This window comes from Heptranchias perlo, chromosome 4 (assembly GCF_035084215.1).
Source record: "Heptranchias perlo isolate sHepPer1 chromosome 4, sHepPer1.hap1, whole genome shotgun sequence".
Lineage (NCBI taxonomy): Eukaryota > Metazoa > Chordata > Chondrichthyes > Hexanchiformes > Hexanchidae > Heptranchias > Heptranchias perlo.
In genome coordinates this window covers 88,834,693-89,988,125 of record NC_090328.1, presented here as the reverse complement: position 1 = coordinate 89,988,125, position 1,153,433 = coordinate 88,834,693, and the positions used below count along the sequence as shown (strand labels likewise).

General features: G+C 42.6%; 5 protein-coding genes and 2 long non-coding RNA genes across 18 annotated transcripts; 2 read left to right on the top strand and 5 right to left on the bottom strand.

Moving 5' to 3' along the window:
• Positions 1 to 207,904: 207,904 nt before the first annotated feature.
• On the bottom strand, positions 207,905 to 246,792 carry LOC137321099 (caspase activity and apoptosis inhibitor 1). Of its 4 annotated transcripts, none has more exons than XM_067983296.1 (7): positions 246,606 to 246,792; positions 242,560 to 242,748; positions 239,852 to 239,939; positions 238,171 to 238,252; positions 232,071 to 232,217; positions 227,167 to 227,240; positions 207,905 to 209,960 (listed from the first exon to the last, which is right to left on the bottom strand). In XM_067983296.1, the coding sequence occupies exons 1-7, from the start codon at positions 246,708 to 246,710 to the stop codon at positions 209,605 to 209,607; spliced, it is 1,041 nt and encodes a 346-aa protein (XP_067839397.1). In that variant the 5' UTR covers positions 246,711 to 246,792; the 3' UTR covers positions 207,905 to 209,604. The 4 variants fall into 4 exon arrangements, with proteins under 4 accessions (XP_067839397.1, XP_067839399.1, XP_067839400.1 ...); XM_067983298.1 differs by having other exon boundaries at positions 239,852 to 239,936; positions 246,606 to 246,791; XM_067983299.1 differs by lacking the exon at positions 232,071 to 232,217.
• Positions 246,793 to 258,800: 12,008 nt separating this feature from the next.
• On the bottom strand, positions 258,801 to 293,417 carry plaa (phospholipase A2-activating protein). Its single transcript, XM_067983295.1, has 14 exons — positions 293,236 to 293,417; positions 289,646 to 289,839; positions 286,871 to 286,971; positions 286,651 to 286,771; positions 285,113 to 285,280; positions 282,139 to 282,274; positions 278,940 to 279,109; positions 273,896 to 274,053; positions 271,093 to 271,312; positions 266,933 to 267,001; positions 264,373 to 264,444; positions 263,597 to 263,713; positions 263,194 to 263,361; positions 258,801 to 259,560 (listed from the first exon to the last, which is right to left on the bottom strand). Exons 1-14 carry the CDS (start codon positions 293,376 to 293,378, stop codon positions 258,992 to 258,994), a joined length of 2,406 nt encoding a protein of 801 aa, XP_067839396.1. The 5' UTR covers positions 293,379 to 293,417; the 3' UTR covers positions 258,801 to 258,991.
• A 174-nt stretch (positions 293,418 to 293,591) lies between these two features.
• spata6l (spermatogenesis associated 6-like) lies at positions 293,592 to 383,802 on the top strand. 8 transcript variants are annotated; one of them, XM_067983287.1, is made up of 16 exons: positions 293,592 to 294,270; positions 294,876 to 294,940; positions 302,307 to 302,444; positions 307,080 to 307,171; positions 313,626 to 313,728; positions 314,377 to 314,428; positions 320,774 to 320,815; positions 325,798 to 325,922; positions 330,130 to 330,222; positions 330,671 to 330,919; positions 336,972 to 337,083; positions 343,898 to 343,929; positions 362,749 to 362,906; positions 368,543 to 368,642; positions 372,234 to 372,347; positions 382,980 to 383,802. In XM_067983287.1, the coding sequence occupies exons 2-15, from the start codon at positions 294,893 to 294,895 to the stop codon at positions 372,336 to 372,338; spliced, it is 1,449 nt and encodes a 482-aa protein (XP_067839388.1). In that variant the 5' UTR covers positions 293,592 to 294,270; positions 294,876 to 294,892; the 3' UTR covers positions 372,339 to 372,347; positions 382,980 to 383,802. The 8 variants fall into 8 exon arrangements, 7 of the variants coding, with proteins under 7 accessions (XP_067839388.1, XP_067839390.1, XP_067839392.1 ...); XM_067983289.1 differs by having other exon boundaries at positions 372,269 to 372,347; positions 382,980 to 383,800; XR_010962711.1 differs by lacking the exons at positions 368,543 to 368,642; positions 372,234 to 372,347; positions 382,980 to 383,802 and adding an exon at positions 341,495 to 341,601 and having other exon boundaries at positions 362,749 to 362,802.
• A 35,618-nt stretch (positions 383,803 to 419,420) lies between these two features.
• slc1a1 (solute carrier family 1 member 1) lies at positions 419,421 to 470,021 on the bottom strand. The gene is made up of 13 exons (XM_067982331.1): positions 469,931 to 470,021; positions 467,767 to 467,895; positions 444,717 to 444,857; positions 440,685 to 440,777; positions 440,131 to 440,245; positions 436,431 to 436,473; positions 435,102 to 435,197; positions 428,884 to 429,068; positions 428,000 to 428,107; positions 425,915 to 426,037; positions 424,780 to 424,974; positions 423,649 to 423,783; positions 419,421 to 419,679 (listed from the first exon to the last, which is right to left on the bottom strand). Exons 1-13 carry the CDS (start codon positions 470,019 to 470,021, stop codon positions 419,433 to 419,435), a joined length of 1,701 nt encoding a protein of 566 aa, XP_067838432.1. The 3' UTR covers positions 419,421 to 419,432.
• Positions 470,022 to 488,709: 18,688 nt separating this feature from the next.
• Positions 488,710 to 539,581, bottom strand: LOC137321096 (uncharacterized). Its single transcript, XR_010962710.1, has 3 exons — positions 539,328 to 539,581; positions 528,273 to 528,428; positions 488,710 to 489,238 (listed from the first exon to the last, which is right to left on the bottom strand). It is a non-coding gene; the product is annotated as an uncharacterized lncRNA (long non-coding RNA).
• Positions 535,184 to 1,089,483, top strand: glis3 (GLIS family zinc finger 3). The gene is made up of 11 exons (XM_067983286.1): positions 535,184 to 535,509; positions 538,957 to 539,465; positions 711,133 to 711,328; positions 738,855 to 739,890; positions 920,821 to 920,982; positions 924,120 to 924,230; positions 961,207 to 961,348; positions 1,005,982 to 1,006,147; positions 1,025,754 to 1,025,935; positions 1,067,828 to 1,068,010; positions 1,088,688 to 1,089,483. The coding sequence occupies exons 2-11, from the start codon at positions 539,072 to 539,074 to the stop codon at positions 1,088,822 to 1,088,824; spliced, it is 2,709 nt and encodes a 902-aa protein (XP_067839387.1). The 5' UTR covers positions 535,184 to 535,509; positions 538,957 to 539,071; the 3' UTR covers positions 1,088,825 to 1,089,483.
• Positions 813,962 to 877,261, bottom strand: LOC137321095 (uncharacterized). Of its 2 annotated transcripts, none has more exons than XR_010962708.1 (6): positions 877,001 to 877,261; positions 859,964 to 860,099; positions 837,923 to 837,993; positions 836,906 to 837,004; positions 831,155 to 831,237; positions 813,962 to 815,573 (listed from the first exon to the last, which is right to left on the bottom strand). It is a non-coding gene; the product is annotated as an uncharacterized lncRNA (long non-coding RNA). The 2 variants fall into 2 exon arrangements; XR_010962709.1 differs by having other exon boundaries at positions 831,155 to 831,234.
• Positions 1,089,484 to 1,153,433: the final 63,950 nt, after the last annotated feature.

The window sequence follows — 1,153,433 nt, the reverse complement described above, 5'->3', positions numbered from 1 at the left end:
AGTGCCAGATTACCGGCAACAATAAATGTAATTCCTATCTTCAAAAAAGGAGTTAGAACTAACCCAGGGAACTATAGACCAATTAGCTTAACATCAGTGGTAGGAATGATACTAGAATCTTTGCTAAAAGATCAGATAGCAAAACATCTGGAGAGGGAACCTAGAATAAAAATTGTCAGCATGAATTTCTAAAAGGAAGATCATATTCAACCAATCTTATTGAATTCTTTGAGAAGTAGCAGAAAAAGTAGACTCGGGCAACGCAATGGATATGACGTGACATACATGGACTTTCAGAAGGCCTTCAATAAAAAGCCACACATGAGACTCATGGCAAAGGTCAGGGTGTGTGGAGTCAGGGACCAGGAACCAGGAAGCAGAATGAATTGAAAGATTGCTACAAAACAGAAAACAGAAAGTAGGAGTTAAGGGAAGTTTATCGGACTAGCAGGAAGTGGAAAATGGTATCCCACATGATTCCATCAATAATTTGGATTCAGGAACTGACGGTATGATGTCAAAATTTATAGATGATACCAAATTGGGGGCAATAGCAAATAATGTGGAGGATTGCACCAAAATACAGGAAGTCATAAACAGGCTTGCAGAGTGGGTAGATAAATGGCAAATGAAATTCAATATAACAAAATGTGAGGTGGTTTATTTTGGTAAGAGGAATAAGGAGGCCACTTATTCCTTAGAAGGTGAGAAACTAAATGGGGTAGAGGAGCAGAGAGATTTGGGAATATAAATATATAAATCATTAAAACTAGCAATACAATGATAAGGTCATAAAGAATGCAAACAATGTACTAAGGGTTCATTTCTACAGGAATAGAATACAAAAGCAGGGAGATAATGTTAAATTTATATAGAACCTTGGTTAAACCACACTTGGAAAACTGTTTGCAGTTCTGTTCTCCATACTACAAAAAGGATATTGAAGCAATGAGGAAAGTGCAAAGACGATTTACAAGGTTGTTACCAGTATCGAGCAGACTGGGGCTCTTTTCTCTAGAAAAGAGAAGACTAAGAGGAGACCTGATTGAAGTCTTTAAAATGATGAAGGGGTTTGATATGCTGGATACAGAGAAATTGTTTCCACTTGCAATTGAGCCCAGAACAAGAGGGCATAAATATAAGATAGTCACTAACAGATCAAATAAAGAATTTAGGAGGCATTTCTTTACACAGAAAGTGGTGCAAATGTGGAACTCACTGCCGCATGGAATGGTTGAAGCAGATAGCATTGATGCATTTAAGGAGAGGCTTGATGCATACATGAAGGAGAAGGAAATAAAGGGATAAGGGGCCAGAGAGGGAAGAGGTAATTAGAGTAGGAAGAGGCTTGTGTGGAGTATAAACACCAGCATAAACCAGTTGGGCCAAATGGTCTGTTTCTATGTTGTAGATTCCATGTAATTCTACATCTTTTGTCTTAGTTTTATCATATGCCTCCCTTTTAAGTTTAATTTGTCTATTTGTCCACAGAACTCTATTCTTTATTGTACCACCTTTTTGTGTCATAGGAATATTTTGAACTCTATCCATTTCATAATGTGTCAAAAACGATCTTGAGTTTGTTCACACTGTCTGACTCCCCTGTCTCCCTGTCCATTGCACCCACTGTGTGGAGGAGTTAACACCTGTTCACCGTCCATCTTTTGAGCTTGAGTCAGTGAGCTCTGTTGAGAGACTTTTGGATAAAAACTATGAGCCCCCACCCAGGTAATATTGTACCAGTCCATACATTTTGGCAATCGATAAAGAAGTGTACTTGACTGTCTGTTGTGTGGTCTCAGCATTCGGGCATAAACATTTTCATAGCCTGGGACTTCATATAAAAATGAGCAATTAATATTATTTGTATCTCAACTCATTTAATCATTGATTCCACAACTTAACTAAAATTAAATCATAAAACATTTGCAAATCATATCAAAGTTATCAGTGTTTATGAGGCAATAACAGTTATATGAAGATTTAATTTGCCAATATGTGTTATTATCCTTAGGTGCAATTGGATACTGGAATGACAATATTTCCACATGCTGTTTGTTAATGACACAAACAATTAGAAAACACTTTAGACTTGGTATGTGGTTATATATTTAAGTGATATTCCTGAATCACAAATTCTACATAATCGAATTGAATGGGACACGAGGTGATACTTGGCAGAAGTCTCATTAAGATTTTAAAACTAGCAATTAGATTAACATGGATTACTTGACTTATAAGCTACACAGAAGAAAAAAAAACTTACAGTAAAAATGAGAACGTTGTTCGTCGTTCCCCCATATTAAAAAAAAGGGCAACAATGGATGAGAATTATGCTTGCATAAGATATGCATCTGGCTGGACCCGACTGCCTTTGAGGGAAATCGTCTGTACCTTTTATAATCCTAAATACGGTATCAAACTGGAGTGTGCAGTGGAGAAAGCAGCAGTGTGGTGAAGAGAAGCCAATAACACTGTGTTTGGAGTTCTCCTCATGGGCTTTTCTCTGACATTGATAGATGGCTCCTCTTTTATTGAAAATAATTTCAATTCACTAAAGTATAAAGAACTAGAAGGCATTTGTGCATACATGTATTTACACAAAAATAGGTATTAATCATTTATTGACTTAAATGATATGCCCATCATAGATCTTTAATGAGATTACAATACTGTGCAATAAAAACAAAGCTGAAAGATTTGTTCTGATGCCAACCAGCACAAAGTCATTTGCAGTGATCTAATACCATTGGCATATAACTTGCACAATAACTGATAAACAGCATTAGCCACTGCAAGATTAAATACTGATGGTGTTGCATTTTGATGCTAACCCATTTTAAATCATATTTTGTCCCTAAACTCTCCTATAACACAGTAATAAAAGTCTGTAGCATTGGTGCCCAAAAGGCATCTCATTGAGTCTGAACTTTAGTCATTTGTGATATAAATAGACCCCTTGGACTATACTGGTCAAGCACAGTGTTACTGTTATGACTGCAGTATCAAGACTGACATTGAGATTATTGTACAAGTGTCAGTTGTTTTAATACCACAGTATGCTTGAAACAGACAGCAAAAATAAGTTAAGACTTTGGAAGCTAGTTATAAAATAATTATTCTTTTATCATTTTAGTTTCATAATAAATCAGAATTCAAAGGACTCCATGGTAAAGACCAGAAGATCCATTTTTTTGATGAGTTAGTGGTGAGATGATTTCAGCCTGGGGCTTCCACAGACCACGTTCACTTCTTGGAACTGATATGAATGTAGTTGTTCTGTTTCCAAATTGATAGAGAGATGTTTCTTTTTAAAGCTCATTCCTTAATGAGTCAATACCGCTACAATAGTACAATTTGAATAAAATTAGCTGCCATTGGTATCGCTGGATTGTGTAACAGCTTTAATGCAAAAGATGTTGGGTCATGTTTGTGATTCTCCATGTGGTGGTTTCCTGATCTCAATGCACTGGGAGTTTCCTATGGGTTCTCCTGATCAGCCACCATAACTTCAGCAGAAGATCAGCGGAAACTCTGGATGCAACGCGTAATCGGTTTTTACGTCAATCTTCCACCAAAGTTACGGAGGTCTTGAGGAAATTCCTGGTACAATTGTACAAACCTGGGAAGATGCAAGGTAGACACCAGGATATCCTGCACAGGAAAATCAGAAGCCAGTTAGGCTCTTCTCACATAGCCGACCTCCAGAGGAGCACAAGTGGGCCCCACGGGTACCAGGTCAGGGAAGCTGCCTGGACCCCCAAAGCAGGGTGAGATTTTGTATCAACATGTAAATGATAATTTCTAGGCCAGCATGTGTTCTCACCTTTGTGCTACTTTCCAAACTATTATTACCTTCAGTTCACAGAAATTAGCCATCACGATTTTTACCAGCATTTCAGATTTGTACAGTAGATGCAAAAGAATGCAATTTTTACAAATTTATACAATTCCCAGATTAAAATACCCCTCCTTTGAAGTGAAGATCATCCACACAATGCTGTAATTTGCCCTATTGCTGCCAATTTACATTCTCCAAACCTCTTAGAATTGCCATCTGTTACAATATCACGGCAACAATAGGGAAGAAAATAAAGCACCTGCACCAGGTAACTTGGTAGCCATTGATAAAACATGAGAATTTTTTTACCACCGACAGTGGCACATCATGTGAATAGTAGCTAGAACTGGAAGATGGCAGTGTATCAGATGAGACTCATGATCCTTATCATTTGGATCAAATTGCAACTGACAGCCAATCTGATGCCTCTAAAATGGGGCTAGAGGATCAATTGGAAACGGTGAATGGCTGGGTGACTGGTGACGTGTAATGTTATTTCTCTTGATGATGACCCTTTTGCTCTTATACACTTATGCATAGCGTCTCCTCGGCAAGGTTAAGTTGCATCAGTTCCTTCAGCCTTTTTTAAACCTAATTTGAACTGAAACCTATGCTAATTCCTTTGGAAGATATTTAACACTGCTCTGTGTTTCGCTCATCCTATTTCTTGTATATCATAATATCACAGTATGATGCAGCAGAGAAGGAGGACATTCGGCCCATCGTGCCTGGGCCGGCTCTTTGGTAGAGCTATCCAATTAGTTCCACTCCCCTGATCTTTCCCCATAGCCATATCATTTTTAAATTTTTGCATCATTATTGAAAATGCAGATATTATGAAATGATACAGCAAAGCGCAAAAACAGTTTGAAAGTGAACCTTAAAAGTTTATTTTTGCTTGAAATATGAGGGTAGAAATAATTTGTTCATGCTTCTGTTACAGCTGTGGTAATGGGCAACATTTGCAACAAAATTTAAATTATGACCTAATAGACGTCTCTAAAATTATGAAGGGGTTTGATAAGGTAGACGTAGAGAAGATGTTTCTGCTTGTGGGGCTGACCAAAATTAGGGGCCATAAATGTAAGATAGTCACCAATAAATCCAATAGGGGATTCAGGAGAAACTTCTTTACCCAAAGAGTTGTAAGAATGTAGAATTCGCTCCCACAAGGAGTGGTTGAGGCAAATATCACAGATGCATTTAAGGGGAAGCAAGATAAGCACATGAGGGAGAAAGGAATAGAAGGACATGTTGATAGGGTTAGATGAAGCAGGGTGGGAGGCGGCTCATGTGGAGCATAATCGCCAGCATAGACCAGTTGGACCGAATGGCCTTTTTGTGCTGTAGACTGTATGTAATTCTATGCAATTAAAAAAGCCCCAAGGACCCTCTATGTTCTTTGAGAATTCTTCCTTTTTCATTGCACATTGTTTGCCTTCCAGCCTGTTACATGACTGACCAACATTCACTAAAACAGATTATCTGGTCATGTATCTCATTGCTGTTTGTGCGATCTTTCTGTGCAAATTGGCTGCCGGGTTTCCTGCACTGCATCAGTGACTACACTTCAAAAAAGTACTTAGGTTTAACATCTCATCCAAAAGGAGGCACCTCTGACAGTGCAGCATTCCCTCAGCACTGCACTGGAAGTGTCAGCCTAGATTTTGTGCTCCATTCCCTGAAGTGGTACTTAAACTCTCAATCTTCTGACTGAGAGGCGCAAAGCAACTCATCGGTCAGGGCATGGACAAGAGCAACCTGCCACTACCTCTGCTGAAGCCACAGGGGTGGCACCACTTAGGGGTTCCCGGAAATGCAAGGCGAAGGTTTTGTGAGCACAAAGGGAACGCACAAGGGTGTCTGACGATTTGTCATGTTTTTTATTTATATTTGTTTTCTTTCACATGCACAATAAATATTATTATTATCACCACTACTGCCACGTCTTGCCCATTCTTGACTGGCTTGCGGAATAGGTCCCTTTCATGGGGTTCACCATGAACACGCACACTTGATGCCACCCATTGTGTCGAGTGGGTGTAGTTGTATTTGCATTTGCAGGGCGCTTTTGCGCAGACGACTGAGATGTCAGCGACGTCCCCGGTGGCACCCTGGAAGGATGCGGAGAAGTTGTTGAGGGCAGTGGTGACTTTGACAGCAACAGGTAAGAAGATGGTGCTCGGGCCAGCCAGGACTAGCTCAGCATGAAGGAGGCTGCAGATGTCCACAACTACATGTCGAGTGACTCTGAGCCTCCATGTGCACTGCTGCTCAGAGAGGTCCAGGAAGCTGAGCCTCGGTCTGTAGACCCTGCGACGCATCTCTCTCTGCAGTTGCCCTCCCTCCTGCTGTGCAGGTGGATGTGTCACAGCACTGTGTTGTGGAGCTCCACGTGTCAGAGGTGAACGGCATGGCTGGTGATGCTGTTCGCCCTCCGAGGAGGTCATGACTGCAGCTACGGCAGCCCCCATCCGGAAGATGTACATCTGAGGGGGTCCACAAGGTAGGTAAATGTGTCTGGACACCGGGGTAAGTGTGCAAGTTGGTGAATTTTATTGTTAGGAGGAGGGTGGTGGAGGAGGCCAAACTTTGTCCGAAGTGACAGAGTGGCCTCCTGCAATGAGTGAGGGTCTCCACCCCCCACCTGTCAAATGGACCTTTGCAGCTGCCACAGGCTGATGGCTGCAACACGTCCATTTCAACTGGGAGTGTGTCCCCCAGTACGGGAAACAGTCTCAGTTAATTTCAAAATCCCACCCCTCCTAAAATATCAGGCCAATCAGGTCTGTAAACGACCTGAAGTACCTGTTTAAGTACTTTAAGTGGCACATGCAGGGGGCTGCACGCGCATGTCAGTGCGTCACTGGGGAACCTGGAAGTAGGCGGGTTGGAGCCGGGGCTCCAGACCCGCCCCGGGAATCCCGGATTTTCGCAACCCCCCCCCACCACCGAACACACCTGATCGCGGGTGCGAAAATCGAGCCCCTAATCTGGGTTTTGTGCTACTTTCTCTCCCATTCTTACCCAGCAGCACTGCTGGTTTGCAGGTTTTTATTGTTGTGTCTGGGCTTCATTAACAAAGTGATGGCCGGATCAATACTGCGAATGTGCTGGGTGGGACAGTGAAGGATGAGATGGTTTCACAACTCCGGGGCTCTGCTCTCCCCAACATCAAGGATTGTAAGTTTACACAAGTGCAGTTCTATAAAACTGAAATTTTTATAAACTAAAATAATTGCTGTTACACTTTTCTTGGACAAGAATATCTGCAGATCACCTGGTAGTGTGCCATGGAATCTACATTCTCTTGCAACATGGTATGGTTGGGCTTGCTACAGAAATTGTCTTTGTGTTGCCGCAGAACTCCAGGAACCCTGACTATATTGGACAGCAATATTTGTTTGCCTGGATATTTCACAAACATGTTAGGCCTAGGCAGATATGGGGCTGTTTGGTGGCTAATTCTCTGTCCCAGGTGTAAATCACTGTCAGGGCCACCAGTGAATCTCTTGCCTCTGCTGTCCTGGGGTGAGGGCAATGGGGGGGGGGGGGGGGGAAAGAGAGGGCAGGGGGTTAAAAACCATGCTCATGCATAAAGCCTTTGCCTTTCTATAAAAGAAACAGCAAACACACCTTTTAATCAGTATACACTGCACTGTCCTCTGAGAAATCAAGATAGTCTGAGAGAACTGCTCTGTTTCTGGGCTAAAAGAAAAGCATCATCCAGGAAATGCAGACTCTGATCATTAAAGACAGCAAAGGAGCAATTGGTATCAACCACCAGCTCAAGGTGAATAGGTAGAAGGAGACCTGTTTCAACTAATGAGAGGCAGCAAGGGTTTAGAATGTGATAATTAAGGGAAGTTTCAACAGACAAAGTGAACAGAACAGTGACAACCACAACATGGGGCTGAAAGTACGATAGCCACAGATTTTAAATATACCATAGAATGAAGGGAAATCAAATGAAAGTGGTTTAGTGAGACCTGGAAGATCAAAATGAATACATCATTAATTGACTAATCACTAATGAGTGTTAGACATGTCCAGACTAGTATTGGAATATGTTAACAAGTGAAACACAAATTTGTGGAGGTAAAAATTAATGAAATAAAATGGGAATGAAGGGATCAGTAAATAATTCTACAAATCAAACAAAATGGAAAGTGATAAATGGGGTGGGGGAACAGAAGATACAGGAACACAAGTGTAATTACACACACTCCCATGGTATATTGATAGTGCAGGTACTACCTCTGTGCAACTATGGTCACTATTCTTTGCTTTTTCCTGGTTCGAGGGATTTCTTTTTCATGATGCTGTCTTTCCCGGTGGGTGTAGGTTCATCCCCTGTACTTCCAGGTACAATCTTATTTTCTTATGGGAAGAGGCAATGGTTAGGTTTATGACCACGGCACCCTTCAAACAAATTTTGTCTCATCACTGACAGATGTAACAGAGAGGGTTGATGAGGGTGACATAGAAACATAGAAAATAGGAGCAAGAATAGGCCATTCGGCCCTTCGGGCCTGCTCCGCCATTCAAAATGATCATCAACTCAGTAAGTGTAGTGCGGTTGATGTTGTGTATATGACTTTCGAAAGGCATTTGTTAAAGTACCCATTGTTGATTTGTCTGCAAAATTGAAGCCCATGGGATTAAAGGGGCAGTGGCTGCATGGATACGAAATTGGCTAAGGAATAGAAAGCAGAGAATAGTGGTGAACAGTTTTTCAGATTGGCGGGAAGTATGCAGTGGTGTTCCCTAGGGGTTGGTGTTGGGACCACTCTTCCTTTTGATATATATTAATGGCCTGGATTTGGGTATACAGGGCATAATTTCAAGGTTTGCAGATGACACGAAACTCAGAAATGTAGTAAACAATGAGGTGGATAGTTACAGACTTCAGGAGGACATAGACAGACTGGTGAAATGGGCAGACACATGGCAGATAAAATTTAACCTGGAGAAGTGTGAAGTGATTCATTTTGGTAGGAAGAATGAGGAGAGGCAATATAAACTAAACGGTACAATTTTAAAGGGGGTACAGGAACAGAGAGACCTGAGGGTGCATGCACACAAGTATTTGAAGGTGGCCGGACAAGATGAGGAGGCTGTTAAAAAAGTATACAGAATCCTTGGCTTTATAAATAGAGGCATTGTAGCGCGGGTCGATTGGACGCGTGGGTAACACGCCCGGTGAAATCAGTCTGCCCCGTGCGCAATCGCAGGCTAATTGGATCCACTTACCTCTTGTTCCAGGTTCCCCGCTGCTGAGCTGCGCGGCAGGCGGACTGCGCATGCGCAAGGTCTGTCAGCTGGAGGAGCTCTATTTAAAGGGGCAGTCCTCCACTGACTGATGCTGCAGGAAATAGGAAAAGTTACAGCATGGAGCAGCCGAGGGGGAAAGCTGCTCCCAGGTTTAATGATGCCTCACTCCAGCTCTTATTGGATGGGGTGAGGAGGAGGGGGGAGGACAGAGACCTTCCACCCAGCGGGCGGGAGGAAGCGGCCTGTCTCTGCCACGAAGGCCTGGCTCGAGGTGGCAGAGGAGGTCACCTGCACCACCAACATATCGCCCACCTGCATACAATGCAGGAGGCACTGCAATGACCTTAGTAGGTCAGCCAAAGTGAGTACACTTACTCTTTCCCCTACACTCCGTCTACCACATCACCGCCCCCACCCTACATCTCCTTCTGCACAACCAACACTACTCTGTCACATCACTTCTCACACCCACTCAAACCTCATCCTCATCTTACCTGCACTTACTCACCTCGCCAGTCCTCATCCCGCCACTACCACTCAACCCAATCCTCATACAATCTCATGGATCTATCTCATACTCACCCTCTCATGCATCTCTTTCACGGTCAGCCTCACTCAACCTGCCACTACCTGTGCTGCAGCCACAGGGCATGCATCACATATGTGCAGTAGGAAGCGTAAGGCAAACATGTCGTGAGCATGAAGGGGATGCACAAGGGTGTTTGAGCGTTTGTCATGGTTTTTACTTATATTTAATTTCTGAGCAACTCACATTACATATTATATTGGCACCACTACTGCCACGTCTTTGCGAATCTTGTCTGGTTTGTGCAATAATGCCCTTTCCTGAGGATCACAATGAAGACCCACAACTGATGCCACCCATTATGTCACTGCAGAGTGGGTGTAGGTGTATTTGCAGGGCTCTTTTGTGCAGACGACAGAGACGTCAGCGATGTCCCCGGTGGCACCCTGGAAGGATGTGGAGGAGAAGTTGTTGAGGGCAGTGGTGACTTTGACAGCAACAGGTAAGAAGATGGTGCTCAGGCCAGCCGGGAGCAGCTCGGCATGAAGGAGGCTGCAGATGTCCACGACTACATGTCGAGTGACTCTGAGCCTCCGTGTGCACTGCTGCTCAGAGAGGTCCAGGAAGCTGAGCCTCGGTCTGTGGACCCTGTGGTGAGGGTAGTGCCCTCTGCGACGCATCTCTCTCTGCAGTTGCCCTCCCACCTGCTGTGCAGGTGGATGTGTCACAGCACTGTGTTGTGGAGCTCCACATGTCAGAGGTGGAAAGCGTGGCTGGCGAGGCTGGTGATGCTGTTCGCCCTCCGAGGAAGTCATGACTGCAGCTACGGCAGCCCCCATCCGGAAGATGTACATCTGAGGGGGTCCGCAAGGTAGGTAAATGTGTCTGGACACCGGGGCAAGTGTGCAAGTTGGTGAATTTTGTTGTTAGGAGCAGGGTTGTGGAGGCCAAACTTTGTCCAAAGTGACAGAGTGGCCTCCTGCAATGAGTGAGGGTCTCCCCCCACCCACCTGTCAAATGGACCTTTGCAGCTGCCACAGGCCATTTGAACTGGGAGTGTTTCCCCCAGTATGGGAAACAGTCTCAGTCAGTTGCGAAATCCGATCCCTGTTAAAATAACAGGTCAATCAGGTCTGTAAACAACCTGAAGTACCTGTTCAAGTACTTTAAGTGGCACCCCGCTGGCTTTAATTGCCGGCGGGAGTCCCACATGCGGGGGCTGCGCGCGCATGTCAGCGGGGAAACCCGGATGTGGGCAGGTTGGAGCCGGGCTCCGGACCCGCCCCAGGAATCCCCGATTTTCGCAGCCCCCCCCCGCCACGAATGCACCCGATCGCGGGTGCGAAAATCGAGCCCATAGAGTACAAAAGCAAGGAAGTTATGCTCAACCTTTATAAAACACTGGTTAGGCCTCAGCTGGTATATTGTGGCCAATCCAGGCACCACACTTTAGGAAGGGGGAAATTTGATAGAGGTGTTCAAAATCATGACGGGTTTTAATAGAGTAAATAAAGAGAAACTGTTTCCAGTGGCAGCAGGGTCCGTAACCAGAAGACACAAATTTAAGATAATTGGCAGAAGAACCAGAGGCGACATGCGGAAAAAAAAATTACACAGCGAGTTGTTATGGTCTGGATTGCACTGCCTGAAAGGGTGGTGGAAGCAGATTCAATAATAACTTTCAAAAGGGAATTGGATAAATACTTGATGGGGAAAATTTTGCAAGGCTATGGGAAACAGCAGGGGAGTGGGACTAATTGAATAGCTCTTTAAAAGAGCCGGCACAGGCACAATAGGGCCGAATGGCCTCCTGTGTGCTGTATCATTCTATCATTCTATGATATGTTCTCTAACAAGGGATTTTGCCTATCTGCCTTGCTTTCTGTACTAATGTGTAATTGGAAATAAGAATAGAAAATGATGGAAATACACCACAGCTCCATCGGTATCTGCAAAGAGAAAAGACAGGTTAATGTTTTGTACATCCGTCTTCAGAACTGTTGGGATCTGGCCTCCAGACTTCTCTCCAATACAGTGGACTTAGAAATCTATAACAACATAAAAGTATATTGTCCCCCTGTTTACATTTTATGAAATTATTTAATCCCAGTCATTTCTCTTTGAAATGTCATGTGCAGTTTTATTGCAGCAATCTGGCTACTGGAGGTCTCACTCCTAACTCCCCTGAGTATGCAAAAATCACTGGCTCAGTGCTTTTGGATGTATGAAATTCACCTGAAATTGACAAGGAGGTCAATGCAACTGGAATATTTCAGCATTTCAAAACGGCTCCTGCAAGCCGACCAATCAAGTGAGTTATGCAGCAAAACTCTATTATATGTAATAGGTCGTAAAAAAAAAAGCGGTTATAAATTATAACCAGACTTATATATAACTAGCCTGGTAGTCTACCAGTGCAGCCGCTCCACTTAAATGTCTACTTGTTATTTGTTTGTCTCTTCTTTAAAGTCAAATGTTCTCCCATTCACTTCTATGAGGTCTATTCTATTAATTGTGCAATAATAAATGTAATTTTCTCCTACATTCTCATGCTTGAAAATATGAAGCTGCCCATTGCTTCCTAGATCCTAGCCAGTGTTAATATATTCTGGGTTCTTTTAATTGCAAGCTGTGTTATATCATAAACAATACGATATACTTCCGACCGTCTGATGTTGTATTACAACATACATTATTTGTGTTTCTGCTTACAGCCGCAGTACCTCACAATTAATGTAAAATATCTTATTTAAAAGTTTTGCATCCAGAACACATTTGTCTGTCACATTTCCTATGTCACACTTTAGTATTGCACTGTGTAACTCATGTAAATTTGTGTGTGCTATTTGCACTTGGTTATATGAAATGCCATCATCTCAAAACAGCAACAAGTCACAACTGAGCAATTATGAAATATATCATTCAAGTGGGAATGAAGTATACTAGTTAACAACTTCAAAATCTTCCCATCAAAAATTAGTACTCAACAAACAGCTATTAATAAGCAGGAGCAATGGTTGAACCAGTAAAAATGCTCCAATTACTATTTCAAAGTCCTTTACATATCCACTAAGTTGAGAATTTATTATTAGAAATACCATTTGTAATGTAATAGAGACATAAAAAATAAAAAAATTTACAAAAAGAATCACTAAACTTACCTTATTGCATTTTCAATATTTGAAATGTGTCTAACAATGTTTACCATTGGAGATCTGTGCTTCCCTGATAAGCTTAGAGCTTGAACTCAATGGGATTTCCCAGAGCCATCATGGAAAAAGGGACATTTACAGCATAGAAGGCAGCCATTCAGTCCATTGTGCTGGCTCTTTGCTAGAGCAATCCAAAACTAATCCCATTGCCCTGCTCTCGCCCCATAGCCCTGTGTTTTCCTCTGCTTCAAATATTTATCCAATTATCCCTTAGAAGATGCAATGGCCTTTGCCTAAACCATTCCTTCTGGCAAAGCATTCCATGTTCCAATAACATGCATGCAAAAATTTCTCCAAACATCTCTCCTCTCGGTGACAATTTTTAAATAATGACCCAAATCAAAAAAAGTCTTTCCCTATTTACTCTTTCAATACTTTTCATAATTTTAAGAGCCTCTATTAAATCTCCCCTGAGCCTTCTCTGCTCCAGTAGAAATAGTCCCAGTATCTCAAGTCTCTCTTTATAACTATTGTTTCCCATCCCTTGCATTATCCTGGCAAATGTACACCAAATACTCTCTATGGCTTTAATGCCTTTTCTATAATGAAGCACGCAAGACTTCATACTCAATAGTCCAGGGCCTATCCAATATTTTGTAAAAAAATTATCATGACTTCATTACTCTTATACTCTATGGAGTTGTCATAACTCACCAAAACTAGCACTAATGAGGTGGTAAGGACCTAAATATAGGGTTGGTACACTTACCATTCTATTAACACCGAGACTCCAGCCATCACCATTTTGAAAGGGCCTGAACACTGGGCAGCTGCAGTGTTTGCCTGAAACAGATGGTAGGCTTCTTACCTATGCAAATCAGGGTTCTAATGAGTCAGGACCCCAATTGCAATATTAAGGGACACATGGGAGGAGCACATTCCAGCCTTGAGTGGCCTAAGCAGCCATCCTTAAAGGGACCACTACTGGCCACTCCGGAAATGGCCACAAACATTTTTTTTTTTTTTTTTGTGGAGCTGGAAGGAGTAGGAGTCCTCCTGCTGGCTCTGCAAAATTTATGGTGGGCAGCTGCCAGCCAGTCTTGCCCCCTCAGCCTCATCTCTCCCCCTAGGAACTAACTGTAGTTGCCACTGGCATCCCAGCCAACCAACATTCCTGTAACCCAAAACCAGCAAGCTGCCTCAGGAGGCTCGTTTGGCCTCCACAGATTCAAAGGAGGCCCGAGCCTCAAATTCACAGTGGCCTCTTCCCTGTCTGAAAAGGCACCCAAAAGTTAAAATCTACCTGCATATTTTTATTCATCAAACCCAATTTCTACTGGACTTATTTATGGCTTTATTTACTTTTGCTCAAACTTTTAGGGTGTTACGTAGTTGAACCACTAAACCTCTCCATTCACCATCATGCTTCAGCATCTTTCCATTGATTTTTCTTACTCCCATTCATTGTTTTCCTCTGAAAATGTCTTACTTCACACTTATCCACATTAAATTGCATTTGTCACCTGTCTGCCCATTCCATTAATCAGTCAATGGCTTCCTGAAGTCTTTCACAGACATCCTCATTGTTTTCTAAACCTCTTACTTCTGTGCTGAGATAGTACTCCCTATGCACAAGTCCAAATTATCTATATATACCAAGAACAAATGTGGACTAAGAACTGATCCCTGAAGTATACCACTTCAAACTTTCTTTAATCTGGGCAACACCAATTTACACAAACTCTTCAGTTACTGTCCATCAACTAAGTTTCTATCCATGTTGCTACATTTTCTCATGTGCCACAAGCCTTAATTTTTCTAACAAGCCTCTTGTGAAACACCTTATTGAATGTCTTATAGAAAAAAAATCCATATGCATTAAGTAGTCTGCATTTCCTTTATGTATCTGATCAGTCATTTCTTCAAAAATCTCAATTAAATTTGTCAAACTTGACTTGCCTTTATCAAATCTGTGTTGACTGTCCTTGATTAAACCCGGCATTTCTAAATGCTCAAAATTTTACCTTGAATTATTCTTTCCAAGAATTCCCCACAATGGTGTTCGACATTACATTGACAACACTTCAAGCCCACAGCATAATTTGCTGAAGAGACTCAGTGGTGTTGCAGGCTACAATTCCCAGCATGCATCTGTACCTATTACTCCTAGACATTTTTTTCTGATGGGCAGCAATTCTGGTCATTCATTGATCATGCCAAGATTTGCTTCTTGTAAGCCCCACCCCCACCTCTACCCCTGTGTATTATTGTAAAATTACTGAGGATGAAAACCCCTAGGGAAATTATTTTTTAGTGGAGCGAAAATAACTGATTTTTTTGTATAAGCATCAAAACAACGCAAAGCATGAACTCTTCAAGAAACTTTTTATTTAGCAAGTACAGCATATTACATGTGTGACAAATGAAACTTTGAAGTTTGGCATTGTATAATCTTCATACGTAGGAATATATTCTGCATCTCTTTATGTTTATCTGAGAGAGAACTCAAAAACAATTCAACAGGCAAAATAATTAATATGAATAACAGAAATTCTGGAAGGATTGAAACTATTATTCAAGTTTGTAGGGAGAAACTAAATAAAAATTCTTGAATTTAAACACAGAACATTTTGGTAACATTGGGACTGATTCCCTGCTCTCAGCAAGGATTGGCACTCACTGGGAGAGCATCACAGAAAGTTGCTGGCGCACAGCCTGTGATTTTCTATCCATTAATCTTAATGGGCATAAAATCATGTGCTGTGTGCACATCATTTCTTGCAATGTACACCTACAAGTGGTGCTCGTCACTTGGCGAGCTGGGGTGCAAAATGAACCTTACTAAGTACCAATAGAAAGATATTTGGTAAAGATGCAACTTTGTTGACTCTTTTCTTGACCATTGCTATGAAAACCTATACTCTGAACAGATGGATAGTAAAGGCAAAGAACTGATTCTCTATGTTGTAGGCAGAGATTTATTTATTTATGTGACTCGTGAGAAAACAAATTTATTTATTTAGCTACCCGCAATTAATAAAGAAACACTATTTTTCAGAAGCCAATTTTAAAAAACTTATTGCACCATCTCTGCGATCTCTTGCAAACTTTCAGTGGAGATGTGTAGTCCTCACTCATTTTCACATGCAAAATGGAAACTCGGCCAGGGTAGCAGGAGTAATGCTGAGATTGAGGTGTTTTTTGCTTAAATATTTTTGATTTTAAAATATTAGTTACTCTACCACCAACAATGCTAAATAAACCTGAGGTCAGAAATTGGTGAGAAGGAAGCTCTGGATTAGATTGGGACTTCTGCCCATCTATTGTCTATGTTCCCGGTCCTGTCCAGAATCACAAGATCAGGCTAATCTACATATTTTGAGAAGGCACCTCCAACGATTCAATGCATCTAGGCCACCTGTCCCCGGGGGGGGAGGAATTTTGTTCTGGCAACTTACTATAGCATGCCAGAGCCAGCTGAGCTGGACAATGTGGAAATAAGAAGAATGGAAGTGACAGAATTTAAATTTCCCACTTTCCCTTTCCCTGTGATTAATTGTCATTGGGAAACCAGCATCTGAAAGTTGCTGGACCCCACTTCCGCCAGGATTTAGTCCTGGTACGCACTGTGTGGCGGAGCAGATGGGATTTAGGATCGTTGATGTCATCCCGCCAATCCCACCGCTTCCAATAACATCACCACAGGAAGAAGCTGGCACAAGAACAGCCCGACCATACTTCCTTCAAAATTCGCACTGGGACAAAAAAAGGAGTGGGATCCCACCCCAAATTCCATTCCCACCTACTCAAAGGTGTTGTTACTGTAAGGAGGCAGGATTTTCCTTCTGCTTATCACTGCTTTAGCAGCTAAGTGGGGCGGGTGAGAAAGGAAAATCAGGCAGTGACCCATATTGCCAAATCCCCACCCATTTTATAGTCCATATTATTTTCCAGTAGAAGTGACATTAGTACAACTTGCCCATATATGGGCAGCTGTATTTAAGTGAAGTGATAATGACATGGTAGTAATGTCCATCACATTTTACATCATTACCATTTCATTTACATTTGTTGTAATGTACACCTGTAAAAAACCAGGCATTCAGCTTTGCTAGGCACTGTAAAAGATGGCAGTCCACCATGCCTGCATTCTTTCAATCAGAACGGCAAGTGTCTTGATGGATTCTGAGAGATCCAGGCTACTCTCTGAAGGAATGGCTGATGATACTTGTCTGCTTTTCCAGAATACTCGCTGGGCACTGATCTAAGAAGTTCCAATCTGCAACCAGGATCATTATTGAACACACTAGTGAAATTATGAAGGTCGCTTCAGGGGTCTCGGCAATACAGTTCAACTAAGGTGTCAAGGATCATGCTGATGTCCTCATGCTGCACGGAGAAGCCTCTGCACAGAAGCAGGAAGGCACTCAAGGACAGCAGGGGGATCAGTTAGATGGGCAGAAGCAGCAGCATGAAGAGGATCCAGAGGATAATTCATTAGCAGCTGTAGAAGACATTCATGCCACTCTGAAAACAGGAGACCTTCCCTTAACTACCATATCTGCCCACTGCATGAGCAACCCTGACTACACCTTCCTCCTTCCCACCACAATAATGCCATCATCTATAGACAATTCTCTGTGCACATCAATTTATTTAGCTCCTAGTCATGCCACCTCATCTAAGCCATTTCCATACCCTACCAAAAATAATTTCTGCACAGTCAGGTACTTCACTACAACCTTTACTTTATTTACACTCAATAAATGCTTTTGCCACTATGCTTCCCCTTGGTGCTGTTGTAACAAGTCTTAACACTGATCCAGTGCTCCTGCATCGTATTACCTGATGGGCAGGAGTGTGTGAGGTGAATGGCTGTGGTCTTTCCATATGAGCATTTTGGGACTGACATGTTTTTTTTTTGATGGCAGACACATTCTGAGGCGAACCAACTGCAGGCTGCATCTCCTGTGTTGCTGCATGGGTAACCTGACCTTCCCTTCTTTCAACAACATATGCAGGCATCTGAGGGACCAAGGAGCGCGCACACCTGCTACCACCTTGAGAGACATCAGCATTGTATAAGCACATTCTGCCATGCGACTAGGTATGAATGGCCACCAAACAATGGCAAAGCTTACTGAATGGTATCAATCAGATCACTGAATCCCTGTGAGATGCTTGTCTGTATCCCAGCCCCAGTCGCTTGGGGGACAGAAGAGACCGCGTTTTCCAATCTGGTGCCCAAAGCCTCTGTGGCTGCAGTCTGAGCATCCACGGAGGAAGTATTTGATAGGATTTCTGTAATGGGAGCATCCTCTGCAGATCTGTCTAGAGTTGCCGCACGCTCCAGGGTGGCCTGTACTGCTGTGAGTTAATCCATCATGGTGTAACAGAGTCTGGCAGTGGACTCCTCTACTACCACTGCCATCCCTTCACAATCTGGAAGGCCATTTCCAGTGCCCACTCATAGGTCTGATTCTCAGCAAGCATCCTTCTTTTAAAAACACAACAAAGTGAGATCTGAGTGTCCAGGCTGTTCAGTCGAGGGCGGGCACCTCTTAATCCTCCACAAGAGCATGCACCTCCTCAACTTCCACCCTAATTCCTCCTGTTCAATCATGCTCCATAAATCACCTCATATGCTTCCCCATGGTCCACTCTCTCATGATTCTGGGTGCATGTTTCTGGCCTGGTGCTTAGCAGCGAGAGAATGACAGCATGCTGTGTTGGCAGGGCCTGAAGCCAGGGAGATCTTGTAAGATTTTGCAAGAGAAAAATAGCTATATTACAAAATTGCTGTGCAGTGGTGATTTTAGTTTTTTTTTAGTTGTATTTTTATGCAGCTTTGTGTGTACACATAATAAATGGATACAAAATTGAGAGCAGTAAATGGAACAAAGTAACATCATCTGGAAGCTGCTTTTATCAGGTTTGCATATAGCATCTCACCATTAAATTTCTTAAATGCTGCAAAATAGTAATATAGTATGTATTGCTGTGTCTCCGTCATTAAAATACTCCATAATGCTCCCCTCACTATAATGTGCTGTTTGCATCGATCCGAAAGACAGCATCATTGAGACTGTCTTGTGCGTAGTGTCAGCTGCATATTGCACAGTGCAGCTTTTTATGAGATGCAGTGTTAGATAATATGCTGAGTCTAAGGTTGGCTCCACTGACTTATTAACAAGATGGTCGCTTGTATACTGGGGACATAACTGTAGTGGGTCAGTACACACAGTTATAGACTGTAACACACACCTGCAAATCAGTTAACAAATGCTTCATTTCACATGTCATTATTACACTGAAGGGAGATGACAGAGGCCACAGTGTCCCAGAACCAACAAGGGGGCAGGCCATATCAGATTTAATAATGAGTAATGAGCCGGATTTAGTTAACAGCCTAATGGTGCATGAACATTTATCTAATAGCAATCATAATATGATCAAGTTCAACGTTGTGTTTGAAAGGGAGAAACCCATATCAGCTACTAAGATTCTAAATTTAGGTAAGGCCGACTTCAATGGGATGAGACAGAGACTGTCCACAGTAAACTGGGCAAATCTGTTAATGGGTCAAATGATAGAAGATCAATGGGAGGTGTTCAAAAAATAATTTAACGTGATGAAGAATCAGTTTATACCCCTAAGGTGCAAGAGCTCTACTTGCCAAAAAAAACAGCCATGGACGACAAAAGAGGTAAGGGACAACATAAAACTAAAAGAAAAAGCATACAAAAATGTAGAAAATAGCACAGATCCTGGTGACTGGGAGAGATACAAAGAACAGGGTGACAAAACAAATAGTAAGAGCTACAAAAAGAGAGTATGAAAAGAAACTCGCAAGGATATCAACATCAACACTAAAAAATGATTACAATTATATTAAGAAAAAGAGGGTGGTCAAGAGCAACGTGGCCCCTTAAAAACTGATATTGGTGATATTGTAAAGAAAAATAAGGAAATGGTGGACATGTTAAATAATTACTTTGCATCAATATTTACAGTAGAGGAAGAGGATAGCAATCCGGACGCCCCAAGGAAACTAATTTTAAATCTGGGACAGAGACTCACCATAAATAACGTAAGCAAATTAACTGTAATGAAGAAAATAATAGCACTAAAGAGTGACAAATCCCCAGGACCAGATGGTTTCCATCCCAGGGTTTAAAGGAAGTAAATGAGAATATTGCAGATGCCCTAACTATAATCTTCTAAAGTTCTCTCGATTCAGGAACCGTTCCCTTAGATTGGAAAATTGCACATGTCACACTGCTATTTAAGAAAGTAAGAGAGGGAAACCAGGGAATTATAGATCAGTTAGCCTAACATCTGTTGTCAGGAAATTACTAAAGTCTATAATTAAGGATAGAGTGACTGAACACCTTGAAATTTTTCAGCTGATCAGAGAGACCCAGCATGTGCCTGACAAACCTAATTGAATTTTTGGAAGAGGTGACTAAAGTAGTTGACAGGGAAATATCTATGGATGTTGTTTATACGGACTTCCAGAAAGTCAATGAAGTCTCTCATAAGAGACTCTTAGCTAAAGTTGAAGCTCATGGAATTGAGGGCAAATTATTGACCTGGTTAGGAAATTGGCTGAGTGGCAGGAGAGTGTGAGTAGGGATAATGGGCAGGTACTGAAATTGGCAGGATGTGACTAGTGGTGCCCCACAGGGATCTGTGACGGGGTCTCAACTATTCACTGTATTTATTAACGACTTAGATGATAGGATAGAGAGCCACATATCCAGGTTTACCTATGATACAAAGATAGGCAACATTGTAAGCAATGTAGATGGAAACATAATAATACATAGAGATATTAATAGAGTAAGTGAATGGGCAAAACTGTGGCAAATGGATTTCAATGTAGGCGAGTGTGAGGTCATCCACTTTGGACCTAAAAAGGATAGATCACAGTACTTTCTAAATGGTGAAAAGCCTGAAACAGTGGAGGTCTAAAGAGACTTAGGGGTCCATGTACATAGATCTTTAAAGTGTCATGGACAGGTACAGAAAATAATCAAAAAGGCTAATGGAATCCTGGCCTTTATATCTAGAGGACTAGAATACAAGAGGGTAGAAGTTATGCTACAGCTATACAAAGCCCTGGTTAGACCACACCTGGAGTACTGTGTTCAATTCTGAGCACCGCAACTTAGGAAGGATATACAGGCCTTGGAGGGAGTGCAGCGTAGATTCTCTAGAATGATACCTGGACTCCAAGGGGTTAATTTATGAGGAGAGATTACACAAACTAGGGTTGTATTCCCTGGAATTTAGAAGATGAAGGGGTGATTTGATCAAAATTTTCAAGATATTAAGGGGAACTGATACTGCTGGTTGGGGAATCTAGGATTGGAGGCCGGGCCTAAAAATTAGAGCCAGGACTTTCAGAAGTGAAGTTAGGAAACACTTCTAAACGCATAGGTTGGTAGAAGTTTGAACTCTCTTCGCAAAAGGCAGTTGATGCTAGCTTAATTCTTATAGAATCGTAGAATGGTTACAGCACAGAAGGAGGCCATTTGGCCTATCGAGCCTGTGCCAGTTCTTTGTAAGAACAATCCAGTTAGTCCCTTTCCCCCGCTCTTTCCCCGTAGCCCTGCAAACTATTTCCCTTCAAGTATTTATCCAATTCCTTTTTGAAAGCCACGATTGAATCTGCTTTCACCACCCTTTCAGGCAGCACATTCCAGATCATAACTACTCGCTGAGTAAAACAGTTTTTCCTCATGTCGCCTTTGGTTCTTTTGCCAATCACCTTAAATCTGTGTCCTCTGGTTCTCGACCCTTCCACCATTGGGAACAATTTCTCTTTATTTACTTTATCTAAACCCTTCATGATTTTGAACACTTTTATCAAATTTCCCCTTAACCTTCTCTGCTCTAAGGAGAACAACCCCAACTTCTCCAGTCTATCCACGTAACTGAAGTCCCTCATCTCTGGAACCATTCTAGTAAATCTTTTCTGCACCCTCTCTAAGGCCTTCACACCCTTCCTAAAACGCAGTGCCCAGAATTGAGCACAATAGTCCAGTTGTGGCCGAACCAGTGTTTTATAAAGGTTCAATATAACTTGCTTTTGTATTCTATGCCTCTATTTATAAAGCCCAGGACCCTGTATGCTTTTTTAACAGCTTTCTCAACCTGTCCTGCCATCTTCAAAGATTTGTGCACATATACTCCCAGGTGTCTCTGTTCCTGCACCTCCTTTAGAATTGTATCAATTAGTTTATATTGCCTCTCTTCATTCTTCCTGCCAAAATGTACCACTTCGCACTTCTCTGCATTAAATTTAATCTGTTATGTTTCTGACCATTCCACCAGTCAGTCTATGTCCACTTGAAGTCTATTACTATCCTCCTCACTGTTCACTACACTTCCAAGTTTTGTGTCATCTGCAAATTTGGAAATTGTGCCCTGTACACCCAAACCCAAGTCATTAATATATATCACAAAAAGGAGTGGTCCTAGTACTGACCCCTGGGGAACACCACTGTATACCTTCCTCCAGTCCGAAAAACAACCGTTCACCACTACTCTCTGTTTCCTGTCACTTAGCCAATTTTGTATCTATGCTGCCACTGCCCCTTTTATCCCATGGGCTTCAATTTTGCTGACAAGCCTATTATGTGGCACTTTATCAAACACCTTTTGAAAGTCCATATACACAACATCAATCACACTACCCTTATCAACCCTCTCTGTTACCTCATCAATAAACTCAATCAAGTTAGTTAAACACGATTTGCCTTTAACAAATCCATGCTGGCTTTTCTTTATTAATCCACACTTGTCCAAGTGACTATTAATTTTGTCCCGGGTTATAGATTCTAAAAGCATCCCCACCACCGAGGTTAAACTGACTGGCCTGTAGTTGCTGGGTTTATCCTTACACTTTTTTTTGAACAAGGATGTAACATTTGCAATTCTCCAGTCCTCTGGCACCACCCCCATATCTAAGGAGGATTGGAAGATTATGGCCAGCACCTCTGCAATTTCCACCCTTATTTCCCTCAGCAACCTAGGATGCATCCCATCTGGACCGGGTGACTTATCTACTTTAAGTACAGCCAACCTTTCTAGTACCTGCTCTTTATCAATTTTTAGCCCATCCAGTATCTCAACTACCTCTTCACTTACTGTGACTTTGGCAGCATCTTCTTCCTTGGTAAAGACAGATGCAAAGTACTCATTTAGTACCTCAGCCATGCCCTCTGCCTCCATGCGTAGATCTCCTTTTTGGTCCCTTTTCGGTCCCACCCCTCCTCTTACTACCCATTTACTATTTATATGTCTGTTAAAATGTTAATTTTAAAGCTGAGATTGATAGATTTTTGTTAACCAAAGGTATTAAGAGATAAGGGACTAAAGCGGGTATATGGAGTTAGGTCACAGATCAGCCATGATCTCATTGAATGGCAGAACAGGCTCAAAGGGCTAAATGGCTTACTCCTGTTCATATGTTCCTATGTTCCTAAATGAAAATCCTGCATGTTCTGTTAATGATTAGGTCAAGTTTCCATTCAGCCACATCAATGTATAACAATTATTACATGATTTAGGAGAATTGTATAAATTAAATAGGCCCAGAAGTGTGCATGAACTAATGGTTAATCCGTCTCAGCATCTGACCTTTTTCTTTTGTCAAATGGATTTATGGCTTGGTTCGTGAGTTTTACTAATTTAATATGAATGAAAGTCATTGTTTTAAAAAAATACATGGTGACAGCTACTTCCAGAACTATTAATAAATCTGCATTTCATTTAATATGAAAGGTGCATACAAGGAAACAAGAAAAGACCATTCAGCCCATCAAACCCAGACTTCACAACAGATCAAGTACAATTTGCACTGTCATGGACTGTAAACAACTAATCTAATATCCTGAGAGAGATGAATAACTGTCGGTAAAACCCTGTGAGATGTTTCTCAAACTCTCAAATTAATGGAGTGAAAATCCAGGATGTCAATTTAATATTACAATCTGCATTATTCAACTGAATGGCTCTGTTCCACATTTGTTTATACACAAATGTTTTACACATTTAAATGTGCACAAGTGCAAAGGTCAGTTCTTTGAAGCAGCTCAAGGATTCCTATTCACTGTGTCACAAAAGTTGACTGATTCAACACAGTATAATATTCAGGTAGTCAGTGTTAACTCTGCTTCACGGTCTAAAGAAATGAAGCTCACGAGCCACATTTGGCCCGCAGGCCTCCTCTTGGACATCAGTGGTATAAGAGACAGAGAGAATGGTTTTAGGGACATTGCTATAAATCACAAATTGGGAGATAACTGATTTAGTTGAGGAGGATAACTTGCGGAAATCACCGAATTGGATTTTCAGATGGTGGTTGATAAAGTTTCATGAGACTTACAAAGAAGATTAAGGCTCATGGAATGAATAGCAAAATAATTAATTGGATCGAAGATTGGTTTAACAGTAGAAAGCAGAAAATGATGATAATGTTTGGCCAGCTGATAAGAATGACACTGATTGATAGAATTCACAATGACTAAGATCATTTAAGTTACATAGAATTACATAGAAATTACAGCATAGAAACAGGCCATTCGGCCCAACTGGTCTATGTTGGTGTTTATGCTCCACACGAGCTTCCTCTCACCCCACTTCATCTAACCCTATCATGGATTATGGAATAACAGACAAATTTTGAAGCAGATAAATACATTTGCAGTGAGTTTTCACTGGGAGCTTCCCAATCGTCCTCTGTAAATTCAGCAAAAGAGCTGCAGATCCCCATTTTCCCATTTTTCCAGGGCTTCGGCAGTTGTTTTGCCGAGGTTATAGTGGTTGATCAGGAGAAGCCCTTGCAGATATTTACAGTCGTTATTTTGCAAAGACCAATACGTAAAGGAGTTAAGAAAATTTAAATCCAACTGGAACAAAAAACAAATACAGGTGGGATACCACTGATATTTTAGGAAAGGGAAAGTGTGTCTATCCAAACTAGGATTTGGAAAAAGACCAGTGAACATCCAATCACACAATTCTGAGATCACGGCTAACCATACTGTTTTATCAATTAGTGCCACTGATGAGGAAAGCTAATTCAAACTGTGTTAATTAACAACTTTTACTAAGAGCTACATGAGTAACTGGTTAAAAATAGCATTGAACGGAGGTTCTCAAACTTTCTTTGTTGTACTCCCCCCCACCCCCCCCAACTTCAGAGTTTCATGTCCCATGTGCCCCCACTTTCTCAGACGCAACATATTACAGTCAAACGCCAGTAAATGTGATTCTCGAGTCCAAGTATGAAAGATAGTGTTTCCTATTTTTCTTTTGCCCAGCTCTACTTGTTCCTTCCCCTGGATCAACATCCTCAACTCTATGATTCACAATTATTGAAAACCAAACATCAAACTCACATTGGTTATATAGCTAGGGAAGCTGACGTGCATGATCACATTGGTCAAAGATGCTTTAATACTCCCCATATTACATATCTCAGGATTTGAGGAAATAAACCATGTGTCCTTTTGACCCCCCCCCCTCCCGCCTACCCCCCTGTAATAACAACAGTGACTGCACTTCAAAAGTAATCCATTTGCTGTAAAACATTTTAAAACATTCTGAGGAAATGAGAGTCCATGGAACATGAAATCTGGCTGCACAGAGCCTGTTTTTTGGGCACTAAATGCCCACATCAGCCTCTAATATGGCGAGCAGTAAGAGCACGCTCATTACAAGCCAGAAATGCACTGCCAAACAAAAGATCATCTTGCAGTGCCCAGAGGCGCTAGGCCCTATGCATATGCAAATAAGGGGCCTAATGCTTGTTTGAGACTCTCTCTGCAAGAATGGTTTGCCCTGAGGCAGCCGGTGCCAGCTGCACTCAGGAAAACCAGGTTTACATGCGGCCTAACAAGTGGTCCTTAAAGAAACCGCCTGTTAGGCCACAACCAACAAGGTAAGTTTTTTAAATATATTTACCTGAATGTGGAGCCAGGAAGAACAGGAATGCTCCAACCGACCCCATGTTAAAAGCACGTGGGCAGTCACTGCCCCCACCCCCCCAATCGCTGCTGCTCCCCCGATCACCACTACTCCCCCCCGAATCGCTGCCACTCCCCCCAGCCACCATTACCTCCCCTCGGTCACTGCTGCCTCCCTCCCCCCAGTCACCACCAACTCCTGATCTGATCACCCCCCCTTCTCAGCCCCTTCCCAGTTGTCCCTCTTCCTAACTTACCTGAGGGCCAGTGCAATGCCAGCAGCTGTCTGATCTGCAATCGCGCTTCACCAGCGAGCTGCCTGTTGATCTCAATGAAAATTAGGCCTGAGGCCAATTACCCGGGGGAATCTCAGGCCTCACCATTCAGGCGCAGGAATTAATCTCTGCGCCACCCGCGCGCCAAAATCTGAGCGCGGACCAATTCATAGAATCATAGAATGGTTACAGCACAGAAGGAGGCCATTTGGCCCATCGAGCCCGTGCCGGTTCTTTGTAAGAACAATCCAGTTAGTCTCATTCCCCCGCTCTTTCCCTGTGATTGAATTTGCTTCCCCCATCGTTTAAGGCAGCACATTTCAAGATCATAACTACTTGCTGCATAAAAAAGTTTCTCCTTGTGTCGCCTTTGGTTCTTTTGTCAATCTCATTATCTTAAAGACCTTTAGCTGGTCACCCCTCCGCCTTCTCTTTTCTAGAGAAAAGAGTCCCAGCCTGTTCAGCCTTTCGTGATATCCTCTCAGTTCTGGTAACATTATTGTGAATCTTTTTTGCACTTTCTCCAATGTCTCTCTATCCTTTTTGTAATATGGAGACCAGAATTGTGCACAGTACTTCAAGTCATAGAATCATAGAAAGGTTACAGCACGGAAGGAGGCCATTCGGCCCATTAAGTCCATGCCGGCTCTATGCAAGAGCAATCCAGATAGTTTCTTAGGCAATAGTGATTCTAAAATGCTGGGGCCATCGAACTGTCAAGCCAAAGGTGGCAACTAGTCAAGGATGAAGATGTGAGGTAGATTTACCTTTGTGGGCAGTACGGACAAACTTGAAAAATAACCTTCTTTAAAATTAAGTAATTTGAGTACAGTCCATGAAAAAGTGAATTATACGAAGTCTGTGAAAGTAATAAGCTTAATGGGCCAAATGATTTTTCTTCTGTTCAATACTTTCTAATGTTTTTTAAATGCTGTAGAATTCAGTGGATTCCAGAATAGAAAGGAACTAGATATTTTACTGCAAGTGACTGCAACTGTCTTTTTTTCGGTAAGTTTTAAATCTGCTGTTTTGCCTAGTGCACCTGGTAGTATGTGCCTGGTGTTCCTGCCGATTTAATGATAGTATGTACCTGGTTTTCCTGCTGGGTTAGCGATGAATATGTACCTGGTTTTCCTGTTGGTTGACTGATGAGTGTGTACCTGATGTTCCTGCTGATTTAGTAATAATATGTAGCTGGTATTTCCTGCTGGTTTCAGGATGAGTATGCACCTGGTGTTTGTGTTGGGATAGGAATTCCTCTGTTCATTATGTCTAGCAAAATAACAAATGCATTTGTGAAGATGTAATCCATTCACTCACCCTAGCAAAATCGTAAACACATTTTAAACAAATACCTATGCAATCGTGCTCAAAATATTGAACAGAGAAAAGCTTCTTGAACATATTAACAATTTCACTACACATAACAAGAGAAGTTCATACCACAGTATGGCTGCAATTTTAGACTTTGTAAGTGCTTGAATTTTCAGTCAGTCAAAGCCAAATGCCGAAGAAAGCTAAGTGTTCATTCTTAGTGCTTACTAGAATGAGCTTTCGGGCCTTCAGGAATTTCAGCTTTGCTGAATAGTATTTAACTATTCCTTCAGCTACAGCTTGTTAATGCAAGCCATTCATCAGTAAACCACTAAGAACCACTAAACTGCCAAGTAGCATTAATTCACTCACCCCATGCCATGGATTGCCAAATGTGTACGCCTCCGTGGACCATCTAAACTATTAGAGTTCCCCCACTAGATCACTACTGATTGGACACTGCATCACCAGATCATACAACAGCAGCATAAAATCACCAAATAATTTTAAAAACTTATTACATCCTGCTATCTCCTCAAATGCTATGTATCTCCAATATCAAGACATCATGGAGGGGAAACACCAATTCCACAAGCATAGAGATATTTTGTGCCGGACAGTATGCACAGCACATGAAAAAATATGTGCATAGGACAAATGTTACACTTATTAAAAAGTATTGCTGCATTTGAATTTGAATGAGTGTTGCAATTCAGGCTTTTTTTTGGAAATGGAATTGTTTTTTTTGATGAAATAGATGAGCCTTCTCTTATCCCATGGTAAGCAGAATGGACTCAGCTTGAGAGGAGATGACCCAATTCATTTTTTCCCATTTTTTTCTACAGTGATTCTGACTGCCTCTCACAGGGTCAGCCTACTGAAAGATTTTCAGACCCACCTCCCCACCCACAGTCAGGGCACCTCAGAAGCAGGTATGGCTTTTCATATGGGCATTCACCCTATGCCATTATCATGGAGGGGGAGAAGGAACAGCACAAGATGGAGTTAAGGAGAGTCAGGCACCATTTAAGGAGGATGCAGCCCAGCAGGTATTACCCTCTCCACCTCAAAAAATATACAAGCGGCACACATCATTTTGGGATCTCTCTGAGGAGCTCTGCATAAGAACAGTGCACTTTACCAAGGAGACTATAGGGCATCCCTGTGACCTACTGCGTGAAGACCTGAAGCCACGCTCATATGCCCGCAATGCTCTCTCAGTGGCTATGTAGATAACAATTGCCCTCACCTTCCATGGCACAGGATCATTTCAGGCAATCATGGGGAGATCTCGGCAACATCAGCCAAAGGAACAGCACGGTCATGCACTCATCAGGTCACCGATGCCTTTTACAGCAGAATGGCTCAATTCATAGGCTTTAGCATCACAGCCACCTCCATCTGCTCCTGCTCACTTGCACTCCGTAGATCACACAGTGTGCTGCCCTCAAACTGACTATCTAAATCCCCCAGGGGGGATGGATCTGTGCTGCTGCTTTGCAGAGTGAGATTGAGTGCCAGGATGCTAGGTGAGTGCTTGGTAATTCATTTCTAAGGATCCCAAGACAGCCTCCTCTGTCAAACCTGCAGAAAAGAAAAAGGAAAAGTGTTAGCAAGATGTCCTCATAATAACTGGTTGACAAGCATCCTTCAGCGCAGACCTGGTAAGACCTGGATTGCTGGTTAATGCAATCCTTCATATTAGTGATTATGTAACTGAATATGATGGCGTATGAAAGAAAGACAAATGTTGCACACATCCTGAGCCAAAGCAATATCTCCACATTGTTAACCTGCTTCCTCATCTAAGTCCCTTCTTTGTATTTGGAATGTCTGCTCCTTAAAAAGGATGAAGATAGCCAACCTCCACGGGTAATTATCCTCTCTGTTTTGTTATGTGTTACCTTTTCCTACAAAAGCAGAAATATGCATTGATTTGTTGACGCCAGCAGCATGGAATTTCTTAAAACTCATGTTGTCAGGGTGCTCTCCATGGGTACCGTGAAGCCAGAAACAGGCAGCATGCAGGTGCTGGGCATGGAAGAAGCTGGCAGCGGGTTGTCTCCTACAAAAGGAGATGGTGCTCGGCATAGGAGGTGTTGGAAAGCAGGCAGTGCAAAAGAATGGGCACCCATGGAAAGTGGAGACAAAGGGCATGACTTTAGTCTGGAAAATGGGTGGGTTGGGGGCGGCATTAAAAATTGCAACAATTTCAAACCCGCCGCCAACCCGCCTCCAACCCACCCATTTGCAGTTTTCATGGGGTGGGATGAGGGGCGGGTAAACAATTCACTCTCAGGAGGCAGGTTGGTCACTAAAACCTTTCAATGAGGCTGCGAGCCTCCATTTTTTCAGGTTTTGTGATTTTTGCCTCTGGAGGCCAAGATTCCCGGTCCTTCTCCTTCACGTCACCTGAGAGGAGGCAAGAAGGCCCAAAACTGCAGATGAGTCCCTTTATAATACCGCTTGTGGGCCCGGAGGAGCAGGAGTGCTTCCCTCAGGCCCAACAAGCCTCCCTGCAGCGACCCCCCCAATGATCACAACACCTCCCCAACGATCATTTCTCACCCCACAATGATCGCATCCCCCCCAACGATTGTGACCCCCCCCAACGATCACAACCCTCCAAACGATTGTGACCCTCACGATGACCCCCGATCCTGACCCCCCTCAGTAACTGACCCCTGATTACCCCTGATCCCCCCCGATGACTGACCCCACCCCGATGACTGACCCCCATCCCCTGCCGATGACTGACACCCGATGACTAACTCCCTCCCCCGATGACTGACCCCACCCCGATGACTGACCCCCATCCCCTGCCGATGACTGACACCCGATGACTAACTCCCTCCCCCAATGGCTGACCCCACCCCGATGACTGACCCCCAACCCCTGCCGATGACTGACATCTGATGATTAATTCCTCCCCCTGATGACTGACCCCACCCCGATGACTGACCCCCACCCCGATGACTGACCCCCACCCCCTGCCGATAACTGACACGCGATGACTAACTACCCCCCCAATGACTGACACCGCCCCCCCATAAATAAATCCCCCCACCCCCGGTGACCCCCGTGCCCGCCAATGCCCCATGCCCCCGATACCCCATGGCCCTCAATGCCGCCATGCCCCCATACATCCCCGATAACCACCCCCCCTCCCATGCCATCCACCCAATCTAAGACTTACCTGAACATTTACCTCTTCCTTACCTTTCTCCCATCTGACTGAGACCAGCCTGTCAATCAGGCTGGCCTGCCGGGCGGGAAACCATCATAAAAAAAAATAAAAGATGTCCTTACATCAAAATTGTAATTTGACCCCCTGCTCCCTTCCCAGTTCCAGGCTAAAATTACCTCCAAAGTGAAGGAATGCAAGGTTCCTGATAGTAGTAGTAGGTGCGGTGCATAAATAAAAGATCATGTTGTGGGCCCTACCTTGAATTTTTTGCAACATTGTAGCCATGTACTCTGCACAGTGCTACTGGCATTTATAGAGACTGCTATCTCACCACTCCATCATTTTTCTGACCCAATGCCCATCTCGTGCAAAGAGCATTTCCCTCCTGAGCTTCACGTGCTGCAGTAAGATTGCTGTGACCTCCATATCAAGGCAAAGGAATTGCTTGTTTTCAGAATGCTGCCAGACCTGTCTTCAGCTGGACACTGCAGCCAATATCCCAAACAGGGGATACTACTGCAGACCTTTAAGGTTTGCAGAAGCACGTAAATTCCCTCCTCTTATTGGACGTGTGCCCAATCCCAGGTGCTAGGCATGCCAGGCACACACCCACAAGATTTAAATCACCTGTCCTTGGAAATATGGGCAGGCTTGGACCTGATCCATTCAGGTGCATTTTGTCAACACACTACTCGATTTGCACTTGGGTGCAGAGGAGAGAGGGGAAAATTTTTGCCCAAAGATTATAAGATTTTACAAGAAGTTTAACTTTAGGGGTTTGATAAGTTATCGTGATTATGTTCCGCTACTACAGAAAAAGATTGGAGGCAGCTCTATTTATTTTCTATCAATTTAAGATGGAGCACGAAAGCTTGATCTATGCTGATGATTTCATAGGGACATGGTAAAATACTTGGTACCAAAAAAGTAAAGATGCAATTAAACAGCAATAACATAAATGCCCGAGTGGTGCAATACTTAGATTGTCATACTTTCACCTTTGGGACCTGGGTTTGAATCGAGCCTTGACTTATGCGATGAAACTCGTCTCGCTGTCATGGCTGTAAGAATCCTAAGTGAAAAGGGTTGATTCTGCAGTCCAAAGCTCCCAGTGAGAAGCGCCACTGATGGGAAGTGCACCACAGGAAATCATGGCTTCCAGATTGCAAAATCATCCTTAAAGTCTCAGCTCAGTTCCCTGTCAATGGGGATCCTCTAACTGCTAATCTTAGGCAAAAAGGCCATAAGGATGGCTGGCGTTGGAAGATTTTGTTTTAAAACACAAAGGGGATGAATCTCTGCAGAGATCCACGCACTGCTTCGCTCTAACTTCGACATTTGCACCGATTCCCTGGGGTTTCCGTGACTCTTTCACCAAAGTTACAGCAGATGAGCGGGAGAATCGCCACGGAAATTCACCCCCAAAGAAATTTTCATCTGAAGTTTGTGTGAAGGTACATTCTTGAGGCCACGTAAAGGGACCCTCACTCTGTGTTAACCATAAGGTACCTGACCGTTGGGGAATGCTGGGTGCAAAAGATTGAAAAATGTTCCATTACTCAAATTACCGAAAATTATTGCAAGAATTTTAAAAATAATAATATTGGATTTCACTTGTATGGTATCGTCTTTCATGTTACCCTTCAATTTCCCAGCCTCTCCTCAGCTTAGTGAGAAACAAAACATGCTTGTTCCATTATTTTCTAAAACACTCGATGCATCAATAGCCCCTGTTTCACTAACGGTTGGTGCACTGAGCGGCACAGAACATATTGCAGCAGTTTCCATCCTTGCACAAAAAAAATCCACCTGATGTATTACCATGTACAATAGCTTTCTTGAAAACCCCATCTAGTACCATTATTGGTGCACTATGAGGCATAACACAGACTATGCACATGGTTTGAGATGAATGACCAGGTCACACTTATATCGCATCTTAAAAATGGAATACAAAAGTTTTGAATGAACTCCAGTGTCAGGAATTTGCACTTACATCAGCTCGCTCAGTCATATTGTGTTGCAACCTCCAAATGTATTGAGACCCATTTCTCTTCTGGAATACAGACAATACCCTCTATTCCATGTCCTCCATGGCACAGATATTTCACAAGTGTGATTGCACTGACAGCAATTTAACCTGAACCATCTGGCAAGGTGTACCAGCATGACCTTATATGAGCAGTACTGTAAATCCCAATACTGCATTTCTTTAGGGACGAGTACAGCACCATCACCAAAGTGAAGCAAATGATGTTGAATGGTACCTGCAGCACATTTTCAGGAAGTTAGATATAATTTATTTTCTGCCTCAATTTATCAGTGCAAGGTACCGCGTGATAAATGCAGCTGTCTGTTTTCCATTATGGAAACAAACAAAAACAAAAGATTAATGGTGGCATTTACAGCAAAGCAGGTTGTTTGTCCAGGAATCTTATTGCTCCTCGGAACAGTAGCACAAAGTGCAAAACAATATTTTATATCTCGGTTGTCAGGATTGTGCTTCAGTGGCCTATGACAGAAAGGTAAGCAGCAATTCCACACATACACACACACACAAATACAAAACAGGTAAAAGGTATCGAGATATTGTGGAAATGTTGCTGTTTTTCATCTCTTGCTGACATAAATTTCTTTTTAGTAGAAAACTTTACAGCGGTATTTACAAAGTGACAAACACAGAATGAAAGGGACAGTGCAAGCTTAAATTCTAAAGCAGGTTTAGCTGTCCTTGAAAGTGCCTGCCATAAATCTTAGATGAAGCAGAAGAAGATTCTGATCTCTGATTCATTCCTTTCCATCCTTCAAAGGTAAATGATCCTGATGGAATTAGAGCTGAACAAAATTACTTTCGTCTGTGATCTGCATATACAATAGTCCACAAATCCATCATAAGAGCAGTTAAATCCTTTAGAGCATTCATGCTTGGATGGTGAGGACTTTTCAATAAAAGGCACTTTGAATTGAAGTTACAGAAGGGTTCTTCACTATTTAATTTTTCCTGTATCTATTCTGTACAAAGGCAGTGCTCCAAATTACTGCTCAAAGAATACATTAAGGAAACACCATAAATGCTGTGTAAGTACTTGCCCACAATATTCATGATAATAATTTTGCATAGTATAATTTTCATAGTTATTACCTGCAGGTAAATGGACGATGTGAACTACAATTTGCTCACTAAAATAAAGGCACCAAACCCAACCCCTTTTTAAAATTCTACTTTCTTTAATTTAATAGAAAAAAGTAATTTGATTGTTAAAAACAAATTCCAGCAGTTTGTATTTTGCTGAATAATCTGTACTAGAAGTAATCATACATGCATATTTTGAAAATATTTTCATAACTCATTCCCAGTGCCAACCAAGTGAGTGACCTTGAAACCCGTTTGCAACCTGGATTAGAATGGACCGCCTTGGGCAGTTGCCCATTGCAGCTGAATCAAGATGATATTGAACTCCACATGAGACAACCCCATTCAAATCCCAGTTTTCATGACATAGGAACATAGGAATTGTTCATCTAGTTCGCCTTCTACCATCCTGATAGTCACTTGATACAATGATAATGGATGTCGACTAATCATAGCAATCAGTCTCTATCAATTAGTCTACAACAGACCCAGACATTTGAGCTTGGTTGCTGAGAATTGGTGTGAAACTTGGCAGTTCTGCTGGTGGGCTGGTGTACTGAGCATTTGAGCAGAAACCGGCAGTGTGTCCTCATAGAAATATGCCCCCGTCAAGACCTGTGTCCCTGAGAAGCCTGCAACCCAGGCCGTCCCTCGATTTTAGCTGAGATTTGAAGTGTGACAAGAAGAGAGAGATAAAAAATAGACAAATTATAAAAAAAACGCCTTTTTTTTAAGTTCGACGGGATATTGCATTCAATTAGGATCAGGATAGTCCCTACGGAATATTCTTTCCCAAAGCTTAAATTCACATTGCCTTGGGTCAGTTCAAGTACTCCGCAGAAAATAATATTAAATTACCAGCTTGAAGCATGAGCCATGTTTTTTTTTGCTGCAGTAAACAAGAGCAGATTTGAGCCATTTACACCATCTTCTAATGCGCAGTGTCCTTCAAATTGGAAAGGTTTTTCTTTTCTTTTACTGCAGTTATTCTTTGGTTACAACACACTGTCACATTATATTACATTCATAGAATGCAAGGTACAGTGCACAGAGTGAGGACGGGTGAGTTTTACAATGTGACTTGTGAATGGCCCCGAGAGGCTGATTGTGAAGAGCAGTAGCAGTATTGGGGTACGATGTTGTCTTTCACTCCCGCCCCAAACAAGAGATCAGATGAACAACTGCTTCGCTCTTACTACAAGTTAACAATAGGTAATCATCAGATGTGTACTTGCAGCTGGGAGTGTTGATGGGTCTTTCTGAAAGTTGCCTTACTATTTACAACCTCAAAGAGCAAATCAAGTGAAGCTGAGAAGAGTTTTTTTTAAGTACTGAGCTTCACTATACAGCTGTTCTCAAGTGGGCACTCTAACCCAAATGGGCTTGACTGCTCTGCCTGAATGAATAAGAAGCAAACCACTGAAAAGCCCGGAGCACAACAAGAAACAGTGCTGTGTATTTTTGTAATTGTTTCACAAAACTGGAGAAGTAAATATGAGATACACATAGGGACGTAAACGAAAAAGGAATCCATGGGTGTAAGAATGCCCTTGGTCGCTACATGTAGCAATGTCATGAATGCATTTGTGAACGTTTAATCTCTTCATTGTTTCTATCTAAATTGTAAATTTTAAAAGAATTTTTGCCCTATAATGTTTTTTTAAGAATAGGTATTTATTATGTGAGCTACTACAAATGAACAAGAAAAATCAGATTTATACTAAGTAATGCTGAAATTAAAAGGAACAAATAACATTAACACAGAAAAGTGAGAATAGGAAAAGAGTATTGATATAAATACAAAAATATAAAATACAAATAATAATGAAAATCGGGCAGTTTCTATAATGGGAGATTTCTATGATGGGCGGTTTCTATAACGGGAGGCCGATCCATAACTCCAGTTCAATGCCTGGACAGCAAGTTAAAAATCTACCCTTTAATATTTAAAGGAAGAAATATATAAAGAAAAGACATGGACAGCAGGGGGAGGAAACAACAGGAAGTGCATTGATTGATGCCATGTATTCTATTCTCTAACATCATCCATCCATCAGCCTTAATTACTCATCAGCTATTCTTTCTGACAACAGGATGTTACCTTCTAAAGAAGATCCTTTAAAAATTAGAAAGGAATATAGGAACTTTCAGGACTGGAAGAAATGGGGCCTGTCTGGCAAAAATTCAAAAAATACTGTATCTCCAAAGACTTCTTTTGCCCAAAAGTTATCCAGTTCCCTCTTGAATTTGCTAACAGTATCTGCCTCCACAGTCTCGCTGTGTAGATATACTATTAATTCAAGATTGGTGGGTGATGGAAATTGTAGAAAACCTCAGCAATGACATCATCTGAACCCAAAATGACATTAATTTTAATTGTAATCTCTTCCAACTATCCTTTTTTTATAATATCAATAGAGTTGCTATTTTGAACAATAAAAATCAAGACCGGCATTTTGATGCTTTGTGGCTGAGGTATGTTTTGACAATAGGTGTCATGGCTGACATGAGCAGTTGGGATGTAGCATTGGCTCAATGTGCTATAATGTCCTCAATGAATGATTACATTTGTAATGAAATCATTGTTAAGATGAGCAGGATTTAATCTTCAGTCAACTAATAAGAAGCAATTCTTCACTACAGATTATAAATAGAATAAAACAAAACAAAAACCCTCCCATGGTGAGTGACATCTTGGGATCATAGAGTCTAACCATTTAAAATGTTTTGTATAGCGCAGTCAATTTTTTAACAAGACTGAACAAGCGCTGGGGTGCTTGTGCACTCACCTCTGTACGATTTAATTTTCAGTGCTCCAGCCCTGCATTTATTCTTCGAGATCAAGGGAGAAATTTCCAAGTATATGCTCATGGCAAGAAACCTCGCCCAGCACCAGAGCATAATGGAACAACATTCATGGTTTTTCGATATCCACTTGCAATGCGCATTTACTCAGAAAATGTAGACTTGCGTATGTAAACTGATACGTGTGGGGATTCTTCTGGTACAATTATATGGCATTCACATCATTCCCACTAGCACTGAAAATTTGAAAATATTGTGCAAATATGAAATGCCACAACTTTCTGACACTTCTGATCCCCAAAAAAATGTTACGACCTAGAATTGTTTACCAAATTACTGGTGAAAAAATATCATTACTGTGACAAGGTGAAACTGGCAGAAAGTGGTGCACCGTGATTGGCTTTGGCTCCAAATAAGTTTTAATGTGGCAAATATGACAGGCTGTTACGATGCTGAAGGGACCCATCCAAAATGTTAAATCACTATTATCTTCTAACTGACGTGCTGTGTACTTCCAGCATTTTCCGTTTTTTTAACCAGCATTTCGGCACTCCTGTTTTTTTAGGAGAAATGCTAAGTTAAATGTAGGCACCTTATACATGCATACTCTTCTCAGACAAAGCATGGACTCAGTGTAACTGTTCAACTGCTGTACCCTTAAGGGGATAAGGTGTAAAGCATATACAGAGTATTATCTTTTTTTGCAACCTTCATACAAGTGAGGGACAATAATTACTATGCACACGGCACTTCACAGGTCACCTGCAAAAGAGTCATGTTGAGAAAAGGACCATGCACCTAATGTAGGAAGGCCTGGCACAGGGATGGAGGTCATCTGGACAAAGGGATGCTTTCATGGGTACTCAGACACTTGCTAAATTTTTTACTAATGTACTCTGCTGAAAATGCCAAATGCTGCTCATAACTATCAGGAGAAAATGACGACAAGTGGTATGCCAGCCACACTGAAGCAACTGCGGAAATGGCCCTTGCCTTTCAGGATATGAATCTGTAGAGTGCATTGGTGAGAGCAAGTTTGGAGGTGTGGTGCTACCACTCAGCAAGTATCCTCCATTTACATTCCTGCCAACCTACCAAACTTGAAAAAAAGCTGATGAACAGCTTGGAAAAAAATTGACATCTCAAAAATAATGTAGAACTGAAAAATACCCCAGATAAAGGCCAATGATCAAGGTCACAGCTTTAAGGTGACTGAACTAGTAAAATTCCTTTTGTTTACACAGTATTTAGATAGGGAGTCAGCACTCTGGGATCATAACAAATTCACAAGCTACTCTGGCCTGGATGGTGTTGAGCTTCTTGCGTATTGTTGTTGTTGCACCATTCAGACAAGTTTTGGGTATTCCATTGCAGTCCTAATTTGAGCTTTGTAGGCGGTAGAGAGGCATTAAGGCATCAGAAGTGAACCACTCATCACAGAGTACCCACCTTCTGCCCTGCTCTTGTAGCCATGGTGAAGAAATGGTTGGTCCGGTTAAGCTTCTGGCCAGTGTTGACATTCAGGATGTTGATGGTGGGACTCAGTGATGGTGGTACTGTTATAGGTTGGGTGAGGTGATAGGGCCTTTTCTTGTTGGAGATGACATTGCCTGGCACATATGTAGCATGAATGTTACCTGCGACTTGTCAGCCCAAGCCTGGATGTCATCTAAGTCCTATTATAGGCTGGCACGGGCTGTTTGATTCAAACAACCAGAGAAAATTAGCTTTAAGAAACACTCCAAAGCAGGCCAGGCCCATTTCCTGTCTTTCCCATTTTATATGGGCTAGTAGTGCACTGGTATGGAGCCTTATCCCAACTTGTGACATTTGACATAAAACCTCATTTGTAAAATTAACAGATTTTCACACTGGAGATGGATAGGGATATAACCAAAGGGGATGGTAACCATGAACAGACCAATGGCACAGGGCAGCAAATAGTTGCTCAAGGGGCACAGGGAACATATAAGGTTAAATGTAACACTGTAGTTGTAGTAAGAATAATTGACAGAAGCTTCTGCAAACATGACACAGGGTCGTGAATGCTGTGTTGCTTCCCAGATGCCAGGGCTCGGGACCTGACTGAGCATGTGGATAAGATCCTCTAGTGGGAAGGGGAGAAATGAGAAGTTGTGGTTTATGTGAGAACCAACGATGTAAAATGGATGTTCTCAAAAGAGAATTTGAGGAGCTAGGGAAAATAGAAAAGAAAGACTTGCATTTATCTAGCCCTTTTCATGACCTCAGGCCACCACAAAGCACTTTACAACCAATGAAGTACTTTTGAAGTGTAGTCACTGTGGTAATGTAGGAAACACAGCAGCCAATTTGCACACAGCAAGGTTACACAAACAGCAATGTGATAATGACCAGATAATCTGTTTTTGTGATGTTAGTTGAGGGATAAACATTGACTAGAACACCAGGGATACTAACCTGCTCTACGAAATAGTGCCATGGAAACTTTTATATCCATTGAGAGGGCAGATGGGGTTATCGTCTCATTCAAAAGACAGCACTCCCTCAGTACTGCACTGGGGTATCAGCTGAGATTTTGTGTTTAAGTCTCTGGAGTGGGACTTGAACCCACCAGAGTGCTACCAACTGAGCCATGGCTGACACAGACTTCCAGAGTAGTAATTTCAGAATTACTCCGTAAACTACACTCTGGATCTCTGAGAGAGAGACAGATTAGCAGGTCAAAGCATGGCTTTACGAGGTGCAAGAGGGTACGTTTCAATTTTTTAGCCCTGGAACCACTTCTGGGAGAAAGAAAGAATTTAGTCAGGACAGCCTTCACCTAAATTGACCTAAGAGGCACATTGATCTTTTCTGATAGGATAAATAAAACAGTTACAAAGTATTTAAACTAAGGAAGCAGGAAAGGGGATAACAGTCTGGACCAATTATTAGGAAGGAGTCATGTTAGTACAGCAAGCAGAACAAGGAATGAATTAAGATGGTTGTGATTGTCAAGAACACAAAAAATAAAATGCATGAGTTAGAAATGATGGTAAATAGGGAGGTGGTAGATGTTGTAAGATTTACTGATGCCTGACTAAAGGAAAATGATGAATGGAGGAACAAATCTGAAGGGCAATGTAGAAATTTAGTAGTTTACATCACAGTAAGAGGTCGTTTGGCCCATTATATCTGCTCCAGTTCTTTGCAAAAACAATCCAAACTGCCCTGCTTTCTGCCCACGCTCCTGTATCTTCCTCTGCTTCAAATATGTATCTATTCTTCCCTTAAAAGATGTAGTGGCCTCTGCCTCATCCATTCCCTGTGGTAAAGCATTCAATGCTCTAACAATTTTCTGAAAAGAGAAATTTCTCCTTACTTCTCACTCTCTCGATGACAATTTTAAATTAATGATCCCTTATCACCGACTCCCCAACCAGAGAAAATAGTCTTTCCATTTTCAACCCATCAAAACCCTTCAAAATTTTAAAAAAACCTCTATTAAACTTCCTTCAGCCTTTTTTGCTCCATTGGAAATAGTCTCAGTATCTCACATCTCTTTTCATAACTATGATTTCTCTTCCCTCGTCTACTCCTGATGTGTGCTTTAGGAATGATGGAGAAAGAAAAGAAGGGAGTGAGGCATTTATCAAGGAAAGTTTATATGTTGCTGAGAGGAAGAAACTGAGGTTGTGTTCCGTCCAAATAAACACTCATACTGGTATGATAATAACTAGCTGCTTTTATTTCCAGACCCTCCAGAACATTCCGTCAAAGAATAACAAAGCAATAGAACAGAGGACCTTGGAGTATAATTGCTGCAATATGCTTACTCCCATCAGGGGGCCATCTAGTGTTCAGTCACAATATGCAAATACCATACATATCAAGTACATACAAAGACTCTTTGAGTGGATCTGGTCAATAGAAAGGGGCCACGCAAAATAAAATGGAGGTGGATATATTGCTGTGGGAGGTCACAAGGAAGATTAGCATTAAAGCCTCAGTTGTAATGCAGGAGTTTCATCTTTCTATCATGGACTGGGACTTACTCTGCGGAAATGTATGTGCAAGAGACTTTCAGGCAGTCCATTCCCGAGTGTAACAACTTGCTACGTAAAAAAAAATTCTCCTCAACTCCCCTCTAGTACCCATGATGTGGAGATGCCGGTGATGGACTGGGGTGGACAAATGTAAGGACTTGCACAACACCAGGTTATAGTCCAACATTTTTATTTTAAATCACAAGCTTTCAGAGCTTTCCTCCTTCGTCAGGTGATGAAGGAGGAAAGCTCCGAAAGCTTGTGATTTAAAATAAAATTGTTGGACTATAACCTGGTGTTGTGCAAGTCCTTACATTTGTCCCCTCTAGTACTTTTGTCAATAATCTTAAATCTGTGTTCTCTGGTTACCGACCCAGTGGAAACAGTCTTTCCTTATTTATTTTTTCAAAACCCCTCATTTTCATAGTAGAAAATGCCTGTGATTTCCATTCTCTGATTTTGTTCATCGATAGTTTTTAATTACTACAAACGTCACCACCTGTGTAGTCTGCTTATTGCAACAGCTCAGACAACAGACATCAGTAAAGCCAGCAAACATTGTTAGAATAAGTACACTGTTAATATAAAATAAATAAAAGATGAAGTGAAGGAAGAGGATGGATTACAAAGATGGAGGCAGTAGCTCTTGGTTAATTTTCGACTGGTGCGATATATAAGCAATGAAGCCAAATACCAGCCTGAAACAAATCCGGGACCATATCTATCAATGTTAATTTACCTTCCATTGTAAGCAATTCAAATACTGCAGGATGGGGAAATTACAACAATGATTCTGCAGACATCATACGGTGTGTTTACTGTAGCTGAGGGAATATTAATGGAGTTTGTGGTAAAAACTATTATTTACTTTAATTACAAAGTATTCCAGTTAATTATAGATTTGAATTTGTTAATTCTGTTAAAAGATTTTATTCCTATTAGGTGACTCATGAGTGTCGCTGATGGTATGATGGAGGGTTTTCCCAAGTAAGCTATTAAGTGAGCCATGCAAGTATAATTGTTTATGGAATGCATATGATACAAGTGTGATTATAATATAATTAAATACTAACAAAGAAGCTCCAGGCTGTACTCAAACCAAACTCTTTTTTCTACCAACCCAGCACTAATATTGCTTCCATGATTAAAATTTCCAAAGTATACAAAGGCCAATTTTCCCAATTTTAATGGATGGAAAATCGTGGGAAGTACACCTGTAATTTTCCGATATGCGCCTCGGGACAAGAATCTGCACCCAGAGTGTGCATTTGGAAAAATCTACCCTGTGGTATTTGAAAATATTCCAATGCACATTCTGACGCTGTATTTCATTTGGTAGCCAGCTTAATCGGAGAAAGGATTAGAATAGAGTGCATTAGAATTTTCAGAAATGTTTTTTAAAATTTTCTGGTTGGTATTTATTCAATAAAATGAAAAGAATTAATAGTCTTAATGGTTCAAGATTCTTAAGCACTAGCACATGTGCAGGTGCTAGTTAGAAAAATTAGTGAACAGATGGGTAGAAAAGGATTTTACTAATATATATGGACCCTTTCTAATTTAACTGTTGGATAGCCAATATATCCAAGGTACTTCTTGGCTCCTAGGATCAATCGGTCTTGTTTGTTTTTGGTTCATGCCCTGTAACCATGGTTGTTCATACCAACAGCAGTAGAGGGAAATGTAGAAGCAGCTATGGCATAGGGTTTACCAGAATTAGCACTGAACTTGATTGGTGTTTCAGATGGAGATATGCTAAGGGGAGCAGAGATGGAGGGGATTTCAAAAACACTCAGGTGGGACGTTGAGCAAGCAGACAGCTTCTCAGAGACCTGGAAATGTCAGAGATGTGGACAGGGCAGACAGTGGATCTAGTAGATATAGAACAGGTTAGCAAGAGGAATGGCCATCTATATCCCATTGACTACATATTAATTTTTCTTAAAAATCAGCTATTTTTTGGAAGTAACAGTTGACTTCTCTACTCCACTGTTTTTTACTAGGTGTGTGAGAAAGACAGAAGTGACGATTTTATTGCTGCCCGCCTGGTGGAAAGTGGGCGAGCAGGCAGTTAAAATCGACTGGGAGACTTACCTGCCAACGTCGCACTCTCTTCCCGCAGTCTACAATTTGAGCAGGCGGCAGGGACACCTGGCTGAAACCTGTGCGGTCCTTAATTAAATATTCAGATCGGGCTCGGGCCCAACTCTATTTTTAACCTGAGCGGGGAAGCCATTGTGGCTTTTCTGCCATGTGAAGATAGCAGGAAGAAGAGCAGGGGCCAGAAGAGGTAATATTATTTTTTAACTTTCCTTGTGAGGTCAGGAGAAGCTGAGGTGCTCAGTCGGCTGATCTGTGTCGGGTTATTGGCAGAGGTGCTATTATTTGCCTCACTGTCCATGGGCGAGGGAGGGTTCCATCTCCCAATTGGTGTTGTGTGACCCATGCTGTGAAGAGTGCATGTACGGATATTGGGTGAGAACAGGAGCGGGCTCGGCTGTGATACCCCATGGATAAACAGCCTGAACCACATGCAGTGTCTTGGGTCACACATAAAGAATAGCTGTTTTGGAAAGGCATCAGAGGGCAACCACTGCCCATGGAAAAATGCCCTGTGAAGTCAGGTCCCAATGAGGGGCAATCCATTTGATCACCAATGTAATGGATACCACATTTGGCTCAGATATGATGGCAAGATATAAAAATCTAAACAAAATAAAACTACCTGCTGCTGGAATTACAATCTCAGAAGTGGACGCACTTCTTTTTGGCATGGTACCTATAAAATGGTGTTACGTGACTACAGAACAGATAGAGGCAAATATATTGTCCCACCAGACTTGCATGGTTCTATTTTCATGAAAGAAATTCCGAATCCAAAATTATTTAATATGCATCAAAATTTGGGTATGCACAAATTAAGCTAAATCAGGCCAATTGAAATACATTCAGATTCTGAAAATATTTTTGCCACTTGTCTTATTGTCTCAGATTATTCCTCACTATGAATGAAGAAAGCAAAACACGGGAACAATGAGAGCTTTCCTTTCTACTGACTGTCTTTGGCAGTAATTATAGATTTTCCACTAGCAGACTCTCATTAAAGGCTATCAGTAGCTGATTGCCTAATTCTTTCTGTTATATAGCAATGCTGAAGAGAAATATAGACTCTGCACCTTTTACAATAAGCGTTTGACTCAGAGTTCTCAAATCGCCAAACTCATCAATTTATTTCAGAAATAGTTATAATTGGAATTTTAAAAGTAATCTAAAACAATATAAATCTTCCAAAATGTATTATCAATATGAACTCTTTTCTTTGGTATTCTAAAGCTAAGGAAACGCTAATATAGATATCCGATGGCAGAAGAACATTACATTTTTAAGGGGTACTGTACAATTAAAAAAACATCTGTTAAATTTGAAGTTTTCATAAGCTTCAATGGCAGATGATTGATTTTTCTCTTTTTATTTAATCTCAACGCTATGTCCAGTGTTATTGTGTTTCTCATTCTATCTGGCATGGAAGGAAGCATTGCAATCCCTCACCAATCTTTAAATGAAATGTGCAAAGATCTCAGGCAAACAATTAGTCATAAAGAGGTAGGTGCAGTAATTTAAACAGTTATCTATGAGCATATATATTACTTTGTAATGCTACATTAATCTTTGTGCTTAAGGACAAAGAATGCAGAAGTTTTTCAATTCTGTCTCTTATGACCTCAAGTTACATCCTCCTCTGTTTCAATCCCTGCATTTAAATGAAATAGTGATAAAGGCACATTTAGCTGAAAGGCCCCTTGCTGTCAGAACTGGTTGCTCTATATTAAAACCATGGAATAAAATATGGATGGCTTCAGGAGTTATTGATAAAAGCCAAATAGTGTATTATTAAAGTTTATTACTGCTGAGGTAAAATTTTCAATTTGATTATTATTCAGTCCTGCTTTTGTTACAGAGCACACTGTCTTTCAAAGGTGTAATGCCCCTTAACAGTTATATTTAAATGTTATGCATTTCAGGAATGGCCTGGTCGTTATAATGCTAGGGCAGTGCACTTTCAACCAGGAGCCCTGACTTCAAATTCCACTCTCAACTATAGTTGTACTTGGGCTTAAACCTAAGGAGTAGGTTTGATAGCTTAAACCTTCTGCTAGATTCACCAATCTTTGAACAATAGAGGTGATGTGATCCAGAATTATTTGCCTGGATTTTCCTCCACTATCCTGCAGGATAGTGACAGAAACAGTGGGTAAATAGGGCACAGAGGCCTACCATTCCTTTCTCACTCCAACCTGGATTTTCCACCCCTGCCCCTAATCAGTATGGCCACGGGATGCCCCCACCCTGCCTGCTGCATGTAAATGACGATTGGGAGGTGGGACCTGGCAAGCGATCTCATTTCCCTGCCTTCCCTGTTTCCACCACCCCCTGGGTTCACCAGGAGGTGGATGGCTATAATCTCTTGCACAGCGGCAGAAGGCCCCTCAGATGCTACTTTTGGGGGGGAGAGGGCCTTTAGTGGACACCTCTCCCTCGCATTAGATCAAATTACCCTTAACTTTGTTATGCCTCAGCTAAGTCTAAGATCTAATGTTAAAATGTCCCTCCTTCATCTTTGGCGCCCTATGCTCCCTTTAAGCAGGCCTCCACTTCTTCATGTGCTGAAGTGACAGTCCCACTGCAGCACCATCCGAATTTCCCTTGCTGGCAGTAGTGGGCTCCCACTTGCTGCTGGAGATCCTGTCGGGACCCTGCCCTGCGTATATAATGACCACCAACCCAGGAAAATGGTTGATGGCACTGTCGACGACACCTTCCATCACTTTGCTAATGATTGAGAGTAGACTGATGGGGCGGTAGTTGGCCAGATTGGATTTGTCCTGCTTTTTGTGGACAGGACATACCTGGGCAATTTTCCACTTTGTTGGGTTTTGTCCATTCTTGGAGTACAGCCTGGTTCTTCGCAATGGGTTGAATATAGTGGAGTAGACTCCAGATGCTGGATCTATGCTTAAATTACAGTGTACCAAACCACTCCTGGCTTACTGCTGTTGTACAGAATTTCTGATCACCTCAGGCTGGAGCCCACTGGAACAGCCAGAAATTAGTCCGGGATCCAGATACGCTGGGTCCCAGCCTTGTGACTAAGTGTCCTTACAATGACATTAGGGGGCAGAGTCGGGGTTGGGGGAGCCCTCTAAATGTCGGCGTTTCCGTGCTCTGGACCTTTTCAGGACATAACATGTGGTCGGCATAAGTATGCTTGGTGAGACCAGCCAGCCAAAAGGCAGATGTGGGGCCCACTTGGGGGTTCAGGCTGGGATTGTGGCCCGGACCCCAAAAGATCTGATGAGGAAAAAAAGTTTCAAAACTTTTAAAGTGTCCACCTTTGTAAGACAGACACAGGGGACACCTGTATAGTACTTCTGGGGAGGAACATGGCCATTTCCCTAGCCCCCCCCTCCCGGCCCTGGATTCTTGGGACAGACTTTCTGGCTTTTACGGTGGTGTGGGACATCCCAGATGTGTCCCTATCCCACCAAAGACATGTAAATTGCAGGAGCACCCCTGGCCTCGTAAACTTTGGGAGGGTCAGCAGTGGTCGCATCTTGGCACTCATACCACAGAGGCACAGTTTTTCAAGGACCTGAACTCTTTGTGTAGAATGTGTTTTGTTTAGATTAAATTGCTGACTGAATAGTTAAATGAGCTATGATTTCAAGGTTTTAGAAAATTGTTTTCATCTGCACTTTATATTAAATTTCTTGACAAAGTAATTAGGTTCTCACAGTTCAACTGTTTTATGTATTCCATCGATATATTTTTAATTCACATTTTTTTAAATCTTCAGTTAAGTCAAACACTCACAAACCAACAGAGAACTACAGTATGCTAATTATAATACATCCTCCTTGTGCGGATGGTAAAGATTTTTCTAACAATGCAGAATGATGCCTAAATTAAAGTTTATCATTCATACAGATAGACAGTATTTTAAAAAGTTCACAGAGGGAAAAGTCACCACACACATGGGTGGGAGAGAACAAAGTAGTCAGTGATAAAGTGTCAGCATCGGTCAGGTCGTTTGGAAGCCTTAATTCTGACATTGTCTCATCTGGATTGATGATTTTAACAGCCAGAGACAAGTTCACAGGTTTGAAAATAGACTAAAAATAAGCCTACACTCAGCAGTGCTCCCTCAGAATATCAACACTATGAAACTCATTACCTTTCTTTCCTCTTAAAGTCTACAGGCTTTTAAAACCCAAGCTTGGCGCCACCTTCTTCACTTACCTTAAGCTTCGCTCTTACTCTTTTCAACCTTGATGATTAATGGTCCTTAGCTGTTCATCTAAAATTCTCAATAGAGGTGCAAGCAGTTTCAATTAAAAGTATTGCAAAAAGCATGACAGCTGTAATGTTGCTATCAAATGATTTATTTTTCAGTAAAACTCGGGACCTAATAATATAGCGTAAGGCTTTTATTCATTTCCTTCAAAATGTAGATTGTTTTAAACATCAGTCTTTCTTCTATAGCTGATGCATCCAATTGGGGCCCAGACTGTGTATCCTACAGCACCTTGAGCAAACACACGACAGTCACTGACAGCAATGTAACATTAAAAAGATGATTCTCTGAGGACACCTCCCAGATACATAGTTAACATTTAGCTTTCAAGAGATTCCTATAATTATGCATATAAGTTGTTGTCTTTATTCAAGATATATATATATATCCCAGAAATGTATAGAGTATTAGTCTTGTATCTCTATTGTTTACGAATCATGGCAAGCCATTGAAAGGGGCTAATTGCTCAGTAACAAGGTGCAAATAATAGGGTAATAATCATGGGGGATTTCAACTTCCCCAATATTAACTGGGATACTCAGAGTGTAAAAGGCTTAGAGGGTACAAAATTCTTAACGTGCATCCAGGAGAGCTTTTTGAGCCAGCATGTAGAAAGTCCTACAAGAGAGGGGGCGGTACTGGACCTAATTCTAGGGAAAGTGGCCGGCCAAGTGGAAGAAGTGCTAGTAGGTGAGCACTTTGGTGACAGTGACCATAATTCGGTGAGATTTAAGGTGGTCATGGAAAAGGACAGGGAGGGGCCGGAAATAAAGGTTCTAAATTGGGGGAAGGCCGATTTTAATAGGATAAGGCAGGATCTGGCCAAAATGGACTGGGATCAGCTGCTTGTAGGAAAATCCGCATCGGAGCAATGGGAGTCTTTCAGAAGGGAGATTGAGACCATACAATGGCAACATGTTCCCGTAAAGGTCAAGGGTGGTTCCAAGAACTCCAGGGAACCTTGGATGTCAGGGGATATACGAGAATGGATTAGGAAAAAAAGGAGGGCTTTTGGCAGATACAAAAGGCTAAAGACGGAGGAAGCCCTAGAGGAGTACAAAAAGTGCAGGGGGATACTTAAAAAAGAAATTAGGAGATCAAGGAGGGGCCATGAAATAACACTGGCGAGCAAAATAAAGGAAAATCCTAAGATGTTTTATAAGTATATTAAGGGTAAGAGGATGACTAGGGAAAAAATACGGCCCATTAGGGACAAAAATGGCAATCTGTGTGTGGAGCCGGCAGATGTAGGAGGGGTTCTAAATGAATTTTTTGCATCTGTTTTCACTATGGAGAAGGACGATGTAGACATAGAAATACGGCAGGGGGACTGTGATATACTCGAACATATTAACATCGAGCGGAAGGAGGTATTGGCGGTTTTAGCAGGCCTAAAAATGGATAAATCCCCAGGCCCGGACGAAATGTATCCCAGGCTACTGTGTGAGGCAAAGGAGGAGATTGCGGGGGCACTGACACATATATTCAGAACCTCTCTGGCCACAGGGGATGTGCCAGAGGACTGGAGAACCGCTAATGTAATACCATTATTCAAGAAGGGGAGTAGGGAAAAACCGGGGAACTACAGGCCAGTGAGCCTAACATCAGTGGTAGGAAAATTATTGGAAAAAATTCTGAAGGACAAAATTAGTCTCCACTTGGAGAAGCAAGGATTAATCAGGGATAGTCAACATGGCTTTGTCAAGGGAAGATCATGTCTGACTAATTTGATTGAATTTTTTGAGGGGGTGACTAGGCGTGTGGATGAGGGTAACGCAGTGGATGTGGTATACATGGATTTCAGTAAGGCCTTCGATAAAGTCCCCCACAGGAGACTGGTCAAGAAGGTACGAGCCCATGGAATCCAGGGTGCCTTGGCACTTTGGATACAAAACTGGCTTAGTGGCAGAAGGCAGAGGGTGATGGTCGAAGGTTGTTTTTGTGACTGGAAGCCTGTGGCCAGTGGGGTACCACAGGGATCGGTGCTGGGTCCCTTGCTGTTTGTGGTCTACATTAATGACTTGGATATGAATGTAAAAGGTATGATCAGTAAGTTCGCTGATGATACAAAAATTGGTAGGGTGGTAAATAGCGAGGAGGATAGCCTCAGTCTGCAGGACGATATAGATGGGTTGGTCAGATGGGCGGAACAGTGGCAAATGGAATTTAACCCGGAAAAGTGCGAGGTGATGCACTTTGGAGGGACTAACAAGGCAAGGGAATACACAATGAATGGGAGGACCCTAGGCAAGACAAAGGGTCAGAGGGATCTTGGTGTGCAAGTTCACAGATCCCTGAAGACAGGTAGATAAGGTGGTAAAGAAGGCATATGGGATACTTGCCTTTATTAGCCGAGGCATAGAATATAAGAGCAAGGAGGTTATGATGGAGCTGTATAAAACACTGGTTAGGCCACAGCTGGAGTACTGTGTGCAGTTCTGGTCGCCACACTACAGGAAGGATGTGATCGCTTTGGAGAGGGTGCAGAGGAGATTCACCAGGATGTTACCAGGGCTGGAGCGCTTCAGCTATGAAGAGAGACTGGGAAGATTGGGTTTGTTTTCCTTGGAGCAGAGGAGGCTGAGGGGGGACATGATTGAGGTGTACAAAATTATGAGGGGCACAGATAGGATGGATACTAAGGAGCTTTTTCCCTTCGTTGAGGGTTCTATAACAAGGGGACATAGATTCAAGGTAAAAGGCGGGAGGTTTAGAGGGGATTTGAGAAAGAACTTTTTCACCCAGAGGGTGGTTGGAGTCTGGAACTCACTGCCTGAAAGGGTTGTGGAGGCAGGAACCCTCACAACATTCAAGAAGCATTTGGATGAGCACTTGAAATGCCATAGCATACAAGGCTACGGACCAAATGCTGGAATATGGGATTAGAGTAGACAGGGCTGATGGCCGGCGCGGACACGATGGGCCGAAGGGCCTCTATCCGTGCTGTATGACTCTATGACTCTATGACTCTAAGGTGGTTAAGGACAGAGATGGGTTTGAAACATGAGAAGCCCATCCTGATTAGACAACCTTGGGGTGAATTTCCACAGACATTTCCTCATTTATCCACCGTGAATTTGGCAGAAGAACCACGGAAAAAAGGCGGAAATGAGGTTTGCTTCACTCTTCCAGGGTTTTCCCCGGCTCTTACGCCAAAGTTACGGCGGGCGAACAGGAGAACCCCAGCGGAAATGCAACCCTCTGTACTTCAATGCAACCTGTGTTTACTGACTGAATATGAAGCTGGCATAATGAATTGCAAATCAGTAGTTTTTTTAAAAAATTGGATCAGTTTTGTGGCAATCATTGTGAGGGAGGAAATGTTGTGACTAACTGCAAAAAGGAAGGAATGTTCTATTCCACAGGACTAAGTACCCACAATCAAGCATGGCATGGTTGGTTGTAGCTTTCCCTCTGCTCACTCTGTAAACAAAATGTTTGCCTTGGCTTAATGAATTTTAATCTCCATCACTAATGCAGACAGGCATTTTAAACAACAACGGTGTCAAGGTGTTTTTATCTTCCTGTCAGCTGAGGAGTGTACAGAGGTGGTGATGCTCACTGAGAATGGAGAGACCTGATCAGCTATGATACTCTCCTTCGCCAAAACCCAGTGGCTGGGCTTACAAGTGTTGGGGGTATTGGATGTAGTATGTATTAGATGCTTCAGGAGAGAAGAGTAAAAATGAAAAAAATTGACACTTTAAAAAAAATATATCAGTGTGTTGTTCTCAGTGAGGCAGCAATCAATCAGTATGACAAAAGCATATTTGGCCCCAAACATTAAAAACTGGAGCAAGCCACATCTACCTTTGCATCTGATCGGTCTTTATGCACAACCCTCAAGGTGTAGCTGAAGTTAAGCCAAAGCTTTGCTTCTACACTATCACCTGATTTAATTGTCCTTAAAAATATTGTATGGCACAATGGGAAAAAGGTCCTTTTTTGGTCCCCAACACAACCGCAAATCCTTTTTCAAGATCACACCGTAAATACAAATGCCGAAGGCCAACCAACCCATTTTAGCTCATCCATGCAAAAGGAAGAATCAACAGCATCCCAATCTTAGCAACCAACTGATCTTGAATGACTGCAAGGCCTTCGTCTCCACTAACTTACCCAGGAGTCTATTCCATGTGCTGATTATTCTTTTTGTGAAGAAATTCTTTCTGGTATCAGTCACCAGTTTGAACTTGTACTTGTCTTACTCTCATGGATTATCTTGAAGAAATGTTCTGTATTTATATTTTTTATACTGTTTAATATCTATAAAGTTCCCCGTCAATTGCCTTTTTTCAAGATTAAAGAGCTCCAGTATCTCTGACCTCTCATATCTCTTTTTCCTAATCCTGGGGATCAGTCTTTGGCTCTTCTCTGCGCCACCCAAGGGATTTGAATGTTTCCCTTGTGTTTTGGTGAGCAAAATATTGGATACTGATCTGATCAGAGTATATCCAGTTTGAGTGTGACATTCTCTGACTTATAAGGACTCCACAATATATATATATATATATATGTGTATAAAAATAGTCAATCCTCCATGCTGTTGCATATGCAGAGTCGAGACAAGTATAGTTTTCTAGTGAAGCCGGGCTAGAGGGCTGGGGATAATTGGACCAGGATAGTTAGATGTAATTCAGTCCCATTTTAAAGCAGAAAAGTAGTTTGTTGCAAGATAGAACTTCCTCTGCAGTACAGGCTGATGAGCTGGGAGATGCAAAATTGAAGCACTACAGCGCCACCACTAATGGGTGGTTGTAATTACAGCCTGACATGTTTAAGTGGGCACTTTCCGTTATAAATATGATCACATGATTGAAAAACGTTGACAACACAAAGTAAGGTTCTGTAGACAGGAAGTGCACACAAATATCAAATTTTTAATATATCACAGCTATTAGCAGCGATCCTGTGGCGATATTCATGGTGAATCAGAAGTATCACAGTTGCAGAAAGAGGGCATATCTTTTCTTCTTTACTGAATATCTTTCCTTCTTTATCAACAGTACTTCCAGAAGTTACTCCCTATTCAGTTTACGTGAATAATCATTGTTTCAGAGCTCCCAGTATAAACAAATAAAAGAAAGACAGCTACTGTAACCATTTGAATATATTACACTTTGAAATTTGTCATATTTAGGTTTAGCTTAATTTATAACATGCTGTAAGCAACTGCTTGAATATGATAATCTAAATTGGTTTTTTTCACAAAAATTACCTCAGGAAAATTTAAAGAGTTTATCCTTGACTTTTATGTTTTATAGAAAAAATCAAATTCCAGTTACTTTCACTGGCGGGTTTTTGTTCTCAGTAATTTTCCATGGAGGGGCAGGACATGTAGCCAGCAAATATTGACATGCTGCATTGGATGGCTAGTTTTGCTAGCTATCATTTAACTCTCTAGAAGTTGTAAGCAGAGCTATATACTGGGAGCTGTAGTCTGCTGGGGTGAGTCACCTCAGCTCACAATGATGGAACTGGAAATCTATATGAACTCAAGGCTCATGCTTCATACATAGGCACATGCCTCTGGCGCAAATTGTTACAAGCATCTCAAACAGAGAAAATTGCTATTGGATAAGTAAATTTAATCATTTCCTTGTAAATTTTGATTTTTTTTTAAGTGTTTATTATGTTCCAAAATTCACTTCCAGTTGTAAGCACTTAGCTTAATAGGGGAAAAAAGCACAATGGTGGCAAAAAAAGAATTTTCAAAAAACATTCGGAGTAATTTGATTGGTTCAGCTGATTCTGTTAATGATGGATTTTGCTGACTGCTTGTGCTCAATGTGTTGCTTTCAGACATCCTAAGTAGTTTCTCATTGGAAGATTATCTACCCATTTGTTTGTATTTGATTCGTTCATTTCATACGTTCAGTTGTGATTTGTTGCTGTTCCACGAGTACAAAATTTGAGCCAGTCAGCTTCAAGAGTGACATAAAAATTTGCATGTAAAAAAAGCATGATGCCCTAGGTGTGACATTGAAATGTGATGGACACAGGGACCATGCGATATGAAACTGTATTTTATATATATTTCTATATATATAATATATACATATATATTATTATATGCATATATTATTTCTATATATATAATATATCCATATATATTATATATATATAGTGGTTCAGGAGCAATTTTATTCCAAGTTTGTTCAAATTATTTTTGCTCATTTTTGAGGGTTTTCATAATGGATATTAATGGACACCAAGTCCCATGACTGAATCATATGATTTGATTTAAAGTGTTATTTTACGTCTTGATTTGAACTGCAGTGATTTAGCTTTACTTCACAATCTGTTGCAGGGGAGCTGCATACCTCAAATATATATTAATGTCTAATAGGTACTGAATTATTTTTGTAACTGCTGTATCAGGGCTACTTCTATCTTAGTTGAAAAGAATGTCATTTTTATGTACAGACACCTCAAGAGAATATTTCATAAGGTATAAGTAATGCATGATATTTTGTCAGCCAAAGGAAATAATATACAAACTAGACTGGTAAGACTCTTACATTTTCAGTACAGTATCATCATCACAGAAGATCTGATTCTGTCTTCTGGATTAGAAAACAATTTGACCAGTCCTTTAGCACTTCTTAAAATAGATCTGCAGAGCTGTGTATTAGTCATTTTCACCAGGTTTAAATTTAGTGGTAACACAATCTGTCTTACAGCCTTAATGCATTCTTTGGATAGATGTTATTAATTGCTTCAATGTACAGCGAAGCCCATTTGTTATGATAATGTCCTTTCTTATCGTAAAAATTAAAGCACCAAACAATTTCTCATTCATATCTGTGCATTCTAACCATAAGTTTTTTGAATGTACCAGAGAGCTAGCTATATGTAACAATTTACCTCTTAAATATCCTGAACTGGATCCTAAGTGATATTGCCGCTAGGTTGAGTTTGAATTCATGAGCCTATCTGACAAAGCTGCCCTGCTCCGCAATCACGTGCGCTTATAAGCCTGGAAATTACTGTTGGCAATATTATTGAATGAATGCTTAAAGCACCCCTATGATCTTCCTTTATTCACTATTTTAACAGAGCTGTTAACCTGTTTATTTTAAGCGGTCATCCATTTTTATTGCCAACACTATTTTCTAGCCTATGGTTTTAAAGGTTGTGGTAAATATAGGAGCCTGTTCATTCTTACTCTAACTTTTCTTCTGTCACATGATCCTGCTTGAAACTCTACCATCAAGGGATTGAAAACACTCTTTTTGTCATCCAACAAGGAGCTACATGGAATAAATGTAGCATAAATGGCCATAAATGTAGCAATTAGTAATTGTTAGAAAAGATGCAGGTTCTGAATCTCCTATGGGAAAGCTCTGAAAGGGGGAAATGACATTTTGCTTAGAACTGCCCCAGTTCTGCAGCAAGGGGCCTGATTTTTGAGTGGAGCTCTGTAAATCTCAAAAATGTAAAGCAGCCACCAAAAGCTTAATTTTTCAAACAGAATTTCTATTTTCTTTTTCACTTTTGTGCCTCATGGTATAGAGGTGTTAATTGTTATGGTTATAGAGGATTTCAAATACTTTTCATGATCAGCAGAGCTGATCTCATCCCATGTCCCACCCCTCTCCTGCCCATTGTTCAGTTTGGACTTAGCTAATGGCAGCAACTCCAACTACACCGTGTATTTTACAAGAAGGAATTCTGTTTGGGGCTGTGTTTAATAATCTGAATCACTTTAGGGATTCAGATTATTTTGTTTCTGTCATGGTCATGGCGATCAGCTATTGACATGTGTTAGTATTCCAGTCATGTAACACATTCCCAGCCCTCATTATTAATCACTTTAGTGAATTTCCTCTAACGATAATGTATTTTGAAGATCTTCGTGTGGAGGCAGAGGACATGGCTGAGGTACTAAATGAATACTTCACATCGGTCTTCACTAGAGAAGAGGATGCTGACAATGTAGCAGTAAAGGAGGAGGTAGTAGCAATATTGGAAAGGATAAAAATAGATAAAGAGGAGGTACTTAAAAGATTCGCAGTACTCAAAGTAGAAAAGTCACCCAGTCCAGGTGGGATGCATCCTAGGTTACTGAGGGAAGTAAAGGTGGAAATTGCAGAGGCTCTGACCACAATCTTCCAATCCTCCTTAGATATGGGGACGATGCTGGAGGACTGGAGGATTGCAAATATTACACTCCTGTTCAAAAAAGGGGAGAGGGATAAACCCGGCAACTACAGGCCAGTCGGCCTAACGTCAGTGGTGGGGAAACTTTTAGAGACAATAATCTGGGATAAAATTAATTAGTACTTGAAAAAGTATGGGCTAATAAATGGAAGTCAGTACGGATTTGTTAAAGACAAATCATGTTTGACTAACTTGATTGAGTTCTTTGATGAAGTAAAGGAGAGAGTTGATGGGGTAGTGTGGTTGATGTGTATATGGACTTTCAAAAGGCATTTGATAAAGTACCACATAACAGACTTGTTAGCAAAATTGAAGCTAATGGGATTAAAGGGACAGTGGCAGCATGGCTACAGAATTGGCTAAGGGACATAAAGCAAAGAATAATGGTGAACAGTTGTTTTTCAGACTGGAGAGAAGTATACCGTGGTGTTCATGAGGGGTCGGTATTAGGACCACTGTTCTTTTTGATGTACATTTATGACCTGGGCTTGGGTATACAGGGTAGAGCTTCAAAGTTTGCAGATGACACGATACTTGGAAATGTAGTAATCAATGTGGAGCAGAGTAACATAAGAACATAAGAAATGGGAGCAGAAGTAGGCCATACAGCCCCTCGAACCTGCTCGACCATTCAATCAGATCATGGCTGATCTTCGACCTCAACTCCACTTTCCCATTCAATCCCCATATCCCTTGATTCCCCTAGAGTCCAAAAATCTATCCATCTCAGCCTTGAATATATTCAATGACTCAGCATCCACAGCCCTCTGGGGTAGAGAATTCCAAAGATTCACAACCCTCTGAGTGAAGAAATTCCTCCTCATCTCAGTCCTGAATGGCCAACCCCATATCCTGTGATTATGCCCCCTACTTCCAGACTCTCTAGCCTTGGGAAACAACCTCTCAGCATCTATCCGTCAAGCCCCTTCATAATCTTATATGTTTCAATTAGATCACCTTTCATTCTTCTAAACTCCAGAGAGTATAGGCTCATTCTACTCAACCTCGCCTCATTGGACAACCCTCTCATCCCAGGAATTAATCGAGTGAACCTTCATTGCACCGCCTCTAAGGCAAGAACATCCTTCCTTAGATAAGGAGACCAAAACCGTACGCAGTACTCCAAGTGAGGTCTCACCAATGCCCTGTACAATTGTAGTAAGACTTCCTTACTCTTGTATTCCAACCCCCTTGCAATAAAGGCCAACATGTCATTTGCCTTCCTAATTGCTGGTTGTACCTGCATACTAACTTTTTGTGTTTCTTGTACAAGGACACTCAAGCTTCTCTGAACACCAACATTTAATAGTTTCTCACCATTTAAAAAATATTCTGTTTTTCTATTCTTCCTACCAAAGTGAATAACCTCACATTTCCCCACATTATACTCCATCTGCCACCTTCTTGCCCACTCACTTAACTGTCTATATCCCTTTGCAGACTCTTTGGGCTCAATTTTAGGGGGCAATTGCGGGTGTGTTGGGTGCGGGGGGAGCTCCGAAAATTGCATAAATCCCATTCGGGTTCGGAAGCCGGATCCAACCTGTCAACTTCCGAGTTTCCCAGGGACCCACCTGTGTGTGCACGGGCGACCCGAAAACGGAAGTCCCGCCGGCAATTAAAGCCGGCGGGATGACAGTTAAAGAGCCAAATGTAACTCATTGAGGTACTTAAGGCACTTTACCTGTGACAGAGTAAATGATTAGAAAGATTTTTAACTTACCTGGGCAACTTACCAACGCTTCTGATTCACACCTGGTGAAACCAGGTGAGAAGGGCCGGATCAGGGAAAAAGAATCTAAATAAATAAAATAAAACACCATAGAAGGAAGTTAAAACACAAAATGAACCTACCTTTGCACACTGCTCCGATGTCCAATGTCTCCCTCTCCGATTTCATCCTCTTCACCCACCCCCCCCCGATGTCCTCCCAATCTTCCCCTCACCCCTCCAATCTTCCCCTCTCACCCCCAATCTTCCATTCTCCCCCTCGATGGCCCCCTTTTCACCCTCGAACTTCCCCTCACACCCGCAATCTTCCCTTTCTCCCCCGGATCTTCCACTCACCCCCACCCCGATCTTCCCCTCTCCCCCCACCCCCGACCTTTTGTTCTGCCCCCAGATCTTCGACTCTCCCCCCGGATCTTCGACTCTTCCCCCCGGATATTCCACTCCAGTGCTAGATGACATCTCGCTCTCGCTCTCTCTCTCCGCGCCCCCCCCCCCCGCCCCAGCCTTGCGTTGCAGCTCCTGACAGCAGCCAGCTTGTCAATCAGATTGGCTGCTGGGCACGAAACCCGGAGAGGAAGTTAATCAACAGCAATCAACATGCGATCACTTCGGAAACGGTAGTTTTATTCATGCGGGTTTGCCACGCGCAACTTCACCACCCCACCCCCCCCCCCCAACCCGCTGACAACCCACCACCATTACAAAATTGACCACTTTGTGTCCTCCTCACAGCTTACTTTCCCACCTAGCTTTGTATCATCAGCAAACTTGGATACATTACACTCGGTCCCTTCATCCAAGTCATTAATATAGATTGTAAATAGCTGAGGCCCAAGCACTGATCCTTGCGGCACCCCACTAGTTACTGCCTGCCAACCTGAAAATTACAAGTTTATCCCTACTCTCTGTTTTCTGTCCTATAACCTATCCTCTATCCATGCTAATATATTACCCCCAACCCCATGAGCCCTTATCATGTGTAACAACCTTTTATGTGGCACCTTATCGAATGCCTTTTGAATATCCAAATATACTACATCTACTGGTCCCCCTTTATCTACCCTGCTAGTTACATCTCCATGTTGACTTTGCCTAATCATATTATGATTTTCTAAGTGCCCTGTTACCACTTCCTTAATAATGGATTCCGGCATTTTCCCGACGATCGATGTCAGGTTAACTGGCCTGTAGTTCCCTGTTTTCTCTCTGCCTTCCTTCTTGAATAGTGGGGTCACATTTTCTACCTTCCAGTCTGCTGGGACTGTTACAGAATCTAGAGAATTTTGGAAGATCATAACCAATACATCCACTAGCTCTGCAGCCACGTCTTTTAGAACCCTCGGATGTAGGCCATCAGGTCCAGGGGATTTGTTGGTTTTTAATCCCATTAATTTGTCTAGTACTTTTGTTTTAAGTTCCACACTCTCATTTACCCTATTGTTCCCCATTATTTTTGGTGTACTTTTTGTGTCTTCTACTATGAAGACAGATACAAAACATTAGCTTAATGCGTTAAACTAATATTTCTTGATTCCTTATTATAATTTCTCCTGTCTCAGCCTCTAAGGGACCAACATTTACTTTTGTTATTCACTTCCTTTTTACATACTTGTAGAAGCTCTTACAATCAGTTTTTATATTTCTTGCTAGTTTACTTTTATATTCTATTTTCTCCCCTTTGATCAATTTTTTTGGTCGTCCTTTGTTGGTTTCTAAAACCCTCCCAATCCCCAGGCTTATTACTCTTCTTGGCAACATTATAGGCCTCTTCTTTCAATCTAATACACTCCTTAACTTCTTTCGTTAGCCACGAGTGGATCACTCTTCCCGTGGAGTTTTTATTTCTCAATGGAATGTATATTTGTTGAGAATATTGAAATATTCCTTTAAATGTTTGTCATTGCTTTTCAACTGTCAAACCCTTTAATTTAATTTCCCAATCTACCTTTGACAACTTGCCCTTCATACCTACGTAATTGGCTTTATTTAAGTTTAAGATTCTAGTTTCTGACTTAAGTACGTTACATTCAAACTCAATGTGTTATTCTATCATATTATGATAGCTCTTCCCCATAGGATCTTTTACTGTGGGATTACTAATTAACCCTATCTCATTACACAATACAAGATCTAAAATAGCCTGTTCCCTGGTTGGTTCCATGATGTATTGCTCTAGGAAACCATCTTGAATACGTTCATAGAAATCATAGAATCATAGAAAGGTTACAGTATGGAAGGAAGCCATTCAGCCCATCGAGTCCATGACAGCTCTATGCAAGAGCAATCCAGCTAGTCCTATTCCCCTGCCCTATTCCCATAGCCTTGCAATTTTTTCCATTCAAGTACTTATCCAGTTCCCTTTCGAAGGCCATGATTGAATCTACCTCCACCACCCCCTCGGGCAGTACATTCCAGATCCTAACCACTCACTGTGTAAAAAAGTTTTTCCTCATGTCACCTTTGGGTCTTTTGCCAATCACCTTAAATCTCTGTCCTCTGGTTCTTGACACATCCACTAATGAGAACAGTTTCTCTCTATCTACTCTGTCTAGACCCTTCATGATTTTGAATACCTCTATCAAATCTCCTCTCAACCTTTTCTGTTCAAAGGCGAACAACCTCAGCTTCTCCAGTCTATCCACGTAACTAAAGTTCCTCATCCCTAGAATCATTCTAGTAAATCTCTTCTGCACCCTCTCTAAGGCCTTCACATTTTTCCTAAAGAGCAGTGCCCAGAACTGGACACAATACTCCAGTTGTAGCCAAACCAGTGTATTATAAAGGTTCATCATGACTTCCATACTTTTTTACTCTATGCCTCTATTTATAAAGCCCAGGATCCCGTATGCTTTTTTAACTGCTTTCTCAACCTGCCCTGCCACCTTCAACGATTAGTGCACATAAACACCTCAGATCTCTCTGTTCCTGTACCCCTTTTAGAGTTGTGCCCTCTAGTTTATATTGCCTCTCCTCTTTCTTCCTACCGAAATGTATCACTTTGCATTTTCTGTGTTAAATTTCATCTCCAACATGTCCGCCCATGCCACCAGCCTGTCTATATCCTCTTGAAGTCTATCAAGTTTTGTGTCTTCTGCAGATTTTGAAATTGTGCCCTGTACACCCAAGTCCAATTCATTAATAAATACTAAGAAAAGCAATGGTCCCAGCACTGACCCCTGGGGAACACCACTGTGCATTTCCCTTCAGTCCGAAAAACAACTGTTCACCACTACTCTCTGTTTCTTAGCCAATCCAGTATCCATGTTCCTACTGCCCCCTTTACTCCATGGGCCGCAATCTTGATGATACGCCTACCATGCGGCACTTTAACAAATGCCTTTTGAAAGTCCATATACACTACATCAACTCCATTGCCCTCATCTACCCTCTCTGTTACCTCATCAAAAAACTCTATCTGGTTAGTTAAACACAATTTGCCTTTAACAAATCCATGCTGGCTTTCCCTGATCAATCCACACACATCCAAGTGACTGCTAATTCTGATTCGGATTATCGTATCTAAAAGATTCCCCACCACTGAGGTTAAACTGATTGGCCTAGTTGCTGGGTTTATCTTACACCATTTTTGGAACAAGGGTGTAATATTTGCAATCTCCAGTCCTCTGGCACCACCCCTGTTTCTACAGATGTTTGGAAGATTTTGGCCAAATTCGCAATTTCCACCCTTACTTACCTCAGCAACCTAGGATGCATCCCATCTGGACCAAGTGACTTATCTACTTTAAGTACAGCTAGCCTTTCTTGTACCTTCTCGTTATCAATTTTTAGCTCATCCAGAATCTGAACTATATCTTCCTTTTCTGAGATTCTGGCTAAAGACAAATGTAACATACTTATTTAGTACCTCAGCCATCCCCTCTGCCTCCAAGAGTAGATCTCCTTTATGGTCCCTAATCGGCCCCACCCCTCCTCTTACTACCCGTTTACCATTTACATGCCTGTAGAAGACTTTTGGATTCCCTTTATGTTGGCCGCCAGTCTATTCTCATACTCTCTCTTTGCCCCTTTTATTTCCTTTTTCACTTCCTCTCTGAACTTTTTATATTCTGCCTTGTTCTCACTTGTGTTATCAACCTGACATCTGTCACACGCCCCTTTTTTCCATTTCATCTTACTCACTATCTCTTTTGTCATCCAAGGAGCTCTGGCTTTAGTTGCCCTACCTTTCTGCCTCATGGGAATGTGCCTAGACTGTATCCAAACCATCTCCTCTTTATCGGCCGCCCACTGTTCAATTACAGTTTTGCCTGCCAATCTTTGACTCCAATTTACCCAGGTCAGATCTGCTCTCATCCCATTGAAATTGGCCCTCCTTCAATTGAGTATTTTTACTTTAGAGGGGTCCGTGTCCTTTTCCATAGCTATTCTTAACCTTATGATATTATGATCACTGCTCCCTAAATGCTCCCCCACTGGCACTTGCTCCACTTGGCCCGCCCCATTCCCTAGAACCAAGTCCAGCAATGCCTCCTTCCTCGTTGGGCTGGAAACGTAATGGTCAAGAAAGTTATCCTGAACACATTTCAAAAATTCCTCCCCTTCTTTGCCCCTTATATTATTATTGTTATCCCAGTCTATATTGGGATAGTTGAAGTCCCCCGTTATCACCACTCTATAGCTTTTGCACCTCTCTGTAATTTCCCTACAAATTTGCTCCTCTATATCCTTCCCACTAGTTAGTGGCCGATAGTATGCACCTATAGTGTAATGGCACCTCTTTTATTTCTTAACTCTAAACAAATAGATTCTGTCCTTGACCCTTCCAGGACATCCTCTCTCTCCGGTACTGCAATATTCTCCTTAATCAATACTGCCAACCCTTTCTTTCCTTCCCTATATTTCCTGAAAACCTTGTATCCAGGAATATTTAATATCCAATCCTGCCCTTTTTTGAGCCAGGTCTCCGTTATCGCCACATCGTATTGCCATGTGGCTATTTGTGCCTTCAGCTCATCAACCTTGTTTACCATACTTTCTGCGTTTACACACATGCACTGCAAACCAGTCCTAGACTTTCTTGTATTCTCCCTTAGTCTGATTCTACCTAATACTGTACTATTACTTGCTCTAGTGCTATCTTTCTCTCCCAATCTTTTGTGCCCTTTGTTTCTCCTTTTCAATGCTACATCCTGGTGCCCATCCCCCTGCCAAATTAGTTTAAACCCCCCCCTACTCCAACAGCACTAGTGAACCTCCCCATGAGGACATTGGTCCCAGCACTGTTGAGATGCAACCTGTCCGGCTTGTACTGTTCCATGAACTCATCTTCCAAACTACCTTTGCCAATTTGATTTGCCCAGTCTATATGAAGTCCCCCATGATTATTGCATTACCTTTGTTACAAGTTCCTATTATTTCATGATTAATACTCTGTCCAATGGTATAGCTACTATTAGGGGGCCTATAAACTGCTCCCACCAGTGTTTTCTGCCCTTTGTTATTTCTTATTTCCACCCATACTGATTCTACTTCCTGATCCTCCGAGCCAAGATCCTTTCTCACTACTGTCCTTGTGTCATCCTTTATTATTAGGGCTACACCCCCTCCTTTTCCATTCTGCTTATCTTTTCTAAATATCATGTACCCTGGAATATTTAATTCTCAACATTGCTCATTTTGCAACCACGTCTCTGTAATGGCTATTAGGTCAAACCCATTTATCTCTATTTGTCCAATTAATTTATCTATCTTGCTACAGACTTCAGAAGAACATAGGCAGACTGATGAGATGGGCAGAGACATGGCAGATGAAATTTAACGCAGAGAAATGTGAAGTGATACATTTTGGTAGGAAGAATGAGGAGAGGCAATATAAAATGGTACAATTTTAAAGGGGGTTCAGGAACACAAATCTTTGAAGGTGGCAGAACAAGTTGTGAAGGCTGTTAAAAAAGCATATAGGATCCTTGGCATTATTAATAGAGGCATAGAGTACAAAAGCAAGGAAGTTATACTAAACCTTTATAAAACACTGGTTAGGCCACAGCTAGAGTATTGTGTTCAATTCTGGGCTGCACACTTTAGAAAGGATGCCAAGGCCTTAGAGGGGGTGCAGAAGAGATTTACTAGAATGGTGCCAGGGATGAGGGACTTCAGTTATGTGTAGAGACTGGAGAAACTGGGGTTGTTCTCTTTGGAGCAGAGAAGGTTAAGAGAAGATTTGATAGAAGTGTTCAAAATCATGAACGGTTTTGATAGAGTAAGTGAGGAGAAACTGTTTCCAATGGCAGAAGGGTCGGTAACCAGAGGACACAGATTTAAGGTGATTGGCAAAAGACCAGAGGCGACATAGGAAACTTTTTTACGCAGCGAGTTGTTATGATCTGGAATACACTGCCTGAAAAGGGGGGTGGAAGCAGATTCAATAGTTTCAAAAGGGAATTGGATAAATACTTGAAGGGAAAAAATTTACAGGACTATGGGGAAAGAGCAGGGGAATGGGACTAATTGGATAGCTCTTTCAAAGAGTCGGCACAGGCACGATGGGCCAAATGGCCTCCTCCTGTGCTGTACCATACTATGATACTATATAGAAACTAAATTCCAGAAGATCAATACTTCTCTTCCGTGTTTGTTTACAGATTTTGATGGCAGCTTCATTTCTCTCAAGCACAGTCAGGAATTAACATCACAAAACTGAGCGCATAGAAATTTGTGTGAAAGAAAGGGGCATTAAAGAAGTATGAATCCGATGCATGAAAATAAAAGAATAATTTGAACCATGCTACAAATATAATTTTGTTCACTTTGATCACACACTTTAAAAGCATGTAGCTCTGTTTATGATGCAACGCATCCAGAGAGCCACATTTTATTGGTGTTTTGTCATCAAAAGTGCTCGACATCATTCCAGCTACCATGGTATAGAAAAGAAAATACTTTATCTTGCTAATCAATCTGCAGTGAGTATGTACTAGCATATTTCAATATGTCTCTGGGACACTGTTGCATGAAGATATCACAGTAACAACTTTGTGCTTGTCCCATTTCTGACATTATGGATCTTTAAACTTGTGATATCCAAGAAAATGTTTTGTTATAAAACACAATTTGTTTCATCTGAAACTTTAAAATTGTTCCAAATGAATCCTTTTTTTGTCAGATGAATGCCTAGCAAAATTGAACAATGGCACTCGTAAAATAATATTAAACACAAATAAAATTCTTGTGTGAACCAATAGTCGAATATCTGCAGTATTTCTTACTTAGATAAGGACAGTTATACTGAGGAGCATAATACAGATGGTACCAGCAGCACTTTTCATGATCTGCTAATCATTACAACATCCGACTCCATTTTTTAACTTTCTTTCTATTGCAGCATATGGAATTCACTGGCCGATTTATTTTTGTCAAGGAAATTTAATCCTCTTACTCTTAAGAATTGTAAGAATTTCTATTACTTTCCATGTGCTCGGATTTTGGCTTGATTCATACAGGATGAGGTTGAATCATAGATGTTTGGGAGAAAGTCATATGAATAAATTGATGAATATTCTGTTACCTCCCTTGTTTCCTGATGCAGCTCCCTTTGTGTTTGGAAAGCTGTCCATTACAAATTAAATATTTCAGATTTGTCTTCCTTTCGCTTAACATAATAGAAGTGCTTTTATCTTTGGTGATACCTAGTTTATGTTTTTCACTAAAGATGTAATAACATTTTATTCTGTCGTTTATTGGAAAGAAATGTTAAAACATTTGCCAAATTTCAAGGACTCAGAAAGGGGTTATATAGAGAATAGTGGATAAATAAGAAATATGACAAGGCAGCAATCTAATTAAGGAGTTCATGTAATATCATAAATAATGAGAGTGTAACTGGCTTGTAACTATTTTCTAAATCCCAAGAACAAATCACAGTCCTAAATTCACGATGGTTTCTTAATAATATGTATACTATAAAGTTTAAGGAAGATCTTACTCAGTTTTAAATTAGTTATTGTTGCCGCAAAAGCTCTTAGTACAGAATCCAGCAGCAGTATATGTGTGGCAATCATGCATAATGAATGACAAATATATTGACTGCTAACAATCGTGACATTAATGCTGCAAGCTTAGTAATAAATAAGCATCGCTGATTACCAGTACATTTTATGACCATTATATGTAAGACTATTAATGCTTGGGAATGAGATGTAATCTAATTGAGGAGTCTAGATGATGCCATAATCTGTGAGAGTAAAATGTGACTGGTTGAAAACCAACACCAGATTCCGAGATTAGATTATAAATGTATAACACACAGTAAACAGTCCTAATTTTTATAATACACAATATTTAATATGCTTGTGGTTTTATTGCATTTGATAGTTTTTGCAAAAGGGAATGAATGCTCTGTAATATAGTCAAAAGGAAAATAATGATTTTTAATGCACTGCTGATTACTATTATTTACCAGGGTCAATATAGATTACAAACTGTCATTTAATCTGCTGAGTCTGATGATATCACAGAAAATGAGAGTATAGATCAAATCCTTTTGGTGTCAGCAGAACTCAGAACCTGATTGTAATTGTAATTCCTTTGCAGAATACTGAAGGAGATTGGGAAGGTTGGGCAAGAGATGTTGGAGGCACGAACTATAATTTTCCAAAATCTTTGGAAACAGGAACTGTGCCAAAGGACCTGAGGGTGGCAGAAATCAAGAAAGAGGAAAAGGATAAGCCAGGAAATTGTAGGTAACTTAGTCTTACCTCAGTTATGGGTAAACTTCTAGTGGCCAAAAATCCTTGGCCAACTTAACTGGCAGAAATGTGGTGGAGCAGACGGTGGTGTTCACTGTTCCTGACCCTGCCAGAGTATTTCGGGTCAAGTTATGGACTATAGACAGAGCTAAGCGATTCCACAACCAATGGATCAGATCAAAGCTCTGCAGTCCTGCCACATCCAGTCGTGAATGGTCAAGGACAGTTAAATAACTAATGGGAGGAGGAGGCTCTGTAAACATCCCCATCCTCAATGATGGTGGAGTCCAGCACGTGAGTGCAAAAGACAAGGCTGAAGCGTTTGCAGCCATCTTCAGCTAGAAGTGCCGAGTAGATGATCCATCTCGGCCTCCTCCCAATATCCCCACTATCACAGAAGCCAGTCTTCAGCCAATTCGATTCACTCCACATGATATCAAGAAACAGCTGAGTGCACTGGATACAGCAAAGGCTATGGGCCCCGACAACATCCCGGCTGTAGTGCTGAAGACTTGTGCTTCAGAACTAGCTGCGCCTCTAGCCAAGCTGTTCCAGTACAGCCACAACACTGGCATCTACCCAACAATGTGGAAAATTGCCCAGGTATGTCCTGTCCACAAAAAGCAGGACAAGTCCAATCCGGCCAATTATCGCCCCATCAGTCTACTCTCAATCATCAGCAAAGTGATGGAAGGTGTCGTCGACAGTGCAATCAAGCGGCACTTACTCACCAATAACCTGCTCACCAATGCTCAGTTTGGGTTCCGCCAGGACCACTCGGCTCCAGACCTCATTACAGCCTTGGTCCAAACAAGGAAAAAAGAGCTGAATTTCAGAGGTGAGGTGAGGGTGACTGCCCTTGACATCAAGGCAGCATTTGAATAAGTGTGGCATCAAGGAGCCCTCGTAAAATTGAAGTCAACGGTTATCAGGGGGAAAACTCTCCAGTGGCCGGAGTCGTACCTAGCACAAAGGAAGATGGTAGTGTCTGTTGAGACCAATCATCTCAGCATCAGGACATTGCTGCAGGAGTTCCTCAGGGCAGTGTCCTAGGCCATCTTCAGCTGCTTCATCAATGACCTTCCCTCCATCATAAGGTCAGAAATGGGGATGTTCGATGATTGCACAGTGTTCAGTTCCATTTGCAGCCTGTCAGATAATGAAGCAGTCCATGCCTGCATGCAGCAAGACCTGGACAACATCCAGGCTTGGGCTGATAAGTGGCAAGTAATATTCGCACCAGACAAGTGCCAGGTAATGACCATCTCCAACAAGAGAGAGTCTAACCACCTCCTCTTGACATTCAACGGCATTACCATTGCTGAATCCCCCACCATCATCATCCTGGGGGTCACCATTGATCAGAAACTTAACTGGACCAGCCATATAAATAGTGTGGCTACAAGAGCAAGTCAGAGGCTGGGTATTCTGTGCTGAGTGACTCACCTCCTGACTCCCCAAAGCCTTTCCACCATCAACAAGGCACAAGCCAGGAGTGTGATGGAATACTCTCCACTTGCCTGGGTGAGTGCAGCTCCAACAACACTCAAGAAGCTTGACAACATCCAGGACAAAGCAGCCTGCTTGATTGGCACCCCATCCACCACCCTGGACATTCACTCCCTTCACCACCGGCGCACCGTGGCTGTCAGTGTGTACCTTCCACAGGATGCACTGCAGCAACTCGCCAAGGCTTCTTCGACATCACCTCCCAAACCTGCGACCTCTACCACCTAGAAGGGCAAGGGTAGCTGGCACATGGGAACAACACCGCCTGCACGTTCCCCTCCAAGTCACATACCATCCCGACTTGGAAATATATCGCCGTTCCTTCATCATCGCTGGGTCAAAATCCTCGAACTCCCAACCTAACAGCACTGTGGGAGAACCTTCACCACAAGGACTTCAGCGGTTCAAGAAGGCGGCTCACCACCACCTTCTCAAGGGCAATTAGGGATGGGCAATAAATGCTGGCCTTGCCAGCGATGCCCACATCCCATGAACGAATAAAAAAAAGTAAGTTACAGGTGGTCAGTGTGTGCCTGTGCCGATATGGAAGCACCATGAGCAACTGCAACAGGAAGATGGCAGGAAGTGTGGTGTCAGATGAAAGGCCAAGAAAACAGCATTTATGGGGCTTCCCAGGCCATGATCCCACCCACCAGACCAGAGTGGCCCCACTTCCATCCTTTAATTGGCAATCTGACATGTAGATTGCTGGATTGAGGGAAGCCTGGGGCAAGGAAGTTTCTAGCATTAAAAATCCCTCCAATCAGCTTTGCTCCTGCAACATCATGGAGCATATTTGAGGCAGTCCGAGGTTTTGCCTGCCCTAGGCCACGTTGGAAATTGACAGCCTGGATTGGGACCAGTGCATCCAGGTTCTGCCCAATTTTCTTCTGATTGCACTGCACACCTGGCTGACTTATGCTGAGTATGCCCTGGTCCCAAGGAAATTTGGAGCCCTAGGTTATATAATCCAGGAAAAAATAGTGAACATTAGAAAGCCAAGAGTTAATTAGGAACAGTCAGCATGGTTGTGCAAAGCACAAGTTGTACTTGACTAATTTCATTGAATTTTTTGAATGAATCACAGAGTGTAAAGAGGAAATGCAATGAATATTGTATAATATGTTATTTTCAGATAGTGTTTGATAAGGTGCCATAAAGTTATGAAAATTAAGGCACATGATGTTAAAGGGAATGCAGCTTTTTGGACAGAAAACAAACAGTTGGGATAAATGGAGGATCTTTCAGATTGGCGGGATGTGGGTAGTGATATGCCCCAGGGACCTCTTTGCTTTCTATTGTTACAATTGAGTTAGACATAGGGACAAGAGGACTGATATAGAAGATTGCTGATATAAAATGAAGGGGCATTGAAAACTGTGAGAAAGATCACAAGGGACTGCAAGCAGACATATTCCTACATTCCTATGAGATAGATAGGTTGGGTAAGTGGGCAGCAGTTGCAATAAATGCAGATAATTACAAAGTAGTACACTTTAGGAGAAAGGGCAATGTATACGCTAAACAGTAACAATCGGAATTTCCTCCAGGGTTCTCCTGATCAGTCACCATAACTTCAGTGGAAGATCAGTGGAAACTCTGTTAATACGGTGCATCCAGGGTTTATGTCCATTTTCTGCCTCAGTTACTGCAACCAATTAGGAGAGCCCTTAGCAAATTCCCCACGTAAGATTCTTAACAGAGTGGAGAAACAGAGAGATGCAGCGGTGTGGATCTATAAATCTTTCAAAGTGGGAACGCAGAAAGAACTCCCATCTTTCATAAAAGAAACAAATGGGATTCTCGGGTTTATACAAAGAAGAACTGGTAAAATCAAAATAGCAATGTTGAGTATGTACAAGACATTGGTTAGGCAACAGATGTATGTAATTCTGGGCATCCCATTATAGGAAATATTAAAGCCATGGAAGGGATACAGTAAAGATTCATTAGAATGATACTTTGAACAAAAAGTTATAGTTATGAAGATAGGTTTGAAAAATTGGCATATTTTTTACCGGAACCAAGACGGTTAAGAGGAAATCTAATAGAGGGTAAATAGTGAAAATGGTTGGAAAATCATGGCTATTGTGTGCCTAAAATTTCAATATGCACTGGGATGGTGGACTCATAAAATTATCTCCCATGTATCCAGAAAATGTGTGCTCCATTTTGGACCTTTAAGGCATTTAAACATCTGGCTATAATTTCTGAGTTCATTAACAATTAAAAGAAAGACTAAGTAACATAGGGACATAAGAATTTACAGGACCGGAAAAAAACATTTTGATCTATCTGGCCGGTCTCAGAGTTCAAAAACAGCGGTTTGTTACTAAACCCCTCAACTGATCTTTTTGCCAAATGTCGGTTCAACTCCCTCTTAAAATTACTAATGTTATCGGCTGTGATCACCTCCCTGGGCAGTCCATTCCAAACATTCACTACCTTCTGTGTCAAGGAGTTGTATCTATCTGTCAATTCAGCGTTCCTCTTCTGAGCTTCATTCCATGTTCCCTCATTCTCATTCTCTGTGGTAAGCAGTTACTCAGATTTTAACTCTTTCATATCCTTAATAATCTTGAATATCTCAATAAGATCCTATTCTCTCGTGCGAACAAACTCAGCTTCTGTAGTCATCCTTGTAGCTGAATTGTTTGATGCCAAGTATCAGATTGGTAGCCATTAGCTGCACCTTTTCGAATGCCGTTGTTAGGGAATGGATGTTTTTATGTATAAATGTATAAGTTATTTCACAAGATAATAGGGTTCAAAAGCATTTATTGCCTTTTATAGGAATTAGGTATACAATGATAACTATTATTACCAACAATTACATATATACAAAGTTAACCATCACTAACAATAATTACACATATACTTGAGACCCTTATGGTAAAAAGAATTATTGGAGAATTCACCGCATCACAGGTTTCGAGCTTGAGGTGGTTGGCAGGCCAAGCCTTTTCGAATTCTGATGTATCTACTCTAACACCCCTCTTTTTATACCTTTCTTTCACTCTAGTTCATGAGAATCCGCATGTTTCAAAGTATTATCTCATCCAAATAGCTGGACTTCAATTTTAACAAGAATAACTCCCTAAGCCAATCTATGGCAGAAGCTTTTTCAAGGCTGGAGCGAACAGAAACAGTTTTGTGGCCTCTCCTTATAAGCTAAGACACTGTCAGACTGAATCCCCTTTACTAACTGAACATTGCTAACAGAAACTGACTTAAAAGCTAAGCTTAATATAAAGAATTTAACCATTTCCTTACACCATGGTGTGCAGAATATGGTAGCCAGAGTTACACTCCGGATGGGTTTGAAAAGGGAATAGTATCAGAGGACTGGCAGACAGCTAATGTGATTCCTATATTTAGTAAGGGAGATAGAGCAAGTCCAGGGAACTATAGACCAATTAGCTTAACGTCGGTGGTTGGAAAGATTATGGAATCCTTACTTAAAGATGTAATGGAAAAACATCTAGAAACTGAAAATATAATAAAGAATAGTCAGCATGGATTTCAAAAGGGAAGATCTTGCTTGACCAACCTTACTGAATTCTTTAAAGAAGTAACAGAAAGGGTAGACAAGGGTAATGCAGTAGATTTTCAAAAGGTCTTCAATAAGGTACCACATAGTAAACTCATGGCTAAGGTCAGAGCATGTGGAGTCAGGGGACAAATAGCAGAATGGATAGCAAGCTGGCTACAAAACAGAAAGCAGAGAGTAGGGGTTAAAGGTAGTTACTCAGACTGGCAAAAGGTGGGAAATGGTGTTCCACAAGGATCAGTGCTGGGACCACTGTTGGTCACTATTTACATAAATGATTTGGACTCAGGAATCGGAAATACAATGTCAAAATTTGCCGACGACACCAAAATGAGGAGGACTGCAACAAAATATAGGAAGCCATTAATAAATTTGCAGAATGGGCGTGTAATTGGCAAATGAATTTCAATCTAGATAAGTGTGAGGAATTACATTTTGGTAGGAAGAAGAGGGTCACATACTGCTTGGAAAATAAGAGTCTAAATGGGGTAGAGGAGCAGAGGGATCTGGGGGTACAGATACACAAATCACTAAAGACAGTGACACAGGTTAATAAGGCCATAACGAAAGCAAACCAAGCACTGGGGTTCATTTCTAGAGGGAGAGAATTGAAAAGCAGAGAAGTTATGTTAAACTTGTATCAAACTTTGGCTGGACCACACTTGTAGTACAGTGAACAGTTCTGGTCTCCGTTTAATAAATAGGATATAGGGGCACTGGAGAAGGTGCAAGAAAGATTTACTAGGACTATACCAGAACTGAGAGGTTATCCCGGTCAGGAAAGATTGAGCAGGCTGGGGCTCTTTTCTCTAGAAAAGAGAAGACTGAGGGGTGACATGGTAGAGGTCTTTAAGATTATGAAAGCGTTTGATAGGATAGATGTAGAGAAGATGTTTCCACTTGCAAGGGTGACCAGAACTAGGGGCCATAAATAAAAGATAGTCACTAATAAATCCAATAGGGAATTTAGGAGAAAATTCTTTACCCAGAGAGTGGTTGGAATGTGGAGCTCGCTACCACAGGGAGTAGTTGAGGCGACTAGCATAGATTGCATTTAAGGGGAAGCTAGATAAACACATGAGGGAGAAAGGAATAGAAGGATATGCTGATAGGGTTAGATGAAATGGGGAGGGAGGAGGCTCATTGTGAGCATAAATAGCGGCATGGACCTGTTGGGCCAAATGGCCTGTTTCTGTGTTGTACATTCTATGTTATTCTGTGCAATTCTATAAAACAATGCCCTGGAGATGTTCAGTATCACATCCTGTGATTTAATGTTCTATTCCATGAACAATTATACTTGCTTTTTAACACTGCCACCCACTATGCAGATGGTTTCAATGGTCTGTCCACCAATACCCAAATCATTTTCATGTGCTGTATCCTGAAGACAAATGCCATTTAGTTTATAGTTCAATCTTTGTTCTCTTTCTCTAGAATCATCACTTTGTATTGGTCGATGTTGATTTTATTTTGCCATTTCTCAGCCCAATTTCCCAATCTGCCTGGATCCCTTTCATCTAATCAGTCAGCTCTCGATTGTTTGTAAACCCCTTCCCCTCATCTTGGTGTCATTGGCAAATGTTGACAGTTTTGTCTCTATTCCCACTTTCAATCATTGATATAAAACATGAATAGCAAAGATTTCGATTTTGATGCTTTGTATAAAAATTACAAAATCTAATAATGGTTTCCCTCAGGGCATTTGTCTACATTAATTTTACATTCATATAGTACTGCAGGAGCAGGTGGGCGTTACAACCAGCAAGTCCTGGAACACTCAGAAAATGGTCAGTCCTGCGATCAATCAGTAAAAAATGTTCTGCGAGTTCTAGGGAGAAATATGTGTTGGGAACTTAAGGCTGCAACCTGCTGATTCTTCCAGCTGAGAGTGATGGATCTGGGAAGCCCCATGAACTCAAGGTTAAGGCATCTCACATGAGCACAAGCATCGAACAGAAAACATCATTACAGGCATTTCGAACACAGAAAATACCATTATATGGGTAACTTTAATTAGTTTCTTGTAATTTCTTTTCTTACTATGTCCTAAATGTTATTTCCAGTGGTAAGTCCTCAGTTTAGTGGAGAACCAAATATGATGGTGATTCAGGTGGCTACCCTATTTTTATTGGTATCTGTTGTTGACTGCTGAATTTTGATTTCAACTTTATGAGTGGTTTTCATTCCTGCTTGTTAAATGCCTACTGGTTTGTCATCTATTTGCTCAGTTGTGATTTGTTGATGTTTTACGAACATGGCAATTGAGCCAATAAAATGCAGGTGTGACAAATACTTTCTATCTCAAGTGTGACACCTGAGATGCAATGCCTTCAGTGCGATACAGGAATTACGATACCTGAGGTATGAATGCAAAAATGTGTGCGAGACACATGGACTGCATATTTGCACGGACCTGTTCCACTGATGGAAGTGCAACTGAGTAGGTGCCAGTGATCTCCACTCCTGACTCCCCCAGCGTATCTGGGATCCACGGGAGGTCACCTGATCCACATGGAAGTGGCAGGCACCCACTCCATATGAGTGCATCTTGGGATCCCCATGGAGGAGAGGGTGGGGTAGGAAAGTGATAATAGATGACAGCTTTGGGGAGCCTCTGGTGCTCCCCCCACCACCACCAGAAGGTACGGCAGCGAAAATGGTTGTCCCCTTTTATGAGGACCAATCAGGAAAAGTGCAGGGAACAACTTCTGGAGTATTCCAGGCAAGGACCCAAGTCTAGAGACCCCAGTGGTCCCCACCTCCGCCCTTGGATGACCTGTATCAATTTACTCGGTGGAAGGGAAGGTGGGGTTTTGGGAATCCTTGCCCCCTTCATACGTTATGGGCCATGTTTAGGGTAGTTGGATGTTCCACCACAAACAGGCTTCAATGGAAACCTGGGTCAGAATCCAATTGCCCTGATTTTAACTGCCCCTACCTGATGGAAACTGGGCGAGGAGGCAGTTAAAATAACAGGAGTCACTTAACCCCACTGATCCTGCTTCCTTCTGCCGTGTCCCAATATTAACCTGCAGGAAAGAAGCGGGGGTCCTACTTTTAAATATGCAGATTGGGTCCGATGATGTCATCAGAAACTGATGTGCAATTTCGGGCTGAGGCCTGGGGAGGGTGGGGGGGGGCAGTATCAGCTCCCCCTTCAGGCAAAACCTGCTGGGAGTTGTATCCTGGGCCAGAAGAGGCCCAGAAGGTAAGTTTTAAATTTATATTTCAGGTTTCCTTCTGAGCCAGGAGGGGCAAGAGTGCTCCTCCAAGCCTCCCTTGTGTCGAGCTCCACCCATCCTGATCCTGGCCAGATCCATACCCACCCCCCAACCTTCCCTCCCCCCTGATCACTCCAACAGGCTTCTTCCCCCTTCTGATCCCTGCCATAGACTTCTCCCCCCTCATTCTGGCCAGGTATCGGGTGGGACTCTGCATTGTATTATTTAAATGAGACCCTGCCATTAAGATTGGCAGGGTCTCCACGTCCCCAGCCTTGCTGGGTTCATCACCACTGCAGGGCTCCCCCGCACCCTTCCTGCCTCCCCGTTAACATCAAGGCTGTTATATCTGGATCCCATGTGATTTTGCCCCCTTACACTGGGAGTGCATTGTCTGGCCCATGGATTTTGGTAATCATCATTTTAATTTATATACTAGCCAATCACTTGGGGCATTGCTTATGGTAATTTGGATGATATGCTGTTTATAAGGGCAGGCATGTTATACCTTGTAATGAACAATGGAGGTCTTTTTAACTTAACCTGCCTGGCACTAAACTGACAGGATCGGATCTGCCGTGTGTTTATTACACCCCGCCTGATTTTGATGGAAAGTAAAATCAGGCAGAGTGTAAAATGGGTGGCCCATCTGATCCCGTCAGTTTCCCAGCAGGTGGGTTTGGTGAAAATTGCTCCCAATGTATTATTTGGCGGAGGTGGAAGTGTAGCTAGTATCCTTTAAAACCACAAAGTTTAATTGCTGTTAAGTAAATACAGCCTCAGATCAGAGTTTTTCAGTCAGTGAATTTTGGAGATTGAAAAGTGCTTGTAAGTGTTAGGCTGCAAGACAGAAACACCCAGCATTACGTGACTGGCTTTTTCTTTTTTTAAATATGATTCCAAAGATGAATCAGGAGAATAAACATTCTGACTCCTGTGTCAAGTAGGTACATTGTGTTTCTCTGTACACTGACAATGATTGGCTTTCTTTCTCTTTATGCCATACTTTTTTCTGAACTGTGATACAGAAAATAAATTTGTATATAGGTAAGTGTGACAGACAAATCACACGCTAGGAATTTGTAGATAGATGGATCGGCCATGAAAAGGTGTAATTACACTGAGGAGATTCATCCTCTAGGTGTCGGAAGTTTTGTCAATAGTAGAACGACACCTGTAAATAGCCTCGTTATGTAGTTTGACAAATTCATCCATTGCAGTTGGAGGTTACGGGTTATATTTTTTCTTTTGCACTGGATGTGTAAATAACCACTTGAGCAGAGCATATCGAGGAAAATCAGGTGGGGATGATCACAATCTGGTAACACAGCCTGTCTGATTTTAAATTGGGCTCTGTTAATCCTTCCCACCTTTCTTCTATGATGATTATTTACACCAAGAGCAAAAAGAGGAAGATCTGCCCAACAGGTTTCCATAGGGTAGATTTTCCCCTGGAATGGACTTCGGGTGACCAGCCAATGGAGTATGCCCGCTGGCTGCCGGTAGTCCCAGCCAGAGGCCTGATCCATGTTGAGGTCTGGACCTCATTAGCATTCGGCCAGGCTGAGCGCGGAAAACGAGCGCCCCGGGCTCCAGGTCACCGCAATATCGGGCGGCCCAGTTGGCCTCTGGCCAGAAGAAGTTGGATCCATGGTGATGTGAGGATCCTGATCTTGGGAGAAGAAGGGCCCAGAGCGTCAATTGCCTGGGATGGTTTTGTGGAGCCTGGAAGAACACTCCTGCTACTCTTGGCCCGGTAAAAGGTACCTCCTTTGGCTGAACCGCCAGTTGATACTGGGCAGAGCGGCGTGGCATATGCTCCACCTAGTACTGCCCCAAAATGGCAATCGGGGTCTTCCGTGCATCATTTGCAAAATAAAAGGGCCTTCTGCCTGACGCAGGCGGGCACTTCAGCTTCCCAGTGGTAGACCCGGGGGAAGATTGCTGCGGCCACAGTGATAGCAGGAACAGGTGGTAAGTCGTTCCCCACCATTTTCGGGCTACTACCGCCATGTTTCTGCCTGGCAAGAGGCCTCAAAATCTCCTCCACCCATGTCTGTTTCCAACATCAAAAGCAAGCATGCCGAACCACTTGCAAAACACCAGTTAACTTCATTAACTACCGGGCAGAAGAATCCAGTTAGCGCAGGCTCATTTGGAGTTTCCTCAGGCATAGGTGGCCAGCCCAGGGCTGGCACTAACATGGTGCACCTGTTGTAAAACAAGCAGCACAGCAACGTAGATTTTTCTCCTGTTGTGATAGCCATAATACTGTCAGTCAAGGATCAGGACAAACATGTGATAAGAACACACAGGTGCAAGACTCAGGAAAAGACAATATTCAAATAAGTGGTCCGTGACGCCTGACCAGGGGTAATGTTAACCTAACACGCCCGGCTGGAAACTGACAGGATTGAATCAGCCACCCGTTTTACACTCCGCCCTTTTTTTACTTCCCATTGAAGGTATTCAGGGTCCAGTCCTTCTTCAGAACTCAAGAAGCAGAACTGGATCCCGAAATGTTAAATTATCTGTTCTCTCCACAGATGCTGATTGACCAACTGTGTGCTTCCAGCAATTTCTGGTTTTGTTTCAGATTATCATTGCTTGCAGTTTTTTTTGTTTTTGTTGTTGTTGTAAAGACATGAACAATTCTGTGCCATTGCTGCCTTCCCCAAGGTCTTAGGCGTCCCTGAGTACGCACACTTGAACATTAGTGTGGCCACAGTCAATCCAATGGCTTATATTAACTGCAAAGGCTTCTATTTCATCAATGTACAGGATAAAGTTCCTGCACGTAAGTGCACAATTCCTCAGCTCCTTTATCCTCAGCCATTCATCTTTCGGTGCAGTATCTGAATACCATGTGAGGCTATCGGGCTGGTTATTAGAATTGAAACTGCAATACAAAAATGCGCATAAAAGTGCAATTTATTTACTGGATTTTATGGTATACACCATAATGGAGGATAATGGATTAAAAGTTGATAATTCCATCAAGGGGCTCAGCTAATATAATTGACTTCCAGAGCAAAGCATGAGTAGTTTATTATAATTTGAACACAGAGACTGCTTTACCTGCTTGACAGATACTTAGGAGTGAATGCAATCATTCTGATATATGCTAGATAGTTTTTCATATATTTCAGTGGGCTATTCTTTGATGTTGGGGTTTTCTTGTGAAGGGGAAAGTAGCAGTGTATGATGTCAGGCAAAAAAAGTGTTATTAATTCATGATGTGGGACCTGAAGGTATGTTGGATCAAGTAGTTGAATCTACAATACCACCAGTTCCACCCCACTACAGATTATTGAATAACGCATAATCTGATGTACATCATACGCCAATAGAACCACTTAGCATTGTAGTCATTACTGGTCAGAGTGCAGAGTGTGGGACAGGGTTAAGTTAGACAGTCTCATCCATACTTTGGATAAAGCATAGGTCTCTGGCTGGTTGAATTAAGTTTTGCAATTAGCTATATGGCCATGGCTGTTCGTGGAACTGCTTATTCATTCCTAGCCCGAGTCAGTATTTGGCCACGTAGATTGATATAATAAACAATAGAAGATGGCCAGTCAACAGTTCTTGAAAATGACCTTTAACTGCATCGGTGATATTAATGATACAGGCTAGATGATAATAGAGTTGAAGAAAATAGAAACGTAGTTCAGAGATAAGCTTTGAGCCAGTGAAGTTGATGGATGTAACTTGGTTCCATGCATTAAATAGCAATCGGATAAATTGCATGCATCATCCAAACCCTCATCCACAGTTTGACATGGTCTATAGAGCTGTATATATCTTGGCAAAAAGTAAAACTATTTCTGCAGGAATAAAAGTGTAGTTGCTCTGGAACTTAAGTATAATGCAAAAAAATTGTAAACCGTTTTAAATGGCATTTATCTTCCCACTAAGCAATTTGGGTTGATGCATGAAGGGTAATTTGAACCTAATCTGCCCCGGGGGAGTAAATGAGGAGATCAGATCCGGTCGCCCGTTTCACACCCCAACTGATTTTAAAATGAAAAACGGGTAGCCGACCCGTTCCCGTCAGTTTTCGGCCTGGCAGGTTAGGTTCAAATTACCCTCATGATGTCTGGTAATAGACTAATGTGATCGAATACTCTCCACTTGCCTGGATGGGTGTAGCTCTAACAACACTCAAGAAATTCAACACTATCCAGGACAAAGCAGTCCATTTGACCGACACCCTATCCACTAACTTAAACATTCAATCCCTCCACCACCGGCGTACCATGGCTGCAGTGTGTACTATCGACAGGATACACTGCAACAACTCACCAAGGCTTCATCGGCAGCACCTCCCAAACCTGCGATCTCCACCACCTAGAAGGACAAGGGCAGCAGATGCATGGGAACACCATCACCTCCAGGTCACACAACATCCTGACATGGACATATATCGCCATTCCTTCATTGTCACTGGGTCAAAATCCTGGAAATCCCTACCTAACAGCATTGTGGGAGCATCTTTACCACACGGACTGCAGCGATTCAAGAAGAAGGCTCCCTACTACCTTCTGAAGGGCAACTAGAGATGGGCAATAAATGCCTGCCTTGCCAGCGACGCCCAAATCCTGTGAATGAATACAAAAAAGGAGGCAATCAGTAAAACTAGAATGTAACCTGTTAATGGGAGTAAAGAAATACATAATCAATAAGGACAAAGGGGCACATGTGCATCCTGTTAATGGGGATGAATGTACAACCTATCAGTTAGATGAACGGACATTATCACCTCTATAGGGACTGATGCAGCATACACATTGTGTAAAACAGCCCACTCTGTAAATTCTGTTATCATACCACAATGCTGCCTGTTGATATTGCAGCAAAATTTGTATCTTTGAAGGTTATTCAAAACCACATCTGTCTGGAACAGTTCAGGTCATGTCCAGTAATAACATCATCCAAACAACATCCACCAACATCACTGGACACAGACTCCTCACTAGTATGTTACGGTACCCTGTTTACTGTCACCTGTTTTATTAAAAGACACATCTCTCAAAACGCTTCCAGTATCAGGGGAGCTTTTTACGAATTAGTGCTTCTGGCAGCGACCTTTGCCTGACAGGAGTGCGTATAGGTAAATTAAAGGCAGAGGTCACCGTGCCCCACACAATTTTCCAGCCATTAATTTTAATGACTGGAAAGTGGTGCATGGTGGGCTGACCTCTATGCTCAAATTCTCAATGTGCACTCTTGTGTAAAGCTCTAAAGCTGGGAGTATCCATTCGTAAAATATACCCTACAATCGATTACTTTGAAGTGCCGTGATTGTTGTTACCTAGGCAAACTTGGCAGCCATTTTGCACACAGCAAGATCTCACAAACAGTAATGAGTTGAATGATCTATTTTTTTTGTGCTGTTGATTGAGGGAGAAATTTTGCTGGGATACTAGAAGAACGTCCTGTTCTTTGTCTGATTGTGCTCTAAAATCTTTAACATCTACCTAAAACCACCAGCCCAGGCAGGCAGGTGATGTCAGGCTTTAATTTAACCACAAATTTCTTAAGTGCAGCTTAAGGTCTCTGGCTTTATTTAGAGATGCTTTTTACTTGTTCAGCAATGTTCTTCCTCTGTTGTGACAAGACTAGAGTGGATCCTCCATTGTTCCCCATAATGTAGGGGAGTCCTTGGTCCAACTCTCGGAAAATATGGCTTAGCTGCCAGGCCTGGGAAGGAAGTGATGAGCTCCTCTAAAAACAGTGAAAATCAGTTCCAAATGGTCTTCTTTATAAGGGGGCCTCAGGTACATATATTTTTTTTAATTACCTCATCAATCTTTGAGTGTTCAAGCTGCAATTATAGCCTGGGCCTGCCCCACGCCCCCAAGGCCTTCAGGAGGCCTCTTCTCACTTGGCATACCAGCCTCCAACCTTATGTTAGGTCTCTGTGAGGCCAAGGATGTGGGAACTCCCAGTGTAGGGAGTCCCTGACCTCAGTCCTGCCCTCCTTCTGACATGGGTGCCCTTGTAAGGGGCAGACAAAATGTTAAGACCCAGTGGTAACACCGATGTAAGGACAGGACCTGGTGTATCCTGATCCTGGCAGAGTTTGCAACCATTCCAGAAGATTCTCGCTGAAGTTATGGAATGACCAAAGCATTTCAGCCCCATTTTGCAGTATTATTCACTGAGATGAAATACAAATAACAGACATGGAATGAAGCGATATTCAACACAAGGCTATATCCTGAAAATACTTTGGCAGATAATTGGGGATGTTGAATAAAGTGTGGGTAAAGGAGGTTCCACTATATTACAATCATAAGATTTTAAAAGAAGCAGCTCAAAAAGTAAACAGATTAACACAGTTTTTTTTTCATAAATAAGACAAAATACTGTATAAAAGCAGAAATTGCAATTAATTTTCCTTGTAGAATAATAATGCAATAATAATTGCAAAGAGCTTGATGAGGTAGTTAGAATGGTGGACATATTGCTAAAAATATTACATTTAATCATTTTTAGTTTAACGTTTTATTGAATGATAATACCATTACAAAGATCGGCAGGTTATCTCTATATTAACTTTAATTAACTACGGTCTATTTATCCCATTAGTGCATCTTCTTGTGGTCTAGTTAATTAATAATGTTACCACAGAAATCATTACTTTTGAAAACATTTTCTATAAGAGAAACTTCTTTTTTTACATGGATTTGATTCTCTTTACCTAGTTGCTACTCAAGGCTTTTTCGACATCTCAGGTTGACCAGCCTCAATTTTCTATCTTCTAATTCATATTTAATACTTCCTATGTGCTCTGTATAAATAAATAAAAATATTTCATTATTCTTATTTATTGAAATGTATTTTTATTTTTCCCCACTTTCCCCACTTTCCCCTTGCTAGGTCTCTTTACACCATGCAATATCCCTAGCCAGGACTAGAACCCACTTGAAAGCCTCTACCAATATTGCCTTGAAACCTTCATTGCTTTGGGATAATACCTGGTCGTACTCTGATCTTTCTTTCATTTGGCCTGCTGAAAATCACAAAGCTATGAGTTAAAATATTTTTTCCTTAAAGGGGAAAAAAAAACCTTTCTCAACCACTTGTGTGAGCACTGCCAGTATTATCATGTGCCGGGGTCACTGGTTATCTTGCTCTAAGCTCTTCACTTTCTTTAGGTGTCCAAGAATCATGTCAGAAGGTTTGGCCTATTGCTCTTCTGGATGTGATCAAGTTAAACTTTTGTACCCCCTCTTCTGATTGGCAGAAAAAAAACAGATTTCAAAACTAATTTTAGCTAAACAAAAGTCCAATTTCAAATAAAATATCCCTGGCTCTCCCAAGTACCCATTGAGATAATTGGCAGTCAGCTCTGAGTATCAGGACTCTGAGAGTATGATAGGGTTAGATGAATAAGGGTGAGGGGTGGCTCACGTGGAGCATAAACACCGTCATAGACCAATTGGATCGATTGGCTGGCTTCTGTGCTGTAAATTCTATGTAGTATGGATTAGAACAGCAAGACCTAGAGTCCATCTCAAGAGAGGGGACAACTGAGGATAAAGTTTCAGGAATGAAAACCTTTATTATTATAAACCTAGGGGTAATTTTAACCTCCAAGAACGGGTGGGTTGGGGGCGGGTGGGAGGTCAAAATAGCAGCTTTTTGGAGCGGAACCACATCCCAACTCCAACGTGCCCATTTCCGGGTTTGACCCAAACACGTTAGGATGCATGCGCTCAACAGACACTCGGAAGTCCCACCGGCACTTAAAGCCAATGAGCTGATATTTAAAGGGCCAATTTATGTACTTAAAGGATTAAATTTTTGTGTATTCTGCAAGGGCACCACCCGTGACATCTCCATGGTGTGTCAGTCATCTGCACATAAGTGTATACGACAGGTGACAGATGGCTTGTTTGCCAGGGTATCTATCTACGTGAACTTCCCCCATGACGACATCAGCCAGACTGAGAGGGCAGTGGGTTTCAAATCTCTGGCTGGCTTCCCAGGGTTAAAGGGCACAATTGGTTGCACTCATCTAGCAAACCGAGGACCTCCACAAGAGCCAGGACTGTTCATAAACTGAAATGGATATCACTCCATCAATGCACAGCTGGTTTGCGACCACCGGAGGAGGTTTCTGTAGGTGTGTGCCAGATTCCTTGGCAGCTGCCATGATTCCTTCATTTTGCACGAGTCCAACATCCCAGACCTCTTCCACACACAAGACAGACTTAAGGGCTGGCTCATTGGAGACAAGGGACACCCCCTGCTCATGACACCTGTGAGAAATCCTACCAACGAGGCACAGCAGCGTTACAATGACAGTCACATCACTACTAGACCTGTCATTGAACAAACCATAGGAATGCTTAAGATGCGCTTCAGGCACCCTTCAGGAGCCCTTCAGTACTCACCGGCGAGGGTGTGCAGAATAATAGTGGTGTGTTGCGTCCTGCACAACATCGCTCAACAGAGAGAGTTACAAGTGGAGGAGCTCGAATGCGCTCATGAAGCATCCTCATCTAAAGGCAACATTGAAGAAGAGGATGAGGATGAGGAGGAGGAGGAGGATGAAGATGAGGAACCCATCACCAGAGCAGCAGCGCACATGGCTGCCAGTGATGCCAGGGATTCACTCATATCTAACAGGTTCTCATAATGAGATCTGCAAAATGAAGAATGTGAACTACTCAAACCGCCTGGAACAACCACCACAACCATAAGCAGCGCCATCCAATTGTTCGCATAAAACAGTCCTTCAACCACGCATACACCCATTGTACATGCACCCAATGGGAGGCATCATGTCTTACCGTTCATGATGAAGCACATGAAAGGACGATTTCACAAAAGGGACTCAAGAATGGGCAAGTGGTAGTGAGAATTATAACATTTAATGTGGAGTTAACAAAAAGCAAGTATAAATAAAAAACATGACATTCCATCAGACACCCTTGTGCGTACCCTTTGTGATTACAAAACCTCAGCCTTCCTCTTCCTCGTGCTTCTATGTGGTGCATCCCCTGTGGCTTCAGCAGGGGTAATGGCAGGTTGCTCAGATTCTTGCTCTGAGTGATGAGATGCTTTCAGCCTACGACCTCTGGCTTTTGGAGCCCATGAGGGCCCCTCCAAAGACTGCTCCACCTACACCTGTGCAGGGGCAGACTCGGACATCGGGAGAGGAGGCCGCATTGTAGGTACTGGTTGAGAGGGGGGCAGCAGGTGAGATATGGGAGCGCTTTGAGTGGAGTCCCCACGTCCATGTCCCCTTTCGCCATCATCCCTCTCCCAGACCAGCGCAACATCACTCCCACCACTCTGCTGGACAGCAGATTAGTGAGCAGATGTGCCGCTTTCTAAGGCCACGGATGAAGTATCTGTCTGCCTGTTTAAGGTGGCAGACATGATGGCGTCCAGAGTCTGCATGGTCATTGTCACGGCCTGCATGGACTCATTTGAGAGCCGTGCTTCAAGCTCAATGGAGAGCGTACGTGACACCTTTTCCAATACCTCCCAAAGATGCGGCTGTACCTCAATCATTCTCTCCATTGAAGACTCTCCACACTCACCTGTGCCACCAAACCACTAGCGATGGAGTTGGACTCCTCCATCCTCTCCACTATTGTGGAGAATGTGCGTGACATCTTTTCCATTACCTCACAAAGGTGGAGCTGTACCTCGATCATTCTCACTCTCAACGATGCCCCCCGGGATTCAACATCTGTGTCCAGCTGAGCAGAACTTGGAGAGGAATGCACTCCCTGACTCGGACTCTCCACAGTTACCCCCGCCACCAGCGTCTGCTCGTGCACACTTGTGATTGTTGAATCACCAGATGACAACCCAACTATCTGTCTGACAGGACCCACCGAAGTGCCAGTATCTGCACTGTTGCATGGATGGATATCATGTGACGGTGGGCCCTCAGAAGAATTGAGCTCCTCTGAGGAATCGCCTTCTTCCATGGTGCCTGCCTCCTAATCAATCCGTGAAGGCCCTGGAAGACAACATAAACATGAAATAATCATTGGAAAAGTTACAATCGTTCCATACTGAGAATACTGAGGTATGGAACAGGTCAATCATTGATAAAATCAATTCATCATGTGTGTGAAGGATGTTAAAGTTCTGTCACCAGCCATCTGCGGGTTGCCAGTTTCCCCATCTCCTATGGCCAGGCAAGCAGCCGTGCGACTTATGTCCATTGCCTGCTTCTCCACATCTGTCAAGGGTACTATTTGTGGTGCCGCCCCACAGGTGCTACTCCTCTCCCTTGTGATTTGTGCTCTGTTCTCCTACAAGGGAGAAAGAACAGACGTGTGAATGACTGACGGTGACGTGTTCACCTGATGGATGCATTGCTTTGTGTGAGGCTGACAATGAAACAGATCCATCAGAGGGTGACTATCAGACAGATTCATCTCACTGCACCAGGATTGGGGTGAGTGGGAGTGGTGGGTTCACAAATGGGGAGGTGAGGAAGTGCACAGAAAGTAAAGGTAAGTTGATGATGAGACTTAAATGGGTGTGAGGAGTGATGTGATGGAGCAGGCTTGGCAAGACAGAGTCAGAGAGCAGGGTGGGGGGGGAGGGGGTTCTTTTCACAGGATGTGGGTGAATCACCAAAAGTACTCACTTTTTCTGACCTTATTAGGTCATTAAATCACTTCCTGCGTTGTACCCATGACCTGGGCACCGTGCTCCTGCTGCTGAACTCCTCTGCCACCTCCGGCCACGACTTCTTATGGCAGAAGCAAGACTCTTCCTCCAATCAGCCGGGTAGAGGACTTCCCTCCTGCTTCTGACACCAGCCAGTAGCAACTCAAGGGACCTTTGCTCTATGAAGTTGCATTTTGGGATGTTCCTCCTTTCTCCTTCAAAATCCATTTTTGCACTCCAGTTCACAGCACGTCAGTAGCAGTACGCCTGCTGCACAGCTTGGAGACGCGAAACCTGGAAGTAAAATTAAGGGCCTTCAATTCAATCGCGATCGCTCAAACGGATGTGCAAAAATTTTTCCGGGTTTCCCACGCAACTATTCACCCACCCACTGACTTCCAGCAGCCATGTTAAAATCATACCCCAGTGTCTATGGGATGATGATATCATCATCATATCATGTCTGTAATACTGTAGAGAGGCTGTAATGTTGTTAATTGGCCCACCCTAAGCGCATGATCAATCAGATTCCATGCTAACCATGTGGTAGTATGAACCAATCAAATCCCCACAGAACACATAAAGCAGCAGATTTTTTTTATTTTCTACTTTTATTTTTTAGGGCTTTTTAAATGGGTGTGGCAGAAAAGTGGACTGATTGTGAACAAAGGCACAGCAGAGACACTGTGATGCTGAAGAGGTGGAGATCCTGCTGCAGGAAGTGAACCAAGGGAGGGTGGTCCTTTTTGGGGTTGAATGCCACCCTCCTGTAAAAGCAAAGGTACAAGTTGCATTGGGAGAAGTGTCAATGGAGTCAATATAGCCGAGGGGCAACAAACAGATGAAGGCCACAGGGTTGAAATGAAGAGCCCTGGTACCCAATGAATAATAAGAATGTATTGGTGGGAAAAAACATAAAACTGTGAGAATGGAAGTGCACCCAACAAAACCATAGGATGTATGGAACAGAATGCAGCAAAGGGTGCGAGAAAACACAACTGAAACATTCTAAAGCCTTTCACCTTTTAAGAAACCTGCTTCAGCAGCCTGTTTGCCCAGTTTCTACCGGCAAGTCTCAGACCATGGGCAGAGCCTCACCTTAAAATGTAAAATTCATTGTGGGATAAAACCCAAAAGAATGTAATATTTAAATGATACCGTGAAATGCTGGTAACATGATTTAAGCTTCTCCCTCAAGGTTATCCTTTGGAAAATCGGTCGTTCCGCAAATTCCGCAAAGTTGTGATTTCTGAATTGCAGCCACTGTAGGCAAGGCCCTGTCAATGGGACAGGGGCTTAAAAATTTATCCTCATATTTATGACTCGTGATTCTATAAAGTAGTTGATATCAATGGAAATGAAAATCGGGAGAGATGTATAATGTGCGGCTGATCTGATATTGCCCGTTTTACACCATCGTCCAAAGTCAAAATTACTGCCATCATCTTCTTCAAAGACTGACTGTTTTTTGTGCTAGTATTTATAAATTTAAACCTCTGAGATTAAGTACTCAATGAGCCCAAAATTTCAGGGTACCTTCTCCACTACTGGAAAGATGGTGGAATGGGATTCTCAGTCACCTGGAGATAAAGACATGGAACCCATTCTGAATCATGGGAACCAGGGTTAATTTCCATTGTTGGGGCACCCACCCCAATTACTGGCCAAAATTGTTGGAATGACACCGCGCTGAAGGGAAATGTGGCCATTGATGATAAATCAATGTTTCCCTCTGGGATCACATACTTTTGCTGCCAAACCTTTTCGGGGCCTTAGTAAGGCTGAGTACAGGACCTACGTCAGCCCTCAGCTGGCATAGGTCCTGCTGGGCCTATTGGGGGCATATTGGGTGGAATTGCCAGGGTAGCCTGTGACACCCCTAGACATGCCCCAAAGCAGTGCTTTAGGTGGAGAGGGGAGATGGGCAAAACATTCATCTGGAGCCCCCCCCGTCCCAGACCGGATTTTGGGACAAGTTTTAAATGGGGCAAAACCCAGCAGATTCAGGATCCCAATGGGTGATCCATCCAACCGGAACCCCACCGGAATTTCAGGACTAATACGTGTTAAAGACATAGGGGCCGATTTTCATCTCGCTACCATCCCCTTTACACTATAAACAGGGTTGTAATGAGATGAAAATCACGTAGAGAATAGACCGTTGACTTATTGCTGATTGTCCACTTGTTCCAATTTTAGGAAGGGCCTTAATTTAGGTGGCCAGAGCTCCTGCCAGAAACCGAGCCTAATGAATTATGCAAATCAGGGTCAAATTACATTTTCGAGACCCCCAATGCCATTTTTCTCTCTCTCTACATTGCTACCACCAATTCCTCATCCCGCCCACAAACCATGGACAGTACAAGTCGGGAGATGACCATTTCCTGCAATAATTAAAGGGACCCTCAGCTGCTTTCAGGTAAATGCTTGAATGCTTTGGGAGATATTTTCCTTCTATTACATTCTGTTTATTTGCTACTTAGATAATTTCAAAGTGATTGTAATGGATGTAGAACATTCTGAACTCTTAAGGGGCTTCTGGCAGCACACTTTTTTCTTCCTCGGAGTCCTGCTGCAAGAGGATGAGGATGAGGAATAGAAGGAACAAACAAAGCAGCTGCAGGGAGAGCAAATACAAGGATTCATTACCCTTCCAACAGAATCTATAGATCCAGAACAACATGCCTGCAGTTCTCTGAGCAGCAATGCATTGGGAAGCTGTACTTCTCCAGGGAGGACAGCCCAGCATTGTGACACCTACTGCAACAATACTGCAAACAACTGTCACAGTTAGCACAGCACTGCCTGTTGCAGTCAAGGTCATTGCAGCTCTGAACAACTTTGCCTCTGGCCTGCTTTCCTGGCACCTGCCATGATACATTTGTACTGCAGCAATCCTCCATCCCCGCACTCTTTGCCACTGCACAGCAAGTGAGAAGGGCACTACAATCAGATCCATGAGTTAATTAGAACCCCTAGTTGAGAAGCACCTCAAGTCCAGCTACTACAGGAACACTCTCTGCACATAAAGATTTCAAAAAGGATTATAATTTTCAACCCTGAAGCAACAATTCCACTGCCTGAACAGGTCTGGTGGCTTCTGGCAATACAGCCCACCAAAAGCGCCCCTTATGATAGTGATTTGCTAAATGCTGTATGGATTTGTTCTGCAATGAGGACAACGCATGGAGCCACCAATGGGCAAGGACATTCAACATGATGAGGGTGAGGACGCTGAGACATAGGTGAGGAAATGGGAGGCCTCCAACAGTTGAATAGCAGCTCAATGACGAGTATTTCAGCTGAACAATCCATGCTCTCCTGCATTAACAGCCGTGTCCACCAACATTCCACCTTCATTGATATTCATGTCAATTAACATTGGAGGGTCACCAGCTACTACAGGAACACTCTCTGCATATAAAGATTTCAAAAAGAATTATAATTTTCAAGCCTTATGTAAATACACAATGCTAGTTATCACCCTGGTGTGAGCTCCTTGTCTTAAGTGCACCACCCTTTAGAAAGGATGTCAAGGCGTTGGAGAGGTTGCAGGGGGGATTTATTAGATTGGTACCAGGGATGAGGGAAGTCATCCCTGTGGAGAGACTAGAGAAGCTGGGATTGTTCTCTTTAGAGCAGAGAAGGTTAAGGGGAGATTTAATGGAGGTATTCAAAAATTATGAGGGGTTTTGATAGAGGAGATCGGGAGAAACTGTTTCCACTTGCAGTAACCAGAGGACACAGATATAAAATAATTGCCAAAAGAACCAGAGGGGAAATTAGGAGAATTTTTTTTCGCAGTGAGTTGTTATGATCTGGAATGCACTGCCTGAAAGGGTGGTGGAAGCAGATTCAATAGTAACTTTCAAAAGGGAATTGGATAAATACTTGAAAAAGAAAACTTTGCAGGGGAGTGGGACTAATTGGATAGCTCTTTGAAAGAGCTGGTACAGGCATGATGGGCTGAATGGCCTCCTTCTGTGCTGTAAGATTCTATGATTCTTACATAGAATTCTTGCACCTTTCTATAAAAGTTAAAGGACTGAAGCCACACAATGGGACGTGGGGCTGAAGAAGGTTGTAGAAGTCGGGTGGGGCAAGACAATGGAGGAATTTATAAATGAGGACAAGGATTATGAATTTGATGCTATGGGGAACAGGGAGCCAATGGAGATTGACAAGAGTGGGGTGTTCAGCGAGATTTGTATGGCTTTTAAGGGTTAGTACTATGACTTACTGTAAAGATCATTCAATATAATTGTTGTAATCTTTTTATAAAATCCATTCAGCCTGGAAGGAGAGCATGAAATCTTCTACAGCTGTTGGCAGTCAAAGGGTTAAACTTGTTTTGAATTTTAATAATAGATAGCTATGTGTCTGAAATAGACCAAACCTTCTGCAAAACAGATTAAAAACTGTATCATTGAGTACAGTACTCATGAATTAATTAAGATAATAATGGATGCACATGTGCAACGCTGTGGCACATTGAGGATAGAGTGAACACTGAAGGACACACCTATATCTGATGCTTACTGGTTTTCAATGAAGGCAGTCTGTCACTCCTATCTGTTAGCTATTATTAGAATAAGATTTGCTGGTTTATAAACAGAGCACAGAGCTAAAAAAGGCTAAACTCTGGCGCGGAGAACAGTAAATATTTTCAATGCAATTTGAACCCAAGCTTTCAACCCAAATCCTCATCATTAATATTAAAACAAGTCTGTTCAGTCGTCGTTTTATCTGAGCGAAGTTGGCCAACTTGTTGCTGAAGAAGCAACTTCACAGGCCTGGATTTTTCACCTCAGCATTCCTGATACAGACCATGGGTGCATATCTGAAAATTTTGCACCCACATCCCATGATTTTCTGACCGTTAAAATTAATGGTACAAAAATCGCATACTGGGGTTGCAAAATGTCCCAATGTGCACTCCCAACAAGCACCAGCAACGCTGAAGTGGAGAATCCCAGCCACCATGTTTCCTGACCAGAAAATACATATGTTGAGTCCATCTTTGCCAGTTCGGTTGCACTGAATAAGGATAAACATCCTTCACGGCCCTGGATGCTGATCTCACTGCTTTGGTACAGGTAGAAATTTCAATGACAGCCAGAGTATCGTGTTCCTTTAAGCCCCTTCTACTATGGAACCATTCTATAAAATTTACTAGGGGAGAGAGGAGAAAAGAATGAACACTGCCTTTAATCCTCGTGCTCCTTCCCTTCCTTGCTGTGCAGTGATATTGACAATGGTCATGGTTGTCTGCCTCATTGACAGTCCCAAACCAATGATGTTTGCAACTGAAAGTAATTAGAAAAAGATTAATGAGGCAGGCAGTTCAAATGTTTTAAATTGTGAAAAGAATCAGTAGTGTGGATGTGAATGGAGAGGCTCTTTCTTCATGCACTGAAATGAGCTGGTTTTGGCAGCTTAAATGAATTTGACACATGGGGCTCGATTTTACAATGGTGGCGGGTTGGCAGCAGGGGTCGCGGATGGTGAAGATGCGGGCGGGCAAACCCGAATAAACAAAACTTACAGTTTCCAACGCGACCGCACGTTGATTAATGATGATTAACGTCCTCTCCAGGTTTCGCACCCGGCAGCTAGCCTGATTGACAGGATGGCTGCCATCAGGAGCTGCAACGCAAGGGGGGAGGGGGGGCGAGAAAGAGAGAGAGCGAGACGTCATCCGGCGCTGGACTGGAAGACTGGGGGGGGGGGGCGAGGGGGGGGGGAGAATGGAAGATCCGCGCTGGATTGGAAGACTGGGGGGGGGGAGAGGGGAAGATCGGGGGGGGGGGGGGGAGAGGGGAAAGTCTGGGGGGAGAGGGGAAGATTGGGGGGGGGGAAGAGGGGAAGATCAGGGGACATTGGGGGAAGATTGGGGGGCTGAAGAGGGGGACATCGAAGCGGGGTGCAAAGGTAGGTTCATTTTGTGTTTTCACTTGCATCAAGCGTGAATCAGGAGCGGTGGGCAAGCTGCCCAGGTAAGTTAAAAATCGTTCTAATGACTTACTCTGTCACATGTAAAGTGCCTTAAGTACCTCAATGAGGCGCACACAGGTGGGTCCCTGAGAAACTCGGAAGTCAGCAGGTTGAAGCCGGTTTCCAAACCCGAACGGGGATTTCCGCAATTTTCAGAGCCCACCCCTAACACACCCGCAATTGCCAACTAAAATCACCCACATGTGAGGAAACTTCCATAGGGATTATCCTGCTCATTCATCATAACTTCGGCAAAAGAGCTATGGAAACTCTGGAAAAACAGTGTCAATGGCCATTTTTCTGAAGTTTCCGCAAAAGTTATGGCGGATGATTGGGAGAAACACCATGGAAGTTCACTCCTATAGTACTTTGGGCCTCCAACATGCTGTGTACAGAGTGGTAGGACATGGTTCCTGATCTCATTCATTCTATGATGAGGAGGTGCTGCACCAAAACATAGAAACACCTAAGTTGTTAGGAGAGGAGGAGGCCTTTTGTGTCTGTGTTAAATTTAGGCCCCTCTTGGGAGCTGATTTTTTCAGTTCCATTTTCCTTCTTTCTCCTTTTGTATTGCTCTCCTTTATTTAATGTCTTTTTAAATGTAGTAATTAATTTAGCATTGATCACCACTTTTGGCAAAGTATTCCACATTCCTATAATTCTATGTGGAAAATGTTCTCTCTGATCTCCCCCTTTGTGTATCCAGTGCTTATTTTGAGATCATGGCCTCCTGTCTTTGATTTACCTACCAATGCAAATAATCGGGCCCCAGAATTGCTCAGCCATTCCAGCGTACTCCCTTTGTAGGTTTGGTGAGAGACCGCCAGAACGGCTGTAAACTTGGCCAGCATCTTAATGTGCTGGCTCCCAGCCGCAAGACCTAATTTCCAGGATGGTCTTGGGAGGGGAGGACGGAGCCTCCACCCAACTCTAAAAGGCCATCAACGTAAGGGGAGAGAGGTCTAGCCCTCAGACAGCTCCCGATGTAGCATTGCCGCAGGTATGCCTGGTCTCACCAAGCATACTTCACAAAAACTGGTAAAAGTGGGGCCCACCTGGGAGACCAGGCTGAGGGTGGGACCTAAATCCCGAAAATCAGGGAGGCAGTATTTTCTTTTACATATTAAAAGTAAGCCCCTGACAAAGGAGAGGGTCGGGGGCAGTGGGATCAGCTTTCAGGAAGAGGGACCTGGCACCCCCAGGATATCAAACTTCCGTCAACATTTCTGGCGCCTTTGGCCGGGGACAGGGGGGCTGGAATGCCAGAGAAGCATTCCCATACCACGAGAGGCTTGATCCTTGACCTCGCAAACTGTGGCGTGTCATAGAATCATAAAAAATGTATGGCACAGAAGGAGGTCCATCGTGTCCGTGCCAGCCGAAAGTGAGCCACCCAGATTAATCCCACTTTCCAGCACTTGGTCCGTAGCCTTGTAGGTTACGGCACGTCAAGTGCATAGCAAAGTACTTTTTAAATGAGTTGAGGGTTTCTGCCCCTACCACCCTTTCAGGTAATGAGTTGCAAACCCCCACCACCCTCTGGGTGAAAAAAATTCTCCTCAACTCCCCACTAATCCTTCTACCAATCACTTTAAATCTATGCCCCTGGTTATTGACCTCTCTGCTAAGGGAAATAGGTCCTTCCTATCCACTCTGCCTAGGCCCCTCATAATTTTGTAGGCCGCAATTAAATCACCCCTCAGCCTCCTCTGTTCCAAAGAAAACAACCCCAGCCTGTCCAATCTTTGCTCATAGTTAAAATTCTCCAATCCTGGCAACATCCTCGTAAATCTCCTCTGCACCCTCTCTAGTGCAATTACATCCTTCCTGTAATGTGGTGACCAGAACTGGTACACAGTACTCAAGCTGTAGCCTAACTAGTGTTTTATACAGTTCCAGCATAACCTCCCTTCATGGTAGATATCGGCAATGGGCCAAGGTCACACCACAGTGGATATTCTGGGCCTCTATCTAAATTTATCTTGTCAATTCCTTATATCACGTTGAGCACTCCTATCAAATCCCTTCTCAAGAAACCAGTTATTCAGAAAAGGAGATAAGTCAGAGAGAAAGTTACTTGAAGCCTCTTACACATCAGCTGTTGGCTGGTTAAAGAATGCCATTGACAGCAGTCTGAGGACAGGTCAGCTACCCATCCTCAGGCCATGTGTGCACACAGAGATCAGAAAGAGAGTTGAAGGGGAAAAAAAACTTTTTGAACAATATATTATGAATAAAGTGAATTGCTGCAACACATTCAATTCTACAAGATAATTAGGCAAAGACGAATACTATTAACCTTTTGTCTATTTTCAGAGAGTAACAAAGTAGTGAGGTTTCTATTCCTAACTGTGGTTTCCCTTGGTGATTAGGCTTTTGGCCGTAACAGTACATACCAATCTGTCCAGTGAACATGAATATACAGGATCTTGGTATATTTCCAGTGAAGCATTACTGCTGAAGTGCAGATTGTCTGGACAGGCTGGTTGGATCAGTAGGTCTTTTCCTGACCATCATTTTCCTATGTCCATCTGCTTTGCTATATGGCTATCACAACCACGACTAAAATCTAAGGTGTTGAGGCTGTCCAAGACTGCTAGCTTCACAAAACAAATGAAACAACATGTTATAGAATAGTTGGTTTCCATATATTGTAAACTATGCTTAGCTTCAACTCCTAGTGCAATGTAGCCAATCAGTGTTATTTTACTAGCCAATAATCATGCCAGTCAGTCCACTGCCACTATTTATGGTACATTTTCAGCGGGTTTTTGGAAAATCTTACTTAATACATTGAAATCAAGTTATTTTAATATGACATATAAAGCATCTGCTGATCTGCGTGCATGGGGTAAATTTTAATCCCAAAGAGAAGGTGGGTTGGGGGCGGGCGGGGAGTAAAAATAATCCATTTTCAGAGCGGGACCGCATCCCGGCTCTAACACGTCTACTTCTGGGTTTAACCCAGGCAGGTTTGTCTGCGTGTGGAGAGCAGACACCAGAAAGTCCCGCCCACACTTAAAGCCGGCGAGCCAATACTTAAAAGGGCGATATACCTCATTGAGATACTTCATATTTTGTGTATTGGAATAAAATAAATTTAACCTTGCCTGTTCGGGTTTCCCATCACGACCCATTCACATCAGGTGAAAGCAGGTGGGAGGGGCCGGATCTATGAGGTGAGTGTCTTTATTGCACAGCTTGTGGGCCCCAAGGAGCAGGACTGCTTCATCCAAGCCTAACAAGCTCACCTGGCCGACAGGACCCCTGCAATTAGCGCCCCCCCCCCCACCCACTGATGGTGGACCCCTCCTCCCCCCAACAATGGTGGACCCCCCCTACCTCCAATTCATCACCCAACCTCCAGCAACCTCCAATCTTCTTCCCGGTCCCCCTCCTCCCCGAACTGTTCCTCACCCCCTTGATCTCTTCCTCAGCTCCCCGATCTCTTCCTCAGCCATCTCCTTATGTGGCTTGGTGTCAGATTTTGTCTGATAATGCTCCTGTGAAGTGCCTTGGGCCGTTTTATCATGTTAAAGAAGCTTTATAAATGCAAGTTGTTGATGTAGTTCTTGTCCATGAAAGCTGCCAGACTATCATGAAAACCCAACTGAGTCTGAGCCCGCATGCAGCAAGACCTGGACAACATCCAGGCTTGGGCTCATAAGTGGCAAGTAACATTCGCGCCAGATAAGTGCCAGGCAATGACCATCTCCAACAAGAGAGAGTCTAACCACCTCCCCTTGACATTCAATGGCATTACTATCGCCGAATCCCCCACCATCAACATCCTGGGCGTCACCATTGACCAGAAACTTAACTGGACCAGCCATATAAATACTGTGGCTACGAGAGCAGGTCAGAGGCTGGGTATTCTGCGGCGAGTGACTCACCTCCTGATTCCCCAAAGCCTTTCCACCATCTACAAGGCACAAGTCAGGAGTGTGATGGAATACTCTCCACTTGCCTGGATGAGTGCAGCTCCAACAACACTCAAGAAGCTCGACACCATCCAAGATAAAGCAGCCCGCTTGATTGGCACCCCATCCACCACCCTAAACATTCACTCCCTTCACCACCGGCGCACTGTGGCTGCAGTGTGTACCATCCACAGGATGCACTGCAGCAACTCGCCAAGGCTTCTTCGACAGCACCTCCCAAACCCGCGACCTCTACCACCTAGAAGGACAAGAGCAGCAGGCGCATAGGAACAACACCACCTGCACGTTCCCCTCCAAGTCACACACCATCCCGACTTGGAAATATATTGCCGTTCCTTCATCGTCGCTGGGTCAAAATCCTGGAACTCCCTTCCTAACAGCACTGTGGGAGAACCGTCACCACACGGACTGCAGCGGTTCAAGAAGGCGGCTCACCACCAACTTCTCGAGGGCAATTAGGGATGGGCAATAAATGCTGGCCTTGCCAGCGATGCCCACATCCCGTGAACGAATAAAAAAAAAAAATTCACTGATGCCCTTCAGGGAAGTAAACCTGCCACTGTTATCTGGTCTGGCCTACATCTGACTCCAGTCCACACTACGTGGATGACTCGTGAATGCACACAGGGCAACAAGGGATGTGCAATAAATGTTGCCCTGGCAGTGTTTCCCACATCCAAATATTTTTTTAAAGAACTTGTCTCCTTTCTGCTGGGAAAGTGATGAAGGTGTTTCCCCTGACAAACATGGCATCAGTCACATGTTTTATACAAGTATGAAATGTAGTCTGGCACATCTGGCAGATGTTCCCTACGGTGGCCTGGAAGGATTACAGAAACTTAAAGGCATAGTGCCCTTCACAGCTACAGGAAGAGCCACCTCAGTCCTTAAAGCAGTATGTAAGTCAGCCGGCTGCAGGTGGCATAGCTCAATCATTGCCCCTACGGTGAAGTGTAGACACCAAATAGTCAATGACAAAACCAGGTAGGAGCAGAGTGGCCTGTAAAGACAGGTCCTTGGGTAATGATTGGAGGGAATGTACTGCCTGAGCTGTTGTTGGACCTAAAGATGTTGAACCTGAAAATTAAAGTGTGAGGCACCTCTAGCAATCAGACTCTTGACCATAGGGTATTGAAGGATTTATCACTGTTATATTTTGTCCAGTGGGGGGAAAAAAATTGAAATAACTCCTGCATATCACATGAAATTAAAAATGACAATGTAATCACTTTCAGCTATAACCTTTTACCAGAAAAAGATATCTCTAAATGATTTGTGTAAAGGGCAATGCTTTTACAATTATTTTCTTAATATATATTCAATCAGGCTTGTGATTGTCAAAAGAAATCTGCAGGAATCTGCTCAAATCATATGAAATTATTGATTTAAAAGGTTCAACAATAAATCAGTCAACCAGCATCGCTATACAAAATGTTCCAATGATGCGCTGTATGGCTGATTTGCCTTTTTCCTTGTTTTAGTGAGGCCTGTAAGAGATTACTATCATGCTTGAACATAAGAACATAAGAAATAGGAGCAGGAGTAGGCCAATCGGCCCCTCGAGCCTGCTCCGCCATTCAATAAGATCATGGCTGATCTGATCCCAACCACAAATCTAAAGAACACAAGAAGTAGGAGCAGGACCCGGCCACTCAGCCCCTGGGCCCTCTCCACCACCCACAGGGCCTTGACCGATCCGAACTCAGCTTCATGTCCAATTTCCTGCCCGCTCCCCATAACCCCAAATTCCCTTTACTTCTAGGAAACTGTCTATTTCTGTTTTAAATTTATCTAATGATGTATAAGTGTGTGCATCTCTCTATGTACATTTGAAACAGATAATAGGCTGTTTTAGGGTATTTGTGATGGATTAATGGACAAAGAACTGTTTAAAGCACAGGGACAATGCTTTAATAAACTTGAGTTCCTGTATTCCAATATTAGAGGGTGGATCTTGCAAGGCTAAGCTCCAAGTGGCGAGCCTTGTTTGGGGAAGGAGGCAGTTATAAAATTAGGCTGGCAGGCCCATACATGTGAGGCGCAGCAGGCAACTTTTTGCAGCAAAAACATTTTGGGCAGTGGCAGAGACTGCTGTGGGTGAGTGTAAGCCTCATTAGACCCCACATGTTCTCTGTCAGATTTCATATTTTTTGGCCTACTCCACGCCAGCGCTGAGCGCCCTCAAATAAAATTGGTATATGACTAATCCTTTGACTTGGCTTGCTGAAATTAGACTGTTAAAATGAGATTACTGCTACACAACTTGATTCCAATTTTGTTTTCATTTATTATTGATGTTTAGTTGTGTTTTGCTCCCTGCTGTTTGATGTTGGACAATGCAACATTTTTGCACATTTGGTTACTTTTTTTGGCAATACTTTCTTACAGTATTCCTGATTGCTGCTGCAATGTAATGAGGATGGGAATTTCTTTGGGGGTTCCAACTGCACTGCATGATGTGAGGAAACTGAGCTCATGAGGCAACTACAAATGTAGGTGCAAAGATATGTGAGGCGTTATTTCTTTACCCGTTGGCACCTCCATTTCACAAATGGTTTGCCACATAACTATACCATCTCTTGGACCACTTGTAACACTGGAAAGACCGTTTTCATGGGCATGCATCAAACCAGTGATGTCCAAGACTTGGCCCGTGTGCCAAATGCAGCCTGCGAGCTACTTTGGTCTGGCCGCAAGACTCCTGCCAGTTCCTTTTATTTTGCAGTTGTTATCGCAAAATCAACTTCATCACCTTCAAGCTGTTTAAAGTTCCCTGGGCTTGGAAGCCTGCTCACTGATTGGTGGATTCTGACCAATAAGGAAGCAGCCTTTTCCAGTCCTTTAATCACTGCAATATTAAAGGGCTGAAAGATTCTATCCCACTCCCAGTGCTGCTTTAGTGTCCCCAGAGAGACTTCTTCTGCTGAGAGAAAACATACATTCAGGTGGGAATTATATTCTTGAAGATGCACTGTGACCTGAAAAGGGGAGGGAGAAACAATGGAGAGATAGTGGGAGTGAGATCCAGAAAAGGAGAGAGAGAGAGAAGCAAAGAATAGAGAGAGAGTACTAGAGGGCAAAGAAAGGGGGGGACTGTAATAGAGAAGAGAGAGGATCAGAGGAAAAGATAAAAGAAATAGAGAGAGAAAGATAGATAGAGAGAGAATGGGAGTCAGAGGAGTGGGAGAGAGAAAGGACAGAAAAGAAAACCAGAAGAGGAGAAAGAGCACCAGAAAAGGGATTAGAAGATAAACAAAAAAAGAATGAAAGAACCAGACTTTAGGGAGAGTGGAATTAAGCAAAAGAGGGGAGGATGAGTGGGGGAAAGAAATGAGAGGATGAGTGGAAAGGAGTAACTTGAACTGGCAGAACCGCACACACACATCAGTAGCGAGTCTGTTAAGTGAGGTCACGGAACTTGGGGCCCAACATTTTATTAAATCAAGTCTTATTCTAAGTTTTAAAGAGGGGATGATATCGATAGCTTTAACTAAGTATTTGAATTGTTAGCTGGTCACCACAAGTGGCTCAAAAATGACTAGGCCAGCAGAGTCACGACATCACTAAGCAGCAAAACATTTACAGTGTTTTCTCATGTCAATCCTGCTGACAGTATGGAGTATGGTCCTGTGAAGCATGCTATTCTTAGGGATTATGATTTGATGCCTAGTGTACAAACAGAAGATTAAGAAACTAAGAAGGAATCAAGACAGCACTTTTAGAGAAATTGGTTATCCAGCTCAAAGACATATTGCATATGTGGCTAGAAAGCAAAGGTGTAACAGACTACAAAGGTCTTTGTCGTTCTATATTCTCCTCCAGTGCACTTGAGTTCTCAATTCCAACATTATTTGTAAAAGCTGATGCAAAATATTTATTTAATATCTCAAACCATACCTTCATTCTCTACTATTAGACTCCCTTCTTCATCCCTGAGCAGTTCTACTCTCTCTTCAACTATCCATTTACTTTTTAGATGCTTATAAAAAGCTTCAATATTTCTTTTTATTATCTGCCAGCATTTTCTCATATTACCTTTTAGTTTTCCTTTTCACCACCTTATTACACTTCCTACCCTCCTCATGGTTATCTTTAGTATTGTTAGCCCTAACTTCATCATATGTTTCCCATTTAAGTTTCAGTTTAGTTTTAATCTCTCTGTTTATCCATGGAACTCTATACTTTGATGCACTCCCTATTCACCAAATGGAAATATATTTATTTTGTACTCTGTGCATCCCATCTTTGAAGATTTCCCACTGCCGACCTGTCAACCTGCTTGATAACTTTTCTGCCCAGTTAATTTACCTTTAGCCTGAAAAATTAGCCTTTTTCCAGTCCAGCACCTTTATCTTTCACAGGTTCAGATATCCATTGTGATGTTGTGCTTTTTATGTTACGTCCCTTGAACCAGCAAGGTGTCTGTTGACCTGTTCCCAGGTCATGGACTGAGCAATGGACTGGTGCATATATGTATATATGCACTATGATTTAGTTGAATGATCAGTAGTATTACGCAAATGTGTCAACATTTAATTATCCCTCTGCTTATTTCTCATTTTTACTTCTTCCCTTGTTCAAAGACAGAAAAAAAACAGTTTAGCTAGAACCTTTTTTTTTCTTTTTGAAGCAGTTAAAAGATCAGTCAGAAAGCCATTTACTTCTCAAAGGCAAAGCAAGGACGTGAAACCCATGTGTGGGAGAAAATTAGTTTCTTAAGTGCACATATTCTGCATAGAGCCAAGTTAATTAGAAAAAGCAGAAGCCCATGAATGCCACACAATTTAGTCATTCTATTCTGACGCTGTTCAAGCCCAGTGAGCTGTTTCTTATCAGTAAGACTTTAATAATTGGCTTAGACATATCAAATAAACTTTCTAGAGAATTCTGTAGTAGCAGGTATGACATTCTAATAGGAGTTTTATTAGCCATTTCTCCGTGAAGTAATGTATTAGGAATCACTGTGACATTTTCTACTCTAAGGGGTTTTGGCCTTGCTCATTTTTACACTTGCTGTGAAATAAATTTATTCACGGCAGAGATCTAATCAAATATGCAGCACTGTTTGCCCTAGTTTGCGGAGCACTGTGCCTCTCAGATTTAATAGAAAGTGACACATACATCATAGGAGAAAATGCATCGTTTTCACTCAAGCATAACTGAATAGCAATAATCCTTATGACTCCACAATGCACTGGGAATTCAGTCTTCCACCAGCATCAAGCCTGACATTATTGCAAATGTCGAAACCAAATTCTACTTGTTGACTTTTTTGGGATCTGTTGCATATGACTTTGCCAGAAGAACAAAATCAGTAAAACCTTTTTTGTTTACATTTCACTCAGCACTGGCAATGCAAATCTAATGACTCTGTATCTTTAATAACCTCAATTGTAATCAATGCACGTTTCATTACCTTTATGAGAAAGTCAATTTAATCTTTTCTTTCTTTTGGAACAATGGATTAAATACAAAAACGTGCCTGCAAGGCTTCCAGTGTACAGTCATACCTAATTGAAATAGTTAAAGGTAAATATTACTTTGTAGGATGTGGGTTTTAGATAAACAGAAATAATTTTCAGTGGGGTCTTTTCTACCTTTCTGTGCTCTAGATTTTTTGGCTGTTGTATCTTAGATCATTCTCATAGTTTTGTCCCAAGTCCCTAGGCCTCTGAGAGTGTCCTCATCAGCTTACTAACAGGTAAAACTTTCAGTAATGCACCCAGGACGAGAACAGAAAATCACAGTAGACATTTGCAATGGAAGGATTTTAGGGTGCTTCTAGATGAATGAACTAATATGGGCTGAATTGTTCTTCCTCCTCCATAATTATCTTGTGATCATTCTAGTTTTAAACTATTAAGCAAATTTATTAAACAATGAAGAAGCAAATATGTAACAATATATCTTATTAAAGATCTTGCTTAGGACATCTACATCCTACTGTCATCAACATTTACCATTGTAAATTGATATGTCAACATTGTTTATTCAATTTTTCTATGCAAACTGTCGTGATGTAGTTGTAGGCTCCCAACTCCATTACTATCACTATCTGTCACTATATAAATAAAACATATATTCATCAACTAACGGTATGCAATGCCAGGGGCAATTTACCACCAAATTATATATACAGTAGAAATATATAGTCAAAATACAGTACAGTACGGCATACAATAGAAATTTATCATCTATCTCCTCAACCTCACCGTTCCGCCTGTCGCAGATGCATCTGTCCATGACAGTGTTGGTAGGAGTGACCACCACACAGTGCTCGTGGAGACAAAGTCCTGCCTTCACACTGAGGACACCATCCAACGTGTGGTGTAGCACTACAACCGTGCTAAATGGGATAGATTCAGAACAGATCTCGCTAAAAACTGGGCATCTATGAGGTACTGTGGGCCATCAGCAGCAGCAGAATTGTATTCCAGCACAATCTGTAACCTTATGGCCCGACATATTCCTCACTCTACCATTACCAACAAGCCAGGGGATCAATCTGGTTCAATGAGGAGTGTAGAAGAGCATGCCAGGAGCAGCACCAGGTGTACCGAAAAATGAGGTGCCAACCTGGTGAAGCTACAACACAAGACTACATGCATGCTAAACAATGGAAGCAACATGCTAGAGACAGAGCTAAGTGATTCCACAACCAAAGGACCAGATCAAAGCTCTGCAGTCCTGTCACATCCAGTCGTGAATGGTTGTGGACAATTAAACAACTAATGGGAGGAGGAGGCTCTGCAAACATCCCCATCCTCAATGATAGCAGAGTCCAGCACGTGACAAGGCTGAAGCATTTGCAACTATCTTCAGCCAGAAGTGCCGAGTGGATGATCCATCTCGGCCGCCTCCCGATATCCCCACCATCACAGAAGCCAGTCTTCAGCCAATTCGATTCCCTCCACATGATATCAAAAAATGGCTGAGTTCCCTGGATACAACAAAGGCTATGGGCCCTGACAACATCCCAGCTGTAGTGCTGAAGACTTGTGCTCCAGAACTAGCCTCGCCTCCAGCCAAACTGTTCCAGTACAGCTACAAGACTGGCATCTACCCGACAATGTGGAAAATTGCCCAGGTATGTCCTGTCAACAAAAAGCAAGACAAATCCAATCCGGCCAATTACCGCTCCATCAGTCTATTCTCAATCATCAGTAAAGTGATGGAAGGTGTCGTCGACAGTATTATCAAGCGGCACTTACTCACCAATAACCTGCTCACCGATGCTCAGTTTGGGTTCCGCCAGGACCGCTCGGCTCCAGACCTCATTACAGCCTTGGTCCAAACATGGACAAAAGAGCTGAATTCCAGAGGTGAGGTGAGAGTGACTGCCCTTGATATCAAGGCAGCATTTGACCGAGTGTGGCACTAAGGAGCCCTAGCAAAATTGAAGTCAATGGGAATCAGGGGGAAAACTCTCCAGTAGCTGGAGTCATACCTAGCACAAAGGAAGATGGTAGTGGTTTTTGGAGGCCAATCATCTCAGCCCCAGGACATTCCTCGGGACAGTGTCCTTGGCCCAAACATCTTCAGCTGCTTCATCAATGACCTTCCCTCCATCATCAGGTCAGAAATGGGAATGTTTGCTGATGACTGCACAGTGTTCAGTTCCATTCGCAATCCCTCAGACAATGAAGCAGTCCGAGCCCACATGCAACAAGACCTGGACAACATCCAGGTTTGGGTTCATAAGTAGCCTTCGCGCCAGACAAGTGCCAGGCAATGACCATCTCCAACAAGAGACAATCTAACCACCTCCCCTTGACATTCAATGGCATTATCATCGCTGAATACCCCACCATCAACATCCTGGAGGTCACCATTGACCAGAAACTTAACTGGACCAGCCACATGAATACTGGTCAGAGGCTGGGTATCCTGCAGCGAGTGACTTACCTCCTGACTCCCCAAAGCCTTTCCACCATCTACAAGGCAGAAGTCAGGAGTGTGATGGAATACTCTCCACTTGCCTGGATGAGTGCAGCTCCAACAACACTCAAGAAGCTCGACACCCAACACCATCCAGGACAAAGCAGCCTGCCTGATTCGTACCCCATCCACCACCCTAAACATTCACTCCCTTCACCACCAGTGCACCGTGGCTGCACTGTGTACCATCTACAGGATGCACTGCAGCAACTCGCCAAGGCTTCTTCGACTGCACCTCCCAAACCCGCAACCTCTACCACCTAGAAGGACAAGGGCAGCAAGCACATGCATGTTCCCCTCCAAGTCACACACCATCCCGACTTGGAAATATATCATCGTTCCTTCATCGTCGCTGGGTCAAAGTCCTGGAACTCCCTAACTAACAGCACTGTGGGAGAACCTTTACCACACGGACTGCAACGGTTCAAGATGGCGGCTCACCACCACATTCTCAAGGACAATTAGGGATGGGCAATAAATGCTGGCTTTGCCAGCGATGCCCACATCCCATGAACGAATAAAAAATAAATAGAAAACCAATAAAAGATCATGAATGCATATGCTAAGCTGCTTCTCTATAAGTAACTTTTACATACATGGCTTCCCTCCTTCCTATCTCTTTATGTGCTGCGGGAGTTAGTTAAATTCTACCTGCCTTTCTATGAAGATTTCAGTTTGATGAATTCACTCCACTCAAAGGAAGGTTCTCAAATTAGGCTTCTTTTGTACTTCTGGACAAGTTGTCAAGGTTTATTAGAAACTCATAACTGTAAGCCTCACTTCAAAAGTAACAGGCTGTCACATTTATGACTGTACCAATCATGAGGTCTGTATATATTTGATAAGTGTGTGTTAGACCTCCCCTCAAGCCTGTTACCAAAGAAACAATAACAATAGACTTCTTAGTACACTATACTTGTAACAATACAGGCTGAGGTTGTGCAAGAGCCTTTCTAAAATCATGTCCTGTGCCTTATTTAAAACAATTGTAAACAATTTTACAACACCAAGTTACAGTCCACTGATTTAATTTGAAATCTACAAGCTTTCGGAGGCTTCCTCCTTCCTCAGGTAAATGTTCAGGAGCTCCTGGAAGCCTACGCATTTATAAATCAGAGAACAATACATGGTGATTACAGACTGCCCCTGCAACTGCCCGTTGCCAAGGCAATCACCGTGTTCAGACAGAGAGGCGTCACCTACAGAACCCCCGAATATACATTCAACAAAAAAAAACAAACAGGAAAAAAAGAGAGAGAGAAAGACGCAGAAACATCCGGAAGGCAGAGAAAGCCAGCAAATGACCGGTTATATTAAAAACAGATAACATTTGTTCGCTGGTGGGGTTACGTGTAGCGTGACATGAACCCAAGATCCCGGTTGAGGCCGTCCTCATGGGTGCGGAACTTGGCTATCAATTTCTGCTCGACAATTTTGCGTTGTCGTGTGTCTCGAAGGCCGCCTTGGAGTACGCTTACCCGAAGGTCGGTGGATGAATGTCCCTGACTGCTGAAGTGTTCCCCGACTGGGAGGGAACCCTCCTGTTTGGCGATTGTTGCGCGGTGTCCATTCATCTGTTGTCGCAGCGTCTGCATGGTCTCGCCAATGTACCATGCTCTGGGGCATCCTTTCCTGCAACGTATGAGGTAGACAACATTGGCCGAGTCACAGGAGTATGAACCATGCACCTGGTGGGTGGTGTCCTCTCGTGTGATGGTGGTATCTGTGTCGATGATCTGGCATGTCTTGCAGAGGTTACCGTGGCAGGGTTGTGTGGTGTCGTGGATGCTGTTCTCCTGAAAGCGGGGTAAATTGCTGCGAACGGTAGTCTGTTTGAGGTTGGGTGGCTGTTTAAAGGCGAGTAGTGGAGGTGTGGGGATGGCCATAGCGAGGTGTTCGTCGTCATTGATGACATGTTGAAGGCTGCAGAGAACATGTCGTAGTTTCTCCGCTCCGGGGAAGTACTGGACGACGAAGGGTACTCGTGTTAGTCTTCTGAGGAGGTCTATGCGATTTTTCGCTGTGGCCCGTCGGAACTGTCGATCGATGAGTCGAGCGTCATATCCCGTTCTTACCAAGGCGTCTTTCAGCGTCTGTTGGTGTCCATCCCGTTCCTCCTCGTCTGAGCAGACCCTGTGTATTCGCAGGGCCTGTCCATAGGGGATGGCCTCTTTGACGTGGTTAGGGTGGAAGCTGGAAAAGTGGAGCATCGTGAGGTTGTCCGTGGGCTTGCGGGAGAGTGAGATGCTGAGGTGCCCGTCTTTGATGGAGAATCGTGTGTCCAAGAAAGAAACTGATTCTGAGGAGTAGTCCATGGTGAGCTTGATGGTGGGATGGAACTTGTTGATGTTATCGTGTAGTCTCTTTAGTGATTCTTCGCCGTGGGTCCATAGAAAGAAAATGTCGTCGATGTATCTGGTGTATAGCGTTGGTTGGAGGTCCTGTGCAGTGAAGAAGTCCTGCCCAGCTTCTGTCGCGACACTACAGACTTCCTACAAAAACTCAGTACCCACGGACCAGTTGAATCAGGAACACTTCTCACCACGATGGACGTCTCGGCACTCTACACCAGTATCCCCCACGATGACGGCATCGCTGCGACAGCATCAATAATCAACACCAACAACAGCCAATCTCCAGACGCCATCCTACAACTCATCCGCTTCATCCTGGATCACAATGTCTTCACCTTCGATAACTAGTTCTTTACCCAAACACACGGAACAGCCATGGGGACCAAATTTTCACCCCAATACGCCAACATTTTCATGCACAAGTTTGAGCAGGACCTCTTCACTGCACAGGACCTCCAACCAACACTATACACCAGATACATCGACGACATTTTCTTTCTATGGACCCACGGCGAAGAATCACTGAAGAGACTACACGATAACATCAAGTTCCATCCCACCATCAAGCTCACCATGGACGACTACTCAGAATCAGTTTCTTTCTTGGACACACGAATCTCCATCAAAGACGGACACCTCAGCACCTCACTCTACCGCAAGCCCACGGACAACCTTACGATGCTCCACTTTTCCAGCTTCCACCCTAACCACGTCAAAGAGGCCATCCCCTATGGACAGGCCCTGCGAATACACAGGGTCTGCTCAGAAGAGGAGGAACGCGATGGACACCTACAGACTCTGAAAGACGCCTTGGTAAGAACGGGATATGACGCTCGACTCATCGATCGACAGTTCCGACGGGCCACAGCGAAAAATCGCATAGACCTCCTCAGAAGACTAACACGGGACGCAACCAACAGAGTACCCTTCGTCGTCCAGTACTTCCCCGGAGCAGAGAAACTACGCCATGTTCTCCGCAGCCTTCAACATGTCATCAATGACGACGAACACCTCGCTATGGCCATCCCCACATCTCCACTACTCGCCTTTAAACAGCCACCCAACCTCAAACAGACTATCGTTCGCAGCAAGTTACCCAGCTTTCAGGAGAACAGCGTCCACGACACCACACAACCCTGCCACGGTAACCTCTGCAAGACATGCCAGATCATCGACACAGATACCACCATCACACGAGAGGACACCACCCACCAGGTGCATGGTTCATATTGCGTTAAATCGAGTCTATAGCACAGAAACAGGCCTTTCAGCCCAACAGGTCTATGCCGGCATTTATGCTCTACACGAGCTTCCTCCCACTGCTCGTCATCGAATCCTATCAACATACCCTTTCATATTCCTTTCTCCCTCATGTGCTTATCTAGCTTCCCCTTAAATGCATCTGTGCTATTTGCCTCAACTATTCCTTGTGGTGGCACGTTCCACATTCTTACCACTCTTTGGGTAAAGAAGTTTCTCCTGAATTCCCTATTGGATTTATTAGTGACTATCTTATATTTATGACCTCTAGTTTTGGACTCACCCATAATTGGAAACATTTTCTCTATGTCTACCTTATCAAACCCTTTCATTATCTTAAAGACCTCTATCAGGTCACCCTGCAGCCTTCTCTTTTCTAGAGAAAAGAGCCCCAGCCTGTACATCCTTTCCTGATAAGTATATCCTCCCAGTTCTAGTATCATCCCTGTGAATTTTTATTCAATCTTCTCCAATATCTCTATATCCTTTTAATAATATGAAGACAAGAGCTATGCACAATACTCCAAATGTGGTCTACCCAAGGTTCTATACAAGTTTAACATAACTTTTCTGCTTTTCAATTCTATCCCTCTAGAAATGAACCCCAGAGTTTGGTTTGCTTTCTTTATGGCCTTATTGACCTACGTCGCTACTTTTAGTGATTGGTGAATGTATACCCCCAGATCCCATTGCACCTCTACCCCATTTAGACTCTTATTATTCAAGCAGTATGTGGCCTCTTTATACTTCATACCAAAATGCACCACCTCACATTTATCTGTATTGAAATTCATTTGCCAATTACATGTCCATTCTGCAAGTTTGTTAATGTCTTCTTGTAATTTGTCGCATTCTTCCTTTGTGTTAACAATACCCACTAATTTGGTGTTGTCCGCAAATTTTGAAATTGTACTTCCCATTTCCAAGTCCAAATCATTAATGTAAATTGTGAGCAACAGTGGTCCTAACACCAATCCCCGTGGAACACCACTTCCCACCTTTTGCCAGTCTGAGTAACTACCCTTAACCCCTAGTCTCTATTTTCTATTTTGTAGCCAGCTTGCTATCCTTTCTGTTACTTGTCCCTGATTCCACATGCACTGACCAAAGTCATGAGTCCACTATGCAATACCTTCTCGAAGGCCTTTTGAAAATCCAAATATATTACATCTACTACATTACCCTTATCTACTATTTCTGTTACTTCTTCAAAGAATTCAAAAAGGTTGGTCAAGCATGGCCTTCCCTTTTGAAAACCATGCTAACTATTCTTTATTATATTTTCAGTTTCTAGATGTTTTTCAAATACATCTTTGAATAAAGATTCCATTATTTTTCCTACCACCAATGTTAAGCTAATTGGACTGGTTCTATCACCCTTTTTAAGTATAGGAATCATATTAGCTGTCCACCAGTCCTCTGGCACTATTGCCTTTTCTAATGAATTTTTATATATATGTAATAGTGCTTCTGCTATAAGTACATAGAATTAGGAGCAGGAGTAGGCCTTACAGCCCCTCGAGCCGGCAACGCCATTCAATAAGATCATGGCTGATCTTCTACCTCAACTCCACTTTCCCGCCCTATCCCCTTATCCCTTGATTCCCTTAGTGTCCAAATATCTATCGATCTCAGTTTTGAATATACTCAATGACTGAGCATGCAAAACCCTCTGGGGTGGAGAATTCCAAAGCTTCACAACCCTCTGAGTGAAGAAATTTTTCCTCATCTCGGTCCTAAATGGCCGACCTCTTATCTTGAGACTAAGGGGGAAAAAAAAATTGGATAGGGCCTATTTTCGGGCGCGGGTAGTGTGATCCACTATTAACCCATGCCTGATGGCCCCTGCACAGGCAGGATGAGACTTTCAGCAGGCCTGAGGACTTACCATCAAGCAGTGTTGGAAATCAGCTTTGACACAAGGATTCAATGCAATTTGCATTTTCCACCAGCAGGGGGAGCCCCAATCTCTTAAAGGGAGGCTAGCTCTTAAAATCTCTTAAAGGTAGCCGGTACCTGTTATTTGCTGAAAATAACAGTCTGCTGTCTACACAGAGTCTGAACGGAGATCAGACATCGCACACGTAAAACACAGATGCAGGTTCCACCCCAATGTTTACAAACTGATGAGTTATATTGGAACATTAAATAAAGGTTGTGCACTACTAAATCCCACATCCTCCAATCTGCATGCCAGACCTCACCAATCTGAGTTTGTACCAGGCCTGCAAGAGAGCATGCACCAAGGTTCACTAATGATACACTAGAGGCCTTGGTGCAAGAGGTGGACAGAAGGAGGGAAATCCTATATCCACAGGGGGGGCAAGAGGCCCTCCAGACATATGCTCCCGAGACAGTGGGAGGCAGCGGGGGATGAAGTCAATGCCAGGCGCATAGCAACCCGAACATGGATGTATGGAAATGTTCAATGCTTTGACACGAGTGGTCAAGGTGAGTGAGTTCAACTGTCAAGTGGCATCTCCTACCAACTGCACCACTAGCCTCATCCACTGCTCCACGCACTACACCCCCATCACCCACATACCAACAAACTCTTTCCATCGGTACTCAACTCTGCCAATCAGATGCTTCCTCTCACCCTTACACATTATCACTGTTGCAAGCCGCATACCCACAACTCACAGGCCACACATGCTGGCAGCTATTCAACCATGACAAGCACATCACTCAGATACAAGTCCCGCTTTCTTGCAGGAGAAGGTGGCGCATAACAGGAGGCAGCAAGTGGCAGTGGCATTTAGCCCCTCGAGCCTGTTCTGCCATTCAATGAGATCATGGCTGATCTGTGACCTAACTCCAGAAGCAATAATCCAGCCACCAACCCAGGTGGGACTTCCAGGTGTCTGCTGTCCACATGCATACAAATATCCTGTATGGTCCCTTTAAATAGAGCTGGTGGGGGTCCTCCAGGCACGCTAAGAAATGTTCAGATGATCGCGGTTAAGACTGTGCATTGAGTTGAGTGTTAAGTTCTAAAATGGTGTCGAACACTTTAAATAAGCATTGCACACTGATTGTATGTATTTTCTCTTTACATGCAGCCAGTAATTCGGTATTTCCACATGTGCTAATACCTATACCAAGATGGCGTCCGGCGCACGTCACGCGGGAAACGTGCGTGTGCAGCCAAGATGCCATCTTGGCACTTCGGGAGGCCGCGTAGCGTCGAAACAATGGGCGCTACATGGCCCAATTTCTCACCCTATGACCCCTAGTCTAGACTCTCCAGCCAGGGGAAACCGTGTCTCAGCGTCTAATCTGCCAAGCCCTCTTAGAATTTTATACGTTTTAGCGAGATCACCTCTCATTCTTCTAAACTCCAGAGAATACAGGCCCATTTTACTCAATCTCACCTCATAAGACAACCCTCCCATCCCAGAAATCAATCCAGTGAACCTTCGCTGCACCACTTTAAGGCAAGTACATCCTTCCTTAGGTAAGGAGACCAAAACTGTACACAGTACTCCAGATGTGGTCTCACCAGAGCCCTATATGATTACAGCAAGACCTCCTTATTCTTATACTCCAACCCCCTTGCAATAAAGGCTAACATACTATTTGCCTTCCTAATTGCTTATTGTACCTGCATGTTAACTTTCTGTGATCTGTGTACAAAGACTCCCAAATCCCTTTGAATACCAACATTTCTTAGTCTCTTACCTTTCAAAAAATATCATGCTTTTCTATTCTTCCTACCAAAGTGGATAATTTCACATTTCCCCATGTTATACTCCATCTGTCACCTACTCGCCCACTCACTTAACCTGTCTATATCCCTTTGCAGCCTCTTTGCATCTATCTCTTCCCTAACTTATTTTAGTATGCACGGATGCAATTCATCCAGACGAGGGGTTTTATACTCTCTCAATTTGATTAGTTTATCAATTATCTCCTCCTTTCTATCTTAATTGTCTTTATATCATTTTTGTTCTCTTCTTCTAATGTCATGCCCATCTTGTTAGTCTCCCTGCTAAATACTGAGACAAAGGGGGAAATTTTAACCCCCAAGAACGGGTGGGTTGGAGGCGGGTGGGAGGTTAAAATAATAACTTTTTGGAGCTGGACTGCATCCCGGCTCCAACTCGCCCACTTCAGGGTTTAACCCAGGCAGGTTTGTATGCATGTGGACAGCAGACACCTGGAAGTCCCGCCCCCACTTAAAGCTGGTGGGCTGATTCTTAAAGGGACAATGTACCTCATTGAAATACTTGAGGTACTTAATATTTTGTGTAAGGAAAACTTAAATGAATTTAACCATACCTGTTCAGGTTTCCCATCGCTTCCGATTCACATCAGGTGAATGCAGGCAGGAAGGGCCGGATCCATGAGACAAGCGCCTTTATTGTACTGCTTGTGGGCCCGGAGGAGCAGGAGTGCTTCATCCAGGCCCAACAAGCTCACCTGGCTGACATGACCACCACGATTGGCCAACCACCCTCCCCCCCTGATGCTGGCTGACCCGCCCCTCCCACCTTTGTCGTCGCTGGCTGGAACCCCCCCAATCCTCAACGCTGGCTGGAACACTCCCGATCCCCGATGCTGGCTGGAAACCCCCGATCCGATGATGGCTGACCCCCCCGATCCCCGATGATGGCTGACCCCCCTGATCCCCGATGATGGCTGACCCCCCCGATCCATGATGATGGCTGACCCCCCGATCCATGATGATGGCTGACCCCCCCCCGATTCCCTATGCTGGCTGACCCCCCCCCCATTCCCTATGCTGGCTGACCCCCCCACAATGTTGTCGCTGGCTAACCACCCCTCCCCCAATTCCTGATGCTGGCTGACCCCCCCTCCCGCCAATCCCCGATGCTGGTTGACCCCCTCCCCTGATCCCTGATGCTGGCTGGCACCCCCCAATCCCCTATGCTGGCTGACCCCCACCCCGATCCCCAATGTTGGCTGACCCCCCTCTCGTGCCATTGTCATTGCTGGCTGACCTCCCCGATCCCTGACGTTGGCTGGAACCCCTGATCCCTGATGCTGACTGAACCCCCCCCCCCCACAATTTTTTTGCAGTGCCAATAATCTCTTTCACCCTCCCGCCCCCCTCTCTGATTTGCAGCTCCTTTCACTGCCAGCATGCAGCCAGCCAGTCAACCTGGCTGCCTGGCGCGTGAGAAACCCCGAAGTTCAAATATTTACCTTCAATTGAGTTGCAATCCCAACTCTGAGTGAAAATAATAACTATTCAGTATTTCTGCCATTCCACTGTCATTACCGATGAGTTTATCTTGTGCATCCCTTAGTGAGCCTATCCCTATCCTGTTTTTTCTTTTGATGTGGAGATGCCAGTGATGGACTGGGGTGGACAAATGTAAGGAATCTTACAACACCAGGTTATAGTCCAACAATTTTATTTTAAAATCACAAGCTTTCGGAGATTATCTCCTTACTCACCTGACGAAGGAGATAACCTCCGAAAGCTTGTGATTTTAAAATAAAATTGTTGGACTATAACCTGGTGTTGTAAGATTCCTTACATTTGTTTTTTCTTTTATTACTTATGTATCTGTAGAATACTTTATTATTTCTTTTTATATTGCTTGATAATTTAATTTCATCATTCCTCTTTGCTTTCCTAATTATTTTTAAAACTTTTTTCATAACCTCTTTGTATTCTCTCTTGTCATCCTTTCCTTTATTGTCTCTGTCCTTAAAGTATGTTCCTTTCTTTATTTTCAATTTTACCTTTATCTCTTTATTCATCCATGGTGTTTCATTATTGGTAAGTTTGTTCTTGCTTTTTAGAGGAATATATTTCACCTGAACTCTATTGATCACCATTTTAAATATTTCCCACTGCTGTTCTATCTCTTTGTCTGTCAAAATTTTTTTCCAAGCTTTTTTCCAATCTACTATTTTGGTCTTTGTCTTACGTATTTCTCAATCATTATTTTAACCTGATTATGTTATGATCGCTATTCCCTAGATGTTTCCCTATGCTTACTTCTCTTATCTGTCCTGATTCATTCACCATTACTAGAACCAGCAGTGATTCCTTTCTTGTTCGGCTTCTTATATACTGGGTAAGAAAGGAGTCCTGAACACATTGTAAAAACTCCATTCCCTTTTCCCCTTTCCCTACCTCTTCTTGCCAGTTTGTTTGAAGGTAGTTGAAATCTCCCATAATTATTATTCGATGTCTTTTGCTCATTTCATAGATTTGTCTACATATTTCATCCCCCATTTCCTTTCCACTATTATTTGGTCTGTAGAACATACCTGTTAACATGATCGATCTCTTCTTATCCTTTGTCTCAATCCAGATGCATTCTGTTTCTATCTTAATGTTAGTATGTCCTCTTTTTCTACTGTCATTATATTGTCTCTAATTAGTACAGTTACCCCACCCCTCCTTCTTCCTTCCCTATCCTTTCTAAATAAATTATATCTTGCAATATTTAACTGTCAGTCCTGTTCTTTATGTAGGCATGTTTTAGTTATCCCTACTATAACTGGCTCCTCACTACAAATCATTGCCTCCAGTGCTCCCATTTTGTTTCGAATCCTGTACACATTGCTGTATAAGCAACTAAATTTGTTTTTATTAATTGTTCCCCTCACTTTATTATTAACAATCCTTTTATACTCATGTTCCAAAGCAGCATCCTCCAAAGTCCTGCTCCTGTCATGTCTCCTTTGTTTGTCTCTTACTTAGAAAGCTTTTTTCCAAACAATTTGTAATTTGTCTCCTTTCATCAGAATGTCACTCTGAAGGAAAAATATTTCAAGGACCATATACATAACAGTAAATTAGAAAATTGAATGGACAGTAAATGTCATGGCCAACCTTTACAGAAAGGTAAGAAGAACCACATACTGCTGGCTCTAGAAACCCAAACTGGATAAAACCACATTCCCACAAGGTAAAAAAAAACAAGAAAACAAACAAAAAATCACCCACGCTCAAACAATACCACCTTGCCTATTCTATATGTTACACCATGGAGAACATGTTAAGGTGTCAACAGTGCCATCCCATCTTTTTATATTACGTGACTGAGAATAAGGTAAATACGACTGCTGGGGACGGTTTATGATGAATGCCCAGAGCAGCCACATTGACCTCTGATGACTGCTGTTCCTCCTCTAAATCGCTGCTGTTCCTCCTCTGCATAATCCTCCTCTGAATCACGCACTGTTGCTATTGCTCTCAGAAAGCTCTATAAACAATTCTCACAGATGGTTGCAGTGTTAGGCACAACACAATATACAGCAACAATCTGACACATTTTCTAAGGCTGTCCTATAAAATCTCCCCATAATGAAGTCTAAACAACAAATACATTTTCAGACACATCAGTGTTCTCCATTATTAATTATATGTCTTTGGGAGTTTGATAGCATTGTCTTGGTAACGAGACTGAGGATTTGGCACTGCAGTCATAAGCCATGGCTTCAGAACGAAACTTTTATTACTCTGTGAAAATTGTCACTGAAAATAAGCACCAGGTAAAACAAACTTTTTAAAGAAAAAAGATACAAACAGTGTTTGTAGTGTCACTGAACACGAATGTGCTTCTGTTCAGTTCTATTCAATAGGGATGGATACAGGGGGAAGAAAAATCGGAGGACAGAGACCTTGGACAGTCCCTGACCCCTCGTAGCAACCAGCTACACGCAGCATTGATGGCAGCCTGAGAAAATGCTGTGCATCCATCGTTTCGGCTCTGGAAATATCAGAACAGGTGGGCAAAGAAAAAGGGAATAAAATTAATCAATTTAACAATCTTACCCAAATGAGTTCCATAAAAATGTATTGGAAAAAATAACAGAAATAGACCTGAAAACAACAATACTTCCCAAACACACGCACACCAGACAAAACTCCACTTTCAAATATGTGGATGAGAGTGATCAGAAGTATATATGATACATAACAGGAACTGGAGAAATCTACAAACTAATTTTGAATGATGTTAGACTATCACATACCCACTGAACATTCACACTACAAAATTCTTACCTTTATTGAAAACAGCTTCATTGAATTAAGAAACATGAGGATCATATATGAGTACTTTTGCAAAGAAAGGGAGTACTGCAGTCAGTCTTCCTGGCAGCAACAAGGTAAAATTCCTGATGGGAATGGGCTGACACTCCAAACCCACCTCTAATTCCTTGCAAAGATCATACAATATGAAAAACAAAGTCTAAGTTATGCCACAGGCAATTCCTATCAGTGCCTGGTTACTGATTCAATGGGGAGAATTTTACCCCCCCCACCCACCCAAGACGGGCGGGAGAGGGTCAGGAGAGGATATGTTGCTCACTCATATGTGCCACTTCATTGCCATACCTGTACACATCTCTGTCAAGATGTTCACGACTAGCAATGGTATAAACTGGTTGTGTTAAAATGTTGCTCAACATGAATAATGGCTCAAAATAAATAATGGCAACGCAGAACGCTAATTGGGGATAGTAACAATGTGGAAAAATATATCTAATTGGATCCATTGGAACCATTACCTCGTAAAGTGTAGTCATGTAGTAGTTCCAAAGTGACATCTCATATATTTAATTTTATGTAAAGTAAATTAAGTAGCCTTAATCCTCCATGAACTCTTGACCTTTCTAAAATAAGGCTTAGATTTCTAGCACTAAGTTAGGGGATCAGGCTGTTAAATTGATTGCTGTGGAATAGCATGTTTAAAGGAGTGATATCACCCTCATAAAGAGTCTTCAGAGATGCTCTACTATGTATTAATTGACGAGGACACAACAATGTGATAAGGAATGGAATTATATTATTGCATAATATCTCATGTTGCAAATTCAGTATTTTAACTATTTATATAAAAATTATTCTTAAATATGAACAAATATGAAAAGCCTATTGAGAAAAGGTTCCTACAACGCAGATATCATTTTTGCAGTATTACAAACTTGATGCAACATTAATGTGGCAGCTCTGTGGAATTATGGGATAGAAATTTGTATGTGTTGCACTGGTTTTAGGGCATAAAATGGGTGCAAAGCATACCAATTTAGCAGTGGAACGACCTGCACCCAATCTGCGCAGGCATTGGTCTCACTGATGAATGCATGAGACCTATTTTTAAGCGTGCTGGGCGGATATCTAAAACAGGCGCTAAGCCTCTTGAATATGTAAATTACGGGCCTAAAACCTGTTAAAGTACCCCTTTGACAAATTAGTCACCTCATGAGTGGGGCAGACTTCGGGCTTTCCCCGCAAAGGATTCTTCAGCGCCCTCCCAGCTGCCAACCAAAAGTATGTTTTTGACAATTTTTTGTTTAAAAAATACCTCCCAATGGAGCCAGCAGGAGCAGGAATACTCCCCCGACTCCATACAAGTCAGAATCGCCCCCCTCCTTCTTAACGTAACCTGCTCGACCCACCTCCTGAGACATACCTGAGGGCTGCTGCTGACGAAGCAGGCGGTCCGAATCGTCATCTCCCGTTGGGCGAGCTTCCTGTGGAGGTGCGACCAGCACCCGCAGCTCACCCCAATTATTTAGGTGAGGCCCAAGGACCAACTTCTATCGTTCCTCGGGCCTCTTGTTTCAGGTGCACACTGCCTCAACAGCGCCAAGTCAAAACTGGCCCAGACTAATTCCTGTTCCCAATTGCTACTGTTCCTGGCTGCTCTGGAACTGTGCTTATCAGAATAGCCCTTATAAGATGACTCTTTAAAGTTAAAATGTACCGTTTTAAATTGACCTTTTCGCATTCTTTTTTACATTTTCTTTTCTGTAGCCTATTGTCTCTTGTGTGACTGGTGAATAATGTAATACCATTCTAAATCTTTGTGGTCTCCTCCCAGTCTCTTGCTATTTTAAAAGATGTATTATCATCATGTAAGATGTCTGCAAGACAATTTATCAGGTTAGTAAAAAGAAGAGAGCACAATGAAGTGCTTGGGATGCAGTGAGATCATCATACCTCTAATCGAATCTGATCCAAAAAATGAAATTAATAACAATAATGAAAATAACCTAGAAACCAGATCGTAAAATTTCATGCTGTGGTGCCTGTAGCATTTACTTTTTCAGACAGCCAATAAAGCATAATTCAGCTGCATTTTTTTTTGAAGAAAGGTGCTCCTGATTTTTGACTGGAACTGAACATGGCCAGGAAGTCTATTAAGGCAATGAAGCCTCTTTAACTTTTTCAGCCTCGAACACAAGAGATCAGTCAGTAAAGGAATGAAAGAAAGTCTGGAATTAGCAATATTCATCAAAGTCAACCAAGATGCAGCAGGTCTCGGAATACAGATGAGAAGAGAGTACGTGCTAGAATTGGGCTCAGGTCAGAAACACAGAGCTTGGGTAGAGTGTAACAAAGTTGAAGTAAGAACAGTAGAGTCAGGAGAGCGGACCGAAGCTGGAATAAAAATTTTGCGATTAGATTATAAAGAGAGATTACATAAACTCTGCTGGAATACAAAAGATTAAGGGGTGATTTGATTGAGGTTTTAATTTGAAAGGAATTGATAGGGTAGCTAGAGAGAAACTTTTCCCGCTGGTGGGGGAGTGTAGGACAAGGGGACATAACCTTAAAATCAGAGTCAGGTCGTTCAGCAGAGAAGTTAGAAAACACTTCTTCATGCAAAGGGTGGTAGAAGTGTGGAACTCTCTCCCACAAAAGCAGTAGATGCTAGCTCAACTAATCATTTTAAATCTGAGATCGATAGATTTTTGCAAGCCAAGGATATTAAGAGACTTGGAGCCAAGACGGGTGGATGGAGTTAGGATACATTCATGATCTCATTGAATGGAGGAACAGGTTCAAGGGGCCGGAAGGCCAATCCTGTTCCCATGTTCCTATGTAAAGAATGGCAGAGCTAGAGTAGGGTTAGATAAGGTGAGAAGAGATGTAATTTGGGTAGAGTTGAGAAACGTTATCAACAGAACCAAATTAGAATTGAGGGAGGAAATATGGAGCTGGACAGAACTAGGAAATGAGGGGAAATGAAACAAGAAGGGTATAATCTGTCCATACACAACATGGTCCCGAATTTCTGTGGGGTTCTCCCAACAATTTCATCTGTTTTCAGCTGTTTGTCTCGTTTCTCCAGAGGTTCTGCCTATCTCCAGCTGCAGAATTTCAGACACAGACGTTTTACATAAGCCATCTTGACTATTTGCTGTTTGAACCTCAACTGGAATTGAAAAGGGCCACCATGAGATTGAAGCTATCCATTTCATGATACCGCACTATATAAATAAATCCCCTTTCAATTTTAAAACAGAGTAAATGCATCATTTACTCTGATAACTACTATAAAACCATTCATAATCTGAGACTTTATATTAAGAACAACTCCTCATATTTATATAGCACTTTTAATGTGAAAAATGTCGCAAGGAATTTCATTGATGAAAATAGACAAGGAAACAAATGCCAAGCCATGGAGGGAAAAATTATGAGGCAGACTTAATGTCTGGTTGAAAAGTAGGTTCTGAGAAGGCTTTTAAAGGAGGAGAGAAAAGTGGAGAGAGGGGCAGAGGGGTTTAGGAAGGAAGTTCCAGAGCGTGGGGCTGAGGCTGCTTAATTCTGTACCACCAATGGTGGGATGAAGGGAAGGTCAGAATCAGAGAACTGAAGGGTGCTGGGAGGGATAAGGCTGGAGGAGGCTGCACAGATAGGGTGCAACAAGGCCATGGAGGCATTTGAAAGAGAGTTTATTTTAATATGTTGGGGGACAGAGAGCGAGTGTAGGTTACCATGGTTACCAATGGAAAACTGTTTCAATTTGTTTTAACACATGTTGTATAAAAAAAACTATGGGAATAAGTAAAAATTGTGGCTAAAAACAAATAGAAAACATGAAATCAAACTGCTCCATGAGAGTACACAAAAATTCTAAAACCTTCATAACAACACACAACATATTTTTACTGCAAAGATTTGACAACCTTGAAAATCTACATGAGTTCCATTAGCTTCCTGCCATAACTCCAGTGGGAGACTGGTGAAAACTGTTGGAAAATAGTAGGTTTACGCTGGGTCTGCACTGTTTCCTAGATTTTCTATCATTCCTTCTAAGGATGGAACCTCCTGCCCATCCCTTACAAGGCAAATGCCAGCAGCGAGGCGAAGCCAGGACTCTCTACACTGGGAGCTCCCACTTCCCTAACTCACCCTCGTACTGGAAGCCAGTACACGAAGTGAGATGGAGCATACTGGCCTCCAGAAGGGGGCAAGTGGGCCCCACCGGCAGGTCCAGGCCAGGCAAGCAGCCAATGGTGTTCATGATCGCAATGTAACCACCGGGATTGCATCCTGAGGATTTTTGGGGCTGACATATTTAGTTTTATTTATTATTATGAGGTATGTGCAAAAGCTTGAAATAGATTATGAAGTGGATTAGAGATCTAGTGACTCAACTATAGCTAAATATAATAAGGCTAGCTTATCTCACGTAGGGGGATAAGTTTTCACATTTATCTTATGCCTCTTATGGTGTACCAAAGTGGCTTATCTATTCCTTGTCAGGAAGAGGGTCCAAGTACACGAGAAAAGTTAATGAGTCCTGAGTGCGTCTTGACGTAGGTAAAAGCTTAGAACTCACCGTAACCATGGTGATCCAAAGCAACTATGTTCAATGCAACACCATTCCCAGCCATTAAGTCCCATTTTTTAATTGAGAAACATAAGTGGAGTGGCAAGACCCATAGTGCAGGACACCATAAAGGTTGAAAGGACAAGGTAAATCAAAGAGTAGTGGTTAAATTATGCCAACTGTGTGTTATAAAAGCCTATAGATGGTAGGAGGCGGTAAGGAGCTCCACAGTTTTGAAGTCCTGGAAAGAATGAATTAGTATATGAGATGGTGCAAGAAGTCATGATTTCGAGGTTGTGAGAATACAGGGAGGAGGAAGACCATGTGGATGGCATAGTAGCTTGGTCTAATGAATATTAATAAACTCTCAAGAAAAAGAGGACAAGGTCTTGTGTATCTAGATGTAAAAAGTCATGCGTGCTATTTTAAGGAGACACTAGGGTAGAAGTGACATTTTTGTCTTATAAGAATTGCTGACACCAGGGGGGTAATTTTAACCCCCAAGAATGGATGGGCTGGGGCCGAGTGGGTAGTGAAAATAGTTGAATTCCTCAGCAGGATCGCATCCCGGCTCCAACGCACTCACTTCTGGGTTTAACCCGGGCGCGTTAGGATGCGCGTGTGCAACAGAAATCCGGAAGTCCCGTTCCCACTTAAAGCCGGTAGGCCGATACTTAAAGAGGCAATGTACCTCATTGTGATAGTTGAAGCACTTCATTTTTTGAGTATCAGAAATTAAAATGAATTTAACCTTACCTGTTCGGGTAAAGTGACATTTTTGTGACAGATGAAAGCAGGAAGGAAGGGCCGAATCCATGAGGTTAGTGCCTTTATTGCATTGCCAATGGGTCAGGTTGAGCAGGAGTGCTTCATCCAGGCCCAACAAGCTCATCTAAAATGACAGGATACCCGCGGATGGCCGACGTCCCCCCCCCCACCAATGGTAGACCCACCCCCCTGATAGTGGACCCCTTTGATGGTGGACCACCCTTAATCGTGGATCCCCACCTGATGGTGGACCCACCCCATGGCAGATCCCCCCCCACAATGGAGGACCCCCCTTGATGGTGGATCCCCCCATATTAAAATCAGTTTCAAATGAAGTGGAAGAAGAATCCAAAATATTATTAGCACATTTACTAATGCACAGCACCTACCTTAAAGGGGAATGACACTATAGGTAAGTGGCTACAATGCAGACTGCTTTACACAGGAAGGAACATAGGAAAATAGAAACAGGAGTAGGCCATTCAGCTCCTCGAGCCTGTTCTGCCGTTCAATTAGATCTAGGCTGATCTGTATATTAACTCCATTTACCCACCTTGGTTCCGTAACCCTTAATACAAAACGGTTAATAAAAATCTATCTATTTCAGTTTTGAAATTTTCAATTGACCTAGACTCAACAGCTTTTTGGGGGAGGGAGTTTCAGATTTCCACGACCATTTGTGTGAAGAAGTGTTTCGTGATATCACCCCTGAATGGTCTAGCTCTAATTGAGTTGCGATCGCAGATTGCCACGCACTCACTTGACTTCTGGGTTCCCCACGCGAATATTTACCCACACGCTGGGTTCCCGGCTCCAAGCTAAAATCATGCCCCAGATAACCTGTCCATTGACCCCAGGGCAGATCATGTGTTGGCCACCGGGCACACCACAATTTAATGCAGGTGTGTGCAACACCTGCGTTATTGGCCCCTTATAGTACAAATCATCATGATATTTATATTGTGTTATACCACATGCACTTACTTGGTAGCTTTTCAGGCTTGAACTCATGCCCATTCTTTTACTGATTTTTAAATTATTTATGCTTTGGAAAAAGCTTGCGTGACTGCAGAGTGCTATACATAGAAGTGTTTTATTATTTAAATTAATTCAGGGGTTCCCCAGAGTTCTGTTCTTTCTCCAGCTCTGTTCTTCCTTCATTTCAAAGGCCTCCTCTACTCATCATCTAATTCTGACCACTCTCTTACTGTTGATTCTAATCTACATTCATTGACTTTTTTCAGATCACAGCCCCTCACAGGATACAACCTTCAGTCATCTCACAGTAGAAAGGCAAAATCATTGCATTTTGATCTCCTCCGTGCCCTTTGATGGGTCATTGAAAATCCTAGGGCTGATAATGCTAGGGCACTAGCTACACTTAAAGCTGTGCTTCTATTAAAATCAGTTGGGTGCAGAATGGTTGCATTCAATGAAGAGGAATTAGAGGTCCTGCTGAGAAGGATGGTCCTATTTGGAGGAGAGGACTAGTCTGAAATAAAGAGGACAACAGGGTAAGTGTGCAAACATCTTAACAGGTTGTCTTGCAAAGATCTTTATTGCTCGTCACTATAAACATGATGCACTATCACAGAGGAAGAATGCAATGCATTTTATCAACTGTACATCTTTTGAACTGCACAGTCAAGCCCATGTTCTTCATGATACTGTGTAATATTGCAATATCAAGGTGCTGACTGTGTTATCCATGAAATGTGATAAATAACACAATACAATGTCAGCACAAGGTTCCTCCGTGCTGCATGTACACACTCTCCTATAAGGTGGCTAGTGACCGTGGCACTTGGGTGGCACACAGCTTCTATGAAATTCCTCTTTCTAATTTATGCCCTTTTACATCTTCTTGCAGGAGAAGGCTGCATATAACAGGAGGCAGCACATACAGACAGCAGGTGGGTCACCAAAGCTGTGACCCTTGACACCTTATAAGGAGAGGGCAAAGGAAATTCTAGACGTTGAGGCAATAGAGGGAGTTGGGGAGGGGATGGAGGATGTTGGAAACCTGCTTCAAGCTCATGGCTCGTATCCTTTGCATTTTATTCTTTATCTCCTTACTAATTCACTCATTCATTCCTTCATACACAGAAAGACATTTCAGCATAACACACTGCTATGTCTTGCCATGTGAAGCAATGATTCAAGGGTTCTTACTGCAACCATTGTAAAATGTGTTTGTCTTCTGCTCCCCCAGGTACCCGAGCAGAAGGTGGGCGAGCCCATTGTACAGTCTCAACTGAATATCTCACAGCATCCTGCATCACTCACTCCTGCAGTGGCAAATATCATAGATACATCCCCTCTGGGGAGTCACTTAGTGCGTTGCAGGAAGATCTTGGTGAAGCACAAAGCACAGGGAGGCTGAACAAGTGCAGGTGGAATTTGAGTAGGCATATTCTGCTGGCAGGTCATCTCGAAGTCTACAGTAGCTGCTGAGCTCAAAGATTCTGACCTCACAGGGCCTGACTACAAACTTAACTTGGTAGCTCAATACCAGCACTTCATGGAGTCATTTAAGAGTGTTCCAAGAATGTGGCCACTCCAGGGCCCTCTGCAGCAGAGCCCTTCTTTGCCAAGAGCATAAGTAGCAGCACAGCTACCATCATAAATGCTATGACTGGGCTCTATAGACTTTGTGCTCCAATCGATAGTAGCCCGTTTTTTTTGGATTCATCAGGTGGCATCCCAAGCAGAAATAGGGTGAAGCACAATTTGTACCTGTCCAATGTAAAGAGGTCTGACCCTGCCATAATTTCTGGGGTCAGCCTAACTAGCATATTTGCTTCAGAAAGACTACTGATTCAGAGCTAGCCCATAAGGGGGCAGGAATTAGCTTCCAAAGGCCTGCAGTAGCTTAAAGGGGCAGGGTACACATAAAAAGGAACTTGAAACAGAGCAGAAAGTTTTGTTTATATGTAAGGGTAGATTTTCTGAACGCTCATTCGTAGGAAGGTTCCTGGCCCAGTGTGACTGCAGATTCGAAAATCAAGGGTCTACTGCCCACGATTTGTCATCCATTTAAATGGCAGGAAATAGCATGCAGGATGGCTCTGCCCAAGTTAAATATTTAAATGTCATCTCTATCTGTTTGAGGTTGGTGATTCCCCAGCCGCTGGAAATGATGGTGAAAAATTCCACAGGTGCCCATATGGGCAGCGATCTTGCATAACAAATCTCCACCTTATTTCCCACTGTTGCTCGCTAGATTGCTGCCCCAAAATTGGGCAGTTGCCAGTAGAAAATCTAGGCTACCAGGTTGGGCAATTAGCTTCAACAATCTCATTGGGATCTCCAGCCATCAGTTCACATCCTCCTCCAATGGTGGGAACATTTAGAAGGCATTCACAGTCAGGAGGAAGATGTACACAATACACTTTCACAAAGGGAAAGCACTAACAAAATACATTGAACACGACTGAACCATACACAATAAAATTTAATAAAAGTTGGGTTGACTGAACCTCTAATAGTGTCCGACCAGTTAATTTCATATGAGGTTGAATAAAGGCTGCTGTGGTGGAATGATATAGCATTCATGGGTCTGGATGTAGAGCTGGGCCAAGAGAAAGGAATGTTTTAGAAACAGGATACTGGGGACATTTGGAGATGACTGTTGCGTTTTGGAAGTAAAAGGAAATTAAGTAAAGGTTTGCGAGGTGATTCAGTGATCCTGCACTCCCAGTGGGGACTGGTACTCACAGGGAGCACATTTTGGGAAATTGCAGGCATGCAACCCATGATTTTCCATCCATTCATTTTAAGGAATGTTGTCTAATACCTCTGTCACTCCTGGACAGGAAAGAAAAAAAAGCTTTTTGGCCGATATGTGATCCCTCTTCACTTCTAATTTCATCTCTCTCTACATTGCAATCTCTTTTGTCTCTATTTTATCATTACTACTATGGTCAGTGCCCCTCTGAACTTTGCTCTCTTGTTCATCCTAAGCAACAAATATACCATCCTAAATGTCCTTCCTTCTCCATACATCTTCACTTTATTGAAATCAAGTCCCTTTACACAATCTCCTGTTGAACTCATTCTTTCCTAGGACCTCAAAACTGAATTTCCTTACCTCCCTTAGCCTTTCTTTCCACAATCTTCAGGCTTTTAAAACCCAAGCTTGACACTTCTTATTACTACTTCCTGACTTATCTTGATAGTATTCTGTACAAAAAAAATTGGTTGTTCAATATATTAAAAAATGCACATGAAACCTCAGTGTTATTGTTTCACATTTGTGCTTATATCATCACAACCAGCACACAAGAGTCATGAGCAATGAACAAACAATGCAGCAGTTCAAGGAGAAGGCTTACCACCACCTTCTCAGGGCAACTCTGGACGGGCAATAAATGCGGCTTTGCCAGTCTCAAAAACAATTTTTTTTTAAAGGTTCATCCGAGTGATTTACACCAGAATTTAATCTCGAGTCACTTCAGTTGAACACAATTTTCAATGGTACAATCCCCTATGCAGTTATTAATTTTACTAATTTCTCACCTGAAATGTCATAAATGTATTTATTATCTTCCTAGGACTGTGTTTGCCATTAGAGTAAAGTCGCTAATGTAATAAATCATTAACATAATTAACCCACCTGAAATGACATTTACTAATACAAGACAGCATCATTTAACACATGTTAAAAGCACTTCCATATTGGTATTTAAAAGTAGCTCTTTGAAAACTAAGATTAAAAAATGAACAACTTTTACTCTTCCACCAGGCCTGTTTCTACAGAGAGAGCTGCAACACAGTGTCCTTGCCTCCTACAGCCTGACACCATTTCTCTAACAGTGCAATATGCAGCATCAGATGCAGTGAGCTTGCTGCCATACCTGGAACTGTGCCTGACTGTGATTTTAAAAGGCTTCATCAGGACTACGTATGTAGAGCTTAAAAACTTCAATTTTATCAAAGTAAATTAAATCTGAAAAAGGGGCTGTACTACCCTTCACAGGGGTACGGGTAGGTAAATGTTTTATATAATGTATGAAATTGAATCCATTTAGATTCTTGGAATAAAGCATGATTTAAAAATATTAAATGTTTCTGTACCATTTCACACATATTTTGTTTTAATTGAAGGATTAATCAAGTGGTAATGGTTATATAAAATCACCTGCACCAGTAATGGGCATATAAATAATCCACATTATTCCTTTATAAAAGTGAGGTTGGTAAGATAAGTAACATTATTCTGCTAGTCTGAAGGCATTATTATCTCTACTGGGCATTATCATTCCAACTGCATATGCCTGAAAGGTTCAAATGTATCAAGGGTTTCAGCCTCCCCTATGTCATTGGTTTATTGCTGTGGAGACGATATACCATGGCAATACAGCATGCTCAGTGGATGACTGAGATTGTCCAGTTGTTTCTCCTAATAAAAATGACATTTAAGACCTGGTTTTGTTTATGACATGGCAGCTGATTTGTTCTTCCTTTCAATAACAAGGCAACAATTTGTTTCTCTAGATCCAATGTAGGCTTATCTCCAACTCACAACAAAAGAATAGTTCTCTGTTTGACTTTCATTTTTTTTTATTCTGATAAATTTGGAAGTGAATATATAGTAAGCAATAGACTCCCTGGAGGGGTTTATAGAGCAGTAATGTAATCATGGGGTTCAGATGACCTCATAAACTGCAAGACTAGTTTACAGCTACCCAGAATGAGATTAGAGATATGTAGTCACTCCAGGGTAGCTATTATTTTTTAAGGAGCATCTTTATTCAGTTTTGAATCAGGTCTCATGAAGGACGCAGATGCTCAAAGTCAAAGGATGTAAAGACATCAACAAAAAAAGGGAGGAAGAAAGCAAAAACATTTACATATCACCTTATTACATCTCTCAGAAAAATTCCAAAGTATTTCACATAGAATGAATTACTTTGAAATGAAGTGTGTTTTATGTGGACAAATACAGCAGCCATTTTACGGACAATGTTCCACCATCAACAATGAGAAGAAAGATTAACGAGTGTGCCAAACTCTCTGTAAGTTTATCAAGCAATAATCAATGCTAGACTGCCAGAAATTAAGTCAGTGGGAGTTAATTTCAATTTGGGCACGAGAGGAAAACTGACAGTTGCAAACCGGCCATCCACTGTACAAAACACCCGGTGTTCCATTCCACTGACTTCAATGGAAAGAAAAATCAGGCAGGGTGTATGATGGGCAGCTCATCCACAACCACCAGGTTTCTGCCTGCGCCCTAAGTGAAAATAACCCCCAGTATTTATTGTACTATAATGATATACACAAAATACTCCAGCTTCCAATTTAAATTACATGTTCTTATATCAGAAAGGAGAGACTATTTTAGTGTAATTTTACACTTTCAGTATCACTAGCTCCTGATTCACCATTGCCAGTGACCTCAATGCCTGAGTATTCATTTAATCCAGATTTATCGTGTAACGCTGTTGTTGTCAACAGGGAAGGTGAAGAGATGGAACAGCCGGGTACCATTTCCACTGCATCACACGCTGGCAACTGGAATTTTTGAGAATCATTGCCAACTCAATGCCATTTTAAGTATCATTGTGTTTTGATTCCAAACACCTTTGAATACAGATGGTAGCTTTTTAACACCAGGCATTTCTCAAGAACAGTTTGAGGATAAAAGTACCTCGCATATTCAAGAAGAACAGATCATGAATTGTAGAAGTGTGCCTGGCTTGCAGGCTCCAAAATCAGTTTCAGTCTGCATTCATAGTAGTAATAGCCCTGAACAGCTGTTATTCTATAGCTTTGGCAGTGTTTGCTCAAAATTTAACTAAATCAAGCAAAGCATTCAGAAAAATGTGGCTAATTTTGAGCATCCCATACTTACTTGGCTTCATGGCATATAGATTGCTGGAAAAAAGAAAGAAACAGAAACTTTAAATACTTGCTGCTGATGTATGGGAAATAAGTAAATACACTCAATATATTTACAACATTTGAAAGTCTTCTGTCATATGACAGCTGAGCAATATTTGAATGCTTGCAAGTAGAACTTCAGCGGTCGGTACATATATTAGGAAGGAATCGCAAACATATTTTCATTGTAGCATTACTTGGTTGAAAATACATTCTGAGATGAGGGATGTAGCAGTCTCTTCCAATTTCATTTATACTTGTTCCTTTATTCGCTTATTCCTTGTGAGATGCTAACAAAAGATAGTGGCATTTTAACTTTACACATTGCTGAGCAGGTTTGATTCTGACTCCAGTTACTTTATTGAAGTCCTTCACCAGGAAGCATGGTGGCACACTGCTTTCTGCACCGGAGGACTGACCGTCACTTTAGCAGCTTTGGGTTTGATTCCTACTGAATATTTGCGACGTGCATATCATCTCTCTGCAGTGAAATATATGATGTAGTAATCAAGCAGAAGCTGTTAGAGCTGCGGGGCACATCCCCAGGGAATAATAACACCACATAATGTTTACAGAGACTAATGTGATGAATTTCGGTGATGAATGATACTTTAAGCATCCTCACACCTAGATCATAAATGTATTGTTTTCCCAGACATCTATATATTTCTCCAGTTTATGTTTTCAACCTGGCAGATGTATAGTGCCAATTGTTTTGTGTGCATTACATGGTACTGTGCCCCACACTTTTAAGTGTTTTAATAATAATTAAGTCAGGTGGCAGTACGTTTAAAAAAGTCTCACAGCTATGCCTTTAATTTGAATACAATTTTGGAATGTTTTTTGTCCAATAATGACACATCTTTAACTGGAATTTAATGTTCCCATGCTACTGGAGACTGATTAATGTTCACAATAATTCAAAGCAATTCATTTCATCCTTTTAACACCTCAAGTCCAGGGAAATAAGATCAGCAGCTGATAAAAGTTTCCCTGGAACTGCTAAGAATGATTTGTTTCACAGAGAAATAGAAGCTGATGCTTATTGCTGAAAGTTAACTCTCCATTCACTGTTTTTATAGCTAATTTGGCATTGACACATTTAATAATTAACAGTCCGTAAAGTTCCCAATCATCCATTTAGTCCTGGGGTGTGATTCTCTCAAAAGCCTCCTAAAAATAATCATTAACATTTTCTGCACTTACTTTCCAATTATTTTCATTACATTTTAAATTACCCAGATCTATTGGCGTTAAACACAAAGTTATATTTGTCTCTAGTGCTCCCCTGATACGCTGCAGTGCTGCTTCCTGTCAATACAATTTCTCTTTCATCCAAGATTTTTAAAATTCATTCTTGGGATGTGGGCATCATTGGCAAGGCCGGCATTTATTGCCCCTCCCTAGATGCCCTGAGAAAGTGGTGGTGGGCCATCTTCTTGTAGCAGTTTGATACACCATTTCAGAAGGCAGTTAAAAGTCTACCAATAATAAAAACAGAAAATGCTAGAAAAGCTCAGCAAGTCAGTCAGCAGAGAACGATTGTAAACAATTTTACAACACCAAGTTATAGTCCAACAATTTTATTTTTAATCCAACAAGCTTTCGGGGGCTTTCCCCTTTCTCAGGCGGTGTGGAAAGGCAGAGAACGAAACAGAGCTAACATTTCAGGTCAAAGACCTTTCGTAAGAACTGGATGATGGTAAAGAGTTAATAGTTTTTAAGCAAGAGCAGAGACAGGGAAAGGTGGGGGAGGGAAGGGGGGGAGGAAAGAACAAAAGGGAAGGTCTGTGATAGGGTAGAGGGCAAGAGTGATTAAATGACAAAAGGGATGATGGTGCAAGGCAAGGAGGGTGGTAATGAGACAGGTTAAGAAACAAAAGATCAGTCTAGAAGAGCCATCAATGGCAACTGCAGAACCATTACCAGCAGCTGCAGTCCCACAAAAATAAATATGGGAGCAGTGGTTATGGTCTGAAGTTATTGAAATCAATGTTGGGCCCAAAAGGTTGTAAAGTGCCTAAACGAAAGATGAGGTGCTGTTCCTCGAGCTTCTGTTGAGCTTCATTAGAACAGTGTAAGAGGCCGAGGTCAGAGTGGGAGTGGGATGGAGAATTAAAATGGCAAACGACCGGCAGGTCAGGATCACGCTTGTGGACAGAACGGAGGTGTTCAGCAAAACGATCACCCAGTCTGTGTTTGGTCTCCCCAATATAGAGGAGACCGCATTGTGAGCAGCAAATACAGTATACTAAATTGAAAGGAGTACAAGTAAATCGCTGTTTCACCTGGAAGGAGTGTATGGGGCCCTGGACGGTGGGAAGGGAGGAGGTGAAATGCAGGTGTTGCATCTCCTGTGCTCGCCGTGGGGAGGAGAGCCGGTGGTGGGGGTGATGGAAGAGTGGACCAGGGTGTCGCGGAGGGAGCGGTCCCTTTGGAATGCTGAAAGGGGAGGGGAAGATGTGTTTAGTGGTGGTGGGATCGCGCTGGAGGTGGTGGAAATGGGGGAGGATGATACGTTGAATGTGGAGGCTGGTGGGGTGGAAGGTGAGGACAAGGGAGACCCTATCATGGTTATGGGAGGGAGGGGAAGGAGTGAGGGCAGAAGTGCGGGAAATAGGACGAACATGGTCGAGGGCCCTGTCAACTACAGTGGAGGGGAATCGTCAGTTGAGAAAAAAGGACGACATATCAGAAGCACTGATGTGGAAGGTGGTATCGTCAAAACAGATGTGACGGAGACAGAGAAACTGGGAGAGGGGAATAGAGTCATTACAGGAAACGGGGTGGGAGGAAGTATAATCAAGGTAGCTGTGGGAGTCGGTGGGCTTATAATAGATATTTGTGACAGCCTATCCCCAGAAATTGAGATAGAGAAGTCGAGGAAAGGAAGGGAAGAGTCGGAGATGGACCATGTGAAAGCGAGGGAAGGGTGGAAATTGGAAGCAAAGTTGATGAAATTTTCCAGTTTGGGACGAGAGCAGAAAGCAGCACCAATACAGACATGTGGGTGAGGGGAGTAGAGAAATTGAGACAGCCGATGTCACGCCGGCAGTTCGTAATGAACCTCCCCATGGCACCTTCCCATGTGAGCACAGGATATGCAACACCTGCCCCTTCACCTCCTCCCTTCCCACCGTCCAGGGCCCCAAACATTCCTTCCAGGTAAAACAGCGATTTACTTGTAATTCTTTCAATTTAGTATACCGTATTCGCTGCTCACAATGCGGTCTCCTCCATCTCCAACAAGAGAGAGTCTAACCACCACTCCTTGACATTCAATGGCATTACCATCGCCGAATCCCCCACCATCAACATCCTAGGGGTCACCATTGACCAGAAACTTAACTGGACCAGCCATATAAATACTGTGGCTACGAGAGCAGGTCAGAGGCTGGGTATTCTGTGGCAAGTGACTCACCTCCTGACTCCCCAAAGCCTTTCCACCATCTACAAGGCACAAGTCAGGAGTGTGATGGAATACTCTCCACTTGCCTGGATGAGTGCAGCTCCAACAACACTCAAGAAGCTCGACACCATCCAGGACAAAGCAGCCCACTTGATTGGCACCCCATCCACCACCCTAAATATTCACTCCCTTCACCACCGGCACACAGTGGCTGCAGTGTGTACCATCCACAGAATGCACTGCAGCAACTCGCCAAGGCTTCTTCGACAGCACCTCCCAAACCCGCGACCTCTACCACCTAGAAGGACAAGAGCAGCAGGCACATGGGAACAACACCACCTGCATGTTCCCCTCCAAGTCACACACCATCCCGACTTGGAAATATATCGCCGTTCCTTCATCGTCGCTGGGTCAAAATCCTGGAACTCCCTTCCTAACAGCACTGTGGAAGAACCTTCACCACACGGACTACAACGGTTCAAGAAGGCAGCTCACCACCACCTTCTCAAGGGCAATTAGGGATAGGCAATAAATGCTGGCCTTGCCAGCGACGCCCACATCCCATGAACGAATAAAAAAAAAACATTGTGGAGACCAAACGCAGATTGGGTGATCGCTTTGCTGAACACCCCCGTTCAGTCCGCAAGTGTGCCCCTGACCTGCTGGTCGTTTGCCATTTTAATTCCCCGTCCCACTCCCACTCTGTCCTCAGCCTCTTACACTGTTCCAATGAAGCTCAACTCAGGCTCGAGGAACAGCATCTCATCTTTCGTTTAGGCACTTTACAACCTTCCGGATTCAACAATGATTTCAATAACTTCAGATCATAATCACTGCTCCCATTTTATTCGACAGCAAGTGCTGGTAATGGTTCTGCTGTTGGGATTTACAGCTCCTCTAGTCCTATCTTTTGTTTCTTAACCTGTCCCATTACCACCCTCCTTGCCTTGCACCATCATCCCTTTTGTCATTTAATCTTTCTTGCCCTCCACCCTATCACAGACCTTCCCTTTTGTTCTTTCCTCCCCTCCCCCTCCCCTTTCCCTGTCTCTGTACTTGCTTAAAAACTTTAACATTTTAACATCTTCCAGTGCTGACGAAAGGTCTTCGACCTGAAACGTTAACTCTTTCTTTCTCCACAGATGCTGCCTGACCTCCTGAGCTTCTCCAGCATTTTCTGTTTTTATTTCAGATTTCCAGCATCTGCAGTACTTTCCTTATGATTAAGAGTCTACCAACGTAAGTGAAGGGAGTGGAATCACATATAGGCCAAACCAGGTAAGGACAACAGGTTTCCTATAGGAAATTAGTGAACCACTTGGGTTTTTACAACAATCCAGCAGCTTCATGGTCACTTTTACTGAAACCAGTATTTTATTTCCAGATTTTTTGAACTGAATTCAAATTCTCAAACTGTCATGGTGGGATTTTTATCCTCAGTCCTTTGGTTGGTAATCCCACTCCCCTCAGTAGGGTTGCCAACCCTCCTGGATTGTCCTGGAGTTTCCAGGAATTAAAGATTGATCTCCTGGGCACTGCTTCCAGCAACTCTGGAGAAAAATCATAGAGGCATTAAATAAATGTGGGTTTTTTTCGATTTACTTTGAACAAATTTGTTTATTAGTTATACGAATATCAGAGATGGTCAAGTAGCATCCAATCAGGTAATGAAGAGTCTATTTGCTTTCCAATTGGCATGGGAAGGCAGCGCGCTGAGGTAATGGATGTGTCAGGCAACCAATGGCGAGAGCGCGGGGCGGGGTGGTTGGAGATGGGAAAGTCATGTGATGATACCTCCAGGAATGTGTCCAACCAGAGTTGGCAACCCTACTCCTCACACATGAACACCAGCCACTTAAGTGAGTTACCAGAGACCTGATAGGACTCGTAGAGCCATACTCCAGCATTAGGGATGGGCAATAAATGCTGGCCTTGCCAGCGACGCGCACATCCCTTGAACAAATAAATAAAAAAGTCAGCGACTTGATGAGATGAGTAATGAAGATTAAGGGGAAAAAATTAAATACCATTTTTTTGAGAAAAGATTCTGAATAGAAATTATTATTGACCAAAGCAAGAACTATCATTATTGACTTGAAGTGGAAAACATAACCTAAAGCCATTGCATTTCAAAATCACATCTCTCAACTGTTAAATTCCTGAAAAATACTCTGAGCTTGCTTATTTGCTAAGTGACAAGAGTCAGCTTAGCTCAGACTCTGTGCTACTTGAGTAAATACCTGATCTGCCCCCAGAGCTCCACACAGCTGTCAGAAGTGCTGCTGTGTGATGAGCTGACAGGAGGTGCATTTTCTCTGTTTTTGTTGAACAAACAAAAATTCACAGATCTCAGCCATTTCAGTCTACTTTTTACTGCACGATTAGTGCACACTACAATCTTTATCCAATGCTGTTAGAGATTCCCCAGTTTCACAAAGTTGGATAGTTCCACAGAGTGACAATATCTGGTTTTACACCCTTTGCAGCTGGTAAGGTCTAGTGCCACTGTCCTGAATAAAAACAGTGTTACTTCTCCAGGATGCACCGATTATCGTCTGCTGTAAATTTCTGTTGTGTGAAGCTTATTTACTTGGTACCTTTTACCGTGTTTATAATATAAATCACACATTATTCTTCACCATCCATACAGTTACTGTTGATTTTATGTAGAATTGATTATGTCTGGGCATTTTTGGGCAAGTCTGACATTGGGTTGTTAATTCCATTGCTAGTTCCCTTGGCAGTGATGTTTAACAGATTGATGGCAAACGGATGTATCCCTTGCTAGAGACAGACAAATGGACAAAGTGTCAGAGTTTAGTAATGTCGCTCAGATCTGACAGAGAAATTGGTGCAGTTTATTTTTACAGTCAGGTTTGAGTGTTGGTCACTACCAGTGGAGCTTTGTCTGTGTGGCAAGCATCTGCACAGCTATGTTACAGGACCTCGACGAATGAGGTATCGTTTGGCTTGCAACCAAGATACAAGTTAAGAATGAGATGGTATATAATAGCTCATAAATCAATTTATTGCAGGTAATGTAACGCATACATTTTGCCAGAAAAGCAACCTTTGCTAACACCTCAATAAAAATCCCTTTTGTTTGCACTTAAGACCATCTCCAATAAGATCACTCTCCTCTTCTGATTATCTATAGAAGTAACAATCCCTTGTCTTACAATTTAAGTCTTGAAAATGACTCTTCTTTCTAAAAACTTTTCTTTATATTTTAAAAAATAATAATTTGTCAGTCTGCACATATTTAGAATATGAAACATAGGTGTGCCTTTAGGAGCTTTGCATTGATGTGTCATATATTTCTCTTTCAACGACTGATCCTTTATTGAACTGTGAAGTTTCATTGTGAAGGAACCTTTGAGCAATGAACTGTGTTGAAAATGTTCAAGAACTTTACCTGTTGAGGAGGGAGGGGGAAATGACAGATTTGTTAGAGGCAGTGCTGTGTTGCATTAATAGAACTTTGAAATAAGTAATGGTGGAAAACTTTGAACTTTAGAATTTCTCCGTGGAATAAATCCAGACATACTCGAAGGAATAATGCTAATGAATTTTAATACTGAGTTATTGTGCATAATTTTTTCTTCAACTATTTTTTTCCACATTTTGTCCCTCTTTCTGAAAACAATTACTTTTGTTATACTACAGTTTCATGGGTACCGGCAGCCCTCCAGTACCTTGCCCAATTCATTACTTGTGGTGTGTGAGCACAAGCAGTGAGTGCTGGCAAGCTACACAACCATAGAAAGCATCACTCAATGTCCACAGTCAAAGACTCTCTAGCAAGAGACACTGGATAGTGATTGGGAATGGAAACCCTGGCTGATTTTCCACCTAATTAGCTCAAGGTGCCAAGGTAAATTGTAACACTTGCTATCATCATGGCTAATTACAGTTAACTTAGCACAGACCCAGGATCCACCTTGGACCTTTCTGATGTGTGTGATTCAATATTAATATTGTGCAATTTAAAACAATTTGGCTAAACATGAAGTTCAGTGTTACTATTCACCCTAGAGTTGATTTTCTTCTGCTCTGCTCCCAAATAGCTCCCATTCTGCTCCTAAATAACACTGCAGCAGAACTTCCTCAAATATTCCAGCCATAGTGCAGAAGCACAAATTCATCCACAGGAGATAGAACCTTTAAGTAAACAGGAAAACACTTGACAATCAATTCATAGCTTCTGCACATACATTAATTTAAAAACTTACCATTCTTCATCAGGAGGTGTCCAGATGGTAATCCTGCCTCATTATCTGAAAAAACAAAATCCTTCTGCACTTCCATGAGCTTTAACTGTGTCTGTACTTTTAATGGTGCTGGTGCCTTTACAGCCAGGAAGTGCCCATACTACCTCCTCCTTTCATGGCTGCAGCCCTATGTGTGCCCACATGGCACCTCCATTATTTTAATTAGACCCAAGAGCAAGTTCAGACACTGAGCTCTGGGTCCTAGGAGAGCATGCTTTGGATGTGCTCTACACTAATTGCTCCTGGACAGCACTGGGGAAGGATGATTGGTCCTCATAAGTTCATCCTTAAAAATTATTCTGTTTCATAGATATAAATTTCTAAAATTTATTTTAAAAATTGAGACAGTACTTTTTATCTTTATAAATTGTTCCGGTCAACAATTTTAAAAAGTTTTTCTCCCATCCTAAAGCAGGCACTGTTCAGGCTAGGGTACAGTTCCACGGGCCTCAACATCCTGCCAGTATCTCACCTAAGCAAATCAGTCCTAATGTCGGAGCTCAGACAGGATATTCCACTGTTGGGAGCATCACAATTGAGCCCGGTACTGTCCTCAGCAGACACGCACATATGTACCCTTTCCAGCAGAGATCACTAGGTAGTAATCAGAGAGCAGAAGCTCGGATTTTTCCTCCTTCCTATACCAGGGGCACAAAGACCAATTCCAATGCCCCTATCACTTCCCCAACTGAGATCAGCTATCTCAGCGCAGACTGGGGTTCGAAACCAAGGACCTTCTGGTCTATGGCCTAATAGTACATCATTAACCCACTAAACCAATTGGGGAACTTCCAGGTGATGCTTTCTGATCATGGTGACACAATCAGTTTAGCAGACCACAATGATTACTGCCTTTACAAATAAAGGGAAGGTAGTGATAACACATGTGGTGAGTACTATTGATATATAGTTCCAGCATTATCTCTTTTTACATGTATTAATAATTTGATGCTTTGATTCAAACAATGTAGAAAAAATAGAGCAAAAACAATTTACTCGCTTCAGTACTCTGGATGTCTGTCAGCTCCTCATATATACTGTACACCAAATAAGTTGCACCCTCATCATATGAGAGCTGTCCTAGTGACAGACGATCCAGTGTTGGTCCAGCGAAGTTCTGAGAACAAAACTGAATTGGAAACCTGAACAATCCTGGGCTTTTTCATGTTTTTTTCCCACCAAACCTGAAATGGCCCCAACTTGAACTGTCTCATGTTGGGTGTAAAAAGGGAAAAAAATCTGCATATGCTGTGAATCTGAAGTAAAAACAAAAAATGCTGGAAACACCTCAAATTCATCAGCATCTGAAAAATAAAATAAAAGATAAGTTAATGTTGTGTGTGTGTGCCTTTTTAGAAAATGGCAGTGCACAGGCACAGAAGAAGAAAAAGTCCCTTTGTGTCTACATGCTACCAATTTGAGCGTCCCCACCATCAGAGTCCCTGCTGTGATGGCAGATGGTGAACAAATAACTATTGCCTATGGCTGAAGCAACAGCAAAGTTGGGTTTTATTTTTAATCCTTTATTGAAGTCTTTTTTAAAATGACCTGCCAGTTGTCAGTCAATGGTGGGTGTCAGTCTCCTGGCAGAGAATGCACACTTACAGTAATTACCATCCATCTTATCTGTACAATATGACACAAAGTGCACACTGACATCAGATTTCAGTTTGACTAACACAAATTTCTCATTTTTTGTTCTTTAAAAGCTTAAAAATTGAAGAAAATCTGATTCTGAATTCTATAATATACAGCAGAAGCAAAATACTGTGGATGCTGGAAATTGGAAATAACAACAGAAAATGCTGAAAATACTCAATGAGTCAGGCAGCATCTGTGGAGAAAGAAACAGATTTAACAGGCTTGATTTTTGGACGTCCGAGCCGGCGGGTTCGTGGTGGGGGAGCTCCGAAAATCGGGGATTCCCGGGGCGGGTCCGGAGCCCAGCTCCAACCCGCCCTCTTCCGGGTCCCCCAGTGACGCGCTTAGATACGTGCACAGCCCCTGCATGTGGGACTCCCGCCAGCAATTAAAGCCAGCGGGATCCCACTTAAGGCAATTAATGTGATAGTTCAGGTCATTAGCAGACCTGATTTGCAGGATATTTTAGGAGGGGTGGGATTTTCATCTCAACTGAGCGTTTTTCCTGTACTGGGGGGTAACAGTCCCAGTTGAAATGGACGTGTTGCAGCCACCAGCCTGTGGCAGCTGCAAAGGTCCATTTGACAGGTGGGGGGGGGAGACCCTCACTCATTGCAGGAGGCTACTCGGTCGCTTTGGACAAAGTTTGGCCTCCACCACCCTCCTTCTAACAATAAAATTCACAAACTTGGAACTTCAACCCCAGTGTGCAGACACATTTACCTACCTTGCGGACCCCCTCAAATGTACATCTTCCAGATGGGGGCCGCCGTAGCTGCAGTCATGACCTCCTCGGAGGACGAACAGCATTACCACCCTCGCTGGCCACGCCGTCCACCTCTGACACGTGGAGCTCCACAACACAGTGCTGTGACACATTCATCTGCACAGCAGGAGGGAGGACAACCACAGAGAGAGATGCGTCGCAGAAGGCACTACCCTCGCCACAGGGTCGACAGACCGAGGCTCAGCTTCCTGGACCTTTCTGAGCAGCAGTGCACACAGAGGCTCAGAGTCAGTTGACATGTAGTCGTGGATATCTGCAGCCTCCTTCATGCTGAGCTGCTCTCGGCTGGCCCGAGCACCATCTTCTTACCTGTCGCTGTCAAAGTCACCCCTGCCCTCAACAACTTCTCCTCCGCATCCTTCCAGGGTGCCACCGGGGACATCGCCGACGTCTCTCAGTCGTCTGCACAAAAGACCCCTACAAATACACCTACACCCATTCAGCAGTGACACAATGGATGGCATCAGTTCTGGGTCTTCATAGTGATCCTCAGGAAAGGGCATTATTGCACAAACCAGACAAGATTCGCAAAGACGTGGCAGTAATGGTGACAATATAATATGAAATGTGAGTTGATCAGAAATCAAATGTAAGTAAAAACCATGACAAACCCTCAAACACCCTTGTGCATCCCCTTCATGATCACGACACATTTGCCTTACGCTTCCTACTGCACATATGTGATGCATGCCCTGTGGCTGCAGCACAGGAAGTGGCAGGTTGAGTGAGGCTAACTGTGAAAGAGATGCATGAGAGGGTGAGTATGAGATAGATCCATGAGATTGTATGAGAATTGGGTTGAGTGGTAGTGGCGGGATGAGTACTGGCGAGGTGAGTAAGTGCAGGTAAGATGAGGATGAACTTTGAGTGGGTGTGAGGAGTGACGTGATAGAGTAGTGTTGGCAGTGCAGAAGGACATGTGGGGTGGGGGCGGTGATGTGGCAGACGGAGTGTAGGGGTATGAGTAAGTGTACTCATTTCGGCTGATCTACTTAGGTCATTGAAGCGCCTCCTGCACTGTATGCAGGTGGGTGATATGTTGGTGGTGCTGGTGACCTCCTCTGCCACCTCGAGCCAGGCCTTCATGGTGGCAGAGACAGGCCACTTCCTCCCGTCTGCCGGGGAGAAGAACTCTGTCCTCCCCTCCTCCTCACTCCATCCAGTAGGACCTGGAGTGAGGCATCATTAAGCCTGGGAGCAGCCTTCCCCCTGGGGTGCTCCATGCTGTAATTTTGTCTCCTTTCTGCAGCATCAGTCAGTGGAGGACTGCCCCTTTAAATAGGGCTCCTCCAGCTGACAGCCTATGATGCGGGTGCGCAGTCCGCCCACTGCGCAGCTTTCCAGTGTGAAACCTGGAAGCAAAGGTAAGTGCCTTCAATTAGGCTGCGATCGCATGTGGAGCACCCTGAATTCACTGGGGATGTTACCCACGCACCCAGTCGACCCCCCCCCCCCCCCGCTGCCAACCCGTCTCCCTCCTAATATCGAGCCCAACGTTTCAGGTCAATGACTGTTCTGACAAAGGGTCATCGACCTGAAACATTAACTCTGTTTCTTTCTCCACAGATGCTGCCTGACTTGCTGAGTATTTCCAACATTTTCTGTTTTTATTTCTATGATATAGAACTCTCTTACAAATGGTGTAATGTTATTGGCATAGAGCTGCTGTATAATCGTCATGCATGATACATGTAGCAGATGTACTGTACATATAAAAATTGTATAGAATTCCACTGTCTCACATAAGCGTGTGCTACCTTATTCCATCTCTGGTATCTAAGTCAATTCTCTATTTACAGAAAAGAGCACAAAGATACACATTTGAAATAAAGTCAGTGGCCTGGGCTTGAAAGAAACCTGGAAGTTCATATTGTATAATTAAGCTGTTAGGAAAAATAAAATTACATTTTACTTTATTGTGGTATGAAGTGTGTGATATGAAATGTCACTGTCTGCTAACTAACAGTAGATTGGAGAGACCTTTTCTATCTGGCACATTACATATGCAGAAAACAGAAAAAAGACGCAACAACCCGGAGCAGACAAATATATTTTAGAGCCAGTAAACATGGGTGAATTGAGTATTGTTACTGGATGATGCAGGAAAATTGCCATCAGCCTTACAATAAAAGGTAATCTCTCCCCCAACCCTCATCTCCCTAAGTAATCGAAAAGGCCGATTTACAAACTTTTGAAATGTAGGTTATGTGGTATGAGAGATCAATTATTATACAAATATTTAATGCAATGCTTAGCAATGGGGTTGCTGTTTCTCATGCAGGAAGAAAGTTACTTTGACTGGAGCTTGAGACGTGTGCTTTAACCCCTTCCAAGAGCTCTGTTAGTGTGGGGAAATTAATTGTGTGGCTGAGGTGCAAGTAGCTAAGATTAAGTCACTCCTCTTTATCTCCAGAGTAATAAGCAACAGATCAGTCTGGGGAAATGATGCCACGCTGACCTTACAACTGGGAGCCATTTAAAAAGGGCTTGAACAAAACAAAAAGACAACTTTTAATGGTTTACTTGCGCACATAGTATTCTGGCCTGCTGCTCCCCATCATATGCTGCTGCACTGTAGAAAAACTGCACTTCTAATAGCGCTGCAGTTTTTCACCATGAGGGTGACAAGCATTCATTCTTCTTCAGAAGTGCCTGCTGGGGAATTATGACACTGCAATAGACTGGTGTGATGATATAAAAGAAAAGGGCCCCAGGTAATAGGCAGTATCAAAAGAACTTCATTGCAAGATAATGTTCCGTATATCAGATTGTTTTGTACATCAGTCCACAGGCAATGAGTGCACATCTGTTCATGTAGAAAAAAATTGTCATCAAAACCTCCACTCTGGCAGTAATAACACACTGTGTTAGGAACCTTCCCTCAGTGCAAGCATTTCAAGTGAGTACTTACATTTTCATAACCTTGAACCATGTGGGGGTGATTTTATTTGTGTCTTTACATTTCTTACGATGTGAAATATTCAGTTCAAAACTATGAAAATGCAGAGATAGCAACTTAAAGGCATGATGCTATCTGATCATTTTCCAGGTTGTGCAAAATGTGCAGAGTTCAATGAACCGTGACCAATCATTTTTGCAACAAAAAAGAAAAACACGCTTTTAATTTAGAAAAATGTATCCCGAAAGCTAATGTAGCAAATGGATTGGAAAACTTTGTTCCATACAGGTTTGAAGCCTGCTGCAGTGTGAGCTTTTACTGGCAACCAACATGGGTGGTGGTGTTATCATGGAAATTTTGCAGAAAATTGCTCCTGCCTTTGCTAAGAGGAGCTGAGCCTGTCCAAAAACTGGCTAGTGAGGTCACAACAGCTCTTTAATACCATTCAGAACAACAACAAAAAATGATTAGTTTACCATGAAAGTGTTTCCAGCTTTCTATTTGATTTAGAACAAGGCACAAATGCAGCAGCTCTGTATTTCCAAGGAGTTGTTTATTTTTTTTAAAGGTCATTTGTCATCATGTATACTCTATTCATTGTGTGAAAAAATAGTCAGTCTCCGTTGTCATTATACACCCAACACATTCCACATTTCTTACCCACTGCTTTGAAAGAAATAACTTCTATTTATATGGGGTCTTTCATTACTTTCCTCAAGATATCCCAAAGCATTTCAATGCCAATGAGGTACATTTTGAATTGTCGTCACTGTTGTAATGTAGGGAAATGCAGCAGCCAATTTGCACCACAAACAGCAATGAGATAAATGGCCAGATAATCTGTTTTCGGTGGTGGTAGTTAAGGGATAGATGTTGGCCTGGACACCAGTAGAATTCCCCTGCTCTTCTTCAAATAGTGCTATTTTTTACATCCACCTGAAAAGGCAGACAGAGCCTTGGTTTAACATCGCATCTGAAAAATGATACCTTTGACACTACAGTATTCTCTCAGCACTGCACTGCAGTGTCAGCCTAGATTATGTGTTTAGTTCTCTGGAGTGGGGGTTAAACCCATGACTTTCTAACTTAGAGGTGAGGGTCCTATCACTGAGCCAAGGCTGATATCTGGGAGTCAGGTTTATCTGGATTCTTGTCATCATATTGCATAATGTTTGTGTTACAAATTTGGGTGTGTTGTAGGTACCTTCTCAGATTCATTAGGGACAGTTGCTCCTGTAAGTGGTTTCAGCGTCATGGGTTTGAGTTTACGCTTGTTTATGCCAGTAATATCAGCGCAATCTGGGCGGAACCGGCCGAACCAGCGCAAAAGATCAGGGAATTTTAAACATCAGTGAATTTCACCCAAAACCACTTACGTTCATGTTTTCCACGATCTTTTGCGCTGGTTTAAGATTCAATTCGCCTGGATCAGGCCCCGCCCACAAAACTGGCCACGCCCCCAGGTCAAAATTGTGAGATCCCGCCGATTGTGCTGGTTAGTGAAAGCTCTTCAAATTGCATTCATTTTCTTAGGCGCACTTGCACTAGTAGGCACGTTTAAAAAAATTTTCATATGAAGAAATATTTAATTTACTAAGAAACTGACCAGTGTACACCAATGAAACCATTAAATGGTTTAGTATAGATTTTTAAAGTCATTTTCTGTGATTTTAAATCAGGTTATTCACAGGTGATAAACCCATTTTCAGATATACTAATAAAACTGCACCAGGTTACCACTCTTAAATACATCAAGGAATACTTTTTAATGGAAAGGAAGAGAAAGATTACATTCTATTTACGCTGCCCGATTGCGCTGGTTCATTGAAGATTTTACATTTGTGATTATGAAAATGAATTTTAGTGAAAACTTGAACTGTAACATAACCAGCACAATTTCGAGTGCATTTTGAGCGCAATTTCCCGCTTGCGCCCATGGTGGAAACTCTGCCCCCATATTTTTGTGGAAGTTGACGCGTTTTCCTATTTCTATGGTAACATAACCCGGGGAGGAGGGGGGATTCACCAATAATATCTCCTTGTGACCTAAACTGGATATTCTGTCTTTTGTACGTGTTCTTCTTTAATTCCTCCGAAGGTGGATTGAACAAATATTTGGGTGATGCAAGACTTGACACAAGACAATATGCTGCTTTATTTCACAGTGACTGAACATACAGAACAACAATTATGGTCAGATTCACTTAATTCAATCAGTACAACTTACCTTTGTGTAATACAAAATAAAATGCCATGCTTCCCCACATTCTTGCTTGATTAAAACAAGATGCTATCTATCTTCGAGCATTTCAATACTCTTCACCCCAGCAAACGTGCCCACAGCTTTCCCTTTAACAAAACCTGCCTGCCTTTTGTAGACTTCCTGTATTTTCTTCTGTCAGCCTGACTCGAGTGTCAACTTTTAGTCAAACTGACTACCCCTACCCAAGAGTGAAATCTACCTCCCCTTGACATTCAACGGCATTACCATCGCCGAATCCCCCACCATCAACATCCTGGGGGTCACCATTGACCAGAAACTTAACTGGACCAGCTATATAAATAGTGTGGCTACAGGAGCAGGTCAGAGGCTGGGTGTTCTGTAGCGAGTGACTCACCTCCTGACTCCCCAAAGCATTTCCACCATCCACAAGGCACAAGTCAGGAGTGTGATGGAATACTCTCCACTTGCCTGGATGAGTGCAGCTCCAACAACACTCAAGAAGCTCGACACCATCCAGGACAAAGCAGCCCGCTTGATTGGCACCCCATCCACCACCCTAAATATTCACTCCCTTCATTTCCGGCGCACAGTGGCTGCACTGTGTACCATCCACAGGATGCACTGCAGCAACTCAACAAGGCTTCTTCGACAGCACCTCCCAAACCCGCGACCTCTACCACCTAGAAGGACAAGAGCAGCAGGCACATGGGAACAACACGACCTGCACGTTCCCCTCCAAGTCACACACCATCCCGACTTGGAAATATATCGCCGTTCCTTCATCATTGCTGGGTCAAAATCCTGGAACTCCCTTCCTAACAGCACTGTGGGAGAACCTTCACCACACAGTCTGCAGCGGTTCAAGAAGGCGGCTCACCACCACCTTCTCAAGGGCAATTAGGGATGGGCAATAAATGCCGGCCTCGTCAGTGACGCCCACATCCCATGAACGAATAAAAAAAAATTGACAATGACCCCTGCTGAGTTCAAATGAATAGAACTGTTGCAGCAGCAATGAGTGTGAATGATTACTAGAATGCCCAACTATCGCACATTGTCTCCAGCACACTGGTTCAGATGGAGTGTCTGCATTTAATCTATATCTCCCAGCCCTGCTGTAACATGACTTTAACCCCATGAGAGCTAGGTTTAGCTCAGTGGTAGCATCTTTAACATATATTACACCAAGAATTCCCCCCCATCCCCCCATGGTGAATAGTCAGAAATCCCAAAACATAACAGTCTGAGGGTGGTAACTGGACATAGTAGAATTATTCAAAAAATCATAATTCAGACAATTATAGAAATGGAGACAATGATGTCTTCAGATCCATGGTGTCTGTCACAGAAAAATTAATTGATGCTCAAAGTTGAAAAGTCACCCAGTCCGGATGGGATGTATCCTAGGTTGCTGAGGGAAGTAAGGGTAGAAATAGCGGAGGCTTTGGCCACAATCTTTCAATCTTCCTTGGACATGGGAGTGGCGCCAGAGGACTGGAGGATTGCAAATGTTACATCCCTGTTCAAAAAAGGGGAGTGGTATAAAGCCCAGTAACTACAGGCCAGCCAGCTTAATGTCAGTGGTGGGGAAACATTTAGAGACAGTAGTCCGGGACAAAATTAATTGTCACTTGGAAATATATGGGTTGATAAATGACAGGCAGCATGGATTTGTTAAAGGCAAATTGTGTCTGACCAACTTGATTGAGTTCTTTGATGAAATAACGGAGAGGGTTGATGAGGGTAGTGCGGTTGATGTTGTGTATCTGGACTTTCAAAAGGTGTTTGATAAAGTACCACATAATAGGCTTGTTAATAAAATTTGAAGCCCATGGAATTAAAGGGGCAGTGGCATCATGGATACAAAATTGGCTTGGGGGCAGAAAGCTGAGAGTAGTGGTGAACCGTTGTTTTTCAGACTGGAGGGAAGTATACAGGGGTGTTCCCCAGGGGTCAGTATTAGGGCCACTGCTCTTTTTGATATATATTATTGACCTGGACTTGGGTATACAGGGCATAATTTCAAAGTTTGCTGATGACACAAAACTCCGAAATGTAGTAAACAGTGAGGAGGATGGTAGCAGACTTCAGGAGGACATAGACAGACTGGTGAAATGGGGAGACACACGGCAGATGAAACATAATCAGAAGTGATGCATTTTGGAAGGAAGAGTGAGGCGAGACAATGTAAACTAAGTGGTCTAAGTGGGTGCAGGAACAGAGGGACCTGGGGGTTTACATACACAAATCTTTGAAGGTGGCAGGACAAGTTGAAAAGGCTGTTAAAAAAGCATATGGGATCCTTAGCTTTATAAATAGGAAGTTATGCTAAACCTTTATAAATTAGCGGTAAGGCCCCAGCTGGAGTATTGTGTCCAATTCTGGGCACCACACGTTAGGAAGGATGTCAAGGTCTTGGAGAGGGTGTAGAGGAGATTTACTAGAATGATACCAGGGATGAGGGACTTCAGTTATGTGGAGGGATTAGGGAAGCTAGGATTGTTCTCTTCAAAGCAGATAATGTTAAGGGGAGATTTAACAGAGGTATTCAACATTTTGAGTGGTTTCGATAGAGTGCATAGGGAGAAATTGTTTCCACTGGCAGAAGGGTCAGTAATCAGAGAACATAGATTTGAGGTAATTGGCAAAAGAACCAGGGGGAGATGAGGAGATTTTTTTTTAATGCGGTGAGTCGTTATGATCTGGAATGCACTTCCTGAAAGGGTGGTGGAAGCAGATTCAATAATAACTTTCAAAAGGGAATTCAATAAATATTTGAAAAGGAAAAATTTGCAGGGCTATGGGGAAAGAGCAAGTGGAGTAGGACTAATTGAATAGCTCTTTCAAAGAGCCGGCATAGGCTCGATGGTCCAAATGGTCTCTTCCTGTGCTGTACAATTCTATGATTCTATTTGAATTGGAAATTGCTTTATTTGATTAATATTGTGTGGTCATCATACCATACACTGTACACTTAAGAGAGAGTGTATTTTTCATTGCAATCCTTCTTTCTGTTAAGGACAGCCAGGAGACAGAAAAGGGATGAAATAATCCATTGAAAAGTCATGTCTGTGGTCAGAGTCTTTAAATGGGTCACTAAAGGTATAACTATGCTCTAACAATACCTATTTAACCCAAGGCTTAGCTGTACACTAGCTTTCTAAAGGTTAGATTCTACCTCTGCCTGATGTGCTTATGTTCCTGACTGGAGCTGAACCAAAATAAATAGAGGGTACTAGGCAGATTGGACTGGATTACTGCTGCAATCCTATCCCAAACAGGCAGGAATTTTTGCTTTATAGATGGAGTTTAAATTTTATTTTTTAGTTTCATCACTTTCTTGTTGCTGCTGCCATTTCTATAGCATCACTGGTGTCGAATGTGGTGCAAAGTGACACAGAGCGTCACAGAATATTTGACAATGTGAGCCCTTACAGAATACTAGATTCTTTCAGATGGTGAACTATAAAAGAATTCCCTGCCTTCCATGTAACAGTATTTCTAGGTTTACCTGCAAGGATCCTCTAGAGGTGAAATAAAAAGACAGCTCATCATGAAGACTGAGCTGAAAGTGAGTTCTATTTACAAGGCCTGCATGTGGGAATTTTTGATGTGTTAGATTGGGTGGAAAAAGGTAAGCTCAGTCATTTAACATAATGGTTTTTGGTATTAAGCAACCACTTTCCCTGATTAATCCCGAGGGCTATGAACAGACTTCAAAGTCTCAAATTATAACTATTTTCATGGCACTTTAATTATAAGAGTGCTTTTTGCATATCTTTGAATGTTAATCACGGCAAACTAGTGTAGCTTGCATTTTTTTGTGAGCTACAGGGAATATTTAGCAGTAAATCAACATCTTATATCAGCAATCCGAAGCTTTTCAAAGGGTATGTATAACTTTCAGTTCATGTTACAAAATAAAAAATGTTTAATTTTTCAGGACATATGCAAATTGATTTATTGTGTTCTTCTTATTAAACAGTATTCTGAATACAGTGAATCCTCCCCCGTAACATTCTGACAATACACATATTTTTGTGACTCCCACATCACTAGGGAACCTATATAAAATACGACCTTATAACATAATTTTCCTTATGACTCACAAAAAGAAAATTTACAGAGCTCTCATTTAACTTGTCAGTAAACAGCAGCAAACAAGGCTCATCCAACCGAGTTCCAAAATGTAATTTTAATTTAAAGGGGAAGTATGTGGCACCGAATTGTACAATTGCCCTAAATGTTTTAAGGGTATTTCTCAGTCACACTTTGTTCTCTTTTCTGCTTTAAATATGCTAGCTAGAGGCAATCAAAGGGTCGACATTTTATGTAAAATGTCCCCCCATTACATCTTGAAAATGTAGCACTGACTTCAGTCCATTGCTCCTGTTCATGATGTCACTTGAATGTCATGATGTCATATAAAGGGCAGTTCCACACAAATGTTTTGCACCCTCACAGCTTCTAAACAGCAGTTCTTCAGTGTAAAACACTGTGACCAGCAAATGTGTGACATGACCCAACAACAATACAGGTAACATTTAAGAAATTACATGCAATTCAGTAGAATATATGTCCTCTTTAAACCAGGAGCATCAATCAGTCAAGTTGCAGTAGTGGGAGGCGTGAGCTTATGAAGATAATGAAGAAGTCCGTGCCCGCATTCAGTAAGATCTGGACAACATCCAGGCTTGGGTTCATAAGTGGCAAGTAACATTCACGCCGGACAAGTGCCTGGCAATGACCATCTTCAACAAGAGAGAGACTAACCACCTCCCCTCGACATTCAACGGCATTACCATCACCGAATCCCCCACCATCAATATCCTGGGGGTCACCATTGACCAGAAACTTAACTGGACCAGCCATATAAATACTGTGGCTACAAGAGAAGATCAGAGGCTGGGTATTCTGTGGCGAGTGACTCACCTCCTGACTCCCCAAAGCCTTTCCACCATCTACAAGGCACAAGTCAGGAGTGTGATGGAATACTCTCCACTTGCCTGGATGAGTGCAGCTCCAACAACACTCAAGAAGCTTGACACCATCCAGGGCAAAGCAGCCCGCTTGATTGGCATCCCATCCACCACCCTAAACATTCACTCCCTTCACCACCGGCGCGCAGTGCCTGCAGTGTGTACCAACCATGGGATGCACTGCAGCAACTCGCCAATGCTTCTTCGGCAGCACCTCCCAAACCCACAACCTCTACCACCTAGAAGGTGAGGTGAGAGTGACTGCCCTTGACATCAAGGCAGCATTTGACCGAGTGTGGCACCAAGGAGCCCTGGTAAAATTGAAGTCAATGGGAATCAGGTGGAAAACTCTCCAGTGGCTGGAGTCATACCTGGCACAAAGGAAGATGGTAGTGGTTGTTGGAGGCCAGTCATCTCAGCCCCAGGGCATTGCTGCAGGAGTTACTCAGGGCAGTGTCCTTGGCCCAACCATCTTCAGCTGCTTCATCAATGACCTTCCCTCCATCATAAGGTCAGAAATGGGGATGTTCGCTGATGACTGCACAGTGTTCAGTTCCACTCGCAACCCCTCAGATAATGAAGCAGTCCGAGCCTGCATGCAGCAAGACCTGGACAACATCCAGGCTTGGGCTCATAAGTGGCAAGTAACATTCGCGCCAGATAAGTGCCAGGCAATGACCATCTCCAACAAGAGAGAGTCTAACCACCTCCCCTTGACATTCAACGGCATTACCATCGCCGAATCCCCCACCATCAACATCCTGGGGGTCACCATTGACCAGCAACTTAACTGGACCAGCCATATAAATACTGTGGCGACGAGAGCAGGTCAGAGGCTGGGTATTCTGCGGTGAGTGACTCATCTCCTGACTCCCCAAAGCCTTTCCACTATCTACAAGGCACAAGTCAGGAGTGTGATGGAATACTCTCCACTTGCCTGGATGAGTGCAGCTCCAACAACACTCAAGAAGCTCGACACCATCCAAGATAAAGCAGCCCGCTTGATTGGCACCCCATCCACCACCCTAAACATTCACTCCCTTCACCACCGGCGCACTGTGGCTGCAGTGTGCACCATCCACAGGATGCACTGCAGCAACTCTCCAAGGCTTCTTCGACAGCACCTCCCAAACCCGCGACCTCTACCACCTAGAAGGACAAGGGCAGCAGGCGCATGGGAACAACACCACCTGCACGTTCCCCTCCAAGTCACACACCATCCCGACTTGGAAATATATTATCGTTCCTTCATCGTCGCTGGGTCAAAATCCTGGAACTCCCTTCCTAACAGCACTGTGGGAGAACCTTCACCACATGGACTGCAGCGGTTCAAGAAGGCGGCTCACCACCACATTCTCAAGAGCAATTAGGGATGGGCAATAAATGCTGGCCTTGCCAGCGACGCCCACATCCCATGAATGAATAAAAAAAAATGAGTCAGAATCCAGACCGTTCTTAAAATAGCTGATTATTCAACTCTTGATCCTGTCCTCACAAAAATTGCTCAATTAATCTGATTAATACATGATTTATAAAATGTTAATACTGCCAAAACAGTGGGGGGGGGGGGAATTTGTCCCTGTCACATTTCTTTTTTGGGTGCAAAATGGACGATGGGGGACGAATTTCTGGACGCAATCTCCTGCGTCCATCTCTCCCCTCCCAGAAGTGCCAAGGGCACCTGCCTATAACAGGCATTAGGCCCCTTGAATATGCTAATCAGGTGCCTAACATTTGGTTCAGGACCCCAATGCCAAATTTGGCAAAACTGGGCGGAGCATGTGCTGACCTTGCTCTGTGCAGTTTTTCTGGATCAACAGGGCCGTAAAGGGACCGCTGGGGGCTGCCGAAGAACAGGGCATTGCAGCAGGAGTTCCTCAGGGCAGTGTCCTAGGCCCAACCGTCTTCAGCTGCTTCATCAATGACCTTCCCTCCATCATAAGGTCAGAAATGGGGATGTTCACTGATGATTGCACAGTGTTCAGTTACATTTGTAACCCCTCAGATAATGAAGCAGTCCGAGCCCGCATGCAGCAAGACCTGGTCAACATCCAGGCTTGGGCTCATAAGTGGCAAGTAACATTCGCACCAGACAAGTGCCAGGCAATGACCATCTCCAACAAGAGTCTAACCACCTCCCCTTGACATTCAATGGCATTACCATCACCGAATCCCCACCATCAACATCCTGGGGGTCACCATTGACCAGAAACTTAAATGGACCAGCCATATAAATACTGTGGCTACAAGAGCAGGTCAGAGGCTGGGTATTCTGTGGCGAGTGACTCACCTCCTGACTCCCCAAAGCCTTTCCACCATCTACAAGGCACAAGTCAGGAGTGAGATGGAATACTCTCCACTTGCCTGGATGAGTGCAGCTCCAACAACACTCAAGAAGCTCAACACCATCCAGGAAAAAGCAGCCCGCTTGATTGGCACCCCATCCACCACCCTAAACATTCACTCCCTTCATTGGCAACCAAAGGTATTAAGGGATATGGGCCAAAGGCAGGTATATGGAGTTAGATCACAGATCAGCCATGATCTTTTCAAATGGCGGAGCAGGCACGAGGGGCTGAATGGCCTACTCCTGTTCCTATGTTCCTATGTTCATCACCGGCGCACAGTGGCTGTAGTGTGTATCATCCACAGGATGCACTGCAGCAACTCGCCAAGGCTTCTTCAACTGCACCTCCCAAACCCGCGACCTTTACCACCTAGAAGGACAAGAGCAGCAGGGACATGGGAACAACACCACCTGCACGTTCCCCTCCAAGTCACACACCATCCCTACTTGGAAATATATCACCGTTCCTTCATCGTTGCTGGGTCAAAATCCTGGAACTCTCTTCCTAACAGCACTGTGGAAGGACCTTCACCACACGGACTACAACGGTTCAAGAAGGCAGCTCACCACCACCTTCTCAAGGGCAATTAGAGATGGGCAATAAATGTCGGCCTCGCCAGCGACGCCCACATCCCATGAACAAATAAAAATAAAAGGTATGTTTTTCTGTTTTTACTCACCTTAATATGGAGCCAAGAGGAGCCGGAGTGCAGTACTGCAGGCTCCAACTGTACATGTTGTACACTTAAGAAATGCATTTTTGTGAATATTAATGAATGCATTAAGGATATATAAGAGTTTATTGAATTACGGTCATGTATTAAGATATAACTTGCAATGAGCTTCCTGGTGCCTTCTGACAGTTTAATTGTTTCTGAGGTCGGGGATAAAAGTCTTCCTAAAATGTAATATATTTTACTTTGAATTTAACATTCAGCTTTAGCACAGTATCAAGTTGTAAATAATCAAATTATTTATATAAATTATACCCAAGGCCACTGATTTGCAGTTTTCATCGATAAATGGATGGAACCATGGAAAACTATCCGCAAAACACCAATGAAAATCTCATGTAATAAAAATGAATTTGATTTATTCAGGCACCACAAGCCAGCTAAATTAATAACAAACTAATGGAACCATAGAAATGAAACCCCAAAATACCAGTAAAAATGTCAGAAACCCATTCAATAAAAATGGAATTTGACTTATTAGGGTAGATTTTCTGATTGATTATATCTGACTAGTCATGCCCATTTTATGCCTGTTAGTCATAAAAATGGGTGGAGACCTTTATACCAGAATTCTACCCATTTAGTGCTCCATTTAATTTTCCAGTCAGGTTTTTTTTACTGGTGCCAAAAGGCTTGGCCAGATTGCAGTTAGTTATGTTAAAATTAGGGCCTGATGGCATGATTTAGATGTTATTGAGCCTAATTTTAACATAATTAACTGCATTACTTTCCCTGCATTTACACCGGTACAGCACTCAATCATCTAGTTACCCATTGAACTGGAGTCTGGGGCAGCTTGACTGCTGCATAGGGAAGTGCATTTAAAGGGCCTTACAGTAAGATTTGTAGCAGCACTTTGGGGCTATTTCTGAATTTTCATTTCTTTCCTGTTTCCACTTAGTTGATATGACTGCCATATTTATCGAATGGATTTCCCAATGAAAATGACCCTTTAATCATGTTTTTGGAGGAAGTAGAGGAGAATGGAAGATTATCAGGCAAGACAGGCTGCATTGGAGACAGACTGCACCTAACTTCTGATTCCCTCCCGCCCACATTTACAGGCATAAGTGCACCTATCTGGCAATGATCATGCACAGGTTCTGGGTCAACAGACAGCCATCTGCTGCAACGACATTTGCAGCTAATATGCACCAAAAGGCTGGCACTGCCACTGGCGGTATCAATCAGCTGCAGTCTCAAATCCTATTCCATTGCTTCCTTCCACGCAATCTGCAATTCAGCTTATGGGGAAGTTACCTTCCTCACTACGATCTCACTCTGCACTACCCCCACTTAACCAGTCATCAGATAGGAGGGCTGAATGTTGTGCCACTCCATCAGTGGGCCACAGACTCAATTTTCTGCCTCCATATTTATTATGCCAGGCACTGGTTTTTTTCAGACATTTTAATTCCCCAAACAGTCTTTGGAAAAGCTACCAACAATTCTATCTTCGTATTTGGCCACTTACTTTTCAGTGGCTACATTCTTTTCATTTACTTTAATTTTTTAATTTACCCATCATGCTCCCGTAAGCAGCACTTTAACAGTTGCTTACATAAGATTTCCCAAACCTCTTTGGCAAGCTTCCAAAAGTAGGCCCAATATGGGGCAGGAACATGCCCACACTATTCAAATGAAGTGGAGATGCCGGTGATGGACTGGGGTGGACAAATGTACAGAGTCGTACAACACCAGGTTATAGTCCAACAGCTGTTGGACTATAACCTGGTGTCGTACGACTCTGTACATTTATTCAAATGAAGGTAACCCTGCAAAATCAGCTGGGGTCAGCGCACTAATGGTTGGGCAGGTGCTAATAACACACCACCCTTTGCAGTCATTGTAAAACAGTGGCACTGATTATATCAGTATAAAATGCTGCATATTTTTGAAATCTATTAACCTATGTGCATTATTCCATCACAAACCATATCAAAAATATGATTAAGCAATTTATTTAAGTAAAAATCAATGAAATAGGAAATGATAGCTTCCAATTATTCCCTACTTACAAAACCTTCTTTAGCTGGAAGACCAGAATAGACAGCAGCATAACTTTTGTCAAAACCAATCTCTGATTATCTAACAGGAGATAATCTTGTAGCAGATCCATCTCCCCCTCTCCTGCCCTGATTGATGAGCCCAATATAATAAGAAAAGAACAGGCAATTCTCACTCCCAAACAAAGTAAGAAAGCTTGAGAGACAGACAGTTTTGACAGAGATCTGAAATGTGAGAATGTATAGTGAGAAAGCAGAAACTCTTTCCATGTGCACAACAAGGCTGCTTTCTAATAACTTTATCATTCCTGTTTTGGAAGTATCAGAAATACTTCAGCAAAATATCTCTTAATCATTAGATGCTTTACTGTATTTTGTGCTCCTTTCAGTCAATTATGTTGAGAGCACAACACTGTCATAAGGCAAACTTTGTGTAAACAGATATGATTTTGAAAGCGACAGAGAATATCTCACTAGTGACAATGAGTTACGGTGATTCTTTCTTCAGTGTGAAAGAGCCATAACTCATGAGTGCTTGTGGCGTTTGAGTTATGACGAGTGAAAAAGTAGCAACAGCTCACTGTCACTGGTGAGATACTCTGTTTATTCTATGAATATTAGGCTTGAAGGAGAAGCGTGAATGTATTTTTTTAAATGAGTCCTTCAACAGCAAGGGTTTCTTTGACATGAGATGACTGATTTTATGGGTGCTGTAACCTAAGTAAATATGTACCTTTATTCATTATTACCATTAAAACATGGCCAATTATTGTTTATTTTTAATTACATTTTTATATTCATGCGCCTTTGGTGGCAGTGATTTTCTTGACTTGAAGTGAACTAGATAGGTTCAAAGCAAAATGAAACTTATAGGTTTAAAAATACCTCTCAGAAACTTAGGCCAATAATATCTGATCCTATATTCCTGACAAATACTTGTATGGTTAGGGAGTACCTTGTGATATAACCAAGGGGAATTTTGTTAATCTATGATCTTGAATCAATGATATCACTGCTGTGGCAGTGTATTCCACCAGTTACTCTAGACCTATGGTTTTCAAGCTTCGTTATGTGGATCCCTACAAATATACGACCCTGAGCAATCTTCAAACCCTACATTCATCCATCAGAGCAGATCCATCCAAACCAAAGCAGTTTAATTCCACGCCCACAACATTACCTATCTTTGCCCCATCTCACCCCCTCCATCAATGGAACCCACATCCATCCTTTCAGTACCTAAAGACTCAACTTCACAAACACCTTCCTTGCTGGCCTCCAAAACTACACCCTACACACACACCAACTTTTCCAAAGACTGGTCCCTCTCTAAAGTAAAAAAAAAATAATAGTACATCAGAGATATTTCTTTCTGAAGTTCTTCTTTGCATAGGTCTGGTATTGCTCTCCTTAGACTAGAGAAGGTTAAGGGGAGATTTAACCGAGGTGTTCAAAGTTATTTTGATAGAGTAAATAAGGAGAAACTGTTTCCAGAGGCAGGAGGGTCGGTAACCAGAGGACACAGGTTTAAGATAATTGGCAAAAGAACGAGAGGGGATTGAGGAGAGACTTGTTTACCCAGTGAGTTGTTATGATCTGGAATGCACTGCCTGAAAGGGTGATGGAAGCAGATTCAATAATAACTATTAAAAGGGAATAAGAACATAAGAAATAGGAGCAGGAGAAGGCCATATGGCCCCTCGAGCCTGTTCCACCATTCAACAAGATCTTGCTGATCTTCTACCTCAACACCACTTTCTTGCCCTATCCTCATATTGCTTGATTCCAAAAATCTATCTATCTCAGCCATGAACATATTCAATGACTCAGCATCCACAGCCCTCTGGGGTAGAGAATTCTAAAGAGTCATAACCCTCTGAGTGAAGAAATTTCTCCTCATCTCAGTCCTAAATGGCCGACCTCTTATCCTGTGACTATGCCCCCTAGTTCTAGACTCTCCAGCCAGGGGAAATGACCTCTCAGCATCCACCCTGTCAAGCCCTCTCAGAATCTTACATGTTTCAACGAGATCACCTCTCATTCTTCTAAACGCCAGAGTATAGGCCCATTCTACTCAATAGCTCCTCATAGGACAACCCTCTCATCCCATTAATCTAGTGAACCTTCGTTGCACCGCCTCTAAGGCAAGTATATCCTTCCTTAGATAAGGAGATCAAAATTGTACACAGTACTCCAGGTGAGGTCTCACCAATGCCCTGTACAATTGTAGTAAGACTTCCTTACTCTTGTACTTCAACCCCCTTGCAATAAAGGCCAACATGCCATTTGCCTTCCTAATTGCTTGCTGTACCTGCATGCTAACTTTTTGTCTTTCTTGTACGAGGACACCCAAGTCTCTCTGAACACCAACATTTAATAGTTTCTCATCATTTAAAAAATATTCTGTTTTTCTATTCTTCCTACCAAAGTGAATAACCTCACATTTCCCCACATATACTCCATCTGCCACCTTCTTGCCCACTCATTTAACATGTCTATATCCCTTTGCAGACTCTTTGTGTCCTCCTTACTTTCCCATCTAGCTTTGTATCGTCTGCGAACTTGGATATATTACACTCGGTCCCTTCATCTAAGTCATTAAAATAGATTGTAAATAGCTTTTATGTGGTACTTTATCAAATGCCTTTTGAAAATCCAAATATACATCAGCCACTGGTTTCCCTTTATCTACCTGCTAGTTACATCCTCAAAAAACTATAATATATTTGTCAAACATGACTTCCCTTTCATAAAACCATGTTGACTCTGCCTAATCATATTATGATGTTTTAAGTGTCCTGTTACCACCTCCTTAATAATGGATTCCAGCATTTTCCTGACAACTGATGTCAGGCTAATTGGCCTGTAGTTCCCTGTTTTCTCTCTCCCTCCTTTCTTGAATAGCGAATTTGCTACCTTCCAATCTGCTGGAACCGTTCTAGAATCTAGGGAATTTTGGAAGATCACAACCAATGCATCCACTATCTCTGCAGCCACCTCTTTTAGAACCCTAGGATGTAGGCCATCAGGTCCAGGGGATTTGTCGGCTTTTAGTCCCATTAGTTTCTCAAGTATTTTTTCTCTACTGACGTTAATTACTTTAAGTTTCTCAGTCTCATTAGCCCCTTGGTTCCCCACTATTTCTGGTATGCTTTTTGTGTCTTCTACTGTGAAGATAGATACAAAATATTTGTTTAACGTCTCTGCCATTTCCTGATTTCCCCATTATAATTTCTCCTGTCTCAGCCTCTAAGGGACCAACGTTTACTTTTGCTACTCTCTTCCTTTTTACAAAGAAGCTCTTACAGTCCGTTATTATATTTCTTGCTACTTTACTTTCGTTTTCTGTATGCTCCCTTTTTATCAATTTTTTGGTCATCCTTTGCTGGTTTCTAAAACTCTCCCAATCCCAATCCTTAGGCTTACTACTCTTCTTCGCAACATCATAGACCTCTTTAGATCTAATACTATCCTTAATTTCTTTAGTTAGCCATGATGGATCATTTTTCCCATGGAGTTTTTATTTCTCAATGGAATGTATGTTCGTTGAGAATATTGAAATATTTCTTTAAATGTTTGCCATTGCTTATCTACCGTCATATCCTTTATCTAATTTCTCAATCTACCTGAGCCAACTTATCCTTCATATCTATGTAATTGGCTTTATTTAAGTTTAAGACACTAGGTTCAGTCTTAAGTATGTTACACTCAAAATCAATGTAAAATTCTATCATATTATGATCACTCTTACCCAGAGGATCCTTTACTGTGAGATTACTAATTAACCCTGTCTCATTACACAATACAAGATCTAAAATAGCCTGTTCCCTGGTTGGTTCCATGATGTATTGTTCTAGGAAACTGTCTCAAATGCATTCCATGAACTTGTCCTCCAGACTACCTTTGCCAATTTGAATTGTCCAGTCTATATGAAGATTAAAGTCCCCCACGATTATTGCATTACCTTTGTTACAAGTTTCTATTTCATGATTAATACGCTGTCCAATGGTATTGAGAATCCCTACGTGGTCAGTTTTCAGTAAAATATTAAGATGCCTACGTGGCAAAGAAGCAGAATGCAAAATGATTAGAAAGGGTTAATTAGTTAGTAACTGAGATTGGTACAGGTGGCCTGGCCTCCTGCTGGGCCATATGTTTGCGTAGTCAGCAGGTTTGCATGGTCTTAGCAATGTAGAGTCTTTGATGTGATTCAAGGACTGGTCTGAATGTCTCCATGTTTATGGCAGATCAATATAGGTAACGAGCTTAGCCAAAGTTGAAAGACATTCCAGGTTGGGAGATAAGGAACAGAAGGAACAGGGAAGAACATTCCAAGTTGGAAGGTGAGGAAGTATCCCCTTTGATGTCTAACAGCAACATGGTCAGCACATGATTATCTATGATTGGCCGGAAATAATGTAACCTCGCATGGCAACCTGTGCCCGGCTTATGATTGGTGTTGACCCTCGTTAAGTATGTTCCAACCCTATTGATTTGTATAAAAACGTGTGGATTTCTGTATGTTTTTGTTCTTGCTCTGCCAGCATAGAGGGACTCTATCAGGAGTCCAAATCAATGCTGCAGACTAAGAACCCTGCTATTAAAGTTGTGATGAACTTTAAAATGTATTCGACTTCAGATTTTACTGAACCAGACTGAGGGGAACGAATCCGGATCGTCAGTATAGCTACTAGTAGGGTGCCTATAAACTACTCCCACCAGTGATTTCTGCCCCTTGTTATTTCTTATTTCCACCCACACTGATTCTACTTCCTGATCTTCCGAGTCAAGATCCTTTCTCATGACTGCCCTTATGTCATCCTTTATTATTAGGGCTACACCTCCTCCTTTTCTATTCTGCCTGTCTTTTCTAAACATCATGTACCCTAGAATATTTAGTTCTCAACCTTGCAATCATGTCTCTATAATGGTTATTAGATGAAACCCATTTATCTTTATTTGTGCAATTAATTTGTCTATCTTGTTATGAATGCTCCATGCATTCAGATAAAGAGCCTATAATTTTGACTTTTTACCATTTTTCCCTGCTTTGACCTTATTTGCTGATGCACGATTACCGGTAAACTCTCTGTCCCTTCCTGCCATACTCTACTTATCAATACACTGGTCTGCCTTGACTTTTCTCATTAGATTTCTGAATTTCCCCTCACCTGACCCCTCCCCCCTCCATTTTAGTTTAACGCCCCACCTACAGCCCTAATTGTTCAATTCGCAGGGACACTTGTCCCAGCCCGGTTTAAATGAAGCCCATCCCAACAGAACAGCTCCTTCTTTCCTAATACTGGTGCCAGTGCCCCATGAATTGATATATATTTGAAAAGGGAAAATTTGTAGGATTATAGGGAAAGAGCAGGGGAGTAGGACTAATTTGATAGCTCTTTCAAAAAGCTAGCACAGGTACAATGGGCCGAATGACCTCCTGCTGTATGAGTCTATGATTCTAGGTCTCCGCTGGCTGCTATCTGATCGTGTGCTGTTCTGCTGGTCTAGTTGATTTCCAAAGAATCTCCACAGGTCACATATTTCCCATGCATCAGTGACTTCAGTTAACTTCCAAATTGTTATACATGATTGACTCCCACTTAACAGTGCAATAGTATCCCACAGTAGTACATTACATCATGAATATTTCTGCTTATTTAGATGGGGAATGGAATATTTTTCTATGTTAGCATCAAGCACTCTCCAATTCAGATATAGCATACAAGATGCATTGTAAAAGTCCCCTTCCTCTGCCCTAACAAGGTGCCTTAATTGTAGCATTTTCAGCTGCATCATTTCCAATCTGAGTCACCCTTGGGCCATTCTAACTGAGGCTGCCAATTAGTGTTAAATTAGAAGCAGTTTTATGCTATGGTTTTGCATTCACTTGGAGCTGGATTGAAACTGAACAGTTTCATTTCGCTTAGGACCTTTTAGTCAGCAGGATGAGAAGATCTTCATCCCATCACTCAGGTGTGGATTCAAACCCTTGTCAGAGAGAGAGGATGAAACTGAAAAGGTTATGCATTAATCCACTGAAACCTTTTACAGATTTTCTACGAGTGTTACATGACATATGTTTGAGTACTGTACAATGCGCAGGAAAAAGCAATCAACGGGTTAATGGTCATTAGACATTTTATTTGATAAATATAACAAATTTTAAAACCAAAACCTACAATTTAATACAATCAAGTTTTCCTGATTGCTTTAGGACAGTCTGTTTGTAAATCTTTACAATTTCCACTTATTATAGATGCTGATCTGCTATTACTGTGATATTTTATCTGATTTCATTTATCTGATTGAAGAGTGTGTGCCACATGCTAACCAATTTGTATATTAAAGACATGTGGCTTTATTACTAAAGAAGCCAGATAGAGGATGTCTGTCCTGAATATAAATAAGCGTATTATATCATTTAATAAACAGAGAGAAAGATCAGTCAGATTGTAAATCACACAACTTCACAGTCTAAGCATTAAAGCAGGGTGCCTGAAGAGAGTGCACCAAAAATAACTGCAAACAGCTAGATAAACACTGGAGCAAATTAACTTAGCATAATCAGGATTGGTTATTATTGTGTGATGGAGAGTTGCAATATATATCTATATTATTAAAAGTCATGTCTGTGCACCTATAAATATAGTATAAATCATAAATGTTTTTAAAACATGTTATGAATGTGTGCTGTAGGGTATAGTGTTGCAGAATCCCTTTGACCAAGCAGATCACAAAGCCAAAGACCACGTTCCCTTTAACCGATCACCAGATCATGATGCTCTGAGCACCTTCCGCCAGTTATTTATGCTGGTTGCCCCAAGATGTTTCTAACCAGTATTTCCATAAACCCACCATGAGCAATACTATCACTTGTGCATATAGTTATGATTCAAGCTCTCCCCGGATACTTTTTACTCATACTCAATGCAAAAAGTTAACTTCCATAGGCAAACACACACTTCCTATGGACGAAAGCATGACCTTGTGTGTAAAATATTTATGACCACAGATCTCAGGGTAAATAATGTGTCCGTTTACCAATGGGGCATGCTCTGGAAGTGGTTGGCGATAGCAACATGCACTCTTAATCTCTTTGACTGATGAAAAACACCACGTTGATGGCCATATAGTTCAGACTAAAATGTACTAATCTGTGTTTATTAAGAAGTTAGATTATATAGAGGCAAAACAGATCTGCATATAAAAATAATAAAAACAGTACTTAACTTCCACTAGTACAATAATCTTTATCTTTTTCAGTGACTATTAACTGAGTTTTGATAAAGCAAAACATGGCATTAAACACTATGGAATGCCTTTTTGCCAGCGTGACTCAGACACGATTTTAACTTGGAGCCGGGAACTCAGCAGGTGGGTGGATTTGTGCGCGGGGAACCCGGAAGTCAAGTGTGCGCATTTAAATCTGCGATCGTAACTCAATTGCAGGCAATTATCTTTGCTTCCTGGTTTTGCGTCTCCAAGCTGCGCAGTGGGCCTACTGCGCGCCTAAATAACGCGATTTAAAGCCCATTATTTAAAGGGCCAGTCCAAGAATAGATTTTGAAGGAGAAAGGAGAAATGGAGTCACAGACTGCCCCTAGATTTAATTATGCCTCCCTGGATGTACTAGTTGCTGCAGTGAGAGCCAGGAGGAAGGTAATCTTTCCAATGGGTGACAGGAAGAAACCTGGCTCTGTAACTAAAAATGCTTGGCTAGAGGTGGCAGAAGAAGTGAGCAGCAGGAGCATGGAGCCCAGGTCTTGGGTTCAGTCAGGAAGCGGTTTAATGACCTAGCCAGGTCAAGAAAAGTGAGTACAGTTGCTGATTTACCCTCATCCTGTGTTGTTCAAATCTCCCACTCCGTCACTATGTGTTGGCATGCCTACCCCATCACTTAACTCCTCACACCCATGTAAGTGTCAGCAGCAGCATCCATCCTTCACTTTCTATGCACTTCCTTAATTGCCCATTTATTCACCCACCACTGCCATTCACCCCAATCTGATAACCCCCCACTGATGCATCTCTTTCATGGTCAGCCACATCCAAAGCAATTCATTCATAGGATGAATATGGTCACCTTCAGTCACTCAGAGGTCTGTTCTTTCTCCCCTTGTAGGAGAAGAGAGCACTAAGCGCAAGGGAGAGGAGCAAAACTGGAAATGGCCCACCACATAGTGGAGGTGACAGATGTGGAGGAGGAGGCCATGGAAATAAGTCGCATGCCTAACCATCGGAGATGAAGAGACTGGCAACCCGCAGATGGCTGGTGAGAGAACTTTAACATCCTGCACATACGTGATGAGTTGATTTTATCAATGATGTAACTGTGCCAGACCTCAGTGTGGTCACTGGAAAGGTTGTCACTTTTGCAATGAATCATTACTATCACTTTCTGTTGTCTTCCAGGGCCTTCATGGCTTCACATGGAATCAGCAGAGATGGAAAAAAACGATTCCTCAGATAAGCTCATTCCTTCTGAGGGTGCACCATCACAGGACATACAGCCATGCACCAGCGCAGATACTCACACTTCGGTGGGTCGTGCTAGATAGTTAGTTGGGTTGTCACCTAGTGATTCACCACTCACAAGTGAGCTTGAGCAGATACTAGTGGCAGGGGGAGCTGTGGAGAGTCCGCATCGGAGGGCGTGCTCTGCTCAACTGAACAGCGATGCTGAATCCTGGGGGCCATCATTGAGAAGGAGAAGGAGAAGGAGAGTGATAGAGGTTCAACAGCACCTTTGCGAGGTAAAGGAAAAAGTATCATGCACACTCTCCACAATAGTGGAGAGGATGGAGGAGTCCAACTCCATCGCTAGTGGATTGGTGGTGCAGGTAAGTGTGAGAATGTCTGTAATGGAGAGAATAGAAGCTCCATTGACCTTCAAGCAAGGCTCTCAAATGAGTCCATGCAGGCCGTGATAATGGCTGTGCAGATTCTGGATGCCAACATGTCTGCCACCTTAAACAGGCAGACAGATACGTTAGCCATGGCCTCACAACGCGGCACATCTGCTCAACAACCTGCTGTCCAACAAAGAGGTGGGAGTGATGTTGCGCTGGCCCGGGAGAGGGCTGATGGTGAAAGGGGACATGGAAGTAGGAACTCCACTCAAAGAGCTCCCACATCACTCTAGTTACCCCCACCTCAACCAGTACCTGCAATACTACCACCTCTCCCGATGGCAGAGTCTGCCTCTGCATAGGTGCAGGTGGAGCAGTCTTTGACAGGGCCCTCACGGGTGCCAAAACCCAGAGGTCGTAGGCCGAAAGAATCTCAGCAGTCAGGGCAGGGATCTGAGCAACCTGCCAATACCTCTGCTGAAGCCACAGGAGATGCACCAGGTAGAAGTAGTAGAAAGTGAAAGGCTAAGCAATTGTAATTCACCAAGAGTATGCACAAGGGTGTTTGACGAGCTGTTATGTTAATTGATATATTTTTTTGTTATAGCACATTAACTTTAATCATTATCACCACCACTGCCACGTCTTGGCCATTATTGAGTCCCTTTTGTGAATTCACCCTTTCATGTGCTTCATCATGAATGCCAAGACATTATACCACCCATTGGGCGTGTGTGCAATGGGTGTATGCGTGGTTGAAGGACTGTTTTGTGCAAAGGGAAGGGTGGGGGGGTGTTGATGGTTGCGGGTGGTGGTTGTTCTAGGTGGCCTGAGTATTTCAAAGTCTTCAATTTGCACATCTCATTATGAGAACCTGTTAGAGAGGGGGGCACCACGGGCAGCAATGTGCGCAGCTGTGGCCATGGGTTCCCCATCTTCATTTTCCTCCTCCTCAGATGTGGAATAGCTCCATTGTGCCCCCCATCCTGATCTTCTCAGTTTGAGGGGCTCCAAAATGTAGGTACATTTGTCTGAACACAAGAATTCTCAGTCTCAACAAAGAAATCTCAGTCCAAACACAAAGAACTGCCGAGCTGCAACACCTCACCTTTTATTGAGATGTGTCACTCACTGATTTGAAGGGGAAATGAGCTTTGGCTGCAACTCGCCTCCGTTTCAAAGGCATGTTTCAGAAACCATTGGAGACACATTCAGGAGAAGGTAAATTGGTTTCTGTTGCAGAATCCACAAAAAGTAAGGTACCTAAAGTGTTTCAACTACTTGAATTGGCCCTTCAAATAGCACCCTGCCAGCTTTAAGTGGGGACGGGGCTTCCAGGTTTCTGTTGTGCGTACGTAGCCTAATGCGCTTGGTTTGAACCTGGAAGTGGGCGCATTGGAGCTGGAATGCAGTCCCGCTCCAAAAAGATAGTACTTTAACCGCCCACCCTCCCCCAACCCACCTGTTCTTGGGGGCTAAAATTACCCCCATGATCTCCAAGTGAACTCAAAGCATTCAGACTATCTCGTTGATGTACCTAGTCCAGGCAATTTGCTGACACCTCTGAACAAAAGAGCCATTCCTTCATTAAGCAAGCTTCTTTGAAGAAGTTCCAGCTGGTATAAAGCAAGATAAAGAATGCTCAACAATCAATCACAACTGACAATCAGGAAAGATTCAGAGACTGTGGGGTAATTTTAACCCCCAAGAACAGGTGGGCTGGGGGCAGGTGGATAGTAAAAATTGTTGATTTCTTCAGTGGGACCGCAATCGAACTCCACAAAACCTACTTCCTGGTTTAACCCAGGTGCATCCAAAACTGGGAAGTCCTGTCCCCTATTAACACTGGCGGCCGACTTGTTAAAGAGGCAATGTAGATCATTTAAACAGTTAATTTTTTGTGGATTCTGAACCTGAAACTAATTTAACCTCACCTCCAGGGGTTTCCCATGGCTTCTCAAACTCTGATGTGGAGATGCCGGTGATCAAACTCACCAGTGAAACAAAGGCGAGATTCATGCAAATGTTGATTTGGCCCTTTACACTTGTGATTGACACACATCAATAAAAGCTCAGGGATTGTAGCTGGTCTCTCAGGCAAACGTTTGGCTGAGAGTTGTTTGTGTTGGATCTCTATTCATTCTTCCAGCCATCATTCAATTTAACTAAATAAACTGAAAATACTCAATTGTTAACATCTTGAATCAATGTTGAGTATTTTTAAGAATGATGACAACATCTGAAATATTGGAATACTCTGCATTCAAGTTACTTGAAAGAATCATAACATTTTATAAGAACTTGGCTGTTTTGCTAATAAAAATTATAGAACTCCAAATGTGTTTCCAATTCTTATCCATTATTTACCTTTGTGTGGTCCATCTCTTTACTTTTTCCGGCTTTCTCTCCATCTTTGGCAATAGGCCAAAGATATATATAGATCATAGATATATAGGCCATAGATATTTATGACAAGCTCAGACTCTCACAACTATTTGACTTGTGTTTCTTCCCACCCCACTTCCAATTAATACTTCATCCCATTCTCTAATTTTCTCCTTCTCTGTCATATCTATTTTCCACACCAGAGTTCTTAAACATCCTCCTTTTCCCTCAGCTGAGTCTTCCCTCAGCAGTGGTTGACAGGCCCTTTGATTGAATCCACCACGTTTCCCATATACAGCAGAATATAACTGCCAGGGACATCCATTATGATTTTCATCTTTTAATCCTAATGCTAGTGCTGTTATGTTCAAAAAAATGAATGTTACTTATATTGCACTGATCATGAAATCGCTTCTTTCATTCTCCACCTCACTTTCTTCTCTCCCTTTCCCCTCCTCCTGGTCTCTTTTCTATACCTCCCCTCCTCTTTCATTTTCCCTCTCTCCTCTCCCTTACCATCCTACTCGCCCTTCATCTCTCCCTCAACCCACCCCTCCCCTGTCCTCACTCTCTATCCGCCCTCTCTCCCCTCCATCCCTTCCCTAGCCTTCCTCTCCCTCTCACTCAGTCTGCCTTCACTGTTATCACCCTCTCCCTTTCTCTTAACCCCTCCCCTCCTTCTCTTGGTTCAAATGTCTCCCTTGGTTGACGTGAAAAGTTGCATTGGTTTTGACTTCCCATGTGCAATGAGATGGGAGATCAACAAGCAAGAACTGCAACCAGTGAAAAGAAATATCATCCCCACAGGATCACCATTGCATCACTTTCTACATTCCCCAGTAAAATAATAAACATTGCCCCCGCTCAACTGAGCAAAGATGGGGAGGGAAAGCAGTCGGCAATCGGAGAGGAGGGAGAGCGGGAGAGAACGTGGGCCATGGAGGACATTGGTGGGAGGTGGGAGGGCAGTCATCTAGTGAGGGGGGGGAGGGCTTCGCCCCAATCAAAACTCACCCACTGAGCAAAGATTGGGAACCAAGCCAATGTATGTTTCCAGAAACAATCCCCCAAAAAATGACCATAAGGCCAAATGCATCCCCCAGCATATGACCACAAACACATAGCAGAAATTTCAGGACAACAAACCTTCACCTCCCCACTACTAAGCAGAAATTCTGGCATAGGATCACAAACTTTCATCCACCCCCAACCCAGAAATTGCTGGTTAGGATATTAAACCAACATTCATGCCAAGAACCCCCCCTCCACCCCAATGGCCACCTTCAGCATCAGACCACCGCCCCCCACCCGCCCCCCCCCCCCCAAGTCCTCCATGGCTCAGGATCTCTACCTCCCTGCTCTCCGATTCCCGGCTGCTTTTCCTCCCAACAGCCAGCCAGCCAGCCTGTCAATTTGGCTGGCTGTCGCGCACGAAACCCGGAAGTGAAATCAATTGCCTTCAATTGAGTTGTGATCGCAGAATCCAGCGTGATAATCTACCCACCCACTCAGTTCCAGGCTCCATGCTAAAATCATGCTCTGTCTCTCAGGTTTCTTGATATAATTCTGATAACTTTGGAATAAAGCAAAACTAACAAAATGGTTGAGAGTCGTCCCCTGGTGGGACCACCATTACAGATAACCACTGTCGGAAAATCGTGCTGGCGGGGCAGTCTGTAGCCTTGGTTTCAACTCGTTTTTTTCTTCTCCCAGGCTCCTGCTCCATTTTACAAGTTTTTGCTGCTTTCATATCTCTTGCTTTATCCCTCACCGCCTCAGCTACTCACACATTCTCTGTGTCTCATAAATGTCTTTAATTTTGCTCATTCTGCCTCCTGATAATATCAATTCTTGTTTTCCATTTAAGAAGTTTACCATCATTCTATTTTGTGTGTGTGTGTGTGTGTGCGTGCTTGTGTTTTCCCTCTTCTTTCTCTTTGTTATATTCCTTTTTAAATGCTGTTCATCTGCAACATCTTCCAGCTTTGACAAAGTATTGATTTGCCTGTTCTCTCCACAGATGCTAAGTGACCTGTTGAGTGTTTCCAGCATTTCTGTTTTTGTTAACGATAAACACTAGGTCATTTCCAAAGAAACAGCAGGCACTGATATCTGTTTTTAGCCTTTCAAAGGCTTGGAACCAGTGCAATCAACTGTAAATATAGGCACATCGACAGCTAATAATAATTATTTCTACTTCTATACCTGGGTAGGCTTTGTGACTTCTAGTCATGGTTAAACAGTTACCGTAAACAGGGGTAAGTGAGCCACCTGTGAAGTGGTCACCTGCATAATAGACAGAGCTGTGTATTCATCACCTTTGCCCAGAAAGCAGTCATAGAAGCCATTTTAAAGTTATTAGGATACGGGCATCAATACAAATTCCTAGAAAAAAAAGTGAGATTCTTCTGATCGAAAGCTGGATGGATGCTCTGGTCTGTTCATTTGTATACCCGTTTCAAACCAGCATTTCTCCCGACTTATTGGGAACAATGCTATCACTAATGTGTGTGTGTGTGTATGTGTATATATATTTTTATATATATATCAAAGTGCATCAATATTATTTGCTCCTGCGAGCACCTGGAATTTTTGCAGGAATTCTCCAGTGGCAGATCAACGGAATCCAGCAGATAAATGGCTAAAAATGGCTGTATATGCATTTTTTCTGGGGTTTCTGACAATAAGCAGCTGAAACGACAATAGAGGATCAGGAGCACCCAGAAGAAGTTCAGGATCAAATTTTCCACACCTCTTAACATGGCACTTATATTTATTTTTTTATTAAAAAAGTAAATACATCATGGAATATTGTTTAAAGGAGGTTTACCATTTACACTACATCTATAGATTACCCTAAACCTTAGACATGCAGTGTGTACAGAACCCCCACACACCACTGTGCAATATATAAAGAGATTGGTAGATAGGCTCACTGTAAATAGAAAAGAATCCCAAAAATAATGTTGACCCCAAAAATGCGCAGGATGTGATCTTGGTCATTACGCCAGTTTTGCACCTGCCAGTGGTGTTGCCACTCTTGAAAACTCCCATCATGCTCATCAGTTCAATGTTATTTACAATTATCCTTTAATGTTTTTATTTCTGACAAAATGGGCTGGAACTTGTGTAACTAGGTCACCATGCCAAGATACTGTTGCAGGTTTTTTTTGCTGCTTGTGTTTTTCTTTCCATTTGTGTAATTGTTTCCACTTTTTTTTCCATCGGCTTTAAGTCCTGATGTGTGTGCATTCTGCATTACCAATTTCTAGTGCTTTCAATTTGCACATGAACCAGATGCAAAACTTCTATATAAAACTAGCTGTTCTTCTGTGGTGCTGCTCACAGCAAGGAGGAAGATATGCTATTTTATAATAGCAAGAAAGCTATACTATGAAGTGCACAATACATTATTATATATTAGTTTATCATTATTTTGTGAAGTTCAGCTAGGGAGAGTCCAGGCCCTCAAAAGGCAAGGGCCTCTGTAAGATAAATAATAAAGTTTAATTAATCTATTAGAGAGAAATAATATTACTTCTATTTAATACTACTTGTAATATATATTTGTTTTATTGATAATTGCTTCAAGTGTTGAAATGATCCAAAGGTCCAGTTACCATCATCTCCAATTTGTTTTTAATTCATCTTTGACTCATCCCCTCTCAATATATGATCACGATTGACACATCTGAATACAATTTGGACAACCTGACACTGTCACACATTGAGTAACTTTTAATTATCTATTTTTGTGGGCTTTATTACATTTTAAAACATACTTAATGATATCACCGAGCATTTAGGGCATGTGATCACTTACTACAGTGCAGATTAAAGGATCCACTAGTCCAAGGGAAGACCAATAAGAATGCTTGAAACTGGAAATTTGAGAATTTATGGGCATGTTGTTTCCCCAATTGACCCTTATTCATTGCTATGTTCTTATTTCTTCTTTAGATCTATTCAAAATTTTCTCTTTACTGCTCTGCAATTCCAGTAAGATGTGCTGATATATTCAATTGAATATCTGTAAGAGTTTCAAAATAATAAGGAATCTATGAAAGGTACTTTTTCCTCCTTTTGCTAATTTTAGTGAAAAGGTAGATGAGATAAAAGGCTAGTTCCTCATTTTATACTCATCAACTTTTTCACTGAAATCAGTGAAGGAAGGACAATATATCCTGCTACATATAATAAATAAACAATTATCAATAATTTGGAGTCATTAATCTAATGGAGGGAATCAGATACTACCGACACTGAAAGTGAGCCTTGAGTAGAGACATTGGGCCTGATTTTACCAGGCCTGCGGGTTTCCGGCGGGTTGGGTTTCGGGTGCGTGGCCTCCGCGCCCGGTGAAATTAGTGGGTTTCCCGCGCGATCGTAGCAGGCAATCCACTAATTGGAGCCACTTACCTGCTCCTCCGGGGTCCGCGCTGCTGGTCTGCGCGTCGGGCGGCTGCGCATGCGCAGTACGATCTGTCAGCTGGGGGCTCTCTAGTTAAAGGGGCAGTCCTCCACTGACAGATGCTGCAACCAATGGAACAAACTACAGCATGGAGCAGCCCAGGGGGAAGGCTGCTCCCAGTTTAATGATGCGTCACCCCAGGTATCATCAGATGGGGTGAGGAGGAGGGGGAGGACAGAGATCTTCCACCCGGCGGGCGGGAGGAAGCGGCCTGCCTCTGCCACCAAGAAGGCCTGGCTCGAGGTGGCAGAGGGGGTCACCTGCGCCACCAACATATCGCCCACCTGCATACAGTGCAGGAGGCGCTGCAATGACCGCAGTAGGTCAGCCACAGTGAGAACACGAAGTCTTTCCCCTACACTCCGTCTGCCACAACACTGCCCCCACCCCAAATCTCCTTCGGCACCGCCAACACTACTCTGTCACATCACCCCTCATACCCACTCAAACCCCATCCTCATCTTACCTGCACCTACTCACCTCGCAAGTACTCACCCCGCCACTACCACGCAACCCAACCCTCATATAATCTCATGGCTCTATCCCATACTCACCCTCTCGTGCATCTCCCTCATGGCCAGCCTCACTCAACCTGCCACCACCTGTGCTGCAGCCGCAGGGCATGCATCACATATGTGCAGTAGGCAGCGTAAGGCAAACGTGTCGTGAGCATGAAGGGGATGCACAAGGGTGTCTGAGGGTTTGCCATGGGTGTTACCTATATTGAATTTCAGAGCAACAAACAGCACACATTATATTGGCACCACCACTGCCATGTCTCCGCAAATCCTGTCTGTTGTGTCCAATAATGCCCGCTCCTGGGTATCACTATGAGGACCCACCACTGATGCCACCCATTGTGTTACTGCAGAGTAGGTGCAGGTGTATTTGCAGGGCTCTTCCGCGCAGACGACTGAGAGACATCGGCGGTGTACCCGGCTGCACCCTGGAAGGATGCGGAGGAGAAGTTGTGGAGGGCAGTGGTGACTTTGGCAGCGACAGGTAAGCAGATGGTGCTGGGGCCAGCCAGGAGCAGCTCGGCATGAAAGAGCCTGCAGATCTCCACGACTACATGTCGAGTGAATCTGCGCCTCCGTGTGCACTGCTGCTCAGAGAGGTCCGGCGAGCTGCGCCTCGGTCTGTGGACCCTGTGGCGAGGGTAGTGCCCTCTGCGACGCATCTCTCTCTGCGGTTGCCCTCCCTCCTGCTGTGCAGGTGGGCGTGCAACAGCACCGTGTTGGGGGGCTCCACGTCTCAGCGGCGGACGGCGTGGACTGCGCGGCTGCTGGGGCTGGTCATGCTGTTCGTCCTCCGAGGGTGTCCACGCACCACCCATCTGGCAGGTGTTGGTCTGAGGGGTTGTGCAGGGTAGGTGGGTGGTTCCTCGGACTGGGGCTGCGGTTTCGCGTCGGTCTGTCCTCTGGCTTGGCGGGGGGTGGTGGGGGGCAGGGGTTGCCCTATGTGACGCGGTGGCCTCCTGCGTGGGTGAGGGCTCTCCCCCCCCCACCCCCGTGGAGTGCACCTTGGCAGCTGCCACAGGCTGCTGGCTGCAACACGCCTGGTTGGAGGGAGACTGTTTCCCCCAGTGTGTGAAACACTCTGCGTTGAAGGTTAAATCCCACACTTCCTGTTTTGACAGCTGATTCAGCTCATTTAATGACCTCAACAAGCCAGGTAAGTAAACTCAAGTGGAACCCCGCTGGCTTTAATTGCCTGCGGGATTCCCACCAGCGGGGGCCACGCACGCAGCCCCGCACGTCATCGGGGAACCCGGAAGTGGTCGGGATCGTGGCGCGATCCGGTCACGTGACTGGATATCGGGATTTTCAGGGCCCCCTGCTGGAAACCCACAGGAAACCCGACGGTAAAATCGAGCCCATTATCACAGAGACATTGGGCCTGATTTTAGCAGGCCTGCGGGTTTCCGGCGGGTTGGGTTTCGGGTGCGCGGCCTCCGCGCCCGGTGAAATTAGTGGGTTTCCCGCGCGATCGTAGCAGGCAATCCACTAATTGGAGCCACTTACCTGCTCCTCCGGGGTCCCCGCTGCTGGTCTGCGCGTCGGGCGGCTGCGCATGCGCAGTACGATCTGTCAGCTGGAGGCTCTCTAGTTAAAGGGGCAGTCCTCCACTGACAGATGCTGCAACCAATGGAACAAATTGCAGCATGGAGCAGCCCAGGGGGAAGGCTTCTCCCAGTTTAATGATGCCTCACCCCAGGTATCATCAGATGGGGTGAGGAGGAGGGGGAGGGCAGAGATCTTCCACCCGGCGGGCGGGAGGAAGCGGCATGCCTCTGCCACCAAGAAGGCCTGGCTCGAGGTGGCAGAGGAGGTCACCTGCACCACCAACATATCGCTCACCTGCATACAGTGCAGGAGGCGCTCCAATGACCGCAGTAGGTCAGCCACAGTGAGAACACGTAGTCTTTCCCCTACACTCCGTCTGCCACAACACTGCCCCCACCCCACATCTCCTTCGGCACCGCCAACACTACTCTGTCACATCACCCCTCATACCCACTCAAACCCCATCCTCATCTTACCTGCACCTACTCACCTCGCCAGTACTCACCCCGCCACTAACACGCAACCCAATCCTCATACAATCTCATGGCTCTATCCCATACTCACCCTCTCGTGCATCTCCCTCACGGCCAGCCTCACTCAACCTGCCACCACCTGTGCTGCAGCCACAGGGCATGCATCTCATATGTGCAGTAGGCAGCGTAAGGCAAACATGTCGTGAGCATGAAGGGGATGCACAAGGGTGTCTGAGGGTTTGCCATGGGTATTACCTATATTGAATCTCAGAGCAACAAACAGCACACATTATATTGGCACCACCACTGCCATATCTCCGCGAATCCTGTCTGTTGTGTCCAATAATGCCCGCTCCTGGGTATCACTATGAGGACCCACCACTGATGCCACCCATTGTGTTACTGCAGAGTAGGTGCAGGTGTATTTGCAGGGTTCTTCCGCGCAGACGACTGAGAGACATCGGCGGTGTACCCGGCTGCACCCTGGAAGGATGCGGAGGAGAAGTTGTGGAGGGTAGTGGTGACTTTGGCAGCGACAGGTAAGCAGATGGTGCTGGGGCCAGCCAGGAGCAGCTCGGCATGAAAGAGCCTGCAGATCTCCACGACTACATGTCGAGTGAATCTGCGCCTCCGTGTGCACTGCTGCTCGGAGAGGTCCGGGGAGCTGCGCCTCGGTCTGTGGACCCTGTGGCGAGGGTAGTGCCCTCTGCGACGCATCTCTCTCTGCGGTAGCCCTCCCTCCTGCTGTGCAGGTGGGCGTGCAACAGCACCGTGTTGGGGGGCTCCACGTCTCAGCGGCGGACGGCGTGGACTGCGCGGCTGCTGGGGCTGGTCATTTTGTTCGTCCTCCGAGGGTGTCCACGCACCACCCATCTGGCAGGTGTTGGTCTGAGGGGTTGTGCAGGGTAGGTGGGTGGTTCCTCGGACTGGGGCTGCGGTTTCGCGTCGGTCTGTCCTCTGGCTTGGCGGGGGGTGGGGGGGGGGCAGGGGTTGCCCTATGTGACGCGGTGGCCTCCTGCGTGGGTGAGGGCTCTCCCCCCCCCACCCCCGTGGAGTGCACCTTGGCAGCTGCCACAGGCTGCTGGCTGCAACACGCCTCGTTGGAGGGAGACTGTTTCCCCCAGTGTGTGAAACACTCTGCGTTGAAGGTTACATCCCACACTCCCTGTTTTGACAGCTGATTCAGCTCATTTAATGACCTCAACAAGCAAGGTAAGTAAACTCAAGTGGAACCCCGCTGGCTTTAATTGCCTGCGGGATTCCCACCAGCGGGGGCAGCGCACGCAGCCCCGCACGTCATCGGGGAACCCGGAAGTGGACGGGATCGTGGCGCGATCCGGTCACGTGACTGGATATCGGGATTTTCGGGGCCCCCCCGCTGGAAACCCACAGGAAACCCGACGGTAAAATCGAGCCCATTATCTGAACCCCAAAGTTAGATTATTAAGGGTCAGTTTTTCTCTCCAATCATAGTCAATGGGCAAAAACTTCAGTATATGTTCGTAATATTTATTATTTTGTTAATTATTTCTAGTGTATGGGGGTTTCATTCTGATTTTGGATATTGTTTTTGCCAATAGCTATCTGATTGAAGGATTCACTGTCTTGAAAGCAATCACGATTTTATCTATTATTTTTACAATAGAAATACCATGAAGGATTCTATTCAGTTTTCAGTTACTGCAAATTTATCAAGAAATAATACAGTCGTATATATGTGGGTGAGGTAATCCCCAAACTTAGAAGAGGAAGGGCAAAAAGACAGTTTTGAATTAACAACCTAATGTAAAGAGTAGTAAATATATGGACTCGACTGCCAAGGGAGGCAGTGGGGGCTGATTGTATCAGCAAATCCAGGAGGGCGTTGGGCAGGTATCTGGTAAAAATAAATAATGGAAGGGAATGAGAGGTATCTTGAGACATCATACTTCCTCGACATTGGGGCTGGTCACAAGGACCATAATGGTCTTTTCCCTGTGCTTTCCCATGCTCCCAGTTCCTATGTGGCAGAAAGAAAAAATACAATGGCTGGATCATATGATAAAACCCAGTAGTGAAATAAAGTGAAGAGAATTCACTGTACAATCTTCGTGTATGCTACAAATATCCCTATACATCTGGGCAAGTGAAAGCATTCTCTGGGACATAGGGAGTTAGGGCTACGAGAGCAATCTGAGACACAGAAGTCAAATAAATTTAGAGTAAAGAAAACCCAAAACATAACCTTTACTTCTCTGTATATTGTACAGAATAACATAACCTGGAGTGTACTTAGGCAACACCACATACTGAGACTAAGGTGACAGGAATCAACACTCCTCTTTACTTTTGCCTGTTCTTCCCCTGCTTTCCTTTTGTTTGGTCCTATTAAGGGGCTTACTTATCTTCCCATGCTGTTGAAGGGTCTACACCAAACTTTAACTTGCTTTTTTTTTCTTTTCAGATGCTGTTGGCCTTTTTCATTTTTGCTCTAAGCAGGTACTGATGTCAAACTAATACCTGCGGTACAACAATATCCTGAGAGGTGTCATGTCAGAAGTGCCTGAAGGATTATAATGAATCAATTGTTCATGCTCTTGTTTTTATTTAATTAAATGCATGAAAGTTCTCAGCTTGCATACTTGAAAGGAAATGTACACTTTTTGATAGAATTAAATATTGTTCGTGTAGACCGGCTGACAAAAAGCGTTCAGTCTCTTTAACTGATTATAATGAAAGGTTGGAGATAAACGATTGCTTGAGGTAACAAATTTGTCCAGTCATTCTGCAGCGGTTTGTTATTTATTACGTGTCACCATGTGTGCAAATTGGTTTGATTTATTTTGTAAAATGAAACTTCTAATCACTTCACCAAACAAAAAAAAATAAAAACACTCCACAATCAGATGAATATAATCAGATAAAATATTACAATAGCAAATCAGTATCTGTAATAACTGCAAGCTGAAATTTACAAATAGGGTGTCCTGAAGCAATCAAACAGACCTGATTGTAAGATACTAAATCATAGGGTACTTGAAGATTTTTTGTTCAAATATTCAACATGAAAAAGAACAAGGTTTTAAATGTGCTTCAGAGCTATCAGAGCACTGCCAGTTTTCTAATATTACTTTATCACTAAGACACCCAACTATAATGTTTGGGTGCATTTTTATTTTGAATAAGTTCTATAATTTTTCTCCTGTTTTGTCTACCCTGGCTACTTACCCCATTGCATCTGTCTATCCTGCTCAAGAGGACAACAGACCACCACACAGAAAGATCTGCAAGCCTCATGAAGTGATGTAGGAATAAACTCTCATGTCCTTCCTTGGCCATTTTCTCTTGCTTGATGACCCAGCAGAGATAGTCTTACTCCTTCCCCAGAGGGAAAGAATCTCCTGACTGAAAGTCCAGTTAATCGGCCTGTATGCCCTACATGATTCAGCCTTGTAACTGCTAATCGGTCCACATACTCCACATGAGCTGCTGTTTACCAATCTTTCACTGAAGTGATTATAGATTGTTGTTTGGCAGCACTAAAAAGTTAATTGTAGCATCTTGGCTTTAATGATTAAACTAATTATCATTAGGTCACATACAACACAAACAGTTCAATAATGTTGAATACCCTGGTAAAACGTTGCATATAATTTCTTGGTAACTCAGACTCTTCCTGGCTCATTGTATCACTGAGAGTGCTCTCGTTACAGTGTTTGGGGGGAAAATTCGTTAAGGACAGTTTTCGGGAGGGGGTAGCGCCCGATGGACCCCACGCAGGCAGCACGTGAACTTTGTGCTGCCTGCTGCTTACCATGTTATCTCTATGCAGCCAGCGCTACTCGCACTGCTGAGAGGCTGCACGGAGAATGAGGAATTTGGAAATGGGGCGTGCACAGCGCATGTCACCAGCAGCCCGCACCTCTTAAAGCTGCAGGTACACAGCTAACTAGGAGAAGGGAAAAATGGCCATGAGGATAGCAGGACTGGCACGAGAGAGGGCGCCACACTTCTCCGGTGATGCACTGGAGGCCCTGGTGGAAGGGGTGGATGAAAGGAGGGCCAGCATGTACCCGCAGGGTGTCAGGAGATGCTCCAGACTGCTGCTCTGCAGGCATTGGCAGGCTGTGGCACAGGAAGTCAATGCCAGGAGCATTGCACCATGGACGTGGGTGCAGTGCTGAAAGAAATTCAATGATTTGAAACGAGTGGTCAAGGTGAGTGAATGCAAGTGTCAAGTGGTACATCCTACCAACTGCATCACTGCTCCAAGCATCACACCCCCCATCACCCACCTACCAACAAATGCTGCCCATCCATATGCAATGCTGCCCTCGGCATGCTGCATCTCACCCACACATAGTACCACACTTGCAGGCCACACAACAACCACTCACAGGTCACACAAACTAGCAGCTATTGGACCACGACAGGCACATCACCCACACACCTTGCAGGATACTCACTGACACACTGTCCTCTGTCTTGCAGGAGAAGGTGGCACATAACGGCCGGCAGCAGGAGGGACCTGAGGGTGGTCGGGCACGTTTACACGTCCTCACCCGCCTAGAGGAGACAATGCTTAGGATCATTGGGCAGGCTGTTGCTGCAGCCGTCACATGCCATGCTGGAGGTCCTGGTGAAGGGGGCCTCTGCATGTCTAATGCTCCTTCTTGTTTCCCACATCGCCCTCCTCCCATAATCTTTTCTGACTCACATGCTGCAGATGCTGTCAGCACACACGTCTTATTTGCTCCTCTCCCCACTCCACAACTCAACCTGTTTCCCTTTGTCATTGCAGATACCCAAGAACACGTGACGACACCGTCCGAGGAGGAGGAGGAGGAGGACACTGAAGCCACACCGTCACTCGGTCTGACACTTGCTTCCAACAGCTCAGAGCCTGACATTGCGTGTCCTTTAGAGGCTAGATTAGGGGAGGGATCTGCACGTGGTGAGACACCAGGCACAAGTGCGCAGAAGCCGGGGCGGGAGGAACAGATACCACAGGTGCCAGCTGGCCGGATGGCGAGGTCGCTCACAAGTTCTGCTGCAGAGGAGTCAGATGAGGACTTCGATGGGCCAGGCTACAGAAGACAGCTGATGGGCGTACACCACCAAAGGCTTGGGGCACTGGAAAGCCTGCCAGAAAGCCTGCGCACTATGAGAAGGGGCATGGAGGAGTCCAGCTCCAACTTGGCACAGGGCTTTGCGCAGAGCTTGGAGCCAATCCTTTCCAACATGGAACGGGTGGTCACTCCCATCAGCGCACCTGTGGAACCCACCATGATGCAGCGTCTGGTGAATGATGTCACAGCTTCCATTGCAGCACAAACATCTGCCATTCAAAGTCTGACTGCTGCATTTGGAGCTCAGACTGCTGCCTTGGAAGCTCAAACTGCTGCTATCATGGGTCTGGGGACCACTGTGGAACAGGGCTTCCAGGGCATCACAGCACTCCAGCAATCCATTCTCCAGCTGATCACTAGGATTGCTGAGGCGCCACCCCAGGAGAGTGGCAGTGGCGCCACGGCAGTAGGACCTGCTGCCTTGTCTCTGAACGACAGCCTTCCTGCTCCCACTCCTGCCACTCTGCCAGTGCCCCTGTTGTTGCCCGTCGGCCAGCCAGGCCAGACTGCTGCAGCCTATGCTGAGATGGTGCAGTCTGAAGCCGGGCTCTCCTGGCCCACGGCCATCTGCACACTCCTCCATTGAAGGCCAGCAGCCTCCCACCACCCATTCTCCAGCCACTGGGGAAGCACCTCGTAGGAGCATTAGGATCGGTAAAGGCACACGAGCAACAAGCACTAAGGGAATGCACAAGGGTTCTGTTATGTTTGCATAATTTCATTTATTCATTGATAAGTGAGACTTTGATTTTGCATTTGGTGGTGGTTTTTATTTAATCAGATGGAGGGTGATTTGATTGCCTTGTGGGAGTGGAAAGTTGCGGAATTTAGGAATGTTGGTGAGTTGGGGGATGTAGTTCACATTATTGATGGTGGGAACGGATCAGGCGAGCACGCACAGCCCTTGCAGACAAGGCGTGTGGTTCCTGATGCACCCTTGCGGCTTCCTCCACTTCGTCTTACGGCTCCACCTCCTCCTCCTCCTCCTCCTCCTCCGGCTCAGGGTCTTCTCCAATCATTGGTGGCAAAGGCTGGTCCCTCATGATGGTGAGGTTGTGCAGCATGTGCTCACTTACTTCATTTAAAACCCTGGGATGGAAACCATCTGGTCCTGGGGATTTGTCACTCTTTAGTGCTATTATTTTCTTCATTACTGTTGTTTTACTTATGTTAATTTTATTGAGTCCCTGTCCCCGATTCAATATTAGTTTTCTTGGGATTTCTGGCATGCTATCCTCTTTTTCTACTGTAAATACTGACGCAAAATAATTGTTCAACATGTCTGCCATTTCCCCATTGTCAACGACAATATCCCCACTTTCAGTTTTTAAGGGGCCAACTCTGCTCCTGACCACCCTCTTTTTCCTAATATAACTATAAAAGTTCTTCGTATTGGTTTTGATATCCATTGCAAGTTTCTTTTCATACTCTCTTTTTGTATCACTTACTATCTGTTTTGTGACCCTTTGTTGATCTTTGTATCTTTCCCATTCACCAGGATCTGTGCCAATTTTTGCCTTTTTGTATGCCCTTTCCTTATGTCTTATACTGTCCCTTACCTCTTTAGTTGTCCATGGCTGTTTTTTTCAGCAAGTAGAGTTCTTGCCCCTCAGGGGTATAAACAGATTCTGTATCACGTTAAATGTTTCTTTAAACATTTCCCATTGATCACCAGTTGTTTTACCCATTAACAGATTTGCCCAGTTTACTGTGGACAGTCTCTGTCTCATCCCATTGAAGTCGGCCTTACCCAAGTCTAGAATCTTAGCAGCTGATTCACTTTTTTCCTTTTCAAACACTACCTTGAACTTGATCATGTTAACTAAATCTGGTTCATTACTCATTACTAAATCTAGTATGGCTTGCCTCCTTGTTGCCTCTAGGACATACTGCTGTAGAAAACTATCCCGGACACATTCAAGAAATTCACTAACTTTCTGACAGTTGCTAGTCTGCTTTTCCCAATCTATGTGAAGGTTAAAGTCCCCCATTAAGACCACTATGCCTTTGTTACACGCTTGTCTAATCTCTGCATTTATACAATCTAGCACTTCAGAGCTGCTGCCAGGGCTCCTATATACAACTCCCACTATAGCCTTAGATCCTTTCCTATTTCTCAATTCAACCCATAAGGTCTCTGTTGGTTGCTTACCCCTCATTATATCCTCCTTTATCATTGAAGTGATTTCATCTCTAATCACTAAGGCTACTCCTCCCCCTCTTCCATTTTCCCCATCTCTCCTGTAGACCTAATAACCCAATCCTGACCATCCTGCAGCCATGTCTCAGTAATAGCTATCATGTCATACCCTCCAATTTGAATTTGAACCTGTAGATCATTTAATTTATTCCTTATACTCCGTGCATTTGTATATAGAACTCTTAGTTGGGCCACACACTCTAGCCTGACCTTCAGCTTTGATGCTGGATTAATCGCTTTACACCTTCTAGTTTTCACTTTATCTGTAGTGCCTAAAGTACATTTTCTTTCTGTTGCTCTACGCTTTTCCCTTTCACTTGTTCTTGAACAAATATTTGTACTATTTGTATTGTAAATTTCCCCTGGGTCCTCCCCTCTCTTGCTTCTCTCAACTTTACTCTCTTCTGACTCCCCGCTCAGGTACCCATCCCCCTGCCACTCTCGTTTAAACCCTCCCCAACAGCAGTAGCAAACCCCCACAAGGATATTACTCCTAGATCTGTTGAGGTGCAACCCGTCCAGCTTGTACAGGTCCCACCTTACCCAGAATCGGTCCCAATTCCTCAGGAATCTAAATCCCTCCCTCCTGCACCAACCCTCCAGCCACACATTCATCTGATCTAATCTCCTATTCCTATACTCACTAGCACGTGACACTGGGAGTAATCCTGAGATTACTACCCTTGAGGTCTTGCTTTTTAACTTATTTGCTAACTCCTTATATTCTGCTTACAGGACCTCATTCCTCTTTTTACCTATGTCGTTGGTACCGATCTGGACCACGACCTCTGGCTGTTCACCCTCCCCCTTCAGAATGTCCTGCAGTCGCTCAGTGACATCCATGACCCTGGCACCAGGGAGGCAACATACCATCCTGGAATCACGATTGCGGCTGCAGAAATGCCTGTCTACTCCCCTAACTATAGAATCCCCTATCACTATTGCTCTCTCGACCTTTCTCCTCCCCCCCTGTACAGCTGAGCCACCCATGGTGCTTTGGTTGCACTCCCCAGAGGAACCCTCTCCACCACCAGTATCCAGAACTGAATACTGGTTGGAGAGTGAGATGCCCTCAAGGGACTCCTGCACTACCTGCCTGGTCGTCCTTGTTTGTCTGGCGGTCACCCAGTCCCTCTCTACCTGCACTCTCTTAATCTGCGGGGTGACCACATCCTGAAATGTGCTATCCACGAAACTCTCAGCCTCGCAGATGCACTGGTACATAGATCATTGAAGTGTCATGAACAGGTGCAGAAAATAATCAATAAGGCTAACGGAATGGAGTACAAGGGAGCAGAAGTTATGCTGCAGCTATACAAAACCCTGGTTAGACCGTACCTGGAGTACTGTGAGCAGTTCTGGGCACCGCACCTTCGGAAGGACATATTGGCCTTGGAGGGAGTGCAACGTAGGTTTACTAGAATGATACCTGGACTTCAAGGGTTAAGTTACGCGGAGAGATTACACAAATTGGGGTTGTATTCTCCAGAGTTTCAAAAGTTAAGGGGTGATCTGATCGAAGTTTATAAGATATTAAGGGGAACAGATAGGGTGGATGGAGAGAAACTATTTCCGCTGGTTGGGGATTCTAGGAGTAGGGGGCACAGTCTAAAAATTAGAGCCAGATCTTTCAGGAGCGAGATTAGAAAACATTTCTACACACAAAGGGTGGTAGAAGTTTGGAACTCTCTTCAGCAAATGGCAATTGATGCGAGCTCAATTGCTAAATTTAAATCTGAGCTAGATAGCTTTTTGGCAACCAAAGGTATTAATGGATATGGGCTAAAGGCAGGTATATGGAGTTAGATCACATATCAACCATGATCTTATCAAATGGCGGAGCAGGCTCGAGGGGCTGAATGGCCTACTCCTGTTCCTATATTCCTATGTTCCTATGCAGCATACCACCACAAATCTGCCCACCCACTCAGGGGAGTAATGCAGGGCTCCTCCAGACCGGTCTAGGCAGCGGAAGCGTTGTTTGAGGAGGCCTATGGTGTGCTCCACAATGTTGCATGTGGCAACATGGCTCTCATTATAGGCCTGCTGTGCACATGTGCGTGGGTTCCTGACCGGTGTCATGAGCCACGGCGTGACGGGATATCCCTTGTCGTCCAGTAGCCAGCTTTTGACTTGCCGAGTCGGGTGAAAGATAGCTGGCACGTTGGACTGCCGCGTAATGAAGGCATCGTGACTGCTCCTAGGATAGAGGGCATCGACCTCCGTGATTCGATACGTGTGGTCACGCACCAGCTGCATGTTGAGGGAGTGGAAGCCCTTTCGGTTGATGAAGACGGCTGAGTTGATGTGCGGGGCACGCAGAGCAATGTGCGTACAGTCAATGGCACCCTGCACTATGGGGAAGCCAGCAATGCGAGCGAACCCCCGTGCTCGCTCGTTCTGCTTGTCTTGTGGAGAGAGATGGTCATGAACCTGTTCCTCATCTGGTACTGTGCGCCTGTGACCTCCCTTATACAGCAGTGCACTGCATACTGTGAGATGTTGCACATGTCGCCAGCAGAGGCCTGAAATGATCCTGAGCCGTAGAAATTCAGCGTCACGGTGACCTTCACAGCCACAGGCAATGCTGTCCTCGCCCTGCTGAGGCTGCAGTTGTGGCCGCACCAGTCGACAGATCTCAGTCACGACTTCCTCGGTGAACCTCAGGCGTCGGATGCAATCCTCCTCGGTCATGTTGAGGTAAGAGAATTGGTCCCGGAGGGCCCTCATTGGGTAGGGCCTCCTGCTCAGTTCCCTGCGCCTCCTCGTCCTCCATCTCCTCGCAGCTTCACCTGCTATGCATTGCCTCTCTACATGCTCCCAGTCATGCTCAATGCTCTGTAGGAGTCCTAGCAGACCTGGAATTTTGTTCAACCACGTTTGTAACTTTCCGAACTGTAAGGCAAATGTAGTCCAGGAACTCTCAATAAGAATAGGGAGCTTCAAAAAAAAAACACTTCCTACTCCACCAGCAGCCAAAATCAATAATCCAGCAACTAACCTGCAACACCTGCATGGCCCCTTTAAATAGCGCTGGTAGGGGGGTCCTCCAGGCACTCTAAGATATGTTCAGATGTTCGGGGTTAAGACTGTGCATTGAGTTAAGCGTTAAGGTCCAAAATTGTGTCTGCCACATTAAATCAGCGTTGCACACTGATTACACGCATTTTTCCCCTACTTTACATGCTTCCGGCGTTCGGTATTCGCACATGCGCTAACTCCTATACCAAGATGGCGTCCGGCGCACATCACGCTGGAAAGGTGCGTGTGCATCCAAGATGCCATCTTGGATGTCAGAGAGGCCAAGTAGCGCCGAAACAACGCAAAATTTAGCGCCCTTTCTATCAGCAGCCTTCTTGTCACATGATATAATCCCAAGAATATCACACAGAAGCCAAGAAGTCTGCAGGTCAGTGAGCTTTTATTTCATTTTAAAAAATGCTGTTTATACACCTACCTTCATTACAATGAGGGCCAGTGGTTTACGGTGACTGAATAAGTCAAATTTATTTATTTTTTATATGTGATTGAAAGATTTTTACTGATGATTTGGGGATCGCATTTTATGATATCACTTATCTTACCTTAAAAACTAAAATACTCTCGGTTATAATCATAAATTTGAATATAGATCTTCCAAGACAAAGAAAATGTACATTGAACATGATTTCAAACTCTTGTGGCATCTATTCGTCATGTAATTTGTTTTCTATAAAGCACTGGGGGACGAGGGGAGGAAGTATGGCTGGTGTACCTTCCATTACATGTGCATTTTCCCCAGCAGGTATAATCAGTTTGTATGCGAGCAGCAACACAGCAAGTTTGTCACGAATATTTTCTTATCAGATAGAGTAACCATCTAGATCCTAGGGTCTGCGTGAGTACAGGATTTGTAAAATCCTAGAGTGTCCACATATGCCTGCAAGTATCAATGTAGTAATCTCTGGCAGAAGCATGCGACTTTCTCTAATCCCATGAATCTCAAAAAAGGCTAATTAGAATTCTTCCAAATCACAAATGGAGTCTAGGAGATTTACCTAGACCATGCTGTTGAAAGATTAACTGACATATTTTTCAAAGCTTTCAGGATTGCACAAGAAGAAAGTTGTTTTTTTTAATTTACTGGGCCTGAAGGATTAACCCTAGCACTCGCAGTGAAATAATAAGAGCTGCTGTAGCAACAGCTTGAAAATATACTTTCATAAAAAAGTTCAGAAAATAGAATTTTTAAAATTCTGTGTTCTTAAAGGACCAGCATTCTTTCATTTCAGCATAAGTTAGACTTTTTCAAATAAAGATACAGCTGATTTCCTTTGCTTATTATCGTTACAGCCCTTTTTGAAACTGTGGGGTTGAAATTACTCTCAAATGTATTTATAACAAAGACACACATGTGTTTTCAAATTAAATTCCTCTGAGCACTATTTTACAGTAACCAGATAAAGTAAATGGGTTAACAAATACATTAAAATAGTCCAAATGAATTCGCTAATGTATTACGTACAAATACTTTTGATATTAATTTGAACCCTTTTATTCTTCTGGTAGTTTGTTTATTCCAACATTTACAGGGATTAAAGGCTTCCTGAGCCAGCCATTTTCCAATTCAGACCCTATCCTCCTAAAGCAACCACTGACATTACAGTAATAAAGCTACTTAAATGTTAATACTATAACATTAATATTAGGATACCAAACTAAATGCTCTAAGACATTTAAACAAAAATTTAAAAGCTTGCTTGCCCTATCTTCCCCTTTATCCTCGTCTCCTCTCCATTCTTGCTCTCTTGTATTTTTATTATTTTGGTTTAGTTCTAAATAATATACCATATTTAACTTTTTATTGCAATTCACACCACCCCAAAATAGGAAGGATACTAGAGCCATGGAAAGGGCACACCGAAGATTCACGAGAATGATATCGGGAATGAGAGATTATAGATAGGAAGAAAGGCTCAAAAATTTTGAAGTCAATGGAAAGTGAAATCAGGCAGGGTTTTAAACTGGTGGCCGACGTGGTCCCATCAGTTTCCCACAGGGCAGGTTGGGTTAAAATTACCCCCATAGGTTCAGTTGAAGAGCTAGCACTGGCACAGGCGTGTTGGGCCAACTGGCCTCCTTCTGTGCTATAACCTTTCTGATTCTATAACTTATATGTCAAAATTTAACTTTTGAATACAATTCTTTCTATTTTTAAAAGGTAACGTATCAAACTTTCTATTCTCCTAATCCTCCAGGTTCCAAGTCTGCATTCTGGAAATGATGCAATACACATTAGTCCCCTAATTAGCTTTAAGGATTGACCTGGTCAAACCTTTGGATCATTCAGCCCAATTTTTGACAGATTTTTGTGCACATCGGGAACTCCTGCCACTCAATAAATGATCGAGGGAGGCAGACATCACTGAAACAATCATCGATGGCATCCTACAGATTAATTAGTTTGCTCTAGGTCTGTAGCTGGAAGCTACAGCTTCTCCCCTGTAGAGATTGAAGAGGGAGACTGAGTCATCATGCACCAGAACTTCAAGAGACTGGCAGGAGCCATTTTACTTTATGTGGGCTGGAAACATTGCTAGAATGAGGGGCAAATATTGTCTCAAAAAGATCAACATTTGCAGTACATTTCAAGGAGAAGGTGACTGCTCACTGAACCTCAGAGAGATTTGATAATTTAAAGATACTGGTGAAACGTGACTGATTTTCAGAGTTTACTATTTAGGGTTCCCAGTACCATCTTGCAAGTAGAGTTACCAACTCTGGTTGGATGTATTCCTGGAGTTTTGACCACATGACATTCAATCACCTGATGTTTGATGACTGCAAATGTTATCACATTTACTTTAGTGGAGTGTCTCTAAGGGCTGAATAAAATATTTCACTTTGTTGTTTTGTAGGATACAAAGATTTCAGTGAGCTGAATAACATAATTTATAAATCAAAATCAAATCTGGGTAACCCATTGCCTGAGCTGTTTTTGGGTTGATGCTCAAGTTTTTATTTCCTCTACCAATAGACAACGATCCACTGCTCCAAATCCTTTTACCTTCGCTATTTTTACTCTCACATTACCTGTATTTTACATCAATTTCTCACTGCTGCCACACTTTGCCTTTGTCCGTTATCCTGGCCTTGCCCCTTTTCCTTCTTGTCAATCAACTGTCCCCACTCGACCGATCTGGCTTAATCCTCCTTTCAGGACCCCACGTGGGTGATTTAAATTGAGAGGAGAATTGGAATGCTGCAAAAGTTAATTTTACAGCTTTAAATTAATCCCACCCCCAAAAGCAGGATCTTTCCCGCCCTCCCGGTTACCGACTGGATTTTACTGCCTTTGTGGCGATATTTCCAGGGTTTTCCCCTCTCTTAAGTCTCTCTGAGGCACACAGATGCAAAGTTCCACTTTTCTCTCAGGTTACCAGCAGTAGTGCCAGGAGAGTTAACATCCCTACTTGCAAGGGCAATGGGAATTAACATGGGGAAGAGACTTTCTTCCATTTTTCCTCCTAATCTTCTCTGCTTTAGGAATAAAGAGATTCCAAGCACTGCTTGTCCAACTAATCTCATTTGCATAACAGATTGATGTGTTCAATCATTTTTAACAGGTTCCATTATATTTGTATTACTCTGAAATTATAATTGATAAACAGAATAAAGGAATTCTTTGAATATGTTTGTGACCATTCAGATGTTTTTCAAGATCTCATTGTGGGAGTTTTTTTTTTAATGCTTTGTGTAATTTTCCAAGCCTTTTCTCCTGAGAAGCTTGCTGTTAATCAAATGTTACATTTTACCACCATTCTTCCCTGTATAAAATCTGATTTTTTTCAATATGCAAAAAGTAAAAAGGTCATTTCCAGCCTCTGATGTTCATCCACAGGGAACAAAAAATATTAATTCTGGATGTTTGAAGTGCAGCAGTAAGAATAATATCCTAAGAAAGCCTGGGTCCAGTCAAGGTCAAAAATAAATATGGACACCGTGGAAAATGTAGTACCATGTCAAAATAACTGAAGTATATAGATTTGTTGGGGAGTAATTGCCCATTAAACAAAAATGGGGTCTATTTTCAGGTCAGTGGTACTTTTGCGCACAATTTTCAAATGGTGATATTCAGCTTCCATCTGGCAGGCCATTTGCCATTGATTTACTGCTTTTTCATGTTAATCAGGCCAGGGTAAGTCTATTTACTGCCTGCTTCTGATTTTCCAACATTGGGACCGGAAGGATGATGGCAACTCAGCCCCGCCTTTAATGCTGATGTAGCCAGCTTAAATGTTAACCCCTGAATGGTTTGAGTCAAGTCCTGAGCAGAGTAAGGACAACCACAGCAACTGGGTTTGATTTGTGCTCTAACACTGGTGATTAACTGGGTTTAATCGGTTGAATCTTATTAATTCTGCTCTTCCAAGTACTCGCTGTTTTGACAAAAGTGAGCCATTAGAGTTCATCTGTCTATGCTGCTCCCCCCGAACCTTCCCCTTTCACACAAATCTAAACCTCCCAACAGGCCCCCCACCCCATTCCAGCCTTGAGCCCCCATCTCTCTCCCATTTCCTCCATGACACCTACCTCCTTCTCCCACAACCCCATTCCCGCCAAATTCCTGATCACACAACTTCCTTTCATGGCCCCATGTTGGCTGACATAGTGAATGGTCTCCACTTGTCAGGTATTATCCCCTTCCTTGTCAAAACCGCCGGCATCACCACCCTCCTCAAAAAACTGACCCATGACCCCCCGTCCATATAAACTGCTGCCTCATCTCCACCCTCCTGTTCCCTCTAAAGTCATTGAACATGTTGTCGCCACCTAAATCCATGTCTATTTCTGCTGCAACAACCTTTCCCAAAGCACTGAAACAGTGCTAACAAAAGTCACAAATTACATTCTCTTTGAATTTGATCGTGGTACATTATCCCACCTCATTCTCCTTGGCCTCTCTGCAGCCTTTGACATGAATGACCACACCACCCTACTCCAATAGAGGAAGAAAATCAGAACGTAAATAGGGTTGTTCTGGCAGACCTCCCAGAGGTCTTTAACATAGAAGGATTGGCAAAGTATAAGAGCATATCATCTGGCAAACGTCACGCTCAGAGATTAATGGAAGGTGCAAGGACCCTAAAGGATAGAACAACTATTTTTTAAAAAAGTCTTATTGAGGCTTTCAAGTTTCCTTAATGGTCAACAATATCAAATATACTGGAACTAATGACGAGAGCAACAGTGCCATTATTTTAGTGGCTAATTTCCCTGATCAGATCTTTGCCACAGATACAGGCTATGGTTAGAGGGAAAGAAACAGTTTGAAAAATTAACTAACACCAAAAAAAGTCAAAATCAGAACTGGAAATACTACAGGAGGGTGGGATTGAGGTCTGTGGAAGATGGACTACATTCAAAGAATGAGGTATACCATGTTGAAGGTAGGCAATCTTACTTTCTTGCTCATTTATTATTCTCCATGAACCTGCAAGAGTATTCCAAACTAATGCGAGAAAATAGGAGTAGGTTAATTATAACTTGATGATAAGGTCTGTGTTAAGACTTCCCTCTCAACCAGCCAATCAGGGACATAGCCCATATAAATCAGGGGCAAATGACTAAATTAAGGAATATTTCTTTTTCACTGCTTACGGCCAATTTGCACACCGTAAATAGCATAAGTACCCACATCTTAAATTGTTTCTCCTACAAAGGATCCAAGTCTTATACTATATCAGTTATGCTGGTTTTTAACAGCACATTTGGCATTGGTGTTTTGCTGGCCTACTGACTCCCTCACATTCAGCAGGAATCTCATGTGAGACCATAAAGTCCTGCCCCACCAGGTGAGATTCATGATCTCATGAATCTGTGCCAGTAAATCCCAGCTTTTCTTTCTTTGACTCCCCAGTGGGAGAAAGGAAAAGAAAATCGCAAAAGAAAATGAAGGCAGGTCTATCTCTACTTCTACGGTGACAGTAAAAGCAAAGGCCCTGTATTTTTAAAAGAAGGCTTATAGCAGTATTAAGGTTTTTGGGGTAGCCCCATCACCATAGGATTCCTTTGTTTGCTTCCACTAGAGAGCAAGAGAAAACAGAAAAACAATATCACCACTTGAACCAGCAGTCAAGTGGGTTATATGAAGATAGAAATAGAGAACAAAAAAGAGGGTGAAAATAAAGATGAGGGGGAGAGGCAGATATATTATTTCTATGCTTACAGTGGAATGGAGGATGCAGTACTTGCTATTTTCACAGCTTTTCAAGTGTTTGCTATGCTTTTAAAAATACAGGGCCTTTGCTTTTACTGTCACCATAGAAGTAGAGATAGACCTGCTTTCATTTTCTTTTGTGATTTTCTTTTCCATTCTCCCACTGGGGAGTCAAAGAAAGAAAAGCTGGGATTTACTGGCACAGATTCATGAGATCATGAATTTTGTGAAATTTGAGGGAAGCAGGGCTTCATGCATGGTACTCAAATACATTCAAAGACTGCTGCTCACTAGCCTCTCATGCCAAGTGTGATTTTTAATGATAGGATCTTTTTAGCTAGATCCTCGGTTCTTTTCAAAGATTAAAATATGAACATTGGTACAGCAGATTACCAGAGTTTGTTTTAACTTTATAAGTTTGCTTTTTCAAACAAGCTTCATCTCAGTTGTTTTTATACTAAAGCCAATCCTAATCTTTCTAATATGTTTGAGAGTGCCTCCCCTTACCGATTTCTGTGATGGATGCAATTTGCTACTTTATATTTTTCGCCTGAGGTAAAGCCTCAGGTATGCGAGTGATTCACAACTGAAAATGTCACACCTCGGCTATGCCCAATGTTGGCAGTTCTGGACGGACCATCTAATTGGTATGTGACTTTTTCTTTTGGATGTGCAAAGGCTCAAACCAGGATAGGTGAGCAATTTCCCATCATTTTCATACACCCACAAAAACAGGAATCGCCTGGTAGAAAGACCCTTTGATTGGTCTAAAGAATTGAATTGCATATGTTTTTGGAGTTTATTTCTTCCCACAATATGAATCCTCTGAACGTCTTGGTGAAAACAATGGTTTTATTCAAAAACAGGGGAATTGGATGACTAAATATTGATTATCTACCACCAATGGATTTGGCTGCCTCTTGGGGTGGGGGGCCATTTCTGAGACGTGTTTCATGCTTTGCTGGGTTTCTTAAGGAATTCCAGCATTTCTGGAACCTGTTTCTCAAGAGGAGTTTTTCCTTGTAAAAGAACAGCAAGTTTCAACTGAAGATTCTCAAGAGGGCTAGAGATATATAACTAGGCATTACATCAGGAACAGAAAGCAGCTTTGTACTTCCAGCTCACAGGCTTTAACAACGCATATTTGAACTAGCTTGCTGTCTGTGTAATATTATCCGTCAGCAGAAATGTTTTATCTTTCACAGAAACTTGCACTGTTCTGGCAATAGATTGAATCTGGGAGATTGGCTAGTGGATACATTTTACCCAGTTTACTTGATATTTTGCCGTTCTTATTTGTACCATTCCCTGGAAGTATACCACCTGCCTCACATACTTGGATTCCTTCTCGAGGCACTGGGAAGTAAAAAAGGATTCTGTTGTGGCTAATAGAAGTCTGTAAATTCTGCCTATCCTGACCATAAGAGAGGAAAGCTGATTCAAACACTTTTAAATAATATTTAATAATTGTAAACAATTTTACAACACCAAGTTATAGTCCAACAATTTTATTTGAAATTCACAAGCTTTCAGAGGCTTCCTCCTTCCTCAGGTGAATGTGGAAATGAAATCCCCGAACCCTTCGCATTTATAAATCACAGAACAATACCTGGTGATTACAGATAGTCCTTCCAACTGCCCGTTGCCAAGGCAATCACAGCGTGCAGACAGACAGGTGTTACCTACAGGGCCACTGAATATAAAAACAACCAAAAAAAAACAGAGAGAGAGAGGCAGAAACATAGAAACATCCGGAAGGAAGAGAAAGACAGCAAATGACCCGTTATATTAAAAACAGATAACTTTTGTTCGCTGGTGGGGTTACGTGTAGCGTGACATGAACCCAAGATCCCGGTTGAGGCCGTCCTCATGGGTGCAGAACTCTACACCAGTATCCCCCACGATGAAGGCATCGCTGCGACAGCATCAATACTCAACACCAATCTCCAGACGCCATCCTACAACTCATCCGCTTCATCCTGGATCACAATGTCTTCACCTTCGATAACCAGTTCTTTACCCAAACACATGGAACAGCCATGGGGACCAAATCCGCACCCCAATACACCAACATTTTCATGCACAAGTTCGAGCAGGACTTCTTCACTGCACAGGACCTCCAACCAACGCTATACACCAGATACATCAATGACATTTTCTTTCTATGGACTCACGGCGAAGAATCACTAAAGAGACTACACGATAACATCAACAAGTTCCATCCCACCATCAAGCTCACCATGGACTACTCCTCAGAATCAGTTTCTTTCTTGGACACACGAATCTCCATCAAAGACGGGCACCTCAGCACCTCACTCTACCGCAAGCCCACGGACAACCTCACGATGCTCCACTTTTCCAACTTCCACCCTAACCACATCAAAGAGGCCATCCCCTATGGACAGGACCTGCGAATACACAGGGTCTGCTCAGACGAGGAGGAACGCAATGGACACCTACAGACGCTGAAAGACGCCCTAGTAAGAACGGGATTTGACACTCGACTCATCGATCGACAGTTCCGACGGGCCACAGCGAAAAATCGCATAGACCTCCTCAGAAGACTAACACGGGACGAAACCAACAGAGTACCCTTCGTCGTCCAGTACTTCCCCGGAGCGGAGAAACTACGCCATGTTCTCCGCAGCCTTCAACATGTCATCAATGACGACGAACACCTCGCTATGGCCATCCCCACACCTCCACTACTCGCCTTTAAACAGCCACCCAACCTCAAACAGACCATTGTTCACAGCAAATTACCCAGCTTTCAGGAGAACAGCGTCCACGACACCACACAACCCTGCCACGGTAACCTCTGCAAGACATGCCAGATCATTGACACAGATACCACCATCACACGAGAGGACACCACCCACCAGGTGCATGGTTCATACTCCTGTGACTCGGCCAACGTTGTCTACCTCATACGTTGCAGGTAAGGATGCCCCAGAGCATGGTACATTGGCGAGACCATGCAGACGCTGCGACAACGGATGAACGGACACCGCGCAACAATCGCCAGACAGGAGGGTTCCCTCCCAGTCGGGGAACACTTCAGCAGTCAAGGCCATTCAGCCACCGACCTTCGGGTAAGCGTACTCCAAGGCGGCCTTCGAGACACACGACAACACAAAATCGTCGAGCAGAAATTGATAGCCAAGTTCCGCACCCATGAGGACGGCCTCAACCGGGATCTTGGGTTCATGTCACGCAACACGTAACCCCACCAGCGAACAAAAGTTATCTGTTTTTAATATAACGGGTCATTTGCTGTCTTTCTCTTCCTTCCGGATGTTTCTGCCTCTCTCTCTCTGCTTTTTTTTGGTTGTTTGTATATTCGGTGGCCCTGTAGGTAACACCTGTCTGTCTGCACACTGTGATTGCCTTGGCAACGGGCAGTTGGAAAGACTATCTGTAATCACCAGGTATTGTTCTGTGATTTATAAATGCGAAGGGTTCGAGGATTTCATTTCCACATTCACCTGAGGAAGGAGGAAGCCTCCAAAAGCTTGTGAATTTAAAATAAAATTGTTGGACTATAACTTGGTGTTGTAAAATTGTTTACAATTGTCAACTCCAGTCCATCACCGGCATCTCCACATCACAAATATTTAATAGATCATAGGGAAGGTGGAAAGCGAAATCTACCCACGAGGTGGTAAATATGAGTGCAAGAGGAAAATATATCCTTAACTGCCTTTGCTTCCTTCTGAATTAGAAAACCTCAATGATTTACTTAAGTCACTAAAACCTTCAAGACTTCCAAACATTTTAACTAAACCAGGCTGAACAATTTCACGTGCAATTGAGATGGAGGCACTGGCAATAAAGACTGCACCAGGGCTTTAGTTAATGCCAATACCAATGGCACTTCCAAAATCAAGGAGAGAACCAACACCAGATAAGTTTGATCAAAACAGCAAGATATCAAAAGCCCTCAGCACGGAGGCAAATCCTCATATAAGAGATTTCCAAAGTTTTTAACCCAGAACTCCTCAGGGCTTATTCTAACTCTACATAGTCTGACCGCTTCAGCTTGAGTAAGTGTTTCAGTTGAGATACTTGCTGGAAATCAAAGGCTCAAGGCCACAGGTAATTTACCAATAATATCTGCAGCCTGTGTATGTCAGCTGGTGCAGAGGTTTTAATCAATTCATGGACCTATGTTGGTACCAACAGTAGCCCCGATAGCAGGAATTGCTGTGAATGGGCATCTTCTTAACTGTGCTGCCAATTGGAGGTCTGTGATAACACTCATACACATAACCCAGAGAATTCTGAATCAAAGGTTTCCTCCATCATAAGGTCAGAAGTGAGGCTGTTTTCTGATGATTGCAGTGTTCAGTTCCATTCGCAATTCCTCAGATAATGATGCAGTCCATGCCCGCATTTGCAAAACCTGGACAACATCCAGGCTTTGGCTGATAAGTGGCAAGTAAAATTCACTCCACACAAGTGTCAGGCAATGACCATCTCCAACAAGGGATAGCCGAACCATCTCCCCTTGACATTCAATGGCATTACCATCGCCATACACCCCATCATCAACATCCTGTAGGGTCACCATTGACCAGAAACTCAATTGAATCAGCCTCATAAATGCTGTAGCTACTAGAGTAGGTCAGAGGCTGGGTATTCTGTAGTGAGTGGCTCACCTCCTGGCTCCCCGAAGCCTCTCCACCAAGGCATGAGTCAGGAGTATGATGGAATACTCTCCACTTGCCTGAATGGGTGCAGCTCCAACAACAATTAAGAAGCTAGACACCATCCAGGACAAAGCAGTCCGCTTGATCAGCAGCCCATCCACCATCTTAAACATCCAATCTCTCCACTACCGGTGCACCATGGCTGCAGTGTGTACTATCTACAGGATGCACTGCAGCGACTCGCCAAGGCTTCTTTGACAGCACCTCCCAAACTTCTACCACCTAGGACAAGGGCAAGAGTCACATGGGAACACCACCACCTGCACGTCCCCCTCCAAATCCTGACTTGGACATATATAGGCATTCCTTCATCATCAGTGGGTCAAAATCCTGGAACAGCACTATGGGAGTTACCTTCACCACACGGACTGCAGCAGTTCATCACCACCTTCTCAAGGGCAACTAGGAAGGCACAATAAATGCTGGCCTTTCTAGTGACACCTGTATCCCGTGAATTAATAAAAATGTGTGCCAGCACCACAGAGCACCAGATCCTCAATGTGTGCTGACATCAATTGCTCAGAAGATGATCTGGAGAAAAACTACAGTGTCATGAGGGGGTGAGTGCTTACTAGCATCATGAGATAATACAGAGCCTTAATCAGTACTTTTGAAATGGATCAATCCTGCAAACAAGAGCAGTGCTGTCCTACACTAGAAAAGTATCTGACTTACCCCCATACAATGCATCAATTCCCCAAGCAATAGGGGTGTTACAAAATTTGTTTTCATCCCTCTGTCCAAGCTACTCTTGAAGAAGCCAACAGGAAATCTTTAAGACTGCCATGGATTGCTTCACGCTTTGATCATCTCTACCTCCCTCTGGAACAGCATTATAACTTCAGTTCGCTCCTCCTTCAGGAAGCTTAGCCGAAATGAGGAACCCAATGTACAAGGAATTAATAACAGTTATTTCCCCAATGGGAACACACTTAGTAAAATTTTAATTATAATTTAGTATTCCATTGAGCTGAAAAAGGGCTCTATGGTGTCCAGCATTATAACAGTAACTACTCACATTTATATAACACCTTTATCGAAGAAACACATCCCAAAGCTCTTCATATAGTGATATCAGACAGAAATGGATGCCGAATCAAACAGGGTGGGGGGTATTAGAAAGGGTGGTCAAAGAGGTGGCTTTTAGGAGGGTCTTAAAGCAGGTGATGGCGGAGAGGTTTAGGTGGGGAATTCGAGTGTAGGGCCATGGCAGCTGAAAGGACAGCCATAATAAGTGGGGCGAAGGGAGGGGGGGATAAATAAGAGGCCAGAGTCAAAGGAACACAGAGTTCTGAGGATGTTGTAGGCTGAACAGGTTACAGAGATTCAGGAGGGAAGGGTAGAAAGGCCATGAAAGGAGTTAAATGTGAGAATTTTAAATTGGAGATATTGGGGGACTGGGAGCCAATGAAGGTCAACAAGGACAGGGGTAATGGGTGAGCAAGAGTTGTTACAGGATATGAGCAGAAGAGTTTTAGATGAGCTGAAGTTTATGAAGGTTGGAGGGTGAGAGGCTGGCCAGGAAAACACTGCACTCGCTGAGTCTAGAGGTGACAAAGGCATAGATTAAGGTTTCAGCAACAGATAGGCTTAGGTGGCCCGAGGCAGGTGATGTTATGGAGATGGATGTAAGCTGTCTTTATGATGGAGAGGATAGAGGTTGAAAGCTCAGCTCGGGGTTGAATAGGATGCTGACATTGCAAACAGTCTAGTTCATTGAGAAAGTGGCCAGGGAGGGGAGTGGAATCGGTGGCAAGGCTATGGAGTTTGTGGTAGAGGCTGAAGACGATGGCTCTGGTTTTCCCAATGTTTAATTGTAGACAATTGTGGAGTGGTGAGTGGTTTTGGGAGAGGAGAGTGAGCCCAATAGCACTTGATGTGGTCCAGACAGATTTGGTAATGGAGGACTAAGCCAGTCGTGTGCCAGATATGCTAAAATCTTCGCTTCTTAGACTTGAGGAAGGGAAGATGAGGGCCATACCGGGCCAACTACCAGGATAGGCGAGAGTAAAAGATTTTAATGAGGACGAAGGTATCAAAATTGGAGGAGAGGGAGTAGTTGAGCAGATCAACAGCTGCATAATTATTGTGGCAAATGGAAGGCTAAAGGCTAGGGAGTTGGTAGCTTGAAAGTGCATTTGTAAGTGCTTTGGGGGAGAAATTTTTCCAGGGGTGATGCAAAAGGGGTAATGGGATGCAAGGTCAGAGATGGCTTTATCTATGATCGAGACCATAAGAGTAGAAAGACCACAAGAATAGAGAGGCCTCAGGAGATAGTATTGTCAAGGGAGTAGCCGTGAATATATTCGCAGAGTTTTTAGGGAGGAAAAGAGTGCAGGACAATTAGATGAGAGAGGGCACGGTGAGTTGAGATGGAGATTGAAATCACTGAGGATGTAGAATCACCCAGTGCAGAAACTGAGGGAGGAAAGATAACTCAGTGAGAAACTCAGGATGGGGTTTGGCGGCGGGGGAGGGGGGAGGGGTGGGCAGCGGTGGTAGGAATAGCAAGAGGGGTGGAATAAGGCGAGGTGTTCAGAGAAGGTGCCAGAGGAGTATGGGGAACAGACCAAGATGCGATTTGGGCCGTGGTAGCAGTTTGAACAGGGCAAGTGACGTAAATATTGCTGGGCGGCGAGCCTTCAGTAAGGGGAAAAGTGTCACCACCCATTAAGCAACTTTCCATCAAAGCCAGGATGTCAATGGAAACATCCACAATAAGTTCGTGAATGGCAAGGGCCTTGTTGCCGAGTGAATGAAGATTATTTTGGAATAAATATATCAAAACCCTCAGAGAGATGGTGAACTGAAGGACCTCAACAGTTAATACATCGCTGAATAAATTTTTACTTCAGGAAAAATACAAAACAGAAAAATACTCTATTTTCCAAAACTATCTTAAAAACAGAATGCAATTTTGGAGTTATAAATGAAAAAGAACTTCTGAACTTTAAATATTACATAATTAATTCAAGGTGTAGGGAGTGTAGACACCAATAACTATCGACCCATTATGACAGAGACGTCTCTGGCTTTCGGCAGTGACCTATCGTGCTTTTATCAAAGTACTTCCCTTTGGTCTATTCAAACCTGATTGCATACCGCACAATTACAGTATTAAGAGCTTTGTTCCCAAACAGGTTGTCTTAAATTGTCTGGAAGACATTTAACTTCATAGCATACAGAAAATTAAAATAGGGCCGAGCATGCAAAAAAACCCTCTAAAATTTAGAGTTTAGAAGAATGAGAGGTGATCTTATTGAAACATATAAGATCCTGAGGGGACTTGAAGTGGTCGATGCTGAGAGGATGTTTCCCCTTGTGGGAGAGACTAGAACTAGAGCGCCACAGTTTAGAAATAAGAGGTCTCCCATTCAAGACGGAGATGAGGAGAAATTTTTTCTCTCAGAGGGTCGGAAGTCTGTGGAACTCCCTTGCCCAGAGAGCGGTGGAGGCAGGGTCATTGAATATTTTTAAGGCTGAGTTAGATAGATTCCTGATTAACAAGGGAGTCAAAGGTTATAGTAGGTAGGCGGGAAAGTAGGGTTGAGGTCACAATCAGATCAGTCATGATCTTATCAAATGGCAGAGCAAGCTCGAGGGGCCGAATGGCCTACTCCTGCTCTTAATTTGTATGTGTGTACATAAGTATGCTGTATTTTGTGGTGACACATAAATGACATTTTGAAAACTATCCAAAATCAAATTAACAAAGTTTCTCATTATGAAGATAGCTGTGTCCATTTTGTTTGAGTCAAAAGCTAAACAATTTCCATATTTCTTGAGATTATGTCTGAAATACCATGTAGTATTAGTAGCTCTATGATGGGTCCTCTGATTTTCACACAGTTGAAGTATGAAAATAACAATGCTGTTTTGTAAAACAGAGCTTAATTGCATATGTAAATTAACATTGGTTTGTTTAATTTACAGCATCACCTAATCTGCATGTATAAGGAAAATGGATCTAATTTGCATCAGAAATTTCTCTTTCACTAAGGCAAAACCTTGTACAAAACACAGGGCATTTTATTGCAAAAATTAAAACACAAGCAATAACAGCCAATTAAAAAAAAATTTCAAGCATCTAGGTTTTGCATTTATAATCCAAGATCAATCATCTATGTGTTGCCAGGAAACAATGATTGCATCCCAGCAATGCGTGCTCGAGTGTCAGCCTTGACTCAGTGGTAGCACTCTTGCTGGAGTCAGAAGGTTGAAGGTTCAAGCCCTACTCCAGAGACTTGAGCACATAATCCCAGCTGAAACTTCAGTGCAGTACTGAGGGAGTGCTGCATTGTTGGAGGTGCTGTCTTTTGGATGAAATGTTAAACTGAGGCCTCGCGTGTCCTCTCAGATGGATGTAAAAAATCCCACAGCACTATTCGAAGAGCAGTGGAGTTTTCCTTGTGTCCTGGCCAATATTTATCCCTCAACCAACATCACAGATTATCTGGTCATTTATCTCATTGCAGTTTGTGGGACCTTGCTATGCGCAAATTAGTTACTGCATTTCCCGACTTCACAACATTCACTGCACTCCAAAAGTACTTCATTGGCTGTAAAATACTTTGGGCATCCCGAGGTTGTGTAAAATGCAAGTCCATTCCTTTCATGGAAGGAACAAATAATGAGGGAAAGTATTAAAGCCTGCTCTCACACCCATTTTCATCCTGCTTCGGGCAAAGGGGACACTGGGAAATAGTTGTTAAATTTGGCATCATAAAACTTATTTTTTTTTATGTCTACGTGATATTGCTCACATGGGACCTTTTTTGCTATTGGGTGTTTTTACTGAGTTCTTGCAGAAAACATTTGATACAAACTGGAGTTTAAGCCAAAGTCAGAAAATCTTGAGGTAGTAGGGAGCCCCAAAGCATTCTGTTTCTCTCATCTGATTTTTGTTATTAACTTGAGGATCAATGGGAACAATGGAAAGGCATCCAAAAATTTATAGAATCATAGAATGGTTACAGCACAGAAGGCAGCCATTCAGCCCATTGAGTCCGTGCCGGTGGTCTCAAGACCAATCCAGCTAGTTCCACGCCCCTGCCCTATCCCCATTGCCTTGCAAATGTTTCCCCTTCAAGTACTTATCCAATTCTCTTTTGAAAGCCACAACTGAATTTGCCTCCACCACCCCCTCAGGCAATGCATTCCAGATCACAACCACTCGCTGTGTAAAAAAGTTTTTTTCTCATGTCGCCTTTTGTTCTTTTGCCAATCACCTTAAATCTATGTCCTCTGGGTTCTTGACCCCTCCACCAACGGGAACAATTTCTCTCTATCAACTCTGTCCAGACCCTTCATGATTTGGAATACCTCTATCAAATCTCCTCTCAACCTTCTCAGCTCTAAGGAGGACAACCACAGTGTCTCCAGTGAATGCACGTAACTGAAGTCCCTCATCCCTGAAATCATTCTAGTGAATCTCTTCTGCACACTCTCTTAGGCCTTCACATCCTTCCTAAAGTGCAGTGCCCAGAACCGGACACAATACTCCAGTTGCGGCCGAACCAGTGTTTTATAAAGGCTCATCATAACTTCCTTACTTTTGTACTCTATGCCTCTATTTATAAAGCCCAGGATCCCATTTGCTTTCTTGACCGCTTTCTCAACCTGCCCTGCCACCTTCAATGATTGTGCATATACCCCCAGATCTCTCGGTTCCTGCACCCCTTTTAAAATTGTACCCTTTAGTTTATATTCCTCCTACCGAAATGTATCACTTCACACTTTTCTGCGTTGAATTTCATCTGCCACGTGTCCGCCCATTCCACCAGCCTATGAGCTTATGTATCAGAAATAAAGGAACCTAGCTAGTACTAGGCGATTCGGATCTCATATTCTGGAATAAAACTAGGTCATCAGTGACCAAGTGTTAGCTCACTTCAGGTGGTTGCATTCTTACCTCTGAGTCAGAAGGTTATGAGTTCAAGCCCCATTCCAGGACTTGAGTATATAATCTAAGCTAACACTTCAGTGCTGTACTGAGAGAATGCGGTACGATCAGAGGTGCAGTGTTCATGAGATATTAAATTGAATCCAATCAGCCTGTTCAGATAGATGTAAAGGACCCAAATGGCACTATTTGAAGAGCAGACACTCTTCCATCACACAAAGAAATTCAGATGATCATTCATTTGTTGTTTGTGCAGTCTTGCTATACAAATTGACCATCATATTTTCCTGCACAACATTGACTGCATGTCAAAAATGTAAAATGCTTTGGGCCATCCTGAGGGCGTAAGTGAAGTTCTTTCTTTACGATTTGTTCTTTCTCAAGGCAAATCGATTACAGTTCAGAAAACTGCAAATGTATCCCAACTAAGATGCACTCTCATTAGTTAATGTAAGAAAAAGTATTTTGGATACCTCAAAACCAGTGTATTCAGATATTAGGATCATGTACAGTCTTGAATCTGGAACTACAAAGATGGCAGCCACCATCTTATGCCCCTCAGATCCTGAACAGTTCCCCACTTCCACTGCTGCCTCTGATAAAAACAGTGGGTCTAGAAGGGCAGCAGATAAGCAGGATCTTAAAAGGAGATGAGAACATAGCAGATAATGAGGTGCTTGAACATATAGCAACAGCCTGAGGAAAAGGATGACAGGCCTATGCGGTTGGGGGCAGGGTAAATCATAGAATGTGAAGCCTCTGTGATGGGGGAAGTTATTAGCAGTTTTCAAGCAGGCCTTGGCTGTCTATTTGTTCCTGCAGGATAAGGCCATGGATGGAGTGGGCCTTGTTTAGGAACAAGCAAACATTTTGAAAGTCAATATGGAGAGGGAGGATAACTGGAGATCAACTGGTTGGGGAGAGGGCAGCAGAGATGGTACATGTAAAGGCAAGTGGGATGGGGAAGAGGTTTAGATTAGCTCCAGAGAAGCAAAGGGGGTGGGGGAGGCACAGGGAAAGAAGAATGACTTCGTTGGGGTGACTACTGGAGTAGATCCAACAGCATGTACTGCAGTGGGGAGAACAAAGGATCTCCAGCTTGAAGCAGTAAAGAGACTAAGCCAGTCCAGTTGGGACAAGAGCCTTGGGTGGCTGAGGGAGAAGAGGTCAGCAGGGAATTAACATAGGATGAGGCTGGAAAACTGGGTGAGGAACAGTTTGTCAGGGAGATTTTGAGGAGGAAGTGTCAGAGAAGGGAACAAGGGGGATGGTAGGTGGAGGGGAAACTGGGAGGAGATGGGTAGGGAGGCAGAACTACTCGTGTCCGTGTCAGCAGTCTTCACTAACATGCAATGGAGCAGGAATGAGCAATGTTAAGTCATAGAGTTAGAGTCATAGAGTTATACAGCACGGATAGAGGCCCTTCGGCCCATCGTGTCCGCGCCGGCCATCAGCCCTGTCTACTCTAATCCCATATTCCAGCATTTGGTCCGTAGCCTTGTATGCTATGGCATTTCAGGTGCTCATCCAAATGCTTCTTGAATGTTGTGAGGGTTCCTGCCTCCACAACCCTTTCAGGCAGTGAGTTCCAGACTCCAACCACCCTCTGGGTGAAAAAGTTCTTTCTCAAATCCCCTCTAAACCTCCCGCCTTTTACCTTGAATCTATGTCCCCTTGTTATAGTACCCTCAACGAAGGGAAAAAGCTCCTTAGTATCCATCCTATCTGTGCCCCTCATAATTTTGTACACCTCAATCATGTCCCCCCTCAGCCTCCTCTGCTCCAAGGAAAACAAACCCAATCTTCCCAGTCTCTCTTCATAGCTGAAGCGCTCCAGCCCTGGTAACATCCTGGTGAATCTCCTCTGCACCCTCTCCAAAGCGATCACATCCTTCCTGTAGTGTGGCGACCAGAACTGCACACAGTACTCCAGCTGTGGCCTAACCAGTGTTTTATACAGCTCCATCATAACCTCCTTGCTCTTATATTCTATGCCTCGGCTAATAAAGGCAAGTATCCCATATGCCTTCTTTACCACCTTATCTACCTGTTCCGCCGCCTTCAGGGATCTGTGAACTTGCACACCAAGATCCCTCTGACCCTCTGTCTTGCCTAGGGTCCTCCCATTCATTGTGTATTCAACATCAAAAGTTCTGGTGCCATATGATAGGAAAGTTCATCAGGATTATTCTATATTGTATTCCAGTATAAGGGGCAACTCAACCTGACCATGTCAATTTTGCTGAAGAGTCCCACCTGATGCATTAACATTGACCTCTTTCTTTCAGATGCCGATTGATTTACTGTGCATATGGTGTTTTAAAAAATATTTTTGAATCTTGCTCATTTGGTTTTATGAATACGTGAGCTCTGGCAATGCATAGCCAAATCCTAAAGAGAATCAAATTCTTAACGCTATTATTTTGGGAACTGTTTTGAGGAATTTCATCTGGTTGATAAAGTTAGCTAATTTGCATTTTTACATGTCTTTTACATTTTTGGTGTCATATTGTCCTTGAACATATTCTTTCAGGCTTTTCTGATGAGACATGTTGAATAGGAGGTGCAATTAGTAATTTTTATGTGTGAAATAACAGCAGTAATCACAACTAGCAAAAATTCCAAGAGAGATATGAACTATATGATTTAAAAGATGTTCTTTTAAAAAACAACTGGATTTAGGGACAATGTCTCAAATATTAATCAGCAATGTCAGTATCTCTTTTTATTAGGATATTAAGTCATCAGTTTCTAAAGATGTTTGCTGTAGCACCAACAATTATCTCCTGCAATTTTACTGAATTATTGGGCAATTACATTAAGACTTTTTCCATTTAAGTGATTGAAGTTTGTTTTTTCACTTTTAGAGTTTGTGGTCAAGGCAAAGGATGTCAGTGTCAGGGACTGAATAATTTTTCCACTTCTGTCAGCCAAGTGACAGCATCAAGTACTGCCAATCTGAGACAACTCCCTTCACTCTGCCTCAATAATGAGCTTGAGCCACAACCTCAGAAGAGGACCCACATACTACATTACTATTGTGAATTTTTCCACTTTCGACACAATCTTTATGGCATTTGTCAATGAAATTGCCCATAGTTTTGTGCTATGAGCCTATACTCAAAAGGAACTGGGTTGAAGCTACCTAAACATTTCATATATAGGCCTTACAGCCAACAAATAGAGGAAATTTTCATCCCATTAGCCTGTGTTGTATTCAAACTCAGGTCTCAGACGTAAAAGACCAGGGTCTAAACCATGACTGTACCATCCAACTCACCAAACGATTCAAATGTTATGATACTACAGCTTTATCTTTAATTTGTAGGTAAAATTAGTGACATAGGCATGTTTCCTTTTTTTATAACAGATCCTTAGCCTTCAGTAATATTCTTCCACCTCAATGAATGTTGTGAACTCAGTTACTGTTAAATATAACTAAAACAACTTAATTACATTTTCCCTTTACTGGGTGCAGGCACCATTTCTTTAACTTGCCACACTCATTTATATCGAAAACTAGTTTTTTTTTTATAAAAGAAGTGTTACCCCATGATAATTTAACATTGGTTCCTTTCAAATATAGAGTTAATATCCCAAAACTCCTTCTTAAAAAGTGTACATTCTGAACCCATTTACTAATCGACATTATCATCGTCCAAAACATATTCAGCATGACCCAGGCTGCACAGTACTTTTATAATCGTTTAATGACAAATATACAATCTTTCCCAATATTCCTCAAAATTGTCTTATCAAACCAGGATAGCTAGGATGAATACGTGGCTTGAGAGATGGTGCAAGAGGGAGGGATTCAAATTCCTGGGACATTGGAACCGGTTCTGGGGGAGGTGGGACCAGTACAAATTGGACGGTCTGCATCTGGGCAGGACTGGAACCAATGTCCGAGGGGGGGTGTTTGCTAGTGCTGTTGGGGAGCGTTTAAACTAATATGGCAGGGGGATGGGAACTGATGCAGGAAGTCAGTGGGAAATAAAGTGGTGACAGAAACAAAAGGTAGTAAGGGAGAGTGTACAGAACATGACCGGACAGATGGTCTGAGAAAGCAGGGCAAAGACCAAGGGAAGTCTAGATTAAACTGCATTTATTTCAATGCAAGAAGTCTGATGGGCAAGGCAGATGAACTCAGGGCATGGATGGGTACATGGGACTGGGATGTTATAGCTATTACTGAAACATGGCTAAGGGAGGGGCAGGACTGGCAGCTCAATGTTCCAGGGTACAGATGCTATAGGAAAGATAGAGCAGGAGGTAAGAGAGGAGGGGGAGTTGCGTTCTTGATTAGGGAGAACATCACGGCAGTAGTGAGAGGGGATATATCCGAGGGTTCGCCCACTGAGTCTATATGGGTAGAACTGAAAAATAAGAAGGGAGAGATCACTTTGATAGGATTGTACTACAGACCCCCAAATAGTCAACGGGAAATTGAGGAGCAAATATGTAAGGAGATTACAGACAGCTGCAAGAAAAATAGGGTGGTAATAGTAGGGGACTTTAACTTTCCCAACATTGACTGGGACAGCCATAGCATTAGGGGCTTGGATGGAGAGAAATTTGTTGAGTGTATTCAGGAGGAATTTCTCATTCAGTATGTGGATGGCCCGACTAGAGAGGGGGCAAAACTTGACCTCCTCTTGGGAAATAAGAAAGGGCAGGTGACAGAAGTGTTAGTGAGGGATCACTTTGGGACCAGTGATCATAATTCCATTAGTTTTAAGATAGCTATGGAGAAGGATAGGTCTGGCCCAAAAGTTAAAATTCTAAATTGGGGAAAGGCCAATTTTGATGGTATTAGACAGGAACTTTCAGAAGTTGATTGGGAGAGTCTGTTGGCAGGCAAAGGGACGTCTGGTAAATGGGAGGCTTTCAAAAGTCTGTTAACCAGGGTTCAGGGTAAGCACATTCCTTATAAAGTGAAGGGCAAGGCTGGTAGAAGTAGGGAACCTTGGATGACTCGGGAGATTGAGGCCCTAGTCAAAAAGAAGAAGGAGGCATATGACATGCATAGGCAGCTGGGATCAAGTGGATCCCTTGAAGAGTATAGAGATTGCCGGAGTAGTTAAGAGAGAAATCAGGAGGGCAAAAAGGGGACATGAGATTGCTTTGGCAGATAAGGCAAAGGAGAATCCAAAGAGCTTCTACAAATACATAAAGGGCAAAAGAGTAACTAGGGAGAGAGTAGGGCCTCTTAAGGATCAACAAGGTCATCTATGTGCGGAACCACAAGAGATGGGTGAGATCCTGAATGAATATTTCACATCGGTATTTACGGTTGAGAAAGGCATGGATGTTAGGGAACTTGGGGAAATAAATAGTGATGTCTTGAGGAGTGCACATATTACAGAGAGGGAGGTGCTGGAAGTCTTAACGCGCAACAAGGTAGATAAATCTCCGGGACCTGATGAAATGTATCCCAGGACGTTATGGGAGGTTAGGGAGGAAATTGCGGGTCCCCTAGCACAGATATTTGAATCATCCACCGCAACAGGTGAGGTGCCTGAAGATTGGAGGGTAGCAAATGTTGTGCCTTTGTTTAAGAAGGGCGGCAGGGAAAAGCCTGGGAACTACAGACCGGTGAGCCTGACATCTGTAGTGGGTAAGTTGTTAGAGGGTATTCTGAGAGACAGGATCTACAGGCATTTGGAGAGGCAGGGACTGATTAGGAACAGTCAGCATGGTTTTGTGAGAGGAAAATCATGTCTCACGAATTTGATTGAGTTTTTTGAAGGGGTAACCAAGAAGATGAGGGCTGTGCAGTAGACGTGGTCTACATGGACTTCAGCAAAGCCTTTGACAAGGTACCGCATGGTAGGTTGTTACATAAGGTTAAATCTCATGGGATCCAAGGTGAGGTAGCCAATTGGATACAAAATTGGCTTGACGACAGAAGACAGAGGGTGGTTGTAGAGGGTTGTTTTTCAAACTGGATGCCTGTGTCCAGCGGTGTGCCTCAGGAATCGGTGCTGGGTCCGCTGTTATTTGTTATTTATATTAATGATTTGGATGAGAATTTAGGAGGCATGGTTAGTAAGTTTGCAGATGACACCAAGATTGGTGGCATTGTGGACAGTGAAGAAGGTTATCTAGGATTGCAACGGGATCTTGATAAATTGGGCCAGTGGGCCGATGAATGGCAGATGGAGTTTAATTTAGATAAATGTGAGGTGATGCATTTTGGTAGATCGAATCGGGCCAGGACCTACTCCGTTAATGGTAGGGCGTTGGGGAGAGTTATAGAACAAAGAGATCTAGGAGTACAGGTTCATAGCTCCTTGAAAGTGGAGTCACAGGTGGATAGGGTGGTGAAGAAGGCATTCGGCATGCTTGGTTTCATTGGTCAGAACATTGAATGCAGGAGTTGGGATGTCTTGTTGAAGTTGTACAGGGCATTGGTGAGGCCACACTTGGAATACTGTGTACAGTTCTGGTCACCCTATTATAGAAAGGATATTATTAAACTAGAAAGAGTGCAGAAAAGATTTACTAGGATGCTACCGGGACTTGATGGTTTGACTTACAGGGAGAGGTTAGACAGACTGGGACTTTTTTCCCTGGAGAGTAGGAGGTTAAGGGGTGATCTTATAGAAGTCTATAAAATAATGAGGGGCATAGATAAGGTAAATAGTCAAAATCTTTTTCCAAAGGTAGGGGAGTCTATAACGAGGGGGCATAGATTTAAGGTGAGAGGGGAGAGATACAAAAGGGTCCAGAGGGGCAATTTTTTCACTCAAAGGGTGGTGAGTGTCTGGAACGAGCTGCCAGAGGCAGTAGTAGGGGCGGGTACAATTTTGTCTTTTAAAAAGCATTTGGACAGTTACATGGGTAAGATGGGTATAGAGGGATATGGGCCAAGTGCAGGAAATTGGGACTAGCTTAGTGGTATAAACTGGGCGACATGGACATGTTGGGCCGAAGGGCCTGTTTCCATGTTGTAACTTCTATGATTCATATACAGTACTGTTATTTGAAAAAATACTTTAATAGTCATTTTGGCTTTAATTATCTACTAGCATATCTCTTATGTTATTGCACACAGGCAATTTGCAGTGTCATTTCTGATGTTTACTGCAATTCTGCAGCAAAATGTGAGTGTGCCACATGCCATTGCTCAAGCCAATTGTCTTTCTTGATAAATTTTAAACTAAAATATCTGATTCAGTGATTGTCAAAATTTCTCTGGACTGGGCAGCATTGAAGACTCTCAACCTCCCATGCCCCACTGATAGTGACAAGTCTGCAAAAAAAAAACATCTTCTCCACTTCTGTTTCTCTTTCCTCCTCCACTTTGGTTTCATGCTCTCCTTCACTTCTGTTTTGATTTTAACCACTTATTTCTCCCTTCCTTTACTTTTGTTTCACTGCTCTTCTTACTTTTCACTTTCCTTTTTCTTAACTTCTCTCCTTTTTGCTTCTGCGACAGTTTTCTGGGACTAATAGGTGATTTTAAAAATTCATTCATGGGATGTGGGTGTCGCTGGCGAGGCCTGCATTTATTGCCCATCCCCAATTGCCCTCGAGAAGGTGGTAGTGAGCCGCCTTCTTGAACCGCTGCAGTCTGTGTGGTGAAGGTTCTCCCACAGTGCTGTTCGGAAGGGAGTTCCAGGATTTTGACCCAGCAACGATGAAGGAACGGCGATATATTTCCAAGTCGGGATGGTGTGTGACTTGGAGGGGAACGTGCAGGTGGTGTTGTTCCCATGTGCCTGCTGCTCTTGTCCTTCTAGGTGGTCGAGGTCGTGGGTTTGGGAGGTGCTGTCGAAGAAGCCTTGGCGAGTTGCTGCAGTGCATCCTGTGGATGGTACACACTGCAGCCACTGTGCGCCACGGTGGTGAAGGGAGTGAAGGTTTAGGGTGGTGGATGGGGTGCCAATCAAGCGGGCTGCTTTGTCCTGGATGGCGTCGAGCTTCTTGAGTGTTGTTGGAGCTGCACTCATCCAGGCAAGTGGAGAGTATTCCATCACACTCCTGACTTGTACCTTGTAGATGGTGGAAAGGCTCTGGGGAGTCAGGAGGTGAGTCACTCGCCGCAGAATACCCAGCCTCTGACCTGCTCTCGTAGCCACAGTATTTATATGGCTGGTCCAGTTAAGTTTCTGGTCAATGGTGACCCCCAGGATGTTGATGGTGGGGGATTTGGCGATGGTAATGCCGTTGAATGTCAAGGGGAGATGGTTAGACTCTCTCTTGTTGGAGATGGTCATTGCCTGGCAATTGTCTGGCGCGAATGTTACTTGCCACTCATGAGCCCAAGCCTGGATGTTGTCCAGGTTGTGCTGCATGCAGGCTCGGACTGCTTCATTATCTGAGGGGTTGTGAATGTAACTGAACACTGTGCAATCATCAGCTAACATCCACATTTCTGACCTTATGATTGAGGGAAGGAATTGATGAAGCAGCTGAAGATGGTTGGGCCTAGGACACTGCCCTGAGGAACTCCTGCAGCAATGTCCTGGGGCTGAGATGATTGGGCTCCAACAACCACTACCATCTTCCTTTTGCGAGGTATAACCCCAGCCACTGGAGAGTTCTCCCCCTGATTCCCATTGACTTCAATTTTACTAGAGCTCCTTGGTGCCACACTCGGTCAAATGCTGCCTTGATGTCAAGGGCAGTCACTCTCACCTCTCCTCTGGAATTCAGCTCTTTTGTCCATGTTTGGACCATGGCTGTTATGAGGTCTGGAGCTGAGTGGTCCTGGCAGAACCCAAACTGAACATCGGTGAGCAGGTTATTGGTGAGTAAGTGCTGCTTGATAGCACTGTCGATGACACCTTCCATCACTTTGCTGATGATTGAGAGTAGACTGATGGGGCGGTAATTGGCTGGATTGGATTTGTCCTGCTTTTTGTGGACAGGACATACCTGGGCAATTTTCCACATTGTTGGGTAGATGCCAGTGTTGTAGCTGTACTGGAACAGCTTGGCTAGAGGTACAGCTCGTTCTGGAGCATAAGTCTTCAGCACTACAGCCGGGATGTTGTCGGGGCCCATAGCCTTTGCTGTATCCAGTGCACTCAGCTGTTTCTTCATATTACGTGGAGTGAATCGAATTGGTTGAAGACTGGCTTCTGTGATGGTGGGGATATCGGGAAGAGGCAGAGATGGATCATCCACTACACTTCTGGCTGAAGATGGTTGCAAACGCTTCAGCCTTGTCTTTTGCACTCACGTGCTGGACTCTGCCATCATTGAGGATGGGGATGTTTACAGAGCCTCCTCCTCCCGTTAGTTGTTTAATTGTCCACCACCATTCACGACTGGATGTGGCAGGACTGCAGAGCTTTGATCTGATTCAGGCTGGTTGACTGAGTCTCCTGCAGGCTGTTTCTCTCTGATGCCAGGTTCTCTGCAGGTACTTTCTTTCCATGGTGGGATTTTCTGTGCCTTCATTGCACTCAAAGTCTCTGGTACCAAGTGACTTCTACCATGCTCTCTTCATTGCTCTTGGCTCAATTCTGCCTCTCTCTCTCTCTCCTCTCTTTCTTCCCCTCCTCCCCCCCCCACCCCCCAACTACCACCACCCAAAGTTCCACTCTCTTGCATTCAGCTTGGTGTTTCTCTCCACATATTCTATTGGAATCTATCAGTACATTTTCCTTATTTTCGTTCAGCCCTTGCTGTTGCTCCTTTCATCATTTCCACTCCCATCCAATGAGCTGACTTTATCCCCCTCAATTTCCCACACTTAAACACACACATACTAGCCCAGGCCATTCCCATACTCCTCTCCCATAGTCATTACAGGTGCCAGCTTCTTCTTTTGCTAGTTTTTCCTGGAAAAAGGCACATACAGCTGCTGTTTCTTGGAACCAGTGTTAAATGCACAAATCAGAAAGGTTTACTGGCTTGATATCACTTCATAAAACCTGCTTAAGGTGCAAGTATCTCTGATCTTCTCTCCCCAAAATACATGTTTTATTTATTTACATTATTCAATTTCTTTTACCCTACTTGGGTTTACAGTATTTACTTCAGATGCAAGTAATATGTTTATTCTTCCCTTTCCCTCCCAAAACTGTCACCCTCCCCACCTCAGTTATTTACAGGATTACAAATTTTCTCTCATTACTTCCCATGTTGGATTTGTAGTTCTTTGTGAAGTGGTCATTGGTATAGCACTGCACCAAATAGGTTTTTCCCCACCGACGAGTCTAAATGACTAGGTTCTTAACCTGGCTGACTGCATCCGTAATGTCCGAACTAAGCATCGAAGTACTTCAAACATTTCCTTCTTGTCCCACTGTACTTTTGTTTCCCTCCCCTGCTGCTAGCACCTCACCATTGTAAATTTTCTGCCTGGTATGTTCTGGCGTACTGTGGCTGTTATAATTCCACAGGAATAGGGTGAAAACTACAACTAAAATGATGCAAACAAATCACACACAGAATTTGTCCATAAAAATGAGAAATCCCCAGCATCCCAGGCTCAGAGAGAATTTTCAATTCTGGGGCGGAGTGGAACTCAAGCTAGTAAAATCAGAACGTTTCCTTATATGATAATGGTGACTACATTTCAAAAAAGTAATTTGTTGGCTGTGAAGTGCTTTGGAATGTCCAAGGCAATATTTCTAATTGATAATATTCACAAACTAAGAATTGCTTTGTGCCTGTGTTTTTTTCATACTTCTTTAGGTTTTGATCTACATTCATGATGAAATAATGATCAGCAGGGAATCTCCTACCAGACACCATATAGAGAAATACCAGAAACAGAATAGATACACAATGGTTTGGCGGGTAGGCTTAAAAGTAGGTTGTAGCAAAAATATAGAAAGAAAAGAAAGTTCAAATATGGGTTGAGATATAAAAATATTCAACTCAACTTCAACTTCAAATTTGATTTGAAGTCTCTAGCATCTAATTTATAATTCAGTAGCTCTTGTGATGCCAAAGTCTTCCATCCCTCACAAGTGGCTCTCGATGCCCTTGTTTCAACATGATCTATGTAGGCTAATAAAACTTATGCTAATTGTTGATCTTATTAAAAAAAAATCATGAGGCCAAATACACTTTCAAGATAGTACTTCAGTCAACATCCACTCATAGTATAAATGTCAACTCATTAACAATTACTAGGTGGTTAGGTAAAGCAAGTCTGTATAATTCAAACCAACTTAATATTAAAAAGACACATACAAGCTATTGAAAATTTTTTCATACCACATTGTGGTTTAATTGCATTTGAATCTAGACAACTGAGATGATGTCAAAGACCCACAATTAATAATAACAGTAAACACTAGAAAATGCCATTCTGCTTTCCAGGGGAATGTTCTCAAAACAGCATATGGAATGATTGCTCTGTTAAATTTAGACAGCTGCATGTGGCTACTTTCACCTGAGAAAATTCTATTCCAGTCTCCTTAAAGGAGCACATTTCAGCAGAAACAGTCTGTAAAATAGGAAACTGCTTGTCGGTGTTCCAAAAATTAAGCGCTATGGGGAGTCTGCTTTAAAAAAAAACTATTTTATCAATCCAGGAAACAATAAGCTTCCTAATATATACAATACAAACAACTGGTTGTTTGCAAGATAGGATTTTAAAATAATGCAATCTTGTTTTATTACATACAAATAGCATGCTTTCACATCTAAACTGAATTGGAGCATTTTCATTTTCAAGAGCTCATCTTAAAAATGGAACTTTCAACAAAAGCAACCCTAACATTTTTTTCTCAAATCAAATTAAAATATACCTTTTTTTAAGATATAAATGGAAGTTTTCAGATTATCATTCACTAAATGATTTTCTCATGCTCCAATATACTCAAGAACATTCATCTTTAGCTCTATTGAATAATAACAAGTCAGCTTGCAATTACTTCACATTTTGAAGTTAACTTAAAAAACAGGTAAATAAAACAACTGTGGTCTTAACATTTACAACTTTTAATAAGTTTTTTTTGTCTAAACGTAACAGTAAAAAACAAAATTTTTGCTGGACAAATATATTTCCTTGCAACACATATATACAATAACTAAAGATTCTGCATTTAGGAGAGCTCCTTGTTCCATGGACATGCCTGATTTCTTCACCAATAACCTCTAAACATTTTAGATATGTGCAATTTAGAACTACGTTATCGACTTCAAATAGGGCAGACGTTAGAAGACCTATTTAAAAAAAAAATCAAGTTTTTGGCAGCCTCTTACTATAACCACGGTTCGGAGATGTATAAATAATGACATTTAAAATCATTGCAATTTTATAAAATAGTGCTCAACCTTACAAGGCATTAAAACACTACTTCAAAAAAAATGTGCTTTACTCTTTAAATCATAGCACTTCTCTCCACTTCTGTTACTTTACCTCAGTCATTGTCATGACCAAAGTGCTGACTCCAGTTAACTGGTAAGACTCTGCTCAGAAGGCAAAATGGGCATTTGTTTCCCACTAGTTAAAAGTTGACAAAAATTTCACATCTACACCAGCATTAGGATGTTAACATTTGACTGAATGAGTCGTCGTCTCTTACCGTTTCACTGTGGGGCCATCCAGAGTAAAATTAATTATTAGGTACTATGTTCATGAGCATACATTGCAAATTCAAAATATCTGTACCAATTATTACAGCATGGCATTTTTGCAAAGTATTTCCAACAGCAAATTTGAGTTCCATAATTTACTACTGAATAGCAGATTGCTAATGGAGCTCAGATATGTGAAGTAACGTCATAGATTTCCTAGCAGAGAGGAAGTTCAAAGCAAGTATATTTGTAATTTGGGGGAGGGAGTGGGAAGATGAGAGTGGAAACAGGAGAGTTCTCTAGTATTCTATTTGGCCTGTAGTGTTAGTGTACAATAGTTCACACCTTCTCTTAACTGCTGTACAAACATAGTTACAACTTTTAAGACTGTGTTTTGGTGTCACCAGCTCTCATCAGAGCCTTGATTGCCCTGGCCCGCATTTCTAGCTCTAGCAGTTCCAGTTGCTGTGCTGAAGGCTGAAGACCCTCCCCATCAGGGTTGGATGAACCAGCTGATTGATGTCTCCCTGTGGTAGAGCCCGACAAACCTAGAATCTCATTTACGCTCTTTTCGATGTCCTTTTGAATCTCATCTTCAACACCAACACGAGTTGTCGTACTTTTCTGAATTACCAAGACTGCACTGTCTTCTTGTTCATTGCAGTTTTGTTCTATGTCACTATCATATGCTTCAGCATTTATGCTAAGGGCATCACTTTCATCTCCAGAGGCCCCACCTGATTTAGAAAGGACAAATCCATATTATTTACAACTAAATTAACTAAAAATATACCTTAAACTAAGCTTAGTAAATTAAATAAAATAATATACCAAGAATGCAACAAGTCCAGCTGTTGTATCTCCATTTCAAATTTGATACATTGCTAAACTAGTAACATTCCACACACGACAAGCACTTGATATCATTAAGAACCAATTAAAATGAACTAGTTTTACGCATTAAGATGTTTATGCAGTCGCATTTAATCTACAAGAAAAAAAATCTAATGGAGTCAGGTGTGAACAGTGCATTGCTTAATAACATAGAAACCTTGCTGAGCTAAAATCATAAATGACCACTGCAATTTTGTACCATATAACATTCAAAATTTCAATAACATTAAAATGAAAGTTAAATGAAATGTGTAAATATTTAATTCCGAGTGAACAATTCACTGGCTTGGATGTATATGAATATATTTAGTGCATCAGGTTTTGAAATTAATACTAAAATTAATGTGGTTAAATGGACTAGAGGATAGATGCTGGACTTCAAGGATGCACCCCCCCACACCCCCAAAAACTACACTATCATTTTCAACAATTCACCTCCACAAATCACATCAGTAGCACCTTCTCAATTGGCATCGAAAAGTTCCTATCATGCAGAATTCTCTCCTAGATCATCAAAGTGATGTTTGACCTTGTGGCTCCCTGAATACAGAGCATGAATTTCATACCAGAGTTAAAACCATTCCTCCATGCCCCACTCCCATCCCAATAACCCATCTGTGGTCATAACAATATTTAGAATGTAGCACAAGTGTCTCCTCCAACCGTAGAACCATCCCATTTGCACTGTGAGACAGTGTCACCAACAAGAAAATAGGGCCAGAGTTGTCCCTCCCAGCGGTTTTCATGGAACCAACCTTGAATCTGTCTCCTCTTCACAATCATAGTAGGTACAGCAACAGAAGGAAGCCATTCGGCCCATCGTGCCTGTGTTGGCTCTTTGAAAGAGCTATCCAATTAGTCCTACTCCCCTGCTCTTTCTCCGTAGCCCTGTAAATGTTTTCCTTCAAGTATTTATCCAATACCCTTTTGAAAGTTAGTATGGAATCTGCTTCCACCACATTTTCAGGCAATGCACTCCAGATCATAACAACTCTCCGCGTAAAAAAATGTTTCTTCATGTCATCGCTGGTTCTTTTGCCAAACACCTTAAATCTGTGTCCTCTGGTTACCAACCCTTCTGCAATTGGAAACAGTTCCGCCTTATTTACTCTATCAAAACCGTTTAGGATTTTGAACACCTCTATCAAATCTTCTCTTAACCTTCTCTGCTCGTAGGAGAACAACCCCAGCTTCTCCAGTCTCTCCACATAATTGAAGTCTCTCATTCCTGGTACCATTTTAGTAAATCTCTTCTGCACACTCTCTAATGCCATGACATCCTTCCTAAAGTGTGGTGCCCAGAATTGAACACACTACTCCAGCTGAGGCCTAACCAGTGTTTTATAAATGTTCAGCATTACTTCCTTGCTTTTGTACTCTATGCCTCTATTAATAAAGTCCAGGATCCTATATGCTTTTTTAAACAGCCTTCTCAACTTGGTCCTGCCACCTTCAAAGTTTTGTATACATACACCCCAAGTCTCCCTGTACCTCCTTTAAAATTGTACCATTTCATTCTTCCTACCATAATGTATCACTTCACACTTCCCTGCGTTAAATTTCACCTGTCTGCCCATTTCACCAGCTGCGAAATTATCTTCCACATTGCTTACTACATTCCCAAGTTTCATGTCATCTGCAAACTTTGAAATTATACCCTGTATACCCAAGACCATGTCATTAACATATATCAAAGAGCAATGGTCCTAATAATGACCCCTAATACGGCCGAGAGCGCAGGAGGATAAGAGGCGCGGTCGGAGGTAAGTTAACACACGGCCTGAGAGTTGGGGGCGAGTCAGCACACGGCCCGAGAGAGCGGGAGGATAAGAGACGCGGTCGGAGGCAAGTCAGCCTGCGGCCCGAGAGAGCGGGAGGATGAGAGGCGCGGTCAGAGGTGAGTCAGCCTGCGGCCCGAGAGAGCGGGAGGATGAGAGGCGCGGTCAGAGGCGAGTCAGCACACAGCCCGAGAGAGCGGGAGGATGAGAGGCGCGGTCAGAGGCGAGTCAGCACACAGCCCGAGAGAGCGGGAGGATGAGAGGCGCGGTCAGAGGCGAGTCAGCACACAGCCCGAGAGAGCGGGAGGATGAGAGGCGCGGTCAGAGGCGAGTCAGCACACAGCCCGAGAGAGCGGGAGGATGAGAGGCGCGGTCAGAGGCGAGTCAGCACACAGCCCGAGAGAGCGGGAGGATGAGAGGCGCGGTCAGAGGCGAGTCAGCACACAGCCCGAGAGAGCGGGAGGATGAGAGGCGCGGTCAGAGGCGAGTCAGCACACAGCCCGAGAGAGCGGGAGGATGAGAGGCGCGGTCAGAGGCGAGTCAGCACACAGCCCGAGAGAGCGGGAGGATGAGAGGCGCGGTCAGAGGCGAGTCAGCACACAGCCCGAGAGAGCGGGAGGATGAGAGGCGCGGTCAGAGGCGAGTCAGCACACAGCCCGAGAGAGCGGGAGGATGAGAGGCGCGGTCAGAGGCGAGTCAGCACACAGCCCGAGAGCGGGAGGATGAGAGGCGCGGTCAGAGGCGAGTCAGCACACAGCCCGAGAGAGCGGGAGGATGAGAGGCGCGGTCAGAGGCGAGTCAGCACACAGCCCGAGAGAGCGGGAGGATGAGAGGCGCGGTCAGAGGCGAGTCAGCACACAGCCCGAGAGAGCGGGAGGATGAGAGGCGCGGTCAGAGGCGAGTCAGCACACAGCCCGAGAGAGCGGGAGGATGAGAGGCGCGGTCAGAGGCGAGTCAGCACACAGCCCGAGAGAGCGGGAGGATGAGAGGCGCGGTCAGAGGCGAGTCAGCACACAGCCCGAGAGAGCGGGAGGATGAGAGGCGCGGTCAGAGGCGAGTCAGCACACAGCCCGAGAGAGCGGGAGGATGAGAGGCGCGGTCAGAGGCGAGTCGGCACACAGCCCGAGAGAGCGGGAGGATGAGAGGCGCGGTCAGAGGCGAGTCAGCACACAGCCCGAGAGAGCGGGAGGATGAGAGGCGCGGTCAGAGGCGAGTCGGCACACAGCCCGAGAGAGCGGGAGGATGAGAGGCGCGGTCAGAGGCGAGTCGGCACACAGCCCGAGAGAGCGGGAGGATGAGAGGCGCGGTCAGAGGCGAGTCGGCACACAGCCCAAGAGAGCGGGAGGATGAGAGGCGCGGTCAGAGGCGAGTCAGCACACAGCCCGAGAGAGCGGGAGGATGAGAGGCGCGGTCAGAGGCGAGTCGGCACACAGCCCGAGAGAGCGGGAGGATGAGAGGCGCGGTCAGAGGCGAGTCAGCACACAGCCCGAGAGAGCGGGAGGATGAGAGGCGCGGTCAGAGGCGAGTCAGCACACAGCCAGAGAGAGCGGGAGGATGAGAGGCGCGGTCAGAGGCGAGTCAGCACACAGCCCGAGAGAGCGGGAGGATGAGAGGCGCGGTCAGAGGCGAGTCGGCACACAGCCCGAGAGAGCGGGAGGATGAGAGGCGCGGTCAGAGGCGAGTCAGCACACAGCCCGAGAGAGCGGGAGGATGAGAGGCGCGGTCAGAGGCGAGTCAGCACACAGCCAGAGAGAGCGGGAGGATGAGAGGCGCGGTCAGAGGCGAGTCAGCACACAGCCCGAGAGAGCGGGAGGATGAGAGGCGCGGTCAGAGGCGAGTCAGCACACAGCCCGAGAGAGCGGGAGGATGAGAGGCGCGGTCAGAGGCGAGTCAGCACACAGCCCGAGAGAGCGGGAGGATGAGAGGCGCGGTCAGAGGCGAGTCAGCACACAGCCCGAGAGAGCGGGAGGATGAGAGGCGCGGTCAGAGGCGAGTCAGCACACAGCCCGAGAGAGCGGGAGGATGAGAGGCGCGGTCAGAGGCGAGTCAGCACACAGCCCGAGAGAGCGGGAGGATGAGAGGCGCGGTCAGAGGCGAGTCAGCACACAGCCCGAGAGAGCGGGAGGATGAGAGGCGCGGTCAGAGACGAGTCAGCACACAGCCCGAGAGAGCGGGAGGATGAGAGGCGCGGTCAGAGGCGAGTCGGCACACAGCCCGAGAGAGCGGGAGGATGAGAGGCGCGGTCAGAGGCGAGTCAGCACACAGCCCGAGAGAGCGGGAGGATGAGAGGCGCGGTCAGAGGCGAGTCAGCACACAGCAGGTCAACCCATCACAGGCAGAAATTGAAAAAGTGACGTCACTTGTCAGCAGGTAGGTGATTGGTTGGTGAGTATCACTTTTTTTTCTCCCCAGTTTTCAACAGGGGTTCAACTAAAAGATTAAAATAATAATTTAAACTCGATAAATTAGTCAATAAAACCAGGAATAGCAACTGATTTAAAAACTCAAATAAAGTAAATAAATAAATTCTTGGTAGACAAGGGCTGGCAGGGCAAGTGGTGTGTCGTAACTTCAGCATGTGGGAGTGTGTGGAGAGCAGCGTGATCCCAGGCAACCACATCTGCAGTGTCTGCAGCTCGAGGAACTTCAGCTCAGAGTTGTTGAGCTGGAGTCCGAACTGCAGACATTGTGATGCATTCGGGAGGAGGCGAGTTACCTGGACACTTTGATCCAGGAGGCAGTTACACCATTTAGATTAGGTAGTAGTTTAGATTCGTTCAGTGGTCAGGGACAGGTGGGTGTGACTGCAAGTCAGGCAGGTATCTGGACCCAGGATGGAGTGAAGAAGGAGCCTTGGCTCTTGACCTTGTCCAACAGGTACGAGGTACTTGCTACCTGCATGGATGAGAGCAAGGACTGCAGGGAGGATGGGCAAATTGACAATGGCACTGTGGTACAGGAGGCCATTCAAGTGGGGGAGTGAAAAGGAATGCAGTAGTGGTAGGAGACAGTATAGTCAGGGGGACAGATACTGTTCTCTGCAGTCGCGACCGACAGTCCTGAAGGTTGTGTTGCCTCCTCGTGGCTGGGGGTATGAGGGGGAGGATCCAGTTGTCGTGGTCCACATCGGGACCACGACATAGGTAGAACTAGGAATGAGGTTCTGCTAAGACAGTTTGAGGAGCTAGGGTCTAAATTAATAAGCAGAACCTCAAAAGGTAATAATCTCTGGATTACTACCTGAGCCACGTGCAAATTGGCAAAGGGACAAACAGATCAGAGAGTTAAATGCATGGCTCAAAGAGTGGTGTGGGAGGAAGGGGTTTCGATTCATGGGGCACTGGCACCGGTATTGGGGAAAGAGGGAGCTGTTCCGATGGGTCGGGCTCCACTTAAACTGGGCTGGGACCAACATCCTGGCGAATTGATTAACTAAGTCTGTAGATAGGGCTTTAAACTAAAAAGTTGGGGGGGTGGGGGGGAGGAGGTGTCAGCTGAGGGGAAGTTTAGAAATCTAATGAAAAAAGTTAAGACAGAGTAGTGACTTGGGTAAAGATAAGCAGAGTGTGGCAGGAAGGGACAGAGAGTTTACCAATAATAGTGCAACTTTTTCTCTATGATATTAATTGTTTTAAGTTCCTCACTCTCATTTACCCCTTGGTTCCCAATTATTTTTGGTATGCTTTTTGTACCTTCTACTGTGAAGACAGAACAAGGAAGGTCAAAGCAGGAAAAATGGTAAGAAGTCAAAATTAAAGGCTCTTTATCTGAATGCACAGAGCATTTGTAACAAGATAGATGAATTAATTGCACAAATAGAGATGAATGGGTTTGACCTACTAGCCATTACAGAGACGTGGCTGTAAAATGACCAAGGTTGGGAACTAAATATTCCAGGGTACATGACATTTAGCAAAGTCAGGCACAATGGAAAAGCAGAGGGTGTAGCCCTAATAATAAAGGATGATATAAGGACAGTAGTGAGAAAGGATCTTGGCTTGGAGGATCAGGAAGTAGAATCAGTATGGGTGGAAATAAGAAATAACAAGGGGCAGAAAACATTGGTGGGAGTAGTTTATAGGCCCTCTAATAGTAACTGTACTGTTGGACAGAGTATTAATCATGAAATAATAGGAACTTGTAACAAAGGTAATGCTGTAATCATGGGGGACTTCAATCTGCGTATGGATTCGGCAAATCAAATTGGCAAAGGTAGTTTGGAAGACAAGTTCATGGAATGTATTGGAGATGTTTCCTAGAGCAATATGTCATGGAACCAACCAGGGAATGGGCTATTTTAGATCTTGTAGTGTGTAATGAGATAGGGTTAATTAGTAATCTCACAGTAAAAGATCCTATGGGGAAGAGCGATCATAATATGATAGAATAACACATTGAGTTTGAAAGTAACGTACTTAAGTCAGAAACTAGAGTCTTAAACTTAAATAAAGCCAATCACATAGATATGAGAAGCGAGTTGTCAAAGGTAGATTGGGAAATTAAATTAAAGGGTTCGATAGTTGAAAAGCAATGGCAAACATTTAAAGAAATATTTCAATATTCTTAACAAATATACATTCCATTGAGAAATAAAAACTCCATTGGAAGAGTGATCCACCTGTGGCTAACTAAAGAAGTTAAGGAGAGAGTATTAGATTGAAAGAGACCTATAATGTTGCCAAGAGTAATAAGCCTGGGGATTGGGAGAATTTTAGAAACCAACAAAGGACGACCAAAAAATTGATATAAAGGGAGAAAATAGAATATGAAGGTAAACCAGCAAGAAATATAAAAACAGATTGTATGAGCTTCTACAAGTATGTAAAAAGGAAGAGAGTACCAAAAGTAAACGTTGGTCCCTTAGAGGCTGAAACAGGAGAAATTATAATGGGGAAATCAAGAAATGGCGGATGCGTTAAACAAATATTTTGTATCTATCTTCACAGTAGAAGACACAAAAAGCATGTCAAAAATAATTGGGAATCAAGGGGTAAATGAGAGTGAGGAGCTTAAAACAATTAATATCACTAGAGAAAAAGTACTGGACAAACTAATGGGACTAAAAGCCGACAAATCCCCTGGACCTGATGGCCCACATTCAAGGGTTCTAAAAGAAGTGGCTGCAGAGATAGTGGATGCATTGGTTGTGATCTTCCAAAATTTTCTAGATTCTGAAACAGTCCCAGTGGATTGGAAGGTAGCAAATGTTATCCCGCTATTCAAGAAGGGAGGGAGAGAGAAAACAGGGAACTACAAGCCAGTCAGCCTGACATCATTTGTCGGGAAAAAGCTGGAATGCATTATTAGGGAAATGGTAACAGGGCACTTAGAACATCATAATTGGTTTTATGAAAGGGAAATAGTGTTCGACAAATTTATTAGAGTTTTTTGAGGATGTAACCAGCAGAGTAGATAAAGGGGAACCAGTGGATGTAGTATATTTGGATTTTCAAAAGGCGTTCGATAAGGTGCCATATAAAAGGTTGTTACACAAGGTAAAGGCTCATGGGGTTGGGGGTAATATGTTCGCATGGATGGAGGATAGGTTAAAGGACAGAAAACAGAGAGTAGGGATAAACGTGTCATTCTCAGGTTGGCAGGCTGTAACTAGTGGGGTGCTGCAAGGATCGGTGTTTGGGCCTCAGCTATTTACAATCTATATTAATGACTTAGATGAAGGGACAGAGTGTATTGTATCCATGTTTGCTGACAATACAAAGCTAGGTGGGAAACTAAGCTCTGAGGAGGACACAGAGTCTGCAAAGGGAGATAGACAGTTAAGTGAGTGGGCAAGAAGGTGGCAGATGGAGTATAATGTGGGGAAATGTGAGGTTATTCACTTTGGGAGGAAGAATAGAAAAACAGAATATTTTTTAAATGGTGAGAAACTATTAAATGTTGGTGTTCAGAGAGACTTGGGTGTCCTCGTACAAGAAACATAAAAAGTTAGCATGCAGGTACAGCAAGCAATTAGGAAGGTAAATGGCATGTTGGCCTTTATTGCAAGGGGTTGGAGTACAACAGTAAGGAAGTCTTACTACAGTTGACAATTGTAAACAATTTTACAACACCAAGTTATAGTCCAGCAATTTTATTTTAAATTCACAAGCTTTCGGAGATTTTCTCCTTCCTCAGGCAAATGTTTCAAGAGCTCCTTGAAGCCTACGCATTTATACATATAGAACAATACATGGTGTTTACAGACTGCCCCTGCAACTGCCCGTTGCCAAGGCAATCACCGTGTTCAGACAGAGAGGTGTCACCTGCAGAACCCCCGAATACACATTCAACAAAAAAACAAACAGGGAAAAAAAACAGAGAAAAAAAAACACAGAGAGAGGCAGAAACATCCGGAAGGCAGAGAGAGCCAGCAAATGACCCATTATATTAAAAACAGATAACATTTGTTCGCTGGTGGGGTAACGTGTAGCGTGACATGAACCCAAGATCCCGGTTGAGGCCGTCCTCATGGGTGCGGAACTTGGCTATCAATTTCTGCTCGACGATTTTGCGTTGTCGTGTGTCTCGAAGGCCGCCTTGGAGTACGCTTACCCGAAGGTCGGTGGATGAATGTCCATGACTGCTGAAGTGTTCCCCGACTGGGAGGGAACCCTCCTGTTTGGCGATTGTTGCGCGGTGTCCGTTCATCCGTTGTCGCAGCGTCTGCATGGTCTCGCCAATGTACCATGCTCTGGGGCATCCTTTCCTGCAACGTATGAGGTAGACAACGTTGGCCGAGTCACAGGAGTATGAACCATGCACCTGGTGGGTGGTGTCCTCTCGTGTGATGGTGGTATCTGTGTCGATGATCTGGCATGTCTTGCAGAGGTTACCGTGGCAGGGTTGTGTGGCGTCGTGGACGCTGTTCTCTTGAAAGCTAGGTAGTTTGCTGCGAACGATGGTCTGTTTGAGGTTGGGTGGCTGTTTAAAGGCGAGTAGGGGAGGTGTGGGGATGGCCATAGCGAGGTGTTTGTCCTCATTGATGACATGTTGAAGGCTGCGGAGAACATGGCGTAGTTTCTCCGCTCCGGGGAAGTACTGGACGACAAAGGGTACTCTGTTGGTTGCGTCCCGTGTTAGTCTCCTGAGGAGGTCTATGCGATTTTTTGCTGTGGCCCGTCGGAACTGTCGATCGATGAGTCGAGCGTCATATCCCGTTCTTACTAGGGCGTCTTTCAGCGTCTGTAGGTGTCCATCGCGTTCCTCCTCGTCTGAGCAGACCCTGTGTATTCGCAGGGCCTGTCCATAGGGGATGGCCTCTTTGACGTGGTTAGGGTGGAAGCTGGAAAAGTGGAGCATCGTGAGGTTGTCCGTGGGCTTGCGGTAGAGTGAGGTGCTGAGGTGCCCGTCTTTGATGGAGATTCGTGTGTCCAAGAAAGAAACTGATTCTGAGGAGTAGTCCATGGTGAGCTTGATGGTGGGATGGAACTTGTTGATGTTATCGTGTAGTCTCTTTAGTGATTCCTTGCCGTGGGTCCATAGAAAGAAAATGTCGTCTATGTATCTGGTGTATAGTGTTGGTTGGAGGTCTTGTGCAGTGATTTCTGCAATTTCTGCCCCACTACCAAAATGGACCCCACTAGTCTCGCGGCGGACACAGAGGAATTCATCAGGAGAATGAGGCTCCGGGAATTCTACCACAAACCCCAAGATTTCAGCAGCGAACCCAATGAGACAATCGACGATCCGGAACAGCAGACAGAGGGATCCGCGGTACAGCAACCGAAGAGGAAAGAGTCAAACTGGACTCCTCCGGAGGGTCGCTGCCCTCAGCTGGACATGTATGCTCAAGCTGTCAGGAAATGCGTCAATGCCAGATTCATCAGCCGCACTCAGAAGACAGTCCAGAATGTCACCCGAGCACAACGCAACGCCATCAACGCTCTCAAGACCAACCGCAACATCGTCATCAAACCAGCGGACAAAGGAGGAGCCATAGTCATACAGAACAGAACAGACTATTGCAAAGAAGCATACCGACAACTGGACAACCAGGAACACTACAGACGGTTACCCGCAGATCCGACCAAAGAACACACCCACCAGCTCAACAAACTGATCAAGACCTTCGATCCAGACCTTCAAAGCATCCTACGCATTCTCATCCCACGTAATCCCCGCGTGGGAGACTTCTACTGCCTCCCAAAGATACACAAAGCCAACACACCCGGACGTCCCATCGTATCAGGCAACGGAACCCTGTGTGAGAACCTCTCTGGATACATCGAGGGCATCCTGAAACCCATCGTACAGGGAACCCCCAGCTTCTGTCGTGACACTACAGACTTCCTACAAAAACTCAGTACCCACGGACCAGTTGAACCAGGAACACTTCTCACCACGATGGACGTCTCGGCACTATACACCAGTATCCCCCACGATGACGGCATCGCTGCGACAGCATCAATACTCAACACCAACAACAGCCAATCTCCGGAAGCCATCCTACAACTCATCCGCTTCATCCTGGATCACAATGTCTTCACCTTCGATAACCAGTTCTTTACCCAAACACACGGAACAGCCATGGGGACCAAATTCGCACCCCAATACGCCAACATTTTCATGCACAAGTTCGAGCAGGACTTCTTCACTGCACAAGACCTCCAACCAACACTATACACCAGATACATCGACGACATTTTCTTTCTATGGACCCACGGCAAGGAATCACTAAAGAGACTACACGATAACATCAACAAGTTCCATCCCACCATCAAGCTCACCATGGACTACTCCTCAGAATCAGTTTCTTTTTTGGACACACGAATCTCCATCAAAGACGGGCACCTCAGCACCTCACTCTACCGCAAGCCCACGGACAACCTCACGATGCTCCACTTTTCCAGCTTCCACCCTAACCACGTCAAAGAGGCCATCCCCTATGGACAGGCCCTGCGAATACACAGGGTCTGCTCAGACGAGGAGGAACGCGATGGACACCTACAGACGCTGAAAGACGCCCTAGTAAGAACGGGATATGACGCTCGACTCATCGATCGACAGTTCCGACGGGCCACAGCAAAAAATCGCATAGACCTCCTCAGGAGACTAACACGGGACGCAACCAACAGAGTACCCTTTGTCGTCCAGTACTTCCCCGGAGCGGAGAAACTACGCCATGTTCTCCGCAGCCTTCAACATGTCATCAATGAGGACAAACACCTCGCTATGGCCATCCCCACACCTCCACTACTCGCCTTTAAACAGCCACCCAACCTCAAACAGACCATCGTTCGCAGCAAACTACCTAGCTTTCAAGAGAACAGCGTCCACGACGCCACACAACCCTGCCACGGTAACCTCTGCAAGACATGCCAGATCATCGACACAGATACCACCATCACACGAGAGGACACCACCCACCAGGTGCATGGTTCATACTCCTGTGACTCGGCCAACGTTGTCTACCTCATACGTTGCAGGAAAGGATGCCCCAGAGCATGGTACATTGGCGAGACCATGCAGACGCTGCGACAACGGATGAACGGACACCGCGCAACAATCGCCAAACAGGAGGGTTCCCTCCCAGTCGGGGAACACTTCAGCAGTCATGGACATTCATCCACCGACCTTCGGGTAAGCGTACTCCAAGGCGGCCTTCGAGACACACGACAACGCAAAATCGTCGAGCAGAAATTGATAGCCAAGTTCCGCACCCATGAGGACGGCCTCAACCGGGATCTTGGGTTCATGTCACGCTACACGTTACCCCACCAGCGAACAAATGTTATCTGTTTTTAATATAATGGGTCATTTGCTGGCTCTCTCTGCCTTCCGGATGTTTCTGCCTCTCTCTGTGTTTTTTTTTCTCTGTTTTTTTTCCCTGTTTGTTTTTTTGTTGAATGTGTATTCGGGGGTTCTGCAGGTGACACCTCTCTGTCTGAACACGGTGATTGCCTTGGCAACGGGCAGTTGCAGGGGCAGTCTGTAAACACCATGTATTGTTCTATATGTATAAATGCGTAGGCTTCAAGGAGCTCTTGAAACATTTGCCTGAGGAAGGAGAAAATCTCCGAAAGCTTGTGAATTTAAAATAAAATTGCTGGACTATAACTTGGTGTTGTAAAATTGTTTACAATTGTCAACCCCAGTCCATCACCGGCATCTCCACATCATTACTACAGTTGTACAGGGCATTGGTGAGACCTCACCTGGAGTACTGTGTACAGTTTTGGTCTCCTTATCTAAGGAAGGATATACTTGCCATGGAGGCGGTGCAACGAAGGTTCAATGGATTAATTCCTGGGATGAGAGAGTTGTCCTATGAAGAGAGGTGGAGTAGAATGGGCCTATATTCTTTGGATTTCAGAAGAATGAGAGGTGATCTCATTGAAACATATAAGATTATGAGGGAGCTTGACAGGGTGAATGCTGAGAGATTGTTTCCCCTGGCTACAGAGTCTAGAATTAGGGGGCATAATCTCAGGATACTGGGTTGGCCATTCAAGAGTGAGATAAGGAGGAATTTCTTCACGCAGAGGATTGTGAATCTTTGGAATTCTCCACCCCAAAGGGCTGGTAGATGCTGAGAATATATTTGAGGCTGAGATGGAAAAATTTTGGACTCTAGGGGAATCAAGGGATATGGGGATTGAGCGGAAAAGTGGAGTTGAGGTTGAAGATCAGCCATGATCTGACTGAATGGCAGAGCAGACTCGAGAGGCTGTATGGCCTACGCCTGCTCCTATTTCTTATGTTCTTGAAGAACACCATTGTATACTTCCCTTCAGTCTGAAAAACAACCGTTCACCACTACTCTCTGCTTTCTGTCCCTTAGCCAATTTTGTATCCACGCTGCCACTGTCTCCTCAATTTTGATGTGGAGATGCCGGTGATGGACTGGGGTTTCCAACAACGTTCACCTGAGGAAGGAGGAAGCCTCTGAAAGCTTGTGAATTTAAAATAAAATTGCTGGACTATAACTTGGTGTTGTAAAATTGTTTACAATCTTCAATTTTGCTAACAAGTCTATTCTGTGGTACTTTATCAAATGCCCTTTGAAAGTCCATATACACATCATACGCACTACCCTAGTCAACCCTCTCCGATACTTCATTAAAGAACTCAATCAAATTAGTCAAACACGATTTTCCTATAACAAATCCGTGCTGACTTTCATTTATTAGCGCACACTTTTCCAAGTGCCAATTAATTTTGTCCCGGATTACTGTCTCAAAGTTTCTCCATCTCCGACGTTAGGCTGACTGGCCTGTAATTGCTGGGTTTATCCCCCTCTCCTTTTTTGAACAGGGGTGTAACATTTGCAATTCTCCAGTCCTCTGGCACTGCCACCATATCTAAGGAGGATTGGAAGATTGTGGCCCTGCAAGTCTCTGCAATTTCTACCTTTACTTCTTTCAGTAACCTTGGATGCATCCCATCTGGACCGGGTGACTTTTCTACTTTGAGTACTGCCAACCTTTTAAGTACTACCTCTTTATATATTTTTATTCTATCCAATATCACTACTACCTCCTCCTTTACTGCTATATTGACTGCATCCTCTTCTCTAGTGAAGACTGATGCTAAGTGTTCATTTAGTACCTCGGCCATATCCTCTGTCTCCAGTGCAATAAAACAACTTAAAAATAAAATTTCACATGTACACCAAAAATTACATTTCCTACTTGACCCTAAGAATGTCAAGCAAAAAAGACAAAGCCCACTCATTTTCTTTGCCCTGCTCAGCAGCTTGACTCTAATTTATCACTATAAACAAGGCTATTCTCAAGGGTGGGTTTTGTTGATCCAATTCACAAGTAGGTTAAAAAAAAAGGCAACACATATAATACTTGAGCACCAAAAGTATCCGGTTTGTACTGAGTGTTTGGCTTTTTCTTTTCACTTCGAAATAATTTATTTTAAAATTGAGATTTTACCATCCAGAGGATCAACATTAAGAGGTACACACACAGGCACCTCATGCCAAGACCATTAAGAAAACCCTAGGCTGAGATGTTGTTCAACTGGTTTTCCACAATGCAAAATGCAATATTCTACAAATATGACAAAATATGATAACTTGCTTCACCAGTGAATTAGAGGACTCTCTTCCAAATGAACAAATTTCGTATTCTTTAAAGTGTATCCTTTATGCATATCACAGGCAGATATTTTAATTTTAATTTAAATCTAGCTACAATGAAGGCTTGAGTGTTTTAATACTAAGCCACCTTTTGCAATAATGGCTGCGATACTGAAAATCTCATAACATGAAGGCTGAATTATCAATATCACAATACATCGAGTCCTTTTGGGAGTATCATCTGTGGAATGCAGCCTGTTAGGGTAGAAGAGCTATAATGTTAGCTTATTACACTGGAGTTTTGCTTGGTTATCTTCAAAAAAAGAAATTAAATTTTTTGGGGAGAATTTGATCCTATGGTTATTCATCTCAGGAGATCAACTTGTGGAAACTATAGCTGTGCAAACTATATGGTGGATAGAAAGGAATCAAATTAATGGGCTAAATAGATTTTTCTGATTTCAAGTTTTGTTTTACATCGTAAATACGCTGGGCTGTCTTGACTTAAGTTAGATTGCATTTGGAACATTAAATCACTGAGCAAGGATGAGGTTTATATTCCAGTATTTAATGTACCCAGTAAGGCAATGGTTATCTCCATTTTGATATTCAAGGTTGCTGCTCTTCTGGATGTCAATTTAAAAAGCAAGCCTTTGCCTCTGCCCATGGAATGCAAGATGCCCAATATAGAATAGGATTCACCTTCCCATACTAATTAAATCCCCATTGCATAGAAAGCTTGGTAAAGTGTCATTAAAGCAGCAAAGCCTTTCCTCCATCTTTATCTTTGTGCATTTAAGATTTTTAAAACTGGTGAAATGCAATAATAAAAAGTTTGTAACAACACTGCTCCAAATACATTTAACACCTTGGATTCTTTCAAAATAAATAATCTACATATTATTAATATGAACGAACAGTGCAGTGTCACTGAATTAAGGATAGCAACAGTTTCACATCTTTACTATAGAGAATAGTCAAAGTCAGAGGGCAATTCTTACAGCATTAGTTTTGACCTATAGCATTTACATTTCAAATGCCACAGCATGGCAAAGGTGTAAACAAGTTAAAGATGAACTATAGCTAACAAAATGTTTAACTTGCTGCAATAATATGACAGCATGTCAACTGTAAGAGTATCAACCATTACATACATATGTTCCAGTGTTGGATTTTCTACTACCTGTAGCCAGAAACGATACAGTTCACAGGCTTTTCTGTTGATTGTGCAAGGGAACAAAAATGCATAATTAAACAGCTAAAGTCAGTATATATGTCAGTTGAATAGTACACAAGTAAAAGGTCAGGCACAAAGGTTTCCATTTCCTGAAAGATGTTTGTGACATATGGTCCATCAGCACTTTACTAATATGTAATGGCAGGATTCTCCACATGGACAGTTTTCTGAAGTGATTACATCACGGATGAAGGCTATGCTTTAGCTATTTATCATAGCATTTGAGAAAAAAATATTAAAATTTAACTCTACTCTATTTGTACCGAAAGCAAAATATTCTGGACATACATACTAACCTGGAAAACTAGCCACACCTAACAGCCCCCAAAAAAGCCCTGATTATAAGTAGTTACACAGGGCTTTGTAATTTAAGCTGTAGGCACACTCAACATTCCTTCACTTGTACTTACACTTTTTTTCCCCAGTACATGAAAGTCTGAAGGGAGAAATCTAAATGTCGAAAACACAAAATTGGTGGTGTACTTATGGTCAGGGGTGGCCCCAAAACATTTGGAATTTTTACATTGAAAATGGCACATTCTGGCAAACTTTAAGCTCATTTATACTTCACAATTGATCATTTTTTTAATCCTTCTGTTAAAAAAAGAAAAACAGATCATCACTTCCTCAAAAGTTGCCTCAAGAGTTATTCTCCTATATTAAACCTTTTGCTCTCCAGTTCACATTCCAAATCTCTCAGTTCGCACTAGAATTCTTCTCCTACTCCCCTTCAATACAACTTGGCATCTTTCTCTTTCCCCAATTCAACCTGGCAATCTTCAACCCCCTCTTCAGGCTGACCCGCTCTTCTCCCTCTTCCTCCACCCCCAAATAAACCCGGCACTCTTCTCCACCTCCAACCTAGTTCAAGCAGGTACTCCCCTTCACCCCCCTCTCTTCAAGTGGACACTTCTTTTGGCCCGCCCATTCAAGCTGGCTCTCTTTTCTTCTCCTTCCTTCCCAACTTCAAGCCAATTTTCATCATCCATTTTCCCCTCCCTCTTCTCTTCATTGCTATCATTACTCCACTATCTTGCCATCCATTCCTTTTCCTTTCCCTTTCTCCTTCATTGCCATCCATTTCCTCCTCATGGTTCCCTCAGCACCATTTCTAAGAGAGTCTTGCTGGCAATAGAAGGGGTCCTGGCTGCAGAAAAGCAAAGTGGAAACTCCTATCCTTGAAAGCATTCCTCTACAGTCAGGATCCCTTCCTGTAGTGGCAGGACTCTTATAGAAGTAGCAATAAGGGGAGAGGGGCCAATCCATGCTGATTTTTGTATGCAAATGCTGATACCTTATCCAGGCCTCTAAAATACTGTCAGCATAAAACATATAACGTACTTATCCTGCTTTTTCCAACAGAGGTTCACTCAGATTTCTGGATACGAGGAGTATTATTTTGCCCTACTCCTATTTAGATATGCATAGGAGAATACCTTTCATTATTTTTGTATGGGATTAGCAAATGCAAAATTACTTAACTCTTCATGTTACTGTTCCACAAACTACACAGTTTATCATGAAACAAAATCAGGAATCGAAAGGAATCATTGGAATGGAATGTACCACATAACTTATGCAAAGGATACAATTCTAAAGAAATGCCTGTAAAATGGCACCCTCTTGTGTTCATTAACCCATTTGACTTTCATACAATTGCTGAAACCAGAAGTATTTCTCAGTTGGATATAAACAAAATGGCAATTCCAAAAGCAGTTGACCTTTCAGCCCAATTTTGATTAGTGTTATAATTTATTAAAGATTTATTATACAGTTATCGGATAACATCCATTTTGATAGAAACAGAAGTAAAGGAAATCAAGAAGTCATACTTTAGGCAAGGAAAGAAAGAGTTTCCTTGATTTTATTTGTAATTATGCCAAAATGTTGACAAGTCACCTTGACTTTTAAAAAGGATACAAACTTATTGAACAAATATAAAACACAAGTGCCATAAAAAGATTCTTAAAAATGAAATGTAGCATTCCAATATCAATTTAACTTACCCTGTTTCAGTTCTGGTGCCTCTTGTTCAGTGTGCTCTTTATAGGAAGATGTGGAATCAATATTATTATCCTGTCTGGAGAAAAAGGTCAAAACTTCAATGGTTGTTTTTTCTCTTTGTTAGAATATATTTAACAATGCAGGTTAGTAAACAAATTTAGAAATCATAGCATCCAATAAGAGCAAAAGCAAAATTCTAAGTAGACGACTTCTGCCATCTTGTGGCAATTTTGAGGTAGTACTTACAGTACAGAATTTATAAAGTTAATGAAGCCATGTTACTGTAGCAAAAAGCAAGAAATATCTTGTAGAAAAAAAAACTTTAAATGTAAATAAAACCAATTGAGTTAATATTTATTTCTTCCACAAAATAGTCAGATCAGGGTGGAAAAAACTAACAACTAGCCCTGCAACCAGGAACCATACCTACTACCTTGTTCCTTAGAATGGTATACATGCAGAAACGTACACACAGCTTTCGCCAATTAATCTCCATCAATATTACATTATTTTTTAATTGTTTATAGGAACTACACAAAACCTAAATTGCCAAAATACACAAATGTGCAATATTGTTGTTTTTGTTAATGATCAATTACTCAATTACAAAGGAGTCAGCTGTTCACATATCTTCAAATAATAGCTCCCAAATTTTCTTGAATAATTCCCATTTCAAAAAAACGTACAACATTTTCAGGAAGAACATTAGAGCTGTGGAAAGGGTATGGCCAAGATTCATTAGATAGATACTGGGAACAAATGGTTGGAGTTATGCAGGCTCAGAAAATTGGGGTTTTCCCTCACTGGAACAGAGAAGGTTAAAGGAGGGGAGGGAACCAATTGAGGTTTTAAAAATTGTGAAAGATTTTCATAGTGAAGAATTGTTTCCACTGGTTGGTGAATCGGTAACAGGGCATAGACTGGATTATCAGTAGAAGAACGAAGGGGAAAGTCAGAATTTATTTTCAGAGGGTTATTCAGACATGAATCTTTTTACATGTGGCTATTGTGATAGGCTATAAACTTCACTTAAAATGAAATTGGCTAGGTGTTTCAAAAGAGCAATATAAAATGAACTACGGAAAGGGCAGTAAAATGGCATTAGAATAGATAAATCCAGTTGGTACATGAGTGTTCGCTCAAATGGCCTCCTTCTATGCTATAATTCCTATGATTTTCAATGGTTAGGAAAACAATGCATTTTTGGTGAGAGCTTTATTTTTATGTTGATTTTTGTTATGGTGTTATCTCAGCTAAGTTCGCAGCATTCTTGTCTCTAAGTTAGAAGGTTGTGGATTCAGCCCCATTCCAGGAGTTCCATAATCCAGATTGCCACTCCAGTACATTACTGAGTGAGTGTTATAGATGAAACGTGAAACCAAGACCCCATCTATCTGGTCAGTTGGATGTTAAAGATCGCAAAGCACTTTCCAAACAACAGTAGGGAGTTTTCTTACTGTCCTGGCCTGCAAGAACAGTAAGAAATGAAATTGTGGAAGCATGACCCGCAATATTCCTTCACCAACACCAATAAAAAACAGCTTAATTTATCATGCATTTCATTGATTTCAGAATCTTGCTGCTGTATTTGCCATTATAACAGTGACAAATTCAAAAAGTAGTTGGTGTGAATCACTTTTGAAAATGTAAGACGCTATAACATAAGATTATACTTCAAAAGCAATTCATTGGATGTGAAATGCTTTGGAATCTCCAGAGGATGTGATAGTCACTGTGTAAATGCAAGTTCTTCCTTTTTTCATGCAGTAGAGTCTCCCTGCAACATCTACAGCAAAGAATGTTGACTGATATGCCCCCAGGCCTATGCTCTACCGTCCCCAAAGTGATACCACTGAGATTGGGAATTCTGCAATGGTTGCAAGTGTGAGCCTGTATTACAGCACGATGTGGAACCATGAATTGTTGCTCCAATGTGTCAAGTAACATTATTTTAAAACTCCCTGCATCTTGAATTTGCATTTTCCTCTCACAATCTTGTCACTTAATTCTTGTAGTTTCAATGGTTTCCTGTAATTAGTTTATCTGTCTATAAGGGTTCATCCCCATTTATCTTTAAATGAAAAATCAAACTTACTTTTTAGTACAGGCGTCAGCTGGAATTTTTTTAATTCAGCGCCCATCGTTAAAGCACAATAACATTCCATCCATGTACCTAAAACGACTAATTCTACGGGAGAACATTTGAACCAGAGTTTTAAAATGTTAGGTTTTGGTTTATGGGTCCCACATCAGTAAATTTTGAAGTATTAAGTACTACAATGATGTTTTTAACATGTTCCTCCAGACTATAAATATTATTTTTTATAATTCAGAGGTGCAATGAAACCAAAATTTTTCAATATAAGTAATTTGCAATTTTTCTTAGCCTAAAATACACATCAGCAACTTCTTTAAAATGGCTGACTTGCTAGTCCTTTAAAAATAGTTTAGGCATGGTAGCCAACCAGTTATTTTTAAGTGGATGTACCATGTTGTTTTTAGTGGCAAAAATGTGCAAAAAAAGCACCAGCTGCAGCACTATTTTTCCACTGGATTTGGAAAGAAACCGACAGTGCATTTGTGGTTGCCTACTAATTAATCAAATAGAAAGAAAGTAGACAACATACGAGTGTTGACAGGCAGGTTTGTCACTGATCCAGTAACAAGTATTTTGATCCTTGACCCAGACAACCCTTGATCAAAAATAATTATATGTGGGGAATCGTATAGGACAATGATTAAAATTATGACCATAACTACTACCTTATTAATGGGTTCATTATTCTACAAGATCAAAATTGATGGCTGCACAAAATTAGATAATTCGAAGGATATCTGACATGGTGCCCACAATGCAGACAAACAATCTGAATAAATACAACCAAATCTTACAAGACAGAAATTAATGATAGAATCAAAGATAAAACCATTTTCTCCCCATGAAATAGGTGTCAAAATCTACATTCAAAAAAGGTTCATTCAGCATACATAAAGTGTTAGCAAACCTGTTGGGTCACTATCCCTTTCGAAAACGTATTTAAGAAACCACATTATCTCCCAATATTATACATGACTGCATTATACAGCAACCTTCAATTCTCACACTGAAAGACATCTAATATAAGGTTCAACAGAATTACTAAAATCCAATCTGCCATCTGATACAGAGTTTCAAACTACACACACACACAAAAAAATCTTTATTTTTCTAAGAAAATATACAGAATATGCTCCACCAAGACGGAATCAATAGGAGAATCCAGAAGGAGACAGGCTGAGAAATCAAGAACTGTTTCTCATGTTCTCTCGCATGCAAAATTTCACAAACTCCTATTCTTACCATGTTTTTATCTCTCAACTTCAAGGTCCTCCCTCTCATTTTCAAATTCCTCTGAGGCCTTGTTCCACCACATCAGAAACTTCCTGTTGTATCTTCTGGCCTGCAATCTCTACTCCTCTCACAGAAGATAAATTTCTTTGGTCACCCTCCCATTCCAGTCAGTATTCCTCTGTACAATGAGTGGTTATTTTGCTTTGTTTTTTCCTACTGTTGGTTTCTTCAAAGTAGAAATGCGAGGGTAGTATAAATATTTCCGTTAATACACCCACACTTCATAAATGGACCTCAATCTAGGAAGATGCTAGCTCCTAAGGACTTTCCCCAGAAGGGTAGGTGCACCAAAAGAGCTACAAAGTGCAAGTCCGAGGGCCCTCAGATTTAGTAGGAGTTTACGTGCTATACCAGGAAGATGCCAACAACCTGAGCACCTTCCTGGAAGGCATGGGGCAGCAAAAGAGTTACTTGGGTTTTTGGCTAATATCAGTATAGATCTCATGAATAAACTTAAACTCACTCAGTTTACCCATCAGCTTACGATTTTTGATCGCCCCAGTAATTCAACGTATCTCCTAGACATCTTCCCTCACCTCCAAACCTAACTTTTACAATCTATCTGCCTACTCAACCTATGCTCTTTCCGACCATTGTCTCAAACAGAATACCCTGCAACTTGTAGAATACCCTGCCACAATTAACAGTCTTTAAACTAGTCCCCTCTTGTTTTGTACAATAAATCAGATAATCTTCCAAGAATTCTTTGCTACCTTTCCGAGTCCAGCTCCTAAATTTTACCTCTGGAATCTCAGGTGACAAGTGGATTTATGGCTAGTAATCATACACAGTCATGGTTACTAACTGATCAGGTATTCAATTTTGTTAAACGTATGAAGTATGGGTTTACAAACTGGAGACCCCCTAAGTCTAAGCACCCCAAAGGAATTCCAGAGATTCCCAAGATCATTAAATTTCTGTATTTTTTTGTATTTGTTGACTGATGAGCACATAATTTTTGTATAACAAAAAAAAATTCTGTAATGATAGCGTTATTTCTTTTGGGTAGTAGATTTTGTCTTTCAGAAGCTTGGACAAAGAATCCCTGGAGTGTATTAATATTTCTGAGAGGTCCCCACACTGAAAAGCTTGAAAACCACTGGTGTGCAGAGATATAGATTAAGACCACTATGTTACAAAAACATCAGACTTCAAGGTAAGCTGGCCAGATTTAGTAAAATTTTCTAGTCCTTCTTTGGGGGGAAATATCACTGTAGGAGGATCACTTTCATTTAATTACACAAAAGCTACTTTTAAACATTCCCATCTGATATCTTTAATTTTTACTGCATGTCCAGAGATGCAAGATTTTGGGTAAGAAAATCATCAATCAGCAGGAAAAAAGGAAGCACTAACAATCTTACATAAACGTGCAAAAAATTTTAAAAATCATCCAAAGGATAACTTTAAAAATGTTTGCAGGCAGAGACGATATTAAACAGTACTATATTGTGGCATAGGTTAACTCCAATGCAAATCTCAAACATTGCCACCGCAATGCATCTAAACCAGTACCTCAAAAGAGGATCTTGACTGCACCAGCTTTCCTTCTTTACACCGTCATGTAGCCTGTTGGGGTGAGTCTGCAAAGTATTGCCAATTTTGAGGCAGTTTTGTGCTGAGCACTTTTGTCCATCTTGATCTGTCAGTCTAGCAGTTATTCTTTAAAAACACAGCATAATTAAAATGTAACTGCATTAAAGTGGTTTTTGCAAAACAGATGAGAACTTCAAGTAAAAAAAAAGTAAAAATTATGATAGTGTGCTGGCACTCCAACGCAGTATGCCATGAAGTGAAACACTGCAAGTTTACATATGATTTCTTACACACCAAGTTTCTCACTTTGGTTGTGTAAAGCAATGTCTTTCTCCATAGCAAAAGCAGGAAAAACTGACAGCTGAAATCACTCTAGTTACTAAAGTCCACCAGTGGCAAGAGCCTGCAAAAAGGCCACTTGCTTATTCCTCAAAAAAATGCATGATAGTGCAAAATCAAAAAAGAGAGGAAACATCAATATAAATGTGTTTGTGGCGGGAAAGAGTTGTCCTGTAATCATATGTTTCCCATTATAAATGTTGACACAGGAATTTGTAATGGAAAAAAATATAAAAATTATGGACTGATGTATGTCTTTTGAAAATGGGAACCGAATTATGTCTGAGCTCTGGTCCAATTATCCCCAGCCCTGTAACCCTGCTTCACCTCAAGACCACACATGATCTTGATTCCCCAAGAGCAATGCCATGAGAGATCAACTCATTTTATGACAGCCAAAACACAAGGAAATAGCAATTATTAACTGAACCGAGTGAATTTTGTAGCTCAGTCTGAGGCTGCTGGAAAATGTCACCTTTATATACGGTAAACAGCTTTTGATGGACATTCCTATAACATGTTTTGCAATATCCCCCTATATTTTTAGATGACAAATCACTTGCCCAAATTTAAATATTTCTTGGTGTGGTTGTTCCTTTAGCAGCATTGGCTTGAAGTTTTATACTGAAATAATGCAAACTGTTTTATTTACATTTGGGAATGGTAATGATAACACATTCCGTTCTTGCTTTGAACAGCAAGGGGGACAGACTTGATTTGTTTCCCTCCCCACAGTAAAAGTTTTGTCCACCAGGTGCTGCTATTTACTATAACATGCCTAAATATTATTGACAAGAATAGGCACATAGTTTGCAGGCTATTTGATGTTCCCTGCAACACATTTGTGCCATTTTGAGAAAAAAAATGTTTTGACCAATCTGGTTACCACACATATTCAATGCATAATTACAATACTATGACCTTCTCAAAACTAATTTGAACTAAAGATATAAATTGTACATGGATTAAGTGTGGACACAAAATATAAATAGTACCTGACAATTGCGATTTGTCCAAGAGCATGTGTTACAGAGAATGACTGCAAGACTTTGGACAAAAAAGTAAATTATATTTAAAACAAACTTTAAAAATACTTGTGGCACCTACAGTATATTGCTCTATGTTGTTACACCACATTAAATAATTAACTCAGAATCAGTTATTTTAGGCTGACATAATTGCTGCAAAGTAATGTTTAATAATCTTGGAACATTGATATGTAATACTGTATAATCTAGTGTTTAACCCCTCATTCTATGGTTACTGTTTTAGGAAACACTATTTGCATTTTCACCTTGCTTTATCTTAACAGAACAGAACATACACACACACACACACTTTATTGTGTGTGTATATTCACATACACACACATACTAACACACATTTCTTTCCTAATGATGTTTTCTATTGTTGTCTGTCTATGCCAGTGCAAAATATTTAATTACCACAAAACATTTAGTATTGGAGACCGTATTCTCTGATCAATATTATGTAATTGTGATATCAATAGGTTCAGAGATAACAACAAGGGAACAAAATGGATTAGATTTCCATCTTTGATTTTCTGGGACAAATTGAGTAACAATGCTATGGGGAAAAATTATTTTGTTCCTTTTCACTTTTGATCCTGATGAACACAGCCAGCTAGAATATCTTTAAATTTATTGTCTCTCTTCTGGTTATGAGTCACTGAGGTTATCATATACCTGTTAAAAATACAATGAGTCAGAATTTGCTGTAGCAGGGCATGTAACGGCATCTGCCATTAGTTAAACTTGCACCTGCACCCTTCAGCTCAAAAAAATGTTGCCCACAAAGTTGCTGAAAGAGCGAGCTGATAACGCAGCGAGGAAACAGGGCATCTGGGACCTGAATGAACAGGGCAACCAACAGCCTATCTCCTTAACCAATGAGATTTAAGGATTTTGAAATAAACACAGGAAGGACTGAGAAGGAGGGTGAGTTAAAGGGAGTGAATTCAATGTCAAATAAGAGAGAGAAAAAAAAAGGAAAAGTAAGAAAAAAAACCTAAAAATTTAACGTTTTTAAAATCTCCTTCATGTTTTGAATTTTTTGGGGAATGAGACTCCACACTTGCAATAGTTAATTTTCAGAGCCAGAGGGGTTGATTGGCAGTCATTAACACTTACCACGTCGTTAAACGGGTACTTACGCTTATAATGACAAGACTTAACTTTCCGTGGCAAGTTTAATGGGCAAATAAGGTAAGTTCCTAAAAAAAACGGGGAGGCTAAGGGCGGGATACCGTTTTTGCGAAGCTAACGGCAGAGAGCAACTTGGACAGCAACTTTTGAATATTCACAGTTAAACGCACATCTGCTCCTCGCCTGAAGTAGCTGTACCATTTACCCATAAAGGCGAGTTAGCCTTGATGTTATCTTGACAGCAAATTCTGGCACAATGTGTTCAGCACTGTGTTTATAACCTGAAGAAATGCAATATTACAAAAGTTTAAGATTTATACAATCGACTGCATTTACTAGTGTTATGCATTCAACTTTGTACTTAAAAAAAACCACAATTCTTGGGTACAACCAGCTAAAATTCCAACATTTACAATCCTCACTGACTATTTATGGATAACAATGTAACAAAAGTAAAAGGCTGACAAAAGGCCATTTCACCCCATTAAAGCTTGTTCCTCCAGCAACACCCCCTCTCTCTCTCATTATAGCATCCAACTACATTTTGAACATAATAAGCGGGTTTTGTCTCTGGCAGATTATTCCACACACTTATCACCTTTAAATGAAGTCTTCCCAATACTCATTTTAAATTCATTTAAATGTATGTCCTCCGGTACTACTTTTCTATTTATGTTTAAGTAATATTTTTGGTTGACCTCATCCACATTGTTTTATCTACCTAGAGGAGGGTCCATCCTTAACTGGCTTCTTTATGAAACAGATGTTGAGCATATCTAATATTTTCTAATAGCTTATCTCTTTTACACTTGGGATCCAACACATTGCTCTTCTTTGCACCCTCTCCCATGTATACATATTTTTGATGCATAGTGACCAGAACAGAGTGCTTCAAATGTGGTCACATTAATACATTTTAAAGCCTTACCCTCTGAAGATTTCACTGTTCTGACTATAAATGCCAGCATTCTATTCCTTTTAAAAAAATTACTTCACCATTTTGTATAATTAATTGTTTTCTCAGGTCCCTTCCTAATCATTTTCTGATAATTCAATTCCATTCACTGTATTACGTACGATACACATTTTTGACCAACATATATTTTACATTATTATATTTCATTTGTTAGTTTTCCCCTTTGCAAAACCAATACAAGTCCTAAAAATCTTCTGCTGCATCCTCTTGACTCCATTGCTCTTCCTGTTTTACTGCTGTCAGCAAACGTGACAAAGTTGTATTATGGTTTCAATACCAAGGTCATTAATTTAGATTAGAACAGGGGTCCCAGCACTAACTTCCATGGGACCCTACTCATCAATGAAACAGGCAGGAAAAACAACCATGGAACCCAGAAATCATGGGAAGTTTGAGTTTGCCCACTCATCACCTGCAATAGGCCAAGAAGGGATAGTGAGTTCCAAACTGGATGCTGTTTGAACACTTAACTGTTCAAATCTTAATTGATAGGTAACTGTCAGGTGATTGTTTCTTCATTGCACACTCCCCCCCACCCCCCCTTTCTTCAATTCAGAAGACCATAAGGTATTTGATTTCTAGACCTCAAGTCTTATGCATAGATCAGTTAAAACTGACTTAAACAGACACTGCTGGTGGTCAAAAGTTGCATCAAAGCACTAGTCAAAGTGATTAACAACTTGCATTTATTTACCATCTCTAACATAGTAAAATTTCCTAAGGTGCTTCACAGGAGCGATATCAAACAAAATTTGACACCAAACCACATAAGGAGATATTAGGACAGGTGACCAAAAGCTTGGGCAGAGAGGTAGAGAGGTTTAGCGGCCTAGGCAGCTGAAGGCACGGTCGCCATTGGTGGAGCGATTAAAATCGGGGATGCGCAAGAGGCCAAAATTGGAGGGTCACAGCGATTTTGGAGGGTTGTAGGGCTGGAGGAGGTTACATCGATATGGAAAGGCGAGGCCATGGAGGGATTTGAAAACAAGGATGAGAATTTTAAAATCGAAGTGTTGCTGGACCAGGAGTCAATGTAGGTCAACGAGAACAGGGGCGATGGGTGAACGGGACTTGGATGAGTTCAAGTTTATGGAGGGTGGAAGATGGGAGGCCAGCCAGGACAGCATTGCAATAGTCAAGTGCATTGGTCAAGTCTAGTGGTAACAAAGGCATGGATAAGGGTTTCAGCAGCGGATGGGCTGAGGCAGAGCTGGAGATGGGCGATGTTACGGAGGTGGAAGTAGGCAGTCTTGGTGATGGAGTGACTATCTGGTCGGAAGCTCATCTCAGGGTCAAATAGGACACCAAGGATGTGAACGGTCTGGCTCAGCCTCAAACAGCAGCCAGGGAGAGGTATGAAGTCAGTGGCTAGGGAACGGAGTTTGTGGTGGGGGCCAATGACAGTGGCTTCGGTCTTCCCAATATTTAGTTGGAGGATATTTTTGCTCATCTAGTACTGCCATGTCGGAAGGCCAAAATTTGTACCCACTGGGCCAACAAAGTTATATGGGATGCAAAGTTATTTGTAGTTGTCAAAAGAAATAATAATTTCTGTAATCAAGGATTCAACTAGGGGACTGTCCTCATCTAAGGATTTTACAATTGGGGTTCTACGACGTCTTGTTTTCCTACGGCACATTTATCAGTTGAAGAACACTGGACCAGTTCTGAATAACGGGTGTAATTCTGGGGAACCAAAGCCCGGAGATTAGAAATGTACACTAGCAGAAACATTGCCATGCTGCTTTTCAGAGCAACCTTCGAAAAAACAAAATGACAATGATGCATCTACTCTAATGAATTTTAAGGCTTTTTCTAAAGAGTAGGTCTAGTATAGTTGTATATCTGTTGTCTCAGGGCCTGCAGATATTAAGGTCTTGAAGCTAAAGTTGTAGGAAGACCATCAGGTCACAGAACAATTTGATGTTTTCTAGTGGCAGGGATTAGTCGTGACTTGTATCATTTCAATCCCTTGACCTATGAAGGCATCCTGTAGTAAACAAATCCTATGTATCTCAACTGCAGATTTGATTCCCAAGGCCCATTCCCAAAATGTTGAAGTGATGTTTGAGACAATGCTATCCTCTCATCAAGCAGTGGTGTGGCCTTTTCTTAGCATGGTCTCCTGAACAAATAGAGGTAAGCATTACACCCTTCAAAGTGGTGTCTCCATCACTTCGATCATAAAAGAAAAGAACATTCTACAAAATTACCAATTATTCATGAGACACTTACATCAAACTCTTCATTCAATCATCACTAGCTTCTTATAGAGCTCCATTATAAAAATATAGAATATAGGTTAAGAGGAGCAGTGTAATAAGTCTGCAGCTCCCACTAAACCAGATTGCAACATACATAATGAAGATAATACAGACGATACTGACGATGTAACCCTTGCTGAGACTCAGTTCAAAAGAACATGAAATATTTTTGATCATAATTTGATTAAAATACATTTGTATGAATTCATTTGGTGAATATACAGGCATGACATTAACTGTGCTTCACAGAAAACAGTCAAGATAACGTCTTCATATGCTACAAGCACTTTCAGACGCCCAACTTACTTTAATGAAAAATTAAAAACTGTACTTACTGACTTTCTGTTTCCAGTTTCTTCTTGTGTCTGTCATTCTCTCCTAACTCTTCTTCAGTGTCAGATGAACCAAGATCATCACCTAGAATTAAAAAGATTGTTTGAAATATTTCAGTATAATTTTGGAGCTTGGAGTTGTATTGGAATATTTAAAATTTGAATTTGCAAATAAAGATGATTTTACTGGATTTATCGGTTATCAGATTTAGTAATAGTTGTCCAAAAACAGAGGATACAATAGATCAGAGTTAATATCAGTTTGGCTCAAATTATGCATTAACTTTTTAAATTTCTGGATCGAGTATTACATTTTTGTCATAACAACAGCTTGCAGTGCATCGCCGAGTAGTTTTGATCGCCACGATAGTTCCCTTAAATGCTCGATTATCAACATCACCAATCATTACAATGCATGAAGAATTATACTACTATCTTCAGCTGAAATATTCTCAGAATCGGAACCCTTTCCTCATAATAAGATTCTCATGCCTGGTATCATCCAGGTGAATCAATACTGTATATTCTCTATGGCTTTCATGTGATTTCTGTAACGAAAGGGGGGATTAGCAAACCATATTGTCATTGAAAAGAAAAACAGATTACACTGTCCACGTACAGGATATAAAGTATTGCATTTTCCAGTTAAAATGTAACAAGCGAAATCAGTGTTACAATGCAACAGTTGCCTTTACAGCAACATGCAGAAAAGTGAGAACAAAATAGAAACAGTTGATCTTATGCAGAAGCGGATGGCACAGTCTGTTCTGACTCACTTTATTCCAATATTGAAACTTCCCATCTTACATGGTGTTTCCCTGACCTTAAAAGTTGCCAAAGCAGCAAAAACAGCAACCTGATTGCTTCTTATGCCCAAGTTCACCTTGAAAACTGGGCACATAATCTTGTGCATTTATTCAATCTCAGGAAATACATTTCTCTCACTCCTTTCTTGTATCGCTCTTCGATTTCTTTCTTCCACCACGCCTTTCCTGTATTTTATCCCTTATCATTTTGTTTCATCTCGTACAGACTAAGTTAGGCTTCTGAAGTTATTAATTATACACCCTGACATAGATAAAAATATTCTACTGCATTTTCAGAGTTGCAACTATACTTATAATACGTAACATCTAGTGTGATTGGACTTGTGCACCAATGTCTTCAGTAACTGAATCAGAACTGGGCTGGCTGCAATGTTTTGATCTATATTTAAACCAAATTATATTAATCCTGGAAATTACTGGGAGTGATGTTTCGTAAAAATACTTAACGAGCTCAGAGAGAGTTCCTTTCTCCAACTATTTTAGTGAAGGTATTAACTAATTTATTTTAAGTGTTTATATTATAACATGGCTCATTTATTTCCAGGCTATACACAAAATAATAAATCAAAATACAAACTTTATATATGGTCAACATTTTAGTTCCCCCCATTCCTAACTCAATTTTTTATATGTTGTTAAAAGACAATAAAAACACATTATTAATACTGGTGAAAGGAAAAGGAGGAGAAAAAATACTTCGAACAATGTTCACAGACTTTCCTTCCTTTGCTCAAAAAGGTTTACATACAAAACTGTACATATACAAATTATTTTATCCTCACTGGAAATTATTTTCTGCCAAATAACTGTTTCCTTTTCCATGGGTAAAAACTGAAAAGTTACCAACTAATTCTTACCCTCAATAATTTGGAGAAGTTTCTTATCAGAAAAAAGTGTCAGCTGCTCCAGACATAGTGCCTTAATTTCTTCTACAGAGCAGTTCTGCTGGAGACAAAATATAATTATTGGATTGCGAGAAATAATTCCACTGCATTATCTAGGTAAATACTAATACAATTGCAGTTATTAATAAAATGTAATTTGGATTATAATCTGCACAAATCAGATGCTATGTTTTAATAATTTTGGACATTTCCAGAGAAAACACTGACATGTAATAAAATACATTTAACATGAAAGGAAAGAATTGGTTTGAAATAAACTCTCTTTAAATTCTGAGTTCAAATCACCAGACTGCAGTGTAAAACTACCACTCAGTACGGAACACAAGGATTCTTTACGCCAGTAAGATACGACTCCATTTAGACGAACCTCTAAACGTGATGCCGTTTTGCTAGTTTCCAGCATCTAACTGTAATTTAAGGTAGATGTGAACCTAGATCAGTATCACCATCAGAAAATGCACCGAGAGGGATTGTGTCATGATGCAGATACCAGTAAGAAACACCTGTAGTTACTGACACATTGATGCACACAACTGATTCCTATAAGTTTGGCATAGTCTAAATTCAGTAATTTTTAGGATTAGCAATCTGAATATTTGAATGAAAAATATACCTTATTTTTGTTGAAATGCTTGTTAACTATGCAATGTGTAAAATACCCATGGTTCATGTACAAGATTAACAGTGTATTACATTATATTCCTAAACAATTAAGATGAAAACAGCCATGCTTACACCTTACAAGTTTTGTAAAGATAAGTCATGGTTTTCAATTGAAGGCTGAACAACCAAATTTCAATTAGGAAAATTTACTGACTGGTTATTCCTTAACACAGTAAATTATTTCCTCTAATACAGGACTAAGCTATTAATACAGCTGAAAGACCACAATGCAACTGTTTTTCTCTCCTTTTCCCCCCTGTATACTGGCCCTTAAGACATTAATTTGCCCAAGCAATATTTTGATTTTGAAGGAGCACCTTTTATCTTGTAAAATGAGTGCAGTTTCACTATATTTTGACAGACTTTGAAATTCAACCTTCTGTCAATTTATGGATACAATGTATATTAATGTATTGAGAATATCTACCGTCTGCCTCTAATTGCTTAATGAATTGCTTAATGAATTGCTTAATGCACATCAATGCTTTTATTAAGTAATCTCAGTGAATTTGCGGGTTATAACTCCATAATGAATTGTCTGAACTATGACTATAACATTTCAACAATTGTGACATGAGAAACAGAACAGAAAATACACAGTTGTAAAAACTACTGAATTAAGTGGACTGGATCTGACACACATCTAGATTTATCTGTACTAAAACTGATATAATAGGTTGAAGTAAAATTGTATCACTAGTACCTAGTTCTGCTATTACTATACTACATGGTATTGGGAGTAAAATTAGCAAAGATAGTATACCAATAGATATTTCTTCCTTACTATAATTGTACACAAATATATATGTTCACAAGAAGCCCAAGTGGGGTAGTGTATTATATGCTAATGTTTCATCTCTGGCAGCTGGACTGAAATCCATTCCTAATTGATGGCAAGAGAATTCTTACCCATCAGAACAAATAAAATTAATTTGTTAATCCAAACAGGCCTTAATTTGGTGCTAATTAGGCACATTCATTCAGAAAGTCATATAGGTAGCTGGTATTAGAAATGGATAGGATCCATGGAGTACCCATCTAAATTTGGGGGGGGGGGGGATAGGGGTCACAGTGTGCCATAAATTGCTGGATTAGTAATAGTGACTTTAAATCATTACTATACTGATTATCTATGACATGGCCACCAAGTGTAACACCTAGAAAAATTTCCATCCCAATTATCATCATGAAGACAAAATGTCACTAATTTTATAATATATATATATAAAAAGAAATATTTTTAATGCCACTAAGATTCTATGATTTTAACATTCTAAGTTGCTTTCTGATTGGTCCCTATGGTTACCAGGGACCTATCAGGTTCAACAATCACATTCCACAACAAAATACAGAAACAAGTCATCTTACTTCCACACTAAAAACTACAATAATAATTTAAACTGAAATAACTTAACCATTTAAAAGTTGTAACTAAAGGTTTAACATTTAAAAATTCTAACTGAAACTCAAAATGTTGACCAATTTGAAGGAATGGGCCACTGGACAAGCCTCAAGCTCATTTTATGAGCAGCCCTGTCAGAGGTATTAGCTTCTCAGGCTTACTCAATTCCAATTTTCCCCAAATTTTAAGCAACTCCATGAGAGACCAACTAGCATTACAGAAAATTGATTCTGGATTAGCTTAGTCACCTAATTGCCTGTCTTCTCTTAATCCACTTCCATTCAATCTCTTTCAGATCTATCTGAACATTAATATTTATTTGAGCTGCATGTACTGTGGTCATATTTCAAGGATTAAGTTTCATTAAAATTTTAGAATTTTATTTTTGAATTCAAGAAAAAGGATCACAATACGTGTCAACTAAACTAAAAAATAAACAAGAGCTTGGACGAGAAAACTCACTCTCCATTTATATCCTTGGGGCAAGCAGTGAATTTTATTTAACCAGAATACAAAATATTGAATATCCAGGTTGCATGCAGTACACTGGCATATTTTTCTCTTTGATGATTTTGTTGTAATGTTACTACAGTACCTTTAAAATATCTGGTAGCATTTTCTGGAGCTTTCTCTCCCCTATGACTCTGAAGCACTGTTCTAACATTTCTTTTCTGTCCAAGATGTATGAACTGATTGGCTTCAAGCCAACACTGAGGTCAAGACCCCCTTCTTCCAAGTCACTGGGCTCATTTGTTGTCTCTTTTTCTGAAGCGACTCTTCCTGCCTTCAAGGATACAAAACAGTTACAGAACTGCATTGGCAAAACATAATGCATACAAAAAACAAAATTACTACAAGATTAAAAGAATCCAAATGTTACATATATGAAAATGTGAATAGGAAGATAGTGCATAATCTTAAAAGATAAATGTCAAATCATTTTAATTTACCCATTCTTCTCCTCAAACAAATTGTATAGCTATATAACTTCCTGAACTGTAAGGCAGAATCCCACTGCCAGCTGCAACTCCTGATGCTGTAGGGAAATTTCCCAATTACACTGCCCTGTCTGGAACACTGCAGTAAGGAGGTTTGCATGCAACCCTGGGAGCCAGTCCTGGTGATCCATCTTAACAAGGTGGTCATTCTCAATTCCATGTTGTAAATTCTTGACTGGGAAACATACTGAACCAGATTTGAACAAATGTAAAAGAAGGAAAAGCTGCAAGGTGTACCATGTTAGAAAAAGTCAAACTACATTCATTGAACAAGGAGGACATACACAAGACTGCACAAATGATGACAAATTATGGATTACCAATCTCCACACACAAACAATAATACCCAGGTAGTACGGAAAAAGCACATGGGCTGTGAACATATAGAGACCAGCTTGACAGACAGATGCATCAACGTGCTCGTCAATTTGAACTGTCAGAGCAAGATAATAATTGGCAAAAGTATGTAAAATATTCAATTTAGTTAGTATGGAAATAGTATTGAGGTAAACCCTGTACACATTAGCCAAATGAGGTCTAACATTCACTGACTAGCAAGGGAACTTTTTCAGATCCTAAAACCACCAGGTGATATGGACTGAAACAGAGGATTAACTGACCAACAGATTTGCCCGCGATAGCAAAGCTCAACTGTCAATGAACGTGAAACTAAGAAACCATCTTCTGATCAGACCTAAAAATTAAAATTTGGCAAGAAAAGAAATAAAACTTAGCAAATGTGACAATGCAAATACACGGTTTCAAAGTGAAAAGAAACAAATATTAAATCAAGAATTTTTTGTGTGCAATATTGAAAATTTCTGTTGACTGTGGGAGAAAGGGTAAAACTCAAGTCCACAACAAGATTCTTCTGCACAATGCACAGATTCTTGTGCACTAACTGGACAAGATCGCTACCATAAAAGACACCAAGCTTTTAAAAATTGTTCTTAGTGCATTCCAATGGATGGTGACAGAGCATTAACTACTTATTTTTCACCCATGGTGCCCATTGCTGTAAATTTACCTCAAGATGCGAGGTGTTTCCAAGCTTTCTGCCTTTGTTAGTTAGATGCATGCCATGAAGTTTCAAGACCACTTAAATTGAAATCCAAGCTCCCACCTTCACATGTTTCAGGTTGCTGATACTCAGATTCTGGTGCTCATATTTAGGATTAATTCACCAATGACACACCATTTAAAACAATTCTTTCCAAACTTCCAGGCCCAAAAACAAACTAATAAATAAGATGGACTTACTTCCCAGTCTTTGAGGGCTGCATTTCTAGGGTCTAGGACCACATGTCTTTGGGTTGTAGTTTGGACATCCTTGGTCTGGACGAGATTAGATGTCAATAAGCAAATTGGTGTACATTGAATGTGGAATAACTTAAGGATGTAAAAGACCCTCCCTCTTACCTCCCCCCCCCCCAACCCACCCCATTAGTGTGGAGTGTATAGTAAATATTTTGAACTGCGTGATCTTCAAAACAATGTGAATTCAGATAATGTTAAATTATCTCAATTCCCATAAACATTAAGGAATACAGCAAAACTGCATCAAATACATTTTGCCATGGTAGCTTATATAGTTTCATAAGTCAACAAATCCCCTGGACCTGATGGCCTACATCCTAGGGTTTTAAAAGAGTTGGCTGCAGCGAGTGGATGCATTGGTTTTGACCTTTCAGAATTCCCTAGATTCTGGAACAGTCCCCATGGATTGGAAGGTACAAATGTAACCCCGCTATTCAAGAAAGGGGGAAAAGAGAGAAAACAGAGAACTATAGGCCAGTTAGCCTGAAATCAGTAGTAGGGAAAATGCTAGAATCTATTAAGGACGTAGTAACAGGGTACTTAGAAAATCATAATATGAATAGGCAGAGTCAACACGGTTTTATGAAAGGGAAATCGCATTTGACAAATCTATTTTTGAGGATGTAACTAGCAGGGTTGATAAGGGGGAACCAGTATAATTGGATTTTCAAAAGGCATTTGATAAGGTGCCACACAAGAGGTTGTTACACAAGATTAGAGCTCATGGGATTGGGAGAAATATATTAGCATGGATTGAGGATAGGTTAACAGACAGAAAACAGAGAGTAAGAATAAACTGGTCATTTTCAGGTTGGCAGGTTGTAATTATTGGGGTGCCGCAAGGATCAATGCTTGGCCCTCAGCTGTTTACAATATATATCAATGACTTAAATGAGGGGACCAAGCGTAATGTATCCAAGTTTGCTGATGATACAGAGCTAGGTGGGAAAGTAAGCTGTGAGGAGGATGCAAAGAGGCTGCAAAGGGATATAGACAGGTTAAGTGAGTGGGCAAGAAGGTGGCAGATGGAGTATAACATGGGGAAATGTGAAATTATCCACTTTGGTAGGTATAGAAAAGCAGAATATTTTTTAAAATGTGAGAGATTAAGAAATGTCGGTATTCAGAGGGATTTGTGTATCCTGTACATGAATCACAGAAAGTTAACATGCAGGTACAGCAAGCATTTAGGAAGGCAAATAGTATGTTAGCCTTTATTGCAAGGGGGTTGGAGTATAAGAATAAGAGGTCTTGCTGCAATTATATCAGGCTCTGGTGACACCACACTGGAGTACGGTGTACAGTTTTGGTCTCCTTACCTAAGGAAGGGTATACTTTCCTTAGAGACGGTGCAACAAAGGTCCACTAGGTTGATTCCTGGGATGGGAGGTTGTCCTATGTGAAGAGATTGAGTAGAATGGGGCTACATTCTCTGGAGTTTAGAAGAATGAGAGGCGATTTCATTGAAATGTATAAAATTCTTAGAAGGCTTGACAGGGTAGATGCTAAGAGGCTGTTTACCCTGGCTGGAAAGTCTAGAACTAAGGGTTATAGTCTCAAGATAGGGGCCATTTAGGACTGAGATGAAGAGGAATTTCTTCAGAGGGTTGTGAATCTTTGGAATTCTCTACCCCAGAGGGCTGTGGGACTCTCAGTCCTTGAGTATATTCAAGGCTGAGATCGATAGATCTTTGAACTCTAGGGGAATCAAGGGATATGGGGATCGGGCAGGAAAGTGGAGTTGAGGTTGAAGATCAGCCATGATCTTACTGTGGAGATGCCGGTGATGGACTGGGGTTGACAATTGTAAACAATTTTACAACACCAAGTTATAGTCCAGCAATTTTATTTTAACTTCACAAGCTTTCGGAGGCTTTCGAAGTTAAAATAAAATTGCTGGACTATAACTTGGTGTTGTAAAATTGTTTACAATGATCTTACTGAATGGTGGAGCAGGCTCGAGGGGCCGGATGGCCTACTCCTGCTCCTATTTCTTATGTTCTAACAGCGCACACCTCGTTATGGTGCTGATCCGGTAAATTTACCTGGAAATAGTCTTTCCAAGTTTCTTCCCTCCCAGTTGTGTGTTTATTATTTTTTTTGCTCTTCCCCTAGGGTCAATACATCAATCAGAATCGGCTGGACAATACTGTGACCACTTATCACAGGGCTGGAAGATCCAGTGAACCGATGGGAGACCGTCGCTGAGTCCTAGAGATGACCGGGGTGGGGGTGAGGTGGGGGGGGGGGGGCAGAGGCCGCCGTCCCGCCGCCTCCTCTGGGCCCGCTGTATTTTTACCGGGGCGCCCGGCGGGTTCGCTCTCACCTCGTTGGTGCTCGAGTCCGAGTTGAGCCGTTTCCTCTCGCCGTGACTCTCCTCGCCGTGGCAGCGCTTGCGCTTCTTCTCCTTGGCCGATTTCTTGCCCGCCATCGCCCGCTTCGCTTCAACTGAATCGGCTCGCGCTCGGGCCGGAAGAAGCCCCGGCCGCCTGGCCCATCATTTCCGGCCAGGGAGGCGGCCTCTGACCTGTCACCTTTCCATTAAAGAGGCCGCCGCTTCAGTGGGGAATGGGGGGGGGCCCGACCCGGCCGGCCCATTCGCCGATTGCAACAGGTCGGTGGGGCCCAGAGCTGCCGAGCCTGGAGCTCGCCGCTCGGACCATGCCTGAAATGTTTGACCGATTAGAGTGGGTTGCCCCAGTGTCATCAACAGAAAAAAAAAACAATCCACAAGTGACCCCCTTATGGTCCAGAGGCAATAAGTATAGAATGATTTAGAGACAGGTCTGGTTTGAACAAAACAAAGAGGAACTCATGATCTAAAATCATCATATTGCTGTCTGTGTCTATCAGACACTCTTCTCTGCAATGGCAACGGGTCACAGAAGGAGACAGACCTGACACTGGGGGGGGGGGGGGGGGGACTGTGGTTGGACATAGTCCTGGAGATTTCATCACATGAACTCCCGCCGACAACCGCAGCACCCCCACACTCCCGCCATTGATTGTCCAATACATCTGTACTCGCGATTCGCCACCTTCCCCCACAAAAACTGGAAAGCAAATAAGACTGACTGACTGACAGTCAAGAATCAACCAAGCAGCCTTTTTCCCATGTGGAATATTTTTATAACTAGTAAACAAAAGTGTCAAAAGAAAGTTTTTAAAAATTTCCTTTGAACACCCCTACGATTTTTCTCCTGGGTTGCTCGCAGCAGTGCCCTGGAGATTAATCTTCAATTCCTGGAGACTCCAGGACAATCCTGTAGGGTTAGCAACCCTGTTTGGGGCTCATCACTCAGAGCATGTGGTTGGAACCAAAACACAACCACACTATTTAGCTCACAAGCAGGGCTTTCAGAAGCTGGAACAGCCAGTCAGGGCCTATGCTTACAACAATACAGCTGTTTCAACCTCTCTAAATACAAAGTTTATTTATATACATTACATACATTTATTTACTGGCAAGTGTACGTGTTGTTCCGTCACTCTAGCTCTATTAGAAAATCTGGCATCGGCACACGCTGACAGGAATTTATAGTAGTGAAAGTTGTCTATGTCCATATTTATAATAGAAACTAAACTCATCACATTGTAATTAAAACTCTGTCCCCCCTCCCAGTGGAGGTTCTGCAGTACCACCACTGCCGGGCAGCTGTAAAGACGGTGTGACATAATCGGTTTCCATTAATAAAGGTGGGAATATGAATTTATGATAGAAATATAAAAATAAGGATAAAAAGTACAACTTCACAATGAGGACTGAACTATATTCACATACCCTGGTTCAATTATCCCCCTCTTCACCTGAAGACTACACTTGGTGTTGACTTCCCATATACAACACCACCAATCATAACTGGTAATATTAAAAATTTTATGTCTGCATACACTTTATACTTCCTGTGTCAACTGTTTGCCTTATGCATGCCTGGATCCACATCTATAATGGAAACTACCTCTAAACTTGTCACTCCAATTACACCTTTATGTTTTAGTTTTGCATCTCCCAGCTCCCCAGCCTGTAATGTAGAGAAGCTCCTATGAAGTAATCAATGCTACTTCTCTGCTTCCCAAACTGCCATAGGTTTGTCAAATATATAAAATTAACGACAGAACACATTACTAAAGTGGGAACTGAAGTATGTCTGCAAATCCTGGTCTAAATTATCCCCCGCTTTCTAACCCCGTATCAGCTGAAGGCTACACTTAGTTGTCACTCCACGTTATTGGTTAATCCTCTTAAACTGCCCAGATCTCCTTCAATACCAGCATAAAAAATAATTTAGCAGTCCTAAAGGTTTGTTGAAATTTCTATATCAAATACTGAAGCACATTTTACTGTCTGTTGTAATTACACTTGTGACTAAATGCTGCACACTGAAACAAGGTAGAAAAATCCTTTTAAGTTTTACACTAATTTGGTCTCCCCATTACTTCCCTTACAAATTAATCGTATTCATATTTGTGGTGCACTGGAGTTTGCTGGAAACAGAAACTATGGAGCTTTACAAATTACCCACTGACTCAGAGCACTGTGTTTCCCATTTGTTACGTTTGTTCAGGGAGCATACTGTTTTAATTTTAAGATAGTTAACCAGGTAGTTTAATAAAATTTTGCTGCTCCTCTTGATATTTTAAACAATTTTACAACACCAAGTTATAGTCCAGCAATTTTATTTTAAATTCACAAGCTTTCGGAGATTTTCTCCTTCCTCAGGCAAATGTTTCAAGATCTCCTTGAAGCCTACGCATTTATACAATAATTTAAAATAAAATTGCTGGACTATAACTTGGTGTTGTAAAATTGTTTACAATTGTCAACCCCAGTCCATCACCGGCATCTCCACATCTTGATATTTTAAGTGCAGTTTGTCCACATTGTTGTTTCTGTATGCAGCTAATCTACATACTTCAGGATGCAAGAAGTTATGTTTAATCAGACGAGCTCCAAATTATTTGTGCAAAGTACTACTAGTGCTACATAAAAAGGTGCTCAATTATGCCATAATGTATAAAGATTTGAGCAAATACTTGAGGAATATAATTTTAAAATGGTCCTGACCTTTATCAAAACAATTGCATATTTTACTACACAACACAAAGATGTATTGTACTAGATTGTATGGATTATCTATTTCACTGGATTAGTTCAGTTACACTCATAAGTTTGCATATAGCCAACCATAAATTATGCATGGTTTTACATTTTAATATTTGTTAATTAGAATGTAAATACATTTTCAATAAATTACATTTCCAGTCAACAGCCAATAAAATGGTTAATAATGAGCAACATTGTGTAATTTATCAGACTATAAAGTCGAAATAAAGTTAAGTTGAAAAACAAAAAAGGAAAATACATTTTCAATAAAAGTAAGTATTCATTCTAACAATGTCTGATAAATATAGAAGTGAAAGATGTAATGCATCCCATGAAGGCAGGAGATTTAGAAGTTTTAAAATGATATAAGCCTGCTACTTTGTTCTTTGTATTTAAGAGATGTTTCAAATTAGGGACAGATTAAAATAGAAATTTCTAAACTGTTATAATTTGCATTTACAATATACAATATATTGAACACATATACGCCCTACACGGCATTATATTTACCACTAAAAAAAGAGAAATAAGTTGGTTCAGTAAACCTCTTTCATACAAAGAACTTCAACTTTTAATGAATGTCAAAACTTGACTGAAAAAATCATTATGCCTGTATTATAATTAAAGTTGACCATCATGTAAAAAATAGTAAGGTATTAGGTGGGGTCAGACCAAGAGAGAGTACAAGAAAGTCCTAGACGGGTTTGCAGTGCATGTGTGTGAACGCACGAAGCGTGGTAAACAAGGTTGGTGAGCTGCAGGCACAAATAGCCACATGGGAATACGACGTTGTGATGATAACGGAGACCTGGCTCAAAAAAGGGCAGGATAAATATTCCTGGATACAAGGTGTTCAGAAAAGATAGGGAAGGAAAGATAGGAGCGGGGTGGCAGTATTGATTAAGCAGAACATCGCAGTGCTGGAGAGGTCAAGGACAGAATCTATTTGGTTAGAGTTAAGGAACAAGAGAGGTGCCATTACACTACTGGGTGTATTCTATAGGCCACCAACTAGTGGGAAGAATATAGAGGAGCAAATTTGCAGTGAAATTACAGCGAGGTGCAAAAGCTCTATAGTGATAACGGGGGATTTCAACTATCCTAATATAGACTGGGATAACAATAATATAAGGGGGCAAAGAAGGGGAGGAATTTATGAAATGTGTTCAGGATACCTTTCTCGACCAGAATGTTTCTGGCCCAACGAGGAAGGACGCATTGCTGGACTTGGTTCTAGGGAATGAGACAGGCCAAGTGGAGCAAGTGTCAGTGGGGGAGCATTTAGGGAGCAGCGATCATAATATCATAAGGATTAGAATAGCTATGGAAAAGGACTCTGACGACTCTAAAGTAAAAATACTCAACTGGAGGAGGGCCAATGTCAGTGGGATGAAAACAGATCTGGCCCAGGAAAACCGGAATCATAGATTGGCAGGCAAAATTGTAATTGAACAGTGGACAGCCTTTAAAGAGATGATTCAGGTACAGACAAGGTACATTCCAATGAGGGAGAAAGGTAGGGCAACTAAAGCCAGAGCTCCCCGGATGACAAAGGAGATAGAGAATAAGGTGAAGTGGAAAAAAGCGGCGTATGACAGGTGTCAGGTTGATAACACAAGTGAGAATCAGGCAGAATATAGAAAGTTCAGAGGGGAAGTGAAAAAGGAAATAAGAGGGGCAAAAAGAGAGTATGAGAATAGACTAGCGACCAACATAAAAGGGAATCCAAAAGTCTTCTACAGACATGTTAACAGTAAACGGGTATTAAGAGGAGGGGTGGGGCCGATTAGGGACCAAAAAGGAAATCTACTCATGGACGTAGTGGGCATGGCTGAGGTACTAAATGAGTACTTTGCATCGGTCTTTACCAAGGAAGAAGATGCTGCCAGAATCTCGGTAAAGGAATATATAGTTAATATATTGGATGGGCTAAAAATTGATAAAGAGGTACTAGAAAGGCTAGCTGTACTTAAAATAGATAAGTCACCTAGTCCGGATGGGATGCACCATAGGATGCTGAAGGAAGGGGGGAAATTGCAGAGGTACTGGCCATAATCTTCCAGACATCCTTAGATACGGGGGGTGGTGCCAGAAGACTGGAAAATTGCAAATGTTACACACTTGTTCAAAAAAGGGTGTAAAGATAAACCCAGCAACTATAGGCCAGTCAGTTTAACCTTGGTGGTGGGGAAACTTTTGGAAATGATAATCCAGGACAGAATCAACAGTCACTTGGACAAGTGTGGATTGATTAGGGAAAGCCAGCAAATCGTATTTAATCAACTTGATAGAGTTTTTTGATGAGGTAACAGAGAGGGTAGATGAGGGCAATGCAGTTGATGTGATGTACATGGATTTTCAAAAAGCGTTTGATGAAGTGCCACATGGTAGGCTTGCTATTAAGATTGCAGCCCATGGAATAAAGGGGGCAATAGCAACATGGATACAGAACTGGCTAAATGACAGGAAACAGAGAGTAGTGGTGAACTGTTGTTTTTTGGACTGGAGGGAGGCGTGCAGTGGTGTTCCCCAGAGGTCAGTACTTTTCTTGATATATATTAATGACTTGGATTTGGGAGTACAGGGCACAATTTCAAAATCTGCTGATGACACAAAACTTGGAAGGGTAGTGAACAGTGAGGAGGATAGTGATAGACTTCAACAGGATATAGACACTCTGGTGGCATGGGCGGACATATGGCAGATGAAATTTAATGCAGAAAAATGCGAGGTGATACATTTCGGTAGAAAAAATGAGGAGAGGCAATATAAACTACGGGGCACAATTCTAAAAACAGAGGGATCTGGGGGTATATGTGCATAAATCGTTGGAAGGTGGCAGGGCAGGTTGAGAAAGCAGTTAGAACAGCATATGGGGCCTGGATTTTATAAACAGAGGCATAGAGTACAAAAGCAAGGAAATCATGATGAACCTTCATAAAACACTGGTTTGGCCACAACTGGAGTAGTGTGTCCAGTTCTGGGCACCGCACTTTAGGATGTGAAGGCCTTAGACAGGATGCAGAGGAGATTTACTAGAATGATTCCAGGGATGAGCGACTTAAATTACGTGGATAGACTGGAGAAGCTGGGAGTGTTCTCCTTGGAGCAGAGAAGGTTGAGAGGAGATTTGATAGAGGTATTCAAAATCATTAAGGGTCGAGACAGAGTAGATAGAGAGAAACTGTTCCCATTGGCAGAAGGGCCAGGAACCAGAAGGCATAGATTAAAGGTGATTGGCAAAAGAACCAAAAGGTGATATGAGGAAAAACTTTTTTACACAGCGAGTGGTTTGGATCTGGAATGCACTGCCCGAGGGAGTGGTGGAGGCAGATTCAATCATGGCCTTCAAAATTGAACTGGATAAGTACTTGAAACGACAAAATGCACAGGGCTACGGGGATAGGGCAGGGCAGGGCAGTGGGACTAGCTGGACTGCTCATGCATAGAGCTGGTGCAGACTCGATGGACCGAATGGCCTCCTTCCGTGCTATTACCTTCTATGATTCTATGTGTAATTATATTTAATTGTTCTAAACTTTTCACTAAATTAAGCAGATAAGAAATTAAAGCATTTTATAGAGAGTGGTGTACTTTTCTCTTCAACAATGAGCTGCTGACAATGGGGGGGGGGGGGAGGGGGGGAGGGGGAAAATCAAACTTTGGTGGGGGTGCAAAATTGATGTCAATGGAAAGGAAAAATGGTGAGGGGGAGGGAGAGAAACAGGCGGCCGATCCTCTACCACTTGTAGACATAGAAATACGGCAGGGGGACTGTGATATACTCGAACATATTAACATCGAGCGGGAGGAGGTATTGGCGGTTTTAGCAGGCCTAAAAATGGATAAATCCCCAGGCCCGGACGAAATGTATCCCAGGCTACTGTGTGAGGCAAAGGAGGAGATTGCGGGGGCTCTGACACATATATTCAGAACCTCTCTGGCCACAGGGGATGTGCCAGAGGACTGGAGAACCGCTAATGTAAAACCATTATTCAAGAAGGGGAGTAGGGAAAAACCGGGGAACTACAGGCCAGTGAGCCTAACATCAGTGGTAGGAAAATTATTGGAAAAAATTCTGAAGGACAAAATTAGTCTCCACTTGGAGAAGCAAGGATTAATCAGGGATAGTCAACATGGCTTTGTCAAGGGAAGATCATGTCTGACTAATTTGATTGAATTTTTTGAGGGGGTGACTAGGCGTGTGGATGAGGGTAACGCAGTGGATGTGGTATACATGGATTTCAGTCAGGCCTTCCATAAAGTCCCCCACAGGAGACTGGTCAAGAAGGTACGAGCCCATGGAATCCAGGGTGCCTTGGCACTTTGGATACAAAACTGGCTTAGTGGCAGAAGGCAGAGGGTGATGGTCGAAGGTTGTTTTTGTGACTGGAAGCCTGTGGCCAGTGGGGTACCACAGGGATCGGTGCTGGGTCCCTTGCTGTTTGTGGTCTACATTAATGACTTGGATATGAATGTAAAAGGTATGATCAGTAAGTTCGCTGATGATACAAAAATTGGTAGGGTGGTAAATAGCGAGGAGGATAGCCTCAGTCTGCAGGACGATATAGATGGGTTGGTCAGATGGGCGGAACAGTGGCAAATGGAATTTAACCCGGAAAAGTGCGAGGTGATGCACTTTGGAGGGACTAACAAGGCAAGGGAATACACAATGAATGGGAGGACCCTAGGCAAGACAGAGGGTCAGAGGGATCTTGGTGTGCAAGTTCACAGATCCCTGAAGGCGGTGGAACAGGTAGATAAGGTGGTAAAGAAGGCATATGGGATACTTGCCTTTATTAGCCGAGGCATAGAATATAAGAGCAAGGAGGTTATGATGGAGCTGTATAAAACACTGGCTAGGCCACAGCTGGAGTACTGTGTGCAGTTCTGGTCGCCACACTACAGGAAGGATGTGATCGCTTTGGAGAGGGTGCAGAGGAGATTCACCAGGATGTTACCAGGGCTGGAGTGCTTCAGCTATGAAGAGAGACTGGGAAGATTGGGTTTGTTTTCCTTGGAGCAGAGGAGGCTGAGGGGGGACATGATTGAGGTGTACAAAATTATGAGGGGCACAGATAGGATGGATACTAAGGAGCTTTTTCCCTTCGTTGAGGGTACGATAACAAGGGGACATAGATTCAAGGTAAAAGGCGGGAGGTTTAGAGGGGATTTGAGAAAGAACTTTTTCACCCAGAGGGTGGTTGGAGTCTGGAACTCACTGCCTGAAAGGGTTGTGGAGGCAGGAACCCTCACAACATTCAAGAAGCATTTGGATGAGCACTTGAAATGCCATAGCATACAAGGCTACGGACCAAATGCTGGAATATGGGATTAGAGTAGACAGGGCTGATGGCCGGCGCGGACACGATGGGCCGAAGGGCCTCTATCCGTGCTGTATAACTCTATGACACTTGTTTTGGCACCTCTGCCGAAGTTGAATATTACCCCATTGAGATTCCATTCATATAAAACGTAGATGTGCAAAAATGCATCCTGAAATCAAATCCAATTTGGAAATTAAAGTAAGATATAAAAATGAATTGAGAAATAGCAGTATTAAATATACACCAGTTGGATCCTGAATGTATCAAAAAAAAATTATTAACAGACATCAGTACCACCATCACTTTCAGATGACAACAGAATGAAAACACGGCATGATGAGTGTAAGAAAAATAAACCATAACTGATACTTCTCACCCTCAGGGAATCCAAAGCAGCTTATCAAAAGCAGACTGCATAAGACATGGTCTAAATCATTTCATTACTGCCTTGTAATTTGGAGAGCAACATCTATTACCTTCAGTGTGGTATCTATTTATTGCACATAGTATTTCCCGGCAGCAATGCCAACATCCAAGGTACACATACCCTTTTGTAAACTTTTTGTACCAAGGACAGGCAGTAGAACAACCAGTTCTGAAAGATTTTTGAAAAAGTCCTCTTCCCTTGCCCATACACAATAAAAATCATAAATTAAACATAGTGTATAATCTGCACGCTGAAATGAAGAATTCTCATGACTACATCTAGCTGTTTTATAGCTCTCGAAGGATGTCTGTATCTCTTCCCATCCTTACCACACACAAATCTTTTCTTACTTTTATTCAATAGTGAAGATGTGGCAAACTGCACTGTCGGAGTTTGGAGCTGTGCACACTAAATTAGAACGATCATTTATGAATACGAACATACATACCACAATGGACAGGTAAAGACCCACTGGTCCATCCAGCCTATCCCACACAACTGCAATGCCCTGTACTTCACAATACATACACTCCTCGCCCTACCCGAAAGCCAGGCAATCTCCTGGGAGAGGTAAAAAACCAGATAAAAACCCAGGCCAATTAGGGGGAAAAAAATCTGGAAAATTCCTCTCCGACCCCTTTAGGCAATCAAAATTAGTCCAGGAGACAACTCTGGCCCTGATTAATGATATACAGTACTTACCTTTTATACAAGGTGATCTCTGCCCCAGCCAGGATCAGGTCCAGCTCTCGCTTGAAGTAATTTAGTGAATCAGCCTTCAGCCTGTTCCACAGGTCCACTATTCTCTGGGAAAAGAACTATCTTCTAACATCTAATCTAATTCTGGCCTTACATAACTTGAGATTGTGACCCCCTGGTTGAAATAAACTGTCTACACAAACACAATCTATTCCCTTCATCATCTTATAAACCTCGATCAAATCACCCCTAAATCTACGCTTCTCTAAAGTGTACAGTCCTAGCACTTTGAGCCTATCTTGGTAAACAAGAGGCTTTAAACTGCGGCCCTCCTCTGCACCCTTTCCAAAGCATCAATGTCACCCACCATGTCAGACCAAAACTGGACACACTATTCCAGCTGAGGCCTAACCAAGGTCTTGTACAAGGATAAAATAGTATGCTTTGTCTTAGTCATTTGTCCTATAAATACACCCTAGAATCCTATTCACTCAAGCTATCGCTTCACGAGATTCATCATGAACTTTGAGAGATCTATGCACTAGAATGCCCAGATCTCTTTCTTTCTCCACCGGCTTTAGCACTTTTCCCTGAAGGGTGTACATGTGTTCAGCATTCGCCCTGACCACATGCATAACGCTACACTTTCCTAAGTTAAACATCATTTGCCAGTCACGAGCCCAATCCCAGCACATCGAGATGTCCCTGTAGTAGTCTCGCACATAACTTGGTATCTTTTGCAGCCCTTTCTTAATTGTTCTGTAATAAATGACTAAACTAGTTGCAGTCAAAAAACAGATTTTAAATAGCTCAAAGTTAGGTCTGGTGTTAACTCAAAGACATTTTGCATCACAAGAACGATATGCTGATAGGGTTAGATGAAATAGAGTGGGAGGAGGCTCGTATGGAGCATAAATACCTATATAGACCCGATGGGCTGAATGGCCAGTTTCTGTGCTGTAAATTCTATGTAACTCCTGTAATTGCTAGAAGAGGAACTTTTACTACAGGCATAGAAATTCCCTAGAGTATGTAAATATACCACAGAATACTCTTGACTTCAAATGGCCAGTTTGAAGTCCTATTAAACTCATACTATGTTAGAACAATTAGAATGTAGAACTAGATGTAGAATACTCAATAAATCTGCATTCAGGATTACACTACCAGCTGTGTTGATCTGGTGATAAATCTACTTGAATTTCTTCAGTGTCTAATCAAGTTTTCTTTTCAATTTTAGTTTGAGAAAGCTCATGTAAAGCAAAATAAATCTGGCAAAGCAATATAATACTGACTTAAAGCAAGCTTCCAGTTTGATTAAGCTTAATTCTAGTATTAGGCTCACATTACAATTAGACAAAAAAAAGAGACTTTAAGCAAGCCATTGGATGCTTTTTCTTCCCCCAAGCTATTGCTGTAGAGAAGGAATATTTTGACAATTCAAGAAATGAATTAAAAAATAAATTATTCTAGATCAGTGAAGAGCAGAAAGCAGTGTTTGAGTCCTACAACACAGCTGTGTAAACAGACACAAACGACTTATGGTTTTGCAATTGTTTTCCATAGATTTATTGAAGTTTTCATGAAAGTCTGATGCTGCAATATTGGAAATTTGTTTTTGGACAGGTAACCTGCAAGCCTGAGTCTTGCAATGCTCGTTGAGTTTGTTTTAACATGAAATTAACTGTACCTCACAGGGCTGAACACTAGACAAAATGGCCAATTGCTAATGAATCTATCTGTATAGCAAAATAAAAATCTGCTTACTGCACCTCACAAGTACTGTCAAATGATAGCTGTAGAATTTGGCAAAAGCTTTCGTCTATGAGAACGAAATGCAGAAAGTATCAGTTGCCTTTGAAATATGTTCATTGGACCATTCACATTTCCATTTTTCCTAATTAACTGCTTAATCCCCTGACCTGGGTTAATTTTTTTTACCCTGCTGGTTTCAGTCACAAGTGAAAGAGGGAAAGGTGTTTAAGGATGAGTATTTTTGTTCAAAGTACTGCCCCATTGTAATTTGAAAAAAAAAAGTGAATATACATAGACTAAATTTAAAAAATATATTTTGATCTACACAGAGACCTGTTTGTTGGGACCTCCTCTCTACAAAGCTGCTCCACTAGCATCACTAATGGGGAGGTCCTAGAACAGCGCGATTAAAAGTAATGAAGACCACAATGCAGGACGAGCCTGAGAGCCAATCTGGAGTAACCTGATTTTGGGAAATTACACATGTCAGGCATGTATAAAAAGTACTCTTCCCCTTCCTTCCCCAAGACTTCACTTACCCTTTAAATAAACTTTGTATGTATAACATGGAAGTGCATTTTAATAAGAACTGATTCATACTGGTTTAAAATAGGCCTGAATATTTTGATATATTTGTACTTCTGTAGAATCTCTGACATCTAACTTCCTGATTTCAGGAATAAAACCACAGTCCCACTACAAAGACCATTAATGTCAGGGTCCCCTTGTCTGATCTCACACCCAAGTTTAAATTCATTTTGTTATCTGCCTTCACACCAAGACTAGTATAATGTATTCTATGTGCAAGACAACTCTTGATTATCTGCCAAGTTCCATTATCTACCAAAAAGAGAGGGAGGTGGGGAAGGTGGAGGGTGAATGTTCCCTCTATTATGGCAAATGGTGAAAGTTCCACAGTGTAAAAAACATGCAAAGACGTTATACACAGAAGAAATTAAACTGGGCAACAAGAATTGTTGCAACATACTAGAGAAGCTCTGAAACCTGTCAATAATCCTCCCCAAATTTCTGTGGAATAAAAGAGCAATTTAGTTTGGGAATTATTCAATAACCAAAAAAAGGAATTGTGTTGAAGGAAATTTGAATGTTTGTAAAGTAGTTTCACAAATAAAATGAAAGGTCAACAGTCTTAAGTTACTGGAAACATCTTACAGAAGTACAAGTAAAACATTCAAACACAATCACAGATTTCTGCAAATCATTTATTCTTAATTTTTTATTTATATGTTGCACTTCTTTTCTGCAACAATTTCATCACGAGAATCAAACACTCAAGAATTTTTTTACCTACCATATGTCTCATTTGTCAGAGTTAACGGAACAATGTAATCAAAATTGATACCACTTAGCCGTAACCCATGAAAATCTACAATTGCCAATTACAGCACCTTCAAAACAAATCTACAGCAATCACCAACTTTAGCTGGATCTGAAACAGAAGAATACTTTCGGATCTGTGAATCAACTCCCAACGATTGAGCCAATTGCAAGGCATTAGCATCATTACTTATAATTGTTCCGAGAGCCACCAAAAGTCTGAAAATAGCTTCATAATCTTGGAGGACTTCTATGGCTGTGCTAATCATGGATAAACAATTTGCTTTACCTTCAATATCATTTCCTGCATGCAGATTTACTGCATAGTTTAATATCAAAGTGGACAGTGCTATGTGAACGTTCTTGTTGCTAGTTGATCTCATTTCAATTGCTTGGGAAAGTACTGCCTCCCTCAAGGACATCATGAGCTTTGAACCATACGATTGGCTTGCAAAACAGTTGCAGACTGTTCGGAGGACAAGCATTTGATTTGCTGGTTTTCCCTGCAGGTTGATTTTGTTTAAGAGGTAGTTGCTGAATCGTGTGCTATAGTTTTCACTGCAGAAATGCTCATTTACTGCTGGGTGTCTCATAGCTAGACGAAGAATATCCAGCACAGGAAACACAATATCTAGATCGGGGAAAAGATTTAACACAAGTTAAATTTATATATCACTGGTTATTCCACAATGATAAAATACTGAAAGCACAAAGTTAACAGAATCTGAAAAGTTTAAAAAAGTTGGTAATATTTAATAAAAATTCTAAGAATTTTAAGTGTGACAGTCTAAACTATGTAACAGATGTTCCAACGATATGACAGACTACAAGTTTAAAGGTATCCATTCTAGAACACTGCTACAGCTAGGATAATCACTAATGGAATGAAATCTTTAAAAACTAATAAATACAGTTTGAATAGTGATTACTGGACTGTTGCAAAACTTGGCATTTTAAAAAAGTAGTTCTGTTCATCAAAAGCAAATAAAATCTATACCCTAGCAAGTTATTGTGTCTCCTAATTTGAGTCCCCCACAAAAATACATTAAAAGCCTTGATTCGAAGATTGATAACAGCAAATCTTGCCACAAGAAATCACTTTTGAGAATCTCAATACACTACCAAGTCTAGAAATAATAAGTGCTATGTGGTCACTTAGAATGATATTTTCACCAGACATAGATGTAGACAACAGGTTCTTATATACTAAGTAGAATATAACCTTGACTTTATCAATGAGACAAAATGGAATTGTGCTGGCCCAGACAGTTCAGGTGGCTGGCCATGTCAAAGTTTGTGAAGAAATTCTCCTGCTATCCCAGATTCAAACAGGCTACTGACAAGAAGAACTTGCCTAGGGAGCTCAGCCTGTACCACACTTGGCTGGGGAACACAAAATCCAGCAAGGTAGCAGGTTCTTAAAGTGCTGTAGTTTGCAATAAAATTAAAACTTGTGGTGATGGCAGAAGAATGGGTTACTTGCTCACAATGGCACAGAGGTGATATGTGGGTAACACTGCTCCCTTTAATACTGAAAATATGATGGTACTGCTGCAAATGTACCAAAGGAGCATGGCTCTTTTTGGGGCTAAAGGCCATCCTCCAGTAAAAGCACAGGTACTAACTACACAGAGGGAGGTCAGTGATGCAATCATACAGGTTCCTCTTATTGGCCTGTAAATGAGTAAAATGTTTGCTTGTATCAGGAGCAATGCAAAAGCAAGCATGTTCCTCACTTTTGTACACATTTCTTATCCATCCCCATCAACCACGATGCAAACCTAAGTTAGGAACACTTGCATCCTCTCGGAGATATCGTTTGAAGCACGGTGCACAACCATTGCCCTTTTGCTTACATTCATTAATTCGCTTAAGTTGCATGACACACTTGTCTTGAAGGTAGCAGCCAAGTGATGGCGTCCAGGCTGAGATGCTCCTCGAGTGTTTCTCAGTGGGATCAGCAGCCATAGACGTAGAGGATAGCCTTGTACTCCAATGCGCCATCCATCCTATGGTTTCTTCTTCAAAAATGTGGCCACTGTGGAATGGTGCACAACGAAGGCATCTTGGTCACTTCCTGGATAATGGCCACTGTCATGCATAAAGACGTCGCTGTGGTCAGATACTACCTGAACAGTGATTTAAGAAACCAAACTTTTTGTTCAGTAAAGCCATCGGGTTGGTAGGAAGAGCCCTGTTGCCCACGTGGGTTCCATCTCATACAAGGAACCCTGCCATTCAGTGAAAGCTGTAGTCAAGAAACCCTGCCATTCAGTGAAAGCTGTGCAATCTGTCCATCTAATGACTCTTTTGCATAAGAAAAGCCATTAAAGTGTTGCTTCTTGCAAACATTGTGTTTGTCTCTTATTTGATACAGTTGTGCATTGTAGACAACATGATTTGGCAGATGTTTCCTGGAATGGTCTAGCAGTATGAAAGCTTCAAGTGTGGTAACCTTCACTTCTACAGGAAGAGCTGACCTGATCTGATTTAAGTGTTGTCTTTAGGTCACTGTGCAGCAGATGGCACAACTCTGTGGCAGCCTGTCTTGTGAAGAGAAGATGGCAAAGACAGGTCTCCTCTGACATGCTTAGCTAACTGTAGAATGGTTTATCAATGCAGGTCCTATGGTAGTGATGTGTGTGGCTAAAACTTAAATTTGTTTGCCCCTCACAAACTTCTCTTCCTCACCTCAATTGTGCAACACATTCAGAACAACATGAATACCCAAACTCACCTCTTTGTATGGCATGATTTCAAACCCAGCAGCAACCAAGGTATTGACAAAAAAAAGAAAAATATGGAAAACAATCCAGCAAAACCAACTAATATGTGGCGCAAAATGCAGTACAAGGTAATTAAAATCTCAAAAAAAAATTATCTCCAGCAGAAACCACTGCCAGGTCTACTTGAGCATGTCAGGTCCTAGGACTCCTTGTGCCCACCTTTTATGGGTGAAGAGAACACTTTTGGTAGAGGCTTGCGCATAGTCATGAGATCCAGTCTGGGACCCTAGTCTAGGTATATTTATATATTAAAGTAAGGCTGCACATACTGGTAGCGCAACTTCATTTTTTGGCTCCATATCGTCCTTTGGAAACTCAGATTCCCCGCGAATTGGTTGCAAAAGGTCAGGTGTCAAATTTGCTGATCCACATCCACTGTGTTGCAGGGCTACGGGGAAAGGGTGGGGGAGTGGGACTAGCTGGGTTGCTCTTGCAGAGCCGGCGTGGACCCGATGGGCTGAATGGCCTCCTTCCATACTGCAACCTTTCTATGATCCACTGCTCAGTGATAGGGGCTCATAAAATCAGGGCTTACATATCAAAAATAATTTACAAAAACTGTTAATAATAGAACAGAGGCAGAATTCAAGACATTAAAAAGTCCAAAAGTTGTCAGAAAAAAAAGGAAGACCTGCAAATGTGATTGTAGACTGAGAAATCTCTTGCTCACCAAATGCTTGGTCTCTCTTTGTAATGCACTTTACTCCTCCTCACTAATTTTTTCCCCTCCCTTCCTGAGGTTAACTCCTCCCTGGTACCTCACCCAAGCAACTATTCACATGTGAACTCGACTGCAAATGTCAGACCATACATCCACAGAGGCATCACAACTGAGTCTGATCCTCTCTTCACCCAGTGTACACATAGCAAGCAACCCAGGAGCAGAAACACTGGCTAATTTCACTGAATATAACTTCAATGGATAAACAAGCTGAGCTATTAGAGCAGCAAAATCTGCACTTTTAAAAAATCTCACAGAAATCGTTTACTACCTTTAAAATTAAAAGAGAGAAATTTTACTGTAGCACTTGTATTTAAATACCATTTTAAATCTAGTCCTCAGTAAGAGAACTCTCTTCTCTGCTTTCTACTGATTACATCCTGTAACGGCCAGTTAATAAAAACTGATTCACAAAACTAATAAACCCACTATCATGTCGTTTACTACCTTACATTAAAGAAAACAAAATTTGCTTCTTTTAGCCACAAAACATGTTGCTACACTGGCACGGAAAAAAAATCAAATCCCTGTATACTAAAATCAATTATTACAGGTTTCTGCTGTACATAAGATCTTTTACTCTCTGCATCCTCAATTGTAGCAATGCCAAAATTTAAAATGACAATTGAACATCTGTTCTAGAGGTTTAGATTTTACTTTTTACTTTTAGTTGCACAGAATGATCATTTTAGTTTTAAAATCACCTTTAGTCAATTTTAAAAATGAATAAAGTCAATTTGTGTAGTCATTTGCCCACCTTCAGGCCACTGAGCAGCTTTCCATAAAATCTCCAATTGCTGTGCTGTTGGAGTTTCTAGTCCAGAAGGACTAGAAACAATAGAAAGAAACTTCTCAAGCTTTTGCAGGTCATCTTCAGATAATTTTTCTTCAGCAGATGTTCTCCCATTCAGTTCCTTTAGCTTCCCTGTAATACAAATTGTTTCTTTCAAAAACAATCATGTTTGCAAAAGTACCTTAGAGAATTTATCCTATTGCACAGCAACGTGCGGCAACATGAAAAACACTAACATCACTGGTGTAATTTGTACCTATACTTCTGTAATTAATACAAAAGTAATGAAAACAAAACCATCTCTGCTGAAAAAGCAAAAAAGGAAGCAATAGTTTTGTTTCCATCTGAACAGATTAACGACACTTACCTATTATCTGGGTTATATTTGCCTGATCAAATGTCACTGGATCTTTTTTGGGAAAGTAAGGGTTACTGATGGGTGTAGTGGGTGCACGCCCATCAGCAGAAACATAGGCATTTCCTCCTGTGAAAATGAACAAGAACAAGACACTGCATAATGTAAAAGTAGTTTTCATATTTTAAGAAAATTGCTGTTTTACTTAATCATGGAATACTATGGACGCTTCGGTCTCAGAATAACCCACACACCAGTTGAGTCTAAGCCTTTTAGTCTTCCTGGTATGCTAAGGTGCATACCATGGGACCACATATTAATAATCCCATTAATTTCCATGTATCTCAAGCTCCTAATACTAACAGATCTTAGATTTCTAATTTAGGGTTTATCCACCAATGAAGCCAAGAAAAATCCTTTCCAAACTTCCAGGTCTCCAAAATTCAAAGATACACCAACGAGTATGAAATATACGTGCAAATAAAATTTATTTGCCTTGGCTGGAGTGCCAGGCGTCACAAATCACATGTGGCCCATGGACTGCAGTTTGAACACACCTGTCGTAAATTAGTCCTTTTTCTCTGTGATTAAAACAGTTCTTGGGATATGTAAACTATTATATCAGATGCAGCAACCATTTCTTTATGAAAAAAATTAAATATGTTTTAAGGTAAGTAATTTACAATAGTATTCACTGAATTATGAAGGAAATGCAGCATTAAAGAATAGGAAAAATATTCATCTAAAGAACTGTCTTTATTTCTCCCTACGTATTTCTCAAACTTTACCTGTAAAGGGATCACCTCCTGCAGAAGGAGCCAGGTTAGATGGTACAGAGCCAGGTACATAGCGACCAGATCCTGCAGTAACAATGAACAGACAATAATATCTGCTCAACATCAGAATGCATACAAAAAGTTTACACAACCTTAAAAGCATATTACATACTCTCAGTTGTAGATCAAGAAATGCTCCCCCCATCCAAATTTAAGGTTTATTTTTCACATAGAAAAATCTTCCACACATTTACTAAGGAATACTGCGTATCTATATTTCAATAAGCCTTACCAGTAGTGAATGAGTGTTCCAAATTTATCCAGTCTGCTGCTCTACAGATCAGAAATCAAGCACCATAAGATTGTGTGCAAACCGCAGCTAAAATTGGTACATCAATTCCAACTCTGCCTCACTCAGTTATACCTCAAAATGGTCCACAAAGAGGATACATGTGCAAATTCCCCAAAATAGCTAAGATTATGAGCATCACCAGGACCGCCTACTTCCACCTCCATAACATTGCCCGTCTCTGCCCCTGCCTCACCTCATCTGCTGCTGAAACCCGCATCCATGCCTTTGTTACCTCTAGACTTGACTATTTCAATGCTCTCCTGGCTGGCCTCCCATCTTCCACCCTCCATAAACTTGAGCTTACTCTGCTGCCCATATCCTAACTCGCACCAAGTCCCATTCACCCATCATTCCTATGCTCGCTGACCTACATTGGCTCCTGGTCTGGGAACGACTCAATTTGAAAATTCTCATCCTTGTTTTCAAATCCCTCCATGGCCTCACCCCTTCCTAGCTCTGTAATCTCCTCCAGCCCTGCAACCGTCTGAGATTTCTGCGCTCCTCCAATTCTTGCTCCTTCCACATCCCCGATTTTAATTGTTCCACCATTGGTAGCCGTGCCTTCAGCTGCCTAGGCCCTAAGCTCTGGAATTCCCTCTCTAAACCTCTCCGCCTCTCTCTCCTCCTTTAAGAAGTTCTTAAAACCTACCTCTTTGAACAAGCTTTTGGTCACCTGTCCTAATATCTCCTTATGTGGCTCGGTGTCAAATTTTGGTTGAAAACCCTCGTGTGAAGTGCCTTGGGACATTTTACTACTTTAAAGGAGCTATATAAATGCAAGTTGTTGTTATTATTAGGAAGCCATAAGAGAATTAGAGAGCCACTCCAGGATCAAGCCATTAATGTTGGGAATGGCCTGAAGTCTTATAAGTATTGAAAATGACTGGTTCACTAAAAGCTCAGGTAATGGGGGGAGGGGGAGGGGTGGAAGGTCCTCATTAAAATTTGAGTTGAAAAAGACCTCTCTCCCTCTCATTATCTTTGGAAACATATCAACAGGAGTAGGCCATTCAGCTCCTTAAGCCTGTTCCACTATTCAATTAGATCATGGCTAATCTGTTCCTCAACTTCGTTTACCCGCCTTTGCTCCATATCCCTTGATCTACATCCTTTTGGTGTTAGCAAGTTCCAGGTTTCCACTACCCTTTGCGTGAAAAAGTGCTTCCTGATTTCACTCCTAAATGGTCTAGCTCCAATTTTAAGATTATGCCCTCTTGTTCTGGATTTCCCCACCAGAGGAAATAGTTTCTCTGTATCTATCCTATTGAACTCTTTCATCATTTTAAATACTTCGATTAGATCAAACCTCAACCATCTAAACTCAAGGGAACAGAAGCCAAGTTTATGCAGCCTGTCCTCATAAAACCCTTCCAAGGCCGATGTATCTTTCCTGAGGTTCAGTGCCCAAAATTCAATGCAGTACTCCAGATGGGGTCTGACCAAGCCTTTGCACAACTGAAGCATAACTTCCTCCCCTTTGTATTCCAATTTCCTTAAAGATAAAAGGCACCATTCCATTAGCCTTTTTGATTACTGTTTGTACCTGTGCAATAGCTTTTAGCAGTTTGTGTACATGGACACCCAAATCCCCATTGTTCCTAGTCTCTCACCATTAAGAAAACATTCTGATTTGTCTTTCTCAGATCCAAAGTCGATGACCTCACACTCCCTCACAATGAATTCCATCTGCCATGGTGCAATAGCAAAGCAAATTCCTCCAACTCAACCATCAACTGTAGCCTAGCAATTCCTTAATAGCTAGAATCAGCCTAGTAACATTCTCCACCAGTTCCAAAATTAGAACTCGCCTGTAGTTAACAAAAACACAGAAGGAACACTTTCCTAAAATGAAAGCAAGTTTTGAGTGCATAAGAGCAGCACCAGGGTGTGCCCAACTAAAAACAAAACAGGGAAAGAACTGCTGTGCTTTCTGGAGAAGAACATTTATACAGTTTAAGAATGAAAAATTGTGTAGGTAACATAGTTCAAAACAGACCGTCCTTTCTTAATTGAGTTTATTCATGAAGATGGAGGGTGAAATGAAGCAAAAGTCAATTTGAAGCTTCATAAACACACTGATTTTGGGAATATGTTAGGTCATCTGCTAATTGTTATAGTTTAAGCACTTTTTAAAAATGTTTATCGAAACACTTTAATTGTACCATAAATTTTGCTATTTAATTAGTTTAAAAAAGACTCTTCCCCAAAGAGAAACATTACCTGTAAACGGATCCACGCCACTTGTGCCCCCACTGCCTAATCCAGTCCCTGGTATATAACGACCTGAACCTGCAAAGTGTCAAATACGTTATAAAATGTTAGATTTGACTTTTTTTTTTAAGGACTCTATTCACCTGTTTTGACCAGGATTGGTTGGCGAAAGATAGGGTTTGGGCAGAAATTTGAATTTGATTTAAGTTTCATTTCATCAAAATGAGTAGTTTTTTTCCAGTCATAAAATCTGCCAATAATTATGAGATAGATCCAGTCTACTTTAGACTTCAGCTATCCATTTGTACAAATCCCAAACCAGTTGAAACCTAGTCTAAAACCTTGCCACCAATAAAGTGTAAAAAAGACATTTTATCTTTATAACAATCAGAATACAAAGGGTTGAACAAAGTATTTTTCCACTAGATAATATTATAGGACAGAGGTGTCCAACATATGCCCTTATATGAACCACAAGCCCTGACTATCCAGGCTGCAAAGCCTATTGTTATTTTTGGTGTGTTACCCACCTACAGCATTGCTGCCTGTTCTGCTTCTCCCTTTTCTATAACCAGATCCATGCCAATGTTGTAGTAACGTGCTACCTAAAACCAATCCATGACCTCGCTCCAAAACTGCTGCACTCACTACAATTTACCCAACCATCAATATTCAATTACAATTTTTAATTTAACTTCTCACTTCTCTGACTTCTAAGCTTAAGGTTGATCCCCCAACAATAACACTTCTAATAAAAAAAAATTCATGATTACATATTTTCTTATCGATGTGAATAAGTACTTTAAGTAATATTTTGCAACTTTATCTAGTAATTAAAAATCTAAGAAACCAAAAGTGTCAGGGCACATTTTTAAAGGCCATTTCAGGTGTTGAGCCACAGCCTCAGGCAACCACTAAGAGTAAACGATTCAGTATCCCTCTACAGCAGAGATGACCAGTTGGTAGCAACTTCCAACAGAGTTACATTGAAACTACAGCATATAAACAGGTCATTCGGCCTAACGGGTCTATGCTAGCGTTCATGCTCCACACGAGCCACCTCCCTCCCTACTTCATCTAGCCCTATCAGCATATCCTTCTATTCCTTTCTCCCTCATATACTTATCCAGCTTCCCCTTAAATGCATCTATGCTATTTGCTTCAACTACTCCTTGTGGTAGCACGTTCCACATTCTTACCACTCTTTGGTTAAAGAAGTTTCTCCTGAATTCCCTATTGGATTTATCAGTGACTATCATTCTTCTAAACTCCAGAGAGTATAGGCCCATTCTACTCAACCTCTCCTCATAGGACAACCCTCTCATCCCAGGAATTGATCTAGTGAACCTTCATTGCACCACCTCTAAGGAAAGAACATCCTTCCTTAGGCAAGGAGACTAAAATTGTATGCAGTGCTCCAGGTGAGGTCTCACCAAAACCCTGTAAATTGTAGTAAGACTTCCTTACTCTTATACTCCAACCCCCTTGCAATAAAGGCTAACATGCTATTTGCTTGCTGTACCTGCATTCTAACTTTTCGTGTTTCTTTTACGAGGACACCCCAGTCTCTCTGAACACCAACATTTACTAGTTTCTCACCATTTAAAAAATATTCTGTTTTTCTATTCTTCCTCCCAAAGTGAATAACCTCACATTTCCCCACATTATACTCCATCTGCCACATTCTTGCCCACTCACTTAACCTGCCTCCTTTCAGCTTATTTTCTCACCTAGCTTTGTATTGTCAGCAAACTTGGATACATTACACTCGGTCCCTTCAGCTAAGTCATTAATATAAATTGTAAATAGCTGAGGCCCAAACACTGATCTTTGCAGCACCCCACTAATTACAGCCTGCCAATATGAAAATGAACCATTTATCCCTACTCTCTTTTCTGTCTGTTAGCCAATCCTCTATCCATGCTAATATGTTACCCACAACCCCATGAGCCCTTATCTTGCGTAACAACCTTTTATGTGGCATCTCATCAAATGCCTTTTGAAAATCCAAATATACTACATCCACTGGTTCCCCTTTATCTACCCTGCTAGTAACATCCTCAAAAAAACTCTAATAAATTTGTCAAACATGATTTCCCTCTCATAAAACCATGCTGACTCTGCCTAATCATATTATGATTTTTTAAGTGCCCTGTTACCACTTCCTTAATAATGGATTCCAGCATTTTCCTGACGACTGATGTCAGGCTAACTGGCCTGTAGTTCCCTGTTTTCTCTCTTCCCCCTTTCTTGAATAGCGGGGTTACATTCGCTACCTTCCAATCCGCTGGGACTGTTCTAGAATCTAGGGAATTTTGGGGGATCATAACCGATGCATCCACTATCTCTGCAGCCACCTCTTTTAGAACCCTCGGATGTAGGCCATCAGGTCCAAGTGATTTATCTGCTTTTATTATTTTATCCATTAGTTTCTCAAGTACTTTTTCTCTACTGATATTAATTACTTTAAGTTCCTCACTCTCATTAGCTCCTTGATTCCCCACTATTTCTGGTATGCTTTTTGTGTCTTCTACTTGAAGACAGATACAAAATATTTGTTTAACGCATTTGCCATTTCCTGATTCCCAATTATAATTTCTCCTGTCTCAGCCTCTGAGGGACCAACGTTTACTTGTGCTTCTCTCTTCCTTTTTACATACTTGTAGACGATCTTACAATCCGTTTTTATATTTCTTGCTAGTTTACTTTCATATTTTATTTTCTCCCTTATCATCAACTTTTTTTTTAGTCGTCTTTGCTGGTTTCTAAAACTCTCCCAATCCTCAGGCTTACTACTCTTCTTGGCAACATTATAGGCCTCTTCTTTTAATCTAATACCATCCTTAACTTCTTTAGTTAGCCACGGATGGATCACTTTTCCCGTGGCGTTATTTCTCAATGGAGTGTTTATTTCTTGAGAATATTGAAATATTTCTTTGAATGTTTGCCATTGCTTATCAACCGTCATACGCTTTAATCTAATTTCCCAATCTACCTTAGCCAACTCGTCCCTCATACCTAGGTAATTGGCTTTATTTAAGTTTAAGACTCTAGTTTCTGACTTAAATGCTTGTTGGGCAATGACGCCGTGCTAGGGCAGGTGGCAGCTATTCCATAAGGATAGGCTTCATCTGAACAAGGGGGCTGCTAACAAACTGGCAAATCTCCTAAATTCATTTTGCAGGAGTTCAGGCCTTTCTTTATCTACATCAGTAGCTCCCACATGGACCAGGATAACTGATTGCTCTCCCTCCCTTTACACAATCTTTTCCAGTCTACACAATATGCTCTCACCGTAGCACATGGGAGGCATCAAAGCATCTGGGACTGTCAGTCTGGACCGCAAAATAGGATAAATATGGAAGTGATGGGTTATTTAAACTAGGAAGGAGGGTTGAATAGGAAAATAAAACCAACCAGGATTAGCTCATATTGAAAGGAGATATAAATGTGGATAATATTCATGCAGAAAACAATTTAGCACGAGGGATATGCAGTAGTGAAATCAAATCAAATCGACAGGATGTGCTTGGTATGAGAAAATAGAAATATGAAGAATTGAAAAATTAGGGCTTTTCTCCTATTAGAACAATAGATAATGGGGTAATACGATGAAAATGAATTATGAGAGGATGGGGCAGGGTAGATAGAAGCAGACTGTTTATAGTAGTTGAGGGTTTATAGATGCAAGATCAAGATGTGAGAGAGCAAGAGAAATTTCACTACATAGAGTTGTGAGGCAGTGTCATTCGCTTCCTGGGTTAGTGGTTGAAACAAACTATATCAACATTCAAAATTAGATTGGATAGGTAGATGCAGCAAAAAGGGATGAAGGGATATAAGAGGGTAGGGGGTAGGTAAATGTGATCAGGACTATTTGCTCGCATGGAGATTAAATGTGATCACGAACTGGTCGGGCTGAATAGCCTGTTTATGTTTTGTAACTTCTATGCATTATTTGAAGCATATATCTGGTTTCAACCAGATAATATCTTTGCAGAAGACTTGATACAAGAATATTGATTCAACACTTTGCTACAAGCTGTTTGAATATTATTATTCTCACTTGGTAAGCAGAGTACAATACTTCAGAACAATGTATGTATTCATTGCATAGTTAAAAAAAACTAAGATGCATACAACATTTTCAGTACATTAATCTCACTAACCTGTGAAAGGGTCTGAAAACCCTGTGCCTGTTGATCCTAGTGTGTGTCCTTTTGTATTCTCAATAATAAAATTTGCAACCTGATCTAGGAACATTGCATTCAGGTCATTCTTTTGCAAGAAGTTATGGGCAACAAGCCATGGATCATCAGTGATATTGTAAGGCAGTTTCATGGAAGGTCCGCTCTCATTAATATCAATAGTGAATACATAATCAAACTCCTAAAAAATGAGAGAAGAAAGCAAGCAGATTCTTAAACTCAGTAATTAACTTTTTTGTAGGTTTGAACTTTAGTTAACTTCAAACTGTAATACAATTGCAGATTCACTGCTGGTGTGACAAAAAGAGATAAAGTTGAAAAACACTACCTAGTTTGGTAGAGAAAACACACAAGATGACACATTGCACAATATATTACAGTAGCTTCTAGCTTGGTAAATAATGTTGGGTGGGCCTGTTAAATAACAATTGTAATGCAATATATAGGATTTCCTGCCGTGTTACTCGTGGGTGTATTCACAGAATCATAGAAAGTTATGGCACAGAAGGAGGCCATTCGGCCCATTGCGTTTGCGTCGGCTGAAAAAGAGCTATCCAGCCTAATCCCACTTTCCAGCACTTGGTCCGTAGCCCTATAGGTTACGGCACGTCAAGTGCACATCCAAGTTCTTTTTAAATGAGTTGAGGGTTTCTGCCTCTACCACCCTTTCAGGCAGTGAGTTCCAGACCCCCACCACCCTCTGGGTGAAAACATTTCGCCTCAGCTCCCCTCTAATCCTTCCACCAATTATTTTAAATCTATGTCCCCTAGTCACTGACCCCTCTGCTAAGGGAAATAGGTCCTTCCTATCCACTCAATCTAGTCCCGTCATAATTTTATATACCTCAATTAAATCTCCCCTCAGCTTCCTTTGTTCCAAAGAAAACAACCCCAGCCTATCCAGTCTTTTCTCATAGCTAAAATTCTCCAGCCCTGGCAACATCCTCGTAAATCTCCACTGTACCCTCCCCAGTGTAATCACATCTTTCTTGTAATGTGGTGACCAGAACTGTAAGCAGAACTCAAGCTGTGGCCTAACCAATCTTTTATACAGTTCCAGCATAATCTCCCTGCTCTTATAGTCTATGCCTCGGCTAATAAAGGAAAGTATCCCGTATGCCTTTTTACCCACCTTATCTACCTGTCCTGCTACCTTCAGGGATCTGTGGACATGCACTCAAGGTCCCTTTGTTCCTCTACACCTCTCAGTATCCTCCCATTTATTGTGTACTCCCTTGCCTTGTTTGCCCTCCCCAAATGCATTACCTCATACTTCTCTGGATTGAATTCCATATGCCACTTTTCTGCCCACCTGACTAGTCCATTGTTAACTTCCTGCAGTCTACAGCTTTCCTCCTCACTATCAACCACATGGCCATTTTTTGTAATATCTGCAAAACTTCTTGATCAAGCCCCCCACATTCAAGTCTAAATCATTAATATATATCGCAAAAAGAAAGGGACCTAGTACTGAGCCCTGCGGAACCCCAATGGAAACAGCCTTCCAGTCGCAAAAACACCTGTCAACCATTACCCTTTGCTTCCTGCCACTGAGCCAATTTTGGATCCAACTAGCCACTTTCCCTTGGATCCCATGGGCTTTTACTTTTTTGACCAGTCTGCCATGTGGGACCTTGAAAAAAGCCTTGCTAAAATCCATGTACACTACATCAAATGAGTTACCCTCATTGACCCTCCTTATTACCTCCTCAAAAAATTCAATCAAGTTATTCAGACACGACCTTCCCGTAACAAATCCATGCTGACTGTCCTTGATTAATCCGTGCCTTTCTAAATGACGATTTATACTGTCCCTCAGAATCGATTCCAATAATTTGCCCACCACTGAGGTTAGACAAACTGGCCTATAATTGCTCGGTCTATTTCTTTCCCCCCTTTTAAACAATGGTGCAGCATTAGCAGTCCTCCAATCCTCCAGCACCACGCCTGTAGCCAGGGAGGATCGGAAAATGATGGTCAGAGCCTCCGCTATTTCCTCCCTTGCTTCTCTTAACAGCCTGGGATACATTTTATCCGTGCCTGGCGATTTATCTACTTTCAATGATGCTAAACCCCTTAATACTTCCTCTCTCACTATGTTTATCCCATTCAATATTTCACACTCCTCTTCCTCACGAGGATGTGCATGGATGCGCATATGGAAAGTGCAGTTGGAAGCATGCTAGGCTGAGGAACAGAGTGACTGGGTGGGATGGATGCCGTCATAAGGCAGCAGGGTTTTATGGGGGTGCACAAGGAGCTGGTAGGCTTTCCAGTAATAAGCTCTTTTTAAATATGTTTCTTATTTGGCTATTATATTACACACACAATGAAGGTGAAGTTGGCTTGGAACTCATGGCTGCTTTCTATTTTTGCAATCTGATTGGTTGCTGCTGACATGTCACCATAATATGGTATGGTTAGCAGAGCATCATGAATGCTCCAGGAACGAGATAAATAGAGATGGCAGAAACCCATAAAGGATGACATTTTATTCTTCAATTTACTTGGGGAAAAATATTTTGATATCCTTTACAACACAAGTGAAACTTACATAATTTTTCATTTATGAAATAGTCATAGAAGGGAATTTATATTAGAGCTAATATACACACTAAAGATCAATATTATTTTTGGATACGAGAACTAAATTAAATGTTCAAAACTGTAATAGATACCACCCAATTTTCTATTTCGTGAAAACAAAGTAAAGATACAAAAAGTGCCTCTGTAGATTATATTTCTTTCTCATTCTGAAACATACTTTGCCTTCGTAAAGAACTTTGCCTGATGTCTTCTGGGTTCCTCCTGATGAACCCACTACATCACCAATCTTCATCCATCGCCCATCAACAACACTCCACTGATAAGCATGAACACCATCTCCAACTCTGATCAGCCGTGTTTGACCTTCTCTTGTGCCTGAAAAATCAGAAAAAAAACTAGAAGTCCAAGTTCAAATATTGAACACTGCAAGTGAAACATGACCTAATACTTGAATATAACTTTGGCTTAATATTATGGTATAAGATTTATCAGAAAACATAAGACAATTATTCAATAATCTTGTGCTAAGCATATGTGTTCAGTCTCTGGCTTCGGGAACTAGAAAAGCAAGTCAGCCAGTCCTATGTAACAAAGAGATTTTTTTCCCCACTTTGAACTCCTCAAAGATTTCTTTCTTTAGGAGTACAGGGACATAGTAAGCACAGGTTTGTTGTGCTGCAATGAAGTTGGTGGATTTGAAAAAAAAATCTCTCATGAATGCTTCATTTTCCTTGAAGTCAAGAAGGTCTGCTCAGAAATGTAAAAAGAATGCAAATGTAAAAACCAAACCAATGCAGAATTTTTTTGGCACATTCTTGCTCCGCTGCAATAAGATCAGGGTCCATTTTTATTTCGCATAACGACTAGGTAGCAGTGTTTACTTTTTTTCATTAAACGCTCACCTCAGATACAGCTGTGGTTGATGCGATGAATGTTTGTATCTCGCCAATGGCTGAAGGGTTTGTGTAACCTCAACCCAATTCTTGAGGGCATGAGTCCATATGACAAAACTGCCAATAATTTGATACTGTACTTTCAGTCAGAGACCACAACCAACTTACAGATGCAGGGCCCCATCTTGCTTCAAACTGTAAAATGTCTCTTATTGCATCTCAAATTTTAGATAGACCAAAATATTGTAAATTTAAAATAGAAGCATTAGTTGCCACCTGGAACTTCAACTGCATGAAATTTCCATTGTCGACACAATCTCACCACCAGCCCCTGCTTTGATTGTTTTTTAAACCTAATTTCAAAAATCCTTGTGCTCTGACATGCAATTTGCCACTGATGTTTTTTCTGCCCATGGTAGTCATGGCAAAATTATTAGCCTGATGCAATTCTTCAAACTCCCAAATGTACACCTTCAAGTTCTCTACACACTGCACAGCTTGGGTCACAAGTTAAAGAGCAGCAGAAGCTGCTTGGGCGATGACGATTAACACAATAAAAATTCAAATTCCAATTTTCTTTTTTTTCCCCCTTCACCTCCTCTTGTTACAAATCAGCTTCAGGAGGTGCAGAAATTTGTGCCAAGAACGAAATTTGGATTTTTTATTAAATTCCAGACACAATCAGTACCAATCCACCAACTCAAAAAAAAATGTGAATTTATGGTTAAAACAAAAAATCAGCAAAAGTAACTTAGTGATCCTTAAGTGCTTGTTCAGGTATAGAAATTTTAGAGGAGGCTATTCAGCTGATTGTACCTGTGTCAGCAGTACTTTGTTTATTTTCCTTCCACAAAACATTACTTCTTTTCTCAGTTACTTACAGGAATATATACAAGATCCTTTTTACTGCTCCTTACTTCCCAAGGTGGATTTGTATTTCGTGCTGTTGTTGTAATTTCCTACCGAGGTCGCAATTTGGACCTGGCTGGCTGGCGAACTGACTGACATCCAGAACAATGTCAGAGGTTAAGATAAATATTCCTTCTTTCTTATTCCTTCTTATTCTGAATTAAATATTAGTCCTAATCAGTGACACAAAAAAATTCTTATCCTGAACAACATTAGCTCAAAATTTTTATTTGGTTTAAACTGTATAAAATGCTGAAAAAGGATATTTTAATTTTTGTTCTGCCCACTGTTCATGCCTCTAAGTTGTTACTCCTAAGTTTTTAGGTTGCTCGTCAGAGTACTTTCTGGGTATTGTAGTTCCACAGGAACAGGGTGAAAGTCTTAATTCTCGTGTTTACACACACACTCTCCACTGAAGTTAAAACTCCCTGGCACTTTTCTACATAGCTACATCATATGAATACTACACTCTGGATATTGTGTTCCACATGAGCAAGATAAAAATGGCAACTGTAATGATGCATTTCTCTCACTCAGAATCTGTCCATACCAGCTGGAAATTTCCAGCTCAATATCCAGGCTCCAGGCAAAAGGGTACGGCAATGTGAGGAAAACTTCTTGCAGGCATTTCTGACATTGAGTAACTAATTTTATAGGCGAGTTTTCAAAATTATATATGGATTTTTATGTCATCATTGTTATCCCCAACAGTGTGCACTAACTTGAGTGAAGGAGAACGCAGTTTGAAAAAACTATTTGAGGGACTTGAATGATCAGTTTTATGGTACTTGTTGGTTTGTGAACAGTACCTTTGGGAGAAAAGAATTGAAAGATTTCATTGTTCTGCTGATTATTTATACCTCAGTGACTAAATGTGAAATGAATCAAAAAGGTATTTTTACACAAGACAAATTTTGAACAAATTACAATTTTTTTGCCTTACTGATATGCAATATCTCTAAAATCATATCTTCAGGTCTGACACTGTAGATGCATGCTACACGCAAGATTTACAATAGGTAGTTATCGTCAGTACAAAGTGACAAAAAACTCCAAGTAAATCAATGATACATAGATACATAGAAAATAGGAGCAAGAATAGGCCATTCGGCTCTTCGGGCCTGCTCCGCCATTCATAATGATCATGGCTGATCGTCTAACTCAGTACCCTGTTCCCGCTTTTTCCCCATATCCCTTGACCACTTTTGCATTAAGAAATATATCTATCTCCTTCTTGAATACATCTAATGACTTGGCCTCCACTGCCTTCTGTGGTAGAGAATTCCACAGGTTCACCACCCTCCGAGTGAAGAAATTTCTCCTCATCTCGGTTCCAAATGGCATGCGCCGTATCCTGAGACTGTGACCCCTGGTTCTGGACTCCCCAGCCATCAGGAACATCCTCCCTGCATCTAGTCTGTCTAGTCCTGTTAGAATTTTATATGTTTCGATGAGATCACCTCTCATTCTTCTAAACTCGTGAATACAGGCCTAGTCGACCCAATCTCTCCTCATACGTCAGTCCTACCATCCCAGGAATCAGTCTGGTAAACCTTCGTTGCACTCCCTCCATGGCAAGGACATCCTTCCTCAGATAAGGAGACCAAAACGGCACACAGTACTCCAGATGTGGTCTTACCAAGGCCCTGTATAACTGCAGTAAGACATCCCTGCTCCTGTACTCAAATCCTCTTGCAATGAAGGCCAACATACCATTCGCCTTCCTAACTCCTTGCTGCACCTGAAAGCTCACTTTCAGCGACTGGTGTACAAGGACACCCAGGTCTCGTTGCAGCTCCCCTTTTCCCAATCTATCACCATTCAGTTAATAATCTGCCTTTCTGTTTTTACAACCAAAGTGGATAACCACCTGATCATGCGATTATCCAACATACCCACAGACATTAGGCAAATATTTCTTATATGATTTCTTACATTTCTTGTCCTATGAGGAGAGATTGAGTAGAATGGGCCTATATTCTCTGGAGTTCAGAAGAATGAGAGGTGATCTTATTGAAATGTATAAAATTCTTATAGGGCTTGACAGGGTAGATGCTGAGAGGCTGCTTCCCCTGGCGGGAGAGTATAGAACTAGGGGTCACAGTCTCAAGATAAGGCGTCGGCCATTTAGGACCAAGATGAGGAAAAATTTCTTCACTCAGAGGGTTGTGAATCTTTGGAATCCTCTATCCCGGAACGTTGTGGATGCTCAGTTGTTGAGTATATTCAAGACTGAGATCGATAGATATATGGACACTAAGGGACATGGGGATAGGGTGGGAAAGTGGAGTTGAGGTAGAAGATCAGCCCTAGCCTTATTGAATGGCGGAGCAGGCTCAAGGGGCTATATGGCCGACTCCTGGCTCCTATTTCTTATATTCTGCAGCACTCAAACTGCTATCAATACTGCACATCTCCATACAATTAATTACGTTGAAGCTAACACTATGTATGTGTGTCCTGCCCCTTTATGAGGATAGTTGGAAATTCAAGGTATCATGTTACATTTTGTTGCTGTTAAATCATTCTCTGGTAATTAAGAAGGATACATTCTCAGACAAAAAGTAAAAATTGCAAATGCTGCAAATCAAACAAAATGCTGGAAATACAGAGATCAGTCAACATATGTAAAAAGACAGGTTATAACATTGTCAGGTCTGCAACCCTTCAGAATGGGATAAATTCTCTATTCACCTCAAAATATCCTAAAGAGAAACAAACGACAGTGAAACCTGTATAAACGGACACTCACAAAAGGCAGACGCCTACGAAAAATGGATACTTATTAAGAGACCAAAATAACTTACACGGTAAAATATACAAGAGGCACTCTGAAACCACGGAAAGTCGCAAATTACGAACTACCAACAGCCTTTAACGGACCAAGCCCTTTTACAACTTAAAACACAGCACAGCCTGTTGCAAAGCTGCTGTATCTGGAACTTTCACTGAGTCGGGTTCACTGGCGCTTCCCATTGCAGCTTGCTTCCTTTCTGCCCCAAAATTCTCGTAAGGTCAGTGTATACTGGTCAGTGTGAGGCGGCAGTGGGATTTGTGAAAGAAGCGGATTTTGTGGAATGGGGATCTCTTTACCCAGCGGCAGAGATACCACTCCATCTCTGGGATTGAATGCTTGCACATCTCTATCCCAGGGTCAGAGCGGTTTCTCTGCCTCGATGGATGCTGGGTAAAGAACTCTCCATTCTACTGAAAATTTTTACAGTACATACAATGACCATTTTGAAAATAAGGACACCTGCAAAAAAGAGACAGCTGATGCCAGTCCCTAAGGTGTCTGTAATTTACAGGTTTCACTGAACTTGCATTTGACATAAGCCAAGTGATAAATCTTCACATTTTGTGAACAGCAATTTGGAGTGCTGCTAAATTTATACGTCAGCTCAGCATAAAACAGTTCTTAACTGATTAACTGTGTTAAAGAGGAATGAAATCACATACCAGGTTCATCAAGATGCTCTCTTCCTGGAAGTTCGTTGATATTTATATCCCCTAAATCTCCAGTCTTGGGGTCAATGGTTGCACTAGACAACTCGTTCTCAAAAGTTTGAATCTCCTCTGCACTGGCTGTCCGCTCTTCAGCCTCTGTAAACACTCTTATTACACCATCACTGCAGCATACCAAAACAACACATAAGTAATCTGAAAGCAACAACTTGCATTCATATAGTGTCTTTAACATAGTAAAACGTCCCAAGGCGCTTCACAGGAATGTTTACAGATAAAATTTGATACCAAGGACAGATGACCAAAAGCTTGGTCAAAGACATCGGCTTTAAGGAGCAACTTAAAAGGAGAGAGAGAGAGGCAGAGTGGTTTAGGGAGAGAATTCTATAGCCTAGGGCCTAGGCAGCTGAAAGCACAGCCGCCAATGACGGAGCAAAGAAAATCGTGGGTGCGCAAGAGGCCAGAATTGGAGAAGTGCAAAGATCTCGGAGGGCTGTAGGGCTGAAGGAGGTTACAGAGATAGGGTAGGGCGAGGTCATGGGGTGATTTGAACAAAAGGATGAGAATTTTAAAATCGAGGCATTGCCAGACCAGGAGTCAATGTAGCTCAGCAAGCACAAGGATGATGGGTGAACGGGACTTAGTGCAAGTTAGGATACGGGCAGCAGAGTTCATCCAAAGGTACTCATCCAAACTCTGCTTGAAAGCAAGTTAGTTATATTTGGACGGCTGATAAATTTTCTCAGATTTTGCAATCATCACACATATAAATTAGTTATTTGCACATAAATCTAATTGCTGAGTACAAGCAGTCCACCTGCAAATGTAAAATGACATCTTAAAATTTCAGTTTAAATCATTCTTTTTGCGCTGTTGGTCAATTATAATTTTTCACAAAGCCAAGATTTAAAAAAACTAGAATTTGTTTTGAGCATGCAAGAGAAAACTGCCTAATCAAACAATCATGTGATGCCAGTGATAACTAATATTTTGGTGATGGAACATATTCGTATAGTGCAATAGGTCAAAGAATTTCTGCCTTCCAAATGTTTCAGTGATTATCTATTTACTGTAACAAGCAGCTCTGGTACTGCAATTTCTATCCAAGGTTGGTTTAAAATGTTAAGTTTATAATGTAATCTGCTGTTTCCTGATTTTAAAAGAAGTTGATTACTTTTTCTATTCCAAGGTGAAAGTCTACGATCATACACATTCAGATGTGTCAAATTTATAAGTCATTACAGCAGGTACAAGCCAATTACACTTAGCTTTGAGGATCTGATCCTTTTACACAGGTTTCAGGACCTTCCTCAACAATCTTTTTTTTTTAAAAAGAGTCCCTGACAAAAGCAGAATTCTCATCCTTCTTCAGATTAGGAAAATTTCTGTATGATATATTTCTAAAGGGACTTGAAATTGACACAGTATATATGTGAAATAAAAATTGTCTTCAGATACCTGTAACTGTGAACAGGGGTGGGGAGGAGAGAGGAGACTTGGGGGTATTCAATGTATTAAACTGTCTTAATTTGTCCACGTTTTCAATGAGACATTAACTGTTTACATGTAAATCAGTCAGGATGCAGATTAGTGGTTCCTGAAAGGGCAATGGGTATTCAATCTATAAGTTCCAACTACTGTCCATCAGACACTGGGATACTTTTGATTATGGCTGTCCAGCAGAGGACACTTTTGAGTGAAAGATAGTTAACGTCTCAAAATAAACACCTGTAACATGAAAGACTCTTGGCATAAAAACATTGCCATTCCCACTCAACATTAGTTCAGTATCCAAGCTCAGACTCTGGTCCAGTTTCTGAAACAGGTGCTCGGACTCCATGGGCTAATTTAGGAATTGTGTTGCCTTCATGCAAAATTTCCAGCAAAATAATGTTCTCCCCAAAAGTCTCACCGATAATTGGAATATGTCGGAAATACATTCTGGAGATATTTTAACTACATATCAAATGATTTTATTTATTGTTTTCTGAGCATTTGTAGACATCAGTAATTTGTTGGGCCTTACTGCTTCTGTAGTACCTTACTTGTAAATAAATCTATTAGTTTTAGTCTGAATGTAATGGACTGATAGGGCAGCATTTACCACCTTCCAAAGTAGACAGGAGGGTATGATAGACATCAAACATGGTTTCTGGTGTAATAATGATTCCTGTGTCATGCTATTCCATTCACTGCATGCATAAGATTCAGATTTTGGTTATTAGAGACTTGGTCTACCTATGGGAACGGCCTTCTTGTGAACACAAGCTAGACGTGTTGGGAGAAAGCCCAAGTCATCATAAGTCACATCGTAAGATAGTGATGTTCTTGACAGTATGGAAAGGTGAAAGATGCAAGCAGATCAGAAAATACCATACATTGGAAAAAACTACGGGAATACAAAGAGGGTGAGGTCAAGAAACAGATGTGCAGGAGCAGAAAAAGTTTTAACTTCCATGCTCTTGTTTCAATCTAATCAACTATCTGGGAAAAATAGATTTTAGCTATTTTGGACAGGTTTTTTTAATGCGAGGAAATATATCAGTCTAGACAAATAGGGCTAAGTGTTTTATTTGGTATTAATTGAGATGTACCTGGTCTCAGCTAGGGTGTAAAGGGCTCCTGTAAGCACAAATCCATCAATTACCAGTGAAGAAGTGGCAAAAGATAAGTACAGAATATAAAAAACATGTCTACATTGTTGTTTGGGAAGGAAGGGTGGGGTGAAATCACAAATTCCCATGTTTGATGTTCAATGTAGTACAAACCCAACTGCAATATTTAAAGGCTTAAAAGAGTTTTGGTTCAATTATCTGCACAAGAACTTCCAATGGCAAATAGTGTTCAGTTTAGCTTGGCTCATCTGCCACCTTCTGAATATTCCAATGTACTCAACAGGAGATGTGAAGCTAGCATTTTCAGCTCTTCACCTTTGTTTTCTGAGGCCAGTGAAGTCTTAAAGTTATGTTCACAATGGAAACCAGCAGCAATAAAGACTGACTATGGAAGGGGAGGGGGGCTGAAAGAAAAGCAAGAAAGGAAAGAGAAGATAGATTCTAGGGCCCCAAAAGCAAAAGCAGGACAATTTGGAAGTTTTAATTTCAACATTCCATTGAACAGAGCTTTGAAGAACTGAGTTTTGTTGCACACTTATTATAAAAAAAGAGATTTTATAGCTGTACAGCAAATTTACCTTGAACCCACGACAATATCACCATTATCCAGTACACAACAGGACCAGATAGACTGAGTTGGAAGCCTGATGGTTTGAGTACATTCTCCATTCTTCCAAATTCTTAAGGATCGATCCTCCCCTGCAGTAACAAAATCTGAAGGGAAGAAATGCACAATCATGATCAGAGAAAAGTAAACCTAATAAACAAATATCATAGTTTTTAATCGCCCGACAATCTAGAGAACATACGTTAAGCAGAACGTTTTCTACTTCGTAACAAAATGAAAATAACAGACCAATATAATGTTGGTCTGGAAAATTTCACATTTTAGCTACTCTGGTGTGGAGTTAATTTCCAGTTTTGGCAAAGTAAAAACAAGGCAATCCCAGTGAAGTTCATATTTATGTAACCCTTTATGCTTTGTTTGAACATTTCTCTGCCACATTGACTAGCTTTGCTATAGAAAAAAATATATTTCACTGCCTCTATTTTCTGTTAAGTATTAAAAAAAACATTACTCCAAACTAAGTCTTACTTGGGAAACAATGGGTGGTCTTGTGTATACCAACACACACTTCCTGTGACATTTCTTGCACTCTTAAACATAGGGAACTTTATCCTAACCTGATTCGGTCATTCTTCCCCTGTTGGACATTCTATCTATTTTTTTTGGAGAGCTGCAGCAGAACATGGGCAAATAAGTTAAAGATAACTAAGAACACAGGAAACATAGAAAATAGGAGCAGGAGTAGGCCATTCGGCCCTTCAAGCCTGCTCCTCCATTCAATATGATCATGGCTGATCCTCCATCTCAATACCATATTCCTGCTCTCTTAGTTTACCCCTTGATGCCTTCTGGGTCTAGAAATCTATCTATCTCCTTCTTAAATATATTCAGTGACTTGGCCTCCACAGCCTTCTGTGGTTCAGAATTCCACAGGTTCACCACCCTCTGAGTGAAGAAATATCTCATCTCAGTCCTAAATGTCTTACCCCATATCCTGAGACTGTGACCCCTCGTTCTAGACCCCCCAGCCAGGGGAAACATCCTCCCTGCATCCAGTCTATCTAGCCCTGTCAGAATTTTATATGTTTCAATGAGATCCCCTCTCATTCTTCTAAACTCGAGTGAATTCTCTCCTAGTCGACCCAATCTCTCCTCATACGACAGTCCTGCCATCCCAGGAATAAGTCTGGTGAACCTAGTTCAAACTTTTCAAACAATGAGTCTTACAATTAGGATAATTTACAATTTCTACCTCCTCAACTAGGCCCTTTCTTACTGATGCAAAGCAATCTTAAAATGCTGTTTGATTCAGCTCCCTTACTCCAAGAATACCATTTCCAAATAGTCCCCAACTTGTTAAGTGATCTGCAAATGAAGAAAAAACAGGGTTCTAATCTGCAAGCAGATCTGCGAGTGAAGTCACCCTTCACGTCAAGAATGCAGAAAAATTACCCCTTGTAGCCTTTAAGTAGGACACACCATCATTCTATTTTACATGGTATAATGTTCTTGCCCTTATAAAACCATGCATACCCTAACTTATCGTAACACACAATGGGAGCAATTTTAACTTTTATCGCTGAGCAAAAGACGGGTGATAGCAAATCGGCAGCCTGTTCTCTAACTCGGCCAATTTTCTCTTTGGAGATCCCAGGACTACACCCAATAAGTCAGTGTTCCTAGTAATACAACTGCGCATAGCACCCTTCTCCTTCAACATCTATGGAACGTGAGCAATACTATACAAGATTGACTCGTAATATATTAATAATTGTTTTACATATAGCATGCATTTCCTGTTTTTACAGAAAGGTCATGTCACGCTATTTCCATCACACCTGGGTAGTAGCTCAAAGTTGAGGAGGTTTAAATTTCTCTTACATTTACATTGTACTTATCTTTCCACCCTTCCAGCTCCCAAGATTTGCATCAAGAGAGTGCTATGCATACATAGACTTTACCCATTATAAACAGTGACATAAAAGGCTCAACACAAAAAATGTGACACAGAAAGTAAGGTCAGAATCTGGACAGGAAGAACATGCCATACACAAGACTTATTCGTAGATACATTCAGCAAAAGACAATTCTTATCAAACTAATTTATAGACAGATTACATCTGAAGAGGACATATTTCATACACTGTAATTAATGATCAATTTTCTTTAACTAAAATTAAGTATGTCCTTCTTGGATCTCTTTCTCAACCCTCACACACTGTTCCCAAGCTAATCTGCTCCGAAGAATTCAGTCAACCTGTACCTGAACCCTAGCTCATCTCTCACAAAGTATCTAGCATCTGCCCATAATGGTACTGCCAAAATCAGAAAGTCACATCCCATCCTATCTCTCGAATGTTACCATTTTATGCAGAAATTGACTGGGTCATGAGAATAGAAACATTTTTAATTTTGGCATCACCAAAAGAATAGTCTACTGCTAGTTTAAAGTTGATTTTTGGGCCAAAAAATGTAATGATTGTGTATTGTGAGGAACTCAAGCATCAAATATGCATTATTGCATTATATGCACTGTTGTAACAGAATATTACTCACACAGCCAATATCCAAATAGTTTATTTACATTTAAAATAACCTTTAAATAAAAAAGCATTTCTGGCTCCATGGCAGCAGGATCTGCTATCAAACTCTTTGCTTGGACACTTTCTCTGATGACATAAGCACTGCTTTACATTTAAGAATCTGTCTCTCTAAAAGTATGGTCGCTTACATCATTAAATGGATCCAAGACAGATGTAAAAATACACATTTGAATCAGAAAAATAGAAACATTTTGCTAGTCTGAATGTTACTTTTGAACTTTTAGACTCTGAGAATAGGTAGTCCGAAGGACAAGAATCTTGACACAAATTCAACTGGTCAGGCTTACCATTTAGTTGTTAGCCTGACCAGTTGCATTTAAATGCATCAAATGTATCATAAATTGGGGCAGCTGTAGATTTACTTTTTAAAAAAAAACTTACCTTCACCATTTGGGAAGACTGATAAGCAGTAGATATAATTTGTATGTCCATAATAAATCTGCAAACACTGGCCAGTGATTTGCCATCGGCGAATAGTGGCATCGTTACTGCAAGACAGGAACTCTAATTCATTCAAAATGGCCAGTCCTCTAACACAGTCGTTATGACCTAAAAAAGGTCAAAGTTAATATAAAAAAACATAACTGAGAAATGCTTTACATCAATTCTCACTGGAAAGCCATTTTTTTTTTAAGAAACACACTTCGCTCTTTATCTGAACAGCAAGACAAAAGTCAAAATGAAGAACATTTATCACCCTGAAAGAGTTTAGGAAGAGTGGGTTTAGCATGTAAGTAGGTCATGTTACTCACATTTAGTAAATTCTCTGATCTATGAATATTGTGTTAACCTTTAATTCATCATACAGACAGACTGTCTAATTTGGACAGCTTGGATTCATTTTGTTCTGTCCAGTTGGAACATCAACTGTACATTGATTTAACACTGATAATCTCACAAATGGAAAGATTCCATTATTAATTTTTTTTTAAGAAACAAATCTAGTGTCAACTGAGAGAGTCGCTTCAAAGTTTGGTTAAATTAGAGTTGCAAGTCTACTTTTGTGGCACATGGTTGGACAGAAATATTTTTTGTGCACACTTAATTTCAACTATGTCCCTTGGCTGAAACTCTTAAGTCAGGTTGTGTTGGGGATTTGGGCTCGGTCTTTAAGCAGTACTGGGCTGCAATTGGAGATGTGTTGGAGACCAGCTAGAATTGGAGCTGCGAAGACTACTGATTATTTGCCAATTTTGATTATCCACCAGGAGGGAAAGGGGGGAATCCACGCCAAATAATTGAGGTATAATAGCGTGTCCTTTTCCCCGTTGTCTTCTGAACGCAGTGACTCAGGCTGGGTTACGATTCCAGAGTAGCCAGCAGCTTTCTGGTACCACAACCATGTGGAAACTGAGACTCATGAGTTTTGGAATTTGTCTAGGGATGGCAAATACAGCCAAACACAAGTCTGGCCTCATCGGATATTCAAACATCCAATTTTATAGCAAGTGTCACTAAACAGTGATCAGGAGCAGCAACCCTGTTTGATATTCTCCTTCCCTAGCCTGGAGGCACTAAGGCAAATTGCAGTACCCCACTACTATCCTGTTTGATCAGCTAACTTAGTGGAGAACCTAGAAATTCCTTGTTTGTATGGCCCAAAACAGCAGTGCATTTATCCTATGTTCCTCCATTTTTTTTTTAAGAAAAAGGATCCAAGTCTCTGATTTAGAGAAAAACAAAAACAATTATGGAACTTAGTTAAGATCTTGGAGATTTTTGTTGCTAAAGTGATACGTTACTATTCCCAGACTTAAAAAGACCTAATTTTTAGCAGAGACAAATTATTGTAAAGACAAATGGTCTTTTTTTCATGACTTTAGAAGAATTCAGAAACAATTAGCGAAATTCACTTTATCTGAACGGCAAACATGCATAGAACTATTAATTGCATCTGTCCAAAGACAATACAAACATACCCGTAAAAGTATGCTCACATCGGCCCGCTTTCCACATCTTAATTGTTTTGTCAGCGGATCCTGTCAGCATGAAACCTTGTTCAGGTAGTATCTTTACTGCCCATACTGCTGCTGTATGACCCTAAAAGCAAAATACACTTCTTCAAATAATATTACAGCAAAACAGAATACAGAATATAGTTTACTTTTTTTTTTAAAAAGGATGGAAAATAAGGTATACCTGTAAAGTCATCAAACATTTCTCATTTAACCAGACTTTAGAGGTTGTATCCCAAGATCCACTGAGTAATGTGCCAAATTTTCCAGCTGACAGACTGCAGACTAGAAGAGAAACAAATGCATGAAACACTGTATAGCATGAAACCTGGATTATCTGTTAAAAAAAAAATGAAAGTTGAGACAAATGGGACTTTGGGCTTAGTTTTGAATAAACCATCTATACACAATTGATGATTTTAAATTGATTTTGAACAGAATCTAGATCCAGCTCCAAGTCGCTGTCCAGTATCTGGTAGAATTCACTCTCCATGCAGTTCTAATATTTAGCCACAAGTCAGTTAGTTTCAGGTCAGAAAGAAAGCTGTGGATATCAGAATCCCGGCATTTCTTTTCCAGAAAATATCTCATTTTTAAAATAGAAAAACCCTTACCTGCATATGCTGTGAAATTGATTAGGTAATCTACATAAAACAATCAGGATCTAAAAACTGACTGTCAGATGAAGTTTATGGGAACTTTTGATACCTACTAAGTGTCAGCTTAGTAGGTAAGTGGAGTCAGAAGATTGTGGGTTCAAGTACTACTCCAGGATTTGAACACATAACCTAGGTGTCACTTCAGTGAAGTACTAAGACAGTGCTACATTATCAGAGGTGATATCTTTTGGATGCAACATTACACCGTGGTTCCATCTGTCTGTTCAGGTGGATGTAAAAGATCCCATGACAATCTTTTGATGAAAAGCAGGGAGCTCTCCTGGTGTCAGTCAACACGACCAAAAAAAGATTAACTGGTCATTCATCTGAGTGTTGTTTGTGGGACCTTGCTGTGCACATATTGGCTGTCATGTAAGCATACATAACAACAGTGACTACTTTTCAAAAATTAATTAGTTGTGAAGCGCTTTGGGATGTCCTGCAGATGTGAAAGTCAAAGTCTTCCTTTCTTCTCTCAATTTCCATTATCCACTGACATCCCTCCATTATGGTGTTATAATCAAGGTTCAACTGAATTCATTGCTAAGTGTATATAATATTAAACACAATACAGTAACAGGCCATTTGGTTCATCAAGTCTGTGCCACTTAACCGAATAATACGCTTCTGCGCACTCGCCATACCCTTTACAATTCCTCTTTTTTTTTCAAGCAACTATTCAATTCTCTTTTTAAAAAAAAAAGTGAATTCTGCTTTGATAACAGTTTATGGTAGAGAATCCCACATTCTATCACTCTCTGTATAAAGAATTTTTTCTAACCTCCCCCATCTAATTCTTTGTGATTATCTTAAATCTGGCCTCTCATTAACATCTTGCTAACCAGTGGAAACAATCCATCACTATCAATCTCATTGTAACTCTTTATAACCTTGACCTCTATAAGGTCACCCCATTAACTTTCTCAACTCGAGAAAAAAATCTCTAACTTCTCAAGTCTATCTTCATTCCTGATATGAACCTTAACTGCATCTTTTCCAGTTTCCTATATTGGGGTTCCCAAAACTGTACACAATACTCCAACTGTGGCCTAAATAAAGACTTGTACAAGTTCAACATTACCTCTTTGCTTTTGTATTTCAATTCTCTGAATTTAAAACCAACTTGCAATTTTTTAGAACCCCCCCCCCCTGAAGTTTATTGCTAATCTTATACCATTAAACCTATTTCCTGGATTATGTCCATTTTACTTTACAAATTTCTTCCCCCTCCCAAGCAATCCCTTATATTTGTAGAGCATTTATTTCTCAACAATTTCTATGAACACAATTTCAGGATACCTTTCCAATTCAATTATGGTTATGTTCCTGAAATCCAAACTGTCCATCTTTTTCATCGTCTTCTGTTCACACTTTTGGAATCAATTTTACATGGCTCTACTAAACACGTGGTTTCTTACAGGCTCAAATTTAATGCAACTGTTAAATGTTTCCTGTACAGGAGAAATTTTAAAAGCAGATTTCACTGAATCAGAGTGGCACGATAGATCAGAAATATATGTAGCAACCCCATAGCTCAGAGGAGCATTGCTCAAAGTAGTACTGAGTCGTACAGACCAGGAAGGTCTCAGACAACTGGGACATGGTAGAAGCAATATAAATGACTTCAATACCCAAGACTAGAGAACCTGGAGGAGAAGAAGAAAAGAAAAATCACCCAGAGTTCCTGCTCCTGTTATCCAGTAACCCCTGACAGAAATTACAGGCATGAACGTGAGGCAAGAACAGGATCAGGTTACACTGTGGTAATCACCATAATTGAACAGCCTGCCAAAATTCATTGTTTATGCTGACAATGAGCTTACAACAAATGGCCACTTGGACAAGGTACTGGAACGCCACCAATACAGAGGGAAACATTGCAAGAACCTTCCGGAAAAGAGTGAATAAAACAGATGAAAACTGAAGAAAATCTGTATAAATTCAGTAATCTGTTGACATTTCCAGAATTTCTCTTTATTGGTTAAGAAGCAAGTAACCTTCCAATGCAAGTAGGCTTTCAATCTGTGGTGTTGTAATGTCGAAAAATTTTCTAGTTTCTGCTGTTGAATGTTATCACAAGCCCACAATGCAATTTCAAAAAATTGAATATATTAAAGTTATATTCCATTTATCTACAAACTTTTCTATCATTTGCACACCTCCAATCTGTACCATGAAACTATGACAGGTCAATTCCTTTCCAGTAATTACCCAAAGTTTCTGCTGTGCATTTTAAAGGATCGCTGCAAAAAGCATTTTTCAAAATATGAAACCAAACATATACTCCAGTGATCTCTTACCTGTATTTTTATGTCCCTTTAGAATGTACAGTGGCGCTGGGCTATCCAATGTGAAAACACAAATGTTATGGTCGTTGCCTCCTGTTACAATCAGTCCACGAGGATATGTGTCATTGGGTACTATGATGCACACACAGGACACAAAATTTGAATGTCCATTCATACAGTGCATCTCTGTAAAACCCCTGTTTGGACTGAAATAGAAGCAATCCAGTTACTTTTCTCACCAGAATGAGATAATGCCTCAAACTGTAAAACATTATAAGTAGTTTTTCACCAAACAGAGCCCTCCAAACAAATTCTAATATATTCACTGTGTATATTGAGGTACTGACCTGCACTCTACTAGTCTAGCCAGTCATTCGCAAAGCAAGGTCACAGTATTAGTTGAATAAAAAAAAACACTTCAAGATCCATAATATGATTAACACTGTAAGTACCAAGAGACAGCTACAGTCCTGATGATGTGCAACTGGTTCCTTTAATGGTCATTGAAATGTGAAGTATATTATTGTCAGGCTATATGGAGGATAGGCAAAAGCAGTCAACGTAGAAGTCCATGTTAGAACATATACTGGGTACCATTCCTCCAGAAAAAGGGAACTAGATTCTGTTGGTAAGAAAAATCCAATGACCAACAAGAATTACACAAAAGTAGCAGTGCCAGAAGTTATTTTATACACTGAAGGCAGCTTGGCTGATTTTCCCCTCCCTAGCCTGAAGGTGATGAGGTTAACTGTAGCTCCTCACCTATCACCTAACTAAGACCAGCAAATTCAGAACAGATCAGACAGTGAATCTGGGATCTTTCTGATCTATATGGCTACTTTGCTGCTACTAAAGTTCTATGCATTAATGTTTCTGCTTGAAACTCTATGTACAACCCCGTATCTATCTAATTGCCCACATTAATATCCTAAAATCAATGACATTTGTTAGATGCTGAATTTTGTCCAGTATAATTTTTAATCACAATGCGGTAGCAAATTGGCCTATAAATTTCTAAGATCGTGCCTTTATTTCATATTAATCATTACAGCATGAACTTAACAAATCCTCTGATATCTCCTCAGTGAGGGTTTATACATATTATTTATCTCTATCCTACTTTTTAAAACTAATCTCATCTAATGTGTTCCGTTCTAATTGTCAATACCTTACTTTGCCCAAGCATATAATTTCCCCACTGGTTATTTCTCTTAAGTTTATTGTACTCTTCAACAAAATGCAGTAGATGTACAATCTAATTTATACAAAAGATTTTTTTTTGCAAACTAAATCCCCATTTTAACAAATATAACTGCATTCTACAAAATGGTCTTTTAATTGACGACTGTCAAATACAACTGAAGATCACCATTTTAACTGCTCAAAGTTTTAAATTAATAAATCTGAAGAGTTATTCTTCAGAACCCACCCTCTAAAACAATACATGACAGTAAACTAACTACGGCATGTTAGAGGCCTTTAAGACAGTGTTCTGTTTTGAACAGACCAATGTCACGTGGGATTAAAGCACATTATCAGCATGTATCTCCCTTTTTACAGAGAAGGAATCACAAACACTTTAGAGAAGGCAAGGAAAGTCCATCCAAATTCATACACAGGCACAACAAAAAAATTAAGAGTTGTGAGGTCAGACAAGATAATACAATCAACCTTCCATAGTCAAGAGAAGTTCCAGTGATCCAGTAGACACTGTGCACTGGTATCTTGGTCCCCAGGGCATGTACCTAAAATCAAGGTGTAGACCAGCATCCAGCAACCCTAGCCACCAACCCCAAGCATTTTGGACTTGTGTGGATGGCAAGTTTAGTGAAGCCCAGGAACAGACCCAACTTGAGGGAGGGGTTAGTAAGAGCAGTGTGTAATGAAATTTTGAAAACCATTCTCCTTAAACAATACAACTACAACCTCTCACAACATGTGAAAATAGACTCCTCCTCACTGCAAATCAGGTACATGGCAGAGTTCTCTGAAATGATGCAAATACTCATTATTATCCACATCATGCAACATCCTTTCACTTCAAATGACCAACAGATCTGAGAGAAACATTTCAACACAAGGCCTCCCATCAGGCATTTGTCCCTAGCAAGTAATAGAACTTCCCACCTATATTGGCAAATCAGAAAATGGAGGGATGGAATTAGAATAATTGCAGCTCATGAAGAGGCATCGCATGTAGTTCAAAGGATGAACCTGAAGAAAGGATAAGGCAGTTAGGAATACCTTTGGACAATCAGCCATATTCCCCTCAATGTACCTCACAAAGAGCAGATGTAATAACATCAAGTGAATCAGCATAAGGATGGATGGACCCAAGAGATACTTAGGGGTCTAATGCCTTCAGCTACATTCAATCTGACATACACCTGACATATCTCATTTCAATCTTGTCTTCTCAGTGAAAAAAAAGCATTGTAAATACTGGAAATCTGAATAAATACTAAAAATGCTGTTTGGGTGAAGATGAATGTCACCGTCTGAGAATGCCAATCTTTTCTCCTACATTTTGACAGATCTGCTGCATTTTACTGGCACCGACTGTTTTCATTTTCTGCATCCAGATATGTAGCTAGGAGTCAACAGCTACAATAATGAAAGAAACAGGCTATGTACAGCACTTATGAGGAGCAACTTTCTTTAGAAACTCATCAATGCTAAAGGTTTCACAAAGTTCAGAGGACTGCAGTTTGTAAATGTGCAACGATGTCAAACAATACAAAGCTGTACAGAGAAGATTTTGAAAAAAAAATGTATTGTTTGACATAGTCGCATATTTACAAACTACAAACGATGTCAAACAATACATTTTTTTTCAAAATCTTCTCTGTACAGCTTTGTATTGCTTGACATCGTTGCATATTTACAAACTATAATCCGAGGATCTACCCCTTGGTGTCCTTTTTTAAAAAAAAACAAAAACACCAAACCTAAATAATACCTGGTCAGAAAAGCAAAGCTGTCAATGTGTTATATCCCTACTGTAACTTTTTTGAGCAGAGGGCATAGGTAGTGATTAGTAACAGGAATTCTAGCTGATTTTTCTTCCACAGGGGATGCTCAAGCCAATTGCACCTCAGCAGGTATCTGTCACTTCACAAACTTGGGATCAAACCTGGCACTTTCTGATCTGTATGGCTCAGTCTCATACCTCTGGTATAAATATTCAATTACCCAAATGAATCATCGTAGAGGGTGGGGAATGTTCTGTTCTGTTTCTGTTTCGGTATTCATTTTCTAAGAACTTTTTGTACTAAGTTTCTGCCCAGGCTTCACATTTAAGATCAAAACTAAAATTAAGGCGCCTAAAATGTATCCGATCAATTTAAACCATAGTAATTAAGTGAAAGGGCCCCAGTTTAAAGTGTGTTTGTAAACGTAATAAATCTACATACAATACACATGAAAACAGGAGGCTGCCTACTTCTATAGAAAGGTGCGAAACAGCACCCGAATATTAAATACACAGGATCATAAATCAAGACATTAAAACCCCCTCGGCTGACTCTGGTGAAGTTGTCAAGTCATCAGAGGCGCAGCTCCCGATGGCGGGGCCTAAACGTGAGCTCTTCACTAGTTTTCACCTGTTGGGCACCCACACTCGCGCAGTGCGGTCTCTGGACACGGACACGAATGCTCCTACGGGGAATAAAGTGGTCGCCAGCCCCCTAACGTCCATTTCGTGGCCGGGTAACGAGCAGCTCAGCCTGAAGCCGGATGACGCCATGTCGGCCTCCCTGACACTGCGGCCTGGGAGCAACACCACTGCATTCTGGGAAAAGGAAACCACAACATTTGGTTTTCTATTTCTTATAAAATATACAACTCGAGTGAAAACCGTAAATTATTTGTACACGTACAAATATTAAAAATTAAAAAAATATATACGTTAACCATTATTAACGTGCCATGGACAGGTCAGAGGTGCGTAGCCATGGTAACCGGCATCAAAGGCTGATGATTGTAGTTACCCGGGCCGGACAAAGATCGTCATTTATAATTCCGGTTACAAAAAGATATTAACGGGAGGGGGGTTTTTTATATTAAAAAAAATCAGTTAAGAGAGAAATAAAACAAGAAGTTCATTATTTTGTGTCGGCAATTAGAGGAAACATTTCGACAACAAACTGAGTCTATCCGCTGGCCGAGGGAGAGAGAGAGAGAGAGAGACGGGAACTGGGCGTCTTCAGCCTGGACAACGACATTTAGAGGGGCGGATGACCGAGAATAGCGACTGGTCCCCGCGCCCAGCAACTGAGAGTGAGAGAGAGAGAGAGAGAGAGTGGTAACAAGAGGAGCTCGGAGAGAGAGAGTGGTAACAAGAGGAGCTCGGAGAGAGAGAGAGAGTGGTAACAAGAGGAGCTCGGAGAGAGAGAGAGAGAGTGGTAACAAGAGGAGCTCGGAGAGAGAGAGTGGTAACAAGAGGAGCTCGGAGAGAGAGAGTGGTAACAAGAGGAGCTCGGAGAGAGAGAGTGGTAACAAGAGGAGCTCGGAGAGAGAGAGTGGTAACAAGAGGAGCTCGGAGAGAGAGAGTGGTAACAAGAGGAGCTCGGAGAGAGAGAGTGGTAACAAGAGGAGCTCGGAGAGAGAGAGAGAGAGAGCAGAGACAGGGAAGGGAGGTCAGTGCCAGGCTGCAGTTTACACAGCAAAATACACACAAGAATCCGACATATCGTTAAATGCATAAATGGAGCTTTATTCCTAGAGGATTAAATGATCAAATAAGTTGGTTTATGGATAGTCAGTTATATATATATATATATATTTTCATTCCCGATGGCTGAGCTACACATTCCCCTTTCTGCTAGAGCTCCCTAGAACTTGCAAGATTACATTACCTGTTTTAATTTAAATAGTCGCACTCGCATGGGAGAGATTATTTTTCTGCATCCGTATAAATCCCCACATTTAACTATGTTTCTGATGATTTTATTACACTAGTTTTTTTTTCTTGTGAGATGGTAGCAAGGTGGTAATAATATGAAAACACCAGTACATGCAGAGTCGTTTTTTTAAAAAAAAACATTCTTTTCACGGTGTGTTTAAGTTTTTTGTTTCATTTTCTTCATGCTTGGACTGTATCAGGTGTGACTCACTCACTAAATCACCAAGGAAACGTGACGCTCCTCAGAGATGTAGCGACTGCTACAAGTCAGCAAGTAACAACTTTACTTTCGTATCAATATAGTTCAGTTGACGTTTTTTTTCTTTTTTTTCCATCCAGGCCGGTGAATCTGTAAAATGCCTCAGAAAGTTCTCAAGTGTGTCATTCAACTTGAAATCCACGCGGTAAGACACTTCTGCATTTTATCAACTCTTGTACCCTTAACTCATTACCTTTTAAAACATTATAGCTGCACCGTAAATATACATTCCAGTGGACGATCACTACCCATTGCATGCAACGTTTAATCATTAGCTTAAACCGAAACAAGCCAGTATTAATGAACTGTATACAACTGTGGACTCGATCTATCGAAATTACACGTTGTGGCAGTATTGCTAAATAAACATGATGTGGAGATGCCGGTGATGGACTGGGGTGGACAAATGTAAAAAAAAAATATTTTTTTTAAAAATAAATTTGTTGGACTATAACCTGGTGTTGTAAGATTCCTTACATTTGCTAAATAAAGACATCGGAAACAGTGATTAATCCCGAAATTCCCTTTTAAACAAAAAAAGGATACCTGCTTTTCTCCGTAATCTTGTTAATCTTTTCTCTGTTAGTGCAACAGTTTTTTTTACATATACCTTTTATAATTATAACTTTCCCTTCTGTGCATGTTTGTCTTGTGCTCCTACTTTACAATAATATTCATGCCTTACTTGTGTGCTTTTCTTTAAGTCATGCACCTTCGTCCAGCAGTCCTCTAAGTGGAGTAGACAATATCGGTGCTATCATAGAAACATAGAAAGCAGGAGTAGGCCATTCAACCCTTCGAGCCTGCTCCATCATTCAATGTGATCATGGCTGATCCTCTATCTCAATACCATATTCCCACTCTCTCCCCTTGATGCCATTTGTGTGTGGAAATCTATCTAGCTCCTTCAGTGACTTTATTCAGTGACTTGGCCTCCACAGCCTTCTATGGTAGAGAATTCCACAGGTTCACCACCCTCTGAGTGAAGAAATTTCTCCTCATCTCAGTCCGAAATGTCCTACCCCCCTATCCTAAGACTGTGACCCCCTTGTTCTAGACCCCCCAGCCAGGAGAAACATCCTCCCTGCATCCAGTCTGTCTAGCCCTGTCAGAATTTTATACGTTTCAATGAGATCCCCTATCAGTGATGTAGTGCCACACGTGGCATCCTCTTTTATTGCAAGCTTGTGAAATTTGCATCTTTTCATCAAAAATGCTAAGTTTGCAAGAAAAAAATCAACATTACATGTAACACAATTTTTTTTAAATTGACCAGGTCCAGCGTATTCTAAGATTCACAAGAGTAAATTCACTGTTCATGCTGGTTGATTATGCCCATGTGACACGCAAAATGCACAGAGGCAGTTTTATTTATAACTTAAACAAAGATCCAGAGTCCCTAGTTACATGTACACTATGCAAACAATACAATCATTCTGAGCCAAGCATGATCCAAATCACTAAATAAATAAGGTGGACCTGCACAGTCAAGTTTATAATAGTTACCTCTAGACTTAATTACTGCATTGCTCTCCTGGCCGGCTGCCCATCTTCCACCCTCCGTATACATGAGCTCACGCCAAACTCTGCTGCCTATATCCTAACTCGCACTAAGTCCCAATCACCCATCGCCCCTGTGCTCGCTGACCTACATTGGCTCCCGGTCTGATATGCCTTGTTTTTAAAATTCTCACCCTTGTTTTCAAATTCCTCCATGGCCTCAGCCCTCCCTATCTCTGAAACCTCCTCCAGCCCTACAACCCTCTGAAATCTCTGCGCTCCTCCAATTCTTGCCTCATGCTCATCCCCGATTTTAATCGCTCCACCATTGGCTGCTGTGCCTTCAGCTGCGTAGGCCCTAAACTCTGGAATTCCCTCCCTAAACCTTTCCACTTCTCTCCCTCTCTGTCCTTTAAGATGCTCCTTATCTAATATTTTGTATCCTTTATCTTAACTACAATAGCACTACAAATGTAGAAAGATGCCTCAATGATTGTTTACCTGTGTGTCAAGTGCATTCGCAGTGCCACAGTTAGTATCCATCTTACACACAAGCAACAGTCTTTTCATATCCTTTGCACACAGTTTCTTGGTTCCTTTTGTAAGCAGCCATTCTCAAGGGCAATTAGGGATGGACAATAAATGCTGGCCTTGCCAGCGACGTTCCATGAACGAATTTTTAAAAAATTTGATATAGATAATAATCTAATCATTTACTTCATAACTCCACAACTTTCCAGTTTTGCAAAGGATATAATGGCAGTTCCTTAACTTCCCCTTAAACCTTTAGAAAGAGAGGTAGAACTAGAATGAGGTTCTGCTGAGGGAGCTTGAAGAGCTAGGATCCAAATTAAAAAGCAGAACCTCATGGGTAATAATCTCTGGATTACTACCTGAGCCATGCGCAAATTGGCATAGGGACAAACAGATTAGATGGTTAAATGCGTGGCTCAAAGAGTGGTGTGGGAAGCAGGGGTTTCAATTTATGGGGCGCTGGCACCAGTACTGAGGAAAGAGGGAGCTGTTCCATTGGGACGTGCTGCACTTAAACCAGACTGGGACCAGTGTCCTGGCAAATCGAATAACTAGGGCGGTAGATAGAGCTTTAAACTAAAAAGGGGGGGAGGGTTCAGGTAAGATTAAATTTATAAGTCAAAAGAGAAAAGTCGAGGCTGTAAAGCAGAGTAGTGATTTGGGTAAAAACAAGCAGAGTGTGTCAGGAAGGGACAGAGATTAACAATGGTAATAGGGCATTAGTGACTAAGGTCACATCAAGGAAAAATACTAAAAAGTTAAAATTAAAGGTATTATATCTGAATGCACAAAACAGTCGTAACAAAATAGATGAATTAATGGCACAAATAGAGATAAATTGGTTTGATCTAGTAGCCATTACTGAGATGTGGTTGCAGGGTGACCAAGGTTGGGAACTAAATATTTCAGGGTACTTGACTTTTAGAAAAGATAGGCAAAATGGAAAAGTTGGGGCGGGGGGAGGGGGGACGGTAGGGTTGTCCTGATAATAAAGGATGAGGCAGTAGTGAGAAGGGATCTTAGCTCAGGGAATCAGGGTGTAGAATCAGTATGGGTGGAGATAAGAAATAACAAGGGGCAGAAAACACTGGTGGGAGTGGATAATAGGCTCCCCAACAGTAGTTATATTGTTGGACAGAGTATAAATCAGGAAATTAGAAGAGCATGTAACAAGGGTAATGCAATAATCATGGGGGACTTTAATCTTCATATAGACTGGGCAAACCAAATTGGCAAAAGTAGTTTGGACGACGAGTTCATGGAATTTATTTGAGACAGTTTTCTAGAACAGTATGTCGAGGAACCAACTAGGGAACAGGCTATTTTAGATCTAGTATTGTTTAATGAGACAGAGTTAATTATTAATCTTATAGTTAAGGATCCTCTGTGGATGAGTGATCTTAATATGATAGAATTTCATATTGAGTTTGAGAGTGGTGTAGTTAAGTCCGAAACTAGGGTCTTAAATTTAAACACAGTCAATTAGGTAGGTATGAGGGGCAAGTTGGCGAAGGTGGATTGGGAAATTAGATTAAAAGATATGATGATAGATAAGCAATGGGGAACATTTAAAGAAATAATTCATAATTCTCAAAGAATATACACTCCCTTGAGGAATAAAAACTCCACGGGAAAATGACCCAACCGTGGCTAACTAGAGAAGTTAAGGATAATATTAGCTTAAAAGAAGATGCTTACAATATTGCCAAAAAGAGTAGTAAGCCTGAGGATTAGGACGGTTTTAGGAATCAGTAAAGGATGACCAAAAAATTGATAAAGAGGGAGAAAATTGAGTATGAGAGTAAACTAGCAAGAAATATAAAAACAGATTGTAAGAGCCTCTAGAAGTATATAAAAAGGAATAAATTAGAGAAAGTAAACATCGGTCCCTTAGAGGCAGAGACAGGAGGAATAATAATGGGGAATAAGAGATGTTAAACAAATATTTTGTATTTGTCTTCACAGTAGAAGATACAAAAAACATACTGGAAATAGTAGTGAACTAAGGGTCTAGTGAGAGTGAGGAACTTAAAGCAATTAAGATTAGTGAACAAAAAGTATTGGAGAAATTAATGGGACTAAAAGCTGACATTCCCTATACCTAATAGCCTACATCCTAGGGTTTTAAAAGAGGTGGCTGCAGAGATAGTGGATGCAGTGGTTTTGATCTTCCAGAATTCCCTAGATCCTAGAATGATCCCCGTGGATTGGAAAGTAGCAAATGGAGGGAGAGAGAAAATAGGGAATTATATAGGCCAGTTAGCCTGACATCAGTAGGAGGGAAAATGCTCGAATCTATTATTAAGGACGTAGTAACAGGGCACTTAAAAAAAATCATATGATTAGGCAGGGAACATGAAAGGGAAATTATGTTTGACAAATCTATTAGTTTTTTGAGGATGTAACTAGCAGGGTAGAAAAGGGAGAACCAGTGGATGTAGTATAATTGGATTTTCAAAAGGCATTCGATAAGGTGTTACGCAAGAAGTTGTTACACAAGATTAGAACTGGAGAGTCTAGAACTAGGGATCTCAAGATAAGAGGTCGGCCATTTAGGACCGAGATGAGGAGAAATTTCTTCACTCAGATGGTTGTGAATCTTTGGAATTCTTTACCACAAAGGGCTGTGGATGCTCAGTCGTTGAGTATATTCAAGACTGAGATTGATCGATGGATATTTGGACATTAAGGGAATCGGGGGACAAGGGGCGGAAAGTGGAGTTGAGGTCGAAGATCAGCCATGATCTTATTGAATGGCGGAGCAGGTTTGAGGGGCCGTATGGCCGACTCCTGCTCCTATTTCTTATGCTCTTATGTAAGATAGAATTAAAGTTCACAATCATCCAACCAAATTAGATTAGGTTCTATTACAAAGTAGCACTTGCTCCCCTTAAACCATCCAGTTATCATTCGGGAATAGTGAGGTTAAGTTCAACAAGAATTAGATCAACTGATCAGTTATCCAAATAGATATATCAAACAGTGACAATGTCTTATTAACAGGTTGATGCTATTTAACATTATGGTTGTATTCTGTGGGTGTAGCCCTTAACTCTATCAGGAATACAGAAAGGGGCAGCTTTGTTGGAAATAAGGGAGGACACTGATTTTTATGAGGATGGGCTAGTCTAGCCTGTTCACTTGCTTGCTTTACTTCTTGTCAGTCAAATCCGAATTTTTTACAGTCCTGTAATCCTGAATGGATTTTGCCAGGGCGGATTAACGCACAGAGCTACACAGACCATACAAATATGTTTCATCTAAGTGTAGTTTTTTGTGATATGATTTTCTTTATTATTAATGCAGTGTGTAAAAAATCTACATGCCTATTTCTTCATGCATTTTACTACACGTTTGTGGGGGGGTAGTTGTGCAGGGTTTGCGAAGGGGCCCTGACTGTTCATGATGCCCAGGGCACCAAGGATTCTTAATCCGGCTCTGGGTTTTGCACACCATGATCATTTATTTGCTTTAAGAAAAAAATATTTAATTGCTTCCTTTTATAGGTTTACATGTACCCACATTGCACTGCAGCATTTCTAGTAAACTTTCCAGATATAGGTTGTAATTAGAAGTGTAATAAGTTGCTAATCAATTCCTCATGGCATTGTTCACCAGCGAACAAAAATATGCATCACTATCTGTTGCTTTAACTGTCTCTCTGCTTGTTTCCACTCCCATTTCTTTCCTTTTCTCTTTTTCTCTTTCCTTTTCTTTCACTTTGTCTCTGTTTGCCTCCCGGAGATTTTTTTGTTGTCATCTGTGATGTTTTTAATCTTCAAGGTACTCTGGAAATCACATGGATGCAGGTTTCCACATTTTTAGGTTATCACTGTTGATATCATTTTACTGTTTCTTTTCTTTTTTGGTTAATGTTATAGAACTTTAATTTGTTGAAAGTGGCCAAGTTATCATTCCTCTTGGAATATATGTGACATTAAACTTAACATTATTTTTTTCTAGGCCATTTGCTTCACCAGTATTGAAGTCTATAAATGTTTAAAGTACTGTACTGTGTTGCCACTTGAGTGTCTATAATTATATTACTCTAATCATACAGAGCTCATGAGATTTAATTCAATGACACAATTTACAGCTGTTTAAAACTAGGTAAAGACTTAATGTTAATTTTCTGAGAATCACTGCATCCTGTACTGATGGACATTAGCACTGCAGAGACTAGTAATGTGCAGCTTCAAATAGTCTGAGTCTGGAGGCAGAACTTGAAGCAGGACTGAAGACTTGCTGACCTTGGAAAATATGAGCAGTAGGCAGAAGAGGGACCCTAAGAGTAAGGGTTGGAGCAGTTTTGGCCGTGCGTAATGGTGGAGCTGTTGGCTCACTAGAACTAGGGCTGCAACTGCATGGATAGCAGGGAGAAAGTGCTAAGTGGAAAATCATAGGCGGGAGCAGGCAGGAGAGCATAGAACCAAGACTGGAGGATTGAGAGTGATGGAGTCATAGGCACTCACTTATATTTAGTTTTCTGTTCATGCATATGTGTTCTTCATGTTAGGTCTTAGAATGTCAGGTCTTGGTGGGGGTGGGCTCTGGAGTTCAGGGTGTGTGCGAGTGTGCTCCTGCTGCCCCTACAAAAATATATATTTTTTTACTTGCATTGGTGGACCTTCACGTGGATGCTCTGCTTGGACATATTTCTGGAGGGTTGATCACCTGACAGTTAATCACGTAGCACTTGCCTGGAGTTTGAAAATGTTTTTGCATTGATCTTGGGTTGGGTCCCCTGCAATCGAGTGTCTTGGCTCACGCTTTTGTGCCAGCAGCTGTTGCGCGAGAAGTTCTGAAAACCGCAAGCGCAGAAAGTACACAGGTGCGAACCACAAATCCAAAGTGCAAGCTCCACTTTTCTCCCGGGTTGCTAGCAGCAGTGCCCAGGAGATTCACCCTCCATTCCAGGAACCAATCCAGAATTAAGCAACTATATAATTTCCAATGCTTTATCTGCTCAACCTACCTGCAAAACATTTGTGGACTTTAAACAATGGAAGAAAGGATTCCAAGACCAGCAGAAGCAGCTGCACAAGGCAAGGACAGCTGGCAGGAAGAAGGAGAGGACTCATGCTGGTACATTTGCAACACTACAATGTCTGTGGGCCCTCATTTGGTAGCAGACCTTAGCACATTCAATCACAGAGAGGGTGATGAGGCAAGGGTCAAGTGAGCGGCATTGAGATCTACACACCAGTCAGAATTGACCACTACAATTTCCAGAATATCCAATATAAAAAGGGTAATAAACCCTGAGCCATCCTTAATGAGCTCCCAAAATTACGAACATTATGACATATGACTATACATTTACACAGTCACAAGATTTTTAATATCTTATGTAGATAGATTACAGATAGATTTTCAGCATTCTTTGCGAATGGACTTGAAAAAGACAGTTTTAAAAATAATATAACAGTAGATTTTGTACACTAATTGAGCTGTTACTGTGCTTTTTTTTCATTAAGGTAACATGTCCGGGTGTGATTTTACCAAGGAAAGATGAGGTCTACATCAATATTTGTACGCTTGGTCAGTACTGGAAGACAAAGTGTGTTGTTCCAGTATTCCCGCTTCTTTTTCATGAAAGACTGCAATTTGAAAAGGTGGGTACAAGTAACATTTGTTTCAGTTGATGTTCTTTAAGTACTGCTTGAATTGAAAATTTGTGGTGTACATTGTATTTAAAGGTATTTTAAAAGCACACAAGAAGTCAAGACCAAATGCAGTATTCAGGTTAAGCATGGTTAGAGGACAGGGGGACAGTTGGACCAAGGCAGGGGAGGAAGTAGATGGTAATAGGGAGAAGGGGAGGGAACATGGAGGGGGAAAGGATGGGGGAGAAGGCGAGGGGAGATGGAATGAGGAGGTGAAGGGGGGGGCAGAGAGGAGGAAAGATGGGGAGATGGATGTGTACAGGCATGGATGATAAAATGAGAGAGTGAGAGAGGAGAGAAGGGTGGAGAGGAAAGGGATTGAGTCAGGAATGCGGCAAGAGGAGGGGAGAGAGCGCAGAGAGGAAAAAGTAGGAGGGGAAAGGAACAAGAGGGCCGAGGGCAGAAGGAGGAGGATGGGGAGGGCACAGGGGATATAGAAATGGTGGCAGACTGTCTCAGCAAGTGGTCATGCCAGATGGGAGACGACCTTGGGGGGAGTAATTCTTTACAGCAGAGGCATATTTAGGAAATTTTCAGTGGTTGCGATGTTCAATGGGGAGGGGAGCTAGGGGGAGCGTTACTGGCTCAGTGGGGGAGGGGATTTGATTCGTGTTGGGGCGAGCCGTGTGTTAAACGGGACCTTAAACAGGCAGGCAGATACTTTACAACTGGGCTTCCAAGGCCTCATACATATCCTCCAAACTGTTGTCCAGCAGGGTGGTAGGAGTGATGTGGGCCTGGTCCAGGAGAGGGATGATGGCAAAAGGGGACATGGAAGTGGGGATGTCACTCAAAGCGCTTCCACATCTCACCTGTTGCCCCCTCTCAACCAGTACCCGCAATGCTGCCCCCTCTCCAGATGGCCGAGTCTCGCCCCTGCACAGGTGCAGGTGGAGCAGTCTTTAGAGAGGCCCTCAAGGGCTTCAAAACCCAGAGAGCATAGGCCGAAAGCATCGAAACAGTCAGGGCATGAACATGAGCAACTTGCCACTATCTCTGCTGCATCCACAGGGGATGCACCACATAGAATTAGTAGGAAGAGAAAGGCTAAGGTTTTGTGAGCACGAAGGGTATGCACAAGGGTGTCTGACAGATGGTCATGTTTTTCATTTATATTTGTTTTTTGTTAAAGTCACGTTAAATGTTACCATTCTCACCACTACTGCCACGTCTTGCCCATTTTTGACTGGCTTTTGTGATAGGGCTCTTTCACGAGGTTCACCATGAACGGCGACACTTGATGCCACCCATTGGGTAACTTTACAGTAGGAGTATGTGTAGTTGCAGGACTGTTTTGTGCAGGGAGGGGTGGCGAGGCTGGTGATGTTACTTGTCCTCTGATGTAGTGGTGAATGCAGTCATGGCGCCCCCCCCCCCCCCCATCCTGATGGTGTCAGTTTGAGGGGGTCCGAAAAGTTGGTAAATATGTGTGAACAGAAGAATTGTGAGTGGAAAGTAAGAATTTTCAGTGAAAACACAAAGATCTTGCTGCCAAAAGTTTGTGTTAAAGAATTGAGTGCCCTACTACAATAACTCACCTTTTATCCCATCTGTCAAACAAGCCATTACAATGTCCAACAGGCTGCTGGCTGAAACATGTCTGGTAGAACATGGAGAGTTTCCCACAGCCCGGGAAAGTACTTCAAGTACTTCACATATCTAGATAACTCTCTTAACTGTCATCCCGCCGGCTTTAATTGCTGGTGGGACTTCCACATTCGGGAGGCAGCGCGCACCCAGATGCGTCAGTGGGGAACCCGGAAGTCTGCGGGTTGGAGCCGGGTTCCGAATCCGCTGGGGATTTCCCCGATTTTCGGAGCCCCCCCAACGCACCCGCTACTTCATTCCAAAATCGAGCCCAGTATGTTTGGAATCACCATTTTTTATATTAATAGACACATGGATTGTTATATGGCTATAGTTTCAAGCTATTGCGCTGAAGGTCTTGGTTGTAGCCCTGATGTCATTGTACACTAAAGGTCATCTCTAAAGAACCATATTTTACCGTGCCATTCTTGTCTCATGTTACTAATGCCATGCTTATTGTTTAAGCTCTTTAATGTACAATACAAGATAAATGTAGCAGGGAGGTCATTTGGCCTATCATAGTTCAACCATCTGGAGAAAAAACATACAGTCCCCTATTATGTCATCTAACTGTATGCCAAATGAAATGCCTGCACTTCCCTAACTGGATTCCATTCCAAGTGTTGATCACTCATTGTGTGAAGAAATTATATTTGACACCAGTCCCTATATGTCCTTTTATCAATATTAGCCTGTGCTTTTTCTCATGAGATTTTCCAATCTTGGTGTGTTTGACCTTATGGTATAAAAATACTGAAATACAGAAACGGATGATATAACTGTCATGCAGGAAATATTTCCAACCTGATGCTGCAAATGACAAGTTAAAGAGCAATTGGGTGAACTGAGTTATGTATGTCTCGTACTGCTTATTGAAGAAGTAAGGTCCGATTCATTACTTATTTTAACTATTAGTAAAAGATTCAATAATCGACCAGAAAGATGGTTTTGTTATGATAAAAGCATATTTAGCAAAAGAGACTGATTCTCCCAGTATTTAGCCCTTTAATGGTGACCCTACTCTGTAACAAGCACCCTTCTGATCATATTCTGCATCCTTCCCTATTTACACACACACAGATGACTAACATATTATTGCATGGGATCAAAACCGTAGCCTCAATTCTACAATGAGAACAGATGAATTTTTGTACCTCAGTGACCTGATATCTCAAATCATCCTTGCTGCCCCTTTTTGAATCATTTCCATTACTTATTTGCCTTTTCATAAATACAGTGACCAAGACTGTACATAATTCCCACATGAGTCTAGAAATTCTGGTAGAGTTGTAGTGGGGGGGCTCAGATTTTTTGCCATCACCTGGATTTGCTGAGTTCCTGCCCCAGTAACACTGAGCTGCAAATTCTGATACGGGTATGCTTCTTCTGCCCAAACATCCCAGCAGCAGTATGGGGGCATGTTGCAGCATTCCCTGGCTACCCTGGGAATCCTGCCAGATGCACCCCTAATAGACCTACTGGGATATATGTCTGCTGACAGCAGGTGTAGGTCTCATTCTGGATATAGTGGCCTAGCAATTCAACCATGCAGCGCCCGTTTTTTGGGTGCTAATCGGCCTCCTAAGCCTCCAATATGGGGGGCAGGAAGTGCACACTCATTACAAGCTGGAAGTGCGCCACCTGCCATATTGGTAAAGACCAAAAAATTAGCGTGCAGTGCCCGTGCTAGAAACAGGGGTTCGGCCCTTTATATACGCAAAAAAGGGGCCTAATGTCTGCTTGAGACCCTGACTGCAAGATTGGTTTGCCCTGAAGCAGCTGGCACCGGCTGCACACAGGAAAACCAGGTTTACTTGCGGCCTAACAAACGGTCCTTAATGGGCTCCTCCCGACCCCACATTCAAAGAACACGGGCCGCTGGTTGCCACCGCTTTCCCAATCGCTGCCGCTACCCTCCCTCCCCCTCCCCCTGATCACCACTGTTACCTCCCCTCCTGATCGCCACCACTACCTTTCCCAACCTCCCCCCACATCCCCAATCATGCTACCTCCTTCCCAGCCAAACACCGATCGCGCCCCCTTTCAACAGCAGACTAGGGAACAAACGAGTAAGACAGCAACAATGCCTGGCTCTTTCACCTCATCTTCTAAGCACTTCGCTGCATATCCCAGCGATATTTTTATTATACTTATACAGAATTATGACCACTCAAGCACCATAGGTTCCCAGGAGAAGAACTCAAAACGCTACTGGTGCAGATCTCTAAACCCTCCTCGAAGAGATTGAAGGCAGGACAGCCTCTTGGGTGTGGATGTCATCAAGCCTGCCAGGAATGTAACTCATGCTGCCTAGAGGATGGTGGCATTGGCACTGAGTGCCAACTCACTCACTCCCAGGACTGTAAAACAGTGCTGCAAAAAGTTCAGTGACCTCACCAGGGCAGGCAAGGCAACAAATTGGGCACTTTTCTTCCAAACCCACTCTGGACACTAGCACAATCTTCTCCTTCTTAAAGCAATACTTGCATAACTAACCCTTCACACTTCACAGCTCTATCTCTCTATCCTGCACTATGGCTACATAGCTACCCTAACATGAATATCTGGCACGTACAACCCAAAAACCCCTTCCTCCACTTTAACAGCCTCATGCCCCCACATCTTTAACTTAACTTCTCCCATGCCACTTGGCAAACACTCCTTAACTGCTAGCCTTACACTCATTTACTCTATTTTCTTACAGCACAAATTGTCACACAATACTTGACAAAGGCATTGGAGGGGACATCCTCATCTTTGAATCCCTCATCCCTTTCAAGGAGAAGGCTTTGGAGATAATGAGCACTCATTCGGCTCTTGCCATTGGATATGGCGAAGTTCACGGAATCTTGCCAGCGCCAGGTTACTGATTGCACACCTACACTATCACTGTAGCATCTGTGAAATCACCACACAGATATAACCTTCCACCTCCTTTCTCTGCCTCCTTAATTCCAATGCTCACCCATTCTTAGCTACTACCCTCCCTTCCCGCAGAACCATCATAGCAACAAGGGGCACAGGAGGAGGAAGATGATGTCAATGATCAGGAAGAGGACGATGAGATCCAGTACACCTTCCTGTTGCAGGTACTTCATCCTACCCTGTCTTCCTCTGCCAGCTCACCACCTGTGGCACTTGCTTTCTCACTCCTAGGCACCAGCTCAGATTCTTTTACCTGGGGGGAATTAGGCAGTGGTAGTGAAGTGTCTCCTGTGGCTGGAGTCATACCTAGCACAAAGGAAGATGGTAGTGGTTGTTGGAGGCCAATCATCTCAGCCCCAGGACATTGCTGCAGGAGTTCCTCAGGGCAGTGTCCTAGGCCCAACCACCTTCAGCTGCTTCATCAATGACCTTCCCTCCACCATAAGGTCAGAAATGGGGATGTTCGCTGATGATTGCACAGTGTTCAGTTCCATTCGCAACCCCTCAAATAATGAAGCAGTCCGAGCCCGCATGCAGCAAGACCTGGACAACATCCAGGCTTGGGCTCATAAGTGGCAAGTAACATTCGCGCCAGACAAGTGCCAGGCAATGACCATCTCCAACACGAGAGAGTCTAACCACCTCCCCTTGACATTCAACGGCATTACCATCGCCAAATCCCCCACCATCAACATCCTGGGGGTCACCATTGACCAGAAACTTAACTGGACCAGCCATATAAATACCGTAGCTACGAGAGCAGGTCAGAGGCTGGGTATTCTGCGGCGAGTGACTCACCTCCTGACTCCCCAAAGCCTTTCCACCATCTACAAGGCACAAGTCAGGAGTGTGATGGAATACTCTCCACTTGCCTGGATGAGTGCAGCTCCAACAACACTCAAGAAGCTCGACACCATCCAAGATAAAGCAGCCCGCTTGATTGGCACCTCATCCACCACCCTAAACCTTCACTCCCTTCACCACCGGCGCACAGTGGCTGCAGTGTGTACCATCCACAGGATGCACTGCAGCAACTCACCAAGGCTTCTTCGACAGCACCTCCCAAACCCGCGACCTCTACCATCTAGAAGGACAAGAGCAGCAGGCACATGGGAACAACACCACCTGCACGTTCCCCTCCAAGTCACACACCATCCCGACTTGGAAATATATCGCCGTTCCTTCATCGTCGCTGGGTCAAAATCCTGGAACTCCCTTCCTAACAGCACTGTGGGAGAACCGTCACCACACGGACTGCAGCAGTTCAAGAAGGCGGCTCACCACCACCTTCTCAAGAGCAATTAGGGATGGGCAATAAATGCCGGCCTCGCCAGCGACGCCCACATCCCATGAACGAATAAATTAAAAAAAACAGGTAATTCATAGAGCACGAGGGAACCAGAGGAATCGGGAGTGAATGAGGATGTGCCACCTTCCCAGTGGAGACTGAAGAGAAGGCAACCAATGGCTTCGGAGTTATGGGACCTAGAACTCATTGGTACTCGTCTGAAAAAAATGGATGTTTGTGGAACATACCTTTGTGCTGGTTCTGAGGTCAATCTCTGAGGATGTGCAGCAATTGACAGGTGTCACTCTAGGGTCTACAACTGTCCTTTTAAGCAACATTATGGAAGTTTTATCATCCTTATAGGCACCAATAGAGCGAGTGACATTTTCATTGGAATCTGCAGCTGAACCTCCACTTATGAAGCAGCCTGGTATCCCCACGGAAACACAGACTGCAGTTCTGGATGCAACAGGGGACAGATTGGAACACAGCAAGGTTTGCGGCTTCCAGACCGTAGCCACCACTGCATCTCAAGGCTTTCAGGATATGACAGCTGCCATTAGTTGGACCAGCCATGCCACTAATCTTTGGGGCCACAGATCCAGGGCCCAGTGGAATGGCGATGGTTGGAGTTCACCTGTCTGATATACCATCTCTCAGGATAGCAACCCCCCTTTAGACACCATACCAGTAGAAACTGGGAAGTGAGACCAGGCTGCCCAGGAACACCCTCCAGAGATGCAGCCAACTGCTATGAAATGATGACCACCTCTGTACAGCATGAGGAGCCAACCATCTCCCACGATCCAGGCCCTCGAAAGTGCACTAGAATAGGTGATAGAAAGGCACACGTAGGCACTCGGGAAAAGCAGGGTTTTTGGAAAGCTTGGGGTGATTGTTCACACTTTGCAGTTATTGTATTAAAATAGACTGTGCATTGACATGGCCCTTTTTGTTATTCATGGCCCTTTGTCATACAAGAAAGGGTGCACTCATTGGTGCCGACTTATTCACTCAGGTGATGATTCTTGGCACGATCATGTCAGGGCAAAGAGGGATGATGTAACATCATGTGGTAGGATGGGTAGTGGATGGAGGGACTACCTCTTAATTTCAATGTGGGGAAGTAGGAGCTCAGGCTGTGGTGTCAAAGATAGACTGACTTAGAAAGAAGAGAAGACGTCCGAGATGATCTGTCCTCTGAAGACCTTTGTGGTCATCAACGGGGTTTTCTGTGAATGCATGTCATTCTGATGGTCTCCTCCATGTAGTTCTGGATTTATCAGGGCTTCCTCCTCAGCTATGTCAAAATGCAGCTCTTCCTGTACGGCAAAGTTGTGAAGGGCACTGCAATCTATTTTGGACACTCGATCTGGACCACAATGCAGATCCCTTCCCGACCTGTCCTGGCAGCGAAAGCATGCTCTCAACAAGCTGAATGTCCTCTTGAACAACAGCCTGACAGCAACATGTGCCTTATTGTAATGCTGCTGTGCTGCTGTTAGAGGCCCTCTGATTGGGGTCCTTAGCCATGAAGCAGGGGATATGCTTTGTCACCCAGAAGCCATTTGGGGATCTGATTCTCTTCCCTGAAGAGTTCAGGGAGAACCAAAAGATGAAAAATGAAGGCATGATGGCAACTTCCTGCATTTTGAGCCTTGATATGGAGGATGCTTTCATTGTTGTCATACACTATCTCGACATAGAGGGAGCAGAACTCCTTCCTGTTGAGGTAGCTAAGTAGGTGTTCTTTGGGCACCCTCAATGTTGGTGCCATCAATTTCACACTGGATCTTGGGGAAGCCGGCAACCCCATAAACTGTATGCCCCTATCCCTTTGCTAGCTTGCTGTGATACTAAAGTTTATGAAATGGGCTGCTCTGCTGTAAAGGGCATCAGGTTCCTGACTAATTCATGCCTGTGCCGTTCCCAAGCTGATGTTGCAAATCACACCTGAGGCTGTTTGAAATGGCCCTGTGTCGTAGAAGTTGAGGGCAGTGATTACCTTCATAGCCATTGAGAGAGCACTGGAGGAAATGAGCATAGCTGCAGGTCTTCATGCAGCAGGCCAGAGAGATTACCTATTTATTCTTTGGTAAAGCACACTCTCCTTATGCAGAGCTCCTCAGAGAGGTCCTGATTTGACGTGCTGTCTGTGTTTGGGGGTGGTAATACCTGCTGAGCTACATCCTTCTTGATTGGTGCTTGAATCTCCTTAGCTCGATCATGCTCTGCTCCTCCTTCTCCTACGTCTCCTCCATGATAACAGTATAGAGTGATATGTCCATAGGAAAAGTCATACCTGCTCCTAAGATGCCCTGACTGTGGGTGGGGAGGCGGTCTGAAAACCTCTCAGTAGGCTTTCCCTGTGAGAGGCAGTCAGAATCATGTGTTGGCCTTTGTGGAAAACAATGGGGAAAAAAAGGATTCAAAAAACTTTTCCAAGCTGAAGAAATCATTGTGTAAAGTTTCCAGACTCTTCAAGATCGCAAGCTCCTTACTTCCAACTTGATCAAGTGTCCCTGACAGCTGCTGCTCCTCAGTCTAAGTTACCCAGAATGCAATATCAGTACAAAGCCAGAGAGCCCTAAGCTACTATGCCATTGGCTCTCACTCTGACATATGCAAATGAGGCCAGTGGAGACGTAGAATCATAAAATCATAGAAAGGTGACTGCACGGAAGGAGGCCGTTCGGCCCATGGAGTCCGCGCGGCTCTATGTAAGGGCATTCCAGCTAGTCCCACTCCCCCGCCCTTTCCTCGTAGCCCTGCAATTTTTTTCCTTTCAAGTACTTATCCAGTTCTCTTTTGAAGGCCATGATTGAATCTGCCTCCACCACTCCCTCGGACAGTGCATTCCAGATCCTAACCACTCGCTGTGTAAAAAAGTTTTTCCTCGTGTCACCTTTGTTTCTTTTGCGAGTCACCTTAAATCTATGTCCTCTGGTTCTTGACCCTTCCGCCAATGGTATCAGTTTCTCTTTATCTACTCTGTCTAGATGTGGGCAGAATCGCAGGAAAGCTTAAAAAGCATGAGGATACCCGGGGGTGTGAGAGCTTTTTAAAGGTGCACAAGTGACGGAAATTACTTTTTTCCGAATTTCCTCATTAAAAGAATTCCCTCTGCCATTTATACACTGCTAATTTGGCAAGGGAATTCATTCCCCCCCTTCCATGGGATTTGGGATGGGGTCATTGGCTGCTCGAAGCAGAGGGATGAAATTCCACAACTGCTGCACTTCTGCCGGTACAACGTGGCTGCAGAATTTGTTCCCTTTGCTCTCATTAGTACTTTGTAGAATGTAGCATAACTTCTTTGGATTTGCACGCTGGAACTCAATATTTGCTTTGGCAGCCACTGTGGTAACACTAAAATTACTACTATATGATCAAAACATTGTCATATATAAATCAAAAGAAATTGTGGATAATCCAGAAATGTTAGATTTAAAAATGTCATCAACAGTGATATCTATCAATATTAAATAAGAAGCCTGAATGACTGCACATCGAGGCCCTGAAATTCTGGAAGTCCTCCTTTGCCACCAGAGGTACGGTGGAGCACAACTGCCAGCCACCCAGACCCAAAGAAGCAGACCCCATCCCAAGTCTTGGAGATGGGGTCATCTGCATGAACAGGGCAGGCCACTGGTGCCTGCAAGGATGCATTAGCTGCACCCGTCCCAGCATAAGCTCGGAAAATCAGAGGAGCGCCATGCCATTGCAAGGTCAGAAGTGAGAACTGGGAAGGTCTCACTTCTGACCTTGCAATGGAGCTATCGGGATTTTCTTAAGGTATTTGATCCCATCCAGGAAATTTGTGAACTCCCGGGACACACCTTAACAGAGCAAGCGAAAGATTCGCCCCCTTCCACCAGAATTTAAAAGGACACTGTAAACAGGGTAGAATCCTGACAGAACTGGGTTCTGCCCTAAATTCCTGCCTTTCAAAGAAATAATCTTTTTTCATGCCCTCCCCCAAACCAGGAATTTCAAGCCCCAACTTTTGAATATCTTTCTGGCTTAAACATTACTCACACAGACAGAAATTCTTTGTAGCTTTTTCCTCCAAGTTGATTTGAATTAAAGTCCATGCAGTTCTGTTCTACTACCACCAGGTACCACCAGCATGCTTTATAAACTCAGCTGTATACAACAATAACAGTAAAGTACGATACTGTGCTTTTGTGTAAAAAAAAGTGCGTTAAAATTGTATTTTATTTTGTTACCTGTTAGGATGAAATTGGGTGAAACAATCCAGAGAAATTAAAATGCTAATATAATTATCTTTTATTAAGTTTTCTCTTCAAATGTAACTGAACTACCTCATTTATAATACAGTGAAAGAAAATCAGCACAAATATATACTAAATTTATGTGCTAATTTATATACTAAAGGAAGATTCAATGCTAGTATGTTGCACTAATTTACAACATGTACAAACTATATGGAACAATAACAGCAGTAACTTACATTTATATAGTCACTTTAATGGAGCAAAACATCCAAAAGTGTTTCACAGTTTAATGTCAGACCCAAGCAGGAGCAGAAGAGAAAATTATGGGAAGTGCTCAAAATTGCAATCAAAGAATTAGATTTTAAGAAGGCTTTTGATGGTGGGGAAAGATGTAGTAAGGCAGAAGAATTTAGGGAGAAAGTTCCAGAGTTTTAGTCCATGTTCCTAAACTGGGCCTTCATACTCCATATTTTTCCATCTGAAGTTATATACTAGGATTTGGTTATGTGCCAATTCAACTTGAAGGTTGTGGTCACTATTGCCTAGCAGTTCAGCTTTGTTTAATCCTTGAACAGTCCCTGAATCACTTACAAGAATCAAGACTAGGAAAGAGCTTCCTCTCATGCGCTCCTTGATACACTGAGTCAGGAAGCAATCATATACTGCATTTGGGCATTCTGGCCCCAAAATTCCACACTGTTTTCAGCAATCATTTTCCAGTGTAAAATCAGGGGCAAGTGTTTTTCCTGGGCAGCAAATTGAGGCAGAAACTGTTTCCACTCGTTTTCTGTCCCAAAATCAATCCTCTGAATTTTCAAATTGACCCTTCTCATGATCCACCCTCTGAGTCCCCAAACACCTTATTTTAATATATGTAAATAGTGCCAGTGGCACTGCAGCCCTGAATTTCCTGGTTTTCTGCTCACAGTGCACAAAGGGCAAGTTGGAAGGAGAAATATAAGGCACAGCTGTTGCCAGAATCAGCTGAGGCTGGTAGAAGTGAGGCATTTTTGAGCCTGAAGATTGCTTAATGTTTGAGTAGCAATTACTGCAGCTGGAAACAAATTTTGGGCGCTTTTTTTTTGCATTCAGCCTACAGAACCTCAGACATGCTTCTGACTTGACTGCCTCTAGGAGCGTGACACCACCAGGAAATTTTGATCCCCCACCCACAGTAGCAGCTTCTCAGGAGCAGGTATGGTGTTCCCTATGGATGTACCAGCACATTATCATGAAGGGAAAGGAGAAGCAGGAGATGATGGAGGAAAGGAGAATGAGGTGGAATTTAAGGAGGATGTACCTCACCAGATTTTACCCCCCTCCCTGTAAAGAATATATAGGCAACGCAAGTTCTTTGAGGACCTTAGTGAGGAGATGTATATTAGAAGAGTGCACTTCACCATAGAGGCAATGGGGGAGCTCTGCCACCAACATGTATTTTATTGTAACTTTGCCAAAATAACGCAGGCAAGAACTTCAGATAAGTGTCCATATGCTGGTGTCTCATGGTGTAATTTCAGAGCCTTTGGGAGTAATTTTAACCTAACCTGCCCAGAGGAAAACTGACAGAATCGGATCGGATGCTCGTTTTCGACCCCACCCGACTTTAAAATCGGGCTGGGTGTAAAACAGGAAGCTGGGTTAGGTTAAAGTTACCCCCTTCATGTTTATTTAGATAGACACAAGTTCCTGTTATCATGTGCTTTGGCATAGAATTATATTTTTTCTCTATGGTGTTACTATCTCTACCGATTTACACAATTAATTCCTGTTTTCCGTTTTATTAGGTCTTCGTTTACAGTCTCTTTGTCACTATTTCATATATCTGCATTCCCTTTAATAGGTGTTTGGGAGAGATGTTGTTGACCCTGCTGATGTTGCTGCGTTCTTGGAATGTATGTACAAAAATCATTAATTCTTTAGTAATGGCAGACTAATGATAACAAAATATTAATAAATAGATGGAAATCCTATAATTACTGTTGGTAGTAATTTGTACCTGCAAAAATAAAACATTGTTATATTTAATTTGCTGTATGAGTTCAAGAATAAACAAGATGAACTTGTAATATATTGAAATGTAATAAGCTTTATGGAAATTATTGGCTTGATTAAGTTTTCTTTTAGAAGAAAAAAACAATTATTTAAGCTATCTGTGACTATAAGACTAGATAAGACTAAACTGGTCATGTCTCAATTTGATTTAATTTTTAGCACTCTTGATTTTAAGGCATTAGGTTTAAAACCCATTCCAAGAACATAGCCCCTTACTGAAGCCTCTCTGCCTGGCTATATTTTCCACCGTCTGCCCCACCCAAACTACCGAGTTGACAATGTGGCCCGATAACCGAATAACACCTTGGTTTCTCCTCCTACTCCTCTGGTACTTTCTCCTCCTTTTGAGCATCTCATCTTGTCCCACCCCCTCAACGCTCCTTTAGAATCCTCATTGCCTACCATCCTCCAGGCCACTTCTTTGTCACTAAGATTGAAACCATCTGTTCAACTACCTCTGCCGCTTCCACCCCATCCCCCGGCTCCCTCTGCCCTAGCCCTGAACCCGATTTTCCCCCCCACTCCACCCCGCAGTTTCTCTGATGCGTTCTTCAAGTTCATCTTGACCATGAAACCCACCTCCTGCTTTCTTGATCCCATTCCATGTAAATTGCGAACCACTCAATTTTCCTACCTGGCGCCCTTACTAGCTGACATTGTAAATGGTGCCCTCTCAGGTGTTGTCCCTCCCTTTCATCACAAAACATAAGTTACTTTGCCTCGGTATTTACCAGCGAGACTAACAAGGTGGGTATGACATTAGAAGAGGAAATCAAAAAAGGTATAAAGACATTTAAGATAGAAAGGGGGGGTGATAATTGATAAACTAATCAGACTTAGAGAGGATAAAACCCCTGGTCCGGATAGATTGCATCTGCGCATATTAAAAGAAGTTAGGGAAGAGATAGCGGAGGCACTATTACATAGATATAAAAATTAATTAGGAAAGGGAATAGTGCCAGAGGACTGGCAGGCAGCTAATGTTATTCCTGTATTTAAAAAGGGAGATAGAACAAGTCCAGGCAACTATAGACAAATAGACTTAATGTCAATGGTAGGAAAGATAATAGTATCTTTACTCAAAGATGTAATAGAAAAAAATCTTGAAAACAAAAATAGAATCATAGAATGGTTACAGCACATAAGGAGGCCATTCGGCCCATCAAGCCCATGCCGGGTCTTTATAAGGGCAATCTAGTTAGTCCCATTCCCCTGCTCTTTCCCTGCAGCCCTGCAAATTTTTTTCCTTCAAGTATTTATCCAGTTCCTTTTTGAAAGTCACGATTGAATCTACATCCACCAGCCTTTCAAGCAGCGCATTCCAGATCATAACTACTCACTGCGTAAAAAAGTTTTTCCTCATGTCGCCTTTGCTTCTTTTGCCAATCACCTTAAGTCTGTGTCCTCTGGTTCTTGACCCTTCTGTCAATGGGAACAATTTCTCTTTATTTACTTTATCTAAACTCTTCATGATTTTGAATGCTTCTATCAAATCTCCTCTTAACCTTCTCTGCTCTAAGGAGAACATCCCCAGCTTCTCCAGTCTGTCCACGTAACTGAAGTCCCTCATCCCTGGAACCATTCTAGTAAATCTTTTCTGCACCCATTCGAAGGCCTTCACATCCTTCCTAAAATGCGGTGCCCAGAATTGGACACAATACTCCAGTTGTGGCCGAACCAGTGTTTTATATTTCTAAAGTTCAGGATCCAATATGATTTTTTAACCGCTTTCTCAATCTGTCCTGCCACCTTCAAAGATTTGTGCACATTTACCCCCAGGTCTCTCTGTTCCTGCACCCCCTTTAGAATTACACCATTTAGTTTATATTGCCTCTCCTCATTCTTCCTGCCAGAATGTATCACTTCGCACTTCTCTGCATTAAATTTTATCTGCCATGTGTCCGCCCCTTTCACCAGCCTGTCTATGTCCTCTTGAAGTCTATTACTATCCTCTCTCTGTTTACTATACTTGCAAATTTTGTGTCATCTGCAAATTTTGAAATTGTGCCCTGTACACCCAAGTCCAAGTCATTAATATATATCAAAAAAAGCAGTGGTCCTGGTACCAACCCCTGGGGAACACCACTGGATACCTTCCTCCAGTCCGAAAAATAACGGTTCACCACTACTCTCTGTTTCCTGTTACTTGGCCAATTTCGTATCCATGCTGCCACTGCCCCTTTTATTCCATGGGCTTCAATTTTGCTGACAAGCCTATTATGTGGCACTTTATCAAATACCTTTTGAAAGTCCATATACACATCAACCGCATTGCCCTCATCAACCCTCTCTGTTACCTCATCAAAAAACTCAATTGAGTTAGTTAAACATGGTTTGTCTTTAACAAATCCGTGCTGGCTTCCCTTTACTAATCCGCACTTGTCTAAGTGACTATTAACTTTGTCCCGGATTATCGTTTCTAAAAGCTTCTCCACCACCGAGTTTAATCTGACTGACCTGTAGTTGCCGGGTTTATCCTTACACCCTTTTTTGAACAAGGGTGTATCATTTGCAATTCTCCAGTCCTCTGGCACCACCCCCATTGGAATAAGGAGGATTGGAATAATAAAGAGTAGTCAGCATGGATTTGAGGAGGAAAAGTCATGCTTGACCAACCTTACTGAATTCTTGAAGAAGTAGCAGGAAGAGTAGACAAGGGTAATGCAGTAGATCATAGAAAGTTACGGCACAGAAGGAGGCTATTCGGCCCATCGTGTCCGTGTCCAGTAGATGTAATATATTTGGATTTTCAAAAGGCCTTCAACAAGGTACCACATTCTAGACTCATGACTAATGTCAAAGCATGTGGAGTCAGGTAGTAGAATGAATAGCAAGCTAGCTACAAAACAGAAAACAGAGAGTAGGAGTTAAGGGTAGCTACTCAGACTGGCAAAAGTTAGGAAGTGGTATTCCACAGGGATCAGTGCTGGGACCACAGTTGTTCACAATTTACATCAATGATTTAGACTTGGGAATCGGAAGTACAAATTCAAAATTTGCGGATAACATGAAATTGGGCATGTAGTTAACACAAAGGAAGAATGTGTTAAAATGCAAGAGGACATTAATAAACTTGCAGAATGGGCATCTAATTGGCAAATGCATTTCAATATAGATAAGTGTGAGGTAGTGCATTTTGGTAGGAAGAATAAGGAGGCCACATGCTGCTTGGATAATAAAAGTCTAAATGGGGTAGAGGAGCAAAGGGATATCGGGATACAGATACACAAATCACTAAAAGTAGCGACGCAGGTTAATAAGGCCGTAAAAAATGCAAACCAAGCACTGGGGGTCATTTCTAGAAGGATAGAATTGAAAAGCAGAGAAGTCATGTTAAACTTGTATAGAACCTTGGTTAGATCGCACTTGGAGTACTGTGCACAGTTCTGGTTTCCAGATTATAGAAATTATATAGAGGCATTGGAGAAGGTGCAAAAAAGATTCACAAGGATAATACCAGAACCGAGAGAATATACTCATCAGGACCTAATAGAGGTCTTTAAGATAATGAAAGGGTTTGATAGGGTAGACAGAGAGAAAATGTTTCCACTTGAAGGGGAGTCCAAAACTAGAGGTCATCAATATAATATAGTCATTAATAAATACAATAGGGAATTGAGGAAAAACCTTTTTACCCAAAGAGTGGTAAGAATGTGGAACGCTACCACAAGGAGTAGTTGAGGCAAACAGCATAGATGCATTTAAGGGGAAGCTAGATAAGCACATGAGGGAGAAAGGAATAGAAGGTTATGCTGATAAGGGTAGATGAAGTAGGGAGGGAAGAGGCTTGTGTGGAGCATAAATGCCGGCATAGACCAGTTGGCCGAATGACCTGTTTCTGTCCTGTAACTCAATGTAACTCAGTGTACAGAAAATGGTCCTTTACTTGAAGTTACCCTGAGATAATAATGAATAAAAAGTTCTGATGTACTGAAATAGTGGCCCCGGTATTTTACAGGGAGGGAAGGGGGTGGATGTCAGTGGCCAGGAAACCTGGAAATACCGGGAAGGCGGAGATCCTGCTGAGTTTAACGGCAGGACCTGATTAGACTCCTGGGGACGGTCCTCGGCAAGCAAGAAGATTGGGGGTGTGTGGGTCTTGGAGCGCGGCAGCAAGGAGGGAGGGAAAGATTGCGTGGGGCGGGGGGGATGAGGTAGAAATTTCACTGGGGCAAGAGATAGCGTTCGCGGGGCAGGGGAGAGATAGAGATCATGGGGGAATCGCAGTGGGGAGAGATAGAGATCACGGTGGGGGGGAAAGCGATAGAGCCGGTAGGGGTAGATATCAAGGTCGCTGGAGGGAGAAAGATAGAGATCACTGTGGGGAGAGAGATAGAGATCACAGGGTGGGGGGGAGAGATCATTGGCGGAAGAGATTGTTGTGGGGGGAGAGATCGCGGTGGGGAGGTCGGCAGATCGCGGGGCGGGGGTGTCGGCTGATAGCGGGGAGGGAGAGATTGCAACAGAAGGTTTCCTTGAGGGGCCGGGGGAAGCACTCCTGCTCCTCCTAGCCCACAAGCAATGCTAGAAAAGCACTTAACTGCTGTATGCGGCAGTTCTCGCCTTCCTTCAGCTGCCTTGACTCCCGAGCCCACAGCCGTTAAATTCAAATGGCTGCCAAAATCTGAGAAACACAATCTCATTAACATATGATAATGACTGACCCGCCTCTCCAGAGCAGGGTATTCGACCGCCCCCCAACCCGCTGTGGTAAAACCGGAAGTAGACATATTCACGGCGGATTGGGGGACCGGTTTCACATTTTTAACTCCCGTCGTGCCTTGAGCCCATAATCAAGGCTGACACTACGGTGCATTATTGAGGGAGTGCTGCATCACTGGAGGTGTCGTACTTCAGATGAAACATTAAACCAAGGCCTTAACTGCCTGTTTCAATGGTTCAGATGGATATTAAAGATTCCATGGCACTATTCCAAGAAGAGTTCTCCTGGCATCCTGGTCAACATGCCCCCTCAACCAACATTTGAATGTTTTTGAGAGAGATGATAAGACAATATGACAAATTACAAATATGACAATTTTACAAATTAGAATGCAGAAGTATACGTGATAAGAGTGCTCAAATTCCTGATACGCACTCCTACCACACAAATCTCTGAACCAGGAACATTAATTTGTAAAATTTCCACTTGTGTAAAATAAAATTCTTTGCGAGGCATGGACTTTGCCTTTGAGATGAATAGGAAGTGGCAATTCTACTCAATAGTGTGTGTAGAAATAAATGTTGGTGAAAACTGGGCAGGTAAGCAGTCTATCTTACTGGGTGACTTATCTACCGATGTTTCGCTAAGCTGCCGGCCCAAAGCCGGTGGGGTCCTTCTTTAAATATGCAGATGATGTCATTAGACCCCGCCTGCGATTTTAACTGCGGCCTCAGTAGGAAAGCCACTACGGTTTTCCCGCAGGTGATGGCCTGTCAGAAGAGGATCGGAAGCAGAAGAGGCCATTCAAGGTAAGTTTTTAATGTTCTTTTTGTGGAGCCATAAGGAACAAGAGTGCTTCTCTGGATCTTACAAGGAAAGTTTAGGCCTCCCCTGCCCCAGACTCTCCCCTTTTCCAACTGCACGATGACCCTAGAATCCCCAGAACCCCTGCCCCCACACTTATCTGAGTGCCAGCGGTCGGACAAGGCATGCCCGATTTTCCACGGGCCTCTTCCCACCCATTTCCTGCCTATTCCAGGCAGGAAGTCAGCTGGTGACATGTTAATGAGGCCTTGGGGTTAAAATTGCCGGCCCTCATTCTGTGCAAGTGGGCGGGAAGTTAACTCACCAGCACAGTTTCCTGCCTACTTTTTAAATATTTTAAAATATAGAGGACACTTCAGTAGATGGTTTACAGAAAAGAATGGGGGGGAGGGCGATGTCATCAATGGAAACATTTTTGTTTGGTTTAGAAAGAAAATCTGTGCTTCATTTTCATCATGATAATTTCATGCATATGTGATGAAATTATGAGTTTTGGTATAGCAATAATCCACTGAACATAGTAGCCTATGCCAACCATGTGTTGTATAAACACAAGATACAGCACAAATAGGGTAATTGACTATGTTAGCACTGCATTTTTGAAGACAAAGACAATGATCCTGCAATTTTGAACTAAGAATGTTTATTTATGTAAATACTAAATCTTCGCTGATGAGGTTTTATTCTTTTCTTTCAGGTGACACTACTCAGTTTGAACTGATACAATTCACTCCTTCAGGTATTGCCATCATTCTTTAAAAGTACTTCAGCATTTCTAAGTTTTCTACACAATTAATTGTAGTTTGTTCAGATTTCAATTCTTTTTAGTCCCTGTATATACGCTGACAGAAGCAGGACAATCACTTTACCATGCTGTCCATTCATGGCAGTACTTGTTCTAGCATAAATTGTATATTACGTTAGTGTGTCATTATGCCCCTGTCATTTTTTAAATTATTCTTTTTTGCACAAGTGGTATTGTCTATCTGTACAAAACACGCACATAAAAAGATCACAAACATAAGCACTGCAGTGTGACCATTCCAGGTACTGATCACTCTTTGCTTGAAGTGGTTCCTGACATCAGTCCTGAACTTGCCTTTTACTAGATTGTACCTAAGTCCCCTTGTGTTATAGTTGTAGTTTACATTGAAATAATGATCCAGATTGATGTTTCCATTCTACTTAGTATCTTATATATTCTAATAGGTTTGCTGTTATTTGCCTCTTTTCTGGGCTGAAGAGTGTGACAGTGTGTTTGTTACAAATTTGGGTCCTGCCTTCTTGCTCTCTTGGGTACAGTGGTGTTGGTCATTCTCATGAGCATTATGAGTGTCTTACATTTAGGGGTGCGCCTGCACTGCCCAATATCTAACTATACGATAGCATAATCCATGGGTTATAAAAATAGTACCCCCTTGTGATCTGAATTAGTTATTAGTTTCTGTGCGCCTCTCCAAGCTTTTTGAGGACGGACCACGAAAACATTGGTAAGATGAGGCGAGATACACATCATTAAGTGTATGCTTAATGATATGACTTGCTATGTCACAGCAAATCAACATAGGGCACCAGTTATGATCGGATTCACTTAGTTAAACCAGGACAATTCATCTTTGTGCAATAATACAAAACAATAAATACACTATGTTTCCCTAAGTAAGTGAGTCATCTTGCTTTCTAATCTTTTGAGTCAGGCAAAAGTATGTCCTTGCAGTTTTTTCTTTAAAAACCTGACTATTAGTGTGTGTTTCTGTCTTTGTTTTCATCTCCATGTTCAATTCATTCATTTTCATTCTCCATGACCCCCAACCCCGCCCCCCCCCCCCCCCCACAACTCCAATCTAAGACTCACCTGCTCGCATCCGCTTCCTTGCTCTTCTCCAGTCCGACTAACAGCCAGACTGTCAATTGGCTGGCATGTTGGGTGGGAAACCGACAAAAAAAAATAAAAGACATCCTTATGTCAAAACCATAAGGATGTCCACAAAACCTTACGTCCAGGTTTCCCGTCAGGAATACCGCCTCCCACCCCCCCGCCCTCTTCCCGGTTCCGGTTTAAAATTTACCCCAATGAGTGTGAGGCATTTAATGATTACTGACACAGGCTAATGAATTGGTTATTGTTTACAGTCTTTTTTTTAATATTTGGCCTCAGGATGTGGGCAACACTGGAAAAGTTGCATTTATTGCCTATTCTTAATTGCCCTGAGAAGTTGGCAGTGGGCCTTCTTGAATTGTTGCAGTCCATCTGGTGATGGTGCTTCCCTAATGATGTTTTGTAGGGAATTCCAGAACATTAACCCAGCATCAATGAAGGAATGGTGATATACGTCCAATTTAGGATGGGGTGTGAGTTGGAGGGGAAGCTGGAGATGCTACTGTTCTCATGATCTTGTTGCTCCTGTCCTTCTCAATGGTAGAGGTCACAGGGGAAGAAGGTGCTGTTGAAGTAACCCTGGTGAGTTATTGCAGTGCATCATGTAGATCATACATACCGTAGCCACAATACGCTGGTGATGGAGGGGGTGGATATTGTGGCTAGTTACAGGGGCACCAATCATGTGAACTGCTCTGTCCTGGATGGTGTCCAATTTTCTCAATGTTTTTGTAGCTGTATCTATCCAGGCGAATGGTGAGCGTTCCTGACTTGAGCCTTGTAAATAGTAGAGAGACTTTGAGAAATCAGGAAGTGAGCCTCTCATCACAGGATACCCAGATTCTGCCCTGCTTTTGTAGTCACAGGGTTAATATGGCTGGCCCTGTTACACTTCTGGTCAATGGCAATTCCCAAGATGTTGATGGTGGGAGACTCTGTCGGTGGTCCCACTGAAGGTGAGGGAGAGATGGCTGGCTGGGCCTTCTCTTGTTTGAGATGGTCATTACCTGGCAATTACGTGGCGCGAATGTTACCTGTTACTTGTCAGCCATCATCTGAATATTAACCAGGTCCTACTGAATACTGGCATGGACTGCTTTATTATCAGAAGAGCTGTTAGTGGAGTTGAGCACGTGGAATTGTCAGCGAGCATCCTCACTCCTGACCTCATGATGGAGGAAAGGTTTTTGATGAAGCAGTTGAAGATGGCTGGGCTGAAGATGCATTTCGAAGCAACTCCTGCAGTTATGTTTTGGGGCTGCAATGATTTGTCTCTGACAATCTCAACCATCTTCCTCTGTGTCAGTATATCCCAGCCGCTGGAGAATTTCCCCTTTCACCCTCATTGACCTCAGTCTGGCTACGGCTCATTGGTGCCATGCTCATTCCAGTGCTGCTTTGATGTCAAGGGGAGCTACTCCCATCTCTCTCTGGCATTCAGTTCTTGCATCCATGTCTGGTTGCCAAGTGGTTCTGGCGGAGCTCAAATTGAATGTTAGTGAGCAGGTAATAGGGGAGTAGGTATCACCTGATGACTTTTTCTATCACTTTACTGAACTTGAACAGGTAACTTCTTGATTGCTAGCTCAGTACCATAACCACTAGAGTACCATATCTTTCAACGTGTAGCCCATTAACATTTTAAACTCCTTTCTTCTCACCAATTTTTTTTGTTAAACTTTTGTGACTACATTTTGCTTTAATAACACAATGATCTTTTCCTGCATGACCAAAGAATTCTTGTTATTGTCAGTCACCAACTGGTTCATTTGACAACTAATTGAGAATTCTCATCAATTCCCTTATGGAATTCGAACAGTGATGACATGGCTTCAACGATCACGCATGCATTGTAGGATGATGAGGGAGAAATTGGTCCTTGTTGCACCCATTTTTTGGGTGAAAAAGTTGCATTGGGGGACCAATTTCAATCTGCAATTTCTCACCTCATGCTTGATCGCCCCCAGAAGTATGCCAGCTGCCAAATTGGAAGCTTAGATTTGTGAAAACATTTTTTGGCAAATATAGGTTTGCTGTCTGAAATGTATACAATATACATTAACAACAGCTTGCAGCCATAACACTTATCTTTGCTGCGATTATTGGGTCATTAAACCTTATTTTACATTGGACAGGGATCTTGGCAGTTAGCGAGTTGTAACTCAGTACCTGCACCACTTCCTTTCACATGGTCCTGGCTGTTGTATCGAGTATGCTTAGAATGGAGAATTAAGTGCTATTTGTATTTGACATTCAGGCAGGTGTTGAAGCAGTGCAAACCCAAATCAGAAATGATTTACACCTGAAGACAAATATCAGTCCCCATAAATTAATAAAATATTTATTTTCTGTAATCGCTCTTTTACCATTGCACATTGTGTTCCCATAGTGAGCAGAATTAATGTGGTGCACAGAAACATTTGCTTTGTGTTGCAGTATTTTTTTGCTTATTTATAAGGGTAAATTTTGCAAAGCTCCACATTGCTGGTGGGAACTCATATTAGAACATATTAGAAAATATCAGGTGCAATGTCCATGATTTTCCATCCATTGATATCAGTGAATGGAAAAATCGCTGGTAGTATGCCCATGATTCTGATTTGCACTGGCTGTGTGCAAGGTTCCACCTGTACTTCAAACCTTGTGCTACAGCAGAGGTGGCAGCAATCGTGTTAGTATATTTACTTTATCAGTAATATGTTTTTGGTTCTGGTTATCTTTCCAGTGCTTATCTTTTCCCTTCATGCCCTTTTTCAATTCCTGTTGAGATATGGATTGGGCTCTTTAGCTTTTTATTTATTTATCCTTGTGAATGTAATTGTATGCTTTCCTGGAGTGTCCAATCCAGGTGCTCATTTATTTGCTGTTAATATATTCAAGTGGAGGGTTAATTGCATCTGACCCCTTATAATTGGTTAAACTGATGGTTTCAGTTGGCTGGCTTAAAAAGTTTACAGCCATGTTAAGTCTACAATGGAATTTGTGAACCAGTATTAAAAGCACTAAATGCACCTTAATGCCTAGTCACATAGTGTAAGTTGGCATAAAATTGCCAACTGTTAGGGTATCAACCCTGAGCTTTAATTTGTAAATCTAGACTTTTCAAATTAACAGTTGACAAATATGTGATAGCAAACAGCTGCGAGAGAGGCTGTGTAAGACAGAACTTTTGGAAGAGAGCACAGTTCCAAATCACAGTACCCAACCACAATCTATATCTTCTGAACGTGAAGTTACATTGCATCAGTTAAGCTTTGATATCAGTATGGCAGATATTTACACCTTTAAAAGTAAGTGCCTATGATTCAATACTTTTCTTTTTTTATTATTCGTTCATGGGATGTGGGCGTCGCTGGCAAGGCCAGCATTTATTGCCCATCCCTAATTGCCCTTGAGAAGGTGGTAGTGAGCCGCCTTCTTGAATCGCTGCAGTCCGTGTGGTGAAGGTTCTCCCACAGTGCTGTTAGGTAGGGAGTTCCAGGATTTTGACCAGCGACGATGAAGGAACGGCGATATATTTCCAAGTCGGGATGGTGCGTGACTTGGAGGGGAACGTGCAGGTGGTGTTGTTCCCATGAGCCTGCTGCCCTTGTCCTTCTAGGTGGTAGGAGTTGCAGCTTTGGGAGGTGCTGTCAAAGAAGCCTTGGTGAGTTGCTGCAGTGCATCCTGTGGATGGTACACACTGCAGCCACAGTGCGCCGTGCATCTTTTAATAATGGCACGCATTATTGGTGAATTTTCTGCTTGTAAAGCACTTAGACACTTGATGGCAGAAGACCCTAAAAGTAAATTCTGTGACTTGCTGCCAAAAGACTGATGGTATTTTCACTTTCTGGTTATAGTGGATGAAAAATTAGCAAGCTATGAAGACAATACCAGAAATTTCTTATTCCCTGAGCCAAAGTTGACTCCTTCATACCCTGGAGTGGATAGAGAAGTGCTGATGAAAAGATGTTCAACAGTTTTTGTAAGACACCATTTTCATTTGATAGTAATCGGCATTTAGTGCTTATTTTATGATTTTTTTTTATTGTACCTTGTGCTTTGTAACGTTAAGTCATTTCAATACATAACAATTTGGACTTTTACGACTACGATCTAGGCTTAAAATTTGACTTTCAACGATGACTATTAATCCATTTAACAATACTCAAATTACAAAAAAATAAACAGCATTACAGGACTAAAGCCAAGAAACTGAAATAGTACCGGAAACTGGCACAAAATGGGCGTCACAATTGGAACGCGCGTCTGAAGACGTTGGCCCGAGGCTAACTGGGAATTGGCCCTCGGTATAAAATATAATCAAAAAGGCGAATGAAATGTTAGCCTTTATATCTGGAGGGCTAGAATACAAAGGGGAGGAAGCTTTGCTACAGCCATAGAAAGCCCTGGTTAGACCACATCTGGATTACAGTGTACACCGCACCTTGGAAAGGATATAGTGGCCTTGGAAGGAGTGCTGTGCAGATTCACCAGAATGTTACCAGGACTCCAAGGGTTAAATTATGAAGAGCGATTACATGAACTAGGCTTGTATTCCCTGGGATATGGTGATTTGATTAAGGTTTTTAGGATTTTGAAAGGAATTGATAGGGTAGATAGAAAGAAACTTTTTCCGCTGGGCAAGTCTAGGACAAGGGGACATAACCTTAAAATCAGAGCTAGGCCATTCAGGAGAGAAGGTAAGAAACACTTCTTCACGTAAAGGGTGGTAGAAGTGTGGAACTCTCGCCCACAAAAAGCAGTAGATGCTAGCCCAATTAATAATTTTAAAGCTGAGATCGATAGATTTTTGCTAGGGATATAGAGCCAAGGCGGTTGGAAGGAGATAGAACACAGATCAGCCATGATCTCATTGAATGGCGGAACAGGTTCGAGAGGCTGAATGGCCTACTCCTGTTCCTATGTTCCTATCTACGTAAAACTGGCAAGCTGTGGATGACAATCAAGCGTCTTGATGCAGCTCACCTGTTGGGGTTTTGGGAAATTCGTCCAGCTGCAATGCTAAACCAGCCTGCAGGTAAGTCCAGATGAAGGGCGAGCCTGAGCTGGCAGCGGGCTGCAGTGTTTTGTTTCTGTGGAGTCATGAGGAGCAGGATTGCTCCTTCTGGCTTGAATAAAAAGTATTAAAAAATTACTTGCCTTGTTGTGGGTGGCCTTCAAGGGTCCCTTTTAAGGACCGTTGGTTAGGCTGTTATAGACTCAGAAAAACTGAGTGGGGCATATGCTGTGCAGCTCCACCCAGTTTATGACGAAGTTAGAGTGGGGGGCTAAAACAGGCGTTATGACCGTGATTTTCATATTCAAGGCACCTGTTTCAGGTGGGCACCCTGGATACTTAGAAGTCGACAACTTCCAATTTGAAAACTGCTGCACTTTTGAGAGAGATTAGAAATTGCAGCCAAAAATTGGTGTGTGTCCCCCCCCCCCCCCCCCACCCCCCGCCAATGCAAATTTATCACCCAGAATCGGGTGCTATGAGAACAAATTTCTCTCCTTACGTTCAGTAAACCTTTCTGGAATGCGAGGTTTACTTTGATTATCAAAAGGGATAATTTACTTGTGGGCAAATTTTGAACTTTGTTTCTTTTTAACTAATATTTCTGATGAACATTGTCTGTACTGGATATTTAGGGATCAATAACAAAATGTTAGGCATCCAGAATACCTGATGCCTGCAATGTACCGAAGACACCCAGCACCTCCACATGCAGGCAGCAAACATTAAGAGGGGCACAGGAGCCTTTGGAAAAGCTCTACGCCGACTCATTAGGCTCATGAATCCTAAGTTAATTAAGCATATGCCCTAACGTGGCTGGAAAGTGTGAGCAGCATTCCAGCTGCGTAGCATCCATTTGGAGTGGGTGCTGAATGGGAGGCTGCATTAAAATTAAAACAATTTTGGGTACCTCTGCCCTTTGGCATCAATGCCCCTGTGCTCAGTGCCCTTCTCCCCTCCCCTTTCCCGCATGCTGGGAAAATGCCCAGTGCATAATGGGCCGTAAGCAGCGCTTTACTGATCACTGACACTGATAATGTGGCCTTGGCGATTCCAGCACATCATGTGTTAAAGTTCCTCCAGTATATTTCACTGCTTGTAGAATCATAGCGATTATAGCAGAGAAGGAGGCCATTCATTCCATTGTGCCTGTACTAATGTTTAAGCTATAGGGGGCAGTAGTGGGAGCAAAATAGTGCGACTGGTTGAAGCGCCGACGTCCAGCTTGGTTTGCATCTGTTCTGATTTTCAGGACCTCGAGCCGCAGCTCCCCCCAGAAATAGGTGGGAGCCTTATGAATATATGATAATTGCAGTCAAGTGATATAGTTATGACCATTGATGCCATATGCATCTCTGCCTGCTGGATTACCATCAGTTCCTGCTCCCACTCACCATGCATGGGTGATAGAAGTTGCAAGGCGACTATTTTGAGCAGCATTTAAAGAGATCCTCAGCTGCAGTCAGGGAAAGATGGATGCGCGTTTGGCGTACTTTTTTATGCCAGTCGCTGTAGGTTTTGAGGCTTAAAGGCTTCCATATTTATTGTCATGATGTGGAGATGCCGGTGATGGACTGGGGTTAACAATTGTAAACAATTTTACAACACCAAGTTATAGTCCAACGATTTTATTTTTAATCCCACAAGCTTTCGGGGGCTTTCCCCTTCCTCAGGCGGTGTGGAAGTGACAATTTCGAATCCTTCGCATTTTAAGATCACATAACAAAGCCTGGTGATTACTGCCCGTTGCCAAGGCAATCACAGTGAGCAGACAGAAAGGTGTCATCTAAAAGGCCACTGAATATACAACCCCTCAAAAAAAAAAGAAAAAAAAAGAGAGAGAGACAGAACGAAGACAGTCAATGACCCGTTATATTAAAAACAGATAACATTTGTTCGCTGGTGGGGTTACGTGTAGTGTGACATGAACCCAAGATCCCGGTTGAGGCCGTCCTCAAGGGTTCTCTCCCTGTCGGGGAACACTTCAGCAGTCATGGACATTCAGCCACCGACCTTCGGGTAAACATACTCCAAGGCGGCCTTCGAGACACACGACAACGCAAAATCGTCGAGCAGAAATTAATAGCCAAGTTCCGCACCCATGAGGACGGCCTCAACCGGGATCTTGGGTTCATGTCACACTACACGTAACCCCACCAGCGAACAAATGTTATCTGTTTTTAATATAACGGGTCATTGACTGTCTTCGTTCTGTCTCTCTCTTTTTTTTTTCTTTTTTTTTCCTTTTTTTTTGAGGGGTTGTGTATTCAGTGGCCTTTTAGATGACACCTTTCTGTCTGCTCACTGTGATTGCCTTGGCAACGGGCAGTAATCGCCAGGCTTTGTTATGTGATCTTAAAATGCGAAGGATTCGAAATTGTCACTTCCACACCGCCTGAGGAAGGGGAAAGCCCCCGAAAGCTTGTGGGATTAAAAATAAAATCGTTGGACTATAACTTGGTGTTGTAAAATTATTTACAATATTTATTGTCCTTGCTGCTCTAGCTGCTGCAAAAATTTTGCCTGCTCCTGAAAACTGCCGCTTCCTTTCACTCTCAATACTTCCACCCCTTCCCTTCAAGGTTCTGCTTCAGACCCTTCAGAATCATCTGTCCTGTTGGATTTCCCACCCGAGATTGCCTTTAGGGAGCACAATTCATGCTGGCAACTCGCTGAATTAATGTAAATGAGGCTCAGCCATGAAAATGGCACAGGCCCCATACATAGTCCTTCAGTTGGGGACAGTACCCTCCCAATATGCGCTCAACTATCCCCATAATGTGCTAAATGCTGCATATTCTGTAAAACTGTTGATATCAGCCTGGGCATTTACTGCAATATATGTTTTACATATAGCAATGATAGTAAAATGTATTATAAATATGTAAGGAATAATTTTATGAGTCCGCACTGCCAGCAAGTTGCCTCGCCCATCAGCAACATGTTATCAGAAATTCAAGCATGTTCTGCCCATAATCTTCTAACTATTATGATCAGAAAATTGTGAGCACTATGCATAAATTTCTGGTGTGCACTCCCTGCGGCTGAGGTTCCTCACCTGCAGCACAGGTACTTTTACAATATTAGATATTAAAACAGATTTCAATTTTGAGATAACAAAAGTAATTCAGTACGTTAAACTGATAATTCAACATTTAATTTGCCATTTCAGTTAATTTCACCTAAATTGGAGTTTTCCACAACGACAACAATTACAGAGTGTTCTCCTAGATGTGCAAAGAGAATTTCTTCCAGTTTGTGCCTGGTAAGTCTTTAATATAAAGGCTCCAATTTTTAGAGATCCTATATTGTACAAACAGTGTTCATCTTCAAAGCTTTAAAACCATTCACAAATAAAAAAAAAATTTTGAAACTGAAAAGAATTGCTACATTTAATAAAGCATGTTCTTCATGATTTGTAGTAACTATAGTGCCTTGGTTTTATAATACAGCAAATCTATAACCAAATTATCCATGTAATGCAACATAATTTCATTGGACTTTCTGCCATTGCGTCACTATAACTTTGTCGGACATGTGGTGGAAACCCCGTTTATGCATGTGTCAAGGTTTCCGCCACACCTCCAATGAAGTTATGGCACTGCAGTGGCAGAAAGTCCAAGGATATTCAGTGTCCAAGAAGAAAAAAAATATAAAATGTCTGTTTTATAAAGCCACAGCTTTGGTTTTGACAAACTTTATTTGTTTAACAGTCAGAAAGTGGAAGAAAAGAGAATCAATTTAGAAGACCAAGGTGTGCAAAATCATTTAACCTGATAGGAAAATCGTGCACTGAAAGGAGATCTGAAAAGGAACGTAAGAAGCCAGTAATACCGTGCAGGTCAAGATCCCTTTCTCCCTACTGTAGGAGGTGTTTACTCGAACTTTGTTTAGATGAGAAGCAACATCCATCCCCACGCAAGTTAGATCCTATTTGCAGGACTTCTTTTGTGACACAAACTGTAAGTATTTTTGAATTGATTTAAATACTCTATAGGAATATATTTACAGAATTTAATAAAAGATGAGTTGCTTCTCACTGTCACAATCTCTCATTTATCCCATACTTTTGTAGCTTTGTCTTTGACAGAGAAACCATGTTCCCTGAAATTACGCTGTGGAATATTCTCTCTAGAGGCATTAAACATTTTTTTAAAAACTGATTAATGCCTTCCTTAAAATAGCAGGAAGATAAATTTCAAAAAGCCTGTTAAGTGTCCATTTGTTAGTATCCACTGCCTAATTTTATCCATATAAAATATTCCCCTCAACATAACATGTTTTTTATATTGCTTAAAAGGCAGGTTATAGAATGCATTACTAGAATTGAAAGCTAAAGAAAAACAGACACAACATACAAAAAATTGCAGGCAATTTCAACAAGTATTTTCCACATAGCAAGAACTTACAAAGAACAATTCTGTTATTCTTTTTTTGGTGGCATTGGTTGATGGAGGAAGTTGGCCAGGACACCAGGAAACTGCCCTTCTCTTTTTTGAATATTGCCAAAGTATCTTTAACGTCCTTCTGAACGAGTGGAACAGGAAGCCAAAGCTTCTGCTTAACATTTCCTTCAAGGATGGATCTCCAGCAATGCTGCACTCCCTTAGTACTGCACTGGACTGTTAGCATAGATTATGTGCTTAACTGCACAGCAACAGCAACTTACACCTTTTAAAGTAATGAAATGTCCCAAAATGAATCACAAGAGGAGTGCAGTCAGAGTTAGGGAAGGTGCCTGAAAGCACTGGCTAAGAGACATGTTTGAAGGAGGCTTTTGAAGGTTGGGAGCGATGTTGACACCTTAACAGTCATTGATAATGGAACGGAGGGAGGGGAGTTGGGCATAGGACGGAAAAAAGTTTCAGAGGTAGGGTGGCAAGACCGTGTAGGGCAATGCACACAAGGACAAAGGATTGTGAAATCAATGAGCTGGAGCTCAGGAGCAGTGAGGATTGCAAGGCCTGGGGATAGATGTGTGCATGTTGGTACAGAATGGAGTGTGAATGGCAGAGTAAATTGGAGTTTGTGCAGGGTGGAGCTAAGGAGATTGAGAGGAAAGCATTGGAAACGTCAAGCGGGGAGGGGACAAAGGCTTTGAGAGTTCCAGCTGCTGTGAGTGAGGCAGGCAATGTAACAAAAGTGGAAATAGACAGTCTTGGGAGAGGACATTGAATAGGATTTGAAGCTTAGCTCATGGTCAGACAGGGCACAAATGAGGATGGAATCAGGGAACAGGTTGTAAAGTTTTAAACAGGACCTGAACAGAATGGCGTTGATCTCGCCAATATTAACAACTTGCATTTATATATTGATTTTAACATAGTAAAAGGTCCCAAGGCAAAAATGGATGCTAAGCATTAGGAAGGTGACTGAAGGCATGGTCAAGAACAGGACTTACTGTGGAATAGAATGGGTGGCCTGGTTACAGACTATGTAGGATAGAACTCAGAAGACCAACAAAGTGAGCATGGAGAAGTAAAGCCTTGAGGTGACAAAGGCATAGGTGAACGTTTCAGTAGTAGTAGAGGTGAGGTAAGGGTGGAGATGGGCAATGTTGTGGAGGTGGAAATAGGCAGACTTGGCAATTGGTAGAATATGGGGTTTGAAGCTAAGCTCAGGGTCAAACTGTACACCAGGATTGGACACAGTGGGCTCCATTTTAGCACCCGCGGTCGGGTGCGTTCCTGGCGGGGGGGCTCCGAAAATCGGGGATTCCCGGAGCAGGCCGGGAGCCCAGCTCCAACCTGCCCACTTCCGGGTTCCCCACAGACGCGCCGACATGCGCGTGCAGCCCCCGCATGTGGGACTCCCACAGGCAATTAAAGCCGGCGGGATGCCACTTAAGAGTATTTGCCTTGCTATTTCGGGTCATTATCAGACCTGATTAAGGGACTATTTCAGGAGGGGTGGGATTTTAGAAACAACTGGGACTGTTTCCCATACTGGAGGAAACTCTCCTAGTTGAAATGGACGTGTTGCAGCCATCAGCCTGTGGCAGCTGCAAAGGTCCATTTGACAGGTGGTGGGGGGAGACCCTCACTCATTGCAGGAGGCCACTCTGTCACGTTGGACAATGTTTGGCCTCCATCACCCTCCTCCTGACAATCAAATTCACCAACTTGCACACTTACCCCGGGGTCCAGAGACATGTACCTACCTTGCGGACCCCCTCAGATGTACATCTTCCGGATGGGGGCCGCCGTAGCTGCAGTCATGACCTCCTCGGAGGGCGAATAGCATCACCAGCCTCGCCGGCCAAGCCGTCCACGTCTGACACGTGGAGCTCCACAACACAGTGCTGTGACACATCCACCTGCACAGCAGGAGGGAAGGCAACCGCAGAGAGAGATGCGTCGCAGGGGGCACTACCCTCGCCACAGGGTCCACAGACCGAGGCTCAGCTTCCTGGACCTCTCTGAGCAGCAGTGCACACGGAGGCTCAGAGTCACTCGACATGTAGTCGTGGACATCTGCAGCCTCCTTCATGCCGAGCTGCTCCCGGCTGGCCCGAGCACCATCTTCTTACCTGTCGCTGTCAAAGTCACCACTGCCCTCAACAACTTCTCCTCCGCATCCTTCCAGGGTGCCACCGGGGACATCGATGACGTCTCTCAGTCGTCTGCACAAAAGAGCCCTGCAAATACACCTACGCCCACTCTGCAGTGACACAATGGGTGGCATCAGGTGTGGGTCTTCATAGTGATCCTCAGGAAAGGGCATTATTGCACAAACCAGACAAGATTCGCAAAGATGTGGCAGTAGTGATGTGAGTTGATCAGAAATTAAATGTAAGTAAAAACCATGACAAACCCGCAAACACCCTTGTGCATCCCCTTCATGCTCACAACACTTTTGCCTTACGCTTCCTACTGCACATATGTGATGCATGCCCTGTGGCTGCAGCACAGGTAGTGGCAGGTTGAGTGAGGCTGACCGTGAAAGAGATGCATGAGAGGGTGAGTATGAGATAGAGCCATGAGATTGTATGAGGATTGGGTTGAGTGGTAGTGGCGGGATGAGTACTGGCGAGGTGAGTAAGTGCAGGTAAGATGAGGATGAGGTTTGAGTGGGTGTGAGGGGTGATGTGACAGAGTAGTGTTGGCAGTGCAGAAGGAGATGTGGGGTGGGGGCAGTGATGTGGCAGACAGAGTGTAGGGGAATGAGTAAGTGTACTCACTTTGGCTGACCTACTTAGGTCATTGCAGCGCCTCCTGCACTGTGTGCAGATGGGCGATATGTTGGTGGTGCTGGTGACCTCCTCTGCCACCTCGAGCCAGGCCTTCCTGGTGGCAGAGGCAGGCCGCTTCCTCCCGCCCGCCGGGGGGGAAGATCTCTGTCCTCCCCCTCCTCCTCACCCATCTAATGATACATGGAGTGAGGCATCATTAAACCTGGGAGCAGCCTTCCCCCTGGGCTGTTCCTTGCTGTATTTTTTCCTATTTGTTGCAGCATCAGTCAGTGGAGGACTGCCCCTTTAAATAGAGCTCCTCCAGCTGACAGACCTTACTGCGCATGCGCAGTCCGCCTGACACACAGATCAGCAGCGGGGAACCCGGAAGACCAGGTAAGTGGATCCAATCAGGCTGCAATCGCGCACGGGGCAGACTGATTTCACCGGGTGTGTTACCCACGCGCCCAATAGCTCCCCCGCCGCGAACCCGCAGCCCTGTCAATATCGAGCCCAGTGTGGTTCAGCCTGAGCAAGCTGCCAGGGAGGGGGTGAGTGCAGTTTTAGGTAGGTGATAAACAGAATGGCTGCAGCCTTGCCAGTATTAAGCTGGAGAAAGGTTTCATTCATCCATGTTTGAATGTCAGACAGCACAAAGACAGGAGCATTAGAGCTCGATATAGTCCCCATGTGTACATCGATGTCATTGAAGAGCAGTATGTAGAAGAGGAAAAACGTGCCAAAGATATTTTTTTTACTATTAACCCCTTTGGTGTCTTAGCAGTGTTATATTGCTGTTAAAAGATTGTCACAAATGTAATAAACCACAAAAACATGAACGAGGCTCTCCAATTATTTAGCTGGTTCATACAATGGGATTAGGAAGGTCCCAGGTTCAATCGTAGTTTGTGTTTTGTTAGCTGATCCCAACTGTGCCTACAATTGGCCTCGTGCCTCTGTTTTAGGGAGGAGAAAGTCAGCCAACATTCCCCCTGCTGATCTAGCAACCCACTGTTGAAGGGATGCATTTGTGAATGTTGGGTAAGGACAGGGTCGGACTTGGCTGTGATGCCTCCCATGATTAAACCTTCCTCCTGGATAACAGTAAGTTCAGAACAACTACTCACCATTTTCTTCTTCCCTTGCTTCAGTTTCCCACCTTTTTATGTTTAAATGATTTATGAAATTTCCTGAGTGTTTTTCTCATTTCGAGATCGAAGAAGAGCAACTTCGATGAGGTACTGGAGGAGTGAGGACTGGGATTCATACAAAACTCGGTTGAGGGTAACTAAAAGGAGTATTAAAAGTGGTGAGAGGTCAATTGAAAGATAGATTGTAGGAAATGCCAAAGTAGATGGACTGTGAAAGACCCGATAAGTCCATTAAAAAGTTTATGTTTGGAAAAAAGACTGTGCAAGATCAGGATACAGCAAATATGTTAGATAGGTTCTTCAAATCAGACTTCACAAATTCCACACCTAGTCATCGTGGCTCAATCATTTATAACATAAGGCAAGTGGATCTCCCATGGTATTACCCACAATCAGGATAAATCAAATTTCCCTGAGTACATACAAAAGAGAAACAAGAGATGCGCCCCTCCCCCCAAAAGTGGTGCATGTTGGAAACTGCATTATACTAAGCTAACAAATGCCAACAGTGTACTAAAAGACTGACAAAGGGGAAGCAGCTACAGTAGTAGAACTCACAGGCACCAAAAACCCCGCAGTTAGGCGGCACACAAAACTGAGAAACAGAAGCCAGAGCTTCTGCTGAAGAAAATATTCAAATAAGAACTATTTAGGCACTCACACAGAAGCTGGATGAAGACACTCCAGTTCTGTGGAGCAGGGGGAGGTAGCAAAAAGAGCTTGCAAAATCTATCTCAAAAGGAGAAAAACACTCTGAAAAGTTTCATGAATCATTTACTTAACCGTAAAAAGGTGAGAAACTTAAGCAAGGGAAGAAGAAAATGATGAGTAGTTGTTCCAAAATTAATGTTATCCAGGAGGAAGGTGTTGTAAGGCTGTCTAAATAGTACTGCTGTAGGTATAAGTATGACAATCTGCAGCTTCTGAAGTTTACAGCCATCTGGTGGTAGAAATGCACAGCTCTAGGCATAACTGTGTGATAGGTAGCTTTATAACAGAAAAATCCAATTGAGATACTACTTAGAGGTATGAGTTCCAGCCTTCACTCAGTGGTAATGCTTTCGGCTCTGAGTCAGGCAAGTACTTCAGTGCTTTCTCGAGACCTGGCATTTCCAGGTCTAAGCAGAGATTCTAGCCGTTCAGTAGAACTACAGCAGGAGTATATCAGAATGGTGGCAAGGCTACATAGTTTTTACACTAAATATAAAGTGTGTTATGAAAATAACAGAAAAATGGGTACCAAAAGAATTATTATTTTTCATGTCTCATTGGAAAAGAAATAGAAGCATTATTGGACATGGGGAAAATGTACTAGCCAGAGCAACATATTTTTGACGACCCTTTTGATGCTACGATTGTTTTGAAATACAATACTATCATACACAATATTGTGGTGGTGGAAGATTTACTTTTATGATACAAGTGAGATTGGACCTATATGATAGGATATTGCCCTCTTTTAAAGGTTTAGCCTTTGTGGCATTACTAGTAAGTTATCTTATCAAGCCACATCTTGTTGCTCAGGTTACCAACAAGATAATTCATTAAGCAGTAAGGTTGGTGAGGTTGATGCATGAAAATTGAATCAGAGATTGGCCTGATTGCATCACAGATGTATTGTTTGTCAAAATTTAGAAATATAACATAAAAATGTCATCATTATGATTACAAAACACTTTTTGTTTTTATTAGTGTGACAGAAGTCAGTCAGAGAAAAAGAACACATCATCGCTATCATGCTCATCTTTTGACAGAAGCGCAAGGGCCAGGCCAAGTACTGCTTCTCCATCATGCTACAGTCGTGGTAAGATATTACCTGTGCACATTATGATTATAATTAATTAGAAAATGAATTGCGCAGGTGTCTCAAAAACAGATGGTTAAAAAAAGCTCTATTGAATGCATAATTTTATTGTATTTTATTTTACCTGTGTTTGTCTTTACATTTGTTCTCGGGATATGGGCATTGCTAACAAGGCCAGCATTAATTGCCTATTCCTAGTTGCCCTTGAGAAGGTGGTGGTGAGCCGCCTTCTTGAACCGCTGCAGTCCATGTGGCGAAGATGCTCCCATAGTGCTATTAGGTAGGGAGTTCCAGGATTTTGACCCAGCAAGAATGAAGGAACAAGACTTGGCAGATCCAGGTCTGAGCCCAATTTCTAGCCGTTCCGATGAACTACAGCAGGTGTATGCCAAAACAGTTGTGTGGGAGGACATGACTGATGCTCGGTATCAGAGCTGGGTGATGGATTAAGTGATGCATTTTGAGCATTTCCAGGAAAAGACTCTCTGGTCTAAATTAGATAATATTCAATATTTATAGAGGAAGTCTTTGTGCAAAGCACAAATGAATAGAGTATTTGTTTTTTGTGCTGTTGAGAGTTTTGTTCCCATTTTCAAAAAGATATCTGAAGCATTAACAAAATTCTCTTTAAAAATTCTGATGCTGCTGATGGCCCACAGTAACGGTAATTTAGGTCTTGTTAATGCCAGTTAACTGACAATGCCAGATTCATTGTGAAACTAAATGTTTAGAGACCGGAGTTATTTACTCCAGCTGGTGGCTATCAAATGTTTTTTTGTCCTTTTGGTATGCTTGCCCTCTGAAATGGCCTAGCAAGCCACTCAGTTGTAAAATCTCACTAAAAAAAGTCACAATAAGAATAAAACCAGACGGACCACCCGGCATCGAACCACGAGGCACCGGACACGACAAAGGCAAACCAAGCCCAGTCGACCCTGCAAAGTCATCCTCACGAACATCTGGGGACTTGTGCCAAAATTGGGAGAGCTGTCCCACAGACTAGTCAAGCAACAGCCTGACATAACCATACTCACAGAATCATACCTTTCAGCCAACGTCCCTGACTCTTGCATCACCATCCCTGGGTGTGTCCTGTCCCACCGGCAGGACAGACCCACCAGAGGTGGCAGGACAGTGATATACAGTCAAGAGGGAGTGGCCCTGGGAGTCCTCAACATTGACTCAGGACCCCATGAAATCTAAAGGCATCAGGTCAAACATGGGCAAGGAAACCTCCTGCTGATTACCACCTGCCGCCCTCCCTCAGCTGACGAATCAGTCCTCCTCCATGTTGAACACCACTTGGAGGAAGCACTGAGGGTAGCACGGGCATAGAATGTACTCTGGGTGGGGGACTTCAATGTCCATCACCAAGAGTGGCTCGGTAGCACCACTACTGACCGAACTGGCCGAGTCCTGAAGGACATAGCTGCCAGACTGGGCCTGCGGCAGGTGCTGAACGAACCAACACGAGGGAAAAACCTACTAGACCTCGTCCTTTCCAATCTACCTTTCTCAGATGCATCTGTCCATGACAGTATTGGTAGGAGAGACCATCGCACAGTCCTCTTGGAGATGAAGTCCCGTCTTCGCACTGAGGACACCATCCAATGTGTTGTGTGGCACTACCACCGTGGTAAATGGGATAGATTCAGAACAGATCTAGCAGCTCAAAACTGGGCATCCATGAGGCGCTGTGGGCCATCAGCAGCAGCAGAATTGTATTCCGGCACAATCTGTAACCTCATGGTCCGGCATATTCCTCACTCTACCATTACCAACAAACCAGGGGATCAATCCTGGTTCAATGAGGAGTGTAGAAGAGCATGCCAGGAGCAGCACCAGGCGTACCTAAAAATGAGGTGCCGACCTGGTGAAGCTGCAACTCAGGACTACATGCATGCTAAACAGCAGAAGCAACATGCCACAGCCAGAGCGAAGCGATTCCACAACCAACGGATCAGATCAAAGCACTGCAGTCCTGCCACATCCAGTCGTGAATGGTGGTGGACAATTAAACAACTAACGGGAGGAGGAGGCTTTGTAAACATTCCCATCCTCAATGAAGGCAGAGTCCAGCACATGAGTGCAAAAGACAAAGCTGAATGGTTTGCAACCATCTTCAGCCAGAATGCCGAGTGGATGATCCATCTCGGCCTCCTCCCGATGTCCACACCATCACAGAAGCCAGTCTTCAGCCAATTTTTTAAAAAATTCGTTCACGGGATGTGGGCGTCGCTGGCGAGGCCAGCATTTATTGCCCATCCCTAATTGCAATTGGAATTCCAGAGGTGAGGTGAGATGCCCTTGACATCAAGGCAGCATTTGACCGAGTGTGGCACCAAGGAGCCCTAGTAAAATTGAAGTCAATGGGAATCAGGGGGAGAACTCTCCAGTGGCTGGAGTGATACCAAGCCCAAAGGAAGATGGTAGTGGTTGTTGGAGGCCAATCATCTCAGCCCCAGGACATTGCTGCAGGAGCTCCTCAGGGCAGTGTCCCAGGCCCAACCATCTTCAGCTGCTTCATCAATGACCTTCCCTCCATCATACGGTCAGAAATGGGGATGTTCGCTGATGATTGCACAATGTTCAGTTACATTCGCAACCCCTCAGATAATGAAGCAGTCCGTGCCCGCATGCAGCAAGACCTGGACAACATCCAGGCTTGGGCTGATATGTGGGAAGTAACATTCGCGCCAGACAAGTGCCAGGCAATGACCATCTCCAACAATGTGGAGATGCCGGTGATGGACTGGGGTTGACAATTGTAAACAATTTTACAACACCAAGTTATAGTCCAGCAATTTTATTTTAAAATTCACAAGCTTTCGGAGGCTTCCTCCTTCCTCAGGTGAACGTTTGTTGGAAATGAAATCCTCGAAATGAAATCGCATTTATAATTCACAGAACAATGCTTGGTGATTACAGACAGTTTTTTCAACTGCCCGTTGCCAAGGCAATCAGTGTGCAGACAGACAGGTGTTACCTGCAAGGTCTCCGAATATACAAATCACCAAAAAAAAACAACAAACAAAAAAAAGATAGAAAAGACAGCAACTGACCCGTTATATTAAAAACAGATAACATTTGTTCGCTGGTGGGGTAACGTGTAGCGTGACACTTCCCAGTCGGGGAACACTTCAGCAGTCAAGGACATTCAGCCACCGACCTTCGGGTAAGCGTACTCCAAGGCGGCCTTCGAGACACACGACAACGCAAAATCGTCGAGCAGAAATTGATAGCCAAGTTCCGCACCCATGAGGACGGCCTCAACCGGGATCTTGGGTTCATGTCACGCTACACGTTACCCCACCAGCGAACAAATGTTATCTGTTTTTAATATAACGGGTCAGTTGCTGTCTTTTCTATCTTGTTTTTTGTTTGTTGTGTTTTTTTGGTGATTTGTATATTCGGAGACCTTGCAGGTAACACCTGTCTGTCTGCACACTGATTGCCTTGGCAACGGGCAGTTGAAAAAACTGTCTGTAATCACCAAGCATTGTTCTGTGAATTATAAATGCGATTTCATTTCGAGGATTTCATTTCCAACAAACGTTCACCTGAGGAAGGAGGAAGCCTCCGAAAGCTTGTGAATTTAAAATAAAATTGCTGGACTATAACTTGGTGTTGTAAAATTGTTTACAATTGTCATCTCCAACAAGAGAGAGTCTAACCACGTCCCCTTGACATTCAACGGCATTAACATCGCCGAATCCCCCACCATCAACATCCTGGGGGTCACCATTGACCAGAAACTTAACTGGACCAGCCACATAATTACTGTGGCTACAAGAGCAGGTCAGAGGCTGGGTATTCTGCGGCAAGTGACTCACCTCCTGACTCCCCAAAGGCTTTCCACCATCTACAAGGCACAAGTCAGGAGTGTGATTGAATACTCTCCACTTGCCTGGATGAGTGCAACTCCAACAACACTCAAGAAGCTCGACACCATCCAGGACAAAGCAGCCTGCTTGATTGGCACCCCATCCACCACCCTAAACATTCACTCCCTTCACCACCGGCACACTGTGGCTGCAGTGTGTACTATCCACAGGATGCACTGCAGCAACTCGCCAAGGCTTCTTCGACAGCACCTCCCGTGACCTCTACCACCTAGAAGGACAAGGGCAGCAGGCACATGGGAACAACACCACCTGTATGTTCCCCTCCAAGTCACACACCATCCCGACTTGGAAATATATTGCCGTTCCTTCATCATCGCTGGGTCAAAATCCTGGAACTCCCTTCCTAACAGCAGTGTGGGAGAACCTTCACCACACGGACTGCAGCGGTTCAAGAAGGCGGCTCACCACCACCTTCTCAAGGGCAATTAGGGATGGGCAAAAAATGCCGACCTCGCCAGCGACGCCCACATCCCATGAACGAATTTTTAAAAAAACTTGTTATGTAGCACCTTTGATGTAGAAAAACATCCCAAGGAACTTCAAAGAGTACAATATGAGCTGGTGCCAAGTCTTTCGGGAAGGATGGAGAGCATATCTTCGTGCAAGACATGAGGTGGGCAGTTGTGGATAATTTGGAATTTATGAAGGTTAGAAAGTCACCATAGAGGGCATTGGAGAAGTAAAGGCTTGAGGTTATGATGGTGTGGATAAGGGATTTGGTGAGAGTGAGGGCAAAGCAGAGGCAGAAGTAGTTTGTGTTGCAGTGATGGAAGTAAGCGCTTTTTGTAATAGACAAAAATAAAAGCATCAGTCTTCCTGATTTTCAATTTCCGTGTGCTTTCCTGCGGTTCTTCTTTTAAAGACAAGTAACTGACACACCACTATACCTACCACTATTTACATTTCTTGAAACTGCAGTTTAGATACATTTGTGCTAATCCTCAATGTTTGTGAAATTTCACAATGCTCATCAGTTTCCTCATGCTGACATCTAATAACTGTATTTCTAAGCCTTTCTACATTTCAGTTTTTTCATGCATTAGTATAATGGCTGTGCTTACTTTCATGCTCATTTTCAGGTCATGCAACTTCTTTCTAATCCATGGGGAGGGCCGAATTCCAAAGAATAAATGCAACTAGGCAACTTTTACAAATCTCATGTTGATGTGCAGTATCTTTTGCATGTTGTCACACACAATCTGCACAATCAGCGAGTGGAAGTCCTTTCTGTTGAGGAATTTGAAGGGGTTAACAGTAGGAGCTCACAAAGCAACATAGGTGCTATCTATTGCACCCGAGGCCCCGGGAAAGCCAGCAACGCCCTAAAACTGAATGGCTCTATCTTCCTGCTGATTTGCTTTGCTGGTAACCTGAATGAATTCCCCAGCTCTCCTGAAAAGTGCATCAGTCACCGGACAAATACATGTCTGTGCAGCCAAATATGCGGGTCCAGGATCGGGTTTTTCTCCCATTAGCGCCCTCATAACAACTGAGACTCATTCAACAGGAGACTCCATCACGTGACTGGAGAGCACCCTGGATGGTCATTCAGAGATCCCCTTGGCTGCCTGGAATGACTCAGTGCCATAAAGGTGGAGTGCAATTGTCACCTTCACAGCCATAGACAGAGCTATGTGGGCAGTTCCACATGCAGAGGCTGGCAAACCAGCCCTATTGTTCTTGATGAAGCTCATTCTCCTAACATACATCTGCTCATTAATGTCTTCATAGGACTTGCGTTACCTGTATATTTTTTGGGAGAGTAATATCTTATGGGGCACATCCTTAGATGCTACTCCACTCTCCTTTCTTTCATCCTCTTCTGCTCCTCTTGCTCCATGATAATGGCGTAAGTCCTTAGGGAACGCTATACCTGTTCCTGAGAAGCTTTAATTGTGGGTGGAGGGGGAGGGGGCGGTCAAAATCTTTCAGTGGTCTCACACTCCCACAGGCAGTCAGAAGCAAGTCCAAGGATGCTCAGGCTGAATGCCAAAATATTTGCTCCAGAAGTTGTTCCCAGCTGCAGCGAATCCTACTCAAACTTTCAACAGTCTTCAGGTTTTAAAACCTCTCACTTCCACCAGTTGTAGCTGAAACTGGTAACAGCTGTGCCTTATATTTTCATTCTGACTTACCAGTAATGCATATTATGAGTATAAATCCAGGAAATCCAAACCTGCAGCACCGCTGGCCATCATTTCAATATTTGGTAGTTAGATGCATGACAACACAGTGGCCGAATTGCAGAAAGAGCCAAATCACATTTGGGATGAAAAACTGGTATAAGTGATTTCTACGCCAATTTGCTCTAGAGTCAAATTTGAGGTCCCTGAAAGTGGGCTGGAATTTTGAGGCCAAAGTATAATGAGTTAAAATTGGTGTGAGATAGAAATACAGGTAAGCCTCACTTCTTTAACTCCCCAGCAGAAATTAAAAGTCACCTAATAAATAATATCATAACTTCTCATGTGCAGAAGAAAAATAATTAATCATAGGCAGAAAAAGGAGATGGACAGTTGCTAAAATATCTATTTGTAATTGTATGATCGGAATTATATTACTAGCTTATTAATTTGTTCATCTTTCTAGTTGCTGTATAATATGAAAGAAACAATTTTGTGTATTTCACACTAATGAAAGTAAGAAACATTATAAGTAAAGCAATTGTATAGGAATCAAACTGTTTGAAGGAACTGTGTTAGACTTTTAACTGAATATTATGATGACTTAGGAGTGATCTTTTTGATATTTCTGTTATCAATTAAAAGGCAAACAAGTGAAAGAGAGCTTTGGTGGATTTACAGGTACAATTGGGATTGAGGACCAAAACACAGAATTTTCTCAAAATCACAGGGCAGTGACTGATATAGCTTTTTTTATGCTTCTCATTTTTTTGTTTCTTTGTTTAGATGTTTGCAGATCACGACATGTCACAGACAAGGTGAGAAGAACTTAAACTTATGTTATAATTTCCAGTGTACATGCACAACAGTATCAAGACAAGCTTATTGCCATATATCACTTAATAATGAACCAGAGCAGATGAGAAGTAAGCGTAGAGGAACATCTAGGAAATAGTGATCACAATATAATAAGGTTTAAGATAACGATTGAGAAAGACTAAGTGTAAAGACATAATTGTAAGACAAAGACCAAAGTAATAGATTGGAAACAAGCTTATTTTGAGTGGATGAGAATGGAACAAGGGTAGATAAACTAGAAAAAATATTGACAAACAAAGATATAGAATAGCAGTGGGAAATATTTAAAAACTTGAGCAATAGAGCTCAGGAGAAATATATTCTGCTATGAAAACAAGAGCAAACTGTCCAATAATGAAACAGCATCTATGAATAAAGAGATAAAAGCAAAATTGAAACTGAAAAAAAAGGCATACGGTAAGTACAGAGACAATAAAGGAGAGGGGGCAAATGGGAATACAAAGAGGTTAGCAAAGAAGTCAAAAAAACAATTAGGAAGGCAAAGAAGAACTATGAAATTAAATTATCAAGGAATTTAAAAACAAATAGTAAAGTATTCTATAGACAAATGAATAACAAAAGGAAAATCAGGATAGGAATACAGCCACTAAGGGATGCACAAGATAAACTCACAGGTAATTAAAGCGCAATGGCAGAAATATTGAATAATTACTTTGCCTCAGTATTTACTTGGGAGACTAACAAGGTGGACATGACATTAGAAGTAGAGATCAAAAAAGATATTTAAGATAGAAAAGAGGAATATAATTGAAAAACTAGTCAAACTTAGAGGATAAAACCCCTGCCCCAGATGGATTGCATCTGCGCATACTAAAAGAAGCAAGGAAAGAGATAGCAGAGGCTCTATTAAAAAATATATAAAAACTCATTAGAAAATGGAATAGTGCCAGAGGATCAGCAAACAGCTAATGTAATTCCTATATTTAAAACGTGAGATAGAACAAGTCCAGGGAACTATAGACCAGTTAGCTTACCGTTGGTGGCAGGAAAGATAATGGAATTTTTCACAGAATCATGGACTGAATCAGCACAGAAGGAGGCCATTCGACCCATTGTGCCTGCACTGGCTCTTTGGTAAGCTATCCAATTAGTCCCACTCCCCTGCTCTTTCCCCATAGCCCCAAATTTTGTCCCTTCAAGTATTTATCCAATTATCTTTTGAAAGTTACGATTGAATCTACTTCCACCACCCTTTCAGGCAGTGCATTACAGATCACAACTCGCTATGTAATTTTTTTTTCCTCTGGTTCTTTTACCAATCACCTTAAATTTGTGCCCTCTGGTTACCGACTCTTCTGCCACTGGAAACAGTTTTTCCTTATTTACTCTATCAAAACCGTTCATGATTTTGAACACCAATATCAAATTTCCTCTTAACTTCTGCTCTAAGGAGAACAAGTCCAGCTTCTCCAGTCTCTCCACATAACTGAAATCCCTCATCCCTAGTACCATTGGAGTAAATCTCTTCTGCACTCTCTAATGCCTTGACATCCTTCCTAAAGTGTGGTGCCCAGAATTGAACACAATACTCCAGCTGAGGCCTAGCCAGTGTTCTATAAAGGTTCAATATAACTTCCTTGCTGATGTACTCTATGTCTCTATTAATAAAGCCAAGGATCCCATATGCTTTTTTAACAGTCTTCTCAACTTGTCCGGCCACCTTCAAAGATTTATGTAGAAACACCTCCCAGGTCTCTCTGTTCCTACACTCCCTTTAAAATTGTACCATTTAGTTTATATTGCCTCTTCTCATTCTTCCTGTCCAGGGGGATGGGCACCAGGATGTAGCATTAGAAAGGAGAAACAAGGTGCACAAAGGATTGGGGGAGACAGCTTGCACTAGAGTAAGAAATAGTACAGTATTCGGTAGGATCAGATTAAGAGAGAATATGGAAAGGTCTAAGATAGGTTTAGAGTGCTTGTATGTGAACGCACGGTGCATGGTAAATAAGGTTGGTGAGCTGCAGGCACAAATAGCCACATGGGAATATGATGCAATGGCGATAACGGAGACCTGGCTCAAAAAAGGGCAGGATTGGGTACTAAATATTCCTGGATTCAAGGCGTTCAGGAAAGACAGGGAAGGAAAAAAAGGAGGGGGTGGGGTGGCAGTATTGATTAAGGAGAATATTGCAGTGTTGGAGAGGATGACCTTGAGGGGTCAAGGACAGAATCTATTTGCTTAGAGTTAAGAAATAATAGAAGCGCCATTACACTGCTAGGTGTATTCGATAGGCCACCAACTAGTGGGAAGGATATAGAGGAGCAAATTTGCAGGGAATTTACAGACAGGTACAAGAACTATAGAGTAGTGATAATGGGGGACTTCAACTATCCTAATATAGACTGGGATAGTTATAGTGTAAAGGACAAAGAGGGGGAGGAATTTCTGAAATGTGGTCAGGAGAACTTTCTTGATCAGTATGTTTCCGGCTAAACAAGGAAGGAGGCATTGCTGGATCTAGTTCTGGGGAATGAAGTGGGTCAAGTGGAACAAGTGTCAGTGAGGGAATATTTAGGGAACAGTGATCATAGTATCATAAGGTTTAGATTAGTTATGGAAAAGTACAAAGAGCAATCTCAAGTAAAAATACTTAATTGGATGAGGGTCAATTTCAGTGGATTGAGAATGGATCTGACCTAGGTAAATTGGAATAAAAGACTGTCAGGCAAAACTGTAATCGAACAATGGGCGGCCTTTAAAGAGGAGATGGTTCGGGTACAGTCTAGATACATTCCCATGAGGGGGAAAGGTAGGGCAATCAAAACCAGAGCTCCCTGGATGACAAAAGAAATAGTGAGTAAGATGAAGCAGAAAAAGGGGGTATATGATAGATGTCAGGTTGATAATACAGTTGAGAACAATGCTGAATATAGAAAGAACAGAGGGGAAGTGAAAAATGAAATAAGAGGGGCAAAGAGAGAGTATGAGAATAGACTGGTTGTTAGCATAAAAGGGAATTCAAAAGTCTTCTATAAGCATATAAAAAGTAAACGGGTAGTAAAAGGAGGGGTGGGGCCGATTAGGGTCCAAAAAGGAGATCCACGCATCGTCGCAGAGGATATGGCTGAGGTACAAAATGAGTACTTTGCATCTGTCTTTACCAAGGAAGAAGATGCTGCCTAGGTCACAGTTAAAGGGGAGGTCGTTGAGATACTGGATGGGCTAAAAATTGATAAAGAGGAGGTACTAGAAAGGCTGGCTGTACTTAAAGTAGATTAGTCACCCGGTCCGGATGGGATGCATTCTAGGTTGCTGATGAAAGTAAGGGTGGAAATTGCAGAGGTGCTGGCTATAATCTTCCAATCCATATGGGGGTGGAGCCAGAGAACTGGAGAATTGCAAATGTTACACCCTTGTTCAAAAAAGGGTGTAAGGATAAACCCGGCAACTACAGGCCAGTCAGTTTAACCTTGGTGTTGGGGAAGCTTTTAGAAACGATAATCCGGGACAAAATTAATAGTCACTTGCACGTGTAGATTAATAAAGGAAAGCCAGCAGGCAAATCGTGTTCAACTAACTTGATTGAGTTTTTTGATGAGGTAACAGAGAGGGCTGATGAGGGCAATGCTGTTGTTGTTGTGTATATGGACTTTCAAAAGGTGTTTGATAAAGCGCCATATAATTGGCCTGTCAGCAAAATTGAAGCCCAGGGAATAAAAGGGGCAGTGGCAGCATGGATATGAAATTGGCTAATTAACAGGAAACAGACAGTAGTGGTGAACATTTTTTTTTGGACTGTAGTGGTGTTCCCCAGGGGTCAGTACGAGGACCACTGCTTTTTTTTTATATGTATATTAATGACTTGGACTTGGGTGTACAGGGCACAATTTCAAAAATTGCAGATGATACAAAACTTGGAAGTGTAGTGAACAGTGAGGAGGATAGTATTAGACTTCAAGAGGACATTGATAGATTGGTGGAATAGGCGGACACGTGGCAGATGAAATTCAACGCAGAGATGTGCGAAGTGATATATTCCGACAGGAAGAATGAGGAGTGGCAATATAAACTAAAGGATACAATTTTAAAGTGGGTGCAGGAATAGAGAGACCTGGGGATATATGTGCACAAATCGTTGAACGTGGCAGGACAAGTTGAGAAAGCGGTTAAAAAGCTTATGTGATCCTGGGCTTTATAAATAGATGTAAGGAATCTTACAACACCAGGTTATAGTCCAACTGTTTTATTTGAAAATCACAAGCTTTCGGAGGCTTTCTCCTTCGTCAGGTGAGTGCACCTGACGAAGGAGAAACCCTCGGAAAGTTTGTGATTTTAAAATAAACCAGTTGGACTATAACCTGGTGTTGTAAGATTCTTTACATTTGTCAACCCCAGTCCATCACCGGCATCTCCACATCACATTTATAAATAGAGGCATAGGGCTAGATTTTAGCACCCGCGATCGGGTGTGTTCCTGGCGGGGGGGCTATGAAAATCGGGGATTCCCGGGTCGGGTCGGGTCGGGAGCCCAATTAAAGCCGACGGGTGCCACTTAAGGTATTTATCTAGGTATTTCAGGTCGTTTAGAGACCTGATTAACGTGATATTTTAGGAGGGTTGGGATTTTGCAAACAACTGGGACTGTTTCCTGTACTGGGGGAAACACTCCCAGTTCAAATGGACGTGTTGCAGTCATCAGCCTGTGGCAGCTGCAAAGGTCCATTTGACAGGTGGGGCGGGGGGGGGAGACACTCACTCATTGCAGGAGGCCACTTTGTCACTTTGGACAAAGTTTGGCCTCCACCACCTTACCCCAGTGTCCAGACACATGTACCTACCTTGCGGACCCCGTCAGATGTACATCTTCCGGATGGGGGCCGCCATAGCTGCAGTCGTGACCACCTCGGAGGACGAACAGCATCACTAGCCTCGCCGGCCATGCCGTCTACCCCTGACACGTGGAGCTCCACAACACAGTGCTGTGACACATCCACCTGCACAGCAGGAGGGAGGGCAACCGCAGAGAGAGATGCGTCGCAGAGGGCACTACCCTCGCCACAGGGTCCACAGACCGAGGCTCAGCTTCCTGGACCTCTCTGAGCAGCAGTGCACACAGAGGCTCAGAGTTACTCGACATGTAGTCGTGGACATCTGCAGCCTCCTTCATGCCAAGCTGCTCCCGGCTGGCCCGAGCACCATCTTCTTACCTGTAGCTGTCAAAGTCACCACTGCCCTCAACAACTTCTCCTCTGCATCTTTCCAGGGTGCCACCGGGGACATCACCGACGTCTCTCAGTCGTCTGCACAAAAGAGCCCTGCAAATACACCTACACCCACTCTGCAGTGACACAATGGGTGGTATCAGTTGTGGGTCTTCATTGTGATCCTCAGGAAAGGGCATTATTGCACAAATCAGACAAGATTCAGAAAGACGTGACAGTAATGGTGCCAATATAATATGTGATGTGAGTTGCTCAGAAATTAAATATAAGTAAAAACCATGACAAACCCTCAAACACCCTTGTGCATCCCCTAATGCTCACGACACATTTGCCTTAGGCTGCCTGCTGCACATGTGTGATGCATGCCCTGTGGCTGCAGCACAGGTAGTGGCAGGTTGAGTGAGGCTGACCGTGAAAGAGATGCATGAGAGGGTGAGTATGAGATAGAGCCATGAGATTGTATGAGGATTGGGTTGAGTGGTAGTGGCGGGATGAGTACTGGCAAGGTGAGTAAGTGCAGGTAAGATGAGGATGAGGTTTGAGTGGGTGTGAGGGGTGATGTGACAGAGTAGTGTTGACAGTGCAGAAGGAGATGTGGGGTGGGGGCAGTGATGTGGCAGACGGAGTGTAGGGGAAAGAGTAAGTGTACTCACTTTGGCTGACCTACTTAGGTCATTGCAGCGCCTCCTGCACTGTGTGCAGGTGGGCGATATGTTGGTGGTGCTGGTGACCTCCTCTGCCACCTCGAGCCAGGCCTCCTTGGTGGCAGAGGCAGGCCGCTTCCTCCCGCCTGCCGGGGGGAAGATCTCTGTCCTCCCCCTCCTCCTCACTCCATCCAATAAGAGCTGGAGTGAGGCATCATTAAACCTGGGAGCAGCCTTCCCCCTGGGCTGCTTCATGCTGTAATTTTTCCTATTTGTTGCAGCATCAGTCAGTGGAGGACTGCCCCTTTAAATAGAGCTCCTCCAGCTGACAGACCTTACTGCGCATGCGCAGTCCACCCGCTGCGCAGCTTAGCAGCGTGGAACCCGGAACAACAGGTACGTGGATCCAATCAGCCTGCGATTGCGCGCGGGGCAGACTGATTTCACCGGGCTCGTTACCCACGCGCCCAATCAACCCCCCGCCGCGAACCCGCCGCCATTGTAATATCGGGCCCATAAAGTACAAAAGAAAGGAAGTTATGTTGAACCTTTATAAAACACTGGCTCAGCCACAACTGGAGTATTGTGTCAATTCTGGGAACTGCACTTTAGGAAGAATGTGAAAGCCTAAAAGAGGGTGCAGAAAAGATTTACTAGAATAGTTCCAGGGATGAGGGACTTCAGTTACGTGGATAGACTTGTGAAGCTGGCATTGTTCTCCTTAGAGCAGAGAAGGTTAGGAGGAGATTTGATAGAAGTGTTCAAAATCATGAAGGTTCAGATAAAGTAAATGAGGAGAAACTGGTGGAATGGTCGAGAACCAGAGGACACAGATTTAAGGTGATTGGCAAAAGAAGCAAAGGCGACTTGAGGAAAAATTTTTTTACACAGCGAGTAGTTATGATCTGGAATGTGCTGCCTGAAAGTGTGGTGGAAGCAGATTCAATTGTGGCTTTCAAAATGGAATTGAATAAATACTTGAAAGGAAAAATTTTGCAGTGCTATGGGGGAATGGGACTAACTGTATTGCTCACAAAGAGCCGGCATGGGCTCGACGTACCAAATGGCCTCCTTCTGTGCTGTAACCATTCTATGTTTCTATGATTTCGTTTATATTGCCTCTCCTCATTCTTCCTGCTGAAACAAATCATTTCACACTTCTCTGCGTTAAATTTCATCTGCCATGTGTCTGCCCTTTGCACCAGTCTATCTATGTCTCCCTCTGAAGTATGTCACTATCCTCCTCATTGTTTACTACATTTCCAATTTTCATGTCATCTGCAAACTTTGAAATTATACCCAAGTCCAGGTCATTAATATACGTAAAAAAAAACAAACCTTGGGGAGCACCACTGTAAACATCCCCCCAGTCTGAAAAATAACCCTTTACCACTACTCTCTGCTTTCTGTCCCTTGGCCAATTTTGTATCCACGCTGCCACTGTCCCATTAATCCCATAGGCTTTAATTTTGCTAACAAGTCTATTATGTGGTACTTTATCAAACGCCTTTTGAAAGTCCATATATAGATCAACCGCACGACCCATATCAATCCTCTCTGTTACTAAAAAAATCAATCAAGTTAGTCAAACACAATTTGCCTTTAACAAATCCGTGCTGATTTTCATTTATTAGCCCATACATTTCCAAGTGCCAATTAATTTTCTCCCAGATTATTGTCTCTAAAAGTTTCCCCACCACGTTAGGTTAACTGGCCTGTAATTGCCGGGTTTATCCCTCTCCCCTTTTTTGAACAGTGTGTAACATTTGCAATCTTCCAGTTCTCTGGCACCGTCCCCATACCTGAGAAGGATTGGATGATTGTGGCCAGAGCTTCCGCAATTTCCACCCTTACTTCCCTCAGTAACCTAAGATGCATCCCATCTGGACCGGGTGACTTTTCCACTTTGAGTACTGCCAGCCATTTAAGTACCTCCTCTTTATCTATTTTCATCCCATCCAAAATCGCTACTATATCTTCCTTTACTACTACATTGGCAGCATTCTTTTCTCTAGTGAAGACAGATGCGAAGTATTCATTTCGTACCTCAGCCATACTTTCTGCCTCCACAAGAAGATCTCCTTTTTTGTCCCTAATCTGCTCCACTCTTTTTTTCTATCCTTTTACTATTTATATGTTTATAAAAGACTTTTGGGTTCCCTTTTATGTTACCGCTGATCTATTCTTATACTCTCTCTTTGCCCCTCTTATTCCCTTTTTTAGATTTCTGTACTTTCTGTATTCAGCTTGATTCTCTACTCTATTAGGACCTCACATTGTCATAAACCTCCTTTTTCTGTTCCATTTTAATCTCTAAATCTTTAGTCAGCCAGGGAGCTCCAGCTTTGGACGCCCTTTCTTTTCCCCCCCCGGGAATGTGTTTACTCTGTTCCCAAACCATTTCCTCCTTGAAGGCCTCCCATTGTTCAATTACTGTTTTGCCTACAAATTTTTGATTCCAATCCATCTGGGCCAGATCCCTTTTAACTCACTGAAATTTTACCTCCTCCAGTTAAGTATTTTTACGCTTGTCCTTTTCCTTAACTATTCTAAACCTGATGATATTATGATCACTGTTCCCCAAATGCTCCCCTGCTGAAACATGCTCCACTTGCTCCATTTGCCCCACTTCATTCCCCAGAACTAGATCCAGCACTGATTCCTTCCTCTTTGGGCTGGAGAACACTGATCAAGAAAGTTCTCTTGTATACATTTCAGGAATTCCTCCCCCTCTTTGCCCTTCACACTATTCCTACCCCAGTCTATATTGGGATCATTGAAGTCCCCCATTATCACTACTCTATAGTTCTTGCATCTTTCTGTAATTTGCCTGCAAATTTGCTCTTCTATCTCTTTCCCACTATGTGGTGGCCTATAGTATACACCCAGTAGCGTAATAGCTCTTCTATTCCTTAATTCTAACCAAAGAGATTCTGCCTTTGACCCCTCAACTACATCATCCCTTTCCAGTGCTGACATAGTTTCTTTGATCAATACTGCCACCCCCTCTTTTTTTTTCCTTCCCTCTCTTTCCTGAATACCTTGTAGCCAGGAATATTAAGTTCCCAATCCTCCCTTTCTTTGAGCCAGGTCTCTGTTATTGCTACTATATCATAGTCCCATGCGGCAACTTATGCCTGCTGCTCACCAACCTTATTTACCACGCTTCATGCATTTACGCACATGCACTCCAAATTCATCTTAGACTGCCTCGCATTTGCCCCCTGTCCGATCCCTCCTATTTCTGAATTATTTTTTCCTCTATTGCTATTTGTCTCTCAGTCTTCTGTGCACCTTGTTTCTCCTCTCTAATGTTTCATCCTGGTGCCCACCCCCCTGCCAAATTAGTTTAAACCCTCGCCTTTACTCAAAGATGTAATAGAAAAACATCTAAAAACCGAAAATGTAATAAGGAATAAACAGCACAGATTCCAAAAGGGAATTGACCAACTTTATTGAATTCTTTGAAGAAACAACTGAAAGAATAGTTAGGGGTAATGCTGTAGATGTAATATACCTGGATTTTCAAAAGGTCTTCGATAAGGTACCACATAGTAGACTCATGACTAAAGTCAGTGCCTGTGGAGTCAGGGGGAAAGTAGCAGAATGGATAGCAAGCTGGCTACAAAACAGAAAACAGAGAGTAGGGGTTAAAGATGTTTACTCAGACTGGCGAAAGGTGGGAAGTGGTGTTTCGAATCGGAAGTACAATTTCAAAATTTGCGGGTGACAAAAAATTGGTGGGTATAGTTAATACTGGCCTTCCCCGACAGTCTCCTCCCCGCCCGCCCCCCCCCCCCATGATCTCTATCTTCCTCCCCCACCCCCCCACGATGCCCGGCCCCACGATGTCTCGTCCCCGCCCCCCCCCCCCCCCCCTCCCAGCGATCTCTCCCATAAGAGCATAAGAAATAGGAGCAGGAGTAGGCCATATGGCCCCTCGAGCCTGCTCCACCATTCAGTAAGATCATGGCTGATCTTTGACCTCAACTCCACTTTCCCATCCAATCCCCATATCCCTTAATTTCCTTAGAGTCCATTGATCTCAGTCTTGAATATACTCAATGACTGAGCATCCACAGCCCTCCGGGGTAGAGAATTCCAAAGATTCACAACCCTCTGAATGAAGAAATTCCTCCTCATCTCAGTCCTAAATGTCCGACCCCTTATGAGACTATGAGCCCTAATCCTAGAATCTCCAGCCAGGGAAAACAGCCTCTCAGCTTCTACCCTGTCAAGCCATCTTAGAATCTTATATGTTTCAATGAGATCACCTCTGATTCTTCCAAACTCCAGGGAGTATAGGCCCATTCTACACAATCTCTCCTCATAGTACAACCCTCTCATCCCAGGAATCAATCCAGTGAACCTTTGTTGCACCACCTCTAAGGCAAGTGTATCCTTCTTTAAGTAAGGAGACCAAAACTGTACACAGTATTCCAGGTGTGGTCTCACCAAAGCCCTGTACAATTGTGGCAAGACTTCCTTATTCTTGTATTCCAACCCCCTTGCAATAAAGACCAACATACCATTTGCCTTTCTAATTGCTTGCTGTACCTGCATGTTAACGTTCTGTGTTTTGTGTACAAGGACACCTAAATCCCTCTGAACATAAACATTTACAGTTTCTCACCATATAAATAATTATTCCGTTTTTCTATTCTTCCGACAAAAGTGAATAACCTCACAGTTCCCCACATTATACCCCGCGATCTCTCTTCCCCCCCCCCCCGTGATCTCTCTCTTTTCCCCCCCCATGATCACTCTCTTTTCCCCCCCCCGTGATCTCTCTCTTTTCCCCCCCCCGTGATCTCTCTCTTTTCCCCCCCCCGTGATCTCTCTCTTTTCCCCCCCCTGTGATCTCTCTCTTTTCCCCCCCCCGTGATATCTCTCTTTTCCCCCCCCCGTGATCTCTCTCTTTTCCCCCCCCCGTGATATCTCTCTTTTCCCCCCCCCGTGATCTCTCTCTTTTCCCCCCCCCGTGATCTCTCTCTTATTCCCCCCCCCGTGATCTCTCTCTTTTCCCCCCCCCCGTGATCTCTCTCTTTTCCCCCCCCCCGTGATCTCTCTCTCTTCCCCCCCCGTGATCTCTCTCTTTTCCCCCCCCCCGTGATCTCTCTCTTTTCCCCCCCCCCGTGATCTCTCTCTTTTCCCCCCCCCGTGATCTCTCTCTTTTCCCCCCCCCGTGATCTCTCTCTTTTCCCCCCCCCGTGATCTCTCTCTTTTTCCCCCCCCCGTGATCTCTCTCTTTTCCCCCCCCCGTGATCTCTCTCTTTTCCCCCCCCCCGTGATCTCTCTCTTTTCCCCCCCCCGTGATCTCTCTCTTTTCCCCCCCCCGTGATCTCTCTCTTTTCCCCCCCCCGTGATCTCTCTCTTTTCCCCCCCCCGTGATCTCTCTCTTTCCCCCCCCCCGTGATCTCCCTTTCCCTCCCCCGTGATCTCTCTTTCCCTCCCCCGTGATCTCTCTTTCTCTCCCCCGTGAACTCTCTCTTCCCCCCCCCCCCCGTGAACTCTCTCTTCCCCCCCCCCCCCGTGATCTCTCTCTTCCCCCCCCCCCCCGTGATCTCTCTCTTTCCCCCCCCCCGTGATCTCTCTCTTTCCCCCCCCCCCGTGATCTCTCTCTTCCCCCCCCCGTGATCTCTCTCTTCCCCCCCCCCGTGATCTCTCTCTTTTCCCCCCCCCGTGATCTCTCTCTTTCCCCCCCCCCCGTGATCTCTCTTTCCCTCCCCCGTGATCTCTCTTTCCCTCCCCCGTGATCTCTCTTTCTCTCCCCCGTGATCTCTCTTTCCCTCCCCCGTGATCTCTCTTTCCCCCCCCCGTGATCTCTCTTTCCCCCCCCCGTGATCTCTCTTTTCCCCCCCCCCGTGATCTCTCTTTCCCCCCCCCCGTGATCTCTCTTTCCCCCCCCCCGTGATCTCTCTTTCCCCCCCCCCGTGATCTCTCTTTCCCCCCCCCGTGATCTCTCTTTCCCCCCCCCGTGATCTCTCTTTCCCCCCCCCCGTGATCTCTCTTTCCCCCCCCCCGTGATCTCTCTTTCCCCCCCCCCGTGATCTCTCTTTCCCCCCCCCGTGATCTCTCTTTCCCCCCCCCGTGATCTCTCTTTCCCCCCCCCGTGATCTCTCTTTCCCCCCCCCGTGATCTCTCTTTCCCCCCCCCGTGATCTCTCTTTCCCCCCCCCGTGATCTCTCTTTCCCCCCCCCGTGATCTCTCTTCCCCCCCCCGTGATCTCTCTTTCCCCCCCCCCCGTGATCTCTCTTTCCCCCCCCCCCGTGATCTCTCTTTCCCCCCCCCCCGTGATCTCTCTTTCCCCCCCCCCCGTGATCTCTCTTTCCCCCCCCCCCGTGATCTCTCTTTCCCCCCCCCCCGTGATCTCTCTTTCCCCCCCCCCCGTGATCTCTCTTTCCCCCCCCCCCCCGTGATCTCTCTTTCCCCCCCCCCCCCCGTGATCTCTCTTTCCCCCCCCCCCCCGTGATCTCTCTTCCCCCCCCCCCCCCCGTGATCTCTCTTTATCCCCCCCCCCCGTGATCTCTCTTTTCCCCCCCCCCGTGATCTCTCCTTCCCCCCCCCCCCCCCGTGATCTCTCTTTTCCCCCCCCCCACCGTGATCTCTCTTTCCCCCCCCCCCCGTGATCTCTCTTCCCCCCCCCCCCGTGATCTCTCTTCCCCCCCCCCCGTGATCTCTCTTCCCCCCCCCCCGTGATCTCTCTTCCCCCCCCCCCGTGATCTCTCTTTCCCCCCCCCCCGTGATCTCTCTTTTCCCCCCCCCCCCGTGATCTCTCTTCCCCCCCCCCCCCCATGATCTCTCTTTCCCCCCCCCCCCCATGATCTCTCTTTCCCCCCCCCCGTGATCTCTCTTTCCCCCCCCCCGTGATCTCTCTTTCCCCCCCCCCGTGATCTCTCTTTCCCCCCCCCCGTGATCTCTCTTTCCCCCCCCCCGTGATCTCTCTTTCCCCCCCCCCGTGATCTCTCTTTCCCCCCCCCCGTGATCTCTCTTTCCCCCCCCCCGTGATCTCTCTTTCCCCCCCCCCGTGATCTCTCTTTCCCCCCCCCCGTGATCTCTCTTTCCCCCCCCCCGTGATCTCTCTTTCCCCCCCCCCGTGATCTCTCTTTCCCCCCCCCCGTGATCTCTCTTTCCCCCCCCCCCGTGATCTCTCTTTCCCCCCCCCCGTGATCTCTCTTTCCCCCCCCCCGTGATCTCTCTTTCCCCCCCCCGTGATCTCTCTTTCCCCCCCCCGTGATCTCTCTTTCCCCCCCCCGTGATCTCTCTTTCCCCCCCCCGTGATCTCTCTTTCCCCCCCCCGTGATCTCTCTTTCCCCCCCCCGTGATCTCTCTTTCCCCCCCCCGTGATCTCTCTTTCCCCCCCCCGTGATCTCTCTTTCCCCCCCCCGTGATCTCTCTTTCCCCCCCCCGTGATCTCTCTTTCCCCCCCCCGTGATCTCTCTTTTCCCCCCCCGTGTTCTCTCTTTCCCCCCCCCCCGTGATCTCTCTTTCCCCCCCCCCGTGATCTCTCTTTTCCCCCCCCCCCCCGTGATCTCTCTTTCCCTCCCCCCCCCGTGATCTCTCTTCCCTCCCCCCCCGTGATCTCTCTTTCCCCCCCCCCGTGATCTCTCTTTCCCCCCCCCCCGTGATCTCTCTTTCCCCCCCCCCGTGATCTCTCTTTCCCCCCCCCCGTGATCTCTCTTTCCCCCCCCCCCGTGATCTCTCTTTCCCCCCCCCCCGTGATCTCTCTTTTCCCCCCCCCCCGTGATCTCTCTTTTCCCCCCCCCCGTGATCTCTCTTTTCCCCCCCCCCCGTGATCTCTCTTTCCCCCCCCCCCCCCGTGATCTCTCTTTCCCCCCCCCCCCGTGATCTCTCTTTCCCCCCCCCCCCGTGATCTCTCTTTCCCCCCCCCCCCGTGATCTCTCTTTCCCCCCCCCCCCGTGATCTCTCTTTCCCCCCCCCCCCGTGATCTCTCTTTTTCCCCCCCCCCCCCGTGATCTCTTTCCCCCCCCCGTGATCTCTGCTTCTAATGAGGACCTATTGTTAAATTCGGCACCACATCCGCCTCCCCGGTATTTCCGGTTTCCCGCTGCTGACACGTGCCCCTGCTCCCTCCCCGTAAATATCGGGGCCAATATTGTAGTGAATTAATTCTTTTGTCACCCATTTGATCAACCCCGAGTGCTTTTCTTTAAAAAGGTTTACTAATTCTACTAATCCTTCGATGGTTGGGAATGGAACATGTTGCCCTCAGGATGACAGCTTGTCTGCACCCCTTGCCATCCCTCAGTCAAGCCCTGCAGCTGCACAGTCTGAGGTGGAGAACCATCTTGAAGATGCACAGTCACTCTCTCCTACCCTTCCAAGGACCAGCACAGAAATTGGCATCTGCATGGTATAGATAATGAATTATATGGGTCTGCATTTGTGGGTTCACTGAGTACAAGTGAGCAGGTGCAGATGGAAAGGACACCGCAGGAAACAGGACACTGGAGGGCAAGGTCATGTCCTCATTCTGCTAAAGAGGACAGAGATGCAGACTTTAGGAGTCCAGCCTTTAAAGAAAAATGATTTCTGTGCACCAACAATTGCTCAGTGTATTGGACTGCCTGCCAGAGAACTTCCACAACTTGTCAGAGAGTGTGCAGCAGTCCACTACCAACTTGTGTGGGGTTTGGTGCATGACATCTACAATCTACAATCTGCAGTCAATCATGGAGTATGTGGTCACCTCAGTGGGTGCTGCAGCTAGGCTGTTCTTGCAAGAGCCTGTGGCACCAGTAGCAGCATCTCTTAGGGATGCTCATGCTGAGGACATTTGACGGTGGGCTCCACCATAAGATTAGTATCTTCAGTCTGATCACGGATATCCTACAGTCTGCTCTCCCATATTGGGAGTGTTGAGCCACAGCCTGATAGCAGGGGCAATCGTGGATTGGGAATGGAATATGTTGTCTTCTCTCAGGATGACAGTATGTCTGCACCCTTGCCATCTCTGAACCAATGCCCGCTCCGGTGCCAGAAAGCCCTGACATCCGTTGAGTTCCTGCAGCCTACAGCCAAGCCCTCAGGCCCGAGCTCCTATAACTCGCCAATCATGAACATCTTGAACTGTCATGCTGAAGTGGGGAACTCAAAGGATAACTACATTAGGCAAAAGAGCACTTCAGAGCGTGGAAATTCTTGTGGAAACCAGTAAAATGATAAACCTTTTTGAAATCATTGTATGCAGAGAATTTCCTTTATAGTTAGTGACCCCGCAATGTTAGTTAACATGAATATCAATGCTGGTCTTTGGGCACATGCAATTTATTCGACGGTAGAAGAAGTGAGACCGATACTGGACGTAACTGTAAAGGCAGCAGAGCAGAGAATGTTCAGCTGAAGTGCTTTGCAATGAATTGCTGCCAACGATCTCTAGCTCCAGCCCTCCTTTTTCCTTGCCATCCTCTATGTCGCCTCATGGGTTTAGAATATTATACAGCCACATCAATAGTTTGACACAGTATAAGTAGCAAAAAAACACAATGTAATAAAAGCAGAATGTCTCACAAAATGTTCAGTTGTTTTATCTGAGAGCAGATGAGCAGTCCTTTAAATATCGATGTAATAGGTCACCTTGCGGTTTGTACTGCCCCTGATTTATCGGCGGGTTGTAGAACTGATAGCAGCACTATTGGTCGAGACAAAAATGGCATTGGGGTTTTAATTGCATCATTGGACCCCAATTTGCACATATTAATGAGGCCCCTGCCTGTTTCCAGCAGGAACTCTGGCCACCTAAATCGAGGTCTGCCCGAAAATTGGAATGGGCAGACGTCCAGTGGTAAGTCAGCGGGTCAATCCTCTACGCAGATTTTGTCTTGCTACCACCCCATTTTTACATGTACACAGGGAAGTAGTGAGACGAAGTCCCCTCCACAGGTATCTGCATGCAGCCCATAATTGACATGATGGCAGGTGCATGCACCAAGCAATTGTAATAAGAACATAAGAACATAAGAAATAGGAGCAGGAGTAGGCCAATCGGCCCCTCGAGCCTGCTGATCTGATCCTAACCTCAAATCTAAATTCATGTCCAATTTCCTGCCCGCTCCCCGTAACCCCTAATTCCCTTTACTTCTAGGAAACTGTCTATTTCTGTTTTAAATTTATTTATTTATTTAATAATGCTTTTAGTAAAGTGATTGCATGTAAAATTGTGAGTGAAGCAACATTTCAAGGTGAAACTTGGGAATATAAATGGCACTGTGATCCTCTTGCGCGTCGATGGTAAGCAGCCTGAGCACTTCAACACAGTGTGACAAAAATGAAACATTGTTTAGTTGTAGCTTGATATTGGGCCAGATGTTTCTGGAACGGGGCATCTCGCAGCGTGCCCCGTTAGTTAGACTTACAATTGCACGTTTAGGATTTAACATTTTTTGCCCACAAAGTTGCTGGAAGTGCAAGCTGACAACGACGCAGCGATGGCAACAGGGACCTTGGTGAACAAACCGTGTATCTCTTCAACCAATGAGATTAAAGGGTTGAGAAATAAACAGAGGACTGAGAAGGAGGGTGAATTAGAATGGGTGAATTCAATGTCAAATCAGGGACAGAAAAAGAAATAATGAGGGGGAAAGAAAGATTGGATTAAGAGAGAGAGAAAAAAAGAAACAGCAAGAAAAAGAAAAAATAAATAAAATTTGACATTTTTAAAATCTCCTAAAACAATTCACAACCTGAGGGAATGAGACTCCACACTTATAATTGTTTACTTTCTGAGCGAGAGGTTGATTGGCAGTCATTAACAATTATCACATCGTTAAAGGGTATTTACACTGATAATTACTAGACTTAACTTTCTGTGGCGAGTTTAATGGGCAATTAATGTACAAATGCAGCAACTTCATGAAAATCACAGGGAGGTTAAGCTCGAGATGCCATTTTCGCGAAGCCAACGGTGGAACAGCGCAAATCGGCCAGCAACTTGTGGCGATTCGCAATTCATGGGGTATCTCTTCCTCGCTCCAAGTTGCCAGCTGATTTGTGCATTAATAAAGGCGTGCGTCATTCAGACATGGTTACTTTTTCAGCAAAACCTGGCCCAGTGGCTCTTAAACCTATTACCATATATAAGAGTCTAAAAATCAGCTGCATTCACAGGAATCCTTTTCCAGCCTAAATTGATACAATGGGATTGAATTTCCATGGCAGTTCTCCCAATCATCCTCTAGCTTCAGCAGAAGATCCACCTAAAACCTGGAGAAATGACATTTACGCAGCTCTCCAGGGTTTCCGTGGATCTTCCACCAACGTCACAGCAGTTGATCAGAAGAAGTCCCATGGACAATTTGGTTGTCACTGAGCAGTATGCTTGAAGGAGCCACCCAACTAAATATAAAGATGCTATGTGATAGGTTCAGAAGTGTGTCTGGGTGGCAACTCCTTTTAAAACTTATTCCAATTACATGGATCCCTTGTAATTGTTTCAGGTGCATTTATTAGCCTAGAGCTTTTCAACAATTTTTGAGTTTGACCTGGAACTGTGAAGAGAAGTGGTCTGAATTGGACCTCTGATAAGAATCAGCTTACCAAACATTTCTCTACTTGGTGAGAACATAAGAGAACAGCTACATGAATAGAAGTTAATTATAACATATAGTTCACTGTAGAGTTTGCAACTCATTTATTATTTTTCTTATCTGAGGAGTTAAAATAGTGTAATAACTGCTGTATGTGTAGATATATATATAAAATTACATATTATTCAGTTATCGATCAAGAAATTCAGTTGGCAATTAAAGCAAACAAAAATGAAAATAAGGTCCATTTTTGTGTCATTCTGATGCTTCTCAAAGATGCAAGGAGGTTTCTGTGAAGGCATGGGACAGAATCAGTAATGAAAATAAATCTGAGCAAGGAGCTTCTGTTTACCTTGGGCACGATATCAATGTACCTAGACATAGGAGCAAGTTTGAACAATCTTAAGGATGTAAAGAGCAGAGGCTTACTTGCAAGAGTAGACTGCGACACAGAAGCTATAAGTATATCCAGAGTAAAAAAGGGTAAGAAAACTTAAAAAGACATAACAGGAAGATCATTGTAAGTAACAGACATGCTTAGGATAGTGCATTCCTGGAAAGTGTTGCTGGTTCCTCTTGTCTTGTCTGACTTGGGATGGTTGTTACACTTTTCCCAGCAATGAGTTGCTGTGTGTGGGATATTGACATTGACTGCCCGAACCAATCCTTCCACTGCCCCTATGCAGTTCTTCTTGGGATCTCTGTAGCTCGGTTTCTAACCGGCCCTTTCTCCTCGCCCTAATTTTGTTCAGCACTTCGACAACTTAATTTGTGAATCTCACGGCTCTCCACCCTCCCGCATACCTCATAGACATTATTGTTAACCAACTTTTCTGTTCTTTTCCCAATCAGTTCTCCTCAATGTCTCTCTTTAAGCTGCTGGAGGCCATTAAATCCTGTAGCAAGACACTAGTTCCCATCCCCCAATGGTTGAACTCCCAGTCAGTGGTGGTCTTGAATGCCTGGAGCTTGATCCAAATATTTAAATTAGGCTGACCCAGGAAATTATGACAAGGAAAGCTCACGTTGGGTTGGCTGGCCAAAATCGGACTCTGCCCTACATCCGCTTTGGATTTCACTACAATGGAATTTCTCAGTTCTAATTTTCGTTGGGTTTCTCACTTAGAGCTGAGGCAGTCGGAGACAAAAAACACCAGAGGCATGCACAGTGCACAGCTGCATTTGCAGATTTCACCTCATCACTAAAAATGGAAAGAATATTAACCCTCCTTTCCACTTTTGGTAGATTAAAAGTAATTTTTCCCCCTTCATATAGGAAAGGAATTTTGCAACAATCTAATTTACATAAGCTAAATAGTAGGGGAAAACCATTATCTGACAGCATTGATTTCATTTTTAATTTTCAAATGAAATAATACTTATATCTTTTTGAATCCTAAAGGCTCCGATTCCCAAAGAACCAATCAGCTGGGATGAACTGTCCAGTGACGCAGAGGAGCTTATTAGTTATCCACTGAATTCCACTGTTCGAGATAATCCAAGTGATCAGTGCTCATCTTCTGTCTGTTCACAGAGAAAATCATCCAGTCAAATCAACAGGTAATGACTACTGTGATAACTGAATAATTCTTTTTGTAGCTAAGAGTGGGTTAAAATGATAAAATGCAAATTGTTTCACGCCTTTGTTATATGTACAACAATATCAACTTGCATTTATAGATGCCTTTAACGTAGAAAACATTGCACTTTTACGAAGGGGAGAAAGAATATAAAATAGATCATAAAAATAAAGAAATGGGCAATGATGCAAGATTTAGGAGTGGTGACCAAAAGCTTAGTCAAAAAGCTGAGTTTTCATGGTGGAAAGGGAAGTAGAGATACGGACGGGTTTAGGGTGGGATTTCCAGAGAGTTGGGCTGAGGGAGCTGAAGGATCTGCTCTCAAAGTTAGGGCAAAGGGAGGGAGGATGCGCAAAAGGCCAGATTTGGAGACCGAAGTATGCAGGAACGAACATATGGCTGGACAAGATTGCGGAGATGGGGTGAGGTGAGGCCATGGATGGATTTGAAAATGAGGACCACACTTTTAAATTCAACAAAAACAATTGTAGACCAGAACAGGGAGCTAATGTAGGTCAGTGAGAAGAGAATTGATGGGTGAGATTTTTTTTATTCATTCATGGGATGTGCACGTGGCTGGCAAGGCCAGCAATTATTGCCCATCCCTAATTGCCCTTGAGAAGGTGGTGGTGAGCCGCCTTCTTAAACCGCTGCAGTCCGTGTGGTGAAGGTTATCCCACAGTGCTGTTAGGAAGGGAGTTCGAGGATTTTGACCCAGTGACGATGAAGGAACGGAAATATATTTTCAAGTCAGAATGGTGTGTGACTTGGAGGAGAACGTGCAAGTGGTTATGTTCCCATGCCTGCTGCCCTTGTCCTTCTAGGTGGTAGAGGCTGTAGGTTTGGGAGGTGCTGTCGAAGAAGCCTTGGCGAGTTGCTGCAGTGCATCTTGTAGATGGTACACACTGCAGCCACGGTGCACCGGTGATGCAGGGTCATGGATGGGGTGCCAATCAAGCGGGCTGCTTTGTCCTGGATGGTGTCGAGTTTCTTGAGTGTTGTAGGAGCTGCACTCATCCAGGCAAGTGGAGAGTATTCCATCACACTCCTGACTCGCGCCTTTTGGATGATGGAAAGGCTTTGGAGAGTCAGGAGGTGAGTCAATCACCGCAGAATACTCAGCCTCTGACCTGATCTTGTAGCCACAGTATTTATGTGGCTGGTCCAGTTTATTTTCTGGTCAATGGTGACCCCCCCAGGATGTTGATGGTGGGGGATTCGGCAATGATAATGCTGTTGAACGTCAAGGGGATGTGGTTCGGCTCTCTCTTATTGGAGATGGTCATTGCCTGGCACTTGTCTGGCGCGAATGTAACTTGCCACTTATCAGCCCAAGCCTGGATGTTGTCCAGGTCTTGCTGCATGCGGGCACGGACTGCTTCATTATCTGAGGAGTTGCGAATGGAACGCAACACTGTGCAATCATAAGCGAACATCCCCACTCCTGACCTTATGATGGAGGGAAGGTCATTGACGAAGCAGCTGAAGATGGTTGGGCCTAGGACACTGTCCTGAGGAACTACTGCAGTGATATCCTGGGGCTGAGATAATTGGCCTCCAACAACCACTACCATATTTATTTGTGCTAGGTATTACTCCAGCCACTGGAGAGATTTCCCCCTGATTCCCACTGACTTCAATTTTACTAGGGCTCCTTGATGCTGCACTCGGTCAAATGCTGCCTTGATATCAAGGGCAGTCACTCTCACCTCACCTCTGGAATTCAGCTCTTTTGTCCATGTTTGGACCAAGGCTGTAATGAGGTCTAGACCCGAGTGGTCCTGGCGGAACCCAAACTGAGCATTGGAGTGGGACTTAATGAGGGACAAGATGGGCGCAGCTGAATTTTGAACAAATTAGAGTTTATGGAGGGTGGAGGATGGAAAGTTGGCAAAGAAAACAAATAAGGTAACATAAGATGCGCTGGATTCTCCTCTGCTCCCGCCTGATATTGGGCAGGATAGTGGTAGAGAATTACGGAAAATTAAGGAGGTGATGCTAACTGCCATTTCACTGCCCAACCTGGAATTTCCCTCCCTCCGGCCCCTCCTCCGCTCTGCAGGGACCTTGAAATTATAATGGGCTGGGTATGCAGCCACTGCTACCTGTGCTGCTTATTAGCTGTGCATCTGTTTAGGAGGGGCCAGGAAATTGGGCATCCCTGGTATCACTTAAAGGCAGCCAGCACCTCTTAAAGGGGAGTTGCACTCTGGCTGCAGAGACGTGGGAAGTTTCTAGCAAAAAATGGCTGCAAGAACTGTCGATCGGGCCCCCCCAGATTCTCCGATGTTGTTTTGGAGCTCATGGCCCAGGCGGTGGACAGGAGGAGAGAGATCCTGTTCCCCCAAGGGCAGAAAGCCTCAGGGCCGCTACTGCCGCATCTCGAGGACTATTGCCGCCTTCCACATGGCGGCCCAGGAAGTGAAAGTAACATGGACAGATGAAAGGGAAATGCGCTGGGTCCCAAGCTCTGCCCTTTCCATCATTTACATGTGGTGGGTGGGAAAGGAACAGCCAGCAGGGGGACGTGACTACGTGTCGCAGAATGGTGATGCCAAAATAAGGAGTGCGTGACATACATTGCAAATTTAATATATTATAGATAAGGCCACACCAGATTGAATTAGAAAATATATGAGTTCCATCATTGCACTTGGAGAGATAGGCAGGCTAGACTGTTGTCTCCTGGTAAATGCTGTATTCATAGACTATCTTTGCTTCTCATGACACCTTCACTGAGCTATTTTGGTCAACATCTTGAGCCCTCGCTCCCTATGACCCAGAGTAGGCCTTTACCTGCCCAATATTTAGGTAATTTGTGGCTTGTCCAAGGGTTTTGAACAGAGCACTCTCTTTCACTGTATTTTTGCTTACTGGTTAAAACACATGCCCATTAACTCGGCCCATTATAATTTCATGGTCCCTGCGCCCATGTGTACAGGCGCATGCAGCACACATGCCATCTCCTGCTTGCCCGTTTTTGGTCACGATTGAATTTCTAGGTCAGGATCTTTTGCATATACTTGAGAGGGCATATAGGGCCTGAATTTAATGCCTCGTCAGAAAGACAGTACCTCTGCTAATTTTTTTTTATTCATTCATGGGATGTGGGCGTCGCTGGCGAGGCCAGCATTTATTGCCCATCCCTAATTGTCCTTGAGAAGATGGTGGTGAGCCGCCTTCTTGAACCGCTGCAGTCCGTGTGGTGACGGTTCTCCCACAGTGCTGTTAGGAAGGGAGTTCCAGGATTTTGACCCAGTGACGATGAAGGAACGGCGATATATTTCCAAGTCGGGATGGTGTGTGACTTGGAGGGGAACGTGCAGGTGGTGTTGTTCCCATGTGCCTGCTGCTCTTGTCCTTCTAGGTGGTAGAGGTCGCGGGTTTGGGAGGTGCTGTCGAAGAAGCCTTGGTGAGTTGCTGCAGTGCATCCTGTGGATGGTACACACTGCAGCCACAGTCCGCCGCTATTGAATAATACTGTTATTGAAGTCAATGGAGCGTAAAATCAGTGTAAATTGGGCATCTGATGCAAACCCGCCTGTTCTCACCGGAGGTTAGATTAATATCGGGACTCTTGAGTGGGTCTTGAACCCACAACCTTCTGACATAAAGGCAAATGTGCTACTATTGGGCCAATGGCCTTCTACTCTTCCTAAAACTTCTTGGGGTCAATCTCCCTTCCCCTCTCTTCCACCACGTCCCCCTCCCCCTGCTCCACCATTAGTTGGGCAATGTGCTGCTTTGCTGTACATGACTGGAGTGCAGCTGAATCTGGATGAATTTCTGGGTTTAGCTAATTTGCCTGCCTTGGCCTTCACTTGGGCAGGGAAATGCCCATGGGAATGAGCAAGCATGCCAGATCAAGGAAATGAATTTGGTCGCTGCTGTAGGGCTGAAAGGTCTGCAGCAGCACTAATTCTTGCCAGCTTTGGTGCTTTCTGGCTGTTGTCTAAATAGCTGCCAGATGGCTGCCTGCCACTGATCCTCTTCATTGGCTCAGGACAATGAAAAACTTATCTTTCTTGAGGTTGTTGGCAGCCCCCTTTCAGATTCTCCAATCTATAACTACTGGCCACAACCTTTAAGGCCAGTTTCATTGGGTGTCATCTGGGTGGAAACTCAGAAAATTAAGGTGGGAGGCATTTTTATGCCACTCCTGCATCATTACCATTCAGTTTAAGTGCTCTTACCTGCTTCAGGTGGTAGTTTCCCACTCATAGCTGAGGATGCCCCAGGATATGCACAGCAACACATCTAATCTTCGCTACAGCTTCCTCTACATTGTGACCCAAAAATAGGCACTCACAGGGTGCGATGCAGGGGAAAATCAGTCCCCTTATGTTTCCTCTGTTACAATGAACAGCACTTAGGTATTCAAGTAGCTGAGTGTCGACCTGAATTCCAAACCTTGAATAATTCAAATTGGATCAGTTAATGTGATATGGTATAATTCAGACACATTGGATTCCATTTGATGGTTTTTCTTCCAGCCTTAATTAAGCCCAAAATTTCCTGGGTATTTGGAGTCTTATTGGGGCATAATGATGGCAAGAGAATGAAAACAAGAGTGGGACCTGTTTTCTTGGGTTTCCATTCTGGCTCATGACTGATGCAGTTTCTGCTCGATGTAGTGAGAGGATGATGTCATACATCAACAATCCCATTATTACCACTCCTATTAAACTCTGTGTAACATATAATGGGATAAAAGAGGTGTTGTGGCTTGCCAGGATCAGCTGAACCTGGGAAAATGCTTAATTTAAAGGAACTCTGACTCTGGAGAGGGTGTGCTTATACCTCAGGTTTGCTTACATATTTTTCAAAATCAATTCCTTAGGGAGCTGCTGAGATGGCTTTCAAATTGCCAGAGCAAGGACTCTCTGGTCACCTGCAATTTTTTGATTCTCACAATAATAAAGAATGCAACTTAATACAGTGGCTTCTCCTATGGGAATTCCTCTGTATGCCGTGTTGATGGGGAAAAAAAGGAATCCCGAATAAAAGCAAAGGAAAGTGTGACTGCATAGGAGAAGGAAGGAAACAACTTGGGACTAACGCCCTCCTCCCACTCCCCCCCCGCCCCCCCCCCCCCCACCCACCCCTGTACAAGTCTATAGGCACTAGAACTCCTACAAAGGCGGGAATGAAGAGATGTGCCTTCACAGACTTAGATTTAACATTCTTTCCTCAAAAACCAGATTAATTGGTCATTCATCGCATTGTTTTCTGTAAGAAATTGTTGTAGATAAAATGCCTGCCACGTTTGCCGACATAATAACAGTTTCTGCACTTTAAAGTAATTCATTATATGTGAACCACTTTCAGATATTTCTGAGAGACATGATAAACCACTATTTAAATGCAAGTCTGTCGCCTTATTTATGACCTATGCTGTCTTTGTGCGTAGCTCCCCACTGAGAGCATGAGGGGGGTGAGATGAATTTATCCTACTATGTAATACTTAAGCAAATGAAGTATATTAAACATTGCAAAGGAAAATCTATTATACATCCTACAAGATATTTCCACTCGTTAGTGATCATGAAGTAGACCAATCATGACGAGGGTAACTAGAAATGTCACTGTTCTAAAAGTCTTTTGTTTGTTAAATAGATTTTATTTCGATCCGGTGAGACACCCTGCCTGGGACAGAATTCACGAGAGAGTCCAAAAACTTCTGGCAAGTATTGATGCGCAGGAAAAGGCCTCAGCTGTAAGTACTTGTAGTTGGCTATGAAAGTCAAAAAACCTGAATTTAACAGTATATCCACATCTTAAAACAGAAATAGGGTCTTATTCATCTTAGAGCAATATATATATCAAAGTTTATAAATATAGATATACGGTAAATAAAATGTTAGTAAATGGATTAAAGGTGGATAATTTCAGTTAATTTCTTAATAGACATGAGTTCACAGCACAATATCACCTTTACTTCTGATTTAATTGTCAAACTCATCAAGAATCTGTATAGGATACATGGTGTGTAAAATGGAAATCTTACAATAATGCTGTAAGAGGTTCTGCAGCCATGTTACAGGTATTTTCTACCTTGATATTCCTGACGTCGGAGCATTTGATACATTGAGTATAAAGTGGACAATTGTCCAGACTCCTATCCTTTGCCCTAATGAACACATGAGCACCAAAGATGAAAGTAGGAGGTGCAATGAATGGGCTAATATATTGATCTGAAGCACTAGATATACTACCTAAAGAATTATAGAAACAATAGTTACCATTTAGTAGCAGCTGCAGGGAATAAATGATCCCTAATTTTTTTTTTATTCGTTCATGGGATGTGGGTGTTGCTGGCGATGCCAGCATTTATTGCCCATCCCCAATTGCCCTTGAGAAGGTGGCGGTGAGCCACCATCTTGAACCGCTGCAGTCCGTGTAGTGAAGGTTCTCCCACAGTGCTGTTAGTTCCAGGATTTTGACCCAGTGACGATGAAGGAACGGCGATATATTTCCAAGTCGGAATGGTGTGTGACTTGGAGGGAAACGTGCATGTGGTGCTGTTCCCATGTGCCTCCTGCGTTGTCCTTCTTGGTGGTAGAGGTTGCAGGTTTGGGAGGTGCTGTCGAAGAAGCCTTGGCGAGTTGCTGTAGTGCATCCTGTAGATGGTACACACTGCAGCCACGGTGTGCCGGTGGTGAAGGGAGTGAATGTTTAAGGTGGTTGGATGGGGTGCCAATCAAGCGGGCTGCTTTGTCGTGGATGGTGTCGAGCTTCTTGAGTGTTGTTGGAGCTGCACTCATCCAGGCAAGTGGAGAGTATTCCATCACACTCCTGACTTGTGCCTTGTAGATGGCGGAAAGGCTTTGGGGAGACAGGAGATGAGTCACTCGCTGCAGAATACCTAGCCTCTGACCTGCCCTTGTTGACACAGTATTTATGTGGCTGGTCCAGTTAAGTTTCTGGTCAACAGTGACCCCAGGATGTTGATGGGGGATTTGGCGATAGTAATGCCGTTGGATGTCAAGGGGAGGTGGTTAGACTGTCTCTTGTTGGAGATGGTCATTGCCTGGCACTTGTCTGGCGCGAATGTTACTTGACACTTATCAGTTCAAGCCTGGATGTTGTCCAGGTCTTGCTGCATGCGGGCATGGACTGCATCATTATCTGAGGCGTTGCGATTGGAACTGAACATTGTGCAATCATCAGCGAACTTCCCCACTTCTGACCTTATGATGGAAGGAAGGTCATTGCTGAAGCAGCTGAAAATGGTTGAGCCTAGGACACTGTCCTGAGAAACTCCTGTCCTGGGGCTGAGATGATTGGCCTTCACCAACCACTACCATCTTCCTTTGTGCTAGGTATGACTCCAGCCACTGGAGAGTTTTCCCCCTGATTCCCATTGACTTCAATTTTACTAGGGCTTCTTGGTGCCACACTCAGTCAAATGCTGCCTTGATGTCAAGGGCAGTCACTCTCACCTCTCCTCTGGAATTCAGCTCTTTTGTCCGTGTTTGGATCAAGGCTGTAATGACGACTGGAGCGAAGTGGTCCTGGCGGAACCTAAACTGAGCATCGATGAGCAGGTTATTGGTGAGTGAGTGCCACTTGATGGCACTGTCGTCGACACCTTCATCACTTTGCTGATGATCGAGAGTAGACTGGTAATTGGCCGGATTGGATTTGTCCTGCTTTTTGTGGACAGGACATATCTGGGCAATTTTCTACATTGTTGGGTAGACACCAGTGTTGTAACTGTACTGGAAGTTTGGCTAGAGGCATGACTAGTTCCAGAGCACAAGTCTTCAGCACTACAGCCAGGATGTTATCGGGGCCCATAGCCTTTGCTGTATCCAGTGCACTCAGCCTTTTCTTGATATCACGTGGAGTGAATCAAATTGGCTGAAGACTGGCTTCTGTGACGGTGGGGATATTGCGAGGAGGCTGAGATGGATCATCCACTCGGCACTTCTGGCTGAAGATGGTTGCAAACGCTTCAGCCTTGTCTTTTGCACTCGTGCTGGACTCTGCCTTCATTGAGGATGGGGATGTTTACAGAGCCTCCTCCTCCTATTAGTTGTTTAATTGTCCACCACCATTCACGACTGGATGTGGCAGGACTGCAGAGCTTTGATCTGAGCCGTTGGTTGTGGAATCGCTTAGCTCTGTCTATAGCATATTGCTTCCACTGTTTAGCATGCATGTAGTCCTGTGTTGTAGCTTCACCAGGTTGGCACCTCATTTTAGGTACGCCTGGTGCTGCTCCTGACATGCTCTTCTACACTCCTCACTGAACAAGGGTTGAACTCCTGGCTTGTTGGCAATGGTAGAGTGAGTAATATGCTGGGCCATGAGGTTACAAATTGTGCTGGAATACAATTCTGCTGCTGCTGATGGCCCACAGCGCCTCATGGATGCCCAGTTTTAATATTACAGTAATAAACAATCCCTCACATTACAGTCATAAACAATCCCTAATATAACAGTAACAAAACGATGCCGATATGAGGAGTAGGTTGATTATGTAATATGAACCCTATACTACAAAAAAAAGCATAGGGACGATGGAGACGGAGGGTGAATCAGAGTGGGTGAATTAGAGACAAATTGGGTACAGAAAGAGAAATAAACAGAGGGAAAGAATGATTGGATTAAGCAAGAGACAAAAAAGAGACAGAAAGGAAAGGTAAGAAAAAAAAATTCAAAATTAAATCTGCCATTTTTAAAATCTCTAACAACAATTTACTACCTGCAAGAATGAGATTGAACAGTTTAAATTGTTCCCTTTCTAGACCAGAGAGGGTGATTGGCATTGCATTAACAATTACCATGTCATTAAAAAGATACTTATGCTGTTAAGCTCTAGCCCTAATTTTCTGTGGCTAGTTTATTGGAAGATTAACGTGCAAATCCAGCAAGTTCTTAAAAATAACGGAGAAGCTAAGGGCGAGATGCCATTTGTGAGAAGCAGACGGTGGAACGGCGTAAATCGACCAGCAAGTTCTGGAGATTCACACTTCACGGCGTATCCCTTTATCCCCTGAATTTGCTGGCCAATTTGTGCATTAATGGTGCGTGTCGTTAACACACTATTATTTTTCCAGCAAAGTTTGGCCCATTATTTAATCAAACCATGTCCAACATCACTCTTTTTAACCAAGGCACACAAAATCTTCTCACCAATACATGTAAGATCTTGCCTGACAAAAAGAAAAATGTTTATACTTATTATGAACATTGATCAGGACACAATAATGAAATCTGTAACATTAAGGAAGTAATTGGTTGATTGTCACATAAAGTAATTGTAAGGAATCTGAAGCAAGCAAGATCTTTTTTGCTGCAGGATGCTAATGATTATGAAATTGATCTGGCCCTTAGAGGAATGTCAATTTTGCCTGCTCACCGTGCATATACCAGGCCACGTGAGAGAAAAAGCAACATTTGGTAATAAGGACAGGTATGTTTCTTCTAATGTTTCTAATCCAGCATGTGATTTAATTACGTAAGCAGAAGTAATGCAATGATTAAAATTGACAGTTGCAATATCTCAGCTCATAGCATTAAGGCATTTTATTTAATTATGTGGCTGTAACTGCCTTCACACATCGCCCAGCTACAAATTTTAAATTGAAGTGTCTTAATGATGACAATAAGTTAAGACACCGAATCAACACAGAACTGAAATATTTACAATTTAGTACCTAAACAAGTAGATAATAAGGTAGTGCACTGGCAGGAATAAGGAATTCACAGCTGATTAGGAAAATGCAGATAATGGTCACAGAAAACCATTGAGAAGTCCTGCTTCAGGGAACAGTTGAGAACCCTTATTGTAGAGAAGACCATTGCCCAGAAGGTGGCAATATTTGGCACAGGACAAAAAGATATGGCAAGAGATTCAAAAAAAGATTAATTGATATGAAGAAGACAACATAGATTTTTGTGTTCAAATGCAAGACCAGAAACTCTTCCAGAGGAGAAAAACACAGATCAAAAATTTACAGTACCAGAAAAGAATGGGGATAATCTGGCGAAATCAATGGAATGAAAATCAAGCGGGTGATCCATTCTGCCAGTTTACTGCCCAGGTAGTGAAGATAAAAATCTTCACAACTTCACAACTGTTCACCTTTGAATGGCAGAGTTGACAGTTGCCACTGTAGGGATTTCTACCCCACTATAAAGATCTTGCTTAACATTATTGAATCAAAAATGTTGCTATCTATTAATACTACAGGATAACCGTACCAATGCTGATCCATGTCTTTGTCACTTCCCAGTGCGACTATTCCAATAGTCTCCGGGCTGGACTCCGAGCCTCCACTCTCCATAAACTTCAGCTCATCCAAAACTCTAATGTTCATATCCTATCCCAAACCAAATCCTGCTTGCCAATCACATCTGTCCTTGCTGACCTACATTGGCTCCTGGTCCCCCAAAGCCTCAAATTTAAGATTCTCATTCTTGTGTTTAATTCCCTCCAATGCAATGCTTTCCCTATTTCTGTAACCTCCTGCAATATTGCAATCCCCGTCCAAAATCTCACTTTTTCTGACTCCAGCCTCTTGTGCATCCCCCTTCCTTCGCCCCACCATTGGTGGCCGTGCCTTCAGCTGCCTTTATGCCGTGTTCTGGAAATCCCTCCTTACACCCCTCTCTCGCCTCCTTTAAGATTCTCCTTAAAGCTCATTTCTTTGACAAAGCTTTTGGTCATCCTTCTTAACATCTCCTTTGGCTCGTTGTCCATTTTTTTTTTATTATGCCTCTGAAGCACCTTGGGATGTTTTTCTGTGTTAAATATAAGTTGTTGATGTAATGCATTAGATCATATGGTATATAGCTGTCAAATACAGACATATGGGGCCCAATATTACCAGGGCGGCGGGTTCGCGGCGGGGGGAGCGATTGTCAGTCTGCCCCGAACGCAATCGCAGGCTAATTGGATCCACTTATCTGTTGTTCCGGGTTTCCCGCTGCTTAGCTGCGCGGCGGGCGGACTGCGCATGCGCCATAAGGTCTGTCAGCTGATGGAGCTCTATTTAAAGGGGCAGTCCTCCACTGACTGATGCTGCAAGAAATAGGAAAAATTACAGCATGGAGCAGCCCAGGGGGAAGGCTGCTCCCAGGTTTAATGATGCCTCACTCCAGGTATCATTGGATGGGGTGAGGAGGAGGGGGAGGACAGAGATCTTCCCCCGGCTGGCGGGAGCAAGTGGCCTGCCGCTGCCACCAAGAAGGCCTGGCTCGAGGTGGCAGAGGAGGTCACCTGCACCACCAACATATCACCCACCTGCATACAGTGCAGGAGGTGCTGCAATGACCTAAGTAGGTCAGTCAAAGTGAGTACACTTATTCATTCCCATACACTCCATCTGCCACATCACCGCCCCCACCCCACATCTCCTTCTGCACAGCCAACACTACTGTCACATCACCCCTCACACCCACTCAAACCTCATCCTCATCTTACCTGCACTTACTCACCTCGCCAGTACTCATCCCGCCACTACCACTCAACCCAATCCTCATACAATCTCATGGCTCTATCTCATACTCAACCTCTCATGCATCTCTTTCACAGTCAGCCTCACTCAACCTGCCACCACCTGTGCTGCAGCCAGAGGGCATGCATCACATATGTGCAGTAGGCAGCGTAAGGCAAACGTGTCGTGAGCATGAAGGGGATGCACAAGGGTGTTTGAGGGTTTGTCATGGTTTTTACTTATATTTAATTTCTGACCAACTCACATTACATATTATATTGGCACCACTACTGCCACGTCTTTGCAAATCTTGTCTGGTTTGTGCAATAATGCCCTTTCCTGAGGATCACAATGACGACCCACAACTGATGCCACCCATTGTGTCACTGCAGAGTGGGTGTAGGTGTATGTATTATCAATGCTTTGTGGTAACAGTGGCAATTATCATGGGGTCGATTTTAGTACCCGCGATCGGGTGTGTTCCTGGCGGGGGGGGGGGGCTCCAAAAATCGGCGATTCCCGGAGCGGGGTGGAGCCCGGCTCCAACCCGCCCACTTCTGGGTTTCCCACAGACGCGCTGTGCAGACGACTGAGAGACGTCGGCGATGTCCCCGGTGACACCCTGGAAGGACGTGGAGGAGAAGTTGTTGAGGGCAGTGGTGGCTTTGACAGTGACAGGCAAAAAGATGGTGCTCGGGCCAGCCGGGAGCAGCTTGGCATGAAGGAGGCTGCAGATGTCCACGACTACATGTCGAGTGACTCTGAGCCTCCGTGTGCACTGCTGCTCAGAGAGGTCCAGGAAGCTGAGCCTCGGTCTGTGGACCCTGTGGCGGGGGTAGTGCCCCCTGCGACGCATCTCTCTCTGTGGTTGCCCTCCTTCCTGCTGTGCAGGTGGATGTGTCACAGCACTGTGTTGTGGAGCTCCACATGTCAGAGGTAGACGGCGTGGCCAGCGAGGCTGGTGATGCTGTTCGCCCTCCGAGGAAGTCATGACTGCAGCTACGGCGGCCCCCATCTCCCGGAAGATGTGCATGTGAGGGGGTCGGCAAGGTAGGTACACGTGTCTGGACACCGGGGTAAGTGTGCAAGTTTGTGAATTTTATTGTTAGGAGGAGGGTGGTGGAGGCTAAACTTTGTCCAAAGTGACAGAGTGGCCTCCTGCAATGAGTGAGGGTCTCTTTCCCCCCCCACCCCCCCCACACCTGTCAAATGGACCTTTGCAGCTGCCACAGGCTGATGGCTGCAACACGTCCATTTGAACTGGGAGTATTTCCCCCAGTATGGGAAACAGTCCCAGTTGTTTGTAAATTCCCAACCCTCCTAAAATATCTCGTTAATCAGGTCTGTAAACGACCTGAAATACCAAGATAAATACTTTAAGTGGCACCCCGCCGGCTTTAATTGCCGGCGGGAGTCCCACATGCGGGGGCTGTGCGCGAATGTCAGCGCATCTGTGGGAAACCCGGAAGTGGGCGGGTTGGAGCCGGGCTCCCGACCCGCCCGGGAATCCCCGATTTTCAGAGCCCCCCCGCCAGGAACACACCTGATCGCGGGTGCTAAAATCGACCCCATGATAATTGCCACTGTTACCACAAAGCATTGATAATACATAAGAAAAAAGAACTCGCATTTATATAGCAACTTTCAGGACCTCGGGATGTCCCAAAGTGCTTCACAGCCAATGAAGTATAGTTACTGTTCTAATGTCGGGAAACACCGACTAATTTGCACACAGCAAGGTTCCACAAACAGCAATGAGATAAATGACCAGATAATCTGCTTTAGTCATGTCAGTTGATGGATAAATATTGGCCACCAGACTGCAAGAAGTCACTTGCTCTTCTTCGAATAGTGTTTCCGGATCTTTTATGTCCATCTGAGAGGGCACGGTGGTTTAACGTCTCATCCGAAAGATGGTGGAGGACTGGGCACTGGTCATCTACCCACCCTCTCAACTGCAGCTGGTGGAGGACTGGACACGGGTCATCTACCCACCCTCTCGACTGTAGCTGGTGGAGGACTGGACACAGGTCATCTATCCACCGACTCAACTGTAGCTGGTGGAGGACTGGACACGGGTCATCTATCCACCGACTCGACTGTAGCTGGTGGAGGACTGGACACGGGTCATCTATCCACCCTCTCGACTAGCTGGTGGAGGACTGGACACGGGTTATCTATCCACCCTCTCGACTGTAGCTGGTAGAGGACTGGACATGGGTCATCTATCCACCCTCTTGACTGTAGCTGGTGGAGGACTGGACACGGGTCATCTATCCACCCTCTCGACTGTAGCTGGTGGAGGACTGGACACGGGTCATCTATCCACCCTTTCGACTGTAGCTGGTGGAGGACTGGACACGGGTCATCTATCCACCCTCTCTTCTGTAGCTGGTGGCAGTATGGTTCTTTACTCAACTGACCAATGGTCTTCTTCTCTATCTTGACTATTATAACAAGTTATTTACATACATCAATTAGCCAATGCAGAGGGCTCCCACTAAATTATCTGAAGTGTTCTATGTAAATCGTTTTTTAAAAATGAACAGAAGCACTGTTTCTCAACTCCTGAAAATCATCTAAAGGGAACAATGGCCTTGAAATGTGAAGCACGTGGCGGTAATGACTGTCACAGCTAAATTAATGGGCTAGGGACCATATGATATTGGCCCTCTTGCATCATCAGAAGAGGACCGACCTACTGCGAGTCACACCCCTAGAGGCAGTTCCCCCAACACAGGGATGAGCAAAATTGGCCAGCCAGGATACTGGCTGAAGACCTATGGTACGTTTGTGGAGGAGGAGATTGTAAGGGTGGTGAGCGGTCGCCAGCAGCGGCCCGCAGTTTTAATGTGGAGCCAGGAAGAGTACTCCTGCTCCTCTTGGCTCCATATTCAGGTAGGTTTTAAAACCTTACCTTTGTGTTTCTTCTGTGGCCTCTAGCAGTCCCTTTAACGACCGTTGATTAGGAACAGGAGTAGGCCATGCAGCCCCTCAAGCCTGTTTCGCCATTCAATGAGATCACTAGTTTATGTTGCCTCTCCTCATTCTTCTAACCAAAATGAATCACTTCACAGTTCTCTGTGTTAAATTTCATCTGTCTTATATCTGCCCATTTCACCATTCTGACTATGTCCACCTGACATCTGTTACTATCCTCCTCATTATTTACTACATTTCCGAGTTTCGTGTCATCTGCAAACTTTGAAATTATGCCCTGTATACCCAAGTCCAGGTCATTAATATATATCAAAAAGAGCAGTGGTCCCAACACCGACCCCAGGGGGACACCACTGCACATTTCACTCCAGTCTGAAAAACAACCGTTCACCACTACTCTCTGCTTTCTTTTCATAGCCAACTTCGTATCCACACAGCCACTAACTCTTTAATCCCATGGGCTTCAATTTTGCTACTTTATCCAACGCCTTTTGAAAGTCCACATACACAACATTAACCGCACTACTCTCATCAACCTTCTCCATTACTTCATCAAAGAAGTCAATCAAGTGAATCAAACATGATTTGCCTTTACCAAATCCATGCTGGCTTTCATTTATTAACCCATATTTTTCCAAGTGCCAATTAATTTTGTCCCGGATTATTGTCTCTAAAATTTTCCCCAACACTATTAAGCTGACTGGCCTGTAATTGCTGGGTTTACCCCTCTCCCCTTTTTTGAACAGTGGTATAATATTTGCAATCCTCCAATCCTCTGGCAATGTTCCCATATCTAAGGAAGATTGGACGATTGTGGCCATAGCCCCCAATAGTTCCACCCTTACTTGCCTCAGTAACCTAGGATGCGTACCATCCGGACCAGGTGACTTTTCTACTTTGAGTACTGCCAACTTTTTAAGTACCACCTCTTTATGTATTTTTATCCTATCCAATATCATTACCACCTCCTCCTTCACTGCTACATTGGCAGCATCCTCTTCTCTAGTGAAGACGGATGCTAAGTACTCATTTAGTACCTGAGCCACACACTTCGTCTCCACAAGAAAATCTCCTTTTTGGTCCCTAATCGGCCCCACCGTTCCTTTGACGATCCTTTTATTATTTATATGTTTATAAAAAACTTTTGTGTTGCCTTTTCTGTTAGTCACTAATCTATTCTCATACTCTCTCTTTGCCCTTCTTATTCCCTTTTTTTATATCTCCACTGTACTTTCTGTATTCAGCTTGTATTCTACTGTATTATGAAACTTACATTTGCCATAAGTCTCCTTTTTCTATTTAATTTTAATCTCTATATCGTCATTCATCCATGGAGCTCTAGCTTTGGATCCCCTTCCTTGCTCCCTCGTGGGAATTTGTCTTCCCTGTACTTGAACCATCTCCACCTAGAAGGACTCCCATTGTTCAATCCCTGGGCCAGATCCCTTTTTAACTCACTGAAATTTGCCCTCCTCCAGTTAAGTATTTTTACGCTTGATTGTACCTTGTCCTTTTCCATAACTATTGTAAACCTGATGATATTATAATCACTGTTCCCCAAATGCTCTCCCACTGAAACATGCTCCACTTGCCCCACTTCATTCCCCAGAATTAGATCCAGCACTGCTTCCTTCTTCATTGGGCTGGAAACACACTGATCAAGAATGTTCTCTTGTACACATTTCAGGAATTCCTCCCCCTTTTTCCCCTTACACTATTACTATCTCAGTCTATTTTGGGATACTTGAAGTCTCCCATTATCATTACTCTATGATTCTTGCATCTTCCTATAATTTGCCTGAATATTTGCTCCTCTATCTCCTTCCCACTATTTAGTGGCCTATAGTGTACACCCAGTAGCATAATAGCTCATCTATTGTTCTTTAATTCTAACCAAATAGATTCTGTCTTTGACCTCTCAACTACATCATCCCTTTCCAGTGCTATAATAGTTTCTTTGATCAATACTGCCACCCCCGTCCCTCCTTTTTGTCCTTCTCTATCTTTCTTGAATACTTTGTAACCAGGAATATTAAGTTCCCAATCCTCCCCTTCTTTGAGCCAGGTGTTTGTTATTGCCACTATATTATAGTTCCATGTGGTGACTTGTGTCTGCAGATCACCAATCTTATTTACCATGCTAAGTGCATTTACATACATGCACTTCAAACTCACTTTTGCCCCCTGTCTGATCCCTTCTATTTCTAAATTATTCTTTACTCTAGTGCTATTTGCCTGTCCTAGTCCTCTGTCCACCTTGTTTCTTCTCTCTAACGTTTCATCCTGGTACCCATCCCCCTGCCAAATTAGTTCAAACCCGATTTCAGATTTAAAATTATTAATTGAGTTAGTATCTACTGCTTTTTGTAGGAGAGAGTTCCATACTTCTACCGCCCTTTGCATGAAGAAGGGTTTCCTAACTTCTCTCCTGAAAGGCCTGGCTCTGATTTTAGGTTGTATCCCCTGGTCCTAGACTTCCCCACCAGCGGTTAGGCCACTGTTTTAACCAAAAAACCTGTTAGAGCTTGCACAGCGCAAGTCTCCCACTAATGGCAAAAGGGTATTGCAACAGGTGCAGAACCCTTCTTTGCGTTTTTAAATTAGGCTAATGCAGCTTTTAGGTGGCCGCTGGGGACCAGCAGTATGGTCCAATATAACGGCAGCCAGCTTGCCGCCACATTTAGGGCACAGGATCTCACACCCAGAAATTGTATACGTTGTACCATTTTTACGACCGACAATTTAACCCTTCAAGTTTAATGAACAGTTAGTTTTTCTGTCCACACTATTTGCATATCATCAATTAAATAGTTGTATCTTTAGTTGAGACCCAATTTTTAAGTACACACATTGAAGTTGAGATTGAGGTTGAAGGAAGAAGGTAAGATATCCACAGAACACATTTTTGAGCTTACTTCCTTTTACATCTAAACTAAACATCATGGCCTTGAAGTTTTGTGGGGTTCTCCTGATTGCTAATACTTTGGCAGGAGACCGGCTGAATCCCTGGCAAAATACCATTTCTCTTGGGGTTCCAACAATTTCCTGCCAGATAACCCCTATGCAAATTACAGGCACACATAGAATCATAGAAAGGTGACAGCAAGGAAGGAGGCCATTTGGCCCATCGAGTCCGAGCGAGCTCTATGCAAGAGCAATCCAGCTAGTCCCACTCCCTAGCCCTTTCCCCATAGCCGTGCAAATGTTTTCCTTTCAAGTACTTATCCAGTTGCCTTTTGATGGCTATGATTGAATCTGCCTCCACCACCCCCTCGGGCAGTGAATTCCAGATCCTAACCACTTTTTTTTTATTCGTTCATGGGATGTGGGCGTCGCTGGCGAGGCCGGCATTTATTGCCCATCCCTAATTGCCCTTGAGAAGGTGGTGGTGAACCGCCTTCTTGAACCGCTGCAGTCCGTGTGGTGACTGTTCTCCCACTGTGCTGTTAGGAAGGGAGTTCCAGGATTTTGACCCAGCGACGATGAAGGAACGGCGATATATTTCCAAGCCAGGATGGTGTGTGACTTGGAGGAGAACGTGCAGGTGGTGTTTTTCCCATATGCCTGCTGCTCTTGTCCTTCTAGCTGTGTAAAAAAGTTTTTCCTCATGTCACCTTTAGTTCTTTTGGCAATCACCTTAAATCTATGTTCTCTGGTCCTTGACCCTTTCGCCAATGGGAACAGTTTCTCCCTATCTACTCTGTCTAGACCCTTCATGATTTTGAATACCTCTATCAACTCTCCTCGCAACCTTCTCTGTTCCAAGGAGAAGAACCCCAGCTTCTCCAGTCCATCCATGTAACTAAAGTCCCTCATCCCTGGAATCATTCTAGTGAACCTCTTCTACCCCCTTTCTAAGGCCTTTACATCTTTCCTGAAGTGCAGTGCCCAGAACTGGACACAATTTCTCCTTCTAAATACATCACTTAGAAGGTGATGTGTTCTGCTTTATTCTAGCATCCTCTGCATACTGCAAGAGTATGTGGAGGACGTGAGAACAAAGGTTGAGAACAGAGAGAATCATTGAGGATGAAGTCGCTTTAAGAAAACTTTTGATCTGGATGGTAATGGATACCATGCATGTAACTTTTCCTCGCCGTGTAGATGATGCGTTAGTTCTTCCACCCACTATTTATGCTCCTACTAACATTTCCCACATGGAAAGTTTTATTTTTTGGGGTTTTTATTCAAAGTTAGACATGCCCTTTTACTTTGTCAAATGTTGCCTCAAAATTATGCCAAGTACATTGCAGATTTCTCCTGGCATCAAGCTCTGTATAAAATGCCTATAGGTCTTCACAGTGGCAAACGATTACAGCCAATGTTTGAGGTGCTTATCTTCCAAGAACGACATAGCTTCCTACCAAATCTGCATTAGCTTTTCTCCTAGACTTATCTCTAGAATGACCAGCAATTCTCCTGAATAGGATTTACAAGAGTGATTCTTTCCTGGACAACATCAGGTAAGTCAGTGCTCTCGACACTGGTGATCTCTTGATTTAAGGCAAGAGCAGTATCCCTGAGTCAAAGCCATCACAAAAATCTCAACACAGATCAGTCTTAACTTCAAGATTGATAGACCATTCAGTTTTTCATCTGCAGTCTCTATTCTAATCCTAAAATAACCTATTCGCCAATCTTGCCAGCTCTGCCTGGGGGCAAACACCTCCACTTTAAGCTCATCTGCTCTTGCACTCTGCTGTTCAGTTACAGAATATTACATTCCTGTCTGGGCTGCTCACTTCACATTAAGCTGGTGGACACACATCTGCACACTACTATGCACCTTGTGTCAGGCACATTATGCCCTACTCCCATCCCATGGTCAGCACTCCTCTGCAACATAGCTCCTCCACAACTTCATCGTTCAGATGTAGTAGCAAAATTGGTGAATAGACTTTGTGACTAAATCATGTTGCCAATTCACTCTAGTTTGTTCCATCCACCAACAGCGCGGCTCTCTTTGAGGCACCCAATATGGTCAATCTTTTCTGACTCCTTTTACTTTACCTTATCAACTCGGTGGCATGAAGAGTGGACAGCAGATGGTCCTTTAAATCACCATATCATCTCCAACTCTGCAGTCCATCAACCAGGATTCAACTGTCCAAGTCATAGTTGGGCACTTTTCAACCGCTTTCGACCTGGACCGGGACAGCGTGCCTCAAATCTTTACCTATGGGGTCATCGTGATGACGGCAAATGACCTTGTGGACAAATACAAACCATGTCCCATGTCTATGAATCATGCCCACTAACTAATCTCTACACACTTTGCATGCTGGTGATGACAATGCTCTAAAATGGCTGGATTTGCATGTCGAGTCTACATACGCAAAATAATGAATAAATAATTCTAAACCAGAAAGAAACTGGTTGACATTTATCACACAAGATTAGCTATTTGTTGTGTCAGATATTTCCAGGATTATTACTTTAATTATAGCATTTTAAAGAAAGCTCTTTGTTGCTTCGATGTTCTTTATATCTTCAAGATTTTTTTAAAAAGTCTATTAAACTGTTATGAGTTTTTATGTACTAAACTTTACAGATAAGCAAACTGACTTTTTAATGCAAGTAAAACAGTTGTATGCAAGTGATTTTTTTCCTTGAGATAAAAAGCATCATAATTTAATATAAAATGCACTACTTCATTGTTTTAACAGCACATCGTGCACAAACTACAGTCAACAAGAGATCTTCCTGGATTCTACTGGTGCTACAAAACTTGGACAAATAAAACAAGCATAAATTTGTCAACGATGTGTAATGTAATTCTCTTAACTGCAGCTATATAACGTAACTATTCAGATATCGCTGGTGTTAGTAATGTAAGGACCATTGCAGTACAGTGGTGCACTAGTGCACCAGATTGTGAGTGACTGGCTTGCTTTTTTATCAAATGGAATCTTTAACCAATTTTTGGTTTGCTCAATTAATTGTACGTGACCTATGTGTTTTTATCTTTGTTGACTAATCAGTAAAATCACCAGTTTTAGTTGTCATTTCAAATACTTCGGATTAAAGCATCAACTGTACCAATGTGCAGTTTCAGTAAGTGCAATTTAATGCTACACCAACAGAGGAGAAAATTGCAGATGGTTTCATGTCCTCAAAAGGCCCAATTGCTGATTAATGTCAGTTGGTGGAAGACAACAGACTAAACTAGCAGTAGATTGTCAGCTCAGCACTGTTCAAGGGGCCACTCAATAAAAAGTCCTTTCCAACTAAATGATTTGCTGATTTAATAGGCCAACTTTAATGCATAGTTTTTTTTTTAGGCAGTTCTCCTTAACACAAGGGCATGGATTCCATGCTTATTTATGGACTGTCAGACAAGGAATGGTATGGGTAGCTCATTTAATTCACCTCAGTATCAATAGCTAAGAATATCTCTTCCCTGGTCCTTAAGTAATTTACAGCATCTGCAGTTAGCTGAAAAGCAGACTGTCCAATTTCTCTTATCTCAGTTCTAGTTTTGCTATGAATATTGTACTACAAGACAGAATGTTTAGATTAAACATAATAATATTTTAAATTTGCATTACAGGTTAGATTAATTCAATTGGACCGCAATGTAGAAGGCCGACCTCCTCCCTCTTCAACTTAACATTTATAGGGGACCACAACATTTTATTCTCCAAATATTTCATTGAAAGTAATCATTTTTAATATTGTGAAAATGAAACATCTTCTCTGTCCTACCACATTTGTCATAGTTTGAGATAATACAAGCCACATTCAGAGTCAATTGCAATAACTAGAATACTGTGTTGAGTATTGAGATGCTATGGCCTGAAATATAAGAGCAGTCTCATGGTGGGTCGCAAAGGAAAGGAGATACAGATAATTGTTGAGGACCCGGAGCCGATAATGTGCTCTTGTGCACCAGTAGTGATGCAGTGCTACAAGCCCTGGCTCTCCGCATAATCTGGGACATAAGCCTGAGTCCTGCTGTTCTCCTGCTACACACCGAGCAGAACCTGTGGTGTTGAGGTCTTCTGCACAAGTCATGAGAAAGCCTCATTAAGGCCCCAGATATCATGTAAAATTACTTAAAAGAGCACATAGCACCATAATCCACTATTTGTGCTGGTTTTGTTCTTGTTTTCTTCAACATCTATTTGGAACGTGAGCAAGAGAAGCCCATGAGTACAGGAGTGCTTAAAGTGACAAAATCTTTGTAATTTTTTTTATTTTTCAATGTTTTTAGTGCAGTATTGGAGTCGACATTTACTCCCGGGCGGGAACATGGCGTAGCGTGCGGCTGGCCCATCCAGGAGCAGCAGCAGGGAGGCTCGGCCGATTTTAATGGCTGGGCATCATTAGCATGCCACTTACCAACCAAAATGGCTGGGAAGTCGGCGGGACGTAGCTTCCTGTTAACATCAGGTGATTTGGAGGCAGCTGCTGGGTACCCGGGAGAACGTTTCCTGGCACAAGGTAAGTGGATCGGAGGGCTTGGGAAGGGGAATCGCAGTTGGGGCAGGGGATGGGGGGGTGGAAGCCCGGGGCAGGGGAAGCCAAAGGTTTCCTTGTGGGGCCAGCTCCTCCTAGCCCACGTGGAAATCTGTTTTAAAAAAAATTACACTTATTTGGATTTGTCTGACCATGGATTGGGATTCCAGCAACTTTGGCCTGACTGGGAAGCCTGGGAGGCTCAGGCCTCAGGTAAAAATAGCAGTCGAGCCCAAATGACATCATCACAGTCTGATCTGCATATTTAAAGAAGGAACCTGCCAGCTTCCAGCAGGTGTCCTTGCAACTTGTAATTTAAAGTTGTAGTTGGCTAGGGTACGGTAGCATAGTGGTTATGTTACTGGACTAATAATCCAGAGGCCCGGACTAATAATCCAATTAAATTCAATTAATTAAATAAAATCTGGAATTAAAATACTAGTGTCAGTAATGGTGGCCATGAAACTACCGGATTGTCGTAAAAACCCATCTGGTTCACTAATGTCCTTTAGGGAAGGAAACCTGCCGTCCTTACCCGGTCTGGCCTATATGTGACTCCAGACCCACAGCAATGTGGTTGATTCTTAATTGCCCTCTGAAATGGCCTAGCAAGCCACTCAGTTGTAAAATCTCGCTAAAAAAAGTTGCAATAAGAATGAAACCGGATGGACCACCCGGCATCGGACCACTAGGCACCGGACACGACAAAGGCAAACCAAGCCCAGTCGACCCTGCAAGGTCCTCCTCACTAACATCTGGGGACTTGTGCCAAAATTGGGAGAGCTGTCCCACAGACTAGTCAAGCAACAGCCTGACATAGCCATACTCACAGAATCATACCTTTCAGCCAACGTCCCAGACTCTTCCATCACCATCCCTGGGTATGTCCTGTCCCACCGGCAGGACAGACCCACCAGAGGTGGTGGTACAGTGATATACAGTCAGGAGGGAGTGGCCCTGGGAGTCCTCAACATTGACTCAGGACTCCATGAAATCTCATGGCATCAGGTCAAACATGGGCAAGGAAACCTCCTGCTGATTACCACCTACCGCCCCCCCTCAGCTGATGAATCAGTCCTCCTCCATGTTGAACACTACTTGGAGGAAGCACTGAGGGTAGCAAGGGCACAGAATGTACTCTGGGTGGGGGACTTCAATGTCCATCACCAAGAGTGGCTCGGTAGCACCACTACTGACCGAGCTGGCCGAGTCCTGAAGGACACAGCTGCTAGACTGGGCCTGTGGCAGGTGGTGAGCGAACCAACACGAGGGAAAAACTTACTTGACCTCGTCCTCACCAATCTACCTGTCGCAGATGCATCTGTCCATGACAGTATTGGTAGGAGTGACCACCGCACAGTCCTCGTGGAGATGAAGTCCCGTCTTCACACTGAGGACACCATCCAACGTGTTGTGTGGCACTACCACCGTGCTAAATGGGATAGATTCAGAACAGATCTAGCAGCTCAAAACTGGGCATCCATGAGGCGCTGTGGGCCATCAGCAGCAGCAGAATTGTATTCCAGCACAATCTGTAACCTCATGGCCCGGCATATTCCTCACTCTACCATTACCAACAAACCAGTGGATTAACCCTGGTTCAATGAGGAGTGTAGAAAAGCATCCGAGAAGCAGCACCAGGCATACCTAAAAATGAGGTGCCAACCTGGTGAAGCTACAACTGAGGACTACATGCATGCTAAACAGCGGAAGCAACATGCTATAGACAGAGCTAAGCGATTCCACAACCAATGGATCAGATCAAAGCTCTGCAGTCCTGCCACATCCAGTTGTGAATGGTGGTGGACAATTAAACATCTAACGGGAGGAGGAAGCTCTGTAAACATCCCCATCCTCAACGATGGCGGAGTCCAGCACGTGAGTGCAAAAGACAAGGCTGAAGCGTTTGCAACCATCTTCAGCCAGAAGTGCCGAGTGGATGATCCATCTCGGCCGCCTCCCGATATCCCCACCATCACAGAAGCCAGTCTTCAGCCAATTCGATTCACTCCAGGTGATATCAAGAAACGGCTGAGTGCACTGGATACAGCAAAGGCTATGGGCCCCAACAACATCCCGGCTGTAGTGCTGAAGACTTGTGCTCCAGAACTAGCCGCGCCTCTAGCCAAGCTGTTCCAGTACAGTTACAACACTGGCATCTACCCGACAATGTGGAAAATTGCCCAGGTATGTCCGATCCATAAAAAGCAGGACAAATCCAATCCAGCCAATTACTGCCCCATCAGTCCACTCTCAATCATCAGCAAAGTGATGAAAGGTGTCGTCGACAGTGCTATCAAACGGCACTTACTCACCAATAACCTGCTCACCGATGCTCAGTTTGGGTTCCGCCAGGACCACTCGGCTCCAGACCTCATTTCGGCCTTGGTCCAAACATGGACAAAAGAGCTGAATTCCAGAGGTGAGGTGAGAGTGACTGCCCTTGACATCAAGGCAGCATTTGACCGAGTGTGGCACCAAGGAGCCCTGGTAAAATTGAAGTCAATGGGAATCAGGGGGAAAACTCTCCAGTGGCTGGAGTCATACCTAGCACAAAGGAAGATGGTAGTGGTTGTTGGAGGCCAATCATCTCAGCCCCAGGACATTGCTGCAGGAGTTCCTCAGGGCAGTGTCCCAGGCCCCACCATCTTCAGCTGCTTCATCAATGACCTTCCCTCCATCATAAGGTCAGAAATGGGGATGTTCGCTGATGATTGCACAGTGTTCAGTTGCATTCGCAACCCCTCAGATAGTGAAGCAGTCCGTGCCCGCATGCAGCAAGACCTGAACAACATCCAGGCTTGGGCTGATAAGTGGCAAGTAACATTCGCGCCAGACAAGTGCCAGGCAATGACCATCTCCAACAAGAGAGAGTCTAACCACGTCCCCTTGACATTCAACAGCATTAACATCGCCGAATCCCCCACCATCAACATCCTGGGGGTCACCATTGACCAGAAACTTAACTGGACCAGCCATATTAATACTGTGGCTACACGAGCAGGCCAGAGGCTGGGTATTCTGCGGCGAGTGACTCACCTCCTGACTCCCCAAAGCCTTTCCACCATCCACAAGGCACAAGTCAGGAGTGTGATGGAATACTCTCCGCTTGCTTGGGTGAGTGCAGCTCCAACAACACTCAAGAAGCTCAACACCATCCAGGACAAAGCAGCCCGCTTGATTGGTACCCCATCCACCACCCTATACGATCACTCCCTTCACCACCGGCGCGCAGTGCCTGCAGTGTGTACCATCCACAGGATGCACTGCAGCAACTCGCCAAGGCTTCTTTGACAGCACCTCCCAAACCCGCGACCTCTACCACCTAGAAGTACAAGAGCAGCAGGTACATGGGAACAACACCACCTGCACGTTCCCCTCCAAGTCACACACCATCCCGACTTGGAAATATATTGCCGTTCCTTCATCGTCGCTGAGTCAAAATCCTGGAACTCCCTTCCTAACCGCACTGTAGGAGAACCTTCACCGCTCGGACTGCAGCGGTTCAAGAAGGCGGCTCACCACCACCTTCTCACGGGCAATTAGGGATGGGCAATAAATGCCGGGCTCGCCAGCGACGCCCACATCCCATGAACGAATAAAATAAAAGATCGGGGCGGGAGCGAATGGGTAAATCCCCTGCCCCATTTTAATTGTTCCCTACCCAATTTAAGTCAGATGGGTGGGTAAAACGTTTTTTTTACTCAAGATGAATTTGTTTTTAAATTACCTCAGTTACAGTATTTTGTTGATAAGGTGGTACAAGATGAAAGAAAGTTGCCAGAGATCAGCAGGTCATAGACCATAGGTGCAGACCTTGGCACCTGTCAACGACTGAGGACAACAGCCTCAACTTCCTGTGGGTCAGCAGGAAGCCTGTTGCAAAACTTTGCTATTTGCAGGCAAATACCAACATAGCACTTCCCTCAATTCTTACGTGTGTGGCTTCCGACAGCAATATCAGCTAATGTGCTGCTTACAGATAAAACAGGCCGCATTTTCTTTCCTTTTCCACTGAATAGCATAGCAAGATGCCCAATGTCACCATGCTGCTGCATTTCTCAAACTACCAGAGGTCAATGATATGAAGAGGTTTAATGTGTGAAGCCCTTAGAAGATAAGAATATAAGAAATAGGAGCAGGAGTTGACCATACGGCCCCTCGAGTTTGCTCTGCCATTCAATAAGATCATGGCTGATCTTCAACCTCAACTCCACTTTCCCACCCGATCCCCATATCCCTTGATTCCCTTAGAGTCCAAAAATCTATCGATCTCAGTCTTGAATATACTCAACGTCTGAGTATCCTAGCCTTCTGGTGTAGAGAATTCCAAATATTCACGACCCAAGATGTGAGTGTGGCAAGGCTGTTCATTGTAAGTTGTAGCTGAAGTGTGTACCCTGCTCAAGTATTGGTATATGTGAGATGCAACAAACAAGCTGTAAGTTTGTTTGAGGGCTTGACTTTGATGAGTGATACATGTGGCACAGGTTGAAAGACAACATTTTGTTGCATGTTGCACCATCAACCTTGTACATGATACTGTTGAGTAATCTAATATTGCCAAGCTTCTTATGATATACCATCTTTTCCCGCATTTGTTCCAGCATCTTGAAGACACTGTACACAATATACTGCATGCCTGTCCCCTATATCCAGCGTGGTGTTCTGCCATTTCATGGAGAGAGTGCTCTTGAGTACCCTTCTCGCATTCATCTTTTACAGCAACACGTTTACTTTACCAAACATCTAACAGGAGTTCAAGGACTGCACTGCTTCACCATTTGCTCACAGGCTCTCTTTCAGGCTTTAACATTAGGTTGTTTTGGACCTGTCATTTTTATTGTCCCTCCCTGTTTTTTGGCCCCCTAACACTTTATTCCTCCGTCCCACATACAAGCCCTGATTTTAATCTAGCCCACCCGGCGAGAACAGGTCGGGTTAGAGTCAGCTGCTCGATTTACACTCCACCCACCCGATTTTCTGTTCCATTAAAGTCAATGGAGCGTATAATCAGGCAGGATGTAAATCGGACACCTGAGCCGAACGTGTCCCATTCTCGCCATGTGGATTAGGTTAAAATCAGAGCTATAGGCTTGACAAAAACATTAAAAACAAAAAAATATTAAAAGTTTTTAAATATATATATATATATTAAAAGATAATTTTTTTAAAGTATCCTGTTCCCCCTGTGAGTTCACGTTATCTTTAAGTGATTACGTCTATATAATTTTTCCCAATAGCTGGGCTGCTAGATCGCGCTCCATAATCCAGCCTGCTCTACAATGCACGTCAAGGGCTAGGTGCCGTGAGCACATAAAATCTTTTAAAAGTAGCTGACCTTGCATAATACTGCAAAGTCAGCTGTTTGCCAGCACCCGATCCGCAAATATCCTGGTGCTGCCCAGCCAGAACCACATTGTCAGGCCTAGAAAGCCATGTCCTAACAAACCTGGCCAACTGTTAAAATTTTTGTTAAAAAAGTATTGTTTTGGAGACATGCACGGTCAAATGCTGTCTAAAACGAAACATTTGTTCAAAAGAAAATTGGCATATCAGCAGAAACTGAAAAAACATCATTTACTTCACAAATAAATTTTGAAATTTTCCATTATCTTTTAATCCTTACAGCCCAAGTTTCTCCATAAAATACTACATATTCTTTGGATTGGACCATTTTTAGTGCATTCCTGTCACACATTGTGAAGCTGAATAGTCACTTACTATCACCAACGTTACTGAAATGTTGGGAGTAACTTTTTGTTTCTGTAATGAAAAGATATTCCAAAATTACCAAGAAAAATGTTGAATGAAAAGTTAAAATTCAACAATACTTCTGTCTCTCTTCTGTTCTTTTCTGTCTCTTTTTGTGTTGGCTCCAGATAGCAAAAAGTGGGGCACAAGATAATTAATCAATGGCTGAGGTAGAAGGATCAAAATAAGTTAGCTTGATGGCAGGCCTCTGTCAGGACAGGCGCCACTGTAGTGCGCTTACAGGCATTGACATCTCACATCACCTATGTTAATAACCCCTCCTCACAATTTGGGAAGGGGCTGCAATATGCTCCATTGGTGGCTGGAAATTCTGCTCTGTCACATTTCTGTTGGCAGAGCCGGGCTCCCAATAACTTATATGTAAATGTAACATTGGAAGTCAAAGTTTGGATGGCACATGTTTTGCAATAATAAAGTGTGACTATTTATACTTGCAATAACCAATACAGGTTGATCTGACAATTTTAATATAGTTGAAACGACAAACAAAGAGTGCAGATTTGACCTTTCCTGTTTTGTATCTTTTTAATTGCTTGCCTAATTTTCTCAAATATTGTTTTTCGTATTTCCTGTTAATTATGTAAGAACTATAATAGTATAGCCTGCTGTCTCTCAAAATGTTAGCATGCACTTTAGAAGGGTAAAACAAAGAGATATCAAAGACAAACATTCTCATTTTATTCATGTTTAATATAGCCTGTCCAGACTAGTATCAAGTTGAAAATGTTTGCCGAGAGGATAAACTGGGTGAAGACCCAATGTAACAAGTGTTTAAAATGAGCATTACTCATTTGTTTTTGTTAATTATTTGTCATTTAAGTTTTTATTTACTCTGTTGAACTATTTGAATGTTATATTTAAAGTAGAATCAAAGGAGTCATATCAATCAGTAAAGATTTGTATAAGGATACAAGTATTTGTAAATATTTGTAAAATAAATTTTAACATGCCACTGATTTGAAGTTTTTTTATATGCTGTCATTTGGTTGATATTCTTTTTACAAAGAGGTTTCCATCATATATCTTTTTCTTTTTTTGGTTTTAAAGTTATTGCAATTGTTGTTTTAATGAATTTAGTGATCCAAACAGAATCCCTTTGAATTGAGGTGAGGAATAGCAAGGGATCGGTCACATTACTGGGAGTATATTATAGACTGCTGAACAATGGAAAGGAAATCAAGGATGAAATTTGTAGACAAATTAAAGAAGCATGTATTAGCAATACAGTTATAGTTGTAGAAGATTTGAATTATCCAAAAATAGACTGCGATAGAGAAAATTGATGTGGTGAGAGATGGAAGGGATTTTTTATTGCACTATATTCAGAACTGTTTTCTCAGTCAATATTTTGCTACTCCAACAAGCAAGGAAGCACCAATTGATCTAATTCTGGGTAATGAGACAGAACAAGTAGGTAACCCAAAGTAGAGGAACATTTTGGAAGCAGTGACCACAATATAACTTGGTGCAGCATAGGATAGAAAAGGAAAAAGAAAAGTCATGGACAAAAGTACTTGACTGAAAAAAATCTATTTATGGTAAGATAAAAACGGACCTTGTGCAGATTATGTGGAAGGAAAAACTGGCAAATAGAGCTGTAAATTAGCAATGGGAAATATGTAAACAAGAGATGGAAAGGTTGCCCATCAAGTATGTTCTAGTAAGAAAAAGAGGAAGTGTACCAAAGGGTGGGGTTCTGTGGATGAATAGGGAAATTAGAGAGAAAATTAGTAAAAAAGCATAAAGGACAATAAAAAAGCTTTTTATGGACGTATTAGTAGTAACAGAATAGTCAAGATAGGGCCACTAAGTGGTGAAGGAGACAAACTTGTAGTGGAGTGAGTGAATGGCAGATATATAGGAACAGAGAGATCTGGGGGTTTATAAGCACAAATCGTTGAAGGCGGCAGGGCAGGTTGAGAATGCGGTTAAAAAAGCATACGGGATCCTGGGTTTTATTAATAGAGGCATGGAGTACAAAAGTATGGAAGTCATGATGAACCTTTATAAAACACAGGTTCACCCACAAATGGAGTATTGTGTCCATTTCTGGGCACCGCACTTTAGGAAAGATGTGAAGGCCTTAGAGAGGGTGCAGAAGAGATTTACTAGAATGATTCCAAGGATGAGGGACTTTAGTCAAGTGGAAAGACTGGAGAAGCTGGGGTGTTTCTCCTTGGAACAGAGAAGATTGCGAGGCAATTTGATAGAGGTATTCAAAATCATGAAGAGTAGATAGAGAGAAACTGTTCCTGTTGGCGGAAGGGTCAAGAACCAGAGGACATAGATTTAAGGTTATTGGCAAAAGAACCAAAGGTGACATGAGGAAAAACTTTTTTACATAGCGAGTGGTTAGGATCTGGAGTGTACTGCACGAGAGGGTGTTGGAGGCAGATTCAATCATGGCCTTCAAAAGAGAACTGGATAAGTACTTAGAGTCATAGAGTCATACAGCACGGATAGAGGCCCTTCGGCCCATCGTGTCCGCGCCGGCCATCAGCCCTGTCTACTCTAATCCCATATTCCAGCATTTGGTCCGTAGCCTTGTATGCTATGGCATTTCAAGTGCTCATCCAAATGCTTCTTGAATGTTGTGAGGGTTCCTGCCTCCACAACCCTTTCAGGCAGTGAGTTCCAGACTCCAACCACCCTCTGGGTGAAAAAGTTCTTTCTCAAATCCCCTCTAAACCTCCCGCCTTTTACCTTGAATCTATGTCCCCTTGTTATAGAACCCTCAACGAAGGGAAAAAGCTCCTTAGTATCCATCCTATCTGTGCCCCTCATAATTTTGTACACCTCAATCATGTCCCCCCTCAGCCTCCTCTGCTCCAAGGAAAACAAACCCAATCTTCCCAGTCTCTCTTCATAGCTGAAGCGCTCCAGCCCTGGTAACATCCTGGTGAATCTCCTCTGCACCCTCTCCAAAGCGATCACATCCTTCCTGTAGTGTGGCGACCAGAACTGCACACAGTACTCCAGCTGTGGCCTAACCAGTGTTTTATACAGCTCCATCATAACCTCCTTGCTCTTATATTCTATGCCTCGGCTAATAAAGGCAAGTATCCCATATGCCTTCTTTACCACCTTATCTACCTGTTCCGCCGCCTTCAGGGATCTGTGAACTTGCACACCAAGATCCCTCTGACCCTCTGTCTTGCCTAGGGTCCTCCCATTCATTGTGTATTCCCTTGCCTTGTTAGTCCCTCCAAAGTGCATCACCTCGCACGTTTCCGGGTTAAATTCCATTTGCCACTGTTCCGCCCATCTGACCAACCCATCTATATCGTCCTGCAGACTGAGGCTATCCTCCTTACTATTTACCACCCTACCAATCTTTGTATCATCAGCGAACTTACTGATCATACCTTTTACATTCATATCCAAGTCATTAATGTAGACCACAAACAGCAAGGGACCCAGCACCGATCCCTGTGGTACCCCACTGGCCACAGGCTTCCAGTCACAAAAACAACCTTCGACCATCACCCTCTGCCTTCTGCCACTAAGCCAGTTTTGTATCCAAAGTGCCAAGGCACCCTGGATTCCATGGGCTCGTACCTTCTTGACCAGTCTCCTGTGGGGGACTTTATCGAAGGCCTTACTGAAATCCATGTATACCACATCCACTGCGTTACCCTCATCCACACGCCTAGTCACCCCCTCAAAAAATTCAATCAAATTAGTCAGACATGATCTTCCCTTGACAAAGCCATGTTGACTATCCCTGATTAATCCTTGCTTCTCCAAGTGGAGACTAATTTTGTCCTTCAGAATTTTTTCCAATAATTTTCCTACCACTGATGTTAGGCTCACTGGCCTGTAGTTCCCCGGTTTTTCCCTACTCCCCTTCTTGAATAATGGAAAAAATTTGCAGGGCTACGGGGAAAGGGCTAGGGAGCGGGACTAGCTGGATTGCTCTTGCATAGAGCCGGCACGGACTCGATGGGCCGAATGGCCTCCTTCCTTGCTGTAACCTTTCTATGATTATATGATATTAAATAAGTACTTTGCCTCAATTTTCAAAGAGGAGATTATAAATTGTACATCCTCCAAAGCTGGGTTAATAGTGGTCATTATTTAAAGAGAGAAGATATTAAAGAAGTTACTCACATTTAAGGTGGACAATTTATTGAGATCTGACTGAAGCTAGGTAAGAAAAAGAGAACTTGCATGCATGTAGCACCTTATCACATCCTCAGGACTTCCCAAAGTGCTCTATGACCAATGGATTCCTTTAAAAATGCAGTCACTGTTGTTATGTAAATAAATACAGCAGCCAATTTACACACAAGGTTCCACAAACAGCACCAGTCTCCCACCAGAGTTATGACAGAAAGTAGGTGAAATCCCTGTAGAATTTCAGCCCCAGCACCTCCAACAATGCAGCACTCCTTCATTGCTCCACTGACATGTCAGCCAAGATTTTGTGGTCCTATAATCTTCTGTCTTAGAAGCAAAAGTTATACCAACTGAGCCAAGCTGACACTGATAGCAATGCAACGTTAACAAGAACTAAGTAAGGTGAAATCACTCTGTTCCATATTAGTGTATTTTAAATGGATTAACTCCGCCATTAAAATAGCAGACAAAACAATCTTATATGAATGTATTAAGCATTATTATGCTAGTATCACATAGTATAATTTAACTACAAAATTAATTCTTTGAAAACATTAGCCGGTGGATGTTTCCTCTATGGACACAGAGTGAGTGCCTGACAGGCATAGCGCAGATGAGGTGCTCTGTGCCTGTGAGGAAGCAGCTACCCATGTTTTCCCTCCCCTGGCCATTTGTAGGGTCCAGAGAAAATCTAGGCACAGGCCAGCCAGTTGGCTGGGCTTTGTACCTAAAAATTGGACAGGAAATTTGAGCGCATCTGCATGCCTCTCTGCACTCCAGGCCTCTGAAATTGGGGACTACTGGCTGCTGGTAGACGACAACAATCAGAATTCTCAAAATATCCTAGAGCTGGGGGGCAGGGATATGGTTAAAAATCAATGCTCCTACATGCCTGCATATTCTTCAGCCTGATCCAGGACCTCCGTTGACCCCTTAATTGACAGAAGTTCATGGGTAAGCATTAGCACCAGCTTTTCATAGATGTCCCTGCACTGGGATGCCAATCTATCGAGTTCTCATAAAATGAAGCGGGATGCCGGAAATGCCGCCCTGCCTCATTGGAATAGCATACTGAGCCCGCACCTACTACAGGCATAGACCCAGTGGAATGTCCCAGGAAGTCCTGTGAGCAGAGACCTGTTGTAACGGGTTTCTTTTTCCTCTGCTCTGTGCCTAAGGAACATCAATTAATATTTTACTAAGAACTAACAAGAAAAAAGGTATTCCAACTGTTGGGCATAATGAGACCTTATATTGTGGAGCTACTCTCAATCTGTACAAAAATAGAAAATAATGGAAACACTCAGCAGGTCAGGCAGCATCTGTAGAGAGAATAGACAGGTTGACATTTCAGGTGTGCACCCTTCATCAGAACTGCTGAAACCAGTCCCAATCTGAACACGCTGACTTCCTCTCTACATGTTAATTTAGCTTCTTCATCATAAAGCTGAGAAAGGTTCCAAGCTATAGTTGCTTAATCAGCAATCACTGTTTAATTGAAAATTGTCATCAATTTGATAATGTAATACAAAAGAATGCTGGAGTTAATCACAGATTTTTGTAACCATCTGATATTTGAATCCAGTCCTGGTGCTGAATTCCTTCTTGATGCTTCAGTATTCTTAATGTGTGTGGTTAAGAAAAACAGCAGATTAGTTTTATACTAACCAAGTGTAAACATAATCCTCTTTGAATTTGAATATATCTAAAAAGAGATGGTAAGGAATATATCAGATAAGAATTTGTAATGCACTCAGTGAATTGAAATTCGAATCAGCAAGTTTAATTTTCATGATCAAAGCCCTTTAGTGGTGTGTTCACCATTTTCCACAATTCTACGCACATTCTCCAAAATACATTGGCCTAGAAATTGGTTGACACTGCGCCCGTTCGACAGGAGTAAAACGGGCGCCAGAGCATCCAATATGGTGGGTAGTGTGTGTGTACACATTCCGCGCTGGAAGTGCGCCGCCTGCCATATTCGTATAGGCAGAAAAAAAGGCATCCTGGGCCTGCACCTGAAACATGCTAATTCAGTCAAGATATGCAATAGGTTTGAATATATTGCCAACACAGTTTTTGGAACTCTACGTCTATAGAATACACCCACTGTAGGATTGTTAGAGCAACCTGCCCATGGGAGCATGTTGATTCATTGATAAATGTAGACATTTATAGATAGATGTTTGTAATGCCCTTGAGGATGATGTGACATCTAATTTAACATAAAGATAAAAAAAGACTTTCTACTCAGCAATTTCCAGGCACTGTCCTTATTTCTGAACAGCATCCAATCTATTACTTACCCTACCAAATTAAATATGATATCCAACTTTTATAATTTCACAACTTTTGTTGCCAAAAAGAGGTATAATTGATCAGATTAACATAGTTCTGCCATGTAATGTGTTTCTGGGAAAGGACTACCACAGTAACAATTAAAAGAATAATAAGGAATTGAATTTCCTTTCCGATTCCACGCACTAACAGTGCTGAAACAGCATAGGAAATTTATCCAGTGAAGAAGCTGTTTATAGCGCTTCCCGCGAGTTTCCTCATGTTTCTGGAGCAGATCCGTGACACCCACCATGTCGCCACTGACCTCATTTACATGCAGTAAGGACAAGGTCTGGTAAGAATGTGGAAAGCGCTACCATAAGGAATAGTTGAGGCAAATAGCATATATTTGCCTCAACTAGCATATATTTGCCGGCATAGACTAGTTGGGCCGAATGGCCTGTTTCTGCGCTGTAGACTCAATGTTACATTGAGTTATTTGGTTAGAGTTAAGAAATAAGAGGTACCATTACACTACTGGGTGTATTCTATAGGCCACCAACTAGTGGGAAGGATATAAAGGAACAAATTTGCAGGGAAATTACAGAGAAGTGCAAAAGCTATACAGTAGTGATAACTGGGGACTTCAACTATCCTAATATAGACAGGGATAACAATAATTATATAAGGGGCAAAGAGGGGCAGGAATTTTTGAAATGTGTTCAGGATAACTTTCTTGACCAGTACCTTTCCAGTCCAACGAGGAAGGAGGCATTGCTGGACTTGGTTCTAGGGAATGAGGTGGGCCAAGTGGAGCAAGTGCCAGTGGGGGAGCATTTAGGGAGCAGCGATCATAGTATCATAAGGTTTAGAATAACTATGGAAAAGGACACGGACCAGTCTAAAGTAGAAGTACTCAATTGGAGGAGGGCCAATTTCAATGGGATGAGAACAGATCTGGCCCGGGTAAATTGGAATTAAAGATTGGCAGGCAAAACTGTAATTGAAAGACAGCGACCTTTAAAAAGGAGATGGTTCGGGTACAGTCTAGGCACATTCCCACGAAGCAGAAAGGTAGAGCAACTAAAGCCAGAGCTCCTGGATGACAAAAGAGATAGTGAACCATGGAACCATAGAACCATTGAAAAGATACAGCACAGAAGGGGGCCATTTGGCCCATCGTGTCCGCGCCGGCTCGAAGAACAACCAGGTGCCCATTCTAATCCCACCATCCTGCACCCGGTCCATAGCCCTGCAGCTTACAGCACTTTAGGTGCAGGTCCAGGTACTTTTTAAAAGAGTAAGATGAAATGGAAAAAAGGGGCATATGATAGACATCAGGCTGATAACACAAATGAGAACCAGGCAGAATATAGAATGTTAAAAGGGGAAATGAGAAAGGAAATAGGAGGGGCAAAGAGAGAGAATAAGAATAGACTGGCAGCCAACATAAAAGGGAATCCAAAAGTCTTCTACAGGCATGTAAACGGGTAGTAAGAGGAGGGGTGGGGCCGATTAGGGATCAAAAAGGAGATGTGCTCATGGAGGCAGAGGGGATGGCCGAGGTACTAAATGAGTACTTTGCATCTGTCTTTACCAAGGAAGAAGATGCTGCCAGAGTCTCAGTGAAGGAAGATATAGTTGAGATACTGGATGGGCTAAAAATTGATAAAGAAGCTAGCTGTACTTAAAATAGATAAGTCACCCGGTCCGGATGGGATGCATCCTAGGTTGCTGAGGGAAGTAAGGGTGGAAATTGCGGAGGTACTGGCCATAATCTTGCAAAGATCCGTAGATACGGGGGTGGTGCCAGGGGACTGGAGAATTGCAAATGTTACACCCTTGTTCAAAAAAGGGTGTAAGGATAAACCCAGCAACCAAAGGCCAATCAATTTAACCTCAGTGGTGGGGAAACTTTTAGAAATGATTATCCGGTACAGAATTAGCAGTCACTTGGACGAGTGTGGATTGATTGGGGAAAGCCAGCACAGATTTGTTAAAGGCAAATTGTGTTTAACTAACTCGATAGAGTTTTTGATGAGGTAACAGAGAGAGTAGATAAGGGCAATGCAGATGATGTGGTGTATATGGGCTTTCAAAAGGCGTTTGATAAAGTGCCGCATGGTAGGCTTATCAATATTGCAGCCCATGGAATAAAGGGGGCAGTAGCAACATGGATATAGAATTGGCAAAGTAACAGGAAACAGAAAGTAATGGTGAACAGTTGTTTTTCGGACTGGAGGGAGGTGCACAGAGGTGTTCCCCAGGGGTCGATGCTGGGACCACTGCTTTTCTTGATATGTATTAATGACTTGGACTTGAGGGTACAGGGCACAATTTCAAAATTTGCAGATGACACAAAACTTGGAAGGGTAGTGAACAGTGAGGAGGATAATGATAGACTTCAAGATGATATAGACAGGCTGGTTGCATGGGTGGACACGTGGCAGATGAAATTTAACGCAGAAAAATGCGAAGTGATACATTTCGGTAGGAAGAACGAGGAGAGGCAATATAAACTAGAGGGCACAATTCTAAAAGGGGTACAGGAACAGAGAGGTCTAGGGATATGTGTGCACAAATCGTTGAAGGTGGCAGGGCAGGTTGAGAAAGCGGTTAGAAAAGCATACGGGATCCTGGACCTTATAAATAGAGGCATAGGGCCCGATATTAGGAGGGTGGCGGGTTGGCAGTGGGGGGTCGACTGGGCACGTGGGTAACGCGCCCAGTGAAATCGGGGTGCTCTGCACACAATCGCCGCTTGATTGAAAGTACTTACCTTTGCTTTCAGGTTTCGCGCTGGAAAGCTGCGCAGCGGGCAGACTGCGTATGCACAGCATAGGCTGTCAGCTGGAGGAGCCCTATTTAAAGGGGCAGTCCTCCACTGACTGATGCTGCAGAAAATAGGCAAAATTACAGCATGGAGCAGCCCAAAATTACAGCATGGGAAAGGCTGCTCCCAGGTTTAATGATGCCTCACTCCAAGTCTTATTGGATGGGGTGAGGAGGAGAGGGAGGACAGAGATCTTCTCCCCGGCGGGTGCAAGGAAGTGGCCTGCCTCTGCCACCAAGAAGGCCTGGCTCGAGGTGGCAGAGGAGATCCCCTGCACCACCAACATATTGCGCACCTGCAGGAGGCGCTTCAATGACCTAAGTAGGTCAGCCGAAGTGAGTACACTTACTCATTCCCTTACACTCGGTCTGCCACATCACCACCCCCACCCCACATCTCCTTCTGCACTGCCAACACTACTCTGTCACATCACCCCTCACACCCACTCAAACCTCATCCTCACCTTACCTGCACTTACTCACCTCACCAGTACTCATCCCACCACTACCACTCAACCCAATCCTCATGCAATCTCATGGCTCTGTCTCATACTCACCGTCTCATGCATCTCTTTCACAGTCAGCCTCACTCAACCTGCCACAATCTGTGCTGCAGCCAGAGGGCATGCATCACATATGTGCAGTAGGCAGCATAAGGCAAACGTGTCGTGAGCATGAAGGGGATGCACAAGGGTATTTGAGGGTTTGTCATGGTTTTTACCTATATTTAATTTCTGATCAACTCACATTACATATTATATTGTCACCACTACTGCCACGTCTTTGCGAATCTTGTCTGGTTTGTGCAATGATGCCCTTTCCTGAGTATCACTATGGAGACCTACAACTGATGCCACCCATTGTGTCACTGCAGAGTGGGTGTAGGTGTATTTTCAGGGCTCTTTTGTGCAGACGACTGAGAGACTTCGGTGATGTCCCCGATGGCACCCTGGAAGGATGTGAAGGAGAAGTTGTTGAGGGCAGTGGTGACTTTGACAACGACAGGTAAGAAGATGGTGCTCGGGCCAGCCGGGAGCAGCTCGGCATGAAGGAGGCTGCAGATGTCCATGACTACATGTCGAGTGACTCTGAGCCTCCATGTGCACTGCTGCTCAGAGAGGTCCATGAAGCTGAGCCTCTGTCTGTGGACCCTGTGGCAAGGGTAGTGCCCTCTGCGAAGCATCTCTCTCTGCGTTTGCCCTCCCTCCTGCTGTGCAGGTGGATGTGTCACAGCGCTCTGTTGTGGAGCTCCACGTGTCAGAGGTGGACGGCGTGGATGGCGAGGCTGGTGATGCTGTTCGTCCTCCGAGGAGGTCATGACTGCAGCTACGGCGGCCCCCATCTGGAAGATGTACGTTTGAGGGGGTCCGCAACGTAGGTACATGTGTCTGGACACCGGGGTAAGTGTGCAATTTGGTGAATTTTATTGTTAGGAGGAGGGAGGTGGAGGCCAAGCTTTGTCCAAAGTGACAGAGTGGCCTCCTGCAATGAGTGAGGGTCTCTCCCCACCACCTGTCAAATGGACCTTTGCAGCTGCCACAGGCTGATGGCTGCAATACGTCCATTTGAACTGGGAGTGTTTCCCCCAGTACGGGAAACAGTCCCAGTTGATTTGAAAATCCCACCCCTCCTAAAATATCATGTCAATCAGGTCTGTCAATGACCTAAAGTACCTAGTTAATTACTTTAAGTGGCATCCCGCTGGCTTTAATTGCCGGCTGGAGTCCCGCATGCGGGGCTGCGCGCACATGTCAGCGCGTCACTGGGGAACCCGGAAGTGGGCGGGTTGGAGCCGGGCTCCGGACCCGCCCAGGGAATCCCCAATTTTCGGAGCCCCCCCCGCCACGAACGCACCCGCTCGGGGGTGCGAAAATCGAGCCCATAGAGTACAAAAGTATGGAAGTCATGAAGATCCTTTATAAAGCACAGATTCGGCCACAACTAAAGTATTGTGTCCAGTTCGGGGCATTGCACTTTAGGAAAGATGTGAAGGCCTTAGAGAGGGTGCAGAAGAGATTTACTAGAATGATTCCAGGGATGAGGGACTTTAGTTACGTGGATAGACTGAAGAAGCTGGAATTGTTCTCCTTGGAACAGAGAAGGTTGCGAGGAGATTTGATAGAGGTATTCAAAATCATGTAGGGTCTGGGCGGAGTAGATAGAGAGAAACTGTTCCCCTAGGCGGAAGGGTCAAGAGGACATAGATTTAAGGAAAAATAACAAAGATGACATGTGGAAAAACTTTTTTACACAACGAGTGGATATGATCTGGAATGCACTGCCCGAGGGGGTGGTGGAGGCAGGTTCGATCATGGCCTTCAAAAGGGACTTGGATAAGTACTTGAAAGGAAAAGAATTGCAGGGCTACGGCGATAGGGCGGGGGAGTGGCACTAGCTGGTTGCTCTTGCATCGAGCCAGCGCAGACTCGATGGGCCGAATGGCCTCCTTCCGTGCTGTAACCTTTCTATAAGGTCAGCCTGTGGCAATGTGGATGAGAATTTCCTGGATTTGTCCTGCTACTGCACTCAGGGTAAGTTACACCTGTTTGTATTAGCAATTGTTGGTATCAGCAGCTAAAGGCAGAAGTGAGGAACTCCTGACAGAGAAGAGCCTATAGACCTTTTATTGAAGATTTCTGAAGCTAGGAAAAGTTTAAAACATTTTCTTTTTGCATTCTACCTGCAGTTACCTGCACTTGCTTCTGATTGCTTCTCACAGGGTTCAAAATTGGGGAAGCCCTCTGCAGTGGCCTGTCCTTGGCGGGCATTGTGCTCTAATTTCTCTTGAAAACCGAAAAGTATATGAGGGTAAGGCTGGCATTTGAGCAGTGCCAATCAGCATGGGAGAAGTGAAGTAAGAGAAGTGTTTGTTGAAGTGAAGGAAGGAGTTTTGGAGTTGTGCGATGCACTTGTTGTGGCCTAGAAATTGGTCCGCACAGCACAGGGCAAACAAGAGCTGTCCTTTGCCCACCCCTGAAGCAGGTGTTAGGCCCTTTGCATACACTAGGAATCCTAACCCTAGGGCTCGCCTGCAACAAAGAAGGTAAGTAACTTACCTGAATGTGGAGCCAGGAGGAGCACAAGAGTGCTTCTCCCGAGTCCACATTAAAGGTCTTATTCACTGCTCCCCACCCCATCGCCACCACTCCCGACCTCCCTTCTATTGCTGTCGTTCCCGACTCAATCTCACCTCTGCTCCCGATCCGATCCCTGACACCGACCCCCACGACTCCCGACACCGACCCCCGCAGTCAGTCAATAAAGCTTACTTCTCTCTGTCTAAATGGTTTATTGCATGGAAGTAGCTTACATCCATCAAGAAAGGTCAAAGATATCTTTCCAATATTGTTGTTTTCATGCATTTATTTTCCACTTGCGACTGGTTGTATTTAATGACCGTCAAAATGTTGTCAAATCCAGCCAAGCTGAGCATTTTGAAGGTCAGCAAAGGGATTGCTGGAGCAGCTCCAAAGAAGAAGGATCCTTTAACCATACAGGTAATTGACTTCTTTGTTCAATGTACATAACAAAAACCACTTTGCTAGGAAAACATGGTCAAAATAGGTAAAATGTTAATAAAATAAAACTCAAAAGTGCTGGTGGATGCTCTAAATCTTTGAAATAGGTTTCCATAGGAGATATATCCACTAATGTTGTGCAAGTGAAGAAAAAATGAAATTATAGCAGGTGCTCTTTCTGTGATCATTTTAACCATAAAGATGAATGGCTGGCCAAATGGAACATGTTACATTACTGGGTTTCCAAGTGAGCTGATTTCTCCAACAATATCAATTGCCCAATACTGCTGATAATTTTCCAGATCATCAAACCGGATTCAGTCTTTATTTGGCAGGTGATACAGTATTGCAATTGATAATGCCTTTCCATGGATTGACTGATAGTCTAATGAAAACCAGCCTCGTGGCCTCTTCTTGCATAAACCATTAGTGTTGTGGTTCTGCTCACAAGGACCAGGTACCATGACGAGGTAAGCACAACAACAAAAACAATAGCACCTCAGATTTAGATAGTGTTTTTTATGTCAGAAAGATGTCCGAGAGCACTTTATAGATTGAGAATGAAATGGACGTTTAGTAGGAGGGGAAAATTAATGTGGATTTAAAGGGGCAAGGCCAAAAGAACTGTTGAAGAGAAACGTCTTTAGTCGGCTTTTGAAAGCAGTGAGGGAGGACTAAAGGCAGAGATATTTAGGAAAGTACAATGGCTCTGAAAATCCGTGGGCTGCGATCCTGGCAATTAGGCTGGGATCTTGCCCAATAGAAGCCTCCACTGCTGACCCTGGCTGAATTTCCAGAGTCAAGGGAGGTTCCCTATTTTGCATTCTAATGGTTGGTGTATCTGCATCTATGGCTGCCTACTCCGAAAGCTGCAACGTGAGGCATTCCTGTGTCCAGTCTACAGTGGGTGTTGCTGCTGTGACAGAAGGAGGAAAACCGTGCTTCATTGACCCCTGTTAATGGGGCTGCTTTAAAAAAAAATCCAAATCTTAAATATTCAGAGTTTTAGGCCACGATCCTGGCCTGAACCTACAAGTAGGTACCCCCCACAACACTCAGTGGGCCAGTACCCTTCTTATTATTGGCTGTACCACCCACTGATTCATCCCTGATCTGTGCCCAGGCTGGAGACATGGGGCCCGATTTTAGCAGGGATGCGGGTTCTCGGCGGATGAAATTAGTGGGTTTCCCGCGCGATCGTAGCAGGCAACCCACTAATTGGATTCACTTACCTGCTCCTCCGGGTTCCCCGCTGCTGATCTGTGCGTCGGGCGGGCTGCGCATGCGCAGTAAGATCTGTCAGCTGGAGGCTCTCTAGTTAAAGGGGCAGTCCTCCACTGACAGATGCTGCAACCAATAGCAAAGATGACTGCATGGAGCAGCCCAGGGGGAAGGCTGCTCCCAGTTTAATGATGCCTCACCCCAGGTATCAATACATGGGGTGAGGAGGACGGGGAGGACAGAGATCTTCCACCTGGCGGGCGGGAGGAAGCGGCCCGCCTCCGCCACCAGGAAGGCCTGGCTCGAGGTGGCAGAGGAGGTCACCTGCGCCACCAACATATCGCCCACCTGCACACAGTGCAGGAGGCGGTCCAATGACCTCAGTAGGTCAGACAAAGTGAGTACACGTAGTCTTTCCCCTACACTCCGTCTGCCACATCACTGCCCCCACTCCACATCTCCTGCGGCACTGCCAACACAACTCTGTCACATCACCCCTCATACCCACTCAAACCCCATCCTCATCTTACCTGCACCTATTCACCTCGCGAGTACTCACCCCGCCACTACCACTCAACCCAATCCTCATACAATCTCATGGCTCTATCTCATACTCACCCTCTCATGCATCTCTCTCACGGTCAGCCTCACTCAACCTGCCACCACCTGTGCTGCAGCCACAGGGCATGCATCACATATGTGCAGTAGGCAGCGTAAGGTAAACGTGTCGTGAGCATGAAGAGGATGCACAAGGGTGTTTGAGGGTTTGTCATGGTTGTTACTTATATTGAATTTCAGAACAACTCACATCACACATTATATTGGCACCACTACTGCCTTGTCTTCACGAATCCTGTCCGGTTTGTGCAATAATGCTCGCTCCTGGGTATCACTATGAAGACCCACCACTGATGCCACCCATTGTGTCACTGCAGAGTGGGTGTAGGTGTATTTGCAGGGCTCTTCTGCGCAGACGACAGAGACATCGGCGATGTCCCTGGTTGCACCCTGGAAGGCTGTGGAGGAGAAGTTCGGGAGGGCAGTGGTGACTTTGACAGCGACAGGTAGGAAGATGGTGCACGGGCCAGCCGGGAGCAGCTCGGCATGAAAGAGGCTGCAGATGTCCACGGCTACATGTCGAGTGACTCTGAGCCTCCGTGTGCACTGCTGCTCAGAGAGGTCCAGGAGGCTGAGCCTCGGTCTGTGGAACCTGTGGCGAGGGTAGTGCCCTCTGCGACGCATCTCTCTCTGCGGTAGCCCTCCCTCCTGCTGTACAGGTGGATGTGTCACAGCACTGTGTTGTGGAGCTCCACGTGTCAGAGGTAGACGGCGTGGATGGCAAGGCTGGTGAGGCTGGTGATACTGTTCACCCTCCGAGGAGGACATGACTGCAGCTACGGCGGCCCCCATCCGCAAGATGTACATCTGAGGGGGTCTGCAAGGTAGGCACATGTCTCCGGACCCCGGGTTAAGTGTGCAGGTTGGTGACTTTGAGCGTCAGGAGGAGGGTGGTGGAGGCCAAACTTTGTCCCAAGTGACAGAGTGGCCTCCTGCAATGGGTGAGGGTCTCCCCCCACCCCCCACCTGTCAAATGGACCTTTGCAGCTGCCACAGGCTGACAGCTGCAACACATCCATTCGAGCTGGGAGTGTTTCCCCCAGTGTGGGAAATAGTCCCATGTTGATCAAAAATCCCACATAATCCCTTAATCAGGTCAGTTAATGACCTGAAATACCAAACTAAATATTGTCAAGTGGAATCCCGCTGGCTTTAATTGCCTGCGGGATTCCCACCAGCGGGGGCTGCGCACGCACGCCAGCGCGTCAGCGGGGAACCCGGAAGTGGGCGGGATCGAGGCGCGATCCGGTCCCGCTCCTGGATTTCGCGATTTTCGGGGCCCCCCCGCCGAGAACGCACCCGATAGCGGGTGCTAAAATCGAGCCCATGGTATCTCTCAATGTAGGGAGTCCCTGCCCTTCCTGCATCAATAGCCTTGTAAGGGGCAGGAGGAGGCTCCAACCCTTATAAGACCCCACAGGAACTCCCATGCAAGGCCAGGACCCAGCATATCCAGATCCTGGAATATTTTCAGGATATTATAGTCTTAGGCCTACCACCTGTTTTGTCCATCACACATTGGATGTCATTCTTCTGGTGTCACATCTGTATAAATGCAAATTTCTGTGTCATACGTTTATTTAATTGGTTCAAATTTCATGTTCATAAATAACAAAAAAGCACACGAATAGGTAGGAACTACACCAATCAAAAGTGGGCAAAGTGAGTCCATAAACTTCCGATGAAAAATTACAAAGGATACATAGAATAGAATCATCGAACCGTTACAGCAGGGAAGGAGGCCATTCAGCTCATCGAGTCCGTGCCAGCTTTATCCAAGAGCAATCCAGCCAGCCCCACTCCTCTGCCCTATCCCCGTAGCCCTGAATTTTTTTTCCTTTCAAGTACTTATCCAGTTCCTTTTTGAAAGCCAGGATTGAATCTGCCTCCACCACCCCCTCGGGCAGTGCATTCCAGATCCTAACCACTCGCTGTGTAAAAAAGTTTTTCCTCATGTCACCTTTGGTTCTTTTGCCAATCACCTTAAATCTATGTCCTCTCGTTCTTGACCCTTCTGCCAATGAGAACAGTTTCTCTCTATCTACTCTGTCAAGACCCTTCATGATTTTGAATACCTCTATCAAATCTCCTCTCAACCTTCTCTGTTCCAAGGAGAACAACCCCAGCTTCTCCAGTCTATCCACGTAACTAAAGTCCCTCATCCCTGGAATCATTCTAGTAAATCTCTTCTGCACTCTCTCTAAGGCCTTCACATCTTTCCTAAAGTGCAGTGCCCAGAACTGGACACACTACTCCAGTTGTGACCGAACCAGTGTTTTATAAAGGTTCATCATGACTTCCTTGCTTTTGTACTCTATGCCTCTATTTATAAAGCCCAGGATCCCATATGATTTTTTAACTGCTTTCTGAACTGCCCTGCCACCTTCAACGATTTGTGCCATATACCCCCAGATCTCTGTGTTCCTATACCCCTTTTAGAATTGTGCCCTTTCGTTTATATTGCCTCTCTTAATTCTTCCTACCGAAAAGTATCACCTCACGTTTTTCTGTGTTGAATTTCATCTGCCACGTGTCCGCCCATGCCACCAGCCTGTCTAGATCCTCTTGAAGTCTATCACTATCCTCCTCACTGTTCACTACACCCAAGTCCAAGTCATTAATATATTTCAAGAAAAGCTGTGGTCATAGTACCGACCCTTGGGGAGCACCACTGCACATCTTCCTCCAGTCTGAAAAACAACCGTTAACCACTACTCTCTGTTTCCTGTTACTTAGCCAATTCTGTATTTATGCTGCTACTGCCCCTTTTATTCCATGGGCTTCAATCTTGATGACAAGCCTATTATCCGGCACTTTATCAAACACCTGTTGAAAATCAATATACACCACATCAACTACATTGCTCTCATCTAGCCACTCTGTTACCTCATCAAAAAATTCTATCAAGTTAGTATAAAACACATAAAAGCAACCAAACAACAATGAGCAGTAAACAAATGCTACCAATAAAAACAGGAGAAAATGAAACAATGAAGTCCCTTCAACTATTTTTGAAAATTCTTTCAGCTACTATCTCATCTCTGATGATAGATTTCAGTTACTTTCCCACAAATTATGTTAAATTGACAGGTCTATTGTTATCTGATTTCTCTTTCCCTCCCTTCTTAAATAATGAGTGACATTTGTAATTTTCCAACCCAAAAGCACAATTCCTGAATCTAGAAAACCTTGGAAAATTATGATCAATTTATCTGCAATTTCCTCATCTATTTCATTTAAATACCCTGGGGTGGAAACCATCAGATCCTGGAGATCCGTCCATATTAAGTCCCATTATTTTCTCTATTACCATTTTTTTTTTACTTGTATTAATTCTACTACTTTCTTCCCTTTGACTTATTTTTAGGTTCGCTTTTACCACTGGTATTTTGTCCTCTTCCTCCACTTTGAAAATGGATACAAAGTACTTATTTAACAAGTCTGCCCCTTTCTTATTATCTATCATAATCTCACATGCATCCATGTTTAATGGGCACACATTTCCCTTTATTACTCTCTTTCTCTTAATATATTTCTAAAATCTTTTGCTGTTAGCTTTGATATCCCTTGCGAGTTTTTTTTTCATATTCCCTCTTTGCACCTCTTATTACTTTCTTTGTATCCCTTGGTTGCTTTTTATAGCTCGTCCAGTCTGCTGGATTTCTACTAACCAAGGTCTAACTACAGGAACATAGTAAGGGGTATTATTTTTCCATGTGGAGCTGTACAATATTACTGTGGGAAGGATTGTAGAGAATAGGAGCAGTCTTGTATGGGCCTGGTGGCTGTTTCTCATCCTGGATACATAATCATTGTGTTCACAGGGACGATGGTAGTACTTAAGTGGAACTGATCTGTTCCATTGTGAACAAATAAATTGTCTGCATATGTTACTGCCACTTATAATGTTGTCTATAATTGACTTCTTGATTTAACACAGCCCCACCCTTTATGTACTGCCAAAAGGGTTGCTACATTGTACTTCTAATTGTAGCTAACTGTCTGCAGAAATTTTAGGAGGTTTTCTTGAATGTATCTTGATATACTTGCTATGGAAATGCTTACATGGGGCACCCAGAGCTATCAAAACAACGTTTGCTCCAGCTAAAAATGTCACTGGCCCTCAAAAGGTAAATTGAAGCTTTCTGACTTGATACCAAGTCTGTAAAATACAATCCATAGAGCCAAGCTACTTGAAGAAGAAAAGGACGAGGATCTGCTGATTGACTAATGCTGCTGAGTGGCTTTGGTTGCCTGCTATTCATTGAAGTAGCACGCATTTTAAGCTTGACAAATATTAACACCTGTGACGTATTTGTATATTTGTTATATTTAATGTCAGATTTTTGACCTGAAGCCACACAGCACAAACACAAACTCATTTCATACGACAAGATAATAATGGCTGTCACTGTCTCATAGAATCATAGACCTTGAAAATCCTGGAGCCAGAGAGGACACAAAGACTAATTTCTGCCTGATGGAGATGCAGGAATTTGGGGTGGAACCTGATTCCGCCATGATTCCACCATGATTCCGCTTGCTCCACTGGGAGCAACTGATGTGAAGGGGAGGATTTCCTTTGGGCCCTCACTGGGCATCCTTTCTGCCACTGGAGTAGCGTGATGCTGTCCTGGCATTCCAGCCGACAGTTTGGGGCTGGCGCCGGTAATGTGCCTGCCCAGGCCATGCAACAACTATGTCCCCGCCAGTTACGACAGGGTCTGCATCTTGAGAAATGGCTGGATGAGGGTTCTGCTCCACTGCACTTATGCTAACGGAGCAGCACAATGTTACAGCACAGAAAGAGGCCATTGAACATTAAGTCTACATTGGTGAATTTATCCACATGGGCTATTTACTCTAACTCAACTTTCCTGTTCACTTCCACGGCCTCCAGCCAGTCCTCAGAGCACAAGCACCCTTTATATATTCCTCTTTTTCTAATTGCCTTTTAAAATAATTTATTTATGAACTCTGCTTCAACAATGGTTTGTTGCAGAGAATTCGGCATTCTAGCCCCTCACCCTGTGTAAATGGACTTTTCCTAACCTGAGCTTTAACTCATATCTAGTGGAATTCCAAGCCCTGAAATCTCACAGGGATACTACCAGTCCAGCGGGAAACTGGCAAAAGCCCTAAGAATACAGTGGAAGCAGCCATTCATGCTATTTCCCTGGGGCTGGTGTTACAATGGGAGGCTGATGGAACCCCCATAGAATTTCAGGGACCCAATATTTTACAGGAAAATGCATTTATTTAAAATATGAGCCAGTAAATCAGAAGCAGTAATCTATGGGGTTGTTTCTGTGTGCTTGTAAATTTAACACTGGGCTGGGGAGCACACTTCAGTGAATGGGTCTAGTTTGAAGATGCATTTTTAAGTTAATGAGGTGTGTCGCTCTCAACCAGGTAAAACTGTGTGTTTCTATACTATTTACCAAAATAGAATACCAAAATATTGTAACAATTGCCTTGTTCCTGTATCTCTTAGTTAATTTTCACTCATGAGCTTTTAGGGAAAAGAACAAAAAAAGCATAAATTGAAAAAGAAAACGTGTCTTGTACAGTAGAATTAGGGTCATAATCTTTGTGACTGAAAATAAAGAAAGAGTAATGTGTCCCTTTATACCATCAATCAAATCATTAATAGCATTCACTGCAAAAAAAGGGCAACTCATACACAGAAAAGCTCTTTGGAGTTAAATAATAAATGTAACTGTCTCCAGAACATCTGAATAACTCAGTTTGAAGCCAAGGCTGGTTCCTCCTTAGCACCTTGCCATGGTTTTGTTTGACCCCCTCAGATATGTGGGTCTGGATTCTCGTCTGAGTTACCACTTGTTTTGGGAGGGGGCTTGGGGCAGTAAACATAGGAAATTGCATTCTTAAAGGCTCCCACCTCAATACAGCACCAAGAAACTGCATCTGAATTCTTCTCCGAAAAGAACTGCCAGTTCCCTTTAAGGCCCTCGACAAGTTGGTTCCACCACATTTGAATGAAGAGAGCGTTGCAAACTCCTTCGCCCCATTCCCTTCCATTTCAGTCTCAAACGCACCCCAAATAATTGCCATCACTATATTAGTGGCAGGACGAGCTGCTGCAAGGTATCCCTGAGTTGGATACCACATTGAGGAGGCCATTTTGTGTGCTGTTACTGAAGGTGGGTGTTTCTTTGCCTGCAAAGCAATCTTTCTAGTCTGTTGGGGATTGCTACTTTTACCTAGCTGCTGCTTTTACTCAGCTCTGTTCAAAGTACCGCTTTGCACTCTAAACATGGATTTCTCAACGGGAATATCTGTATTTTGATGTTATGAAGAGGAGGCGGATGAACATACAGAAGAGGCAAGGTTGGAGGCTCTTAGAGGGAGGCATCACTGAAGGTATCTCTTCCTTACATGTAGACACTCACTCACTGGCATATGAAGGTCTTACTTAGGCATCCCAACACCACAAAGAGGGTGCTCAAGAAGGAGAGGAAATGGAACAGGAGAGCTAGCAGCCTGATGCCAGGCAAGGAGAGCATAAATGAGAGCCCAGAACCTTCAATAAATAAACGTTAACTCAACAAGAAAAGTAATTTCAACCTGCCTGTTCTCCCCCTTCCCTTTCCAAGACTTCTGCCAAATCCTACCTAAGATAGTATATATCTCCCCTGCCATCATCCAAATTTTAAAAGTTGCCCACCCCCACTACTTCAAGGAGGCATTACAGGGGATTTCCCTGTCTTTCCTAGGAATTCCAAACTTTATGCGTTCCATAGGCTTCATCAGAATTCACACCAGCTGTGAACTGGCATGAGAGCCTTAACCTTTAGTACGGACAGGTTACCTATCCTGTAGGCACTGCTCCAACATTGCAGCTGCTGGTTCCCGGCGAGTGCTGCTGATATGCTCACCCCGGCCGTGCAAATGAGTCTGTCCCCAGGATTTGGGACCGGGTCTTTGACTGGGGCCTAGGGCAGATGAGGATTCTGCCCTGCTGCACTTGAGCTGGCAGAGCAGACCGTTCACAATTTAGAATAAGGTATTTTTGATTCTGGGAGATTTGTCTAAATTAAACACCTTTCTGTACACAAGCTATTACACCCTTCCTCTCAACATATGCTGCATACACTTTTGAAAATGATAATTTTTGATAGCCCCTTGATAGGTCTCTGTTCTCAAAATGTTTATGTCACAGATGAAGTATGCTTCCTTGGTGCTGTTGTTACTGGTGATGCATTCTGCATTTTAAAAAATTCAATGGTATCAGTGAAATAATCAGAGCATCAACCAACCTAGAGTTAGGAGGTGATGACACAGTATCCCATGAAAACAGGATACATTGGTGTCAAAGATGAGTGTGTGCACTTCTGGAGATAATACTATATGGGTTTTGAGCTTTGTTGTAAGTTATTAGTTGACAAACTGGTGAACCTTAAGGTAGATTATTGCCCCAGCAGGTTATGGGGCATTGGGACTAACTTTGGAACAGTCCCAGGATTTTCACGAGGAGTCAATATTTCTCCCAAAGTGTGAGCGTACATAAAGGTGTGATCTATGTCTGTGTGAAATTATGGTCCAAACTGATCCAAATAGTCATTGTACATGCATACAGCAGGGTTTTTATTCAACAAAAAAGAAGATTTACAAATAAATTGATGATCCCCAGCCTCCCCCACCACAATAATCAATCCCTTGAAGTTTACATATGAAATATCCTTAAACCTCTTTCTTCCATCTGTATTCCACAGTATTCCTCACTATTGTGAGTCTAATATGGCTTCAATGCACTTCTTCTTATTGTTTTCACTCTATTACAGATTCCTTTTATTTCAATACTTCTTAATGCTCAGGAACATTTTATTTTACAATCATTTCAAACATTCCCTTTAATTATAAGTTGGATCTGCTGAGACTATTTACAATGGGTGAATCTCCTGTAACAGAAACCTCGTTTCTGCCACACTTCTGGCAAGGTTAGCAGGTGAAGCGACAGCAGCTCTGAATATTTTATCCATAGAAGTCCAATAACAGCTGAAGTGCTTGTCAAGTGATTGGGACTGTCATTTTCTTTATGTGGATTTTTGCAAGCAAAGGTACCTCTAAATCAACTGTACATATAGACTTACTCCTGGTGCTACATCTGCATTAATGGTTTGTTTCTACAAATTAATATAATATACCGTATTTACCTCTTTTATCAAAATTCCACACTTATGAACTACCATAAAAATATTCCAAAATTCAAAAGAAAATGTCAATTTTGTATTTGCAAAATGTATTTAAACTTTTCATTTTATCCAGAAGCCTCTGCAATGATTAAATCTGTTGATTGAACGTTGCAAGTTTTGAATGTGGTTTATTAAAATGTGTTAATTAAAAATACAAACTTTTGAAACTGTTTATGTACAATAGAAGGGGCGATTTTAACTCTCCCCGATTGGTGGGAACAGAGCGGGGAACAGTTAAAATGGAACTGCTCCATTTCCCACTCCGTTCCCGCTGATCTACAATTTTAACACCGCTGGTTTTGGTGCCAGATGAGGCTCCGCTGGACTCCAGCAGGAGCCTCATTAATAAATGCAAATTGATGTCCCATAACATACATGGGGCTCCAATGAAACTGTAACGTTCTTCTGAGCGGTCTGCCCGCCACAGCTACCCAACCCCCACAGGTGAACCTGCTCCTCCGGGCCCCACAAGAAAAGGCTAGGCCTCTGCTGCCCCAGGCTTATACCCCACTGGCCGCAAGGCCCTCGCAACACCCACTCTTACTGCACACACCTTGCTGCCAGCTGCCTTCTTTATAGAATCATAGAATCATAGGAGGGTTACAGCACGGAAGGGAGCCATTCGGCCCGTCAAATCCGCGCCAGATCAATGCAAGAGCAATCCAGCTAGTCCTACTCCCCCACCTATCCCCGTAGCCCTGCAATTTTTTTCCTTTCAAGTAATTATCCAGTTCCCTTTTGAAGGCTGTGATTAAATCTGCCTCCACCACCCACTATGGCAGTGCATTCCAGATCCTAACCACTCACTGTGTAAAAAAGTTTTTCCTCATGTCATCTTTGGTTCTTTTACCAATCACCTTAAATCTATGTCTTCTGGTTCTTGACCTTTCCACCAATGGGAACAGTTTCTCTCTATCTAATCTGTCTAGACCCTTCATGATTTTGAATACCTCTATCAAATCTTCTCTCAACCTTCCCTGTTCCAAGGAGAACAACACCAGCTTCTCTAGTCTATCCATGTAACTAAAGTCCCTCATCCCTGGAATCATTTTAGTAAATCTCTTCTGCACTCTCTCTAAGGCCTTCCCATCTTTCCTAAAGTGCGGTGGCCAGAACTGGACACAATACTCCAGCTGTGGCCAAACCAGTGTTTTATAAAGGTTCATCATGACTTCCTTACTTTTGTACTCAATGCCTCTATTTATAAAGCCCCGGATCCCGTATGCTTTTTTAACCACTTTCTCAACCTGACCTGTCACCTTCAACGATTTGTGTTCATATATCCCCAGATCTCTCTGTTTTACCCTTTTTAGAATTATGCCCTTTAGTTTAGTTGAGTTGCCTCACCTCATTCTTCCTACTGAAATGCATCACCTCGCATTTTTCTGCATTAAATTTCATCTGACACGTGTCCGCCCATGCCACCAGCCTGTCTATATCCTCTTGAAGTCTATCACTATCCTTCTCACTGTTCACTACCCTTCCAAGTTTTGTTCATCTGCAAATTTTGAAATTGTGCCCTGTACACCCAAGTCCAAGTCATTAATATATATCCAGAAAAGCAGTGGTCCCAACACCGACCCCTGGGGAACACTACTGTATACCTCCCTCCAGTCCAAAAAACAACTGTTCACCAGTACTCTCTGTTTCCTGTTACATAGCCAATTCTGTATCCATGTTGCTACTGCCCCCTTTATTCCATGGGCTGCAACTTTGGGTGAACCTGCTCCTCCGGGTCCCACAAGAAAAGTCCAGGCCTCTGCTGTCCCAGGCTCACACCCCATTGGCTACAAGACCCTCGCAACACCCACTGTTACCGTACACACCTTGCTGCCAGCTGCCTTCTTTCGATGTCGGCAGGCGGCCTCCAGACTGCCCGACCTTCATATACCTCCTGCTCACCAGCTGCTGCTTTCCACTGGAAACGACTGATCAGCTGACCAATGGCATTCACATGAGGCCTGGCATTTAAAATCTGCCAGGCCTCTGACAAAGACTCCCGTGCGGGATTGCCGTCTGCTCCCGTCAGCTTCGTGCTGGTTGTTAAAGTCGACCCTACATTTTCTCCCATTAGAAATTGTATGAATGTAATTGGACAGTTAGTCTAATTTAGGCCAAGTCAGCAATCTAGAACATTGGCATTCCCTTCTGGAAATTTGAAGAGAGGTCAAGTCTAAATGACATTGACTTTGTGTTGATGTTAACATATAAAATGCAAGAATTAAGAATTCTAAATGCACAATTTAGAAAGTTGGATGGATCAATATGTGTTAGTGAACCATACAGACTAGGAACTTTCAATGTTTGATCCTTGGTCTACGCTGAGTTAACTGACCTCACCCAGGGTAGCAGTTGGGTGCTGCAAATACGATTAATGCCTCTGGACAACAATGGGAAAATATCAGCCATGGTTGCTGCTTCTAACTCTGGAAAATGCACTTCTGTCAATATCAGATGAAGGCAGTCAGGTACAGCTGTGATGTCCCCCCATGGTCAAATAACCTATTGATGCTCACTGTCCTGACTTACACATACATAATGGCCACTGAAGCGAGGAAAGGTTATTGGCACCAACAGAACTGAACTGCAGTTTGGGTGACTGATCTTCAGGAGAGCATGGGAGAAAATTGGGTGGGGAAGAGAGGAAAGGAGTAGGAGAGTGAGGGCATAGAAGTTTTCCCCTTGTGCACACAGAAGAGCTAAATGGCAATTGAAAAATATCATCAATCAACCAGCAACAATCTGAAAAATTAAGTATGTCAGTAAAGAGTAAGGGGGAGACATTCAACTCACAGCCATCCATTTTGCACCTAAATAATGGGTGGCCAGCAATTGAAAATCCGGGGAACACCTCGCCCATCCCTTTGATGTCTGATGGGATGTTGGGCGGTCCTGTAAATGGGTGAGCAGCTTGGCCACCTGGAACAGGCGAAAGGCTGCTTAAATATGCAAATTGGAACTCTATGCCAGTTGTAGCACTCCAATTGCAAAATTCAGGTACAAATGACCAAAGCTTGCGCCATGCACTGACCGGAGGGCACAGCCATTGCTTTGTCGGCTTTACATCTGTTTTGGCATACTTTTTCAAAATGGAACAAATTACATTCTATCAAAATTTAGTTGTTTCAGAATTTTAAGGTATGATCAGCAGTTTGCTGACAGTGCCTAATTTTTGTATTGGTTCTGAGTGACATTCACAGTTGTTTTCTTTTTTTGTGCTTTAAGAAAATCTTTGGAACAGTCTTCAAGTATTTCAAGTGTGTTTAACAGTCCAGTGAACATTTGCCTATTTTCTCCATCATTTACCCATCCCTTTTTTCTTCCTTCTTGGATCTTGTCCAAGTCACCAGAGGTTCAAAATTATTCGGGGCAGAACTTGCTCCCGAAATAACGGAGGAGCTCAACAGCGCTCTCCGTTTTTAATGGCGAATTGAAGGAGCAAGTTGCTGTGTTTGCACATGCGCAGTAAAACGCGGAAATCATGAACTTACTCCTATTGATTTGCCGGCGATTTCGCCAACAGCTTCGAATTAAAGGGCCGTCGCACGCTGCAATCATTGAAATCACTGAGAAATCGCAAACTTGCTTATCTGCCCAGCTGGAAAGAAACTAATTACACCACTAAACAGTTATGCTTAAAAATAGCAGGTCTAAACTAAGTTTTAAAAGTGCTGTTAGTCTTAATGACTGCCAAACAACTAAAAATTAACTTTTAAAAATATGGAGTCTCATATTATTCCTTACTTTAATAGTTTTTGGTCATTTAAAAAAAAATGAAAAATGAAAAATTTAATATATTTTTACGTTTCCCTTCTGTCTCTTTAATTTAATTCAATTATTTCTTTGTTTTTTTATAAAGATTTTTTTTTTATTTACAACGACTTCCAGAATACTAGCTTTAAATGAATGAAGTCTGCTTGCCTGCTTGTGGGTGTGACTTCTCTTCCTGACAGATTTTGTAGGCGTGTCTTCTATTCTCACATATTGTTCTATGCGCATCAACTTACGCTGCTCAGAGGCTGGGTTGATAGGGCACAAATTTTTAAAAGTTCGAAACCAAGCAAGTCGACACCACAGAGCCCGCAGTAAGTATATTCGTTAATTTAATTCGCAGGAGCTGCAACGAGCGTTGCCATGCCGCTCTGCGCGAGTTCTGGCCCAATGTCTATATTCTCCTACGTCCTAATACTTTGCGGTATGCTTGTAAATCCAATGCATTAAAATGTTCTAATCCATTAATTAGAATTCTGCAATATATGATATACAAAATTAAAATGGTATCTGACATTGTGCTCAGGGCAATTCCATACACACCTTGCTTTCCCTAGTGAAGTACACCATGACTGACCTGACATATGTTTAAGTATTATTACAGGAAGAAAGATGAAGTAAAAGTGTTTCAATCTTCAGCATTATTGATGTTTCCTGCAAGAACATCAGCATATTTCAAATGCCAAATAAAAGAAAAACTCCCATGCAAAGAACAGAGAGAGTGAGAAAGAGAATTCAAAGGGATGCAATAGATGAAACTAAAGTAATGCACATATCACTGCTTTTCCTGCCAATTATATACAGTAACATCAAAATCAATTTCCCAAAATACAGTTGCTAGAAATCAAAGTGAAGCTGGTTTAAACGACTCGAGTTGAGACTGTCTTTGGGCAATCGAAACCTAATACAAGATCCAGAATAAATAATTCACACATTAATATTATTCCAAACATGAGCACAAATCTCAACTGCTGAGGTGCATTGACTAATGTTGGCTCAGCTACACCAGACAAGTTATATCTTTTTTACAAACTTAGAACAGCACCGAGCCAATGGCAGCAATGTATACCCTGCATCGCATGGCACATGTATACTTAGACAAGTACAATGGTGGTCTGAGTTTCAGAAGATGCCAGTGCAACCATTGTGTGAAGCCAATATAATCAAGCCACATAGATGTATTAGCTAAATAGCATCTGCCAATGTATAATTGGAACGTCTGTATAGTCTGATTCAGACTATTGCTGGTAGATAGGCATAAATAGTGCTCCATAAACGGTATTATAAAATCATGAAGTGAATTGGATAATATGGAGCTCCTTATTTTACATTGGAGCCAACACAATGGTGGTGAATTTCCTTGGGGCTTCTCCAACTCTGCTGCTATGATATCAGCGGAAGTTTGGCGGAGACTCAGTTTATGCACGGAAACAGAGTTTCCATCAAACTTCCGCCAAAGTTACGGTGACAGAGCAAGAGAATTCCTGAGGAAATTCATGCCAAATGTTATTCCACTATCACATCACTACCTTGGTGAGTTCTTGGAGGAGCCAATGCAGTCAAAACCATTTTGAATTTAGCAGCGCTGTTCTGTGATCTTCACACTGAGTCACACTAATGTCAGGAAATGCATGCTATGTTGATATTAATATAAGGTATAACTTACTATTGAACTGTCACTAATTGGTCATAATAGACAGGTATCTATACAGATGGACTTTAAGGCAGGTTTCAGATAGATTTCACTGCACATGTAATACCGTAATCATTATTTCCTCTTAACATTAAAGGCTGATGTTGTACTCTTTGAGACATCATTTAGAACGTAATGGCTACCTGGAATGATTATGAGGCAGACTAATTGAGGGTTGAGATAATATTATAAGCTTAAGCACACACTTAAGAATCATTATCTGAATCAAGAGTTAGGATTACTGCCCAGTATTAATTCTTGGCATCTAATATTTGTTTTTATAGAACATACTGTTTTAGTTTTATGGAGGGCAGATTATTCAGCATTGGCTCTGTTTTAGTTCCAACAACAGCTGTCTTGCATGATTGCCAGCCTGCTCTATCTCACTTCCTAATTCAGACTGGAGTATTAACATATCTTGATTGCAAGCTGATGGAGGAATAATTTGCAGTTGATTATCAGGGCGTTCAATGGCCAGTGTATATTATATTTTCAATAGCTTATTTTAAGGTACTCATTATTGGTGAGATTAAATTTATGAATTGATTCAGATTCACAGCTTTGCCAAGGTAATCCTGTGTATATCATAATCACAAATAGTCATTCTTGACTCATTGTTAATCAAAATTGTGACGTTTCTGTGACAGCTACAGAGTCTGATTTATCCACATCAAATGCCCCATTGACATACGCTTCCTTTTTCTTCATTTCCTCCTTTTCGGATGCAGCTGTTTCCAAGGCAAATGGATTCACTATATCGATGCCACTTGTGAGGTCCATCTGCTGCAGTTCTTTTCTGGACAGCTTCTCCACAATTCCAGCTCCAAATGAATCTCCAAGTACATTCACCATTGTCCGAAACCGATCCCTGAGGAAGCAAATATGAGAGGTAATGGATCAAGAGCAGACAGAATGAGTATCTGTGCAAAGTGAGAAAGACTATTTTCTGACCATTCTATCTGAATCCTGAAGTAGTCTGGACATCCATGATTTTTGACACACTTTTGTAATAACAGACAGTAAAGTGCTCTGAAATATAATTTTCTCTATTTAGTTTATGTTATCAATTTCAAAAGCAATTTTTGGCATCCAGTGATTGTTACAAATATTTGGCTTTTGTGTTGCCATTCGCTCAGTTTCAGCATCACCAGTCACTAATGTAAATGGACGTCATGTCTCCAATGATCCTGAGTGTACCTTTGTACTGCCCAATATCTAGTTAGACAATCGTGTGACCCGGAGGTCATAAAATAGAACACTTGTGCATTCTGCTACTGTAATTTTCCACATGCCACCATGCACATTCAGCTATCTTTACGAAAGAGACATAACGGGATGAGACATGATTGTAAACCAGCAAATTTGTTTATTTTACATAAAATTCATGAATAAACAGAATACAGTTTTCACAGTGAGATCCATTCATTTTCTCTTTGTCCCATGAAAATAACAAAAACGTAAACTTTACTGACACTCTGGTCAAAAGGCAACTTTGAAGCTAACTAATCCTAAATTAACTAGCACTGTATTTTTGGTTTCAAGCTGCACGGGTTTGTGCATCCAATCTGTCTGAGAGGCAGGGATAGAGAAAAAGATATCCCCTTAAGAATGAAGTCCATGGGGGGTGGGGGGGGGGGCAGGGATTAGCCCACCGAGCTATCAAACAAAGTTACCTCTAATTAAAAGGCCTCTTCTTTCATGTGGCTAGCCAAATGTCTTAGCTAAACCCCCTGCTGGTTGCAATGAATGAACCAATGCCTGGTTGTTTAGGTGTCATAGAAAAAACATTCCATCACAATGACATGAAATACTTAAGATTATACACAATGATCCCCATGTTAATTAATTAATATTCTCAAATACCAAGGCCACGTGCTTAGTTTCATGTCTGCTAGTTAATGTGAGCCTAAAATGCTATATTTCCCTGGAAGTTAACCCCTTATAAACTAAATCTAACATGAAGGCAATATCATATATCCCATATATATGGAAGTAAAACCCTAAAATATTGTATTGTGTTGATATGCAGTGGTCTATAATACCGTTGTCTGTTGCCTAGAATTTCCACATGGTGAGTCGCAGCACTTTTGTGCTAATGGTAAAAGTGTTGTGCCTGTTGTTGGTCTGTACAGGTATTTACATGAGAATTTGCTTGTCAGCTCATTGGCATATACATTGGAGTACTGATTGGTGTAAAACCCATATAAAATGGGAGTAGTCTTTTGGGGTGTTGGAAATTAGCATGCAGCCTTTAGAAAGCCAGTTCTGGCTGAAGATTGTAGAAGCAGGACTAGGAGAGCAGCAGGTAAGTAAGGAACATTACTTGATTCACTCAGTTGACTGCTAGCTTAACTGGGTGCCTCATTACTGGTCTTGTGTCACTTTTCAAGAATATTTAACACAGGAGCAGCTGGCACAGGCAGCCAGACAAGGGACCAGGGCACAGCACAGAGGCAAAGAAGATGTCACAATTTCAGGGACCTGCCCACCCTTCTCAATGAAACTAAGCTCAGGAGACACAGACTGCTGGGTGTTTGTGCAGAAAATCTGTCAAAAATGTCACTCGTACCACGTGGAGGGAGGTGGAACCGCATTGAGTGTCACCCTCTCTCCCCAGGACTACAAACCAGTGTTGCAAAAAATACAGTGGCCTGTCCAGGGCAGGCAAAGTAACACACTGGCCACTCTCCCTTTTTTTCCATGGCTATGCTCGGTAACAGCCCACTCTAAAAGTAACAGTTGTACATCTTACCCATCACAATTCATTCTGGTTAACAGGCATTGTGAAGAGGAGCAGCAGGGCATAAATTTTTTCATCATTTACTATGACAATGAAGATGAGGGAGAACAGGATGATGAGGACCAAGACATACAGGAGACTCTGGAGTATAAGCTGCCCCATGTTTCTCTGCCCCAAATGCCTCAATGTCACCTACATCACTTGTTTCTCACTGCCAGACACCAGCTCAGATATTTTAACCCAGGGACAATTAGATAGTGTTAGTGAGGATGTGGCACAAGGTGATTCTCAGAGCATGAGGGAGCCAAAAGAATGAGAACTGGGTGAGGATGTGCCATATTCCCAGTGGAAGCCAAGAAGAAAGCTGTATATGGCTTTGGAGTCATGGGACCCAAAGCTCCTGGGTACTTGTCTGTAAAGATGAATGTTCTGGAACATCATACCTAAGTGCAGGTGCTGAGCTCACGCTCCAAGGATGTGCAGCAAATGGCAGGTGTGACTCTTGTGTTTACAGCTCTCATTTGAGGCAAAATCAGGAAAGCTTTTTGCAGACATCAATGGAGCTTCCCTCAGGACACCGCATCAGTGCAACCTAACAGGTGACATCAAGCTATCCAGGAACAAGCTCCGGATATGCAGCCAGGAACTAACTGCCATGAGAAGAAGGCCACCTAAGTCCCATGAGTTTTTTGTAGAGCACGAGCAGCCAACCATCGCTCAGGCTGGCCCTCAGACTACACCTAGGAAAAGTACTAGAATAAATGAAAGAAAGGCACGTATAGCTATCCGGGGGAAGCACAGTGGTAGGAAAGAATAGGTAGGCTTGTGTTCACTTCGGACTTTCTTGTAATAAAATAGAATGTGCACTGACATCAGGCTTTGTTATTCATGGTAGTTAGAGTCATACAGGAAAAAGGTGCATTTATTTGGTGCTGACTTATTAAATCAGGTAGTGATTATTGGCACGCTCATATAGAGGGCTATTGTGTTGTCATGTTGTAAGAGGGGTAGTGGATTGAGGGAATGTTCCTTTATTTGGAAGTGAGGAGAAGAAGATAAGACTCTTATGTCAAAGGTAGACAATATTATGCAGAAAGGAAGAGTTCAGTAATGAGATGTGCTCTAATGCCCCGTGCAGCAGTCACTGAAGATTCTGAGTGCAGGTCATTGTGACATTCTCCTCCATTAATTCTGCTTCTAACAAATCTAGGGCCTCCTCCTCAGCAGTATCAAACTCTAGACCTTTGTGAATGGTGCAGTTGTGAAAGGCACAGCAGGCTACAAATTTGCATGATACTGCAGAGCCCCTCCTGACCTGTCTAGGGAGCAAAAGCATAATTTTAAGATCCTGATGGTCCTCTCAATGACCAATCTAGTAGAGGATACATCTTGCTGTAGCCCTCCTCTGCTGCTGTTCGAGCAATTCTTAGTCATTAACCATGGGAGCAGTGGTAGGCTTTGTCATCCAGAAGTCATCTGTTGACATGATTGTCCTTCCTGGAGTAGTCAGGGAGGGCCAAATTTTGAAGGATGAATGCATTGTGATCACTTCGGGCATATTTCACATTGACATGTAGGTCCCTTTGCACGTTGGTACACACAATATGTACACTGAGGAAGTGGAAGCCCTTCTTTTTGAAGTAGTTGAGGGGGTGTTCTGTGGGAGCTTGCAAGGCAACGTGGGCACCATCGATTGCATCCTGGACCTTGGGTGAGCCAGCAACCTTGTATAACTGGATGACCCTACCTTGCTGCCACTTTTCTGTGATGATTCTCTTCTGTAAAGTGTGCCACCTGAAAAATGCATGTCCATACTGCAGCCTAGCTGATATTAGAGATTCCCTCATAACAATCCCCCAGAATCCTCTCATTGGATATAGATGCTGGTCCCACAGACACGCTGCCATCCTATGAATGATGTGGTTCTTGACCTGCATACTCTAGAGCTTTTATTACACAAAATAAATACAGTAAAATGGTTCTATAAATAACTTGCATCTTGACCATTGAATACAATTCACTTTTCTATTCCAGAATTATAAATAAAACCATATATTTTTTCCTATGAGAAGGAATTATTCCTCCATGGATACTTACAGAAGCCAGTCTACGGCAATGATCAGAGTGACGTCATTAGCAGGTAATCCAACTGCAGTAAGAACAATCACCATGGTGACCATTCCAGCCTGAGGAACTCCAGCTGCTCCAATACTAGCTGCTGTTGCTGTAATGCTAGAAATAAATAGACACACATTTAAAAGTCCAATCAAAAAACATTGTGATCATATTCTACATCATTTGCTGGTTTTACTTCTGAAAGAACAATTCTAAAGTCCTGTCAAAGCTTGTCCAAGTCTAGCACTTCTACCCCCAAGAGCTCAGTGGATAATTATACTGTCTGGTATGACATAGAGCCATACAGAACAGGAACATCCCAGGTTCAATCAGCTAGGACAAGTTGGGAGTGCTACAGTTGGCCTGAGTGTTTTTGGAATAATGAGGAGAAATAGGTTGTCCAGGATTCCTGTTCCGAATGCCACAGGAAGTGTGAACTTGTGAACATCAGGTGAAGAGTCCATTATTTGGAATTTCAATTTTTTTGTATTTAAGGATAGATAACATTACTTGCAATATTTTATTACTTATATGAGAACCATGGAATTAGGCAAACTTTCACATAGGAACTGTGACATCATAAGGCTGATTTGAACTCACTCGGATCAGCGGGAATGAGAGGGGAGCGGCTCTGAAATCACAGTGCTGCACTTACTGGCCCATTCCCACTCGGATCCTGCCTGCTGCCATTTTGGGTGACCCAGGTGCTTACCTGGAGCCTCTTTAAAGGATGGAAATCGTGATCCTACAATGTCAATAGGACCCTGACACCATTTTTACACATGAAAGCAGAAAAGAATAGCAATTGTTACTATTCTACTATTGCAGAACGCTGTTAGTTTCGCTTATAAGGGCAGCAGAAACAGGTGAGTCCGTGATTGGAATGCGAAGAAGAGTTGGTGCAGTGTCCCCTTATGATTGGTGCATATATTCAGCACTATTCACTAGAAAAATTGTAACTCTACCACAATTTCTTCAAGTGCACTTGCATAGAAAATAATAATAAAAATGGGGGCAATGGATCAATATTGTAATTTTGATGCCACCTCCACCTTCAAAAAAATGCAACAAAAATCCTTCCAATTTGATTGAAGCCAGAGATGGAGGTCTCACCTGATAGTGACTATCTGTCCTGCATCCAATGGATAATCATTAAGCTGAGCAATAAATATGGCGGCAACTGCTTCATATAGAGCTGTTCCATCCATGTTTATTGTGGCACCCACTGGCAACACGAATCTAGTGATCCTTTTGTCCACTTTGTTTTTTTCCTCAGCACATCGGAATGTCACTGGAAGAGTTGCCGAGCTGCATATAAGAATGAGCATTATTGCCAGATCAAAATTCTGTTTAAAACAAGCATTTTCACATCTTCGCATAATCCTCTGCTCTTTTGGAAGTATCTGTTTTGTGACTTCAATGAGCTAAGTCAAACAGGAGTACCTCTCACCTCCTGTTCTGCTCCCCCTTTATCACAAATCCATCTTTCCCTTTCTCCATATACACGCAAACAACTGTAGGCCACTACAATTCTGAGGCATATTTGCCTTATTGGTTTTATCTTTCATTTAAATAATCACTATAGCACCACTATGATGGGAAATAAGGATTACTCCAGAGAAAGTTCACAACAGTCATTTTTGCAAAAGATTCAGTATATACTAGCTCCTTAGGGAAGGTACTGACTCATGCCAGTGTATAATTCTAAAGGCTCCAGCAGCCCTCTGGTACCTCACCCAAGCGGTCATTCCTCACATATTGGAAGATACAGTGAATGTATAGACAGGGAGCATCGGCAACCTGTTCAACAGCAAAGGACATCGCCACCCAGCCTGATCCTGTCCTTGCCCAACATTGATCCACTTGCACTTTCCAACAGGGATCTCTGGATAGCAAGCAGGAGCAAGAACCTTGGATGATTATCCCCCTTCCTGGTCCAAGGATGCTGAAGACAATTACAGCACCCTTACTATTGCCCCAGCTGAGAGCTGCTAAATCAGCATGCAGCCTACCTGATGGTTCAGTAACAGACTATAAATTGCATTAACTCAATAAATCTTCAGGGACTTCAGTGTTTTGAGTTTTAATGGAATTCTAATGGATAAGCCTCTTTAATTACATTCAGTTGTAGAATAAATGATTAATGAGGATAGATTATTTCTTATGTGCAGTCACTCTTAATTCCCATCCAAGAAGTGTTCATGCTGCTTATAGGATTGTATTTCATTACTAAAATCTGTCCTGTTACCTGGATGAAATCATGACAGATGTCAGTAAAGCCTCAGCCATTCCTCCAACGAATATGAAAGGGTTTTTCCGTACCACGATAAAGTAAATCATGGGTAGAATAATAATACCATGGATGGCTAATCTGCAAAAGAAAATTAAAACACCAAAATGTATATTTATTGCATATATAATTAATGTTGCCGACTTGTCGTACTGGTCAGGGGGTGGGGGGGTGCCGGGCAAGGACGGACTGAAGGGATAAAGGAAAAGAGCATTGTGTAGAATGGAGGAAATATGAAGGTTTTGAAAAATATATGTGTTGATGATTAACCCTTCTAATTTAATATTCCTGATGGTTGAATGGATCGTTCACTATGAGTTTTATTAACAATATTTCCTGTAATATTTCCAAAAGTACCTTTTCAAATAAATTGTTCACTACCGTACCATATTTACGTACACAGTAATGAAGCAATGCATTTTGTAAAAAAGAATAGAATAGACTAATGGAAAAGATACGGTAAGCAGTAAAAACTTCAATGGAATGGAGTAAAGAGATATGTAGGGGCACAAATGCCAGATCTTTAAAATCAGGATTGCAGGTGAAAATAGCCATTAAAAAGCATATATGTATTTTATATACAAGGGCATTGAATACAAAATCAATGAGGTAATTGGAAATCAATATAAGGCATTGATTAGTCCACAGATAGTATGTGTAGATTTAGATGCCCTATTATAGGAAGAATCTTGGTGCCATGGCAAATGTACAATGCAGATTTACCAGAATGATATCCGAAATGAAAGAATACAGTTATTACAGGAAAAATTTGTAGGTCTATAGGAAAAGATTGAGATTAATAGTTAGCTCTATCAAAGAGCCAGCACAGGCACGATGGGCCAAATGGCCTTCTTCTGTGCTGCAAGATTCTATGATTCTATTCTATTAAATTATCCCAAGCTATTGCTTGATGAAAATCTATCGGCATGGTCTGGATTCTGAAGGCCTGCACTATATATTTCTTTTCATTTAAAGTTGAAATGAATCAGGTGTTATATTTAGCTTGCTAACTCTCAAGTTACATTGTATCCAATAAAGACTAATAAAATCCAATATAGAATCATTCTACATGGCATCATTTATGTCAAACACCACATGGTTACTCTTTGTTGAGGGCCTCAATAGTATAATCCCAATATCTATCATTCTCTTGCTCTCTGTCTCTATTATATACACCCCTGGTCCAGCCAACATCATAGAGTCTCCAAGCTATGGATGGAGATCCAGTGATACATAGAACAGTAGTGGTCCTCAGAGCCAAGATGATCCTCAGCTCATGTTGTGAACATCATTGAACTAAAATGAGGTACACTCCTGTGAAGCACTTTGGGATATTTTACTATGTTAAAGGCGCTTTATAAATGCAAGTTGGTGTTGTTGTAGTCAACATTTAATTCTTTTTCACTAAAAGATTTTCTATGCATTTGGTCAGCATGGCAAAGAATAATAGTACCAGAGGATGGAACACCTTTTAAACCCTTATGCTCCCCACCCGCCCCCCCACCCCCACCCCCGACCCCCCGGCACATACGCAATGTACATTACAATACATCTCAATCCTTCTCCCAAAAGAGCACTCTCACTAATATGAGATTACCCACTGTCTCATACTGTCAGTCCTCAAGTCATGGTTTTATAGAGTGAGATACCCAAACTGATTTGAATTAATGATGAATTTGAAGGCTGTTTTAATCTCTGAATTCTTATCCAGTGGAATCTGTAGTAAGATTACTTCTGCCCATTTAATAGAGACCTCAACATCTATTGTTCTATCTATTTGCAGTAGATTTAACACAGGCCTTAGAGATAATAGGGCAGGTTATTAACGTGCAGAACCGCCCAATCATGCAAGATTCAATCCTGTGCCATCACTGAAAATTTTCAATCCAGTTCTAATACATAACTCCATAAAACAGGCTTAGTCCACATATTTTCTCTGAAATAACCCAATAACCTCTTACTTTAAATGATAATTGTTTTAGCTACTATTCAATATTTGGTTCAGTAATTCCTAAAAGCATATGAAAGAACTGTGACACATACCCACTCAGCACTGTAGCCATATACAGTCCAAGTCGATGGAAAATTTCCCAATCATCCACTTCCATTACTTTTGCAGCAATGAGGAATAATATACCAATTGGCATGTACCTAAAAAAAACATTGACAAGTGGTTATATTAGGGAAAGAAATTTCAATTGAATCTTGGTACATTTACATTTCTGACATGCTATTATATTATTTCAGAAATAATAGTTATTTTTATTTTATTTGCAGCTCAAATAAATAGGACTACTGAAGCAGGAAAGTTATAAATTGCAGTAACAGGTTTAATAGCAGGTGTAATAGTATTACAGTTTGTTACTGGGGATTATGTAAATTCCCCTTTATGATGGTAAAAGCTCATTCAAATATATGGACTTTATACACTATAGTAGCCAATTTTCTTCACTGGCACCAAACTTCAATGGCTGAAGTGTTGGATCCAAAGGATAAGTGGCTTTTTATTTGGCTTGTAATACTTTACTAATCCTGCTCCCAAAATATAGTTGACAGGGCCCTTTGGCTGTTGAAAGGTGGAAAGACACCCAGGAACTTGATCCCAGGGACTATAATGGGGGTAAATGTAGCTTTTAACTGGTTGTGTCTCTAGCAACAGTGGAAACAACCATCAAAAGAGAAATCTGGTCATAGGTGACAATGAGAGTTATTACCCTTGCTCATGTAGACCAGTCCATCCCTTTCTTGCTACAGCTGCTTCTGGCATGAAGGGGAAGATGGAATTAGAGACATGATAGTGGTTTACAGTTGCTGTTACTGACAAGAGGGAAAGCCAATCAACAAATGGTGTCAATGCCTCTCTCAGTTAGCAGAAGTATGGTGTTGATATAATGCAGAATATAATTTTAGTGCAACATCCTACTCACCACATGATGATCTGTACTATTTTCATGGTGGCTTCATTCAATGCATCAAAGAAGTCGAGCAGAATTTTGCCCTTTTCGCCCATCTGTCCTATGACAATCCCAAACACTAGGCAGAAGACAATGAGGCCCAGTACATTGATTCCATCAGAGTATGCACCAATCACTTTGTAGTCCTTGGTTTTATTCTATGAAGATTTTTGAACAGTTTAAAAATAAGAATTGTCGCCTAATTTATAGCTTTGTTATTTGTATATGATTTGTTTTCAATTAATCAACAAATTGTCACTGTATTTCGTAACTCACCGATGGATATGCACCAGACTGCCAGGGCTCACAAATGTTATTTTTATATGATAAAAAATAAAAAGGGATCATGCACACAGATCCATACCCAGAAAGACCCTACAGCTGCACAATTTTTTTTATACATTGCGTTCACGGGAAATCATAGCAATGTATTCAAGATTCGATAAAAAGTGTTGGTGTACTTTTCAGCGGGAGCCGTTGAATAACTATCAGCAAGATTGAACTCTGGGACTGATCTCCCCCCTCTCTAACTCAAGGACACTGAAGCCAATTGCAGTGCACACCAGGTGAGGTCAGGCATCAAACCTGGGATCTTCCTACTTTGTATGACTCAGTACCTACTACATAGGAGAGGTAGCCGTCTGAGAATTAACATCTTTGGTGTGCCAATTAACAGGCTAATGCTAATCCCATTATTTTTGCCAAAGAGATAATTGAGTGAAAGTGGTATGAGTGGTGTCCTTACATGGTGGAGAAGCCATCATTGGAGAGGCTGTTGGGATAGAATTTATTTGGCAGTTTGCAGCAAAATTGACTGATATTTATAAATTACACATTTATGTTGCCAAAATCCCTGGAGTGGAGTGGAATGTGGAGGATCAGGCAAGTGGGAGGTGCTATAGTCACTGTAGTCACTCCAGGAAGGCCCAATACTATGGGACCAAACTCTATTGTGTCTCCGCATTATATTTATGTTTTCTTTTTCCACAAGTGTTATCAAAAGAGTTGGGTTTTTCCCTAGCACCAGCTCTTAACTTTAAGAGGCTACTATAAAAAAAAGTGAGGAAGGAGGAAGCCTCCGAAAGCTTGTGAATTTAAAATAAAATTGCTGGACTATAACTTGGTGTTGTAAAATTGTTTACAATAAAAAAAAGTGACATCGGTTTAAAGGACATACACCTTCCCTTTCTTTCCTCGCTTATGTTTTGCTCAGATACCTTGAGAAAGGATTCATTTTTTCTTTATATTTTTAATTATGGAAGATGTGGAGCTATTCACTTTCTAGAATTCAGCATTTTTTTCAATCTCACTTATTAGAAAGCCGTAAGACTCCTGTTGTGTAGCCAACGGAGGAAGGTGTTTGTATCTTTGTGTGTGTGTGTGTGTGTGTGTGTGTGTGTGTGGGAGACTAGCACTGAGGTAGCCCTGAGGCTTCTGCCAATAGCACTCTTCATCCAGTCAAAGGAGGCCCAAAAGAACATAAGAATATAAGAAATAGGAGTGGAGTAGGCCATTAGGCCCCTCGAGCCTGCTCTGACATTCAATAAGATCACAGCTGATCTTCTACCTCAACTCCACTTTCCCGCCCGATCCCCATATCCCTTGATTCCCTTAGAGTCCAAAAATTTATCGATCTCAGTCTTGAATATACTCAACGACCGAGCGTCCACAGCCCTCTGGGGTATTGAATTCCAAAGATTCACCACCCTCATCTCAGTCCTAAAATGCCCACTCCCTATCCTGAGACTATGCCTCCTGGTTCTAGACTCTCCAGACAGGTGAAACAGTCTCTCAGCATTTACCCTGTCAAGCCCTCTAAGAATTTTATACCTTTCAATGAGATCACCTCTCATTCTTCTAAACTCCAGAGAATATAGGCCCATTCTACTCAATCTCTCCTCATAGGACAACCCTCTCATCGCAGGAATCAATCCAGTGAACCTTTGTTGCACCGCCTCTAAGGCAAGTATATCCTTCCTTAGGTAAGGACACCAAAACTGTACACAGTACTCCAGGTGTGCTCTCAACAAAGTCCTGTACAATTGTAGTAAGACTTCCTTACTCTTATACTCCAACCCCCTTGCAATAAAGGCCAAAATACCATTTGCCTTCCTAATTGCTTGCTGCACCTGCATGTTAATATTTTGTGTTTCGTGGACAAGCACATCCAAATCTCTCTGAACACCAACATTTAATAGTGTCTCACCATTTAAAATATATTATGTTTTTCTATTCTTCCTACCAAAGTGAATAACCTTACATTTCCCCACATTATACTCGATCTGCCACCTTCTTGCCCACTCACTTAACTGTCTATATCCATTTGCTGACTCTTTGTGTCCTCCTCACAGCTTACTTTCCCACCTAGCTTTGTTTCGTCAGCAAACTTGGATACGTTACACTCGGACCTTTCGACTATTCATTAATTATAGATTGTAAATAGCTGGGGCCCAAGCACTGATCCTTGCGACACCCCACCAGTTACAGCCTGCCAACCTGGAAATGAACCCTTTATTCCTACTCTCTGTTTTCTGTCCATTAACCGATCCTCTATCCATGCTAATATATTACCCCTGACCCCAAGACCCCTTATCTTGTGTAACAACCTTTTGTGTGGCACCTTATCGAATGCCTTTTGAAAATCCAAATATACTACATCCACTGGTTCCCCTTTATCTACCCTGCTAGTTACATCTTCAAAAAACTCTAATAGATTTGTCAAACACGATTTCACTTTCATAAAACCATGTTGACTCTGCCTAATCATATTATGATTGTCTAAGTCCCCTGTTACCACTTCCTTAATAATGGATTCCAGCATTTTCCGGACGACTGATGTCAGGCTAACTGGCCTGTAGTTCGCTATTTTCTCTCTTCCTCCTTTCTTGAATAGCGGTGTTAAGTTTGCAATCCATTGGGACCATTCTGGAATCTAGGGAATTTTGGAAAATCACAATCAATGCATCCACTATCTCTGCAGCCACCTCTTTTAGAACCCTTGGATGCAGCCCATCAGATCCAGGAGGTTTGTTAGCTTTCAGTCCCATTAATTTCTCCAGTTCCTTTTCTTTACCAATATTAATCCTCCAAACTATCTTTGCCAATTTGATTTGCCCAGTTTATATGAAGATTAAAGTCCCCCATGATTATTGCATTACCTTTGTTACAAGCTCCTATTATTTCTTGATTAATATTCTGTCCACCAATGTTTTCTGCCCCTTCTTATTTCTTATCTCCACCCAAACTGATTCTACTTCCTGATCTTCCGAGCAAAGATCCTTTCTCACTACTGTCCTTATGTCATCCTTTATTATTAGGGCTACACCCCCTCCTTTTCCATTTTGTCTGTCCTATTGAAATGTTAAGTACCCTGGGATGTTTAGTTCCCAGCCTTGCGCACCTTGTAACCACGGGCTCAATTTTAGGGGCAATTGAGGGTGCGTTGGGGGCAGCTTTGAAAATCATGGAAATCCTGTTTAGGTTCGGAAGCTGGCTCCAACCCGCCGACTTTTCAGTTTCCGAGGGACCCACCTGTGTGCGCGTGGGCGACCCGCAAACGAAAGTCCCACCGGCAATTAAAGCCGACGGGATGACAATTAAAGAGCCAAATGTACCTCATTGAGGTACTTAAGGCACTTTACCTGTGACATATGAAGTAATTGTAATGATTTTTGACTTACCTGAGCGGTTTTCCCACCGCTTCTGATTCATGTCTGGTGAAACCAGACGTGAAGGGCCGGATCAGGGAAAAAGAAACTAAATAAATTACATAAAACACCATAGAAGGAAGTTAAAACACAAAATGAACCTACCTTTGCACCCTACTCTGATGTCCGATGTCTCCCTCTCCGATCTCCCCCTCTGTGCCCCCCCCGATGTCCTCCGAATGTCCCCCTCGTCACACCCGATCTTCCCCTCTCCTCCCCAATCTTTCCCTTTCCCCCGACCTTTCCCTCTCCCCCCCGATCTTCCATTCTCCCCTCCCATCCCCGGTCTTCCATTCCAGCGCCAGATGACGTCTTGCTCTGTCCCTTTCCCTCCGCCCTGTCACTCGCGTTGCAGCTCCTGATGGCAGCCAGCCTGTCAATCAGATCGGCTGCCGGGCGTGAAACCTGGAGAGGACGTTAATCATCAGTAATCAACATGCGATTGCGTCAGAAATGGTAAGTTTTCTTCACCCCCCACCCTGCCAACCCACCACCATTGCAAAATCAATCCCCACGTCTCTGTGTTGGCTATTAGATCAAACCCATTTACCTCTAATTGTGTCATTAATTCATCTATCATGTTACGAATGCTTTGTGCATTGAGATAAAGCACCATTAATTTTAACTTTTTATCATTTTTCCCTGATTTGACCTTATTTGTTGATGCACTCTTATCGTTAAACTCTCTGTCCCTTCCTGTCACACTCTGCCTATCTTTACCTGAATCACAACACTGCTCTAATGCCTTGACTTTTCTCTTTCGAATTTAAAATTTCCCTCACGTGAACCCTCCTCCCCACTTTTTAGTTTAATGCCCTATCTTCAGCCCTAGTTATTCAATTCGCCAGGACACTGGTCCCAGCCCGGTTTAAGTGGAGCCCATCCCAACAAAACTCTTTCCCCAGTACTAGTGACAGTGCCCCATGAATTGAAGCCCTTGTCTCCCACACCACTCTTTGAGCCATGCATTTAAGTCTCCGATCTGTTTGTCCCTATGCCAATTTGCACGTGGCTCAGGTAGTAATCCAGACATTATTACCTTTAAGGTTCTGCTTATTAAGTTAGACCCTAGCTCCTCAAACTTCCTCAGCAGAACCTCATTCCTAGTTCTACCTATGTCGTTGGTTCCTACATGGACCACAGCGACTGGATCCTCCCCCTCATGCTCCATGTTCTTTTCCAGCCGCGATGAGATATCCTTAACCCTGGCACCGGGCCGACAACACAGCCTTCAGGACTCCGGGTTGCGGCTGCAGAGAACAATATCTATCCCTCATCCATTATCCCTCCCTCTCAGTAGAGAATTTCTAGGCTTCTGCTTACCACCTTCTGACAATACGGCTGATGCACCAAGTTATGTTGTGGGGATTTGCAAAAGTACGTTGGCACATCCTACCTTTATGTGGCACTGCTCATTGGTGCACCAGCAAATGTAGCATGAGTGATCCATAAATGTAGTATTTAATGAAAAGCACTGGATTCATTAAAGCGAATAACTGAGATTATCTAACAAAAATCTTATTCATTGACTCACTTACTTTGAGGGGTAATCAAAATCAGTTTTTTAGTCATTTTCACCCATAAATTTCTGGATTTTTTTTGAGGTGAATCAGTAACAAAACAATTTCCTCTCGAACTGGAGAAAAAAATGGTATTTCCCGTTGTTTCCTTACCAAAAATCAGGCCTGGAAATATACATGCATCGCACCATGATGTCATCACACAGGTTTCATGTTGTAGCCATGTTGACATCACTAATGTGCACATCTCTGGGCCCAATTTTCAGCAGAAAATGAAATCAAGGCTGTGCAATCTGGATTTTTTATTAAATAGGACCTGGATCTTCTTTAGCTACTCCTGTAAAGTTAATATTGTTTACACTGTAGCAAATAATGTTCGAAATGAAAACTAGCTTTTACTGATTTTCTCTGAATTTACCTAGATTTTTTGGGGTCCAATGTTTTCCCCCCACTGATTTTCTCCCCATATTTCTCACCAAAAACAAAATTCAGAAGAAGTCCAGTGTTTTAAATTGACAATATGAAACTGATTTTAATGATCCTTATTTATCTTTAAAAATGAGGGTATGAAAATCATATTTGTTCCTTGAAGTGCCTTGGGCCATTTTACTATGTTAAAGAAGCTAAATAAATGCAAGTTTTTGTTCTTGGTGTTGTATTTTTCCTTCTACAGCCCTACCAAACCACACACTTCCTTAACCCACAATTCTCAATTGTCCCACTTTAATTGGGATAAATGATGCTGCTGGGAAAAGCAGTGGAAGCTGCGTTCCTTCACTTGGTGGTGTTATGTATTGGTGCTCTGAGGTGCTTCTGAATTGAAGCTGCGTTCCTCCACTCTGTGGTGTTACGCCAATTCCCCGCAGACTAAGCACACTTAGAAACTTTGAACTTGAAATGGTGTTACATAAAAATTACTTGGCAAATATTGTGATACCAATGAATAGCAAGGAAGTTATGTTACCTCATTCATTTGTGTTGTCATAACAAAAGTAACTGTTGGTCCAACAGTGATACTGGTATTGTTTACAGGTTCAATTTCATGTCGTTTGCTTTTATACTGAAAAAAGAAAAAAGAAGTTACTCGCAACATGCTTTGCATTATACTAGGATCGACCGTGATATTATACACAGCTGTAAATAACTATTAAAACACCTCAATTCAGTTTTTTAAAAATCACCCAAATGCAGCTTGAGCAAATATGAAATATTTTAAGGGAAAAGGAAGGCTACTGCTGTCAAGTAGAGGAGTGAAAGTACGACCTTTCACCTCTGGGATCAGAGTTCAATCCAGCCCAGCCTGCTGGGATAAATGTCTCCTCTAACTGCTGGCTCTGAGGGTCATGTGTGAATTGAGTTGATACAGTCTCAATCCAGTTCCAAGTGAGTATGCACCAATAGCACAAAACTGATAATAGTTGACAAACTCACTCAGAGATTCATAGTAGGGATGCTATTCGGAGATTGGTGCCAAGGCAAATTGTTAAGGGAGAGTACAGGGGGCTTTACTCTGCATCTGTCTGTGCTATACCTGTTGTGGGATAGATAGGAGCCTAAAATGAGAAGACTTCCATTCCCCAGCACAGAATTCTTTCAAGAGAACAGAACAGTTGCATTCAATTTAATGGGGACTCTGCTTCCTGGCTGACCTGAGACCAGCTCCAGAGCCACCCAAGAAAAAAAGCAATCAATTGGCATGCTGCAGCAACACTACTGGAACGGCCTTGTGGGAAAGAGTCTTGAAATAACAGGTCTCCATTGAATTAGGAAATTTTGAAAACATCAAGGAATATTTTTACAATTATATTGGGACAATGTCCTTACATTGGCTTGCACCACTTTTATGTCAATGGAAAAGGTTTGTGCCTGCCGATGGTCTGGAGACACAGGCACAAAATGTTAAAGGTTTATTGTCACTTGATTTCATTTATGTACTAATGATGCATTTTCACTCAGCAAGAAGTTGGTATTGTAGATGATTTTACACTGTCTCAGCAAGTATCATTATTTAAGGGCTATTTAAGTGAATGTAGCGTTAGCTGCGTTATCTGGCTAATACAGAAGTCTTCGGCTTTCATTCTTAATATATTATTTATGGTTTTATTTACAAACTGTCACGGCAATGTTTTAGGATTCATTCTTTTGCAATATTTTCATTATAGTAATTTTTGATTTTTCAATCATTTATCTGGTAGCAATTTTAAACTGAAGCAATGTAGAATTAATCCAATGCTGTGCAACTGGCTGAATCTGATGGTTTTCAAGTACATGGAGAGAATAGCAATGCAATTACCTGCTGAAAACTGGCCTGTACCAGGTTTTCTGGGAATGCATTCCTGTATGAAAAAAAACATTGGTTATAAGAGTAGTTCACAGAGAAGTGGATATGTGAAACAAACACCCACCAAAAGTAATTGATGCTGTGTTGATTAACTTCTGCAAAAAGATCTGAATAAATGTCTGGTACCACTCGCAACTGACTGTAATCAGTTTAATGTAAATCTAGGATATTTTAATGGGTCGTTTCTTCTTGCAACTGTCTCATTATATTTCCAGTCAGCAGACCTCATGTGCCATATGAACAGAAGCTGCAGCCACTCAGTTTCTGCTCCTGGAGACGACTTGGACCTTTAGGATTCAGAAAATCCCACGTTGACAGTGCCCACCACACCGTGCTTTTTTCTAAGTAACTCTGGAAGATATTATCGTCAACACACCACATTTGAACTGGGCTCAGATTCTGAATTAACAAACTCGATTTATTTATAGAAATGAAACACATAAAGAACTCAACGAGCTTACGTACGGCAACAGCAGAGAGAGGCCCGAGTCTAGAAATCCTGGCGCTACTTTTGCACAAACGAAAATGTGGCAGGGGGGAGCTTGCGCCCGAAACTTTGACCTGGCCATGACCCCATCCCAAATTCTGGGTATTTAAATAACAGGGGCGGGTATCCGTGCTTGTAGCAGTACAAGCTTTTGATGGCACTTCTGCTCACCGGATTTATTAAAAGAGAGCACCCAAAAGAATTTTAAGTCAGAGGGGACAGTTGGTAAAAGCTGAATTGAACCAGGAGCATGCATGAGAATCCAAAGTTAAAGAAGGCCACCGAGATAAGCCAAAATGAAAAAAGAACATCTTACACTATTAACAATTTTGAAAGAGCACAATAAGGGACTATTTGTGTGAATTAACTTTAATAGGGAGACAATAGATGAAGTAAAATTAAAAAAGGGGTCAAACAGGAGAAGTAAAAGAAATAGGAGGCTCCCAAAAGAAGTTAAATCAAAAGGGGGCAATAAAAGAAGTAAGATTAAAAGGAATGCTCAGCATGAAAAATAATTAAGATGGAGGCTATGAGGTGTGTTTGCTGTGGGATGTTGACAAATAAGAAAAACAGATTAATAGATGGACAAAGAAATGAAAAAAATGTCTTTTGATCACTAAGCTGAAGGAAAAGGTTGTAGCTTTAAAAAGAATGGTACAGACAAAGGTGAGGGACTATTGAGGGCAACTAGCTATGGCCTCCCCTGTTCTCCAGGTGTGGATGCAGCCGAGCCACCAAAAAGAAAAGCTTACTTTTTAAAAAATCATTTGCAGCCAGGAGATGCTCCTCCCAGCTCCAGACCACGCCTGACAGCTGCTGAAGGCTCTGTTCGGCCCCCCCTCCTGGTACTCACCTGAGGACCGCTGCCAGAGTGGCAAATGGGCCAAAATATGTTGACTGAAATTGGTGGGCTGCCTCTGGGCATGCAGGTGCCAGCTTGCTCACATTATTTGGATGAGGCCTGAAGCCCAATTTCGAGTGGGCCTCGGGTCTCCCAGTCTGGCCAAGTCTGGTCCTGAATTTCTACCCCGACATTCCAACCAATGTACAGCAGCAATCATCAGAGCTGATAGAATGTTGATCTATATAGCCAAAACATTAGAATACAAGTCAGAAGAATTCATGACCAAGCTGTACAGTGGTTTGGTCAGACCACACCTTGAAAAAACTGGGTCCAGTTCTGGTTACTGAAACACAAGGGAGACATTCAAATGTTGGAGCCGGTGCAAAGAAGAGCCATAAGACTCTGGTGTTAGAAGCCTGAGTTATGAGGAAAGATTGAAGAGACCTGGGCTTTCTGGCCAATAAAAGAGGCATCTGAGAGGTGATCATTAAGTGGTATGTAAGATAGTTAATGAAATGGAAAAGGTAAATCCAGATAATTATTCTACATAAACCATCAGTATAGAACAAGGGGCCAAAGGTTCAAATTGGCAAATGTCAAATTTAGGACTGAAAGCAGGAAGTTCCTTCTTCACACAAAGAGTGATCCTACTTCCAGTAGGGTAATAGAGGTGAGAACCCAGGAATGACGCTGCGATCGGGGGAACTTTAGGGTCATTCTGGATGGATGAATTAAGATGAGTCGAATTACCTTGCTCATCCGTAATTATTTTGTGATGTTGTGAACAGGGGTGCTCACCCAATGAAGCAACACACTGACACTCCGAGAGGGGGAATCAGAGGCTAATGGAGCCAAAAATGCCAAGGTGCAAATTTTCTGATTACTTTCCTCCTGAACCCCATTTCCTGGCATCCCTGTCATATTTTTCTATCATTGCTTGATTTACATCACACAATTTCTACCCTCTGATCTTTAGACACTACACTCTGCTCCTCACAGCAGTGAATGTAGTCAGACCCTGTTTACTAACAGTGTATGCTCTGCTCCAGCCCACACTTTCAGTTCTGTTTCAATAGGACCGTCTTGGTTTCCACACTTTTTGGTGCAATCTTTCTTTCTCTCTGTTTCCACACCAGAGGTTTAATTGTCCCATTAGCCTTTGAACTACCAGACATGCATGTGAATTCTGGCAAACATAAGAAGAATGCCTATTAATGGTCTAATGCTTCCTTTGACAGCTCCATTTCCAGGCTGAATGATCCCGAGTACAGTGTTGCTCACATGGTCCAAGCGACACTTTCCTGGTTTAATTACCAATTAAATACCTCAAGTTGAAGACAAAAGCTACCTTCTGAAAACTAGATGCACTTTAGCTGGGTGGACATCTTAGGCTCTTACCAGCCTTTGTATTACATTTGTACAGAGCACAAAGTAGTAATTTATATTAATACATAAAACTAATTCTGCCTCTATCTACCTATATATAGTGACAGTACCATGGAATATGTCACAGATGTGATGATTCCTTTGCTGCTGGGGGAATGTTGTTTGTGGAAGGTAGTAGACCAGGGCTGAATAATGAAGATATGAGAATGGATGAATATTGTGGAATTTTGCTTGATAATTTTTGAGGATCAAGGAGTATTTATGCAGAACTTTCCCTCAGGAGATTATATGTATATGGTGGAATGCAAAATAGGGTGAATTGTACATGGTCTGTGGAAGGAGAGGTCTTGATAGGACAAATGGCCTTTTCTTATTCCATGCTTTCTTATCTTCTTAACATGAATCTTTTGCCTACAAACTGACCAATTCTCCTTTGCTAAAACTTTTGTGATTTGTTCAGTTCATAATAAAAGTAAGCTTTCTGAGATCGCATATCGATTTACACAACTGGAAACAGTTTTAGATTATTACAAACATTTGAGCCTGGAGTGATGTCTGCCAATGTTAAGAATTTAAGAATTTCTTTACTCTGTACTGATTCAAGGACCACCTACTGGTGGTACAGCACTTTTAGCATGAAACAAATGCATTACAGCCCACTCAATAAAAAAAAATGCCCGTATGCAACTTTTGTCTGTATGTTACTTAAAAATATAGTTTTAAAAATTTGGTTAAAAGCTAAACTGGTACAAAAGTGTCATTTGTGAGTTTTAACGTGACACTCTACACATGGTGTAATGGGGAATGAAGTGCGATTAAGCTGCGCCAACACAAGCCCACCCACACAAGATGTGGATATTAATCATAGATAATGTAGGTAGAGGTGAAGGATTACAAATGACTGCCTCAATGATGTATGTAAGTGAATTACTCACCTAAGGAGATCTAACATGGCATCCACAGTGGTGACCTCTGGGGTACTTCCACTCCTGTCAATTTCTTCAGCTTTCTGGGAGACGCCAGGTTTGATGGTCATCACCAACACAATTCCTTGTACAAAACAAAATATGTAAGTTGCATGTGAGGCCTGCTTTTAAAACTTCATTCAGTAGTGACAACTTTTGAAAATGAATGTTGATGGATTGAGGTTCATACATCATTTATTTTCATACATAAAACATAAATCTCATATATATAAAATATAAATCTCATGATTTAATGCTAGTAATGAACTGCAAGGTAAGCATATATCTGTGTTTTACTTTGGAAGCATTTTTGTAACATGTTGTTTTACCTTGTGCTTAATTAATCATTGGGTGGCAAAAATAAATCAATGGGGGAGAATTGATCTCTTCAAGATTCTTCTTGAGCATATTTAGTGTCACTACACAGTGACTTGAATAATTTTTTACTCTTCATGGACTTTCTAAGTAAAACATCAGGAAATTTCACCCACGGTATATGCAATATTATACATCATAGTTATTACCTAGAATTACAGCAAGAACAGTGGTTGAAAAATAATACACCACTGCCCGTACTCCGACTTTTCCAGAGACATCTGAATCCAAAGTGGCGACCCCTGTGAAGAAAATTTCAAGAACTTGTTACCACAATGTTTACATAAATCTACTGCACAAATATTTTAAATTAGTTATTTGCTAATTTACTTGAAATATGTAAAAGAAAATCTGTAGCTCTGTTAGTGCTCCACTGTTTTGCTGTCCAAATCTTTTAAAATAATAATTTACCAGTTCTGCTTTATTTAATATCGTAAAAAAAGAAATAACTTGCATTTATACAACATCTTTCATGACCTCAGGACTTCACAAAGTGCTTCACAGCCAATGTCACTATAGTCGCTGTGGTGATGCAGGGAAATATATGGCAGCCAATTTATGTAGAGCAAGGTCTCACAAACAGCAATAAGATAAATGACCAGATCATTTGTTTTACTGATGTTGGTTGAGGGATAAATGTTTCCCAGGATGCCGGAAGAACTGCCCTGCTCCTCTTCAAATAATGCCGTGGGATCTTTTAAATCCACCTGAGAAGGCAGACAGGGCCACGGTTTAACATCCTAATCTGAAAGACAGAAACCTCTCACTGTACAGTAGTCCCTCAATACTGCACTGAAGTGTCATCTTAGATTATGTGTTCAAGTCTCTGCAGTGGGACTTATGAACTTTTGACTCAGAGTAAGAGTATAATAAAGACTATGTAGCTTTAAAATAATTGTGCATCAACATTATAAACACAATTAATTAGTATACATTTATATCTATTGAACACCATGGGCTCATTTGATTTTACTCTTATCTCTGTGCCAATGGGTTGTGAATTCAAGCCCTTCTCCAGGCCTTAAACAGCAATACAGGTTGACATGCAGTACTGAGGGTGGTTCAGATGAGATATTAAATTGAGATTCTATCTTTTTATATATTCGTTCATGGGATGTGGGCGTCGCTGGCAAGGCCAGCATTTATTACCCATCCCTAATTGCCCTTAAGAAGGTGGTGGTGGGCCGCCTTCTTGAACTGCTGCAGTCCAGGTGGTGAAGGTTCTCCCACAGTGCTGTTAGGTAGGGAGTTCCAGGATTTTGACCCAGCGATGATGAAGGAACAGCGATATATTTCCAAGTCAGGATGGTGTGTGACTTGGAGGGGAACATGCAGGTCATGTTGTTCCCATGCGCCTGCTGCCCTTGTCGTTCTAGGTGGTAGAGATCGCGGGTTTGGGAGGTGCTGTCAAAGAAGCCTTGGCGAGTTGCTGCAGTGCATCTTGTAGATGGTACACACCGCAGCCATGGTGCACCAGTGGTCAAGAGAGTGAATGTTTAAGGTGGTGGATGGGGTGCGAATCAAGTGGACTGCTTTGTCCTGGATGGTGTCGAGCTTCTTGAGTGTTGTTGGAGCTGCACTCATCCAGTCAAGTGGAGAGTTTTCCATCACTCTCCTGATTTGTGCCTCGTGGATGGTGGAAAGGCTTTGGGGAGTCAGGAGTACCCAGCCTCTGACCTGCTCTTGTAGCCACAGTATTTATGTGGCTGGTCCAGTTAAGTTTCTGGTCAATGGTGACCCCCAGGATGTTGATGGTGGGGGATTTGGCAATGGCAATGCCATTGAATGTCAAGGCTAGGTGGTTAGACTATCTCTTATTGGAGATGGTCATTGTCTGGCACTTGTCTGGCACGAATGTTACTTGCCACGTATCAGCCCAAGCCTGGATGTTGTCCAGGTCTTGCTGTATGCGGGCATGGACTGCTTCATTATCTGAGGGGTTGCGAATGTAACTGAACACTGTGCAATCATCAGCGAACATCCCCACTTCTGACCTTATGATGGAGGGAAAGTCATTGATGAAGCAGCTGAAGATGGTTGGGCCTAGGACACTGCCCTGAGGAACTCCTGCAGCGATGTCCTGGGGCTGAGATGACTGGCCTCCAACAACCACTACCATCTTCCTTTGTGCTAGGTATGACTCCAATCAATGGAGAGCTTTTCCCCTAATTCCCATTGACTTCAATTTTACTCGGGCTCCTTGATGCCACACTCGGTCAAATACTGCCTTGATGTCAAGGGCAGTCACTCTCACCTCACCGCTGGAACTCAGCTCTTTTGTCCATGTTTGGACCAAGGCTGTAATGAGGTCTGGAGCCGAGTGGTCCTGGCAGAACCCAAACTGAGCATCGGCGAGGAGGTTATTGGTGAGTAAGTGCCACTTGATAGCACTGTCGACGACACCTTCCATCACTTTGCTGATGATTGAGAGTAGACTGATGGGGCCGTAATTGGCCAGATTGGTTTGTCCTGCATTTTGTGGACAGGACATACCTGGACAATTTTCCACTTTGTCGGGTAGATGCCAGTGTTGTAGCTGTACTGGAACAGCTTGGCTAGATGTGCAGCTAGTTCTGGAGCATGTCTTCAGCACTACCCTGCATGTACACTAACTGCCTGTTTCAGTGGTTCAAAGAACAACAGAGAATTGTCCTGGTGTCCTGGACAACATTAGTTTCGCAACCAGTGCCACCAAAAACAGATCAACTACTCATTGCTATTTGCGGGGTCTTATTGTATGCAAAATTTGTTTGCAGACACTGCACTTCAAGGTAATTCATTGTATGTGAAACCCTTTAGATAGAATTACATTGAAATTACAACAAAGAAAGTGGAGGGGAGGGAATTTTACCCCCCAAGAATGGGTGGGTTGGGGGTGGGTGGCTCGTTAAAATATTTGATTTTTGAAGCGCAACCGCAACCGGCTGCAACGTGCCCACTTCTGGGTTTAACGGAGTTATGTTTGGATGTGTGCGAGTAACCTACTCACCGGAGTCGGGACCTTAATTGGTTCAGGCTAGCAGGTACTTTGTATCATCAATTAATGTCTCTGTGAGATGTTAAGTAGGTCTTTTTACATTGACGTTTACTTAACTTTAAATTTAACGCCTCCAGCACGGGTTTCCCAGGGCTCGTGAAACTCGCCAGTGAAAAGGAGGCGAGAAGGGCCGGATCATGAGTTGAGTGCCTTTATTGCTCTGCTTGTGAGCCAGGAGGAGCAGGAGTGTTTCCTCCAGGCCCAACAAACTCACCTGCTGCGATCAGACCCCCGCGATCAGCCGACACCACCCCCACCCACCGACGTCCAAGACCCCGCCGATGGCTGACTTCTCACCTCCCCCGATGGCCGCCTTCTCATCTCCCCAGATCATCTCCACCCCGCCCAACCGCCAAAGACTCCGATCTCACCCCAATCTCCCCCATACAAACTCCCAAAGACTCCGATCTCACCCCAATCTCCCCCATACAAACTCCCAAAGACTCCGATCTCTCCCCAACCTCCTCCGTACAAGCCCCCATTGGGACAATTCAGACAAACATGATAAGTTGCTATATAAATGCATGTTGCTTATTTACATTGTCATTACATAGTCAGCTCCTATTAAGCGAATAAGATGTCACAAAGTGTAGTTTACTTATAAGGAGTTCTCATGTCAGGCACTTACAGTGAAATATTACAAGGATTTTATGATTATTACTAAGGGTTTATATTGCTCAAATCCTTGCATACTTACAGTTCTAATGGAAGATAATCTGAATAATAATAGTCTGATGGGGTAAAATTGTGCTCAATGGTACTTATATTGGATGCATTATACAGTTCACATGAAGTTCCTATGTGCACTGTTTTACTTTAAGTGGACTAGCAAATGTGTTAAAATAGCACATAGGCGTATGAAGACCATAGATTTTCAACTTGGTGCCCAGGCATAAAACTGGCGTTATGCATCAGTCGCCCATTATAGAAACTGCCATTAATTTCAATGGAAATGAAAATTGGACAGTTTCTGAAATGTTAGTTGAAAATCTATACCAGTGATGCATTTGTTACAAATATCAGCAATTGATCCCAATTAACAGGCATTGAAATAAAAATTGCAGGATTCAGAGAGTAAATCTTCCTGATTCCAATACTCTAATTCAATAATGTGACTCAATAATGTGTAAATAAGATTATTTACCTGTAATCATACTGGAGACAATTAAAGGTAAAATAATCAGCTTCAGCATTCTCATGAGGATCTCTCCAGGAAACCCGAAGTAGAATTTGTCTAGGTTTGACAAAATGGCAAATTCACGCACTAGAGCTCCTGTCACAATACCTGGAAAGTAGAATAGTATTAAGTTGTTATGACAGCATCTAAGATTCATTCTAGAGATATTTGAGGCCTGTCACATTTTGAGATTTTTGATCATTTTTTACTCCAAGGAAAGGATTTTGGAATTGATCTATGTTGAAGTGTTGTGGTACAAAACAAAATGAATTCACACAGGTTAAAAAAAAATGGCTACAGGCTACAGGAATTGAAGATTTGTACTAAAGCCAGACCAAGACAGTTTGTGCAATGTCAGAGCTCAAAATCTATTTCAAATTGATACAGTGAGGGTTTATTCTCTCTTCCCAGGCCAATTGCCCAGGATCAGTGGGATACTAAGCAATTCATAATCTTGCCTCAGATGACTAAATAATACTAACAACCACTGTAGTGAGGACAATTCCATTAACGTAATTTTGAACTTATTGTTGGAGCATAAAACCGGTGTTGGATTTGGGCACCCATTATAGAAACTGTCTTATTTGCCTTTCCATTGGTTTTACAATCCAGCTTCTTAACCCCACCCCTCTGTTTCCTTGGAGCAGAATTAACAAAAAGAAGTCTGGGGCTAGACAGGCTTTAGATAAAGGACTGCACAGCATGATTCTGTCCTGGAGCTGGAAGGTAAAATGCAGGAGGTCAAAATTTGCAGTTAGAAATTGTCTAGAAAGAAAGTAAGTCAGCTCAAAAAAGGGACATGACAGATGGTTTATTATGTTTTTCCTATCTTTTGAGGAGAGAAGTGAGAGTTAGCTAATTAAGTAGGATTTGCTTTGACTATTACTTTGTATGTTCACTTATTGTCTGTTAAATTAAGCAGCTTAACGATTCATATCTGATCGGATCTCACCAAGTGTTTCTCAATCTGCCTTCAAAAAGATTGGACGAGTGCACGAGGGCACATTCGAAAGATGCAATACCCGGTTGAGATCACAAAGAGGTCATATTGTTACACTCCTGGGTGACACTTCTATAATTAGATATTGGGCTGTATGGGCACACTCCTGAATATAAGACACTTGGACTGCTTACAGGAGTGACCAGCACCACTGTATCCAAGAGACTTGGAAAATGGAAGACCCAAAACTTGTACAGTGGAGACATTTTCATAGAAATTAACTGTATATATTAATAAAACAGCACATAAAACTCATAAGATTCATACATCTAAAAGGCCTCATGCATAACTGTATGTAAAATCAACACAGTTTCTGAAGTCCAACGTGATGCAGATAACGTAAGAAAATAAATCAATGATTTGGAGTATGCTGCTACCTTTAAGGTGGCATGTAAAAATAAATAGAGTATTGGTGGGCAAAGAGAGCAGAATGCTTCCAAACAAATCACTGACATCGCAAAAATTTAAATTGTCAAACTGCACCACATTCAGAGTGACTGGGCCAATATTACGGGCTGAATTTTGAGGCCTCCTGCCAGTCGGAAATGGAGTGGTAGCGCCACAAAAATCACAGGGAAAGACCTAACCCCCCTCCCCCATTTCCAACCGTTGCACTGGATGCGTTGAAGCAACTCCTGAGTCAGGCGGTAGGCCCATTTAAAATGCAAATTGAGTCCTATGACATACATTGGACCCCAACTGCCATTTGAGGAGAGTACTGGGTGGAGCGTGAGTCACACATGCTCTGTTCAATATCAGTTGGAGGTCCAGCCGAATAGGATCCTACAGATAAGTCTGTGTTTATTTTTGTGAGACCAGCAGTGGCTGGTGTGCTCCTCTGGGCCCCACAAAAATATTGTGGCCTGCTGCCGGCCCAGGTTCACCCTCCTCGGGCTCGCCTCTCTCCCCCAACCAGGACCTACCTGCAGCTGCTGCTGTCGCCCCAGCCTGCCAACGTTCCTGTGGCTCATAACTGGCGAGCTGCCTCGGGATGCCCGTTCGGCATCCGCAGCTCGCCAGTCGGATTAAAATGAGGCCCGGGCTTCAAAATGGCAGCGGCCCTTCAGCAGTCGACTGCCGTGGCCCCCAAAAGTCAAAATCCACCTCTTCCGGCAATTCAGATTTTGATAAGTGATATATAGGTTTTCAAAATTTATGAATAAGAAATACTTTCAGGGTAAGTTTTATCATTTGATTTATAACATGCTGATCAATGATATTTAATAAATCTTGCCAATCTTGTGTAATGCTCTTTGTCCTTCACTGAGAGTGAAGCAGACATGTCAATTATTAGCTCCCTGTTTTCTAGACAAGCAGCATGGTAAAAACATTTGCAGTTCAAGTATAATTAAAAATCAATTAATAAAAAATAATCTTTCATCTCCCCAGCTGACATTTGCACATCCTTGGAATTATTCCAAGACTCAGAAGAGGAAAACGATGAGAGAACAAAGACAATGTTGGGATGTCTGGCAAGGGGATACACAACACAGAGTTTGAATACAAGAGATCTGTTAGGCAGTCCAGAATCTGTACTGTAAAGCTGCTCCTTTAAATTCCCCTCCCCCACCTTGATGGGCGGATGGGGGTCTGGGGGGTTAAAATATTGATATTCGCTCAACCCGACCCCGACCCCAACCTGCCGCATTCCTGGCCGCTGTAATATTTATCGCCTGTTGTCTGTTGCCTGGCAGCAAAAAACGTGACGGGAGGAGCCGAAGGGCCAGAAGAGGCCCGGGGAAGTTTTATGACTTTGCCTGTTTTTACGTTGCTTGTGGGCCAGGAGGAGCAGAAGTGCTCCCTCCAGGCCTCACAATGAAGCCTTTAGCCTCTCCAGCCCCGGCCTTCAGCCGATTGTGCCCAGACTCCCCCCTCCCAGATTGCGCCCGGAGCCTTCTTCTTCCCCCCCTCCAGATCATGTCCGGAGCCTTCCTCCTCCCCCCTCCAGATCATGCCCGGAGTCTTCCTCCTCCCCCCCTCCAGATCATGCCCGGAGTCTTCCTCCTCCCCCCTCCAGATCATGTCCGGAGCCTTCCTCCTCCCCCCCTCCAGATCATGCCCGGAGTCTTCCTCCTCCCCCCCTCCAGATCATGTCCGGAGCCTTCCTCCTCCCCCCTCCAGATCATGCCCGGAGCCTTCCTCCTCCCCCCTCCAGATCATGTCCGGAGTCTTCCTCTTCCCCCCTCCAGATCATGCCCGGAGTCTTCCTCCTCCCCCCCTCCAGATCATGTCCGGAGCCTTCCTCCTCCCCCCCTCCAGATCATGTCCGGAGCCTTCCTCCTCCCCCCTCCAGATCATGTCCGGAGCCTTCCTCCTCCCCCCTCCAGATCATGCCCGGAGCCTTCCTCCTCCCCCCCTCCAGATCATGCCCGGAGTCTTCCTCCTCCCCCCTCCAGATCATGCCCGGAGCCTTCCTCCTCCCCCTCCTGATTGTACCCAGATCCTTCCTCCTCCCCCTCCTGATTGTACCCAGAGCCTTCCTCCTCCTCCCCCTCCTGATTGTACCCAGAGCCTTCCTCCTCCTGCTCTGATTGGCGGAAACCGTTCCCATGGGTCCTCTGCCACTAAGTTCCGACTGAATGCAATCTGGCCGCGTGCCAGGCGGGAATCTGCACGTATTTATTTAAATGAGGCCCTGCCATTAAGATCGGCACGGTCTCCATGTCCCCAGCCTTGCCAGGTTCTTTGCCCACTATCGGGCTTCCCCATACCCTTCCCACCTCCCCGTTAATATTGTGGCCCATATGTTTGATGGGATCCTCTACAGCTTTCCCTTCAGATAGTGTCATGCAAGCCTACAAGTCCAGTATCATTCTGAAAGTGACTTTCAATTCAATCTCAAGGTTCTTAAACTATAATCAACAACAACAACCTTCATTTATTTGTTGTCTGTGGGACCTTGATGTGCCCAAATTGGCTGCTGAGTTTGCCTGTACAACAACAGTGACTGCACTTCAAAAATAATCCATTGTGTATTCAGGTCTCTGGGAGGACATGATAAGCTGCTGAACAAATGCAGATTCTTCTTTTAACTCGAACTTGAAAAGAGAATCTTCACTGTATATTTTATATTTTACTATTTCCTGCACCAGTCATCTTTACGGCCTTTGGGAAGCATTGTGAATTTAGTGAGTTTCAACCAATGTCATTTTTGATGAATATTGGTTAGTTATGTGCTGTGGATTTATACCCTGCAGGAACTTTATTGAGACAGTATAACCTCATTTCATGTAGGACCAGAATTGCCAATATGCTTTCTTCTATTAGTTTAGCCTGGATTCAAGCCCAGGTCCCACATGTGAAATGACAGTGTGCTAACCCACTGCACCATTCAGCTCTCTGCTAAACTATTTCTTAAATCTCACATTATTTATTTTCTTTTTTATTTACCCGTTTGTCGGCTCAATGCAAACAAATGTTTTGCCATTAAATTCCCTGTTCCATTTTTTTTATTCAGTCACAATCTCAAACTTCAAGTCTATCCTGCAACAACCTCAATCTCCATTTGTTCTAGTATTCATTTAACTTTCTATCTTTGGATTCTGTTAAACTTCTACAAAAGCACTTGGCAGTCTCCAATTCATTATTTTGCTAAATAAATCACAGTGGTGTATGTGAATGCTACGTTCTGTACAGTCGAGTCAGTTTATGTTATTTACTGCTGTCTATTGTGTTATAATCCTTCGTGTATCTGTTGTGAAGAAATCTTTAATGGGCACCCTTTAATCAGGTGCCTATTCACTCCTGGGTTCATTTTGTACATGATGTTATTTTCTCCAGTTAATTTATTCTGTATCAAAAGTGAATTAAAATACTTCACCCTTCATCATGTCATAGATTCAACATAGAACGAATACAACTTAGAGCTGAATTTCCCATGAAAGCAGTGGTGGTGCTACCTTCAGTACTAACTCAGCACAAAAGCGTACAATTTGATATACCTCTCCAATACTAGCTTGTATTTTAAATATATTTAAACTGTATGTATGTAGAGAAGCAAAGTGACTACCTTGATAAAGCTGGATAATGAGCATAGCCTAGCACAGAGTGTATGCAGCCAGTGGTGACCTTAGAACCATACAATTGCATGGGGCCTCGAACCAACCACAGGCCCTTTGTGGATCCAGTGATATGTTTGTCTAGCAAAATGTAGCATTCCAAACCAAACGTTTGTACGGGGTCCCCACAAGGCAAACATCACCCTTGTATGCAGCTAAACATCTGTAAAACCCCAGCTTTAGATAATTAAATAACTGGGGGGGGGAAATGTTCTTTCTGAACTCCTGCCACGCCAGAAGCAGAAATACGTTTACTATTTTACATCAATGCCATGGGAGTCTTTGCCCTGCTCAGCACCAATTCTCAGTTCTCAATTTCAGCTCTAACTCTTTCTCTCAACTCTCTGAGGGCAATTTTTGTATGTGGCATAAATCGGATGGGTGGTCAGTGGGTCATGGGCTCCGCCCACCCAATGAAGTTGGCAGGGGGCCTGTCTTATTTTTGTGGCCATGCCTAACTTAAATGCAATCAGCAAGTTATCGGTATAAATCATGCTCCCAATTGGAAAGGTGGGAAAACCTCTGAGGTGGCAACTATTTAAAGGCATTACCTTAAAGGGGAGGTGCACTTTTAGATGGTGGATAATGGCCAGTGATATTCTGGAGCAGCAGGCAGCATGACTTCAACCTGATTCTCTGATGCAGTGGCAGAGGTGCTCAGAGACTGTCAGCAGAAGGAAGGAGGCCCACTTCTCTTCCGATGGGTGATGGGTGCCCAGACAAATTTCTCAGCAGCAATGGAGAGGTGTCAAAACATATAAATGCTACAGGCATTATTTCCAGGACCTAGCTTTAGTGCAGAAAAAAAATGACTTCAACAGGACTGCCAAGGTAAGACTCTCCTTCACATCTCTCTTACCCTCTGCACAATCCTGCACTATCCTACTTTAGCCCCAGCACTATTAATCATTCCCTCCCATTGCTTCCCAATGTCTTTCCTCCCAACAGAATGGGACAGTCCATTGCACCTTCTTTCTGCTTACATTCACACCCTCAAAACTTGCTACTGCTTTTACAACTTATGTCCCTTTTGGCCATACTTGCTGCTTCTTCCTGTCACCATGCACACTAAACTGCTTGATACATCTTGGAAAGCACTTCAACAGGGCACAGACTATTCCCACTCTTCTTGGAGGAAAAGTTGCCACAGAACAGAAGGGAGAATAAGAGAACCGGTGGAGATCCTGACACCAATGGAAAATGCTGCCAACGACAACATCGGTAGAGAGAGGACACGCTGCATTGGAGATGGCCAGGCTGGAGGAGATGCGCAGCAGGATGTTTTGGCATCTTCCTCAAGTTTTTTCTTTCCATTTAACTCTCTCATTCATTTATTCACACACTGTGCATGACAACCTAATGCTGGCGCATGACATCGACAGTCTGCAGTAGACCATAGAGCATGTGGTCATCTCAATGGACCCTGCAGCTGGGCCCTCCCTGCCGGAATCTATGACACCATTAATAGCATCTCTCAGGGATGCTCATATTGGGCCCATGCAGGCTTTGAGCTCAACCACCTCTTCCACTTTGGACATGCTGAGCATCTGAATAAATAGGGGCTGCAGTGGGAGCATGAATCTTCTCAAGTTTACTCTCCTGCAGATTAGTGGAAGTGCTGAGGGGCAGCCCAATAGCAGAGGCAATCATACAAAGGGAAGGGAACAAGTTACCATCTCTCAGGATGATAGCATGTGGGGGCCCTCATAACTCGCTCAACCAATTATCGTTCTGTTCTTATACTATCGCTCGAGCATTGTTACTGTCTTAATTTGTGCTTGGTTTGATCACCTCAATAGAGAATCTTATCACCATCCTTAAGGTGTCAGGGTCAGATTTATTACACCACAAGCATCTCAAGAGCCCTTGATAGAGCCACAGCAGCCTTCCACCTCACATGCTGCAGACACTGGGGCAACACTTCGTAGGAGCACGAGAGTAGGAAAGAGAGAACTTAAGATAGGTACTAGGGCTCACAACAGGGTGGCAATTAGTGTTAGGCATTTGTATAAGGCAGTAAAAGGATAATCCTTTTTGAAATCTTTGTGTACAGAGAGGGTGAATGCAGCTTATTTGGAAGAGGTATTGAACATGACTGTTAAAGCAGGGGTGGGAGGGGGCGCAGGGATTGTTCAACTGAAGTGGTCTTCAATGAGCTGCTGCCTGTTTTGTCATCAATGTCCTCTCCCTCATCATGCTGAAGGTCCATGTGTTACCCCGTCGTAGAGCAAAGTTATGCAGCAGGGGTGGATTTTCCCCCAGAGCGGAATGCGGTTGGCTGGCTACCTGGTAGTCCTGTCAGGAGGCCTGGTCCATTTTTGCAGCACTCCTGCTCTTTCCCGCCCCACAAAAATGATGAACTTACCTGCAGAATCCTCTTCAACCGAACCACCATCTGATGTTAGTCAGAGCATGCATGTGCAAACCCTACCCAGCTCAATTGAAAAATGGCATTTGGGGTCCTATGTGCGTCAAAGGACCCCGATTAGCATTTTAAATGGGCCTACCCCCCAACTCAGGGGGCCCCTCCAGCCACCCAGTGATAGGCCCGGGCAAACATTGGCAACGGGGTGAAAAGTCTTTGTCCACCATCTTTGGGGTGCTGCTGCCCCATTTCCGTTGCGTAGGAGGCCTAAATACCTCACCCCCCCTATTGCAAATCGCTATTATATGGAACACTCTTTGTTGGCTGTATTGCAGGAAGCTACCAGACCTGTTCGGACATCAGAATCATTGATGGGGACATAGGAATGCAAAATCACTCCTCAGTCATGGAAAGAAACTTATAAAACTGAATTTATTTTCAGTGGTGAAAAGATTGAAAGGGTACATGACCCGATGCTTGAAGTGCTGAGGGGCATAAAAGATGTAGCTATAAGCCAACTAATGTTCTTATACTGTGAATACAGAACAAGAGGACACAGATTTAAATTAAAAAGCCTCAAAGGAGACTAGAAAAAAATAGCAGAAATGTGAAACAGATTCCCAGAAAATGCAATTCAGTCTGAGTTTATTAGCTCCTTCAAAAAGAGACTGAATAAATGCCTGATTGGAAATAGGATTGGACGCTAAAGGGTTAACTACAGATTGAAATGATCAAACACAACATACACCATGGGGCACGATTTTAAAAGAAATCTGCGGTGCGTTGGCGGCAAGGGGGCAAAGAAAATTGGGTTTTTTGGAGCGGGCAGCTCCAACTCACCGAAGAATGCGCACGAGCCAGAGTCACCTGGGTGCACGCGCTGTTCCCCAACCCGGAAGTGGGAAGATATTTGAACCACTAAATCAAGTACTTAAAGTACTTGAAATGTCCATCAATCCAATTAACGATGAAGGCAAGTGATTTTAACGTTGCCTCAACGTGTTTCCCGTGCTGTGTGAAACACGACATTGGAAAGTAGTCAGGTTTCGGCCGGCAGCCATTTGGACATTTAAATCCCTGTTTGACAGATGGGGATAAAAGGTCAGTAAAAGAGTCAGTTGTTGGAGCAGGGCACTCAGTTCTCTCAGACAAACTTTTGGCTGGGAGTTCTGTGTGTTTAGACTGAAAATTCTTGGTTTCCACTCAGAATTATTCTGTTTACACATATTTACCAACTTTTCGGACCCCCTCAAACTGACACCATCAGGATGGGGGTACGATGGCTGCATTCACCACTACATCTGAGGACAAGGAACATCACCATCCTCGCCAGGCACGGCGTGCACTTCCGCCACTTGGAGCTCCAGAACGCAATGCTGCGCCACAGGGACCTGCACAAGAGCAGAGAGAGGAACAACAGAGGGAGTGACGTCACAGGAGGCACTACCCTCGCCGGGGGGGTCTACAGACCCAGGTTCAGCTTCCTGGACCTCTCTGAGGAGCAGTGCTTAGGGAGGCTGAGAGTGAGTTGCCAGGTGGTCGCAGACATCTGCTGCCTCCTTCATGCCAAGCTGTTCACTGCTGGGCCTCATGGCATCTCATTACCTGTCGTTGTTAAAGTGACCACTGCCCTCAACTACTTCACCTCCAGATCATTCCAGGGTGCCACCAGTGACATCACCAGGGTCTCTCAGTCTGCCCACAAGTGTATAAGGCAGGTCACCGACGGCTTGTTTCGCAGGGCCTCGTCATACGTCAACTGGGTCAAAATCCTGGAACTCCCTTCCTAACAGCACCGTGGGAGAACCGTCACCACACGGACTGCAGTGGTTCAAGAAGGCGGCTCACCACCACCTTCTCGAGGGCAATTAGGGATGGGCAATAAATGCCGGCCTTGCCAGCGACGCCCACATCCCGTGAACGAATAAAAAAAAAACTTCCCCATGGACGACCTTAGCCAGACAGAGAGGGCAATGGGTTTCCACTTTGTGGCTGGCTTCCCACATGTACAGGGTGCAATCGATTGCACCCATATAGCAATCCGAGCACCTCCATACGAGCCAGGCCTGTTCATCAACAGAAAGGGATATCACTCCATCAATGCTCAGATCGTTTGTGACCACCGCAAAAGATTTCTTCATGTGTGCACCAGATTCCCTGGCAGCTGCCACAATTCGTTCATTCTGAGGGAATCCAACATCCCACCCCTCTTCCATGCACCAAACAGCCTTAAGGGCTGGCTCCTCAGGGACAAGGGATACACCCTGCACTCGTGGCTCATGACACCTCTGAGGAACCCCATCAGTGAGCAACAGCGTTGATACAACGACAGCCACATCGTCACCAGGTCTATAATTGAACAGGTGATGGGACTGCAGAAGACGCAATTTTGGTGCCTTGATCGTTCTGGGGGAGGGCTTCAATACGCACCAGACAGAGTGGGTCACATTATAATAGTGTATTGTTTCCTGGTCAACATGGCACAAAAACGAGGGGTACCGGTTGATGAAGCCCCACGCCCTCATCCAGCATCCACATCTGCAATGAACACTGAGGAGAAGCAGCGGTGGCAGGAGGAGGAGGAGGAAGAGGAGGAGGACGAACCCATGGGCAGAACAACGTCTCACCTGGCTGCTCGTGAGGCCAGGGAGTCATTCATGTGAACGGATGTCATAAGATCACAAAGTGAGAATAGTCCAGTCCTCACACCACCTGGAAAGAGCAGCACCAACACCAGCAACCCCACCCCCCCCCCCCAACCCCCGCCACTCCCTGCACAAAATAGTCTGCAACTACACATACACCCACTGTAAAGTCACCCACTCGGTAGCATCAAGTGTTGCCTTTCATGATGAAGCACATGAAAGGGCGCTGTCACAAAAGCCAGTCAGGAATGGGCAAGACATGGCAGTAGTGGTGAGAATGATAACATTTAATGTGACTTTAACAAAAATCAAATATGAATAACATTTAATGTGACTTTCGCAAAAAGCAACTAGCAATGAAAAACATGACAGTCGATCAGACATCCTTGTGCGTACCCCTCGTGATCACAAATCCTTAGCCTTTCTCTTCCTACTACTTCTACGCACTGCATCCCCTGTGGCTGCAGCAGAGGTAGTGGCAAGTTGCTCACGTCCATGGCCGGACTGCTTAGATGCTTTTGGCCTATGCCCTCTGGGTTTCGATGCCCGTGAGGGCCCCTCCAAAGACTGCCCCACCTGCACCTGTGCAGGGGCTGACTCAGCCACCTGGAGAGGAGGCAGCATTGCGGGTACTGGTTGAGAGGGGGGCAAAGGGTGAGACATGGGAGCGCTATGAGTGGCATCCCCACTTCCATGTCCCCTTTCGCCATCATCCTTCTCCTAAACCAGGCCCACATCACTCCTACCACCCTGCTGGAGAACGGTTTGGAGGGCATGTATGATGCCTTGGATGCCTTGTAAAGTTTCTGTCTGCCTGTTTAAGTTGGCAGAATGTTTTCACTGTGAGTCGAAATGGCCGTTGTCAGGGCCTGAATGGACTCATTTGTGAGCCACGCTTGAAGCTCAATGGAGGCTAGACTTCTCTCCATCACGGATGTTCCCACAATTACCCGCGACATTATCTCAGACATTTCCGCAGTTACGTGTGCCACTATCTCAGACAGCTGCTCATGTCCCCTGCGACATTATTTCAGAGATCCCCTCACGTACCTGCGCCACCATTCGACTAATCCAGGAGTTGGACTCCTCTATCCTCTGCACTATTGTGAAGAGTGTGCATAGCACCTGTTCCAGTACTTTGCAAATGTGCTGCTGTCCCTCAATCATTCTCCTTTTAAAGGATGACCCCCGGGGTTCTGCATCTGCGTCCACCTGAGCAGAGCCTGGAGAGGAGTGCGCCCACTGACCCGGACTCTCCACAGCTGCCCCTGCCACCACTGTCTGCTCGTGCTCACTTGTGTGTGGTGACTCACCAGGTGCCAACCCAACTAACTGACTACTAGGACTCACCGAGGTGTGAGTATCTGCACTGGTGGATGGCTCACTAAAATATGACAGTGCGCCCTCAGGGGCCGGGAGCTCCTCTGAGGAATAGCCCTCTCCCAACACTGCGGTCGTTGAAGGGCTTTTAAAAAAACAGAAGGCAATATTAAGCATCATCACAGATGTGTCATGTTGCAATGAGATTATTGAGGTGTTCAACGTGCCAATCATTCTTAACATCAATTCATGTTATGTGTGATGAATGTTAAAGTTGTGTCACCAGACGTTTCTTTGGTGCCAGTCTCGCCGTCCCCGACGGACAGGCACTCGAGGGTGCGGCTGATCTCCAGGGCATCCTCCTCTGCCTCTGTGAGGGTCACTATTTGTTGTGGCCTCCCTCCAGTCCTCACCCTCTCCTGTTTATTTTACGCTCTCTTCTCCTAGAATTGGAGAAAGTGCAGCCATGTGAGTGAGCGAGGGTGAAGTGGTGAGCCATTGAATGCATTGCTTTGGGTGAGGCTGACCATGAAAGACATGCATCAGAGGGTGTGTATCAGACAGAGACATCACAATGGATCAGGATTGGGATGAGTGGTAGTGGTGGGGGTCACAAATGGGGAGGTCAGGAAGTGCAGGTAAGTTGAGGATGAGCCTTAAGTGGGTGTGAGGAGTGATGTGATGGGAGTAGACATGGCAGTGCAGAATGAGTTGGGGGTGGGGGGGTTGATGTGTACCATGGAATGCAGGAGAAACAGTCAGTGTACTCACTTTTGCTGACCTAGTTAGATCATTGAAACGCTTCCTGCACTGGACCTAAGTGCGGGATATGTTGCTCCTGCTGGTGACCTCCTCTGCCCCCTCGAGTCAGGCCTTCTTGTTGGCAGAGGCAGGGCACTTCCTCCTGTCGGCTGGGTAAAACAGTTCCCTCCTCCTCCTCACCCCAGTCAGCAGCACCTCAAGTGAGGCATCGCTGAATCTTTGAGCAGCCTTGCCCCTGTGCTGTTCCACTGTGTCTTCTTGCTCCTTGATATGGCAAAATCCATTGGAGCAATGGCCCTTTAAATCTAGACATTGCAGCTGACAGCCTGTCACACAGGTGCGCAGTCCGCCCACTGCACAGCTTTCAGACGGCAAACCTGGAAACAAAATTAACGGCCACCAAATAAGTCGCGATCACATGGGGAGCAGTAAATTTTATTATTCTCGTTTGCCGTGCGCCCATTGACCACCCACCCACCACTGCCATCCCGCCGCCCTTTTAAAATCGAGCCCATGGTTTCTGTAATGCTAGGACTGGATATAGGGGTGTTGTCAATGGAGGGCAATAGGCCAGGGTTGAATAGTAGAAATATGCAGATGGATAAATGTGGCAGCTGCCAAATTTCGCAAAGTTGTGTTTGCCTTTCAACTCTGTGTGTTATTTCACTGTTAATTTTTAATCACTTTTGTTACAATTTACATCAAATTGCCTGAGCCTTCTGTGTATCTTAGTCAATGAATGTTGCACAAAATTGAAACTCAACTAACTGCATAGAACAAAAAAATTTCAAATCTTGTTTGTACTTTATGTGTCTGAGAAACAGATCTATTGATCCTTTGTGAATAAAAAGGCGGGGCAGTTCTGACGGAGAGATCGCGGATGCACGGCTGATTATTTTCTGTCAATTATGGACAGAAAATTATGGGCTGCGGACCTGTGATTCCCCAAGAGGCATTCCATGTGTGCACCATTCCCTGCTGGGAATCAAATTGTGGAATCACTCCGACAGTTTTAAGCTAGCTAGAGAACAAGCTAGAAATGTTTGACAAGAGAATGGCAGGCAAAAACCTTTGATTCATTCAAGAGGCAGTAAGACGCTGTAATGGAGGATTGTAGGTTTTTATGGCAGGATGAGCTAGAAAGACCAAATGGCCTCTCTCATCAGTATTTATTATCTTTATGCAGAGTTTAGCTGCAGAAGTAACAATTATCAATAAATTGTGGACAAGTGTTAATATATGGATATAAACCTCACTTCTGAGAAATTTCTTAGGAGAAGGGATTTAATTTAATCAGTCTCATGTGATGGATGACTCTGCCTCTCAGCTGCGTAAGTGCTATTTTTGTGATATGAAGTAGGATACCATCATGCCTGAATTGTATCAGAACACAGATACTTTATTGGGCAGTTCTAATAAAGAGTCTCAGTGAAAATGTTCACCCGTTTTTCTCTTTCAGACTCTAACTGACTCATTTTGCATTTCTAGCCTTTTCTATTCATGTTTTACTTTTTCTGCTTGGGCTATGCAGAGAAACATTTCAGATTGCTGGTTTTGGCTATTTTATTAGATATTTGTACGAATGAGAACAGAGTGCCTTACGCCTACATCCTGTTACTTATTTATTTAAAATATATTAAAAAGTATACTGTCCTTTGTATGGAGGTAAGACCTGCTTTTTTTTAAACTGATTTTACCATAAAATCTGATGTATACATCACACCAGTTGTAAAGTTGCCATTTTGGCAAGAACCCTATAAGATGCACTGATATATAATTGGCTCACCTATGTTCAGAGGGCATAATCTCATGCAGGAAAATCTTATACATCAGATTTCATCATATCTCCTCTGGTGGTAAATCGCCAGACAAACATTCAGTTAGAATAGGGAAACCATGAGAATTGATCCACTGAAATACTCTCTGGCCTCAGTACTGAAGGACACAGGAATTGCAAGAGCAATGCAATCCTATAATTTATGAGAGTGCCTAGTAAAAATCCCATTTGCTTTGATTCATACTTTAATGGGGACAGGGATTTGGACAGGAGGAATTCAGTCCTGTATGCTTTTTAAAGGTCAAGTTTGGGGTTGTACAAAATTAGATTCATAGAGAGGGGAGGGAGAAGTCTGCACCGGTTTCTTTGTGTATACAACATTGTACATGCATTAAATGAAGATTTACCCCATCAAACGTATAAGAAACACATTCTTCTTACTGGAAATACCAGCCAGAGGAAATCTTCATGAACGTATTTTTAATTTGACCACAGCAGCTCTTCCCTTTCGTAGTAAAGGTGCTGCAATCTTTGGATAATATTGCTAAATGTTGGCCCAGAATTTGCTATTAACTTGTGTCATAATAATGCTGCATCTACAGTGTATACCATTATACTAGCACAGAACTTCCAGCAAATTATAGCACGAGTGACTTATGCCATTACGTATGCCAATCCATAATTGCCTGGGGCTTTTGCTCCGCTCCACTGTTAACCCTCGCCGGGAACAGCTCGAAGGTAATTATCATAGCTCTGCCCTTTTAAAATCAATAGCTGCATTTAAGGCAGTGTTCAGGCCACTGCCACTTATAGTGGCACTGCAGAACTGGTAGCGGTGTGATTTAAGTGTTTATTCAAGATGGTTAAAGGAGGGATGTGCTTTCTGCTTCTGATGCCTCATTATCCTCACAAGATCAATCCGAAGACAATCCCCAGACCCATTCTCATAAATGGAATCACAGATACCACTTCTGTCTGCAGGAGTATCGAATTCAACCAATAAGTCACCGATCAAAGAAATCTAATTGAGATACATCATTTGGCATCGTAATCATTCCCATTGTACTAAGTATTAGGGTAATGGAATACTTCCTGTTACTTTATTGCTGTTGAGTTCAGCGCTTCGGTATTACCACCATAACAAAGAAATCGCACTGTTAGATTGGACCAAAATTTGCTGGAGTGGGGCAACTCACAGCATGCCCAGTTAGTTAGACTTTATCCTGCACCCTTCAGCTCAAAAGTGTTTTGCCCACAGAGTTTCTCGAAGTGCGAGCTGATAACAGCGTGGCGAATGGACCAGGGCATTTGGGACCTTAGTGAACAGTGGGACAAACTGTGAGATTTAAGGATTGATAAATAAACAGAGGAAGGATTGAGAAGGAGGGTGAATTACAATGGATGAATTCAAATTAGGTGCAGAAAGAGAAATAAAGTGGGAAAGAAGGATTGGATTAAGAGAGAGAGAAAAAGAGGCACAAAGGAAAAGTGAGAAAAAAAAGTAAAAATTTGAAATTTGGCATTTTTAAAATCTCCAACAACAATTCATTACCTGAAGGAATGAGATTCTACACTTTTAATTGTTTCCTTTCTGGGCCAGAGAGGTTGACTGCCAGTCATTAACCATTATCATGTCGTTAAAAGGATACTTACGCTATTAATTACTAGACTTAACTTTCTGTGGCGAGTTTAATGAGCAATTAATGCACACATGCAGCAACTTCATGAAACTCATGGGGAGGTTAAGGGCGAGAGGCCGCTTTTGCGAAAATAATGACGGCGCAGCGCAAAACGTCCAGCAACTTGTGGAAATTCGCAATTCATGGAGTATCTCTTCCCTGTCACAAGTTGCTGCTCAATTTTCACATTAATAACAGTGTGCGTCATTCACACGTGTTATTTTTTCAGCAAATTCCGGCCCAACATCTCTTACAGATGCGTTAAATTCTGATTATTCCCATATCGCATTCTCGATGATGATTCACGGAAAGCACGGATTTGAATCGGACTACACTGTATAGTTATATTCCTCACTTTGCAATACTGTATGTAAGGCAAGTAAACAGACAATAATCTGGTTCACATTGTGTAGAATATCATGCAGTGTCTCCCTCAGGAAACTAATTGTGGCCTCAGTGAAGTATAACAGAATGAATAGTAGCAAAATAACAGCAAGTGCTTATATATCCCCTTAATGTTCTCCATTCCATTTATTAAGTGGGATAGTGAAATCTGTCTATAATGATCTGATGGCTCTTAAATACACAGTGGAAGATGAATCAATTGATGAAGAATCATGTTAGGGCAACTCTACATGTTTTATTACAGGTGGTCCTCAAAACCGGTTTTAACTTAAAGAATTAAACAAACCTCAAAAATCTTTGTGGTATTTTAAGCAACTAAACTTACAATCTGCCACTAGTAAGTGTCTTTACAATCATAATCTATTGGTATATTAATAGATCAAGGCTTATGGAAACTCGATGGCAATCAGAATCAGGATCAATACATTGGCCATTGGTTATGCCACTTCTGATTTGCCATGATGATTGCTGTGGCATATTCTAATTAGTTCTCCGACAATATCAGGCGCTCGCTACTAGAGGATCGGTTTAACTTATGGCATTCATCGCCAATATCGCCATTGCGTCAAATTTCGGGCCTTTATTTCCAAATAATGTTTTAATGGTTGTAATGGTTTTAACATTATCCAAAGAAACTGCTGCAGCTGTGCTTTGAAACAAGCTATTCCACTTAATGTTTTCCTGATAAATGGAGAACCAGTAATTCAGGACATCAGGCTTTTCTTCAAATGGTGCTATGGGATCTTTTAGGGGCACCAGAGCAGACAGACGAGACTTTGGTTTAACATTTCATTAACTACTCAAATCCATATTGGAGCATGAACCTACAATCTTCTGATACAGGGTTGACAATGCTATCACTAAACCAAGTTGACATTTCTAAATTGGAATTTAACAAGTCACTTTAGATTAATCATCAACAAACTTTTTTCTGTTTGACACACCTTTTTCATAAGAATCCTGAAGCAAAGTATCCTGTAAGTTGCCCTGAAGTTCAATAGCCTGTTCACCATTGAACTCCTTTAACCCCTTCTCTCCCTCATTCATGTGACTGACTTTATTTTCTGCAGTGCTGGGAAATTTGTTCTTTTGGATACCACCAGCAGTTGTTTGTAAAGTTGAGGGGTCTGGGGCATTGCTGAGAAATAATAGCAGACCTACTCTGTAAAGTACTCACTAAGCCAAAATCAACGTGCAAAAATGCTTTATAGTTGTTTATTTTTTTGCATTGTGTTTTTTTTAAATTGTTAGTTTTGTGATTAAGGTTTGATTTTTAAAAGTTTGGCCAGCTTTGATTAAAAATTAAATAAAACATATTTTTGGATAGGTTAGCAACATAGTATGAATGTGTACCAACTTGAAGTGGTATGACTTGGCAGGGCATTCCCACATAATAAGCTCCTGATTTAGGGGAGGGATCAAGTAGGTATAAATTAGTGGGTGAATTATTCCAGGAAGCTCCTTAATACCAGACAGTGGTAGCTGACAAAGTTGCATTGGAAGCTACTTTGTTTCACAGACAGCAAGAGAACAAACAGAGTAACAGTCAAAAGAAATTCCACTCGTGCTCACTTCTTCCCTCAAAGAAATGTGAAAAAATAATAAGTCATGTGTCCTGTCCCTTATGTGGCCTGACTTGCATTTTACATAGAATTACATAGAATTTACAGCACAGAAACAGGCCATTCGGCCCAACAGCTCTATGCCAGAGTTTATTCTCCACATGAGCCCCCTCCCACCCCACTTTATCTCACCCTATCAATATACCCTTCTATTCCTCTCTCCCTCATGTACTTATCTAACTTCCCTTTAATTGCATCTATGCTATTTGCCTCAAACACTCCATGTGGTAGCAAGTTCCACATTCTCACAACTCTTTGAGTAAAGAAGTTTCTCCTGAATTCCTTATTGGATTTATTAGTGGCTATTTTATATTTAAGAGGGGGCAGTTCTGCATTTAGTTTAGGGGAATGAAGCTGGGCAGGTAGAAGGAGCATCAGTGGGAGAGCATTATGGTGGTAGTGATCATAATTCAGTTAGATTTAGCATAGTTATGGAAAAGGACAAAGATAGAACAGGAATAAAAGTTCTAAATTGGGGAAAGGCCAATTTTACTAAGCTGAGAAGTGATTTAGCAAAAGTGGACTGGAAACAGCTACTTGAAGGTAAATCAGTGTCAGAGCAGTGGGAGGCATTCAAGGGGGAGATTCAAGGGTTTCAGAGTAAACATGTTCCCACAAAGAAAAAGGGTGGGCCTGCCAAATCTAGAGCCCTCTGGTTGACAAGGAGCTACATCATTAAATAAATAAATTTAAAACAGAAATAGACAGTTTCCTAGAAGTAAAGGGAATTAGGAGTTATGGGGAGTGGGCAGGAAATTGGACATGAAGCTGAGTTTGGATCGGTCAAGGCCCTGTGGGTGGCGGAGAGGGCCCAGGGGCTGAGTGGCCGGGTCCTGCTCCTACTTCTTGTGTTCTTTAGATTTGAGGTTAGGGTCAGATCAGCCATGATCTTATTGAATGGCGGAGCAGGCTCGAGGGGCCGATTGGCCTACTCCTGCTCCTATTTCTTATGTTCTTATGTTCTTATACAGGGTAAGATAAAGCAAAAAAGGGAAGCTTATGTCAGATACTAAGAGCTAAATACTGCAGAAAGCCTAGAGGAGTATAGAAAGTGCAGGGGTGAAATTAAAAGGGAAATTAGGAAAACAAAAAGAGGGCAAGTAAAATTAAGGAAAACACAAAAATGTTTTAGAAATACATAAAGAGCAAGAGGATAATTAAGGAAAGAGTAGGGCCTATTAGACACTAAAAGGTAACCTATGTGTGGAGGCGGAAGATATGGGTATGGTTCTTAATGAATACTTTTGTCTGTCTTCATATGCAGAGATTGTAGTTAAGGAGGAGGAGTGTGAAATATTAGATGGGATAAACATAGTGAGAGAGGAAGTATTAAGGGGATTAGCATCTTTGAAAGTAGATACATTGCCAGGCCCAGATGAAATGTATCCCAGGCTTTTAAGAGAAGCAAGGGAGGAAATAACGGAGTCTCTGACCATCATTTTCTAATCCCCCCTGGCTACAGGGGTGGTGCCGGAGGATTGGAGGACTGCTAACATTGTACCATTGTTTAAAAAGGGAGAGAGATGTAGACCGAGTAATTATAGTCAATTTAACCTCGGTGGTGGGCAAATTATTAGAATTGATTCTGATGGACAGCATAAATCATCATTTAGAAAGGCACAGGTTAATCAAGGATAGTCAGCATGGATTTGTTAAGGGAAGGACATGTCTGATTAACTTGATTGAATTTTTTGAGGAGGTAACAAGGAGGGTCAATGAGGGTAACGCGTTTGATGCAGTCTACATGGATTTTAGCAAGGCTTTTGACAAGGTTCCACGAGCAGACTGGTCAAAAAAGTAAAAGCGCATGGGATCTAAGGGAAAGTTGTTAGTTGGATCCAAAATTGGCTCAGTGGCAGGAAGCAAAGTGTAATGGTTGACAGGTGTTTTTCCGACTGGAAGGCTGTCTCCAGTGGGGCCCCGCAAGGCTTAGTACTAGGTCCTTTGCTTTTTGTGGTATATATTAATGATTTGGACTTGAATGTAGGGGGCTTGATCAAGAAGTTTGCAGATATTACAAAAATTGGGCATGTGGTTGATAGTGAGAAGGAAAGCTATAGACTGCAGGGAGATATCAATGGACTGGTCAGGTGGACAGAAAAGTGGCAAATGGAATTCAATCCAAAGAAGTGTAAGGTAATGCATTTGGGAGTGCAAACAAGGCAAGGGAGCACACAATAAATGGGAGGATACTGAGAGGTGTAGAGGAAAAAAAGGGACCTTGGAGTGCATGTCCACAGATCCCTGAAGGTAGCAGGATAGCTAGATAAGGTGGTTAAAAAGGCATATGTGATACTTTCCTTTATTAGCCGAGGCATAGACTATAAAAGCAGGGAGGTTATGCTAGAACTGTATAAAACATTGGTTAGGTCACAGCTTGAGTACTGCATACAGTTCTGGTCACCACATTATAGGAAAGATGTGTTTGCACTAGAGAAGGTACAGAGGAGATTTATGAGGATGTTGCCAGGGCTGGAGAATTTTAGCTATGAGAAAAGATTGGATAGGCTGGGGTTGTTTTCTTTGGAACAAAGGAGGCTGAGGGGAGATTTAATTGAGGTATATAAAATTATGATGGGACTAGATAGAGTGGACAGGGAGGAACTATTTCCCTTAGCAGATGGGTCAGTGACCAGAGGGCATAGATTTAAAGTAATTGGTAGAAGGATTAGACGGGAGATGAGGTTAAATTTTTTCATCCAGAGGGTGGTGGGGATCTGGAACTCACTGCCTGAAAGGGTCGTAGAGGCAGAAACCCTCAACTCATTTAAAAGGCACTCGGATGTGCACTTGAAGGGCCGTAACCTATAGGACTATGGACCAAGTGCTGGAAAGTGGAATTAGGCTGGATAGCTCTTCTTCGGCCAGCATGGACATGATGGGCCGAATGGCCACCTTCTGTGCCGTAACTTTCTATGATTCTATGATTTATAGCCCCTAGTCTATACGTTTACCCTATCAAACCCATTCATAATTTTAAGAATCTCTATCAGGTCACGTCTCCATCTTCTCTTTTCCAGAGAAAGGAACCCCACCCTGTTTATTCTTTCCTGATAGTTATAACCTCTCAGTTTTTGGCATGCCTTTCTCTCCAGGCAACTTCTAATTGACGGACCTGACCCCCGTGCACTTTTGGCGTCCGGCTCTCGGCCAACAGCAGTGCCTCACAAAAATTTCAAAACATGACTTCCTCCCGAACCCAGGTTTTTCCTTCTTTCCTGTTAATTCTAATTCCAGGAAATTGAACAGTGGGCCCTTATATTTACGGGGAGATGTGAAGGGTACGGATGAGGCCAGAAAGTGCTGAAGAACACAGCAAGGTCAGGGATGGGGCGGCCCTGTCGATCTTAACAGCAGGGCCTCATTTGCATCTTGTAGGTCCGCAGCCAATCAAATGAACAGTCTGCCTTACAGGCTGGAGGGCTGAAGGGAGAAGACCCACAATTGGAAAGATTGAGGGGGAGGAAGCCAGCGATCGGGAAGACTGTGGGGAAGAAGGCCCCGCAATTGGGAAGGCTGGGGGAGGAGAAGGCATGCAATTGGGAAGGCTGGGGGAAGGAGGCCAGCAATAGGGAAGGTTGGGGGGAAGGAGGCCCGTGATTGGGAAGGCTGGGTGGGGAGAAGGCCCACGATCGGGAAGGCTGGGGGGAGGAGGCCTAGGATCTGGAAGGATGGGGAGAGGTGGCTGAAGATCGGGGCTGGGGGTGGCTGAAAGCTTCTTTGAGGGGCCTCGGGGGGAGCACTCCTGCTCCTCCTGGCCCACAAGGAATGTTAAAAGGGCCACTTACTCTGTGGAGCCAGCAGCTCCCACCTCCGTTTCACTGCCAAGTTTCCCAACCCCCAGGAAACCCGTGCAGCACCAGTTAATTTAAATTGGGCTCCCAATTTCACTGTTGGAGCCCAATTTAAATATTTTAATAAACGTCCCGCCTCTCCACGGCAGGACACTTGGACACCCCAATATCCGCCGCCTTAAAAATGGCAGCAGGCCGTGGGCAGCCTTTTGGGGTCAGGTTACGCAGATTTTGCATTCTCCCACCCATTGTGGAGGAATTACTATTGAGGCCATGGTGTCTCGAATGCCTTCCCATGCAGCGATTTGCTAGCAGGCTTTTAATCAAACTGTCTGCCCTCTCAGAATATATTTACCAGGCACCTCATGCTATGCCCATATGAATAGAATTGCCTTCACCACAACGGGTGTGAATATTAGTTGATCAGCTGCAAATAAATGGCAAATTGCTTAATGTCCCTTGTCATCCTGGTTCATGGGCTTGGGATGAAACAATAGATCTTCGTTGTATCAGTTTGAAATAGGCTATGAGTTGTGACATTCTCCCAAACTGGCTTGTCTGGCTTCAATATCTGCAACCTAGGCTTTTTAAAAAACTTGTGTGAATTCACTTTGTTTTAAAACACAACTTTTTAAATGTAACAAAATCACATAGAAGATATTGCACAGTCCGCAATAAAATGATGTCCAGTGTATCGTATTAAGGATTTCACAAGGCTTAGAATGTGCCAAATCGAGGTATTATTAAGTTTGCATTGTTTCATATATTGAGAGGTTGAAATGACTAAAGGGGTCATGGTTTACTAATGTCAACTCATGAGTTACAGACTTAGAACACACTTTAGTGTTTATATATATACATATAGTAATTTCTTACCTCTTGGCTTACTATTTTCTGTTTTAATTTCCAGTATTAGGATATAACTTATATTATTACTTGATAGTATTAATTGATGAAGAGTCAGGGAATTATTTTTGTAACTGCTATAGCAAAGCTGGACATGTGTATCAATACGACCTAGTGTGTCCAGTTGAAATTGCTGATTAGCCACAAGTGTGGCTATAGTGGCACTGTTCAGCAACCAAGGAAGTAAAACACTCACACTCTACTTTTCGTCTTACCATTTTACCAACAAATGCACAAAAAGCTTAAAATACACATGTATACATTGTGTGAATATGAGTATTGAGATCACATGCTGAATGATGGTGTCTATTACTCATTTTTTATTTACTAATCAGGAATGCAATTAGCCAAATCTGGATTCCCAATTATCCACATATGGCTAGTAGCTACTGTATTGGATAACACTGTCCTAAATCTTAATCATGCACAATACTAGTCTATTTAAGCTACATAAGTTATATCATCAGGACAATCAGTGCTTGGGCCATCACCTTCCCACCCATTTATTCCACAGTAGCAGGCTGAGGGATTGCCAGCCCTCCTTTTCCAACCAATTTATCCTACGTTCAATGTAGTAGTGAAGAACAAAAGTGATATTAGGTGGGGCACGTGGATTGCAGAAAAAACACTGGAATTCAAAGTTTCCTCTGAGACAAGAAGAGGAGAAAGGGAGAGCCACTTTACCCATAATGTTTTTATGCAGCCCCTTTGCAGCCATTTCTAGAGTGCCTTTGGCAAAGGGATTAGAGTATCTGTAACAGAAGTAACAACACTTCAGTGAAACAAAAGCAAAATACTGTGCATTCTGGAAATCTGAAATAAAAACAGAAAAAGTACTGGAACCACTCAGGTCAGGCAGCATCTGTGAAAAGACCTGAAACATTAACTCTGTTTCTCTCTCCAAAGATGCTGCCTGACCTGCTGAGTGTTCCCAGCATTTTCTGGTTTAATTTAACACTTCTCGGTGCTTTGTCTTCCCACACAGATAGCCTTCCATCTTTGCTTTTGGAATTTGAATATATTTTTACAAACTATCAGTTGTATTGTTCCTAGTCGCATTGTTGCAACCATATCATATGTAGGGAGACTTCCTCTGCTGTTATGCTTGGAACAGCAGCGTAATATCTCTTTGCTTCTGCCTGCAAGATAATACCTCCAATTTCCTTCAAAAGTCAGAATGCCACTGCGCATGATGAATATTCCATACGTGGCACACGCTTCGCCCAGGCATGGGCACGAAAACATACTAGCCGTGCATTCGTTTTTGTGGGTCAAAGAAGGGGTTGCATCAATCTGAGCCAACACAATGTGAATCTGGCTCTGATTAGGGGTAGTCTAGGGTTCTGATTTCAAAAGGGCAGTTGACTGTGATAATATACTAACATTAGAATGCTGGGTTAATGCTGATACCAGCATAACTTTGGCACTAAATTAGTTCCATGAAAACAACACTAAGAGTAGAGGTGGACTGGGATCAGTGCAATGTAATGAATCTTGCATTCCTCCCAAACTGCAGACTTGGCTGGTTGTGTTGCTTGTGCAATGGATGGATGCAGCCACCAGCTACAGAGATACTGGTGATAAACAACACATGGAAGACAGAGGCTACAGAGCGACGGTTAACAACGGATGTAGTTGGTACAGAGGGTTTGTTGTCATAAGGAGGTGGAATGGTTAAGGAGTGAATAAGGAATGATGATTGGGCCGTTTAGAGAGAAAATGACTGGCATAACAGAGAAGGGGTTATATATGTAATGCACTAACCCTTACAAATCATATTTTTCAGAATCATATTGGAAGAAAAATCATAATTCGCACAGTTTGCAAATGTTACTTGGGAAATCTAGCAAAGCTAATTTCACTTTAGTTACAGAAATTATTATAAGTTATAATATAGATAAATAGCGAACCCAACAGTTGTTTTTCAGACCTTTTACCTATATCTAGTAGGCAATCATATACTGTATCAGCTAATGTATATCTCGTTTATTAACTGTATTCTCTCTCCCTGCCCTATTATTCTCCATGGGGCAAGTTCCTCAAGTCAATTGGGCTTTGGGTTATCTATGGGCACACTCAATAATGGCGTAGTTTCTTCCGCGACAGACTGACAGTGTAAATACTGTGAAATCACAAGAAAGATACCGATAAGGAAGGCCATCCGACCCATCTTAGCTCATTCATTTAGAACAAACCTACACTCTTCTATTACAACTCCCAATTATTTCTTAAATGATTCTAGGATCTCCACTACCCCCGTCTGAAAATCCATTCCACGTGTTAGTCAGACAGCAACTCAATCCATACCAGTCCTGCATATCTCCTAGCAGTTAAGTACAGAGTGGGAGCAGGTTGTTTGCTCACCTTTGCCTTCTGGGAATGGTAAGAGACATGAGGTAACCCAATGAATGGTGTGGAGAAAAAAAATTAAATGGGAGAATAAAATCAATGCACATCAATTAATAAGAGGTTTACTGGGCCTAGCAACTGTTACATTTACTGGCTTGTACAGGATCTTTAATTCCAGTGAGATATATTCCACAAAAAGAAATTGCTATCAGACATTTGTTATTATGCAGGTCTAAAAGCAATCGAGGCACAGAGATAATGGAATTCTGCATTAAGCAAGCAATTTAAGCATGCAAATCAAAATCAGCTGTGCTAGAAGGGTGTTAATATGATCACAGAGATATTAAAACTGACAGGATCTAGAATATGCCTCCATTTTATAAAGAATTCTACATCTTAACATTGTTAATAATTACCAGTGCAAATCTGTTCCTTTACAAAGAAATAACCATCATATAAAAACAAAAAGGATTCAGGAATCTACAGATTCAATGCTTACCTAACACTACAGCGAGTATTGTGCTCATGAGCAACCAGTTCTTCTTCAGAACAGCTTTGAAATCACATCCTTTTTTGGATTTCTTCCCCATGTTTGCTTGATGGTAAAGATTTAGAGAAACAGATTAAAAATACATGGATGCACACACAACAAACACACACACTCTCAAACACACACAGTGCTGAAGTCAGTGTGAAATGCTGCTGCCTTCACTCCACTGCACTGTATTCCGTCACTGCAGACAAATCCATAGCTCAGCCACCTCATGCACTCAGTTGTAACTAAGTACCACCCCCTCAACTGAATGCAGCTAGAGGAACCTAACAATGGCTACCACAAAACATACGACCATGCTTTTTAAAAGACCCTGTCCATCATTTAACCCTGGACTCTACATCTTCTGCTAACAGCTAGTGGAATCAAGCCACCAATCACTGGCATATAATTCTCAGGGTGCTTTTTCATTATAAATGGTGAAATTAAAATGCTATACATTGAATATAAAATGGGCCTTTTGAAAAGGCGAAATGTTTTACTCTACAAACTTACAATACATATTAAAAAAACAGGCAATTTATAAAGCCCAGGTGACACTTTTGCAGAACTGTCAACATTGTGAAAATGTTATGTGATATTTATGATCAGAAAGAGTGAAATTGATCACAAGCCCATTTAAATACATGCAGCACTATATGCTGAAGTAGGTTACATATTTAAACCAAAATGTGTGAATCTCACTCCAAAGTAATGAAAGTTCAGAGGTATGCTTTTGTTCAAAATGATCTTGTTCTGTCCCTCTCCTACTTATTAAATTATCAGTCCTGAATTACTGAACCTGTTTATGTGTGGGGATATGATATATCAAGAATGGGATCATCCAATATTAACAATACCTTTAACATAAGAAATAGGAGCAGGAGTAGGCCATACGGCCCCTCGAGCCTGCCCCGCCATTCATTACGATCATGGATGATCTTCGACCTGAACTCCATTTTCCCGCCCGATCCCCATATCCCTTGATTCCCCTAGAGTCCAAAAATCTATCGATGACAGAACTGCTGTTTATGAAAATCTTACTTTCTATTAAATGTCAGAAGGCTTGGAAACAGGAATCAATTTCACTTTTATAATATCTAGACTCAGTGAATTTGGCCATCTATCACAATGGCAGGCATCAGAAAGCAGTCCAATATTGAGAAGCACCTCACTAGTAGTAAAAATAAAACAGGCATTTCGGCGACTAACCACTTGCCTTCTCATCAGAGTCACAAGGCTGCCTATCAATTAAACCTAATCATTTCAACGGAAATCTTTTAAACAGTTCTCAGCCTGGGTACCGAGACATTATGGGGCCGATTTTATCTGTCCCTCGCCTGGTGGAAACCAGGCAAGAGGGCAGTTAAAATAACAGGAGTCACTTACCCCCTCTGATCCCACTTCCTTCCTGCCATATCCTCGTATTAACCTACTTTCTTGAGCAGACGAGCAGGACACACGCAGGTGTATGCAGATCGGGTCCGATGATGTCATCAGGATGCAATCTGCAATTTCCACCTGAGGCCTGGGATGGGGGGTTGGGATGGGGGACAGTGTCAGCTCCCCTGTCAGGCAAAACCTGCCGGGAGGCGGATCCTGGGCCAGAAGAGAACCAGAAGGTAAGTTTTAAATATATTTCTCAGGTTTCCTTGCGGGGCAGGAGGGGCAGGAGTGTTCCACCGGGACTCACAGAGAAGCCTTAGGCCTCCCTTACACAGGGCTCTCCCTCTCACCTCAATTATGGTCAGATCCAGCGAACGCAGCCAGACCCTCCCACTAACTATCGGGGACTGTTCCCACAGGTCCACGGCTGAGGCATCCTGCCGCAAATTCTTGCTCCTGCCCGCTGGATGGGCTGTCAATCTGGCCGGTTTTGTTGGGGGATTCTGCATTCTTTCCTTTAAGATTTCAATTTCATGCAATGCTCTTGGATACAAGAAAACCATGAATCAATTTCCAAACCCCTCAGCAAGTTCCTGATAACCACAGGTAACCTTTTGTAATCATGAGCAGTTTAATCAGATGGCTGACTCCACTGTTGCTAGCCCAGTTACATTTGCTTCTTGTAAGGTGCAGTGAAGCACAAAATCTGCCTGTGATGACACATTTGGTGCAGCATGGTACAGAGGCCTAGATATGGCCATGTGCAAGTAAGGAGCCCTAATACGTTGGCGATTCACATTTGTTCATTTGCGTAATGTGCATTGCTTTTTACAGTGTGTCATAATGCGTCGCTGTTCATCCCTTGTATTCTACTCCAAAGTGATGCCGTTACACTGGAAGAGGTGGATATTATTGCCTGGAAGATCTGTTGTTGAATCTCTGCAGATTGGGATGAAGTGACACTTCCAAATGCTAAGTATTCATTGGAATCTGTAGGTGTGCCCTCAATCACGGCCATCAGGTGGTCTGCATAGTGTTTGAATGCTGTGCACACACTTATGCAGAGGCAGATGATGATGTGGAGATGCCGGTGATGGACTGGGGTTGACAATTGTAAACAATTTTACAACACCAAGTTATAGTCCAACAATTTTATTTTAAAATTCACAAGCTTTCAGAGGCTTCCTCCTTCCTCAGGTGAATGTCCATTCAGGACAGCATGGATACGAAATTGGCTAAGTGACAGGAAACAGAGAGTAGTGGTGAGCGGTTGTTTTTCAGACTAGAGGAAGGTGTATAGTTGGGTTCCCCAGGGGTCGATACTAGGATCACTGCTTTTTTTGATATATATTAATGACTTGGATTTGGGTGTACAGGGCACAATTTCAAAATTTGCACATGACACAAAACTTGGAAGTGTGGTAAACAGTGAGGAGGATAGTGATAGACTTCAAAAGGACATAGACAGATTGGTGGAATGGGCAGACACGGCAGATGAAATTTAACGCAGAGATGTGCGAAGTGATACATTCTGACAGGAAGAATGAGGAGACGCAATATAAACTAAATGGTACAATTATAAAGGAGGTGCAGGAACAGGGAAACCTGGTGGTATATGTGCACAAATCTTTGAGATGACATGACAGGTTGAGAAAGCGGTTAACAAAGCATACAGGATCCTGGGCTTTATAAATAGAGGCATAGAGTACAAAAGCAAGGAAGTTACATTGAACGTTTATAAAACACTGGTTCGGCCACAACTGGAGTATTGTGTCCAATTCTGGGCGCTGCACTTTAGGAAGGATGTGAAGGCCTTAGAGGGGGTGCAGAAAAGATTTACTAGAATGGTTTCAGGGATGAGGGATTTCAGTTATGTGGAGAGACTGGAGAAGCTGGGGTTGTTCTCATTAGAACAGAGAAGGTTAAGAGGAAACTTGATAGAAGTGTTCAAAATCATGAAGGGTTTAGATAGTCGAGAGCCAGAGGACACAAATTTAAGATGATTGGCCAAAGAACCAAAGGCGACATGAGGAAAACTTTTTTACGCAGCGAGTAGTTGTGATCTGGAATGCACTGCCTGAAAGGGGGGTGGAAGCAGATTCAATTGTAGCTTTCAAAAAGGAATTGGATAAATACTTGATGGGAAAAAATTTGCAGGACTACAGAAAAAGAGCAGGGGATTGGGACTAACTTACAAAGAGCCGGCATGGGCTCGATGGCCCGAAAAGCCTCCTTCTATGCTGTAACCATTCTATGATTCTATGACTCTATAAATTGCAGCAACGATTCACACTACTGCTGACTAGTCAAATCACAAAGTATATATAGTTGGGGATGAATATCCGAGCAGGAATGGTGCAAGAATTTTCTTTATTTAGCAAGGAAGTTCAGGTGGATGCCGTTTCCGCCCGATTTCCACCTTTAAAATGCTTCCCCGAGTTTTCTCGCACTTTTACAGCCTTCCCATGATCTGCCCATATGTCAAAGTGAGAGCCAGTGATGTAGCAGCTCCACATTTCTTGGGCTTTCACTGTTATTGCACTTGGAGTAAGTTAGACTGAGACATATGAGGCACAGCTGCTGCCTGGATCACCTGATACAAACAGAAGTGAGGAGTGATACAGAAGAATCTGGAGATTTTTAAATACAGATTTCTGCAGCTGGGAATTGCTATTTAAAGCATTTCTTTTTTTTTGCCATTCTGTCTACAGACACGTGCACTTGCTTCTGACTGTTTCTCACAGGGTCAGATCACCGATAGATTTTCAGACCACCTGCCCACAGCCAGAGCTTCTCAGGAGCAGGTATGGCATTCTCCATGGGCATATTCTTGTATGTCATTATGATGGAGGGGGAGCAGCACCACAGGACGGAGCAAAGGTTACTAAGGGAGCATTTACTGCAAGAGGCATCACAGCACATCTTAACACTGAAATCTTCTTTCTCTTCTGTGAAACAAAAGCTACCTTTGACATCACAGCCCTACCTCCTTACAAGCAGCAACCCAACTGCCCAACCTCCTCTCACCAACCTTCCCACCCGCTGGGGGCTAACCCTCACCAGCTTCCACCCGCCCTGCTCACTCCACCGATCACCACCCCATTGGACTCTGCCAGCAGAACAATCATCGCCCCCTCCACCTTTTTCTCCAGAATGTCTGTTGTCGTCCCTGACATCACTGTGGATGATTTCATAGACATCTTGGCTTCAACTGAAATTTGGCTTGTGGGTGGTGACACTTTGCCTCTTACTAAAGCCTTCCCTTTCCATAACCTGCCCCACCCAAACTGCCATGGTGTTGGTATAACTTATCATCAAGTCACACCTTGGTCTCTCCCCAACACCTGTGGCACCATCTCCTTCTTCAAGCACTTCACCTGTTCTACTCCTCTCACCTCCTTTAAAATCCTTGTTTGTACCGCGCCCCCTCAAGTTTCTCCCCGAGATATCCTCTCTCCTTTCCTCCCTCATCCTCAGTGATTTCAAACACCAGCTCAGTTCCCCTTGCCATTTTTCCTTTGACTTCACTGCCCTCCTGTCATCCCTAAATTTTTCCCTTCATAAAAACTCTCCAACTCATAACCACGACCGTCACTTCAGCCTTGGCATTCCCGTGGCTTCTCTATTCCCATGGTCTTGATCACTGACAAGGCTGTCTCTGACCACTCCCTTGCATCGCCTTTGGTACATTTGTCCCCAGCCAAACATTCTGATCGTTCCCCTGGTATTGGCCCCACCTTCACATCCTCAAGTCCTAGGGACCCAGCCATGACCATCTTTGAAATCACAATTGATTTAGCCATCTTTCACCAGATCTGAGTAGACCACATCAAGTTCTATTGAACCGAAACCATCCACTACTCCAGGATCACCCTGGGGGGCAAAGTTAACCCCAGCTTCTTTTTTCCACTATCAACCATCTTCTTAAACCTCTCTCCTCTTCCACCTACAACATCACCTCGAACAGCAATTGTGATTATCTCATGGACTTCTTTGGCACAAAGATTGAAACCATCATTCAATTGTTTCTGCTGCTTCTCCCCTTCCTTTTGCCCATCAAGCCAAACCTCTGCCCAAATACCCCCACTCTAACCCTGAACCCACATCGCTCTCTGATTTCTCTTCCATCTCCCCTCATGCTGCTCCAGGCTCCAGAAGGAATCCATGGACCTCTCTTCTCAGGGCTTCCCTCCCCCTCTCATTACCATGATGCCTTCCCAGCCTGCCTCCTAAGCACTTAGCCGACTACCAGTGGCCGTTCCTCTTGCCGCCCAAATTCCCACACCCGCCCTCCTGCCAGCTGACACTTCAGGTTTGGGTGGGAGACTAATGTGGCCCATGCAGGAGGCCCAGGAGTTAAAATCATGCTGCAGAAGGCTGGATGGTTTTTGGTCTGTCTTAGCCCCTGCCCACACAACTCCCGCTGGGAGTGAAAATCCAAGCTTGTAGTTCAGGATTTTTCATCTTTACTTGGGTAGTAATCTGATGGGTTGGATCACACCCCCATTATAGAACCTGCCTGATTTTCATTTCATTGAAATCAATGGGATGAAAATCAGGCAGGGCCTATAAAGGGTGGGTAATTCACTCCACCAGATTACTGCCCAAGCAGTGAAGACAAAAATGTACCCTTTGTGTTTGATTGGCCTTAACGAGCACTACTTTGCTGCTGTTTGCCTTTTACAGATTTTAGAAGGGAAGATTTAGAGTAATGATAGAACAACAACTTAGAATCATAGAATCATAGAAACATAGAAAGGTTACAGCATGGAAGGAGGCCATTTGACCCATCGGGTCCGTGCTGGCTCTATGCAAGAGCAATCCAGTTAGTCCCACTCCCCCGCCCTTTCCCCATAGCCCTGCAAATTTTTTCTTTTCAAGTACTTATCCAGTTCCATTTTGAAGGCCATGATTGAATCTGCCTCCACCACCCCCTCAGGCAGTGCATTCCAGATCCTAACCACTCGCTGTGTAAAAAAGTTTTTCCTCCTGTCACCTTTGGTTCTTTTGCCAATCATCTTAAATCTATGTCCTCTGGTTCTTGACCCTTCCGCCAATGGGAACAGTTTCTCTCTATCTAGACCCTTCATGATTTTGAATACCTCTATCAAATCTCCTCACAACCGTCTCTGTTCCAAGGAGAACAACCCCAGCTTCTCCAGTCTATCCACGTAACTAAAGTCCCTCATCCCTGGAATCATTCTAGTAAATCTCTTCTGCACCCATTCTATGGCCTTCACATTTTTCCTGAAGCACGGTGTCCAGAACTGGACACAATACTCCAGTTATGGCCGAACCAGTGTTTTATAAAGGTTCATCATGACTTCCATACTTTTGTACTCTATGCCTCTATTTATAAAGCCCAGAATCCCATATGCTTTTTTAACCACTTTTTCAACCTTCAACGATTTCTGCAAATATATCCCCAGATCTCCCTGTTCCTGTACCCTCTAGTTTCTATTGTGTCTCCTCATTCTTCCTACTGAAATGTATCACTTCGCATTTTTCTGCATTAAATTTCATCTGCCGTGTCCGCCCATGCCACCAGCCTGTCTATATCCTCTTGAAGTCTATCACTATCCTCCTCACTGTTTACTACCCTTCCAAGTTTTGTGTCATCTGCAAATTTTGAAATTGTGCCCTGTACACCCAAGTCCAAGTCATTAATATATATTAAGAAAAGCAGTGGTCCCAGCACTGACCCTTGGGGAACACCACATACACCCCCCTCCAGTCCAAAAAACAACCGTTCACCACTACTCTCTGTTTCCTGTCCCTTAGCCAATTCTGTATCCATGTTGCTACTGCCCCATTTATTCCATGGGCCACAATCTTGATAAGCCCACCATGCGGCACTTTCTCAAACGCCTTTTGAAAATCCATATACACCACAACAACTGCGTTGCCCTCATTTACTCTCTCTGTTACCTCATCAAAAAACTCTATCAGGTTAGTTAAACATGATTTCCCTTTAACAAATCCATGCTGGCTTTCCCTAATCAACCCACCCTCATCCAAGTGACACATGTCTTACACATATAGAATCTTAGCAAAATATTCCAAGGGACTTTGCAAAGGGGGAGATCAAGCAGGAATTAGGAGAAGAATTAGAGGAGGTAACCAACGGTGAGGTCTAAATAGGTTTTGAGAAGCTTTTTAAAGGTGGGGAGAAATGAGCAAGGTTGAGGGGGTTTAAGGAGAGAATTCAATAGAGCAGAGTCATGATAGTTGAAAGCTCTGCCAATAATGGTGGATGAAAGGGAGGGGTGATGCAAAGTAGTCTAGATTCAGTCCAGAGTGGTGGACGTGAGCTGCGATGCAGAACTGGAGAAGCTTGCAGAGTTCAGGTGGATGACACCCTGAAGTGGTTTATAAACAGAAATGAGGATTTTGAAGTCAGTGCATTGAGGGATGGGAAGCCGGTGAGTGATGGTAAAGAGAAGCATGATAGGCAAGTGGGAATTAGCTCTGTATAGGATGCAGGCAACAGGGGGCTAGAAATGGTAAAAAGGCAGTTTCACTTTTGGCTGATCTTGCTCACATACCTTTTTGGAAAATAGGCTTTTTAGTCAAAATCTCAGCAAACATAATCTGCTCTTCTGGTGGACATTGTTGAATGACTCTTAGTCTTAACAGCCTAAACATTCTGCTTAATGTGAATGATTAATGAAGTGAACCAAGACTGCACTGTCTACAAATGCAAATTATAGCAAACTTTCAGTTTGCTTTTAATATGGTGAAGCTGTTTTCAGATTTTTTTTCCAGAAAAATCATCAGCATTTCAGTTAGCAGACAAGATTGAGCCACAGTGTATTGAATATGCAACAGGTAGGTGGAGATCAGGTTACAATTTGAATATTTTTGCATTCCATTAAATAAATAAGGTTGTGACGAACTTGATCGAATTTTTCGAGGCGGTGACAAGGAGGATCGATGAGGGTAGCACAATTGATGTAGTCTACATGGATTTTAGCAAGGATTTTGACAAGGTCCCACATGGCAGATTGGTCAAAAAAGTAAAGGCCCATGGGATCCAAGGGAATGTGGCAAATTGGATCCAAAATTGGCTCAGTGGCAGGAAGCAAAGGGTAATGGTCGACGGGTGTTTTTGCGACTGGAAGGCTGTTTCCAGTGGGGTGCCACAGGGCTTGGTACCAGGTCTTTTGCTTTTTGTGGTATACATTAACGATTTGGACTTAAACGTAGGGGGCGTGATTAAAAAATTTGTGGTTGACACAAAGATAGGCCGTGTGGTTGATAGTGAGGAGGAAAGCTGTAGACTGCAGGAAGATATCAGTGGACTGGTCAGATGGGCAGAAAAGTGGCAAATGGAGTTCAATCCAGAGAAGTGTGAGGTAATGCATTTGGGGAGAGCAAACAAGGCAAGGGAATGCACAATAAATGGGAGGATACTGAGAGGTGTAGAGGAAATGAGGGACCTTGGAGTGCATGTCCACAGATCCCTGAAGGTAGCAGGACAGGTGGATAAGATGGTTAAGAAGGCATATGGAATGCTTTCATTTACTAGTCGAGGCATAGAATATAAAAGCAGGAATGTTATGCTGGAACTGTATAAAACTCTAGTTAGGCCACAGCTTGAGTACTGCGCACAGTGCTGGTCACCACATTACAAGAAGGATGTAATTGCACTAGAGAGGGAGCAGAAGAGATTTACGAAGATGTTGCCAGGACTGGAGAATTTTAGCTATGATGACTGATTGGATAGGCTGGGATTGTTTACCTTGGAACAGAGGAGGCTGAGGGGTGATTTGACTGAATTATGAGGGGCCTAGATAGAGTGGATAGGAAGGACCTATTTCCCTTAGCGGAGAGTTCAATAACCAGGGGGCATAGATTTAAAGTGATTAGTAGAAGGATTAGAGCGGAAATGAGGAAGTGTTTTTTCACCCAGAGGGTGGTGAGGGTCTGGAACTCATTGCCTGAGAGGGTGGTAGAGGCAGAAACCCTCAGCTCATTTAAAAAATACCTGGATGTGCACCTGAAGACCCGTGACCTGCAGGGCTACGGACCAAATGCGGGAAAGTGGGATTAGGCTGGGTGGCTCGTTTCTCACCCGGCATGGACACGATGAGCTGAATGGCCTCCTTCTGTGTCGTAAATTTTCTGTGATTCTATTCATTCAGCAGTGGTAAGGAGTGGCAATACTGTTGGCAGTAACACAAATTTCTATCTGGTGCAAGCACCAACAGTATTGATCTTAAACTACGATTCAAGAGAAAAGGGCAAGGGTGTTAATTGACAAATGGATGGTGGGACTTAACTGTACTATTGGTCCACTTGCTGTACTTCCCTATTTTTAGTTTCCTTTAACTTGGTTTTGTCCCTGACACTATGCCAAAACACTGCTCACGTTGTTACATAGAATTACATAGAATTTTACAGCACAGTAACAAGCCATTTGGCCCAACTGGTCTATGTCGGTGTTAATGCTTCACATGAGCCTCCTGCTACCCCTCTTCATCTAACCCGATCAACATATCCTTCTATTCCTTTCTCCCTCATGTACTTATCGAGCTTCCCCTTAAATGCATCTCTGCAATGTTTACCATGGCTTTCAGATTCAAACTGTGGATGAGAGGTGTAATTTGCATTCTTTTTCTTTAAGTATTGTTTACAAATTGGCATACTTACTGCGACTGAATGAGTTGACCTATTTTTGTGCGTAAGCAGGGGAAAGAGGAGGACAAAAAGAGCAACACAAACATGATTCGTGAAACAGCACTCTAGAGTAAATTTTGCTAGGCATTGATTTTGGCTGCACTACTCCTTTGGGAAAAAAACAACCACTATCATTGAAACGTGTTCGTTTTGTGCTCGGTTGTGCTAGTCCTGCTGGCTAACTTTAACATAGTTACAAAATGGCATTGTGGTGCTTTGGTTTGGAGTGATGAGAATAGATTTGATCTCCCATTCTGCTGAGGATGTTCCTGGAGTAGTGAATGGTTTTGGCAGAGGAGACCAAGGCCTGATAGTGCTTAATGTGGTCCAGCCAAACCTCCTCCTCCTGGCCCCACAAAAATTGACCCCCCCCAAAATTTTCGAGGCCTTTTCTGGAGCAGCCTCCAGCGGTCCGCTGGTTAGGCGACACTATGTGGTGCAAATGGGCAGAATATTCGCGGCACACACCCCACCTATTTGTACCTAAAAATTGCAAACATAGGACCCCGATTTGCCTATGTAAGCAACCTCCCGCCTGCTTCAAGTGAGCATGCAGTGCACCCATTTATCGGCCCACATGAAAATTATACCTGATGGTCTTTGGGTGTCCAAGGGATGGCGAGATTCCTCCCCCCACCCACTGATTTTCCACGACTGGCTCCCTATTTTTTAGGTGGGGAACAGGTGGGAGACAGTTGAAAATTGCCCCCACCGAGTTTCACACTGAGACTTCTCTTCAGATAGGCACAAGGAGTTGTTAAAGTGTGGGTTGGGGTGAGTTTTGATACAAAACTACAAATTCCACCTGTCCGGCTTGTGTGGGATTTCTGCTTCGTATAAAACGTCATCTTACCACTTCATAATATTATGCACTGGTGTGCTCTTGCACCATTCCTGCTTTTAACATTTTATACAACAGGATAAGGTTCCTTTTCAATAATCTCTTCCCCAGTGAGAAAATGATTAGTTTTGTCACCCTGTTCAAATAACTTAAATCGGATAAATTCACCGATTCCATCCTCCCAATAGGGACTGTTGATCGAGTATAGGGCTACAACACTTTGGCCCCAATTCTCAATCGATGGGGGTAAATTTTAGTCTTCACCACCTGGGCAGTAATCTGGCCGAGTGGATCACCCAACTGCTGCAGAACCGACCCATTTTTTATCCCATTTCAAAATCAGGCGGGTTCTACAATGGGTAGGCAATACACTCGGCCAGATTACTGTTCGAGGCAGTGAAGACAAAAATTTGCCCTATATTTCCTTAAAGCAAGGTTCCCTATTGGCAGCATGAGACATGTGAATTTATCCAAATATTTCAAGTCCAGAATTATACTTGTCATTTGTACCATGAATAGAATTTTCGTCTTGCTAGGTTTAAGCACCTAAGGATCAATTTTCCTGCTGAGTCACATCAGTGAACATCATGTGACATATTTCCTGTCATTTGCACCGTAGATCTTTAGCTGGCTCTGTCTGCCATGCTACAATGAGGCAAGGTGCCACAGCAATTTCCCTCCACCTCCCCCCCATCCCCCACCCCCCAACCTGAGGCAGGCATCAGAGTGGTGCCAAAATGGCCTCGACACCTGCCTTAATTATTTAAGATGTGGAGATGCCGGTGATGGACTGGGGTTGACAATTGTAAACAATTTTACAACACCAAGTTATAGTCCAGCAATTTTATTTTAAATTCACAAGCTTTCGGAGGCTTCCTCCTTCGTCAGGTGAACGATGTGAAGGAGGACAGGAAATATGTCACATGATGTTCACTGATGTGACTCAGCAGGAAAATTGATCCTTAGGTGCTTAAACCTAGCAAGACGAAAATTCTATTCATGGTACAAATGACAAGTATAATTCTGGACTTGAAATATTTGGATAAATTCACATGTCTCATGCTGCCAACTGACAGGTGGCAGAGATGTGCTCATAGTGGCACAGGCACCCGTCAATCAGTAGGCAATTAAAATAAATTATTTGTTAATTACAAAGAGGACTGCTAGGAGCAGATTCCAATATGCATTCCTAGCAGGTGAGGTTCCCTACTTTAATTATTTAAAGCATTCAGACCCTGGGAAATTGGCTAGGATCAGCCGTGCAGATAAGGGGCTGCTGGATGATCAACCCTGCCAAAGATCTGCCATCATTGTGGCTAAGAGGAAAATCTACACTGTACTTTTTCAAAAAGTTATGGTAACCCTTGTTAAATGGACACTGTCCTTTCACTAAGTTTAAACTGCAAGGAGCAAAGACAGTCTATCTACAGGAATACAGAAAGATTCTTTGACCAATGCTTAATAAAGATGATGGAGTGTTTGATCTGGGGTGTGATTGGGAGCACCCACTTGAAATGTAAATGAAGATTGTAAGGTGTTGATAGTGAGAAAACACTCTGATAACTCTACTGTAAAGTTGCACCTCAGCACTGCACAGTAGGAATTCACAGAACGGTATTTCAAAATTATCTACTTCAGCTGTCTACAGCAGTTAGTCCTTATAAAATTGTATTTTAATTTTAGAGAGATCTTAGCGGTTATTTTCTGACATTGTGCTCCTGGTAGGGAACCTCACCTGCTAGGAATGCATATTGGAATCTGCTCCTAGCGGTCCTCTTTGTAATTAACAAATAATTTATTTTAATTGCCTACTGATTGACGGGTGCCTGTGCCACTATGAGCACATCTCTGCCACCTGTCAGTTGCAGAATGTAATGGAGGCTGGCCTCTCTGGAGGAGTACCATCCCTCCACCCCCCCAAAAAAAATGTGTCCCCTCATATACCTTTATAAGAAGCCTGTGAAATTAAAAAAATACCAGCCCACAGCCCAGGCCTGGACCCCCAGTTGGGCTCGACTTGAAGTCAGTGTACCCCCTGCTACTCTTCTTCCAGGCTGGAGTCGAGGAAACTTCCAGTCTGAGAGTCAACTTCCCGCTATGCCCTCTCTGATGTAAGGGACCATGTTTGGGGCGGTAAGAGGTTCTGCCCCAAACAAGGCTTCATGAAAATTGGGCAATGAAGTTTGGACCCTGTATATCCAAGTCCTGAATTATTTTGTGGCCTCTCCATCACACTCACACCAAACTTACAGCACACTGGAAGAGCCGCAGATATTTAGGGATAGAACTCCAAACTGCAGTGACTCATTTTGATATAATACCAAATAGGAGGTTTGATGATAAAATTAATTACAGTATTAAAGGAACTCAGCAGCATTAATAGGAAATTGGCTAAAGGACATTAAACAGGGACTAGTGGCTAATGGATGTCTTTCAGACTGTAGGAAGCAGTGGTGCCCCCCATGGCTCAGTGTTAGGACCATTGCTCTTCTCTTTTTTTCTTTTGATTTGAATTTGGGTATGGGGCACAATATCAAAATTTGCAGGTGACACGAAAATAAGTAGCATAGATATCTGTGAAGAGAACTGTAAATGACTTCAGGAAGCCATAGACAGGTTGGTAGATGGAGCAGATAGGTATCAGATGGACTGTAATGTGGAGAATTTGCTTGGGGGAAGAATAAAGGAAATAAATATACATTAAATGGTAAGACCTGAAAAGGAGTAGAACAGCAGAGACTTAAGAGTTTAGATTCACAAATTATTAAATGTGAGAGGACAAGTTGATAAATCTGTAAACAAAATGGGATTCTAGTTTTATAAATAGGGTCATAGAGTACAGAAGGAAAGAATGACCTTTGAGACACTCCTTGGGACGTTTTTATAAGTTATAGACACTATGTGAATGCAAATTGTTGTTGTTAATGCTAAATCTATACAAATCGTAGGTTAGCTTACACAGTTAGAAATTTGTGTCTTATTTTGGGTGTTATATTTTAGAGAGGATGTTAAGGCGAGGGAAAGGTTACCAAAGAGATTAGTAAGATGATACCAAAGATGAGAGACTTTATAATGAAGAAAGTAGAAAACCTGGGGCTCTTTTACTAAAACAGAGGAAGTTAAAAAGAAATCAGATAGAGGTGTTTGAAATTATGATAGGTTCGAATAAGATCAATAGAGAAAAATTAATTCCATGGTTGGTAATCAATAATCAGAGGGCATAAATTTAAAATCTTTATCAAAAGTACAAATAAAACGGTAAGGAGATTTTTTTTTAATGCGGAGGGTTGTTCGGATGTAAAATGCCCGAACAGAAACAACTTGCGTCAGAATGCTGCCAACAGAGGAAACCGAGCCCACCCGCACATCCGCCCCCCGTGGAAGCAAACGTACTGACCATCATGGGCAGGGCAAGAGTCACAGTCATGGCGAGTGGCAACGCTGGAGGAAACATTGCACAGAGTTTCTTCACACCTTATCCTCTTTGTCCCTTCTTACTTCCATCTCACCCTACAAATTCTGCATGAAAAACTGCAGCTCCTTTCACCAGACACTTCTTCCTATACTCTATTTCACACCAAATGCCAATCCTTGACCATCTCTTTCATTTCAGGTGCTGAAAATGTGGAGATATCTCTGCTACTTCAGGAAGAGGAGGCCAGCCTTCCTGAACATGCACCTTCACTCGATCTGACCATAGCAAGCACCAGCTCTGAGACTAGCACCAGGCATCCTTTATAGGCGAGAGGAGGGGTCTTCTCATGATGAATCACCAGCCACAAGTGTGCAGGAGCTAGGGCAGGGAGATAGGACATCACAAGTGCCAGCTCACCAGAGAGTGTGTTTGCATACTAGCTCTGCTGCAGAGGACTCAGATGCTCACTTCGAGGGACTAGGCTACCAAAGAAGGCGGTTGGGAATATACCAGTAAATTCTAGATGCACTGGGTAGCCTGCCAGCGAGCCTGGCAGAGCATAGAAACCAAATCTATCCAACGTGGACTGAATGGTCAGCTCCATGAACAAAACAGTGGTGCCCACCTTGATGTACCTCTGTTGACAGCTCTGGCAGCTTTTATGGAAGTTAATACTGCCAGTGTTGACAGGGGCTTCCAGAGCAGTCACATCATTCCTACACTCTGATCTCACACAGGAGTGTTGAAGTGCAGTCCCAAGAGAATGGCCTTGACTCCATGGGAGAGGCACTTGCTGTCCTCTCTCAGGATGACAGCAAAACTGCTCCCCCTTCACCCACTCCACCAATCCCCTTGTTAGTGCCACACAACCAGCAAGGCCAGACTGCCCTGGTCCACGCCGGGGTGCTGTAGTTTGCAGCCGGGTCCTCAAGGCCTAGAGCTGCTCGAGGTCACCCACCGCCTGAAGTGTCCTCAATGAAAGCTTAGCAGCCTTCCACCTCCCAAACCATAGCCATTAGGGAAATACTTTGTAGGAGTAATGGGATAGGTAAATGAGCACAGAAAACAGGCTCTAGGAAGTTGCAGAAGGGTGATTCTTATTTCTGTTAACTATTAGACACAAATGGAAATGAGTTGTTGGATAATTTTGTTTTTGTTCTGGATTTGGTTTTGGTGTTTATATTTGCAGTAAAGTGAGGGCAAGACCCTTAAGGCTGGACAAAAGGTACGCAATCAGATGGCGGTAGAGAATAAGGTGGTAATAAGGATTGCGGGACTGTTGGTGTATTGGGGATGGGAGGGTTGGTTCACATGAAGTGCTCTTGGATAAGCTGCTCTCTGAGAGCTGTGGCAGTTAGAGGCACTGGTGGTCGATGCAGCTCCTGCTCTTCCCCCTCTTCATGTTGCTCCTTATCCTCCTGCTCTTGCTCCTGCTCCTTCTTCTGCTGCACGTCTTGCTGCCCAGGTGGTGGTAAAGGATGGTCCCTCAAGAAGGCAAGTTGTGGAGCATGCAGCAGACAACCACAAATCTGGAAACATGGTCGGGGTGTACTTCAAAGCTCCTCCCGAACGGTCCAGGCAACAGAAGCATTGCTTGAGCGCGCCGAATGTCTGCTCAATGAGGTTTCTGGTGACAGCATGGCTCTCATTGTAGGCCAGCTCTGCAGCTGTGCCTGGATTCCTGACAGCAGTCATGATCCATGTTTGAAGGGTATATAGCCCTTGTCGCTTGTAGCCAACCTGTGGCCTGAAGGTCTGGCTGGAATAAAGGTGGCACAGGGAACTAGCGCAGGATGAATGAGTCATGATTGCTGCCAGGAAACCATGCCGGTGGTTGCAAATAAGCTGGACTTTGAGGGTGTGGTATCCCTTTCTATTGAGAAAGATGCCAGGCTGATGATGGGGAGCACGCAAGGCAATGTGGGTGCAGTCTATGACACATAGGACCTTTGGGAAGCCTACAAAGCAGGCAAAGCCTAGTGCTCTCTTGTCCTGCTTCATTCTGTCCATGAGGAAAGAGATGTAGCTGTTTCTCCCAGTGTAAAGAGCTTTGGTGACCTCCCTGATACAGCGGTGGTTTACAAACTGTGAGATGTCGCTAATGTCACCTGCTGCAGCTTGGAAGGAACATGTTGCATAAAACATTAAGGGCCATGTCTGTGCTGTCCATGTCCTGGTCCCAGGCTCGAGTTGTGGCTGAAGCAGGAGATATACCTCGATGATAGTCTCCTTTGTGAAGTGAAGGCACCTGACACATTGCTCCTCAGTGAAACTAAGGTATGAGAAGAGCTCTCTGAAGACCTGCTGTAGGTATGGCCTCCTGCGCAGTGCCCTCATCTACCTATCTCTTCTCCCAGCTTCTCCTGCTCTCTCCTGTCTTCTTTGCTGCTCTCCCTCATCCTCCAATCTCAAAAGCAGCCCTACCAGACCACCCATGACTGTAGTCAAACTGTTTACAAGGCAGACAAAAGCAGTGAAGCACCAGCAAAATCATCTTTGTCAGAGGAGGGCATAGCATATAAGAGCAGGGAGGTTATGCTGGAACTATATAAAACACTAGTTAAGCCACAGCTAGAGTACTGTGTACAGTTCTGGTCACTACATTACAGGAAAGATGTTATTGCACTAGAGAGGGTACAGAGGAGATTTACAAGGATGTTGCCAGGACTGAAGGATTTTAGCTAAATTACTGCCACAATATTCTACTTTGCAAGACAAGGATCTGACATCTCCTCAGACTCTACTGCTTCTAATTAACTGCTCGAATATGTTGCAACATGTTTTGCATTATCACAGGGCATGATTGTCAGCATGAGTTTCTCCCTTGTTGACATGCTACACACATTTGTACAACTTCAGATGTCCTTCTCTGTACTGTGCTAGGATGCCACCTGAGTTCAAACCTCCAGTCAACTAAAAATCTTGAGGACAGCGTCAGAGCATCATCCTATGGTTCTCTAGTTGCTACCTATTCCATTCTGAGGGTGATCCTGTAGTAGGTATCGCATGGAGGATTCTTTCAAAATTCCACACATAATTAAGTCTGTAATCTGTAAAAAGCTGCATCTGGCTCACATTTGTACATAGGAGTCATGCTTTGACATCATATTTTGGCATGGTGCCTGCATACTTCTGTATCACACTTGGAACTGATTTGTTGAAATTATGTACTCCTAAAAATGCAAACAATCCCAAATGATAGTTAAGGAATACACAAATTAAAAAGCAAGGAACATAGTTGGAAAAACTACCAATAAGAAACTATTAAGGACGTATAAAACTAATGCGGTTGCATTTCCGTGACTTCAGCAGAAGATTTGCGGAAACTGCAGAGAAACACATGAATTATAGAATTTTATCTGAGGTAACTTTCGTAGCAATTAATGAAGTTATTAAATTCAGGTTACTGTTTATTTAGCAATGACAGCGTGTTATATGTGTAACAAGCAAAACTGTGTACTTTGAACTTTTGGCGTTGTTTAATTTTTATTTATTTTGTAATGTATTCTAAATGATTAAAAACCTGTATTTCTTTTACTTATCTGTTTCTGAAAAAAAACCTCAAAAACAACAACAGAATGAATGACAACCTCTGGAAGAATGGCACATTATTCAAGTTTAAGGGAGATTCTGAATAAAAGTCCTGAATTTTAAACATGTTTAGCTTAAGCAGAAACTTTTAAGAGGACATTCTAATAATAGTTGGTAAAAAAGGAAAGATTAATTTTTCTTCAGAATTGCACCAACAATTTTGTATCTTCAGCATTTGAATTTCACCCTTCAGATTTTTGTGCACTTGTGTTTGTCGCCTTCATGGCAAATGTTGTAAATTGTGTGTTCCTACAATTTAAGCTGCAAAGACCTTGGAGGTGAAATTGGATAGTGCCAGCCTGCGAATTAGATGCAGGGAACGATCCCTGCAGTGGAATGGATAGGCGCGAGGCACACTTGATATTGTGGATGCTACAATGGGGGGAGGCATCAAGATCTCTCTGGATGGATGGATGAATTGAGATGGGCTGAATGGTCTTTGGCATCTAAAATTATCTTGTGATCTTGTGAATAAGTCAAATTCCATTTTTATTGCAAGGAATTCCTGGATTTTTATGGGTGGTTCAGAAATTGCATTCTGCAACTCTGTCCATTTAACATGGAAAGCCTAAACCAGTTGCACTGTCCAGGATTGCCACACCCAGAATAAAACCAGCCCTTTCAAAATATGTATCAGAAAAATGATAGCTATTCTAGAATAATTTGAAATTGTAATCTCATCTGGGGGTTTAGACAATGGTTATGAACCTCTCCGGCTGTAACTTCATCTGCACCTTTTAATGATATTATTATGTTTGCAATCATTTTCAGCTATCCATTACTTTCTATTTAAACAGATAGAGTTCACCTTTAATGATCAAACGTTGACTTTTTATTATCTTTAAATAGGTTTCATCACCCAAGGTTCAGCTTTTAACAGATAATACGTTCAGCCACTGATAGATGAACAATTTGTAGGACCTCTTCTGTTTGATGTTGCTCTTTGCTTATACATTAAGACTTTGATACATAAACGATTAAGTACACAATGAATATTTTATGTTCATAGAGGAATGTTTCTTCTTAACCGGTTTGCTGTTTTGATTGTAATTTGTTGTAAAATACTCAATTATTAATCTATGTACCTGTCATGATCAACACTGCTTTACCTATGAGTGTACATTATTAATTTGAAGGAAGACAGAGTTTTTTTTTCCCCTGTCTCATTTCTCCATTTTGTACTGATGCAATCATGAATATAATTTTCATCCAAACTAAGCAAATATTATTAATGTGATACAACAGTATATTACTTGTATTGGCTATATGCAATTCTTTTACAGTGAGTAGTAGTATAATTCAGTAGTGCAAGTCTGCCCCCTTCAGGACCAGTTGATTTAAGCAAATTCACAGGTGGTAATATCTGTAAGGGATAGAAAACAGAAGAGTTAAGGGCCAGTTTTATAAGAGCAATGTTCCGGCATGGAGTTTTGTCTGCTAGGAGCGCACATTCAGAAATCGCAGACGCACTCCCCACAATTTTTTGTCTGTTAAAATCAATGGACAGAAATATGTGGAGACAAAACCCATAATTTCCTGATGTGCATTCTCGATGGGCGAAGCTCCACATTGGGAGTTGTAAATTTGGGTCTTTACATTCTGCACTGACACTTAGGCCCTGAAATTATGTTGTCGGATAATAGCATATGAATAAAATTGCATTCGGCTGAACTTCTTTTGTCCACAATTTTAGCAGATATTCATCTATTTATTTTAAACGGATCAAAACTTCTACTAAAATGGTAGAGAGAGGAGTTCCAGGTAAGTGCATTAAGTGTTCATTCCATTATTATCGCAATGCATAATCTCAATGTTATAGTCTTTTCACCAAAAATTGTGTGATAAGAAATATCAGTTAAAATATTCGTAATATAATCAGCTTTTAAATAAGATTATATTTCAAGAACATAATTTGCTCTAAGTTTATTTTTTTTAAATCATTTTTCCCAGCCTATGTAGTCTCAGGGACAGGGGGACAGATGGAGAAATGTTATACATTGTCATGTAATTCATGCTTTTGATTGGCATTTAGGCTAATTTAAAAGGATTGATTTAAACTAAATCAGTTTAAGAATGCATAAGCAATCCAGTTTAAATTAGATTCATTACAATGTGACGCTAATGCTATTACGGGTCTCTTTAGCATACTTAGTTAAATCCCTGGAGAACTGAGCATATTTGGATTAATCAGAGGCCAGTTTCTTTGTTCATTTTCAAGTGCAAGTTGGAGAGCAGTGGTTTAACCCTTTCAAACGCTGAAAGTCATTCTCATTTTTTTCTTTATCTATTCTTTCTCTTTTAATGCTTCCCCCCCACCCCCCCACAATGTTTCCCATCCTCTCATGAAGGCACTGACTCATGCTGAAGTATGGTTCCATGGGTGCTGATCACCTTTCAATACTTCAAACTAATGGCAACTCTTCAAGTGCAAACCTAGGAAATGAGTGCTGGCAGGCTATTCTAACATGGAGGGCATCACAACGAGCCAAATCATCTCCTCGCACCACATCCACGCACGCCACCACACGGGTAACTGGACAACTTTTCCCTTCCTTAATCCTGGAATGCATAGGCCAATTGTAGGACCCCTGTTTCCAGCTTGGGCCTCAGGGTTGTTGGCCTGTTTGGCTGGGTTATATGTTGACTTTACCAAATGAGCAATCGATACTTTTTCATTGGTGCTAGTGAGAAAAACAGAATTGCAGAAAAAATATTTCTTGATTTCAGGATATTTTGGCATATAAATGTAAATTATTATAAAATAGTGATGCCATTTCAACGAATCAGGATGCATACATGTTGCTACAACTGCAATTCCATTGTTGTAGAATAGCTTCCCCACGCATGTCAGTCGATAAGTCATAAAATAAACTTTGCTACATTCATTTGTTAACCCGTGAGAAAGAAGTAATTCATTATTAAATGATTTATAACATATCTCTAATGATTGGGCCCAGTAATTGCCAAAAGTGGGACCTACATGTAATAGAACTACTTATTGTATGGCCTCACAGTCCGAATACATTGGGCTTGTTTGCATTGACACTTAAACTATCAAACACTGGATTCAGTTATTATAAATGCATATTTTAATCACGATACCTAAGAAATCTTTAAGGACTAGAACTTAATTCAGCAAGTAATACAACTTTTAAGTAAACCCCCAAGAGATTTACAAAATCATAATGATAAATCACACAAATCAGAATTTTTTGATATCGGCAATATCTAGGTTATAACAAAATGAACTGCTTACTCCTCAAAAAAAACAAAATGCATGGCATAATTATAAATCATGACCTGGTTATTTCTGTTGGCAGTAAGTGTACCCACTGATTTTGATTGATTTTTCCGCCTGGCAACAATTGCAACCAGCAGGTAAAATTATTTTAATGCCAGTAGTAATTGTTTAGCATTGAAGAGGTGGAATAGGGTCACTGGAGGGTGGTTTGGCAAAATTATTTCTGTTTCCTCAAAGCCAGCAGAGACTAGGCGATGGTTCACAGGTATCACAAATATTTTAGTGTTGCTGTGTCTAAGTTGGTTGGGTTGAGAGAAAAAATAAAATATGAGCAGACATGTTGTAATGTACAATTAATCAGATAGCAATCTTGTTCCACTCATCGGAGGACTTCATTTCTTTCAATAGGTTTTGGCTTCTTAAATGTCACATACATCACAAAACAAACCCAATAAAACAATGATGAGACAAACCCAATGCTGCGAATTATAACATAAATTGTTCCTGTAAGAATAACATATCTAGGAATTAAAATGTACTGAAAAAATATACTTGGAGTTGCCTAAAAAAGTTGAGCTGAGGATGAAAATAATACGATCGCAGATGATTTTACAGATGTTGGCATCTTCAGGCAGTTGAAAATGTGTTCAGAACATGACTAATGTAATACAGTAAGCAACCATTGAATTGTACAAATAGAATGGAGAACAGCTTTGTAGCACAGTCTATATTTGACTAGTTAACATAGCCTGAAATCACAGAACAATGTTTGCAGTATAGCTCTCTGCAAATGCTTAAGCAATCGAGAATTCTCAAGTAAGTTAGGGATTGTTGCCCGTAATTGATAGACCATCTGTCTGAGATCACTGTGGTGTCAGTAAAATCAGGAGTTCATTGCTCCTGTCATAAAGCGGTAGCTGAAAAAAGTATCAAAAACTCCATGTGCCTTTAAGCATTTATATAATTGTATCATTTTTAACAGTTTAAAAATCTTAATGATGTTTTCTTTTGTGTCAGTCCTGGTTATGCTCATTTAATGAAGAAGGCATTTATCACTTGTCAGTGTGTTGATGTCCCTTAAGAAGCACCACCTTGTGGTCAATAAAAAGTTAGCACTCCAAAGAGTCTGGCCTTTGTGTCCATGATCTTAAGCACACAATAAATTCTACTTACTCTTTTTTTTCTCTAGAGTCTTAATAGTTTTACTAGTCATTTTATTGAATCTAGTAAGACTATTTTTATTGTCACATCTCACTTGTTGTCAATTTTTTGCCATTTGTTTTAATATAGGTAACTGCTTTATTTGAATTTTCTTATCCCACAGTTCAGGAACAAATATTCACCATTCTGTTTACATGGGCAATATGGTCAGAATATTAACAAAATTGCAGAGCAATTTGTTTTTAATTACTGCAAAATTGCTCTTCCTGAATATTTTACTGAGGAAACTTACTCCATTCCAGGTTGAAACAATGTGGCAGTTTAATGTGACAATGATAAAAATCCATTCTGATAATGCATTTAGAATATGTCCTCCGCTGATAAACAAGGAAATTGTGAGAGGGCATTAAAAACTCTCAAGTTTGGTATTGCAGTCTGAACCACTTGATGAGTTTACCTTGTGGGTTTTGATTATTCTCTAATTAAACAAAATAAGGTTAGAAGTTGATCATTGTTGCATTCATTTTTCAGATAGGGGGCAAAAACGACCAACTTCACAGGAATATGCCCTGTGCCCCAAGCACACCTATAGCAGGCATTAAACTCCTTGCATTTGTTAATAAGGGGTCTAACACCGCTTTTAGAAACCTTCTGAGAAATTGGGCTGTCCTGAGCGGAGAAGGCGCCGGATCTCCACAGCACTCCTGAAAGCCGCAATTGGCCCCCTTTCCACTGTCCTCTCCCCACGTCACTTACCTGAAGGCCGCTGCCAGTGTGCAACCAAAGCACATGAAAATGATTGGCACCTCATGTGACCTCCAGATCACTATAAAACCATCTGTAACTTTCAAAGTAAGGAATCTTACAACACCAGGTTATAGTCCAACAGTTTTATTTGAAAATCACAAGCTTTCGGAGGCTTTCTCCTTCGTCAGGTGTCTTTCTCCTTCACACCTGACGAAGGAGAAAGCCTCCGAAAGCTTGCGATTTTCAAATAAAACTGTTGGACTATAACCTGGTGTTGTAAGATTCCTTACATTTGTACAGCCCAGTCCATCACCGGCATCTCCACATCACTTTCAAAGTATGTCACAATATCATCACAGAAATAAATGCCTCAGCCAAGAAATTTCACTTCCGCCCAAAACAGGTTCTGCAATGGGCGAGCTGCCTACGGAGGTGCGACAGGCGCTGGTAACTTGCCTAAATTATTGAAATAAGGTCTGAGGCCCGATTTTGGGCTGGCTTCCAGCCTCCAAGTTGCGCAGTGTAGACTTTGGGCCTGGAAACAGGCCCAGAAGGATTTCTACTTCGTAGAGTTCTCATTCAATTGTGAAATGTTGCCTTTGGTGACCTTTAAACAGGACTCAGATTTGCTGATAGCTTAACTAATCAAAACAGTGAAAAGCTGAGCCATAAAGAATAAGAAGATCCAAGTTTCAATGCCTGGTCTGTGCTGAGTTTGCTGATCTCATTCCAGAGGGTCCTGCTGGATTTGGACATGTGTGGACACCGGTGAGAACAGAATTGGGTGTGGATGTGATGCCTTCAATGGCTGAATAGCTTAACAGCACTCACCATTGAGGTTTACATGTAAATAATGGCCATTTGGGTGAGGTGCCAAATGATGTCCAATGCCTGTGCACTGTACCTCAGACTTCAAGAAAGGAGAGGGCAGAAAACTGGCTAAAGAAAAAGAAAGTTATATTGGTTCAGATCTCACTTTCTATAACACAATACCATCATAGTTGAATATTTGGAGTTGGAGAAATAAAAACTGATCACCTTAAATTCACTTTTGAGTTTAATTATCTCAAAAATGTATTGGATTAAAACAGGAACTGTTGTTCTGTAACTACAATGTGGGCTCGTGTAATTTAGCTGCCATTGAATCTCCACCAATAGTGACAAAATAATTTCCTGTCCATTTTGAATTTGCGATAGATTATAGGTGCCAAATTATATTCCCATTGCCATTATTTGATATTTCAAGATGGGGAACACATTATAGAGATTTATGACTACTAATGAGTTATTACTCTCTGAGGAGAAAAAAAACATAAGCAAAATTGTAAAATTATAAAGGAATGGAAAGGACTTGCATTTTATACAATGCCTTTCAGGACCTCAGGACATCCCAAAGCGCCTTACAGCAAATGAAGTACAAATTTCAAATAATATATTAATGTCTTAATGTAATCAAAATAGATTGGCTATTCACAATGTTTACAATGGAGAGCAAAATTAAAACTTTGTTCGAATCAATTTTAGATTATTTTGTAGGCACCACAATATGTCAACCTTTAAATGACATTAACTTACTTTTCTTTCATAAAAGATATTCTTGTAACATGAATTATGAAATTGTCTGATCTCAATAACATTTATTTGGAATAATATTTTATTGATTTTGAGAACGTGACAATACTATAATTTACAGAAAGGTAGCATCATAATACAGCTGGGAATTAATCCAGCTAAAACATATGATGATGACTGGCACCTTATGTGACCTGCAGATCATTATAAAACCACCTGTAACTTTCAAAGTATGTCACAATAACTTCATGGAAATCAATACATTAGCCAATAAATTCAACTTCTCCCAAAACAGGCACAAAGTCAGTAGAGCAGCTGCTCTGCCCGCTTGTTCATGCTGGTGTGAGGCCCGAATCAAATTTGGGCGTGGGCCTCATTTAAATGCCGCCACTGAGTAGTGGGCACTAAACGGATGCCTTTCTGCAGTTCGTCTTCTGTCGTGGCGTGGGAAATCTGCTGGATCTACACTGAGCCAGCCAACAACAGGGGTCGAGGAGGGGAAGGCGATCCCGGTGGGGGCCTCGAAAGAGCCAGCAGTGGGCCGGATCCATTTTTGTGGGCACAGAAAGAGCACTCCTACTTCTCCTGGGCAAGCTCAAGATTTCCTCGGCCATTTTTTGATTGGCCTCCAGTGGTCTGTTTAACGACCGCTGATTTGGCTGCTCAATGCCTAGTAAAAGTGGGTGGTGTGTGCCCGTTTGTACCGGATTTTTGCAATCGGGGTCCTACAAGTGGCGTAGAACCCCAATTTGCATATCTAAGCAACTTTATGCATGTTCCATACAGGTAGGGTGTTTTCCCATTTCCTGGCCCATCTGAAAATTGCATCAGGTGGGCCTTGGCTGTCAAAAGAGCAGCCACGTTGCCCCCCCCCCCCAACTTTTCAACTGTTAGCCGCCTGTTTTTCCGATGCAAAACAGGCAATCGTGAGTTGAATTTCTCGCCCTTTTGAGTCTATTCAAGGAGAAATAGAAGAAGATGCTATTTTTGTTGAGGGGTGGTCTTGTCTGACTAATTGATTGAATTTTTCGAGGAGGTGACAAGGAGGATCGATGAGGGTAGCACAATTGATGTAATTTACATGGATTTTAGAAAGGATTTTGACAAGGTCCCACATGGCAGATTGGTCAAAAAAGTAAAGGCCCATGGGATCCAAGGGAATGTGGCAAATTGGATCCAAAATTGGCTCAGTGGCAGGAAGCAAAGGGTAATGGTCGACGGGTGATTTTGCGACTGGAAGGCTGTTTCCAGTGGGGTGCCGCAGGGCTCGGTATGAGGTCCTTGCTTTTTGTGGTATACATTAACGATTTGGACTTAAACGTAGGGGGCATGATTAAGAAATTTGCGGATGACACAAAGATAGACTGTGTGGTTGATAGTGAGGAGGAAAGCTGTAGACTGCAGGAAGATATCAATGGACTGGTCAGATGGGCAGAAAAGTGGCAAATGGAGTTTAATCCGGAGAAGTGTGAGGTAATTTGGGGAGAGCAAACAAGGCAAGGGAATACACAATAAATGGGAGGATACTGAGAGGTGTAGAGGAAGTGAGGGACCTTGGAGTGCATGTCCACAGATCCCTGAAGGTAGCAGGACAGGTGGATAAGATGGTTAAGAAGGCATATGGCATGCTTTCCTTTATTAGCTGAGGCATAGAATATAAAAGCAGGGATGTTATGCTGGAACTGTATAAAACACTAGTTAGGCCACAGCTTGAGTACTGTGTACAGTTCTGGTCACCACATTACAGGAAGGATGTAATCACACTAGAGAGGGTGCAGAGGAGATTTACAAGGATGTTGACAGGACTGGAGAATTTTAGCTATGATGACAGATTGGATAGGCTAGGGTTGTTGTCCTTGGAGCAGTAGAGGCTGAGGGGTGATTTGATTGAGTTGTACAAAATTATGAGGGGCCCAGATCAAGTGGATAGGAAGGACCTATTTCCCTTCGCGGAGGGGTCAATAACAGGGGACATAGATTTAAAGTGATTGGTAGAAGGATTAGAGAAGAAACGAGGAAACATTTTTTCACCCAGAGGGTGGTGGGGGTCTGGAAATCACTGCCTGAGAGGGTGGTAGAGGCAGAAACCCTCAACTCATTTAAAAAATACCTGGATGTGCATCTGAAGAGCCGTGATCTGTAAGGCGGCCAAATGTGGGAAAGTGGGATTAGGCTGGGTGGCTCCTTTCTCAGCCGGCGCGGACACTGTGGGCCGAATGGCCTCCTCCAGTGTCATAAATGTTCTATGATTCTATGATTCTTTGCAAATCTACCAATCTTATTTTTCAAAATGATAGTTCTCAAGGTGCCTTTATAAGACTAAGCTTACTGAATCTCCTCTCACCACTAGCAACGGTGACAGGCAAGGTGAGAAGTAAGCATATGGCAATAAAAGTAAAAGGATTGCACCTCTACGAGTAATGTAAAACTTCAGAGGGGTTGTCCCAATATTTGGGAATTATCCTAGAATGATGCTTTGTTTCAGTTTTAAGTAATGTGACACAAAGCTCCCCGCCAAGTCATCCGCCAATCCTGACTTGGATATATATCGTCAATCCTTCGTTGTCACTGGGTCAAAATCCTGGATCTCCCTACCTAACAGCGTTGTGTGAGCACTTTCACCACACGACTGCAGTGGTTCAAGGAGAAGGCCCACCACCACCTTCTCAAGGACAAAAAGAATGAATTTTTAAAAATCACACTCACTTCTTCCTTTGCTGTCTTCACACCAGGCACAAACAGCATTCTCTACTCACATCCCAGAACCAGAAACTCCTCCCAGGACTCATTCCTCACTTCACATTCCACAGACTTGGCTTTCCATTAATCACCTCCCCGTCCTAATTCCATTTTGCTTCTTCTCCAGCTCTCAGCAGGTGCACGATATGGAGAAGCCCTACACATCTCCACTTTCCTTTTCAAGAACCACTCACTATCTGTCACCCTCTCATTCTGCAGGAGAAAACAGAACATAATGACAGGGAGAGTATTACTGGTAAGATTACTGATAAGCCCGAAGATTGGGAAAACTTTAAAAACCAGCAAAGGATGACGAAAAGAATATTAAAGAGGGAGAAAATAAATTATGAGAGTTAACTAGCAAGAAATATAAAAACTGACAAGGATATAAAAAGGAAGAGGGTAGCTAAAGTAAACATTGGTCCCTTAGAGGATGAGACTGGGAAAATAATAATGGAAAACAAGGAAATGGCAGAGGAATTGAACAGATATTTTGTATCTGTCTTCACAGTAGAAGATACTTATAACATACCAATAATAGTAGATAATCAAGGGAGGAACTAAAAACAATCACTATCACTAGAGAAAAAGTACTAGGTAAACTAATGGGTCCAAAGGCTGACAAGTCCCCTGGACCTGATGGCTTGCATCCAAGGGTCTTAAAGGAAGTGACTACAGAGATAGTGGATGCATTGGTTGTAATCTTCCAGAATTCACTAGATTCTGGAAAGGTCCCAGCGGATTGGAAAACCGTAAACATAACACCCTTATTCAAGAAGGGAGTGTGGCAGAAAGCAGGTAACTATAGACACGTTAGCCTAACATCTGTCATTGGGAAAATGCTAGAATCCATTATTAAGGAAGTAGTAGCAGGACATTTGGAGACTCATAATGCAATCAAGGAGAGTCAACATGGTTTTATAAAATCATGTCTGACAAATTTATTAGAGTTCATTGAGGAAGTAACGGGCAGGGTGGATAAAGGGGAACCATTGGATGCAGTATATTTGGATTTCCAAAAGGCATTTGATAAGGGGCCACATAAAAGATTACTGCACAAGATAAGAGCTCATGGTGTTGGGGGTAATATACAGGCATGGATAAAGGATTGGCTAACTAACAGAAAACAAAGAGTCGGGATAAAAGGTTCATTTTCAAAATGGCAATCTGTAACTAGTGGGGTGCCGCAGGGATCAGTGCTGGGGCCTCAACTATTTACAATATATATATATTAATGACTTGGATGAAGGAACAGAGTGTGTTGTGGCCAAATTTGCTGATGATACAAAGATAGGTGGAAAAGCAAGTTGCGATGAGGACACAAAGGGGTCGATTTTAGCACCCGCGATCGGGTGCGTTCCTGGCGGGGGGGGTCAAAAAATCGGGGATTCCCGGGGCGGGTCGGGAGCCCGGCTCCAACCCGCCCACTTCCGGGTTTCCCACAGACGCGCTGACATGCGCGCGCAGCCCCCGCATGTGGGACTTCCGCCGGCAATTAAAGCCGCGGGGTGCCACTTAAAGTATTTATTTTGGTATTTCAGGTCGTTTACAGACCTGATTAACGAGATATTTTAGGAGGGTTGCGATTTTACAAACAACTGGGACTGTTTCCCGTACTGGGGGAAACACTCCCAGTTCAAATGGACATGTTGCAGCCATCAGCCTGTGGCAGCTGCAAAGGTCCATTTGACAGGTTGTGGGGGGAGACCCTCACTCATTGCAGGAGGCCACTCTGTCACTTTTGACAAAGTTTGGCCTCCACCACCCTCCTCCGAACAATAAAATTCACCAACTTGCACAGTTACCCCGGTGTCCAGACACCATGTACCTACCTTGCGGACCCCCTCAGATGTACATCTTCCGGGAGATGGGGGCCGCCGTAGCTGCAGTCATGACCTCCTCGGAGGGCGAACAGAATCACCAGCCTCGCCGGCCACGCCGTCCACCTCTGACACGTGGAGCTCCACAACACAGTGCTGTGACACATCCACCTGCACAGCAGGAGGGAGGGCTACCGCAGAAAGAGACGTGTCGCAGAGGGCACTACCCTCGCCTCAGGGTCCACAGACCGAGGCTCAGCTTCCTGGACCTCTCTGAGCAGCAGTGCACACGGAGGCTCAGAGTCACTCGACATGTAGTCATGGACATCTGCAGCCTCCTTCATGCTGAGCTGCTCCCGGCTGGCCCGAGCACCATCTTCTTACCTGTCGCTGTCAAAGTCACCACTTCCCTCAACAACTTCTCCTCCGCATCCTTCCAGGGTGCCACCGGGGACATCGCCGACGTCTCTCAGTCGTCTGCGCAGAAGAGCCCTGCAAATACACCTACACCCACTCTGCAGTGACACAATGCGTGGCATCAGTTGTGGGTCTTCATAGTGATCCTCAGGAAAGGGCATTATTGCACAAACCAGACAAGATTCGCAAAGACGTGGTAGTGGTGATGCCAATATAATATGTAATGTGAGTTGGTCAGAAATTAAATATAAGTAAAAACCATGACAAACCCTCAAACATCCTTGTGCATCCCCTTCATGCATGTATGTGATGCATGGCCTGAGGCTGCAGCACAGATTGTGGCAGGTTGAGTGAGGCTGACCGTGAAAGAGATGCATCAGAGTGTGAGTATGAGATAAAGCCATGAGATTGTATGAGGATTGGGTTGAGTGGTAGTGGTGGGATGTGTACTGGCGAGGTGAGTAAGTGCAGGTAAGATGAGGATGAGGTTTGAGTGGGTGTGAGGGGTGATGTGACAGAGTAGTGTTGGCAGTGCAGAAGGAGATGTGGGGCGGGGGCGGTGATGTGGCAGACGGAGTGTAGGGGAATGAGTAAGTGTACTCACTTTGGCTGACCTACTTAGGTCATTGCAGCGCCTCCTGCACTGTACACAGGTGGGCGATATGTTGGTGGTGCTGGTGACCTCCTCTGCCACCTCGAGCCAGGCCTTCCTGGTGGCAGAGGCAGGCCGCTTCCTCCCGCCCGCCGAGGGGAAGATCTCTGTCCTCCCCCTTCATCCTCACCCCATCCACTGCTACCTGGAGTGAGGCATCATTAAATCTGGGAGCAGCCTTCCCCCTGAGCTGCTCCATGCTGTAATTTTTCCTATTTCTTGCAGCATCAGTCAGTGGAGGACTGCCCCTTTAAATAGAGCTCCTCCAGCTGACAGACCTTACTGCGCATGCGCAGTCCGCCTGACACACAGATCAGCAGCGGGGAACCCGGAAGACCAGGTAAGTGGATCCAATTAGCCTGCGATTGCATTCGGGGCAGACTGATTTCACCGGGTACGTTACCCACGCGCTCAATCTCCCCCCCCCACCGCCGCGAACCCGCCGCCCTGGTAATATCGGGCCCAAAGTGTCTGCAAAGGGATAGTGACAGGTTAAGCAAATGGGCAAAAATTTGTTAGATGGAATATAATGTGGGAAAATGTGAAGTCATCCACTTTGGGAGGAAAAATAAAAAAGTAAAATATTATTTGAATGGAGAAATACTACAAAATGCTGCAATATTGAGGGATCTGGGTGTCCTCGCACATGAAACACAAAATTTCAGCATACAGGTGCAGCAGGTAATCCGGAAGGCAAATGGAATATTGGCCTTTATTTCTAGGGGGATGGAGTATAAAAGCAGGGAAGTCATGCTACAACTGTACAGGGTGCTGGTGAGACCACACCTGGAGTACTGCTTACAATTCTGGTGCCCTTACTTAAGGAAGGACATACTTGCATTGGAGGCAGTTCAGAGAAGGTTCACTAGGTTGATTCCGGGTATGGAAGGGTTGTCTTATGAGGAAAGATTGAACAGGTTGGGTCTATACTCATTGGAGTTTAGAAGAATGAGAGGAGATCTTATTGAAACATAGAAGATTCTGAGGGGACTCGATAGGGTAGATGATGAGAGGATGTTATCCCTCATGGGGGAATCTAAAACTAGGGGGCATAGTCTCAGAATAAGGGGTTGCCCGTTTAAGATGGAAATGAGGAGGAATTTCTTCTCCCAGAGGGTCATGAGTCTTTGGAATTCTTTACCCCAAAAAGCTGTGGAGGCTGAGTCATTGAATACATTCAAGGCTGAGTTAGACAAATTTTTGATCAGCAAGGGAGTCAAAGGATATGGGGAAAGGGCGGGAAAGTGGAGTTGAGGTAAAAATCAGATCAGCCATGATCTCATTAAATGGTGGAGCAGGCTCGAGGGGCCGAAAGGCCTACTCCTGCTCCTATCTCTTATGGTCTCTTATGGAGAGTAGCACGAATCAGGGAGGAGTACCTGAAATCATAGCCCTCATCCAAATGGAGTGGGAAGCCCTAGTGGTCCAGAAAAGCCATGGTCATCAGTGAAGACAAAGCTAGTGGCTTATCTGAACAGGGTGTCTACATATTGTAATCTTTCATTCACCTCACCAAATCACACATTCAGCCAGCCTGAAAACTTCAGGCTGCATTCTGAAGACTGTCAGCTGCTAATGTGCAGCTTCTCAGTGCCAAACTAACTCTTGTCACTTTTCTCTTTCATCTAGGTCCTTCTCAGCACTGGGACCCTGCAGAAGAGGAGACCTCAGAGGAGGACAATGCTGCTGAGGATGTACTATCATCACTCACAAGGACCAGCACAGAGATTGGCACTCCACATGGTTTAGTCAGTGACTTAGAAGGGTTTGCATGTGGTCGAACACCCAGCACGGGTGTATAGCAGCAGAAACTGGTGGCAGGAACAGCCCAAGAGACAGGTCGCCGGAAGATGAGGGTCTTTCCCAACTCTGCTAAGCTGGACAAAGATGAGGACTTCAGAGGCCCAGCTATGAAAAGAAAACTGCTTGTCTCTCACAAGCAGTTATATCAGGTATTGGAAGGCTCTCCAAGGAGTTTCAGCACCATGGCTGAAAGTATGGAGGAGTCTGCTTCTAGCCTATGTGGTGTTATCTTGCATGGCATCAGCATTCAGCAATGTTGCAAAGGGAACCAATGTTACCAGTCTTTGCAGTGTTGGTGGAAGCTCAAGCAACTGCCATGCAGGCTCTGGGCTCCACTATGGAGAGACAGGTGTCCACCTTGGATAGATTGGTGGACCAAACAGAAACAGGCTTTCAAGGAGTCACTTGTCTTCTGTAGTCTGCTTTTCCACTGTTCACCCCACAAGAGTGGCAATGGCATTATGGAAACAATATGTGTTGCCCTCTCGCAGGATGTCAGCTCCTTCACCACCTCTTCAACCAATACCCATCATGATGACAGCATGTCAAGTGGGCCAAACTGGCCTGGCAGCAGCCAAGGTGCAGCAACCTACAGCCAAACCTTCACAGGCTCAAGCACCCAGAAGTTGCTAGCCACAGGCATCACAAGGGTCCCAACATGAGCAATTGCAACCTTCCACCAGTTTTGCAGAGTCTAGTAGAGAAGCACCTTATAGGAGTGGTTGAGTTAGTAATTCTTCTAATAAGAAAGGTACCACGTGTTAACACTTGAGTGAGAAATGAATTTGAGGCAATTATTGTGTTTGGCATTAAATTCATCAACTTTATCACATTTGGCACTTTGGTCTGCAGTTTGTTTTAATAGCAGCTTCTGAGTATATATTATCGAAATGTCATTGATAGAGCAAGTGGCTGAATGGTTTCAATGTTTTTTAATGTATGATTAAGGGAGTGGTAAAGGATGCATCAAGAACTGTTAATGCAGAGAGGCGTTGTGTAAGTTTTCATTGCAGAAGAATGGACTGTTCTCTTGCTGCAAGGTGTTGAAGTGGCCCTCCTTCACCTGCTTCCTCGCCTTCACCCGGTCTTCCTTGTCTGATGACGACAGCTGCTGCTCTTGTGCCTCCTCCAAATATAGGCCTCTCTGTATGGCAAGATTGAGCAGGATGCAGTACATCAGTATGTGAGAGACTCTTTGTGGGTCATATTGTAGGGTGTCCCCAGACCTGTCAAGACACCTGAACCTTTGTTTGAGGAACCCTATGGTGTGCTCAATTATGTTCCTGGTTGTCCACTGGCTTTGATTATACTTCTGTTGCTCAGGCGTGTTGGGGTAGTGGAAGGGTTTCATGAACCATATATTTAGGGGGTATCTCTTGTCCCCCAGCAGCCACCTTGTCACGTTCCTGGAAAGGTCGAATTGGGGGATAGTTGAATGTCGCAGGATAAAAGCATCATGGCAGCTGCCTTGGAACCTTGCAGAAACTTGCATTATCCTATTTCTGTGATCGGAGATGAGCTGCACTTTAATTGACTGCATTAATTGAGTCCTTCCTGTTCACAAAGGCTGCTGGCTGCTGTTTTGGTGCCCTGATGGCAACATGTGTGCCGTCTATGACTCACTGGACGTGAAGGAAACCAGCGACTGAGCGCCCTCTCATTGACTCTTAATGTCAATGGAGAAAGTGATACATTGGTGAACAGGGCATTGGTGATCTGCTTAATGCCATGGGATATGTGGGAGATGTCACCTGTAGAAGCCTGGAATGAATCTGTGGCAATGAAGTTTTACAGGCACTGGCAAAGCTTGACTCCCTGATCCTGCAGGCAGCAGGTTGCAGTAGGATGCAGAGGTCCAGCCTACCTGGAATAGTGCAGCCTCCTGATGCACTGCTCCTCAGATAAATCCAAGAAACTAACTCTTGTCTTGTACACCCTGTGTGCTGGGTATGGCCTCCCATGAGCAGCCCCATCTCACCTGCTGCCATCTAATAGGCTCATCTGCTGCTCCTGCTGGTTGCTGAGGCTGCTGCTTCTCCTCTTGCTTCACATCTTCCTCCATCCAAATCTGGCAATGATGGCACTCATGATAAGCAGCAGGGTCTTACTGAGGGCAATAAAGGCAAAAAGTCTCAGAAAGAAGCTGGAAAATCTCCTAGCAATCCAAACAGCACAATGACACACAGATCCTAAGATTCAATTGACTGCAGGTGAGTGCCCCTTTAAATAGTGCTTCCAGTGGCTCTGAGAGACCAATCCCACTAAGTTTTATTGGCAGGTTGGGCAGGACTTTGGTGATTTTTTTGTTAAAATCACATTGGGGCCTCTGTCCTCAGCTGTTGCGTCCATATTGTGAATGATGAGCAATTCAACCTCACAATACAAGTATCAGGAACTGATGGAGTAGCTTCAACATATATTCGAATTCTGTCTTGTATTGAAAAATACAAGAATTGAAAAACTGCATGGATAAAATACCAGTCAGCAGGAACAGAAAAGTAAGTACTCTCCAGCAATTTTAAATGCCCACCTCGCCACTCCCCCTCCCTTTCCTGCTGGGTGTGGGGGTTTTAAAATCATCCCTAAACCCTATTTTTTTTTTAAAAAACATTCAATATAAATTTTATCTCAGTAAAGCTTTTGAAATTTGTCCTCTTGTTTTTCAAAATTCATTGAAGAATAGCCATTGGGAAGAAAGTGCTCAGAGCTTAAGAAGCTTATGAAAAAGATTTTGAGAGTATAGCTGACTGAACAGTACTGACACATACCAGGAAATTAGGCACACTGCACATGCTTGGACTGCACAATATAAATTTAGCTCACAGAGCCATGGGTTTGGACAAAGAAGATTAAGCCCAAGCCCAGGCTTTAGGAGGAGATTGAGATCTTTTAGTAAAAACTGTAGTGAAGGCATTAAAAGACACAAAAGAAATTTAGTGGATAAATGTAATCATGTTATGTCAAAATGTGTAATTTTTTATGGTCTTTAAACACTTATTTTGAACATTAGAAATTTCAGTTACTGAAGGGAAAAATCAAAAATTAAGAATATTTTCAGAAAGCATTTTGAGCGATTTCTGAGAACTCAGTAGGCAGATTGTGCAATCACAAGGTGATAGAGTCTTTAACATTGAAAATACTTATCACCATGTGACATACAGGAGGAAAAGATACTGTTGGTAATTGAGTTTTCAGTGAAATCTGTGCTACATATATTAATTAGTATATGATAGATAGAATAATAAGCTACAAAGGGCAACTGTGAAGAGGACATATGTTTCATGAAATTTGCACTTGATGGTTGCTGGAAGCACAAAACAACCCAAGTAATTTATGTTGGGTGCTATAGAGAAATCCCAGTAGCTTTAAGCGGCCTAATAAGCATTAATGAAAACTTGTTTTAATGGTTGATGGTTAATTTTGCATTTAAACATCTGTACAAAAGTGACAGAGTTCCAGGTGATGACACTATCTGGAAGAGAGTCCATTAAGCAGCAGAAGTGATGTGTGAAGCTTTGCTGCTAACTTTCCACATAAACATTTTGTATTTCCATGATGTATTAGGGTGCAGCTGCAGCACCTCTTCCTGGCATAAAAAATAAGGTTTTGCTTAACCATCAGCTACTCTTACAATGTTTCATCTGCCGTGTTCTTGTAGAAGACTAAATGTTTAGCCACATCCCTGCAATATCAGTGTAGAGAAATAACGAATGTTATTCAAGGGACTGATATTGGAAATTCATACAAGAAACTATTTTGTTCAAGGTAATCATGGTCCTTCATATGATTAAACCAAAGAGCTAACCAAAAAAGCTGGGGGCTGAATATCAGTGATCCTGATCCACCACTGTTACTATGGCAGTGTGGTAAGTAGTTTAGGCCTGTGTTTTTAAGGGGACCTTTTTTTTTATTCGTTCATGGGATGTGGGTGTCGCTGGAGAGGCCAGCATTTATTGCCCATCCCTAATTGCCCTTGAGAAGGTGATGGTGAGCTGCCTTCTTCAGCCGCTGCAGTCCATGTGGTGAAGGTTCTCCCACAGTACTGTTAGGAAGGGAGTTCCAGGATTTTGACCCAGCGACGATGAAGGAACGGCGATATATTTCCAAGTCGGGATGGTGCGTGACTTGGAGGGGAATGTGCAGGTGATGTTGTTCCCATGTACCTGCTGCTCTTGTCCTTCTAGGTGGTAGAGGTCACGGGTTTGGGAGGTGCTATCGAAGAAGCCTTGGCGAGTTGCTGCAGTGCATCCTGTGGATGGTACACACTGCAGCCACTGTGCCGGTGGTGAAGGGAGTGAATGTTTAGGGTGGTGGATGGGGTGCCAATCAAGCGGGCTGCTTTGTCCTGGATGGTGTCGAGCTTCTTGAGTGTTGTTGGAGCTGCACTCATTCAAGTAAGTGGAGAGTATTCCATCACACACCTGACTTGTGCCTTGTAGATGGTGGAAAGGCTTTGGGGAGTCAGGAGGTGAGTCACTCATTGCACAATACCCAGCCTCTGACTTGCTCTTGTAGCCACAGTATTTATATGGCTGGTCCAGTTAAGTTTCTGGTCAATGGTGACCCCCAGGATGTTGATGGTGGGGGATTCGGCGATGGTAATGCCGTTGAATGTCAAGGGGAGGTGGTTAGACTCTCTCTTGTTGGAGATGGTCATTGCCTGGCACTTGTCTAGTGCAAATGTTACTTGCTGATTATCAGCCCAAGCTTGGATGTTGTCCAGGTATTGCTGCATGCGGGCTTGGACTGCTTCATTATTTGAGGGGTTGCGAATGGAACTGAACACTGTGCAATCATCAGCGAATATCCACATTTCTGACCTTATGATGGAGGGAAGGTCATTGATGAAGCAGCTGAAGATGGTTAGGCCTAGGACACTAACCTGAGGAACTCCTGCAGCAATGCCCCGGGGCTGAGATGATTGGCCTCCAACAACCACTACCATCTTCCTTTGTGCTAGATATGACTCCAGCCACTGGAGGGTTTTCCCCCTGATTCCCATTGACTTCAATTTTACTAGGGCTCTTTGGTGCCACATTCTGTCAAATGCTGCCTTGATGTCAAGGGCAGTCACTCTCACCTCACCTCTGGAATTAAGCTCTTTTGTCCATGTTTGGACCAAGGCTGTAATGAGGTCTGGAGCTGAGTGGTCCTGGCGGAACCCAAACTGAGCATCGGTGAGCATGTTATTGGTAAGTAAGTGCCGCTTGATAGCACTGTCGACGACACCTTCCATCACTTTGCTGATGATTGAGAGTAGACTGATGGGGCGGTAATTGGCCAGATTGGATTTGTCCTGCTTTTTGTGGACAGGACATACCTGGGAAATTTTCCACATTGTTGAGTAGATGCCAGTGTTGTCGCTGTACTGGAACAGCTTGGCTACAGGCGCAGCTAGTTCTGGAGCACAAGTCTTCAGCACTACAGCCGGGATGTTGTCGGGGCCCATAGCCTTTGCTGTATTCAGGGCACTCAGCCGTTTCTTGATATCACCTGGAGTGAATCGAATTGGCTGAAGACTAGCTTCTGTGATGGTGGGGATATCGGGAGGCGGCCGAGATGGATCATCCACTCAGCACTTCTGGCTGAAGATGGTTGCAAACGCTTCAGCCTTGTCTTTTGCACTCATGTGCTGGACTCCGCCATCATTGAGGATGGGGATGTTTACAGAGCCTCCTCTTCCCGTTAGTTGTTTAATTGTCCACCACCATTCACGACTGGATGTGGCAGGATTGCAGAGCTTTGATCTGATCCGTTGGTTGTGGAATTGCTTAGCTCTGTCGATAGCATGTTGCTTCTGCTGTTTAGCATGCATGTAGTCCTGAGTTGTAGCTTCACCAGGTTGGCACCTCATTTTTAGGTACACCTGGTGCTGCTCCTCGCATGCTCTTCTACACTCCTCATTGAACCAGGTTTGATCCCCTGGCTTGTTTGTAATGTTAGAATGAGGAATATGCCGGGCCATGAGGTTACAGATTGTGCTGGAATACAATTCTGCTGCTGCTGATGGCCGACAGCGCCTCATGGATGCCCAGTTTTGAGCTGCTAGATCTGTTCTGAATCTATCCCATTTAGCACGGTGGTAGTGCCACACAACACGTTGGATGGTGTTCTCAGTGCGAAGACAGGACTTCGTCTCCATGAGGACTGTGCGGTGGTCACTCCTACCAATACTGTCATGGACAGATGCATTTGCGACAGATAGATTGGTGAGGACGAGGTCAAGTAAGTTTTTCCCTCGTGTTGGTTCGCTCACGACCTGCCGCAGGCCCAGTCTGGCAGTTATGTCCTTCAGGACTTGGCCAGCTCGGTCAGTAGTGATGCTAACGAGCCACTCTTGGTGATGGACATTGAAGTCCCCCACCCAGGTGCCCTTGCTACCCTCAGTGCTTCCTCCAAATGGTGCAGGACTGATTCATCAGCTGAGGGAGGATGGTCGATGGTAATCAGCAGGAGGTTTCCTTGCCCATGTTTGACCTGATGCCATGTTGAGGACTCCCAGGGCCACTCCCTCCTGACTGTATATCACTGTACCGCCACCTCTGGTCGGTCTGTCCTGCCAGTGGGACAGGACATACCCAGCGATAGTGATGGAAGAGTCTGGGACGTTGGCTGAAAGGTATGATTCTGTGAGTTTGGCTGTCAAGCTGTTGCTTGACTAGTCTGTGTGATAGCTCTCCCAATTTTGGCACAAGTCCCCAGATGTTCGTGAGGATGACTTTGCAGGGTCGACTGGGCTTGGTTTGCCTTTGTCGTGTCCAGTGCCTAGTGGTCCGTCTGGTTTTATTCTTATTATGACTTTTTTTAGTGAGATTTTACAACTGAGTGGCTTGCTAGGCCCTTTCAGAGGGCAATTAAGAATCAACCACATTGCTGTGGGTCTGGAGTCACATATAGGCTGGACTGGGTAAGGACAACAGGTTTCCTTCCCTAAAGGACATTAGTGAACCAGATGGGTTTTTATGACAATCCGGTAGTTTCATGGCTACCATTACTGATACTAGTATTTTAATTCCAGATTTTATTTAATTAATTGAATTTAAATTCCCCAGCTGCCGTGGCAGGATTTGAACTCATGACTCCGGATTATTATTCCAGGCCTCTGGATTACTAGACCAGTAACATAACCACTATGCTACCGTACCTGCATGAAAGAGATTTGATGGAGGTATTTGATGATGTAACTAGTTACTTTCCAGCTGAAAATCATAGAAAGGTTACAGCACGGATAGAGGTCATTCGGCCCATCGAGTCTGTGCCGGCTCTATGCAAGAGCAATCCAGCTAGTCTCACTCCCCCGCCCCATCCTGTAGCCTTGCAAATGTTTTCCTTTCAAGTACTTACCCAGTTCCCTTTTGAAAGCCATGATTGAATCTACCTCCACCACCCCCTCGGGCAGTGCATTCCAGATCCTAACCATTTGCTATGTAAAAAGTTTTCCTCATGTCACCTTTGGTTCTTTTGCCAATCACCTTAAATCTATGTCCTCTGGTTCTTGACCCTTCAGCCAATGGGAACAGTTTCTCTCTATCTATTCTGTCTCGATCCTTCATGATTTTGAATACCTCTATCAAATCTCCTCTTAATCTTCTCTGCTCTAAGGAGAGCAACCCCAGTTTGTCCAGTCTATCCATGTAATTAAAGTCCCTCATCCCTGGAATCATTCTAGTAAATCTTTTCTGCACCCTCTCTAAGACCTTCACCTCATTCCTAAAGTGCGGTGCCCAGAACTGGACACAATACTCCAGTTGTGGTCGATCCAACGTTTTATAAAGGTTCATCATGACTTCCTTGCTTTTGTACTCTATGCCTCAATTTATAAAGCCCAGGACCCCGTATGCTTTTTTAACTGCTTTCTCAACCTGCCCTACCACCTTCAATGATTTGTGCACATAAACTCCCAGATCTCTCTGTTCCTGTACCCCTTTTAAAATTGTGCCCTCTAGTTTATATTGCCATTCCTCGATCTTCCTACCGATGTGTGTCACTTCGCGTTTTTCTGCATTAAATTTCATCTGCCACTTGTCCGCCCATTTGACCAGCCTATCGATATCCTCTTGAAGTCTATCACTATCCTCCTCACTGTTCACTACATTTCCAAGTTTTGTGTCATCTGCAAACTTGGAAATTGTGCACTGTACACCCAAGTCCAAGTCACTAATATATATCAAGACAAGCAGCAGTCCTGGTACCAACCCCTGGGGAACACCACTGTGCACCTCCCTCAAGCCTGAAAAACAACCGTTCACCACTACTCTCTGCTTCCTGTTACGTAGCCAATTTTGTATCCATGCTGCTACTGCCCCCTGTATTCCATGGGCTTCAATCTTGATGACAAGCCTATTATGCGGCACTTTATCAAACTCCTTTTGAAAGTCCATATACACCACATCAACTGCATTGCCCTCATCTACCCTCTCTGTTGCCTCATCAAAAAACTCTATCCAGTTAGTTAAACACGATTTGCCTTTAACAAATCTGTGCTGGCTTTCCCTAATCTATCCACACTTGTCCAAGTGACTGTTAATTCTGTCCCAGATTATCATTTCTAAAAGTTTCCCCACCACTGAGGTTAAACTATCTGGCCTGTAGTTGCTGGGTTTATCCTTACATCCTTTTTTGAACAAGAGTGTTACATTTGCAATTCTCCAGTCCTCTGGCACCACCCCCATATCTAAGGATGTTTGGAAGATTATGATCAGTACCTCCGCAATTTCCACCCTTACTTCCTTCAGCAACCTACGATGCATCCCATCCGGACTGGGTGACTTATCTAATTTAAGTACAGTTAGCCTTTCTAGTACCTCCTCTTTATCAACTTTTAGCCCATCCAGTATCTCAACTACATCTTCCTTTACTGCGACTCTGGCAGCATCTTCTTCCTTGGTAAAGACAGATGCAAAGTATTCATTTAGTACCTTGGTCATGCCCTCTGCCTCCTTTTTGGTCCCTGATCGGCCCCGCCCCTCGTCTTACTACCTGTTTACATGCCTATAGAAGACTTTTGGATTCCCTTTTATTTTGGCCGCTAGTCTATTCTCATACTCTCTCTTTGCCTCTCTTATTTCTTTTTTCACTTCCCCTCTGAACTTTCTATATTCAGCCTGGTTCTCACTTGTATTATCAACCTGACATCTGTCATATGTCCCTTTTTTCTGCCTCATCTTACTCTCTCTTTCTTTTGTCATCCAGGGAGCTTTGGGTTTAGTTGCCCTACCTTTCTCCTGCATGGGCATATACCTAGACTGTACCCGAACCATCTCCTCCTTAAAGGCCACCCATTGTTCAATTACAGTTTTGCCTGCCAATCTTTGATTCCAATTTACCCGGGCCAGATCAGTTCTCATCCCACTGAAATTGGCCCTCCTCCAATTGAGTACTTTTACTTTAGACTAGTCCGTGCCCTTTTCCATAGTTATTCTAAACCTTATGATATTATGATCACTGCTCCCTAAATGCTCCCCCACTGGCACTTGCTCCACTTGGCCCACCTCATTCCCTAGAACCAAGTCCAGCAATGCCTCCTTCCTCGTTGGACTGGAAATGTACTGGTTAAGAAAGTTATCCTGAACACATTTCAAAAATGCCTGCCCCTCTTTGCCCCTTATATTATTATTGTTGTCCGTGTCCTTTTCCATACCTATTCTAAACCTTATGATGCAATGATCTCTGTTCCCTAAAGCAAGTTTGCACTTTTTCAATGATTTCTCTGATTGCAGCGTGTGGTGTCCCTTTAATTCGAAGCTGTCATATTGCCGGCGAATCACTAAGAGCAATTTCCGCATTTCACTGCCCATGTGTGAACTTGCTCCTCCATTTCGCCACTAACAACGGAGAGCGCTGTTGAGCTCCCCATTATTTCGGGAGCTATTTCTTCCCCAATATGTAGGGAAAGGGTAATTAGGGGGTAGATTGTGAGATGGAGCAGATGGGTGAGAAGTTCAGAAGGTGGGTAATGGGTATTGGTAGGTATCATGTTTTGGGATGTTTGATTTTTTTTCTTCTTGACAGGAAGGATTTCGGTTTGAGTTGTGTTTTAAAACAAAGTGAATTCACACAGGTTTTAAAAAACACAAATTGCAGCACTTAAGATGTATATTAAAGCTAGATGAGCCAGTTTGCAGCTCACCCTGCACTTCAAATGGAGACAAGAGTCAATAGACTCCTCCCAGACTTATTAATCCAGGATGGCTCTTAATCATTTTGAAAATAGCAGATGTTTTCTCTAAACCCTCACCACAAGAGGGGAGCAGAGGTAGCTAGCTTTATTGAGAGGACTACTGGCAAGTCATTTAATGAGGAAGAAGTCAGCATTTGCATTGATTCAGAACACAGAAAGAAAGGGACACGTGGGCAGTAAGCCAGATAGACAACCAGATCTGGGGAGGAAGCCTAGCCTAGCAAAGGGAAAATCACTCTTCTCAAACCTGGAGGAAGTCAGAATCAGAAGGCTGACCAGGAAACGTTAAGTGAGGCACTAATAGGGATTGTATGGACTATTTCTTGTTCTCGAGGAGGAGTCTGTACGAATTTGAATCAAGGTAAGATTTAATTACACCTGTTACTCTATTCATTGCCCTGCTGTCTGTAAAATAAAGCAACTTAATGATTCATATTTAACCTCATCTCACTGAGTGTTTCAGTTCATTTTCAGAAGGATTAAAGAAGTGCACGAGGGCACGTGTGAAAGACATGGGGGTGAAATTAGATGGTCAGTGAATTGGCAGCCCGCTTTACATGTACCTGATTTTCTGTTCCTGTTTTGCACTACCGGCATTGATCAATTCCATCCTTATTGGAATGGGATATCATCATAAGGGGATCCTATTAGTGTAACTCAGGGTTTTAATATCATATAATTAGATATTAGGCAGTATAGGCACACTCCTGAAAATAAGATGCTCAGACCACTTATGAGAGTGACTAGCACCACTGAATCCAAGAGAATATCTAAGGCAGACTCAAAACTTGTAACAGTAGGCGAACGGGTATTTGAGGTGAGTGGTTGGGGGAGAAGTGAATAGATTGGAGATGGGAAGTGGGTAATGGAGAGACAGTGGGTATCTGCAGTGCTAGTGGACAATAGTGGAGAAATGAGTTTTAAGGAGTGGGGGATTTAGTCGAAGCATAGTGTAGAGTGGTACTTATGTAAGGGTTGTAGTATGAAATAAATATAGAATCATAGAAGTTACAACATGGAAACAGGCCCTTCGGCCCAACATGTCCATGTCACCCAGTTTATACCACTAAGCTAGTCCCAATTGCCTGCACTTGGCCCATATCCCTCTATACCCATCTTACCCATGTAACTGTCCAAATGCTTTTTAAAAGACAAAATTGTACCCGCCTCTACTACTGCCTCTGGCAGCTCGTTCCAGACGCTCACCACCCTTTGAGTGAAAAAATTGCCCCTCTGGACCCTTTTGTATCTCTCCCCTCTCACCTTAAATCTATGCCCCCTCGTTATAGACTCCCCTACCTTTGGGAAAAGATTTTGACTATCTACCTTATCTATGCCCCTCATTATTTTATAGACTTCTATAAGGTCACCCCTTAACCTCCTACTCTCCAGGGAAAAAAGTCCCAGTCTATCTAACCTCTCCCTATAAGTCAAACCATCAAGTCCCGGTAGCATCCTAGTAAATCTTTTCTGCACTCTTTCTAGTTTAATAATATCCATTCTATAATAGGGTGACCAGAACTGTACACAGTATTCCAAGTGTGGCCTTACTAATGTCTTGTACAACTTCAACAAGACATCCCAACTCCTGTATTCAATGTTCTGACCAATGAAACCAAGCATGCCGAATGCCTTCTTCACCACCCTATCCACCTGTGACTCCACTTTCAAGGAGCTAAATGGAAAGCAGTAGAGTTGGAAAGAGGAGACAGACAGACAGATCATAAGATAGGATCAAGAAGTGTAGAAGGTGGAAAAAGTATTAAAAATGTTTCAAAGAACTTTAATAAACCCTTTAAAAGACATTGATAAATAATAATAAATTGTTAAAGTATTTAGACAAAATAACTTCAGTAATAAAATAGTAGATATTGTGTGGTATCCGTCTCCAGGGACTATACCTTGATGTGGTGGGAAGGCTTAAGTGCTCCTATGACCCTGAGCGCTATGCTGGTGGGAGTATGTCTCCTGGTAGGGCCATCCAAGCCAGAGAGATCGAAAGGTAGGAACCATACTAAAGACATTCCACTGGCCCTCTTGGTAGGGAGTTGTGAGTCAGGCTAATGACTTGTCCACGTAAAATGCTTTTTGTTATGGAAACAACCCAGAAACAAGACAGACTTTTAAATATAAACGTCAACTGTGGAAAATCTGCTGGATGTAAGGCACGATTATCTTCCAATTGGAGTGAAATATCTTGTTCTCGACAGACTGCAGTGGAAGAAATAGGTTGCCTCATGTGCCACTAGGCACAGGGGACACTATCTAACTAACTAACTACTGTGTGGTACACCAGGACAGTTGAATCTATGACAAGCAAATTGTGACACTCTTAGCATTGAAAACTACTATTACATTGCCACCTAAAGGGGTAACTGATACTATAGGCATTATAATGGGTTTTATCAATAACTGGAAGCTCCACATATAAGGTTCCAATGAAACGTGCACCCAAGTACCAAATTTAATATCTAAGATATAGGTGATTGATAGATTTATAGGTTATAGTTAGATTTATAAAGTAGGTGCAATATTATTGGGAAATTTGTAGATCAATTTCTTTCATTCAAAAAAGTCTAAATTAACCCAACTGCAATTAGTTGTACAAAGGTTGAAAATGAAAGCTGAAGCAAATGCAATTTATTAACATTGGTCTATGAACCCAAGATTGTTTAATTGCTTCATACATCCTCCAAAGCTTCTGCTAGTGTGTATAATAATTACAGCCTTTACCTTTTTGATGCATGATAATGTAACCGTATGACCTTTTTCTCTTAATAAGTACATTGTGCTAATTAACATTAATTAAAGGACATACATAGGAACAGGAGTAGGCTATTTAGCCCTTTGAGCCTGTTCCGCCATTCAATGAGATCATGGCTGATCTGTGACCTAACTCCATTTACCTGCCTTAGCCCCATATCCCTTAATACCTTTTGGTTAACAAAAATCTATCACACTCTGATTTAAAATTAACAATTGAGCTAGCATTAACTGCCATTTGCAGAAGAGAATTCCAAACTTCTACCACCCTTTACAAGTAGAAGTGTTTCCTAACTTCACTCCTGAAGGTCCTGGCTCTAACTTTTAGGCTATGCCCCCTAGTCATAGACTCCCTAACCAGTGGGAATAGTTTCTCTCGATCTACCCTATCAGTTTCCCTTAATATCTTTAAGACTGTGATCAAATCACCCCTTAATCTTCTAAATCCAGGGAGTACAACCTTAGTTTGTGTAATCTCTCCTCATAACTTAACCCTTGGAGTCCAGGTATCATTCTAGTAAATCTACACTGCATTCCCTCCAAGGCCGAAATATTCTTCCTAAGGTGCAATGCCCGGAACTGAACACAGTACTCCAGGTGTGGTCTAACCAGGGCTTTGAATAGCTGTAGCATAATTTCTACCCCCTTTTATTCTAGTCCTCTAGATATAAAGGCCAGCATTCATCTTTCTCTTTATCCTAAAAATGTTGTAATCATTAGAAATCTTTGATTTGTGTGTGTACATGCAAAGGTAGGAGTTCCAAATCAGACTAACTTTTAAAGCAAATAGTTACGACCATGCAATAAGCAGTGTCTGGACAAGAATTAAATACTGCCAATATTGGTGGAGATCAGAGTTTAGAGGGTTTTGCCTCTGATTACGATCCTTTACTACCATATCCTTTCCCACCTGGGATAAACCCTGGAGTTAACAGTAATGTGTGGGTAGATATTCCAAGAGTTTTTTTTTGATACCTTTCTGGGATTGTATATGTAATGTGTCAAATTTAAATTAGATACAGGATTGTTGCCAGTTCTTATGGGTGAGTTATGGTGGTCTATTCCAGGGTAAAAGAACTTCTGTAACACACTTTAATTTCTTCAGTTTTTTGTAAGCATGTGCTGGAATTATTACATTTTAGTTCAGAGCATCATTCAGTAAAATTGTTATTTGAATTCATGATGTATACAGAGGGAAATGAAAAACATTATAAAGCTGTAACTCATTCAATCATTTTTGATAGTATCATAAACTGAAGTTACAGAAGCTTAACTGATCTATAAATGTTATGAGCAATGTAACTCCCTTCTGTATTTCTAATACAGTATCCCCTCAATACAATGTGAGATTGAATTACAGCTGTTAACTTACTTCCATTTTTCAAACATTTATTTTATAGTTTGCCCTCAATATAATACTTTTTACACTCCTGGATATGTTTTAATGGCTCTCAATTTCACTTTGTCAGTGAGGTACATTTAAGATTAGCAGCTCTTAAGTTTATTTTAGAGTATGACTCTGCCTGTACATCCCAATGTTAGGCTTTGCTACGTACTCCTTAATGCAAATGAAGCCATGTAACTATACCACTTTACCTAGACTAAATGCATGGATGACAACAGTTATTCATCTCTTGGCAATACGTATTTCTTTCAACTTGCCAAAGGTAATTTACTTGCCAAAACTGTTACATGAACTTTAACCAGAAAACATGAACGTTATAAAGAAAGGGGGGGAAAACATTTTTAGTGCAGGCTTAGAGACAATGCTAGTGTAGGTAAGAACTATAACAACCCAAAATGTATCGAGAGGATGCAGAACATGTTGTTGCTTGTAATCTGGTGATTTACGTTGTTTTCCAAATAGGTAAAGCTTAAAATAACTTACCTTGAGTAAGAACATCCATCACTTGGTCATGCTTTTCTTAAGATGATTGAATCCATTTTAAATTTTAGAATTGAAGTTTTACCTATCCTAAGAAACATGCAGCAATGCTCCATGCCAGCCTGAATTCTTATATCTAAGAGTTTGGTCCAGGCCATATAGTAGTGGCAGAAACCAGCACAATAAACAAGTGGTGTTAGGTTACAAAATATTCCTTGTTGTAATGTAGGCTTTGCAAGCTTTCAAATGCCACATTGTAATGAGGATTTACTGTGTACACTGAAATATTTTGCCATAAGAATTTGAAGCAGTTGAGTTACTGATGGTATGGAGAGTAGTGGAGAGCTCATCTGTGGAACATCTTGGACTTGCATGTTAGTGCTTTGGTGCAATATAGCTGTCATTTTAGGACTTTTTTCTACCTTTTTAAAGGCACTATATAAATGCAAGTTGTTGTCATGCTTGTGAAAGGGCCACATGACACATTTATTAGATTAGTATGATTTTTTTGATTAGAACCAACAATATCTTTTTACAGAAACATGTTTAAACATTTAAAATTATTTACAACTATTGTTTTAGCTTTTTAATATTAGTTTGGTTTATGCACACAGTGCCATATTGTTCTTTGGTTGATTCAGCTAAAATCGACACCACTTTCTGTGACGTTGAAACTGCAAAACAACGTGATCAAGTGATTCTTGAGGAGACATAGGCATTGGAATTACACTCTACGAATATTAGCATATGTGGTATGAAATTTCTTTACTAACAACTCCATTAAAGTAACAAAGTAATTTCTTACAAACACGTAAAGCATTCCTACACTAGTAGTCGGTCTGTCTAATTTCAAAGCCATGGTGGGGTGGGGTGGAGGGGTTGCGGTAGATTGTGAGGAAAATTAACTATTTGGTATGTATTATTTGTAAACCTGATTTTTTTTTGTTAAGAACAGAAATTCAAAGTTGAAGGCAGTTTGAGATCTGGTTTTCAGTGTAAGAAATAGGGATAAATTGATAGTTAACAGAAAAGGACAGAAAATGGATAATGCAAGTTCTACTGTGAAAATCAGAATATGTTTCAAAGCACGAGGTGAGCCTAACATTGCCTCTTTCGAAGTCACTGGCAGTGCTGTGGTTAGTTTTCGGAGTATTCCTAGGTTACCTTCGAACGTCATCCAGAGATAAACAATGACGTTGCCATGGCAGCGCTGGAGCGGGACTGGCTGTGCAAATGTAGCGAACAAACACGCTCCAACAGCCATCAAACAAGCTCACCACAAAGGCAAAACGGAAGCACTGCGAAGTGGCTGGAAACAGTAGCCCTAATTAAAACCCCTCGGCTCCTCCCCCCCCCCCATCCCGTCTCCAGTGTGTAGTTACTAATAATTGGTTCTGTGGATTAAACGATGACTGGGCGCTATAAAACTAACGCAGGTCCACCCACGGTCAATAAAACCTTATTTATATCATTGTAGTCTGCAATGCAAAGAAACGTGGGCTTACATTTTAAATAGAAATTTAGCTGCCAAAAAAGGGGATTTTTTTTCCCTCAAAGCCAGGCATTTAGAGTCTTCAGCCTTCTATTTCTTAGACTGCATTTGTACTGTAGCCACTTGTCTGATGGATTCCAACCTGATATGTGTTGCTTGGCTGCGAAATGAATTCTCAGGACCAGGACAGAATCATGTGCATGCGTATTTATATGGCAGTTTGCGCACATTCAAAACAAGGGAGCCCCTAAGAACTCTGCCAGATAGTTAATCAGGCCAACGAAAACCAGGTTTGATAGTGCAGTAGAGCTAAGGGATGTGAGACTGCCTCCACCAGGAAAGTCTGACACCCTTCTGGTGTTAGGTTGGGATCAGACTCCCCAGCTATTCTGTCGTTTTTACATTGCTGCAAAATGGAAATCACTTGCAATGACAAAAGGCGACAATGTAACTGCATCCTTAAAAACACTGGCCTAAAATTACCCTGTGGGAGACAAGTGTAGGACTGCTTAAGCCCTTTGTCTCATGTCTTTGTATGCCTTTTCTAAAACATCCATTAGGAGTCGCAAAAAAAATCTAACAATGGGCACAACTAACAAAACCTAAATCATAAAAAGACAAAGGAAACTAAACAAATTAAATAATAATGTTGTTAGTATCCACTATGCGCTCCAACCCCTGAGGTGTCTGCGGTTGCGGAAGGCCTCAAGGATACCAGCAGACACCGCGTGCTCCTTCACCAGGGCTGCCCGGGCGCGGACAAAGCTGCAGGGGATGGAGGCAGCCAGAGCGGCCACGTCCAACCTGTACCTGTGGATGGCCACCTTGGCCAGGCCCAGACCCTTCATATGCTATCTTAGCAGGGATGTGAACCCATTTATTTAAAGGGTGCATTCAGACCACGGCAATGGTTTCAGTTCACACTAATAGCGTAAATGCCGTCTCAATTCAAAGTCAAGTCCTAAACTGACACTGGTGCGAGTGGACTATCACTTCTGCCACTGGAAACAATTTCTTCTTACTTGCTCTATCAAAACCGTTCATGATTTTGAACACCTCTATCAAATTTCCTCTTAACCTTCTCTGTTCTAAGGAGAACAACCCCAGCTTCTCCACATAACTGAAGTCCCTTATCCCTGGCACCATTCTAGTGAATCTCTTCTGCACCCTCTGTAAGGCCCAGAATTGAACACAATACTCCAGCTGAGGCCAAACCAGTGTTTTATAAAGGTTTAGCATAACTTCCTTGCTTTTGTACTCTATGCCTTGATTAATAGAAAATCTAATTTAACAGCCTTCTCATCTTGTCCTGCCACCTTCAAAGATTTGTGTCCATACACCCCAGGTCTCTCTGTTCCTGTACCCCCTTTAAAATTGTACTATTTACTTTATATTGTCTCTCCTCATCCTACCAAAATGTATCACTTCACACTTCCCTGCGTTAAATTTCATCTGCCATGTGTCTGCCCATCTCACCAGTCTGTCTATGTCCTCCTCAAGTCTGTTACTATCTTTTACATTGTTTACTACATTTGAGTTTCATGTCATCTGCAAACTTTGACATTATACCCCCTATACCCAAGTCCAGGACGTTAATATGTATCAAAAAGAACAATGGTCCTAATACCATTGTATATTTCCCTCCAGTCTGAAAAACAGCTGTTCACCACCACTCTCTGCTTTCTGTCCCCTAGCCAATTTTGTATTCATGCTGCCACTGTCGCTTTAATTTTGCTTACAAGTCTATTTTCTGGTACTTTATCAAATGTCTTTTGAAAGTCCATATACACATCAACTGCATTACCATCAACCACCCTTCCCATTACTTCATCAAAGGACTCAATCAAGTTAGTCAAACACAATTTTCCTTTAACAAATCTATGCTGACTTTCATTTATTAGCCCATACTTTTCCAAGTAACAATTAATTTTGTCCCGGATTGTTGTCTCTAAAAGTTTCCCCACCACTGACGTTAGGCTGGCTGGCCTGTAATTGCTGGGTTTATCCTTCTCCCCTTTTTTTTGAACAGGGGTGTGACATTTGCAATCCTCCAGTCCTCTGGCACTGTCCCCATATCTAAGGAGAATTGGAAGATTGCGGCAAGAGCCTCCGCAATTTCTACCCTTACTTCCCTCAGTAACCTAGGATGCATCCCATCTGGACCGGGTGACTTTTCTACTTTGAGTACTGCCAACCTTTTAAGTAGCTCCTCTTTATCTATTTTTAGCCTATCCACTATCACTCCTCCCTCCTCCTTTACTACTACATTGGCAGCATGCTCTTCTCTAGTGAAGACCAATGCAAAATATTCATTTTGTTCCTCAGTCATACCTTCTGCCTCCACAAAAAGATCTCCTTTCTTGTCCCAAATCAGCCCCACCCTACATTTGACTACCCTTTTACTATTTATATGTTTATAAAAGACTTTTGGGCTCCCTTTTATGTTAGCTGTTAATCTATTCTCATATTCTCTTTGCCCTTCTTATTCCCTTTTTCAGATCTCCTCTGTACTTTCTGTATTTAGCTTGGTTCTCTACTGTATTATGAACCTTACACTTGTCATAAGCCTTTTTTTTCTGCCTTATTTTATTCTCTAAATCTTTTGTCATCCAGGGACTCTAGCTTTGAATGTCCTTCCTTTCCCCCTCGTGGAAATGTGTCTTTCCTGCACCCGAACTATTTCCTCCTCTAAGGCCTCCCATTGTTCGTTTACAATTCTGCCTACTAATTTGATTCCAATCCACCCGCGCAAAATCCCTTTTTAACTCATTGAAATTTCCCCTCCTCCAGTTAAGCATTTTTAGGCTTGATTGTTCCTTGTCCTTTTCCGTAACTGTTCTAAACCTGATGATATTATGATTACTGTTTCCCAAATGCTCCCCCTCTGAAACATACTTCACTTGCCCCATTTCATTCCCCAGAACTAGATCCAGCACTGCTTCCTTCCTTGTTGGGCTGGAAACATGCTGGTCAAGAAAGTTCTCTTGTATACATTTAAGGAATTCCTCTGCCTCTTTTCCCTTTACACTGTTACTATCCCAGTCTATATTGGGATAATTGACATCCCCCAGTATTACTACTCTATAGTTCTTGCATCTTTCTGTAATTTGCCTGCAAATTTGCTCCTCTATCTTCTTCCCACTATTTGGTGGCCTATAATATACACCCAGTAGAGTAATAGCTCCTCTATTGTTCCTTAATTATAACCAAATAGATTCTGTTTTTGACCCCTCAACTACATCATTCCTTTCCAGTGCTATGATAATTTCTTTGATCAATCCTGCCACTAACCACAACCACCCCCCCCCCCCCCCAGTTTCTTTCCTTCCCTATCATTCCTGAATGCCTTGTAGCCCAAAATATTAAGTACCCAGTCCTCCCCTTCTTTGAGCCAGGTCTCTGTTATTGCCACTATATCATAGTCCCATGTGGTATCGTGTGCCTGCAGCTCACCAACCTTACTTACCACATCATGTGCATTTACACACATGCACTCCAAACCGATCTTGGACTGCCTTGCATTTGCTCCCTGTTTGGTCCTTCCTATTTCTGAATGATTCTTTACTCTAGTGCTATTTGTCTTACCCACTCCTATGCGCACCTTGTTTCTCCTTTCTAATGTATCATTCTGGTGCCCATCCCCCTGCCAAATTAATTTAAACCCTCCCCCACGGCACTAGTTAATCTCCCCCGCAAGGGCATTGGTCCCAGCTCTGTTGAAGTGCAACCCATCCGGCTTGCACAGGTCCCTCCTGCCCCAGAACTAGTCCCAATGCCCCAAGAATCTGAAGCTCTCCCTTCTGCACCGTTTCTCCAGCTACTCATTGACCTGTCTTATCCTACTATTCCTATACTCATTAGCACCTTGGCAGTAATCCAGAGATTATGACCTTTTGATGTCCTGCTTTTTAACTTCCTCCCCAGCTCCTGAAACTCTCACTGCAGGACTTCAACCCTTTTCCTTCCTATGTCATTAGTTCCCACATGGACCCTGACTTCTGACTGTTCCCCTTCCCTGCTCAAAATGTTCTGCACTCTCTCTCTGATGTCCTTTACCCTGATACCAGGGAGGCAACACATCATGCGGGACTCACGTAGATGGTTGCAGAATCGCCTGTCTATCACCCTGACTATCGAATCCCCTATAACAACTGCATTTATGCACTTTCTTTTGCACCCCCCCCCCCCACCATGCAACTGAGTCTCCCACAGTGCCGCAGATTTGCTCCTAACTGCACTCCCCCGAGGTGTTATCACTCTCACTGGTATTCATGATGTGGAGATGCCGGTGATGGACTGGGGTTGACAATTGTAAACAATTTTACAACACCAAGTTATAGTCCAGCAATTTTATTTTAAATTCACAAGCTTTCGGAGGCTTCCCCCTTCGTCAGGTGAACGATGTGAAATGAAATCCTCGAAATGAGGATTTCATTTCACTGTGGGAGACTCAGTTGCATGGGGGGGGGGGTGCAAAAGAAAGTGCATAAATGCAGTTGTTATAGGGGATTCGATAGTCAGGGTGATAGACAGGCGATTCTGCAATGAAATCCTCATTTCGAGGATTTCATTTCACATCGTTCACATGACGAAGGGGGAAGCCTCCGAAAGCTTGTGAATTTAAAATAAAATTGCTGGACTATAACTTGGTGTTGTAAAATTGTTCACTGGTATTCAACACTGAATGCCAGCTTGTGAGTGCCACACTCCCAGGGGACTCCTGCACTGCCTGCCTGTTCTTCCTAGTCTGCCTAGTGGTCACCCACTCCCTCGCCTCCTGAACTCTGTCGCTGCAGGGTGACCGCCTCCTGAAACATGCTATCCATGAAACTCTCAGCTTCCCATGTGCAATGTTGTGACACCAGCCGCCCCTCAAGCTCAGAAACCCTGAGCTCGAGCAGTTGGCGGCACTTCCTGCTTGCTGCGAGGAGTTGGGGGGGGGGGGGGAGATTCCAGCGCTTTCTCTGGGCTGCTCCCTCTCTCCACTACCAGGTTGGTAACCAGAGGACACCGATTTTTAAGGTGATTGGCAAAAGAACCAGAGGTGACATAAGGAAGCTTTTTTTTAATGTAGAGTTGTTATGATCTGGAATGCACTGCCTGAAAGGACAGCGGAAGCAGATTCAGTAATAACTTTCAAAAGGGAATTGGATAAATACTTGAAGGGAAAAAAATTACAGGGCTATGGGGAAAGAGCAGGGGAGTGGGACTAATTGGATAGCTCTTTCAAAGGGCAGGCACAGGCACGATGGGCCGAATGGCCTCCTCCTGTGCTGTAATATATTATGATACTAGACTTGAGAGATTTTTGGGCCTTGGAACCCAATTTACATTCTCGAGTTTAAATCCACTGCAAAGCTGGAACTGCTTGGCATTGATGCTAAACTTGCAGTGTAAAGATATCCTTAAACAGATAAATACCTCTGCTAAAATAGCAGAGAGAAATTTCAGACGAATATACCAGGTATTCACAGCTAGTGTGATTTCAGGGCCATTTCTACCATTCCCTCTTTATAGTTTATGCTCTATATACAAAACTCCTGAAAACATTCGGGAAGTAAAATAGGGAATTATACACTTTCAGGTGAGATGTCTTTTTGGAATCGGGTCCTTTTTAAAAGCTTGCAACGAATGTAATCACTTGAGCAGCTCAGTTATAACATCCACATAGAGGCTTTGATTATGCTAAGTGTGGATATAATTACTTCAGTAGCACTTCAGACGATTGCTAAAACTATTGTAGTCTGTCAAGTGTATGAACCATTGCTCAACTTGGATTGTTACAGGAGAATGCTCTATGTGGAAGAATAGAGCTAATCAGCAATACTTCGAGCGGGTTCGTCCTTAGTTTCAGTAAAGAAAAAAGTACATAGAAACTGAAGCTGGAATGAACTCATTGCGTCAAAACGAACAAGGAAGCATAGTGCAATGCGGCAGAGAGGGGAAAAAAACACTATCGAACGATTTACAGGAACTCGCTTCTCGCCATAACTTCACATCAAACTGACAAGCTTTTGTTAAACAAATTATTCAAAAGTTAAAAATTACTAGAATTCCCAGACGCCAGTGCATTCCCTTCCATCTGATAACGCTTGTCTGTAACTTTTTTTCTGTCAAATGACTGGGGTACATCCTAGTACGTGATTACAGCATTTCGTATGTTGAAATCCATTTTATGTAATTATCAATTCAGTCAAATGATAAACCTAAAATCTGTTTTTGCGATAGTATTTACCACAGGCCAGTCTGTATCTGTCTACTTATCTATCTATTGGTATTAATACTGATTGCCTCATCGAATTCTAAAGATGAGATATTGCTTTAAAATCAAATAAATTATAAGTATCCATACCCTCAGAATAAGGGAAGGTTTTGTTGTTTTTGTTTCATTAAGTACATTATAACTGAGCATAATGTACGCAGATCTTAGGATCCTTGTTAAAAATTATAAATAAAGGTTATATTTTAAAAAGGGTAAACAAATTGACGTAATTGAAGCTACATATATTTGTAATGTGAGTCGGAAAGAAACAAGTTACAGAAATGATTGGGAATTTCGCTGGAATTGAGTGCGAGCAGGTGACCTATTTATCTTGTATTAAGATACAATGACAAAATAGGTGCAATCCAATTCCAGGCAGATCTTTGTGCCGAAAATAAATATATACTTATTCATCTGTATCATTATTCTCATTGATATGATCTCGTTACATATTGCATTATGTTTTCCAAATATCAATTCACAATAAATGTCAATGTTTGTAGGAAGGAGAGGAAAAAGCTTCAGTGCTTGAAATCTGTAAGTGCATAAAATGCCTTGGTGCAGGAACCAGATACATCAGAGGGTTTGTTAACTTCAGAATTAGTTCATCATAACATGTCAATGAGCTGCACTTAATATTGATATGATGAATCAATATTAGGGAATAAATGATGTAATCCATAACCTAGGTTATACTGTAAAGGAAAAGGCCAATTGTGGAATGGAAGCAAATTGCAGCATATAGTGTCATTTTGAAAAACGACTTCTTCACAAGCGATGTTGATGGCCAAGTCACTTTTGCTAAATCTCGCAGTGTAAAGAAAAATTGTTTGTGTAAATCAGGAAGATCTACTGAGACCACGCTTTATACTTTTACATAATAAGCACGAAATAATTTATAAACAAAAATCTAAAATACTGGAATTCTGGGGGAAGAAACAGAAAATGCTGAAAACACTTAGCAAATCAGGCAGCATTTATGGACAGAACAAACTTGTAAACGTTTCAGGTATGGACTCTTCGTCAAAACTGGTTTCAGATGTGGACCCTTAGTGCTGACACGCATAAAACGTTCGCTCCTCGAAATCATTAATTATCTTTGTATTTGTGCCAACATTCAATTGAACCTGGGCGTGGCAAATAAATTATAACCGGTCTCATTCCAGCCACTTATACTTTAGCTTTAATACGGTGATGTTTATTTCGTTGAGTTCTGGATGTTTTCTTAAACTAATTAACTAACTAAAGTAATGGTTCCAATTCTTGTATGTTATCATCAGTCTAACGTTTTTAGTACACTGTAGTTGGTAGAAACTGTAAAGTAACCATTAACTTCACACTCTAACCCGTTATCTTTTGTTTATGGATACCTGTTAACAATACACATATGCCTCCAAAGAAAATCTGCTTTTCCAAAGCATTGCATAGAATTGAATCAGAGATTGTACGAATAATAGAACATATATTTTGATGATCGAAGGGATATGCTTTATATCCCAGATTTGATTCTGTTAAGTCAATCAACTAAAACGTTGGGAGTGAATCAATACAAGGACAGGGATATAACTGGTACCCAAAAATCTTCATATTATTTACATTGATTATTAAATGTTTAAAAAGGTCGGTAAAGAACCAGTTAAAATTAGTCAGGTAAAGAGATTTTTTAAAAAGATTGGGTTTAATGGTGCACTGTGTTCCTTTTTGGTTTAATTACAGTGTAGCTGAAGGCAGTAAGAGTGCTGATTTAAGCTATTTTTGTAGGTTTAAATACTCTATACTTGTAACTTTTTTATGTAACACATTTTCAAAGGAAATAAGTTTTAGTGATTAAAATTTGATTGTCATCTGTGAAATATGAAAAATATTTAATGGCAATAGAATTGTCAGACATTTTTTTTACCCCACGTGTTTCATTTTTCCTTTCTTTCCGGTAAGAGTGCAAAACTTTTTAAGAACTATAGCTGAAGGAATTGAAAAACAAACAGTGTCAACAGGTAAGTCGACTCTGATATGCATATATCTATATAAATTATTAAAAATCTTGTGTACAGCGTGAACTTCCCCAGCACAAACCTTGTGTCCTGTTATCATAATTTTTGGTTACTCTTTGGGTCAATATTTACCAGTGTAAATTGCTATGTCACCATTTCCCATTCAATTTTATTATATCAACTGTTACTATGTAGTTATAGGCTGCAGCCACCAAGTGGAGTGAGTTTCTGAAGTCTCTTCCCCCCAACTCTGTTACCATCTCCTGTGTAAAAAAAAACAAACATTATCCAGATTTAATTGATGAATAAAGTCACATGCAATTTATTATATGTCAATGTCCTGTAACGTAGCACGTGGGGAGTCAAGACCAAATGTAGTCCTCAGATGAGGCAGTGTGAGAGGGTGGAAGATAATAGAACCAGGGTATGCAGATATAATTCAGTCCCATTTGAAAGTCATATATTCTGTTATTTTATGTAATACTTTAATTTAATATTATTTATAGTTAAAACTTAAAGGTAATTTGGGAAACAGAGGTAGAGTTGGTTAGAACATAGGAGCTTCTCTGTAGTAAAGGCTGAGAAGCTGGGAGACACAAAACTTAGGTACTATGGTGCCATCATTGGTAGGAGGGTGTAATTACAATGCAAGTTTATATCGACAACTTCCATTATAAATGTGGACATAGAAATTTATAATGGAAACAAGTTGACATAAAAATGTGACGAAAGGAAGTAAAGTTGTGTGTTCAGGAAGTGTATGCCTTGTAAGATTTTTGATCATATGTGAATGTCTTTCTATTTGTGTACCTTGTTTCAGGATGTAAAATAATCTTGGCTTTCTATCAGTAGTAGTTCCAGTCAGATTATTTCATATGCCACAAAGGAAATATCATCCATTTATCATAGTGTTATTAGTAATAATACATGTCTGCATACACATTTATACCAATAATCTGGGATCCAGATCATTCAACAATTTTTTATTTCCCAGATTATTTAGGTCCAGAAAATGGAATTAATTTCCTGGTCAATTCAGTCTTCTGAGCTGCCTCAGTTAGTACTGAGATGATAATATAATTTGTCATAGCCTAGTCTAAATTCCTACCCCAATGATACATTGATTGTGCAATGACAGCTCTCCAGTACTTCACCCAAGTGGCTATTGGGTAAAGAAAGAAATAGATTGCATTTATATAATGCCTTATCACATTTCTCAGAACATCCTAAAGCAATTCACATAGGGAATTACTTTTGGAGTGCAGTGTCTGTTTACCTACATGACAACAATCAATGCAAATGTGCATTGACAATTTGAAAAAGAACTGAAGTGGAGATAGTTTCACAGGAAGTTATCAATAAGACAACATGACACCATTTATTATTGCAGTATTTATAGCACCAAAGAGTCAGGGAGATAGAAATCTAAACTGGCTCCCTGGCAACTTATTAAAGCCGACTGTTATTTTGTTTGCCCATGCCTACAATTTCTGACTTTAATCTGTTAATGAGATTTCTAAATTAACAGTCTTCTGGAAAGTCACTTCACAAAGACAATAACAGTATTGAGCTCAATCCCACAACATGTTATCTCATCTTTGCACAATTGAGATGGTGACACTAAAGACAAGATAGCTCATTCAGTGTAAACAGTTAAATATTTGATACTTACAATCAAAGATTAATGTCGCCATACTTGGAATGTGACTATCAATCTTTGTGGTTCTAGGATTTAATTGGCTGGAGTGGGGGCGCCATTAGTTTTTGTTTGGCCAATCAGAGACCAACCTTTCAGATATTGCTCCTATCTCCAAATGGTCAGTGGGACCTAGTAGAGAGGAAAATGCACAAAACAAAACATTACTTTTTAATTTTATTAAATAAACAGAATAGATAGACCATCTTATGTTAGAAGTAAAGTAGCAGTATAGTTAAATTTTAAAAAAATTGGAATCTGGAATTTGTCTGAACCTGCTGGCAATCGAAGGGCTAAAGCATTCTCCATATAAAACAACCTAGGCTAAAATCAAATGATCTAGTAATCCTAGAATTGCATTGTTCATCAGATTTCATTCTAGTCTGGTGATAAATTTATTACACTTATCAATGGAATCTATACAACTATCTATATGATGTAACAATTTATATATGTTTTGTGTGATTAATGTATTCATGCACGTATACACAGTATCATAGTAGGTACAGCACAGGAGGAGGCCATTCGGCCCACAGTGCCTGTACCGGCTCTTTGACAGAGCTATTCAATTAGTCCCATTCCCCTGCTCTTTCCCCATTGCCCTGTAATTTTTTTCCCTTCAAGTATTTATACAATTCGCTTTTGAAAGTTACTATTGAATCTGCTTCCACCACCCTTTCAGGCAGTACATTCCAGATCATTGCAACGCGCTCTTTTTAAAAAAAAATGTTTCCTCATGTTGCCTGTGGCATTTTTGCCGATCACCTTAAATCTGTATGCTCTGGTCCATCTGCCACTGGAAACAGTTTCTTCTTATTTACCCCATCAAAACTGTTCATCATTTTGAATACCTCTATCAAATCTGCCTTAACCTTCTCTGTTCTAAGGAGAACACCTCCAACCTTTCCACAAAACTGAAGTCCCTCATCCCTGGCACCATTCTAGTAAATCTCTTCTGCACCCCCTCTAAGGCCTTGACGTCCTTCCTAAAGTGTGGTGCCCAGAATTGAACACAATATTTCAGCTGAGGCCTAACCAGTTTTATAAAGGTTTAGCATAAATTTCTTGCTTTTGTACTCTATACCTTTTAATAAAGCCCAGGATCCCATATGCTTTTTTAACAGCCTTCTCAACTTATCCTGCCATCTTCAAAGATTTGTGTATGTACATCCCCAGGTCTCTGTTTCTGCACACCCTTCAAAATTGTACCATTTAGTTTATATAGCCTCTCCTCATTCTTCCTACCAAAATGCATCACTTCACACTTCAATCAATTTCATTTGCCATGTGTCCGCCCATTTCACCAGTCTGTCTGTCATCCTGAAGTCTGTTACTATCTTCCACATTGTTTACTACATTTCTGAGTTTAGTGTCATCTACAAACTTTGAAATTATATCTAAGTCCAGGTTTTTTTAAATCTCTCTCTCTCTCGCAATGGGGAATACCACTGTGTACTTCCCTCCAGGCTGAGAAATAACCATTCACCACCACTCTCTGCTTTCTGTTCCCGAGGCAATATTGTATCCATGCTGCCACGGTTCCTTTAATCCCATGGGTTTTAACTTTGCTAACCAATTCTATTATGTGGTACTTTAGCAAATGCCTTTTGGAAGTCCATATACACAACATCAACCACACTAGCCTCATCAACCCTTTCCTTTACTTCATCAAAGAATCAAGTTAGTCAAACACGTTTTTCCTTTAACAAATCCATGCTGACTTTCATTTATTAGCCCATACTTTTCCAAATACCAATTTATTTTGTCCCAGATTCTTGCCTCTAAAAGTTTCCCCACCATTGACGTTAGGCTGACTGGCGTGTAATTGCCAGGTTTATCCCTCTCTCCTTTTTTTGAACAGAGGTGTAACACTTGCAAACCTTCAGCCCTCCAGCACCCTCCCCTAACAAGGATTGGAAGATTGTGGCCAGAGCCTCCTGTAATTTCCACCGTTACTTCCCTCCGTAACCTAGCATACATCCCATCTGGACCAGGTAACTTTTCTACTTTGAGTACTGCCAATTTTCAAGTACCTCTTTTTTTTTTTGTTCATGGGATGTGGGTGTCGCTGGCAAGGCCAGCATTTATTGCCCTTGAGAAGGTGGTGGTGAGCTGCCTTCTTGAACCGCTGCAGTCCGTGTGGTGACGGTTCTCCCACAGTACTGTTAGGAAGGGAGTTCCAGGATTTTGACCCAGCGATGAAGGAACGGCGATATATTTCCAAATCGGGATGGTGTGTGACTTGGAGGGGAACGTGCAGGTGGTGTTGTTCCCATGTGCCTGCTGCGATTGTCCTTCGAGGTGGTAGAAGTCACGGGTTTGGGAGGTGCTGTCGAACAATCCTTGGTGAGTTGCTGCGGTGCATCCTGTGGATGGTACACACTGTAGGTACAGTGCGCTGGTGGTGAAGGGAGTGAATGTTTAGGGTGGTGGATGGGGTGCCAATCAAGCGGGCTGCTTTGTCCTGGATGGTGTTGAGCTTCTTGAGTGTTGTTGGAGCTGCACTCATCCAGGCAAGTGGAGAGTATTCCATCACACTCCTGACTTGTGCCTTGCAGATGGTGGAAAGGCTTTGTGGAGTTAGGAGGTGAGTCACTCGCTGTACAATACCCTGCCTCTGGCCTGCTCTTGTAGCCACAGTATTTATTTATGTGGCTGGTCCAGTTAAGTTTCTGGTCAATGGTGACCCCCAGGATGTTGATGGTGGGGGATTCGGCGATGGTAATGCTGTTGAATATCAAGGAGAGATGGTTAGACTCTCTCTTGTTGGAGATTGTCATTGCCTGGCACTTGTCTAGTGCGAATGTTACTTGCCATTTATCAGCCCAAGCCTGGATGTTGTCCAGATCTTGCTGCATGCGGGCATGGACTGCTTCATTATCTGAGGAGTTGCGAATGGAACTGAACACTATGCAATCATCAGCGAACATCCCCATTTCTGACCTTATGATGGAGGGAAGGTCATTGATGAAGCAGCTGAAGATGGTTGGGTCAAGGACACTACCCTGAGGAACTCCTGCAACAATGTCCTGGGGCTGAGATGATTGGCCTCCAACAACCACTACCATCTTCCTTTTGTGCTAGATATGACTCCAGCCACTGGAGAGTTTTCCCCCTGATACCCATTGACTTCAATTTTACTAGGGCTCCTTGGTGCCACACTCGGTCAAATGCTGCCTTGATGTCAAGGGTAGTCACACTTGCCTCACCTCTGGAATTCAGCTCTTTTGTCCATGTTTGGACCAAGGCTGTAATGAGGTCTGGAGCCAAGTGGTCCTGACAGAACCCAAACTGAGCATCGGTGAGCAGGTTATTGGTGCGTAAGTGCCGCTTGATAGCACTGTTGACGACACCTTCCATCACTTTGCTGATGATTGAGAGTAGACTGATGGGGCAGTAATTGGCCGGATTGGATTTGTCCTGCTTTTTGTGGACAGGACATACCTGGGCAATTTTCCACATTGTTGGGTAGATGCCAGTGTTGTAGCTGTCCTGATCCTATCCAATATCACTACTACCTCATCCTTTACTGCTACAATGGCAGCATCCTCTTCTCCAGTAAAAACGGATGCAAAGTATTCATTTAGTGCCTCTGCTATGCCCTCTGCCTCCGCAAGAAGACCTTTTTTTGTGGCTAATCAGTCCAGTGCTTCTTTTGACTACCCTTATATTATTTATATACATTTAAAACAATATTTGTATGATTCTGAATATACTTACATACTTATATATTGGTGATAATAGGCATGATTGTACACACATTGTTGAGGCTGTATGTGTGTTATGTACGTATGTCTTGCCTATGGCATGCACCTGTTTACAAGCCTTATTGCTTGCTGTCACTATGTTTGAATAATGCTTTTATGCCAACATGTGTATCTGAATATGGCTATGCAAACACCTATAATGGAAATTTTAAATATAAACAATTATTTGTCACAGTGTATTTGCAGGCTTCCCACCACTGGTGGTGCTATATTACCTCCCAATTCTCATCATCCATCTTCCCTTCTTTTGGGCTTCTTTAGTCTACTGCAGTTCCTTGGTCTGCTACATGGTATCTGGCTCCCTTCTCCTGCTCCAACCCTGACTCATTCTAGACTCCCTCCCCAGCTCTTCAAGCTGCTCTGGCCACCACTGCCGCAAACTTGATTACTAATGTCAGTGGTATTCGCTGCACTTTCTTTTAAAATGCTGGCATGTTGCCTCCCAAGCTTTACAGTATCCAAGCTTTGCATCCTTGGCCAGCCTCCCCTGCTCTCAGCCCCAACTCTTTTTGGCTTATAATTTTTCTTCAGTGGGGCTCCAACACTTATTGGCTGTCGACACAAGCATAGCATCCACCTCTTTGCAGATTAATGTCCCAGTGCCGAGTCAATTTTTTTTTTTTTATTCGTTCACAGGATGTGGGCGTCGCTGGTGAGGCCAGCATTTATTGCCCATCCCTAATTGCCCTCGAGAAGGTGGTGGTGAGCCGCTTTCTTGAACTGCTGCAGTCCGTGTGGTGACGGTTCTCCCACAGTGCTGTTAGGAAGGGAGTTCCAGGATTTTGACCCAGCGACAATGAAGGAACGGCGATATATTTCCAAGTCGGGATGGTGTGTGACTTGGAGGGGAACGTGCAGGTGGTGTTCCCATGCGCCTGCTGCCCTTGTCCTTCTAGGTGGTAGAGGTCGCGGGTTTGGGAGGTGCTGTCGAAGAAGCCTTGGCGAGTTGCTGCAGTGCATCCTGTGGATGGTGCACACTGCAGCCACAGTGCGCCGGTGGTGAAGGGAGTGAATGTTTAGGGTGGTGGATGGGGTGCCAATCAAGCGGGCTGCTTTATCTTGGATGGTGTCGAGCTTCTTGAGTGTTGTTGGAGCTGCACTCATCCAGGCAAGTGGAAAATATTCTCCATTGCCCCTCCAGCCTAGAGTCCTTCCGGCATGGACTCAATTTTTCTTTTGCTGGTGTCCCACAGTTTTCAGGCCCTCTACCTGGCCCAAATCTCTGTTTTTCCTTGGCCTGTGATCTGGCTTGTGGTAGGCAGATGATGGGTTCAAGAGGACTGGGAATAAGGAGCAAGAGGCAGGGAATGTGAATAGAGGGGCTGATGGCCAGCTGGGCATGGAATAGAGCTCAAGGGTCAGGTAATACAGAATGAAAAGATAGGGATGTGAAGGATAAGTAAATGGGGTGGATGGGGATGGCATACAATCACAGAGGAGGGGCCTGAGGGTATAAGAGATGGGAGAGGGGACGAGAGGTGCAGTAACAAGGCAACCACAGGTTAGGGTGCATACAGAGTGCAAGGTAGCAGTACAAAACAAAATAGGTCAGTGAGACAATAGCAATGAGCAAGTGGTGCTGAGTGAAATATGTAGTGGACAATGGATAGTAGAAAGGAGAGGGTGTAATAGAGAGGGGATGGTGCATAATGGGTAGTGGGGAGGGAGTGCACCAAGTCAAATACAGTAGAGGATGCAATGGGAGGGTGAAGCAAGTGAGATATAAAATGCAGGAGTGGATGTAAAGGCGATTCTCCGGTCTTACAAGCTGCATTTTCCCCCAATCCACAACCTAAAAATGCAACCAGCAGCTCCCTTCCCCACCAGATTGTTGGCTACCTCCCATTTCCTACTTGAAAACAAAAGAAAATCAGAAGACCAGAGATAAGCAAAGAAGGGGAACACAGATGAAAAGGAAAAGGAGATGCAGAACACAAGACACACAGAATAGGAACACAACAGACATGAGAGAAACCATATCCTCTGACTTCCCGCATGTAATGCCATGGGAAATCCACTAATTAAGCCAATTTATTTGGTAAAATTATGTGACCATTTCAAATGATGCTCACTTTCGAGCACATCAACGTCTAATAATAATTATGACCTTTTCAAATGTTTGTGTCGCTTTATAGCATGCTCATTTAACCAACAGTAATCACACGAGGCTTCTGTGAGTGTAGGTTTTCATGGTAGCGTTTTCAGTGTTATGATTAGTGCATGGTTACAATGTAAGTGAGGAATCTCATCTGCCATTGGTTCATGTTCTTCGTTGCTCAGTGGGTTGTGGTAACCAAGTGAGTAACCAGGAATGACACAATAACCAAGGGGGTTGAGGGAGCAGTTCTTCAACTACAAGAATGCCTTTCAAGAATGTGTTACCAAGGTCATAAACTGGGAGGGGATGATTCAATATTTCCTTCTCATTTATTAGATTATGTATGAGTGTGTATCACACGCATGCGGGCAACGGATTAGCAAAACATGTGTGTAGGACAACACTTAAATGACATTTTATGTCGTGAGCAACGCCATGGGCGATCAAATTGTAGTGCCCCTGTAATTATAGTTCAACCCTTTTATTGCTTCGTCCTTCCAATTTTTCAAGGGCTATTGAATAACAATAGCCTTGATCATTTTCCCTTATAAAACAACTTACAAATGGCTGCAATAACCTATTTACTGCCATCGCGCATTGAAATCAGCCCGAACGCACCGACGTTACTAATTCGTCAATTTAGAGTGTTTTCAGAGTCGTTAATTGTTAAGAGGAGCAAGATAACTCGTTTCCAATCGACTCGCCGATACCACATCCGTGTGTGTAAATGCAGTCAGTGTACAGGTATCATTGTACAGTAAGCATATTGCATTTATGCTAATTATTCAAATACGCACACATATTAAAGTATCTTTACGACAACCAAACGAAAACAACTTTCCAATGCAGAATGTCTCTGTAAATATCATCATCATTGTTCGATACTCAGCTGTAAATGTAAGAGCGTAGACATGCTTAAGTTCTTCCAGCGAATGGCTGTAGCAGCTCCCAAGTCCTTGGTTGAATGAGCTTCCACAAATCGGTCACCAATTACCCGCCCCCGCAGTCGAGCTGGGCTGAGCACAGACGCGCACACACAGCTCCAGTCACTGGCATAGATACAGCTACACTCACAACATAACACCAAGCACGAGTACACTCGAGTATACAGCAGTGATCCTAAAGTTAACAAAGTTACCAGAACCCCTCCCCCCTCCGCAAAAAAAAGAGAAAGGAAAAGCTTCTGTACGGCCAGAGTGAGATCCGCTGGGAAAACTCACTGGCGACACAGCCTCTGCTCCATCTTTGAACGCTGAATAACTTCACTGTGGAATATTCGCCTGGATCCAGAGATACTCTCTGTCATGAGGGTGTTTGCAGTGTGTTGTGCAAATCTTTTAACTACCCGGTAAGTGGCTCATTATTTGAACAAGATACAAACAAAAAACTAACTACATATCCGTGTGCAAATAACTGTAGTTGCTAGCGATTGAATGTTTTAGAATATATGTGAAATGCTACTGTCATAACTGTCATGATAGATATAATGGAGTTAGGTATCGCCATTACGTTTTTATTGTCGGTCTGTTCTGGATCTGAACTTGTCGAAACACGTAGGTGACAAGTAGTAGAAATATACTTTAATGAGCAGAAAACTTATTCGAAGGTGTACAAACATAAAATGGAGCGAATGTGACACTTTTTAACAGGCAAATTTACTTGTTAAAGGAGTTCTTATAAAGTTGATAGACATGGGACTAAAGTGAACGCCTGGTGATGGCTAATCTCGCGAAGAAACAACAAAACACTATGGAAGTTTTGTTTAAAAAAACATGTATTTTTAAGCAAATATCGACTTGCAGCGGTATATTTATGACAGGTGGAGTTCTCAGCCTGTAGGTGACTAAAGGGTTTGTGTCAAACATAAATTGTTTTTACAGAGGAGTATATAAAGGCTGAGCTTTGGCAGGGTTTCCTCACTTTTAGTTGCCATTATAAATTGGTAAAGTTAATTAGAGGCACTCTAAACCTGAAGCAGGGATAGAACTGAAAATAGGAAACGCGAAGTGCGGATCAAGCTGCCAGTGATTAGCCGCTCTGCTCTTTTCCTTCTGATAGAATTGCCTGAGAGGGATGTTGCCCTCATCCAAGCAACAGAAAATGTTCACAATTAAATCCCAAATCCACAAGATGCCCATAGATTAAATACTTTAATTGCAAAACGAGCATGCCCTTTGCGACTGTCTCCTGATGTTATGAGAAATCCTTCAAAGTATTGTCTGTTCTCCTTGGAATGAAGGCGTGTAACTGCGTTAGTGTGAAAAGTAATTTTCTTTCAGTGAGCACTTGTGTATAGCACCGCTTGCAAATTTACTAGGAAAGGTCAGTCTTCCCCTCCCCTTCCTTTTATGTCGCCAGTGTATAATGGTGTATGCATAACTTTTATTTATTTAATCTCTAAAGTAATTTACCGCATCGTAGCACTACTGGCATTTATACTAGTCTAACCTAAACAATAATAGCTGCAGATGGCTCTACCACGGATATTAACGTTGGGAAGTTTATTTTTTAAGCTTTGATTATAAATATCTCGTGACTTTTTTAAAATGCGGTGAATTATCTTTTCACTACAATGTCCAGCTGTGTGGACCCTGCGGTGGCTCGAGGGCTGTGTTGCCGGAGTTGCTGCTCGGAGAGGTGTTCGCTCGACCTGGTGCCGCCAGGTGCACAAAATCGCGCCTTTTTATATATAACTTTATACATTTACATAATTAACTTAGTTCTATCTAATTATTCTAATGGATGCCAAGTTCCCGTGTTTTCCTCTGATAGTGAAAATAATATTAAAATCTATGTTTTGTTTTGACTGCTGCGAGCCATTGTCATTCGTGTTGTGTTTTTTTAAAAATTCGTAATCGCTTTTTATTTTTTTTTAAATGCTTAGCTTATTTATGATTAGAGTGAATCTGTTTCTCTTTGCTGACAGGAGCATCCCCTCTCTCCCCGAATGCACCCGTTTGTCAGCTGCTTGCTATTAGTTTTTTTGTTTATTGTATGTGGTTTTCGTGAGGGGTCGACTTTTCAATGGAAACTTCATCACACGTTAGATCTGGTTTCTCAAACATCGACTCCGACAGCATCGCCCCTGGATTTTGCCCCAACAACATGGAGTGCGTCATCCTGGCTATAGTTTTTACTCTGTTACATTTTTGCTTCTCTGCCACAATTGATCGCTGACATTTGATCACTAATATTTGATCGAGCTCTTGCTTCAATTCTCTTTGGACAGAATTCACCCTCGGCTGTGGCACAAAATTCCGTTTTTCCTTGCTGACATTCTCACCAGCTCGAATCTTGTCTAAGTGTTTTACATGGAAACAGTAGGTGAACGTAACTCGGTCGTCTTCCTTTCCTCTTCCTCCTCCCCCCCCCCTTACGTGACACGCAGATTACCAATTATTTCTAGTACTGCCCGGTTACTCTGACACGGTTGATTCACATTTCACCTGTCAGCTAGTTTCTGGGATTCCATCACTTGGATTTGGTTTGGATTGAATTTTCTTCTCTAGTGCCTTTAACACATAGGGTAGAACGCCTAACTTCAATGTATTACCAGCATTCAACATAGTACACCTGTCAGTTTGTAATTTCTTTGGCTTCCTTTAAACAAACCTGACAGAAATGTCAGTGTTGCTGCACACAAAGATACACATTGCAAATTTTGGATTTATTGATCTGTGCTCTCCTTCCCAGTGACACAATACCGAATGTGGCGGTATTATCTGTAATTGCTAAACAATGATCCGTTCAAATATCTACATTCGGAACCAGTTCAACTCAATCCCTCTTGGAGATAATCTAGTGGACCTTGCGGGGGTGAGAAGAGGTTGTAAAATAAATAGACCCAATTTCTGAAGTATAACGGTAGGAATTTATGAATTAAGAGGACGGATTTGATATTTTGCAAAATCTACTGAGGCGAAGAGACGACATGTGGAGGCTTCCTTAAATTCTATTTCCAACGAATCGAAATAATTAGTATCAATATTAGACATTTTTCAGTTTCCCATTTTTCTGACCCGTTTTCTGATCCAAACTGATTTTCTACCGTCCTCATACCGTAGATTCCAGAAACATGGTGGTGTATTTGATCCACTCAAAGAATTAATCTAGTTTAGAAATGTTGAAAATCGCAACAGAAATCACATATATCCTGCAGTCAGCAGCTCTTCGCCTTTAATACGACATGTTGAATGTCAGCTCATGTTTTAAGCATAGAGCTGACACGAATAGCCAGGTCATTGCTTTTATGAATTCGGCTCCAACGCTGTGATGCAACAATATCGACAACCTCAATATCTGTGGAATTGCTTTAATATTTGTGTTCACTGAGCTAACATTTTTATCTTTGCCAAGCGTGGGAAACGTAAAAGAGGCCAAAGCGAGGTCTGACTTTTGATTGCTTTCAGTTGCTGTCTATAAAAACCACAAAAAAAGTTTTGACCCCTAACACTGTAATCGATAAACTATTCATTTATAGACATTAGTTGCATTAGATTGATGCTCACTATGTTGTAATTTCGTTTACATAGTGCAGTCCGAGTGCATGCACCGTTACTCACTTAAACTATTCACGTTAATTCCGGACAAAAATGCAAATAAAATTATTTAACACAAGTAAGTATGTGAAATTTTCAGAACCGAAAAGTCAAGATTATAGTATAACAAACATAGCAGCAATGGTTGTTCATCAGATTAGACCAATATTTGTATATATAATCATTTATGTTTATGTCCAGATAATAATCCTATATTTAGTAAATTTTGCTTTTTATCATTTTATCTATTTTGACAGGATATTCTCTGACTTGGTATGGATAATGTAGTGAACTCTCATTAACTCTTGCCGGATTGACAAAGTCTGTGGGTAATTTAAGTATATTTTATTGCTGACCCAATCGCTCTTAAACATGAATGGAAGACCCTGTAATATTAACCACCGGGGTGCGGGCACTCCTCAGGGGCCAGCCTTGATCAACGGACAACAGATTCCCCCCATCAGAATTCAGACAGATACACCATGCCCGTCTTCTAACAGCGCTACACCAAGTCCCGCTACTGGAATGCTCGCAAACAATATCCATACAAAACTGTCACTGAATGGCTGCCAGCATCCTACTGCAACACCTCAAAACAGCAGCATGCCCGAAAATGTCATCCATTTACCTGCTTTAAGTCCGAGAAGGCAAGTAGTAACAACACATACTTTTCAAGTACCCCAGCCGCCGGGTCATTCAACAGTCCTATTCTCAAAACCAAAACACACGGAGTTTGGAAGCATTTTTTCAAACAACAGTATAAAAGGTATGGATTTTGTTGTCTTTACTTGAACATCCATGTGTATATTAATCTGTACAGATAAAATCAGCTGACAAACACACACCAGAAGTCCAAGAATTTATCAGCTGAGAATTTTCAAAGTTTTTTTTTTGTTCTGTACAGAACATATTACTTTTCGAAATAGTCTCCTATTTCGTTTGCTGAGCAAAAGGTATTTGAATAAATGGATGATTGATTAATAACCAACTGACCTGTCCTGATCCACTGCTTTAAGCATGCCTTTGCATGTTGATGGTGATGTCAGCATTCTGTCAGTAAGTTAAAATATGCTTGGTTAAATAGTAAGTGACCCTTTCTAATCTATTACTGCCAGCTTTTTTAACCTTTTGCTTGGTAATTGTTGCACAGGACTCCTACAGCACATGTAGTGAATCAATAACCAGCATTTATAAATGTAATGCTTTATAATACATACTGTCTGTTATTCTCAGTTATTGAACTGCAAATTACCATTTGATGACTCACACTGATTCTAACGCAATCGTTAATCATTAAGTATATGCCATCAAACAAGGATTACATGGAGTATCCTGCAAAAACAGTACAATAAAGTTCCCTCTATATATTATAAAATAAAGAATACATGGGAATGATTTCAAGGAAGTAATTACATTTTGGGGTTACAATGGTGGTTACAAACTGTTATCTGTTAATGGGATGTCACCTGAATCCCTTCGTTCTTTCAGTTACTCGTTACTCTGTATCTGGACCTCTTCCCACTGTGATACATATTGATTTGAGATCTCAAAGTTAACATTTTGCACAATGATCATCCAGCTGACAATTTATTTGAGATATACTAACAGGGAATCACTATGTACATTGCTTTACATATCTATAGTACTTTATTAGATGTTCTTTAGAATAGTCAGGGTGTGAATATGAAAAAAAATACATCAGAATTCACTGTTTTTGAAAGTGTGTGATGCACTAAAATTATTCAGTAACACAACTCTGTAAAGCAGTCCTTGGAGGTTTTGTTAGCTGCTCACCAACACTTCTGTGCTTTGCACTTCAGTGACCATTCATCGTATTCTTAAGTCATTGGCATGATTTAATTGCAACATGATGATCCTTCACTGGTCTTCTACCCTAGTCTCTCAAGAGTAGAACCATAGAAAAGATACAGCACAGAAGGGGGCTATTCGGCCCATCATATCCACGCTGGCTCGAAGAACTACCAGGTGCCCATTCTAATCCCACCTTCCAGCACCCGGTCCGTAGCCCTGCAACTTACAGCACTTGAGGTGCAGGTCCAGGTACTTTTTAAGAGTTAAGGGTCCTTGCCCCTACCACCAATTCGGGCAGCAAATTCCATACACCCACCACCCTCTGGGTAAAAAAGTTTTCCTCATGTCCCCTCTAATCCTTCCGCCAATCAGCTTAAATGTATGTCCTCTAGTTCTTGAACTCTCCGCTAGGGGAAACAGGTACTTCCTGTCTACTCTATCTAGGCCCCTCAAAATTTTGTGCACCTCAATCAAGTCACCCCTCAGCCTCCTCTGCTCCAAGGAAAACAACCCCAACCTATCCAATCTCTCCTCGTAGCTGCAATTTTCAAGCCCTGGCAACATTCTTGTAAATCTTCTCTGCACTCTCTCCAGTTACGTCCTTCCTGTAGTGTGGTGACCAGAACTGCACACAATACTCCAGCTATGGCCTTAACATCAGTTTCCATTCTTAATGCTCTTTAATCCAGATTTCCCAGAGCTTACATTATCTCTAACCTACACAGCTTGGTCAGGTTTTGTTTTGTTCTGAATTTACGCTCATTAGAAAATGAGCTAATATTGCGAGGAATCATTTCTCTTTTGACTCTTGTTAGGAGGAGCCCTATACTGTATCCCTAGTTTGTTGGTTGAATCTGAACAGGAGCCTAGAGATAAAAGTAATAATGTTCTAACGCATAATGCCATTGACTCCTTTTAGGTTTCGTAGGGTGGGACAAAGTTGGATGGATTTTTAGATTCCGAAAGGAGCTTGCATTTAATTGAAAAGAAATTTAAATGGTCCAGAGAAATGCTTGCTATATTAGAACAGATAATTTTGTAACTGTCAATGTGCTTCATGTCACTAATGTTTGACATTCTCCCAAAGCAATTAGGCTATAGCTATACTACAGATATAAAAATAGAAATTTCACAATCAGTGCTCCCAAGGTACTCAAAGGCTGTAGTGGGACACTGTGCTGGTCCTATTGAACAATGGATCAATAAATGGTTTGATATGGCTGTCATTCTGGATCTTCTAATTTGGCCCCTAATTAATTGTATATGGTAAGCTCCTGCCTTTCCTTTGTGCTGCCCCGGGAGCTTGCGTGCACGAAAATTAGATTTTGGAGCACTGCAGTAGTGAAGTGTGCGATAGTTTCTATTTCCCCCATATTTCACTTCCTGATTAAAGCTATGGGTTTGGTTGTTAAAATGGAATTGAATGCACAGAATGAAAGTGAATGAACAGTTTTCCCTGTTAACAAGTGGAAAATCACAAGGTTTTGAATGCAATGAATTAAGACATTTTGCATTGTAATGTTGCGATTTTAGCAACTTTTAATACTTTGTATCACTTTGCATTTTGCACTGAAATAAAACCTACTTAGCTTTGAAATTTGTAAGATAGTGAGGTGTTATTTCAAACTTCAGTAGGTAGCAAAAGCAGTGGTGAGCAAATTACAGCTGAAGTCTTAAATATGATTTTCTCTAATGGCCTTCAACAAATATATCTTTTTAAAGAATTATTTTGAAATTCAAGTGAGTAAATCCTGTGAATTAAACTTCCGTTTCACAAGAAAAGATTTAAAGATTTACGCTCTCATCAATGGAGGTTTCCTAAAACACCAGGGCATATTTAAAGATAGCGCTGTTATATGTAGCAGGGTAAAATATAGTTACCAAAGAGGGCACTCAAAGACTAACCCAAGTTGTCCAAAATGCCTATCCTGGAGATAACTAATTGCTCTCTGAAAAATTCAGTGGACCATGTTGCAAATGTAACAGAAGATGGCAGAACTGAGGAAAGCTGTCAAAGTAATGGTACCCATTGGATTCCTATAGCAAATATGTGTCTCAAGTATACATGCCACAAAATGCGTTATATGAACAGTACTCTTACTGCTCACATCTCCAAAGCTGGTAGACAATCTTGTAGCCCTTTGAATACTTAGCATACATGGCCATAAAGTAGCATGGCACACATAGAGGGTACAAGTTATTCTTTGAATTGATGCACTGAAATCTTGGCAGGATTCCCTGTGCAAAGCACCGTTAACACATTCCGACTGCATGGGGCATGTTCAGTTACTGACACACAGCAGGGCTGCAGGATGGCCAGATGGGTGCTATAAATGATCCCCTGCATTTTGTGAAATGCAGTATAGCCACGTAATGTAACTGTTCAGTGGGGAAGAAATATTTTAACCTCCTCTGCCCAGTGGAAACGGGGCAGTAGGTGGAGTTAAAAGTCAAGGTGGCTGATTTGTTGCCCGTTCCTGCACTGCCACCATTTTACCTGGGCCTTCTGGGGTGCCCATCTAATTCAGGAGGGAGCCTCAATAATCTATGCAAATCAGGGTTCAATGATGTGTATATAGGACCCCAATGCAATTTTAATGACCTACTGGGCAGAGCATGCTCCATGGGCACTCTGCTCAGTAAACCCTGGTGATGAAGCGGCCTGAAAAGGTAAGTGTTAAAATTATTTTTGTTGTGCGAGGAGGAGCAGGTGTGTGGCTGCAGCTGTCCTTGCATTAAATGGCCCAACTCTGCAACTGTTCCCATGCTTATTCTGAGGCCTGTGGGAGCATTTCACTTCAATTATTGCCAGATAGGTGTGCCAAGGTCTACAGACATGTTTGGCATAATGGGTGCAGACAGTTTGGTTTTGTTGCCAGCTGATCTCCTTTGTATGCCTTCTGAGAGCATCAAGTATGGAAACCTATGTTAGACACACTTTGAAAGCAACCCCATATTTACAAAAAACTAATTAAAAAAAAAGTTATGTCCCTTTAAGAGCTCTCCTCTCCACTTATAATAATGCTTTTGGTCTTTAAAGCCCACTTTCCACGGGCAGATGTAATATTAGGCCCAAGAGCAATACCTTCATTTCCTTCATTGGTTTGCTTAATGAAGCTTCTGGAATTCTGTAAGAACTAGGGGTGCTGGCAGCTAATGCATATCAGAAAATGGTGCATTGGACATTATGAACAGGGCACATATGAGATTGGGAAGTACTGATTATCAGTCCCCACCAGCCCTGTTAGTGCCAGTGCAACGTTTCTTGCAATCAGAAAATCTACCCTATAGTCGCAGATCTGTAGAATGCAATCCTTGGTGAAGCAGATGAGAGTTATACTGCTGCAGGTAGCACTGATGTCACTGACAAAGTTCTGTGCATGTGTGCTCAGATGCATATACACAGCTCTGCTCTGTAGATGGGCAATTTATAATAGTAGAGAGTGGGTGGGAGTGTCTGCTTTCTTCTAACATGAAAATGATTGAAAAGTAAGTTTGTAAAGTTCACAGTGGATTCCTTTGGCACTTTCAAAATATAGTTCCATACTGAGCTGGAGTTATACCACACATCATGCAAAACCAAACCACTAACGCTTGTGGGTGTCTTACACCTTGCTGATTCAGTGCACTCAAAAATCATATTAATAACTTGACCTCGAGTTATAGTGCTACTTTTGTGTCAATTCATATCCAAAACCAACTTGAATCCATACACAAGTAGCAGTGTAACTGCACCTTCAATAATTGTGGTGATATTCCTAAAAGTTTATTGAAAGATAATTCTAGTTTCAGTACATATATAATTAAACTGTAGACAAAACCATGAATATATTTTGCCATGACCACCTGTCAATTTTATTCTTCCTCAGTGGTCACATATGTTTAGTCTCTATTGTTCTTATTTCTAATTGATTGCTTTTTGGATGTAATCCCTGTCTTTTTCTGTTTTGTAATTGGTTGTTTGCTAATTTCTTTATCTCTGTCACAATGCACAAAATGTTTTTGCTCTTTATTTAAAAAAATAATAATCTGTACAGCTACAGTGTACCAAAAAAGATTCTTACCAATCATAGCAGCAAAAAATTGTCCCAAATCACATTCCAGCTAAAAAGTTCTTCTGACAAATAATAGTCCAATGACAGATATGATAGCATAGTAGTTATTGTATTGGCCTAACAGCTTAGAAATTGAGTTCAAATCCCACCATGATAAATTATGAAACTGAACAACTTAATTGGTTCATTAATATCCTTTTGGAAAGGGAAACAGTCACTCCTATCTGGTCTGGGCTACATATGATTCCTCTATCACACCGAGTGATTGACTCTTAATGCTGTAAAGAAACCTAGTGAGCCGCTCAGTTGTAAGAAGGCCAAGAACGCTCAAGAAGAAGGCCACCACCGCCTTCTCGAGACAGCTAGGGCAATAACTGTGGCCCAGCCAGTGTCATCCATATCCTGAGAACTAATTTCAAAACAAAGGCTAGTCACCCATCCTACTATATACACCAAAAAAATAAAATTTATAATGTAATAATCATCCCATCTTCCATTCACTCTAACCACCTCCCCCAACCACATTAGTTCATGTTGGGCCTCAAGAACATTTCCGACCTTAAGTATAGCATCCTCTTCAAGTTCATGGCCTAGCCAGCTCAACTTGGTTTCCTGAGACCCAGTGAGCAGGATCAACTTCCACATATTTTCTAATGACACCCAGCTCCAACTCTCCACCTCTCCACCATTTTGACCCACAACCACATATGTGCTATCAGACAGCATGTCTGTAATTAAGTCATGGATGAAACATAATTTCCTCCAATTGAACTCAGGAAGACCAAATCCATTGTTTTCATCCCCTCACCAGCCTTCCATCCTCCACCCTGAATAAACTACAAGTCATCCAAAACTCCACTGTCTGCATCCTATCCCACACTTAGCCACCACTCATCCCCATCTTTTGACTTTCCTTATTCCCCAAAATCAAATTTTACTTCCTTATTGTCATCTAAAAGACCTCCACTGTCTCACCCCTCTTAATTCTGCAATATTCTCCGGCCTTGCATCCTCCCCTGTCTCCTCTGGTCCTCTGACTCTGGCCTTCTGTGCATTGTCCGTTCTGCTCCACTTTTGTGGCAGACCCATCAGTCATCCCGGCTCTGTTTTTGGTAAATCTCTCTTCCTAAATCCCTCCTCCTTTTTTAAAAACACTCTCAAAACCCATATCTTTGACCAAGATTTTGGTTACTGCACCTAACTCTCCCACAGCTGCTCAGTGTCCATTCCTTTCTTCCTCTATGAAGTACCTGGGGACATTTTTCTACAATTTTTGGATATTGATGAGTGAGCGGAAGAACAAAGATATACACAGTGCAATTCAACTTTGCCTCTGTCTCCTAGCAATGCCCCAAGTACACTTGTGCCAGGCCTTCTACTTTTCCAATTATTCTCTTCCCTCACCCCAGGCCCAGGCAGGTCCAAGACATTGCCACCCCACCCCACCCCTTCCACTTCAGAAAGACCCACTACTTTGCCGATTAAATCTCTCCCCTTCCTTATATTTAGTAAAAAAAAATGGAAAATTTGATTGCTGTAATTAAAAAATTAAGAGTTGTAATTGCACTTTATGCAAATAATGGAGAGAGGGTAATTTATTTTCTTAACTATGAATTTGCTTCACTGTAATTTTTTAAAACATTTTATTTTGGTGCAGAAGTGTTATTGTACTTAGAGCCAATAAGAAGAACCTTAAAAGTACCATACACAAACTGACTTTAAAATTAAGTATACACCTTAAAAATAATTTACATGGATTTGTGTTAGACTGTATACCCTTCTATGTCATTTACCTGTCATTATCATATCATGGGATTGAAAGGCAAGTCTCAACACCTACAGGATATTTGCTCTTGTTAACTATTTACCTGTTTTCCCTGCAGTACATTGTGCATGTGGATAGAATCCAGTTTACATAAGCACAAATGTTCAACATTCATTCAAGGATAAGATTATTTATTCTGTGAGCATCAATCGGACTTTTACTGTCCTTCATAGTGATATTTCCAACCAATAGAATGAACAGCAATGAGGCACACAATGATTGGTCTACACTATATGTGGCATTCTGGTACAATTTGAAATATGAGCTCAGAAATTTCCTTAGGATAAACAAAATACTATAGTGGGATGTGGTGTACAATTAAAGTTCTTTCATTCTGATAAAATTCCTTCATAACTTATGCCTGTGACAAAGAAGCAAAAAGACTAGTGGCACATTGTAACTAGACCATTGTCTCATATTTGGTGATTGTAAACAATTTTACAACACCAAGTTATAGTCCAGCAATTTTATTTTAAATTCACAAGCTTTCGGAGGCTTCCTCCTTCGTCAGGTGAACGATGTCACATCGTTCACCTGACGAAGGAGGAAGCCTCCGAAAGCTTGTGAATTTAAAATAAAATTGCTGGACTATAACTTGGTGTTGTAAAATTGTTTACAATTGTCAACCCCAGTCCATCACCGGCATCTCCACATCATATTTGGTGGTCAGAGAAGTGATGATTTATTTGAAGAGGTTTATATTTCTGCCATGACTATTTTAGTTGTCTTTAAGCAAGCCTTCTGCTGTTTTACTGAAGGTACCTTTCATCAGTTCCTGAACTAATTTCATCCTTTCTCCTCCCTCCAAACTAACATTGTGTCCTCTTACCCCATTCTTCTCCCTGCTGCTCTCCAATATCTTTTGCCTATCTCTCCTTCCCACATCAGCTAACCCGTCTCAGCTGTCCTGCCACATTTTCTCCACAGCTTCACATAGACATAAGAAATAGGAGTAGGTCATATGGCCCCTTGAGCCTGCTCCGCCATTCATTAACGTCATGGCTGATCTTCGATCTCCACTCCACTTTTCCGTCTGATCCCCATATCCCTTGATTCCCTTAAGTGTCCAAAAATCTATCAATCTCAGTCTTGAATATACTCAACGACGGAGCATCCACAGCCCTCTGGGGTAGAGAATTCCAAAGATTCACAATCCTCCTGAGTGAAGAAATTCCTCCCATCTCAGTCCTAAATGTCCTACCCCTTATCCTGAGACACTGTCTTGTGGTTCAAGAAGGCGGCTCACTACCACCTTCTCAAGGGCAATTAGGGATGGGCAATAAATGCTGGCCTCGCCAGCGACGCCCACATCCCATGAACGAATAATATAAAAAAGTTCTAGACTCTCCAGCCAGTGGAAACATCTTCTCAGCATCTACCCTGTCAAGTATTCTTAGAATCATATATGTTCCAATGAGATCAACACTCATTCTTCTAAACTCCAGAGAGCATAGGCCCATTCTACTCAATCTTTCCTCATAGGACAACCCTCTCATCCCAGGAATCAATCTAGTGAACCTTAGTTGCACCACTGCTAAGGCAAGTATATCCTTCCTTTAGGTAAGGAGACCAAAACTGCGCGCACTACTCCAGGTGTGGTCTCACCAAAGCCCCTGTACAGTTGCAGCAAGACTTCCTTGCTCTTGTATTCCAGCCCCCTTGCAATAAAGGCCTATTTGCCTTCCTAATTGCTTGCTGTACCTGTGTTAACTTTCTGTGTTTCGTGTACAAGGATGCTCAAATCTCTCTGAACACCAGCATTTAATAGTTTCTCACCAATTAAAAATATTCTATTTTTTTTCTATTTTTCTTACCAAAGTCAATAACTTCACATTTCCCCACATTATTCTCCATCTGCCACCTCCTTGCCCACACACTTAACCTGTCTATATCCCTTTGCAGACTCTTTGCATCCTCCTCACAGCTTACTTTCCCACCTAGCTTTGTATCATCAGCAAACTTGGATACATTACACTCGGTCCCTTCATCTAATATAGATTGTAAATAGTTCAGGCCCAAGCACCAATCCCTGCGGCACCCCATTATTTACAACCTGCCAACCCAAAAATGACCCGTTTATTCCCACTGTCTGTTTTCTGTCCGTTAACCAATCCTCAATCCATGCTAATATATTACCCCCAATCCCATGAACCCTAATGTTGTGTAACAACCTCTTATGTGGCATCTTATCGAATGCCTTTTGAAAATATATTGCATCCACTGGTTCCCCCTTATCTATCCTGCTAGTTACACCCTCATAAAACTCTAATAGATTTTTTCAGAGTATCCCTCTTATCAGCCTTTGCATTTAGTTCTTACCTATCTCATATCAAAGGGTGTATCACATCTCAGAGCTCGACCTTATAACTGCTTCTCAGCTCAGGCCCCAGTTACATTAGAACAACTGCTCAGAGGAAGGAACAGTACTCGTGTAGATGTAGTCTGATAAGTATGTCATTGTTAGTGATAAATTAGCCAAGGATGCCATGGGAACATACTTTTTTAATAATATTGAAAATAAAAAAGTTCCTTTCATTATTTGTAATTTTACATGGGATTTGCTACTTGAAATACACCCTTCCATCAAGACAAATTAAATTAATTTTTTTTTATTCGTTCATGGGATGTGGGCATCACTGGCGAGGCCAGCATTTATTGCCCATCCCTAATTGCCCTCGAGAAGGTGATGGTGAGCCGCCTTCTTGAACCGCTGCAGTCCGTGTGGTGAAGGTTCTCCCACACTGCTGTTAGGAAGGGAGTTCCAGGATTTTGACTCAGCGACGATGAAGGAACGGCGATATATTTCCAAGTCGGGATGGTGTGTGTCTTGGAGGGGGAACATGCAGGTGGTGGTGTTCTCATGCGCCTGCTGCTCTTGTCCTTCTAGGTGGTAGAGGTTGCGGGTTTGGGAGGTGCTGTCAAAGAAGCCTTGGCGAGTTGCTGCAGTGCGTCCTGTGGATGGTACACACTGCAGCCACAGTGTGCCGATGGTGAAGGGAGTGAATGTTTAGGGTGGTGGATGGGGTGCCAATCAAGTGGGCTGCTTTGTCCTGGATGGTGTCGAGCTTCTTGAGTGTTGTTGGAGCTGTACTCATCCAGGCAAGTGGAGAGTATTCCATCACACTCCTGACTTGTGCCTTGTAGATGGTGGAAAGGCTTTGGGGAATCAGGAGGTGACTCACTCGCCACAGAATACCCAGCCTCTGACCTGCTCGTGTAGCCACAGTATTTATATTGCTGGTCCAGTTAAGTTTCTGGTCAACGGTGACCCACAGGATGTTGATGGTGGGGGATTCGGCGATAGTAATGCGTTGAATGTCAAGGGGAGGTGGTTAGACTCTCTTGTTGGAGATGGTCATTGCCTGGCACTTGTGTGGCACGAATGTTACTTGCCACTTATCAGCCCAAGCCTGGATGTTGTCCAGGTCTTGCTGCATGCGGGCACAGACTGCTTCATTATCTGAGGGGTTGCAAATGGATCTGAACACTGTGCAATCATCAGCGAACATCCCTGTTTCTGACCTTATGATGGAGGGAAGGTCATTGATGAAGCAGCTGAAGATGGTTATCCCATTAGTTACAATATTTTCTCATTTAGTTTAATGTAGAATGGATCATGTGCATGCATTTGAAAAGACCTGCATTATATATGATGGGCCTGAGGTCGAAGGAATTTTCCACCACTGTGGTTTGTCCTTTCTACTGCTATTCTGATAGCTCAGATAACAAGAGATACATAATTGGTTAAGGGATATGAGAATAAGCTTGTTTGACTGATTTTCCAATCAACTTCCATACATTTAAAGTATCTCTTCCCTGCTCTGAACCAGAAAGCCTGGCTGCCATTGTGGACTCACTTTGTGTGTATTCATGGCATACACCCATGCCGTACTAATAATATTTTATGGATGTACAGGACATGGATACTGCTGGTGGAATAGATTCCACCAGCAGTCCATCTTTTACACATTTTCCTAATCCAAATGGTAAAGTACATCATCTATCAATTAAGACTATTAAATTAACAGAGTTCCTGCAAGGGATTCTATCATTCAATTACAAAACTCTTCTTTAACTCTTTACATATGTGTTATTCTACATTAAGATATCATATTACCATAAACCTATTGGTGTTCCAAAAGCTTGGAGAGTCTCTACCTTCTAAACCAAATGGGATACAATACAGTGGAAGTCCTGGATTAATTTGTGTGTATGTTGTTTTGCACTTGAAGCAGTAGATTGGATATCCGGGTGTACTGCAGTAGTTATTTACATAAATACCATACAGCAGGAACAAAAGATATGATGTTGAACACCTTGACTTCCTCACTGTTTTCAGCAAATAGTAAGGAAAGAATGAAAGGATTCACTTTTATATAGTGCTTTTCATGTCCTCTGGGCATCCCAAATGCTTCGCAGCCAATGAATTACTTTTGAAATATGGTCACTGTTGTTTTGTAGACAAATATAGTGGCCAATTTGCACGCAACTAGGTCCCACATACAGCAATAAGATAATGACCAGGTTATCTGTTTCTGGTGTTTGAGGGGTGAATATTGGCCTGAAACAAAGTGGATTCATTAGTTTTTTTGAAATAGTGCTATGGGATTTTTTACATCTTTGTTTAACGTTTCATCCGAAAGACAGCATGCCTAACCATGCAGGACTCCTTCAGTACTGCGCTGAAGCATCAACCTGGATTATGGGGGCTTAAAATATTCTAATCTAACTCAGAAGTGAGAGTTACACCACTGAGCCAAACAGCCACTGATTTTGTTGTATTTAGTTGAGCCTCACAGGAGTGTAAATGTATAGACTTTTTGCATGAAGTATCTGCCTCACTAATCTAATCTACCAGTTTTCCTGGACAATTGATTTATTTAAATTCTGAGTCCATTGATTCATATTTTAAAAAATTGTTTGTGTGGTGCCACAGGTGAAATTTCTGGTGCATATTCTGAAAATATGATTTGGGAGTCACATCACTGTTGTAACTTTTGACGCATTTTGATTTGTTAATTGCATATATTTCCTGTAAGGTTTTAATTTCCATTCCTGAATATACTCAACTATCTGACATTTTGAGTTGTTTTTAAATGACTTGAGTGCATGGCACTTTTATTGAATTTCTATGCCTAATCTGTGAGTCAGTATCGGGAATAAGCCCCATGCAATGCAACAAATATTATTTATCTTTGCTATCAGTCAGAAGCCTGTTTGATGGGTAAAGATGAGATCATTAATAGACACTTTTGATAATGGGGAACTCTAGCATGTTGAAAACCCGCAATTATAATTAAGTTCTGAGATATGCATTTCAAATAACTATGAAGAAGCCAAGAGTGGCTGTTGGGCCAGGAATTGCTCCCGAAGTAACGGAGGAGCTCAACAGCACTCTGTTTTTAGTGATGAATTGAATGAGCAAGTTCCTGCGTTTGGACATGCCCAATAAAACGCAGAAATCATGAACTTGCTCCTAGTGGTTCGCCAGCAATATGACAACTTCAAATTAAAGGGCCATTGCACTCTGCAATCAGGGAAATCATTGAAAAAGTGCCAACTTGCTTACCTGCCCAACTGGAAAGTAACTAATTATGCCACCAAACAGGTACACTTAAAAATACAGTTCTAAGCTAAGTTTTAATAGCGTGGTTAGTCTTAATTTTTAGTTGTTTGGCAGTCATTAACTTTTAAAAATGTGGAGTCTCATAACTCCTTATTTTAATTTTTGGTCATTAAAAAAAAATTTTTTCCATTTCTCTTGTCTCTTTAATTCAATTTTTTTATATTAAAACAAAATTAAAATGTTTATTTACAATGACATACAGAATACTAACTTTAAATGAATGAAGTCTGCTTGAGCAATGCAGCCTGAATCTCTGGGCGTGACTTCTCTTCCTGACAGATTTTGTGGGCGTGTCTTCTCACAGAATTTTCCAGCCGCGCGGCAACTCACACTGCGCAGAGGCTGGGTTGATGGTGCACATTTTGTTTAAAGTTCAAATTCAAGCAATTCGACGCCATAGAGCCACAGTAAGTATTTTTGTTAATTAAATTCGCAGGAGCTACAGTGAGCATTGCTTCGTTGCTCTGTGATTTCTGGCCCGTTATATATTAAATTAAATGTGTACTCTCTTTCTTTCTTATGATTTTCCAGAATTAATTCTTCAAGTTTAAGGAGATATTATCCATTTTGTTAACCTATATAGGCATCTGTAGGATAAATGGCACTTGAAACAAAATACAATCGTTTGTTATCAAAACATAACTACACAGCATTTTTTTTTACCTAAAAAAGACACTGCAATGCATGGGGCTTATTCGTGATGCTGACTCACAGATTAGGCATGGAAATTCAAAAAAAGTGCCCTGCACTTGTCATTTAAAAAAAACTAAAAATACCAGATAGTTGAGTATCCTTAGTAATGGAAAGCAATATTGAAACCTTACAAGAAATGTATGCAATTAACAAATCAAAATATCATTTCAAATAAGTTACAGCAGTGATGTGAATCTCAAATCATATTTTCAGAATATGCACCAGAAATTTCACATGTGGCAGGCACCACATACTCATAGATTATTATTTATAACTTTTGTGCCTTATACTTCATAAAAGTAATTTTAATCAATTATTTTTTATTTAGGATATAACGTCACTTCATCAGGGCTTAATTCTGGTATTTTTATTGTGGTAGAAGTGCATGCATGTCACATTTCATAGTACAAAAATATTTTTACACAATAGAAAGCATTTTGCTTATTCTATACCAGTTCTTCCCTACTTACTGTTGCGTATTCATTTTGTGGTGCATCATAAAGAAATGTGCAGCTTGTCGAACTGTCTTGTATTTAATCCAGTTCGTATCAAAATGAATTTAGTTTACTAATCCTCAGTTAGATTACCCTCCAGCTGCTCAGTGACTGATTTAACTCTGTCTTGTGGAACCATTAAGGAAGAAGCCAGACCATAGTCAAGCACTAAACACTATTGGTCACAAATCACAACTTAAAATTCAAAGCAAAATACTACTGATGCTGGAAATCTGAAATAAAATAGAAAATGCAGGAAATACTCAGCAGTTCAAGCAGCATCTGCGGAGAGAGAAACAGAGTTAACGTTTCAGGTTGATTATCTATCGACAGAACTGGAAAATGTAAAGATTTAACAGTTTTTAAGCAAGCACTGAACTTGGGAAAGGGCGGGAGGGGGTGATGGTTGGCAGGGCATTGGAGAAGAAGGGGAGGAAAGAACAAAAGGGAAGGTCTGAGAGAGGATGGAGGGCAGGAGTGATTAAATGACAAAAGGGATGATGGTGCAAGGCAAAGGGGGTAGCAATGGACCAAGTAAAGAAACAAAAGATGGGTCTAGAGGAACTGTTAATGGCAACAGCAGAACCATTACCAGCACCAGCTGTTCGGGGGAAAAAAATGGGAGCAGTGGTTATGTGATGTTACTGAAATCAATGTTGAGTTCGGAAGTTGTAAAATGCCTAGTCGAAAGGTGAGGTGCTGTTTCTCGAGCTTCCATTGTTGGAACAGTTTAGGAGACCGAGGACCAAGAGGTCAGCATAGGAGTGTGGCTGAGAATTAAAATGGCAAATAACTGGAAGCTCAGGGTCACACTTGCGGACTGAACGGAGGTGTTCAAAGTGATCACCCGATCTGTATTTGGTCTCTCCAATGTAGAGGAAGACCTCATCGTGAGCAGTGAATACGATATACTAATTTGACAGATACAAGTAATTTGCTGTTTCACCTGGAGGGAGTGTTTGGGGCTCTGGATGGTGGGACGGGAGGAGGTGAAAGGGCAGGTGTAGCATCTCCTGCGCTAGCATGGGAAGATGCTGTGGGAAAGGAAGTGGGTGTTGGAGATGATGGAAGAGTGGAGTAGGTTGTCGTGGATTGAATGATCCCTTCAGAATGCTGGGAGGGGAATGTGTGTTTGGTGGTGGCGTTGCACTGGAGGTGGCGGAAATGGTGGAGGATGATCCGTTGAATGTGGAGGCTGGTGGGGTGGAAGGTGAGGGCAAGGGGGGAGCTCTATCGTGGCTCTGGGAGGGAGGGAAAGGGGTGAAGGCAGAAGTGTGGGAAATGGGCCAGGCACGGTCGAGGGCACTATCAACCACAGTGGAGAGGAATCCTCGGTTGAAGAAAAAGGAAGACATAGCGGAAACACTGGTATGGAAGGTGGCATCGTCAGAACAGATGCAATGGAGAAACTGGGAGAATGGAATAAAGTTCTTACAGAAATTGGGGTGGGAAGAAGTGTAATCAAGGTAGCTGTGGGAGTCGGTCGGCTTGTAGATATAGATTGACTGCCTTTCCCCAGAAACGGAGATAGAGAAGTTGGGGAAGGGAAGAGTCGAAATGGACCATGTGAAGGTGAGGGAGGGGTGGAAATTGGGAGTAACGTTGATGAAATTATCCAGTTCAGGGCAAAAGCAGGAAGCTGCTCCGATAGTCATCAGTGTACCGTAAGAGGCGAGGGAGGGGACCTGAGTAGGACTGGAACAAAGAATGTTCCACATATCCCACAAAAAGGCAGGCATAGCTGGAACCCATACGGGTTCCCATAGCAACACATTTTATTTAGAGGAAGAAACAGAGTTAAAGTTTCAGATTGAAGTTGTTTTATTTGGAGGAAGTGAGTGGAGTCAAAGGAAAAGTTCTTCAATGTAAGAAGTTCAGCCAGGTGGAGGAGGGTGGTGGTGGATGGGGACTGGTTGGGCCTCCATTCAAGGAAGAAGTGGAGGCCCCGCAGGCCTCCTGGTGGAGGATGGAGGTTTAGAGGGACTGGACGTCCATGGTGAAAAGGAAACGGTTAGGGCCTGGAAACTGGTTAAAGTAGCAGAGGGTGTCGGAAGAGTCGTGGATGTGGGTCGAAAGAGACTGGACAAGGAGAAAAAGTAGAGATGAGATGAGATAGGAAGAAATAAGTTCTGTGGGGCAAGAACAGGCTGAAATGATAGGTCCACCAGGGCAGTCCTCTTTGTGGATCTTGAAGAAGGTAGAAGCAGGGTTGGAGGTCTATAAGGTTGGAGGGTGGGGGTAGGGGGGGGCCGGAGGGGAGGGGAGGGAGAAAGGGGAGAGATCTCCAGAGGAGATGAGGTCAGTGGCAGTCTGGGAAACTATGTTCAGTGGTGGGATCATGGCCCAGGGACAGGTAGGAAGAGGTGTCGGAGAGTTGGCATTCAACCTCCCCAAGGTATAACCTGTTCGTCAAACAACAACAGCGCCATCCTTGTCAACAGGTTTAATGACAATGTCAGGGTTGGACCTGAGAGAACAGAGTGCTGCAAGCTCAGAGGGAGGTAGGTTGGAGTGAGTGAGGGGAGTAGAGAAATTGAGACAGCTGACATTACAGCAGCAATTCCCATTGAAAAGATCAAGAGAAGGTAAGAGGCCAGAGGGAGGAGTCCAGGTGGATCAAGAATTCTGACCCTGTGCTTCCAATCGCTTTACATTTTAATTCTCCGCCCCATTCTCACTCTGTCCTCGCCTCCTATACTGTTTCGATTGAGGTCAATGGAAGCTTGAGAAACAGAACCTCGTCTTTCGATTAGGCACTTTACAACCTTCTGGACTCAACATTGATTTCAATAACTTCAGATAATAAACATTGCTCCTTTTTTTTTCCAGACAGCAAGTGCTGGTAATGGTTCTGATGTTGCCATTTACAGCTCCTCTAGACCCATCTTTTTGTTTCTTTACTTGTCCCATTACCACTCCTTTACCTTGCACCATCATCCCTTTTGCCATTTAATCACTGCTGCCCTCCACCCTATCACAGGCCTTACCTTTTATTCTTTTCTCTGGTCCCCTCCCCTTCTTCTCCATTTCCCCCCTTCCCCTCCCCACTTTCTCAGGCTCTGTACTTGCTTTAAAAACTGTTAAATCTTTACATCTTCCAGTTCTGATGAGGTCATTGACCTGAACCGTTAACTCTGTTTCTCTCTTTACAGGTGCTGCTTGACCCGTTGAGAATTTCCAGCATTTTCTGTTTTTATTACTTAAAATTAAAGTTGGATACATGAACGTTTAATAGAGATACATAAGTGTAATCAGAGTTATCTTGGAGTTGAGCAGCAAATCATTAATGCACAGAGTTACTTAACAAAACAAGTTGCACGAACAATTCAGTGTAACACTGTAAGTCAGCACTAATGGATGCTGAGTAACTATAGCAGCAACCAGAGTCTGAGGTTATAAAATGGTGAGATTACTTTGAGTAATTCCTTAGATAGCTGACAAGTTAACAGCTTTGAATAGCCAGTCTATTAAATACCTCAAGTCTACATGTGTGATTAACAATGTTCAGAGTTTACACAACCTCATCCTCATGAGTGGCATGATTGGAACCACCGCCTTCCTTCCCTGGGATGCAGGCGTAGCTTCTGGAGTGTTGAGTCGATGAAACCCCCTTTCAGGAGTAGGGTTATCCATTCCACTTGAAACTTCAGTTTTGACAGAAGCGTTGTTATGCATGAGCAACTTTATCTAAGCTGGCTTTGCTCTCCCCTTTCTCTGATCTCGGGCACTTATAAAGTTAAGTGACACTTTACTCTCCCTGCAACTGGCTATTACAGCCTCACAAGCTAACTCATTGTTTTACTCCTTGTCCTAATATGCTGTACCTGTAAGGGCACCTTTCTGTGTCATCTAGGTAAAGGTTTGTACAGAATAAAGAGAACTTAAGTGAACTAACCAAGAGGCGACTGCTTCCACAGAGGGAAAGGGAGAGAAAGTGCTTGATCTCTTTTTTAAAAAAAAAAAATTACTACAGCCTGTTTACTGCTGACTACCGATTGTCTAACACTGATCGACCGGCTGGGTTTAGAATCCTCTATATCTTAATTTTAAAAGGAGGTCTCCTTGCATTCATTTAACTAATCAGGATGACTCTGGTGCTCGAAGGTGTCTCTGCGCACACACCCCCCACACCCCCCCACCTTCTGCCAACCAAACCTGATAAATATGGCTGTTGTTGAGTTGCTGGGGAATGGCTTTTCCGCAGCAGCACAGTCTTTATATCCACAATTTTTACGGCTGCCCTACTAATCTTGCATTTCTTGAAGTTTTTTTTCTCACAAATGGGGAGAAGTGATATCTTTGTTCTATTAGGGCAACTGATGCCTGAGCAATGAATGATGGGGACTCCTACTATTAGGAAATGTCTGTAGTATAAATATAGACCTTCCTGGTGCAATTAACCTAGAGGTCTTATGGCTTAATATATGACCTTCAGTTTAGAAGACTTTATTTCAAAATCATCTGGGAACTTCCATGGCAAAAACCTTGGGTGATGATTAGCTTTGCTTGTGTTAGTTAAAAGCTTTCCCCCAGCATTCAGTTCATGAAAATTTCCACTGAACAGTATTTCTAATGAAATTATGAAATTGTAAGTGTATACTTTTTGAACTTGAGTATGATTTTGCTAGAAATACCAACCAGAGGAAATTTTCAAAAGCATATTTATGATAGCACTCTCTACATGGTAACCAGAGCAATTCCTTCAGTTGGATTGCTTTGTTCACCTGGAGTCAACATTGCTTCACTGCAGTATAGCACCAGCATTAAAGAGTAGAATTCATTCCATTAATGTGGAATTTTTTTTTCAGTTCTGGGATAAATGATTAATATAACCAAAAATAATTGGGGATTGTGAAATTAATTCTTGGAGTTGTGAGATTAGTTTTGTTTGAGGTTTTTACAGGATAGATATTATCAAGGATATTATCAAACCAACACTTTACGCACTTGCACCAAATTTCTCTCCCTGCAATTTAAAACCATTTAAAATGGCAATCAACATTTCTATATCATTGCCAACAGTAATTTCTATCCTTATGTGCACTAATCCCAAACCAACTCCAATCAAAAATGCACCCTTGCTCCACAGCAGAAGGAATGAGCTTTATTGTGTCTGTCTTTGGATGGTCCACGGTTTATATCTCCACGTTACTGCTCTGGCATCATGGATCAGATACACACTGCATCTCACTAAAAGACTGTCAGAGGCCAAATAGTTTTACCAAGAATCAAAGATATCCCCATCCCTCCCAGATTGGTGGAAATCAGAAGCATCCAACCACCACTGACAGTAAGAGTCACCACAGCATTAAGTTGAGCCACCCAACTGGTGGAGGCCAGTAATAATAATTGTTAGTCCACAACAACAAGGAAACGGTAAGTAACTAATTCTGCAGAGCTATTCAGAAAATGACACACCAAACCAAAGAAAGCAAGGCAGCTGTGGTTCATTGAGCAAGAAGCACAGTTGATGATGGCCAGGATTATAGCCAGGAAGACCTATATATGAAATTGGCAGTAATCTTCCCAATCCAAGAACCAGGAGAAAGGCCTAAGAGCACTTTGCTTTTAAATAAAATCTGCAGAAGTAAGAGGACCTAAGTCAAGGTCAAAAATGATTAAAGAACATGAAAACAGTAGCAGGAAGATTTGATACAATAGCAAAGCTGTCAGAATTACTGCAGGTCACAGGCGGAGCGTGGCCATTGATCAGCTGTTTCCACTGTGAGGCCTGGGCCTTATTTTTATGCAGCTGGCGAACTGCAGATGCCAAATCGCTGCTCTGAAACAGTTCACAGTTGGAGAGGGCAGGAAATCTGCCAGCTGCTACGTGGGCAGTCAAAATCTGGGAGGGGGAGGTAATTCTGGGAGTGCCTTGCACAGGCCGTTAGTGGGCCAGAGTTTTTTTTTGGGCCGAGGAGGTGCACTCCTGTTCATCCTGGTCCCACAACAATAAAAGTTCAAAAGAAACTTTGCTTGTTTTTGAGTGGCCTCCAGCAGTCCCTTTAAGGACCGCTGGACAAGTGGCCTCCAGTCTGAAATTGGCAGGCGCTCTGGCTGTTAATCTTAGGATCATACACAATATGGCAAGGGCTAGAATGCCAGTGTAATTGGGGTGGTAAGTGATCCAACACCATTTTCATGCTGCTGCCACCACATTTACAAAACCTGGGGCTATTAAAATCAGCTCATAGGAGTGCAGATAGAAAAGGCCATTTTACAAAAAAGGCAAATGGGATTCTGGGTTTTATACAAGTGTTAAATATAAAGCCAACCAGTGTTGAATTTGTACAAGACATTGGTTAAGCCACAGTTGGAAAATTGCATTGAGTTCTCCAGCATCCCTTTATAGGTAGCATATTACAACCATGGAAATGGTACAGCAAAGATTTACTAGAATGATAGGCAGAATGAAAGGCTATAAGTATGAAGAAAGGCTTGAAAATTGTTATTTCACAGAAACAGAGAAGATTAAGGGGGATCGAACAGATGTTTTCAAATCTTTGAAAGGTTTTGGCAGAGTAAACAGTGAAAGGTTGCACTGTTGACAATCAATAACAAGTGGGTATAGACAGGATTATCACTAAGAACAATGGAGAAGTTGGAATAGGTTTTTTTTGCAGAGATTTATTAGAACATGGAATGCTTTACCACAAGTGCTTATTGAGGCAGAGGCAATGGAATTGGGTAAGTATTTGAAAAGGATGAATATGAAGGGATATAGGGAATTAACAGGTATAGCTGCAGCTAAAGAGTTAGTATCAGCACAATCACAGAGTTGAATTACGTGCTGCAATTTCTATAATTCTATTGTAGCAGCTAAGGTTTCTCCGTCCCATGCCACTAACCCCCCTCCCCAAATACTCAATCCACTGAGGCCAGATTTAATGGCCTTTACCACTGCTCTTGCTGAAATGAACAAACTCTGCACCAACTGGAGATCAAACAAGGGACATTTCTGATCCAATGGCTGTTGCTCACAGCATTAACCGTATCAGAAATGGGAGAGCCCTGTCAATAATCTTGATATAAAAGTTAAATCCTATGAATACCTATCAATGTCAAGCCATATATGGTAAATAATATTCGGTTACTAAATGTGGTTCATTCATTCTTTTCCATGTGATTTGAAGGTCTTGTCAAGCAGTCCTAGTGGATACATTCTTCATTCCACAGATGAACTTGGAGCACCTGGACAAACAACACACACTAAACACTACACAGCACAGAGCAAATGCTCTACTTTAGCAAACAGCAGAACCTGCACATTATAATGGCCACTGCTCATGGCCATCTGTCACAGGAAAAAGTACTACCTGTGCAGGAAGGATGCTTGGGTGCATGTGGAGGGGCAGCTGGGCAAACAGGAGTTGGCATGTTTTGAAGATTGGTGTTAGATGCTAAGGTTCATTCTAGAGCATTATAGGTCAGAGGCTTGACCTTTCTCAAGGCTTGACATTTCTCAAGGCTTAATGTCTCAGATATCTACTGTGCTGGACATCAGAATGGCCATTTATAGCCCACTGTGCAGGGATCCTCATGTTTTCAGTGATTCATCGATAGGGCAAAACTTTAATGTGCTCTAATTATAGCTCTATAAGACATGGAATCAACTCTCCAGACAATTTGGACAGAACGCATTGTGAGGGGAAACTTTGCCAGAAGTGAGATGTGATTCAGTCTGATCTCAGCTGCCTGTTGAATGAAATTGTGCCAAATGACACAAGACTATGGCCAGATTTTGCTGTCAATATGACGGTGAGGCTAATGGCATTTGCCGTTATTTATGTGCAAATGGTACAGCAACTTCAGGCGAGGGGCAGATGCGTGGTTAAGCTCAAATATCCAAAAGTTTCTGTCCGAGTTGCACCACTCCCCCGCTAACTTTATGAAAATGGCATCTTGCTGCCTGCCTCTCCATTGAAATGCATTAAATGCTGTGAAATTGCTGTATTTGCATGGTAGATATGAAGTAAACGTGCCAGACAGTTAAGTCTTGTCTATTGGAGTCTAAGTACCTGTTTAATGACATGATAAGTGTTAATTATAGCCAATCAATCTCTCTGGCAATGAAAATTAACTATTACAAGTGTGGAGTCTCATTCCTTCAGGTTTTATTTGTTGTTGGAGATTTTTAAATGTAAAATTTTAAATTTTCCTTTTTCCACTTTTCCTTTGTGTGTCTTTTCTCTCTCAATCCAATCTTTCTTCCCCTCTCTTATTTCTCTTTCTGTACCTAATTTGACATTGAATTGACCCATTCTAATTACACTTCCTTCTCCGTCCTTGCACTGTTCATTTCATAATGCTTCAATCTGACTTGATTAGGAGATACACAGTTGCGTGCCCTGTTCACTCAGGTCCCAGATGTCGCAGCGAGAGAAACTGGGTGTTATCAGCTTGCAAGTTAAGCAACTTGCCACAAAAAAAATTTTAAAACCTAAACATGCAAGGGCAAGTCTAACTAATGGCAGACGGCATTAGATGCCCTGCCACAGTAAATTATGGCCCATTGACTCTGAGGTATCTATTACGACAGGGGTTTCACCCTATCTCCAGTGGCTCTCCTTAAAAACCCTGTAAATATCAAGAGCTGCTGATCTCACTATCATCCCCATGCATCAAATTGGATGCTCCCATTTAGATGGGATTCCTTCCACTACTTGTACTAGTACTAAATACTGGATGGAAATTGCAGATGGGAACGTGTAGACACCGCATAAGTACTATTTTTTTTTTCAAAATCAGCAAATACACAAATATATTTGAGTCATTTATTGGGAACACATACATATTGAAATATTTCAACAAATTATTTGGTACTTGTATCTCTGCAAATGTGTCCGTTGATATTTACATTTTAACAGATGGTTGGTGAACAGTTTTGCAAATGTGTTAGGTTATCAATGTTTGGTGACAGTATATGTAATGTTAATGCAGATACAATGGTAATTTTCATGTGAGTGTGTATACTTGCCTTTCACTTGGAGGATCCTTTCTGAAGAATCACAGATCAGTTGCATAATGAGGGACTAGAAGTTCTTACAGCAGTATATTGTTGGATAGACTGGCAATCCTCACATTTTTACACCGTCGCAGTCTATCACACATTGCACTTTAGGGAAGACAGCAACAGCATAAAACTTTGGCTGTGTACCCTGGAGAAATGAATGAAGCTGCCAGCGTTCTGGCAGAGTGTGTTAGTCCCTTTTTTGTTTTAGCAGTGGCTCAATTACTTCATTGTCAAACAATTGGATGCTCCCATTTGAATGGGTTGCTGACAATTTAACAGCCATGAGCAAAGCACTTAATTAATATGTCTGCATTTGACATAGGTCTGTCATTACCCCTCTATTGAAGCTGAACCTCTGAAGGCGCTGCCTCTCTGGTCAATTCAGGTATTGGAGGCATGGCCAGTACCTCATTTAAAGTTTTTTTTTCTATTGTTACAATAGCAGTATTAAAGCCGGAACCATGTGTGACTTTATAACCGAGGTGGTTTAAATATTCAGAAATGATTAAAAAGATGTTTAATTTAATTGTATCTGCACCGTAATGTAAACTAGCAGTTTAAGTTGACAGCAATTCCATTTATTCATAAGGGAGGGTCATTAATCCCCTGGTAATATGCACTTACTGTTGACTTAACCCAGTTTGGAAAGTGCAACTTAGTGTCAACACAGCCTAAATGCACAATAGTAAAAAGTCTGCCATTTTCTATTTGAGACTCAAATATTCTATATTATAAAGTTAAATTATATTATTGGCCCCAAAAATCCGTAACTTGGGAGTCCAATGGAATAGCCAGAATGTGGATTCACTGGATCTTGTCCTTCTATGCAGTATCCAAGTTTCTGGATACCATTGTGGGTCAGAGCCTCTGTTCAACCTTGATAAGATCATTGATGTAAGGCGTGGTGCAGAACTGAAGACAGGGTTTCTGAACATCCGAGTTCCTACACCCCAGGTCTCCTTTGGGGCTAGTGTATAGTCGGTGCAGGTATACCAACCTGCTGTACTGGCTGACCAAGGAGTGGGTGTGAAGCCTATTTGTGGACCACAGCTTGGACACCTGAATATCTGGTTAGGCAATTTATTTTTACAAATTTTGTAAGGGTTTGCAAGAGCATTTACATGTTTTTTCTTTGGGGGTGCTCAGCCTGGAGAGGTAAGTGGTGGATGTCCAAGGCAGATGTATCTTGACACATCCCCATGGATTTTCTGGGCCATTGTCTTTTTGTGAGATACATTGGGTACTGCTTAATTGGTTAGCCCTAGAAACTGTAATGCATTAGCTAATTAAATAGGAGAGATTTATTCAATCTTGGCCTCGGTAAACTGTAAATGTGCACTGCTGGCACTGGTCCAAATAAATAATTATGACATGATCCAAAGCTTTAAGGCAGTTTAGTCACAAAGTATTGTTGGAGACAAATCTCCTTAGTCTTTAGTAATCTTTTCTTCCTGCACCTGTGCTAAACAAATCACATGGTTAGACTCCTTATCCAAATGGTGTGCAGACCTATCAGGACTAATGTATGCACGACCAGTGCAAAATCCTCTTGGGAATCCAGACAAGAAACATTACAGCAAGCATGTTTTAGAGAGAGATTACTGTTTTATATGGTTTCTATTAGAGAGAAAACTATGTGCAATGTGTGTGTCAGAGGTTATGGTTTATTAGAGTATAAAAGTGAGGGGCTAGGAAAAAACACACTAGAATATACATCGACAGAAGTTATGTCATTTAAAAAAAATGCACTGAGTATAAATGGATTACACAACTTTTTGTGTAAATCAACAGTATGCAGTTCGCCATTATGCATAGCAGTGAAATACATAATATCATGTAGGTTAGTTATTAGGAATGAGCAAACTGGACTTGATTCAGATTTTTGATTCGGTTTAACTTGAGCTGATCCCAATCTGCAGGTCATTAAAGTCAAAACCAGATAAGAACCATTGAAATGTGTTTCTCAAAGTCAACAACATAAGTGTAAACTGCGCTCAACTACAAGTTTTCCATCAGCTGGTGTTTTGAGTCTTTTGAAGAATAGAGAAACTTGTCAATTTACAAAAACAAAACAGCCCAGCCAGAACGAAGGTGATTTAAAAAAAAAATAGTTTGGTTCACCCTGGCATAGTTGTTTGGGTTCAACCTACTGCTCCACAACTATTCACCCCTACTAGTTTTAGCACCTACACGATGACATCACCGAAATAACATATTTATGATATTTGAGTTGTGAAAGTCAATTTTGCAATCAATGCATTCTGCATATGGAAATAGCACCTAAAGAGTATATATTGATTCATAGGTTATTTCTAAAATACACTTGTTTTGAGTTCTCCCTTTCATCTACAGTCCAGGAAGTGATGTGTACAGTTCCACAGGTGCCAAGAGCCTTGTGGTATTTCAGCTAAGTGTCCATTCTTCATGTGTGCACCTAAACAAATGAGCATTGGCAGGCTATTCAACATAGGCATCAGAGCTAAGCAATATCCTGTCCTCACCTGATATCCATGCACACGTACTTTTCAGGTAGGAGTCACTGAGCAGCAATCAGGACGAGGAATATTTCCATTCCCTAGTCTTGGAATAATGAGACAAATGTAAGTACATGTACTACAGCCCAGTTGAGATCTGTTAACTCAACACAGTCCAAAGAATGAACTTGGGAGATTTCCGGTCTACATCAGATGGTACCACACCATATGGTACTCAATGGGTTTCTTAAATCCATGATCGAATTTAGCCACTGAACTTTAGCTGGATAACTGACTCCCTTCTCATGACAATTAATCTTTTGCTGCTATCACTGTTAATACTATCTAACTTTTGTGTGATAAGACAGAAAATAGGATATATTTCCAGCACACACATTTTTGGATGCAGCAGAAAATGTGTACCTTGAATAATCTTGGTATCTACCATTTTTTAAAAAGGTTTGTACAACAGGCATTGCCAAAATATGTGCAGGAGATTCCAATATCCCATTTTGTATTTGCAACAGAAATAATGGTACGCTGTTGCGTCAGTGAGGAGAAATTTAGTATTTTGAGTTAAATGAGCCTCTAGTGTTAGAAACAGAAATGCATACTTAGTTTCATAAGTTGTTGGACCCATAGGGTGCTAAATTAGGCTGTGTAGCGCCCATTGTTTCGGCACGACACCGGTCTCTCCGACATCCAAGATCTTGGATGTGCGTGCACGTTTGCTGCGTGACGTACGCCAGATGCCACTGCCACTTGCTGCCTCATGATATGTGCCACCTTCTCCTGCAAGAAAGCAGGATGTGTGTCTGGGTGATGTGGCTGTCATGAATAGCTGCCAGTGTGTGTGGCCTGTGAGTTGTGGGTGGGCGATTTGAAACAGTGATAATGTGTAAGGGTGCGAGGAAGCATCTGATTGGAAGAGTTGAGTACTGATATAAAGAGTTTATTGATATGTGGGTGGTGCAGTTGTTAGACGGCACTTGATAGTTGACCTCACTCACCTTGACCACTCGTGTCAAAGCATTGAACTTCTTTCTGCACTGCATCCATGTTCATGATGCTGTGCGCCTGGCATTAACTTCGTCCCCCGCTGCCTCCCACTGTCTTTTAAGTATATGTCTGGAGGGCCTCTTGCACCACCCCCCACCTCCTCCCCCCACCAACCCAGGGTGGATATAGGATGTTCCTCTTTCTGTCCACCTCTTGCATCTAAGGTCTCCAGTGAATCAGCAGAGAACCTTTTTTTCGTTCATGGGATGTGGGCGTCGCTGGCAAGGCTGGCATTTATTGCCCATCCCTAATTGCCCTTGAGTAGGTGGTGGTGAGCCGCCTTCTTGAACCGCTGCAGTCCGTGTGGTGAAGGTTCTCCCACAGTGCTGTTAGGAAGGGAGTTCCAGGATTTTGACCCAGCGACGATGAAGGAATGGCGATATAGTTCCAAGTCGCGATGGTGTGTGACTTGGAGGGGAACGTGCAGGTGGTGTTGTTCCCATGTGCCTGCTGCTCTTGTCCTTCTAGGTGGTAGAGGTCACGGGTTTAGGAGGTGCAGTCAAAGAAGCCTTGGTGAGTTGCTGCAGTGCATCTTGTAGATGGTAGGCACTGTAGCCAGAATGCGCCGGTGGTGAAGGGAGTGAATGTTTAGGGTGGTGGATGGGGTGCTAATCAAGCGGGCTGCTTTGTCCTGGATGGTGTCGAGCTTCTTGAGTATTGTTGGAGCTGCACTCATCCAGACAAGTGGAGAGTATTCCATCACACTCCTGACTTGTGCCTTGTAGATGGTGGAAAGGCTTTGGGGAGTCAGGAGGTGAGTCACTCGCTGCAGATGGGTAGATGCCAGTGTTGTAGTTGTACTGGAACAGTTTGGCTAGAGGCACGGCTCGTTCTGGAGCACAAGTCTTTTGCACTACAGCCGGTATGTTGTCGGGGCCCATAACCTTTGCTGTATCCAGTGCACTCAGCCGTTTCTTGATATCACGTGGAGTGAATCAAATTGGCTGAAGACTGGCTTCTGTGATGGTGGCGATATTGGGAGGAGGCTGAGATGGATCATCCACTTGGCATTTCAGGCTGAAGATGGTTGCAAAAGCTTCAGCCTTGCCTTTTGCACTCGCGTGCTGGTCTCCGCCATCATTGAGGATGGGGATGTTTACAAAGCCTCCTCCTCCCATTAGTTGTTTAATTGTCCACCATCATTCACGACTGGATGTGGCAGGACTGCAGAGCTTTGATCTGATCCGTTGGTTGTGGAATCGCTTAGCTCTGTCTATAGCATGTTGCTTCCGCTGTTTAGCATGCACTCTCGCAGGCCTGGTACCAATTCAGATCAACAGATTGGAGGATGTGGGATTTAGTAGTGCGCAACGTTTTCAATGTTTTAATATAACTCATCAGTGTGTAAACATAGGGATGGGATCTGCATCTGTGTTTTATGTGTACGATGTCTGACCTCCATTCAGACTCCATGCCGACAGTATACTGTTATTTTCAGCAAATAACAGGTACCAGCTACCTTTAAGAGATTTCTAAGAAACATTCTCCCTTTAAGAGATTGAGCACTCTCTGGTGGTGGAAAGTGCGAATTGCATTGATTCCACGGGCAAGGCCTGGATACAAGGCTGATTGCAGGTAAGTCCTCGGGTGGGTCCAAACTTGTGGTCTGCCTGCGTCGGGTTCATCGGGCGCGGGGTACTTGCGCATCACGCCACCCCCGCCCGAAACGGACCCTTATCCAATTTTCCCCCCATATTCTGCTACACACTTAAGTCTTAAAAATATTAGGAAAGTGAATATATTGGACACAAAATGCAGTTTATGCATTTTCCTTTCTCCAAAGAAAAAACTCCAGACTATTCTGATTGAATAATGGGATATCTCTCTCATAATCCCTAATCTACACTGTTTGAAAAAAAATCTGTCAATGAAAATTCTTCAAAAGCTCTTGCTTATTCTTTCTCCCCTCCTAATGTCATTATGCCTTTTGCTTACACTCCTTAAAGTAAGCAGGAGTCCTTTCTGTCTCAAATAAAATGTTCTGCTGCAGTGATGCCTTCCTGGATTAGAACGCTAGGAATGTTTTAAACGGCTTGGCTCAAATTCACATTGATGAATTAATTACGATGGCTTTGATTTTTAAGCTTACCCGCCCGGCGGTAATAGGGCGAGTGCGCAGTTAAAATTGCAAGAATAGACTTACTACCCTGTTCCCATCAACCTGCCAATTGCCCTTTTAACTGCAGCACTGACGTGTGTCAGAAAGGCATCCACCGGAAAAAGGTGGGTGCTTAATAAATAATTGCAAATCCCACGCTGTCCTTAGGACCGCACTGCTACTTTAACTGGGAGAGGACTTCACCCTCCAGCGAGCTACCTTCTGGGCTGTTCCTGCCATCACGAGCTGTTCCTGTGCGCTAATACTAAGTGCATTACCACTTGCAGATGCAGATCTTTATTTCTCACTCTCTAACCCAATTGTGGTCCCAATCTCTGTGCTAATGATTGGGAGTGATGGAGCATAACGTTGTCTCCTCAGAAGGATTCCCCTCCTCCTGAAGTGTCCTCTTCGGGGAGGGCTTTGGCTGTTGAGAAGGACCTGGAGAAATGGGACAATAGTTAGATTGGCATTGGGATGCTGCACAGTTGCAAAATACATGCTTCACATTGTAATATCATGTAGTCAATCCGGCTGTGCATTTTTCCAGTGCTTAATGGAGGGTTACAAGTAATTGCCAAAGACTCTTGTTTAATGCGGCCCCAACCTTGAAATGCCCGATGTGCACAGCTCTGGCAGGCCCACAAATTCCCTCGCTTGTTGCTCCAGCTCACTCATGATCATTAAGTTAGCTGGTCTACCATTGGTCTTTCTCCTCTCATTATTATTGTTATGTGCCATTTTGTCCTGCAGAATAAGAGGACAAGAGCTAATGAGCGGCTACTGAAGAAGAGAATGTAGATGTGTGGGGCTTGTGCTGGTAGAACATATGCTGAGTGACAAAAAGTAAGATGCTATCAGGATGAGGAGGTGTTGAATGGGAAACAAGTGTCCGGAGTGTGAAGTGAGGAAGGAGCCCTGAGAGAAGTTGCTGATTCGGAAAAGGCTATCAATTTAGAGGAAAATGGTGCTAGTGGCTGGTATGAGAGAAGCTAGGAAGGTTGTGTGTTTGTGTGTGGAATTGTGCTGGGTGGTGAAGGAAGTGATGGAGTGCTGGAGGAGGATGAAGGACTGTTGCAATGTGTTCTCGAGAGAGGGAAATAAATGAAAAGCAGTACTTGCCCTTGCTACTCTAGTGAGGTCATTGAATTGCTTGCTGCACTGTATCCAGGTCCTGGGAGTGATGCTCCTGGAGCAGATGACCTTTGCAATCTCTCTTCACACCTGGTAGAGAATGTGTTTGGTACCCTCCTGGCACTGCTGGGAAACAGGAGTTCTGTCATTGCCCTCATCTTTTCCAAAAGAACCTCGAGAGGTTTCTGAGAACCTTGGCATCTACCCCCTGTTTATTTCTTAGAAGATTCTTCTCCCACCATCTTGCAAACGAAACAAGTCACAAGAGAATGCAACCTCTCTTTGAGGTATGTTCCAGCTTTAAAAAGGCTTCTGGCTGACCTGCCAGAAATTGCACCCTGGAAGTGGGCAGGTTTCCACTCGGGTCTGCCAATTCAGTGAGAAATACGACAGTCACATTATAATGCAGCCCTGGAGTTAAAATACCCCAGGCCTGTTCTCAGCAGCAGTGGGCGAGCGTTAAACTCGCCTCACGACTGACCCACCCAAAACCGTCCTGGAGTTAAAATTGGGGCCAATATCTTTTTTCCTAAGTGAGTGAACTAGAAAAAGATTCTGAAAAGATTCCACTTCTTCAATAGATAGCCATGTGGGCAACTTCCACTGATCAATCCACTGATTAATGTATCTCCTGCACAACAGATAGTACAGTTAACAGATCAGGTAATATGAAGAATGATTACATGTGGTATTCCCAATGGGGAGCTATGTTCACAGAGCTTCATCTCAGAAAATCATGGGCATATGGCCTGTGATTTTCCATCTATTAATTTTAATGGACAGAAAAATCATAGGCTGCGTGCCCGTACTTTCCTTCATCTCCCAGTGAGCACTGGATCACATAATCACCCCTGCAATCCTGCTCTTCTATTTTTGACAGTTCATTTTTGGATAATTTTATTTGATTATGCTGGGGTATAATTCCAGGGGCACTGGGAGCCCCCGAGTATTTCTCTCAAATTATGATTCTTTGTGTATGAATCCAAAGAAAAGAAATAATTTGTGTTTAATGAGCACCTTGTGTCTCTCAAGACATCCCAAAGCACTTCACATTGAATTAATTACTTTCAAAGTGAAATCACTGTTATTTCCACATGCAGCAGATCTTTTCGACACAGCAAGATCCCACAAACACAATGAAATGAAGAAGCAGTTGATCTGTTTTTGGTAATGCTGACCAAGGAAAAAATGTTGGTCAGGACACTGGGAGAGCTCCATGCTCGTCTTCAAATAGTGCCATGGGATTATTACGTCCACCTGAAACACCAACAGGCAGATGGGTTGTCAGTTTAATGTCTTATCTGAAGAATGTACTGCCAACAATGTTGCACTTCCTTAGTATTGCATTGAAGTGTTAGCCTGGACTATGTACTTAAAGTATTGGAGTATGGCTTGAATCCACAACCGTTTGACTCAAAATGAGTGGTGCCCACTTAGCCAAGTTGATACTTGCTCAGAAAGTTGGCAAGCTGTTTGACTGTGGGGGCATCACAGCCAAGGCTGATACTGCCCTCACCTGATACCTATGCACCTGTACTTTTCATCAGAAGTCATTGGCTGGTAATCGGAAACAGCATCATTGGCTAATTTTTCACCTCTAGCACAGATCCTGATTGAAATAAGCTAAGTTACATAAACAGAGGTCAAACTTGGTCCTGGTGATCTATTGTTCCATTACGTAAGCCCCATTTTTATAAAAAAGCAGTCAATCTTGACTCCAAATAGTCTGAATATGCTAGGATTTAGCTAGTGGTTAATTAACTCATGAGATGCATATTCACTGTCGTACTCATCCCTATTGACAGATCTCAACCAAACTACTCTACATGGGTGTCCCACCAATGTTGAGGAAACTAATGCCCCTTGCACTCCATTTTGATGAATTCATAAAACAGTAGGTGGGAATGAAAACCTAAAATCAAACTATCCAATTTATTGACCGAGAGTAGTATTCAGCGGCGATTGTAGTGTAAGGGATGATTTATGTTAGAGGGTTGGTGCTGACAAATTACTTTTACAAATTAAAAAAAAAATTTCTCCAGTTAAGGACCTAGGGAAGCTGATGATTATAGGTACTTTCTAGTAATTGTAAAAGTAATGCATGAAGTTAACTAGAAACATTTTTTGGTTCTAAAGTTGCTGCATTTTGTTTTATGTGATTAGTATGCACTTGCTTGAATGTGACCTGCTTCTGGAACATTTTAATCATTTCATTAAGGCACAGCAAATTATTGTGTTCATACTGCTAATAGCCTCTAGAGAACTTGCCAACTATAAAATGATTGTAAACCACACAGTGTTGGCTAAAGCTGCATCACATACACAAGCATGGGTGGTAAGCATGTAAAAGTTAGTTTTGAAATGTCAATTATTGAGAACTAAGACACAGGTGAACAGATCTTTATTGGTTTATCTGTACCTTACTTTAACATAATAAAATCATAAACCAGTTTCAATCTATTGCCACAAAAGCCTGATTTAGTGGAGCAAAATTGCTGTGATGAAATATCTTGCACGGCACTTTGCCATATTTAAATGGTTACATATCCTAAATTGTCGGAGTACAAGCTGCCAGCGGAGAATTTTGTTCATCACCAGTGCATTTCGGACAATCGAGGACAGCATGCCTCAAACATGCAACAAACATGACTGCAGGGACTTTAATTCCAGGAGCTGAGCCTGCCTGATACTTCTCTAATAGGGCAACAATAGCCCTTTAAATTTTGCTTCCATTTAAATAAAGCCACTCTAAGCATGCTGAGACATTCCAAATTAAAATATTTTTTGATTTACACTAAAATAGCAAAACTCAGGGGAGGAACTAAGGTTTTAGCTTTGACAGAATTATATGTAGATTTGTGAAAAAAATCAATCTATTTTGATCAGCTTTAAAACTATTTTTGAAATAATTAAATTCAAAATCTTCTGGGTAAATAGGGCTTCTAATTGTAGAGTGCCAGTACCTTCTGTTCAGCTAGACACTGTTTTAATGAACTTCCATCTTGAGAGAGAATAGCAATAACACTTCAGGTTAACAACAAGCATGCAATGAGTCAGCAGTTAGCAACCACTGAACAATTGACTGTTTAGATATTCTGAGGATGTCTGAATACTTTCACTGCATAGACAACAAAAGAAGTGAGTAGTCTCTATTCAAGGGTCTCAGAATATTGATGACTATATTTAGAGTTGATTATATAAGAAAAAGTTATCTGACACATAGTAATACATAGAGAATATTGGATGGCTGTAAGCAAATTACAGGGCAGTGATCCAAACAATGAGTTTAAATGATGTCATAAACTATGAGTTCAGCTGAAGATGTTTATTTGCTTAAACCCAAAGCTAGATCATTGTTTTGTGCTTCATTACAGCTGGCTAATATCTGTATAATATTAAAAGTAGTATTCCCTGTCATCTTTCCATTCAACAGCATCTAAGGATTTTTCCACATTAATTTTGTCCACATTTGATGATGCCGACCTTGTTTTAGTAGGATTTTCCCATTAATGTGCTAGTCTGTGGTTCCACACTTTGGCCACTGTTGTGAAACAGATTTTCAAACTTTCATCTGAAAACTTATTTCATCTGCCATTTTTCTCTAAGTATAATATTTTGATGTCCAAAATAAGGGTTTAAACAAAAGAAATCAAAAATATAAATTTGATTTTATTGTAATTATATCAATTGAATTGTCTTTTAGTATCTTCATTAAAGTTTTTACTTGTAGGCTTCAGCCTGTCTCAAAAGCCTAGGCTTCATCTGAATATTTTTACCCCATAAAAATTGAGCTTTAAATCAAAATGTGCATTCTGAGCATATGCAATTTACAGAATGTCCTAGCATATAATCTGTTCATCAATGGGTTAAAGGGTAAAAGAGTTGTATCTCTTCATGCTCTGAGGATTTGAGTTTTGTTGCTTTTTGAAAAATACTTCGAAACAAACTGGAGATTGAATTCTTAAAGCTTTTATTTCAGGCAAGTGATAAATTTATGTCAATGTATTACAATTGTGCATTTTTATTATAAACTCCCCATCGGAAAACAGAAGCAGTAGATGTTAACAGAAAGACCTTTTGTGTGAGAGACAGCAGTGGGAAACAACTATTCATGGTTTTTTGTTGCTGGTTGGAAAAGAAAACAGATTGACTCAAAAAAAAATCCATTCTTTATAAACAATCATTGCTTTTTATTGTACATTTTTAGTTAAACTCTCTGAACCATTTTTGAGGTTTAACAATTTTTGCACATTTAAAAACTTGGAAAATGCATTCATAGTGAACTTTGAGGTTTTTTTGTGGTAATTTTTGTTTCTGGAAATGTATGTTTATTAAAGGCTATACAAGTTGGCAAACTCGCTAATAGTATACGTCTGATGCATGCTAGGATGCATATCAGGAAATTGCGCAACCCTAGCCTATGATTTTTCATACATTTTCTGTTTGTTAGAAATAAATGTTTTAAATGCTTGAAGGTAAAAATAGGAACCAGATAATGATGCAGACATTGATAATGGGGAAAGTGATAATAAGAGTACCTGGCATGTGAAAACACATGGGGAATGGGGGCCTGATATTTTTAAAAGGGGCAACGTTCATTTGGGCACTATGCTCTTCGAGCCTTCCCCCACGAGGGTATAAAGACCCTGCTCCCCCAGTACTGCCATTGCCCCCATTGCTTCAAAACCCCCCTTCCAAGTCCTGGACATCAGCATCCTCTTCCTCAAACTTCTTCACATCCAAACTCTTAGATCCCATGACCTCTTCTTGGTGCAAAATCCTAGGCCACATTCCCAATGCTCCCTAATTCCACAACTGTTCCCAATGTTCGTATAAAACCTCAGCCTTTGTGGCAGTCATGTAAGATCTACTAGTTATATATATATTGATATAAGTAGAAGCTTTGGAACATTAATTTTTTTCAGCAATAAAGTATTGTTCTTTCACCAGCCAATAACTGACATTGTGTTGGTAAGAGTCAATTCATTTGATATGATGCTACATGGCACAGAACATCATGGGATATCAAAGTTGTGCTGTAAGACCCGAGTTATTTTTGATAGTAAATTATTCAAAACATTAACACCTTCCATTTTCAAAAGCATAACACTTTCCATATAATACAATGAGCAGCTTATACTGATCCACTGCATTGTGCCACCTTCTGCCTATAAACAATAGGTTACTTTTTACTTTTGCCATGCAGATTTTGAGTGTGCTTCTAAATGTGCCGATTTTTAAAAACAAAATCACTGGTGCTGGTGAAATCCATCAAAAAATTGTTTGCTCATGGGTAATTCTTGGTGCTGTAAAGCGGCCAAGACTGGACAAATTCATTGCACTTCCCTCAGAGACTTTGCTGTGCACAATAGCATTTTTTTTCATTCGTTCTTGGGATGTGGGAGCTGCAAGCAAGGCCGCAATTATGGTCCATCTCTAGTTGCCCTGAGAAAGTGGTGAAAGGCCACCTTCTTAAACCACTGCAGTCCTTATAGTGATGGTGCTCCTACAATGATGATAGGTAGGGAATTCCAGGATTTTGACCCAGCGATGATGAAGGATCAGTGATAAATGTCCAAATTAGATGTTATATGACTTGGAAGAGAACTTGTAGGTGATGGTGTTCCCATGACATTGTTCTTGCTCTTCTCGGTGGTAGAGGTTACGGGGCTGGGAGTGCTGTCAAAGTAATCTTGGGGAGCTGCTGCAATGCATACTGTAACCATAGTGAGCTGGTGATGGATCAGGTGGATGCTGAGTCCAGTAGCTGCGACAGTGATCAAATGAACAGCTGTGTATTGAATGGTGTTGAGTTTCTTGAAAGTTGCAGCTACACCCATCCAGGTAAGTGGTGAATATTCTGTCACACCCCTAACTTGAACCTTGTAGATGGTGGTGAGGCTTTGAGGGGTCAGGAAGTGAGCCACTTGTCATATAGTACCCAGAACTCACCCTGCTGTTACAACCAAGATGAAGTTACGGCTGGTCCAGTTAAGTTTCTGGTCAGTGGTGACCCCCAAGGTGTTGGTCAGGTACTCTGCAATGGTGGTATACCTTCTTGAACCTCTGCAGTTCTTTTGGTGCTAGTGATCCAATAATGGTGCTGCTGATGATCATAGGGAGATGTTTGGGCTTTTTCTTATTGGAGATGGTTGTTGCTTGGCTCTTTTATGGCATAACTGTTACTTGTCACTTGCTAGTCTAAGTTCTGCTATAGGTTGGCATGGGTTGCTTCATTATCTGAGCTGAACATTGTAGAAATGTTGGCACACAGTCCCAGAGCTGACAATATGAGGGAGGGCAGGTCATTGATGAAGCAGTTGTACATTTTTGGGCTACGCACATTTCCCTGAATAACTCTAGCGGTGATGTGCTGGAGTTGCGATGATTGGCCTCTGACAACCACAACCTTTTGTCAGGTGTGACTCTAGCCACTGGAGGATTTTCCCTTGACCCCCATTGAACTCAGTTTTGCACTGCCTTCCTGGAGCCATATTCGGTTGAATGCTGCCTTGAAGTCAAGGGCAGTGACTCTCTCCTCTCCTTAGTTACAGGAACACAATACCGCCTCGGTACTTTAATCTACACAAGTAGATTGAGTGTAACTGTCAAAGTTATGCCTCATACTCCAAATGGTACAACTTCATAGCAGGATTTTGTGCAAGCAGGAAAAAAAAAAGGAAAGCACAATCATGCACAAAATGAATGTGTACATCTGCATGGAGGAGCAATTTTGTTATTCTGGGAATGGATTATCTTGGAAATGGTCAAGTAGCATTTTTGCCTGCAGGAATGAGAAAACTGCAGAAATTGGGGGATTCAATCATCAGCCCACAAATTGGTTATTCTGGCATGTACCTTGAATTGACACCAGCATAGAAAACACCCTAAATAAGGTCTTGTTTAAACCAGTACCAATTTACTGCACATAAACTGATGTTGATTGATTGCTTTTCAAAGGTCAAATGTGAACTAATTTTGAGTCTAATCAGGAGAGAAGTTGAAGTGTATTAACCCATTGTGACACGCATTGTTTCAAATTTAGGTCATATGATTGACAGGTCAGAATGACATCTTTTGTGGGGACTGGAAATGATTTAAGTGCCAGACTACCTGTCTACATTTTAGTCCTTGATCCATTTGCAAAGTTGTTTATAAGCAAGCAAAAACAGTTTGTTGAAAATTGATATTGTATTAAAATGGTTAATTTTCTTTCACTTAGTTACGCTATCCAAATCCCTACAAATCTTTTTGAAAAGTGATTGCCGAATTTGCCTGAGATTGCTCAAGGAAAACTCCACTTCTAAAACCAGCAAATACTTTAATGTGTGTTATACTTTGCAACATCAAAATAACAAAAAATAATCTCATTTTGTACAGTACAGGGAAAATTTTCTGATTTTACACTGCGGACTGACAGCCTTCCCCACCGGCAGTGCAGATCAGAAATTATTGTGCATGATTCTCCAGCCATTAAGTAAATGGTCAGAAAGTTACATGCAGCATGTGTTTAAGTATCTCCTGAGCTCTGGGCAAGTGAACCTTCCTGCTTACAGTGGGAAGCCAGAAAATTTCTCCTTAAAATATGACTTCAAGAATACATCATAGTGGTGAAATTAACAATTTCAGTCAGGTCATGTCGGTAAACCAATATAGCTAACCAGGAAACTGGCCCCTGAGCTCCTTTAGGAAATCTGCCTGGACAATGAGAGGTGTAACAAGCTCTGCAGAGAACGCTTTTCACTCTTCTAACAAATAAGGGAGGTACCAACTGATAGTATAATTTAAGGGTGTAAGGATATACAAGCATAATCAAATACTCTATAAAATACAATGGGACTGAAAATCCTCAGCTCCATTCAACAGGCAAACATCGGTGACCACTGCTTCTGATCTCACCGGAATATCCGGGGTCATGGCTAGGTTCACCTTATTTAAATGGCATCTTGGGGGAGTGGAAAATACGGCACAGGTAAGCTGCTCTTTAACCCAACTCAACAATTTTAGCCTGCGGCCCAAGCAGCCCTCTTGCTGTTGGTGTTCTAATGAGGGGTCCAGACATAGGTCCCAAGGTAGGCACCACTTCTGCCACTCAAAGGATCGATATGCTGGGTTCATCCTGGTGTACAGTGGTGGGACCAAGGAAATTACTAGAGTAGAAATTTGCCTCCCATTGGCTCCACCCTTTCTGACATCAGGGGCCATATTTGGGGTGGACATAAGTTACACTCACCCAGGCCCCTATGGAAAATGGCTGGGGTTCTGAGCAAAGACCCAGCATTCCCTGGACTTTCCAGAAATCCTTTGAGACTTTGAGTCTCTTGGTGCCTGACTTCTACTCCCAGAGCTTCATTAGAGCCAAAGAATTTTGGTCCCAGTAGTTAGGGAAAGTGATTTGATTAGTTACAGGATGTTGTGACACATTCAAATTTCTTCATTTGCTGCATGTAGTGCAATTTGCTTTAATTTTGCATTTAAAAAAATCCTAGATGATTTGAAAGCAGGGGAGGTCAGGAGCTAATGAAGCTTGGAGAAGATAGGGTTGACAGGAGTTCAAGACTTCATTCAAGCTGTAGCATTTTGGATGAGTCGTAACTCGGGGTTTGAGATGGAGAACGTTGCTAGGAGAAGGTGAGCCTTAAGATGATGAAGGCATGGACTTTGGCTTCTGCAGAGGTGATGGACAAGTAGGGATGGAGGTGGGCAATGATGCAGAAGTGGAAGAAGCATTCTTGGTAACAGAGTGGATTGAGGGAAGGAAGCATAGCTTAGTGATGACTAATATGGCTCGGACTTATAAATCCTGACTGAGCTTGAAGTGGGAGCCGAATAGGTTGATGAAGTTGAGGTCAGAGGTGGGTAGATGCTAATGGGAGCCAATGAGAATAGCTGCTGCTCTGCTAACATTTTGGCTTATCGAGTGTCAATAGGCAGTTGAACAATGCAGTAAGTACTCTTGGATTGATGGAAGAGGCAGAAAAATGAGCTGGCTGCCATCAATGTACAAATGGAAGCTAACTCAATCCTATGGATGATATCACCAAGTGGACAGGATAGAAACATAGAAAATAGGAGCAGGAGTAGGCCATTTGGCCCTTCGAGCCTGCTCCACCATTCAACATGATCATGGCTGATCCTCTATCTCAATACCATATTCCCGCTCTATCCCCATACCCCTTGATGACTTTTGTGCCTAGAAATCTATCGAGCTCCTTCTTAAATATATTCAGTGACTTGGCCTCCACAGCCTTCTGTGGTAGAGAATTCCACAGGTTCACCACCCTCTGAGTGAAGAAATTTCTCCTTAACTCAATCCTAAATGTCCGACCTGTATCTTGAGATTGTGACCCCTCGTTCTGGACCCCCCCAGCTAGGGGAAACATCCTCCCTGCATCCAGTCTGTCTAGCCCTGTCAGAATTTTATATGTTTCAATGAGATCCCTTCTCATTCTTCTAAACTCGAGTGAATACAGGCCGAGTCGACCCAATCTCCCCTCATACGACAGTCCTGCCATCCCAGGAATCAGTGTGGTGAACCTTTCTTGGGTAAGGAGACCAAAACTGCACACAATACTCCAGGTGTGGTCTCACCAAGGCCCTGTATAACTGCAGTAAGACATCCTTGCTCCTGTACTCAAATCCTCTTGCAATGAAGGCCAACATACCATTCCCCTTCCTAACTGCTTGCTGCACCTGCATGTTTGCTTTCAGTGACTGGTGTACAAGGACACCCAGGTCCCTTTTGTACATCAACATTTCCCAATCTATCACCATTTAAATAATACTCTGCCTTTCTGTTTTTCCTTCTGAAGTGGATAATTTTGCATTTATCCAAATCATGCTGCATCTGCCATGTATTTACCCACTCACTCAGCTTGTCCAAATCACCTTGAAGCCTCTTTGCATCCTCCTCACATCTCACGAAACCACCTAGTTTTGTGTCGTCAGCAAACTTGGAAATATTACATTTGGTTCCCTCATCCAAATCATTGATATATATTGTGAATAGCTGGGGCCCAAGCTCGAATCCTTGCGGTACCCCGCTAACCACTGCCTGTGACCCCGAACAAGACCCATTTATTCCTACTCTCTGTTCACTGTCTGATAACCAATTTTCAATCCATGCCGCTATATTACCACCAATCCCACATGCTTTAATTTTGCACACTAACCTCTTATGTGGGACTTTATTAAAGCCTTCTGAAAATCCAAATAAACCACATCCACTGGTTCTCCCTTATCTATTCTACCAGTTACATCCTCAAAAAACCTCCAGTAGGTTTGTGAAACATGATTTCCCTTTCATAAATCCATGTTGACTTTGTTTAATCCCGCTGGTATTTTCTAAGTGTCCTGTTATCACATCCTTTATAATGGACTGGTATTTTCCCTACTACTGATGTTAGGCTAACTGGTCTGTAGTTCCCTGTTTTCTCTCTCCCTTTTTTTAAATAGTGGGGTTATATTTGCCACCCTCCAATCTGCAGGAACTGTTCCATAATCTATAGAATTTTGGAAGATGACAACTAATGCATCCACTATTTCCATGGCTACCTCTTTTAGTACTCTGGGATGCAGATTATCAGGCCCTGGGAATTTATCGGCATTCAGTCCCATTAATTTCTCCAGCACTTTTTAAAATAATATTAATTTCCTTTAATTCCTCCTTCTCACGAGTCCCTTGGTTCCCTAGCATTTCTTGGAAGTTATTTGTGTCCTCTTCCGTGAAGATAGAACCAAAGTATTTGTTTAATTGCACTGCCGTTTCCTTGTTCCCCATTATAAATTCTCCCGTTTCTGACTGTAAGAGACCTACATTTGTATTCACTAATCTTTTTCTTTTTATATACTTGTAGAAGATTTTACAGTCCACTTTTATGTTCCTTGCAAGTTTACTCTCATACTCTATTTTTCCCCTCTTAATCAATCTCTTGGTCCTTTTTTGCTGAATTCTAAACTGCTCCCAATCTTCAGGCTTGCTACTTTTTCTGACAACTTTATATGACTCCTCTTTGGATCTAATACTATCCTTAATTTCTTTTGTTAGCCATGGTTGGGCTGCTTTTCCTTGTGTTTTTGTGCCAGAAAGGAATGTATAGTTGTTGCAACTCATGAATTTGTTCCTTAAACGTTAGCTATTGCCTATCCACCGTCATGCCTTTTAATGAAGCTTCCCAATCTATCATGGCCAACTCACTCCTCATACCTTCGTAGTTTCCTTTGTTTAGATTTAGGACCCTAGTTTCAGATTGGACTACTTCACTTTCTATCTTAATGAAGAATTCATCATGTTATGTTCACTCTTCCCTAAAGGACCCCGCACAACAAGATTATTAATTAACCCCTTCTCATTGCACAATACCCAATCTAAGATAACCTGTTCCCTGATACAAATGATTACGAGCAGGAACCCTGAATTGCTCTTTTAAGTGACTATGCAGGCACAGGAGGAGAAGCTGTGGGAGGTGATTTAATATCTGCATTGTGACCGGTATAAACATAGTGCCAAAGAGATGCCCTGCAGCACAGAGATGGTCGATCCCATTAAAGATCTCATAGAGCAGGGGAGTTTTAACAGTGTCCTGAGTAATATTCAAAACAAGCGGCAGGATGTTTAAATATGCAAATTGGGATCCTACACCTGTTGTAGGAGCATATTGGAACTTTCAAGGAGAAATTTGCGATGCAGTCACGGTGCAGGCCAATCCCACTTTCTCCAGGTGTTCAGGCCTCTCTTAAAAGGTAAGTGTTTTGAGATTTTTTTTTTAAAAGGTTTTTGAGGGGCCTTGAAGGAGCAGGAGAGCTCTTCCGGGCCCCACAAAAATCTTCTGGCCTGCTGCCGGCCTGTTCTCTTACTGCTAGGAGGAGGTGGTAGGCTTCATAGACGAGATGAGTGTGCTGAAGAGGAGATGGGGGAGGATGAGATAATCCAGGGCTCGGTTTAGTGGCTGGCAGGAGGGCTGGAAACTGAGGGCAGAGAGAGTTGGGAAGCATTCAGGGGAACTACACCAGTAAATTTTGTATTTCATTTGGAATGTTACATGACCGTGCATTTGTTGCAATGTTTTCAGCCCCCACTTCCCATGGATTGGTTTCACTGCCAACTTCCCACTTGTATGTAACCTGCGTAATTTCCTGACTGTAGGGTTTGGGTGGGGTAATTCTATCACTAGTGAAATGAGAGTAAAGAGTATTTTGTGCTTCTCCAAATATTTGAGGGGTTCTCTTCAATCTTATGAATTTTGTGCTGTCAATTTAACGATGAAGATGGTGATATTTGATGAATGTAGTACTTTATCTGGAACCATTGTGAAGGTCTACCCGAAAGTGATAAAACTGAAGTTCATTTTGATCTTGTTTACATCTCAAACAAAATGGGTCTTTTTTATTCCATTGTTTTTATTGAAGCTAATTGTAACACATGTACTGCCACCTAACCACCTAACTCAGCATAGACCAGGGTTCAAGTTTGGAACTTTCTAGTTTACATGACTCAATTTCATACCAGGCACCAAATTTACAAACTGAGCAATCGGAAAAGCACTTTTCATTTGCTTTTATACCTCCGCTGGAATTTCTCTTTTACATGCTGGTTGTGTACCAACTTGGCAAAAGATTGACTGTTGTTCCATTGCCTTCTGTGTGATTAAGTGCTTTACTACAGCTATCTGGATCCACTCCACAAAAGACACTTGCGTGTACTTCTGACTGTCTGGATACATTTGATATAGATGAGCTACTCCAAATTCTCAGATCACTACATTTTTGTATATCACTCAATACCTTAGGAGTTTTTAACATTTTTATGAGAACATAGGTTTCTGTTCTTTTGTTATGTATATTGTGATTATAATCCCTCTTCTGTTACTTACAAAATTCAAAGAAAATAAGTTTATAAAAAATGAATTATTAATCTATAAAAGCTTCACTAACTTTTTTTTGTTTTTTCAAGGTCTTTTGAATATATAGTCATATAACAAACAAATATTTTCCAAACTAATATTTCAGTTGTATTTTTCTCAATTTTAATTGATGACTTCCTGAATTATTTCCATAATATTTCAGTGGGGATTTTGCTCATAGTTTTCCTTGATATTGTAATCTGACTTCATTATTTATGTCTTCGATAGCTGTAGAATATAATGTCACTTCTGCCATTCTTTAAAGAATCTTTCAAAATTCTGTTTAAGTTGTTAATTCTATTAAACCATACATTTCTTGTTGCTTCACTTCTGTCACTTTGGGAGAATGTAAAAGAAATAACATGGAGAGGTTTACAATAACTAGTCACAGAAAAATACATGCAAACACTCAGACGCTAGCTTCTTTAAATCAGAAAAAATAGTAAGAATATTGATTACAGGGTTGAAGTTACTGTCAGTGTTATTTTAATGACTCCATCAAAATAATGGAGAGAGGAATTTGGTTTGAGAGCAGTAAGCATTCAGATATCACAGATAGGGATTTCTACCCTCAAAGCACTTGATTTATAATTTTACTAATTAATTTTGAGTTATATGAATTTTTAAAATTAAGTCTTGTATTATTATAACATTAATCTTTCGTGCTTTAGGCAATCAAACAGGTTTTAAAGAGATAAAAGAAAAAAATGAAAATGCTGGAAAAAGAACATAAATGCTATGAATACATAATAGATCTGTCAGGGTCTGAAAGGAGAAAAAATAAGTTTTTGGTGGAGAGAACTCAATTCTTGTGCCAAACTTTCAGTTGGAGGGCAACACAGCCAGTATGCAAATGCTTCACACTGTCATCTGCAGAAACTTAATTCAATTTAAGTTTAGCCATCCTTGGCTAATTTAGCTATCCAGTGTATCAGAGCAACAAATGCTAGTTTGACACAGGTTTTTGTTACTCTGGAAAACTGAACAGTTCGACACACCTGCCTGTTAACAGTCTCACTTTGTGTATAGTGCATTGGATGAACTGCCCAAATCTGGTACAGGCACAGTTTAGGAAAATTACCTACCTTGTAGGGTCTGTCATTCTTCACACTGTAGGGAATTGTTCAATCTTGGGTTCTGGAGAATCACTTTTTTGTTATGACATCATTCGGACAATCCATACATGATTCCCTGGTCAATTGTATAAAGCAATAGCTTATTTATTTTTCACAAGATGACAAGTTAGTTACGGATGAGGAAAGCCATTCAAGAGTCCCTGGACCAAGATCCTGCTCCTGTGTTCCTCTGCCTCAACACACTCACCTGTGTCAGGTACGGCGCACATGCCTGCGTCACTTATATACAACTACATAGAAATTACAATACAGAAACAGGCCATTTGGCCCAACCAATCCATGTCGGCTATTGTCCTCCACACAAGAAGTAGTCCTAATCCCATGTGCTTACTCTGTTCCCATTTCCCTTTATCCCCCTTTCCTGCAACCACCTATCTAACCAATTCTTAATGATTGGCATGGTCTCTGCTTTGATCACCAATTCTGGTACTGCATTTCATAGCCTCACAACCTTCTGCATAAAAATGCTTCTCCTGCTTTGTCTTAAATCCAGGATGCCCCTTCATTCTAAACCCCTCACTCTCACTCATCCATTCAGATACTTTGAACAGAGGGAATTAGATTGTGTTAGTGAGGGTGTGGCACCATATGATTCCCAGTACACAAGGCAGCAAAAGGACTGGGGGCTGAGAAAGGATGTTCCAGCAGAGGCTGAGAGAAGGCTACTAGTGACTTCATACGAACATATTATAATGACAGACAGGAAAAGACCAGCTGGTCCATCGAGCCTGTCTCATAGTCATGTTATAATTGCACAGCATGGTGCCCAATGCCCCCACCCACCATCAGCCACATAATCTCCTGGATGAGGCAAAAAACCCCTGGCCCAGTTCAGGGGGGGAAATAAATCTTGGAAAATCCTCTAAGATCTCCCAATCAAAGCATATTCCAGGGGACCACAGTGACCATATATGTAGGAGACGGATCACGCAATACTCCCACCTACCTTTTATACACTGCGATATTGGCCTCAACCAGCAACTCATCCAGTTACCTTTTTGAATGCTTGCAGCAAATCTGCACTCACAGGATGCGATAGCTTTTTGTTCCAAAGGTCTATGACTGTGTGAAAAGAAATATCTCCTGATATCCAACCTAGTTCTATGCTTACTTAATTTATATGCCTGTCCCTGGTTTTCCCTAACCTATCTAAATTAAATAGTCTATCCCCATGGACATAGTCCAGTCCCTTCATTATTTTAAAGATCCCAATCATATCTCCCTGAAGTCTATATCTTCTAGAGTAAGATGACCCAGCTCTCTCTCAGCTTATCATGGTGAGAAGGACTTTTAAACTCAATATTAATCTAGAGACTCTCCGCTGAACATTTTCCGGGCCCCTCTTGCCCATCATGCGAGGGGACCAAAACTGGAAACAGTGTTCTAGATGAGGCTGAGCCAAAGTCTTGTATAAACACAATATAGTACTTTTTTTATATTGGATCATTTGTGTAATATATCCCCATACGCTATATGCTGACTCAGTGGATTCTTTGGTGACTGCTGCAAAGGGCATCAAAGCACAAATGATTGCTGAAGCCTCCTCTTCTGTTTAAAACAGTCTACCCTTGTCACCACTTCCTGAACTCCTTTTCCCCCATCTTCAAATAAAAGGACCAATCCTTCAATTTAAAATCCATCCTAGAACATAACATATTAGGCCTCTCTTCCCCGACCTGACCGCGCCAATAAAAATCACTTGATAGTGACATTGTTCAATCAGAAGCCAGCTACACCAATATTTTTTTAAAAAGCATTGTGACTCTGCCGGAAGTAGCAGATTCTGAGTTTAATAATGGGAGCTTGACTTGTTAAAATGCAGAGACATGTAAACAAATCTCGAAGTAAGGGTTAATAGAAGTCTTTTGGCACTGAAAGTAACCCAAATGTCATGTCCCTGTTGGTAGTGTTGGACCACCAAAGGGTGAGTCATTTCAGTCATCGTGCATCTCTGAGCAGCTTGGTCAAGAACAATAGTGGCAGAAACCAGGGAGCAGTCACTTGTCTAACTACAAGTGAAACAATGGCACCTAAAGAGGAGAGGAAAAATGAAATAATAAATTACAAAAGATATGGCTAAATGAGCTATCTTTCATTTTCACCAGTTTATTTTATGTTTTAATTCTATGCCCCAGATTAGCTGTTTGAGGTTAATAGCCATGGCATCATAGAATGTGTGATGTGGAGATGCCGGTGATGGACTGGGGTGGACAAATGTAAGGAATCTTACAACACCAGGTTATAGTCCAACAATTTTATTTTAAAATCACAAGCTTTCGGAGATTATCCCCTTCGTCAGGTGAGTGAATGAATAAGAGGTTCTCAAATCGAATATCATATCAAAAGCAAAGTACTGTGGAAGCTGGAAATCTGAAATAAAAACGGAAAATGCTGGAAAATCTCCAAGTGAGGCAGCATCTGTGGAGAAAGAAACAGTTAACGTTTCAGGTCGAAGACCTTTTTGTCGGAACTGGAAGATGTTAAAGTTTTTAAGCAAGTGCAGAGCCAGGGAAAGGTGGGGGGGAGGGGTTGGTGGTGAGGGGAGGAAAGAACAAAAGGGAAGGTCTGTGATTGGGTAGAGGGCAAGAGTGATTGAATGATAAAAAGGGATGATGGTGCAAGGCAAGGAGGGTGGTAATGAGATAAGTAAAGAAACAAAAGATCGGTCTAGAGTAGCTGTGAATGGTAACAGCAGAACCATTACCAGTACTTGCTGTCCAAAAAAATGGGAGCAGTGGTTATGATCTGAAATTATTAAAATCAATGTTGAGTCCAGAAGGTTGTAAAGTGCCTAAACGAGAGATAAGGTGCTGTTCCTGGAGGATATATCATATGACTCCCATCACTTCTAGCTGGAAATCCCCCACCATCAACATCCTGGGGGTCACCATTGATCTGAAATTTAACTGGACCAGCCACATAAATACTGTGGCCACAAGAGTAGGTCAGAGGCTGGGTATTCTGCGGCGAGTGACTCACCTCCTGACTCCCCAAAGCCTTTCCACCATCTACAAGGCACAAGTTAGGAGTGTGATGGAATATTCTCCACTTGCCTGGATGAGTGCAACTCCAACAACACTCAAGAAACTCGACACCATCCAGGACAAAGCAGCCTGCTTGATTGGCACCCCATCCAGCACCCTAAACATTCACTCCCTTCACCACCGGCGCACAGTGGCTGCAGTGTGTACCATCTACAGGATGCACTGCAGCAATTTGCCAAGGCTTCTTCGACAGCACCTCCCAAACCCGCAACATCTACTACCTAGAAGGACAAGGGCAGCAGGCACATGGGAACAACACCACCTGCACGTTCCCCTCCAAGTCACACACCATCCCGACTTGGAAATATATCGCCGTTCCTTCATCGTCACTGGTTCAAAATCCTGGAACTCCCTACCTAACAGCACTGTGGGAGAACCTTCACACGGATTGCAGCAATTCAAGAAGGCGGTTCACCACCACCTTAAGGGCAATTAGGGATGGGCAATAAATGCTGGCCTTGCCAGCGACGCCCACATCCCATGAACAAATTTTTAAAAAAGTGGTGGGGCAAATGGGGAACCAGCCATCATTGAATATTCTGCCTAAGTCATGCTGGTGAACTTGAAAATCTAGCCCTATTCATTTAGTTTTTTTGAAGAAAGGCATCACATTTGATACCATCCAGTTCTATTGCACAATTTCTAATGGTACAGTTTTGGAAAATAATAGAGCTACTACTATTTCTTCCCTAGCATCCCTCAGGACCTTTGGCTGTAACATCAGGTCCTGGTGATTTGTCTACCTTTTCAGTAACTTTTTTAATATCATTTCTCTTTGAATAATGACCACCATTACCTGCACCACATCCATCTCCAGTGGCTCTACAATCCCAATATCCATCACCTCTGTGAAAACTGAGGTAAAGAGCTTACTTTGTATTTCTGCCATACCTTATTCTTCACTCCAAACTCATCGCCTTCCTCTTTTAGTGGCACTATCCCTGCTACGAACATGCCTTTTATGTGTTTTGCTAATTTTCTCTCAAACTCTTCCTAAACCTTCCTAATCTCCCCTTTTGTAGCTTTCCTGTAATCTTTACATTTGTCTAAACCTTCCTTTTCTTATCTGCCCTGTAAGTGCTAAATGCTTCTTTTTGTATCAAATTTGATCTAATCTCCCTATTCAAATATGAAATCCTCTTCGATACCATCCCCTTTTTCCATACTGGAATATAATTGATGTGTATCCTTTTCATTTCCTGTTTATATATATATTCCCCATTGCTGATCTATGATTTTATTTGTTGATTTTTTTTTTCTTCTTCCATTGAATCTGGGCAAGGTTTGTTTTCCTCTCATGTTAATTTGATTTTTTTGAGTCAAGTTTCCTTGCCCTTGACCTTTTTTCTGCTTTTCTATTTTTATGCTGAACAGTCACGGTAAAAGAGGGGGTAGTTGAGATACTGGATGGACTAAAAATTGATAGAGGTGGTACTAGAAAGGCTGGCTGTACTTAAAGTAGCTAAGTCACCAGGTCCGGATGGGATGCATCCCAGGTTGCTGAGGGAAGCAAGGATGGAAATTGTGGAGGTGTTGGCCATAATCTTCCAATCATCCTTAGATACGGGGGTGGTGCCAGAGGATTGGAGAATTGCAAATGTTACACCCTTGTTCAAAAAAGGGTGTAAGGATAAACCCAGCAACTACAGGCCAGCCAGTTTAACCTCGGTTGTGGAGAAGCTTTTAGAAATGATAATCCAGGACAAAATTAGCAGTCACTTGGACAAGTGTGGATTAATTAAGGAAAACCAGCACAGATTTGTTGAAGGCAAATCGTGTTTAACTGACTTGATTGAGTTTTTTGAGGAGGTAACAGAGGATTGATGAGGGCAATGCAGTTGATGTATTTATGGACTTCCAAAAGGCTTTTGTTAAAGTGCCACATAATAGGCTAGTCAGCAAAGTTAAAGCTCATGGAATAAAAGGGACAGTGGCAGCATAGATACGAAATTGGCTAAATGACAGGAAACCGAGAGTAGTGATGAACAGTTGTTTTTCGGACTGGAGGAAAGTATACAGTGGTGTTCCCCAGGGGTTGGTACAAGGACCACTGCTTTTCTTGATATATATTAATGACTTGGACTCGGGTGTACGGGGAACAATTTCAAAATTTGAAGATGACACAAAACGTGGAAGTGTAGTGAACAGGTAGAATCAAAGAAAACCAAATGATGTCTTATAAATACCTTAAGAGCAAGAAGATCACTGAGGAAAGAGTAGGGCCTATTAGGGACCAAAAAGGTAAACTATGTGTTGAGGTGGAAGATGTGGGTATGGTTCTTAATTAATACTTTGCATCTGTCTTCACAAAGGAGAGGGATGATGCAGGGATTGAAGTTAAGGAGGAGGAGTGTGAAATATTAGATGGGATAAACATAGTGAGAGAAGTATTAAGGGGATTAGCATCTTTGAAAGTGGATAAATCACCAGGGACGGATGAAATGTATCCCAGGCTGTTAAAAGAAGCCAGGGAGGAAATAGTGGCGGCTTTAACAATCATGTTCCAAACTTCACTGGATACAGGCATCGTGCTGCTAACGTCGTATCGTTGTTTAAAAGGGAGCGAAAGATAGACCAAGTAATTACAGGCCAGTCAGCCTAACCTCAGTGGTGGGCAAATTATTGGAATCAATTCTGAGGGACAGGATAAACTGTCACTTAGAAAGGCACGGAGTAATCAAGGATAGTCAGCACGGATTTGTTAAGGGGAGGTCGTGTCTGACGAACTTAATTGAATTTTTCAAGGAGGTGATCGATGAGGGTAGCGCAATTGATGTAGTCTACATGGATTTTAGCAAGGCTTTTGACAAGGTCCCACATGGCAGATTTGTCAAAAAGTAAAGGCCCATGGGATCCAAGGGAATGTGGCAAATCTGATCCAAAATTGGCTCAGTGGCAGGAAGCAAAGGATAATGGTCAATGGGTGTTTTTGCGACCGGAAGGCTGTTTCCAGTAGGATGCCACAGGACTTGGTACTAGGTCCTTTGCTTTTTTTATTCGTTCATGGGATGTGGGCGTCGCTGGCGAGGCCGGCATTTATTGCCTATCCCTAATTGCCCTTGAGAAGGTGGTGGTGAGCCGCCTTCTTGAACCGCTGCAGTCCGTGTGGTGACGGTTCTCCCACAGTGCTGTTAGGAAGGGAGTTCCAGGATTTCGACCCAGCAACGATGAAGGAACGGCGATATATTTCCAAGTCGGGATGGTGTGTGACTTGGAGGGGAATGTGCAGTTGGTGTTGTTCCCACGTACCTGCTGCTCTTGTCCTTCTAGGTGGTAGAGGTCGCAGGTTTGGGAGGTGCTGTTGAAGAAGCCTTGGTGAGTTGCTGCAGTGCATCCTGTGGATGGTACACACTGCAGCCACTGTGCGCCGGTGGTGAAGGGAGCGAATGTTTAGGGTGGATGGGGCGCCAATCAAGTGGGCTGCTTTGTCCTGGATGGTGTCGAGCTTCTTGAGTGTTGTTGGAGCTGCACTCATCCAGGCAAGTGGAGAGTATTCCATCACACTCCTGACTTGTGCCTTGTAGATGGTGGAAAGGCTTTGGGGGAGTCAGGAGGTGAGTCACTCGCTGCAGAATACCCAGCCTCTGGCCTCCCCTTGTAGCCACAGTATTTGTATGGCTGGTCCAGTTAAGTTTCTGGTCAATGGTGACCCCCAGGATGTTGATGGTGGGGGATTCGGTGATGGTAATGCCGTTGAATGTCAAGGGAAGGTGGTTACCCTGTCTCTTGTTGGAGATGGTCATTGCCTGGCACTTGTCTGGCGCAAATGTTACTTGCCACATATCAGCCCAAGCCTGGATGTTGTCCAGGTCTTGCTGCATGCGGGCTCGGACTGCTTCATTATTTGAGGGGTTGCGAAAGGTATACATTAACGATTTGGACTTAAACTTAGGGGGCATGATTAAGAAATTTGCGGTTGACGCAAAGACAGGCCATGTGGTTGATAGTGAGGAGAAAAACTGTAGACTGCAGGAAGATATCAATGGACTGGTCAGATGGGCAGAAAAGTGGCAAATGGAGTTCAATCCGGAGAAGTGTGAGGTAATTTGGGGAGAGCAAACAAGGCAAGGGAATACACAATAAATGGGAGTATACAGAGAGGTGTAGAGGAAGTGAGGGACCTTGGAGTGCATGTCCACAGATCCCTGAAGGTAGCAGGACAGGAGACAAGGTGGTTAAGAAGGCATATGGAATGCTTTCCTTTATTAGCCGAGGCATAGAATATAAAAGCAGGGATGTTATGCTGGAACTAGTTAGGCTACAGCTAGAGTACTGTGTACAGTTCTGGTCACCACATTACAGGAAGGATGTAATTGCACTGGAGAGGGTGCAGAGGAGATTTACGAGGATGTTGCCAGGACTGGAGAATTTTAGCTAAGAGGAAAGATTGGATAGGTTGGGGTTGTTTTCCTTGGAACAGAGGAGGCTGAGGGGTGATTTGATTGAAGTGTACAAAATTATGAGGGGCCTGGATAGAGTGGATAGGAAGGACCTATTTCCCTTAGCGGAGTGGTCAATTACCAGGGGGCATTGATTGGTAGAAGGATTAGAGTGGAAATGAGGAAACATTTTTTCACCCAGAGGGTGGTAGGGGGTTCTGGAACTCATTGCCTGAGAGAGTGGTAGAGGCAGAAATCCTCAACTCATTTAACAAAAAAAATACCTGGATGTGCACCTGAAAAGCCATGACCTGCAGGGCTACGGACCAAATGCGGCAAAGTGGGATTCGGCTGGGTGGCTTGTTTCTCACCCGGCGCAGACACGATGGGCCGAATGGCTCTTTCTGTTCCGTAAATTTTCCATGATTCTATGAAGATAGTAATAGACTTCAAGAGGACATAGACAGGCTGGTGGAATGGGCGGACATGTGGCAGATGAAATTTAAGGCTGAGAAGTGATACATTTTGGTAGGAAGAACGAGGAGTGGTAATATGAACTAAAGGGTACAATTCTAAATATATAGAAACATAGAAAATAGGAGCATGGGTAGGCCATTCGGCCCTTCGGGCCTGCTCCGCCATTCAAAATGATCATGGCTGATCGTCTAACTCAGTACCCTGTTCCCGCTTTTTCCCCATATCCCTTGATCCCTTTAGCATTAAGAAATATATCTATCTCCTTCTTGAATACATCTAATGACTTAGCCTCCACTGCCTTCTTTGGAGAGAATTCCACAGGTTCACCACCCTCTGAGTGAAGAAATTTTTCCTCATCTCCGTTCTAAATGGCAAACCCCGTATCCTGAGACTGTGACCCCTGGTTCTGGGGTGCAGGAACAAAGAGACCTGGGGGTATATGTGCACAGGTCATTGTAGGTGGTAGGGCAGGTTGAGAAAGCGGTTTAAAAAAAGCATATGGGATCCTGGGCTTTATAAATAGAGGCATGGAGTATAAAAGCAAGGAAGTCTTGATGAACCTTTATAAAACACTGGTTCGGCCACAACTGGACTATTGCGTGCAATTCTGGGCAGCGCACTTTAGGAAGGATGTGAAAGTCTTAGGGTGCAGAAAAGATTTACTAGAATGGTTCCAGGGATGAGGGACTTCAGTTACATGAATAGACTCGAGAAACTGAGGTTGTTCTCCTTAAAGCAGAGAAGATTGAGAAGAGATTTGATAGAGGTTTTCAAAATCATGAGGGGTCTAGACAGAGTAGATAGGGAGAAACCGTTCCCATTGGCGGAAGGGTTGAGAATCAGAGGACATAGATGTAAGGCAAAAGAACCAAAGGCAACATGAGCAAAATCTTTTTTATGCAACGAGTGGTTATGATCTGGAATGCATTGCCTGAAAGGGTGGTGGAGGCAGATTCAATCATAGCTTTCAAAAGGGAATTGGATAAGTACTTGAAGGGGAAAAAATTTGCAGGGCTGCAGGGAAAGGGCGTGGGAGTGGGACTAACTGGATTGCTCTTGCAGAGAGCCAGCACGGGCTTGACGGGCCAAATGGCAGCCTCCTGTGCTGTAACCATTCTATGATTCTATAACCGAATAATATAGTGATCACTGCTCCTCAAATATTCCTCTATTTTCAGGTCAACTACTTGCTCTGCTTCATTGCTCAGAACTTGGTCAAGTAGTGTTTTTTTCCTTATTGGAATAGCAACATATTGACTGAGAAAACAGACCTGAATACTGCAAAAAAAAACCTCCCCTTTCTCACCACAAACATTTCTCTCACCCAGTCTATTTTTGGATAATAAAAATCTCCTACAATTATAGCTATTATTGGTAAACAAAACCTCTTTAATTTGTCTGCAAATGTCATCCTTGATTTCTTTTCTACTGTCTATAATACTCGCCTCCTAATGTGACCGATGCTTGGTATTCTCCAGGTTAATCTAAAAGGATTCTATTTGGATAATTACTAAGTACAAGATTGTGTTAAAAAGATAATTTTCTTTAAAGAAATAAGTTTCTTTTTTTAACTTTTCCTTTGTACGCTGTCCAAAAAGCCTTATCCTTTGAGAACAATATGAATAGATGTGAGAGTGCAAGAAAAGTTGGCATAGTTTAACCAAAAGGTCATGTGAGTCATGCTTACTTCTAAGACGTAGTTCTGCTTGCAGATAATGTTACTCATTTTGGGCAATGGTAAAGCAGCAACTATTTAACTGTTGTTAATCTGTGTGAGAACTGTGAAGTTGATCAGCAAGGCTCATTTTTCTTGAGTTGTCAACAAAGACTTGTTTTGCCAGTAACAATAATGCATAGGTTTGGAGGAGCCTTCGGGTGGGTGGATTCCCCATGTATGTGCAAATAGGTTAATCAGTAAGCAGTTTGAGTAGCACTTGAAAAATTTTACATAGTTATTTTAGTTCTTAGCATCATCATTTCAGTATACGAGTTATTTTATTTCTTAAAATCATTATTCAATATAGATCAGCATCCAAAACTATGGAGGAAATTTATTCTTATGCATTCACAAAAAAAAATATTCTTGTTCAATATATTTTGAACATTTATTATTTGTAAATATTTTTCAAAAGCCAATAAACAATTTTTAGTGTATAGATTTTAAAGACAATTGCTGAATTCAGAAAGTGTGATGCATATATTTGATTCAGTGACTCCAAAATGTCAAATGTAAATATAAAAATGAAAAAGTAAAATATGTTTGCATCAAGTTATTTTCAATGGAATTGATAAAAAGCCCAAATTAAAATGCAACTGCCAAAAACTCGAATTTGAATGTGTCAGTTAGTTTAGATATTGTAAACGATTCCCTATCCTCAGGTACTGTCCCCCCTCCCTTTCAAATCTGCTGTCATCACTCCCTTTTTTTCAACAAAAACACCCTTGACCCCTCTGTCCTTGCAAACTACCCATCTTCAACCTTCCTTTCCACTCCCAAGTCCTTGAATGTGTTGTCGCTGCCCAAATCCGTGCCCATCTTTCCCGCAACTCCATGTTTGAACCTCTTCAATCTGCCTCTGCCACAGCACTGAAATGGGCCTAATGAAAGTCACATGATATCCTATGTGACACTGACAGTGGTGCATTATCCCTACTCATCCTTCTCGACCTGATGGCAGCCTTTGACACTGTTGACCAAACCATCCTCCTCCAACGCCTCTCCTCCATTGTCCAGGTGAGTGGGACTGTCCTCGCCTGGTTCCACACTTACCTATCCAGTTGTAGCCAAAGAATCGCCTGCAATGGCTTCTCTTCTCCTCCCCGCACTATTACCTCTGGAGTCCCCCAAGGATCTATCCTTAGCCCCCCTCCTATTTCTCATCTACATGCTGGCCCTCGGCGACGTCATCCAAAAACACAGTCAGGTTCCACATGTCTGCTGATGACATCCAGCTCTACCTCACCACCGCCTTTCTCAACCCCCTCCACTGCCCCTGTGTTGTTAGACTTCTTGTCCGACATCCAGTCCTGGATAAACCAAAATTTCCTCCAATTAAATATTGGGGAGACGGAAGCCATTATATTCAGCCTCTGCCACAAACTCCGTTCCCTAGCGACCGACTCCATCCCTCTCCCTGGCTACTGTTTCAGGTTAAACCAGACTGTTTACCAGACTTGGAGTCCTATTTGACCCTGAGCTGAGCTTCCGACCCCATATCCATTTCATCACCAAGACCATCTACTTCTACCTCTGCAATATTGCCCCTCTCTGCCCCTGCCTCAGCTCATCTGCTGCTGAAACTCTCAACCATGCTTTTGTTACTCCCAGCCTCAACTATTCCAATGCACTCTTGGCCAACCTCCCATCTTCCAACCTCCATAAAATTAAGCTTGTCCGAAACTCTGTTGTTGTTGCAGCAATAAATTCTGTGCTAAAGCTGATAGATCAGCATTTAAGAATTACATTGCCTGATCCAATCGGACAAAATATATGTACTTACCTCAAATCAATTTTGCTGGTGCAGTGTATTGTATTTCACTGAGAAATGCAGAACGGAGAACAATTATTACTGTATTTTGATTTCAGCATCTAATGTACAAAATGTGGAATATAGGGGTAATTTTCCAGTTTTATGCTTCTGGTGCAGAGCATATATTTTTGCATCAACTGATATGCGAACATTGGATGTCGAGGATAGATAATCGGTGTGTGTGGTGTGTGTGTGAAACAAACTTGCATCGAAATGCCATCTTTGCATTTCCTCGGAATGTCCCAAAGTGCTTCACATTCAATTAATTTACTTTTGAAGTGTACTCACTTTTTATGCAGGTAAACATGACAGCCAATTTGCACAGAAATAACACTGCAAGTGACAAACAAGACCATCACGGCCCTGGACTTCTATCCCTTGAGCTCATTCCATTCTACCACAGGAGTCATTGGCAACATCAGTCAAGCCACAGGGCAAACAAAAATATAATTTTCCTCTTGGAAACCTGGCAGCCGAATGAGATGGCTCGGAAATTTTTTTTTTCACTTTGCAGAATTCCCTGAAGTCCAGGGCATTATGTGCCATTTGGGTCCTGCACAAAATCCCATGCCCTTAATGACCCACAAGAGGTTCCACAGCATCAGTTGCCAGCTGGTCAATGTCAGCAACACAAGATCTCACCAGCCTATGCCCACTTCCCAGACAGTGGTCATGATGCTTTCAGCATATTCCACAACTTTACAGTCTAGGGAGGCCTAAATGGCTGAGGCTGCTCACACACAGTGAAGGGCAGAGCAAGATATTGACAATCAGCCAGAAGATATCACTGCTGAAATACCATTGCAGACAGTAAAAATCATACGGCAGGCTCTCACAGGAGAGACCTTCAGCTAAGTGCGAATCTTATGCTCTTTAGTGCTTCTTCAGACAGGATTAAGCTAGATGACTGATTGCTGGATGCCAGTGGCAGTCTCTGTGGTTTGAGATGGTCTTGTATCTCCTCATCTCGGGTCATGCGATGGCCCTGTAAATGCTATTGCTATGCTTGCTGCTGAACTGGCTGGCTCGTCCTGCCAGCTTTCCGGCACATCTTCTGTCATTTAAGAATGGGTGGGGAGGGCTGGATGAACCAGATGAGTTATCGTCCTGAGAGTAAGCAGTCTCATCCATGTCTACTTTAACTATACCCTTATTGAGGGGTACTCCCTTAGCATGTCCACTGGCCTGCATGAGGGAAATCTCCCAGTCAACGATGAAGGCGTAATAAATCTTTCCATCCCATTTTGCAGCATGTTCAATCTGGACAGTAAATCCTGTTGCAGATTGGAGCCCAAGTCTTCCATAGCATCAATCTCAGCATTCATGAGAGATGCTCCAACTTCTGTCACTGAGGCTGTGCTGCGGATGATCCTAGAGCTGCCACACTCTACGTGCTAGGTTACAGTTCTGTTAAGTAGTCATGCACGACTGCACAACTGTGGGTAATGGACTCCTTCACTGTCGCCATTTCACTGGTGCACTCTAATAACAAGAAGACTGTAAAGCTGGGGCTCAAATAGCGACATTATTTTAAATGCAAGCAACATGATGCCTGAATCCCTGTGCTCTCCAGCTGAAGAAGGACACAAACTAGTGCTCTCTGCATTAGGTTCCTGCTCTTCTTCTGCCACTGATATGTGCTCCTGCACATTCTTGCAGTGTATCCTCCTCAAAGTGGCTGACTAAATCGCTCAGGGTGGATTTTTTTTTATTCGTTCATGGGATCTGGGCATCGCTGGCGAGGCCAGCATTTATTGCCCATCCCTAATTGCCCTTGAGAAGTTGGTAGTGAGCTGCCTTCTTGAACCGCTGCAGTCCATGTGGTGAAGGTTCTCCCACAGTGCTGTTAGGTAGGGAGTTCCAGGATTTTGACCCAGCAACGATGAAGGAACGGCGATATATTTCCAAGTCAGGATGGTGTGTGACTTGGAGGGGGATATACTTCTGCTGATGCTTGCTAGGAAAGGAACGAGTGATGTAGGGTGCTGAGAAGTGTTGTCTTGGGCACCATTTGGACTAGAGTAGACAGGGCTGATGGCCGGCGCGGACACGATGGGCCGAAGGGCTTCTATCCGTGCTGTATAACTCTATGACTCTATGACCTGTGGCTGGTTCTTGGTATTCACCTACAGAAATAGAAGAGGAACATATTTTCCAATGTTGGTAACCAGGCACCCTTCAAACAGATGTTACACAGCTACTACTTTGTGTAGAAGTGTTGTGCTGGAATACATATTTTGTATGAGCAAGTGAACAAAAGGACGAAGAATCACAAGAAAAACAATATCACTAACCTTGAGCTTTGAGCAGGCTTCCAGCTTCATCCTGGTCCTGTGCCTTCGAGCCTCGGGGTATCCAGCATGGCCTACTCAAACTGATTTAATGATCTAAAATTAAGGGTTGTTCTTTTATTTGCTCCCGTTTGTTTACAAAACAGTGATGTATAACCGAGAAGTAGCTGAGATTTTGGAAGTTTGAAGAACACATGAAGAGTGAGACCCAAGGGCCCACTATACATTTCAGGTTGTTTGGGAGCTAGCAGATTGTTTTGTTGGGTTGATTTCTGGGCTCACCTTTCCTAATAGTAATGTGACTACAATTCCAGTTTGAGGTGGCAGTAATAAATTGTACACTGCTACAGTCTGGGCATGCTTCAAAAGAGCTGTTTTGTGAGGGCTCAGCATGCAACTTCAGTCATGGCTTAACTGGGTGAGAGGAACTCTTTGTTGGATGCATAATTTGCCCATCTAATTGATATAGTGAAATTTTGGCTTGCCTTTCCTTGGCAAACTTCTTGAGGCTTTCAGCTTTTTTTTCTCATTTGCAGTCACATCCTTCAGCTATTTGATACAAGATTTATGATGTCCACCATCTCCTGCCAAGCACACTGCATACTTCTCCTGTGGGGTGGGTGCCTTGGGATCCCAAACAAACTAACCCTCCTTTGCTACACTTCTTTCATAAGCACCTCCAAAGCAACATGCTCTGTATTGTTGACCAGTGTTTCCTTCCCAACAATAATGAAGCAACACCTTTAAACAGCAGTTGCAACCAGTATGAACTACAACTGAGTGTTACTTCCTGCTTCAGCTACCAGCCCAGAATTTGGTTGTGCACACATAATGTGGCTGACCTCAGGAAATCCCACACGGTCAGCCAAGCGTGATATCGGCAAGTGTTAAACTTCAGTGCCGGTACCAGAATATCAGGTCTATCAACCTTTGGTTCCATTAACCCTTTTAATACTATTTCTTTTTTTAATATTGTTATTGATTAGTTGTTCCATATTTTATGCTGTTATTCCTGTAGTCCTTCCTTCTTCTTTGCCTTCCCCTGTAAATACAAGGACAAAATACTTTCCAGAGAGACCTTTCCCTCCATGATATCCTGGTTCTTTCTTTAATCATCCCTATCATCTGATTTTCTTACCCTGGCACCTTCCCATGCAAGTGAAGGAGATGCAACAGCTGACATTCACTTCCTCCCACACCATTGTCTAGAGCCCCAAACACTCCTCCCAATAAGACAAAAATTTATGTGTACACCCTCCAACCTACTATATTGTATTTGTTGTTCATGGTGTGGTCTCCCCTACATTGGGAAGAGCAAATGCAGATTAGGTGACTTTTTTGCCAAACACCTCTGTTCATTCTGCAAGTGATCTGGTCCGGTTCATGAGCACAGCAGTGCTCTTTATCCTCGTTGGCCTTATGCTGGCACTGTCTCTCCTCATACTGGTGCTGTCTTTCCTTGGGCTGCCATTGTTTCTCCCCTCGTTGACCTCAAATTTGCATTGTTGCCTCTCTCCCTATAATCTCCATGGTTCTAGTTCTTTCTCTACCTTAAGCACTCAATCTATCAACTGAAAATCTTGCTCCTTGTTTTTTCTCTAGCCATTAAACATGCCATTTCAATTTCTGCTTTGTGATCTGATTGACATTTTTAGGTATTGTTTGTGTTCTGTTCGCCTTTAAATTTTATAAGTTTTGAATCGCCTTAGTCACCAGTATCCTAAGTAGCTGCCACCAACTGTTACCAATTCGGGTCTATCATAGATAACTTATTGAGTTGAGTGGTGTCAGTTGCTCCTGCAAGCAGCCTAGGTGTCTTACCGTTATGAGAGTCGACTTGCACTGCCCTTTATCCACTTTTACAGTATTTTTGACCCAACCTCCTTATTCATCCATGGAACTCAAAACTATTATTGCAAACCCTTTATTCCTAATCAGAATGTTTTTAGTATGTAGCCTATCCACCTTATAGCTAAATATTTCCTACGGTTTTATCTGTTAGCTTTTCCATTCAATTAATCTGATCTAGGTTTCTTTCCATCCCTCTGAAATTTGCCCTTTTTTTAACCAGCATCTTAATATTTTATTCCATTTTTCTTTTAATCTATTCTGACTAATTGTGTTATGATCAGTGGCCCATAAATATTTCCCTTGCTCTGGTTCCTCATGCAGAACTAAATCCTGTACTTCATCTTTCCTCATTGGACTTTTACAATGCAATACATTCCATGAAGCCTTCCCTATTTTTATCACTTGTTCGAATTATCCCACCTTATCTGTGATAAAGTTCTATTACTTCTACAAGCATCTTTTAATTGTCCATAAATCTCCTCTTCCATTTCTTTCTCATTATTTGGCAATCTATCGCATACACCAAATATTGTGTCATAGCCCTTATTTTATGCCTGTTTAATCCAGAAATGTTGAGTTTTAACATCACCGTTGATAATATCCTCTCTTTCTAATGTTTGCTTATATAACAACAGTGAGTGCACTACAAAAGAATCAATTGTATGCGAAATGCTTTGGGACATTCTAAGTGATGTGATGAGGTGCTATATTACATAAATACAAGTTCTTGCTTCCTTTCTTAATGGTGTAACCATGTCCTCAGTAATCATACCACTCCTGCTCCATTTTATTTCCTTTCTCGACCTCTCTTGAATTTTTTATAGTTAGGAATGTTTAGTTTCCGGTCTTGCCCTGATTAAAGCCAAGGCTCTATTGCACTTTATAATAATTAGTACTTCTAGTTCCCTAACTTTAATCCTGATGTTTCATGCATTTGTATATAGACACCTCAACCATGCCTCATTTTTTATTCCTTGGTACTCTTCTCCTTTCTACATTTTCCTTGGGATGTAAATTCCTGGATTCATGCTTCGCTGGTGGAATGGAACTTCTGTCTGTCCATGGAGCCAACTGTAGGCCCTGTTCCAAATTGCGGGGACAGTTCCATTATTGTATTTGAAGTAGGCAGTCCACACCTATAAGGGTAAATCAGAGACCCCCACCCCAATCTGTTGACATAACCCAGAATTTAGGGCACAAACTAAACGGAGTCAAAACACGACTGAACCAACCCAAGTTCATGGTCTCCACCAATTCCTCCCCCTACACCCGCCGCCCCCCCCCCCCCCACCCCGGAAAAAAAAATCTCCTTTTTCCGCACTCTGGCCCTCTTTTTCCCAATCAGCCTATTATATTATTAACCCTCCCCCATCTCCTGTAAGGAAAGTGTCTCCATCCCATTCTCTGAGCTAAGCTCACATGCATAGCTTTTATCTATTCTTGCTACCAGGGCACAGGGTTCCGTTCAGGTGATGCCTGTTCTTTCTGGACAGTTAGCTCCTGTTCCAAAGCTTGTCTTATGTCATTTGCCTAATTCTTAGTTCCTTAACGATTTAAAAAATTATTCAAAATGAAAATACCATATGCCATAACGAATTACAAATTTCTCACATTGGGTTTTAGTCAGATATTCAATCTTGGTGTTCTGCTGATATTTAAAAACTGCTCGAACTTTACCTTTGTGGTCTGAGGTATCATCAGAACCACAAATGAATTGATTCTTTGTAACTTACTGCCAGGTATCTATAATCCTTAAACTTCTGTACAGTGTTTCAGCAGTGTAAGAGTTACTGAATCACAAGGAAAGGCTGAGTAATTTGATATATTGATTGTAATTTTACAGGGTTGTAAGGTATAGTTCACCTGTTCTTGCTAACCAACGTAGTTAACGTGGGAAGAAATATCCCTAGTAGCAAAAAAAACCTTTGAAAACATGGTCGTTAATATCTTGGATCTGATTTCAAGCAGATATACTAAACCAGATCATCAGCTGGGCCTCATTCCTCTTCAGGACTTTACTTGAACTTTACCACATGTCTTTATTGTATATTAACATAGTATGCAAAAACCTAAAGCCTACTATCATGTTAAATTTTCTGGCCAGAAGCTACACGTTAATTGTCGACCTGTGAAGAGACTGAAATAAGGGCCTTAATTTTCACAGCCTCCGCCCGGTGGGAACAGTGAATTAGCACCCTAAAAATTGTGGGTCTGAACTTACCGCCCTGCTTGCACTCCTGATATACCCGCTGGCATTTTCACTGGGTCCTTCACATGGACAGCCCAGGTGCCTGCCTACTTGTAATGTGCAAATCAGGGTCCTATGATGGTTGCAGGACCATAATGTACTTTTGAGGTACCAATAAGTGCTACCTCAAATTGATGCTAGCCGTTGAGTAGCGTGACCAGCAGTTCTTAAGGGGACCGCTCCCAAAACAGGTAGGTCTTTTAAAAGATTTTTGCATAAATGCTCCTCCTGGCCCCACAAAAAGCTTCCAGCCTGCTGCTGGTCCGTACATACCCCATTGCCCTCCATGATTGTCTGCCCTTTAAGATTGAACGTCCGGCTCGGCTCTGCAGAGGAGCCAGATGATATCTCTCCCCCGCCCTCCCCCCACTCTGACACCAACTGCTCGATGTCCACCAAGATATCACAAAACCACAATTTACATCCAACAGAAAAGGGATTTTTTAAAAATCAGGTTTGTTAGAATTGGTGGTGGTGGTGCGAGGGGTTGAATGGAGAGACTTAGCTTGCAGATAGAAAGCAAATGATGGTAATGGGCTGATCTAAAGAAGGTCACTGGAACTGTCTCCAAATTAGATTGGATGTCATCAGCTACATCAGGAAAACTTTCCTCCAAGATTTTTTGTACACAGTCTATGAACGAATCTAAATATAAAACTAAGAAGGAGGCATATGACATGCATAGGCAGCTGGGATCAAGTGGATCCCTTGAAGAGTATAGAGATTGCTGGAGTAGAGTTAAGAGAGAAATCAGGAGGGCAAAAAGGGGATATGAGATTGCTTTGGCAGATCAGGCAAAGGTGAATCCAAAGAGCCTCTACAAATATATAAAGGGCAAAAGGGTAACTAGGGAGAGAGTAGGGCCTCTTAAGGATCAACAAGGTCATCTAAGTGCGGAACCACAAGAGATGGGTGAGATCCTGAATGAATATTTCACATCGGTATTTACGGTTGAGAAAGGCATGGATGTTAGGGAACTTGGGGAAATAAATAGTGATGTCTTGAGGAGTGTACATATTACAGAGAGGGAGGTGCTGGAAGTCTTAACGCGCATCAAGGTAGATAAATCTCCGGGACCTGATGAAATGTATCCCAGGACGTTATGGGAGGTTAGGGAGGAAATTGCGGGTCCCCTAGCAGAGATATTTGAATCATCCACCGCTACAGGTGAGGTGCCTGAAGATTGGAGGGTAGCAAATGTTGTGCCTTTGTTTAAGAAGGGCGGCAGGGAAAAGCCTGGGAACTACAGACCAGTGAGCCTGACATCTGTAGTGGGTAAGTTGTTAGAGGGTATTCTGAGGGACAGGATCTACAGGCATTTGGAGAGGCAGGGACTAATTAGGAACAGTCAGCATGGTTTTGTGAGAGGAAAATCATGTCTCACGAATTTGATTGAGTTTTTTGAAGGGGTAACCAAGAAGATAGATGAGGGCTGTGCAGTAGACGTGGTCTACATGGACTTCAGCAAAGCATTTGACAAGGTACCGCATGGTAGGTTGTTACATAAGGTTAAATCTCATGGGATCCAAGGTGAGGTAGCCAATTGGATACAAAATTGGCTTGACGACAGAAGACAGAGGGTGGTTGTCGAGGGTTGTTTTTCAAACTGGATGCCTGTGTCCAGCGGTGTGCCTCAGGGATCGGTGCTGGGTCCGCTGTTATTTTTATTTATATTAATGATTTGGATGAGAATTTAGGAGGCATGGTTAGTAAGTTTGCAGATGACACCAAGATTGGTGGCATTGTGGACAGTGAAGAAGGTTATCTAGGATTGCAACGGGATCTTGATAAATTGGGCCAGTGGGCCGATGAATGGCAGATGGAGTTTAATTTAGATAAATGTGAGGTGATGCATTTTGGTAGATCGAATCGGGCCAGGACCTACTCCGTTAATGGTAGGGCGTTGGGGAGAGTTATAGAACAAAGAGATCTAGGAGTACAGATTCATAGCTCCTTGAAAGTGGAGTCACAGGTGGATAGGGTGGTGAAGAAGGCATTCAGCATGCTTGGTTTCATTGGTCAGAACATTGAATGCAGGAGTTGGGATGTCTTGTTGAAGTTGTACAGGGCATTGGTGAGGCCACACTTGGAGTACTGTGTACAGTTCTGGTCACCCTATTATAGAAAGGATATTATTAAACTAGAAAGAGTGCAGAAAAGATTTACTAGGATGCTACCGGGACTTGATGGTTTGACTTACAGGGAGAGGTTAGACAGACTGGGACTTTATTCCCTGGAGAGTAGGAGGTTAAGGGGTGATCTTATAGAAGCCTATAAAATAATGAGGGGCATAGATAAGGTCGATAGTCAAAATCTTTTCCCAAAGGTAGGGGAGTCTATAACGAGGGGGCACAGATTTAAGGTGAGAGGGGAGAGATACAAAAGGATCCAGAGGGGCAATTTTTTCACTCAAAGGGTGGTGAGTGTCTGGAACGAGCTGCCAGAGGCAGTAGTAGAGGCGGGTACAATTTTGTCTTTTAAAAAGCATTTGGACAGTTACATGGGGAAGATGGGTATCGAGGGATATGGGCCAAGTGCAGGCAATTGGGACTAGCTTAGTGGTATAAACTGGGCGACATGGACATGTTGGGCCGAAGGGCCTGTTTCCATGTTGTAACTTCTATGATTCTATGATTCTATGATTCTAGGAAACCGAGACACAGAATGCCAAGCTTTTGGCTCAGGCTGCTTGTGTGAAAAGGTTTCCTTTTGCTTTTTTTCAAAAAAATAAGTTTTTATGATAGTAGAAATGATAATCCTGTACTGCTGAAATTGCTCAGACTTTAGATTCTGTACAATCAAAATGCTAATTTTTTATGTAAAAGATACATCTCTGAATCATTTGCTAATGCAGTTTACAAAATCCTTTTTCTAAAAGATCTCCAAACTTAAACCAAATAAAATTTTTTTTGATTTAAAGCCACAGTGACACTAAAGGGGTGATTTTAGGGGGCAATTGCAGGTGCGTTGGGGATGGGGGTGCTCCGAAAATCACGCAACTCCTGTTCGGGTTTGGAAGCCGGCTGCAACCCGTCAGCTTCCGAGTTTCCCATGGACACACCTGTGTGCGTGCGGGGAACCCGAAACTGGAAGTCCCGCCGGCGATTAAAGCCGGAGGGATGACAGTTAAAGAGCCAAATGTACCTCATTGAGGTATTAAAGGCACTTCTCCTGTGACAGATGAAGGGATTAGAAAGATTTTTAACGTACCTGGGCAACTTGCCCACCACTTCTGATTCATGACTGGTGAAACCAGGCGTAAAGGGCCAGATCAGGGAACAAGAAACAAAATAAATTAAATATAAAAAAAAAACCATGCAATGGAGTGAAAGCACTAAATGCACCTACCTTTTGAAACCTGCTCTGATGTCCGATGTCTCCTGCTCCAATGTCTCCCACCCCCCCACCCCCCCCCTCCAACCCTGATCACACCCTCCCAATCGTCCCCTCTCCCCTGTCTTCCAGTCCAGCGCCGGATGATGTCTCGTTCTCTCTCTTTCCTGCCCCCCACCCCTCGGGTTGCAGCTCCTGGTGTCAATCAGGCTAGCTGCCGGGCACGAAACCCGGAGAGGACGTTAACCACTATCAATCAACGTGCAATCGCGTTGGAAACGGTAAGTTTGGTTCATGTGGGTTTGCCACGTGCCCAATCGTCGTCCCCCCCCCCCCTGCTGCCATCTCGCCTTCCCACTAATATCAGGGCCTAAGCATCTGACGTATTTTTCTAAGTACAGTATCCTGACATGTTCATTTCCCTGAAACGGAATGTGAGAATGAGATTCTTTTCCAGAGGTTTCTGGCCAGCACATTTGAAAGCTTTGAAATGTTAAGCAGTTAGAGGGAGAGACTCATGGTTTTCCAAACAACCATTTTTGTGTTCTTCCAAAATCATTAGTTATTGTTGAAACTGAAGCATGGGAAGATAGAGTATGCATATTTTAAATTCTAGAGTTGCCAAAACTACTTTGTAATTCAAATTTATAATTGCCCCAATAAAAAGATACAAATTTAATACTTTTTATGTAATTTTTTTTGCAGATTGTACCAACACAAAATATCTATTTCAATAGTTTTAACTGATAAGTATTATATAGTTATGTGGCCTGTATAGTACGTAAACATAATTTTGCATTTAAATATATTTAAATTTGCCCAAACCAATTGAATGATCTAGAGAAGATCTAATTTTATTAGCCATTTGAGTTCTAAACCATTTGTCACCTTGAAAAGAAAATGCCCATGTTGTGCAAAATGACTTCAAGATTTTCTATAAACTTCTAATTACAGCGGGGATGAAAAGTTCCAAGTGCTCTCATTTAAATATATTATAATGAGCGCCAAGTTTCTTGCTTTTACACTGGCAATACATTCAAGGTAACCTGGAGAATTATAAGGCACAGCTGCTGTCAGCATCAGCTGAGACAGGTGAAAGTGAGCAGATTCTGAGCCTGCAGAGTGAAGAAAGTTTCGCTCGGGATTTCTTCAGATGGAAAACACTTTTATAATAATTTTTTGACCCTTCTGCCGATCCTCATCAGTCGGCTATCGTCGGAGCTTCGATGACTGTCCCCCACACCTCTGATTATCATGCACGATTGTAATTCTTCTACGGGAATTTCCGTATCCTGTACAAGTTAAGTATTGTACTTAATTCCAGGCCGACCTCTCTCTGTCCATGTTTTGGTTTCCAGAATTATAATTCTGAAACCAGTTCCTCTTTTGCTCTGAAAGACTGCGCAGCAAGTTTTAGCCTTCTAAGCTTTACTACCGTTGCTATTCCGTCTAAGTCTCCATAAACTATCTCATTGGGGATGTGATCTTTCCAGCAGACATCTAAGGTTTTTCTCACCGTAGGTGCCTTCTAGTTTCTTAGTAAATGTCCAAGTATCAGCACCATATATCAACACTAACTCCACTGTGCTTCTGAATTTCTGAATATCTTGATCTTGTCTTTCCTCCCCAGCTCTTTGCACTTCCAGACTCCCTTCATTTGATTGCAAGCAGACGAAGCCTCACCAGTCCTGATGTTAATATCCTTTCCTGTTGTTCTAATCAGTGACCTTAAGTATTTAAAATCTTTGATGTCCTCTAATGCTTTATTTTGCATAATTCTCTGTTCTCTTGTTTCTTTGATATTTAGCATCATACATTTGGTTTTCTCTCCACACCAATCTTCTGTTGATAACTTCTGTCCATCTTCTACTGTGTCACTGCAGAGAGCAATGTCGTCTGCAAAATCAAAGTCTATGATCTTGCTGGACACCTTCGACTCTCTTTCATCTGGGTGGTAAAACCACATTTGTTTTCCTCAGAGTCTGCTGCTTTCCTCATTGCATAGTTTCTCATAATAAATAAAAAAGGTGCCAGTGTATCTCCTAGAGGAATTTCTGCTTGTCCAGAACTGGATTTGCTTCTCACTGCTTCTGGCAGGATGAGACCACCAACAAATTTTCACTCCCACCCGTAGCCTGCTGTGTCCTTCACAACTTCACCATACAAAAAGGGCTGGACTTTGATATTACTGGTGAGAAGTACCAAGCTTCGTTGGAGCCAGAATTACATGGAGAGAGCATTCGGATGACTGTCACTCAGGGGATCTCCTCAGCGAGTGCTGCAAGGAGTATCTGAGCACATCTCATCACTGAAGTCTTTTCTTCTGTGTAACATAGTCTACCTTTGACATCAGAGCCTTATCTCCTTCTCCCCACTTTCAAATAGACACATTTCCTTAATCCACTAATCATCCTATAACATGACAACTTATCAGTCCTCACACATGATCATGCCAATAATAATCACCTGAGTGAATAACTCAGCAGCAAATAAATGCACCATTTCTTCTATGATTCTAACCTTCATGAATAACAAAGCCCAATGTCATTGCACATTCTATTTTATTACAATAAAGTTCGAAGTGAACAGGCGCTAACCTATTATTTTCTATCACTGTGCTCCTTCTAGATGGTTACATGAGCCTGCCTTTCACATATTCTAATGTTTCTCCTAGGTGCAATCTAAGGGCCAGTATCGTGAGAGGTGGTTGGCTGTTCATACTCTACAGAAGGGTCGTGGAACTAAGGTTGATCCTCCTCTCATGGTAGCTTGCTCCTGTCAGAGAGCTGCTGCTGGCTGCATTTCTGTAGCTTGTTCCTCGGCAGTCCTGCAATGTTCTACTGGTATGGTGCTCCAAGGGGGAAGGCTGGAGGCCTGGCATGTGCTGCTGTCCGGAGAGATGGCAGTATCTGGCAGGTAAACATCTGTTGCCGTTCCACTGGTCCTTGGATCTGTGTCCCGACTGATCAGCAGGATAGCTGGTCCAATCACAACTATCAGATTCTGAAAACCCTGAGAGATAGCAGCATGTATCGTGGCAGCCATAGTCTGGAAGTCATGGGCATGCAGTGTGTTATCTACTCTCCCTCCTATTACCATCAGCGTTGTAACTTCTGTGGAGGTGCAGGCACAAATTGGCTGCTTCTTGGGGGGGAGTGGGGGTGGGTATACTGCAGATTCTAATGAAGCTGCCATATGCTTCATTAATGCCTGCAATGAAGATAAAGCTTCTGTAATGTTGTCGTAAATGACAGCTGCAGACTCAATGATCACATTTGTCATTTGCTGCATATCCTTGGAGACTGACCTCAGAACCTGCAAGCAAATGTGATGTTCCTTGAACATTCTTTTCAGTCAAGTGCATGTGTTCTGGGTCCCACAACTCCAAAGCCCAAGGTAGCCTTCTCCTCGGCCTCTTCTGAGAAGGTGGCACATCCTCACTCACATCACTCTGGCTCTCATCCTCTGTGAATCATCCGCTGCCACATCCTCACTAACACTATCAATGTCCAAGAGTTCCCTTTCTTCCTTGGCTATCCTGAGTGCCAGCCCACTGCACCCTGTAAAAGAAAGAGTGGCCAGTGTATTACCTTGTCTGCACTGGTGAGTTTTTTATTCGTTCATGGGATGTGGGCGTCACTGGCTATGTCGGCATTTATTGCCCATCCCTAATTGTCCTTGAGAAGGTGGTGGTGAGTCGCCTTCTTGAACTGCTGCAGTCTGTGTGGTGAATGTTCTCCCACAGTGCTGTTAGGAAGGGAGTTCCAGGATTTTGACCTAGCGACGACGAAGGAACGGCGATATATTTCCAAGTCGGGATGGTGTGTGACTTGGAGGGGAACGTGCAGGTGGTGTTGTTCCCATGTGCGTGCTGCTCTTGTCCTTCTAGGTGGTAGAGGTGCTGTCGAAGAAGCCTTGGTGAGTTGCTGCAATGCATCCTGTGGATGGTACACACTTCAGCCACAGTGCGCTGGTGGTGAAGGGAGTAAATGTTTAGGTTGGTGGATGGGGTGCCAATCAAGCAGGCTGCTTTGTCCTGGATGGTGTCGAGCTTCTTGAGTATTGTTGGAGCTGCACTCATCCAGACAAGTGGAGAGTATTCCATCACACTCCTGACTTGTGCCTTGTAGATGGTGGAAAGGCTTTGGGGAGTCAGGAGGTGAGTCACTCGTTGCACAATACCCAGCCTCTGACCTGCTCTTGTAGCCACAGTATTTATTTGAATAGCTGGTCCAGTTAAGTTTCTGGTCAATGGTGACCCCCAGGATGTTAATGGTGGGGGATTCGGTGATGGTAATGCCGTTGAATGTCAAGGGGAGGTGGTTAGACTCTCTCTTGTTGGAGATGGTCATTGCCTGGCACTTGAACATCATTGAACCTCTTGCAGCGCTTGTATGCAGGTGAGAGAATTGGCACTCAGTGCCAGTGCCACCTCTCTCCAGCAGTCATTGGCAGTCCATATCTCCCGATATCAATTTCCTCAAGGAGGGCTTGAAGGTCAGAAGCTGTGAAATTGTTGCATCTTCTTTTCTGCCTGGATGCTATACTCTGCTATCTTGTTTGGCTGCATGTGCCAGCTGCTCCTGTGGCAGACATTCTTGAAAAGTGGCAGGCAAAGATTGATGAGACATGCAGTGAAGTTAGTTGACAGCCAAGAACTGTTCCTTACTTATCTGCTTGTCCCTCAATCTGCTGCTGTAGTGTTCAGCCAGAACTGTCTTCTTAGACTCCACGTTAATTTCCATACACTCCAGCAGATTGTACCCGTTTTACATGGGATTTACACCAATGTTTCCTGCAATGGATATGCAAATGAGATGACCCAGGAAACTTGTGTAAGTACCTCTTCAGACCACTGGCGGCACAAATCTTTTTCCATATCTGTAAAAGTGGGTACGCTTACAGTACAGTTATGGTAACATAGTGGTTATGTTACTGGACTAGTAATCCAGAGGCCTGGACTAATAATTCGGAGTCATGAGTTCAAATCCCGCTATGGCATCTGGAATAAAAAAAAACTAGTATCAGTAATGACGGCCATGAAACTATCGTTAAAAACCCATCTGGTTCATTAATGTCCTTCAGGGAAGGAAACCTGCCGTCCTTACCCGGTCTGGCCTATATGTGACTCCAGACCCACAACAATGTGGTTGATTCTTAATCGCCCTCTGAAATGGCCTGGCAAGCCATTCAGTTGTACAATCTCACGACAAAAAGTCACAATAAGAATAAAACCAGATGGACCACCCGGCACCGGACACGACAATGGCAAACCAAGCCCAGTCGACCCTGCAAAGTCCTCCTCACTAACATCTGGGGACTTGTGCCAAAATTGGGAGAGCTGTCCCACAGACAAGTCAAGCAACAGCTTGACATAGTCATACTCACAGAATCATACCTTTCAGCCAAAGTTCCAGATTCTGTGGCGAGTGACTCACCTCCTGACTCCCCAACGCCTTTCCACCATCAATAAGGCATAAGTCAGGAGTGTGATGGAATAATCTCCACCTGCCTGGATGAGTGCAGCTCCAACAACACTCTAAGCTCGACACAGCAGCCTGCTTGATTGGCGCCCCATCCACCACCCTAAACATTCATTCCCTTCACCACCGGCGCACCGAGGCTGCAGTGTGTACCATCCACAGGATGCACTGCAGCAACTCGCCAAGGCTTCTTCGACAGCACCTCCCAAACCTGCGACCTCTACCACCTAGAAGGACAAGGGCAGCAGGCACATGGGAACAACACCACCTGCACATTCCCCTCCAAGTCACACACCATCCCGACTTGGAAATATATTCCTTCATCATCACTGGGTCAAAATCCTGGAACGCCCTTCCTAACAGCACTGTGGGAGAACCTTCACCGCACGGACTGCAGCTCATCGCCACCTTCTCAAGGGCAATTAGGGGTGGGCAATATATGCTGGCCTTGCCAGCGAGGCCCACATTCCATGAATGAATATAAAAAAAGGTGCAACTCACTGTGAAATTCTAGGCCAATGGCTTCATGAAATGTACATATGAACATATACTTGAATATGTGAATGTACCATGGCTTCAATAAATTTGTACATGTACCTTTTTGAGAATCTATGCTGGAGGAGCCTATCATTCCAAATTTAAAAAAAAACATCTAAAGAAATGCAAAAAATGTTTTGATTTACATAATATTTCTCAGTTCATTAATTTAGTCTATGGCACTGATCTTAATTTAGGTATGATTTCACCCAACTACTGATGATTCATTAATTGTATTATTTGTAGGTATGCATGAGTGCTATCTAAATCACATATAAATTAGACAATAATATAGTTTTCTGCACCACCTAATCCTTTTTGAAAGGTGAATTCGCTCAAGAACTGTTAGAGAGAAGGGCACCAACCTTTACCTCTCTTCCCCCTGCCCTCATATCAAAACCATGTCCAATTTCAAATATTAATATTTGTGTGCAGAAAGGTTTTAGATATGCTGTTGGACTATCAAGCTTTTGAGGTATGAGTCCATCTTCCCTTTATTTGTTTTATATTGTGAGCTTTGAGCTTATCCAAATGAGGAATGTTAACAGTGGAAAACAGAATACTTTCTTATTTTAGACACCTCGGGCAAGATTTTAACTGGGAAAAACAGGTGGGTTGGGGGCGGGGGGGGCATTGAAAATTGCAACTATTTCAGACCCGCCCCAACCCACCAATTTCCGTTTTTCACCGGGTCGGGCGACCAACCCGCGCTCTGGAGGCGGGTTGGTCACTAAAACCTTTCAAGGAGGCTGCAGGTCTCCATTTTGAAGGGTTTTTTGCAATTTCAACCTCTTGGGGCCGGGATTCCCGGGCCTTCTCCTTCACGCTGCGCGAGAGGAGGCGAGAAGGCCCGAAACTGCAGGTAAGTACCTTTCCGGCACAGCTTGTAGGCCCGGAGGAGCAGGAGTGCTTCCTCCAGGCCCAACAAGTCTACCTGCAATGCCCCCCGTGCCCCCCCAAACCCCTGTGCCCACCGATGCCCTCATGTCCTCCCATCCATACAATCTAAGACTTACCTGTGCACTTATCTTTTCATGTCCTCTTCCTTACATAATAACATAAGAAGTATTAGCAGGAGTAGGCCATCTGGCCCCTCGATCCTGCTCTGCCATTCAATCAGATCATAGCTGATCTTCAAACTCAACTCCACTTTCCTGCCCAATCTCCCCCCACCCTCACCCCGATTCCTTGCTCTGCTCCCATCCGACAGAGACCAGCCTGTCAGACGGGAAACCAACAACAACAAAAAAAAGATGTCCTTACGTCAAAATCGTAGGGACGTCCGGGAAACCCGTACTTCCATTTTCCGTTTCCAACACCTGTAGCCTTTGAGTAAGATTGCTTATTTAGTGCCAGATTAGTGTACAGTTTTGTACTCTGAGCACTAGGAACTGGTTCAAGACTACACAAGATCATTTCACATTGGACTTATGTTTCAAATGAGTGCTTGCAGGAAGTGAGAAAGGAAGTCAAATCCAAATTGATGGAGCTCCCAGCAACATCAACAAGTGCACACTTGGAAAGTCCCAAATTGCACCACGTTGCCATTACTGTGTGAAAGCACTATATATGGTGGGCTGAGGAATTTCATGAGGGCATTTGTGCACTGGTATCCTGTGGCACAATTTCAAGCCCCCCGGAGGCAGATGTAGCAAAAACAATTAAAGTTGTTCTTCAACAAATAATTTTACTGGGCAAGTCAAGAATATCAACCAACAGATAAGGGTTAAAAACATTTTATGTGGGTTATTTTTTGTGCCTCTGTCACTTGAATAACCTTTTTTGGGGACTTGCTTTAAGTGAGTATTTTCTTGCTGGAGCTATAGGAAAGGTTTTGCAATGGGTTTCCAGAACATAGGATCTAGGGGCTGAAGGCAATGCCACCAATGGGGACAAGTGGCTGGAGTGAGTTGTCTTTATTCCTTCTAACATTTTCTTCAGTAAAGAAAAGGGGGGGTTAACGGTTAATTCTCAGGATAAATTGCATTTTAAATTATTCATTGTTTCCTGCAATTTTACAATGAAAGGTTATGTTTTTGTTTACAGGAATGGTTTTCTGGTAGAATTTCATTTGTACCTTCTGCCAGGCAATTAACATTTCCAGAACAAAAGATGTCTTTTGACGCAAACTTCATTAGTTACACAACATAAATATGAGATCTGCTGCTTTCCATTTAAACATTTACTACTATTGGCAGCACTGAATGGTCTATTTGGATAAGTGTTTGATATGCGTGAATCAAATCTGGCCCCTTTGTTCAACAGCATGTGTAAGGTAAGTATTCAGGATTGAGCTCTGTACATGCAGCATATCTTTTGATCAAAGTCAATAAATGTTGATTTCTTTGTTACTTACATTAATTCTAATTGATAAATCTGAAAAATGAATATTCTAGAAATAACCATCTATTTGTGACGTTAGTGTTAGTTGACTAGTTTCACATCAGCAAAACTGTGTGTTGGCATTTTTTTATTTCCCAAGCTACCCATCTGGTTTTTGAGATTAGACTGCATAATTGCTAAGAAGAAAGGAAAAAGTTTACATTTGTAAATGAATGCACTTTTTTTAAGCAGTTACCTCTGTCTCTTGATGTCGAGGCATTATTTCTTAATGCTCTTAAATGTTTTCAATTAACTTTCATCAGCAGTAAATCAAACAAGGATGATACCAGAACTGAGAGATTATACCTATCCGGAAAGATTGAACAGACTGGGGCTATTTTCTCTAGAAAAGAGAAGACTGAGGGGTGACCTGATAGAAGTCTTTAAGATTATGAAAGGATTTGATAGGATAGACGTAGAGATGATGTTCCCACTTGTGGGGAAGACCAAACCTAGGGGCCATAAATATAAGATAGTCACTAATAAATCCAATGGCGAATTCGGGAGAAGCCTCTTTACCCAGAGAGTGGTTAGAATGTGGAGCTCACTACCACAAGGAGTAGTTGAGGCAAATAGCATAGATGCATTTAAGGAGAAGCTAGATGACCAGGAGGGAGCAAGGAATAGAAGGTTATGCTGATGGGGTTAGATGAAGAGAGGTGGGAGGAGGCTTGTGTGGAGCATGAACATTGGTATGGACCAGTTGGACTGAATGGCCTGCTTCTGTGCTATGCATTCTATGTAATTCTATATAAAAACTGTTGAATACAAACCAGGATATTGTCCAGTTTTGGACTTCAAAAGGTGGCAACCCTATATATTAAACTATAAAACAAATCTTTGTCTGAACAAAATTTACCGATCAGTATATGAACTAGTTTAATAAATTACTGATACCATATAAATGTGAGTAGACATGACTTGTATCAATTACTTTTTGGAATTTGCCAAAAAATTCCCAGGTTTGGTCAATAGAATAGTAATTAATCAAAGCTATAACATTGTACCAATTAATCCTATAGACCAGTCATCAAAGCACCAGGGGTAATGATTTTCTTCTGGAGCAGTATTGCTGCCAGAAGTGGGTTAGAACAGAATTTCCATCTGCTGTCCTGAACTCATCATGATCCTGACTCATTTCCCTGGTTTGGGGTTAATATGTATGCAGGGTGGTCTCCCACAGAGGGAGTCCATCACTGCACAGAAGCAAAATCTTGCAGTACTGCATCAGGACACATGCTTGCTTCCACTTTGAAAGGGGTGGAGTGAAATGAATTTTTGTAAGAAGAGTTCTAAATCTTCGATCCTAACATCAGGTTGGCAGAAGAGAGGGACATGTGGCCACAGCCTGGTCCTCTCCCTCCTTCAGTGGCTGTGGGCTGTTACTGTTGCTGCAGTCTCTTCCTGTTCTTAAATGGGGTTGGACATACCGTGGCAGAGAGGCAATGAAATCAACCCATTTCACGAACCACCCGCCCACCCCCAACCATCTTTTATATATGGCAGGACAGTCAAGGGGCGGGTGGCCAGGATCCCTACGAGGGGCAGGAAGAAAAATTCCACCAGTGGATTTAGGAGTGGGAATCTGGCAGCAGACCTCCCCGCCCCATTTTCCCTGCTCCCCCGCTGAGTTCAGATGGTATAGCAGAGGAAAATCCAACCCTAGAACTTATTGACAAGAGTTTTGTTCCTGAACAATGATTTCATGTAAATCGGGTCAGCGATCACTATTCATCCACCACCATGGTCAAAATTATAACAATAATATGTTAGAAGACACTTAGTTTAAAAAGTAACAACAACTCTACATTTATACCAATATCCTTTTGCATGTCCATTTTTGTTTGTTTTTGTGAACCGCACTCAACATCCACTTTGAATCAAATCTCTGCTAAAATCAATTGTAGGCCTATTCTAGGTATCTGACTTCACCCTTAAATGTTCATAATGATGCCAGTCTTGAATTTAAAAAAAAATCTCCAACTACATAGGAACTGAAGGAGGCTACCAGTATGATGACTTAAACCCTGATTATACCATACTCACAAAACTTCTGCGGCTCTGGTGCTCTTCCTGCTGCTACAGTCAGTATTGCTACCCTTCCATTCTTAATCGGGGTTAGCAGTACTGTGGTAGGGAGGTGGGGAAATCAATTCATTCACTACCCATCATTTAAATGCAGTGAGACAGTCTGGAGTGGGTTACAATGATGCTGGGGACAGGAGGAAAAGTGCAAACTCAATGTGTACAGTATAACTCAGCTGAGCTACAGGTGTTGAATCAACTGTAGCAGAAACAAAACTTATCTCTGGATGATTTCACTCTGGCTCTGGTTCAAATTAATGCTCAGGGCACACAGTATATCAGGAGCAACTCCACTAATTCGCACTTAGCTTTTGCATGTGCTGAGTCCAGATTACTCAGGAAAAAGATTTTTGAGTTACTAGAATGAATACAAAAATGGGCACTATTTTATTTCTGCTCAGACTCAGAGAGCGGTGCTGAAGTGGAGACCCTTGACCTCCTGAGCGCTGCTTTTCTCTCTTTACTGCACCCGTAGCCTGGATACTAACTGTCCCCATTCAAGGGCCATGAGAAAGAAGCTTTTGTTTTCCGCATCTTCAAACTCTAATTATGAAAACACTAGTGACAGTGATTTTCTTCTAGAGCAGCTTTGTTGCCAGAAGTGGGTTAGAGCAGAATTTCCACCTGCTGCCCCGAACTTGCCTGATCCATTTACCTGATTTGGGGTTATTTATGTATACACAGTGGTCTCCCAGTGGTAACTCCCTCTACAGAGGGGGCCCATTATTGCACAAATCTCAGGATTCATGACAAGTCAAGTCCTGGGCACTTTCAGACTTCATTTACTTATTATTATGGTTTTGTCATCGATGACAGGAGTTATATATTCCTACCGCAAATGACATATGATCAGTACAAACGTGCATAGTGTTTCTCCTGAGGGCACGCAGGGCAATGGGTCTTCCTCTAAAGTGAAATGAGATGCCTATGTATTTGCATCTATAAGTAAGCTCTAATACTGTTATAATTTCAGTAAAAGTATACTAACAGCTACTGCCTATTACCTTTGATGGCTCCATCTTCCTCATTTATTTATATTAGCCTCACTATCTCCTGTGACCTCGAGGGGAACTCCCACCTCATCTCCATTGTCGAAGTTGCCTCCAAGAAGTTCAGGTTCCTCTATCATACCAAACATTTATAAAACACTGGTTCGGCCACAATTGGAGTATTGTGTCCAGTTGTGGGCATTGCACTTTAGGAAAGATGTGAAGGCCTCAGAGAGGGTGCAGAAGAGATTTACTAGAATGATTCCAGGGATGAGGGGCTTTAGTTACATGGATAGACTTGAGAAGCTGAGGTGGTTCACCTTGGAACAGAGACGGTTGCGAGGAGATTTCATAGAGGTATTCAAAATTATGAAGGGTCCAGATAGAGTAGAGAGAGAGAAACTATTCCCATTGACGGAAGGGCCAAGAATCAGAGGACATAGATTTAAGGTGATTGGCAAAAGAACCAAAGGTGACATGAGGAAAAACTTTTTTACATAACAAATGGTTAGGATCTGGAATGCACTGCCCGAGGGGGTGGTGGAGGCAGATTCAATCATGGCCTTCAAAAGGGAACTGGATAAGTATTTTAAAGGAAAACATTTGCAGGGCTATGGGGAAAGGACAGGGGAATGGAACTAGCTGGATTGCACTTGCAAAGAGCCGGTGCGGACTCGATGGGCCGAATGGTCTCCTTCCGTTCTGTAACCATTCTATGATTCTATGAACATTTTTTTTTCTCTATCAAGCACTTCTAACTCTCCACAAAGCTCATATCCACCCAAGATTTGAATATTGCTCCCATATCCAGGAAGATCCTACTAACTCCTCATTCGCACTCCTAGATGGGATACAAGGAAAAATCGTTATCATTTGATGAGCAATCCCTCTTTCAACTCCAACTCATTCCTCGCAGGATTTCAAAACTTTGAAATTCCTTAGCTGGATTTTTTAATTGGGTGGATCAGGCTTTCAGGCATAAACTAGATGATTTTGATCAGAAAAGCGTGCAAAGATCCATGATATAGGATCCTGTGGGTGTGTAACCCCTGCGTAAGAAATTACTGCTTCAAACAGGCAGGAGCTTCATTTTCCATTTTCCAATGTCTCGGCATGCAGGACATCCATTTATATTCACACCACTATGAAATGGAGGTCTAGGGTTGCTAAGTAATAGCAAGTATACAGAAGGACATGGAAAATATGTAGTAATATTGATTTTTCTCTGCTAGTACTTAGATAATTGTAAACAATTTTACAACACCAAGTTATAGTCCAGCAATTTTATTTTAAATTCACAAGCTTTCGGAGGCTTCCTCCTTCGTCAGGAGGAAGGAGGAAGGAGGAAGCCTCCGAAAGCTTGTGAATTTAAAATAAAATTGCTGGACTATAATTTGGTGTTGTAAAATTGTTTACAATTGTCAACCCCAGTCTATCACCGGCATCTCCACATCAGTACATAAGAACATAAGAACATAAGAAATTGGAGCAGGAGTAGGCCAATCGGCCCCTCGAGCCTGCTCCGCCATTCAATAAGATCATGGCTGATCTGATCCCAACCACAAATCTAAAGAACACAAGAAGTCGGAGCAGGACCCGGCCACACAGCCCCTGGGCCCTCTCCGCCACCCACAGGGCATTGACCGATCCGAACTCAGCTTCATGTCCAATTTCCTGCCCGCTCCCCATAACCCCTAATTCCCTTTACTTCTAGGAAACTGTCTATTTCTGTTTTAAATTTATTTAATGATGTAGCTTCCACAGCTTCCTGGGGCAGCAAATTCCACAGACCTACCACCCTCTGAGTGAAGAAGTTTCTCCTCATCTCAGTTTTGAAAGAGCAGCCCCTTATTCTAAGATTATGCCCCCTAGTTCTAGTTTCACCCATCTTTGGGAGCATCCTTACCGCATCCACCCGATCAAGACCCTTCACAATCTTATATGTTTCAATAAGATCGCCTCTCATTCTTCTGAACTCCAATGAGTAGAGTCCCAATCTACTCAACCTCTCCTCATATGTCCGCCCCCTCATCCCCGGGATTAACCGAGTGAACCTTCTTTGTACTGCCTCGAGAGCAAGTATGTCTTTTCTTAAGTATGGAGACCAAAACTGTATGCAGTATTCCAGGTGCGGTCTCACCAATACCTTATATAACTGCAGCAATACCTCCCTGTTTTTATATTCTATCCCCCTAGCAATAAAAGCCAACATTCCGTTGGCTTTCTTGATCACCTGCTGCACCTGCATACCAACTTTTTGATTTTCTTGCACGAGGACCCCCAGATCCCTTTGTACTGCAGTACTTTCCAGTCTCTCGCCATTAAGAAAATAACTTGCTCTCTGATTTTTCCTGCCAAAGTGCATAACCTCACATTTTCCAATATTATATTGCATCTGCCAAATCTCCGCCCACTCACCCAGCCTGTCTATATCCCCTTGCAGGTTTTTTATGTCTTCCTCACTCTCTACTTTCCCTCCCATCTTTGTATCATCTGCAAATTTTGATATGTTGCACTCGGTCCCCTCCTCCAAATCGTTAATATAGATTGTAAAGAGTTGGGGACCCAGCACCGACCCCTGTGGAACACCACTGGTTACTGGTTGCCAGTCCGAAAATGAACCATTTATCCCAACTCTCTGCTTCCTGTTAGATAACCAATCCTCCACCCATGCCAGAATATTACCCCCAATCCCGTGATTTTTTATCTTAAGTAATAATCTTTTATGTGGCACCTTGTCGAATGCCTTCTGGAAGTCTAAATACACTATGTCCACTGGTTCCCCTTTATCCACCCTATACGTTATATCCTCAAAGAACTCAAGCAACTTTGTCAGACATGACTTCCCCTTCATAAAGCCATGCTGACTTAGATACTCATGAGCTTTTGTGCCAGTGATTGCCCTCTAGCACTATGCCTGTGAGAATCCCCCTACCTGGGGTGTCGGAAAAAGATTGAGAACAAACAGAGGAATGCCAAATAGGATAGGCTCCAGAAGAGGTGCTCTGTGCCCTCCCGCAGGTACCTGGACTTCAACATCTGCAGAAAGAGGGAAATGTAACTTTCTCTGGCAGACAATCTGAATCTAAACTGCAGCAATGTTATACTCTGTATTCTTTCCTTCATTCTACAATTTTCAGGCATGCTTGATCCATGCTTGGTATCCCCTAATCGCTACCTCTTGGTTTGTGTTGTCTTTTTTACTTTTCTCAATTTGCACAGCATTTTACACCATGGGTATCACTCTTCATCTTTATTTCTTGATTTTAAAAAAAGTATGCGGTGGAAGATGAGGATTTATACTGATGTGTTCACTCCTGAATTGGAATTCATGCTGGCTTTACACTGGTTTGAAGTTGCTTGCCAGTAAAGATGCCTCATGTTACATTTGCTTGACCATTGTGACTGTGTGTATCAAAAATAATGCTGACTGATTCACTGCAGGCAGTTTACACAGTTCAACACTTTGGATTCCTCAGAACACTGCTACACATACACCATGATGTGGAGATGCCGGTGATGGACTGGGGTTGACAATTGTAAACAATTTTACAACACCAAGTTATAGTCCAGCAATTTTATTTTAAATTCACAAGCTTTCGGAGGCTACCTCCTTCCACATCGTTCACCTGAGGAAGGAGGTAGCCTCCGAAAGCTTGTGAATTTAAAATAAAATTGCTGGACTATAACTTGGTGTTGTAAAATTGTTTACACATACACCAGGGCATATAGACTCTGTCATCTGTTACTCGTATGTGTTTGCATGTGGTCCAAAGCCAGTGGTCCAAAAGCCAGTGAACCCAATGTGTGCAGTGGATGTAGCCCAGCTGTACAAACATTATATCTACTTATCGGTAGATATTCAAGTTCCAGCCAGAGGGGTTGGATTCACACCAATAAGTAGATATAGGTTTAGTAATACACTACTAATGTTGCAATGTAAAAATGGGCATGGTGTCAGTTCCAGCTTTTGGATTGCAGCTAACTGAGTAATCTATTTGGGAAATGTAACTGAACTGGAATGAGATGCAACTATTCTATACTATGATTTTGTGTCAAATGTTTTCCACAACTATATAAGGGCACAAATAGTTTAAATACTTCATTTCTAGAAACCTGGGACTGAATCAGTTCAAAGCCATTACTGGTCTAACGTATAGATCACCTTTACATCTAAGTGGATGAATTTCCAGCTCCCCCGCTACCTGGATGCTGAACAGATATAGGGTGCCTAAATTGCTAAACGTCCAGGCCTCAGTGCACCCAAATTTAGTGGCTGGGTCATTTGAATGGTGTGGTTGCACCGCCAGAACCAGTCCATCCCCCGGCAGGGTCTAGTTTGCGTTGTCAACTCTCAATCAGATTACAGGAGGTTTGATCACAAGACATCTGATCATATCACGTCTGATCATAAGAACATAAGAACATAAGAAATTGGAGCAGGAGTAGGCCAATCGGCCCCTCGAGCCTGCTCCGCCATTCAATAAGATCATGGCTGATCTGATCCCAACCACAAATCTAAAGAACACAAGAAGTCGGAGCAGGACCCGGCCACATAGCCCCTGGGCCCTCTCCGCCACCCACAGGGCATTGACCGATCCGAACTCAGCTTCATGTCCAATTTCCTGCCCGCTCCCCATAACCCCTAATTCCCTTTACTTCTAGGAAACTGTCTATTTCTGTTTTAAATTTATCTAATGATGTAGCTTCCACAGCTTCCTGGGGCAGCAAATTCCACAGACCTACCACCCTCTGAGTGAAGAAGTTTCTCCTCATCTCAGTTTTGAAAGAGCAGCCCCTTATTCTAAGATTATGCCCCCTAGTTCTAGTTTCACCCATCTTTGGGAACATCCTTACTGCATCCACCCGATCAAGACCCTTCACAATCTTATATGTTTCAATAAGATCGCCTCTCATTCTTCTGAACTCCAATGAGTAGAGTCCCAATCTACTCAACCTCTCCTCATATGTCCGCCCCCTCATCCCCGGGATTAACCGAGTGAACCTTCTTTGTACTGCCTCGAGAGCAAGTATGTCTTTTCTTAAGTATGGAGACCAAAACTGTATGCAGTATTCCAGGTGCGGTCTCACCAATACCTTATATAACTGCAGCAATACCTCCTTGTTTTTATATTCTATCCCCCTAGCAATAAAAGCCAACATTCCGTTGGCTTTCTTGATCACCTGCTGCACCTGCATACCAACTTTTTGATTTTCTTGCACGAGGACCCCCAGATCCCTTTGTACTGCAGTACTTTCCAGTCTCTCGCCATTAAGAAAATAACTTGCTCTCTGATTTTTCCTGCCAAAGTGCATAACCTCACATTTTCCAATATTATATTGCATCTGCCAAATCTCCGCCCACTCACCCAGCCTGTCTATATCCCCTTGCAGGTTTTTTATGTCCTCCTCACTCTCTACTTTCCCACATGACACTTGCCCACAGTTTGCAAATGTTATCGTGAAGGTTGGGTCCCCTATAGTTTAGTGTCTTTGCTTCTGGTTTTGTGCCAGCAGTTGTCACGCGAGAAGTTTTGAGAACCAGAAGGTGTCTCATGAACAGGCAAAGAAAGTGCAAAGGTGCAAACCACTGGCGTGAAGCTCCAAAGTAATGAATTACTTAGAGTGGGAGATGTAAAGACGAGACTTGTATTCAGCACAAGAATGATGCAAACAGGAGTAAGAGCATGTAGATGTATCTGGAATTCAGAAGGAACAAGAAAGTTGACACAACTATGACAATCGGAAGACCGGAAAGGATGTAATGGAGAAGAGGTCAGAGCAGAGGCAGATCTTTTTGTTGGATCCAGTTTGGGAGTGTGTCACAGGTGTTTGCATTGGTAGTCGAGAACTGTTGAGGGGAAAAGAATTCTTCGGTATGAAGGCAGATGGCGAGCTCCGAGGGGGAGGGCAGCTTCAAAAATGTAGGTGACGCGGTGGTTCATGAGTTTTGGACCATTTGAAGTTTGTCGTTGGGAAAGGAGTGTGTTAGAGATAATGTCACTCCCTGCTTTTCAGTCAGAGAGAAATTTTAATCATGTTTTAACTGTGGGTATTGTTTCTTCCCACATCCAACTGAATTTCCTACCTGTCACTAAAGCACTTTCTAATACCTAAAATATCAAGGCCACGTTGGTGGTGCCAGATGCCCATAATGCCACACGCTGCTGAAACAGCTTTATTGTGTGAGTAGAAGAGAGGTTGGCAAAGACTAACTCTGAGCTGACTGTGGGACCAGCTGCACTGAGTCGGGAAGGAGCCGGGAAAGAACAAACTGCACTGATCTAGGTACAGGAGCAGTGGTCACCAAGCAAGCTTGAAGTTATTCTCCCAGGTTGCTCAAAGCAGCACTGAGGAGATGGATCCCCAATTCCGGGAGACTCTCAGACAATCCGGCAGATTTGGTAACTCTAGGTCTAGCACCTAGAAGTGGGGGAAGAAAGTTAACTGCTACTACAGGCCTGAGATTCCCAATATATACTTCCAGCAGGCATGGCTCTTTTACAAGAACATGTGTTCAGAAAACTGTCCTCCAGTGTCAGCACAAAGCCCTCACCAGTCAGATACAGCACAGTTGGATGCAGAACAAAACTCTCTACTCTATCACAATAATGTGCCTTAGCCCCAATCTCCGAACCACACTACTTACTGCACCAGCATGGCATTATCCATACCACTCCCACAGTTCTATGATCACTTTGAGTGGGTCAATTTAGCACCTAAGTAGGAGAAGTTTTAACTCTAGGACTACGAGCATAGGCTCAATTTTAAAATGTTGGCGGGATGGCAGCGGGGTGGGTGAAGGTGCACATGGCAAACCTGAATTTTAAAAAAACTTACATTTTCCGATGTAATTGATGGTGATTAAAGTTGTTTCCGGGTTTCGCGCCCGGCAGCCAACCTGATTGGCAGGCTGGCTGCCGACAGGAACTGCAACGTCGGTGGGGGGGAGGGAGGAGGAGGAGATGATGATTATGATCGGGGGGCGGGGTGCATGGAGACATCGGGTGCAGGTGACATTGGTGGAAAGGTAGTTTTATTTTGTTTTTTTAACTTTGTGCAATGGTTTTTTATTTAATTTATTTAGTTTTGCCTGATCCAGTCCTTCACACCTGCTTTCACCAAAGCCGCCCAGGTAAGTTTAAAATCGGTTTAACTACCTACAATGTCAGAAATAAAGTACCTTAAGTAATTCAATGAGGTACACTTGGTTCTTTTACTATCATCCCACCTGCTTTAATTGCCAGTGGGACTTCCACATTCAGGAAGCACGCAAGCACACAGGCGCGTTTGTGGGGAACCCAGAAGTCGGCGCGTTGGAGTCGGCTTCCTCAACCGCTCGGGATTTTCCAGATTTTCTCAGGCCCCCCGCCCCCCCCAAAGAACCTACAATTTCATTTGAAAATTGGGGCCCAAGTGTGAGAGGATGAGGGGATAAAAGGAAATACCAAAAAGTTTTTGAACATTTTTCTTCTGCTATACTAAAAGTTTAGAGCAACTCCTTCATCTAACCCTATCTACATATCCTTCTATTCCTTTCTCCCTCATGCATTTATCTAGCTTCCCTTTAAATATATCTATGCTGATCACCTCAACTACTCCTTGTGGTAACAAGTTCCACATTCTAACCACTCTCAGGGTAGACATAGAGAAGATGTTTCCCCAATCAAAGTGTTTCATAATCTTAAAGGCCTTTGTCAGGTCCCCCCTCAGTTTTCTCTTTTCTAGAGAAAAGAACCTGCTCAATATTTCCTGTTAGGTATAACCTCTGGTATCCTCCTACTAAATCTTTTTTGCACCTTCTCCAGTGCCTCTATATCCTTTCTTATAATATGGAGACCAGAACTGTTCACAGTACTCCAAGTGTGGTCTAACTAAGGTTCTATACAAGTTTAACATAACTTCTCTGCTTTTCAATTCTATCTCTCTCTAGAAATGAACCCCAGTGCTTGTTTTGCTTTTTTTATGGCCTTATTAACCTGCTTCTCTACTTTTAGTGATTTGTGTATCTATACCCCCAGATCCCTCTGCTCCTCTACCCCATTTATTATCCAAGCAGTAGGTGGCCCCCTTATTCTTCCTACCAAAATGTAATACCTCACATTTATCTATATTGAAATTCATTTGTGAATTACATGCCCATTCTGCAAGTTTATTTATGTCTTCCTGTATTTTGTCATAGTCCTCCTAACAACTATTAACTATACCCCCCCCTCCCCCAGTTTGGTGTCATCTGCAAATTTTGAAATTGTACTACCAATTCCTGAGTCCAAATCATTTATATAAATTGTGAACAACAGTGGTCCCAGCACCGTTCCTTGTGGAACACCACTTCCCACTTTTTGCCAGTCTGAGTAACTACCTTTAACCCCTACTCTCTTTTCTGATTTGTAGCCAGCTTGCTACCCATTCTGTTACTTGTCCCCTGACTCCACATGCTCTGACATTAGGCACAAGTCTACTATGTGGTATCTTATCAAAGGCCTTTTGAAAATCCAAATATATTACATCTACTACATTACACACAATTAAATAACTAACGGGAGGAGGAGGCTCTGTAAACATCCCCATCCTCAATGATGGCAGAGTCTATCACATGAGTGCAAAAGACAAGGCTGAAGCGTTTGCAACCATCTTCAGCCAGAAGAGCCAAGTGGATGATCCATCTCCGCCTCCTCCCGATATCCCCACCATCACAGAAGCCAGTCTTCAGCCAATTCGATTCACTCCACGTGATATCAAGAAACGGCTGAGTGCCCTGGATACAACTAAGACTATGGGCCCCGACAACATCCCGGCTGTAGTGCTGAAGACTTGTGCTCCAGAACTAGCCGTGCCTCTAGCCAAACTGTTCCAGTACAGCGACAACACAATCTACAACATCTACCCGACAATGTGGAAAATTGCCCAGGTATGTCCTGTCCACAAAAAGCAGGACAAATCCAATCCCACCAATTACCGCATCATCAGCAAAGTGATGGAAGGTGTCGTCGACAGTGCTATAAAGTGGCACTTACTCACCAATAACCTGCTCACCGATGCTCAGTTTGGGTTCTGCCAGGACCACTCGGCTCCAGACCTCGTTACAGCGTTGGTCCAAACATGGACAAAAGAGCTTAATTCCAGAGGTGAGGTGAGAGTGACTGCCCTTGACATCAAGGCAGCATTTGACCGAGTGTGGCACCAAGGAGCCCTAGTAAAATTGAAGTCAATGGGAATCAGGGAGAAAACTCTCCAGTGGCTAGAGTCATACTTAGCACAAAGGAAGATGGTAGTGGTTATTGGAGGCCAATCATCTCAGCCCCAGGACATTGCTGCAGGAGTTCCTCAGGGCAGTGTCCTAGGCCCAACCATCTTCAGCTGCTTCATCAATGACCTTCCTTCCATCATAAGGTCAGAAATGGGGATGTTCGCTGATGATTGCACAGTGTTCAGTTCCATTCGCAACCCCTCAGATAATGAAGCAGTCGTGCCCGCATGCATCAAGACCTGGACAACATCCAGGCTTGGGCTGATAAGTGGCAAGTAACATTCGTGCCAGGCAATGACCACCTCCCCTTGACATTCAATGGCATTACCATCGCCGAATCCCCCACCACCAACATCCTGGGGGTCACCATTGACCAGATACTTAACTGGACCAGCCATATAAATACTGTGGCTACAAGAGCAGGTCAGAGGCTGGGTATTCTGTGGCAAGTGACTCACCTCCTGACTCCCCAAAGCCTTTCCAATGTCTACAAGGCACAAGTCAGGAGTGTGATGGAATATTCTCCACTTGCCTGGATGAGTGCAGCTCTAACAACACTCAAGAAGCTCGACACCATCCAGGACAAAGCAGCCCGCTTGATTGGCGCTCCATCCACCACCCTAAACATTCACTCCCATTACCACCGGCGCACCGCGACTGCAGTGTGTACCATCCATAGGATGCACTGCAGCTACTCGCCAAGGCTTCTTCGACAGCACCTCCCAAACCCGCGACCTCTAGCACCTAGAAGGACAAAGGCAGCAGGCACATGGGAACAACACCACCTGCACGTTCCCCTCCAAGTCACACACTTGGAAATATATCGCCGTTCCTTTATCGTCACTGGGTCAAAATCCTGGAACTCCCTTCCTAACAGCACTGTGGGAGAACCTTCACCACACAGACTGCAGCGGTCCAAGAAGGCAGCTCACCACCACCACCTCGAGGGCAATTAGAGATGGGCAATGAATGCTGGCCTTGCCAGCGACACCCACATCCCATAAATGAATAATAAAAAAAAAGTAATTACCCCTGTCTACCCTTTCTGTTACTTCAAAGAATTCAATAAGGTTGGTCAAGTATGACCTTCCCTGTGCTGACTAGTCTTTACTATATTTTTGGTTTCCAGATGTTTTTCTATTACATCTTTGAGTAAGGATTTTATTATCTTTCCTTCCACCGATGTTAAGCTAATTGGACTGGTTCTATCTCCCTTTTTAAATGCAGGAATCACATTAGCTGTCCGCCAGTCCTCTGGCACTATTCACTTTTCTAATTTTTATAAATATATAATAGTGCCTCTGCTATCTCTTCCCTAACCTCTTTTAATATGCATGGATGCAATCCATCTGGACCAGGGGTTTTATCCTCTTTAAATATGATTAATTTATTAATTATCCCTTCCCCTTTCTATCTTAAATGTGTTTATATCTTTTTTGATCTCTTCTTCTAATGTCATGCCCATCATGTTAGTCTCCCTGGTAAATACTGAGACAAAGTAATTATTTAATATTTCTGCCATTTCGCAGTCGCAGTAATAATAATAACGGGGCCAAAAATCTATGGTGGAAAGGGGGAAGAGATAGTCGGGATGCACTTGCCAAAATCTTTGGTGCTGCCCCCACCAAAGTTCATGGAGTCGGGAAGTTTCCTTAATTATCATCTCATCAGCAGGAACCAGGTGCACATATGGTGCTCCCACCAACTATGGAGTGCCAGGGTGATGGGTGGGGATATTGGGGTGGAGCCCCCAGAAAAAGAAGTAACTGCCTCCTGAATTAAATTTAAAAATAAATAAAACAGTTTCTCTTCAGGGTTACGAGCCATTGTCCTGGCCTGGATCAAGGCGGACCCCATTTCCACCTGTTGTTGGTACGTGTGCGAGACTAGGTGTATCTCTGCTGATCCTACACTGGGTACCTCTGAGGACTGGGTACGCGGGAACTCTCTGCATAAGAAGTCCCCATTCCCAGCTTTGCTTTCGTTTACACCAATGGCTTTGTTTGAGGCAGGAGGAGACTCCAACCCAAAAGACCACCCCGGATACTTTGATGTTAGCCTGGGGCCTGGCGTAAACAGGTCCCAGCCTAACTTCCAGCTTTCTCAGCACACTCACACTGGAGTTATGCAGGAGTGTGCCAGATGGGCCGTGGACTTTCAACTCCATTTGATTTTATTCATGATGACTTAATATATTTTAACAGCACAATCATATTGCAACCTTCAGGTTGCAATAAAAAACCTTGATGAATGAAGAAAAGAAGAAACCGATCCTTGAGATCTATGAATAAACTGAAATATTTATAATTTTCTTATTTTGAGGAGCTCTCAAAGTGTTAAATTGATACTTAACTCCCATTCCCTGTAGCACAATGCACATCTTTGAACTTCTACATTTTTTACTTCTATGCCAATCACTGACTCCACAAGGTGAAGCCCTTTGAACTTTACCCCCTTGTTCTCTAACCAAAAACATTGTGAATCATTTCTTCAGAAGTGGAAGTGATTCATCATGTATACCCCTCAGAGATATTTTAGCTCATTATTTGTGGCAGTAGGACTTGCTGGCAGAATTAAGATGAACAGAACTTGTTAAGATTTAACACTTGCCCAGGGGCAAAAAATGGCTTTATGTGCTAAAGTCTTTGACACTTCATTTTTGGAGAGTCAGTTGTAAATTCAGTTTGATTGCGATATAAAATCCACAATCTATCATAGACAGCTGACATGAAAATGCTAGAAAGAGGATTGCACTTCTTCTGGGTTTTGTGCTTATTTGCAGATACCTAAGTAATCACATTTTCTATATCCAAAGCCAAGGGCTCCCCAACCTACTAATGGTCCTATTGGCCTCTGAGCAATGGGGCAATCGGTTTCATTTATTAAAAAAATGTAATTCTTTGGTGACCAGGCCACTTGCTTGGCCTGGACGCCACCAGCAGAGCCCACATGCTCCCTTGTGGAGGATGGCCTGCCTCTATTCACGGCATACTAACTGTCACTACCATTCCAGGTCTCAACTGAGGATCAGAAGTGTGAACTACTGGCTTAAACTGTTATTTGCCTTGTGAGGGGCGGATGGAGGTTATGCCCCATACAAGGCATTGAGGAAACTACAGGAAGTGGTAGAGACCAAGCACAACTCCTGCGAGACTTCAAGGACAGTGTTTGCTGGTCTCAAATAGTCAAATAAAAATTTACAGTTTGTCATGTGACCTGAGTTTGTTATGTGGTTTATGTTGTGACATTTTTATTGAAGTTCAGCTGTATTGCTTCCTATGTTTTTTAAAAAAAAATTCCTTTAACTTAAGTATAGGTGTGAATGGATATGTATATGTTGGCTTTTCATTTCTAGTTTTTAGCCAGTACCTTAGTTCTCAGGACTTCATTTCAGAAAGTCAATGCAAAACAATCAAAACAGGACTGGCTATGAAACCAAGTTACAAATCCATGGGCGAAACTTTGAGCTTCAGTGAGGGCATAAAATGGGCCCGAGTGGATCGACCTTCCATTGTGCACCCTTTCCTATTTCCTTTCCATTAACTTCAGGTGGCAAATCTGCTACTGCCCATGTTATGCCCCTGCCAAAGTTGAAAGTTCCACCCCATATCTTCTCATTGTATAGTTGATCAAACTAAACCACAACACTAAGCTTTGGTTCGGTTTCTTTTCCCTCGCTTTAAGAGGCAAAATTAAATTTTGAAGCTGATGTGACAATAACTTTCCTTTGAGAGCAACATCCAATGCTACTTAAAGCGATCAATCAATGCAAACCTATTGTTAAAAAGACATTACGACTGAAAATTGCATGGTACTCATTTGCAGTGGTGCTGTATGCATATTATGTAACCTGTGAAGCTATATCTTGATAGATAACATTTTCGTGGACAAATAAAATAATTTCCTTAAAGTGTATTTCAAACTTTTAACACCATCTCGTAAAAAAGGCTTCACAAACATTTAAACTAGAGTAGATGTTGCATCTGCTGCAGAATAAACCTGTCCCAGGACTGAGCCTGACTGAAAACTCCCTAAAAGAACAACAATGCCCCTTTAAAAGCCTGTCCTGACTGGATATAAGAGGCTAGAAATTTGAAGGATCAAGGGGTATGGAAGTGGGGTGAGATTCTGTCAGGGCTGCAATTTGGGGGAACCTGGATCCACCAGGTTACTACCTCATTGAAGATTCAGCCTGGACGCTTCTTGGACTCAACCCCGTAACATCGCTGAGGAACTCTGAGCAGTGTCGGGGGGGTATTCCCAGGCTACCTGGGAATTCCGCCCACCTTGCCCCTGAGACCAGGTGTATGTTCCATCGTGGACCTTAAAGAGGCTCCTTCAAAGCTGAAAAACAATTTATTCGATCCCATTGATTATCTTTAGTAAGTTGACTTTCCAGGGAAGTCTAAAAAATTTGGTGACCACTTGTTTTCAGCCCGATTCAGGCTTCAGGTGTGGGTGACCACTTCAAATATTTAAATGACCCCATTCCCAGGAGTTGGGGTAGGGTCAACGGCAGGTCAAAGCAATGAGCAGAACTATTGCTTTGCCACACTTCCACCCCCAAATGGGTCAATGAATGTTCTAGTCTGAAATGTACAATTTTGAATTTACTGTTAATAGTGCAAGAGATCTATGTAGTATAATCAAATGAAAAGCCACCTGATATTTCTTTTGTTGTGCAAATCATGTGTTAGTTCTATCCTGAAGTGCATTTCTTTACATTCTCAAGTTGCAAATAAATGCAAGTAATTTTCCATTCTAATTTTACTTAGTTTCATCCCAATGCACAAAAATAATCTTTTCTTGGGAAATAAATATCACACCACCAAAAACATTTCCAGATTTATTTATGTCACTGACCGAGATCATTTGCAATTTAGGAAGCAAGAACTTTTTTTAAAAATAAAATTGAATGGTGTTAATAAAATGGATATTAAAAACAAATAGGTTCTCATTATATTGAATTTTATTTAACAATGATAATTGCGGGTAGACAGACGATAGTGTTTGAGGAAAAGCATCTTGATTAAAGGATAGGATCCTTACCCAAGTCGTTCAGTCAAACTGCAGTCCTTAATTACAATAATTGGCTTTTCATTCCAGCATTTCAATTATATAGTTTAAAAATGTAATTTTCATTTACTTAATGCTACAAGATATTTCAGTTTCACTGGATGTTTTTTTGTTTTGGATGAGGTCAGAGAAGTTCAGAGAGTTGGAAGCAGTTGTAAAGTGTAAAGTTGAAGCTTTCCTAATGCTGCCCATAACAGATTTTGTTTCAAATATGCTAGATCTTTATTCTTAGCCTAACATTGGGGTTATCTACAGCATCACTAAATTTATTTCATATTGCTGCCTCCACCCCTACTGAACTGCCTCAAGCTTTGCTTCCTGCTCCTCCTGAATCAACAAAAAGAAAAATTGTACTGTATTTTCAGAAGTCCCTTTAAGGACCACTGGCTAGGCCCCTCAATGCTTTACCCATTTATACCTGCAAATTGTAATCCGGATTCTACAATGAGTGTAGGGCCCCGATTTGCATATTTAAGTAGAGCATTTTTAGGTGAGAAACAGGTAGTTGAAAATCCCGCCACGACCCCCATCTCAGTATGAGGACAAATTGGTATAATTTGTCTCACTTTGTTAATTTATATGTTATGCATGTGTGAAAAGTCCCCACCCATCGTGATTAATTTCCTTGTTATTTTTGCTTCTATGCTAGCAAAAATGTCAGTGATAGCATACTCTGATCCTGGCAGCCAGTTGTTCCTTTTCTTTTCAAAGCCACAGGTTTATTGTCATCGTAACTATTTTACAAAACAAAACCTTTATCAAATGGGGAAATGAAAAAGTCAATTCCTCAATAGCATGGTTGACTGAGTCATTGCCAGTAGCAGGAAGAGTCTGATCCTCTTTGACGACACAGGACCCCCACTGAGTCATTATTTGAGATTGTGTGTTTTAAACAAACAGGGAGCATCTTACAAGCATACACACACATCCACAGAAACATTTCTTTTCAGCGTATTTTCCAAATCTGTTTCAATAAAATGTTTTGAAACAAAAACAAAAGTAATATAATTTGTTCTCCTTTCCAAGTCAGAATAAGATAATGTTGCGCAGAAAATAATAGAATTTGACAAAGAACTTTACTTTCTCTGAATAAATGTCAAATATGCCATCTTTCTTATTTGTGATTCTACCACAAAGCTACATTTTTGTGTTTCCTTCACAAGCATTGAAGCCTATAAATTATAGTTTTATTAGATTAATGGGGGAGGCCCATGAACAGTCCTGGTGGCCATAGGCTTCTGTGCAGGTGCTGTCAACCCCAATCAATGGTCAGGCAAGAGAAGTTAAGCTTCTTTTAGGCTGGACTGCTGCAGTTAAGCTTTTTCTCTTTTGCTCTCCTTTTTCCCATTAGAGCACTCCACAGTTTTTTATTCTCCCTAAGATAGTAGCATGCAATATTATTAATGAGATCCATCTCATTATTATGAATGATCAAATTGTTGCACCTCATCGGAGCTGGGACCAATGTCCTCGTGGGGAGGTTAATAAGTGCTGTGAGGGAGGGTTTAAACTAATTTGACAGGAGGATGGGCATTCATAATGAAATATTAGAGAGCAGAATCAAGGTGCACAGAAGAGTGGAAGAGACAAATAGCACTATTGTAAAGAATTGTTCAGAAATAGGAGGGATCAGATGGGGCAAATGTGAAGCAGACTAAGATGAGTTTGGAGTGCATGTACATAAATGCTTGTAGCATTGTAAATAAGATTAGTGAGCTGCAGGCACAAGTTGCCAAATGGGATTATGATATAGTGGCAATAACAGAGACCTGGCTTAAAGAAGGGGAGGATTGGGTGCTTAATATTCCTGGCTACAAGATATTCAGGAAAGATGGGGATTGGAAAAAAAGAAGGGGCTGGGTGGTAATATTGACCAAAGAAACTGTTAGAGCACTGGAAGGGAATGATGTAGTTAAGGGGTCAAAGACAGAATCTATTTGGTTAGAATTAAGGAACAATAGAGGAGCTATTATGCAAAAAGAAAAACAAAACAGTCGTTACTGTGTTAGCATTTTTTTGTGGTCAGTAAGTAGCTTGGAGAAGTTAAAACAGTACATTAAAAAGGTGCAATATAGACACAGTAAAGACAACCTGCTGTCAGCTCTGGGCAACTCCAGCCTCTAGAGTAATACATTTTGAATGTAATCAAGAGTCCCAGACTGGGCAGTGAGAGGCCTTAAAAGAGGAGATTGTTCAGGTACAGACTAGACACATTCCCATGAGGGGGAAAGAAGAGGCTTATGATAAATGTCAGGTTTATAATTCAGTAGAGAACCAAGCTGAATACAAAAAAAGTACAGAAGAGAACTGAAAAAGGAGATTAGAGGGGCAAAGACAGAGTATCCAAAGCTAGGGCTCCCCGGATGACTAAAAATGTAGAGATTAAATGAAACAGAAAAAGGAGGCTTATGATAAATGTCAGGTTTATAATTCAGTAGAGAACCAAGCTGAATACAAAAAAAGTACAGAAGAGAACTGAAAAAGGAGATTAGAGGGGCAAAGACAGTGTATCAGAATAGATTAGCAGGTAACATAAAAGGGAACCCAGAGTCTTTTTATAAACGTATAAATAGTAAAAGGGTAGCCAAAGGAACAGTGGGGCCGATTAGGCACCAAAAAGGAGATCGTCTTGTGGAGGCAGAAGCTGAGGTACTAAATGAATACTTTGCATCCGTTTTCAAGAAGAGGATGCTGAAAATTACATGGTAAAGGAGGAGGTAGCAGAGAAATTGGATAGGATAAAAATAGATGAAGAGGAGGTACTTAAAAGGTTCACCGCGCTCAATGTAGAAAAGTCACCTGTTCTGGATGGGATGCATCCTAGTTTACTGGGGGAAGTAAGGGTGGAAATTGTGGAAGCTCTGGCCACAATCTTCCAATCCTTCTTAGATGTGGCAGTGGTGCCAGACGACTGAAGGATTTCAAATGTTACACCCCTGTTCAAAAAAAACGGAGAGGGATAAACCCGGCAACTACAGGCCAGTCAGCCTAACGTCAGTGGTGGGGATACTTTGAGACGCAATAATCTGGGACAAAATTAATTGGCACTTGGAAAAATATGGGTTAACAAATGAAAGTCAACATGGATTTGTAAAAGGCAAATTGTGTTAGACGAACTTGATTGAGTTCTTTGATGAAGTAACGGAGAGGGTTGATGAGGGTAATGCAGTTGATCCATGTACACATCAACTGATGTGTACATGGATTTTCAAAAGTACCACATAATAGACTTGTTAGCAAAATTAAAGTCCATGTAAACAAAATTGACTAAGGGGCAGAAAGCAGAGAGTAGTTGTTTTTGAGAATGGAGGGAAGTATACAGTGGTGTTCACCAGGGGTCGTTTTTTTTTTAATCCATTCATGGGATGTGGGCGTCGCTGGCAAGGCCAGCATTTATTGCCCATCCCTAATTGCCCTTGAGAAGGTGGTGGTGAGTCGTGTTCTTGAACCACTGCAGTCCGTGTGGTGAAGGTTCTCCCACAATGCTGTTAGGTAGGGAATTCCAGGATTTTGACCCAGCGATGATGAAGGAACAGTGATATATTTCCAAGTCAGGATTGTGTGTGACTTGAAGGGGAGCTTGGAGTGGTATTAGGACCACTGCTCTTTTTGATATACATTAATAACCTGGACTTGGTTATACAGGGCATAATTTCAAAGTTTGCAGATGAAATGAAACTCTGGAATGTTGTAAACAATGTGAAAGATAGTAACAGACTTCAGGAGGACAGACAAACTGGTGAAATGGGCAGATGAAATTTAACGCAGCGAAGTGTGAAGTGATGCATTTGGTAGGAAGAATGAGGAGAGGCAATATAAACTAAATGATACAATTTAAAGGGGTGCAGGAACAGAGAGACCAGGGGGGTGTGTGTACACAAATCTTTGAAGGTGGCAGAACAAGTTGAGAAGGCTGTTTTTTAAAAAAAAGCATATAGGATCCTGGGCCTCATAAACAGAGGCATAGAGTACAAAAACAAGGAAGTTATGCCAAACAGTTATAAAACACTGGTTAGGCCTCAGCTGGAATATTGTGTTCAATTCTGGGCACCAAATTTTAGGAAGGATGTCAAGGCCTTAGAGGGTGTGCAGAAAAGATTTACTAGAATGGTACTAGGGATGAGGGACTTCAGTTATGTGGAGAGATTGGAGAGAGTGGACAATTAAACAACTAACGGGAGGAGGAGGCTCTGCACACATCCCCATCCTCAATGACGGCGGAGTCCAGCACGTGAGTGCAAAAGACAAGGCTGAAGCGTTTGCAACCATCTTCAGCCAGAAGTGCCGAGTGGATGATCCATCTCGGCCTCCTCCCGATATCCCCACCATCACGGAAGCCAGTCTTCGGCCAATTCGATTCACTCCACGTGATATCAAGAAACGGCTGAGTGCACTGGATACAGCAAAGGCTATGGGCCCCGACAACATCCCAGCTGTAGTGCTGAAGACTTGTGCTCTAGAACTAGCTGCGCCTCTAGCCAAGCTGTTCCAGTACAGCTACAACACTGACATCTACCCGACAATGTGGAAAATTGCCCAGGTATGTCCTGTCCACAAAAAGCAGGACAAATCCAATCCGGTCAATTACCGTCCCATCAGTCTACTCTCAATCATCAGCAAAGTGATGGAAGGTGTCGTCGACAGTGCTATCAAGCGGCACTTACTCACCAATAACCTGCTCACCGATGCTCAGGTTGGGTTCCGCCAGGACCACTCGGCTCCAGACCTCATTACAGCCTTGGTCCAAACATGGACAAAAGAGCTGAATTCCAGAGGTGAGGTGAGAGTGACTGCCCTTGACATCAAAGCAGCATTTGACCGAGTGTGGCACCAAGGAGCCCTAGTAAAATTGAAGTCAATGGGAATCAGGGGGAAAACTCTCCAGTGGCTGGAGTCATACCTAGCACAAAGGAAGATGGTAGTGGTTGTTGGAGGCCAATCATCTCAGCCCCAGGGCATTGCTGCAGGAGTTCCTCAGGGCAGTGTCCTAGACCCAACCATCTTCAGCTGCTTCATCAATGACCTTCCCTCCATCATAAGGTCAGAAATGGGGATGTTCGCTGATGACTGCACAAATAATGAAGCAGTCCGAGCCCGCATGCAGCAAGACCTGGACAACATCCAGGCTTGGGCTGATAAGTGGCAAGTAACATTCGTGCCAGATAAGTGCCAGGCAATGACCATCTCCAACAAGAGACAGTCTAACCACCTCCCCTTGACATTCAACGGCATTACCATCACCGAATCCCCCACCATCAACATCCTGGGGGTCACCATTGACCAGAAACTTAACTGGACCAGCCATATAAATACTGTGGCTACGAGAGCAGGTCAGAGGCTGGGTATTCTGCGGCGAGTGACTCACCTCCTGACTCCCCAAAGCCTTTCCACCATCTACAAGGCACAAGTCAGGAGTGTGATGGAGTACTCTCCACTTGCTTGGATGAGTGCAGCTCCAACAACACTCAAGAAGCTCGACACAATCCAAGATAAAGCAGCCCGCTTGATTGGCACCCCATCCACCACCCTAAACATTCACTCCCTTCCCCACCGGCGCACTGTGGCTGCAGTGTGTACCATCCACAGGATGCACTGCAGCAACTCGCCAAGGCTTCTTCGACAGCACCTCCCAAAACCGCGACCTCTACCATCTAGAAGGACAAGAGCAGCAGGCACATGGGAACAACACCACCTGCACCTTCCCCTCCAAGTCACACACCATCCTGACTTGGAAATATATCGCCGTTCCTTCATTGTCGCTGGGTCAAAATCCTGGAACTCCCTTCCTAACAGCACTGTGGGAGAACCGTCACCACACGGACTGCAGCGGTTCAAGAAGGCGGCTCACCACCACCTTCTTGAGGGCAATTAGGGATGGGCAATAAATGCTGGCCTCGCCAGCGACGCCCACATCCCGTGAACGAATAAAAAAAAAGCTGGGGTTGTTCTTCTTAGAGCAGAGAAGGTTAAGAGGAGATTTGATAGAGGTGTTCAAAATCATGAACGGTTTTGATAGAGTAAATAAGGAGAAACTATTTCCAGTGGAAGAAGGGTCAGCAATCAAAGGACACAGATTTAAGGTGATTGGCAAAAGAGCCAGAGGTGACATGAGGAAACATTTTTTATGCAGCATATTGTTATGATCTGGAATGCACAGCCTGAAAGGATGGTGGAAGTAGATTTATTAATAACTTTTGAAAGGGAATTGGATAAATACTTGAAGGGAAGAAAATTACAGGGCTATGGGGAAAGAGCAGGGGAGTGGGTCTAACTAGATAGCTCTTTCAAAGAGCCAGCCCAGACATGATGAGCCGAAAGGCGACCTCCTGTGCTGTATCATACTATGAAACTACTATGAAATTATCTAACATCCCACCCATTAAGGTAAATTAAGTTTGAATGGCAACCTAAATCAGAACTGTAATATGGGTCCTCTCATTGGAAGATCAGCCTGTTTTACTGGATATATCAAGCTACCTCATGCCAAAAAGAAAACACAACTACCAGTCTCCAAAAGAGCCTGAAGGGTCTAAGCACAGACATAATACAGCATCAGCAAAGTCTCAATGGATAATGAAAACAAATTTTACAACCTTTGGAATTACGTCTTTCCACTTGAAATCTATCTTCTCTCTGACACTAAATATTGGGTTATTTTATATTTTTGGTGCAGTTTTATTATTATAATTAATGTTTCTTTTTGAGGTCGTGGATCCGCAGCTGTCCTTTACACAAAATCTGACAGCCTAATACTTCACATTAAAACTTTATTCTGTTTTTAATGTCCGCTGTCTGGAGTAAATTTAGTTCCTTGTTTTAAGTTTGAAACAAAACATTTTGAACTATTTAGTCAAAAATCCTTCTGGCGATGGTCTGAAAGGTTACAACTATCAGGAAGGACTGAATAGGCAAGGGCTCTTTTCTCTCGAAAAGAGAAGGGAGAGGGGTGACCTAATAGAGGTCTTTAAAATAAAGAAGGGGTTCATTAGGGTAAACGTAGAGAAAATATTTCCACTTGTGGGGAAGTCCAAAACTGGGGAACATAAATATGATAGTCACTACAACAACAACATGCATTTACATAGCGCCTTTAATATAGGAACATGTCCCAATCCGTTCCCAGGAGCGTTATCAAACAAAATTTGACACCGAGCCACATAAGGAGATATTAGGATCAAAGAGGTAGGTTTTAAGGAGCGTATTAAAGGAGGAGACAGACATTTATCCAGGGAATTCCAGAGCTTAGGGCCTAGGCAGCTGAAGGCAAGGCTGCCAATAGTGGAGCGATTAAAATTGGGGATGTGCAAGAGGCAAGAATTGGAGGAGAGCAGAGATCTCGGAGGGTTGTAGGGCTGAAGGAGGTCATGGAACGATTTGAAAACAAGGATGAGAATTTTAAAATCGAGCCGTTCCCGGACCGGGAGCCAATGAAGGTCGGCGAGCAGAGGGATGATGGGTGAACGAGACTTGGGCCTAAATTTTAACTCTGAAAAACAGGCGGGTTAGGGACAGGGGTGCAATAAAAATGTTAAAAATCTAAAACCCGCCTCCAACCCGCCCATTTCCAGTTTTAACAGAGGCGGGATGAGGGGCGGGAGACCAACCCGCTCTCAGGAGGCAGGACGGTCACTAAAAGCTTTCAAGGAGGTTGCCGGGTTTTTTGTTTTTAACCACTGGGGGCTGGGATTGCTAGGCCTTCTACTTCACGCCATGTGAGAGGAGGCGAGAAGGCCCGAAACAGCAGGTGAGTTCCTTTACAGCACAGCTTATGGGCCCAGAGGAGCAGGAGTGCGTCCCCCAGGCCCAACAAGTTTACTTGCAGCGACCACCCCCCGCCCCCATGAACTCTGAACCCCCCCACGCACTGTGATCCTCGACCTCCCCCTCCCCCGCGATCCCTGACCCCCCCCCCCCCCCCTACAATCTACAAACCCCCTCGATGACTCCTGACACTGAGCCCAACCCTGATCCCAACTCCGATCCCAACTCCCTCCCCCCGGACCTAAGACATACCTTCTCTCATCCATTTCCATCCTCCTCTCCCGACCGACTGAGGCTGGCCTGTCGGATGGGAAACCAACAAAAAAAAAATAAAAGACATCCTTACATCAAAATTGTAAGGATCTCCGGGAAACCAGTACTTCCGGTTTTCCCGTCAGGAATCCCCCCCCCCCCCCCACCCCTCAGCCATCTTCACGGCTCAGAGTAGAAATTTAGGCCTTGGTGCGAGTTAGGATATGGGCAGCAGAGTTTTGGATGAACTCAAGCTTATGGAGGGTGGAAAAGGGAGGCCGGCAGGAGAGCATTGGAATAGTCAAGTCTAGAGGTAACATAGGTATGGATGAGGTTTTCAGCAGCAGATGAGCTGAGGCAGGGGCGGAGATGGACGATGTTATGGAGGTGGAAACAGGCGGTCTTGATGATGGAGCAGATATGTGGTCGGAAGCTCATCTCAGGGCCATATCGGACAGCAAGGTTGCAAACGGTCTGGTTCAGTCTCAGACAGTGGCCAGGGAGAAGGATGGAGTTGGTGGCTAGGGCACAGAGTTTGTGGCGGGGACCAAAGACAATGGCTTCGATCATCCCAATATTTGGAGGAAATTTTTTTTTCGTTCATGGGATGTGGGCGTCGCTGGCAAGGCCGGCTTTTATTGCCCATCCCTAATTGCCCTAGAGAAGGTAGTGGTGAGCCGCCTTCTTGAACCGCTACAGTCCGTGTGGTGAAGGTTCTCCCACACTGCTGTTAGGAAGGGAGTTCCAAGATTTTGACCCAGTGACGATGAAGGAACGGCGATATATTTCCAAGTCGGGATTGTGTGTGACTTGGAGGGGAACGTGCAGGTGGTGTTGTTCCCACGTACCTGCTGCTCTTGTCCTTCTAGGTGGTAGAGGTTGCGGGTTTGGGAGGTGCTGTCGAAGAAGCCTTGGCGGGTTGCTGCAGTGCATCCTGTGGATGGTACATACTGCAGCCACTGTGCGCCGGTGGTGAAGGGAGTGAATGTTTAGGGTGGTGGATGGGGTGCCAATCAAGCAGGCTGCTTTGTCCTGGATGCTGTCGAGCTTCTTGAGTGTTGTTGGAGCTGCACTCATCCAGGCAAGTGGAGAGTATTCCATCACACTCCTGACTTGTGCCTTGTAGATGGTGGAAAGGCTTTGGGGAGTCAGGAGGTGAGTCACTCGCCGCAGAATACCCAGCCTCTGACCTTCTCTTGTAGCCACAGTATTTATATGGCTGGTCCAGTTAAGTTTCTGGTCAATGGTGACCCCCAGGATGTTGATGGTGGGGGATTCGGTGATGGTAATGCCGTTGAATGTCAAGGGGAGGTGGTTAGACTGTCTCTTGTTGGAGATGGTCATTGCCTTTGCTCATCCAGTACTGGATGTCGGACAGTGGGAGAAATCAGAGACAGAGGAGGGGTCGAGAGAGGTGATGGGGAGGTAGAGTGTTGTCAGCGTACACGTGGAACCTAGCGTTGTGTTTTTGCATGATGTCACCGAGGGGCAGCCCGTAGATGAGAAATAGGAGGGGGCCAAGGATGCCTCCTTGGGGGACTCCAGATGTAAAGGAACGGAAAGAAAGCCTTTGCAGGTGATTCTCTTGCTATGACTGGATAGATAGGAATATAACCAGGCAAACGCAGTCCCACCCAGCTGGACAACCAGAGGAGGGGTGTTGGAAGACGATGGTGTGGTCGACCGTGTCAAAGGCTGCAGACAGGTTGAGAAAGACGAGAAGGAATAGTTTACCACGGTCACAGTCACATAGGATGTCATTTGTGACTTTAAGAAGGGCCATTTCACTACTGTGGCAGGGATGGAAACCGGATTGGAGGGATTCAAACATGGAATTGTGGGAAAGATGGGCACGGATTTGGGAGGCGACAACATGTTCAAGGACTTTGGAGAGGTAAGGAAGGTAGGAGATGGGGTGGTAGTTTGCAAGGACAGAGGGTTCAAGGGTGGGTTTTTTGAGGGGGTGATGACGGCAGATTTGAAGGGGAGCAGGACCGTACTTGAGGAGAGGGAACCATTCATAATATCAGCTAACATGGAAGGGAAGTTGGGTGGTGGTAAGCAGTTTAGCGGGAATAGGATCAAGGGAGCAGGAGGTGGGTCTCGTGGGCAAGATGAGCGCGAAAGAGCATGAGGGGAGATAGGAGAAAAACTAGAGAAAGATGCGAGTTCAGGGCTAGGGCAGGGGGGAACTGTAGGGGAAGCTTGGCTTGGTGGGCTAGGGGAAGGGAGGGAAGCAACAAAGGCAGTTGAACGCATGGTCTCAATCTTAGTAACAAAGAAATCCATGAGCTCCTTACACTTGTTGTCGGAAGTGAGGGTGGAGGAGGCAGGGGAGAGGGGTTTAAGAAGACGGTTTGTAGTGGAGAAGAGAAGCCAATGGTTATCTTTGTATTCCAGGATTATCCTGGAATAGTGAATAGTTTTGGCAGAGGAGAGCAGCACTAATAAATCCAATAAGGAATGAAGGAGAAACTTCTTTATCCAGAGAGTGGCTGGAATGTGGAACTTGGAGTAGTTGAGGCGAATAGCATAGATGCATTTAAGGGCAGCTAGATAAGTATATCAAGGAGAAAGGAAAAGAAGGATATGCTGATCGGGTTAGATGAAGGTGGGAGGGGACTCATGTGGAGCATAAACACCGGCATAGACTATTTGGGCCAAATAGCCTGTTACCTGCTGTAAACTCTATGTAATTCTATGTGATCATGGTGGCATTTGACTAAAATAATTGTGATTACCACAACAACTTGAAATATGATGAAATGAATCAAATGACTGTTTTATATTTACATTGATTTGTCATGCCACTTAAATGTTTAAGTGAGAAGACATCATGGTTTCTAGCACTCTCTCACGGCCGAGGAGTCATTTTATGCAGCTGTAATAGCAAGTAACAGACATCCACAGGCTTTGTAAAATTTAGGTTCTATTCCTATCCAGCATCATCAAATAAATACATAAATTGATGACAATGAAGTATTGGATCAATTTAAGAATTCTAGTCCTATTGGGGATGAGTGTTTTTGCACATTAAAAAAATATATTATTGTAAATAACATGACTCTGGGCACTATACATAATAAAATTGTAAACCTGTTCTTTATGAAGTGCTTTGTGATTTAATTATACATAAGGACTGATCACATGCTCCTACATTCCCGACTGGGGGCAGTGCTCGCATAGAGCGTATCGCGGGAAATCACGGGCACACATCCTGTGATTTTCCACCTATTAAAATTAACTGGAAAAAAAGAAGCAAACAGCTGAATAAAAAGATATGTTGATAGGGTTAGATGAAGTAGAGTGGGAGGAGGCTTATGTGGAGCATTAACACTGGCATGGACCAGTTGGGCTGAATGTCCTGTTTCTGTGCTGTAAATTCTATGTTGTCCAGTGTGAAAGTTAGGATCGAGGATAACCAAGCAAAGCCCCAAGAAGATAAATAACAGGAAGTTAAAATTATGTATTATAAAAATATTAAACAAATTCAGAATAAAATATTAAACTCAAATTCACTTTTTCAATTAAAACAAAATAGCTATTTTCTCTCGTTGTTACATCGCCCAGGGGATACTTCCCACGGGCAAACTCTTAATATTGTTGTCTTCCGTGACTTCAGTTAGAAGTCCTATGTCCTCTCTCTAATACCTTTTATTTTCATTATAATTTGCCATCAGTTTGAAAAATGTTTGTGCCAGCTAAAATTATATAAAAAATATCTTCAAGGTCGGTCAAAAATTTATTACTATTCCATCCCTGTAATGTGCTGAAGCATAAAATATTTTCACAATGCAAACAAAAGAATATGGACCTCAGAATTCTTGTATGGCATTCCGCCAATGGAAGAGCACTCGTGTGCAGACAGGATTACACCCTGTCCTAGATCCTGAGGACGAGATTATGTGTGTGGAGGGCGCAAGCTGCCAGCTCTTGCAAGGGAACATTCATGCTCCTCCAGTACCTAGTCTTTCACCATCAAGAAAATGATCCCATGCTCCTCCCACTCTACTTCATCTAACCCTATCAACATATCTTTTTATTCATACCTGCTCCGACATCACTCCCGAAAATCAGAGTTGCACCATGGTGCTATGATGGCAGAAGAGGAGGCCAAGAAGGACCCAATGACCAGGTCAGATGTCTATAAATTTGGTTGCCAATAGAACCAGCAGGGCATTTTTTAAACATAATTGATCCATTCTGGGATCGATTAATTTTTCTTTATAAAGATTTGAGACTTTTAAAAGGTCTTTCAGCTTGTCAGAGTTCGGCTGAGGCTTTAGAAGGGTGTAATGGGCAGAATTCCCAGGAACTCTGCCAGACACACCCCTTGACATATGAGGCAAGCAGAAGATCTGTGCTCTTTCCACCATGTTTCGCTCCATTTTCTGGCCACAGTCCAGTAGTTATACTGGAGAAGCACCCAGTAAGTATTTGTGTCACTGAATGTGGTGCAAAAATTGTTTAGCTTTAACATGAAGATAGTAGAATAGAGTCCAGGCACATCTATTTTCACAGCTACTTTTATTTTGTTTATATAGTATGCTTTGTAAAATAGTATAACAAAAACACTCAAAGCTTTATTGAAAGCATCTTGTAGCAAATTTATTTTGCATTTGTTTAAATGCCGCAGTGTTAAATGCAACACATTAGGAATGTAGCCACAGAGGAACAGCCCCCTAAGCTTCCACCATTCTATTAGGTTATGGTTGAGCTGTACCTCAACTCCATTTACTCACCTCTGCACATCCCTGTGATGCCCCTACCTAACAAAAAGTTTTAAGCCCTAGTATTCTGGTGAATCTGCGCTGTACTCCCTCCAGAGGCCACTATATTCTTCCTGAGGTGCAGTGCCCAAAACTGAACGCAATACTCCAGATGGGGTCTGACCAAGGCTCTATATAATGAGAATATAACTTCCTTACTTTTGTATTCCAATCCCCTTGAGATAAAGGTCAACATTCCATTAGCCTTTTTGATTGCTTTTTGTACCTCTGCACCAGCTTTTAGCAATTACATGGACACCTAAACCCTAACCCTAACCCTTTCTCCTCCACAGTACCTAGTCTTTCACCATCAAGAAAATATTCCCATTTGTCTTTCTCAGATCCAAAGTTAATGGCTTTACACTTCCTCACATTGAACTCCATCTGCCAGTTTTGCCCTCTCACTTAATCTGTGTATGGTCCTTTGTAATTTTCTGCTCCCACCTACACAACTTACCGTGCCTCCTAATTTAGTTTTATCTGCAAACTTGGATATACAACTCTCCATGCCTTCAATCAAGTCGTTGATATATATGATGTAAAGCTGAAGCTCCAGTACAGATTCCTGGGGAACACCACTTGTTAAATCCACCAATCAAAGTACATTCCCTTCATCCCTTCTTTGTCTCCCTTGTATCACCATGTCGCAAGGTAGCCTCCAATCCTGTGTGCTTCTATTTTTGCTAATAATCTCTTGTGCAGAACCTTATCAAATATGTTCTGGAGGTTCATGTAGACAACATCCATACACATTCCCATATCAACTATGCTTGTGACTGCCTCAAAAAATTCAACTAGATTATTCAGACATGACCTACCCTTCACAAATCCATTCTGATCAACTCACACTTGTCCAAGTGCTCAGTCAATGACTCTAATAGATTCCAGTAACCTCCCCACAACTGATGCTAAACTGACAGATCATTAGTTAATTGGTTTCTCCCTCCCTCCCTTCTTAAATAATGCAGTAATATTTGCAATTTTCCAATCCAAAGGCACCATTCCTGAGCTGAGAGCGCTTTGGAAAATTATGACCAACGCATTTGCAATTTCCTCACTTATTTCTTTTAATACCCTGGTATAGATATGATCAGGTTCTGGAGATTTAGAATCATAGAATGGTTACAGCACAGAAGGAGGCCAATCGGCCCATCAAGCCCATGCCAGCTCTTTGTAAGAGCAATCCTGTTAGTCCCATTCCCCTGCACTTACCCAGTCGCCCTGCAAATTTTTTCCTTTCAAGTATTTATCCAATTCCTTTATGAAAGCCATGATTGAATCTGCTTCCACCACCCTCTCGGGCAGCGCATTCCAGATCATAACTACTCGCTGAGTAAAAACGTTTTTCCTCATGTCGTCTTTGGTTCTTTTGCCAATCACCTTAAATCTGTGTCCTCTGGTTCTTGATCTTTCCGCCAATGGGAACAGTTTCTCTTTATTTACTTTATCTAAACCCTTCATGATTTTGAACACTTCGATCAAATCTCCTTCCAACCTTCTCTGCTCTAAGGAGAATAACCCCAGCTTCTCCACTCTATCGACGTAACTGAAATCCCTCATCCCTGGAATCATTCTAGTAAATCTTTTCTGCACCCTCTCTAAGGCCTTCCCAAAAGTGCAGTGCCCAGAATTGGAAATGATACTCCAGTTGTGGCCGAACTAGTGTTTTATAAAGGTTCAACATAACTTCCTTGCTTTTGTTCTCTATGCTTCAATTTGTAAAGCCCAGGATCCTGTATGCTTTTTTAACCGCTTTCTCAACCTGTCCTGCTACTTCAAACATTTGTGCACATATATCCCCAGGTCTCTCTGCTCCTGCACCCCCTTTTAGAATTGTACCATTTAGCTTATATTGCCTCTCCTCATCCTTCTGACCAAAATGCATCACTCCTCACATCTCTGCATTAAATTACATCTTCCATGTGTCTGCCCATTCCACCAGCCTGTCTATGTCCTCATGAACTCTATTACTATCCTCCTCACGATTCACTACACTTCCAAGTTTTGTGTCATCTGCAAATGTTGAAATTGTGCCCTGTACACCCAAGTCCATGTCATTAATCTATATCAAAAAAAGCAGTGGTCCTAGTCCCAACCCCTGGGGAACATTATTTTCTCCATGACCATTTTAAAAATATTAAATGCACTAAGTCTTTCCCCAGGACTTATATTTAGGTTCTCTTGTACTGTTGGTATTTTGTCCCCTTCCTCCACTATGAAAACAGATACAAAGTACTTATTTAACAAGTGTGCCATTTCTTCATTGTCCATTATACTCTCACTTGCATTTGTTTTTAATGAGTCCACATTCTCCTTTATCACTTTCTCTTAATATATTTATAAAAACTTTTACTGTTAGCTTTTATGTCCCTTTTTGCACGGCTTATTATTTTCATTGTATCCCTTTGTTGCGTTTTATAGCTCTCCCAGCCTACTGGATTTCCACTTTTCCTTGCATTTGTGTAAACTTTTTCTTTTAGTTTGATACTGTCTCTTCAATTATTTGTTGACCATGGTTGCTTAACTACATAAGTGGAGCATTTGCCTGTCAGGGCAACCAAGAAAATAACATTTGTGAGTTAGTTTCTCAGATTGGAACTTCAAATTAACACAAAGTCTAAATGCTCTTGTGCCTAAATTTAAAAGAGGTTGAATTTCCATGGATGTTTTCCCAATCTCCCTCACCCTGATGCCATAACTTTGGCTGAAAACATTTGGAAACCCTGGAGAAATGTCATACCCTGTGGAAATTCAATGCCAAAGTAACTAAATAAATATTCAAATCCTTGCCATAATTCTCTTTCATGTAAAAATTGTGTTGTTAACTTATGACATGAGCATTTTTCATTTAATTTGCATGTTGCTTAGAAGTACAAGGACTTAATTGGTCCTTCTCCAATATTTTTGAACCTGCATATATCATGAATGATTAACTTCCACAAGGGATCCCCCAATTGTGCCCTGTAACTTGAGCAGAAGATTCATGGAAACCACAGAGAAACACCATAAACGCCTCTTATGCCTTCTCTCGGGGCTTTCCTTGCATCGTCTGCTGAAGTTACAGCAGACGATTGAGAGAACCACGCAGAAATTCTACTCCATGGTCTCTTATTCTATTATTATATTACCAATTTAGTGCCAGATTTACACAGGTACTGACATAAATCTGGTATTAAATTGGTAGCATAACACCTGAGTGCACTGATTCTTCTGAAATTCCTGTTAGACTCATTGGGCATCATTTTAGCACCCGCTATCGGGTGCGTTCCTGGCGGGGGGGCTCCGAAAATCGAGGAATCCCGGAGCGGGTCCGGAGCCCGGCTCCAACCCGCCCACTTACGGGTTCCCCACAGTCGCGCCGGGGGCATGTGGGAATCCCGCAGGCAATTAAAGCCAGCGGGGTTCCACTTAACAGTACTTACCTTGGTATTTCAGGTCATTAACAGACCTGATTAAGTGAATATGTGAGGAGGAGTGGGATTTTATTGACAACTGGGACTGTTTCCCACACTCTGGGAAACACTCCCAGTTGAAATGGACCTGTTGCAGCTGTTAGCCTGTGGCAGCTGCAAAGGTCCATTTGACAGGTGGCGGGGGGAGACCCTCACTCATTGCAGGAGGCCACTCTGTCACTTGGGACAAAGTTTGGCCTCCACCACCCTCCTCCTGACAATCAAATTCACCAACTTGCACACTTACCCTGGGGTCCAGAGACATGTACCTACCTTGCAGATCCCCTCAGATGTACATCTTCCGGATGGGGGCCGCCGTAGCTGCAGCCATGACCTCCTCGGAGGGTGAACAGCATCACCACCTCTGACACGTGGAGCTCCACAACAGAGTGCTGTGACACATCCACCTGCACAGCAGGAGGGAGGGCTACCGCAGAGAGAGATGCGTCGCAGAGGGCACTACCCTCGCCACAGGGTCCACAGACCGAGGCTCAGCTTCCTGGACCTCTCTGAGCATCAGTGCACACGGAGGCTCAGAGTCACTCGACATGTAGTCGTGGACATCTGCAGCCTCCTTCATGCCGAGCTGCTCCGGTTTGTCCCGAGCACCAACTTCTTACCTGTCGCTGTCAAAGCCACCACTGCCCTCAACAACTTCTCCTCCGCATCCTTCCAGGGTGCCACCAGGGACATCGCCGACGTCTCTCAGTCGTCTGCACAGAAGACCCCTGCAAATACACCTACACCCACTCTGCAGTGACACAATGGGTGGCATCAGTTGTGGGTCTTCATAGTGATCCTCAGGAAAGGGCATTATTGCACAAACCAGACAAGATTCGCAAAGACATGGCAGTAGTGGTGACAATATAATATGTAATGTGAGTTGGTCCGAAATTCAATATAGGTAAAAACCATGACAAACCCTCAAACACCCTTGTGCATCCCCTTCATGCTCACGACACGTTTGCCTTACGCTGCCTACTGCACATATGTGATGCATGCCCTGTGGCTGCAGCACAGGTCGTGGCAGGTTGAGTGAAAGAGATGCACGAGAGGGTGAGTATGAGATAGAGCCATGAGATTGTATGAGGATTGGGTTGAGTGGTAGTGGCGGGATGAGTACTGGCGAGGTGAGTAAGTGCAGGTAAGATGAGGATGAGGTTTGAGTGGGTATGAGGGGTGATGTGACAGGGTAGTGTTGGCAGTGCAGAAGGAGATGTGGAGTGGGGGCGGTGATGTGACAGATGGAGTGTAGGGGAATGAGTAAGTGTACTCACTTTGGCTGACCTACTGAGGTCATTGGAGAGCCTCCTGCATTGTATGCAGGTGGGCGATATGTTGGTGGTGCTGGTGACCTCCTCTGCCACCTCGAGCCAGGCCTTCCTGGTGGCAGAGGCAGGCCGCTTCCTCCCGCCCACCGGGGGGAGGATCTCTGTCCTGCCCCTCCTCCTCACCCCGTCTAATGATACCTGGAGTGAGGCATCATTAAACTGGGAGCAGCCTTCCCCTTGGGCTGCTCCATGCTGTAATTTTTCCTATTTGTTGCAGCATCTGTCAGTGGAGGACTGCCCCTTTAAATAGAGCTCCTCCAACTGACAGACCTTACTGCGCATGCGCAGCCCGCCCGACGCGCAGATCAGCAGCGGGGAACCCGGAGGACCAGGTAAGTGGATCCAATTAGGCTGCGATCGCGCGGGGGGCAGACTAATTTCGCTGGGCACGTTACCCACGCGCCCAATAGCCTCCTCACCGCGAACCCGCAGTCCTGCTAACATCGAGCCCATGAACACAGGTGACTGAGTGCACACTCATACTATAATGGTTGCAGAAGATCAGCTGGAGCTGACCCAATGTGAATAAACTGTAGTTAGCCGAGTTACTAGCACAAGTCTTGCCATTCTTCAGACTTGTGGACTCGAGCTGGTAATTAAGTTGCCAGGCCCTCTTTGATCCAAGCTGAACTGAAACGAGTTCCAGGTAATTATTATATGGTAAGTGCAAGTAATGTGGCACTGTTTAATGGTGCCTCACTTGCAGGATGTCAGCAGTGTAATGCTGCTGTTATAAGTATCACAGTAGCATTTTTCAGATATTAACATGACCCAATAGGTAAGTATCACAATCCAACATGGCAGTGAACTGAAGAAAGACCTCAACTGATATGAAACTTTATATGAGACCTTTCACATCAACACTTTATAAACAGATTGTTACAAGAGAACCTGTATGCATAAAAAAATGTTAAATGCATGTGTTTTTTTTAAGGAACTAGAGTCAATACTAGTAAATCTTGGGATATACTGGATTTGGCATTTGGATGATTAATTTCATGACATCCTGATTGCGTCTATTGAGGATACAACATGTACTTTTTAAGGGACTGAAACAATTAATTACTTCTGAGGTGAAGACCAACAATATCTTGAGTATTAGCCAGGTTTTGGATTAAGTGCACTCCCTATGTGGTAAGATGAATGACCTATTTTGCTGTTGAGGTTGTATGAATTTTGATAAATCCAGGAGCTCCTTTTCAAAACTTCCTTTTTAAAACATTAATTTGGTTGCTGATAAGCTTTAAATTATCTTGGTTTTGATATCTTCCACATAAAACGCTCTTTCACAGAAACACAATTGGAAAAGTACATACAGTTATTTATAAAAGGAGCCATAGTCTATTATATTTCATTTTAGAATATATTTTAAATGTTACATTTTGTTGAACCGTGTGGCATCCAAACTAAATAATGAACCTGACTTAACCAAAAAAAAGTTTTAAAAATAATTTATAGTTTATCGATGTTAAAATGACTAAGGGATAAATGTTGTTTATGCATACACTGATTTGCCATGTTGATTTGTTCAATTAAGAGATTATCAGACTTTAAATTGTCTGGTTCATTGAGAATCACCTGATGGCTTCAAAACAGGTTGCAGATCAAGACTAGAAATTCGGTGGCACCATGCAATAGAAGGGTTTAGATAAAGTAAATAAAGAGAAACTGTTCCCATTGGCGGAAGGGTCAAGAACCAAAGGACACAGATTTAAGGTGATTGGCAAAAGAACCAAAGGCAATATGAGGAATGAGGAAAAACTTTTTTACGCAGCGAGTCGTTATGATCTGGATTGCGCTGCCTGAAAGAGTGGTGGAAGCAGATTCAATTGTGGCTTTCAAAAGGGAATTGGACAAATACTTGAAAGGAAAAAATTTGCAGGGCTACAGGGTAGAAGCAGGGGAAGGGGACTAACAGGATTGCTGTTACAAAGAGCCGGCATGGGCTTGATGGGCTGAATGGCCTCCTTCTGTGCTGTAACCATTCTATGGTTCTATGCCCGTTTTTCAGATGCAAAACGTACTAAGCATTCAATATGGTGGCGGGGCATGTATGCTTATTACGCGATGGAAGTAAGCCACCTGCCATATTGGATCAGGGTGCTCCATGGGCGTCCTGGGAGAGAATTATTTAAAATGACATAAATTATTCAAATTACAGTCCTACGCTTCTGGTAGTACTCTTCTTATATTGGTCTGCTCCAGCGCTGGACTCGCCACATGATAAACTCTCCCAGCAACAAGCAGGAATCAGTACTATTTAAAGGGCTCATCCACTACTTAGAGGTTAGTTGCTGGTTTATCATTTGAGGTTGCTGGTCAACTTCTGTGTGTTTTTTGGCCTGTTTTCTGACTGAGTGCTGAGAAGATGAATTTGCTGGTGCTGGACTGCTTTTGGCTGCCCTCTATAAACAGCTGTACTGTAGACGTGGGTGGTCTGGTACGCCTGCCTTTGGTGCTGAAGAAGGAGAGAGAGCAGGAGCAGCTCGCAGAAGAGGGAGAAGGAGTGCTTTGCGCAGGAGGCCATATCCACAGCGGGTCTTCAGGGAGTACTTCTCCTATATGAACTTCTCAGGAGCAATGACTCGGGCGCCTTCGCTTCGCAAAGGAGGCTGTCACCGAACTATGTCACCCACAGCCACAACTTGAACCTCATAGCAGTATATGGCCAACAGTGCCTGTAGCTGTCAAGGTCACCGTGGCCTTTAACATTTATGCGACAGGCTCCTTTCAAGCTGCAGCAGGTGACATCAGCGACATCTCTCGGTTTGCAGTCCACAGTTGTATCAGGGAGGCCACCAGAGCGCTCTAAACCAGGAGGAACAGCTGCGTCTCTTTCCCCACGGATAGAGCAAATCAGGAGGAAAGTACTGGTCTTACCTGCCTTATTACTATAGTGGTCAAGAAAAATGGTTGTTGATAGGCATTAAGTTTATTTGTTGAATAGAGCTAGGTTTGTAGAATCTTTGTTTTTCTCATTGACTACATGTTGGAAATATGTTATTATTAATGCTACCAAGGGCTCTTACTCCATAATAATAACTTCCACAATGATTTGGGCCCGAGTGTGACCGAACATGCAAGCTCTATTATAGACACAAGAACAACGTTCTAATGCAGTTATACCAAACAAAATTATTTATATAACAACGTTCTAATACAGTTATATCAAATAAACAAGTATCCCTAGGAGATGTCAGGCTGATCAGACCCGGTTCATAGGATATGTGGATCTCTGCCATCCCGAGAAGCTTCTAGCTTTTGGTGGGACAATGTCCCAGTACTTATATCTTTTTAAGGTATTTTTGCTTTTGATAGCTTAATGACATTAGCCCCATGATGTCATCTGTCCCGAACATCATCCCCCCAGGTTGCCCATTTTCCAGACATCTTTCAGATATCAATTCTATGGTGTTAACTGTTTGTCAGACACCTTTTCTATAGGGTTAACTGTTGTCAATTCTAACTAGTTTATGGGGGAGGGACATGCCCTTATCGTTCTGTGTAGGCATGCCCCTGCGTGTCCTGTTTTTGCTCCACAATCTTAATTTGGATTGTTCAGATGCAGCCATTTATGATGTCTCATTCTGTGTATGCCAAGCATGAAGGATACCTGATTATCTGAACAAAGCTCCTGCAATTAACATAACAGGGTTCATCTGTGTTGATGTCCTGAGTCTTTGATTTTGGCTTGGGACTTCCGTTACCTGTTTGTGACAATTGGTCTTCGATGTGTCTGTTTCACACTTCTATTGTCTCTGCAATCTTCCTAATCACTTTGCCTGATGTCAGACTTAATCTTGTCAGGCCCAACTGCCTCAGTAATATCAATGTTATCATTTCCTGTGGAATGTTGGCTTCCTTTGTCGTACAGACACAGGTTCTGCGCGTCCCACAGCATTGCTTTTTAGCCAAGTGCCTGAAGCTTTGCTTGATGGGATACATGATTACGATTTGGTATAGAAATCGTATTTCTTACAGTACAGAATTAAGATTCACAGTGGAGAGTCTTCCTGAAAAAAGATTAGTCAGCATTAAAAAAATATATTTTTTTGAATATTTATTTTTTGACAATTTGCAATAATTGTTACAATAAAATTCTAGATTTTTTTGTGCCCAGTACTGGTGATCTGGAGGAGGAGTTAGAATACAGAGGGTCCAATTAAATTCTGAAAAATTGAAACTTGGCAGCTGTACCATTATCTAATTCCATGTCTTTTGGCAATTTTCCCACTTTCATTCTACTTTTCTGATTTGATTATCTTTTCTCTAATAGAATGTTGAATGAGAAACCATGCTATATTAATGAGCCAGTAACAAGTCTTCGAGACTCACATACAGTGACTTGTGATCTTAGGCAGGTTGGGAGAGATGAGATATTTCTCCAGAGAGAGAAAGAGAACAGAGATCGAGCCAGTATTCACAGATTTCACCCAACTCCTCGAGGCCCACTTAAGAATTTGCCTGAGAAAAGGATGCCTGCCTTACTCTCATCGCAAAATGACGCATTGTGCAAGGCAGAGGACTTAGAGGGAGAGAGAAGATAACTTTAAAAATGAGGGAATAGAGGTTACAAAGAAGGGTTCAAATTAGAGATATTAGGGCATCAAGTAAGTAGAGCAAGACTTGTTTTCATTTCTTTTCTCTTTTCTCTTGAGTGATTATGAACCAATCAGCAAATACTTTTCATTCCATTGTTACGAAATATTTTTAATGAAATAACAATTAAGCCTAGAACTATTTTATCCCTAAACTGTCTGGCCATTATTTAGATTTTAAAAGTTTACTTCATTGTAACTTTACAATTGATCAAGAGAGCAAGTTAAAATGTTTAGTTGTCTGAATCAATAAAAGCTGTACTATTTTTTTCCGGTTTCCAATTGGTTGTCTTAATTTATAGAATAACGCCAAATTCCCTAACTAACTTGCCAGTATTGTATTCATCTAATAAAAGAGACAGTGTCTGAAAGTGAATACTTTGGCTGAAGATTCTTACCATTGGTCTTTTTATTAATGCGCGAACAGAGCAAACAAAGAGAAAAGTTTTCATTGCCACTCTGTACCAATATAACAGAGTTTTCAAGAACAATGCGCCAATGAAAAATGTTACTTATATATCTTTATATATTAAATGTGGCTTTCACAACAGATATCTATTTTTGTATCTGTAGTAGGTACAGTGTACTTTAGCAAAAAATAAAGCCTTTTCTTAAACTGCAGTCTTCCTTATTTTCCTGTTAATGTTTTAACTGAGACTAAATACTGTAGAATTGGCACGTGGTCAGGGATAGGAAGGTGTGACTGTGAGTGAGTCAGGTTCGGGGTTCCAGGAGGTAGCATTGCAGGAGCTTCAACCTCTGCACTTGTCCAATAGAATTTTATTGTAACAATTATTGCAAATTGTCAAAAGCTATGAGGTTCTTGCAGCCCTTGTGGACGAGTGCAGGAACTGCAGGGAGGATGAGCAAACTGGCCACGGCACCATGGTTCAGGGGGCCATTCAAGTGGGGGGAGTAAAAAGTAATGTGGTTGTAGTAGGCGACAGTATAGCTAGAGGGAGAGACACTGTTCTCTGCAGCCAAGAGCGAGAGTCTCGAAGGATGTGTTGCCTACCCGGTGCAGGGTTAAGGACATCTCCTCAAGGCTGGAGAGAAACTTAGAGTGTGAGGGGGAGGATCCAGTTGTCGTGGTCGACATAGGTAGGACTAAGAAAGAGGTTCTGCTGAGGGAGTTTGAGCAGCTAGGGACTAAATTAAAAAGCAGAACCACAAAGGTGATAATCTCCAGATTATTACCTGAGCCACGAGCAAATTGGCACAGGGTAAATCAGATAAGAGAGATGAATGCATGGCTTAAAGATTGGTGTGGGAGAAGTGGGTTTCAATTCATGGGGTACTGGCACCAGTACTGGGAAAAAAGGGAGCTGTTCCGTTGGGACGGCCTTCATCTGAACCATGCTGGGACCAGTGTTCTGGCAAACCGAATAACTAGGGCAGTAGAGAAGGCTTTAAACTAAATAGAAGGGGGGAGGGTTCAGGTGGGGCGAAGTTTAGATTGATAAAGAGAAAAGACAAGGAAGTAGTACAGGAAAGTGATGGGGGTAATGATAAACAGAGTGTGTCAGGAAGGGACAGAGTGTACAAACGTAACAGTGCACTAGCAAATGGGGCCGGGGTAGGAAAGAATGGTAAGAAGACAAAATTAAAGGTTATTTATCTGAACGCGCGCAGCATTCGTAATAAGATAGATGAATTAATAGCAAAAATAGAAAAAAATGGGTATGATCTCATGGCCATTACAGAGACGTGGTTGCAAGGTGACCAAGGTTGGGAACTAAATATTCAGGGTTATTTAACATTTCGGAAGGATAGGAAAAAAGGTAAAGGTGGTGGGGTAGCTCTGTTAATAAAGGATGAAATTGGTATAATAATGAGAAATGATCTTGGCTCAGAAGATCAGATGTCGAATCAATTTGGGTGGAAGTAAGAAATAGCAAGGGAAAGAAATCACTGGTGGGAGTTGTATATAGGCCCCCTAACAGCAGCTACACTGTAGGGCAAAATATAAATCAGGAAATAAGGGGGGCTTGTAAAAAAGGTAATGCAATAAACGTGGGCGATTTTAACTTTTACATAGATTGGACAAATCAAATTGTTCATAGACTGTATTAGAGACTGTTTCTTAAATACATCAGGGAACCAACCAGTGAACAGGCCATTTTGGATCTGGTAATGGGTAATGAAACATGATTAATTAATGATCTCAAAGTAAAGGATCCCTTGGGAAGCAGTGATCATAACATGATAGAATTTCACATCCAGTTTGAGAGCGAGAATCTTGGGTCTGAAACTACTGTATTAAATTTAAATAAGGGCAATTACAAAGGAATGAGGGCGGAATTGGCTAAAGTGGACTGGGTAAACTCGCAACAAAAATGTATCCCTATGAGGAGGAAAGACTCCACAAAAAGAGTGAACCAACCATGGCTAACTGAGGAAGTAAAGGATGGTATCAGGTTCAAAGAAAAAGCATACAACATGGCAAAGATTACTGGTAAGCCCGAAGATTGGGAAAACTTAAAAAACCAGCAAAGGATGACTAAAAGAATAATAAAGAGGGAGAAAATAAATTATGAGAATAATCTAGCAAGAAATATAAAAATTGACAGTTAAAGCTTCTACAAGTATATAAAAAGGAAGAGAGTAGCTCAAGTAAATATAGGTCCCTTAGAGGATGAGACTGGGGAAATAATAATGGAAAACAAGGTAATGGCAGAGGAATTGAACAGATATTTTGTATCTGTCTTCACAGTAGAAGACACAAATAACATACCAATAATAGTAGATAATCAAGGGGCAAAGGGGAGGGAGGAACTAAAAACAATCACTATCACTAGAGAATAAGTACTAGGTAAACTAATGGGTCTAAAGGCTGACAAGTCCCCTGGACCTGATGGCTTGCATCCGAGGATCTTAAAGGAAGTGGCTACAGAGATAGTGGATGCATTGGTTGTAATCTTCCAGAATTCACTAGATTCTGGAAAGGTCCCAGCGGATTGGAAAACCGCAAACGCAACACCCCTATTCAAGAAGGGAGTGAGACAGAAAGCAGGTAACTATAGACCAGTTAGCCTAACATCTGTCATTGGGACAATGCTAGAATCCATTATTAAGGAAGTAGTAGCAGGACATTTGGAGACTCATAATACAATCAAGGAGAGTCAACATGGTTTTATGAAGGGGAAATCATGTCTGACATTTATTAGAGTTCTTTGAAGTAACGGGCAGGGTGGATAAAGGGGAACCAATGGATGCAGTATATTTGGATTTCCAAAAGGCATTCGATAAGGTGCCACATAAAAGATCACTGCACAAGATAAGAGCTCATGGTGTTGGGGGTGATATACAGGCATGGATAAAGGATTGGCTAACTAACAGAAAACAAAGAGTCGGGATAAAAGGGTCATTTTCAAAATGGCAATCCGTAACTAGTAGGGTGCCGCAGGGATCAGTGCTGGGGCCTCAGCTATTTACAATATATATCAATGACTTGGATGAAGGAACAGAGTGTGTTGTGGCCAAATTTGCTGATGATACAAAGGTAGGTGGAAAAGCAAGTTGCGATGAGGACACAGTGTCTGCAAAGGGATATTGACAGGTTAAGCAAATGGGCAAAAATTTGGCCGATGGAATATAATGTGGGAAAATGTGAAGTCATCCACTTTGGATGGAAAAATAAAAAAGCAAAATATTATTTTAATGGAGAAATATTACAAAATGCTGTGGTACAGAGGGATCTGCATGTCCTCGTACATGAAACACAAAAAGTCAACACACAGGTGCAGCAGGTAGTCCAGAAGGCAAACAGAATATTGGCCTTTATTTCTAGGGGGATGGGGTATAAAAGCAGGGAAGTCATGCTACAACTGTACAGGGTGCTGATGAAACCACACCTGGAGTGCTGCATACAATTTCTGGTGCCCTTATTTAAGGAAGGACATACTTGCATTGGAGGAAGTTCAGAGAAGGTTGATTCCAGGTATAGAAGGGTTGTCTTGTAAGGATAGATTGAACAGGTTGGGTCTATACTCATTGGAGTTCAGAAGAATGAGAGGAGATCTTATTGAAACATACAAGATTCTGAGGGGACTCGATAGGGTAGATGCTGAGAGGATGTTACCCCTCATGGGGGAATCTAAAACTAGGGGGCGTAGTCTCAGAATAAGGGGTCGCCCGTTTAAGATGGAAATGAGGAGGAATTTCTTCTCCCAGAGGGTTGTGAATCTTTGGAATTCTTTACCCCAAAAAGCTGTGGAGGCTGAGTCATTGAATACATTCAAGGCTGAGTTCGACAAATTTTTCATCAGCAAGGGAGTCAAAGGATATGGGGAAAAGGCCGGAAAGTGGAGTTGAGGTAAAAATCAGATCAGCCATGATCTCATTAAATGGCGGAGCAGGCTCAAGCAGGCTGAATGGCCTACTCCTGCTCCTATCTCTTATGGTCCTATGGTCTTATGGCTGTGCAAGGTGTTTCCAATTTGATTATTAAGGAACCTAGGTGAAAACCATCGCCTATAGTGCAGAGCACCACCAAGGTTGAAAGGAGTCGGATAGAAGACTAGGTAACTCAGGAAATAGCGATTTTGCAAAACAAAGTGAAACAAGCAAAATAGTCACCTTAAACGTGACATAACCTTAGAAATAAATGACCGAAGCTTATAAAACAAATTCCTTGCTATAGTCTATAAGAGTTTTAAAAAAAACTAAAATGTCACCACAACATATTAATTGACCAGTCACTGGTTGTTTGTTATGTGACATGTGTTTTATACTGTTGTATAGTGACTATAGGATAATAAACCACTGGGAGTGAGTTATAAGGCACTAATTCAATCAAGTGATTCTGATGACGGCATAAACCACAACAGTGATGCTCAAGAGATTTATGAATGTAAGCAGGACCCCTAAGATTTAGTTTACAGTCAGTTACTTGTGTTTCTCTTTTACAATATAGAGTGTAATAATGTGTCAGGTGCACTAAACATGGTAGAATCAGTGTAATGCAGGTGAATGGATAATAAAGAGGATAGTGACATAATGTGGAGGTATCACTGGTATTAATAATATCATTATAGCAATATTTTCCTGTCGTGGATTATCATGAAATAAGCTGCCAAACTGTACTAAAAGAATATTCATTCTGTTCTTAAAAATGAAACTCTGTCGATAAAGCTTTGTTGGATTACATTGTGTAATCTTATCTTGTCCAAATTTCCACTATCATATCCTATATTGTACTAAACCTCACTCACCGGTAACCTGTCCTTGCCAAATTCCATTGCATCCCCCTTCCATAATACATTGGCCAGGAATTTTCTCTGAGCTGCTCCCGTTCCGCTGCCTTAACCCAGCCAGAAGTTCAGTAAATGAGGTTTTTGCCGCACTTCCCATTTTTCCCTGAAAAGGCTGTGGATGCTGGGTCATTTGGAATTTTCAAGACTGAAATCGACAGATTTTTATTTGGTCAGGGATATGGATCAAAGGCAGGTAAATGGAGTTGGGGTACAGATCAGCCATGATCTGATTGAATGAATGGCAGAACAGGTTCAAGGGGCTAAATGGCCTACTCCCATGTTCTAACTGCTCTGGAATTCTCTTCCTAAACTTCTCTTCCTAAACTTCTCTGCCTGACTACATCTCTCCCCATCTTCAAAAGCCTTCTCAAACTATCTCTTCAATCATACCATTTCCTCTAACCCTTCTCTTACCTCCCACTGAATGTCTACCTCCCCAATCACTTCCCATCTACCTCAAGCCCTACCTTTCCAGCCTGTACCATGGTTGAAATGTTTTCTGTCTCTACCACACTTAATGGTGCTGTGGCTGCACAGTAATATTCCAAAGTTGATAAACAGCTTTAGAAAAGTTGACCAAGGCTCAAAAAAGCTAATAGCTCAAAACAGCCCTTAATACAAGCTTCTTGACATGTGAAGAAAATGAATTAGACTGAAACTATATTGGACTCAAGTTTGTTATAACTTAAGCTTTAGGTTTATCCAACATTCGGTCACTTTATTGTAGGATTTGAAATTACTGAAGGGATGTCAGTACTGATGGCCTGATATTTATTTTGGAGCAAGATGCCAGACATTCTATTTGATTCTGTCTTTCAAATCAAAACTAATTTATCCTGGAAGGGTTACAGACATTTTAAAATGATCACTAGCTAGGACAACTAGGGGATAGGCAGTAAATGCAACCTCGCCTGCATTACCCACATCTGGAGAACAAATTAAAAAACATTAAATATGAAAATAAAAGTAGTTGTAGAGACATCAATATTCAAGGTTCAGTTCCTTTCATTGTGAATCTAGCCCCAAATGCATAATAATTTCTGAACTAAAACTTTTTGCAATATGCACTTACAGAAATCCCAACTGTCAGTGCATTCTACAGTCACAAGACAAAACTGGCTCACTATCACATCTGTCCCTATCCTGGACCCCTTGGCAGCCCAGAAGCAGACAAGGATTTCCTTGGTTTTGGGTATGCAATTTAACTTTTATATAAACAATATCATTTTTAAGTGGCTTCAGAAGAGATAAAGATAAGCCAATATCATCAAAAAAATCTTCGAACTGAGTTCTGATGAAGGATCTCACCCAACTATTAACCTATCTTTTAATCTTTTACATGCTGTTCAACCTATTGTGCATTTCAAATATTTTCAGTCTTTAAAACCTTAAACACAGATAGCTCTTATGACCCTGTCCAAGAAAAGGTTTATTTTCTTGTACTGGAAATAAAAAAAAATTAGACACTGCAATTATTTTAAACAATACTGAAGTGCATGAAACATAATTTGCAGCATCAGGCTTGGAGACCTGAATGTTGTGTTCTCAGGTGGACCTGACTGACTGACTTACTCCAGTCCGGGGTGTGCAATCTGTTATAATCTAATTGATTCGTAATATCACTTCTCACATTTCCCCATAGATGTTGACCACTCAAACATGAAAGATACAGCTCTTGCTTAGTCACCCGGGAGCTTCCACTACAAGCATAGATATAAATTGAAAACATGCTTTGAAGCTGAAGAACATAATCGGGTGCCATGAATTACCCACAAATGGGTTAATGGTCTGAATCACAGTAGTATTTTGTAGTAAAATTCTAAATGTGGAAACTGTGTAATTTTTAAATATTAAGTAAGACTTGTCACTGCAACAACCCAACTCCATATTGAGTCCAAACCCTGAAAATTCTACAAGTGCACTAGCAAGAGTGCTCAAATAAAGTTAGCTAATGCATTCATCCCAGAGAACATCTTCCGTATCTCAAAAAGAAGCTGCAGCCAAATAAAATAAACCTTTGCGTAAGTCGAAAGCCTGGTATACCATGAAAGTTTCTTTGAGGAAAATGAGGTTTTTAAAAGCTGAATTTTAGCAGCTTACTTGTATATCGTTTCTTTGGGACCAGCATTAGATCAATCTACCTGTTACTGTACCTGTCAGAAACCATCAACTCATTTTAAAGTTTTATCTGCCTCAATTTGTGTGCAACCAACAGTGGGAGAAAGTAACATCTGATTGGCTCTGACAACCTCCAGTCACACCCTTTGAACTAACTTAATTGATTCTGAAACGATAATCTGGGACAGAATTAGCAGTCACTTGGACAAGTGTGGATTGATTAGGGAAAGCCAGCACGGATATGTTAAAGGCAAATCATGTTTAACTAACTTGATAGAATTTTTTGATGAGTTAATCGAGAGATTAGATGAGGGCAATGCAGTTGATGTGGTGTATCTGGACTTTCAAAAGGCATTTGATAAAGTGCTGCATGATAGGCTTATCATCAAGATTGAAGTCCATGGAATAAAAGGGGCAATAGCAGCATGGATACAGAATTGTCTAAGTAACAGAAAACAGAGAGTAGTGGTGAACGATTGTTTTTCGGACTGGAGGGAGGTGTACAGTGGTGTTCCCCAGGAGTCGAGAATAGGATCACTGCTTTTCTTGATATATATTAATGACTTGGACTTGGGTGTACAGGGCACAATTTCAAAATTTGCAGATGACACAAAACTTGGAAGTGTAGTGAACAGTGAGGAGGATAGTGATAGACTTCAAGAGGATATAGACAGGCTGGTGGAATGGGCGGACATGTGGCAGATGAAATTTAATGCAGAAAAATGTGAGGTGGTACATTTTGATAGGAAGAATGAGGAGAGGCAATATAAACTAAAGGGCACAATTCTAAAAGTGGTACAGGAACAGAGAGATCTGGGGATATATGTACACAAATCATTGAAGGTGGCAGGGCAGGTTGAGCAAGTAGTTAATAAAGCATACAGGATCCTGGGCTTTACAAATAGAGGCACAGAGAACAAAAGCAATGAAGTCATGATGAACCTTTATAAAACACTGGTTCGGCCACAACCGCACTTTAGGAAAGATGTGAAGGCCTTCGAGAGGGTGCAGAAGAGATTTACTAGAATGATTCCAGGGATGAGGGACTTCAGTTATGGGGAAAGACTGGAGAAGCTGGGGTTGTTCTCCTTGGAACAGAGACGGTTGAGAGGAGATTTGATAGAGGTTTTCAAAATCATGAAGGGTCTAGACAGGATAGATAGAGAGAAACTGTTCCCGTTGGCGGAAGGGTCAAGAACCAGAGGACATAGATTTAAGGTGATTGGCAAAAGAACCATAGGTGACATGAGGAAAAACTTTTTTACACAGCGAGTGGTTAGGATCTGGAATGCACTGCCCGAGAGGGTGGTGGAGGTGGATTCAATCATGGCCTTCAAAAGGGAACTGCATAAGTACTTGAAAGTAAAAAAATTGCAAGGCTACAGGGATAGGGTGGGGGAGTGGGACTCGCTGGATTGCTCTTGCATAGAGCCGGAGTGGACTCGATGGGCCCAATGGCCTTCTTCCGTGCTGTAACCTTTCTATGATTGTATTCTATGAGTGCCCTTGCTTGCCTGCTCAAAAGAGCAGGTTAAAATAGAAGGCAGCGGGAATGGAGTGGGCGTCGGCGGGTAAGTGTATTGGATGATTTTAACTACCCTCCCGTCTGGTTTCCACCAGGCAGGAAGGGTCAAAATCCCCTTGTTAGTTGCTTTCTAATGCAAGGCTAAAGCAGTATGAATTTGAATCACTGACCAGATAGCTGGTATTAAACCTCTGCCTTTCTGTGTCTTGACTTAAGGCACAATTAAAGCTTTGTTTCATATGACAAAACAAACATATGCATGCACATGTTCAATGAAGTCGGTTAAAGTTCAGTTGAGTATGTTGTGCTTTGTATGTGTCTGTTTTGGAGGCAGACCGTTGTATTGTATGGGATCCAATAGCAATAATTGGCATACTGGCTATCATGAGATTGCTCTGACATGTAGACTAGGAAGAGCCATTTCCTACTTCTTTTGCCTAAGCAGATGAAAATCTGTAACATATATAATGCTTATACAATGTCAAGTGCATTTCAAATACTAAGAACAATGAGGTAGGTAAAAAACACTATTAGGTGCAAATTACTTTCATCGGCAGCCAAATCTTTTTATAGAAAACAAAATCAGATTTTTCTTTCCCCATTTTAAGCTAGGCCAGCCTGTTCAAGGGCTAATTTCTGATCTTAAACAATGTCAACAAAATAGCCTCCTCTTCGAAGAAAGAGCAGCTGTGGTTAAGATGTCAGTCCCCATAAATCAGTTTTGGCAAGACTGAAGGCTAGGGACAGGAACTGGAGTAGTCTTTACAGGGGCTGACTCATTCAAACTGGGCTTAATCCTATCTCTTATTCCCAGTGGCTTTGTGCTGCCCTTTAGAAGGTATATAGAACCTCTTTAATTTGAAGGAATTGAGTTTTTGTCAGTGCCACAAAAGCTCTGGAAAATTCCAATTAATTAGCACGCCTTGGGCTAATGAAAGAATAAAACTGAAAAGAGAAATGCCTTCAGGTTTGAGATGAGTGTAAGCACATAGGAACAATGCAGGTTTTAAATATTTGTGGCTGTTTGTATAATTTTCCCAGGGTTTGCCTCCTGTGACTAGGACTGATAAGAAGGAATGGACAAATGGATGGTTTTGTTTAGGTCATGATGAAATAACGTTTCATTTTTTTACATAGATAAATAGAACAATTCAGAATAATTTTGTTAATGGCATTATTTGAAAAGTCAGTAGGGACCATCAAAATATAGATGTAAAGCTAATTTATAGTATTTTTCTTCTTTGTGCCTAGTCAAGATTGATAAAGATTCTTTTGAAAATGCCAATATACTTAACTGCTCATTAGAATATGTTTGCTAATATAGAGATTGAGGTCCTAAAATAATGCACTAAAATAATTAAGATGTATTTAATAACAATTTAAATATGTAAATATTCATAAATATAAGTGACAGTTAACTATATGCACTGTACAGTTTAATTTTAAAAGCACCATCAGGATCGATCTTTCCACACTGGCATTTTGTAAATTATTTTAGTCACTTTGAAGCTATGGGCAATGCCTCATTTGACATAATCACTGAAAGATAAATGAAAGTGGCCTACATTGATTCTATGATTCTATAAGTGCAGGCAATTGGGACCAGCTTAGTGGTATAAACTGGGCGACATGGACATGTTGGGCCGAAGGGCCTGTTTCCATGTTGTAAACTTCTATGATTCTACATTAACTCACTATCAACATTTCTGTTCCTCTCTCTGGGGAAGCGTCTTGCCTCTGCTTGGTACTTCTCATCTGACAACTCAACGAACAACAAGAACTCGCCATGTGAGGAATGGTGAGGGGAGTGGGTGAATCTCTATCTGACAGACTCTGTGGGGCTGTATACTAGTGTTCCAGCAAGTTAGCACAACTTTCTAAAAGGCACTCCTTTCAAGAAGTAACATAAATGCAGTGGATGTGGTTTATGTGGATTTTTAAAAAGCACTTGACTAGGTACCACATAAGAGAAGTGGCAAAGATCATGTCACATGAAATTGAGGGCATTATAGCCACATGCATAGAGAGGCGAGAGGAGGGCAGAAAGCAAAGCAAAGGGGTCAAAGGTTTTTCAGAATGGAAAGGTGTAGTGAATGGGGTTCCACATGGCTCTATATTGGGTCTGCTGTTATTTACCATCTACATAAATGATTTTAATTTAAGAATACAGGTAACGATATTGAAATTTGCAAGTAACACAATTGAAGTTTTCTGATGATACCGAATGTTTTGAAGATTGTGAGAGACTGCAGATAAGCTAGCAAGATGGGCTGGTAGATGGCAGGGGCAGTTCAATATCGAAACAATGTGAAATAATATTTTGAAACGAAGAATATGGAAAGAATATGCCGTAAATGATGAGGTTTTAAATAGGATAGAAAAACAGAGGGATCTTGTTGTGCAGATACACAGGCCATTAAAGTTGGCAGCTCAAGTAAATAAGGCCATAAAAAGGCATACAGAACCCTTGGTTTTGTGCTAAAGGCACAAAGCAAGGAAGTAATGTTAAACTTGTACAAGACCTTAGTTAGGCCACAGTTGGAGTATTTTGTACAACTTTGGGCACCCCATTATATGAAGGATCCAAAAGCAATGGAAATGGTGCAGCATAGATTCACTGGAATGAAGGATTGCAATTATGAGGAAAGATGAGAATTTAGGAATTTTTAATTAAAGGTAAGAAGGTTAAGGATAATGATAGAAATCTTCAAGTTTATGAAGGGTTATGATAAGGAAAATAGAGATCTGTTGGTAAGGTCAATTATACAATAACAAAGGACACAAATTTCAGATAACCATAAGAAGAATTAAAGGGGAGGTTAGAAAAATAATATTTGAGAGTGGTTAGAATGAGGAATTCTCTGGCAAAAAGCAATCCTGTTGGGACCTTATTCTAGTAAAGATTTTGAACGCACAGAAGGCCTTAAAGGGATTCACGACAGGTCTCAATTGGCGTGAGAAGCCTGGGAAATCCCTCCCTATATGTCCCTTGATTAGAAGGGTGGACGGAAGATCCACCCATATACCATTCCCCCAACCCAAATTTAAAGGTCCATTCTAAACTGGGCAGAATCCCGACAGAATCAGATTCTAGCCTATGTTCTGCACCCATACCCACTGCCCCCACCCCCCCCGCCCCCCCAACAAGGCGAAAATCAGCCACACTCTGTCCCAATCCAGGAATTTTGTGGCCTGTAATTTTACAAACACCCCCGGACCACGCTGGCACTATCAAAGTTTGAATCTTTACTGCTTTTTCTCTGGTCTTAGAATAAGTTTCTGATATTTGAAATGCTGTATAATACTCTGTAAAATTGATTTAAATGTCAGGTTTGGACCTGTCTTGGACCTGTGGGTTACACAACTGTGATTGATAAGAAGGACTTGAATCAAACTTTTCCTAAGTGGATAAAATTAGTCAATAAAGGATGTCCATTTTCAGTTATATTTTAATTTGTGAGAATGTATGCGAGCAGTGATGCATATATATTTAGTTAACTTTGAAGCATAATTTGTATAAATGTTATCTGACTCACTGATCAAGAATCTCTGTTAGCAAAGGAAAAAAAAATCATTCCAACTGGAAACATTTTCTCTAATACTTATTTTTACTTAACGAACCATAAAACTTTTAAACGAACCATGAAAGTAATAGTTAAACTCATTAACCGAGCGTGAAACCACTGAAAGCACATCAGCAATTTATATGGAGCCAGCACTCGTCTCCGTTCTCTCTGCCAAAAATGGAAGAGTTCTTAATTTTATACATAGGAACGGGAGTAGGCCATTCAGCACCTCGAGCCTGTTCCGTCATTCAGTTAGATCATGGCTGATCTGTATCTTAACTTCATCTTCCCGCATTGGTTCCATAACCCTTAGTACCCTTGCTTAACAAAAATCTATCAATTTCAATTTTGAAATTTTCAATTGACCTAGCCTCAACAGCTTTTGTGGGAAGAGTTTTCCAGATTTCCACTAAACTTTGTGTGAAGAAGTGCTTTCTGACATCACCCCTGAATGGCCTAGCTCTAATTTTAAGGCCATGTCCCCTTATTCCAGACTCCCCCACCAGAGGAAATAGTTTCTCTCTATCTACCCTATTAACTCCTTTGATCATCTTAAACACTTCAATCAGATGACCCCTTAATCTTTTATATTCAGCAGAATACAAGCCTAGTCTATGCAATCTGTCCTCATAATTTTAGCCCCAGTATCATTCTGGTGAATCTGCGCTGCATCCTCTCCACGGCCAATATATCCTTCCTGAGGTGTGGTGCCGAGAACTGAACACAGTACTCTAAATGGGATCTAACCAGAGTTCTCCACAGCTGTAACATAACTTCCACCCCTTTGTATTCCAGCCCTCTTAAGATAAAAGCCAACATTCCATTAGCCTTTTAAATTATTTTTTGTATCTGTGCACTAGCTTTTGGTGATTTCTGTACTTGGACCCCGAAATCTCTCTAATCATTCACAGTTCCTAGCTTCTCACCATTTAGAAAATACTCTGACCTAGCTGAGTTCCAAAGTGGATATACAAAATTTGTTTGAGAAGTAGTATTTCATTGAAAATGTTTACACTAAAATGTACATTAGTTGTGCGAAAAAAATATTTTCTTTCAATTCTCCATCAATACATATCTGCTTCTCTGAAATAGTAAATTTTATTACTGTACTTAAATGATTGTGCTTTTTATCAGTCTAGTATCATTTCTAAGCAAGTAAACCATAGAATTTATGCCCTGTACCCACTACCAATGAAATCCCACAGTTGAGCCTTAGGTGTATATAGATGGCTAAAAGAGGAAATGACAAAGAAAATTGGGAAAAAAAAGAGAAATTTGCTTCATTATTTGGTAGTAGCTGATTCTTTATTTATGGTTTTAAAAAGATGAGCAATTTGATGGTTTGGTTTTGTGTGTGTTGCTAATTTGCAATTGGTAGCTTTGCCTACCCACTTGCTGGTTCGCGATTGGTAACTTTTACTGCTGCTTTATATTTGAATGACTCACTATAGTTAACTTAGCAGGTTTTTGAGCCAATCAGTTGCAAGTGTGATGAATATCTTGCATGTATGATCCTTGAGTGTTAGCCTTGGCCCACCTGTAGCATTCTCATCTCTGACTGAGAAGGTCGTGGGTTCAAGCCCCACTCCAGAGACTTGAGCACATGCTCTAGGCCGACGTTTGTCTGGTATTGAGGGACTGCTGCACTGTCAGAGATGCTTTCTTTCAGGTGAGACATTAAACTGATGCCCCATCTGCCTGCTCAGATGGATGTATAAAATTCAATGGCACTATTCGAAGAAGCACAGAGGAGTTCTCCTGGTCTCCTTGCCAACATTTATTCTTCAAACAACATCACTAAAACTATTTTTTTTCAGGGGGGTACTGTAGCATAGTGGTCATGTTACTGGACTAGTAATCCAGAGAAAGTGAATTCAAATCCCACCATGGCAGGTTGAAAATTTTAATTCAATTTTTTTTTTAAATCTGGAAATTTTCTGTGGGTAGTCTGAAATCTGGAGCACAATTGTAAAGTTTAGCATGGCCCCTTCCTGAATGGAGATGGAGTGTTGAATGTGGATCCCAGAATTTTAAAATTAAAACCACTGTACCTGAAAAGTTGAGGCTTGTTATGGTTTTTGTCCAGTTAAATATTAACTTTACACAAAATCAGCGGACACAGAGCAAAATCTCACCACAGCAGTAAAGAATATTGTAATGTGTTCAGTGTGGGTAGATCCAATTCCAAACAATCACTTTTTCTGTTACTACTCCAGAATGCTCCAAAAGACTCCCACCAACTGGACCCATATCAATAGGTTGATTGCTGTCTTTTAAGAGGTTAGATATTGCCTGGGGCTACTCCATTTCACTACAACTGTTTAATAATGCATGGGTCATGGTAAAACTGCAATGGGAGCTGTCCAGGGTGGAAAAGCATATTTTTCCTTGATCTGATTTGAAATTAGTAGGCTTGTTTGTGGGAGAATGTGTGTTTAAAATACTGGCCATTCACATAGTGTCCCATAACATTGTGTTTCTAAAGACTCCCCCTCCCCCAGTTTGACCAGAAAATAGCAGCCTGAATTTCTATTTGAGAGCTGTAGTCCACCTGAGTAACATGCACAAAGTCATATAGAGGCTGTAGTCTGCTACCTGCATCAGCCTCGCTGTCGCTGGGGAAGAAGATGCAAGTTCCAGAAACTGGAGCCTCAGGCCTGAGGAGGGGAGGCAAGCCTGTGGAGGAAAACATTGCTGCAAAGATTTCAAATATGGGAAAGACAACTCTGTAGGTACATTTCTAGCGAGTGGAGATTTCAAAAATCCCATCTTCCCAACAGCCATGGAATGGACCAAAGTGACAAATCATCAAATAATAAAAGAATGGAGCTGTGACTGTCTGGCCCTTTCTCCCAAGCAAAGTAAAAAAACCGGAAGACGTTGAGCATACAAAGCGAGCGGAAATCCTTTCTACCTTTCCTCTCCCCACTCAGTAGAGATCATAGTTGCCTTCACCTCCACTAAGCACAGTCCCCTCCCCACATGAGCAAAGCGTGGCACATCCACCATTCTCCACCCCCCTCCCGCAACTGGGTTGGAATCAAACAACTTGTGCCTCTTCCAGCTCCTCACCCTAAAGCAACTCAGTACCAGCCAAAACCCTGAACTAAAAAACCTACTCTCTGTAATGTTCTCCCCTTCCCTTCACCCCCCCCCCCCCCCCCACTACCACCACTCCTCCACAAGAATAGAAAAATATTCCCCCCCCTCCAGAAATGGAATTGTGCCTTGGTCCAGTTTAACTTCCCCTCCCCCCCCACCCCCCACTGAGGAAATGACCTCCCAGCCGCCTCTACCGATGACTACCTAACTGCCTCTACCAACTGTTGACCCCTTTCCTTTACCCCTTGTTCCCCTCCTCTTCTCCACCCCCCTCTCCCTATCCATGTTCCCTCATTTTCCCCCACCCCATCCCATTGTGGAGAAATGCCGCAGAGCCACATACCCATACAACGTCTTCTGCTGCACCCTTTCTTCGACCACCTCCTCCTTCCCTGTCCTCTTCCTCTTTTCTCCTCCCATCTTCCTCCCCATCCATCTCCGCCCCCCCCCCATCCTCCTCTCCATTCCTCTCCCCCTACTGCTCTCTCCTACCTCATCCCACTTGGGTCCATTTATGTCTAATCTGCTTGACCTGAATACTGGACTTGGTCTTGATTCCTCATGTGCAATGCCATGGGAGATTGGCTAGTAATATGTTAAAAAATTATGACTGAGCGCACTCCCTGTGTCAAATTTTTCCATTATAAATTCCCATGTTCACATTTATAATGGAAACTTCCTATGTAAACTTGTCACATTCGGGGCGGTGTTAGAACCTTTTAATCCATGCAGTTTGCCCAGTCAGGGGCTCTGAGCTGATCCTGCGAAAGCTCACCTATGCAATGGTGATAGCTGATTCCTGATCATTTTGTCGCAAAGATGCCTTTTCGTGATCACACGTGTGTGTGATTAAGTAAATAATGTTTAATACAATTGACTAGTAAAATAGAAGGCCCCAAACTGAACCTTTGTACAGGGTCACTGCAAGGCCAATGCTTCCCCTGGTCATGTTGCAATCATATCCTCCTGGCAGTCTAGGTGCTGCAATGCCACAATTTTGCCTCTCCCAGCTCCTCGGCCTACACTCCAGTGAAACTCCTACAGTAGAACCAACTCTACTTCTCTGCTTCCCAAACTGTCATATGTTTTGTCAAAGTATATTATATGAAATATAAACAAGGAAAGCATGTATGACTTCAGAATGGGGACTGAATTAATTCTGCACTCTCTGATCCAATTATCCCCCACCCTCTTATCCCCCTTCACCTGAAGCCTACACTTCGTCTTGATTACCCCTATTCAATGTCACAGGAGATCAACTAGAAATATATTAAGTCTTGTAAGCTGTGGCACTAACGTATCACTCTTGCCTCTGAGTCAGAAGGTTGTGGGTTCAAGTCCCACTCCAGGGACTTGAGCTTGATATCTAGGCTGCACTCGAGTGCAGTACTGAGGGAGCGCTGCACTGTCAGAGGTGTTGTCTTTCAGATGAGACGTTAAACCGAGGCCCCATCTACCCTCTCGGGTGAATGTAAAAGATCCCATGGCATGGTTCAAAACCCACAATGGCAGCTGGGAATTTAAATTCAATTAATTAAATAAAAATCTGGAATAAAAAGCTAGTACCAGTAACGGTGACCATGAAACAACTGGATTGTCATAAAAAACCCATCTGGTTCACTAATGTCCTTTAGGGAAGGAAACCTGCCATCCTTACCTGGTCTGGCCTAAATGTGACTCCAGACCCACAGCAATGTGTTTGATCCTTAACTGCCCTCTGAAATGGCCTAGCAGGCCACTCAGTTGTACAATCCTGCTTCAGACTGCAGCAGTTCAAGAAGGTGGCTCACCACCTTCTCAAGGGCAATTAGGGATGGGCAATAAATGTTGGCCTCGCCAATGACGCCCACATCCCATGATTGAATAAAAAAAACTCCTCTTCACATGTGGTGAAACAATCACAGATCATCCCAGCCACTGAGCAAGAATCTGACAGCTGGCAATACTGCTGCTGGGAAGTGTCCAGAAAGTTCTTAGTTTAAATACTGATTTTTAATCAGCTTTAATCCTCTTTATGATATCACTTACCACTTGCTGATTTGCCAAGTTCCAATACTAGTATTATACAGGAAAATATACTTTGATTTGGTGAATAATTTGCCAAAAAATGTATTCTGTCACATTGTACATTGTTGTATTTAATTGAGTAGCTTACTAACTTCAAATATAGCCAATACAGTGTTTGCGACTGGTGAATTTTACGAGTAGTAATGAGGAAGTGTGCATTTCCCCAGGCTGTGTAAAAACAAAGCATACAATTCTGTCCAGCATTGTGTTCATTTGCACTCTGAATCCTGACAACATAAGAAGTATGAGTTGGCTCGTTAATAATAACCATTATTTCTACAGTTTGCATTAAATTTCTATCCGGGTTTTCAGTCTACAAGTTCCAAATAATGTACAACTACTACTGTTAATGTAGCCTTCAACACAGTCAACTATACCATCTTCCTCCACTATCCAGCTCAGTGGGATTGCCCTCGCTTGGTTCCACCCTTACCAATCGGATCATAGCTTGCATATCTAAGGCAATGGTGTCTGTTCCTGCCTGCACACTATTACCTCTGGAATCCCCCAAGGATCTATCTTTGGCCCCCTCCTCTTCCTCATCTATATGCTGCACTCTGGCGATATCATCCGCAGACTTGAGATCAGCTTTCACATGTATCTTGAGGACACACAGCTCTACATCTGTACTACCTCTCTTGATCCCTCCATTGGCTCTGTGTTGTCAGATTGCTTACCTGCTTTCTGGTCCTGGATGATCCATACTTTCCTCCAGTTAAATATTGGGTAGACTGAGGCCATCGACTTCGGTTCCCGCCACAAACTCCGTACCCTTGCAATTGATTCCTTCATCTTGCCCGGCTATTGTCTCGGGCTGAAACAGACTGTTCACAATCGCTGTATCCTATGAGCTGAGTTCTGACACTATTTGATCTCCATCACAATGACCACCTTCTTCCATCTCCATAATGCCTCCCACCTCAGCCTCTGCCTCAGCTGATCTGCTACCGAAACCCTTATCCATGCCTTTGTTACCTGTAGACTCAACTTTTGCAATGTTCTCATGACTGGCCTCCCCATTCCCTACTCTCTATAAACTCATCGAAAATTCTGCTGCCCATATCCTATCCCACACCAGGTCCCACTTACCCATCGTTCATGTCCTTGCTGACCAACTTTGGCTCCCGGTCCCCCAATGCCTCCAATTTAAAATTCTCATTGTTGTGTTTAAAACCCTTCATGTCTATAACATCCTCCAGCCCTACAACCTGCCCTCAAACTTTATATTCCTTTGGCTTTTTGTATTCCCCCTTCTCTTCACCCCACAATTGACGGCCGTGCCTTCAGCCATCTAGGTCCCATCTAGGTCTGGAATTCCCTCGCTGAACCTCTATGCCTCTCTACCTCTCTATCCTCCTTTAAGATCCTCCTTATAACCCATCTCTTTGACGAAGCTATTAGTCACCTCTGCTAATACCTCTGTTGCCTCTGTGAAGCATCTTCGGACATTTTTCTATATTAAAGGCACTGTATAAGTGCAAGTTGTTGTTTAATCCAACTAAAAGATAGACTATGTTATATACTAATTTAAGCAAACTATCGGCATTTTATATTCTTTATATGATTAAAACATTGTTTGCAGTGAGCCTAAATCAAAGTTTAATTCAGACTAACTACTTAACGTTCTTGAAATTATTTTTAAAATTTGTATCTTTCCTGTTCCATAAACCTATGTATCCAATATCTATTCTTCCTGACGTCACTGTATTAAGACTGTTGTTCAAACTATCAGTGAAATTTAATTACAAGAAACAAAGCAAAAGGCTATCTATAGCTGCATGAAAATGAAACCGTCCTGAATTTCAAATATTTACACATTTATGTTTCAATTAAAGTTAGACATAAGACAAAATGATTTTGATTAACTTTCACTGTTTGAACTACAATAAATGATGTAAATTTTAATTTTTAAAAATTTGAATATGATTAATTTATTATTTGAATCTTGTCTTATAATTTGTGGTTTATGCTCAAACCCGACTAATAATTGTATTTGTGGTTGACATCTTGAGCATTGTGTGCTTGTTTTGAAATTGTACTGCTATACATATAAATGTTGTTGCATGCATCAATGGAGAAAAATAACTCAAATCAATCGAGTTGGGGAAAGGCAAGCTTTGGCTTCATCTTAATCTCAAAAATGCAATATAATGACACAGATAAGTGTTTTTTTTTAATTTGCTGTATTCCGAAATCCTTGAGAAAAAGTTAGTTTGGCCTGTGAAAGTTGAAGATAAAGCATTGGCAAAGGGTTAGCAGTACATTCATACTTTTCATTCGGTTTGTGATATGTTTCATGTTGCTTTACCTTTGACCTTTAGTACACATTCTAACTTCCTGTTATAGTATAAATGAAACAAATTAACTGGAAATGGGAACTTATGTAAGTAACAATGGTTCTGAACATAGTGCAAATAATAGGTCAGTATAATTGAGGGGACTTGATTATAATTAACTTTCCCTAGTTCATTTGCCTGTGTTAATAATCAGCAACCAATGTCCTGCTGTTACATGTTTTCAGTCCATGAGCTGCAAGCTACTTAATATTTCATGAGACTCTTCACGTGATCTCCATTCAACTTTTCTACTTACAAATGAAAACTCAGCAAACTTTTCATCATGAAAGAGCTTAGTATGTAGATCTTTTGCTGAGTGAAAAAAAGGTCTATATCAATTCATCTGTAAATTTTAAACCATGGATCTTAGAAATTCTCTTTTTGGTTACTGATGCATCTTATTTTAAAGTTCAGCAACAAAAGTGATTTTAATCACTCAGGCTTTGTATTTAAATTTACAAGGTTATCTAGCTGCAAAGTTCCAAAGCTCACTTTTGTCTCCAGTTAAGCACTATTACAAGAGCCATTAGATGCTGAGAGTATCCTCAGGGAATAAAGTGCCTCCTCCATTTTAATGACCCAAGACTATTATTTTTCAATTTTGACACCATAGCGCAAATCAGTAGTAACATTTGTGGCTTCAAGTCACCCCTGCTGTATCTGTCATTACTTTATTGCTTGTTTATATAGTGGAAGCATAGAAGCAGTTCTGTAACAGCCTTGACTTCTGATATTGTGGTTGATTCCAGAGTGCCAGGTAACAGATACACAGCTGAGTATGCAGAATGTTGCACATACTTAGATGTTTAAAAGTCATTATTTATCTCTAAAGGTGGGCTAAGTGTTCAGCCTGACTGCAGCCAAAGCTCTCAGCCTGTGCTGTTAGTATTAGCCATTTACATTTCTCTGTTGCTATTGGTGATATTAGAGGCTCCGATATTAGCGGGGAGGTGGGTTGGCAGTGGGGAGGGGGGGGTGATTGGGCCCGTGGCAAACCCGCATGAACCAAACTTACCATTTCCGACGTGATCGCACGTTGATTGCTGATGATTAACGTCCTCTCCAGGTTTCGCGCCCGGCAGCTAGCCTGATTGACAGGCTGGCTGACATCAGGAGCTGCAACGCAAGGTCGGGGGGTGGGGTGCGGAAAGAGAGAGAGCCAGACATCATCCGGCGCTGGACTGGAAGACCGGGGTGGGGGGGTGAGGAGAGGGAAGATCCGGGGGGGAGAGGGGAAGATCAGGGGGATCAGGATGGTAAAGAGGGGGACATCGGAGCGGGAGACATCGGATATCGGAGCAGGTTTCAAAGGTAGTGTTTTAACGTCATTGCATTTTAAAAAATTTAATTTATTTAGTTTCTTTCTTCCTGATCCGGCCTTTCACGCCTGGTTTCGCCAGGTGTGAATCAGAAGCGGTGGGCAAGCCGCTCAGGTAAGTTAAAAAAAATCTTTCCAATCACTTACTCTGTCACAGGTAAAGTGCCTTAAGTACTTCAATGAGGTGCATTTGGCTCTTTAACTATCATCCTGCTGGCACGAATTGCCGGCGGGACTTCTGATTTCGGGTCGCCCACGCGCACATAGGTGGGTCTCTGGGAAACTTGGAAGCCGGCGGGTTGGAGCCAGCTTCCGAACCTGAACGGGATTTGCGCGATTTTCGGAACCACCCCGCCCCCAACCCACCCGCATTTGCCTCCTAAAATCACCCCCGGATGGTTCTCTGTGTTATCAGTGGTAGCAGAGGTAATTCACTTATCTAACCACGCTGCTAACAAAGTTGAGCTGATGCCACTAGCCATACTATAAGGTAGCTATAGGTCAGTTACTGACTTCTTCAAAAGAAAGGTAATGCTAGTCACTGGTTTTTATTCAATGGGACAAATAGAATGGTAAAATATGTTATATACATACGAACATATGAATTAAGAGCAGGAGTAGGCCATTTGGCCCCTTGAGCCTCTCTGCCATTTGATAAGATCATGGGTGATCTGATTGTGACCTCAACCCTACTTTCCCATCTGCCTACTATAACCTTTGACTCCCTTGTTAATCAGGAATCTATCTAACTCAGCCTTAAAAATATTCAATGAACCTGCCTCCCTGGTGAAGGGAGTTCCACAGACTCACAACCCTCAGAGAAAAAATTTCTCCTCATCTCCGTCTTAAATGGGAGACCCCTTATTTTTAAACTGTGGCCCCTAGTTCTAGTCTCCCACAAGGGGAAACATCCTCTCAGCATCTACCCCTTCTAGTCCTCTCAGGATCTTATGGGCGTCATTTTAGCACCCGCTATCGGATGCGTTCCTGGCGGGGGGGGCTCCGAAAATCGGAGAATCCCAGAGCTGGACCGGAGCCCGCCCCGAACCCGCGCACTTCCAGGTTCCCCGCTGACGCGCCGGCGTGCGCGCGCAGCCCCCGCTGGTGGGAATCCCGCAGGCAATTAAAGCCAGCGGGATGCCACTTGAGAGTATTGACCTTGGTATTTCAGGTCAGAGCAAACTGGGACTGTTTCCCACACTGGGGGAAACACTCCCAGGTCAAATGGACGTGTTGCAGCTGTCAGCCTGTGGCAGCTGCAAAGGTCCATTTGACAGGTGTGGGGGGGAGACCCTCACCCATTGCAGGAGGCCACTCTGTCACTTGGGACAAAGTTTGGCCTCCACCACCCTCCTCCTGACAGTCAAAGACACCAACCTGCACACTTAACCCGGAGTCCGGAGGCATGTACCTACCTTGCGGACCCCCTCAGATGTACATCTTGCGGATGGGGGCCGCCGTAGCTGCAGTCATGACCTCCTCGGAGGGCGAACAGCATCACCAGCCTCGCCATCCACGCCGTCCACCTCTGACACGTGGAGCTCCACAACAGAGTGCTGTGACACATCCACCTGTACAGCAGGAGGGAGGGCTACCGCAGAGAGAGATGTGTCGCAGAAGGCACTACCCTCGCCACAGGGTCCACAGACCGAGGCTCAGCTTCCTGGACCTCTCTGAGCAGCAGTGCACACGGAGGCTCAGAGTCACCCGACATGTAGTCGTGGACATCTGCAGCCTCTTTCATGCCGAGCTGCTCCTGGCTGGCCCGAGCACCATCTTCTTACCTGTCGCTGTCAAAGTCACCACTGCCCTCAACAACTTCTCCTCTGCATCCTTCCGGGGTGCAACCGGGGACATCACCGATGTCTCTCAGTCATCTGCACAAAAGAGCCCTGCAAATACACCTACACCCACTCTGCAGTGACACAATGGGTGGCATCAGTTGTGCGTCCTCATAGTGATCCTCAGGAGAGGGCATTATTGCACAAACCAGACAGGATTCGCGAAGACATGGCAGTAGTGGTGCCAATATAATATGTAATGTGCGTTGGTCAGAAATTCAATATAAGTAACACCCGTGACAAACCCTCAAACACCCTTGTGCATCCCCTTCATGCTCACGACACGTTTGCCTTACGCTGCCTACTGCACATATGTGATGCATGCCCTGTGGCTGCAGCACAGGTAGTGGCAGGTTGAGTGAGGCTGGCCGTGAAAGAAATGCACGAGAGGGTGAGTATGAGATAGAGCCATGAGATTGTATGAGGATTGGGTTGAGTGGTAGTGGCGGGATGAGTACTGGCGAGGTGAGTAGGTGCAGGTAAGATGAGGATGAGGTTTGAGTGGGTATGAGGGGTGATGTGACAGAGTAGTGTTGGCAGTGCTGAAGGAGATGTGGGGTGGGTGCAGTGATGTGGCAGACGGAGTGTAGGGGAAAGACTACGTGTACTCACTTTGGCTGACCTACTGAGGTCATTGGAGCGCCTCCTGCACTGTATGCAGGTGGGCGATATGTTGGTTGCGCTGGTGACCTCCTCTGCCACCTCGAGCCAGGCCTTCCTGGTGGCAGAGGCAGGCCGCTTCCTCCCGCCCACCGGGAGGAAGATCTCTGTCCTCCCCCTCCTCCTCACCCCATGTATTGATACCTGGAGTGAGGCATCATTAAACTGGGAGCAGCCTTCCCCCTGGGCTGCTCCATGCTGTAATTTTTTCTATTTGTTGCAGCATCTGTCAGTGGAGGACTGCCCCTTTAAATAGAGCTCCTCCAGCTGACAGATCTTACTGCGCATGTGCAGCCCGCCCGACGCGCAGATCAGCAGTGGGGAACCCGGAGGAGCAGGTAAGTGGATCCAATTAGTGGATTGTCTGCGACAATCGCACGGGAAGCTGACTAATTTCACCGGGCGCGTTACCCACGCGCCCGATAGCCCCCCCACCGAGAACCCACAGCCCTGCTAACATCGGGCCCTATATGTTTCAATAAGATCACCTCTCATTCTTCTAAACTCTCTGAGCAGCAGTGCACACGGAGGCTCAGAGTCACCCGACATGTATTGCAGTGGTGACGGGTGTTACTTATATTGAATTTCTGACCAACTCACATTACATATTATATTGGCACATGTGTATACAGGCCCAACTAGTTCAACCTTGCCTCATAAGATAACCCCCTCATCCCAGGAATCAGTCGAGTGAACCTTTTCTGAACCGCCTCCAAAGCAATTTTGTCCTTTCTTAAATAAGGAGACCAAAACTGCACCCAGTATTCTCGATGTGGTCTCACCAATGCCCTGTACAACTGTAGCAAAATATCTCCACCATTCCCCTTTCATACTTTGTCATTTTGATAAACTTCAATGAACATAAGAACATAAGAACATAAGAAATAGGAGCAGGAGTAGGCCCATCGGCCCCTCGAGCCTGCTCCGCCATTCAATAAGATCATGGCTGATCTGATCCCAACCACAAATCTAAAGAACACAAGAAGTAGGAGCAGGACCCGGCCACTCAGCCCCCGGGCCCTCTCCGCCACCCACAGGGCATTGACCGATCCGATCTCAGCTTCATGTCCAATTTCCTGCCCGCTCCGCATAACCCCTAATTCCCTTCACTTCTAGAAAACTGTCTATTTCTGTTTTAAATTTATCTAATGATGTAGCTTCCACAGCTTCCTGGGGCAGCAAATTCCACAGACCTACCATCCTCTGAGTGAAGAAGTTTCTCCTCATCTCAGTTTTGAAAGAGCAGCCCCTTATTCTAAGATTATGCCCCCTAGTTCTAGTTTCACCCATCCTTGGGAACATCCTTACCGCATCCACCCGATCAAGCCCCTTCACAATCTTATGTTTCAATAAGATCGCCTCTCATTCTTCTGAACTCCAATGAGTAGAGTCCCAATCTACTCAACCTCTCCTCATATGTCCGCCCCCTCATCCCCGGGATTAACCGAGTGAACCTTTTTTGTACTGCCTCGAGAGCAAGTATGTCTTTTCTTAAGTGTGGACACCAAAACTGTATGCAGTATTCCAGGTGCGGTCTCACCAATACCTTATATAACTGCAGCAATATCTCCCTGTTTTTATATTCTATCCCCCTAGCAATAAAAGCCAACATTCCGTTGACTTTCTTGATCACCTGCTGCACCTGCATACCAACTTTTTGATTTTCTTGCACTCGGACCCCCAGATCCCTTTGAAGAAAAGGATCACTTTTGTGCACATATTTCTATTTAAAATGCCAGTGCTTGATCCTAAGTGCTGGTCGCATTTATATCACCAGAGATGGAATCAAAATGCAATTGAATAACCATCAGTTACTCATTTATTTTTCTCCCAGTATCTTCACCAAAGATACTGGATCAAATCATTTGGAAGTGTTTATTTGATATGAATTTAAACTGTAGCTAAACTAGGCTTTTACTCTGCAACTATGGCATAAGGAGCAGTGTCACCATATTAAAGAGTTTGTAGGCTCATCATTTGGAATAACTTTCCATGAAAACTCCAACATAAAGGCGCCATATTGGTCTGCATAGCATGTGTATTGCAAGATATTTTTCAGTGTGATTTTATTATTAAAAATTAGAACAAAAATAATACATTTTTGTGTCTCACCTGATCAGCAACGCAATAACATTGAACTATATATAAACAGCCTTTTGAAGGCCAGTTGAACACTTGAGGGAAATTTTACAATTTCACATCCCAGTGTGGAGCTTTGCCCACAAGAACTTTTATATTGGAAATTTGGACTCAGAGATCAAGAGGCCCAGCAGGATTTTCCATCCATGTGCACATATCTGTAAAAACTACTCTTTAAAGATTGTTTCCTTCATTTCATTTTAATTGGTTTACAAAACCATCCAAGAAACAAAAGGCTAGCCATATCTTTTTTAATATATATATATATCAGTGGATTGTAACATTCTAATTCAAAATGCATTGAAAAGTACTATGTCTTACTATCTCGATGGGAAAATGCATTATAGAAGCATCAAACTGCAGTACCAGTTATAAATGTCAGTGCGTGCTGTGAGAGGGGATTTCAATATTAAATGTCTCATGATGTTAGTGGCTAAAGCAATAACTGCCAAATGGGAAGTTGGGGGTAATTTTCATCCTCACTACTGGAAATGAAAATCGTGCAAATTCTATAATGGGTGGGTGAAGATAAAACTTGCCCCCATTGAGAGTTGATGCTAAAAAATGTTTTAGTCTGCATTCTATTGCTATCTCTCACTATCACTGTGGACTGGGCTAAGATTTTGAGACTCCGATGTGGTAGTTAGCTGCCATGTTGGTATAGGTAAGTAATATTATTCAGTTGCAAATGTATTCTTTTTTGACAGCTTACTGCTCCCTCACAGCTTTCGCAGACCTCCTTCCACCCCACCCTGCTGGCTGAATGTTCTCTGCATCCGCCTTCTGTGTGGCTCAACAAAATACCTCACCCTGCCCCATCCACCCACCCTGCTCGTACCCTCACCAGCTACTATGAGCCCCTTCAGCCAATTTGCCCTTTCCCGGACAGCCTTCCCTAACACCCAGGGTACCTCCCATCCTCTAGCAAACATCAGTGACCAATCCTCAATACCAGTGCATTGAGTATCCTTTTTACCATGGCGTAGATCCACTTCGATCCACTTCACTCCACCAACCCCCCACCCCGGCCATCTGTTCATTGAAATTCCCTTGCACCATGATTACACCATATTGAGTCTTAGTAATAGCCCCAACATTGAGAAGTATACCACCTTGCCCTACTGTGATCAGAGTTTCACCCATTCCTTACTTACCCGCAGTAACAAACCTCCTCCCCTCTCCCCCATTAAGGATCTCCTGGCCCCTGGATCTTCCCTCCTCCCCCCCCCCCCCCAATAATCAGCTTTATAGCCCCTCGTAACACCCCTGGTGAATCATATTCCCCACAGTAATGATCAGCATCTTGGCTGTCATCTTCCCCTCCCCCTGGAGCCTAATATTTCAGACCGTTATTCCCCATTCCCACTCCTCCTCCCCCACAGAGTAATACCCCTGGTCCCAGCAGCCCTGTGTCCCCTGTTGAGCAAGAAAATCATCCCTGGCACATTGTTCTCCCTCTTCACCCCCCCACCCCCCCACCCCCCCACCCCCCGTCCCTTTTCCACACAGAGCATCAAAGCTACCTGTTCCTCCTATCCTCTTCTTCCTCTCCCCTCTCTCTTACTTCTCGCCCTGTGTCTCCTGTCCAATTCCCACTTCTTCATCCTCCTCTCCCAATTCTCCTTACCACCTCTCCCACACCCATCCCTGTCCACTTGCCCCATCCACTTCCTGTATTTTTTTCTCTTATCCTCCTCTTACCCTTCTGCCTCCCTTCCAAGCCCTCATTCTCCTTTGTGCTTCCCCCTCTCCACCTTTGCCCTTCCATCTCTCCTCTCCTCTTCTCCCTCTCCTCTCTTCTCCCTTCTCCCACCCCCTCCTCCAACCTCTCTCCCCACCACCCCCATCTGGATATAGTTATCCCCACCTTTTAACCTTGCTTGACCTAAATGCTGCACTTTGTCTTAACTCCCCTTATGCAACACATGAGATTGATTGATATCTTATATAATTCTCTGCGGTTTGAGAACCAAAGGAAAGAACATGTAATTAACCATCTCTTTTGAGGCACTGAAATCAATTAGCAGTTAGCATTGCTCTGCAATCAACTCAGTATATTTTTTCTTCTAATTACATACCAGCTGATATTAACTAATCACCACTGGACAAAGTATAAATGCTTTAATTCATTCAATACTCTCAAGCATACGTTTCAACATGTATGTTATAAGGATGCAATTTGGGTGAGCGTTTGGGGCGGGAACAGAGTTTTCAGTAGAACCAGAAAATCATCTAATTTTGCCAGCTTGGGAATCTTACACACCACTACTGCTTTTCTCAGCAATGTTGGGAGAATCTCCACTAAAATGTCAGAAACAAGATATAAAAGTCAAGTTTAGCTACTGGTGGAAAACAGCCACCAAGTTCCCTTCCAACAGACCCGAAATAAAACCAGCCCAAGCTGCCACGGTCACAATAATGTGTTACTCAGGTTTCACTTGCATGAGGCAATGACAAGGCAACATGTTTGATTTCTGGGAACATTAATATTTTGGTCAATATTTTTCATTACTAGTAGTTCTCCCATGCAATGGGTAGTCTGAGCATGGCTGCGATCTTTAGCTGATAAAGTGGCCTGCCAATTAAGGTCACTGCTGAAGATGTCAATGAAAGGACAATTGTAAGTGTTTTTAACTTCCAAGCTCCTGTGTCAATGACTTTTTTTTCTCTTTTTTTCATATTGTTTTGTATCCATAACAAAGTATGACAAGACACGTGTTGAGTGCAAGAATTTTATCTGGGTAGATAAATTGACAGATGGATAAATAGATGGATATAGGCAGTTGATCTGCCATGGCATTGCTTAGCAATAAAAAGTAGCTTATTGATCAGAACTGAAGTGGCTTCTGCCACATTATTCACATGGACTTGCAATCCCAAGGGCACATGGCATCCAAGCCCCAATATGACCTTGTGAGGGCTTAAGCTGTTAGCCTTCTGGCAGATTCCCAGTGCATGTCCACTGGGACCAAACATAGTCCTCTATATCCGAGAGATCATGGCTGGATGGATGGAATTTCCAAGCCAGAAGGTTCCTCATCCCTAGCCTGGGTTTGTCTGGACAGCCAGTAAGTCAGGAGAAAGCAGGTCTGCCAACATACAGGTTGGCAGATGTGGGCCACTGGTGGAGGTACAAGCCTCGGACTTGGTCTGGACTCCTGAAGACTTCTGCCTGCCATTAGGTCCGATCAGCCCTTGCAAAATGACTTTACAAAATGCCATAGGATCTTTCCAGGCATCTGCAACTAACATCTGCTACATCAGCAAGTGTGTAGTTCACAACTGCATCAAATGTGGCATAGTTGCCTGTAACAATCATTTTATCTCTTTGCTAGAGGTAAGAAGTCAGCAGCAGGAGAGGGTTTCAGAATTTCTATCAACTGGCAACCTTTTCAAAAGTTCAGGGCATCATAGATGGCACATATGTGGCTATCAACGCTCCATATCACAATCCAAACATCTACATGAATAGGACGGGCTTCTACTCCTGCATTGTGTTCGACTACAAAAATGCCATGTTAATCTCGGGAGCAACCATAATTCTATCATACTGCAACAGTCCACCCTCCCCAAATTGTTTGAAAGAAATAACTGGACGTCTGAATGGCTGTTGGGAGACCATGGATCATAACACCAATTCTGAACCCCGACACGGCAACAGGGATGATATAATGAAGCTTGTGCTACCACTCAGTTTACAGTGCATCTCACCACGGGGATTCTGAAACAATGGTTCTGTTGTTTAAACTGTTCTGGTTAGATGTTGCTCTACAGTCCTGCAAAAGTGACTAAAATTTTCACTGCATGCTGCACAATTATGCTGTATGAAAAGGGATAAGCATGCAGCTGCAGGATGATGAGACTCATTAAGCAGCAGACCCACAGGAAGAGGCTGAGATGGAGGTCTATGATGTCCATGCAGGCCAAGTTACCTGAAACACTGTTATCCACATTGACTTCAAATAAGAAACACCAACTCCCACTTATTATCTGACCTCTGCAATAACATGGCTTCCTCCCTGAAAACACATTTCTTGTTCTCAAGTCATAGGCAGGGTGCCCTCCCATCCTCCCACTTCTGAGCTTCACCCACAAACAGCACTGAAGCAGTGACAATGGTCATAAGAGAACACTGTTCTGTGCCTGATCCCTCTATGCTTTGAGACTCCCCTAAAGATGGCCATGAATAGCCACTTACTTCACAATACCTGTGTTCCAGCAATTTTTTAAAATTTGTTAAAATAAAGGGCAAGAGCTCTACTTGCCAAAAAAACAGCCATGGACAACAAAAGAGGTAAGGGACAACATAAAACTAAAAGAAAAAGCATACAAAAATGCAAAAAATAGCACAGATCCTGGTGACTGGGAGAGATACAAAGCACAGGGTGACAAAACAGATAGTAAGAGCTACAAAAAGGGAGTATGAAAAGAAACTTGCACGGGGTATCAAAATCACACTTCATTTACCATTATATTAGGAAAAAGAGGGTGGTCAAGAGTAATGTGGCCCCTTAAAAACTGATAATGGTGATATTGTAAATGAAAATAAGGAATTGGCGGACATGTTAAATAATTACTTTGGGGCCGATTTTATGATGGCTGAGTGGGTGCATTCGGGGCGGGGGGAGCTCCTAAATTGGGGGAATCCCAGAGCGGGTCCAGAGCCCGGATCCAACCCGCCCACTTCCAGGTTCCCCAATGACGCATTCAGGTGCGCGCGCAGCTCCCGCATGCGGGACTCCCACCGGCAATTAAAGCCGGCGGGATGACAATTTAAATACTTACTTACCTAGTTGAGGTACTTGTCAGACCTCATTGACTGGAGATTTTGGCAGGGGTGCAATTTTCATGGATCCGCAGCGTGTTTCCCGTGCTGTGGGAAATACTCCCTGTTGGAGCAGATGTGTTTCAGCCAGCAGCCAGTGGGAGATGCAAAGGATTATTTGACAGTTGGGGGGAATACCTCATTTATTGCAGCAGGGCACTCTGTCACTTCAGACAAAGTTTTGGCTGCAACACCTTTGTCTTTCCACTCAAAATTATTAATTTATACCCTAAACTCTGCTGTGCAAACACATTTACCTACTTTGCGGACCCCCTCAAACTCACACCATCAGGATGGGGGGGCACCATGGCTGCATTCATCACTTCATCCGAGGACGAGCAACATCACCAGCCTCGCCAGGCACGCCGTCCACCTCCACTACGTGGAGCTCCACAACGCAGTGCTGTGCCACAGGCACCTGCACAAAATAGTTGTGCAACTACACATACACCCACAGTAGGGTGGCCCAATGGGTGGCATCAAGTGTGGTTGTTCGTGGAGAACCTCATGAAAGGGACTTATTGCACAAGCCAGTCAAGAATGGCCAAGACGTGGCAGCAGTGGTGACAATATAATATTTAATGTAAGTTGAACCAAAATCAAATATAAATAAAAAAACATGGCAAACCGTCAAACACCCTTGTGCATCCCCTTTGTGCTCACGAAACCTTTGCCTTATGCTTCCCACTACTCATACGTAATGCATCCCCTGTGGCTGTGGCGGGTTGGGTGAGGGTGACCGTGAAAGAGATGCATCAGAGGGTGAGTACGAGACAGAGCCATGAGATTGTATGAGGATTGGGTTGAGTGGTAGTGGTGGGATGAGTACTGGGGAGGTGAGTAAGTGCAGGTAAGATGAGGATGAGGTTTGAGTGGGTGTGAAGAGTAATGTGATAGAGTAGTGTAGGTAGTGCAGAAGGAGTTGTGGGGTGGGGGCGGTAATGTGGAAGACGGAGTGTCGGAGAATGAGTAAGTGTACTCACTTTGGCTGACCTAGTTTGGTCATTGAAGCGCTTCCTGCACTGTATCCAGGTGCGGGATATGTTGCTGCTGCTGGTGACCTCCTCTGCCACCTCGAGCCAGGCCTTCTTTGTGGCAGAGGCAGGCCACTTCCTCCCATCTGCTGTGTTGAAGATCTCTCTCCTCCTCCTCGTCCCATCCAGTAACACCTGGAGTGAGGCATCATTAAACCTGGGAGCAGCCTTTCCCTTGGGCTGCTCCATGCTTTAATTTTGGCTGTTTGCTGCAGGAGCAGCATTGGAGGACTGCCCCTTTAAAGTAGAGGAAACGCATGCCGAAAACGCCAAGGAAACTAATTTTGAATCAGGGACTGGGACTCACCATAATCAACATAAACAAATTAACAGTAATGAAGAAAATAATGGCACTAAAGACTGACAAATCCCTAGGTCCAGATGGCTTCCATCCCAGGGTTTTTAAGGAACTAGGTGAGAACATTGCAGATGCCCTAACTATAATCTTCCAAAGTTGTCTCAATTCAGGAACCATTCCTTTAGATTGGAAAATTACACGTCACTCCGCTATTTAAGAAAGGTGAGAGAGGGAAACCAGGGACTAATAGACCACTTAGTCCAACATCCGTTGTCAGGAAATCACTAGAGTCTATAATTAAGGATAGAGTGACTGAACACCGTGAAAATTTTCAGCTGATCAGAGAGAGCCAGCATGGATTTGTAAAGGGTAGGTCATGCTTGACTAACTTGATTGATCTTTTTGAAGAGGTAACTAAAATAGTGGACAGAGGAATGTATATGGATGTTGTTTATATGGACTTCCAGAAGACATTCAATAAAGTCCCTCATAAAAGACTGTTAGATAAGGTTGAAGCTCATGGAATTGAGGGCAAATTATTGACTGGTTAGGAAATTGGCTGAGTGGCAGGAAACAGAGAGTTTAGGCAGGTACTCAAATCGGCAGGTTGTGACTAATGGTATCCCACAGGTATCTGTATTGGGGCCTTAACTATTCACTGTATTTATTAACCACTTAGATGACAGGATAGAGAGCCATATATCCAAGTTTGCTGACGACACAAAGATAGGCAGCAATGTAAGCAGTGTAGATGGAACCATAAAATTACAGAGAGATATTAATAGATTAAGTGAATGAGTAAAACTGTGGCAAATGGATTTCAATGTAGGTGAGTGTGAGGTTATCCACCTTGGAACTAAAAAGGATAGATCAGAGTACTTTCTAAATGATGAAAAGCTTGAAACAGTGGAGATCCAAAGAGACTGATGGGTCCATGTACATAGATCATTAAAATGCCATGGACAGGTACAAAAAATAATCAAAAAGGCTAATGGAATGCTGGCCTTTATATCTAGAGGACTAGAATACAAGGAGGTAGAAGTTATGCTACAGCTATACAGCCCTGCTTAGACTACACCTGGAGTACTGCGTTCAGTTCTAGGCACCGCACCTTAAGAAGGAAATATTGGCCCTGGAGGGAGTGCAGTGTAGCTTTACTAGAATAATACCTGGATTCCATGGGTTAAATTATGAGGACACATTATACAAACTAGGGTTAGAAGATTAAGGGGTGATTTGATCAAAGTTTTCAAGATATTAAGGGGAACTGATAGGGTAGATAGAAAGAAACTATTTCTGCTGGTTGGGGAGTTTAGGACTAGGGGACATAGCCTAAAAATTAGAGCCAGGACTTTCAGGAGTGATGTTAGGAAACACTTCTACACGCAAAGGGTGGTAGAAGTTTGGAACTCTCTTCCGCAAATGGCAGTTGATGCTAGCTCAATTATTAATTTTAAATCTGAGATTGATAGATTTTTGTTAACCAAAGGTATTGAAGGATATGGGGTAAGGCGGGTATATGGAGTTAGGTCACAGATCAGCCATGATCTCATTGAATGGCGGAACAGGCTCGAAGGTCTAAATGGCCTACTCCTGTTCTTACGTTATTGGGATCTGGATGATAAACTGCATTTATTGCCCATCCTTAATTGCCCTGAGAAGGTGGTGGTGGTGGTGGATCTTCTCCCCCAATGGTGGTGTTGGGGAATTCCAGCAGCAAAGAAAAAATGTTGATATATGTCCAAGTCAGTGTGATGTATGACTTGAAGGAGAACTTGCACGTGATAGTGGTGCTATGACATTGCTGCTCTTATCCTTCTCAGTTGCAGGGGAAGGAGGGGCTGTTCAAGTAACTTTGATTCATTGCTTCAGTGCATCCTGTAGATCATACATACTGCAGTGCACTGGTGGTGGATGGGATGGTTATTGAGTTCAGTAGCAGGAGCAATGATCAAGCAAACGGCTGTGTCCTGAATGTTTTTGAGCTGCTTGAGTTTTGTTGTGAATTGTCCTGAATTGAGTCTTTTACATGGGGGAAAGGCTTTGAGGGGTCAGGAGGTGACTACTCATTGCAGACTACCCAGTCTCTGTGCTTCTCTTATAGCCATGGTTTTGATATGGCTGGTCCAGTTCAACTTCTGGTTAATGATGACCCATAAGAAATTGATGGTGGGGGATTCAGCGATGTTGCTGCCATTGTAGGTCAGTCAGAGTGGCTGGCTTTCTCTTGTTTGAGATATTTAAAATGATAAAGGGATTCAATGAGTTAGATATAGATAAACTATTTCCTCTGGTGGGGAAATCCAGAACAATGGGGCATAAACTTAAAATTAGAGGGAAGCCATTCAGGAGTGCAATCAGGAAGCAGTGGAAATCTGGAACTTTTCCCCCAAAAGACTGTGGATGCTGGGTCAATTGAAATTTTCAAGACTGAGATCGTCATTGTTAGGTAAGGGTATCAAGGGATTTGCAGTGATAAATGTAAAATATTGCATATTGGTTGAAAAAATGTGCATCATAAATACAGAGGGCATGATTTTAAAAGGGAAAAAGTGGTGAGTTGGCAGTTGGGGGGCATTCAAAATCGCAACCATTTTGGACCCACCTCCAACCTGCCCGATTCCGGTTTTCACCAGGGCAGGACGAGGGGCGGGCGACCAACCCGCTCCCAGGACGGGGGTTGGTGATGAAAACCTTTCAAGGAGGCTGCAGGCCTCCATTTTTCCAGAGTTTCCGATGTCAACCCCGGGGGGCCAGGATTCCCGGGCCTTCTCTTTCATGCTACGTGAAAGAAGGTGATAAGGCCCGAAGATGCAGGTAAGTGCATTCCTGGCACAGCTCGTCGACCCAGAGTAGCAGGAGTGCTTCCCTCAGGCCCAACAAGCCTACCTGCAGTGACTTCCCCCAACGATCGCGGACATCCCCCCGGATCTCTGACCCCCTCACCAATGAGTGAGAAACCCCCCCCCCACCGATGTTCAACCTCCCTCCAATGATCGCGAACCCCCACGATGACCCCTGATTCACCCCCCCGCGATCACAGATCCCCGCAATGACCCCTGATCCCGACACCTCCACCCTGTGACTGACCCCTGATTCCTCCCACCATGACTGACTGCCCATGTGCCCACCATGCCCCCCTCCTCCATCCATACAAACAAAGACTTACCTGAAGACTTACCTGAAGACGTCCTCTCTTTGGCTGCTCTCCCGTCCGACTGAGGCCAGCCTGTCAATTAGGCCGGCCAGTTGTACGGCAAACTGGAAAAAAAAAGACGTCCTTACGTCAAAATCGTAAGGACGTCCGGGAAACCCGTACTTCCGGGTTCCCCATCCGCAATTTGGTCCCCCTCCCTGCCCCCTCCCTGGCTTGGGGTTAAAATCATGCCCAAAATGTCTTGAACTGAATTGGCACAGGGAAATTTAGAAAGAGACTGGGGAGTAATTGTAACTTTATCACTTTGAATGTTTAGACAATGTGGCAAAGTATCTTAAAAAAAACTGATAGGATATCAGAATATATCTGGAATGTACTACCTGAAAAGGTGGTGGAAGCAGAATAAATAGTAGCTTTCAAAAGGGAATTAGATATATACTTGAAAAGGAGAAATTTGCAGGGCTATGGGCAAAGTGCAGGGGAATAGTTGGATAGCTCTTGAAGAGCCAGCACAGGCACGATGGGCTGAATGGCCTCCTTCTGCGCTGTATGATTCTATGATATAGCCAGAACAATAGAGTGCAAGAGGTTAAGCCAAGGTTTTACAAACCAAATGGTGAGAGCACACTTGAATAATTTTGTTCAGTTCCGGTCACCATGCTATGCAAAAGATATACATGCATTGACAAGGGTACAGAGAAGAACAAGACAGATCTCAAGTTTATAAGGAGAGTTTGCATAAACTCAAGTTCTACAATCCAAAAATAAAGGGACTAAGAAGAGACCTCATCTAGTACATAGGCCTCAAAATTCCAATAATTTGGTAGAGTGTAAACCCGACGGTTCTATCTCAGGAGGAGGGGAGAATTTGGAGAGAAGAGAGGATCCACCAGTTTAATGCCCCATTTAAGTTCTGCCCTAAATTCTACTGAAATGAAGGAGGGTGCAAGATGTGCCCTAGCTAAAGTGCAGCCGTACAAATGATGTTAGGTCTGGATGACATTATTTGTGCTTAATTCCATTCCTAGGATCTGTCAATCTAGTTTATGCAACTATAAAACAGCAGCTGAAGGTGCCTGATGCTAGAATCTTATAGGTGAATTGTTGTGTTTCATTGTGCTTTGGAAACTCATAATTTCACTTTGGATTTCAAAATTATTTTTGTTTTTTATTTTGGAGGCTCACAGCTTCATTCGAATCAGTATTTTGTTTGGGAAATTTCTCCAAAATATACAGGTGGACTGCAATGTGGGTATCACAATTTGAATTCCCACTTTATGATATATTACATATAGATATAGAGATATATAGATCGATAGACAGATTATAAAAATAAAATATATGGAGGAGGAAGAACAGCAGAAAACCCAAATGTCCAGGCTCATAAGGCGGAACCACAGGAGATCCACTCTCTCTCGCAGATCCCCAGGGACCAGGATGTATAGACCCATAAGATCTTATTTGAATATATCCCTTGAGTTATGTGAAAGGAGGCTGCATTTCACAACAGAAGCCCTGGAAGAGCTTTGAACCATCCTACAAGGAGATCTGCAAACTTCCTCAGGAAACTGGACAGCACTAACTTTGACTCAGAAAGTCATTGTTGTGTTTAATTTGTTGGCCATTGGCCCATTCCATGAAGCAACAGGCAACTTCTGACAGGTTCATTCTTGCATAAGGCAAGTACTTAATGCCCTGTTTGCTGGTTTAACCCAGTTCACGATATTTGACACAGCTGCAAGATAATTAAGTGTGTGCATCATTAATTTTCACTGGATTTCCATGACTTCTTAAAACTATAGATTTCACTCATGGGGACATACGAGCTCCTTCTGTCAACCCACATCATTACGTCAACCGAAAAGGATTTCACTCCCTTAAAGTCCAATTAGTGTGCGAGTACAGAAACAGTTTTTGGCATATCAATGCCCAGTATGCAGAGAATTGTCATGGTTCATTCAACCATCCTTTGGCAGTCTGATGTCCCTGCACTCTTTCAGAATTAAGGGCGACTCCCTGGCACTGCTGTACAGAGAGAAGGCAGAATCCAAGGAGCCATCTCTTGCTCTCTGCTGTCTGTCTCTGCTGTTGAGGATCATGCCCATTGGGTCAGTTTCTTTCTCTGTCCCTTCTGCCTTGCTTCCAACTCTGGTGGACAGAAAAAGAGAGAACAAAGCAATGAGCTTCCAGCTAGCCGCTTTTTCCTTAATATTCTGCACGCGTAAGGGCCTCCTCAGATTATGAGTATTAGAAAAATTATTATTTTTTTGATCTTTAAACATTAGCACTTATTCTGCACAAACTAATTGTGGATACAGGACCTTCTACTTCTCATTCCCCTATTGCCTCAGCTGAGTGGAATTTGAATATCTTAATTGTCTTCTCCTCTCAGGGGAGGGGGTTAGGGACTCACTGCCTGACCACCTCCTTCCACATGGTCCTAGCTGCTGTGTTGGTGGTTCTCTATTCCATTCCTCCTATTTCTAATTTCAGTCAGAGGAATATGTATATACTCTAAGATGTTTGATGTTCTCCTCTTACTTTTTCCTGTTGGACTCATCCCATCACCTTCCTGCATTCCATATCTGCTTTCAGAGCTGTCCAGCTTTAAATGCTGCACCTGTGTCCACAGAAATCCATCCTCCCCCCTTTCCATCTCCAACATATTTTCCGGAATTACCAGGTGCATCTCACCAATTGTTAGTGATACTCGTGCCTTTGTCCTATCCAGGAATATTAAAATGCACTGACCGTGCGACTTCTGGTAAGTCAGCATCGGGGCCATTGGGCAGGCATGAGCCCTGCCCCAATGCACTTCCAGCAGCAGATCACTGAACCTGGAATTTACCAAAAATATTAGTTCACAGGAAATAGGCCCAGGTGATATAAATCATTAATCAAAAGTAAATTTAAACATGAAGATCTTCATTGCACAAAAAGTGAGATATGTTTGGAATAATTTGCCAGGCAGAATAATAGAGGCAAAATATTAGGGACATTCAACATGCAATTGGATACTGAGAAGAAAGAGTTGAGGTACTAGGCGATTGAGCTCTTATGCGTCAAACGGCTCTTTTCCTTGTCCTTGGCTTTGCTTATATTCTTATGAATCAATTGAAGGAGTTATTAGTGAGAAAGTTGGGGCCTCATGTAGCAATACTATCAATGATGTGCCATTCCATGATTAGAGTGATTCTATGGAAAGTTCTTAGGACAGTAAGTTTCATTATCTCTTCATGAATCAAGTATAATAGTTTTATTGAAGTTATCTACCTTGAAAAATTCATACTGTGCAGTCAATATTGCATTGCTTTGTACTGAATGGCTTTAGCAGGAACAATAATTTTTATTTAAATATTTGCAACAGTTAAACATTATGTGATGAATGCAACATAATTTAACTTTTAATCAGATCTTTTAACCTAGCACAATAGTACTTATGCTGTTTAGAATAAAAGTTTTATATTGATCACTTTAGCTTGTATCATTTGTGATTATGACTGTTCTTGATTCAAATTTTATCTTAAAAAAAAACTACATATGAGCCATTGCTTGCCAGTGCAAATTGAAGTAAAGTTATTGAAGAACTTTGGAATGACCTATCCCATCCTGTAGGTCCTGGCTTCATTTACACATTAATGTAAAGTGATCTGGATGCACCAATTCACTATTGTTTGAAATTATTTTGCAATCACATCAATTTCAAATTTTGGAAATATATTCATTCACCCTTCATACTGGGACAAGTCTTCAGAATGTGCATTTTACTGTGACGTTGTATGAAAAAAAATCTTTTCTGTTACAGACGGTAGTAGTTTTGTTGACTTTGTTTCATTTATCTAAATGCCATACATATGAAAATACTGTAGTCAGAGATAACTAGTGGATCAAATTAATATTATTAATAACAAATGCCTAAATTAACAGGTTAAAACTATGCAGAAAAGGTTTCACCTTAGTTTAGTACAGGACGCGGAATTCAGACTGATAGTAATGTGGTCCAAACCTATATTTCTTTGCTGAATACAATTTTTTACCTGCCAAAAATTAGATACAGAATTTACAAACGGCTCCCCTTCATTCCCCTTCCCCATCTATTTTCAAATTCTGATGATGTTGTCGTTATCTAAATTTAATTTGACAGCAGGCTGTCCCTTGGAACTGAGCTTTAACTGTTGGCTATATACGATAGTGGTCATGGGGGGGAAAATGAAATTAATCCACTTATTTATAGCATTTAAAAGGAAATTGTACCAATTGTGCTGATCTCTTTAACTGCAATCATGCTCCAAAGTTGATCAGTGGGATGTTATTTCATAACCTTTCTGGAAACAATAATCAAGTGAATATTCCAAGCTCTTATGACATCACCATGCTTGTTTTCTGGCTAAAATAAGAAGCCAGAAACATTAAAAATAAATCAACAGCTGAACTTCAAAAATCAGGCCAGAAAATTAAATGGTCTCAGCGCCAGCTTTCTTTTAACTTATGAAAGCACATTTAAAATTCATTGCTACCACACTTTAGTTGTGAAATGAAAGGTAACACTAATCATATTTTATTCTATTTTTGTCTTGTTTTCTTAACTAATACAATAAAACATCACAGGGATGAGTAGCTATAAAATGTTTTCTTTATCCAGGCTTATATTATCCCATAGTGTAGGACATGAGATATTAATCACTTTGCTTGCTCTAACAAGTGTTCCTACCAACAAGAGATATACACCACATTGTATAGTAATATGGTACATTATTTACCCACTTTTTTCCTTTTATCTCTTTTTCTTAGTGTTTTCTTTCTTGTTTGCTTTAACATTTTGGTCTTCTTTTCCCCCTTTGTGCATTGATAAAACTATTTAAAAACATCTGGTGAATGCATTCAGCAAATTCTTCCAAAGGCTGAGCAAAGAATTGCAGACACACATTTGTGTAGCCATTTCTTGAGTTGCTCAACATACGAATGATCTCTGTTCCCCTGCATCATGTTCACGCTAGTGGCAGTATAACAAATACTCATCTTAAAGGATTCATAATTCAAATATGGCAGAGCTATCTGCAAATGAAAATTTTCTCCATGTGGTGTGACAATACATCTGAGCCAATTGCAGATGAGCAGCATTTGTCTTTTCATTTCTCATTATTTTTTAACTAGCTTTGTGGCTTTTCAATTAATATTGGTTACGTTTGCACTTAATGATGACCAAACAGAGTTTATTTAGTTTGTTACAGTTCATGCTTTTCCCCCACACTTTTGTCTTGCATTTATTAAGAAGAGGCAGTTTACATAAGTAGACCCTACGATTCAAAACCAAAACCCTTGTACATCGGTTAGCATCCTCAGGTTTGACAACTAACCCCTAATTACAATATATTGTTCACTAGAGATCACTTGGGATGCCCACTTCCCGTCTTTCCCAATACAGGGAAAATATCCACACTAACAGACTATGGACTAAAACTATTTGGTCAAATTTATTTACAGGTTAAATAATGCACAATGATCAGCATAAAAACAATAAAATTAGAACAATTCCACAAAGGGTTAATACACGTTTGTTGGAATATGGTTCTAACAGAGTCTGATAAGAGATAGTCTCTTCAGATTTCCCATTGAATGCACTGTCAAAGTCTTATTGTGCAGCCAGTCTTGTGTATTGCTGCACACGACTGGGTTCCCTCCAGAGTTGCAGCTAGATTTTTAAATTAAATTTGCCCTAAATATTTGAGTACAGAAATCCCCATGTTTTGTCACTGAGGACATACTTATGTTGTAGCTTTGTGTTTTTGACGAACTAGGTTGAGATTTGACATTCAAGTAACGTTGCCAATTTTGGTTGGACGTAGTCCTGAGGATTTTATCACATGACCTCCTGCCTCCAACCACCCTACCCAGTCAAACAGCCTTTTCGCCCATCTCCAATATTTCTATAACTAATAAACAAAAGTGTTCAAAGGAAATGAAAAAACACTTTTTATACATTGATATTCCTTCATCGTCGCCAAGTCAAAACCCTGGAACTCCCTACCTAACAGCATTGTGGGAGTACCTTCATAATACAGACTACAGCGGTTCAAGAAGAAGGCCCACCACCACCTTCTCAAGGGCAACTAGGGAAGGGCAATACATACATTGTCAGCAATGCCCACATCTCGAGAATGAAATTTTAAAAAACTAAGTGAAAACAGGAAAAGAAGCAAATTATTTGTAATTTTAGGGATTATCCTTTATAATTTAATACAATGGAAGATATGCCTTCAAAATTAAAATTTTTGGTACAAAATGTACAAGCTGAGCATTAATCAACTACACCTGAGCCAATCATAGGTTTTGGCTCCCTAAGCCCCACTATGTGGAAAATATTAAAATTATTCCTTAATCATCATTAGTTGACAGTTCTTTGTGGTATGTTTGTACCATGATTTAAAAAAAAAAAATTTTTTTTAAGTTTAGTTTCTCTTAGCTAGATGACATTTTTGGAAGTTTAACAAAATAAGGTCGATGGAAGCACTTTGCAATAAAATAAAAAATAGAACAAGGTCACAGTTTTTTGATTTATTTGGCTATTGACCTTAACTAAGAAATGTTTTGTGATTCTGCATATTTCACAAGCTACTTTATAACTATTATGCATCATAAATTTATAAATGGCAAATATGTGCATTTTTAAAGCATCCTTGTGCATAGTGGTGTACTTGGCATTGAACACCTGTGGAAAGATTATAAATAAGCATAAGTATCAACTTGGTTCAGTTGGTAGCCCTCTCACCTCTAAGTCATAGGATTGTGGGTTCGAGTTTCAGTAAAGACTTGAGCACGTAATCTAGGTTGACACTTCAGTGCAATACTATGGGAGCGCAGCATTGTTGGAGATGCTTTCAGATGAGATGAGGTCCCATCTGCCTGTTCAGGGGAATGTAAAAGGTCCATGGCACTGAAGAAGAGCAGTGAGTTCTCCTGGTGTCATCACTAACATTCCTCCTTCAACCACAGCTTGAACAACAGATTACCTGGTCATTTATTCATTGGCCCTTTTGTATTAACTGGTATTTCTGTTCATTCCTTTTAATTCTATTTACATTTTAGTGGTAGAAATGTTTAGAAAAGATTCCTGATCTCCCCAATAACTCAACTAGTGAGAATAGAAAGTACCTAAGCCACTCACACCCATACGTTCCTAGGTTCCTTCACTGGTCTGTGCTGAGTTAGCTGATCTCGGTTGCAGTGCGACATTGTTATTGTACTGAGCTCCCCGTGTCGAGTGAGGAGGAGGAAATCAGAAATAGCTGCTATCCACTGATGTCAGCAGAAAAGTGTATGTGTGGACAGTGGTTGTGATGCTTCCTTGTGATGGAAAAGCCCATCAACATTTACTCTATAGGTTCACATGTAAAATACAACCACATGGCAAAGAAATTAGAGGATACTGGCACAGTGGGACTGATTCTGCAGTTGCACCATGGGCACAAGGGAGAGGAGAGCAGAATTGGAATGGCTGGCTGTGTGCCTTTTTCCTACTGGACTGCAAATCTGCAGTCTGCTACATTTTGTGTGCTAAATTGCTTCTATCCATTTCATGCCTTAGCCTCATTAAGGCTCCGAATTCTGAGCACTTGGCACAGTTCTGCAAGACTTTTCCTGGGTTAGTTCTTTTGTGCGATCATTGGAATGGGAGCAAAGGAAATTCCATAGGCAAAGGAGCTATTAGGTGGCACAGACTTTCTTGGCGTTATTTTTGCAATGTATACAGTGCCTTTTAGATCATTATTATTTTTATTATTAGATATATTTTCAATTGTTCTGAAATTTTTATTAATATTTTTGTGAGAAATTTTTGGGAGTTGATTTATTTTTTCTCCTTAAGGTAAGTTTGTTATTATAGTTCCTCCAAAACAGTATTCCGAGGTTTCTCCCTGGTCCTCCTGACTGCTCCGACTCATGCTGGAGTATAGGAGTAATTCTGCAGTCCCATCACAATGGCAAGTACAAAAAATAACATGCTGTGTATTATTATTTAGACTTGTATTTGTTGGTACATTTTTGTGCTTATTATGCCAAAGAATGTCCACATTCAAGAATATTGAGTATCCAGTGTCAGCTTTAAAGACTTTCCAGATCCGGTACAGATAAAGCTTCCTCCATCCAGTCTGAAAAATCTGTTTCAGTCCCAAGCTCAGAAGCTTATCCACCTCAAATATGGTTATTGTTGTAAGAGGGGTGGGGTGAGTGGTGGGGATTCCCTACATAGGATCGTTCCTCTGGGCCCCACAAGGAATCCTTGGGCTTCCCCGTCCCGGATTTCCCCCATCGCATTGGACCAGCCCCCATCCTCTTCACTTACCTTGCCATTGACTGTTGCCGCAGATCTGCAGCTGCAGCCTCCTGCCGTACCACCCGACTCCCGCCCACCGGCCTGATATAATTGGCGCTGGGTTCAGCGGGAGTCGGTCTTGGTCTATTTATACGAGGCCCAGGCTTTAAAATGGCCTGGATCTCCCACCAGTGATGCTCAACATGCCGGCCCCATGCTTGCCCCTGCGCTCGAGCGAGTTGCAATCAGGGCTTAAATTTTGTGCTTTGTCAAATTCAATTTTATTCCCTGACTCTTTGCATAGTAAAAACTTCATCTACATCATTGGAAGTTTGCAGTCTGGATCAGTCCCGCCATGGTTTCTACATCATTATCGTCAGGCTATGATAATTTTAATATTTTTCGGTAAACTTTGACAATCTGCGATTCAAGAGTGAAGTCAGATCAGTCCTGGGTTCAAATACTGCTGATTTAACTGTACTAAGATTCCCTTTGCACTTATGGTACAAAATGTATGATTAAAAGATTGATACATATTGCCTGACATTTATATTAAGATCAAAGGGGACTTTCTCAATTCCACCTCAGAAGACCCAACTGCAAGATGTGACCTTTTCTCCTTGTAGCTTTTTTGCCTTTTTATGACTTTTAACTGAATGCAGAAACCAACCACATCTAAAAAGTTATACCTTTCGTGCAACACATGACATATATCATTAAAGACTTGACATCGGTTGCACTCAGTGGCAATATAAAAATAGTGGTAATATAAAAAATGTACCAGGCAGTGGCCTACCTCTCTACAGCACCACACAAACACAATGTTGTCAGTGCTGTGCCAAAATTAATTTTTCCCTCGTTAATTTTATCATTTGCTGCCAAACACATGGGGGCGATTTTAACCCTAACTGGGAATATCGGCAGTTGAAATCACGCAGGTTACTTACCTGCCGGAAAACCACCAGTAGCTCACCATTCCAAATGCTCTAGTGAACAGATGGCAAGGACACCCGCCCAAAGCCCACAATGTGCTACTTTACATATGCATGTCGGATCCCAATGACATCATCGGGACCCAACTGCAATTTCACCTGGTGTCCCGAGCAGGGAAGCCAATGTCACTTTCCCGCCAGATGAAGACAGAGAGAAGAGGAGCCGGGGCTAGAAGAGGCCCAAACAGGTATGTTTCAATAACATAAGAAATAGGAGCAGGAGTAGGCCATACGGCCCCTCGAGCCTGCACCGCCATTCAATAAGATCATGACTGATCTACCTCAACTCCACTTTTTTTTTTTTTATTCGTTCACGGGATGTGGGCGTCGCTGGCAAGGCCGGCATTTATTGCCCATCCCTAATTGCCCTCGAGAAGGTGGTGGTGAGCCGCCTTCTTGAACCGCTGCAGTCCGTGTGGTGACGGTTCTCCCACAGTGCTGTTAGGAAGGGAGTTCCAGGATTTTGACCCAGCGACAATGAAGGAACGGCGATATATTTCCAAGTCGGGATGGTGTGTGACTTGGAGGGGAACGTGCAGGTGGTGTTGTTCCCATGCGCCTGCTGCCCTTGTCCTTCTAGGTGGTAGAGGTCGCGGGTTTGGGAGGTGCTGTCGAAGAAGCCTTGGCGAGTTGCTGCAGTGCATCCTGTGGATGGTGCACACTGCAGCCACAGTGCGCCGGTGGTGAAGGGAGTGAATGTTTAGGGTGGTGGATGGGGTGCCAATCAAGCGGGCTGCTTTATCTTGGATGGTGTCGAGCTTCTTGAGTGTTGTTGGAGCTGCACTCATCCAGGCAAGTGGAGAGTATTCCATCACACTCCTGACTTGTGTCTTGTAGATGGTGGAAAGGCTTTGGGGAGTCAGGAGGTGAGTCACTCGCCGCAGAATAACCAGCCTCTGACCTGCTCTCGTAGCCACAGTATTTATATGGCTGGTCCAGTTAAGTTTCTGGTCAATGGTGACCCCCAGGATGTTGATGGTGGGGGATTCGGCGATGGTAATGCCGTTGAATGTCAAGGGGAGGTGGTTAGACTCTCTCTTGTTGGAGATGGTCATTGCCTGGCACTTATCTGGTGCGAATGTTACTTGCCACTTATCAGCCCAAGCCTGGATGTTGTCCAGGTCTTGCTGCATGCAGGCTCGGACTGCTTCATTATCTGAGGGGTTGCGAATGGAACTGAATACTGTGCAGTCATCAGCGAACATCCCCATTTCTGACCTTATGATGGAGGGAAGGTCATTGATGAAGCAGCTGAAGATGGTTGGGCCTAGGACACTGCCCTGAGGAACTCCTGCAGCAATGCACTGGGGCTGAGATGATTGGCCTCCAACAACCACTACCATCTTCCTTTGTGCTAGGTATGACTCCAGCCACTGGAGAGTTTTCCCCCTGATTCCCATTGACTTCAATTTTCCTAGGGCTCCTTGGTGCCACACTCGGTCAAATGCTGCCTTGATGTCAAGGGCAGTCACTCTCACCTCACCTCTGGAATTCAGCTCTTTTGTCCATGTTTGGACCAAGGCTGTAATGAGGTCTGGAGCCGAGTGGTCCTGGCGGAACCCAAACTGAGCATCGGTGAGCAGGTTATTGGTGAGTAAGTGCCGCTTGATAGCACTGTCGACGACACCTTCCATCACTTTGCTGATGATTGAGAGTAGACTGATGGGGCGGTAATTGGCCGGATTGGATTTGTCCTGCTTTTTGTGGACAGGACATACCTGGGCAATTTTCCACATTGTCGGGTGGATGCCAGTGTTGTAGCTGTACTGGAACAGCTTGGCTAGAGGCGCAGCTAGTTCTGGAGCACAAGTCTTCAGCACTACAGCTGGGATGTTGTCAGGGCCCATAGCCTTTGCTGTATCCAGTGCACTCAGCCGTTTCTTGATATCACATGGAGTGAATCGAATTGGCCGAAGACTGGCTTCCGTGATGGTGGGGATATCGGGAGGAGGCTGAGATGGATTATCCACTCGGCACTTCTGGCTGAAGATGGTTGCAAACGCTTCAGCCTTGTCTTTTGCACTCACGTGCTGGACTCCGCCATCATTGAGAATGGGGATGTTTGCAGAGCCTCCTCCTCCCGTTAGTTGTTTAATTGTCCACCACCATTCACGACTGGATGTGGCAGGACTGCAGAGCTTTGATCTGATGCGTTGGTTGTGGAATCGCTTAGCTCTGTCTGTAGCATGTTGCTTCCGCTGTTTAGCATGCGTGTAGTCCTGAGTTTTAGCTTCACCAGGTTGGCACCTCATTTTTAGGTACGCCTGGTGCTGCTCCTGGCATGCTCTTCTACACTCCTCATTGAACCAGGATTGATCCCCTGGCTTGTTGGTAATGGTGTGGAATATGCCAGGCCATTGAGGTTACAGATTGTGCTGGAATACAATTCTGCTGCTGCTGATGGCCCACAGCGTCTCATGGGTGCCCAGTTTTGAGCTGCTAGATCTGTTCTGAATCTATCCCATTTAGCACGGTGGTAGTGCCACACAACACGTTGGATGGTGTCCTCAGTGCGAAGACGGGATTTCATCTCCACGAGGACGGTGCGGTGGTCACTCCCACCAATACTGTCATGGACAGATGCATTTGCGACAGGTAGATTGGTGAGGACGAGGTCAAGTAGGTTTTTCCCTCGTGTTGGTTCGCTCACCACCTGCCGCAGGCCCAGTCTGGCAGCTATGTCCTTCAGGACTCGGCCAGTTGTGGTGCTACCGAGCCACTCTTGGTGATGGACATTGAAGTCCCCCACCCAGAGTACATTTTGTGCCCTTGCTACCCTCAGTGCTTCCTCCAAGTGGTGTTCAACATGGAGGAGGACTGATTCATCAGCTGAGGGAGGACGGTAGGTGGTAATCAGCAGGAGGTTTCCTTGCCCATGTTTGACCTGATGCCATGAGATTTCATGGGGTCCAGAGTCAATGTTGAGGACTCCCCGGGCCACTCCCTCCTGACTGTGTATCACTGTACCGCCACCTCTGGTGGGTCTGTCCTGCCGGTGGGACAGGACATACCCAGGGATGGTGATGGAAGAGTCTGGGACGTTGGCTGAAAGATATGATTCTGTGAGTATGGCTATGTCAGGCTGTTGCTTGACTAGTCTGTGGGACAGCTCTCCCAATTTTGGCACAAGTCCCCAGATGTTAGTAAGGAGGACCTTGCAGGGTCGACTGGGCTTGGTGTTTTGCCGTTGTCGTGTCCGGTGCCTCGTGGTCCGATGCCGGGTGGTCCGTCCGGTTTTATTCTTTTTCTGACTTTTCGTAGCGAGATTTTACAACTGAGTTGCTTGCTAGGCCATTTCAGAGGGCAATTAAGAATCAACCACATTGCTGTGGGTCTGGAGTCACATATAGGCCAGACCGGGTAAGGGCGGCAGGCTTCCTTCCCTAAAGGACATTATTTAACCAGATGGGTTTTTACGACAATCCGGTCGTTTCATGGCCATCATTACTGATACTAGTATTTTAATTCCAGGTTTTTTATTTAATTAATTGAATTTAATTAATTAATTGAATTTAAATTCGCCAGCTGCCGTGGCGGGATTTGAATTCATGACTCTGGATTTTAGTCCAGGCCTCTGGATTACTAGCCCAGTAACATAACCACTCTGCTACCGTACCCGTACTGCTCAATCCCCATATCCCTTGATTCTCTTAGAGTCCAAAAATCTATTGACCCTCAATTTGAATATACTCAACGACTGAGAATCCACAGCCCTTCGGGTTGGAAAATTCAAAAGATTCACAACCCTCTGAGTGAAGAAGTTCCTCCTCATCTCAGCCCTAAATGTCCGACCCTTCACCCTGAGACTATGACCCCGAGTTCTAGACTCTCCAGCCAGGGGAAACAGCCTCTCAGCATCTACCCTGTCAAGCCCTCTTAGAATCTTATATGTTTCGATGAGATCACTTCTCATTCTTCTAAACTCCAGAGAATATTGGCCCATTCTACTCAATCTTTCCTCACAGAACAACCCTCTTATCCCAAGAATCAATCTAGTAAACCTTTGTTGCACCGCCTCTAAGGCAAGTGTATCCTTCCTTAGATAAGGAGACCAAAACTATACGCAGTACTCCAGGTGTGGTCTCACCAATGCCCTGTACAATTGCAGCAAGACTTCCTTACTCTTGTAGTCCAACCCCCTTGCTATAAAGGCCAACGTACCATTTGCCTTCCTAATTGCTTGCTGTACCTGCATGTTAACTTTCTGTACAAGCATATGCAAATCCCTCTGAACACTGACATTTATTAATTTCTTACCATTTAAAAAATATTATGTTTTTCTATTTTTCCTACTAAAGTGAATAACCTCACACTTCCCCACATTACACTCCATCTGCCACCTTCTTGCCCGCTCACTTAACCTGTTTATATCCCTTTGCAGACTCTTTGTCCTCCTCATGGCTTACTTCCCCACCTAGCTTTGTATCATCAGCAAACTGGGATACATTGCACTCGGTCCCTTCATCTAAGTCATTAATATAGATTGTAAATGGCCACTAGTTACAACCTACCAAACCAAAAATTGCCCTTTTATTCCTACACTCTGTTTTCTGTCCGTTAACCAATCCTCAATCCATACTAATATGTTACCCCCAATCCCATGAGCCCTAATCTTGTGTAACAACCTCTGGTGTGGTACATTATCGAATTCCTTTTGAAAATCCAAATAGACTACATCCACTGGTTCCCCCTTATCTACCCTGCTAGTTACATCCTCAAAAAACTCTAATAGATTTATCAAACATGATCTCCCTTTCATAAAACCGTGTTGACTCTGCCTAATCATATTATGATTTTCTAAGTGCCCTGTTACTACGTCCTTAATAATAGATTCTAGCATTTTCTCTCCTACTGATGTCAGGCTAACTGGCCTATAGTTCCCTGTTTTCTCTCTTGCTCCTCTCTTGAATAGCGGGGTTACATTTGCTACCTTCCAATCCATGGGGACCGCTCCAGGATCTAGGGAATTCTGGAAGATCAAAACCAATGCATCCACTATCACTGCATCCATGTCTTTTAAAACCCCAGGAAAAAGGCCATCAGTTCCAGGGGATTTGTTGGCTTTTAGTCGCATTCATTTTTCCAGTAATTTTTTTTCTGGGCCCCACGAGGAAAGCTTAGGACTCCCCCGCCAGGGACCCCTCACCCCCTCTTCCCGAATTCAAGACCCCTACGAGACGACCCCGCAAGCCAATTCCGCTTCCTACCTGGTGCCAGCGGTCAGCGCGATTTTCTGCTGCTTCCCGTCAACTTTCCGCCTGTTCTTGCTGGGATGTTGATCGGTGGAATTTAAATGAGAACCGACTGTTAAAATCGGCTGTGTCTCATTCTGCCATAGACCGGTGGGAAATGAACTCGCCAATGCATTTTCCCACCGGAAACCCCTGGCAGTTAAAATTCAAGCTGACCTATCTGCCCACTCACCATTAACCCTGAACCAAGAGAAAATTAAAATGTGGCCAGTTGGTCAGATGTAAAGTAATTATTCCATATGTGCTAATATATCAGGATTGATCAAAAGAAACAGAAATGTTATGTTAGTCCTGTTCTGTTTTGTGATGCAAAAATTACTAATAGAGAAATAATATATATTGCTTGACTTATGCACCCTGCGAAAGGGACTATCTAAATTCTCCCACACATGACCAGAAGACCACACTGCTTCATGTGATTTTTCCACGAGCAGCTATAGCTATGTGGAATATTTTAATCAATAATGCATTATATTATTGAGAAAACTCAGTAGATTAATGGCACAATCCAATTATCAAGGGCTCAGCCCTCAATAATTACACATAAACCGAACTGGCTTATTACTGTATTCTAGATACAAAAGTTAGCTTCGCCTTTTTATAACTTAATCTTATTATAGTTGTCAAGCAATTATAAAGGATTTAAGTTGTAACTAGAGAGATATACTATAAAAACAAGCCGAACTAACGCCAGTCCTTTGCGATGTCTGTCACCATGGAATCCATTTACATATTTTTTGCCTCTGCCAGGAGATTACATGGCTGCAGGGGTGGGTCAGAGATGGAGGGGGAGGGAAGAAGTGTTTAGTTGTGATGCTCCGGCCATCATGGTGTGAGGCAGGCTTGATGGAGCAGCAGGTCTTTTCCTGCCCGTCAATTTCGTATATCCGTATGTTCATATACTCTCTCCCAATCACATGCTCATTCCTTGACTTTTCTTTATCTCTGCAGTTTCCTGCTTACAATTGTACTGTACATGTGTTATCGATCGTGTGCTAACTCATCTCATCTTTTTTAAAAAAACTATTTGAGAGGGTGCCAATACAGACATAAGTGCGTTAACTCAATCAAGTCAGGTCAACATTTACTACTGTTGTGACTGATAAAATCTTTATGCTGCCCAGTCTGCTTGTAAATCAAAAGTGCCCTCAACAGATTTCAATAACTTGGATATGAAATGGAAAACATTAACAAAAATATTCCTCACTGTACAAAAGCAAAATGAGAGTTTGTTGTTTATTTGAGTGGTTGAATATAATCTATTCTTAATTTATTTAAAGATACAAAGTTTTACTTCTATATGTAAAGCATGCACACTTCCATGGTCCAGGGACAGAAGAAATAAAATCAAAGTAGGCACTTGATCAAAATGTTCCACTCATGGTAAGATCGTAAAGGTCTCACAACTAAAGAGAATTAAAACTTTATTTTAATTTTTTAGAAATGGTGTGAGGCATTCAGGCAGGAAAGGTGGGGGTTTCCTCATGTGTAAGGGCCACCTGATAAGTTAAGCTCCCAGAGCCACCACTGCAGGAAAAGCTGTGCTAAAAATATTTTCTGGCTGGATGTGTTCAGTTTTTTTAAAAGTGCCAGGACAATTTTTGCAGTTTACAACTGGTCACTAAGCCAAAAGAAAGAGAATAATTCATCACTTTGTGCTGATTGTGATGGGAGCAGAGCTCCCTCTTATTTCAAACTATAAAATCTCTAATATATCTTTACCATATGAAATTTTAGGTAGGCCAATATATTGTGAGAAGGTACAGAAGAGATTCGCTAAGATGATACCAAAGATGAGAGGCTTCAGTTAAGAGGAGAGACAAAAGAAAGTGTCCCCATTGATTCTGAAGAGTTGCCAGCACTACATTAATAGACTCAATCTTTCCCACTGTATTCCCAGTTTACGTTGGACTGGTTGAAGTTTCCCATCTACTATTTTCCTTTTTGCGCTTACCTTTGTAATACTGTTCTTATAATTGGCCTCCCCACAAGCTCTCTTTATTCATGTTTGCTTTAAAATGCAATTTCCATAGGCAAACCTATGCCTGCTCTGATCAGAAACCTGCACCTTTATGCATACTGGTAATGGGAGTAACATGCCACAAGATTAATAATTAACCTTTTACTGAGTTATTTCACACTAGAGGCTTCCCATTATGCATTCCTGTCCTCTTTGAAAGGCACATCGCACTAGTAGTCAAATTTATTTACAAGATTTATAATTATACAGAAGCAAAAAAGGAAATTTTTGTTTTTATTCTCTAAGTTCATATATTATTAGCCTATATTTGTCATATGCCTCTTTTGCAAGTCTCTCTTTAATTTTAATTTTTGTAATCATCCAAAGAATTCCAGCTTTTGCTGCACCATCTTTTAGTTCTTGTAGGGATGTGTTTAGTCTGTACCCTAATTATCTACTGTTTGAACATTTCCCGTTTGTGCACTCTCATGAGTGATTTTTTTCTTTCAAGTTTATCTGGGCTTGTTACCTTTTTTTCTCATTGAAATTTTCTTTTTTCCAGTCAAGTATCTTTGCTTTTGTCAGCTCCCTCTCCTTTTCAGTTTTTATATTAAACCTTAATTATGTTATGATTATTGTTTCCTACCTTGATGTTACCTACTTTCTCACTTCGTTGCCTAGAATCAGATCCAGCATTCCCCTTTTCCCTTGTTGAACCAAAAACATACCAACCTAGAAAGCAGCTCTGTGCACATTATAGAAATCACCTCAACCTCCTGCCTTCCTTGCCACTTTCATTACTTTTACCTCAGTCTATTTTTGGATAATTGAAGTCATTACTATGCCCTGTTGTTCCTGCGTTTTTCTCTAGTTTGTCTTATCCCTTCCTCTATTTCTTTTCCACTGTACAGCGGATATATTCCCTTTTTATTTCAAAGCTCTTGAACCAGCGCTTATATCATCCCTATGGTCTAGTGCTACAGTGGAATCTTTGAAGAACACTACCATCCCTATTATCTTTTCTCACACTCTATTCCTCCTGAATATTTTGTAACTAGGAATGTTCAGCTCCCAATCTTGTCCTAGCCTAAGCCACATCTCTGATAATGCTATTATATCATATCTCCTGTAGCAATTTGTACCTCTAGCTCACAATTTTTAAAAATATTTTTGCATTTACACACATGTAATTCAAACCTTCTTTTTGTTTGACAATCTTACTTATTTTAATCTCTCCTCCTTCAGATTTGTTTTTCTCTTTTATCTTTTCTACACTGTCGCTTTTGCTTTCATTTCTATTTCCTCGTCTTGTTTTTTTTTCCCTTCCTTCTGTCATGTTATTTTACCCTCCTCCTCCATAGCACTTGTAACTCTCCTAATAAGGATATTGGTCCTAGTCTTGTTCAGGTGTAGCCTATCCATCCTGTACAGGCCACTTCTGCCTCAGAACTGATCCTAAAGTTCCAGGAATCTGAACCATTTCCTCCTATAGTATCTCTCCAGCCATGCATATAACCTCCTAATTTTACTATTCCTATATTAATCTGTTCATGCAATCAGGGATAACCCTGAGATTACTATCCTTGAGCTTAATTTCCTAATTTTTCCTAATTGTCCTTGAGCTTAATTTCCTAATTTTTCCTAATTGATGAAACTCCCTTTACAAGGGCAATTAGGGATGGGCAATAAATGCCGGCCCCCTCTCCGGCAACGCCCACATCCCATGAACGAAGAAAAAACAGTTTTATTTTTTCACATGTCATTGGTTTTGGCTGTTCCTCTTCTCTTTCCAAAATCTTTTGCACCCACTCCGTGATATCCATTACCTGACACCTGAGAGACAACACACCATTTAGGACCCTTGGTTGCAACTACAAAAGCACCTGTCCATTTTCCTGACTATGGAGTCCTCTATTACTACTAAAGGTTCCTAGTCCCTTTATGGCGTTTTTCTAACTGTGTTTAAGGAATACATAATCACTAAAGGCTCCATGATTCTCCCCACAGTAACTCAGACATTAGATACAAGCAAGTGAACTGTGTTAACTAAACTAAAGAACCAGTGAAATCTTGTCATATTTATTCCTATGTTTAACTGTCGATCATAATCAGAACAAAGAACAATAGTTAATGAGCAATGACACCCAGCGTCTGTGATAACTAGGAAATGCTACTGTTGACACAATTGCAACATACTTCATTATACAAACATTGTGAGATAGATTTTTATCCTAAATGCCTGGGAGTTGAGAATTACATGGGCAGAGATGAAAACTAAGTGGGAAGGATCACCCAATCTTTCTTCCATTAATTTAAATGTTAGGTTATAGCTATGCAGACTACAGCAACCTCTGGTATCTCACCCAAGAAACATTGTTTATTTTTGTGCCTGGACACAGTGTTGGCAGGTAATTTGATTGAAGGGGAACAATAACTTAAGGAGAGGAACTTGGTGGATTTAATATTGGGAAAAATGATAATGGAGAAAATAATTGGACTTTTTATAGACATTTACCCTATCGAATCCCTTAATCATTTTAAACATTTCTATCAGATCACCCCTAAACTCAAGGGAATCCAAAACAAGTTTATACAAGCTATCCTCATTATTTAACCCTTCAAGCCCCTGTATCATTTTGGTGCACCTGCGTGGTACCCCCTCCAAGGCCAATGCTCTAGATGAGGTCTGGCCAAGACTCTGTACAACTGAAGCATAACTTCCTCCCTTTTATTTTCCAACCCTCTTGAGATAATGGCCAACATTCCTTTTTGATTACTTTTTGCACCTGTGCACCAGCTTTTCGTGATTTGTGTACATGTACACCCAAATCGCTTTGTTTCTCTATAGCTCCTAGTCTCTCACCATTAAGAAATTATTCTGATTTGTCTTTCTCAGATCCAAAATGGATGACCTCACACTTCCCCACATTGAACTCCATCTGCCACAGTTTTTCCCATTCACTTAAGTCTGTCTAGGTCCTTTTGTAACTTTCTGCTCCCATTTACACAACTTACTGCGCCTCCTAACTTAGTGTCACCTGCAAATTTGGATGTACAACTCTCTCCGTCATTAATATATATAGTGAAACAATGAGGCCCCAGTACAGATCCCTGAGGAACACTACTTGTTATAGAACGCCAATCTGAGAAAGTTCCCTTTATCCTTACTCTGTCTTCTACCTCTCATCCAATTACCGACCCATGTCACAAAGTTACCTCCAATTCCGTGCACTTTCATTTTTGCTAATAATTTCTTGTGTGGAACCTTATCAAATGGCTTCTGGAAGTCCATATAGACCAGTGTTGTCGAATGGAAATTACTGACTAGCCACAGGTGTGGTTACAGCGACACCATCTTAGGCACATGCACTCATTTTAGTAGAAAATAATACAGATAAGTGTTCATTGCATGTGTATATTTAATTAACATATCTATCACCATTCAGTAACCAAGGAAGTAAAGCACTCACAACGATGAAAAAACACTCACCGCTCTACTTTTCGTCTTACCAAACAAATGCACAAAAAATTAAAGTAAATATGCATACATTTTGCAAATCTAAGTATTGAGATCATATGCCCTATGACCGTTTTTATTACTCATTTTTTATTTACTAATTAGGAGTACATTTAGCTACAGCTGGATTCCCAATTATCCACATGTGGCTAATGGCTAACATATTGGATTACAACGATATAGATAATATCCATGAACATGCTCCTATCCACCATGCTAGTGACCTCCACAAAAAAAATCAACTAGATTAGTCAGATATTATCTTCCCTTCACAAATCTATGCTGAGTCTCTTTGATCAGCTCATATTTGTTCAGCTGCTCAATCACTCTGTAGCCGATGATAGGTTTCAGTAACTTCCCCACAATTGATTTTAAACTGACAGGTCTGTAGCTGTCAGGTTTCTCCCTTTCTCCCCTCTTAAATAATGGAGTGACATTTGCAATTTTCCAATCCAAAGGCACAATTCCCAAATCTGGAGAATTTGAAAATTATGACTAATGCATTTGCAATTTCTACCCTTATTTCTTTTAATACCCTGATGTGGAAACCATCAGGTCCTGGAGCTTTGTCCATCTTAAGTCCCATTATTTTCTCCATTACCATTTTTTTTTACCTATATTAAATTCACTATCATCATGTTCCTCCCCTTGACTTATTTTTAGGTTCCTTTGTATTGCAAATATTTTGTCCTCTTCCTCCTCTGTGAAAATGGACACAAAATACTCATTCAACAAGTTTGCCATTTCCTTGAACATTATAGTCTCACTTGCATCTGTCTTTAATGAACCCACCTTCCCCATTATCACTCCCTTTCTCTTAATATATTCATAAAAACTTTTACTGTTACCTTTGATATCCCTTGCAAGTTTTTTTCATATTTCCCTTTTTGCACCTCTTATTACTTTTTTTGTATCATTTGCTTTTTATAGCCCTCCCAGTCTACTGGATTTTTGTTTTTCCTTGCATTTGTGTAAGCCTTTTATTTTAGCTTGACACTGTCCCTTCCCCTTTTGTTGTCCATGGTTGCTTAACTACACTAGTAGAGCTTTTGCATTTTAGAGGTATGTACTGGTTTTGTACCAGATACACATTTGAATACTTCCCACTGTTTGTAAGTTTACCCATTAACACTTCAGCTCAGTTTACTGTGGTCAGTTCATTTCGCATCCCTTCGGAGTTTACCTTACTTAGATTTAAAAACCTTGGTTTGTGACTTTCCCTTTTTGTTCTCAAACCTAATATCAAATTGAATCATATTATGCTCACTATTCGCAAGGTGTTCCCTTACCATTAGATTGTTAACTAAGTCTGCTTCTTTACTCGTCACTAAATCTAGTATGGCTTGTTCCCTTGTCAGTTCTGAAACATATTGTTCCAAAAAAAAACTGTCCTGCATACACTCTAGAAATTCGTTTCCTTTATGACTTGAGCTGTTCTGCTACTCCCAATCTATGTGAAATCTCCCAGTGGTGTTGCGAAAGGAGCCTTGGTGAGTTGCTGCAGTGCACCCTGTAGATGGTACACACTGCAGTCACAATAGGACGGTAGTGGAGGGGTTCAATGTTTAGGCTAGTGGATGAAGTGCCGATCAAACAGACTGCTTTGTCCTGGATGTTGTTGAGCTTCTTGCGTGCTGCAGCTGCCCTTGTGCCTTGCAGGTGGTAGAGAGGCTTTGGGACGTTGGGAAGTGAGCCACTCGCCGAGAATGCCTAGCTTCTGACCTCTAGTAGCCATGGCATTTATGTGGCTGGTCCAGTTGAATTTCTGGTCACTGGTGAACCCAGGATATTGATGATGAGAGACTTAGCGATGGTAATGCCATTGAATGTTTTGGGGAGGCAGTTAAGCTCTCTCTTGTTGGAGATGATCAATGCCCAGCACTTGTGTGGCACGAACTTCAGTTTTACTGGGACTCCTGGGTGCAACATTCGTTCGAAGGCTGCCTTGATGTTAAAGGCACTCACTCTTGTATCATCTTTATTAGTGTCCCAATAAAACATGTGATAAGAGTTGAAATGTCTGTATTCCAAGAAAAGTGAATAATTTATTAAATCCCTAACCTTTGTACAATTAGTACAATGCAATTTTATTAATCTGCTTTCTAGGTGAGCTATCCTTTCAAAATTAAAATCATATATAAAATTAGCACGACTACATTAAACTGGTGGACAATTATTTAGGATTGTATTTACACTACAACTTTAAGCCCCAATTTTAATTTGGGGTGAGCAGGGTGAGTTGGCAAGAGGAAAATCCCCACAAATTCCTCAGCGTGAGACCCGGGCCGTTTTAACTCCTGGGCCACATTTACATTTTTCTGCACTGTCTCCTGCCCAAATCCAGCAGAAAAGGTGTAAGAGTCGGTGGGGAGGAGCAGGGAATCAAGCAGGAGGCCGACCCTGCTGGAGACCCATGGGAATGGTCACCAGCAAAGTAAGTGTGGAGGCGGTGGTCCAGGCTGGAGATGGGGGAGGGAGAGGAGAGCCAAGGTTTCCTTGTTGGGCCAAAATGAGCACTGGGCCACAAGGAACCTTAAGAAAATGTAAAGAAAACAACTTACCTGGGCCTCTTCTGACCTGATGCAGATTGCTGCCAGCTTTTGCTAGCTGGTTCGGCGCCATGTGTGCCTTCCAATCATGAGTTAAAATGGCACCATCGGTATGCAACATCGGCATTTAAATTAGACGCCCGCTCCCTTAGGCCGCATGTCCTTTCCATGCCTAATTTCAATTAAGTTAAGATGGAGGGGTGGGAAAGTGTCAGGAATGTAGTGGAGTGAGATACCTTGGAACTATAACCTAAGTGCAGGGCATCAAAACAAGGCATTCAAATAATATAGAATAATATATAAGGTGTGAAAAAGCAGAAACATTCTCACATCTAACACTTTTTTAATACAAACTAGTTGATCACCCATGACAAAAAATGGATTTCACCTGCTAACCTGTTACTGGCCTTGCCCATGAATCTTAGGCTTGTCTGAGGCCAGGTCTTGAACTGAGTTAAAACTTAAGTTAGAACTTTAATTTTAAATATTTACAGTTATTTAGTTCTAACTGGTTAAGAGTCATTCCAACTTTCTTTTTTTTAGTTTTAGTGTGTAAATATAACTGGTTGATCTAATTGATCCCTGTTAACCACCAATAACTATTGGTTAACTCAGACAAACCAGAAAGCAATTTGGAGCACTGCTCTCGTACAACTGTACAGTCATACAGATACAGAAAGAATTATTATTGTTAGATGGATAAATAGATACTCATATAAGAGAGAAGTTAGTTTCAATGGGGCTGCACTGTCCTGATAGAGATTCATTTGTATGCTGCTTTACCAGGTTTGTAAACACAGGTACACAGTGACACAATCAGTGGAGCAATGATATCATGACTTTACTAATTATGTCTGCCATAGCTAAAAAATGTAAACTTTATTAAAGGTTTAGAGATGTGTGTGCAGAAAATCACATCAGTGTAGTTTACAGGATGGCAGATATAATATATGCTTGAATTTTCCACAGACGCTTCAGAGCAACTTGTCCCATGATCAACCCATGCCTAAGCTACTGAAAACAATGGCAATTTATAACATGCTATTAATTTTGATGTACTATATGATTTTGTTTTACATGTACAGCGGTGTTGCAAGTGACATTATTATATTTTGAAATATTTTATTGTAAGTGCTGTGCAAACCTAACATTTTTTTTTGTGTATACTTCAGGGAACCCTGGGTTTGGACCACAATGCAAAGCCATTGGGAAAGGCACCAGCAACAATCTGGTGGTTACAAGCAGTCCCATGATGGTCCAGAGAACAGGGCTTCTGTCAAACCAGGCAATTGTCCACGGCAACCATTTCAATCGGACCATATATCGTCAGATGCACCCAAATCTAAGCATTCCTGCTTCAGATACAAGGTCTTGTAATGTTCTTGTTTTCCTTAATTTTAGTTGACCTTTTGAGTCCAGATTCTAATCCTGAACCACACTAAGATGGTTAGTATTTACAAAGTTTGAAATAAGAAGCATGTTTTGAGAAAGATGGATTAACCAAAACAAAGAGATGTGAAATTTATGCAATGGCATTACTGATCAAAACAAGAAGATATGAAATTGCTGCATTATATATATTCACATTCTGGGGTACATTTTGCTGTATCAGCCTAGTACGCCTGAATATCTGGTTTGTTGGGCATCAAATTTAATAAGCTGCAAATGTTTCACATTTTTGGAGATCTTGCCCAAACATGGGGAACATCATTAGCCCTTTCTAATTTTGGCAACCCTATGTAAATTGGCCCCATATCAAAATCAATGATCTTTTTCATTAATTCACTCTTGAGTGCTGCTCACCCATCTAAAATGGGTGTTGCTTGGATTTACTACACTGGCTTTTAGGATTTTGATTCTTAAAAGACATGAGTGACAGTTTAGAATTGCATTTAAACTTTTTTTTTAGCTTTCGCATAGCTGTATCTGCATAATCTTCAGCGTATTGTTTGGAGCAAGACTCTTTTTGCAGAATCCTTTTCCCACGGTACAATTGCTGACAGCAGTTCCTTCATTTGCAACAACCAGTGTTCAGTTCGGAAATGCCACTGAGTATTCCAATGTCAATGCTGGATTTGGAAAAGGAAGAGTTCATGCAAATGCAGATGCAGTTGCTCTTCAGGTGTCTTGCTCCTACTCATCCTCGACCCATGAGCTGCGTCTTTGGAAGCAGGCACACCTCCTTGGGAATGTCTAAAGAGACCTGTCCTCACTGTTTAAACTTCAGTAGGGAGGCAGTCACTAAGTCACGCCCTCTCCTCAAGCCTGACCTCCTGACAGATTCTACCACATTGACAGCCCTGTCCGTAGCTGTGAAAGTTATCACAGCATTAATTTTTTATATGACAGCATCCTTCCAAGCCAATACCAGAAACATTTGCCACATCAGTCAGTCTTCACTCCAGAAGTACATAAAACAAGTGACAGATTTGTTTGACTAAGGAAATACTTTCATCAATTTCCTCAAGGAAAGGAGGCAACAGCATGATATAATATAGCTGTCCAAAAGGTCAGAGCCTTATTAATGGTGCACATAAGAGCACTGGGGCACCTAGCAACAATCCATAGCATATTATGAATAGTGAAGGTTTTGATTCCATTCAACGTACAGTTGTTGTTTGAACAGAATGATACAAATAAATGAGTCATATCCTGGCAGCAGCCCTAAAACCTTCATTTTGCACCAGTCCATCACTATTGAGGAAGCAGGCATACTGGATGACTGGCTGTTAGAGGACCAAGAACATATCTGGCAAATGGCCCTATTGAAAAACCCTGAACAGAGGCAGAATGCAGATACAATAAAACACATTTCCCCAGCCGAATTCTGGTAGTACAAGCCAAAGTAGAGATTCTGTTGTTTGGACAGATCAGGGGGATACTGCTCTATAGCCCTGACAAGGTGTTGAAAAATATCTGCATCAGTTGTATATTGCACAATTTCACCTGCAGAGAAGTATAATCATGCAGCAGGAGAGGCAGCCTGAGGCCTTGGTAGATGTAGAGGAGAAGGAGGAAGAAGAAATAGCTGGAGGTGATATGTAACCAGGGAGACTAATGGGGTAGAATTTCCCTCCATTCATTTTTCAGGCGGCTGGCTGGTGGAGTGTGCTAGCCAGCTGCCCAGTAGAGCCTAATAGGGCAGGAGGACTGGTCCATTTTGAGGTCAGCGGCTCATTAATGTATAGCTGGCGTGCTGCGGGCAGTAAACAAGTGTCCCAGGGCACCTCACTGGCTCCTTGCCTAGAAAAAGGTAGAATCGGGAGTGGTCCACGATACACGTTGAATATTAAGTCAACGAAGTCACCTCGTGTCTCAATTCCACCCCTAATTCATGGAGTACATGGGGGGAGTTTTATCCCCTAAGAACGGGTGGGTTAGGAACGGATGCGTAGTTAAAGTAATTGATTTTTCGAGCGTGACCGCAACCTGGCTCCAAAGTGCCCACTTCCAGGTTTAACAGAGGCTGGTTTGGATGCGTGCATGTAATCTACACACTGCAGTCGGGACCCTAATTAGTGCAGGAGGGCGGGTAGTTATCGGACCAATTAATGTCCTTATGAGATGTTAATTAGGTCTTTTTAAATTGATTTTCACCGACCTATTATCGAGGGATATGGGCCAAGTGCAGGCAATTGGGACTAGCTTAGTGGTATAAACTGGGCGACATGGACATGTTGGGCCGAAGGGCCTGTTTCCATGTTGTAACTTCTATGATTCTATGATTCTATGACCTTTAAATTCAACGCCTCCAGCACGGGTTTCCCGGGGCTCGTAAATCTCGCAATTGCAAAGGAGGCGAGGAGGGCCAGATCTTGAGGTGAGTGCCTTTATTGCATTACTTGTGGGCCATGAAGAGCAGGAGCGTTTCCTCCAGGCCCAGCATCTTACCTGCTGTGATCAGGCACCCGACGTCCGAGACTCCAACCCCCCCCGCCCCGACGTCCGAGGCCCCCCCCCCAATGTCCGAGGCCCCCCACGACATCCGAGACCCCCCTGTCACCAATAACGTCCGAGACCCCCATCACCAATGATGCCCGAGACGCCCCCCATCACTAATGACGTCCGAGACTCCCCTCGTCACAAATGACATCCGAGAACCCCCCGTCACCAATGACCCCCCCCATCAACAATGACCCCCGAGACGCAACCCCGTCACCAATGACGTCCGAAACACCCCACGTCACCAACAACGTCCGAGACCCCCCACGTCACCAACGACGCCCGAAACCCCCCACGTCACCAACGACGCCCGAGACCCCCCCACGTCACCAACGACGCCCGAGGCCCCCCCACGTCACCAGCGACGCCCGAGACCCCCCCACGTCACCAACGACGCCCGAGACCCCCCCACGTCACCAACGACGCCCGAGACCCCCCCACGTCATCAACGACGCCCGAGACCCCCCCACGTCACCAACGTCGCCCGAGACCCCCCCACATCACCAACGACGCCCGAGACCCCCGCACGTCACCAACGACGCCCGAGACCCCCGCACGTCACCAACGACGCCCGAGACCCCCGCACGTCACCAACGACGCCCGAGGCCCCCCCACGTCACCAGCGACGCCCGAGACCCCCCCACGTCACCAACGACGCCCGAGACCCCCGCACGTCACCAACGACGCCCGAGACCCCCGCACGTCACCAACGACGCCGGAGGCCCCCCCACGTCACCAGCGACGCCCGAGACCCCCCCACGTCACCAACGACGCCCGAGACCCCCCCACGTCACCAACGACGCCCGAGACCCCCCCACGTCATCAACGACGCCCGAGACCCCCCCACGTCACCAACGTCGCCCGAGACCCCCCCACATCACCAACGACGCCCGAGACCCCCGCACGTCACCAACGACGCCCGAGACCCCCGCACGTCACCAACGACGCCCGAGACCCCCGCACGTCACCAACGACGCCCGAGACCCCCCCACGTCACCAACGACGCCCGAGACCCCCCCACGTCACCAACGACGCCCGAGACCCCCCCACGTCACCAACGACGCCCGAGACCCCCCCACGTCACCAACGACGCCCGAGACCCCCCCACGTCACCAACGACGCCCGAGACCCCCCCACGTCACCAACGACGCCCGAGACCCCCCCACGTCACCAACGACGCCCGAGACCCCCCCACGTCACCAACGACGCCCGAGACCCCCCCACGTCACCAACGACGCCCGAGACCCCCCCACGTCACCAACGACGCCCGAGACCCCCCCACGTCACCAACGACGACCGAGACCCCCCCACGTCACCAACGACGCCCGAGACCCCCCCACGTCACCAACGACGCCCGAGACCCCCCCACGTCACCAACGACGCCCGAGACCCCCCCACGTCACCAACGACGCCCGAGACCCCCCCACGTCACCAACGACGCCCGAGACCCCCCCACGTCACCAACGACGCCCGAGACCCCCCCACGTCACCAACGACGCCCGAGACCCCCCACGTCACCAACGACGCCCGAGACCCCCCACGTCACCAACGACGCCCGAGACCCCCCCACGTCACCAACGACGACCGAGACCCCCCCACGTCACCAACGACGCCCGAGACCCCCCCACGTCACCAACGACGCCCGAGACCCCCCCACGTCACCAACGACGCCCTAGACCCCCCCACGTCACCAACGACGCCCGAGACCCCCCCACGTCACCAACAACGCCCGAGACCCCCCCACGTCACCAACGACGCCCGAGACCCCCCCACGTCACCAACGACGCCCGAGACCCCCCCACATCACCAACGACGCCCGAGACCCCCCCACGTCACCAACGACGCCCGAGACCCCCCCACGTCACCAACGACGCCCGAGACCCCCCCACGTCACCAACGACGCCCGAGACCCCCCCACGTCACCAACGACGCCCGAGACCCCCCCACGTCACCAACGACGCCCGAGACCCCCCCACGTCACCAACGACGCCCGAGACCCCCCCACGTCACCAACGTCGTCGGCGACCCCCCCACGTCACCAACGACGTCCGAGACCCCCCCACGTCACCAACGACGTCCGAGACCCACCCCCCGTCACCATGACCCCACAGACGCCCCCTGAGATGCCCCCCGTCGCCAATGACGTCCGAGAACCCCCCCCCCCCCCGTCGCCAATGACGTCCGAGACGCCCCCCGTCGCCAATGACGTCCGAGACGGCCCCCCGTCGCCAATGATCTCTGACTTCTCACCTCTCCCCTCCTCTGCGACCGGCCCCCCCATCCACCTCCCAACGATCCTGATCTGTCCCTGACCCCCCCCCCCACCCCCCCCCAATCCAAACTCCGACTTACTTTCCATCCGCTCCCCAGCTGCTTTCCTGCTCAACAGGCAGCCAGCCTGTCTATTGGACAGGAAGGGTTTTGAAAAATTTTAAAGCTGTTCCTACCATTAAATGCAGTAGGACCTGTGGGAATCCCTTAGCTCCAGGTTTCCCCTCCGCAAAACCCCTTGCCCACCAACCCCGCTCTCTTACTGGCTCCAAGTTAATATCGGGGCCCATGTGCCACTTATTTCCATGGGCAGTACTTTACACTTATCTACATTAATTTTATTTGCTGTTTTTCTGATGACTTAATTAAAATTGAATGTTTAATCTGCATTCAAAGCTATCATATATTACTTGTGCCCAGTTATACCATAGGTATCGTTTGAAAGTGGTGCCTGATTTAAGAGCAGTTTGAGTTGACACCATTAATTTATATCCCTGGCTTCACACCATTCTCAAATCAGAAGAGTGCTCTTGCCTAGTTAGAGACAACTGCAGTGATCTCCTAACTGAAACCAAATGTTGGTGAAATTTTAAATTACTCAAGGGAGATGACTGTCACTTTGATTTTAAAAGGCTCTTTTGGTATTGGTTGCAGTTATAGTGCAGTCAGTGTGAAGCGCAAGCGGTGTGAGGTTACCTCTGTCACACCCAAATCGGAAGCATAAACTGCAAAATGTGCAGTGCAATATACATCTCAATATCAAATCCTAATAAGATTTTATTATACATTTTTTGGATCAAATTGGCCCCTTTATTAAACCATAAATTTGAGTCATTAGGTTCACGCAGCAACTTAGACAATGCAGAGTAGGCGGCTTTTAAAGTTCCTGCCAATCTACTTTAATGAGTTATTCAAAGATCCAGCAGATCCATTGCTCTGAAGACAAGTGCAGTACTGTGCAGTTATTTGAGTCCATTTATGGTTAGAATTCTCAGTTGATTCATCCTTTGAAAATCACAGAGAATAGGGGGGTTATTCGTAACTGTTATCTTTTTCAGAAAGTAAAAATGTACTCTTTTGACTTACTCACTTTCCTCTCTTAGAAGATTGCTGTGACTTGTGCATGAATCCAGGGACCATTAAATTTTGTTTCTCTCCTCCCTTGTCCAAGTATTCAATGTACTCCAGTGAAAATGATGACAATTATAGGTGGCCCTTAAGAAATTAGTATATTTTTTAGCAAGTAGCAATGAAAACACAGGAACAAATGTGAAGACACTTCGTGCATATACTGCATGTGAAGTATTCTGTTATTTCTCTGTATTCAGTATTGGCATGCAGCATCTGTAAAAGACAATTTGCTTAAAAGTATACTTCAAAGTCAAATACAAAAAATGCAGCAACAATTTTAAACCTTTGCTCTACTAAGTGACATAAATGATAGCAAAATAGACACATAACCGCTTCCCTGCTGCATTAAGAAAAATATTCCTGTTGGATGAAAGCTTTAGGTATTTGATTGATGACGAATTATAATCAACATAATGGGGTGGATTTTCCTCATTGGGGTGGTGGGACTTCTGCCTGCCCCTCTGACTCCATTGCAATCCTGACCCACTTTCTTTGGTCGAGGGCTATTGGCCATTCAGGGCTAGCTCCTAATAGGATTCCCACCGCCTAGAGAGAGACCAGCATGGTCAAAGAGGGAAATGAAGTGAGTATGCTGCTGCTACACCAGGTGACAAGAGACTTGAAGGAGGAAGAGACCTGCAAAAATAAGTGCTGAACAGTGCGGTCATCAATGCCATTATGCCGCTACCACGCAGTCTTAGGAAGCAGCAGTAAGAGGGTCATATGGGAGGGAAATGGGCCAGGTTATGGGGCCCGGAGGGAAATCAGATGGGAATTCCCCACCCCCTGCATTTATATGTGGAGGGTGGGGAAGGGGTGGCTGCCAGTGGTCGTGGCAGGGGTAAGGAAATCCAGGTCAGGCCATTTTATCACCATTTGGGGGTGGGGGGGATAGTGCAGGAAAATCCAGCTCAACATACCTCTTCGGAATCTGAAAGGTTCTTTTCATAATTTTGTTGCAAATGCATATTTTACATAAGCAGAACAATATAATCTCAACTCCTCCACTACTGAAGATGCCATTAGGTTGCTCCCTCACTGCAATCCCAGATGCTGACATTACAGCTTTGAAGAGTAGTGAGGTACATAGCAAACAGCATCACAATGCCATTACACAAAAATTAGTTGTTACAATTTTATAAAACTGAGGACCTAAAGGGAATGCCCAGTGGATCAAGCTTCTTGAGAGGTGCTTCATATTCTCCCACTGGCATTTGCACACCCACATCTGCAGAGAGATGTGAAATTACTAGACTTGACATAGAATTACATAGAATGTACAGCACAGAATCAAGCCATTCGGCCCAACAGGTCCATGCCGGTGTTTATGCTCCACACGAGCCTCCTCCCTCCCTACTTAATCTAACCCTATCAGCATAACCTTCTATTCCTTTATCCCTCATGTACTTATCCAGCTTCCCCTTAAATGCATCTCTGCTAGTCACCTCAACTACTCCTTGTGGTAGCGAGTTCCACATTCTAAACACTCTCTGAGTAAAGAAGTTTCTCCTGAATTCCCTATTGGATTTATTGCTGACTCTCTCTTATATATATGGCCCCTAGTTCTGGTCTCCCCGCAAGTGGAAACATCTTCTCTATGTCTACCCTATCAAAGCCTTTCATAAATTTAAAGACTACTATTAGGTCATCCCTCAGTCTTCCCTTTTCTAGAGAAAAGAGCCTCAGCTTGCTCAATCTTTCCTGATAGGTATAACCTCTCATTTCTGATATCATCCAGGAAATCATCTTTGCACCTTCTCCAGTGCCTTTATAACCTTTTTATAACATGGAGACTAGAACTATTCACAGTAATCTAAGTGTGATCTAACCAAGGTTCCATACAAGTTTAGCATAACTTCTCTGCTTTTCAATTCTATCCCTCTAGAAATGAACCCCAATGTTTGGTTTGCTTTTCTTATGGCATATTAACCTGCATTGCTACTTTTAGCAATTTGTGTATCTGTACCCCCAGATCCCTCTGCGCTTCTATTCCATTTAGGTTCTTATTATCCAAGCAGTATGTGGCCCCCTTATTTTTCCTACCAAAATATAATACCTTCTATTTGTCTATATTGAAATTCATTTGCCAATTACATGCCCATTCTGTAAGTTTATTAATGTCTTCCTGTATTTTGTCACAGTCCCCCTCGGTATTAACTATATCCCGCGATTTGGTGTTATCTGCAAATTTTGAAATTGTACTTCCGATTCTCAAGTCCAAATCCTTTATGTAAATTGTGAACAATCGTGGTCCCAGCACCGATCCTTGTGGAACACCACTTCCAACCTTTGGCAGTCTGAGTAACTACCTTTAACCCCTACTCTCTGTTCTGTAACCAGCTTGCTATCCATTCTGCTACTTGTCCCCTGACTCCACGTGGTCTCCCTTAGTCATGAGTCTACTATGTAGTGCCTTACCAAAGGCCTTTGGAAAATCCAAATATATTACATCTACTACTTTACCCTTGTCTACCCTTTCTGTTACTTCTTCAAAGAATTCAATAAGGTTGGTCAAACATGACTTTTCCTTTTGAAATCTGTGCTGACTTTTTTTATATTTTCAGTTTCTAGATGTTTTTCTATTACATCTTTGGGTACCGATTCCATTATCTTTCTGATCACCAACGTTAAGCTAATTGGTCTATAGTTCCCTGGACTGGTTCTTTCTCCCTTTTTAAGTATAGGAATCACATTAGCTGTCTGCGAGTCCTCTGGCACTATTCCCTTTCCTATTGAATTTTTAAATATATGTAATATTGTTTCTGCTATCTCTTCCCTAACTTCTTTTAATGTGCGCGGATGCAATCCATCCGGACCAGAGGTTTTATCTTCTCTAAGTTTGATTCGTTTATCAATTATCTTCCCCCTTTCTATCTTAAATATCTTTATATCTTTTTTGATCTCTTTTTTTCTTTCATGCCCTGTTAGACTCCCTGGTAAATACTGAAGCAAAGTAATTATTTAATATTTCTGCCATTTTGCTGTCATTACCTGTGAGTTTATTGTGTGTACTCCTTAAAGGTCCTATCCCTATCCTGATTTTTCCTTTGTTATTTATGTGTCTGTAGAATACTTTGCTACTTCTTTTTATATTCCTTGATAATTTAATTGCCTTCCTAATTGTTTTTTAAACTTCTTTCCCAACCTTTTCGTATTCCCTTTTGTCATCCTCTCCTTTGTTGTCTATGTCCTTAGTGTATGTCCTTTCTTTAGTTTCAATTTTGCCCTTATTTCTTTATTCATCCATGGCGTATCGTTACTGGCTAGTTTGTTCTTGCTTTTCAGTTGGATATATTTCATCTGGACTCTGTTGGTCACTGTTTTAAATGTTTCCCACTGCTGTTCTATTTCTTTGCTTATCAGCAAATGTTTCCAATTTATCTCCCCTAGTTCCATTCTCATCCCCTGAAAATCAGCTTTTTTCCAATTTATTACTTTGGTCTCTGTCTTACTTATGTCCTTCTCCATCTTTATCTTAAACCTTATTATGATGTGATCGCTATTGCCTAGATGTTCCCCATGCCTACTTCTCTTATCTGTTATGGTTCATTTACCATTACTATATCCAGCAGTGCTTCACCTCTTGTTGGGCTTTTTACATACTGGGTAAGAAAGGAGTCCAGCATACATTATAAAAACTCTATTCCCTGTACCCCTTTACCTACCTCTTCTTGCCAGTTTATTTGGGGATAGTTAAAATCTCCCAAGATTATTATTCCATTACCTTCACTCATTTCACATATTTGCTTACATATTTATTCCTCCACCTCCTTTCCACTATTAGGTGGTCTGTAGTATACCCCGGTTGGTGTGATGGATCTCTTATCTTTTATTTCAATTCATATGGATTCTGTTTCTATCCTTCTGTTAGACATAGTGCTTGCCAAAGGAAGCTGTAAGAGCAGAACCTTGATGGCATCACTGATGTGTGAATTTCTGACTAGTCATAATGCTGGACAGTTCTTCAGAAGGATCCCAATCACAGCATATCATATTTTACATAGTACTGCTTGAAAGTAGGCTTACCAGGGTGGTCAAGAGCCAGCATCACCTCATTAACCGCCACCAACTATTTCTGTAGGCACTGGTACACCTACCTGTTAAAAAATGACAAGGATCTGCCTTCTCACAGTCTTGAGTCAGCAGAGACGCAGATATAGAACTATGCATATGTTGCAAGGACCCCTGCAGCTACCATACAGCATAGAGCTGGCACATGCCACACTAATGAAACTTGGCTGCATCTTCTTGCACACATATTGCAGTGCTGACCTATGGGGAAGATACTGTTGAATGCCAAAGAGGCCAGTCCTCCACACAAGTATTCCACGTAACACCAACTCGATTCCGCCCTCATCAAGCAGGAGCTGAGTGCTGGGCCACCCCTTCACGTCTGCATACTGATGCCTGCACCTATATTTCCCTTTCCTGTTACTTTTGCCAGCCAGTGTGTACGGCACTTTTTCCATTACCTCGCAAAGGTGCAGCTGCACTTCTATCATTCTCCTCAACGATGGCCCCCAGGGTTCAGCATCTGCGTCCAGCTGAGCAGAGCTTGGAGAGGAGTGTGCCCCTGTCACCAGTCTCTGCTTGTGCTCACTTATGAGTGGTGAATCACTAGGTGACAACCCAACTAACTGTCTAACACAACCCACTGAAGTGTGAGTATCTGCGCTGGTGCATGGCTGTATGTCCTGTGATGGTGCACCCTCAAAAGGAATGAGCTCCTCTGAGGAATCGCTTTCTTCCATTTCTGCTGATTCCATGTGAAGCTGTGAAGGCCCTGGAAGACAACAGAAAGTAATAGTAATGATTCATCGAAAAAGTGACAATCTTTCGAATGACCATACTGAGATCTGGCACAGTTACATCATTGATAAAATCAATTCATCATGTGTGAAAGTTGTTAAAGTTCTGTCACCAGCCATCTGCTTGTTCGCAGTCTTTCCATCTCCAATGGATAGGCATGCGACGGTCTGACTTATTTCCATGGCCTCCTCCTCCACATCTGTCACCTCCACTATCTGGTGGGCCACATCCAGTTTACTCCTCTCCCTTGTGTTTTGTGATCTCTTCTACAAGGGGAGAAATAATAGACCTGTGAATGACTGAAGGTGACATATTCACCCTATGAATGCATTGCTTTGGGTGAGGTTGACCATGAAAGAGATGCATCAGAGTATGACTATCAGACAGATACATCTGAATACAGAACCTGTATTAAAGTTCATAACGCACTAGAGATCCAGGCTTAATACAGAAAGCACAGAGGAGATCTAAAAAAGGGAGTAAGAGGGGCAAAGAGAGTGGATATGAAAATAGACTAGTGTCTAACATAATAGGGAACCTAAAAGTCTTTTATAAACATATAAATATTAAAAGAGTAGTCAAAGGAAGGGTGGAACCAATTAGGGACAAAAAAGGAGGTTGTCTTATGGAGGCAGAGGGCATGGCTGAAGTACTAAATGAATACTTCGCATCCATCTTCTCTAGAGAAGAGGATACTGCCATTGTAGCAGTAAAGGAGGTGGTAGTAGTGTTATTGGAAAGGATAAAAATAGATAAAGAGGAGGTACTTAAAAGATTGGCAGTACTCAAAGTAGAAAAGTCACCTGGTCCAGATGGGATGCATCCTAGGTTACTGAGGAAAGTAAGGGTGGAAATTGCGGAGGCTCTGGCCACAATCTTCCAACCCTCCTTAGATATGGGGACGATGCTGGAGGACTGGAGGATTGCAAATGTTACACCCCTGTTCAACAAAGGGGAGAGGGATAAACCGGCAATTACAGGCCAGTCAGCCTAATGGTGGTTGGGAAACTTTGAGAGACAATAATCAGGGACAAAATTAATTGGCACTTGGAAAAGTATGGGCTAATAAATGAAAGTCAGCATGGATTTGTTAAAGGAAAATCATGTTTGACTAACTTGATTGAGTTCTTTGATGAAGTAACGGAGAGTGTTCATAAAAGTAGTACGGTTGATGTTGTGTATATGGACTTTCAAAAGGCATTTGATAAAGTACCACATAAAAGACTTGTTAGCAAAATTAAAGAGACAGGGGCAGCATGAATACAAACTTGGCAAAGGGACAGCAAGCATAAGAACATAAGAAATAGGAGCAGGACTAGGCCATATGGCCCCTCGAGCTTGCTACGCCATTCAATAAGATTATGACTGATCTTCGACCTCAACTCCACTTTCCCGCCCAATCCCCATATCTCTTGATTCCCTTAGAGTCCAAAAATCTATCGATCTCAGTCTTGAATATAAAAGCAGAGAGCAGTGGTGAACAGTTGTTTTTCAGAGTGGAGTGAAGTATATAGTGGTGTTCACCAGGGGTCAGTATTAGGACCACTGCTCTTTTTGATATATATTAATGACCTGGACTTGGGTATAAAGGGTATAATTTCAAAGTTTGCAGATGACATGAAACTCAGAAATGAAGTAAACAATGTGGAGGATAGTAACAGACTTCAGGAAGACATAGACAGACTGATGAAATGGGCAGACACATGGCAGATTAAATTTAATGCAGAGAAGTGTTAAGTGATACATTTTGGTGGAAGAATGAGGAGAGGCAACAGAAACTAAATGGTACAATTTTACAGGGGGTACAGGAACAGAGACACTTCGGGGTGCACAGACACAAATCTTCGAAGATGGGCCAGGACAAGTTGAGAAGGCTGACAGAAAAAGCATATGGGAACCTGGGCTTTATTAATAAAGGCATAGAGTACAAAAGCAAGGAAGTTATGCTAAACCTTTATAAAACACTGGTTAGGCCTCAGCTGGAGTATTGTGTTCAATTCTGGGTACCACACTTTAGGAAGGATGTCAAGGCCTTAGAGAGGGTGCAGAAGAGATTTACTAGAATGGTACCAAGGATGAGGGACTTCAGTTATGTGGAGAGATTGGAAAAGCTGAGATTGTTCTCCTTATAACAGAGAAGGTTAAGGGGAGATTTGATAGAGGTGTTCAAGATCATGAACGGTTTTGATAGAGTAAATAAGGAGAAACTGTTTCCATTGGCAGAAGGGTCGGTAACCAGAGGACACAGATTTAAGGTGATCGGCAAAACAGCCAGAGGCTACATGAGGAAACATTTTTTTACGCAGCGAGTTGTAATGATCTGGAATGCACTGCCTGGAAGAGTGGTGGAAGCAGATTCAATAGTAACTTTCAAAAATGAATTGGATAAATACTTGAAGGGAACAAATTTACAGGGTTATGGGAAGAGAGCAGAGGAATGGGACTAATTGAATAGCTCTGTCAAAGAGCTGGCATAGGCACAATGGACCAAATGGCCTCCTCCTGTTCTGTACCTGCTATGATTCTATTATCACATTGCATCAGGATTGGGGTGAATGGCAGTGGTGTGTGAATAAATGGACAGTTGAGGACGTGCATAGAAAGCGAAGGATGATTGCTGCTGCTGACACTTAAGTGGTGGGGTAGGCATGCCAACACAGAGTGTCGGAGTGGGGGAGTTTGACCAACACAGGATGAGGGTGAATCAGCAACTGTACTCACTTTTCCTGACCTGATTAGGTCATTAAACCGCTTCCTGACTGAACCCAAGACCTGGGCTCCATGCTCCTGCTGCTCACCTCTTCTGGCACCTCCAACCGAGCATTTTTAGTTACAGAGCCAGGTTTCTTCCTGCGTCCATTGGAAACATTACCTCCCTCCTGGCTCTCACTGCAGCAAGCAGTACATCCAGGGAGGCATCAGTAAATCTAGGGACAGCCTTTGGTCTCCTGGGCTCCGTTCGTCCTTTCTCCTTCAAAATCCATTGTTGGACTGGCCCTTTAAATAGTGGGCTTTAAATCGCTTCATTTGGGCACGCAGCAGGCCTGCTGCGCAGCTTGGAGATGCACAACCTGGAAGCAAAGATAATTGCCTGCAATCGAGATACGATCGCAGATTTAAACGCGCTCACTTCGCCTTCGAGTTCCCCATGCACAAATCCACCTACCCACTGACTTCCAGCCGCTATGCATAATTCATAGCCCTGTAGCCGGAAATAAGCCCTTAAATGTTTTAAGGAAACATATGCTGTGGATACAAGCATACAAATGCTGGCTTTAACATGAGTGGATATTAGGCGCGTTTTCCAGGTATCCTGTGCAAAGCAAACAGAAGGTTAAGCATTACATAACCAGATATTGTCTTAATATTTCAAAATGGAGAATGAATTTTGATTTGAGGGTTTCGGATTAATTGAATAATATATTAACATCATGTTTATGTTAAACTGTACAGGCCCAAAAAGCCGCTGCACCGGCATAAGAGTGGGAATCCTGCTCCGCTGCTGACCTTTAAATATTTTCGTCACACACCTGTGCCCATATGGGCAGATCCTGGATGCCTGCTAGAGAAGGGGATAAGGAAGATGTGGCGCCAGGTGGGCATATGCAAGTGCCGCTGGCGGGCACCCTCACAAAGTATCTTTTTGTAAGAGAGCCAATGTTAACAAATTGTAAAACTCACTTCTGTGGCCTTCCAGCCCATGACCCCAGCTTGGAGATGCCAGTGCACCCAACTTCCATCACAGCAATAACCTGAAACTAAGTTTTTTCTCAAATTCAAATCGCTGGGTAGAAAGGAACCAGGAGCCATGGGTATTCACCAGATCCACCTCCTTGCGATGTCAGGGGTCAAGTTTGAGGAGGATGGAAGTTCCACTCGCTCCAGGCGCCATCAGAAACTGGCCGTGGATTCCGTTCTGCGTGGAGCCTCAGGATTTCTGGTGCCACCCAATTTTCCTCCCCCACTGGACCTCTTGCATCCATCTTACCCCCTCACTCCACCGCCCCCATTGCGCCTCAGCCCAAAGGAGATTTAGGCCCGAAATCTACAATGTGGGTTATTTAAAAATATTGGAACATTTATCGGTGGTTTATAAGTTTGTAATTCTAATGTAATTTGATTTTTTAATGATATTAGCAATTGGCATTTTGAAGTCATAGCAATAAAATGTTATGCCTTAAAATGTGCTCATTGTTCTTTAAAACTGAGACTCTATTGTAATTTATAAAAGTTCAATGGTTGGTCATAAAGTGACCCTAAGGACAGAATCTCCAAGTTTAGCTGATTTTTTTTCCATCACTGGGTTATCCATTGACAGAATGAAAGCAAATGGTTATCTCAGGGAAAAAAAATCGAAATTTATGTACCTTGAAGTCACATGGTAGCAAAAAAAAACAAAGCCAGGATATTGTTTTTAGCTGTCTCTCTGACACTTGCATTGCGAATTATAATTTTTTACTGCCTTAACTAATCCATGCAGGAGTTTCAAAAATGTCTACAGTAAGGAGATTTGGTTATCGACAAACATGCTCAAGGGCAGCCTGTGAACATATTCCCCTGCGTCATTTGTAAACATTACTTTATTCTTTGGCTATATGAGATATGTACTTGGAATGTCTGTGGTTTAGATATGTTATCCACACTTTTTCACAATTGAAATTCAAAAGGACCTATTGTCCGTGTGTGTGTGTGCATGTGCGAATGCAGGTACACTTGCACATGCACACATGTACTGATGTAAAAACTTCCAACGAGCTGCTAGTTCTATACTGCATCCTAATTTCAAGATTAGAAGACATGGGGCCCGATTTTAGCACCCGGTCCGGGGTGCGTTCTCGGCGGGGGGGCCTCTAAAATCCCGATTTCGAGGAGCGGGACCGGATCGCGCCTCGATCCCGCCCACTTCCGGGTTCCGCGCTGACGTGCGGGGGTACGTGCGTAGCCCCCGCTGGTGGGAATCCCGCAGGCAATTAAAGCCAGCGGGGTTCCACTTGAGTGTATTTATCTAGGTATTTCAGGTCATTAAATGACCTGATTGAGCTGTTTATTTAACAAGTGTGGGATTTTACGGTGAAATGAGACTGTTTCCCATACTGGGGGAACACTCACACTCCCAACGGACGTGTTGCAGCCAGCAGCCTGTGGCAGCTGCCAAGGTGCATTCCACAGGTGGGGGGGGGGGGAGAGCCTTCACCCACACAGGAGGACACTCCGTAACATTGGGCATCGCCTGCCCTCCACCACCCTCCTCCAAGCAAGAAGATTCACCGGCGTGGAAGTGCAACCCCTGTGCGAGGACACACTTTTCTAACGTGCCGAACCCCGCAGACCTACACCTGCCAGATGGGTGCTGCGTTGACATCCTCGGAGGACGAACAGCATGACCAGCCTCAGCAGCCTCGCAGTCCACTCCGTCCGCCTCAGAGACGTGCATCCCCACAACACGGTGCTGTGGCACATCCACCTGCACAGCAGGATGGAGGGCATCCGCAGAGAGAGATGCGTCGCAGGAGGCACTACCCTCCGCACAGGGTCTACAGACCGAGGCTCAGCTTCATGGACCTCTCTGAGCAGCAGTGCATACGTCGGCTCAGAGTCACTCGCCAGGTAGTCGCCGACATCTGCAGCCTCCTTAATGACGAGCTGCTCCCGGATGGACCAAGCAGCATCTTCTTACCCGTCGCCGTCAAAGTTACCACTGCCCTCAACTTCTTTGCCTCCGGATCCTTCCAGGGTGCCACGGGGGACATCACCGGGGTCTCTCAGTCATCTGCACACAAGTGCATAAGGCAGGTCACCGATGGGTTGTTCCGCAGGGCCTCGACCTACATCAACTTCGCCATGGATGAGCGCAGCCAGACGGAGAGGGCGGTTGGATTCCATGCTGTGGCTGGCTTCCCACGGGTGCAGGGTGTAATCGATTGCACCCACATAGCAATACGGGCACCTCCACATGAGCCAGGGCTGTTCATCAACAGGAAAGGGTATCACTCCATGAACGCCCAGCTCATTTGTGACCACCGCCAGAGATTCCTACACGTGTGTGCCAGATACCCTGGCAGCTGCCACGATGCCTTCGTACTCAGGGAGTCCACCGTCCCACCCCTCTTCCACGCACCCTACGCCGGCAACGGTTGGCTCCTCGGCGACAAGGGATATCCCCTGCACACGTGGCTTATGACACCTCTGAGGAACCCCATTACCGAGCCGCAGCGTCGGTATAATGACAGCCACATTGCTACCAGGTCTACAATTGAGCAGGCTATAGGGCTGCTCAAGATGCGCTTCAGGTGCCTTGATCGTTCCGGGGGAGCGCTCCAATACACGCCACTCCGAGTGGGACGAATTATAGTTGTCTGCTGTGCCCTGCATAACATGGCACTACAGAGAGGGGTGCCGCTGGAGGAGGCCCCATGCACACCCGCCACCCACATTGAGGACGACAATGAGGAGGAGGAGGAGGAGGAGGAGGAAGAGGAGGAGGAGGAAGAGGGAGAGGAGGAGGAACGACCCATGGGCCGAACACTGGCTCACCTGCGTGCTCGTCAGGCCAGGGAGGCACTCATATGCCAACGGTTCTCCTAACATCACACTGTGTGAGGCGTTCACATGTCATAACGTGCACAGACGAGGGTCCATACAGGCTCCCTCCACAGAAGAGTGGTGCCTGTACACCTGCACCCACTGTATTATGCCCAATGGGTGGGACGGGGTGGTCGTCGTCATGATGAGGCGCACGGAAGGGACATATTGCACAAGCCGCAGAATTATGGACAAGAGGTGGCTGCATTGGTGAGAAAAAGTGAGTTTATTTTGTGTTGACATTCAAAGAGTGGAAATTTAAAAAAACAAATAGACAAACACCCTGGTGCAATCCCTGTGTGCTCACGGAACTTTAGGCTTTCGTTTCCGGGTACCCCTACGTGGTGCTACCCCTGTGGCTCCAGCAGAGGTGGTGGCAGGTTGCTCCTGTTCGTGCCCTGACCTGGTAGATGCTTTGGGCCGACACCCCCTGGGTTTCGGTGCCCGTGAGGGCACCTCCACACACTGCTCCTCCTGCACCTGTGCAGGGGCAGACTCAGCCACCTGGAGAGGATGGACTATTGCAGGCACTGGTTGAGAGGGGGGCAACGGGTGAGACGTGGAGGCACCTTGAGTAGCGTCCACACTTCCATTTCCCCGTTCACCATCTTCCCTCTCATGGCCAAGGCCCACATCACCCCTTCCACCCTGCTGGACGGCAGTTTGGATGACGTGGGTGAGACCTTGCAAGGCCACCTCCAATGTATCTGTCAACCTGTTGATGGCGGCAGAATGTTGCTCACCCTGAATCCAAACAGCCGTTGTGAGGGCCTGGATGGACTCATTGGTGAGCTGTGCGTGACGCTCGATGGAGGCTAGCCTGTCCTCCACCGCAGACGTTCCCACACCTACCCGCGACACTATCTCAGAGATGCCTTCACGTCCCTGCGACACTATCTCGGCGATACCCTCCTGCACCTGTGCCACCATTCCCCTCATGCAGGAGTTGGACTCCTCCATCCTCCGTGCGATTGTGGAGAGTGCGCGTGGCACCTCTCCCAGTACCTCAGCAATGTGCTGGTGCCCCTCGACGACTCTCCTTTTGACTGGTGGCCCCCTGGGTTCAGCATCTGGGTCCGGCTGAGCAGAGCCTGGAGAAGAGTGCTCCCACCGATGCAGACCCTCCGTGGCTGACCCTGCCACCAGGGTCTGCTCATGCTCACGTGTGCGCGGTGACTCACCGTGTGCAATCCCAACTAACTGAGGGGGGGGACCCACCGAGGTGTGTGTATCTGTGCTGGTGGATGCAAGGCTCATGTGTGATGATGCACCCTCAGAGACGGGCATGTCCTCTGAGGAATCGCCCTCAACTGAAACGTCGATCGCAGACGGTCCTGCAAGAGAACAGAGGGCAATATCAGGCATGTGACCAAATGTGGCGGTGCGGCATTTGCCATGTGATGCTAAGATCATTCGCGCTCATGAGTCGTGAGTGCCAGCTTTCCCTTACCGGCCGTTTCGTCAGAACCAGACTCGCCATCCGCCACCGACAGGCAATGCAGCGTGCGGCTGATCTCCAGTGCCTCGACCTCGGCGTCTGTCAGGGCCACCTCATGTGGCGGGCCCCCTCCGGTGCGTGCCCTATCGCGTGCGTTCCTGGCCCTCTTCTCCTGTGAGGGCAAAACACAAAAACGTTATTGAGTGATGATTACAATGTGAGACTCTTCAAGCATTGGTGTGAGTGGGTTGAGCATGTGCCAGATGGATGGGAGGATGCGTGTGCCACATGGCCATCCCATTGTATGGGCATTGGGGTGTGTGGTAGTGGTCGAGTGGGGACAGGGACGGTGGGTATGTGCAGGCACTGTGAGGCTGATAGTTGGGTGGCTGTGAGGATTGGTGCGGGAGCGCAGTGCTGACAGTGGAGATGGGGTTGTGAGGTGTTTGAGGTGATGTGTAAGACGGAGTGACGCAGAGTGCGTTAGTGTACTCACTTTCCCGGACCTGGTGAGGTCATTGAATCTCTTGCGGCACTGCATCCAAGTGCGGGTGGTGTTTCCCCTGCTTGTGACCTCAGCGGCCACCTCCTCCCATGCCCTCTTGGTGGCGCTGGCAGGGCACCTCCTTCCATCGGTGGGGAACAGCGTCTCCCTCCTCATGCGGACCCCGTCCAGCAGCACCTGGAGGGCGTGGTCCGTGAATCGGGGAGCAGCCTTACCCCTGCGCTCCTCCATCCTTCATGGAGTATAGTTTGTGGCTGGAGGGGCTTTGGTGGACTGCCCCTTTAAATAGAGCTCCACCATCGCTCAGACGTCAATGCGCATGCGCAGGCCGCCGGCACGCAGCTGAGAAGCGTGGAACCCGTAACTGCCGGCTAATTACATCAATCATCCCGCGATCGCGCGCGCGATGCACTCAATTCGCACGGCGCGTTTTCCTCGAGCCCGACTGACTACCCGCTGCCAACCCACACCCCTGGTAAAATCGGGCCCATGGTGCAGAACTTTGATTTCTTTGTCATGCTGTAAAAATGTTATCTTTATTTTTATCACACTGTGATGAAAACCATGCTGGGACTCTGTGTAAATCAACTCATTAACATTTATTTTTTGTAATGCAATGAGGCTCTGTGTCATCAAATAAAAAGCTACTTTTAGGGCATTAGCATTTGGAAACATATGAGAGTTGGTTTTATGAATTCATACATCATGAGCACACTTTGGAAATTCGGGTGTGGAGGTCAGTGACCCGAGCTGGATTTTCTGTCCATTAAAACTGCAGAGCCTGTTAACCTCCACACCCCTTAAACTTTGTGGCTCGTGAATTGAATAGAATAGTCTGCACACCCAGGGCTCCACGCCAGGAATAAAATTTACCTTATGATGTATCGGTGTCACCACCGATCCACTCAAAAAGATTTAGAATTTAGCCTGTGGCTTATAATGAAACATGCTGGAGTAGAACCAGGCGATAGTGATGAATGATGCACTCAGTCTCTTTTTCTCTGTGCTATGCTTACACTGCATTGCTACATTATGCATATTTACTGTTTTGACATCATATCATCTCAACAAGTTCTGTACTTGCTTATCATCAAATTCACATATAAACACACACATTCAGAAACAACTAATGTTTTCGGGAGTACTTTCAGAGCTCACAAAACAAATTTTTAAAAAGTAGAATTTTAAAATTTGATTCATCACATTTCAATGATTAAAAACAATCTTTCAAAGTTTTAGTTCTGAAAAGCAGCCAGTATTACAATATATAGCTTCTAAAACCAAAGTCTGCCCTAGTAACATGACACACGAGAACTATGTATCTAATTTTTAAAAATACACATAAAACTTATTTTATTTAAATAAAGTGATGGTCAGGTTGAGTTCCAAGCAAAAATTAGAATTCAATTCAATTTTAGACGACTCAGATTTAGACTTATTTCGGAAGATAGCTAATAAAACAATGGCTCAGAAATTACCTTAAAAAAAACGGTGAGCTCAATAGCGCTCACCGTTGTTAGTGGCGAAATCGAGGACCAAGTTCTGGCGTTCACACATGCACAGTCAAATGCGGAAATCCAGAACTTGCTCCTCCTGGTTCGCCACTGATATGGCAGCTTTGAATTAAAGATATATCGCCGGCTGAAATCAACTGAAACAATGGACCAGCGCCAACTTGCTCATTTTTCCAGCTGGAAAGTAACTAATATCGCAACAAAACAGGTATACTTAAAAATACATAGCAACATAGGAACAGGAGTAGGCCATTCAGCCCCTCATGCCTGCTCCGCCATTTGATAAGATCATGGCTGATCTGTGATCTAACTCCATATACCTGCCTTTGGCCCATATCCCTTAATATCTTTGGTTGCCAAAAAACTATTTATCTCAGATTTAAATTTAGCAATTGAGCCAGTATCAATTGCTGTTTGCGGAAGAGAGTTCCAAACTTCTACCACCCTTTGTGTGTAGAAATGTTTTCTAATCTTACTCCTGAAAGGTCTGGCTCTAATTTTTGGACTGTGCCCCCTATTCCTAGAATCCCCAACCAGCGGAAATAGTTTCTCTCTATCCACCCTATCTGTTCCCCTTAATATCTTATAAACTTGGATCAGATCACCCTTTAACCTTCGACACTCTAGAGAATACACCCCAATTTGTGTAATCTCTCCTTGTAACTTAACCCTTGAAGTCCGGGTATCATTCCAATAAACCTACGCTGCACTCCCTCCAAGGCCAGTATGTCCTTCCAAAGCTGCGGTGCCCAGAACTGCACACAGTACTCCAGGTGCGATCTAACCAGGGTTTTGTATAGCTGCAGCATAACTTCTACCCCCTTGTACTCTCGTCCTCTAGATATAAAGGCCAGCATTCCATTAGTCTCATGGATTATTTTCTGCACCTATTCATGACACTTCAATGATCTATGTACATGAACCCCTAAGTCCCTTTGGACATCCACTGTTTTTAACTTTTTACCATTTAGAAAGTACCCTGTTCTATCCTTTTTTGATCCAAAGTGGATGACCTCACATTTGTCCACATGAATTCCATTTGCCACAGTTTTGCCCATTCACCTAATCTATCAATATCCCTTTGTAATTTTATGTTTTCATCTACACTGCTTACAATGCCACCAATCATCGGCAAACTTAGATATGAGACTTTCTATGCCTTCATCTAAGTCGTCAATAAATATTGTGAATAATTGAGGCCCCAACACAGATCCCTGCGGGACTCCACGAGTCACATCCTGCCAATGTGAGTACCTACCCATTATCCCTACTCTCTGTCGCCTTTCGCTCAGCCAACTTCCCAACCAAGTCTGTACTTTTCCCTCGATTCCATCTTAGCTAACAGTCTCTTATGTAGGACTTTATCAAATGCCTTCTGGAAGTCCATATAAATAACATCCATTGACATTCCCCTCTCCACTACTTTAGTCACCTCTTCGAAAAATTCAATCAGGTTTGTCAGGCACGACCGACCTTTCACAAATCCATGCTGACTCTCTCTGATTGAACACCTCGAGAAATTTCAGTTAGTCACCCTATCCTTAATTATAGACTCCAGCATTTTCCCCACAACAGATGTTAGGCTAACTGGTCGATAATTCCCTGGTATCCCTCTCTCTCCTTTCTTAAAAAGCGGAGTGACGTGCAATTTTCCAATCTAGAGGGACAGTTCCTGAATCTAGAGAACTTTGGAAGATTATAGTTAGGGCATCTGCAATGTGCTCATCTACTTCCTTTAAAACCCTGAGATGGAAACCATCTGGTCCTGGGGATTTGTCACTCATTAGTGCTGATTTCACCGGGCGCGTTACCCACACGCCCAATCTACCCCTCGCCGCGAACCTGCCGCCATGGTAATATCGGGCCCATGGAGTCTCATTATTCCTTATTTTAATAGTTTTTGGTCATTTAAAAAAATATATTTTTACTTTTCCCTTCTGTCTCTTTTATTTAATTTGATTATTTCTTACCCTTTCTTTTTTTCGCTGTCTAGAACTGATTTTACAAATGATTTTAGTGTTGGACCTTTCACTTCCTGGATTTTACATTCCAGCTTGCAGAAACTGTTCGGAGCGTGTCAAAATTGCTGAGATCTGATTGGTCGAGCGGAGAGAATGATCCTCCTGCTTCTCCCATGGGTCCTAGCTTTGCTGGGCTCTTCTTCGCTCCCTATTAGAGGAAATGCCCAAAGTAAAGACTGCAGTAAGTTAGTGGGTTAGTATAAAACCATGGAGCGGTGAGCACTGTTGGTTCGCCACTCCGAGCAGTTTCTGGGCTATTGTCTTGGTGACTCAGCTGGTTGAGACAGTAATAGAGATTAGCAGGATCCCAGGTTCGGTCACCGGTCTATTCTAAGTTAACTAATCTCAGTCAGGTTGGGACATTTCAGTTGACCTCAGTGCCACTGCTTAGGGAATGGGAAATTGTCCTCAATTCCTACTCATGATTGGAAGCCAGCAATCCTTGCATACAGGTAAATGTTGGGTGAAGAACAAATCAGGTTGACTACGATGCCAGCCAGCAGCCCAATAGGCTGCCAACACTCACTTTCTCAATTGATACATAAACAATGATCTTTGGGTGAAGTACCGAGGGATGCCTGGCACCTGTAAAGTCATACCCCAGTAAGATGTCGATGCCTTCAGAAGAGGAGGGAATAGAGGGGAGAAAATTGGCAGAAAATATCAGGAGGAGAAAACAGAAATAAAATGGGGGTGTAATTGGTCTTTGGCAGTAGTGCAAAATGAGGTGATAACGAATTGCAGCCCGTTTTCTTTTCCATTGAATTGGCTGCCCCCATCATATGAAGAGGTTCTGCTGTTAGATAATGCCATGCCGAAAGTGGCAAACTTGATGTTTCTGTCTTTTTCGGCAATTTGGCAACAAGTTGCATTTTCCAACAGTGGGAAAAAAAGCAATTGAGCCAATTGTTGAAGGGCAAAGAGAAAAAAGAAGTTGCATATATGTAGATGTAGCACTTTATTGGAATGTTCCAAAGTGCTTTACAACCAATTGATTACTTTTAAAGTGTCCTCATTGTTGATTTGTAGGCTAATGCAGCAGCCAATATGCACACGGCAAGGTCCCGCAAACAGCAATTGAATGAATTGCCAGAGGTGATATTCTCTGATACTACCTAGTAGTTACCACACTTGCACTCTATAAAGTCACCTTTGAATTAAGCTTTAATGCCTCCACTGAATTGGTTATCCCCTCTGAATATCCCTTTGCAGTGAACGTCACGGGATTATTCATTTGAATTACCTTCTCCCATGATATTTCGGGGCTATCCATCTGAACATCCATGACCCGTGCACTTTATGGGGTTATCCAATTGAAATATCATTTTCCCTGATGGTTCCAGGAGTTTTTCTTTAGTTTTGGTTCAATATAATGTTACTATATCTCCAAACTGTTTTGAATGCTAATCTTCAATATATTGTACAATGCCATTAAGTTGTCAAACATTCAATTGCCTGCAGTACATGCCTGGATCAGATGGTTGTTTTCAAGAAATTCTTTTTTCTATTTGGACAGTTAGTTGGGGGAGGAGTGAGGAAAAATCTGTATTGGCACATTCTACAGATGCAGGCAGTGTCCAGAGGCAAAATAGAGTTCTTGGAGTCCAAGGGTGCTGTATAGTGCACAGAGCAATGTTGGAGTGGAGTACGCAATGGTTATGTGGACTAGAATTATACTGCCACTCTGCTGTCTTCAAATTTTATAAGATTCTGAAGCTGGTTGCAAGCTCCAGGACATGCACATACTGCAAGGAAAAATAACCAACAGCCATAGCATCATGACATCATTATGTAGTGCATTCAGAACATGTCCTTCTGCACAACCAAACTCCAGAAAACCAGAGTTATTCAGCAGCTTGCAACTTTGACCTCGGGTTTGAAAACCTCGGCTTCAAGATATTTCACTTCTCCTAGTCAAATGCACTACGGAGTTAAATTCACAATCTGACTCCGGAGCTATACTGCCACCTTTGTGTTACTATGAAGAGAATTGTCACAAAAGTGGCAGTATAACTGCAACCCCCCCAATATTCCAATTTAAATTATTATAAAATACTGGCAAATCTGAGATGAACACACATTTATGCTGTTCAGTTCTAAAATTTAGGACAGCTTAAAAATGTGATTTTTCATTCATTTTGCTTTTAAAAAATCCCTTGTAGGCAACTTTTAGCATATGTGTTTTGAAAGTATTTCTTGTTTAATTGTTAAAACTCACATGATAAATGGCCATTTGGGTGATGTGCCAGCGCGTTGCTGGTATAATCAAACTGGGTGCTGTAAAAGGACTATGAATAAAAACATCCAAAAAAATTAGTCGCAGAAAGACTCTGTGGTATTAGCAGACAAGCACTAAGCAGGTGAATTTCCGCAGGGATTCTCCTGCTCGTCCGCCGTAATTTCGATGGAAGAATTGTGGAAACCCTCGAAAAATGGCAAAACAGCAGATGCCAGTTAGACATAGTCTAAGAATCGGCAGGTAGGGTGTTTTCCCTTGCTGACAGTATATAGCATGTTTTTTCAGGCTTGGTCTTGCCTGCTATCTGGCTCTTCTTTTGTTGTTAGAGGCAGCCAGGTGGAACAGATGTGGTACTACTTCAAGAGGCAACAGACTCATCTTTGCCTACTCCTGCCATGTCCTAAGCTGCCCACAAAATTTTCAGGGATCTGTAGCTTGTCATATCGCTGGCCAGTGCTAAGATGTGTGAAGCCCTGCATTAGGGTTCTCTCACTCCAATCCCAAGCATGTTCAGTCCAACCATGAGAATCCTATAAATTGGAGCCTTAGTCAGCATTAAAGAGATAAACTGTGAAGGGGCTTAATTCCTTTGTCACCAGTGGCTATGATGCACATGGCTGTGGTGTTGCCGCGAGCTCCTTGGTGCGTGCAGTTTTGTGAAGTCATCGTACATCACTGCATACATGTGGACTCCTCCATAGTCATTGCCTGAGTTGCCAGCTCCATGTTCATTCCCAAATGGTTGCATGAAGCATTGGTGCTCAGAGAGCAGCCTCCCTCTAGATGTAGGCTCTGTGAGGTACCAATCCCTGGCCTCAACAGCTGAAGAAAGACTCCAGCTTTCCATCCTGTCAGCACATTCTGTTCCTCTGCTGTCATCTGCACTTGATCCTCATGCTCAGTATTTCATCCAGTGCTCCCGCTCAGGCTGCCTTGGACGTTGCCCTTGGCTGAATGAAACTGAGCAAGATGCTTCCACCAGGTGAAGTGAGTAGTGCGGACTTCTGTGAACTTCTAGCTTGTTCACTATCACTAGCAGCAGAGCCATCATCTTGGGAGACCCCTATAGAAACAGGAAAAGAACTTGTGTTGGAATGGCGACAGTAATGAATCGTTTCAAACAGAGGTAACACGCCAATATATTGGACCCAATCTCGCTGGAATAATAATGACGTGTTAACAATGCATGTAGTGAATTCTTTTTAGAGATTTAAAAAATTTCAAATTTTAAATTTTAAATTTTTATCTTACTTTTCCTTTCTGTCTCTTTTTTTTTCTCTCTCTTAATCTAATCTTTCTTTCCCTCTCGTTATTTATCTTTCTATACCTGATTTGACACTAATTCACCGATTCTAATTCACTCTCCTTCTCTGTCCTTCCTCTGTTTCTTTTTCAATCTTTAGATCTCATTGGTTAAGGAGACACACTGTTGGTTCTGCCTTCACAAAGGTTCCAGATGCCCCATTGCCCTCGTCGCCATTATCAGCTGACACTTCCAGCAAGTTACGGCACAAAAAGATTTTGAGCTGAAGGGTGCAGGAAAAAGTCTAACCAGCAGCACATGCTAAAAGATGCCCCACTCCAGCAAGATTTGGCTCATTAGAGTACGCCTGCATGTTTCTGAATGTTGGGATGCCAGCATGGGCAGGAGGGCACAAAACACCTCTCAAGCAACCTGACCTGCTTGGCATCTGTCCACAGGTCCCTTTTTCTTTCGAGCTAACACGCTCGAAGGATTCCTAGTGGAAACCCCTCTGGTGCCAATAAAGGGAGCTTGGGGCAAACTAAATAAATAAATAATTTCACCTGGCACCAAGGTTCACAAAAGCCTAAGAGCCAGCTGGAAACCAAAAAAAACCCCGCAATAAGCTCCTTTAAAAGGCCTAATGCACTTACCTTGAAAGTGTAGGTGTCTTTTAAATGGCCGCCTGCCTGCAAGTTTACCCGAGACTTTGTCCCCTGCCAGGCTTCACTGGTGTGCTGAAGGCTCGGTGTCTTATGTTGTAAAAAGAACCAAATCATTTGTTTTTTTGAGCGTCACTTTGTATATCTCTCCTCTAATAACGTAATTGTTTGAAAATTTAGATTGTCAAGATCTGGGCTGTCTTCAGAACGGATAAATTTGCAGTTTAATCAACTGTGTCCCAGTCCTTGTGCAAATCTAGAGGATGACACACAATAGAATGGTTAAGCTCTCTTTGATTACTTCAAAGGAATTGAGCTTTGCTTTGCTTTATGAAATTTGAACTTCCAGTCTGCAACAATTAGGCTCCTTCCCACTGAAAAGGAAATTGTATCATTAGGTTAGATTAAGGCAACTTCAAAGTATCATTTTCCACTGAAACAGATATTTCAAGTGGCAGCTGATGTTTTGTCACCTGTGAAAAGAAGTTGTGACAACTTTGAATTTTTTTACATTGTCTTTTTATTTTTACTTTTTAGATCCATTACCTCAGATGGATCACCGGGTTCAACTGCACTAAACCTTATAGAAAGCCAGTCAACCTTGAATGTGAAGCAAGAGTGGCCTCATGGTTATCCAATCCTTCCATCACTCCCATCAAACCAAGGTTCCCAGAATGGCAGTGAACTAGGGGATGTGCTGAGTATACCGCCTGGAACTGCCATGTCAAATAACAGCACCTCAAATTCTTTGCCTTCTTATCTGTTTGGGAATGAGAATAGCTCTCGCAATTCTGCCCGATCTAATTCTGCTCGTTCAAGGAAAAGAGGTCTTTCCACCTCACCTTTTTCAGATGGAGTTGGAATCGATCTCATTATCCGTACATCGCCAACATCTTTAGTCGCATACATCAATGGGTCCAGGGGGTCTCCGGCTAATGTTTCCCCTCAGCCTGAAGTGTGTGGGCATTTCCTGGGAGTGAGAGGTAGTTGCATCCCTCAGGCCTACAATGCAGCAGGTAAAGAGCGTAATCTCTTTACACTCACTGACCTTGAGGCCAGCAATGGCGTGTACCAGAGGATGCAGCAGCTGGAGCAGTCTTCCCTGCACCCCATGGTGATGAACAACATGGTTGTTCAACAGGGTATCTCAGTGATAGGTAATCAGCAGTATGATGTATTTAAAAACGAGCAACTGGATGAATTCTCCTCAGGCATGGAAATACCTACACTGCCCCAAGGTCCTCCACCACCTTACCACGCCCACCAGCATCTTATGACCCATTCCCATCCACATGGGCAGCCTTCACCACAAGGGACGCAGCTGGATGAGGATGGTGAGCCATCAAAAGTTAATGGAAAGCACTGCTGCCGATGGATAGACTGCAGTGCAATGTATGACGAACAAGAGGAGCTTGTGCGACACATTGAAAAGGCGCATATAGACCAGCGTAAAGGAGAGGACTTTACTTGCTTCTGGGCTGGTTGCCCACGCAGATACAAGCCATTTAATGCTCGCTACAAACTGTTGATCCACATGAGGGTGCATTCAGGAGAAAAGCCAAACAAGTGTACGGTAGGTGGCAAAGCAATGTACTGTAATCTCCTTTTTATTTGCTTACAAATCAACTATTTCACTGACATGAGGCTTTATATACTTATATCTCATGTTAGTCTCCTCCAATTTTGGTTACCATCTTGATTATTGTTTAAAAAGAAAACCTTCAAAAATACAATAACTGGTTATGTTTTGCTTATAACAGAGTGCCACTGTTTTAGTGAAACTCTGGCTGTCTCAACCGTAACATAACTCTGATTCAAAGCACATCATACCAATGTTTTTATTTCACCATGGTTTAACCTTCCACTCCCCAACAGATTTCTTCTGTGCCGCATTAGTTACGAGAATGATGCCAAACCTGAACATTCAATTTTATTATCTCTAATACTGTTTCATAAAATCATATGTGAGCCTAGTTACTAATCACAGTAAACACTACTTATACATTAAGGAAGTGAAAGGGCAAGGTTGCACAAAGTCATTGTTGCTTTTAATTTTAAAGAATAATCAGGACAGTGGTGCTACACAAACAATGCACAGTGCCATGGAGTGATGGGATCTGGATTTTATGTCCCTCACATTATTGAATCCCATATTTTAACCTCCCCATAGCAGAGAGACACTGAACAGAAACCATGCATTTCCCCACAAGAAGGGAAGGAGGGAGGGGAAACATCAGAGAGCGAGTTATCCCCAGAATCATTTTATGTAACTCATAGCAACAGAACCCAGAAAGGATTTAGTGGAAGGCATTGGCTGCAGTAGCCCTCTTGGCCATAGTTGGTTCATGAAGCAGGGAATGTATGAAGTATATTGTTTGCATTAAGGGGTGATCTGCGAGTCAACGCTCCCAGCAAGGAGCGCACTCTTAAGGAGCACATCTTGGCAAATAGAAAATCACGGGTTATATGCCTGCAGTTTCCTGAAGTGCACTCCCAACAGAGGGCTGGATAGTACAATGCACCTTAAATGTAAGATGTGTTTTTAAATACAAGGAATATAGTAAAATTGCAATGCCCCATTTACAGTCCTTGAATGGTAAGGACTGATTCCTTACCATTTAAGCCATTGTTTTATCATTGTCGAATCAAAAAGCTGATATTGTACAGTTTGCCAGGATATGTATCACATTGATTTGAATCCAGTCAAAATTAATTGAAAAGCACTTTGAAAAAATCAGTTAGAAGCTGTTGAAAGGAAGGATCTAACCAAGAGAATGGAGCTCTAGAAAAGAGTAATAGTACAGAAGAGGTGGAAGGCTGTTTGTGGATTTGAAAGCAGCATACTGGGTCTTGGGTAGGGGAATCCTTCAGTAGGTTGTTTAGAAAAAAATAATCACCAAATCTTCAGAATTAACAATTGAGAAATTAAAACAGTAGACTATTGCAATTGCTAGATTTTTCAGTTCTGGAAGACTACACAGAGATAGGTGATGAGAAACCAAAGACATGACTTATGTCCCACAGGTGGGCAGACCTGATAGTTCACAAGCAACAGTCAGTCACTGAGTTATGGTCGTCACTGTTGCAACAGCTCTGCATTGTGCATCCTATTTCTAACATTAGTCAAGTTAGTAACTAAAATGAAAGTGATAAAGGTTAGCTGAAAATTTTAATTTTAGGCAGGAACTAAACGAACACACAAGCGATTATGAAATGGTTTCAGTGAAGTCATTGTGCCATGTTATTTTTCATAGTGCCATCTATTCTTAGTTGTGATGCCATCTCCATAAAATGTGAACAATAGATCACGAAGATGACACTGCCACTTGTGGCATATATTACAGTCTCATATTAGACCGCAGATAGATTGACCCATCAAGGATTTGACCCATCAAGAGTTTAGTGTCTTCTATGGTTATCATACAAGCAGTCATACAGAAGGTGAGGCAGATCACTGTGTTGTGCATTGCTTGAGGAATGTTGGCAAAGCAGTCAGTTCAGCCCACAGGTTGTTTTTATCTTCCTTTGAGTAGTAAAGGATGAAAAATACAAATACCACAAATATTTTCTGAAACTATCAATCGTCGCATAATCTAAAAGTTTGTTTGAAATTATTCCAGCATAGCAATGAAGAATTTCCTTTAGAAGTTTATATTCCAAAAGGTGGGAAGTGAGCTTTGTGCATGTATTTGCTCTAAATATATTAGTCAATTGTACTAAAGAAAGGGGAAAAATAATCTTGTATCCTGTGACATCAGTCGCTTCAGATTTAGTGTAGCATAATTTCATAGGTCATCTGCCTTTATGTTACCCTGACAATATCATATTCACAGACCATATACAGAATAAGTAAAATTAAATGTACAGCTACCCTTGTGTTACCCTAATAATGCTCCTTGAAAACAGCCTGGGAAGAGCACCCTCCAACATGACAAATGATGAAAGTTGTTGTCAACAGTGCCTTCAAGAGGCATTTACTAACCTATAACCTGCTCACCAATGCTCAGATTGGGTTCTGCCAGGACCATTCCGCTCCAGACCTCATTATAACCATAGTCCAAACATGGACACGAGCTGAATTCCAGAAGTGAGGTGAGAGTAACTTCCCTTGACAACAAGGCATCATTTGACTGAGTGTGGCACCGTGGAGTTTTAGTAAAATGAAAGTCAGTGAGGAATGGGGGAAAATACTCCAGTGGATGGAATCATACCGAGCACAAAAGAAGATGGTCGTGGTTGTTGGAGGCCAATCATTTTAGCCCCAGAACATTGCTGCAGGAGTTCTTCAGGGCAGTGACCTTGGCCCAACTATCATCAGCTGCATCATCAATGACCTTCCCTCCATCATAAGATCAGAAGTGGGACCGTTCGCAGATGATTGTACTATGTTCAGCTCCTTTCTCAATTCCTCAGAAAATAAAGCAGTCCATGCACATGTGCAGCAAGACCTGGACAATATCCATACTTTGGTGCATAAATGGCAAGTAACATTTGCACTACACAAGTGCCAGGCAACGACCATCTCCAACGAGACATAGCCTGACCACCTCCCCATAACATTCAATGACATTACCATCATGAGTCCCCCACCATCAACATCCTGGGTGTCGCTTTTGACCAGAAACACAACTGCAACAGTTACATAAATGTCATGGTTGGTGGACCAAGTCAATGGTTCGGTATTCTGCAGCAAGTGGCTCACCACCTACCTCCCTAAAGTCTCTCCACCAACTCTACTTGCAGCTGCAACAGCATTCAAGAAGCTGAACACTATCCAGGACAAAGCAGTTCACTTGATCACATCTCATCTACTAGCCGGAATATCCACCCCCTCCACCATCAGCATACCCTGGCTGCAGTGTGTAATATCTACATGATGTACTGCAGCAACTCGTCTAGGCTTCTTGGTAGTACCTCCCAAATCCGCGACCTTCAGCACCCGGAAGGACATGAGAACATCATCACCTCCAAGCTCCCCTTGATGTCGCACACCATCCTGACTTGGACATACATCACTCTTCCTTCATCGTTGCTGGGTCAAAATCCTGGAACTCCCTACCTAACAGCATTGTGGGAGTACCTTCACCACAAGGACTGCAGTGGTTCAAGAAAATGGCCCACCACCACCTTTTCAGAGCAACTAGGGACGGGGGATAAATGTCAGCCTCACCATGAAGCTCACATCCTAAGAATGAACAAAAGAAATGTTCTAAACTGCCTAACCTCACAGCCCCTAAATGATTGCTGCATTAGTACCAATGTTTGAAGCATTTGAGACAGCTTAATGCTATGGGTAAAGGTACAAGAAGGTGGGGTTGAGATTCCTCAAATGTGTTTCCTTTTATGCCCTTACTGTCACATGAGAGGAGATTTTCACCTTATTGATCTTCATTGGAACTGAACCCAGATATCAGATGGGAAAGGACCCACTGTGTCACCCAATTGTCCTTTGGTATGTTGAAACTGGCATAAAAATGGAATAACACAAAATTTTTTCTTAAATGGCCTGTCATACTTCGATCATCCCTAATATATCTGGCACTGGTAACATTGCACAGCCAGAAGCAACATTTGCTCATGATTTGAATTAGAATTGAATTCCTCTTTAAGTACATTTTACCAGTCATAAGAACCATGTTTAGTAAATCTGAATGCAATCTAATTTTTATCCATATGGATAGAATTATATCCATCTCTCAGTTTTTTTTTATATTGTGTTACTCTCTTCATTGAAATACGAGGCTTTTGTCAGTGGCTATCCAGTACGGTAACCAATAAAATGCAGTTCCAGAAAACAGCATTTCACAGTCTGAATTCGATTTACATTGCCAATGAGATTTCATATAGGTGGATCAGGATAACTCATGGTCCCATGCCAGACTGAAACATTTTCTTCCGATTTTAAACCTGTTCCACCAAAAAAAAATAAAGTTCTCATGCTAATACTAATGTCTTTGAATCACATATAGAGACAAAATGAGGTTTCGATGATTAAATTGACAGCTTGGGGTGCTATCATTTTAAATAAACATGATGAATGGTAACGTCTCTACTACTGGAAACTGCAAACAAAAAACATGCTTTTTTGTGACATCTGGGGAAGTTTAGTCATGTCAGAGAAGAAACATTTCTGAGCCATTGGCATGTATCCCATGAGGCATCTGGTATATCAAACTCCTAACAGGTATGATAGAAGTATGATCTTCAGAAATTTTTGAATGACATTTGCTGGAAGGATGGGGAAGAAAAAAAAAAGTAAAACAGAGGGGAGAAATCCTCTCCAGATGTCCTACTGGCAGCAGTCAGTAAGAATACCTGCCAGAAACTATTTTACTTCAGAAAGCACAATTTAAGATCTGTCATTCAGTAATTTTAATTTCATTTCCCATGAGGTGGCATGTGATCTGGCATACCTGAGCAACTGGCCTTGTTTTATACTGTGCTTTTTGTGGGAAATCAGAACCAGATTTTACATATTTTTTGAAAAAGCAGTTTCCCTGTGTTAGAGAAACATTGATGGATTGTATCAGGAACAACAAGTAGAGTTTAAAGGGACATTGTCATTACGAAAAAACAAGGGGTAGAAATTTATCTTGGTGCTAGTATAAAACGGTCAGTATCGCATCAGCCGCCTGCTGCACGCCTTGCTGGATATTCAGTTCAGTTTACTTCAATAGAGCTGAATATCTGACGAGATTGTATAACAGGCGACTAAAGCGATACCGACTGCTTTGCTCTATCTCCCAAAACAAATTTCTACCCCCAAGTGTTTGACAAACCCCATTCTGTTAAGTTACAGAGAGCAGCCATAAGGACTAGGCTTCATTTTTAGTTACATTGATAATGCACACAGTGACACGATGATACATTTCAACATGATTTATGGCATTGTGTGTTTTGAAATTTGATTTGTACACATTAGAAAGAAAATGACATCTTTTAACTGAATACAACAAATAGTGTTTTTTCTGGTCTATCGAATTGTTAATGGATATGATGAAAAAATGATTTTCAAAAATTTTTGAATGACATCTGCTGAAATGTGGGGCAAAAAGTTAAACAGAGAGGACAAATCCTATGTAAATTGATTTTTGGGTAAATCAAATTAGTTGTGTGGTAACCACAAAAGAAAGAATTCAGTCAGACCTGTAGCAATTCACAGGAGTATCGAGTTATTTTCATAGCACCAACTACTAACCAGATATGTTTTCGTACATAGCATTTCTTCTTTCACCAATTCTTTTATTGTGAATAAATCACGTTGCCAGTTCTCTTTTTGTATATTTTACTGGGTGCATTTTCCTCCCTTTTACAACTGTTATGTTCACACACATATAAACACGTATTTTAGCACACATTTGTTGAAGATAGAGTGGGAATGTGATTTGTTTTGTGTGCTGAGTTAGGGTGTTTTAAACATTTTCTATAATATAATCTCAAACATGTAGCTGATATTTTTGCAAGATCTTATAATTATTAAGAATAATACATTCCATAAAATGAGGTACCGTATCAGCCATTAAAAATGGCAGTTGTTTTGTTTTAAGCCAGCTCATATTTTCTAAGTGTTTGCAAATTATTTAGCAATTTAGATATATATACTTGCCACAACATTTCATAACAATCAACTGTAGTTAGTTTGCCAATAAAGTTGTAGTAGTGATGTCAGGTATTAATCCCTCAGTATATGATCATTATGTAGCCACCATCATCAGCACCAACAGGCATTGTCGACATTACGACAGACCCAAAACAATAAAACTACCCACAGAAAGAACAGTGCATATTATTAAAAAATAACAGATAGGTTAGAGGATTTCAAGGCAGTAATCACTCCCAGCTATTTGTTACTCTCCATTTTAATTACACATTCTATTTTATTTATATATATATATCTAATAGTTCTGATTTTTTTATCTATTACTCAGTTACACAGGGACACTGATGATGAAACTGTTTCAAGTTAAACTGTTTGACATGCATAAAATCCTCCGGAGAGCTGGCATCAAAAGGAATTAAATGACTTATGACTAAAGGTCATTTAACTTAGGTTATCGTTAGACATCCTGCCACAAACTATTTTGCTATCAAATTGCGTCCCTTGTGAGTATTTTACCCAAATTTAAATGTTGCATCAAAAGCAAACTCTCTAGGTATCTGACCTTAGCTCACTGTTGCTATAACATTCTAAGCACTTAATTTTTAATGGGTTTTACAGAATACTGTGGAATTACATTGAATGAAGCTGTAACATTCTTCTACTCCCCTGATAGTTAACATTAGTGTGCAAGAAAGACTAACATTTTTGGATGCTGATTCAAATATTATTAATACCTACCATCTGTACAGGTAAATACATTTATTTCATATGCTGGACTTTCTTTAAGCTCCTTTCTTCTGTATAAGCTATCGAAAGAATACATTGAGCTCTTTCTTAGAACCCAAAGGAAAACCAGTGCCTTTTTTTAAATAGAAACCTCATGCTCAGAATATGGCTCAAAATCCCTTGCATTTGGTACTCTTACCAATAAACGTACAGAAGCTATTATACCCAAGACCGCGTTTTAATTATGCAGTACATTTGAATTTGAGGGTAATTGTTGCACCCTTCCTGTTTTTGTGGCTGAGACCAGTTAAGTCAGCACAGACAGGGGATGAAACCTGGAAACAGTTTAATCTGTATATCTCAGCTACTCATAGGTTAAAATTTCACCCAATGTGTTTAACCAAACTCGCCTGGCAGGAAACCAATGGAATCGGGTGGAACGTTGGATTTACATGCCGCCCGACATTACTTTCCATTGACTTCATTTGAGAATAGAATTGGGCGGGATGTAAAGCCTACGTGGTACCCGATTCCGTCAGTTTCCCACCAGGCAAATTAGGTTAAAATTGCCCCCATTGAGTCACTGGGGGAACCTTATTTGACATTTCTTTTTAAATTATATACTTACAATTTTTAAAAACCCATTGCATATCAGATGGAATTATAATTTAGCCTCACTTGTGATACAAGACCTACTTTTCCAAGAGTACTGTTAAACACGGCTTTGATGCCAGATTGACAGCATTATCATGCAGATAAGGACATCAGAGAAGTATGATAACACGTGCCACTCTGACACTAGACCTGCAATATCCACAGGGAATTCTGTAAGGCAAGTGTAAACAGTTAATATAAATTCCACCCAATTCCTCTGTCAAACTCAAAACTCAACCTGCAGAATTTATGTGAAACAAGTTACGTTAAACTTGCATAGAACCTTGATTAGACCACACATGGAGTATTGTGCACAGTTCTGGTCTCCATATTGTAGAAAGGACATAGAAGCATTGAAGACGGTGCAAAAAAGATTCACAAGGATGATACCAGAACTGGAGAGGATATTCTTATCAGGAAAGGCTGATCAGGCTGGGACTCTTTTCTCCAGAAAAGAGAAGGCTGAGGGGTGACCTGACAGAGGTCTTTAAGATAATGATGGGGTTTGATAGGGTAGACATAGAGAAAATGTTTCCACTTGTGGGGGACTCCAAAACTAGAGGTCATTAATATAAAATAGTCGCTAATGAATCCAATAAGGTAATCAGGAGGTACTTATTTACCCAAAGAATTGTAAGAATGTGGAATGCAGTACTACAAGGAGTAGTTGAGACAAATAGCATAGATGTATTTAAGGGGAAGCTAAATAAGCATACAAGGGAGAAAGGAATAGAAAGGTATCCTGATAGGGTGAGATGAAGTAGGGAGGGAGGGGGCTTGTGTGGAGCATAAACGCTGGCATAGACCAGTTGGGCCGAATGGCCTATTTCTGTGCTGCAGTTTCGATGTAACTCGAATTAACTCCCCGGGTGTTCCAACTTGGGCTACTGTCACTATAAGTGCTGAGGAATGGCATTTAGTTCAGGACAACAGTCTAGGAGGGAGAAACTAAATGGGGCTTCAGGCATGTATACTAAACAAATGTTGTTTCAATAACTAATTTTTTTTCAAAAAGCTCACAACCAAATAAGCATGTTGACACTTTCACAAATTAGTACCTTCTTTCACCATGGTGCTTGTAGTATCAAATAAAACCTTGTCTGTTTTTGAGCAGCAGTGCAGAAATGTAACTGCAATCAAGGTGACTCTTTGGGGTCAGTGGGAGTTGAACTAAGATATCCAGCCATGACTTATGTTGTGGAATTTGCAATTCTAAGAAACATATGGGGCATATTTTGCCAGAATGGTAATGTGCTAATAGGACTCAATTCTTGTGGGTCAGGGTATTTGCAGAATTATTCACAGCTCCAAGTGTAGAGTTGGATATGTGCAGGGAGCAAAATAATGATGAGAGTGGAAAGCTCTGTCTAGGTGAAATGTAAATTAAAGGGAAGTGGCAGATTAGGGTAAAAGGCATTGCAGCCCATTGACAATATTTTCCATGACTGAAGTGGAGAGGGCTAAGAAGTGATGGGCAAAAATAAAATTAAAAGAAACCCAATGTGCAGGCATGAGTCTTTTTTTTATATTCGTTCATGGGATGTGGGCGTCGCTGGCAAGGCCACCATTTATTGCCCATCCCTAATTGCCCTTGAGAAGGTGGTGGTGAGCCGTTTTCTTGAACCACTGCAGTCCGTGTGGTGAAGGTTCTCCCACAGTGCTGTTAGGTAGGGAGTTCCAGGATTTTGACCCAGCGACGATGAAGGAACGGCGATATATTTCCAAGTCGGGATGGTGTGTGACTTGGAAGGGAACGTGCAGGTGGTGTTGTTCCCATGTGCCTGCTGCTCTTGTCCTTCTAGGTGGTAGAGGTCGCGGGTTTGGGAGGTGCTGTCGAAGAAGCCTTGGCGAGTTGCTGCAGTGCATCCTGTAGATGTACACACTGCAGCCACAGTGCGCCGGTGGTGAAGGGAATGAATGTTTAGGGTGGTGGATGGGGTGCCAATCAAGCAGGCTGCTTTGTCCTGGATGGTGTCGAGCTTCTTGAGTGTTGTTGGAGCTGCACTCATCCAGGCACATGGAGAGTATTCCATCACACTCCTGACTTATGCCTTGTAGATGGTGGAAAGGCTTTGGGGAGTCAGGAGGTGAGTACTCGCCACAGAATACCCAGCCTCTGACCTGCTCTCGTAGCCACAGTATTTATATGGCTGGTCCAGTTAAGTTTCTGGTCAATGGTGACCCCCAGGATGTTGATGGTGGGGGATTCGGCGATGGTAATTCCGTTGAATGTCAAGGGGAGGTGGTTATACTCTCTCTTGTTGGAGATGGTCATTGCCTGGCACTTGTCTGGCGCGAATGTTACTTGCCACTTATGAGCCCAAGCCTGGATGTTTTCCAGGTCTTGCTGCGTGCGGGCTCGGACTGCTTCATTATCTGAGGGATTGCGAATGGAACTGAACACTGTGCAGTCATCAGCGAACATCCCCATTTCTGACCTTATGAAGGAGGGAAGATCATTGATGAAGCAGCTGAAAATGGTTGGGCCTAGGACACTGCCCTGAGGAACTCCTGCAGCAATGTCCTGGGGCTGAGATGATTGGCCTCCAACAACAATTACCAACTTCCTTTGTGCTAGGTATGACTCCAGCCACTGTAGGCAAGTGATGGAGTAACACACCACCTGTTCCCAATTGACAATTGCTTAAATGGAGTTGATGCTGCATGAGATGGTTATGAGGAGGCCCCATTTGCCACACTGGAGAGAGTCTAACCACCTCCCCTTGACAGTCAACGGCATTACCACCGCCAATTCCCCCATTATCAACATCCACGAGTGGATGATCGATCTTGGCCTCCTCCTGAGAACCCCAACATCATATGAGCTGGTCGTCAGCCAATTCGATTCACTCCATGTGATATCAAGAAACAGCTGAGTGTACTGGATATAGCAAAGGCTATGGGCCCCGAAAACATCCTGGCTGTAGTGCTGAAGACTTGTGTTCCAGTACTAACCACACCTCTAGCCAAGCTATTCCAATATAGCTGCAACATTGGAGTCTACCCGACAAAGTGGAAAATTGCCCAGTTATGTCCTGTCCGCAAAAAGCAGGACAAATCCAATCTGGCCAATTACCGCCCCATCAGTCTACTCTCAATTATCATCAAAGTGATGGAAGGTGTCGTCGACAGTGCTATCAAGTGGCACTTACCTATAACCTACTCACCGATGCTCAGTTTGGGTCCTGCCAGGACCACTCTGCTCCAGACCTCATTACAGCCTTGGTCCAAACATGGACAAAAGAGCTGAATTCCAGAGGTGAGGTGAGAGTGACTGCCCTGAGTGTGGCACCAAGGAGCCCTAGTAAAATTGAAGTCAATGGGAATCAGGGGGAAAACTCTCCAGTGGCTGGAGTCATACCTAGCACAAAGGAAGATGGTAGTGGTTGTTGGAGGCCAATCATCTCAGCCACAGGACATCGCTACAGGAGTTCCTCAGGGCAGTGTCCTGGGCCCAAATATCTTCAGCTGCTTCATCAATGACCTTCCCTCCATCATACGGTCAGAAGTGGGGATATTTGCTGATGATTGCACAGTGTTCAGTTCCATTCACAACCCCTCAGATAATGAAGCAGTCCGTGCCCGCATGCAGCAAGACCTGGACAACATCCAGGCTTGGGCTGATAAGTGGCAAGTAACATTCGCACCAGACATGTGCCAGGCAATGACCATCTCCAACAAGAGACAGTCTAACCATCTCCCCTTGACATTCAACGGCATTACCATCGCTGAATCCCCCACCATCAACATCCTGGGGGTCACCATTGATCAGAAATTTAGCTGGACCAGCCACCTAAATACTGTGGCTACAAGAGAAGGTCAGAGGCTGGGTATTATGTGGTGAGTGACTCAACTCCTGACTCCCCAAAGCCTTTCTGCCATCTACAAGGCACAAGTCAGGAGTGTGATGGAATGCTGTCCACTTGCCTGGATGAGTGCAGCTCCAACAACACTGAAGAAGATCGACACCATCCACGACAAAGCAGCCCGCTTGATTAGCACCCCATCCATCATCTTAAACATTCACTCCCTCCACCACCGACACACCATGGCTGCAGTGTGTACCATCTACAAGATGCACTGCAGCAACTCGCCAAGGTTTCTTCGACAGCACCTCCCAAACCCACGACCTCTACCACCTAGAAGGACAAGGGCAGCAGGTACATGGGAACACCATTTGCACGTTCCCCTCCAAGTCACACACCATCCCAACTTGGAAATATATCGCCGTTCCTTCATCATTGCTGGGTCAAAATCCTGGAACTCCCTTCCTAACAGCAATGTGGGAGTACCTGCAGCGGTTCGAGAAAGCGGCTCACCACCACCTTCTCAAGGGCAATTAGGGATGGGCAATAAATGGTGGCCTTGCCGGCGACGCCCACATTCCATAAATGAATTTAAAAAAACTAGGGTACTGTCCCCCATAGATCAACTTTGCAACTTTCCTAGAAGAAGGAGATGGAGGCAAGTTAGAAGCCGTAGCTATTGCCTGCATGTTATTTGCAGATGCTACTGTCTGCAAGTTACTTGCAGATTTCCTACCAGCAGATGGCACAGCCATGCATCTGCTTCTGATGTGAAACCAATGAAAAAAGTTCTTGAAGATCATTGCTAGGTAGGTGTGATGATGCCTGTAGATAATGGCTGGTGAAATCTTGATGGGTGCAGCCAAACCTAATTCTCCGTCTTCATTCCTCTCTCCTGAAGATGGTGATCCATGCAGGGATATTGTTCCAACGGCACCAACACTGTGAATGTTTTTATCTAATTGCATTACTGGTTGTTGTTCGCCCGAGAATGCCACCTTTCATGCAGTATCATTGAAAGCATGATATATCATGATTGCATGCTTCCAAAGATCTATTCATCCATTCAATAACAGTTATTCAGACATTCATGTATCTTATTTGTGCCATTGGATCTGCTGACCCAACATCCTTTCAGAATAGGAGCCTCTGCATATACTATTCCTCTGACAAAGTGAGGTATCTGCGCCTCTGTAGATGCAAATTTGAGGATTGATATAATACACCTCTGGTGCAGCTTGACCTTTACTGGTCCTTTATTCTGGTAAACTTCCTCCTCAAAAAAGCTCATGTATTTGAGGTTTCTCATTGGTGGCAGCAATCATATAGATGTGATTATGATTTGGTGCACTACTTACGTAGTGGCTAGAAAAAGATGTGGAAGACGTTCTCACACCCATCCCCAGTTCCACTAGATGTATCGGACAAGAAAATCAACCCCAAAAGCTTCTTTAACAATTTATCTATTCCAGTTTTGTCGTAGACCCAACTGAAGATTACACCATACGAAGTCTTCCAACTTTCATTATTTCCCCTCACCCAGTTTACCATCTTTAGCCCCCTCTCTTCAAGATTATTAATGTAGGAGTATTGTTCCAAGGGCACCAACGCTGTGCATTTCAATCTTATTGCACTGCTCTCAATATAAATTTTGATTAACTAAAATATTAAGAAGCAAAGATCTTTAACCATAACATAAGGTAACAGCAAATTTGGAAAAGGCTGTTTAATCAGATAGGGCTACCACTCTAAATGCCCTTCTAAGTAGCACTGCTATACCAAATGTATATGTGAACTAACTCTTATGTTTTGGACTTTTTCCTTTTTTACTCCACAAATTTTTGACTTTCATATTTCAGACTACACTCATAGGTGAGCCATAGCTCCATATATCCCAGAGACAGTATTTTCACTTGCCCACATAACAGGTAAATTTGTGATGTGCCTAAAGAATGAGCAGAGAACCCTTTTCATTTTATTTCAGCTTTATCACATGATCCTCCTTATCTTTGGAAGGTGGCAGGATAGCATTACACTTTGACTTTGGCTTTAACTGCCAAATAAATCTATTAAACAGTAAAAGAATGCACAAGTAGTACCAGTTTCGCAATATATGCTTTTACAGTAGTTATTTAGCTTAGCTAACTCCTCAATTAGTAGAAAATAATAAATAGTTTACAATGGCTGCACTAAACAATGATGTAAGTAACATTTTTATGTAATGATTCCTTCCTGCTTCTTACTGTCTCCACAAGCTATCTGGCCTGACTTTCTCTCTTTGAAGATGGCCCGATTTTAATAAGGTACATTGATAAATACCTTCAAAAATGTGACCATACCCAGGCAGATATAAATGACTGTTTGTTGAATTAAAACAAAAGATGCCAATCAAACTTGTATTTGAACAAATTCCACAAGATGTTTGTATCTGAATTGAATGGCTTAGCCCCCTCCCTCAGAAATTAGTTTTGGACAAACTGATTAATTCTGTAATAGTTGCATCTAGTTAACCTGGGGCATGATTTCTGAGAGAAGCTGGGTTTTAACCCCTTATGTAATGTGACAGAAATAAAGAAGCCAATATGATGCCCAATCTTAGACAAAAATGAGGCATTATTATCTTTAAATAAATTGTGTATTTTAAGATGTTATATCAAGACACTTCATAACGTGTAATGTAAAATGAATATTATGGCATCCTCCAATCTGGATCAACTATTGGGACCTTTCACTTCAGTTGAACATAAATGGTGCTACGTTTTTACAGGAACCGCCAATAGTGCATGGGACAGATTAAAGGCCTTTATGGTTGATGGCAAAGTATGATGGCAGAACTGTCAAGAAGATTTCAGTCATTCTTTGCTTTATTGTCTCCATTTCTAAATTCCTGTAACGAACAAGCTAGTACTGCCAGTGATTGCTGTGAGCATGCTCAATGGGATTGCATTCAGTTGTGCGAGACATGACATCAAAGGATAATAATTGCTTAAGGTGCCTCGGAAACTAGTCAGCCATTAAGTTAGCAGGCTGTGCTGAAAACTGTTTACACTTTAAAAATGCAACACTCTTACTTTAAATAATCAAATAGGTTACTATTAGTAACTTCACTTGTCAATAGGGGCATTTTGTAGTCAACTCTGCTCAACAGAATTCAGTTTTGTACTTTGATGCGATAGCTTAGAGATGATATAATTTAAATAAAAAACTACAGATGCTGCAAATCTGAAACAAAAACCAAATATGCTGTAAACATTTAGCAGGTCAAGCAGCATCTGTAGAGAGAACAGAGCAGACTAACGTTACAAGTGCAGACTAACGTTACAAGTGCAGACTAACGTTACAAGTGCAGACTAACGTTACAAGTGCAGACTAACGTTACAAGTGCAGACTCTTCTAGTTTTGAATAAGAGTCCACACCCAAAACATTAACTGGTCTGTTTTCTCCACTGCCTGACCTGTTAAGTGTTTCCAGCATTTTCTGTTTTTGCTTTATATGATAGTTGTTTGTTTTGATGTTCCACAGAGCATGGATAAAACTAAGAGTGACCACAAGGCACTGATTTCATCAAGGAGGTTCAGGTGATATCACATGCTGTAAACTGGATTGGTTTATAACCATCCGTTGAATCTTGAGATGAAATTATTGCCTTTAAATCACTCCAATTTTTTGTTTTACATATATCCTGTGAAGTTTGTAGGAGGGCTGAATTTATTCCATTTTGACTGTGTTTCTCAGCAGTGACTGATAACATGGCCAATGTGCTCAGAGCTGACAATTCAAGATGAGATCCATACTGAAGAATCAACACAATCACCGCAAATTCATCAAGTTCTAATTAATGCTGATGCCCAATAATTAATTGGAGCCCCATAACATGGCACACAGGCTGGACTGTGATACAAAGCAGTAACACTAAAAGGTATTGAAATGCCATTAACTGCAATAGTAAAGTTCAAGCAGTTTATCAAAGCCAGCTCACTTCTGAGATATGTTAGTTTTTTTTTTACTTTGGCAGATTCCTGCTATATCTGGGTGGCTTTCAATTCATCCCAGTGGTGATCTCAGCCAATTTTCCATTTTGGTGGGTTCCTGGTGGTTTTCCCACCTGTTCTGAGGAGCCCACCATGGAGAAGGTGGTTAGTGGCTGCAGGGCAGCTGTAGAGGAGTCAGGTTTTTGGTAAAAGCTTTTAATGGTTTGGGAGTATAATTGATCAGGCCACAATTGATTACATTCTCTTAGGAGAGATTTCAATTTTAAGGGAGGGTAATCAATTGGAGCGCTGGATGCCAGTAACATACAGACGTCCCTTATGTTGTTATGACATTAAGGACTGGAAATATGTCACATAATGTCATCTCGTTATTATGATCCACTTTGAATACACCTGCATGTTTTTGGGTGGAGAAATGAAAAGGTTAGAAGGACAAGGGCAGCAGGCACATGGGAACAACACCACCTGCACGTTCCCCTCCAAGTCACACACTATCCCGACTTGGAAATATATCGCCGTTCCTTCATCGTCGCTGGGTCAAAATCCTGGAACTCCCTTTCTAACTGCACTGTGGGAGAACCTTCACCACACGGACTGCAGCGGTTCAAGAAGGCGACTCACCACCACCTTCTCAAGGGCAATTAGGGATGGGCAATAAATGCCGGCCTCGCCAGTGACATCCCATGAACGAATAAATTTTAAAAAGTCACTTCCTGTGGAAAATCCCTGAAGTGATGGCCATTGGCAGGGAACTAGGAGATTTTCTGTCCTCACCGATTACAGATCCACCCAAGTTCAGGTGGATTTGAGTGGAGATATGTCCTGTTATGTCCTTGAACCATTTTCCAAACTGTTTGTTGCATGGAGGAGAGAGAAAGAGAGTTCCATTCCATTTTCAGGACGTTTTCCTTTTGCTGGCAGCAGTTACTGTGTTGGACAGCAACAATTTGCGCCGTATGTTATTATAGCACGTAATTTGAACTAATGTGATATCAGGTTTAATTTTACTACCTGTTACAGGAAAACAGCAAAACTTATATGCAATATATTATCATTTATATCTTGCTTTCAAGAAATGATTTTGCAATCTGACACTTGCAGCGAGAAGCAACACTGACAGGGGAGTGTTCCCCAGGAAGTACCGAATCACAGAATCACCCTTTAATATGCTTTTTCAATTTATATATTTTGTTGAATGTGTTCAGCAAGGTAAGAGGTATCAGCAATGGGAAATAGAACACCTTTCCACATTTGCTATTCAGTGTCAATACTGAGCAAGCCCATATCAGAAATGCAGAGTAAAGTCCCTCTACTCCCTTTACTTAAGGTGTCTGCTCAGTGGCAGCACTCCACCTCTGAGTCAGAAGGTTGTGGGTTCAAGTCCCACTCCTAGGGCTTCAGTACAGTACTGAGGGGGCACTGCACCGTCAGAAGTGCCGTCATTCGGATGAGACGTTAAACCGAGGCCCCATCTGCCCTCTCAGGTGGGCATAAAAGATCCTATAGCATTCACAATATTTATTAACGAGTCAGATGAAGGTATAGAAAGTCTCATATCTAAGTTTGCCGATGACACAAAGATTGGTGGCATTGTAAACATAAAATTACAAAGAAGTATTGATAGATTCGGTGAATGGGCAAAACTGTGGCAAATGGAATTCAATGCAGACAAATGTGAGGTCATCCACTTTGGATCAAAAAAGGATAGAACAGGGCACTTTCTAAATGGTAAAAAGTTAATAACAGTGGATGTCCAAGCGACCTAGGGGTACAGGTACATAGATCATTGAAGTGTCATGAACAGGTGCAGAAAATAATCAATAAGGCTAATGGAATACTGGCCTTTATATCTAGAGGACTAGAGTACAAGGGGGCAGAAGTTATGCTGCAGCTACACAAAACCCTGGTTCGACCGCACCCGGAGTACTGTGAGCAGTTCTGGGCACCGCACCTTCGGAAGGACATATTGGCCTTGGAGGGAGTGCAGCGTAGGTTTACTAGAATGATACCCGGACTTCAAGGGTTAAGTTACGAGGAGAGATTACACAAATTGGGGTTGTATTCTCTAGAGTTTAGAAGGTCAAGGGGTGATCTGATCCAAGTTTATAAGATATTAAGGGGAACAGATAGGGTGAATAGAGAGAAACTATTTCCGCTGGTTGGGGATTCTAGGAATAGGGGGCACAGTCTAAAAATTAGAGCCAGACCTTTCAGGTGCGAGATTAGAAAACATTTCTACACACAAAGGGTTGTAGAAGTTGGAACTCTCTTCTGCAAACGGCAATTGATACTAGCTCAATTGCTAAATTTAAACCTGAGATAGATAGCTTTTTGGCAACCAAAGGTATTAAGGGATATGGGCCAAAGGCGGGTATGTGGAGTTAGATCACAGATCAGCCATGATCTTATCAAATGGCGGAGCAGGCACGAGGGGCTGAATGGCCTACTCCTGTTCCTATGTTCCTATTATTCTAAGAAGAGCAGGGGAGTTCTCCCAGTGCCCTAGCCAATATTTATCCCTCAATTAATACCTAAAAACAGATTATCTGGTCATTATCACATTGATATTTGTGGGATCTTGCTGTGTGCAAATTGGCTGCAGCATTTCCTATTTCAAAAGTACTTAATTGGCTCTAAAGCACTTTGAACATTCTGAGGTCTTTCTTTTTACTCCATCCCAACATATAAGAATGACTTCCTATTGTCAAAAGAAATGCATTTAGAATTTCACTAAAAGTACTGGCCAGAGGAAATCTTGTATATGTTCACAATATGGCTACACAAACCCACTAGAGGTATACATCCCTAGCAATGACTTAAATTAAATCTCCGAAGAAACCCTCTGTTACTCTTGCGTAATGTTTCTTTTAATTTCCCCATATCAATCATCCTTATGGCCATTGTGAGTGAGATTGCTTATTTCAGTGCCAATTTGTGGGCATGTTGTGTTGTGACCTTGTGCTCAGTAGAAACTGGACTGAAAGTTCCCAAACTCATTTCACATAGACCCCTTATAGCCAGCAAAGGAAGATTTTCAGCATGTCAATCTAGGCTTGGTTTGAACTCGGGTTCCAGAATTAGGAGGATGATGTATTAAACCGCTGTGCTACTCAGTTCCTCTTTTAAATAGCATCAGTCTATTATGGTAAATATTAGTGGCACATATGTCTTGCACAGCACCTAGTGTCACAGGACAGTAACCTGTATTTCTCAGGCTGCAATACAAAACAGCAGAAAGGATTAAATCATGTTGTGCAATATTGATGCACAAATGCATAACACGCTGTTATGAAATTCTTTTGTCGTCTATTTTAACAGGGTGTTAACTTGTTCATTTTAACACCTCTGTCAAAATAGTGAACAAAAGGAATTTCATATCAACATGTCAAACATTTGTGCACAAATGTTGTTCATTTTACCCCACAGATTATAAATTTTTATGGCATTCATAATTTTCTCTACAGTGCACTGCATTATAAATGGTTTGGTACAGTGATTATTAAAAACACCAGGAAATGCTTGTAAAATAAGGTTGTAAAGCTACAGTTCAAGGTTGTCATAATTTATGCTTGTCAGATAAAATTCTTGACAACTCATTTTGTATTTCAGAAGTGCTTTTTAAAAAGTACAGCTATACCAACATGCTTTTATCACTATAATAGAACATCATTGATTCCAATCAGGTCTGTTCTACGTGATGGACTGAAGACAATGGTACTGTTGTTTCCTTAATTGCTAATTTGCTTGGATTTGCAGTCGTTTTAGTTACTGGGAATGAAAAGTCTCCTCTGTTATGACCTAACTGACTCAACAGCACTTGTCCAAACATGTTCCAGGTCTTTGTTTAATGGCAATTTGACAAACAGACATCGCATACTTTTTAATAACTGGTACTACTCTGTTTGTTCAGGAAATCATGAACATCATGCATCATTTATTGAGCTAGCAGTGCATTTATGTGCATCCTGTGTCACCGTGTTGTGAAACTCTATTATCTGTTGAAAGTTGGCCACTTAAGGAGTTCTTTCTGAAAAAATGTCATTTAAAAAGTCATTGCTCAATTAATTTAGAGGTATCTTTTAGTGAGGCATAAAATGACTCCTTATACTTATCTGCTCTCCCTTTTCATCTATATGTAATATCACTGTAGCCATATTATAGTTTAAAAAACTTGCGTATTAAGAAAATAATTGTCTTAACTATCTGAGGTGCTAGGCCTGTGAATGACTTTTTGTCTCCAGTACGTTGTGTAGAGCAATGGTCGGACACTTGTAGGGTTTCTTCAGAATTCTGAGTCGCGGGAATACTCTTCAGCAGGCTGAGTCGCCGTTTCAGGTATATAGATCACCTGGTCCTATATCCTGCCACCAACGGGTATCTGAGGGGAATGGCTGGAAAAGTCACATTAACTGTCATCAGGAGAGAGAGTGGCACCATGAAGGTGGATTGCCATCTGTCAGGCCCTCCAAAATGGTCCTTAGTTTCTCCATGTGAATGTGATGTTCATCCAGTATCCTTTTTAGAGGTTGTTAAACCTTGTTCTGCACTGCAAAGGAGTTTGGTTGGGGGAGGGGGCGGAGGAGATAATAGATCTGCAACTCACTGCCACAACCACCTCCCTCCAAAGAGTACATACTACATTTTTGGCAGGTCTCTGGCCTTCAGCCCTAAACAGTCCATTGCCCTGCTCCATATCTCCATCAAGATGACATCTAGGTCTGGCTGCCTGAAGTTTTACACTTGTTTCTTTGATCTGGTTGCCCTCCTTGTTGTCCAGGTTGACTGTCTCCTCTAGTGTTGCCATTTCCTATTTAAGCAGCAGCAGATTTTGTCCTCTTCAGCTATTTTCCATCCTCCCCACACCCCCCTCCCCAACCATTCAGGGGCCATTTGGAGGGTGGGAAATGTGGCACACCATTTCAAAAAAGGAGACCAAAATAATCCAGGAAATTATAGGCTAATTAGTAATACCTGGTAAGCTACTAGAGTCTATAATTAAGAATTAAATTATCAAGCACTCTAAGAAACATGAGTTAATTAGGGACAGTCAGGGTGGATTTCTTAAGAGCAGGTCATAGAATTTTTCAAAGAAGATAGACAAAGGAAATGCAGTGAATATGCTCGAAATGGATTTTCAAAAAGACGGCAAGGGAACAGAATGCAAAGAGTAGGGGTAAATGGAAGTTTCTCACAGGAAAAAAAAATGTTGACTGATATTCCACGGTTGGGGACAGGGGTGGGGTGCCACTGTTGTTCTACGTATAGACAAATTATCTGGATTTAGGAAGTGAGAGAATAATATTAAAATTGCTGAATTATACCAAATTGAGGGATATGGCAAATAGTGATGAAAGAAGAAAGAAAGACTTGCATTTATATCGCGCCTTTCATGACCTCAGGATGTCCCAAAGCACTTTACAACCAATGAAGTGTAGTCACTGTTGTAATGTAGGAAACGCGGCAGCCAATTTGCCCACAGCAAGATTTGACAAACAGCAATGTGATAATGACCAGATCATCTGTTTTTAGTGATGTTGGTTAAGGGATAAATATTGTTAAGCTACTAGAGACAAGAGGACTGTGAAAGAGTGTAGGAAGATATTGATAGGCTGGTAGGAAGGACACATAGATGGCCGGTGTAGTGAAATGTGAACTAAGAGTAGGGAAGGAAGTACATTTTAAATTCCAAGAATTTAAATCATAGAATCATAGAATCATAGAAGTTACAACATGGAAACAGGCCCTTCGGCCCAACATGTCCATGTCGCCCAGTTTATACCACTAAGCTAGTCCCAATTTCCTGCACTTGGCCCATATCCCTCGATACCCATCTTACCCATGTAACTGTCCAAATGCTTTTTAAAAGACAAAATTGTACCCGCCTCTACTACTGCCTCTGGCAGCTCGTTCCAGACACTCACCACCCTTTGAGTGAAAAAATTGCCCCTCTGGACCCTTTTGTATCTCTCCCCTCTCACCTTAAATCTGTGCCCCCTTGTTATAGACTCCCCTACCTTTGGGAAAAGATTTTGACTATCGACCTTATCTATGCCCCTCATTATTTTATAGACTTCTATAAGATCACCCCTTAACCTCCTACTCTCCAGGGAAAAAAGTCCCAGTCTGTCTAACCTCTCCCTGTAAGTCAAACCATCAAGTCCCGGTAGCATCCTAGTAAATCTTTTCTGCACTCTTTCTAGTTTAATAATATCCTTTCTATAATAGGGTGACCAGAACTGTACACAGTACTCCAAGTGTGGCCTCACCAATGCCCTGTACAACTTCAACAAGACATCCCAACTCCTGCATTCAATGTTCTGACCAATGAAACCAAGCATGCTGAATGCCTTCTTCACCACCCTATCCACCTGTGACTCCACTTTCAAGGAGCTATGAATCTGTACTCCCAGATCTCTTTGTTCTATAACTCTCCCCAACGCCCTACCATTAACGGAGTAGGTCCTGGCCCGATTCGATCGACCAAAATGCATCACCTCACATTTATCTAAATTAAACTCCATCTGCCATTCATCGGCCCACTGGCCCAATTTAGTAAATGTAGTAAAAGAGCAGATGGAGCTTGTTGTACAAATACGCGGGTCATTATTCATTGTCGGGATGCTGGCATCGCTGGCAAGGCCGGCATTTATTGATTTGATACAACTTAGTGGCTTGCTAAGCCACTTCAGAGGGCAGTTAAGAGTCAACTATGTTGTGTGGGATTGGATTCACATATAGGCCAATCCAAGTGAGGACAGCAGGTTCCCTTTCTTAAAGGACATCAGTGAACCATTGGGTTTTTATGACAACCTGATAGCTTCACGGTCACTTTTTTACTGATAACTTTTTATTTCCAACTTTTTTTTAGCTGAATTCAAGTTCTCAGACTGTCATGATGGGATTTGAACTCATTCTTAGTCCAGGCCTTTGGTTCAGGTCTTATTAGGCCAGGCCTCTGGATTACTTGTCCAGTAATATAACTACTACACTACTGTACCAAATGTTAAAGGTAGCTAAGGCCATTAAATAGCCAAACTGAATCCGTGAATCTAGAGGCTTAGGAGATGAATTTCCATTGGAAGTTCTCCCACTCATCTGCTGTAATTTTGGTTGAAGAGCTGCAGAAAACCAGAAAAATAGCTTAACCGCTGCTTACATATTATCCATCATTTCCCCAACACTTCTGCCAAAGTTAGAATACAAAAGCAAAGAGGTAACCTTGAACTTATGAAAGATCTTAGTTAGGCCACAGTTGGAGTTGCAGTTTTGGGCACCCCGTCATATGAAGAATCTAAACTAAATGGCTCATGGAGAAAAACACCAGCACAGACTTGATGGGCATAATGGCCTGTTTCTGTGTTATAATATTCTATGATTCTATAATTATAGAGCAGTGTTGACAGATAGATACCTCATAGCAGGTTGTCTTCCTGCCTTCTTGGCTGTGGACAGTAGAGACTATGGGAGGAGGGATAATAATAAACGCCTCATGGAATAAAAGAAGAGAATTTAACCGCATAAGAACAGCTGCACATAGATGGCACACAGTAAAATATTATTACCAATTCTCATGTTTCTCAGTTACTTCTAAGTGTTAACTGAATTCAATCCCCCAGCAATAGTAGTTAATGCTGCACCAGCTAAGAATTTTTAAATAAGGCTGGATGAATATGTTATTAGAAACAATATTTAGGATTATAAACTTAAGTACAAATAGAGATGAAATATATCTTTTATAGAACACATTGATTGCTGAGCTTCGGAGATCTTGAAAATGTTGAAGGTAACTGGTCATGAATGAAATATGTATGTTGTAAGTTTAGATAGATGTTCTGAAGGTTTGCCAGATTCATCTTTGGGTGCAGGAATAAACTTTACAAAACATTCCTCATAGTGTAAAACTGGCTGGGTAGTGCCCATGATAAAGTGGATTATGCTCATGAAGGAGCAAGCTTGATGGATCAAATGGCCTTTTCTCATATCATGCCTTCTTATCTTCCTATATTCTTAAAATAAAGGGTCATTTGTAAATGTGTGAAAAGTATTACTACTTTAATATTGAGCAATGGGACAGCCACAGATGTTATGATGTCACAATGGCATCTGTGTTGCTGAGCTGACCCGAGAGCTTCAGACGGGGAAATAAAGCTGGCGAATGACGGCAATTGGAGCTGGGAGATTAAGTGTATCAAAGGCAACAGATAGCAGACAAAGCCAGGAATAACAATTTATTTAGGAACACCTGGAATAAAACAAAAATGGAAATCTAGCCAAGAAAAACTGAGCAGAATAGAGACCTTACAAATGTAAAAACATTACAGAGAGGAGAAGGAGTGTGTAGGTGGAAATGAAACCTACCAAAGTAGGCGTCATTGTGGACTGTTGCTAATTCATCCCATGTGACCATAATTTGTTACTGTGCATGTAGTTACATTGAATATATTTCTCATTATTCACTATGTATAATCATTTTTAATATTTTAATTTGAGAGGTGCAAAGCAACTTTTGAGCATTGGTTAAAAAGCTTAGAGAGATCTGCCATCGTGTTTGAGTACATTAATGAACTTGAAATAGCTTGAAAGATACAGCAGGACTGGGAAGGTGTAGGAACCAATGTTGTGCAGGTTTGAATTTTGAACTGTCCTTCTTTTGAACTGGTTGTTGTGGCTTGGTATTTACACAGTATACTGGAAATGATTATGAATTATATTCTCTAGGATTCCTACATATGTATCACTTAATTCTACTTCAATAGCTTCTTGTGAAAAATATACTGCGTTAATTTTGACTGGGAGTTCACAAATATTTCTATGCAAGCTAAATCTTCAGTAAACATTTACTCAACTTGCCTAGCCAGCATCCACTGGAATGACAATTTTAGCTAGTGACCCAATAACTACATGTTGCTAGGATACAACATTCTATAATTCTTCGTAGGATTATTCATGCATTAACAAATGCTTTTAGCTTACCTTTAAGGAAACATTAAGCTTTCTTTTTATTTCTGTTCTTTGTCACCCAAGGTTACAACTGTGTGTATAGACTATTCACTATTTATTCTGGAGAGATTCAAGGTTTCACAGTGTCAATTGATTTGAGAATGTGTGATTCATGTAGATATACCTTTGATTTCTGCTGTTCATCTCCTTGGTTTTGCCTCTACTATTGACAAGAAACCAGCAGTGAAAAGTAGACATCAGTAGGACTACATAGTCTGTACATTGTTGATCATCTCTGTGAAAACTTCAGAACAAATGTGCTAGAAAGAAAATGTTTTAACGCACTGACATCATTAGCTCCCACCTATAGACTGGGAAAATATTTGTGAGACATTACAGCTTTAGATAAATATTCAGATACTGCAATTAGTTCTTTCAACACTGTTTGATGAAAGTATGGTCTCATAACTAGTAGGAATGTAGGAGAGTATTAAAATATTTGAAATCCCTTTAAACAGTCAACCATAAAATATTTGAGGATCTGGAGGACAACTTGGATGTTTCTTCATTTGTTTTAAGAACAAAGAATTAACTCAGGGTCCAACCCTACAATCATGGATAAAACAGTTAGACCATAGTTATGCCATTGATTACATTTCCTGAGGATTAAAGATTCCTCTGACTCATATGGAAGTTATTGCACAAAAGCTATCCCCATCTTGTAAGTGGGAAATCAAGTGAAAGGCAAAAGAGGTTGAAAAGGGTAGAAGACAAGTTGAGGTAAATCAAGAAACAAAGATTAGATGACCCCTATCTGGCTTTTAAAAGCCAGCAGATTGTACATTAAGAACTGATGAGAAAATGTCTACTTTCTGACTCTAGGTTACAAAACGGAAACTAACTGTGTTGCCCCATGATCAAATAAGTCGCCACACATCCTGTCAAGGCTCATACATGAATAGTCACTTGGGATGAGAACAGACATGGAACATGGTTGGTGCCTTCAGGAGAGGAAGGGAATAAATTGGAGAGAAAAATTCAATCGCAAATTATTTAGAAGATCTGTGCAAGCACCAACATGTCACATATGCACATATACTTTGGGTTGCACTGTTTTAAATAAGATATTCACACACAGAAACATTCCTTTCAAGTTTTGTAATATAGTCACAGCAGGATTGCAAACACCCTGGATGGCAGCAGTCGTGCCTTTTCTTTCTTTTATTCTTGAGATGTGGGTGACGCTGCCAAGGACACATTTAATGTCCATCCCTAGTTGTCTTGAGAGGGTGGACTTTCTTCTTGAACAATTGCAGTCCTTTTAGTGATGGCACTCCCATAGTGGTGTTAAGTAGGGAATTCCAGGATTTTGACCCAGTAACGATGAACAATATATGCCCAATTTGAAATGGTATATGACTTGGAAAGGAAGTTAAAGGTAATGGTGTTCCCATAACAATGTTACCCTTGTCCTTCTTAGTCTTAGTGGTACAGGTCACAAGAGAGGAAAGTGCTGTTGAAGTAAACCTGGTGACTTGCAGCAGTGCATCCTGTAAATCGTACAATCTGTAACTACAGTGCATAAGAAATGTAGGGGGGTGGATATTGAACCCAATTGCTCTTTAATAATGAAACATTGAGGTCAATATTAACCCCCCCAATGATGGGCAGGAGAGGGTCGGGGTGGTGCTATGAATTAAAAATTGTGAAACGCGACCCCAACCTGCCGGGTACACGCCCGTTGCCATTTTTACGGCGGTGGGTTGGGTGACATGTCTGTGTACTGCTCTCGTGAGGCGGGACACTTCATTATAATATTTAAATCAGGCTCCCACAATGCAATTGGGAGCCTGATTTAAATTTAACCCTGGCCGGTGGGCTTTCCCGGGGCTCAAGCCTCTCCTTGCTATCGTGATCACCGACTCCCCACTTCCAACCCCGCGATCCCAAGCCTTCTGCCCCGTAATCTGCCGACCCTTCCTACCCCCCCCCCCTCAACCCGCGATCCCTCCCTCCCACCCGATTGCCGGTCCGATCTGCCCCCTCTTATGCCCACGATCTTTGCAGATTTCTGGGGACCGTCCCCAATGGCTGCCGGGCGGGAAACAGAATTAAAAAATGATGAGATCCTGCTATTAAATTCTGCAGGACCTCAGCGTTCCCAGGATTTCCAGGATTCCCCTCAGCAAACAAACTTTCCCGCTCCTTCCCCGCCTCCCCATAAATATCGGGGCCATTATTTCAGTGAGTGGTCAATCTATGGAGCAGGCTCCCTTGGGAGACGGTGGAAACAGATAGTATTGACTTCATTCAAATGCAAATTAGATGGATTTCTTTCAGAAAATAATATAATCGCTTTGGACCTATAATTCCCAAAGCTGTCCAAACCACTGGAGTTTTCCTCACCTCTTGTCTGATTCTGTTGTAGATTCATTGATAGAGATTGATTGCTATGATTAGTCAATAACTCCATTAGCATTGTATCGCGTGACTACCAAGATGGTAGAAGGCAAACTAGATGGACCATGGTCTTTTTTTGACAAGCAATTCCTATGTTCCTATTCTCTATCCTGGACAGTGCTATATTTCCTCAGTGTTGTTGCAATTGCACCCATCCAGGTGCACAGTGATTAATGCACCACACTCTTAACTTGAGACTTGTTAATGGCAGGGAGACTTTGAGGAGTCAGGAGGTTAGCCACTTATTGCCGAGTTACCTAACTTCTGCTTTGTTCTTGTAGCCATGGTGTTGATCAGCTTCTGGTCAGTGATGGTGGGGTCCTCAGCAGTGGTGGTGTCATTGAAGGTCAAGGGAAATGGTTGGGCTTTTTCTTGTTCAAGATGGTCATTACTTATGTAGTGTGAATATTACCTAACAATGGTCAGCTCAAGTCTGCATATAGTATAAGTCATGCTGTAGGTATGGGCTGCTTCATTATAGGAGGAGTTGTAAATTGAGCTGAATACTGTGGAATTATCAGTGAACAGCCCCATTCCTGACTTTATGATGGAGGAAGGTCATTGATGAAGCAGCTGAAGATGATTGGCCTAAGAACGCTTTCCTGAGGAACTCCTGCAGTGATCTACTAGGGCTGTGATGATTGGCCTCCAACAACTACTAACATCTTCCTTTATGTCAGGTATGACTCCAGCCTCTGGAGGGATTTCCCTTTAACCCCCATTGACATCAGTTTTGCTAGGGTTCCTTGATGCCATACTGAGTCAAATGCTGCTTTGATGTTGAAGGCAGCTACTCTCACTTCTCTAGCTCTTGGATTTACATATGGATCAAGACTGTAATGAAGTCTGGAGCCAAATGGTTCAGCAGAACCCAAACTGAGTATCAGTGAACAAGTTAGTGGTGAGTATTTGTTGCTCGATGACACTATTGATGACTCCTTCCATCACTTTACTGAGGATTAGGAGGAGGTTAAAAGGGTAGCAAAAGGCTGGGTTAAATTTATCCTGCATTTTGTGGATAGGACATACCTGGGCACTATTCCATGTTGGCTGGTAGATGCCACTGTGATTACTCTTTCTGAGCCACCCCAGTATAAACAAGCCAGTTTCCAGAACAGGAGATAGTTCCTCAGAATGCTCGAATTCCGTTTCTGGGCTTAAGTCCAGTCACTGTTCAAGGAGATTTAGGAGTGAGTATTGTTAGTTTTATGGTAACACACAACACAAGGACAAAGTGAAATTCAAGAGTGATCAGATACTAGTCAACAGCAAGTCCGTAGAAAGGATGAAACAGAGGCATTCGGAAACTACAGAATGAATTGGACAAAATATGTAAGTGGCCAGAACCATAGCAGATGAAATTTAGTGCAGACAAGTGTAAAGTACTGCACATAGGAAAGAAAAATATGTAACACGTGCACTCCATGAACGGTGTTGAAATAGCTAAGGATGAAGCTGAAATATCTAGGAATCTTTCGACTCAAGCTCAACATATCCAACCAATGGAAAGCAGCAATCAACATAGCCAACAGAATGTTGAATAACATAGTCAAAATAGTTTAAGTGTGATGAAGTTGTGATCAAACTGTGCAATGCATCAGTGGCACCCACCCCGACATAGGCCTGGGAAATCGGAGTGGTGCCATGCTGCTCCGAGAACAGAAGAGACGCCCAGGAAGGGCCCAAGAGAAAAAGTAGATTTTATTTCCTCTTAAAGCGTCAATGGAGCGATCAGAATTGGTTACCCTTGGCTGCTGAGGATTTGGGGCCTTTCCTGGTACCTCAGCAGGACTTCCTGAGGCCAACAGCCCAATCACATAAGTTGCACGAAAAAAATTCTATTCAGTCTGCGGATGTCAATTTAAGACCCCAATTAATTTTAATAAAAACTCTTTTTGTGGCATTTGCAACATTGCTGGTCTGATTTATTTTACATTGGGATGGTGAGATATCAGTTCTCCACACGGTGGTCCACTAATTCCCTGATCCTGGCTTTGTCGGGGAAGAGGACACGAGGTGGAGTCTGGACTCTTCCCAATAGGGAAGGGGTAAAGTAGGAAGGCATGCTACTACAAGCTGCTTTTGCACATCACCTTGCAGGTGGCTGAAGAGCAGCCTGGGAGAGCCTTGGGTGCAGGTTGCCTTGATACTCATCAGCTAGTGAATGGTGTTCAGCACAAGGAGTTATAAATATAGAGATAAAATACATTTTAAATTAAAGAAAACAATGTGTTTTTAGTTTGTACATTAAATCTTCTGTCATAAATTGATACTAATGTGTTATTGTACATGCAGAAACTAATGCCTGCACTAAAAAGCATTTATTTCAGCCAAACCTGTTATGCAGTTTCCATTTACAGTTTGGACACTTTCAGATATGATCGATATCTCCATTGGAAAAGTTTATTAAACTGTATTTCTAATAGTTTATTATTGATTAATTTTCCTGCTTTGTTTGATATAACACTTACCAGCTGACTCTGTATGTATACTCCAGGGTAATGATTTGACTGACACATTATTTAGAACTTAAAAACATTGCAGGCAGATTGTTAACATGCTGCCAATCTGAATGCAGCATGTCATAGGTGCCCTATCAATGGCTTTTGTTTTCTAAGATCTCTTGGTCAGTCAAAATAAAGTATTTAGGGCTAATTCCACGATCGAGCACTCCCAGCAAGGAGCAGTGCTCGCAGGGAACGCATGTTGGGAAAATGCTGGCTGCCAGCCCATAATTACCTGTCCCCTTAAAAAATTAAATAATCTACATCTGTCACTGAGGCAGCTTTAAGTAACTAGAAATGGTTGCATCATAATCTAAGGATATTTTTATGGTTCTATTCATAGTTGCCAACATCTGCGTTTTAAGCCGACAGCTTGCTTTTTAGAACCCCATTCACTCTGTTTGGATAGCGGCTCTTATAACGGAACTTCTGGCTGTACCGGAGTCTCACCCATTAAAATATAGCATCTAGCCTCTTCTGCGCGTATTGACATTGCACACGCACAGAATGACTTTGCACACGCACAGAACTGATTAGACCCTATACTTTATGGGCCAAGAGCCATACACAGCCAGGCATACTATTTAGGAACGCATGAATGAGAGTGGCAGGTATATAAAAGCTCCTTCTGCATATTTCAGCTCTAATTGTGAATGGAGGTAATTGTGAATGTACAGCTCAGCAATGGGGGATAAAGCACTTCAAATCACTATATGGAAAATTACCATCAAAAAACCACTCAAGGTAATGGCATTGTGTGGGCAATAATCTGAGTCATATAATAAACTACAGTGTTCAAATATAAAAAACAGCAAGGACAGAAGCCACTTCCGTGACAAAATAATAAAAACCTTAAAATCATCTCTGCCCTTGATGCACCAAAAAAAAGTTTAATAATTCACAGATTACTTCGCTGCATGCATTCTACAGGGTGTATTATAAAGACCTTATTGACTGAGATTTAGTTGTGGAACCCTAAGTGAAGAATAGAAGGGGCTCACTGTACTTAGAAAAACATCTCATCGAAACATTTCAAAAAGCTTTCACCAGTAAAAGTGATTTAAAAAGTTGCTATTTTTAAGAGAACAAATCTGTTTTATCAATACTGATGGTTTCATCTATGGCCCTTCCATAAATAAAAAAAAACGATGTCAATCAATCTGACGATAACAGTGGTTGTGACTGCTGCTTGATTGTTTACACTTCATATTCTTATGTCCACAACTCTTACATGTACGTCCATAGTACATGCACCTTCATGCACAGAGGTGTGCATTATATGTACATTTACAAACAAATGTACAGTAAATCAATTAAGAAATAACGAATGACGTGAAATGATTCCAAGATTCTTATCTAACTTTATGGTTACTTTCTCAAGAGGCGAAGTTTATTTCCTTTCAAAAAATGTATTTAACTGAATTTAAACAGTTTGAAACCAGGGGCATCATCTTTGGCTTCAAGAAGAATAAATCCTGGATATAAAGATAAGATGACAGACCTCAGCCATAGCTTGAGGAAATGAGCTTCTTTCTGTTTTGAGCCTCTTGAATTAAATTGACTTTTAAATTATCAACACATCTATTCCTGTTTTTATGAGGGCCAGGTAGCTCAGTTGGTTGATTATCAGACTGAGGATCAGAGCTAACTCTCCCAATGGACATGATTTTAGCCTGGAAAAACGGGTGGGTTGGGGGCAGGGGTGCAGTGACAATTGCAAAAATCTAAAACCCGTCTCCAACCCGCCCATTTCCGGTTTGCATGAGGGCGGGACGAGGGGCAGACAACCAACCCGCACTTCATTTTCAAAGCTTTTTGGTTTTAGCCCCTTGGGGCCGGGATTTCCAGGTCTTCTACTTCACACAACGTGATAGGAGGCGAGAAGTCCCAAAACTACAGGTAACTGCCTTTATAGCAATGCTTGGGGGCCCGGAGGAGCAGGAATGCTTCCCCCAAGCCCAACAAGCCTACCTGCATCAACCTCACAAACGCGATCTCCACCACCCCCCCACCCCCACCATCTCTGATACCCTCTCACGATCTCCGATTCCCCCCAACGATCTCCGAGTCCCCCCCCCACGATCTCCGAATTCCCCCCACGATCTCCAATTTCCCCCCACGATCTCCAATTTCCCCCCACGATCTCCGACCCCCCCACTATGATCTCCAACCCCACCCATGATCTCCGACCCCGCAATGACTGATTCCCCCCCAACCCCGACCGTTCCCCCCTCACCCCGTGACTGACAGCACCCCGATGACTGACACCCCCCCCCCCACCATCTAAAACTTACCTGACCACATCCTCTTCCTGGCTCTTCCCCTGTTCGATTGAGAGCGAGCCTGTCAATCAGGCTGCCCTGTCGGACGGGAAACTGTCAAAAAATAAATAAAAGACGTCCTTTCGTCAAAATCGTAAGGATGTCTGGGAAATCCATACTTCCGGGTTTCCCATCAGGAAATCCACCCCTCCGCCCCCTTCCTGGCTCCAGGCTAAAATCATGCCCAATGTGTGACTTCCTTGCAGACGTATTACTTATCCTACCTGTGCTAGCGTAGTGTGTAGGACGGGAGTGTGACCGCATTCTAACATAATAGCAAACAGTCTGTCAAATGTTGTATAATTCAACCTGTTTACTGCCATCTAGCTGCGTGCTGTCCGTTACATTCTGGCTAACTGTTGTCTGTTGCAGTCTGACTGAATATTGTCTGTTATATTATGGCTGAGTGTTTTCTGTTACGATCTGGCTGAGTAATACTTCAGACCTTGCAATGGATAGTGCCAAATTCTATAGAAGGATAAACCAGTCACTGACTCCTGCTGGCTGGTTCATGGCTTTTTAGCCTGTTCTGATGTACAGTCACTGCGTAAGTCCTGTTCACCCGTCACCCCTGTGTTCACTGACTTATATTGGCTCCCGGTCCAGCAACACCTCAGTTTTAAAATTTGTCATCCTTATTTGCAGATCCCACCATGGCCTCACCCCTCTCTATCTCTGTAACCTCCTCCAGTCCTACAACCCTCTGAGATCTCTGCGCTCCTCCAATTCTGGCCTCTTGCGCATCTCCAATTTTAATCGATCCATCTTTGGCGGCCGAGCCTTCAGCTGCATAGGCCCTAAGCTCTGGAATTCCCTCCCAAAATCTCTCGACCTCTCTCTCTTCCTTTAAGAAGCTCCTTAAAACCTAACTCTTTGACCAAGCTTTTGGTCACCTGTCCTAATATCTCCTTTTGTGGCACGGTATCAAATTCTGTTTGATAACGCTCTTGTGAAGTGCCTTGGGACATTTTACTATGTTAAAGGTGCGATATAAATGCAAGTTGTTGTATTGTAAACCCTTGCGTCCTTTTATTTCAATCCTACAGGTGTAAACAAACCCATCTGTTCCTTGCAATTTTGCAAGGAATTCAGAACACACAGAATTATGAAGGGCACCCAGGGGCTTTGTGAAAGCCCCTTATGTGAAGCACAGTCATGCCAAAAAGCTTGAAATTTTTTAACTTTAGCTCCTACCTGCTATGAATTTGATGGCACTGAGCTCAAATCTACTTATGTGATACACGATCTAGACTCCAGGGACATGGAGCTCTCCATGGACGTCGCTCTCTTCAATGCTGATTCACAATACACTTCAAAATGTGCAATAGTACATCAAAAAAGTGTGCCAATGTCAAGATTTCTTGACAGGACACGCCCCCAGATCTTCCTAGGAAATATATTTTTCACTATCAGAGCTCACTTCTCTCTTCACAAGTTTCTACATTCACAACTGCAAAATTTATACTTTTGTGTACTTTAAGACCTGATTTTAACCATGCACACCGAATGGGGCAAGTGGGTGGTTGAAGTAGCGGTCGTGTCCTTACCATTGGGTTCCCAAGGCACTCCCGCCCATCGCCATCTTAACCATGCAGTTTTTTTGATTCGGGACTGGTGCCCGTAACAGGCGGGCAGGGGCCTCATGAATATATTAAAATCAGGGTCCTCTGATGCAATTAGGACCCCGAGCCATTTTAACTAAAAATTGTGGACGTCCCACCCAGTGCCTGACCTGCCGGTATAATCTGGCAGGATTGGTGTCTCAGAGCCACTGAAGCTGCAAATAATGAGCGAAAGAGCTGCAGGTCAGTGGATCATGGAATCTTTTTGCCATCTGATTTTCCAGGAGAGTTTCCAGTTCACTTCTTTCCCACTGTTTTCACCTCTTCAGCCTCAGTAAACGTTCTGTGCTTATCATGAGTGCTATTATTGCTAGTTTCATTTGCATGGAGTGATAGTTGATGGATGAGAAGCAGCAGCTGCCTCTGCAACCAGCATCAGCAGAAGCTGGGCCTATCAGAAGACAGCAGGTGAAAGGGGTCTGCTCGCAGGAGGCCATACCCAGTACAAAAGGTGTACAGACCAAGAGTGACATTCTTGGACCTATCTGAAGAGCAGTGCCTCAGGCGGCTGCATTTCTGCAGGCAGGTTGTCGCTGATCTCTGTCGCCTTCTGGAACAGGACCTGCTGCCTGCTGGACCGGGACTGACAAAGTCACCAAAGCCCTTAACTTCTTCGCCACTGGCTCTATTCAGTCTGCTACAGAGGACATCAAACGTATCTCCCAGTCTGCAGCACTCAACTGCATTAAGCAGGTCATTGATACCATGTTTGCCAGGGCTCAGCAGCACATCACTTTCCCCATTGACCTCAACAGTTAACAGAAGAAAACTCAGGATTTTACAGTAGTGGCTGGCTTCCCTCACATCCAGGGCATCACTGCCTGTACACACCAGAACACTAGCCAGCAGCATTCATGAATAGGAAAGGCTACAATTCCATTAATGTCCAATCACAGAAACAGGATCATGCAAGTTTCTGCAAGGTACCCAGGCAGCTGTCCGGTGCATTTATCCTGCACCAGTCTACCATCCCTCCCAATATTCGACTCTGCAATAATGGTTAAATGGGATTGAACTGACCCAACATGTTGGCTCACCTGCAGTTTAGAAGGTGGCCCAATGTTTCAATGGGAGAACTTTCTGTTAATTTGAATAGACTAAAGATGCAGGGAAAGCTTGCCTAGACAGCTTGGCCAGCAGCACACTGGCTGCAGGTTGGAAAATACAGTGAGGGAGCAACTCTTAAAAGGTTGCAACTAGTTATTAAAAGGGACGTTCTGGTGGGGACAGAAAAGTGGAGAATTGATAACAGTGGCATAGTGGAGACTTGTGGGTAACACTGATCCCTTTGATGTTGAAGAGTCAGGTGCCCTGTTTCAGGAGGTGCACCAAAGGAGGGTACCCCTATTTGAGGCTGAAGAACACCCTTCAATAAAACCATGTGAAAATTGCATTAAGGGAGGTTGCCGATCATGCACCCACTTAAGCCTTTTACACCTGGCTGCAAATGAGGAAGAAGTTTGCTGGTATCAGGAAGAAGCCAATTGTAAGTGTGCTGCTGTACACATTTCTTGTGGGGCCCATCAAGCTCAATACTAAGAATGGAACCCCCACACCCTATTGAAGGTGCCATTTAAAGCATTGTGCAGAACCATTGCCATTTTGCACACACTCTTTCATTGTATCAAAGCTGCATGGCATACTTCTCTTGCAAATAGAATCTGTTATCAAACAGATGCTCAGGCTTCCAGTGAAAGGCCCTCCTCAATTCCCAGGATTATGATAGTTGTAGACCTCGATGGCCATCATGAACTGCTTTTCCTCATCTGAAGCATCCAGCATATTTGGAACCCAGCAAAGAATGCCCATGCTCAGTGCCATTAAAATGCTCCATCAATCAACAGTATTGAAGGGAAGCATTGGCAACAAAAATTCAATCTTGGGTAGAGCGTCCAAACAAAACAAATAACGCATGGAGCAACATGGACCAAAAAGCACAAAAAAAAGTATTTTGTCGATACTGTACGTATCTTTAAAAAACTTGCTTGAGCAGGCCATGCCCTCAGATCCCTGATGTGCACATCTAAAATGAACATGCAACATGTCATGAATGGTCCCTCACTCGCAATTACGAATAATTGAAATAAAATTAGATGCAAATAAGACCTGTACAGGATGCTAGTGCAGCATCATTTTTACTTCGGAAAAATTATCAATCAGGCATCTGCATAGCTGTCATTTGCCAAACCCACCCACTGCCTCTGAGACTCTACCAGTGACAATGTGCAAAAAATAAATATGTGACTCAGACCTGGCAAAAAAAAAATGTAAACACAGTAGGGAGCCATTGGTAGTTCACCATTTTATTAATAAGCCAAGTATTAGGTAATGCTGGAAGAGGAAGTTTAATTTTTCAAAAACATCACTGTTTGCAACAGATGTACTTCAAATTGATCAGTGAACCCTTTATGATTGCAGTTTGAATTTTTTATACTTGCCCTGGGTGCAAGTTTATATTCTGTGCGTGGTGGTGGAGATGAGAGGCCAAGGAAAGCAGGTAACACAGAGACGATAAAAGAGAAAATTACCACCCAGAAGGACATCTGTTTAAGAAACAAAATCAACACACTATGAAACCCTTATTTTGTAAGGAAATCCAACTCAAATCATCAAAGCTAATCATTAGAAGCAAACAAAAGGCACGATTAGAGCTGCAAGAGGACATTGGGACTGACATCAAATTGGATAAAGTGACCAATTTTTAACAAAACTTTGTTTATTCCAATTGTAAGTTTAGTTGAAGATTTAAGGATTTCAGCAATGCCGTAGCTTTTTCAAATCAAAAATTTGGTAGATCTGTTCATTACTATTCACAAAAACAAGAATCAAAAGGGAAAAATGTAAAGACATGTAAAATTCTATTGTCAAGTCAAGAAGGACAAAGTCAAACCCTTTATTGCTACTGCATAAATGATTCATTCCTCAAAGAAAATCACATGCTGGATAAAGGAAAAAGAATCCTGGGTCTAACCTGAGCAAAAGGAATTAACTTTTACATGACCTCAAGAAATTAGAACACAATGTAAATTTCCGTGGTGAATTTTTCAGTCAATGCATAGCAGGTATGACTCTTTGTAATTTAAAGGAGTTTTGTGGTTAAATTTCAGCCAAGGAAATTGGATAAAATCAGTTCTTCAGTGTACACAGGTGCAAATCCAGCTGTGGTAGCTGATCTGGTGGAATGCATTTTTTTATATAGACTCTATTAACCTCCAGGAAAAAGAAAAGGGTTGAAAATAATTTCCTGGAATGCGATTGAATAAAAATGTATGATATTTATGAAAAAACAATAATAATATACAGTAAGTAATTGTAATTCTTGAGCAATGTTTAATAGAAACATATTTATAGAGAAACTGTAGTCTATTTGACATATAGTAATTTTCAGCAGTTTACTAACAAACACAAACCTCTGCTTCATGTTGTAAATTGCACGTTACTGTTGTAGAGAAATCCAACTTATAATACTGCTTTTTCTTTCATCACCAAGGAAACAGCATTGTTGCTCCTTCCTGCAGTGCATTCTGAGTAGGGTGATGAGCTCTGCAATTGGCTTGTACTCTGTGGACGAGCTGTAGCACATTCCACAGAAACCTTTGTTGGCTTACGACAAAAATGCTAAACATATCTGAATACTGGTAATTGCTGTGCAGACTCAAGACAGCCTCGTGCAACAGTTAGCTTCGGAAATACTTTAAAACTACTCAGACCATATTTAAGATCTGTTCATTTTTTTACCTGCTGCAAAATAAAGTTATCAGATAGATTAATTCCCAAAAATTATCTAATTGGACAGGAGAGCAGCTTAAAAGTCCAAATTCTCAAAGAATCAAGAAAGTTGCAATTTAAATTGACTTTAAGAATGTATTCAGAATTTCAGAGAAAAGAAAATCTATTTACTAATAACTATTATTAATATTCTACTGTGTTGAATAGTTTAATAGGGATCATCTAGCTAATTTAAACATTAACCTGCACCTTATGTTTTCTTTGTTGCTTATTCCAAGGTAAAATAAAATGATGTTTTCATTATATCCATAGATCAGCATGAGTTCCATAATCAAATAATCACAGGTAGGGGTCCCCGTGCTACTAGATACTTGGATTCATCTTCTAAGATCGGAGTTTGAACTGGTTTTTGGATTGTTGAAATTAAAGATTCATTTCCAAGGTAAAATAACTTGAAGTAGTTTCAATCCAATTTCCAGTAACCACAGGATAAATTTCCGTGGGGATCCTTCCGCTCTTCTCCTTAAATTCAGCAGAAGATTGGTGGAAATCTTTGAAAAATGGTCTAAATAACATTTATGCTAATTTTCCAGGATTTGTGCCTATCTTTCCCCATGGAAATTCACTTTGCTACGAATCCACAGCACAACATTATCTACATTTCATTGCTAGTTTTACTCGGAGAATCTTAAGGATGGCCGGCATGGGAAATGGAAATGTCATACTGGTGCAGTAAGGTATACTCTTCTGAGGTTAGAAAGCTAATGTAAGTTGTTGGGCAATGTTGAGAGAGTTTTATCCTGTACCTAACCCAGTTGTAGCTGAGTAGAAATAATTTGGAAAAAGTTCCTTATTCCTGCTACTGGCATTTCTCATATTGTTCAAAAGCAGATCTTCCATGGCATTGCTCAGGGTGAGTCAGAAAGATTGTGGCCAAAAGTCCAAACTGTTTTTTGTGAGATAGGAATATAATGCAGGTGCATCTCAATTGTGAAGGGCACATTTCAGGGTGGGACCCATTTCCACTGAGTTTACACCACATTTTCATTCTGGTGAAGTTTTCAGGCCAGAGAGCAGACACCCTTTCCCCTGCTCATGTCTTCATCAGTGTGCACATGCAAATGAGATGGATAGTATAAAGCATTAGAATTCCCATAATTGCTTTCCCCATTAGACATAATTTCCATCAGTGTAACTTACAAGCAGATGAATGAAACATAACCTGGTCATGAGCAGATCACCTTGACTGAAGTGGTCCATTTCAAGATGTTTAGTGCCTGGACAATTTTTGCCTGTATCTAAGGTTTGCCTGCATATTTCAAACTTTTTTGGGGGGAGCTACTGAGCTGCACTTCAAACTGCCAGATGAAGTGATCTTTGGTCACCAGCACATTTTCAACCCCTACTCACAATAAGTGATACCATAGAGCAGCATAGATTTCCCTATGGGGATTCCCCAGTTTGCAGACCTGATAGAGGATGAGGAGGAAGAAAACAGAAGACAAAGGAAAGTGATGCAGCATCAAAAGAGAATGGGGCCAACCTGTATTTATGTCCCACAATGAACATAGGCTCCAGATATCTTACGTGGGACTAAATGAGGAAGTGTACCTTCATCAACTTCAATTCTCTAAGGAAGCCCTAGACAACCATGCCACCTTCTCTATGATGACCTGCAGCCCAGATCAAGTAACCAAACCGCTCTGCCAACGACTGTCAAAATCAGTACAGCTCTCAACCTTTGTGCCACTGGCTCCTTCCAAGTTATCATCAGGGACCTCTGTAACATCAGCCAAGGTCCATGCCTGCATATGACAGGCTACTGTAGGGGGTGGTGGTGTGTGTCAGCTTCACCTCTGACTTCTGAGCGGTCCGAATCGCTCCCACTCCCTGGGTTCTAGACCTTGGACTTATTTGGGGGTTGTGACAAAGTGCAGCAGACAACTGGTTTTGGTGCAAGAAACTTTGACCTTTATTCAAGAGAGGAAATACAACACAACAATCTTAACACTCTAATAAAATGGGGAACACTTCAGTACACACGAGGGAAATTACAGTAGAAAGATACCTCACCCCTCCCAATCCCACTGTACTAGCTAAGTTGGACTCTAAAGGACCAGAGATAATGCTCACCAAACAAAACCTTGACAGTAACTCACCCAGAGGTAAGTCAGAAATAGATTGTAGAGTGGAAACTTTGCGGATCTTCGGTTTTCTCCCGAGTTGGTTTTCTTTGGTCGCGGTGGCCAATATTGCCCAGTTGGTTGGTGGCAATATTCAGTTGGTTGTTTCGTAAGGCCCTTGTTGCCGCGAGGTGTCTGATGGTCACTGGGGCTGTTGCTCTGGTTTCTTCTTGTGTGTCGGCCTGCTTCTAGAGCTGCTGACCTTCCCTGTCAAACTCCTTGCCTTGTTGTTGCTGGAAGCTGCTTTCCTTCCAGACACAGGCAGAACCAAGACAAGCAGCCCACCAGAGCCAGCAAGCCACAGAGAGAGAGCGAGAGAGAGAGAGAGAGAGAGCGAGAGAGAGAGAGAGCGAGAGAGAGAGAGAGCGAGAGAGAGAGAGAGCGAGAGAGAGAGAGAGCGAGAGAGAGAGAGAGCGAGAGAGAGAGAGAGCGAGAGAGAGAGAGAGCGAGAGAGAGAGAGAGAGAGAGGTTTCCAGTTTCCACTTGCGGATGTCTCTCTTACAATTGGTCTTCGAAACTTTTTAAAAAAAACACTTCATGTCTGTTTAAACAGTTCTTACAAAGTCCTTAAGAATCTTTGATGGCTTTTTGATGGTCCCTCATCATGTTGCCATTGCTTCTCCCGATGGGTCATTGTTAATTCCCATTTGCAGATCACCTGGTATACAGGCTTCCTTTTGTATCCAATGTCCTAGGTGTTGATCGGTTTTGCATTAAAACAAAAACATGGCCCCACCATGTCTGGAGCAGTTGCCTCTTTCAATGGCTGACTGCCTTTTGAATTCGTGCTGAGTGTCGACCACCTGCTGTCGGTTTTGCATTAAAACAGAGACATGTCTAAGCATTAATTCTCCGAAGTTCCACGGTGTGTGTTGTTGATTTCGTCTGGTGACCTCTCAACTATCCTTCCATTTTAGGATTTTAGTCAGGGGCCAAAGTTTTTCCATACTCAGGGAAAAGGTGAATTTCTTTAGGGTTTTTCTCTGAGTTTTTGGGGGATCTGTGAATTTTGAGAATCTTACACGACCAACACCTTCTTTAAAAGAGCTAGAGAATTCAATTATTTTGCACTGATTCCTAGGCAGCATCATAACGGCGATATTCAGGAGGCTGTAGAGATGCCGAATGGTCTCGGCAGAGAATTCCAAAGACAGCTGAAGGCACGGCCTCCAATAGTCGGCCAAAGGGAGGAGAATGCACAAGAGGTCACAGTTGGAGGAACAGTGTTCTGTAGGGGGGAGGGGGTTGTAGGGCTGGAGGATGTTAGAGATATGATGGGGCAAGGCCATGAAGGGATTTAAACATGAGGATGAGAATTGTAAATTGGGGGACTGGTAGCCGGTGTAGGCCAAGTGTGATGTGTGAGTAGGACTTGGTGCAGGATAGGATATAAGTAGCAGAATTTTGGATGAGCTGAAGTTTATAGAGCATGGAGGATGGGAGGCTGGCCAGGAGACCATTGGAACAGTTGAGTCTAGAGGTGACAAAGGCATGGATGAGAGTTTCAGCAGCAGATGGGCTGAGGCAAAGGCAGAGTTATGGAGGTGGAAGTAGGTGGTCTTTGTGATCAAGGGGATATGAGGTCTGAAGCTCATCTTGGGGCTTCAACCTGAGACAGAGGCCCGAGATGGAGATGGAATTGGTGGCATGGGTACGGAGTTTGTGGTGGGGGCTGAAGAGAATGACTTTGTTCTTCCCAGTGTTTAATTAGAGGAAATTACGACTCATTCAAGTCTGGATTTTGGACAAGCAGTCTGACAGCATGGAGGCAGTGGAGAGTTCGCGAAAGAGGGTGGAAAGGCACAAGTAGGTGTCTTCAGGGTACATGTGGAAGCTGAGCCCATGTCTTTGGATAACGTTGCCAAGGGGCAACATGTAGGTGAGGAAGGAAGACTGGGCCAAGGATAGATTCAGTTCTATCATATTGATGGTTTCCCAGAGGTTCAGGTGCTAATAGATGGCACTCATGTTGCACTGCAGGCTTCTATTGTGGACCCATTGAATTTCCTGAATAGAAAGGAATTCTATTCCCTCAATGTTCAAATTCTCTGTGATCAGTACAATGAATCCTTTGCCAATGACAAATTTGCAGGGATTTGTCACAGTGCCTTCATCATGAGGAGCTCTAGCCCTCCAGCTCTATTCAGGGAAGACCATTAACTTTTGGGATGACTTTTGGGAGATAAGGCAAACTGTTTGCTTCCATGCCTTGTGACCGCACTTTGACTGCCAAACTTACCAGCAGAACATTGCTACAACAAGGCCCATTCATCAACTAGAGTGATCATTGAGAAGACTATTGGAGTTCTGAAGGCAAGGTTTTGTTGCCTTGATACATCTGGAGAGGTACTGCAGTATGCTGTCGAGTAGGCCTCTCACAGCCAGAAATGGAATCCCAGAAGGAGGTGGGCCTGGAATTGAGCCTCATGAGGACCAGTACAGAGAACTCCTCTGTGCCGACTGCCAGGAAACTTCATGAGGAGGTCATTAGTAATACATTCTCCTTGAGTTAAAATGGTACCTTTATACAGATCAGCTATGATCTAATTGAATGGCAGAACAGGCTCGAGGGGCTGAATGGCTTACTCCTGTTCCTATGCAAGGGCCTGCTATGTGAGAAGTTGGAGTTTTAAGGGGAAACACGCATTGCAGGGTTTGTGAGGGGAGATCCAAATATAGGTTCCAGGTAAAGTTGGAGAACTGCCACCTCCCTCCACATGGCTCAGATAGTTGCCTTTTCTGGCCTTTTTTCCTGTGAGCCTGGCAGGTAATCTCTTCTCTGTCAAATCTTATCCACAACAACCAAGTCCACATCAGACAAATTCTGGGCTCACCTCTTTGTTCTTCCACAATTTGCATCAGCCTTTTCCTACAATCATCCAGTGCCTTTTGTGGACACCATGAAGTCTAGAGAAAGTACAAGGAATCCATTCATAAGAAATCACTGCAATCGAACATTCTTCTCAAAAGCTGGAGGGGGAAACACACCACTTACTTGCTGTGACTCCATGAATCTGCTGCCACCATAAGTTGCTGCAGACTTTTAAATTCTGCAGCAATAAGTTTCCTTTCTATCCCAGCATATTTACTCCTGTTTTACATGGGAAGTACATGCTTGGCCCACCATTCAATATAATAATGAGCTGACCCTGCGAATTCTGGCAGCAGAACTCCTGCCTCGTCAGCATTACTATAGTGTAAATGGCCCTGCAAATGTGACAAGGCAAGTGTCACAAGATTGCAAGCTTAACAGTTACAGGAAGTATGCACAATATTCAAGACAGTTGACCTATCTATTACATGTTAAATTTGGTATAAGAACATAAGAAATAGGAGCAGGAGTAGGCCATATGGCCCCTTGAGCCTGCTCCACCATTCAATCAGATCATGGCTGATCTTCAACCTCAACTCCACTTTCCTGCCCAATCCCCATATCCCTTGATTCCCCTAGAGTCCAAAAATCTATCTATCTCAGCCTTGAATATAATCATTGACTGAGCATCCGCAGCCCTCTGGGGTAAAGAATTCCAAAGATTCACAAGCCTCTGAGTGAAGAAATTCCTCCTCATCTCAGTCTTAAATGGTCAACCCCTTATCCTGAGACTATGCCCCCTAGTTCTAGACTCTCCAGCCAGGGGAAACAACCTTTTTGCATCTACCCTGTCAAGCCCCCTCAGAATCATATATGTTTCAATGAAATCACCTCCCATTTTTCTAAACTCCAGAGAGGGTAGGTCCATTCTACTCAACCTCTCCTCATAGGACAACCCTCTCATCCCAGGAATTAATCTAGTGAACCTTCGTTGCACCGCCTCTAAGGTAAGTATATCCTTCCTTAGATAAAGAGACCAAAACTGTATGCGGTACTCCTATTGAGGTCTCACCAAAGTCCTGTACAATTGTAGTAAGACTTCCTTACTCTTGTACTCCGAACCCCCTTGCAATAAAGGCCAACATGCCATTTGCCTTCCTAATTGCTTGCCGTACCTGAATACTAACTTCTTGTGTTTCTCGTACCAGGACACTCAAGTCTCTCTGGACACCAACATTTAATAGTTCCTCACCATTTAAAAAAATATGCTGTTTTTCTATTCTTCCTACCAAAGTGAATAATTGCACATTTCCCTACATTATACTCCACCTGCCACCTTCTTGCCCACTCACTTTATATCCCTTTGCAGACTCTGTGTGTCCTCCTCACAGAAAGCGTCACAAGATTGTAAGCTTAACAGTTGCAGGAAGTGTGCACTATATGCAAGACTTTTGACAAATCTATTATATGTTAAATTCGGTGTGTGGGGTGCAAGCTTCATCAAAAGCTTTCATGGTAACCTTGCCCTTATGGTCAAACCCATAAAACTGCTTGTAGTACCAGTTGTGGGTGAAGGTGGTGCTGCGCTAGGAGCTTTCATTGTTAAAGGTGTCACATCTTACCGGTAACAGATTTACCCAGCCTGGTGTCTGACACAGTGGTTCTGATTGTACTGGTAGGACTTTAAATTTTAAATCTTTCTCTAAATGGTGAAACTAAGTTCAAATAATGAACTAATTTTAGTGACTTGATCTACACCTCCAAACACTGACTAATTGCATGAATCTTAATACCATTTTGCTTCCACAAGAACTGACACCCTTCTAAGTCCCCACATAAATGAATGTACCTGAGCATTCCTACCTCCCATTGAAATTAACACATCTTATTAACCAAATAACTCACATAAAATATACTGAAGCCTTTACATTCCACTTCCCTGTAGATGTTCATCTTCAGACATCCCCACTGCCATTGTGGCCACCACACATTGAAAAGCTGCCACATTTGGAAACAAACCTAACCTACTGTAGCTATCTCTGCATCCCCCTGTGAAAGACCAAATCTGCACTACCTCTCAGTTCCCCCACTACTGAATGTAACTTCAGGTGAAGGGAACCTTTCCACTCTGTCACCACTGAGAGGAATTTCTTGGTTAGGGGAGGGAAGTTTAACCCACCTCATGCCCTCCTCCCTAGAGCATTTTTGGGGCCAGTTGGTGAAGCGAGCTAAAGTTAACCCAACTTCACAGACGGGAATTTTGAGCACTAGGGGGAGGAAGGTTTAGCTGCTCCCCCAAGCTCAGATGATAATCTAGGCTACCCCTACCTGTTATAATTTCCATGCCAGTCTTGTGCCATGCCTCTCATTCCACCTCTCTCCCATGACTTCCTTCCCCATCATTCTTCCCTACCCTCCTCTTCTCCTTTGCCACCTCCCACTCTATCCGTTCCTCTCTCCTCCTCTTCCCTTCCACCTCTCCAACCCCTCCTTTACTCTCACCCCCTATAGTCCCTGTTCCCCTCTACCCTTCTCATCCTCTTCTCCTCTCCTCCTTTCCCCCCTCGCTTCCTCTTACCTCCCTTCCATTCTCCCCTCTCCTTTACTTCCCCTACCCCCCAACTGCCTCCTCTATCAACCCCTTCCACCCTTCCCTATCTGGATTCAATCCTCCAACCCTTTAACACTGCTTGATCAGAATACTGCATTTGGTCTTGATTCCCCATGTGCAACAGCCCAGAAAATTAACTATTTATAGATATAACTTTACACTTACCCCGCCCCTACGACAAAAATATATTCTTAAAAATTCACTATTCATTGATCAACCAGTAGCAGTTGAGAGAGAACTGGTACTTGCTATATCAGTCAACTGCAATTGTCCTGATTCAGGCCTCTGCAGATGTGGGACAAATTTTTACAGTGTGCTACACTGAAACTCCATAATCATGGAGATTTTGCTATTTACTGTATTCTCTAAAAGAGGTGCTATTAAGTGCTTCACTTTGCAATTTCAATTCTTTGATTTACATGTGCTTTCCGATAGGGTATATATCACCCTATTGTGCATGATTAATCTTCAGCATATTTAACATGCAATGAAAATATTAAAAATAGTTTTCAAACCTAAACCAAACCTAAATCAAATAGTAAAGGTGAATTGATTTATGGACTACACATGAATGACTGCAGATGCTATATGAATTACCATACTATGTTTAAAATGGGCATGGAAAATTCAATTTACATCTATCAAAGTGAATGTTGATGATATCTGAGTTATATGATAATGACGCCATCAAATTAATATCAGATGTTCAGCTCCACATATTTCCTATCTTAAAATCATATTATTACTTGGTACTAAATGTGTTTGTCCACTGTTATTCAGAATCAGAGTAATTGAGGCAGAGACCATTGCATCTTTTAAGTGAAAAGTAGATTAAAATTTGAAATAGAGGAGGATACATGCCACAAGTGTAATTCAAGAAGATTTGTTCACGAACTTTTTCAATCATTTTTGGTTGGCTTCTGTGTTTCATATTATTTGGGATTCATTCTTTGGGCTTGCCTATAGCCCTGAGGATTCTATTGTTGATTCTGTGTGTGTTTCCACCCTCCTGGAATTCCACGGACGTTTACTCTTTGCAGGTTACACATCTTGTTGTATTTTTAAGGTACTCTACACTCCCTTATGTTTATGAACAACTTTAGGTTTTTTTATTACTGACTGTATGTTGGTGGATAGAAGCCAGCAGACAATATATATCAATATTAAACAAGGAAAGACCTGCACGCCAATGTACAGAAGTTGAGCAGGGAGTCAATGGGAGCCACCAGCATCTCTCACACACTGCAGTACATGCATTGAGGCTGCACGGGGAGGAGGGCATGAAGAGCTGGCTCCAGATTCAGACCAGGAGTAAGGAACATACAACAGGGTGAGCAGGAGAGACGCAATTTGATCATCAGTGCAGTATATGTAACATTTATATTTTGAACTTCCTTACAGCACCAGCACGAGCATTGCATTAAAAGATTAAAAGAGTAACGGATGTCCCTGGCAGATATTTTCTGCTGCAAATGGGAAATGTGGTGGATTCAATCAAAGGGCCTATCAATCATTGCTGAGGGAAGACTCAGCTGAGGAAAAAGAAGGACCTTCAGGAACTCTGGTCTGGAAAGTAGATTTATTAGAGCAGATATGATAGAGAAGGAGAAAATAAGAGAAAGGGATGAAGTATTTACTGGAAGTGAGGTGGGAAGAAACACAATCCAAATAGTTGTGAGAGTCCGAGCTTGTCATAAATATCTATGAAAAGCCTATTGCCAAAGATGGAGAGAGAGAAAGCCAGGAAAAGAAGGGAGGAGATGGACCACGCAAAGGTAAATAATGGATGAGATTTGCAAATGATATTAGCAAAAGAGCAAAGTTCATATCAAATGTTATGATTCTTTCAAGTAACTTGACTGTAGAATATTCCAATATTTCAGATTTTGTCATCATTCTTAAAAATATAGGCTCAGAAATTGCTTAAAAAAGAACGGTGAGCTCAACAGTGCTCATCGTTGTTAGTGATGAAATCGAGGAGCGAGTTTCAGCGTTCGCACCTGCTCCTTCTGGTTCGTTGGCGATATGACAGCTTCGAACCAAAGGTATATCGTTAGCTGCAATCAGTGAAATCATTGAACCAGCGCCAACTTGCTCATCTGTCCAGCTGGAAAGTAATTAATATCGCCACAAAACAAAACAGGTATGTTTAAAAATACCAAATCTAAACTAAGTTTTAATAGCGTGGTAAGTCTTAATGACTACCAAACAACTAAAAATTAACTTTAAAAACGTGGAGTCTTATTACTCCTTATTTTAATAGTTTTTGGTCATTAAAAAAAAGTTTTTAAAAATTAAAACATTTTTTTTTACTTTTCCCTTCTGTCTCTTTTTTTAATTCAATTATTTCTAACCCTTTCTTTCTCGCTGTCTATTTTAATATTGTACCTTTCACTTCCTGGATTTTACATTCCAGCTTCGTAGCTTGACAAAAATGCTGCAATCTGATTCTCTCACTTCTCCCTTGGTCCGAGCTTCGCTGGAGCTAATGCTGAGCTCTTCTTCACTTTCTATTAGAGGAAGTGCACCCAGTAAAGGCCGGGGTAAGTTAGTGGGTTTAGTATAAATCTATGGAGCGGCAAGCACTGTTGGTTCACCGTTCTGAGCAATTTCTGGGCCATAAGCATGTGCACGTACTCAAGCTTGATTCAGGATGTTAACAGGATGATTATTTTCTGAATATTTAACTTAATTGGATGATGGCTGGAAGAGTGAATAGAGACCCAACACACAGAACTCTCAGCCAATCGTTTATCTAAGAGAACTGAGAGACCAGCAGCAATACCTGAGCTGTTATTGATACGTGTCAATCACAGGTTTAAAGGGCCAAATTAACTTCGGCTGCATCTCAGCTGCGTTTCAATGGCGAGATTCAGAAGCCATGGGAAACCCGTGCAGGTGAAGTAAAATTCGTTTCAGGTTCAGAATTAACAAAAAATGACCTACCTCAAGTATTTCAAGCAGGTAAATTGCCCCTTTAATGATCCGCCCACCGGCATTAATTGGGGTCGTGACTTCCGGGTTTCGGCTGCACTGCGCATCCAAACGCACCCACGTTAAACCCAGAAGTGGGCATATTGGAGCCTGGTTGTGGTCGCACTGGAAAAAGCTGTTATTTTAACCTCCCACCCACCCCCAACCCACCCATTCTTTGGGGTTAAAATTACCCCCCAGGGCACTGGGATTAGCTCTGGATTGCTTCAACAAAGAGGTGGCACAAACAAGATGGGCCAAATAATCTTTTGTGCTGTAAATTTCTATATCCTTATGAAGTTGTGGCTCATAAATTTCCATGTATAAGGGTGTGATAGCACCAGCATCATAGGGAGGGGGGAGAACATTTCAAAAAGATTAGTCACTTCTTGTTCTATTCAAGGAAGGTCCATTGCAAAATATTTCGATATTAAACCACTTTGAAAAGTTTGCCAGTCCAGATCTGTTCTCATAAGATGGTTTATAGCAGCTTAAATCAGTCGTCATTTGCAATCCCTGACATTCCACTCCACTAACCACTTACCGAACCCTAAAGTCCAGAGGCTATACAAATCTGCCTGATATCACAATCAGACATCATTAAAGAGTCTGGAATGTCTGTGGTCACTGGACTGAATAACACTAATATTTCTGGCATTTCTTTTCCTTTTTAACTGAGCCATAGAAAACCTCTTTTGGGTGCTTGGTCATATGTACAACAAATGGTTTTGCTTTTTCCTGTTAGGACAAAGAAGAGTTAACAATGAGCTCTGGTAAAAAAAAGTCATTAAGAAAGTATAAGGACACATCAAATGAGAAAAGGCCATTTGGCGCATCAAGCCTGCCGCATTCACAGGCCACAGACCACAAACAATCTATCCTATTGTGGAACCTGTTTAATCTTCCAAGTGAAAATGCAGCCAAAATTTTTGATACTCCCCAAGATAATCAAGTAAGATTACAGAATTTTAATCCAACTTCACATGTCCACTCTGCAGCTCTAGCCTGCAGTTCCCTTCTCTTCCCCCAAACAGGTTTGGGACTAACACATAGCCCAAAAAGACTTGAGAAAAGAAAACAACAAAATATTTGTCCTCCTCCACCACCTCAAATATATAAAGAACTCTTGGGCAGCTCATTAGTGCTCTTTAACATAGTATCAAACCAGCAAACCCTGGAATTGCAAGAGTGTTAAAAACATGTTAACTGATTCAGTTAATCACAGCGCATAATGTATCTATAGTTACATAGATACCTGCCTGCAATTAAGACAAACATTCTCCTCTACTCTAGTCCTTTAATTTCAGAAACTTCCACTCCACCTCCTCCTCTTCCATTTTTTCATATTTGTTGTGGAAGCAAACATTGAAAAGGCACAGCCTGGAACTCCTGAATTTCTCATAGAAGGTCAGCCCTGGAATCTGCCTGTTTTCATAGAATTTTAAAAGAATAATAATTTGTTGAAACCAAAACAAATGAGATTTGATTTTAAAAAAACTAAATCACCTCAGTGTTACCTGTGGCAAAATTGATGTAGTTTGACCCTCATTGGTGCTTGTAACTGGAGTTCAGTTACGAAGCGCAACAAGTTTAATTGAGTTATGCACTGAGAGGAAATGAAAAAGAATGAAGATAAGTTTTTAAAAAAAGCAAGAAAACAAAGTCTGAAGGCAGAAGAATTATTGCAAGACTAAGTGAGAGTCCACTAATTTATGATATCAGTGGGACTAAGAGAGTGCAGATTACTGAGACTGGAAAAAAAGAGCGAGAAAGAAATCCCGATGACCGATTTTCATCCCCATTTTCAAGCATTATGAAAATTGGGGCATAGAGCTTGCCGCCACGTTCATGCTGTCGATCAGCCTGTCACCTTTTTCACTGGGACCTAGACATGGACGACCAAAGAAGACAGAAGTCTCATTAAAGTTTACAAATCAGGACCTCGATGCTATTTTCATGCAATATAGCATTGTGAACATTCATTGCTGGACTTGACCAGTATTACTGGGCCGTAGAAGTTAAAAAGACACTTACCTGCAAATAGTTAGATCATTGGTATCTATCTGGAGAATTGAACAAGGTTTACTGAGAGTATTTTCTGGCTAAACGATTCCTTTTTTCATGTTTTTGGGGGGGGTCAGGCACATGGCTATGGTGTAGAAGAAGTTTCACTTCGTCACTGTTATGGCAGCGGAGCAGGATTGCAGTTTTTGGGCCCTAGTATCCTTAACATCAGGAGAAAAGTGAAAGGCAAATCGTAAATCGCACAGGAGTGAAAACTGTTGGCAGCAGGAGATTATTGAAGTACCGATGGTCAATGTTAGGTTAAGAGAAATTAATTTGGTAGATTTGTGAAAGACAATTGAGAGTTTCTATTTTTATTTCTAATCATTTACTTGGTATTCATCAGCCTCTCTTTTGATACTGCAGCAAAGTGATATCATTTCTGTGTGATAGGCAGAAACCTCACAATTTCTTTACTCTATACAATACTTTTGAATCTGTTTTTAATCAGTAAAGTTGTTTGCTGTGGGTTTTCTGTCAGCTTTCCTGGTGCCAGGTTAAGGTTTATTGCTGTGAAACTACCAGATAATTACTCGTCGCTGTATTAGTTCAGTCAAATGTTACTCAAATTCAAATTTCTGCATAGTCATATTAAAGGTTAGCTGTCTGACTAAGGGAGTCAAGATTAATTGTATAGTTATAACATAAATGATTATTGAAACAGGTTGAAAACTAACTGTTCTTTTGAATTAGGAACACCAGGTCAAACCAATAAAAATCTGAAAATTCCATACAATTCCTTCAGGTAAATTAGATGCACGTCAGAAATGATCCATACTCAGATCAATAGATGATCCTGTTATAAATCTTTAGGGTTAGTGCTTATATCATTAACAGTGGCTACTTTCAGTTTTTGAGGCAAAATCCAGCCATTTTCTGGGTAATTCTGATTTTTTTTTGGTATATAGACGTATTTTGAAACATAACGGTTCAGTCGTGATTATGGACAAATTATAAGAAATCTGTTCCACCTCCCTCTGTACGCACCATAAAAAGAACAAGAAGGTACAGTCGAATGTCATTATACTGATCACCGTTTGTGGCAATCAGTCACTAATGATCTAAATCTGCTTTCCAAAATCACAACCATTTGATATTTTGAAATGGTGGTGGGTTGGCAGCAAGGTGGGGGGGGGGGGGGGGGGGGGGGGCGGGGTTGGAGGTGAAGGTGCCTGTGTTTTAACTTTGTGCAATGGCTTGTCATTTAATTTTTTTTTGCCTGATCCGGCCCTTCATGCCTGGTTTCACCAGACGTGAATCAGAAGCCATGGGAAAGCCGCCCAGGTAAGTTAAAAATCGTTCTAACTATCTAATATGTCACAAGTGAAGTGCCTTAAGTACTTCAATGAGGTACATTTGGTTCTTTAACTATCATCCCGCCAGCTTTAATTGCCTGCGGGACTTCCGGATTCAGGACCCCCGCGCGCACATAGGTGCGTCTGTGGGAAACTCGGAAGATGGCGGGTTGGAGCCAGCTTCTGAACCCACTCTACTTTTCTGCAATTTTCGCAGCCACCCCGCCCCCCAATGCACCCGCAATTTCGGTTTAAAATTGGGCCCTATGTTTTTGCAATAGTTGTGGTACTCCATGAAATTCATTGTAGTGATTATTTCTGTTCCCCATTGTTGAAGGACAATTGCTTCACTTTTAACGTTGTTAATCTACACATCCTAGCATATGAATCAATAATTATATTAGTAGTTTAAGGGTTGCTAATTGTCCTTAATTGGCCTATTAACTAGTTAGGGTTCTGAAAATGACTCAGGTTGAACATAAATGATATTCGTCATCTATTAGCAAATCATAAACTTCTCGTGCCAGAAATTCCACAGGGGCTGCTCTGCTAGCCTGCACTGATGCTTGGCCGTCAACTCTGTCCTAAATTGTGGGGACAGGATCATTAGCAGGCCACTGGCATCTGCAAGGGCACTTCATCAACGTCCACCCCAATCCAGCCTTGCAAGGTGGAGCGGCCACCAGCCTGAGATGCTCTCAGGCTCTTCTGGACCAAAGGAATACAGTTGCTGTGGCGGCCTTCAGCACTGAAAGGAGCCACTTTGCCTCAAGATATAAAATATTTGATAATCTCTAAATTCAATTGCCTTAACCTATGTACGTTTGGGACCTTCCAAAGGCTGTAAATGGACTCACACCAGCTCTCGACTGTTGAGTTTCACGGAGGTCTTTAAAGGACATAAAGGACAGAAATCCCCGGGTAGCCTAGGAACTCCCCCTCTTTTTGAAGATCTGCCCATACACCCCCTCCACCAGAAAATAGCATTTTCTAAACTTCTTTCCAGACATCCCCTGGGACTCTGCCTTGGCCCAGACTGGAAATTTGGGCCACTTGAGTTCAAGCAAGGAGCCCCAAAAATGCCTGATTTGCAGCATGCCGATTTCCCAATGGACAATTTTGTGGTCAAAATGTGCCCAACTAGTGATAGGCAATAAATGCCGGCCTTGTCAGCGATGCCTACATCCCAAGAATTAAGCAGAGTGGGAGAAGGTCTGAAGAAATTCACCCCCAGTGTAGCATTTTGCACTATTTTGAATTCATGCTCCCTTCTCAGATACAAAGTAACCAAAGATGCAGCACTTCACTAAACATTGGGTTTCACTGGACTCTCAAAGTATCCAGCCCCTATTGTGATGGCCTTAGAAGAACTGATGAACTGGAAACCCGTTCCCAGGATATATTAAGAATATAAGAACATAAGAAATAGGAGCAGGAGTAGCCTGCTCCACCATTCAATAAGATCATGGCTGATCTTCGACCTCAACTCCACTTTCCTGCCCGATCCCCACATCCCTTGATTCCCCTAAAAATCTATCGATCTCAGCCTTGAATATACTCAACGACTCAGCATCCACAGCCTTCTGGACCCTTTGTTCTTCAAAGATGCCCGTCAGGTCAAACTCATGTGTCGTGGATATACAGCAGAAAATGGCCTTGGGCTTATTGGAAATCCCATTGGAGTGTTAAAGGAGTGCTGAAGCTGAAGAAATAGGTTGATATCTGAAGGTTGAGATAGGTGGATAGACCTCAGATCGATTTGCAATGAGTGATCATGCTTGGAGGCTTTCTTTATTAAATGGGGTTGACATATTAATGTCACACTTCAAAGTCCAACCAGGAATATTGAAATTGATGTCACAGGACCCCCATTTGCATGTGCTAATGAAGTTCCTGGCAGACGTCCGGACTTGTCATTTCAAGGCCCCCACTAAAATGGTGGTGACCCAGACATTGGCCATTTTCATCTCATTGCTGCCATGTTTCCAGCTGATGGGGAGGGGAGAGGAGGGGTTGACATTTGCTCCTTTGAAAGCCACCACAAATCACCTCCTTTAGACTCCCACTACATTCAGATTGGGAAAAACATCTTAGTATCTTGCACATAGACTTTGCAGTGTTTTAAAGAGACAGATCAGCCAGGTTATACAAGGACAGATTTTCCAAGAGTCTGTTTCTGCATGGTATCTTGCTCAAGGAGAGCCTTGATAGGACAGTTGAGTGCAGAAGTTAGCACTCCGGATTTTCGGATCTGTGTTCCTGTTCAGCAATACTCTGCCAGCAGCTTAGTTGCGGGACATTTCCCCAACAGTGTCCAAAATGTGTGTTTATTCAGAGGATTTGAGACATTTTGGGTTTCAGATTTTGGTTTAGTCTTAGGTTCGCCCCCTATTTCATTTTTTAAATAAAAGTTTTAGATTTTAATTTGGTTTTAGATATTGATTGATAACGCTAAGTATACATTTATAAAATTTTCATTTATGAAATATACATGAACTAAGTTGGACTGTCATCGTTATTTGGGGTGGAGGGGATGGGGATCGGGTGGTTATAGTGTAATTTGGTAACATATGCTCATATCATGTAAATATATGGAACAAATAAATAAAAACAAATTGGCATATCAATTTGAAAATGTTGCACGATTTTTACCATTCAAAGAAATTTCTCAATATTCTCATTTCTAGTTTTTCAAAACATTTCCTCTGACAGTTTGATTAATTCATATAAACAATTCAATGTTTGGCAAATGCTTGATATACATGTCAAGTATACAAATGACTGTAGGTCAAGAAAGGACAAGTTATCTGTACTAATTTTGTGCTGTAAAGCCAATATATACATTACCTTTTATTGTTTTTGCAACTTGTGCTTTCTAGCTGCTATGATTTTTTATCTTGCAATGAGCCAAGTGTCAGGGTAGCCTCTGATGGTAAGATCTTACAGCATTGCTAGCGAGAACAGCTCTTCCGCAGCATTGGTGAAGCCTTGGCCTAACTGCAATTGTGCAGACCTCATACGTCCACGGTTGTTCATTGTTGTCAAATCCACCTGGCAGTATAAACAATCAAAAAAGTTCTGTAATATCAATGGGCTATCAGATATTGAGTCAAGGTTGGTTTAATACAGAATCACTTGATGTGCAGGAGGTATATTGTGTCAGAGGTTTTCAGAGGTCATACTGGGTACTTGTAATCTGTCACCCCGGACATTTTGTATTAAAGGATTTAAAAGGATTAACTTCAGAAGTGATTTACATAAATTCACAGAGGGAAATCAGCCAGAAGTTTTTTATGTCATGTGATATAATTGATGTTGGTTTGTATGAATGCAGAACTTGCTTTATTTCAGGTATTTGCACAAAAATAAGGCAATCTTTCTCACTCTCACACACTCTTCTAGCCTTTAATCAGTTTTCAAATTTCTTAAGAGTGACAGATTGGTTCCTAGCAAATTAGTTGTTCTCTTTTTATCAATGTAAAGTCTGTGGCATATCCAGACCATTCAGTTTCACATATGGATTTCCATGCAATGTTTGCCTTTTAATGCTTTGCAGGCAGTAACATTGTTTGGGAAAATATTGCACATCCTTAGGATTTCCTATATAATAATTTCTAGTATTTCTGCTGATGTTTGCCATAGTGCCACGACATAGCTATTGAGTTCGATTTGATATCCTGGAAGCTACTTTAAATATTTGTCAAGACTTGATACTATTCCTGAAGCAGAAATGTGGCACCTATGATGCAGAGAAGGAACAAGCATATTAGAGAGAGTTTACGTGTTAACTTTTTACTTGTTCTGTATTAATGTATTTGCAATTTGTTATCGTTTGGTAAATTAAAAGAATAGGGCCATCATAAATCTAAACCATCCAAGGGGGAAAAAATCCATCAGTTTGGAGTTAGGCTTGATCAGATTAACAGAAAAAGATTAATCGGATTCTTAAAAAAAAATCAAATGTTCAATTTCTGGTCTGTGCTAAGTTAGCTGATCTCAGGTATGGCGCTGGTAGGAATGGTGCAATTGGTCTCAGTGCCCCTGAACTAAGGAGAGGAAAATTACCAGAGTTCCTGCTGAAGCAATCCCTGATGGAAGTACAAATCTATAATTGTCTTATAAGCACAGGCTCCGGCTCAGCTGTGATGGCCCACATTGATTAGTCTGCCAACACTCACTGTTTAGACCCACACATGAAAGAGTGATCACATGGGCAAAGTACCGGAAATCAACCACCATGGAAAAATACCCCAACATGGAGCCAATGTCTTCAGGAAAAGAGGAGGGGAAGAAAATTGATGGAAAAAGAACAGGGAAGTAAAAGGAAAAACAAAAAAAAATCACAATGTGTAGATCTGCAAACAGAATAGAGCCAGTTTTTCACAAAATTCTGAAATTGCCCCATAATCCTCTGCATTTTACCTATTATGCACAAAATTTTGGCACATGTTCAGGAGACATGAACCACAAAGGACTATGGGACATTTTCAGCCAGCCTTGAAATCAGCTGTTTTGAAGGTCCTTGTGTGGACAATGTGAATGAAACCTGGAAAAGCTGACTGTCAAGTTGGCAACTCTGGCTTTGTGTCCGAGCGCATGAGTAAATATCACAGCAGTTTAATGAAAACATTACCCACTAGGTGGCATGCCAGGCAGTCTGGTACAAAATATTGAAATCAGGTCTTTTGGGGTTAGTGCTCCTCCCAGCTCCACAGCATTCCTGAAGACTGCTGTCAGCCCATGTTTTCCCCCCTCCCATTCTCCTGCCTTCCTCCCCCAGGACCAACCTGACAGTTGCTGCTGGGGAGGCAGCCGGCCCAACTTTGTCCTCGTGGTACCAGTGAGCAGCCTCTGGATGCCCGATTGGCATCCGCAGCTTTCCAGCAATATGCTGATGAGGCCCGAGAGCCAATTTCGGGTGAGCCTTGGGTCTCTGACTTCTGGCGAGCACTCCTAGAACGCCGCCACGGAAAATGGGCCAAAACAAATTTCCACTCTTTGTCTTTTACACTTCTTGGAATGGAGCTGGTCTAGATTGGTTCCATGGTATCATCCCAGTAGATCGTGTAAACTTGGGTCTGTGTCCAAACACACCTGAGGTCCAATGACTGTAGTTACTGGAGGTTAAATATTGGTCTGGCTCTCCACAGGAGGAATTTTATGACTCTTTGTTTTGTAGTCAAGTCTACAAGAAAATCTTCAGTGAACTACAGTTGAAGGTAGTGTGTCATACTTCCTGTTGGACAATCAAAGAAAATTGATGGCAGCCAGTATGGCTTGAACTAACATATTAAGATTGTTTTCCTCTTAAATTGTAACAATCATTTGTACAAATTGAAAGGATTTTTTATTACTTTGTTATGATATAAAACTGGAAAGTACATTTAATACTTGAAGACTCAGCTTTTGCTAGAGTGTAGTGAAACTAGTCTCTTCAAATGATGTTAAGGTAAACTGAAAGATGTCATTACTTATAATTGTATCACTGTGAGCTGCTTTCCCTTGAGCTGGACATGATATACTGCAATGTTAAATGTTTTTGCTAAGGGACATTGCAAACATCTGAACTGAAGTCCTTAATAATCAGTGCTGTGAGTATCATTACGTGTAAAAAGCTAAGCCGCATGCATTATGCAAGTCGGAATTTGTAACGCATGTACTTCTTGTCAAGCCACAACAGGGAGTCTCATATCTACTACAGTTTCAGACTGGGAATGCACTATTTAAAGCATGTAGTTTATTGGTTTCTCATTTTGACTCTGGGCTCCTGATAACCTCATAATTAAGGCTTTTAAACCCCGACCTAATTTCAATATTATGCTGTTAAAATGTTGAAGATGTCAGAAGCAACATCTCATAAGAGAGACAAAATGTGGATCAAACCTCAGTTTATGGTGATGACTTTTGCCAGCTTGCTAATCATTTTGTGTCTCTTGCAGTCTGCCCCATAACTAGACTTGGAATCCTGAATATGGTTTAGAATGTTCCTTCCACACCCCCTTTTCTTTCCTTGCCTGTGTTCATCTCTCCATATTGCCTGTCAGGTGAGATTTATCTACCAGTTTTAAATTGTTATCCATCCAAATCTACGTGGAGAACCTAGCTGATACTGAGTGATGGTAGGGAGAGTGAGAGATGGTTTGGGGTGGGGATGAAGCAAACTCAACATTTCACTGAGAGATAAACTGATGTATAGAATGTGATCCCAAAACACCAATAAAAGTCCTGAAATCTAATGTAATAAAAAGGAATTTAACTTATTCAATCACATTGATGCAGTGGCTTTGGTCAAAGGCTGGTTTTCAGTTGTACGTTGCTTTTTCGAGTTGTCAGCTTTTTTAGGACTTTTTTGAAATTGCTCAACAGCTTTTCCAATTTTTGTAGGTTGGCATGTATCCATCAAACATGAGCGCACTATAACAGTAGGACAGGGTGAACCAGTCGATGGGAGGGGAAGGAGATAGCATATACATATTTTTCAATGGAGCTGTGCAAAAGTTGTAAACAGAATAACTTCACCAATCTATTTGAATGATGAGTCCAGAATACAACATTAAATGCCATTTGCTTAACTTCCAAGAAACATAAGCAAAGTACAGTCCGTTTAAATGAAAAATCATCTACTTGTTTTCATGTATCTGCGCAAGCAATTAGTACAAAATCACTATGGCCAGAAAAGTGATGGAATTAAAGTAGAAGATTCTAGTTTCACAGACGCTAGTCACAATCGTAATTAATAAAATTATTAATGCGGTACTGACAGAATGGATTTAATTTGAGTCAAAAACAGCAAGCAAGTTTATTAGCGTTTAACAACCTTTTCAACAATCTGTAGCGTGAAACCTTTCACAAAACCTCTTTTTCAAAAGTATAACGATTGCTTCCAGAGTGTATCTATTAAGCTTATCCAGATTCAAGAATTGTGTTTTAATACCATATATTTACAACTTAACAATTAGCTATTTGATGGTAAGTTGGTATTTATTGGATGTGTCATTACATTCTGAGATAAATCGTCACAGGTTTGTATGTACATTTTTTTCAGCTTTAATCAGTTGTGAACAGAAAACTACAAATCTGCAATCTTTGCACAGCAAGAAAAAGAGAAAATGTAACAGGGGCTGAGATAGCCACAAGCACCATGGCATTTTTATTTGCTCAGTGATTGCAAATGCTAGTTAAGCTACATGAGATCACCAATGTGCAGTAGCCTAAATGCATCATAGAAATGATGCATCATAGAAATGATGCAACGTTGTCATCAAACCCTTTCCCATTTAAAACAGGAGAAAGTTCCATTGAAAAATAATGGAAGTATCTAAAATGCTGGGAGGAAAAAAAGAGTTAATTTTACTGGGCAATTGTTTACAGAAGCTAATTTTAGTTCCTTGCAAAGGGGAATTCTGGATAAGTGGAAAGGTTTTATGTGAATATTTTAAGCCAGTAGCTGAATTGTACAGGTACTGCAAATGATAAGGGAGATACTTTCAAACATCACATTCTGCAAAATATTGAAAGTGAAATGAGTAGATATGCTCCTCAGTGCTTCAAGAGAAGCCTGGATTTGTAGCATCCTCTATGACCTACTTATTGCACTGGAGGAAACTTACCAAAGTGTTGGAAATCTTTACAACACTCAAAAGTATTCATTACATATGTCTAAACTGTTAAATGTGCACCTCTGCTCGTCAGTAAACTTGGACAGGCTTTGGGGACGAGAGAATTTAGGCCTGTTTCTGAAAGATACTTTTTCCAAAACCTCGCAGCAGATGATCTGTCTGTCGTTAGAGTAAAGGAGAAATTCAGAGGTGTGAACCCTTTCAGCGATGTAATTCTTACTGACAAAAGTGTTTTAAGAGTGAACGAGATTTTTTAATTCTTTGGAAATGCTGTTTTAGCAAACTTGTCAGCCGTCATTATGTCAGCTCCAAAGCAGTATGGGAGTTTGAGACATATTCTACCTGTAATGTGTTCTTTAATTAGATATATATGATTATTGTAAGGATAGAATTGCTTAAAGCTCCTCCAATTAATCCATAGCTTATTTGTTTCTCAAATTATGAAACTCAAATTATGGAACATTTGGTCAAACATTGAAATATATATATTTTGTTTACAAGAGTGGGGGATAATCTTCATTGTTTTCACAATAAATGAAAAGGAATTTTTCTCCATTGGCAGATGCAGTAATGCACCTTTAGAGAATAGATGCTTCTATTCAAAATGAGCAATTTCATGCATCATAAACACAAATGCTGCAACCCATAATATCTATATATATATATATAAAAATACTTCCATCTTCACTGTTCATCATAGGAGCCACTTACATTTCTTATGGTGCATTAACACTGCACATGTTTAGTGTTAGTGCAAAGCTGTTCTGGCTTCCCTCCGATATTAAACTTACATTTATTTAGCGCCTTTCATGATTTCAGGATGTCCTATAGTGTTTCACAGCCAATGAAATACTTTTTGAAGTGTAATCTGCATTATAATGTAGGGAAATGCAGCAGCCAATGTGCACACAGCAAGGTCGCATAATCAGCAATGCGATAAAGAAAGAATACCAAATAATCTGTTGGGTGGTGTTAATTGCAGGATAAATGTTAGCCAGGACGCCAGGAGAACTCCCTGCTATTTCCAAGTTTGCTGACGACACAAAACTAGGTGGGATCATGAGTTGTGAGGAGGATGCAAAGAGGCTTCAAGACGATTTAGACAAGTTGAGTGAGTGGGCAAATACATGGCAGATGCAGTATAATGTGGATAAATGTGAAGTTATCCACTTCGGAAGGAAAAACAGAAAGGCAGAGAATTATTTAAATGGTGATAGATTGAGAAATGTTGCTGTACAAAAGGGACCTGGGTGTCCTTGTACACCAGTCACTGAAAGCAAACATGCAGGTGCAGCAAGCAGTTAGGAAGGCTAATGGTATGTTGGCCTTCATTGCAAGAGGATTTGAGTACAGGAGCAAGGATGTCTTACTGCAGTTATACAGGGCCTTGGTGAGATCACACCTGGAGTATTGTATGCAGTTTTGGTCTCCTTACCAAAGAAAGGATATACTTGCCATAGAGGGAGTGCAGCGAAGGTTCACCGGACTGATTCCTGGGATGGCAGGACTGTCATATGAGGAGAGATTGGGTCGACTCAGCCTGTATTCACTTGGGTTTAGAAGAATGAGAGGAGATCTCATTGAAACATATAAAATTCTGACGGGGCTAGACAGACTGGATGCAGGGAGGATGTTTCCCCTGGCTGGGGGCTCTAGAACAAGGGGTCACAGTCTCACGATATGGGGTAGGACATTTAGGACCGAGATGACGAGAAATTTCTTCACTCAGAGGATGGTGAACCTGTGGAATTCTCTACCACAGAAAGCTATGGAGGCCAAGTCACTTAATATATTTAAGAAGGAGCTAGATAGATTTCTAGACACAAAAGGCATCAAGGGGTATGGGGAATATGGTATTGAGATAGAGGATCAGCCATGATCATATTGAATGGAGGAGCAGGCTCGAAGGGCCGAATGGCCTACTGATGCTCCTATTTTCCATATTTCTACATTTCGATGTATTCTTCAAATAGCACCATTGTTTTCTCATTTTGATTCCTTTATGTCCATCTGTGGGCTTAGTTGGGGCCTTGGTTTAATGTCTCATCTGAAAGACAACACCTCCGGCAGTTCAGCACTCCCTCAGTAATGCAATGAAGAGTCAGCCTAGATCATGTGCTCATGTCTCTGGAATGGGGCTTGAATCCATGATCTTCTGATTCAGAAGTGAGGGTTCTGCTGAGCCAAGGCTGACACCGGTGGTCTCTTTCCCAACAGCTGGCATGCAGAGTTCTGCACATGCATGCTTGCCAACAGCATAACATGAATTGGACATTGCACTCGATAGACACAGTGAAATTAATTCTCTAGTATAATTACATGTTTATACTGCACTTTTTGCATCAACATGACGCAGAAACTATGTCATGCCAACATAAAAACAGCAGCATGAACAGCCCAAAAATTAAACCAAGTTAATTAAGGGTCTTTCCGGATGGATGAAATAAGATTGGCTGAATTTTCTTCCTCATCCATAAATAACTTGTGATGTAAACTTCACATAAGACTATATGGTCTGAAAGTATCACCATAAAGATTATTAAATTCAGGGTGTTTAAATTCATAATGTACCCAGCACTTTTGTTATAGTTTATACTTTTTTTCCGAATTTCAGTAATATTATGTTAACTCTTTCTAAAACTGGTTGGAGAGCTGTGTGATGCAGCGAGTTAGCACACACTGTTATCTCTGAAACCTGAATTTGAATCCATGTCAAAATCTAATTGGATCAAAATCTCTTCAGCTGGATTTTCCTCATTGACAGATTTACAGCTAGAAGTGCACTAGAACTGTTCTTCAATGCACCAGTGTTATAATGCTAAGAAATAAAAACAGAAAATGCTGGAAAAGTTCAGCAAGTCAGGCAGCATCTGTGGAGAAAGTAACAGAGTTAACGTTTCAGGTCGAAGACCTTTCATCAGAACTGGAAGATGTTAAAGAGTTAAAGTCTTTAAGCAAGTACAGAGCCAGGGAAAGGTGGGGGGAGGGGAGGAAAGAATGAAAGGGAAGGTCTGTGATAGGGTAGAGGGCAAGAGTGATTAAATGACAAAAGGGATGATGGTGCAAGACAAGGAAGGTGGTAATGGGACAGGTTAAGAAACAAAAAATCGATCCAGAGTAGTTGTAAATGGCAACAGCAGAACCATTACCAGCACTTGCTGTCTGAAAATATGGGAGCAGTGGTTATGGTCTGATGTTATTGAAATCAATGTTGAGTCCGGAAGGTTGTAAAGTGCCTAAACGAAAGATGAGATGCTGTTCCTCAAGCTTATGTTGAGCTTCATTAGAACAGTGTAAGAGGCCGAGGACAGAGGTGTCAGAATGGGAGTGGGACAGGGAATTGAAATAGCAACCGACCGGCAGGTCAGGGTCACACTTGCAGATAGAGCGGAGGTGTTCAGCAAAGCGATCACCCAGTCTGCGTTTATACTAAATTGAAAGAAGTACAAGCAAACCGTTGTTTCACCTCCAGGTGAAACAGTGATTTACTTGTACTTCTTTCAATTTAGTATACTGTATTCGCTGCTCACAATGCGGTCTTCTCTACATCGGGGAGACCAAATGAAGAGTAGGCAACAAGGGAAACTATGGTGGCTTTAAAAAGGAAGAAGGTTGTCATATTTGTTGTCAATGAGTTTTTTTTGTCACCGCAGAATATATGCAGAATGATTTGGAGCAAGGTGATGGAAAACCTAGCAAATTCAGCGCAGAATGATTTCTACATGAGATCTTGGCAGTTGTGGAGGAGAGCTCAATGTCAGCAAGTGACTTGAACTAAGTTTATTGTTAAAAGTGGACCATAATGGCAAGAATCATTTGGCAGTGATCTTGGATCTTAATCATTTGAAGATCTGCTTTGTGAGCTGTGCCCACAGCTGTCTGGCAGCTGGCACAGCTCAGTTACTGTTTCATGAGGGAAACACAGCTTTCTTAAGCATTACCAAAGGTTACAGTCAAGTGTCCAGCTGCAGATGGGGACACATGGATTGTATCTGGCAGAGGCCAGTGGTCACCTTCTGTCCCTATTCAGCCTGGAATCCTTGCAGTTGGCCTCCTGATCCTCATCCCCACCCCCCTTCTCAAAACAGAGGAATGGGTGAGGCCAAAGGGAGACCCCATTGGTTCCCACAGCCCAGACTGCTACCTTAAAATTTAATAATATGGTAAAAATACCTTAAAAATACTCTCAATTTTTTAATCCTTATAAATATATTAAAAATATTTTTTAAAAACCTTTACCAAAAATTACAAAACTTAAACCAACTTCAAATAATGCTAATAAAATAAATCTTTCTTACTGGGTTACTCTGGCCTTCAGGTTTTGAGCACCTCAAACAGACCTGTATGCCTCTTTCCCTGAGACGTTCTCTACCGTTGGCAGTAACTGAGGGAAATGTGGCTCTACATCAAACCCCACCAACCTGCAGTCATTCTCATATGGCAAGGTGGAAATGTAACAGCCCAAGATGGTGCTGGAGAGAAATACAGCCAGTAAGTTTTTGTGGCAGGAACTTGGCTTTGAGGCTTTCTACCAATTTTCCTTCGATGGCTCAGGTATGCCTGAAAATTGGCAGCCAAATGAAGGGAAATCCGGCCTCCCTTTCTCTACCAGCTGGAACAAAGTAAAATGAGTCTTGGGTAGTCTGAACCTAGTTTTCAGTTGTAGAACTATATGACAATACGGTCCACAATTAGACACAAATTCACAGTAAATTGGCTGTCTCATTCAAAGAGGTCATCCAATAACTTGGAGTTTTCCTTAATTCACTTGGCGGCTAGGGAGAAATTTCACAGAATCTAATTTCCTTGTGAACTTTACCTGATGCTGTATCTTACGAAAATATGCAAGTTGAGGAGAGTCATGTCTGTACCATTTTATATGGTCTGTTAGAAGGCCTCTTTGAGCCAAAAGTTCTTTTCTTGTTTCTTATTTATGAGCAACGTCTTCTGCCAAGTTTTGAATTATGCATTGCCATATTGTTTAGAAATTCATTTTGTAACATTGAATATTTTCATCGGCAGGGAGATATCATTGGCTTTCTTGCATGTATTGCATTCTAGGAATCCCTCGCTTGTGGTCTATAGTTTCAGTATGAAACTTTCCTGAGAATCATGATGCATAAGTAAAACAGTCATTAATTATTCTTGTAGGATACAAAATTCTGTGAAATGTAATAGAAGAGCGACAGAGCACAAGATGATTGTAGTGGCATCGTTCTCCCCATATTGCAGTCATAGGAACATAGGAACATGAGTAGGCCATTCAGCCCCTTGAGCATGTTCCGCTATTCAATTAGATCATGGCTAATGAAGCAGATGTGCCTCAATGGTGATGAAAGTATACAATGTTTTCAAATGGCTATCTCTCCAATAACATGTAGTTCAAAAAATATAGAAGTTTTGTATTTGCTTTTTATTTTGCTTTGATGTTTTCTCCTTATTTTACTCTCCTGAGACAATGGTTCACGATATTATGCGGTTTCTTTGGCACAACAGTCCTTCAGTACTCTTCCCAAATACTTCAGATGTAACCTAGTGTCAAGGGAAAGGTGGAGGAAAATACATTACAACCGAGCCTGATCCGATTCTCACTCAACATTCGTTATGTGTACTGTCCAGCAGAGATCAACATGGATCAGGAGTCCTGGATCACAGATGTCATTTATAGTTACCTTCGCCACCATTTCAGGCTCAGATTATTTAGCTTTGTACAGATCAGGGAACAAACCCGGGATCTTTCTGCTCTATATGGCTCAATTTCAAACCAAGTTATGCCTTTATCCACGAACTATCAGGAAAGCTATGGCAGAGACTTTTGTTTGTGAATAAGATATGGTTCTCCTTTTAGAGCAGTTATCTTTGGTTAATTTCTGAAAAGGCATAAAGGATGTACAACTTTCAAGGTGTGTTGGGAGGAAAAGGCAGAGATTAACATGTATCATTTTAAAAATGGCATCTTCATCCTAATATCTGAGTTGCAACATTTTTATGTTTCCTTGTTGTTCCCTTGACAATCAGGAAATGTAAGACATAATGTAAGACATACTAAAGAATTTTGGTGTTTTAATATTTTAAAATGGTAAACAAAGACTTTACATCCTTATAAAAGTGCCACAATTGTATTTAAATGAAAACTTATGTAAAATGTTTTGTATAAAGATGGTACATATTATTTAATACATTTTTATATTGGGCTAGAGTTAGCGTTCAGTCATTATTCCCAAGACATAACAAATAAATGTAATTATTGGGTGATTATGTAAATAATTATTGATGTTTTTTGCTGCATCTATTTTACTCACTGTTATATGACATCACATCAAAAATTTGCATTATTGGAGGAGTGGTATGCCCTTTTTGTCAGTTAATCTTTTCAAAGTAGTAGTTAATCATGCCAAAAGCATGCTAAAGCAAAGGTTTAAAAGAAACATAACTGATTCTTCAAGCTTGACTGTTGGTTTATCTTTGTATATCATTATTTATAGCAGTGTATACCATACATTTCTAAGAAGTGGGGATTATTGAGTACAATAGGAAGGCAACTGGTCAAGAATATGTAATGTAGAATGTTCGATTAGATAGGTACTCTAGAATATTGCTTGATATGGTTTTGGTTCAGAGGAAATCTTGCAGAACCTTTTCATGGAGCTTAGAGTCAATGATAGAGCAGATTGTACATGGTCTGAGTTAGGAACAAGATCGATAGTCCAAAAGTCCTTTCCTCATTCCATGTCATTTCTCATATATCTTGTAGTGTGTTTCTGTACAGTGGATCTGCCTCTAAGAATGAAAAATAATTATTTATTTGGCAGATTTAATGTTTTACTCATTAACCCAAAGAAGGCCCATTATGGTTGCCCTGCCAGTATTTCTGAACAGTCCTGAAAGATTTCCCTGGAAGCACCTCAGAACACAATTTTTAAAAAATGAATCATTTTTCTTTTAACAATATTAAACTGAAAGCAAGTGCAATGCATCAGAAATCTTTTCTTTTTATTTTATATGTCTCTGAGATTAATTTATTATTATTATTTAGCAGACTCAGCACATAATTCCAGCCATCTTACAACTATGTCATCACCAGCGTCCAAAGCAAGGAGACAACTAAATAGTTTAGTTAGTGGGCATGTTTCAACGGTGTGGGACCATTGTCTGCAAAACATTTGTCAGCATCACGAAGGCTCCATAGGTGAAGATTTAAGGCCCATTGGGCCCGATTTTAGCAGTGATGCGGGTTCCCGGCGGGTGGGCAAGCGGGCGCGTGGGTAACGCGCCCGGTGAAATTAGTGGGTTTCCAGCGCGATCGTAGCAGGCAAACCACTAATTGGATTCACTTACCTGCTCCTCCGGGTTCCCCGCTGCTGATCTGCGCGTCGGGCGGGTTGCGCATGCGCAGTAAGATCTGTCAGCTGGAGGCGCTCTATTTAAAGGGGCAATCCTCCACTGACAGATGCTGCAACCAATAGCAAAGATGACTGCATGGAGCAGCCCAGGGGGAAGGCTGTTCCCAGTTTAATGATGCCTCACCCCAGGTATCAATACATGGGGTGAGGAGGAGGGGGAGGACAGAGATCTTCCACCCGGCGGGCGGGAGGAAGCGACCCGCTTCCGCCACCAGGAAGGCCTGGCTCGAGGTGGCAGATGGGGGTCACCTGCGCCACCAACATATCGCCCACCTGCACACAGTGCAGGAGGCGGTCCAATGACCTCAGTAGGTCAGCCAAAGTGAGTACACTTACTCTTTCCCCTACACTCCGTCTGCCACATCACTGCCCCCACCCCACATCTCCTTCGGCACTGCCAACACTACTCTGTCACATCACCCCTCATACCCACTCAAACCCCATCCTCATCTTACCTGCACCTACTCACCTCGCCAGTACTCACCCCGCCACTACCACGCAACCCAATCCTCATACAATCTCATGGCTGTATCCCATACTCACCCTCTCGTGAGTATGGGATAGAGGCAGGTTGAGTGAGGCTCTCACGGCCAGCCTCACTCAACCTGCCACCACCTGTGCTGCAGCCACAGGGCATGCATCACATATGTGCAGTAGGCAGCGTAAGGCAAACGTGTCGTGAGCATGAAGGGGATGTACAAGGGTGTCTGAGGGTTTGTCATGGTTGTTACTTATATTGAATTTCAGAACAACTCACATCACACATTATATTGGCACCACTACTGCCATGTCTTCGCGAATCCTGTCTGGGTTGTGCAATAATGCCCGCTCCTGGGTATCACTATGAGGACCTACCACTGATGCCACCCATTGTGTCACTGCAGAGTGGGTGTAGGTGTATTTGCAGGGCTCTTCTGCGCAGACGACTGAGAGACATCGGTGATGTCCCTGGTTGCACCCTGGAAGGCTGTGGAGGAGAAGTTCGGGAGGGCAGTGGTGACTTTGACAGCGACAGGTAAGAAGATGGTGCACGGGCCAGCCAGGAGCAGCTCGGCATGAAAGAGGCTGCAGATGTCCACGGCTACATGTCGAGTGACTCTGAGCCTCCGTGTGCACTGCTGCTCAGAGAGGTACAGGAGGCTGAGCCTCGGTCTGTGGAACGTGTGGCGAGGGTAGTGCCCTCTGCGACGCATCTCTCTCTGCGGTAGCCCTCCCTCCTGCTGTACAGGTGGATGTGTCACAGCACTCTGTTGTGGAGCTCCACGTGTCAGAGGTGGACGGCGTGGATGGCGAGCCTGGTGAGGCTGGTGATACTGTTCGCCCTCCGAGGAGGTCATGACTGCAGCTACGGCGGCCCCCATCCGCAAGATGTACATCTGAGGGGGTCTGCAAGGTAGGTACATGTCTCTGGACCCCGGGGTAAGTGCGCAGGTTGGTGACTTTGACTGTCAGGAGGAGGGTGGTGGAGGCCAAACTTTGTCCCAAGTGACAGAGCGGCCTCCTGCAATGGGTGAGGGTCTCCCCCCCCCCCCCCCCCCACAACCTGTCAAATGGACCTTTGCAGCTGCCACAGGCTGACAGCTGCAACACATCCATTCGAGCTGGGAGTGTTTCCCCCAGTGTGGGAAACAGTCCCATGTTGATCAAAAATCACACACAGTCCCTTAATCAGGTCAGTTAATGACCTGAAATACCAAACTAAATATTGTCAAGTGGCATCCCGCTGGCTTTAATTGCCTGCGGGATTCCCACCAGCGGGGGCTGCGCGCGCACGCCGGCGCGTCAGCGGGGAACCCGGAAGTGGGCGGGATCGAGGCGCGATCCAGTCCCGCTCCTGGATTTCGCGATTTTCGGGGCCCCCCCGCCGAGAACGCACCCGACAGCGGGTGCTAAAATCGAGCCCATTGTCTCTAACCAGTTTGAAAGTGGTTGAGAAGTACCCAACTATGATGTGACCAGTTGAATCTTGGTCGATGATCTATAAGGTCAAAGTTGATATGATTTATAGGAGCATCTACTGTCCACTTTTCAAACAAGCGAGTTGGTAAGGAAAAGTCAGAGGAAGCAGGAAAGGTTGACTATATTAGGTGTCTGCAAGAGAGCTGCACGGTTGGTGGATAGAACAAATCAGAGTGAATTGGCAACATGATTTTGTCAAGAAATCTATTCACCAATTTTTCTACTGCATCTGACGAAGGAAAATGTGGAGGAATTATGTTGCAGAGGACTGGTAACCGTGGGATGGGAATAGGGTCAATATTCCTGACATAAGACACATAGAGCAAGCACTTGAGTATTCAGCTTAATATGAATTGAGCAGCCCAGACTGAATAGCAGAGTGCAAGAGCAGGTGAGTGTAAAGTGGAAGCATAAAACATTGTCCATTTGAGATCACTGACATGGTGGATAGGGGAGTGACCATGTATGTTGTCTATATGGACTTTCAGAAGGCATTTGATAATGTTCCGCAGAAGAGATTATTAGAAAAAATTAAAGCGCACTGAATTTGGAGGTAACTTTGTGACATGGGTTGGTAATTGTTTGGGAGGTAGGAGATAGATACTAGGGATAAATGAAACATTCTCTGATTGGCAGGATATGACAAGTGGTGTTCCCCAGGAATTGATACTGGGGTCCTAGCTTTTCACATATATTAATGACTTGCCTGAAGGAACAGAGAGTTGGATATCCAAGTTTGCAGCTGTCAATTAGTTAGGAGGCATAGTATGTTGTGTGGATGGGAGTAAGAAGTTACAAAGAGACATAGACATACTAAGTAAGTGGGCAAAACTCTGGCACATGGAGTTCAATGTGGGGAAATGTGAGGTCACTTTGGATCTGAGAAAGACAAATCCTGATATTTTCTTAATGGGGAGAGACTAGGCGCTGTGGAGGAGGAAAGGGATTTAGATGTCCATGTACACAAATCACCAAAACCTAGTGCATACGTACAAAATGTAATCAAAAAGGCTAGTGGTTTTTTGGCCTTTATCTCAAGGTGTTGGAATACAAAAGTGAGGAAGTTATGCTTCACTTGTACAAAGCCTTGGTCAGACCTCATCTAGAGTATTGCATTCAGTTTTGGGCACTGCACCTCAGGAAAGGTATGTTGGCCTTGGAGGGGGGTACAGTGCAGATTCACCAGAATGATAGGGCTCATAGGGTTAAATTATGAGGCAGGTTGCATAAACTTGGTTTGTATTCTCTTGTGTTTAGAAGGTTTAGGGTTGATCTCATAGGGGTGTTCAAAATGGTAAAGGTATTCAGTAGGGTAGATACAGAGAAACTATTTCCTCTGGTGGGGGAATCCAGTACAGGGGGGCATATTCTTAAAATTAGAGCGAGGCCATTTCGGAGTAAAGTCAAGAAGTATTTTTTTTACACAAAATGTAATGGAAATATGGAACTCTCTCCCCCAAAAGGCTGTGAATACTGGGTAATTTGAAATTTTCAAGACTGAGATCGATAAATTTATGTCAGATAAGGGTATCAAAGGATATGAAGCAAAGGCAAGTAGAGTTCAGGTACAGATCAGGCATGATCTAACAAAATGGTGGAACAGACTCAAAGGGCTGAATGGCCTACTCCTGTTCCTAAGAAAACAACTAAGTAAAAATAAATTTAGATTTTTTTTTAACAAATAATAATTTGAAGGATGTACATTTACCTGCTGAGGATGTATTCTGTTTTGAGAGCAATTGAGTTTAGTTACCACTGCTATAGCCAGACTACGCAGCCTTCATATATTGAAATCAGCTTAGTAATGGACACTTAACAGACAAGGCAAGGTTTGGATTTGTCCACGTATTTTCACATCAGAAGCTCATGTACACATTTGTGCTCTGAAATGAGCACTTGCAATAACTGAGGGAAAAATCATGAGCTTCTGTGTAGTTCAGGTGCAATGTACAGTGAGTAGTTCCTAAACTATTTGTGTGACAGTCTTCTTTCAAAAGCCATAGTTGCAGGTATAACTCACCAGTTAAAAATAAATGAAGAGGCACTTGTATAAATTTGCTGAATTTATAGTATGAGTGGAAATATAGGTTCTGGAAATTGAGCCAGATGTTACTATTACTAGTTAGTTTTTCTTCAGCTGGCGAGTTAACTTTGTTCTACCACACCTAATAAAATTGAGACTTACCTCATTAGATGACGTTTATCCTTTATATTAAATTTATGCAACAGTACCTGCAGTGTATTGTTACTCATTCTCAAGTGGTGCCAAATTAGGGCATCTTGAATAAATCTAGTACACCTGTGTTACATAGATTCTGTCAGTTTTTCTAATTGGTAACAGGTTGATTTGTGGTTTCCAAACAATATTTCACTCTTCCCCCAGAGGCAAGGCCATTAATAGTGTGTTACAGAGATGGTGCTAAATAGTAATGCATAACTTCTTTGTGATACAGTGCATCAGAAATTTCAAGCAAAATGCAACAAAAAAGTACACAATGACGTAAGCTGGAGTTTGAAACTCCTACGTTCGCAAACTAATTTTCATAGCTTCGATTTTTTGAGGCTTGCAAATGCCAAGCCCCTGCTTTGATTAACAAATTTGTTGAAGAGTTACAGGAATATAAATAATGTAAATCTGTGGCAACTCAATTGGATCTAATATATTTCTTAATTATATAGAAATTGGTCAATGTCTGGAAGTGATTCTAAGGCAATAATCTCACTGAAGGGTTCAGACATTGCCTTAATCTGTAAGAGCAGAACTCAAATGGTTATAACCTTCACCTGAATCCCCTAAAATGTGTTACAGGCTTGAAATCACTCCCATGCTTTCTTTCATTTTTCGCAATATATGCTGTGAAGTTCATGAGTGATTTTACTGGTCGCAGCGTGTTTCTTTGTACCATTTTGTGTTAAAACAGACTGAATGGGTAGATTGCTCCATGATACTGATTCGTGCTGATCTCTGTACTGAAGAATTAAGGATTGTGATGTAAGCGTTGTTAATATATCAAATAATAATTTACGAAACAAAGCACAGTCAGTATTGCGAGGTTAAGTTTCAAAACAGTTTTTTTGGTCAAATGAAAATTATCCCAATTTTCCGATCTAGATAAATATTGTTCCACTTTTTTAATGGTGAGTTATTGTTATTGTGCCTAAGGATTGCTAGAGCATGTATTAGGTTGTGGAAAATTTGTTTCTTGCCCGTTGATATCCCAGTACAATTTCCACAAGTTTTGCTGTCCTCACAGCAACTACAAGGGTCAAATTTGAGAGCTATCTTTTAAAGTTATCTCTAGTTGCAGCTTGCTGTTTTGCCATCCTAAATAAAACACACACAAATCTGTTTTTTAGCAGGAGTCATAACTCCCCATTGGCCTGCTACCTATTAAATTCCTTCCTTTTTATTTTAATCTTTGAGAAGAGTACATTTCAGAAGATAAACTGTCTACAGCCCATTTCATGATACGCCTGAAAATGCCCTTTGTAGATGCTCCTATTTTAAAGAGGGTCCGCACATCTTCATCTCTTCCACGCAGAGCCTTACCTGAGTTAGAGGTCGTTCCACCTTCTTGAATGATAGCCTTTTCAGCTTGTTCTGTGTAGATTAGTTCGTTTCCAGCTGGGCACTGCAGCAACTACGCACTGGCCCATTCATTTCACCAGTGAGATGTTCTTCCCACGCAACTTTCGGACGAACAGGGCAAATGGTAGAGCAATTTCTGGTTTTCCGTGTTTGACTGCGCATGTGCGCTTGCCAGAACTTGCTCTTCCATTTACTCTGAAATAACGGTGAGCCCTGTTAGCATCACCGTTATTTTATGAGCAATTTCCAGGTCAATAGGCTTTACCCGCATTTATAAAATAGATAGCCAATTTCTCTAAAATGAATAACTGTTCTAACTCAAGTCTCAAGTCTCTAATCCAGTTTATTCAAAGTTCATCCATATAGACAGGTGAAAGACAGCATTCTTGAGATCTATGTTTGCCAAGATTTTTCCTTCCATGGTAATTGCCTTCAAATCCTTGATGGCAAATAATAAACTGGGAACTGTGACTCCCAGCCTGAAGAAACAAATTGCCATAGAGCAGAGGAGAGGGTGAAGCCTTAGGACAATAACAAACTGAGCCAGACAGATAAAAGTTGCGGGTGGTGTGTACAGCATAATTCATTTTGTGCTAATAATAGCATTGTCCTTATGTGAAAATGTCGATAGCTGGATCATTATTTTCATTAAATGCCAACACTGTACATAGGACACAGCACTGCCTATATCAAACATATTTGTCACAGTTGGCGATATTAGTGGGAAAACACTTAATGCATTTGTTTCACACTCTTTTGTTTGCTATTTTAGCAAAGACCCATTTAAAATAAGGGCATCAATAACTTATGTTACAAATAGCGGTCTGAGGAGTGCCATACGAATATATTGAGCATTTGTTCCATTGTTGTCAACAGTAATTTCTTGGCTATAGCATTTCAAGGATCTTCCTTGTACCGTGTCCACAAGAAAAGTTATTTTAGTTACAGAATTAGAACACTAGTTTTTATTGCTTTTTGGAAGCTGTATTATTATAAAATAAATAAATAATGTATAGCATAGAAAATGATAAATTATTTTTTAGAAAATTACACCTTTCCTGCTTTAATTGGACAAGCACCATTTATGGTGCAGCTATTAAAGGGGGAAAATCTACACTAATCTGAGACCATGGATCTTCTCCAAGGCCACATAAGTTTGTTCAGTAGCAACTGCCATGGAGCAGAGATTGATTTCAATAAAGACCAAAGTGGGAGAAGCATAGATGAGATTTTCCCAACTCTGTTCTATGAATCATATTGATCCTAGCAGCCAACGATCAAAACAGAAGCATAAGAAAAACACACAAAGCTGTGAGAAACAGTACAGAACTATCTATGTGTAATGTGTCCTTTCAGTCACATTGATCAAAATAGTCACTTCTTCATAGGCAGCTAAATGGTGCATAGCAATGATGCTTTAATGTGACTTTTATGCCAATATTTGCCCATACAATGAGTTCCCCTGATTATGCCTATGTCAGCAGGTAGAGGATGGAAATAGAGCTTGTGTGTCCAGAAACAGAGGAAGAGAAAACCAGAGGATCAATTCATTAAGGTGATTCCTCCAAGACTGAAAATGGCATAGGTCTTTCATCCAGCTCTGTCAGTTGGAGAACAGTGCATGAGGAGTCATTTAGAAGCAGATAAATAAATATTTTTGAAAATAAATGATTGGGTGGATTGGTGGAGCATAACACTTCCATATAGAAGACATAGTTGAACCCACATGTGTCCATGTGCTGAGTTACTGATCTTAGTTATACTATTATTGCGAATATACAGGAAAAGACCAGTTGGTCCATAACGCCTGTTCTGTCTTGGCATGGTGTAATGTATACACACCATCATACCCATTGCACCCCCTCCCACCCCACCCACAGTCACACAATCTACTAGGAGAAGCAAAAAAAGAGGAAAACCTTGGGCTGTAACTAAGCCCTTAGACTGGGTAACAACCGAATAACCCTCCTCTGCACAAGGATAGAGTTCAAAATATTCGATTTTGCATCAGTGCTGCTATTATCCCTACCCAATCAAGCTCACCCAAGTCATCCACTTTGTAAATTTAGTCTTCTTATAATCTCGTACTCGTCTTAAATTTGCATGAAATCCTGGGTTTTACAACCATGAGCTACAACTATCAGTTTTGCTTTAAAGGTTACCTCAGTATACAGGCTTCCCTTACTTGGAATATTTAAAATCTATTTAAAATGGTTACCAATTGGTTAATATTTTATGGTGTTTTTCTATACTAAAAAATATTATAATTTGACTTATTTTCAAATATAAGACTAATATTCTTCTACATGCTCATACTATGGCCCCAGTCATGCTACATTTACTAAGCCATTATTTCAGTCTGTTTTTAAAAATAAAACTAAGTTGGGCAGCGTGATGATGAAGCATGCTAGAACCCAAGTACTGTGCCACAGAATGGTCAGTGGTAGTTTGTACCCACCATTCCCCCATACACCAAGTTCCCAATTTCAATTATGCCACTTGCCTGCAGGGAGATCGAGTGGATCCCCAGAAGTAGATCATTCAGGTGGGGATGGTGCATAACCCAAGAAAGGAACATAGACACAATACTGCAAAAATGGGGAGTCTTTCCCTTAACAACAGAAAAAATAAATTCAAATTGATTGGGGATATTGTAGGTCAAGGACGGTTGCTCATAGAAATAAAGACACAGATTGCCACAGTACTTGATCATCAACGTGACATCTGTCATAACAGATTGTTTGAGGAAGCAGACCATATTCCATCAAAATAATTTGGAACAGTAACCTTTATTGCAACTGGGCATGACTTCAACCACCACTTAATCACACCAGATTTCTGAATCAGAAGCCATAAAAATTTCATCTTACAAAATCTAATTAATTATAACATTAAAAAATGTGAGCTAACCATATGAATGTGAGGATTGAGCCCTTGACTTACCATTGCTTTTGACTTTGAAAAAATGCTTCAGTAATAAACCCCCAAATTAAGTATATCTAATAGTTTAAGTCAATGTTGCTACCATGGAAAACTGTTGAAAAAATGTAATTAGTTCCATACACCACTTCAAATTAAAGTAACTGATTTATTAAAAACATACTTGAATTTCATATTTTCCATTATATTTGTACAACTAACTCATACTTCCCACCTACTGTTTTCCAGTAAAATGTATGCATTTGAGGCAAAATAACATCTTGATAAAATATGTTTAGAACATTTTCTACGAATACAGGGGAAAGTAATTCATGAAGACTGAGCAAATAAATAACTTAATACCAATTTCATTTCTCCATGCTTACAGTGAAGCCTTTGTTTACCACATAAAGACATAACAGCTATTTAAAAAAACACTATAGAGGAGTTTATGAATTTTCTGGTTATTAGAATCAATTTCAAACAATTAAGGAACAACAAATCCAATTCACTGTATTGCTGATTACTGTGTTCTCCCTAGGATTTTAAGGAAGCATAATGCAGAGCGAGTGAATTTTTTGCCTGCAGGCAAGTGAATGCTGAAAACACCCAGCAGTACAATTATAGATTCAATCCTTTCAAATTTGGATTGTGTCAGGAAAAAACTTTTTGATCTATTGTAAAGCAATGGTGGTTACAGTTCTGACACTGCTGTTGGGACTAATTTGAGGTGATGAATTAAGAGTGTTGCACAAAAGTATATTATACAAAATTAATGTACATTGGTTTAAGTGCAATTTTTTTTCTTATATAGCATATAGGTATCAATGTGCTGAATAAACCTGGTGATAATACTGCAGAGGTAGGACATGGATTCATAGCTATGATTTCCCACACATATTATTCCATTGTATACTTATATGCTTGAGTTGACTGCTGTGCTGTTTCAGAAAGCTCCCAGATCCATTTACTTCTATATGCATGTGGAGAAATAGTCAGAGAGGGAATGTGATTGCACATTGTGCTCTTTGTAATACCTTGTGGTAGCATTAGTGGGCCATGTCAAATTTTGTGATCTTGATTCTCCCAATATCATGGTCAAGTTGCTGACTTGAAATCCAGCATCCTGGCTTCTATGTTGCAAACGTTAGTCTATGGTGTTCAGTGGATGATCCAGGTGACCATCAATCTGCCTTAATGGTTGATTCCAACCTTTCCCTATGACCTGCCAGCCATGAGCAGAGCTGCTTGCGGAGCTGATGATGTCAAACACAGCCACAATCAGAGCAATTTCAATAAATATTGCTGCGTGTCCAGATCCCTGAGTCGCTGATAATTCAGTGGAAACTACAGTTTCAGATGTAATTAGACCCGTTGCAGATTGTGGCACATCCATTCAATTATCCGACTCAGCAAGCTTTTCTGAGAGAGAAATGGCTAAACTTTTCAACATGTAATCCAACTTACTGTTCACCTGACCAAGGAGGAAAATAGAGAAGAACAAAGAAAAAATTAATATTTAAATATTTTTGGTCGTGGATTGCTGAGGGAAGCAGTTTAATATTGCAACCATCAGACTACTTGCCTCCTGATCAGAAAGTTGCAGGGTCCAAACCCAGAGTTGTCTAATGTCTTATCATCTAAATATATTCAGCTCCATTTCATCGAGCAAGATTTTCCATTCCCATTCTGCCCAATTTTGAGTGGATTTGGGTCAAGCAGAGAAGCATTCTCCCTCATTCTGTAATTTTTCGCATTTTTAATTTTCCCCCTGAGGTGGCAATCCAACCAGGAGCCCAACAAAATTACGATAATAACGTTGATCCTGGAATATTTGCCTGGGCCAGTGGCGGGGAAGTTGGCCTGTCTCGAAATCCACCATACCATCTTTATGTTCGTTTAAAGTGAAAAATCTTGCCCAGCTAATCTATATTAATGAGCTGGATATCAAAATCAAGTAAATGTAAACTTGCCAAATTTGTTTACGAGAGAATAACAGAGACAGAGAACATATCAAAAGATTTACAGAAGGATTTAAACTGCCTGCTGAGGGGACACTAAGGGTGACATTTTTCTATCTTAAATTTCACTGACAAGCCTCGATGTTGAGGAAAGGATTAATTGGGTTATGTGTGTCCCTTCCAATGTGACAATCAATTTAGATAGGGATTTGTCAGAAATTATAGATAGTTAACTTCTGCATGTTTTGAAGAGACCAGAATTTCCTGACCTGTTCTCACCTCTTAGCGCATATTCAAGATTGAGATTGATAGATTTTTGGACACTAAGGGAATCAAGGGATATGGGGATAGGGCAGGAAAGTGGAGTTGACTTAAATGATCAGCCATGGCAGAGAAGGCTTGAGGGGCCATATGGCCTACTCCTGCTCCTATTTCTTATGTTCTTAACATAGCATATTTTGTTAAATCTAACTAGAATCATAAGCTAGTACTTCAATGCCTTGGTAAGGGTCATCTCTGCGAGTTGCTTAACTAGTTTACAAACAAAGCGACCAATCCATTTAGCCCTTTAGGGTAGTTATAAGATAGTATTGTGATGCTTGTAGCGACAGTGTTCCTTCTCTCAGCCATTTGGTGAACTGTCTGTGAGATGTCTCTGTGACTTTGCTTTCTCACAGAGCTGCTTTCCGAGAATTCAGAATTAACCCTTCAGGTTTCCCAATGTTGGTTCCAGGACCAACAATATGTCCTAAAACCAACAAGGGGGCAGGCCATATTAGATTTAATAATGAATAATGAGCCAAATTTAGTTAACAGCCTAGCCGTGCGTGAACATTTATCTAATAGCGATCATAATATGGTCAAGTTCAACATTGTGTTTGAAAGGGAGAAACCCGAATCAGCTACTAAGATTCTAAATTTAGGTAAGGCCAACTTCAGTGGGATGAGACAGAGACTGCCCACAGTAAACTGGGTAAATCTGTTAATGGGTAAAATGACAGAAGATCAATGGGAGGTGTTCAAAAAAGAATTTAACGTGATACAGAACCAGTTTATACCCCTAAGGGGCAAAAGCTCCACTTGCCAAAAAAAAACAGCCACGGACGACAAAAGAGACAACAAAAAACTAAAAGAAAATGCATACAAAAATGCAAAAAATAGCACAGATCCTGCGACTGGGAGGAATACAAAGAACAGCAAAGGTTGACAAAACAAATAGTAAGAACGAAAAAGTGAGTTTGAAAAGAAACTTGCAAGAGATCAGAATCAACACAAAAAAAATTAAAATTATATTAGGAAAGAAAGGGTGGTCATGAGCAATGTGGGCCCCTAATATGGTGATATTGGTGATATTGCAAATGAAAATAAGGAAATGGCAGACATGTTAAATAATTACTTTGTATCAGTATTTACAGTAGAGGAAGAGGATAGCAGGCTGGACACCCCAAGGAAACTAATTTTGAATCAGGGAAGGGGACTCACCATAATTAACATAAGCAAATTAACAGTAATGAAGAAAATAATGACACTAAAGAGTGACAAATCCCCAGCACCAGATGGTTTCCAGCCCAGGATTTTAAAGGAAATAGATGAGAACATTGCAGATGCCCTAACTACAATCTTCCAAAGTTGTCTCGATTCAGGAATTGTTCCTTTTAGATTGGAAAATTGCAGCTGTCACTCTGCTATTTAAGAAAGGTGAGAGAGAGAAACCAGGGAATTATAGAGCAGTTAGCCTAACATCTGTTGTTGGGAAATTACTAGAGTCTATAATTAAGGATAGAGTGACTGCACACCTTGAAAATTTTCAGATGATCAGAGAAAGCCAGCATGGATTTGTAAAGAGTAGGTCATGCCTGACGAACCTGATTGAATATTTTGAAGAGGTGACTAAAGTAGTTGACAGGGAAATATCTATGGATGTTGTTCATATGGACTTCCAGAAAGCATTCGATAAAGTCCCTCATAAGAGACTATTAGGTAAAGTTGAAGCTCATGGAATTGAGGGCAAATGATTTACCTGGTTAGGAATTTGGCTGAGCGGCAGCAGTAGAGAGTAGGGATAATGGGCAGGTACTCAAATTGGCAGGATGTGACTAGTGGTGTTCCACAGGGGCCTCAACTATTCACTGTATTTATTAACCACTTAGATGACAAGATAAAGAGACACACATCCAAGTTTGTCGATCACACAAAGATAGGCAGCATTGTAAGCAGTGTAGATGGAACCATAAAATTAGAGAGATATTAATAGATTAAGTGAATGGGCAAAACTGTGGCAAATGGATTTCGGTGTAGGCGAGTGTGAGGTCATCCACTTTGGACCTAAAAAGGATAGATCAGAGTACTTTCTAAATGGTGAAAAACTTAAAACAGTGGAGGTCTAAAGAGACTTAGGGGTCCATGTACATAGATCATTAAAATGTCATGAATAGGTACAGAAAATAATCAAAAAGACTAATGGAACAGCACCTCATCTTTCGTTTAGGCACTTTACAACCTTTCAGACTCAACATTGATTTCAATAACTTCAGGTCATAACCACTGCTCCCATTTTTTTGGACAGCAAGTGCTGGTAATGGTTCTGCTGCTGCCATTTACAGCTACTCCTCACCAATCTTTTGTTTCTTAACCTGTCCCATTACCACCTTACTTGTCTTGCACCATCATCCCTTTTGTCATTTAATCACTCTTGCCCTCTACCCTATCACAGACCTTCCCTTTCGTTCTTTCCTCCCCTCCCCTCTCTCCCCCACCCCCTTTCCCTGACTCTGTACTTGCTTAAAAACTTTAACTCTTTTAACAAGTACCAGTTCTGATGAAAGGTCTTAGACCTGAAACGTTAACTCTGTTTCTTTCTCCGCAGATGCTGCCTGACTTGCTGAGCTTCTCCAGCATTTTCTGTTTTTATTATTGATGGAATGCTGGTCTTTATATCTAGAGGACTAGAATGCAAGGGGGTAGAAGTTATGCTATAGCTATACAAAGCCCTGGTTAGACCACACCTGGATTACTGTGTTCAGTTCTGGGCACCGCACCTTAGGAAGGATATATTGGCCTTGGAGGAAGTGCAGCGTAGATTTACTAGAATGATACTTGGACTCCAAGGGATAAATTACGAGGAGAGATTACACAAACTAGGGTTGTATTCCCTGCAATTTACAAAATTAAGGGGTGATTTGATTGAATTTTCAAGATATTAAGGGGAACTGATAGGGTATATAGAATGAAACTATTTCCATTGGTTGGGAAGTCTAGGACTAGGGGACAGAGCCTAAAATTTAGAACCAGGACTTTCAGGAGTGAAGTTAGGAAACACTTCTACACGCAAAGGGTGGTAAAAGTTTGGAACTCTCTTTCTCAAACAACAGTTGATGCTAGCTCAATTGTTCATTTTAAATCTGAGATTGATCGATTCTGTGAAATTTTTTTTATTCGTTCATGGGATGTGGGCGTCGCTGGCAAGGCCAGCATTTATTGCCCATCCCTAATTGTCCTTGAGAAGGTGGTGGTAAGCTGCCTTCTTGAACCGCTGCAGTCCGTGTGCACTGGTGGGCTGCCCATTCTGGCGATAATGTGGCCCCTGTGATTTTGAGGCTCCGGCCTCATTTAAATTCGCCAGATGAGCTGCATTGCACCAAGCAGACATCCTGATGCAGCTCATCAGATTGAGGCCTGAAAATCGGGCAAGTTAAGTTGAAGGGGGGTCGTAATTGCAATCGCAGAGTGTTGGGGTCCCAGGGTGGCAGGGACCCAGATTATTTTGTGGACCCTGGAGGTGAACTCCTGCTCCTTGGGGGCCCACAAAAATAATTCAAGACTTACTTTCTCTTCTCTTCCCTCGCCCATGGAACTGATCAAAGTCTGCATCGCGCAGGCTCCGACCAGTTCCTACCTAAAATAGCAATCGGGGCCCTTTTTACGTCATGAGACCCCGATTTCCATATTAAAAGGAGCCTGTCGGCTGAATCAGGCAGGCGCTATGAACACCCGGCAGTAGGCCCCTATTAAAATGGAGCCGGCCACATCACTGGTGTTAACAGGGCGTTAAGGCTACCGACCCCATTTTGAGGCCGTTTCCATCTCGTTAACACCAGGCGAGAGCATTCAAAATCAACCCCATGGAGTCAACACCTTCAACAAAGGAAATGGGGAAGTGGGATAAAGTGCTGCTCAAAGAACCAAGACTAATCAGATTAAAAATGTTAACAGAAAGTGCACCATGAAAAGATTCCACCCATTCCATCCCAATTTAATTAGGACATTCCAAATTTCTGAGTCAATTTCAGTCTTCTTTCACTGTCCTGACCTCGGAGCGACATTCTCGAATGTTAAAACGTTCCAGGGATTATTGCAACCTTCAAGTCGTCTTTTTGGATTTATAGGAATTGGGAAATAAAAGAATCTGGATTGTTACTTGTTTTTTTCATACCTCAACCATGGATTTAAAAAAGTCCAATCCATTCTCACAACTCATGCTGACCATACTGTAAAGTAATAGATAATTGAGCTCCTTCCACAAGGACTCTGGAATATTTGCCAGAGTCAGTGGCAGAGAGGTCAGGCAATCTCAAAATCCACCACACCGTCTTTATGTCAGCTTTCCATTAAAGTGGAAAATCTTGCCCCTCTTGGTTCTAATCTGCATTAATGACCTGGATATCAAAACCAAATGTAAGCTTGTCAAATTTGCTGGTGAGAAAGAATAATTGAGACAGAAGATGTAGTAAAAGATTTACAGAAGGATTTAGATTGGTTATGGAACAGGGCAGACAATTGGAAAATTAAACTTAGTACAGAAAGATATAAATTATTGCACAATGGGCAAGAACAAATGATGCATCATAAGTAAACAATGAATGGGTCACCCTCTACGAGGCTACATCACTGTGTATTTTTTCTTTGAATTTAAACTTAAACTTGCTCAGTTTCTTTAAAATTTAAAGCAGTTCTGACTTTTGATTGCTACCCAACCATCGTAACATAGGAGGGTGGTTAGAGGCTGCATTAGTGGCAGCTGCAGGCACCCGGCAGGTAAGCAGTGTCTTTTCACAATATTATAATTTTCTACCAGTCTGCATGATCCTTGCCTGAGTTGATATCTGCACTGATCTGCCATTTCAAATTGATGTGTTCCAAACACCCCAGTGCCGCTAGCTCCCGTGCGCTATATAACTGGCGTGAGTTTGATGTCTGGCATTTGATAAATGTGAAGAAACGTGACAGATAAAAACATCAAGTGGAATCGTTGTGTCAAGCTAGTTGTTGTTGTTGAGATTTGCACGGATTGGGCAAAAGCCACGACTGGACGCAGTAGTGGACTTGCGACGTGGGTGAAAGCTGTTGCATCATGTTGTGTAAGGTGCCACTGTTCTATACACAAAGAGGCGCTAGTCACAAAAGCAATACCAAAAAAGCTGTCTTCTGTACTGACTGCTGCGGTCAAGGTTGTGAACCACATAAAAGCTTGATGTGGAGATGCCGGTGATGGACTGGGGTTGACAATTGTAAACAATTTTACAACACCAAGTTATAGTCCAGCAATTTTATTTTAAATTCACAAGCTTTCGGAGATTTTCTCCTTCCTCAGGCAAATCATTTGCCTGAGGAAGGAGAAAATCTCCGAAAGCTTGTGAATTTAAAATAAAATTGCTGGACTATAACTTGGTGTTGTAAAATTGTTTACAAACATAAAAGCTTGACCACTGAACTCACACCTCTTCTTAGTGCAGTATGGAGAGGTGGGATTGTTGCACCGGCAAGTTCGGCTTCATACTGAAGTTCGATAGCTGTCTTCGTGGTAAAGCTTTGGCAAGAATCTGAAAACTCAGAGGAGAGCTGCATGTTTTTGATCAACTCTGAATCACCACTTCAATATTATTTCCTCGACCAGAGCCTCCAGGTTTTACTAGGCTATTTGGCCGACATATTTGGCAGGCTCAACGAAGTTTAATCTTTCTTTGCAAAGTAAGAACTGTAACATTTTCATCAGGCACGTACAGAGCTTTGCCAAAAGACTTTTGCTATGTGCTGCAAGACAATGTAACTATGTTTTTGACATTGACTACTGTCATTATGGACTATGAAATGTCGACCCTAGAAGTTAAAAGATGTAATTCTGGTGCATTTGTCTCAGCTTTGCACAAAGTTCAGCGAATATTTTCCTGAAAGAGAGGCAAATGAATTGCAGAATTTCACCTGGATTCGAAATCCATTTTCAGAGGACTTTGAGCAAAGGCCAAGATTGGCGTGAGTCTCTAAGAGAATTTGTTCAATTGTGCTGGTGACTCTGATCCGAGAGACAATTTTGAAGTAATGCCTCTTGATCAGTTCTGACTCTCAATTCAAAAAAAGCTCCCTGGGTTGTTCCAAATACTTGCTCACTTTGCCTCAATGTATTTCTGTGAATTGGGATTTTTTTTTTGGTTATTTACATGAAAAACAAGTATAGAAGCTGCTTGAATGTAGAGACTAATTTGTGGTTGAAATTCTCTGAAATCAATCAAATTCCGCAAATTGTGTGCTAACAAACAGGTTCATTCTACTCACTGAGATGAGGGTGAGTTATCAAGTGTTTTTTATATTCAAGTTTATTCAGTTGCATACCACTGATACTGTGCTATCTATGTTGCTTTTTGTCTTAAGCAATTTGTTATGTTAGTCGAGAAAATAAAATCCTGTTGTTCCATGCAAAAGTATTGTTTCTTAGAAAGGTGGAGCATGAATCTCTGAAGTGGAGCTCAGCAAAAAAAGTTTGGGAACCTCTGGTCTCGAAAGAAGGCTGCTAAGTTGGGACCTCATTGAGAAATATAAACATAGAAACATAGAAAATAGGAGCAGGAGTAGGCTATTCGGCCCTTTGAGCCTGCTCCACCATTCAATATGATCATGGCTGATCCTCTATCTCAATACCATATTCCCGCTCTCTCCCCATACCCCTTGATGCCTTTTGTGTCAGAAATCTATCTCGCTCCTTCTTAAATATATTCTGTGACTTGGCCTCCACAGCCTTCTGTGGTAGAGAATTCCACAGGTTCACCACCCTCTGAGTGAAGAAATTTCTCCTCATCTCAGTCCTAAATGTCCTACCCCATATCCTGAGACTGTGACCCCTCATTCTGGACCCCCCCCGCCCCCACCCCCAGCCAGGGGAAACATCCTCCCTGCATCCAGTCTGAATTTTATATGTTTCAATGAGATTCCTTCTCATTCTTCTAAACTCGAGTGAATACAGGCCGAGTCGACCCAATCTTTCCTCATTTGAAAGTCCTGCCATCCCAGGAATTAGTCTGGTGAACCTTCGCTGCACTCCCTCTATGGCAAGTATATCCTTTCTTAGGTAAGGAGACCAAAACTGCACACAATACTCCAGATGTGGTCTCACCAAGGCCCTGTATAACTGCAGTAAGACATCCTTGCTCCTGTACTCAAATCCTCTTGCAATGAAGGCCAACATACCATTTGCCTTCCTAACTGCTTGCTGCACTTGCATATTTGCTTTCAGCGACTGGTGTACAAGGACACCAGATCCCTTTGTACAGCAACATTTCCCAATCTATCACCATTTAAATAATTCTCTGCCTTTCTGTTTTTCCTTCCGAAGTGGATAACTTCACATTTATCCACATTATACTGCATCTGCCATGTATTTGCCCACTCACTTGACTTGTCTAAATCGTCTTGAAGCCTCTTTGCATCCTCCTCACAACTCACGATCCCATCTAGTTTTGTGTCGTCAGCAAATATAGAAATATTACATTTGGTTTCCTAATCCAAATCATTGATTTATATCATGAATAACTGGGGCCCAAGCACTGATCATTAGTCACCGCCTGCCACCCCAAAAAAGACCCATCTATTCCTACTCTCTGTTTCCTGTCTGTTAACCAATTTTCAATCCATGCCAATATATTACCACCAATCCCATGAGCTTTAATTTTGCACACTAACCTCTTATGTGGGACTTTATCAAAGGCCTTCTGAAAATCCAAATAAACCACATCCATTGGTTCTCCCTTATCTACTCTACCAGTTACATCCTCAAAAATATCAACGGGATTAGACAAAGTCAACATGGAATTATGAAAGGGAAATCATGTTTGACAAACCTTCTGGAGTTTTTTAAGTGTCCTGTTATCACATCCTTTATAATGGACTCTAGCATTTTCCCTACTACTGATGTTAGGCTAACCGGACTGTAGTTCCCTGTTTTCTCTCTCCCTCCTTTTTTAAATAGTGGCGTTACATTTGCCACCCTCCAATCTGCAGGAACTGTTCCATAATCTATAGAATTTTGGAAGATGACAACTAATGCATCCACTATTTCCATGGCTACCTCTTTTAGCGTTCTGGGATGCAGATTACCAGGCCCTGGGGATTTATCGGCTTTCGGTCCTTGAATTAAAATATTAAATGGTCTAGACAAGATAAACCCAGAGTATTACTTCAAATTAAGTTAGAACAATAGGGCAAAAGAACATGAATTTAAATTGGTCAAAAGTAAATTTAAAATAATTGTGAAAACTTCTTTACTCGTAGAGTGATAAATGTTTTGAATTATGTACCAGGTGGAGTAGTAGTGACAAAAGCATCAGCAGCTTTCAAAATGCAGTTGAATGTTGTAATGGGAGAGTTAGGATACCAGGGAGATGAGTCTTGATGGGTCAGATGGCCTTTTATTATACATGGCATTTGTCATGTTCTTGAGCATTAGGTGCTAAGACTCCAATCCGTGACCACAAGATACACCTTTCTCACGGTATCATAGGATTACCCACAAATATTTCATTTTTACCCTCCTCTTTCCACCAATTTTCTTCCCTCCGCTTCTCTTCTCCTTGAGGTGTTAACTCTATGCTTGGTTACGGTTTACTTTTCTTTGTGTGTGAACCTGAAACAGCGATTGTTGACAGGCTATCTAACTGCAGAGGCATCACAGCCAACCCAGTACCTCCTCACCTGATGTTCACAAACATGCATTTTTACAGGGGTCATTGGAAAGTACTTCGTAACAGCATTCTTAGCCAATTTTCTCCTCCCCGACCTAGGACAGAGGCCAACTGGGATCAACTACCTGAGATCAAACATAAGACCTTAATGGCGCAGAATTGCACTGCCTTAATCAACTGATCCATCGGGAAGCTCCCAATATTTTTATTTTTAACATGACAATTTCATATAAAGTGTTACAATTGAATTAGAAAGAAAAACTTTGGGCTTTGAAATTGCCAGCATACAAATTGAAATTCCTCTATCTGCCAGTTTAGCGGAATCATTTGAAATAAAGGGCAGAGAGAGCAATTTCAGGCAAATGCATTAAGCTTTCATTTTCTCTATTCCATGGTGCAATTTCAGGATCTCAGATCATTTTGACAAATAGAATCTTTCAAAGAAGATGTCCAGTTTTATCTTACAGGGGTAATTTTGAAAATGCATGCTCTCCGTGTAAAATTACTCTTCACAGCTAGGATTGGTCAGAAAGAGTAATTTATGCTAAACTGTCAGTGATGTGTTAATGACCTAATTAAGATTAAGCCTAAAATTTGTTCAGTTTCACTGATTTGGACCAGTATAAAATCTTTTACCTGTCAAACGTTCAATTCAGGCTTATTTTGGTTTGTCTACAAGAGACCCTATCCCGGTGTAAAGGCCTGATGCCTTTTTGCAACTAGCATTAGTGTGAACATACCATTCAGTCATGGTTTAACAGAATAATACAGCTGTTAATGCAGGCTTTCTTAGAAGCAATAGCAGAGATAATTGAGCATAATAACTACCCTACTGTTGTCAAGATAATTGACAAAGAGACATTGAATGGATTACTATTGTGTAGCGTCATGCACTTCAATAGATTTACACAATGAAGTGGGTGCCAAAGAATTTCAAGCGTCCATTACATTTTTGTGATTGTTCTTCCTGAGCATTAAAAATTTGAGAAAAAAAACACCAGTAACTGCTTACAGGTGTTTACCACTTGTGTGAAAGTTTTACATGAGGCTTTAGGAATTGGCATGAAAATCATCCCTTCAGTATTGTACTCTTTTAATAGTCCCATTGTAATGTTATTTTTTTGAGTAAAAATAGATTTCAATTACATTGTTATTTAAGTATTCCTCTGTGATCTCCATATTGTGATTTCCATTTGCAAATAAAATTAGGAAAGTGTGAAACCTTCTTGACAGATCCAATCATAGAAAGAAACAATTCTTCTCACCACACTAGAAAGATCGTCATATCTGTCAATTTATTTTTATTTGCATGCTCTCATGTCACAATTAGTTCAAATTAGTATCCTTTGTTCAAAAACAAATTTAATCGTACCTTGCCTGAGAACTGCTAAAATATCTTTATCTTAAAAGGTAAGATAATCATATTCACAACAACTTACATTTATATAGTGTTTTGCAAGTGGAGAACATCGTAGAGCTTTACAAAAAAGGCGGACATTGAGTAGGAAAGAAAAAGAGAAGCGAGGAAATCAAGGTTAAGGAGAGGAGGCAAAGGTACAGTCAAAGACTTTTTTAAGGAGGCTTTTGAATTCAGGAAGGGAGGTAGCGAGGTACTGAAATTTTGGGAAGGAGTTCCATAGGATGGTGCATAGTAGCTGAAGGAATGGCCACCAATGGAGCAGATCAGTGAGAAACAAGAAGTAAACTGGTGTCTGAGGAGTGGAGGGTATGTGTGTAGGACATGTCTTTGAACAAGATTCCAGAGGGTGGGGCCAGGCCATGGACCGATTTGATCTTCAAGATGAGGATTTTATAATTAATCTGTTGGGATACAGGAAGTTGTTGGAGCTAGGCAAAGATCTCAAGCTTTGTATAAGAGAGGACGCAGGCTGCGACATTCTGGAAAAGCATTGGTTGGCAGAGACTGGAGGTAGAGGCATTGGCAGTAAGGGCAATCAATATCTTGTGCCTGTGATGAAGGCATGGACTTTTTTTTTATTCGTTCATGGGATGTGGGCGTCGCTCGCGAGGCCGGCATTTATTGCCCATCCCTAATTGCCCTTGAGAAGGTGGTGGTGAGCCGCCTTCTTGAACCGCTGCAGTCCCACAGTGCTGTTAGGAAGGGAGTTCCAGGATTTTGACCCAGCAACGATGAAGGAACGACGATATATTTCCAAGTCGGGTTGGTGTGTGACTTGGAGGGGAACGTGCAGGTGGTGTTGTTCCCATGTGCCTGCTGCCCTTGTCCTTCTAGGTGGTGGAGGTCGCGGGTTTGGGAGGTGCTGTCGAAGAATCCTTGGCAAGTTGCTGCAGTGCATCCTGTGGATGGTGCACACTGCAGCCACTGTGCGCCGGTGGTGAAGGGAGTGAATGTTTAGGGTGGTGGATGGGGTGCCAATCAAGCGGGCTACTTTGTCCTGGATGGTGTCGAGCTTCTTGAGTGTTATTGGAGCTGCACTCATCCAGGCAAGTGGAGAGTATTCCATCACACTCCTGACTTGTGCCTTGTAGATGGTGGAAAGGCTTTGGGGAGTCAGGAGGTGAGTCACTTGCCGCAGAATACCCAGCCTCTGACCTGCTCTTGTAGCCATAGTATTTATATGGCTGGTCCAGTTAAGTTTCTGGTCAGTGGTGACCCCCAGGATGTTGATGGTGGGGGATTCGGCGACGGTAATACCGTTGAATGTCAAAGGGAGGTGGTTAGATTCTCTCCTGTTGGAGATGGTCATTGCCTGGCACTTATCTGGAGCAAATGTTACTTGCCACTTATCAGCCCAAGCCTGGATGTTGTCCAGGCCTTGCTGCATGCGGGCTCGGACTGCTTCATTGAGGGGTTGCGAATGGAACTGAACGCTGTGCAATCATCAGCGAACATCCCCATTTCTGACCTTATGATGGAGGGAAGGTCATTGATGAAGCAGCTGAAGATGGTTGGGCCTAGGACATTGCTCTGAGGAACTCCTGCAGCAATGTTCTGGGCTGAGATGATTGGCCTCTAACAACCACTACCATCTTCCTTTGTGCTAGGTATGACTCCAGCCACTGGAGAGTTTTCCCCCTGATTCCTATTGACTTCAATTTTACTAGGGCTCCTTGGTGCCACACTCGGCCAAATGCTGCCTTGATGTCAAGGGCAGTCACTCTCACCTCACCTCTGGAATTCAGCTCTTTTGTCCATGTTTGGACCAAGGCTGTAATGAGGTCTGGAGCCGAGTGGTCCTGGCTGAACCCATGGCAGTGATGGGGGACAATTAGGGGCATGGGAGGTAATATTTCAGAGGTTGATCAGATGTGGGGAAGGAGGCCGGATTCTCCACACCTCTGGGTGAGCCTTGAGGTAGCAATATTGGAGGTTAATGGAGTCTAGAGCAGGGGCACAGAGCTGTTGCCAGTAGCTAAAGAAGGTGGCTTTGGTTTGAACAGCATTAAGCTGGAGGAAGTTAGATCTTTCAGAACTTAGTGTCAGATACACAGTTGGAGAGGATGGAAATAGTGATGGGGGGTGGAGAGGTAAAATTGGGTGTATCGTTGTATAAGTTAAACTAACACCATGGACGATGTTGTCAATTGGACAGCATGTACATAATGAAGAGGAGGGGACCAAGCATGGAGCCCAGGAGTACACCAGAGGTAACCCTGCAGGCACAAGAGGAGAAACCTTTGGAGGAGATGGAGTGACTTTGCAACAAAAAGTAGGGGTGGAACCATGAGATTAGTGCCATGGAGGTAGATTGTAGAGAAGATGTGTTGGAGGAGAATAGAGTGGTTGATTCTACCTGGCATTTTTAGAAGATAGTCATGGAAAACATCAGCAATTGTACTATTCAGACATGATTGATACTAATTCACGTAAACTATTAAATGTTCAGATAACATGTATGAGCCGTTGCCTACAGTGAGTGTGCACTTATCTGAAATAAAATATCTTATGTTGACTCGAGGATTAGTTTTAAATCAGATCTGAAGTTTCAGCTGATCCAAATTGGCACAATGAATTTGAAATCAGAAAAGTTGTGCCTGTCAATTTAGGAAAACCGATGACACATATTCACACATTGCCACGTTTTGTCTGCAACACCTTATTGTGAATAAAGTATATGAAGTGTTTGTGGAGATTCATATTTCTGCATTTCTGATTGTAAGTAGCTATAAAGAAGTAACTGTAATTTTTATTTCTTTGCTTGTTTTCTAATTTCTTTAGTAGATTCCAAGTTTCTGATCTACCTGAATTCCAGAGTGATTAGTGGGTACATTTTGCTCTGAGTGTAAAGTTAAAGAAAAAATACTCTACTAAATGGTCATTGTAAAGTTCCCCAGTTTAATAAAAGAATTATTCTTTACCTTTACACGTAGAACAAAATATAATTGGCATGGGTCCAAGACCATATGTCTCCCTGACAACCGAAGAAGACTGTGCATTGAAAATGACAATTTCTGTGATGATTGATGGGGGGAAGGGGCTAAACATATGAATTGCTCATTCCCCAGTGGTCTGTGGACCCCACTGTGAGGAATCTACTTTCTTGGTGTGCTCGGGAAGGTCTATTGCCTGGTTACCCTTCATTCCATATCAATTTATTTTTAAAAAAACAGATTCAGACATGGATTATTCAAAAGCATTTTTGAATCTCAAGTCCCAAACAAATTCAAAATTCTCATCTGTATAACCAGACAATCAAGTCCATTTACACAGTAGACTTTTTCATGATGCATCACCAGCAAAGCTTTTAAACTATGTAGTGTGAACTTAGGCTAAAATTGTCTAGTGTAAAACTAGTGTAAAACTAGTACAAAGTCTCACCGCAAATATCTATGGATTGAGTAACCATTTTACACCAGAATAAAGGCAACGCAAACAACATCCTTACATAGATGGTGAAATACTAGTGCTGCTTGCTTTTTCTCAAACAATTTCAGACGTTAAACTGAGGCCCCATCTGTCCTCTCAGATAAAAAATCCCATGGCACTATTTCGAAGAAGAGCAGGAGAGTTCTCCCTGGTGTCCTGGCCAATATTTATCCCTCAACCAACACCTAAAACAGATTTTCTGGCCATTATCCCATTGCTGTTTGTGGATCCTTGCTGTGCGCAAATTGGCTGCCGCTTTTCCTACATTACAACAGTGACTGCACTTTAAAAATACTTCATTAGCTGTAAAGCGTTTTGGGACGTCCCGAGGTCATGAAAAGTGCTATATAAATGCAAGTTCTTTCTTTTCTTTAATTTCTGCCATCACCTTATTATCATCTGTTCATTGCCTGGCTACCCATCATGCCTGAAACATGATCATTTTATAAAATTTATATTTTTATTTGATCTGTGACTGTCGTGAAAACAGAACACCTGGGATCATTATCGAAACTATAGGATATATCTCAGTTGCTCTAGGTGCAGACTGCAGACGAAGATAATGCTGATCAACAATTGTAAACAATTTTACAACACCAAGTTATAGTCCAGCAATTTTATTTTAAATTCACAAGCTTTCGGAGACTTCCTCCTTCCTCAGGTAAATGTTCAGGATCTCCTTGAAGCCTACGCAAGGAGATCCTGAACATTTACCTGAGGAAGGAGGAAGTCTCCGAAAGCTTGTGAATTTAAAATAAAATTGCTGGACTATAACTTGGTGTTGTAAAATTGTTTACAATTGTCAACCTCAGTCCATCACCGGCATCTCCACATCCTGATCAACAACACATTTTGTTTTCCACACACTGCTAAGGTCTTTTGTGCATTGCTGTCTGGTTTGCAGGATAATTTACACTTAAATTAATCTTTTTACCATAGTTTCTTGGTCTGTCAAAGAAAAGATCATGTTACACCTCTAATCTTTGAAACATTAATTTCTTTACATAAAGAGCATTTATCTGAAAGGTGTAAGGTGATGATTTTGGAGCAGTGACTGTCAGAATCAATTTGAGCTGATTATTATCTCCTCTTTGATATGTTTTCAGTTAACAATTTAATCAGATGTAGAAGGTACAGTGACAGAGATAATTACAGGTTCCCCATGTGTCAAGGAAAGGAATCTTAACTGCTCAGAATGGATAAGGGACCCTTTTGACATAGGTGTGCAAAGAGTAGTCCATTTAATTTTTGATCAATTAATACAGGTCTGCAGGCTTTCCAGAGTTTAAATACTTACTGCAAAGTGAAGCCATCTATCATATATGTATAACTTCACTGACAAAGAATCTGATGATTGTTCACTTTTCAGACTGGCCTCTGCTAAAGGCAAAAGAAACAGTTTTTTTTTTAGAAAAAAAGAGCTGTGATCTTAATCAATTTTTCCTATCATTGTTCAAAATGATCCCATCTTTTTAAAATATTGATTGTTTCTTTGATAATTTTTTTTTGTTGCAGGGCCTGAATTTTATTTTTCTCAAAGTGCTGGGTAGCAGAATTACTTCTCTACTTTTAGCGCCGAGTGGCAGCATCAAACAACTCCAAGTCAGCTATTGGATTAGATCAAAGCAAAACAACATTTTCTCTGTTCACTATTTGTAGCAAACTCATAGTGGGTAATTTTAACCTCCAAGAACGGGTGGGCAGTAAAAATAGTTGCTTTTTGGAGCAGGACCGCATCCCAGATGCGTTAGGATAGTGCACATGCAACAAGAACCCAGGAGTCCCGTCCCCACTTAAAGCCGGCGGCCGATAGTTAAAGGGGCAATTTAGGTCCTTTAAACACTTGAAATACTTAACTCTTTGTATACTCTGAAACAGAAACTGATTTAACTTCTCCTGAATGTGTCTCCAATGGCTTCTGAACACGCCATTGAAACGGAGGCGAGTTGCGGCCGAAGCTCATTAGGCCATTTAAACCAGTGAATGACACATCTCAATAAAAGATGAGGTATTGCAGCTGGGCACTCAGTTCCCTCAGACAAACGTTTGGCTGAGATTTCTTTGTAGAGACTGAGAATTCTTGCGTTCAGACAAATTTACCAACATTTTGGAGCCCCTCAAACTGACAAGATCAGGATGGGGGGGCGCAATGGATCGATTCAACAGTACATCTGATGAGGAGGAACATCACCACCCATGGCAGGCACACCGTACAGTTCTGGGATCTGCAGTTGCACAAGTCAGAGGTGCGCAACAAGAACCTGGAAAAGAGAGAGAGGGGACCAACGGAGGGGCCGAGGTCGCAAGAGGCACTACTCACATGAGAGGGTCTACAGGCAGAGGCTGAGCTTCCTGGACCTCTCTGAGGAGCAGTGCCTACACAGGCTCAGAGTGAGTTGCCAGGTGGTCGCAGACATCTGCAGCCTCCTTCAGGAAGAGCTGCTCCCCGCTGGACCTGGTGGCCATGCTTTATCCCATCACAATTAAAGTCACAACTGCCCTCAATTTCTTCACCACCAGTGATATCTTCAGGGTGTGTCAGTCGGCTGCAAATAAGTGTATACGACAGGTAACAGATGGCTTGTGTGCCAGGGTATCCGAATACGTGAACTTCCTCAGCAACGACATCAGCCAGACTGAGAGGGCAGTGGGTTTTCACTCTCTGGCTGGCTTCCCATGGGTGCACGGCATAGTCGATTGCACTCATGTAGCAATCCGAGGACCTTCACATGAGCCAGGATTGTTCATAAACTGAAAGGGATATCACTCCATCATTGCACAGCTGGTGTGTGACCACCAGAAGAGATTTTTGCAGGTGTGTGCCAGATTCCCCAACAGCTGTCATGATTCATTTATTTTGCACGAATCCGACATCCCGGACCTCTTCCACACTGAAGACAGGCATAAGGGCTGGCTCCTTGCAGACAAGCGATACCCCCTGCAGACGTGGCTCGTGACACCTGTGAGAAACCTCACCAACGAGGCACAGCAGCGGTACAACCAGAGCCACATGACCACCAGGCCTGTCATTGAGCAAGCCATAGGAATGTTGAAGATGTGCTTCAGTTGCCTGGATAGATGTGGGGGAGATTGTCAGTACTCACCAGCGAGGGTGTGCGGAATAATCATTGTGTGCTGCGTCCTACATAACATAGCGTAGCAGAGATGGTTACAGGTGGAGGAGGTCGAATGCTGGCAACATTGAAGAAGAGGATGAGGAGGATGATGACGAGGAGGAGGAGGAGGAAAATGAAGATGGCGAACCCATGGCCAGAGCAGCTGCACACATTGCTGTCCATGATGCCAAGGATTCCCTCATTTCTAACAGGTTCTCATAATGAGGTGTACAAATTGAAGACTTGGAGCTACTCAGGCCCCACCACCAACACCACTCCCCCCCCCGCCCCCCCCCACCCACCGCCCTTGCATAAAACAGTCCTTCAACTACACATACACCCATTGCACACCCGCCCAATGGGTGTCGCCATGTCTTGGCATTCATGATGAAGCAAATGAAAGGGCGAATTTTCACATGGGATGCAGTAATGGCCAAGATGTGGCAGTGGTGATAATGATTAAATTTAATATGCCATAACAAACAAAATGTATAAATGACCAACATAACAGCTCATCACACACCCTTGTGCATACCGATGGTGAATTACAATTGCTTAGCCTTTCTCTTTCTACCACTTCTACATGGTGCATCCCCTGTGGCTTCAGCAGAGGTATTGGCAGGTTGCTCAGATCCCTGCTCTTGGCCTACGACCTCTGGGTTTTGGAGCCCATGAGGGGCCCATCAAAGACTGTCTCCACCTGCACCTTTTTGGACAGACTTGACCATCGGGAAAGGAGGCAGCATTGCGGCTACTGGTTGAGGAGGAGGCAATGGGTGAGACGTGGGAGCACTTTGAGTGGAGTCCCCGCTTTCATGTCCCCTTTCACCATCATCCCTCTCCCGGGCCAGCGCAACATCACTCCCACCATTCTGCTTGACAGCAAGTTGATGAGCAGATGTGCCGCGTTGTGAAGCCACGGCTAAAGTATCTGTCTACCTGTTTAAGGCGGCAGTCATGTTGCATCCAGAGTCTACACAGCCATTGTCATGGCCTGCATGGACTCATTTAAGAACCTTGCTTGAAGCTCAATGGAGGTTTCCACTCTCTCCATCGTAGACATTCCTGCACTTACCAGCGTCAACAATCCACCAGCGATGGAGTTGGACTCCTCCATCCTCTCCACTATTATGGAGATTGTGCATGGCACATTTTCCATTACCTCGCAAAGGTGGAGCTGTACCTCAATCATTCTCATTCTCAACAATGGCCCCCAGGATTCAGCATCTGTGTCCAGCTCAGCAGAGCTTGGAGAAGAGTGCTCCCACCGAGACGGATTCTCCACAGCTGCCCCAGCCACCAGTGTCTGCTCGTGCACACCTGTGAGTGATGAATCACCAGGTGACAACCCAACTAACTGTTTAACAGGACCCACCAAAGTGAAATTATCTGCACTGGTGCACAGCTGTATGTTCTATGATGGTGCACCCTCAGAAAGAATGAGATACTCTGAGGAATCGCTTTCTTCCATTTTGGCAGATTCTTCTTGAAGGTGTGAAGGCCCTGGAAGACAACAGAAAGCGACATTAATTATTCATTGGAAAAGTGATAATCTTTCAAATGACCATACTGAGGTTTGGCACAATTATATCATTGATAAAATCAATTCATCATGTATGTGAAAGATGTTAAAGTTGTATCACCAGCCATCTGCGGGTTGCCAGTCTCTCCATCTCCGACAGATAGGCATGCAATGGTCCAACATATTTCCATTAACCTCTCCTCTACATCTGTCAGCTCCAGTATATGTGGTGGACCACCTCCAGTTCCGGTCCTCTCCCTTGTGTGTTACGCTTTCTTCTCCTACAAGAGGGCAAACAACAGACCTGTGAGTGACTGAAGGTGACCGTATTCACCCTATGAATGAATTGTTTTCGGTGAAGCTGACCATGAAAGAGATGCATCAGAGGGTGACTATCAGATAGATGCATCACATTGCATCAGGATTGGGGTGAGTGGCAGTGGTGGGTGAATAAATGGGCAGTTAAGGAAATGCATAGAAAATGAAGGATGGTTACTGCTGAAACAAGTGTGTGTGAGGAGTTATGTGATGGGGTAGGCATGCCAACACAAAGTGAAGTGGGGGTGGAGGGTTGTTGTTGAACAATACAGGATGTGGGAGAATCAGCAAATGTACTCACTTTTCTTGACCTGGGGAAACACTTCCTACACTGCATCCAAGACCTGGACTCCGTGCTCCTGCTGCTCACTTCCTCTGCCACTTCCTGGCACGCCTTCTTGGTGGCAGAAGCAGGTTTCTTCCTCCCATCAGCTGGGTACAGTAACCTCCCTCCTGCTTTGCACACCAGCCAGTAGAACCTCAAGGGATGCATCGATGAACCCAAGGGCTGCCTTTGCTCTGTGCCCTTCCATCTCGATGTTTCCTCCTTTCTCCTTCAAAATCCATTTTTGCATTGGCCCTTTAAAGAATGGCATTCACATCCTGTCATGCAGGTGCGCAGGAGGCCCACTGTGCAGCTTGGAGACGTGAAACCCAGAAGTAAAATTAAGTGCCTTCAATTGAGTTGCGATCACTCAAACTGACGCGCTCAAATTATTTCTGGGTTTCCCACGCAATTATTTATCCATCTGCTGAGTTCCCGCCACCGTGCTAAAATCATGGCCATAAAAACACAACAGGAAGATTTCATATGTTCACTATCTCTAGCAAAATTGTTAACATATTCACACGTCTCTGATCTTTGCAGAAATAGGAAATAGGAAATAAGAAATCTTGCTGGCATACTTATAATGCCATTCCATATTGTGGCCAGAGGAAAGATTTTCTCATGGCAAGGCTGATTTTCATCGTGTCCGCCACTCAAGAATGGGGCAGTAGCACGAATAAAATGGCAGTGCAGCACTTACCACCCTGTTCCCACCGATCTCCAGATCAGTGTCATTTTAGTGGGGGCCTTGAAATGGATGGTCCAGACGCCTGTCAGAAACAGGTGAGAGCCGCATTAGCTTAAGCAAATTGACATCAATAGGACCCCAATGTAATGTTGAAGTATCAATGTGCGCCTTAAAGAACTGCTGCGGGCCATTCAATAAATGTTTTAATAAGGATTTGTAAATGAACTTAGCTGCACCGTTTGAGCTCTGCAGTGGAGCCAGCGGATTTTTGGCCCTCTCTGATCAATAAGTTTCTAAAAATGCAGGAGCAGCTTGCTGCCAGTGTGGTAATGAGGCCCAATCATGAAAATTGGTTGGGCCTCAGACCGCTTTCGTCAAGTGGGCAGTGGGCTCATTCCATCCACCTGCGGCCCGATGGAAGTGGTCATACAAAAATCCGTATCAGTGCCTCTCTTGGAGCTGACCAATAACTGGTGGGAATAGACAGAGAAAACGATTTGCCTCAGCTGTTGGAAAGAGAAGATTTTCTTTCTAGATTAAGTTTGAATCCACCTCCCAAAGATAAAAGTATACTTGAAGCAACTCAATGTGCCACTGCAGTTTATTTCTCAACTGAATGGCTATATAGGCAATTAATTCTCTTGCCACTGCAAATGGTGTTATGGATGCTGCAGGAGAAGCATGTACCTTCCATTTCTGCCTTCCTTCTTTGAGAAAGCTCTGTGCTTCCACTCCGTGTATGCTCTGGGCAACCTAATATCAAGAACTCGCTGTGAGGATTCATATCGTCCACCAAGCTATCCTGTATTGCCAAATACCATACCAATATTTTGCCTGATATTTGGGGATCTGCTTGTACTTGTGAATGAACTAGTTTAGATCTCTAAAACAAAAGAAAAATACTGTGGATGCTGGAAATCTGAAATAAAAACAGAAAATGCTGAAAAGACTCAGCAGGTCAGGCAGCACCTGTGGAGATACAAGCAGAGTTAACGTTTCAGACTGATGACCTTTCATCAGAACAGGAAGATGTTAGAGATAAACAGCTTTTAAAAGTGTAGAGTTTTTATAAGCACCTTCTTTTATTCCTTACAGCTGCATCTATACTATGGGCGCTAATGTGGATATATGTTGTAGAACACAATCAAGCTTTTTCTTTTGTGGATGCATCTAATCTGTAAAAGAAAATATCATATTAGAAAGTCTTTCTGCCAGAATTTTTTTAATGTAACTTCTGTTGGCTCAGATGCACTATGGGCAAGGATCCCCTGAGATCTCTGTGGTAGAAAGTGGGCAGCATGAGCAAAAATTTTGGAAGATATTAAATATTTACAGCTTTTTATTATTCAATCTGATAGCCAAATCGATGCTGGGCTTTGGGGAACAGGGGAAAACATTTATTTACAGTTTTTGTGGGTTGTTCATTTCAACTCTGCAGTTTCTGCAGCAGTGTCTCATACATATTGAAATTCAAGTAAAGCTTTTAAAATGTTTGCAGCAAAATATGGTACAACCATGCAAGAAGTTTTTGACAGAGTATGCCTTGTCTATTTAATTTTGTTTCTGCCACTCAAACTGGGTGAGAACACTTTCTTTAAGACCTGGAGCTTCCTTTAATTGTCGATAAATCAGCATTTTCTCTGCATTTTATGAAGCCATTATGCACAGGTTTTGTATACTTTTCAGATCTATTAAAGGCATTTTTGTTAGTTTTCCCACATAAGTACCATTTTGGGTACTTGAGAAGTGTGAAAAAGCCTTTATTTCAGGTGGAAATTTCACATTCAAAATACCTAGCACCTTTCATTTTGTTTTGGATCTTTTCAATTCTACAAAATAAGGCTATTAACCTTATATTTTCAAAACGAACAAAGTAACAAAGTTTTAGTTAGAAAAAGAGTAAAATCAAAGTTGTAGTTTAAAAAGGATGGAGATAAATAGGGAAGGAAAAGAGAAAAAATATATGAGAGCAAGCACAGTAGAAGTTATAGGTTAATGCCACAGTGATAAAGCTATTCTTAATTTTTGAGTAGATTTACTACTTTAATATTAGTATTTTTATCAGGATCACAGCACATGAACTGAATACTTACAAAACTGGTGAGCCCAAGAAGATAGGAGTATCTCTGCACCTGCTGGCAGCCTAAGGGTGAAAACCTATATGCTATCAATAAAAACAAATGCAAAAATGTGATTTTAAGATTGTATTCTAACCTGCAGCTTATTGTGTAATCTGAACCCTTTGATTACATCACTGCACTGTAATCATTTCCATGACTTTACTATTCACTATATTTAACATTATTACTGTTGTGACCAGTGATTTCTGGTGAGACATTGCATCAATGCACTTAAAGATGAAAAGCAAAGTTTATTGCACAAACCTAGATTTTAGGATGTTAAGAGATTTACCAGAATGTTCTAATTTTACAACTTTGAGAAACTGAGAAATTTGTAGTTCTGATGCTTTTTGCTCGGTTGAACTTTTGCTTATTCAATCATTTGTAGTTTTTGAAAAAAGTTATTCCTTTATATAAAGGACTTTAAGTGATAAATAATCAGGAATTTGAAAAATAAAAATATAGATGAACATATATCAGAAAATTTAAACAAATGTAGGGTAGAAGTTACTCTGTCAGTTTTAAGATAAATTGCATAGTGACTGTTTTATCCAATTGCTCAATTTTTGTTCAAAGAATAATTTTGAATCTGATGGTACCTGGATTGAAATATTATAACGTCCGTTGCATAAATTCCATTATACTGTCGGTTTTTTACAACCTGGGAGCCTAGGGATATGGAAAGGGAGGAGAGGGAATGCAATTTACGTCATTCTACTTGATCTTTCACTGATCAATTGCCCAGTGCAGAAGTACCAAAAGTGACATTAGCAGTCCTGCACCTAGAAGAAAGGGGCAGATAGTTTGCATAATGGCTTACATTAACCAAAGACTATTCCGAAGCCAACTAAACTCTTTTTACACAGAAACTTCAGAAACTAACAAAGAGTAAGAACATAAGAACATAAGAAATAGGAGCAGGAGTAGGCCAATCGGCCCCTCAAGCCTGCTCCACCATTCAATAAGATCATGGCTGATCTGATCCTAACCTCAAATCTAAATTCATGTCCAATTTCCTGCCCGCTCCCCGTAACCCCTAATTCCCCTTACTTCTAGGAAACTGTCGATTTCTGTTTTAAATTTATTTAATGATGTAGCTTCCACAGCTTCCTGGGGCAGCAAATTCCACAGACCTACTACCCTCTGAGTGAAGAAGTTTCTCCTCATCTCTGTTTTGAAAGAGCAGCCCCTTATTCTAAGATTCTGCCCCCTAGTTCTAGTTTCACCCATCCTTGGGAACATCCTTACCGCATCCACCCGATCAAGCCCCTTCACAATCTTATATGTTTCAATAAGATCGCCTCTCATTCTTCTGAACTCCAGTGAGTAGAGTCCCAATCTACTCAACCTCTCCTCATATGTCCGCCCCCTCATCCCCGGGATTAACCGAGTGAACCTTCTTTGTACTGCCTCGAGAGCAAGTATGTCTTTTCTTAAGTATGGAGACCAAAACTGTATGCAGTATTCCAGGTGCGGTCTCACCAATACCTTTGTCTTATCATTAACTAAACTAACTTTGAAGCTGATTATTCTCGAGAAATGTAGAACAACACCTGAACCTATATTCTGAGCTCTTGAGCTACCTGATTTCCAGAGAAAATATTAACACGGCTGGTGCATAGCATAGTGCATCAAGATGCAGCACCAGAGAGTCAAGGGATACAGCTACAAAGGCTTATGACACTGTATTTCCAATCTACATTATGCTGTTGCTGGGAGAAGCTAAACAGAAAAAAATTAATTCAGGGTGAGTCATAACTGGGCCACTGTCATGCATATTATAACAGTGGGTTAAGAAGGGTCATTGGTGAATGCCTAAGAGAAAATCTTCTGCCCATCCCTTTGACCGAAGGAGGTGCATGATCCTTGTGAGACCAAGAGAGATTTAGAAAAATATAAAGAGATTCACACCCTCTACTTTTTTTAAATGTCATCATATTGATGCACACCCAACATTTGCTCATAGAAAATTCTGTGGTTTCAATCATTTATTTACTTACCTACTTAAGGCAAAAAAAGTTTCTTATGTTTTTCAACCAATCTGACATTCAAACCACCACAGTTGGATGGATAAACAATCACAATAAGTTGCTTTCCTTTTCTTTTTGAGAATGTGAGAGAGGATAATTGTGATTGTTAAGTGCTGTGAAGTCAACAACAGATTAAATACGGTTCAGAGCTTGCATACCAGATTCAGATTAATTTGGACCAAAACATTCAAAATGTTAATAGTTCAAATTTAAGTATAAACAAATGAGCCTCGGGCTTCCAGTAAGCTAATTACAAAACAAGAAATCATGAGGCCACTAGGAAACTAAGTTAATTTCTATCACTACCTTAGTAATCAACAAATGCCTGACTCTAAACCACTAGGGAATCTGATGCACACCAACTATTAACCCACAAGAGAAAGCAGAAGTGTAGGTACGAGACCACCAACGAAAATTAATATTTTGCTAAGAAACATAACATTCTAGAATATCAGCACAGAAACATGCATGCCAATGTTTGAAACTGGCCCATTAGCTATGTATCCATTTTCATAGAGATCTCATAAGGATTATGAGTATGATGAGAACTTGATAAGTTTGGGCTTTTCTCACTAGATCTGAGAAGGTTAAGGGGTAAACTGACAGGACTCTTCTTCAAGAAAGGTTAGTGCTGAGAATTCCAACCAGCCACTGTGTAATCTATGTCAAACCTCCCCTTTAATTCTTGTTCTGATTAGTTTAAATTTGTGCCTCCTTGCTACTAGCTCGCCATTATTTACCTTATCATAACTCTTCATAATCTTGAACACCTCTATCAGGTCACTCGTAAACCCTCTTAACAATGCTGCAAAAGTCCTAATGTCTAAAGTCTCTCTCATCAAGATCTCTATAAAATGGATACAAAGTTAATAGGCCACTACAAAATACAGGCATCCATTCACAGCAACTGCAGAAAATGAATAATATTAATTAAGATAAATATCCTTCCCTCGCAAAAAAAAAATCCAAAACACTCTTCGTTCACAGGCGTCTTACAGCTGACACCTAACATTGGTACTGAACACAGGTTTGGGGTACAAATGACAGTGCATGTGTTCAGAGAGACACAAACCAGTAAATTATCACTGGACACACATAGACGCACCAAGTTTTTCAAAAGGACAGACACATTCAATGTTGTCAAATATCCAAATTGTTAACCAACTTGGACCATTTTTGTATTCAAACTCAGAAATTCATTCCTATTCCATTGAAGTCCAGAAAAAAGAAAATCGGGTGTAGTGTAAATCGGGTGTAGTGTAAATCGGGCTGCCGATTTGCTTTCACCCATTTTGCGCTACTCTCATGGGCTTTTTAAACTAGACTGTCCAGTACAATATACTTGCTAATATAGTGCTAAATGAGTTGATGTGCAGTTTAGACTTACAACCTCTAACAGTTGAGTTAAGACTGCTTCAGCTCATTTCACTTAGGATACACACAACTAGGTGTCAGCTGTTTCTCAGTTGGTAGCACTCTTGTGGGTTCATGTTCCACTCCAGAGTGCAGAACTGAGGGAGTGCTTCAGGTGAATATAAAAAATCCCATGGCACTATTTCAAAGAAGAGCAGGGGATTTTCTCCATTGTGTCCTGGCCAATATTTATCCCTCAGCCAATATTATTAAATCAGATTATCTAGTCATTTTCATATTGCTGTTTGTGGGACTTTGTTGTGCGCAAATTGGCTGTCGCATTTCCTACATTATAACAGTGATTGCGTTTCAAAAGTCCTGAGGTCGTGAAAGGTGCTATAAAAATGCAAGTTCTTTTTTTTCAAAAGCTCTCGAGAGTACAGGTAGCCTGTTCAAAATAAAATATTAACAGTAATAATATGAACCAAATACAGAAAAGAAACCTAAAAAGAGACTTTACCATGACTCTCGTACATGGAGCTGTGGTACAATAAAATCATATACCACAGATAAATAGATTGAATCACAGAAAAATCAAGGGGATATACAGATCATGGTATAAATGGAATGTACAGAATGTGAGATGGTTGATAAGTCTCAAATTTAAAATTCTCATCCTCATGTTCAAATCCCTTAAATACCTCAAACCCCCCCCCTCCTATTTCTGTGACCTCCTCCAGCCCTATAACCCTCCGAGAACTCTGCCTCCCTCTAACTCTAGACTCTTGTGCATCCCCCACTCCCTTCACCCCACCATTGGCAGGCATACCTTCAGCCATCTTGCCCCGAAACTCTGGAATTCCTTCCCAAAACCTCTCCACCTCTCTCTCCTCCTTTAAGACGCTCCTTAAAACCTATCTCTTTGACCATGCTTTTAGTCACCCTTCATAATATCTCCTTCTTTGGCTTATTTTCAGCGCTTGTCTGATTGTGGTTCTCTGAAACTCATTGGGACGTTTCCCTACATTTAAGACGCTATATAAATGCAAGTTGTTGTTATACACCACTCAGGAATCTGACGACCAAATCAAAGTGTGACAAAAGTGTTACCTAGGAACATAGGAACAGGAGTAGGCCATTCAGCCCCTCGTGCCTGCTCTGCCATTTGATAAGATCATGGCTGATCTGTGATCTAACTCCATATACCTGCCTTTGGCCCATATCCCTTAATATCTTTGGTTGCCAAAAAGCTATCTATCTCAGATTTAAATTTAGCAATTGAGCGAGTATCAATTGCCGTTTGCGGAAGAGAGTTCCAAACTTCTACCACCCTTTGTGTGTAGAAATGTTTTCCAATCTCACTCCTGAAAGATCTGGCTCTAATTTTTAGACTGTGCCCCCTACTCCTAGAATCCCCAACCAGTGGAAATAGTTTCTCTCTATCCACCCTATCTGTTCCCCTTAATATCTTATAAACTTGGATCAGATCACCCCTTAACCTTCGAAACTCCAGAGAATACAACCCCAATTTGTGTAATCTCTCCTCGTAACTTAACCCTTGAAGTCCGGGTATCATTCCAGTAAACCTACGCTGCACTCCCTCCAAAACCAATATGTCCTTCCGAAGGTGCGATGCCCAGAACTGCTCACAGTACTGCAGGTGCGGTCTAACCAGGGTTTTGTATAGCTGCAGCATAACTTCTGCCCCCTTGTACTCTAGTCCTCTAGATATAAAGGCCAGCATTCCATTAGCCTTATTGATTATTTTCTGCATCTGTTCACGACACTTCAATGATCTATGTACCTGAACCCCTAAGTCCCTTTGGACATCCACTGTTTTTAACTTTTTACCATTTAGAAAGTACCCTATTCTATCCTTTTTTGATCCAAAGTGGATGACCTCACATTTGCCTACATTGAATTCCATTTGCCACAGTTTTGCCCATTCACCTAATCTATCAATATCCCTTTGTAATTTTATGTTTTCATCTACACTGCTTACAATGCCACCAATCTTTGTGTCATCGGCAAACTTAGATATGAGACTTTCTATGCCTTCATCTAAGTCGTTAATAAATATTGTGAATAATTGAGGCCCCAAGACAGATCCCTGCGGGACTCCACTCGTCACATCCTGCCAATGAGAGTACTTACCCATTATCCCCACTCTCTGTCGCCTTTCGCTCAGCCAACTTCCTAACCAAGTCCGTACTTTTCCCTCGATACCATGGGCTTCTATCTTGGCTAACAGTCTCTTATGTGGGACATTATCAAATGCCTTCTGGAAGTCCATATAAATAACATCCATTGACATTCCCCTGTCCACTACTTTAGTCACCTCTTCAAAAAATTCAATCAGGTTTGTCGGGCACAACCTACCTTTCACAAATCCATGCTGGCTCTCTCTGATTAACCGAAAATTCTCGAGGTGTTCAGTCACCCTATCCTTAATTATAGACTCCAGCATTTTCCCCACAACAGATGTTAGGCTAACTGGTCTATAATTCTCTGGTTTCCCTCTCCTTTCTTAAAAAGCAGAATGACGTGCAATTTTCCAATCTAGAGGGACAGTTCCTGAATCTAGAGAACTTTGAAAGATTATAGTTAGGGCATCTGTAATGTGCTCACCTACTTCCTTTAAAACCCTGGGATGGAAATCATCTGGTCCTGGGGATTTGTCGCTCTTTAGTGCTATTATTTTCTTCATTACTGTTGCTTTACTTATGTTAATTTTATTGAGTCCCTGTCCCCGATTCAATATTAATTTTCTTGGGATTTCCGGCATGCTATCCTCTTTTTCTACTGTAAATACTGCGCAAAGTAATTGTTCAACATGTCCACCGTTTCCCCATTGTCAATGACTACATCCCCACTTTCGGTTTTTAAGGGGCCAACACTGCTCCTGACCACCCTCTTTTTCCTAATATAATGATAAAAGTTCTTTGTATGGTTTTGATATCCCTTGCAAGTTTCTTTTCATACTCTCTTTTTGTAGCTCTTACTATCTGTTTTGTGACCCTTTGTTGATCTTTGTATCTTTCCCATTCGCCAGGATCTGTGCCATTTTTTGTCTTTTTGTATGCCCTTTCCATATGTCTTATACTGTCCCTTACCTCTTCGCTTCTCCATGGCTGTTTTTTTTGGCAAGTAGAGTTCTTGCCCCTCGGGTATAAACCGATTCTGTATCACGTTAAATGTTTCTTTAAACATTTCCCACTGATCATCAGTCGTTTCACCCATTAACAGATTTGCCCAGTTTACTGTGGACAGTCTCTGTCTCATCCCATTGAAGTCGGCCTTACCCAAGTCGTAGAATCTTAGCAGCTGATTCACTTTTTTCCCTTTCAAACACTACCTTGAACTCGATCATGTTATGATCGCTATTGGATAGATGTTCACACACAGTTAAGCTGTTAACTAAATCTGGTTCATTACTCATTATTAAATCTAGTATGGCTTGCCCCCTTGTTGCCCCTAGGACATACTGCTGTGGAAAACTATCCCGGACACACTCAAGAAATTCACTACCTTTCTGATAGTTGCTAGTCTGCTTTCCCCAATCTATGTGAAGGTTAAAGTCCCCCATTAAGACCACTATGCCTTTGTTACACGCTTGTCTAATCTCTGCATTTATACAATCTAGCACTTCAGAGCTGCTGCCAGGGGTCCTATATACAACTCCCACTATAGTCTTAGATCCTTTCCTATTTCTCAATTCAACCCATAAGGTCTCTGTTGGCTGCTTACCCCTCGTTATATCCTCCTTTATCATTGAAGTGATTTCATCTCTAATCATTAAGGCTACTCCTCCCCCTCTTCCATTTTCCCTATCTCTCCTGTAGACCTTATAACCTGGTATATTTAGTTCCCAATCCTGACCATCCTGCAGCCATGTCTCAGTAATAGCTATCATGTCATACCCTCCAATTTGAATTTGAACCTGTAGTTCATTTAATTTATTCCTTATACTCCGTGCATTTGTATATAGAACACTTAGTTGGGCCACACACCCTAGCCTGACCTTCAGCTTTGATGCTGGGTTAATCGATTTACGCCTTCTATGACTATGAAGTTAATTTAACTTGTGATTACTTCAATAGTAACCCTACTTCTCATAGAATCTATTCATTCTTGTCGATAAATTTGGCAACATTAACTTTCAAGTTTTATCACATGTACTGAAGAAACTGAAGTCAAATCTCAGTAGCTATTAATCATGAGTCATATAAAAAGGGAATGACCTTATCACCTTTCAAAAATGTGCCTTCCACCTGGCTAAAAATCTCAGAGCACACAGCAGACTGTAAATCAGTTTTGTAAGCAATGTGTATTGTACTTCTAATATTTTCAAATTTCTGTAGAAATTATGGTTTTGGAATTATTTCATCCCCTAAAGTAAGAAAATTCTAGAGCTAGCAGTGATAGCCTAGAAATTACATTGTTCAACATTAGTGTAGAAATACTTGGTGCATTTGTATGCAATTATTAATTTAATGGAAAGATTAACCCATTTCTGTACACTAATATTGTTCAGCATAATTTATAGGCAACATGCTTTATTGTGTAGGCTAAATTCACCAATCCTACAGTTCCAGCAGGGAGCCACTTGAAAGGAGCACAGATTCAGTCACAGAGCTATAACACTGCAGTTCCCATTTTCATAGTATCATAGTAGGTACAGCAGAGGAGGAGGCCATTCAGTCCATCGTGCCTGTGCCAGCTCTTTGAAAGAGCTATCTAATTAGTCCCATTCCCCTGCTCTTTTCCCATAGCCCTGTAAATGTTTTCCCTTCAAGTATTTATCCAATTCTCTTTTGAAAGTTACTATTGAATCTGCTTCCATCACGCATTCTGGCAGTGCATTCCAGATCACAACAACTCGCTGTTTAAAAAAATGTATCCTCATGTCGCCTCTGGCTCTTTTGTCGATCACCTTAAATCTGTATCCTCTGGTTTCCGATCCTTCTGCCACTGGAAACAGTTTCTCCTTATTTACACTGTCAAAACCATTCATGATTTTGAACACCTCTATCAAATCTCCCATTAACCTTCGCTGTTCTAAGGAGAACAGCCCCAGTTTCTCCAGTCTCTCCACATAACTGAAGTCCCTCATCCCTGGCACTATTCTAGAAAATCTCTTCCACAGCTTCTCTAAGGCCTTGACATCCTTCCTAAAGTGTAGTGCCCAGAATTGAACACAGTACTCCAGCTGAGGCCTAATCAGTGTTTTATAAAGGTTTAGCATAACTTCTTTGCTTTTGTACTCTATGCCTTGATTAATAAAGCTTTCTCAACTTGTCCTGCCACCTTCAAAAAATTGTTTATGTGCACCCCCAGGTCTCTCTTTTCTTGCACCATCTTTAAAATTGTACCTTTTAGTTTATATTGCCTCTCCTCGTTCTTCCTACCAAAATGCATCATTTCATACTTCTCTGCATTAGATTTCATCTGCCATGTGTCTGCCTGTTTCACCAGTCTGTCTATGACCTCTTGAAGCCTGTTATTATCCTCCACATTGTTTACTACATTTCTGAGTTTCGTGTCATCTGCAAGCTTTGAAATTCTACCCTCTATACCCAAGTTCAGGTCATTAATATATATCAAAAAGAGCAGTGGTACTAATACTGACCCCTGGGGAACACCACTGTGTACTTCGCTCCAGTCTGGAAAAACAACCATTCACCATTACTCTGCTTTCTGTCCCCTAGCGAATTTTGTATCCACGCTGCCACTGTCCCTTTAATCCCACGGGCTTTAATTTTGTGAACAAGTCTATTATGTGGCACTTTATCAAATGCCTTTTAAAAGTCCATATACACAACTTCAACCACACTACCCTCATCAACTCTCTCCAACCTGCACTCCCTTCAAGCACAGTTCCCAACTGAGAGCAAGGGATCGGTGAAGTTACCTGTATACCACTGCATTTGTCATTTTCTTTGCTTGCTTGTTTTGCTTAGAATTTTGTGTACATTTTCTTTACTTCTGAGCTGAAGTAAGTTAGTGCATAAGACACATGGTGGGCAATTTTTATCTTTCACCGCCCTAGGCAATAATCTGCCAGAGCGGATCAGCCACCTATTGTAGAAAGGGATGAAAATTGGGCAGGTTCTGTAGTACGCAGGTGATCCACTCCATCAGATTATGTCCAGGCAGTGAAGGTGCCAATTATCCCCATGATATTTGCTTTAGGTTTCTCTATCAGACCCAAGTATTTCACATCAGCTGGGCTAAGCATTACATTTTGGAAGACCATCAGTATAATGTAGTTGGAGCTCCCACTGAATATCTGCACACACATTAACAATCCCTCACCCTGAAGGTGCACAGCACGAGCATCTGTTGGCTACCTATCATTCATTTTTTTTAAATGAATGAAATAAAAATCCTTGACAAGCTGCCTGGGGAATGCTAGATCACCAACTCAAACGCTGTCTTGAAGATGACTAAATTAGCTCTCCTGAAGGCTTAGTAGATAAATACATTAATGGTACTAACCTATACAGACCAGTAAGGTGCCTGGTTCTATCACTGATTTCAGCAGGGTGGCAACTTTTCTAACAAGAAACAAAATCAGGCAGAAATTTAGATGTTTAATCAAGCAACTCTGTTACAATTTGGGCTGCTTGCCAATTTATTTTACTCATGCCCGATGCAAAAGTCAATTTCCATAAGGAAGCTGTGCTTCCTCTGAACCAAAAGTTAATCTTATGCTTGACGTATGTGGGATAGTGTGACATAAGCAATCCATATGCTACCATCTCTCTGAAGGATTTAGAGACACCATGCTGATGGTATGTCTAGCTCAGGCTAAAATTACTAAATCAAATTTATTTGTAAAATGTGAATTTTTACAGAAGCAAGAATAAATCATCAGATAAAAATAACATTGCTTCAAACAGTTTTAAAGCATCAAAGTAATTTCAGATTTTTAGCATCCCTTGATAATTTTACATGGAACACACCTTGGCCTCTGTGGAGTTCCATCTCACCTCAATGACTTAAACCTGTGGCTCAATCCAGTGAACTAGAAGAACTAAAGCAATGACCAGCAGCTGTCATTCTTATCCTATGCCTGGGAGCCATTGTGTTATAGAGCTGTCAATCAAATTGATTCCAAAGACTCAGGGGCCGCTTCTCAAATGTCACATTTCAAACAGATTTCCAGTCACATCATCTGGACAAAGCTATTCTGCCACAATAGGCAAGAATCTTGCTGGCAGGACACCATCTGGTAAGATAGTCATTAAAAATAAATGGGTCTGTGGTAGTAAACTTGTAACATAAAACCATAAGACTATAAGAGATAGGAGCAGGAATGACCATTTGGCCCCTCGAGCCTGCTCCACCATTCAATGAGATCATGGCTGATCTGATTTTTACCTTTTTCCCATATCCTTTGACTCCCTTGCTGATCAAAAATTTGTCTAACTCAGCCTTGAATGTATTCAATGACTCAGCCTCCACAGCTTTTTGGGGTAAAGGATTCTAAAGATTCATGATCCTCTGGGAGAAGAAATTCCTCCTCATTTCCGTCTGAGACTATTATTCTGAGACTATGCCCCCTAGTTTTAGATTCCTCCATGAGGGGTAACATCCTCTCAGCATCTACCCTAACAAGTCCCCTCAGAATCTTGTATGTTTCAATAAGATGGAAGGTGTCATCAAGTGACACTCACCAATAACCTGCTCAGTTTGGGTTCTGCCAGGACCACACCACTCCAGACATGGACATGAGCTGAATTGTAGAGGTGAGGTGAGAGTGACTGCTCTTGACATCAAGGCAGTATTCCAACAAGTGCCATCAAAGAGCCCTAGTAAAATGAAAGTCAATAGGGATCAGGGGAAATCTTTCCAGTGGCTGGAGTCATACCTGGCACAAAGGAAAATGGTTGTGGTTGTCTGATGCCAATCATCTCAGCCACAGGACATCAATGCAGGAGTTCCTCAGGGCAGCGTCCTGGGCCCAATTATCTTGAGTTGTTTCATCAATTACCTTCCCTCCATCATAAGGTAAAAGTGGGGCTGTTCACTGCTGATTGTACAGTATTCAGCTCCATTCACAATTCCGCAGATAATGAAGCAGTTCATGCTTGTATGCAGCATGATCCAGGCTTGGGCGATTAAATGGCAAGTAACATTCGTGCCACACAAGTGCCAGGCAATGACCATATCCATCAAGAGAGGGCTTAATTACCTCCCCTTGACATTCAGTGGCATTACCATCGCTGAGACCCCACCATCAACATCCTGGAGGTCACCATTGACCAGAAACTCAACTGGACCAGCCACATAAATACTGTGGCTACTACAGCAGGTCAGATTCTGAGTATTCAGCAGCAAGTGACTCATCTCCTGACTTCCCAAAGCCTCTCCGCCACCTGCAAGACACAAGTCAGGAGTGTAATGAAATATTCTCCACTTGCCTGGATGGGTGCAGCTGCAACAACACTCAAGAAGCTCGACACCATCCAGGACATAGCAGTCCACTTGATCAGCAATCCATCCGCTGGCTTAAATATCCACTTCCTCCACCATCGGCGCACCGTCCTGCAGTGTTTACTATTGACAGGATGCACTGCAGCACCTTACCAAGGCTTCTTCAGCAGCACCTCCCAAACCTAGACCCCCACCACCTAGAACAATGAGAGATTTTATTGGGAAGAAAATGTTCCAGCAGATTTGTTCCTATAGATATCCTGCCTGCTTCAGAAAAAATAAATCTAATTTGATGATATCTGTGTGCTACTGCAGCTTCCAATCAACATAGGGATTTCTACTATGTCCAATAAGTAATGTCACTTGTGTGCTATTGTCTACTTCCAAATGCAGTGAAACTATTGTTCTTTGTGATGTTAGTTACAGATCATATATCATATATTTACTCAAGCTACAATGCCCAACAGTGGTATCTCAGTCATTCCATCTTTTGTTTTACTGTAGGCTCTCATTAATAGTGCTGCAATCTTATCATCAAAACTGAGTTCGACGTTGTCGTAATTGTAAACTGAAGGATGCTTGGAGGAACATTCCATGAAAACATGGCAGTAATTATAATGCAGGCACACGCTGCTGTCACTTTCAGAAGTAACTACTCACATGTGCCAGGGAAAAACTTGCTCTCATTACCTTGTAACTGGCACCACTGATGAAAAAAGTTTCTCAGATTGTCAAACCATTGATCCGGCACCGCAGTGTTTCCTGTTTTAATTTTTAAAATGGCAGCCCCAATGACGCAGCTGGTTAAAGTAGGGAATGGCTGGATCATACAGGTTAGGAAGATCCCAAATGCAACCCCTGGCTTATGCTGAATCAGCCAGGGCAGAACTACAGGTGCTTAAATGGCTGCAGCATTCATGAGTAAAGAAGGGGAAAATCAGCCTGGACGCCTGCTCCCGATTGCTTCTACCGACTGCTGTTGGAAGTGTGCACGTCAGCTGTGATGCTCCCAATGTTGACGACACTCGCTGTCAAGGCTCACGTATGAAGAATGTCACTTGGCAAGATACCAGAGAGCAACTGGCACCCGTGGAACCATTCCCCAGAAATGAGTTAATACATTTAGGAGAGGAGAGAAGCAAAGGAAGTTGGCAGAAAAAAAGAGAGGAAAGTTGATGGGAAAAGGAGGGGGAAATCTATATGTTTTTCTTATAATGCTGATTGCAAATGGGAGAAATACCCACCCCCTGACCACAGAAAAATGCCATAACAGACTGTTCTACATATTTAACAGAACTTTTATGCCCTCTTTAAGAATCTCAATGAGATTATGTTTAATATCATGGAGACAGACGATTCAAGATAGTCGTATTAGGCAGAAATTTAAGGAGCAGTACATGTTAGGAATATAATATAATGGGCTCGATTTTCGGACGTCCGAGACGGCGGGTTCGTGGCCGGGGTCGGGGGGGGCTCCGAAAATAGGGGATTCCTGGGGCGGGTCCAGAGCCCGGCTCCAACCCACCCACTTCCTGGTTCCCCAGTGACGGGCTTAGATGCGTGCGCAGCCCCCGCATGTGGGACTCCCGCCGGCTTTAACTGCAATTAAAGCCGGTGGGATCCCACTTAAACCGATTAATTAGATAGTTCAGGTCATTTGCAGACCTGATTTGTAGGATATTTTAGGAGGGGTGGGATTTTCAACTCAACTGGGCATGTTTCCCGTACTGGGGGAAACACTCCCAGTTGAAATGGATTTGTTGCAGCCACCAGCCTGTGGCAGCTGCAAAGGTCCATTTGACAGGTTTGGGGGGGGGGGGGGGGGGCGGCGGGGAGAACCCTCACTCATTGCAGGAGGCCACTCTGTCACTTTGGACAAAGTTTGGCCTCCACCTCCCTCCTCCTAACAATAAAATTCACAAACTTGCACACTTACCCCAGTGTGCAGACACATTTACCTAACTTGCGGACCCCCTCAAACGTACATCTTCCGGATGGGGGCCGCCATTGCTGCAGTCATGACCTCCTCGGAGGACGAACAGCATCACCAGCCTCGCCATCCACGCCGTCCACCTCTGACACGTGGAGCTCCACAACACAGTGCTGTGACACATCCACCTGCACAGCAGGAGGAGGACAACCGCAGAGAGAGATGCGTCGCAGAGGGCACTACCCTCGCCACAGGGTCTACAGACCGAGGCTCAGCTTCCTGGACCTCTCTGAGCAGCAGTGCACACGGAGGCTCAGAGTCACTTGACATGTAGTTGTGGACATCTGCAGCCTCTTTCATGCCGAGCTGCTCCCGGCTGGCCCGAGCACCATCTTCTTATCTGTCGCTGTCAAAGTCACCACTGCCCTCAACAACTTCTCCTCCGCATCCTTCCAGGGTGCCACCAGGGACATTGCCGACATCTCTCAGTCGTCTGCACAAAAGAGCCCTGCAAATACACCTACACCCACTCTGCAGTGACACAATGGGTGGCATCAGGTGTTGGTCTTCATGCTGATCCTCAGGAAAGGGCATTATTGCACAAACCAGACAAGATTTGAAAAGATGTGGCAGTAGTGGAGACAATATAACATGTAATGTGAATTGATCAGAAATCAAACATAAGTAAAAACCATGACGAACCCTCAAACATCCTTGTACATCCCCTTCATGCTCACGACACGTTTGCCTTATGCTTCCTATTGCACATATGTGATGCATGCCGTGTAGCTGCAGCACAGGTAGTGGCAGGTTGGGTGAGGCTGACTGTGAAAGAGATGCATCAGAGGATGAGCATGAGACGGAGCCATGAGATTGTATGAGGATTGGGTTGAGTGGTAGTGGTGGGATGAGTACTGGTGAGGTGAGTAAGTGCAGGTAAGATGAGGATGAGGTTTGAGTGGGTGTGAGGAGTGATGTGATAGAGTAGTGTTGGCAGTGCAGAAGGAGATGTGGGTTGAGGGCAGTGATGTGGCAGACAGAGTGTAGGGGAATGAGTAAGTGTACTCACTTCGGCTGACCTACTTAGGTTATTGAAGCGCCTCCTGCACTGTATGCAGGTGGGTGATATGTTCGTGGTGCTGGTGACCTCCTCTGCCACCTCGAGCCAGGCCTTCATGGTGGCAGAGGCAGGCCACTTCCTCCTGTCCGCTGGGGAGAAGGTCTCTGTCCTCCTTCTCACCCCATCCAGTAGGACCTGGAGTGAGGCATCATTAAACCTGGGAGCAGCCTTCCCCCAGGGCTGCTCCAGGCTATAATTTTGGCTCCTTTCTGCAGCATCAGTCAGTGGAGGACTGCCCCTTTAAATAGGGCTCCTCCAGCTGACAGCCTATGATGCAGGTGCGCAGTCCGCCCGCTGCGCAGCTTTCCAGTGCGAAACCCGGAAGCCAAGGTAAGTGCCTTCAATTAGGCTGCGATCGAGTGCGAAGCACCCCGAATTCACTGGGCGCGTTACCCACGCGCCCAGTTGACCCCTCGCTGCCAACCCGTCTCCCTCCTAAAATCGAATCCAGTAACTTTTTCCAGATGCACCTCTCCAGCTATGAATTTTTAAATGCTTTGCTTCTTATTTATTTAATTACTTAATTTCTTCGAGTTTGCTATGGTGAAACACAAACAGTAGTCCTATCCTTCATGTCAACCAATAAATCAGATTAGACAAACACATTCTGATACATGTTACCTCAATTTATGTTCTTTATTATTGGCTGATAGGGTGTATCTGTAGGTGCACGTGGGAGTACGGTTGCCATCCATCTGGTTTACCGCCAGACAATCTTTCTTATGACCAGGTTGTCCATTTTTAATTTTTAACATGTAACGGCCAACATAGGTTCATATTACTGGGGCTTTGTTCAGTTTACAACTTTTCTTTTGTCCAATATTATATGGTTTGCAGTAAAAATGTCAAAGCTCGACCTATTTAACCTATTCCTGCAAAACCAACAAGGGCTCAGAAGAACTTCAATGCCACCAGTAAAGAGAGAAACAGCCATATCTGGGAATTGGTGGTTAAATATTGAGAGCAGCAGAGTGGCAGGAGGGGATGAACAAATATTCAGACACTCAAGTTTGGAGGCTGCGAGCTGGGATATAAGGCCGGAGGAGGTGGTAGAGGGTGGGTGGAACAAGGCCACATAGTGAATAGGACTTAATATGGGATAGGATGCAGGCAGCGGTTTGGATAATTTGGAGTTTGTATAGGGTGGAGCTTGAGAGGTTGATCACAAGAATGTTGGAAGTCTTAATCCTTGAGGCAATGGGGGCCTGCATGACAACTGTCAGTATTTTGAGGGCCTAGTCAGCGAGTCAACATTTGCTTACAAAAATCAGCATGAACCAAGCCCCTCTCCCCTCAGTCCTACTCCTACCCAGGTTCTGCCTGTAATGAATCGGACTGGTCCCTTTACCTTCAGCACTGCTCCTAGTATTAATGGAAGAGATCCTGGTGGCTGCATATTGTAGGCGGGAATTATAATGGCTGGAATCAGTTCCATTAGCAGTCGGAATGGCATTGAGGTGAGAGGGGCCAGTTCAGTACATTAGCAGGGAAGAGTGGAACTGAGGGGAGAAGGAAATAGATGGCAATGAAGAGAATGTGGATGTGGTAATGGAGGAGAGAGGAAAGGGGGAAGTCGTTGGGATCTGTGCTATGGTGGAGGGAGATGGAGAAGAGCTGGAATTAGAGAATGCCAGCAATATCTGATAGGTAGAAGAAAACTTGGGATGGGGAGAAGTGCCAACTTGAACTGGAGGGAAAGATTTCTAGCTTAAACTGGGTAACAGGTCAGATGGAATTGAGGAAGCAGAGTTGGCATTCACAATGGCTGTCACCTCCTCCCAGGTATGTAAATTAGGATAGGGTTTACTGTAATCTGGTGGCCAGAAAGAAATATAAATTGTAATCTAGAGATCAAACGCTAGTTTGATCTGGAAGTTATCGGTGATTGGTACAGATGGAAAAACACAGGCAATAATAAAAGCATGGCTAATATCCAAACTCCTGAGTTGAAGTAGCCCACACAATTATCACTGAGATATTACCGCAAGAACTCTGCTTTCATCTCCACTGGGGTGGGTGCCCTGGAGTACCAAACAGCACAACTTTGCTTTGGCACACATCTTGCAATAGTAACTGCCGTTCTGCTTCCAAAAAATTTGTAGTTTTTGTTTTTTGAGCCTCTCTCGCAGCTTCAACCTGTATCCTATTTAACTCTACAGTAATTAAAAATCATGGTGCAACCCTTTAAATTTTGCAGGAAATTCTGCACCTTCCAACTGTGTGAGCTCTCAGCAGGTGGTTCAAATCACTCTGGGAGCTCCCTCTGTAGAGTGCCTAATTCGGGTATGTGCCATTCATGTACCTTAGCATTCTCACTGCCTCCATGACCTTTGTAAAAAACCTGGAAGCTCCATGCGAATAGCTTAGTTGTTGTCAAGAAACTAATTGAAACCATCAAAAGGAGTGGAACCCAGGGTCAATTGTGCAACTGGAACATAAGTGGGAGTCGGCTTGGATTGAATGACGGAACAGGCTTGAGTGGCTGAATGGCCTACTCATGTTCCTATGTTCTTATGTTCCAATGATCTAGGGATGGTCAGTTATGTCTAAGAAATGCATTTTATTTTCTAGTGGATATCACACCACCTGGGAATGAGAAATACTCCGCTAATATTATACATTTGCATCCTAGGGTGAAATTCCCCTTGCGTTAAAAGTTAACATGAATATAAAGCGAGTACACTTTTTTTTGCTAACCTTAACCATCAGAGGAATTTCACTCCTAATTAGAAGGTATTTGGTAGGGACCCTTGAGAGCTCAGAGCAGAATTCAGAGATTTGGCAAGTTAGATGAATAATTTCTGAAAGAATGGAAGGCAGAAGCCAGTTATAAGTGAGACATTTTCTATTTAGAGAAAGATGACAAGCAAAGGGCCTCAGAGTCTATCTTCAGTCCTTCCAAATCTTCTAATGGTCTGTGCAATGGAATGATTTCTGAGCTATCTGCAAACAATATAAAGCTATGGGGGTTTAGCAAGTTGCTTACAAAAAAATGTTGAAATGCTCAGTCATACCATTGGATTTCTAAATAGCTTTTAATATTGAACAAAATGTAAGTTATAAGCAAAGATTGTAGAGTTTGACTATGGTTGGGTTTGAGAGTTGGTCTGTCATTGAAGCTGCTTAATACAGTTAAATACAGAAAGTGAATAACATGTTAAAGTCATTGCAAGAAACTTAGTTAGGAGTCAATGGAAGTCGTAGTTAATCTCTAGAATGCGTGAGTTGGAATACACAAAGTGATAGTACAGTCATTGCACACTGTCGCCTACATTTTACTCTTGAGGTATTAGCCATATCAGCACACAAATCAGCTGGCTTTGACCCATAACTCATTTACATAAATTGACACTGCTCCTGATGCATAGCGCATGCTGTGTACTAGATATCTGAATCAGAACAATGTACGGGTATTAAGATTAAATCATCTCCTTACCATATATTTTACTCAGTTAAAAAGTGACTAAATTGAAATAGAAAAATGAAGGAAGAAATCTCTTGAGGAAGCTGTAACAGGTTGTCTCAAAAAATATATATAGTGAGGGTAGGTGAAGAGGAAAGGGGGATATTTTAATTCATTTTTTAATTTGCTGAGCTCAAATGTTGTGTCTAGGAGCCAAACTAGACTCCTTGGCTTAGCTTCAGCTTGGCCCAAGCTGGAAAGTCTTTTTTCTCAGCCATCGCACTCATTAATATGGATTTTTCTGTTACTGCAGCCTTCCCAGCAACAGAACATAGAACCCCTTCACCATAGCTAATCAGGGGTGGGAGGGAGTAATGGAATCCAAATCTTTTTCTGCCATTACTAAAAATAAAATTGCTTCTCAACATGCTGTTGAATCTGTTTAGGTTGGCTGGAAATTGAAAAGATTTGGAGCCTTTGAGGAGTTTAAATTTGCAATTATTTTGAAAAGTATTGTAGTTCGATGGTGTTTGCTTTAATCATGGAGGCTACATTGTTCCCTAAAAGGAAGATTCAGTTTGCCACTAAGGCAGAAGATTATTTAGATGCAGTTAATATTGTTTTGAAAGGTATCACTAACTCCAAAACTGGTAGCTTGTTAGTGCAAGGTGACCCAGCAGGCAATAATATCTGTATACATTACAGCATTTAGCTGACTTATTAAAGTTGCCATGACAAAGATCCTTGCAACTGACTGGCACAAATGAACATGACTTCACATACAGGGCCTGAGCCAAGAACTACCCTAGGTGTTCTGTACTTTGCATTCAACAAGTCCTCATTTAAAACCTTTCTTTTTTAACAGATGCTAATAAATCTGCTGCATTTGATTATTTATGCAGCTGTTTCTAAATTGGTGGTATAAAGTTGCCACATGCTGTTTAATGCAGAGCAAATCATGGGAGGAAGAACATGGCAAACTAATGTTCTCATCCATTCACTGTGGTAGTAGTAGGTAATTACAATCATTTCAGTAAGAAAGCCAACAAAAGAATTTACAATATAAAATAAATATGCAATACAAAAAGTGTTCTGGCATTCAGCACCAGTGCACTGATTTCACAGTGACCAATCTGAAAAGAAGTTGGCAGCAGGAGTCTTTTTGTTTTACAGATGGAAAAGGTTTAGGGTTTGCATATTTACTCCAAGTGAATCTGTTGTTATTTAAACTATAACATGGGAACAGATAGAAACACTGAATGGACTTGGATTCCTACTATTTATAAAAACAATGGCCAAGTTTTGAGCACATTTATTGCAATGTGAACCAATTGTGCTTTTCACCCATTGGGAAAATAATATTTGACTTACTGCTTTAGTCATTCATCTTTATCATTTTTTCTTATTTTGTAATGCAAAAGATAAATTGACCATTTTGATTTCTTAAATCATTGTTTGAATTACTAAAATGTTTGACCAAACTTTAGAAACATAGGAATTGCTAGACGAGAAAAGACCAAGGTCAATTTAATTTGCCTTCTCCCATCCTGGTGGTCGCATGATAATGATAATGGAATTGTTGACTGATCATAGCAAGCAATCAATCTCTATCAATTAATCTACAACAGACCCAAAAATGACATGACAGAGCCCTAGTGGTGGGGAGCTTTGGGAACCATAGGTCCGAAGTCACCTTTTTCCTTCCTGGCCTGCTACACTTACCACATGTCATGTCTCAAATGACTTATATACTGTATCCCAAAATGTTATTTTCTGAAAGAAATCTATCTAATTTGCATTTGAATGAATCAATACCAAATGCTTCCATCATCTCCATAGGGAGTTTATTCCATAGATTGACCTCTCGATCACTGAAATATTGTTTCTGTGGATTAGTTTTGAATTTACCCCCTTTCAAATGCAGGCCTTGTCCTCTGCTTCTCCTGTTCTGGACAAGGTGAAATAGCTTGGCATGGTCTACATTATCTAGTCCCTTTAGAATCCTAAATACAGCAATCATATCACCTCTCAACCTTTTCTTTTCTAGTGAGAACATACCCAATTTACATAATCGTTCCTCATAATCCAATTCCTCCATCCCTTCAATCTTTGTGCTGATGCAATGATAAAATACAATTCAAGTCCTCTGTAATTTTTTTGAATGAGTGGGTAACACTTCCACTGTAGGCCCACTTAAGAGAGATAATCACCTCAAGAAAATCAAGTCTGTGTGTTGACACACAAGTCTTGATTTTTGATGATCATTATTTTAATGTTTGTGTTAACCAATTTTATCTTCAACAATTTAACACCAATATTAAACAACTTTGATCAGAAAATGTAGACTATACTGTGCTATAGAATAAAGGATAGAATTTCCATGGGAATTCCTTGATGTCCCACAACAACTTCCTGGTGCTATCTGAGCTACTTTTATTCCTTCCTCATCAGAATCTGTTTCTTTTTGCCCATCTATTAATTTTCTTCCTTTTCCCACCCCCCATCCTCAATATCCTCCTCAGTTGAGAGAGGGGAATAATCAGTCCTATAAATATCTCCCTGGATGCTATCAACATATCAGGGAGAACATATCCCTAGAAGGACAAGAGCAGCAGGTACATGGGAACAACACCACCTGCATGTTCCCCTCCAAGTCACACACCATCCCGACTTGGAAATATATCACCGTTCCTTCATCGTCGCTGGGTCAAATCCTGGAACTCCTTCCTAACAGCACTGTGGGAGAACCTTCAACACATGGACTGCAGCGGTTCAAGAAGGCGGCTCACCACCACCTTCTCGGGCAATTAGGGATGGGCAATAAATGCAGGCCTCACCAGCGACGCCCAGATCCCATGAACGAATAAAAAAAAATCAGGAAGTACATATGAATGGCAGAAAATAAGATTCCTTCATCAATTTGCCCTCGCTCAGATGATTCCTATGGTTTTTGGTAAAGCTCATCCTCTAGGAGAAGCTCAAATATAGATCATAGAATCATACAGCACAAAAGAGGCCATTCGGCCCATCATGCCTGTGCCGATTCTTTGAAAAAGGTATCCAATTAGTCCCACTCATCTGCTTTTTCCCCATAGCCCTGCAAAGTTTTCCTTTTCAAGTATATATCCAATTCCCTTTTGAAAGTTACTATTCAATCTGCTTCCAGAACCCTTTCAGGCAGTGCTTTCCAGTGGACAATAGAATTTGAGCTCTTGGCTTCTAGTCAGTAGTCCCACTCACTAGTATTGTAGTCACTACCCTACCCTGATTCTATTTATCGCATTATCAATCTTACAATAGAAGCATATGAACGATGTTTCATGACCAAGCCACATCATGTTTGACTGTAATACTCATTTCCTAATGCTGCAAATACTAAGTGAATTCATTATATAAGCCATTTTGAACTTTCAAATCCCAAATTCTTACAGTATAAAGTACTGTATAATTAAAAGTTTTGTGTCTTGTGTCCATCCATCGTGTCATACCTTTAAAAATGTCACACATGAAAGTGGAGAAATTGTTTATGTGGGCTATTCCTGTGAAATTACCAATACCCAAAGTGTAATGTAATAACGAGGCAGAAAAGAACATCAAAAATAAAAAGATTTAATTTTTCAATATTTTAAGAATTTAAAAAAATATTTGAATAAGGTTTTTGGTGTTGCTGAGGAGAAATCATGCTTGGGCTGGGAATGGAGAATGATGTTTATCAAATGCTTTGATGCCGACTACTCACGTTATAACGGGAATCAGTCAATGAGCCAGGCCTGGAGCACAGAGATCAACCATCTGTTCAATTGCTGATCATTGGAGATTCAAAAGCTCACTGGGCAGTGCTAGATTAACAACAACATCAGCAAGAACCAGATTCACTATCAGAAGGAAGGAGAAAGAAAACATGTTTTATTATCATATAACAGCAACTTTCAATTATATAAGTCCCTTAGCATCGTAAAATGCCCCAAGGTCCCAAAGTAGGGGTCAGACCCAAGCTAGAATAGGATGGGAACAGGGAAGTTGGCCAGTGTCACTGTTGAAGAGGCAAATATTTAGGGTTTTGAAGGTGGGGAGAAGTGTAGCAAGACTGAGGCAGTTGTGAAATGTGGGAGTAAAATAGCTGAAGGATCTGCCACCAGTGGTAAAAAGGAAAGATGGTGGAACATATAGCAGATCAGCATTGGAAGAGCAGAGGATAGAACCAGGGCTGGAAGAGAGTGCAAACATAATGAGGGGCAAGTCTGGATTAATTTGGTAACAAGGATTGAGGATTTTGAAGTTCATGTACTGGGAGATGAAGATCCAATATAAGGTTGGCAAGGGTTGGCGTGATGGGTAAGTGTGATTAGTGCCAGATAGGATGTGGGCAGTGGAATTCTGGATGAGTCTGGGTTCATGTCAACTGGAATTTAGGAAGTCAACTGAGAAAAAGGAAGGTTGCAGAGAAAGCGAGGGAAGAATAAGCAAATAAATAAATAAAGTTCTTGCATTGAAACAAATACTGCAAATCCATCAAGGAAGACAAAGCAGGACAAATATAATAATTTAACAGAGAATAAGAGGTTTTGGTGAATGACAAAAAAGCAAAGTTACTTGCATCTTAAGCAAGTTTTATAAACTAGTAAGTAAATTGTATTGCTAATATGGTATCTCTGAGACCTCGGTATCAATAAGGTATGTAATACTGTTACCTTGAGTCAGTCAGGTGATGTATTGCTGCAGAAAAAACATTACAGTGATGTGTGAACTGCTGTTGAGTTTAGGCTGCAGCAGGACCACAGTAAACATCAAAAATTGCACTCCAGGTTCAAGACTACCTATGAGTAACACCATATTGCTTTGGGATAGAATGACACAATGGTTTAGCACATGGTCCCTCCACCTATAGCATGAGCAGGAACTTTCTCTAGTTTAACACTGGCAAGACAGAAGCCATTGTGACTCTGCACCTAGCCCCCATTTCCATTCACCTCATTGGCTGCTTGCTTAGGCTGAACTTGGCACTGTGCAACTTCAGTGCACTGTTTGATCCTGAACTGAACTTCAAACCCCATCTACTGGGTATCACCATGACCATCTGTGATGAACAATTCTGTAAAATACCCACCCCTGTCCTTACCTCACCCCAACACTGCCGAAAATCACATCCAAGCTTTCATCATCTCCAGGCTGAACTTCCCAAACTCCACAACGCACAAAATCCAAATTTTCCAAAACTCTGACTCCATTCTATCCTGTACTAAATCCCACTCACCTATTCCTCCTGATCTCACTGAGTTCATCGAGCTCTCCATAAACCAACCCATGGATTTCAAAGCCTCCATTTATTGATCCTTCCATGGCCTCATTCCCACCCTACTCTTTCAGCCTCCTGCAGCCCTATGTTCCGCATTCTGATGTTGGCCAAATGTGTGTTTCCCACTCCACCATTGGTAGCGGAACATTTAGCCATCACACCACCACACTTTGAAAGCACCCTCCTAAATTAATTTGCTTCACTACATCTTGCCTGATCTTCTAAAGCTTCTTCAAAACCTATTTGTTCAACATTATCTTTAGTCATTCCCCCGAGCACTTTTCCTGGTGTCCATTTGCTCTCCCCTCACGTTTAAGTGGCGTCAGTCATGTCTGATTTGCTGCCCCTCCAAACAAACTTGCAGCGAAAAAGCAGCACGGATAGTGCTGGCTGCATGCCTGACTCATGATCATACGAACATATGAACATCAAATTAAGAGCAGGAGTAGGCCATTCGGCCCCTCGAGCTTGCTCTGCCATTTGATAAGATCATGGCTGATCTGATTGTGACCTCAACCCTACTTTCCCGTCTGCCTACTATAATCTTTGACTCCCTTGTTAATCAGGAATCTATCTAACTCCGCCTTAAAATTATTCAATGACCCGGCCTTCACCGTTCTCTGGAGAAGGGCGTTCCACAGACTCACGACTCTCTGAGAGAAAAAAATTCTCCTCATCTCCGTCTTGAATGGGAGACCCATTATTTTTAAACTGTGGCCACTAGTTCTAATCTCCTACAAGGGGAAACATCCTCTCAGCATCTACCCCTTCAAGTCCCCTCAGGATCTTATATGTTTCAATAAGATCACCTCTCATTCTTCTAAACTCCAGTGCATACAGGCCCAACTTGTCCAACCTTTCCTCATAAGATAACCCCCTCATCCCAGGAATCAGTTGAGTGAACCTTCTCTAAACCGCCTCTAAAGCAATTATGTCCTTTCTGAAATAAGGAGACCAAAACTGCACACAGTATTCTAGATGTGGTCTCACCAATGCCCTGTACAACTGTAGCAAAACATCTCTACTTTTATATTCCATTCCCCTTGCAATAAATGACAACATTCCATTTGCCTTCCTAATCACTTGCTGTACCTGCATACTAACTTTTTGTGATTCATGTACTAGGACACCCAGATCCCTCTGCACCTCAGAGTTCTGCAATCTCTCTCCATTTAAATAATATACTGCTTTGCTATTCCTCCTGCCAAAGTGGACAAGTTCACATTTTCCCACATTATACTCCATCTGCCAAATTTTTGCTCACTCACTTAACCTATCTATACCCTTTGAAGACTCCTTGGGCTCGATTTTCGCACCCCCGAGCGGGAGCGTTCATGGCAGGGGGGCTGCGAAAATCGGGGATTCCCAGGGCGGGTCCGGAGCCCGGCTCCAACCCGCCCACTTCCGGGTTCCCCAGTGACGTGCTGACATGCGCGCGCAACCCCCGCATGTGGGACTCCCGCCGGCAATTAAAGTTGGCGGGGTGCCACTTGAAGTAATTAACCAGGTACTTCAGGTCATTTACAGACCTGATTGACCTGATATTTTAGGAGGGGGGTGGGATTTTCAGATCAACTGGAACTGTTTCCCGTACTGGGGGAAACACTCCCAGTTGAAATGGACATGTTGCAGCCATCAGCCTGTGGCAACTGCAAAGGTACATTTGACAGGTTGTGGGGGGAGACCCTCACTCATTGCAGGAGGCCACTCTGTCACTTTGGACAAAATTTGGCCTCCACCACCCTCCTCCTAACGATAAAATTCACAAACTTGCACACTTACCCCGGTGTCCAGACACATTTACCTACCTTGCGGACCCCCTTAAATGTACATCTTCCGGATGGGGGCCGCTGTAGCTGCAGTCATGACCTCAGCAGGAGGGAGGGCAACCGCAGAGAGAGATGCGTCGCAGAAGGCACTACCCTCGCCACAGGGTCTACAGACCAAGGCTCAGCTTCCTGGATCTCTCTGAGCAGCAGTGCATATGGAGGCTCAGAGTCACTCGACATGTAGTTGTGGATATCTGCAGCCTCTTTCATGCTGAGCTGCTCCCAGCTGGCCCGAGCACCACCATCTTACCTGTCGCTGTCAAAGCCACCCCTGCCCTCAACAACTTCTCCTCCGCATCCTTCCAGGGTGCTACCGGGGACATCACCGACATCTCTCAGTCGTCTGCACAGAAGAGCCCTGCAAATACACCTACACCAACTCCGCAGTGACACAATGGGTGGCATCAGTTGTGGGTCTTCATTGTGATCCTCAGAAAAGGGCATTATTGCACAAACCAGACAAGATTCGCAAAGATGTGGCAGTATTGGTGCCAATATAATATGTGATGTGAGTTGGTCAGAAATTAAATAGAAGTAAAAACCATGACAAACCCTCAAACACCCTTGTGCATCCCCTTCATTCTCACGACACATTTGCCTTACGCTTCCTACTGCACATATGTGATGCATGCCCTGTGGCTGCAGCACAGGCAATGGCAGGTTGAGTGAGGCTGACTGTGAAAGAGATGCATGGGAGAGTGAGTATGAGATGGAGCCATGAGATTGTAAGAGGATTGGGTTGAGTGGTAGTGGTGGGATGAGTACTGGCAAGGTGAGTAAGTGCAGGTAAGATGAGGATGAGGTTTGAGTGGGTGTGAGGGGTGATGTGACAGAGTAGTGTTGGCAGTGCAGAAGGAGATGTGGGGTGGGGGCGGTGATGTGGCAGACGGAGTGTAGGGGAATGAGTAAGTGTACTCACTTTGGCTGACCTACTTAGGTCATTGAAGCGCCTCCTGCATTGTATGCAGGTGCGCGAAATGTTGGTGGTGCAGGTGACCTCCTCTGCCACCTTCGAGCCAGGCCTTCTTGGTGGCAGAGGCAGGCCACTTCCTCCCGCCCGCCGAAGGGAAGATCCCTGTCCTCCCCCTCCTCCTCACCCCATCCAATAAGACCTGGAGTGAGGCATCATTAAACCTGGGAGCAGCCTTCTCCCTGGGATGCTCCATGCTGTAATTTTTCCTATTTCCTGCAGCATCAGTCAGTGAAGGACTGCCCCTTTAAATAGGGCTCCTCCAGCTGACAGCCTATGCTGCGCATGCGCAGTCCTCCCACGGCGCAGCTTTCCAGCGCGAAACCCGGAAGCAAAGGTAAGTGGCTGTAATTAGCCTGCGATTGCGTGCCAAACCCACCGATTTCACTGGGCGCATTACCCTTATGTCCTCTTCACAACTTACTTTCCTACCTACCTTTGTGTCATCAGCAAATTTAGCAACCGTACATTCAGTCCCTTCATCTAAGTCTTTGAAATAGATTGTGAATAGTTGAGGCCCAAGCACTGATCCCTGTGGCACTCCACTCGTTACATCTTGCCAACCTGAAAATGACCCATTTATGCCTACTCTCTGTTTCCTGTTAGCTAACCAATCCTTTATCCATGCTAATATGTTACCCCCCCCAACCATGAGCTCTTATTTTGTGTAGTAGCCTTTGATGTGGCACCTTGTCAAAAGCCTTCTGGAAATCCAAGTACACCACATCCACAGGATCCCCTTTATCCATGTTGCTTGTTACTTCCTCAAAGAACTCTAATAAATGAGTCAAACATGATTTCCCTTTCACAAAGCCGTGTTGACTCTGCCTGAGTCAATGAGGTGGCAGTGCCGATTTCATGTTGTCCTTGTGACCACGTGGGTGCAGCACACGCCCATCCCCTGCGCGGCCATTTTCAGGCGTGCTCAAATTTCTGTGCCATAATACCCAAGTGCCCCAGTGAATGGGTCTGGGGTCACAAATCATTTATTTTTACTGGGTTTTTTTGAAAATTCCAAGTTGACAAACTGATTTATTCATGTTTTTTTTCTCTTAAAAGAATAGTCAGTATATTTTTATTTTCTCCCTTTCTCTTTAGCTGTATTAAGGTCATACAATGTACACTGCTCTTAGAAACACTGTTTCTGTGTGAGTCACTAGGAGCTCCTGCATATTGCCATCCCCACCCTAGTGCTTTTAGTGTTGCATAGTATTTTAATATTCTTCATCACTAGCAAAATGTCACTGTGCTCAACTATCCCAAGGGTTCAGTTGCTGGATGCACATTTAAGTTAGCCTTACAGATCTGAAGATCCCAGGTTCATTTCCTGGTCTGCACTAATTTCCGCCAGGGTACACAGTAGGGTTTCTATGATTGGATGTAGCTCACCTAAGCTACGGAAGGTAAAAGGCATCCATTATTCCTCTGCTGATCTCTATCCACTAAACCTGACTGGAAAATGTGTGTGTGTGAATGTTGGGTGAAAACAGGATTAGACTTAACTGTGTTGGATCTCCATGATCTATTGGACCTGCCAAGTTTTGCTGTCAAGGCACAATTGTGAAAAAAGACCACATGAGTGAGGTACAGAAGGACAATCAGTGTTCAAGAGGGAAGGGGATGAATTGTGGAAAAAAAGGCTCTGGGGTGCACAAGACGTCTATGGAGTGAAAACCTTTTATAATCGGTAGCATAGTCATTCCTTTTATGAGGAGAGTCTAATTCTGATACCTGAAATGTAGAAAGTTCCAGTTGCAGCAGAAGAAAAAATTGTACTTTGGTTCATTAATAGTAGCTCTGCTAAAAGTTAAAAATGTTTTCAGTCTTTGGCATGGTTTACCCCAAGCACATGACAACGTAAGACACATCCCATCATTGAGTCAATGTTTAATGCATTATCAGTGTGGAATCCAGAATCCAAACTGGCTTTTACTCCTGCCAGGTTCCTGCAATGTCCTGACCAAGCCAAACCTGTTTCATTTGCTGCAGTCATGACCCATTCCACAGTAAACCTTTGTGGTCACTTTTGGAGTCAGGTTTTTGATTGAATTCTGAGCCATTCCATTTGTAAAAAAGCAGTATGGCTAGGCTATAAAAGTAATTGTTTTATTACTCCTAACCTAACAGGATTCTGTTGTACAACCAATAGTATTATGAGAGCAGTGAAATGGCTGTTGAAAAAATAAACCTGGAAATGAATTCTTAAGTGTGAGGTTCAGTGGGTGGTTGGTGAGCAGTTTCTTCAACTCAGATTGCAGAATCTGTTTATTTGATAGGGCTTCTTATTTAATTGTGCAGGTAAAATGACATTTGTAGCAACAGTTTGGTCAGCACCCTCTCACCATCTTCCAGAGAACAATTTAATCCACAAGTTTAATACACGTATTTTTCAAGTGATTAACTGTGTGGGGTGTCATTGTGAAGTATTGCAATTTACTCATGACCTGTATTCATTTCAACTCTTCTCCATCTGTTTTAGTGAATGTTTTTATTTCATACATCTCTAATTCATTCAGATTGCTTTACTCCTGGGCATTCCTCATTTTTTCACTCTTTATTCCCTTCTATTTTAACCCTCTTAGTGTATTTGAGAACTAATTCGGATATTGCAGAGTGCCTTTCTCAGTTAGCAGACTCTCTGATTTCCACAACTGACAACTGACAGAATATAGCAAAGAAAGATGGTGTCGCAGAACAGAATCCAACCTGCTGTCTCACACATAGAATCATAGAATCGTTTACAGCACAGAAGGAGGCCATTCGCCCCATCGAGCCTGTGCCGGCTCTTTGTAAGAGCAATCCAGTTAGTCCCATTGCCCCGCTCTTTCCACATAACCCTGCAAATCTTTTCCCTTCAAATATTTATCCAATTCCTCTTTGAAAGCCGTGATTGAATCTGCATCCACTACCCTTTCAGGAAATGCATTCTAGATCATAACAACTTGCTGTGTAAAAAAGTTTTTCCTCGTGTTGCCTTTGGTTCTTTTGCCGAACACCTTAAATCTGTGTCCTTTGGTTCTCGACCCTTCCACCATTGGGAACAGTTTCTCTTTATTTACTTTATCTAAACCAGTCATGATTTTGAACACTTCTATCAAATCTCCCCTTAACCTTCTCTGCTCTAAGGAGAACAATCCCAGCTTCTCCAGTCTATCCACGTTACTGAAGTCCCTCATCCCTGGAACCATTCTAGTAAATCTTTTCTGCACCCTCTCTAAGGCCTTCACATCCTTCCTAAAGTGTGGTGCCCAGAATCGGACACAATACTCCAGTTGTGGCTGAACCAGTGTTTTATAAAGGTTCAGCATAACTTCCTTGTTTTTGTACTCTATGCCTCTATTTATAAAGCCCAGGATCCCATATGCTTTTTTAACCACTTTCTCAACCTGTCCTGCCACCTTCAAAGATTTGTGCACATATACCCCCAGGTCTCTCTGTTCCTGCACCCCCTTTAGAATTGTGCCAATTAGTTTATATTGCCTTTCCTCATTTTTGCTGCCAAAAGGTACCACTTCGCACTTCTGTGCATTAAATTTGATCTGCCGTGAGTCTGCCCATTCTACCAGCCTATCTATGTCCTCCTGAAGTCTAATACTATCCTCCTCACTGTTTGCTACACTCCCAAGTTTTGTCATTTGCAAATTTTGAAATTGTGCCCTGTACACCCCAGTCCAAGTCATTAATATATATTTAAAAAAGCAGCTGTCCTCGTACCAACCCCTGGGGACCACCACTGTACACCTTCCTTCAGTCCGATAAACAACCGTTCACCACTACTCTCTGTTTCCTGTCACTTAGCCAATTTCATATCCATGCTGCTACTGCCCCTTTTATACATGGTAGGATTCAGCTCATGCCAATGAATCGCGACATGATGAATTTGTAATCTAAATCATGCTGTGAAAGAGAGGCACTGATGAATGTCTCCGCAGGAAGAGGAGAGTGAGATATGTCACTGTGCCCTTGTGCAGTTCCTAGCAGCCAGATCAAGAGCAACATTGGCAGAAGTCTGAGCATCTCAGTCAGCAAAAGTGAGTAACCAAGGGGAAATATAATAGAATAAAATAACTGAGAATGATGCCATCATTTTTCCAGCCCTCCAGTACCCTACTGAAGTGGCCATTCTACATATGTAAGTCGAGACAGTGACTTCAGCAGTTTATTTGACGATGGGGCACCACAGCTGAGTCTAATCTGTCCTCACCCACCATCAGCACAAGGGCATTGAGACCAATTCTAGTAGCCCAGTTCAGATCAATTTTCAAACCTGAGACCTTGCTGATCTTTTCAGCTCTGTACCACAACACAGTACCATAACCCATTGAGCTATCAAAAAAAATACTTTTTAAAAATATAAATGACCAGGATAGGAATTTAACAGAGCCTTGATTCAGTGTTTCTCCACCTCCCTTTCTTGCTTTCTCGCAAAAGAAGACAAGGGAATTCTATTAGAAGGTAGGGTATCCCAGCATTCATAAAGCAAGAGAATATAACTATTCAATATAACTATCAACCTTACAATATTTTTTCTTCTTTCTGTGGTGAAGTACTTGGCCTTCACTTTGCAGCTGCTTATTTGGGAGGTTATTGTATGGGAAATCACAGGTATTGACTCACATTTTATCACTCTGTGGTGGAACATGTTGGAGCATTGCTGCGAATGTCCTTGCAGCAAGATTCTGCTGGAGATTTTAGAAGAAACCTCTTAGAGAGTGCCATTGATTCACTTTCATTTTGGAACCACTTGATGAAGCTCCCATGTAACTCACTGTTGACCATCCATTATCCTGCACTTGCTATATGTGCATTGTTTCTACAGTAGTTACTAATGATCTATGGAAGTAATTTTCACACCAATGAAAATAAAAACCCTATAAAATATCAGCTAATGGCTTGTTCAGCATGTTGCTTTCAAGAATTAATATAAAAAAAGTGCATGGCAGCAGAGCACTGTGCATTAAAAATGTTTTTTCTTATAAGAATGACCTTTCTCAGTGATATCTTCCTACACCTTGTTATGATAGGAACATGTTGTCACTAGAAGGATCACTTACCTTTGCTTTCTCTAGAGAACAAAGCAGCAAGAGATGCTAATAGGAAGAAATTATCTGGCCCCAAGCTGTTGTTATTATTGATATTACCTTTATAGGCTGCATAATTAAATTCTGAGCTCTCACTGACAACTTGATAAGAAGGGAAGTTGAACACAGCCTATCATAATTTTGTTTGATAAAATGAAATAGCAGGCCACTTTAAAACAAAGGAAAAATGTTACCTGATAAAGCTATCAGGTGGAATGTTAGATAACAATAAGGGTTTTATCTTTCTGAGCCAGTTATAACATTTTAGTGAATTTTCTATAAAAATCCATAAACCATCTTACAAACATCTCCAGCTAAAAGTGTTAAATGGATAATCCCACACAGCCCCCTTCTGAGGACCACACTGTTGTAGAAGCCACTGTCCGGCCAATTCAATTCACTCCATTTGGTATTAAGAAGTGACCTAGAATACTGGACAAAGCAAAGGTTATGGGCACTGTAGTGCTGTCGGCCTGTGCACTATAACTAACAGCCTCCCTTCCCCTCCCCCCACCTGCCTTTGGGAGGTGGAAAGTTACACAATGATCTGCTCTGTTTAGACGTCTTTAATGCAAAAAAAAGATAAGGTTAACACTCAGGGTACGCTACAGACCATCAGGTCAACATAGACCAGTTGCATTGTGAAGAAGAGTATGTGCGAAAAGGAAAAATATTTTAATGGGAGACTTCAATCAACCAAATATAAATTGGGAATACCTAAGTGGTTTAAAGTCCCAATTGATAAATGATTGCTTTCCCAGCAGATCCAGAGATGTCCCTTGTCTCTACCCTCCTACTAAACAAGATGTTTGTTTCTCTTTGCTTTCAACAGAATCTTCCCCCCAAATACATTCCCACTCAAGATCCTTCAGAACAGAATATGTACCTCTCTCTCTTTCCCCCAGTGAAAAGGTCTCCGTCCCCTTATCTGCTCTCAGCCCAACTAGGGTATCTCTTACACTTTTTTTTCTCAAATCCAACAAGGTATCTGTCATTCTCTCTCAGCATGGCTTTGAAAATTCCAGGCATACCTGTCCCTCTCTTTTCTCTTCCTGCTCAAAGGGGGCTCTTTCTCTCTCTCGTTTTCTCCCCCTACACATGAATAGATTATCTCTCTCTCTCCCTCACCACTATAAACATTTTTTTTTCTCCCCTCTCCCTGCTACTAAACATGACCTCGTCTCACTGAAGTCTTAATCAGTTCATTTCTTGGAAGGTTGGAGAAGCACATGTGGAGGCATGTGTGAGATTATGATATTCAGTTCATATAACACGAGGGTTTAATTCTTACATTCCCAGGTCGTGCTGTCAAATGACTAGATATTACACAGTAAAGATAAACTCCCGATCTTAAGGAACGTAGGATTCTCTTATGGGAGAGACAAGTGACACTGAACCTGAAAGAATATCTAGAACAAAGCTGAAATTTGTAACTGTTAGTTTGAAGTGACAAATGCATTAACCACTAACACACAACTAAACTCTGGTGCTAAACAACCTACACTTTAAAACCAAAAGCAATAAGATACATTGCCAAGAAAAGTTACGTTCACCTTTATTTTGGTGCCTCAATTATTGTATGATGATATTGTCAATTATGCATGTTCCAGCAGAATTTTGATTTCATATTATTATTGATTTAACAGGAGACTGCAAGCAGTCAAAAAAATCTAAATCAACTAAATGCACCAACATAAAGGAATTCTTTAAAGATTCAATAGCTTTTTCTTGGCTTGTACTAAAATGTACGAAAAAGAACCATTTAGACTCCTTAGATTTTTGTGATTCTTCTAAAGCTACTAATTTCTATTTTTTTCATTTTACTGCAGCACCTACTACAGTTACCAATGACTGCACTTCTAAATCCATACACACACATGCAGAAATCACTTTTAGAATCAGTTAAAATTGAAACTCAGTGAACCACTTTTTAAAAAAAGATTTACTTTATAACAAAATCAATGTAAAAGAGAAACTATGCAGTGTTAAGACGTCATTTCAGAGATGTGAAACTGTTTCAAGTTAGGGTCACCAAGTACAGGTCAGGTCTTGATGTCGGTTGATTGAATTGTTCTTGTTGACTTGCTCTGAAGTAGTTCTGGAATGTGGACCAGTGTACATTTGTTAATTGTTATGGCACAGAGCCAACATTAGCAGCAACATAGCTTTATTTCTTCTTTTGTTGTGATGATTTTCTGAATCTAATGAAAGGTATCTTAAATTTAAAGGTAAATTTCTTTCACAAAGATGTCAAAGCATATATAATTCTTCCTTTCAATATTCTACTAAATATACAAATTCAGTACTTTTTTTTCTGCATTTAAAGAGACATGATCAATGATAAAAAAAATTTCATCTGTTTATGTTTTTTGTCCATTTGTCCCCACCCAATGCTACCTTAAGTCCTCTCTACTGCCATCTACCTTCACACTGCATCTTTAGCCAAAAGTGTGCTCCTGCTTCTTTTTCCTCCCCTTTCCTTTCTCTGAGATGGAGTACTCCCTGACTGAAAAGCATTGCATCTAGCAAGGCAAGATTTAATAAAACTAAAAGGATAGATAGGTTCAAGTATCAGTCAGGGCTGGGACTTAAACATAGACCCTCTAGTTGGGAGTCCAGTGTTCTACAGTTGCAGCTACTGGACTCGGTGGCCTTTTTCCATGGCCTTAAAGGTTTTAAACCAAGAACTGTTTGAATTTTCCATATAAGAACACATGTTAAATATTGCAACTGCAGATCATTATGCAGCTGTTATATCAAACTTATTGGACAAGGAGGACAACATCTGGTCTTCTAAGAGTATCTTTACATGACTCATGTGCTTCCTCAATATGGGTGGTCTTTCTTCTAATAATCATAGCTTTTCTTTAATGAAGGTGCACTGCAGCATCCCACGTGCATTTATTCTTCCTAGACTTAATGCTTTATTTGTATGTATATTCTTTTATAATTCTCCCTACCACATTTTATCTCACCTCACTGCCTTCCCAAATACATGCTCTTTACCTTCAGATGAAACTAGATTATTAGGGTTCTGGACGTATCCACACCTGCTTTCGATGTTGTTCTCTATTAGCCATCAGGAAGCATGGCAGAAGAGGATTCACTACTAATTTTCTTTTCCCTTCCTCCTCTACCACTCAAGTTATTGTACTTTACCAAATGTAAACATCAGTCATTCAAACCTGGCCTCACTGAAATAGTCTACTGTTACACCACTACAAATATTTAGGATTTATCTCTAAATAAAAAGACCAAAATCTCAGACTTCAAGAACAAATTGCATTTATATATTATCTTTAATATAAAAAAAGTTCCAAAGCACTTCACAATTAAAAATAGATAAGGGAATGGATGCTGAGGCAAGGAGGAAGAGATTAGGAGCAGTCACTGAAAGCTGCATCAAAAGGTAGATTTTGAGAAGGTTTTTAAAAGTGGAGACAAGGAAGGGTTTAGGAATGGAGTTCCAGAGATTAGGCTGAAACAGCTGAAGACTCTGCCCCAATGGTGGGACAAAGGGAGAATGGATGCACCAAAGGACAGATTCAGAGAACTAAAAGGTGTGGGAAGGGATATAGGGCAGGAGAAGGTTGCAGAAGTAAAGTGGAAGAAGATCATCAAGAGATTTGAAGTCGAGGACTTTTGAATTTAATGCATGGAAGACAGAGAGCCAATATAGGTCAGCAAGAACAGGGGTTTGGGGGTCAAGAAAGGGGTGGTTAAATTTTAAACAAATTGGAGTTTATGGAGGGTGTAGGATGGGAGACCAGCAGGGAGGGCATTGGAATGATCAACTGTAGATGTCAAAGTGTGGATGAGGATTTCAGCAGCGGAGGGGTGAAGTGTGGGCAGAGTTTTTTTTTAAATCCAATTTATTATTTTATACATCTCGTCATGCAGTCATTTGCAATTTTGTAGGACCTTGCTGGGCACAAATTGGCTGCCACATTGCCTACCTAACAACAACGACTGTACTTCAAACAATAATCCATTGGCTGTAGAATGCTTTGGGACATACTGAGGATGTAATAATGTGTTATATAAATTCAAGTTCTTTCTATATTCTTTCTATATCCTACACCCAAACTTCTTAATACAACACTTAAGCTAGGAACTACAAGGACATGAGAACAGCTTGGGTGAGTTGTTGTTCCCACAGACCAGACTCTTACTAGAAACAAATTATAAGGGGAGTTCCAGGCATATATTCAGTGGCACGAGGTATCAACACACTGTACCACCCAATGTGTCAAACACAGAACACATATATAAAATGTGTGTGTTAACAATGCTATAGATTAACAAGCTGACTAGCTACCAAATTGTGCTTTTAATTATCACTGGTACTTAAATTCTGATTTCCATGAAGTATTACAGTCCAGAAGCTATCATTTCTTTGACAGTTAATCTATTTATGGCTAAACAAGCCAAAATAAATGTTAAGCAATTGGTCTACACTACAACATTCATACATTACAACAGTGACTTCACTTCAAAAGTACTTCATTGGTTGTAAAGCGCTTTGGGACGTCATAAGGTCATGAAGGGTGCTATATAAAGTCTTTCTTTCTTTTACACATTTCTATAAAGTCACCCTATAATTTCAAAGCACTTATAATTATTCAAATACTATTATTATGATACATATTAAAAACTGTAAATATGGGGTTGAAAATGTGGCCCCTGCACAGTGTCGTTGGGCTTGCCTAGCAGTGTGTCTCAGCCCCACTGAGCTTAGGTCAGGTCAGCTTATTACCATATTTTGACAGTACTTAGTGCATGATGTATCAGAAATATGCCAAAGTTATGGAAGTGGATTTCTGGGACCAGCAGCTCTTAAAGGGTTGCTGGCTGTCCTTAAAGCTGAACTTTTGGATATAATGGGTTAGACACTGTCCTTTCATTTCTGTAACTTGTGTTCAAATCCACATTGATGTGATGAAAGTCTCCTCTGTCTACTGTCTGTAAGATTTCTCTGGGAAATGAGTTTGGGCAGTTTCAATCCATTTCCTAGTCAGCATGAGCCTACAGCATAAAACTGTCCCTAATTTAAGACTAATTGGCCATTTCACTCAGAGATGAGAAAGGACAGCTGGTACAGAAAGTGGAAAAAACGTCACAGTGCTGAACCTATTCTGAGGTTGGGCAGAGTAGTGGAAGCTTCTTACCGCATTTGGCTGCTGAAATAGGAATAGTACCAATTGCCAACACTAATATCCCTCACCTTGATAAGCACAATTATTTTTAAAAAAGAGCTGCGCTTCAGGTTTAATTCCCCCAAAAAACTGGGTGCAGAATAATTTGCTATTTGGAGCAGAGAACCAACCACCAATAAGGAGAACCACCAGTGGAACCTAGATGAAGGTGGAAGAGCACATCAATCCAATTTCACATGTGGCCTGAACCAGAGAACAGGTTGAAAAAACATTTTTTGGCCCATGTGAGATTGCCAAGATAGTAAGTCGGCTTGTCAAGCTTCTTTACTGCTCCTCGCTGTAAATTTGGTGGACCATCACAGATGGAGAATGCAAAGCACTTTGCCAACACCTGATCTTTATAATACACATATTCTTAGGTAGCACAACATCAGCATTTGTCATTTGAAAACTGTACTATGCAGCCTGTACTGTACGAGAGCTCGATGGAGGATTTCACACCCTGCATCTGTGCAGTGCTGTATGACCTTACTAAGCTACAGACTTTCATGGAGAATGTGGCCAGTCCAGGGTCTTCTGCAGCAGAGCATTCCTTGGTCAAGATTCTAAGCTCAGGCTTAGTTTGTCTCATATACTTTGACTGGTGCTTGAGCTATAATCTACAGCAATCTGTTTCCTCTGGATTCGCCATATTCGCCTCTTTGTTGCCGAGAGGTCTGCTCTCGTGCAGCTCTCTGGCCATGCTGAAGGAATGCCTAGAAGGGAAATGACAGGAGTTTCCATAGTGTCATCTGTCAGCTGAGACAGTTGCCCATCTCTAATGCACAGGCAGCTATTGAGAGTCATGGATAAAAGCTGAGTGTTGAGTAAGGATCAGTGTAAAACTATCCAAAGGATGCCACTGCTCTATGAATAAAGGTGCCACCACTAGTATAAACACCCTTAGGAACATAGGAACAGGAGTAGGTCAGTCAGCCCCTCAAGCCTGTTCCACCACTCAATTAGGTTATGGCTGATCTGTATCTCAACTCCATATACCTGCCTTTGCTCCATAACCCTTACCTAACAAAATTCTATCTATCTCAGTTTTGAATTTTTCAATTGACCTAGTCTCAGCTTTTTGGGGAAGAGAGTTCCAGATTTCCACTACCCTTTGTGTGAAGAAGTGCTTCCTGACATCACCCCTGAATAGCTCTAATTTTAAGGTTATACCCCTTGTTCTGGACTCCCCCACCAGAGGGAATAGTTTCTCTCTATCTACCCTATCAAATTCTTCAATCACCTTAAACTCCTTAATTAGATTACCCCTTAATCTTCTATACTCAAGGGAATACAAGTCTAGTCTATGCAACCTGTCCTCATAATTTAACCCTTTTAGCTCCGGTATCATTCTGATGAATCTACGCTGCACCCCCTCCAAGGCCAATACGCCCTTCCTGAGGTGAGTGCCCAGTACTCCAGATGGGGCCTAAGCAGAGCTTTATACAACTGTAGCATAACTTCCACCCTTTTGTATTCCAGCCTCCTTGAGATAATGGCTAGCATTCCATTAGCCTTTTTGATTACTTTTTATACCTGTGCACTAGCTTTTAGTGATTTGCATACATGGACCCCTAAATCTCTCTGCTCCTCCACAGTTCGCAACTTCTTACAATTTAGAAAATACTCTGATCTATCTTTCTTGGGTCGAAAGTGGATGACCGCACACTTTTTCACATTGGTGCAAACACATTTTGCCAACAAAAAAAGGATGTAGAATAATTATTATTGTCTTCCAGTTCATTGGCCTTAAATTAACTTCACCACACTATGCTTGTGGTGTTTGGGACTAGATACTAATCCTTGGTTGAACTTTAAATATGAGCATTGTATTTTGAATAATGTGATATATATTGTAGTAATACCTCAGGATATTATCCATGTAAACATGAAATGGTGGAAATCCAGGCCTATCACACCAACATTCATAAGTTATTCCACAGTCTTTTGCATTATTGAAGCAATGCCAGGGATTCAATAATGCTTTATGTGGAGAAACTCATTTAAATGTTAAACAAACTCTGAGACACATTTTGTGGATCAGACCATCAGGAAATAATTAACTTTGAAATTAAAACCATAATAATTACTCAGTTGTAATTTTTTACATATTTGAACATCAAAATGATCACGTAAGCCATTAAATTAATTAGTGTGTTATTACATATAAAGTGAATTCAATATTCAAACAATTATAATTCATTCTTGTTCAACATTTTGCTGTTGCCAGCGCTTTTGCTGTGTGAAATACTGTCGGTAAATCCACAGAAACTAGTATCAATGCAGAGCAGCTCACAAAACCATTATTTCTGCAGCATTTAATATTTCTGCCAGATAAATAGAGAATACTGCATAGTTTCTGAATACACTTTTATGTTATTAATAAAGGAGACTACATAACTCACAGTTGTTTACAGGTTTCCATTAGCCATGTTGTTCAACATAGTGAGATCTGAATTTTAAGTTGTTTTCCTTTGTTTCTGCAATAGTTGAATGTGGTTTGCTATTGAGAAATTAAAGAGATAGGCAAAGATTTGTAGTACAGAACACCACCATGGTTGAAAAGTATCAGAGAAGATGAGGTAAATGAGAAAGTGTTGATAAGGTATTGCCAAGCATTGATTTAAAAGCCTGAAGATTGCAGGAGGAAGAGAAAATTTAAGGAATGCTTGCATTAGTACTTTTGTCATCTGCCGTAAAGATCATGGGTATGACTTTTACACTAGCACCAGCTATGAATTTTATAGTAATTAATTAACTTTGTCTTTACCTTTCCACATTCCATTGAGTTTCTTGTTTTCTATTCTGTTAAATATTTGCATGGTCATGGTATACATGTATAATGTGTGTATATTGCAAACAAAGCGAGACTACTTTTTCTGGAGTGATCACGAAATGTACAATTGCTTTTCAGTGCATACTATAGCATTAAAACATTAGTTTTTGTTTCTCATTGTTCGTTTATAAAATGTCATTTTTATGCCCTGTCTGCAGTGGCAACATCTTAAGTTTGTAAAGCTTAAAATAATCCTTGAAAGTTGATTCGCCCAAGAATTGTAGAAGAAAAGAGAACGGGCTGAATGAAATATGAGAATAACCTCAGCACAAATCATTGCTGGATCTCAATAACATCAACTATTGCAGAAACAAAGGAAAACAACTTAAAATTCAGATCTCAGCAGGCTTTGGCTGCGAATACAGTGAGAAACGGCTGAATTCCATTAAGATCAGGTTTGCCAAGTTTTGAGCGGCAATTAGCAAAGAAAGGAGGGAAAAACATGCTGATGCAACAGATTATGGAATCAATGACATCATTACAAAAAGGGGGAGGGGTAGGACTGGGAAAGTTTTAAGTCAGTTCTTTTCTTCCAAAAAGCTTTTGCTCAGAAAAGAAAACACTTCCATCAGATTTCATTACATCAATAAGAAACTGGAAAACTGTGGAAATTAGACAGATAATGAAGAATGAATATAATTGAGTTAGTCAGGAGCTAGTGATTGATTCCTATGCTCTAATCCCATTTCTAAGTATTTTACATCCATGGGCATTAGAGTGATCACTTTAGGTAAAATAAAGCTGGGTTTTTGTATCATCACAACAATATCATGCTCTGGAAATTACTTTTACTCCAATAGTTTTGAGGTTCACTGGATTGACCTATGATCGTAGCATGCCGCAGTTAATTAGTCACTCACTTTCCTTGTTGTGCCCAGTGCTGTTTTGCAGAGCAGGTGGATACTTGTGCTGCTGTCAAATACACAGAGGGTCCACAGTTGTGGTGACAAATTAGTTTTGACAAGCTTAATGACCCCAGAGAAGAAAAGTCTTCAGTGTTGATGGAAACAGCAGAATAATTGGTCAGCTCAGCCAAGCCAGGAATGTGTTAAAATTCCAAATCCTCACTGGCAGGCCAATTACACATCAAACAGAGGATAGTTGCCGTTAGTGATCTACAACCTTCCGAGATGTCTGCGCTCCTTCAATTTTGGCCTCTTGCGTATCCCCAATTTTAATTGCTCCACCATTGGCGGCCGTGCCTTCAGCTGCCTAGGTCCGAAGCTCTGGAGTTCCCTCCCTAAACCTTACTACCTCTCTACCTCTCTCTCCTCCTTTAAGACGCTCCTTACAACCTACGTCTTTGACCAAACTTTTGGTCAACTGTCCTAATACCTCCTTATGTGGTTCGGTGTCAAATTTTGTTTGCTGACGCTCCTGTGAAGCGCCTTAGGATATTTTACTACGTTAAAGGTGCTATATAAATGCGAGTTGTTGTTGTTGTTGTTTCTTCAGATTGACAAAAAATACCAATACATTTAATTAATTTCATTTTAATTGATTTTTTTTGTGTAATTCTCTTATTTTTCTCCTTGGCCCTTCTCTAAAGCTAAAGTAGGGTTCCATAAAGAACAGAAGGCCCAAGTATCTCACTCAGGTGATCTTCATGCATGAGCCTGGACAATGAGCTTCAGTTGGCTATAGACCCCTAGCAATCACCACAGCCGAGCCTGATCGTGTCTCTCTGAAGAGACCCCACACTCCTACTTTCCAGCTGGGGTCACTGGATAACAATGAGGAACAGAAACCTTGAACAATTTTTCCCTTCATAGCCCGAAATCAGAATCCAATTGTAGAACCCCCACCATTATCCGAGCCAATACCCTTTTGTATTAAATTGATTTTATTTTTCCTTTCAAAAAGACTTAACAACACAGCATATAATAGAAACAATTGTACATTTCTGGTCCTGTTCTTTTTTTTATAGCACAAGCTAGTGGGAGATGATTTTGTTTTCTCACTGCATTGGAATAGCATTGTCAAAGTACCACATTCATTACAATTTTAACTGTTTCATAAAGAAGCTCACTGAGATGTATTTAGAAAAGGTCAATGTCATGCTTCCTTTATGGCAAGGTCACGTGTAAGAACATTCAGTACTGAGAGAAGTCAATAAACAATGTGTGTGACCAATGCATTGTTTCTGATCAATCACAGAGGCCTTCCAAGCAAATTAGTATTTCAAAGTAATAAGATTTAATTATGTATTTCCTCAGTATGCAGCTCTGGGATATTGACGGAGCTGGGATTTAGAGGATGGATGGAGGGAGGAGGAATGAAGAGAGAGAATCATAGAATGGAATCATTTTACAACACAGAACGAGGCCATGTGGGCCATTGTGCCTGTGCAGCTCTCTGAAAGAACTGTCCATTTAGTCCCATTCCCTTATTTTTTCTCCATACCATTCTATTTTTTCTTTTTCAGATATTTATCCACTTTTAAAAGCTGTTATAGGGCTCAATTTTTGGATGTCCGAGCGGGTGCATTCGTGGCGGCAGGGGGGGCTCCGAAAATTGGGGATTCCCAGAGCGGGTCTGGAGCCCGGCTCCAACCTGTCCACTTCCGGGTTCCCCAATGACGCGCTTAGATGCGCGCGCAGCCCCCGCATGCAATTAAAGCCGGCGGGATCTCACTTAAATCAATTAATTTGATACTTCAGGTTGTTAGGAGACCTGATTTGGAGGATATTTTAGGAGGGGTGGGATTTTCAGGTAAACTGAGCGTGTTTCCCGTACTGGGGGAAACACTCCCAGTTGAAATGCATGTGTTGCAGCCACCAGCCTGTGGCAGCTGCAAAGGTCCATTTGACAGGTGGTGGGGGGGGACCCTCACTCATTGCAGGAGGCCACTCTGTCACTTTGGACAAAGTTTGGCCTCCACCACCCTCCTCCTAACACAAAAAATCACAAACTTGCAACCTCAACCCCAGTGTGCAGACACATTTACCTACCTTGCGGACCCCCTCAAACGTACATCTTCCAGATGGGGGCCGCCGTAGCTGCAGTCATGACCGCCTCGGAGGACAATTAGCATCACCAGCCTCGCCGGCCACGCCATCCATCTCTGGCACATGGAGCTCCACAACACAGTGCTGTGACACATCCACCTGCACAGCACGAGGGAGGGCAACCGCAGAGAGAGATGCGTCGCAGAAGGCACTACCCTTGCCACAGGGTCTACAGACAGAGGCTCAGCTTCGTGGACCTCTCTGAGGAGCAGTGCACATGGAGGCTCAGAGTCACTCGACATGTAGTCGTAGACATCTGCAGCCTCCTTGATGCCGATCTGCTCCCGGCTGGCCCGAGCAGCATCTTCTTACCTGTCGCTGTCAAAGTCACCACTGCCCTCAACAACTTCTCCTCCGCATCCTTCCAGGGTGCCACTGGGGATATCGCTGGTGTCTCTCAGTCGTCTGCACAAAAGAGCCCTGCAAATACACCTACACCCACTCTGCAGTGACCCAATAGGTGGCATCAGGTGTGGGTCTTCATGTTGATCCTCAGGAAAGGGAATTATTGCACAAACCAGACAAAGGCGTGGCAGTAGTGGTCATAACAAATTTTTATGTACTTTTGTTTGTTTTGCAAAAAAAAAATCAAAAACATAACATTTTGTCTTACACCGTTGTGTATCCCCTTTGTGCTCACAAAACCTGCACCTTATGTTTACGGGAACCCCTACGTGGTGCTACCCCTGTGGCTCCAGCAGAAGTAGTGGCAGGTTGCTTTTGTTCATGCCCTGACCGATGAGATGCTTTGCGCGGACGCCCTCTGGGTTTCGGTGCCCGTGAGGGCCCCTTCAAAGACTGCTCCACCTGCACCTGTGCAGGGGCAGACTCGGCCACCTGGAGAGGGGGCAGCATTGCGGGTACTGGTTGAGAGGGGGGCAACAGGTGAGACGTGGGAGGGCTTTGAGTGGCGTCCCCACTTCCATGTCCCCTTTCACCATCATCCCTCTCCTGGCCCAGGCCCACATCACTCTTTCCACCCTGCTGGACGACAGTTTGGAGGACTTGTGTGAAGCCATGGAAGGCCAGTTGTAATGTATCTGTCAGCCTGTTTAAGGTGGCAGAATGTTGCTCACCCTGAATCCAAACGGCCGTTGTCAGGGCCTGAATGGACTCGTTGTTGAGCCGTGCTTGAAGCTCGATGGAGACTAGCCTTTCCTCCATCGCAGACATTCCCGCACCTACCCGCGACACTATCTGAGCTGCCTTCACGTCCCTGCGACAGTATTCCACTCATGCAGGAGTTGGACTCCTCCATCCTCTGTGCGATTGTGGAAAGTGCGCGTGGCAACTGTTCCAGTACCTCGGCAATGTGCTGCTGGGCCTTGATGACTCTCCTTTTCATGGCTGGCCCCCAGGGTTCAGCATCTGGGTCCAGCTGAGCAGAGCCTGGAGAAGAATGCCCCCGCCGACGCAGACTCTCCACGGCTGCCCCTGCCATTAGGGTCTGCTCATGCTTATGTGCGTGGTGACTCACCATGTGCAAGCCCAACTAACTGAGGACGGGGACCCACCGAGGTGTGTGTATCTGCGCTGGTGGATGGCTGTCTCAGATGTGATGATGCACCCTCTGAGGAATCGCCCTCCGCCGTCACGGCACTCACAGATGGCCCTGCAAGAGAACAGAAAGCAATATTAAGCATGTGGACAGATGTTGTGGTGCTGCAGATGCCAATTGATGCTAAGATCATTCACTATCATGAGTGCTGAGTGTTAGATTTCTGTCACCAGCCGCTTGTGCACTCCCAGTCTCGGCGTCCGCCACGGACAGGTACTCCAGTGTCCGGCTTATTTCGAATGCCTGCTGTTCCGCGTCTGTTAAGACCACCTGGTGTGGCGGCCCCCTCCGGTCCTTGCTCTCTCCCGGGCATTCTGGCATCTCTTCTCCTATCAAGGCAAAACACAGAGGCGTGATTGAGTGGTGGTTGCATGGTGACCCACTGCATGCATTGGTGTGGGTGGGGGTGACCGTGAGGGAGATGCATGGGAGGGTGTGTATGAGACATAGCCATGAGATTGTATGAGGATTGGGTTCCGTGGTAGTGTTCGAATGGGAACTGGGGCGGTGAGTAAGTGCAGGCAAGGTGAGGATGATGGTTGAGTGGATGTGAGGAGTGATGTGAGAGCGTTGTGGTGGCAGTGCAGAAAGAGTTGTGTGGTGGTGGAGGTGATGCGGAAGATGGAGTGTGGGAGAATATGTAAGTATACTCACTTTGGCTGACCTGGTTAGGTTATTAAATCGCTTCCTGCACTGGACCCAGGTTCAGCACACATTGCCGCTGCTGCTGACCTCCTCAGCCACCTCCAGCCAGGCCTTCTTGATGGTGGAGGGAGGCCACCTCCTCCCATCCGATGGAAAAAAAAATTCCCTCCTCCTCCTCCTCCTCACCCCATTGAGCAGCATCTGGAGTGAGGAGTCAGAGAACCTTGGAGCAGCCTTGCCTCTGGCCTGGTAAGGCACCCAAAACTAGACACAATGGGCACAATTTTAAAAGGGAAAAACCGGTGGGTTGGGGGCAGGAGGCATTTAAAATCGCAACCATTTCAGACCCACCCCCAATCCGCCCACTTCCAGTTTTCACTGGGGTGGGACGAGGGGCGGGCAACCAACCTGCTCCCAGGAGGCAGGTTAGTGATTAAAACCTTTCGAGGAAGCTGAGGGCCTCAATTTTTTTTTAGAGTTTCCAATTTCAACCCCTGGGGGCCAGGACTCCCAGGCCTTCTCTTTTGCGCCATGGAAAAGGAGGCACGAAGATTAGTGCTTCTCACAGGCCCAACAAGTCTACCTGCACTGACCCCCAAATGATCGCTGACCCCCCAACAACCGCGGACCCCCGCGACGACCCCCGATCCCTCCCCCCGAGTGACTCAACCCCCCCCATGACCCCTGTGCCAACCCATGCCCACCTATGCCCCCCATGCTTCCCCCCCCCCCCCCACCATCCATTCAAACAAAGACATACCTGAAGACTTAACTGAACACGTCCTCTCCCTGGCTGCTCTCCCGTCTGAGGCCAACCCATCAATCAGGTCAGTTGGACGGCAAACCAACAAAAAAAAAGACGTCCTTATGTCAAATCCGTAGGGACGTCCGGGAAACCTGTACTTCCGGGTTTCCCATCTGCAATTTGCCCCCACCCCCTTCCCAGCTCGGGTCAAAATCATGCCCAATATATTTACTGCAGTCTAATCGAGGTGGAAGATTTTTAAAAATTGCAAAAGTTTCTTTTCAAAAAGTACATTGAGTTGTGTTTTGACATGCCTGTGAGCAAGTTACTATTCAGGATTGCGGCCATCAAAAAATCACTTACAGAATATGATAATTTTGTGATAAGTTTTGAGCTGCTCTTGAAGTTAATGTTTTAGACTTCACCAACAGACACTTCAGGATTCTGGAACTTATGATGAAATTTTGCCTTAATGGACATTTCAGATTCCCAAATATTTTTATCCCAATAGATCCTTCAGCTACCAATGTTAATACTTCATGGTCCTTATGACAAATGCTGGATATTATTGCCTGCATCCTTGGATAGATGTCCTGTGCTCCAGCTACTGGTAACTTCTTCCCAACAGAGTGTTGCCAGGCCATTGTTGCTGATAACTCCTTCTCTGCTAGAATGCTTCAAGTCTGTGACAATAGCAGATGCTTAGACTTCAGTCAAGGCTGTTTCTTCATGATTTCAAACTCTAGGCAACAATGAAAATGTTTTGTTTCACAATGTAACATTATTTAATGGCAAGATCACTCCAGCAATATCATCTTGTTGTTTTTCATGTTCCTGTCACTGTTCATGATTGGCTGATTTCGTAACAAGTAAAATCACAAAAGATTTTGCTCTGTTCAACAGAAAGTGAACAATTCTAATTTTGTTTTAAATGAACAGAATGAAAACTTTGTAGGCAAGATGTGATTTAAGATTAACCTGAATGTACTGGGCAAATTTGGCAAAGACTGTTTCTTTGATCAAGATTCATGGTCATCTATAGCTATCAGTCCTTCATCCAACTTCCTTTCTGCTCTTCCACTGTTTCCTCCCTCTTTCTCCACTCTACCAATCATAAAAGTGAAGAAGCCATGAAAGCATAAAATGGAGGGACACAAGCACACGAGACATAATTCAGCTGAACGTATTGAGTGTGACAAGGTTGTAGATAATACACAGGACAAGAAAAGGACTGCATATTTGTGCCAGAAGAACATCTATAGCATTAAATCCTGTAAATTGGATCTCCAGCTAATCCTTTCTTTAGACAAGGTTGTTTTATCAAATGGATTTAACTGAAGAAAGCCACTGGTTAAAAGTAATGGTGACAGCATTGAATCAGCTTTTGAAGAGAACGTGGAACTCAGTAAAACATATTTGCATATGCATTAGCTGAAAAGGGAATAGATTTGCACTTTGTCTAAATAACTGTGGGTTGAACAGTGACAGGAATACAAAAAGCAAAAAAATTACCTATTTGCATTTTGTCTTTCATGTAACCCCATCGCTGTTTGAATTTACTGTACTGGATTAGCAATGTGATTGAGACTACTAGGGCAGATCACACAATCAAATGAGTATTTTAGAATTCTGAGTTTGAATTACATGAAATGTGTAACCATTAGATATTTCAACAGGCTAATTGAATTAGAATTTGTTCACATGTATAGCTGCTCGTTAGCTGCAATGTAATGGACCAGAAATTGCTCCAAGTGGCAAAGCAGCAGTGGTCGCTGCTCATTAGATTTAAAGTCGCCCACTAAGTTACCACATTCTTTTTGGCTACAACTTCCTTGAACTGCGAGTTCAAATAACATCAGCGTTCTTTCCCGGGCTGTGTGAGTGATGAAAAAATCGCTAAGGCCCCTCAATCAATCAGCTTGAAGCAAGCCACGCTGTGAGAACCAGGAAGTGCAGTTCATTGATAAACCACGCAAACTAAAAACCTGGATGTGCCCGATAAAGTATTAAAGAATGACATAGAAAAAGTGAAATAAAGAGAGGGTATGATTAAAAGACTCAGATAAAAGAGACAGAAGGAAAAGTTAAAAAAAATTAATTTTTTAATTTAAAAATTTGTTTTTAAATGTCCAAAAACTATTAAAATCAGGAGTAATGAGACACCACATTTTAAAAAGTTAATTTTAAGTGCCAGAGAGGTTGTTTGGCAGCCATTAATACTTACCATGCTGTTAAAACTAAGTTTCGATCTAAAAAACTCAGCATAGCTATTTTGTGGCGAGATTAGTTCATTTCCAGCTGGGAAGTGCAGCAAGTTGTCCTTGGTCCATTGATTGCAGAGGCGAGGTCCCTTTAAGACAAAGTTGACAGATCATCGGTGAACCAGGAAAAACAAGTTCCAGATTTCCGCTTTTAACTGCGCATGTGCGGTCGCCGGAACTTGCTCTTCGATTTCGCCACTAATAATAGTGAGCGCTGTTAGGCTCACCGTTATTTTAAAAGCAATTTCTGGCCCATGATCGAATATTCAGAGAGAGTTTCTGCATTTTCCATTACCGTTGAAACCTCTTAGTATATTGCTTGTCTATTGCCACCTCAGTTTTGTACAGGCCAGTTTAGTGTACAAACCATTTGTTTTGAAATTTTTTAAAAAATAATTTGGTTCATCCCTCCTGATGATCTTAGATGATTTACCAATTCTGACAATATAAGGGAGCTGAATTAACGTTAAGTGATATGATCAGCACATTTCAGCTGTGTGTGTATGTTAATTGAGTTCCCTCTTACTGTAAGGATCCATAATCTCGCTAAACCTTTGATGACATCACTGCTGAAACAAAGATTTTGAAAAATCATTAGAAATTAAAGGAAACAAAAAAGGCAAGACATGACAAAGTTGGTCCTAATTCATTTTTCCTGACAAGTTGGAGATTGAGAAGTGAAAAGGGAGATTCTTGCAGAACTTCAGCTTAAGGAATTTAATGGATTGGTAGAGTCACTGCCATACTGATCATCGGCGGTCTGTGAATAGAATGAATTGATGGGTCATTTGGCCTTTTCTCATTCTATGATTTCCTATGTTGTTATGAGATCAGGATCAGATTTTCCCTTTCTACTTTCTTATGCTCCCTGTACCAGGGAGCAGACCAACACACACATACATTTTTTCATACTTTTCATTGCTCTTCCAGATTCTCAATAAATTACCTATCTTTTGTCACCTTAGTTTTTCACAGCTCAACATAGTGCAGTACGGAAAAGTCTGTATTTTGAAAAGAATGAATTTAAAATGAGTTCAAACATCCAGTAGTCCGGGGCTGCACCATTCTCATCCAAAGCAATGATTAAGCAACCGCTAGCATCTCTCTGCCAATGTCCCACAGAAACAAACCACTAGAAGAACAGAAGAGGTCCAATGAGCTCTCCTGTCATTTTTTCCTTCCTCCTACTGTGGAAATACTTCCTCCAAACTGCATGAATGAGAATAGTAGTCAGGAGGCTCCTGGGCATAAATCACTCGAATACCTTGCCGTAACATGGAATTTCTCGTATAGAAAGGAAGTATGTGCTTCTCACACACCAAAGCACCTGAACAAACCTATTTCTATTGATTAAAACATCAACGTTGTACTGCTTATGTTGTGGACTGCTAAGTCAGGTCTGAGGCAGGTAATTGTTCTAGTTGGATGCATTATTGTTGGATAAGTAATGTTCCATGTTAAGTAACCTCCTCCAGCCCTACAACCGTCTGAGATCTCTGTGCTCCTCCAATTCTGGCCTCTTGTGCATCCCCGATTTTAATTTCTCCACCATTGGCAGCCGTGCCTTCAGCTGCCTAGGCCCTAAGCTCCGGAATTCCCTCCCTAAACCTCTCTGCCTTTCTACTTCTTTCTCCACCTTTAAGTGCTCCTTAAAACCTACCTCTTTGACCAAGCTTTTGGTCACCTGTCCTTATGTGGCTCGGTGTCAAATTTTTTTTGATAACCTTCCTGTAAAGCGCCTTGGGATGATTTACTACATTAAAGGCGCTATATAAATGCAAGTTGTCGTTGTGACGAGGCTGTGAAAGTACAAAAAATTGTGATCATGGTGTTATTTGACGTTGAACATTTAAATACCCCAATGTGTGTCGTCACAGTTTTCTTAACTTCATCTGCAAATCTTGTGACAAAATATATTTGTAGAATGGCCACTTTAAAATGATTGCTCACACAATCACATTTACAAATTAAAATTTTAGTTACAAAAATAACACTGCATAATGCAAACTTTGTGCAACTATTAGGAAAATAACTGAAAACAAAGAGAATAGTAGGTCCATTTTAACATCAAAAGAGGAAATATTCCTTAGAAGTCCAATACACTGAGGTTTAAATATGAGAGATTGAAAGGTAAGTATTCAGCATTTTTCAAGCAACTCCTATAAATTAAAGAACACATCTGTGAACTTCAGTTCCAAATGCTTTAATGTACAATGGCATTTATCTGTAAACTGTCCTATCATTTCAGCACTTTAAAATATTGTGTTACACATAACTAGTTTCGTATGGTGTTTCTAAAGCTTTTGAAGTTTGATATGCCCATCTTTTATCTCATTATCTATTGAATCATTCTGGTCAATACGAAAAGCTGCACATATGTCAGAGAGTTGCAGTGATGATACCTGACAGCAGAAGTCGGTTGGCAGAGAGACAGATGTCTGACTTGACCCTTTTTACCAGTTCATTTTTGCTCGTGTTACAGCTCCACTTCATATTTCATTAAAGTTTAGGAAATATAAAATATAATTTACAATATGAAAACCTGTGTCATATCCTAGGGAGTTCAGTCACCAAATTACAGTTTAAAGATAATTCACTTAAAGGGAGACTCTCACAATCAGAAATACTAACTGTGGGTTCTTTTCTGAATATTTTGATTGAACAGTGAATCATATTTGGAAATTGGCTGTACAGAGTTCCTGACCCTGGCAGGGCATGATTTGAATTAAGTTACATGCTTGAAATGACAGAGTCACTGAAATACTGTGCATTAATGATTATATCTATCAAAGTCAACTCAGCTGCCTCATACAGTAGAGCTCAGTACCTCTACCAAACTAGTGATGGAAACACTCAGTATAACATGTAAGATATTTAACACACTCACAATATCACAGTTGAACTTTCCAACCTCATGACTTTATTTTTCAAATGTAATTTTTTTTTACAAATGTTATTTTAATTTTTTTTTAATTACCATTTATTTTAATTGGTGCAGGCACAGTTTATTTTATTTGCTTATTTCTTTGATTAAGCTACCCTCTGTCTTCACATCGAAGAAAAGTTATTTTCCTCTTCTCTTTTCATCCTTTCTCCCCTTCTCGTGCCTCATCAAAACTATTGGGCAGCTGACCTCCCTAGGCCAGCGCCACTATTGTTTCAATATTGTTATTGTACAGATGACCCTCTAATTTACTTCTGATAATCAATTTCATTATTTTACATGGAATGGAAGTAAGATTATGAGTTTGTAGTTGCCTGTGTCTGTTTTGTCATCCTTTTTGAATATCGGCACCATATTAGCCTGTTTCTAATCTTCTGGTACATCCCGAGTGTCCAATGACTCCCTCATAATGATTGTCAGTGCTTCATAAATCACTTCCCTAGTCTCTTTCAGCGCTCCAGGATAAATGTCATCTATCAATTGGCCTTTTTCTCATTCTATGCTTTCTATGTTGTTATGAGATCAGAATCTCCCTATCAAATGTTCTCTTTCTCCTTTCTTGCATCTTGTACCAGGGAGCAGGCCAACACACACGTACATTTTTTCATACTTTTCATTGTTCTTCCAGATTCTCAATAAATTACCTATCTTTTTTCACCTTAGTTTTTTACAGCTCAACTTAGTGCAGTACTGAAAAGTCCTTATTTTCTGAATTTTCTAGTATTAATCCATTTGGGCCCTTCTCCCTTCTCACCGCAGGATTTGTACAGACCAATTTTCAACTTTATCTCATTTTAAATTTGCATATTCATCCATTTAATGTCATGTTCACTTAGTCTGAGCTTGTTGGTTTTGGGAGTGTATTTATCCTGCGTGCTCAGCATTACAACAGTAAAGGTTTTATACTGAATTGTTGAACATCTTCCAGCAATTTATTCACTTTAGTTGTTCCCTCATTTCATCAAATTTAGCCCTTTTAAAGTTATGCATCTGGCTCCTAGTCCTAGGTATTTCTGACTGTCAGATTCTGTCCCCCATGGATGCTACAAATTCCATTTCAAGTACATCTTCTGGGTCATTTATAAATATCAGTTCAAGATTAGCACCGCTTTCCATGGCTTCCTTGACGCACTGGGGGAAATTTCATCTTGCTGCTGCCCATTTTCAGCATGCACAGGGCAAAAATCTGGAAGACAAGACAAAAGTCTGGAAAAAAGCTTAGTGCTCATTTGGTCACCTGATGTGATTTTCCAGCGGGCCTTGATTTAGGTGGGTGGCCGTCCCACCCGAAACAGGTGGGAGCTTCATTAAAGTATTTAAATCGCGGTCCTAAAAAGTGTTTAGGAGTCCGGTACAATTTCACTGGGCAGAGTGCGCACCTCGCACAATTCGCCCAGTGGAACTGAATATTCAACAGCCTAACCAACGGTCCTTAAAGGGACTGGAAGCCTCTTTGGAAACACTGAAGGTAAGTTTTTTAACTGATTGTTATGGAGCCAGGAGGAGCATGTAAGTTCCTCTTGGCCCCACAAGAATCGTCGCGCAAACTGCCATTGCCTCCCTGTCCCTCCCTCAAAATTGCCTGCCGCCTCCTACGATTCTGCCAGTTCGACTTTGCAGAGGAGCCACTAGATTTCCCGCCCTCGCCCAAACCGATCAGTGAGTTGCCTATCAGTATTCTTTTAGTGCTGGCAACTCGCCAATTTTATTTCAATGAGACTCAACCACAAAAATGCATCCAGTCTCCCGATGATGCCACAGGGCAGGCAATGCAATAGCCCGGCCCAATGTACACCTCAATGTCTGCTCAAGATCAAAGTTGCCCCCATTTGGTCAAGAAGCAGTAATGCACTAAGTCTAACAACTCTGAATCTAAACAGCTTGGATTTTCCCAGTTTATATTTGGTTGATTGAAGTCTCACATTAAAATAATGTTCCTGTTCTGACTTTTCCTTTTTATCTCTTGGAGCAAATTGTGCGCCTTATGCAGACCAGGTGATCTATAGCATACCCCTAGTGTTATCTTGGATTTTTTCACCATTAGTAATCTAACTTTCTACCTCCTGTAAGATCAACTTCTTTTACCTCCCACGTGTCCCTGACGTGTAAGGCTGTACCACCTGCTTCTTTGTGCATTCTGTTTTTTCTAAACACTCTATACCCCTGAATGTTATATTGATTTCCATTTTCTGGATTTAGCCATGTTTCTGTGTTCCCACATCATAGTTCCCTACTGCAACAACAGTCTCCAGTTCTGACTCATATTTCTAATGTTTCTACATTCACCTCTATACATTTACTTTAGATTTGCTTCCTCTCACATTCGCCAGTGTCTGCCTATTCCTGGTCTCTGGTTCATGTGCATCTCTATGGTTACTAGTGGTATACAACTTATGTCCCACAAATGGTGTGACATTATAACTCGTGGGAAACAGTAAATTATGGTCAGCACCACAAATGGGAAACAGATTATATCTCAAAGATGCATTATGTTTATACCACATTAGATAGGTAATTCAAAATGAGGTAGGTCAGTAATCAAAATTAAAAGGAACTCGATGTAATTTAAATTCACGTGTCATTTAAAGAGTGTTTCTGGTGACTGGCTCTGTATGAGGATAATTTCCGTTGTGCATCAAAGTATAAGAGCACTCTTTTATAAAAAGCTTCATAATTCCACAATATGCAGTGCACAGAGGAAACCTCACCTCAAAAGTTGTATTCCACATTATGGGGTAGATCTTGACTTTGTGCAATAGTGTAAAACGGGTGATAGCGAGTCGACTACCCGATTTACATTTCCCCTGGTTTTTATTCCCATTGAAGTCAGTGAAGAGAGAGATGTAAAATGGGCTGCCGACTCACTGTCACTTGTTTTACACCATTGCACTAAATCAAGATCTACCCCTATCTGTTCTCAATTGTGACATTATCCTCACCAAATACAAAATATATTTCACACTCATAATGTTTCTCTTTGTGGTGTAGTGTCTGAGAATCCCTCTGACCTGCGACCAGCACCAGCAACAAACATTACTGCCGCACTAGTGATTCTATAGACTCAACGAATGCTCCTGCACTACTTATGACAACCTTAAGCTGAAGCTATAAGAATTAGTACTTTACCAGGGTAATTTTTTAACTTTGCACTCCCGACAAGGAGCCTTGCCCACCGAGAGCGAATATTGAAAATTTAGGCATGTACTCCGCTCGATTTTCTGACCATTTAAAATAATGGTCGAGAAATCGTGGACAATGCATGCCTGAAATTCTAATATGCTTTCTCAATTGGCAAGGCTCCCTGTTAGGAAGGCAAAGTCACAAAACAAGCCCTTATGCATATATATTGTTAAAGGTGAAAAATTGCTGAGAAAATTTCTGAACAACTTTAAAGTTCAAGGCCATTTAAAACCCATGATAATCATAACTTTTCATATTGTTACAATTATTAATCATCGTAATCCTGATAAATCATTAGTCAAAACAAAAACTAAGGTCATCAGTCTTAAAGTTCTAATTACTTTTCTATTATTAATTTAAAGTTTCAATTGACAAAAGGTTGCTTGAAGTTCACTGAAAATTGTACGTAAAAAAAAAGTAATGATGGTGGGGTATTTTTAAAAGGCCAATACACCATTTCAAAATGGGATATAGATTATATCACCATTTCAAAAATTTGAGGAAAATTTATTTTATACTCATTGTCAGAAGATCACTAGTTTCATTGATACTTTCTGAAATTAATTGAAGTTATTGTATAACTTTGGCAAATATAATACTTTTAGTTTCTGAGGGATACTTTGTACAATTCACAAGTGTATAAAAATCCCCAAAATAGATGAATTAAGTTTTTTTTTAATGAAGCATAAAAATGCATCGTGGCGTTTTTAGTATTTTCTTTGTTAACTATATATTTGGCCATAATATTGTTACATTGTAAAATGTTCATTTTGTTAGTCTTTAAATAGCTGCCTTTCAAAATAATCATTGCTGTTCCCATTTTTAACCTTGTTTTTCACTTCTTTGGTTTTCTCCCCCCAAGCCACATGCAGTCTTCCAAGCAAGGAGGTGATCTTCTCGCAGGCCTCTATCCATGCTGTCTAACCAGCTGCTGGTAGCCGTACGAGAGGAATTGGGTGCCTTCCTCTGCAATTTTTCATTCTTTCCTTTGGGGACACACCTGGTCTCTGCCCATTGTTTTCCCCTAACAGTCCGGATAAGATTGCAGGCTCACCATAAAGAGAATCAGAACTGTGAATCAGCATCCAACCATTCCATAGTATCCCAACAAGCTACATACAACATACTTAACCAGAGTCACCGTCTATGTAAAGTAGCCCCAAAGCAAACAGAAAAGGCTCAGGAATATCGCAAAATCAAAACTTTATAGAAGGGACTCGCTCTATAAATGAACTCCGTTTTTTACATGCTACAGCTACCTTGTTTCACTTTATTAAATTTGAGACATGAGTTTGTTATGAATTTGTATTTTAATTTAATTTACTCTTTGAATAATTTAATCAAATATACCTTAGATGACATTTAATTGAATTGAACTGCATTCATTTCATGTGTATTTAGTAGTTACAGTCTAAGACAGATGCAGACTCGTGTGGACTGCACAAAATTAACAAGATGCAGGTGTAACCCAGTTGTGTTTGGCAAAAGCTTCTACAATAAACTTGAATGGAATTGATTGGTACAGGAGCAAGCTAAAATATTAGTTAATGTAATTCAGGAAGAATTTTGGGCTAACTTAAATGTAGTTCATGCCAAAAAATGGATTAAGTAAAACATTTGCCAAATTCTGTCATTCAAAAATCTAAATGCTTCAGTCAACATAAAGCTTTGTGTCAGTTACTTCTATTTAATTTCAACAAGTCACATTCTGTTGAAAGCTTCCAATTCTTAACCATCTCTGCTGAAAGTGTCTGATATGTGGTAGTGAGTGTAATCACATCTAAATAAAATTATTAATAAATGACTTAGGTTGAGGACTAGCTCCACAAATAAATTAATTGATTAAAAATGTCAGCCTACGTTTTATAATCATTGGTATGTGTTTAGGAGCTCTTTTCAAGCAAAAAAAGGTCTCAGAAGTAGCTGTTTAACCAGTATTCAAATGCATTATTCCTGTATTACTAGATAATTTACTTTTTTACGCAATAGTTAATGCATTTTAATTGGAAGAAATGTTTCTTTGCACATCTGCACTTCTCCTTCTCAGGCCCCCAGTAATTGGGAAATCAGCAGTACAGCTTATTCTCATTGATTTACATTGTTTTCAGCTGTACGGATTATTTGTTGAGTGGCTAATGTAACTGGATTGTTCCAGTAAATCCTACAGAACAAAGATCCTCAATAGTAACTGGAAGTACATAGATATGTACTTCTATACTTTGTATATATAACACCTAAAAGGTAACATTATCAGGCGCAAAAAGTAGGCTATAAGCCCCGTTTTTAACTCGGTGGTGAGAATTTTGCAGGCAGATGGGGGCCAAGGTGGGCGACAAATCGTCCCAACCTTGGCATCGTGAGGCCCAGGAGATTTTAACTCCCAGACCTCATATGCACAGCCTCAGTTAGCCTCCCGCCTGAAACTGGTGGGAAGGGGCAAATGGCCGATGGGCAGAAGCCAAATGTTGGCATGCAGGTAAGCTTCCAGTAGAGGGTTACCCGGAGGTCCTCACAATAGGGGGAGGGGGGAAGCCCAAGACAGGCAAGGCCTAAACTTTCTTTGTGGGCCTGGAGTCAAAAAAAAAGAGTAAAACCACTTACCTTTTTGGGCCTCATCTGGCCCTGACTCCTCTTCCCGTTAGTTTGGACTGGTGGCAAAGCCACAGTGGCTTACTCATGCAGGCCTCTGGTTCCAATAGTAGTCGAGACCCTATGACATCATCATAGCCTGATCTGCATATTTAAAGAAGGAGCACGTCAGTTCAGAAGAGCACGTTAAAATCAAAATCTTTGGGAAGAGAGTGGGACCTCAGCGGGTAAGTCCTGCGGGGGATTTTAATTTTCCTCCCTAAGCTCCGCCTTGATACTGCTTAACAACTCGCAGTAAAGACTAAAGTCTACCACAATCTCTTTACTTAGGTAACGTAGAAACAAAACTATAAAAAAGTTCACTTACCTTGTTGTCGCTGCCCTCCGCTCATTTTGTGATGAATTTCGATCGGGGTCCTAAAACTGATGCTAGGACTCCTGTTTGCACATTCAAGGCACCTAATGCCTGATTCAGATGGGCAGCCTGAACACTTGTAAGTTGCCAGCTTCCAATTTGGCAACCGATGCACTCCCGGGGGAGATTGGGCATAAGATATGTCGATCTGAAATTCGTCCCTTCAAGGATCATTTGTCGCCCAAAAAGTGGGTGTGACAAGATCGATTTCTCCGCCAAGGTATCCTCCAGTAGTACTTTGCCTAAGTAGCCATTATTAGACAGTGAGTGTCAGCAAGCTGTTCAACCATGAGGGGAGGGGGCATTACAGCCAAATCTGATCCTCACCCAACATTCACAGAGCATGCACTTTCCTGAATAGACAATTGTAGTCCCCTTACAGCTGCCAAAGCTGAGATCAGCAAACTCAACACAAACCAGGAATTTAAATGTTCCTTTTGGAATTCCTGGCGGACATTGTGTGGAAATGGAAATGACCACTACATAATTGAGTACCTCAGAAAATTGTGCTTTTCAAATCCAAAGGAAAACTGTAATCATACAAGTTTTACCAATTGTGTGATATAATCTCACAGGAATGCATTGAGGACAAAACACGTTTATAATCATTTAACAGCTGAAACTTGCATTTCAAATTTATTGACCACAGATTCATATCAATGCACAATTCCAGCAATGGCAGTCGGCGTGTACTAATCCTGAACTGGGTAACTCAAATACCAGACTGAATGATTAAACAATTTTCTCGAGGCAATTTGATGTTTCTGTGTAGAACTATCCGAGGGATCATAATGATTAAATTGCATTTTTGTTAGTTATTGGTCAATTAAATAATTACTGGCACTCATTACTTCCCTGTGTGTTTGGGTTTAATATTGTAAGTTAAGATTAATGTTAAAACTCAAGTCTGGATGATACTGATTACATGTATATTAGTAAGGAGCAGGGATGCTGTAAAAAGGGGAAGACAGCCAGGTGGGAAGAAGCATACTGATTGGGAACAGGGGACACACGGCTGGAGCACTGGAGATTTTCCTGGAAGGGAGCAGAGCAGAGACTGGTTCTGTAAACAGAACAGAGGAGACAGAGGGAATAGAGGCCAAGCAGAGTGGGTAAAAAGCCTCAGGTAAAGGATTCATGGGGGAAGGACAGGGAACTATCTTGGCGGATGAAAAGAGGTTGTTTTCTTCCCCCAATGATCTGATTAGCCTGCAGTGTCCCTTAGTTAGAAGTGTTCGGATCTCATTGGTCTGTGATGTCACTTGGTTAATGTGAACCAATCAGTAACATTAAGCTGACTACAATATTACAGTCATGCAATAATACAGGCAAAGGGGGTGGAATTGTAACTGTTCCCACCCATTCCCGTCGGGAAGTCAGCCAGCAGCATGTTAATGAGTCGTTAAAATTGGCTCCCACTTCCACTCTCGGACGGACCTGTTGCTCACTTGGGAGTTAAAATTCCCCCCAAGATCTTTACTAATATTTAGGTAGATTTGTTTCCTCTGGTTTCTTTCATTAAAAGGAATTCACATATTAATTTCGTCAGACCAATTTTTATATGTATGATTTTATATTTATAAATAGGTCTCTGGAACATAAATTATTTGTTTTAAAAGTTCATTGTCTGTGGGTATTTGTGAAGGTACAAATAAAATTTAATGGTGCTTCCCTTTAGTATTGTTATGCTAATGAAAAGGTTTACAATTTGCCACATTTTAAATGAAGGCCATTTTATAAAAAAAGCTTTGTAAGATAACAAAGCCTCAATGCTGCAGCTCTTCAATTGATCGGAGATTCCATACTGTCAGCTAAAGTCTTCAGTGCACAGGTGACATAGACACTGTCTATTGTTACCTGAGAAGCAGCAACTAGAGTACAGGGAAGACAATCTCATCCCCCAGTGCAAATCCAAAATGGTGACGCTGGGTAGAAGAATTTCTCCACCTCTTCTCGTTATTTTAGCCCAGAGTTTCTTTTGAATAAGAATATGTTCTGCTTAAATATCATGTTATCAGATAGAAATCCGTCTTGGATGATAGTGCAAAATGGGCGATGGCGAATGGGCCGCCTGTTTTACATGCAGCCCAATTTTCTTTTCCGAAGATGAATTTGTACCTCTATTATTTTTAACTATTACAATTAATTTGAAAAGATCAGACCTTTGATGTATTTTGTTTTCAGAAATGAGGTTTAGGTTGAAAAAGATAATTGTGATATGTGATATTTTCAATTGGCTGATAAACGCTAATTTTAATTGAAGTAACAGATGTTCTTACATTGGAGACTGGTTAAGTGCATGTGGGTGAGAGTAGGAGTATATTATTTGTATCACGGAGAGGATAATCACAAATGCACATATGAAGAGCACAGTATATGAGTTATTTGTCTGTAAATGTGCTATTTATCATATGTGAATGGCTTAAATTAATATGAGTACATTTACAATCCTTCTTGTGCACAGCAGGACTGTTAATTTCTAGCCTGGGCTTGCGCCTTGACTTGGTTCACTGGTAATAGGAGTCCTTTCAGGCTCTGCACAATGAACGTTCTGGATTTGTTACATATGTTGAACAGGTCCACAGAGTGGCATTATTTTGAATCTAAGTTACTGATTGTTAAAATGCTGGATTTTGATGGTGAGAAAAGGTACAGCTAAATGGCTGGAAAATAAGAAAAAACAATCCATTTAGCCAGAGTCTCCAGAATACCACTTTATTTGGAGAATTAGATTTATTGAAATCTACTCTTTTACCACTTAGTTTGAAAACAGTTAACATGTTCATTAAGGGGCTGATACTGCAGCAAATATTATTCAGCAAATCTGATGGATTTTCCTACTGACATCTCGGGCTCGATTTTAGGGTCGGGTTACCTGCGGGTTTCCAGCGGGGGGGGCCCCGAAAATCCCGATCTCCGATCACGTGACCGGATTCGGACGAAATCCCGGCCACTTCCGGGTACCGCGCTGACGTGCGGGGCTGCGCGCGCAAGCCCCGCTGGTGGGAATCCCGCAGGCAATTAAAGCCAGCGGGGTTCCACTTGAGATCACTTAACTTGCTCGTTGTGGTCAGTTAATGAGCTGAAGCAGCTGTCAAAAGAGGAAGTGTGGGATTTTACGGTCAAAGCAGTCAGTTTCCCACACTGGGGGAAACAGGACCCTTCAAACCAGGCGTGTTGCAGCCAGCAGCCTGTGCCAGGTGCCAAGGTGCGCTCCACGGGGGAGCGCCCTCACCCACGCAGGAGGCCACCGCGTCACATAGGGCAACCCCTGCCCTCCACCAACCCCCGCCAAGCCAGAGGACAGACCGACACGAAACCGCAGCCCCAGTCCGAGGACCCACTCACCTACCCTGCACAACCCCTCACACCAACACCTGCCAGATGGGTGGTGCGTTGACATCGTCGGAGGACGAACAGGATGACCAGCCCCAGCAGCCTCGCAGTCCACGCCGTCCGCCTCGGAGAGGTGGGGCCCCCCAACACGGTGCTGCGGCACACCCACCTGCACAGCAGGAGGGAGGGCAACCGCAGAGAGAGATGCGTCGCAGGAGGCACTACCCTCCGCACAGGGTGTACAGAGCGAGGCTCAGCTTCATGGACCTCTCCGAGGAGCAGTGCATACGGAGGCTCAGACTCAATCGCCAGGTAGTCGCCGACATCTGCAGCCTCCTTAACGACGAGCTGCTCCCTGATGGACCAAGCAGCATCTTCTTACCTGTCGCCGTCAAAGTCACCACTGCCCTCAACTTCTTCGCATCCGGTTCCTTCCAGGGTGCCACCGGGGACATCACCGGGGTCTGTCAGTCCTCTGCACACAAGTGCATAAGGCAGGTCACCGATGGGTTGTTCCGCAGGGCCTCCCACTACATCAACTTCGCCATGGACGAGCGCAGCCAGATGGAGAGGGCGGTTGGATTCCATGCCATGGCCGGCTTCCCACGGGTGCAGGGTGTAATCGACTGCACCCACATCGCAATACGGGCACCTCCGCATGAGCCAGGGCTGTTCATCAACAGGAAGGGGTATCACTCCATGAACGCCCAGCTCATCTGTGACCACCGCCAGAGATTCCTACACGTGTGCGCCAGATACCCCGGCAGCTGCCACGATGCCTTCGTCCTCAGGGAGTCCGCCGTCCCGCCCATCCTGCAGGCACCCAACGCCGGCAACGGCTGGCTCCTCGGCGACAAGGGGTATCCCCTCCACACGTGGCTCATGACACCTCTGAGGAACCCCATCACCGAGCCGGAGCGTCGGTACAATGACAGCCACACTGCTACCAGGTCTACAATTGAGCAGACCATAGGGCTTCTCAAGATGCGCTTCAGGTGCCTTGATCGTTCTGGGGGAGCGCTCCAATACACACCATTCAGAGTGGGACGAATCATAGTTGTCTGCTGTGCCCTGCACAACATGGCCCAACAGAGAGGGGTGCCGCTGGAGGAGGCCCCATCCACACCCGCCACCCACATTGAGGAAGGCGAGGGCGAGGAGGAGGAGGAGGAGGAGGCGGAGGCGGAGGAGGCGGAGGAGGAGGACGCGCCCGAGGATGTTGGACGACCCATGCGCCGAGCCGCGACTCACCGGGATGGTCGCCGGGCCAGGGACGCACTCATACGTCAACGGTTCTCCTAGAGTCAGACACTGCGAGGCGCTCGCATCTCCTCACCTGCACATGCGAGCGGCCATACCAGCCCCCTCCACTGAAGAGTGCTGCCAGTAATCCTGCACCCACAGCAGTGTGCCCAATGGGTGGCAGCAGGTGTTTGCCGTCATGATGGCCTCCACGGAACGCAACTACTGCACAAGCCGCGGAAGAATGGACGAGAGGTGGCAGGAGTGGTGAGAATAGACTATTTAATATGTGGAATGTGACATCATTTAAGAAACAAAGTACAAAATAATAAACACCCTGGTGTATTCCCTTTGTGATTATAAGGCCTTTGGAATTCTTCTCCGGGAACCCCTACGTGGTGCTACCCCTGTGGCTCCAGCAGAGGTAGTGGCAGGTTGCTCGTCTTCTTGCATTGACCGGGTAGATGCTTTTGGCGGACGGCCCCTGGGTTTCGGTGCCCGTGAGGGCACCTCCACAGACTGCTCCTCCTGCACCGGGGCAGGGGCAGACTCGGCCACCTGGAGAGGAGGCACCATTGCGGGTGGTGGTTGAGAGGTGGGCGACGGGTGGGACGTGGGGACGCCTTGAGAGGCGTCCCCGCTTCCATGTCCCCGGTCACCATCATCCCTCTCTTGGCCTCGGCCCACATCACCCCTTCCACCCTGCTGGACGGCAGTTTGGATGGCATGTGTGAGGCCTTGCAAGGCCACCCCTAGTGTATCCCTCAGCCTGTTGGTGGCGTCGGAATGTTGCTCACCCTGAATCCGTACCGACGTTGTGAGGGCCTGCAAGGACTCGAAGTGGAGCTGTGCGTGACGCTCGAGGGAGGCCAGCCTGTCCTCCACCGCAGACAGTCCCGCACCTACCCGCGACACTGTGTCGCCGGTACCCTCCTGTGCCTGCGCCACCAATGCCCACATGCAGGAGGTCGACTCCTCCATCGCCTGCGCTATTGTGGACAATGCGCGCGGCACCTCTGCCAGCACCTCAGCAATTAGCTGGTGGCCCTCGACGACTCTCCTTTTCTCTGGTGGCCCCCTGGGTTCAGCATCTGGGTCCGGCTGAGCAGAGCCTGGAGATGAGTGCTCCCTCCATCGCGGACCCTCCGCGGCTGCCCCTGCCACCAGGGTCTGCTCATGCTCACTCGTGCGCAGTGACTCACCAAGTGCTACCCCAACTAGTTGGCGAGGGGGACCCACCGAGGTGCGTGTCTCTGCGCTGGTGGATGGTTGGCTCTGATGTGACGATGCACCCTCAGAGACCGCCATGTCCTCTGAGGAATCGCCCTCCATGCTCGCTTGATCCAAAGACGCACCTGCAAGAGAACAGAGGGCACTTTGAGGCATGTGGACCAACTTGACAGTGCGCCTGATGGCAGGTGATGATACGGTCACTCGCGATCATGGGTGTTGAGTGTCAGCTTTCCCTTACCGGCCGTTTCGGCAGCGACACACTCGCCATCGGCCACCGACAGGCAATGTCGCGTGCGGGCGAGGTCGAGCGCCTCCACCTCTGCGTCGGTGAGCTCCACCACTTGCGGCGGCCCACCTCCGGTGCGTGCCCTTTCGCGGTTGTTCTTGCTCCTCTTCTCCTGTGAAGGCAAAACACAGATGTGTGAGTGGGTGCGTCTTGCATCGTGAGACGCATCGAGCATCGGTGTGGTTGGGTTGAGCGTTGCGCGGAACGGATGGGAGGAAGCGTGGGCCACGTGCCCATCCCATTGCATGGGGATTGGGGTGTGTGGTAGTGTTCGGGTGGGGTCAGGGACGGTGGGTACTTGCGTGCACGGCGAGGATGGTGAATGAGTGGCTGTGATGATTGCTGATGGAGCGCAGTGGTGGCTGTGCAGGAGGGGGTTGTGATCTGCTTGGCGTGATGGTGGGGACGGGATGTGGGAGGGTGCGTTGGTGTACTCACCTTGCCAGACCTAGTCAGGTCATTGAAGCGCTTGCGGCACTGCTCCCAAGTCCTTGGGGTGTTGCACCTGCTGCTCACCTCCGCCGCCACCTCTGCCCATGCCTTCCTGGTTGCGGCGGCAGGGAACTTGCGCCCATCCTCAGGGAAGAGTGTTTCCCTCCTCCTCCTCACGCCCTCCAGCATCAGCTGCAGTGCCAGATCTGAAAAACGGGGCGCAGCCTTTCCCCTTGGTTGAGCCATTCTCCCAGACCTCTTGCTTGCAGCAGGAGGGGCTTTGGGAGATTGCCCCTTTAACTGGAGCTCCTACATCGCGTCGACGGTACTGCGCATGCGCAGCCGGCCGGCTCGCAGCTGGGGAGCGCAGAACCCGGAAGCAGGCCTTAATGGGTCCAATTATCCCGCGATCGCGTGGGGGACGCACACAATTACCCGTCCGCGTTTTCGACGCTCCCGGAGGACCACCCGCTGGGAACCCGCAGGCCTGCTAAATTCGAGCCCCTCATTTCTAAAGCGACAATTATTTTTCAATAGATTCCCGTTAACATTGCTATCATGTTACATCACTTTTATTGTTGTTTCTCAGACACTTTTTTTTCTTTTGTATAAAATCCCCACATGATCTACATTCAATTGAAATAATTGCATTTATAAGTCACCTTAGCATATTGTTGAAACATCTCAGCACTTTATAGAATGAATTATTTTTGAAGTGCAATGATTGTCAATATGCAGGCAAACATGACAGCTATTCTTTGCCATCAATAAGATGAATGTCCATTTAACCCGTATTTTCAGTGGTGCTGGTTGAGGGAGAAATGTTCAGCACAATGCCAGAAGACATTCCCACTCCTCTTCAAGTAATGCCATGGGATTTTTAACTAAAGCACTGTAACGGACAGATGGGATGCTGGTTTCATGTCTCATCTGAAGAACAGCACCTCTAACAATGCAACATTCTCTCAGTATTGCACTGAAGTCCTGGTGCAAATTGGCATTTTAGTGCAGTACAAGAACTCACAACCTGTTACCCAGAGGTGATCAACTTTCATTGATTAAATTTCTATTCAGATATAAGTCATCGAATCTGCCTCAAAGGGCACATTACAGTCAAGGCGGAAAACATGTGCAAAGAGGTCCAATTTAGGGAGCCAACCTCCTGTGCCTGAACAGCTTTAGAAACACGTTCTACACCATATTGGTTCGGGCATGATAGAGGCATCCCTCGTGACTTCTTAAAATGGGCGTTAGGCCCCTGAATATACTACCAAAGGGCCTACTGCCTGTTCTAGGACCCAAACCAGAAATTGGTTTGCCCTGTATGCAGAATGATGTGGAGATGCCGGTGATGGACTGGGGTGGACAAATGTAAGGAGTCTTACAACACCAGGTTATAGTCCAACAGCTTTATTTAAAATCACAAGCTTTCGGAGGCTTCCTCCTTCCTCATCTGACGAAGGAGGAAGCCTCCGAAAGCTTGTGATTTTAAATAAAGCTGTTGGACTATAACCTGGTGTTGTAAGACTCCTTACATCTGTATGCAGAAGGCATTGGGCCTGCTGTGTTCAGGATTACTAGGTCTACATGTGGCCTAACCAGTGGTTCTTAAAGGAACCGCTAGAGGCCGTCACCAAAACGGTAAAATTTTAAAAAATACTTACCTTAATATGGAGCCAGGAGGAGCAGACCACTGCCAGCTACGACCCCCCCTCCTCCACCTCCTTCCCCCCTCCCACCACCCCTTCCTGGACTCACTTTAGGCCCTCGCCCAGCATCCTAGCGAGCTACCTCTGAGGCCACAACTGACGCCTGCACTATACTAATAAGGTGAGTGTGATTCAATTTCTAGGCCAAAATCTTTGCAAAACTATAGCATTGCCTGAATTATTTTACTGTGGCTTTATTGGTAAATTGTATTCTTTAATATGTCTTTATAAATTAGGAGTGAAAACCTTTTACTGGTTCCTTTGTTTATTGCACCAGTTTTTATCACTGTAATCAAGCACATTTGCAAAGTGCAGGTAATCATTTGAATGCATTTGTGAGCGTGCTGTGCTCCATTTTCCATTCCTGGTTAGCGCATGTTATTAAAGGTATGGAACGGGTGAACTGTGTGTACAGGTTCATCAAACCTTATCTATGGATAAAGGGTTTCGTACTTAATAGTAAACGTCCTCTCTGTACTAACTCAAGGGGGGTAATTTTAACCTAACCCAGCCGGCGGGAAACAGACAGGATCGGGTCGAGTGCCATTTGACACCCCGCCCCATTTTACTCGCTATTGAAGTCAACAGGGAGCAAAATCAGGCAGACTGTCAATCAGACAGGCTGTCAAATGGGCGTTCCACCCGATCCCGCCAGTTTCCTGCCGGGCGGGTTAGGTTAAAATTACCCCCTGATATGTCTGACATTAAATCATTTTTCAAAATGAAAAATACCTTTTGTAATTTTTAAAAAATATCTTTTAAGGATCCAGTAAAGGAACAGGCTCTAATGTTTATATAAAAAACAACAAAATCTGATATAAATTTCCTGCCACAATAATGGAAAAATCTGGCTATAAAATATGCTGCAATGCATACACACCTTATTTAGTGCAGATTTCCCCTTCCAAGTACAGTATATGGACTTACTTCTGACCTGTTTGGCTACAACTTTACATTCACATATGTGCATACGTGCAGGGAGACAAGAATTTGACCCATTGTCTGTTTTTCGCCTTTTGAACTGAATATGACATAACAAGAGTCAGCGTTTCAAAATTAATTTGCAAATATTTGAAGTGTTCAAATATTTATATTCACTCTATAACAGTTAGGACTCTGTTCAGTAAATACAATTTTTTTAATACGGAAATTGTTAATATAACAAGGGGAAAATCATATTTTTATAGTTTTAATATAGAAGGTTTGAGAAAAAAGTTAACACCTAAAGACAATGCACTGCAAAAACAGACAACAGAACCATGGAAAGATCATACTAGTATGTCTTTATCAAAACCAGACTAAATTGCAATGTTGAGGCAATCAGCAATAAGGCAGGCTGAAATTGTGAGGGGAAGAAACTCAAGCAGACGTAGATTGAAACAATTTCTGATGCATTTTGTTGTAAGTTGATTTGGCATCAAATCTTTAGCTTGTTAAAGGGCTCAAAATGTCTCCGCTTTATATTCAGAGCACAATTCATGTAATGTAAATAGGTATAATCCTTTTATTTGAGACTCATTAATAGAGAGCCAGGAAAACAGGAAATGAATGCAGTCAGGAAATTACATTTTATGGGGTTCTGTATGGTTTGAATTTGTATGCGATTGCACAAATACGTGTAGCACAAACCAGCTTTAGGATAAAATGAAACCTTCAGCATGTAATTTAATTTTTTAATCACAACACAAATAAAATCTTAACAAAACATTACTGAACAAATAAAGTTATTCAGTTGGGATCTGTATTGTTGATTAATGAAGGAAACTTCTGGTTTTAGTGAATCAGTACAAAGATTAAAGCTGTACTTGTTCTCTATAACCAGTACCAGCCCAGCAATTCAACAAACCAGTCTAGATCAATCTTTAATTGGAGGAGGAAGACACTTTTGTGCATTTTCAATGTGTCTGATCTGCCTATCATCTGTTTTTCTCATTAGACTGTTAGGTCTGAACAGAACATTAAAAGGGGAACGCCTTCATTTTAGGGAAAGAAAGCTTTTAAAATCTGCAAATCAGCATGTTATGCAACAAGTGTCACAATGGGATTTTCATGATGCAATAATGTTTTCTGACAGGCACAATGGCATTACAATGTGATATATGTCATCGCATCTATACTTGAACTTACACTTTGGGATACTAACGTACAAACACTTGACCCAATTGTATGAAATTTTTCTTATTGTTATTCCAGCTGAGGCATTAATCTATTTGCTTTAAACAGGTTAATACCTCCTCTTAAATGTCAGATGAACAAGTTAAAATTTCATAGGCTAGTCTCCCTTTGTGTAACTTCAAGGGTTCTGTGTTCACAAAACAGTGGCAAAAAGCTGGCCTAACAATTGCTTTGGGGAAATGATACTCCTTTAACAAGACTGCCTTTTCATTTACAATTGCCACTCAGTTGGTACTTTCTTTTTTTCTGTCCACATTACAAATGTTTGTGGACATGTTAAATGCTTATTTTAGTTCTGAGAGAACTATATTGCTGCATAAGGTATTTGGCTGTTGGGTAAAGGTGACCAAAAAAAAGAGGATTTGTTTTTGTGCTACCCCTATTTTTAAAGCTGAGGATAGCAGACATGGGGGATTGTATTTTGTACAAACTTTACCACTGTTGTCATCATAATAGATACTTTGTAAATGTGAGGACTAATGCTGTTCCCTCTCCTACAATCTGGGTTGTCATTCACCTCAAAATGTAAATCATTTACCTCTATTTTATCAGCCCATAACTAAAGAGTGAGTTTCACCATTACCACCTCTTTTTTTAAATCAGTCACGATGAATTATCATTAACTTTAACATCCTGTTAGATTGCTATTTGGTAGCTAGCTCTTCAAAGTTTTCTTCCTCATCCTTTTTTTGTTTCTTCATTCCTAAGAAATGAAGAAAATGAAAGAATGGGATTTAGAAATGTTTTGGTGACTAAACCATGTGCCAAATTGTTCAAGTGGCCTGTGTGTATGAAAGCTTCAACTTTCCTGACAATGCAATGTCTTAAACTTGAACCTGGGTTTGTTAAATTCATTTTTACATTTTACTGAGGACATTATTTTGGATTTAATGTTCATTTTTGACTTCAAATGTTCTTGAATTGGGAGTCTTAGCAAAATTATCACTTTTTTATTATTTAAAAAAAATCCTAAAAGAAAAAGAGAAAAAAAAGCGAGAGAATATTAACAGCAGCTTTCATAGATGAGATTTAAATTTGAAAATTAAATTGAGGTTGAAATTGTCTTTATCTTCGAGTCCGTTAAATTCCATTAGCTGAGTTCTTGAAACCTGTAGCAATAACCCCATCTACAGTGCTTCAAACATGCAACTTAACCTGTCAATGGAGAAAAATGTCATTGCATCAAGCCTGGCGATGCTGTTCTTGTGTTCTCAATCATGGCTGATGTAGGGCTCAGACAGATATATGGCAAGTTTCTCCTTTGAACTTCTGTCCTCCACTGTCAGCTTGGTAATATTATTACAAATGTGTTTGTTGGTGACTGAATGATTAAACTGTGACTGGTCTATAACTTTAGTGATGAAAAGAAAAATAAATTGCAATCTAACTTGCAACCTTCAAGGTTGGAGGACTTAGCAGGAAAAATATGAAATCAAGGCCTGCTTTGAAACTGTGACTTATTTCTATAGCTTTGCAAGTATTAGTGTAATGTAAGATTGCAAAACACTACATCTTTCCAAGTTTGTTCATGTATGCAGTTAAGTTGTCAGATGCTTTCTTACAGTCTCAGGTATAAAATTGCCTGTCTAGATATATAGACAGCATCTCTCATTGACCTTTGTCTAATAATAGGGCTGTGTGGGACTTTGACTGATGGAATTGCCCGACTTTGTACTTTCTGCTTCTAATTGAAGTCAAATGGTATAGAATAGGTCTACTTGACACACAATCCTTCATGTTTTCAGTTTCACTGACATCAGAGACAGTGCTGAAACCTGATCTGAAGAATATCGATGCTGTTAGTCTTTAGACAGTGTATGCACATAGGCATATTAATAAGATGAAATGGCATCACATGTGATTGTTGATTGGACATGTGGAATGAATCCCACTCCACATTCGTCGCCTGATGAAACATCCATCTTTTTTAACCTAATGCAGAAGATTGTCAATAAAGGTTGAAAATTAATTATCTCGAAAAGTTCACATAAATAAGATAACTTATAGGTCAGAACTGTTTAATCAAGAAATAATTCTCAAAAGTAATTGGAATTGACTATTTCACAAAATTGTTTCAGACTATGTTTAGATGCGTTACTCGATGATGCCATACAAATTCCTCTTAATATTTAGGTGTCAGCCTTGATAGTGATATCACTCTCGCCTCTTGAGTCGGAAGTTGTGGGTTCAAGCCCCACTTCAGAGACTTGAGCACATAATCCAGGCTGACACTCCAGTGCAGTACTGAGGGAGTGCTGCACTGTTGGAGGTGCCATCTTCTGGATGAGACTTTAAACCGAGGCCTCATCTGCCCTTTCAGGTGGACGTAATTGTTCCATGGCACTATTTGAAAAAGAGATGGGGAGTTCTCCTGGTGTCCTAGGCAATATTTATCTCTCAACCAACATCACTAAAACCGATTACCCGGTCATTATTTCATTGCCATTTGTGGGACTTTGCTGTAAACAATTTGGCTGCTGCATTTCCCTACGTTACAACAGTGGCTATGCTTCAAAAGTATTTCATTGGCTGTGAAATGCTTTGGGATGTCCTGAGGTCATGAAAGGCGCTGTATAAAATGCAAGTTCCTTCTTTCTAATTGGCCATTCCCTGTTCCTAAGCCAACGATATCATAAAATCTCCTTTAAACTTGTTTGCTCAAAAGATTTATACTCTATACCTCGTATAACAATCACATTTCACCAAGACATCATGGGGGGAGTTTTAACCTCCAAGAACAGGTGGGTTGGGGGTGGGTGGGCAGTGAAAATAGTACATTTTAGGAGCGGGACCGCATCCCGACTCCAACGTGCCTATTTCTAGGTTTTCCCCAGGCGTGTTAGGATGTGCGGCAACAGACACCCCGATATTTGAAGGGCCAATTTAGGTAGTTGAAACACTTACGGTGATTACATTTTTGTGGATCCTGCAACAGAATCGAATTTAACTTCTACTGAGCGTGTCGCCCGTGGCTTCTGAAACACTCCATTGAAACGGAGGCGAGTTGCAGCCGAAGCTCATTTCCCCTTTAAACCAGTGAGTGACACATCTCAATAAAAGGTGAGGTATTTCAGTGGGAACTCAGTTCTCTCAGACAAACCTTTGCCTGGGAGTTCTTTGTGTTTAGATTGAGATTTCTTTGTTGAGACTGAGAATCCTTGTGTTCACACAAATTTACCTACATTTTGGTGAACAGGAGGGTGGAGAGCATGGGCCTGCAGCAGCTCACAGTATTGCTATAGAGTCAGGAGGAGCACTCCTGCACCTCATGGCTCCACATCAAGGTATGTGGAAACCAGAAAACTTACCTCTTCGGCGGTGTCCAGTGTTCCCTTTAAAGACCGCTGATTAGGCCATCGTGGATCCGGAAAGAATGAGTGGAGCATGCTTGGCGCATGTTCCATCCAGTTTTTGCCCAATTGGGCACTGGGGTCGTGAATCAGGCATTAGGCCTCTGATTGCCATATTTAAGAAACCTAATGCCTGTTTCAGGCATGCGCCTCGGCCCCAATCCAAAATGGCGGCCACCGAACTTCAGGTTCAGATCAAGGGCGAGAGATCATGGCCCTATTTTGGTGAGTTTTTCTCTCCTTTTACACCCAAAAAACAGGCAAAACGAGGTTGAATTTCTCCCCCCATGTCATATTGCAATTGCTGGAACTGATGTATATTTTCCAAACATAAACATTCTAATCTCACATCAGACAACAATTGATTAATCAGCACTTACGCACTGAGTACAAGCTACAAAGGAATATTGAATGATTAAATCTATCTCTTTAAAAAAATCTTTACCAGATTAATTTTTCATATTATAAGACAACTGCAACAACTTGAATTTATATAATGGCATTGATGTTGAAAACCATCCCAAGGAATTTCACAGAGGCGTAATCAGATGAAAATGGATGTCAAGTCAAAGAAGGAGATATTCAGAGGGGTAACCAAACATTGCTCAAAGAGATGGGTTTTAAAGAGATTCTTAGAGAAGAAGAGGGAGGTGGAGAGGCAGATTGGTTTAGGGAAGGAATTCCAGAGCATGAAACCTAGCCAGTTGAAGGTACACTGTCAATAATGGCATGAAGAAAGGGGGGTGCAGAAGAGGCCAGAGTTTGTGGAACAGGGAGTACAGTGAGGAGAGCACTGGAAGAGGTTACAGGGATATGGAGGGGTGAGACCATGAAAAGATTGAAACACAAGGATGAGCATTCTAAAATTGAAGCATTGGTGTACTAGGAGTTTATGTAAATCAGCAAGGACAGGGCTGATAGATAAGTGGAACCTGCTGCAGGACAGGATAAAGAGTTTTGGATGAGCCAAAGTTTACTTAGAGTGGAGGATGGGATGCCGGCCAGGACGGTATTGGAATAATTGAGTCTGGAGGTAACAAAGGCATGGATGAGGGTTTCAGTAGCAGAATCACTGAGGCAGGGAGAAGGCAGGCAATATTATGGAATTGGGGGTAGGCGGTCTTTATGATGCAGAGTATATGGGAATAAATTATGAAGATCCATTGTTTATAATTGATATCTAACTCAGTGCTGATCTTAACTCACTAGCTATTTTGCTTGTAATTTATTGGGTGTCGTGTTCTCAGAATTTCAGATTTGGGGGACAAGGGGTTCTTGGTGCAAGAAATGTTAAAAACCTTACTATAGGACTAAACTTCACCCTCTAGCGGTATAGGTATACATTAATTTTGGATGGAGTGTCTGAAACAGCATGCTGGAGACAATGAAGGTTAGGTTGATGTTCCATTGATAATTCACTCTCATTACTGCTGTGATAACTCTACTCATTTGGGCTCAGGAGGGGTCATTGTAGATTAGGCTGATGGATTCTAATGTCGGAGGGTAGTCAATTTAACTTAAAGGTGACACTGGAGTGAGGCTTTCAAAAAAAGCACTGCAAAAGCAAGTGGCTGTGAGAAGGATGGAATACAGGCCATTCAGAGAGTACAGAATATAGAGAAGTTGAAAAATTAGCTTCAAGTCAAGCATGATGACCCACTGAAGAAATGTAGCATAATGCAGTGTTTTCATTATTTTTATGTTATAATGTAACGACAATTTTTTTAATTCAATCATTTGACGTGGGCGTCGCTGGCAAGGTCAGCATTTATTGCACATCCCTAATTGCCCTTGAGAAGATGGTGGTGAGCCGCCTTCTTGAACCGCTGCAATCCGTGTGGTGAAGGTTCTCCCACTGTACTGTTAGGTAGGGAGTTCCAGGATTTTGACCCAGTGACGATGAAGGAACGGCGATATATTTCCAAGTCAGGATGGTGTGTGACTTGGAGGGGAACGTGCAGGTGGTGTTGTTCCTATGTGCCTGCTGCCCTTGACCTTCTAGGTGGTAGAGGTCACAGGTTTGGGAGGTGCTGTTGAAGAAGCCTTGGTAAGTTGCTGCAGTGCATCTTGTAGATGGTATACACTGCAGCCACGGTGCACCGGTGGTGGAGGGAGCGAATGTTTAAGGTGGTGGATGGAGTGCCAATCAAGTGGGCTGCTTTGTCCTGGATGGTGTCGAGCTTCCTGAGTGTTATTGGAGCTGCATTCATCCAGGCATGTGGAGAGTATTCCATCATACTCCTGACTTGTGCCTTGTAAATGGTGGAAAGGCTTTGGGGAGTCAGGAGGTGAGTCACTCGCCGCAGAATACCCAGCCTCTGACCTGCTCTTGTAGCCACAGTATTTATATGACTAGTCCAGTTAATTTCTGGTCAATGGTGATCCCCAGGATGTTGATGGTGGGGAATCAGGCGATGATAATGTCGTTGAATGTCATGGGGAGGTGGTTAGACTCTCTCTTGTTGGAGATGGTCATTGCCTAGCACTTGTCTGGTGTGATTGTTACTTGCCATTTATCAGCCCAAGCATGTACAATCATCAGCAAACATCCCCAGTTCTGGCCTTACGATGGAGGGAAGGTCATTGATGAAGCAGCTGAAGATGGTTGGGCTAAGGACACTGCCCTGAGGAACTCCTGCAGGATGTCCTGGGGCTGAGATGATTGGCCCCCAACAACCACTACCATCTTCCATTGTGCTCGGTATGACTCCAGCCACTGGAGAGTTTTCCCCGATTCCCATTGACTTCAATTTTATTAGGGCTTCTTCATGCCACACTCGGTCAAATGCTGCCTTGATGTCAAGGGCAGTCACTCTCACCTCACCTCTGGAATTCAGCTCTTTTATCCATGTTTGGACCAAGGCTGTAATGAGGTCTGGAGCTGAGTGGTCCTGGCAGAACCCAAACTGAGCAGGTTATTGGTGAGTAAGTGTCGCTTGATAGCACTGTCGACGACACCTTCCATCACTTTGCTGATGATTGAGAGTAAATTGATGGGGCGATAATTGGCCGGATTGGATTTGTCCTGCTTTTTGTCGACAAGACATACCTGGGCAATTTTCCACTTTGTCAGGTAGATGCCAGTGTTGTAGCTGTACTGAAACAGCTTGGCTAGAAGCATGACTAGTTCTGAGGCACAAGTCTTCAGTACTGCAGATGGGATGTTATTGGGACCCATAGCCTTTGCTTTATCCAGTGCACTCAGCCATTTCTTGATATTATGTGGAGTGAATCGAATTGGCTGAAGACTGGCTTCTGTGATGGTGGGGATATCAGAAGGAGGCCGAGATGGATCATCCACTCGGCACTTCTGGCTGAAGATGTTCATGGAGCCTCCTCCTCCCGTTAGTTGTTCAATTGTCCTTCACCATTCACGACTGGATGTGGCAGGACTACAGAACTTTGATCTGATCTGTTGGTTGTGGGATCGCTTAGCTCTGTCCATAGCATGCTGCTTCCACTGTTTAGCGTGCATGTAGTCCTGTGTTGTAGCTTCACCAAGTTGGCACCTCATTTTTAGTTGCGCCTGGTGCTGCTCCTGACATGCTCTTCTACACTCCTCATTGAACCAGGGTTGATCCCCTGACTTACATAGGAACAGCAGTAGGCCATTCAACCCCTCGAGCCCGCTCCGCCATTTGATAAGATCGTGGCTGATCTGTGATCTAACTCCATATACCTGCCTTTGGCCCATATCCCTTAATACCTTTGGTTGGCAAAAAGCTATTTATCTCAGATTTAAAATTAGCAATTGAGCTAGCATCAATTGCCGTTTGTGGAAGAGAGTTCCAAACTTCTACCACCCTTTGTATGTAGAAGTGTTTTCTAATCTCACTTCTGAAAGGTCTGGCTCTAATTTTTAGACTGTGCCCCCTTCTCCTAGAATCCCCAACCAGCGGAAATAGTTTCTCTCTATCCACCCTATCCGTTCCCCTTAATATCTTATAAACTTCGATCAGATGACCCCTTAACCTTCTAAACTCTAGAGAATACAACCCTAATTTGTGTCATCTGTCCTCGTAACTTAACCCTTGAAGTCCGGGTATCATTCCAGTAAAACTACACTGCCAATATGTCCTTCTGAAGGTGCGGTGCCCAGAACTGCTCACAGTACTCCAGGTGCGGTCTAACCAGGGTTTTGTATAGTTGCAGCGTAACTTCTGCCCCCTTTTGCTCTAGTCCTCTAGATATAAAGGCCAGCATTCCATTAGCTTTGTTGATTATTTTCTGCACCTGTTCATGACACTTCAATGATCTATGTACCTGAACCCCTAAGTCCCTTTAGACATCCACTGTTTTTAACTTTTTACCATTTAGAAAGTACCCTGTTCTATCCTTTTTTGGTCCAAAGTGGTTGACCTCACATTTGCCTACACTGAATTCCATTTGCCACAGTTTTGCCCATTCACCTAATCTATCAATATCCCTTTATAATTTTATGTTTTCATCTCCACTGCTTACAATGCTACCAATCTTTGTGTCATCGGCAAACTTAGATATGAGACTTTCTGTGCCTTCATCTAAGTCGTTAATAAATATTGTGAATAATTGAGGCCCCAAGACAGATCCACTAGTCACATCCTGCCAATGTGAGTACTTACCCATTATCCCTACTCTCTGTCACCTTTCTCTCAGCCAACTTCCTAATCATGTCCGTACTTTTCCTTCGATTCCAAGGGCTTCTATCTTAACTAACAGTCTCTTATGTGGGACATTATCAAATGCCTTCTGGAAGTCCATATAAATAACATCCATTGACATTCTCCTGTCCACTACTTTAGTCACCTCTTCAAAAAATTCAATCAGGTTTGTCAGGCACGACCTGCCTTTCACAAATCCATGCTGGCTCTCTCTGATTAACTGAAAATTTTCGAGGTGTTCAGTCACCCTATCCTTAATTATAGACTCCAGCATTTTCCCCACAACAGATGTTAGGTTAACTGGTCTATAATTCCCTGGTTTCCCTCTCTCTCCTTTCTTAAAAAGCAGTGACATGTACAATTTTCCAATCTAGAAGGACGGTTCCTGAATCTAGAAAACTTTGAAAGATTATAGTTCGGGCATCTGCAATGTGCTCACCTACTTCCTTTAAAACCCTGGGACGGAAACCATCTTGTCCTGGGGATTTGTCACTCTTTAGTGCTATTATTTTCTTCATTACTGTTGTTTTACTTATGGTAATTTTATTGAGTCCTCGTCTCCACAACGACTCTGCGGTGGTCACTCCTATCAATACTGTCATGGACAGGTGCATCTGCGACAGGTGTATTGGTGAGGACAAGGTCAAATAGGTTTTCTCCTTGTGTTGGTCCTCTTACCACCTGCCGCAGGCCCAGTCTGGCAGCTGTGTTCTTCAGGACACAGCCAGCTCGTTCAGTAATGGTGCTGCCGAGCCACTCTTGGTGATGGATATTGAAGTCCCCCACCCAGAGTACATTCTGTGCACTTGCTTCCCTCAGTGCTTCCTCAAAGTGGTACTCAATATGGAAGAATACTGATTCATCAGCTGAGAGAGGGCAGTAGATGGTAATCAGCACGAGGTTTCCTTGCCCATGTTTGACCTGATGCCATGAGACTTCATGAGGTCTGGTGTCAATCTTGAGGACTCCCAAGACCACTCCCTCCTGACTGTATACCACTGTGCCGCCATCTCTGGTGAGTCTGGTTGAAGGGCTTTGAGAACATACCCAAGGATGGTGAAGGAGGCGTCTATGACATTGGCTGAAAGGTATTATTCTGTGAGTATGGCTTTGTCAGGCTGTTGCTTGACTAGTCTGTGGGACAGCTCTCCTAATTTTGACACAATTCCCCAGATGTTAGTGAGGAGGACTTTGCAGGGTTGACTGGGCTTGGTTTGCCTTTGTCGTGTCCGGTGCCTGGGGTTCTGATGCCAGGTGATCCGTCCGGTTTAATTCTCATTATGACTTTTTGTAGCGGGATTGTACAACTGAGTGGCCTGCTAGGCCATTTCAGAGGGCAGTTAAGAATCAACCACATTGCTGTGAGTCTGGAGTCACATATGGCCAGCAGGACAGTATGAACAGCAGGTTTCCTTCCCTAAATGACATTAGTGAACCAGATGGATTTTTACGACAATCCAGTAGTTTCTTTATCACCTGATACTGATATTAGCTTTTTATTCCAGATTTTTTTTTTAATTAACCAAATTTAAATTCCCCAACTGCTGTGGCAGGATTTGAACTGATGTCTCTAGATTATTAGTCTGGGCTTCTGGATTACTAATCCAGTAACATAACCACTATGCTACCGTACTTATTGTTGGAAATAACTATCATAACGATCATAACTATTGTTCTGTATGTTCACCTGATGGGGGATATAGCAGCTTAACAGTTTGTATCAAGGCTTAACCTGCCTTCGGAGAGATTGAAGACACAAGTATCTGGTCCAGATCACAAGGGTATGCCATTGTTACATCCCTGGGTTACACTATTCTACAAGTAGATATAAGTCAGTCATCTCCTAAAGAAGTAAGATTCTCAGACCACATAAGGAAGTAGCTGATTCCACTGAGCATGAGAGGGTGTCTGTCACTATCCTGGGTTTGAAACATTGGGTTAACCTACTCTTGGGATATCAGCCATATCCAGGGGTCTTCACGATATATTTATTAGGCCTGAACAAGTAAACCAGGAAATTCATTTTTGATACCTTTTGAATATGTGCAAATTTGGTGATCTTCAATTTTCCATCTAGACTTATTGTATACAGAAAGATTGCAGTATAATTTTTCAATACCATAATAAATAAATGTGATAGCAACAACAAAACGTTTCTATTTAAGTTCTCTTTCAATTCACAAAATATGCATCATTTAGAGACAGGCTTGTTTATGCTACAGGCTACATTTGATAGATTTAAAAGTATTAGTTTTGATATACAGCCAATGTAGATTATAAAAGGGGATTGTGACAAATGAATGCTAATAGTTTATGTTGTTCTAGCTAATGGTGTCAGAATTATTACAACCATAATGACTGATTACACGCTACAAAGCCAAATCTTTTGGCTGTAATTTATCAGAAAAGGACAGCATGATAAATTGTCAATATTTGGCTGATGTTACTGGTGTCACAATACTGATGAGTGTGCTTAAATTTGTAAACCTGGCACCATGTATGTCACGTAGCAGTGACTATCCGCTGCCTACGACAGACAAATTAATGTTTAAGTAAGTTAAATGTATTTTATATTTTCCCCATCATTCCTTTTTTTCCTATAGGTTCCTTCCCTTCTCCACCAAAGACTGTTCCCTAATTGGAGAGAACGAACAGGTGATCTTCTACCAGCTCCTCTGCCAATGATGCTCCTTAGCTAGCTGCCAGGAGCCATGTTAGAGTAGCACAGATTCACTCACCCTCTAATTTTCCTTCCCTTTCTCTGGGGAACTAATCTTCTGTGTTCTACCCCTCCATTGGGCACTGTGTTAATAAGCCAACATAAAGCACCACTAAATCACAAGGGTATGCTTGTATATTTGGATTTATTGTATGTTCTGCATTCACAATTGTTACTTTTCCCAGCCTAATTAACTTGATCGAAATATTACTTCCAAATAACTACAGGAATTTTGCAGCAGAATTTAGTAAATTCCACACATAACTGATTTTGTTACCTCACACTTTTCCAGAATATTTTTCCATTTCTATTAATTGGAACCATTTTCTTTTTTTACATTTTTTAAAAGTACATTTGTGTCCTTTGTCACTACACTACACAAATATTTTGTGCAAACTGTTTTCTTGTCATATCAGTCAGATATATTTGGGTTTAACTCTAAATGGACGATGCAAAAAAAGTCTCTGCTCAATAATCACAGCAAAAAGTAGCTTAATATTTTAATAGGGAATTTCACTGTAAAATAGTTCATTAATGTTCCTCTGAGGAAAACATTGCATAGGATTCTCGGTCAAAGAGGTGTGTTTTAAGGAGGTTCTTAAATGAGAAGAGGAAAGTGGAGTGGTTTAGGGACGAAATTCCAGAGCATGGGGCTAGACGGCTGAAGGCACGGCTACTAATGGTGGGGCGAAGGGAGGGCAGGATGCAGAAGAGGCCGGAGTCAGAGAAACAAAGAGTTCTGATGGGGTTGCAGAGCTGGAGGAGTTTACAGAGACAGAGAGAGGCAAGGCAATGAAGAGGCTTAAATATGAGGATGAGAATTTTAAATTGGACGTATTAGGAGACCAGGTCCCCATGTAGGTCAGCCAGGACAGAAGTGATGGGTGAGCAGGATGTAGTGCAGGTTAGGATATGGGCGATAGAATTGTGGTTGAGCTGAAGTGCACAGAGATTGGAGGATGGGAGGGCAGCCAGGACAGCAATGTAATAGCTGAGTCTGGAAGCGACAGGCGTGGATGAGGGTTTCAGCAGCAGATAGGCTGAGGCATGGGCGTAGTCTGGCGATGTTATGGAAGTGGAAGTAAGCTGCCTTTGTATAGAGGATATGGGGTTGGAAGCTCAGCTTGGGGTTGAACAAGATGTCAAGGTTGTGAATGGTCTAGTCCACCCTGAGACAGCAACCGGGGAGGAGGATGGAATTGGTGGCAGGGGTACGGAGTTTGTGGCAGGGACCGAAGATAATGGCTTTAGCCTTCCCAATGTTTAACTGGAGGAAATAGCAATTTATCTAAGACTGGTTGCCAAACAAGCTGTCTGACAGTAGAGGCAGTGGAGGAATTGAGAGTTGGTGGAGAGGTAGAATTAGATATCTTTGGCATACATGTGAATGTTGACCCCATGTTTGTGGATGATGTCACCAAGGGTAGATGAGGAAGACAAAACTGCAAGCTTTGATTTCTATGCTGATCAGAAAAGCTAGGCAGGTAATGAATGCATTCGATAAATGCCTCCCATGTTGCTCAAGCTTTAATAGATTCTTTGCCATTTTTTTTCATCAACTTGTTGAATATTAAAAATCATTGAAGTGCAAATGTAAAATTTGCTCTGGTGGCCCAGAATTTGCTGGAGCGGGGCATCTCACAGCGTGTCCCCGTAGTTAGACTTTTTCTCTCACCCTTCAGCTCGAAAAGTATTTCCACTACAAATTGCTGGAAGTGCGAGCTGATAACTGGACATCTGGGACCTTGGTAAACGATGGGACCAACAGTGTATCTCCTTAACCAATGAAATTCAAGGATTGAGAAAGCAACAGAGGAATGACGGAGAAGGAAATAGGGTGAATTAGTCAGGTCAGGTACTGAAAGAGAAATAAAGGGCTCGATTTTCGCACCCCCGAGCGGGTGCGTTCGTTGCTGGGACTGCGAAAATCTGGGATTCCCGGGACGGGTCTGGAGCCCGGCTCCAATCCACCCACTTCCAGGTTCCCCAGTGACGCGCTGACATGCGCGCGTAGCCCCCGCATGTGGGACTCCCGCCAGCAATTAAAGCCGGCGGGGTGCCACTTAAAGAAATCATTAAGGTATTTCAGGTCGTTTAGAGACCTGATTAACATGACATTTTAGGAGGGGTGGGATTTTGCAAACAACTGGTACTTTTTCCCATACTGGGGGAAATACTCCCAGTTGAAATGGACGTGTTGCAGCCATCAGCCTGAGGCCGCTGCAAAGGTCCATTTGACAGGTGGTGGGGTGGGTGGGGGGGAGACCCTCACTCATTGCAGGAGGCCACTCTGTCACTTGGGACAAAATTTGGCCTCCACCACCCTCCTCCGAACAATAAAATTCACAAACGTGAACACTTACCCTGGTGTCCAGATACATGTACCTACCTTGCGGACCCCTTCAAATGTACATCTTCCAGATGGGGGCGGCCATAGCTGCAGTCATGATCTCCTCGGAGGACGAACAGCATCACCAGCCTCGCCGGCCACGCCGTCCACCTCTGACACGTGGAGCTCCACAACACAGTGCTGTGACACATCCACCTGCACAGCAGGAGGGAGGGCAATGGCAGAGAGAGATGCGTCGCAGAAGGCTCTACCCTCGCCACAGGGTCCACAGACCGAGGCTCAGCTTCCTGGACCTCTCTGAACAGCAGTGCACACGAAGGCTCAGAGTCACTCGACATGTAGTCGTGGACATCTGCAGCCTCCTTCATGCCGAGCTGCTCCCGGCTGGCCCGAGCACCATCTTCTTACCTGTTGCTGTCAAAGTCACCACTGCCCTCAACAACTTCTCCTCCGCATCCTTCCAGGGTGCCACTGGGGACATTGCCGACGTCTCTCAGTCGTCTGCACAAAAGAGCCCTGCAAATACACCTACACCCACTCTGCAGTGACACAATGGGTGGCATCAGTTGTGGGTCTTCATAGTGATCCTCAGGAAAGGGCATTATTGCACAAAGATTCGCAAAGATGTGGCAGTATTGGTGCCAATATAATATGTAATGTGAGTTGATCAGAAATCAAATATAAGTAAAAACCATGACAAACCCTCAAACACCCTTGTGTGTCCCCTTCATGCTCATGACACGTTTGCCTTACGCTGCCTACTGCACATATGTGATGCATGCCCTGTGGCTGCAGCACAGGTAGTGGCAGGTTGAGTGAGGCTGACCGTGAAAGAGATGCATGAGAGGGTGAGTATGAGATAGAGCCATGAGATTGTATGAGGATTGGGTTGAGTGGTAGTAGCAGGATGAGTACTGGTGAGGTGAGTAAGTGCAGGTAAGATGAGGATGAGGTTTGAGTGGGTGTGAGGAGTGATGTTATAGAGTAGTGTTGGCAGTGCAGAAGGAGATGTGGGGTGGGGGCGGTGATGTGGCAGACGGAGTGTAGGGGAAAGAGAAAGTGTACTCACGTCGGCTGACCTACTTAGGTCATTGAAGTGCTTCCTGCACTGTATGCAGGTGGGCGATATGTTGGTGGTGCAGGTGACCTCCTCTGCCACCTCGAGCCAGGCCTTCTTGGTGGCAGAGGCAGGCCACTTCCTCCCGCCCGCCGGGGGGAAGATCTCTGTCCTCCCCCTCCTCCTCACCCCATCCAATGATACCTGGAGTGAGGTATCATTAAAACTGGGAGCAGCCTTCCACCTGGGCTGCTCCATGCTGTAATTTTTCCTATTTCCTGCAGCATCTGTCAGTGGAGGACTGCCCCTTTAAATAGGGCTGCTCCTGCTGACAGCCTATGCTGCGTAGTCCGCCCACTGCGCAGCTCTCCAGCGCGAAACCCAGAAGCACAGGTAAGTGGATCCAATTAGCTTGCAATTCTGTGCGGAGCACCCCGATTTCACTGGGCGCGTTACGCACGCGCCCAGTCGACCCCCCGCTGCGAACCCACCGCCCTCCTAATATCGGGCCCAAAGAGAGGGAAAGAAAGATTGGATGAAGAGAGAGAGCAAAAAGAGACAGAATGGAAAAATAAGAAAAAGTTTGCATTAACAATTATCACATCATTAGAAAGGTACTTACGCTATTAATTACTAGAATTAACTGGCGAGTTTAATGGGCAACTAATGTGCAAACCGGCAAGTTCTTAAAAATAACGGGGAGACGAAGGGCGAGATGTCGTTTGTGCGAAGCAAACGGCAGAGCGGCGTAAACTGACCAGCAAGTTGTGCGCGTTAACACACCTTTATTTTTCCAGCATGATCCGGCCCATTGTTATATATCCCCTCTGAATAAAGTCAAGTATCTCTGGGGTGGATGGCATGAGAAGTAACATTGTTTTTACAACTAGGCTTCTTTAGATTCTTCTTATCTATAGATTGGTTACATTTATTAAATGTAAACAGCAGCTTTAAAAAAATCAGAAGTAATCAAATTGATAGCCGATATATTCAGTAATATTGCCATGATTTTGAAAATATTTTTAACAAGACAACTCAGATATTCACATTAAAAAGGCAATTGAAACAAACAAACCTATTATGGAAAGTGAGTCGAGATACAAAGAAACCCTACAGGTATTGGAAATCAGAAGTAAAACATAAAGGGGTAGAGTTTCCTCTTTGGGCACAAATTGGGCCTGAAAATTGCGCTGGCTCGGTTACAGTTCAAGTTTCCGCTAAAGTGCATTTGCATAATCACAAACTTAAAATCTTCCATGCACCAGTGGGAATAGAAATTCTGCAATCTTTTGCGCTGGTTCGGTCAGATTGCGCTGATAAAACCAGCGCAATCGAGCGGAAACTCTATCCCAGAATGTTGGAAATACGCAATGGGTCAGTCACTATGTGAAATTAATGTCTTGGGTGTGACCCTTCATCAGAACTGAAAGTCTGTAGTCGTAGAACACATACATTTCATGATAGAAATTTGTATCCTAGCCTTCTAACAACGGTTTCTCACATCTTTTCCTGTAGTTTGAAAGCTGTAATAAGGCTTTTTCAAGACTGGAAAATCTCAAGATTCATCTACGAAGTCATACAGGGGAAAAACCTTACCTTTGTCAGCATCCAGGCTGCCAAAAGGCCTTTAGCAACTCAAGTGACCGCGCCAAGCACCAGAGAACACATCTAGATACAGTAAGAGTCTCTAATTCAGAAATCAACACTCGATTATTAAAAAATAACATCTTTCAAACTATATGAATAATTGTAATCCAGTTCAAAAAAAAATCCTGTCATATTATAATTCTGGCTTTGCCTCTTAATTTATTCTTCAACCTCTTCATAATCGTAATGTGTTACCTAAAATACAGCAATATTAACACATGCAAGGCCCTGAATCACTGTTACTATTATTATAATTCCTGTTGCTTATTGACCAAGAAATAACATATCTATATGACATAAAATGCTTTCATGTTAATATTTTGTTAAACATTTTTTGAGCAAGTACTAACAAGGTAGATTTAAATAATTTTAAGACTATATAACATATAGCATATTGATTATTTTAATGTTATTTGGTGCTACCATTTCACTAAATAATTGGTAACAGTTAATGATTTTCGTCTGTTACTATGTGGGTTCAAACTTATTCAAATCAATCATTGAAACTTGTTTAGCTTTTGGCATTTCATATGAGTTGAACACATTAAGAGAATTTTCTCTCTCATCCCATTCAGTCCATGCTGGAGAAGAGATATAATTTCAGAAACTCCGCTGAGAATGTAGCAGACAGGCACTTAATGTGTTCATATGAGATTCTTCTCTCTGCTATTTTAAAATAAAGAGTTAATGCATGTGTTAAAATAGTGTAATGAGGAATGCCATACAAATTTTCTAATTGTTTATTCGCTAGAGTCAGCAACAGTAATTTCTAGACTATGTTCCCAAATGTAACAGAGCACAAGAGAGAGAACTCAAGCAGTCTTTGGGGTAGTGATGCTGTTATACTGGTCCAGAAAAATGAAGATGGACCCAGTTTATCAGAGTCCAATTCTTTGCTCATTATGGAATTCATGCACTTTCCTCAAATTTGTTAATGTAAACTATTGAGGCTTGGGTGCATGACCTCCAACGCAACTTTCCATCTCTTTTGTTAACATTAATTATTTCAGTTCCAGTAATAATTAAGAACACAGGAACACAAAAAGTACTTTTACCTTGCCTTGCTTGCCCGTTTCATTTGAGTCCATGTTCAGAACCTGCGCTGACCATTTTCACCTCCTATCTCCTTGATGTAAAGATCAGTACAGATCAGCCTACAATATAGAGACATCTGACATCTTTACACTGCATCACTGACAGAAGAAATATGTGAGAAAATTGTGGAAGATCCAAAGTACAAAAAGGGAGTAAGGGGATTATGTTATTCAATTGCTGCTGGTTGCCAGTAGAGTTAACTGTAGATATACATAGAAGCTACAACACTGAAACATGCCATTCAGCCCAACCAGTTCATGTCAGCATTTACCTTCCACATGATCAAATAGCCCTAGTCACATTTACCCATCCTATTCCCTTTTGCTTCATCTATCTATCCAATCTAATCTTGAATATTGTCATAGGTTCTGCCTCGACCATTAACCCTGGAAGTGAATTCCACAGCCTCACGACTCTCCGTGTAAAGAAGTCTCTCTTGCTCTCTATTCTAAATCTCTTACATTTAATCTTATATCTATGGCCCCCTGGTTCTAGACCTCTTAACTACTGGAAACAGTCTGCTTCTATCTATCCTGTCCCATCCTTTCATAATTTTAAGCAGCTCTATCATATGACACCATAATCTGCATTGTTCTAACAAGAAAAGCCCAAATTTTTCAAGTCTTTGTAGAATTACGTTCCTCTAAGTATCTAAAATTGATGGTACTTCGACACAATATTGTGTCCAATTCTGAACAGCACACTTTAGAAAGGGTGTCAAGGCCTTGGAGAGGGTACAGAGAACATTTACTAGAATGGTACCAGGGATGTGGGACTTCAGTTATGTGGAGAGACTGGAGATGATGGGATAATTCTCCTTGGAGCAGAGAAGGTTAAGGGGAGATTTAATAAACGTTTTCAAAATTATGAAGGGTTTTCAAAGAGTAAATAAGAAGAAACTGTTTCCACTGGCAGGAGGGTCGGTAACCAGAGGACATATATTTAAGATAATTGTCAAAAGAACTAGAGGGGAGATGAGGAGAATATTTTTTATACAGCGAGTTTTTATGATCTGGAATGCACTGCCTGAAAGGGTGGTGGAAGTAGATTCAGTAATAACTTTCAAAAGGGAATTGGGTACATACTTGAAAAGGAAAAAATTGCAGAGCTTTAAGAAAAGAGCGGGAGAGTGGAACGAATTGGATAGCTCTTTCAAGGAGCCAGCAAAGCATGATGGGCCAAATGGCGGCCTTCTGTGCTGTAAGATTCTATTAAGGGTTACCCTCCCCCCTTAAGTAGCTAATAATGATTGCACTCATCCATAGAGTTACTCTCCCTCTTAAGTAACTAATAATGATTATACTCATTCATAAAGTTAGTCTCCTCCTTAAGTAATAGCTGGCAGATAGTACTTACCCATGGAGTTACTCCCTTTTAAATTGTTGCTATGCCACATGTCAACTGTAGTAGTTAATGAGTTAAACAAAATTGCTTGGAAAAACATGACCAACATTCTAAACCCTCTGTGTGTGTCAGAACTAATTTCTTACTTCTACCTTTGTTTTCTGTCTTTCTAGCAGATTTTATTTTTTCTCATAGTGATCAGATACTGTTACATGGACCTTTCTGCTGTTTCTTGAGCTGAAACCCTAAATGCTTTCTGTTGCTAATCGTTTCTGACTATGCCGCAGAGTCTCAGGGGCTGAAATAATTGTAAGTATATAATTACAATAATTACAGAAGTCATCTGCAAGCTTTCACTGAAAAATAAATTAAAGTCACAAAAATGGTAAAAAGGTACAAAAGAACAGAATTTAGTCAAATCTTAATAACAAGCTTGTTTTGGTAGGGAATGCATGTCATTCTGTTCAATGGTTAGCATACAGCCATATGAGGTGTATTGTTAAATTATTCGCTCTTTGAAAATGGGTGTTTGTAAGTAACCTTTGACCTATACTTGAGGTCTTGCATGCCTGACTCCAGTGTATTTTAGATCCAGGTGAAGTTGATTAGTCTGAGATCGGATCAGCGTACAGTACAGCGAAACGCTCCTGACCAGTTCCCAGTTAGAAACCTCACACCAAACCAACCTTCACTGTACTAAAGCGGGTGCTGTTTTCTCTTTGTTTTAGAAACCGTATGCATGTCAGATTCCAGGCTGTACTAAACGGTACACTGACCCAAGCTCCCTCCGAAAGCACGTGAAGGCACATTCCACAAAAGAACAGCAAGCTAGAAAGAAGGTGAGTTAATTAGGGGGAATTGAAAAAAGGAACTGTGATGGAACGGGAACAACAAAAAATGTTGATTCTCTTGTTTTAGTAAAAGTTTAGTTCTTATTTCAAAGTTTAACAATACTTTGGACACAAGATGCATACCCTCAGTCTTGAATTTATGACCCTAATTATTCAGGAACACGATAAATGCACAGCTCTGGCTATATAAAATAAAAAGGAAATAAGAACTGCCACAATGATTCCAATCGGCTTATTTCATTATTTAAGTTAGTAATTAGCCTTTTTAAAATTGCTAGGTCAGTCGTAGAAAGCAGTCAGTGCTAGAAAGATAATTGATTAATCGATTTCTAATTCAGCATTACTGAATCCTTAGTAATGTAAAGGGCAAACAAAAAAACATGGATCCGACAGGGAAAACCAATCTTACCTGACGGCCTGTGATTGCCGTAATCTGAAATTAATGTAATTTTGGATGCTGCAATAGAGTATGGAGCAACGTTCCAGAATTTTTAAATCTGAATGTAAGACTACGGGTTTCAGACTGAAAGGATGGATGGTGCTCTAACATGCAAGAATGGATAGAATGTCTTCCCATGAGTCAATTGGTAAGCACATTCCTCAGTGTGGAACTGAATCAGACAGACCACAAGGGTCCAGGTTCAATCCTTGGTCCATGCTAAATTAAATGATCTTAGCCAGGGCTGTGGAGGAATGATACAGTTGGTTTCAGCATTCCTGAGCGAGGGAAGGAATAAAATCAGCCCAGCTTCCAGCAAATGGTCATGATCCAGTGACACCTGCTAGAAAGTGCACAGGTATGAGGATCCAGTTCCCTGCATTCCCAAACTACCGTCAAATAGTCTGCTCATTATCCAACATCACATATAAAGAATGAGTTGGGTACTAGATGGCAGCTAGTGCACATAGAACCAGGCCCCATGCACTGCCTCACCACATCACTTATCATTTGACTAATAATTTAGCGTTAGCACATGGGACTACTGTACAAGACTCATACTGCACTCCAACGGTAAGACTTCCTTTCTCCTATAAAGTTTTTATGCTTATCTGGCCTCTTGTCTCAATGCCGGCAAGAATCAACTTGTGAAAAAAGATAATTCTTTCCAACAAAATGCCTTGCACAGACTTTCCGTGGACTAACTGCCGTATGTTAGAATTTGCTTGTCTGAGGGGTAACATTACTGACCCATTCCAGTACGATTTCCTGCCCACTCTATCAGCTGTATGACCTTCCTAGCGCCAAGGTCATGTGAACATTCACCAGTATCTCACACACATAATGGAGTCCATTGTGACTTCTGGGCGGCCAACCGGCAGAGCACACCGACTGGTCACCTGTACCCGTGGTGAAGTGTCCGCGGGATTTTGAGGCCTGGGTCTCATTTGAATTGGGCCAGCAAACTGCGGACATCAAATGGGCGCCCCAAGGCAGTTCGTCAGCTTTGGCCCACAGGAATGTAGGCTGACTGGGACACCAATGACAGCTGCATGAAGGTCCTGGGAGGGAGGAGTTGGTGGGGCTGAGCGGTTGAGCTCAGGCCAGCAGCAGCTCGCAGTATTTTTGTGGGTCCCGGAGGGGCACTCCACCTCCATAACCTCCACAAAAATAATTTCAAACTTACCTTTTCAGAGACCTCTTTGAGTCCATCATCCGTAGACCTGATCGGAGAGTGAACAGTGCACGCTGCGACTAGTTCAGTCTGAAAGTGGCAATCGGGGTCCTATATATGCCACGGGACCCCGATTTGCATATTGAAAAGGGGCCGACCACTTGTAACAGGCGCTTTACACAGCCAGTTGTAGGCCCCTTTCAAAATATCACTGGCCACATCACTGGAGTTAACAGGGCAGTAAGGCTACCAACTCTATTTTGGGGCCATTACCGCCCCTTTAACAATGATTTTAGGGAGTTAAAATTGACCCCATTATTTTTTTAACATCTTGATAAGAAATGGATTCCTTATTAGATGGTGGAACTGTCATGGATTGAATATCACAAACTCATTTAATGACTATGACAGTAGAAAGTACTAACAGACCATTTATTTGAGAATATTGGTTTGGTCTGCTCTGAGACTTGCTCCTGGACAAAAATGGGTTCAGGAAAATTGGAAAAAGATTTTAACAACTGTTACCAGAACTTTCAACTCCGGCAGTGGGGGGTGGGCGGGAGTGTAACGGGCGGTAGCAGATCTGCCACCCATTATCCCCAACGCATGAATTCCTGTTCCATTTAAGTCAAGGGAAGGGAAAATCAGACAGGATGTATAATGGGCAGTTGGTCTGTGACATTGAGGGGGGTGGGGGGTGCATGGATCGATTGGGGAGGCCGGAGACATCGGTGGGGGGGGGGTGGAAACGTCGGTCAGGGGTCCAGACACATTGTGGGGGGTTGCAGAGAGATCGGGGGGCCGGAGAGTTTGTCGGATTCTGGAGAGATCGTGGGGGGGGGGGCGGAGAGATCAGAGGGGGCCCGGAGAAATCAGTTGGGGGACCGGAGAGATGGGTCAGGGGTCGGAGACATTGAGGGGTGGGGGGAACATTGTCGGGGTCCAATTGCAGGGAGATTAACAGGTTTGCTCGGCTCCACCTGTGCTACAAGCAGTGCTGGAAAGGCCCGCCGCCTCCCCACACCGCCCACCCATCCTGGGGGTTAAAATTACTCCCATTATGTCAACTTTCACATCACAGTTTGCTGCTGAACAAATTACTCAATGTTTTTTGACAGTATTTCTAAAACCATTCTTTTGTCAGAAATTGACACTTTCAAGATCAAAAATAAGTTTTTAAAACAAAATTTAAAAATACAAGTCTTCCGGTTAGTGTGGATTCAAAGTTTCCAACCATAATGAAATCTCCCAAGAACTTTCTCATGTGGATCATTTTGAAATGAAAATCCACATTCAATACTTATTTTGTAAATATAAATTGGGATTAAGAATGGATCACACCCTCAAAATCTTCAGAGTGCTTTAGTATGCAGACCTATAGTAACAGAATGTGCCTGTAATGGTGCCTCTCTCTAGCACTGTAGCAGTCCACTGTGCTGCAGACGAGTTATCTCATCTGGGCATGATTAGGCCTTATGTGCCACTAATCAGGTCGCCAATCAAGCAGCAGTTCTCCCTGGTTTTACCTGGTTACGTCCATGACTAGGTCGATCTTTGGATTTCTGACAGTTGGCTAAAAATGAGTCTTAAGAGCCAGTAATTAGCTAATCATGGACCAATGTGCTGGAAAGTTAGTCCCACCTCCAAAATGGACTGTAGTGTTGACTCTAATGATAGGAGTCTTATGGTAGCGGACACCCAGACAATCAAGCTCACACAACAAAATGTCTTCAATGACTTTATTAGCAGCACTGCCAAATACAGAAAAAGTATTTACCTCGTTCTGGAGAACAGAAATACAATGGCTTCAGCACAATATCTTCTTGAGTCTCTTCTAACAAACTGTACCTACGCTACCTCTATTTATATCCAACTTGTTTACAACTCTGGAAATGTAATTGTCTTGACTTGACTATGGACCCCCTCCTCATGCTCTGCTTATTTGGAGAAATGCTTGCAAATTTGTGACTTAATCTTGCTCCCACCATAACCACAAGGCCATCTGCTTATCACACCTATATATACCATTTCCTTGTTTTCTACACATTTGCTACAGACATAAGTAAGGTAGTGAGGTTATTGTTATATTCATATCCAGACAATGAAGTTTCAATTGTCTAATACTTACATATCAACAACAAAAGAATTTTCAATTTATCAGAAAAATACATGTAACACAGCAACATATTGGCCAGCTTAACAGAATCTCATCGGCTCATCATGAAAGGTCACATAAAGGTAATAATCAGGACAATAGTCTTAAAGAACATAATGCAGTACAAAATATATGATTCAGACATCCATTTTGCAGTCATGTTGTCCCAGCTGGCTGCAGGGCCTATGCTACAGTTGGATCAGGAAGGCAGTAGAAGACAGTTGTGTAACAAAGAAAAATGGTTACAATCAGAATAGATATAGTAATTATAAATAAAGTTAAAATAATGAAAGTAAAATAAGAGAGAAAAGGGGAAGAATGGAAAACAGGCTGAGCAGAAGTATTTAAATTGTTTTAGTTTTGTTATATTGTGTATTTTTGTATAGTGTCAACAGTAATGGACTATGCCTGATACCCGACGATATGTATTACTGTGGAATTGGTGGTTTTTCAACATCATGGTGTGTGAGCTGAAAACTTGCCATGCATGTCGGACCAATGAAAATTGCAAACCCGAGTTAAATGCAAAATCTTTGGAAACAAAGGAAGTGAAATTCCTTTGCCAATTTTAACAAAAATGTTATGAGTATGAAGCAGTGTTCCACTTATACTCGCACCTACTTTTGTTGGTAAAATTTCCAAACAGCAATTTCAACTCCAAAGTGAAATGGCTACACACAGGTAAGTTATAAGGGGCATTAGTTCCTTGATAATATGAAGTAAACATCATTTTCAAATAATCAAATATTGCAGCACAGTCATTAATCCTTCAAGATGACAGCATCACAATTCAATAACCAAAGCACACTGACCATTGGCATCTACTATGACAATCATTGCCAGTTAAAAAAAAAACTAAAACAAACTAATCCTTTCCCCAATGAACTCCGTAGTATATGTCATACAGATGGATGAGTGTAATTTCAGGGCTGTAATTTCATTTTAGGGTTTAGATAATTGTTGTAAATTGCTCTGCTCTAATAGTTTATGACATTGTCTGAACCTCTTAGTGAGATTACAATCTTGTAACCACTCCCTGGTATCCATTATCTATCACAATATATTATTTTTTCTACCTATTCAGTTGAACAAAAGTCTACATCAATACTGAATGAGTCACATGGACAGGAACACTGCAGAATAATACGTGTTACAATGTCACTGCAATTTGAGTCATATGATATAATCATGAATGTCTGAAATAGAAAATAACTATACAATTGCACAGCTGATATTCAGCAAAGTATAATTACTTCTGGTAACCTCCCCAGTCCAACAACTGTGCGAGATCTCTGCACTCCTCCAATTCTGGCTTCTTGTGCATCCCCCTTTTGATTGCTGCACCATTGGAGACTGTGCCTTCAGCTGCCTAGGCCCTAAGCTCTGGAATTCCCTCCCTTAACCTTTCTGCCTTTCTACCTCTATCGCCTCTTTTAAGATGCTCCTTAAAACCAACTTTGTTGATCAAGCTTTTGGTCACCTGTTCTAATATCTCCTTATGTAGCTCAGTGTCAAATTGTGTTTGATAGTGTAAGGGGTTTCTTTTTTACTGTTTCTCGGGCTTATAATAGGTCAGCCAGTTATGTTTTCCTGAGCTGCCCTGCCCGCAGTGCGGTTGCGAATCGCTTACCCCTTCCTGATTCTGAGCTGAGGACTTATCGAGTGGTAACAAAGACAGACAAACAGACCAGTGGATTGGTACAAGGAAAACCAATGTTTATTAATAAGAAAACTAAAACTACAAGGTAAACAGTATAATACAGAAGATAAAGAAATCGCTATGGATGTAATACAGTCTTACACTTCTCGGGTTGAAAGAAACGGACACATCGAGGGAAAATTCTAAAATCACAAGTTTAGCAATATCCCTTAACCCCCAACCTTACACTTATGCTAGGTTGTCTTGTGGCGGCCAGAAAATTAATGCTCACCGGTGAAACAGATGAAAAAGGCCTGGCCTTCTGCTGCGTTTGCGAGGTTTTTCTGGATGGCCTTCCTTCTCAAGTCTGAGCTAGTGAGCAGCAGGACCCCGGCCACCAGGCGAAGAGAGCAGCTAGAGAGAGATACTGGGCAGCCCCAGTTATACCCTCTTGGTAACAGGTTTTTTTCATACCTTATCAGCTTGCTTCATTGTTTGATTTAAGCACGAAACGTAAGACAAAGGACCCCATCTCTGGCCCATTTACATTAATGGCCATTTCCTGTATCGATCTGTTCGCTAACTGCTTTACCATTGTTCCGAATGTACCTTGATGGTTCACCTTTTGTCCTGCGATCACTTGCTGCTCGAATTTTGATGTGTTGGCCGGCCATGTTGATAGCTTGCCTCAGGGCTAGAATGCAGCTGCATTGTTTAAAGAAACCTGTCTGAAACACGAAGCCTGCCGAGTTGTTGAGAATGCAATTTCAAATCTGCCGGTCCTTGGCCATGTGTCTGACTGCAGCCATTTTGAGAGACTTTGGATTTTTTAAAACAGTTACACCAGGGTTTCTTTAATAACTCCAATAAATCTTCGGGGTGGGGGGAACATGTGAAATTTTGCGAATCCCTTCAATAGTGATCTTTTGAAGTGCCTTAGGACGTTTTAACTACATTAAGGGCACTATATAAATGCAAGTTGTTGTTACTGTATATGTAAGAAAGTATCTAGATATTGCTCTAAGGTACCAATTTTTTCAGTGACAGATCTCAGTTGTTAAAATTATTTTGCTCCTGGCACTAATACTGGTTGTAGTGACCTGATTCAAAAAGGGCGGAATGGTAGTAGAAATGAAACCAGTTACACTGGTTTTAGATCCTCTCCTCTTGTACACAACCATATTCCCATTTTCAGCCAGGTATACATGCAGAATTCAGGGCAAGAGGATGCGGATAACCCAGCCTCCACTTAACAGCAATTATGGCCACAAAAGTGATCACAGAATGTGAGAGAGCTTAACTAAGCATGTATCCTCCATGTAAATGAGGGCCTAGAGCAGAATTAAAAGAATTTACAGTTTTCAATTAAAGATTTGCCCATCATACTTGGGCATTAAAGGTAAGCTATTATGTGGAAGAGATTTCTTGAAGTTTTTTGGCTGATGTATTTGGGGTCAGAGGGGTTGATGGGTTTCCTTAAGAGAAAATGATCTGTAAAATGGTTCCTGGAAGTGACAGGATATGTAATTGAAATCTATTGCAGAATTACATAGAATGTACAGCACAGAAACAGGCCATTCGGCCCAAAAAGGTCCATGCCTGTATTTATGCTCCACATGAGCCTCCAACATCCCTACTTCATCTAACCCTATCAGCATATCCTTCTATTCCTTTCTCTCTCATGTGTTTATCTAGCTTCCCCTTAAATTCGTCTATGCTGGTCACCTCAGCTACTCCTTGTGTAGTGAGTTCCACATTCTAACCACTCTCTGAGTAAAGAAGTTTCTCCTGAATTCTCTATTGGGTTTATTAGCAGCTATCTTATATTTATGGCCCCTAGTTCTGGTCTCCCCCACAAGTGGAAACATCTTCTCTACATCTACCCTAACATACCCTTTCATAATCTTAAAGACCTCTATCAGGCCACCCCTCAGTCTTTTCCAGAGAAAAGAGCCCCAGCATGTTCAATCTTTCCCAATAGGTATAGCTCTGGTATCATCCTTGTAAATCTTTTTTACACTTTCTCCAGTGCCCCTATATCTTTTAATAATATGGAGACCAGAACTGTTCATAGTAATTCAAGTGTGGTCTAACCAAGGTTCTATACAAGTTTAACATAACTTCTCTGCTTTTCAATTCTATCCCTTTAGAAATGAACCCCAGGGCTTGGTTTGTTTTTTTATGGCCTTATTAACCTATGTCACTACTTCCAGTGATTTGCGTATCTGTACCCCCAGATCCCTCTGCTCCTCTTATTTTCTAAGCAGTATGTGGCCTTCTTATTCTTCCTACCAAAATGTAATACCTCACAGTTATCTCTATTGAAATTCATTTGTCAATTACACGCCCATTCTGCAAGTTTATTAATGTCTTCCTGTATTTTGTCGCAGTCCTCCTCAATATTAACTAGACCTCCAATTTTGTGTCATCTGCAAATTTTGAAATTGTACTTCAGATTCTCGAGTTCAAATCGTTTTTGTAAATGATGAACAACCGTGGTCCCAGCACCGATCCTTGTGGAACACCACTTCCCACCTTTTGGCAGATTGAGTAACTACCTTTAACTCCTACTCTCTGTTTTCTGTTTTGTAGCCAACTTGCTATCCATTCTGCTACCTGTCCCCTGATTCCATGTGAGTCTACTACATGGTACCTTATTGAAGGCCTTTTGAAAATCCAAATATGTCACATCTACTACATTACCCTTGTCTACCCTTTCTGTTACTTCTTCAAAGAATTTATTAAGGTTGGTCAAGCATGAACTTCCCTTTTGAAATCCGTGCTGACTATTCTTTATTATATTTTCGGTTTCTAGATGTTTTTCTATTACATCTTTGAGTAAAGATTCCATTATCTTTCCTACCACCGACGTTAAGCTAATTGGTCTATCATTCCCTGGACTGGTTCTGTCTCCCTTTTTAAATATAGGAATCACATTAGCAGTCAGCAGGCACTATTCCCTTTTCTAATGAATTTATATATATATATATATATATATATATATATATGTAATAGTGCCTCTGCTATCTCTTCCCTAACTTGTTTTTAATATACACAGATGCAATCCAACTGGACCAGGGGTTTTATCCTCTCTAAGTTTGATTAGTTTATCAATTATCTCCCCCCTTTCTATCTTAAATGTCTTTATATCTTTTTTGATCTCTTCTCATAATGTCATGCCCACCACGTTAGTGTCTCTGGTCAATATGGAGGCAAAGTAATTATTTACGATTTCTGCCATTTTGCTGCCATTATCGTGTGTATCCCTTAGTGGCCCTATCCCTATCCTGATTTTTCTTTTGTTATTTATGTGTCTGTGGAATACTTTACTATTTCTTTTTATATTCCTTGATAATTTAATTTCATAGTTTCTCTTTGCTTTCCTAATTTTTTTTTACTTCTTTCTTAACCTTTTCATATTCCCTTTGTCATCCTCTCCTTTGTTGTCTGTGTACTTAATGTATGCCTTTTTCTTCAGTTTCAATTTTGCCCTTACTTCTTTATTCATCCATAGTATTTCATTACTGGCTAGTTTGATTTTGCTTTTAAGTGGGATATATTTCTCCTGGACTCTATTGATCACTGTTTTAAATGTTTCCCGCTGCTATTCTATTTCTTTGTCAGTAAATTTTTCCAGTTTATTTTCCCTAGTTCCATGCTCATCCCCTTAAAATCATTTTTTCCCAATTTATTACTTTGGTCTTTGTCTTACTTATGTCCTTCTCAATCTTTATCTTAAACATTATGTTGTGATCGCTATTGCCCAGATATTCCCATATGCTTACTTCTCTTTGTTCCCCTACGCTTACTTCTCTTATGGTATCTAATGGTTGAAGTGATAAAAGATGAGAGAATGCCTATCAGGGAGATCAGCTGGCAGTCTTCTTCCAAGCCTAAAATGACAGAAAAGGAAAATATTGTTAGAAAGGTGGTTCCAAGTGACACCTTCAAACAGAGCTTGTATTGCAAGATACTGTGTGCGATGTTTCTGTGGTTGTGTGTATGACTATGTGGTAGTGAGCAAGAAGGGCAAGAAGACCTAACAGAAGAAGAATGGTTAGAGTTTCACTTTTCCATTACTGCCTTGATGCTCTTACAGGCAAGGATATCAGAATGGTTTAAAAAGGAGTTAAGGGCATCTATTTTCTGGGCCTTTTTTCAGTTCCGGTCAAGGGAAGGGTTGGGGTTCCCTTGTAATATGTGCCATCTTATCCTACAATCAGTAAAGTAGTATTGGGATGTTACAAATTTAAGGAGCATATACATGACAGTCATGTACTCACCTTGCAGCCAATCCTGTGTGTCAGTATGTGATCACACATCTTATAGCTAGGTTGTGTTACAATATTTTACTGGGTGAAGCCCTTTTAAGATGTTAGGCTGCCAAGAGTTTCAGTTGTAAGTCGCAGTTTGCCCTAGTGCGATATGGGCATGCATGATCAACAATGAAGGGACGCGAAGGTTAAGGACTTAGAATGGACCCACAGTAAATGTATAGCAGGTTAACGGGCAACACGTAGTGGTATACGTGCTTGGACTATCTACTTGATAGGCAAAACTGTTGGGTAGCCACTTCATGCTGTATTGTTTTTCTTTTGGAAGGGTGCACTGAAGTGCCAAAGAAGGCAACTCTGCTCATACCTAACTCAAATGTAAGGAATCTTACAATACCAGGTTATAGTCCAACAGTTTTATTTGAAAATCACAAGCTTTCGGAGGCTTTCTCCTTCGTCAGGTGAAGTGTGGGATTCCATGAAGGTTACCGCATATATAGTCAGAGAACAATGCCTGGTGATTACAGATAATCTTTCCAACTGCCCGTTGTCAAGGCAATCAAAGTGTTCAGACAGAGAGACATTACATACAGGACCACCGAATATACAAACGGCCAGAACAAAAGACAGAGAGAGAGAAAGAGGGAGAAACATTCAAAAGGAAGAGAAAGAGAGAGAATGACCCGTTGTATTAAAAACAGATAACTCTTTTTTCGCTGGTGGGGTTACATGTAGCGTGACATGAACCCAAGATCCCGGTTGAGGCCGTCCTCATGGGTGCGGAAATTGGCTATCAATTTCTGCTCGACGATTTTGCGTTGTCGTGTGTCTCAAAGGCTGCCTTGGAGAACGCTTACCTGAAGATCGGTGGCTGAATGTCCTTGACTGCTGAAGTGTTCCCCGACTGGGAGGGAACCCTCCTGTCTGGCGATTGTTGCGTGGTGTCCGTTCATCCGTTGTCGCAGTGTCTGCATGGTCTCGCCAATGTACCATGCTCCGGGGCATCCTTTCCTGCAATGTATGACGTAGACAACGTTGGCCGAGTCACAGGAGTATGAACCATGTACCTGGTGGGTGGTGTCCTCTCATGTGATGGTGGTATCTGTGTTGATGATCTGACATGTCTTGCAGAGGTTGCCGTGGCAGGGTTGTATGGTGTCGTGGACGCTGTTCTCCTGAAAGTTGGGTAATTTGCTGCGAACGATGGTCTGTTTGAGGTTGGGTGGTTGTTTGAAGGTGAGTAGTGGAGGCATGGGGATGGCCTTAGCGAGGTGTTCATTCTCATCGATGACATGTTGAAGGCTGCGGAGAACATGGCGTAGTTTCTCCGCTCCGGGGAAGTACTGGACGACGAAGGGTACTCTGTTGGTTGCGTCCCGTGTTAGTCTTCTGAGGAGGTCTATGCGATTTTTCATTGTGGCCCGTCGGAACTGTCGATCGACGAGTCGAGCGTCATATCCCGTTCTTACGAGGGCGTCTTTCAGCGTCTGTAGGTGTCCATCGCGTTCCTCTTCGTCTGAGCAGATCCTGTGTATTCGCAGGGCCTGTCCATAGGGGATGGCCTCTTTGACGTGGTTGGGGTGGAAGCTGGAAAAGTGGAGCATCGTGAGGTTATCAGTGGGCTTGCGGTAGAGTGAGGTGCTGAGGTGCCCGTCTTTGATGGAGATTCGTGTGTCCAAGAAAGAAACTGATTCTGAGGAGTAGTCCATGGTGAGTTTGATGGTGGGATGGAACTTGTTCATGTTATCGTGTAGTCTCTTCAGTGATTCTTCGCCGTGGGTCCAAAGGAAGAAAATGTTGTCGATGTATCTGGTGTATAGTGTTGGTTGGAGGTCCTGTGCAGTGAAGAAGTCCTGCTCGAACTTGTGCATGAAAATGTTGGCGTATTGGGGTGCGAATTTGGTCCCCATGGTTGTTCCGTGTGTTTGGGTAAAGAACTGGTTATCGAAGGTGAAGACATTGTGATCCAGGATGAAGCGGATGAGTTGTAGGATGGCGTCTGGAGATTGGCTGTTGTTGGTGTTGAGTACTGATGCTGTTGCAGCGATGCCATCATCATGGGGGATACTGGTGTAGAGTGCCGAGACGTCCATCGTGGTGAGAAGTGTTCCTGGTTCAACTGGTCCGTGGGTGCTGAGTTTTTGTAGGAAGTCTGTAGTGTCGCGACAGAAACTGGGGGTTCCCTGTATGATGGGTTTCAGGATGCCCTCGACGTATTCAGAGAGGTTCTCACACAGGGTTCCGTTGCCTGATACGATAGGACGTCCAGGTGTGTTGGCTTTGTGTATCTTTGGGAGGCAGTAGAAGTCTCCCACGCGGGGAGTACGTGGGATGAGAGCACGTAGGATGCTTTGAAGGTCTGGATCGAAGGTCTTGATCAGTTTGTTGAGCTGGTGGATGTGTTCTTTTGTTCTGGCCGTTTGTATATTCGGTGGTCCTGTATGTAATGTCTCTCTGTCTGAACACTTTGATTGCCTTGACAACGGGCAGTTGGAAAGATTATCTGTAATCACCAGGCATTGTTCTCTGACTCTTTATGCGGTAACCTTCATGGAATCCCACACTTCACCTGACGAAGGAGAAAGCCTCCGAAAGCTTGTGATTTTCAAATAAAACTGTTGGACTATAACCTGGTGTTGTAAGATTCCTTACATTTGTCCACCCCAGTCCATCACCGGCATCTCCACATCATACCTATCTCATGCAGAGGCGTCTCCATCATTGCTACACATTAAAGGGAGAATTAGGGCCTGTGCCACTCCATCACTTTCCTGCCTCCAGATTTTTTTCGCATCCAGATTCATTTGCCATCCAAATGTTTTGTGCCATCTGGATTTGGTCACTTACCTATAAGTGGCTCCGCTCACAAATCAGTTTTACATGGCTGCAGTCGCACAGGAAATTTCCCCTCTCATCCCACTGTATGAGGTCTCATAAGTAGGCACAATTAACACTGGGAATTCACACTACATGCCTAATTAGTCCAATCTCAGAAACTACAGTGGATTTGGGCATGCAGATTCAGGGCAGGCATATCAACTGCTGCATACCAGTCCTGCTGTCCAAGCACCAGGATTAGAAATTCCACTCTTATCCACTTTCCTTTAAAAAAACCCAGAGGAGATATACAATATGAAATGAGAAATTTCACAAGAACTCAACATTGTTCATTGCTCTAGGATGTTCTCAAGATTCAGCGAGGTGTGCAAACTGGTTTAAGTTGTACTCTGGCATCGTCCAAATTCTCCATTTTTATCCTTTCTTGTAAAGTGCTCCCAGTTTCTATTAATTCTTTATGTGATGAACTTTCTTTCGGACTTTATTTCTGCCACCTTACACCATCTGTACCTTGCACATAGATTAGAAACACTGAATAAGTTCTGTAGTGTGCAGTAAATTGTTTGTCTGCTGTAGTGCAGACAGGTTAGTGCATTTTAAGCCTTGGTGAACTCAGACTCTATCAGTACGCTAAGCTTCTGAGGCATCTTTGTTTGTTTTAGTTGAGAACTCTAGTCTTTGGCATGGAAAAACATTCCCTGCTAATAACAATAAAAGCTAAAGAAACAATAAATTGTCTTAAAACTGAATTATGACTTTAATTAAACTTGAATGCTGGCATGAGGCCAAGCAAGTCTATACAAAAATGTGAATTCATAAAACGAAAATCACCATAAAAATTCCAAGGTGATAAAGGCTCAGTGAAGCAATAGTGCAGCAGTAGGATTCCAGTGTCTTGCAAATGGATAAAAGACCTTTCCTGTCACACCCTGTTAGTCATGGATTCATTTATATTGTGAGTTTTCAAATCCCCTTTAGTTTGTCTTTTAACATTATTTTTAACAGAAGTGGATTTGTAAATGTCTTTAAAAATCATAGAGAACACAATTTACTTTACTGGGTTACAGTTCAGATCCAGTATGCACAGGAGATTACTGCACAAGGACAGTGTGTAAGCATTCACAATGGTGAGCCAACTAGAATAGGTTGTCACCTGTGCATTGTTGGGTCAGGTCACCAATTATTTTACAAAAGCACTTCTCAAGTTCCTTCAAAAAACGTATTTTTGAAGAACAGGTTTTTCTCTCGAATAGATCTGAGGTTGATTCCACTGTTGCACTGTTGAATAAGAATGCAAGTTAAGTCCCAATACCACTGATTGCATACTGTGCAAGTGATATATATACATATATATATATCACTATAAAAAAATCACTGTCATACATGTATTGTATTGTTAGTGTAACATATATATATATATTATATCACTGTCAACAGCAGTATAATTATTGAAAATATACAAGTAACTATTATATTCCTTCAGCAACAACAAAAACATTCAGTGCATTGGAAAGAAATCTATTTGGCTGAAAAGAATCCGTATGTGTGTGCGCGCGCACAGACTGATACATATTAAAAGACAATAAACATGTTATAAGGTTCAGGTGATGAACATTAACCAGCATCCTCTACAATCCCTCAATAAGTCACCATGTTGCAAACACTCAGCTGTCCATTTCTCTGTGAACTTATGTGAGAGAGATCCAGCATCCTCTTCTGTAACTTGGAAATATACACCTCTCTGCACGATCAAGGTGCAGTTTTCTAAAGCAGTTTGAGTCAGAATGCAGAGGTTGTGCATTGAATGTGTTCTATGGAACTGGGATCAGTCGGAGGTGAATGACATAAATTCACCTCATTTGTTTATTCCAAAGTCCTAATATAACCAGTACAGACAGTATTTGTTTGTGTCTGTGTGTATGTGAGAGAAAGAGAAATTAGCTGGAATTTTTTTTTAAGTTCTTTAGTGGGAATTAGAATTTCACCATGCACTATGTTTCTTCCACTTTTCAGCAAACATTACTTTAACATTTCCTAAAAAAGCTAAAATAAATGCTTTGGAATGATCAGAAAATGTCATCAGGAACTCACCAGACTGAGGAAAGAATTGCACCCCATTGGGCAGATTTCTTTGTGGACAAAGCAGTGCATTGCACGGGAGAGCTGCTTGAAAATGTATTACAAAATGAACAACTATGGATTAGCACATTCATGGTCCTGCACATGAGCATCAAATTGCCAGACTAAACAATTTATTGCTCACTGTAGAAAATGGTAAAACACAAAGAAACAATTGGGAAGGTTGCATTGATTGAACACAAGTTAAAATTTCGTAATTAATGGGCCGGATTTTGCTCTGAGCGGCGAACGAACGGCACCTGCCACTCGTTAGACTTGGACTTGCCCATAGACCTTTCATGGGCTTTTGCACTGCAGGTACCTCTTGTTGGGTTTTCAATCCAGCACGGCGCCCTCTCCCGGGCATTTGTGAGCTGTGTGAACGGAGCAAGGAACTGTCTATCGCCTTAAACAATCAGATTGAAGCAGCGCAGACACAGAACCAGGAAGTGTGAGTTAGAATAGTAAATTCAATGTAAAATCAGTTGCAGAAAGCGAAATACTGAATTAAAAGACAGCGACAAAAGAGGCAAAGAAAAAGTAAAGAAATAAAAATTTTAGAACATATTTTTAAATGTCAAACAACAATTAAAATGTGAAGGAATGAGACGCTACACTTGTAAAAGTAAATTTTCAGTGCGAGAGAGGTTGTTTGGCAATCATTAAGATTTACCACGCTGTTAAAATTTTGGTTGGACTAAAAAAACTGGACGTACCTTTTTCTGGCATGATTAAATCATTTCCTGCAAGACAGGAGAGGAACTTCACGTCATTGCAGTCATTTCAACGAGGAGCCAGCTGGCGAGGTCTCCTTCGAAAGTAGAGTTGAGGTCGAAGATCAGCCATGATCTGATTGAATGGCGGAGCACGCTTGAGGGGCCGTATGGCCTACTCCTGCTCCTATTTCTTATGTTCTTCCCATGAAGCTTCTAGACGAGCAAGGTATCTGGTAGAGGAATTTAAGGATTTCCGCATTTAACTGTGCATGTGCGGTAATGGGAAATTCCTCTACCGTTTGCTCTGAAATAACGGTAAGCGTTGTTAGGCTCGCTGTTATTTTTAGAGCAAATTCTGGGCCATTGTGATTTGGAACGTTATTCACCAGTGACCACAATTCCACAACAGTCTTAAAATCTCACCCAATCATTGTGTGTGTGTGTTTCGGGGAGGGGGTGTGTAGTTTGGATATAGAGAAGGTTAATTATCATCATGGCCGGATTTTATTCAAGTCTAAGCAATGCTGCTGATATTGAAAATTCCAAATAGCCCACTTCTGGATTTAATTTCCCCTGTGCGCTATTTTTAACACGCTGGTTAACATGTTTGAGTCTATGCTATTTTAACAGAGTTGTTAACCCAATTATTTTAAATGCATTGATAACTGCATTAAAAATAGAGAACGCATTAACTAGTCAGCTAAAAATAGCAATGATGAACCCATTGATGTGTTTTTCCAGAAATAGGGTGCAATCATATTGACCTATTTGTATACTTAGTGATGTAATTGTGGATATGCATTTACTGAGCAAATACTTTCTGTGGGAAGAACCCTCGAGTTAGAAATAATTGCTCCATAGTTAAGCTATCATCTCTCGCACTAAATAACACAAAATAATTGAAATTATTTTTCTACAATTTCATGTAAGAAAGAAGCTGCCAATATTTTTGAAATGGAGATAATTTGTAGGCTACTGTATAGTCTGACAGAAACAAAAAAATGGTAAATTGCTTTTTGCTCAATTATATTTATTAGAATTAACTTCCTGCTTTTAGGGTTTTATTTTCTCTTAAGTTTAGAACATGCTTTCCTGCAGTACACTACATTTGTTATACCAAAGTTAAAATTCATATTTTCCTCATGGAGGAAATAGTTAGCTGTTTAATCCTGTGGTGAATGAGCACTAAAATGGAAGCTCATTACAGAAAAATGATCCTATTATATTTTATTGCCTTCTGTGCCTTTTTGTTCCTCACTTCAAACAATGGTTTATAATTGTTGCTGTTAAACTCAAAAAACATTGTACATACTATGAGGAAACAAGACTCATTCATTGTACTGTGAGCACATCTGAAGAAGATATTTAAACACCCTTAAAGCTCATTTTAAATATTTTATGTATGTGTAAAGAGGTGCACTAAAAGGCTGAGGGTCACTGAACAGTGCTCATGGTATCTAGGATACCTTCTGTGCAAAAATGCAATGAAGAGTAAGTGTTTTAATCCTTAAACTTTAATCCTCCCTACTTCCTGTTCAGGAATGAAATATAAATCAGGCACCATGGTGTGCTGCAATTTTTACTGAAAAGGATGTTGGCAAAAGAGGATTAGTAATGGGCAAAAGTGTTTAAGGAATTTAATCACACAATTTGTTGTAAAACTTTTCAGGCCATGAGTGACCAATTCTTTTTAGTGCGGCCAAGGAAGAACAACAAAACATACTTTGAAAGTGATTAGAAACTGGCTTCGGCTGACACTTAACTAGATGCTATGGCAGGCAGTCTCAATCTTTGTGCAACACATAACATCAGAGGCATGGAAGACAGCAATTAAAGATTTCATTTGCATCAATTAACAAGCTTAACCCTGTGAAATATTATACATTTCAGAATTTTTTAAATATCTATATCATTCTATAATTAGCATTAATTGGAAACACTTAGGTAGCAGAGGAACAATAACCATCACTGAATATTGTAAAAGACCCATAAATGTAGAGCAGATCAACTGGTGTTACTTTGAGGTATATCAAACCATCCACAATCATTATCAAATTATTTCCCCGACCATACTGACTATTATTACTGCATTACAACCAAAGCAGAAAATAATTTTCTTTTAAATTTTGACGAAGTGAATTATATTTCACCATGGACAAAAAAATAGGACTAAATTTGCATACTCTGCCTGTAGATTGTCTAAAGTGTACCATAAATAACAAAGTGTAATGTTTTGATACATATTTAGTATTTTTTTATTATATCATTGTTGTACTGCTTCAACTGTAATACTTGCTTTAGAGGAGTGCAAGTCAGCAGTACCTAGTAATGATGTCAGCTCTACATCACTTGCTAATTACGTACACAAAACTCTACTCACTAATGCTCAAATGGCACTGGTTGTGTGTCAGATTGGTGACTCTATTCCCTAATTATGCTGCAGTATAACTGGGCTATTAATATATACCACACTCATATGTAACAAAGAAGCACATTATTTGTGATGGAGGTGCTCTCCTACCCGATCTATTATTTATCATAGTTTTAACAACATAAGAACAATTAAGCAAGTGGCAGAGAGGTCAGGAATCCTTGTCATTTTTTTTAAAGCTTGCAGAATGTGAAATTCTAGTGCAACAAAATTTGGACTTATTTTCCTTTTAAGATCAACATAAATCTAAGACTAATGTTGAATTATAACATTTCTTCCCAAATGATATAACTTTGAGTTGTAGTGATTTATTCCACTTCCTAAATGAGATCATTTGGTCCTTCAAAGGAAAATAAATCATTTTTCTTCAAGTGAAAAGAGTTTTGATGTAAATTTTCCCCAGTGATAATGAAGGATAAAACCATTTTCAGCAATAATATACCTTTATAAATAACTATATATGCAAATACCTCAATATAGAGTGCATTATTTTTGAGTAAAACCTACTCTTCCTTCTGGACTTGGACAGTGGTTTAAATTACTCCAAGCTTTGCTTTGGTGGTATAATATGTCACCTGAAGCCCTTGAGCGTTACAGACCAATAACACACTGCCAGCATTGTTTATTTTCTATAGCCCTTAAATTACTCTGTGTGATATTATTCTATAAGTACCTAACATGTTTTTTAACTGCGGTGTTAAACCATTTAAAATAATATAACACAGCATAATTTCCAGGCTTATACAACATGCACAAGAGAAAATAATGAATGACCCAGTATCTAACTCCAAAAAAAATATGAACATCACTTCTTTCTGCAATCTTGGATTTAGCTCTGAATCACCAGTAAATTGATTTTTACAAAAACTTCACTGAGAAAGAAAAATCTAATGTGCTATTGGAGTTAGATACAAAGGTCAGAGTTCAGATGAATATATATATTCAGGGTACTTGATCCCCCTGTATTTTCAAAAGGATGTATACTCTTGTAACCAGTTTTTCTCTTGGCATGGTAAGCTGAAATTATGTGATTTTTTTTATTCATTCGATGTGGGCATCGCTGGCAAGGCCAGCATTTATTGCCCATCCCTAGATGGTGGTGAGCTACCTTCTTGAACCGCTGCAGTCCATGTGGTGAAGGTTTTCCCACAGTGCTGTTACTTTTCATAGCAAGATTTTACAACTCTCAGAGGGTGATTAAGAATCAACCACATTGCTGTGGGTCTGGAGTCACATATAGGCCAGACCAGGTAAGGACGGCAGGTTTCCTTCCCTAAAGGGCATTAGTGAACCAGATGGGCTTTTACAACAATCCGGTAGTTTCATGGCCACCATTACTAATACTAGTTTTTTTTATTCCAGGTTTTTATTTAATTAATTGAATTTAAATTCCCCAGCTGTCGTGGTGAGATTTGAACTCATGGCTACTGGACTATTAGTCCAGGCCTCTGGATTACGAGTCCAGTAACCTAACCACTATGCTACCGTACTCTTAATTCCAACATTGGCCAGCTATTAGCGTGGAAACTTATCACAGTCACACTAAGTACCAAATCACTGACAGGGAAAATTTATTGATAAAGATCAGGTCAGAGAAAAGAAAGCTAAAGGGACTATGAAAATGCTGGCTCTTGCCACTTCCAAAAAAATAAACTGGCCTTTTTGAATAGTAATTCCTCCAGCAGCAACAATTTCCCACTTTGGTTTGGGCCATTCACATGCATGAGTAAAACAGAGACCCAAAAAAACCTCGAAACTATGTATGCCTACGTCTATAATTCATCCCTGATCATGTCATAGTAGAATTCCTCCTGACATTGATATGATAGTACTATAGTAATTAAACATAACAGTAGTTTACAGTACATTATGTCACATAGGCAAATTGTTATAACAGTGATGATCTGACATGGCTGAATACTGCTATGATAAAGGAATGAAACAAGTTCACTCGTACCTTTTATAGCTCATAATTTTCATAATTGCAAATGACATATTGGAATTGTCTGTGTTAAATGATACAGTTCTTTGAACATAAAAGATTTGGCAATTTTCCTGAAGGAATATTTTTAAAGTCTAATTGCCATAAGGAGAAGGACACTCCCAGTTCCAAACAAAGCCAATTTCAATACTCAAGGTGGAGAAAACTACAAGTCAGCGTTACTCTTCAATACAACTAGCTGAGAAGAGTTTGAATGAAAAAAAACCCTAACTAGAAGCTGATTTTAACAATGATTAAAGTCTTAAAATCCAGTATTATTTAAAACACTGCCCCATCTTGGATGTTGCTAACAACCACTATTGCAATGAATACAGTAACAACTTGGGCTGTTAGGCATTACCAGAATTATTCTCAAGCTACCTCATGTGCTCCCCAGAAGGATAAGGCTGGATGTTTTAAAGAGATAAATAAGATTAAATAAAGCTTAAGTTACTTATTCTACTAACTCCATGCTTCAGCATTTTTCATTGTCTCACTCTTGTTGCCGGAACACGTTTACCACAGATATGAGAGGTGCTCGAAGACAACCACAGCCAAAATACATTGAATTCCTGCTGTCTCTATAAAACAAAAAAAACACTAGCATAAATCAATAGTGTGATAGTCATCTTAATTAAACAGCAGATACATTTGAAATGGAAGTAACATTAACCTAAAATGGAAATTAACTTGCTTGAATGGATACATTGAATGCACTGTTTTAATATCTTACACAATTCATTTGGCTGCAGCAATATGTTACTAGTATGACTGCAACCTGATGGGACTGTTTGATGGATTTCTCCAATGGTCTGTATCTTGTTTCCTCATGACCATACAGAAGCACAGAAGGAGGCATTTGCATCTTGAACATGGAAATAATGAGGCTTTTTCAGGAACGCATACGGACCCATAAAAAGGCAGGGCAATCTGGATTTCAATCCATCATACTTTTTATGGCATTTCACATTATTTACAATGTTAGCAAATTTTTAAGCAGAGTTTTAAAGCTTTTGTTATAAAGCATAACAGAATTAAAAAGTGACCCATTTGAGGTTTTTCTGCTTAGATCTTCATCTGCAAAGTGCTTGTTAAATTGAGAAATTTTTAATTAAGTTTTATGTCAATTATTCTGCCCTACCATTACAAAAACTAAATATGGTTTTGAGATTATATTATGGTGAAATCATACTGTTGGTACCAGTACACCTGTACCATTTTTGGAGTCATTGCACAGAGTCATGCTGCTCTCTTGCCTTTCTCTCTAATAAAGGAAAGTAGAGCTCTACACATATGTATTTAAATACATGATGAGAGGTTTGTTCACCAGCCTCCAAATACCAATGAAATTTTAATGCTAGAAAAGAACTGACCAAATAGTCAGTACTTTCTATCATCAGAAACATGAAATAAATCTTTCCAAAGTCAGACAACCTTTAATTTTAAACATTAAAAAGCTAATTTTGCACCTTTTCTGGAGCCAGAGCACAGCACAGTGTGACACCATCTCGATACAGTCTTACAGCTGATGTAAAATGGCACCTCAATGGCATTTCAGCAGTTATTTTGCTTAGTTTGCAACACTCCAATGGGAAATCCATTTTGCAAGGATGCAGGGCATGCTTAATCACATAACAGCAACATCTCAGGGCAGTTTCCACTTAACACAAAGCAAAAGTAACAATATAGCTCTCAAGGTGGTTTCTGCTTTGACTGTGGAGGGCAACGGTGTGGGGCCCCCAGAGGACGAAAGAAAGACTTGCATTTATATAGCGCCTTTCACAACCTCAGGACGTCCCAAAGCACTTTACAGCCAATGAAGTACTTTTGAATGTAGTCACTGTTGTGATGTAGGAGGCAATCTCACATTGGGCTTGGAACCACATGGAGAATTAACTCCATTGTGGTGTCAAATCTGGTTTTAAAAAGTGTTCAGGTAGTTTCTTCAACTTTCTAGACACTTTTTAAAGGTACCTAAAATTGAGTTAAATGTTTTGAGAACGCATACATTCCCAAAACATTGTTCTCAAAACATTTCATGCTTAATGGGTGGCTGTAGCTTTCTCCTGATTATGAGAATTTGAAATGGAGCCAGGTAATATTATAGGTGTATTTGTCTTCTTAAAAAAAATTAGGCAAATTTTGTTTTGCTTGGAAAGGAAGAGAGCCATACATAGTTTTATTCCACATGTGAAACAAAACTGCTATCCAAAGCAATTTATGTCATTGCATTCTTTGCTTGTGAATGAATAAAAAACACTTTTTCAGAAAGGTGATATACCTTTACAATAACAACATATCAATTTTCTTTGTTCATTACAGTTATAGCCTAATTTCATTTTTAGATTACTTCATGTTTTCCAATTTGTGGCCAGGTTAAAGTTGCAATAATATGATATCAAGTTCACACAGCTAAAAGCTCCTCCTCCTACAAGTGAAAATTTCAGCGGTTAGTTGCCAATGTCCAATTTAAGTTTGTGTACGGGGTAAATATTATTCTATGTAGTAAAGATGTTGGTGAAATACCACTTAATTTAAAAAGATCATTTTCATGCATTACTGCAAAGTAATTAAAAGAACAGGAGCATTCTCACTAAATCATTTGAGCTGCACAGGGACTATAAAATTTATAGGCACAAAATGGGAGGAAATCCACTGATTTTCAGGCGAGGCTAATTAGAAATTCCCATATGCACAGTAGCATGATAGTATGCAAAAGCTATCAGAAATGAAGTTTTGTTTAAAAGAACGGATTTTCTTTTTTTGCTGCTGATCTTATAAGATCACAAAACAGGTTTGGGTAAAATAAAACCTTTCAGCCCATTTGTTCTTGATGGTGCAGCAACTTTACCGTCTTGTCATTACATCCAGTTGTTTCTTAAGTGAGTCCACTAACATGGCTTTATCCAGCCTTCACAGAAACTAATTCCAGCTGTTGATAACCCTTTATGTAAAGAAAGACTTACTGGCATCTATCCTAAACTTGCACGTCACCATCAGAATCATTACCCTCTTGTCCTGTTGCCTTGGCATTTTCGATCTTCCTTAATAATTGCAAGTCAGGAAGTTCCTAATATTCTATTAGCCTGAAACATGTAATGTTTGCATATCAAATTGATGTGTTTCTAACAATTTTGACAGTTTTTTTGTGAATCTTGTGCTCGTCAATTTGAGGAACATTGGTGCTTTCCATTTTGGATGTCCATTGTTATCATCAAGCACTCACAGATCAGGTGTAGCATCGTTAGAGTGTATTTACGCATTAACTTCCCTCTTCGCTGAAAAGCTAAAGTTGGTGTGTAAACATGGATTCTCACTCGTAATCTAACTAAGTATTGCACTGGCATATTAGAATTGAAACCCCCAGCAGCTGAGGTTTCATACCAAAACTGTAGACCCCAAACCACTGTGTGAATGCTTTCTTCTGCAGTTTGAGTTCAAAAGTACTCAGTACTAGGGGTGGAGGGCTCCTTAAAATGCCAAAACATCAGAGGGAACAAACTTCAATTCTGCCTGAAAAGGGGAACGAAGTCAGTGGAGCAACCACGCCGCCTGCCTGTTCTTGCCAGCAGGAGGCCCGAGCCGTTTTGAGGCTCGACCTCATTTAATTGCCACCAGCAAGCTGCGGGCACCAAGCAGGCACCCTGTTGCAGTTCGACAGTCGTGGGAGGGCAGGAAGTCGGCTGGCTCCCAAACTAAGCCAGTCAGCAGGCCAGATCGGGCTGGGAGAATGCAATTCTCAGGGAAGGCCTCGAACGGGCGGAAGTTTTCTTGTGGGCCAGGAAGAGCCGAAGTGCTCCTCCTGGCCCCACCAAAAAAAAATTAAAAGTTTTCTTGGCCTTACAGTTGGTTCCTTTAAGGACTGCTGGTTAGGCTGCTCAACGCCTAGTAAAAATGGGCAGAGCATGCATTCTACATGCTCCGCCCTTCTCTACCAGAAAATTGCAATCAGGGTTCTGCAGGGAGAACCCCGTTTTGCATACTTAGGCAGCCTCTCACCTTTTTGGGTGGCTGCTCGTCCATGTAAACACCTATCTGAAAATTGTATCAGGCGGACTTTGGATGTCCAAGGGGTGGCCAAGGTGCCCCTTTCCCCAGTTTTCAATTGCCGGCTGTCCAGGCAAGAAACAAGAGGTCAGCAGTTGAAAATCGCCCCAGGATGGCTAAAGGCTCAAACCAGTGTTAAAACCAGGAGGGAAGACAGATTTCTGTGCATGTGTGACATAATTATCTTTATTTTGTCTACCATTCCTTTCACATAAAATGATTGTTTTTCTCCCAAGCGCATAGAGTAAAATACCTGCAATGAACCTTCAATGTTGAATTTATATTAAGAACTGCTTGTACTTAGTGGTTCCATAGCAGTCTTGACTGGCAGCATTGTGGAATCAAGTTCATTTGCACGGAGGTCTGGAAACCAATACTTCAGGTTGCTTGAGGGGGATAATAAGGGCGATATCTTTGACGAGCTGATGCCTCCCACTCAGTTAAAAAATAAAAATGGCGATACTATCAAATTTATTGAGAAATCAGGAGCTTCATAGAATTCTGTTTCATCCAATGTAACTGGAATATGTATATTTGTAATGAAGTCACTATTCATTAATTCATAATCATTGTTTCACCATTCAGGTTCTTTATATAATCAAAGAGAAGTTAGAGGCTGTAGTTTCCGAACAAAAATATTTTATTTACAACATAAAAATTGGTTTGTTGACTTGCTTTTCGAGGAATCTCCATCTAAATTGACTGTTTCAGCTAGTGATTTTAATTAAGAATCTGGAATGGCCCCCAGACAGTTTCAGAAATATATAGTTTAGCCCAATTCAGTTCCTTTGGATTTGGACAGTTTATTCCTTTTAAAATTAGAATTGGAATTCCCTACTGCTCATGAATATTTTATCCTTACTTACATACGTTCCTTAATTTTGACATTTCATTTTAGATTCCGTTTGAAATAGGCAGTCTGAAGTTTAGAAAGGGTTTGTATCTGAAACTTACATTTAGCTCAGTGTTCATTGCAACATGACAGCACTGAAAGTAATACAGCTGTTGCCATTTGGTCCATTTCTAACAGTTTGTTTCAACAGCTAATAAATTTCTCCTATTAAACATGATTATTAAGTAGACATGTAGTCTCAATATATCCGAGCTTTTAATTTAAAAGAATGCAAGACAGCTCACATGACACCTCCTTAACAGTTTGGTCTCTTAAACAGATAGATTAATGTTCCAAATTAAAATATTTGACCTGCCAAACATATATTGTTAATGTGATCTGTGTTAGAGAAGGTTTTATGTTTTACTCAGTAAGACTGAAGACTTGAATACACATAGTTTACAATTGCACTGACATCGCAATTCCAGTTGCTGCCAATCACAAAACTAGAAACTAGTATCAATTCCATGCAATAAGAGAAAAATGAAACAGCTTTGTATGGGATGTAATGTCTGTAGAATTTCCATGTAACCTACTGTGAATTGTTTTAACGTACCTGACTAATAATATTACAAAGATTATTTGTAACATCCTTCTGTGCCTTGAACTTTACAGAAAATGGCAAGAAACCTAAAACTCTCAAAAATAGTGAAAATGCAAGCTTAAATTTCTATTCACAGAGAACTTGATGGTGAAGTGGGTTAGCATCCTACTCCTTACATCTCTGGGGATCTGGTCCAGATAGACAGCATGAAAGCCTCCTGTCTTTCTACAGGATGTAAAAGCATTATGAAGTGAATTTGTGCACTGGAAAGTTGAATGCAGACTACCTAAATAGATAGGTACTAGCCCTTATATGTCTACATCTCACACCTGACATATGTATAGCACTGAACAGTCTGGGAATTTCCAGATTCACAGTGGCATAACACTATTGCATACAATAATGCAATGTGGTTGGCCCATTTGATGGAGCAGGTTGGCCCTCAAATCAACCTGTCTACCGCACTGGACAAAAGGAGCAGGTCTGCTCCTTTCCACTGCAGGATATTGCTATTAGATGCTAATGTGTGGACTGTGTCAGTCCATGGGTGCAGGGCCAAGTCCAGTCCGTTCCTATTGTAGTCAGACAAATATACCTCCAAAAGAACAAATACAAATAGCTTTAATTATAAGATTGATGCAAATGAGGTAGACCTTTAGACCCATCTTAGCTCATTCATCCAGAAAGACCTTTCATTCCCCATCACGCCATCCAACTATTTCTTAAATGATTCCAGTGTTGTTTTTGGCCATGGCTGACACCTAACATATCCATTCCATGTGTTGACCACTCTTTGTTTAAACAAGAACTTGCTGACATTGATTCTAAATTTGCCTTTTGCTAGTTTGAACCTGTGCTCCCTTATCCTGCTGTCACAAATTAGTTTTTAAGTCATGTTCTGGATCTACTTTTCTGCACTATTTCTATCTTTTATAGCATCTCAGTCACCTTTTAAAGCTGAAAAACCCAAATTTCTCCAATTTTGTCCCCTTAAACTGTTAGAGGGATCAGTCTTATGACTCTTCTCTGTTGCCTTCAGGGCTTGAATAATGTCCTTGTGTTTCAATAACCAGAACTGGACACTATACTGAAGATGTGATGTGACTGGAGTACTTGATAGTTTGAGCATGACTTCCTCCGACTTGTATTCTACAGTTTTAGCTATATAGTTCAACATTCTATTTGCTTTGTTGATTGTTGCTCTGCAGTGATTTAATGTGTTGAGTGTTGAATTTACTTTAAACTCCTGGATCTCTTTCAACTTCTTCCATAGCTATTTCTTACCATTTATGGAGTATTCATGTAGCCCATTTTTTTCTTTCTAAATGCAGTACTTAATATTTGTTCATATTAAATTTCATCAGCCATTGTGCAACCCACTTAGACACTGGGGGTAATTTCAAACTTTGCACTCTCAGCGGAAACCTTTCCTGCCAGGAGCACATATCAGAAATTTGGATGTATAAAGCGCATGGTTTCTGACCATTCATTTTAAATGTGCACTCAAATTTCTGCTTGTGCCCCTAGCAGTGAGGCTCCCCACCTGGAGTATGGTGCATTTTGATGAAGTTGACACAGTGGGCTCAATTTTCAAATTTAAAAACGGGTGGATTGGGGGCAGGGGGGCATTGAAAATTGCCACTATTTCAGACCTGCCCCCAACCCACCCATTTCCGGTTTTCACCAGGGTGGGACGAGGGGTGGGCGACAATCCCGCTCCCAGGAGGCGGTTCGGGCCTTAAAACCTTTCAAGGAGGCTTCAGGCCTCCATTTTTCACTAATTACCGATTTCAACCCCAGGGGGACAGGATTCCCGGGCCTTCTGTTTTACACCTCATGAAAGGAGGCGAGAAGGCCCAAGACTAATAGGTAAGTACCTAGAAAGGCTCAGGGTGTGGGCTGGGAGGAGCAGGAGTGCTTCTCCCAGCTACTGATCCTCCCCCCAACTCCGATCCTCTGACCCCCAACCCTCCCCCTCCCCCGTGCTGATCCCCGATCCCATCCCCCATGACTCGCGATCCCTATGCCCACCTGTGTCCCTGGCCCACCCATGTCCTGTGTCCACCCATGCACCGCGTGCCCACCCATGCCCCCCCCTCCCCATGCCCCCCCCATCCATGCAAACAAATACTTACCTGCAGACTTACCTGAACAAGTCCTCTCCCTGGCTGGTCTCCCGTCTGTCTGAGACCAACAAGCCAACCTGCACCGACCTCCCCGACCCCCGATCGTGGACCCCCGACCCCGAACCTGACCCTCCTCCAACCCTGATCCTCCCACAACAAGCCCTGACCCCCGACCCCGATCCCGATCCACCCCCACCGACACCCGTTCCTCTCCCCCTCCAACCCCCGACCCCAATCCTACCCTCCACTCCGATCCTCCCAACCCTGACCCTGATCCTCCCCACCCCTGACCCTGATCCTCCCCCCAACTCCGATCCTCTGACCCCCAACCCTCCCCCTCCCCCGTGCTGATCCCCGATCCCATCCCCCATGACTCGCGATCCCTATGCCCACCTGTGTCCCTGGCCCACCCATGTCCTGTGTCCACCCATGCACCGCGTGCCCACCCATGCCCCCCCCTCCCCATGCCCCCCCCATCCATGCAAACAAATACTTACCTGCAGACTTACCTGAACAAGTCCTCTCCCTGGCTGGTCTCCCGTCTGTCTGAGACCAGCCTGTCAATCAGGTCGGTCAGTCGAACGGGAAACCAACAAAAAAATAAAAGACGTCCTTACGTCAAAATCGTAAGGACAGGGAAACCCATACTAATGGGTTTCCCAACCTCAATTTGACCACCCCCCCCCCGCCCCTTTCCTGGCTCCATTTTAAAATCACCCCCAGTGTATCAGCTGTGGCTCAGTTGGTAGCATTCCTGATTCTGAGTTTGAAGGTCGTGGGTTCAAGTCCCACTCCAGAGATTTGAGCACAAAATCTAAGCTGACACTCCAGTACAGTACTGAGGGAGTGCTGAACTGTCGGAAGTGCTGTCTTTCAGATGAGACGTTAAACCAAAGCCCCATCTGCCCCCTCAGCTGGACGTAAAAGATCCCATGGCACTATTCGAAGAAGAGCACTGGGGTTCTCCCCGATATCATGGTCAATATTTATCCCTCAACCAACATCACTAAAAGCAGATTATCTGATCATTTATCTCCTAGCTGTTTGTGGGATCTTGCTGTGTGCAATTTGGCTCCCGTGTTTCCTACATTACAACAGTGACTACACTTCAAAAGTACTTCATTGGTTCTAAAGCGCTTTGGGACGCCCTGAAGTCGTGAAAGGTGCTATATAAATGCAAATCTTTCTTCCTTTTTCTTTCTTGAGCTGCCGCCTCAGATTCAGCTGCTACTCCTAACCAAGTACCTTCTGTGAATTTCATCAGTTTGCATTAAGCTTCTAAATCCAAGTCATTAATGTAAATTGAAAACATTCGGATTCCAACATCAATCCCTGGGGCTCCCCACTCAGCACTCGTAACTCTTCTGCTCTCTGTCTTTCAGCCAATTTCTTATCCATTCCCAGGTTTTATCCTGAATCCCCACAGCTTTAAGCTTAAGTAGTAGTCTTTCGTATGGAACTTCATCAAATGCTTTTTAGAAGTAAAGATGCTCCACTTCATAGGGCTTTTTGCTTGGTTCCGGAGCAGCAGCCAAATTGCACAAGTGAATGGACACAGAAGAAATTGAAGTTATATAGGATTGGGAGAGATTAGAAAAGATGAGCCCCGGTTATATACAGAGGACAAGGAGGAGATGATATGAAAGACTCCAAAATTGAAGCGTGAAGCCCTATGGTAGGATGAAGTTGATTTGTCGGTAGTGTGGCGTCAGCATGAAGCATCCACGAACCAGCTGAAAACACTCAGCAAAATACTGCGGATGCTGGAAATGTGAAATAAAAACAGAAAATGCTGCAAACACTAACTAGGTCAGGCAGCGTCTGTAGAGAGAGAAACAGAGTTAACGTTTCAGGTCAATAGCCTTTCATCCAGTTCTCATGAAAGGTCTTCGACCTGAAACATTAACTCTGTTTCGCGCCACAGACGCTGCCTGGCCTGCCGAGTGTTTCCAGCATTTTCTGTTTCTATTTCACATTTCCAGCATCCGCGGTATTTTGCTTTTCATCCATGAACAATCATTCGGTTTCGGAAACATTTGTGGAGGGGAGTTGATCCCAGAACTGGTCGACTGGGCGCGTGGGTAACGCGCCCAGTGATATCAGGGTGCTCCGCATGCAATCACAGCTTGATTGAAGGTACTTGCCTTTGCTTCCAGGTTTCGCGCTCGAAAGCTGCGCAGCGGGCGGACTGCATATGTGCAGCATAGGCTGTCAGCTGGAGGAGCCCTATTTAAAGGGGCAGTCCTCCACTGACTGATGCTGCAGAAAATAGGAAAAATTACAGCATGGAGCAGTCCAAGGGGAAGGCTGCTCCCAGGTTTAATGATGCCTCGCTCCAGGTCTTATTGGATGGGGTGAGGAGGAGGGGGAGGACAGAGATCTTCTCCCCGGCGGGCGGGAGGAAGTGGCCTGCCTCTGCCACCGAGAAGGCCTGGCTCGAGGTGGCAGAGGAGGTCACCTGCACCACCAACATATCGCCTACCTGCATACAGTGCAGGAGGTGCTGCAATGACCTAAGTAGGTCAGCCAAAGTGAGTACACTTACTCATTCCCCTACACTCCGTCTGCCACATCACCACCCCCACTCCGCACCTCCTTCTGCACTGCCAACACTACTCTATCACATCACTCCTCACACCCACTCAAAGCTCATCGTCATCTTACCTGCACTTACTCACCTCGCCAGTACTCATCCCGCCACTACCACTCAACCCAATCCTCATACAATCTCATGGCTGTATCTCATACTCACCCTCTCATACATCTCTTTCACGGTCAGCCTCACTCAACCTGCCACTACCTGTGCTGCAGCCACAGGGCATGCATCACATATGTGCAGTAGGAAGCGTAAGGCAAACATGTCGTGAGCATGAAGGGGATGCACAAGGATGTTTGAGGGTTTGTCATGGTTTTTAGTTATATTTGATTTCTGATCAACTCACACTTCATGTTATATTGTCACCACTACTGCCACGTCTTTGCGAATCTTGTCTGGTTTGTGGCATTAAGCCCTTTCCTGAGGATCACAATGAAGACCCACAACTGATGCCACCCATTGTGTCACTGCAGAGTGGGTGTAGGTGTATTTGCAGGGCTCTTTTGTGTAGACGACTGAGAGACATCGGCGATGTCCCTGGTGGCACCCTGGAAGGATGCGAAGGAAAAGTTGTTGAGGGCAGTGGTGACTTTGACAGCGACAGGTAAGATGATGGTGCTCGGGCCAGCCGGGAGCAGCTCGGCATGAAGGAGGCTGCAGATGTCCACGACTACATGTCGAGTGACTCTGAGCCTCCGTGTGCACTGCTGCTCAGAGAGGTCCAGGAAGCTGAGCCTCGGTCTGTGGACCCTGTGGCGAGGGTAGTGCCTTCTGCAACGCATCTCTCTCTACTGTTGCCCTCCCTCCTGCTGTGCAGGTGGATGTGTCACAGCACTGTGTTGTGGGGCTCCATGCATCAGAGGTGGATGGCGTGACTGGCGAGGCTGGTGATGCTGTTCGTCCTCCGAGGAGGTCCCCATCCGGAAGATGTACGATTGAGGGGGTCCGCAAGGTAGGTACATGTATCTGCACACCGGGGTAAATGTGCAAGTTTGTGAATTTTACTGTTAGGAGGAGGGTGGTGGAGGCCAAACTTTGTCCAAAGTGACAGAGTGGCCTCCTGCAATGAGTGAGGGTCTCCCCCCACCCACCTGTCAAATGGACCTTTGCAGCTGCCACAGGCTGATGGCTGCAACACGTCCATTTCAACTGGGAGTGTTTCCCCCAGTGCGGGAAACAGTCTCAGTTGTTTGGAAAATCCCACCCCTCGTAAAATATCATGTTAATCAGGTCTGTGAACGACCTGAAGTACCGAAATAATTAACTTAAGTGGCATCCCGCCGGCTTTAATTGCCGGCGGGAGTCCCACATGCGGGGGCTGCACGCGAATGTAAGCGCGTCACTGGGGAACCCGGAAGTGGGCAGGTTGGAGCCGGGCTCCGGACCCGCCCCGGGAATCCCCGATTTTCGGAGCCCCCCCGCCACGAACGCACCCGCTCGGGGGTGCGAAAATCGAGCCCAGAGTGTGAGCAGGAGCACTGCTGGAGGTTGTCCAGTGTTTTTAAAAGCTGCAGGGAAGTTTCCTGATGGTTGAGCTGTTTGCACCAATGGATATGCAAATGAGCAGACCCAGGAAACCTGTGTGTATCACCCTCTAGAGGCCACAAATTGATGCAACACCATTTTTAAAGGTGTAACAGTGGTGTAAATCACATAGAGGAAATTCCAGGCCAATGCTTCTAAAATCATGATAATTAATTAGTTCCTTAATAAAATATTTCCTTTAGGCTTCAGCTCATGCCAAAAATATTCCGTGGATTATAAAAGCCACTGATATTTACATACCTCCTTGTTCATAATTGATTAAATAACCTCCTTCTGGCATGTTGCTTCATTCCATTGAATGTGACTCAGTGGCTTATTTCTTTTGCAGCCAATTCCAGAACTAATTAACCATTCTACTACAACATAAAATAGATCTACATGTGAGCAGGGGTAAAAATTAAACCAACTTATGTAATCAGGATTGCAAATGCTCCCTCCCTCCCCCACCTTCAAACTTGTATAGTCTTGACCTTCCTCCATGGTCATTTTGCAGTAAACCATTGCTCAGGGTATGTTATATCAATGTGAGCAACATTACCTATGAATGTCTTTCTAATGAGTGAAAGACTGCTTGAAGCACACTGTTGCCAAAAGCTGTTTTAACATGGGTATAGAATCCCATTGCTGTGTTTGTATTTATATTGAAATACTCTATAGGTCCAGTGTTCATTGTGATCATTTATTCACATTGGGCATTGTTTTCACATTTGTATCATAGTATCAAAGTAGGTACAGCACAGGAGAAGGCCATTTGGTTCATCGTGCCTGTGCTGGCTCTTCAACAGAGCTATCCAATTAGACCCATTCCCCTGCTCCTTTCCCCTGTAAATTTGTTCCTTTCAAGTATTTATCCAATTCCCTTTTGAAAGTTACTGTTGAATCTGCTTCCACCACCCTTTCAGGCAGTGCATTCCAGATCATTACAACTTGCTGCGTAAAAAAATGTTTCCTCATGTCGCCTCTGGCTCTTTTGCCGATCACTTTAAATCTGTGTCCTCTGGTTACTGACCCTCCTGCCACTGGAAACAGTTTCTCCTTGTTTACTCTGTCAAAACCATTCATGATTGTGAACACCTCTATCAAATCTCCCTTTAACCTTCTCTGTTCTAAAGAGGCTCTCCACCGAAATCCCTCATCCTTGGCACCATTCTAGTAAATCTCTTCTGCACCCTCTCTAAGGCTTTGACATCCTTCCTAGAGTGTGGTGCCCAGAATTGAACACAATACTCCAGCTGAGGCCTAACCAGTGTTTTATGAAGGTTTAGCATAACTTCCTTGCTTTTGTCCTCTATGCCTCTATTAATAAAGCCCAGGATCCCATATGCTTTTTTAACAGCCTTCTCAACTTGTCCTGCCACCTTCAAAGATTTGTGTATGTGCACCCCCAGGTCTCTCTTTTCCTGCACCCCCTTTAAAATTGTACCATTTAGTTTATATTGCCTCTCCTAACTCTGCCTTCCAAAATGTATCACTTCACACTTATCTGCGTTAAATTGCATGTGCCATGTGTCTGTCCATTTCACCAGTCTCTCTATGTCCTCCTGAAACCTGTTACTATCCTCCACATTGTTTACTACATTTCTGAGTTTCGTGTCATCTGCAAACTTTGAAATTATACCCAAGTCCAGTTCATTAATATATATCAGAAGAGCAATGGTCCTAATACTGACCCCTGGGGAGCACCACTGTATAGTTCACTCCAGTCTGAAAAACAACTGTTCACCACCACTCTCTGCTTTCTGTCCCCTAGCCAATTTTGTATCCACGCTGCCACTGTCCCTTTAATCCCATGGGCTTTCACTTTGCTAACAAGTCTATTATATGGTACTTAAGTCTGTTTTGTGGTACTTACAATGCCTGTTGAAAGTCCAGATGCACAACATCAACTGCACTACCCTCATCAACCCTCTCCGTTACTTCATCAAAGTACTCAATCAAGTTAGTCAAACACGATTTTCCTTTAACAAATCCGAGCTGACTTTTCCAAGTGCCAATTTATTTTGTCCCGGATTATTGTGTCTAAAACTTTCCCTACCACCGACTTTAGGCTGACTGGCCTGTAATAGCCAGGTTTATCCCTCTCCCCTTTTTTGAACAGGGGTGTAACATTTGCAATCCTCCAGTCCTCCAGCACCATCCCCATATCTAAGGAGGATTGGAAGATTGTGGCCAGAGCCTCTCCACCCTTACTTTCCTCACTAACCTAGCATATATCCCATCTGGACCCGGTGACTTTTCTACTTTGAGTACTGCCAATCCTTTAAGTACCTCCTCTTTATCTATTATTATCCTATCCAATATCGCTACCGCCTCCTTTACTGCTACAATGGCAGCATCCTCTTCTCTAGTGAAGACAGATGCAAAATATTCATTTAATGTCTCAGCCATACCCTCTGCCTTCATAAGAAGATCTCCTTTCTTGTCCCTAATCGGTCCCATGCTTCCTTTGACTACGCTTTTACTATTTATATGTTTATAAAAGAATAGTAGCAGTCTCTCAGAAAAATTCTGTCTCTTGCAATTGGACCTGTCTCGCCTTCTCTGGGCTTCTCCTTATTATGTTTTCTTTAGATATTTTCACCTTGTTGACCGGAAGTCACTGGTTAACGGTTTTGGCTTAGTACACAGAGGAAGAGTCAATTCTCTCTTAATTCTCAATTCGCTTTATTAACGTTATTATATCATGTACATACCGCTTATACGTCTAGTTAGATATAGGCATGCAGTTTACAGCAGGTTATATAGTTTTATACTCAAACTAGGATTTAAACGCACACCCACTAGGTTTCCCTGACTAACACTCCCTGAGTATTAGGATTTAAACGCACACCCATTAGGTTTCTCTGACGAACACTCCCTGAGTGGTCACAGAATAGAAAGGATATTATATTACCCGGAAAGGAGAGGTACTGCTGGCCAGGCAATTCTCTCTCTCACTCCCGACGTCGTCTCTACGTCCCTGACGTAGGGTCCCACTTCCACGAGGGTTAGTCTCCGGAGTCTCCCTCACAAACAAACCCGGAACCAAGCCAGCAATTCTTCAGTTTTATTCTCAAGTCTGTCTTTTCGAATGATGCTGTCTTCTCTGGTTGGCTCAAAGTTGCTGGAGTGATCGATGTCATCCCCTGATTGGCTCTGTTCCAAGGGCCTAGGTAGCATCACCTCATACTCCTTTTCTAAATAAGGACTGATGTCTCATCACAGTTCCTTTGTCCCTGTAAGAAGCGGAACGAATTCAAACCGGTTCTGGCCAGTTCAGACCAGTGACTGAACTCCAGGTCACCCCAGTTCAAAAGTTAGCAATTCGAATTAAGCTCAATGGGTTTCTGCAGCCTCTGGCCAACAACCTCTTAGTTTCCACCTCATAGTGGCACATTTAAGTCCACCAGCATGACCTAATTCCTTCAGAGACATCATCACCATTTAAAGGAAATCATTAGAATATCTTATTTTCTGTTAAGTTTATCCCTATATAGCGTATTGATGAAATTCATGCAGCATTGACATCACTTGTATCAAAAAATATCATTGCATCACTTGCACTGGGGGGTCATCATCACACAAGTAACTGTTTCAATAGCTAAGAAAATAGCTACCGACCTCTTAATGCAAGGTAGAATTCAAGTTATTAATGGCAGTGAATGCATTGTGAAAGAAAATAAAACTGGCTGGGAAAGGGTTGTGGACAGTGGTAAGCTTCAGGGACTATTTTCATTTAGTACTTTTTTTCCCTTGGAGGTCACTTTTTGAATGCCTCTCTTTTTCTAAAGGCTTCTGATTGTATTATCATAGATGAAGTATTTAGTTCAAGTTAACATTAAGAATATTACTGCCTAAAATTTATGTGAATCAACCTCAATTTTATTTTTGTTTCTTTTTTTGGCTGCCTTTCGATGACTGCATTGTTTGTCAAGAAAAAAAACACAAAACAAAACAAAGTGTCTCGTGAAATTCTTTAAAAGATGAGGTGTAAATAGCAAATGTGGAAATGTGAACTGGAAGACAAAAGCTCTTTATTTGATGCGATGTACTTCACAAGAATGGGCTCATGAATAGAAAAAAGTTCATAAAATGGGCCACTGCCAGTGTGCTAAAGAGAAGGTTATTCGGTGAATTTCCTTGGAGCTCCTCCCGCTCCGCCACCGTAACTTTGGCGGAATTGCAGCGGAAACCCAGATGCTGCATGCGATTGAATCAGACCACCACAATTGCAGGCACAGACTGCTACTGACTAGCTTCCGACCTTGTAACTTATTCGATATCCTCACTGGTGTCATAAATTGCGTGCTTCACTGTTCCCTTTTGTGTGCTCAAGTTATACTGTGTTTCTGCTAAAAACAATTAAATTATAGCACTCACAAGATAGCGCCTCAGTAGATGCTATTTTTTTTTTAATGTTTACATATTTCCTTCCTCCCTCTCCTGCCTCCCATTACCTGTAGATCCTCACTGCCGCTTCCCTATCATTTCTTACTTCTCCCAATCGGAAGTGAGAAGTTAAGCTTCATGTGCACCACTCCAACTTTAGAGCAGCAGCCTCCATTGTGCCAGTATGGCATTTCCATTTCTTATGCAAATTACTACAACTTAATTGAACTGCTAATTTTGTACTAGTTAATGCCAAAGTTTTATGTTAAGGATCTGGGTTGAGACAACCTGAACTCATTTAAACTTCCATTCCACCAATCTGGGATAGATTCCAGAAAGGTTCTTTAAGTGAAAGGACAATTTATTCATTCATTAGACAACCCACTTCCCCATTTATGGAGCTTTAAATGAACATTTTTGCTGCTTTTGTACATTTGAAACCATTTTTGGAAATTTTCCAAAAGCTGCATAGTGTTGAATGACACAAACTTGATGAGACACAACCTGAAAAAGGCAGCTCAAACAATTCACAGGGACAAAAAGGTCAGTTTTTGTAAAATGGCCTCCCAGTTGCCTAATAGAAAGGGAGCTCAGGTGATTAAAACTGGAAAGAAAGATTGACTGCTGAGTAGGGGAGATGCACTTGTTGTATCTGATCTGAATATTGTCACCACCTGCTGTACCACATTTTTGCATGCAGAGAAATGAACCTCTCCACGCTTTATGTAGAAGTGTCAGTCAGTCACAAAATGAGCACAAAATTATAGGTCAAATTAAAATTAATAACTTTTACCCTTTAATGTTCAAAAGTATGTATTATTGAGTATTTGTAACCATGTTGCAAATCCTTCTTTAATTCCAATGTAGAACAGTGAGCAATCATATTTTTAAAAAAGCCTGAATGGTTTGTAACGTGAGGGGACTTGTCACAGTCTATTTCATTTAACAACCCATTTCAAGAATATGTGCTTCAGTGTGCACTCCCCTCATGCTTTTTTTAAAATCCATAACAAATCTTGACACCTTTTATGCAAGGTAGTTGTTTTCTTCTTCACCCAAACTGTTTTTATTCTGTATACAGTTAAGATCCAGCAATGAGCCAGACCAGGATATGCTCAATGACTGCCTCACTATTCAACCGCTGCAGCCTGCTACATCACCGCAAGATGCTGTAGACGGCGCCATGGGGCGATCACCAGGGCCCCCTCATGACATGTATTCAGGTGAGCTTTTAAAAACTTCTGAAGTAATTTGCATAAAATATATTTCAGTTTTGATATTGCTATTTATTTTGCTCTTCCACCATGTCAGTAAATTAATCCCTTCAAATCATTAGAGGCAGAGAAGATTCAGGGTATGATACCATCCAGCTATCAGCCTAGATTTTTTCAATTCCTAAATTATCCTGGCAAAAGTTCCTTATTTCAGTGCCAACTGTGCTATAGATGTTTTTCTAACACGTTATGGCTTCAGTTCATATTCATATTATTGACAGTAAGGATGACCAGACCAGTTTTATCTCACACACCGCAGAAAGTTACATGTCCCAAAGATCCTCAGTTTGGCTTGGTTTGTTCGTGAGAACCTCACTGCAGTTCTTGCATACCTCTCCTGGCTTTGTATATGTCTGCATCTCATTCACATTGGATTATTTGGAGAGCAACTAAATTAAAAGGAAAGGAAAGTCCAGTTATAACTTTTTGTTCACAGTACTTACCCATTTTGCAAATAAAGAATACACTAACAAGAGCTTTGTTCTGTGATGCCACCACTGGAGAACTCCTGATGCATCGCAGTCTTGACCTCAACTGACTGCAAACATGAACATTAACACCAAATGCAGAAAACAAAAGCTACTTCCAACAACTCACTTCTGGAATAATTAAGAATCACCCTTGTGCAATCCCCTAATGCCTGTCCTGTGTGCTCAATTACTTATCCTAGCGCTCCTACAAGGTGTATCCCCGGTGAGTACAGTTTGGGAGGTAAAAGGCTGCTGAGCATTCATTGAGGACCCTTCAGATGGTCCTGGTGGGCAACCTCGAGCAGCTCTGGGCCTTGAGGGCCTGGCTACAGACTACAACATCTCAGCGTGGACCGAGGCAGTCTAGCCCAGCTGGCCATGTGGCACTGGGTGCATGCATCAGTCAGTTATTTCATACATCTCTGGGCAGCACATTGGCATCATATGAACTATCAGCCAATGTGTGACTAGAAGGAAGCACAGTGCAAAGGTTGCATGCACAGCCACTGACCATAGCCCCGATTTTAACTTAGAGCGGGAATTGGACGGGCAGCAAACCGTCCTGATCTCGGTACCGTGGGGCCCAGGGGATTTCAACTCCCAGGCCTCGTCTGCATGCCCCCATAAGTTTCCCACCCAAAACCGGCAGGATGCGACAGTGGGCTGGCCGGCCGGAGTGGAATCTCGAGTGGCAGAAGCCCACCGCTGGGGACTGAAGGAACAGTGCCTGGCATTCAGGTAAGATGATCGGGAGGGCTTGGGGGCGGAGGAGCCTAAGGCAGTGGAGGCCTAAACTTTCTTTGTGAGACCCAGAGGAGCACTCCTACTCCTCCTGGCCCCACAAGAAAAGTTTTTTTTAAAAAGTAAAAAGACTTACTTTTTAGGACTTCTTCTGTCCTCAACTCCTCTTCCCACTAGGTGGCTCTGCCGGGAAAGCCACAACAGTTTACTCACTCATGCTCACAGTTAAAATAGCAGTCAATCCCCGGTGATGTCATCAGAGCCCAATCTGCACAGGACCCTGCCAGTTTCTGGTGGGTGTTCTTCTCACCTGCTCAGAAGAGTGGGTTAAAATCGTAGCCTGTGGGGGATGTCGGTGAGTGAGTCTCACGGACGATTATAACTGCCCACCCGCACAAAATCCTATCCGTCAGGTGGGCAGGGATAAAATGGCCGCTCGTGTGTCAATCATTTGCAGGCGTCCTTGCAGCAATGACACCGCTCACTAACTGGCTTCCTGCTCACCTACAATTTGTGGAGCCAGACCCTACAGATGGGACCTCACAGCAGCCAATCCAACTGTGGAACTTGTGCTCTCCCTGTAATGCCTTGTTTCATCTTGTACTGTTTAAAACATGGAATATTGGGATTGAATTGCAGGTACCAGTGACTTGGCAAATAGCTCTTTGGTGTAACATTCATTTGGTTGCAGTAATGCAATCTTAGGTGGTGTAAATTTTGATATTGGGGAGACACTTTACAGATCCCATCTACTTTAAGTAGCTCCCTGTTCTGTAGAATTCTTTGAAAGAGTCTCTGTTGTCAGTTTCTCTGATATTGGCAACAGTAATTCAATGATTATCATATTCACATTTCTTCCATGGTCTGATCCAGGAAACACAGGAAAAATACATTAAACATTCGCTGGAAAACAAAAAACATGAAATCATATTGGAAACAGTGCAAAAAATATAAATAATCCTAGCAGTTTGCCTCTAAAATGCAATTTTAATGGGCAGAACTTCCACCCAAACATTATAAGAGGATTGTGCCTAATTATGGCCTTCATTAGTATCATGCACACATGCTTAGTGCGGCGCCCGCTTAAAAGGAGTGGGAGTGGTTACCATGAGCATGCTATCCCAACAGAAATATGTGTGGGCTGTGTTTTAATTGAGCATTGGGTCAGGTCAATGGCCACACAATTTCCTGATCCCCACTCACCCAAATTATGCCAAGAGTAGCGATACTGCCTGGCAAAAACATTTGCCCTTATAAGTCGCCTGCAAGACTCCATAGTGTGCACCTAAGCAACCCACAAAGATATAATGCTTGGACACTCCTGGCTAGCAATGACATTTTTCACTCCGTTCAAAGTAAGGGGAAGCTGGCATATCATTCTGCTGCATGGCTGAGAAGCCTACAAACATCACGATAAAATTTTCCATTCCAAAGTACAAAGCTGCAGCAGCCATTTCTGCAAAGCCAGTAAAAGATCACTCACCGTAAGCCCTTAGGGACTGTCAACCCACAGAACCAGTTTTTAAAATTTAGGACAGAAATGTCATCCTGGTGGATCATCATGTTTTTTTCTTGCTTACCTTTTCTGACTGTTTGTGCTCCCGAATAGAACTCTTTCCCATTGCAGACACCCAGTGTTAAAACCATGACTTCACTGGTCAAGTGTAGTACAAAGAGCTTCAGAGTAAAACTCCTCCTAATCTGACAATGCTGCAGGAGTTCCTCAGAGCAGTGTCCTAGGCCCAACCATCATAAGCTGCTTCATCAATGACCTTCCCTCCATCATAAGGTCAGAAATGGGGATGTTCGCTGATGATTGCACGGTATTCAGTTCCATTCGCAACCCCTCAGATAATGAAGCAGTCCAAGCCCGCATGCAGCACGACCTGGACAACATCCAGGCTTGGGCTGATATGTGGCAAGTAACATTCGCACCAGACAAGTGCCAGGCAATGACCATCTCCAACAAGAGAGAGTCTAACCACCTCCCCTTGACATTAAACGGCATTACCATCGCCGAATCCCCACCATCAACATCCTGGAGGTCGCCATTGACCAGAAACTTAACTGGACCAGCCATATAAATACTGTGGCTACAAGATCAGGTCAGAGGCTGGATATTCTGTGGTGAGTGACTCACCTCCTGACTCCCCAAAGCCTTTCCACCATCTACAAGGCACAAGTCAGGAGTGTGATGGAATACTCTCCACTTGCCTGGATGAGTGCAGCTCCAACAACATTCAAGAAGCTCGACACCATCCAGGACAAAGCAGCCCACTTGATTGACACCCCATCCACCACCCTAAACATTCACTCCCTTCAACACCGGCGCACTGTGGCTGCAGTGTGTACCATCCACAGGATGCACTGCAGCAACTCACCAAGGCTTCTTCGACAGCACCTCCTAAACCCACAACCTCTACCACCTAGGAGGACAAGAGCGGCAGGCACATGGGAACAACACCACCTGCACGTTCCCCTCCAAGTCACACACCATGCCAACTTGGAAATATATCGCCGTTCCTTCATCGTCGCTGGGTCAAAACCCTGGAACTCTCTTCCTAACAGCACTGTGGGAGAACCATCACCACACGGACTGCAGCGGTTCAATAAGGCAGCTCACCACCACCTTCTCAAGGGCAATTAGGGATGGGCAATAAATGCTGGCCTTACCAGCGATGCCCACATCCCATGAATGAATTTTTAAAAATCTGCCGATACAATGAGCAGATTTCCGCTGTTCGACATTCATAGCAAAATTGTGAATCAATGTATAACGAGCACATTTACAATTTCACTACAAATAGCCAACTCAGAAATTTCCCCACAATATATTTTAACACCAACTTCAGAAAAGCATAAAATACTGCAACAATGTGTCATTTTCCTATTTTTGCACTAGCCATCCTTATGTTCTCTATGGTCATTTTGCTAATTTAATGCAGAATTAACAGCAAAGTTGTGCTGCAGATGATTAGGAATTGGGTTGAGACCATCTCAATCTATTTCACATAGAACCTCAACGGCCAGCAAAGCAAGGAGACATCCTCCTCATTAATCTAGGCTGGAATTAAATCAGCCTCTGGAGGTCAAAGAACAGTGTATTTAACCCACTGCATCACCTAGCTTACCATGTGCTTGTGTTTGGGATACCAATAAGCTGCATCCAGAACGATGAGAATTCACATTCATGATTTCTCACATGGAGGAAAGGAGTCATGTAAGGGAAGAGTCAACCTGCCTAGTTGTGTGTCTCCATCAAAGCACTCGCTTTCAAAGAAGAATTGGCAGAGGCCTGGGAATGGATCAACTGCTCACCCTCTTAGTTTGGGGAATGATATAGGGAAAGGATTTTGGGGGAATTAATAAAGTTGGGTTTAAAAATAAAAGTTTATTTTCCAAAAAAAAAGAGAGCAGCATACAGTGAATAGCCTTGTTCAGGAAAATAGACATTGATGGAAATTAGAATATACAATGCTTTATGACAAGTGGCTATTGAAGCTGAATCAATCGTAACATTTAAGAGGCACTTGAAGAAGAAAATTATAAAAGGCTCAGGGAAAGGGCAGAGAATTGGGATTAGAGGAAATAGCTCCAATTTGGAGCTAGCACCAACACATGTGTGATGGGCTGAAAGGACTCCTCCTGTAATTGTAGAAATTTTCTACTGAAAATTGAAACTGAGTTATGAGTAATTTATTTTTAAAAAGATTAACTAATGATTAAAAGAGCAGACAGACTAATTTCACATCTGTTACTAATACCATACAGTGAAATTTCAACTCCATAATGTCGTTTGTTATAACTTGCCACAGGGTTGGACACCAATACTTGACATAAATTTGTATGCTCATGCAGGAAGTTATCCAAAAAGAAACTGTAGCAAACTGTGAAAATTCTAATAAAGTTAAATAAGGAGACCTATATTTTCCACTGGGGTTACATCTGGGAGCCAGCGCAACTCCACCAGAATGCAGTGGAAAATTCCTTGCCAGCCACTCTACATCTCTCCACTTGCCCCAAACATTTCCCGGATTTCCTGCCAGAACTGACAAGCAGCATAGAATATGCTCGGCCAAATATGGGTGGGCATGTTCAAGTGCTGTGCAAATGACATACCCGTCAGTTGCATCCCAGCAATGCATCTTCATCTCTGACGCTGAGCATTGCTATGGATGACGGAGAAGCCCATTAAGATTAAAATACCCAAAAAGCCTATGCAATCGATCATAGAGTGATCATTTGCATAGGCTAAGGCACGCTAATAAAATGTCCCCAACTTTACAGGGTGGCACAGAGGCCACCAGCCACACTGCGCTGCAGCAGACCTCTGAGGCCTGTCCCTGCCAGTCTCGGCCCTCCTTCACTTCCAGGTTGATTCCCCAGCAGAAGCCATGGAGGCACGCAAAACTTTTTAAATGATCCTGAGGCTGTAAAAATCAAGCGGGTTCAGGGGCGCATTCTTGTGGTGGGCAGAAGTCCTGCCCCATTGCACTTCCACCATTCATTGATAAAATTTAGTTTACAAAATGAGATGAAAAGAAAGTGTCTGTGCATTAATATTGAATCTTTCAAATGACTATCCTTGTGTTAGGGCCTGAATGTGTCATTAATTGCAGATGACACATTCAGACCATTGGGACTAATATTTTCAAGCTCATGGGGCACGTTAACAGAGAAATGATCTCAAATATTTTTTGATTGTTTCCAAGGACAATGTGTAGAGATAAATATGTTGCTATGCTGCAGCTGACAAAACAGATTTAAAACTCTGAGCTTTTAATTAACAACAAAATCCTGTGTATGCATTACCTTACCTGTAATCAATTAAGGCTGTCACCTCTTTTGTTGCTCCTTTATTTTTGAGTCAATTCTGACAGGAAAATTAGATGTAACAATTGTGCATTAACCTGTTTTCATTTTGTCAGCTTTATCTAAGCTATTAAGTCTTGTGCCACAAGTCATAAACTTGGAAGGCCACAAGCAGTTATTCTCAGCCAAGTTTCTCTCAACAGTAATGCTTTCAAACCATAGATATTTGTCAAAACCAGCTGGTTTTGTAGCATTTTTTTTTGTTTTTATTTTCCTTTACAGAGGTGTCAATTAATTTTGTGGCAGGTTCAACCTAATTAAAACCATGACCAACATGCACAGATTCAGGCCCTAAGCAGCCTCAAGGAAGTAACTTGTGGAGTGGGATGGGAAAGAACAAGACACACAGTAAAAGTAGTTTATAACTGGCTGTGAGCAGATTACAACATAGCTTCTCAAAACTGAGAACTTCTGAGGTTGCCAGAGTAACTTCTGTAAGCTTCCAAGTTTATGACATGACAACGTTTTAATACTGAGAAAATTAAAACAGATTACGGTGCAATGGTTACATTGAATTTGCATGCAAAAGGGGTACAATGACACCATCGGCAACGTGATGAGGACATTTCACATAAATAGTGATTTGTTGAATTATATTTGTTCATGTTTTAATAAATATTAAGGTAAAAATTAGTAAATTGCATTAAAGTGATTTATATTCCAGAAGATGCCAAAGCATCTGCTAATGTGAAAAAGTTGAACTTTGTGGAGTTTATATAGGGTACATTGAGCTGGAAATTGCTTTTAAAATAACGGTGAGCCTAACTGCACTCACCGTTATTAAAGGTGAAATCGAAGAGCAAGTTCCAGTGCCTGCACATGCGCAGTCAAACACAGAAATCCGGAACTTGCTCTTCCTGGTTCGGCGGCGATGTGGGAGCTCGCCAGCTGGCTCTCCATTGAAATCAATGGAGGAACATGAACTTGCTGCTGGAACACAATATGTACTCATTAAAATAGACTAAAAAACGCTCAAGTATATCAGGTCTAAACTTAGTTTCATCAGCATGGTAAGTCTTAATGACTGCCGAACAACCTCTTTGGCACTAAAAATTAAATTTCAAAAATGTGGAGTCTCATTCATTGCAATTTTAATCGTTGGGCATTTTTTAAAAATTTAAACATTTTAATTTTTTTACTTTCTGTCTCTTTTATCTCTCTTTTGATTCCTTACCTTCTCTTTATTTTGCTGTCTCTAACTTTTTACAATGATTTTACTCTTGTAGTTTGCACTTCAAGGTTTTGACTCTTAGCGGCTTGTCAACAATGCTACAATCTGATTGGTTGAGGGGAAAGAAGGATCCTCTCATCGGCTACATAGGTCCTAGGTTCACAGGAGTGAACGCTGGACTCTTTTCAGGTTCGCATTAGAGGCAGTTCCCGCAGTAAAGACCACGGATACAATATGGGTAAGTTAATATGTAAGAAGCGGTGAACGCGGGTCATTCACTGCTCACAGCAATTATCGGCCCATTGAGTTTGGTGTTTGATCTTGAGTTGTCCCTCATGCATTTTGCTTCATATGGTGGTTGTAATGGTCTGTCTATCATATCTCCATCCCTTCTCTACTAATTATTCTCAGGCTCTCTTGTGTTTTCTTTTGAATTGAAGGTAAATACAGTACAACAACAACAATAACTACTTGCATTTATATAGCACCTATAATGTAGTAAAATGTCCAAAGGCGATAGGACCGTTATCAAACAAAACTTGAGACCGAGCCACATAAGGAGATACTAGGACAGGTGACCAAAAGCTTGGTCAAAGAGGTAGGTTTTAAGGAGCGCTTTAAAGGAGAAGAGAGAGGTGGTGAGGCGGAGAGGTTTAGGGAAGGAATTCCAGAGCTTAGGGCATGATGATGGATGATACAGATAGTGGAGATGCATTTGCAGAGACCTGTTGAAGAGGGGAAGTAAAATGCTTGGGTAGCGGTGGTGGGGTGGGGTGGGGGGGGGGGGGGAGCAGAGGCCAACTTATATTGGAGTTTATATATGCTGGTTTCTGGAGATAATGGGCCAGAATTTACTGTAGCCGGTGAACAAATGGCGCCTGCCATTAGTTTGACTTGCCCTTGCCCATTTAATTTGCATAAGATCTTGCACTGGAAGTTGCTGTAAGTGGCAGATGGGATTTGTGTGAACATGGCAAGCAACTGTGTATCTCCTTAACCAACCAGATTGAAGGATTGTTAACACAGAGTCTGAACCAGGAAATGTAAGTTAGAATAGTGAATTTGATATCAAATCAGGTACAGAAAGCAAAATGAAGAGATCAAAAAAAGATTGGATTAAGAGAGAGAGAGAGAGAGAAAAAAGAGACAGAAAGAAAAGGTAAAAAAATGTAATTAATTTTTTTTAAAAACCTCCAACAACAATTAAAAGCTGAACGAAATAGACTCCACTCTTGTAGTTAATTTTCAGTGCCAGAGAGGTTGTTTGGCAATAATTAATACTTATCACGCTGGGGACCAATTCCACCAGGTAGCCGCCCATTTTCACAGCCTTCCAAATGTCCACTAGAACTGACGGGTGGCATCCAAAACATCCACCCATATACGCGTGAATGTATTGTAATGAAAGTCGAGTGACAAAAATACTTGATCGGTGATATTTTCCATTATTTACCCCCTAGGAGTGCTAGACACCAGGCACTGCTGATTATCCCTACCATCCAATACTGCTGTCGTAGCAGAGGCACTGTATATAAAACTTAAAGACCAAAAAGCCTATGTAATCGATTGCAAGGCAACAAATTGCGCAAGCTTAGACATTCATTTTTTTAAATATTTAAACCTTTTTGCAAACTTCAACTAGCAGGCCAGAGACCACCAGCCATGCTACACTTTGGCAGGTCTCGGAGGCAATCTTCACACCACCCTCCAGGCAAACTCCCCTATGGAGCAGGCCAATATTATTTAAATGACCCCCAAGCTTGGAAAATTGGGCAGAATGGGGCGCATCTTTGTGGCGAAGTAGAAATCCTGCCATGGCTATGATACACCCTATTGCACAATAGTAGAGCATCTTATTTGGAGGTAGCTATATAGGTCATACTGGATAAGTTGAAATTTGTCAGCTAGCTGTCGAAGGACATATTCCTGTTCTTGTGAAGTAGCCTGGTGAAACCCTTATGGTGCTAAGCTTTGTAACAGGTTCGGACGTGACACCAATTGGTAAGCAATACCTCATTTATTAATAATCAAATCAAACATGTTAAGGTATCAAATATTTAGATGGCAAAGATCAAAACAATATTACCCTGTTTGATCTTTGGGCAGAAGTGGTTATTTCAAGTTTTCCAACAGTGAGGTAGTCTTCTGATAGTCAGGTGTTCTTCTGACAGCGGTGTCATCTTCAGACAGCTAAGTGTTCTTTCGACAGCTGGTGGTCTTCGTTGATTCCTTTGCCCTAAGCTCAAAAGATTTTTATGTCCCCCCTGGCAGGAACCTCACACCAGATATGGAACAATACCCATAAGACCCTTAAAGATTAACAAAGTTGTTTTTCAAAGAATTCAAGATAGTCAGCTTGTTTTAACATTACTCATTTAACCACAAGACCCTTTTCAAGGTTGCCAGTTTGTGTGACTGCATTATTTAGCTATCGAGCCATCATCCTGGTATTATTGCTATCTTTGGATTATTGCTCTGCTTTTTGGGGCATTGTTCCTCTTTTATCACGTAGCTGCTTTTCCTAGCAAGGAGTGTGACAAGGGTCAGTCACTAGTCAAAGGTTAACAGTTTACAATTCAGCAAAATACGCAGCTCAGCCTGCAGAGCATGATGGTTAGTAGCATTAAGAAAAAGATGTCAATTTTTCCCTATTTCCAGTATTCTTACAGACTCCCCACCTTGAGGGGGAGAAGACTAAGTCTTCGACCCCTCACTTATTTAATCAATCTAGTCCAATAGGGGAATGGTTTGGAATGACACACATTCGGTTTTAACTTGGAGACCCACCTGCAGACCCAACAGGTAAATACTATTGGGGATATGGTAACCAGGACTTGTGTGATCAGGCAAGCATACGACACTAAACATACCCACGGGGATTCACCAGTATTATAGACATTCTCCCACCACAATTTAGCCTTAAGGGTTTGTATATCTTTCCCTATTTCTTTGTTATCCCGCTGCATTTTGACCAGCTGTTTCAGAGAGGTAACATCTCTATCCAAGATGCTTTTAAGACTGAATGATAAAGGGTGAATGGGGTGCCTGAATCAAATTTCAGCCTGTAATGCTTCCTCCATCAAGTCCTCACGGATCTTCAGTGACGTAATGATCAACTATAGTTACCAAGGCGACCCGATGGGACCCGAGTTCGAACTCATGGAAGGGGGGCTACACAGCCCATTGACCGTGTTAGTGGACACTTCCTACCTTCACCTAATGTTACTGATAGCACGTTTAAGTACACTTAATGTTATTGCGCCCAAAATTTACAACCACTCGTAAGTTTTCTGTCTGGAGGGTGGTGATTACTTGTATTTTTGTATCATTGTGGCCAGAAGAGGCACCAATATCTTAGCCCCAATTTAGTGATTCTGGTTGGTGTAAAACAAGGTGTTAACTGCCAAATCAGACAAATGGTGTCGCCTTATGTGTGGTGCTTCTTGTTAGTTGTAACGCAATGATCTCTCCGAATAAACAATGTTAGTCCTTTTCAAATTCAATAGTACAATTAGGGGATTCTTCATCCAGAATGAAACCATAAGCTGGCAGTGCACTTTGTAAAATGTCACATCTGCACAATCAGGATCCATTTTTCCTGGAACAGCATGAAGTGTTTGGTGCAATCCAGAACCCTTCTTTTCCCCATTACTGATATCTTCAATCTTCAGATGATTTATAAGTTTCTTAATTTATATCATCCTCCAACAAGCCCATCAATTCCACTTTAAATACTTTCATCGGTTTTACGTCAGCAGGTCGCAATGGTATTGCCAATACACAGGAATCAGTTGCGAAACAATGTCACTTTGCTTGCAAAGCTTCTTAGCATAATACACCAATCCAAATCTTCGCACCTTACACCAATCCATATTCCCATCTGATTTCCAGATTTTCATTTGTTTGTCCAATATATAATTGGACAAATAAATGAAATATTGTCCAATTGATTTCATAAGAACATAAGAAATAGGAGCAGGAGTAGGCCAATCGGCCCTTCGAGCCTGCTCTGCCATTCAATAAGATCATGGCTGATCTGATCCTAACCTCAAATCTAAATTCATGTCCAATTTCCTGCCCACTCCCCGTAACTATATTTCTATAGCATTTAACCCCCTTTTGAATCTGAACATTGTAAAAACTCTCCATACATAATTGCCTTTAAGATCAGTTGTTCCTTAGTCTTTGTTATTCTGAATGATTGCCAATATCCCTATCTGTCTCTCTGCCAGTCATTTTAGTAAAACCATGGACACCCCTTGTTCTGATATAACATCCCCCGTCTGCCTATTCATACCTTTAAGTAATCCCTCTATTTGCTTGTGCATTGTTTTATCATGTTCCCATTTTCTCTAAGTGAGTTCATCTAAATCTCTTCCCGATTGTGCTTAGTAAAACTGTGTACCATTTATTTAAGTGTGATAAAAAAAACTACATACATTCAATTCCATAAATTAGAAGACAAAAGATACAGAAGGAAAACTTTAACAGGAATAATTTCTAACTGCAAATTATAACAAGCTACTTGTGTTTGCGTCACCAGAAGTTAATTCACAGGTCCTTCATAAACGTGGGCATGGAATTTGCTTTTTTCTTGCGCTTCCCATTTTAAACTTTTAGTTACATTAGTCTCAATTTTAGATCACGCCTACACCGTCTGCACTCAACCATGCTTGCAGGGAAACATTCACATTGGCCTAGGTATCGGTTCCCCTGATTGACACAACAATCCAAATTGGGCACCTTCTATTATGCAGTTTTCCTGTCATGCACCATTAACTTAAGCGAGTTTACCTTTTGCTTATAAACTCCTCCAAGTATCCCACAGAATGTGATTCTGCCCATTTTGGTAAATTCTTGTGTAGTAACATCCACGATAGATAAGGATAGGGTAAAAATTGAGGTTTATTCTTATCCCTAAGTTGGCCCATTGGGTGAATAGGATTGTTGAAACAGGTGGAACATCAACCCTCACATTTGTTTCACCATTTCCCATAGAATATCAACGGTTGAGGTCGTAGTCCCTTAACATATCCCACAATTCACCCTCACATCATAAACCTCAGTGTATGATCAATAAACTAAAGCATATAAGCTCCGTGTGGACACTGTGGAATGGAGAGGTGCGATAACCGGGGTTTTCGGATTAAGAATGTCAATTTGGAATCGGGTAGATGTTGAAACTATAAAGAAGCATGTGCATCATTAGGAACATGCGTGGGCCAAACTGAGTCTTTGCAGCAGTCCTAAAGTGTGGCGTAAAAATGGTTGCCTACCCTATTCCCTATGCTCGCTCGTTTCCCTTGCACGTCATCTCATTTATTTTCCCCTGCGTCTGAATGAAAGACTTGGCAATATTGTGCACGTTATAGACAGTATATTGTTCTTCCTGTGCTAGCTCATTGATTGCTTTAGTACTGGTGCAAAGACCCAGTTTGGCCCACGCATGTTCCTAATGATGCACATGCTTCTTTATAGTTTCAACATCTACCCGATTCCAAATTGACATTCTTAATCCGAAAACCCCGGTTATCGCACCTTTCCATTCCACAGTGTCCGACTGTAATTGCCTTGTCCTGAAGATGCCCTCCTCTGGTCTACTTTCTACCCCCGTTATGTTATCTATCACTCTCTACCTCTCATTCTCTTTTATCTACACATCTCTTATGGACATTTACCACTGTACCGTAAATTGGGTGTTATTCACTTAAGGCACATTTTACAGTTTCTAAGTTCCTGTCATATTATACCCCTCAATAATAAATGTAATTAGTATCATATTGTCCATTTCGCTTCATTTGTGGAGAAAGCACAAAGAATTATTTCTTCCGCCTCCAGTTTCTTTGGAGACTTGGAATAGAATACCCTCCACAATCTTGACCTGATTTCTCAACTGTCTGTCTTCTTGGACGCTCTGCATTTTGCTACCAACTAACTTCTCCCGTTGGATGGCTGTAGACCCATAGGGTCAAAGTCGTTCCAAATGTGGAACTAACTCTGTGTAAGGCAACATGATTTTAAGACTTCTTTGCAGTACTGACTGAAAAGAGGGCGGAACCAGCTTCATCACAGCAGCTCAATAATCAGGCAGATTTCAATTAAATTTAAAGAAACTTTGCCGAATTGAAAAGAAAATAATTGATTTAGATCTCAAATCTCACAGACATAAAATAGGACATAGTCCCGTATCTGTGTAATAATTATCCAAAGTGTTTTGACTTCCTATTCAATTAACAATGGTACTATGCTTAGAAAACACAACTATTTGAAATGCTTATATTACTTCAGTTTTGCGAAAAAAGAGGAAATGAAGCCAGCTGCAGCCTGCATGCTGCAAAATGCAAGACACTGAAAGAGACTGTACACTAAAAACTAAGGGAAAATCCAATAGCTTGTAACGGTCGGAGAGACGGAATCTTCCCTTTCCACCTTTTTCCCCGTTTTAAATAGTTTATCCTTTATCTCTCATCCGAATTTTCAATCTCTGATGTTTCCTACTTAACTCAATTTTGTACCGATTTAAAATTTCATGCAGGAAAGACCATTTATCAGGCTTGTATTGGCTCTCCTGTTTAAAAGGTTTTCTCCTTTGCTGGAAGGATGGGGTATAGTGAATGGAAAGAGGTTACTGGCGAACCAGCCTGGAGTTCTAGTCTTTTTCTTGGTTCACTTTCTTGAACCTCTACGACTGCCTCTCTCCCTTCTTGTCTTTAACTCTGTAACACGTTTTGGGTTTGCTTAAATGATTCTTTGACTTCTGCGACTTCCATTTCGCAGCCCTCATCTCTACTTTATTCTCATCATTGGCTTGTTGTCTCATTGTGTTGTCTGAGGAGCGATACTTTGCAGCATCGTCTGCCAACTCTTCACTGTTTACCTTGTCTCCATCACCACCCACTTGGGTCATTGTACATATACTACCTCTCTTAACTCTCAACTGTTCTTAGTAACCACCAAACCGGTTCTGTTGTTAGGTAGTCAGGAGAGTTATTAATTTATCTCATTTTTGTTCCACCCCTCCCAGTTTTTGGAGAGTCATGGTCCAATTTCCCTCATTGTTTCTCTGCCGGGGGCGTTACATTAGTCCGGCAATCTATAGCGTAATGGCCCATTTTCTGACATCGGAAACATCTATCATTAAGACCTTCTGTTCCTCCCAGGACTCCTCGCATTACAGCAGCCACCACAGCCCCTGGTCAGCTCAATTTGCCCCGTAACTCCTGAATTATTAACATACACCGTGTGTGGTCTACCGAATTTATGGGTCAACAAATAATCTCCTTCAAGCCCCTCCGCAGTTGACAAGTTCTGACTCTAGTCTCCCATTTTTCTCTGAAAGTCTATCTCTCTCTTGTAATATTTTCTGACTCTGTAGTCCCTGTGCTGACACGGTTTTAGCCACCTACTGCGAAGTCTCCAGCGTAATCATGACATCAGTCAGACTTTCTTTCTTTCAACCTTTCATTTTCATCTGACTGTTTCTTAATTTTCCTATCTTTTTCCTCTGACTGTCTCTTCATTTCCTCTAACTGATCCCTATTTTCCTCTTTTAATTGTTTAATACGTCCCTCAGTCTTAAATGCGCACAAGTTGGCCGCCCACAGAAGGGTCATTTTGCCAACTCTTACCTTCATCTTTTTATTTCAAACTTGATCCTCGACCCATTCTATGGCTGGCTCATAAGCCGCATCCTTCTCCACAATTTTGGAGATCAATTCTAAAGGTTCTGCAGACCCCTTTAATTTCTTTTCTAAAGTTTCGTAGACACTTGCCAAGATCACTTATACTAAAGCTCACTTCCGGAATTTGAACAATTCATGTCCTTTGTGATCAAATTAAGTCGAATTTTAAGCACTTTTTTCCTTTAGTCAACACAAAATGTTGATTCGTCACCTCCTGACTGGCTCGCCAATTTGTAACAGGTACAAGTATGACACCAATTGATAATCAATGGCTCATTTATTAATAATCAAATCAAACATGTAAAGATATCAAATATTTAGACAACAAAGATTAAAACAATATTTGATCTCTGGGCAGAAGTCGTAATTAAGTTGGCGACGTGGTCGTTTCAAGTTTTCCGACAGTGAGGTAGTCTTCTGCAAGTTAGGTGTCCTTCTGACAGTGGTGTCATCTTCAGACAGCTAAGTGTTCTTTCAACGGTTGGATGGTTTTCGTTGATTCCTCTGCCCTGATCTCAAAAGACGTTGGGTTTTTATGCCCCCCAGCAGGAAACTCTCACCATATATGGAACAACACTCATTAACCCTTATGGATTAACAAAGTTGTTTTTCAAAGAATTCAATATGGTCAGTTTGTTTTAACATTATTCATTTAACTACAGGACCCATTTCAAGGTAGTTTTTCAATGTTGCCAGTTTGTGTGACCGCATTGTCTAGCTATCTAGTCATCATCCTGGTCTTATTGCTATCTTTGGATTATTGTTCTGCTTCTTGGGTCATTGTTCCTCTTTTATCACAAGTAAGGAGGGTGACAAGGGTCAGTCACTAGTCAAAGGTTAACAGTTTACAATTCAGCAAAATACGCAGCACAGCCTCCAGAGCATGATGGTTAGTAGCATTAAGATTTTTCCCTATTTCCAATATTCTTACAGATTGGAGTCCATTCACAGTCATGGGGCATTAAATTGGGCCGTGTAGCGCCCATTGTTTCGTCGCTACCCGGCCTCTTCGACATCCAAGATGGCATCTTGGATGCACACGCACGTTTCCTGCATGACGTGCGCTAGACGCCATCTTGGTATAGGAGTTAGCGCAAGCGCAGATAACGAACGCTGGCATCATGTAAAGTAGGAAGAAAATGGCTTCAATCACTGTGCAACGCTGATTAAAAGTGATAGACACCATTTTGGGACTTAACGCTTAACTCAATGCACAGTCTTAACTCCGACCATCTGAACATGTCTTAGAGTGCCTGGAGGATCAACCACCGGCGCTATTTAAAGGGACCATGCAGGATTTACAGGTTAGTGGCTGGATTATTGCTTCTGGCTGCCGAGACATTGGTAACTGTTTTTGGAGGTCTGTTACACTTGAATACTAGGACGTGGGGACATAGCCTAACATTTAAAGCCAAGGTGTGCAGGAGTTTTTTTTTATTCGTTCACGGGATGTGGGCGTCGCTGGCAAGGCCGGCATTTATTGCCCATCCCTAATTGCCCTCGAGAAGGTGGTGGTGAGCCGCCTTCTTGAACCGCTGCAGTCCGTGTGGTGACGGTTCTCCCACAGTGCTGTTAGGAAGGGAGTTCCAGGATTTTGACCCAGCGACAATGAAGGAACGGCGATATATTTCCAAGTCGGGATGGTGTGTGACTTGGAGGGGAACGTGCAGGTGGTGTTGTTCCCATGCGCCTGCTGCCCTTGTCCTTCTAGGTGGTAGAGGTCGAGGGTTTGGGAGGTGCTGTCGAAGAAGCCTTGGCGAGTTGCTGCAGTGCATCCTGTGGATGGTGCACACTGCAGCCACAGTGCGCCGGTGGTGAAGGGAGTGAATGTTTAGGGTGGTGGATGGGGTGCCAATCAAGCGGGCTGCTTTATCTTGGATGGTGTCGAGCTTCTTGAGTGTTGTTGGAGCTGCACTCATCCAGGCAAGTGGAGAGTATTCCATCACACTCCTGACTTGTGCCTTGTAGATGGTGGAAAGGCTTTGGGGAGTCAGGAGGTGAGTCACTCGCCGGAGAATACCCAGCCTCTGACCTGCTCTCGTAGCCACAGTATTTATATGGCTGGTCCAGTTAAGTTTCTGGTCAATGGTGACCCCCAGGATGTTGATGGTGGGGGATTCGGCGATGGTAATGCCGTTGAATGTCAAGTGGAGGTGGTTAGACTCTCTCTTGTTGGAGATGGTCATTGCCTGGCACTTATCTGGCGCGAATGTTACTTGCCACTTATCAGCCCAAGCCTGGATGTTGTCCAGGTCTTGCTGCATGCAGGCTCGGACTGCTTCATTATCTGAGGGGTTGCGAATGGAACTGAACACTGTGCAGTCATCAGCGAACATCCCCATTTCTGACCTTATGATGGAGGGAAGCTCATTGATGAAGCAGCTGAAGATGGTGAAATTAGGAAATGCTTCTACATGCAAAGGGTGGGAGACGTTTGGAACGCTCTTCTGCAGACGGCAGTTGATGTTAGCTCACTTGTGAATGTTAAATCTGAGATTGATAGATTTCTGTGAACCAAGGGTATTAAGGGATATGGGGCTGAGACGGGTATATGGAGTTAGGTCACAGGTCCACCATGATTTCATTGAATGGTGGAACAGGCTTGAGGGGCTAAATGCCACGGCCACTTGCTGCCTCTTGATATGCGCCAACTTCTCCTGCAAGAAAGTGGGACGTGTGCCTGGGTGATGTGCCTGTCATGGTTGAATAGCTGCCAGTGTGTGTGGCCTGTGAGTTGTGGGTGGGCGGTTTGAAACTGTGGTAATGTGTAAGGGTGAGAGGAAACATCTGATTGGAAGAGTTGAGTACTGATGGAAAGAGTTTATTGGTATGTGGGTGATGGGGGGTGTAGTGCGTGGTGCAGTTGGTAGGAGACGCCACTTGACAATTGACCTCACTTACCTTGACCACTCATGTCAAAGCACTGAACTTCTTCCTGCACTGCATCCATGCTCATGATGCTGCGCGCCTGGCATTGACTTCGACCCCCGCTGCCTCCCACTGTCTTTTGAGTATATGTCTGGAGGGCCTCTTGCTCCTCCACCCCCCCCACCCGCTGCGGATATAGGATGTCCCTCCTTCTGTCCACCTCTTGCACCCAAGGTCTCTAGTGCATCAGCAGAAAACCTTGGTGCATGCACTCTCGCAGGCCTGGTACAAACTCAGATCGGCAGATTGGTGAGGTCTGGCATGCAGATTGGAGGATGTGGGATTTAGTAGCATGCAACCTTCATTCAATATTTTGATATAACTCATCAGTGTGTAAACATAGGGATGGGACCTGCATCTGTGTTTTACCTGTGCGATGTCTGATCTCCGTTCAGATTCCATGTAGACAGTAGACTGTTATTTTCAGCAAATAACAGGTACCAGCTACCTTTAAGAGATTTCTAAAAAACATCCTCCCTTTAAGAGATTGCCCTCCCTCTGGTAGTGGAAAGTGCGAATTGCATTGATTCCACATGCAAGGCCTGGAAAGGAATGCTGATTGAAGGTAAGTCCTTGGATGGGTCAAAACTTGCATCCTGCCTGCACAGGGGCCGTTGGGCATGGGGTAACAGCACATCATGCTATCTGCGCCCAAAAACGGCCCCTATCGAATTTTTCCCCCATTGTTCCTTGGAGTTCCCTTTGGCAGTAAAGGGCTGATAAAGCTGGGATCTTCAAAGAAAACAAGCCTCCCTCCAGGTTTTTAGTGTTAAGGCTTCTGCAGGTGTCGTGTGGCCTCGCTGTGCTGTTCTGAGATGGTGTGAACAGGCAAATGTCATTATACTGCCTGTTTGCATTACTTCTTGAGTCAGGGAAAGCAGATCTCCACATGTGTGTACTTAATCATAAATTTTGCTCACCAGCTCTCGACTGCTAGTGAAAGTTAAAAAAGATCTGGTGGGATAGCCAGTTCATAAAATCATAGAATGGTTACAGCACAGAAAGAGGCCATTTGGCCCATTGAGCCCATGCTGGCTCTCTGTAAGAGCAATCCAGATAGTCGCATTCTCCCGCTCTTTCCCCATAGCCCTGCAAATTTTTTCCCTTCAAGTATTTATCGAATTCCTTTTTGAAAGCCATGATTGAATCTGCTTCCACCACCCTTTCAGGCAGCACATTTCAGATCATAACTACTCACTTCGTAAAAAGGTTTTTCCTCATGTCGCCTTTGGTTCTTTTGCCAATCACCTTAAATCTGTGTCCTCTGGTTCTCGACCCTTCTGCCAATGGGAATAGTTTCTCTTTATTTACTTTATCTAAACCCTTCATGATTTTGAATACCTCTAACAAATCTCCTCTTAACCTTCTCTGCTGTAGGGAGAATAATCCCAGTTTCTCCAGTCTATCCACATAACTGAAGTCCCTCATCCCTGGAACCATACTAGTAAATCTTTTCTGCACTCTCTCTAAGGCCTTCACCTCCTTATTAAAGTACAGTGCCCAGAATAGGACTCAATACTCCAGTTGTGGCCGAACCAGTGTTTTATAAAGGTTCACATAACTTCCTTGTTTTTGTACTCTGTGCCTCTATTTATAAAGCCCAGGATCCCGTATGCTTTTTGTACACCTTTCTCAACCTGCCCTGCCACCTTTAAAGATTTGTGCACATATACCCCCAGGTCTCTCTATTCCTGCACCTTCTTTAGAATTGTACCATTTAATTTATATTGCCGCTCCTCATTCTTCCTACCAAAATGTATGACTTTGCACTTCTCTGTGTTAAATTTCATCTGCCATCTGTCCGCCCATGTCTATGTCCTCTTGAAGTCTATTACTATCCTTCTCACTGTTTACTACAAGTTTTGTGTCCAAGTTTTGAGTCATCTGCAAATTTTGAAATTGTGCCCTGTACACCCAAGACCAAGTCATTAATATATATCAAAAAAAGCAGTGGTCCTAGTACTGACCCCTGGGGAACACCACTGTATACCTTCCTCATACCGACAACTGGACAACCAGGAACACTACAGACGGTTACCCGCAGATCCGACCAAAGAACACACCCACCAGCTCAACAAACTGATCAAGACCTTCGATCCAGACCTTCAAAGCATCCTACGCACTCTCATCCCACGTACTCCCCGCGTGGGAGACTTCTACTGCCTCCCAAAGATACACAAAGCCAACACAACCGGACGTCCTATCGTATCAGGCAACGGAACCCTGTGTGAGAACCTCTCTGGATACATCGAGGGCATCCTGAAACCCATCGTACAGGGAACTCCCAGCTTCTGTCACGACACTACAGACTTCCTACAAAAACTCAGTACCCACGGACCAGTTGAACCAGGAACACTTCTCACCACGATGGACGTCTCGGCACTCTACACCAGTATCCCCCACGATGACAGCATCGCTGCAACAGCATCAATACTCAACACCAACAACAGCCAATCTCCGGACGCCATCCTACAACTCATCCGCTTCATCCTGGATCACAATGTCTTCACCTTCGATAACCAGTTCTTTATCCAAACACACGGAACAGCCATGGGGACCAAATTCGCACCCCAATACGCCAACATTTTCATGCACAAGTTCGAGCTGGACTTCTTCACTGCACAAGACCTCCAACCAACACTATACACCAGATACATCGACGACATTTTCTTTCTATGGACCCACGGCAAGGAATCACTAAAGAGACTACACGATAACATCAACAAGTTCCATCCCACCATCAAGCTCACCATGGACTACTCCTCAGAATCAGTTTCTTTCTTGGACACACGAATCTCCATCAAAGACGGGCACCTCAGCACCTCACTCTACCGCAAGCCCACGGACAACCTCACGATGCTCCACTTTTCCAGCTTCCACCCTAACCACGTCAAAGAGGCCATCCCCTATGGACAGGCCCTGCGAATACACAGGGTCTGCTCAGACGAGGAGGAACGCGATGGACACCTACAGACGCTGAAAGACGCCCTAGTAAGAACGGGATATGACGCTCAGCTCATCGATCGACAGTTCCGACGGGCCACAGCAAAAAATCGCATAGACCTCCTCAGGAGACTAACACGGGACGCAACCAACAGAGTACCCTTTGTCGTCCAGTACTTCCCCGGAGCGGAGAAACTACGCCATGTTCTCCGCAGCCTTCAACATGTCATCAATGAGGACAAACACCTCGCTATGGCCATCCCCACACCTCCACTACTCGCCTTTAAACAGCCACCCAACCTCAAACAGACCATCGTTCACAGCAAATTACCTAGCTTTCAAGAGAACAGCGTCCACGACACCACACAACCCTGCCACGGTAACCTCTGCAAGACATGCCAGATCATCGACACAGATACCACCATCACACGAGAGGACACCACCCACCAGGTGCATGGTTCATACTCCTGTGACTCGGCCAACGTTGTCTACCTCATACGTTGCAGGAAAGGATGCCCCAGAGCATGGTACATTGGCGAGACCATGCAGACGCTGCGACAACGGATGAACGGACACCGCGCAACAATCGCCAAACAGGAGGGTTCCCTCCCAGTCGGGGAACACTTCAGCAGTCATGGACATTCATCCACCGACCTTCGGGTAAGCGTACTCCAAGGCGGCCTTCGAGACACACGACAACGCAAAATCGTCGAGCAGAAATTGATAGCCAAGTTCCGCACCCATGAGGACGGCCTCAACCGGGATCTTGGGTTCATGTCACGCTACACGTTACCCCACCAGCGAACAAATGTTATCTGTTTTTAATATAACGGGTCAGTTGCTGTCTTTTCTATGTTTCTACCTCTCTATCTCTGTTTTTTTTTTGTTTGTTGTTTTTTTTTGGTGCTTTGTATATTCTGAGACCTGGCAGGTAACACCTGTCTGTCTGCACACTGATTGCCTTGGCAACGGGCAGTTGAAAAAACTGTCTGTAATCACCAAGCATTGTTCTGTGAATTATAAACGCGATTTCATTTCGAGGATTTCATTTTCACATCGTTCACCTGACGAAGGAGGAAGCCTCCGAAAGCTTGTGAATTTAAAATAAAATTGCTGGACTATAACTTGGTGTTGTAAAATTGTTTACAATTACCTTCCTCCAGTATGAAAAACAACCGTTCACCACTACTTTCTGTTTCCTGTCACTTAGCCAATTTCATATCCGTGCCGCCGCTGCCTCTTTTATTCCATGGGCTTCAATTTTGCTGACAAGCCTATTATGTGGCGCTTTATCAAATGCCTTTTGAAAGTCCAGATACACATCATCAACTGCATTGCCCTCATCAACCCTCTGTTACCTCATCAAAAAACTCAATCAAGTTAGTTGAACATGATATGCCTTTAACAAATCCTTGCTGGCTTTCCTTTATTAATCCACACTTGTCCAAGTGACTCTAAATTTTGTCTCTGATTATCATTTCTATAACTTTCCCCACCACCAAGGTTGAACTGACTGGCCTATGGTTGCCAGGTTTAACCTCGCACTCTTTTTTGAACAAGGGTATAACATTTGCAATTTTCCAGTCCTCTGGCACCACCCTGATATCTAAGGAAGATTGGAAGATTATGACCAGCACCTCTGCAATTTCCACCCTAACTTCCATCAACAATCTAGGATACATCCCATCTGGACCGAGTGACTTATCTACTTTAAGTACAACTGGCCTTTCTAGTACCTCCTCTTTTTCAATTTTTAGTCCATCCAATCTCTCAATGACCTCCTCTTTTACTGTGACTTTGGCAGCTGCCTCCATGCGTAGATCTCCTTTTTGGTCCCTAATCGGCCACACCCCTCCTCTTACTACATGTTTACTATTTATATACCTATAGAAGATTTTTGGATTCCATTTTCTATTAGCCACCAGTCTATTCTCATACTCTCTCTTTGCCCCTCTTATTTCATTTTTCATTTCCCCTCTGTACTTTCTATATTCAGCCTGGTTCTCACTTGTATTATCAACCTGACATCTGTCATACGCTCCCTTTATCTGCTTAATCTTACTCTCTATCTATTTCATCATCCAGGGAGCTCTGGCTTTGGTTGCCCTACCTTTCCCCCTTGTGGGAATGTACCTAGACTGTACCCCAACCATCTCCTCTTTAAAGGCCGCCCATTGTTCGATTACAGTTTTGCCTGCCAATCTTGGATTCCAATTTACCTGGGCTAGATCCGTTCTCATCCCACTGAAATTGGCCTTCCTCCAATTAAGTATTTTTACTCTAGATTGCTCCTTGTCCTTTTCAATAACTAATCTAAACCTTATGATACTTTGATCACTGTTCCCTAAATGTTCCCCCACTGATATTTGCTCCAATTGACTCATTTCATTCCCCAGAACTAGATCCAGCAATGCCTCCTTCCTCGTTGAGCCAGAAACTTACTGATCAAGAAAGTTTTCCTGAACACACTTCAGAAATTCCTCCCCCTCCTTGCCCTTTACTGACATTGGGTGCCTGAAACTTTATGGTTAAAATGTCAAAAGTTAGTTCTACAGTGGCTGCAACTATCCAGGCTGTATATGGAGACACCACTATTCCCAGCCAGAATGGAGATGATTGGGTATTTCCCCCGTCAATCATGCCTGGAGACTGCACTGCTGTAAGTGACAGAGTTTGATTTTACCCAAATGAATTCTGCTGCTTGCAACCATATGAGTTCTGTTGTTTGGCTATAATTCCTGCAGGCCCTAAGTCCCAACCTGCCTCCAACTCATTGGTTGACACAATGGTGCCAATAGACACTCCTCACAGGGATTCAAAAAGATACATGATAAAACCACACTGCTGCCCTTTACCAGTGGGCTTAGAGGTCAGGTCATCAACAGACAGACCTTAAAATGGTGATTTGACACCAAGTGCCATTGGCACAAACTATTTATATTTCACACCACCACCAGCTTCAATTTGAAATACCAGAGGAAACTTTTGTGCCAAGAGGATTTTACTGTCTCTGACTGCAAGAATGTCAGGTTATATATTACAAGGCTGATGCTGCTGCTGCCAGGACTCTTGCCAATGGAGGAAACTCATTAATATAAAGCGGGTACATGGTTCACACCTCAGATTCTCTAAATGATGAGACACTGAGTGGATGGCAGACACTTCTGTGGGGAAAATGACAAAAAATCAAGAGAGACCAATGACTCATATTCACCTTTTGCCAGATGGATTCAGCCTTATAGTTAGTGTGAACAAAGAGTAGATCTCTTTCTGTCCTCCGGCTCACCAGTAGATGTATGGCACTGTATGTAAGGGAGAAAATATTTTTTTTAAAACAAGAACATTGAAGCAAAAAAATACAATATTAAAAAGAGTAAATAGCAAGTTTAACAAACGTTACCAATCAAGTTGTTTATTTTCAGTACTTGGAATGATTTATGGCAGAGTTGTTTGTACCTTTTACAATTCAGTTAATACATAAAACAAAGTACATCAAGTTTTCTATTAACATTACATTTATTCTGTACCTATTCATATTCTACCTCAGCCCCAACCATTACATTGCTTTCCCTATTGCATCAAATTGACATTTCCCTTTCCCACACTGTCTCTACTTGTGGCTTCTTTGAGTTTCATTATCAAATTAGTATGAATTAATGCTAAACTGGAGAGGAATTCTGTGCTGGTGAGACCCAGATTAAAAGCGCCAAAATCTTTTCCACAATCATTGGAACCAAGATTTCAACCCATCTGTCTTGGTAGTATTCAGGCATTGCTTCCAGAAGTGAAGAGATCATGTTCTAATATGCTGTGCCAGCCCAATTTCTTATCTGATGTTCTTATCTCATGGTACTGTCACTTTTCAGAATGCATAAAACCTGAGCTTCAACACAAAAAATTGACAACCTATTATTTTAATAGGGGCATCTGTACTCATATTGTATATGTAGCCAACAGCTTATAGAATCAAAGAAATTTACGGCACAGAAGGAGGCCATTCGGCCCATCGTGCTTGTGCCAGCCGATAAAGAGCCATCCAGCCTAATCCCACTTTCCAGCTCTTAGTCCGTAGCCTTGTAGGTTGCGGCACTTCAAGTGCATATCCAAGTACTTTTTAAATGCGATGAGGGTTTCTGTCTCTACCATCCTTTCAGGCAGTGAGTTCCAGACCCCTACCACCCTCAGGGTAAAAAAAATTCTCCTCAACTCCTCTCTAATCCTTCTACCAATTACTTTAAAATCTATGCCTCCTGCTTATTGAACTCTCTGCTAAGGAAATAGGTCCTTCCTATCCACTCGATCTAGGCCCCTCATAATTTGGTACACCTCAATTAAATCACCCCTCAGCCTCCCCTGTTCCAAGGAAAACAACCCCAGCCTATCCAATCTTTCCTCATGGCTAAAATTCTCCATTCCTGGCAACATCCTCGTAAACCTCCTCTGTACCCTCTCGAGTGCAATTACATCCTTCCTGTAATGTGGTGACCAGAACTGTATGCATTACTCTAGCTGTAGCCTAACTATTGTTTTATACAGTTCTAGCATAACTTCCCTGCTCTTATATTCTGTGCCTCGGCTAATAAAGGAAAGTATCCAGTATATCTTCTTAACCACCTTATCTACCTCTCCTGCTACCTTCAGGGATCTGTGGACATGCACTCAAGGTCCCTCTGTTCCTCTACACCTCTCAGTATCCTACTATTTATTGTGTATTCACTTGTCTTGTTTGCCCTCCCTTCTCTGGATTGAATTCCATTTGCCACTTTTCTGCCCACCTGACCAGTCCATTGATATCTTCCTGCAGTCTAGAGCTTTCTTCCTCACTATCAACCACACGGCCAACTTTTGTATCATCTGCAAACTTCTTAATCATGCCTCCTACATTTAACTCTAAATCATCGATATGTACTATAAAAAGCAATGGACCTAGTACTGAGCCCTGCAGAACCCCACTGGAAACAGCCTTCCAGTCACAAAAGCACCCGTTGACCATTACCCTTTGCTTCCTGCCACTGAGTCAATTCTGGATCCAACTTGCAACTTTCCCTTGGATCCCATGGGCTTTTCTGAAGCTGAAGCTTCTATCTTCCTTGAATTGTGTCATGCGATGCACACACAGCAAGTAGCTCCTAAATTAACAATATTACACATTACATCACTGTTGTTAAATATGCATATTTGAGCTCTTAAATTAAAGACCTTTGCAATCTTACTGGAAAACCATTGCTTTTATCTGATATAGTGGGAAACACCTCCCCCCCCTTCATGATGTCACATAATGGAAACATTTCACAAAAAATGTCTGCTTCCAGCCTGCCTGTGGACAGCAGTTCTGAAATATAAAACTGGATAACAAGTTGCAAATGTAAGACACGAATAAGTGTACAAATATCTTAATTTATAACTTATAAGATCATTTGGTACATCAGTAGAATATAGTTCATCTTTAATTGCTGCATATTGCAATGTAGACAGGTGTTTCTCATTACTACTGTCTACGCTTATTCAAAGAAGCTAGAAATATCCATTAGCTCTGACTATTTCTTCAATATTAACAACAGGTTTGCGCATTGAATTTCCAATGTATCATGCCAGGATATGGTAGGATATGAGGTCATGTCTGCTATTCCCTTCACGCTTAGTTTAGCCATAGTCATATTGACCAAATAAAGAAAGGTAAGAAAGGTTGCAACGCAGAGAGAAGTTGGATGTTGGTGGTGAGAGAGGACCGCCCTTGAAGTGAAGATGAAAATCTACCCCATGATATTGTTGTGAGGTGTTGAGTGCAGGTCATGTATTTGTCCACATTGAGCAATGAGGCATTCTCGTACATCGATTTTCTTTTATTGAGTGACTGAGGTGAAGGGCAAAGACCCAAAATGCAGACTGCCACTAAGTCTGAAAGAAGTAAAAAAGAACAAAATCTCAAAGTAGTGGATAAGTCCTAAGCTTACGATTTAAAATTGTGCTGATTGTAAGAGGAAGGGAAGGCTGACGGAGGTAAGGAGTTGTACAGTTTTGAGATCCTGGGAAAGAATAAGTCACAGTAGATAACAGTAAAATGAGTCTCGATTTTAACATAATAAGGCTGTAAGGAGGAGGAAGAGCATATAAAATTACTTATTTGGAACTTACAAGGAACAGACAGGATAGTTCAGAGGAGTACTGGTCATATTGGCCAAATAAAGAAATATAACAATGCTTGCGATGGAGAGAGAGGTTGGAAGCTGGTGGTGAGAGAGGAATTACCTTATTAGACAATTTTTTGTATCCTGCCAAGTGTAAGAGAGATGTTAGAAGAGTCTCCTTCGGAGATGCAAATTTTAGAGCAACATTAGCAAGGCCTAGAAGGTGGTCATCTGCCTGTCACACCTGTCGGCAATGGCACGAGAAAACCAGGAGAGGAAAGGAGAAAAAAATAACTGCTTTTCCAAAACAAAAAAGGCAAATTTACCCACTTTCTGAAACTGAACCTGTTTTCTTAACCAAAAAAAAGCATTACTGTAATCTTCTTTTCTGCACTCTGCTGATTTTGACCTGTAATAATTTCCACTCCACTTTTTTTTTACCTTTAATCACATGAACTTAAGCATCTTAAAGGCTTTCACCTACCAGTGTACAAATTATTTTTATTTTGTTTGCTTTTTGTCTCCGTCAAAGCTAAACCCATGAGGTGACCTAATTGACAAAGTACTTTAACATGACTAAGAGCAATTCCAAATATATCTGAATTAAAGTTAAGTACATAATATGTTGTATATTGCTATAAGCTTATTCATAATAAGCTTATTTTACAAGCTTTATCCACCTTGTCAAGTGGTCCATCATTTTGAGTAGTCAGGTATGCATTGCATTCTGATTAAACTCAGCAATGTTTCACCTTAACATTCCCCTTCGTCTTCACATGGTCTAAACAAGGTACCTTGGTGGCTTATCATAAAACCAGTGAAGATCTCACCATATCATGCCTTGCCACTTGATAAAAATCACTGCAGCAGGCAATAATGAGTGTGATAAAAATGGCGGCGGCCATATGCACGGCGGGTTGGGGTCGCCTTCCACGCATTTCACTTTTAAAAACCCCACCACCACCCTCTCCTGCCCATTATGGGGGGGTTAATAATGAGGCCCAAAAATCTCTTGGTGTACATTGTAATGGGTAGATCTTGATTTTGTGTGATAGTGTAAAATGGGTGGCATCTCTCCCAATTTTTATTTCCATTGAATTCAATGGTTGAGGGATCTAGAATAAAAGAACAGACATATAAGATTAAATGTAAGAAATTTAAGACCGAGATCAAGGGAAGCTTTTACATCGAGGGTTTTGAAGTTGTGGAATACACAACCAGAGTTAGCGATTGAAGCAGAGACCATAGGGATGATTTTAGTTGGCAATTGCGGGTGTGTTGGGGGCAGGGGAGGCTCTGAAAATCACGGAAATCCCGTTCGGGTTCGGAAGCCAGTTCCAATCCGCCGACTTCCAAGTTTCCCAGGGATCCAGCTGTGTGCGCACGGGCGACCCGTAAACGGAAGTCCCACCGGCAATTAAAGCCAGCAGGATGACAGTTAAAGAGCCAAATATACCTCATTGAGGTACTTAAGGCACTTTACCTGTGACAGATCAAGTAATTGTAACGATTTTTAACTTACCTGGACGGCTTGCCCACCGCTTCTGATTCATGCCTGGTGAAACCAGGGAACAAGAAACTAAATAAATTAAGTAAAAAACCGTAGGAGGAAGTGAAAACACTAAATGAACCTACCCTGCTCCGATGTCCGATGTCTCCCGATCCGATGTCCCCCTCTTCACCCCCCTGATGTCCCCCTCTTCACCCCCCGATCTTCCCCCGATGTCCCCCTCTCCCCCCCCCAATCTTCCCCCCCCTCTCCCCCGCCCCGATCTTCCCCTCTTCCCACCCCCCACCCGGTCTTCCAGTCCAGCGCCAGATCTTCCATTCTGCCACCCCCCCCACCCCAGTCTTCCAGTCCAGCGCTGGATGACGTCTCGCTCTCTCTCTTTCCCGCCCCCACCCCCCCTTGTGTTGCAGCTCCTGAGGCAGCCAGCCTGTCAATCAGGCTAGCTGCCAGGCGTGAAACCCGGAGAGGACGTTAATCATCATCAATCAGCATGCAATCGAGTCAGAAACGGTAAGTTTTGTTCATGCGGGTTTGCCACGCGCATCTTCACCCCCCCTGCTGCCAACCCGCCACCATTGTAAAATCAAGCCCCATATCAACATGTAAGAATAGGTTAGATCAGGTGGTTGAAGGAAAAGTAGATAAAGGGATATGGGATACGAGTGGGCACATGGGATTAGGACGACTGCTCATGAGGAGGATAAACAACAGGGACTGGTTGGGTTGAATAGCCAGTTTCCGTGTTGTAATTTCTATGTAATTCTATGTAGTAGGTACAATACGTATAAGGGCACAGGTTTCACACCTAAGGAAACTTGCTCTACTTATGGAAAGTGATTTTTTTTTGTTTTGAACACAAAATAGAAGTATTGAGGATATGCCCAAACTGTAACAAAGGGTTAATGGCATTTTCAGCATAAATAGAAGAGCTTCAACCAGTGCCTGTTTTTTTTCAGATGTGCTGTCCAAAATTATACTCTATGACGTAGAACCTTAATGGAGATTTTAGTGACTTAGAAGTCTTATCATCTGTCACATGTTTTAATTAATAGAATAGCTTTCTAAATTTGTGTGTTTAGCATTCACAGGATCCATCAGTCAGTCAACAAGTGTTTGTTTTCTTAGTAATGGAGTGCAAGAGACAGGTGCTATTGTTCGCCATCAAATTAGCTAAGGGGTTTGGTGTCAGGGACAAACTAGCTCTTGTCCTGTCACTCTGACAGGCACCTGATGCAGCAAAAAGGGCCTGTCTAGTCATCCTCCTGCTAGATAATAAACAACGGCTATCAAAGGGCTGAAAAGAATTCAGCTTTTGTCTAAAATAACATTATTCCATACATTATTAATGTTGTGATGATGAAGGGATTAAAATGATGAATCCACTTCCGCAGCCAGCTGGTTTTTCATATGGCAGTCATTGCAAGAATGAGCATCAATATCCTGCTGACTTTTTTTAAAAAAGGAAAATTAATATATTTTAATAACAAGAGCCTAAATTCTCAAAACTGGGAATTTGGCTATGTAGGGCATTGTAATTGATTTTTTTTGTTACGGCTGAAAGGGATTTAGTCCAAGACATGAGTCTTTGAGACGCAGACACATAATGGCTAAATCCCATGTCTCTCTTTTTTTATTGTAATATTATTGACTAATGGGTGCTTGACATTTGCCTTTGGGTTCTTGAATATCTCAGTGTACTACAGTATTTAACAGTACACCAATCTGTCCTACACATGGACTTTCCAGTCCCGATTAGGCTCTAAGATCAGATACTTTTTTAGTGTAAGTCAGTATATGTTTCGAGGATGGCTGACAGTGAGCTTCAAGAAAGCAATTCACTTAGTTCAATCAAATAATTCTTATTGGAATCACAAACCACAAAAGCAAAACATAAGTGGTTTGTAAACATTGCCGGAACACTCACTCCCAGCCATTTGTTATTTTTTTCATGCGCTTCAGTTAATTTAACCTTCCGATCACCACAGACAGGCTTCAGGAACCACCAAAAGGTAAACCTGCTGGCAGAACCCCTTTCGGCACATAAAAATGCATTAAAAAGCCTTCGAAGTCAGGGATTTTAATTGGCTGAAAAGACAGTCTTTAAAGCCAGGCTTCAATCTATAAAAGCCTAGGCCCAGAACTTATAGAATCATAGAATCATAGAAGTTTACAACATGGAAACAGGCCCTTCGGCCCAACATGTCCATGTCGCCCAGTTTATACCACTAAGCTAGTCCCAATTGCCTGCACTTGGCCCATATCCCTCTATACCCATCTTACCCATGTAACTGTCCAAATGCTTTTTAAAAGACAAAATTGTACCCGCCTCTACTACTGCCTCTGGCAGCTCGTTCCAGACACTCAGCACCCTTTGAGTGAAAAAATTGCCCCTCTGGACCCTTTTGTATCTCTCCCCTCTCACCTTAAATCTATGTCCCCTCGTTATAGACTCCCCTACCTTTGGGAAAAGATTTTGACTATCTACCTTATCTATGCCCCTCATTATTTTATAGACTTCTATAAGATCACCCCTCAACCTCCTACTCTCCAGGGAAAAAAGTCCCAGTCTATCTAACCACTCCCTATAAGTCAAACCATCAAGTCCCGGCAGCATCCCAGTAAATCTTTTCTGCACTCTTTCTAGTTTAATAATATCCTTTCTATAATAGGGTGACCAGAACTGTACACAGTATTCCAAGTGTGGCCTAACTAATGTCTTGTACAACTTCAACAAGACATCCCAACTCCTGTATTCAATGTTCTGACCAATGAAACCAAGCAAGCTGAATGCCTTCTTCACCACCCTATCCACCTGTGACTCCACTTTCAAGGAGCTATGAACCTGTACTCCTAGATCTCTTTGTTCTATAACTCTCCCCAACGCCCTACCATTAACGGAGTAGGTCCTGGCCCGATTTGATCTCCCAAAATGCATCACCTCACATTTATCTAAATTAAACTCCATCTGCCATTCATCGGCCCACTGGCCCAATTTATCAAGATCCCGTTGCAATCCTAGATAACCTTCTTCACTGTCCACGATGCCACCAATCTTGGTGTCATCTGCAAACTCACTAACCATGCCTCCTAAATTCTCATCCAAATCATTAATATAAATAACAAATAACAGCGGACCCAGCACCGATCCCTGAGGCACACCGCTGGTCACAGGCCTCCAATTTGAAAAACAACCCTCTACAACCACCCTCTGTCTTCTGTCGTCAAGCCAATGTTGTATCCAATTGGCTACCTCACCTTGGATCCCGTGAGATTTAACCTTATGTAACAACCTACCATGCGGTACCTTGTCAAAGGCTTTGCTAAAGTCCATGTAGACCACGTCTACTGCACAGCCCTCATCTATCTTCTTGGTTACCCCTTCAAAAAACTCAATCAAATTCGTGAGACATGATTTTCCTCTCACAAAACCATGCTGACTGTTCCTAATCGGTCCCTGCCTCTCCAAATGCCCGTAGATCCTGTCTCTCAGAATACCCTCTAACAACTTACCCACTACAGATGTCAGGCTCACCGGTCTGTAGTTCCCAGGCTTTTCCCTGCTGCCCTTCTTAAACAAAGGTACAACATTTGCTACCCTCCAATCTTCAGGCACCTCACCTGTAGCGGTGGATGATTCAAATATCTCTGCTAGGGGACCCGCAATTTCCTCCCTAACCTCCCATAACGTCCTGGGATACATTTCATCAGGTCCCGGAGATTTATCCACCTTGATGCGCGTTAAGACTTCCAGCACCTCCCTCTCTGTAATATGTACACTCCTCAAGACATCACTATTTATTTCCCCAAGTTCCCTAACATCCATGCCTTTCTCAACCGTAAATACCGATGCGAAATATTCATTTAGGATCTCACCCATCTCTTGTGGTTCCGCACATAGATGACCTTGTTGATCCTTCAGAGGCCCTACTTTCTCCCTAGTTACTCTTTTGCCCTTTATGTATTTGTAGAAGCTCTTTGGATTCACCTTTGCCTTATCTGCCAAAGCAATCTCATGTCCCCTTTTTGCCCTCCTGATTTCTCTCTTAACTCTACTCCGGCAATCTCTATACTCTTCAAGGGATCCACTTGATCCCAGCTGTCTATGCATGTCATATGCCTCCTTCTTCTTTCTGACTTGGGCCTCAATCTCCCGAGTCATCCAAGGTTCCCTACTTCTACCAGCCTTGCCCTTTACTTTATAAGGAATGTGCTTACCCTGAACCCTGGTTAACACATTTTTGAAGGACTCCCACTTACCAGACGTCCCTTTGCCTGCCAACAGACTCTCCCAATCAACTTCTGAAAGTTCCTGTCTAATACCATTAAAATTGGCCTTTCCCCAATTTAGAATTTTAACTTTTGGGCCAGACCTATCCTTCTCCATAGCTATCTTAAAACTAATGGAATTATGATCACTGGTCCCAAAGTGATCCCTCACTAACACTTCTGTCACCTGCCCTTCCTTATTTCCCAAGAGGAGGTCAAGTTTTGCCCCCTCTCTAGTCGGGCCATCCACATACTGAATGAGAAATTCCTCCTGAATACACTCAACAAATTTCTCTCCATCCAAGCCCCTAATGCTATGGCTGTCCCAGTCAATGTTGGGAAAGTTAAAGTCCCCTACTATTACCACCCTATTTTTCTTGCAGCTGTCTGTAATCTCCTTACATATTTGCTCCTCAATTTCCCGTTGACTATTTGGGGGTCTGTCGTACAATCCTATCAACGTGATCTCTCCCTTCTTATTTTTCAGTTCTACCCATATAGACTCAGTGGGCAAACCCTCGGATATATCCTCTTTCACTACTGCCGTGATGTTCTCCCTAATCAAGAACGCAACTCCCCCTCCTCTCTTACCTCCTGCTCTATCTTTCCTATAGCATCTGTACCCTGGAACATTGAGCTGCCAGTCCTGCCCCTCCCTTAGCCATGTTTCAGTAATAGCTATAACATCCCAGTCCCATGTACCCATCCATGCCCTGAGTTCATCTGCCTTGCCCATCAGACTTCTTGCATTGAAATAAATGCAGTTTAATCTAGACTTCCCTTGGTCTTTGCCGTGCTTTCTCAGATCATTTGTCCGGTCATGTTTTGTACACTCTCCCTTACTGCCTTTTGTTTCTGTCACCACTTTACTTCCCACTGACTTCCTGCATCGATTCCCATCCCCCTGCCACTTTAGTTTAAACCCTCCCCAACAGCACTAGCAAACACTCCCCCTAGGACATTGGTTCCAGTCCTGCCCAGATGCAGACCGTCCAATTTGTAGTGGTCCCACCTCCCCCAGAATCGGTTCCAATGTCCCAGGAATTTGAATCCCTCCCTCTTGCACCATCTCTCAAGCCACGTATTCATCCTAGCTATCCTGTCATTCCTGCTCTGACTAGCCTGTGGCACTGGTAGCAATCCTGAGATTACTACCTTTGAGGTCCTACTTTTTAGTTTAACTCCTAACTCCCTAAATTCAGCTTGTAGGACCTCATCCCGTTTTTTGCCTATATCGTTGGTACCTATATGCACCACGACAACTGGCTGTTCACCCTCCCCCTCCAGAATGTTCTGCAGCCGCTCCGAGACATCCCTGACCCTTGCACCAGGGAGGCAACATACCATCCTGGAGTCTCGGTTGCATCCGCAGAAACGCCTGTCTATTCCCCTTACAATCGAGTCCCCTATCACTATAGCTCTGCCACTCTTTTTCCTGCCCTCCTGTGCAGCAGAGCCAGCCACGGTGCCATGAACCTGGCCGCTGCTGCCTTCCCCTGGTGAGCCATCTCCCACAACAGTATCCAAAACGGTATACCTGTTTGAGAGGGGGATGGCCACAGGGGACCCCTGCACTACCTGCCTGCACCTCTTACTCTTCCTGGTGGTCACCCATTCACTTCCTGCCTGTACTGCCTTTACCTGCGGTGTGACCAACTCGCTAAACGTGCTATCCACGAGTTTCTCTGCATCGCGGATGCTCCACAGTGAGTCCACCCGCAGCTCCAGCTCCGAGGTACGATCGGTCAGTAGCTGCAGGTGGACACACTTCCTGCACACATGGTCGGCAGGGACACTGGTAATGTCCATGACTTCCCACATCTTGCAGGAGGGGCATATCACGGGTGCGAGGTCTGCTGCCATGATTTGCCTTAGCTTAGTTACCCCTTTTAAATTACGTTGAAATTTGAAAATGTTAACTATACCAGGGACCTAGGTTCACTAAAAAAAAAACTACCTGCTATAAAAGCTGCTTAGTTTCCCAGCTCTTAGTTTAAACCAATGCCCTAATTTAGAGAAGAAAAAAAACAGTTATACTCACCAACCAATCACTTACCTGCTGTCCTGTGACGTCACTCCTTGGTTTTCTGTTGTTGTTTTTGATCCGATCAGGTCCGCCGCCGCTCTGGTCTCGGGCCTGGGGCCGCCGCTCTTTTATCCCCGCTCTCGGTCTCTCTCCTCTGCTCCCGCTCAGGTCCGCCGCCCCTCTGGTCTCGGGCCTGGGGCCGCCGCTCTTTTATCTCCGCTCTCGGTCTCTCTCCTCTGCTCCCGCTCAGGTCCGCCGCCGCTCTGGTCTCGGGCCTGGGGCCGCCGCTCTTTTATCCCCGCTCTCGGTCTCTCTCCTCTGCTCCCGCTCAGGTCCGCCGCCCCTCTGGTCTCGGGCCTGGGGCCGCCGCTCTTTTATCTCCGCTCTCGGTCTCTCTCCTCTGCTCCCGCTCAGGTCCGCCGCCGCTCTGGTCTCGGGCCTCGGTCCGCCGCTCTTTTATCCCCGCTCTCGGTCTCTCTCCTCTGCTCCCGATCAGGTCCGCCGCCGCTCTGGTCTCGGGCCTGGGGCCGCCGCTCTTTTATCCCCGCTCTCGGTCTCTCTCCTCTGCTCCCGATCAGGTCCGCCGCCGCTCTGGTCTCAGGCCTGGGGCCGCCGCTCTTTTATCCCCGCTCTCGGTCTCTCTCCTCTGCTCCCGATCAGGTCCGCCGCCGCTCTGGTCTCGGGCCTGGGGCCGCCGCTCTTTTATCCCCGCTCTCGGTCTCTCTCCCCTGCTCCCGCTCAGGTCCGCCGCCGCTCTGGTCTCGGGCCTGGGGCCGCCGCTCTTTTATCCCCGCTCTCGGTCTCTCTCCTCTGCTCCCGATCAGGTCCGCCGCCGCTCTGGTCTCGGGCCTCGGTCCGCCGCTCTTTTATCCCCGCTCTCGGTCTCTCTCCTCTGCTCCCGCTCAGGTCAGCTGCCGCTCTCAGGCAACAACCCCTGCGCCAGAATGGGTAGGCCCGAGGCACACCCGATATTGGGCCTCGGGCCAGCTCACCAGTGAAGAGGATTTCAACTTTGGGCCATTGTGTCGCCGGCAATGGACCTCGAGGAGGGCCTGAGAGGAGGGTAAGCGAATGGGAGAGAGAGCGCGATTGGGTGAGGAGGGTAAGCGATCGGGAGTAAGCCAAGCGGGGGCTGAAAACTGTCTTCGGCAATGGAGCCAAGAGGAGCACTCCTGCACCTCCCTGCTCCACATTCAGGTAAGTATATTAAAAACAATTACCTTTTAGGTGGCGGCCTCCAGCGGTCCTTTTAAGGACCGTTGTTTAGGCCATATGTAGACCATATTTTCCTAAACGCAGCCGCCCCAGCACTGGCTGCATTCAGGGCAGCCCAATTTTGCAAAGGGGGCCTCGAACAGGCATTAAGCCCCTATTTGCTTATGCAAAGGGCCTAACTCCTGTTTCAGGCATGGGCCCTGGATGCCGCTTTTTCTGCTTTTACCAATATAGCGGGCAGCGCACTGCTGGCGCGTAATGAGCGTGTACGCACTGCCCGCCATATTGAATGCTTATGCACCCATTTTGCATCTGAAAAACGGGCATGGCGGCATTGTATTTCTAAGTTTTCCGAAACATGCTTTCACCTCCAAATTAGAGAGTGTGAGTTGAGAGAAAGAAGGAAAATGGCAAGTAAAAGTTTTAAAACTTCAATTTTTGTAGGGAGGGAGCTTTAAAAAGTTACAATAGATTTTGATTTTTAAAAATGTAAGATAACAGTAAGACAGAGAGAAAGAGAAAAATAAAAAGAGAATGGGAGATATTGGAATGATGAAGTGAGCAAAATTAATGATTAAAATGTTTTGTTGTTAATTATAACTGATTGTGTTTGTTTTAGTTTCATTGGCTTAATATTACAATAAAAAAGCTACTCCTGCATTTCTGTAATTATTAGTGTTTATTTTTGCAACACAGTTTTTGAGCTGAAAACATCCAAAATCATCAAGCACAGGGAATATGTAATTTCCCTGAGCCCAGAAAAAGAAAAACATTACCAAATGCTGGAAATGTGAAATGAAATCAGAAAATCCTGGAATTGGACTGCAGGTTGGACAGCATCGATAAAGAGGAAAGACAGGTTAACATTTTGAGTGATTTTCCTAAACCTTCGACTGTTTAAGGCTGAGTGCAGCGAAAGCAGGATGAAAAACAGTAAAAAGACATAGGGGGAAATTTTTGTCTCACCATCGCCCCATTTACACCTGATAACAGCGCAGTAGGAGGAGCAAATTCACGTAAGAAACTGAATTGCTGGAGATCCGCCCGTTACAATTTTTGGGCGGAGCTCAATTTAGGCAGAAACTGGCAAGGGCTTCATTAATATTTGCAAATTGAGGTCAAGTGATGTTGTCAGGACCTCAACCTGTTCCTGACTTGCTCCACGAGCACCTCCATGGATGGTATTGGGGGGCCCTGGACGATGTCTTGCTGAGTGTTGCATCAATAACTGGCACTCCACTGACTACCTTTGAAAAGCACGCTTCCCCTTTAAGGGGCAGCAGGCTCCCTCTAAGTAACAGCTGCTGCACTGGATTTCTTGCCCTCGCAATCAGCGAGTTGCCTATAAGGAGCGTGATTAGTGCTGGCAGCTCACCAGTTGCATTCAATTGAGGCCCGATCACAAAAATTGGTCAGGCCTTCCATCAATCTCATCAGGTGGGCAGAGGGTATGGCTCACTGCTTGCCCAATATATGCTCCACATGAAAATACAATGGGTTGTCTTGCTCAAAATTCAAAATTATTTGTATTACTTCTGTCGGCATCTGAGAATGCACTGAATTCAAAATAAAAAAGACTGAAGTCAAACCCAGCAATACCAATGCTAAAAAAGGCACTGATCAGTCAGACTTACTTTTCTGCAAATTACTATAACTGGACTAAGATCCACTTGTAATAGGTGGTAGATAAACTATTTGTCAACCAAGCCCAGGAGCAATGTGGAACCTCTTTATGTTGTTATTTGCTCGGTCAGCAGCATTAACACATAGCTTATTAACAGCGTTTCCTCTTTTACTGCTTTCCTCTAATCTTCATAATAAAGATTATGATCTTCATAATAAAGATTAAAAATAAGAACTATTGACAGTCTACACGCTGTGAAAAACTTGAAAAACTTGCAATTCTGAGATATTATGAACCCTGCTGAAACTTAGAATTAAAGGGTCACCACTTTCAGAAAAAAGTGCGAGACAAACATTTTTTAAAAAATTTGGTTACAAACACATAACATGATTGCAGATAAATAACATCAAAGTGGATTATTGCAGCATTCAAATGTGGTGATGTCACGATGGCACGTGATTCTTTGGCTCTTCTCCCGGCCCAAACGAAATAAGTGTTTGCCAAACAAATTTACGTGACGTCATTGACCCTTTAATAGACAGATGCAGCTCTTATGATACTGCATTGAATTATATTTATGAAATTTCAAAAACAAACATAATTCTATCTCTTGCCCGAAAGGATCCTGTAACATTTAATAAAAAACAGCATTATTACGGGCATTCAGGTTCTTTATACCACGTGACTTTCTGCTTCACATTTTTGAGTGCAATTTTTATTACCTGCCAGCAACAATTCTGCCAGAAAGCAGCCCATATCTTGAGTGAAATGTCATTGGCCCATAATTTGCTGTCAAAATAACGACGTGGCTAATAGCGTTCGCTGCTACTTATGCGCAAATGCTACAGCAACATCAGACGAGGGCAAATGCGCGATTAAACGCTCAAATCCAAAAGTTGCTGTCCGAGATGCGGCACTCCACAATTAGCCTCACGAAAACGGCAGCTTGCTTTCTGGCTCACCATTAAAGTGCATTGAGCGGCTGTACTTGCACTGTAGTTACGAACTAAACTCGCCACAGAAAGTTAGAGCTGGTCTGAAGTGATGCAAGGAGCCTGTTTTGGAGCCATTTAAGGGCCGCGCTTATTTAATTAAGCCTGGATTAGCTGTCGGAGATTCTTTTAACGTTGTGCTAATTGTTAATTACTGCCAATGAACCTCTCTGGCACCTAAAATTTACTATTGCAAGTATGGAGTCTTATTCCTTCAAGTTTTAATATTTTAAAAACGTGAAATTTAAAATAATTTTTTTAAATTTTTCCTTTCTGTTTTTTTTCACTATCTTTCCCTCTCTTTATTTCCCTTTCTGTATCCGATTTGGCATTGAATTCACCCACTCTAATTTACATTTCCTTGTCAGTCCTTGCGCTGTTTATTTCAATCCTTCAATCTGACCGGTTGCCCCGTTCACTCAGGTCCCAGGTGCCCGGTTTCCCTCGCTGTGAGTTTTTCAGCTCGCACTGCCAGCAACTTATGGCGCAAAATATCGTCGAGATTGAACGGTCATGGGCAGTCTAACTAACGGCGACGCCATTAGATTCACTCCTACAGCAAACTATCGTCTGTTAAGTTTTCAATTAGTCATATGCCGTCAGAGCAGGGTGGGCTCATAAATATGGTTTATTACGACTTTAAAAGAAAAATCCAGGCAAGGGAAGGCATGATTCTAATGTAAACATAATTAAATCTACTCAGTGCTGAATATCCTGGGAAACTTGTTTCTGTTTAAAGTAGAATTCATTAATATTCTCTTACGTGTCTTTGCTACATCAGTAATTAGTAAAACGCATAAACAATCATTCAGTATGCACCTTCACTGGAGGCACTCCGAACAAATGCACACAATAAAAATTACTTTGGTTAGAGCAGTAGCATGTTCTTGGGAAAGAAATACTCAGCTTTTTAATTTGTTACAAACATGTACTGATGTATCTCACTTGAAATCTCTTTTTCTTTTTGGCCAAACAGTTGTTTGACATGTGGAAACTGAACCCCATGCTTGATCTTCTAAATCATACAACTGAGAAATGCACAATTTCTGTTTTCTCCATACAGAATGTGCATACTCTCTGTAAGGCCACACACAACCTAACTAAATCCAGAGAGCTTACGCACGGTTTGGCAAGAGCCAAGTCTTAGGATCCGTCTAAGGTGTCAGGAGTACTGTTGGAGATTAACCAGCAGAGAGCACTAGTAAATTTCTTGCTGCTTGTTCAGTAAGGACCACCCTATCCGTTACTGACTTGCAAGGTTATCTGGAACCAAGTGAAAAGCATCCCAGCTCCCAGTGACTGGTCTCCTCTCCAGGGCCTATTAATAAGCCAGCTGGCTAGTCAATCATCTAATGCCCTGGACCTTCCTGACTCAGATATTGGATTACCAAGTCTGCCATGGAGGATTGACTTGGTTCCAATCTTCCATCCCAGGCATGTCATCTTGGAATCACCTTGACCCTGAAGATTGGCCCACTTGCCTCCCACCCACATTCTCCAAGGAAGATAATTACTAGTTGGTCATTAGACAACTGATAAGCCAGGTTTGAGCCCTTGCTAGACGGAAGCAGGTACCTCACCAGTGGGGTAAGAGGGAATAAAGCAATAAAAACTGTCATTGTCAGCTTATGCTGTTTGAGTTATAGCTCCTGCCAGCTGATTGTGAAAGCTCAATGATGGTTACTGTGGAACAGTATACAGCTCGGACCCTCACAGCAGAAAGAGGATGTGTGGTGCTGAATGGCACATGAGAGTAGAATTGATGGTATCAAATAGAAACTACAGGAATTGTCATTCTCTGAACAAAAAGGATCAGTGATCAAAGATGGCAAACTGATGCACTGGCACAGCACCACAAAGTGGAGAAACGTAGTTTTAATTATGTACACTTTGCTGAGCGCCTGTTTTCTTCCATAGTCCTATGGGAGAGACAGTGAACTGTGGCCAGAGCAAATAAGAAGGAAAAGCTTCATTGGGTCATTGTCACTTGCCTCCTGGCAGCTGACTGAAGAGTGGAGTTGCTGAGGTCCAGGAGCAGATAATTCCAACCTCTTAGCAGCAGCAGATGCAAAGCCTGTTGGGACCTGAACACGGAGAAACAGGAGGAAATAGAGTTCATGTTCTCGTTATGTTTTTAAAAGGTTACTGGCAGCTCTATTTAAAAATACACTCCTCCATAGAACCTCATGTACAAAATTGAAATAGTTGACCTACCAAAAGTTATCTTTGTAAACTGATCTGTGTAATAAAATGAATGTTTCTGGCCACAATTGAATACTGGAGTAATTACAAATGATGCTGACGCGGTCAACAATGGATCCTGCAAATGTCATGCATGTTTAGCAATTCCACCAAAAAACTGAGTAGAAAACAATAAAAAGTAATTTCAAATAATATTGGGCCAGATTTTGTTGGAGCGGGGCATCTTGTGGTGTGCCCCGTTAGTTTGACTTACAATTACACATTTAGGTTTTTTAAATTTTTGCCCATGGTGTTGCTGTAAGTGCAAGCTGATAACACTGCCAGGGCAACAGGGCATCTGGGACCTTGGTGAACAACGAGACAGTGTATCTCTTCAACCAATGAGAATAAACAGAGGAAGGACTGAGAAGGAGGGTGAATTTGAGTGGGTGAATTCAATGTCAAATCAGATAAAGAAAGAGAAATAAAGAGAGGGAAATAAAGATTGGATTAACAGAGTGAGAAAAAAGGGACAGAATGCAAAAGTAAGAAAATAATTTTTTTAATTTAAAATTTGACATTTTTTAAATCTCCTAAAACAATTCACAACCTGAAGGAATGAGACTCCATACTTTTAATTGTTCACTTTCTGGGCAAGAGAGGTTGATTGGCAGTCATTAACAATTATCACATTGTTAAAAGAGTACTTATGCTAATAATTACTAGACTTAACTTTATGCACGTTTAATGGGCAATTAATGTGCAAATGCAGCAACTTCATGAAAATCACGGGGCAGTTAAGCACGAGATGCCGTTTATGCGAACCTAATGGCAGAGCACGCAAATCGGCCAGCAACTTGTGGTGATTCGCAATTCATGGGGTATCTCTTCCTTGCTACAAGTTGCTGGCCGATTTGCGCATTAATAACGGCGTGCGTCATACACACACCATTATTTTTTCAGCAAAATCTAGCCCAATACACACTTCACGGGCATTATTCAAAAGTTGGCCTTAATGTAAAGCTATTTTACCTTAATATCAGTCTATAACTGTCTTCATGTATTTGGTATTTGTAGAAATAATAATCCTATATTAAAATTGTGTAAAGGAGAAAAGAGTCTACAACCAGATCCTATAATCTCAAATTCTAATTAATACCATAAGTACCAGCTCCAGATTAATCTCAAAATCTTCCAGTCACAAAAGCAATGAAAATTACTGATATGTTCTCCTGCCATGCCCAATCAATTGTTCCACCTGTCAATCACTTTACATGTCTCAAGATGAACTTAAAAGCAATCCACCAGTAAGAAAAACAGGGGTGACTTTTACTAATACAGAAGGATCCAGACAATGAACATAAACCCCCGAGGCAACACTTAATGTAAATGTATTGCAGCATGCTTGTCGTTATTGTGCTGCATACCACAGGACTGTTACAAGTGTATTTTGTTACCTATAAATAATTTTAGCTTTCACTGTCAGAGATGAACCCAGATACATTGCTGTGACACAAAGGATTTTAAAATTATTGCTTCTTGTGTAAATGAGTATTATTAAATGTAAGCATAATTTTACAGGATCTGTATTTATTTGATTCCATTGACTTACGACAAGAGTATGAGGTACCAGGGGGTAACTTCAAGGTTGTAATTTAAACTTTGCACCCCTTCTTTTGTTTTACAATGATCACCTGAACCTCCTGATTGGATTCCTGTTTTGAAATGACTTGCAAGTATCAATTAGTCTCTATGTATTCAGTTTAACATTTTTATAAAATACCAGTTCATTGGGTGTTATGCTGACACACAATTTTGGATCTACAACCAACTGCACAATGGATTAGTAAAATATATCTTGCATCAAAATCCTTCTTAATTCTATTCATTCTACTGTGGGCTTGTGCATGGCGCAGGGTGCATGTCATTGGGAGATTCCAAAAAGGTGAAAGAGATCATTTTAAAATTAGGTTTCAAAAATACAAGCAGAATTACTCTCCAGTTTCATTATCAGAACGTAGATACAATGGCACCATCTACGTAGGAATAGGGACATAGGAACAGGAGTAGGCCATTCAGCCCTTCGAGCCTGTTCCACCATTCAATTAGATCATGAATAATCTACATATCAGACTTTTTTTTTCATTATCAATTTATTGCATTCATTCTTTATTTGTAAATGGATCACACCATGGGCTAAAGTGCTGTTTTGAAAGAAAATTTTAATTTAAAAAAGCATGTTCAGAGACACATGATTTTTTTTACATTATGCTTTATCAGAAAAAGAAGTAATGCATTAAAATTTTGTGACCTCATATCATAGCAGTGACAATTATTTTAGTTTTTTAGTTATGGCATCATAATAAATAGTTATTATTAATGGTCTTGAAAAATAATATTCTTCCGTATCTTTTTTGTTTGAAAAGTGAATACATCTGGCTATAGATACAAGTTTAGTAATTACTTCAGAACACGTGAGCTTTCAAAAATAGACTAGCCCCTAAACTCGTTAGCACCGGAAATCGGGTGCAATTGCGGAAGTGCGTGACGACGGCGAGCCAGGACGGAGAGGCCCAAGGTTCGTCCTATATTCAGGCCTCATCATAAGAATTCAATTGATCTGCGGGTGCCAATCAGACACCCTAATACAGCTCACCTGTCGGGGCTTTACCAATTACACTTCGCGCTGAGGCCCACAGATATGCCTGGGGGATGGAGGTGATCAGGCACGAAGGCGGGCCGTCTGACAGTAGCCCGCAGTTGTTTTGTGCAGCTTGGATGAGCACTGCTGTTACTTCCGACACCACAAGAACTATTTACACTGCTGTAAGTTTTATGGCCTTTTTTTGAGCAGTCACCAATGGTCCCTTAAAGGATCGCTGGTTAGACTCCTCAAGACCCGGAAGTACTAGTCTGAGCTAGTGCAGTGCAAGCTCCGACTAGGAGAAACAAATTTAGCCATTCAGGTCTGAAATGGGCACAGGAGCCCTGTGCTCATTTCAGGCTGCTGCCAGGGCTGCCTAAAAAAAGGCCTTGACCAATTTAACAGTAGCCCGTGCAAATCAGGCACAGGCCTCTGCTCTGCTAAATTAGTTGTCATTGTGCCAGTTTTAGGCCCATAAAACGGACACAACAGTTTTGAATTTAAGCCCTAATATATTAGCAAGTTTTTAGACATTTTGCTCTGTAATTTAAATAAAAGACAACAATTTTGAAATGAAGAGTAATAAAATAGATTTAATCTTAAATACTTTGCACTGTACTAATTCTAATCTACATACATTTATATATTGAAATCCACATACAAATATACTGTCACCTACACACTTTGTAATCTGCACACATTTATACTGTATTTACACTATATTTATACCTAACTGCTTCAAAAGGGTTTTGCATTTTTGTGACTCTTATAAATGTTTTCTCAGAAAAGAGAACGGGCCTGTTTTGAATCCTAAATATCTAGATAATTCACAGACACTTAGCACTTTCAAAGAATGCAATACAGTAGGAACTCACAACTTTCTTAGGCTATTTCTAACAAAGATAATTGAAAATCCTTCAACTAACAAGTAGAAACCAAGAAAGTTAGCTATGCTGTGCTCTTACAAAATTTGCTGACAATTTTATTTCAAATTCAGGATTTTTCCAAAGGCAAAATTATTGAATCATTTTTCATATTGTTGAAAGTTGAACCTGATCATCTTTCATACCAAGGCACCATCTGCTATTCTCAGGGGAGGAATGACTTATACATTTAACTGTGAGTGCATTGAGACTGAGAGAAATTCTGGCTGTGTTAAGTAATGCTATATTTTTATGCGTCTCTTCAGGAATGTTTTCCAGCACACATTCAAGCCGAAGTGGAACAGCAACAGGCATCATACCTTCTTCCCATCCTCCAAACCATCCGTCCCCTGTGCACAATATGCAAGGAAGCCCCCACAACCCACAGACACAGCTACCCCCACTCCCTGTGGTAGAAGAGGGCAATGAGAGGTAGGTGAATGTTTGTCAGATTACAATATGTTTTGATGTCATTTTTATTTTCATCAATACTTGGTTTACCTCTGATATTAGTAGTCTATTGCTATATACATTTCTCTTTGTGCTTCATTAAATGAAAATGGGATGCCACATAGCTCAGCCATTTGAGCACTGGCCCTGGATTCAAATTCTGACAGGGTCCACTCAGCCAATAATAGGAACATAGGAACAGGAGTAGGCCATTCAGCCCCTCGAGCCTGCTCCGCCATTTGATAAGATCATGGCTGATCTGTGATCTAACTCCACATACCCGCCTTTGGCCCATAATCCCTTAATACCTTTGGTTGCCAAAAAGCTATCTATCTCAGATTTAAATTTAGCAATTGAGCTAGTATCAATTGCCATTTGCGGAAGACAGTTCCAAACTTCTACAACCCTTTGTGTGTAGAAATGTTTTCTAATCTCGCTCCTGAAAGGTCTGGCTCTAATTTTTAGACTGTACCCCCTACTCCTAGAATCCCCAACCAGCGGAAATAGTTTCTCTCCATCCACCCTATCTGTTCCCCTTCTAAGGTGGATAAAATGAATACAGTATCTTAGGATATCAAGATAAAATCAGGAGTGCTTGCCATGCTTTTTATAATATTTGTCCTTGGACACTCCTAGATGGTAAGTAATGGAAATGGGGACTAACGCTGCACCAAATTGACAGTTTTGAGACTGACTTCCATGGGCACTTTCTCTTTCTCCCTCTTTCTTTACCAAACGGTAATGAAGGGAGCTCAGTTGAATAAATATTACAGGTGAGTGCATTTCCAACAGAAATCAGATAACTTACTTCGCAAATGGCCCAATAAGTTAAGTGTTCTTGTTCCTACTAAGTAAAGGTCATGAACATAATACTAAAACCCAAACCTGAAAAGAATTGGATTAATAAAGAAAATGATACTGTGTTACACAAACATGTACCTACAATATCTGTGGAATACTGTATCAGTATAGCCCTGAAACTGTGAGGCACTGCTCCTAGCATAAACTTTTGCTCAACACAAGTGCAAATTGGAGAATCAAGTATGGAGATCAGCGTGCCTGACTTGCAGTGCTTTCAATTTTCAGGCCATTAAACAAAAGTAGTGTAACAATTCAGGCTTAAAGAACAGTATGGTTTCCTAAGGCAGACCTGAGTTCCCTATAATCCAAAACCTTTATTTTTTATGTGTGCAGAGGAATGAGAGCAGTCTACCACAGAATTATTAGTTACCCTTTTAAACGTTTAATTTTTGTTACATGGGAATGGTGCGGTTGAGGGGTTAAAATCGTGACTGGGGGCTCCCCGCACTCTTCCCACACTGTTCCTGCGCCACCACCCCCCACCCCCCACCCCCCGCCCCGCCCCCGGCCATCATTTTAAATCATTGGTTTTTGGCAGCGTATCAGGCAACCACCCCAGGCAAGCAGGGTCTTCATTAAAATGACATCCTACCTGCCCCCACTGCATTTAATCCTGAAATTGCTGGTGCCCCGCCCAGTCCTGGACCCACCAACAAAACCTAGTTTGGATTGGTGTCTGACAGCTCCAGAAGCAGGATAAAAGAGGGCTCTGAGTTGCAGCTCACTGGATCTGAGGATCTTTTGCTCATCTGGTTTGCCATGAAAGTTTCCAGCTTCCAGATCGCTACTTCTACACTTTTGTTGCCTTACAACACTTCAGTCAGATTTCTCTACTAACTATGCATGCCATTCTTGCTTCTTTTTTCTGGACGAAACAAGACTTGGAGAAGGAGGAGCAACAGCAATCTCACCAAATATTAGCACCAGCGCCTTGGCCTCTTAGAAAACAACAGGGGAGTGGGGGGGAACAGGAACACGCAGGCGGCCATACCTCACACAAAGTTCTAGAGGCCAACAGTCACCTTCTTGGACCTCTGAGGAGCAGTGCTGGAAGAGGCTGTGTTTCTCCTGGCAGGCTGTCGCTGACCTCTGCAGCCCCCTGAAGTAAGACCTGCTGCCTGCTGGACCAGGAGGGTCATGCCGCCAATGGACCTCAAAGTCATCAAAACCCTCAATTGTTATGCCTCCGGATCCATTCAGTGTGCTACAGGGGACATAGAATCATAGAATAGAATCATAGAATGTTTTTTTTTATTCGTTCATGGGATGTGGGCGCCGCTGGCGAGGCCAGCATTTGTTGCCCATCCCTAATTGCCCTTGAGAAGGTGGTGGTGAGCTGCCTTCTTGAACCACTGCAGTCCATGTGGTGAAGGTTCTCCCACAGTGCTGTTAGGTTGGGAGTTCCAGGATTTTGACCCAGCGACGATGAAGGAACGGTGATATATTCCCAAGTCGGGATGGTGTGTGACTTGGAGGAGAACGTGCAGGTGGTGTTGTTCCCATGTGCCTGCTGCCCTTGTCCTTCTAGGTGGTAGAGGTCGCAGGTTTGGGAGGTGCTGTCGAAGAAGCCTTGGCAAGTTGCTGCAGTGCATCCTGTGGATGGTACACACTGCAGCTACAGTGCGCCGGTGGTGAAAGGAGTGAATGTTTAGGGTGGTGGATGGGGTGCTAATCAAGTGGGCTGCTTTGTCCTGGATGGTGTCGAGCTTCTTGAGTGTTGTTGGAGCTGCACTCATCCAGGCAAGTGGAGAGTATTCCATCACACTCCTGACTTGTGCCTTGTAGATGGTGGAAAGGCTTTGGGGAGTCAGGAGGTGAGTTACTCGCCACAGAATACCCAGCCTCTGACCTGCTCTCGTAGCCACAGTATTTATATGGCTGGTCCAGTTAAGTTTCTGGTCAATGGTGACCCCCAGGATGTTGATGGTGGGGGATTCGGCGATGGTAATGCCATGGAATGTCAAGGGGAGGTGGTTAGACTCTCTCTTGTTGGAGATGGTCATTGCCTGGCACTTGTCTGGTGCGAATGTTACTTGCCACTTATCAGCCCAAGCCTGGATGTTGTCCAGGTCTTGCTGCATGAGGGCATGGACTGCTTCATTATCTAAGGGGTTGTGAACGGAACTGAACACTGTGCAGTCATCAGTGAACATCCCCATTTCTGACCTTATGATGGAGGGAAGGTCATTGATGAAACAGCTGAAGATGGTTGGGCCAAGGACACTGCCCTGAGGAACTCCTGCAGCAATGTCCTGGGGCTGAGATGATTGGCCTCCAACAACCACTACTATCTTCCTTTGTGCTAGGTATGACTCCGGCCACTGGAGAGTTTTCCCCCTGATTCCCATTGACTTCAATTTAGCTAGGACTCCTTGGTGCCACACTCGGTCAAATGCTGCCTTGGTGTCAAGGGCAGTCACTCTCACCTCACCTCTGTAATTCAGCTCTTTTGTCCATGTTTGGACCATGGCTGTAATGAGGTCAGGAGTCGAGTGGTCCTGGCGGAACCCAAACTGAGCATCGGTGAGCAGGTTATTGGTGAGTAAGAGCCGCTTGATAGCACTGTCGACGACACCTTCCATCACTTTGCTGATGATTGAGAGTAGACTGATGGGGCGGTAATTGGCCGGATTGGATTTGTCCTGCTTTTTGTGGACAGGACATACCTGGGCAATTTTCCACATTGTCGGGTAGATGCCAATGTTGTAGTTGTACTGGAACAGTTTAGCTAGAGGCGCGACTAGTTCTGGAGCACAAGTCTTCAGCATTACCGGGATGCTGTCGGGGCCCATAGCCTTTGTTGTATCCAGTGCACTCAGCCATTTCTTGATATCATGTGGAGTGAATTGAATTGGCTGAAGACTGGCTTCTGTGATGGTGGGGCTCTCGGGAGGAGGCCGAGATGGATCATCCACTCGGCACTTCTGGCTGAAGATGGTTGCAAACACTTCAGCCTTGTCTTTTGCACTCACGTGCTGGACTCCGCCATCATTGAGGATGGGGATGTTTACAAATCCTCCTCCTCCCGTTAGTTGTTTAATTGTCCACCACTACTCACAACTGGATGTGGCAGGACTGCAGAGCTTTGATCTGATCCGTTGGTTGTGGAATCGCTAAGCTCTGTCTATAGCATGTTGCTTCTGCTGTTTAGCATCCATGTAGTCCTGAGTTGTAGCTTCACCAGGTTGGCACCTCATTTTTAGGTACGCCTGGTGCTGCTCCTGGCATGCTCTTCTACACTCCTCATTGGACCAGGGTTGATCCCCTGGCTTGTTGGTAATGGTAGAGTGAGGAATATGCCGGGCCATGAGGTTACAGATTGTGCTGTAATACAATTCTGCTGCTGCTGATGGCCCACAGCGTCTCATGGGTGCCCAGTTTTGAGTTGCCAGATCTGTTCTGAATCTATCCCATTTAGCACGGTGATAGTGCCACACAACACGTTGGATGGTGTCCTCAGTGCGAAGACGGGACTTCGTCTCCACAAGGACTGTGCGGTGGTCACTCCCACCAATACTGTCATGGACAGATGCATTTGCGACAGGTAGATTGGTGAGGACGAGGTCAATTAGGTTTTTCCCTCGTGTTGGTTCGCTCACCACCTGCCGCAGGCCCAGTCTGGCAGCTATGTCCTTCAGGACTCGGCCAGCTCGGTCAGTAGTGTTGCTACCGAGCCACTCTTGGTAATGGACTTTGAAGTCCCCCACCCAGAGTACATTCTGTGCCCGTGCTACCCTCAGTACTTCCTCCAAGTGGTGCTCACCATGGAGGAGGACTGATTCATCAATTGAGGGAGGACGGTAGGTGGTAATCAGCAGGAGGTTTCCTTGCCCATGTTTGACATGATGCCACGAGATTTCATGGGGTCCAGAGTCAATGTTGAGGACTCCCAGGGCCACTCCCTCCTGACTGTATATCACTGTACCGCCACCTCTGGTGGGTCTGTCCTGCTGGTGGGACAGGACACACCCAGGGATGGTGATGGAAGAGTCTGGGACGTTGGCTGAAAGGTATGATTCTGTGAGTATGGCTATGTCAGGCTGTTGCTTGACTAGTCTGTGGGATAGCTCTCCCAATTTTGGCACAAGTCCCCAGATGTTCGTGAGGAGGACTTTGCAGGGCCAACTGGGCTTGGTTTGCCTTTGTCATGTCTGGTGTCTAGTGGTCCGATGCCGGGTAGACCGTCCGGTTTTATTCTTATTATGACTTTTTTTAGCGAGATTTTACAACTGAGTGGCTTGCTAGGTCATTTCAGAGGGCGATTAAGAATCAGCAACATTGCTGTGGGTCTAGAGTCACATATAGGCCAGATCGGGTAAGGACGGCAGGTTTCCTTCCTACAGCACTACAGAGAGGCCTGCATTTGAAGGAGGCAGAGCACCAGCAGCGTCCGTTGTCATCAGATGATGAAGACCTGGGGGAAGGAGAAGGAGCAGCAGCAGAGGAAGGAGGGCAACCTCAGCATCTTGCAGCCAGCAATGGCGGAGATCAAATCATAGCTCAGTGACTTCACTGAGCTTCTCACATGACTGAGATCATCTGTATAACAGACCTTATTACATTCTTCCCCATTCCCTTCATCCTGCATTGAAGAACATTCAAACCATTCAGACAACTTCTATATCAGTGACATTCTGCAGATGATCAGGAGTGCAACCCATCCTTCAAATATTACTGTGGCCTGGCGGTTGAAATGGCCTGGGCCTCATGCTGTCAACGTCATGGGGCCTTGCCACCCGCCCGATCAGTGCTCATGTCAGATTGTATTGTTCAAGCTAAAACTATTTACAAAATTTATAATTGCACAGAAAGAAAATGTATACAACAGACAATCAGCAATACAATGCTTGACTGATACAATACTTTAAATTGAATTGAAAGTAATGGTATCTGAAGTTTTACTGTCCTTTTTGGAATCTTTTAAGTGAGACTCTGATGAATGTAATGTGGGAGCTTCTTTGTTCTGAAGAGTCCTGTATCACTACTGGAACATAGAAACACAACAACAACTTGCATTTATATAGCGCCTTTAAAGTAGTAAGACATCCCAAGGCACTTCACAGGAGCGTTATCAAACAAAATTTCACATCGAGCCACATAAGGAGGTATTAGGACAGATGACCAAAACCTTAGTCAAAGAGGTAGGTTTTAAGGAACGTCTTAAAAGGGGGAGAGAGCGGCAGAGAGGTTTCGGGAGGGATTCCAGAGCTTAGGGTCTAGGCTGCTGAAGGCACAGCTGCCAATGGTGGAGCAATTAAAATCGGGGATGCGCAAGAGGCAAGAATTGGAGGAGCGCCAATTAGAAATGGGGGATGGAGGAAAGGGCTGCAGAGTAAGGAAAGCTAGCAGCACTTATACTACTCCAAGAAGGCTTCTGACTCCCCAGATCAAAGCATTTTCTTTGAAGATGACCCAAATTCTTTCTCAATAGGTAAGTGATTCAACTGTTACTTATTTCTACCATTCAAATGCATGGGATGTGAATAGCAGTGCCTTGGTTGACAAGGAGTAATTTTCTTGGCCAGGTCTGAAACAAAGCCTATTTGAATTTTCATCTGACATGGCAATCACAGAGAATGATTTCTATCTACCCCACTGTGGCCAACTCGCATACATTATTATTATTATTTCAAAAACATGAGGTACTAGCCAAACCAACTTGATCAGATTAGATTCTGATCCGAGCTGCTTTATTAAAAGTGACAGACAACCTCCCATTGAATCTAACAGCTATCTCCATCAAGTATTTTTGTATTACTTTACCCCAGGGGTCAAGATGAGGGAATTCTTCTCAGAATGCAGATAACAGAGTTCAAGTTTAAATTCACAATATGTAAACCTATCTAAAATTTCATATGAAAAATAGATTTAAAAAAAGAGATTTTACAGTTTGAAGCAAGATGGGGTTCTGTTTCTGTCAAAACTTGCAATTCATCTGTCTTTACTGCTCTTAAACTAGCTGCTAGAAAGTCCACAAGAGCTGTTCACTGTGGTTCAGTCTCTAATTTTCACTCCTTCTGTGAGGAACCTCCAAATTTTGTTCAACACATCCCTTGAAGGCACAACAAACATTGGCAACTGACCAAATGGGGAACTTTAGGCACAAGTTTATCTGATTTTTTCTTTACTATTTGTGGAACTAGGTAATTGCTTTAATGTTAAGTTTATTCATAACTAGCTATGGTTTCTTTGTAATATATCTTCATATTGTTTGGAAATCATTTGCATATTTGTATAAACGTGTCAAACGTTTGTTTTTCTGATGTTTGAACTATGTAGTAGGCATCCAGTGAAACACAGCTCACTGTCTGTGCTTGGCCAACAAAACCTTAGTCTTGTTCACAGTAACCAATTACAGCACGTTTTCTTTCTTTGGAGATACTAGTGAAGAAATAGTAAAGCCAGCAAAGAGCTCTGGTGTTATCGCCACACTGCTGCAAATGTCAGACAATATGGAATTACACCCATGACAATGCCATGGAGCCCTGACATAATAACATAGCAACACAGTAACAATTTCAGGCAGGAGAAGGTCTTTGGTCCATCCACAGTATTCTCTTGATGCATTTCTAATAACCCTAAGTTCCATTTGTTGACAAGAACCTATCTGGTTCCTTCTTGAAACCTATTAAGATTACTTATTGTCAGGTATCAGCCATGGCTTAGTGATAGCACTCTCGCCTCTCGCCCCACTCCAGAGACTTGAACACAAAATCTAGGCTGAGATTTCAGTGCAGTACTGAGGGAGTACTGTCGGAGGTGCCGTTTTTCTGATGATATATTAAATTGAGGCCCCATCTGACCTCTCAGATGGGCGGAAAAGATCCCATGGCACTATTTCGACGAAGAGCAGGGGAGTCCTGGCCAATATATATCCCACAACCAACATCACTAAAAAATAGATTGTTTAACTGGTTATTATCACATTATTGTATGTGGGACCTTGCTGTGTGCAATTTGGCCGCCGCGTTTCCTACATTTCACCTTGACTCAACCTCAAAAGTACTTCATTGACTGTAAAGCATTTTGGGACGTCCTGAGGTTGTGAAAGGCACTATATAAATGCAAGTTCTTTCTCTGTTCCACCACCCATGCCAGTAATCTGTTTCACGTATTTAACACCCTTTTAGTAATAAAATTCCTCCTGCACTTCCTATTTTCTTTTGTTGTCCTTATTTTGTAAATAAAACCCCTTGTGCTTAAATTCTGTACACAGCAAGAAAGCTTTTTTGGATACAATTTGTCCAAACCTTTCATAATTGTAAATACTTCTGTCATATCTCCGCACCCCCCCTCCCCCCTCCCCTCGGTCTTCTCTTTTCAGTAAAGAAAAAACCCAAGGTGGTCAATCCTTCCTCATACGTCATTCCATTATGTTCTGTGATCAACCATATAGCACTCCTCTCCAATAACTCAGTACCCTCTTTTGATATAGAGAGACCAAAGCTACCCACAGTACTCCAGAAGTGGTCTTACCAGTGCCAAATACAGTTTTGAAATGACTTCTCTGGATTTATATATTGTACCCCTTGCTATGCATTCCAACATACTGATTGCTTTTTTTTTAGCAGCCTGTGAACATTGTGCTGATGGTTTTAGTGACGTGTGCACTAAAACCCCAAGATGTCTGTCCTTTCCATTCCCTTTTAGCACATAATCCACATCAGCCTTCCCCCATAACCTTACATTTCCCTGTATTAAATTACATCTGCTATTTCTCCGTCCACTGAACAAGCTTGTCAAAGCCCTTTTGAATTTGTGCATAGTGATATTCATCATTTGCCATTGCTTCCAATTTAGTATCATCTGCAAATGTAGACACATCGGACACAATTCCTTCCTCTAAATCATTTATAAAATTTATGAACAATGGTCCCAACACTAAACCATATGACACTCCACTGATAACTGGCTGCCAATCAGATACTTGCCCATGCACCACTTGTTGTCTCCCAACCAACCATTTACCAGACCATTTTAATACATTCCTACTTTCCCATGGGCTTGGACCTTATGTAGTAGCCTATTGTGTGAGCCAGTGCCAAATGCCTATCTGAAATCTAGGTAGATGATATCCACTGACCGTCCTCTATCTATGAGATCTGACATCTCCTCAAAGAAATCCAATAAATCAGTCAAGCATGAACTCCTATTCTTAAAACCATGCTAACTATCTCAGATTAGCTCATGCCCCTCATAATACTTTGAAACACTTTCCTAACAGTAATGGTAAGACTTATAGGTCTATAATTTGATCATTCATTCCTTGCCCCCCTTTTGAAGATGGGAGTCACATTTGCTATTTTGCAACCTTCTGGGATTTGGCCTGAATCCAGTGAACTCTGCAAAAAAGTTAACGTTTCAAGTCGACGACCTATCATCAGATAGGTCATCGACCTGAAACGTTAACTCTGTTTCTTTCTCCACAGATGCTGCCTGACCTGCTGAGTATTTCCAGCATTTTCTGCTTTTGTTTCAGATTTCCAGCATCCACAACATTTTGCTTCTGAGGTCGGTCAATCTATTGTGTTCTGCCCTAGGGCAGGTCCTAACTCAAGTCACACATAAGATTCTTGAGCCACTTGCTAGAGAAGAGTAGCTGAAGTGGGTTTCCCATTGCCTTCTGCATGGTTTTTATCTTCAGAGTACCTTCTCTTAGGCGGGCTGCAACCAAGGCTCAAAAGCCCCATCTACCTTTACGATGGAGGGGGGCCACCCACACCCATCAGAAGCAAGGACCCGCGCTGGACATCAATCCTGAATTCAGAGCCACGCTCTGCTTGCCGGGGCAGCCTGGAGTGGGGCCTGAACCCCAACCCTTCTGACTCAAGAGGCAGGAATACTACCACTGAGACAGTGGTCAGTCTACCCAGATGCAAGTGCTCTGCTGGATGTCAACCCAGTATTTAGAGACCGTATTTTCGTCTCCACTCGCCGAGGCTGTCAAGAGTGGGGCTCAAACCTTTCATCTTCTGACTCACAAGTGGGAATGCTACTACTGAGTCAAAGGCTCACTCCACCCATAAGGTAGCCCCCTTGATTTTCCATCCATTAGTTTAAAAGGACAGAAAATTGGGCAAGCTCCATTACCGACCTATGAACAACAGAAGCATCTGCCCCTATATTTTGATAGTTCTCCCAACTCTCAAGGACATTATTAGCTTTAAATATGACCTGGATTCAGAAAGTGATGAAGTGTAGCTTTTGGCAGTATGTAAACAGCCCTTTGAAGAATTTGTATAGATCAATTGATAAATTGTTACAGATTTGCATTTTAGCACCTTAGCAAAAGCTTTGTAAATTGGTGGAATACATCAAGATTCTGCCTTCCCAGAATCTTTTGAGATTGGGAGATGGATGTTCATAAGAAGTAGGAGCAGGAGTAGGCCACATAGCCCCTTGAGCCTGTTGTGCCATTCAATTAAATCATGGCTGATCTTCGACCTCAACTCCACTTTCCTGCCTTCCCCATATTTCCTTGATTCCCCTAGAGTACAGAAATCTGTTTATCTCAGCCATGAATATATTCAACAACTCAGCATCCTTTGGGGTAGAGAATTCTAAAGATTCACAATCCTCTGATGAAGAAATTCCTCCTCGTCTCAGTCTTAAATGACTGACCCCCTTATCCTGCGACTATGCCCTCTAGTTCTAGACTCTCCAGCCTTGGGAAACAACCTCTCAGCATCTATCCTGTCAAGCCCCTTCATAATCTTATATGTTTCAATTAGATCACCTTTCATTCTTCTAAACTCAAGAGAGTATGGGCCCATTCTACTCAACCTCACTTCATAGGACAACCCTCTCATCTCAGGAATTAATCTAATGAACCTTCGCTGCACTGCCTCTAAGGCAAGTATATCCTTCCTTAGATAAGGAAACCAAAACTGTAGACAGTACTCCAGGTGAGGTCAGTACAATTGTAGTAAGACTTCCTTACTTTTGTACTCCAACCCCTTTGCAATAAAGGACAACATTCCATTTGCTTTCCTAATTGCTTGCTGTACCTGCATGCTAACTTTTTGTGTTTCTTGTACGAGGACATGCAATTCTCTCTGAACACCAACATTTAATAGTTTCTCACCATTTAAAAAATATTCTGTTTTTCTGTTCTTCCTACCAAAGTGAATAACCTCACATTTCCCCACATTATATTCCATCTGCCACCTTCTTGCCCACTCACTTAACCTGCCTATATCCCTTTGCAGACTCTTTGTGTCCTCCCCACAGCTTATTTTCCCACCGAGCTTTGTATCATCAGCAAACTTGGATACATTACACTCGGTCCCTTCATCTAAGTCATTAATATAGATTGAATAAGGCCCAAGCATCGTTCCTTGCGAACCCCACTAGTTACAGCCTGCCAGCCTGAAAATTACCTGTTTATCCCTTCTCTCTTTTCTGTCCGTTAACCAATCCTCCATCCATGCTCATATGTCACCCCCAATCCCAGCAGCCCTTATCTTGTATAACAACGTTTTATGTGGCACCTTATTGAATGCCTTTTGAAAATCCAAATATACTACATCTACTGGTTCCCCTTTATCTACACTGCAAGTTACAATCTCAAAAAACTCTAAGAGATTTGTCAAACACTATTTCCCTTTCATAAAACCATGTTGACTCTGCCTAATCATATTATGATTTTTTAAGTCCCCTGTTACCAATCCTTAATAATGGATTCCAGCATTTTCCTGATGACTGATGTCAGGCTAACTGGCCTGTAGTTCCCTGTTTTCTCTCTCCCTCCTTTCTTGAATAGCGGGGTTACATTTGCTACCTTCCAATCCGCTGGGACCTTTCAAGAATCAAGGGTATTTTGGAAGATCATAACCAATGCATCCACTATCTCTGCAACCACCTCTTTTAGAACCCTTGGATGTAGGCCATCAGGTCCAGGGGATTTATCAGCTTTTATTCCCATTAGTTTCGCAAGTACTTTTTCTCTACTGATATTAATTACTTTAAGTTCCTCACTCTCATTAGACCCTTGGTTCCTACTATTTCTGGTATGTTTTTTGTGTCTTCTACTGTGAAGACAGATACAAAATATTTGTTTAACGAATCTGCCATTTCCTGATTCCCCATTATAATTTCTCCTGTCTCAGCCTCTAAGAGACCAACATTTACTTTTGCTACTCTCTTCCTTTTTACATACTTGTAGAAGCTCTTACAATCTGTTTTTATATTTCTTGCTAGTTTACTTTCATATTCTATTTTCTCTTACTTCACTTATAATTGAATCTGGATTAATCATCCTGATGTCTTCAGAGAAAAAAAGATACATTCCAATCACACTGTATTCTAGTTAGTTTTCATTCAAAATATCTAGGTAGTACTTCATATGACCACTACTCTGGATGCTAGATGTGGACCCGACTGGAAGCATATCTAGACATCATTCTGTCAGCAAATTTAAGAATTTGTCAATTTGAAAAAGTGATGGCAAAAAATAAGCCTTTTTATAAAATATGTTTCAGAAAACTGTACCTCTTGCACCAACATGTTTTCGGACTTACTGATATGGCAGCCATTTTGAATTTATAAGAAGGGTTTCACTGTATTTCGCAGGTGTCATTCTGGGACACCTCACTCAATAGTGTAGCCATTGGGCCACCAACACATAGCTAAATAAATTCTTGAATAACTAACAACATAATATTTGTTATTATTGTCTTGAAGCCACAGTGAAACTCCACTATATTTTTTTTCATTCTAAAAATGAAAAGAATATAGAAGGAAAGATTGTGTGATATTTTTAATGCGACTGATATAGTTAATGTCACAGTGCGGGAAGCCAAAAATAAATTCTATTGTTTTCCTCTCCTCTGGGGTTTAGCGTTCTGCCATTCAGGACGGTACAGAAACAGGGACATCAGTTTGAATGTAGCATATCAATTGCTGACAATGAGGATCTATTCAGATTTTTTCCCCACTATTCTATAAGCCATACTTTCCAAATGTAGGATGAAATTACATTAGGGCTGCAGGGTCTAATTCTTTACATAGTCACCATAGCATTACAAGTCAACCCGACCAACAAAACTTGCTGCCCAAGTTTTTTTTAAAGCAATTTACTGAACTCTCTCTGGCCTTTAGGAAGAAAACAGACAACCCACACCACAAAGTGCAATGTATCTTATTATTTATTTACCTTCTTGAAGCTTGTGACTTAGGTCATAGTCAAACCTTCAGAAGATGGAACTCCCCCCCCTCACCACCCAAGAAGATTCTTAGAGGTCTAAGCTAATAAATACTTCAGTATGCAACGGTTATTGAATGGACACTGAAGTCAACAGCTCGCATCTCAGTCAGTTATCACTTCAGTCAGTAATGTTTTGAGAATGTTCTGTCTGAAACTGATACTCTGAATTGTTAATCGGACTAAGTCCAAGGCAATACTTGCACTGACCACCTTAAAAGACATTTTCAGTGTTTCATGGCTGGAAGTAATTAAACTCTACCATTACCAACAAGCCAGGGGATCAACCCTGGTTCAATGAGGAGTGTAGAAGAGCATGCCAGGAGCAGCACCAGGCGTACCTAAAAATGAGGTGCCAACCTGGTGAAGCTACAACACAAGACTACATGGATGCTAAACAGCAGAAGCATCATGCTATAGACAGAGCTTAGCGATTCCACAACCAACGGATCAGATCAAAGCTCTGCAGTCCTGCCACATCCAGTCGTGAATGGTGGTGGACAATTAAACAACTAACGGGAGGAGGAGGCTCTGTAAACATCCCCATCCTCAATGATGGCGGAGTCCAGCACGTGAGTGCAAAAGACAAGGCTGAAGCGTTTGCAACCATCTTCAGCCAGAAGTGCCGAGTGGATGATCCATCTCGGCCTCCTCCCGAGATCCCCACCATCACAGAAGCCAGTCTTCAGCCAATTCGATTCACTCCACATGATATCAAGAAACGGCTGAGTGCACTGGATACAGCAAAGGCTATGGGCCCCGACAACATCCCGGCTGTAGTGCTGAAGGCTTGTGCTCCAGAACTAGCTGTGCCTCTAGCAAAACTGTTCCAGTACAGCTACAACACTGGCATCTACCCGACAATGTGGAAAATTGCCCAGGTATGTCCTGTCCACAAAAAGCAGGACAAATCCAATCCAGCCAATTACCGACCCATCAGTCTACTCTCAATCATCAGCAAAGTGATGGAAGGTGTCGTCGACAGTGCTATCAAGCGGCACTTACTCCAATAACCTGCTCACCGATGCTCAGTTTGCATTCCGCCAGGACCACTCGGCTCCAGACCTCATTACAGCTTTGGTCCAAACATGGACAAAAGAGCTGAATTCCAGAGGTGAGGTGAGAGCGACTGCCCTTGACATCAAGGCAGCATTTGACCGAGTGTGGCACTAAGGAGCCCTAGTAAAATTGAAGTCAATGGGAATCAGGGGGAGGATTCTCCAGTGGCTGGAGTCATACCTAGCACAAAGGAAAATGGTAGTGGTTGCTGGAGGCCAATCATCTCAGCCCCAGGACATTGCTGCAGGAGTTCCTCAAGGCGGTGTCCTAGGCCCAACCACCTTCAGCTGCTTCATCAATGACCTTCCCTCCATCATAAGGTCAGAAATGGGGATGTTCGCTGATGATTACACAGTGTTCAGTTCCATTCGCAACCCCTCAGATAATGAAGCAGCCCGAGCCTGCATGCAGCAAGACCTGGACAACATCCAGGCTTGGACTGATACGTGGCAAGTTACATTCACACCAGACAAGTGCTAGGCAATGACCATCTCCAAATAGAGAGAGTCTAACCACCTCCCCTTGACATTCAACGGCATTACCATCACCGAATCCCCTACCATCAACATCCTGGGGGTCACCATTGACCAGAAACTTAACTGGACCAGCCATATTAATACAGTGGCTACAAGAGCAGGTCAGAGGCTGGGTATTCTGTGGCGAGTGACTCACCCCCTGACTCCCCAAAGCATTTCCACCATCTACAAGGCACAAATCAGGAGTGTGATGGAATACTCTCCACTTGCCTGGATGAGTGCAGCTCCAACAACACTCAAGAAGCTCGACACCATCCAGGACAAAGCAGCCCACTTGATTAGCACCCCATCCACCACCCTAAACATTCACTCCCTTCACCACCGGCGCACAGTGGCTGCAGTGTGTACCATCCACAGGATGCACTGCAGCAACTTGCCAAGGCTTCTTCGACAGCACCTCCCAAACCCACAACCTCTACCACCTAGAAGGACAAGAGCAGCAGGCACATGGGAACAACATCACCTGCACGTTCCCCTCTAAGTCACACACCATCCCGACTTGGAAATATATCACCGTTCCTTCATCGTCGCTGGGTCAAAATCCTGGAACTCCCTTCCTAACAGCACTGTGGGAGAACCTTCACCACACGGACTGCAGCGGTTCAAGAAGGCGGCTCACCACCACCTTCTCAAGGGCAATTAGGGATGGAAAATAAATGCTGGCCTTGCCAGCAATGCCCACATCCCATGAAAGAATTTTAAAAACTACTGCTGCTGGACTATCAAACTGCAGTTTCCTACACAAACCCAACTTTTACATTTGCAAAAGTAGATTGGAGAATCTGGTTTAGATGGGTTACCATACAAGGAAAATCACTTATGCTATCATTTCTGGGTGGCAACATCAATCAAAATCACTAAAGGAGAGCAAGATGCAGTTTCCTGGCCAGTCTGATTCATCATGTCTTGATTTTCCTCAACATTCACCAAGAGGAGAATAAGCTCAATGGCTCAACAAAGTTTTATCATTTCTTTCTGTCATAGGTATTGCATACTGCGGCTTATGTTGTTTTGAATGTGGTGTTTCAGAAAGGAATTTGGTTACTAGTCTCCTTGGTATTGTTCAAAACTGTTGGGTTACATGTGTGTTGTGTTACTCAAACCTGTGTAATCTAAAGACTAAGGAAATGACTCTTATTTCCCAGTCATTTTGTGGTTACTCTTTATTTTGAAAGCTGTAAACTACCTAGTTATAATGTTCCAGAGTTCCAAAAGCATGAACCATCAACAATTGTGTGCAATCTTCAGTATTTAACATGTACATGGAAAAGCTACTCATGTCTGGCATGGGAAAACATGTTTTATGTAAGGTCAATTCACATTACTAATGATGTGGGCACTGAATCAAAGTAGCCATTTTCTTGGCCCACTGGAGCAGTTACAATTAAAACAAAAATATTCACAGCTTGCCTTAACCCATTGCCACCCCAAATGAGTTTCTGATTGGGAAAGGGTTTGAAGTGAAGAACAAACTCTCGTAAGAGTCACAACAATACCAGAAAACATGACAGTGGTTATAGTAACACCAAGGGATTAAGAACAAGACAGATGGTAACACCTAGTGCTTGCACCAATACAGTTATGTTTCCATGAGCACCACATTTTGGGAATTGTCTCACATTTTTCTACAGGAGAACCAGTGCTCTTCACTGTTGTTCTTATCATTTCATCACAACCTGGCCAACAATATAAAGCAATTGCTATGGTGGTGTTTGCATTGCATTGTAAAGTAACTGTCAGCTTTAAGGATCACAGTTTCCTGTCTTTAATTTTTCTGAAAAATGTTCCTAAACTTATAATTCAATCAAAGCAAATTTCTTTTCACCTTTATAATGCCATTTATTTATTCATACATTGAATTCTTGCGACTAAAGAGCAGGATGAGCTATAAAAAAGAGCTTGATAGGTATAAGAACAGTTCAATTCAGCCAATGTTTAAATCATTATTCAGGACATGGTTGTGTCCCTTTTTGCTTTAGTGGTAACCGGTTACCTTTCTACTTCCTCTTGAATCAAAACTCTGTCCTTTCTTTTAAAATACATCTATCAGCTCCACATTCACTGTCATTTCTGGAATTTGATAATTTGTATGAAACCCTTAATGACAACTGTTATATTCGATGGTGAGAGTCAGGTCAAAAGACTCTGTATGGCCTATCGTCATCTATCCTAACTCTTCTATTACTGCTCAAGATCTGTTTCTCTTGTAAAAAACCTTTGCACATTTTATACATTAAAGGTGTTCTATAAATATAAGTTGTTGTTTATGTCGTAGTAGAATCATTATCATTCGGGTCAATAATCACTTGCCAGGAGGTTGTCACGATACATGAGACTCAGATAGCCCACTACTTCCTTGTGCTGGCTTTTGAGATTGCTCTGTAACTGATACAGCCACTTTCTGACACATCTATTGTCACTTGCTCCGGAGGCTGGACATGGCGGTGCCCCAAGAGACAGTAACTTTATCCATGCCTACTCTGGCCATGCCACTGCTGCTGGGCACTCCTTCAGCATATCTGCAGATATCTCAAGGTTCTCTCAACTCAATCCTGCAACTCTGTAGCAGCGTTTTGAAATTCTTGAGAAATAATCCCAATATGCTTAGGACCGTATCACTGGAGGCTGCAGTGCAGATGCCTCTGGAGTTGCCGCACACAGTCCAGAAAAGCTTTCAACAAAGTTGTCTGAGTGCTTTGCATTGGGTAGCAGTAAAAGAGCAACAGGTTATGAAGAAACACTTGATTAGCATGCATACTTGGGTCATTTACTTGATAGGTAGCTTTGCCATGGCAGATTTCCTGAGGTCTGACATCTTCTTCCTTGTTTTGAGCCAGGTTCTCTGGGGTTTAGCTGGCAGCATTTATCCTGTCAACTATTCTCTGCCAGGCTTATTCCACCACTTTGCTGGGAAGAATGCATTCAAGTGCCAAAGGGGGCAGACCTTCTTTGCCTCACGTGACTTCAAGGGCAGCATCCCTGATTTTGGCAACAGCCACCCATTTTCCAGTAATAGTGTAGATACAATCTCCTTCCCTTCTTCTGCAGTTGAGAATGCAGTCCTTTAAATAGCTGCTGCGGCACTTTAAAATTAACTGTCAACTGTCCAAGTGTTCCCTCATTGCACAAACTAAGACATTTTGCAAATGCTGGAATTTCAGGGAGAATGGCTGTGCAAGAAAAGTTGGGAGGATTTCCCAAATTGGATCCTAATAAAAATGTTTACACTACAGGCTTGTACATTGTAGGAGCTATGTGATGATTTCCCCAAACTCATTTCATGTAGAAACTAACTAACCATGTAGAAACTAACCGTCTGGGTTTGATTTGAGGCCAGATCCCAGGAGTGATGGGAAACTGTGCAAATCCATGCACCACCTAGTGCCAATAGTACAATGGCTTGGTGCACCACAGAATGGTTTCCTCTATGCCCACGATTCTCCATTTGATAAGTTTCCAATCTCACCTTATCAGCGTTGGATAGATACAAGAAGGATAGGAAATCGAGGTCATTTTCAAACATTCCTTTGAAGTCAGTTGTGGAGTGGCAAAGTCAGAGGCCTGAGAGGGAAAAAGTAAAAGTGACTGAAGATTGTAATTAAAAATATAAAACTTAAAAAGAAAACTTTACAGTACAGAATTGAATTTAAATATTTACCCAGAAGTATTAACATCTACTCCATATCATCAAATAAAATATATTTTTAAGTGTTGTGATATTTAAGCTGCGATTATAATGTCCGTATCAAGTGCACCCATGTGAGTTGCAGCACAGGCCAGAAACAATGTAAAGCTACCTCTACCCCAGCCCCAACAATGCACCATAATCACATCTATCCCATCTCACAAAGGACACCTCCTGATCCATGATAGTTTAGCATCGAGCAACATTGATCATAGTTGCCACTGTCCATATTGTCACCAAGTCTGAAGTTGGACAACATGAAGGCAGGAAGAAATGAGAATACAGGAAGGACTAAGCTCAAAGGGTCTGCAGCTAATTAACAGCTTATGGATATTTACACTTTTAAAGATACTCTCAGATCCTATCCACATCTGCTGCAAGAATTGTTCAGCCTTTGTGAAGGGGTTATATATTAGCATGTCACAATTGCTGGGATACTGGACCTGTGGAAGAGAGAGGGAGAGAGAACACATCTGATTTAAATATCAATGTATCTGCTTCCAATGTAGCTGGAAGCCTATTCACCCGGCAGCACTACAAACTGAAGAGGAAAGATGGTTAAAGGGCAATTCAAACAATTCACTACTCCATCAAATCTTTCAGCCGCATGAATCTGCACGTTTTGCAGATATAAGAAACACAATTTTTTTCAAACAGTTGAGGGATAGAAGGGAGCAATCTGTGAGCACTTTGAAACAGCATCCATGTGGTGTCAAACTGGTATTGATTGTTCTTTTTAGCAGCAGTAGGTTTGCAGTTTTCCAGTGGAAAATTCCAATTAATGGAAAAATTCAAAAGTAGATTGAAAACTGTCCAACATACCCATTTTATAGGAAGAATGGGACTATTAACAATGACGATAGCCACCAATGTGAATAAGCCAGGAACTCAATAAGTAATTCATGAACTATTTTAAATGCCACAAAATGCCATTAAATGAAACTATTCTTTTGCAGTACAAAATGGTTTTTGCAATTGTTTTATAGATGCTAAACCAAATGTGAAATCTTTAGGGCTGTACTCTATTTTTGATATCTTTAGACTTTTACCACAAGTGAAGAAATCATCCTTGGCAGTGATTCACTGCATCAGCTGTTGTTAGTAGTGTCGTAAAGATACCCCATGATTCTTTCTGAAATCCACCTAAAACAGGCATTAGGCCCCTCATTTATATATATAAGAGGCAACTTTGTAAAGTGAAAATGTCAGTTTATGTCATGATGTCATTTCTGATTTGTCCGACAGATTTGCAGCCTCAGCCCCTTCTCCTCATCACATCAGTCCCAGGAGAATTGCAGCACCTCCTCCCTTGATGCACAGAAGGACACCACAGCCACCCCAAATACAGCAATTTTCAGGGTCCCACCTCAAACCCTACCCGCCAATCACAACCACTTTAGCACAACCCAGCAGCATCCATGTCCAAGGTAAGAAATAAGGAACACTAACAGAAAAAGTAGTCAAATCCACACAGTGGAAATCTTGCTGATGAATGCAAATTTCTGCAATGATGCAAATTGTTTACAATTTCCCGTTTTCCTCCTTAAACAAACAAAAATGGCAAAATTCGGTTCTGCAATGTTCAAGTCCATTTACATGCAACTTTTTGCTCACCTACTTGTAAAAATAAGAAACGTTTAAAAAAATGTTCTTAACACTGTTTGAATTTCAACTGAGGAGGCCTTAACTAGAGTTAGTTAAACATTATCCAATATCACTTATTTAAAACCTCAAGTACGGAAATTAATTGAAATATAGAATAGGAAACACAAGCTGGGATTTTTCTCCCTGGTGCAATCCATAGCAGAAGATTGACAGGGCAGGCTTTTCCCCTGCCTGAGGTCATCAGCACTGACCCCAGTGAATTTTCCACTATCAGATGCATTTACATATTTTCAGTAGGCGACTGCCTGCGCTTAGGAGCTCATCACTGGGAGGGGCCAGAAATGTCTGCTGTAGTAGGATTTGGAAAACTGAAGCAGCTTAAAAAGTCAGGCAGCCTCCAAGAGGAAATTGTTGCTGCTGCCTCTGATGCAGATTCAATGAAAATGAACGTGGGCCTGACAATCCATAATACCTCTATTTATCTGATTTCCTGCAGTAATGACAGAAAATGCGGCATACGAGGGCTGATTTTAACTTTCGGCGATGGCGGAAAACGGGCGGATGTCGCAATGTTTGATTCTAACTTTTTCTTCGAAATGCAAAGAAATGGCTAGAAAAGAGCACCCTCTTTATGAAAAGATTTTTGGCAAACTTTTTTTTGTTTGTTTAGGTCGAAGATCAGCCATGATCTTATTGAATGGTGAAGCAGGCTCGAGGGGGCGTATGGCCTACTCCTGCTTCTATTTCTTATGTTCTTATGTTTACAAACACACAGGCACCTTTTAAAGTGGGGATGGGAACAGAGCGAGCGATCCCCGAAGCGGACGGGGAACCTGGGGGGTTGGTGGAGGCCCAGCTAATCTTAATGGCCGGGCCCGATTTACATAAATTCTCCCGAAGTCCTGCCCGAACCTGGCCCAATCCACTTCTTGGCCAGCAGGTGGGAGCGGGAGTTCCACCAAGGACCCATGGGAACGGTTCTCGGCCATCAATTGAAGTGGGGGGGGGCTCAGGAGATGATCGGTGGGGGGCTTGCAGCCACGCTCAGGTGGGCGCTTTCTGGTTTTTGAATGGGAGGAAGTGGGGAGCCCAGGGCAAGGGAGGCCCAAGGCTTCCTTGTGAGGCCCGGAGAAGCACTCCTGTTCCTCCTGACCCACAAGCGAACCTAAAATTACATTTTTCAGACTTACTTGCTGGGCCTTTTCTGGCCCAGAATCTGTCTCCCAGCATGTCTGGCCTGACGGGGAAGCCAGCACTGCCCTCCCCCCTTCCCCAGCTCAGGCCTCCAACTATAATTGCAGATTGGGTCCCGATGACATCATCAGACTTAATCTGCATATTTAAAGAAGGACCCTGCTTCCTTCCTGGAACACTTATGCACAGTTCCTCTGGCAATCTCATCCCCTCTTCAGGGAATGTTGGCACTCTCCCTCTCCACTTCCTCAGTTAATTCTCGCACAATCCTTTCTCTCCTCCTCAAAGTATCACTCTCAGCTTCTCCCTTCTCCCATCCCTCAAACCATTGCTCTCAACCTCCTCTCACTTGATTTTCCCTTTCCTCTCCCATTTACTACCATCCATTTCACTTACCCTTTCCTCTTCAATGCAGTCAATTTCCCCCCTTCCCTCTCCCCTGGGTGTCTACCTTTCTCGAGTTCTGCTGTTAATGGAAGGAATTCCAGCCGCTGCATACAGTAGGAGGCAACTCTTGTTCAGGGAGTTCCAACCGAAGTTTTGCAGTGGCCAATATCACTTCAATTCTCAATAGATCTCTTATAGGAGCAGCGCTGAAAGGAGAGGGAATTTTGTCAGCAAACACTGACACACAGACTGGGCTCCCAGAACACTAACTGTCAGTGTGAAATGCCAACATTTGGCATGTATACTTTGACCTGACCTGACTCATTATGCATGCAAACAAGTTACCATCATATCTCCTGTCACCAAAATCGTGTTCATGACTATCTATTTCCTCTCAAATTGCTCTGAACTGTGCTATAATTGATGGCTCATCCTCTGACCCTTTTTCTTTAACTCAGGGATTTCGGACAGTTCAGTCCTGTCTCCCACTCTTTTCAATAATTTTCTCTGTTCATCAGTCAACAATATCCACGCTTCTGCTGAGGAACCTATTCTACATCAACTTCCTTCAGATATCATGCCCTCGGTGCACACAATCTCCAATGCTCTTGCAGTGCAGTTGCTGAAACAATATATTTTAATCTTTTCCATGCCCTTGGATGGGACATAAAATTTAAGTCTGGCATCATCAAATCATAATTTCCTGAGCTACTTCCTCTCCTCTTTCGCGCCTATCAAACTTGATGGTGTACTGTACTAGAGGCCTTGGCACTTCACCTTGGATCCGCAATAAAAAAAATTGCAGATTTGGCTCTTGTCAGTTTAAATAAAATTGGCATCATGCACATACAGCTGGACTAGATTTCTACCCATTCATAGTCAATGGGTGGAAAATCGAGCCCAGATAAATCTCTCAGTGAAAGCCAAAATACGTGAGGCGTGAAATTGCTGTTACCGATATTAGTGGATGAATGCGTAACACATTTGTATATTCCTCTGTCTCCTATTTTCATACAGGCTTTGACCCAAACAGATCAATGCCACCATTAAAGCAGCAACAGTGGAATATAATATGAATGCATTAAATATTGATCTGCTTATATCACCACAATCATTTCTAGCCTGTATGGTTTCAATTAGCATTGCATTGGGCCCTTGTGATAGTTAAGATTGCCACGGCCTTATCTTCACAGACTACAAGTCATGCTACCAACTTCTGTGCTGCCATAGCACACCGATACTAATCCCAACTGCATCCTCCATCATGCTGGGACAAACTACCAGTCCCCAATGTACAATCCTGTTGAGACTTAGAGCAGAATTTTCTGCATCATTTTCACCACTTTAGTGGCATTAATGAGGCAGCTGGGAGTGGGTACGTGGCGGGAGAGCCATTCCAAAACCATGGGGCAGATCTTCCTCTGCCATTCACCCCTATTTTTTATGTAACCTGGGCAGGCGCGGATGAAAGTTCAGGCAGGATGCCATTCTGCTGGCTGTCCACCACCTGGGATTTCCGGGCGGGCGTATTATAATAAGGCGCAAATGATGGGATGATGTCATCCGACATATTTGCAACAGCAACACCAGCTCCAAGGATACCAATGCATTCCTGGTGTCCAGCAATGATTTGGGCCAATAGTTGGGGGGTGGGGGTTGAAGGGAGGATTCATTATAAAGGATGCTTTGCCTGGTGAAATTGATTGCACTAGGCACAGTGGGAATTTCAAAAATTAAATTTAAAAAATACAATCTTCAGGCAGCATTGGCACAGCAGCAAAATACCACAGCAATTTCCCTCACCCACCTGAGGTGGGCAATGCAGCAATGATGTCAACAGCCCTTGTGCCACCCAAATCTTGATAATTACCCTGACCCAGGTAACCAGCCTAGTCAAGAGCACAGGCTGGTTACCTGTAGCAAGCGGAGGTCCCACCCTGCCAAGGACCTGCCACCGTTGCGGCACAGAAGGTAATCTGCCCTCTTATTTCTTTTTCCTTCACCCTCCCTGTTACTGCCACTCAACCTGACTTTATTCCATATCCCTAATATTACCACTCACTTCACTCCATTCTCTTTCATAACACCTGCTCTTGTCCTAATACTAATCTGTCATGAATCTGATCCTTCACAGTACTTTCTCCTTACAGAGATCTTCAAAGCTTGTTTTCTTCCTGCACTGGTCCCTCAATGGAGCTCCTTTTTTCCTTCCACTGGTTCCTTAAAGCAGTTCATTTTCCCTTACATGCCAACTGTCAATATTCACTCCGACAGTGTTTTGGGGGCCCAGTCCATGTATCAGTGTTTTCTGACAAAAATCAGCACAGACCGGGCCCCATTCCTCTCAATGCCATTCTTATGAGTGTCCTGCGGCTAATGGAAATTATTCTGGCTGGTGCGCAGTGTAGGCAGGAATTCAAGCAAGAAAAGGAGTTCCCGCCTGCAGTATGCAGCGTCTGGAATCGGTTACTTCATAATCAGCTGCACTCGGGTAGAAGTGGCGCTGAAGAGAGCGGGAAGTCGGGGAAATGGATGGAAGTGATGGGGATAGGGAAATGAATGACAATGAAAGGAAGAAGGCAGGGGTGAATGAAGGGAAGAGGGCAGTGAGAAATGAAAGGGAAACTGATGGCAATGAAGAGGAAAGGGAAGAGAGAGGAAAATTGATGGTAATGAAAGGGAGATGGAATAATTCAATGAGGGAAAAAGGTGAGGGAGAGGGAAATGGATGGCAATGAAGGGAAAATGGATGGGGAGAAAAGAAAGGAAAGAAAAAGGATGGCAATGAAGGAGAGAGGGAAGGGAATAGAAGCTGGGAGCTGAGCATTGGAGGGAAGGGGAAGAAGCTGAGAGCGGCACTTTGGGGTGGGGGATGAGGAAGAGTGACAGTATGAACAGAGAGTGGGGAGAGAGTGCCAGCGCTAACTGAGGAGGGGATAAGAGTGTCAGATTGAACAGGTAGAAAGAACAGGGCCAGCAAGATGAGTTTAGATCAGTATCAGAAGAAGAAGGGAAAAAGAATGTCAGGTTGAATTAATGGGGAGAGAGCGAAGTGACTGTTTGAATGGGGGGCAGGGGTGGAAGTAGGGTTGAATTGAGGAGGGAGGAGTTAAGTGCCGGATTGAATTGATGTGGAGAGGGAGAGAGTGGCAGTATGAACTGGGAGTGTCGAAGGATGAGAAAGTGTTTCTGTGAACTGGTTGGGTGTTGGATTAGGTACAGTCTCTGTCAATTAGACTTAAAAGGGGTAGAGTGCTTCAGTGAACTGGAACAAAGAGGTTGCATGGGGAAGAATAGGGAAGAGGTAACTTTTGGGGAAGTGATTAGGTTAGATTGTTGAAAATCCAAATGTCACTATTTTTCCCTCCTTAAGGTTAAAAATCTATCAATTGTGAAATATAAAAATACTAAATTAACCAGAATGCATAATTTTAGTATAAAAGTTCAAATATTTCCAGGGAAACATATCCCGCTAGAAAGACACCATCAATTGTTAGCATTTATATTTTCCCCAACAGGCTTTCATGCACATGTTTTTTCCTCCTCTCCAATACAAAGGAATATTGGGTATACAAGGCCCATGTAACTATTTGTTTTCACATGCAGTTATAATCAAGGCTGTTCTTGAATTGTCAGTTTGTTGGGGGCTGTGTCACCTTTTTTAAGCTGTTGGTCAGCTTTTCCCAGTTTTTTAGGTTAACATGCAGCTTTCTCTTCTGCACTGGTCCCAGCTTTTAATTGTATGATTTGTATCAATTGGGATTAATTGTATTCAGGTGGTGGGTATCGATTGGTGACTCTCTTGGATCTTTTTTATAGGAGGACTTAGCTAGGGTGTGGGGTGTGCAAGAGGAAACTCTGTGAATAAAGGCTTGGAAGCAACGAAAGACCAGGCTCTAGTATTCTTACCTTCACCACATGGCGATCCAGTTTTAACACCAGCAGCTGCTTTGAATGATCAGTGCTACTTCTGTCCCTGTACTGGTCCCTCACAGCAGCTATTTCTCTCATGATCCAGTACTCTCACAGCAGCTGTTCTTCTCCCATCCCAGGCCTTTAACAATATCTGGACCCCTCACAGCCCAGGTATGATATAGCAAACTACTCATAATGAAGATTCAAGTCAGATAAATGACAGACACAGTATGACAGGAATTGCAGACAAGTGGAGATTTGTATAGGCTTGTAAAAATCTGCTTCTTGTAGATTTCCTGTCACATCAGCTCTGCCCCTTTCCACAATGACAAGTTATGGTACCCTTGGACGATCCATGACAGTCAGACTCTCTGACAAGAAGGGAGACTAAAAAGCAAGCGAAGGAAAGGAAATAAAAAAGAACAGAATTTAGCTGATTTGAAAAGAATCTAAAACCCAGAATTGGTAATTCCTGCAGGATGCTGAAAATATTTCTCATGCAGTCCGGCCTACAGAACTTTTAGTGTGATTGCTTATGAATTATTTTTGATTTCGCATGGGCTACAATGGAAAATCTTTCACTTATTTTATAATCAATCATTGAATTTTAGTCATTTTCTCACCTCATGAAAATTCTAACCATAAATAAATACAAAATTATCGTTGTAGTACACAGCAGATCAGACAGTTTTGAGCTTAGAAAGACGCATGTATTTCAACAGTTTATTAGTTTCGAGTTGAGCTTCAACACCACCCAGGCATGGACAAAAATTTTAATCATCCTTAGTTGTCTCATCTCAATGCATTAAAAAGAGCACAATGGTGCTGCTTCATCAGTTTTGGTTTATTTCATAATATCAGGTGGCTGTGGGAAGCCAGTTCTAACAGTCACCATCTCCTGCAGTTCACTACCTTGCTGTTCCAGCTTGTTTAGAATGATTTAAAGAGCTGTAGCCATGGTCACTGAACTTTCAGCTCAATCTGGTACCAAACAATAGTGACATTTATCTGTCTCAATGTGCAGTCTTAAACTTGTCAGTTTAGTTTAAATTGGCTGTACCAGGCGGGAACAGCTCCATAGCCAACATGCCTTTTCAACAAAGAGCAGTAAACAGTTTCCCTGCTGAAGACTGGATGTCTTGGAAGCCTATGTGAATCTCCAAGTGTTAGTGCTCAAACAGCAAGCAGTCATGAAATCAGTCCAAGATTGACTGTCCTATGTACTCCATAAACTACTTGTGTTTTGCAGCTGTGTTTTCTTCAAAAAAGAGTAAAAGGCTTTTAAATGTTCATAATATCTTTCTAAAGCCATTACTTAAGGGCTTTGTAGGCCTCGTCTCACATTTTCGCACAGAAACACTTTGAAGATTGCAGCAACATTTCCATAATTTAAAAAATAAATCTGCCCGAAGTGTGAGAATTAGACATTGTTCTTTGCTCTTCACCATTATCTGATGTTGTTTTGTTGTATTTAGCACAAAAATATAGTGAAAATAATTTTTGCTGTTGCCATCAAAATATTATTTTGTATTTTGAAAATGTCAAAGCAAGCATTCACTGCTTAACAGTTTAGGTGCTGGTTGATACGCTTTTAACAAAAATATTTTCAGTTTTGTAGTTTGAAATGGTGAATATAATCACATTGAAATTTTTTTTTCCGTTTTATATCAGTGCTATAGTATTAGGGTATTTACTTGTGAAACTTATTTCTTGCATTTGCTTGGCAATCCTCACTGTGCCCCCCCCCCCCCCGCAACTTCAAATGGCCAAATTGTATAGTATAAGCTGTTCAATAGAAGTTAATAAATCTCTCACATTACACCTGACATTGCTTTAGTCTTCCCCTACTGGTGGCACAAGTCACCTAATTCTGCCAACCATTCTTCTCAACTTATTTTTTGCCATTTCCCAAGTCAGGTTAAGTGCAATTCAAATTTTTATTTAATAACATTTCTATCACTCCCTGATAAATTTTGTGCCCCATACCTTTCAGCCTTTAATGGGCACACAATTTTTAAAAAATGTTCCCGGCTCTCCTGTAGGCCACACTCCCCACTGACCCAAAAAACAACACTGCCTCTGGCCCCGTATTGCTGCTCACCAGTCCCACTTCCAGTTGCTGCTGCTGCAGGGCCTTCTCTCCAAAAATTGGTTCCGTTGCCCTTCAGGATATGCAACTGTTACAGCCCCCGTGCCAAAAAATACCCCCGAACAAAATATCAACCCAGTTTCTCATCAACTTCCTGCTTTCTGCTCCAACAATCTCGCCAACTCCACTTCAGGCCTTCTCACTGTTGCTAGCCCTGTTCTAAAAATCAGCCCACTATTCCACAACTTCTAATTTAAAGCTCATTTGACCTGGAGATAGAACAGAAGACTCAGGATGGAAAGGAAAAATGATTCAGTAGTGACACAAAGAGGGTGGACAGTCAAGGAAATGGGATGGGGGTATGGCAATGAGGGGGGGAATAAAAGGTTTGTGGAGAATTAGGGAGTGAGAAGCAATAAGAATATAAGAGCATAAGAAATAGGAGCAGGAGTAGGCCATCCGGCCCCTTGAGCCTGCTCCGCCATTCAATAAGATCATAGCTGATCTTCGAGCTCAACTCCACTTTCCCACCCTATCCCCATATCCTTTGATTCCCTTAGCGTCCAAAGATCTATCGATCTCAATTTTGAATATATTCAACAACTGAGCATCCATTTCCCTCTGGGGTAGAGAATTCAGTCCTAAGTGGCTGACCCTTTATCCTGAGACTGTGACCACTGGATGTAGGCTATCCAGCCAGGGGAAACAGCCTCTCAGCATCTACCCTGTCAAGTCCTCTAAGAATTTTATATGTTTCAATGAGATCTTCTTTAATTCATCTAAACTCCAGAGAATATAGGTCTATTCCACTCATTCTCTCCACAAAGGACAACCCTCTCATCCCAGGAATCAATCCAGTGAACCTTTGTTGCACTCCTTCCAAAGGCAAATATATCTTTCCTTAGGTAAGGTGAACAAAACTGTACACAGTACTCCATAAGACTATAAGAGATAGGAGCAGGCGTAGGCCACTCGGCCCCTCGAGCCTGCGCCACCATTCAATGAGATCATGGCTGATCTGATTTTTACCTCAACTCCACTTTCCCGCCTTTTTCCCATATCCTTTGACTCCCTTGCTGATCAAAAACTTGTCTAACTCAGCCTTGAATGTATTCAATGACTCAGCCTCCACAGCTTTTTGGGGTAAAGAATTCCAAAGATTCACGACCCTCTGGGAGAAGAAATTCCTCCTCATTTCTGTCTTAAACGGGTGACCCCTTATTCTGAGACTATGCCCCCAAGTTTTAGATTCCCCCATGAGGGGTAACATCCTCTCAGCATCTACCCTATCGAGTCCCCTCAGAATCTTGTATGTTTCAATAAGATCTCCTCTCATTCTTCTGAACTCCAATGAGTATAGACCCAACCTGTTCAATCTTTTCTCAAGACAACCCTTCTATACCCGGAATCAACCTAGTGAACCTTCTCTGAACTGCCTCCAATGCAAGTATGTCCTTCCTTAAATAAGGGCACCAGAACTGTACGCAGTACTCCAGGTGTGGTCTCACCAGCACCCTGTACAGTTGTAGCATGACTTCCCTGCTTTTATACTCCATCCCCCTAGAAATAAAGGCCAATATTCGATTTACCTTCCGGATTAATTGCTGCACCTGTATGTTGACTTCTTGTGTTTCATGTATGAGGACACCCAGATCCCTCTGTACCACAGCATTTTGTAGTATTTCTCCATTCAAATAATATTTTGCTTTTTTATTTTTCCTCCCAAGGTGGACGACTTCACATTTTCCCACATTATATTCCATCTGCCAAATTTTTGCCCATTCGCTTAACATGTCAATAGCCCTTTGCAGACACTTTGTGTCCTCATCGCAACTTGCTTTTCCACCTATCTTTGTATCATCAGCAAATTTGGCCACAAGACACTCTGTTCCTTCATCCAAGTCATTGATATATATTGTAAATAATTGAGGCCCCAGCACTGATCCCTGCGGAACCCCACTAGTTACAGATTGCCATTTTGAAAATGACCCTTTTATCCAGACTCTTTGTTTTGTCTGTTAGTTAACTAATCCTCTATCCATGCCAGTATATTACCCCCAACACCATGAGCTCTTATCTTCTGCAGTAATCTTTTGTGTGGCACCTTATCGAATGCCTTTTGGAAATCCAAATATACTGCATCCATTGGTTCCCCTTTATCCACCCTGCCCGTTACTTCCTCAAAGAGCTCCAATAAATTTGTCAGACATGATTTCCCCTTCATAAAACCATGTTGACTCTCCTTGATTATATTATGAGTCTCCAAATGTCCTGCTGCTACTTCCTTAATAATGGATTCTCGCATTTTCCCAATGACAGATGTTAGGCTAACTGGTCTATAGTTACCTGCTTTCTGTCTCACGCCCTTCTTGAATAGGGGTGTTACACTTGCGGTTTTCCAATCCACTGGGACCTTTCCAGAATCTAGTGAATTCTGGACGATTACAACCAATGCATCCACTATCTCTGTAGCCACTTCCTTGAATACCCTCGGATGCAAGCCATCAGGTCCAGGGGACTGGTCAGCCTTTAGACCCATTAGTATGCCTGGTACTTTTTCTCTAGTGATAGTGATTGTTTTTAGTTCCTTCCTTCGCTTTGCTCCTTGATTTCCCACTATTGGGACTGGGAAGATTGGGATTGTTTTCCTTGGAGCAGAGGAGGCTGAGGGGGGACATGATTGAGGTGTACAAAATTATGAGGGGCACAGATAGGATGGATACTGAGGAGCTTTTTCCCTTCGTTGAGGGTTCTATAACAAGGGGACATAGATTCAAGGTAAAAGGCGGGAGGTTTAGAGGGGATTTGAGAAAGAACTTTTTCACCCAGAGGGTGGTTGGAGTCTGGAACTCACTGCCTGAAAGGGTTGTGGAGGCAGGAACCCTCACAACATTCAAGAAGCATTTGGATGAGCACTTGAAATGCCATAGCATACAAGGCTACGGACCAAATGCTGGAATATGGGATTAGAGGAGACAGGGCTGATGGCCGGCGCGGACACGATGGGCCGAAGGGCCTCTATCCGTGCTGTATAACTCTATGACTCTATTATTGGTACATTATTAGTGTCTTCTATTGTGAAGACAGATACAAAATATCTGTTCAATTCCTCTGCCATTTCCTTGTTTTCCATTATTATTTCCCTAGTCTCATCCTCAAAGGGACCAATGTTTACTTTAGCTACCCCCTTCCTTTTAATATACTTGTAGAAGCTTTTAATGTCAGTTTTTATATTTCTTGTAGTTTACTCTCAATTTATTTTCTCCCTCTTTATTATTCTTTTAGTCATCCTTTGCTGGTTTTTTAAGTTTTCCCAATCTTCGGGCTTACCAGTAATCTTTGCCATATTGTATGCTTTTTCTTTGAACCTGATACCATCCTTGACTTCCTTAGTTAGCCATGGTTGGTTCACCCTTTTTGTGGAGTCTTTCTCCTCACAGGGATATATTTTTGTTGCGAGTCATAAAATATCTTTTTAAATGTTTGCCGCTGCTTATCCACCATCATACCATCTAATCTGTTTACCCAGCCAACTTTAGCCAATTCCACCCTCATTCCTTTATAATTGCCCTTATTTAAGTTTAATACAGTAGTTTCAGACCCAAGATCCTCGCTCTCAAACTGGATGTGAAATTCGATCATGTTATGATCACTGCTTCCCAGGGGATCCTTTACTTTGAGATCATTAATTAATCCTGTTTCGTTACCCATTACCAGATCCAAAATGGCCTGTTCCCTGGTTGGTTCCCCGATGTATTGATCTAAGAAACAGTCCCTAATACACTCTATGAACTCCTCCTCTGAGCTATTATTGCCAATTTGATTTGTCCAATCTGTGTGAAAGTTAAAATCGCCCATGATTATTGCATTACCTTTTTTACAAGCCCCCCTTATTTCCTGATTAATATTTTGCCCTACAGTGTAGCTACTGTTAGCGGGCCTATATACTACTCCCATCAGTGATTTCTTTCCCTTGCTATTTCTTACTTCCACCCAAGTTGATTGACATCTTGATCTTCTGAGCCAAGATCATTTCTCACTATTATACCAATTTCATCCTTTATTAACAGAGCTACCCCACCACCTTTACCTTTTTTCTTATCCTTCCGAAATGTTAAATAACCCTGAATATTTAGCTCCCAACCTTGGTCACCTTGCGACCACGCCTCTGTAGTGGCCACAAGATCATACCCATTTGTTTCTATTTGTGCCGTCAATTCATCTATCTTATTACAAATGCTGTGGGCATTCAGATAAAGAACCTTTAATTTTGTCTTTTTATCATTCTTTCCTACCCCGGCCCCATTTGCTAGTGCACTCTTATGTTTGTACACTCTGTCCCTTCCTGACACACTCTGTTTATCATTACCCCCATCACTTTCCTGTACTACTTCCTTGTCTTTTCTCTTTATGAATCTAAACTTCGCCCCACCTGAACCCTCCCCCCCTCTATTTAGTTTAAAGCCTTCTCTACCGCCCTAGTTATTCGGTTTGCCAGAACACTGCTCCCAGCATGATTCAGGTGAAGCCCGCCCCAACGGAACAGCTCCCTCTTTCCCCAGTACTGGTGCCAGTGCCCCATGAATTGAAACCCACATCTCCAACACCAATCTTTGAGCCACGCATTCATCTCTCTGATCTGATTTACCCTGTGCCAATTTGCTCGTGGCTCAGGTAATAATCTGGAGATTATCACCTTTGTGGTTCTGCTTTTTAATTTAGTCCCTAGCAGCTCAAACTCCCTCAGCAGAACCTCTTTCTTAGTCCTACCTATGTCATTGGTACCTAAAAGAACCACGACAACTGGATCCTCCCCCTCCCACTCCAAGTTTCCCTCCAGCCCTGAGGGGATGTCCTTAACCCTGGCACCGGGTAGGCAACACAGCCTTCTGGACTCTCGCTCTTGGCTGCAGAGAACAGTATCTATCCCTCTAACTATACTGTCGCCTACTACAACCACATTCCTTTTTACTCCCCCCACTTGAATGGCCCCCTGAATCACGGTGATGTGGCCAGTTTGCTCATCCTTCCTGCAGTCCCTGCACTCGTCCACAAGGGCTGCAAGAACCTCTTATCTATTGGACAAGTGCAGAGGCTGAGGCTCCTGCAATGCTACCTCCAGGATCCCCGTACCTGCCTCACTCGCAGTCACACCCTCCTGTACCTGACCACATGCCAATTCTACAGTATTAAGTTTAAGGGGTGTGACTGCCTCCTGGATCAAAGTGTCCAGGTAACTTTCTCCCTCCCTGATGCCTCACAATGTCTGCAGCTCAGACTCCAGCTCCTCAACTTGGAGCCAAAGTTCCTCGAGCTGCAGACACTTAGCGCAGATGTAGTCGCCCTGGACAAAACTGTCCAGTAGCTCCCACATATTGCAGCTGCAACACATCTCCTGCCCTGTCATTGCTATTTTATTTATTTAATTGATTACTACAATGCCAATCAAATTATTTTTAGGTTGAACCAAGTACTGGTCTTGTTTAATTTATTAAATTAAGTTCAGTTTTTTTTCAAATTTAGTTTTATGCTATAAGTTACTTCGTCCACAGTCCTAAGAAAGCAGAAAATAGAAGAGATACTCACCACCAACCACCAACCTGCCTTACTCTGACATCACACTGAAGTTTTGTTTTGTGCTCGCGGTGCGGTGCGCTCCCCTCCGCTCGCGGTGCGGTGCGCTCCCCTCCGCTCGCGGTGCGGTGCGCTCCCCTCCGCTCGCGGTGCGGTGCGCTCCCCTCCGCTCGCGGTGCGGTGCGCTCCCCTCCGCTCGCGGTGCGGTGCGCTCCCCTCCGCTCGCGGTGCGGTGCGCTCCCCTCCGCTCGCGGTGCGGTGCGCTCCCCTCCGCTCGCGGTGCGGTGCGCTCCGCTGTCTAAACAAATGCACCTCACCCCTTACTGCACCGAATCCCCTCACTCACCAAATTCCCAATTATAGATTCTGTCGAAACCAGACTCCGTTGACAGCTGCTACCCCGTGCTCCCTCACTCCAGGTGTGGTGTCACCAAAGACCTACATAACTGCAGCAAGACTTCTTTACTCTTATACTCCAACCCTCTTGCAATAAAGGCTAACATACAGTTTGTTTCCTAATTGCTTGCTGTACCTGCATGTCACCAACTTTCTGTTATTCATGTACAAGGACACCCAAATCTCTCTGAATACCAACATTTACTCGTTTCTTACCTTTTAAAAAATATTCTGCTTTTTTGTTTTTCCTGCCAAAGTGGATAACTGCACATTTCCCCACATATACACCATCTGCCACCTTCTTGCCCAATCACTTAACCTGTCTATATCCCTTTGTAGCCTCTTTGCATCTTCCTCACAATTTACTTTCCTACCTTGTTTTTTCGTCAGCAAACTTGGATACATTACATTCGGTCCCATCATCTAAGTCAATTATATATATTGTAAACAGCTACGGCTGTTACCTGTGGCACCCCACTAATTACAACCTGCCAACCCAAAAATGACCCTTTTATTCCTACTCTCTGTTTTCTGTCCGTTAATCAATCCTCAATCCGTGCTAATATATTACCCCCAATCCCATGAGCCCTAATCTTGTGTAACAATCTCGTGTGGCACCTTATCGAATGCCTTTTGAAAATCCAAATGTACTACATCCACTGGGTTCCCCCTTATTTACTCTGCTAGTTACACCCTCAAAAAACTCAGTTTTCCCTTTCAGAAAATCGTGTTGACTCTGCCAAATCATATTATGATTTTCTAAGTGCCTTGTTACCACGTTCTTAATAATAGATTCTAGCATTTTCCCTCCTACTGATGTCAGGCTAATTGACCGATAGTTCCCTGTTTTCTCACTCCCTCCTTTCTTGAATAGCGGGATTACATTTGCTACCTTCCAGTCCATAGGGACCGTTCTAGAATCTAGGGAATTCTGGAAGATCAAAATCAATGCATCCATTATCGCTGCCACCATCTCTTTTAAAACCCTAGGATGTAGGCCATCAGGTCCAGGGGATTTGTTGGCTTTTAGTCCCATTAATTTCTCCTGTACTTTTTCTTTTCTATTATTAATTACTTTAAGTTCCTCATTCTCATCAGACCCTTGGTTCCCCATTATTTCCGGTAGTATTTTGAGTCTTCTACTGTGAAGACCGATACAAAATATTTGTTTAACATCACTGCCATTTCCTTATTCCCCATTATAATTTCTCCTGTCTCGAAGGGACCCACGTTTACTTTTGCTAATCTCTTCCTTTTTACATACTTGTAGAAGCTCTTACAATCTGTTTTTGTATATCTTGCTAGTTTACTCTCATATTCTATTTTCTCCCTCTTCAATCAATTTCTTGGTCATCCTTCACTGATTTCTAAAACTCTCCCAATCCTCAGGCTTACTGCTCTTTGTGGCAACATTGTAAGTCTCTTCTTTGAATCTTATATTATCCTTAACTTCTCCAGTTCACCACGGTTGGACCACTTTTCTCGTGGAGTTTTTACTCCTTAAGAGAATTTGTTGAGAATTATGAATTATTTCTTTAAATGTTCACCATTGTTTATCTACCATCATATCTTTTAATCTAATTTCCCAATCTACCTTAGCCAACTCTCCTCTCATACCTACGTAATTGGCTTTGTTTAAATTTAAGACCCTAGCTTCGGACTTAAACTCTCAAACTCAATATGAAATTCTATCATATTATGATCACTCATCCCCAGAGGATCCTTTACTATAAGATTACTAATTAACCCAGTCTCATTACACAATGCTAGATCTAAAATAGCCTGTTCCTGCATTTTGTGAACTCATCCTCCATTTGGTTTGCCCAGTCTATATGAAGATTAAAGTCCCCCACGATTATTGCATTACCCTTGTTACACACTCCTCTAATTTCCTGATTTGTACTCTGTCCAATGCTATAACGACTGTTTGTAACTATTATCTACTCCGACCAGTGTTTTCTGCCCCTTGTTATTTCTTTGCTCCACCCATACTGATTCTACATCCTGATTTTCTGAGCTAAGATTCATTCTCACTACTGCCTTTATCTCATCCTTTATTATCAGGGCTACCCGCCCCCCCCCCCCCCCCAGCCTTTTCCATTTTGCTATCTTTTCTAAAAGTCAAGTACCCTGGAACATTTAGTTCCAAACCTTGGTCGCCCTGCAACCTCGTCTCAGTAATGGCTACTAGTTCAAACCCATTTATCTCTATTTGTGCTATTAATTCATCTGTCTTGTTCCGAATGCTTTGTGCATTCAGATATAATGCCTTTAATTTCAACTTTTTACTATTTTTCCCTGATGTGACCTTAGTCACTAATGCCCTATTATCTTTGTTAATCTCTCGCTCCCTACCTGACACACTGATTGATTTTACCCAAATCGCTCCTCTGCTCTACAGCCTTGAATTTTCTCTTTAGACTTACAAATTTACCCTTACCTGGACCCTCTCACCAACTCCCACCCTTTATTAGTTTAAAGCCCGATCTACCGCCCTATTTATTCAATTCGCCAAGACACTGGTCCCAGCCCGGTTTAAATGGAGCCCATCCCAATGAAACAGCTCCTTTCCCCAGTACTAGTGCCAGTGCCCCATGAATTGAAACCCCTGATTCCCACACCACTCTAGTAGTAATACAGAGATTATTACCCACGAGGTTCTGCTTTTTAATTTGGACCCTAACTCCTCAAACTCCCTCAGCAGAACCTTGTTCCTAGTTCGACCTATATCATTGGTTCCTACGTTGACCATGACAACTGGAGCCTTCCCCTCCTACTCCAAGTTCTTCTCCAGCCGTGAGGAGATATCCTTAACCCTTGCACTGGACAGGCAATGCATCCTTCGGGACACCTGGTCGTGGCTGCAGAGAACAGAATCTATCCCACTGACTATGCTATCCCCTACCACTACCACATTCCTTTTCGCTCCCCCCACTTGAATGGCCCCCTGTACCATGATGCCATGGTCAATTTGCCCATCCTCCATGCAGTCTTTGTTTTCATCCCACACAGGTAGCAAGTACCTCGTACCTGTTGGACAGGGCAAAGGCTGGGGCTCCTCCACCACTATATCTAGGATCCCCTTACCTGCCTGACACACAGTCACATCCTCCTGTCCCTGACCACAAACCAAATCGGAACCACTACCTAACCTAAGAGATGTGACTGCCTCCTATGTCAAAGTGTCCAGGTAACTCTCTCCCTCCCTGATGCATCAACAACTCTGAGCCAAAGTTCCTCGAGTTGCAGGCACTTACTGCAGATGTGGTTACCTGGGATTACGCTGCTCTCCACAACCTCACACATGCTGCAGTTACAGCACATCACCTGCACTGTCATCTCTATCTAACCTTGTTTTATATATTTAATTAATCAAAGTTTTTATGTAATTAATTCACTTGGTTTATTTTTAGTTTTTTTTAAACTAATTAATTTATCTAGTTTAAATTATTAATTTAATAAAGTATTAGCAGGTTATAGGTTCCTTGTTTAAACCACTTCCCTAGCTTAGAGAGCAAAAAAATATATATTACCCACCAACCTCCTGACCTGTGATGTCACTGGGTCCTTTTGATGTTTATCCCAGCCAAATGGACGTTACTGGAAAATCTCATGCTTTTTAAACCTGGTTTAATTATTCTAGTTCTTTATCTTAGATGAAGATGGGTGTAGGATGGAATGGGAAGTGATGGGGGTAATGGAGAGGAGAGCACAGAGCCACCAGTAGGGGAGGACTAAAAGGCAATGACAGATATAATAGTAATTTTAACAAGAGTGACATAGTGACTCAATTAAATGTAATGTAAACAGGTTACTTCAAGAGTAATTTCAGCCATTACCAAGTATCACAAGTGTGATAAGAATTGTAAAAAAAAAATGAAAGAAAGTGTGATGCAGGAAGTGTGTGCAGTTGTAAGAAATTTCATATATTATAGATATGTATGGATAATTTGGGTGAGAGGCGGAGTCAGGATATGGCAATCATAGGGATTTAGTTAATTGGCATAAACTACTAGGTAGATGGACTCAACGAGATGCATGTGACTGATAACTAAAGGCAGGGCATGAAACAGGCTGAGGGGGCTTTATAGCTTAAAAAAACAAACTGCCAGATAAGCAGTTTTCTGAACACATCACTTGAAGAATAGGGCTGTCCTGGAGTCATCAGGGGTTGTGAAGTGGAAACAGGGTAGGGAGGGGACAGATGGTCAGAGAGCTGTTGTGGTCGTGGTTGCAGGGTGAAAAGGACAGGTCATTACGGGAAACTGGGAGTATGACAGGATACAGGCAACGTAAAGATCATGCAAAGTGGAAGATCAAGTGATAAGCGATACAGTAGATGCAAGTAGGTGATAGAAGTATACAATGGGAACAAGATTATACATGAAACATCACACATTGAGAAAAGTGACATAAGACAACAATAAAGTGAAGCAAGGGAGGAATACACAGGATCATGGAATGGTCAGAAGATGAATGAATAGGTGACATGATATTACCATGGGGCTGCTAGGAAGTGGCAGCAAACAAAACAGGGCAATAAGTACGTGAACAGGCAATGTCACACTGCACAGCAAATGTGCAACAAAGGGCTTGCAAATCCATTCCTTTTATATTGATTTCTTCAGCCACCCTGGACTCTAGCTAGATCCATCCCCCCATGACGTGAAAGCCACCTTTTACCCTGTCTGGATTCCTACCCACACCTGCTCTATGACAAGACACTCTAAAACAAGCATAGATGCTTGGCTGGATCCCTCACCACATCCAACATACACCACCCACAATCTTTTGGCCTATAATGCTACCTTATTTTCTCCCACTACCCAGCACCAAAAATATCAGCCAGTGACCCTGGTCACCTCCCTTTCCCACAACATCTTACTGCCCATCACCCACCACCTCTCACCCAAAAGCCAAAACATTTTCCGGCACACATTTCCTAACCATCATACCATACTTCTTGCATTACATTTCTCTGCCATAATAAATTATAGGGAAATTTATTTTAAGCAAACTTCTTGCAACTACTTGGGTCAAATTTCTTCCAATGGGTTTTTTTTTAAAGTGTACAAAACCAGTCATTTGGAATGTATAGAGAAACTTTCCTCATGACAGAAAATAACGTATTAACACAGGGGTCCAAATGTTTGCAGCCTATACCTTGAAAACTAACCTTAGCAATCACACATTACAAAAAAAAAAGAAACAATGCCAGACTCAATTTTATCCAGCTTGCGGGAACAGGCCAGGTGGAAAGTTAAAATGGTGATCAGCCACTATCCACTGCCGTTTTACCTCCCAGATTTTTGGCAGCATTGGGGCCGTCCACCACAGGCAGGCAGGGGACTCATTAATATTTAAATATCAGGGTCTGATGACTTCATTCAGACCCCAATGCAAATTTTTACTGCCGATCACAGCAGTGACGGTCTGTGCCGGAGCCACCAGTGAAAGTTGGCAGTAGGCCCCCACAATTCTCCCTTACCTTGAGACTTCACTTCCAACCCTACCACTCTGTAGCACCTGCTTTGAAAGTGCTGCCAGATCCTGCAAACTCCCCCTAGCTCTCCCAGGTCCTCTTGCACAGCAAATTCTCCCACATTCCAGGACCCCATCCTCAGTATTCCCAAATTCAAACATCACACTGCACCACTGCCACAATCCAGAACCCCCATCCTACTATTCCCCATCCCACTATCCCCAGACCTCAGAATCCTCTACTATTACTCCCATATCCTACCACTGCCATGTCAATTTGCTTAAACCCCAGGAACATTCTCCCACTATCACCACACACAACACCCCCTCCCCTACTTCTTCCATACCTTGGAATTCCCCCCAATACTTGTTCTAAATTGGATAGTCAGGTGGTGAAGGATAGAATACTAGAGCCAGGTCTTCAGTTGCTTCCAAGCCTTTAGTCACAGAGATCCCCCTTACAACACCACACCCTAGATAAGCTCTCATAAAAAGGATACAAGAGAGTCCTCAATTGACACACACCACCTGAATACAATTAACACTAATTGATATAAATCACATGATACAATTAACAGATTCACTTCTCTCTCTTTAAATAAAAAAATTAAACTTTATATATATAATACAAACAAAAATTTCAAAAAACAAAAACTTCCGTACTCTGAACAACTTATACTGTTCAAAGTATTACATTGTGAGGCAACCCTTCCCGGGGACCCCTAATAATTTATTTGTACATGTATTTCTTATAGTAAACAATCCGACAGTTGATTGCTTGAATCCACCCATTTAATTTTAGAGATTTCCTTTCTCTCCAGCATTTGTTTCAAGCCAGCAAGGTTGATCCGTAATCTTTTCTCACACATTTTTCGTAGATTGTGCATTATTCCACATGAACAATTGTCTACATAACATTCAATGGGTGCACTATCTTCAGTACTTCCATTGTACAGGGTGTCACTCAAAATATTTGCCAAATAGAATCCCATATCCACTGCGTCGATAAGAGTCAGTATTTCAACAGCCAGAATAATCTTAACAACTCTTTTTATTTTCTTAGCTTCCCAAGTAAAGGACAACATTTCCCATTCTCACCCATAAGAAACATTATTAAACCAGCTGCCCTAGAATATCCATCAGGAAGATTAGTATGTGAAGCATCGCTAAAGATAACTTGCTTCATTTTCTTTGGGTCACCTAAGGATGGGAACTTAAGTACTCATTTATCTATATTTAATTTTTGTAATGTTTTAATTGCCCTTAAAACATTATTTACTACGGAATGTTTCACTGAAGTACTTAACTCCAACACATCAAAACTAGCATCTGGTCTAGTCTGAGTGCACAACCAGTTCAACCGACCAATCAAGCTTTGTAATTACTCTGTCTCTTTAGATATAACATCACCTTTCTGTGATGACCTAGTACGATTCACCGGGATGGGAATAACACTCTCTAAATAGGACTGTTGATTTAAAGTTATACCAGACCCACTCTGCATAATATCTAAACCAATATATTTAAAAGTCCCAAGGCCTGACTCCCAATTTTAAATTCAACTCTAATCTTATTAATGTCGAATTTCTCAAATTCTGCAGTACCACCCCGTAAAAAATCATCAACATGCACCATGAAGATGCCTGAAAGTTTTCTGTTATGGTACTAATAAAACATTGCCAGATTTGCTATTAGTTTAACACAACCTATTTTCAGCAAAACCAATCTCACCGAAAAATATCATACTCTGGAAGCATCATTCAGGCCATAGACACATTTGTTTGGTTTCCATAGTTTTCCTTCCGCATCTGCTGCCTCTTTAGGCAGTTTCAGAAACACTTTTCTCTGAAATGCAGCTTTTGTGTCAATTGACCTACACTCCCAGAAAAATGTTGCCAAAAGAGCCAATAAGATTTTTAAGATTACCTTTCCAACAGTGGGAGAATCCACGCGAACATCTGTATCACCCAGTTTCTCTTCAAAACCCCTAGCTACCAACCTCGCTTTAGCCTTTTGAGTCCCATCTGCAAGGACTTTTTTAGTACAAACCCACCGATGCAACCAAGCTGGTTGACCCTTATCTGTTACCTCAGAATCAACTCCAAATTCTTTCTAACGATCAAATTCCCTTTGTTTTGCCTCTCTTACTCGTTTATCCTCAAGTTTATTGGCAGCCACCAAACTTCACGATCATGAGAACTTCTGCTTCTAGTTCTGTTACGTGACTTTTCTGTGGTCTTTGTTACATTGTCTGACCTAATCAAGCTACATCTTCCACTTCCACTTTTACATCTGTAGGGACTACGACTGCGAGATCTCCCTCTTTCATCTCTAATTCGTGATCGTTTTCTGACGTGAGATTCACTTCCGGACTCCCTATCACTACATGTACTCCATTTTCGTACTCTCCACTCTTTTACCCCATTCTGTCAGTCTATGGACCTCGCTTCTTGGCCACCATCCTGAGCATTCAACCAAAATTTAAACCTACCAGTAGCTTTGCCTGCATGTCCCAAAATTGTTGCATCCCTCCACTAGTCCCTTCAGGAAAATATGTCACCCGTGTCCCCACTTTGGGTAATTGTTCTGTGAATGTGATAGCTCTGTCATGTGTTTCTTGATCACTGACATTACCACTGGCCAGCCCTTGATCAACCTCAGTCTGCACCTCAGGAACCTCATCAAAAAAATCATGAACATCTGAGGCACAAGGTGCCTCGTTTACTTCTATCAACCGCTCAGTATCCAAGATTTTATAATTAATTCCAATTAATCATGAGGAATGAACCTTAACAGTTTGATTACCATGTTAGACAATTACTGTCTTACCATCACGACCTATTACCTTACCAGGGCCTTTCCGTTCCCTATGACCCTCTCTTTTATAGTATACCAAATCTCCTGAATTGAACTCTGTCTCAGATGTTCTAATATGATGCCTTAGTGCTCTACGAATTTTCTCTGATAGCTCAGCCTTGATAAAAGCCTGTCTCCCTGCATGCACAGCATTTAAATGCTCAGAAAAAATAACACTAATTGTAGTACCTTCTAGAGCAGGAGGATTATCACAAAGAATAGAAGGTAATTTGCGATTGTGCCCATAGACTAGTTGGTAAGGACTATATCCTCCAACCATCTGAAGAGAATTCTTTGCATGAACTGCCCATGCTAGGGCAGTTGACAATTTGCACTCTGTCCGATCAGCCAAAATTTTATGCGCCCTGCTACAAATCACAGCATGATTCCTTTCACAAAGACCATTGCTAAAAGGGCCCTCAGCTCCTGTATTCATGACAATCATGTTCATATTCTCACACGTATCTCTGAACTCCATGTTAGTGAATTCACCTCCGTTATTGGTCAAAAACTTTGCTGTCCTAAGTCCAGTCCCCATCCATTTTTCCATAATTTTATCTATAATAACCTCTTTCTCCACTTTGCCGCCTTTTCCCCATATCCTTTGATTCCCTTGCTGATCAAAAATTTGTCGAACTCAGCCTTGAATGTATTCAATGACTCAGCCTCCACAGCTTTTTGGGGTAAAGAATTCCAAAGATTCACGACCCTCTGGGAGAAGAAATTCCTCCTCATTTCTGTCTTAAACGGGCGACCCCTTATTCTGAGACTATGCCCCCAAGTTTGAGATTCCCCCATGAGGGGTAACATCCTCTCAGCATCTACCCTATTGAGTCCCCTCAGAATCTTATATGTTTCAATAAGATCTCCTCTCATTCTTCTAAACTCCAATGAGTATAGACCCAACCTGTTCAATCTTTTCTCATAAGACAACCCTTCCGTACCCGGAATCAACTTAGTGAAACTTCTCTGAATTGCCTCCATTGCAAGCATGTCCTTCCTTAAATAAGGGCACCAGAACTGTATGCAGTACTCCAGGTGTGGTCTCACCAGCAGCCTGTACAGTTGTAGCATTGACTTCCCTGCTTTTATACTCCATCCCCCGAGAAATAAAGGCCGATATTCTGTTTGCCTTCCGGACTACCTGTTGCACCTGTATGTTGACTACTTGTGTTTCCTGTGTAAGGACACCCAGATCCCTCTGTACGCAGCATTTTGTGGTATTTCTCCATTCAAACAATATTTTGCTTTTATATTTTTCCTCCCAAAGTGGATGACTTCATATTTTCCCACATTATATTCCATTTGTCAAATTTTTGCCCATTCACTTAACCTGTCAATATCCCTTTGCAGACATTACGTGTCCTCCTCACAACTTGCTTTTCCACCTATCTTTGTACCATCAACAAATTTGGCCACAATACGCTCTGTTCCTTCATTCAAGTCATTGATATATATTGTAAATAGCTGAGGCCCCAGCACTGATCCCTGCGGCACCCCACTAGTTACAGATTGCCATTTTGAAAATTACCCTTTTATCCAGACTCTTTGTTTTCTGTTAGTTAGCCAATCCTCTATCCATGCCAGTATATTACCCCCAACACCATGAGCTATTATCTTGTGCAATAACCTCTTATGTGGCACCTTATTGAATGCCTTCTGGAAATCCAAATATGCTGCATCCATTGATTCCCCTTTATCCACCCTGCCCGTTACTTCGTCCAAGAACTCTAATAAATTTGTCAGACGTGATTTCCCCTTCATAAAACCATGTTGACTCTCCTTGATTGTATTATGAGACTCCAAATGTCCTGCTACTACTTCCTTAATAATGGATTCTAGCATTTTCCCAATGACAGATGTTAGGCTAACTGGTCTATAGTTACCTGCTTTCTGTCTCACTCACATCTAGAATAGAAATGTTTGCGTTTTTCCAATCCGCTGGGACCTTTCCAGAATCGAGTGAATTCTGGAAGATTACAACCAATGTATCCACTATCTCTGTAGCCACTTCCTTTAAGACCCTCAGATGCAAGCCTTCAGGTCCAGGGGACTTATCAGCCTTAAGACCCATTAGTTTACCTAGTACTTTTTCTCCAGTGATAGTGATTGTTTTTAGTTCCTCCCTCCCCTTTGCCCCTTGATTATCTACGATTATTGGTATGTTATTAGTGTCTTCTACTGTGAAGACAGATACAAAATATCTGTTCAATTCCTCTGCCATTTCCCTGTTTTCCATTATTATTTCCCCAGTCTCATCCTCGAAGGGACCAATGTTTACTGCAGCTACCCTCTTCCTTTTTATATACTTGTAGAAGCTTTTACTGTCAGTTTTTATATTTCTTGCTAGTTTACTCTCATAATTTATTTTCTCCCTCTTTATTATTCTTTTAGTCATCCTTTGCTGGTTTTTAAAGTTTTCCAATCTTCGGGCTTAACAGTAATCTTTGCCATGTTGCATGCTTTTTCTTTTAACCTGATACGATCCTTGACTTCCTCAGTTAGCCATGGTTGGTTCACCCTTTTTGTGGAGTCTTTCCTCCTCACAGGGATATATTTTTGTTGCGAGTCTTAAAATATCTTTAATAATGTTTGCCACTGCTTCTCCACCATCATGCAACCATCTTCAGCCAGAAGTGTCGAGTGGATGATCCATCTCGGCCTCCTCCCGATATCCCCACCATCACGGAAGCCAGTATTCAGCCAATTCGATTCACTCCACATGATATCAAGAAATGGCTGAGTGCACTGGATACAGCAAAGCCTATGGGCCCCGACAACATCCCAGCTGTAGTGCTGAAGACTTGTGCTCCAGAACTAGCTGCGCCTCTAGCCAAGCTGTTCCAGTACAGCTACAACACTGGCATCTACCCGACAATGTGGAAAATTGCCCAGGTATGTCCTGTCCACAAAAAGCAGGACAAATCCAATCCGGCCAATTACCGCCCCATCAGTCTACTCTCAATCATCAGCAAAATGATGGAAGGTGTCGTCGACAGTGCTATCAAGCGGCACTTACTCACCAATAACCTGCTCACCGATGCTCAGTTTGGGTTCCGCCAGGACCACTCAGCTCCAGACCTCATTACAGCCTTGGTCCAAACATGGACAAAAGAGCTGAATTCCAGAGGTGAGGTGAGAGTGAGAGTGACTGCCCTTGACATCAAGGCAGCTTTTGACCGAGTGTGGCATCAAGGAGCCCTAGTAAAATTGAAGTCAATGGGAATCAGGGGGAAAACTCTCCAGTGGCTGGAGTCATACCTAGCACAAAGGAAGATGGTTGTGGTTGTTGGGGGCCAATCATCTCAGCCCCAGGACATTGCTGCAGGAGTTCCTCAGGACAGTGTCCTAGGCCCAACCATCTTCAGGTGCTTCATCAATGACCTTCCCTCCATCATAAGGTCAGAAATGGGGATGTTCGCTGATGACTGCACAGTGTTCAGTTCCATTCGCAACCCCTCAAATAATGAAGCAGTCCGAGCCCGCATGCAGCAAGACCTGGACAACATCCAGGCTTGGGCTGATAAGTGGCAAGTAACATTCGCGCCAGATAAGTGCCAGGCAATGACCATCTCCAACAAGAGAGAGTCTAACCACCTCCCCTTGACATTCAATGGCATTACCATCGCCGAATCCCCCACCATCAACATCCGGGGGGTCACCATTGACCAGAAACTTAACTGGACAAGCCATATAAATACTGTGGCTACAAGAACAGGTCAGAGGCTGGGTATTCTGCGGCGAGTGTCTCACCTCCTGACTCCCCAAAGCCTTTCCACCATCTACAAGCCACAAGTCAGGAGTGTGATGGAATACTCTCCACTTGCTTGGATGAGTGCAGCTCCAACAATGGTGTTGTTGGAGCTGCACTCATCCAAGCAAGTGGAGAGTGCCAAGAAGCTCGACACCATCCAAGATAAAGCAGCCCACTTGATTGGCACCCCATCCACCACCCTAAACATTCACTCCCTTCACCACCGGCGCACTGTGGCTGCAGTGTGTACCATCCACAGGATGCACTGCAGCAACTCGCCAAGGCTTCTTCGACAGCACCTCCCAAACCTGCAACCTCTACCACCTAGAAGGACAAGAGCAGCAGGCACATGGGAACAACACCACCTGCACGTTCCCCTCCAAGTCACACACCATCCCGACTTGGAAATATATCACCGTTCCTTCGTTGTCGCTGGGTCAAAATCCTGGAACTCCCTTCCTAACAGCACTGTGGGAGAACCGTCACCACATGGACTGCAGCGGTTCAAGAAGGCGGCTCACCACTACCTTCTCGAGGGCAATTAGGGATGGGCAATAAATGCTGGCCTCACCAGCGACGCCCACATCCCGTGAACGAATAAAAAAAAAATGCCATCTAATCTGTTTTTCCAGTCCACTTTAGCCAATTCCGCCCTCATTCCTTTGTAATTGCCCTTATTTAAGTTTATTACAGTAGTTTCAGACCCAAGATCCTCGCTCTCAAACTGGATGTGAAATTGTATCATGTTATGATCACTGCTTCCCAAGGGATCCTTTACTTTGAGATCATTAATTAATCCTGTTTTGTTACCCATTACCAGATCCAAAATGGCCTGTTCCCTGGTTGATTCCTCAATGTATTGGTCTAAGAAACAGCCCCGAATACAGTCTATGAACTCCTCCTCAGGGCTACTTTTGTCAATTTGATTTGTCCAATCTATGTAAAAGTTAAAATCGCCCATGATTATTGCATTACCTTTTTTTACAAGCCTCCCTTATTTCCTGATTTATATTTTGCCCTACAGTGTAGCTACTGTTAGCGGGCCTATATACTACTCCCATCAGTGATTTCTTTCCCTTGCTATTTCTTACTTCCACCCAAATTGATTCAACATCTTGATCTTCTGAGCCAAGATCATTTCTCACTATTTTTCCAATTTCATCCTTTATTAACAGAGCTACCCCACCACCTTTACCTTTTTTCCTATCCTTCTGAAATGTTAAATAACCCTGAATATTTAGCTCCCAACATTGGTCACCTTGCAACCACGTCTCTGTAATGGCCATGAGATCATACCCATTTGTTTCTATTTGTGCCGTCAATTCATCTATCGTTTTACGAATGCTGTGGGCATTCAGATAAAGAACCTTTAATTTTGTCTTTTTATCATTCTTTCCTACCCCGGCCCCATTTGCTAGTGCACTCTTATGTTTGTACACTCTGTCCCTTCCTGACACACTCTGTTTATCATTACCCCCATCACTTTCCTGTATTACTTCCTTGTCTTTTCTCTTTATCAATCTAAACTTCACCCCACATGAACCCTCCCCCCCACCCCCCCTATTTAGTTTAAAGCCTTCTCTACCAACCTAATTATTTGTTTCGCTAGAACACTGGTCCCAGCATGGTTCAGGTGAAGCCCGTCCCAACCGAACAGCTCTCTCTTTCCCTAGTACTGGTGCCAGTGCCCCATGAATCGAAACCCACTTCTCCAACACCAATCTTTGAGCCATGCATTCATCTCTCTGATCTGATTTACCCTGTGCCAATTTGCTTGTGGCTTGGGTAATAATCCGGAGATTATTACCTTTGTGGTTCTGCTTTTCAGTTTAGTCCCTAGCTGCTCAACTCCCTCAGCAGAACCTCTTTCTTAGTCCTACCTATGTCATTGGTACCTACGTGGACCACGACAACTGGATCCTCCCCCTCCCACTCCAAGTTCCTCTCCAGCCCTGAGGAGATGTCCTTAACCCTGCAACGGGTAGGTAGCATAGCCTTCGGGACTCTCGCTTGTGTCTGCAGAGAACAGTGTCTATCCCTCTAACTATACTGTCGCCTACTACAACCACATTCCTTTTTACTCCCCCCACTTGTCTGGCCCCCTGAACCACGGTGCCGTGGCCAGTTTGCTCATCTTCCCTGCAGTCCCTGCACTCGTCCACAAGGGCTGCAAGAACCTCATATCTGATGGACAAGTGCAGATGCTGAGGCTCCTGCAATGCTACCTCCTGGATCCCCGTACCTGCCTCACTCGCAGTCACACCCTCCTGTACCTGGCCACATGCCAATTCTACAGTATTTAGTTTAAGGGGTGTGACTGCCTCCTGGATCAAAGTGTCCAGGTAACTTTCTCCCTCCCTGATGCCTCACAATGTCTGCAGCTTGGACACCAGCTCCTCAACTCGGAGCCGAAGTTCCTCAAGCTGCAGACACTTAGCGCAGATGTAGTCACCCTGGACAGAACTGTCCAGTAGCTCCCACATATTGCAGCTGCAACACATGTCCTGCCCTATCATTGCTATTTTATTTATTTAATTGATTACTACAATGCCAATCAAATTATTTTTAAGTTGAACCAAGTACTGGCCTTGTTTAATTGATTAAATTAAGTTTTTTTTTTAAATTCGTTTTATGCTCTAAGTTACTTAGCCCACAGTCCTAAGAAAGCAGAAAATAGAAGAGATACTCACCACCAACCACCTACCTGCCTTACCTGTTACTCCATGCTGCACTTTGGTTTTCTTGTTGCTGTGACCCGCTCTCGGTACGCTCCTCTCCGCTCTGCTGACTAATCAAATGCACCTCACCCCTCACTGCACCGAATCCCCTCACTCACCAATTTCCCAATTATGGACTCTTTCGGAACCGGACTCCATTGATAGCTGCTACTCCGTGCTCCCTTACTCCATGCGTTAGATGTTCTTAAACAAAATCCTATGCACATATTAAAGTAACATTCCAAATATAAATTTGAAGAGAAAATTGCTATATTTTTTATTTTGTTCTACAATAGATATTTCTATCCTGCTTTTGTCACTCAACCCCCACCCCAGCCCCACTCAGTTTCCAGTTTTTCCGCAGATTACAGATATTTTCTATGGACTTTAATTCCGTGATTATATGTCAATAAAAAGCACTAACGCTACATAAGCAAAACCAGCTTGAAATCTAAACTGTCTCGCCATCCCTTCCAAATCTGCCGTGCTTGTTTTTCCCAAGTTGGGGGTTGGAAAAATTGGAGTCTTTCCCTAACAAGTCATGTTCAGTTTTATCTTCGGCTCCATCTTTCCAAATTTCCCAGAGGGGAGAACATTTTTGTGTGTTTCCATGTTTTTTTTTCTTGAGTTATTTCTAATTAATGACGTATATTGAAGACAGCTTACCCACTAACAATCCAGTGCTTCTCTCCACCACCCCCACACCCCACTGCAGCTGTGAACCCATGACTGATTGACAGTTTAAACTGTCAACATTTCAGAATCGTTCAGTGATCATCTCTATGTATATTCAAAAAACTTTTCATTTTAATATCTTGGGAATAAATGGATTTAAATTATATTTTTTCTAGAAATTATTATTATAAAAGTATAATCAATGTTGATGAAGAATTCAATTTTAAAAAGTAGTAACGACCATGGTGGACCTAAGCACCCATTGACGGTGCATAAACTGTTTTAGGTCTCCTTCAATGTAAGAATGTGAATAAGAACTGAATACTCTTTCAAATCAGTGAGCTACTTATCAAAACAGGTTCAAGTATCTTTCTTGAAATACACATGATTCTCTTTTGGGTGATAGATTCAGTTGATCAGCAGTTAAGTACAGAACTCTTGCTCACCTCTCTTCAAAGATGACTAACTTCACCACTACAGAACTAATGACTCCCATGCTCCCACTGAGGAGTCATGCTTAGAGGAAGTACAGGTCAGAGAATCAGGATTATTCCCAATTTGCGCATCTTTCGAGTGTGTCTCACTTCTAAGAACACAGGCATACTAAATTTACAGAGACAACAACTTCTTTTTTAAATTGTATATTCTTTAAAATGAACCTAGCGTATGTGACAGATATTTGAACTGTTGAGTGCAAAAGGCACTGTGGACAGCCCTTTGGCAGTAATCACATACACTTATAACTGAGCCACTAATACGGAATTTTCTGGCCCACTGATTGACTTTCTGTCCGATGTTAGCTGACGTTATTCAAAATTATTGCTGAAATGGTGGAAATTAGCTACTTGGCACATAAAATTAAATATGATGTGTTACATTGGTGGCAGTAAAGAGGTGCAAAATGGCAATGAAGGAGAACTCGCATACGGGACAGCATGTTTCAGCAAAGTTGAACTGTTTGTACTGGTGAAACAGTACATTGTGTTCAGTCATGCTTGACTTGGCACTGTTGCAACTTTGACCACAATAGAAGGCCATTGAAAGCCTGGGCTATCTTCTTACACAAAATTTGAATAGTTTCTGAAGCCATGAGATCTTATAAACAACTGAAGATGCGTAGCTAAATTAAAGGATAAGTTTTCTGAGGCTCTGCAACTGAAAGAGAGCCTCAGTGGCAGCTAGCGTGTCTCGAGAATGAATGCCTCTTACTTTGAGTGTTGCCTTCACACCGCACCTGATTTTCTGACTAAGGATTTTACTGTTCCAAAGTATACCTTCCCGCATGCCTGCAAAATTCCATTTTGCGCACTTGAATTATTCAAATGTGATCCATATTGAATTGCTCTTGACCATGTCTCTTGCTGGCCTAGACTTCTCCCATTGCATAGTGTTTCTCCTATCATGGCTCTTTGTACCTGACCTGTCAAGAGCTCTGTGCATGGAACAATTGTTCCCCACTGACAATGTGCCATGCAGCTTCTATGGAACAGTGTGTTGCAAAAATGGGGCAATGCTATGTGGTATTTTGCAGGTGACATCTCTGAGTATAAAGCACATAGACAATTATACTGGGGTCATGCCTTGTATAAAGAAACAAAGAGGACAAAGAATACAGGTGAACATATATACAAAATTGCCTATATTTACCATGGTACTTCTGATGCCACTGAACATTTTCCTCATTTGATTCCAGTTACTTCCTGGTGGACACTGGGACACTGCATTCACTTGCCCCAAGAACTCGACCCAGGCCTTTGATCATGTGCTTTCAGAGAGTCACCCTAGTTCACCAAATTTTCTACATCAGGACCTTCGAGGCATTGCTGCTAAATACCAGGGATTTCCACATCGCTATTATTACACAAATACTACATGTATGTTGCACCTCCACCCAGCTGTAACACCTCTTTCAGATGAGATGTTAAACCAAGGCCCCATCTGCCCTCTCAGGTGGTCATAAAAGATCACATGGCTCTATTCAAAGAAGAGCAAATGTCCTGGCCAACATTTATCCCTCAACCAACAACACTAAAACAGACTAAGTGGTCATTTAAATCATTAATGTTTGTGGGACCTTGCTGTGTGCAATTTGGCTGCCGTGTTTCCCTAAGTTACAGCAGTGACTACACTTCAAAACTACTTTGTTGTCTGTGAAGTGCCTTTGGATGTCCTGAGGACATAAAAGGCACTATATAAATGCAAATCTCTCTTTCTCGTTAAGGGCTAGGAACAGCCTTTGAGAGCTGCTGTCTCACTCTGTTTTCTGATTGCCAGCCAATTAGCTCATAAACCTGATTCCCTGTACATGGATTTAATTAGCCCAGGAAACCACCCTCCCCCACATGGGTGACATGAGTGCCCATGTCAATATGCCAGCATCATGCGTAGCCCAGTGTTCCTGGACTTGGAAAACCAGTGCTTAAAGGTAAGAATATAATAAAAAAAGCTCTGCAATGGAGAAACACCCATTTGTTCCCAAAAAAAAATTCTGTTGGCCAGAAAAAAAGATTACCAATCACTTCAAACTCTGGGTAGAATGCCACAGAGTGACAAACAGGGCATACCTCCATGCACGCAGCTCTTGCAGCAACACCTCCACTTCTTAAACCATCAAATAGGGGCTTTGGATGCTGTGCCACTCCATCACTTGCCAACAAACTCCATTTACTCCCTGCACATTTATTGTGCCAACCACTGGATGTTGCCAGCTATTTTTTTGCCCCAAACAGCATTTGGAAAGGATATAATATACATTTAAAATATTTGGGGCTTTTTAAATGCTAATAAAACATTGCCTCCGATTGCAACCATTTAGCTTTAATGGCCTCATCCCACTAATTTTCTCAGCCTTTAATGGTTGCTGATTTGCACAATTCACACCCTTCTCCCCGCTCCTGCCCCCGCCTCCACTACAACCTTCGCTCCATAATTAACTAGGGATAATCTTGGGAAAGTCTCATGAGATTGGCCCGACTTGATAGTGGGGCAAATTTGAAATTGGCCCAACTTGAAAGTGAAAGACAAAGCTCACCACTCCAAAGCTTTGTGGGTCTTTTTTAAAGCTGCAAAAATCTTTTTAAAAAAAGAGGAAGCAACAAAAATATGCAGACAAGAAGCAGAGGGCTAGATTTTAAGCACAATTTCAGGCTGGGTTCGCTGCATCCTCTCACCCATACAATTTGCAGTTTTCCACCAGAAATGGTGTCATTAGCTAGAAGTGCCTACCCAAATACTGGCACCCATATTTCAATGTATTTTAAATGTTGCCCTGATGCCAAATGTTGGATCACCTGATGTTTGTGCCTCTGGCTCACCCATCGTTAAGAACACCAGTATATAAAAGGCATTCAGCGTTGCTAGGCAGTTACCGACAGTTGGAAGTTGACTTAAAGGTATACTTCACTGCAACTTTAAATTGCTGAACAACTGCTTTCCTTCCTATTTTTGTGTGTTTCTTTCATTAAGAAACTTGCTGTTATGTTGACTATTCTGTCTTGTGCTTTGGGGCTCCCATTTTTTGCCTTCACACATTCCACAGAGAAGGCATTTTGACTTTCTGATTAGAAATACCCATCTATCTGTGTTACTTCGAGGACAATGATGAGAATGAGGACTAGGAACACACTCATTAGGCACCCCTGCACCTGAATATATGGACCAAGGGTGATGTTCCCTCCAGGTGATCAATGAACAATGCTTGCAGAAGTTATACTTTACTTGTGAAGGAATACATGAGTGATGCCATATGCTGGCCCTATTTAGAGCCTTCTCCACGACAGGCACCATACTGCCGGTGTACTACCCCTTTGGTTGGTCTTCCCTCTGTCCCAAATATATTATTCCTCCTTTTTCTTATTTGGGATAATGCCATCCATGAACATGGGGGCTCTATGCTGTACTGCAGCAACCTCAGACATGCACCTTTGCACCACTTTGATGTTCTTTCCCCCCAGCATCCCAAATCGTGGCCTGCCCCTTTAAGAGGCTGCAATCAGTTAAATACTACATCAGCGCCCCATTTTCCACTCCCCATGAAGCATGCTTCTAATAGAAAATGCTAATAGTGCTGGAACCCTGCTGTTATAATGATGCTGACCCCACAAAATTCAGAATCAGGTTATGCTGGTGGGTGGAAGTCCCACCCCGAAGCACCCCACCATGTCAGAAAATCTAGCCCAAAGTCTCTGGGCGAACAATAAAGTTGTCAGGACCAAGCAGCCACCACAACTGTAGATGTGGTGAACCAATTGCAGTGCAATGTCATGACTCAGCACAAACAGCTACGTGGCCATTTTAATCCCAAGTGGTATCAAACACCCAGCAGCCGTTACCTTATTTACTCCTTCCACTTAGGAGAAGTAGTAGAATAGGGTCTAGAAGATACATAGCCATACACTGTTACCAAGAGGAAGCACTGGGGGTAAAGAACAGTAAAGGTACAAGGGACAGAAATCCATGGCTCTTCATGGCTAACATTTAAGGAACGAATGCATGAATTGCAACAATTATACATTCCTTTCTGGCGCAAAAACACAAAAGGAAAAGCAGCCCAACCATGGCTAACAAAAGAAATTAAGGATAGTATTATATCCAAAGAGGAGTCATATAAAGTTGTCAGAAAAAGTAGCAAGCTTGAGGATTGGGAGCAGTTTAGAATTCAGCAAAAAAGGACCAAGAGATTAATTAAGACAGGAAAAATAGAGTATGAGAGTAAACTTGCAAGGAACATAAAAATGGACTGTAAAAGCTTCTACAAGTATGTAAAAAGAAAAAGACTAGTGAAGACAAATGTAGGTCCCTTACAGTCAGAAAGGGGAGGAATTTATAATGGGGAACAAGGAAATGGCAGAGCAATTAAACAAATACTTTGGTTCTGTCTTCACGAAAGAGGACACAATAACTTCCCGGAAATATTAGGGAACCAAGGGTCTAGTGAGAAGGAGGAATTAAAGGAAATTAGTATTCGTAAAAAAATAGTGCTGGAGAAATTAATGGGACTGAAAGCCGATAAATCCCCAAGGCCTGATAATCTGCATCCCAGAGTACTAAAAGAGGTAGCCATGGAAATAGTGGATGCATTGGTTGTCATCTTCCAAAATTCTATAGATTGTGGAACAGTTCCTGCAGATTGGAGAGTAGTAAATGTAACCCCACTATTTAAAAAAGGAGAGAGAGAGAAAACAGGGAACTACAGACTGGTTAGCCTAACATCAGTAGTAGGGAAATTGCTAGAGTCTATTATAAAGAATGTGATAACAGGACACTTAGAAAATATCAACGGGGATTAGACTATGTCAACATGGATTTATGAAAGGGAAATCGTGTTTGACAAACCTACTGGAGTTTTTTGAGGATGTAACTGGTAGAATAGATAAGGGAGAACCAGTGGATGTGGTTTATTTGGATTTTCAGAAGACCTTTGATTAAGTCCCACGTAAGAGGTTAGTGTGCAAAATTAAAGCACATGGGATTGGCGTTAATATACTGGCATGGATTGAAAATTGGTTCACAGACAGGAAACAGAGAGTCAGGATAAACGGGTGTTTTGGGGGGGGTGCAGGCAGTGACTAGTGGGGTACCGCAGGGATCAGTGCTTGGACCCCAGCTATTCACAATATATATCAATGATTTGGATGAGGGAACCAAATGTAATATTTCCAAGTTTGCTTATGACACAAAACTAGGTGGAATCGTGAGTTGTGAGGAGAATGCAAAGAGGCTTCAAGGCGATTTAGACAAGTTGAGTGAGTGGGCAAATACATGGCAGATGCAGTATAATGTGGATAAATGTGAAGTTATCCACTTCGGAAGAAAAAACATAAAGGCAGAGTATTATTTAAATAGTGATAGATTGGGAAATGTTGATGTGCAAAGGGACCTTGTACACCAGTCACTGAAATCAAACATGCAGGTGCAGCAAGCAGTTAGGAAGGCAAATGGTATGTTGGCCTTCATTGCAAGTGGATTTAAGTACAGGAGCGGGGATGTCTTACTGCAGTTATACAGGGCCTTGGTGAGATGCAGTCTCGGTCTCCTTACCTAAGAAAGGATATACTCGCCACAGAGAGAGTGCAGCGAAGGTTCACCAGACTGATTCCTGGGATGGCAGGACTGTTGTATGAGGAGAGATTGGGTCAACTCGGCCTGTATTCACTAGAATTTAGAAGAATGAGAGGGAATCTCATTGAAACGTATAAAATTCTGACAGGGCGAGACAGACTGGATGCAGGGAGGATATTTCCCCTGGCTGGGGGGTCCAGAACGAGGGGTCACTGTCCCAGGATACGGGGTAGGACATTTAGGACTGAGATGAGGAGAAATTTCTTCACTCAGAGGGTGGTGAATCTGCGGAATTCTTTACCACAGAAGGCTGTGGAGGCCAAGTCACTGAATATATTTAAGAAGGAGCTAGATAGATTTCTAGATACAAAAGGCATCATGGAGTATGGGGAGAGAGTGGGAATATCGTATTGAGATAGAGGATCAGCCATGATCATATTGAATGATGGAGCAGGCTCGAAGGGCCGAATGGCCTACTCCTGCTCCTATTTTCTATGTTTCTATGTTCTAGTGGATTCTGGCACTACAGAAACCAGGTCAAGACCCAGTTACGACAGGTCCCGATCTTGCACCCAAGTTTTATGGATGGAACTTCTGCCCATCCCTTACAAGACCATCAAGATAAGGGGACACGGGGACTCAGAGTCCCCAAGCTCCGGATCTGGTTAGGGACCCAACGTCTGTTCGGCTCTGGTACACTTGATGTAGCCAGGTATACCAGCTGACCAAAATGCTAGCAGTGGGCCCCTCCTGGATTGTGTCTTGGACCTCTGAATATTATTTTTTTTAATGATTTACAGGCAGCCCCCATTGTACAGGGGTTAAAAAGAAACTGTCGCACATTTTCGAGATAAATTTATGACATTGCGCTCCCAACACAGAGCATCACCCACTAGAAATGTGATTTTGGAAAATTGGCCCTCTTGTGCCTTCCAGTTGGAGGACTTTGCGCCTGTGGCATCAGACTTAGCCGAAACATTACTGAATTGCATCATTGAAATCTAGAAACCAGAAGGTACACAACAACAGACAAGATGTGGAGATGCCGGTGATGGACTGGGGTTGACAATTGTAAACAATTTTACAACACCAAGTTATAGTCCAGCAATTTTATTTTAAATTCACAAGCTTTCGGAGATTTTCTCCTTCCTCAGGCAAAAAACAACAGACAAGATAAAGCAACCATTGTTGACAGGTGCTGGTTATCACACCCTTATCACAAACCCAAGGCTTTCTGGTGGAAGGTAATTGGTTGCTTCAAAGGACCATTCAAAATATACTGCGATACTCCGATGCACAGTGACCCGACAATGTTGCAATTTGGCTAAACAGGATTGGTGGAGCTGGTTGGCTCTGCACACAATAAGAAACTAGTTGGCCTCCTACTACTCATAGCCCTAGGGAGTGCCCATTCAGAGCTGTATTGAGTGTTCTGAAGGTCATTCTGTGGAGTTTAGGGGGCCAACATTCAATTCCTTTGTGGATTCACAGTTTCAGAACACAAACAATGTTGCAGCTTATTGCATTCTTTAAACAACATTCTCTTATTTATTAAATATTTTCGTATGTATTTTTATAGTGCATGCAAAAAAATAAACAGCCAATATGCAAAAGTAAAAAGACCCCTCTTCCTGGCTGCTTGCTCAAGTTGAATCAGATGGTGTGTAGCCTCAGCATCTTCTTTAACACTGAGCTGAGCTTCAAATCCCATATCCTATCCATCACCAAGATTGCTTACTTCCAACTCTGCAACACTGCCCGCTTCTGCCCCTATCACAACCCTACTACCGCTGAAACACGTATCCACACTTTTGTTACCTCCGGACTTCTCCGATAGCCACCTGAGCTGTACTCTGCACAAACATCAACTCGTCCAAAACTACATCGCCAACATCCTCTTTTTGCGTCAAGTGCCACTCAGCCATCACACCTGTCCTCCCTGACCTTTCACTGAGTCCCTGTTTTCCAATGCAACTGAAGTCATAAATTCTTATCCTTGTCCGCAAATCCATTTATTACCTAATTCCACACTCCTCTGCACTATGCCACAATCTGCTTCATTCAGTCTACTGATTGTAGTTTCCAGTGCATCCCCCATCCTGCCAATCTTCTGCCAGTGGCACACCTTCACCACTTCAGCCCTATTCTCTGAAACTTTCTCCATAAACCTCTTCACTTTGTTACTTCTCTCTCTGCTTTAAAAGGCTCCTCGAAACATAGCTTTTCAACCATGCCTTCAGTCATCTCTTGTAACTCTTCTATTGTTGTGTGGTGTCTGCTTTCTCCTGTGCGAAGCACGTTGAGACATTTTATTACGTTAAAAGTACTATAAGATGCAAGCGGCTATTGTGAATAGAACTACTTCTTTAATTGAACACATTGAAAAGATGCAAGTTATTAATGTTTTGAATTATTCTAATTCACCCTGCGATGTGGTGAGGTTAATTCTATTTTTACGTAAAACAAAAACAGAAAATGCTGGAAACACTCAGGAGGTCAGGCAGCAACTGTGGAGAAAACAGACAAGTTAACGTTTCAGAACTGACAAAGGGTCCATTCCTGAAACATCAACTTGTCTGTTCTCTCCGCAGATACTGCCTGACCCGCTGATACCTTCCAGCATTATCTGTTTTTGTTTTGTTTCAGATTTCCAGCATCTGCAGTTTTTTTAATGTAGGTACTTTCTGAACTACCCATGATATTTGAGGGCTGATTCCTCGATCGGGCGCTCCTGGCTGGAGCAGCACTCACACTAAGTATTGGTCAGGAAATGGAGAGCCCCAGCCCTGGATTTTCAGTATATTTAAATTAATGGATAAAAAATCTGGCACAATGGGCCTTCAACTTTCTGACCAGTCCTGCATGCAAGCACCGTTACTTGCCAGGAGAGCCCAATCGGGGAATCAGCCTTTTAACGCAGTAATTAGACAAAACATTTTTTTTTACCACTTTGAGCTCCAGTGCCTTTCTTTCTCTTCTGTGGCATTTCTCCATTGCTACTTCATACACACATTCCAAACCTGCAAAATATTCCCCATTCACCCTCTTTGGTGACGCTTTTATAGTTTTTGGACTAGTCTGTAAGTCTGACAGAAGTATAATGGAAGGATTAGAAATCAGCCTGGAGCTTGGATACGGCACCTAGATTTCCTTGCCAGTTTTTGTAAGGCTTTATTTGGGGCTGAGCCTCCACCCTCCCTAAACAAGGTCACCAGTAAGAGAGGGGGCCAGGGATGTGAACTTCCAGTCCTGGAGTTTCCACATCTCCAGGCTAGGAATCCTCCAGTAGGCTGGTACACCCAGGGAAAGCAGGTTGGTTGGCCTGCCAGCCAACATGGTGGGTTCTGCCTGGGGGTCCTGCCTTAGGACTTGGACGCCTGAAAATCTTAGTTTTTGAACAAATTTTTGGTCCCTTATAAAGCACTCCTCATGCAGAGCTTTGCGTTAGGAGTGCATATTGTGAAATGGGCCACGTGGCCAAATTCCTGGAGTGCACTCCTGTTATACGGAGCACTAAAGACAAATATTTACTCCCATGTATCTGTTATTTGAGTCAAGGAACAGATGAAAAGGACAGGAGGACAAGTGGTATGATGGCTCCAGAAAGGGAGAACACAAAGACATTAAAGAGCAAAATTAAAGAAAGAGGAGAGAGACTGAAAATGACAGAATTTAGCAGACAGTAATAGACAAGGCCAGTTAAACAGAGAGAGAGAAAAATAAAGGAAGACATCTTTTGACAAAAATAATTGAAAATGAGAATCAGGATAATAGGAAATCTGCAGCACAATACTTAAAGGAATAGAGAGTAATTGCATTATTATGCAGTTCACTGTTTATTCTGACAAAAATAGTAAGTAGAGATGAGGGGGTCAAAACGCCATAGGTGGCTTATCCTGGCATAAGTGCTGAGATATACCCGCAGGTAACGTCTAGCGCTGGAGAATGTAGGGTTTGGGGAGATCACCATTTAAATGTCTCTGGTGGGAACCCATGCTACTAGGGACATTATCTTGGGCACCTTCCTACCCTAGAAGGCCTTGAATCCAGGCCAAAGTCAGCCTGCTTTGGGGAGCAGGATTTGCCAAGACTTCCCCTAGCCCAGAAACTAAAATTTTGCTGCCCATCAGCCTCCTTTGAAAAATTGAATGAAAAGTTCTCCGAAATTTTAGAGATCTTTGGTTGTCCAGGTGTGTCCCGGGCCTGGAGCCACAGGTGGGGTCAACAACCATCATTTGGCAGCCTGGTATGCCTAGTCTCACCTGACATACCACTACCAATGATGCATCTACCGACTTAGAAGCTGGGGCATGGTAACTCTTGATGTTAGGAGCTCCGCCCCCTCCTAGGAAGCTGTCCTCATAAAGGGTGGGTGGAGGCTTTGCTCATTACAAGGCCCCATGGAATCTCTGGTGTATGGCTGGGATTCAGCATGTATGGGTCCCAGTCTAACTTGCAGCGCTTCCTGCACACATGCACAGGAAGGGCCATGGCTTTTCAACCCAAAGATCAGGATGATAGTGTTCCTTTGAGAGATATAAATGGCAGCTCCTCAACTAAGTATCCTAGTTGTATCACAGGGTAATTTCTGTTAAGCGACTCAGCTCGGAATGTTGGTGCCTCAGATTGTTTTGCTGTTCACTACAGAACTAGAGAGACATGGTGAAAGGACCACTTGAGCAGCTAGAGAGAGAAAGCAGTGAAAATAAGATGGAGTAAATTAGGGAAAAACTGTGGAATGATAGAATAAGGCCCACTTGAAAAACACTGCAGGGATGTCCAACAGTTTGCAGCTGGGGGATGGATACACGTCAAGAACAATGAGGAGGCCACATATCATTTTGGAGAAATGCAAGTCCCTGTAGACAAAAATGTGACCCCACCCATATTCAAAAAACACAAGACTCCCATACACAAAAGGCAAGACTCCTTCCATATACACACAAACCAAGACCCTCATACTCAAAAATACAAGACCTCATCACATAAAATTCAAGCTCTTCATACACAAAAAAATTGACATCCCCAAAAGTGAGACCCCATACCCACAAAAAAACAAAATGATCATACACAAAAAAATGAGACCCCTATACACACAAAAATTGATACTCCCCATAAACTCTCTGCCGCCCCCCCCCCAGGCATTTGGACATTGCCCCTAAAACATACAGAAAGGGATAGACACTAGAGAAAAAGAGAGAAAATAGTCAGAGAGAGAGAAAAAGATATATATAGATGAGTCAGAGAATGATGGACGATATGGCTGATACGCCCGTGTAGGTGGGAAAGAAATGGTCATTCTCCAAGGCTTGCACAGGTAAGTAAAAATAGCACAGACGTAAAAAAGGCATAAACAAACTCATACGTGTATTATAGATTTAAGTAAATACCATTGTCTCTGTACTAACAGCCAAACAATCTGCAATTGAATGACCTTTTCTGCATTGTGAACTATGTAACCTAAACTCAGCCCTTCATTACCCATCGTCATTTAATCAGTAACATACAAAATTAATAAAATGTACTTGTGTTGTGCTAAAACCCTGAATTGCAATGGAAACAAATAATAAAGGCAGAACAAAAACATCATTTATGCCAGAAGAATAAGGATGAAGGAGCATTTTGTTTTTTAATTCATCTGTTTAACATAAAATGGAAAGCTGTTGTTGAAATAATTAAGGCACTCTGTATTCTTCCCTTCACACTGGACATGATCTGGGACAAGGTAGCATTTCTTCCACATTATTAGGTTTCTTGTTACTAGGCTACAATTGGTTGCAGCATATAATATTACCACATTCACTGAATTGTGAATAGGAAGTTGTAGAAGGGTGCAAACATGCAGAATGAGTGCAAGGCAGTGTGAAAGATGTGTTCAGTATGCGTTCCGATGAGCCCTGCCAGCTGGCTTGGCTTCGATAGAAGCAGTTTTCTCTTGTAATAGGACTCAGCTGTAACCTTTCACAAAGCAGTCGACTTCCAGCAAGTGTAGCATTTAATTCATTGTAATTTTGTGCTGAACATTGAGAACAGCTGCCTTTAGTCACGTGCAAAGATATGTTGTCTCTAAAATTGTTCAGCACTTTTTTTTAACCATTCAATCATTTATACAAACAAAGAACGCAGTATTTTCAATGTGTCATTTTTTGATTGCCCATAATAATGTGATAAAATAAATTGACTTCACTTACAATGCAGTGTTTTTTTTCCATTTGGGTTGAGCACTGAATAGAGCTCGAAAGCTGATTTGGTCCAAGTTATTTGTGAAGACTTGAAAGTGCACTTTAGTCAATTTAGATCACTTTGAGTTTCGATTCATTTGCCCCTCACTCATGGACAGTATGGGAAAATGCCCATTTTTATATGTCCAAAACCGCTTTCCAAGTTCCACCATCTTGGCTGACCAGTTGATATTACAGGTTACATTTTTTTTCATACTTGGCAGCTAATGGGAGGATGACAAGCTTTCTCAGCCTAGGGGCAGCATTCCGTCTTTGCTGGATTATTAGGAAAGTTGTACAGACCTTGTGTAGTAGATGAATTTCCTAAGTAACAAAAATTCCACAGTTAGGTCAGCTTTTTTTTTAATCTAACTTGCCTTGTTTTCTCTTTATAGGTTATTATGGTCAGTTGCAGACTTTCTACCCACCCCAATATAGTGAAACTTCCAGAAATATACGTCAAGCTAGTCCTCACAATATGGTGCCTCCATTTGAAGACTGTCTATTTCCCACAACTGTGGGACAAGCTGGATTTGATGCCTTCCACAGAGCATTGTCTGCTCATCCCAGTTTTCCAGGTAAATATCTATTTATTTTCATTGACTACAAGAATACCACACTTCCCCTATTCCCTACTGGGCAATAAAAATGTCACAGAGAGGGTAGATGAGGGCGATGCAGTTGATGTGGTGTATATGGACTTTCAAAAGGCGTTTGATAAAGTGCCGCATGGTAGGCTTATCATCAAGATTGCGGACCATGGAATAAAGGGGGCAGTAGCAATATGGATACAAAATTGGCTAAGTGACAGAAATTAGAGAGTAGTGGTGAATGGTTGTTTTTTGGACTGGAGGGAGGTGTACAGCAGTGTTCCCCAGGTGTTGGTGCTGGGACCACTGCTTTTCTTGATATATATTAATGATTTGGACTTGGGAGTACAGGGCACAATTTCAAAATTTGCAGATGACACAAAACTTGGAAGTGCAGTACACAGTGAGGAGGATAGTAATAGACTTCAAGAGGATGTAGACAGGTTAGTGGCATTGGCGGACACATGGCAGATGAAATTAACTCAGAAAAATGCGAAGTGATACATTTTGGTAGGAAGAACGAGGAGAGGCAATATAAATCTAAAGGGCACAAGTCTAAAAGGGGTACAAGAACAGAGAGATCTGGGGTTATATGTGCACAAATTGTTGAAGGTGGCAGGGCAGGTTGAGAAAGCGGTTAAAAAAACATACGGGATCCTGGGCTTTATAAATAGAGGCATAGAGTACAAAAGCAAGGAAGTTATGTTGAACCTTTATAAAACACTGGTTCCCACAACTGGAGTATTGTGTCCAGTTCTGGGCACCGCACTTGAGGAAAGATGTGAAGGCCTTAGAGAGGGTGCAGAAGAGATTTATTAGAATGATTCCAGAGATGAGGGACTTTAGTTTGTGGATAGACTGGAGAAGCTGGGGTCATTCTGCTTGGAACAGAGACGGTTGCGAGGAGATTTGATAGAGGTATTCAAAATCATGAAGTCTAGACAGAGTAGATAGAGAGAAACTGTTCCCGAAGGCGGAAGGGTCAAGAACCAGAGGACATAGATTTAAGGTGATTGGCAAAAGAACCAAAGGTGACATGAGGAAAAAATTTTTTACACAGCAAGTGGTTAGGATCTATAATGCATTGCCCGAGGGGGTGGCGGAGGCAGATTCAATCATGGCCTTCAAAAGAGAACTGGATAAATACTTGAAACGAAAAAATTTGTTGGGCTACGGGGATAGGGCGGGGGAGCGGGACTAGCTGGATTACTCTTGTATTGAGCCGACGCAGACTCGATGGGCCGACTGGCCTCCTTCCGTGCTGAAACCTTTCTATAATTCTATGATAGGGAAAGGCTGTGATCTCTCCTGCAGCTTCAGGAATGGTGTAGAGTGGTTTTAGCTGTTTCCTTAATGGGAAAAGAGGGAAATCAAAGAGAGTCAACCTGAACCACTCTCTTAATCTCCAAGACACTGGTTGCAGAGAGGGCATTGCCAGAGAACTTTGAGCAAGTCACTTGCCCGCCCTCTGTTGGGAATAGTGCATGGTGTAGGTTGAAGTGTTTAAAGGAGGGGGGAATTAAGGTTGAAAACACGTCAACAGTTACAAAAAATGAATAAGTAACCATTGTTAAGAATACAGTGTTGCTCCTTGTAGCGATGTTGATTTGAAAAGCAGATGGTTGTCCAGGACCTGTACAATTTTACAATTGCAATGTTATCATTTTATGATGCAAACAAGAGATTACACTCTTAATAGCTACGACACCATTCATATAGTTATTTGAAACTGAGAAACTTCTTTTCCAAGTGTTTAAGTTGTCAAGCTGAATAATTGCTTCATCACCTGTTCAGGAGATATCCCAAATCAGTCTAATGAAAATATTGCCATTGTTTCACTCTTATACTTTGTTTATTTTTCACTTTATAAAATCAGACTGCAAGCCAAATGTGGCAAAGACCATTAAACAGAGAACTAAAGATGATTAGAAGTGTATTAATAGGGTTGTAATATAAACAACTGGTTCCAACCACATCATGACGTGGCGGAGAGAAATTCAAGCTGGTCATACTTTCCATTTACTCCCTATGACGTTTTGGGATTTTTTTTTAACTTTTTTTCCACACAACGGATTTTTTAAAATAGTTACTTTTAAATGTTGGGTTTTTAAAACGAAGGGCTAGAATTTCCTCAGAGCTGCTCCCACTCAGCTGTCCTAACTTCGCTGGAATTGCCGTGCAAACCCCGTTTACATGCGTAAACAAGGTTTCCACTGCACTTCCAGTGAGATTTTGGTGGCAGAGTGGGAGCAGTTCCATGGTGATTCTGGGCCAAAGTGTTTTCGTACAAGTTTAGGAGAAAAAAAAGCACTGAAACAAAAGGTGGTTAATATGCTGATGGACTGGATATTGAGATTGTTTTCCCCAAAGATGGTAAAGATTAAGCCATTTATTAGCCTGTCTCCATATTCGTAAACACCTTGCACCCATTATGTTCAGAAGTCTCTGGACCTGGGTGCTTGGCAGAAATCATCTGACAGGCTTTCCCTTCTGGCTGTGGACATGGGGTGATAAAAGACAAAGACATAGGTAGTCAGTCAGGTTTTAAAACAGAAAGCTGCAAGGGCAAACTTTTGCCAAGCTCAGAAGGAGAAGGTAGGAGGGTAGTTAGGAGTTATTTTACTTTAGTCAAGTTAGAATGTCCACTGATGTGTGGAAGCCTTGTAAGCTCATCATTTTGTGTAATTACACAAAAACATTTTGTACTGATTAACTTAAGTGTGTCCGATGATGATGTGCTCTGCATGTTCACTTGCTGTGAAATAAAGCAGCTTAACAATTCATATTTTGCCTCATCTTACCATGTGTTTTCTATCCACCTTTGAAATATATTGGATAGATATGTGACGGGCATATGAGAAATATGGCATATCCAATTCATGTCACAAAAAGAAGCTGTTATACTCCCTGGGTTATGCTATCATATAAGTATATATTGGGCAGTGTGAGTCTACCCAGCTCTTAAGGAGCTTGAGATCCACTTAGGGAGTGCCACTGAAACCCAAGCATGTAGCTAAGGCATGACCCTAAATTCGTAACATTTGCATTGCATTGAATCCCAATGTACTGGATCACTTCCAATTCACTCCCTTTGTATAGGGTTCAAGTGCATTTAACTAATTCATATTATAGAGGTGATCTCATTGAAACATACAAGATTCTGAGGGAGCTTGACAGGGTATATGTTGAGAGGTTGTTTCCCCAGGCTGGAGAGTCTCGAACTTGGGGGCATAATCTCAGGCCATATAAGACTGAGATGAGGAAGAATTTCTTCACTCAGAGTCTTTGGAATTCTCTACTCCAGAGGGTTGTGGATGCTGAGGCGTTGGATATGTTCAAGACTGAGATGGATAGATTTTTGAACTCTAGGGGAATCAATGGATACGGGGATTGGGCAGGAAAGTGGAGTTGAGGTCGAAGATCAGCCATGATCTTAATGAATGGTGGAGCAGGCACGAGGAGCCGTATGGCCTACTCCTGCTCCTATTTCTTATGTTCTTATGTCCTTATATATACACTTCTAGGCAAAATGATTCAATGTGGCATTTTTATTCAACTTTTTTTTTATGTTCATCACCATGAAAACTAACCAACTACAATATTCCACACCAAGATGCCAGAATATTTCAGAAATCTAATCTGTTTTGTGTGAAATGTAACTTATTAATCATTTTCTACTTTGTTTAGGCTCAAGTGGCTCTAAGATTAAATGGGTTGTGGAATAAGGGTTCGCCAACTGGCTATTTTTTTATCTGAACTTGATAAAAAATTCTGATGAAGCATAATCCTGACTCAAGCAGAACATTTCTTGGCAAACTAGTTATACATTTATCAGGATTCAATTGTACCAGAACAAGATTTGAGTTTGGAGATAGGCCAGCAATACTTTTTCAGTTATAACTTCCACTCCTATTCAAATAGCAATACAATAAACATTTTTTTTTAAAAGAGTTGTTAATTAAGCAAAAAGTCTATACACCAAGATTACAAAGTATAAGCAATTAGCTATTCTCACATTTTGAATTTAAAGGCAAAGTTTAAAATTGAAACTTAGAGATGATGGGGTAAATCTTCCAATCTGGCCCATAACAGAAGAGAGGTAGGAACATTGTGCTTCAAGCCCACCAATTTAAGTTGAAGGCAGGCCATGTTTAGACTTCCTTGGCTGTCTCATTAGCCCTAAGCAAGTGAGCTCTTGGCATGTGCAACAATCCTTTGGGAGCTCACAAGTTTGTGGGTGTGAGATCCTGCCTGTAGCTGGGTCTTAAAGGAGAAAGGATTTGTAGAGGCATCATATACTTTGTAATGAAACAGCCAGAAGGAGCAAAAACAAGAGCCTAAGGTTCTCAGATGCTAGGATTAAGTCCTGCTGGAACAAATGCATCTCAAGAAGAACAACTATCTTTGACACAAAAGGCCACCGACCCTAGAAAAGTGCTTTAAAGTGCATGGAAAGAAGTATGAACCCATGTCAAACCACACAATAATTCACAAAGGGCGTGGTTTTAAGAATGCAAGAGAAGATCCACTAAGGTTGTCCAAGTACCCCAACATTCTCTTACGTTTAAAGTATGCACTGTACTCTTTCAATTCTCTCACACTATAGGGGCAATTGACAGCGATCAAGAGGAAGAAGCCCCAAATAGGTAAGTCTAAAATTATTTTTGTGGGATCAGGAGGAGCAAAAGTGTTCCTCTGGGCTCCACAAGAATAATGTGAGCTGCTGCCACCCTGGATGCTCCCTCCAGACCTACCTTCCTGTCAGCTGAGAGCCAGCAAGCTTGCAGTAGGATACCCCTTCAGGGCATTCAGTTTGCCAGCGCATGTTAATGACACCCCACTCCAAAACCTCTCATCACTGAAACATCCCTAATCAAAATCACAATGACATCCTCTGTGACTTTTTTTTTTATTCGTTCACGGGATGTGGGCATCACTGGCAAGGCCGGCATTTATTGCCCATCCCTAATTGCCCTCGAGAAGGTGGTAGTGAGCCGCCTTCTTGAACCGCTGCAGTCCGTGTGGTGACGGTTCTCCCACAATGCTGTTAGGAAGGGAGTTCCAGGATTTTGACCCAGCGACAATGAAGGAACGGCGATATATTTCCAAGTCGGGATGGTGTGTGACTTGGAGGGGAACGTGCAGGTGGTGTTGTTCCCATGCGCCTGCTGCCCTTGTCCTTCTAGATGGTAGAGGTCGCGGGTTTGGGAGGTCCTGTCGAAGAAGCCTTGGCGAGTTGCTGCAGTGCATCCTGTGGATGGTGCACACTGCAGCCACAGTGCGCCGGTGGTGAAGGGAGTGAATGTTTAGGGTGGTGGATGGGGTGCCAATCAAGCGGGCTGCTTTATCTTGGATGGTGTCGAGCTTCTTGAGTGTTGTTGGAGCTGCACTCATCCAGGCAAGTGGAGAGTATTCCATCACACTCCTGACTTGTGCCTTGTAGATGGTGGAAAGGCTTTGGGGAGTCAGGAGGTGAGTCACTCGCCGCAGAATACCCAGCCTCTGACCTGCTCTCGTAGCCACAGTATTTATATGGCTGGTCCAGTTAAGTTTCTGGTCAATGGTGACCCCCAGGATGTTGATGGTGGGGGATTCGGCGATGGTAATGCCGTTGAATGTCAAGGGGAAGTGGTTAGACTCTCTCTTGTTGGAGATGGTCATTGCCTGGCACTTATCTGGCGCGAATGTTACTTGCCACTTATGAGCCCAAGCCTGGATGTTGTCCAGGTCTTGCTGCATGCAGACTCGGACTGCTTCATTATCTGAGGGGTTGCGAATGGAACTGAACACTGTGCAGTCATCAGCGAACATCCCCATTTCTGACCTTATGATGGAGGGAAGGTCATTGATGAAGCAGCTGAAGATGGTTGGGCCAAGGACACTGTGACCATGGCGCCCTAACCCTCTACATCCATCTCAATCTCTCTGCGCTTGATGTTAGATTCTACATGTACGCTGATGGCACCCAGCTCTACATCACCACCACCTCTCTCCACTCCTCCACTGCATTTGTGTTGTCAGCTGCTTGTCCAACATCCTGTCCTGAATGAGCTATAATTTCATCCAATTAAACATTGGGAACACCGAAGCCATTGTCTCCGACCTCCGCCACAAATTCCATTCCCTCGCCACCGATTCCATCCCACTCTGTGGCCACTGTCTCAAGCTGAACCAGACCATTCACAACCTTGGCATTCTATTTGACCCTGAGCTAAGTTTCCGACCCCATATCCTCTCCATCACAAAGACCGCCTACTTCCACCTCTGTAATATCGCATGTCTCCACACCTGCCTCAGCCTATTTGATGCTGAAACCCTCATCCATGATTTTGTTACCTCCAGACTCGACTATTCCAATGCTGTCCTGGTCAGCCTTCAATCTTCCACCCTCTGTAAACTTGAGCTCATCCAAAACTCTACTCTCATACTCTAATTAACACCAAGTCCCATTCACCCATCATCCCTGTGTTCACTGACCTACATTGACTCCCAGTCTACCAATGCCTCAATTTTAAAATTCTCATCCTCGTGATTAAATCCCTCCATGGCCTCAACCCCCCACCTATCTCTGTAACCTCCTCCAGCCCAACAACCCTCCAAGAGCTTTGTGTTCCTCCAACTCTGAATTCTTGTAAATCCCCTACTCCCTTCGCCCCACCATTGGCCTTCAGCCGTCTAAGCCCCAAGCTCAGATGTTCCCTCTCTAAATCTCTCTGTCTCGCCACATATTTCTCCTCCTTTAAAACCCCCCTTAAAACTTACCTCTTTGACCAAGCTTTCAGTCACCTGTCTTAATATATCCTTGTTTGGTACGATGTCAATTTCTGTCTTATTACGCTCCTGTGAAGTGCCTTGAGGTATTTTCCTCCATTAAAGATGCTTTATAAATGCAAGTTATTGTAAGAAGTTTACATTGTTAGGGTCATATACTATAATAAGTAAGGGCCATTATGCAAGCAAAAGCAGAATTGCAGTTACAGTGGAAAGTAGGAAGGCCATGAATGAAGGAAGCACTGTAGCTAATTGTTGAGGCTATCATAGGTGCCCTGTGGCAAAATGGTTGTTGTGTTTGCACCAACCTTAGCAGACCTTGAAATCTCTGAACTTCTTTTGCAATTGAACCCATGTCCTTAGGGAGTAACTGTGCACATTAACATGAGTTGTCACCTCCACTTTGGAAAACCCTTCTATACGGCCTGTGGCCTTGGGTGACCTCCTGATACAAACTTGCTCCAACAGCGCCTCAATGCAGGCATCTGAGAACTTTCGGATTCTTGGTGAACTCTTTCAGTCTGTGCCATTTTCTATATTATTGCAACAAACCCTTAACTCTTTAAGATCCTTTTAAAGCCACCAGCAAACTGATCACCTGCCCATAAAGTCATGACCTCCCATTATAGGCACTGCACATGACAGGATCTGATTTGTTTATTTGTTAATGAGGCTTCCATACAAATTGATGGACATAAAACACGCTGCGCCCCTGCCTCCCCCAGTTCAGACTTGGACTGGAAAATGTATCCCATTGTGTGTTATGCTAGTGTGGTGCGGTGTATAATGCTGTCAGTGAATAAATGAATGAGTGAATGGGGGAGAGAAGGAATAATAATAAATATGATACCATCCCATAACTTGGGAAATCCTTCCAACCTTGCCCTCTCCCACAACTCCTGTAGCCATGGAAACCTGCATGCCACCTGTGTGAACCCATGAACATGTAGTTTGCAAGTAACTAGTGTTGACAGTGTGTTTCGTCAGCTAACTTGCAACATTACAAGCATATTTCTGTGCCAGCAACATGAGCATGCATATCCATGTGTCAAAGGGCTGAAAGGTTGCCTAAGTGCTTTGCCCCCTGCCTCAGTGAAACAGCACTAAGGTGAGAGTGAACTGATAGGAACTCATTGCAAGGCCATTTACTAAAAAGGAGGGAAAGTTGGTACTCTTACCTTGACAATTTTCCTGAGTCCAGAAAATTTCTTTCTCATCAGCTCCTATGATCTATAGACATGGGATTGACTCACTTGACCAGGCATTTTTAATTGTGCTCCTGGTTGGAAGGTGCCCTCGGCTCCAAATGGAGCAGCCCTCTTTGCAGCGTCTCATGGAGCAAAATCACCACAGCAGCATCCTGAAAAGGAGCAGTCCTGCTCCTGTCCCTCCTCAACTTTTAATAGGAAGACAAATTTGTCAATAAACAGCTCTGCTTTATCTGCGAGTAACATCTCTCCTAAAGAGCTGTTCTCAGCTGAATTTCCTGCCTTATGCATCCAGAGCACTCCCTATGCATTAGCCAATCTGTTCAGGGAATGTATGATTATTAAAATGAGCTGTCCTCATGAAATTACGCGAGGTTACCTCCCTATGTTAATTGAGAGCCATGCGCACAATGCGCTGCTATGGGGCCACAAAATTGACCCTATGATCCCATGGATTTCCATCACTCTCTGGTGCCTAGCCCAAATAGCCATTCTTTATGTCAGCCTAGACACAAGTATTGGCAGATTGTTTGACTATGGAAGGCATCACAGCTGATTTGCTTATTGTCACTCGATACCCATACATACCCACTTTCTGTCAGATTCCAATAAAGAACAGGAATCGTGACTAATTTATCCCCCATCTCGCCCATGGGTGCTGATGGCAATTGCAGTCTCCAACTGCTGCCTCTGCTGAGATCAGCTAACAGCAACAGACTGGGGATGGGACCTGATGATGTCTGGTCTATACCCTCCAATCTGTAGGAACTGTTCCAGAGTCTATAGAATTTTGGAAGATGACCACCAATGCATCCACTATTTCCAGGGCCACTTCCTTTAGTACTCTGGGATGTAGATTATCAGGCCCTCAGGATTTGTCAGCCTTTAGCCCCATTAATTTCCCGAGCACTATTTTTTTTGCTATTACTGGTTTCCTTCAGTTCCTCCCTCTCACTAGGCCCTTGGTTCCCTAACATTTCTGGGAGGTTATTTGTGTCCTCCTTTGTGAAGACAGAACCAAAGTATGTGTTTAATTGTTCTGCCATTTCTTTGTTCCCCATTATAATTTCCCCCATTTCTGACTGTAAGGGACCTACATTTATCTTCACTAATCTTTTTCTCTTGACATATTTATAGAAGCTTTTACAGTCAGTTTTTATGTTCCCTGCTAGTTTACTCTCATACTCTACTTTTCCCCTCTTAATCAATCTCTTTGTCGTCCTTTGCTGAATTCTGAACTGCTCCCAATCCTCAGGCTTGCCGTTTTCAGTGTGCAAAATTAAAGCACATGGGACTGGGGGGAATATACTGGCATGGATTGAAAATTGGTTGATAGAGAGGAAACAGATAGTAGGAATAAACTGAGCTTTTTCTGGGTGGCAGGCAGTTACTGGTGGGGTACCGCAGGGATCAGTGCTTGGACCCCAGCTATTCACAATAGATATCAATGATTTGGATGAGGGAACTAAATGTAACATTTCCAAGTTTGCAAACAACACAAAGCTGGGGTGGAATGTGAGCTGTGAGGAGGATGCAAAGAGGCTCCAATGTGATTTAGACAAGTTGGGTGAGTGGGCAAGAACATGGCAGATGCAGTATAACGTAGATAAATGTGAGGTTATCCACTTTGGTTGTAAAAACAGAAAGGCAGATTATTATCTGAATGGTAATAGATTGGGAAAAGGGGAGATGCAACGAGACCTGGATGTCCTTATACACCAGTCACTGAACACGAGCATTCAGGTGCAGCAAGCAGTTAGGAAGGCGAATGGTATGTTGGCCTTCATTGCAAGAGGATTTGAGTACAGGAGCAGGGATGTCTTACTGCAGTTATACAGGGCCTTGGTGAGACCGCATCTGGAGTATTGTGTGCACTTTTGGTCTCCTTATCTGAGGAAGGATGTCCTTGCCGTGGAGGGAGTGCAACGAAGGTTTACCAGACTGATTCCTGGGATGGCAGGACTGACGTATGAGGAGAGATTGGGTCGACTAGGCCTATATTCACTCGAGTTTAGAAGAATGAGAGGTGATCTCATCGAAACATATAAAATTCTAACAGGACTAGACAGACTAGATGCAGGGAGGATGTTCCCAATGGCTGGGAAGTCCAGAACCAGGGGTCACAGTCTTAGGATATGGGGTACACCATTTAGAACCGAGATGAGGAGAAATTTCTTCACTCAGAGGGTGGTGAACCTGTGAAATTCTCTACCACAAAAGGCAATGGAGGCCAAGTCATTAGATGTATTCAAGAAGGAGATAGATATATTTCTTAATGCAAAAGTGATCAAGGGATATGGGGAAAAAGAGGGAACAGGGTACTGAGTTAGACCATCAGCCATGATCATTTTGAATGGCGGAGCAGGCCCGAAGGGCCAAATGGCTTATTCTTGCTCCTATTTTCTATGTTCCTATGTTTCTATGTTTCTGTGTAGCTCAATTACACATTAAGCTATGCCTTTACCCATTCAGTACAATATTTTCTTCTACTATCTGTCACTCATACTTTTAGTGAATAGTATATCCTTAATTTTTACAAGACATGCTAAAAACATCTAGGGGCAGAATATCAATATTGCATAAACTTTTTGTCCACTTTGACTCCTTAAATCTAATAACCCAATATTGAGTTCCTGAAAATTGGATCAGGGACTCTGAATGGATTCCCAGTTTTAAATTGTTGAGATGTTTCAGTATTTTGCACCAATTTTAGTAATATTCTCCATATTTTCATGTTGGAAAACTATTCATTACAAGTTTAATACTGGTAATCGCAAAACTAATTGGCAGCAAATAGTGGTCTTGGATCTAAGAACTACTTATGAAAAAAGAAACAATTTGTATTGCTGTATATGTATTACAGTCATTTAATCACTCACACTGCAGCTGACTTTTAACTGAAACACTTAATTCACAAATTATAGAAAATCTTGGCAACACTAACCAGCTGTGCCAAAATGCTTATTGTATCCTTACATGCTCCCACAAATATCTTGTATGGAAAAGTACAGTGACTCCACCAATATGTAAAATGATGGAACATTGAAAAAAATAAAATAAATATCCTGTTAACTGTCACTGAAAGGCAGCCCAGTGTGTGATGACTCAGTGTACTAATGATCTGTGCCATGAAGGATATGGATACATGCCAGCAACTTCCCATATTGTGCACTTCTGATGTTAACTAGGTCATCAAGGGGAGGTGGCAGGCAGAAGCTCGGACTTCTCCCAAAGCTAACAAGTCACCTTGTGTCCCATGCCCCATTCATGCATCAGCTAGCAACTGGTTACAGTGCAGCATTGGCCGAGGTATCAGAGCAGGCTATCTGCCCACCTTCTTCACTCTGGAATGGCAAATGGCATCAGGGGACCTTAAAATGGGAGAGAAAGCAACAAGAATAAAATTTCTTTTGCTGTCATAACGGGAACCCTTATGCTTGTATGATAGGAACCAGATGGCAAAGCTCCACCGTGGAAAATTATACACAGTAAATATATATATATTATATATAAAATAGCAGATGTATGAAAGCGTTTCAAAACTGTAACAAAGCATTAGGTTTCTTACAACCACACACCCTTCATTGAGTTACATCGAAACTACAGCACAGAAACAGGACATTCGGCCCAACTGGCCTATGCCGGTGTTTACACCAGCTTCCTCCCTCCCTATTTCACCTAATCCTATCAGGATACCCTTCTATTCTTTTCTCCCTCATCTGCTTATCTAGCTTCCCCTTAAATGCATCTGTGCTATTTGCCTCAACTACTCCTTCAACAGCAAAACTCTCATGTTTCTTGATGTCATCAGATCCCTTCCATTGTGTTTTAGGCTTGTTACACTTCCAGCCTTATTCTACTCTATATAACAGGGATGAATTTCCTCGGATCTTCTCCCACTCCACCAACTTTGGCAGCAATTCTGGAAATGTTCCTGGGTTTCCACCAACATTATGGTGGCAGAGTTTGAGAAGCTCTGAGGAAATTCACCCCCTACATTATGCAACATCTTTTTTGAATAGAAGTTGTTCGTTTTTCAAAAGAAGCAAGAGTTTGATTTTATATAGCGCCTTCCACTATCTCAGGACATCCCAAAGCACATCACAGCCACTGAAGTACTTTTGAAGTATTGTCACTGTTGTAATGAAAGAAATGCAGGAACTAATTGTGCACAGCAAGGTCCCATGAACAGCAATGAAATAAATGACCAGATAATCTGATTTAGTGATGTTGGCTGAAGGATAAATATTGGCCAGGACACCAGGGAGAATTTTCCTGCTCATCTTCGAAATAGTGCTATGGGATCTTTTAGGTCCACTTGAGAGGGCAGACGAGGCTTCAGTTTAACGTCTCATTCAAAAGATGGCACCTCCAACAGTGCAGCACCCGCTCAGTACTGCACTGGAGTGTCAGCCTAAATTTTGTGCACAAATCTCTGGAGTGGAACTTGAACCCACAACCTTCTGATTCAGGGGTGAAAATGCCACCACTGTGCCTCTGTCAAGGCTAACTATCCTTGCCTTGGTATCTGGTAAAACGTGATTCATTTGCCATATTCATGATTCATGCTTGGAATTTAAGCACAACTTTCTAGATATTTAAATTTCCCATGTGACTTAAAAAAAAACTTGTGCAAATCGCAGGGTTCCTGAGTGAATCGTGAACATTGGCAATATTGTGATTCAGGATGTTACAGTTCCACAAGTTATTGTTTGGGATGAGAGGACATGAGTTCCCCACATAATATGTTCAAGACCTGAATCATGTGTTATGCTTTTGGAGAGCAAAGATAACACCCGGCTTCTTTTCTCCACTACCAACCGGCTCCTTCAACCTTTATCCCCCTACCCCCTCCACCCTCACCTGCAACAAGTACAGATAATCTCCTCCAGCTTTGCGTTCCTCCAACTCTGGCCTCTTGTCCACCTCCCTTTCTCCTCTTGGCAGCCCTCTAGGGCTCATGTGCTGGAACTTCCACAGTAAAGCGTTCTTAACACCCTTTTCTCCTGTACGACCCTCCTTAAAATCCATCTCTTTGACCAAGCTATTATCTCCTTATTTGACCTGGCATCCGTTTTTTTCCTTGTGCCTCTGTGAATTGCCGTGGGACATTTCTTTCTCCGTTAAAGTCTCTATATAAATGCAAATTGTTGCTGTTCTTCTTTTCTACCCTTCTTTATGCTAGATTTTTTGGCTCTCATATCTTAGATCACTCTCCTAGGTGAGTCCCAAATCCCTTGCCCTTCAAGAGTGTCTTCATCAAATTTACTATCTAGGTAAACATTCAATGACACATCCGGGACAACAAACAGTCATTTACATTGAAGCTACGAGAATTAGTCGCATGCCTCCATGAGATCTATCTCCAGTTCTTTTTAAAATGATAGAACATCACATCAGATCTTGTTCTAGTTTTAAATGATGAAGCAAATTTATTAATTAAACAATGAACAAGCAAATATATATAATAAATAACAGCAGAAATTATATCATCTATCTACTCAAAGGGGAAAATACCAAAAGGTGGTAAATCTAAATATTAACTGGAATATCTCTATGCAACTGTTATATACACATCTGCCCTCTTCTTATCTCTTTACACATTTGTGGGGAGCTTGTTAAAATCTATCTGCCTCTCTATGAAGACCCCAATTTGTTCAATTCAATTATACTCAGATGACTATTATCTGTTCATTCCTTTTTATAACACTTGACCTGTTGCCAAGGAGCGTTATAAATTCATAACAATCAGTCGCATTTAAAAAAAAATAACACGCTGTCTATTTCCTAACTGAATCTATCACAAAGTCTATATAAATTTGAAAATCACCTGTTAGGCACCTCTCAAGCCTGTTACCAAGGAGACTAGAACAACAAACTTTGCAACATGTGTAATGAAGTAGGTTGAGGCTGTGCAGGTGGCTTTTTAAAGTCTCATGTTTTGTGCCTGATTTTAAAGGGAAAGCAATCAGACCAAAACAAGACAGAACTATTTCATATTTGTCACAGATGCCATCATGGTGAAACACCAACTAGAAGCCTTCCATTTCCACACAGGAAAGCGAGGGAAATTCTGAGTCACTCTGGATCACTCCTGTGCACCTAACAGCTGGCTATGGGGTCGTGGAGTCCTGGAAGGAAATCTTTAGCTCAACCTCTCAGCTGAGGAAGAAACATAACTAGAGGCAACTCAAAGAGTGAGAAAAAAAGGCAAAATAAAATAAATGACAAAAGAAAAATTACTATTTAATAACAGTGAATTGGAAGGGATTGGGTATATTGGAACTATTGTGTCATTCCTTTTCCCTCACACATTCCTGATGTGTTTTTCAATTTTCCGTTCTTCTTTTAAATTCTACCATAAATCATTCCTCAGCTGACCTGCTCCCAAGCCGCTGACTGTGGCCGTCTGGTGCAATCCGCTAGGGATGAATAAAAGCAGCTCAGGGTAACTCAGCCTCTGATTTTTGCATGGCACCTGACCCCTGCTTGACACCTGTCTCTGATGGTTCGACTTGATTTAAGAAATTAGCATGCTGAGAATCAAGGGTATGAATTATACCTTGTACAAAGTCTTGGAGTACCAATCCCACATCTCACCCTAGCATTCGAATTTTGTATTACACAAACATTTATCTAGAGTCAACTGTCCTTGTAGATGATTCTAGAAGGAAGTACGTAAGCCTGAATGTTAACATAATTATAAAAGTTTCACTGACCACTGGAGACTGCGCTAGGACACTTGGGAGCAGTCCTGCAGAATATATCATCTAGCCTATTGGATTTGAATGGACCCTAGTGCACACTGTAAAAATGATGGGAACATATATAGTTTTATACAATCCTTTAGGATGTGTTCCAAAAATCTATAAATATTTTATAGGTCCTGTAAGAAAAATATAATAATGTTCTACAGAATTCTTGCTATTTTATATTAAAAGAAATGAAGGAAATAGTTTGATGGTTTAGATTTCCTAACTGGCTGGTAGTTGTAGGGGTGAACCTGCAACAACCCTATATCATTAAATATCTATTTATGTTTGGAAGAAAAGTTTTCGTGTTGGAAAATGGAAAAAAATTCTCATTTCAGGCAGTCAGCGATACAAGAAAGAACATCCTGGCCAGGTATAGCATGGTAACATCCAAACTAAAGCTGAAAAAAATCACTAAACTTATCCATACAGTTGGTTATTTAATTTTAGAAATACCTACCCTTCTGTCTGAGGCCAAGTACCTGAGCCTTGGGTTCTGTGGATTTCCACTTGCAATGGCCAAATCCTATATATAGAAGAGAGATATGCATCTTAAGAGTGGTAGATTTTACCCGATTGTTGTAGAACTGCAACACCCAGAGTGCGTCACAATAATCCATGTCACATAGGAAACAATTAGAAAAGGATGAGGGAGTTATAGGATGAGGGCATTTGTTGACAAATTCTGAGATATATATGAGTGTATGCATATGTGTATCATAGAATCTCATAGAAGGAGGCCATTCAGCCCTTCATGCCTGTGCCAGCTCCTTGAAAAAGCTATCCAATTAGTCCCACTCCCCTGCTCTTTCCCCATAGCCCTGCAAATTTTTCCTTTTCAGGTATATATCCAATTGCCTTTTGAAAATTACTATTGAATCTGTTTCCACCACCTTTTAAGGCAGTGCATTCGTAATCATAACAACTCACTGTGCAAATAAAAATCCTCCTTATCTTCCCCCTGGTGCTTTTGCCAATTATTTTAAATCTGTGTCTGGTTATCGACCCTCCTGCCACTGGAAACAGTTTCTCCTTATCCTAATCAAAATCCTTCATAAATTTGAACACCTCTATTAAATTTCCCCTTAACCTTCTCTGCTCTAAGGAGAACAACCCCAGCTTCTCTAGTATCTCCACATAACTGAAGTGCCTCATCCCTGGTACCATTCTAGTAAATCTCCTCTGCACCCTCTCCAAGAGAAATAGATGCATGATGGGAGTTGGAGTATTCACACCTGCTCCTTAGGAACATACATTTATGCATAGGGCCAGAATTTGATGCCAAAATAACGGCGAGTTTAATGGCCCTCGCCGTGATTAATGTGTAAATCGTCCATCAAATTGTGGGAAAGAAAATACACCCCGAGATTTGAGAATCGCCACAAGTTGCTGGTTAATTTATGCAGTTCCGCCGTTTGCTTTGCACAAACAGCATCTTGCCCTTAGCCATCCCATTATTTTTAAGAACTTGCTGAATTCGAATATTAAACTCGCATAGAAAGTTAAGTCTAGTAATTAATAGCTTAAGTAACCTTTTAACAACGTGATCATTATTAATGACTGCCAATCAACCTCTCTAGCCCAGAAAGTGAACAATTTAAACTGTGGAGTCTCAATCCTTCAGGTAGTGAATTGTTGTTGGAGATTTTTAAAATGTCAAATTTTAAATTTTAAAATATTTTTTCTACTTTTCCTTTCTCTTTTTTCTCTCTCTTAATTCAATCTTTCTTTCCCTCTCTTTATTTCTCTTTCTGTTCTTGATTTGACTCTAATTTACCCTACATCTCAGCCGTTCCTCTATTTATTTCTCAATCCTTAAATCTCATTGGTTAAGGCGATTCACTGTTGGTCCCACCATTCACAAAGGCCCCAGAAGCCCTGTTGTCCTCTGCGCGCTGTTATTAACTTGCATTTCCAGCAAGTTCAGGAGCAAAAAAAAGTCTAACGGCGTACACCATAAGATACCCTGCTCTAGCAAATTCTGGCCCATAAAGTTTAAACCATTAAATAAAAATTGGCTACTATTTGTGCAGGGATCAGAGGTGGGTGTTGAGAATGCATTTTAATGTTGTACTTGGGCATTGGAGCCAGAGTCAGTCAGTGGACGATGACAAAGGTTACCTGTTCAACACACTGGTCTGGAGATTGGACAGCAGGAATGCCCCTAGTGTAATGCTACACCAATGACAGCTTCAGCATACATGCCAATCATCAGCTTTTTAAGCTGACTGTCAACCCAAGTATCAGGTTGTCAGTGTTTCACAAGAAAGTTCAGCTTTTTTCACTAGAATTGGAAGTTGTCAATATGAACCATTGATATCAGTCGCAGGGCACAACAAGAGGCTGTCAGAACCACAATACCTTTAAAATAAAAATTGTCCCATGGTAATTCACAGATAGAAGCATGGAAAATGGCTGCTCAGCCAACGAAGGAAATATTACACTGGGTGACCAAAAGGTTGGTCAAAGAAGTAGGTTCTAAGAAGTGATTTTTTTAAGCAGGAAAAGAAGTTAGGATCTGAAATGCACTGCCCGAGGGGGTGGTGGAGGCAGATTCAATCATGGCCTTCAAAAGGGAACTGGATAAGTACTTGAAAGGAAAAAAATTGCAGGGCTACGGGGAAAGGGCGGGGGAGTGGGATGAGCTGAATTGCTCTTGCATAGAGCCGGCACGGACTCGTGGGCCGAATGGCCTCCTTCCATGCTGTAACCTTTCTGTGATTCTATGATTCTATGAAAGTAAGGTTGAGAGGCAGAGAGGCCGAGCAATGGAATTCCAGAGAGTATGACTGAGCTGACTGAAAGCTCCAGTAGTGGACATAAGTCCATGGGCTCGATTTTCGGACCCCCGAGCCGGCAGGTTCACGGTGGGGGGGCTCTGAAAATCGGGGATTCCCGGGGCGGGTCCGGAGCCCGGCTCCAACCCGCCCACTTCCGGATTCCCCAGTGATGCGCTGACATGCGCGCGCAGCCCCTGCATGCGGGACTCCCGCCGGCAATTAAAGCCGGCGGGTGCGACTTAAACTAATTAAGTAGGTACTTCAGGTCGTTAGCAGACCTGATTGACATGATATTTTAGGAGGAGTGGGATTTTCATCTCAACTGAGACTGTTTCCCGTACTGGGGGAAACACTCCCAGTTGAAATGGACGTGTAGCAGCCATCAGCCTGTGGCAGCTGCAAAGGTCAATTTGACAGGTGGGGGGGTGGGGGAAACCCTCACTCATTGCAGGAGGCCACTCTGTCACTTTGGACAAAGTTTGGCCTCCACCACCCTCCACCTAACAATAAAATTCACCAACTTGCACACTTACCCCGGTGTCCAGACACATTTACCTGCCTTGCCGACCCCCTCAGATGTACATCTTCTGGATGGGGGCTGCTGTAGCTGCAGTCATGACCTCCTCGGAGGACGTACAGCATCACCAGCCTCGCCGGCCATGCCGTCCACCTCTGACACGTCGAGCTCCACAACACAGTGCTGTGACACATCCACCTGCACAGCAGGAGGGAGGGCAACTGCAGAGAGAGATGCATCGCAGAAGGCACTACCCTCGCCAGAGGGTCTACAGACCGAGGCTCAGCTTCCTGGACCTCTCTGAGCAGCAGTGCACACGGAGGCTCAGAGTCACTCGACATGTAGTTGTGGACATCTGCAGCCTCCTTCATGCCGAGCTGCTCCCGGCTGGCTCGAGCACCATCTTCTTACCTGTCGCTGTCAAAGTCACCACTGCCCTCAACAACTTCTCCTCCACATCCTTCCAGGGTGCCACCGGGGACATCGCCAACGTCTCTCAGTCGTCTGCACAAAACAGCCCTGCAAATACACCTACACCCACTCTGCAGTGACACAATGGGTGGCATCAGTTGTGGGTCTTCATTGTGATCCTCAGGAAAGGGCATTATTGCACAAACCAGACAGATTTGCAAAGACGTGGCAGTAGTGGTGACAATATAATATGTAATGTGAGTTGATCAGAAATTAAATATAAGTAAAAACCATGACAAACCCTCAAACACCCTTGTCCATCCCCTTCATGCTCACGACACATTTGCCTTACGCTTCCTACTGCACATATGTGATGCATGCCCTGTGGCTGCAGCACAGGTAGTGGCAGGTTGAGTGAGACTGACCGTGAAAGAGATGCATGAGAGAGTGAGTATGAGATAGAGCCATGAGATTGTATGAGGATTGGGTTGAGTGGTAGTGGCGGGATGAGTACTGGTGAGGTGAGTAAGTGCAGGTAAGATGAGGATGAGGTTTGAGTGGGTGTGAGGAGTGATGTGATAGAGTAGTGTTGGCAGTGCAGAAGGAGATGTGGGGTGGGGGCGGTGATGTGGCAGACGGAGTGTAGGGGAATGGGTAAGTGTACTCACTTTGGCTGACCTACTTGGGTCATTGAAGCGCCTCCTGCATTGTATGCAGGTGGGCGATATGTTGGTGGTGTAGGTGACCTCCTCTGCCACCTCGAGCCAGGCCTCCGTGGTGGCAGAGGCAGGCCGCTTCCTCCCGTCCGCCGGGGAGAAGATCTCTATCCTCCCCCTCCTCCTCACCCCATCCAGTAAGACCTCAAGTGAGGCATCATTAAACCGGGAGCAGCCTTCCCCCCCCTGGGCTGCTCCATGCTGTAATTTTGCATATTTTCTGCAGCATCAGTCAGTGGAGGACTGCCACTTTAAATAGGGCTCCTCCAGCTGACAGCCTATGATGCGCCTGCGCAGTCCGCCCGCTGCGCAGCTTTCCAGCGCGAAACCCGGAAGCCAAGGTAAGTACCTTCAATTAAGCTGCGATTGTGTGTCGAGCACCCCAAATTCACTGGGCACGTGGCCGACCCCCCGCTGCCAACCCGCCTCCCTCCTAATATCGGGCCCCATGTGTCAGTACAGTGATGGGTGAATTGCTGTCATGTTTAGCCTCCAGTGGGAATATGGTAAAGATCATGAACTGCACTGCAGGTTCCGGACAACTCGAGCAAAGTCATGGGAAAGCCAGTACTTGATAATAAGCAAAACATTGTTTGCATTCTATTAAAACCTATTAACTGCCTCTTTGTGATGGAATTCAGCATCCTTGGCTTTTGCCTTTGATCTGTTGTTTTTCTCTGGCCCCTTCATTTTGTTCTGACCTTTAAATGGGCTTGCTTAACTTCTACTTTCCAGTTCTGACAAAGGACCTACACCCTAAACATTAACTTGTTTTTTTGCTTTTCAGATGCTGACTGACCTGCTGTATACTTCCAGCAATTTCTGTTTCTATTTCAGATTTCCAGCATTTTCAGTTTCTTTTGTTTTCTTTTTATCACCACCGTGCTAGTTAGGGATTAAGAATTGTTTCACGGTTCTGTGTCTCCTGTTTTAAAATATGCATTGCTAGGAACTTGCAGATCATTTACACACACCAAGTGAAAGTAAAGATACTTGTATTTAAAACATTGCAAGGATTTGACTGCTCAGTATAGAACTGTTATCTGTCAAACATACGGGGGCCAAAAATCCTCGACATTTTTTAATTCAGCACAATAATCCCCCTGTATAAAGGAGCTGATATCATGAAGCCTGAAAATTGTACAAAATTGAAACTGGGCCTCACTTCTGCCACTGACGAGATCTCTATGCTGAGTTCATCCCAGCAGGCAGGCCATTGGTTAATAGAGAAGTTGGGACCAAATCCCAACATGGGAATTTCCTCCCCTTGGTCCTAACTTCTCTGATGGTGAGGACCATGCACAAAGTAGAAGACTGCCGCCTTCGGGGTAGAGATCTGGTGTTTTGGGGCCTGCCCACATTTTGGACTTCGCTGAGCCACCTACATCCCATTTATGCTGGGGATCCACTTGGAGCTGAGGATCTTTGGCTCCAAGATACCTGAAGTTTGGAGTTAGTCTGTCCTTATTCTATGCATTACATTAATAATATATATTCTTTTAATTTGCAGCTTATGACTTTCAAGCAACTTCACCTGGGATTTTTGGTGACTCTGTACGCAATTGTCCTGAAGACAGTGGTTTCCTCCAGATTAATGCAATTGATCGTTGCCCTAGCCAGCTGTCTTCCATTTACACAGAGGGCTGAGTACAGAAAAAAAAACTACAAGGAGGCAACTCCACAGATTCTTTTTTGTTTTGTTTTGAACCAATCTTTAAACCTTTCGATACTGAATGAGGTTATTATGGTGAATTTGGACTCTACACCCCGACCTCTCACAGTTGAGAGAAGCACAGTGTTCACCTATATTATCTCTTTGCACATAAAGCCAGCACCTGAGAGAGGAGAAAAGTGACAGCTCGGAAACTTGCTCGATAAAAGCAGAACCTAAAAGCTGTGTAAATGCTGTCATAGAAGTGAAATAGCCAGGGTTTCAAAGTACTACCATGGCCACATTACAAATTACTCCTGAAAAAAAGGGAATTCACGATTTATATGAAGGGTTGTATGTTGCTTTATAGAATCCTTGCTTCTCTTTGACTGAATTGCTAATGTTCTTAACTCAAACTTGATTTTTTTTTTAAATGCTCAGTTTTCACAACCAGTATGGCTGTCTTATAGAAATGGTGCTATAGTGCTTCCAAAGCTAAGGCCACTGCACAGTCACAATGGAAACTGTGTCTGATGTCACCCATTTTTCACTGTGCTCGCTGGAAAATGGATGATAGCACCACCTACTGGCGAAGCAACCACAATCTTAAACTTACGTTAAAAACATTGGAAATGCTGGAAATAATCAGCAAGTCAGGCAGCATCTGTGGAGGAAGAAACAGAGTTAACGTTTCAGATTGATGACCTTTCATCAAACCAGTTCTGACGAAAGGTCATCGACCTGAAACGTTAACTCTGTTTCTTTCTCCACAGATGCTGCCTGACTTGCTGAGTATTTCCAGCATTTTTTATTTTTATTTCAGATTTCCAGCATCCACAGTATTTTGCTTTTAAAAACATTGGAGCAGACGACTGAAACAGGTAGCATTGCATGTGGAAAGAAGCTTCCAGAACAGATCTGTTATGTGTTTTTTATATGTGTGTTATTTTTGTTTTGTTTTTACACTATCTTCTATTTAGGTATGTATTACAATGCTCACACTATTTTTATATATATTTTCCAAAATATCCTTTTTTTTTGTTTTCTCACCTTTCAAATCATTAGTGTGTAAATTTACATTTTTCAGGCAAGATTTTTTTTCAAGCTCACTAACAAAACTTAGAAGGAACAAGGATGTGTTTTTTTCCCCTGATGTTTGGCATTAAATGGACCTAGATTCCAGCAAAGGTCAAACTCCTCTTTCACTGACTTCAAACCTGTGTTGCAAAATACTTTTACAAATTTGTTTTATTAAAATCAGAACAAGCAAACAAAAAAAAAATAGCACCCCAAGACTTGAGTTGTATGCTATGGCTTTTACTGAAACAGTACGAAAATTGTAACATAACTAAAGCTTGATACCTTTATTGCTCTAATATATGTACAGTAATGTACACAGACTTGCACATCATTGTCTATAGCTTAGACTAATAAAGATATAATTTGCTGGAAAAATAACGGCATGTTAATGATACACGCCGTTATTAATGCACAAATCGGCCAGAGACTTCAGAGGATTAAGAAATATGCAGTGAGTTGTGAGTCTCCAGAACTTGATGGTCGATTTATGCTGCTCTGCTGTTTGCTTCCCACAAACGGCATCTCACCCTTAGTCTCCCCGTTGTTTTTAAGAACTTGCTGGATTTGCACATTAATTGCCTATTAAACTCGCCACAAAAAGTTAGGGCTGCAACTTAATAGCACAAGTACTTTTTTAACGATGTGATAATTGTTAATGTAATACCAATCAACCTCTCTGGCCTAGAAAGGGAACAATTTAAACTGTTCAATCTCATTCCTGCATGTAGTCAATTGTTCTTAGAGATTTTAAAAATGTCAGTTTTAAAATTCTTTTCTTACTTTTCTTTTCTGTCTCTTTTTCTCTCTCTTAACCCAATCTTTATTTCCCTCTCTTTATTTCTCTTTCTGTACGTGATTTGACTTTCATTCACCCTCCTTCTCTGTCGTTCCTCTGTTTTTTTCTCAATCCTTAAATCTCATTGGTTAAGGAGATACACTGTTGGTCCCACCATTTACTAAGGTCCCAGATGCACCTTTGCCCTTGCCATTATCAGCTCGCCCTTCCAGCAAGTTAGGCGCAAATAATTTTCCAGCTGAAGGGTGCAGAAAAATGTCGAATTGCGTACGCCGCAAGATACCCCGCTCAAGCAAGATCTGGCCCATTGTGTAATACACAGTGCAAAATTGCATCTTTCTTTCCTATTTATTTTCAAATTATATTGTCCTATTTCTAACATGAAAATAAAAAAATGAGGTGTAACACAGCATCCCACACACTGCACTATTTTTATTAAAGTGTCTTATCTGTTAAGGTGGAATATTAGTCCAGAGATCACAAAATACTTAGAGAAGGGTTGTCCAGCGGAATGAGGTAACTCCAGTTTAAACAGTAAACCACCTTTTGTGTTGTTCTAGTCCCTTAACATAATCCTGTGCTCAGGATGGTACCATAAGACCCTGATTTTCCACACCCTGAATGTGTGCAGTGTATGAATTATTCTATTCTATTCCTAATGTGCCATACAGACTGCTTCCATTATTAGAAATGAAAATGTAATAGTGTTGGACAATATTGAGTGTCTTGCCTTTTATACCCCACGTGGACTTGTTCACATGAATGTTCAGAACTATTCTCGCACATTATTACATGTATTTGAAGGGGAACAGTATTCTGCTCAGGGTCATGTGTACACTTACCAAAGTCGCTGTTGCCCCTAATCACTATATTTTATGATCTGAAATTGCCTGTTCAAGACAGCCTAGGAGCAGATATTTTGTGTAACGTTTCCCCTGATATATCATCATAAAGTTCTACTTTAGTGAAATTACTGGAATTTATTCTTGCAGTCCATTGTCCCCATTTGTAATGGAGCAGAATTTTATGATATCACACCAGGAGAGGCTTTACACAAAAGGTCTCTACCTAGACTGCCACCAACCAACAGTCTAAAAGCATGAAACATAATCAGAAGGGTCAACAGGAAGAAACCAGTAAGTGTACAGATATCTCCCTTCACAACATTTATGATTGTGTGACAATTCCGTAAAATATGCTTCTCCTTTAGGATGAGTGACTCAACATCGAAACAGAACAAAACAAAACTGCCATAAAAAACCTACAAGGGACAAACGCTTAATTTCAGGAAAATTGCTTGGTTTACAGAAATTGGATAATATGTGCAATCTTATAAGGCTTAATTTATATGGGTTGTAGGGAAATACACAGAGAATATTAATGGAGTGGAGGAAGAACAATATGAAATGATTTTTAGTTTCACAAGTGAAGTTTCTTCATAACTTATGCATAACAATTTTGCATGATGTAATTATTCTGTGTTTAAATTTTTATAAAGTGATGATTTTACTCAGAAGGAAGGGGAGGGTAGATTGGGAAAAGGATCATAAGTCCTATGATAAAAGTGAGCCTTTGCGGTTTCAACTTCAGATGGATGATTTTGACTTTGGCAAGAATTTTGTCATTGACAATCTGAATTCATTCAGAAGCCCTAAAGTTTGAATTCAGATGCCAAAGTTGGATGAAGCTGACGCCCAGAGTTGAAGTGCTGAAAGCTCTTCTTTAGCAAAGGAGTAATACCACCGCTTCACTGTGTCATTTATCAATGTGAAAATATAACTTTTATTAGCACAGTCTGAAAATCATACAAGCATTTTAAATAGAGGACAATTTATGAGGGAGGAAGAAATTGAGGGCATTTTAACCATTGGACAGGGCTGATAGCTCACAAACAAATTTTAAAAATAAATATTCTTCATATTCCGTCTTGCACACAATGTTCTGTTCATCATCCACTAACGAGCAATTTCTGTAACATTAAAAATTATTTTTGTGTGCAGATATTTAACTTTTCTTAGCTCTCCTACATTTTTTTTTGTTGTAAGTTACTGTTTGTCTTCAGGTCCACTTGGACATCACACCTCTGCTGCTGAGACAGCAGGCACCCATCCTGCTACTTTCCCTGCCAGTCTTCCTGCTGTTGAAAAAGTAAGGCTCCCAGGTGTGACTCTCCTTGCTGATTTTTCATCCCTAACATTGGAGACACTGTCCAGTTTGGCTCAGATCAGGGTCTGAGCAGAGCAGGGATCAAATCTGGATTAATCCGTCACTCCTTGTCACAGAACATTACTCCCCTAACACTCAGCACAGCTGTGTTGTCTCAAATTATTTGATTTTTGAAATCAAGACTTAACACATTGTCTCCTTCTCTAACTCATTCTTTGGCAGGACCTCAAAACAGTAAAACTCCCTACTTCCCTCAGTTTTCCGTTGTTTCCACAATCTACAGACTTTTGAAATGCAAGCTTGGTATCACTTAACCACTATTTATCTATCTCACCTTCTATTCCACTGCTTTCAACATTTGTCATGTCTTACAGTAAGGATATTAACCCTTCATCTAAGTTTCTTAAGATTAAACCATCTCTTACAACCATTGTAACAGTAGCATCATAAAATTGTTGGCCAGTTGCATCAAAAATGAGGAGTCATGTGCCATATTTGCATAATTATAGCAGCCCATTTTGTGTCAGATATAATCTGGTTTCTTTAAGACAAGTGACTCTCCTCAGACGAGATTTCTGTCCCCTGTACACTCCCATGTTGCAGTTCAGTTTGGCTCAGATGCTGCTTTGCTCATCCTTCTAGCTTTGATTGCTATTGCTTTATATATTTCACGATAAGAGCTTCTTTAGCTGTGTTTCCTCTAAATGGCATTACATTGTCCCAATGAGAATACTAATGGTATAACAAAATATATAAATTCTTCATGTTAAAAACATTTTTAAATAAAACAATTTTGTACATACATTAGAGCTTTCTGCATAATATAGTTCTGGAAGCACTTTTGAATAGGAAATGATGTGAAAATCTATTATGTTTTGCATGGTTTTATACAGCTTGTACATATTTCATACATCTTCACATGTAGATTTTTAACTGCAAATTTGATTGTATATTTGGTTGATTTTCTTGTCCAATACTACACTTATGACATCCTGTAAATTGTGTGGCTAGAGCTTGAATTCTCAACAGGATAGGTTAATGGCTACATCTTTATTAACACGTATAATGTAGTCTTGTGGTTTATTACAACTTTGATAAATTATTTTTTCCTCATGTTTATATTATTCTTTTGCTATAATAGTTCACTACTTCGGGCACAAAATAAATTTCTAGAATTGTTTCCCTGAAAATGGTACAAGATTGAAACTGGAAATCTGTCAGCACTTAGACAACTGAAATGCACCAGTAAAGGATGTACTGAAAAATAAAGCAGTTTTTCCACTTGTTTTACTATTATTACTGAGTACTGTGCTACTTTTTTACATAATCAGAAACAGAAAAATGCTTTAAGGTCTTTGCTAATGAGGCTTTTTTTTATTCTTGGCCAAAGTTCTAGGACTGGAATTGATTAGAAATGTAGATTATGTGGCTGTGAAATAACTGTCATAAAACTGCAGCACCTGGAGTGAACTTTTTTTTGTATTTTTTTTCCTATGGGAATTACCCCAAATAAAACTTTTGAAATGGATAAAAGTGATTTTGTTTACTTCAACTCTTTTCACCCAAACCATGACGACCTTAGTTACAGTAAGATCTGAGTCAAGTTAATGACCAACACCCAGATGAAAATTTACCAATCGTTCACTTACTTGGAAATCTGGTGTGTTTGAAGTTTCCACACTGGAAGTACGTCTGATCAATATTTTAGTGAGCAGAGCAGGAAAGTTTAGGCACTTAAGGTTAGTCTTTAGTCAGATACAACACTCAGTGGTCACGTGAGGGTAAAAAATATTTTCAATCCACGATTAAAGCAAACAGTGTCTATGGTTCTCAAGATTTGTCTAGAATATTTGTCTCAAATATTCAATCTTTTACACATTCAAATGCTTCTACAATATAAATGCGCATTGTGGTCAGTAATACAATAGATCGGAGATGTGTTTTGGGGGCTTCAAACAAAGTTTAATCAATGTTCTTATTAATTTGCACATATCTGAAACTACAGATACTAACAGATCTTGATGTTCTGATTTAGGATTCATCCACTAGTGAGCCAACGGTACTACCATTTTCAAGTGTGCAGGCCCAAAACAGGACAAAGCAGTAAATAAATAATAAATGCGAATAGGACCAAGTCACTTGAGCTTTGAGGGCCAGATTGTCAAATTTGGAGGCTACATGTCACCCTATGACTGCAAGTGAGACACCCCGACAATAGATGATTCTGGAGGACCAGTAACAAGCACTAGACTAATTCAAATTATTCATTTGTTCTACATGAGCAACCTCATCATAAAAACAAGCTTTCAGCCTGTTATTACCATCAACCATAGTGCCCACCTCTGTAGTAGTGTGCAATATATTCATTTATCTATTCAAATGAATCTGTGGTGGATAATTTTGAAACATTGTGCACAATATATGAAAAATCAATTTCTTGTGGCTTCAAACTATTTTCTTCATCAGCATGAGAGAGCGTGAGAAAAATAAATTGGCTTTACAGTGCTGATAAAAAATTAAATGATTCACAATACCTGCTTTAATTCAAAGGTAATAATCTCTGGATAACTACCTGAGCCACACGCAAATTAGCATAGGGACAAACAGATTAGATGGTTAAATGCGTGGCTGAAAGCGTGGTGTGGGATGCAGGGGTTTCAATTCATGGGCACTGGCACCAGTACTGAGGAAAGAGGGAGGTTGTTCTATTGGGATGAGCTCCACTTATTATGGGCTGGGTCCAGTGTCCTGGCAAATCAAGTAACTGGGGTGGTAGATAGGGCTTTAAACTAATAAGTGGGGGGTAGGAGTTCAGGTAAGGGTAAATTTATAAGTCTAAAGAGAAAAGTCAAGGCTGTAGAGCAGAGGAGCGATTTGGGTAAAAACAAGCAGAGTGTGTCAGGAAGGGACAGAAAGTTTAACAAAGGTAATAGGGCATTAGTGACTAAGGTCACATCAGGGAAAAATAGTAAAAAGTTAAAATTAAAGACGCTATATCTGAATGCATGAAGCATTCGCAACAAGATAGATGAATTAATGACACAAATAGAGATAAATGGGTTTGAACTAGTAGCCATTACCAAGACGTAGTTGCAGGGTGACCAAGGTTTGAAACTAAATATTCCAGGGTACTTGACTTTTAGAAAAGATAGCAAAATGGAAAAGGAGGGGGGGGGAATAGACCTAACAATAAAGGATGAGATAAAGAGAGTAGTGAGAAAGAATCTTAGCTCAGAAAATCAGGATGTAGAATCAGAATGTAGTATGGGTGGAGCAAAGAAATAACAAGGGGCAGAAAACACTGGTGGGAGTAGATAATAGGCCCACGAACAGTAGTTATAGCATTGGACAGAGTATAAATCAGGAAATTAGAGGAGCGTGTAACAAGGGTAATGCAATAATCGTGGGGGACTTTAATCTTCATAATGACTGGGCAAAAGTAGTTTGGACGACGAGTTCATGGAATACATTCGAGACAGTTTTCTAGAACAGTATGTCGAGGAACCAACTAGGGAACAGATTATTTTAGATCTAGTATTGTGTAATGAGACAGGGTTAATTAGTAATCTTATAGTAAAGGATCCTCTGGGGTAGAGTGATCATAATATTAAAGGATTTCATATTGAGTTTGAGAGTGAAGTAGTTAAGTTCAAAACTAGGGTCTTAAATTTAAACAAAGACAATTATATAGGTATGAGGGGCTAGTTGGCTAAGGTTCAGCGGGAAATTAGATTAAAACATATGACAGTAGATAAGCAATGGTGAACATTTAAAGAAATAATTCATAATTCTCAATAAATATACATTCCCTTGAGGAATAAAAACTCCACAGGAGAAATGTTCCAACCGTGGCTAACTAGAGAAGTTAAGGATAGTATTAGATTAAAAGTAGAGGCTTACAATGTTGCCAAAAAGAGTAGTAAGCCTAAGGATTGGGAGGGTTTTAGAAATCAGCAAAGGATGACCAAGAAATTGATAAAGAGGGAGAAATTGAATATAAGAGTAAACCAGCAAGAAATATAAAAACAGATTATAAGAGCATCTACAAGTATGTAAAAAGGAAGAGATTAGCGAAAGTAAACGTGGGTCCCTTAGAGATAGGAGAGATTACAATGGGGAATAAGGAAATGGCAGAGACATTAAACAAATATTTTGTATCTGTCTTCACAGTAGAAGACACAAAAAACGTACCAGAAATAGTCGGGAACCAAGGGTCTAATGAGAGTGAAGAACTTAATGTAATTAAGATTAGTAAAGAAAAAGTACTGGAGAAATTAATGGGACTAAAAAACAACAAATCCCCTAGACCTGATGGCCTAAATCATAGGGATTTAAAAGAGGTGAGTGCTGAGATAGTGAATGCATTGGTTTTGATCTTCCAGAATTCCCTAGATTCTAGAACGGTCCCCATGGATTGGAAGGTGGCAAATGTAACCCCGCTTTTCAAGAAAGGAGGGAGAGAGAAAACAGGAAACTATAGGCCAGTTAGCCAGACATCAGTAGTAGGGAAAATGCTAGAATCTATTATTAAGGACACAGTAACAGGGCACTTAGAAAATCATAATATGATTCGGCAGAGTCAACACGGTTTTATGAAAGGGAAATCATGTTTGATAAATTTATTTTTTTGAGGGTGTAACTAGCAGGGTAGATAAGGGGGAACCAGTGAATGTATAATACATAGATTTTCAAAAGGCATTCGATAAGGTGCCACACAAGAGGTTGTTACATAAGATTAGGGCTCACGGGAATGAGGGTAATATATTAGCATGGATTGAGGATTGGTTAACGGACAGAAAACAGAGAGTAGCAATAAATGGGTCATTTTCGGATTGGCCGTTGTAACTAGTGGGGTGCTGCAAGGATCAGTGCTTGGGCCTCAGCTATTTACAATATATATCAATGACTTAAATGAGGGGACTGAGTGTAATGTATCCAAGCTTGCTGACAATACAAAGCTAGGTGGGAAAGTAATCTGTGAGGAGGACACAAAGAGACTACAAAGGGATACAGACAGGTTAAGTGTGCGAGTGAGATGGAGTATAATGTAGGGAAATCTACATCCCAAAGTACTAAAGGAAGTGGCCCTGGAAATAATGGATGCATTGGTGATCATCTTCCAAAATTCAATAGACTGTGGAACAGTTTCTACAGATTGGAGGGTGGCAAATGTAACCCCACTATTTAAAAAGGGAGGGAGAGAAAAAACAGGGAATTACAGACTAGTTAGCCTAACATCAGTAGTGGGGAAAATGCTAGAGTCTATTATAAAAGATGTAATAACAGAACACTTGGAAGGCATTAACGGGATTGGACAAGGTCAGCATGGATTTATGAAAGGGAAATCATGCTTAACAAATCTACTGGAATTTTTTGAGGAGGTAACTAGTAGAATAGATAGGGGAGAACCAGTGGATTTGGTTTATTTGGATTTTCAGAAGGCTTTTGATAAGGTCCCAAACAAGAGGTTAGTGCGCAAAATTAAAGCACATGGGATTGGGGGGAATATACTGGCATGGATTGAAAATTGGTTGACAGACAGGAAACAGAGAGTCAGGATAAACAGGTCTTTTTCTGGGTGGCAGGCAGTGACTAGTGGGGTTCTGCAGGGATCAGTGCTTGGGCCTCAGCTATTCAGAATATATATCAATGATTTGGATGAGGGAACTAAATGTAACATTTCCAAGTTTGCAAACAACACAAAGCTGGGGTGGAATGTGAGCTGTGAGGAGGATGCAAAGAGGCTCCAATGTGATTTAGTTAAGTTGGGTGAGTGGGCAAGAACATGGCAGATGCAGTATAACGTGGATAAATGTGAGGTTATCCACTTTGGTTGTAAAAACAGAAAGGCAGATTATTATCTGAATGGTGATAGATTAGGAAAAGGGGAGATGCAACGAGACCTGGGTGTCCTTGTACACCAGTCGCAGAAAGCGAGCATTCAGGTGCAGCAAGCAGTTAGGAAGGCGAATGGTATGTTGGCCTTCATTGCAAGAGGATTTGAGTACAGGAGCAGGGATGTCTTACTGCAGTTATACAGGGCCTTGGTGAGACCGCATCTGGAGTATTGTGTGCACTTTTGGTCTCCTTATCTGAGGAAGGATGTCCTTGCCGTGGAGGGAGTGCAACAAAGGTTCACCAGACTGATTCCTGGGATGGCAGGACAGACGTATGAGGAGAGATTGGGTCGACTAGGCCTATATTCACTAGAGTTTAGAAGAATGAGAGGTGATCTCGTCGAAACATATAAAATTCTAACAGGACTGGACAGACTAGATGCAGGGAGGATGTTCCTGTTGGCTGGGGAGTCCAGAACCAGGGGTCACAGTCTCAGGAAACGGGATATGCCATTTAGAACCGAGATGAGGAGAAATTTCTTCACTCAGAGGGTGGTGAACCTGTGGAATTCTCTACCACAGAAGGCAGTGGAGGCCAAGTCATTAAATATATTCAAGAAGGAGATAGATATATTTCTTAATGCAAAAGGGATATGGGGAAAAAGCGGGAACAGGGTACTGAGTTAGACGATCAGCCATGATCATTTTGAATGGCGGAGCAGGCCCGAAGGGCCAAATGGCCTAATCTTGCTCCTATTTTCTATGTTTTCTATGTTTCTATGAAATGTGAAATTATCCCCTTTGGTAGGAAGACTAGAAAAGCAGAATATTTTTTAAAATGTGAGAAACTAAGAAATGTAGGTAGTCAGAGAGATTTGGGTGTCCTTGTACATGAATCACAGAAAGTTAACATGCAGGTACCGCAAGCAATTAGGAAGGCAAATGGTATGTTAGTCTTTTTTGCAAGGGGGTTGGGGTATATGGAGGTCTTGCTGCAATTATATGGGGCTCTGGTAAGACCATACCTGGAGTACTGTGTACAGTTTTGGTCTCCTTACCTAAGGAGGGATATACTTGCCTTAGAGGGGATGCAACAAAGGTTCACTTGATTAATTCCTAGCTTGAGAGTGTTGTCCTATGAGGAGAGATTGAGTAGAATGGGCCTATATTCTCTGAAATTTAGAAGAATGATAGATGATCTCATTGAAACGTATAAAATTCTGACAGAGCTTGACAGGGTAGGTGTCAAGCTCTGTCACCTGTTTCCCCTGGCTGGAGAGTCGAGAACTAGGGGGCATAGTCTCAAGATAAGGGGTTGGCCATTTAAGACCAAGATGAAGAAAAATTTCTTCCCCCAGAGGGTTGTGAATCATTGTAATTCTCTAATAGAGAGGGCTGTGGCTGCTCAGTCATTGAGTATATTCAAGACTAAGATCGATAGTTTTTTGGACATTAAGGGAATCAAAGGAAAGGTGGATAGGGCAGGAAAGTGGAGTTGAGGTAGAAGATCAGCCATGACCTTATTGAATGGCGGAGCACGCTCAAGGGGCCGTATGGTCTACTCCTGCTCCTGTTTCTTATGTTCTTAATGTTCTTATTAAACAAATCTGTACTTTGACTAATTTTATGCATTTTAGACACTCCTTTGCTGAATTCAAAGTAACGTTTTGTAAAAAATGTTTTCTTCTTAAACAATATACAAAATTCTGTGCTGATTGTGAACCCAGCATTTTTCTTCCACATTCAAGAACTGAAATTACTTCTCTACCAAAACTTATGAATAAGTTAAAATGCAGAGAATTACATCACACCCAAAAAAAGTCTGTTATTGAAACTGTTGTGCTGGAAATAAAATGAAAAAGAATTTCTACATATTCTGCAAATTGTTGGACTCTCTCCAGTTATGTGACAAAACATCATCACAGTACTGATTAAATGACCTACCTCTCAGCATTTTAAAGGTCTGGATCATGTCTTACTTCGATGGTCATTGAGGGTGCAGGTTTAATGGGACCATGGAAGTGCCACTAATGAATGCAATTGATCAGGGTTGAATAATGTAAATTATAAGGATTGCTATCCAAGAGTTTTACTTGATTGTCATTGGAGATCAGGAAGAAATTTTGCAGAGTTCTCCATCAGGAGATTAAATGAGTAAGAGACAGTCTGTGATCGGACAGATTTGTGGAATCTATGGAAGGAATGGGCTTCATTGATAGAATTGATCTTTTTCTTGTTCTGTACTTTCTTATGTTTTCTTATAACCCTGCCCCTAATTTTTTATTCAATTTAAATGAATAATGGAGAGTTCAAAGTACAATTCCAAACATCTGTTAAATCTGAATGTTTGGACCCTCTATTTATACACTGCAAATCCTCAAAAATATTCTTTTTTTGCACCTAATTATTTTGGACCTATTGTGTTTTTCCAGGATATCAGCATTGCAGCTGTCTCTACTCCACTCAAATAATTTGCCTTAATCCCAGTTTCAGCTAAGCAGCCCTTCCTGCGCTGTGAATTTTTCCTTTTTTCACACTGGACATCCTTTTGGCCTGTTTGAGATTGAAAATTATACAAACATATGAACAATGATGGACAGAAAAAGACCCACTGGTCCACTGAGCCCGTCTCACACAATTGCAATGCCTTGTGCATCAGGATACATACACTCCCCACCCTTCCCAAAAGCCATGTAATCTCCTGGGAGAGGTGAAAAAACAGATAAAATTCAGGCCAATTAAGGGGGAAAATCTGGAAAATTCCTTTCCGACCAGTCCCCCTTAGGAGATCAAAACTAGGTCATGAGACCACGCTGGCCCTGATCAATGTTATACAGTACCTACCTTTAATATGAAGTGATCTCTGCCCCAGCCAGAAACAGGTCCAGTTCTTGCTTGAAGGAATTCATCGAATCAGCATTCACAGCACGAGTGGTCAGCCTGTTCCACAGGTCCACTATCCCCTGCGAAAGGTACTATCTTCTAACATCTAACCTAGTTCTGGCCTTACATAAGTTGACTTTGTGACCCCTGGTCCTCCCTAACCCATTGAAGTGTAGAGTCCCAGCTCCTTGAGCCTAACTTAGTAACTAAGATGCTTCAAACTGGGAATTAATCTTGTGGCCCTCCTCTGCACCCTTTCCAAAGCCTTAATATCACCCACCATGTGAGGAGACCAAAACTGGACACAGTATTTTTTTTTATTCATTCATGGGATGTGGGTGTCGCTGGCAAGGCCAGCATTTATTGCCCATCCCTAATTGCCCTTGAGAAAGTGGTGGTGAGCCGCCTTCTTGATCCGCTGCAGTCCATGTGGTGAAGGTTCTCCCACAGTGTTGTTCGGTAGGGAGTTCCAGGATTTTGACCCAGCAACGATGAAGGAACGGCGATATATTTCCAAGTCAGGATGGTGTGTGAATTGGAGGGGAATGTGCAGGTGGTGTTGCTCCCATGTGCCTGCTGCCTTCGACCTTCTAGGTGGTAGAGGTCACGGGTTTGGGAGGTGCTGTCGAAGAAGCCTTGGCAAGTTGCTGCAGTGCATCCTGTGGAGAGTACACACTGCAGCCACAGTGCGCCGGTGGTGAAAGGAGTTAATGTTTAAGGTGGTGGATGGGGTGCCAATCAAACGGGCTGCTTTGTCCTGGATGGTGGCGAGCTTCTTGAGTGTTGTTGGAGCTGCACTCATCCAGGTAAGTGGAGAGTATTCCATCACACTACAGACTTGTGCCTTGTAGATGTTAGAAAGGCTTTGGGGAGTCAGGAGGTGAGTCACTCACCGCAGAATACCCAGCCTCTGACCTGCTCTTGTAGCCACAGTATTTATAAGGCTGGTCCAGTTAAGTTTCTGGTCAATGGTGACCCTCAGGATGTTGACATTGGGGGTTTCGGTGATGGTAATGCCGTTGAATGTCATGGGGAGGTGGTTAGACTCTCTCTTGTTGGAGATGGTCATTGCCTGGCGCGAATGTTACTTGCCATTTATCAGCCCAAGCCTGGATGTTGTCCAAGTCTTGCTGCATGCGGGCACGGACTGCTTCATTATCTGAGGGGTTGCAAATGGAACTGAACACTCTGCAATCATCAGCGAACATCCCCATTTCTGACCTTATGATGAAGGGAAGGTCATTGATGAAGCAACTGAAAATGATGGGGCCTAGGACACTGCCCTGAGGAACTCCTGCAGCAATGTTCTGGGGCTGAGATGAACCACAAACACCTTCCTTTTTGCTAGGTATGACTCCAGCCACTGGAGAGTTTTCTCCCTGATTCCCATTGACTTCAATTTTACTAGGGCTCCTTGGTGCCACACTCGGTCAAATGCTGCCTTGATGTCAAGGGCAATCACTCTCACCTCACCTCTGGAACTCAGCTCTTCTGTCCATGTTTGGACCAAGGCTGTAATGAGGTCTGGAGCCGAGTTGTTCTGGCGGAACCCAAACTGAGCATCGGTGAGCAGGTTATTGGTGAGTAAGTGCCGCTTGATAGCACTGTCGACAACATCTGCCATCACTTTGCTGATGATTGAGAGTAGACTGATAGGGCGGTAATTGGTCGGATTGGATTTGTCCTGCTTTTTGTGGACAGGACATACCTGGGCAATTTTCCACATTGTTGGGTAGATGCCAGTGTTGTAGCTGTACTGGAACAGTTTGGCTAGAGGCGCGGCTAGTTCTGGAGCACAAGTCTTCAGCACTACAGCCGCGATGTTTTGGAGCCCATAACCTTTGCTGTATCCAGTGCAGTCAGCCGTTTCTTGATATCAGTGGAGTGAATCGAATTGGCTGAAGACTGGCTTCTGTGCCTGTGGGGATATCGGGAGGAGGCCGAGATGGATCATCTACTCGGCACTTCTATTCTAACTGAGGCCTAACCAGCGCCTTGTACAAGGACAAAATAGGATGCTTTGTCTTATAGTGAATTGTCCTATAAGTAAGCAAGCACCCTATTTGCTCTAGCTATTGCTTCATGCATTGGTCATGAATCTTTAGAGATCTATGCACCAGAATACCCAGATCTCTTTCTTTCTCCACCAATTTTAGCACTTTTCCCTGAAGGGTGTCCATGTTTGGACCAAGGTTGTAATGAGGTCTGGAGCCGAGTGGTTCTGGCGGAACCCAAACTGAGCATCGGTGAGCAGGTTATTGGTGAGTAAGTGCCGCTTGATAGCACTGTCGACGACACCTTCCATCACTTTGCTGATGATTGAGAGTAGGCTGATAGGGCGGTAATTGGCCGGATTGGATTTGTCCTGCTTTTTGTGGACAGGACATTCGCCCTGCCCACATGCATAATGCTACACTTTTCTAAGTTAAACATCATTTGCCAGTCACAAGCCCAATCCCCCAGCACATTTAGATCTGCCTGTAGTAGTTGAGCATCGTTTACAAGCATGACTCTCGCACATATTTTAGTATCATCTGTAAACTTGCAGATCTTTCCCCCAAGACCTACATCTAGAAATGTGTAAGTGTGCTTGCTCAACATCTTAGGTTGAATTATTAGGTATTTCCCATTGCTTAACAATGTTACTTTTTTTAAACCCAATTATCAATAGTGTCCATATATGCCAAATTTGACTGATTCTCTTGTGGGCCCATGGCCATCCTGAAATAATTTGAGACTGTGCAAGCTTATTTTACATCGGATCTTTACAGTCAATGCAGAGATGAGACTTTTATCCATTCAGTTTGATTTGAATGCGGGGTGAAAGGAGAATGTTCTAACTCAGTGAACTACCCAATTCCAGTCGTGTACTTAACCATATTTGTGGATAGTGAACAGGCCAATTTTTTTTTTTTTTATTAAGTTAATGCTAATGATGCTAATAAAGCTAGAGCTCCCTGGGTGATTAAAGATATAGAGATTAAAATGAAACAGAAAAAAAGAGGTTTATGACAAAGGTAAGGTTCATAATAAGTAGAGAACCAACCTGAAAACAGAAAATACAGAGGAGATCTATAAGGGGAATAAGGGGGGCAAAGGAGAGTATGAGTATAGATTAGTGGCTAAAATAAAAGGGAACCCAAAAGTCTTTTATAAGTCTCTTATATAAATAGAAAAAGGATAGTCAGAGGAGGGGTGGAGCCGATCAGGGACCAAAATGGAGGTCTTCATGTGGAGGCAGAGGGCATAGCTGAAGTACTAAATGAATACTTTGCATCTGTCTTCACTAGAGAAGAGGATGCTGCCAAATATCGCAGTAAAGCAGGAGGTAGTAGCGATATTGGATAGAATGAAAAAAGATAAAGAGGAGGTACTTAAAAGGTTGGCAGTACTCAAAGTAGAAAAGTCACCTAGTCCAGATGGGATGCATCCTAGGTTGTAAGGGTGGAAATTGCAGAGGCTCTGGCCACAATCTTCCAATCCTCCTTAGATATGAGGGTGGTGCCAGAGGACTGGAGGATTGAAAATGTTACACCCCTGTTCAAAAAAGGGGAGAGGGATAAACCCGGCAACTACAGGCCAGTCAGCCTCACGTCAGTGGTGGGGAAACTTTTGGAGACAATAATCCAGGACAAAAGTATGGGCTAATAAATGGAAGTCAGCACAGATTTGTTAAAGGCAAATCATGTTTGACTAACTTGATTAAGTTCTTTGATGAAGTAACGGAGAGGGTTGATAAGGGTAATGTGGTTGATGTTGTGTATATGGACTTTCAAAAGGGGTTTGATAAAGTACCATATAATAGACTTGTTAGCAAAATTAAAGCCCATTGGATTAAAGGGACAGTTTCGGCGTGGATACAAAATTGGCTAAGGGACAGAAAGCAGAGAGTAGTTGCGAATGGTTGTTTTTCAGACAGGAGGGAAGTATACAGCGGTGTCCCCCATGAGTCAGTATTAGAACCGCTGCTCTTGTTGATTTATATTAATGACTTGCACTTGGGTATAGAAGGTATAATTTCAAAGTTTGCAGATGACACAAAACTTGGAAATGTAGTAAACAATGAGAAGGGTAGTACCAGACTTCAGGAGGACACACTGGTGAAATAGGTAGGTACATGGCAATTCTCCTCAGATCAAGTACTATTGTATATCCAAAGTCAGAGATTGTGAAAACAGAGACCAGCTAAATCGTCTTTCTGGGGGGAGGAGGAATCCTGATAACGGTCCCCAGCCAGGCCACATACACTGAACTTTCCTGCATGTATACAATGGAAGGCACCCTAGATGTGCCCTTAGCAGTGTGGATGCGCACCAATGCCAAGCAAATGAAGGACCTTTTCCTGTCTCCATGAACTTTGGTGGGGTCAGATGGAGGCATCTCGGCACTTACACACAATGTCCCCACCCCCATGGATTTTCAGGCCACAAACACATTGACATGTAAAAAGAATGAATTCTCTTGAATTTTTACTGAGTTCTACATGCACACACTTCCTTGACTGATCTATCCTCATTATTGATTACAGGTATATTTGACATTTAAGTGATCACAAACCATGAAGCAGTCAATGTGACTGAAATCTCAGTGAAAACATCTTTATTTCTTTTATGCCCCACCTACTGGGTTAGCATTTTTTGCAATCTGTCAAAATAAAAATAACAGGTTTATATTAACATTAGCCCATCCTTTATATCGTTACATACTACTCAACAATCTATGACCCAGAAATGTAATACCATAGAAGTCTGGCAATGACTCCCACACAAATCAAGTCTGATAAGTGTTCCAGCCAAATTGTCTTTTTCAGATGCTGATATAACCCATTGTATATTTTCAATGTTTTCTGCTTTTAGTCAACTAGTTAAGTGATGTTGGCCAAACATAATGGAAACTCAGTATAAACTGAGTGCATCAGAACTGTATGAAATTGTGTCGAAAGCACATCAAATAAACCAATATGGGAGCAAACAGCTTCATAACTGTCCTCTTGTTGATGATTGTAAATTCATCTTTAATTAAAGTTAGCTTAAAGCTACCCATGAAAATCAGTGTACCATATCCTCTCATGTCACTTTTAAATTTACAGGGAAGTGCTGTAAATTGATATGCCAATGTAAGAAATTAATGATTCACAAAGTGGATGACCAGTTTGCTAAAGTATGACAAAGATCCTTCTTATATGTTCTTTCGAAAGTACCACAGCATACTTTTGAAGTGACCAGAAAATACCAATATCATGCATGAGTGCATTTATGGTTAACACTGTAATTTCCAGTGACAGTCTAGTCTAGTCCTAACAACACAAGCAGCCTGGAAAAAAAACAAGAATCACTTCCATTAACAAAATGTGTTGTTCTAAATTGTAAAGAACAAGCAGGAAATATATTGACTTATTAAAAAACGAAGAAAAATACACTTTTATTGCTAAAACTCCTGGCTAAACATTTTCTTTTTGCTGTAGTGGATGAATTTTGAAATTCTGGCAACTTTCCTAGAGTTACCTCACCCAACAAGTATTTAACAAAGGCAGCATTATTGAGTAACGACCAATTATCGGAAAGGAGAGAGGAGGTAGGACAAAGGACACCTGACAGATGAAATGTTAATAATTTACCCAGATGTCTTTGATAAGTAAAGACAGATGCTATACACAGCAAGGCTCTAGAAATACCCTAATCAACTTTTACTTTCACCAGGGGTTTATCACTATTTGCACTATTCACACATAGTACTACACAGAAAGTAAATAGGTGTCCAGCTTACTCCATTATTTTTCTTTTTCATAATCTGTGCAAGATCATTTACCAATGATGCACAGTATTTACCCTGAATTCATATTGGGTTAGCTGCTTCATTGAGTCATACTAGTTGAAATAATTAATCATGGAAGGAGGAAAAAGTACCCAAGAATGTCAGTCATAAAATTACATTGAGCTACATCGAGTCAGCAGCAGAGGAACAGGCCATTCGGCCCAACTGGTCTATGCCAGCGTTTATTCTCCACACGAACCTCCTCCCACCCTACTTCATCTAACTCTATCACCGTATCCTTCTACTTCTTTCTCCCTTGTGTGCTTATCTAGCTTCCCCTTAAAGGCATCTATGCTATTTGCCTGAACTACTCCTTCTGGTAGCGATTAGGATCATCCAAGTTCAATAAAATACAAGGTCAGGAAAGAAAACAAAAGTGATCATCATGACCATTGTGAAATCTTGGAATATATAGGGCCTGACTTGCAATGTTTGATTTAAAATTCATACATGAGTTATTATTAATTACCCAAATAGGATCTTTGCATTTCTCTTAATGTCTGATTTCGTAACAAAGCAAAAATACAAGTATAATAATACTGAACAGACACATACTTGGTGATTTGACTAGTTCAGTGACTGCACTATGTCAGACCGATCTTTTCATTGCTTGTTCACCCTTAGCTTCCACCAAGGTCAGAAATGCATTTCTTTGGGTCTTTTATTATTCTGAACATACATTCAAAATAATTTCAAGACATTAGATGCCGTACATGAGCTGATTGAAATGACATGGAGGCTAATGGATACCCCTCTGTGAATTACCAGCCAATAATCCAAATGAAGGGTCCATATCATGTCTTAAACTGCAATCTCAAAGTTTGAGTGCTTTGTGTTGTTTGTCAGTGCCCTGATATTAGAATACTGCCTTATATCCATCAAGAAGTACCGTAACATTCACAATATTTATAACATTGAGAATTTTTTACATCCATTTTCCTTCCTGCTCTGGTGCTGTGTTTCTGTTGTTGTAAACTGATGACATAGAACCTAAAGTTATTTCAGCTGCACAATCAACTACCAGTTTAGCATCAAAACAAAGCAGTTTCAGATACACATTGAAACAAAACAAAGCGTATCATTCAGGAGTCGAGTCTGTTGCAGACCATATTATGGCAAAAAATTTGAGACCATTTCTAGGAGGCAGTCTTCACACTTGCTGCAGTATAATAAGAGCTCTGCAACACTTCATGAGCAATTTCTTTATAACTAAGGTCTGGTGCAAAGTTAAGTTCAAAAATGTTTCAATCTTCACTTTAAATCTTTTTAATGTTAACATAGAGTGAATCATCAGCTGTCTCCTAATGTTAACATGTAACCATCTTTTGGAAGCCAGTGAATGGTGTTCACCTGTTGTCCTTGGCTGGCATTGATGCCAAGAGCAGGCAGCATACTGAATGTATGCTTGCCCTGTGTCTCTCTCTATAGTTGCCTGAAATAACCTCTTCGAGTGTTCAATATTATGACAATAGCTTTGCCAGTGCACACAGTTCAAAAATATATAAAATGCACAATTTTTTTTCAAACCACACTGCATTTTTGCACAATGTTTAAAGGATGAGCATCACATAGGACATCTGGGCTTGAAACACTGAAACTCGTGACAGAAGGGTTCAAAACCTGAATAATTTGGGGATCCAGAAAACAAATAAGATTAAAGTTGACAATTTAATTACATATTTGGAATTTGTGCACCTGTAGGTAATCTCCATCACTGAGACTAAAACAACATAGAATCATAGGGGTCGATTTTCTCACCCGCGATCGGGTGCGTTCCTGGCAGGGGGGCCACGAAAATTGGGGATTCCCGGGGCGGGTCGGTAGCCCGGCTCCAACCCACCCACTTCCGGGTTTCCCACAGACACGCTGACATGCGCACGCAGCCCCCGCATGTGGGACTTCCGCCGGCAATTAAAGCTGGCGGGGTGCCACTTAAAGTATTTATTTTGGTATTTCAGGTCGTTTACAGACCTGATTAACTAGATATTTTAGGAGGGTTGGGATTTTACAAACAACTGGGACTGTTTCCTGTACTGGGGGAAACACTCTCAGTTCAAATGGACGTGTTGCAGCCATCATCCTGTGGCAGCTGCAAAGGTCCATTTGACAGGTGGGGGGGGAGATCCTCACTCATTGCAGGAGGCCACTCTGTCACTTTGGACAAAGTTTGGCCTCCACCACCCTCCTCCTAACAATCAAATACACAAACTTGCACACTTACCCCGGTGTCCAGACACATATACCTACCTTGCGGATTCCCTCAGATGTACATCTTCCGGATGGGGGCCGCCGTAGCTGCAGTCATGACCTCCTCAGAGGGCGAACAGCATCACCAGCCTCGCCGGCCACGCCGTCCACCTCTGACACGTGGAGCTCCACAACACAGTGCTGTGACACATCCACCTGCACAGCAGGAGGGAGGGCAACCGCAGAGAGAGATGCGTCGCAGAGGGCACTACCCTCGCTATAGGGTCCACAGACCAAGGCTCAGCCTCCTGGACCTCTCTGAGCAACAGTGCACACAGATGCTCAGAGTCACTCGACATGTAGTCGAGGACATCTGCAGCCTCCTTCATGCCGAGCTGCTCCCTGCTGGCCCGAGCACCATCTTCTTACCTGTCGCTGTCAAAGTCACCACTGCCCTCAACAACTTCTCCTCCGCATCCTTCCAGGGTGCCACCGGGGACATCGCTGACGTCTCTCAGTCATCTGCACAAAAGAGCCCTGCAAATACACCTACACCCACTCTGCAGTGACACAATGGGTGGCATCAGTTGTGGGTGTTCATAGTGATCCTCAGGAAAGAGCATTATTGCACAAACCAGACAAGATTTGCAAAGACGTGGCAGTAGTGGTGCCAATATATGTAATGTGAGTTGCTCAGAAATTAAATATAAGTAAAAACCATGACAAACCCTCAAACACCCTTGTCCATCCCCTTCATGCTCACGACACGTTTGCCTTACTGCACATATGTGATGCATGCCCTGTGGCAATCCCAGGTCAAAGGTTATGTTTATTATATACAAGAAAACTTCCTCTAACTTGTCGCAGCAGTGTAGGTTGAGCCCATCATCAGAAGAACACTACCTACTGCATCAATGGGATACTGCCATTCCCACACAAACCATCCCAATGATCTCTCTCAGGTTAACAATTGTGGCAAATGATGAACAATTATGTGTTATCTCTACCCCAGAGGGCTGTGGATGCTGTGTCTTTGAATTTATTCACGGCTGAGATAGATAGACTTTTGGACTCCAGGAGAATCAAGGGATATGGGGATCAGGTAGGAAAGTGGAGTTGAGGTCGAAGATCAGCCATGATCTGATTGAATGGCAGAGCAGGCTCGAGGGGCCGTGCGGCCTAATCGTGCTCCTATTTCTTATGTTCTTATTTATACCTGCTCAAAATTGGGTTCAAACAGCCCAAACATATTACACCTAGGATCCTTATAAGCTATACGGAAGGATGTTCACCTCTTTGCTTTGGGCTGGTTTTAAGACCAGATTGCAGAGGTAAAAGAACAAAGAGTTTATTCACTGGACTATCTGAGGCGACTGGTATATATTTTTAATTATATTTATTTCTCCTCTGCAGATTTATTCTGGAAGGATGCAATTAGCTCCAAAACATTAACGGTCATCAACAGCTAATACAGTGGGACACCATTTATCCAAATAGTTTGGATCAGTGAATAATTTGCATAATGAATCACATATTAATTCCAATGCGAAACTATATTAAAGGATATTAATTCAGTACAGAGACTTATATACAGCATAATGAAATAATCACTTTCACAGGGAATAATGGGAGTCTAGCCAGTTTCAATAACCAGTCAGTTCACATAAGTAATGTTTGGAAAAATGGCTTTCACTGTGTTCGAACGTAATCAAATTATCTACATGCTTTGAATTTTAATAGTAAAGTTATGCCCATTTTATTTCAGTTTTAAAAATCCTCTGAGATATAATAAATTGCCTCAAATAAAAGAATTATATCAGTCAGCCCCAATAACTACAATAGTACTATTTTATTACAACACTGGACTCTCAATTAGGAAATCTGAGTTCCAGTTCTAGTCTTGACTGACAATTTTACCGCCATTAAATTGACTGTGCTGGTCCAGTGCCCACTTTATTTCTGAAATAATATACACTCATTGTGCCGAATTAAACTGGCTATTTACATCTCTACAGTCCACGTCCGAAGCACTCTCCCCAGAGAGGCAATGTTAATGAGGTATTATAGTTTGGCTTCATGTATGAACAATTTGCCAGGTGACCATTGGGATGGGAAAATGGGCCAGAGTTCTGGCTCCTGATCACTATATGCAGTGTCCCCTACTAGATATGTGTGTGTGTGAGAATCCCAGCTGAGGACAGGATCGAGCTTGGCTAAGATAGCCTCTATCATTAAATAGCTGCTGAGACTGATTGCCTAAACGCACACATGAAGATTGCTACTTGGGTGAGATACCAAAGGCCATCTGTAGATACAAGGGGGTAGATTTTGACTTTTTGGTGGCGGACTGGCGGAATGCGCTTGTGGGCTACCCATTCCGATGACAAATTGCCCCCCCCCCACCCCGTGATTTGGAGGCTCCAGCCTCATTTAAATTCACCAGATGAGCTGCAAGGCACCAAATAGGCATCCTGATGCAGCTCATCAGATTGAGGCCTGAAAATCGGGCCGCAGCTGCCGCCAGCAAGTTAAGTTGAAGGTGGGAAGGGGGTGGCGCGATCAGGAAGTGTGCGGGTCCCAGGGTGGCAGGGATCCAGATTATTTTGTGGACCCTAGAGGTGAACTCCTGCTCCTCCGGGGCCCACAAAAATAATTCAAGACTTACTTTCTCTTCTCTTTCCTCGCCCATAGAACTGATCGAAGCCTGAATTGCGCAGGTCATGAGACCCCGATTTCCATATTAAAAGGGGCCCATCGGCTGAATCAGGCAGGCGCTATGGATGCCCGAAGGTAGGCCCTTGTTAAAATGGAGCCGGCCACATCACTGGTGTTAACAGGGCGTTAAGGCTACCGACCCCATTTTGAGGCCGTTTCCATCTCGTTAACACCAGGCGAGAGCATTCAAAATCAACCCCATGGAGTCAACACCTTCAACAAAAGAGATGGGGAAGTGGGATAAAGTGCTGCTCAAAGAACCAAGACTAATCAGATTAAAAATGTTAACAGAAAGTGCACCATGAAAAGATTCCACCCATTCCATCCCAATTTAATTAGGACATTCCAAATTTCTGAGTCAATTTCAGTCTTCTTTCACTGTCCTGACTTCAGAGCGACATTCTCGAATGTTAAAATGTTCCAGGGACTATTTCAACCTTCAAGTCTTCTTTTTGGATTTATAGGAATTGGGAAATAAAAGAATCTGGAATGTCCTTGTTTTTTCATACCCCTCAATCATGGGTTTAAAAAATCCAATCCATTCTCACAACTCATGCTGACCATACTGTAAAGTAATAAATAATTGAGCTCCTTCCACAAAAAAAACTCTATCTATATACTGAACAAATGTAAGGAATCTTACAGCACCAGGTTATAGTCCAACAGTTTTATTTAAAATCACAAGCTTTCGGAGATTATCTCCTTCGTCAGGTGAGTGAGTGAAAGGTTCTCAAATCGCATATCTTATATTAGGCTGGGACACGCTCACACCAATCAAACGTCTTGTTGGTGTTCAGACAGGTTAGCCACGGAAAACAGTTCTGAATACACAATGGGTCAGATTACAAGGTCAGAGAGAGAAAGAGACCCGAAAGGCAGAGAGAGAGAGAGAATGTCCAGTTGTATTAAAAACAGATAACTTTTTTTTTCCCTGCTGGTGGGGTTAAGTGTAGCGTGACATGAACCCAAGATCCCGGTTGAGGCCGTCCTCATGGGTGCGGAACTTGGCTATCAATTTCTGCTCGACGATTTTGCGTTGTCGTGTGTCTCAAAGGCCGCCTTGGAGAACGCTTACCCGAAGATCGGTGGCTGAATGTATACTGAACAATATGTGAAAACCAGAATCCAAAGCAACATGGCTCCTTGTGAGCTTTTTCAATCATTGCTGGGTTCAATTCCTAAAGCATTCGCATTGATTTAGTTTACAGAACTCCTAGAAAAGAAAGGCATGATTTGAATAAGAACATTTTCTGCTAATTCCAAAGTGTCCAAACTACAGCGTGTGAGCCATTTCAGACACTTAATCCCTGGCAGTTGTGCTCATGAAGCCCAGGCAACTCAACTGTAGTTGTGCTTATATTTCTTACCCCGTGGTTTATCCAGTATGAATTTTCTGGACCCAGGGGTTTGGAAATAGTTAGTCTGAGTCCTGTTGCCTCATTGGTGGATAAATCCTAAATCAGAACCAATCTAGTTTTTTTTTATTTGTTCATGGGATGTGGGCTTCGCTGGCAAGGCCAGCATTTATTGCCCATCCCCAATTGCCCTTGAGAAGGTGGTGATGAGCCGCCTACTTGAACCACTGCAGTCCGTGTGGTGAAGGTTCTCCCACAGTGCTGTTAGGTTGGGAGTTCCAGGACTTTGACCCAGCGACGATGAAGGAACGGCGATATATTTCCAAGTCGGGATGGTGTGTGATTTGGAGGGGAATGTGCAGATGGTTTTGTTCCCATGTGCCTGCTGCCCTTGTCCTTCTAGGTGGTAGAGGTCGTGGGTTTGGAGTTGCTGTCAAAGAAGCCTTGGCAAGTTGCTGCAGTGCATCCTGTGGATGGTACACACTGCAGCCACTGTGCGCCAGTGGAGTGAGTGAATGTTTAGGGTGGTGGATGGGATGCCAATCAAGCGGGCTGCTTTGTCCTGGATGGTGTCAAGCTTCTTGAGTGTTGTTGGAACTGCACTCATCCAGGTAAGTGGAGAGTATTCCATCACACTCCTGACTTGTGCCTTGTAGATGGTGGAAAGGCTTTGGGGAGTCAGGAGGTGAGTCACTCGCCACAGAATACCCAGCTTCTGACCTGCTCAAGTAGCCATAGTATTTATGTGGCTGGTCCAGTTAAGTTTCTGGTCAATGGTGACCCCCAAGATGTTGACGGTGGGGGATTCGGTGATGGTAATGCCATTGAATGTCAAGGGGAGGTGGTTAGATTCTCTCTTGTTGGAGATGGTCATTGCCTGGCACTTGTCTGGCGCGAATGTTACTTGCCACTTATGAGCCCAAGCCTGGATGTTGTCCAGGTCTTGCTGCATGCAGGCACGGAATGTTTCATTATGTGAGGGGTTGCGAATGGAACTGAACACCGTGCAATCGTCAGTGAACATCCCCATTTCTGACCTTATGATGAAGGGAAGGTCATTGATGAAGCAGCTGAAGATGGTTGGACCTAGGACACTGCCTTGAGGAACTCCTGCAGCAATATCCTGGGGCTGAGATGATTGGCCTCCAACAACCACTACCATCTTCCTTTGTGCTAGGTATGACTCCAGCCACTGGAGAGTTTTCCCCCTGATTCCCATTGACTTCAATTTTACTAGAGCTCCTTGGTGCCACACTCGGTCAAATGCTGCCTTGATGTCAAGGGCAGTTACTCTCACCTCACCTCTGGAATTCAGCTCTTTTGTCCATGTTTGGTTAATATCTGCAGCTTGAAATAAATGCAAATTAATAGGAACTGCTTTGGGTGTTTTTAAACATTCTTGCCATAGATTATTTTGGCTCTTGTCTCTTAGATCGCTCTCACGGGTGAGTTTTAACTCCCCATACATTCAAGAGTGTTTATCCTTACCTTGAGGTCCAGGTATTGTGGCTTGTATCATAAACAAACAGCAAACCTTGTTTACTAATTGGTTTTAGGGTTGGTTTTAGCGACTATCGTAGGACTCCATAAGATTTCACTTCAATCTTTCAAAACTATAAAGCATCACAACATTTAAAGTTTAAAATATGAAGCAAATTTATTAAACGAGCAATGAATAAGTTAATAATATAACAGTGGGAAAATATAATTACATATTAACTGTAGAACATCTTTTGTCTAACTCCTCAAGTAAATAAAATAGATTGCAACAGTCAGAACTAAACTAAGTTTTGTACATAACTTTTAAATATACAGAATATTTCCCTTTCCTTTCTGAAATATCAATCTTTTCTGAGATTTTAAAAAACTCTGTTGATTCCTCGGAGATCTTCCAAGTGATAATTACTATTTTGAGCAGAAAAGTTAGTGGGTCTTGATGGGTTTTGAAAATTAGCCATCCAGATTCAAAAAGGGAACTGTCAAATACAATCTGAACCAGTCACAAAGTCCATGAATATTTGAAAATTGTGTGTTAGGCTACCTCTTAAGCTTGTAACCTGCGTGATAATAACAAACCACACAAAACCATATCAGGATAGGCTTGGCATATGACTTTGGCATTAATTGGCTGTTATGTTCACCAAGCACAATGACTGAGTTTTAAACAGACATCTCCAAAATCAGAACTTAGACAAAAAGATAGCATTTTTGTCACAGGAACGTTGATTTAAACTTTATATATGTGATCATTATGCAGCTGACTAGCTCACAAAGAAAAAAACCTTGGATAGCCTTGGGATGGATGGACGGTTGGACAGATGGACGAATGAATGAATGAAGGAATATTTGTAGTATTTTTTAAATATACAATATAAAGCTATGTTTAGTTTAGAAAAGGAGGAAAGATGAAATGGGTACAAGTATGAAGTGACATAAACCCCCTGGCAAATCTCCTGAACTTATGAGTTCTACTCCCAGATGCTTTTACTTTTGTCAGAATCTCTAGTAATGATGATATGTTCCTTGCTGGTCAACCTGCAAATTGGCATCTGTTGCAATGGGAAGCTGTGAAATTCATACACTCATGAGCAAATTAAGGATGAACCTACTTGGGCATTTGTGCAATTGGTCGATCCACAGCAAAAAAATACCATTTGGTAAACATGTTGCCTGCTGGACTCTGAAGAGGACTATTCAGGGAGATCTGTGGAGCAGGAGCTCGGTTTGGAGTTTTGCTACTGCAGCAACCCCTTTTATGGAATGACTAAAATATATATTTTTCCTGTGATAGAACTTTCAAAGGGGCTTATAGTCTATCATTTTTGTATTTTCTCCATAAACATGAATTGATTTTCCATTTGTTTTATTTGTCTTTTTAATGTTATAGCCTTTCCCTCTTATATATTGAGAGCTTTTCTGTGTTTGGATTTGTGGAAATCACAATTATAAAATGAAAATATTAGGTTATTTGACTAATCATGACGCCACAAATAGTAAAATAAAGTGTCCTGATTTGGGCCATTTGCAGGGACAAATGATCCTGTCTTTGAAATGTCATTGTAGACATGGAGGCAACTCATTGACAAAAGCAATCCAGACCTCGTCATGTGGGAGTGCACTCAGCTGGCCTCTTCACTGCAGCTCTCCTGTCTGAATTTATACAATTCCCGTGGAATCCGTGAACACTTTCTGGCTCTGTGGGCTGCATCCTTGCAGCAATTTCACAATAGAACCTAAAACTGTCAAATTAGTAAATTGCCACTTTAGGTTTTATTTGTAACCATGCTTTTTAAAATAAGTTAACCCACCAGAAGTAAAGTAAGAACTTTGATAAATAAAAAATTAAAAACTATGAAGAGAAGCCAGGCTGACAAATCATACTAGCCACTCAGTTCAAAATGTCCTTACTGTAGCTGGGGATCAGCATGTTCATGTGGAAAGTGTTTTTGTTGTAATGTGTAATGTAAGTAATGAAAATTCACTTGATGTGGTAGAAAATGAAGTCTCGCCCTGCAGTTTATCTGAATGGGTTTCTGTGAATTATTACCTATTGGTGTGGGGTATCAAAGAGTTTGTTGCACTACCCAATTAGCAGGCTTGATGCTCTTCTATCCAGAAGGCCTAAATTGCCTCTCCTGATTTTGATGGAGTGGTAAAACTGTGTTTTTAAAAATTGAATTAAACCCCCATGACAGTATTCGTTTATAAAATAAATATATTTCTAAAATTATTAGCGCACTGTCAATTTATGCGTTGCTTTAAGATCCCTACAAAAGACTCTTATAAATTGGTCAAGGAATTTAGGGAGTCAGGACTGAGAATCCCAAGCTCATTCATTTTTTGGTAAGTGGAGCTCTAATCAAACTGACATCTCAAGACTGCAAATAATCGCATTCCCTCCTGCTTTTTGTTTAAAAAGTTGCAGTATGGTAAAAGTTTTGGTAAACGGGACCTTCTAATGTATTTGGGCGCACAAATCTGCACAAAAAAGATTAAACTGTCAGCGACGCGGGGGCCCTATTCGGGTAGAAGGAAGCACGGTAACCACATCAACTCGATCCACATTATTTTCTCCAGTTCAATGTTTTTTTTAACCAAATGAGTTCTTTGGGATTAAGCATAAATGTAGAACCTGTGACATTCAGTTGTAGCCTGGTGCGTTATAACCACATTGTTAACAGAGGTGCCTTGAGCTGTTTCGTAATGTGTTTCGCTATTCAATCGGGCAACAAACATTGTTTTTTAAATAGCGTTGTATTCTCTATCCAATAATTTCAGTTTAATATAAAATCGCAACAAAATGCAATATTGTATTAATGATAATAGACCATGTAAATCAAAGTGGCGGGTTTGAAATGCGAGAGACAATTGAGACATTAAACTATCAAAATAAAGTTTAAGTATTTCCAAGTACCCTTTATATGAAAAGTTTTTTTTTAAATGAATTCACTCAAGAGAAAAGTGGGACTTTCCAAGAGCAGGAGTCCTATAAATAGATAACCTGGTAGTTTTTGAAAATTTGCTTTAACCGACAACAAGATGTATATCACCGATTACTTGAGAGATGAGAGGAAGACAGCATTTTGCATATTTTTGTGGCAATGATTATCTGGACTGATTTTGCAGGCACGATGTGCTGATTTTTTTAAAATGTGTTCCATATTTTAAGTTAACCATAATCAATGGGGCAGTTTTGGTCATTAAGGTAAATATTGTCTGCTTGATATAATTACAATGGAGTCAGATCTCAGTCCAAATTCAATTTAAAAAAAATCTGAGTAAATGAGCTTCAATCTACTAAACCTGTACTGCCAATAATTATCCGACCTCAAACGCTTAGGTATGTAATCCTTAATTGCTGGTTGCAAAGTGTTCTCACTTAACATGAGTGCACACAACACTTTACCTCAGCTCGGTCATTGCAGCAAAGCTAGCGACCAAATACACATCTTTCAGTCACACTGCTCGGGAGGTTCAGGAATAACTAGGAGTGAGAAACTAAACGATCGTACAGTTTACGTTCGCAAAGTTTACAAAAAAATAAACTGATATAAACCGAGAAATACAACAGAGAGGGTGAGTTTCCTTCCAATTATTTTCTTTCTTTTATGTGCAAGAGATTGAAATGTATCCAGTCTGAGAGAAGCTGCAAATTTCATAATGAGCAAACAAATCAATTCTTTGGAATCTACAAGTTAATCACTGTCGCGTACACTGCGGATTGCAATGCGTTAATGGGGTAGTTCAATGTACAATAGATATGTAAACGTTTCTGCTGTAACTGAAACAGGAGACCCAGTCGCTGGGTAATCTCTACTGTAAAACTAACTGTCACAGCAAACATTACAGAGAAATGTTAATCTTTAGAAATGAATGGCGTTTCCTGCCTGACCTTTAACGTTAGGAAACAGCCAATGTCAGATAAAAAATAGAACTTCAGTGACACCTGTTGAAGAAAAGGAAGTACTGCTTAAAACCGAATGCTTGATGGAGCTGGTTGGCTCAGAAGTATAAATGCAATGATACACATTTTTTTTAATCGGAGGTTTCATGTCTAAAATTTGGCACAGCAGAATATAGTATGTTATAGTACAAAGATAAATCAAAATTAGAGTATGGAAAAGTGTTTACTATGATAATATTCCACAAGGGATGTTGCAGTGATGGCATGTCTGTGTGCTATAAGGTATGGTGGACTGGTAAGACTCAGGTTTCTTTTTATTTCTCACATGGAGAGTTTCTAACATATTTAGGAAGTGATGCACAGACATAAATAACAGTGAGGAAAAATATGGTGGGCAACTCCACCCAGACTGCTTTCCTGCTGACGGTGATTGCAGAATGGCATTGGCAGTAATCTGCCACATTGCACAGGTGGGAACCTGAAAGAGAGGAAAAAACAAACTCAATAATAATTCTAGAGGTGGACTTGACCGATTAACACAGGAGAGACAAAATCGGAAGTATATAATCTTGTAAAATTCTTTATCACATTTCATAGATCTCCAGTGGTGTTCAACTTTTTAAAAAAATGTAAATGTTTGATTACGTCCACTCTTTAGTCAGTACTGAGTTAATCCATTTCAGTTAAGATAATGGTGAGGGCAACACAATTGGCAACAGTATTCTGGGCTGGAGTGGAGGAAAACCAGTCCAAATTCCTGCTATTGATCACTATCCTGGAGAAATGCAATGTGTGAACATTGATTTAGGACAAAATGCTGTAATGCCCCTCAAGAATGACTAGCCTGCCAGTGCTTGCTGCCTAGGCCGATATATGAAGAATAGCCCTTCGGGTGAGATATCTGTGGGATGCCAGTGCCTGTGAAACTGTACCTCGCAAGAGTCACTACCTTCAAGAAAAGGGAGAAAACGTTTTTTGTGGGGGGGTGCTAAAATGTCAAATTTATATATTTTTTTTATTCGTTCATGGGATGTGGGCGTCGCTGGCGAGGCCAGCATTTATTGCCCATCCCTAATTGCCCTCGAGAAGGTGGTGGTGAGTCGCCTTCTTGAACCGCTGCAGTCCGTGTGGTGACGGTTCTCCCACAGTGCTGTTAGGGATATGTAAATATATGTAAATATTGTTCCTGTAATGTCCAACTGTAAAGAAGGCATTTGAGTTAGTGTGATGAAATGTCTAGGGTTGTTTAAATACTACAGGCCGAGTCAAAAGCTACTGAGGGAGGAATGCCACTAATCAGCAAGGAAAAGACACCATAGTAAATCAGATATGTAATTTACTAAGTAACCAGATGTATGGACTGCCATGAAATACACACAGAAGACAATGAGACTTCATCATAGTATAATTGTAGGTACAGCACAGGAGGAGGTCATTTGGCCCATCGTGCCTGTGCCGGCTCTTTGAAAGAGCTATCCAATTAGTCCCATTCCCCTGCTCTTTCCCCATAGCCCTGTAATTGTTTTCCTTTCAAGTATTTATCCAGTTCCCTTTTGAAAGTTACTATTGAATCTGCTTCCACCCCCTTTCAGGCAGTGCAATCCAGATCATTAAAACTCACTGCGTAAATCACTCGATACAGGGAATCAGAATGATAGTCACTGCAAGACTATTAGAAAACCAGACCCAGATTGCCAGCAATCAAGTCAAGAGAATAAAGTTGAAAAAAAGACATTTATTTTATACGTATGCTTCAATCTGAGTGTTCAACCTGGGTGTTAAAATAAATTTCATATTTCATGTTTGATTGTTTTTAATCATAAATGAATGTACATACAGTCAAATTAAAAGTTACACTCAGGCTTGCTGGGCATTAAAGCTTGCATGAAGATGAAACTTCAGAGTTTTGGGTACTTTGGAGTTTGAGAAATTTGATTTAGAATGTTACCTCAGATGACATCTCTCCCAGTCCTACCTGCAACTATTAATTCCAGTAACTAAAACAGTCAGGCTGGCCCCAACACATAAGAAAAAATGAAATGTCCTTTTACAGCAGAAAGTATCCTTCATAACTGTGGGGTTTAAAATTAATTTTTTCACAATGCATCAGCCTTCACCCTGCCCATGTTATAAATAACCTGGGAGTGTCTGTAAAGAGGGGAAACAAACTCCATTCCCTAGCACTTTCATCCCTCAGTTCAATGAGTAGAAGCACACAGAAGGACATTAAGAAAACAGGAGAGCCATATCTAAACTAGTACTAAGGAATCTGCAAAATAAGTAATGTAATTGCTTTTTTTTTAATTCATTCTCAGGATGTGGGCATCGCTGGAACGGCCAGCATTTATTGCCCATCTGTAGTTGCCCTGAAAAGGTGGTCGTGGGCCACCTTCTTGATCTGCTGCAGCAGCGGTTTGATACAACTGAATGGCTTGCTTGGCCACTTCAGAGATCAGTCAATCACGTTGGGGTAAGTCTGAAGACACATATCGGCCAGACCGGGTAAGGACGGCAGATTACCTTCCCTAAAGGAAATTAGTGAACCAGTTGGGTTTTTATAACAATCCAACAGCTTCGTGGTCACTTTTACTGATACCATGTTTTTATTTCCAGACTTTTTTTAAACTGAATTCAAGTTCTCAGACTGCCATGGTGAGATTTGAACTCTTATTCTGCAGATTATTAGTCCTTATTATCAGTTTAGTTTGTCTTTAAACCTTTGCAAAAAATACACTGTCAGCTGCACTGCCATGTCTAAGCAGTTTGCAAAATGACTTTTTTTGTGTCTTTTGTACTTATCAAGATGTTTGTGCTAGGGAATGCAACATTTTCTACTTGGCCATCCAGTGTCAATATTAAGCAATCACAGGTCAGATATAAATTTGGTCAAACAATGTGTCTCAACCCAAACTTCAGAGAACTATCCTTTACTGCAGCTGCATCCGGTAGGTCCTTCCTTTTCCCTTATCTCCCACCTATCCCGAACTTCCACCACTCTGCAGCGTCTCGTCATCTCCACCCTGCCCCCTCCCCACACCCTTCCTCCAAGCTCATCTCATTTGAGACACACTTCCTGCTTCCTTGATCCTTTTCCCACTCATATGCTGATTACCCAACTCATCTTCCTGGCTCCTATGTTAGCTCACACGTCAGTGGTTCCCATTTTTCAGGCACCACCCCTCTTCGCTTCAAAACCATTGCTATATCACCCTGTTGCAAAAAAACCCTACCCTTGTCCTTTCCATCCTCGCCAATTACATCCCTAACTACAATCATCCTTTTCCTCTCCAAGATCTTTGAATATTATTATATTCAGCTTCATGCCCATCTCTCCCATAACTCCGTTTAAATCCTCAATCCAGCTTCCAACCTTTTCACAGCACCAATACGACCCTAACCAAAGTCTCAAACAACATCCCCTGTGGTGCTTTATCCCTCCTTGTTCGCCTCAACTTGCCTGCAGCATTCAACGTGGTTGACCACATCATTTTCCTCCAATGTATCTCCTTCATTTTGTGGGTCTGCCCTTGCATGGTTCCATTCCTACCTACTCAAACAAAACCAGCACATCGCCAGCATTTTTCTCTTCCTCTTCTGCACTATTACCCCTGAAATCCCCCAATGATCTACCCTTCTTTCTCATCTGATTGCACCCCTTAGTGACAACATCTATAGGCATGGGGTTAGCTTCTACATGCATGCCGATGACACCCAACACTACTTTTCAACCACCTCCCTTAATCCCTCAACTGTCTCTGTGCTATCAAGCTGCTTGTCTGACATCCAGTCTTGGATGAGTCACAATTTCCACCAGTTCAACATCTGGATAACTGAAACATTAAACTGATGCTCTGTCTTTGCACCCCACCACTAACTGCCATCCTGCCACCTTCCATTTCTTGGCCATTGCCTCAGGTTTAACTGGGTTGTTTGCAACTTTGGTACCTTGCTCAATCCTGAGATTAGTATTAGACCCTGTAGCTTCTCAACTGCAAAAACCATATATTTCCTCTCCCAAAACATTATCCATCTTTGCTCCTAACTCTGCCTCTTTGCTACTGAAACCCTCATCATCACCAGACTTAACAACTCCAAAGTTCTCCTTGCTGGTTCACTTTTGTTCACATTCCATAAACTCCTGTCTTGCACTATGTCCTGTTTGCCCATCATCCCTGTCTTTGCTAACCTACATTGGCTCACAATCCCCCAACACATTAAATAAAAAATCTTCTTCCTTGTCTTTAAATCCTTTCATGACCTTTCCCCACCTTATCTCTGCAATCTCCTCCAGCCCTGTATTCCCTTGAATGCTCTTGTTCTCTTCCCAACTGCCAGCCCCCACCCCCACCCCCAACCCCCCCGCCCCGCCCCCCAGTCCACCTCTTTCATTCTTGAATTGAAAGTCTTCAGCTGCCTGGATGCTTCTCTCTGGACTTCTCTCCCTAAATCCCTCCCCTCCCCCTTTAAACACTTTCTCAAAATCTATCTCCAACCTTTTGGTCACCCTCCCTCCAATCTTTCCCTTTCTGGCTTGTCATTTGTTTTCCTTGCACAACTGTGAATCACTGTGGGACGTTCTTTGTATTAAAGCATCATAAAAATGTAAGAAGTAGTTGTCTTCATTGTAAATGGTTCCAGATAGCAATCTGTTTAATGTGATTTCTGGATTATTTGGCAGAAAAAGCGAGATAGAATGTTTTTTCAAAATCGGTGAAAAATACTTTCCATCTACAATCTATTTGCCCCCAAAAATCTTTTTCCTGATTTAAGCTCACCTCAAAGGGAAATACAACATGCCCATGCACAAACATTTCTTGTATGGAAGAATGAATGGAGTATTTCAGATGACACAGTGGGTGAAATGATGATGCTACTTTCTGGATAAATACGGTTGAAAGTTGATATATCTTCAGATACAAATAAATAATGCAGATCTCAAGTGACATTGTTTATAGTGAGTCAAAGGTTTTAAGTGTTGGTTTGGCTCAGTGATACCATTCTTCTGAGTTAAAAGTGGGTTCAAGCCCCACTGAAGGACTTGCACATAATCTAAGATGACACTTTGGTGTAATACTGAGGGAGTGCTGCATTGTTGGAAATGCTGTCTTTTGGATGAGACATTAAACTGATGCTCTGTCTGCATGTATATGTGGACATTATTCATCCAAAGCACGATTAAAAGAGCAAGGAATTCTTCCAGTCTCCTAACAAATACTCATTCCTCATACAATACCATCAAGACAGATTAGCTGGTTATGTATCTAATTTGCTGATGGTGGGACCTTGAATTGTGCAATTTTGCTGCCAAGCTTGCCTACAAAACAACAGTGTCTGTGGGCGTCATTTTAGCACCCACTATCGGGTGCGTTCCTGGCGGGGGGGCTCCGAAAATCGAAGAATCCCGGAGAGGGAACGGAGCCCACCCCGAACCTGCGCACTTCCTGGTTCCCCGCTGGTGGGAATCCTGCAGGCAATTAAAGCCAGCGGGATGCCACTTGACAATATTTATTTAGGTATTTCAGGTCATTAACTGACCTGATTAAGGGATTATGTGATGAGGGGTGGGATTTTAGAGCAAACTGGGACTGTTTCCCACACTGGGGGAAACACTCCCAGGTCAAATGGACGTGTTGCAGCTGTCAGCCTGTGGCAGCTGCAAAGGTCCATTTGACAGGTGGGGGGGGTGGGGGAGAGACCCTCACCCATTGCAGGAGGCCACTCTGTCACTTGGGACAAAGTTTGGCCTCCACCACCCTCCTCCTGACAGTCAAAGTCTCCAACCTGCACACTTACCCCGGGGTCCGGAGACATGTACCTACCTTGCGGACCCCCTCAGATGTACATCTTGCGGATGGGGGCCGCCGTAGCTGCAGTCATGACCTCCTCGGAGGGCGAACAGCCTCGCCATCCACGCCGTCCACCTCTGACACGTGGAGCTCCACAACAGAGTGCTGTGACACATCCACCTACACAGCAGGAGGGAGGGCTACCACAGAGAGAGATGCGTCGCAGAGGGCACTACCCTCGCCACAGGGTCCACAGACCGAGGCTCAGCCTCCTGGACCTCTCTGAGCAGCAGTGCACACGGAGGCTCAGTCACTCGACATGTAGTCGTGGACATCTGCAGCCTCCTTCATGCTGAGCTGCTCCTGGCTGGCCCGAGCACCATCTTCTTACCTGTCGCTGTCGAAGTCACCACTGCCCTCAACAACTTCTCCTCCGCATCCTTCCAGGGTGCAACCGGGGACATCGCCGACGTCTCTCAGTCGTCTGCGCAAAAGAGCCCTGCAAATACACCTACACCCACTCTGCAGTGACACAATGGGTGGCATCAGTTGTGGGTCCTCACAGTGATCCACAGGAGAGGGCATTATTGCACAAACCGGACAGGATTCGCGAAGACATGGCAGTAGTGGTGCCAATATAATATGTAATGTGAGTTGGTCAGAAATTCAATATAAGTAACATCCGTGACAAACCCTCAAACACCCTTGTGCATCCCCTTCATGCTCACGACACGTTTGCCTTACGCCTCCTACTGCACATATGTGATGTATGCCCTGTGGCTGCAGCACAGGTAGTGGCAGGTTGAGTGAGGCTGGCCGTGAAAGAGATGCACGAGAGGGTGAGTATGAGATAGAGCCATGAGATTGTATGAGGATTGGGTTGAGTGGTAGTGGTGGGATGAGTACTGGCGAGGTGAGTAGGTGCAGGTAAGATGAGGATGAGGTTTGAGTGGGTGTGAGGGGTGATTTGACAGAGTAGTGTTGGCAGTGGTGAAGGAGATGTGGGGTGGGGGCAGTGATGTGGCAGACGGAGTGTAGGGGAAAGAGTAAGTGTACTCACTTTGGCTGACCTACTGAGGTCATTGGAGCGCCTCCTGCACTGTATGCAGGTGGGCGATATGTTGGTGGTGCAGGTGACCTCCTCTGCCACCTCGAGCCAGGCCTTCCTGGTGGCAGAGGCAGGCCTCTTCCTCCCGCCCGCCGGGGGGGAAGATCTCTGTCCTCCCCCTCCTCCTCACCCCATGTATTGATACCTAGAGTGAGGCATCATTAAACTGGGAGCAGCCTTCCCCCTGGGCTGCTCCGTGCTGTAATTTTTGCTATTTGTTGCAGCATCGGTCAGTGGAGGACTGCCCCTTTAAATAGAGCTCCTCCAGCTGACAGGTCTTACTGTGCATGCGCAGTCCGCCCGACGCGCAGATCAGCAGTGGGGAACCCGGAGGAGCAGGTAAGTGGATCCAATTAGTGAATTGTCTGCTACAATCGCGCGGGGAGCTGACTAATTTCACCGGGCGCGTTACCCACGCGCCCGATAGCCCCCCCACCGAGAACCCGCAACCCTGCTAACATCGGGCCCTTTATATCAGAAAGTTTTGAATTGGCTCTGAAGTGCATTATGATGCACAATGGACAAGAAAGGCAAGTTCTCTCTCAATTTGGAAGAACAGGGGCATTAATGTATTATGAGGGATACAGATTTATCAGTGTCGTAGGTGATCTTGAGATCTGGGAGCACTAGCAAGGGGACCCGAGTTCTGACAGTACTGAGAAGGGGTCTTTGGGTCTAACAGTATTGTGGGTGATCTTGATCTGGGAGCACTGCAAGGTGAGTCCCTGGGCTTAGCCGCACTGTAGAGGGGTACGAGGAACACTGAGCATGTCCTGGGATCACTGGGAAAGCGGAACTAGGATTTGAGCGCATTACTACAAGACAACAACTTGCATTTATATAGTGCCTTCAATGTTGTGAAATGTCCCAAAGCGCTTCACAGGAGCGTTATCAAACAAAATTTGATACCCAGCCACATAGGGAGATATTAGGACAGGTGACCAAAAGCTTGATCAAAGAGGTAGTTTTAAGGAGCGTCTTAAAGGAGGCAAGAGAGGTGGAGAGATTTCGGGAGGGAATTCCAGAGCTTAGGGCCTAGGCAGCTGAAGGCTTGGCCGCCAGTGGTGGAGCAATTAAAATCAAGGATGTGCAAGAGGCCAGAATTGGAGGAGCACAGAGATCTTGGAGAGTTATAGGGCTGGAGGAGGTTAGAGATAGGGAGGGGCGAGGCCATGGAGGGATTTGAAAACAAGAATCTGAATTTTTAAATCGAAGTGTTGCTAGACTGGGAGCCAATGTAGGTCAGGGAGCACAGGGGTGATGGGTAAACGGGACTTGGTGCGAGTTAGGATACGGGCAGCAGGATTTTAGATGAGCTCAAGCCTATGGAGGATGGAAGTAGGGAGGCTGGTCAGGAGAGCATTGGAATAGTAAGTCTAGAGGTAACAAAGCCATGGATGAGGGTTTCAGCTGAAGATGAGCTGAGACCGGCGATGTTATGGAGGTGAAAGTAGGCAGGCTTGGTGATGGAGCAGATATGTGGTCAAAGCTCACCTCAGAGTCAAATAGGATGGCTAGGTTGCGAACGGTCTGGTTCAGCCTCAGACAGTGGCCAGGGAGAGGGATGGAGTTGGTGGCTAGGGAACGGAGTTTGTGGCGGGGACCGAAGACATTGGGGCAGAACTTACTCATTCTGGACACCGTTCCTCAATGGTGTCCTCTTCAACTGCTGTCAAATCCATCGGAGCAAGTTTGCAAATGCGCACACGCGCAGTAAAACCCCAAAATCGCAAACTTGCTTCGATTGGTTCACCGGTGTTTTGACAGTTCCGAATTAAATGGCCACCTACGCTACAATCAATACAATCACCAAACAATCGTAAACTTACCCAGCTGGAACGAAGGTACTTACGCCACGAGAAGGTACGCTTGAAAATACCAGCTCTACACTTCTTCTTAAAAGTGCAGAGACTTACGAATGCAAAACAACAAAAAATTAAATTTTAAAAATGTGGAATGTCTAATTATTCCTATTTTTTGATCATTAAAAAATATTTTTTAAACTTTTAATTTCTGTATGTTTCATTACATTATAAATCATTTCTTTGCCTTTTTATAATGTATGTTATGTCAAATTTTTATTTAGACTAACATAGGGGATGTCACTTTAAATGAGTGAGTATTACTAGCCAGCTTGTGGGCGGGGCTTCCATTCTCACAGTCTTTACATGGCCTGCGCTGATCTGAGCACACTACTGGAGAAGACTTCAAAATTAAGCAAATGGATGTCATGGTTCACACCGTGAATATATTTGTATTTTTTATCCGCAAGATGTGCGGAAAGCCTTGTCGTACTAGCTGGAGCAAGTTCCGGCCTAATGGCTTCAGTCTTCCCAATATTTAATTGGAGGAAATTTCTGGTCATCCAGTACTGGATGCCGGACAAGCAGCGTGACAAATCAAGAGACAGTGGAGTGACCGAGAGAGGTGATGGTGAGGTAGAGAGGGAGGTCCCAGAATCTTGGCGCTCTGGGAGTGACCCTAGTATTAGGGAGCACTGGAATGGGGTGCACCAGGGTCTAGAAGCAGAGGTGATACTGGGGCCTAGGAGCATTGAGGGGGCCGTCCTGGTATCTGGGAGTGGGGGAAGTCCTGGAGAGGGCTCGCCTGAGGTCAGGAGGAATATCAGAGTAATAGGGCATAATTGAGGGACTCCTGGAATCTGGCTGTGCTGGTGGGACAGGTCTAGCAGCTTTCGGGGGCAGTGGAGGCCAGGAGATGGGACCCAAACTGCTCTTGCCCCCTTTTGAATGATCAGGCACAGCCTCCCCACTCGCACCACTGTGCTTCCCGACTGACCTATTCACAGCCTCTTTTGCAACATCAGGCACTCCCATTGCTTTCCCCCTCATGAACCCATTCCTGCCTTAAAGCACCATGTGCATTATTAGTGAGTTTGCTAACTTATACAGACTTTAATAAACACAAATTTCCATAAACAAACAAAAATTACCCCTTAAAACACTCAAAGCTTAATTGTTTATGCAGTTACTGAGTTTCCTTAAAGTATTCATAAGCCCCAAAAATGGTTAGAAGGGAAAGTTTTTTTTTTAGGTAATTTTCCACCAAAATGGACCAGGGATGAGTTTTTCAACATTTGACATGAAATGCAATAATTCAAATTCATCTTCCAGCAAGGCTTAAATTACTTGAAGAAAAAACCTTTCCATTGAGAAAAATAATGCATTCTCAATGAGCAATCTTTGTTTTGCTTTCTAGCTGTCAGCAAAGAAACCACAGGTGTTGTTAATCACAGGTTTGATAATCATAGGTGTTGTCTAAATGAGCAGTCTATAATGGAAATAGGGCTGTTGTTAAAATGTGAGACTTGGCCTGAAATAAAGGTTTGAGAATTCAATCTCCAGTTTTTCATATTCTTTCAGAAAAGCAATGAAACTCACAGTCCTCATTGGATGAAAGGACATGCCCTTTATTGATGCATGCTAGAGAATTCTGCAAACTGCACCTGCTTCGATGTGGTCGGTAATTCTTTAACTGTTCTGGGAAAAAATGTCCTAGACTTTGGAGACTTGCTGAGCCTTGAAATAAAAACTTTTAAGGAAGATATAAAAAGGCACAAAGGATCATTCAAGGGCCAAATGTACTCATTGTGAAATATGTAATTTTTATTTTGTTTACAGCCTTACTTTTGGTAGTAGAAATTTCAGTTTCTAAGAAAAAATAGCAGAAAAAAATTTGGAGTGTTTTGAGTGATTCAATTATCTTCTTAAAACTTTTTTTTAAAAAAAACTATTAGGTGCTCCTGACTGGTTATTCAAGATTGTTTTTCTTTTTTCTCTAGCTTCTTTTGTAGTTTCTCATTGGCAGTTTTCTAGTCGTTTACCTTGCTTTTCATTCCTACATTCCCTACTGCTTTAGTTCGGATGCGGTCCTGTTTTACTTTGAGCCAATCAACAAAGTGTGATGGTCAAATTTATAGATGTTGATACTTTTATAAGTGTAACTGAAAGTACACAGGAAGTAAGGTTGATGGAGTTAATGTGTACAGAAAGTGCACGCTACACACAAAACTTTCCGAATATTATTGCGGACCCCTTGCAACATTGCTCGTGATGCATCAGAGGTTCTGTTGTTGTAGATTGTAAACAATTTTACAACACCAAGTTATAGTCCAACAATTTTATTTTAAAATCCACAAGCTTTCGGAGGCTTCCTCCTTCGTCAGGTGAATGTGGAACATTCACATCATATGTTGTTGTAGGGGCAGGCTTAAGGGTGGAAGTGGGAGGGTTAGATATCTGTGGTGTAGAAAGAAATTTGTAAGAGAACTCTCCAGAGACCAAAGTAAGTATCTTTTAATTGGTTCCTCAAAAATAAATAATTAGTGTTTTCCTCGCTCAGTGCAGCTACATAAATTTAATAATTTACACAACTGCATAAATAAATCTGTTTATATGAATCATTTTTATTTATTAATTCACAGTATATAAATAAAAAAGAAAATGCTGCAGATATTTAGAATACATTACAAAGCCAGTCTGTATGTCTCTGTCTCTCTCTCGACAGAACTTTTAACTTCGGCCGGGATGTAAAACTGGCAGTATTGGATTGGCCCACCTGTTTTACACTCTGCCCAGTTTTTCCTTTCTATTGCAGTGGAAAAGAAAATTGGGCAGCGTGTATAATGGGTGGCCAATCCACTAACGCCTGTTTTATGCTCCCATCAAAGTTGAAAGTTCTGCCCTCTGTTACCCTTACACTTGTGTCTGTCTCTTTCTCTCTCTCCCTCTGATTCACTGGGGGTAATTATCACCTTCAGTGGGGGCGTAAAACTAGCAGTAGTAGATTGACTGCTCATTAAACACCCCACATGATTTTCCTTTCCATTGAAATCAGTTGAAAAAAGAATCGGGCCATGTGTATAACAGGCAGCTGATCTGCTGCAGCCAGTTTTACACCCCTGCTGAAAGTGAAAATTACTCCCACTGTGTCACTCTCGCACTGTCTGTTTCTGTGTCTCTGTCTGTCTGTCTCTCTCTCTGTCTCTCTCCCACATGCACATTATGACACTCTCAAATGCATAGTGTATGTATTTTTTTTTCTCTCTCTCCCCTGCTCCATCACTTACAGACTGAAGAAAAGAAAAATCTCTTGAAACTTGTTTTGCTGTCAAAACTTACTTATAAAAAGGTTCCAAAGCTTATGCTCTACCTTTTTCCTGTCATTTGGCAAAATAAACAAGCTCATAATTACTGCGATAGCCGTGTTGTACAGTACAGCTATACCGCTACAAATCATACTCTACTCATTGGAGTTCAGAAGAATGAGAGGCGATCTTATTGAAACATATAAGATTGTGAAGGGGCTTGATCGGGTGGATGCAGTAAGGATGTTCCCAAGGATGGGTGAAACTAGAACTAGGGGGCATAATCTTAGAATAAGGGGCTGCTCTTTCAAAACTGAGATGAGGAGAAACTTCTTCACTCAGAGGGTAGTAGGTCTGTGGAATTTGCTGCCCCAGGAAGCTGTGGAAGCTACATCATTAGATAAATTTAAAACAGAAATGGACAGTTTCCTAGAAGTAAAGGGAATTAGGGGTTATGGGGAGCGGGCAGGAAATTGGACATGAAGCTGAGTTCGGATCGGTCAATGCCCTGTGGGTGGCGGAGAGGGTCCAGGGGCTGAGTGGCCGGGTCCTGCTCCTACTTCTTGTGTTCTTTAGATTTGTGGTTGGGATCAGATCAGCCATGATCTTATTGAATGGCAGAGCAGGCTCGAAGGGCCGATGGGCCTACTCCTGCTCCTATTTCTTATATTCTTATAGCGACGCATACTGCAAGTCACATCACAATGAATATATTCAGACTGCAGCATGTCAGGAATTGTAAACATTGGTGCTCGCTGGGAAATCTAGTTGTTAGCTGCTAGATCAGTATGCAACGCTGATTTAAAGTGATAGACTCCAGTTTGACACTTAATGCTCCACTCAATGCATTGTCTTAACCACAAACAACTGAACATGTCTTAGATAGCCTGGAGGACCACCCCCACCCAACCACCAGTGCTGTTTAAAGGGACCATGCAGGATTTACAGGTTAGTTGATGGATTATTGCTTTTGGCTGCTGATGCATTTGTACCTGTTTTTGGAGGTCTCCTATACTTGAATTCTAGAATGAGGGGACATAGCTTAACATTTAGAGCCAGGACTTGGAAGAGTGAAGTTAGGAAATGCTTCTACACGCAAAGGGTGGTAGAAGTTTAGAACGCTCTTCTGCAAATGGCAATTGATGCTAGCTCAATTGTTGATTTTAAATCTGAGACTGATAGATTTCTGTGAACCAAGAGTATTAAATGATATGGGGCTAATGCAGGTATATGGAGTTAGGTCACAGATCAACCATGATCTCATTGAATGGTGGAACAGGCTTGAAGGGCTAAATGCCGCTGCCACTTGCTGCCCCCTGTTATGCGCCACCTTCTCCCGCAAGAAAGCGAGAAGTGTGTCGGTGAGTGTCCTGCAAGATGTTTGGGTGATGTGTCTGTCATGATTGAATAGCTGCCACTGTGTGTGACCTGTGAGTTGTGGGTATGCGGCTTGCAACAGTGGTAATGTGTGAGGGTGAGAGGAAGCGTCTGATTGGAAGAGATGAGTAATGATGAAAAGAATTTATTGGTAGGTGGGTGATGGGTGTAGTGCGTGGAGCAGTGGATGCGGCTAGTGGTGCAGTTGGGAGGAGATGCCACTTGATAGTTGGCCTCACTCACCTTGACCACTCGTGTCAAAGCATTGAACGTCTTCCTGCACTGCATCCATGTTCGTGGTGCTATGTGCCTGGCGCCTGGCATTGACTGCGTCCCCTACTGCCTCTTAAGCATATGACTGGAGGGCCTCTTGCCACCACCGAGTTGGGGGAAGCACTGTGCAGGGGTAGGATTCTAAATGGTTACACCAGCCATCATTTCTCTGATATATCAAAAACAACTGTTCATATAAATAGTGGCAAGTTCTGGAAGGAATGTGCCATTGTTGTGAATAAAAGTCTTCAATTTAAACCAGCAAAGCGTTTTTGTATCACTAGGAAATGTTGAGGTATTTGATAAAGAAGGAAAATGCAAATTTGTTTAATCTTGTATTTTCTAATTTGTGGCCTTCACTTAAAAATCCATTCCCACTAAACAGATGGATATTAAAGGTAAAGAGCTTTATTTGTTTTTGTAAGTGTGGGATGTGGGGGTTAAAAGCTAGTTATTTATGTATTTATCCACCTACAGTGAGTAAGGAAATTACTTTATTTTCCAGGATTGAATCAAAAAACACCTACTTCACTGTCACATAAGAACATAAGAAATAGGAGCAGGAGTAGGCCATATGGTCCCTTGAGCCTGCTCCGCCATTCAATCAGATCATGGCTGATCTCCAACCTCAACTCCACTTTCCTACCCGATTCCCATATCCCTTGATTCCCCTAGAGTCCAAAAATCTGTCTCTCTCAGCCTTGAATATATTCAATGACTCAGCATCCACAGACCTCGGGTAAAGAATTCCAAAGATTCACAACCCTCTGAGTGAAGAAATTCCTCCTTCTCTCAGTATTAAATGGCTGACACCTTATTCTGTGACTATGCCCTGTAGTTCTAGACTCTACAGCCATGGGAAATAACCTCTCAGCATCTACCTTGTCAAGCCCCCTCATAATCTTATGTTTCAAATAGATCACCTCTCATTCTTCTAAACTCCAGAGTATAGGCCCATTCTACTCAACCTCATCTCATAGAACAACCCTCTCATTCCAGGAATCAATCTAGTGAATCTTCACTGCGCCGCCTCCTAAGGCAAGTATATAATTCCTTAGATAAGGAGACCAAAACTGTACACAGTACTCCACGTGAGGTCTCACCAAAGCCCTGTACAATTGTAGTAAGACTTCCTTACTTTTGTACTCCAACCTCCTTGCAATAAAGGCCAACATTCCATTTGCTTTCCTAATTCTTTTCAGTACCTGCATGTTAACTTTTTGTGTTTCTTGTACAAGGACACCCAAGTCTCTCTGAACGCCAACATTTAATAGTTTCCCACCATTTAAAAAATATTCTGTTTTTCTACCTACCAAAGTGAATAACCTCCCACTTCCCCACATTATATTCCATCTGCCACCTTCTTGCCCACTCACTTAACCTGTTTATATCCCTTTGCAGACTCTGTGTGTCCTCCTCACAGCTTACTTTCCCACCTAGTTTTGTATCGTCAACAAACTTGGATACATTATACTTGGTCCCTTCATCTAAGTCATTAATGTAGATTGGGATGTCACTGGGATATCTCTTTTAAACTACATTCCAAATCCTTTCACTTCCATACCCTAGTACCCCTACTAAGAGCAATGTCACATGAGATCTGATGGTCTTAATAATGTTTCATAACTTCTGTATATAATTTAGGGAATTAAACACCATGTCTACCTTTAAATGTAAATCAATACTATTAAAGTTCCTTAATTAACTGGAACAAAAATTTATTAAGACAAAGAATTAACTTGAATTTAAAATTTGACTGGGAAGAGTACATCTATTGCATTTATTTCTTTTTCTCTACCTTTTTGTTTCTTCAATCTTTGTTTTATAATTATTCATACTATTAGTATCTTATATTTTTCTGCTTCAGTGTAATTGTCTCTCAAATAAATTAGGTTATTAGTTTTAGCCTGAATATTGTGGTCTGACGGTGTGATATTTACTATCTTTCAGAGTGAACAGCAGAACATGGTGGATAGCCCATCTGGTGTCTGTGTAATCCTGTGGAAAGAAAGGAGAGAGAGGGGGAAACCAGGGAATTATAGACCAGTTAGCCTAACATCTGTTGTGGGGAAAATGCTGGAGTCTATAATTAAGGATAGGGTGACTGAACACCTCGAGAATTTTCAGTTAATCAGAGAGAGCCAGCATGGATTTGTGAAAGATAGGTCGTGCCTGACAAACCTGATTGAATTTTTTGATGAGGTGACTAGAGTAGTGGACAGGGGAATGTCAATGGATGTTATTTATATTGACTTCCAGAAGGCATTTGATAAAGTCCCACATAAGGGACTGTTAGCTAAGATAGAAACCCATGGAATCGAAGGAAAAGTACGGACTTGGTTAGGAAGTTGGCTGAGCGAAAAGCGACAGAGAGTAGGGATAATGGGTAGGTACTCATATTAGCAGGATGTGATTAGTGGACTCCCGCAGGGATCTGTCTTGGGGCCTCAATTATTCACAATATTTATTAACGACTTAGATGAAGGCAGAGAAAGTCTCATATCTAAGTTTGCCGATGACACAAAGATTGGTGGTATTGTAAGCAGTGTAGATGAAAACATAAAATTACAAAGCGATATTGATAGATTAGGTGAATGGGCAAAACTGTGGCAAATGGAATTCAATGTAGACAAATGTGAGGTCATCTACTTTGGATCAAAAAAGGATAGAACAAGGTACTTTCTAAATGGTTAAAAAGTTAAAAACAGTGGATGTCCAAAGCGACCTAGGGGTACAGGTACATAGATCATTGAAGTGTCATGAACAGGTGCAGAAAATAATCAACAAGGCTAATGGAATGCTAGAGTACAAGGGAGCAGAAGTTATGCTGCAGCTATACAAACCCTGGTTAGACTGCACCTGGAGTACTGTGAGCGGTTCTGGGCACCGCATCTTCAGAAGGACATATTGGCCTTGGAAGGAGTGCAGCATAGGTTTACTAGAATGATACCCGGACTTCAAGGGTTAAGTTACGAGGAGAGATTGCGTGAACTGGGTTGTATTCTCTGGAGTTTCGAAGGTTAAGGGGTGATCTGATCGAAGTTTGAGACATTAAGGGGAACGGATAGGGTGGATAGAGAGAAACTATTTCCGCTGGTTGGGGATTCTAGGAATAGGGGGCACAGTCTAAAAATTAGAGCCAGACCTTTCAGGAGCGAGATTAGAAAACATTTCTACACACAAAGGGTGGTAGAAGTTTGGAACTCTCTTCTGCAAACGGCAATTGATACTAGCTCAATTGCTAAATTTAAATCTGAGATAGATAGCTTTTTGGCAACCAAAGGTATTAAGGGATATGGGCCAAAGGCAGGTATATAGCGTTAGATCCATATACCTTCTCAAGGGCAATTAGGGATGGGCAATAAATGCTGGCCTTGCCAGCGACGCCCACATCCCGTGAACGAATAAAAAAAAAGCAGGCATGAGAGTCTGAATGGCCTACTCCTGTTCCTATGTTCCTAATTGTTAGTTTTGAAGCATGCTATCCCATTCACATAATGCATAAAGTTGAAAGTTTCAGTTCATAGAAGACATAGAAAACTTAGCTTTAGGAAACTGTCTTTTTGCAATGAATACAAGTGTTGGGGGGGGGGGGGGTGGGGGGGGAGATGGAATTGCAACAAATCCTAACAGCCTACTTTTTAATGTTTTCAGGTTGTGGGCAATTCTGGAAAGGCAACATTTATTGTCCATTCGTAGTAAGGCTGGCCAACTGCAGGACTTGCTCAGTCACGTCAGAGACATTAAAAGTCAACCAGGTGGTCCAGACTCTGTAGGGGCAGCATTATTTCATCCCTGATCAGGTACAGAAAGAGAAATAAAGAGAGGGAAAGAAAGATCGAATTAAGAGAGGGAGAAAAAAAAGAGACCAAAAGGAAAGTAAGAAAAACATTTTAAAATTTTGAAATTGACATTTTGAAAATCTCTAACTACAACATGCAGGAATGAGCTTGAACAGTTTAAATTGTTCCCTTTCTGGGCCAGAGAGATTGATTGGCATTGCATCATTGATTGACACCTCTCTTGACCTCTCCTCTGCCTCTAATTTGTCATGCTGCTTGTCTGGATGAGCAGAAATGTCCTCCAATTAAATATTGGTAAGATCGAAGCCATTGTCTTCAGTCCCTGCCACAAACCCAGTTCCCAAGCCCGACTCCATCCATCTCCCTGACCACTGTCTGAGGCTGAACCAGACCGTTCACAATCTTGGCATCCTATTTGACCCTGAGCTCAGCTCCCGACCCAATATCCTCACCAACACCGATATGGCCTACTTCCACCTCGGTAACGTCGCCCGTCCCCGCCCCTGCTTCAGCTCAACTGCTGCTGAAACCCTCATCCATGCCTTTGTTCATTCTAGACTCAACTATTCCAATGCTCTCCTTGCCTGCCTCCCACATTGCACCCTCCGTTAACTTAAGGTCATCCAAAATTCTGCTGCCCTATCCTAACTCGCACCAAGTTCCATTCATCCATCACCCCTGGGCTCGCTGACCTGCATTGGCTCCCAGTCCAGCAGCACCTCAATTTTAAAATTCTCATCATTGATTTCAAATCCCTCCATGGCCTCACCCCTCCCCATCTCTGTAACCTCCTCCAGCCCTACTACCCTCTGGGCTCCTCGAATTCTTCTTGTGCATCCCTGATTTTCATCACTCCACCATTGGCAACCGTGTCTTCAGCTGCATAGGTTTGGTACTCCTTCCCTAAACCTCGTCACCTCTACCTCTCTCCTCCTCCTCCATTAAGAACCTTCTGAAAACCTACCTTTTTGACCAAGCTTTTGGTCACCTGTCCTAATAACTCCTTATGTGGCTCAGTGTCAAATTTTGTTTGATTATGCTCCTGTGAAGTGCCTTGTGACCTTTTACTATGATAGATGCTATATAAATGCAATTTGTTGTTGCATTAACAATTAGCATGTTGTTAAAAGGGTACTTATGTTCTTAATTACCAGACTTAGCATTCTGTGGTGAGTATAATGGGTAATTAATGTGCATATCCAGCAAGTTTTTTAAAATAATGGGACAGAAATTGCTTGGAAAAGAACGGTGAGCTCAACAGTGCTCACCGTTGTTAGTGGTGAAATCAAGGAGCAAGTTCTGGTGTTCGGACATGCGCAGAGAAACATGGAAATCCGGAACTTGCCCATTCCCAGGGGATATATGGATTTGATGCCATTTATAAGTAAGCCTGGGTGTGAATGTCTTAATGAAAGTGATGAATATGGATTTGACATTTGTCTACAAAAAGACCCATCATATTTGGAATCAAATTGTGATGAACAGCTTCTTGTGACAATAGCATTTAATCAGTTCTCCGATGATATGGCAGCTTCAAATTAAAGGGACATGGCACACTGCAATCAGGAAAATTATTGAAAAATGCCAACTTGCTCATCTTCCCAGCTGGAAAGTACCTAATATCACCACAAAACAGGTACGCTTAAAAATACTAGGTCTAAACTAAGTTTTAATAGCGTGGTAAGTCATAATAACTGCCAAACAAAAAATGTACTTTTAAAAATGTGGAGTCTCATTACTCATTTTAATAGTTCCTGGTCATTTTTTAAAAAAAATTATTTTACTTCACCGCTCCGAGCAATTTCTGGACCAACATGGAGGCTAAGGGCTAGATACCACATGTGCGAAGCAAACAGCAGAGCGATGTAAATCGACCAACAAGTTCTGGAAATTCACAACTCATGGCGTATCTCTTAATCCCCTGAACTTGCTGGCCAATTTGTGCATTAACAATGGCATGCATCGTTAATTCGTTGTTATTTTTCAAGCAAGATCCAGCCCAATGTTTAAAATTGTTACTCTATAAATATGCTACAATCCATAGAAATGAATGACATTTGTATGGCTTCCATGCTAAAAGTACTGTTTGCAAGGCATATTTGGCTATATTATCCTCTGCTCACTAATGTAAGCAAAAAAGCCTGTAAGGGTATGAAAACATTTTCCCCATTTTATACTTGCACTGACTTTTTCCGCTCACATTATTGACTGGAAGAAAGTACATCAAATTGAACATCTCTGGTGAAATTATTTTCTTGTATAGTATATATCTTTCTAAAAGTAGAAAATAGTGTTCTCCCCATTTCTCAATGTATAATTGTGTGATGTGATGTGCTGAGACATACAAGTCAGAAAAGTCCCATATTGGATCTGTTTTCTCTGCTAAGTCAGCTGTTCATAAAAAGATAGTGGTGGTGACTCCATAATTGGCTTCAGCACCCCCAGATGACATAGGGAAAACAATAAGGTTAATAGGACTCACTTGGGGGTGATGACAGAGTGGAGCTACCTTACCCAAAGTATACCCCAGCACAAGTCAGTGTCTTCAGAAGTGGTGGGGATAAAAGGAATAGAAAATAAAACACAAAGCTACATTTTCAAAAACAAATAATTAAGTTCTGAGATGGGAGTGTTGTTAAGAGAGATTTTGAGATGAGCCTCAAACTAAGGAGATTCAGCAGTCTTATTAATGTTGTTCAACCTTTCTTAAAATATCTTGCTTACGTTCTGGTTGAATAGGAACAGGAATAGGCCATTCAGCCCCTCCAGCCTGTTCCACCATTCAATTGGATCTGTACCTCAACTTCATCTACCCACCTTTGATCCATATCTCTTGATACCCTTACCAAAAAAAATTCAAATCTCGTTCTTGAATATTTCAATTGACCCATCATCCACAGCCTTTCAGGGGAAAGAGTTCCATATATCCATTGCCCTTTGCATCAAAAAGTGCTTCCTGATTTCACTCCTGAAAGGCCTAGTTCTAATTTTCAGATTATTCCCTCTTGTTCTGGATTCCGCCATCAGGAAATAGTTTCTGTGTATCTACCCTATTGAATACCTTTTATCATTTTAATTAACTCAATTGGATCACTCTTCAACTCATCCTTTGTCTTAGCTACGGTGTATGGCTGTAAGGAGAATTCTAAACTTATGTGAACATAGGAACAGGAGAAGGCCGGTCAGCCCCTTGAGCTTGTTCCGCTATTCAGTTGGATCATGGCTGATCTGTATCTTAACTCCCATCTACCTGCCTTGATCCCGTAACCCTTAATACCCTTGCTTAACAAAAATCTATCATCACAGTTTTGACATTTTCAATTGATCAAGCCTCAACAGCTTTTTGGGGGAAGAGAGTTCCAGACTACTTCTACTCTTTGTGTAAAGAAGTGCTTCCTGACTTCACCCTGAACGGCCTAGCTCTAATTTTAAGGTTATGCCACTTGTTCTGGACTCCCCCACCAGAGGAAATAGTTTTTCTTTATCGACCCTATCAAATCCTTTAATCATCTTAAACACCTTAATTCGATCATCCCTTAATCTTCTATACTCAAGGGAATACAAGCCAAATTTATGCAACCTATCCTCATAATTTACCCTTTAAGCCCCGGTATCATTGTGGTGAATCTACACTGTATGATACCCAGAACTGAACACACTATTTCAGACAGGGCCTGACCAAGATTCTGTACAACTGAAGCATAACTTCTTCCCCTTTGTATTACAGCCTCCCTTAAGATAAAGGCCAACATTCCATTAGCCTTTTTGATTACTTTTTGTACCTGTCCACTAGATTTTAGTGATTTGTGTACATGGACATCCAAATCTTCTTGCTGCTTCACAGTTCCTAGTTTTGCACCATTAATAAAATATTTTTATTCGTCTTTCTTGGATCCTAAATGGATGACCTCACACTGCCCCACATTGAACTCTATTTGCCAGTTTTGCCCACATGTCTATGTCGCTTTGTAACTTCCTGCTCCTATCTGCACAACTTACTATGCCTCCTAACTTAGTGTCATCTAAAAACTTGGATATACAACTTAATCCAAGTCATTAATATTTATATTAAACCATATATATATAAAAATCAAAGTCTTTGAACAACAAGCGATTTAAATGCTTTTTAATGTGGAGGGTAGATGAAACCCATTTGCAGAATTCTGATACTGCTGGAATAAAGCAAATAAGAGTCCATCCCTCTTTTTAAAAAAAAACTGTATGACTTTATTTGCACATCCTATAGATGGTAGGTTTGGGAGAAACCCTGCTCTTATGCAAAGTGAGAAGCTGAGTGATAGCGCGCTTTTTGCTCCTGCCCTTGGCGGGAAAAAGTTTTTCTCTACTCCCGCTTCTCGCCTCAAAGGATCAGTTTTGAGGCAAACTAGTGTCTTTCGTCCCATCTTCAGAAGAAATGTACTTTATGTGGCGAGACCTTGTCCAGTTCTCCCACCGAGAGCTAGGGACCGGACCAGATTGCAGTGCTGCATATATTCATTAATAACTTTTTAAAAATTAAATTCACAATTCATTTGCGATTTTTTTTCTTTATAAAGTTTTGTTCTGCCGCGCCCACTTGACAAGAAGAGAGATTATTTCAATGCTATTAATTTAATCTGAAATATCACCTGCAAGGAGATTAGAGAGAGGGGAAATTGTTGGCATTGAAATTTTAAGATTTTAAAAAAAAGACACCGATTTGATCATGGAGCTGCGATTATTTTCCACACACTGAAATAAAGTTACATCCTGTATAAAAACATGAGTGAGACTCACTCCACAAAGGAGGAAACTTCGCGGACCTGGTGCAAATACATTTAAAGAGAAATTCACTCTACGAACCAAAACTCCAGAACGAAACATGTTAGTCATGTCAATTTAAGTTTTTTCCCGGGTTGTTAAGAGATACATTTTATTGATACATTATATTCTTAAAAAGAATCTCTTGCATGGTGGTCCTGGCCATTGTGACGTCAGCAACAGGGGCTCAGATCGAGCCGACGGCGACTCTCTGCAAACGTGTGACCGTCAGCCACACAGTGCATGTAGATCAGATTATCTATTTAAACATGGAGCAGCCGCAAAACCAGGGAGGAAATGTCATCAGGTGCACACAGGTGTACTGCGCGGCTAAAGGAACATAGTTCCCTTGTTTAAAATTGTACTCCCAAATGCAAACAAAAGAAATCAAATCATTTGTTATTGTCAAACTCTTTTTTTTCTCTTCTAATCTGCAACTGATAATATTCAAAGTCTGTGTGTTTAAAGGGGGGCGAGTTTTTGCATTAGCGGATGATGGGAGGCCGGGCCTTTTCACTGTTTTTGTTGCTGGTGCTGATTGACTGTTCACCAGGGCGGAGGGATGGGGATGGGGGAGGGGCGGAGGTTGAACCATCTCTCTACCAAACTTGCTACTAAGAGCGGAAATCCCGCCTCAAACTCAGCAGCCCGGCAAGAGCCAACAGACACGGCTGCTGCATGCTGCTGTCCATACCGCCTTCTGCACTTGACGAACTGTAAACAACCGCACATGCTGCCAAGGTAAACGTTATGCTTCCATCCCTGTCCGCCCAAAAATATTTGCAATAGTTTAATGGAGAACGTAATTTGCAACAAACTGTTAAAACAATGTAAAAGCCAACGAGATCCACTTTAAGTTAATGAGGTCACTAGATTGCATTTGGTTTTCTTCTAACACACTTCCTAAGGAGTATATAGTAAGTATCGTGAAGGAACGTTAATATGTTTTTGTATTTTTTTTATTAAAGACACGTTGAAATGAAGAAATAAATATTTGGAACCCACGTGTGTTTTTCTCAATAAAGAACAAACTTGCATTTATAAAGCAGCCTTTCATGATGTCTCAAAGTGCTATGCAGCTCATGAAGGTTTTTTTTTGAAGTTTAGTCACTGTTGAAATGTTGAGAACCAAGACAGCTAATTTGCACATGGCAAGGTCCTACAAACAGCAGTAAGACAGGTGACAAGATAATCAGTTTTAATGATGACGACTGAAGGATATATGTTGAACTCCCCTGCTCTTCAAATAGTGCCATGCGATCTTTTTCGTGCGCCATAGGACAGGCAGGGCCTCCATTTTTTGTCTCATCCAAAAGACAGCATCTCCAACAACTGAGATTGTGCGCTCAAGTCTCTGGAGTGGGGCTTGAACCCATGACCTTCTGACTCAGAGACAAAACTGAGCCAAGGCTGACATCTTGATAACTGCTTAAAATCAAATCATTTCCTTCAATCATGCTTTATTTAAATCAGAGCATTTCATAATGCAAAATATTTTAATAAAAATGTTTAGCTTTGGTGCAGTTTGTGTCACAGTGATGGATGTTAAGTTTTCACATATACTGTCCATATCATTCAATTAACCTCGGCAATATTGCCTTATGGAGACGTGAAAAGTAGGTCGGGTGCAATCTTGGAGGGATGAAGGGTAGATCAGCAAACAAGTCTGAACTAGGCTGCTCCTGTGCATCTCCCAGCATCTATTTCAGATATGCATTATCAGAAAGTTTCCAGGAATACAATGCTAACCGAAGGTTGGGTAAGATGGAAAGAGACCAGGGAATTGGAAGAACATAGAAAGGAGGCTGTTACAAATTTTGGGTCCTCTCTTGGGTTCAGCGGTGCTAATCCCTTCTGGAAGCTTTCCACATGTCTTACATTCAGAAATGTGCCTGTACTGCCCAATATATAATCATACTTAGCCTAACCTGGGGTGTAAAAATAGTGCCTCCTTGTGATTTTAACTGGATAGCATGTATTTCATGTGCTTCTCCAATCTTTCAGCAGGTGGACTGAAAACACTTTAGAGAGACAAGGTCAGATATGAGTCGATAAACTTTATTTTACAGCAAGTGAATGTATGGATTGACAGTTATAATCAAAACTCAATTCACTTAACTTTAAACCCTTCCTCATGAATAAGAAAAACAATAAGCCATGCTGCACAATTCAACATTAGTGAGCTAACTTAACTTTTCCTGATGGTTTTCTGATTCTGACTGGTTCTGAGCTTAAGATGGCCAAGTTTTCCCTTGCTAGACTAGGCTCCCTTCTGAGACTTAATTAGACTGATTAACTTGGAACTTGGGCTTTTCTTGTCTTTTTGTCACTTCTGGTCACAGGAAGTGGATTGGCTCTGACTTGGTGTCTCTTCCATGATTCACCAGTAGGCCTGTCAATAAAATTGGCTACTTCCCCCTCGCAAGAGTGGATTTTCAGCTGGCATCCAAGCTGGGCTCAAATGAATAGGTCACAATTACAGATGGATGTTATTAGGACACCCGAGAAGAGATAGCAAATTGATTATTGTCCCCAGTCATTGCGTAAACAAGTCTTCAATGCCTTGTTCATTAACACATAAACTCTGTCTTAGCAGCTACAGTGAATGGCTGTAAGGAGAATTCTAAACTTATGTGAACATAGGAACAGGGGTAGGGCATTCAACCCCTCGAGCCTGTTCTGCCATTCAGTTAGATCGTGGTTCATTTACCCATCTTGGTTCCATATCCCTTAATACCCTTGCCTAACAAATCTATCAATCTCAGTTTTGAAATTTTCAATGGACCTAGCCTCAACAGCTTTTTGGGGGAAGAGAGTTCTAGACTTCTACTACCCTTTGCATGAAGAAGTGCTTCCTTACTTCTCCCTGAATAGCCTAGCTCTAATTTTAAAGTTATGCCCCTTATTCTGGACTCCCCCACCAGAGGAAATAGTTTTGCTCTATCTAGCCTATCAAATCTTTTAATCATCTTAAACATCTCAATTCGATCACCCCTTAATCTTCTATACACAAGGGAATACAAGTCCAGACTATGCAACCTGCCCTCAAAATTTAACTCTTTTAGCCCGGCTGTCATTTTGGTGAATCTGCACTGCACCCCTTCCATGGCCAATATATCCTTCCTGAGATGCAGTGCCCAGAACTGAATGCAGTTCTCTAAATGTGGTCTAAGCAGAGCTTTATGCAGCTGTAGCATAAATTCCACCCCTTTGTATTCCAGCCCTCTTGAAATAAAGGCTAACATTCAATTAGACTACTTTAATTTAAAACACACCACATAAATGTATCTCATTTTCAAATTCTTTCCATGGAAAAATGGTCAAAAAAAACTGAAATGGGTCAGAGGCTTACATTAGTTTTTTACATTAATGTGATGATCTTATATAATTTTATATACAAATTGAAATTAAATACTTTTGTTATTGAATCACTCTTACCTCTAAATCAGAAGGTTCTGGGTTCAAGGTCTACTGCATTGTTGGCGGTGCTGTCTTTTGGATGATATATTAAACTGAGGCCCTGTTCAAGTGGATATGAAAAAAAGCGGGAGTTTTCCTGGTTTCCTGGCCAACATTCATCTTTCAACCAATATTACCAGATTAAGAGGCCATTTATGTCACATTACAGATGCAAGAGGTAAAAATTGGTTATGGCCTGTTTGAGTGCATAACCAGTGGTGAACCGTCAGCACGTGCTGAAACCAGGAGCCCTGAGGCTGGCCTAAAATTTTAGCCAGTGGCCCTAAGGTAAGTCCCAGGGAGAATGGAGCGGCAATGTGGGAGGATCCCATCGTGAGTACTGTGAAGTCAGTGGAGCACTCCTGCTTCTCCTGGCTCCAGAGCAACATTTTTGAAATTTTTTATTTAAAACTAATTACATTTTGCTGACGGCCGCTGAAGAGTCCTGAGTGGCCTAAAAATGGTGTATGGCTCCTCAGCCAGGTGCTTTCTACAGGAAGGGACAGTCACCCTAGGTCACTGTTTCACACCTAATTATTGATTTCAGAACAGCATCAGCAGAGGTCTGAGCAGGTCCATCACCTGCCCTCTCAAGATACAATGGTGCAAAGTGGGTCACAACTCCACTGGGTGAAAGAGTATTACGTTCATAATGGCAAAAAAAACAAACTGACCTCATATTACTGGCTAAAATCACATTGTATGTGAAACTGTGACGGAAGCAGAGTACCTCAAACAAGAACATTTCTGTTGTATATTGTTTTCGATATGATTTTTCATGGACAGAAAATGTGAATTTAAAAGTGAGATGTAGGCTGGAATCTTCTGTCCATGTATACACTGTGGGCTGAAAATCTTGCCCTACAGAGGTTTTCTGTCTAGCAGTCTGGGGGGAAAAACAATATACAAAATTGTCCACACAGAAGGGAAGATACGAGAGAGATAGACACAGAAGGGAAAGTGAAATAGAGACACACAGGAAATGAGACACACCGAAGGAAAATGTGAGAGAGAGGCAGAAGGGTAGGAAAGAGAAGGGGCAAATAAGGAAAGAGGTCCATAAGGAAAGATGAAGAGAGATGCAGAATGAAGGAAAGCAAGTTAAACACATAGAAGGGAAGGAAAAGAGAGATATTAAGAAACAGAAGTGAAAGAAGAGGGAGAAAAGTTTTTACAGACTTATCAGTATTAATATCCTTCATTAATGTAGCATGAGAAGCTGAATGTTTTTTGATGTAGTTGATTCTAAGAAGTTTGCGGCATCTAATTTGCAAAGTCCCACAAACAGCAATGAGATGAATGATCAGATAATCTGTTTGTGATTTTTGGTTGAGGAATAAATATTGGCTAGGACACAGGAGAGAACGCCCCTGTTCTTCTTCGAATAGTGCCATGTGATCTTTTATGGCCACCTGAGAGGGCAGACTGGGCCTCAGTTTAACTTCCCATCCAAAAGATGATACCTCCAACAGTGCAGCACTCTCTCAGTACTGCACTGAAGTGTCAACCTAGATTATGTGCTCGTCCCTGGAGTGGGATATGAACCCACAACCATCTGACTCAGAGGCAAAATTGCTACTACTGAGCCACGGCTGATCCCAAAGTGGATGTTTCTCAGATTGGCAGGTGATGTCTACTAGGGTGCCCCATGGATCAGCATTGGGACATTTTTGTTCATATGTGGATACGAAAGTTTGCTGATGGTCCAAACTGCGGCTAGTGACAAACGTGGATATAAAAAGGCTAAAGGACCGGGCAGAGAAGTGGCATTTGCAGTTTAATAAAGAAAGGTATGAGGTAATACATTTGTGAACAAGAATAAAGAATGGAAATATACCTTAAATAATTTCTTCATACTTAGATCCATTTGCTCCTCAGAGTAGGGGAGGAGCAAATGGATCTAGGTGCGAAGAAACATAAATCCTGAAAATTGGATGAATAGGTGAAAAAAAGCCATTAATTAGGCAAATGGAATGTTGGAGTTTATTTTGAGAGGCATTGAATACAACAGGAAGGAAGTCAACATAACTCTACAAAACAATGGTTAAGCCACATCTGGAACCTTGTGCAGTTTTGGGCTCTATAGGATATATTGGAAAATTACAAAATCCAGAGGATGGAAATGAATATTAAAAAAACAGTTTAGCATAGCGGCCGGAAGTCAGGGGCTGGGTGGATTTGCACGTGGGGAACCCGGAGGCAAAGTGAGCATGTTTAAATCTGCAATCGTATCTCGATTACTGTCAATTAACTTTGCTTCTGGGTTTTGGGTGTCCAAGCTGCGCAGTGGGCCTACTGTATACCCGACTGATGCAATTTAAACCCCACTATTTAAAGGGCCAATCCAAGAATAGATTTTGAAGGAGAAATGGAGTACAGAAAAGCAAAGGCTGCCCCTAGATTTAATGATGCCTCCCTGGATGTACTGCTTGCTGTAGTGAGAGCAAGGAGGGAGATAATGTTTCCAATAGATGGCAGGAAGAAACCTTGTTCTGTAACCAAAAATACTTGGCTGGAGGTGGCAGAAGAGGTGACCAGCAGGAGCATGGAGCCCAGGTCTTGGGTTCAGTGCAGGAAGTGTTTTAATCACCTAATCAGGTCATTAAAAGTGAGTACATTTGCTGATTCACCCGCATCCTGTGTTGGCATGCCTACCCCATCACATAATTCCTCACACCCACTTAAGTGTCAGCAGCAGCATCCATCCTTCACTTTCTATATACTTCCTCAACTGCCGTTTATTCACCCACCACTGCCACTCACCCCAATCTGATAGTCACCCTCTGATGCATCTCTTTCATGGTCAGCCTCACCCAAAGCAATGCATTCATATGGTGAATACGATCTCCTTCAGTCACTCACAGATCAGTTCTTTCTCCCCTTGTAGGAAAAGTGAGCGCAAAATGCAAGGGAGAGGAGCAGAACTGGAAGTGACAGATGTGGAGGAGGAGGCCGTGGAAATAAGTCGGACTGTTGCATGCCTATCCATTGGAGATGGAGAGACTGGTAGACAGATAGCTGGTGACAGAACTTTATCTTTCAATGGAATAAAGCGATTCCTCAGAGAAGCTCATTCCTTCTGAGGATGCACCATCATAGGACATACAGCTATGCAGAGCACTGATACTCACAATTTGGTGGGTCGTGTTAGACAGTTAGTTGGGGTGTCACCTGGTGATTCACCACTCACAAGTGAGCATAAGCAGACACTGGTGGCAGAGGCAGCTGTGGAGAGTCCATGTCGGGGGGTGCAATCCTCTCCAAGCTGTACTCAGCTGGATATAGATGCTGAACCCCGGGGGCCATTGTTGAGGAGAATGATAGAGGTGCCGCAAAAACTTTGCAAGATAATGGAAAAAGTGCCACGCATACTCTCCACAATAGTGGAGAGGATGGAGGAGTCCAACTCCATCGCTAGTGGATTGGTGGCGCAGCTAAGTGCGAGAATGTCTGTGATGGAGAGAATGGTAGTCTCCATTGAACTTTAAACATGGCGCTCAAATGAGTCCATGCAGGCCATGACAAAGGCCGTGCAGACTCTGGATGCCAACATGTCTGCCACTTTAAACAGGCGGACAGATACTTTAGCTGTGGCCTTACAACACGGCACATCTGCTCACCAACCTGCTGGCCAGCAGTGGTGGGAGTGATGTTGCGCTGGCCTGGGAGAGGGATGATGGCAAAAAGGGACATGGAAGTGGGGACTCCACTCAAAGTGCTCCCACATCTCACCTGTTGCCTGCTTCTCATCCAGTACCCGCAATGCTGCCTCCCCTCCCGATGGCCAAGTCCGCCCCTGCACAGGTGCAGGTGGAGCAGTCTTTGGCGGGGCCTTCGTGGGCTCCAAAACCCAGAGGTCGTAGGCCGAGAGCATCTCAGCAGTCAGGGCAGGGATCTGAGCAATCTGTCAATACCTCTGCTGAAGCCAAAGGAGATGCACCATGTAGCAGCGGTAGAAAGGCTAAGCAATTGTAATTCACCCAGGGTGTGCACACGGGTGTTTGATGAGTTGTCATGATGTTAATGTATATATATTTTTTGTTATGGCATATTAAATTTAATCATTATCACCACCCTGTCACGTGTTGGCCATTATTGATTCCCTTTTGTGAATTTGCCCTTTCATATACTTCATCATGAATTTGAAGACATGATGCCATCCGTTGGGCATGTGTGCAATGGGTGTATGCATAGTTGAAGGACTGTTGTGCAAAGGGAAGGGTGGCCGGGGTTGGGGGGGGGCGGCGGGGTGTGGTGATGGTTGCGGGTGGTGGTTGTTCCAGGTGGCCTGAGTATTTCAAAGTCTTCAATTCGCACATCTCCTTATGAGAACCTGTTAGAGAGGAGGGCATCACTGGCAACATTGCAGTGGCTGCTCTGGCCATGGGTTCCCCATCTTCATTTTCCTCCTCCTCAAATGTACCGTGGAATAGCTCCATTGTGTCCTCCATCCTGATCTTTTCAGTTTGAGGGGCTCCAAAATGTGGATAAATTTGTCCGATCACAAGAATTCTCAGTCTCAACAAAGAAATCTCAGTCTAAACACAAAGAGCCAAATGTTTGTCTGAGAGAACTGAGTGCCCAGCTGCAATACCTCACCTTTTATTGAGATGTGTCACTCACTGGTTTAAAGGGGAAATGAGCTTCGGCTGCAACTCGCCTCCGTTTCAATGGTGTGTTGCAGAAGCCATTGGCGATGCGTTCAGGAGTAGTTAAATCCGTTTCTGTTGCAGAATCCACAAAAAGTTAAGTACCTAAAGTGGTTCAACTACCTGAATTGGCCCTTTAAATATCGGTCAGCCGGCTTTAAGTGGGGATGTTACCTCCGGGTTTCTGTTGTGCGGCGCATCCTAATGTGCCTGGATTAAACCTGGAAGTGGGTGCTTCAGAGCTGAGATGCGGTTCCTGCTCCAAAAAGCTGCTACTTTATCCTCCCACCCGTTATTGGGGGTTAAAATGACCCCCGTTCAGAAAAGACAGCGCGGATAAGAAAAGTACTGTAGCCCTTAAGTCAGTGACACCTGAGAGGTAAAAAAACAGTAGATCCCATGGGAGGTAGAAAGTTACAAAATTAACTACTCTGCTAAGATATATAAGGTGAAAAAAATCCAAACTAAGACTAGGGATATGTTATCACTGAATCAGCATAAGAAGGGCAGTTTGCTTTGTGAAGAGATAGGAAGGATATGAGAGTACAGGGAAGTTATTTTAATGGGAGACTTCAAGTAATCAAAAATAAGCTGGGAAAACACAGATGGTTTAGGGTCAGAGTTGGTAAATGTAATGCCTGACTGCTTCATGACCCAGTGTGTCAGGGAATCCATAAGACGCTGTGCTCATCTTCACGCTGTATTCATTATGGCCCAGAAAATGTAGTTGAAATGAAAGCTGCAGCACCCCTGGGAGACAGCAACCACAGAATCATCCAAGTTTAATATGATCTGGCATCAGAAATATCTAACACTAGGATTCAAATCCAACTTCAAAGATGTGAGAGAACAACTAAAGCAAACAGACTGGTGAGACCATTCAACAACACTAGATGATGATAAGGCACCAAAGTTGAGTTTTACCCCCAAAGGTGATACTTTAGAATCTATTGGAATTCTTTGAGAAGGGAACTAAATTAGTTAATGGGAAATAGCCTGTGGATATACTTTACTGGGATAAGGCCATAAAAAAAGCAAACAAAGCACTAGGTTCATTTCTTGAGGGATAGAATTAAAAAGCAGAGAAGTTATGTTAAACTTGTATAGAACCTTGGTTAGACCACACTTGGAGTACTGTGCACGATTCTGGTCTCCTTATTATAAAAAGGATATGGAGGCACTGGAGAAGTGCAAAAAAGATTTACAAGGATGATACCAGAACTGAGACGTTATACCTATGAGGAAAGATTGAATAGGCTGGGGCTCTTTTCTCTAGAAAAAAAGAAAAGGCTACGGGGTGACCTGATAGAGGTCTTTAAGATTATGAAAGGGTTTGATAGGATAAATGTAGAGAAGATGCTTCCACTTGTCAGGGAGACCAAAACCAGGGGCCATAAATATAAGATAGTCACTACTAAATCCAATAGGGAATTCAGGAGAAACTTCTTTACCCAGAGAATGGTTAGAAAGTGGAACTCACTACCACAAGGAGTGGTTGAGGTGAATAGCATAGATGCATTTAAGGGGAAGCTACTTAAACACATGAGGGAGAAAGGAATAAAAGGTTATGCTGATAGCGTTAGATGAGGAGGGGTGGGAGGAGGCTCGTGTGGAGCGTAAACACTGGCATGGACTGGTTGGGCTAAATGGCCTGTTTCTGTGTTGCACATTCTATGTAAGTGGAACACCTTTAAAGGTATCATGCTGACTCAGCGTGCAGGATAAATACATGCTTAAAGACAACAAGCGAAGAGTAAACAAATTTGACCCTAAATGGGTTAACAAACATATTAATGAGGAAAAATGACCTCTACAAATCCTTCAGGGAGAAAGGGGAAGGAATTTACTAAGATGAATATAAGCTAAAGCAGAAACTTGTTAAAAGGGTGATCGGGGAGCAAAGAGACCTAGAAAAAAAAGCATAGCAACAGAAGCTAAACATAATAGTAAAAAAAACTCTGTACCACAACAGTAAAAGAGCTGAAAACCATAAAAGACGCAAGGGGCTTGAAACAGAGAATGAGCCCAATAGTAATGATTCTGAATGGTTACTTCCTCTAAGTATTTACAACAGAAGATATGAGCAACATAATCTTCCCAAACAAGGTAACCTAGGCAAAATTAATGACTGCAATATAAATGAGATTAAAGTTCTAAGATGACTCAAAACCAATAAATCCCCAGCGATAGATGATATTTATCCTGTGAATTGTGGAAAGCCCGACTAATTGTTGTACCTACACTCCCAAAAGGCATTTTATGGGGGTTCCAGGTAAACGTTGGGAATGGATAAGAAACTAGGTGAAGGATAGAAAACCATGAGTACTTGATAGAGGAGTTGGGTGGGTAGCCCCAGAGCTCAGTGTTGGGAGCACTACTGTTTCTAATTTACATAAATGACTTGGAATCAGAAACTCAATGCAAAGTGGTCAAATTTGTTGATGATACCAAACTAAAGGGGCACTGGAATTGGAAGACACAGCTCAAAAGTTATAGAATGAGTTGGATAAAATATGTAAGTGGACAAAACAATAACAGGAGAAATTTAATGGAGTATAGTACTGCAAATAGGAAGACAAATAGGGAACGTGTGCACTCCATGGATGGTGTTGAAATAGCTAAGGATGAAGCTGAAAGAGTCCTCAGACTCTTACTGGACTCAATGGTAAACACATCCAACCAATACAGAGCAGTGATCAACATAGAAAATAGAATGTTGAATATAATTCACAGGAAATTGTAATAAACTTTATAGTGCTCTGTTCAGACTGGGCCTTGGATACTGCACCCAGTTCTGATTGTGAAGACACATGGGAGGTATTCAAGCACGAGACACTGAAGAGAAGAGGCACAAGGCTGATCCCTACAGTCAAAATTTTGAATTATGAGATAAGACTGGAGAAATGTGCGCTTTTTAAGCCCAGAAAGGATGTATCGAAGAGGCAATCTTAGAGGTATAGAAGATAGTTAAGGGAATGGATAAAGTGAACCTGGAATTTCACTTTAAATTGAATTGTGAAAGTAGAAAGGGGACATAGGTTTAAGTAAGTAAAAGATTAATTTAGGACTGATATCAAGAAATTCTTATTCACACAGAGTCATCAATTTATGGAATAGACTTACAGATAGAGTAGTGGAGGCAAAAACTCTGCAGTTATTTAAGAAACAATTAGATGCTACAATGGGGGATTTTAGGATCTTTTTGATGGATGAATTTAGATGGGCCGAATAACTTTTTTCATCCATTATTACTTTGTGATAATAATCCTGGAGAAAGTGCAATTCACATTTACCTGCATGATACCAGATAAATCAGATGAATTATACGGAAAGGTTAGAACAAATGAGGGCTGTGTTATGTCAAACTGAGAAGATAGTGGGGGGAATTTAATAGAGGTGTTCATAGTGATAAAGGAGTAGACAAGATAAAAATAGCAAGATTATTTCCATTTTCAGCTAAATCAAAGGCAAGAGGCCATGATCTCAATATAAGCACTATAGATAAAGGGGGAGTTTAGAAAAAATGTTTTCATGCAAAGAATTAACAAAATGTGGAATTCTTTGCCAAATTGGTGATTAAGGCTGCATTGATTACAGCATTCAAAAAAAGTACTGTATAATTACTTAATGATGAAGAATATGAAAGGGTATAAGGAGAAAACAGGATTAGTTTGGAGAGAAAATGGATACAGTTCAGAACAGTATGAAATTTGCCATTTCGCACATTAGCCATTCTTATAGCTTTTCTGTATGAGAATCCAACATAGTACTAATTGGAGATTAGTTGTTGTATTTAGGGTTGTGTTGATTAGGAACTGGAATGAGAATGCCCATACAAAATTATTCCTCAGGCCTCTTAACAATTGGCAGAGGGCAGATTTTTCATTCTATAGGTCTGAAGTAAATTTGAACCCAGGCACAACTTGAAATAGGACAACATTTTAACCGATAGTCACTCCACCCTTGTTTATTCCGAGTTCATTTGTTCCTCCCCTTCAATTATTAC

Coding starts and splice junctions, on each gene's coding strand:
- spata6l (XM_067983287.1), top strand. CDS start 294,893: ATGCCTCAGAAAGTTCTCAAGTGTGTCATTCAACTTGAAATCCACGCG. Junction 302,445..307,079: donor AAAGACTGCAATTTGAAAAG/GTGGGTACAAGT, acceptor CCCTTCCCGCAG/AACCATCATAGCAACAAGGG. Junction 313,729..314,376: donor TAGCAGCTTCTCAGGAGCAG/GTATGGTGTTCC, acceptor TCCCTTTAATAG/GTGTTTGGGAGAGATGTTGT.
- LOC137321099 (XM_067983296.1), bottom strand. CDS start 246,710: ATGGCGGGCAAGAAATCGGCCAAGGAGAAGAAGCGCAAGCGCTGCCAC. Junction 238,253..239,851: donor ACTTCTCCAAATTATTGAGG/GTAAGAATTAGT, acceptor TTTTAATTCTAG/GTGATGATCTTGGTTCATCT. Junction 209,961..227,166: donor GGCACCAGAACTGAAACAGG/GTAAGTTAAATT, acceptor TTTCTAAATCAG/GTGGGGCCTCTGGAGATGAA.
- glis3 (XM_067983286.1), top strand. CDS start 539,072: ATGAATGGAAGACCCTGTAATATTAACCACCGGGGTGCGGGCACTCCT. Junction 711,329..738,854: donor ATTCCTGCTTCAGATACAAG/GTCTTGTAATGT, acceptor TTTACTTTTTAG/ATCCATTACCTCAGATGGAT. Junction 961,349..1,005,981: donor CCCTCATGACATGTATTCAG/GTGAGCTTTTAA, acceptor GCGTCTCTTCAG/GAATGTTTTCCAGCACACAT.
- plaa (XM_067983295.1), bottom strand. CDS start 293,378: ATGGCGTCATCCGGCTTCAGGCTGAGCTGCTCGTTACCCGGCCACGAA. Junction 285,281..286,650: donor ATGTGAGCATACTTTTACGG/GTATGTTTGTAT, acceptor GACCTTTTTTAG/GTCATAACGACTGTGTTAGA. Junction 271,313..273,895: donor AAGTTCTTTACGAAGGCAAA/GTATGTTTCAGA, acceptor CTCATTTTTTAG/GAGTTTGATTATGTATTCAC.
- slc1a1 (XM_067982331.1), bottom strand. CDS start 470,021: ATGGGGAAGAAATCCAAAAAAGGATGTGATTTCAAAGCTGTTCTGAAG. Junction 440,246..440,684: donor TGTTCTTGCTGTAATTCTAG/GTAATAACTATG, acceptor GTTTTGTACAAG/GAATTGTGTTGGTGATGACC. Junction 424,975..425,914: donor TCTGTCATGATTTCATCCAG/GTAACAGGACAG, acceptor TCTTATATGCAG/CTCGGCAACTCTTCCAGTGA.